At 48.6% G+C, this 1,027,500-nt stretch overlaps 16 protein-coding genes, 2 long non-coding RNA genes, 1 other non-coding gene and 4 pseudogenes across 34 annotated transcripts in view; 13 read left to right on the forward strand and 10 right to left on the reverse strand.

Moving 5' to 3' along the window:
• LOC144170804 (integrin beta-PS-like) overlaps positions 1 to 55,087 on the forward strand; it is a 75,625-nt gene extending 20,538 nt beyond the window's left edge. For 3 of the 4 annotated variants that reach the window (XM_077700814.1, XM_077700811.1, XM_077700813.1), the window contains exons 4-22: positions 5,369 to 5,435; positions 7,652 to 7,783; positions 9,563 to 9,659; positions 11,515 to 11,605; positions 11,670 to 11,756; positions 11,838 to 11,921; positions 13,150 to 13,227; positions 13,780 to 13,965; positions 16,387 to 16,466; positions 16,568 to 16,622; positions 18,457 to 18,600; positions 22,790 to 22,923; positions 27,091 to 27,166; positions 28,181 to 28,489; positions 33,053 to 33,185; positions 36,230 to 36,346; positions 40,740 to 40,906; positions 47,366 to 47,432; positions 51,986 to 55,087. In XM_077700814.1, the coding sequence (XP_077556940.1) occupies positions 5,369 to 5,435; positions 7,652 to 7,783; positions 9,563 to 9,659; positions 11,515 to 11,605; positions 11,670 to 11,756; positions 11,838 to 11,921; positions 13,150 to 13,227; positions 13,780 to 13,965; positions 16,387 to 16,466; positions 16,568 to 16,622; positions 18,457 to 18,600; positions 22,790 to 22,923; positions 27,091 to 27,166; positions 28,181 to 28,489; positions 33,053 to 33,185; positions 36,230 to 36,346; positions 40,740 to 40,906; positions 47,366 to 47,432; positions 51,986 to 52,167 (2,286 nt within the window). In that variant the 3' untranslated portion in view covers positions 52,168 to 55,087. The remainder of the gene's footprint in view (positions 1 to 5,368; positions 5,436 to 7,651; positions 7,784 to 9,562; positions 9,660 to 11,514; positions 11,606 to 11,669; positions 11,757 to 11,837; positions 11,922 to 13,149; positions 13,228 to 13,779; positions 13,966 to 16,386; positions 16,467 to 16,567; positions 16,623 to 18,456; positions 18,601 to 22,789; positions 22,924 to 27,090; positions 27,167 to 28,180; positions 28,490 to 33,052; positions 33,186 to 36,229; positions 36,347 to 40,739; positions 40,907 to 47,365; positions 47,433 to 51,985) is intronic. The other variant, XM_077700815.1, reaches the window with a different exon arrangement.
• Positions 55,088 to 72,724: 17,637 nt separating this feature from the next.
• Scramb1 (phospholipid scramblase 1) lies at positions 72,725 to 143,039 on the forward strand. Of its 4 annotated transcripts, none has more exons than XM_077700819.1 (8): positions 72,789 to 72,881; positions 108,133 to 108,268; positions 113,844 to 113,989; positions 114,840 to 114,917; positions 127,354 to 127,493; positions 140,788 to 140,955; positions 141,713 to 141,874; positions 142,759 to 143,039. In XM_077700819.1, exons 3-8 carry the CDS (start codon positions 113,899 to 113,901, stop codon positions 142,816 to 142,818), a joined length of 699 nt encoding a protein of 232 aa, XP_077556945.1. In that variant the 5' UTR covers positions 72,789 to 72,881; positions 108,133 to 108,268; positions 113,844 to 113,898; the 3' UTR covers positions 142,819 to 143,039. The 4 variants fall into 4 exon arrangements, with proteins under 4 accessions (XP_077556943.1, XP_077556945.1, XP_077556942.1 ...); XM_077700816.1 differs by lacking the exon at positions 72,789 to 72,881 and adding an exon at positions 103,681 to 103,842; XM_077700817.1 differs by lacking the exon at positions 108,133 to 108,268 and having other exon boundaries at positions 72,725 to 72,881.
• A 15,110-nt stretch (positions 143,040 to 158,149) lies between these two features.
• Positions 158,150 to 164,065, forward strand: LOC144167814 (uncharacterized). Its single transcript, XM_077696980.1, has 2 exons — positions 158,150 to 159,568; positions 162,813 to 164,065. The coding sequence occupies exons 1-2, from the start codon at positions 158,786 to 158,788 to the stop codon at positions 163,713 to 163,715; spliced, it is 1,686 nt and encodes a 561-aa protein (XP_077553106.1). The 5' UTR covers positions 158,150 to 158,785; the 3' UTR covers positions 163,716 to 164,065.
• A 6,196-nt stretch (positions 164,066 to 170,261) lies between these two features.
• Positions 170,262 to 556,072, reverse strand: C12.1 (spliceosome-associated protein CWC15). 3 transcript variants are annotated; one of them, XM_077700826.1, is made up of 7 exons: positions 556,062 to 556,072; positions 185,776 to 185,819; positions 185,443 to 185,573; positions 185,254 to 185,366; positions 183,077 to 183,150; positions 174,548 to 174,646; positions 170,262 to 170,626 (listed from the first exon to the last, which is right to left on the reverse strand). In XM_077700826.1, the coding sequence occupies exons 3-7, from the start codon at positions 185,571 to 185,573 to the stop codon at positions 170,393 to 170,395; spliced, it is 651 nt and encodes a 216-aa protein (XP_077556952.1). In that variant the 5' UTR covers positions 185,776 to 185,819; positions 556,062 to 556,072; the 3' UTR covers positions 170,262 to 170,392. The 3 variants fall into 3 exon arrangements, with proteins under 3 accessions (XP_077556952.1, XP_077556951.1, XP_077556953.1); XM_077700825.1 differs by lacking the exon at positions 556,062 to 556,072 and having other exon boundaries at positions 185,776 to 185,932; XM_077700827.1 differs by lacking the exon at positions 556,062 to 556,072 and having other exon boundaries at positions 185,737 to 185,807.
• Positions 189,787 to 196,628, forward strand: LOC144170807 (uncharacterized). Of its 2 annotated transcripts, none has more exons than XR_013322681.1 (3): positions 189,787 to 189,934; positions 193,244 to 193,341; positions 196,478 to 196,628. It is a non-coding gene; the product is annotated as an uncharacterized LOC144170807 (long non-coding RNA). The 2 variants fall into 2 exon arrangements; XR_013322680.1 differs by having other exon boundaries at positions 189,789 to 189,934; positions 191,205 to 193,341.
• LOC144170808 (retinal guanylyl cyclase 1) lies at positions 238,223 to 459,049 on the forward strand. The gene is made up of 20 exons (XM_077700820.1): positions 238,223 to 239,189; positions 286,107 to 286,378; positions 305,097 to 305,270; positions 319,638 to 319,872; positions 386,347 to 386,437; positions 392,176 to 392,257; positions 413,784 to 413,927; positions 414,610 to 414,690; positions 419,893 to 420,069; positions 424,383 to 424,542; positions 427,675 to 427,827; positions 445,307 to 445,478; positions 446,046 to 446,186; positions 448,375 to 448,567; positions 449,042 to 449,213; positions 449,764 to 449,862; positions 449,950 to 450,041; positions 452,223 to 452,305; positions 453,385 to 453,399; positions 456,986 to 459,049. The coding sequence occupies exons 1-20, from the start codon at positions 238,508 to 238,510 to the stop codon at positions 457,494 to 457,496; spliced, it is 3,729 nt and encodes a 1,242-aa protein (XP_077556946.1). The 5' UTR covers positions 238,223 to 238,507; the 3' UTR covers positions 457,497 to 459,049.
• LOC144170962 (small ribosomal subunit protein eS12-like) lies at positions 265,708 to 267,939 on the forward strand (annotated as a pseudogene).
• On the reverse strand, positions 302,574 to 303,314 carry LOC144170963 (uncharacterized). Its single transcript, XM_077700951.1, has one exon. The coding sequence runs from the start codon at positions 303,312 to 303,314 to the stop codon at positions 302,634 to 302,636; it is 681 nt and encodes a 226-aa protein (XP_077557077.1). The 3' UTR covers positions 302,574 to 302,633.
• Trnat-ugu (transfer RNA threonine (anticodon UGU)) lies at positions 419,499 to 419,570 on the reverse strand. The gene has a single exon. It is a non-coding gene; the product is annotated as a tRNA-Thr (tRNA).
• On the forward strand, positions 434,444 to 438,502 carry LOC144170810 (uncharacterized). The gene is made up of 5 exons (XM_077700821.1): positions 434,444 to 436,462; positions 436,568 to 436,714; positions 436,828 to 436,992; positions 437,061 to 437,258; positions 437,343 to 438,502. The coding sequence occupies exons 1-5, from the start codon at positions 434,612 to 434,614 to the stop codon at positions 438,096 to 438,098; spliced, it is 3,117 nt and encodes a 1,038-aa protein (XP_077556947.1). The 5' UTR covers positions 434,444 to 434,611; the 3' UTR covers positions 438,099 to 438,502.
• LOC144168663 (uncharacterized) lies at positions 484,200 to 492,297 on the forward strand. Its single transcript, XM_077697606.1, has 3 exons — positions 484,200 to 484,562; positions 490,334 to 490,582; positions 491,383 to 492,297. The coding sequence occupies exons 1-3, from the start codon at positions 484,200 to 484,202 to the stop codon at positions 492,154 to 492,156; spliced, it is 1,386 nt and encodes a 461-aa protein (XP_077553732.1). The 3' UTR covers positions 492,157 to 492,297.
• Positions 498,601 to 522,893, reverse strand: LOC144170811 (uncharacterized). 2 transcript variants are annotated; one of them, XM_077700822.1, is made up of 7 exons: positions 522,716 to 522,893; positions 517,657 to 517,873; positions 516,673 to 516,895; positions 513,762 to 513,837; positions 513,448 to 513,571; positions 506,263 to 506,335; positions 498,601 to 501,585 (listed from the first exon to the last, which is right to left on the reverse strand). In XM_077700822.1, exons 2-7 carry the CDS (start codon positions 517,855 to 517,857, stop codon positions 501,125 to 501,127), a joined length of 1,158 nt encoding a protein of 385 aa, XP_077556948.1. In that variant the 5' UTR covers positions 517,858 to 517,873; positions 522,716 to 522,893; the 3' UTR covers positions 498,601 to 501,124. The 2 variants fall into 2 exon arrangements, with proteins under 2 accessions (XP_077556948.1, XP_077556949.1); XM_077700823.1 differs by lacking the exon at positions 522,716 to 522,893 and adding an exon at positions 522,017 to 522,451.
• Positions 556,073 to 608,511: 52,439 nt separating the features above from the next.
• Positions 608,512 to 614,249, forward strand: LOC144170813 (uncharacterized). Its single transcript, XR_013322682.1, has 4 exons — positions 608,512 to 608,897; positions 609,289 to 609,378; positions 610,271 to 610,394; positions 614,130 to 614,249. It is a non-coding gene; the product is annotated as an uncharacterized LOC144170813 (long non-coding RNA).
• Positions 614,250 to 615,777: 1,528 nt separating this feature from the next.
• LOC144170816 (mitochondrial fission 1 protein-like) lies at positions 615,778 to 619,774 on the forward strand. The gene is made up of 6 exons (XM_077700831.1): positions 615,778 to 615,951; positions 616,386 to 616,518; positions 616,843 to 616,919; positions 619,151 to 619,256; positions 619,503 to 619,587; positions 619,664 to 619,774. The coding sequence occupies exons 1-6, from the start codon at positions 615,907 to 615,909 to the stop codon at positions 619,665 to 619,667; spliced, it is 450 nt and encodes a 149-aa protein (XP_077556957.1). The 5' UTR covers positions 615,778 to 615,906; the 3' UTR covers positions 619,668 to 619,774.
• Positions 619,775 to 623,007: 3,233 nt separating this feature from the next.
• Positions 623,008 to 789,246, reverse strand: Unc80 (unc80, NALCN channel complex subunit). 2 transcript variants are annotated; one of them, XM_077700829.1, is made up of 61 exons: positions 788,870 to 789,246; positions 785,502 to 785,550; positions 782,406 to 782,426; positions 781,884 to 781,963; positions 781,319 to 781,544; positions 770,001 to 770,283; positions 764,030 to 764,118; positions 759,504 to 759,602; positions 756,871 to 757,037; positions 743,528 to 743,836; positions 740,737 to 741,325; positions 739,074 to 739,265; positions 737,907 to 738,139; positions 737,301 to 737,539; positions 732,175 to 732,356; positions 731,294 to 731,442; positions 730,900 to 731,044; positions 730,046 to 730,217; positions 728,568 to 728,822; positions 724,149 to 724,339; positions 721,505 to 721,717; positions 721,074 to 721,209; positions 720,344 to 720,625; positions 714,369 to 714,491; positions 714,131 to 714,295; positions 713,483 to 713,799; positions 713,316 to 713,405; positions 707,209 to 707,439; positions 706,514 to 706,652; positions 696,663 to 696,771; positions 695,764 to 695,836; positions 691,472 to 691,606; positions 688,527 to 688,713; positions 683,596 to 683,739; positions 683,118 to 683,302; positions 682,781 to 682,864; positions 679,429 to 679,497; positions 679,264 to 679,362; positions 678,588 to 678,684; positions 675,637 to 675,791; positions 675,211 to 675,357; positions 666,811 to 666,855; positions 666,298 to 666,482; positions 666,095 to 666,224; positions 665,946 to 666,011; positions 664,110 to 664,328; positions 663,548 to 663,705; positions 662,033 to 662,143; positions 657,247 to 657,490; positions 654,951 to 655,154; positions 651,976 to 652,071; positions 651,718 to 651,888; positions 650,570 to 650,693; positions 650,226 to 650,432; positions 649,706 to 649,801; positions 645,409 to 645,497; positions 644,833 to 645,001; positions 644,575 to 644,766; positions 638,272 to 638,478; positions 635,020 to 635,232; positions 623,008 to 631,681 (listed from the first exon to the last, which is right to left on the reverse strand). In XM_077700829.1, the coding sequence occupies exons 1-61, from the start codon at positions 788,959 to 788,961 to the stop codon at positions 631,374 to 631,376; spliced, it is 10,176 nt and encodes a 3,391-aa protein (XP_077556955.1). In that variant the 5' UTR covers positions 788,962 to 789,246; the 3' UTR covers positions 623,008 to 631,373. The 2 variants fall into 2 exon arrangements, with proteins under 2 accessions (XP_077556955.1, XP_077556954.1); XM_077700828.1 differs by having other exon boundaries at positions 714,369 to 714,494.
• A 105-nt stretch (positions 789,247 to 789,351) lies between these two features.
• Positions 789,352 to 795,089, reverse strand: LOC144170815 (heparan-sulfate 6-O-sulfotransferase 2-like). 2 transcript variants are annotated; one of them, XR_013322683.1, is made up of 3 exons: positions 794,364 to 795,089; positions 793,364 to 794,112; positions 789,352 to 791,636 (listed from the first exon to the last, which is right to left on the reverse strand). XR_013322683.1 is itself a non-coding variant. In XM_077700830.1 (2 exons), the coding sequence occupies exons 1-2, from the start codon at positions 794,897 to 794,899 to the stop codon at positions 793,428 to 793,430; spliced, it is 1,221 nt and encodes a 406-aa protein (XP_077556956.1). In that variant the 5' UTR covers positions 794,900 to 795,089; the 3' UTR covers positions 789,352 to 793,427. The 2 variants fall into 2 exon arrangements, 1 of the variants encoding a protein (XP_077556956.1); XM_077700830.1 differs by having other exon boundaries at positions 789,352 to 794,112.
• Positions 795,090 to 807,980: 12,891 nt separating this feature from the next.
• Positions 807,981 to 836,337, reverse strand: LOC144170818 (uncharacterized). Of its 2 annotated transcripts, XM_077700832.1 has the most exons (4): positions 835,100 to 836,337; positions 816,189 to 816,278; positions 813,398 to 813,449; positions 807,981 to 809,586 (listed from the first exon to the last, which is right to left on the reverse strand). In XM_077700832.1, exons 1-4 carry the CDS (start codon positions 836,077 to 836,079, stop codon positions 809,158 to 809,160), a joined length of 1,551 nt encoding a protein of 516 aa, XP_077556958.1. In that variant the 5' UTR covers positions 836,080 to 836,337; the 3' UTR covers positions 807,981 to 809,157. The 2 variants fall into 2 exon arrangements, with proteins under 2 accessions (XP_077556958.1, XP_077556959.1); XM_077700833.1 differs by lacking the exon at positions 816,189 to 816,278 and having other exon boundaries at positions 835,100 to 836,336.
• A 27,665-nt stretch (positions 836,338 to 864,002) lies between these two features.
• LOC144167815 (uncharacterized) lies at positions 864,003 to 870,618 on the reverse strand (annotated as a pseudogene).
• Positions 870,619 to 881,535: 10,917 nt separating this feature from the next.
• On the forward strand, positions 881,536 to 903,645 carry LOC144170820 (uncharacterized). Its single transcript, XM_077700837.1, has 3 exons — positions 881,536 to 881,703; positions 887,505 to 887,737; positions 902,343 to 903,645. The coding sequence occupies exons 1-3, from the start codon at positions 881,620 to 881,622 to the stop codon at positions 902,470 to 902,472; spliced, it is 447 nt and encodes a 148-aa protein (XP_077556963.1). The 5' UTR covers positions 881,536 to 881,619; the 3' UTR covers positions 902,473 to 903,645.
• Positions 903,358 to 926,084, reverse strand: Ormdl (sphingolipid biosynthesis regulator orosomucoid 1-like). 2 transcript variants are annotated; one of them, XM_077700834.1, is made up of 4 exons: positions 925,785 to 926,084; positions 924,568 to 924,755; positions 920,007 to 920,158; positions 903,358 to 903,964 (listed from the first exon to the last, which is right to left on the reverse strand). In XM_077700834.1, the coding sequence occupies exons 2-4, from the start codon at positions 924,733 to 924,735 to the stop codon at positions 903,829 to 903,831; spliced, it is 456 nt and encodes a 151-aa protein (XP_077556960.1). In that variant the 5' UTR covers positions 924,736 to 924,755; positions 925,785 to 926,084; the 3' UTR covers positions 903,358 to 903,828. The 2 variants fall into 2 exon arrangements, with proteins under 2 accessions (XP_077556960.1, XP_077556961.1); XM_077700835.1 differs by lacking the exon at positions 925,785 to 926,084 and adding an exon at positions 925,631 to 925,778.
• Positions 926,085 to 952,099: 26,015 nt separating this feature from the next.
• Positions 952,100 to 1,027,500, reverse strand: part of Myo (growth/differentiation factor myoglianin) — a 139,746-nt gene continuing 64,345 nt past the window's right edge. Inside the window, exons 2-5 of one of the 2 annotated variants that reach the window (XR_013322684.1) lie at positions 1,011,892 to 1,012,109; positions 992,238 to 992,423; positions 957,478 to 960,861; positions 952,100 to 957,426 (exon numbers count right to left, since the gene is read on the reverse strand). Coding sequence is in view for 1 of the 2 variants with exons in the window: in XM_077700838.1 (XP_077556964.1) it covers positions 960,478 to 960,861; positions 992,238 to 992,423; positions 1,011,892 to 1,012,109 (788 nt within the window). In the remaining variant the exon portion in view is untranslated. Of the gene's footprint in view, positions 960,862 to 992,237; positions 992,424 to 1,011,891; positions 1,012,110 to 1,027,500 lie in introns of both variants that reach the window. The other variant, XM_077700838.1, reaches the window with a different exon arrangement.
• On the forward strand, positions 992,853 to 995,261 carry LOC144170964 (uncharacterized; annotated as a pseudogene).
• Positions 995,259 to 1,000,118, forward strand: LOC144170965 (uncharacterized; annotated as a pseudogene).

Raw genomic sequence — 1,027,500 nt, forward strand, 5'->3', positions numbered from 1 at the left:
GCGCTATGTGTTGCTTCCACCCCTATCTCTTGCATTCACATCTGCGCCGTTGCTGGGGCCATGGAGGGTTGGCGCAGCTGGGAAGGTAGGGAGGCAAGTGTTTATTTCTTCTCATCGTTGGGTAAAGACTGCACCCAAAGTGCGAAACCAAAACCTTCCAATCGAGAGTCAATCCGCCGCCATCATGCATCAACAGTGCAAGGTAGCTGCGTGATTTCTTCACGTAAGGCATTGGGAAAATAATTTACTTTTCAGCCTTCAAGTCTGTTATATTTGACATGGTGCGGCACAATTAACTTTTCAGCAGGTATATCGTTGGATGGCACGATTGACGACGTATCGCCGAAGGTGTGCACTGGTGCTGCTGGGGGCGAATGGGAGTGACTGCGCCAGCTGCTCCCGCACTTCGCGCTGATCCGCCTGACTGACGGCGTTCGCGCCGAAACGCCCTGGAGGAAAGCCAACTTAACACACGGGGTTTCACAGCGCCTCAAGAAAAAAATGCGCTTTCCCTGGTCGGAATCGAACCTCGGTCGCTCGCTTTGTGAAGCCGCACGACGTCTGTCCAATTGCGCCATGCCGACACGGTCGAAGCAGCCGCATTTTGCCTGTTCAGAAAGGAGCTCCGATTTTCTGCTCTTGCGCACCAGTTTTGTAAGAAGAGCATGGATGAAAATTATAGGAGTACTGACACGAATTTTTCGTGTTACGTTTTTTTCGCGGCTTACGTATACAAGCCCACTAATCATAGAATGGCACATTAGATTGCCGAACGCAGCATAAATAATTACTTACAGCTCCGTTTATTCGCGTCAGTTTTGGTTCCGGTGAAGCGAACACGGAGGCAACCGCCATGATGGGAAGGCGCATTTGAAGTCACTGTTCTCGTCGCACCACAACTACAGTGTACTATACAACCGATGCCGCGTGCGCGCGCGCCCGTACGGCCCGGCTCGGCTGGCCGTAGTCGCGTACGAGAAGCGAGAAGTCAGTCCCAAAAACTTTGATGGCGGCACAAGGCGGAGAAGCGCACGCCAACAGTACCGCGCGGCTGCCTCGACGTCGGCCGTTTGGGTCGTAGCGCACATGACGTCATGAGCTTGCTCGATGGCGCGGATGAATTTTCTCGTGCGCGCGAGTATTTTAGATGCGACTGCATCTCATTCGCTCGCCTTGTCCCTGCATCCGGCGTCGTCGGCGTTGTCGTCGGCGCCCGCCCCTCCCCCATTCTCCTCGCCGCGCGAGCTGCGCTCTCCGCCGCTCACCCCTCTCCTCTCCGATGCCCCTCTCTCGCGAGGGGCAGTTCAGTAAAACTTTATTGAGGTAGAGGGGCATTGGATTGGATTCGAATGGATTGGCTTGGCTTGGATTGGATTGGAGGAGATTAAAGTGGATTGTGTTGCGTCATAGCCGCGGCAGACGCACTGGCGCCGGCGCATGTGCAGTACTCTCTCTTCCGCGGTCTCCTCTCCTTCGGGCGCGCTGCGCATATAACCGGTGTGCTAGCGTCACAGTGACGCTCCGGTGTGCCGCTCTCCGGCGGGCTTTCGGTCGACGGTCGCATCACACCAGGGTTCCCGCGAGGGGAGGTGGGTGTAATTTTTAAAATTATTTTAAAATTTTTTCCACTGAACGGCTACGGTTTAAACTTCGGAGGGGTTATCTCCATATACAAAGGAAGCTTTTAATGCATAATATTCTTTGCCAACCAGGACCGTGTCTGCATTTCCACAAAAATGCAGATATCGTGGAAGTTCCACCTGTAATCGCTAAATGGCGTAAATGGAGTTAACTGGTCGCACGAAATTTTGAAAAACTAAGAAATAAAAAATATATAAAAATTACGGAAAATGGCAAAACACAATGCATGGCATTTCCACAATAATGCAGATTTCGCGAAAGTTTCACCTGTAATCGTTACAATGGCGTAAATTGAGATAATCGGTCGAACAAAATTTTGAAAAACTAGAAAGATAAGAAAAATACAAAATAATGACGGAAATTTTGAAAAACTAAAAAAATAAGAAAAATACATAACAATTACGGAAAATGGCAACCCGTCTAACGCCCTATTTCCACAATAATGAAGATTTCGCGAAAGTTTCAACTGTAATGGTTATAATAGCGTAATTGGAGACAATTTGCCAGACAGAATTCACAACAAACAAAAAATTCGGCTGGACAAAACTCACACTCAGGAAAGGCAGCATAAGAATGCTACATATATATATATAGTAGATAATTCTCTGAATTTCTGCAGAATTTTTTACATATTTATCTGAGCTTTGAAATTTCGTATCAATACTCATTTAATACGGCTCTAGGGCAATTCGTGCATAGCACGCGTGAACCGGAAGCCTACTATACGGAGTGCATTGTATTGGCCAGTTGCTTGGAGATGGTGAGAAAGAGAGTGACGAGCTGAACGGTCATCGTGCACATTCACTACACAAATTGCCTTTCTTTCCGGTGAGGCCTCACTTCGTGGGCCGACCGCTACCGCAGATAGAGATAGGGCCTAGGATGGAGATAAGGCCCGCACGCCGCTGTCATTTTGTAGCACAAAACTCGCTCCTCTTGTCATTTTTTTATTATTTTGCATTCAAGTGCGTGTTATGAGCTGCAGGAGTGAAAGTGCGTCCTGCTAACAGCAATTCACCAGTTGCGAAAAAAAGAAAAGATTATCCTTCTGAAACGTTGGGGAAAGGTTTCCTTTTTGTGCTCTCCGGTTGGCTGGGAACATTTTGCTAGGTGAGCTGCAGTGAAACTTCCGTAGCCTGTGGAAGACACTTCAATGTAAGGTGCATTAAATGCTTCTCATTTGCTCTGGGTTGATTATAAAAAGAGCAGTGCGTTTCAAGCTATTGAATCATTATATGCAGCTCTCACCAGTATGCGTTGCCTATAAGTGCTCGTATTCCGGGATTGTAGCCACACCGAGTACTGAAGGGAAAATTTGATGGCACGCAGTGTTTGCAGTATGCTATTTGAAGGGCAGTTTTTCACCATTTCCTGTTATGCATTCCAAAGAACTTGGTTATAGCAGTTATAGTAGTAAGGAAAAGGCAGTCAATTCGCATAAATGTATGCACAGCAGCCAGTTTATACCTGCTAACATGCCAGAAAGCATTCAGTCATGGGAACAGTGAGCGGTTGTTCGTGAACTAGACCGAACAATTTATACATGCTCTAAACATTTTGAACCCATTTGCAAGGTATGCTTTGGTCAATCATGCGTGAACACCATAAATGAACAGAGCTTGCGTTTCATTGCGAACTTGTTATGCATGTTATGAATGGTTAGCATATTGCTTATAAAAATGGGTGTGTCCAATCAGAATTTGCATTTTTGATGGTGAAGGCAGAATTTACACTGTAATGTGTCAACAGATTACAGGATGCTGCATGCCTCTTTGATGGTGCTTGCTTATGTCCGCAAAAAAAGTCTAATTCAGTTGTTCCTCCGGGGAAGATGCAATCAGTGGACAAAATACCTGCCACTCACAATCACTATCAAAGTGCAACTATGTTACATATTCAGCAGCTGAAGTGTGATTAAAAGATTTGCATATGTGGAGGCACAACAGATGGCGCCCAAATCCTGCTGTGCCTTTTCCAACAAAGCACCACCATGCTGAGGCACACGTTCAGGGGCCAGCTTTGGGCGGCCAGTTTTTACACCTTTCCTTTGAGCCCCCTAATTACCCGTCGTCTGCATGTTGGCTCATCGAGCAAGCTGACTTAGGATGGTGGAGATGTGACAGTGGAGTTCGACATTTGCTCCACTTTTCCCCCTAGTGGTTGTGCTACGAAATGAATGCTGCCATCCCTGTCATTTCATTGGCAGCAGCTGCCTAGCCCGTGAGGTTGTTTAAGCATCACTGAAATTTTGGCAATTTCCTCCTCTCTTTTGCATGAGGGAGGCCTGAAGATTTCCCCCTAAACCTGAAAGACGTATCAATCACCCCGAAAACATCCTGGCTGCACCATTAATTTGCAGCATGTCGTAACGAGGCTGAGTATGCTTTTAACATGCATAAAATTGGGTAAGAACATTTTGATAGAGTTGATTATGTACATGATGTGCAACAGATGACGAACGCTCCGTCATGGACAACCAGGAAATCCTGCATATATGGAGGGTTGTTTGTTCTTGGGTAAAACTCGATTTCTCCCCGAATGGACCTTTTCACAGTAGCAATCTGCACAATCGTGTACTGAAGATCCGCCGTTCTCAAGCAGTACTCGCTGGAAGCAAGCCCCACAAACACAACTACCCAACTCATTGAGTATTGGTATGACTTCCAGCTTGCTACCTCAGGCTGCACTGACATTGTTGTGCCTAGCTAATGGAAGCTGTGGTGTTGAGAGAGCTCTCTGCCATTGAAGGTGCGTTCAGCGATCAGACATGTACCGAATGAAGACCGCCATGTTGCGCAAGCAGATGATAATGTATGTAAACAAGGATGAGTGAAAAATCGATGACTAGATTTCGTGAATAAAATGTTTCATTTCTTAGAAGTTATCGGTGCTCTTCACTTTCATCATTACTGATTCATTTCCAAACAAATTCCAAATTTCGGAGGGCACTTTCTAGAATGCCCTGATGCCCCCCCTGATTACTAGGTAGCTTGAAAGAAGCACCAATTTTAATGTGTCAGAGTTAAGGAGCTCATGATACAGTAAAACGTCGTTACAAGCGACACTCAAAGGACCCGGAAAACAAATCTCTTGTAACCAAGGTCTCTTGTATGCAATGTTGCTAACATGGCAAACATTGGAAAACCAGCCAAAATGCTTTCATTCAAATGTCTCTTATAACCGAGTGTCTCTTGTGATGAGGTTGTACTGTACCTTCTAAAATAAACTGGGTATATTACTCAGCACATCTGTAGATTTAACTTGAAAAAAGCCGAATTTCAGAATGGTTTTACAAAAACACCCGATTTCTTCCCGGCTAACCAGTTCAAAAAATAGCACCTGATTTTTACCCCTCGATTTTAAAAAAATATAAAACCCGAAAATGAACAACCCTATGCATATGGTTAATGTGCAACAAAATTTTCCGTTATAGATTCAGTGCTAAAAATTAAACTGTTAGATACATTGAAGTGTAGTCATTTTGCGTCTTGTACTTTGTTGTGGGCGACGTTTAGTACAGATACAAGAGACACCAGATGGCCAACATGACGCGAGCACTGTGCATCTCAAAACAGTGCAGTACCTATGTGAGTAAGTGAAAAATATCTGGGTGGCACAGGTAGGGATCGCAGGCAATGGAAAACTTCTTACTGCGCTTTGAGAAGCTGTCCATTGCCCCACGACAGTTCTGCCCGGAGGACATATGCTGAGAGCTGATCTTTTGCAGCCTGTGGACAAAGCCGGCTCTGATGTGCAGCTTGAACCCGCCAAAGTTCGCCTCTCCTTACGTCAAGGTATGACAGCTTTTTTTCGCACCATGCCCCAAACAGTACTTGCCAGAGCAGTTGTCTCTGTGTTATGATAGCATGCACTTTTGGAGTGCTACAGTAGTGCCGAGAGTGCACATATCACTGGGCCCAGATGCGTGTGCTTTTTCGACCAGACGTTTTGTGTTGTAAAAGAGGGATGCAGGATGAATAGAATGAGACACATGGCAGTGATTAGAAACTGGCCCTTGTTGTAGCGGCATCAGAATAACCCAGTGGTTCCCAGTTATGAGTGTACCGGGACCCCTTTTGGGCTTGCAAAAGTAATGGGGGACCCCAAAATGAACTGTGTTGACCCTTGTCATGATGTCGGACAGTTTTCACTGGCAGTTAAAGTCCACGACGTACGTATTCAATGCCCAACGTTTGTGCATAACTTTTATTCTGATGCTTGTCATATTGCCAAATAATTTGCTCTTGCTGCTGAAATTCACTGTGTTTGGCTTTCCCGCATAGCTGGCGTGTTGTGCCAAAAGCCAATGTTAAACCCCCTTGCTACGCGGAGAAATTAAAGGCCAACTGCTCTCAAAATTTCGACCTCTTGAAAACCTTGGTTCCGTTAGGTGTGCCTAAAGAGACTGCAAGATACAAAATATGACAGCATGAACTGCGCGTATGCATGGCACAAACGACCATAAATAGAATGGCTCAGCTCAGACCTAGCTCAGCCAACCCCGGGTACGCGCAACGAGTTCTTGGCCTAGTCTGGTTAAGTCTTGGTTTTACTTAGCCTGCCTTTTTCTATGGATTTGGTCCCGCTTTCAGCGTTTTTCAAGCTGAAAGGCTTGCCGGGCGATATCCGCCGGGCTTGACGATGGCGGCTCAAAGCCTCGATCGAGCTCCCGTGCGACGTCCAGAGAAAACAGCCCGGCCTTATGGTACCTAGAATCTGCTGGCCTCGTTCTCGTTCATGGCCAAGCTTGCAGGCAGGCTGCGAATCACCTGGTCAGGCACAAGGCAACCATGGAGAGCGCATGCGCTAACCCGGCAGTGGCACCGGAAGCAGCGAAGGTGGCTGTCGGCGGTGCTCGGCCTGGCAAGTCGCATGATGCGTTGCCAAGGATACGGCGCAGCTACGATCAAATGAAGGTCAAATTTACCGCTACGGTGAATCGGCTCGACAAGATTAGTAAAGCTTTGCTTTAAAATCGGCGATTTTGAAACCGATATTGAAAAAAGCGTGGCCATTACCGCCAGGCTGAGAGAGAGTGAAATAACTCTTACTCAAAAAGATCCCCCTTATGGGGTGGTGGCGGCTGCCCACAGGGCCGCCGCGACCTGGAGGCCTCGGGAGGCGACTAGCACCTGGTCCGAGACCTCGGAAGTGATGCTGCAGCCATTAAGTGCGGCGAGGGAGCGGCCGGCCAGACGGAGCAAACTTACGTGCAGTGCTTCATGTGCGCAACAGTGCTTCATGTGCGCAACAGGTGGCCATGATAAGTCTTCCCAGCGGAGCTTAACCGGTTCTCCTGGCTGGCTGAAGAACCAAGCGCCCGGCCAGCCGCCTCGTCATTTCTGCTTCATGGCTGTTTTTGCGATCCACCGGCAGGTGCAGCGTCTTTAAAACGTTTTTAACTAATTAACAATGCATTTCACGGGGCTACCAGTCGTGTCCCAGTTGATTTGGTGGCACGTATTGTATGTACGAAGTAAATTTGGCCGAGGTGAAATTTGAGTGCGGTTGGCCTTTAAGCATATAGGTCATGCAAGCGAAGCCACCTTTTGTTATTGCCAGCAAGGTTCGGCAAAGAGGATAAAACGTTGGGGAAGGGGGGAAGCTTCAGGAAGGGCTTTGGAGACCCCTGAAATGCCCTTGCGGACCACCCATTTGAGAACCACTGGCATAACCAATAACTTTTAATAAAAAGCAGTGAACAAACTATAGTTCAGAAAGAAACTATTTCAAGGAATTGCAAAGTAGCAATAATTGCAATAATCAGATTACAGGATGCTTCGGAAAATAATTGAGATGCTTTGCATTCTTCTAAGCAGTGTCTATGTATTGCTAAAAGTGTGACAACATCAATTGGTGGGGAACCTTATTTTGGCTTTCAGTATATATGCATGCATGCATACATTTATGTAATATATATGCACTCAAGTCCATTTTACTGCTAAATTTGATGAGACTTAGGGGGTGTAAAATTACAGTGGTCTTTCTGTACACCCCGACCTGCGTTCAGGCACAAAGCAGACGTTCACGGTGCGATTTCGCCAGGCTGAGGACTACCCGGTGGACCTGTACTACCTGATGGACCTCACGCAGTCCATGAAGGAGCACAAGAACAAGGTGGCCGAGCTCGCTGATGATTTGGGTGAGGCAGTGGCTGTGTGCCTGTTGCACCACCGTTTGACGGGCCAGGGGCCGCAGGTGGGGGCAAGTGGGACAATGCCGGATTCACTCCGACCACTTTGTGGGGCAAAGGGAAAAAAAATAGCTCCCCAAAAGCTTCGTAATGACATTCTGAGCAGGGTTCACATCTGGCATAATCTTACCTGCCCCTCTTTTCTTTCATTCTTTTATTGGTCTAAACACAGCACCTTATGCCAATAGGAACTAGTTTCACAACTGACCGTTCATTCAGTTCTACTCATGACTATTATACTCCTAGTATCATATTTAACCACGTAACCTGTGTTTCCTGTCATAGACCCCGAAGGGGGAGTGAAGCAAGCCAACAATTTTAGCTCGCCTAGAGCTAGGGCAGCAGGTACGCATGCATACTTCACTGGCAAAACATTGGCAGGCCTCCACTTCTTTCGGAGTAACATGGATAAGCAGGGCACTGCGCCAAGCAGTTTGGTGAGGGAGTTGTCGTGTTTGGTGCGAAGATGGAGCACCCAGCTGCCAGGGAAAAAACGGGGAGGATGGTCGAGAGGGATCGACAGGTACTCAGGAATAAGGCAACAGAAAAACAGCGACGCTTGCATCTGGTATACCATGCACCGTCGGTGGGGAGGCCAGGATGTGTGCTGTAGATGGAAAGGAGCCCCTGCCAGCAGCCGTGGTCTTCTTCATGTCCCTTTCTGAAAAAATGCGCCCTTAAAGCACAGCGGGTCACTGCTCAGGCAAGTTGTGAAGCAGCGATGCATCCCCCGTGTTGCATCTGGGACCTGTTACTCGACCTCTCTTCCAAATTGGAAACAGAATAGTATATCGGTGGTGGCAACAACTGTCCGCTGTTTAGAGAGCTGCTGTTTTGCATGATATGACCACTGTGCCTCATCATATGTACCGCCAATGGTATCTTTGCACTTGCATATTACGATTTAATTTTCGTTATAGGTGCAGAGTGTTACGGCAGTAGTGGTAAAAGGGTATGGTGGTAGCAGTTGTTGTGATCTAAACATTTTAGGGGCGAAGCTCCTTAGGGGCTGGGGCTGTTGGCAGCTCCTGTCGCCATCGTCGTCATAATCGTCATTTGTCACGTGCAGTTACGGTAATAAAATACCGGGAAACTCGCTTATGCCTCGCGCTAGAGAGCTTCGTGCTTCAAAGACAAGAGACTTTTACAGCAAACACTGCATGCACTGCATGCACTGCATGCTTATACACTGCATGCTTCACCCCTCCCCAGGTTTCATATTAGTGGAGATGGCCCAGGATTTTGTGATAGCCTATGACCAAAGCACACTTTTTATTGCTTGTATTACTCACAATGCATTGATAAAAACTTGCAAGTGCATAAGCTTGGGCGAGTTGGTAATATATATCATTATAGTAGTAATTGCGAACTAATGACGTGGACAATAGAAAAAAACGGAAGATGACATAAAGCATTTCGTGTCGCCTTCGTTTTCTTCTCTTGTCCCCTTTAGTATAGTGTACTAGAATTGGGAAGTGTGTCGTGCGCGGGCGCGAAACGGGTTGCCTCAGAGATTTAAACGGGTTGCCCCCATGGTTTGCAGGGCGGGTTATACTCGCATAAATACGGTATAGAAGGGCCATGAAAGAGAGGTTAAGTAGAAGGACACATGGGCAGGCTAAGTTTCTTGCTTCGTGTTTGTTGTTTCCGGTTGCCAGTGTGTGTTTCAGTTTCTCGTAATAAGCCTTTCTGTAAATTAAAAGGATGCTGTGTGACGCCCACATGCAGTGGAGAACATGCTGAATGTGACCAAGAACTTCCGGCTAGGCTTTGGCTCATTCATCGACAAAGTTGTGCTTCCCTACGTAGACACGACCCCTGAAAGGTGAGCTGCCTGCATGCACCACACCGGTGATTCACTCGAGGGTGGGAATCGTTGTCAGCCCACTTATGTCCTCTGCTCTGAACTGCTCCTGTGCTGCACTCTTTGCCCAGAAACTCCTTGCCTCATTGCTCTAGCGAGTGATCTGTCCTTCCCTACTTCTAGATCTGTCTCTCGTAGCGGCTCTGCTGCATGCCCCAGTGGTCCATAAGTTGTTACTGCTCCACATTACACACCCAATCTGCCCTTGTCTTTCCCTTTGAATGTGAGCCGCAGTGCATTCCACCTGAGTTTTTTCCCTGATTTCCCATCCCCATAACGATCACTCCTGTAATCCATCGTAGGCCGACCTCAGTAGGGTGATTAGTAAGTCCCCTGAACTGCCCCTCATGTTATCACCAGGAGCACACATTGTCTGTCTGTATTCCTTCTTTTTTATTTTGGTGACAGAGGTAGCCTGTTAATTGTTTGAGAGTGCCTGTTAAACCGTGCTGAGCCCATGCTGATTCTACGCCTGATTTTTTCTCTCATGGTTTGGATCAGCACCGATAACTTGTGCACGATAGTTATACTCATCCATCTCTTCAAGCCTTTCATTACACAAGTGTAAGGGGAGGGCTTTCAGCATATCTGTGATGAGTACTTTTGGTTTCTTCACATTGCACTTTAACTTAACTGCTGAGCTTCCAAAGTACACTTCCTGTTACATGGTTTAACTCAGCCTCAGGCCTTTGTCATGTTTGGAATTTTGAGTGGAGTATTTTCTAGCACTCTGTCTAACCAAGTGACCAGAAGTGCATCAACCTTCTTACTTTCAGTAGAAAGTGCCAGTCCTGGTTAGTAACTAGTTACTGGTAATGTGTTACCGGTAACTAAAAACTTTAAATTAGAGGAACTTGTAACTTTTAACACTGTTACTTCTTTACGCAGTAACTGTGACAGGAAATGTTGGAACAGATTACTTCCTTTTTTTTATAAAAGAATTATCCAACTGAAATACTCGTTAAAGGCCGACATACATATTATGGTTTCGACTTTTCTGGACTTCCTTCTTTGCCATATCCTCTCCACCTTTCACCTTTCCACAACATGACCACCCTTCCAGTTGTCGTTAAGAGGGTTATCTTTGGAGGCTGTTTTTTGAGGCGATTCTCAAAACGTTTTCTTCGTCTTGAGATGGGTGGAAACGAGAAAAAAAAGAAAAGAAGAAAAAAAAAAGAGTCGGCAATTAGACCACTGCCTCGGAGCAGGCTGGCCTACCTTTGTAAAAAAGGACCAGCGCAGAGAGGCCCATGAAAAACGAGGCGTACCCAAGTGTAGGTGCTGGGCTTGAGTGCGCCCCCTTTTAGGTTTCCTTCGTCTAGGGTTTTACTACATGCAATTTTGACTACCTGCATGCCTTCATAAGTTTTGATTAAATAAACGATGTCATTTGGTTTGTGATCTATTGCTTAGTTTTTGCACAGCAGCAGAGAAGTAATGACATTAATTTTTCATAGTAACTGTAACTGTAGCAGAGTTACCTTTTCGGCTTAGGTAACTGTAACTGTGGCACTGTTACGCTTTACTGGTTACGTGCCCATGAGTGGAAAGTGCTATGCTGTGCAGATATAGAACACAGTTGAAATGAGCTAATGAGCTGATATTTATAGCATGTAGAGGCATGAGTATACAGAGTCTAAAAAACAGCCTGGAACTACAGAAGTGTTGGGAGGGGGGCCGCAGCATCGTTTATTGAGTTACTTTGTTTTCCAGATGAGCTCTTTCCGCAGCAGTTTATAGCGTCGATGAACTCCTATGGGAATTTATAGAGAGCATGTCAGGTGAAACAGCGTCTCCCCGTGTGTGCCTTGCGCAGGCTGAAGAACCCATGCCACGACAGTGAATGTGAATCGCCCTACGGTTTCCACCACCAGCTGGCGCTGACACCCAACAGCACCCTGTTCACTGTATGTGTACACCACATTCACTGTAGGTCCACTTTACCCCACTAATCTAGCTTTGGTGGCGCAGGAGAAAGTCTCGTCGGCTGGCCTGTCTGGCAACCTGGACAACGCCGAGGGCGGCTTCGATGCCATCATGCAGGCAATAGTGTGCAAGGTGCGTGCGCATTGCGTAGTGTACATGGTTGTCGCTCGGTTGGCAGCAGTGCCCAGTATGTGGCTTGCATGGCGTGTGCAGGAAGCGGTGGGCTGGAACCAGCGATCGAGGAAGATCCTGCTCTTTGCCACCGACTCCATCTTCCACACAGCGGGCGACGGTTTGGTGCGTGGACTCCTTTGTACTGGCGGATGTGCACTGAGAATATTGACAAAATTTTGTAGCAAGGTCTCCCAAAGGGAGACCACTCTGATATGCTTGAATGACAGCATATTTGGATGCAAAGCACTGCGTTGGAAGAGCATTTGCTCTGCACCCAGTATTAATCAATTTTCACTGCCAGAAGTCAGATTTGGGGCTTTGGGGCTCAAGGCATGCTTTTAGGGGCGAAGCCCCTTAGGGACTGGGGCTGTTGGCTTCTCCTGTCGTTGTCGTCATCCTAATCGTCGTTCATCTCATGTAGTCACGGTACTGAAGGACCGGGAAACTCACTTACGCCTCACGCTAGAACAAAACGCGTATTAAAAAAACACCAGAACACTCGTTTAGGCCTCGCGCTGGAGCGCTTCGTAACGTGTACTAGAAAAACAATGGGACACTCATTTACTCCTTGCACTAGAGAACTTTGTGTTTCAAAGACAAGAGAGCTTTACAGCAAAGCTGTATACCTCTACCCCCAACGGTTTCATCTCCATTGGAAAAAACACCAAGGCACCAAGAATACACTTATACGCAGCATGCTTTGCCCCTCCCCAGGTTTTACGTTAGTGGAGATGGCCCCGGGATTTTTGAATCTAATGCATGAGCATTCTTAGGGGACATCATCCAGAAATCTGTCCGTTCACCTATAACGTGTGACATGTGGTACTTCGTAGGTATATGAGGTGCCAGGGCCCTTTATTAAAATAAAGGCCCTATTGTGTTAGAATAAAATGCCCTTTAATACATATGAGGTGTTAAGGCGTATACAGCCTCAAAGGCAAGCATACATAAAGGTGTCTCTGTGGAGGTGAGCTCATGCAAAGGGTTTTTAACATTATCTGATGGTTTCCTCTCTATAAACATTTTTTTTGTATGGTTTAATTGGAGGACACCAGTAAGTGCCAACTTCTGTGGGAACTTGGTATTAGCTATATTAGGTTACCTGATTGGGAATCAGCGAGTGGGCTGTAAATCTTGGCACCTTGCTCATGCTGCTGCTGGTGGGTTGTCCTTCAGTTCTGAAGTTGGCTTAACTTCTCAAATGTTTGAACAACTTGGACAATTTGAACAACAGTAGCGTAATGTGACTAGAGATGAATTGTAAATTATCTGAATTTGTGGAATTTCCTGCTACTCAAAGGCCGGATAATCTGCACTGTTGTCAAGCCCCCTTCAACTCTAATTCTTGCAGCTGGGGGGAGCCATCAAGCGGAATGATGAACAGTGTCATCTGGATGAAGCTGGATTTTACACCGAAAGCACAGACCAGGTGTGTTCCACCCCTTGCAGCACTGCTTGCAGGAAAATTTAAAAAAGCATTCAGCCAGTAAGGGCCCGTTAAATGCCTTTATTGTTGTTGCATTAATTGCAAAAGTAAAGAAGCCTCGAAAATTTACTTTAATTTTTAAGGCCCAGTCTCGATACGTGGGCTGAGGTTACTAATGAAAGCTGTTAGTTTAACAAGTGTACACAAGATACGACTGTAAACCCAGGGGTGGGGTGCAGGCAAATGACGGAAGCACTCAGGTGTGCTTGCATTGAAAATTGGTTTGTGCTTGCACATTTATTTAAAGAGATAATTGAGGCAAATAAAAAGCATTTGTGGCAGGCATGTTTGGTGTACTCTTTGCTGACCTTTGCAGCAATTGAAGGATGCAAATGTGCAGTAATGGGCAGTAATATCATTGTGCAAGCACGTGCCGACCAAAATGACCGTTCTGGGTCAGTCTTATGGCTGTGCATGCCAACCTGTCTTGCCCCCTCATTGCTGTAACCCGTGGCTCAGCAGTTGCGCCGCACCACTTGGTCTCCCCTGCTCCAGGACTACCCGTCCCTGAGCCAGATCGTGCGAGTGGTGCAGCAGAACAAGATCAACCTCATCTTTGTCGTGCCAGAAAAGGCGGTCGACGTGTACGAGCAGCTGAGTGCCTTCATCGAGGGCTCCTCCGTGGGCATGCTGGCCGGGGACTCGTCCAACATTGTCCAGCTGGTCAGGGACCAGTACTACGTGAGTGCACTGCCCGCCGTGGCCGCCTGTGCGCAAATGGGTAGGCAAGTTCTTTAAAACAAGCCGGCAGTCATATTGGAGGCCTCAAAAGAAAAGCCGATAGCACGATCCTTGGGTCACCCGCAAGTCTCACTTCGCTTAGTTACTGCATGACAGCTGTCACAAGGCAGGCTTGAGGGGGAGAAAATGTTTTTTGGGCATAGATTGCGGAATGGCAATACTAGGCCTCAGAGTGTAGTTGTTACATGCCCTTAGCAAACGTGTATACCAGTGCAGTGTGTTTGAAGGTTGGAAAATGAGCTGTTCTTTCTTTGAATTATAAAGAAGAGCCAACACAAAACGCAAAGTGGAACCTGAGAATTTTTGCCTCCGAGGAAAAACCTCTGGGAATGTTACATACTACATACCTGATGTCATATCTGGCTTGTCATTGGAGGTAGCCATCTCGAAAGTTTGCATTCAAATACATTGTAGTTCCAGCTCATGGTACGATTTTGGCTTTGATATGTGTAACATTATAGTCTGCATGCATATAGACCATTCAGAGCACGGTGCTCTGGGCTTGGTTACGTTATACGATGAGATGCACCACTTGCCATTGCTGGGATTTTATAACGCGTTTCTTGCTGTGGCCTTCACTGGTGCCCATGTGCATCGGCGAGTGAGAGCGTGGCTTGATGGGCGAATTTCACCATTTTTTTCGAGTGTTGCTATGAGTAGGAACTTAGTGTCCGGCTAGGGAGTGTCTATAAACCGCTGGAGATTAAAATTAGTCATTGAAAATCGCACATAAGGTCATTTAAGTACTGTTTTCATTGGTGTCTATCGCATAGGTTTCTGTTCACTCATTTCACCCAGCAAAGAGCTGTCCAAAGGCTCTAGTTTTCTTTATTTTTGCATACTCTCTTACAACAGCAAAGCAAAAGGGCTCTCCATGCAATATGAAACAATTTTGCAGGTATTAACAATGTTGTAATGCTTGTTTTGAAAGATTTCCTTTCCAGCATATGCTAAAACTGTTGGCTGTAGACTCACGGTTTTATGAATATGAAGGGCTGTACAACAAAATAACCCTGCATGGGTGTGGAAGTTGTACATTTCTCCTTAACCTTCAGGTTTCATGTTTCATTTCTCCTTAACCTTCATGTTTCATTTCTCCTTCATGTTTCAATGCGCGTGATGAAAAAGTTTCAGTGTCGGTGGTAATAGTCAGCTGACTTGCAGCTGATGCAGGCAGTCTTGTATACCTATCCAACGTTATCAGCAGTTGCCAGTTCAGTGTGCGCTAACTTGTGACCATGTAAACAGGCATGTGGCACATGCAGTGGATCACACGTGTGGCAATTAGTGTGGAGTGCACTGATGCGCTTATCATAAAGTAATGATTAGTGTGTACAGTGCAGTTTCTCAATGCTCAAATTGAGTGATCAAGTTTTGTTCGTTCGTGAGAATTTTTTTTGAGCAGGCACTGACGTGATGTGAGCAGTTTTTAATGTCATTTTTGTGTTGTGCATTGCAGAACTGGGTTGGCAGCAAAGGTGATATGGCAATTCTTGGTTGTCCTTTTTACTTTTTAATTTGCCTTATCTATTCATGTAGTAATTTTGACAAATTTGCTGTAATAAATTTTATTAATTCCTGTCTTGATGGCTTCACTGCAATAACATTGCATGTCTCCAGTTAAAACTTTACATACTATTTAAGTACTGACAGTTGAAAAAATCAACATAGCTTCTGTAGCAGCTTTTCAATTGTGGCACTGTGTTGGTCTACGCTGAAAATGTAACGGCTAATGTGCTTTGATGTTAAACAGACTTATTCAACAATATGTATCACTCAAATTTCCCAGATACTTGAGCCCTCAATGGTGGCTTTTGCAAGGTACTTGATGCTTGCAGGGGGTGCTAACTGAGAACACACGTTCCTAACCACAGTTGTAATTAATACATGCAAATGTTCTTCCACTGCTTTTACACATTTCCTCTTATCTACCTGCCGTAATTAACATGACACGCCAGGCCCATTTTGGGGGGACCTGAAAATGGGGGAGCGAATGATCGAAACAGGTGGTGGCAAGCCGAGACCTTTGCATGTTTCTGTGCATTGGAGCGCTTCTGCGGATGTTCTGTTCCATTTCACAACGACCAGCATGAACTCGGACTGCGTCGACAATATTAAATTATGGCTTTTATGCGTGCCTTCCACTTTTTTGTAACGAACGACACTTGGCAGCGGACCGTGGCAGTCTACGGCGGAAATTTGAAACTCACTTGCACTGAGGCCAGCAATTGTGAGTGCAGCGCTAGTGCCATCTGATTTAGGCGGGCCTAACAGCTCACTGCTCCCAGGTGAATGGCAGCATGCAGAGCGCACCAACATTATTGTGCTGTCGCTTACTGAAAACCCAAATCTCTGACGCAGAAAATTCGCTCAGAAGTGCTTCTCACGGACAATGCACCGGACTTCCTGAAGGTCAGCTACAAAAGCCAGTGTCTAAAAGGGTGAGTGTAACATGTGAGGACCACTGCTTTTGCTTCCATGTCTCCGAGCTGGGCCGTACAAAGCACGCGGACCATTGATGCACGGTTGCTTCTCTGCGCAGCTCTGGTGCCAAGGAAAAGACAAATGCGTGCGAAGGCATCCGTGTCGGCGACGAGGTGAGCAGCATCTTATGAGCGCTGTCTCTCTTCTAGAAAATTATTGTTCCCTGCCACACAGGAAAATTCCTTCAGTCGTAAACACCTAAAAATATGTATTGATTACAGACTAGGTGGGTACTTAAAATGTGTATTAAACACAGTAAATATATAATTGTGAAGTTAAGGTCCCAAAAGTATCGCTTTTTCATGAACAGTAGAACCCTTGCAGCGTTAATAGACCACATGTTTCATTAATTACGTTTGCCTACAGCAGGCTTATGCACTATTGAGTTCATCCGTAGTGTTTATCCTGTTCTAAAAAGGTACCTTATTATATTGATAGACACGCTTGCATTCTGTGGAAAGGAATCGTGTAAGTTGTTGGGGCCTGCAACCCTTTTAACTCTTGCAACAGTGCAAGTCCAAACATGTCATAGAGCAGTTGCATTGAAATGTTTGGTGCAACTGTCGCTCATTGTGCTTCCTCGTGAGTAGAAAAAGGACTGTATGAGTTGAGATTTACAAAAAGTGAACTGCTACTAGCAGCTGACTTGGTTTGTTCTGCCACGGCCGCTCAATGAAAGAGAGGTCCGGCCTGCTGATTCATGCGCGGGCAATGGGCAGGCACATGACAGCAGAGTTTCTTGTTGCGACCGGTTGCTGGCACAGTTGTAAAATCCAGTCACAGTCGTAAAACAACCAGTAAGAAGAGGGCGACCTGCCCTAGCATCTAACATTTTTGTGATTTTCGCATCCTGTAAATTACAAAGAGGCTGTGGTTTTCGCGGTTCATTTTTTTTTTATGATTATGAAGTGAGTGAAGCATCAACAAAAGAACAGTTAATCAGAGTTCTTATAAAAATACCACCATGACACGCCAAACAACACGCATAATGCTTGGAAAAATATTGAGGAAATGAACCAGCCAAAGCGGGACGTTTTTAATACACCGCATGCTGCCACGTCGCACTGGAAGGAAAAAGAATGAAGCACTGTGCCTACTTTGGAAATGCGGATTATTCTGCGGCGCTCATGAATCACCGCATAATTTTATAAAATACGATGTGATAAACCATGCCCATTTATCCACGCGAGCACCTCAGAGAGCATCAAACCAGCTTTGGCGGCCGCCGGCCGCTGTGGTACAGAAAGAAACTACTGACGTCACCGGCAGAGAGGCGCATTTGGGAGGCCAGACCTCCTTTCCATTAGGCGGCCGTTGTTCTGCTAATGGGTGTATTGCATTGCTGCAGCCATATTGCTACAGACAGGACCGCCCAAATTCAACCCTGCTGCCCATCGTGTCACAAGTTTTAGTTTGTGTTAAAAAAACTATGCAAGGCTGCAATGACAGCGGCTCGCAAGTGTCCACCCCAGTAATTGTAGAGCTTCATTGCATGCACAATGAATGACAGCACCGTTCTGAGGAGCTTGAGGAACACACTCGCGAAATGAAGAAGAAAACTAGACGTTGTACAAAGCCATGTGCGGGGTCATGCTAGTTATTATTCCCAGCCTGTGCACTAAAACTTCCACAGCATTCAAAACGAAGGGGCGAAAGGACGCTGATGCACATCTTGGATTCCTTGCCATATACTTTAGTAAAAGCTTTGAGGATTAAAATAAAGAGCGACAAAACATAAAAACAGCAACAATGCCAATGACTGTGTTTCTGCGAGTAATATTTGCTGAGGTAACCTGCCCGATGTGCCATGTCGTGCTGATCTGCAGGTTTGGCAGGCTCAGGCAATTTGTTCCAAGTCTCAAACGCTGTGTGCACTCATCACTAGCCCCATGCCTTGTCGCCAGCGAGCAGGGTCGCCAGCTATGAAGGGGGGCACAAATTGCGCAGGTGGAGTTCCAGGTGACCGTGGAGCTGCCGGCCTGTCCCGAGGAAGGAGGGAGCACGTCCTTCCGCATCTCCCCCGTGGGTGTGAGCGAGTACGTGCAGGTGCAAGTGGCACCGCTGTGCGAGTGCGCCTGCCAGGCAAGCCTGGTGAGTGGACGGCACCTGCGCGGGAGTTCTCACTGGAGCTGCAGAGCAAACACAGAGGCATCGCCCGTCTGCCTTGCATCCCGTGCTGCAGACTGCTTTGGAGCGAGATTTACTGGGCGATTCGGAGCTAGGGCAAGCTTGAAGGAACCTGAATCCATAGGCTCTGTAGTAATTACAGTAGGCTCTGGTTACGACAAACTTGGTTGTGATGAATTTCATGGTTAAGACAAACAACACTTTTGCTCTCTTGTGACTTGCGAAATGCAAAAAATGTCTGCAAAATTTATGGTAACAGAAACAAATTTTCACGGTCCTTTTGAGTTTGTCGTAACAAGAATGTATTGCATATTTATGGCTGTGGAAGGTCACTCAATTTCATTGTCTAATCACCAGGAGGTGCAGTTAGTGAAAATTTTGAGCTTGATGTGAATTCGGTGCCTGGTCAGTGAAAAGTTACAGCAGCGTTGGCCTGTTTTGGTTTCTTGGGGGCTTCCAAAAAATGGTGGAACATGCAAGTCAAAGGTAGAATGCGCCTCAACTTTTGCGGAACCTTCAGTTGCCCTTGCAACCCAGACACGCTTATGCATAGTGCATACCGTGCTCAGCATATTTTATTTTTCGTAGAGTGCTTCCACTTCCCTTACAAAAAATTAGGGCAACAGCTAATGACACCACCAAGAAACAAGCCATACCATAATGTACAGTGCAGTAAAATATGGTACTTGCTTTTTTACAAATAAAGTACAAAGTGGGACGGTAGGTTGGGGAGGTGACGGTAAAGGGGTGCATGCACTCTTTTTCTTTCTGTTTTATTTCTTTGGTGCAGTGCATGTTTGAAGGGGCATTTTTATGACCATCTTTCGGCTCACAGGGCTGCTGCCTTTTCTCATAACGGGACATATTGTAGGTTGTATTCACTCGCAAAGCACGCATGCAGGCAGCCATGCATGTGCGCCACCACGCTGTTGCCCAAGCCTCTGTGTTGCGAAGGCGACACCGCACTGGTTACTTTGGGCTCCACGAGGTGGCCGTACTTGTCTGTGCTGGTGCCCGAAAGAGAACAGCACATGACAACAGCGAGCTGTTTGATGTCCCAAAGCATGCCCGACTGAACGCGAAGTAATACCTCGATGCCGAATTCTGTTGCGTGCAGTACCTTACGATCTACTTATCACCAGACACGGTTAAAATCGTCGCACGACTGGGTAGAGCGGTAAAAACTTTGGTGCCTACGTATGCGTGAAACTGTGTCGTGATGGACAAAGTCTTGTGCTTATGCAAGTGCGAGCCGATTGCCACTCAGAGTCGGTGACCTCTTAAAGGACAACAGAAATATTGCTGCCGAAAATTTCGCTGTGTGGAAGAAAAACTTTTAAGTGATTTGTTCAAAGGTCGCTTGCAATTTGCCAGTGCTTGTGTCGGCTGGGCAGTGCGGGCACGGCTCGGGAAGCAGCCTCGCATGCACTAACTGCTACGCTAAGATCGTATGGAAACCGGCGGGGGTGTGAAACATTTCTTCAAAGCCATTATATGGTTTTTGTACTCGACCATGCAGTAGAGGGCACTTGTGGTTACATCTGTGGTCGCAGGCAACTGTGGAAACGGCCTCTTGCGCACCGTGTTGTTTTCGTTTGCAGCTGCGATTTCATTCTCCGGGAATGTGGAGTGCTCAAAGGGCTAGTAGAGTGCCACCGCATAGTGTGAGTGTGATTAATATTTTATATCTGTTGACGCCACTGCCAGCAACCGGGTTGAAACGCGGCAGACGATGCACGCTGGTGTTTTTCTTTCTGCGAGATGCGGGTGCTAAGCACATGCACAGGCAGAGTAAGCACAGTCATGGCAGTCTTCAGTGTTGCCATTGAAGAAATCTACCGCTAAACTTTTATGTGAATACCACTTAGTATAAGTCGTTATGAGGCATGTAACAGTCAGCACAGGTCCAGACTGCAAAAAAAAGGAATCCAACCAAGCATTATATATAGGATGAGTCAGCTTGAATTTGGTAAGGACTTGAAATACGATAAACAGTACCCCATTACCTTTGTTGTTATAAAAAAGGATGTTCAATTATGTACTTCTAATGGTCACTTGGGGATTCTTGGGGCATAAAAAGTGAGCTTATGTGCCTGCAGTGGACCATAGGAAAAAAAAAGACTGTTGCGGGTCTTGTATGGATAGGAATGGAGATACAGGGATTGTGGAACAAGTTGTGTGGAGATATTTCATCTCAAATGGAAATGGAGGAGAGGAGGGGGAAGAACAGGTGATGCACTTGGCTCGCGATGGGTGGGTAGGTGCTGGAAGATGCTGAAAAATAAGAAAGCTAGATTGCCTTGGGAAAGAACAGAATGCGCTGACCTAACATAGTATTCGTTGGTTCGAAGTCACTGGGAGACGCTCTTGTTAACTCTTTCGCTACCACAGAAAATTGACCAATTTTTAGGGGTCCAAGAAAACATTTTTTTTTGCTAAAAAATTGGTTAGGCATTAATGGCAGGAGCACAAAATGCAGAATATTTAACGGCCTTTCCAATAACACCAGGTTTTTAAAGGTTTTCATATATCATAGTTGTGAAAAAAAATATCAAAATCAAAATTTTTGTCAAGTTGTCGAAAAAAATGATAAAAAAGTTGTGTATATCAAACCACCGGTAGTAGAAAAAAATTAGAATATACATTTTGTATGGAAACATTTTAGAAACACACCCTAAAAAAAATGTCGACTTGCGCGGAACAGTTTTTCACATATAAAAAAAAAAAATGTTAGCACGCACGGTGGTCGTGTCATGCGGTGACGCCCAACCTCTAATTCAAAATGTGCAATTTCGGGTGGTTCCCTGGAATAATTCTGGCGGTTTGTCATTATCAGAGGCACCAATTAGCCCCCACATCACGTAAAAACATCTTGTCAATGGCTGACTTTGCATTTACAGCGAGCACAATATTTGGGACAAGCACGCGATGCGGAAAAAAAACATGCATGAAGTTGAAAACAGAACGCCGTGGCTGATGCTTGTTGTCGTTCACGGTCAGTTATCTCTCCAAACATAAAGCTGAGCTTTATTATCATCTTCTTACTCGCAATTGTAGCCTTGCTCGCAAAAATGAGGTACGATGCGCTAGAATCGTGCCCTGCGATCTTTGACCGAGTAGCAGTTGTGCGCTGAAAAAGATCAGCACAACGAGCCTCCTCTATTGCAGCGCCACCTAACATTTTTCAAATGAAACAGTACAAAAACTTATCGGAGTCTCCGTCCGAATAGACAGTTCAACTAAGCAGCAACATTAGACACCCGGATATACCCTCGCATGGAAACAAAACTGGAAGGCGAACAGCTGGCAGTGTAAGACTGGTTTGAAGGGCTGTCCTCGGCAGAACAGATATCTGGCGACTGGGTGTGACCTTTTGACTTGCATCTGAAGTTCTTATCGCAGAAATCGGGTTAGGGTGAGGGGAAATCAGGAGCGCTGTGCTTTGTTCGAGGATCAGTCGCGGACGCGTCAGGCGCCATGGCAGGTAGCCTTGAAGTTGGGTAACTGCGTAGTAGCGCTAAATATGAATTTCGCGATGCAGAAACGAAACCGAAACTGTTGTAAACTGTTTGCGAATGGTCCTGGGGTAAGTAGAACTACCACAGTACTTCGAACAACTTGCGCAAAGGCAATAAAACTGCCTAAAATCATAAAGTAGCTTTGCAACCAGGCACTGCTTGACATTTTTAGCCGATTTCTGGGATTATTACTGTCAGAGCGCGAACCTGACAATTGAAAATCGTTTGCTAGTTCCCCATTCACGCCCTGATAGCAAAAAACAAGCGCCGGTGCAGAGTAATTACGAGTTGCACGCATTCTTCGTTGGTAGCCGTGACGCGCGATGACCACGCCCCTTTTCCACACCCAGGTGATTCAAAAGCGTGTCAAAAATCACGTTTCCATTGCAAAAATGAAAACAAAACTGATTTTGAAAGGCCATTTTCTGATCTAACTCCGAACAGTTTTACTTGTTTGAGAAACGCCAGGAACACTATGAAAATGCGCTCCCAAAAGTATCGATCAAATTGAACGATTTTGATAGGCGCGGTAGCGAAAGAGTTAATCTTGCATTGAACAGCTGGTGCCTGCTGATAGGGCGAGTCGCCCGTGGACTGAAGGGGAGCCCCCTGTGCCGCCCGCGATTGTCTCGCAGGAGGCGAACAGCAGCCAGTGCCGCGGTCGGGGCAGTGCTGCGTGTGGATCGTGCGACTGCGAGGCCGGCTTCTACGGCAGGCACTGCGAGTGCCTCAGCACCGAACTGGAGCAGCACACTGCACACTGCAAGATGTGCGTACACGTTCTCATTCCCTCACGCATGAACAACACGCAGGCACTGCATCATTAATTCAGATGATGACGAGCACATTTTTCTGCATTCCTGCGAAAGGAGGTGCGAAAAAGCTCCAGGGTGAGCAGTTTTGGTGCAGGTGCAAGTAATTGTAGACTAATGCTGGCAGTAGCTTAATAGTGTCCCTCCACCCCTGGTAGCACAGAGTGTTGCCCGAATGTTTTTGCAACGTTTCTCCTTAGCGTTGCGGAAATGTGGCTAATGTTCGCTTTTTTTAACATTAGTGCAACGTTTCCCAGAAACATTGCGTCAACATGATATCAATATTGCTCCAACATAGGGGCAACGTTGAAAGGGTGTTGTTATAATGTTTGGGTGACGTTATTTCTGACATTCAAAAATGTTGCCCCACTCTTGAAGCAACCTACCAGCCATGTGTGGGACATCTTTGTACAACGTTGCTGTACCAACATTTATGGGTCGTTTTGCATGACGTTGTGGCAACTTTTTACCTACATTTTCACAACATGCATACCACATTTAGGCATATCTGACGCTATGATAAGATTGCTACAGTCTTGCAGCAACTTTCCAGCTGCACTTTTAAAATGCAGTGAACATATAAAGAATGTTGCTTCAATGTTCAAAAGTTGCAATAATATTGCTATAGTTTTGCGGTAACTTTTTAGCTATATTTTTCCAACGTGAGGGTAACATTTGGAGAACTTTGCTTTAATGTTCAAGAAATGTTTCTTACAACATTACAGCAACTCTTTAGATACGTTTTCTGCCATGAAGGCCACTCCACGCATTGTTGATATAACGTTCAAGCAATGTTTCTCTCTCATGTAGTAATAATATTGCAGCAATGTACAGGCAACTTTACAGTTACAATATATCTAATATGCAACAATAACTAGGTGAAAATAATAAAAGGACTTTTATTTAGAGAGACGATCGTTGAATGCGCGATAAGCGAACAGTTTAAACCTCATCTACGCAAATTCCTGAAAGGTATAAAATGGCCTTTTTGGACCTGCATATTCATACATTTAATCCCTGCACTGACCTGACCACACAATTAAGACAGTGCGGCATGGTAATGAACTAAGAAATGGCAGAATTTTAAGGCAAGGAACATGCAGCTAGTGTAAATAATAACATTGAAACACTTTAAGAGGAAAGAACAAGTGTGCTTTATCTTACCTTTAACAATTGAGCCTAATATGTATGCTGTAAAAGCCTTATTGAATTTTGCAAGTATGCTGTTTTAACTGATGTCTTCGTTTTTCTCCTCCTGGGCCTGCTTGTTCTTCAGTGTTGACAGGTTGATTTGATGACATTCTTGACGACCATCAACCCAGTAGTATCCTGCGTTGTTACTGTGGCGCTTCTGCGAAATGAACAAAAGATATAGTTAGGATAAGTTGCAAAGTTTTTACAGCATAGACAATAAATATCTCGCCTCTCAAAACACCCGGCCTTTTGGTATATAGCCTGAACTCATCGATTTTACTGTACTAGCAGTTCAAATGAGATCTGACGGCTATTCCTGGAAAACAAACAAAGGGGAAATGGGCTTATTAGTTATTAGATTAGTTATTTATTAAATGAGTTATTAAATTATTAACGAAAATAATAACTAATAAATAGAATGGTAAATATAATGAATCAAAAACTCACCTTCACTTTAGGTGACATTTACTGCCAGATGAGGTTATTCGGGTTTCAATTTTGTGATGCTGATAAATCTTAAGGCGTTTCTGGAAATAAACAAAACAAAAACAGTGTATACAGAAGTGGTGCAGACAACTGAAGTAAAGTGAATTTTAGCGTATGGAGAAAACCTTACCTTTAGTCCTCTTCGCTGTCTGCTTTGTCTTGCTGGTTCAAAATTTGAAGAGCCTGTGCTGACTTTTTGACATGCACGTCACGTGAGTGGATTTATGAAGCATTCCAGGAAAACAAAACCTGGAGACAAGCATCCCTGGAAACCCGCTTTTAACAATTATCGCTTCAGGGCCGTAGCCAGAATTTTTTCTCGGAGGGGATTATGGGTTTTGGGGAGAGGGCTGTTTTGCCAAAAGCAACAGTAAGTATATTGCTTATGCGCTGCCTGGAAAAGATTTCGGGAGAAATTCGAACCCCCAAACTCGCCCTCTGGCTACGGCCCTGATCGGTTATACCGATGGAATTTCCATGGCACTTGGATATTGTTAGTATAAGTGGACTATACTTGCTGGTAATGCTTTCCATAAGGTCGCACCAGCCATTTGCATGTCTAGCATCTTTTCCATGATAGGAGGGGCTGTAGTCAATTGTACTTCCGGTATTCATAGCGTGTGAGGAGCCCACAGTGGTTCATGGCAATGTATGCCACACTTTTGTTCCACTGCCTTACCATCTTGTCTCAACCATTTACTTATCAAGCAATAGTACATGAACACTCAAATGTGTTGAGTCCTGACAATACATATAAGGAGTCTTTTTTTCGAAATGAGCCAAATCCACCTAAAGTGAATTTGAGAAAAAAAGAGGAAGTTTGTTACTGAACTTAAATGAAACGCTGTCAAAGCTAGGTACTATATGCTTTACATGTCGCCCAGGGGAAGTTTATGGCCACGAGTAATTAAAAATTATGCAGTGAATTTGAGCAATATTGGGATGATAAGTTTGAATTTGGCTCGTAATTAATTGAAATGCTGAAGTTTTGTGCTGCTGAGCACGAGGTCGAGGGTTCGATTCCTGGCTGCGGTGGCCGCTTTTCTGGTGGAGGCAAAAAGAAAAAACGTCCATGTGTACGAGATTTTGGCGCATGTTAAAGAACCCTAGGTGGTCAAAATTAATCCGGAGCCCTCCACAATGGCGTGCCTCATCGCCTGCGTTGTGTCGGCGCATAACACCCTACAATCAGAATCACAATGAAACACTCAAGTTGATGTAGCATTTTTATGAAACTTTATTTAAATTGACCTTCAAGAATGGTGTGATTTAGTTTTGGCAGAAAAGGCATTAAACATATTCAGCAGAGCTTCACGAACAGCTCTATATATGGAGGGCAGGTGATCCTCTTGGCAGCATTAGCAGCTCTTTTCAAATTCTTCCGTAGGATAATTTTCTTGGGCACGCCTGAAGACACTCATGAAGTAAGCAAGCTCTTCATTGCGTTGCCATGAATTTCCAAAACGCTTCACAACAAGGCTGCTCATATCTTCTTCACCTTAATGAAGTGGCTCATACCTGCAGACGGGGGGGGGGGGGGGAGGATTTGCCAGGTCTTGTAAACGGCAGCTACTGCGTGTAGTGCTAGAATGGTAAATATAACGAGTAAAAAAATAAATGCAACCAGATCTACTTCGTAGGGATGGGAGAGATGAGATGAAATGATTGTTTCATATCTCTCAGTCTCATTTCGTTCACTTCTTCCGTTCACTTTGTCATCGACATCTGGAGACAGATCTTTCGCTGATCTCCTAATTGCCGTCTAAATTCACAATGAGCCAGCTCCGAAAAAAAATGAAAAACAATCCCCCTCTGAAGACTATTACGAAACAGTCCAAACAGTCAAGCCAAAAGCAAACTCCCATTGGGCAAACGGATTTGGCTCATTTTGATCCGTGCCACAGCAGGATCTGGCGCATTTTCGATACGAACTACGATCTGCGTACATGTATGCAGGGCGTTATTTCACCTGTTTTCTTGCCACCTCTTTTTTAGGGAAAAGTTGCGGAGTTTTTCTTGTCACGGCAGTTTTGTCTGACTGAGTTTCGGTTTGTGGATTTGGCTCATCTAGAAAAAAAAAAAAATTCCCCTCATATCTTGCTCTACTTCTTGTTCCCTAGCTATGCTTTAGAAGCTCTACACACATTAAAGCAAGAATATTCACATTCGAGAATATTTGGTATGATTGACAGTCAGTTCTTACTATATGTATTCAATCTTCAGTCTCAAATTTGACATTCGCCCACCTCTAATTAACCAACACATTGGGGCAGCTTTGGCAGAGATAAACCTCTTCACACTAGGCCAGGCTTCACATGCTCACCACTCAGTTGCATTCACTGCTTGGGCTCAGATTCATGAGCTTTTTCACCCCTGATGCCAGCAGGTGCACCTGAAACGGAAATCTCTCCCCCCCCCCCACCCCTCCCATTTATCTCCGACAGTGACAACTCGAGCAGCGAGATCTGCTCGAACCGAGGGGACTGTGTCTGTGGCGAATGCAAGTGCTACGACCCACTGGTGAGCCTTTGCGTCTCTCTGGTCCCTCTGCAGGGGCAGCACTTCAATAACTCGAAGCAATGCTAGCACAGAAAGAGACACAACGTGCGGCAGTATTCACATTTTGGCGGGAAAACAGTTTTAGCCGAGCAAACTGGATTTCACCTTTGTCTGTCTGAAGGGCTAGTGAAAAGAAAGAAATGCGTCGTCCTGGCTGTTTTGAAAGGAAATTGTGCCTGTTATTGCTCACAAAGACGGACACAAGAAAATTGAAACTTTGACGTCAAGATGGCAATTTCCTTCCGATAGGTGTCACACCAGCTGGCCCAACACCAAGCCTTACTGTCCCGGCTGGTGTTGAGCTTGGGTCCTCCTGGTTGCAGCCGGTGCGTGCGTCATAAGCTGGCTGTTCTCTATGAAGCAAAGCATTAGATGCGCGTACGTTTGTGTAGTGCGTGTTGCTACCGATGCTGCCACCTCGTCTTGTGCGCCATGACAGCTGGGTGCAGGTGTGTGAAACCAACATGGAAGGTGAATTGGTACCACGAGTGGCAGTGTCCAAAGGAGAGATTTGTTGTGCTAAGTGCCATGAGCAATGAGATTGCCAACATAGGCACACGCCTGCAGAGTGGCTAATCAACTCAACCATTTTGGTTGGCCCGTGACTTCGGCAGTAAGTTGTTCACCTTATGTGAAGATGTCGAATATGTAGCATTTTTAACGCAGCTTGGAGAGAAAGACAAAGTTTAGCTGTCCTTTATTTCCCATGTCTCTGTATATTGTGTTTTGTTGAACACCCTCTCCTTAGTTAGTCCATCTCTCTCTGGCATCACGCATGAGCTTTGGCTGTATACCCTGTTCACATCAGGTGCATTTTAAACAGGCACAGGCTATCGTTACAAGGAGAGCTCTGGTACTGAGGCTTTAGGGTTACCCTGCCAAATGATTTGCTGGGCTTTGACGAAACCTTGAAATTTCGTTGTGCGTGGCTGTAGAAAGCGAAGCTTAAGCCGTCTCCACGCCCTCCCCCGACAGGGTGTTCCAGGTGGCCGGGTGTTTGGCCAGTGGTGCCAGTGCGACACCTTCTCGTGCGAGCGGGACGCTGAGAGCCGCGTGTGTGGAGGCGACGAGCGGGGGCACTGCTGCCGGGGCGAGTGCAGCTGCAGGCCCGGCTGGGAGGGGACCGCGTGCCAGTGCCCCAGTGGCCGCGAGGCCTGCACGGCCCCCCAGGATGCGGACAGTGGCCGCGTCTGCTCGGGGCATGGTGACTGCGTCTGTGGCCGCTGCGTCTGCCACGCCGATGCCAGGGGGCGCTTTGCGGGGCCCTTCTGCGAGGACTGTGCGGTGAGTGGGTCATCATTAGAGCCCCAGGACTCTCTGGCCACTCATGGCAAACCTTTTGTGCTGTATTTTGTGTGCTTTTATGTGAGTCCAGTACAAATAAATCTGCCCTTTTTCACGACATGGGTTCAAGTTAGTTGTTCAATGCCTTTAAACACAAAAAAAAATGTATATGAAGGGTGTGATGGACAACAACGCCTGTAGCACCTGTCCTTGTTCCTCGCATCCTACTATCGTTTTTTATTCGCGCCTAAAGGTGTTGCCTATTTTTATTGTGCGTTGCTGGACTTAAATTGTTTGCTTTGATATCTAATTGTCGGTTGCGCATGCTTATTAAGAATGTTGAAGAGTGGAGTGTGGCATGTTAGCTTCAATGCTGTTGTGGCCAGATGCGTGCCAATCCCCAGGTAACATCCGAGGCAGGCCTTCAGAGCATGACAAGGCTAACCCATCTAGCGGACACCTGTCTAGTGTAGCCTCAGTGGTATCAGAAATGGTTTTTTACCAGACCAGGCAGCACTCCAAACCTGGGGATGTGCCTATTAACCATCACTGATAATTCGGGTTTCCCTCTTAAGGATCACAGTGAAACCTGGTTATATCGAACTCGCAAAAAAACACCTATCAGTTCTATATAGGAAATAATTCAATGTAAACAAGCTAAGGGATTGGACGTCATAAAAGCGCATAGCATTTACAAAAACACTTTATTGATGAAACTGCCTTACTTTTGCATGAAATAGTCCTGTATTTTCTATTTGAACAACCCCTCTGCCCGAGACTGTACGCTCTTCCCACATTGTCCATGAAGTCTATGCTGCTGAGGCTGCAACCTTTCACATTTGCGAAGAAGTGCCGGACTAGTGGGAGTGAGCCAATCACTTTGGAGCTTCTGGGCGTTGCTTTCCTGGTTGCATCCGCTTTCACTTCAATGTAGTCTGCGAAACTCTCCCGTGGTCACTACACCACCATCCACACTCACAAACTCGCTGACTGCTGATCAGGCAACGGCATCCGGAAACTCTGATAGCTCGCTCCACACTTCGACAGCACCAGCGGTGGCTTCGCTGCACTTCTCGTGATTTCCAGTCATCACCGGCATGCACAAGCCGGTGAATTTGATGCAATGTAGGGCGGCTTCTTTAGTGACATCTGCCCAGAACCTACTTTGAGAGGGTAGAATGGAAAGCTGAGCTGCGTTGGATCCAATTCAACTTGTCACGTTGAATAAAGGGAGGATTGAGTGTTGTCAAGAAAGAATAGAGCAGTGGTTCTCAAATGGGGGTCCGCGGACCCAAGGGGGTCCGCGAGGGAATTTCGAGGGTCTGCGAAGCCTTCTCCGACGCCTCCCGGAAGCCTCCCACCCCATTCATTTCGTCTTTTTGCTAAACCTCGCTGGAAATGCGAAAAGGTGGCTTCACTGCATGACTCGTACGTTTAATTTCCCCGCGTAGCCCATGTTTTACCTTTTTTTTTTTTTTTCAAGACATGAAAACGATGTGTAAAAGCCAGACACGCAAAAGGCTTGGTGACTCTTGGCTGCACGAGCGAATTGTTCGGCAATATTACGTGAACAAGAATAAAAGTTAGACATAACAGGCTGGCATTGAATAAGAATGTTGGTGCAAATTGTTTGACATTATGACACAGTCAGCATTAGTTAGTTGGGGGGCACGGGAAAAGCAAGGCCGAGGTTGCAGGGGGGGGGGGGGGGGGGGTAGATGTGATCGGTGTAAGAACCACCCCCGAAATTTTCTAACCGCTGCGTCTCCCCACTTTCAGTCTTTTTCATATGTACACGCCGAATAATGTTAATGTGTAAAAGCGAAAATAAAAATGACAAGGATGAAGAGGGACTGAGACAATGTTTTGGACAGGCTATCTTTCTTTTTAGTGTTTTTTATTTACTGGTAACATAGACCCTTCCCCCCCTCCCCAAATATTTCTGGCTACGCAACTCTCGTGAGGTCCCCCATCACTTTTGCAAGCCCGGAAGGGGTCCTCGGCACGTTCATGGCTGAGAACCACTGGAATAGAGTATAAATGTGAGCGCTTTCATTTACTAAACAGTTTATAGAAAGTGCTTGTGTTGTCTACTTCTTGTTTTATGTCTGTTTGAGCCTTAAATATTCTCACGAGAAGATGATGGAAGAGGGCAACGCAGGGTGGCTCTGTCATCCCAGCCAACGACGATGAAGATCTGTGGGTGTGCGCTGCCCGCGTGGGCTCTGGCTTGGCCGCCATGTAAATAAGCTGTAAATAGATCGTTCATCATTATTCGCCATGGTTCCTGTCACCTGTGCTGCCGCAAGTTACATTTTTGTGAGATGCGGGTCCCTCCCCGTCCTGGCCCCAGCTTCGCGCCTCATTGGCCTTGGCGCAATCGTCGAGAGGGTGTGACCCGCGTCGCAAAAATGTAACATGGCAGCAGCACAGACGACAGGAACCATGGCGAAGAATGACGAACAATCTATTTACAGCTTATTTACATGGTGGCGAAGCCGAAGCCCACAAAGGCAGCGCGCACCCACAGATCTTCGTCGTCATTGGCTGGGATGACAGAGCCACACTGTGTTGCCCTCTTCCATCATCTCCTCGTGACAATATGATTCGAGAAGTTCTCGGGAACCTCGTGCGTCGCAAGGGCTCACCAAGTTTGACTTAATTTACGATAGCCAGCTTTGCGGCAAAAGGCAAAGTCGGCTGCTTCGCGCTAGCTGGAACCACTAAATAAGCCTTTATTTAGTGACACTAGCACTAGCCACCAGAGCGACGCTTTGGAAGAAAGCCCATAAAGCGCGAATGACGCAAATGCAATGGACGGGAAAAAAAAGCACGACAGAGGGGCCAGGATCACTTTTTGTAAGGGGGGTGGGGGGTTGATGGCTCGCCCTACACGGGGTGGCGCAGGGCACAGTCATGATAGGGAGAGCGAAGAAAAAGAGGGGAAAGAGCCATACTGCTTAGCTTTCCCTTGCTGTGGCGACTTTGGTGCATAAGAAAGGAAAAAATTGTGCGACAAATAAGGTGCACAGAGGCTTCAAAATGTCAGCAGCTGCAATGCTTTGGGGAGCACTCACCAAAAGAAGGCGGCAGTGCGCCTTTTCACTTACACAGTGCAAGTAGAGGGAGATTCTGTATTTACTCGCGTAATGAACTCACTTTTTCTTCATAAAATTCAGCATGAATTTGGGGGGAGTGTTCATTATGCAGGGCAAAATTGTAACAGATTTTTAAAAGTTGAAATTTTATACAAAAAAGATGCTAAAGGAAGTGCGGTCAAAGCCTTATGTTGGTAATTACGTAATGAGATGTCACTTTTGTTCCCAACATGCCAGTGGCCCCCTACTCGCCACCGAAGCTGTCCTCCCTGCTGAAGGCTCTTGCCACTTCACAATCCCTGTCGGCCCACAGCGCATCGTCTTCCATGCCGTCAAGGCACTCCAAAACCTCATTTCCCACACCAGGAAACTTTCCTTCTATGGGCCCACGAAACACACGGCGATCCCTGTTCACCTCCCACACCTTGCTTTCTCCAGGGGCGGTATTCTCGAGTTTTGTCCCTTTAGCGTCCCTTTCAAAAGTGTCCCTTTTGGCGAGTCCTGATTGGCTAAAAGCAAACAACCGGAAGTGACGTAACGCAAGCGCGGCAAACCTACTGCCAATACTTACAGCTTAACCGGAAGTACGTCACGATGAAAGGGACGCAAAAGGGACGTTTTCAAAAGGGACAGTTACGAGAATACCGCCCCAGTAGCGTACGCGCACTTGGTCAACACTGAGGTGTCGCCCTGTCGTGCGGTTTCCATGTGCATCAATGCATACTCCACCACCTTCAGTTTAAAACCAGCTGTGTGGCTCATGTACTGGCCCATCGCACGCTGCACACCAGGAGCACAAAAAAAGGTTGGAACACAGCTGAACAACAAAACCATGGAGCGTGATGGTGAAGTCACGGAACAGCACAGAGCAGGGAACGAGTGCGGAGTACATCTGGTGCTTTGTTCACACGCTGCCGAAACCAGCCAAAACAGCCCAGAGCAAGGAAGAGTGCGGAGTACGTTTTGTACTTTGTTCACACGCCACCACATTTTCTGGGTGCAAGAAGGTTTGTTTTGTGTTTAGCATGTGGCGCTCCGCTAGCGCACAATTTTTTAATTGTGAGCCACGGCATTCACACTTGTGGCTCCGACTGCTGTCGAGATTTCTTTTTGTTAGAATGCATTTTTAGTGTTTCTGCGTATTTGCGGCGTGATATCAAGTGTGATTTTCTACGGTATGAGCAACCATGCCAAGATAAAAACATACCCCCACTGCATTTTTTATGTAAGTGACTAGAAGGTAAATTCTCAATAAGAAAAATGTGGGAGGGTTCATTACGCGAGTGGGTTTTATTACACAAGTAAATATGGCATACAACCTAAATATTCGTTAAATGGCATTGCGAGTGTTAAAATAACGCACAAAAATAAAATTTGGGCTCTCTTATTTTTGCGCTTACAGCTTATACCGTGAGCGAGCTTGTTCAACTGGACATTCATTCTGGTTGTGCTTCCCACTTTGCAGGCGTGCACGGGCAGGTGCTCTGAATTTCGCAGCTGCGTCCAGTGCCTGATATTTCAGACTGGGGAGCTGCCCCAGCAGGAGTGCTCCAGCAACTGCAGCGCTCTCAACGTCATCCCCGTAGACATTGCTGAAGGTACGCCACCCTCGGGCGCTCATTGCCAATACTACAACTGGGTGAATTACTACACTGCATTTTCTCATTTCTAAGTGGCCCCTTTTTCCAAAATTTTTGTTGCTTAAAGTGGGCAGGTGGGCTACAATCTAGACCACATCCATGTTATAATGCCGTCATTGTTTAGACTTCCTTCTTTTGGTAAGTGCAGAGGGGTGCTCAGGATTGGGAGGCGTTTAGAACTCAGGATATAGGAACTCTGGTATCTGTTAATAAAAGCCTTGCCTGGTGCCTGTGTACTGACGTGCACACACACACGCAGGGAAGCATTACAGCACTCATTGGGTAGGCTAATGCTTGTATTCACTGGCGAGGCGCACATGCAGGCAACCGTGTGAGTGCACCGTCACTCGTTACGTCGGGCTTCGCGGGATGGCGGTACTTGTCCATGCTAAGCACACGACTATGTTGCACATTACAAACTCTATCTCACAGAACGCAAAGTATTGCCTCGAGTCCAATGTGAGTGCAGTTAATAACATCTGTGTAGACACTACCGTTGAGAATCTGGTTGAAACGCAGAAGACGACGCACGCCGGTGTTTTTTTTCTTCGGCGTGCGGGCGCAGCGGCCCAAGCCGCGCCATGTCCATGGCACGTCGGCCATGTCTGTGGCCGTTTCCAGTGTTGCCAAGCGAAGAAATTGACAGCTAAACTTTTCAACAAATACCACCTAGAAGGACTGGTCACTGCTCAGAGGGCGCGACTAATAAGTGCACCCAGCGCCGCCCCACGGAAGCTTGAACTAACTTTGGGTCAGTGAGAGCCAGACGGCGGGCGCGTGTTCATACTATATTCGGCACCTCTCGGTTGTTTGTTTTTGTGATTCTGCGATTGTTTTTGAAAGGTGTCTCGTGCTTGCAAATAGTTTCACCATGTCTCAAGTGCTTCTGTGTGATTTCCGGACAATTATGGGGCTGAACTACTACTGTCGGCCTCGCGTGCGCGAGAAGTTACAGAGATTGTACGTTCCCGCGCGCGTGTATGCCGTGAAAGAAATTAATGGGACAGACATCGTTGCGAAGTCCCATTCTCCGCAAGGGACGCTTACTTACAGTGCCAATTCAAGTCAGCATTAATATTTTCTCGTATCACAGCCTAATAAAGTGACCCCAGCATATACAACGGAGCTCCACGACAGAAGCGTGTTTGTGTTGTTTCCTCCGTTCACGAAACCACCCTACAGTTACTTTTTCGGTTGCCCCTCTTCAGCTCGGTTGGTGTTTTCACTAATTAAAAACAGATTCCAAACGTTATTAGCTGGTGACAAAACAAACGCAGTTCACACTGTTGGAAATCTGCTGCGGAGCTGCGGTTGTCTTTACGAAGATTCTGTTTAGTTTCGGTTTCTATCTTGTGAGTAATGTTAGAGTCATCTTAGCAGCTAATTGTGATACAGCATGTTCAGGCCGCTCAGAATTCTCCAAAAAAGTATTTCCTCCTCCTCCCCATCCTCTGCTTAAAGAATAGTAAGCTCAACTTTCAGAGTACGCAAAACGCATTAAAGAAGTCAGCGCGAGTGAATGCAGCCTTGCCTTTGACAGCTTGCCACACTCTCGCTTGGAATGCGTGGCCGAATTCTGTACTCTTCGGGGAACAAAGTAGGACAGTTAGCGGGATGCATATTGACTGTCTTGACATTACTTTTGGCATCACCCGCGAAGTGCTGAGAACATATTCTTGTGCCGCCTTTTTTCATCCATTCGGTGCCGTGAATGTCGCTGAAAAAAAGTTATTGCTGATAAAACAATAGTGACGGAAGCCGTAATACGTTGTGTTATGCAAGTACTACGACGGCATGCGATTCATCGCAGCGCGCAATGTGTATGGAACACTGAAAGCAAACGTTTTAGTTTTACGGCCCTTCGTGTCTGCACTGCGCATAAACAGTCATCGTACTCATAATTTTACTCCTTCCACTGACAAGAAATGTCATGGCTTTCTCACTGCTAAAATCCATTTCTTGCGACGCTTCTTCTCCGCGGCTTCCCGAGAAACCTGTACAGAACGATGACAAGCTGCCTTTCGCGATTGTGGCAGTCCATCAAGCAGCAGTAGCGGCGCTGCCACTAATTCTTTCCTGCAGCATTTTGATCCTTTCGGATCCTGCAACTTGCAATTATAACTATTTTTCTTAAAAAACTTCCGCCACGCAACGTCGAACGGCACGCAGCACGCGTGTTTTTATGTGTGCTGAACGGCCGGTCGCGACATCCACTGACCCAGAGTTGCTAAGCGGCGGCGAGAGGCGGCGCTGCAGTCGCGCGCAAACTTCAGTGTCCGGTGCCTATACTAGCCTATACCTGGGTGGTGAGATAGCTGTTGCCCGAAAAGCCCCAGACGAGCGTAGATATTCTCAAATAATATAATTTAAATTAGATACCCTTTGTCAGAAACTAGTTCTGGATGATTAAGTCAGCTTTATTCTTCAAAAGGTGGCAATATCAAGACTGGCCAAGAGTGCCCAGGGCAACTGGCTGCTAGAAACAAGAGTGGCCTGTCCTTCAAGCAGGCATTAATTAGCCTACAGTGCAACATTGAGAGCAGTCTCTCCCAGTCAGTTGGTAAAAAGTAATGAGAGATGTGCTGCTGCGCACTGAAACGCATATTCATCTTAGCTTGTGTTAACTTCGGCTAGTCTGTCGGTGCTTCTGGACTCGGAAACACTTCTACATACAGTAACCGACCGCTTTTTTGGACTTCAAAAATTCGGACTTCCTGGGATATTCAGGGTGTTCCCAAGGAACCGCCAGTTGTCCCATAGGAGCAATGTATATGAACAATGGATATTTTGGACAAGTTTGATTTCCCAGACGAAATTTTCTGCAACAGAGCCACAATGTGACTCTAGGACGATGCCATTTTGAATCCTAAGACACCTGGTTTGCTACGGATTGAATGGGGATTGGCCTGACTCCTGGCGGGGTAGCAAACTTTAATCTTAAAGGCCATAATTTTGCATGTAGTCTTTATCTTTATCTTTTTGTTCTTTTTTTTGGGGGGCAGCTTTGGACCCGGAGGAACGCAAGTGCATCTTCAAGGACGATGACAGCTGCTCTTTTACATTTGTCTACTCCTATGATGAGCAGAATGAGCTCATTATTAAGGCACAGACCACAAAAGGTGAGCCACTCATTTTTTGCCAGGACAGCACAGCACTTTTTTCAGTTGCGTGTCTCTAGAACAATCTCTAGGAACCGCAAAGAACCGTGAATTAACCGAACTTCCAATTAAACAGAAAGCACAGTAACAGCATTGCAATTAGTCCAAAACACGTCTCCATTCTTGATTTTGTTCAGAATCTCAGCTTTCGTCCGCATACAAGTTCAAGTGTACAACATGGTTTGCGCTAATGGTTCACACTTCTCGCTAAATTCGAAGCCTGAAGTGTTTACATAACAGACTGCTCACACAGAGCTGTGCACAACAAAAAAGGCAAGACTTGAAAACAGACAGATGCGTACGCTGGCACGAGTTTAGCTGACCTGCCGCGCTATGACTGTGCCCTGCCTCAGTTGTAATGGTGCCAACATAGTGCAGAGCACAGCGGTGTTCTGGTGCTTGAAAATTTTTTGAACGTTAGTATCAAGTGATGACAGTCACCTCGATGCTTTTTATTAGAACTAACTTCCAAGTAACCAATGTATCGGGTCTTCGCAGTATTAAAAAAAATCAGTTAAGTATGATTGGAAATTTTAGAATTGGAAACAATTGAAATTTCCGGTTGGCACCCATTGAAAAAACAAAAACACTTACAGCAAGTTGAATTTTGGAACCATTGAAACCAATTAGAGTTATAGCTCCTATTGGACCGCTCCTATTGGAGCCAGAGTCAATTGGATGCAAAGGCCATTGGCCCACCAAAGCAACCACCGGACGTCCGTCGGCAGTTCATAGGATGTCTGTTTCAGGGCCGATGGACGTACCTTGTACATTCGTGGGACGTCCAAAATCGGATGTATTGGGATGTTCAGTAAAAATTTCCAGAATCACATAACGGGATGCTTATGTTTGTGCAATGAATACTACACCGCCCAGGATCAACACACCAGCGAGCAGACAGGCATACATGAACACAGTAAACTTGCATCACGTGTTTCGTTAGCGGTGGTCAATTCTTATATACAGTATATCCTTCCCCAAAAAGATCATCATTGAAGTCGGTGAGGTGCATCAAATAAAGTAAAAAAAATTACGCTTAATTTCGGAAATATGTGGATGAAAGTTGCAATATACAAGTCAGGGTGTTGATGTACAAAATCTTTTTAATTGAAAAGCGAAGTAGCTTTTTCGTTATTGCTTTTATATTCAATTTAAGACATTAGTTGATTCTTCGTAGTAACTTTGTACATCCAGTGGCGGATGTCATTCGGACTTGTACATTTGTTTCTGGATGTCCTGTATGTTCGAAAATTTACATCCACACATGGACGTACAGTGGCCGTCAAAACAGGGCATTGGATGTTCGGCTATATTTCGGACGTCCGTGGTTGCTTGGACATTGCGTACACTTGGTCACTGTACAACTGCTTCAACGAGTTGCCCAAAACCGTGTGGTCCCACTTTGTAAAATCACAAAGCCATGAATTTTGGACAATCGGCTTTATTGCACAAAGCGATGTCCAGCAGACCGAGTCAGAGCTAGCTGTGATACCTGCAAGGTGATGGCATATTTTTCAGTATGGAGATAGTTTTAGTTTTAAAGTTCACACAACCATTGAACACTGAGCTGTCAGTTGCAAATACAAAACTAAAAGAAAAAAAGCACGATAACAACAGGCTCTGCACGTTAATATAAGCCATTTATAAACTTAGGTAATGTGGGCAGCACCGAGTCACCTTTCCAACAAATGAAATGAAAACTGTTTGTGTACATTGGGATCTAATTTAGCCCTACATGCCATTTTTATCCCACTGGTAGCTAGCTAATGCGAGAACAGTTGCTACAGACTGCTGAGAAAAAGAAGAAGAAAAAATGGAGAAGAAGTCATTGAAGGTAGCAGATATTGTAAACCAGTTTGTGTTTCTAGTTATTAAAACTTAGGAAGTCAGATTGCGAAATGTGACAAACTAAATTGAGGGGCGGCCACACTGGGCTGGGGTGTTGCAAAGTTCGTCGTAAGCTGGCAGATTTCACGAGTGGTCTAAACTCTCACGGGATGCTTTCTCGGCTGTGGTTGTGGGTGGTATGTGCACTCGGTTTCACAAACTTTGTGCAGTGTCAGAAAAGCAGTGGAAAGAGTCAGCCAATCGGCAGAGTAGGTGTGGTGGCACCTGCCAGTGAAGGCCACATGTGCAGCTGATGCTTCCCTGCAAAAACCATTCTCATTTGTGAGATGAAGTGCAGGTGAAGATGGGAAATAATTGAAAATGAGGGATGTATAAACGAGAGTTCAATGAGTAATCGCACAAAACCCTTCCCGATTTCTACAACATGCATTAGACCCGATGTGGGAACATTTTTTCTGCACAACGTTGGCCGTGCCTGTTTTTTTCCCGCAGCTTCTGTAGTGCTGCTCTAAGTTAGTGATGCAGAGCATTAGGTGGGGTGATTACGAGTCCACTGTCTGTTCATCCATTGTCCGTTGCTTTTGTAGTGGTGACTACCCCATCTCGTAGCCGGTGGCGGCTGATTCCCACCTCATAGCCAGTGCTCATTTTGTGGTGGAAAGTTAGTTCTAGTGTACCAGCTGCTGAACCTATCCCGTGTGAGGGCAGGGCTGATAAAATCTTATAGCCCACAGGGGACGTCTGTGTCTGATTCTTAACTCTTTCGGGACCGCCGGAAAAAGTGATGAAAAAGGGAGGTCTCGGTAAAAAATTTTTATTACATGAAGCAAAGATACCATCCTGCTTTACCATATACCAAAATGCAGCTAATTATATGTTCTTTGACATACAATACCGTGTTTTACTTCAACACTGACGATAGCACCATGAAAAAATCAGAAAGTAAGAACTTCGCAAAAAAACTACTGAAAAAGATAGAAAAAAGCGTAAATCTAAGAATAATTAAAAAGAATAAAATTATTTCAGGATATACAAAATCTAACACAATGCTTTGTTTATTCATCACGAAAGTTTGATGCGGCTAGGTGTAACTGGTTTTTTGTTTTGTGTGTGATTTCTTTGGCACTAGGGCCATGGCTACGTCGTCGCGCAGGTACACGCCGGGCTCTCGGCTACGCGAAAACTTGATCCGTTTCTGCGCTGGTGGCAGGAGATCACCACAATAGGTAGTTAACACCCTAGCGAACAGATATAAACTAGCCAGAACATATTTCGAGCGCACATACCTACTCCAGAGCCAATTGAAACCGAAACCAACATCCACCTTTGAGCGCGATTCATGTTCCAGGCTGATCGACACCCGAATCCTCACTTGAGCTCAAATGCGATCTCTAAAGTCGCATTTCGACTCTTCACTGCCACTCTCATCGTCAAAATCCACAGTAGAAGGCGAAGATATGCGAGACGAGACGACGCGGATCTCTTATCGCGCTCGCGCGTGAGTATGTTTACATTTGGAACCACCGCCCGTCAGAATAAAATATCTGATGCGTTGCCGCCTGGCGATAAAAAAAGAAACTTCACAAAAGAGAAAACTCTAGTTTTCAAACTATCTCCTAGATGTCGCTAGGTGTTCCATCGAGCGAAAATTTTTATTCTGCAGGCTCGCGAAACCATCGATCATATGTGACCGATGGCCTATAGGAGCGGTCCCGAAAGAGTTAAGGGGGACATGGCTCTTAAAACTATTTCTTTTAATTTCTAAGTAAACTCGGTGAAACTTGCCAGTCTTGCTGCTTTGTCCCTACCGATTTCAAATATGCCACTATTTTTTCAGTTAGTCAATTAGTTCCCAAGATAAGTAGAGGTAATTAGCCATTTTTGGACGAACAATTGACAGAACAGTGTTAGCCATGAAACTGGAATCTTTATATTTTCCAATACTATGGACCCTAGTGAGTGCAATAAGAGAATCGCTTTCTTGATGCACCACTTGGAACGAATCTTACGGCTCATTACACTTTGGTGTTTGAAATGGGCATTCGAAATGGTTCCCTGCCACTGGCTCCACCAAGGTTTGATGAGCTGTAACATTAGTTCCAAGCGGGGCACCAAAAAACCGATTCTCTTATTGCACTCACCAGGGTTCGTAGTACTGGAAAATATAAAGATTACAGTTTCATGGCTAAAACTGTTTTGTCTATTGTTCCTCCTCCAAAAATGGCTAATTAGCTCTAGTTATCTTGGGAACTAATATAGTGGCATATTGGAAATCAGTAGGGAAAAAGCAGCAAGACTGGCAAGTTTCACTGAGTTTACTTAGGAATTAAAGGAAGCTGTTCTAAGAACAGTGTCCCCCCTTAAGGAATTTGACCCTGGCAGCTGATCCTGTAACAGCACAAGTGCTGGTTATATGCCAATTTTTGCATGCAGTGCTGTGGTTAGCGGTGCAGCAGGGCTCCGAGCTTGGGAGGGCGTTCTCAGTAGGGCTGTGCTACCCTTGCAGACTGCGGTCAGGAGGCCCTGACGTGGTACATTGTGGGAGGCGTGGTGGGTGGCATCGTGCTGTTTGGCCTGCTGGCGGTGTGCATCTTCCGCTTCCTCATCTACCTCAAGGACCGCGTCGAGTACGAGAAGTTCGACAAGGAGATCAAGAACACCCAGTGGGGCACGGTGAGCAGCTCGGCTGAGCTTTCCAGCTTCCGCTCAGCATCGCACGTGTGACAGCATCAAGGGAACAGTTAGCACGCTGGCTTTCACAGTGAGCGCCATCTTGCAGTGCTGCATTGGCCGGAGCCCCGCAAAAGGCTACCACACAGCAGCGGTTTGCGAGATGTGCTGCCTCTCAAGGTGGGGGCAAACCAATCGCCTTGAGGGCTGGCTCTCTACTGCAGCAGTTGTGTCAAAGTGCGTGGCTACATCTGTGTCTGTAAGCTCCTTGTAATGTGCCTGGGAGCTGTCTCAAAATAGTACAGGAACCTAAATATTTCTATGCTAGCTGCTCTTTCCTCACTGGCTCCTTTGTTCTACTTACCAGCTCACTGCTTTCTTTGTTTTGTGCCAACAAAACCATGCAGGCTTCAGCCAGTGTTGTGGAATAAGTAGTCCCATTCCATTCCAGTTCCTTTTTGAGGAATTAAAACTTTCCACAATTCCCTTCCTTTCAATTCCGCAGAATGCCAAAATCTTGCCCATTCCCACTCCTGGAATGGCCGGAAAGTTCAATTACATTCTTGTAATTCCTCAACGTAAAAACTACTTCTTGGTGGCTGTATCAGGTTACGAACACCAAATAATGCTGACATTATCAGACGCGTTGAGAACTGAAAAAATATGCATGTGTGCCGCCAAAGTGAAGGGATGGCAGCAGCTTGCTGAAGTCTCCTGCAGAGAGATATATAAAAAAAACTATCGTGGCAACGATGCTTTCTCTTGTGGTGTGAGAATGCACGAGCATCACTGCTCTTTGAGCTATGTCACCGAGTTATGTCGCTAAATTTTCTGTCGCTAAGTTTTGTGCTGATTGACTTTAGCACTACTACTAAGTGTATGGTATCACGAAATGTGCGACACCACTAGCAGACCATATTTTGACCTTTTTATCATTACCAGTTTTTTCCTTTGCCTTTTTTGCTTTTTCAATCCATTGTTATGACCTTCGCCAATCACTTTTGTTAGACCTATAAGTTCAGGCTTAACGTCAATAAACCTGATCGTTCAGCTTAATGACTTACCAAGCAACGCCAAACTCATTGTACGTCAAGCTGTGGGCACTGGTTGAAGAAGTCAAACCTCATATCGTGCACGTTAGGATTAACACTGGGCCATGGCACACCCACATTCACCCCTTCCTTGACAGATGTCAGGCCACTGCATTCCCGTAGGCTGACACATACCCACTTTCGAGGCTAAAGCATACCTGTTTTCACAGCTCATTGACATTTTGAGCCCACGTTTCTGGCATCACTCGTATACGGGGACAACGTATTTTTCGCCATCTGAGTCGCACTTGAGCGAGGCTCGCCCCTAAAAAGGTTCCCATGCATGCCACCCTTTCAACTGGTAACATCACTTGGCAGCACTCTGTGTCACACACCGGGTAGCACATTTTCTGTTTGCAAAGTAAAACTTGTAAGCGTTAAATTAAAAGCGATTTTCTAAACTGCAGTGTCGGAGCACGTAAAGGGGTGACAAATACTATTGCGGAGCAGTTGTGTCAATATTTTGAAATTATGTTGCCACACAGGAATTTGAGTGTGGCTGTGTCATAATCGCTCCCAATTCATTGAAATGTCATATTGTGTTTTGGCAAATTACGTTTTGTTTTATCTTAGGCTGAAAAGTGGCATTTGAAAAATTTCTTATTTATGCTGCCCAGTAAGATGAGACCCACGGCAGCAGAGGATGGAGTCTCCACGGTGGGGAAAGGTGGCCATACTTGCTGCTCTGGGTTTTGACGATTGCGCGACTGTGGAGTATGACGGTAATCGTGCGGAGCTGCCACTTTGGCGCACTCTGGCTGCCAGAAACATTTTACCTGTTTAGAGCTTCTCTTTTGGTGGATTCACTGGGAGTCACCACTTTTATCCACGAGTACAGCAGCCGCCAAAAAACTTGGGTCGCAGTGATACTGGTTCCAGAGCCAGCTTGGCTGTAGGTCGCAGCTTAACAGCTAGTCTGGTTAATCCCATTTCTATTCCATTCCGTCAAGCCTTTGAATCAAAGAAAGCTGGGCAATTTCAAGAATTCACGAAAACAGGATGATGACGATGGATGGCACAAACGTGCGCAGCTTCATAACTAAATCTTTTATTGAAAAACACGCGCTTATACATATATAGTGGAATCTCGGTCATACGAATCTCAAAAGTGGGCAAAAATATTCGTATCACCCGAAAATTCGTATAATCAGAAAACGAGAAAAAATGGAAACGTGCCGCGCATGCGACCGGTGGCGGCAACATGGCGTCGGCTCTTGCCGTGAAGAGGTGCAAGTAGCTTCAGCGACTGCTTCTAACCTTTGTTAAAACGCAGCTCAAGGTGTAAACTAAATTTCCCATGCGGGAAAGGAGCTGACAGTGAGGGAGAAAACTGCACTATAAAATGTCATCTGTGCTAAATATCCGCCGCAGAGGTGGCCCAGCCTGCTGCGGCGAGTGCTTCGAAATTGCCGCCATGAGGCACGCGTCTCCCCATTGGCGCATGTCGTGAGGCTCCTCCCACTGCCGTTCGTGGCAACCGAGGCAGAGGCTGGCACCGGGGTGCCGGGCTGAATTGTCAACGCAGGCATCAAAAGAATGCGCGAATGCGCGCTCATCGCCGATGCGACACGCGCACACAAACTCAAGTGTGAACTCCATGGAACGTTTTTGCACGCGATTTCGCCCCCACTTCAGATTCTACCTCGCTCAGAAAATAATGCGTGACACATGCGGCAGTGGGAGGAGCCTGCCGACTTGCGCCAATGGAGAGGCGCGCTCTTCATGACGGAAAGCCGACCGTGGTTTGAAAGCGCTCCGGACAGCTCGCTGGCCTCCGGAGATGTTTAGGCTTACCACGGTGGCGGATATTTTATTGGCGGTTTCCCTAGCCGTGCGGACGATGCTTTATAGTGTCGTTTTCGCCCACATTATCAGCTCCATTAGTGTACAAGCAACTTCATTTGTTTCTTAAATGGCATCTTAAAGAGTGGTCAGAAGCAGTCGGTCGAGCTACCCGCACCACTTCGCGGTCCGTGAGGCTGCATCGGCGTCAGCGCGCCTGTAGCGTGCGTGGCGCGCTTTCGTGAGCAGAAAACGTTCTGTACGGTTTGCGCTTCAACATAATCGACGTGCAAGTGGCGAAGGCAACACGGCAAGGCGACAGCAGGGTAGCTAGAGCGCGGGGCATAGAGGGAAGTGAGGAATGCGGAGAAGGCAAAATGGCGAGCGTATTCACCGTCAGAAATGTGAGCGAACGCTTGATTGCCGTGGTTTATTCAAAAAGTATAATACAAAAAGGGAAACTAGAGGCACCCGAGCTGCAGCCAGCGGAAACGTAAGGCTTGGAGAAAAGAGATTGTAGTGGGAGATAAAAGAAGGGAGGCAGAAAGAACAGGCGTCGAGAGGGCGAAACGTTCTGTTCGTTGGGAGCAGCACCTCTCTTCACGCTATCGTAAACACCCCACAAGGAGGATTACCGTGAGCAGGGGAGACTAATGCTTTTGTGCCCGCGCGCAACCAAGTCCATACGGCTGCACCAACACTCCCGACCACGCTGCGGTCGTCTGCTCACGGCTCGCGTGTTCGTATCACCCGCACCGGAGTGATAAATGCGTACGGATCATCCGAATTTTTTTACAGTGCATACGAAAAATTTTGGCCGGGGAATTTTTTTACAGTGCATACGAAAAATTTTGGCCGGGGAATTTTCAAAATTCGTATCACAACGAAATTCGTATCAACCGAATTCATATCACCGAGATTCCACTGTATGTGTGTTGACAAGGCGCACCATGTGGTACTATACGTAAATTGACAAAAAGCACTGCACTCCTGATAGAAACAGGGGGGACAAGGACGCTTTCTCTTCCTTCATCTGCATGTACTGCTTAGACTGGAGTACAGTTAAACCTGGATCTAACGGACCTCTATGTAACGAATTCCTGGATTTAAAGGAGCCATGAAGACAAAATACAAGTTTGTTTTATTTGAAAGATTTCCTGTCTTATAGTGCCCCCAGTGCATATCCGGATACAAAAGATGCTTTATTCACTGAGAAATTAATCAGTTTAAGTTAAAATTTTCATTTTCCCGCTAAATTGTGTGTTTGCATGGTCTGCAATGACATCACAGGAACCAACCGCTCTGCGGCCTGGGTGCCTTTATTCACGCATCCTCCGTACAAAATGGAGACACAAATATGCTGGCACCGCCATTTTGGGTCACTTGCTCGCCGCCGAATCAAATCATTGTATCAGAATCGCGCTAAAATTATCGCCGCAACGGGGTTTACTGGCGAAGTTTGAATCATCCTATCTGTTTCGCATTGCTGGGTCTCGTAGGAAACGAAAAGAACAACGCGTTGAGCACACTGACAATTGCGGTGGGAGGGGACCATTCAAAGGTTGTCTCCACCCTGTACGGCAATGCTGGTATCGAGGTACCCTACGGCGGCGCCCGCGCGTTTGTTTATGTTACTGAACCTAGGTGGCACCACCATACTGTGGCAAGCCATATTTAAACCTGGCTTATTTTTGTTCTGGGAGAAAATAATTGTCTCGTGAAACATAGTGCTCGCTCAACAAATATGGTCACGTAAGACACAGTTGCTTGCGTCAATCTGCCAGTGTCGTCTGAGACAACCCCAAAGCCCTGCACTGTGCAGCTAAACCAAACATAGGGTGTGCAGTACCAACCAGGGTGTCGAACCGGAATTTTTTCGGGTTCGGTTCGGGTTCAAGCCTTTCGGGTTCGGTTCGGGTTCAGTTCCAGAGCACCATTCCGTTCCGGTTCGAACCGGTTCGAACCGGTTCAAACGGGTTCGAAGAAAGAAAGCTGGCGTGTTTTTTTCTGTTAATTTTTGTGCTCGTTTTTCGTTTCCTTATCAAGTCGGCATAACAACAAAGTCATAATGAAGGTTTCTTTGTCTAAATATGTTGTCTTCGCCAAACTAAAGCGACCCTCCAACACTTTTTTCAACTTTTTTCTAAACCTTGAGTGCTTGCAGAAAGTAGTCAACCAACACATTAGATTATGGGGTCGCAATGTACCTCAGCCAAAAATTACTGCTCTCTCCTCGTCATGTAACAGAGAAACTTGCTCAAAATATTTTTCTCTCCTTCCCGGTCTTCACGTTCTTCGACCGCTGAATGACGTCATTACAGCGGTGTAGCGGCTGTTTGCCGGCTTTCCTTAAGTTGCAGAATAGAGCGCATTTGATAGCCACTTTAAAAAAAGCCACAAAAGCGAAGCAGAAACGAAAGGTGTATCCGCAGCGACGAGCAAATCACGCACTGTTGCTCTGTGCTGGCAATAGCTATAGTTTTCGCAGTCCTTCCAGATGCGAAGAAGAGTGAAAGCGTTTATCGAAAGTGTTGATTTATTTATTTACTGCTTTTTATTTATTTATTTATTTATTTATTTATTTATTTATTTATTTATTTATTTATTTATTATTGGGTTTAACGTGCCGACGCAACGCCGACGACGAGGTGCGCCATAGTGGAGGGCTCCGAAATAATTTTGACCACCTGGTGACCTTTACGTGCGCCGAAATTTCGGACACACAGATGTTTTCGCTTTTCGCTTCCATCAGAAAAGCGGCCGCCGCGGCCGGAAATCTAAACTGCGTCTGTGTGCTCAGCAGCGCAACGCCTTAGCCACTGAGCCACCGCGGCGAGTTTATCTAAAGTGTTGAACAGCTCCTTTAACGGCACCTGCCAAATGTTTTCTATCGTAGTGTGACGAGTATGTGGCGCCGATTGCCAAGCGTGGCAGGTGGCATTTAGAGAAATTTCCTTCTGCTCATCTTTTATCTGTGAACAGAGCTGTTAGAAAGAAAGAACGGCTATATAGACTCATTGGACGGCGTGTATAGGACGGCATTGGATAGGGATTAGGGAACCACCGGAGATAGTGACTTGCTATTGGCCCTTCAGCGACTGCTGACAGCGATTGGGCTATAGGAAAGATGATAGCCAAGTGAAGTCACAAGCAGCCGTAATGATCACTTGGAGAGAGAGAGAGAAAAAATGAAGCTTAATTCAATCGAGGCAAAATTTGAGAGAGGCGTCCTCATTCGAGGGGGCCGAATCGACAGCCGTTTCCATCAAGAGCAACTGATCTTCCAGGCCGGAGCAGGCCATGGCTGTCTCCCAATTCCCTAAGGAAACGTGGAGGTTGGATGGATCTACGGTACACTTGTCGCAGCTGCCTACTATGTGTATGTGGTTCCCAGGCTCTCCATAGAAGCAACGAAATGGAGAGAGTTGTGTCCCGTCAAACAGGTGAAGTCTGGTGTTGTGTGGGAAGGTGTATGCCCACACGGTGCGGAGTAATCTTTCCTGGTTAATCGGTAGCGATTTGTGCGGGGACGAATACGTTCTATGGAAGAGGCCATAGTGCTGAGTAACTTCCTGGTCTGTGACTGCAGGATGCATGCACTCGGGCCGGGCTTCATCAGCGCTGGCTAAGCGAGTCAAATCTCGAACCACTGCGAGGTTGGTGATCTTGTTTGCCGGGGATACCAGTATGAGCTGGTGCCCATACAATCGTGACTGGGCTCGTTGGTGGTCTCTGATTGATCATCGGAAGTGTTGTAACATGCAATCGACCATTGGCAAAGTTGGGCCACGCCTGCTAAGAGTCTGTTACGAGAGTTTTAGTGCCGCTTTGGCTAAGCGTACGTGCTATCGCCGCTTCCTCATCTTAGAGGGGGCTGTGTTCGGGGGTTGAGATGCTACACCTGTGGGAGGCTGCAGAACGATAACACAAAGAGAAGGTATTGAAGAATGCTATCGGGCGTCTCTTGCATCAAACCAGTTGATCGTCCCTCCCTTTTTTTCTTGCAGTTTAGTTTCTTTCCAACTGTCTCCCCTCCCAACTAAAAACCCTTTGATGAATATAAAATATGCATTAGGCAATTAGTTATTAACTTCAGTCCGAGATGTCAATTTTAATATAGCAACAACATAATAGCGCAATACGGGCATAGAGAAAGACCTTTTATATCATTCAGGCGGTCGTCACATAACTTTGTGGCTACTTTGTGTGTGACAAAATTTCCTGATTGGTCGAGAAGGAGAACGCTGCAAAATTTGCAAATGCCAAGGACCCCAAAGATATCATGTTTGGTCCGACCGTCGAATCCGCCTTAACTGAAACCCGCTAATTCCTTTAATAGAAATTAATCAACGCACCAGTCCCAATTATTCACATTAGCTCATTCACTCACCAAACTAATTCACCCCTGTCCACCCTGTCTACTAACCCGCACTAATCGACTTCAATCCATCCACCTCTATTGTTTAAGGTTGAGCAGATTCAAGATAACATGAAAATGCTATCAAATATACTTTAAAAGTGGAAATTAAGATTCCCGATTTTTTTATATCCCATGTTCTCTTAGAGCAGTAACCAAAGGACACAGCGGCACTGTATACAAGAAAAAGTGACGTTAATTTTGAGAACTGCGAGAATTTGTGTCTCAGTGCTGTTGGTATATAACTGCCCATTCAAACTAGATTAAGTGGAAGATATGAATTTATTCTTGATGGTGTCCCTGAAGGCCTTCACAAGCGGGCAGGGATGCATGCGAATTAACAACACATTGAAAACTTTACACGATTTTAAACACCATGTAGATAGAAACCATGAAGAATATTCCAAGATATGTTGCCTCGTAATATGTGTTTAACTTAAGTTATGCTAAATGTAAAAGATATTTGGGAGTGATGGGCAGTACCTAACGCAAACTGATAGTATATACGGACAACTTTACAATTAATTGAGGGCAATAATTACAAGAGAACATGATGGGCCTTGGGAACTGCAGACTACGCAAAATATTTCATTGTTCTGTCGGGCGAGCGGCAGAATATCTTCAGACGCAAAGTAGGGTACCGAAATGGAAAACTAGAAATCACATTTTTGAGGCCCGGAACCGGTTTGGAACGGTTCCTTCGATCTGTTCCGGTTCGGGTTCAGTTCCAAAATGGCGGAAAAAATACGGTTCCGGTTCAGTTCCGGTTCCGGGCGAAAATTCGGGTTCGGTTCCGGTTCCGGTTCGACACCCTGGTACCAACAGCAGTATGCATCAGTACTTCTATGTTTACTATGCTTTCGGAAGTAACTTCCACTGTTTGTCCCACCATTCTTATTGCTTTGAAAAGAATGTGCCCTAAATTTAAGCGCGAATAGCTCGTTCGGCAAGATTATATAATTTGCGTTTGCTTTTTCCGGCCTCCGCCAACCGCAGAGCAGGCTGGTATGACATCATAGGTTCTGTTGTGGGAAATGAGCGAGTGGGTCGCATGGCCATTCCCTTTTTACCTAATTATGTACAGTAGCTTATTCGAGCGAAGTTTACGTTACAACTAATGTCAGTATGATTCTAACGAAACCGTCTTTTGAATGAACCAAACTTGTGTTTTTTCTTCATGGCTCCTTTGATGAAGTTTTCAGTTCCCCATTGCCAGCCCAATTGAAGCCCATATGTTTGCAACCTCTATGTAATGAAGGCGTTGCGACAGTTAACCTTGATTCAACGAATTCGCTACGCTGATGAATGATTGCTTTTTGAACGTCTTTTGAAAAATCCACTGCAGAAATGAACTAATTTAGCTAATTCGCCCGCACCGCTAACTACCATGCGTTTCCACGTGTGAGTGTGGTGTCGGTTTGGTGCTAAGCCTGCCTGTCGGCGTGTAGTCGTGCAGCTATCTGTGATGTCGGTTCGTTGGTGGTAAGTTGTGCTGCCAGAAAACAACAAGTTTTGTATTTCCAAGACAAGCTTGCAATTTTAAATGCCGTCGCCGCCGGCGAGCAAGAAGAACCTAGCCACCCGGTACAGTATACCGGCTAGCACCCTCTCACTAATTTTGAATGCGGAGAAGAATGTCAAATTCACGGAAAGGCGCCCTTTCAGCATACGTTTGGTCCTGGAAACGCGTTGGGCCACCAAAAAGTGTCAAAAGGAAAAAGGGACACTTAAGTTGTGCTTGTGAATATGGGGGTGAGTGACACTGGTTCTTTGGAGTGCTGTGTAGTGATTATAGACTTGTGGGAAAGCAAGCAGCAGGTGCAAATGACGGTTTTCCACTGTGAAATAAATTCTTGAAGGGTGAGTTCACCGTCACTGATGTCTAGCATTTTGGTTTCGTTTCTGTTTCATTCACGTGAGCCTTAATTCGAAACCTGCATGTAACGAAAACCTGCATGTAGCGAAGAAGTGCAAATTTTTGCCAACTTTGCTATATCCAGGTTTAACTGTACACAGTCCTTTTGGGTAAGTACAATCGACGGCCGGCTCACGCCATGCGTTGCCCAGCCTTTTAATGTGGAAGGCTTTTATTAATTCCCTGTTTAACTGCCTCGTGTCTCTTGCTAAAATAACAGCATCTGCAAACACTGGTTGGCATGTACCGGGAAGGCCTTGGAGGCAAGTGCCAACCAGTGTTTGCGGATGCTGTTAATTTAGCAAGGGACAAGAGGCAGTTAAGCAGGGAATTAATAAAAGCCTTCCACATTAAAAGGCTGGGCAACGCATGGCGTGAGCCGGCTGTCTGTTGATTGTACTTACCCAAAAAGAGTACGTACTTCTATCTAAGCAGCATTACAGATGAAAGGGAAGAAAATGGCTCCAATCCACGCTGTGAAGGTGGTTGGAAAGCAAAGCTGTAAATGACACCCCATGCAATGTTACTTGAATGCACACACATGGCTCCACAAAGAGTGAAACCAGAGATTCTGCCAACCGTTACCTGGAATTTACAAGGGCAGCGTCTTGAACGCAGTAGCTTCATCCACGACTGGGCTAGAGCGGCGGATGCCGCCGCTGTAGCCCGGCCGTGCGTTGGCAGAAAGAAAACGGAGAGGAGCGTCTTTCGAATACAGTCTAATCCCACTACAACGAAGTCCGCTTCAACAAAATTTCCGCTTCAACGAAATATTTCCAATTCCCCGTCAGCTAGCCATAGAAGTCAATGCAACAAAGTCCTCGCCACAACGAACCATTTGTCTAGCTTGCTTTCGCTTCAGCGAAATTTTCAATGTTTTGGGCTGGGTTTGAACAATTATTTTACGATAAAAGAAGCATAGCGCCAGCTATCTGTAACTTCTTATACATTCAGGACGCTTAGTTTCACCGAAAACATGCGCTGTGCGCCCACACTGCCACTTAAAACAAAAACGAACTCATACTGAGTTTGCGAACGAATTTCATCCGATACGGCAATCAAAATTCCACGACCTGAACGATCATGGCGGTCTTTTCGGTAAACGGTGTAATTCTTCTGGCAAGCAAATAGTTTGGAATTGCTAATTTTACTGGATAGCCACGTTTCGGTTAGAACTATCAAGGCAGCAGAGGACGAATCAATTAGAACAGATAAGCTCTCACGCTTCTTTAGGACGCTTCGGATGTTTGTGTAGATAAAGGAAAAATTGCGCTTGGGTGATTAATAAAATTTAATTAATACAATTATAAAATGGTGCAACATATTGAGACCAAAAGTACTCAATTATACAGAAAGCGGACTTACCCTACAGCTGCGGACATTTAGGCATGTGCAGGAACGGTGGACCAGGGGTTTTCTCAAGATAGTGTGTTTAATCGCACAGTATGAGAACCTAATAAAAAAATGAACTCTGGTAACAATCCAATTAAACATGGGCTGGAACAGATCTTAGCAGAAACAAACCCCTTAGAGATTAAATAACACTCACTGTCTGCTCTCATGCTCTTATAGTTGGATTGGTACGAGTCAGTTGCCGGTGCTCGGTTCCGATGTGTATTGATCTCGTGGCGGCCATGAGCGTCCTCGAGTACAGATTCCTGGGCAAGTTGTTGTTGCATTGCAGAAAAAGTGCCCTGTTATTCTTTTCATTCTTTTGACATTTGAGACTGCACTGTAAACTTCCTAAAGCAAGACCTGCAGTCACTGATGCTTGAATCAATTTCCCTTGTCTCCTCAATCACGGTTCTTGATATGACGAATGACCTGGTTACCAGCCTGTGCTTTATTGCCACCCATTCCACCTGTTCCACACGCAGGACACCAACCCTATCTTCAAGAACGCCGTGTCCAACTTCCAGAACCCCACGTACGAGTCTGCAGGCAGGCCCGTGGTCAGCTGATGGAGAAAAGCACAAACCGTTCCCAGAGCTTCCTGCCACTCGGGTGCTGTCTGTTGGGTGCCTGGCATCCTCTGTTGTCATGCTCGCACTCAACCTAGTCACGTCGTAAGCAAAAGCACCGTGGTGACTGAGCAGCTGGGACAGCTTTCTGAAGCCTCAGTGATTACGCGAGCCCCACTGTCGGCCCAGCCTGGCTGTGCCAAAATGTGTGCTTCACAGGAACACGGCTGTCCCCAACTGGGGATTACGTGGAGGAGTGGTGAATGCCAGCTTAATGCATTGGTCGCCTTCCCACCTGAGGACCCTGTTTTACTCTGTCCACAACTTTACAACGTGTACGGGTGCCTGTAACTTAAAAAGTGCTGATGTTCAATGTATATGAACCAACAGAGCTCGATATTTTTATGGTTACAAGTTTTAAGTGTGACAGTTTTACGATGTGTGTGGCCATAATAGAAGTACTTTGTGAAGCACAATTTTAGGTGTTTTGCAGCTTTTGCCTGTGGTTTGTGACAGTGAATGGGGACATTTAATGTTTTGTGTAAATTTTGCTTTGGCCTTAAATGCACAATAAGGACTGTGTCTGTCAGTAAGTAAGCCTTTTATTATGCAAGTATTCCTGCAGCACAGCAAAGTGATGGTACAAGAAAGAAAAGGTGAAAAAGTTTTTCAGTATCACATGCTGACGTTGTCTCAAAGGGACACTAAATAATAAAGTCGAGTTGGCTTATATGGGTTACAGTTTCATGAATACAAATGAACCACTTGCAGCAGCAGCAGCAGCTGCTGCTTATTGACGCACAAAAAGTAAAAAGCTTGAAAGCGGGTATCACCACCTTTCTGACATCACAAATCACTTACGGCGAAACTGGATCGGTGGAGCTTGCCTAAGCATTTTTTTATAACAATCACTGAGGCTGAAAGGACATGTAGATGTAAAATAAATACGTGTGGGGCTGCCACCGAAAATGTGCTATTTAGGCACTTATAAATAAAATGGGTCAACTCACCACAGTCACGAGGCTTTTTTTAAGCTTCAATTTTATTAAAGCTTCTGCTTTGTGTACAAAACCAGTCAAAAGATGCATGTGGACAAACATCCGAGCTTACCTTACCACTACTGCATACATATATGCAGCAGCTACTGGCAAAATCAGAGGTTATAAGCACTATCAGAAACAAGACTGCCATTAACCTCGTCAGCCAATTGTGCATGTGTTTTGTGCACCTTCTCCCAATTTGCAGCAACCCCAGCCCCAGAAAAGTTTCGGTAAGGGTGGCCTAAGGGGGCAAGGCTTAATGACCGCCATTACCTGGGTGCTGCTGTAACAAGATTGCATTGAAAAGGCACTTTCTGACTGGCTTCCAGTTTTTGCGAGGCAGTGAAGGCCAAATGAGAGCAGGCTTTGAGGAAGGTGGCAATGATCAAGCAAAGTCGAGAAGAGGGTCCCGGCTCACTCAGGGCGCACTTTGTGACGTGTTGTGTAATGCCGCAAGAAAATGAAAGCGGAAAGAGAAAGGGACGTGCCAGCTTTGGTTATTAATTTCTCAGAAAACAAGGCATCATTGGCCATCGAATGAAGGCTAAGAGAGCTGCAAGACACGTGATCTTTCAGCTAAACATTTATTGATCCATTAGCGTCCCTTTAAAGGGGCCACGCAGACAAAACGCAGGTTTGGTTCATTCAAGAGGTTGCTTCGTTTGAATCATACTGACACCACTTTTACTATAAACTTCGCTCAAATAAGCTACATAATTAGGAAAAAAGGAATGTCCATGCGGCTTTCTAGCTCATTTACCACACTAGAACATATGACGTCATACGCACAGTCATGCAATTGGCTGAGGCCAACGAAAGCAAATGCAATTTATGCAGAGCTTATAAGCTTGCAGAATGAGCTATTTTCGCTTAAATGTAATGCATATTCATTTTATAGCAGTAAGAATGACGTACAGTTGTAATTGGTATTGCGCACACTATGCTTGTTATAGTTGCACAGCCGTCTGGTGCTTTGGGGTTGTCTCACATGACACTGGCCGAAGCAACATTGTCTTCCGTGACCCTGTTTGTCGAGCATACCCTATGTTTCACAAAACGATTACCACCTACCATAACAAAAACAAGCCAGGCGCAAGTATGGTCAAAAACAAAGCAAAGTCAGACAGTGGTCGGGCGCAGTATGGTGGCGCCATCTAGGAGAACTGACTGTACATAAGGCTCCACAGTCCGCTGCAGAGTAACAGTGCACTAGTGTTCGCTTGAAGGCCTGTCCTTGTTACGTCATCGCAGATGTCACGAAACACACGATTTGGTGGTGGAATCGAAATTTTAACTTACATTGATTAATTTCTCAGTGAATAAAGCATCATTTGCTGCCTGACAAGCGCTGTGAGCACTATGAAACACCAAATATTTCGAATAAAATAAACGCATTTTGTCTGCATGGCCTCTTTAAACAGAAACAGTTGTCATGTGCCCTCGTATCATTTGCACCCTTCACAAAGAGGGGCAGCTCTTCAGTTCTCTATTTTTGTTATGTTTTGCTCCTGCACATTACTGCATTTGTCACTTTGAAGCTCGTCGGGCAACTTTTTTATTGTGTTTCTTAGTGGGTGTGAGGCAGGCGTAGAGATGTAAGGAAGGAACTGTTTTAGTACTTGCAACTTTTTCCAACTCTAGGCATTCCATTTATAAGAAAAGGTGTACAGTTCAGGGAGTTGTTGCTGTGTGTTGATATTTTTGTTTTCTTGATAATTCCACATAGTGAACGAAGGTATATAGTGTAGTGTGGTATGGACACCCTAGTGGAACAAATCCGTCTTGGTTCATAGAACTTATGCTGTTTTGCCTGAGTACTTGATGTGGAAGTCTACCTGTGTACCCTTGTTTTTGTCTGCCGTACAATTTAGTTCCGAGCAGTTCATTCCTCTCGAGTTGTGTGAAAAACAATATGGCACATAACCAAAGAACTTGCTTGCTTCATCTGTAAAATGCCATTAAATGTCATTTTTCTCTACAGAGGCTTATAGAATGTTTACTATGGGTATGTATATGTTGATTTTTACTTTAAAAGCAAATACTATTTTCCTATCAGAGTGAATAGTGTGCAATTTTAAGGACGGTGCCAGAAACTGAGCCAATATTTTTGCCAGGACTAATCCCGAACTCGAAATTATTTTCTGAGCCGACTGAACCTGACCTGGAACTCTGGAACTAAACCAGAAAAAGAAATAATGGTTTCCCATTCATGATCAGTTTGATCGTCTTCTTGTTGATAACAGGTGGTCAGCGTCATTTGGGGCTCTTCTCCTTCACGCACCATAAACTTCGCAATCTTTAGCATACTCTTCCCCTTCAGATCAATCAATCAAAGCACTATAAACATTCTCTTTGTGGACTACTCTCTAGAAAGCGGTCTAGCGCGAGCAGTTAAGAGCCGTGAGCCTGCTCTCCTCACCCCACGTGGCCTCTTCCGCCTTCGTAAGGAGCCAACCAGTTTCAACTTGAACGGTTTATTTTCAAGATGTCCCAAGCTACGAATATCCCGCCCTCTACTCTCACTTCCCCCACTTGACCTAGCGTCTTCCTGATGTAAGTAATAAAGGCTATCTCCTCCTCCTCCTCTTTGTGGCCACAACATGGTGAAATGACTGCACACGAACATTACAATGGCATGTTGCTGCTGGTTAAGCAGGAAGGGTGCTGGCTCGACAGAAAAAATGTCACGCTCTCAGAAGCCTGCAGGATGCTGGAAGCACCAGTTCTTGCCCTTCCCTTGTTGGGACTGTGCAGGAGCGGTCAGGCCACGGGATTGCCAAACTGTGCACCTGTCAAGGTTGAAACCCTCCATGTGTCTACTTGTAGTATCTCAAGAGTGTTGGAATTTTGGCTGGTTGGCACATAATTCAAATAATTAAAACAGCAGCGCAATAGCTGGGACCTAGGAAGAAAGAGATGCACATTTGTGCTGACTATAGCAACCATGTGTTTTTATTGGTTCGGGGCATTGGCTTTATTGAAGCAACGTGAACTCCACGAAATAGGAAATAGAAAAAATTAGGTGAAGGGGGCCCGCAGAAATAAGTTTCTAAGGCACACAACAGAAGGATAGCAGAAAAGACGTGCGAATGCAAAATTTCGAGTGTCCATTCGAAATTTGAAAGATTTTATTCTTTCCAATTGAAAGGTGTGCCCAGCGTATGGCACTGGATGTTCAAATTCGCTGTATAGTAAGCAGCACTGTGTAGTGGTGTGTTTGAGTAACTGATTTGTTGGGACCTATTCTAGAGTTTGCCAGATAACCGTCATCTATCTAAAAGTTTCTGTTCTGTCTGTTCAGTTTGTCTCACCGGCTGAAATGCACTGAAAGGTCATACAAGGTCTCTTTGTGGAATGTAGGGCATCGGAAGGGGCTGGAAAAATAGAAAATCACCACTGCTCAAAGCAGCCAGAAAGTAGCTGGGTCGCCATGGTGAAATTTCCATTGCCACGAGTCTCGAAAAGTCGCCAGTGAGGCGAGAAATCACCAGAACTAGGCAACTAGCAACCCTGGCCAGCGGGCCCCGCGCGGCAGGCGCATGTAGTAACATGTTTGAGGAGGCAGGCTCTGCCACAAAACACAGGAGCACTACACAAAACTTGCAGCATGCGCGAACAGGGTAGCGGCACACTGAATCGTAACAACTGGCACTGCCTGTATACATGCACGAACGGAGTTGGTTGACTCGCTCGTCTGGCTCAAGCCCCGAATACATGAATGGACTGTACGAGAAAGGGTTGTCAAGTCGGCTGGGGGGTTCCTTGACCCTGCCATGGTTATATGAACCCCATCGAAATAATCGAGGCAAGTGGACCGGAGGGGTTCTCGGAAAAGGTGCTACTATTCAGCTCCTCGCGGCCTGCCGACTCAGCCCAACGAACGAGTCAGCCCACCTGCGAGTCAAATGGGCTCGCCCCGACCTCTTCTCGACTGAGCTTATACATGGGTGCGCCGAGTCGAAAAAAAACTTTTTCTCGACTCAACTCTCCCTCATCGGGTCAATGTGAACGGGGTCAGCAGGCCGCCACGATAAGCTGCCCTCTAATCCCCTCACCTCGATTCTTTGGATGGGGTTCAGAGGTAAGCTGAACCCGCTAGTCGACACGACCCTCCCCCGTCAAGTCCATGTATATGGGTCTGTAGTGACAACGACTACTGCTGTTTGAAGCTCATGGCCAATTCATATGGACGTATTCATAGGGGGGAAATAAGCGGCTCTGGTCTTTTTGGTACAGGGCGTTCCAGTACGGTCTTTTCGGTGCACGGATCTTTCGGGACACAGTTGTTTCGAGACACAGGTGTTACTGGTAACGGTCCTTTCGTGACATGGGATGGGCGTAATGACTGCCGACTGCAACAGGCATGCTTCAGGTTATTATGAGCCGCTGTTTACACTGTGCGTTGCCATTGACACACCTGAAAATATGCTGCTGGCTGCAACTCAAACCGCCTGAAATGATGGAAGTGAACCACCCAGAACGTACCACTTCAGCACTACAAGTCAGACTGATGATTTGTTTCTAACAATGTACATAGTCGTAAGCCATTTCATTTTTATCTATAAGATAGGTGCTTACTGTGTTTATGCTTACTGTGTTTAACAGCACGGAAAAGCTCTTAGTGCGTAAGAAATATTTACCGCAGCAATCGTGCATCAGAGCAGCGTCCCCGAATATGAGCGACGTTGATTCGGGGCTCATTGGCATTTCCGAAGCTCACATTCTCTACTTTAGTGAGCAAAGAATGTCAGTACTCAACAAAATACTTAAATGAATGTCTTCAAATAAACGAATGATTAATTCGAAGGTCATTTATAAGAAAGGTAATTAAATGAAAGAGGATCGAGGGACGATCCTCAATAAATAATTACAGGAGAAATCGTTTAAAAAATATGAGGATTGATAATTATGCATTAAATATTCACAAAAACAGTACAGACGCTGTCTTTAGAAAAACAGATGCTTGAGATCCTGACCAAAAATAAATCAATGCAATGGCATCTTGATACACAATTACTGGAGAAACCGTTTCAAAAAAATTGAGTGCACTTATGATTGATTAAGCAGGATAAATAAAATAATAACAACATGAAAAATGTGTAATTGGTTTCAACTGTTCACTATGTTGCGTCTTTTTTCCTATCATCGGAACACCTGAATCTCTCCTTGTACCCAAATTGCCCTGCACTGGAATGTGCGGGTGCCTGACTTTCCTTGCAGTACTGATATGTTTGTGCACCGAAAAGTCCTCGTAAAAATAGTCATAGCAGAGAGGAGAACCGATTCCAGTATGGTGCCAAATGCACCTGCGCATGCGCACAACCAGTTTTTTTCACCTCTGCGCACGAGCAGTAGCGCTAGTCTCCTACCGGGGACTGGTTCTCCGCTCTGCTATAAGTTATAACGCTCAAATAACCCAATCAAAATGTGTTAAAGGGACTGACACCATTTGTCTGTGTAAATATTACTACACAGTTCACTTACCTTACTCAACAAAGTAGCCTGGCTAAAATATGAGTAGCCTGCAACGCGTGGAACGTACTTCAATTTGATCTCATCGTGCCGACGGAACAGCACGCGGAGCGACGCGCAGCAAATGGATATTGGCGTGACATCACCTCGAGTTCGCGAAAAGAAGTGACGTAGCTGCTTGCCTCCAACACTCGTCAAAAAAAAAAAACGTGACTTCACTTCACGAGCGTGGCCTGGCGAGCGGCGACTGCAGTGCTGGCACGTTCACAAACTGATGCACGTAGCCAAACACTTCCCAGAAAAAAAACACTCTTGTTAAAAATAAAGTTCCACACGTAAGAAAAGAGCCGATAATATAGCCCAGAGTCACAATAGAAGTTGCCATCAGGACTTTTATTGTAAGCGCTAAATTTCCACCGCAATGGTAGGCCTAACGCCTTCAGGCAGCACAGCCGCTCAGCTTCGGCAGCGGGGCGGTCAAAACAACGCCTCAACCAGCCTCTGCGGTGCGTTGACGTCCGCACAAAACGCCATACCTAATGGTCATACCGTAATTCTGTCATAAGCATCCTCCGGCCTAAAAGTGCGGGCGCACAAAACGTCATACCATATATATGGTCATACCGTAATTCTGTCGTAAGCATCCTCCGCCGTAAAAGCGCAGGAAACTGAAACGAGCGGTTTTCAGGTTGTTCAATATAATTATATTATATGAAGTGCAGTTTTCGGGTACACCAGGCAATTAAGCATCAACAAAAGCAATAAAAATGGAACCTAAAATTTTGGTTAATGTATTTTTTATGTGCATGGTTCTGAATATCGATGGACGTTCGCTGTGGGAGTCAGCTACTTGTCTTCCCCGAATTTCTCTCGGCGCACGGAGTTACGTTGGCTACCACTACATGACAGATAGCCTCCTTCATGTAGTGGTAGCGTGGTGGACAAGCGGCCAACAAAAGTTGCTGCCTTGGTGATGACGACAAGAAGCAGGCAAAGCTGAACTGGCTTACTGCATGGCGAGAGATGAACAGCGATGATACAGGAACAGCGACGATACGATACAGAGCCCCTTTTGGGCGAGCTTACAGCGCATGATTCAAACAGAGTAACAACGGGATCATGCTGGGAATCGAATGAATTATGGGCTCGGAGGAACCGCGTATTTATTTCCCGAAGAGGTAACGGTGTACAGCTCTCCTAGTGCTTTTGTACGCGGCACGAAGAGAGTACAGACACAAACACTGCCCGTTTTGTTAGAGCTAGAATACTAGTTCACTCTAGTGAGAGCCGGCAGTAGCTATATAAGCACGCTGAGTCTCAGAGAGGGGGCAGAGGAGATCTCAGCGAGCGGCGTCCGCTTGCAGGTTCAAGTCTCTACGTGCCCCCGCGTGTTGCGGATGTTGCGACTGCTGCGGCTTGAGTCATCGCTGGCGGGGGCCCGCGTAGTGGATGCTTGTCTCAACACGTTCGAGGAAGGTGGGCTCTGCCGTCAGTCACAGGTGCTTCGCCACACAACACGCAGCATGCGCGCACAGGGTAACAGCGCGCTGAATCGTAACAACGGGAAAGGGGGAAGGAGCGTGCATGGCGCTGGCTTGCGCGGGAACTCGCCTAGAACGCTCGCACTTGGACAACTATCTAGGTGGTGTTGACTTGTATCGGGTAAACGCTGCCATTCGTGTCGGTAATTACGCGCTGGAGCATCGGCTAGCCAAAGCAACCCATTCAGGAGGTCAAGGCACGATTTTTTTTAAGAACGTGCCGAAGAGGAGGCGATGACGTGGGCGACAGCAGGATGAGAGACGCGAGGGTGTAGATGAAAAATCCTTCCCCGCAAGTGGACGAATATTTCTGTATTTTTGAGTACGCTGCTCTGCACCAACGCTTCGCCGAAGAGGGATTCGTTCCCTGGTATTCAATCTCAATGCTTTCCCCCTTTCTACTATCTAGTACAGATGTAAATAAGTGTTTGGCAACGAGAAGCCCCGTTACCGAATGAGTGCGAAGCCACCCCAACCTCCAGTTGGCGTGCAAGGGGGAAGATCAACGAACAATCACTCTGTTATTACTGATTCATCCCCAGCTTTCCCGCTCAAAAATATGACTGGTCAGGAACCTCCCCCCCCACCCCCCAATTTCCCCCTAATCCCCAATTGTTATCCCCAATTTTTTTTTTACAAATAGATGGCAATGAAGTTATTTTTCTTACACTTACAGCAAAGCATATATATATATATATATATTTTTTTGAGAACATATTAGAGCCCCTCCGTTCCCGCCCGAGGACGGGATGGAGGAGCTCCAAGAGTATATATATATATATATATATATATATATATATATATATATATATATATATATATATATATATATATATATATATATATATATATATATATATACATATGTGTGTGTGTGTCGCTCGCTCGTGTGCATTTCTTCTTGCCGTGTTCTGTCAGCAGGATCTTTCAGCATAACCCGCTGTGCGACAAAACCAACTCATTCGGGTCTAAATTCAGCGTAGACATCTCAGAGAAAATTATGGTGCGGTCAAACGAATTTTTTTATTACGGCGAGTTCATTTATTTGTCGTCATTAGGTTGTCCACGGTGAAGCGGTAAACGTTGAGGAATTCCCCTATGGAAGGAGAATCGTTACAGAAAATGGCCCCGAAACATGAAGGACGCTTGACTGCTTAGGCGGCTACATAATCTTAGGCGATATCACGCGTAAGTATATAGAGGCTTCGTGTTATTTGTATTAAAACTGCCAATGGTATACCAGTAGCAGTTTTAATACAAATAACACGAAGCCGCTGCTCCTAAGACATTCCACCAGCTTTCCAAACACAACGTGAAACAGGCAGACTCAGATTTGTCTGTTACTAAAAACTACATCCCCCTTTCAAGTATCATTACTACAATTAATTGAAAAATAGGCTAAATCGCAAATAAACAATCATGTTTTGGTCCCTGCGATAATTCGTAATGCATGCGCCCGGTTAATACGTTTGCAAACAAGATACAGTCGACTCTGGATAGTTACAAGTGGGTTATTGGAATTTTCGCGGGGGACACTGGTCTTGAAGACATTTTTGTTATTTTTGAACCAATCTCCTTGAAATTTGCACATGAAGTGTGTTTTAACATTCTGAGCACAAATATGCAGTCAGTTTTCATCTATATAGTCTAAGTTCAGAGTTTTGCAACATGTTATGTCATTCCATTTTGGGCATATTTTTAATTATCTGGTTATGATATACTTGAATAATTCTTGTTCCTTTGTGCTCTCGAAGGACCAGGGAGTGCAACTATACCACAGCAGTAATTTTATCACTGTTTCTGCAATTGCTCTGAACTTATCAAATGTCAGGTCATCAATTATCAATGTTTTCGTAAAACAAAATGCATAAAAAATTGTACTAGTACAAAGAAATTTTATATTTTTCTGGTTTTATTGCACTGTTCAGTTCTTAAGCTTTCAAATGCAGCAAGAATGACGCAAATCTGACCAGTATATCTCAAGATATTGTACCCGACAGTTGACCCCATGGGAAAAAAACTGGTTTTGAGAAAACAAGGCACAAAGTTCGAAAATGCAGGGGAAAATGGCCATTTATCCAACTTCAAATGGTGACAGCTTTGTAAATACTTATGGTACAGCTATAATATTTTGCAGGTACATTCTTTGGGACCTATAGACTGCAAATAAAATTAATACAGAAAATTGATTTTTTGGCACATTTTTAGTCCTCAAGACCAGTGTCCCCCCTTAATTGGATAGAGTGAATTCTGGTCCCGGCAATTATACGTGCGATTCGGTGGAATAAATGGCTGGATAATTCGAAGCCAAAGCCAATAATATCGGTTAATTGGAAGGTATTTCGAATAAAGAGCATAGATGTGGCCGTCGATCACTTCCCGACGAAATTCAAAATGTTTAAGCGCCAAAACGCCGCCGTGCTCGGTATTATGTCCGCGCCATTGCAACTGAGGTTGCGTGCATCCAGGTCACTTGAGACTGGCGCCAGCGTACGCATCCTTCTCTTTTCAGATCTTCAACCCTCTATGTTGCGCACAACTCCATGTGGGCAATTTGCGTGCTAGACGCTTCAGGCTTCGACTTCAGCAACAAGTCTGAACTATATACCAGGGCAAACCATGTCATGCGCTTGAAATGGCGGTTAAATTCGAGGTTCTGAACAAAATCAAGGGAGACGTGCTGCGTGCCAATGACAATGTTCTCATCGCGCTTTCTGTTTAATTGGAAGTTCGGTTAGTCCGAAGTCTTTTTGGGCTCCTCGTATACTTCGTATTAACAGGAGTAGAATGTATTGAGGAATTGCAATTCGAGGCGCACTTGTAATTCATTTTCATTGGTATTCTAGCAGCAACATTGCCCAATCATCTGAGTGGGACTGAGGGCCAATTTGTTTTAGATGCAACGCATCTCATGCTCGCCCCTCTGTCCTTCCTGCGTCTGTCCGGCGTTGTCCGCACAGCTGCGCCTCTCCTCCTTTCCTCTCTCCGATAGCGAACACTCTCTCCCAAACAGCTGCGGGTTGGCGCAGCGCGCTCTCATGGCGCTCTCACTCCGTCTCTAGGCGCCGGCGGGCGGCGCTGCGCATGTGCAGTACTTAGGGTGCCTGGATGTTCCTCCTCGCCCGCGGGGCAGCGAGGAGGAACATCCAGGCACCCTAGCAGTACTCTCTCTCTCTCCGCGCTCTCCTCTCCTTCGGGCGCTGTGAATATAAAACGGCATGCCGTGCTCCGGCGCTCTCAGTCGACGGTCGTCCGCCCACCTCCCCTTCGCGTGAGAATCCCTGCTATAAGCGTAATCAATACGATGGAAAACGCCAATGGAACCCCCATGAGATGCGTTGCATCACACCAGGGTTCCCGCGAGAGGAGGTGGGCGTAATTTTTTTACGAAGCTGCCGTATTTCGGTATCAAGTATATATGTGCAGCGTTGCAAACGTTGTTCGTCCTGGCTTTCTGCGTTTTTTAAAGCGAAGCTTCCAAAATATTCAAATATTCTAGCTAATATTCAACAACTAAACAGGTGTTTTTTGGCAAGGCCGCATAACCATCCACTAGCATAAATGAATGCATAATTGTGAACAAGAAGATCTGTAATAAATAGGTACGATTTGCGTGCTTGCAACCACATGTCAACGTGCGCAGACTAAAGCACTCGCCTGAATTCGTCTTTGTGCCGAAACACATTCCGAACACACCGTGTCCCGAAAGGTCGGTGCACCGAAAAGAGCGTTCCGACGCCCTGTGCCGAAACGTCCTGTACGGAAAAAAGACCTTGACTTGTAAATAAGTATACACGGCTGTCGCTTATGAATTTTTATAGAACAGATTGGCATTGGCTCCCTGTGCCGAAACGTCCTGTACGGAAAAAAGACCTTGACTTGTAAATAAGTATACACGGCTGTCGCTTATGAATTTTTATAGAACAGATTGGCATTGGCTCCGTGATCTTGAGGGCTGTTTTTTCTTTTTTTTTTTCCAGAAGTTACAGGGAGGTGGTAGACGTACAAAAAGGTGCATGACTATTCATTAGTATTATTATTGGAGCCTGCTCATTAGTTACGGCCAGCGCCATTTCCAATCTTCTCGGCGGGGGAGGGAGGGGGGGGGGAGGGGGGGGTCGAGAGCACAACATTGGCCATGTTGAAAATTTATATTAGCTCATTATCGCATATGAATCATGCGCAGCGGTGATATATAACAGTTATACAATGTTGAAGTCAGAAAATATTTCGGGGGGGGGGGGGGGAGGGGGGGAGGGTGTCAGAACCCACTTACCCGCCCTGGTCACGGCCCTGGTTACAGTATGTCGATCGTTAACCGAAACCTAAGCCACGAGTAGTCTATGTATTTCCTTTTATCAAAATTTTATTTTCCCAGGAGTACTGGGCAGCCCGACGAAAACAAAAAAAAAGTTACAACTCTGGGCCCGTTTGCCCGTACGCATAAGTTCCCACCTACAATAAGACGGCGACCGCCGACTACGATAAGTCGGAGACAGCCGCGCCAAATAAGTTGCCGGAATCGCCGCACGTGACCATCCAGGGAAAACTTATGGGTTATGACAGGGATAAAGTTGGGTGGAATATACTGGATAAAGTTGGGTGGCGGAGAGGCAAACTGCTATGCAAAGCAGCTCTTGGTTGTTTTTAGTGTTAATTTACTATTATTCAAATTCTTTTTACTTGGCTTGTGTGTGCGTGTGTGTGTGTGGGGGGGGGGGGGGGTTCGTATTAAGCACTTTAAGCTACACCTAGACTATGAGGCGTGCCGTATACAGTGGTGGGCTGCGGACTGGATCTTTGCCGGGCGCCGAGCCCGGTGCCTCTACGAGAAAAAACCGCCGTGGGACTTGAGCCACTGAGCCGCCTCAGCGGTGTTAAAGAGACTCTGCAACACTTTCGATAAGTGGCCACCATCTCGTTGCACGGGATCCCTTTAGAGCACCCTACATATAGGGCGTATTCACAGGGCTTTGGACGGTTGGACCGCGCGCGCGGCGGCGCTACCTGCGCGGTGGCGGCGACGCCATATTTGAGGTTGCACTCCGCCGCGCGAACAGCGCGTTTCCCGACGCGAACGTTGTTTGCGGCGCGGTGCTGGCAAGAACGTTCGTGTGGACGGTGTTTTTCTCTGCGTGATTCGTGTGTTAGAGAATGCCTGGTCGTAGTGAGTAGCCAGCATTGTTTTCGCTGCGAAATTCCGGGTGCGCTGTTCACGTCTACAACCGCAGACCCGAAGCAGGCCGAACAACGAAAGCAAGCGCGCCATTTTTTTTTTTGTTGTTTCGAAGCGAAGGCCAGGGCAGTGCTTGAAGACGGTATGATTTCGCGCGACGAATGCAACTGTCCGATGGTTTGACAGGCACGGCCAGCGGCGTGCATAACCCGGTTCGTTTTGGCGATTTCGCGCTATCTCGGTGTCATCTCCGTGCGCCGATTTCATTATTTCCCCCGTTGCTTGAAGCGACCGTGGCGCGAGTTGAGAAAATTTTTTCACCCAAGGCTGCGAGGATATTTGATGTGGTGGTGGCGTGTGAGAGAGGAGCTGGTTTTACCGTGCCACCCAGGCATGTTGCACCCTTCTTGAAGAGTATGAGAGACGGTGAGGTGCTCTGGCGGCAGTGTTCTGTGCGTTGAACGCACGAAAGTCGTCCATTTGAGCTCCTAATGAAGCGGAACAATTACGCACAAGGTCTGGGTGGAAACCATCGCGAGGTAAATACGTGATAAAATTAGGTATGGTGGCAGCGACAAAGATCCCACCGATGGTTTTCAAGTCTTTTCCTTTCGGTAAAGACGAAGAGGAAATTATAAGCAGAACAAGATTATGGAACACGTACGCTTTGTCTACTTCGAAAGCAGCGCAGAAGTGACAAAGGCTGCTCTAGTTTGTCCCTGGATACGTTAACGTTTTAGTCTCTGCGATTTTTTTGAAGTAGTAAAACTGTGTACCCAGCGTCAAGCTTTAGTGCCTGATCACGTAACACGCTTGGTCATTAGAGAACAGTCGAAGGCGACGAAGAAGAATTGGATCAATTTGGATGCCCGCAATTACCTGGGAAGCGATATTGCATGTACGCTTGCGTTCACCTCAACACTCGAAGTATAGCCCATGTTGAGGCTGGGAGGCCAGTATGGTTCGTCTCAACCATAAAGTACGCCGGCTACCTTAATTTGTGAACATTTTAAGCATGCGAATGTTTCAAACGTGACGAGGTGCGAGGTGAAAGCTCCGGCGCCCATCGTCCCGGGGCCCACCTGGATGAAACGGATTCCAACAGATTCGATACTGATTATTATCGATAACTTCTTTGGGAATTCGTCGAATGAAGACAAACAGCCTCCAAGCACTGCCCTAGCCGTCGCTTCGAAACAGCAAAAGGAAAAAAAAACGCAGTGTCTAGAGTTACGTCCGACGGAACCCAAAATCGAAAACTAGAGTTACGTCCGACGGAACTTTAAGCCAGTTTCTAAAGTTACGTCCGACGGAACTCAGAATTAAAAACTAGGGTTACGTCCGACGTAACTTTAAGCCAGTTTCTAGAGTTACGTCCAACGTAACCCAAAATTGAAAACTAGGGTTACGTCCGATGGAACTTTAGGCCCGGCCGTTTCTAGAGTTACGTCCAACGGAACCCAAAATTGAAAACTAGAGTTACGTCCGACGGAACTTTAAGCTGGCTTCTAGAGTTACGTCTGACGGAACCCCAAATTGAAAACTAAAGCAGAGTCCTTCAATGACTAAAGTTACGTCCGACGGAACCTTAGGCCAATGTTTTGTGTTACGTCCGGCATAACGTAAAGCACAAAAAATTTACAGCTCTTGAAGACTCTTGAACCAATTTACATGGTTCAAGAGTAATTAATAGGGTTGGGTGTCAGTTAATATTTCAACCCGATTAATTGGCATAGATTAATTCGATTATGCATGGATTATTCGGTTGTGTGTTTTTTTAGAAAAAAAATGACCAAAAATAATTATGTAGTAGTACATATCAGATCAATATGCTCATACACTTACATTCCGGATGAGGTAAGTACGTCACCATCACGGCGCATGATGCGGACGCGACGCTTATCATGATAAGCTCGTTCGTCACTCACATTTTTTCTCACGCCGCGCTTTGTCTTCGGCACGAACAGAGGCAAGGGGCATCTGAACAGGCGAAAAGCATCTATTAGCCAGATTTCCGGATTACAATGTTCTCAGTTTCTCTTACTTGTATTTCCTTATATATTATCTGCGGATGAATCGTGACCGCCGCACGCAAACGGCGGCAGTTCTCGGCCACACTCGGCAATCATGATGCCAACTCCCATTTGGGCGGGCGAGAAAGTTCAATTAAAACTACTCCCCTTGCCTCTGTTCGTGCCGAAGAAAAAGCGCGGCGTGCGCGTGACGTGCACAGCCATGAGCGCGTGGGCGTGGCTTTGCGGCGCTCAGCTCCCGCACGGAGCCCGCTGTGCGCATCTGGAGAGCTGAGGTTCTGGGCGCTGTGGCTCTGCACGCAATTACAATTTCAAAAATCTAATAATCGATATCGGATGGACTCATGATCGTTTACAATTTCCCTGTTACAACCAAGCACCTAACTAGAATAAATAGAAAGTTAATTAATAACTTCTAGTTAAGTATGCCCCTAAATCGCACTTGAAACCCGCCGCGGTGGCTCAGTGGCTAAGGCGTTGCGCAGCTGAGCACAAGGTCGCGGGTTCGATTCCCGGCCGCGGCGGCCGCTTTTCTGATGGAGGCGAAAAGCAAAAACGCCCGTGTGTACGAGATTTCGGCGCACGATAAAGATCCCCAGGTGGTCAAAATTAATCCGGAGCCCTCCACTACGGCGCGCCTCATCGCCTGCGTTGCGTCGGCGCGTTAAACCCCACAATCAATCAATCAAATCGCACTTGAAACCGTTTTATAGCTCCCGCCACGGTTCCTGTTCACTTGGCGCAATTAAAACAATTTTAGCTCCGAAAGCCTATTTTTAAAAATTACTTCGTCTTCCCGGAAACACCCAGTATATATATCCGCCGCTGAAAATCGTTAGTCTCCGTCCACGGGGGCGACCTGCTGTATCCTAACGATATACAGTTTCGATGTAAAAAACAAACGCACGGGAAATAAGATGAATACTTGACGTGTTGAACCCTCGATTCGCTACAATAAAGGCAAGAAAAAAATGCTGGTCATACACGACATGTTAAAGCGGAGCTTTTTATGGACACGCGAAAGGAACAACCGGCGCTGCCGTGTACGCAGAAAACTCCGCCGGCGCAACCGCATGCCATACGCTAAGAAAGAAATACAGGCTGGAGAGGAGTTAGAAGTAAGGGGAGAAAGATTGGCTGAGTTTGTAGATGACGTAGCTATACTATCGCTTCTACCGACCCTAAGTGGGAACGGCGCATCGGACGGAGCGGAAACGAGTCTCTCTGGAAGCAGCGCGCTATCTACGTGAAGCACAGTTCAAGCGACAACGGCGGGTAGGTTGTAATAAATAAATAAAAAATTTTTTTAATTATTTAATTGAAAAATCCATCAACCCAGCTAGGATTCGAACCCACAGCGCTGCATCGTACATCGTACGTCGTGCATCGTACAAGTGACATATTACACCATGGAGCGTCATGGTATTTGGTGCCGTTAGCTGTAATTTTTTTTTTATGCTTTACGTTCGCCGGACGTAACTCAAAACATTGGCCTAAAGTTCCGTCGGACGTAACTCTAGAAACTGGCTTAAAGTTACGTCGGACCAGTGGCGTTCCTGGCTAACCTTGCACCCGGGGCCCCAGCAAATTTGTCACCCCCCTCTCATACAAAATGTCAGCAATAATCAGAACAAATCAGCACAATTGCCACTATTTTATTTGATATTACAATAATTCCCTTTATTTTATTTCCCTTATTTTATTTATTTTATTTCCTTTAGTTCATTTATTTTATTTTCCTTAATTTTGTTTATTTTATTTCCTTTATTTTCTAAATTAGGTTTACCCACTTATTTTGTTTTGTTAAAATAAAAAGTGTTGAAATAACAACAAAAGACGAATCTATTTTTGCATAGAAATGAACAAAAACTTTGCATGTTTTATTTAAAGCTAGGGCTTTGGAATACACAATACATAATACGAGCATTCGATACAGTTAACCACGATGCAGAACTTATGGGGGTATTTTGGCAATAATGAAGGAAGACTGATGCTAAAGTAAGCATGATTTGCTTCTTTTAATGTTTTTTTTTTTTTCATGAATACTCGTTTTTTTTTCTCTCTGAGGATACTGGCTTGTAGATTACCTGAATATTTACCCTTACAGAAAAGCCGTTTGTTTTGGTTTTTAGAGCGCTAATTATTGCATTAAACCATTTCGAACTACGGTTCATTAAAATGATCTTTTCTGGAATATACAAGAACTGCTTTAAACGTGTACCAGTTTTCGTCAACCAAACTTATTTATGAATCGGGTTGAGCAGCAAAAGTGGCTTTTCCATAGTCGCAAATTGTTTTTGGTTTGTTGGAAGAATGATGAGATGGCACATTCAGCGGGACAAGTGCAATACAAACAATACAGAGATCGCTAAAGTCAGGCATGTGGCTAATATTTGAAACAATGTCTGGGGCACTTAGTATTAGGTGGAACATACAGATGAAGATGTTGTCCTGTTTAGCTGGGTAGTCGCTTGTGTTAAGTAAAAGCAGTCGCATAATAGAGAGTTTTAGCATAGCGTTACCGTTTTTACGTTACCGTGTTTGCGGGAGTCGACTGCGCAGCGCGAGAGTTACCGCGAACGGTAACTTACCGGCACAGGCTTCACCGTCGCCAGCGGCTTCCGGTAACACGGTAAACGGTAACGCAAACAGGGTAACGATATGCTAAAAGTGCCTAATGATCGGAAAGTAGAGGATTCCGATAGAGTTGTCACAGTCCTAGAGGATTTCCAGGTAATGTGGGGGTCATTAAAATTGGCAAAAACAAACATGGCACGATTAGGAAATTTTGTAATAAAATACATATAGTGCATCGAGTAGGTCATTAGAAAATCCCGCGTTAGCGGATGGTGTGAAATAGCAGAAAAAAATATTCTTCTGATAGCCTGCAGTTATGGGAAAGGAAACAAGATCGAGCTTTGTAAAAATATTCATTGAGAGACAGTTAAAATTCGAACGTGTGGATCGGTCGCCAACGTCGATGAACGAAGCGATGACTCGATGACTCGCTGGCTCGTTAGCCAACGGCACATAGCCGACGACGGTCTACTCCAAGTAAACACTTTATTTACATTACGTATTTACAACTCATGGCTCGTGATAGTAAACAAGAGGTCGGGCTTATATTTCCGTCGGACGTGACTAGTTTTCAATTTTGGGTTACGTCGGACCTAACTCTAGAAACTGGCTTAAAGTTACGTCGGACGTAACCCTAGTTTTCAATTCTGGGTTCCGTCGGACGTAACTCTAGAAACTGGCTTATAGTTCCGTCGGACGTAACTCTAGTTTTCAATTTTGGGTTCCATCGGACGTAACTCTAGACACTGCGAAAAAAAAAATACACGGCGCGCTTTTTTTTTATTTTGTCGTGCGGCCTGCTTCGGGTCATGCGGTTGTAGGAGACCAGCGCAGTCCGGATTTTGGAAGCGAGAGCTCCCATTGTCTCACGTAGTGTGTCAGAGCTAGCTACTCGGTAGGACGAGGCATTCGCAAACCCACGAATCACGCAGGAAAAAATCCGTCCACACGAACTTCTTGCCAGCAGCACGCTGCAAACCACGTTTCGCGTCGGGAAACGCGCTGCCCGCGCGGCGGAGTGCAACCTCAAATATGGCGTCGTCGCCGCCGCGGAGGTAGCGCCGCCGCGCAGCCCAAAGCCCTGTGAATACACCAAGGAACGGCGCTGCGTGATTTTGCTCGTCGCAGCAATGCCGCCTTCCGTTTTCGCTTTGCTTTTGTGGCTTTTTTATTAAAGGGGGCTATCGAATACGTTCATTGTTGCAACGCCGCGCGAAAAATGGCCAAACAACGCGTGAGCGAAAAATGGCCAAACAGCCACTCTCCTGTTGCTCTCTCCTACCCTTTCCCGCTCCGTAGCCTTATTGCGTGCTTTCATGTCCGCCGGCAAGCACCGTTTCTCGGAAACTATGCAAAATAGTTGAAAGTTTGTTTAGCGTTCCCCAGGCGGCGCTCCTACGCCTTCTTGTTTTTCACCATGCCCGTCTGTCTTGGCCTGTCGCTGATAAAACCGCCTTTGCCACGGAGCAAAATCATTTGTGCTGCCGCAGGCTGATGCCGGCTTTGCGCTCTTATCTACTTGGATCACGGGCCCCGAAATTTCCTGAGTGGGGCATCCCCCTCTCTCCCTCCGCAATTCGGTCTTGTTTTGTCCTCGCTGTTCGCACTCCGCTTCGGTACGCACTTTTAAAATTGAGGACTGTACCGTAGAAGCGCCCGGACAGCGTGGCGGGACCCTCAGCTGCTTATTATTTTGTTTTCTGTAATCTTCTGAAATTTACAAGCACGTGATATTTTTGGAAAATAATGGTAGAAGTGAGCACCGGAACAAACAATGTGGACGCAATTTTTTCTTCCCTAAATCCTCCAGAGAGAAAAATATCAGTAAAATAATGGCTACACCATCCGAAGATATCGTTTTTCTGTTCGCTATTTGTCTACCCGACAATTAACATGTTCTTACACTATTTTAGCTCCGCCTCCGCCAGTTATCTCTGGAAAAATGCAGCAAGTATGAAGCGAGCGACACGTTGGACGAGATCCCCAGTGCGCCCACAACTAGTGCCCCGTCGCGGCTAAGATGTGAGCGAAACGGCTCTTGAAACCCAACTGGCAAGCTGACAGACACACGTCGTAGAAGGCGAGATGTCCGCCGGCGCGCGCCACATAGCGGATGAGTGCCTGAACTAAGCGTCCCTACCCTTCCTATTGAAAAGCGCGCGACGCGTTAGGCAATGTCTATACCACGACCGGCTATATTTTGCGCCGTTGATTGTTGCAACTGAAAGAAAGCCGGTCAATAGCCACTACACTGCCGAAATGACGTAATTCAAGCACCCAAAGAATGTCAAGACCGGGAAAGAAAGAAAATTTTCTTGAACAAGTTTCCAAGTTATCTGATGGGCATATATAGAGCAGTAATTTTTGGTTGAGGTGACCTCCTATTAAGTATTGGGTGTGTTTGTTGACTACGTTCTGAAAGAATTTAGCATTTAGTAAAAAGTTTAAAAAAGTGTTGCAGGGTCTCTTTAATGATGGGACTCGAGGCATACGGGCATTCTTTTATCTCCAGCAGAACTGCCATCAGGAACCATTTAGAAACTAAACCCGCTGCTGTTACAATTAAGTGGCCATTTCAGCGATCTTACTGAAAAAAATTACAACATTTCAGTGAATTGGGCCAGGATTTAATTACGCCAAGTATGTTAAGTCAGATGGTAATATATTTGAAAGAGTAGACTACGTGCTCAGCATTAAGCTTGGTGATGATGAAAAGTTCCTTAACTCGCAAATTACATACCAAGCTAGGCATAGTCAATCTTCGGCAAAATATTCCCCGTGCGCAGTACCTGCGCGTTCAGATTTACAAGAAACAAACGGCGCTGCGGTAGCCTTTCGAGTGTCGTTCAGGAATTCAAAGTAAGAGATAAGGAAGCTATGGAAACGGAAACCTCCCCCGTGTCGGCGCAGCTTGTCTGGAAGCGCCGCTATCGCCATACAGCGCGCAGCGAACGGCAGGGCGATCTGCAGCCGGTGAGTCGGTGGCTCGGTGTTTTTCAATTTCTACCCTGGCCGCTGGGTAACCCAGAGGCCTGGGGCCTGCGGGCGCTACTCCGAAGTGTTATTTCTTGCCGAAGGTTCGCGTTTTCGTCGGGAATTCCCGTACTTTCGGCTGACCGCACCCACGCATGGCAAGAAGCCCGTTGACAGCATATATATGATTGAAATTGTTGTTCGTGTTGCCGGATCAGGCTATAGCGTTGCAAAATATGCCGGTCATTGCCCCAACCGAGATGGCGGCACCTGCGGCGTTAAAAATATGCTGCTTCGCCATATGTTCGCCATGTCCCGAAGAAAACTAATGGAGAGGGGCGCCACACCTCGCTACGCATATCCACTTAAAAAGCGCGCAACCGGTGGCAAGATATATCGCGAAAGATTTCCGTTTGAGTTGATGGCAGCCCCGATTCTTTTTTTTGTTGTTGTTGTTTTGCCTTGATTCCACGGCACCCTTCGACAAATGTAGGGGCGATGAAAGGCTGTGTGTGCCCTGTGAGCGTGACCGGAAGATGCGACACTATAACGGTACCTCCGGTCGCATTTAACTAACGGGACCCTGTTGCCGTTTTGCTTCGGAACCCGACATTGCGACGAGCCCAGCAGCAACTCGAACACACCGCACCCCAAATATATATCTATATGGGCGGCAGTCACTGCAAGCGTGGCTATTTCTCGCACTGCTTATTCTTATCAAGCTGCTCGATTGCTCTCATATTTCACTCGGGAACGGAATATATAGTGCCTTTCCTCCCCACTACACCTATCCATACTGTCGCTGTGAGGGCTGCAAACGCTTCAGCATTCGCCCTCGCACCAATGCAGAATAAAAGAAGGGGAGCCCACACGCTGTCTATCAGGGCGTCGTTCCGCGCCCAGTTTAATGCGATGACATGCAAACAGCTTTAGTTATCCGCCGGCATTACGTAAGCGATTGTCACTATGCCTGATTTCCCGCTACTTCTCCTTGTGGCCCCTTTTCTCATGACAACCTTTTCGCTATCGTTCAATCACCGCAACGAATTCGCACGAGCATTTTATCGATGTATTTACACGAGGCCTTCAGGATGCCGAAAAGATATTTTATTTATTTTAACAGCCTCGGTGGGTCTATGGCAGATAGCAGCTGAGTGGCGGGCGGGCATGTCATATCAGCCATAATTGGCTGCGCACCAATTCGAGCATGAAAACAAAGCAAACAGTACGGCTCATTAGCCCGACAGAAGTCTTAGAATGGACAGGAAAAAAGAAAATATACGGAAAAACAAAAGAAGGGAACACATACGTATGTTTGCATAACAATAAACTAAATTATACGGCGAATATTCACAGACACAAAGAACCCGCATATATATATATATATATATATATATATATATATATATATATATATATATATATATATATATATATATATCAGTAATACCTCGTTAACTCGAAGTAATAAAAACCACGAAATATTTCGACATAAGCGGATTTTCGAGATAAGAAAATTTGCGCGAATTCCATGAAATATCGAGTTCTTTGCAACAATTGCGCTACTACTTACCAGGTCTTCAACAGCAGCTTCCAATCTTGCTTTTTCAGAAAGGTTTGAAACAGAAAAAAAACATACAAGAGACGTTCACCGACTGGGCTTTGTGGCACTGCAAGTTTACTTATCGGAATAGAACTGCGTAAGGCTGGTCTGCTTTGCGGTCGCACTCGCGCCTAAGGAGTCATCTATCTGCTTGACGCATTGCATGAGCCGATCTTCACCGCTGCTGCATTCAACCTTATTTCGCCTGCGCTCCATGCAAATTTTTTCATCGCAAAAGGGACCCGCGCTCTCCATTGGGTTTTTCCCCGCACGGCACACCTCTATCTTCTAGTACACTGTACCTCTGGGCATGTCTCTACCGTCACAAAACGTGCCACGATGTTTATATGCCTCTAGGCTCAGACTTCAAGTTCGGGGAAAACATCGGCTTTGTAGAAGGCGCGGCTAAACGAGAAAAAAATTCAGGGACTTCGGCGCGGCAGCACCGCGTGAATCTTGTGAAACGGTGCGCGGCGGCGAAATTTTCGTTCTACTCTCAGTCAAGATTTCGAGATATCCGCAGTTTGGCCCAAAAATACTTCGAAATAAAGGGCAACAAATACATGGGGCGTATAGGAAATGGTTCGGTGCCGCGAAAAATTACTATATATATATATATATATATATATATATATATATATATATATATATATATATATATATAATCATAGAGTGTGTGTCGAACCGATTCGGCTGCGGTTCGCGTTCGGGCGAATTCATTTCGTTCCGGTCCAGTTTCGGTCCGACTAAACACGAACGAACGGGTTCGTTAAGTTCATTCATCAGGTAAGTGAGAAAAAAGATTTATTACATTAAAAAGATAATAAAACAAAATACATACAACAAATCATAATACCGCTGTTTCCTAACAGCAGTGATGCAATTTCAAAACAAACTTTAAACAATTGGGCGATATGCAATGTATTAGGAAAGCAGATAAAGTAGTTATGATGTACCAGCTATTTTCCCGCCCAGACCTAATGTTTTCCGAGCCAGCGCCAAGCGATATGACGGTGCGATATATTTTATATCCTTTCCTTTTTTGTTGAAATCGGAATCCCATCACGATAACCACCATACCCCACAGTTACGCCTGTGTCTATGGGCTGTTTAAATACCAGCGTTTAATAACAGCGGTGGAGCATAAAAAATCGTACAGCAGCCACGTTATTGCTACAAATGAGTTTGAATATTTGTCCCGTTACCTAGAATAATTTGTAAGCTGTTATCTTTTCGGGGGTTGTAGGCCGCAATCTTGTATAAGCGGGGCTTCGTTAACGCGCGGTCGTTGCATTAGTGCTCTGATTTCTGGAACACATTTTGCGATAGCTATCATGGAAGTGTGCGTCACAACGAATACGAATCGTTCCTCCTGACTCCCGGCCATCGTTCTGTTCGCTACATTGCGGAATCTTGTAACACATTAGGCCATTACAAACTGAAAGGGTGATTTGACGTGCGAAGCACGAGATAGAACGTTTCGCGGTAGGCGTCAAGTCAGTAAATCGTCGAAGTCAGTACACGTTATGATTAAAAAAAAATCGCGCCAATCCACCCCGTGAATGTGGTTGGAAAGCAAAGCTGTAAACGGCACCCATAACGATTACCCATGCGACTTCACTTAAATTCACTCACATCGCTCTACAAATAGTAAAACCAGAGAAAAGTGAAATGCACTTAACCACACCGTTTATTACTTCAAAGAGATATTCTCGGTAAGGTTAAATCAATGCATGATGCATGAACGGTGTTTGGTTGAGTTGTATTGGTGTAGCACAAGAGTGGAAACTTTTTTTACAAAATTAAAGTAAGCTCCAACCCGATGTTAGACGATGTGAGTTTTTCCGTCTCTGCGCCGCGGACGGAAGAAGAAGAAGAAGAAAACTTTATTTTTGCACGGATCCCCTAGTCCGGAGCTCCCGGGATAGCCGACAGGGCCTTCTCTGCGCGTTCAATGAGTGTTCTTTGCACTTCCGCGCTAGAGTCGGCCAGCCTTCTTTCCCATGAAGTGGGGTTAGGATTGGGTATGGGGGAAAGGTTAGGGTTCTGTGTGCATGTCCAGAGAGTGTGATAGATGCTAGGGTAGTCCCCGCAGTTAGGACACTTGGGGGTACCCGGTAATCGTTGAAATCGGTGTGTTAGGTGTACAGTAGGTAGCGTGTTTGTTTGAATTTGCCTTAGTACAGCGGATTCCCGACGAGTGAGTGTTTTGTGTGGTGTTGGGTACTTTTGTCTGTTTTGACGGGCTGTCCGTAGCAGATCCCTGGTGTCAACTGGTTCTTGAGGTCCTGGTTGCGCCCTACGTTCACTTGAATGTGGAAGTGCATGCTCAGGCGCCCGGTGGTTTAACGCTCGGGCAAGTGCGTGTGCGCTCTCATTTCCTGGCATGCCTTCGTGCCCAGGTACCCAGATTACCTTGTAGCACTTTTGACTTGATGCGAGTATACCTTGTTCAGTATGTGAGCGGTATTTCTGTGCATTCGGTTGCAGATAAGTTGCCGGCATGCAGATTGAGAGTCGGTGTAGATGTACACTGTACCGGTGTCTGGCACAGAACGGCAAGAGTGCTCTATAGCACGCGCGATTGCCCTAGTCTCCACATCGACGGTTGCATTGAGGTCAAGTTCTGTGGCTGCTGTGATGAGGGTATGACTTCCGTCTACGACAACGGTGACACCCGTCCCATCTAGGAGGCTGGCGTCAGTGTAGTAGAGTTCGGGTTGTGGCTCGGTCTTGTTGATCTGCTTCAGGATGGCCTTAACACGAAGGGTTCGTCTTTCCCTGTTCCTCTCCGGATGCATATTGCGGGGTAGAGGAGCAGTGCAGATTTTCCCCCGTATGTAAGGCTCCAGTTGTCCGTACGTGCTTCCCTCATATTGGCTGGTGTCGTATCCTAGGTTGTGAAGGATGCTTATGCCCTGTGCCGTGCTTCGCAGTCGTTGTAGCTGATTGATTTTGTGCGCGTTAAGCAGTTCCTCCAAAGAATTTGTTGTGCCGGTGTCTTCCAGTGCCTTTGTTGAGGTATACGTGGGCACCCCGAGTGCGATCTTATGGGCCTTTCTTAAAAGCACCTCTATGCTTTTGAGTTCAGATTTGTTGAGATTTTGGTATGGCAAATGATAAAGTATCCTGGAAGTGATGAGAGCTGCGTTAAGGCGAAGGACATCAGCTTCCCGAAGACCCCGGTGCCTGTTCGTAATTCTTCGGAGCATGTGTATCACCTGATTTCCCTGATCTAAGAGTTTCCGGACCGTATGGTTGGCTTTTCCGTTGCTTTGTAGTGTCAATCCGAGTACTTTGATGTGCGAACGCTGGGGTATGGCTCTGCCTTGCAGTATCACCTTCAGTTGGACTTGTTGTTGCTTGCTATTGTGCTTAGTTACAACGAGAAGCTCTGATTTTTCAGCAGAACAGGCGAGGCCACCGCTACTGGCGTAGCGCTCGACCTCTTCGGCCGATTGTTGAAGTGCTTCTTCGACTTGTGCTGGGGAGCCTTTTGTTGTCCATATGGTGATATCATCGGCATATATTGCATGCTTGATATCACCGATGCGGTTAAGTTGCGCTGGTAGGTTCTTCATCGCGATATTAAAAAGGAGGGGTGATAGTATGGAACCCTGAGGTGTGCCACGATTGGAGGCTTCCTTTGCACGGGACTCGATTGGTCCCAACGTGAGTGTTGTCATCCGGTCACGCAGAAAGCTCCGCACATAGTTGTAAATTTTTGAGCCGCAGTTTGTTTCTTGCAAGTTGGCCAGTATTAGGTCATGCGAGACATTATCAAATGCCTTCGAGAGGTCTAAGGCGAGGACCGCTCGGATTTGAGCAGTGCTGGGGTCGTCTAATATATCTTCCTTGAGTTGGAGAAGGCAGTCCTGTGCCGAGATCCTCTCTCTGTAGCCAATGAGCGTGTGCGGAAGAGCGTTCGTGTCCTCGAGGTACTTGGAGAGCCTGATTAATATTACCTTTTCCATGAGCTTGCCCAAACAGGACGTTAATGATATGGGCCTTAAATTGTGGAGATCGAGTTTTTTTCCTGGTTTAGGTATTAGTATGACCCGAGCCGTCTTCCATGCTATCGGGATCTCGCCTTGTTCCCAGGCTTGATTCATGAAGGCTGCAAGGCGGGCATAGTCCTCATCCGAGAGATTTTTGATGAGCTTGTACTGTATTCCGTCCGGTCCCGGTGTCGTGTTGCGTTTCGTGAACTCCAGGGCAGCCTGTATTTCCTCTATGGTAATAGGACCATTCAAGTATTGAAGATCGTTTGCGTCTCCTGCATAGTCTCGATATTCCGGGTCATCTTTGGGAGGTAGGTATATGCTGGCTAGTTCCTCCAGTGTCTGTCCCGGATCTTTGTTTTGTCTGTGTAGCAGGCGAGTTATGTCCTTAGCTTTGTCTGTCGTGGACTGGTTTGGCTGTATGAGGCTGCGTAAAAGTGACCACGTACGTTTGGCGCTGAGGTTGCCGTTGAGCTTCTCGCACAGGTTATGCCAGTTGGTACGTGTAAGCGCCTCTGCATAATCCTGCGCTTCTTTGGAGATACGGGCAATCCTGAGCTTGAGTCTTTTATTATGTTTTTGTTTTTTCCACCTCTTAACAAGTCCATGCCGCGCTTCCCATATATGTAGAAGATGGGCGTCTACATCGGGGTACTGTTCGTTGGCTTGGACTTCTGTGGAAGTTTTGTCCATTCGCACTTGCAGTTGCCCTACCCACTGATCGAGATCCTGAAGGGGTGTTTCTTGATCCTCGCTGTGCCGAAATTTGTGCCAATTTGTGAGACGGATGGACTTTCTCTCTTTCTTGAGTCCTCGAATACTTAAGTGGGTCCCTATAATGAAGTGATCACTCGTTAGTGTTTCCCGTGTGTTCGTCCAGCTACACTTGTAGGCTCTCTTGTACAGCGTCAAGTCTGGGTTGGTATCTCGTTCGACTGAGTTGCCTTCCCTGGTGAATTCATTGGCGTTGTTGAGGATCGTATACCCGGAGTTGCAGATCAGCGTTTCCAGTTTCCTTCCCTTGGCGGTAGTTTTCTTGTACCCCCATGCGGGGTGTTGCGCATTAAAATCCCCAGCTATAATGCTGACGGCACCCTTATGCGTAGTGTCTACAAAAAGTTGTTTGAAGTCCGCGTTGTAGGCTCTCGGTGGGCTGTACACATTCGCTACGTACAGTTCACACCCCTTTTTGCCCGTGCGCATTGGCTGCGGAAGTACTTTGATTGTAATGGCACTGAAGTGCTGGTCATCGTATTCGGTGATTTCCTGCGCAGTTAGGGCTTTGCTGACCAGGGTTGCAACGCTCGCTACTTTCCCTTGGGTTGCTTGCGGCTCGTATGTATTATACCCTGCTATCTTTGGTGAACCCATTGTCTCCTGTAATAATATTATGTCTGGTTTTCGTTGCATTGCTTCTATGTATCTTGTAAGGAGGCCTCTCTTGCTCCTGAAACTCCTGCAGTTCCATTGCCAAATTAGTACTTCCTGGTTTGTTGGGTTGGTTGGCGTGCGCATACTATGGTTAGTTGTTGTCCCCATTGCTGCTAGCGTTTTTTGCGTTGGGACTGTAAGGGTGTAGGCGTTGTTTTGATGTGAAGCGGCTTATCGTTGAGCTTTCGAGCGTGGAGTTAGTCTCGAGTCTGGCTATGCGAACCTGCATGGCTTCGAGCGTTTGTTGCAATTTGCCCAAAGTTTCTCCCATCGTGATGGTGAGTTGCTCTAGCTTGGTTAGGCGGTCATTTCTGGCTTGCTCTTGGGTTGCGAGGGATTGTTGAAATTCCAGGAGTTGCTTGGTTAGCTGCGCGAGACGGTCTTCCATTGTGCAGACCTCACTACGGGATCGTTTTGCGTGGGGTTCCGCCGCTTGTTGAGGCTGAGGCGCGGCGCTTGCGATAGGTGGCGTCGACGTCTCTGCGATCTGCATAGGCGCCTGTGCACTATTTGCTAAGGGCTCTGCGGTGTCTTCTAGGGTAGGAAATGCAGCCGAATTTGGGGCTGCCGGCATTTCAGTGGTCTCCATTGGCGTGAGCGCTTGTTCTTTTATTGCCAACGACTCTGCTATTGACGGAATCGTTTTTTTCCGCACAAGTGCCTGCTTGTAGGACTGGGACTGCCATATCGGCTTGTGTTCGTTTCTGTGTGTGTGCTTGTCTGTGTGACGAGTGGGGGTGAAGGGGAGGAAGGCTGGCCGACTCACCTCTGTGTTTCGCCGTCCGGCGCTGAGGCTCCGAGCCCGTCGGGTTCCTGGAGTTGAGTTGCAGCTGTTGCTCCTTCCTTGCCTCGCGTCTCGTTGGTTCGGCTGACTGACTCGGCTCGCATGGTTCCTTTGCAGCGGCTGGCTTTTTGGTTGGTGCTCGTGGGTCTTGGGGTCCTGTACTTGAACGTGCTTTTGTGTTACTTGTTCTTGCTGGTTCTTCCTAAGCTTGATTCTCTTGAGGTAAGCAGCCTTTGTTGTTTCAGCATCTGCTTCTCTCCTGGCGGGGCAATCTTCGTAATCGGCTGGATGCTCACCGTGACAGTTGACACAGTTCATGTGGCACTCATGCTGCTGGTCGGGTTGGTCGAGGAGCTTGCCGCATTTCTTGCACTTGTGGAGGCGACGAGATTTGCGGCAGAGAAGGAGGAGAAGGAGGAAGAAATTCTTATGTTCAGATTTCTGAATGGCCCCCCTGGGGAGTGATGCATTCTTCTGAGGGGCCCATATGCAGTCCGCGCGGCCTGTGTTCTGTCCACCCGCTTAAGCTGGGTAGGTAGAGAGGGCCTGGACAGCAGCATCTCCCATTGCTCTTGTTGGGTAGTGAACGGGAAAGAGAGGAGGGTGCTCAGGGCTAAAGTCGCTCACCCCGATTACGGGGCGGAGTGTTCCTACTTCTAAACAAAATTTACATTCAGCGTCGTAGTGATTCGGATGCATTAAGTGAAGACGCGTAGGCTGTGGGAAGGAGCCGGGATTGTATGAGCGGTAGGGTAGTTTGTTGTTCTCTGGAAAGGTCAGGGTAAGGCGAAGGTACGGTCTGTCTCAGAAGGCGATAATGCTGGGTTATCTCCCTGAATGTGACAAGCGGGTGACTGTCCTCGTGCAGCTCCATAGCATGGGAGGTAAAAGCGCAGGCTCGTTGGGTGGGCGTATTTTTTGCCCTCCATTGAAGCGTGAGGGGGTGTCCAGATGAGCTGAGTGGAACCGTTTGGGGAGTGGTTTTTTAGCCCGCGCAGTGCAGGTCAGGACACACCACCCGACTGGTAATTCCAGTAGGCTTACTGGGACTTGGTGACTACCCTCCGAACCCCTGGTTGAGTGAGAGCCAGGGTGATGGCTGCCTCTTCTGCTGCCGTCATTTCTTGGGTCCTAAGCGAGGTACACGCAAGGGGGTTGGTTCTGGAGGTAGCCACGATGATGGCGTATTGCTGCCCTCGATGTTTGGAGGCGTCTGTGTAGATAACTGCATGATCCACACCTAGGGTGGTGTTTAGGACTTGAGCCTGTGCTTTTCGGTGACCCTCGTAATGTGAGGGGTTCATATTTCTTAGCCAAGGGAGCATCTTTAGTTTTGGTCGCCAAGAGTCTGGGAGTACGTCAAGCGGAGTGACATTCTGGGCTGCCCAGCCAATCTGGTGAAGCATGCGGTTACCCATCGCAGTTCTGAGTCGGACCATCTGGTTAGAAAGATGGCCTTCAATCAGCTCTTCCACCGTGTTGTGGAGACCCGTGCTAAGCAGCCTCTGTGTGGACGCACTCATGAGAAGACCAATGGCCTGCTAAACCGCAGTTCTAATCATTATATAAAACATCTTTATGTCCTCCTTGCCGAGAAGCAGGCAGGTGTGGACGTAAGTGATTTTCGAGAGGACAACAGCTTGAACTAATAGAAAGGTACCGGATTCCTTTAGGCCTCGCTTCTTGGTGGCAACTCGCCTGATCATGTGTATTTGATTAATGCTGTTTTTGAGCGCTGCAAGGAGACGTCACTCTTGGTGTTAGCCTCGAGATGTAGGCCCAGGATCTTGATGCTGGGGCTTGGAGTGATGACCTGGCCATCACGGAGTATTTGAATGTATTCCTTTGATTTGGCGTGAGGGCGGACGACAAGGAGCTGTGATTGTTTACGTGAACACTGGAGGCCACAGGCTTTAGCACATTGGCGTACTAGAAGTGAGATGCCATGCATTGGTGTGAGCTTACTTTAATTTTTGTAACTCTTAGCACATGAGCAAGGTGCGCACAGGGCCGTTAGACGGGCGTGAGTGGTCGCGTGATGCTTTCACGTGGCATTCAGCGAGAATGCAGGGGGTAAAACCGTAGATGTGCTTGGTGAGTACATCACCTGTCTTCCCAGTCTTCGCGTGGGCTCGTAGCTAAATCGGTAAGACAACGGGCTCTCGCTTTGTTAGTCTGTTGGTTCCAGGTTCGATTCCCGGCGGTGCCAGTAAATTCTTTTATTTGTTCGCTGGAGTTTTCTGGTGACACCAACGGTCGCGAAAGAACCCTTGGGGGGTAGAGGTAAAAAGCTTTGCTTTAAAATAGAGCGCGACTTGAACAACGACACAAAGAAGAACGACGGGACAAGCGCTCACTTGCAACTAACATTTATTGAAGCATTGTCTCGTATTTATACATTTATCATAGAAGCATGCGCGCTGGTATACACTAAATGGAAAGAATCAAACCGATGAAGTGCACGCCCAAAACAAATCAGAGCTGAAAACTGTGGAAGAAGCAGAAAGGACGAGCGCTGGGCGAATAAAAAGGCACCAGCTGCCTTTCAGGCATGTGTTATCTGCTGTAGTGCCGTTTTTGCTTGCAAGACAAAATGCGTGACGCCCTGTGCCGAAACGTCCTGTACGGAAAAAATACCTTGACTTGTAAATAAGTATACACGGCTGTCGCCTATGAATTTTTATAGAACAGATTGGCATTGGCTGCGTGATCTTGCGGGCTGTCTTTTTCTTTTTTTTTTTCCAGAAGTTACAGGGAGGTGGTAGACGTACAAAAAGGTGCATGACTATTCATTAGTATTATTATTGGAGCCTGCTCATTAGTTACGGCCAGCGCCATTTCCAATCTTCTCGGCGGGGGAGGGAGGGGGGGGGGAGGGGGGGGTCGAGAGCACAACATTGGCCATGTTGAAAATTTATATTAGCTCATTATCGCATATGAATCATGCGCATCGGCGACATATAATAGTTATACAATGTTGAAGTCAGAAAATATTTGTGCAGCACATCATGTGCAGCAGAAAAATCATGTGCAGCAGTGAGAGCAGAAACGGACTTCGAGGCGTCCTAGTAAAAAGTGGTGTATGGGTCATCATCATCATCACCAGCCTATCTACGCCCACTGCAGGGCAAAGGCCTCTCCCATTATTCTCCAATTACCTCGGTCCTGTGCCAACTGTGACCAATTTATCCCTGCAAACTTCTTGATCTCATCTGCCCATCTAACTTTCTGCCGCCCCCTGCAACGCTTGCCTTCTATAGGGATCCACTCTGTTACCCTTAATGACCAGCGGTTATCTTGCCTTCGTATCACATGCCCTGCCCACGTCCATTTCTTCTTAATTTCTACTAATATTTCTTTAACACCAGTTTGCTCCCTGACCCACTCCGCTCTCTTCTTGTCCCTTAATGTTACACCTATCATTTTCCGCTCCATTGCCCGCTGAGTCGTTCTCAATTTAAATTGAACCCTCTTAGTGAGCCTTCAAGTTTCTGCCCCGTAGGTGAGCACCGGTAAGATGCAGCTGTCATACACTTTCTTCTTCAGCGACAATGGTAGGCTGCTATTCATTATCTGAGAATGTCTGCCATATGCACCCCACCCCATTCTGATCCTTCTAATTATCTCTGCCTCATGGTTGGGATCTGGGGTCACAACTTGGCCTAAGTAGCTATATTCGCTTACCACTTCCACTGCCTCGCCACCTATCTCAAACTGCTGTTCTGTCCCGAGGTTATTGATCATTACTTTAGTTTTCTGCATATTAATTTTCATGCCCACGGTTCTACTCTGTTCGCCCAGTGCGGAAAGCATGCTTTGCAATTCGTCCCCCGAGTTACTTAGAAAGGCAACGTCATCAGCAAATCTGAGGTTACTGAGGTATTCTCCATTAACCCTTACTCCCACCTGTTCCCAATCCAACGTTCTGAATACTTCTTGTAAACATGCTGTGAATAACATTGGAGAGATTGTGTCTCCTTGTCTGACACCCTTCCTTATAGGTATTTTACCGCTCTCCCTATGGAGGATGATGGTAGCTGTAGGCCCATTGTAGATATCCTCTAGTATTCTTACATAATGCTCATCTACCCCCTGGTTCCGTAATGCCTGAATGACTGCTAGGGTTTCGACCGAGTCAAATGCTTTCTCATAATCTATGAAGGCTATATATAGGGGTTCAGTATACTCAGCGCACTTCTCTATCACCTGATTGATCGTGTGAATATGGTCCATTGTTGAATAACCTTTTCGGAACCCTGCTTGTTCTTTAGGTTGACTGAAATCTAAGGTTGCAGAAATTCGGCTAGCGATTACGTTGGTAAGTACCTTGTAGACGACTGACAGTAAGCTGATCGGCCTGTAATTTTTCAAGTCCTTCATGTCGCCTTTCTTATGGATTAGGATGATGTTCGCGTTCTTCCAAGATTCCGGTACCATTGTGGTCATTAGGCATTGCGTATACAGGTTTGCCAGTTTTTCAAGTACAATTTCTCCACCATCCTTCAAGAGGTCTGCTGTTATCTTATCCTCACCAGTTGCTTTGCCCCCTTTCATTTCTTTCAAAGCCTTCCTTACTTCTTCGGTCGTTACTGGTGGGATGTCTATCTCCTCTGAACTACTGTCTCTTTCGGCATTATCCTGGATGTCCTGGCTACTCCACAGATCCCTATAGAACTCCTCGGCCACTGTGACTATTTTATCCCTATTTGTGATGACATTGCCTTGCTTATCCTTAAGTGCATACATCTGATTTTTCCCCACGCCAAGACGTCTCTTCACTGCTTTCAGGCTACCTCCGTTCTTTACAGCGTATTCGATCCTCTCCATATTATACTTCCGTATGTCAGCTGTCTTACGCTTATTAACTTCGAGAGCTCGGCTAGTTCTGTTCTGTCAGCTGCAGTAGAGATTCTCATGGTTTGCCGTTTCCTGATTAGATCTTTCGTCTCCTGTGAAAGTTTACCAGTATCCTGTCTAGCCATATGGCTAGACAGGATACTGGTAAACTGTAGTGCCCCCGACTTCTACTGCACACTCCGTGATAATGCGTGTAAGGTTGTCGCTGGCTTCCTGTGTCGTAAGCTCGGTTTCCTCGGTAAGAGCTGAATATCGGTTCTGCAGCGCGATCCTGAATTCTTCTACTTTACGTCTTACTGTTAGCTCATTTATCGGCTTCTTTCGTACTAGCTTCTTGCGGTCCCTCCTCAAATCTAGCCTAATTCGAGATCTTACCATAGGGTGGTCACTACACCTTACCCTTCCGAGCACTTCCACATCCTGCACGACGCCAGGGTTATCGCATAATATGAAGTCTATTTCATTTTTGTGCTCCCCATTCGGGCTCCTCCAGGTCTACTTCAGACTCTCCCGTTTACAGAAGAAGGTATTCATTATGCGTAGGTTATTCCGTTCTGCAAACTCAACTAGTAGGTCCCCCCTGCTGTTTCTACAGCCCAGACCATAGTTCCCAACTGCCTTGTCTCCAGCCTGATTCTTGCCTACTTTAGCATTGAAGTCCCCCATAACTACGGTATACTGTGTTTTTACTTTAGCCATTGCCGATTCCACATCTTCATAGAAGCGTTCCACAACTTGGTCGTCGTGGCTGGATGTGGGCGCGTAGCCCTGCACCACCTTGAGCTTGTACCTCTTATTGAGCCTAATTACAAGACCTGCTGCCCTTTCGTTAATGCTATAGTATTCGTCTATGTTGCCAGCTATGCTTTTATTGACTAGAAATCCCACTCCCAGTTCTCTTCTGTCCTCTAGACCACGGTAACATAGGACGTGTCCATTTTTCAGCACCGTAAAGGCTTCGCCTGCCCTCCTAACATCGCTAAGCCCTATTACATCCCATTTAATGCCCTCTAATTCCTCGAGCAACACCTCGAGACTTGCTTCGCTAGATAAGGTTCGCGCGTTAAACGTTGCCAGGTTCAGATTCCATTGGCGGCCTGTCCGGATCCAGGGATTCTTAGCACCCTCTGCTGTGCTAAGAATCCCCTCTTAGCACCCTCTGCTGTTCGATTCCCGGCCGCGGCGGCCGCTTTTCTGATGGAGGCGAAAAGCAAAAACGCCCGTGTGTACGAGATTTCGGCGCACGATAAAGATCCCCAGGTGGTCAAAATTAATCCGGAGCCCTCCACTACGGCGCGCCTCATCGCCTGCGTTGCGTCGGCGCGTTAAACCCCACAATCAATCAGCAACCCTCTGCTGCGTCAGCCCGCAGGGGCACCTTGTACGTTCAAGGTGACGGTAGTGGCGACACCGCGGACCCCGAGCCCATGTGGGTTGGACCCACCCACGCTTTAGGCTGTGCGTGGCTTAGCCGTGTCCAGGGAAAAGGGGATCCTGGTGGCTGAGCCGACACCGAGGTTGTTGTGGACCTTAGGGCCCCTTGGTGGAGGCAACACGCCACTTTGGCCCTCGCTTCTTGTAGACGGCACCCCCGGACTGACCCGGCCGAGGGGGAATCAGCCAGTCGCCCTTTCCTGTCCCCCTCTCCACTCTTTCGCTTTCCTGTCTTCTTTCTCCATCTTTCCTGTCCTCTATTTTTTTCTGCTTTCCGATCTCCTCTTCCAGGCGGCAAGGGTTAACCCTGTGTGAATGGCCACCCTAGGTTTCTTTATGCAGGGTTATAGTGGCCACGTATGGCTAACGCAAGTTTGCGTTCCCGTGTTGGGCTCCGAGGTGGGTGGCCAGCATGGCTGCTGAATGTTTATTTGCTAGTTTATGGCTACGACAAAACCTCCTCATGATCGGGCTCGGAAACGAGTTCGCACCGCAGTGAGCTACCCTGTATCAAGGGTCCCATTCCAACTAAAAGAACAAAGCTTTCCAAGATTTCTTGTTATCGAATCCACCGACAGCCAGTGCCCCCTACGAAAGGCCTCGCCATTCGTAGTCGCTAAAGAACTGGAAGCTGTCCTCGGCGGTAAATGCAAAGCTACAAAGATGTCCTCTGGAGGTATCCTCATTGAATGCGAAAACAAAGCCCAGGCTGATGCAGTGTATGCAATGCAAAGGTTAGCAAACCTAACTATAAAAGTATCGGCTCACCGAAGCCTAAACTCATGCCAAGGAGTGATTTCAGATCCTGACCTCGCAGACCTCACGGAGGATGAAATCTTAGAGGGCCTGCAAGAGGAAAATGTTACTGCTGTCAGGCGTATCATGATCCGACGTAACGACATTGACATCCCCACTAATCACCTTGTCTTGACTTTCAACTCCACCAAGCTTCCTGAATCCCTGAAACTTGGCTATGTAGTCCATCGAGTCCGTCCATACATCCCAAACCCACGCCGGTGCTTTAAGTGCCAGAGGTTTGGTCACACACTGCAGAGCTGTCGGGGCAAAGAGACGTGCGCCCAGTGCGCGAGTACTGATCATCACGCGAACTCCTGCGCCGCGCAGGAAGTAAAGTGTGTCAATTGTGCAGGGCCACACCCTGCGTACTCACGGAAATGCCAGAAATTCCAAAATGAAAAAGAAATAATGTCTATCAAGGTAAAAGAAGGTCTGTCAATACAAGAAGCGCGAAGACGCTTCTCGTTTGTGCAAAAAGGCACTTTCGCCGAGGTGGCGCGCCGGGGGGCCGGGCCGCCTCGGGCATCGGTAGGGACGCAGTTTAGCTCTGCTGACCTGGCCCTTGCCCAGTCTCCCCCCGTGCAGCAGCCAGCACAGCCACAGCCGACTGCACGCGCTCCGGCCCCTGAGGCTGTGCAACCACCGGCCCTCTCTGCTCCGGCTGAGGAGGCCATGGACGTTGTTCCCTCCACTTCGTCCCTTTCAGGGCCCCAAAGGGGCACTGGAAGACACTCAACATCTCTCCTACCCGTGCCTTCTAAAGGTACTGGGAAGAACGCATCCAAGATCCCTGCAAGAAGTGAACCTCCTGCAAGGAAACCACCTGACAAAAAGTAAAAAAAAAAAAAAAAAGTAATTGTAGCTCATCCAAAAAACTAAAATGCCGGTTCCCTTCATCCACTGGAACTGTAGAGGTTTAATTCACAACATTGACGACATACACAAGTTGTTAGATGAATATGAGCCCCAAGTGGTGGCATTGCAGGAGACAAATTTAACAAAAAGACACGATAAAATTCTCCGCAGTTATCACCTCCTCAGAAAGGACAGAGAAGAGAGCACCCGCGCTTCAGGGGGTGTGGCTTTGGTTGTGGCACAGGGCACAATTTTAAAGTCAATACAACTTGACACTACACTGGAGGCCGTTGCAGCACAAGTTTATGTCAACAAACTGGTCACTGTTGTCTCACTTTATCTGCCACCATCTGATAATGTGTCATTACAGGAACTTGATGATCTTATTGAGCAACTGCCTGCACTATTTGTTATTATGGGGGACTTTAATGCCCATCACTGCCTATGGGGAGGTGACAAAATCGACAGTCGGGGAAAACAAATCGAACAGTGGTTGATGAATAACAGTCTTTTTGTGTTCAATAATGGAGACAAGACATATTTTTCTGCGGGTACGGGAAACTTTTCTGCGATAGACCTTTGTGTTGGGTCGCCAGAGCTCGAGATGGACTTTGAGTGGAGTGTAGTGAACGATCCACACGGAAGTGACCACTTTCCCGCCTTGTTGCGAGACGTGCAGCCACTTCCAGCCGTCAAAAACTGTCCACCCCGATGGAGGCTCGAGAGAGCAGACTGGGGAAAATTTAAGGATCTGGTCAGTTTTGAGGGAGTTGACATGAGCAGTATGTCCATAGATGAAGCAAATGCCTACATTTGCGAGGAACTTGTTAAAGCTGCTAAAGTAGCCGTCCCACAATCATCTGGCCGAATCCCTAAGCAGCCAAAGCCGTGGTGGAATGATGCCTGTCGCGAAGCTCGGAAAAAGCAAAACAAGGCCTGGGGTGTGTTCAGACGGTACCCTACCATGGACAACTGCCTGAGCTTTAAGGCTGCCCGAGCTGCTGCCAGAAAAATCAGAAAAGAAGCAAAAAGAAACTCGTGGCAAAACTTTGTAAGCACAATAAACACTACCACTCCCGCAAAAAAAGTCTGGGACCATGTACGCAAAGTCAGAGGCATCTACAGACGGTTTACGGTACCACTTTTTTCTACCGACGGTGGGAACGATTTGTTGCAAACGCAAGCGGATGTTTTAGGTGCCCACTTTTCGGATGTTTCTAGCGATACAAATTACACACAAGAGTTCATGAGACATAAGGCTAGTGCTGAAAAGCTCAGGATTAAAAATACTAGCAACAACACTGAAGACTACAACCAAGAATTTACATTGTACGAACTTAAAAGAGCACTAGCTCAGTGCAAGGCTACTTCTGTTGGCCCTGACCTGATTCACTACGCTTTTCTACAACACCTAAATGATAGCTGCTTAGAAGTGCTTCTGAAGTTCTTTAATAAAATCTGGAAAACGGGTAGGCTGCCCAAAGCATGGAAAAAGGCTGTCGTAATTCCGTTACTGAAAGATGGGAAGCCACCCGACTGTCCATCAAGCTACCGACCCATAACGTTGACCAGTTGTCTGTGCAAGACATTTGAGCGGATAGTCAATTTTAGATTGGTCTTTGTTCTCGAACGTTCAGGTTACTTAGACAGGTTTCAATGTGGTTTTCGGCAGTTTCGGTCTACAACTGACCACCTTGTTCGGCTTGAAACAATGATACGAGATGCTTTCGTTAACAACCAGTTTTGCCTTGCTGTCTTTTTTGATATGGCTAAGGCTTATGATACCACTTGGCGGTATGGAATTCTGCAGGATGCCCGCAGGGGCGCCTTGCGTTTCAAGGTGACGGTAGTGGCGACACCGCGGACCCCGAGCCCATGTGGGTTGGACCCACCCACGCCCTCGGCTGTGCGTGGCTTTGCCGTGTCCGGGGAAAAGGGCATCCTGGTGGTTGAGCCAAAGCCAGGGTTGTTTTGGACCTTCATGGCCCCCTGGCAGAGGCAACACACCACTTCGGCCCCCGCTTCCCGTAGACGGTGCCCCCAGTTTGACCCGACCTGGGGGGAATCAGCCAGTCGCCTTTTCCTGTCCTCTTCTTCATTCTTTTGCTTTCCTATCGTCTTTCCTAACCCTGTCCTGTCATCTCCTTCCTTCTTTGCTTCCATGCTTCTCCAGGCGGCGAGGGTTAACCCTGTGCAAAGACATCACTCTTGATTTCAAGCATAGGGTTATAGTGGCAAGGTACGGTTAGCGTGTGCTGAAAAAGCCACGTTCCCTTGTTGGGCTCGGTGGTGGGCGACCGGCCTTGCCACCGAACACATACTTGTTGTATGGCATCTTCAAATCCCTTCTCCATGAATCGCTCTCTTAAAAGGGGGCGCACCGAGGCAACCACCTTCGAATTTTCTCTCTCAAAGAAGCAGGAGTGTTTTCCACGCTTTCACGTGATGCACTCGGAAAATGAGAACACAACAATGAGAAAGATGTCTCCATTTCTTGTGTCCAAATGTCTGTCGAACCTCATTGGGGCTGGCTACAAGGCACAAAAGATGTCCAATGGCGACCTGCTGATTGAAGTTAAAGATAAGACTCAATGTGACAAGCTCCTCAAAGTTGACAAAATTGGTGACAACGCTGTTACTGTCAGTCCTCACCGCTCCATGAACACCGTGCGTGGTGTTATAAGTGAAGCAGACCTCCTAGACCTTACTGAAAATGAACTCCTCGAAGGCTTCCATGCGCAAAATGTCATCAAAGTTCAGCGGATAGTCATCCGCCGTGAAAACAAAGAAATCCCTACCAAACACATTGTTCTCACCTTTGGCACAACGGTTCTCCCGGAGACCGTAGAAGCTGGCTACGTGAAAATCCGAGTCAGACCTTACATCCCCAACCCGCGCCGGTGCTATACTTGTCAGAAATTCGGCCACGGATCACAGAGTTGCAGGGGTAAGCAGACATGTGCAAAATGCAGCAAAACCGACCATGTGTCGGAAAGCTGCACTGCCCCACCACACTGTGTCAACTGCAGCGGTGACCATGCTGCATACTCACGCTCATGCCAACAATGGAAAAAAGAAAAAGAAATCATTGCGTTGAAAGTAAAAGAAAACATCTCTTACCCCGAAGCACGCAGGCGTCTTGCTATCACGCATAAGATAGCATACGCCGACGTGGCGCGTCAGGGGGCGGCGCCACGTGCGGCAACTGTCCAATCAGGGACCTCGTTGAGAGGGCCTGAGGAGACATCTTCAGCCCCCCAGGTGCAAACAGCGACACCTGCTGCACCTCAAGGAAATGGTGGCCCGAAAACGGCCAATGTGTCAGCTGCAGCCTCGCGGTCTGCACAGCTGACTAACACCACTGAGACGGTTGTAACCTCACAGGAGAACCGGAGGCCAGCCAAGGCCCCAGGTCTCAAACCGTCAACAAAGAAGCCTTCTTTGGAGGCTATGGACACAAGTGAGCCATCCTCTGCGTCAATCACGCCGAAGGATCGCCACAAACCGCTGGAGCGTACGAACTCCCAGGAACTGATAAAAAAAGCAGAGCTCCCTAAGGTGTCTCCTACTGGAAAAGGCTCTGGTAGCTAACAAGCTGAGCCTGTCTTTAGTTACAAACTTCTCAATACTAGCAATGGCTTTTTGTAGTGTACTGCAGTGGAACTGCAGGGGGCTTCTGAAAAACTTGGATGATGTTAAAGAGCTGCTCTGGGAGCATGCACCTCTGGCAGTGTGTCTCCAAGAAACCCACTTAAGCAGCAAACACACAGACTTTTTACCCCAGTACATCACATACAGAAAGGACAGGCAAAACACCAACCAACCATCGGGTGGTGTGGCTATTATCCTTCAAAGGTCAACCACAGCTAAGGAAGTTAAACTCAGGACTGAACTAGAGGCTGTAGCTGTGAGAGTTATATGGTTGCAGCGACTAATAACAATTTGCTCCATTTACATTCCCCCAGACAAGCGACTACAGAAATCTGAATTTGAAAATCTAATGGACCAGCTGCCAGAACCGTACATAATAGCAGGAGACTACAATGCCCATCATCCTCTCTGGGGCTGTGAAAACTACGATTCAAGAGGGCGAATGATAGAAAAATTGCTAGTCTCCACTGGAGCTTGCATACTGAACAAAAAGAAGCCCACATACTTTAGTCCCACGCACAAAACATCCTCATCAGTTGACCTAGCTCTCTGCACTGCTACTCTCTTCCCACTACTGGACTGGCACGTCCTGGATGACCCTTATGGAAGCGACCACTTTCCAATCGTGCTGAAAGAGAAGGTAGTGTCGACACATGGGCAGAACAGTGTACCACGATGGAAGATGGGGTCTGCTGACTGGAAAACGTTTCGACAGCTCACCTGTCTTCCACGTGACTATCTAGATTCACTGGACATCGACAGCGCACTTTCTTTTATCGAAAAGCGCATAATTGAAGCTGCTAGTGAATGCATCCCACAAAGTTCTGGTAACCCAAAAAGAAAGCCGATTCCTTGGTGGAATGAGGACTGCCAAAGTGCTAGGAAAAAACAAAATGCAGCATGGCGCCTCTTCCGTAACTCTCCCGCGACTGAAAACTACATAAACTTCAAACGCATCAAATCCCAATCGAGAAGAGTGAGACGGATAGCAAAAAGTGAGAGTTGGGAGAAGTACATAGAGGGCATTAACTCTTACACCGACCAAAATAAAGTATGGAATAGGATACGCAAGTTGCAAGGGCAGCAGACTTGCCCCCGCCCTCTAGTTGATAATGCTGGTGGCACTCTGGAAGATCAGGCGGATGCACTGGGAGCATACTTTGAGTCGGTTTCAAGTGCAGCGCACTACTCAGCCAAGTTTCTTAAATTGAAACGTAGGGAAGAAAAACTGCAACTTCATCGTAAATCACCTCCAAGTGAGGCATATAATGCTGAGTTTTCTATTGCTGAGTTTGAAGCTTGCCTAAACACACTTGGTAAAGCAGCACCTGGACCTGACAATATCCACTATGAAATGATCAAGAACTTGCACCCAGAAACTCAACTTGCATTACTATCACTTTTTAATAGGATCTGGAACAATGGATATATCCCTCCAAGGCTGAAAGAGGCCATTGTTGTTCCAGTATTGAAGGAAGGGAAGGACCCAGCAGTTGCATCTAGCTACAGACCTATAGCTCTGACTAGCTGTTTGTGCAAAGTATTTGAAAAAATGATCAACCGAAGATTAATGCATTTTCTAGAAGCAAACAGGCTCCTGGATCCATTCCAGTGTGGCTTTCGAGAACAAAAATCCACGCTTGACCAACTTGTGCGCTTGGAGTCCCAAATAAGATATGCGTTCGCGCATAAACAGTACTTTCTGTCTGTATTCTTTGACCTTGAAAAGGCCTATGATACTACTTGGCGGTTTGGTATATTGAGAGATCTTTGTGCCCTTGGGATACAAGGAAATATGCTAAAAACAATTGAAAGCTACCTCTCTGATAGGACATTTCGTGTAAGGATCGGCAGTACTCTGTCTAAACCATTCACACAAGAGACAGGGGTGCCGCAGGGAGGTGTGCTGAGCTGCACACTTTTCATTGTAAAAATGAATTCCCTACGCACTGTACTTCCGCCAACCATGTTTTACTCAGTGTATGTTGACGATGTGCAGATCGGCTTCAAGTCCTGCAATCTCTCCTTTTGTGAACGCCAAATTCAGCTGTCAGTGAATAAGCTGTCCAAATGGGCAGATGAGAATGGCTTCAAATTTAACCCCTCAAAAAGTGCCTGTGTACTGTTCTCGAAAAAAAGGGGCATTGCCCCTGCACCAGAAATCTACTTAAATGGACAGCCGCTTCCTGTTAAAACAGAACATAAGTTTCTCGGATTGATTTTCGACTCGAAACTCTCGTTCACCCCCCACCTGAAGCATCTGAAACTGAAGTGTTTGAAGGCAATGAATGTGCTTAAGATACTAGCACACATGAAATGGGGCACTGACAAGAAGTGTCTACTACACCTGTACAAAAGTCTTGTTTTGTCCCGCTTAGATTATGGATGTGTAGTTTATGGGTCAGCCTCTAGCACTGCACTGAAAATGCTTGATCCTATCCACAATCTGGGCATCAGGTTGGCCACAGGGGCCTTCCGCACTAGTCCAGTACTGAGCCTCTATGCTGAATCAGGCTGTTGGTCTCTGGAGTACCAGCGAACTTTTATTGGTATTATTTATGCCCTGAAGGTTACGTCACAGCCCGAGCACCCGTGTGACTCCCTGATTAGAGATAACTCAAGAATGCTGCTCTTTTCAAATCGACCTTCCTTAGCTCAACCGTTTCCACTGCTGATCAATTCCATCTCTACAAAACTATCGATCTCGTTTGATGACACTCTCAAAATGACCCCAGATGAATGCGTGGCACCCTGGGATACAAGCATCATATCATGCGACACCTCATTTAGACAAGTAGACAGGAAAGGCTCACTATTGGAAGTCAAACAGCACTTCGCATACCTCCAAGACAAGTACAAGGCTGCTCAGTTTTTCACTGATGCATCGAAAACCAAATCGGCTGTGGCCTGTGCAGTTGTTGGACAGCATCTTTCAATAGCAAAAACAATGCATAAAAACACAACCATATTTACAGCAGAAGCACACGGAGTATATCTGGCTGTGGACCACATTATCACAAGCAAAACACAAAAGTCTGTTATCTTCACAGACTCACTCAGCGTTGTCACGGCCCTGTCCACAGGAAAGGGCACCAAGAATCCCACATTTACTGCCCTCCTTAAAGCTCTGTACAAAGCACACCAGCTAAATTTAGAAATTATAGTGTGCTGGGTTCCTGGCCATTGTGGCATAGCTGGCAACGAGGAAGCCGACCAGGCTGCTGCCAGAGCAGCTGAAAGAACCAGTATTGACATCACGCAAGTACCTTACCTCGATATGAAACCAGCAGTAAAACACATACTCCTTCAGCTCTGGCAGAAAGAATGGGACGGAGAAGTCAACAACAAGCTTCACTTGGTACAACCTATAATCGGTCGATCAGCTGCCAGGGAAAAAAACAGGGCCTTTGAGGTCTGGCGATGCAGACTACGAATAGGACACACACATGGCACGCATTCCTACCTCCTGACTGGTGACCAGCCTCCAAACTGTGCCAGATGTGGTGAGGGTCTTTCAGTCCTCCATGTTTTGGTTGAGTGCTCGGCCATGGAACCAGAAAGGAGACGCTATTTCCCGGAAATGTACCGTAAGAATATGCCACGGCACATTGCAATGTTTTTATCAGACTGTCCTGTGTTCGAGTTCAGCAGAGTTTTGGAATACCTTGATGCTATCGGTTTTTTAAAGCAGGTTTGTTTTAGAAAGTAGCATTCTCGTCCACCTTGTTCATCCGTAGGGTTCTATTTACCATGGCCCTATACACCGTTAGCTCATTCCATGCCTCATCACGCTCCTCACTCATCTTTTGGATCCGGCCCTTTACACCGAAGTAATTTTATGCACTATTTGCACTCATTTCATTAGCACATTTTTACCTCATCATAGAAATGGCGCTCTTGGCCTTAGATGCCCTTGCGCCAAAAAACCCCACCAAAGAAGGAATTCTGCAGGATATGGCAGCAATGGGAATCAGAGGGCGAATGTTTTCATGTGTACAAGATTTTCTTCAAGAAAGAACCTTTACTGTGAGACTGGGCAATGCAGTCTCCCGTTCTTTCAGCCAGGAAAATGGAGTACCTCAGGGCAGTGTGCTAAGTGTGACACTCTTCGCCATTAAAATAAATTCCTTGGCAAAGGTTATTCCTCGACCAGTTATGTACTCCCTTTACGTCGATGACCTGCAGATTGCCTTTTCATCATGTAACCAATCAGTCTGTGAAAGACAAATCCAGACCACGGTCAATCGGTTGCAACGATGGGCAGATGAAAACGGTTTTCGCTTTTCTCCTGAGAAGTGTGCATGTGTGTGCTTCGCGCGGAAACGAGGTATTCATGCCAAGCCTGAAATAAAAATCAGGGATATGCTCGTTCCAGTACACAGTGAGCACAAATTCTTGGGCATCATTTATGACTCCAAATTAACGTTTGGGGCTCACATAAAGACACTCAAAATGACCTGCATGAGGACACTTAACATATTGAAAATTTTGTCGCACAAGTCATGGGGGGCCGACCGCGCATGTTTGCTCAGAATTTATGGCTCACTTGTACGGTCTCGTCTTGATTACGGCTGTATTGTTTATGGGTCAGCTCGCCAATCTGTTCTCACCTCACTCGATCCAGTGCACAACTTGGGCCTCAGACTTGCCTCAGGTGCATATCGTACCTCCCCTGTTGATAGTCTTTACGTTGAGTGCAATGAGTGGCCTCTGCAGTACCGTCGAGCGTACCTAAGTGGAGTATATGCAGCCAAAATAGCATGCATAAATGACCATCCTTGTGCCGAAGAATTGTTTGAAAATAAGTACAAGAAGCTCTATGAGAACAAACCAAGAGTGGTCCGCCCTCTTGCCCTCCGTTTGGAGGAGTACATGACTCTGTACTCATTCAAGATATGCCCGCCAACTCTTCTGAGTTTATCGGATGCTTTAGCCCCTTGGGACTATAGTGCTGTCAAATGTGACCTGTCACTGTTAAAATACGACAAGAAAGCTTTTCCACACCAGTTTTTGCGCCAAGAATTTCTTGCACTTAAGGATAAATACAGTAGCTATTGCCACTACTTTACTGATGGTTCAAAAACTGCTGGTCATACTGGTTATGCTTTTGTAAACTCGTCGGCAGTTACTGTAGCTGAGAGGATAGCTGATGAGGGCAGTGTCTTCACTGCAGAGGTTTTTGGTATAACCTCAGCTATTGAAGACGTAATAGCAAGTGGACTACAAAAAGTGGCGATTTTTACAGATTCCTTAAGCGCCATACGTGCTTTGACCTCCCTTGTCCCTTCAAAAAATGCGGCTGTAGGTATGCTAAAAAATCGACTGTGCCGCCTTACATCGGGAGGGGTTAGTGTCGTCTTTTGTTGGATACCAAGCCACATTGGCATTCCAGAAAATGAAACTGTCGATAGAGCAGCATACGATACTAAGCATTGTGCAATAACGAAGTCCAAGGTTCCTTACCAGGACCTTCGGAACACCATAAGAAAGTCCATTACAATGTACTGGCAAACTGAATGGGACAGACAGACTGAAAATAAGTTACACCTAGTGAAACCATACCTATCTGAATGGAAAAGTTGCAGACACAGAAATCGTTTTTATGAGGTTATTTTATGCCGACTGCGAATAGGTCACACTGTGCTCACACACGGCTTCCTGATCCAGAAAGAACAGAAACCCGTGTGTGACCACTGTGGAGATCCTCTTACCGTACTCCATGTTTTAATAAGCTGCCCACACCTTGAAGCAGCACGCATTAGACATTTCAAAGCATTATACACCTTTTGCATCCCTTTACACCCTGCGCTTTTACTTAGTGATGAACCGTTGGTGGATTTTAGTAACGTTTTCAAATTTTTTGAGGACACCGGCCTTCTACACCGGTTTTAGCTATGTGCATCTTTGAGTCCTTTTAAAATGTTTTTAATCTTCACAACACCTTGAATAACATCGTTTAACCGTTGCATAACTATTCTACCCTGCGTCTGGCGCATTATAACCGAGAGGTTGCTGTGCCAAAAAACCACAACTTCTTCTTCTTCTCTGCTGCGTCACAGGTCTGACCGCCGCCGTGGTCACTTGTTTCGCAGCTGCTGGGGACTGAGGGCCGTGGGTTAATTGGCGTATTCATGGGAGGTTGCGGCCGTTACTACACCAGGGTGGCCAATCCTGCTCTGGTGAGGGAGTGCAATTACCGGCAATGGTCGCCGGGGTCAGGCCGCACCCCAAGCTCCTTTGTGCAATTCCATCAATACGCGTATTTTTTTTTTAATCCGGTGGGAATTGTCCGGCACCGGGATTCGAACCACGGTCCTTCTGCTCGCGAGGCGGGTGTTCTACCTCTACGCCAGCGCTGCACCTCTGCAGCGCTGCAGCGCTGGTGTATGGGTATGTGTGTTATAAGTGTAGAAAATGCTGTAAAATAAGTTCTCTCGGTGAGTTTCTTTCGTAGATTCGTCTAAAAGAGACAGGACACTGGACACATATCCCAAAGAGCAACGAGGTCTGTGGGAGCAGGTTTGCATAATTCGTTAATCGTGATAGCAAGTTCCTGCGCCTGCGTGCCCATACTCAAGGGGAACGGTGTGTGGTGATGGATTTTCCTTCGCGCTTTTCCTGGACGTCCTGGTCAAGCGCGAAGGAAAATCCTTGACGTTCAGCGTGTACAGAAAGAGCACCCATACGGGTCGCTACCTGCACTTTAAGACTGTGAACACTGCCTCCCACAAACGGTCTGTCATCGCCTCGCTTGTAAGCCGTGCGGAGAGGGCTTGCAAGAAACCGGAAGATGTCGCCGCCGACATACAGCACGTGCATCGAGACCTCTCTGCAAGTGGCTACCCTGACTCGTTTGTGCGCTCCGTGGAACGTCAGCTCCTGCACTGTCCGGCAACACGCGTCATTAGCATCGTGCTCCGATACCGTATGTGCACTCGGGCACTCGGCGCGTGTTCTACGCCCCTACAGTGAACAGGTAGCGCACGTGCCATTACAAAAGTTACGGCACTCCCTGGTGAACGTGAAGGACAAGCTAACAAAGGAAAAGTTCCCAGGCGTTATTTACAGCATTCCCTGCGCAGACTGCGACCGAAGCTATGTTGGCGAGACAGGCAATTTTCAGCAAAGGTTAAAGCAGCACATGTATGACGCAAGAAAGAAGAACGTGTCTTCTAACGCTCTCGCCGAATACGCAGACGCAGCTCACCACGAAATAGACTGGGCCAATGCGAGAATAATCCCAAAAAAGAAGAATAGGACCTTACGGCTTTATCTTGAATCCCTGACAATCTAGACCACGGAGCACACATTAATCGCAATGACGGCGATTTCCCACACGTGTACGCACGTTGCCTACGTCACATCTTGAAGCAAACACTTTCGCTCCCATTTTTCATTGTGAACAAGGCACCCGTACAGGAGCCGAAACGTCTCTTTTGGATTTTATAACTATCCTGCATCGGTGTCAGTTTTTATTGTTGTTAAACGCGTTTGTGCGTGGGATAAGGGCGACGTTCCGAGGATTATCGAGCATTATTGCGAGGATTATTGCGTCTATCGAGGATTATTGCGTACCGACCTGGTTAGTGTTACCTTGGCGGCAGATGACAGGCGATACGTACTGAGGGATTTTTGTGGTGTAAAAGACACTGCACAGAGGAAAGAAGAAACCCACTGACGACCACGACAATGCGAAGCACAAACCAAACGCACTCGTGTTGTAATCGGTGTACTCCGCTAAGATAAGCGATTTGTTTATCTGTGATTCCCACTGAGTAACGCATTTTCGCCGGTATTTTTTTATCGTAAAGGCTTCGATAAGCTTTCGTTCCTGCTTCGTCGCACTTCGCCCCACAATGGACACGCATTTCAGCCCCGTCGTGCAATAGCACAGGCGAACACGAAACGCCCGCGCCATTTTTGAGGTGCACGTGCGGTGTTGACGAATTATGTCATTGAAGCACAGGTTCGATGGGCTGCTGCTGGTGTAGACCTTTCTGCAGGATATAGTGGCACTGATTAAATGACACCGCCAGCGCAGTCCGCGAATTTGGTTCGTTACTGCGCTTTTCATGAACTTTTTTTGGGCTGTTTCCTGTGAATGCGATAAGCCAGAGAGCTTGCGAGGGGCAAAAAAATGCCACGCGAACAGCATGTCTCTGGGCTGCCCTTTTTATTTCGAGGGGGTGCCGATTTCTCGGACACGGTTTCGGCCCCCGCTCACAAGGGAAGGGCACGGCTGAGTTTTACCAGCTTTGAACGCGCGGAAGCGTGGTCCATATGTATCCATCACATGTGTTCCTCATTAAATTGGTCTAGGACCTACCAGGGTTGTCGGAGGATAGCTTTCGCGTGAAGTTGAGTTTCTTCGGGGGTGAATGACGCGATGAGAAAAGAAAATAGTGATTCTATGTGTCGGCGCGAGCAAAGTGTGGTTAATTTCAAGGATGAAAAAACTGTGGTTGGTGAAAAGTTATGGTCGCATCGGCGCCAGATAAATCAGACGGCTTGCTTTTGTATTTATTTATTTATTTATTTATTTATTTATTTATTTATTTATTTTTTATTTATTTATTTCCACAAGGCTCGTGCTAGGGTGGCGCTTACTGAGGACACTCTTTTCAAGTGGTTCTCTTACATACCTAAGAAAGGGCAGCCACCCGTTCTCACAGGCACTACCGCAAGCACTTCGCCCCCGCCGGCCATGGCACCACCTACGTGCGTGACGTGCTCTCCAGGAGCCACATCCACCACTGATCATCTACTTTGGCAGTGTCCAGGACAGCACGCGGAGCGCACCTCTTGCAAACCCAGCAGCGTTACGTGTTCGAAGGACTGGCTGTATATAGCCAAGCAGGTGTTTGCCTCCTTTCGGGACTTCGCTCGAAAGTCATTTACGCGCTCTTCAGACAAATACATTCCCCCATCCTAACCGGCTTCACCTTTTCAACCGACGGAACTCCCCGCTTTGCCTATTTTGCGGAGAACCCAAAACGCTACGCCATATGGTCGGAGGGTGTGACCAATCCCCACTGATTCCTCCCAACCTGCAACTTTCTGCTGTCGAGCTTTGGGAGAGCGCCTTGGCGAGCACCAGCCTGGACGACCAGCTTCGGCCGGTTCAAAGGGCTGTCGATGCTGCCCGCGCTCAAGGCATCCTGGACTGAGGACGCCTCCTTCAAGCTTCAGTACAATCCCCCCTGTTGATTTAAATAAACGTTTATCTCTCTCTCTCTCTCTCTCTCTCTCTCTCTCTCTCTCTCTCTCTCTCTCTCTCTCTCTCTCTCTCTCTCTCTCTCTCTCTCTCTCTCTCTCGCCACTCGCGTCCATCTGAGAATGTAAACTTTCCCAGCCCTATTTGACACCACCCTCCCCACCCGCCCCCACTTAGGCCGAGTCGCCATTCTTATGCTAATAAAGTTTCATTTATTCATTCATTCATTTCAAATGCCCTCGTGGGCCATTTGGCATTATTGAGGGGTGTGGTACATAAGTGCAGTTACGAAAAGCGGGGAAACGATGGAGGGACAGGAAAGTTGACGCAAGTAGGATTATAGTATGACAACAGTGTGCGCAACGTTTCCGACCCATAGATTTCTACAAAGGAGAAAAATATGTAAAACGCACGCATTATTGCCAACAGCAAAAATGAATTCATCACACAAACTAGCGAAATACACAATACTTGTCACAAGACAGACAATTCATATAAACGCAACAGGACGCATAGTCTGTCAGCTGGTCGACATCGCTAACAAGCATCAAGGGATGATAGGACTGTTCCACTCCGGTGATGTTTTAGGAATAAATGAAATGCGCAGTACGGCATTGGGGCAAGTCGACTTGTAGGACGCGATATAGTAACTTGGTGGCAAGAATAATGCGTCATGGAGTGCAGTATGAAGCCCTTACATATTTCAGAGAAGAGACACGTGGGCGAAGTCTTCCTGCGCAGTGCGTAGTTATATGGAGCTTTAAAGCGAAGCTTTCTATGTCTCGCTGATGACGTCGAAAACGCACTTTCTCTGACTATGATGATGATCGTGGGTGCAGCGAAAGAGAAAAACGCTTCGCGTGGTCGGAATTGAGCCTGGGTCCCACGCGTTATGAAGCCGACGCCTGTCCGATTGGGTCATTCCGACACGGTCGAATCAGTTTGGATTTGGAGAGGGGTGTATGGACGTTCAAAATTAGACAGAAAAATCATGCGTTCCTCCGTCTAACGACGACGACGGTTGAGCGCGAAGCTTTCTTCGTGCGAACTCAAGTGGCGAAGGGTCAAAGTCAAAGCCGCTTCGATCAAAAGTCCAAATTACAGTGGCTAGAATTCTAGCCACTGTATCAAAACTGCGTGTGACTCAAAGTCAAAGCTCAACGAGCCAAAACCCAAACCATCTGCGAGTCAAAACTCAGACGACAATTAAGGAATCCCTCACGAGAAAGAATCGCGTTCAACCATCGTCGTCGTCAGACGGAGGGGTGCATCATTCCGTTTCATGAGTGTCCCACTAGATGACCGGTCGAACAAACTTCTTCGGAATAAAACGGGCTGCGCGGTTTTGTACAGATTTAAGGGCGTCAATCAGCTAATTCGTGAGAGGGTCACAAAATGAGGCACCCAACTCGAGTTTAGCACGGATGAGTGACTTCCGCACAAGAAGTTCAACAGCCAATTCGAACGCGACCATCGTATCGGCTTTTTGAGCGCATCGCATTCATGTTGTGCGCTGGGCGTGTTGCTGATGCGGCAGACGCCCCGTGCGGCAGGCCGACAGGCACGCGGACACCATATCGAGGGCTGCACGTGAACGTATCATCCCGATGCATTGATGTGGACTGAATGCGGCGGAGGCACGCTCAAGTGTGTTTTAAGCGCGTTGTGTCTGAACGGCCCCGGGGCTCGGAAGGCGGCCCCCTTCAGCCCGTGTTGTCGGTAGGCGGGCGCTGGCTATCGCGCTCAAGCGTCAGATACAGCGGTGCTAAATATATATGTGACGGATAATACAGTCGCACGAATGGGTAAGGCATCCGACATGTAATCGGAAGGCGTGGGTTCTGTCCCCGCTCTGGATACATGTCTTCCCCCACTTTCTTTTATACAAAAAATTAAAATGTTAATTCTTCACTGATCGTAATAGCAAAGCCAAACCATTCCTCTATGCCTTCCGGCTTTCCTTCCTGTATACATATATACATGCATGAATACATACGTACGTGCATACATGTATATATGGCGGAATACGTGTGTATTTTTAAGCTAAGACTGCTGCTAAAACAACTTCTGCGGGGCATGTAGCCACGTTTCGCAGAAACTACGAAGACCGGCCACTCAAATCGCAACTCGCCGCATGCAGGGCAGACTGTACGCTTGGTCGGACTCCGTGCAAGCGCTGACATCCGAGCCTGTTTAGCGATCCAGAACCGCCCACGGGGCCAGGCGGCAGCCGACAGTTGAGGCGATCGTCACGGCCTAGCGCGTAGCGATGTTTATTTGGTCCTCAGGCATCAGGCACGCTTACACGCAGCGAATTAGCGACGTTTCCACTGGTGAGTCCCCGTCATTCAGCCATTATCGCGTGCAAACTTGTGCCCGGGTTGGCCGCAGTACTTTAAAATAGTATTTACTCGCATAATGATCGCACTCACGTAATGATCGCACCCCTAAGTTCCTCGTCAAAATACGACTTTTTTTTATTTCCCGCGCAATGATCGCACCCTAAGTTGCCGCAGCAATACGTCGTAAGTGTGCGAAGTCTAGCTGATAATGGTCATGCTTACCTGCGTTTCCTTACCTTTCAAAACGGACATGGCTACGTTATTGCCGCAGACTTGCAGGTATTAGCGATATCGGCAAGCATGCGTTCAATATTGATGAGGAAGAAACTCTCACTAAATGCACATAATGTACTCGCAAGACAAAAAGAACGCGCTCAGCTTGCTGCGTCGGCCCCCATGTTTGTTTTTATGTCCCGCACTGTGACAGGGGCATTGGTCGCCCTGTTGTCACCTCGCATTGAACTCGTTCCGGCGCGTTCCGTAATTCATGAAAACACTGCATTTCGCGTCCCTTTGTAAAGCGGCTGGCGGGGGTTTGCGGCGTTTTTATTATGTTTTTATGTATTATTTTCGTCGTAAATAAAAACATAATAAAACTCCGCACCCCAAAATTGGCGCTCATTCTGCGACGAGCTGCAGGGTATGCTTAGCACCAAGCGTGCGTATTCTGAGACATCTGCTGGGCTCAAAACACTCCAAGACTGCCACGTATCACCACATTCAACGTGTGATTCATAACTACCCCCATCCCCCTGCCCACCTTCTAGACACCCTACGCACGAAGTTTTTTAGTCATCCGCAAACCCCGCCACCTTCTCCATGTAACGACTACAAGGGTACACCGAACCCTGAGCTTGATGCCCCCTTCTCGATTCAAGAATTGAAGCAGGCCCTCGCCCGCATCACGCGCAATACCACTCCTGGAAAAGATCGAATAACCAACAAGACCTTACGAAATCTCGATGAAAACACCCTCAACTCCCTCCTTGCTCTCTTCAACAAGCACTGGGCAGCCGGCACCCTTCCTCCCCAGTGGCGCCACGCCGACTTCACCCTCATCCCGAAACTGCACAAACCAATCTCCATTGACAACCTTCGCCCTATTTCACTCACATCATGCCTGGGTAAACTCTTCGAGCACCTCGTTCACTCGCGACTTACGGCATTCCTGGAGGACAATGACCTCTATCCTCATACCGTGTTTGGATTTCGAGCACACCTGTCTACCCAATATGTGTTTTTACAACTTAAGGAGCAAATTATCAAAAATTTAAGCAAAACGCACCCCAGTTCCATACTTGCATTAGATGTACAAGGATAATTTGATAATGTCACGCATACAGCAATACTCCAAGGACTCCAAGCAACCAATTGCGGGGAGGCCACATACAACTTCGTCCGGGCCTTTCTCAAGAACCGCACCGCAACGCTCCGTATTGGCCCCCTCCAGTCTGACCCTTTCCCGACTCCGCCGAAAGGAACACCACAGGGTTCTGTAATCTCCCCACTCCTTTTTAACATAGCCCTTCTTCGACTTCCAGCCCAGCTTTCTGCCATCCCCAACCTTCAGCACTCTTTCTACGCGGATGACCTCACGTTCTGGACTAACAAAGTATCACCCGGAGATCAACAAGACATTCTCCAGCAAGCCGTCGATTGCACACTCAGGTACTCGCAACAGCGTGGTCTGAAATGTGCACCACATAAATCCGCACTCCTCGTTGTTCGAGCCCGCACCCGAGGCCGACCTCGAAACCCCACTCTGGACCCGTCAGTCACGCTCGATTCAATGCCCGTTCCCCAAGAGCCCTCACTCCGTATACTTGGTGTGACGTTCCACGCAGGTGGCTCTGGGGCGGCGATTCCCCCACAACTTCATGTCACAGTAACCCAGCTCAAACATCTCATCAGAAGAATCTGCACCCAGCATCATGGCCTAAAAGAACCAGACACCTGCCGTCTTGTTCAAGCCCTACTGATCAGCCGCATTACATATGGTACTCCCTACGTCAACCTCAAACCAAAGGGACATGCCAAATTAGACGCACCCGCCGCGGTGGCTCAGTGGCTAAGGCGTTGCGCTGCTGAGCACGAGGTCGCGGGTTCGATTCCCGGCCGCGGCGGCCGCTTTTCTGATGGAGGCGAAAAGCAAAAACGCCCGTGTGTGCGAGATTTCGGCGCACGTTAAAGATCCCCAGGTGGTCAAAATTAATCCGGAGCCCTCCACTACGGCGCGCCTCATCGCCTGCGTTGCGTCGGCGCGTTAAACCCCCACAATCAATCAATCAATCAATCAAATTAGACGCCCTTATCAGGAAATCGTACAAAATCACCCTCGGCCTCCCCGCCTACTGCCCGCCTTCTGCAATTAGGTATCCACAATTCCCTTTCTGAGCTCCTCGAAGCACAGCGGGTCCAGCAAGTCACTCGCCTTGCCCTCACCCCTACGGGTAGCACGGTACTGCATAAACTAGGCTACCCCACTCCTCTGCCTTTAAACACCCCCCAGCGTATTCCTCCGTCACTCCGCGCTCATATCTTCGTGTCTCCCACCCCCAAACACATGCACCCTTCCTTCAATCAAGGCAGAAGACAGGCCCGTGTCACCCGCCTCCGAGCCGAATACCACAACAAACCGGACACCCGATACACGGACGTCGCTCCGTATACATCCCGCCCTGCTCACGCACTGGTTGTCGTCGACTCCAAATCGGTCAATATTACCTCTCTCAGCCTTCTCCACGCAAGCACCACGATGGCTGAAGAGATGGCCATCGCTCTAGCAGCGACCACGGCTTCCTCTAACTACGTGGCAATCCTCACAGAATCGCAACAGGCTTGCCGCAACTACTGTACAGGCCGCATCTCTCCCTCAGCGCTGAAGATAGTATTCTCAAAAGGGTGAACTGAAGGGCTTGTTGGTACATCGTATCATTTGAAAACAGCGCGGAGGACGGGACTAAGCAAGTAATAGACGACACAAGCGCTGACGAACAACTGTGCGATTTTAATTCGCAAGAAAATATATACATGAAAAACTAGGGGAAGAGAAGGAAAGAGACATAAAAATACGAAATAAAATTTTGACAAAAAAGGTGATAACAACTGAGTAGTGAGTATGGCAACGACAATCTTTCGCCGCGTGACAATTTGAAGACGACTAGTCACGTAGGTACGCGATTTCCTTATCCAACAGTGACACGGATGGTTCGCTGATACAGTCGCTCCCTTTCCTCTTGACTTGGAAGGCCTCGAAGACCTCCTTTCCCTTCGCCCACGGTAAGAGGTGAGTGTGGCGCATTCAGTGAACCGAGGGGTGCAGCCGCACGAGGCGCAGTGCGCTGACAGCGTGCCACCTGTAGAAGACCTGACTTTGTTGGCGTGCTCCCTCAAACGTTCATTCAGGCAGCGGCCTGTTTGTCCTATATGGGAGCGTTTGCACGACAAGAGAATCTCGTACACGACGTTACTCACACAGTCGACGTAACGTGTCTCGTGCTTTTTGACGCACGCTGGTGATATGCTGCTTTCTGCGTTAACGCGCTTACACAGGCGGCTCAGTTGACACAAACAGGTGCGTCATCAGATGACACAAACTGGTGCGTTAGCGCTGGCGTTGACGTATTACCGAGGGAAGTGAAACCCCACCAAGCATTTCGTTCAGGCAGTGTATCGTTGCTTCGGGAGGCCGGGCTCAAGTTGCTACAGGCCGACAGAGAGGGAGGATTCGCGGTAATGCCTTCAGCTTTATACAATGAGAAGGCGGGAGACGCTGTGCTTTCGAACTTTCGCTTGCTCAAAGACGTTCAGCCCTCCTGGGTGAAGAAGCGGGCAGTGCAGCTATGCATTGACTCGGGGCTTGTCGACCTCGCTGCGTCAGTCAAAAGAGCCAATGCTCTAAATCCGACAGTCTTTTTCTCTGCCAAGACGCATAAGGAGGGATGCCCGTTCAGGGTCATTGTTAGCGAAAGAGGTACTTGGCAGCACTCCCTAGGTCTTTACCTCCAGCGGTCACTGTCCGTCTTGGCCGTTGATGACCCGTTTCTTGTACGGAACCCGAATGAAGTAAACACATTCCTGAACACTCTTGGCAAAAAGGAAGTAGGAGCGTTCTCGGCCGACGTGACTATTCACTACCTCAGGACCCCATACTTGAAGCGGTGAGCGACTGTGTAGATGAGTATGGAGCGGTTCGCTTCCAGAGTGCATGCGGCACCAGCGTGTCTGCTTTTATGGAGCTGCTACGGTATTACCTACGCTCGACTTTCATTGAACACGCAGGAGGCTTGTACATCCAAAAAGATGGAATCTGCATAGGATCGTGCCTGGCCCCCATTTTGAGCGACTTACTGCTTGCCCGCTTGGACAGGCAGTTACAGGGAGCCCTTTCTGAGCACGGAGTCCTAAAGGTATTCAGGTTCGTGGACGATTTTCTAGTCGTTTTTGAAACCGAGAAGCGGACAACCAGTGAAGGGGCTGAAGCGATTTTTGGCGTGTTCCAATCGCACCTCACGGCTTTCACCTTGACCATGGAACTGCCCACGGACGGCCAGATGAGATTTCTGGACCTCAGTCTGCATTTTGAGGAGGAGCACACCTGCTGGGAGTGCGCACCTAGGTCCCAAAAGAGCCTATTACCATACAGCTCAGCACACTCGAAGCTGGTGAAGAGGGGAGTAGTAAAGATCGTTTCCCCGAAGTCCGGTGTCGATCAGGAACCCAATCTCCCGGGCTCCGGTTGATTTGGCAGGAGGCTGGCAGGGCGATGGTGTTGAAGTTCTTGGAGACGGCGGTCAAATTGACGAACTCAAGGCGTTGGGGTTGATTAAATGAAACGAAGTGTTTATATACAGCTATTTACAGTACGAAAACTGGGTACATGAGAAATAAAAAGAAAAACTTCAAACTTCGGCTGGACGCTAGCTCCGAGTGCGCACAAATCACTCGAGCTCCTCAACTTCGTCTAACTCTCCTATTCTCGGAGCGTACACAAACCGCTCGAGAAACAACGGCCGAGACCCTGTCTCGCCGCAAGATCCGTCTAGTTGCCCGGTACGGCGCTGTACCCTTAACCTCCGACGCGATCTTAACCTCGCCTAGGGGGCTCACAAATCCCAACCTAGCTTTAACGCTCGAGACTCGTTGTCCCGCCGGGAACTGCCCAGCTCGGCGCTCAGACAAGAACGATTTCAAACGGCCAAGTTCGGCCTTATAAAACCTCGAGATCACCCCTCTCTCGGGAACGCCCCTGTAGCGTTCGTACACGCGCAAGGGAGTGCCCAAATTCACGTAGGCAGCTGTCACTCAGCACGCCACGGAATATTCATTGAGGCGCCGCCACCTTCGGGTCAACGGCACGCCCGCAGACGAGCAGGTCAACACCACCTAGTCTAGGTGGTGTTGAGCAGGTTCGTGCGACCCCGCGGGGTGAAAGCGAAAGACGGCGACAGTGCACTGAGCCGGCGGGGGCGCTTTAACAATGGTTTCTTGCACGGCGTGCGCTTCGACGCCGGTAATCCCACCACCTCCGCACGTCAACGCGTTCCCGGAATCGGGCGGCGCCGTCTGCTTTCTCAATGGGGGATTAACCCTGTGGTATGCGGTGGGCCAGACGATCCGTCTCCCGTGCGCGCCATCGACTGCTCTGCATGCAGTGTTGGCAGTGCTACGTCGTCAGGCAGAGTGGTGGGTTCTCACGCGCAGCCCGGGCGCCTGGCCGCTAATCTCATAAGTGGACCTTACAGGAGTTGCCACAAGTGTGCTAAGAAATGCCCTGAACAGGTCCTGCCCCCACCGTGCACAACAGAGTTTTGAGGCGCAAGCTTGCCGTTTGAGGTGTGCCGGGTATCCGACGGACCTCCTGCGTGCCTTGGAAACTAAGCTGCTACGCGAACTCACTTCGAAGGCTCCGGAGAAGTGCTCTTGCAACCAGAACGACACAAGACAGCCGTCATCCCGTACGTCCATGGACTCATGGCATGGAGTGAGCCATGCGCGAGAAGATTGTTGGCAAGGCGGGCTCACCCCGGCTCACCGATGTGGGAGTTCTAGCGACAGCGCTGCACGTGAAGTGGACGCAGGTAGCACTGGGCTGTGACATTCCACTTACCAGTTGTCTCGCGTCCTATTTTCTTAGCACTCGTCTTGGTTTGTTTATGCAGAGCTCCGTCCGCAATAACGTCGTTCGTGCTGGCACTCCTTCGCTGTTTTATAACGGGGCAGCTAATGCCCTGTTTCGCCTACAACAAGCGGTTCCCGACATCAACGTTTTCGCGTCGCCGCTGAAGGACTTGGCAGAGATACTGTCCCCCAGCCTCCCGCCTCACTTGAAGCAGTACACGCTCATAAATTGGAATCTACACCATGGAATCTACTACACCATGAGTGGTGTAGTAGGTGTTGAATGATGATGGTTGGTTGGGTTCTGTAGCACTGGGGTGCGGCACTCATGTGCCAAACCCTCCACCATCTGACAACGGTAGGCGGGCGTACGGCTTGTGTTTTCTGCTCGGAAGAAACTGAGCCGTCTGTGTATGCGCGTTAACGCAGAAAGCAGCAAATCACCAGCGTGCGTCAAAAAGCACGAGACACGTTACGTCGACTGTGTGAGTAACGTCGTGTACGAGATTCGGTTGTCGTGCAAACGCTCCTATACAGTCAAACCCGGCTATAACGAACCCGGATAGAGCTAATTGTGCTATATATCGAACAAAAATATTTCAGTTACGGAAATACATGGGAAACATATTCCTTATAACGAAGTTCACATCCGATATATCGAACTCTGGGCGCCTAGAATGGCCGCCGAAATGCATGATGTCGGAGCGGCGATTGAGATGTGTATTGGCCGCGACCACTGAGCAAGAGCCGCGACTGAGACATTGCGCCTCGCACGGAGCGACGTGACGCCCAATACTTTCCGCAACTGTTTCCGACGCGCGGGACTCGCGACGGAACCCGCCCAGTCAGCGAGTCCGAACCAAGACAGCAGCATCGGTGAGCTGTGGGAAGAGCTCAACAACGTTCCCGATGATGTCGCGAATGAAATCCGCCCGACGCTTAAAATGAAGCGCTTTCGGCAGTCGATGGGCTCCGCCAATGCTTCTTAAATTTTTGAGAACGCGGACTCGAACTGGTGCAAACAATGTTTCGTGTAGAGAATGCTATGCTAGTTGAAGCCGCCAAAACGAAATTGAAAACAAAAATCACCCCTTTTTTTTTTTTTGCAACGTTGGCAGTTAAGGTGGAAAGTAGCTTTATTACTTGCAAAAAATGGATTATTTTGGTATGGTAATGGCTACTGTACTGTGTTCGTTTCTGCATACGCGGATGGCGGAGTTTGGAAGGGGGGGGGGGGGGGGCGCTCCCGTGGATTGCGAACTCGTAACAATAAGCTCGTTATAGGCGGGTTCGGCTATATCGAACTATTGGATATATCGAACTAATCGCGGTGCATATTGCAGTTCGCTATAAACGGGTTTGAATGTATACGACAAACAGGCCGCTGCCTGAATGAACGTTTGCGAGAGCACGCCAACAAAGTCAGGTCTTCTACAGGCGGCACGCTGTCAGCGCACTGCGCCTCGTGCGGCTGCACCCCCGGTTCACTGAATGCACCATGGGAATGCGCTCTTACCGTGGGCGAAGGGAGAGGGAGATCTTCGAGGTGCCATTCGGCAGCTACAGGTCTACGGGAAGGCGACCCATGAACAACTCTTTTAAGCACAGAACACTTTAGGGACTCGCCTTGTCCTCGTAGCTCGCTCGCTGGACCCAAGTAGAACCACACGGCGTTCCGTCGTCGCGGCGTCCCACAGAGGCTTTGAAAGCCAAGCGGTTTATATAGTCAAGCATTCGAAACTCGTGAACCGCTGGCGCTTGTCATACATCTCTCCGTTGTTTAGAGCAAAAAAAAACTGTGGGTACATTTGAGGCAAAATATACGTAATTAACCGACAGCGCCCTCGTTTATTTAGTTAGGAACGCTCGTTGGGTTGGTTTTTACGATAGTAGGGGAAAAAAAGTGGCAGTGGAACGCCGGCACGTGCGGGCGGAAAAGCACGCACAAAAAGAACAGAACTACCGCTGGCGCAGTTTCGGTATTGCGATTGCGAAGGCGGGAAATTTGATTTTCATTGGGTGGTAGCAGCGAGCAGATAACTGCACTACAGCCCATTATGGTGAATCACTGCTTTGCACTTCCGACAGCTTTCACATTGCGCGGAACGGCTTTAATTTTAAATGCAGAGCATTTCTATAACTCACGATGTCACCCGTTCTTGGCGTCCGTAGTTGTCCGCATCGCTCGCCTCGACATGCCCGGTTCAGACGTTTCGCTATCGGCGCGATCAACATTCGATAGCGCGCCCAGGCACGTTTCAAGGACACTCTCTCCCCTCTCTCGTACTCAACGTGCGCCGAGGCTGCCAATTTTACTGCTGAAGAGCGCTCTCTCGTCAGCAGTTGCCACAAGTGCAACAACATTAACGCAACGCAAACTACTTAACGTCGTGCGCCCCCGGAAATGCTCTGCATTTGATCGCGCCCCTCGCGAGGGGGATGTTTCATTGCGTCGCCATGCGAACAGTTTGCCACGCTTTAGTTTCAGTTCCGTATCTCCCCGCCGCGGCCGTGGAGAAAAGGCGGCCGGCCGCTACTCTCGCCACCGCGGCGCTGCGGTTGCGAGTTGCGCTAGGAAAGCCAGCGTCGTCTGCTAGCGGGAGCGGAACGCGTTCCGCTCGGCATCTCCGGTCTTCGCCACTTCTGGCTGCGCACTGCAAAAGAAATAACTTTTTTTCAGCGCTGCTTTCTGTAATTGCGACTGATGCGGGCTGTTCTTGTGCGTCGTAACATTCAATAAAAAAACCTCGCCCGCCGCGTAGCACCGGACTTCTTGGACCCCGCCAGGTCTCCGGAAGAACGATTACCGAAGATGGACAATTCCTTTTTTGTTGCTCCCCTGTCGATGCGCGCTCCCGAGACGTCGTAGGCAGGAACCGTGTTGCACCAAGTGCCGTTGTGGCGGTGACTGCAAAGAGGGATAAAGGCTGGCCGCGTGCAGGTACCTCTGCGCGTTCCTTTTCCGGCTTAGTGGGAAAAAAAAATTAAATCCGTTACACTCAATGTGAAATCTGTTGGAAGTGCACAGCAGTGATTCGCCATAATGGGTAGTGGCGCCGTTATCCGCTCACTGCTACCACCCATCGCGCTCTTCGCCGCCCTGTGAATATGCAATTCAAATTTCCCGCTTTCGCAGTGCTCGCGCGATCCCTGCCTGAAAGTGCGCCAGCGGGCGTTCTGTTCTTTTTGTGCTTGCTTTAATTTCGTATGCTGGAGCTGTTTTGCGTCATTTCGAACGCGCCGTTTTTTTTTTTTCTTGCGTGGCTGGAGCCTTTCTGCGGCATTTCGAACGCGCCATTTTGTCTTGCGCGGCCGCTTTTTTCGCTTACTATCGTAAAAAGCAACCTAAAGAGCGTTCCTAACTAAATTAATGTGGTGGCTGCCGGTTATATACGCAGATTTCGCCTGAAATGCACCTGAAGTTTTCTTTCCGCTAAACAACGGGGGAGATGTACGACAAGCGCAAGCGGTTCACGAGGTTCGAACGGTTGACTATTTAAACCGCGTAGTTTTCGAAGCCTAAGCGTGACTCCCTGACGACGGTACACCAGGCTCTACTTGGGTCCGCTATCTCTCTGCTCCGTCTGATTTCGGCAGCAGCAGCAGCCTTACAATGTCCCAGGTTCTATCAGTCCCTGACTGAACATTGTGTGGTGTTATTACGTGAGGCCTATGCAGCGCGCGCTAGAATCATTTTCTGTTAAATTTGTCGTGAGGAAAAAGGTGTGCTACTCGTTTTTTTTTCCTTTTTAGAAGCCCCTCCTATGTAGTACGCCAATTATTTCATCCCATAAGTGACGCTTCATTTACTAATATCCGACATTAGGTTTCGTGTTTAAGCTCCACCCTCCTAATACTTTCACATTTTTCAGCGTCCGTGCTTCGCGTATTACGGTGACCCAGCTGTCAGAACACACTGCGAGCACCATGATGAACCCGACGCACATACCGCCGGGTCTCGAGTACCTGGGCATGATTGACCAAGTCATCATCAAGCAGAAGGTGCAGCTACTTGAAGGTACGCTCCGACTACGACAAGTCAGTTCATCATGCACATAGCTGTGAGCTGCACAGGTTGTACGTACGTACGCACTACGTACTAGCAATAGCTTAATGTGGGCCAGATGGTTCGACATGATCACAGGGTTTAAAGGCGCAAAAAAAAACGGACACTAGAAGAGAAAAAACAACCAAGACAAACGAAGCGCCTTCGTTTGTCTTGGTTGTTTTTTCTCTTCTAGTGCCCGCATTTTTTCTTACGCCTTTAAACCCTGTGAGCACTACGTGTGTGTGTGTTGTGTTGTGTTGTGTTGTGTTGTGTGTGTGTGTGTGTGTGTGTGTGTGTGTGTGTGTGTGTGTGTGTGTGTGTGTGTGTGTGTGTGTGTGTGTGTTGTGGTGTGTGCTGTGGTGTGTGTGTGTTGTGTGTGTGTGTGTGTGTGTGTGTGTTGTGTTGTGTTGTGGTGTGTTGTGTTGTGTTGTGGTGTGTGTGTGTGTGTGTTGTGTGTGTGTGTTGTGTGTGTGTTGTGTGTGTGTTTGGTGTGTGTGTGTTGTGTTGTGTGTGTTTTTTCGTTCCCCCGTTTCGAAAACGTCATTTTCGTGTCCATTTGAATCGTGTAGTTGCTCTTGGAGGACCTCTGATCAATGGATGTGCTGTGTCACATCTAGTCAACTGCTTTCAGCCAATCAGGGCTCACTCGAAGCGAACACTTTGACACGGACATGAAATGAAAAAAAAAAAACTAAGAATTCCGCCCCTGATGATGCAGTGTAATGTCAGGGCACATTCCAGTGCTATATTCAAGGTTTTGCTGCCGCATTCGCGAAGGGTCTTCCAATAGCAGTAACTCCATGACTATGTCTCATTCCAGTGTTCACTGGCTTTGAAACAGCGAACAAGTACGCCATAAAGAACAGCATGGGACAAGATGTATTCTACGCCGCAGAAGGTATGGCTACATATAGCATTTCGTTTCCGTATACCGCAACATAGATTATCGGGGCCTTTTGTGGTCCCGCTGCCCAAGTATAACGCAACTGCTTAAGATTATTCCTTGTGTTCAAGCGAATGCGTAAGGCTGAGCTTGCCCTTGCGAGCTCAATATGAGGACCGACCAACCGATCATGGCTCAAATTCAAACCGTTGGGCATCAGGACTGGAAATTTCAAAAGTAAATTCACTTCAAAGGGTATCCGATTGGGTATCCAGTTATCTCACATGAATATATCCGCCCAACGGTTACTAAACAAATCCATAAAAACAAAATCAACAATTTCTGAAAATTTTACTCTGAGTTACATGAAATAAATAACACCTGGCTGAAAGGGTTTGTATTACTCCCAGAATATCTTCTGTCCGCAAGATTACAGCATTAGTTTAGACATCTCAATATTATGAGTTATTATTTAAGATTATCCCAGAATATTCCCAAAATGCCGATGACCTAAAAACAAACAACAGGATTTTTCTCAATGTTAAACCAGCACCTGTGTCAAACGTGCACCTAAAAAGCCCTCAGCAGTTGTCAGGCCCGTAAGGTAATCTAATCAAATCAGTCTTTGCGCCTAAAAATGATTCATGCTAATGCCTCCATATATTATCAAGCTTTTTAGCAATTGCAGGGCTAACAAGATTAAACACTTAAAGGCCAACTGCACTCAAATTTTCGGCAACGTAAAAATAATGCCACCTAATAGTACACATAAAAAAGAGTGCAAAATGCAAAATACTACGTTTCAAACATGAACGGGAGCGACGCAAACGGCTCACGAAATCGGCGTTTTTGGAACCGAAACTGAATTAAAAAAAAGTCGGCCATTACCGGCGGCCGGACGTGACGTACGTGATGGAACGGAAGCGGCCGCGCTAGAACCGGCGGCCCCTCAGAGCCGCCTTCAAATGCGAGTGGTAGCGCCGCATTTTGCACTGTTATTTCTACAGAAGAACTCTCATTAACGTTTGCCCAGGATTATGGAGTTAGGCGCAATTCAGACATCGCGTTGCTATCAATCGAAACGAAATAGACCGTACGACAGTTATTTATCCATCAGAATAACTGCCGTTGCAGCAATCCTTGACATTGCGCGTAAAAAGGCGGGCCCTGATTTACAAAGCTAGTTGCTCGTATGATATCGAAAAGCAGCTTTGGTTAGCCGACGCCTCGGCAGTCACATCGCTCTCTTCGAAGAGAATAAACCGCATGCGGGCGGATATCAGTCACTATTTTTACTAGACATAACGCGGAAACGGCTTCGTTTTTTTTTTTCGCCTTGCTACACATCGAGAATCGAATTATAAAAGGGATCTATAAAAGGGAACTATAATCCAGCTTCCACAGCTAAATGATGCACTAAAACACGAAAAAAGGTACCTACCTAGCGCTGCTTTCTACTTTCACGAGATCCGATCTAAACATGTCGGAAAGCTATATCTCATTCAGGGATTGGTCAAAAGGTAAAAATGAATGGGCAACCGAAAAATCGGGACAAGTTGCACTCCAGCTGTTGAACGTCCATGTAAGAAGCTTGCACAAGCATTTTGGTACGTTACAAGTGCTCATTTCGAAATATTTAATGAAGTTAGATGTAATAATCTTGACTGAAATTTATATAACTGAGGACTCCTGTTCTCAGTTGCAGATAAAAGATTCCAAAATTTTGCAGTATGCCGGAGAGATAGAAGAGGAGGAGGCATCCTCGTGTATGTCAGGAACGATTGGTTATGTGACCGCATTGATGTGGTTCTCAGTGAGGCCGAGATTTTGGGTGTACTGATGACAGAGGCTAACGGAGAATATCTGGTCTGTGGTGTATACAGGCCCCCTAAGAAAAATATCCCAGTTTTTTAGACGAACTGTCACAATGTCTAGAGAAGTATGGCGCTTCTAAACAAATTATACTGGCCGGTGATTTTAATATAGACGTAAAAGCTACACAGTAGTCTACCTAACCCTGTTGGCAAGTTATGGAATGGAATACCATATAGATGGATACACAAGAGAGGAACTACTCGGGAATAAGCCTACCCGAACATCCATTGATCATATCTCGACAACTATGGCCAATAAAGATTAGATTTTCTAGGCAGAATTATCAAAGAAAAAGAGGCTGATCACTATTTTGTAACCATAACAGTGCTAGGTGAAGTAGTCTCAAGAGTACAACTGATGCCTGAGAATACCACTATAATCAGTAACGTTGAATTCGATAAACAAATAATTTCATTTGATTGGGATTCGCTATCACTCGCCACCATACAGAAGCTTACGAGCTAGCCGTTCAGAAGTTTGAGGAAATATACAGAAAAGCGAAAAAAAAAGTGAAGTTAAAGCAAAGAAACCCTTGACCCGTGTATAGATCAGGAAATAATAAAACTTTGTTATCTTAAAAGTAAACCACAACGAAAATGTCACAACAATCCTCATGATGTCGCTGCAAGACTAGAATTTAGAGAGCTGAGAAATAAAATTACCGCAAAAATTAGACGGGAAAAAAAGTACTACCAACTAAGCAAGTTTTCCGCATGTCGTAAAAATGCGCGCAAAACTTGGGACTTAGTAAATAATATTGTTGGCAAGCCACCAAAACGAAATATTGATAAAGCACATCAGGATGCATTTCCAGCAGCCAGCACAGTGGGTAATCTTTACGGATTCGAAGGCAGCACTGCAAACTCTTCGACGTGCCAGCTGCTTCAGCATTCACGGACATATATCCCGCGATGTCTCTTACCTAAATCATCTAGTTTGTGTCGCCGGACACCGCGTGATACTGCAGTGGATCCCTGCCCACTGCGGCATCATAGGCAATGAAAAAGCAGATGAGGCTGCCAAGAGAGGATTGCAACTGCGGAACGTGAGGAACATTTTCTTCACGAAGCACGATGCCTCTAGGCTAGCAAAGGAGCTTGTTTTCAGGGAAAGAAGCACCTTCTGGTCTCTCCCGGAAAACCAGCACCCATTCCTGCATCATGTCGACCCAACTTTGGCACTGAGGTTACCGGAGCGACTTCCACGTCGGCTAGAGACTTTGCTCCATCGCTTACGTCTCAACGTGGCGCTAACACATACCTACCGCTATCGCCTTGGCCTAACCTCGAACCCCTATTGTGACAACTGCGGTTCACCAGAAACCGTCGAGCACATTTTACTGGAGTGTCCTACATACTATCAAGCAAGAAACAACCTCGCACAGAAGATCGAGTGCCTCAACCACAGTTCCTTGACTTTAAAAGCACTTCTGGGAGCATGGCCATCTCCCTCCTCTCAGCGTAAAGTGCTAACCGCATTATTTGAATATCTCAATGACATCGGCGTCGCTGAGCTGATATAGGACCAGACCATTCTTGCACTGTACAAACGCCCATAGACTTTTCACGTGTCGCACTGACGGACCCCAACGCACACGCTTCCTCTTTTTTTTTTTTTCACTTCTTTTATGTTCTCCTTTCTTCTCTCTCTTCCACCTTTCTTCCTATTGCATGCAACTTTTTTCCCCTCCTCCCGTACCCCGCAGAGTAGCATGTCGGCGTTAACATGCCGGCAGACCTCTCTGCTTTCCTCTAATAAAGAGCTCTCTCTCTCTCTCTCTCTCTCTCTCTCTCTCTCTCTCTCTCTCTCTCTCTCTCTCTCTCTCTCTCTCTCTCTCTCTCTCTCTCTCTCTCTCTCTCTCTCTCTCTACAAGTTTGGTGATTCTGGCCAATAACTTTAATGAGCGCTTTCTTGAATCCGTAAACAATCTGACACGTAATGACATAACGAAGAATGTGTTTAAATCAACCAAATATTCTGTTAACTCCGCATACATGCCAACAGTCTATGAAGATGATTTATGGAGAGTTCTCCAGTCGATGTCGATTACGAAGTCTCCAGGAAGAGGCAAAATTAGGATCACAGATTTGATACACAATTTGAACAGCATCAAAACTCTTCTGTTGTACATTATCAACCAAATATTATTGACAGGTCAAATTCCTTAGGAACTCAAAAGCAGCGTAGTCAGGCCTTTATACAAAAAAAAAAACAATTATAGGCCAATCGCCATACTAAACTCGTTGGCCTGTATTCTGGAAAAAATAATAGACGTAAACCCGACCTCATTTTGTACGAAATATAATTTAATCAGTAACGCTCAGTATGGATTTCGTAGCGGTCTGAGCACCACGACCTTGCTGGAAGAATTCAATGACTTTATTTGTAGGGAAATTGACAAAAACAACATGTCCTCACACTGTTTGTTGATCTGGAAAAGCCTTGTGACACTATTGACCATTCGCTGCTCCTTCAGAAATTAGAAAATTTTGGTTTCAGAGGTCCATACCTAACAATTTTTTCTGAAACTATTTTTCCGACCGTTTGCAATATGTGAAAGTGGGTGACTGTTTCAGCAAACCATTGGGTGTGAAATGCGGGGTGCCCCAAGGCTCAGTTCTGGGGCCGATGTTGTTTAACCTCTACTGTAATGATATAACTAGTGTCACGTTTAAATCGGCAATATATTTATATGCGGACGATACTGCTCTTGCTTTGCCATGCTCAGAGCATGGCCTCCGCGATCGGCTGCCGGCGCGTTGCCGGTAGCCGATCGCGGAGGCCACGCTCAGAGTATAACAAGGAGCACGCATCTGTCAAAAGGATATTATTTCTTTGTTAGATTGGTACAGCGGCAGCAGAATTTTTATAAACAACTCTAAAACAACTGTTTTATGTTTTCAGATTCCTCACAAAACAATCACGGCATCACATCTCGTTTACCTACACAATAACAGATGCCAGTCCTGCTCTTGCCCTCCTCTTAAACTTACAAGTAGCATGAAATATCTTGGTTTACACTTTGATGATACGTTATCGTGGTGTTCCCATATTGAGTATATTGCTAAACGTTTAAGGCTGGTTTATGTTTACCTGTATACCTTGAGGTCAATCTCTCACATCTCTGTTAGAAAGATGGTTTATAAAAGTTTAGGGGAATCTATATTAAGATACGGAATAACCATTCAAGATCAAGCGTCTGCATACAAATTAATTCATTTTTCATTTCATATTTATTAGATAATTTTGCGCATTACAAATATGCAACAAGATGTTGGGCCAATAGCCGAAGCTACTTGAGGCCCAGATAAAGATAGACAGCAGGGAAAACATAAACTTAATTAACAATTCAGCGAAACAAGTACAATACTTGGTGTACGCAGAGTGTGTAAATACATGATGCAAAGGCACTCATAAGCCGCGAGTGAAGAAAATAAAAACCAATATCTATCAATACAGGGAAAACCAAGTATACACTTTTACACATTTGAGTCTTACACTCGAGATTGAGTGTTTAATAATAAAAAAGTAACTTTACAGTACTCTTTTCTTCAAATAAATACATTCAGCCTCTATTGTTACGAATCGGCCCGCCACCGTACTTTCCTGCAACCCTCCTCGGCTGTGCGGCGAAGCCTCCATGGCATGACGACGCAACAAGCCCCACCGTGTCGGTGACTCATGTTTTCAAGTCTCGACAAGCCCGGCTCAGACGCTTCGCTTTCGGCACGTTTCAAACTTCGACAATTACCGGCGAAGCACGTCTCAACGCGCTTCAAGGACACAGAGGCCCCGCGATCGCAGCGGAGTCCTCCTCTCCCCCCTCTCTCGGGCTCAGCGTGCGCCGCTACTTCCGACTGCCCACGAACTCTGGAAAGAGTGTTGTGTGTGTCTGTGACGTTCGTGGAGTGTGCACAATCTAGAGGGAACGCTTGTTTTGACCGTTAGCGCTTTTTGGGCATAAATACGAGCCTCTCAAGCGCTATAACCCCTTCCTGTCTGAGCAGTGAATCGTTGCTGTCACTCTGCTCGAGTCCTGTACTGTTACCTCGCCCATCGAGGCATTGTTCTTTAGCTTCGGGTCACCTCTCGCTATGAAGTAAACAGTTACGTTAGCCTACGGCTTCTGGACTTCTTCACGGCTGCAACAGCGGCTGGCCGCTCGCTTCACACCACGCTACCACACGTATGTCGGAGGCGACGGAGCTCGGCTCGGGTGCGCCCTCCCGGTCGCAACACTATGTAGACACAGATACACAGCTACATGTACAGACCTAAGAGCCACAAAAACCGAGTACACAGCAACACAAACCTCGATTCATTTCGGCAGGAATAGCCGCTTAAGAGATCGGAACCATACAATTGAAAGTTAACATAAAACTTTCCCAGAAATATATTTTCACGCACCAACCTGGTGCCTGCCCACGATGCCTTCTTGCTATTTATATTGGTGTTTCCTTCAGGCTAGCTTCGAACGATAGAACCTTTTTATATAAAAAATAAAATTGTTAGCCATCTTTATTTCAAGGGGTACACTTTTCCAGATTTTGGCACCAAAGTTTTGGATTAATCGTTCGCCATAGGTATTATAAGTTATCGGCAGGTTAAAGTTTACATTATCGGCATGCCTAGTATTGCTGGCTTGAATAAGAAATAAATTTAGTGATAACGCGTGATTATTATGCAGGATCTTATTCACAGTATTTGAAATTTTCATTTCGGAAAGAAGCTTTAGGGGCAAGATCTGAAGGTCACGAAACAATATTTCAGTAGGAGTGTGGATCTGGGAAAAGGTTATAATACGAAGGCTCTTTTCTGAAATTTAAACAAAGAATCGAGGTAAGTTTTAAATGTAAAAGCCCAAGAATCGCAGCAATATGTCAGGTGGCAGTGAAACAGAGAAAAATAATGTTCAACGTGGACAGGTCAAAGTACATCCTAGTTCTTAGCAATACATAACACACTACAGAAGCTATAGTTTTGAGCACACGTTATTTATGTGGGTCTTACAGTTCAAATGACAATCAGGTGTAACACCCAAGTACTTGATTGTATTAGCTTGTTCTAACTCAGTTATCTATGGAAACTTTCAATGTTGCTTCGCCTAAGTTTTTACTTCGTGAAGTGAAAATAATATATTTACTTTTTGCACCATTGATAGTCAGTTTATTTGCTTTGAACCAAGAGGAGATTCTTGCTAATTCCTGATTAATAATACGTTAAACCTCGGAGAGGGTTTTACCTGTAAAAAGTATGACAATATCATCAGCATACGATACTGCCTTAGAGCAAGTTAGGATGTTCGGAAAGTTATTAATATAAAGAGAAAACAACACTGGTCCTACCACTGATCCCTGTCGTACTCCGGTTTCTACAGTCATGTGTGAAGAGCAAATATTGTCCAGACAAACAGTTTTCTGTTATCTAAGTAACTCGTGAAAAGATTGTAAGCCGGTCCACGAATGCCGTACTTTTGTCATTTTTGTAACAAAATTGAATGCACCACCGTATCGAAGGCTTTCTGCAGGTCTAAGAAAATTCCAATTGCTATTTCATCAGAATGCAAAGATGTGCATATTGCTTGTGTCGTTTCCATGACCGCTGTCGACGTGCACCTATTTTGCCTAAAACCGTGCTGGAAATCATTTATAATGTTATTAGAATCTATGTAAACCCGCAGTTGCAACAAAATTAGCTTTTCAAAAATTATGTTTACAACACTGAGTACGGATATAGGGCGATAAGTACTTGGTTCATTAGCATCCCCATGCTTGTAAACTGGGCTGATTTTGGCAATTTTTAAAACCTCGGGGTAAATTCTGTCTTGCAGAGAATGGTTGAAAATTCTAAGCAGAATCGGTGCGAGAACATCAATATTGTCCTTCAGCGTTTTGACTGCTATGCCGTCTTATCCGGTTGCCTTATTATTTGCCATGCCAGCCACGATTGTAACTAGCTCGTCATTAGTTATATCTCTGAAAGAAAATGTACTATCAATATGAGAAATATTCTCCTCATAGGAAGTCGCAGAAATTCTGCAAGCTAATTGGGGTCCTATACTTGTAAAAAAGGCATTGAAATTATCCACAATGTCTACAGCAACTCTGTCAGGCTGAACCTGTTTTTTAGGAGATTTACCGATCACTCTATTTATTATACCCCACATCTGCTTAGTATTCCCTTGGGCGCGTTCTATAAGAGAGCTGTTGTATTCCTTTTTTTTCTTCTTATCAACGCTACAACACGGTTCCGGTGTGAACGGAACTGCTGTAAATAGTACAAATTCTGCTTTTGACGTTTCCACTTATGATACCAAGTATATTTCTCCTTAATGGCTTCCAGTATTCTATTATTCATCCAGGACATAAGGGTTCAGTATATTTAGCATGAACTTGGGTTGTCACTCACTTATGGCGTTTGTTAAATGGTTTATAAAATTTGCATGTTCCCTGTGAACGTCAGAGTCATACTGAAATTCGAAACAGCGCAAAAAGACGGGACAAGGAAACGACGACCCAAGGCGATGACCCGTCTTTTTGCGTTGTTTCGAATTTCAGCACGCACCAACTAGCCCAAACCGCCGTCTTAACGCAGTCAGAGTCGTGTACGAAGCAAGAATTTCGATTTGTCAGTTTTGTCTGCAGCTTGTTGTAATCTACACGCGGTTTCTTGGTTCATAGTGGCTTGCTATAGAACTAGCGGGTCTGTCACAGAGAAATTAAGGCAAAAATTGGAGAATGATCAGCAATATTCAAGTCATAGACACCTGCAAAAACGTCGTCACTATTACTTGAGACATGATCAATGCAAGTAGAAGTGGTTGTAATTCTGGTGGGTTCAGTGATAAAATTCTTCAAATTGAACGACTCTTAAAATTTTTCCACTAACGAAGATCAATTAATACTATCCCACTTGTTCTTGTCACACATTTCTCGAAATCTTTTTTTCTACTAAGTTATAGAGATAATCTTTGCGTCTAAAAATCACTGATATCGTGCGATTGAAAATTTTCGGAATTCTTGTCCTTAACAAGGTAAAAGGGGTGACCGTATTTTCGCGCGTTTTTGAATATCCCTTAGTTCCCTAAATTGTAACCCAGCTGATTTCTACGTTAGAGACGAAGCAAAGAAAGCGAGATGAAGTCTCCCTGTGAATTTGTTTATTTTTAGCGGGTGCCGTGTCGGAGAAAGGCCGGTGCCGTCGGCGACGTTGACCATGAGCGCACGATTTCTTTTAAGATGATGATGATGGTGGTGGTGGCGATTAATGGCTTACCCTTCGAATCGGGGACGGCATGCACCTTCTAGCAGGACTTACACAAAGTGCCTATTGGCGTTATTCAGTAGCCTTGTGGGGTGGCGCATCGACTACGGGTGCCTTGTTTATCAGTCCGCCACAAGAACAGCACTAAAGGTGTTAGACCCTGTCTACCGCCTTGGCCTTCGTCTGGCTGCCGGCGCTTTCCCGAGAAGCCCTGTTATAGGACTGTATGTGAAAGCCAATCAGTGGTCTCTAGAGGCACAGCGGAAGTACACTGGGCTGACTTATGCTCTAAAAGTGACATCCTTCACTGGAAATACCAACAACTCTCTAGGAAAGCTGTCTTTTCAGCTTTTTTGAAAAGCGACCTGCCATGGCGGAGCCATTTCTTCGGTCTGTGAAGGCACTGGCCACTGGCCTCGGAGTAGCCTTCACTCACGCTCAGAAAACAGCTTTGCTGACTTGGTTACTCCGTGAAATCTCTGCCCTATCTCTTGTGACTTATCTTTTAAAGAACCTCTCCAAAGGAATTAATTATGCAGCATTTTTTTTGCTTTTACAGAAAAAGTGCGGGCATCTGAGTTCTACACAGATGCTTCCAAGTCAGCTGGCGCAGCATCATGATCTGCACATGGCCCAAACTTTTCCATGTCAAAGACTATGCCCAAAGCCACATCCATATTCACTGCTGAAACACACGACCTTGTCATGGCTGTAGAATGTATAACTCAGAGCAAAGCCCAAAGTCAGTGATATTCACTGATTCTCACAGTGCAGTGCAGGCTGTAGCCTAAGAAAAGTCACAAAAAAATCCAGTCTTTAATAATCTGCTATAACTGCTGTGCTCAGAACACAAGCAAAAACTTGAAATTATAATCTTCTGGGTCCCACGTCAATGCGGCATACCCGGATATGAGCAAGCGACCGGAATGCTCTGCTGCTTTTCGGGGCGACTAGATATTAAATGCTTTCCCTACGAGGATCTTAAAAACGGACGCACGAAAGAGGCTGCGCGACCAATGGCAGGAAGACTGTGTAATGGGCAAACAGGAAAGAAATTGCACATGGTGAAACCTAAATTGGGAAGATCTATCTCTGAGAAACATGACAGGATCACAGAGGTAACCCTCTGTAGACTGCGGATAGGCCATACGCATGCTGTACATGCGTACCTATTGAGAGGAACAGAACAGCCATGCTGCTCGAGACGCGGAGGGTTATTATCAGTCATTCACGTACTAGTGGAATGCAGACTACTTTAACCCCAAAGAAAACGCCATTTTCCAGAGTTGTACACACGCATGATACCTCAACATCCGTTCCTGTTTTTATCGGACGAGCCATTTTTTTCCTGTTAACCGTGTTTGTAATTACCTGTCAGATGTAGATTTTTTAAGGTATGTGTCATATCACCCTCGAGCCCAGTCACCATCTCGCGCTTGAGCCCGGGAGTGTCTCGCCCTGCTGCGGCAAGGACGGTGGCATGGGGCAAGTGTAGAAAATTCCTGCCGCTATGATATTTGTTTTTACTTGGCAGGCCTCTACCCCAATTTTAATGATGTTCCTTTTTTTTACAGAAATTTTAAACGTCTACTATTATACATTCTGCACTTCATATTCCCACTTGAATAATCCTCACCATAGTAGTACTGGCGCTCTTTGGTCTTGATGCCCTTGCGCCAAGAAAACCTATCATCATCATCATCATCATGCACCCTCTAGCCTACGTTAGTCAGACTAATTCATTCAATTTACTCAATTTACAACTCGTATTTCTCTAATTCTGATTATCTCTGGCCGTGATGGCCCTTTAAGGATTTATTTCCTACTTTTTTTTTTTCACGAGTACTCTAGCCGCTGTTGAGCAATATCCACTGCTGAGCCGTCAATGTTACCATCAACTGTGAAACCCACTGCCTCAGGAAGCAAGACTTTCCCCCCAATTCTAGCTGGCTGGATCTTTAGACATTCTGTTACTACGTGGTTGATTGTTTCTTTGTCCCTGCCACCGCCCACACATGTCTATGGGACATGAGACTGGGGGCGAATATCTGCTCATATGAAGGAATGCGTTTATGCAGGAGGGAGAGGTCGAACGCCCCGTGGGAGGGGGGGGGGGAAGGGCAGGGGAAATATAAGCTCTAGTTCTCAAGCAGCGAGCCCGAGCCTCAAAGAGCAACGCGCTGCCTTTATTGTTGTCCTAAAAGTTCTCGTTCCTGATCTCCTGCTTGAATGCTCGATAGATTCGGACCCCATCTTTTCCATCCTCTCCGCCCACATAAGCGTCTCTGTTTCCTCCACTTCCTTTTTAACTACCTCCGATCGGTCATCAGGTATGTGGATGTCAGCTTTCGCGTCCTCTTACGCCATTGGGCGTCCACATGAAAAATTCCGTAGCGCCACCTTGCGGCGCCCACGATAACTATGGGTTCGTAAGGCCCCAGCAGACGGCGTGTGAGCAGGCGCGGAAAGTTCCCGTCGCTCAGCAAGTTCTTGCGGGGTGCAAACGGGGCCTGATAAACGCTAAGCATCCCCCAAATTTTAAATTGAATTCTCGTTAGGTTCTCTTACTTTTAATGCGTAGTATTCTTTACCGAGAACTCCCACCCCCGGACCGCGTAACGCCCTGCATTTCCACAAAATTGCACATTTGGCGGAAGCAAAACCTTTATTCGTTTTAATAGCGACAATGGAGATGGTCGGGCAGAGTTTAGAAAAACCAAAAACTTAGGCTGTAAAGTCCTCACGCTCTAGACAAGCGGAATAAGAATTGTATATGTATACGTATTAGGAGAGAACTCTCTGAATTTCTGCAGATGTTTTTTTTTACTTTTTTTTACTTTTTTCTTCTCGTGTGATGTTCACCTTCCCCCTTTTATCGGGGTCCCTCGTAATTAAAGCTTGCGTGCGCCACTGACACTGCGTGCCAGATGTTGAACTGATGGAGGACTTCTCACATAGACAAAGTGAGCTCACGCACGAGCCTGGTGATCAAAGCGCAATAGTGAGGAACGCGTTATAGACATACGTCAAGGTACACAACTGTAACCAGCTTGCGTGAGGGTATTTCCATGCCGTCCGGCAGAAATGAAGGTGCTTCTACTCTCAGAGGAGTGCAATGAGGGCGGTGCCGCGATCGTTCCGCAAATCTTTCCATCGCCGGAGGGGAGTTCTGCTGTAATTTTCGCGACTTGGTTGTTTTGTCTTCGTTGTGCCGAGCCAAGTAGCAGCCCTGTTCCCGTGCTTCTAGAGTTGTGTTGTTTTTCTACATGAGTGCGGCCTGTGAATTAAGCGCTCGTGCATTGGCAACGTGCAGACACCGACTGCTGCACGCGCAACTGCTGCGGCCCGATGCGTCCCTTCGGCATGAAGGTGCTGGACAACTTCAAGCGGGAGGTCATGTACATCCACAGGCCTCTCCGCTGCAGCACGTGCTGGTTCCCCTGCTGTCTCCAGGTACGCAACGTACATCGGCTGCTAAACGTGACGCCGCGAACCAAGCCTTTTAAAGACGATAGTCTTTCTTGGGCTACTTAAACCCAGAAATTTTGGTCTGTCTGTATGTCTGTCTGTCTGTCCGTCTGTCTGTCTGTGACTCGATTCAGCCACCCGGCCAAAGCAAAACAATGCCTGCGCAATAGTCTTATATAGTCACAACTAACTCTACCCGTCTTGGTCCAGTGTAATGTTCATACTTGTCAACATTGTTGAAGAAGAACAAGACATTACGCAAATATGAGACAACAAATCAATACAGAAGTGATATTTGCAGTGTTCCTTTATAAAAATTCAAACATGCTTGACTTTTGCGAAATTAAATACTTCATCAACTGCAGAAAAAGAATTCACTCCGCCGTCGCCTGCTGTCGCCCGCGCCACTATAGCTTCTGGCGCCATTTTAAGAAATCAACCGGCAACAGTTACGCAAGGTTCCACTAGATAGTTTCCACGTTCTGCTTGCAACGCATGTGGAGTAGGGAAACGCGGTTCTATAAACGTTGAAGTAGGGTGCCTCGATTAACGCGCGTCTTCGCCGACGGCAGCGTTCGCATCGAGACACCCGGTTTGGAGCAGTGGAATGCGGGAAATTTAAAATGATTTAAGCAAACACTTGGCGTCTTTACCTTAGGTGGAGCGCGAAGCAAGAGGAACAACATATGGTAAAGCGAAGGGAGGCATTTACTTCGCAAAAGCCGATAAAGACTATCGTCTTTTGACGTCATTTGCAACGAAAGTAGCAGATACGCGGCCAATTTTTTTATCTTTATTTATTAAAGACGATAGTCTTTCTTGGGCTACTTCAACCCAGAAATTTTGGTCTGTCTGTATGTCTGTCTGTCCGTCTGTCTGTCTGTGACTCGATTCAGCCACCCGGCCAAAGTAAAATTGATATTGCGCAATAGTCTTATATACTCACAGCCACATGTAAACGTCTAAGCCCGGTTTATATGTTCATACTCGTCAACTTTGTGGGACAAGAACAAGACATTACGCAAATATAAGACAGGAAATTAGTACACGAGGAATATTTACAGGGTTTCTTTATTAAAAAATTCATGGATGCTTGGTTTTTCGATAGCAAATGGTACTCCACATCTACTGCAGTAAACCGGCGCCTCCTGGCGGCGTATGAAAAATAACGCGGCAATAGCAACGAAAGCTTCCACCTGCTAGGTTACACGTTCTTCTTGGAACGCACGTGGAGCACGGCCACGCGGCTCTATAAACCTTCTAGTCGGCCGCCTCCATTCACGCGCGTCTCCGCCGCACTGCAGCGCTGGCATCGAGGAACCCGGCCTGTAGCAGTGGAACGCGGTAAATTCAAATCGCCTTGCGCAGAACAGCATTATAAGTGAGCGGGAAAGCAAAGGGGGGCATTTTCTTGGCAAATGTCTACAAAGACTATCGTCTTTTGACGACATTTGCAACGAAAGAAGCAGATACGCGGCCAATTTTTTTCATAGCGCCCTTAAAGACCCTCACTGGAGGGTATTGCATACGGTGGGGGACGTTGACTGTGCACGTAGATATATGTTAACAGCCATACAAGATAAGAAAAAAAATACTAAAGAACGAAGGAAACTTCGATACAACAAAGTATGTGAGGAATGCAAGGCGTTTTTAGGAAAAAAATTGCCGCGTATCTGCTCCTTCTGTTGCAAATGACGAGGAAAGACGATAGTCGTCTGGCGCCCCTGGCAAGTAAATGCCTCCCTTCTGTTTACCGCTCACATCTCGTGCTTTTTCTCTCCCGTCCCACTTCTCCAAGATTAACACGCTAGAGGTTTCCTCAAGTTAATTTATGTACCGTGTTCCACTGCTGGTTGCCTCCATGCCAGCGCTGTCGTTCGGCGGAGACGCGTATGAATCGAGGCACCCTACTCCAACGTTTATAGAACCATGTTGCCCTACTTCACGTGCGTTCCAAGCGGAACGTGGAACCTATTTAGTGGAACCCTTCGCTACTGTTGCCGCTTCATTTCTTAAAATGCCGCCACGAGTTATAACATTCAAACCCGGTTATAGCGAACTGTAATGTGCACAGCGATCAGTTCGATATGTCCAACAGTTCAATATAGCCGAACCCGTCTATAACGAATGTTTTTGTTACGAGTTCGCAATACGCGGACCCCCCTGCCATTTCCACACAGAGAAACAAACACATAAAGTATGCCGTTACCTTACACAAAGCAATCCATTTAATGCATGCAATACTCCGCCTTAACTGCCCACTTCGCAAAATAGGGGTGATTTTTGTTTGCACTTTCGTTTGGCGGCCCGGACTAGCACCGCATTCTCTGCACCATAGAGTTTGCTCTAGCGTCTATGCGGCTCACGTTAAGGCCGTCTGTGTCGTCATGGGCCGCCATTATACATTGCGCTCGCCTTAGTTTCATCACTAGCTTGGATTGAAACGTTTTAGTCACCGCAAATCTAAACAAAGTGCCACAAAAACGCGAAGAATAGTGTGCAATTATGTATGTGGAAAATAAAAACAGGCTGTTTTAAACTAAGCAAAAAGGAAGTAAAGCGTATTTTTGCCGAAACGGTTGGGCCTGCTATTCCGCAGGCCAAGGTTGTAGTTACGAACAATGTTAATATTTGGGGGTAAAACTCATTAGAGACTCTGATTTTATTAATTTTACCATTATTTGAAATAATAAGTTGTTTGAAGAGATTGGAAAGTTTTTTGAGCGTGCCTATGAAAACTTTGCCTTCGTGGTGAACCGGTGCACCGACCGTCAGCTAGTTTAACAAGAAAAAAGAAAACGTGGCGTTAAACAGTCGTGGACGATGACAAGATAGGACGCATACAAGCGCCCGTATCCGTCTGTCGTATCTTGTCTTCGTCGAAGTACCTTATGTTTATTTTTTTGTCGGTTACAACTTTCGCGGCGGCATATCAGTCATACGTCATTCGACTGCGGCGTGAGAAACGTCAGGTGCGATCACGTACTGCCTGCTGTTTCACCGAACACGGCTGCCGCAGAACAGGCAGAATTTCGGCTTCCTTGTAGCTCGTAAACGTGTTAATGCGTAGTGAAGAAAGCAAATCCCCAAAACCGCTTAAGAATCCAATTGTCATGCCAAGCCCAAGCCAAAAAGGGGGTCTTCCCATGAACCCCCACGACGACATGGCTTACCAGGCGCAGTTTTCTCTAGTATACTTACTAAGAGACTCTATAGATGCTCTACACGACACATCTTTTGCACCAGTTCAAGTCCGTGTCCTTTAATATTGAAACAATATTGACGGAGGGCATCGACTGGTGAAAGGTCTTCATTAAGCTTCGGACGGCTTTTTCTTGTGACATCCCCAGTCTCCGGTGCTTCAAGCAGCACCAGCTGCCAGGACATCGGCGACGGTGTCTGCGCTTGAGGGGCTCACAGTGACAGCAATGTCGTCGTTTACACTCAGGAAATCCTCGAAGGACACTCCTTTAAGCACGGCATCTGGAACGTTGGCGAGCTCTTCGCGCAGTTCGCCGATGCTGCTGTCTTGGTCCGGATTCGCTGACTGGATGGGCTCCGTCGTGAATCCCGTCCGTCGGATACAATTACGGAAGATGTCGGACGTCACGTCGCTCCGTGCGAAGCTCAACTCTCAATCGCCGTTGCGAGACCATATGGCAATTGTCGGCGCGCCGAGTTCGATATATCCTATGTAAACTTCGTTAAGGAATGTGTTTCGCATGCATTTTCGTAACGGATTTGATTTTGTTCTATATATAGCATAATTCGCTCTATCCCGGTTCGTTATGATCGGGTTTGACTGTAGTGGCGCGCGCGAGCGACAGCAGGAGATGAAGTGAATTTTTAATTAAGGATCTATGAATTTTTAATAAAAGAACACTGCAAATATCACTTATGTATGGATTGTCCGCCTCATATTTGCGTAATTTATTGTTCTTGTTCAACCATGTTGACAAGTATGAACAGTACCGCCGGACTTAGACGTTCAGATTTGGCTGTGGGTATATGAACCTATTGTGCAGCTTCTGTTTCACTTTGACCTAGTGGCTGAATCGAGTTACAGACAGGCATACAAGACAAACACAGACAAACAGACAGACAGACCAAAATTTTCGCGTTCAAGTAGCCCAAAAAAGACTGTCGTCTTTAAAAACCATACGAACAAATGAACAGATTGCGCTTGCGCAATAAACCACTTACAAAAGGCAAGGAATTAACGCTACGGTAAAAACGCACAAAAGCATTTGTTTTGATTTGTTTACTTGCGTTCTGTTACCAGCGTCCACGGTCGCGCCTGGCTATATTAAGCGAAGCGCAATTTCCCTCCTTCTTACGTATATAATTACGCCGCACCAGTAACATTGTTTTAAAGAAAAAGGGTGTTCTTTGCGGTTACTATCCCAGACTGCTCTTGGTTAATCGGAAATGTTCTCGATCTAAATTGATGTTTCTAGATACGGGAGGTTTGCCGACGTTCGATCATGCTTGCCACTTTGTTTAACACTTCTTCAACGCTTGCGTTTGCTTCTTGTTAGTTTCGGGGCACACGTTTGCTCGAATAAAACTTGTCTACTGAAGGGACCCCGCATCGTCATTGGCTACGTGACCATTTGAAATGATTTCAAATTTCGTATTGTAAAAGTAGACCGTTTGGGGTTCTGATATAACGTAGACGTTCCAGAAAAATCTCGCACCCGTCCGTCTAGCGACGACGATAGTTGAACACGATGGATTCTTTGGTCGGCCAATCCCACACTGAGAGTACGCGCTACTCTGGAGGTACGCACCCCATTTCTGGAATACCCACAGCTCTTGGGCTTTCTGCGTGCAACTGGTGCAGTGTTGTACCTACAAACCTCCCTGCTATGCAGTAGGGCAATCTATCGCATTAAAAAACTCTTGGGTGTGCACTCCGAACGCCTAAAGTTTGGGTTTGGGGTGCACGGCGCGAATCGGTACCTGCTGCGTGGCGTTCGCTTCGACCATGTCGAAATGAAAAAAAAAAGCCGAAGTAAAGCAATCGGATAGACGCCGGCTTCATAACGCGTGGGACCCAAGTTCGATTCCGGCAACGGGAAGCGTTTTTTTTTCTGTCACTTCACCCACGATCATTCATCATCATCGTCAGAGAAAGTTGGCTTTCCTGCAGGGCGTGTTGGCGTACAACGGCATCAAAGAGAACAATAACGCTTCGCTTAAAAAAAAACTACAGGTAATATATTTAGTTTTTTTAGCCGACCAGCTTACGTTTTACTTTTCTTTTTAATGTGCACTGCGAGTCTGCTGCGAGTTGGCTTTCGCGCAATGCAGTCGACTGACAGATGTCACTGAGTCCAAGAGAGCACAGTTGATGAATCACGTATAAATTGTCTCGGAAGTACAATTAGCAATTTTAAATCCCGTAGTGCGAAACGTAGTGCACGCATGTAACGCGAAAACGAAGACCATATTTCTCGATGTCAAATCGTAGGCTGGGCCTACTTGACCATTAGCGGTGGTTGTGGAGTTTCGTTGCGGCGAAGCTGCAGAGCAGAACCACGGGCTGTGCTATAAAGGGGCAAGCACGCGTTTCTTAGATTACTAGGAAATTGCGTACCACTAGCCGCAAGATAGGGGAATAAGAAGAGCTGACCCTTCAACTGCACGAGCCCACACACAAGCGCGCGTGCGCACGCCCAGACGCACTCGCACCTCTCTTCGTTGACCGAGCAGCAGAATGTTGTGCATGCCGGTCAGTGTGGCAAATCTGAGCAAATCGAAGCGAGAAAGGTGTCCACCAGCACTCGATGCATAAGTGCAAGAAGGACGTCTATCATAATGCAGCGGGGAAGGGAGACGCCCGATCAAGCTAGCCCCTTTGGTAACGTCGGTGCACAAGGGCCTCGTAATCACCTCCCCTATACTACAATGTTTACTTTCAATTCACCTCGTCAATGATGTGCGTTCATCCTCCATTTTCGGGAACGTTCCAAGCTCGAGCTAGATTGGTCGGAACTGACCGCTAGAAGCCTCCGCATTTCCGGCGAATATCTGTTTCTGAAGTGGACAAGAACAAATCTTGACGCCTTTGTGGCACCCACTGAGCGACTCTGTTTTCCAAGGCTGGACACACATGAACTATAAGAAAATAAGGGCCAGTGTTGACTAAATTCAGTACATTATATTTGCAGTATAATACATGCAGTACGATTAGATAAACATTTTTTTCTTTGTGTCAGACCGACAGCTTATACTAGAGTTTCTGATTACGACTGAAATTACATATGCCACAGCATCAACAGCGACGACAAGATCGCACAGCGCGAAGGACGCCAGACAGGTGCCGGCTTCAATTGCGGTGCATTGTCGAGACCGCCTGAAATATGCACTTGAGACCAAAACACAATCTACGTGATTTCACAGTTTTCACTTCTCTACACCCCCGTTCTCTTTTTGCCCTTTTAGTATTTCGCGTTGGAAATCATGTCGGCAACGGAATCTACAAATCGCCCGACGTTCCACTCCAATAACAGTGAAAAAAAAAAAAAAAAAAATGGCGCAGCGTGCACTAGTGGTGCGAGGCTGGAGAAACAGCAGAACTGGCGGCCCCTCTCCCTCCGTCGGAGACCCGGCTGGTGGGATTTCCGAATTACCCGCTGAAAGTTCTTCATAACTGCAGGCCCGGATCGTTTTGTCCGCAGTCTTTCACACCTCTCCCAAAGTGGACTGCGTTTTCACGCCCTAGAACCAGAGGCAACCGGCTTCGCGAACTCGGCGTCTGTAGCGAGATCTGTCCTGTGCTCTCCATTTGAGGCCCGGATGCACGTGAACTGTTTTCTTGTTTTTCTTTTTTTTGCGAGTCATCACGTGGCGCAAGTACACGCGCAAGTCTGGACGGCGCCACGCAACAGGACCAAGCTCAAGCTATGCGAACGAACGCATGAACGACTCTCTCTCTCTCTCTCTCTCTCTCTCTCTCTCTCTCTCTCTCTCTCTCTCTCTCTCTCTCTCTCTCTCTCTCTCTCTCTCTCTCTCACTCACTCACTCACTCACTCACTCACTCACTCACTCACTCACTCACTCACTCACTCACTCACTCACTCACTCACTCACTCACTCACGTGAAGTCCAAAGCCAACGCTACGAATAACCCAAAGGAAATAATGCTATGCGCCCAGAATGCGATGATTGCTCAATGGGATAGACGCCAGTTTCAGAATGCGAGGGACCCAGATTCGATACACACCAAAGGACGCGTTTTCGGGCGCAGCCCTTTGTCACCCGTGTCGGGGCTCAGCCACGTCGCCGTCATTGTGACCGAGCGAACGGTGGGAAGACCAACGAGTGAAAGAGAAAGCGAACGACGAGTGAAAGAAAGCAAAGAAGGAGAATGTCGCGAAATTGGGAGGAGAGGCAACTCTAGGTGGCGTTTGGAGAGGGCGGTTCGCCGCGGCGGCGAGAGCCAGCGCTCTCCGAAAGTGTGCGGTGGAGGAGGGGAGGGGGCAGTATGCTGTGTCCGCACGAGGCGATCGACGGCGCGATGCTTGGCGACAATGTGAGGGGCGTGTGCGTTCTCGGTTCGCGGTCCCTTCCTGACGCTTACTTCACGCCGCCGACGCAGAGGCTCATCATCGCTGCCGTCAAGAGAGCCAACGAGTGAGTGCTGCCTCAGCGCACTGCTGCTGCGCCTAAATATCGCATTAGGGAGTGTGGTAATCGCCAGCACATTTGTGAACTGCCCCTTTCTCCCGCCGCCGCCTCACCTGGAGGGACTTCTCTTCTTACGTGCCGGGCCAGCAGTCGCGCATGGAGGCGACCCACGGGCAGCGTCCCGCTTTTTCTTCTTCTTCCCCCCGACTGGACGTTTTCTGTACGCGTCGTACGGCTTGGTTACACAGCACCGCTGTCGAAGCAGAAAAGTGTACTCGATGCTCGCTTACTGCTTGTCTACGCGCGCGTGTAGACAAGCAAGCGCCTGCGGTTGATGCATGCACTGCGGTTCTTGGAGAACGAGCAAGTCGCGGGCGGTAAGGTCATCAGGGCCTCACCATCCCACGAACGCCTCCGCCCGCGCGCGACGGCCGAAGCAATCGGGCCTGCCATGGACCATATTTCGGGCGTCTATAAAACAATAGCCCTTAGCAGCGCAGGTGGCGTGGAAGGTCCTTCCCAAGCAAAATCTATATCAATCGCTTTCGCAGTCGTGGGCCATGCAGTGGCGTACCCCGGTGGAAGAAGCTGGATTACTGTCAAGATGATGGCAGTAAAAAAATTGAAGAAATTCCACTCAACGCGAAATCTTTCAATTGCGGAGCAGTGATTTGCCAAAAGCGCTGTGGCGACCTCTCTTGACTAGTGTCGGTATCAGCCTGTCGTTGGTGGTACCGAAGGAGTCGAGAGAAGGCACCGCAGCCCCTGAAAATGCCAATAAAGAGACGCTGGATGAAGTCTTCATTAATTAATGCGTCCATTCATGATTTTTTTCGTTGTTATTTGCGGCCTAGCAACGGCAGCCTCTGTGGCCCCGGCGCAGCGCAGATATCACCCCAACACTTCGCATGCGAGAAACGTGTGCCTGTGCGGCCCAGTGGGTTGGACATCGGCCTCGTAACGCGAGGGACGCAGGTTCGATCCTGACCAGGGGAAGCGGTGATCTTTTCGAAGCCCCCGCTTTGGTGCGTCGCGCGTTACGCTGAGTGGCCAGAGATACCGTGATCCCGGACGAGCTGCGGCAAGCCGGGCCTGTGAAGTGCTCCGCGCTTAAAATTCACGTTCCTTTGGTTCACTGGGTCTCCTTTTTCAGGCAATCCCTATTCCCTAAGACCACGTGTTGGCGAACGCTTGAGTGGTGATCTATTAAAGGCAGACACATCATTTACTGTGTTTCGCGCACTATTTTTCTGATTCACGTCCACCGTCGACATATCTTTCCTCCACTTCTTGCGTGACTGTCATTTTTGTACTGCAATTAGTAAGTATAATTAGCTTCGATACTCGTGTGTTCGCTCGTTCAGTTGCGTTATTCTGTTCTCTTAATCTACTGTGTACTGAAGTGGACCGCAAACCGCAACCTCAGGGTACGGAGAGATAGATGTACTTGATGCCGAGATGGGTTCTGAAGGGTAGATGACTTGGACGGTCTCCCTCCCTCAGCCATCAGCCAGGCATCCTTGGATCCTCGCGGCGGCTTCGGCCATCCGGACTGCTGTGAGTTGTGCATCCGATGTGGAGCTGAGCAGAACAGACTCCCATTGTTCTGCCGTCCTAATTTTGTATCTTTTAAGTGTATTTACATCGGATTTGCTATTATAGCCGGTCGTATTTTTTCGGAGCTCATGGCAGGACCATATCATGTGGTGTAGGTCGGCTCTGCTGTTGCACAAAGTGCGGAGGTTTGAGTAAAGGCCTGGGGGAAACAGGGCTTGGAAAAGTGCTTGTCTGCAACCGTCGCCACGTGACTGCCTGTTTCCCGGAAAGAGTGTGGTTGGCCGGCGGATATTTGCATCTGGATAACCTGTAGTGATTTATTATATCCCTGTATGTGACTAGCCTGTCTCTGTGAGATCTAATAACGTGTGCTTGTTCTTTGCTTTCCTGCGAGGTCTTATGTGGGGAGGATGGTGGTTGTGGTGGCGTCGTAGGCAACACAGCTCGGTTGACCAGAGCTGGAGTGGTTGCGTGGGCCACTTTATTCCCATGTAGACCGCAGTGGGCTGGAGTCCATAGCAAAAGAATTTTTCTTTGGTTAGTGGTCTTCTCTAACAGCGAGGCTGATACAGGGGAGATCCTGCCTTTCGCGAAGTTAAGTATGGCGGACTTCGAGTCGCTTATGATTGTGGTTGCTCGGGTAGAATTTATAGCAAGGGCTATGGCCATTTCCTCGCCCTGAGTGGGATCTTTAGCCGGCGTGGATGCTGACGTCATTGTGACTTCGTCATTGCTGACGACTGCAATTGCCATGGCGGAGACAAGAGCCGCCGTCGTCAGCGTCAACGCAGACAACCTCCTGTGGCTCACAATGTGTTCGTTTGTCAAGGGCTCGTGCTCTAGCTTGTCTTCTTTCCACGTTTAGCACTGGATGCATATTTCTTGGTAGTGGCGGGATGCGAATGTATTGCGCCATTCGTGTGGGAGGTCAACTTCATTTGGGTGGGAACTTCCGCTTCGGATTCCTAGTGACTGCAGAATGTGTCTTCCCGTTTTGCTTTTAGATAGCCTGTTCTAATTGGGCTGTTTGTTGCGCTTCAATTAGTTCGTCAATCGAGTTATTGATGCCTAGCGCTTCGAAGCGTTCGTTGGGCGTGGTAACTGGTAAGCGCATTGCTTGTTTATAAACCTTCGTAATTAAGCCATTAATTTTTACTTTCTCGTCATTTTTGAATTGTACCCGCCGCGGTGTCACAGTGGCTAAGGCGTTGCGCTGCTGAGCATGAGGTCGCGGGTTCGATTCCCGGCCGCGGCGGTCGCTTTTCTGATGGAGGCGAAAAGCAAAAATACCGGTGTGTACGAGATTTCGGCGCACGTTAAGGATCCCCAGGTGGTCAAAATTAATCCGGAGCCCTCCACTACGGCGCGCCTCATCGCCTGCGTTGCGTCGGCGCGTTAAACCCTACAATCAATCAATCAATCAATCAATCAATCATTTTTTTAGTTCTAGGAAAGGAATGCTGCAGGTGATTTTACTAATTACGAAGGTTTGTACGAGCCGTGTAAGCGTGTCTTCCTTCATACCTCTATTCTTGTTTGCCACTCTGGAGACGAGTCGCATGGTGAGCTGAGTGCTTTCTCGAGATGAAGGATTGTCTCTTGTCTCTTTGTTGTAACCATTGGATTGCAGTCGTAGGCCGAGAATTCTGATGCTTTTTGCAACTGGGATCTTCTGGTGGTTGGCGTAGACGCAGATGTCGGGATTCGACGGGTCTCTTTCCGTTCTACAGTCAAACCCGTTTATAGCGAACTGTAATATGCACCGCAATTAGTTAGATATATCCAATAGTTCGATATAGCCGAACCAGCCTATAACGAGCCTATTGTTAAGAGTTCGCATTGCGGGGAGCCCCCCCCCCCCCCCCCTCCCTCCTCCCCAACTTCATCATCCCCGCATGCAGAAACGAACACAGTAAAGTAGCCATTAACCATACCCAAAATATTCCATTTATTGCAATTAATAAAGCTACTTTCCGCCTTAACTGCCTACTTTGCAAAAAAAAGCGTTGAGTTTCGTTTTCACTTTCGTTTTGGCGGCTACCACTAGCATAGCATCCTCTACACGAAACATTGTTTGCAGCAGTTCGAGTCCGCGTTCTCCAAAATCGAAGAAGCATAGGCGGAAGCACATCGACGGCCGAAAGCGCTTCATTATAAGCATCGGACGGCTTTCACTCGCGACATCATCGACAACGTTGGCGAGCTCTTTCCACAGTTCACCGAAGCTGCCGTCTTGGTCCGGACTCGCTGACTGGGCGGGTTCCGTCGTAAGTCCAACGCGTCGTAAATAGGTGCGGAAAGTGTCGGCCGCCAAGTCGCTCCGTGCAAGGCGCAATGTCCCAGTTGTGGCTCTTGCTCCGTGGTCGTGGCCCATCCACATCTCAATCGCCGCTCTGAGACCATGCATTTCGGCGGCCATTCTAGGCGCGCAGAGTTCGATATATCGGATGTGAACTTCGTTATAAGGGATATGTTTCCCATATATTTCTGTAACTGAATTGTTTTTGTTCGATATATAGGATATTTCTCTCTATCTGGGTTCATTATAGCCGGGTTTGACTGTATAAAAGACTTTTTTTTAAGGCGATAGATAGCCTTTCTTGGGCTACTTGAACGGGAAAATTTTCGTCTGTCTGTCTGTCTGTCTTTCTGTCTGTCTGTCTGTCTGTCTTTCTGTCTGTCTGTCTGTCTGTCTGTCTGTCTGTCTGTCTGTCTGTCTGTCTGTCTGTCTGTCTGTCTGTCTGTCTGTCTGTCTGTCTGTCCGTCCGTCCGTCCGTCCGTCCGTCCGTCCGTCCGGAGGCAATGCTCATACTTGTCAACATTGTGAACAAGAACAAACCACTACGCAAATATGATGCAGAAAATCAATACATAAGTGATATTTGCAGTGTTGTTTTAAAAGAAATTTATGGATGCTTTATTTAGCGATAGCAAGTGAAATAGTACTATATCCACTGAAAAAAAAAAAAAAACTTACTCCGTCGCTTGTTGTCGCCCGCGCCACGATAGCGGCTGGCGGCATTTTAAGAAATCAAACGGCAACACTTACGAAATGTTCCACTAGATTGGTTCAACGTTCAGCTTGGAACGCACGTTGAGTAGGGCAACGTGCATGGTTATATAAACGTTGAAGTAGGGCGCCTCGGTTCACGCACGTCTCCGCCGTACGGCAGAGCTGGCATCGAGGCAGCCGGCCTGGAGCAGTGGGACGCGGTAAATTAAATTGTCTTGAGCAAACCTCTAGCGTGTTTACCAGGGGGAGCGCGACGGAAGAGGAACAGTGTGAAAGGTGAGCGGTAAAGCGAAGGGAAGCATTTACTTGACAAATTTACTTGGCAAAGACAATCGTCTTTCGTCGACATTTGCAACGAAAGGAGCTGATATGCGGCCATTTTTTTCTTCCGAAGGACAAACTTTTTTATGCGATTGTAACGCTCAAGAATGCTGAAGGTCGAATAAACGACGGGTCATAAAAGGTGTTAGTGAATGAGCATGTTTAATCGTAAGTGCCCGGAATCTGGCACAAGCATGCGCATGTCTCTGGTGGAGTGCCTGCTATCTATTGTTATTATAATTTATAATTAACAGTATACCGGCCAAACCACCACCGTCCAGCGACTAGCCAGGATCAGATAGTTATTAAAAACATTACATATTTCAAAATCTAGCGCGAAAATACAAAAGCACGAAAGAAGAACAGGCAGGACTGGCGTCGGTCCTGCCTGTTCGTTACGCTCATATTTGGAAGAATCGGGAACCTGCTCGCACAGTTACGGCAAGCGTTAAGCATAGCTGAATGTCAACAGCTGCTGCTGCACATTGTACGATTTTCGGATGATCGTCTGCACATTTTCAAACGACTCGTCTCCGGCCGTTCTTTTCTGGTGGTGGTAAAACGCGAGTTCGTTGGCACAAAAATTGTGTGCATGATTGCACCTCAGCGCAGTTTGCTGCCTACGATAACGCGGGAAGGGGAACTATGAAAAAGTGTACATATGGATAGGTGGGAAGGCTGAATTTAGTGGCGCCCGGGGACGTCTGCAGGAAGTTTCGAGGCGGCATGTTCAGACTATGGTGCGTTCCCTCGCAGACGCTGGAAGTGATGGCCCCGCCGGGCACCCCCATCGGCTACGTGGTGCAGGAGTGGAGCATCATCCACCCGCGCTTCCGCGTCGAGAACGCCCTGCACGAGACGGTGCTTCGCATCCAGGGACCCGCCTGTCGCTGGAACTGCTGCTGCAACGACGTCGTCTTCGAGGTGCGCGCGTTCACTGCGGACTACGTTAACTACATTACCTTACCTTACGACGTTAACTACGTCTCTGTGTGCGCTCCTCCTGCTGGCTGGACATGAAATTTCATTGGACTCACTGAAATACGTACATAAGGTGCGTAAGCCCTACCAGGAACAGGATGGCCGTCAGCAGACTCATGATTCGCGCATTGAAGATTCTGCGCTAAAACGTTTGTCAGCCTCATTGCACCATGATTAGATCACAAATAAGCGTGTGATGTTTTTTTTTTTTTTTTACATTTTATACCTTCGAACCCTTTTAAAGCGTTTTTCTTTTTTTTGCCTGCGGCAGGAAAGCTCCGCGATGAAGCGCTGCTCTGGCTCTAGTGGGGCGGCAAGGAATCTCCCCCGCACACGGCCGTCCTGCAAAATTGCGCCGCCGGAGAGTCCCGTGTGAACAGAGATGTATACATTTGTATCGCTGTCCCTAGAAACCGGCGCTCGGTTACGTGGCCGCATCAGTATACAGGTCCCATCCTGAAAAGACACTGCTTTATGCGCATAAAATCGGGGCAGACGCAACACTGCGCTCAGCACTTGTTCACTGCCAACGTCACCCCCGAAATAACGGAAGGGCCCGAGGCTAGCGCGGCATGCGTGGTCGTGTCGCAGCAGTGCGTCCCTGCAGCGTTGGTGGTCACGTACTCGATGCGGCCGTTGCTGCTAACATTTTGTCTCGGCATTTCGTTGATTGACCGAAATAAACCCGCTTTTTCGGCAGGTCCTCTCGAAAGGCGGAGATGTGCAAGTTGGGCGAATTTCTAAACAATGGTCCGGACTGTTAAAAGAAGCCTTTACAGACGCTGAAAACTTCGGCATTTCTTTCCCCATGGATTTGGACACCAACATCAAGGCCGTGCTTATCGGCGCAGCCTTTCTTATCGTAAGTATTACTTTCTAAAGCAAAGAAAGCTCATCGCCCTTGTTTGATGCTGAAGCTGCTTATTTCATTGGCGGGCGTCAGTTTATCAATAGACACCCAGTATCCGTTGATCGATCGAAAACCGGCAACTCGCCGCCACGGAGTTCGGGAGAATCCACCAAGATGCGCGAATGCATATTTGCGACTGTCGATGGCGTAGCTAGGATTATGCTGATTTTGTGGGAAAGTGCGGAGTTGGGCCGTTTTGAACTCTACCCTTTGTGGGGACGGGACGAGGCATTTTCGGATGGTGGATAATTGCGAACATCACCCTTCCTCCCCATCTCATATCTCACTTGTCTTGCATTCGCTTACCTGCGGAGGACGACGGTGCGTGATCTGTAACTTCAAGCTCTATTTTTCTGCTAGAATTGTGTACGGTTGGTTCCTGGGAAACTTTGTCCACTACTCTGAACTGCTCTCGATGTTGTCTCTGTTTCGCGACGCTTAACGCGAGCTCACGATCCCGGTCTCCGGCAAGCTTGGCGCCGGCTTAATTCTCCGACGAAAGCGAAAAACGTGCAACAGCCGCGCGGGCGCGATTTCGGCCCGCGTCAAAGATCCCCGTGTGGTCTCAGGTGTAGACCTCCGCTGCGTAGAAAACAAGTGCTAACTTTGCGCACGCGTCGCTATCACTCACGGCAGATGGATTTCCCGTTTTGCTCCTTTCTAGATCAACGCATATTTCAGGCAGCACCAGAAACCAAACCTGAATAGGCCTGGCTCAGTGTTCGCCTCGCTCTGCAGTGCGAGCCCAATCAACCGAGTGCGCCCCGAAAAGTGAAATGATGCCGTTACGCTCACTTCCCCCCCCCCCCCCCCGCTTTCTTTTTTCTTTTTCGCAGGATTTCATGTTCTTTGAGAAGCAAGCCAACGAAGAAAATGATTGCTTTGGAATGTTTTGAGAGAACCAACGCAAGAGGCTTACACTAAACCGCGAGCAGCTCGAAACTTCAGCACATGTTATTACGAATGGGTGAATGCGAGAGATCAGTCGAGGAGTTGTACCTTCATGGGTGGCTTTCAGACAGTCGAAGAGGACACTTTTAAGTTCATATCGATGTTTATAGAGCGTTTATTTCCAATGTATGAGGTGTTGCAACAATAAAACGGTGTTTTTAAAATCCGGGGCGAAGAAGTAAACTGATCATTCGTTCGTTCTCGCACTTTCCACAAAGGTCGTGTTTTATATCGTATTTTGTTCAACACCGAGCTCGCTGAAGTAACTTACCTGGTTATTTCGGCATCGAATAAAATTATTTCCGCTTACGGGAACGGCCACTACAGAAAAAACAAACAAAAACAAACTACGGGGATTGCTTAGAACTTCCCACGCTGTAAGATATACTTTTAGGTGTGGACACAGCGTGACAAAAGCTGTCAACTAAAGTTGGTGGGGCCCCGCGTAGACCTTTGATTGCAAGGGCATCTGGCGGCAGAACTCGTAACATCATCCTAGACTGCCGTGGCTTCCCCAAAGACTGTTCGGAGCAAGGTGGTTCGCGTGTAAAGCAACGTTGTTTGTGTAAGCTCACCGTGTGAGCTCACTCAACGCGATCTTAATGCGTGATTTCACCGAATTGTTAAAACAGCTGCGAGAGTGCGGTCGTACTAACTTCATTTAGACCCGCGCCGAAGCTTTTCTGAACATCGGGCACCGCCAGTGACTTCGACAACATCGCTTCGTCTCCGCTGATTCGTGCTTCAACTTACCCAAGTTGTGCAACGTCAGTTACGCCGAAGAAACTTCAGCGTACTCCAGACAATGATGCTACTTGCAGTCGGCATTTCTTTGAGAATGCGGTTGTGCGAAGCGGTACTTTACGGAACTTCGCTAACATTTCACTTTACGCAGACGACATCTGTATCTGGGCTTCAGGCAGGAACCGTCGAAACATTCGCGCCACACTCCAGAAGGCAATTCTGAGGATGAGAAAATATCTCAGATGATGCGGTCTCATATTTTCCCCGGAGAAGTGTGCTGCGATAGCATTCACGCGGCGCGATGTTTCACGTTATACGCTCACCGTAGAGGGCACTCCAATACCATATGTCAAGTCGTACAAGTTTCTCGGTGTCACGTTTGACCGCTCAATGTCATGGGCCCCACATATTCGGCGACTGAAGGAGCGGCTTCTGTGCTTTGTGCGCATTCTGCGTATGCTCGGTGGAAGTTCGTGGGGCTGCCCTGTATCCTCACTCTTTTGCCTATATAAAGCCCTTTTTGTCGGCCTCTTGCGTTACAGCCTGCCGGCCCTACATCAGCTATCGCCTACAAGCCTGAAGGTAATAGACTCAGTGCTGGCAAAAGCTATGCGCACCTGCCTGGGTCTACCTGAATGCACATCGACGGTTGGAACCCTTTGCGAAGCTCGGTGCTTTTCCGCCACAGTGCTACAACGCCAAGAGGTGCTTCGAACGTCTTTGCGCCATTTGACTCGGTGTCATACGCATCCTTTGGCAGACCTCTCCACACAGTATGCAAGACACTTGCTTCCGGCGAATTTTCAACAGCCTCAAAAGTCGATAGTAGCCCCGTGGGTACTGGCGCCATGGAAAATTTGCACGACGATACCCGGAATTAGCAAAAAGTCTGCCATGCCTGCGGCCGCGCTCAAGTTCTTCACACTCGAGTATATCTACAGTACCTACAAAGGCTACACACATGTTTATGCGGATGGCTCGGTTCGCCCGGGTTCATCCGCCATCGGCGTGTGGATCCCATCAGCCCGGTGCACTATCGAAAGAAAACTTAGCCATGAAACATCCTCGACTGCTACCGAGCTGGCAGCTGTGAGGGCTGCACTTCATTACATCAGCGGCCATCATGCCCAGCAATGGGTAATATTCCTCGACTCGCGCAGTGCCTTACAAGCGCTCCGAAAGCTTAACAACAACCGCAGTCAGCTTGTATGTGAAATTGCCGAAATTCACACAATGGCAGTGCGCGAAGGCCATGAAATCATTCTTCAGTGGGTACCTGGTCACTCGGACATACAAGGCAATATTAGATCCGACGCAGCCGCCAGCGCAGGCCACTTGCTGAGCAACACAACCCAGCTTCCTTTCTCCCGAGAGGACAGCAACGCCCTTATCCTCGCAAGTGGATGGGCTGCACAAAGGTCGGAGTGGCAGGACCCTCACCGCAGGTATCTACCACTGCACGCTATTGTGACTTCCGTTTTCCACGCGGCCTCAACAAGCGGTGTGAAGGAGTTCTGCACCGACTGCGCCTGAATGTGGCGTTTACTCGGAGTTTTAAGTTTAAGATTGGTTGGGAAGATTCCCCCCTGTGCCGGACTTGCGGTGTGCGCGAGACTGTAAATCACTTGCTCTGCGTCTGCCCTCGATACGCTGCTGCGCGAAAAACTGCAGCGAGCTCCCTCTCTCGTGTACGTCATGGAGGCAGCCTCGAACTTTTTCATTTTCTTGGGCCTTGGGCCAATAGTGCTGACAGTACCTTAGGTACAAAAGTACTGCTCCAGTTCCTACGAGAGACTGAACTGGACAAATCTCTCTAGATCAGAGACAAAGCAAGTGTGTCATGATATCTTCTCTTTCGCACTGTGGCGTTCATCTATTTATTTTTCTTGGGTTGGTGTTGTTATTTTTTTCCCGTCGTTTACTTTTCATTTTGTTTGAGCGTTTCCATTAACGCTTTTCTTTTCAATTGTATTTTTTTTTGTCCGGACTCTGTTGGCAGCAATCTCTTGTTTTTCTTGTCCTTTTTTTTTCATTTTTTTAACTCCATGTTTGTCTTCTTCCTACTGTAACCCTGATGTCTGATATGCACCACTCATCAACGTAGTCACCCCCCCATCTGGTGTAGCAAGCCTTGTCCCTAGCAGGGCTGACCTCACAAGTTCACATTAAAGAGCATTCTCTCTCTCTCTCTCTCTTCCAGCAGCCCAGCTACCTTCCGTGCATTTCGGGGCGTTGTTCCGTCAGCGGACGCTACCTTTTTGGAGCTGCTGGGACTGAGTAGCTGGGCTGCTGTAGCCAACGATAAAATCGACGGCACTGCATCGTTTGCGAGCGTGCATCTTTTCAATGTTCAGTAGTGCTTCCCCTCCATTGCCTCCAAGCTCCGTAAAGTACCGCTTCGCACAACCGCATTCTCAAAGAAATGCCGACTGCAAGTAGCATCATTGTCTGGAGGGGATTGCTGCAGAGCGCGCATTCATGCGTTTGGGATCGCAGGGGTCACGATTTCTTGTCAGCTGCGCTTACCGGCGTTGCAGTCCTGTATAAAGCATTGCCACCCATTTTTGTCTTTTCGCTGAGCATGAAATCTCACTTGCGTGAATGGTCAATGGCTACCGCGACACCCATTCACATCCGTTTAGTGTTTTATATACTCTTGTTTGTTCCCGACTCAAAATACCTAATAAGAACACGTTGAAACAGTGCCGAGCGTAAATGCTTTCGCAAGGTATATATTGAGTAACTCTGTTCGCAAGGCTTTCCCTAAATTATCTTCTGCTCCATCGGCCGGCGGTATCGGTCAAGCCGCGGCAAACAGATGACCGGTTACGAAAGCTGCCGAGAAGGCCCGACGGGGAGCCGAAAACATCCGAACACCTCCGAGTGGCTCGCGCTCGAACAGCTTCTTTTCTCTCGCGCTGGAGGGCGATCTAGTCAACGGTCAACGGTATGACAGTGAGATTAGAGAAAAGAATGAAAAACTGGTAAGCTGCAATAGGCGGGACCTCAATTTATTTATTTATTTATTTATTTATTTATTTATTTATTTATTTATTTATTTATTTATCATACCCTCAGAGCAAGAGGCATTACAGAGGGGAGTGGGTTACACAAACAAAGCAAAAATACATGAGAATATAGCAACTATGGTAATAAAACAAATTATCCTGGTGTTACAATATTGGCTAATGCATTGTGTAATAAACGGTTATTTATGGCCACGACATTTGGGGGAAGGCGGTTCCAATCACGGGATGTTCTCAGGATGAATTATTCGGAAAAATGACGTGTGCTGCTATGTTCCATGCCAACTTTTTGAGCGTGATTGATTAGGCGAGAAACGTATTGCGGTTGATAAATGAGTTGGTTGTGTAAAGTGTGATGATGGTATAGTTTGTGAAACAACGGTTCGACGGGAAGCTAAAGATGGTAGCCCGATAATGGATTTCAAGGACGAGATGCTTGCAGTACGGTTATAGTCGGAGTGAATGAAGCGAACCATTTTGTGCCATTTCATGAGCAGTAATTATATTATCACGGCAGGGGTCCCAGACTGACGCAGCATACTCGAGTTTTGGCCTGATTTGTGTTTTATAAAGCAGAAGTTTTAATGAGATTGGGGAGTTTGAGAAGTTACGGCGCAGATAACCCAACATGCCGTTAGCTTTGCAAATTGCATGTTCTATGTGGAGCGTCGAATTTAGGTTAGCTGAAATGTGGACACTAAGGTATTTATAAGAATTGGGCTCTAACGAAACGTTGGTCAAACAGTATACGGGGGGCTGTTTCCGTGATATGCGCATGACTTTACATTTAGACACGGTTAATTCCATGAGCCATTCATCTTGTCAAGATCGGACTGAAGTACGTTAGTGTCACTGTCAGTGTTCATTCCCCGAAAGATAACACAATCATCTGCAAATAAATGGATGTTCGATGATACGAGAGACAAAGGGTCGTTAATGTAGAAAAGAAACAGTAGAGGACCAAGAACCGATCCCTGGGGAACTCCAGAAGAAACGGGGCACAGAGAAGAATTAAAGTTGTTTGCAGTAACGGAGTGTGAATGGTTAAGAAGGAAATACTCGATCTACTTAAGCACGGTATACGGTCAAGTTTAAGTCGGTTTAGCTTAAAAAGTAAAAGTCGGTGACACACCTTGTCAAATGCTTTGGAAAAATCCAAAAAGACGCAATCAGCTTGAGAAGATCGGTCTAAAATACGATGAAAAATACGATCTAAGACAATCGGGAGAGGTGATTCTAGTGGGAGACATGAATTCCCTCATTGAGTACCTGCACGGATACACAGACCACAATGGCAAACTCGTACTGGATGTGAGTGAAGAATATAATCTTACTGTAGTAAACAGAGGGAATAAATGTGAGGGGCGAATTACTAGAGAACGAGGGGAAAAACAGTCCAGTATAGATTACAGCCTACTATCAGAAGGAGTGTACGAAAATGTGACTTTAATGAAAAAATAGATGAAATAGGAACCCACAGCTTAGGAAGTTACCATAAACGGATAACGTTGACTTTCGAAAAAATGGAAAGTCATAACCCGAAAACGGTGGTTCACGACTTGAAATTAAGCGATCAGCAAATCGCTAATATTGCCAAAATCCTGAACGCGAACGCAACTACTGGAAAGGAAAAAGGAAGCCTAGCAGCTGGCGGAACAAGAAAATCAAGGAGGCTGTAACACAGACAGCAAGCATCGAGAGAGCACAGGGAGGCCAAGTGACTGGGGATGCAAGCAGAGGAAATAACTTTGAAGTGGAATTGGTACCGCCTAAAGAAGCTGGAAGTACAAAAACTTGTACAGCAAAAACTGAAACGAAAAAGCGAGCGATGGGTCTCGAATAAACGGGCAAAGGATAAACGCGCACCAGGGAAGTTTTGGAATTATGTAAAGGAACTAAGGAAAAAGACCGAAGTACAACGCCTTGCCATAAACGGTGAAGGTCAGGTACTAAAAGGGGAAGATGCGGCATTCGCTCAATGGTACAAGAGAAGTTGAGAAGAACGGAGAGAGGACTACAGCCTTTAGAGAGTGCGGCAACTAGGTGCGTAAAGATAGAGAGCTAAAGTTTGAGGATCTAAACTGGAAAAAAGCCGAAGAAAATGTTCCAGCTGATACGGCAACAGGGACGGATGAAATTCCTATAGTGCTGGCCAACCAATTGGGCCCAAAAAGCAAAGCACAACTGATTCGAGCAATCAGAAAAGTGATAAAAACTAATCAAGTACCAAAGGATTGGCGTAAGAGCAGAATGAGGATGATCGATAAAGGTAAAGGAGACAGGGTTGATGCCCACTCGTACAGACCTATACAGTTACCTCAGTGGCATACAGGCTGGCAATGCAAGCCATGGAAGCCGAACTACAGGAGTGGATAGAGGGGAACGGCATACTGGGAGAACTACAAGATGGATTCAAATAAGAAAGGCGCTTAGAGGACAATTTATTTGTCCTAACCCAATGCATAGAGGTGTCAATGGCTCAGGAGCGACCACTATGGATAGCATTTCTCGATATAAGGGGAGCCTACGGCAATGTAGATAGAGAACTTCTATGTAGTATTCTTGAGCGGGAAGGATTAGGCCAGGATTCTATACAGCCGTTGCAGGGAATTTACAATGAGAGCGAGGTTTAAATTACCTGGGAGGGCCTAAAATGCACTGAACCGGCAGTCACAAAGAGAGGTTTAAAGCAGGGTTGTCCACTGTCGCCATTGCTGTCCATGCTGTACATGGTCAGACTAGAAAGAAAGCGTGAAGACAGTAAAATAGGTTTCAATACGCTTTATAGCCACAATGGGCAGGGAGTGGAACAACATATCCCGGGAATGATATACGCAGATGACATAGTACTACTAGCAGATAGCGAACAGTGTCTGCAACAGCTCACAGATGCGGGGGAGAAGCCGCTGAACTGGGGTAAGAGTTTAGCACATCAAAGTCGGGGGTTCTGGTTTTTAGATGCAGAACATCTGATTCACTCGCCTTGTCCCTCCGGCGTCGTCGTCGTCGTCGGCGTTGTCCGCCCCTCCCCCATTCTCGCCGCGCCAGCTGCTCTCTCCACCACTCACCCCCTCTCCTCTCCGATAGCGAACACTCTCTCGCGAGGGGCATTGGATTGGATTAGACTGGATTGGCTTGGATTGTACTGGCTTGGCTTGGCTTGGATTCGGATTGGATTGGATTAAAGTGGATTGTGTTGGGTTGTGTTGCGTCATAGCCGCGGCAGACGCGCTGGGGCCGGCGCATGTGCAGTACTCTCTCTTCCGCGGTTTCCTCTCCTTCGGGCGCGCTGCGCATATAACCGGTGCGCCGTTCTCCGGCGAAGCAACATCCACGCTTGGCTCAAACACCTATAGTTCATATCACAAGCTAGCTGCAGCACTGTGGAGGCTACATTGTTGTCCTCCTCAGGGCGCCTAACTCACCGCGAAGGAAGCGAAAAAAAGTCGCCGGGGCCGTGCGGTGCCACTTGCCGAGAGGGGAGAAGGTAGTGTCCTCTCAGGACCCCCTGATGATGATGATGATGACTGAAGGCCTCCCCTTTGAATCGGGGTGATGGCGTGCGCCATCTAGCCTATCTTAGTAGTTTGAATTTAAATTTAGTCCCTCAATTCGGATTTCTTTTTAATTCTGCCCTGCCGCTACCCCTGGCCGGGCTGTTATTTTATCGACTTCCCTGCTTTTTTTCCACCAATACTCTAGCCGCTGCTTAGTAATACCAGAGTCCTTCAATGCTTTCTGGTAATACCTACTGCTGACCAGTTAATGTTTCCATCTATTGCGAAGCCCAGTGCCTCAGGAAGTAGGACTTTTCCCCCAATTCTATCCGGCTGAATCTTTTGGCATCATATTACTATGTGGTAGATTGTTTCTTTATCCCTGCCACATACAACACATGTCTCATCCTGGGACGAATATTTGCTCGTGTAAGTTCGAGTTCTCAAGCAGCCAGCCCGCGCCTCAAAGAGCAACGCACTACCTTTATTCTTGTCATAAAAGTTCTCTTTCCGGATCTCTTTTTTGCTTGCTTTGTAGATTCCCAGCGATCCCTTCTTTTCCATCTTCTCTTTCCACATGAGCGTCTCTGTTTCCTTCACGGCGGATTAGGCGCCCTCAGTGGGCGCACTATTGATAACAATGTAGCCTCCACAGTGCTGCAGCTAGCTTGTGATATGAACTATAGAGTCCACGCCGCTTTACAAGTACGCCAACGTCGTCATCGACTGGGACCGGCTTACGCAGTCCCCTCAACGTTATGCGCGCTATAAAACGCGGTCCCTTCGCCGCTCCGCCTATGCGTCGCATCTGCACAGGGGTTCCCGCGAGGGGAGGTGGGAGTTTTTTAATGACGGCGCCCGTCACAAAGCGCTATTCGTTCAACAAGCAACAATACCGTGGGTAACGAAATACAAATATTTGGGCATAGTATAAACGAAGGTCAGGCGTATCTAAAAACTCATGAGGAGAATTTAAGAATGCAAGACAAAAGAAACGCCTCTATCATGAATCACAGAGCACTATGGGGATATAACAAATATGAAGTAGTGAGAGAAATCTGGAAGGGCGTAGTGGCACCTGCACTCACCTTTTCAAGCGCAGTAGTGTGTGTCAAATCAGATATTCAATCAGGACTAGAAGTAAATCAAAGGGCGGTAGGTCGACTGGCATTAGGAGCACACAGTAATACAACAAATGAGGCAGTGCAGGGAGGCATGGGATGGGCCTCCTTTGAAGTGAGAGAAGCACAGAGCAAAATATGTTTTGAAGAACGACTTAAAAATATTGATGACCGCAGATGGGCGGCCAAAGTGTTGCGGTATCTTTACATGAAAAGCGTGGACACACAGTGGAGGAAAAGAACCAGAAGGCTCAGGACAAAGTATATGAAACCTGGAAGCGTAGGGGAAACAACAAAGGCAATAAAAAATGAAGTGAAAGAATGAGAAACAAACCACCTGAAATACGAGGATGGATGCAGAGAAGTTCTTAGATTTATACAGAATCGGGAAGCGGGAGATCACGAGGGAAAAGTTCTTCAATAATACCAAAGGGAGTGCGTTGCTTTTGGAAGCTCGGGCGGGTTGCTTGCGGACAAAAACGCTCATCCGCGAGCCGGTACAGGAAGAACTGTGCGCAGGTTGTGGCAGGATATGCGACATATTGTAACGGAGTGCAAAGGTATCCGTCCAGTCCTCAGTGGGGAAACCCTTCCGGAAGCCATTGGCTTTAAGGTTAACGGAAAAGTGAATTGGACACCAGTAGAGGTTAGTAAAGGAAAGTTAAAACGTTGGTGAAAAAGAAACAGAGAACAATCTGGGAAGACGTTTGAACATAGAACTCAGACTAGTTGAAAAATTCCATAAGGGGTGCCTTTTTTTTGAGGTGGTTATACAGTGGCGTTATGACTAAGGTCGCTGTGCAACGCCATCCCGTTACAAAGGGGAAGCCGCTAAGCATCATCATCAGCATCGGCGTCTGTCCGGCGACTTTATAGAACGACGAGTGAACGTTTGTTTTGCAAGCTATGTCGTCACCTCAAAGTACACCTTGCACCGTGGAACTTCCCAGGAACGGGAAGGCGAAAGCACAGTTGGACCTTCCGTTGATTTGCGATTAAATTTGTGTCCGTTGAACTTGGCGGCCGTGCCTGCCACCACCTGACCAGCCCTCCAGACAGCACCCTTCGTTTCGCTGTCCATCGCCAGGAGACTGCTCCCCATCGTACGCAATGTGTTACTAGAATGAAGTTCTAGCGACGTTGGTCGTACCTCCAGCTCTCAAGGCGGCACGCCTTGAGAGGAACCCGTGCTGCACGTGATCCCTTTCTCGCGGCTCGCGCTCCGACCTTTTGTACTTTCTGTGCCTCGCAACGCGCGTGCCTTACAACATCGGCATCGAAGGCCTTCAAATGACCGCCGTAAAAATGCGGCGGCCCCTGTCTCGCTCCCTCAGCAGCAGCAGAGGCATTCCATGAGCCGCGTCGCACGCCGTGAGGTGCAACTTTTCTTGGACCCCTGTAGGCGTCTGTTCTGACGTTCTACTTAACGTTCGCTGACTAATCTGCCTTCCATTTGGGTATTCACGCTACCCCATGACCCCATGCTCGACTTGAGAACTGGCCGGCCCGTCGCATCACGTTCGACGATTCCTGCTCGTGGAGGGCTTTTGCAGCGCACAGTAAAGACGCTGCTCCTTAATCGTATACATATACCCGTTCCAATCTGCCTTCACGCTCCGTAGCCTTTCCGTCTTGCGCGCCTCTGCACTTGGCCGGCGGTATCTCGTGTTTCCATCTTCGAGGCATATGCCCGCGCATTGTCTCTATCTAGTCTGCCATTTTCCCTGGACGGGGCAGCTGGACGGGTGGCGCCACCACTCGACGCTCCCCTCGTCAGTGGAATGAGCCGGTGCATTGGACTACACAGCCTCCCGTTGTTTTTGTCGTGTTTGCTTCGGTGCTTTGAATGTTTTGGTGGTGTTGCGAGCGGATATGTGAGATGAAAAAAAGTCTAGACAGATGTGTTGGGTTCTTAGATGCAGTAATGACTACGTAAACTTGTCGGACGCGTCTAAAGTTGGGTATCGGCTGCAATGGCATGAGCGCTTTTTGCAGCGATTTGCGCTTGGCTCCACCCGTTCTGAGTACGAATAAAACTAATATTATTAGTATTAGTTTCTTCTTAAATGCACTAACAGCTACGCAAACTTATTGGATGCTTCTAAGGGTGGGAATGGGTTACATTGACATGATCGCTTTTTGCAGCGCTCTGCGCCCATGGCACCGCATGATCTGAGTATATAAAACTATTAGGAATATTAGTATTCATTTCTACCACTTTAAATTATCTTCACTGGTTTCAATGACTACGGCTTCCACGCCAGCCTTAGCGCTGGGATACCTCGATACGTGTGCTTTGAAGAGAAAGGCACTTGCGTACGATATGGATTACCGTGTAGCCGTAGAAACGTTGCGGTAGTTTACACTTTCTGAAACCATGAGCTTTGTGCCTTCGGTTTTCTTGAGCGACACTGCGACAGCATGGGAGTCTGAAAGCCGAAGTGGAACTCCCACGTTTGTGGTGGTCATTTTATCAAGTCCCAATTTATTCACACCCAACAGCCCAAGCCACAAACCATCCACCATCCCTCCTCCCCTTCCCTTTTTACCACCTGCGTGGAATAAAGGGTGGCACCGATATTTTAAAAAAAAATGTGGCAGTGTTAACGTCAGCCGATGATTTTAATGCTTAAGTATTCTTTACAGAGTACCTAAAAAAATCGTGTAATGCCTTGTGAAGACACTAAAAACGCGCGATTAGTTGCCTCAAATATGGGTGCATCAGCCCGAGTCCTCTAGCACAGACACATTTCCGACACGTTGGAAAAAGTTTAGATTGGGAGAGGGGTGCATGGAAGTTCAAAATTAAACAGCAAAATCATCTAGCCCCTCGTCTAATGATTACGATGGTTGAACGCAAAGCTTTCTTCGTGCGAAATGAATGGGAAATGGTCAAAGTCAAAGACGCTGCGATCAAAAGACCAAACTGCGTGCTGGTCAAATTCGAAGCTCAACTAATCAAAGAAGGCAACCAAGGAAACCCATACGAGAAATTCCTGCGTGGCTGAAGGACGCAAGACAGGAGGGTGCCCGAAGCCTGTACTCAGCTTCACAACTGAATGCTGCGGTTACAAGCTGCCACGTATGTGCATGATTCTTCAAGCGTATGCGTGGCAGCTTGTAACCGCAGAATTCAGTTGTGAAGCTGAGTACAGGCTTCGGGCACCCTCCTGTCTTGCGTCCTTCAGCCACGCAGGAATTGGTATTTGAAAAAACCATTTACCAACTAGCCAGCAACCATTGCAATTTTTATAAATCAATGCTTCTCCACGACAAGCAATATCGTTCTACTATCATGCGGTATTTATTCTATCAACGATTCCCGATGACTGTAGTTAAAGTATTTCTGTGAAATTAAACACGTTTCAGCCGTAGGTAATGAAGTTACGGAAGCGTCGTCCACCACAATTTCTGTTTTGAAGTTAATCTTAGAAGGCACCCCCAACTTTGTCTTTCGCTTGTGCACGATGTCGACGCCGTTTTGTCATCAACTGTCAAGGGTCAGCGCCGCAGCATTCCTGGATCGGTTGCACACACCGGCTTTGTGGGAGCATTTAGCTGCAATATACTCCTCGATACGCGAAACTGCATGCAGGCATGAAAAAATTACATGCAGGAACGGACTTTCACTTCCAGCTTGACTTCCAGCTTGGCGCATTGAGCGTCGTCTGCAATTTGTAAATACTGAGCATGGGCGTAAATCACACACATGGCATGCCTCGTAAAGGTCACATCCACGCTCAAGATTTACCGAGTTGAAAAAAGTCCTGGTGATTATGTACGCTTTGCAAGCCGCACCGCAGAAAAAATTCCCCCGCACCTCCCCGAAGGGAATCGTGCAGAAATGCGAATGCATTGGGTGCACCGATGAGTGTGTTGCGAGTAATGGCGTAATTAATGACGAGAGTGTGAACGTAATCATTTATTCATCAGCACCTGTTTGTGTTATCGTTGTACCTGACGGCCACAATCACTGCCTTGTGATCGCTAAAGTGCACGGTCAAAGGGTCTTTGAGAAGCATACGCGCGTCACAGTTTCGCGTAAAGACCAGATCAATGCAACTCCCGTGAATGGTAGTGGGGCACGTGTCGAAGCCGGCAGAGAGACAATGCATAGAGTGCCTGGTCTGCATGTACTCGACCAGCCACTCGCCACTCTTCTTGCGCACGTCAACGTTGAAGTCGCCAACCAAGACTATGGGGTCAGAGGGTTTGGAGCGCACGCGCACACTTTCCATAGCCGCGTCCAGCTGCGCGGCAACGGCGTCTCGAGCGAGGTTGGGCGCGAGGTACACGGTCACCACAAATACTCCGTCTCCGGTGTAGGCAAGGGTGTACAAGTCCTTGTACGGAGACGTGTCTCGAACGGGAGACGTGGCAACGGCGTGCGATATCAAGTTCCCTCGGGCGTGTCCTCTCCCATTGCCCTCCGCTACTCCCGCCCGAGCTACCACCTGCTCCGGTTGCTAGGCGCGCCACAGCTGTTGCTAGGGGCGAGGAGGAGCGCGGAGAGATAGCACCTGCGTGCGCACGCCGACGGAGCACGACAACCCCCGACTAAGAAATGCATTCGCATTTACGACGACGACGACGACGAAGGCAGAACTACGAGGCGCGCGCTCACGTGCGCTCGCGCTGGAGGAATGCAGGCGCACGCCGGCCAACGGAGCAAGACAACCCCCGGCTAATAAATGCATTCGCATTTAAAACGGCACAAAGGCGTGCACAATAACGCTGCGCTGACCGCCACCGGCATTCCACTGACGAGCGGTTCGCCACGGGCGGCGCTGTTCGCTGAAGTGACGGTGGTGCCATACAACGGCCGCCCGGTCCCTATAGTATAAGCAAACGGGTCGCTACCGTTGGTAATATATTGGTATTGGTGTCGGGGTTTCAGCGAGACGACCGCTTCCGTTTCCCGGGTGGCCATCTCATTACAAAATTAGCAATAGCCGTTGGAGGACCAACGCTTCCGCTTCCCTAGATCGGCTTAACCCACACACACTAGTCGTTGTGACAGAACGTTACCGACGTCAATGGTTGCCTCACTGTCGCGCAAAACTCCGCAACGCCTTTCGTCCACCTTCAGCTCAAATACGCACTGTTTAAGAAGACCCTGAGTCTGCAGAGTATAGGCATACGTTACGCAGGACACCCGGTGGCTCAGCGCCCCTTCTGAAATTGCAGTTTACTCGATTAAGTGCGCTAGTTAGGTTTTTCGAGTGGGTCCTCTACCGGACGTACGTGTATGGAAGTTGCGAAACTGTAGCGAGGTTTTTATACCATACTTCTGACATACGTGCCTGAACGGGACCATTCATTCAGTTAGCAGAGCCTTTAGAAACTAGTAGCATTTGTATATTTTCGCTTTCCCTTTTGTCCTCATTTCCCAGTGGAAGCTCTTACGCTTATTGACGTTGTTTCCTTGCCTTTTTCTTGGCGGAATAGCTGCGCCTCCTCCTTGGCGACGTTTTCAGAATCCTCCTTCGCGCAGGCAAGTCGTCTCGTCCCACTGGTGGCCCACAGCCTAGGCACCCGCTCTCCCTTCGTCCCCTACCCCGTTTTTTCCCGCCTCAACGCGCGACGTACCGGTTTCAACATGCACGGTTTCAACCTGTCCAAGATCCATAGCTTCGTGGCTTCAGGCACTTAGAAAAGAACTGCTACAGCGTCGAGATTTAATTGTCCAAGTTGCAGAACGTGTCGGCTCCCTTCATCCACTCAGCGAGGTTTGCTTTCAAGGTGCAAGCCAACCCGCCGATTGTCGCACCCTCCCTCTTCGACAAACTGCGGAATCTCTGTCGGAAAGCCTCTGGCGGTAGCCATAGAGTTTCATACAAGTACGAAACTCTATGGCGGTAGCTGAAATCGTATTACCAGGCTTTCCTTTGTGCACACACAGCCTCGTGTGAGCATCGCGCTACCAGCTGCCTCGCAGGGCAGCCAACTGCCGCGCCCACGTGTCACGCTCGAACTTTACCCTTCCCGCGCTCTCGAAATTAAACCTTGAAGGGTTGCGACGGTTTGGATAAATCAGTGGACTTTTTTTCCGCTGTGTCTGCGCCTTGAGCATCGCTCGCCTTTTTAACCGCACTCAAAGCCGCAGCGCCTCCGTTTGTAGTTGCTTCCAAACCTCCTCAAGCTCGGCCTTCACAACAATTAAGCTCGCAGAACTACTCGAAGCAGAGCAAGTCGGTCAACTGGGCTGTCTCTCTAAGGGTCGAACAGTCCGTGCACAGCTAGGCCGCCCCTTCCCTACATCCATCAACGTCCCGCCGCTCACATCTTCGCTCGTACAGTCGCGTGCGATTTGAAGGTAATCGCGCAAGCTTCAACCGATCACGGCCGGACCCGACTCTCCTCGCGGGAGGAGGAGAGTCGAGTCCGGCCGTGGACTGATATGATATGACTGATAAAGAATATAACGCCCCCGCGCGGCATTTTTCAGCGTGCCTGGGACCTATATTTTATGCAGTCTCCTCTCCCTCGAGCGCTGTTCCTTCAAACGGTCATCACTCCCGCGGCTAGTAAACCACCCTTTCCGCTTTGTGACGAATTTGTGTGGTTGTAATCCCATCTGTGCTTTCTTCTTGGTCATCGTGAGCGGCGATAGCACCGATTCTTATAAATGTCCACTATTTCCCAACAATGTGTTTGTGCGCACCTCTTCGATAACTGCTGTAAGATGCAGGTGGGACGTCGTCGCTGCGTGCGCGATGAAAAAACGAGACAGGCGTTACTGGTTTTGCCCCAGGAGTGATGTCTGCTTGAATAAACAGCGACCGCGGGAGAGAAGAATGCGTAAGCTAGGACATAGCCTCCTTTATACCAGGAGCCAGGCGCAGTAAAAGAAGCCGCGCGGGGGCGTTATCGTCGTGTTGGGTCGACGCTCGCGCGATTACCTTCAAATCGCACGCGGCTGTACGTGTGTGTCTCCCATGCCCGGACGCACAGTGCGGACGAGAGGCTAGCCCGAGTGCACGCCTCTTTCAGAAGAAATGCTCCAGTGATGCCCGGTACACGGATGCCGCAGCCTACTCCAACCGGCCAGCCTCGACACCCAAGGATTGCGCCGCTACCGCCACCACTCAAGAAACCGCCATCGCACTCGCAGCGGTGCGGAGCGTATACGTAGCCGCTGTGAGTGCCATAGCAGCCACATCGGCTAGGCCACGGTTACAGCAGTCTATCAGCAAGCAAGCCGCATTCACCTCACCGATCGCATCTCCTCCTCCGCCATCAAGCTTAAGCCGCGAACAATTCCAGCCCACCCCTGCAGCCATGGATCATATGGACGGCCGGACATGCCTCCCTCCTAGGGAATGAGGTCCGCGAAATCAATTTTCGGGCATTCCCATCGCGTGTGGACGACTCGTCCGTGGTGCCTCTCATCCAACCCGTTCCTGCTTGCTATCTAACGCGGCGCTTGCCTCTGGCGGATTCCAAACCCAAACTTTTGTGGACCCGCCCAATAACCCTACGAGTGCCCCTCCTGCCAGCTTCTCTGAACCGCCTCCTGCGGGAATGCCGCTATCACCCAACGCCCCGACCCCAGAGCAGCGGCAGCAGTGCTTCAGCGCGGCCCGAAGATCAGCATCTCAGTGGAACGAGCAGCGGCGACAGCTCGCGGCTTCCTGGACTCAAAAAGGGCCACCCACCTTTCTTTTTTCTCTTTTTTACTTGTCTCCAATAAACATTCAACGCACTCCGTCTGCGCGCCGTCCACGCGCACGCTTTTCTTTATCAGTCTTTCTATTTCTTTCTCTTTTGCTAGTCTTCAGATTTCTTCACGTTCGTCACGCGCCTGCATTTGCTTCCATGCGCTCTGCATTGCTTCTGTACTTCTCATGCTCTACTTTATACAAAAAAGAAACACTGCATCCCACCACGCCTAAAAAAAGAAAAAGAGAACATCGCGCCCATCATCGTGTAGGCTGCAGAGCGGCGGGCGATGGCGGCCTACAGCAGCAGCAGCACCGTGCCAAGGAGCGGGGGGCAATGATGTCGTGGCACACGGGCGCCTTCTTCGCGTCGCTGTCCCTGTGGGCCGTGGCCGTGCTGTTCGTGGCGCCCGAGACGAGCCCGGAGCCGCACTCGGCCGGTGGCGGCGCCAGGCTGCAGCCGTGCAGCTGGCGCAGCGCCGCTGTGACGCTCTTCTGCGCGGCCGTCATGTCGGTGGGCTACTGCAAGCTGCGCCTCTACCTGGACGAGATGAGCGATGCCCTGACCGCCGGACGCACGGGGCTCAACCCGTACCACGTGGACCACCTTGCCAAGTCGCCCGCCGGATTCAACTTCACCAGTGCCGTGCGTATACGTCTCCCGGCTTTCTTAGGTGCTTCTTTCCCAGTTCGGAACTCGCGCGTGCTGGGACTGCTGCCGCCTGGCAATAAGCACTCTATGGAGGTACAGGGGGAGGGGGGAGGGGGGGGGAGACGTTCGCATTTCTTTTAATCAAACAAATGCGAACAACGGAGCGCACAGCCTCCGACGCACGCCGCACCGTCTGGCTGCACTGTCAGTAAACTGCGCGCATGCATGCTTAGTTCTTTCAGAGCGTTTGAGAGTGTCTGTTAGGGGAAATGCTTGATAAAGAAGCGAAGCCGGTCATTTATTTTGTGGCGTCTTTTTATTGTCTGTCGCCACCATAGAGTTTCTTAGTAAGTATTGTAAGAAACTCTATGGTCGCCACCACGGCCGGAGGAGAGTCGAGTCCGGCCGTGGTCGCTACTGAGCATCCTGTTATCTACTACACTCGGGAGCCAATGCGCAGTAGGCTGGTTGCAGCTAGATATGATGCCTTCCAACAATCATCCTGCTCAGTGGCGATGCAGCGTGAAAAGGCGCTTCAAAATAAACGACCGCCGTCGCTTCTTGACGAAGCATTTACGATAAATGTCGGCCAGATCGACTCTCAACACAGAACATGGAGCTCTCAAACGCTCGCGAAGTGCGCATGCGCGCAGATTACTGACTTTGCAGCCAGATGGTGCAGCATGCATCGAAGGCTGTGCGTGTTGGCATTTCTTTTAATCCCCTCTGTACACCCTGCCCAAATTTTAATATCGCTCGGGAGCGACGACCGATCGGCCATGAAGATAGGCGAGAGTACGCGCACGCGCGTAGAGCTATGTGCTGTACGAGTGTCGTCTGCTATAATGTTCTCCTTAGAGCAACGATCACCTGATTTTTTTTTTTTTGTCAATGAAAGCCTTTTTTTTGTCAATGAAAGCCGTTTGCTAGCCGCCGAAAGTATCTAAGCAACGTAAATGTACCTGATGAACGTGCCGGGCAAGTTATACGCGAAAACGTCAAGCGCGCATTGGAGGTGCGTGGTGCTTCAAATAACCCCGGTTTCTAGTAAACGAAGTCATGCAGATACGATATGTATGGCGGGGGGGGTACATCGCCCTCGACATGGAGAAAAGTTTCCTCCATGTCTCTCGAGGAAACAGCGTAGCAGACGATGCATGCTCCCACGGATATGGCTTTATGCGCGTGCGCGTACTCTCGCCTATTTGGCCGCCGCACATCGTGATAAGGCGCTGGCAGGCCGATCAGTCATCGCTGCCGCGATATTATTAAAAATTTGGGAGGGTGTACACCAATCCTTTTCACTCCCCCCCCCCCCCCCCCCCCCCCCCCCCTCTCAGGAGACAATGGATTGAGAAAAACACGCGTAAGAGAGTTGAGCTCTGATTGCTTCGGAAAAATAAAAAATTACGGTATTCGGACTACACTTGTACGTATGCAAGAGGGGGTCAGCGCACGTTTACGATGGCCTTCTATGCTGCGTACAAGGTCTGGCTATTATGAGGAGCCTGGTGCACGAGGGATAGCGGCGTGAACACCGTAAAAGTTACTCTGTATCGCCACTCCCTGAAAGCCGGCGAAAATATATTTGTGTCACTGGAAGAACCATGCGCTGCAGCGCTGGTCTGTACCATGGCCGTTCCTTGAGCTGACAATCATGTGCCTCGAATGCAATCTGCGATCGATATATTCGTTTCGAGACTTGAAGCGCGCTTCTATAGCCTTATGTTGATGGATTGATTGTAGCGTTTAACGCGCCGACGCAACGCAGGCGATGAGGCGCGCCGTAGTGGAGGGCTCCGGATTAATTTTGACCACCTTGGGATCTTTGACGTGCTCAGAAATCTCGTACACACGGCCGTTTTTGCTTTTCGCCTCCATCAGAAAAGCGGCCGCCGCAGCCGGGAATCGAACCCGCGACCTCGTGCTCAGCAGCGCAACGCCTTAGCCACTGAGCCACCGCGGCGGGTCTACAATCAATTAATCAATCAATCAATCAATCAATCATGCAATAGTGGTATCCAACGAAGACTGGGTATAGGGCTGCGAACCGACGCCAGAATGAGAGCGTAGACACATGCACGACTACAGCATGCGATTGGCATGCGTCTGATCGTCACGACGGCGCCACAGCTTGTCGTGCGCGTGAATTGGCGACAAACGTTCGATGCGTACGTGCGATGCACCGTCGGCGTCGCTCCGTCCACTGTTTTCGATCCATGCCTCGGTGTTTAGCCGCACTCGAGACGATTTAGATACGTGCAAGAGAAATCCGAGCAGGATCGGATTGGATTGGAAAACGTTTATTGAGCATAAAAGTGGGTGGCTTTCTTAGTCCAGATAGTCCAGGCTTTCTTAGTCCAGATTGAGAAAAACACGCGTAAGAGAGTTGAGCTCTGATTGCTTCGGAAAAAAAAATTACGGTATTCGGACTACACTTGCACGTATGCAAGAGGGGGTCAGTGCACGTTTACGATGGCCTTCTATGCTGCGTACAAGGTTTGGCTATCATGAGGAGCCTGGTGCACGAGGGATAGCGGCGTGAACACCGTAAAAGGAACTCTGTATCGCCACTCCCTGAAAGCCGGCGAAAATATATTTGTGTCACTGGAAGAACCATGCGCTGCAGCGCTGGTCTGTACCCTGGCCGTTCCTTGAGCTGACAATCATGTGCCTCGAATGCAATCTGCGATCGATATATTCGTTTCGAGACTTGAAGCGCGCTTCTATAGCCTTATGTTACGCCACTGATTGGCCCGTTCCCACCCGTGATCACATATCCAGACCTTGCTTGCGATAATTGAGAGAGTTGCAGGGTGGGTGCACGTGCAACAGCACGGCCCTCTTGCAGTTTGCCATTTACCCGTACTTGCAGTTTGCCATTTAGGTGCTAGCTAACTGTCCCGTTCAGGGCTTCCGCCGATCATTTTCGTGCATCAGTCGATGTGTAGCTTCCAGTGTTGTGGTTTGGCAGATGCTTGTGGGTAGCGAGGAGCGCACTTCTATATATAGTAGTGTACACACGTGGAGTGAACGACGTCAGATTAACATTATCCAGAGGAGTTTCCGTAACGTGAGCACGAAGATTGTCCACACGTTTGTGTTGCGAGAAGACAAACAAAATGTAGCTCCAGTGTACTTTGCAACAGGGAACGTAGTGTGACAGACAGACAAATGACAAGTAACTGTTCATCACTTCGATGCATCTTCTCAGCATGTAAGCGACGTTGCACCGCAGGACGAGGTGACGGTGACCCGCGCCTTGCTCAACTGCCACGACCAGGCCACAGACTTCCTCACGTCGTACAGCAGCGACATGCTCGAGCTCGAGGACAGGTTTCGCACGAGCGTGCGCATGCTCGTTGAGGACATCGGCAGCTGGAACAACGAAATCGCCGTGATCGTTCGCGAGATGCGAGTGGTGCCTCCGGCGCCTCCTGCGCCACCGCCGCCCTCTTTCCCGGCGTTCTCCGCAGGCTCCGCCCAGACAGCAAGTCTGGACGCCGCGTACAACGACGACTCGGTGTGGTCGCAGCGAGTGCCGTCGGGCAGCTCAAGCCCGTCCGGGGCGGCACCCAGAGGAGACAGTCGCGCGATGCTGGTGACCAAGGGCCGCCGCCTAAACAAGAGCGACAACGCGTCGACCGGCTCCACCCGGGTCGTGCGCAAATCCAACCCTGTAAGCACGGACCTCGAAGTGGCCGACCACGCCGCCGCTGTGCGCGAGGTGCCCGGCGGCGGTGCGGACTCAGCGGGACGCACCGTCCGCCGCGCGGACGTGGCGCGGGAGAACGGGATGCTGAACGTGCGTCGGCGCGTTGCCAACACGCGCGGCTCCGACGACAGCCCGCCCGAGCCCCACACGTTCGACGATCCTCGATCACCGGCAGCCGAAAACGTGCGCATCGAGCTGGAGGGTGCCGTCGAGCAACGCGGGAAGATGACCCCGAACGGAACGACGACCAGCGAAGCGGAGGACCCACTCGGGCCCTCATACGGCGACGATCGCCAGAAGGAAGCCGCTCCGCCGCCGCCGCCCAAGGAAGACGCCGCGACGCCGCACGGGCCTCCTCAACTAAAGGGCAAAGACGACGACGGCGACGGGGCATCGGCGGAGGACAAAAACAAAGCCTTGGGTTAGAGGCTGCTCTGATCGGGCCATGGGCACATAAACAGGGGTCGGCGTCCTCTTCGCCTGCAGGGCCTGGCATGAATAGAACAGGGCCCGGTTAATCCCGTTGGCTGCGCGCGAATTAACATTGGCAAGACCTTCACCCAATATGCCGAGGCCCTACTCAAAGATTGTACGGCAGTACGCCGCTTGTTTTAATTCCATACTTTACTGTGCTATTCCCCCTTGCAAATCTTTCTTTGACCGTGCTACTACAACTCAGCCCTGTCTGTGCATACAAATAGAATATTGTTCAATACAAGCTCAAAGGACCAGGAAAGCTTATTTTGTGCATAAGTTCAAATGGTCTTCAACCGCACACGCGCTTCAAAATATTCAAAAAATCCCTAGCGCACTTCAGTCGGCTTACATGCTTTGAAGGAGAACGCCTGGGTGCTCGCTGCGCGAGACCCGAGCTCGATGGCACGCGAGTAGAGCGGGCGCACACCTTCCGTGCAGCTTCAGGGAGCGCCTATCTCTCACCGTCATCGGGCCGCTGCTGCGTGCCGGCCGGGCGCTTGCGGAAGGGCCGGGGTGTGGTTTGACCTCTGGCGCTCAACGGCAAAACTGGTCACCCCGCGAAGACTGCCAGAGGTAGTGTAGCTTGTGCTACAATATACAGATCCTCTATGCACATCACTTGATTACAAAATGGGGGCTATTTCAGTGCCCAGCGGTTTGTTACATAAAGAGTGTTGACCGTGGTAGCTCAAGCACTTCCACGTTATCGGGAAGGGAAAAGAGAAGCATGAAGGCATGGTTGGCCCAATCCCAAGAGCATTTCCTTACCTTTTTTGCCAAGGAGTTAAAAAGAATTGGCTCCAATCCACGCTGTGAAGGTAGTTGGAAAGCAAAGCGTTAAACGACACCCACAACAACTGCTCATGCGACGTCACTTGAATGCACACACGTGGACCTACAAAGAGTGAAACCAGAGATTCTACCAGCCGTTACCTGGAGTTCGCGGGGGCGGCGTCCTGAACGCAGCAGCGTCGGCCACGGCCGGGTTAGAGCGGCGGTTAGAACCGCTCTAGCCCGGACGTGAGTCGTGAGAGAGAAAACGGAGAGGAGCGTCTTTCGAAAGGTGAGACAGCGGAACCTAGCCATCCTGATGTGCTAGCTCGCTGCTACACCAACGCGCGACACAAGAGCAGACACCGGGACAGTTCGGCATGTGAGCTTAATTAGTGGTTCACATTTATGCCCATTAAAACTACTTAGTTTCGTAAGTTTGAGAATTGCGAGAGAGCCGAGGGAACTTTTATAATCGCCATTTATCATAACCGATTGCTCCTTTCACCTTTTGTAATACCTCTTAAAACACAACCGAATTGGTATTCAGCAATTTAGAAAATGGAGCCCCATTCGTGGCAAGCGCAGTGCGCAAAAGGTAGCGTTTCTCTAGCAGCCAGATGTCTGTATGTGGCACCTACATTTTTTCCACGCCCTGCACACCAATTCTTAACGTATCTAAGCTGTACGGCCACTTAATTCCATTAGGTCTGGGTTACCCAGGAGGTGAGTCGAACAAGTTAAGCCGTGCGAAGGAAGCGCGCAATGGACGCGAAGCTGTGCCAAAACAGGCCCAAAACATGCGTCGCTAAAGCAGACAAAGCCGTACCGCCGACGCACCCGCCGACGAGGAGGCACCTCCACGCGGGGAACGCTGGGTAAGTTCACCGCGCCATCTACAGTGTGCTCCGTGAATGAAACCCTCCGCTCCCCCCCCCCCCTCCCCCTTCCATGCCCCGCTGTCGCCGCGTTGGGTGTTTATTGTCCCGCACGCCGCGCAAGAACCGTTGCCTGCCAGAGGTAGAAAGCTTTGCTTTAAAAGTGCTCCCCCAAAGCACCTCCCCTTTGCCGTTTAGCTAAATGCCACTGGTGTACTGCGGGAAAGTCCGCTGCCGCGATCAGAGAATGCCTGTGCTCAGGGGCACCAGAAGCAGGAATGCACCTATGGTTTGTGCTTGCTATTTCTCCTCGAGTACTGTGTGCTTTGCTATGTGCACTGCAATCAGCTGATCCGTGCACTGTCGTCGGCGTTCATGCATAGCAACATTTTGACATGTATTCCAGTAGGTTTAATTAAACTGACATAGCTAAAACGGGAGTTGCGTGAATGCATTTTCTTCTTTTAGGCTAAATTTTGAGGTCTTCGCAACTGGGTCTTATTGGGAGTTGGGGCACCTTTTTGTTTTCACTATTGGGGGGGGAGGGGGCTAAAGCCATTGCCGCTGCCAGAAAAAAAAAAAAAAAAAGGTGCCTGCATTTTTGCAGTTACCCCTTTCCATAGGGGCGATTTCTCGTGCAAGCCGGGTGAACTTCCCAAGCGCTGCAGTCCCACACAAGGGCCGAGCGCCATGCCGGGGAGTCACTTGTACCCATTTTACCGGTAGGTGCCTGGCGCCACCAAGACACACGAATGCACATGGTGCCTTCCACAGCCACAGTGGACGCTCAACTCGCAACCGCTTGTGGCAGGACATGCCGCCAGACTCTTTACCCCCGGCCATGGCGCAACGCGGCATGGTGGCCGGGGGCCCAGCCAGATGGACAAGGGTCAGGGGCCCCTCGCAAGGGTAAAGGCAGCTTTCCAGGCATGAAATCCCCTTTCAAGGGTCTGCACACGGCAGGGATGCCTGTACCCATTAAAGAAACCGGTGGGTGTCCGCCGGTACCAGGATTCGAACCCGGTACCTCCCGCATCTGTACCTCTGAGCCATCGCTGCGTCCCCTTGAAACATTCGTGCACAGGAGCCAATAGGGCTAGCTGTGCCCGTGCAGTCTGCTCCAAGTGTGAATGCTTGCTTCAACATTCCGCCGTAAATGAGAGTTCGCACCCCGTTAGCCACGCCTCGTGAGCGGCCTGATCCCGCAGGAAATCCACGCCATCCCGCTCACGCCGTGCAAAAGTTGCAAGCCCTGTTGAGCGACATTGAATCGGACACAACTGTCCGATTCTCAAGGCGTGGCAAAGGAGGCTTTGTGCGCATGACTGGCCTCACGGCCACTGTTTTCAGCACTCACTGGAATTTATATCGAGATGACAGCTTGCTTATCCTTTCTGGCTGCCAGGCACCCACAATTCAGCCTTGCACAAACTACGAGCCCTTATTATCCCAGCTACTCTGTTTAAACAACTGGTCACACTGTACTGCAATGTAGAGCACACACGGAACAATGACTGGGCTCCTTACAGAAAACACGGATCAAGCGTGGCAAACAGAATCACAGCTTGTTCCAGGACCACCAACTTGTCTTCCAATCACAAGGAAAGCTGAGGACCATATTTCTTGCAAAAAGCTTGCGTTTTTCTTTGCGCTTGTAATGGAGGCCTGAATTATTGGTCTGCTGCATCACAACTCTTCTTACTCTTGATGGAGGGGAACAGCACAAAATTGGACAAGCATGAGAAGGAAACAACACGGCACTGACTTGCATTTTTTTTTTTATGTCCAGGCAGTCGAAATAAAGAAAAGAGAAAAGAAAAAAATGTGCAAGTCAGAGACGTGTTGTCGTTTCCCTCATCTCGTGCTTGTCCAATTTTGCACTGTTCCCCTCCTTCAAGACCATGAACCAAGCTGCCCGAGCCTCACTCCTAGCAATCCTCTTACTCCCCCCTTCCAACCTCCTTCTCCAGTGGGTTCCCTCGTGCAGTCCCTCGACTAATGACAACGCAGGTGCCAGGTCAGGGCAAACTGGGCTGCTTCCACAATTCACACGATCAATGTGCCATACTGTTAGCGCTGGCACTTCCCTGGTGCAGGTAGGAAGGCACAGAGGTGCGAGGGAGTCCTCACTCAAAGTGGCAGTCATTTCATAGAAAGTTTGACACCCACCTGAATGCAGCTACAAAGGGAAGCTTTCTCAAAAACTTTGAAGTCAAAGAAACAGTTGTTCCAGTCCGGGATTCAAACCCAGTGGCACCACCTATCCAGGGCAGTCAAACTTCACCAGCTACACTAACCGGGAGGCTGGTCTAGCCACATGATAGCAGGCCTGAAACGGGGGACAGCTGCTAATCGGCCAGGTGGTGACGCAGGGGAAGCTGCCCCACAAAGGTGGAGCGAGTTCCTGTGAACACCCACCTCGGTATGGCTGCATTCGAGGGGCCATGCAGACAAAATACAAGTTTGTTTTATTCAAAAGATTTCATGATTTATAGTACCCCTAGCGCTTTTCTGGCAGCAAATGATGCCGTATTCACCGAGAAATGAATCAATTCGGTTAAAATTTTGATTCTCCCGCCAAATCATGTGCTTTCGGGACGTCAGCAATGAAGTCATAAGTGCGCGTATTCAAACGAACTTCCACTGCGTCATTTGGCTCTACAGCCTTGCTTGCTGTCAGTCCTTTTAGATGGCACTACCATACTCATCCACGGACCGTTGTCCGCCGTTGCTTTGTTTTTGACCGTATTTGCATCTGGCCTGTTTTTGTTACGGTAGAAAGTAATCGTTCTGTGAAACATTGGCTATCCTCGGCAAACAGGTTCACGTAAGACAACGTCGCTTACACCAATTGGCCAGTATCATGTAAGACAACTCCAAAGCAGCAGACTGCTGTGCAGTTAAAACAAGCATAGTGTGCATTGTACCAACCGCAGTGCGCATCGGCACTTACATGCCGACGTGTATTTTCGTAGGTTTCATTGTTCATCGCACCACTCCTACTGCTACAAGATGAATATGCATCACATTTAAGCGCAAAAAGCTCACTTGGCAAGCTTACAAGCCGTGCATAATTTGAGTTTGCATTTGCTGGCCTCAGCCAATTGCACAGAGGGGCGCATATGACGCCATTGGTTCTGTTGCGGAAAATGAGCTAGTGGGTTGCATGGCCATTCCATTTTTCCTAATTATACAGCTTATTTGAGCAAAGTGTGTGTTAAAAGTGGTGTCAGTATGGTTCTAACGAGGCAATCTTTCGAATGAACCAAACTTGTGTTTTGTCTGCATGGCCCCTTTCAGGTGGCTCCCAAACTATGCTCTGCACAAACCGACCTTGGAAGCTTCTCTCAAAACTGGTTGACCCTCTGAATGGCGGTTCAACTGCTAATACGAAAAAGAAGACATTGTTGGGTAATTGGGGTGCCGTCTCTTGTTGACAGCACGCGAACTAAGGCACACCCGAAATACTTGTATAATGCGCAGGAATACATGCGAACAGGCTTCTGGCCTTCAGCCACCGCCGCTTCACACTTCACTAGCTCTCTATCATGCTGTATTCTTTCTCCTTCCTGTTTTATTAACTGGATTGGAAGTGGTCTTCAATGCTTGTGGCTTGCGGGAACACGACTGCGTATATTTGAAACATACCTAATACGATGAGGTGTTGTTCAGAAAACTTTTTAGAAGAAAAGAAAATAAATGATGCGAGGTCCCCTTTACTCACAATATTTTTCATTTTTACTCCACGACTCCTAAAACTCCCTGTATCTATTAAAAATTACCTTTTGACCAAAATTACAGCTGAAAATTCCGCCCAAAAGGGAAAATCTCCCGCCAGGTACACCACTGCTCAAGTGGCATTCGGCAGGTGGTAGTAAACAAACAATGATTGAAAGGTAGGTTACACATGTTAACACAGCAAAAAAAGTGCTGCAGGGGGGGGGGGGGGGGGGGGGGGGGGAGGGGGCACAGCAAGCCGATGGGACAGTGCACTCTTGCTGTGTCTTCGCCCCCCCTTAGCGCTTTTCTCATTGTGGATAACCAACTTGCCCAAGAAACCACGCCCCTGAAGTTACACATATTGTTGTTATATGCTTCACCCACACCACAGCTGATGTGGCACTGTCCGGTCAACTTGCAGCATACACCCAGAGCGGGGGTATGCTGTAAGCCTCTGCCATCCTCGTCAATGGCCAGCAGCTGCACAGATGATGACGGGTCATCGCTGTGCTTGTGGAGCAGGTTGTCTGCAATGCCACAGTTTAGACTGCCAAGAACAGGCTCTCCTTAATAAGAACTATTCTTCAGTTCCTATGAACAGCAGTTGCGTCATGGCAATATGTAGCTTGGTTCGCATGTGTCTTGGCTACAGTGCGCTACTGCTAATAGTGTGGATTGTCACGGCTTCCGCTCTAAATCGGAAGCAAACAAAGACTGCACTATGTGAAAATACAACAAAAATGCCTGTGTTGGCACAATATTCCTGCGCTCTGGCATAAAGTGCCGAAGCCATTGTTACAGCATTAGGGCAGTCATGTGGACAGAAAGGTTAGTTCTTTCTGTAGTACATTGTCTCTTAGAGGAACAGGGTACAAAAACACATCACAACAAGGCTGCACATGTAGCAAAAAAATACATAACTAACCCAACTCCATCTTTCTTTTTTTGCTCCTAAAGGATGCACACATGGTGAGCATGTCAACCGACAGCCCAGCACTGCACACAGAGGGGAGAGACAGTCCACCCTAAGTTGCCACTTTCTGCAAGGGGGGATTGAAGATTACTTCACGCACAGTGCAGTATTTTGAAATGTTTGTGCTTCAATAAATCACAGCTGGCAGCACGCTCAAAATCTCCCTCTCTAGCACCCACGTGGTTTATTGCCAGCAGAGGACTGAGTCGGGCATCATTCTCATGCGCAGTGAAGGCGGGTTGCAACGGGCAGTGTGGCCCGGCTAGGGAAGGGCTGTGCAGCAGTCACTTGATGTACTTCTCCATGAACTTCTTGTGAAACTCCGAACGCAGTGTGTCATTGATGAAGTGACGCTCCTTGCTGCTCTCGAGGTCGCCCTTGGCACAATTCTTGAACACGACATCATCGTCCCACCGCCGTTTCACCTTGAACTCGGCCTTGTTTGAATTCAACAAAGGGTTCCCACTCAGGATGTTCTCCATTCGAATGCGCTCCTCTTGGATCTTGCGCTCAGCTTCCTGAAATCGAGGCAACAGTGCAGCTATCAGCACGGGCCAAAAACCATTGCCTGATCAACTCTGCATGTCCGAGTAACAGGGACACTGAAGTCAAAACCGAAGTTGGTCTAAATAGATAGATTGGGATCCCCAGAAGACGAATATACCACTCTCTGTGCAATTACCTTGAATATAATTGCATAAATAATCGAAAAGTGAAGCTATCAGTTGCCCAGCAGAGATGACGTAAACGGCGACTGAGCGGATGTACCTAGAGTGACATGAAGAATAACAGAAGGAGACCCGCGCACACAAGGTCTCAAAGAAACAGATAAAATGTCTCTTGGCAAAACATTCACTCTCATAAGCAGGGGTGCAACAGCTGCGCCATTTGGGCCATTGAGCGCAAAACCTGTTTAGCTGTGGCTGCCTGCACCGAACCTCCCCTATTGCGCCAAACTCTCATCACAATTGTCCTGCGCCGTAGAGCCTGAATTGAGCCACGAGATATGATCTCCACAATGCCCTGTGCCCGAAAACTTGGCGGAAATAGCATGTTTTTGGTTTCAATGTCGTTATGGTTTCTATTTTATCAAGGCTATGAGATCAGGCAATGGAAGTTGGCTTTTGGGCAGCTGTAAGGCCACAGGCACTACCTGACTTCTCCGCCTTTATTTGCGTCGCATTTACAAGATTGTTATGCAGTTTGCAACTCTGGGAAAAGAATTTTGACAATTAATTTCTCGGAGTTGCAAACTGCATATTTGTGCGTGACCAGCAATGCTTGTAGAAAATATAAGCTTAGTTAAGAGCAGGAGAGGAGTTATGGGAGGTATATTAGGTAATAAGGAATCAGTATCAACCAAAGCTTCTAGCGTAAAGCGTAAAACAAAAGCACGGCGAACATTATTCTCACAGGGCAAAATTGCAGTCGCAGCCAAAACAGTGCTATTGCTGGAGATCAGCTATGGTGGGGGCTTCATGGAACCCTACTGCACGACTGCTATTCAAGAAATGTTTAGTTAACCAGCCAGGAATGCTTGAAATCAAGCAGAAAACGATGTGACACAAATGCTGGGTCTCTTTCTAGTATACAGGTTATTTCGGCGCAAACGCCCATTGTGCCGTGGAGCAGTGGCCTAAAGCGTTGTGTTAACTGGTATACCGTCACGTATAACCCATCCACCCCTGCATATAATTCACACCCCCACTTTCAGCCCACCGGAAAAGCAAAAAAATCCTCGTGTATTGCCCACACAATTGATACAGGAAAGGCTGCACCAAAGCTACTGTTCAAGGAACACATCACATACTTTGTAGACAGAAAAAGCGTATATTTAGCAAGTAGAACACACTGACTGCAAGGCGAAAGTGACAATTCACTCAGTGCCAACTGCTCGCTAGAGCAATCACTTGAGCCGCAGTCCTCACTGTTGTACACCAGGTCATCTTTGGCTCCATCCATGTTGTTTTTTCTTCCTTGTCCTTGTATATTTTTTGCGCAATCGCTGCCATGAAAGGCTTAGTGTTACTGCGTAGGAGCTTCATGGCACAACACGCATTGCCGTGAAGCTGCACTAAAGGAAAAGCCCCGAGTATTATCTGCACCACTACTTTGCCACTGAAATTTTTGCATTTTTGGTGCGGGCTATACACGTGAAAATGCGGTAACGTCGCAGGTTCAAATTTCGGCAGAGTGTTCTTGTTTGCTTTTTTGCGTGGTTGTTTAAGAAGGCATAGTTTGCGTATCATATTTGCAAATCAAAAACAAAAATTTCTGGTTGAACTGTGGAGCTACCATATCAAACGTCCATGCATCGTCTAAGCCATTGGCACAATTTGTTTATTTTAAACTCGTTCTTTGTATACAGAAAAAGGCAACTGTTCTTTTAGGGGAAAAAATACTGATGAGTGTATTTTGCGAAATTGGCATGTTTTTGAATAGAGCAAAAATTGTTTCTTTCCATACACTCAAACAAGACAACAGGTGGGCTTGGAGAGGAGGGGAAGAGGGAGGGGAATAGAGGGCCGCGGCCAGAGACCAAACCCTCCACATAAAGCAACTGGCAGCTCTGAGCTCGTAAAAAAATGAACGAAGAGCCTTTATAAAGAGGAAAGGGCCCCCAGGCCATCAAGAGAATAAGCGAGGGTGGAATATTCGTTTTGTGCAATCAAATACAAGGTCATACAAAGGGGCAGCCACTGCCCCAAAGCTCGCACTACTCTACCGAAACCACTCGTTATATATGGTGTACTTGTCTGGAGTTTTTCGGAAAGAAGTAGTTGGGGGAAGGGGGGGGGGGGGGGGGGGGAGGAGGAAGAGGAATAATTGAATGCATGGCACATCCTAAAAAACCCCCAAAAAAGTCCCGTACTGTGCAACTCTTCGGCTACTTTTTTGTTACGGTTATAAATGTTTAGAACCTATCGAAATAACGGAATATAATATTGCTACTTCCTGTGTGTGCGCATGTATGGCATCACCACAACACGACGAAGCTCGACACTGGCGTGAACAAGCAGCCAAATTAGCCATATATAAACTGAGGTCGCTTAGGAATGCATGTACATGCTCACTCTAACAAATTTTGAGGCGATTCTTTAGTCACGCACTCACATACTTTAGACTCCCATGACCAACCAAGTCGTCACCGTGAGTACGTGCAGGGACAGGGTAATTCTCTTTTCGCGCGTTCTTTCGGCGTGGTGTGGAAGCGTAACAGTCCCGTCCCATTCCTTCAGTCAGCTTTTTGCAGCCGTGAGCGGAGTGCAGGATTCATAAGCAAAATGACAAAAAGAAAAAAAAGAAAGAAACGGCGCAAAACGGAATGCAGAAAGTTTGGGACAACCGCGTCCCAAAGCGATGCTGCAGCTACTCGACCCACTGTACTGCGGCGCAGAACATCACAGAAGCAGATGCTGCCCGCAACCGGACGTTCCTGCAGATGTCACCGAGAAGCGAAGCATGATGGGCAGTCACGCTTGCGTGGTGCAAAGAGTTCCTTTCAGGGCCCCCTTAACCTCCTTTCCTATCCCCCTATTCCTATGCACTCTTTCCTCCCCTACACCAGCAGGCACTCTGGTGTACACTCCTAGGTGAGACAATTTAAGCCTGCTGGGGGACCTTCCTCTCTTCGTAATTATCAACAAATACATACATGCACGCATGGATCATCGTGGATCATGCATGGATCATGCATGCATGCATGCATGCATATGTATGCATGCATTCATACATTCATTCATTCACCAGGGCCAGTTGGTAGCTGTTCACCTTGAAGGTGGCAGCACTCGCACAACAGGGACGAAAGTAGAAAAAACCGTAGTAGCGCCGTGTCGTCTCCGTTTTCTCTACTCTCATCCCTGTTGTGTGAGCGCTGCCACCTTCAAGGTGAAGCACACCACCACTGCTCATGCGTGCACGCGAGTACACACACATCCCCGAGAGTTCCTGTTCGCCCTTGATCTTCACCTGGCATTCACTTGGCATCAAACTCACACCCGAGTTCCAGTGCAGGCCAGCACAAGTATGCATGGGAGCATGCCAGCTTGCACGCACTTTGCCTTTGCCCCATTCTTTGAGCCACTATTTCTTCATACCAAGAAAAAACCACGCGCTGTGCGACTGCATACCACTCACGTTCTCTAACTTGTAAACGCAAAGGAAATGTGTGCACACGCTTCATACACTGGCAAATTCTGCATTTGGCCAACACCGAAAAGTTTCATATTCCACATTATTTTCATATTTTACTGTACTAGCGACAGCGCTATGAATGATTCTTGAGTTGGTGTTTGTTTAAAATAATGGAAAACTGGTAATGCTAAAAATTGTGACGAATGAGCAGCGTGACGACTGGTGAAAATTTCACCAATTCCTTGGGTGCAACAGAGGCGTCGACAAACAACATGTTTGTGCAGGAAGGTGGAGAACAAACGCACCCTTTTGGCCTCCTCCTGCGCCCGTTCTTTCTTGATCCTGTTCAGCTCTGCCATCAGTTCCGCGGTGTCATCTTCGTCACTGTCATCACTGTCGTCATCCTGGGCAGATGAGCAGAGACAAACTTAAGACAGCTGTTACACTTGACAGCCACACCATCACTGCAGTGATAAGGCACACACCTTGTTCTCACACCAGCAGGAACAAACACTCAGCAGGGCGGATGCTAACAGTGCGCCTGTGTCATGAGGGCTGGAACTGCTTTGGGTCAGGTCGCTGCATGCAAGCCCCCCTTAATCCCACACTCAGGACGCTAGCTTCATGCGTTTTGAAGACCACATTCATGCCGAAAGTGTGCCTTTCTGTGACCCTGCCGGTTCAAAGGGTGAGCTCTCGCAAGGCAAACTTGCTCAGCCCACCCATGCCTGCCCTTTCTCATAGGTGGGGCTAAGGCTCAGCCAGCTCTGCAATCGTGACCCAGAACCGCCAAAGCCATGGTGATTCGCGCGGCAAGAGGGATGGTTTAACGGGACTCTTCATCAAATAGTTGACCTGCAACGGCAAGATATGGATCCGGGGCGCGCATTTCCAAACGCTTCGCTCCACAGAGCACCCACGTGACATGTCTGTTCGCGTGATGAAGAACGGTAATTCAATGTGGTCATCGGCAGCACCTCAAGCCTAAAGCAACCTAAACATACTGAAACACCATTATTAACAAAAAAAAAAAAAATGCGTAGATTTCAGTTTAGAAAGAAAATTAAATTTAGAAAAAATAGGTAAGGCAATGAAAAAACACTAAGAGATAGTAGACCTGCTGGGGCTCAAACCCAAGCAGTCAGCGCCAGTACTCAGTGCTCTACGCCGAGGCTACAGAGCCAGAACGGTGGGTTCGTTCTAGCATGCGCTCAAAAGAATAGCGCACGCAGTGGCATCACACACGTCACGCGAGTGCTCTGTGCAGCGAAGCGTTTGGAAACACGCATCCGGGTCCCCCAGCCTACCACCACGCGTTAATTTGCTTCCCCAAGTCAGTGTAACCGAACAGCCTCAGTGGAAACTGATGGCAAAAAGCTTGGCAGGACGATGTCGGGGAAATTCTGCCCAGCAGGCAATTTAAAATAAAAAATTAGCAGCATATCGACGTGCATCACTGCAATTGTTCTGATAACTATTTCTTTTAAGGTAACGGTAAAATGACTGAAATTTGGCAAGTTGGTGTTGATTCATCTTGAAAACAGGCACGGAAATACGTTGACTAAGAAGAGAAGAGAAGAGAAGAGCGCGTCGTCCTGTGTATTTCTCTTCTTAGTCAACGCAATTTCCGTGCCTGTTTTCAAGATGACTGAAATTTGTATTCGTGGGTATTCCAAAGGTTAAATGTTCTTTGTACTCAGACACATAGAAGGTGGTTGCCACAAATCTACCGTAGACCCCCCACTTCCTACTTTCCACAGAACTTTGGGAGAGAGCCTTGGTCAGCTCCAGCCCCAAAGATCAGCTCTGCCTGATTGGAAGGAATGTTGAGGCGGCCCAAGGTCAAGGCATCCGGGAATGAGGACGCCTCTCCAAAGCCTTTCCTCGGTTTCATTAAAGTTCATTCACTCCCTCTCCTCAATGGCTGGCTTGGTCGGTCAGAATCACAGACAAAAAATGTTCACGTAATTCCTGCTAAAAAAGCAATAAAAAAGAGAAAAATTTAATTAACAGTAAAAATACGGCTTTACGAACTGTCGTCACAACACAAACCGAATGGTTATCAAGTGGGTCAAAAGAATAAAAAGGAAAAAAAAGCGCCCATGCACTCCACACAGATGGTTAACCAGTGAACTCATCATAAAGGACACGTTCTGAGATCACTCATTCTACAAAACGAACCCAAGTCAACTACCAGAAAACATGTAGCACATCTCGCTTGCAAATTGCCAGGTACCAAAAGAATTAACTCGCCATTCTCGCCCTGCAAAAGTGCACGACCAGCAAAGCTCTTTAGAACACGACATAGATGCGACCCAGAACTGAGGTGAAAGGTACGAGGACATTTTAGTCCTCTTCGAGCGTTGATCTTTCGCACACTTTCACACATCTTTCCAGATTATGAGACGTATAAGCGAGGCCATATCATGTGTTGAACAGCGTGCTACTTTGACGGTGATGCGCTTCAATAACACACCCACCGGGACGTTCGTTTTCCTCTGAAGAAACATAGCTCCGATGCGACCAGCAACATGCGTTTGCTTGGGGACACGAGTTAGCTTCTGTAGGCTGTTTCACACTCCTTTTTAAGGGAGAATTTCTGTTCTGATGCAAGCGTGCGAGCAGTGAAACGTTTGCTTTTGTTGTTGGCTCTTTCACCCTGACACTTTAGGGAAAAGTTTCCGCTCAGACGTGAGTGCTGATAAGCTTGGTCTTTGTAAGCCACCTTTCCTACATTGCATTTGTGTGTGTGTGTAGACACAACAAATCCTAAATCCTAGCCATAGAAGCTTCATTTAAAAGGATGCTCAGCAAGCAACAAATCAAAATTTTCTGGGAAACAACACCACCAGGTACATGTCACCAGCTGCAACCCAATCAGATCACTAAGGGACATTCAGCGTTGAACGACCATTCACCCAGTGTGAGTACAATTCCTCTCTGGCCACACTCTCGGGAAACAGCTTGACGAAAGGCGACAAAATAACAAAGAATACTCCACAATAAAAGTGAAGACTTCAAAACATTCAAAGAAACCAACAAAGTACAGGAGCAAGACAGACCACTGGCAACATGGAAAGATGTCATCACAATGATTCCAAAACCAAACAGCCTATTAAAATATGCAACCTCAGACCCATATTACTGACGTCGTGCTGGGGTTAACTAATGGAGCACATGGTTCTCAAGAGACTGGGCCCCGTATAGAAAAAACAACAGAAAACAGAGGAGGAATTGCAAACACCATGTACAGCTACCGCACCTCTCCCTGCCTCCCAGTTGGGCCAAGATATAACTCGACAAATAAAATCGAGAATCCCCTGGCAACACAAGAGAACGCCACCAAGGGGCAGTATCTGACAATGAGTCGCATGCAGCCATACTCGAAAATGTCCAAAACACCCAATGTGGAGAGAAAGCCTGATTGTGTCAGAGACCTTCGCTTGTCGTGGACAACCACTGTGAGCCTAGGAAATCTGCAAACTCGAAAATTCAAGGCACCAGCAAGATGTATCCCCAAATATCACCTCGCCGTTATGTGCTTTGGCCATGGTCAACCTACCAGCCACAACAAGAGCTATCCCAGAGCTACAACACACTGTCATTACCCTTCAGACAACCACCAGCTCAACTGGCACACAAGACGCAGTGAAGCATCACCACAAGAATTGTGGCCTCTGGTTAGCTCCGGAGGTATGTGCCTTCGTAACACTACAACAAACAGGAGGAAAACCAGCACCAGAGTTAAACGACACTTCATGGCATTGCCGTCACAAAGGCCGACACCCGGACCGTAGCCAAAGGGGCCTCCCCCAAATTTTTTTGGTGCAGGGGGGTTCCAGCTTCACTCCCCCCAACTATTTTCCTGGTAGCACGTGTAAGCGACAGCTAATAAGCCTTTCTGCAAAACTGTTCCCTTTTGCTTTAGCTTCCCCCTCTTGGATGAAGTAACAAAGGCTGTGGATGCAGCTTTGGGGGCCAAGCCATTCTTGGAGAAGGGTCGTATAGCTGGTGTGCAGCGCACAGTATCAGGGATAGCGGCTCAAAACGCACCACATCTTTTCTGTGGTCTTCTCAACGAAGCCGCATACAAGCCAAGAGGGCCACATGCTGCTGTTTATGCAGCCAGAGAGGCAAGGGTTTGCACTAGGCCCTCGGGGCAAAGAACATGAGAACACTTGATGGAGAGGCACAAGCGGCGGCTGCACAGAATGGCGGGGTGGCCCGACTGTGGTTACACGCTCTTCCTCAGGCACTGTACCAGCTGCACCTTCTGCTTCCTCGTGTCTGCAGAAGGCCCGAAAAGAAAGATGGCGGAAGAAAGGGGCACTCCCGCATTGGGTAGCCTTTCTTTTCCTCTGCACCCTTCACCGTTTCGGAGCAGTCTCACTTACTACACAAAAAGGCAACTGCGCTTTGCCACAGCAGTGTCTACAGGGTTGTGTGTGTGTGTGTGTGTGTGTGTGTGTGTGTGTGTGTGTGTGTGTGTGTGTGTGTGTGTGTGTGTGTGTGTGTGTGTGTGTGTGTGAGAGAGAGAGAGAGAGAGAGAGAGAGAGAGAGAGAGAGAGAGAGAGAGAGAGAGAGAGAGAGAGAGAGAGAGAGAGAGAGAGAGAGAGAGAGAGAGAGAGAGAGAGAGAGAGAGAGAGAGAGAGAGAGAGAGAGAGAGAGAGAGAGAGAGAGAGAGAGACTTTTATTGAGCGACTGGGATTAGGGAAGTGTGGTGGCTGCCAGTTGGAGGTCGGCGCCCCACTGACATCTTTTTCGCAGATTTCAACTCCACCTTGATGTAAATTTTGCTGCTCCACGACATGACAGCAGCCAATTTTACTTTGATAAGGCTCACAAGGCAAGAACGCAACCATGGATTGCCCGACCAACATGCTGATGCTGGTCTGCTGGGCGAGAACACGGGAGCCGTTTGTTTGTCAATGTCCGTAGGCAATCTCAGCCTTTCCTGTACGGGATTCCTATAGGTATTGTAGCGACTCAGCGTCGCGACGCGGTAGACAATTGCCCGTTGGGGTCGTTCTCACCGCAGGGCAAAGCAGCTCCAATTCAGCAAAGGATATTTACTCGTCATGGTTTGGCAGTTGAAGCAAGCGCTTGTCATCAGTAAGTGAAGGCAGTAAACGAGATGAAGAGTGCCACCATATAGGCTCAAGGAGGACTGGCAAGCCAAGACATTTCTGACCAGTATTTCGTTGCTGAGCTTGCACCGATAGGGGGTGACGAGGCAGACAATTTTACCCTCAGAAGCGGTGGTGGCAGACAGACGGGCATGCCTACGATGGATGACCAATCAGTTCTCCAAGGTGACAAGGAATGCGGTGAGCGAAAGTAAAAATTGCATGAATGGGCTTCAGGTGGGCACATCCACCGGCATGTGCTGCTCGGCAGCAAGATATGCGTGGGCCCTGAGAATGTAGCGGGCAGCAAAGGGCGCCATGCCGCCCCGCGCAGAACTTTTTCTCCCCTCTAGTCCATGTCTTTGTTGAAGCCGCAAGAGTGTTGTGTGTAGTGTGTGGTAGGTGTGCGGTTCTGCTTTCATGCAAGGTGCGTTAGCTCTCGTAAGTAGAGTGAAACGGGGTGGGTCAACGTAAAACGCACATGGGGGGGTACTTGAGGTCCAGGCATCCAGCGGCATGCATAATGTGGTGGCAAGAAGGATTCATACGTGGGCCAGGGCTTTAAGCTTTAAAGAAGTCTTACTGTAAGCCTAAGGCATGTCCCCCTTCTGAGGGTTGTGCTGCAGAAAGGGGAACTTTCATTTTTCCGACTGGACAGCACTGGACAGCATTGTTTGTAGACATTTTCTGACGTAGGGAACCACAAAATTACGGGTAAATAAAAAGGCCATGCTGTGGCTTGCCGAGTGTGTTTTCACTTGATTCTCACTCTGAACTCTAAAAATATTTATAAATAAAAAAATTCAGCTTGTGCAAAGCTAGTCTTTTCACTCAGAAGGCACGACAGCAACCGGCCCTGCTACTGGACCAGCAGGAAGCGCTCGCTACGGTACGCACCATTCTTTACAATTATTGTTACTTTGGTATATTGTTACTTTGGTAGGCCAGTTTAGTCTTGCTCTTTTGGAAATATAAAATGCGCACTCATACACAATAAACTACAAATGCATTGGGTCCGTTAACTAGCGCAGTTTGTGCATTAAAGTACAGTAAAACCCCGATTATACAACTTTCATGGGATCATCAACAAGCATAGTGAAATGTTGGCATGATAAAATTCGAACAACAACAATTACGCCCACAAAGACAGCTTCGCGTGACGGATTTGAAAGAAACTCAAATGTAAACTAGAAACTAATGCTGCAAAAGGGCTCAAAAACTTGAATCACTAAAAAATGTAAATGCGAAAAGAATAATGCAGTGCAGGTGCCAATCACATGGCATTAAAACAAACCTTGTACCGCAGTCCACTGCCGCGATTCATGTCACCCAGTGCTAACTATGGGACACACGTTCAGACAAACACGTGTGGAAGCCTGTCAGCGTAACCGTGTTGGTGATTCGCTGCTGAGTGGGAGAGATGAACACCTGCACACTGCCCCTGCGACCAATGCGCAACAAGACGTAAGAGAAGGGAGCGAGGAGAGAGGGAAAGCGACTGTGCAAAGGTGCGGGCCGCTGCTGGAGGGAAGAGAAACAAAAAATGAGACTCGGAACAAAGCTATGCCAGAGAACCGATTGAGCAGGTTTAAGGTCCGCAAAACAGGCCTGCGGCACTTTTATTTCATTTGGAAGTCAGCCGCGTGCTTCGCGTGGGTTGTCGGATAATGCTGGTCAGGCACGAAATTGCGTTGGATAACCAAGGTTTTCAATGCACTGCTTCTACGGGGAGGCATTGTTTTACTGGGACTCTACTAGTCCATTATAGAATCCGGGGACATATAACTGGGGTTCCACTGTAGTTAGAAAGGAGCAGTGCGTAACAAAAACATTTTTTCACATGGTTATTGAAAAAAAAGAAAGTTTTTTCTCGCAAGCAAATGAGATTTGATTAGCTTAAAAATTTTGAAATACATAAAAAATTTAGAAAGAAGGAATTTTCGTTTCAGCCACCCACTGAAAATATAGTTCCGGCATCACTAACTAGGAGTACACAACATGTGGGCGGAATGGGCATAGAATGAGCCAACTGGAACGGCTGAAACTTACAAAAACAGGACACACTACCTTGTGCTGCCTCAACAACAAGGGCCAATGGCAACTCAGAAACCAAAACAACCCATCCCCCTCACGATACACACTGAAGCGGGAAACATCCCACGAAACATGCACTCCATTAACCACAACAGCTGATGATAGGCCAAGCCGGAGTCAAAGCACTCCAGGGACTCTACAGCAGCAGTGACAGCTCAAGATATGCCGACGCGGTAGAATACCCAAACAACTAATCAAACAGGCACACGCAACTGGTGTGGCCAACTCCAAAAGTTTCCCCATACATCCAGGAACAGTCAGGATAGGACTTACCAGAGGTGGTAGGAGCTGCGCTTGCCATCACTACAACTCCCCCCAAAAAACACTAACTGGCCACAGTGCCCACAGACTCGCAAGCAGCTTGCAGGAATTTTCAAAAGCAACAGACTTTGAAGATGGCACTTCAAATAATATCCGAGGCATTCTAAGCCTGCAAAACCGGCCGGGAGTGTGCCGGACACCAAGGCCCGAACCCCGGGGGGGGGGGGGCAACGCAGCAGCCTAGGCCTCTCAGGGTGGCCACCTGCTGCATCGCCTGCTCAGGATGCTGCTGAGCCTGCCTGCCCCAAATGGAGCAGAGACATTGCAGCGCGCCACGGGCTGGCAGGAAGAGAATGCCTGCCTCAAACATCCACAGGAGAAGCAGCACAAGCACGTGGACTTGAAACTAATTCCTTCAGCCATGCCCCACAACTGCATGTGGTGCACTCCACATCATTGAGCGAGGAGTGCAAATTCTGCTATGGGACAACACACACCCACAACACCAGATGGAATGGAAGTGTAAGGGACACCCGGCCAGTTCCTCATTCCTCAATATGTGGCTACAAATAGTGACGAGTGCGCAGCACTGCAGCTCCACATAACTGTGGAAGTGTATGCCTGACACCTTGTTCTCAACTGCTGGAGTTTTCAAACTACAACGCGGTTGGCACGAGTTGGGCGATCTTTGAAGAGCAGGGCCAAGAAACGGAAGGAAGCCACGAGAAAAGCTTGGAGCTCATGGGAAGGGCATCGAAGGGAGAGGAGGACGATGCAAAAATTGGCGCCAAGGAGACAGTGCAATGGGAGGAGCAGTGACAGGGGGCACTGAGTAAGCAGTGCTGCACCAGCGAAATGGCCCGAAAACCACAGAACACAGTGATCCAAGCAGGGAGAGCTCGCAAAGGGGGACAAGCCTGGGCAGGTGCTTCCCACCAGTTCCCGTCAGTGTTGCTCTGCCCACTGCCACCGGGGCAGCCACTCGCCCGATGCTACGGGACACCGGCCCTCCTGCTTGGGGACGCGGCTACGCCGGCACCCCCGTGTCCCAAGAGTAACTGCAGTAGGTCCATTCGCCTGAAAACCACCTAGTCAGCAAACTGCGTACAGACTGGGGGACTTAGTTCCTCTTGATAAATGTTCAGCCCTTTCATCTACGCCTGCTGAGACATGTAACCGTGATGGCTGCAATGAACACAGGGAGTGAAACCTTGGCAGATTTGCACTTCCCTTGGTTGTCTAGGTCAACACAGCTCGGCAGCTTCTTTCCCAGGGAATGCTAGTTAAGCCACAATGTCAGGAAGCACACTGGCAGGGCAAGCCAAAAACGTAGCACAAGTCGCCACTACTGACCTCCTCGATTGAGTCGTCAGCATCAAGGTTCGACGCTGGTGCCTGTTCCAGCCTTGGCCTTTTTGACGGCTCTCCTAGGACAAAAAAAAAAAAAAAAAAAAGAAAAAAAAAGAAAAGAGGAGACAGGTAATGTGGCGGCAGTCAAATTCGTACACCAGGCACCCAAGGAGACCAAAATCAGCTGCAGAGAAGTTGGTCGTAAAATGAGTTCCCAGTGCTCTGGCGTCTTTTTTTTCTTTTTTTCAGTAATTCTAGCTCCATCCTATGGCTTTAATATTTTGCTCTAAGCCCTGAACATACACCAGCTGTTCTCATTGACAGTGGCATCGGAACAATTTTTTTCCCTGGGGAAGCAAAAAAGATGCCACCATCAACATCACCGTCACCATCATCATCAGGTATTATTATTATGGCTGTTTCTTAAATACAATAATTTATTTTCTTTGAGTACTTCTGCAGGGGCTTTACAGTGGCGCCACAATTACCAGTATACATAAATAATCAGAACTGACCCACCAACAAAGCCAAATGAAACCCAATAAAATATTCACTTAGCATCACAGATGCTGGAAAGTACAGTAAAAAGGCCAGTTAGTGACTTTACGGTGATTTCTCCCTCTACATGAGGCAACTGTAGCACACAAGCCTCTATTTGCATGATTCTATAGTAAACATGATACACAGTTGCTATACTAAACCTTTACATGGTTCTATACTAAAAGCAGTATACATCTAAAAAAATAGAAAAATCAAAATAAATTTGCAAAAGCAACACATACTCCCCGCAAATTTAAATACATGCATCCCAACCACGAACATAATACAAGACCTGCACATTCATGCTACCAAATGAAGGCTGACACAATGAATATTGACAAAGCAAGTTAAATACACAGATCAATTGAAGAAAGAAGTTATGCTATGCATTAACATGTACATGTAGATTTTACCATGTGTGTTATATCATTATGGAGTACGTGTATGCACTAAGATCATTTGTTTTAATTTTGTTCCGAATATTTCTGATGTCTGGTATACCATTACGTATACTAAGAAAATCGCAGTGGTAAGACACCGTAATATTTCGAAATATATATTTTGTAATACATAGCTGCACTGCTGATATCTCGGCCGACAACTTGTTAGAGCGGGAGTAATTAGGCGATTGGTGCAAGCTGCTCAGGGAACCACAGTTTCCTAGGAAAAAAAGTTATTAGACATACTGTTGTGTAGAGCTGGCTACTATCCCGATAGTATGAACTGGATGCAAAGGGCAAAGCCAATACACAAAGCATCCTCTGATGGATACCGCAGGCATCGAATATTCGAGACAGGAGACTATCTTAATGCTTCACACAAAGGCATTTCAACCGAAAACGGAAGGCTGAAAATGGGTACCATCAAAATCACTATTTTTTCACAACTGGGAGCATTCATAAAGGCAAAAATTGTTGTTTAAATATTGACCAGCACCACCAGGATTTTGGTTGAATATTGTCTGATCCTTGAGCATTTTGCCTTCTTCAAATAAACCTAATTTTCCCAGAGCCGTCTGGGGCTCAGAAGAAGACTATGCGTGTCCTTTGACTGGGGGAGTTGTGCTCCCCCATCTGTAAAACAGGGGGAGCCATCGCTGCCCCTGCACCACCTGTTTTGACGCCCCTACTCATCGAGACAAAACTTCGTTACAGAGTAAATTATTATATTGCAATTTCTGCTGCTGCCAGTACCACGGCTTTAAGTGGCCACAGCAAACTGGGCACACCAACAACAACATAGCTGTTGTTGTGCCTTGTTCACGGAAACAGGTTCAGTATCATCTATAATGGCGGGATTCCAAACATTAGACACTGCAATAGCTGCACAACTGATCAACACACATTGTGAAGCCACGAACCAATTTGGAGCTGCCCTGGCCTGCAAAGGCCAACAACAATGCCCAGCTATCCGATGCAATTAGTTTTGGGTATGATGGTAAATTGAACTTGTTCATCAAGCTGCTCGTGTGCTGAAAGCCAAGTTACTTTTGCCAAGTGCTAACGCATCATCACTCTTGCTCAGCATTTTACAATGCACGCCATTACGCTTACCGCCTTTGCAAGCATGCTTGCACTATCTTTATATAAGCATCACAACTTGAAAAATTCGAGAGGCAGCCCCTTACGCGGCCTGCTTACCCCTGATCAGCTTCTTGCCATCCCTCTCGTAGAGCGCCGCCCGCTCGCGCTCCTCGAGCTCGCGGCGGAAGTCCTTGGACTTGAGCTCCTCGCTGGTGCCCTGGCCAGTTTGCCTGTGCAACAACAGACACGAGACGTGTCAGCAGCTACACTGCTTCCAATGAATGCCTCTGCTTGACATGCACCCACCTGTATTTGAGCTTAGTGTGCCCGGGAAGGTCCCGGCTGGAGTACTGTTTTGACAAAGCTCCAAGGTCTTTCTCGTTACGTCCACCCCCACCCCGAGCTGGCTCAAACGTGGGTCTTGCAGCGGTAGTCATCTGCAAACGAGGGCAACCACTGCAATATCAGTAAATCGAAAACGAACTGGAGAAGACGTTTTCAGCAGAGACAAATGCGAAGGTTATCAGTGGCGCGGGCGATCATAATAAGACGTTTCCTTCATGACGGTGACTACAAAACAATCTGGCAGATAAAACTTACACGAAAAATATCAGATTTGGAGCAAGTCAGCCCACTTACCGCGACTGAACCGTAGGTGACGATGCAACCGATGCAACGCTACAGCTCCGAGGCTCCGATGCGCACGACAAGCGTGATGACCATGGTGATGGGTGCTGCCTGTTTCGGGGCAGGGAGGAGCTGGAAATGCTCAGAGTTACTGATGCTCTGGATTGGTGGTCGGTTTAAATGACACCACGCACAAATTCCCATTCATTTAATACAACTCAAATACCAGATGTGACGTTTTTCTTTTGTCTTTTTTAAAACGTGATCCCCACCCACTGTAAGCTACGACGGAAATATCCACCACCACCCATCTGTGAAGCCCATGGAATTTTTCTTCCTCCATGGCGAAGCCCTTCATGAAGTTTTCCATACATTATCTCTTGAAGACACAAATGTAGTGATTATGGGCGATTTCAATATAAGCTTACTTGATCTTTCTTCTCCTAGCTCTTTAAATTACTCCAGCGTACATCAAAACAAGAGACTTCGGCTGTGTACTTTACTTTGAAATAGGGAAGAAAAGGCGGATGTTCAATGTCCAATAATCATAGAACGAGGGTGCGGAGGGGAAATACCCCCCCCCCCCCCCCTCCCTTTCTCCCAGAAACCGCCTCAGGAGGCTTCGGGACGTGTCTGCCTTCCGACACTTTCCGGCGCCTCAACTCATTTCGAAAACAAAACCTATGCTGGAAGGGCGCCTTGTCGCGAAGTTATCGACCCGAAAAGCAAGCGATAGAAAAAGGTGGCGCACAAAACTGATTTGATCATATGTGTGAGTAAAGAACAATTTTGCATAGATATGGACACAATTTCGTACAATGGTCTGGCTACTGCAGAATGAGAGGTTGCATTTCCTGGGCCTGGCTATGTTTTAAACGCCGGGGCAGTTTTATTTTGAGAGTGAGAGAAACCTTTAATTGATGGAGGAGCTATCGGCTGACGTTATCAGCCTCGCCCCGTTGAAGGAATCCACGTCTATGATATTCCTTGACTGAATCGATTGAAATCTCTTCCTCTCGTGTTGCAAGCAGACTGAAGAAAAACGTTCTCATGGCAACCCCTGGCTACCTGTCTTCGCCAACGCACATTTTAAACAGGACTATGTTTGCCAAATTAAAAGACAGAAATTCTAAATTGCTCTGGCACGTTGTAAAAGTTTTCGAAGAGACACAGAAATGGCTGAATGCCTTTTAAAGGGCAAGAGGAGGAGAAGTAAATGCATCTATTTGAGCGATAGAGTATTGGGATGGGGCAGCCTCATATGTCCAGGAGGCCGCGAGCCTGCGCCGAATCCAAGGCTCGTTGCACCAGGACTTCTTGAACTTCCGGCGCCCAGCTGGTTAGCGTAGACACCCAACGCTCAAAGGATGGGTTGTTAATGGAGTTGATGTTATGTGGGCAGGAGAATGCGGGATGATACGTACGTGCAAGGATTGAGTTGCAGTGTGGGCAGTCTGTTGAGAAGAGGGGTAGTGATTGATATCTTCCAGAGGAATTGGTGAGCGTGCAATGTTTCTGTTTGCAGTCATCGGGGTATGTATGCTTGGTGGTTTGATAGTGAGGGGGGTGAAGGATGACATATTTTTCTTATGTGTGGGTACGTGTGAGAATATTGAATTGTAAGCATAAGTCGGCCTACTCACTTGTGAGTGCACTCATTTGTACTCATTTGCACTCAAACTCACAAGTGAGAGCGATGTTGAGTGAGTACACAGCCGAGATTAAAGAAGTGGTTACGAGGACGAGTGAGTACAGACGTAAGCAAAGTGATCGTGAGTGCAGTACTCATGTGTATGAGTACTTATGAGTACTAGTACTCATGATTACAGTACTCACTATTAGTACAGTACACAGTACTCATGTGTACAATACTCATTATTACTGTATTTGCGAGTGCTTGCACTCGTGAGTAAAGTAGTTCAAACAAGTTTTGTTTATGAACTTGAGTCCGGACGCGCGTGTACGAGTCGCGTACGTTTAGCGGTGCCGCTGTGCTGCTTAACTTTCATGGATGGTAAAAATCAGAGAACGAAAACTGCACCTTTTTTCCTTTCCCGATCCCGTTTTTGGTGGTGCTAGCGTTTTTCGGTAAGGGGTTGCGCGGTGAAAAGGGAAAGACGAGGTGCACCGGCCAGGCGGGCAACACGGCCGTAGCTGCTCTGCTCCTACGGCACGTGTACATGTTCATTGCCGCCGTTATTAGATGCAGAGCATCTGATTCACTCGCCTTGTCCCTCCGGCGTCGTCGTCGTCGGCGTTGTCCGCCCCTCCCCCATTCTCCTTGCCGTGCCAGCTGCGCTCTCCGCCGCTCACCCCCTCTCCTCTCCGATAGCGAACACTCTCTCGCGAGGGGCATTGGATTGGATTCGATTGGATTGACTTGGATTGGATTGGCTTGGATTTGGATTGAATTGGATTAAAGTGGATTGTGTTGGATTGTGTTGCGTCATAGCCGCGGCTCTCCTCGGCAAGTGTCTGCTACCATAGAGTTTCTCATTAACTCACCTAGAGTGGAATCTGGCGCTAGCGTCAACGTGATTCGGCGGAGGCGCTCTACGCCTCCATGAGTGCCGCCATAGTGTGTAGTTCGGCCGGAAGTTCGGCGTGGCTTGGCCGGCAACGACTTTGTGGCTACGCAAATTGAGTTTTTGTTTAAAAAATTGCTACCAAAAGTGCCGCTGTTAACAAATTTTATTTTGTATAAGACACCGTGTTAGAGGGCTTATGTTTCCAAACAAATTTGGGTGTTACAAAGAAAAAAAAAAGCAGAAGTGCTGCCTTTGTCTCACGCCACCAGATACAGCGGGCCGTCCCGGATTTATTTTTAAATTATTACATACTCCAAACTGGGTGAGCTTTTCTTTGATTTTTTTCTAATATTTTGCTGAAAAAAATGTTTAGATTGTCTGAAACTGTGCTCTTGCTTCCTCTCAATACAGTATTATTATCGTATGCTACGTGTTTCAGCAGGCGGTCGTGGGCAAAACAGATGCAACGTAGAGATACAGGAATGATGGAATCGCGTCGTATTTATTTGCTTTGTCCAAGCAGATTTAAATAAACTTAGAGGCGATGCCTATTACCGCAAGTAAGTCTTCAAGCACGCGCGATGAAATTGCATGAATGCGTTAAATGGCAAATAAATCCTGGCTTGTCGAGTAGCTATGTGTTGTCTCATTGCGCTTGGCCAAGGCAGTGAATGCTTCAAGGGGTAAGTAAACGCAGCGGCGGCGACGAGCGATGCGAAAATCGTAACTGAATGTGTGCAGAAAACGGATAGTGTGGGCTAACATAGCTTATTTAGTGGCTGTAGTGTGCGCGGCGGCGGCAAGCGGTATGAACAGGCCGCTGGGACGTTCGCTCGCTTTTTGCTGGCCAGAAGCAGCCCACAAGCGAGCGGCAGCGGCGATACAGTGAACTGTGGCGACGAGCGACGACGACAGAGGACATTGGCGGCAGTGTATTAATTTTTTTTCGCTTGTCGCTGTCACCCAGTACTCTCTGCTGTTGTACCTTTTGAGTTACGTTTTCGGCGTCGCTTGTCGCCGTCACTGCATGGGTTCACCCCTTCATCTTAAGAAACTCGCCGCTAACGCGAACACATGCGTTAAGTGCTAATCACGCTGTTATATAGACATATCTGTGATAGCCATTGAATGCCAGAAATTGGCATCCCGAAAACGGAAACGCACACCGAAAACAGAACTAACAAGCACTTCAGAGCCGAGAAGCCTAATCCATAGTCCTTTGTACTAGCCACTGGCTGCCAATCCGATTCGCACACTACCCACAATTCCCATGTCGGCGTGCGATCGCAGCGACACTTTCCGCTCTAGGTAATATTGAGAAACTCTATGTCTGCTACCACCCGGGGCCGGTGGATATAACGCTTTTCGGCCAAAAGCGTTATTTTCACCCATGCGTCACATCCGTATCCGGCTGTTTTTTTTTGCATCAAAATGTTTTACAAATTTGCTGACATAAATATTTTAAATGAGGCTTTATTTTAGGAACGTTCGCCTGCTATGTTTTGTACAATTATTTCTTTTCTGTGATGTAGTCGTGTGGCTACCGTTGTTTTCGTGCGAGCCGATGTGCGAGCCATGTGCGAGCGATATGACCGCGTACCCGCGTAACGTTTCCCGCATCGTTCAACGTTCTTTCTACAGTGGTAAGTGGTTCTGTTTATTGTTCAATCGCTTGTTTTGCTGCGATACCTTACCGCTTGACCTTGTGCTATGTGTAAAATTATATACATTTCCCATTCTTTTGTCCTATGCTCCTTAGATCCGCCACAGTTGAGCGCGAAAATTTTCAGACAAAGGACGCGCCTACTAGTTCGGACCCGTGGCTTTCGAACTTATCGCTAATGCGTATATCTGCCCCTCTTCCATCTATGTGCCTTACAAGAGGCCACGCACGATATCGCGTACGCTGGTGGCAATGCAAATTCTTCAGCATCGGTTGCGAACAAACAAGTGTCCGCTTGTCTCAGGTACTGCAGGAGTGTTTGTAGCTGAGCTAGTTGGTTCGTTGCCCGGATTCAACGTTTTTATCTAAAAACGTTGCCCGGATTGAACTGCGCTAAGACGGGACAAAGTGAAGCGAAACAACCACGGGAGCTGATTAACCACAGTTTGTTTTGGAAGGAAATATTATTTATAGGGGAACAAACCGATCATGGTTATCTGTGTGCGCATTGCGGCACGCGGAGAAACAGATCAAATAGGCGGTAATAGTGCGTATCTAACATGAGTTGCAGTGTCTTGCGGGTGAAACGTGAACCTCTCCTATCTCGCCAAATATGCGATTTCTCTGCCCAGCGGGACCGAGAGTGCATGCCGCTCAGGAGCTTGTTGACTGTGCTGTGCAGCAGCTGATCTGGATACCCAGCGGAGCGGAGACGCTGGATTTAGAAGGCAATAGCCATCCCTCTTCACGTCCTGCGAGCACTCGGTGCAATCCAGTTTTGGGGCTCAAATCTAGCATCTCCGCTCTGCTGGGTATCCAGATCAGCTGCTGCACAGCAAGCCAACAAGCTCCTGGCCGATATGCACTACAGTCAAATGCCCGTATAACAAAGCGTGTGGGACCGCGATACTTGTTCGTTACACACGTCTATTCATTTTATGCGTCATGCACTTCAGTGACCCAATAAAGTAGATAAGCATACTGAGAGAAATAATTGTCAGAATTAAACTGCAGTAGGCGAAATAAAGTCAGCAATTTTCTTGTGCACAGTAGTAAGATGCACTGAATGCGTACCCACCACTGACCTGCTCCTATTGAAGTGCACAGTGATCTGCGGCGCGAGTTCTGAGAGTGACGAGATCTATATCTGCAGCACATCAAACGCTGCTACCGCTTCGCGGTAGTCATAACGCTCAGCTCCTCTGCAAGCTATTCCTCACTGCTTGTGGCGTCCCTTTTCTCTATGATAGCCTCCACGGTGTGGTCACTTGTCAGGTCAGAGCAAACCAAGGCCTGGTCTTCCACCGAGACATTTCCGTCGGCCATCACAACCGATGCTACGATGCAACACGCACTGTATGTGTTTAATGATTCCTACAGCTACCTGGCTGAACTGGATGACTCACGGCACACCTATCAGCTGCCCGTTACCACGTGTGCAACCGCACACATGGTGACGTGTGGTATTCGTTATCAGACCACAATTCAGCAATTGGGAATGCATTAATTCTTCTATTAAACAGGCAAATTTGCTGTAGTGGTCTTCACAATACATAAGAATCTGGCCAGGCCATATGGCATGCTTCCTTGTACAGACTATTTCGTAGTTGAAGCGTTCGTTGTAGTGGCGTTTGACTGTATACAGCTCCAAAAAAACTCCCGCCAGAAGGGCACAAGGAGAGCAGTCATCCCGTACGTCTGCTTTTCTCATCGACCAAAAGCTGAGGGGGCTGTGCAGAAGAGCTAAGCTAGAGAAAGTGCGCAAGAGCTGTACTAAGAATCTGGCAAAACCCTCTGTCAAATGCGACGAGGAAGTCGTATACGAAGTTCCACCATCCCACAATAATACATTGGTCAGACAGGGCGATCAACGACCAGCAGCATGCTTGCCCAGCACGTGAAAAGTTGCGATCTGTTTAAGCCTGATTTTGAGTCCTGTCTCGAAAAGGCGCGCAGAGGCCAGCGCGCATGTGAGATATGCATGAGCACGCTGTCCGTGGCCCTGGTGGGCAGAGAAATCGCATATTTGGCGAGATAGGAGAGGTTCACGTTTCACCTGCAAAACACTGCAACTCATGTTAGATACGCACTATCACAGCCTATTTGATCTGTTTCTCCGTGTGCCGCAAAGTGCACACAGATAACGATGCTCGCTTTGTTCCCCTATAAATATTTCCTTCCAAAATAAACAGTGGTTAGTCAGCTCGTGTGGTTGTTTCGCTTCACTTTGTCCCGTCTTAACGCTGTTCAATCCATGGCGAGGTACCGCCGCCAACAACTATCTGTACAGAGGCTATAAGTTAAAATCCATATTTATACAGGCTTTTTTTTTTTCTTCTTTTCTTTTTTGCACAGGCTAAGACTAGCCTTAAATGCACAATTTCTTATATTTCTAAGTGTAGCGAAGAACCTGAACATTAGCAGATGGACAATTTTCCAGTGGCTATGTCCTGTCATGTCCTGTTGGTGGACAATCTTCCGATAAGGTTATGTGCCATGCAGCGCTTTTGGAAGGAGACGAAGTGTGTCCTCGCACAGCTCGAACCTCAGCCCCGGCTTCCTACGTCCGCTCGAACTCTGCCTGACTTGACGACGTGACCGTTCCCAGGTGTAAATAACCGTCACCACATAAGCAATATTTTTCTTAGCTGGAGAAAGAGCATACCGCTGTTCACCATTAAGTGCTATCATTACGCATTTTGTTTATCAGTGTTGGAATACCCAGCACAGTCTTTCAACACTGCATCAATGCGTGTGTGAAAGAAAGAGAGGGAGAGCTAGGGCTATGTTACAGTAGTTACGTCCTAATCAAGGTAGTTTTGAATTATTGGGCAGTGGCAGTGGAGTCTGGCTAGGATATGTACGTGCATTACTGACGAGTGCCAAGTGCATGTGTAAATGCATTCTTTTGCACCCAACGGCTGAATGTTGTACACTTAGTGCTGCATGTTGGGACTAACATTGTAGAGCGTTCAACAATGCTCTTGAAAGAAACACACACAGTGCGCAAAACAACAGGACGAAAGACGGAGGGATGTACAACACAAGCGCTGTGTGTGTTTCGTTCAAGATGATTTACCAACTTGCCCAACATTCGGTGTTACAACAATGCTCGTTGACAAGTTCTGAACTTTCATATCTAATGTAAGCGTCAACCAGAGTGTCATAATTGTGCTGTCTGCCATCTTGTCGTGCTAGATGAGCCTGCATGAAGGCAATTTGGGCATTTACTGTGGATCACCTGAAAGCTTGCAACAGTGATGCTTGGAAGACAGACCTATCGTTGCAGTACCTGTACCCCAAAGGCTGTATCCACCTGGATGGCCCCGGAGAACCATGGCCACCGCTAAAGTGGATGGTGTTCACCTTACCAAGCACAGCGGTTAGGTAAGTGCAATTGCAACTAGTGTATTGAAGTAATCTGAGTTGCCATAGTCTGGCCCATGTTCTGCAGTAGGCTGCAGAATGAACCAATGGCCCACCTCCCCTTTTCTGCTACTAAAGTTGCTACTGCTTTTAAAGTCCAACTGCACTCAAAATTTCGACTTCTTGATAACACTATTCCCATATAGTCTGCTGAAAAAGAAACCAAGCTTGCAAAATACAGCAGCTGAAATACGCACGTGGACACTGCAAGCGGTCAGCAAAAATTGGCGATTTTGAAACCGAAATCGAGGAGAGCGCAGCCATTAAAATGACGTTGCAGCCATCCAGCGAGCGGCCAGCAGCTCAGGAGCAAGCCTGCGCACAAGCTTTATGTGTGCACGGGGCAGCAAATGGGTGGAGCATTCGCAGGAGAGCTCGACCGGTTCTCCAGCTGCGTGGCTGGCCAGAGGAAGAAGCCTCGGATGGCCGGACCGTCACAGGCATGTCACGGGTGTTTATGTGATCCGCTGTCAGGTGGCGGAGCTTTTTTTAACCCTTTAAAAGTCGTGTTTTGAATGTTTTTCATTCTGGTTTCTGTTTCGTTCCATAAATAAAAGTTCCGTTCCGTTTCAGCTCCGGAACGAAAAAAATAATGGTTCATAACGGTTCGTGTTTGCGCAAACAAAATTTAGATTTGTGAAATTGTTGAAAAGATTGAGAATTATCAAATATTGTTTAAAAAGGTGAAGTCATGCCTAATATGTTTATGAAAAATATAATTTCTGAGGAACTCATATAGTTGTGATGTTATTGTTAAAAGTTTAAAATGGTCTGTCTCATGGAACACTGTAAAACTCCTGTTTTTAATCTTAAAAGAGACAATAGAGAGTTTTAGTATATCGTTTTAGCTGTAGCGTTAACGTTTTGCAGGCCGCAATCGCAAACAGATAGCGCCTCGTTATGCTACGGTTACCGTGCCCGCTAACGCTATGGGCGCGCTAAAGTGGTGCTTTCCGCTATACTAAAACTCTCTAGTATGAGAACAGGTACCAATGCATTAACATCAGTACTGCAAATATGACATCCCTAACTAAAATTTCTTGAACTACAAAAAAAAGAGTTATCCCTAGTGGATTTCATGCCTCTGGAGAAAGCAGTTCCTCGAACTTGTGAAACATAAGTTGTTTGCACATGCTTGCAGAAAACATGGTTTTCTGGCCCAATTATTTGTTTGTAGCACAATTTACAGTTTCCATGCTTTTTCTTTTTCTGGGGCTTGTGTTGACAGGGGTACCAGGTTCCCAGCTGGTTCTACACTTTCGCTTTCCATGCAAAAATACGATGAATAAGAATTGTCCTCGGAGTCAGCACTCCTAATATCATCCAAACGTTCACATGTGGGCTTGTCAGAATCACTAGAAAGGCGGCGTTTCCATGGCATGGTTGCAGGTGATGCCTTAGCCATTGCTTATCTTCAGGGCACCCATCACATAACTCTGGCGGCGCTTTGTAAAAATAGACACCTCGCAATAAAACAAAAGTGAAGAGGAAGTAAATATCTCAGTAGATAAAGCCAGCTCTTAGTGCGTGCTCGGAAAGCGCTAGATTCAAATGGAAAAATATCAAAATTTGAACTTGAAAGCATTGATAAACTGCTATCGATTTGAACAGGCGTGGGCAGGAAAGTGGTAATATTGGTGTGTGCACTGTACCACTAATCAAACGTACTTGGCTTGTTCAAACTCAGGTTAATTTGAACAAAGTTTCATTTTTGGTGCTCATTGCTTTCAGTTGGCCGTATGTCATTAAAACCCATATAATCATAACCGACCAAATTTTTCGTCTCCTTAGAGTTTGAATTAATGAAGTTTGTCTGTATTGTTTTGTCAAGCTCTGTCTAGTAATTGTTTCTTTTGTTTGGTTTTGGATTTTTTTTTTTTTTTCTATAAAGTTGAGCCCACTTGTTTCAGATGTGGCAAACTGGCACGATGGTGAGCCTTGATGAAACATAAGGTTAGGCTTCTCTTAAAGATGTATGTTTATCCACTTATTACATAAATGTGCTGGCTAAGGCTATATGGTGGTTGTGGTTTGCGATGGGAAAAGGAAAGGAAATTCACTGAAAATATTTTGAGCTCGGCAGGGAGCTCACCTGGCCGAGCTCAAAATATTTCCAGTGACTTTCCTTTCCTTTTCCCGTCGCAAACCACAACCACCACCAATGAATAACTAAAGTTACACCTCTCTAGCTCAAGTAATACACTTGGAAAATTTTCCTTTTACAGTAAAATGTGTATGCTGGCAGACCATCCAAGGCACACATAAATTAAGCAGCGAAGTGAAGTTACCCTTTGTACAGACTGCATTTTACTAGCGAAAAATAGACGAGGACGAAGAAGTACACAGGACACGGTCTAGCGAGTACACAGAAGTACACAGGTCTAGCGAGTGTCCTGTGTACTTCTTCTTCGTCCGCGTCTATTTTTCGCTAGTAAAATGCAGTCATATAACCAACTAGCCCAACTTTATGCCTTAACTTTGTACAGACACTTAAGAGATTTTGTTGAACCGAAGTGGGGAAGGAAGGGAAAGAGATTTTGTTGAACCGAAGTGGGGAAGGAAGGGAGCATGAATCAGGTAAATTTTAATCTGTGTCCGGCTTTTGCTGGGTAGCAAAATCTGCTCAGTGAAGTCTATAGGGTGTTCACTGAGCAGTGAAGTGTCGCAGTTCTTGTGTGAATGGCAGCCGTAGGGCAACTTTCTGTGATATTCACCTCGTGCAGTAATCTCTAGGCAGGTGCTTGCTATACAAGCAACACTAGCGACCAACTGCAGGGCTCCGGCCTTGCTTGTAGCAGGAATCGTATGCACACCAAATTCTCATAATAATGCATTCCTTGTGTGCCTGTAATGGCCTTCACTCTATTCAAAATTGTCCACCTGGCAGTCACAAGTGGGTTCACTGCAGTGTTAACCTCTGCGTTCATGTGGACCAAGAAAGGCTGCTCCATAGTATTATGCCCGTACGCACCTATTTTATTGTGCATGACGTTCTTTGTAAATTGTGTGGCAGATAATTGCAGGCGAGTTTTTTCTCATGCCAGTAATTGCTACATTTCTTCTATGTACTGCCATGTTTCTTTTAATCTCCATGCAGGTTCAAGCAGCCGTGGCCGTCTGCAGGCGTAGCCCTGCCCAGCACCAAGGCTTCTTTTTGGTCTACAGTAGGAGTACATGTGTGATACCCAGAAATGTATGACATCTGCGTGATGTACACTTGTTGCATTAATAAAATTGGGAGCACTGTTCCACTGTTCACTTTTTTGTCAGGTTACACACAAGTTGAGAACATGTATGAAGACTTTTTCATTGTTCAAGCATTTTTCTCATTGCAAAAAGTTTCCTATTACACTCTTTAGCCTAGGCAGTGTTGCACACTATGTATGAAATGGAGTATACTGGCATGCTACTTTTGCAAAATAAATAGTCCTCAAGCCACATCGATAATTTAATTTCATTACGTGTGAGCAATAGGTGGAGCATGTTGGCAAAAAATTTTACCGTGTATCCGTCATTAGAAAGAGATCAGTACAGATTAAAAGGGAGCGTGTGGCTGAGGTGGTGCTGCTTTTGTGCCGCTGCCGACATTGGTAGGGAGACGCCAATGGTGTGAAGTAGAAGCACCGCTCACCGCCTGCCTGTGCTGTAATACCGGGGACACGCCATCTCGATGGCTCATGTGGGCTTTGAGTCATGTCACCTCTTGCACGTGTGAAATGGAGTGTGCAGCTGGTGAAGGGGGGCAAAAAAGGAAAGGCTGAATATGACAGCCATGGACAGTCAACACTGGTGGACAACATAAAAGACGGGTAGCCAACACCACTGCTAAACAGGGCAGACGTGACCACTTAAATGGTTAGAGTGCTAAAGTTGGCACGGTGTACAAAAGGCGTGAGAGCAGTGCCTTCTTTGGACATCCAGAGCAAGGCTCGTGCATCAGGCAGCAGGGCCAAAAGAGTGCATGCCTAGACAGATAGGAGAGGACCCTCACACATGCAGTTGTGCCTGCTGACCCATCACCGAGTGGAGTATTTTTCGTGCCCATACCAAAGCCACACATCCACGCTCAACGAGGAGAAAGCAGTGTCATTGAGTTTGGGTAAATTAAAGTTTATTGTATTTTGCAACTCATCTTACAAATAAAATAAGCGCAAGAAGCAACAGAGTGTGTCTCAAAGTGACCTTTCGTAGCACAGACCTATCGCACTAGGAAAAAGTGCACCATTGAAATAACGGCAGAGATAATTTATGATAAAAGCACAGGATGCGTACTTTACCGCTTCGGAATAAATTTAGCTTTGTCATTGTCGAGTGTTTCTCAATTTTAAAAAATCTTAATTTTACAGCAGTTTTGGCAATTCCTATTGACTTCCTAAAACGTTGAAGCTGTACAATAAGGAGCCCTGGACAAAAGGACAAAGTGATGTAATGGCTAATAAAATTACTAATTTTAGCCAATAAGCCACAATAAACCAACATGAGTTAGCCAATAACTTCAAAACTGCTTGACATGATGCTAAAATTTATGGCACTCTTCAATGTGGTCGCCCTTCAACAAGCTTTGGTCACGTACGACTAATCAAACTAGTTAGCCATTTACAGCAAATAAACAACGTCAATCAAGCAGAGAATCTCAATTGACCCATACTTTCTAGCAATAATTTAATTTTGTCTGTATACGGCTAGGGTTCCGTGTATTCTTGTTCTCCGTCAACAAAAACGCATGTGCCCTTCTCTCCCCCGCGCTCCATTTACATTCGTGACTACTTTCCTCCAACTCCCCGCGGTGGCGGGAATCGTCCGCACTGGGGCGCAGTAATGAAGCGAAATTAGCTGTCATCTTGCATAGCTCGCGGCCACATGAGGTCCGTTTCTCCTGCGCGACCTTCGTTGGTGTATGCCTCCTGCAGCCAAAAATCGTGTCACATGTCGTCCACCTTCACATTGTGCGCGATGGCACAAATTTCTTAATTTTTTGTTGGCGAGGAATAGAAGAAACTTGAAGTGAATTTCGCCGGAGTGCATATATATTTTGAGGCCAGCATGCGGTGCGTGCAGCCGAGCAGTTTTTTAAATTTTCTTTGTACCACCCACCGTTTTTTATTTTCTCAATAAACATTTTGCTTCCTCCTCCTATTGATGGTCGCCAAAGCGCAGCCGGCCGTAGAAAGGCCTGACCATTTTATGCCTAATAATAAAATACTTCCGCATAGGGAATATAGAGCCAAGTAACCTCCCAAGCGCGGATTTATTCATCGTATACAGAAATGCTGTAATCAACACTTATTATAATGTTACAATGAGAATTTAATGGATGCGACGCGCGCCCACACTGCCTGAAAAATTTTTATTCAGCGCAACCCCATACACGGCCACAAGGAAGTCAGCGTCCCACTCAGCGGGAGTGTTCGGGGCGCCCGCCGCGCCAGCATTACAACACTCGCTTCGCGCGCTAATCTAAACACCTGAACTGGCTGGCGCCGCATCTTTTCAAAGTGCTACGAGTTGTGCCGCGCCTCCGCCAGATGGCGCCACGGGTCCCGCGACCGAGAGAAGACGCAGTGAAACATCCCCCTCGCGAGGGGCACGATCAAATGCAGAGCATTTCCGGGGGCGCACGACGTTAAGTAGTCTGCGTTACGTTAATGTTGTTGCACTTGTGGCAACTGCTGACGAGAGAGCGCTCGTCAGCAGTAATTTGAATGAGTCAACGATATAAGGCGCGTTCGTATCGTCCCATTCTGTGTTGGCTTTGTGGCGCAGTGGGTAGAGCACCATGTACATTGCGTTCCGCCCGCAGGGTCCAAGGATCAAAACCGGGCGCCGGATAGTATTTTTTTATATAGTAGGGAGGGGACGGTGCGGACTACGGACGTAAACGCGGGTGACATCGTGAGTTACTGAAATGCTCTGCATTAAAAAAAAACAACATTTGGAACGTGGATAGAGAACTTTTTCGTAAGGTATCGGAAGAATCCGACATTGCAGTGCTGATTGAAAATCCGCAACTATGCATGGGCGCCTTAATAAGGGCAAAAATACACAATCAAGTAGTTTGCTCTCAATATTCTACAGGATTTTAGGCAAATGAATGACGTTCGTTGTTTTAAAGTTGAGACTTCGATTCTTTTTTTTTTCTTTTTCGAGGGCTCTCGAAAGCATGATTTCCCAGCGAACGCGCCATAATGCCCAATAACAACATTTGCAGAGGATCTCTAAGCGCGCATTCGTATGAGAGGAGTGCAAGAAAGTGTTTCTTTTCGGTATACATCCGTGGACGGGTCTTCTGCCTGCCCTCGTCGGACTCAATGCAGATACTTGCATAATCCGTACTGCTTGAATCCAGATGTTAGGAACACTGGCTGAAACACTCTCTTCATTTAAGTTGGACGCCAATCGAGACTTCGGGCGAGATTTCTGATGCACGCGCTATGGAACGCGTCGCACCCAATGGGACTTGAGCGCGTGGCGAGGGTTACGCGTTTTGCAGATATCCGCACGCCAACCTGGCGCCAGCCTGATGCGTGTTTTTGCCGACCTAGCCGATGTAGGCTTTCGCACTAAAATATCCACGAATTACAAGATTTTTTTTCTTCATTACAGTGAAACAGCTTATGAACATTACATTTTGTTAAAGCGTCACAGCGAGCTTATGTTAACTGTAAACATTCAGTTTTAAGCTACCAGAAAGAATGGTAACCTATAACATTTCTGCAATTTTTGTTTTAACGCGAAAGCATTTCTTGTCTACGCCGGCATAAGCGCGCACCCGGGTGGGTATGCGGTTCGGCGTCTTTTTAGACAAGCACGGCGCCGTCCGCGGTTTGAAGTCTCGGCGAAAGTGGGCAGTGGCATGCAAGAAGGATGGACGAAGAGGAGGGAAGCGAATTCAGTTCGTCAACACAGTCCGGCACACAACCGGAATTGCATTGCACGCACTGACTGCACCGCCATCAATTAAATGCTCACCCGTAAATATTTTTAAAGTGGAGCTTTGTACTTCTACCCCCCAAGGGTTCTGCCGCGACTGCTGGTGTCAGCAGAAAACTCCCGCGAATAAATGAAAAAAATTAGTGGCACCGCCAGGATTGAACCTGGAACGAGAGCCCATCGTCTTACCGATTCAGCCACGAACCCACGGGGAGACAGACGGTGCACTCACCGAGCACATGTGCAGATCTACCCCTTGCGTTCTCTTTGAATGCCACGTGATAGGGTCACGCGAACTCTTGCGCCGCTGTGCGCTCCGCCGACGGCACGTGTAGCCATCGTGTTCGTGCCTTGCGCATGCGCTAGGAGTTACCAAAAATTACATTAAGCTCAAATTAACGAATGGCACCTCACGTCTCCGTCTTTGCCGCCGATCTCATCGCCTCCGTCGGCGGCGACACAGACAGAGAAGAAGTGCGATCGTCTAACACCGTGTTTGAACTGCCTTTCATTTTATGAAAAAAAAGTTTCCACTCACGTGCTTTACCAATACAACTCGACCAAACACCATTCATGGATCATGCATTCATTTGACCTTAGCAAAGAATATCTCTATGAAGTAATAGGGGAGCGGTTAAGTGCATTTCACTTGTCTCTGGTTTCACTCTTTGGAGAGCCACGTGTATGAATTCAAGTGACGTCGCATGGGTAACCGTTATAGGTGTCGTTTACAGCTTCGCTTTCCAACCACCTTCACAGGGTAAATTGGTACGCATTTTTTTAGTTGTGCACCCTGGCTCACGAGAGCGTCCAGAAAGCGCGAGCACAGGTTTCCGAGAAAAGTAGTACACTTTTATACCACTTCCTACAAACTTATTAAACCCTCAGTGCAGGCGTTGTCGTTAACTAAAAAATAAACCGGCGATATTCGTTTCATTATAATACGAACATTTGTCAAACGTCGCAAGGAAAAGCGCGCGTTAGGAAACATAGCTCACTTTCTTGTGCTGTCCCGTTGATCCTGCCATCTCAAAAGGTCGCTGGTAATTAATTCTTCTTTGCGGGACTGGAAAAGAAATTTCTCAAAATACGGCACTCATAAAAACCCGATTTCTCCACTAGCTGTTTCCAAACTTTAATGTAGCCGACTCTCTTTATTTGATATGTAACTTAATTATATCTGCTAACTTATTTCAGTTAAATCATGAGGTCCGACTTAGGGTATGCAAAGCCATGTATTTTTGTCAGTCCCATTTTCCGCTTATTAAACTAAATTTTAGAGAGAGAGAGAGAGAGAGAGAAAGACTTTATTGAATTGTCCTGCGGGGGGAGGTGGGCGGAAGCCACTCAGGGCCTGCTCCCTCCTTGACGTTTCCTAAGTCGTCCCCGAGACAACGCCTTGCGGGCGTCTACGAGGTCGACGCGCGGAGGGTCGTCGGGTGTGATCCCTCAGACCTCCCGTCGGCGCCTCCCTACGCTTCTGCCCTGCAAGAGCAGCCTCGAGCCGCTGGACTGCCCGGAGTTGAACATAGTGGTCAGACGAGTCCATAGCACTTGTGATATCGTCCGGCCAACGCGTTGAGGCGGTTGCTTCCACTGGATTTAGTTCACAGTCCCACAGTAGGTGGGCCAAGGTCGCGTTCGTTTTAGCGCACACACTGCACAGCACACTTTCGTACACTTTTAGCGGTCCCCGTAGGCCTGGGTTGAAATAACGATGGAGAGCCTGTCAACTATCGTTAATTCAACCTCGTTTAGTCTGATTTTATCAGTTGCTTCGATCAAGTCTAGGAGTCCCATTAGTGTATAAAGCTACGCGTTTTACTCGGGTCAATTCAATATTTCTTTACTGCGATCAAGATTTGTCTGCCCCACCAAGACCGAATCGACGCGGTATAAACCCCAATTTTTGCCCCCCTGAATTCGTAAAATTTCGAAACTGGAAACAACTGCTAATAATAATATACTAGGTAGATAAGCGCCAAGAATATACGTAGAGCGTTAGCTTCTTTTTTTTTTTTTATAACGAACAATGTTTGTAAGAAAACTGCGAAAGTTAGATGCAGGCTGCAGTGTACGTGCGCGTGCGGGTTTAGTTTCTCGCCGGTACCAGAAAACGCAGTAATAATCAATATTGGTGTGAATAAGTAACATTTACGCCTTCTGGTACCATTGGCGTAAATAACTAAGATATACTAGCATCCCCTCCCCTTTTCGCATTTTTAGGTCTACATCCCTCTTTATCGCCATTACTGCTGAGTTGACACGGTTAGGCGATAGGCGATCACTTGCGAGATAGGCTGTCCGTTACTTTGCTAACTGCTGATCTCAGGCGTTATGTTTGTAAGTATACTTTATATGCCCTCAAACTATCTTTATAAACATAGTTCACGTGCATCAATCCCGATCGGCGATCGATGCGTTGGTTGACAACGCTCATCTGGCGTCCAGCAGATTTCTGCACGCACGTCACGAAATTACAATAGCCGAGTGGTAGAAAGGCCGGGTAGTCACCTTGATCGCCTAAATTTACAAGAAAAAAGAGGATCGGTTTTATGACGCTTCCAAAGAGACTTTGAATGAAGTTTTTCTGCATATAAAACGTGTGCTAGCACTTTATTCTATTGATATGTATGGAAACATAGACATTCTTGCGCCAATTGTCGTACACCTGCACGTTGTTTTCGCGAGTACGTTGAACACAGCCATCCTAGATGGCTAGGCGCGACGTGTTGGCTTTGAAACTACAAGTGCAAAGTGGTCGTGGGCCTGGCTACTTAGACCTCCCCCCGCCATTGATCAGCGGTTGTGTTTATATATCATCAACCAGATCCAGATAACAGTATACCCAGTATAATTATAAAAATCACAAAGCTACGACAGAATAAGGAGCACACTGCGTTCACACGTTCACACGAATTCCAGCACAGTTTTGAACGCGCCGCGCAAACTATACCGCTCGCGCTGCCCTTTGTGGCCAACATGAGAACTGCACCAACCAAACTGTTCCAAACTGCCTCACAAATCAATTTTTTCCACAAAATAAGCTCAAATAATTCTGCGCATAACAATTTTAACCTATTGTGAAGCAAGAAAATGTAAATATAGTCTTCACCTACGGCAGTCGTTAAAACCGGAAGTTAGGATACAAACTTGCTTTATTTTAACAAATGTTGTCGTTGTGCTTGCTTTTTAAAGCTTAATAGTTATCGTTTTATATATTATAGCACCACAATAAGGAATTATTGGCTTGTAAGCAAAATGTTTAACCGGAAATGACGCATGGGTGGATATAACGCTTTTGGCCGAAAAGCGTTATTTTCACCCGGTGGGAATAATGGCGGCCGCTCTCCTCTCCGATAGCGAACACTCTCTCGCGAGAGGCATTGGATTGGATTCGATTGGATTTGCTTGGATTGGATTGGCTTGGATTTGATTGGAGTGGATTGTGTTGGATTGTGTTGCGTCATAGCCGCGGCACGTTGCGTCATAGCCGCGGCAGGGGGTTCACGGCACGTTTTACGCGATGGGAGAATCAACCTAACGGAAACAACAACGGAACCTCCTATGCGTCGCATCTACACAGGGGTTCCCGCGAGGGGAGGTGGGAGTTTTTTTTAGTTTACAAACACGCGGCCTGGGAAAGCGTGGGTGCTTCGTTTGCGCTTGCTCCGTTCAAGTTATTGTAGGGGAGAGGCGGTGGAGGCTTCTAACAGTGCGTGCATTACGCGCACTGAAGTCGCTCTTTCTCGGTATTGAGCAGTTTCCGTAGACGCAGACGCATGTCGCGGTGTGTAGTCGTTTAATTTGCGTTTTCGCATCAAATCGACCGCATGGTTTGCGCCATTGAAATTTTCCGCACCATGCCGCTGTGCACATTCAAGCGATAATTTTTCTTATGTACGTCCGCCCATCTGGTTTTATCATAAAACCAGATGGGCGCACGTACATAAGCAAAATTCAGAACGGGAGCCTAGTAGGCTCCCGTTCTTAAGTATTTTCCTCAGATTTGTTGAATCGTTGGGATTATGGTCCCGTGCAGTGCCATTTACAAGTGAACATATAGCGCCACCGTGCAGGCACGGCGGTGAAATTTTCCACTCCAATGAAAACAAAACATCCACGTACACATAAGCACGTGTGAATAGGAAAGCATAATGCCAGCCGAACGCGTGCGGCGCCTCGTATCGACTCGCATTGTCGAAGAGCTCTGGCACCTTGCCGCTGGAGGAGCGCTTTGCTTTCGAATGGCTTTGATCTGTCTTAATTTTACACGATGCGCCGCAGCTCGTTTATGCCACCGTGTAACGAGGAAATTGACGACGACGGTGAATTTTGCTGCTGGTTCTTCCCCTGCAAAGGAAGTCATATTGCCTCTTTCATCAATTCAGGCTAGTTGCGAGTAGTGCCAAAACAACCACGCCAGGGGCACGCGGGGGACGCTTCGAGAAATGTTTCCGTATCACAACTCCACTTAGTACCAATATGTTCCACGCTTTTTCGACACATCACTTGCTTTCTCCTCTTCCCTCTCTAATTTCTGAGTACTTGCGAACCTTCAACTGGTTGTGAAGCTGTTAATTACGACACGTAGATACGACATGCAGGGTGCAGACTTCCGTCAATGCCGCCATTAATAAGATCAGATAATAAGAAAGGTGTGGATTCAGCACATGTTACAAATTTAATTTAATTTAAATGATTCTAAATTAAATATAATTTTAGAAAACGCGCAAGCACTTCTTATGACGCAATATAGGTCATTATCCGGCTTCGCTCTTATTCTAGAACAACTTTATTTTCCCAAAACAGGTCATCAGAACACGTTGCTCAGCAATGCATCTGGCGGTATGCGCTGGCGGCATCGACAAGATTACACGACAGCGCAGTGACAGCTAGTGAACATCGGGCCGTAAGTTACGACGCGGGTTGAAGCAAAGATAGCGTTCGAAATTCTTTGCTCGCGTAATGACGCTGACAGCGCCTTTCCATATTCATGGCAAGGTGGCAGCCGTAAATTTCTTGTGTGGAACTGTATGCATCATTGCCGCACGCCTATGTCGACTGCGGACGAAAACGTTGCGTGTGTGCAGAAGAAGCATAAATCGTTAAGCGCGCGGCAGGGTAGCGGGCGACCAAGAAAGAGCGATTTTTGCGCTTTACCGTACGCCGAATCAGGCTAAAGTGCATGTTTCAGTGTGCGTTATTACTCTGGCTCATTTCTTGTGTGGTTCTTCCGAAATCGTCGTCGTACGATTTCATCTTACATCTCCTGGGTTGTATCGATATTCTACAGTCCACCTTGATTATTCCAGACTAAACGTTCCCTGTTAGCGAATAAGCAGTCGTCACATATGTGGTGGTGTGTGATTACACTGCCGCTCATTGCGGTCGCGCACCGTGATTTAGATTTTCGCGCGCGTTTCAGAGGAACTTTAGCGCAGCGCAACACCGCGCGCAGCACCGCCTACCGGCGGAGAGCGCGCTGGGCCGCACACCCGCAGATGTTGAGAGAATGTTCGCTCTCACCTGGGCACGCGCCGGCGCCAGTGCGTCTGCCGCGGCTATGACGCAACACAATCCGACACAATCCACTTTAATCCAATCCAAATCTAATCCAATCCAAGCCAAGGCAAGCCAAGCCAAGCCAAGCCAATCGAATCCAATCCAATGCCCCTCGCGAGAGAGTGTTAGCTATCGGAGAGGAGAGGGGGTGAGAGGAGGAGAGTGCGGACGCCGCCGCCGCCGACGACGACGGACGCACGCAGGAAGGACAGGGCCGCCGACAAGAGATGCTCTCAGCGTCGCATCTAAAAAACCTAACTAACGAGCAAGCCCACGTCTGGCGCCTCCTACAGACAAACACGTTCCCAAACCCCGCAAGGCTAACACACATTCACCCGTCAATATACCCCACACCTGATTGCGCTCCAGCAAATCTACCTCACATAATGTGGGCCTGCTCTCAAAATAGCTTTCCCTTCATCACATCCGAGGAGCAGTGGGAGGAGGCACTGCGTAGCCCGGACCCAGGCGTGCAAACCACCCTGGTCACCCGAGCTACCGACGTCGCCGCTCGGCTCATGCCTGTGGCCACAAGTATCCTCTGACCTAAGGAGATGCTCAATAAAATGTTTTCTCTCTCTCTCTCAAGCTTGAGTGCGGTAGGTGCTCCACGTAGACGGGAGAGCTCGTTGTCGTTGGCTTGCGTCGTAGCCAGTTCGTGTACTGCAAGCGGGTCGGTAGGTGCTTCCTGCGTTCTCGGTGAAATAGCATTTACATCTTCCATGCGACTCAGTGTGTCTGCAGGGGAATTGGCCACACAACTGACGTGCTGGATGTCGGACGTGAACTCCTAGAAGTATGCTAGTTGACGCACCTCTCGTGGAGTGTAGATGGTGTCAGGGCGGTTCAAGGCGAACCTGAGCGGCTTGTGATCGGTGAAGATCGTGAACTTGCGTCCTTCGAGGTGATGTTTGAAGTGACGAACAGCGAGGTACATGGCTAGCAGTTCGCGGCCGAAAACACTATATCGTGTCTGAGCCGGAGTCATGCGCTTGGAGAAAAAGGCTAGCGGTTGCCATGCACCTTTAACTCGCTGCTGAAGGACAGCTCCGACGGCAGAACTTGACGCGTCGGTCATGAGTGCCAACGGAAAGCTCGGATTTGGATGAGCCAGCAGTGCAGCGTCGGCGAGAGCGCGTTTGATGGCTGTAAATGCCCTTTCAGCGGCATCGTCCCAATGAAGTGAAGTGGATGAGCGTTTGGTGGAAAGCAGCCTGTCGAGAGGTTCGAGCAGCGTGGCACAGTCCCTAATGAAGCGGCGGTAGAAATTTACCAGAACTAGGAACTGGTGGAGCTTTGTCAGCGACACTGGCTTGGGGAAGTCGATGATTGCCTGGGCCTTGGCGGGGAGTGCACATATGTCAGTGGCGTCCAAACGATGACCAAGGAAATCGAGGCAAGTGGCACCAAACTCGCTCTTGGAGACGTTGATGATGATGCCGTGAGCAGCGAGACGCTCGAAGAGAAGGCGAAGATGCTTCAGATGCTCTTCCAGGGATGTTCTGGCCACCAGAATGTCGTCAACGTAGGCGTAGACGAACGGTAGCCCTCGTGTGACGGCATCAATGAAATGCTGGAATGTTTGTGCAGCAGTCCAAATGGCATGCGCAGAAATTCGAACAGGCCGAATGGAGTTGTGATGGCAGTTTTAGGGATGTCTTCTTCTGCCACGGGGATCTGGTGGTAATTGACCTCCGCTTACGAGATCGCTTTGTTGTGCCGAGGGTTCGCACTAAATATGGTTAGCGGCTGCGTACTTTCTATGTCCCTTCCATCCTCAACTGCCTTCGCTCCGAACTGTTTTCCTTTACCTCTCGTGCTCAAGTTAGAGACGCCGTTTTTGTGTTACGTGGTTGAATGTTGAATGGTGGAAGCTGTTGAATGTATTTTCTGGTGCTTGTTTTATACTCAGACTTTTTTTTTCTTTTTTTTACCCGCTTTTTACTTTTTTTTTTCTTTATTTCCCTTTCCCTTTTTTTAAAGACGACAATATTTGTATTGTGGTTCCGTGATGGGCAGCAACTGCCGGGCACGGCCCCACAAGCCTTTTTTGGCTTGGGCTGGCCCGAATATGTATTCAGTGCTTTGAAATAACGATTATTATTATTATTATTATTATTATTATTATTATTATTATTATTATTATTATTATTATTATGCGCAGTGGAGTAGCGCGCAGGGCGTGTGCACACCTGGTTTATACGGCTGTTTATACGGCTGTGAGGAGGAGAATGGAGTAGAGACGCGAATGCGCAGTGGAATAGCGCGCAGCGCGTGTGCACGGCTGTGAGGAGGAGAGGGAGGAGAGGGAGGAGAGGAGGTTTATAGGGCTGTGAGGAGGAGAGGGAAGCGTGCTCGTCTCGTGGCGGCCCAGGAAGACACCGGCAACACTGCCGCTCCAGGAGCCATTAAAGGATAAGACACCACCGGGCGTTCAGCAAGCCGAGCATGCGCAGTGGGGGTGTGGACGGCGCAACAACAACAAGGGAGGGACATAGCCCCGACCATAAGATGCTTCGCATCTAAAAACGTGCGGTCGCATAAGCGCAGGAAATGTGCTCTAGCAGACGACAACATAACCCGGCATCCTACAAGTGACGTTACTTGTAGGTGCCGCCATGGTATGTCCTCGAGGCCATATTGGCCTCGAGGACATCACGGCCCTCGCCGCGTCCACGGAGGCTCGTTGAAGTGATGAGTTCCGTGGCAAAGCCGGGGGGCGAGTAGGTGCGTGCGAGGAAGCGGGGCAGGCATAATTTGTCTGTTTGGACTGATTTCGAACGGAGACGCATTCGCTTGGAAGCCCAACGCTTCTTGGTTCGCAACTAGTGGTACATTAGTCGTAGTGAAAGTCTCGTGACTGACGGTAGGCGCCAGCTTTTGGCACAGCGGCGTTGCTGTCGTTGTGACCGCTGCGGTGCTGTCCGCAAGCTTCGGGGACGGCAACGTAGTGGCCCCATAGAACTTACGCGTTGCCGCCTCGATAGGATAGCTAATCAGCCTTCGCTAGGTTGTCGGGAGGCTAAGCGTTCCGTTCCGAACGGCATAAGGACTGAACAGACGTCATGTCACATGTTGTCGACGAAGTAGTGGGTAGTCGAGTCGATAAATGGAAGTCTTTAAAAAGTTTTCCTGAGCAACCCGATGCTCCGTTCTGGCTGGAATTTCTACGATGGTCGCATTTTGTGATATATTTTTCTTGACACCGGAAACAAGAACGGTATTTACCTGTTCGTTCAGAAAATAAATCAAATCGATTTTCAACTATGAAAAAAATGGCTGCCAATTTGGACGTGCAACCTGTCTTGGAACGACCGCGCCACCTGGGATATGTAAAACGAAATGCGCGATGACGATTCACGGTAGGCAGGAGCCAAATGAGGTCTCAGGTGATCAGAAAACCACTTTTATCGATAGTTTATGATGGCCAGAAATAGTTACATAAGCTCATACGAATCATAATAAAGTAGTCCTGCGCTTCATCGCTGTCAATACCCATCATCCGGTTCAAGATCGTCTGTCGTCTGCTGTGCCAGGTTACCCCGCTTCCCTAAATACGACTCACGATCCTTTGTTCCCGTTTGTTGCTTTGCAGGTGTGCCTAGCTGTGGCTGTGCCATGTCACAAGCACAGGCACGCACGCACGCACGCGTCGGCGACAACGCATCGTCACCGACCGCATGGTCGCAACCGTGTGCCGGAAAAGTCGGAGTATATACGCGCCTTTACGAATCGTGTGTGTGTGCGCGCGTGTGGACGCGGTGCGCACGCTTCGACAGCGCAGGGCACGCAGCGCGCCGAGATGCTTTCCCACATAGAATTGATGCTGAGAGGGAAGGGCCACTTCAGTTAATCATGGGACCGAAAATGTGGCTTGGCCACAATCTTTGGAATGGCCATTGTCGCTGGCAGTGGCGGCTGAGTCCCTTGCAGCGCCACGTGGCGCTGCTTTTTCCCGCCCTCTCTCCAGTAACAGCATGCTCCTGCGCTGTGGGACGCATCACATGACTTGTCTTTTGTGTATTCTTTTTCTTGCCGTGTGCCGCTTTTCATTATAAATACGCGTTCCCCTTTTGCTACTTTCAATCCGTCGGTGGAATCGGATCCTGGCGTTACTCCGCTCGATTCATGTAAGCCCGCAAAGGTGCTCTTCCTGTATCGTCGCTGTTCATCTCGCCATGCAGTAAACCCGTAAGTTTTGCTCTCGGCTCTGGTGTCAACACCAAGGCAGCTCTCTTGCTCGTCGCTCGTCCACCACGCTACCACTAGATGACGGAGGCGATGGAGCTCGGTACGGGGACGCCTTCGCCAATGTAAAACCACGGACCTACAGGCAGCGCGGTACGCGCCAGTTCTAAGCCCGCCCACACTGTGACCCTCCGCACACCGTATACTGACCGGACAGACACAGCAAATGGTGTTCTTTGCTTGACTCTCTCGTGTAGCAGTGCACCATTGTTGCAAGATGTGTATTTCAGCGTCTGCGGAGTGTTGTATTGCATGCGTTGCATTGTTTTAAAGAACAGTGTGTGTATGTTATAAAGTGAAATTCCTGTGTACCGTCTCTTTGCTGTAGGTAGCTTGTTTGTGCTTGTGAACCTTTGACTCCGATCCACTCTCTGGTGTGCTGGGAACCAACGAGCACCCTTCTTTGTCACTTGGTATACCCTGGTGCAAGTTAAGAGCGGCAATAATTTCTGTAACGGATCAATCCGCTAAAACTGCGGACCCGGATGTCAACGCGCGCTGGCGTCTTGATAGGAGATGAGGATCAATGCGTGACATCGTCTGCTATTTATGAAGTAGTTTTTTTCGTCGCCGCTACAGTAATTCACACGCAGATTAAGTGCGAAAAGTTTCGAAAAGACTCGTGTCACGCTCAAAATACTCGCCGTAACGCACTCTTTGCCCGCGCGGAGGAACAGCCAGCAGACTGCGGTGATGAGGCGCAGGGGAAACTTCCGTTGTCATTCTTAAGGTGTACCCGAGTATAGCTCGATTTCGTCTGAGCTTGTCACGCCAAGTCGAGGGCAAATCCTGAGAGTCCGGAATCGCTGCCCCCTCCCCCTCTCCCCCCCCCCCCCCACACACACACTGTAAGGGTGTCTGGGAGTGCTCCACGAGTGCACGAACGGGGACACTTTTGGGCATGTCACCCCCCGCCATTTATAAGTGAAGGTGTACTTGCCGTGTAATATAGTTTTGTATTCCCGGGCTCAAAGTCGCCCACAACTGAGGCTGAAATCTTGACGTAGTTTTGCGTGTTCGTAAACTTTCATTCCTCCCACTGTACTCCTCGAGCTTCGCGATCGCTGCGTCGCCTGTCGCCGCTTCTCCGCGGCGTTTACGGGATTGGCGCTGCGTGGCTGATAGGTGGTCATGCAATGTTTTCGTTCTTTTTCGCTTCTCTTTGCCTTTCCGTGCATTAAACAACTTGTTATAGTGGCATCTGTAAGCAAATCGCATGTTTAGGGCACTTAAAAAAAGCAGATGCGTCTTGGTAGAGCGCCAGAACGCCAACAAGAGCTACCCGGGGAGGCGGTTCTGCTCACTTCTTGGCTACTCTTGCGGGCGTCGTCGACGGCAGCAGCATATTGTCACGAAGTCAAAGACGACGCACTTGTCTTCAAGGAAAACAAGTTTATTGGAGCGAACTTGTGCTCCCCTAACAACTCAAAGAATACGCAGGCGGTGAAGCAGCAGTCAACAAGGTGACGTGCGCACGCGAGCGTCGGCGAGTCGAATGCCGCGGCATCTGCTCCGCGGGAATTTATCCCTCGGCGCGAGGGTTTCTCGATTAGTCGAATTGTATGCAGAACACTGTAGATCAATGAGGATTATTCTAGCTTGGTGACGCTAGTTCGAAGCACTCTCCCTATGAAAGGAGATAACACGCGCGGCATGCGCTTCACTTGGGCCACGGATAACACAGGTAACATAGCCCGGCGCAGCCAGTCACCAAAAAACAAAACATAAACGAACAAACCCAAAATATGGTTCGTGGCAATACCCCCACTGTCTCCTTCGAACACGTCAGCAAAAATGAATTCTATTTATTGTCGCCTAACTTAGACCTGATATTGGCACTGTAAGAGGTTGGTTGGTTTTGCAGCGCAGACAACAAATGCGGCTTTACTTCGAATATGTACGTCGTAGGAAAATATGTTTCGGGATGTGATAACCCAATAGCTAACAAAAACGTGCTTTTTATGGGAATATAAGCCACGCGAAAAGGTTAAGTACACTCAAAGGCTGTGCGTTGTTAAATATATGTGCCCACTCATGCCTTATAGCAAGGACCAAGGTATAAGTTAATGAAACCACGGAAAAATGAATGGTCTGCAAGTAAGGAATAAATAGAACAGTCATACGGGAATGAAAAGAAAACCGGTACTCGCCGCGATGGCTCAGTGGCTAAGGCGTTGCGTTGCTGAGCACGAGGTCGCCGGGTTCGATTCCCGGCCACGGCGGCCGCTTTTCTGATGGAGGCGAAAAGCAAAAACGCCCGTGTGCACGAGATTTCAGCGCACGTTAAAGATTTCCAGGTGGTCAAAATTGATCCGGAGCCCTCCACTACAGCGCGCCTCATCGTCTGCGTTGCGCCGGCGCTTCAAACCCTACAAACAATAAAAAAAATTTCACCATCTTCCCGTATGGGGGAACCCTGAGTAGTATGCGAAGCAGCCATGGGGTCCCCAGTACAGTTTCGGGAATGCTAAAGACGTTTATGCAAGGTAGTATTCACCAGACCAACTAGATGCGAAATGCACTGATAATTCGCAAGACATGGGGCAAGATTGGTTTTCGGGGGGGGGGGGGGGGGCGAATTTCGATACCAAAAAAAAAAACAGTATAGAAAGACAGTAAAAAAGCAGTAAAAAAAGAAATAAGAGGGCACTTGTCATCATTATTCGATGCTCCGCAGCATGCAGGTGCAGCGGTCCCCCTTCCCGAAATCACTTAGGGGCGAATAGGCTTTACTGCACGTCTGAGGATCTCTGACTGGTCCCCAAGCCTGCGCTCGACGCATAACGTCACGTCAAAGGTCGAACCGCCACTACAAATCAGTCGATGGCCTAAAACCGTTCGTCTTGACGCACACGGAACGTCCCGAAAGGTCGCGTGCTGACAGGACCCTCTGGTACGCAAACGGCAAGAGAAAAACACCCGTGATGCCTCGGGAGCTGCTGGCGCCCTGTGCGCGCACGCACACACACAGTTTGTAGAAACGGTGGAAAGGAGGCGGCCGGTGGGGAAGCGTGCGGCCTGCAGTCCAGTGGGACGCAGGGAAGCCGCAGTAACCCAACACGTGTGTGTAGGCATCGGCAACGGCCGGCTGTTTTGCAGACGCCCCAGGCATCGGCAACTTGCAAAGGAAGCGACTTCTTCGAAACAAGTGCACATGGTTCGGCGGGACAAAGAACCGCTCCCCTCCTTGCGCCAGTTCTGCGGGGAGGCGATAACCATGCCGGCGTGTGTGCGTATGCTTGATAGAAGAATACGCAGAGAGCGAACACCCTATCGTTTGGGGCATCCGAAACGGGGTTCTGCCGCCAGGATGTATGCTCTGCCCTCCTGCGCTACATTGAAAATTCAAAACGATTCTCTTTATGATTGCGATTGGTCACCCTCGCTTTGATTTTTCAGGACTTTTTTTTTTCTCAAAACTTTTTCCAACCGGTCTAAATTATCTTTCCTAAGCGTCTCGTGATTAGATAAGAATTCCATTCATTTTAACCATCCTCTGTTGATTGGCCGATCCCCTGATTGGGTATGTGCCATCCCTAAAGGCGCAACAACAACAACAACAACAACAACAACAACAACAACAACAACAACAACGAATACCATTTGCATGGACTCTGCAAATTTTCACCTTCCTCTGCTGAAATTCAACGGGACTGATTTCAACACCAGGACCTGTTGCAACTCATCGTCGTGCTTCGGAGGACAGCATTTTGGCTTCTGTGAGTGCTTTTTTCGCCGAATGTCGGACTCTTTCCGCTACTAGGTGTGCTAAGCCTACTTCGAGCGCAGTATGAGCAGCTCGAACGCGCCCAATGTTGGACTCGACCGTCGCCGCTGGGGACCGCTCTGCGGACTCCGCGAGCCTGAACGCAAGTGAAGCTGAAGATATGATGGCCGAAGAATCAAGTCAGAGAGATCATGAGGAGCTCACATCAGACTCCATCACGGACTCAACGTGGATCGACGTCGTCAACAGGGCCCAGTGACGACGCCAGCGGAAAGCAGCGAACGAGGTAGCCGTAACGACCTCCACTGCAGCGCCATCGCACCAGCCTCTACGCAGATCCGCACCCAAGTCAAGTCAGTTTCCCAGGGACGATTATAAGCTAGTTTTACGTCCCCAGGGTGGCCTGAAAATTGCCACTGTAGACTAGGCTGAAATTTCTCTCGCCTTACTCAACTCCGTCAATTTCACTTGGCGGCAGGCCAACCTAAAAGTTCGTTTTAACGCCAAACAGAACACTGCTACAATTAGCACTCCGTTCGAGAACGCAGCGAAGGCTCTGAACCAAGTGAACCAAATTAATTTGGGCAACGTAAGCCACCCCGTACACGTCTATGGCCTCGCTCCTGATGACTCAGTTAAAGGGCTCATCCGAGGAGTGCCGCTACGTTTATCGGAGGCGGAACTCTTGCAAAATATAGATCAATCCAAGCATGAAATCTACGCATGCAGACGATTGGGTCAATCTAACCTGGTCGTCATCACATTCGCTGGCGGCAAAGTACCTTATTAGATAACCCTTTTCGGAGCCGAATACCCGTGCTCGCTGTACAAAAAGACGGTTCCGGTCTGCGACGTCTGCCATGAAGTCGGACATAGGGCGACGGCATGTCCCCAGCCAAATGTGAATGCGTGCCACCGGTGTGGCTTACGGGATCCCCAGGCTGGCCATGCCTGTCAACCCCACTGCATCCTCTGTGGAGGCTCCCACCTGACAGCTGCCAAGGGCTGCCCGAAACGCTTCAGGGTACCGTTCGTGCTGAAGCAACGAGAGTCTGCGAAGGGCCGTTTGGAAGAGCGGACCACGAGGGCCGACTTGGATCCACAGCACGGAAGACGAGACCGCTTCAGTATCCACTTCCAGAGAAGGGAAAGCCGTTCGAGTTCCAGGTCCACTTCCAGGAACAGGAGATCCATGCCAGGCACGTGCGATAGGCAGACCTTCCAACATGCACGGGGCCGCAACAGGTCTACAACTCCGCAGCGAAGGCCGTCTCGGGACCGGTCACCGGCGGGCACAGATACCACAGCTTCGGGCAGCAGCAGCAGCACCCGGCGGGTGTCGAGGTCGACATCCAAGTCGCGGAACCCCACGCCAGCGAGGAGCAACCCCAAACAGGTGGGCTGGGCAGATCGATCTCCCATCGCATACCAGAGCGAGTTTTCCCCATTTGGGCAGGAAAGTAAACAACACTGTCAAGAATGCGTGAAACTTAAGTCCCTGATAGCGAAATAGACTGAACAAATAGAGAAACAAAACCAGTTGATCAGTTCTGTTAGCCAGGGTGGAGGCTGTAGAGCATAGACGCCAAGATGAAAACGACATGAGGCGCAAGGTGGCCAAAAAGGGACACCCTGCCCGAATCACCAAAGCAAGACGATGAGACTACAACTACGCCTACAGAGGAAGAACTCACGTCGGCGAGGCCTATGCAGGAAATCAAAGATATAGTAACGCAGCTCGCAAGCCAGGTGTCGCAGCTGATGGCGCAAATGACGCAATTGAGCTCGAGGGTAGCCAAGATGGACACGTTGGAGGCGAACGTGAATCAACTTTTACTCGCTCACAAAACCAGGAAAGGGGTGCCTTATGCGAAGACAAGTGCGGAAGGGAACCAGCGCGATGAATCACAGTCTGAGCCAAGATGGAGCACCGAACTAAGAAAAAAACGGACGTCACGGTAGTTCTTCAGTGGAACTGCCGTGGCATCAGAGAAAAGTTGGGGGAGTTGCAGCAGTACGTGGAATCTCTCGAGTACAAGCCAGATTTAATAGCTCTGCAAGAGACAAATAAAAGACCCAGACTCCCAGGATTTGTAACCTATACAGATCTATACGTAGGGAAGCACGTCCGTCCTAGTGCGTAACACCATCGCAGCTACCGAAAACTTGACTGACCAGATGGGCTGTGAGCACACCCTGATTGAGCTAAATAGCAGAAGTATCGGAAGCGCAGACAATGTGTTTGTGCTCAACGCGTATTGCCGACCAACCAAGAAAGGTCTAGATATCGCCGGTACAATTCAAGACGCCGCGACGAAGGCACGCTCTCGACCATTGCTTATCCTGGGGGACTTTAACGCTCCTCACACGACGTGGGGATACAAGTTTTGTTCTAAGAGGGCAAGAACATTGGCGGACCTGATTGACCACTTTGACCTCGCCCTCCTCAACGAACCATACACTCCTACCCGTACAGGCACAAGCACCTCAATGGACACCACACCAGATTTATCATTCCTAGCTGGGACCCTCGATGCTACATGGCAGAATTCGGGAGTGAACCTGGGCTCGGACCACGACGTACTACGTATCACTATCAAAGGACAGGCGTTTAAGGCGAGGATGGGGACAGCACGGATCACGAACTGGGACAAGCTAAGAAAAGAGCCGGAAAACCGTTCAGGGGAGGAGGTGGAGGGCCGGCCGTACGAGAACTGGGAAAACGAGCAGCTGGCGCTGGTGGACAAGCACACGCAGAAGATTGCCTCGACGCACCAGACTCCATGCATCGACGCGCGACTGGCGCACCTCTGGGAAGCCAGACGCAGCCTTACCAATTGCGCTGGAAGCGGCAGCGACATAATAGGAAATTGCGAAAGAAGATTAATGAAATTAGCAGGAAAGCAGCTGAGTATGCCGCCGAGCTGTGTAAAGAGAGTTGGCTCAGCCTCTGTGACGATCTGCGCGGACACTCTCTACCCGTAAGACTTGGCAATTGCTCCGCCATCTCATAGACCCACTGGCCAGCAAAAGCGCTACCAACCGAAGCATGGCGCGCACATTAAGCAACTGCGCAGGAGGTGCAAAGAAACTAATGGAAGACCTCAAAGACAGGTATACCTGAATACGCAGAAGAGTGTGGAGCAACCTGGGCCGTACAGAGGCACCTCTAATGAGGTCTTGGACAGGCCTTTCATCGACTCTGAATTACGAACGGCCATTTCTGAAAGTAATAGACGCAGTTCCCCAGGGCCGGACACTATTACTTACAGACTCCTCAACAACCTGAGCGACAAATCCAGACAAGAGCTCCTTGGACACTTGAACAGTGCCTCGGAAAGTGGCGTGTTGCCAGGCAGCTGGAAGGAGGTGGAAGTCCGGTTCATCCCCAAGGCTGGGAAGTCACCACACATAGATAACTTACGGCCGATCTCTCTCACGTCCTGCGTGGGCAAGGTTATAGAAAGAATGGTGTTGAATAGGCTGCAAAAACATCTGGACAGCACTGATAAGATGCCGGACTCCATGTTCGGATTTCGGAGGCACTTAAGCACGCAGGACGTACTGCTGCAAGTGAAGGAAGAGGTCATAAAACAAGCCACCAAGCAATCGCCTAGAGCAATCTTGGCGTTGGACCTCAAAGGAGCGTTTGACAATGTCTCCCACGCTAGCATCCTAGCCAACCTTAAGGACACAGGCTGCGGAGGGCGGGCATACAACTATGTGCGGGATTTCCTGACAGGCCGCAGCGCTCGAATCAAGGTGGGGGAAGAGGTATCTCCACCCATAGTGTTGGGAAGTAAGGGGACCCCACAGGGATCCGTCCTGTCGCCTCTTCTCTTTAATATGGCACTATTAGGCCTGCCCAAGGCGCTCGGAGTAGTCGATGGTTTAGGGCACGCGCTCTATGCCGACGACATTTCGCTCTGGACGACGAAGGCAGGCTCCTTAGGGTGGATTCAAGATACGCTGCAAGCAGGCGCAGATGTGGTTGGTAAATACGCGAAGGAGTGTGGACTGCGATGCTCGCCTAAAAAATCTGAACTGGTGGTTTACCGCCCCCGGGCGCCCAAGACACAGAAGGAAGACGTAAAGGTGGTCTAGAGGGCGAAGACATCGTTCCAGGGCCCAGTGTTAAGATTCTGGGGCTCACCATCCAGGCAGACAACAAGGCCACTTCGTCTGTGCGCAAGCTTATGCACTCCCCAGGACAGATCCTGCACATGCTTCGGCGGGTGGCAACAAGGTGGAGAGGACTGAAGGAGAACGACACCCTGAGGCTGGTACAAGCCTTTGTGGTGTCAAGAATAACGTACGCCACACCTTACCTCCTGATGAACAAAGGAGAAAAGAGCCAGGTGGACACAGTAATACGCAAGGCAGTGAAACAAGCCATCGAAGTTCCCATGGGTGCGTCGACGGACAAGCTCCTCCAGATGGCTCTACACAATACAGTGGACGAGCAGTGGACCTATCCAGCCAAAAACAAAGGCTGAGTCACACTAAGGCGGGCCGCCGTGTCCAGGGAAGAATCGGCTGGACGGCAGAGCTGACCGATCGAGAACAGCTTGCGGACAAATGGCTAGACGCAATCAAGACCAAGCCTCTCCCAAAGAACATGAATCCGGCTCACCATGGCGGCAGGCGCGAGGCTATAGGGCTCGTGCCCTCAACAGGCTACTGGAGAGCGAAGACGGTGTCGTCTTCACGGACGCCTCCAAAAACAAGGGGACGACCAGAGCAGTGGCGGTGGTGACAACTAGGGGCGAGCTGCTGACAAGCGCATCGTTTCAAATCAGAGATGTGGAAGAACACCGACTCACAGCAGGCGTACAGGAACTTTCAGTCAGGCTGGGTGTCCCGGCGGGTACTTCGCATCCTGAGAGAGAAAACACCTCCAGAGAGCCATGTTGAATTAGTATGGGTTCCAGCCCACTCCTTGGTGGAGGGCAATGAGTTTGCCCACCGACAGGCCGGCGCGTTAACGTACCGGGCAACGGCTGAGGAGGAGGCCGGAGGTGAACCTATGGTGACCTACAGAGAGATAGTGCGGTACTATCGAGAGGATAGGCAGAAACTTCCTGCCCCGCACCCAGAACTCACGCGGGAGCAGCAAGTACTGTATCGACAGATTCAGTCAGGATCTTTCCCTCACCCTCGCTTACTGAATAGCATGTTTCCAAATCAGTACGACAAGACCTGCCCGTTATGCAAGCAGCTCGGTACTCTTCGCCACATGATAGGAGAGTGCGCCGTCGGCCCAAAACACCCACCCCTCATCAGCAACTCCTCCACTAAGAACCCCACCCTTACCCCTATAGCCAGCGATGGGAGATCTTGCTGTCCAGCCCCGCCTTGGAGGATCAGCTACGGCTGGTTACCAGGGGCCAGGTGGCGAACGCAGCATATGGAATCCTGTGAAGAGGGATCCACTCTCATCCAGTGCGTTTAGCGCTGACATGCTGTGTAACCACTTGGCGGCACAGTGGTTTTTGGCGCCCCTTAGGGGGTGTAATATGGCTGACTCGTGCCCGCATTTCTGACGGTCGCAACACGTTTGCGACCTCGCACAAGTTGGATGCTTTAAGAAAAATAAAGCCCCGGATACATGGACTCAACGAGAAAGGGTCGAGTCGACTGGCGGGTTCAGCTACCTCGACCCCTCCCGCGTTTATATGAACCCCGTCCAAAGAATCGAGGTGAGGGGAGCGGCGGGTTTCCCGGAAAAGGAGCTACCGTATTTTCACGATTCTAACACGTACCATCTTTTGCTGAAAAAATAGCCTTAATATTTGTGTGAGCGTTACAAGCGGGCTCACAACCGAAATAGGCTTTAAAGCGACCAGCAGCATTGATATGCGGAACGGACACGAATTCCCCGCAAAATCCAACTCAACCCAATAAATACAATCCGTCAACACCATGTGGGTGAATTTCGGCGCACTAATTCCTCAATTGCATGCCGCATACCTTGGTCAGTTGTTGCACATTTTTTTTGTGTGTGCTGCTGCAATTCGCCCGTACCGCCTAGAATTATGAAGATCAAGGCACTGGAAATCGCAAACAGCTTCAGTGTTTCCCGCTATAACTTTCTTTCCAGCAGGAGCTGGATAACCAATCTTATGAAGCACAATCATTTTTGGCTTCCACAGCTGCATACGCCAAATAAAATCTCCCTCTTCCAGGTGCGTGGTGTCATGTCTTCCATGTGCGCAGTACCGTCAGTGTCAAATTATTTTTTTTTTCAAATTTTCGGGCGCGAACTTCCCCGAACGTGTAAGAATGTGTGTAAGAGGGTGTAAGAATGAAATAAAGGTTGAGAGGATGCTTTTTAACACCCTAAAATACGGGTGTGGGCAGCGTAGACACGCGTGGCAAAGCGGAATAGGTGTAGCGCGCAGCATGACATACAGATACATTCAACATGCACAAGTCACACTTGGACCACAAATGAAGTGAGCAAGGAAACCAGAGGTAGGATGCACGGGGAGAGCGAGTATATACTCACCCTACCCTACCTTACAAATACGTCTTATTGTCTTGCTTTTATAGGCAGCAGATGAAAATCATTTGCTAGAGTCGGCGGGCTTGTCGGGAAAGTCAAATAATTTAGCAATAATTTTAGAATTACGCATTGTAATGTCACCCTACACAAGTAAGCTTGCGGATTCGCAAAAATGTTTTAATCGTGCTGCGTAGTTGGAAAGGCGCTGTAGTTATTATGTTCAATAAGTCATGGAATTTCATTACCGGTCAAACACCTATCCCACAAACTTTCAACATTGTCACGGAAGGGTGTTTATTAGTTCACCACCATTTCCTGCGAATAAAACGATTCGGCACAAAAAAAAAAAGAAAAAGACAAGTGTGACCTCCTTGCAAGTTGCAACACTTTTCGTAGCTTTTGGAAAGGACTAGAATGCAAAAAATGTAATGTGTGCATTCGGGGTGCTCATTTTCCAATACCTGTTAAAATTCTATTTAACACGAAAGTGTTTAATGCCCGGGTACACAAAGATCTGACAGGCGTCATATCCGTCACGGAAATGACGTCGCCAGAAAAAGTTCCATTGACGCGGCTGCGCCCGAATTCGAGCAACGAACTCTCTTGTCACAACGGGAGGTACACAGCGCCTTGCCCACTGCGCTACAAATCAAGCGCAGTAGTAGGTCTACGAACGCGCCTTATATCTTTCCCACTACTTTTTTCATTCAGATGCCGTCTAGGAGATGCTGCCGTCTAGGAGAAAAGAACCGAAGTAGCTCATCATGACAGTAATGAGCGCCGACAGTTGGCGCCTCGATGCCAGCGTCTTCGTGTACGTATAGTGAACTAGAATAGGGTTCACTATAGTGTACGTGGTACGCGGGTGAAATGAGGCACTCTGCGCCACCTACTGCTTTAGGTTTCGGTTTCGGTTCAGTTTCGTTCGCGCGGTTTTCAAGAGGCAGTGGTTTCAGTCGGATTTACGCAATCAATGTTCCGGCGCGTGCAATCCAGTGTCTAACGTTGATGCGTCTACCGGTGCCATACCGACGTAATATGAAGAGCGATGTGCAAGTTCATATGGACGCACAATAAATGCTCCTGTGAAGGCACATTTCACTTCCGTGTTTTACCGATGCCTATGAAAGAGGCATCAACCAGATTTTTTATTGATACGGACAAACCATTAGTAGACTGTGCAATTATCGTGTTATCATTGTACTTGATTTAGGGCAATTTTTTGTCTCATCAGTGCTAAAAAGAAAAGGCTTTTCAGGCGACTAACACTGATTGGCGCATTCTATGAATATCGCGTTGCCACTGTTAATAGTAGTAGTAGTAGTATAAACGTTTATTTGCCATAGATGGTAAAGGAGCGGAGGATGATCTCCTGCGTTTGTCTTGAGGTGATCGCCCCCTTTGGTTGGCGTCCCTAGTCCGGGATGCCATGGCCTGCCGCAGCACGAAGAGCCCGGTTCACCAGACCACGCTGGTTCTCCAGGACCGCGCTGGTCAGCACGGCCTCCCACTGCTCCGGTGATGGCGCCAGGACCTCCGGTAGTTCCTTGACGCCCTTACACTCCCACACCATGTGGTATAGGGTGTTGGGCGTTCCGCTGCAGAACTGGCATTCGAAGCTGTATGATGTGGGGTATATCATATGCAATTGTGTGGCATGTGGAAAGGAATTTGTCTGAAGTCTTCGTAGTTGTGTCGATTCTTCTCTCATAATAATTTTATCCAGGTATGTAGGGAGCACTACAGCTTCGAAATGAGGAGCTGCGGGGGTGGACTTGAACATATTTTACTGGCGGGGTATGATGGCGTTTAAAAAAGTATCATATTTTCAACTCAACACGAATTTCGCACCCTTTCAATGCCCAGAAAAACAACAAGAAAGCGAAGGTGTTCAGTAGGGCAGCGCCCTTTTCGATGCACAGAATGGGTGTAATTACGCACATAGCTAAAGTAAGAGCGTTGGAACACAAACAAAAAGAACCTAACCAACTCTTACCACCCCAGTCACACCTATGAAACACCTTTTTAAAACATTAGGGTGGGCCCAGAGAATGTGTAAAACGATGTTGGGACAACAACAAAAAAGGTGTAACCACCTTGCACCACTTTTTTAGGATTTTTGGGGATGATTAGAGGATGAAAAAGTTTTGTGTGTTCATTTCAGGGCAATATTTTTTATACCTTTCAAACAAAGTTCATTCGTATTGATAGGAGCGAACCATATATACAATTTGCGAAAAATGTGTTATCATTCGGCGTGACTAACGACACCATTTAGAGTTTTATCAGTAATAACGCGGATATAATTTTCAAGAACTACCGCTGATCTGTGTGCTGTATAATTATTGCGTATTGGATTAGATAGGGAAAGCGTTTATTGTGCCTGGAGTGAAGCGCACACGCGCGCTTCGGACGTGGCCCACGTCGTCGTATTGGCGGGTGCTCTGCGAGGATCCTCGCTCGCCGTTGCCGGTTCGCTCGGTCCCTGCCTAGCGAGCGCCTCGATGACCTGCCGGACGCGGCCTGGAGTTACTGGTGGTCCCTCCGCGTTGCTTCTTCAAGCTGCGGCGGTGTACGTCCTGAGTTAGCTTCGCTTGGATGAATTTTGAGCAGTCCCATATCATGTGCTCGAACGTTGCCGTCTCCCTGCGGCACGCTCTGCACTTGCCGTAGGGGTGTGATTGCGGGTACGTCCTGTGCAGTAGCGCTGGGCTCGGAAGCGTCCTCGTTTGTAAATGCCTGTACAGCGCGGCCTGTGACCTGCTTAGTCAGCCCTTTACAGGGCGGCGGGAGAAGTCTGCGGGCCAGCCGAGAGGCCTTGGTCAATTCGTTGTAGCTGGTCATTCTGCCTTTGGCGCTAAACCACAGGGGACGGCCGTTGCTTTGGGCGCGGTCCGTTAGTCCTCGCGCTCGGGAGTATGCTGTTTCACTTCGGTTGGCATTCTTCTCCGACGCTACACCAGCGTGCGCCGGGAATCACTTGATTCGAATCCTCTAATCGCGGTCTGTCTGTCGGATCAGAATGCTTGTCGCCGTTGGGTAAATTTTTCCTATGGCGTAGTTCCTCACCGCCTGTCTGGAATCGCCGAGGATCGTGTGGTTTTCTCTGTCTACGAGGGCCAGGGCGATAGCTATTTCTTCTGCTTCCTTCATGTGCTTGCTCGACGTGCTGACGGATGCCCGGAAGTTGCCTTCGGAGTCGACCACCACGATAGCGAAGCCGTTGCGGCCGGCATATTCGGCTGCGTCCATGTATCTGGCGCCGGGGACTTTCGCGTGCGGGTCCGTTAGTGCCTTGGCTCTAGCGCGTCTTCTGCCCTCGTTGAATTCCGTGCGCATGTTCCTCGGTAAGAGGTCGGCCCACACGTTCCGCCGTACGTGCGGGCCGACCCCTTACCGATGCCTTTGGGGCATTTTGGTCCCTGTTGTTCAGGATAACTGATGCCTAGTTTGCACAGGGTCTTTCTGCCGGCCTTGGTCGACGACAGTCGTTCCAACTGAGCGGTTCTTTGCGCTTCGGCGATCTCGTCGAGCGTGTTGTGTATGCCCAACTGGAGGAGACGCTTCGTGTTGATAGTTTCGGGTAGGCTGAGGGCTGTCTTGTGGGTCCTCCGGATCAAGATGTCTAGCTTGTTCTTTCAGCTTTTCTTCCACTTGTGGAAGGCTGCCAAGTACGCTATGTGGCAGAGTACGAATGAGTGTATGAGTCTGGTGAGGTTCTCCTCCTGAATGCCTGGTAACGCGCTTGAGAAGTCTTGTCGCGCGTTCGCCGCCTTTCTCGTGATGCGGGTGACGGTGTCTTCGTTCCTGCCGAGCGCTTCGATCGTCATCCCCAGGACTCGGATCTTGCTGAATGTCGGTACTGTGTTACCGTCGCTGGTTCGAATCGTGCTCCCTCTGCTGCTTGATTCTGTTTGATCGGTTGGTAGATCAGGAGCTCAGACTTGCTTGGGGAGCAACGCAGTACCGTGCCTTCCATGCTTTCTTCCATCGCGTCGACAGCGGTCTGCAGTGTGGATTCTATGTGGGAATCGCTGCCCCCGTCCACCCAGAGCGTGATGTAGTCCGCGTATATCGTGTGCTTCAGTCCTTCGAGCTCGCATAGTCTTTTGGCAACTTGGATCATAACGAGGTTGAAGAGCATGGGTGAGATGACGGAGCCTTGGGGGGTTCCCTGACTACCTAATATTTTCTCGTCCGTCTTTAGGTCGCCGGCTCTGAGTTCTGCCGTCCTACCGGTGAGGAAGACCATGATGTATTCGTACGACCTCTCGCCTGAGTTTAGATTGGATACCTGCGCGAGGATGGCCCAGTGCGTGACTTTGTCAAAGGCGCTCTGCGTGTCAAGCCCGAGGACAGCTTTGGTGTCCCTGGTTTCGCCGTCGATGCCTTGATGTTTGATTTGGATCACGGCGTCCTGCATGCTTAGGTTTTGGCGGAAGTCAATGATCGTCTCGGGGTAGAGGTCTTCGTTTTCGAGGAATTCTTGCCATCTGTAGAGTAGGACGTGTTCCAGGACCTTGCCCACGCAGGACGTGAGCGAGATCTGGCGGAGATTGTCCGTGCTCAGTGGCTTCCCGGGTTTGGGGATGAGAACTTTCTTAGCCTTTTTCCACTGCTTCAGCAGGGTGCCGCTCCTCCAGCATTTGTTGCAATACGACGTGAAGTTCTCAATAGAGCGGTCGTTGAGTTTTTTTGGGGCCTTATTTGTGATGAGGTCCGGTCCAAGTGCCGAACGGCTGTTCAGGTCGTGCAGGGCTGTGCGTACCTCTTCGATTTCTATATCCCTGTCCAGACGCACGTTAGGTCGGCCGCGGTATGAACCGTGGTGGACCGACGGTGTCATCCGGACGTACTTGTCTTGGAGCTTCTTTCGCACGGTGGCAGCCCGTCTCTCCGTAGTCTCTCGATGCAGTGGTCTCGATGCAAAGGATAGCTTTGGGCCATCCTTTCTTAATAAAGTTTGCTTCCTTTCTTCCTTCAATGCAGAAGTTTGTCGAGACGGTCTTTTTGATGGGACTTGGTTTTGGTTTCGTCAAGTAGCTGTTTGAGTATATTCCACGTCTTGCCGTTGTGTAGCTGGCCGTCAGACGCATTTCATAACTCGTTCCGATGCTGGCAGCAGAGGGTGCGGCAGTGTTCTTCGATCGCGTGGTTGAGCTCGGCCACTTTCTTGTGGAGCCTTCTGTTGAGTCTCTGCTTTCCCCACCTGCTTAGTATGGATTTTTTTGCCTCGATAATGTGGGCAAGTCGGCTATCCATTCTGTCTGTATAGACATTTGTCTCGATCTCCCGGGACTAGTCGCGCACGTTTCGGCCGATCATCTCAGTCCACGCGTCGATGCGATCTCGTCTGTTTCGGCTTCTTTTCGATCCCTGAGCTTCCTGGACTCGGTTCAGTTGACCCACGCGTACTTTCTCGTACAGCTTGGTTGTTCTGTCGTAGTGGGCACAATGATTTCGACAATCGTGTGGCCACTTCCCAGGTCTTCTCCGGTGTTTCTCTAGGTGATGGTGATCGGTTCATCGTTCTTGACGATCGTGAGGTCGGGTGTGCTGTCGCAAGAGACGGAGTTACCTATTCTCGTGAGGCATGCTCGTGATGAGGGTGTTTAGTTCTAGCGCGTCTTGTGCTAGGTTCCTTCCCTTGGCATTGTTCTTGGTGTATCCCCACGTCTGATCCATGGCGTTGAAGTCTCCGCACGCCAGTAGCTTGGACATACCCGCTGCGATGCTTGCCTTGTGCAGCACGGACTTGAATCGCTGTAGCCTTTGAGACAGGTTGCTGCATACGTTTAATATAAAAACGCTTTCCTTTCTGCGTTTGGTCGGCACAAGCTCCGTAAATGTGTGCTCCATCTTGACATTTTTGAGTACGTGCTCAACGAAGGTCAGTCCCTTTCTGACCAGGGTGCACAGGCCCATGCCTTCTGGAGGGACGGCGTGCACTCTCTACCCGGGAAGGGACGGTGTGGCGGGGAGAGTCTCTTGCAATAGAAGCACGTCGGGATTTCGGTTGGCGCGCTCGATCACTGCGCGCTTCCGTTGGAGGCCACGGCAGTTCCACTGCCACACGACTATGCCTGCTGGTTCGGTGGCCATGTTTGTCCGAGGTGTGAGTTGTTTCCGGGTGCTTGGGTACATTGTCGTTGAGCGAAAATCGGGTGGTTTATCATTAGTTGAGGGTTCCTCTCTTGGACGGAGAGTTTGCTGTCGTACTCGCTGAACTTTCCCTCGATGGTGGTCTTCATTGCCAGAATTAGCTGCTCGAGCTTGTCTAGACGGGAGTCGATACCAGCGAAGCGAGCGTCGAGGTCGCTGGCGGTCTCCTTATTTCCTTGCTTTTCGGTAACTCTCTTTGGTTCAAACTCCCTGGCGGAGTCGAGCTCTTTCGGCGCCTCCTTACTAGTACTCGGCGCGGTCGGCGCTTGCTCCGTTGGTTGTTCCTTGTTGTTAATCTCCTTGCTGATGTTCGCCACCGCCATGGTTAATTGGAGGATCGTGGCCTTAATCTCCGCATTTTCTTTTCATAGCGCCTCGATCGTTTCAATCTCCTTGCTCCTCATTTGTTGCTTCCTGCGGTCGACGCTTGCGTGCTTGCTTTTCATTGCGTTGGGGCATCGGACGGCGTCTGCCGAGCTCACTCGGTCTCTCGACGGTGATCTTTTAGTGCTATGCGGACTATCGTCGCGGCTCTGTCGTCTCTTTTTACTGCCTATTCTCGATTGTGAGCAATTCCTGAAAGGAGTCCTCGACTTGCGCGAAGCTGGCTGCTCGAGCAATAGAAAGTCGTACTCGAGCGACATCTGGCTGTCGACCTTTCGCCGTTCCCACTGTCTCTTGCGAACGACGTATGGGATTTTAATGCTGGGTTTGCATTCTCTGTCGGCTGTTAAGTGCTTACCGCCGCAGAGCTTGTACTTCGGCGAACACGGATGGTTCTCTCAGGGATTCTGCTGTCCGCACACTCTGAAGACGCGGTCGGTCGGCGACGGACAAACGTCTTTTCGGTGTCCGATGCGTGCGCACTGGTGGAACACGTCCACCTGTTTTTGGTATGACTGGCATTTCATGAGAGCGGAGGCGTATCTGACGTAATTCGGCACCTTGGTGCCGCTGAAGACGACGATGATCGTCGTCATGGTTCCGATTCTTTTGGCTCCCAAGGCTAGCGGGTTGCCTTCGTTGACGATGATGACGTCGATGTCCCACGGTGTTTCGGTCACGGGTACTCCCTGAATGACTCCCTTGACCCTTTAGTGCGGAGCCGTGCGGTATGCGCCGACCTCGTGCAGCTTGCCTTGAATGTTAATTTCGCTAATTTTCTCGTAGCGACAGGCGTGTTCTTCCTTGGGTGTACTGATCACGACGACGTTTTGCTGAACGTTGAGGCACAAAGTATCGGAGTGTCCGGCTTCCTTGGTGATCCCGGCCCCTGCGTGTATTGCTGCAGTGATGTCGATCAGCCGAGTATGGCGACGCTTAGGCCGCCCCTCGGCGTGACAACGATTTTGGTTTCCCCGCGCACCATTGCCGGCATTTTTACGGCCTTGATGGCTGAGACCTTCGCTTTCTTGGCGTTCAACGCTGCCTTGTGATTGACGGCGTTGCCATGATTGAGCTTCTTGTCTGCTCTTAGCTGGCGGATTCTCGGTAGGCGGTCTCCTGCGCGTTTCCAGCCGGCGTCTTCGTGAAATTCTTCGGGCGAAATTTCTTTGCACATCGCTTGAACACACATTTTGGCATCTGAGCTTGTTGCCGGAGCGGACTACTCCATCTCCGAGCTGAGCGACAGCCGCAGAGGTCGGCGGTCACGCAGCACGCGCGGCAACTAGGCATAGCTTCGGCGGAGCACGCCTAGGGTTAGTAGTCGGCCACACGGCGTTGACACGAGAAGTTTGATAAATTAGCGACAAATGACTTGACTTCCATGATTTCCGTGCCTGTCGTAAAAACAGTTAAAACCATAGAGGTAATTCTATCCAATTATAAAGGGGCCGTACTGCTTCGAAAGGAGAAGCTACGGCGGTGTAAAGAACTTCCATAAGCGGGACTTGAACGTGCGCCTAGGAGCGAACAGTCTATCTCCACATCGGCTTCGTGGTTTTGATGACCTAACGCCAAATACTCGCGAGTTATTGCCTACCTGACAAGTGTACGACCTTCCTGGGGTGTTTCGACAACCGGGGAGGTACGCCTAACGCTTCCCGAGTCATCCGCGACCACGCTATCGACGCTTCAAGCCAAGCCCGAACCGCCGCTTCGCTAAGCCTAAGCGAGGCGGTGGTGGGTTCGCCGTTCCCGGCATGGCGGAGCCACGGGGAGCAGCAGGCGCAGCTGCGGCACAGAGCAACGACGCATCACCCGATCGCGCAGTCATCGCTCAAACTCCGAACACGTCGCGGCAAGTCATTGGAACAGCGGTGCGGATGGTAACCGTTGTTGAAGGGGAACCGATAACAGCTCAAGAGCACGGTGACACTGTGGATGGCTGCCATGCCATCGCCGAAAGTTCGGCCAAGCCCTGCAGCAGTTCCAGCGTGACGCAACGAGTCCACACCACCTCTCCACCACCGTCAAGGACACAGCGACGTTCAACAAGGGGAAGACCCCCCAAGGACAACGACGTCCAGGCCTCCGTACAAGTAAGCGCCCCCGTCCCAGACCACCCAGAGACGATATCAAGGTCGTCATCCACCCGCGGGAAGGCATGAATGTAGCTCGTGTAAGTGACGCTCCGTTGAGAGACAGCGTACTACAAGCCGCTGCCTGGAACCGGCCGAAGCAACAGAAGACCTACTCAGAGTTAACCACGAGCAGAACATCCTCGTGGTAAGTACTGCACTCTTAGATCGAGCTGAACGTTATGCGCGTCGAAGAGCTCAAAGTAGGGGAAACCTCGTTCTCCGCCAAAGCGTATGTCACGACCCCAGAAGACTCCGTAAAAGGCGTGATCCACAATATCCCTGCGTACGACTCAGCAGAGGATATAGCTCGCAGCATAGTTTACTCAAGAAACCCCACCGCATTGCATGCGAGACGCATGGGCCAAACAAATTCGGCGATTATCGTCTTTTCCGGCAATAGAGTGCCGTACTTCGTCTACTGCAGAGGAGCCGAGTACAGGTGCTACATTCACAAGAAGAAGCATGAGGTTTGCTCAACCTGCGGCAAGCAGGGTCACCGAATGGATGTGTGTCCTTATCCGGACCGTGCCTACTGCAGTGCCTGCGGACTCGCTGATCCTATGGACGAACATGAATGTGTCATCTAGTGCGCCCTTTGTGGCAAAGACCATCCCACGGGCGACAAACAGTACGCGCAGCGCTACCGCACTCCATTTATTCTCAAACAGCGTCAGTGGCGGAAAGAACAAGCCGCTCGTCAGTCTTCGCAAGGACGCCGACGGGACCGCTCCGCTTCTTTCCCCAGGCTGCCCGACGCCTGGCCTCCTGCAGGCGCAGCATCGGCAGGAGACAACAGTGTACCAGCCTAACGACGACCTCGCTCTAAATCGAAGAACCTTGGTTGGTCCGAGGCACGGCTCCACTGTACAGCATGATCGGCGGAGCATCAGAAGAACAGTAGATGGAATGTCACAGGTGAGCTGGGCAGCGACGGCCTCCCTAAAGGGCAGTTCGCAGGGACACACTCACCAAGACCCCTCCCAAACATCAACCGGTATCGCACATGCCGAATTAGCTAGCATACGCGCCACACTTGATCAAGTCTTGGCTGAAAACAGACAACTCAAGGCAGAAATAGCACAACTGAAACGTAGCCCAACCACTACATCTACTCCGGCCATGACGCCCGCAGTTCAAGTCATACATTCCTCAGAACTGACCCCTTCCCCACCGAAACGAGCCGAGGACAACACGTCCAGTCAACAACCAATAGTACACAACGACCTACAATTACTGGAAAGCAAGCTATTGCTATTGTATCTCGCAAGCTTACTACTTTTCTAAACCTTGCTCAGTATGTATTTTGAGTGCTGTTAATAGTCACTGCATATATTGTATATACGTTGCGTTTTTTGTTTGTGTAATTTTTTTAATATTAGCCAATGCCGTTTGCCGCCTGTCTGCACCGGGGGGCTGGGGCTCATCAAGCTATTATTACGGCTTTTTTCCCGGCTCCCTTTGCGCGAAAGTGATTTGTTTGTTGTTTTTTCGCTCAAGAATAAAAAATCAAATCAAATCAAAAGAAATTCGACGAGCGATTTGACAAGCTGGCCAACATGGTAACCACTCTGGCCGGAGCACTCGCCAAGTTCAAAGAGGCGATTGGCGGGAAGGTGACATCCCTAGAATATAGACTTACGCTTGTTCCGCACAGCTCCCCAGGTCCCACGCGGCCTCTTCCCTACGCTCGTACGCATGCAGTGAAGGCCGCCACGATTCTGAGCAACGAAACTGAACAAAACACAGCTCGCAATGATAACGACAAGACGTAATAACATCTACCGCATATGGCAGTGGAACTGTAGGGGGTACAGATCCAAAAGGGGAGTATTACACCAGTACCAAAATTTCCTGTATCATAATTCACAGCCAACGCCTGATGTAATCACGCTACAAGAAACAGAAGTTCTGACCAAACTCTCAGGGTATAAAGCGTATCACTCGACCGCAGCTGACACAGACGCCCCACAGAAGCAGCGGGTAACAACATTGCTGGACAGAAACATCCCCGCCAAACAACTGTATGTCAACAGCCCTGGCCCTGAATACGTATTTTTAGAAATTCTTCCTACGTCTGCCCGGCACGTCCAGAGATTGTACATTTTAAATGTGTACAGCGCACCCAAACAGTCGCGCAACCTCACGCAGCTACTACACCAAGCCCTCCACACGTCCCGTGAACACCCGTTGGCCATTTTGGGCGACTTCAATGCTCCACACACCGCATGGGGCTACACAAGGCCAACTAAAAAAGGGCAGAAAGTCTGGAAAGCCATACAACTCAATTTGACACTTCTGATGGATCCGGCACACCCAACGAGGCGAGGCAACAGTGTCCAACGAGACACCACCCCTGATCTCACACTCGTATATAATGCTCCAAGTGCTACGGGGACAAACACCTTTAAAGACTTGGGCAGTGAACACTTCATCTTGGAGACTACGCTTACAGCAGGACCGTCTAAACCCACCGGCCGGAAGCACAAGATAGTAAACTGGGACACGTTCCGTAAACTAAGGCGGGTGCAGGACACAGAAGAAGAGGACCCTACCACCGAGGACTTGGACACATGGGCGCAAAGTTTACAAAATGACGTCGACCTGTCCACACACGTAGTACCGGAAGTGGCTAGTCTTGAAAATATAGACTCACGACTTCTGCACATGTGGGAGGCCAAAGACAGTACACAGAAGAGGCTCCGCACGCAGTGGCATAACCGCTCCTTGTGCAGAAGGCTCGCTAGACTAAACAAGGAAATCGAAAAACACGCCGCGTACCTCACCAACCAACAATGGAACACTCTGTGTGATCGGATGGAGGTGCAGATGAATACTCCCAAAACATGGCACACCATCCGCTGCCTATTAAACCCAGAGGGAAGACGCGTTACTCAGCGTAACAACCTACTGAGTATTCTACACGAGCATCAAGGAGATGAAACCGCATTACTGCAAAAGCTGCGGGACCTCTACATTCAGACTGCCCCCTCAGAACCAGCCAGGCCATATGCCGGTAAACCAAACCTCGAGCTGGACAGACCCATCACCAAAGCAGAAGTGTATGAGGCTATCTCTCATCTCAACACGCGATCTGCACCAGGCCCTGACGGTATTACCAATCGTGTAATCACCAACCTTGATGACTCGTCCATACAGGCTCTTACCGCCTACATGAACAAGGTGTGGAACACGGGAAACCTTCCTGCCACGTGGAAAAGCGCCCTGATTAAGCTCATTCCCAAACCTGGAAAGGATCTGAAGTTAGAGAACTTGAGGCCTATTTCACTGACCTCTTGCCTCGGGAAGCTGATGGAGCACGTGGTTTTGACCCGTCTCAACCGCCACATGGACACGCATCAGCTTTTCACGCACACCATGGTGGGTTTCCGGTCTTCCCTATCAACGCAAGACGTGATGTTACAACTTCAACATCAAATAATTGACAACCCGGGCGTGTCCCCACTTAATTATCGAGTCATAATGGGGCTGGACTTGACTAAAGCCTTTGACTGTGTGGCCCACAGTGCCATCCTTCAAAATCTCAGTGACTTAAACGTGGGAAACAAGGCGTACAACTACATCGCCGACTTTCTGACCCGAAGGACCGCCCGAATAACGGTACATGACCTCAAATCTGACCTTATAAGTCTGGGACCCAGCCGTGGCACCCCACAGGAGTCGGTCTTATCACCATTTCTACTTAATGTGGCCATGATTAAGTTACCTCCCCTACTACAGCAAATTCCTGACGTGCATCACAGCCTCTACGCTGATGATATAACAATCTGGACCGCAGGAGGCAGGGACGGAGACATTCAAGAAAGACTACAAGAGGCTGCCACGATTGTTGAAAACTACGTCTCCTCACGCGGACTCGCGTGTTCGCCTCAGAAGTCAGAGATCCTCTTCTTCAGACCCACCACAGCCGGTCGAAGGCCGAGAAATGATCCGGATATACAGGTTCAGTTACGGGGAAGATGCATTCCTCGAACAGAGTGTATGCGTATTCTCGGTCTCCGCATACAGGAAACGGGAACCAATACGGTCACAATACGGGCCCTGCAAAACACGGCTACTCAAATTAGTAGGCTACGCAAGAATAGCCAACAGACACCATGGGCTCAAAGAGGGAAACCTCCTACGTCTCGTACATGCTTTCATTATAAGCAGAGTTACCTACGTCACCCCGTACCTCATGCTCACTCGAACAGAGAAAGAAAAAGTTGAGCGTATTATACGCAAAGCCACCAAGTTGGCAGTGGGCATCCCAGTCTCAGCCTCTAACGAACGACTGATGGAGATGGGCATACACAAAACCCTAGACGAACTCGTCGAAGCCAAGCGCACATCACAGTACAACAGACTAGCCGCAAGCGCCACCGGAAGAGCCATCTTAAATCTTCTCAGCATCTCCTATGTAGACCAACACGGACAACACGGAATAAAAATTTTGCTTGGGGACGAGTTACGCGATCACTTCAGTGTGACCCCTTTACCTAAAAATATGCATCCGGAGCATCATCAAGAGAGACGGCAGACCCGAGCCACGGCACTTCACAAGCAGTACCACTCCAAATCAGAGGTCTGCTACGTTGACGCGGCGGACTACCCCAGACGAAGAGCGGCAGTGGCTTTTGTAGTAAACCAGCCGGGCAATACAGTCGCATCATGCTCCGTCACAGAGGCTAATCCCGAAATTGGGGAAGAAGTAGCCATCGCTCTGGCCGTTGCGGGCACGTCGGCCACGACCATTATCTCCGACTCCAAGACCGCACTGCGAAATTATTTACGAGGGAGAATATCCAAAGCTGCAGCCAAGATAATTCAAAGCAAACCAATCCTGCCCTCACAACATATCCGTTTGATATGGACACCAGCACACTCGTCTCTCCCGGGAAACGAGATGGCACATGAAGCGGCCCGACGATTCAGCTACCAGGCCGACTTCGAAGATAACGTGCCGTCATCGACGGGAGGGGGGGGGGGGGAGAGGAGGGGGAGGGACAGGCTGGCTACATACCAAGAAATTACCCAGCATTATAGATCAGGCCGACGTACACTTCCAGCCGCTCATCGTACACTTAGCAGAAGGCAATCGGTTGCATGGCGCAGGGTACAATTGAACACCTTCCCACACCCCGCCCTGTGCCACCGCAACTTTCCAGAAATATACACAGATAAGTGCAAGTGGGGCGGCGCCGCAGCCACCACGCTCCAACACATGGTTTGGGCGTGTCCCAGTAAACCGGAGACACCACGTGTACGCATTACGAGGCACGAGCAATGGGAGGCCGCGCTGCTTAGCTCACAACCCGACGTCCAAACAGCAGTCGTCCAGCTGGCGGAAGACGCCGCCAGGGCCCATGGGTTACTGACCGCCGTCTGAAGGGACGAGGACACTGCCACTCCCAAGCAGTGACTCCGTCTTAACAGAGACGACTATAATAAAGTTTTTTCAGCATCATCATCCATAAGCGGTGAGGTGGAAGTGTTTAAAACTAAGTATATGACATTAATATTCATTGCTGTAATCAATAAACTAACACCCATTCTAACACTTTCAACACCCTACAGAAAACCGAGATAGTTGCAGTCGGTCATCACCATTTTTGGCACACAAAATGGGGGCAAAGCTACAAATTAGGATCCCGGAACCTAAGAAAAAGGGTGTAATGACTGTTAAATCTCCCGCTGGGTATGCGCCATTCATCTAAATCATCATGAAAGCGCCCCTATCAGTAAAGTGATCATCCCCACTAAGGGCAGACATGGCTTCGGGCTCGCTTCGGCCGTTCTTCCGCTATATGTTTCTGGTGCCGAAACCCGGGAGAATGAACACGTGCGGCGAAGGAGACCACCGACGTCTCCTCCGGCTTGAGGTTCGTAGAACCCCATTCCTTTGACTGCTACTACGCTGCTTAGCCCCGCCCTCAGCCGGAAGTCAGCATGGCTGGCCCTAACCACGTAGTGACGACCGACCGAATGCGTGCGATCGATAAGCTGCGCCGGCATCAACGTATCCTTCGCGACGCAAGTACTAGACTGCTAAAGGCAGCAACGGATCTTATTGAAGCCGTCTCAGCGACTCCTCACGACCTTCAAGAGGCCATTGACCTCCTGGAAAGTAAGGTCACTGCACTTTATGAAGTTGAAGAGAAATGTATACAGCTTCTGGGCGATGATGAGGTTGAGGGATATTACTCTGACGCATTGGCTTACGGAGAAACCATAGATTGAAACATTGACTGTCTGCGTTAGGCCTTGAACTCTCGAAAGGCGCCCGGCAGTAGAGTCAGTACAAGAGGCACTGCAGGCAAGCCAAATGACCCTCGAACAATGACCCTCGTGTACAACGGTATTCGGCCAGCATTCTATCCAGACGACCACCCTCACTGCGGCTCGCGTCCATCAACCTCGTCAGCTGTCCTGCCGAAGCTCCAGGTCTCAACTTTGGATGGTGAGCCGAGTCGGTGCAAGGGGTTTGGTACCATGTCGAGGCAACGGATCATAGCCACAAGAACGTTCCAGATAAACGTGGGAGCCAGCAGCGAGGTTGCATCGCGCGTACCAACGAAAGACAAGCGTGAAGAGCACGAGGCTACGTCTGCCACAGAAAAGGACGACTCAGCGGTTCCTGTCGAAGTAGATGACGCAACAGGTGAAATGAAGGACGTTAAAGGAAACGTACAGCCTACGCAACACGGTTTCGACTGCATCGTTCTAGACGCCATGAAGGGCGAGTCCTTGCCGGAACTTCTTAAGATCCGACAAGCTCAAACCGTTGAAGAGTTTATGAGATTGCAGTCATGGGCGAATGCCAGTCATTCTGTCGAACTGAAATTGAAAAAACGTGGGCAATGAACTGGCTAGTGATGATTGCATGAAAGTTCGCAGAAAGGGTTCTTGCGAGTCCCGTAAAAACAAAAACCGGTGGACAAACTGTCTGACATAAATTGAGCTACGAGAGTACGCTACGAGAGCCCCGAATTGAGCTACGAGATCCCCGAATAAACTTTCTCGTGTCTGCCCCGCAATTGAGAAAAAAGCTAAGGTGCAGAACCGTAGGCGGGGCGGGTGCCAGGTGAAGCACGACGTGTCCCTTGTACAGTGCCGACTGGGGGTTGTCTATTGCCTACCCTTATCGTGTGGTTCGATGCATGTGGGCCAGACTGGCAGATGCCTCAACAAGAGCCTGCGCGAGCACAGGAAAAAACTAAAGACGGGTAAAGGTGCACATCTATCCGTTCACTGTGGCAAGTGCAAATGCAACCCATGCTTTGAAGATACTGAGGTGTTGTATCAACACAAAGATAGGCTCACCCGCGAGGTTGTGGAGGCGTTTCATATTACGAAAAAAAAAACATCCCCCTCGCGAGGGGCACGATCAAATGCAGAGCATTTCCGGGGGCGCACGTTATTGTTCCATTGCGTAGCACCACTGGTTGAAGGTCTTGATTCCATCTCGTGCAACGGAGACTCGACGACGGCAACTGCTGACGAGAGACTGCGGCGATGAGTGCGTTCCAGCCTCGCCGACACCCGCCTTTATCACGCCACGATCGCGCCACGCGCGCGCGATGCTGACGTCACGATCACGCCACAGATCTTGTTGATCCCGCGACGCGCGCGCCCCCACCTGTTGGGCGCGAACCGACCGCGGAGAGAGCGCGCGATGCGAGCGGAGAGTAGGCGAGGAGGAGCGGGGGAGAGGGCGCACCTGCGAGCGATGCGGACTACTACGGACGCCTAGAACGGGTGACATCGTGAGTTAAAGAAATGCTCTGCATTTGAAAGCAGAAGAAACCTTGCTGTTCACTTCTGCTCAGTGCCAGGAAACAGAGATATGTGATCAAGAAGTGGCCGAGCCGTATGGTGACCTGAAACCTGTCAAGAAAATGCGCTCGCCAGGAACGGGAGTTACAGAAGAGAAAACCCAAGGGAACGACAACACCGATCTAAGAACACAGCTCGACGACAAGACATCCCAGGTTGCTCGCCATCATCTTCAGGACAATCGCCGGAAGACTGAAGGACCTGAAATCTTTCTGGAAGCAGGGCAGAGAGTTTGGTTGTCATCCGCATTACATTGGCGGCCCTTGGTTGTCGTGAGATTTGCACGACGGCGCAAGCACCGGTGGAGACGAAAGAGGGGATAGCGTTCCCCGACCGCGTGGCAAGGACTTGCCTTATGGACAGAAAAACCAAAATGTTAGGACTGCGGATCTATTGTTCACCCATCGATCATCTCGGGCGCGGGGGGAGGTTAAATCTCCCACTGCGTATGCGCCATTCATCATAATCATCACGAAAGCACCCCTGTCAGTAAAGTGATCATCCCCGCTAAGGGCAGCCGTGGCTTCGGTCTCGCTTCGTCGTTCTTCCGCTATAATGACCTCCCACTACCTTTATTACACCTTTTTTAGACGATAAGGGTGTAAAAATGTTTAGTGTGTAGGCGTAGGAAAACAGCGTCAGGGATCAAAGAACAAACTCGAACTGGTGACACCAAAAGAAAAATGTGGACTTTCGCTGGCTGTGTAAGGCAAATAACGGACAGCTGGTAGACCCCGAGGGTAACAAGGTGGCTAGCCAGATACGGAACTAGAAGTAGGAGAAGACACCTAACTCGATGGAGAGTTGAATGAGAAAATTCGGGGGAAAAGAATGGGCGCGGGCAGCACAGGACTAGAGCCTTCGGCGGTCCAAAACTGAGGGTTTTTTTCGTGCACTATATATAGGGAGGGTGACGAGGATGATTGCATATATAGTTCTCGTACATTTTAGGGAGCGCGTTTTCTGGGAGCAAGAACTAAACCGAAGATCAGTGCTGACCTCAAATAGCCCAGCTACGTGACACGCTTAAATGGCATGACATCTGGGGTGAAATTGCGATCCAACGACCATCCACCGAAGGTCCGTCACTGCCCAGGTGGTACTGCTGCGGGCTAGCATGTCCGAAATATTGCCCGGCCAACGTTCTCCGAGTTGTAACTAGACTATCTCGATCGGAATTGCACGGTACGTGGCGAGAAGCGGGAAATGCCGCCGGAGGCACGAGCTGCAGTCCGACAAACAATGCGCACGAGCAGGCCGCGCGCGCTCTGATTTTGGTTCGATCGATGGCCGCCGGCTCGGCCGGTGGCGCCAACGACGCTCCGCACTCGCCGCCGAGGTCCCGGCTCCACGCACGCTTCGGGGCACATCGTCGCACGCCCGGTTGCCGGCGGCACGTGATGCTCGCCGTGCGCCGGCCAACAACACGGCGCCAGAGGTCCGCCAAGTGCTGACCGGCCAGGGAGGGAGGTCGCGGGCTTTCTGCCAGTGAGCTAGCCTCGGCGCCTGCCGGCCTTCCACGCGGCCCACAATGCGCAACGGCAGCAGCTGTTGCGGCAGCAGCTACTACTCGAACCACGACAAGTGCGGCCCTTACGCCGGAACGACCAGTCACCCGCCGCCGGCAGCGTGATGTCCGGAGCGCTTCCCATGCTGGTCGCCTGCATGGTCTGCTGCAGCGGGCTCCTGTTGCCCGCAGCCGCCGAGCGCCGGCACACGGTCGTCGTGCTGCCGCACGAAGATCGCTGCCGTGGCTTCAACGCGACCACCTTTCACTACGCCATGGACAGCCTGGTGGCAAACCACACGCAGATAACGTCGTACCTCGCCGAGTCCAACTTGACGCTGACGGTGCGGAGCAGCACGCTGTGCGACTCGGGCGGCCTGCTGGCCGTCATCGAAGCCATGGAGGACCCACTTGTGGCCGGTGTCGTCGGCGGCCTGGACGAACAAGTGTGCGCGGCCGGCGAGGTTCTGGCGCAGGTGCACCGGAAGCCGCTGGTTGTGTGGAATTGTCACGGCTACGCGGCCGGTTCGGCCGTGCCTGCAGCCGGCAAGGAGGCCTTCTTCGGCCGAGTGTCTCCCAACGTGGCCCTGGCGGCGTTCGCCGTGGCCTCGTGCCTCAATGACCTGCGCATCAAGTACGCAGTGCTCGTCGTGTGCGAAGAGCAGCCGTGGCTCGCCCTGGCCAACGAACTGGAGGCACGCCTGCGGCCCTCGGGCCTTGTCGTTCGACGCGTCATCGGGCTCTCGCCCAACGCCAGCACGGACGAAGTCGACGAGGCGCTCCGAGTGATCAGCGCGCCTGTCAAAGGTGAGCTTCGCACGCACCCTGCCAATTCTTACACTCTCGCTATTACGCCACGACAAGTATGCCCAAGTCACGTGGTCTGTCTTACTGAATTCCAACGTTTTTGGTTAAGCGCCTGAAAAATACCAGGCGAGTGAACTGCGCCATAGTCAATTGTGTCGGACCGACTAAGGCCACTTGCCTCTCTCTCTCTCTCTCTCTCTCTCTCTCTCTCTCTGTGTTGTGTGTGTGTGTGTGTGTGTGTGTGTGTGTGTGTGTGTGTGTGTGTTCGTGTGTGTGTGTGTGCTTGTGGGTGTACACAAATGCCATGCGGACGGCCGTATTTGTGCGTTAATCCCGTTAGGGCTGCTGCGTTACTACGGCGGGTTACGCGTGAAAACGTGTGATATACGCTGGGATGAGTGACGTGACTAACGAATCTGTCGATACGACGCCAGTGTGACAGCTGCGTCCATTTAGCTTTACTTCAACAAACGCAGGATGATATTTTTTCAAAGGGTGAGATTTGCGGACGTCGTTAGGGCTGTCGCACCTGCTCAAAGGTATACCGTTGTGAGGGCCTGTCGCGGAGATCGTAAATGCCTTGTACGTTGCCATTGAGCCCCAGTCACTTAAAGGCAAAACAAAAGAGCCGTATTGGGACACTGCGACCCCAGTTGTAGAGTAGAGGGAAGGAGGAAGGGAGATGCTACTTCTGTGCTACGACGGGAACTGTGAAGCTCGGAATAATTAATTAAACCCACCTGAGACTATTTAACAGGCATCAAATTCTGTCTACATTGCTAGCATTTTGGCAGACAGCACGAAGAATGGGTGAACAATGGGTTATACCGGATGCGTGCATCTGGCATTTCACGTATCGCAGCTGTGTCGCGGGCAATCGAGCCTGAGACAGCATTTTCGGAACCACGCAAGAATTCTTGCTCTTGTTCCAGAATTCTCGTTCAAGTTCAGTGAATAAACGGCCCATTTTTATGCCTGACATTTTGTGTTAACTAGTGAAGCTAAGACCACTAATAGTATTTACAAAAAGAAAGCGGAAACTTGTTGATCTATGTGTAAATTCAACGGTAAAAACCGAGGAACGTACGCCGATTAAAAAAAAAACATTTAGAGCATTTTCATTATTGTGAGAATGCCCTCATGTAGAATCGAAAACGTATCTTTAAGTTTTTTGTTTTATTTATGGGTCGGTGCCTCTTTGCTACTTTTACCTTGGATTACTGCGGAGACAGAAAAATAGCGAAGCTGTATGAACTACATTGAGTTATGCATGGTGACTTGCTATGTTAACAGCGGCGCTACTCTAGCGCTGGCCTTGACGACAGTCTCCTCTACTATCGTGTCACGCTCCCACCGGAGCAGGTTTCTCCGCCCCCCCTCCCCTCCCCCCCCCCCCCAAAAAAAAAGAAACGGATCCCAGTATATAAAAAAACTGTGGTTGATTTCTCTGTAATAGGAATCGGTAAAACACGAAAGTGAAATATGCAGCGAAATCTGCAGCTGAGCATGATTTACGGGTCGGCGGCTGTCTAGAGGGTGTGCTTGGCGAGCGACGTCCTGCTAAAGGTGTACTGGCGTCATTTCCGTGACGGATATGACGTTAGTGAAATCTTGGTGAAAACCGGCATAAAACACTTTCGTGTTAAAATATAAAACCAGAAAACGAACAACCCTAAGTATACGTGCTCTTTAGTACTAAAGGTAGCTTCCCCTCAAGATGACCCTAACTGCACGAGTGCACCCTTTACAGGCCGCTTGCTTCATTGTACTGGCATTAGGTAGCGAATTGGGCAGTGGCGTAGCTAGATGGGACGGCGCCCAGTGCAAATATATTTTCGCGCCCCTCATGATAATAATGATAGTAAATATTCATATTATAATATCATCATTATTAGCAGCTGTTGTAGAAGCCATAAATTCGGTGTTGCAGGAAAAAACGCCAAGAAAATGCCGAGCGATCGTGAGCGCGTGCCTCGCGGCGACCGCAGTGTCCCGGCTCGCGCTGTGGGTTTAACAAAAAAAAAAAAAAAAAAAAAAATCCGCGCTGTCGTCAAGCGCTACCGTGCATGTAATGCTTGGTATGAGGAACACGATGATATCGATGCAGATGACGATGAATACTACAAGCACAGTGCAGAGTAACGACGGAACATGCAAATAAACAATTTCCAACTTGTGCAAATGCATGGTGAGGTGTCCTTCAGAGCTCACGTAGAAAAAAAAATCCTGCAGCTTTCCTATGGTTCAAGCCTTGCGCGACTTAGTGCAAGCTTGGCCAGTTGAGCTGGAGGAAGTCTACAATGCTGAGGATGACTTTGCATCCACCACTCGCCGCGAAGAAGACGACGACTTCTTCGAAGCATATGATCACGATTAATAATAGCACCGCAACTGTGCAAATAAACAATTATACTGAAACATTACTATGAGTGCACCTACAGCAGTTCCACTATTCATGCCTTGCGCCTGAGCGCAAGCTTTCGTGAATTTTTTATATTAATGTAAGTTTAAAAAAAAGACCACTTGGGTGTTTTCCGGAAGCGAATTCTGAGCGATTTCGTGATTGATTGTTCACTACAGTGGACTATAGTCATCTTGAGAGAGAGAGAGAGAGAGAGAGAGAGAGAGAGAGAGAGAGAGAGAGAGAGAGAGAGAGAGAGAGAGAGAGAGAGAGAGAGAGATTTAATGAAAACTGGCGATTTTATAGCCATCTGAGCGCATACATGCGTCGATGGTGTATAACAGTCTTAGCACGTCGATGTATCGTACCATACAGCAAAAGTGCAAAAGTCCACAAAGTTAGAAAAAAAGTGAAAGAAATTTACCTTGCTGGTCCCGTGTTGTCGCCTCGCTTGGCACGAAATAGGTGAAGCTTCTAAATTACGTACAACCACAGAGAAGAGAACGATCATGTAGGCATGTAAACAGCTGTTATCGTTTCTCGTTCATTACCATCGCGATGTATTGCTCAAAAGTATTAATTATATTGCGTACTTCGAATCTGCATACTACGCCCCCATTCTTTGTCAGTGCTGATGATGCGTTGGAAAACTCGTTCCGGCAATCCCTGTTTTCTCCTGGTCCGATAGTATTGCCTCCTGTTAAGAAAAACACGTTTATTCTCGTTTGAAACGCTTCATTGAAATCATTTGGTCATTAATAACCGAATGATTTAAATGAAGCGCACTCCATCAAGGCTAGAACAGATATTTTCTTGTTTTCGAAAAAGCAAACTCTTTCATAATGTCATAAAACTTTGTTTTTTCAGTTTCTTCTTTTTCCACTCTCAGCAGAACAAGATCAGATTCTTGCCTTCCTCCGAGATACGGCTGCCTATCTCTACCTGTAAATAGGTTATTTTTATGCCAGCGGGCATATTATCGCAAATAAAGAAAAGGAAAGCCTTTTCTGGCTCATTATGGCCCAGCAATATGAGTGTCAATTTCAGCTTGCTTAAGGACCTCTCACAGCCACCGACAGAAAAATTGCTATGGTTAACATTATCCTAGTGGTGACGTGAAGTTTGGGAAATACGTTAACAGTTCCATACTGCACGACAAATTTTGGAAGTTCTTCAGGTCTCTACACTGGCTGGTGAACCCGACGTGGAAGCAGCAATCGCCAATCTAAAATCTCTTAATAGAGGTCGTGCGCGTCAATGTCGGAACGGTAAAACTCGCCAAAAGTACAGAAACTCAACCGCGAGCTCAGTAGCGGAACGCCTTCCACTGGGAATTCGCAGAGGGTATTTTTTGATGAAACATGGCCATAAAGCTTTCGTGAGTACACAAAGGATCGTCCCTGCAATCCCCTGCACGTGCCTCAGCTCGCCTTTTAAGAATACCTGAAAAGGGTTAATAGGAATACGAGGGTGCAAATTTTAGGCACTCTTTCTCCCCCCTCCCCGCCCACTGCTGGAATACAAACGAGAACAGATGAAAACACTGGATATCATCCGGGGGCTCCCCCTGAAGTCCTTGATTCGGGCGCACCTGAGTATTCGCACATGGGTGGCAGTGCAGTTTCACTACAAGGAGTGCAGCTTAACTGGTAGCTCGAGCAAAGCGCATAACTGGTAGACGTGTACACTTGTCCTCCTTCGTCCTTTGTGTAATTTTTGCGCTTTGCTCGTCTGCCATGAATACCAAATTGCCCAGAAGCCCGTCCTAATCAGTTTAGCTGCTTGAAGAGCGGCATTGTAACAAAAGAATAGCGCTGAGGTAGACAAGGACGAAGAGAGGGGAACACACAAGAGTGGCTAAGCCGGGGGATGTGGAGGGCACTAGCTCCCCGTGTGTACTAAATTCACTGGAACTTGGAGAGTACCGTCTTTCTTTTCTCTCCGCTGCCGCGCGAATCCGCCATTCAGTGGTCCATCTCGGTCACGTGGTCGGCGGCGACCACATTCCGTCCATCTGCTCGATGATGGACATCGGATTGCATCACCTGTTTCGCCCATGTTTTTTTTATTGTTACATTACGTGCTACAACACAATGTGAAAGATAACCGAATTACAGGGGTTGTGCGTTTGGCTGCAGCAACAGAAGAGAGTCTGGAAGGGCATTTTTTTCGTTACGTGTTGTTGAACGGAGTTTATTACGCAGCGTACTCAAATTTTGTTCGAGGCGCCGTGAAGAACTTTGCACCCACTTTACTTGTTTTTATAATCTCTTTTGGAGATTTACCCCAAGATTTGTCCCCTGTCCTTTTCTGTATGCTGGACCTCCCAGTACTTGCCAAGAAAGGAGAAGACGCTAACGCATCATGTCGCGGTAAATATACATCATCAATGGGAACTTTTTAATATCACCTCGCTAAACCTCAGGGAGGGCATGATGAAAGGGGCTGTACATTCGAAGATCGACAGAGCATATGCCCCTCAATAACTATAATGACTACAGGCGATTTCCTGCCTCAACAATTTTACGAAATGCGCGCTGGAAAAATCAAAAGACGGATTGCATATTGCAGCTAGTGCTGATAAAGATTTTGTTTAATATTTAAATCTAATTTGAGTAAGCTGGAACATATTGCGATGCACGATAAACAAACTCTGCATACGCTCGGTACGCGGATGGGATGGGCCTGCGCCCCCTTCCCCTCTCCCCATAATTATTTTTTTTACCGGTGTGCGGATAATCGATGTTATCAAGCTCACTGAGGTTACCTATTCGGGATATAGCTGTTCTTAAGGTTTCTAACATTACTAAAAGTGATTTTTATTTACATGGTTTCCTTTGCTCTTCTTATGTTTGCCCAAAGTTGTGAACACCCTCTTCCCGCGAAACCCGGAAAGAAATTCAGTGTACGACACTGGCCAACACTGCCTAAAAGTCTCGGTGGTGTTGCACTGGCGCGTACGGATAACCTTGATGTTCGCTGATATGCGTTGATATGCGTCAACGCACCACTGCATGTTCTAAAACTGTGATCAAAGTGGTGGGGCGGGACAATCTTTGGCACCATTCGGGGAAAACAACCAGCTTGTGAATTCTATAGCGCACAAAGTTCCGGTGACTTTACGGCGCACGGGAAAGCGTGCTACTGGCCGTTCGCGTGAATATCGTTACCGTGCAATAACAAATACTGTTTTCTAGCCTGTTTTTTATTTCGTTCGTAAATTACACGAAATTCTCAAATAACACTCCAAAAATGGCTGCTCCGCCAGCAGAAGGATAGTTTTTACACGCGCGAGTGGCGCCTTCTATGCGAAGCAGACGATGCCGACGTTAATAGATACTTTAAACAATGGACTATAGTGCATAGAAAAATTCTAGGCACTGTAGTTGGGCGACACGCTCGCAGCGCTGGACAAAACACCAATGCTGCCCGCGCGTCGCCTGCTAATGGCAGTACTTTCATGTTTCAGTGACTCTAGTTTGTGTACCCGGGCACAGCGCCCCTTGTGTGTCCCCCTCTGCCTACTCGTCTTCGTCAGCTCTGTTCGTTCGTTACAATGTACCGACAAGTCTAAACTAGCACTCTTTTCAACGGCGACTTTTCCCTCGAGCACCAGTTGGGCGTACTCGGCTCGGCGCCCCCTCCCAAGTGGCGCCCGGGGCACTTGTACCCCCCTGCCCCCACTTAGTTACGCCACTGGAATTGGGCGAGTTGGAGTGCGTTCACAATGGTCAGCGCAGACGAAAACCGGACAAGAAGAGCAAGGACGGCACAGGCGCAGCGCTTGTGTCGTCCAAGTTACTCTTCTTGCCCGGTTTTCGTCTGCGCTGACCATCGTGATTGTACTGGCGTCACTTCTGTGACGGATATAACGTCACTGAAATCTTTGTGTATCCGGGAATGAAATAATTTCGTGTTAAAATCACAAAAAATATGACATCACGGTGGCCTGCATACTTTGATATAAAACGGCTTACATTGCCCTTATAAACGCCTTTCTAGAAATGCCTTTTCGTTTAGAGGTGAAGCCGACTTTAAAAAAATTGCTGTAAGCTGGCTTTCTTACGTTCCTGCGGCGCAGTGAAGGATGGCCACTTACGGAGAGAGCATGATTAGAGAAAACGGCGCTAACTCTTCTGTTATCGAAAGTATTTTCAAACAAATTATACGGCAATTAAGCGCTAAGAGGACTCTATCACTACGTTGAGTTTCATTTACTTGTCATAATTTGTTCACACTGAAGTTGTAGCATTACGGAATTACTGCATGCTGTCAATACATGGCCATATTTGGAAGGTTATAGAAAACGGCTCCAACTGTTGATTTATAGGAACCATCGGGAAACAAATTATATCAGAATTAGTCGCCAAGAGGACTCTAACATTACACTCAAGCAAGAAGCCCAAGTTAAACGGAATCTTTGTAAGTACGGCCCACAATTCCGAGGTTTTAGCAGATTTTGCACTAGGTGGAACTGGGTTTAATTTTGTTTGAATAAAGACAGATACACGTAACTTCCTTAGAATTAATTCTAAATTAATTCTCACAATATTTGTCTCGGCATAGCGTCGATAAAACAAAAGTTACAGCCGTTTTATGTAACCGGACTGCCTCCGTGGACAGTTATGTTTTGGCAGCAGACGGAAACTCCATACGTATGCAAATTGACTACGAACTAAGTAATCATGACAAGTAAATGAGACTCGGCGTAACGATAGAATCGTCCTAGCGACCAATTTCAGTACGAGGGTCTTTTTTTTTTCAACGTTTATTGAAATGTAGAAAAAAACACCCGGGGGTCTCTTGCTAGTGCATCAGACCCCCTTAGGGGTAGCGATACGTTAAGGTTCACGACAGGTATGGGTGGGAAATAGCGAGGGAAAAATAGTGGGTCGGGATATGAAATGCAGGACAGTGTCCCACACTGCCTTCGCTAAATTAGGTGGGCAGGAGGGACGCAGGAGATCATTTAGGGAATTTGGTCGTAAGTTAGCGGGAAGGGTGTGTAGGAGAACCTGTCTTTCAGTTTGAAATCGAGGGCATGTCCAAATAATGTGTTCAGTGGTGTCCGGAATTTTACAGGGGATACGCATGCCTTGATTAGGAGACGAATGAAAAAACTGTTGTCGTTTTGCAGGGGAAAGGTTGGTAAGTGTCATTAGCTGTCTGAGGCGGACTTGTTGAGAGCGAGAATAGGCAGGGCCGGCAGTCGACCGGCAGGAGTTTACCTATTCTGCGCGATTAAAACTGGCCGGCCGTGGCTATTCTCGCCGCTCGAGCCGACAGCCCGACGCAGTGTCTTTTTAGCGATACTTTTTTTTTTGCTTTCGCTTTTTTGGGAGGCAATTTTAACCCATTATTATCAATTGGCTCTTTCTTAAAAATCAAGACGAGGTGTGTTTTTAATCAGAAGAGCGTTGACATTACGGGTTACCTTTTGGCTCAGATATGCCTAAAGTGTCTTTTGGGCTGAACAATGTTGACATGCATGAGCCGTTCCACAAGCGCCTGCAGTTTTTGTTTTATTCCCTTTGGTATGGCAAGAACGACTTCAAGAAAAGGGAGAGAAAAAGACAGAGAACACTAAAGAAAGAAAGAAAGAAAGGAAGAAAGAAAGGAAAGAAGGAAAAAAGACGTAAAGAAAGAAAGATAGGCAGAAATAAAGCAAAACAAATGCAGTCAAGAGGGTGCTGTTGTCCCCGGCACATGCCTGACGGCGACAGCAGCGGCTCGGTTCGCCGAAGAGGTTTGGCACCTGAGCTTCCCGTATTGCTCGCCACGCCTTTGGAGGGGAGGGGAGGGAGACAGGGATCGTCGGGGCATGGAGCGGGACAGAATAATTGCACGGAGGGCGGAAGTAAATTGGGTGCGGTGGCAGCACGCAAGGGTCTGAAGGACCCGCCACACACTAGGGCCACTAAATAAGCTACCATGTAGTGGCTCTACCACACATGTTCGTGAGGGACACGCACGGAGGTGACACGCGAGCAAGTTGTGAGGGCTGAGCAGGCCACCTCGAGCCGACCTGGCACCGTGTGAAGGCTCGGAGGTGTGAATTGCGGACCGCCTTGCTACAGCCCAAACCAGCGTGGGCAGGAGTCCAGGTCGGGGTAGCGGGTGAAGTGTTTTGCAGAGAATTCCGACGGTCTGCGAGCTGTTTATGAGTCCCTGGGCGAAATATAGAATGGCCGTGTTCAAGTCGGATATTACAATTGTTAAGACCGGCCGCTAGCTAGCTCAATGGCCGTCTCAAGCGCTCTTGCAGGACAGGTGGTGCGGCCGCTGATGGTCTCGGTCAGCTGCTGCTGCCACGGCGCACGTGCCACGATGTCGATAGTCCACCGCGTCGACGTAGTACGGTGTTATTTCAAAGCGCTTGCACAGCGCCCGTGTGATGGATGGGGGGCGTGTTGCACGGGATGGGACGGACTGAGAGGCAGGTCTCGTATATTCTGCAATTACAGGGGCGCGCAGCTCGAAACGGTCTTGTATGGTCGCCCGTGTAGAGGAGGCATTCGAAGCTGATTGATGGGATTGGCTTCCACCAATTTCTCCGCGCTGTTATAGTCCCCTGGGCGCTCGACTGGAACAGTGCGTGCGTGCCTTGTATCGCGGGCTTTTATGCTTTCTTGACGGGGCTTTATCGAGTTCAGTGTGGGTAAGATGGCGATTAGCGAGGGTTATCATGAAAGCTTGTACAAGCTGCCTGGGAGGCTAGGAGGAGACGGCAAACATTACGTTAGCCGGCAGGCTTGTGGTCTACGACTGCTCACCAGCAAGACGGTGTGGCAAGGTATACGTTTGAAGCAACACTCCCAAATCGGCTACTCATGCCCACTTCCGATTCGCCCACGCCCTGCGATGAGATGGCGCTCGCGACCAGCGATGACGCGACTGACAAGGTTGTGCTTTCTTGAAACATTTGTGCTCAAGCTTTACATATGCATTACCCTAGTGCGACAAGAACAGCTACATGCCACTGTGGAACACATGGTGCTGACCGAAAACAGTGCCTCGAACATTGCGGGTTGTTGGAGGAGAAGCCGGGAGTGACGACATCAAACGGTCTGTTTTCAGCCCATCATTATTGCAAGTAAAAACATGCACGCTTACTTTCACGCCACAACGCCAGCACCACGACCCACTTTTTCTGATGCCCGAACAAGCCCCCCAGGCGTTGTTGAAACCACGGCGTTTACTAATCGAATATGCTCCCATCGAAGCACGAAGAGGATGGGGAGTGGTTTCATGGTCCCGCCATTCCTGCTGCTGTCTACGAACGCTGTTTTCTCCAGCAGAGCAGCACGATTCTGGTCCCTCACCAATTACAATTTGTTCGGTTCGTTCAAATCCATCGCCCTCTGGATCTCGCAGGCACGCTTGCCTTGCTCGCCAAGGAACTGAAGCGGATGCCAGGTGTCCATTCCAGTGCCGGAAGCAAAGAAACACGTGGTGTCCGGGCAACGTTCTGCGTCGACCGATCCACTAACTAGCTTGCGAGGGTCCGAAAAAGCGCGCGTGGCTCTGCGGCGGCGCCAGTGCCAACGTGTCGCTGAGAGATGCGTGCGTGATCCTGCGTCTACGCCTGTGCGCCATCCACAACGTTTCTTTGATCCGAAGTTGCTTTGGGAAGCACCGACCTTTTTTCAGGTATGCGCGCCGTTAAGCATGCATAATAGCTGCAGGTCTGCATTTTTCGACATTTCCTCGGTCCGACATGTCCCGCAGGTTGGTTTTACAACACCTCCGTTCAAGCTGTTCAAGCTGGGCACGGTGCACGTTAAGGGAAAGGGCCGCCTATTACCGGTGCGCAACAGTCGTGGCGCATTCAGGCTGGAGGACGCGATTCGATTAGCGGCAGCAGCGGCCGTCGTTCTGACGGAGGCGAAAATCAACAGCGCTCGTGCGCCGATATTTCAGCGACCGTTAAACATCCCTGGGAGGCCGAAATCAGTCCCTTGCCCTCCGATGTGGTTTGAATGATGTAGGTGTTTGTGACGCCAGTGGAAGAGTCTTGAGACCGCGGTAAAACGAGGCATTCCCCAGAAACTTCTGAACTGCAACCTTTTTACCTTGGCACCAAGTTGCCTTCGAAGGGAACGTCAACGCAAGACACGCAGGGTTCGACTCAAGTCGTGATAGACTCGAGGGTTTGCGCGTACCCTTGCAGTCCAGTCTACTGCCAGAAGAGTTTTTCGGGTTCGGACGTCAAGGTCACGGCGGTGCCGCAAGAAGCAATGGCGCGTGCGCACTAAAGGGAATTCGCCAAGGCAGGATATTATTTCGTACTAATGAAAATGTCTAGAAAATTGAACTGTGCAAAACGCAAGGCGAGGAAATGGTATCAGGCAGAAAATTGATAAAAGGAGAGAAGGAAAGTACTGGTACGGTAACGAGACTTTCTCCGCCGTTCAGCGTCCACGGTCCACTTCCTGGGCCTCACGCTCAAGCCACACTGACCCTCGTCCTTTTGGGCCCTCTCATCGACTCCCTCATTTACCGCCGGTTTTAATGCGAAAGCTGCATGTGACCCACGAGGCGAAAAACCCGGCGCTCTGAGTGCGGCTGGTACCAGTTGAATTGCGCAACATTTATTGGGATGCGTGAGACCAGCTGGCCGTGGTTGAGGACGGCGAAGGAGGGAGAAGGGGGAGGCCAGTCAGGCATAATTGGGGCCGGTTCGTGTCTTGAGAGGGCGTTGTTGTTGATAAACTTTATTGACACAAAAAGGCCTCCCAAGCTCGGGGTTCAGGGAGAAAAAAATATCTATACAGACGGAAGGACGTGACGAACGTGTAACGTGAGCAACCTAAGCTCGCCACGAGGCCGCTCAGTCCATTCCTCTGGCGGAAATGGCCAGCCTTGGAGAGGAGGGAGGAAGTGAAAGGGATTTAAGATGTCTTGAAAGCAATGGTTGCGAACCAGAGCAGTCCCAAGGAACATGCGGTGTATTGGGAAGTCCAGAACACTTAGAGCACCGTGCGATGGCCTTCTAATCTGTGCAGTATGTGTGGGGTGGGAAGGCTGTCCGTTTGCGCATGCCGGATAAGACAAGCATCTGCCCGGGGGTAACAGGTAAGGAGGAGAAAGGAGAGTCTGCTTATCCCTGAATAACTCTTCCTCCGTGTGGCGTGGGGGCAGACGGGCTTGTCGCGCCAGCGTGTGCGAGTGGAAAGGGCGTCTCTGAGTTTCCCGGTTGGGACGGAGCACGGGAGAGCTGATGGGCCAGCTCGTTGCACGGGACACCTGCGTGACGAGGAACGCAGCCCAGCATGTATACTCATGTATACTCATCTGGACAATCATACTGGTACATAGCTAGTACCAGTGTGTTTGGCCAGATGAGTGTACGCACCATTATCATGGGACTGAACTGCTCCTGGAACAAGCGGAGAGCCTCCTGGCCAAGTCCTGGCTGTCGCTGATGATCACGTGGTTGCCACTAGATAAGATTGCGCCGGTGATTGCCTGGGCCTCGAGAGGCAGGGCGGAAGGAACGCCCGAGTATCTTTTCTGCAAGGGCGGGTGGGCAGGAGGAGAAGGAGGCATCCGTGTACGTCACTGTTGCTAGATGGCTATAGCAGTAGCGAAGAGTGCATACTCGAGCTCGACGACGCCGCGGATGTGAGGTTGAAGATACGTTGATCGGAATGGCAGGAACTGTTGTGCGAGCTCGGAGGGGATATCGAGGTGGGTATGTCGATGTGATGTCGGGTAAGGGAGATGCGTCGTAATAAGGAACTGAGAGGGGAGTGTAGACCCCATCTCACGTCACCCTGCCAGGTCGCTCGCAATGAAAAAAAAACACGTAAAGAGTGCAGGAAGTTAGGTTCTTCTTAAGGGGAATTAACGAGAGGATTTAGGGGGCCCGAACACGGACCAAAGAGTCACGAGAAGATGTCAAGTTAGGTGTTTGAGGTCTGAGGAAACATTTTGGGGACAATGGGGACATTACGAAGGGGCTGAGGGTTCGAGCGGAACCATTTCTGCAGTGTGGCGGGTGCAAAGGCAGCATTCGCGGTAGTTTTATTAAAAAAGACTCGTGCGAAGCAAGCCAGGGTGGGGACACCGAACAAGCAACCGTGCGGAGTCCTTGACGGAAAAATCATAGGACAGGTTGTGAATGCGAATTGGACGCCGCTGGGCCCTCATTCCAGTTGTGCTCTGCGAATGTCGCGGCTGTGGCGCCGCTGGGTCCGGTCAGCGGGTAGCGAACACAGCACTGAAAGAGAGGACTGCAATTCTCTGCTTCCCAAGCAGCTCTGTGGGCTGCCAGACGGCGCGGGCCTTAGCTTCCTCTTAAGCGCTCGCTCCTGTGCTTTGGCGTCCCCGTCGCCCTCGTTGTAACCGAGCGAACGAAGAGGACCCCGAGATAGCCGAGTTGGAGCGAGCAGGCAAGCTAAGGAGGAGAGTATGGCGAAAGTGTGAGGGGGAGGGCAGTATGCCGAGGCCGTGTGCGATTAATGCGCCGCTCCTGTGGTATTGCGTCGCCGTCGGCCTCGTTGTAAGCGAGCGAATGAAGAGGGCACCGAAGATAGACGACGTAGAGTGATCAGAAAAGCGGAGGAGGAAAGTATGATGAAAGTGTCAGAGGAAGAGCGGTATGCTGAGGCCGCGGGAGACGTGCTCGGCCGTGGCGACGCGCTTATAGACAACAGCGCAATAGCGCGGAATAGCATCAGAGTGCGCTGATGACGCGATTACTTTCTGAGTATGCGCTGTCACCGAGAAGATTGCAGTCGGCGTTGCGCTGTAATTTAGCCTTGGGGAGTATCGTAATCGTCCACAATTTTTAATGCGAAAGGTGTCACATAAAACGCGTAAGGGGATCGTAGAAGTCGTAGTCGGCGGCTGCAGCAGGACTGGTAACAAAATGGCCGCCGCTGTAAAGAGGAAAAAAATCGGGTTCCTGTGGAGTTTGAGCCCGGGTCCCTAGAGCAGCAGTCAAGTGCTGTAATTACAGCGCGAACCTAGTACTTCCCAGAATGGAACAAGAAATAGCCTGATGCGTGCGCCGTGACAGGTGCACGTAGAAAACTTGCGAAAGCACGGACTTCGCGCAGTAGCTTTAGCAGAAAAAGATAAGCACGGAGCGCACGTAAGCGCGCACCTCGCGGCGTCCGTGCGGCGTCGTCCAGGCTTGCGCGTGGGCTTACGCCACACGAGGAGCTCCCGCCTTCGTCGTCACGTAGCGCCGGCGCGCCACGGGTCCGCCGCGCCGAAGACGATGACGACAAATCTGTCAAGCCATCCCTTCACAATGCACACGGGGAGACGGCCACCGGACCAGCTAACGAAGAAGTGGAGGTCTAACAAGTGGGGGCGCGCTACAATAGGATGTAGCCTACGCGCACGGCCTCCGCGATCGGCTGCCGGCGGCGCGCCGTTGCGCGCCGCCGGCAGCCGATCACGGAGGCCGTGCTACGCGGTTGTGCCTTCGGAAGACGACGACGAGAGGGCTGAGGACGATTGCTACTGAATAAAACACTGTACATACTTCAAGGGTCGTTGCTTTACAGTGCCGTCCCAAACGGCTTTGCACTGCTGGGGTCCGGCTGCTCCCTCTCTCCTGGGATCCGCCGTCAGTGTAGGGCGCCGACCCCCAGCTCTGCTGTTTCTCCAGCCTTGCATAACTAGTGTAAGCTGCGCCATTTTTTTTTAAATCGCTGTCGTCTCTGGGCATCCATCGTTTTCTGTTGGGACTTCAGGCGGGTTATTTGAACACGAATAATTGTTCTCGACGCGCTTGCGCACAATTTCAACACGGCACTGCTGTTTCAATTTGCTGACATGACTTCAACCGATTAACGGGTTAAAAAATGAATAGCCACTGAAGCATTAATTGATTAATCGGAGGGTCAATCGATCAATCGCCCACTTCTAGTGCATGTAGACTTCTTGGTCAAGCGTTTTTTCAACTTCTGTCCGGTGGGCTGAATCGAGTGACAGACCAAACTAAGCCCGGGAGGGAGTGTTTAAAAGCTCGATCAGGGAGGAGAACCGAACCCAGGAGCGCGGTGACGGGCAGATAGATGATCTGGCTGCTGCTCTGCGCCGGGGACACGTGGAAGACAATTCTTTTTTGCGGTACTTTAAATATGGACAATAGAAAGTGTGCCAAAAAGAGAAAAAAATTCTTGAGTCGCTCAGCTTGGCTCACATGCTTCGAATGCGAAACAAATGTGGCTTCCCCTAAACATGCTTTGCTGCTTCGCCTCGTGCGTGGCGTAATGCCGTAATACAGAACCGCAGCTTCTCAGTGCGGATCTCCGGAGTGCATGCCGTTTGGTAACCAGTGAAGACCAAGAAAGGGGAGCACACATGATGTAGTGGTACAGAAGTCTACGTAAGTGCGGCCAAGGGAAGCCATGCCGCTGTCACATTCAAAGCACGTGTACAATAAGTGCTCGAGGAATTCTCGCTTGGCCACTGCACGTGCTGCCGCTCTAGTCACTCATTCCCTGAAAGCGTTTCTCGGGCGCATAAGGCCACAATTCGAGCTTTGAGAACTGGCATATACGTGAATAAATTTGTCGTGCTGTTTTCGATCCCGCTAAACTTTTTCATTTGGCGACACAGCTGTGACACCTCAGATGCAGTGCACCGAACCGAAAGGAATATCGGTTCAATAATCACAACCGGAACCGGTTCGCCAGTTTTAACCGGTTTGCGAACGGGTTCGGAGAGTTAATGATTAATGAATGCGAAGGAGTGCTTCGTAGTTTAAAGCCACCATAAAAACTAAGTAAAATCTTGGCGCATTCAAAACATTGCTATTCCTTGTAAACAGTTGTGCAAGTTTACATACAACAGGAAGAAATCAGGCCAGATAATAAGGAAAACATATGCAGTAGTGAGGATTTACGAGCTAGTTTATCTCTTCTGTGCTATAGCTCTTATCATTATTTGGATAACAAAAAATGCCAAGTTGTCCGCTCTACGCGTCCTAAAAAATTGGCCGCGTGTCTGTTCCATCGCTGCAAATTTCGGCCAAAGACAATAGTCTCGTGCCGCTCCTGCTACGTAACTGCAGCCTCCCCTCTCTCTCGCGCCTACATTTCACGCCGTTCCCCTCTTGTGCCGGTCCTTCCGCGATAAACGCAATGACAGTTTGCTGAACTCGATTGATTGTAGGGTTTAACGCGCCGACGCAACGCAGGCGATGAGGCCCGCCGTAGGGAAGGCGCGCTCCAGATTAATTTTTCCACCTGGGCATCATTAACGTGCGCCGAAGTCTCGTACACACGGGCGTTTTTGCTTTTCGCCTCCATCAGAAAAGCGGGCGCCGCGGCCGGGTATCGAACCCGCGACCTCGTGCTCAGCAGCGCAACGCCTTAGCCACTGAGCCACCGCGGCGGGTAGTTTGCTTAACTCAATTCAAAATTCCCCCGTTCTCACTGCTTCCGTGTCATCTGTTGGCCACGAGCCCAACGCTCCAGCACGAGCCATTTTGTATCTTGTAGCTAAAATATTGTTTAATGCATTCTCTCTGGTTTGATTTTGTGAAAATTAGGCCCACTTTTTAAAATGACAGAACACTGCAAGTATCAGTTATCTATTATTGTATTGCCTCAAACATTCGTAATGTTACCTTTTTGCCAAACAATGCTGACAAGTATGAAGCATTGTTCCAGCTTTAGTAGTTTGAAAATTTTTTTGTCAAAATATTCGTCTCGTTCAAGAGTTGTAGCTTTTAGCAGTGCGGCTGAATCAAGGAACGCACTGACAGACATACCAAAATTTTCGCGCCTAAGCAGTTCAGGAAAGACTATCGTCTATAGAAGTGGCTATTATACTATGCACCACAGCGCTGGCTGCCTTCGCCGCGATAACTCGTTCAGATATGCTAAAGATTAGAAAAAGGAAGGTATGTCTAGGGTAACATCTACGTTTAGGTGTTTTGCTTATTTGATGGCTGAACGAAACAAGAAAGAGGATAAGTTGTTCGTGTGGCAACTCGGCGCGAAATAATTTAAGGCCGCGTGGTGGGCCTTTTCTGGTTTGTTTTCGCATAGAAACACACTTCTAAAAAAATACTGTCGCGTTTGATGATCCGAAGCTGCTCAGACTGTGCTAGAAGGCACATCATTTTTTCAGACCGGCAGAGAAATTTAGATGGCCTGGGGATCTTTAACGAGCGTCGAAATATCGACACAAGGAAGTCTTCGTTTTTGTCCACGTCAGAAAAACGGCAGCAGGTTGCGGTGATCGAACCCGTTCGCACCTGTCAAGTACTTGCACTTTTCAGGTGTGCGACCTTTTAAAGGCAAATTCAGAAATGCAACATGCATGCACGTTTCCGGTGCTGGCCTTCACCGTTGCGTTGTCCAGCAATCCTGCGGCCCGATTGTCCCTAAGCAGTCGCAGCGAGGGCAAGACGAAGTCGATGTTTCATATCTCCTGCAGGCTGGCCAGATATTTCGTTTGCTCAGCCTTGCACTCTGCTCGCACTACCAGTAGTCGCGTACCATTGCAACACTGGTGCACATACCTTTCCTCATCTTGCAACGACGAAGAAGGCGTTGGTAGTGTTGTGACTGACATGAAAATAAAAGTGCATGAGAAGTTACGGAGTCTGGGAAAGAGAAAAGCCCCAAATGACGCTGACCGCGCATTATCAACAGCGGATGGTCGAACCGCTTCGTCGTGAACCGGTAACCGTTACTTCTTCTGTTCAGTTCCGGTTCGGGTTCAGCGTGCTCAAAAAATAACGGTTCGGGTTCAGCTGCGGGAAAAATACCGGTTCGGTTCTGGTTCGACACCCTGAGAGTCAGATGGCAAGATTTTTTGTGTTGAGCGTCAAGCAAAAACTACGCCCTGCTCACGCGCGGCCTGTTACGCACGAGCAGGGCTAAAACGACGCAGGGGCGTGCTCAGGTGCCGCGTTCTTCTTGTCCCTCTTTTCGTTCTTACCTGGCTTTGCCGATGCCTCTGCGTGGTTATGCGTTCGCTCAGTTCATACCGACCAAATTCACTGACCACTTGGCCGCCGCCCTCACTAAACAAGCGGGATGACCGCGAGTAAGTGCGCTGGGCCAATTAGCGAGCTCCCGATGTCGCCCCCGGCCCCACTCGCCGCCACCACCTTCACCGCCACGCCGCGCTCAGAACCGTCGCCACCCAGAAGCCTCACACGACGGGAGTTAGAAGCTGCAGGCCGAGAACGTGCCAACGAAATGTCAAAAAACCTTAGCAAGAGCACAACGTGGAGCAGACGGTGCAATAACTGCGGGAAAACGAGAAAGTGGTTGCTTCTAAGGGGATCAATCCCTGTCTATCAGGAGGGTGGCGGCAGAATACGGTAAAAGCAGGCGGCCGAACACGTAACCCCCACGAGCTCTGTCAGGCACTGCGTCGCTGCATCTGTCCTCCTCACCGTCTTTTTTTTTTTTTACCTTGCTTCGAGGGGGCGCGACAATAGCGGCCAGGGAGTCAAGCCTATTGATCTCGGAGAGGCCGCTGCTATTTCTCGTCTTTCCATCGCCGCCACTCGGGAGCACAAACAGCCCTTCTTTTTGGTTCCTTTGGTTGGTTGTCTGACAACAGCCTCCGCGTTCGGGGTTTCTTTTCTTCTGGTCGTCTCCTCTTCTTTGGTTCTCTCCGTGATGTTGTAAATGGAGCACGGCACGTAATGAATGAGTGAAAGAGGGAAAAGCGTGTGATAGGCGCTCTAAGGGAGAATTCCGGGCGAAACGCTTTATTTTATCAGCGCTACGTGCGCCCATTTACAGAGGAACTCTTATAGGCTAAAAGCTGTTTTTTTTTTTGCGTGCGTATACCAAGGCAAGCCGCTCTCTTCCTCCTCACGTCTGCACAAGCTCTCCATTCAGCCATCTGTACCCCTCCGGAGCTTTATATTTTGATATAGAAGACGGCGAATATTGCCCCTAAAAGATGTCTTCCAAGCACCGCTTTTCTCTTTAGAAGTGAGGCCGACTCTCGGAGATGAATGTAAGCTTTTGTAAGCTGGCTTTCCCGCAGTTGAACAGTGAAGCCTTCTCATAAAAAAAACAGCGCATCAGTGGAATCTTACACTGTGAAGGCGCATGACCAGTGGAGCTGAGGTTTCCCGGAAACATCACACGCCGCAAAAGCGACGCCGGATTACTCACCCACGAAGTGCCGCTCAAATCGCGCCGGGTAAGCGCTCAGCGAGATAGTAGCCACGCCGACGCATTGCGTTCCCGCCTCGCGGTATTCAGGGTCCCGGCGGGCGTCACGCTTCCGTTTGGCGGACGCGGCCCGATCGTCGTTGGTGGACTCCTTTCGCCACGTTCGCGGAGAGTTAACCGACTTTAAGAGCGGAGCTCTAGGCTGACCGCAGTCCTTTTGCGTCTGTAGGAAGAGAAGAGCTGCTCGTTCTCTCAACTCAAGGGGTGGTGTTCTCTGCACGTGCAGCAGCCAACCGCACGTGTTCTCCTGCGTGCATGCCCTTTCTCTTCGCTCGCGCTGTACGCATACCCTTTTCTTTCGGCCACCTGTTCTCCTTCCGGGCTTCGTATGCTGATATAGAACCGCGTATATTGACCAGGAAAGATGCCTTTACAGCGATGCACTTGTGTTTAGAAGTGTAGCCGATTTTAAAGCGGTCGATGCAAACTCGGTCCTTGTAAGCTGGTTTCCCGCATTGTGTGTTGCACAGTGATTCCTAGCCATGAATGAAGAAAGTAGCAGAGGTGGCGGAAGGAGGCCAGCGATGACTGTCTGGCCGCGGACACCAAGTGTAAGCGCGTTGCTCGTCAGCTCCAGCGCAAGTTTCCGTTTTTTGCGAGTTCTTGACTGGGAAGAACGTAGGCGAAGTGTTAAAGGCCAACTGAAGGGAAAATTTCGAGCACTCGAGAACCCTATTTCCGTATAGTCTGCCCAAAAAGACATGATACAAAATATCATGGCTAAAACACGCGCGCACACGCCTCAACCGACAAGCAAAAATCGGCAATTTCCACTCCGAAATCCGGAATAACGCGGTTACTACGGCGAGGCCGAAGTAACGTGGCAGCCGGCCAGCGAGTGGCCGGCCAGACACCAGCTCGGCAGCAAGCCTACTTAACTTCTTCGCGTACGCGCGGCAGCTTTAAGAAAAGCACCCGGCCTGCTAAAATCCCACTTCCGCTTCCTGGCACTTTGAGCGATGTGCCCACAATTGTGCAGCGTTAACTACTACGGAGCTTCTAACTGATTAACAAGGCATTTCACGGGGCTACCAGTCATGTAACAGTCGATTTTGCGGTATGTACTGCACGTTCAAAATAAATTGGGCTGAGGTGAAATTTATATTCTGTTGACGTGCACGTCAGCTACAGCAGTCAAAGGAGCAGTTTGTACCTTAGGACTGGCAGTTTTAATTTTTATGTGCATAAAACGCGCTGACATATTCTCGGCTTGAACAAGTCGAACATTTCCTTCTTAAATTATCTCTTAGGGTTGGACATCGTTTAAGGCTGGATTACACGGGCGTGTTCGGTGCGTTTCAATTCACAATAACCAAAGCAGAAAACAAAGCTCACCATGTTGTTGTTATAGGCCACAAGTTAACACCACACGGAAACAGTTTCTTGTTGATGGCCAAAAATCATGGTGCGTTAGCAATTTTTTATCCCAAATCCTTGCTATTGCTGCGGCTTTCGTTATATCGCGAATAAATTGTATTCTACCGCAAGTTGAAATGGCAGTACTGTAATAAATGATGTGAAGCCCAATGGAAACAATATAATTGACCAGTTAGTTGTCACTAATAGTCAATGTTACTGCTGTGCTCTCAGAAATGACATTTTTTGCGGTGGAAGCATTACTCGAAAGGTCGTCTGCCGAATTAAAAGGGGCTGCAGCGGAGAACACCCTCGAAACACGAACTTTCTTTCGTGATTCTTGCAGTGACCCTCAGATGAGGAATCCTGATCAGATATGGAAGCTAATTTATAGCAAAAACGTTTACGGTTACCCTTGAGGCCCATCTTGTTTAAATCACAATTGTGCTGTAGAATGCAGGGTGCTAAACATGTTTCCGTTTCATTATCTAGCTTCAGTGGTCGGTTTCTGTGCACATGGTGATCTTTGGAGCCTTACTGCGATGGATGGGATGATAGCTTTGGCTAAGGTTCGACTTGCATCTGCTGTCCATAACCCACTACGTCAAGAAAAGGCTCCTTGGCGTCGTTTTTGGAAGATATAATGGCAATGCCACGTTTAACAAACTTGCAATGCCCCGGATGTTCGGTGAGAACCAAACAAATAATTACAGAAAAAATCTTCCTCTGTTCAAGTTTGAGGGCGAAATTTTGTCTAAGAGGGCAAAAATAAACGGCTGAAAACTGAATACTAACGCCGAGGAGAAGCGATCCTGCATAACTCTCGTTCCTCTTGTTCATTCATGGCGAAATGTAGTTTCTTCGTGTGTTTGTAATCAAGAAAGAGTTTTTTTTTTAATTTTATTGCCGTCCGACGGCCATACGTGATCAGAAATATTTGAAATCAGTGCAAGTGGCCACAAAGCGAATAGTTTCGTTTTTCGCATGCCTTATTTGTAACTAAAATGCTAATACAGGAACCACGACTTTCTGCGACCATTGTTAAAGGGACACTGAAGTGATATGTAAACATTGCTGGATTACTAGCGCAAATTGTAGTCCGAAGTCCCCAGGCCATGTTTTACGCGATTTTATTTGGTAAAAAATTAATTCAAAAATGCTGTCCTCCTCTCTTTACGCTCGTCCATTTTCTGTGGCGTTTTCGTGTGACGTCGGGAGGAGCCCAGCTCGCAATTGGCTGCGCTACTGCACGGCTCCCCGGCCTTCAGACAGAGTCAGTCGGCCCAGCGTTTCGTCCGCCGGCCGCCGACGGGTCGTCGCAATTCGTTCGCTCAGTTGAAACGAAGCCAGGACACGTTTGTGAATGGAAGTATGTGCCTTTCTTTACTTGGTTAGTTTGTACACTGTATCTAGCTCCAAGTCAAGGTCGCTTCACACAAGCGCTGCACAAGCGCACATGCGACGCTTCGCTGACTGGTACGCCAGTTGGAAAATATAAGGCCTCTTGAAGGCGGGAGAAGAGTCAGCGAAGTCAATATAGGTACTAAGGAAATAAAATCAACTGATATTTTTACTGTACAGCGTAAAACTAGGGTGCGGGAAGCACTTTTTTGCGCTGGGCAAACAAGCACAGCGGCCAGCAGCACGACTACGCATCTGCGAACGCTTTTCCGTCTAAGAAATGCAATTGCTAGACGTGAGATATTGTGGAAACTTGGGGGATGCGTACTGCACGAGCGCAAAACAACAAATAGTCACCTAAGCTGCTTGGAATGCTAAAACTAAATAAAAGTGTAAACTGGTTATACATTATATACCTTATATTTCAAAGGTCGGCAGCGCTCGCACGTGGCCGAGTGGTTTAGAGCGCTAGGTATGTTAGCGCAAGTGTTTTGCAAGTCACAAGGTCGAATCCCCTCGGGTACGTGCTTTTTTTTATAGGTTAACTTTTTCGTTTTCCGCCGATGTTTTCTATACAGAGTTCACCTTTTTTTGGGCCGCAACGTTCATTGCTCCACGAACTAGTTCACAGAACGCGCGCAGGCTGGCACTGGCGCGCTAGCGAGTTCTCATTGGCGTGCTGTTGCCATAAGCACCGACTGCTTGCGGGCAAGGGCACAGGCCAGAATCAACAGACCCTTGGCCAGGTGCGAACACGCGTTTTACGATACAGGCATGAGTGAGGCAAGCTCCAAATATAGGGGAAAAGCGCATGGCATTTGAGCGTCTGCGGGGACGCGAAGGGCGTTCGTGCACCGCGTAGGCCTCGGCTAGTGAATGCTACGATTCCAAGCCGTCCTGGGAGGCTTATCTTATGCATTTTACAGCCGACAACATGGCAGAAGCGTGGTACGATGATTACTGAGATATTGAGAATGCCCATCCAACAACGCCATTGTGTTTTACAGAACCGAAACCGAAACCGAAACTTGTTTCATTGCTAACCTTGGGCATCGTCCAATCACGGTGCCCCCTCCTCCCAACGTCACAGCTTTAGTTGGTGCGGCCGCCGCAAAGCGCGCATGGTAGTTTTTCTTCTTTCGCGCTTTGTAAAATAATTACCGATTTGTCAAGCGAATAAACGATGAAAAGTGTGCTAATTTGAGCCAATCTACGCAGTGCAAGCAAAAACGGGAGCTTGACAAATTCACTTCAGTGTCCCTTTAAATACCTTTTTTTGCAGAAAATCTTCTTGTGACTATTTACTCTTTCTCGATAAAACTTTCGATGAGAGCTGACTGAATTCTTGGGTTTCTTTAGCCTCGTATAACTTTTCAGGGGGATTTTCGCTACCTATACGCCAAAATTTTGGTCTGTCTGTCTGTCTGTCTGTCTGTCTTTCTGTCTGTCTGTCTGTCTGTCTGTCTGTCTGTCTGTCTGTCTGTCTGTCTGTCTGTCTGTCTGTCTGTCTTGTCTTGTCTGTCACTCGATTAAGCCGTCCGGCCAAAACTTCAAAGACTGTTTGGTCAAGAAGTAATGAGGGCAAGACATTTACAAGCTGCTAAAGCTGGTGGCGTGCGTCGTACATGGCAAGATTGTTCCGGGAATAAAAATCACTGACCACTTTCGAAGCAAAACATCAGGGCATAACGGAAAGTGGCGGCATTCTGCTAATAAAAATACAAGTTGTATTTGTTTTAGGACCGCAAAAATAAGAAGAACAGGTTAAAAACTGCGTCAAACAGATCCGAGGTAGAAGCAAGCACAACAAATATGTGGGCTCCAGCTGTACCAAGTTGTACAAAAGAAAATGGCAATGAAAGAGACGTGCGCTGTCCATTAGAGGGCGCGTGAGCAGTACGAACGCGCGATAACTGCATTTAGTCGAGCAAACTTCAATTTCAATGCAAATGGAAGAAGGGAGGATGCGGGGAAACAGCGTGAGGGGCGGCCACAGGGGACAGAATAGAGGGTGACGGGCGGCCGGAAACGCAGAAGGATCTTGTTTTGCGACATTTGCATCAAAACGAACAAAAACGCAGTCAACTTTTCTTACGTTGGCTTGTGTGCATTACAGTTGTGTATAACAGACAAAGCACGCTTTAAAGGAGCAAACGCAAATGGGTAAAACAACTCTACGAAGCGGAAGAGGAGAATTTAACGTTGAGAGAGATCAATGAGCCACTTTACCTGCGGAAATGAGGACGCAAGACTTACTGCGCAGAAAATTTCGTTTTTTTTAAAGCGGAGCTGTACTAGGCTCGAACATCCGCTTGAGACAGGCGAACTTTGAGAACGCGCAACCGCTTGAGAGAGACGAAGTCAAGCACTAGCCTCGTTTGTCTCAACCCTCTGCTATTGTCCTTTAACTGGTGACCAGTTTTTTACAAACAAGTCGTAACACCAACTTTTTTTTTGTTTCTAAGTTCATAAAAATGACTTGGGCGTTGCAAAGTCGCACCCAAAAAGATTGCGTCTTTCTTGACAAAAAGAAAAGGAAGCCACACCAAGACGGCCAGGACCCTGCGAAGGGGGAACAGTGCACGCTATCCTCAGACACTCCAGCAGCATGCCAGCTGCCACTAGCAGCGAAGGGGTGAGGTCCAGTAGGCGTCGTCCCTGTTCGTACTCCACAAACAAGCCAGTAGCTCTCGCACGTTTTTAACGGCGGAGCTGTTGTACGTTGAGCCTTATCGTCCGTCTGCTGTAGGTCGTGAGTCACGGAGCAGTAAGAATAAATTCCCAGAGCCTCGGATAGAGGGCGCAGTGATCTCGCTGGTGCGTTTATTTGTGGAATTTTGCTATTCAGCATAAGGGAAAATTAAACGTACATATATGCTCCGGATTCCCGAAGAAATCGGAGCAGGGGGCCTTGATGTGTACCTTGTATTCACGCCACGAGACCTGGTGGACGTCCGGGGCGCGGGCCTCAGGAGGCGATGTGCACAAGCCGTAGGCTTCGCATGGCGGGGTAGCTCCACAACGAATGCTCTGCTGTAGCCTGGTCAACAGGAGCGGGGCAGAAGGGGCACGTGGAGTGAAACGGGGTATGGAACTGAGGTGGCCAGGACCTCGTCACAGCCGGCGTGAAGGAGACCTCCGGGCGAAGACGTCGGAGCAGGACGTCATCTTGGCGAGACAGCCCGCCAGGGAGGTGCGTACCGCGCGGGGGTGTGAGAGCGCGTGCGGTACGCCATGGACGATCTTTTTCACTGGCAAGGCGAACAGCGTTTGATGAAGGTGCAAGAGGAGCTGGATATCGCACACGTACGGGATGTGTACCAGCGGCATCTGAAGCCTGCATTGCGCGTTTTTTTATTCCTTCTAAGAGAAAAGGAGGGGAGGGAGCCTCCCGTCCCTGACGTTTAGCTGCCGATTCGTTTGCGCGAAGCATAGAATTTGCGTGGCGACGATGCTGCCGTTCTCGGGCGAGCGCTCGCAGCCAACAAAAGAGAGCCACAGCTCCTGTGTTTCAGCAGAGTTCACACTGGGCGGAACAGAATTTAATTTTGTTTTCATTGCCAATCATACATCGCATTAAAAGCTTGCAGTTGCCACATCGAATGAGACTATTGAAATCGCGTTTAATGTTACATGCGTCGCTACTGGATAAACTAAATAAGCCACGCTCCAGAGTAACGACACTGATGCACGTCGGCAGCCGTGTTTGGTCACCAGGGTGTCCAGGAATTTTTCCGGGAACCATGACAGCTGTGTTTGCTTTTAGAGGATTTCGAGATAGCGCGCCGGTGCGACAGAGTCAAGCTCGGTTACGCTAGCGTAGCTTATTTAGTGGCTCTAGCGTAACCTAGAGTGGCTGTAGGCTACGCTAGGCCACTGTCGTTCTTTCCCAGCGGGAAGCGAAGCAGGCGTTTTCCACCCTCCGGCCGGTTTAAACAGCCCAGTAAAGAGTAACACCACATCGCTACTCTGTCTGAAGCTTAAAAATGTTCTCTGAACGTGTCATACAACCGCACGGCGCTCCAAAATCATCATTTATCGAAGAACGCGCGCACGCGGCAATACAGTGGCCCCAAAACGTCAGCGCCTATGGGTCTACCGGCGCAAACAAATGTCACGTGACGTGGTTCGACCAATGGTCGCTGTCAGCGGCATGCAACAGTGAGAGAAAAGAGTGCCGATACCCTGAAACTGATATAGTGGTTCTCGCAGCTACGTTGTGTACTCCCCGGAACCTTTTGCAAAGAACGACATTTGTGCCTAGATTCGAAAATATGCAAATGCTGTTTTGTAGGTTCACGAGTTCAACAAACGGAAATGCGCGTCCGAAGCAATGCGCAAATGTTTATTTTAATTTCTAACATTATCTTCACCACGGCTACCTTGCCCGGTGACCTTGCTAGATATGCCTCGTTCATTTCAAGGTTTAAGTTGTAGTGCGACGACCCTCCTATACAGCGCGCCCCCGGTGGAATTCGCGACGAGCAGGAAGCGGGAATAACGAGGAACAACCCGCTACGATGGGGCACTCCTTCTCATCCACAGTGTACTTTGGGAATAGCACTTGTTGGTTGAAGGAGTCAAGATGCCAGCACATTTCCTGGTGAAGACTATTGTCAGACTTTAAACTCAAAAGTTCCAGCTATTGCGGGGCTTGAACCACCGACCTTCGAACCATAAGCTACGCACCTAACCAATGAACAAACTCCCCACGTTGTTTCTCATTCAGGAGCAGCTTTCAGGTTCATCGTAGTTCTTTCAGAAATTATTACTGTGGATGCATGCAGCGTAGTGCAATGAATTTTCTCACAGCTAATTTTGAGGGCGGGAGCTTGCTTTGTGTGCAGTTTCAAGTTTAGCACGTTGATCTACTAGGTTCAACAGCCATATAAATTATCGAATTGAATTGTATGGTTGGTAACTTTCGACAGGCAATTGTACAAAAATCATTCAGAGTTCTGCGAAGTGTTCTTGCAGTTTTCATATACAACTTGACTCCTTGCACAATGTGAACTATTACTTCTCTGCAATGGTCTTACTAGGTTTCTGAGCGGTCGGAATTTTGAGCGGTAAAGCTGCTGGGGATGAGTGCGCGGAAATTAACTCGCGCGTCGCCCCCTTAATTTATTTTAGGGACAAAGAAATTGAATAAGTTCAGTACCACACGGGGGTCGATTTGATCAACAAGATGGAGGTGATAGCGTCAAGCGGCGAGCCCTTGGATGTCTACACAGCATTTCCAGTGGTTGTCAAGACGCACGACGGTCTTGCTCGTCGTCTCGGCGAAGCCGCAAAGGCCTTCGACAAGCGTAAGGAGTGTCATGGCAAACAACTGCGACGAGACGAGCTACCTGAAGCTCACCGAGGCCCCGTGTTCCGAATACAGCCTCATCAACGCTGAGAGCAGCAAGAGGCTTGGCCAGCCTCTGCAAGGTCGAGGAGCAGGGCACCTGGTCGAGGACTATTTCCAGTCCAAGAGAAGCCAGGATCTGTCGGTGCTTTTTAAGGAAACGTGAAACACACGTACAACGCGCCCTTTCGGCGTTTGTGGAACAAGTTTAGACACAGCAATGATCTTGCACCTCATGCACTGACACCTTCAGTCGCTTTCCTGACGAACGAATTCCGCGTAATCGATCGTCTTTTTCCACGAATCGTTCACTTAAACTTGCTTACGTTTTAGTCTCAAGGGCTGAGGTTAGTTATTACTATCAACGAACTTTCGATTCAGAAATTGGTGAGACACATTCACCCGCGCTTAATCATGAAAAGCTGAGATATACCTAGAAACGGGCATTCTTAATGCACGCAAAGTGGTCCCTGGCTCTCTCATCGCTTTTTGTGTCTCTGTTGCTGCCTGCGTCGCACTTTTTTCGGTGCTAAGGTGAAGGAGACTAGCCAAAGGCTCGTCGCCCGCAGTCATCCCGAAGTACCGCGCGAGAGACGCTCCATCCATTCTGGGCAAGGCCCCATCGATCACGCTGCTCAACGCGATGTAACTGGCAGCGGAAACAAAGCGACCACGGTTGGCACACGTGCTGCTAGCTACTGTGGGCGTACTTTCTGCCGAACACCGGTGGCAGTGACAGTGTTGGCGTCAAGTGCGGCACTCATACCCTGAGGACCGGAGAAGGCGATCGAAAGCGGCAGCCGGACAGCAAACAACGGAACGGACGCGATAGCCCGTTTGCTCCCGCGACGCCCCCGGCCGAATCCGCGCGCGCAGCGGGGAACGGGCAGACAGCGCTCGCGTGTCACCGGTCCCGCTAATAAGAAGCGCCTGGCCAAGCAGCAGCCTCCGAGTCCGGAAGTCCTTCTCGGCTCAAGAAGAAAACCCCCTTTACCTCCGTCGGAGGCGACGCCGATGTGGATAGGTTGCTGCGCCAGTGGGATCACTGCTCGCTCGGTGGCCTCCCAATTGCCTCTTCTCTCTAAGACCGCGCTCGGGTGACGCAATTATCGGACGGCAGCAGCTGCCCTTATCGTCCACCTGCGGCCAAATGAATTTCCCTGGCGCGCGGCTCCCGCTTCGATCGACCATCCGCCATTATAATAATAACAAAAGAAAAACGCGCTACTGTCTGAACTTGGGAACGCGTACACGTTTAGGCTGCGTACTTTGCCAAGGTTCTTCCAATGAACGGCTTATTCTTCTTATTTTTAAGTGCGTAGCGCCTCTTCACGAATCCAGTGAGATTTCCCTCCATTTTGCCGGCCGCTCGGTGGGCTACTGGATCATTTGAAATAAATAAGGTGCAAGCGGTGGCACCGGATCTTTATTTGGAGGGGCCCGTAAGAGAAGCCGGCCGAATTTACAACGCAGCTGTTAGCCCGGTTTGTCGGGATATGAGAACTCGCTGGCCCGGTCGGGGCGCACAAAATTATTACCTTCATCTGTCACCGCCGTCTTCGCACGTTCGGTATCGATGGCGTCGATACACCGTGTACTCTGGTACACCTGCGCCATAAATCTTCGTCACAGACTTGGGCTAACCTGTACGTCGGTGGCGTGCTGCACGTCTAAGGTGACAGTTCCCCGCAGATCTTGATGAAACGTGTTTTATTTATTTATTTATTTATCTATCTATTAATGAACTAATTAATTAAGAATTATTTATTTATTTATTTATTTATTCACTCACTGTTTCACTCACTAACTCACTTACTTGCGTACTTACTTAACTTTACCTTGTCTTACCTTACCTTACTTTACCTTTCCTGCAGCTCCATCGCCCGCAAAATCCCGCTTGCTCTTTGGAATACGCCGGAGTTTTCAAACTCTCGCTCGTACTTGCTCGACCCCGACCTGCAGCGCCACTTACCCATCAACGTGCCACACTCGGATGCCTCCCTACTGTGCCGCCTGGGGACAGTAGTCGCTTTCACGAAAGCTTACTCCTTCACTGTCGGCATGAATTGACAGCCCCAGCCCTGCTTGTGCCGTGTGTGCCACGGACGAAACAACAAAACACCTCTTGTGTTACTGTGCCAGCTGTGTAACGCACAGACTGCACCTGTCGACAGCCCTCAGGAAACTCGACAACCAGCCATTGACTGCGCAGACTATTTTATGCCACAGGCGTTGCCCATCAGAGTACCAAAACGTCGCAAAAGCATTACATCGTTTTTTGAAGCATGCAGGATTGCCTGGACGATTGTAGAGACACCACGTACCACTTTTCAATCGTCATTTAGTTAGTTTACCTGTTCAGTTTAGGCTTTTAGGCTTTATTATCGCCCATGGTTTTGTTTACATAGTTGCCTTTTTTTTCTTGCTCCTCAAGCTCTATTCCTGTCTCCTAAACACCCTTTATTTCTATTCAATTCCTCCTTTCACACTTACCATGCGTAGAGTACGTAGCCAACTGGACTTTAACCTGGTTAACCTCCCTACCTTTCATGTACTGTATTATTCTTCCTTGCTTTCTTTCTTGCAGCGCCAATGAGGCATTACAGCAGGGGGACATACACAAATACATTTATAAAATTTGTCACACGGTGAACAGAAATCAAAATACAACAGCAGTAAATACAACATCAAGAGAATACAATAGCGCGTCAATTGTTAAAGCAAAGCCACCGAGAAAAAAATAAATACAATTGCGGCAAAAACGTGTAGAACAGAGCGTCAGACATGCAAAAAAACTGTGGTTGATTCCTCTGTCATAGGAATCGGTAAAACACGAAAGTGAAGTGTGCAGCGAAGTCTGCAGCTGAGCATGATATGAGGGTCGGCGGCTATTTTGTGGGTGTGCTTGGCGAGCTACGTCCGCCTGGCGGGTCGCTTCGGAAAAGGTGTACTGGCGTCATTTCCTTGGCGGATATGACGTCACTGAAATCTTGGTGCATCCCGTCAGAAAACACTTTCGTGTTAAAATATAAAACCCGAAAACGAACAACCCACAAGTATAACGTACTCTTTGGTTCTAAAGGTTGCTTCCCCACAGAAAGACACTGCGTGCAGGGGCGCAGACTGTACTGGCCGCTTGCTTCGTTGTACTGGCGTAACTTCCGTGACGAATATGACGTCACTCAAATGTCTGTGTATCCCAGAAGAAAACACTTTCGTATTAAAATATTACTTGGCAGGCTTATTCTATTCACCAATGCAATGGAGGAAAAAGAACCCTTGTAAACAATCGGTACGGCAGGCAGTTTCACGAATTTCCCATTCGTGGTCGCGTCGCTTATTTAGGTGCAAGTGCGGGGATAGTAAGGAAATTCTGGGATCAATGCCCACCTGAAGTCGCCTATTCGACGCACGTCTCGTCAAGCCACCAAGTCAAGCGTCCTGTTTCGCTCGCGCAGTGTTCGGCCCCTGAATAGTTCGGCTACGGAGTCAGCGACATCCGTCCGTGGCTCCGGAGGGTGCTGAAAAGTGAAAAGGAAACAAGTGCGCATCCAAGGGCGCTAGCTCAGTAGTTCAAGCTGCCTTGTTTATCCGGCACCATGGCAAATCGCGAGCCGGACGTCTGGGCCCCGAGTCTTCCGCCACCGAATGCGGATGTAAAGCGAACTCCAAAGTAAGCTTTCACTTAACTTTTGAAGCGAAACATTTAATGACTTGGGTTCCTTGCACTTTTCGTGGGCGCGAGCAACCTTGCGGCAAGCCAACTTTGTCGTGTGTGCCCAGACGAAAACGGCCGTAACTCTATCAAACCTTTCTCGAAACAGTTCCATGACAGTTGGGTGCTAGTACGACTCTATCATTACTCTGAGCTTTATGTACTTGTCGTAATTAGTTAGTTTACAGTGAAGTTGAAGTTGGGAATGTTAGATAATTCGCGTCTGCTGTCAATGCACGGCAACCTACTGGAGGAGTAAGGCTACAGAAAGCGGCTCTCACTCTTGCTTTATCGAAGCTTTCTCAACACAAATTGCATGACGATTGACTGCTGAGACACCCCTATCATTACGGCGAGATTCATTGACCCGTCATGACTACTTAGTTCACAATAAATGAGTTCGTAAATTCGTTCAAAATTCTGTGTCACATGTGTGCCGCGTGCTGAACAGCGTCGCTGCTCATCCACCTTCGCAGAGTGGAATGTTTCCTGATTTGTGCTTACAATGCTGCCTCTAAGAAAGTGCCGCGATGTTTTTGTCCCAGTGGGCTACGCTGGAATATTTGGCAATGTCGCCAGTGCAGAGTACAGTGCTCCTTCTCCACCCGGCATTCAGCCTCCCAGATGCACGCACGCGGCCCTCCTTCGACACTGCCCTAAAACTGCCCTGCCTGCGATACACCGGCATGTAAATACCACCTCGCATGGGAGTAATGTCCCCATCACCCATAGCACTGGGACAGCGGTCTGATATGCAGCTCGCAAACCAGCCGTTCCTGGTCAATCAGGCCCGAGCAGTGGCGGTGGCCTGTGAACAGCGGGCTGTTGGGCAGACCGTAAGTTTGCCGCTGCAGGAAAAAATACAAAAAAAAAAGCGGAGCGCTCGTGAGTGCGTGCCTCGCGGCAACCACCGAATCCGCGGCTCGCGCAATGACTTTAGCAAAAAAAAAAAAAAAAAAAACACCGCTGTCGCAAATCGCTACCGTGCATGTAAAAAAAAAAAAAAAACCCGGAGCGCTAATGCTAATGTTGAAAAGAGACCCTGCTTGGGAGAGGTCACCGCGGGCGCCTCATTCTCCAGACGCTATTAAGGGTAATTGGAGACATGGCTACGAGCGTGCCAATCGCTACCGAAACGACTTGCTGATCCTGCCACAACTGCCTCGAGTCGATGACGAAGAACTAACTGGTGGAAGTCTACAATGCTGAGGATGACTGCATCCTCCACTCGCGAAAAAGACGAAAAGACGATGACCTCTTCGGTGCATTTCACCACGATCACTAGCACCGCAACTATGCTAATAAACAATGATACTGAAACTTTTACTCGCTTAATGATCGCACTCGCGTAATTATCGCATCCCTTAAGTATGTTGTCAAAGTTCGATTTTTTTTTATTTCACGTGCAATGAACGCACCCCGAACTAGCCGCAGCAATATGTCGTATGTGTGCAAAGTCTAGCTGGGGATGGTCGTGCGTACCTCTCTTTCCTTCCCTTTCGAAGAGGACATGGATACGTTATTGCGGCAGACTTGCCGATATTAGCCATATCGGCAAGCATGCGTTCAATACTGATGAGGAGTATACTCTCACTAAATGCAGATCATATACTCACAATACAAAGAAAAAAATGCGCTATGGTTGCTTAGTCGGCCGCCGTGTCTGTTTTGATGTCCCGCACTGTCACAGTGGCAGCCACTTATTGGTCGAACTGTTGTCACCTCGTAGCAAGCTCGTAGCGGCGCGTTCGGTAATTCACGAAAGCACGGCATTTTGCCTGCCTTTGCAAAGAGGCTGGCGGCGGTGTGCGGAGATTTTATTGTTTTTATTTATTATTTTTATTATGGTAATGAGAACTATCGTAAAGATTTTTACCACAACTTGCTTGCGTTTTATGTGCTCAGAAATGTATTGCAAAAAAAAAAATACCTCGCGTAATGAACGCACCCCCAAAGTCACACCAAGTTTCTTGAAAAAAAAAAGTGCTATCATTGCGCGAGTGAATACACGTGTTTGGCAATGCTCACCTACAACAGCTCCGTCATTCAACTCTTGCACGTGAGCGCAAGCTTCCCTGAATTTTTCTTTCTCCAATATCGGCTCCCACAAACGTTTTTTTCCCTTCCCCTCGAGCGTAGGCTTTGGCAAGGCCGGTCGTTTGCAGAATCCGCTAGCACTATATTTCAAGCAGATACAAATTGTGAAGTGAGCGCTTAGTTTCATTCGCTCAGCGAGCGCGCTGAAATCGCAGTTATTACGGAACTGCAGACCGACCTTGACGTTCAGCGGCACCCAACACGGTGGGCAGAAAGCGAAGGCAGAAAGCGAGCTCAACATTCGAGACTGATCGGTGAGCGGTCGAGTTCCCGAGAAAAGAAGCAACGCCGCGGTGATGAGCGGAGCGAGTTGGGGCGGCCAAAATGAGTGGGATTAGTGGGCACGCGTTGGCCCCCACCGACAGACGCGGTGGAGGATCCGTGCCCCCTGCGGCATGCGAGAAGCCCGGAATCAGCGCTCAGCGGTGCCCAGCGGCTGGAACGTTAATTAACCACCAGCCGCCGGCAGCAGTCCCTAACCCCGAGGCCCGCACGGAATCAGCGCCAGGGCCTGGCAAGCGCCCTTCCGGCCCTGCTCGCAAGCGAAAAATGGCAATCCCTGCGCTCGCAGTGAGCGGGCAGTTTTATATAAAACGCTTAATAAACGCAAAGGAATGAAACGACAGAGCGTTTACGTCAGAGGAAGCCACAGGGTGCCTCGCCATGAGCTGCATTGGTGAGGAGGGGAAATAAAAATGATTTCCTTTTCTTTTTTTGCTCAAAACGTGAAATATACGCACAAGGTTCAGAAACATTTGCATGCATATTCCAAAAAGCATTAGTTAAGCCCAACAACAGCGCAGAACAAGCCCCATGTGTAGTTGGCCGATATTCTGGAAATATAGTTGCGCTATTTATAAACAACGCTTTTCTTATAACCCTCCAAAGTGAAAGTAACGAAAGGAAGTTGGAATCGAACTAAATTCTGTTTAATCAAATAATAAACGGGAATAGCAAAAGGTAAACACGCGAGTAAACACTATAAAAGCGACTCAGCCGTTTCTCAAGTTCCCACTGCAAAACGACGCCTGCGATATCTGGTCTACTGCAGCGATTTTTTTGGGTGACCCAGGATTGTATTCTCCGACGTGCGTCGTAGGTGGGCATGCATTTACTGTTAACATTTCCACTTCAACCCGTCACCTCTCACTCAGCGTAGCACTACGGTAGAAGGCCTGACACCACTGCCTCCGATAAACCGCCGACTTTGATTGGCTTAAGAAGGGCCTGATTTATTCCCCTCATTTTCTATCTTGCCTTGTCTAGCGCGTGGCATAGAACCTCTGCCCTTATTTTATTTATTACAGCCAAGCTGTTAGCCTCACATTGGTCGGAAAATTTCGTGTCGTAAACAAACTATACCCCGACAGGACCCAGCAGTTCTCTCCCAAGATGCCAAGATTCCAAGATGTCAGGCTTATTTGGCGTGCAGCATAAAGCTCAGTATTCGTTTCAATAAAGAAAACCAGCATCATATGTTGATAAGGTGCCGGTGAACCCCGAGGGGTGGCGCATGCGTCAGGCTTATTTGGTGCGCAGCATAGATCTCAGTATTCGTTTCAATAAAGAAAACCAGCATCATATGTTGATAAGGCGCCGGTGAACCCCGAGGGGTGGCGCATGCGTCAGGCTAGGCAGGACCCGGCTAACCTCGCTGGTCTTCATTAAGTTTCTCTCTCTCTCTCCATCCCCCAAGACGCCGAGTGCCTGCGTCAGGACCCAGCATTTGCCGACAGAGAAGTCGAGTGCAAGCGACAAGCCCGCCGAGACAATGAGGAAAATTTATAGCCTCGCCCATCAGCATGTGTAGTGTTTTACAACAGCTGCGGTGTACATCCACTTTCACAGGAGAGGATGGCGTCCATTTTATCTCCCAGAATTACCATGTGCTGGATCTTAGGTAACGACGAAGCATAAGAACTTACTCATGTTTTTACGCACAAACAGGGCAGTTGTAAAGTTGTTCTTCTTCGTCACTCTTTTTTCTTTCAACGTTCGTGCTGGCGTAGAATACTAAAACATACATTTCATCAAACTGAATGCCATGCTTAAGACTAAATCAGTACACAATGGCGTCTGCTGCCGACTATTTGTCATTGTGTAGAGGAGGAACCGACGACGGCGATAAGGGGTTGGTGGTACATCGTTTAAGGAAATAGCAGCGTAGCGTTCTATACAGCGCAGCTTTTTATGGGAATTCTCGTGAGATCACAGTGAGGCTGCATCAGTAAGTTGACACACAACAGTCATGCTTACCGTCGACGCAAGGGATTGGCCAGCCTGTTGTCGTTTATGCCGCCGCGTCGACGGTCAGGAGCCGTTTGGCTCCTCATTAAAGGTCATACTCACGACCAACCCCCTCGCTCTAGACCGACAGAAAGCCTTCGACTTCGCAAGCCAACAAGCTATCCGTCGGGAACTTGCTGAGGTCTTTGGTAGCCAAAGAACTCCGGCATGAATCCCAAGTTTCCTCTAAGCTCGCCCTGTTAACTACACGACTCCTATACCCTAGGTGGTCTTCTATGCCGGCAATGCCACGAGGCTGAGTACCCGGCCTCTCTAACCTGGCCGTGAACTGAATTTGCGAGACAAATCGACACTGAGTACACAACCCGCCTTAACATTTACACGGATGTGGACCAAATTAGCACGCTAGCACTGAAGTTTCCTTTCTCCTCCTCTCCCAAGGTGCTCGAACCGCGGTCAGCAAGGAGGTGCGGCTGATCATCTGCTGTGCCGCCAGAGGCGAAAATAGAGAAAGCCGAATGGTTTGTTGATTGATGGTTCCCAGCAGCAAACAGACAGGAACTTGCGAACGCACAGTGGAACTTAAAGAACGCTACATATACATAAAAACATGTTCTCATAAACTGGGGTAACTCGTTACAAAATCTTGGCGTAGCCGAAGGTACAGAGTGCCTAACCTAACGAGAACTGACCCAAGTGGTCGGTCTTACTACTAGCCAGAGCTATTCGACAGAGGCGACGGCGCATAGCACCCGAGAGAAGACAAGAATCTGACCACTTGAGTTAATTTAAGTTAGGCTAGGCACTCTGTACCTTCGGCTTCGCCAAGAGTTTGTAACGAGTTACCCCGGTTTATGTGAACATGTTGCTTATACATATGTAGCGTTCTTTTAAGTTCTACCCTGAGTTCGCAAGTCTTCGTCTCTTTGCTGCTGGAAGCCGACGGTGGTAATAATGATAGCTAACAGCTGGTTGGTCAATTCTTTTGCACGACTTCAGCAGGAGATATCACTGGCCGCACATACAGAACTCTGCTCTGACTCCCTGCTGACTGTGGTTCGGACGGATCAGTCCGGGGGAGTTGACAACTCTAAAAAAAACCATTCTATGTTTGGGCACATATGCTCGTTGTAGATGTAACGAAAGCTTTTCCGTAAAGAAAAAATGACAATTACCTAACCGCACACCCACACGAATGAAATTTTATATCTTGGACGTCGCCCTATCCCATTGGAAAAGCAGTTCGCGAAGTTTTACGTCACGCGGCGCCCGCACATAGCCGCATTCTTTTTTCTTTCCGCATTTAACAATTAAATACAGCTTTAGTGGCCGGTGTTGGGACTGGGCCCTCTCTCGTAGCCACCACTGTTGCGACTGGCTATCCGAGCGCAGTCACCGGTGCTACGACGTTGCCTTGCTCCGTCCGCTATCGACGCGGCGCAGAGCAGAGCGATGAAATTCTCGAGCCGATGAGGAGTTGAAGCAACATTTATGAGGGTAACAAAAGCGTTACATGGTTCGCACAAAGGCGACATCACGTCTCCCCTCGGTGCCTCCGAAAAGTGCCGCCCTCGCTGTGCTTCCGGGCGGGTTTTATACCACCGGGAGTTCGTGGCAGCCGCGAGCGGTTTGAATCGCTCCAATCAGGACTCTCGCAGGCCAAAGTTTGAATCCGACGAACGGAGGCGAAGCGATTGTGTCAGACAAAGCCGCCGCCCCCAGGCATTTAGCGGTGTGTCTGGAGCGGGCCGTTCGTCTGAGGCATGATTCGGCCCAGCCGTTGAGAAGGTAAAATGACAAGCGACACTGCGGCGCCTGCAAGTTCGGGTACGTCTGCCGCGCGCGGTTTGGCCGAGGCGCGAATCGGCCCGCTGTCGGCGCGTCTCCCGGTGCAGCGAATTTGGACTGAGCGCCCTGGCACACCTTTGGGCAATCGATGTAAATTACCCTTATTTGAGCCGGCTTATAAAATAAAGACACGAACAGAATCTGGACTAACTTACTTCAAAGTCCCCTTTAAATAGCACTATATATTTTAAATGCAGAGCATTTCTTTAACTCACGATGTTATGCGTCCGTAACTCGGCGTCCGCAGCCAGCCAGCACGTGCGCCCCTCCCCCGCTCCTCCTCGCTCTCAACAACAGGTGCGGGCGCGCATGCGCTTGCTCCGGCGCTGAAAGAGGCGTTGCAGCAGCAGGTGCTACATCCTCTCCCTCTACTGCGCGCGCTACGAATATACTCGTTGCCCGAGCGAAGGATCCGCGGCCCCGACGTTGACGTTTGGCTGCGGCTTCTCGTGCACGAAGTTCGGCGTTGGCAGCGCGCTTCAGACGCTTGCGTTCGGCGTCGGCAGCGCGCCGTCTCGCCGCCTTGTCTTCTGCCGCCGTCGATGAAGAGGATGGCACGATGTCTTGAACTGGTACTGCAACGCTGACGTTGGCTCGCGTCGCAGTACTGGTTAAAGGTGTTGCTTCCATCGCCTATGAACTTCGACGATGGCGCACTGCCTTCCCGAGAGGGATAATAACAAAGAAAAGAAAAGAAAGAATAATAATAAAGATCCAACCGATAGCCACGCAGAGATGGTGGGGTGCAAACGATGGCAATAAATAACACGTTACGCACTCACGTCTCTCTCTCTCTCTCTCTCTCTCTCTCTCTCTCTCTCTCTCTCGTCTGGCAACCCAACTACCCAACCCCTACGACAAAAACAACTACAACTACCACCGCCAACTACCACAACCTACGCCATGTGACCACCCCCAATGCTCTGCATTTACTCGTGTCCCTCGCGCGGGGGCATGCGACGGAGGTTTTTTTTCTGAAGACCTTCCGAATTTGCTATAAAACAGCAATAATTTTGGCGCTGCGAGGAAGATGCGATGGCAGACACACTCAAAAGTACCGCAACTTGGCGCTCTCGCAGTTCCAAAGAAAGGGGTTCGGGTGAAGAGATGTTAAATTCTGGGGAAGGTGAGAAAATTTTGTATCTAATGTAATTGTTTTTTTTTTCAAATGCAGTTTTAGCGGTAATGACGAAGACGTTTCCGACTCGCAAGCAGTATACGTGCCACGCACGCGTGTGTTTCCGATTTCGGGACGCCTATCGTTTGCTCACTGGTTCTCAAGTGCACCTGTCTTGAGTGGCTCTGTCTTGCCAAAAGTGGTGCCCGGCTGCTCAGGGTTCAACTTTATATGGTGTCTTCGATTTTGTGTGAAATTAATTTCCTGGAGGTTTCTTCGTACTACCACCCCATATAAACGAGTCCTATAAACGTAAAAAACAAAAGAAAGAAATGCCTCAGGACCACAAAATGAAGAGCAAGTAAGGCACTGTCCACAAACAGGAATGCAAGTTTGAGCAATAGCTTAGCGGTGCGTGCTGATGTTCCCCGTTGCCGGGTGAAATAAAAGCCGTTGGTCGAACACGGGGGAAGCAAAAGCGCCGGAAAAACGCGTAGTACAACTCCCGCCGGGTGTTCGCCTCGCCAAGGAGCGACGTCGGGAGAGCCTCAAGGCATCACGGCTCGGCATGCTAAGCGGACGGACGCCTGCCGAATGACGACCAGGTCGGCGGAATTGGGGAATGTATGGACGCCCGAGATCAACGCCGTATATATAACGAGGAAGCACCAGAACTAGGCCGTCATTCGGGGGTGGGGGCCTTGAGAGGAAGAGACGGCCCAAGGGCGGAACACTGACGCGTCTGGCCGATCGCTTGGCGGGTATAGCGCAGTAGTTGGAACCCATTCTGGTCTCGTTGGTGTTTCTTCGGAAATGCGGCTTCTACCCGAAACTGCTGCAGCAAAGGCGAAGCATCGAGGGTTCGCTTAGCGCCCCCCGCGGCTGCTCGCCTCCTCGGAGCTCCTGGTTCCCCTCCGTGGCTCGCCGGAACAAACTGCGTTGTTGCTTTGTTTCTTTTTGCCCTCTGCGGACGCACCGCCTGCTTCTCCAGGGAAGCCAGTGTTTTTCTGTGGTGTCTCCTCTTTTCGCTGCATCCCGTGCTTCCACTGGAGAGGCCCAACTCCCCTCCGTTACTTCCTTGTCATTCGAAAGTTTGGCCCGTGGCATAATGCATTTACAGAAACATGAACAAGTTGGTTTCGTGCATGAAGTTCAACCCTCTGCTTCGCCCAGCGTGTGTTCTTTTGTTGCTGCGCCGCAAATTTGTGCCTCTGAAAAGTACGTGTTTGTCTGGCAGCTCTCACATGTGCGTGTACCCACTGTTCTCCCAGGAACAGGTTATTTTACCCCTTCTGTTCAGGAACCGTTCCGAAGGTTCGGGATCCATAAAACCAAATATCATGAACAGGTTCTTCATTGAGTTAAGGTTAGAAAAGCCAAGATCAAGAAATACTTAGCACCTCTGCACACTGAAGGCTGGAATGGGGCTGCACTTTTGCAACGCAATAGAAGCGAAGACAAAGCTTCTGAGGACGTGTGGGAGTGTCGATTCCGCTCCCTCCATGGTGTGCTGCAATTTGGCGTGCAGTCGCGCTCGGTGAGAGAGAGAGAGAGAGAGAGAGAGAGAGAGAGAGAGAGAGAGAGAGAGAGAGAGAGAGAGAGAGAGAGAGACTTCATTGAGCGTTCTGTGGTCTAAGTGTCTGTAGTGGCTGCGATGAAGGACCCCGCTAGCACCTCGCGCTAGACCTTCGTACGGAGCGAAAACATCCCGTGCGGAACATATAGAGATATATTTTAGTTAGCGGAACGAAAACGAGAATACACACAAAGTGAACACACAAGGGAGAAGGTACCCGGAGGCGTTACAGCGTACACTTTCACTCCAGGGTGAAATAGGGTTCACTGATCTACAGCACAGTCAAAGCATGGATAGTCTCACACCGTCCGAAGTCCGGCGTCAGTCCCATTGTCTAGCCACGTCGGTGATGGGAGCTGACAAGACTCGGGGAGAGCGCTTGCGCTTGCTGTCGCGCCTCGGGCCTACGTCGCGAGGAGTGACCGCTGGCCCGTGGACGGTGCCTTACAGGGGTCGCTTGACGACGTGCGGCCTGGTGCGCTTGTCTTGTGAAAATTTAAAGCGCAACAAATTTAGACACAAGACGAATGACACAGGGACAAGCGCTACAGGGATAGCGCTTGTCCCTGTGTCATTCGTCTTGTGTCTAAATTTTTTGCGCTTTAAATTTTCATTATGGAGTACCAACTAGCTCGAACCCTCACGTTGCTTGTCTTGTAACACACGCCCACGTCAGGCCTTGAGTGCTTGACGCGGACCCAGGTCTGTGCTCGGGCCTACACCACGAACCACCTTGAGACCCCGAACAGGATGGGCAGGACTTCCCGGAACACCTCCAAAGGATCCACCAGAACGGGCCCGGGACTCTGGCAGTCCGAATTCAGGAACCCGGCACACCACGCACGGAACCCGCCTTGACTGGATTCCAGCAAAAAAAGAAAAAAAAAGAAACCGAGCGTACGCCGTTTTCCTCTTACTCTTCCTCCGTAGAGGCACACATTTTGTCCTTCTTCGCCTGGTCAACCCCCACACAACCACGTTCCGGCACAGTACATCACCACAGTGGCCCCAGCTTGAGCCGAGTGGCCACTTCGGTAGCTCTGTTGACCACAGCGGTTTACACCTCTTGGTCTCAGGGCCCCATCACTTTCACCCACTTCTCTTCACAAGTAATTGAAGGAAACAGGTCTTTAGGATATCCCCACAGGATGTGAGGTAGGGTGGCGAGGGCATCGCATACAGGACCTTCCGGGGAGGGGTATAAAGAAGGGTGGATAAGGTTCAGTTTGGCAGGTTTAGGAAAGGTGTTCATCTGCAGAAGACGCCGAAGGTCGAGTTAGATATGGGTGGGAGGGTATCTACGGCGGGAAAGGCGGTAATGGGTAGTAATTTTATTGTACGTGAATAGTCGGTCCCTGGCAGATCTGGCCCCGTGGTAGTGAACGTGACTGGCCCCGGCTCGGATCGTAAGCCCTCGAGCCGCACTGTGGGCAGCCTCATTTTCTTGGAGGCCAGGGTGTGCCGGAGTCCAGATAAGCTCTACTGGGGAATTGGGTGGATTTTGTTGCAGAATTTTGAAGGCCAGCGTTGATATTAGGCCGCTAGCGAAATTTTTAATGGCCGTTTTAGAATCATAATTACGATTGATGGAGTTGGCCGCATCAAGAGTACTAACGCAATGGCCGCCTCCTCTACCGTGGCTGGGTGGGGAGACTTAACGGTCAGGGAGGTGAGTGGGTGGTTATAGGGGTCATTAATTACAGCGATGGCGTAGGCACGGTTGTGCTATATTCGGCAGTGTCCACATATACTACATCGGGTCGTACCGGGAGACGTTTGCGTTGAGGTCGTCCCCTTTGTTCTCTCGGCCCGCGTTGTGAATAGGATGCATGTTGCGAGGGATTGGTCTGGTGATGAGATTGGAGTGAATGTCACTACAGATGGGAAATTTTGCTTCAAGGCCGTCGAGAGTGGTTATTCCTAATTGTTTGAGAATGTGATTCCCAGTGGGAGTTTTCGATAGGCGGACCACCTGATTGGATAAATGGGCTTCGATGAGCTCCTCTTCCGTGTTATGTATCCCAAGTCCCTCGACTCGAGTCTGGCAGTAGACGTATTAAGAGGGAGGTGAAGGGCAGGTTTGTATGGCCCGCGGATGAGGCGATTAACTTTCTCAATTCATTTTTACTGGGGTTCAAGTAGGGGCGTGAGTAAGTGTTCCTACTGATAACAAATGCCTGGATCAGTCGGATCCTCTCCGCCTCCTTGAGCCCCTTGCGACGATTCGATATTCGCCTAATGAGCCGAATAGTTTGGGTGACATGCTGTTCTAATTTATGGAGAAATTGTGTGTTGGCTCGATTTCGCTGAATTGTCATCCCCAATATTTTCAGTACAACGACCTCCGGGGTAGGCTTGTTCGCTATCTGAATTTTAATGTCCGGAGAAATTTGACAATTTCTTTTTGGGGTTAATAGGATCAGTTCTGATTTATTAGGAGAGCAGGAAAGCCCTGAACGTCCAGCTTCTTCTACTATGACCGGAGCACCTGCCTGCGGAACCTCCTCTATGTGCGAATCAGTCACGGGCAGCAGTTATTCGCGCTCGGTGACGACCGATATTGCCGGAGAAGAAGCGACGACAGGTGGAGCAGAGTTGGGGACGTGTCATGTTGGGAAAAAAAAGAAAACCGAGGACTCGGGCGCCCGTCTGTGCCTTCCTTTCCTTGAGTTTTTTTCCTCCGTTTAACGAAGTTCCTTTCATTGCCGTTACATCTCCGGTGGTGACGTTACATCTCCCAGTCAGGCTTCTAAATTCGTGATGAGTGTTGTCCGCAACTAAGACCGATATTTTAATGATATTGCGTTACAGACGAGGCTGCCGAGGAAGTATGAATACTCATGAGCGTTCTCGTTCCCACTCAACTTTTGTCGTTGGCCCATTGGAGTCGAGAGTGTGATGGTGTTCCGTCTGGCCGGGATACGAAAAAAAAAGATGCTGACCAGTCCAACAAAATCGTTCTCGATGTTGCGGCTTCCGGAACGGCGCTACACCAACATTATAGCGTGTAGCATGTTACGTGGGAATGCACAGCTACATGGAATGGCAGTACAACACCACAGGAAAGGCAAGAGTGGTGGGAGACAGCTCTTGCCAGCTCAGAACTGGAGTTACAGAGGGAAGTGATGAACCAGACTCGAGAGGTGGCAAAACCCGACGGAGTCTTAAAGCGCTTAAAACCACACCCACTGCTCTGCAGTGAATATTAATGTGTATTTTTGTAATTAAAGTTATTGATGATGATGATGATGACGACAGAAACATTGCTCGCAATCACCAGCAGTAGTTAATTTAAGTAATCTTGAACAATAACTGCAAAGAGAGCGCGCCGATCGAGTTTATAGTTCCGTCGTTACGACTCCCCGAGTTACATGGGGTCTGTATGATTAGCGATTCCAAATGTAATCGGGCCAGTGGGTCAGCAGCGCGAGCAGATGTGGCAAAGAAGGGGAACAACAATACGAGCGCGGAAACAACAACAGCGCCCGTGATGGTGTTTCCGTTCTTTGTCCCGTCTGTCCGCGTTTTTGCATCACTATGTAGGCGTGAAGCTGTCGATTTTTGCGCTACGACGATTCCCGCCTCCCGGCTTCGTTCTCGAGTGTTCGTGGTGTTTGCTTAGTCCATCCTGGCTTTTGGCAGCAGTCGCTCCGCCTTGAAAACGATGCTGTTCCCGAAGCAGGCGACCGCAGGTCTTCTGAGACACAGATATCTCGGAACAAGACCGCGTGCGTCGCTCACGAAGTGTGCTACTCTGAAGACTCGGAATGACAATGACGTGTACTAGCCGGTCTGAGTGATGGCTGGGTAGCATTACTCCCGCCGAAGGTGGATGAACATGCACGGAGGCCCCCTGTTTGGTCGGGAACACGCGTGGCAACAGCTGAAAGCTCACACCGACCACGAAAGCTTGTAGAAACGAGGATATTTCGCCCTCACGTTCATTGTGCACGAGGCTCCCGCACGGGAGCCGGAATGCCTGTGTTTTTTTTTTTTTCAAACATTTATGGCCGGTATCAGTTTTTTCGTCTGGTATGTTCCCGACCAGACGGGCTTCCGGCCATTTCACGCCTGGTCAAGACGGCGGAAGAGGTGGCCGAAAGGCACCGCCCTACGGCCCCCACGAAATCGCCCACCTATAGATCAAGGAGTAGACCTTCAGCCCCTTGCCCGCTACCAACATCTGCATTTCGATTTTCGTTCACCCATTTACTCAGCCAATAAAATATCTCTTTCTCTCTCGATTCAAGCTGTCGCTTGGGCATCGCCTTCGTAATTCGCGACAACAAAGTAAAACTACCCTCGCTGTGACAGCCCAGTGTTGAAAAATGCCTGCTGGTCAAAATACTGTTCGTGTTATCTCAATATGAGCGTTATCTTGGCACATTGGAGTCCCTCACCGCAGTTGTTTTAAGTGCACACCAGTTTGGCGCCCGCTACTGTAGTTTAACGGCGGTGTTGTCCCCGTTGCCGAGCGAACGAAGGGAGAACCGAAGGGAGAAGGAAAACAGAAGAAAATGGTGAAAGTGTGAAGGAGGGTATGCGAGGAGCTCCCCGGCGGCGACTCATGGCGAGAGTGTGAGGGGGAGGCAGTCACACATGCTGGGCGGTGGTGACGCGCTGCGCGATGACGACGTAGCAGCGCGTGCCGTCGTGCGCTCGACAATGACGCATTGACTTCCAGAGATGCAGATTGCGATCACTTCTGGAGACGCAGTTCGCGCCGCCGAAGCAGAGGCTTACCATCGCTGAAATGCGCGCGGGAGGTTCAAAGACGATTGACAACAACATGCTCGGCGGCGACGACGCGCTGCGAGATAACGGCAGAGTAGCGCTTGCCGCTGTGCGTTCGCTCATAACGCGATAACTTCCCGAGGCGCAACAGGTATGCGTCGGGATCGAGAAGGCCGCAGCTCGCGCTGCGCACAAATTTCGCCTTAGGGAGTATAGTAATCGTCAGCCATTTTTTTTTAAGTGCGAATGCACTTTATAAGCGACCCCAAACCATCCACCGCCGGCGGCGGCGGCGGCGGCGTCCGCAGTGCTCCTCTATATTTAAAAAAGAAACAGCATCCGGCGCCAGGTTTCGATCCGAGGACTTTGCGGCCGCAGCGCGACGCTCTACCGACTAAGCCACGGACGCGACGGTGATATCAGTGTTAGTGACGCGCTTTATATCTTTAACGCATTCAAACTACGTCGTCAGCGGCGTGCGTTGGCGACTCAGCGGCGTTATAGCGGCTTGATAACTGCGTGGTGTACACGTGATACTACAAACCCGATGGAAGAGATGGAAGAGAAGGCGGCGAGGCGGTGGGCTGCGGGGGCCGAGCGCAAGCGCCGCAAGCGGGCCGACAACCGTGCATTCGCACTTTCACATTCTCCCCCTCGGGGAAATGCGGGGGAATTTTTTTTGTGATGTTCACAGCACCATGGGGAGTTGTGTTCAGGAGAGAGAGAGAGAGAGAGAGAGAGAGAGAGAGAGAGAGAGAGAGAGAGAGAGAGAGAGAGAGAGAGAGAGAGAGAGAGAGAGAGAGAGAGAGAGAGAGAGAGAGAGAGAGAGAGAGAGAGAGAGAGAGAGAGAGAGAGAGAGAGAGAGAGAGAGAGAGAGAGACAACGTTCATTTGAATGGAATGGAATGGATGACTTTATTACAGGAGGAGGCCAATAGGCCCTGGTGTGGGGGACGGGGAAAAGGGGAGGGGAAGATTGTTCATATAAAGTCTGCACTGCACTGTGAGCGTTCACTTAGCACGATATGCACAGGTGAAGTTGTGACGAGGGCACTCTACTACGACCATGATTGGGGTATCCAAAAGGAGCCGTTCAGGAGCCACAAGGGGTGTGTTTGGGGGTACATCTAGAGAGAGGGTGAACGATCCGCCATCATACTACTTTATAGAGACCTGTTTTGAGACCGAATTCTGTAATCTTCTGTAAAATTTGGGGGTTGTTTCTGACGTGTTGGACATGTTCTTCAGAAGTCGTCGGGCGTACGTGCGTCGTAAGGAACTGGTCGCGGTCAGTCGAGTAAGCTGAACAAGCCCAGATGAGGTGGAAAAGATTCGGTGTATTGTTGCTGCCACAGTAGGGGCACCGAGGACTAGCAAGGTGCCTATGCGCTGTCCATTTGGAGATGACGTCTGGAGTGTAGGCCGAGTCAGCGTAGACTTTATTAGCGAAAATTTCTCCTGTTCTTGGCAGGGACTGCAGAGGAGCAAGAAAACCAGGTGGTGAGGCGTCGGCAAGCCGTTGCCGGCTGAGGTTCTTAATTCGACGGTATTTTTGCTGCCAGTCCATTTCGCATGCCTGTTGGGGCTCAGGTCTTTCTTTGAAAAAAAAAACAGTGGTGGTGGAGCCGCGGCTTTGTGGGATGGGTTTTAACAACGGAGCTGTTTATGCTTTTAGTTCCGCCTGATAGCGGTAGTAGAATAAAACACTAAGAAAAAAGACCGACGCCGTGCACCTCGTGAGGAGCGCATGGCGTGAGCCAGGCTTGCGCGTAGGCTTGCGCCACGTGAGGAGCTCGGAAAAAAGACAAAGGAAAAACACCCATCGCACGTGAGCATGAGCTTCGTGAGGAGCGCCCGGCGTCGACCAGCGCGACCTTCGAGAACACTCTGCCCAGCGTTCGGGGATGGATCTCTCCCGTGCTCTTCTACTCGTCAGTGCACCTGCGTTCGCGCCTGAAGTTGGGAGCACAGACGGTTGGTTCGCGAAGCCGGTTGCCGCGGGTTCTAGCGAATGCAAACGCGCACTACTTTGGGAGAGATGTGAAAGCCTACGGACAAAACGATCCGGGCCTGCCCGTCATGGAGATTTTTCAGCGGCAAGTTCAGAAATCCATGTGGGGTGCAACTCCGACTAAGGCAGAGGAGGGGCCGCCAGCTCTGCTGTTTCTCCAGCCTTGCCCCACTATAGTGCAAGCTGCGCCAAGTTCTTTGTTTTGACCAAAATGGATCTAGGCGTAAAGTGCCTATAGTAACACAACTAGTAACTGACATTGATGGCTTTGCAACCGCTATCGATAATCATCAACAGAACTTTCAAAGGCGTTTGTCAAGCGATACCACGGGAGGCTGTACTAGAGAGGTGCAACCACACTAGGTGGGGCTCCCTGGTCTAGTACGTTTGCCACAAACCTCCCACACTGCCTCCAGCGCAGACCTCAGTGCGGGCGCCCCGCTGCAGCCCTATACTCGGTTACAACTTAAGAACGGCACCAAAGTTGCTGCTGTGCCTCATCACCGCAGCCGGATGTCACTCCGCGCAGCACAAGTAGCGCGTTACTGGGGATATTTTGAACATGGCACGAGCCGTTTTTGTATCTTTTTGGACCTAAAATGCTTATAAACTACTGCACCAACGGCAAACAAACTACGTGAGAAAAGGCAGACGATATCACGCATTCGTGGCAGTCTCATTTCAAAACGCGCGCGCCCGTTGACATCCGGGTCCGTCGCTTAGGCGGAGTGATACCGTACATGAGTTGGTGCCGTTCTTAACTTGTTCCCGAGTATAGCACGGGTGAGCAGGAAAATGGGGAAGCAGTGCCGATTTCAGTGAGAGCGGTTCTAAATGGCCGTGGCGCACGCACGGCCCCGTGAGGCTGCAGCTGCGTTGCCTGCTTGGCGCAGCCGTGCTGCTGTGCGTGGACCCGTGGGGCGGCCTGCTGATGCGCGCCCTGCGAGCCCTGCAGCGGCGGCGAGGGTCGGCGGTGGTCTTCCTGGTGAGCGCGCCAGAATCCGCACACCCGCTGCTGCTGTCCGCGCGGGGCCCCTCGGCGGCGGAGCTGCTGCGCGCCCTGTTCGTGGTGACCTTCGTGCCGGCTGACACCTCGTACACCGCGCTCTGGAAGGAGCGCCGCGCGCACCAGCTGCACCGGCGGGCCGCCCAGCACACCTCCCAGGTGAGCCACTGCACTGCGCCGCCTCGTTTGGGAGAGGGCTCGCTCGTACGCTGCCGCACTAGTGCCACCGTCCCGATAGTTTGCGCTCGCTCCTGATGCTAGCCCAATCTTCCAACTGTTACATAACAACAGCAACAGCAACAACAACTTCACTTCACTTCACTTTATTTCCTTAAAGACCCCACAAGGGGGTGTTACATAAGGGGTGGGTTGTACAGAGATGTTACAAATGCCAATTTTTTTTAACAAGACAGGTACATGGATACACTTTGAACAAAATGTGATGGACAGGTGATAGAAACGATGTCGTGGGGAAGGCCATTCCATTCTGAAGCTGCGCGGGAGAAAAAAGATGCAGAAAAAGTTGTGGTGCCAGAACGGGGTCGGGAGACTTGAAGTGTATGGCCCGCGCGGGGGGAAATGCGCACGGCGCGAGCGATGTAAGGTGGGTGGCTGAAAGAACTGTGATAAAGTTTTGATAAAGGGATAGTGTAGCGATTCTGCAGCGAAACGAAAGAGTGGACAGACAAGATTCATTTTTAAGGGATGACACGCGGGTATCATATGAATAGGAAGAATGAATGGATCGAGCAGCACGATTTTGCACTGCTTCGATAGCGTTGATCAAGTAAACTTGGTAAGGTCTCCAAATGGGTGATGCGTACTCAAGTTTGGGCCTAATTAGCGATTGGTAAGCCAAAAGTCTTATGTGGTAAGGTGAGTGACGCAGGTGGCGTTCTAGGAATCCTAATGACCGGTTAGCCGATGAAATTATATTAGTAATATGCGTGCGCCAGGACAGATCAGGGGTTAGCGTTACACCAATGTATTTATAAGAGTTACTTGTTTCGACATGTATGTTAGCAAGTTCGTAGGAAAATAGGAGCGGATTTTTGCGGCGGTGAAAGGAAACTAATTTACATTTGTTAGGATTAAGGGTCATTAGCCAGTGGTTACACCAGTTTAACACTTTATTAAGGTCTTTCTGTAGGTCTATCTGGTCAGAAGTGTTAGTTATTTTGCTGTGGATAACACAGTCGTCAGCGAACATGTGGATGTTGCATGTTAAATTGTTAGGCAAGTCGTTGATATCAGAGCTACTTGATATAGGAGTTGCGAAACTCCCCATAGGCCCCATGCATCAAAAAGTGGGCCTACGATTGGTCCACTGCTTTGGACCTTGTTTTACAGTGGCGCCATCTTTTGGTGACAAAATAAACTATACAACTTCCTTCGCCGCTAGACGACCTGAGCGAAAAAAAGGTACTTGAGTGCTTACGTAAATTTGTTGTGCCAAAGGAGCCCAATGTGCTCAACTATGCAAGTGTTTTATATACATACGAAGCAAAAGTAGTAAAAAGAAATGTGACCGTGGGGTCAACCGTCGCTTGCGCACTGTCGTTTGCTGCGCGTTCTCTTCGGTCTTCTGGCGGCAAAAAATAAATAAGTCGCTTCGACGGCTTTATGCAAGCCGAAATTGATTATTTTGAGCCGCTTGATCGGCTACTAGATTAGTTTTGGCACACAATGAGCTGTAGGCCAAAAGATAACTGCAAATTTAGTACTTCAGGTCGGACCCATGTTGTGACGGAGTGCCCGGAACAAGCAGATGTGCGGACGCAGAAACAATAGCAACCTAAAAACCGGAGTTTACAAAAGCACAAAATTAAAGAATTATGCACTTTAAAACAAAATTCTACGTTAAATTGTCAGTTTGAATAATTAGTTTGTTTTTTGGATAGTGCATGCGGCGGCCGCAGGGCGCCACGGTACGCACGATCCAAAGCAGGGGGGGGGGGGGGGGGTCCAGGTGCGGGCCGTTTTTTTAGGCGGAGTCTCGCAACTGCCTACATAAAAGTCGGCCGAGGACAAATCCCTGCGGTACACCGGACGTTACAGGAAGCGAGTTAGACTGGACATTGTTAAGGGAAACAAATTGAGAGCGGTTAGTCAGAAATTGGGCAATCCAATTTAGAACGTCGAGTGGCAGATTCAGTTGAGAATGCTTCATGAGTAGGGGCTTGTGGGGTACTTTATCAAACGCCTTGGTGAAGTCAAGAAAGATTGCATCTGTTTGTAGGTTAGTGTCGAGGTTAGTATGCAGGTCATGAAGGAAAAAGGCTAGTTTGGTTTCGCATAAAAGGCCTTTTCGAAATCCATGTTGTGAGCGATTAAAAAAGCTGTTGGAATCAAGGAAATGCATGATTTGAAAGTATATGATATGTTCTATGAGTTTGCACAACACACTGGTTAGTGATATGGGGCGGTAATTTAGCGGACAGTCTCTGTTACCTAATTTGTGAACTGGAATGACCTTCCCGCACTTCCAGCAGATATGTGCTTTGTGTTTTTTAAAAGCTTGGTATTTATTTTGTCCGTACCAGTAGAAGATGACAACTTCATTTTTTCCATTAAGGACAGGATACCAGAGAAGCTTATGCATATGGGTGGCATTTCAGTCAGACTAACAGAGAACAGTTCATTTTCAGTAGGGTCAGGTTCGTTCGCAAAGACAGAATGCAAGGCTACATTAAACATATTGGACTTTCTGAACTACTTGCTTCTTGACCACACTGATTACTAACGATACAGGGGGGGGGGGGGGGTGGGGAGGGTGTCATGAGGGTTTAGAATTTGCCTAAAACGTTTGGGTGAATCAGCGAGGATTTTAGGCAGCTCAGTGGGAGAAAATGAGTACTTGGCATTGCGCACATTTCTTAAATATGCTTTTTCTGCAATGTTGTATTTTTCCCATGCGCGAACACTGTTTCTAGTCTTCGAGACACGAGAAAGGCGCTTCTTCTTGCTTTCAAGTGTTTTTAATGACTTCGTAAACCAGAGTTTTTGGAGGGTGGGACGGAAAGTTACCTTAGGGATGAATTCATCAGCTAACCAGTACATTTGGTTTTGAAGAGCAACCAGTTTTCGTTAATAGATCGATCCCTAAAACCGCCCTCAAACGACGGAAGAAAGGCATCAAGTTCACGAATGATGGCTTCATAGTTCCCTTTATCATATAGTCGAATTTTTTTACTGCAAGCTTGACGTATTTCAGGAACAAAGGCAAAATTAGCGTGAATGACTTTGTGATCACTTATTTCATCTAGATATTTTATGGAAGACAGGCTGCCTGGATCCGCTGTTAATACTAAGTCAAGAATATTGGCGGTATCGGAAGTGACTCGTGTAGGGTGGGGTATCAGCTGAGTGAGATTAAAGTTTAGGCAGACTTCAAGAAAATTCGTTAGCTTCTTTTGCGTTGGGTGATGATGAGGTTAGGTTCGTCCAATCGATGTTCGGAAAGTTAAAGTACCCAAAGAGAAGGACGCGAGAATTTGGGGTTTTCTTCAGCATATTGGTTAAAAGATTGTTAAGTTCGCGAAAGAAATCTGGACTGCTTCTAGAGGGCCTGTAACAAACACCTGAGAGCACCGACTGTGGTGCGGAACGAGAGATCCTAGTTCAGAGGCTATTTTGATAGCTGACATGTCGCCAGAAGACGACAACGACGATGTGCGCGCAAGAAAGGCACTGGGTTGTGTGGCACGAGCGCGCCTCAAGCGTCGAACGCTGGCCACTGCTCTCTCCGACGCCCGACCTTCTGCCCATGTTCCTACCTCTTGAGTTTTAATAAATCGTCGGCAGCCATCCACGGCTGTGCAGACGCAGCAATTTGGCGACGAGGAAGACTGCGGAATCACCGGCACTTCACCGGCAGGTCACCGACTTCAAAAACCCGCCCGCATCTTCCCACGGGGGGAACTCGAGTAAAGGCGTCGCAGAGTGGTGCGGGTATCGCGTGAATGTTGCGTAATTGGGTATGGTTTGGGAATGCTTAATTGTTATTTCGTCTTTATTATTCTTATTTATTGAGTGAAGGAGAAGTGAAGGCAGGGAGTGTAAAGTTCAAGTCTGTCTTTATTGCTTGGTGCCGTCGTTGTTTCGGACGGAGAGGATGAGTGCTTTGTGGTCGCTAAAGTGCCCTGTCAAGGGGTCTTTGAGGAGCGGTCGTGCGATTGCGTAACTGGTGAAGACGTTGCTTCCATCGCATCTACTCGAGTCAAGCAAAAAGTCAAGTCAAGCGAAAGCCAAGCAAAGATGCCCTTGACTGAATTCCTAACGCGCACTCCGCCGCTTATATACACACCGCCCGCGTTCGAGGGAGAGGAGTACGGGGGAGAGACACGCATGCGCACACTTCCGTACACAAGCGCGCGAACTTTCCACGCACCCACCACGCCGTTATCACGTGTATACGCCCTGCCGCCGTTACTGTTGAGCGCGACACAGCGCACGGGTAGCTACGACGCATGCGCGCAAAGACGCGCTCCCCCCGCACCGCCGCAGCTGTTGTTGAGAGCGACGGAGCGCACGGGGTACACGCGCTCCTCCCGCACCGCCGCACCTGTTGTTGAGAGCGAGGAGGGTACGGGGGAGAGACGCGCACCTGCGCGTCGACTCGACGCGCATGCGGAGTGAGCGTGTGGACGGCGCCGCCATCAACGATGGAGGACCAGGCGAGCCTAAGAAATGCTCCGCATTTAAAAAAACGGAACGGCATGGCGACGTGCGACTTCGGTCAGCTACTCGAATTCAGCCGAAGTTCCGGCTCCTGGAGATCCTGGTATGTAAGGCTGCAGTTCTTCTTCGGAGCCAACGACATCAAGGACGCTTCAAAGGAACGCGCTCACCTGATAACGGTGTGCGGGGAGCAGTCATACGACATCGTCTGTGCCCTCGTTCAACCCAAGCAGCCCAGCGAAGTGGACTAAGATGAAATCGTTGAGGTGCTCAAGGCTCACTTTGACCCGCAACCTTCTGAAGTATTCTGCAGGGCACGCTTCCAACGACGGGACCAAAGGCACAACGAAATGGTCAGTGATTACGTGGCAGCGCTCAAGAAACTAGCAACGGATTGTAATTTTGGCACCAGCAGAGATACGGCTGCGAATCCGTCAATGATACCACTGGACGTAATGTTGCGTGATCGTTTTGTCTGTGGTCTTCTGAACGAGCAGGTCCAAGAACGGCTATTAGCAGAAAAGGACTTGACGTTCAAGAAAGCTTTTGACTTCGAATTGAGGGCTGAAAACGCCGCTGAAGACCAGAAAAACGTGAAGGCGGAATGGAGAGAGATCCACAAAGCCAGTAGAAGTACCTACAATACGGGAAGGACAGGTCGCTCCAGTAGCTACGTCGAGAAGAAGAACCAACGTTGTTGGCGTTGTGACGCACAACATAGTCCGGACACTTGCAAGTTCCAGACAGCTTCCTGCAACTACTGCAAGAAACGCGGCCACATCGAAAAAGCGTGTATCAAAAAATGAAAAAGCGGAAAGAGGCAAGAACGAAGGGGAACAGCAGTATCGAATATCCCCGTGAAGGAATTTTGACAACAGCCTCAGCCCAGGACACGACTTCTCAAGAGTCGCCAAGCAAGGCGCTTTATGAGCTCAACGCCTTAATGGACAGACCGAGCACCCAGAAGGTCATGATGCAGCTACGCGTACACGGCAAATCGTTGACTTTCGAAGCCGACTCAGGTGCAGCCTGCACTGTTATCAGTGAGGCAACGTTCAGAGTCACTAATGACCCACCTCGGCTTCAGATGAACAACATTCTCCTACGCACATGGTCAGGCCAGTCTCTTTCAGTGCTCGGCTGTGCCACGGTAGAAGTATCGCACAAGGACAAGACTTTGACATTACCACTTGCGTAATCAAGGGATCAGGATGTTACCTCGTCGGACGAAACTGGTTTCCTCATTTGGGAATAGAGATAACTGGAATCGACAAGATCGACAAAAAATCGACAAAAAGAACGGATTGAAGAGATTGAAGAGACGGGGAGGCAGTGCTCTGCATGCCAATCAATGCAGAAGAGCCCACCAAAAGCTCCGATTCCCACTTGGGACCGTCCCCAGACACCATGGCACACACTGCATGTTGACTTCGCGGGACCACTACTCGGGCGCACCTACTTGGTTGTTGTGGACGCTTACACCAAGTGGGTAGAAGTCCGTCACGCCACCCAGACAACATCCGCAGTTGTCATTGACGTACTCCGGAGTCTCTTCGCTACGTTCAGCATACCACGAAAAGTCGTCTCGGACAACGGAAAATCCTTTATTTCAAGCGAGATAAAGCAGTTCTACGCATAGGATGGCATACAAGCTATGACGTCACCAGCGTATCACCCTGCAACAAACGGGCAAGCAGAACGATACGTGGCAGGACTGAAGAGAGCCCTCTTAATGGATAAACACTGCTCCACACAGTGCCTACTTGCAAGGTTCCTGTATCGGCAGCACACGACGGCGCACACAGCCACATGAATGACACCGGCGAGAGCGATGTTTGGCCGCGAAATTTTATGTCCCCTCGATCTGCTCAAGCAAGAGAAAAATTTTCACCATCTTCCAGCGAGGGGAACCATGGGGTAGATGCGACGCATCGGGTGTTGCCGTTGCGTTATTTAAATCATCGGACGATGTCATCGGAGCGACGGCGGCGGAACGACTTAGTGGAGCGGCGCACTTAGCGCGTTTATATGCAGCGGAATAAGAGAGAGTAGCGCATAGCAGCGCATAGCAGCGCATGCGCATTTGTTAACCGAGCGCAAGCGCGAGCGCAAGCTGCGCGCTAACGCACAGCTGGCACGGCGACGGGAGCGAGCTGACCGCGCTGACGCACAGATGGCGCTGCTGTGCCTGGGTGTTCCTCCTCGACGAGGAGGCCCATCCACGCAGCCTAAGCGGCGGAGCGCACAGCTGCCGCGCCGAGGATGCGGACTACGCCGCGACAACGACGCGGGACAAGGCGAGTTAGAGATGCGTGGCATCTAAAAAACGCAGACCTCTTATCACCAGCGGACACCGAAAGAATCACGTCGTTTCGCCGAAGGAAAAGGGTGCTCATACGACAGTTCTTGAGAAAGCCAGATTGGATTGAAGGAGAACTTCTGCGCCGCTTCGGACCACGAAAGGTTCGCCGTCATCTCACCGACATCAGGCAAGCGAGCCAGAGCAGGACGTCCACGAACTGGAGCACAGCAGACGATTTCGCTGACACAACGCAAGATACGCCGTCTAGCTCTGCTGTTCCACTGCTACTGGACTCGCTGGATACTCCAGACGTTTCCTCGCAACCATCGACCTCGACGTCTCAAGCAAGGACTACCCGGCAACTGCGACCACCCGAGGCTAGGCGGCCTCCGGACCGCTATGGAGACTTCGTTCCAAGTAGTGTCATCTAAGGGGGGAAGAAGATAACAACGATGATGTGCGCCCGAGAAAGGCACTGGGTTTTGTGGCACGAGCGCGCCTCACGCGTCGAGCGCTAACCTCTGCTCTCTCCGACGCCAGCTACTGCTCGTGTTCCTACCTCTTCAGCTGCAATAAATCGTCGGCAGCCATCTACGGCTGTGCAGACGCAACAATATATACAGAGCATGAAAGTTGCTTGTTTACAGCAATGAGAACGCCCCCGCCACGTGTGCCGGGACGATCCTAGCTAAAGAGATTAAAGTTGGGCAAGTCGGCCAAAACTTCGCCGTCGGAGACGTCAGGAGTCAACCACGTTTCGGTTAGTATAAGTAAACTGCTACTGGATGAAGATACAACGTTCGACACGTGGTCGCGTTTAGAAAGAAAGCTGCGAATGTTTATGAATATAACCGAAAAACAGAGATTGGCTTTGTGACCAAGAACGGAACCATTTAACAATCTGGGGCGGGAAGGGGGTTGCTACGATTTTTCTTCGACAGTTCCAGTTGTATCGTCGAAAACGTAGCGTTTAGAGCCCATAAACAATGTTTTGTACCGTAGAAGGAAAGGACCCGATTTTTCTTTAGCAAAGGTGAGAAGATGCTTCCGCGCGTTCCGGACTTGCGGCGAGAAATCTTCCCCAATGCTGAAATCGGTATTTTTAAGTTGAGGACCATTAGCAAGGACCGCTTCCTTGGTTTTGAAAGAGGTTAACTTTACTATTACGGGCCGGCGCCGGTCTGGCGAGTGGCGACCAAAACGGTGGGCATGCTCAATTTCCTTTGATTCAATAGATATTTTGAAGTGGTCCCTGCAGAACACAGTGATTAGCTTCTCAGACTGTGCGTATACAGGTCTCGGATGGCGTGTCGTCCGCTATTCCGTAAAACACCAAGTTGTTCCGTCGGGAACGGTTCTCCGCGTCGTCCAGCCGAACCTCCAGTACCGAGACCTGGCTAGCAGTCTGGGAGGTGATGGTTGTTACCTTGTCTAATTCCGTTCGGAGTGTTTGAACCTGATGGTAGTGTGATTCTAAGCTGTCGATTCTTTTGCCTTTTACAGAGATTACTTTATCGGTGTTGGAGAGCTGGCATTTTAGGCTCTGCATGTCACCAATAAGCTGGGCTTGACCGGAAGACAAGTTTTTAAGTTCATTTAGAATGTCTTCTAGGGTGGGAGGTCCTGGGTTAGTTTCGATGTCACTTGATAATATCAGCAGCAGAGGAAAAACAATGTTCATACAGTTAGACACAATACAAACACAGCACTGAGGGCTCGGTAACTGAATAAGGCATCGATTACTTGATTTTTTAGTGAAAAGGCAATACTGGCGACTGACCTGCATGACGAACAAAAGTGGGGTAGACCGTGTCGTGGCACAGCCACCGAGCCCACAGAGCGCGCCAGGCTGGCGGGGGCGATTTATACACGGTGCGCCTGATGAAGTCGATGACGGTGTGGCCTTGATTTCCCTTTGGAGCGCCCAGTTTCCAGGTTCCAGCGCCGTAGAAACTGCGGTGGCCAACGCTGCAAGGAGGCGCTGGTCGCCCAAGGGGACAAGCCTTGCCGGGAAAGAGTAGTTCACGTGGACGGCTGATACTGGGCCCAGAAGAACGTGGGCCAGCACGCAGGAGATAGCGCAGACGAAATCCTGCATGACGAACAGAAGTGGGTTAGGCCGTCTCGTGGCACAGCCAACAAGAACAAAAACTCCGAGGCCGACTTTTGAGCTTCTCTAGATATATTCCTTAAAAAAAACATCCAGGGTCATTTCAACTAACTTGAAACCTGGGAAGGGGCGAAGCATGCAGTTTGCACCGGTGTTTCCCACAGCAAAATCGCTGCCAATAGTCCATGAGAGACAGAAGACGATTTTACACTGATTCGTCGGCAGCTGTACGAGAGCTTCGCAAAACTCTCACGTCCAACGAACTTCTGCTAGAAATCCAGGACATAGTGGACACTTATCCATGTCGTGTGCGCGTGCCATGGCGCCAACGGAATAGCCACCCCGCAATGCAGGCTGCAGATGCCGGAACACACCCCGTGCGGGTGCAATATCCAGCTCCCCTTGCACCTTCGTCGAACGCTGTTCGCCCTTGCCAGTGAAAAAGAACGTCTACGGCGCACCGCGCGCGCGCTCATACCCCCGCGCGGTACGGATCTCCTTGGCCGGTTGTCTCGCCAAGATAAGGTCCTGCTCAGACGTCTTCGCTTGGGAGTCGCCCTCACGCCAGCTGTGACGAGGTCCTGGCCCCCTCAATACCATGCCCCGTTCAACTCCACGTGCCCCTTTTGCCCCGCTCCAGTTGACCAGGCTACAGCAGAGCACCTGGTGTGGAGTTGCCCTGCTCTGCGAAGCCTACGCGCTGTGCACATCGCCACCTGCGGCCCGCGCCCCGGTCGTCCGCCAGACTTCATGGCGTGGATACAAGGTCCACATCATGGCCCCCTGCTCCGATTCCTTCGGGAATCCGGAGTGTATCTGTACATTTAATTTCCCTTATGCTGAATAGCAAACTTCCGCAATTAAAAAAAGTTATATACATATGTACATTTATTATATACAATCAGAAATCGCGTAGCTAATCCCAGTCAATATGCATAATGTATATCTTGGGTTCTTCTCCTTTGTCCTAATGCTCTTGATGAGGCTCCTGCGCTTCTAAGTCGTACATCGTGCCCAGTTCAGGTAGAGGTATACAGCTTTGCTGTAAAAGTCTCGTGTCTTTGAAGCACGAAGCGTTCTAGCGCGAGGCGTCGGAAAACGAGTGTCCCGGTGTGTTCTTTTAGTGCGAGTTTTTGCCCACGAAGCTGCGACGTTCTAACGCGAGGCGTTGGGAAACCAGTGCCCCGGTGTCTTAGTGCCGTGAACACACGAGACGGTGACAGGAGACGCAGACAGCGCCAACCTCTAAGATGTTTCGCCCCTAAAAATTGGTAGCCCTCTCGCCCTGCGAAAGTGGATGTTCAGAAAAGCTGTTGTAAACCACTACAAGTGGTGAGGGAGGAGGGCATGAAATGTTTCTCGTCGTCTCAGCGGGCTTGTCCCATGCGCTCGGCTAGTGGCATGAGATAATATTCCATCTTTTGAACCTTGCTATTAGTACCCGGTAATCGAATGCAAGTCTCGGCATTAAATAAGGCGTGACAACTGATAAGCTTAGCTTTGACGCAAGGAGCAGCGGGAGTTTTATCTCTCACGTGCCTCACCTCGCTAAAACCGCTCACAACAGGGTCCAGCCTCTAAAATCTACTCAAAAATTATCGTTGCTGTTAGCTCTAAAACTGTGAAGCACTAATCCACGAAAACCCTTTTTACAATATGAAGATTGCCAGAGGGAGAAGTCATGCTAAATGTGGTTGTTTGTCACCGTACGCGTTGCGTATTGCTGGAGTGACTTTGATGGAACAAAACCGTGTCGGGACCTACGTTGTCAATTACTCTCATAGCGTCCTCAGCAAGGATGGCTCTCTTGCTCTGCGTTATAAACTCGTGGGTACTTAGTGTAACGCCTAAAAATGGAAAACTATTGTCGGGTGCTTTTTCTGGCCAAATGTGTACTTGCATTGTGGTAAATAGATGCACCCGCTGTAAATGCAATGCACCCCGACTTTTTCGGAGCCTTTTCGGAGCCCTTTTCTTTTTCGGAGCCCTTGTTTTCAGATTAAGCACAGCTTGCAAATATGCCAGTGTGCCAATTGATGTGCTTCTTAAAAACAGATGGTACTGTAATTCTTTTTGTTGTAATGAGCCAGATAAAATGTGTAATGCCATGTTGTATTCACGTATGCGGTGTAATCTGCGAGCATATAGGCGGTATAAATATTTTTAACCTCTCTCATGGCACGTGGCGGATTGTGAAACAGGCCTGCAGTTAATTGTACTCTAGTAGCATTCCCCATAACCTGGTGCCTGGTTGTGAAGTGTTTGGATGCAAAGCAGAGCAATGTCAAGTTCTATTGTGCACCTGTGGCGGCACTGGTGAAATTGTGCTCGACTGCGTGTTTAAGATGCTAAAATGAAGTGAAGTGAAGTGAAGCGAAGTGAAGGGAAGGTGATCTTTATTCGCATAAAGTAAATACATGATGCTGGAGGTCCGCATAAAAAGCCGACTGTCAGCTTGACGGAGCGTCAGACCCTCCCCCCACCCCCCCACCCCTTTCCACCACTGGCCGCTTGAACAGCATTAGGAAACGTTGTCCGAAAATCAAACAATACTGTTCGTTACAGCAATCGGGTTTGTAGGAAATCATTAAAATATAGTGACACAGGAACATCATTAAAATACAGTAGAAAATCACTAAAATACAGTGACACAGGGAAAACAACCACAGAAAGTGCGGGCTCGGCTATTGCATAAAAAGATCATTAAACACAACGGAAAGACATATATTTACCGCTTTTGTCAGTGGCAACCTAAGAGCATAAAATGCAAGGAACCTCTACAAGGAGAAAAAAAAAACAATCAATCACACATCAAAATACACCACCAAACAACATCCTCAGGAGGAGATAAAGAAATTGCGCAGATTCCTAAAGGTGATACCTTCTAATGCTGTGTTTCTAGAAAGAAATGTGTTGAGCATTCTTGGTAATTGGTTTTCGAGCATTTGTTGTCCGTAAGATGTCCTGTATGTTAAAACGCTCCAATGTTCTGTGTGTCGCGTGTTGTGGAAAGATCTGCCCATTTTTCACTTCTTGTTTATAAACCTTACACAGACGGTAGTCGAATATTGCGGTTACCGGCAATACATTGTATTTTTCGAAAAAAGGTTGTGTGTGGTGATGGAAAGAAATGTTTTCTAGCATTCTAATGACCTTTTTCTGTAGCCGGTGAATTTTTTGCAAGTTTTCCTGAGTAGTTGTTCCCCAGACCAAATGGCAATAACAATGTGTTATATATGAGCAATATAATTTTAGGCGGTAGAATATGTTTATGGCGGTATAGAAGGCCAACTATTTGAGACAATTTTTTTTGCGAGTAATGTTACGTGCTCATCCCAGGATAAATGTTCATGAAATATGACTCCGAATGTTTTTACTGACGGTACTATCTCCACTTGAGCAGAGTTTAAAGGAGCCATGAAGAGAAAACACAAGTTTGGTTCATTCGAAAGATTGCCTCGTTAGAACCATAACGACACCACTTATAACGCAAACTTCGCTCAAATAAGCTACATAATTAGGAAAAAAGGAAATGACCATGCGACCCACCAGCTCATTTTCCGAAACAGAACCTGTGATGTCACTCGAGAATGCTCTGCGATTGGCGGAGGCCGGCAAAAGCAAACGCATGTTAGGCAGGGCTTACAGTTTGCATAGCGAGCTAAATGCCCGTGAAACATACTGCACATTCTTTTTATGACAAAGAACGGTGGAGTAAACGGTTGAAGTTCCGAACGAACACGCAAGCGTGTATGCCAATGCGTACGAAACTACCGCCAGCCGAACTCGACATCTCGCCGTCGCCACCATCGCGCAGACGAATTTTCGGGTTCAAGGCTCTTCGGGGCCAACGAACCGTCCCAGCACGCACAGCCGCGACCTTGCTTGGTATCGTAATCCCTTCACAGGAGGTTGGCCGTCATATCGCCAACTAGCAAAGGTAAAAATAGAAACAAGGGGAGTAAGGAACACAGAGCAGCAACGAGATATATAGGGCCACTCGTCGCACAGGTTTCGGTATGGAGGTCGTGTTGGCTTGCTGCTGTCGTTACGAGCTCGTTTACAGTTTACAACCACTGAAAACTTCAGTTTGTTCGAGTACTTTACAATGAAATTTCGTTGCTGTGTTTTGAAATGCCCCTGTAGTACGGGCAAATCGTCGAGGGAGTGCGACATCCCCGCTGGTGAGATCTCCTTTCATGTGCTGCCCAACGACGAACCTCGGCGAAGCAAGTGGCTACGTTTTGTGAACTTTGCAAACGGAGGAGAAAGAGAGCTAAAGGAAGTACGAGTGTGCTCGCTTCATTTCCGAGGAAGTGATTACGGCAGGGACCCGGACATGCTGGCGCTCGTCGCCGACTTCGTCAAATCGCCTTTCAAAGCGCTCTGACCTTGGGGAAAAAAAATGCAGTACACACCGCGCATTGACGCTCGAATCTTTCTGGTCGGATCAGAGAGCTCGAGCGAACGGCTTTCCATACACGACACCGGCCAACTGGCAGAAGCGATACTGCTATTGAAATTGAAAATACGGCCCATACGTACCAGTCTGTATTCGTCCGTCGCGACGGGGCTGACGAGGCAGCGGTGCCGACGGCTGGGCGTTCGTCTGTTGTGGATATCGCGGAATGGTCGCTTTCCCGTCCACCGCGTATCCCACAACTCTTGCCGCTCGTGCACTTAGAAGCATTGAGCGTTCAAGTGGTGTGAGGTTGTTAAATGCAAGCCCGAGCTCCTCGGCGAGAGTTTTGTTCTCCGGATGAGGGGATTCGATGACTAGGGCTGCGGGTGCACTAGGTTTTACTAGTATTTTTAAAATGGCCGCCGTCTCGGTCGACTCCCGCGTGTGGGTGCTATATGGAGTCGACATACTAAGTATCTGTTTCATGGACCGGCTCGTATGACGCCATTGTTGACGTGACGAAATGTGCAATTTTAGCGGGAAATTAAAATTTTGGCTTAAATTGCCTTATTTCTCAGTGAATAAAGCATCATTTGCTTCCGGGAAAGCGCTTGGGGTACTATGAAACACCTAATCTATCGAATAAAACAAACTTTTGTTTTCTCTTCATGGCTCCTTTAAAGAAATAACATTGTCAATTATTACTGGCTTATTTCTGGCGCGGAACAATATTGCTTTCGTCTTTGGACCGCTAATCTTTAAACTATTTTGCTCTGTCCATGATTCTAGTTTTCGCAAAGTTGAGTTTGCATTTACAATTAATTCATGCGCCGTTTTACCATGGAAGAATATACTCGTGTCATCGGAATAGATGATAAACTTAGCGCATGATGATACGCCAATAATATCGTTTACGTAGATATTAAAAAGAAAGGGTCCCAGAGTGCTGCCCTGCGGTACCCCACTTTTTACTCGACAAGGTTCTGACGAAAACGCATCCAAGGCTACGATTTGATTACAATCTTTGAGGTAAGATTTAATGAAGGAGGCTGCCACACCACGTATACCGTAGTGCTCTAGCTTCCGTACTAGCAAATTGTGGTTGATATGGTCGAATGCTTTTGTTAAATCAATAAATAGACCGAGTACCATGTTTCCTCGGTTTAATTGAGACAAGATATATTCTTTTTGATCTATAAGCGCAAGCTCCGTTCCAAAGGCCTGACGAAAGCCATATTGACAGTCGACTATTATGGTATGTTTTTGGTCGAATCTGGTCAAGCGCTTTAGAAAAAGTTTTTCAAGTGATTTTGAGAGTACTGGAAGTATAGAAACTGGTCGGTAATTTCCCATATCATTTTTGTCTCCCTTTTTATGAAGCACTGTCACCCGAGCGGTCTGCATTTTTGAAGGAAAAACACCTTGGCTACTAGATAAATTAAATGTGTGAGCAATGTATGGTGTCAAAAAAGAGATAACGTATTTTAAGGGTTTTACTTGTATGTCATCGATATCAAGCGTGCTGCTATTGTTGAACCCTAACACTGCACCACTTACTTCACGGTAGCTTACAGGATCAAGAAATATGGAGTTATCTACGTACCGCAAGTTTTCAAGGTCGTTTTGTACATTCCCACTTCGTACAACGTCAATAAAATAACGGTTGAAGGCATCGGCAAGCGGCTTTCCTGAAAGTTCGATGCCGTTTTGCTTAATGGTGTGAGTAGTGGCTTGGGGAATACTCCGTTTTAATAGAGAATTTCATTTTTTCCACATTGTTGCCGTATGTGAACATGTTACTGTAATAGTCACATCGAGCTTTTTTTAAGTCTTTATATAAATGGTTCCGGAAAACTTTGAATTACTTTAACAAAACTGGATTTCTTGTTCTAATAAATTCGTTGTACAAGACATTTTTCTTTCGTATTCTCGCGCCAAGTTCAGAATTAATCCAGGGCTTTCGAATCTTTCGTTTCTGTTTCGGGAGCACAAAAGGAAAACATGCGGAGTAAATAGGCTTGAGGATTTTCATGAATTCGTCGTACGCCCTGTTTGCATCACTTTTTCTAAGTACACTCTCGCAAACTGCACTCGAAATTTTTTCGCTGAATAGAGAAAGGTTTTTTTCATTTATGCATTGAAATGGGTGTGTTCTTTGATGTTTTTTGAGTGGCATATTTTTTAACGAGCGTACAAATAACGGCAAGTGATCACTTATTTCCGCTGCAATTACCGCACTTCTTAATTTGTCGGAACTTATGTTCCTTATGAAAAGATCGATCAATGACGATGAAGTTGGCGTTATTCTGTTAGAAAGGTTGATCACATTTGAAAGACCACTAGAGGTTAACAGCACATCTAATTTGGTTTGTGTGGAATTGTGCCCGATCATGTTTATATTCAAATCGCCACCTAAGATGACGTCAAACCTATTTCTATCTACAAAATCCAGGAATAACTCAAGAAAATCAAGAAAAGGTGGTATCATCCCGCTCGGGGGTCGATAGCAGACAGCAAGTATTATACCATCTACTTTAACACAGAGGAATTCACAGTCGTTTTTGACTACACAAAATTCTTGTATCAATTCGCAATTGAAACCTTGTTTTACTAAAATACAAACACCGCCACCACGACTGCATGTGCGATTCATATAGAATGTCTTGTAACACGGAAGACGGAAAACATTTGATTCATCGGTTGACCACGTTTCGCTTAACATTATGACATCAAAGTCATGCCCTACTTGCTGAAACAAAAAAGTTAGGTTAGACTCCTTACTTGTAATAGATTGCACATTCAGATGAAAACATTTGAAGGATTTCAAATATGTCCTCCCTAAAGCAGTTTCAAAGTCATGGGGCAAAATATACGATTCAAGAGGTTTATTTGGCATGTTCATTAATTTTGCTTAGCTAAGTTACGAGACCAGCTTGCTTAAGTCACCAACACACGTGACAACTGCAACTTTGTCTCGGTCCGCCTTCCTTACAAGCACTCGTCCGTTGTTGTGCCACACATACTTAAAATGTGCCTCTTTCGCCCAGTTTTTGGTCTCGAAAAGCAGATCACGGGTTCTTCGTGTCAAGTTTTCTAGTATGAATGGGCTGTCATCGGAGCGTAGAAGCTTCTTTCGGTTTTGCCACCAGTTCTCTCGATCTGCAAGCTTGGCAAAGCAGCAGATTATGCCCGGTATGTTATCTCGCCTCGCTGGTAGGTGGTGAATTGTCACTACATCATCCTTCGAAAGGGGTGGAACCTCGAGTTTCTCCGTTAGCGCATTTATTTTAGCCAGCAAGTCCTCATTCTTTGTCACTTCCAATCCATGAAATTCTAGGTTCGGTTGTCGGCTCCTCCACTCTAGATTGTCAACTACAGATTCAAGTTTAGCGATTTCTTTATCTCGAGTTTCAAGTTTGTTTAGCCTGCGATGAATGTCTTTGACGGCCCGTTCATTTTGCTCTGTACGGGCCAGGAGTTGGTCACACTGCTCACTCATGAACTGCAGCGAATCCTCAATGTTTTCGACCGTTGCTTTCACTTCCAGAACCTGATCTAGCTTTTCATTAATGGTTTTGAGCCATATTCTTATATCTTGCATGTGCACGTAGTCCCACAAATGTTGTCGCGCTGCCTTATGGGACTCTCTAATGTGTCGCCATTATCTCGCCCACAAGAAGCGTTAACTGCTTGCCTGTTTCTTATAATAGCGTGTTCGCATTGTCTGCGGAATATGTGTAATTGCGTGCCATGGTGGAGCCTGGAACCTGTCGGCTCACTACGTACACGTACCTAAAATCTCCCCGCCTGGCCCTTCGCCTTTACTGGGAAGCCAACGTTTTGTGAAGCTAACCCGGCTCCTTGGGAAATTGCATGCTTGCCAGGGGCCAATAGAAAATATTTTATTTATTTATTTATCTTAAGGGTTTTGCGCTACTGATTAGTAGTTGACGAGAGGCAATAGACCTCATTGGGGTTAATGTATAATTAAGCGAGTCCATCAAAGCCTTTTTGGTAAAAAGTGCGCAAGCGTTTACTGTTTACTGCGACAAGAAATTGCGGCAGTAAAAAAGTATCTGCAAAAATTGTGGTCGTGAACACTCGCGAGTGTCCCAGTGTCTACGTTTTATTATAGCTGATATTTTTCGTATGACTGCTACTTCATATGCAGTCTTAGGAGGCCATAGGCACAAATAAAAATACAAATGTCTGATTCTTTTGGATTCTCTGCGTTTTCCATTACTATGAAGGATAAATTCTTTGTTTGGTTCTGGTACCTTTACCTGTTGCACGTGTTTTTAGTTCTGGCAACCTGTTTTTCCTCTCACTACTTGGTGCTGTTTCCCGGGTGGGTTATATTAATCACTATTTATTATTATGCCTGTATTGCAGAGAATGGCGACACTTTGAATTTGTTCTTACAGTTAGTGCCGTGAAATAAATATATGCATGAGATGTCTCTCTTATGTGGCGTGACGAGATGCTGAACACACAGCAGAACTGTAAGTCCTAACGGTCTGTGAACGGTGCTTTTAAATCGCAACTTCGCATTTTAGAGGTTCATTTTTCTTTCAAAAGCATGCAGTCACCAAGCTGATAATGATATATTTCAATAAACGCTTTAAGCAAGGCACGAAAGCATCGGAATACCGTGAGCAGCGCTTTAAAGTCAATCAAACTACCCGCTCAAATCGGTGTCCACAATACCGAAAGTTAGCAGTTAGTTCTTTGTCTAGCCTCTGGGTGCGCTACAGTCAATTCGGCCGCAGGGTTCTATGAGAGTGTCCTCTCTTATTAGTATTTTTTTTCTTTATATATCTCTCGTCATTCTCTCGTATTGGCGGTTACTCTCGTGCATAAACCACTCGATAGGCGTCAGTTTTCTGATAAAATCTTGCGCGGTACCTGCATGGGTTTCGTGCGAGGGCGGCGAACAGTTGCCCCTTGACATCGCGCATGAGGTATAACCAAGGTTTTTTGGCTCAGACATGGCAGGATCGAATTGGTGACATGAGGGCGACCGTGCGCTCTGCAAAGGTGGCGACTTCAGCACTTCTCATGAGGAGTGCTGGAGTCGCGAATCGGGGGCATGCAGGCCCCCCAACACGAGAAAAACTTTGAAAAAAATGACCCCCACTTGTGGAACGGGGCCACAAGAGACTTGTTCCTCTGCACGAGTCCCAAGACGGGTCACCACTATATACGAGGAAGAAAGGTGTGGGAATAGACAAATTTCTGCTCTCCATAGAAGTACAGAGAGAATTTTCGTTGCTAGTGGTTCGGAAGGAGCGGTGTGTAGGTGGAGTGGTTGTGTGCAAAACAGAATAAAGGTGCCAGCGCTTCATCATTTCACGCGGCAGCACGCACACTCGTCTCTTTCCAGAGCGAAGTGTACGCGGCCTTCCGTTACTTCAACGCCGCGTCGCTGCTCGTCACTGCGCTGTGGCGCTCGTCGACGGCGACGAGGCCGTCGCCCAGCGGCGGCGGGGCCTTCTTCTTGAACGGCAGCTTCCCCAGCCTGCCCATGTCGTCGAGCCTGGCGGGAGCCCGCGGGCAGGTGAGTGATTCGTGTCAAGCGCGCTCGCCTGGCGGGCCGCAACATAATCTTGACCAAGGAGGGTCAGCGTATATAGAGCGCAATACATTTTGGAGACAAACGCATTGGCGAGATTGAGCAGACTACGTGTTACGCCGCCTCCAAGCAGCTCCGTTTTGCCCGTCAAGGGGTCGCAGAAATGCGGCGGCCCCCGTTGTAGCATTCGAAATGAGCCTGGCGGCAGCTTCCTGTGCCATCTCGTTCTCCGGGATGGCTGAGTGCGATGGCGTCTTGAGATCGGGCTTCTATTGATCTTAGCGGCTGCGGGGGCGACCGTACCACGAGCATAGCTGCATAGCAGGGCGGCCACGGACTCCGAAAGCCTACGTGCCCGTAATTGCAAGTTCCCTGTTTCTGGGTTGGCCGTAGGAATTGCGAAGGGTGATATTGTATTACCTCCGCTGCCGCTGCCGCAAGTTGGCCGGGGTAGCCCGCCGCGTCGCTGTAGCATAACCTGGGTTCGAGCACTCCCGATGGGGCTCGGGGACCACTGAAGCGTGACGCCGCTATGGAGCTTTCTCAAGGAGGCTGTGGGCACTGCTAACTTTCTCACTGAGTGGTTTTCTTTATTAGAATATCCGTTTAGTATACCAAAGAAGGCAACGACGAGTGCTTTGAAAGTGTATTCCAGGTCATGGAGGGGTCAGCAGCGCACGAAGACGACGACACACAAGGAAGACAAGCTGTTTTGTCTTCTCTTCTTCTGACTTCTCTTCATTGTGTGTCGTCGTCTTCGTGCGCTGTTAACCCCTTCATGACCCCCCCGCAGCTAGCCCACCAAGCCATCCGCGTATTACAGGTGCCTATTTATCGCCAGACCTCCTCTATATAACAGCATTGTTTCAGAGCGCGTCATGCGTAGGTGTGTTCCCCTAATGCGAAAACGTTTTTCTTCGTGCTTCATTCGTCAACATTTCCAGTGAGAACATGGTTGCGCAAGAAAAGAGATGCCTATTGCTTAGTCGGGTAGCTGTCGACCAAAGCCCGTTGATCATTGTTTTGTCTGTAGTTCCGCCATGCGGTGGTTTTCGGGGATGTTTGGCAACAGATTGTTAATAGAGGCGGGGTCATTACTCCGCTCAATTTTCCGTTCTTGCCTTTTCGAGATGTTCGTGGGGCTCCCGGTGATATTTCGTTGTGCTGGGGCTGCATGGCTTACGGAAATGCCGCACGAGGGACCGCCATGCGGCCCCCCTTCGATGATTTCGGCTCGTTTTCGGGAAAAAGGTCGAGTTGGTGCAGGGCGTTCGTGCGGCGCAAAGTGGCCCAGCGGAGTGGTTGGACGTGTGTCTGCTTGCCCGAGCTTTAAAGAACACTAAATGTTAGCTTCATGTGCCTCTTCAATGTCCGTCCACTTTTGCTTTGTGTATTAATCGGTATGTGTAGTGGTGAGTTTAACTAAATCTGTCTAGTATTAGGCGAAAAAGAAAAGTCGAACTGGCGAGCTGCGTGGGTGCCTGCCTGGAATTCCCAAGGCATGGGCCCGGTTCCCATCCAGGCCCAAACTTATTCAATTTTTTTTCCGGCTCCATTCCTCTCCTGTATTGTCCCTGCGCCGTCGGTCGTTTTAGGGACTTGGATGCTACAGGAACAGGACGCCGGTTTCCTTGCTCAATTGGACATTCAGTGCTTTCGCATTAACAAATCCAACTTGCCGTCTAATTGAAAAGACCCGCTCGGACAAGCAGACGAACATTGCGGGGGCGCAACCTTTCGCACGGGGCGTGGTGGCGCCGACGACGCCCGCTCCTTAATGGGCCGAGAGCGTCCTCTCCCTGCGGGGGCCCTCGGGGACGCGGGCGAAGGATCGCAGAGCACTGGGTACGCCAACGTCATGCATTTGGCCACTCTTGGGCTTCTCTGAATTGGCCATTGTTACCTACATGCGTAGGGTCACGGCACCCGCCGTGTTCATTTTCGCATACCTAGATTGCGTTAGTTCATTGTCTATGATGCCCGGTGAGTCTCCGGGCACTCTCCACCTTTTTTGGCTTGTACCGCGTCCGTGCTGTGACGGCTTGCACCGTTAAGGTCAGCGAACGAGAGCCGACAGCGCCCGGGTGAGCCCTGAGGCTTGCAATGTATACGCCTCGAGCGCGGCCTGTAGGGGCGCCACTGAAATCCCCCTAGCGACCCGTTTCGAAAGCAGGCGCGGGAGTCCGCGTCCGGCTCCCCAGTGCCGCCGCTGCTTTTGCGGCACGTTCACGCCTGAGATTTACCGTTTGCGGGCGTTTGAAATCAGTGTTTATGTGGAGCAGTCACTCTGTTCGCAAATCGGGTGTGTTTACGAGAGTATAAATGTTTCTGGCGCGACCTTAGTGTGGTATATTCGATCTGTATAAGCGCCAGGTGTGTTTCACAGGCCAGCGTCGCGGAACGGGCGTATGATGGAGTCGATTGTAGTTACGCTGACCTGAATTTACTAGCAGTGTCTCCGTAACCAACGGGTCCTCAGATGTTCATGATACGGCTATACACTACAATTTAAATCGGTTTTGTTCGCAATCAGCGGAGCACTCATACCTGACAGCACGCCAGTTACGTTTGCTAATAAATACCTCAGATATTGATCACCACCATTTACAAGCCAGTCTGCGGTAATTTCGGAATATTCAACAAAAGTACGATGGACAATGCATAATTATACTCGGGGATCAGCACACGACAGAGCCGTCTTGTCGTGAGGTGAGCGCCCGGAAACATTCATCTGCTACATATATCTTCTGCGAGCAGCGCGGAGACGGGCTTAGAATATAATCCGCGCCCGCGACTAATCCTTCTTCGAAATATCGTCATATGGCACAGGGAGCCTGCAGAATAAAGCAGAAACTGAAATCAGAGGACCTCACATACCACATGTGCACTCTTCCAACGACACCTTTCATCGCTTGTTGAACAGCCTGCCCTGTATACTTCCAAAGATGCGTCCGCCGTACGATAAGCTGTTTGTTGAAGTAGAAAAACAAAAGGAAAGTGAACGCGAGATTTGTGTGTGATTACTAAAACGTTCATTGCTTGATTCCGCTCCTCATTTGTACACAGCGTCCCCCTCCCCTCCCCCCCGCCGATGTCTCACGAAATAGCGGTGCATTTCGCGTATAGTTGGTCTGAACCCTACCTGGCTTAAGTTTCGACGAACGTCTTTAGCATGTCAGAAGCTGCACTGTGTTTTTTTTTTTTCATTTCTGTTAGAGCTATTACGTTTCTTAATTCCGCACTTGCACAGCATTTATTTTTCCGTGCTTTCATTAACTTGCCTTGGTTCTTGCTATATGGCGTGTGTGGGCACATATTTAACGACGCACAGGCTTGGAATATACTTAACATTTTCGCAGGGTTTATATCTTATAAGAGGCATAAGTTATTGTCTTGGATTGGGTAATCACATCCCCGATACATATTTTTCTGCGATGTATATATTCCAAACGAAGCCGCATTCGTTGTCCACGCAGCAAAATAAAGCCAACCTCTCATTGTGCCAGTATCAGCTCTAAACGAGGCGACAGTAGAATTCATTTGTGCCTGATGTTTTGGAGGTGACAGGGGTGATACGTTGCTGCCGTCGCCGACGCCCGGAAGAGCGGCGACGAAGCGCGAAGAACCGCGTCCCGGGTAGCTCTTGCAGGCGATCGCGTACTCTACGAAGACGCAGCTACTTTTTAAATGACCTAAACGTACCCTTTGCCTATAGACGTCACCGTAACAAGTTTTTTTGGGGCGCGGAAAGGCGAAAAGAAGCGAAACAGAACCAAAACACGGCACGAGCCCCTATCAGTCACGCAGCGCAAATCCCGTCAACACCGCGGAGAAGCTGCGGCAGGCGGCGCAGCGATCGCAAAGCTCGAGGCGTATAGCGGCCGCCGTGAGCCCCCCCCCCCCCCCCCCCCCCCCCCCCCCCCCTCCTCTCATTTCAGCGAGCGTCGCGTCGGCATACTCAGGCAGACGCTAACTACCGCCCGATGCCAGGCTGGGCAGGTGCACAGTGCAGTGCTGTTTTAGGTGCGGAGCCCTTTAGGGGCCCAGGTGGTTATCGTAGCTCGTCCGTGGTCACGGTATGTAGTCACCGCAGTCGCGCGGCGTCACGCACCCAGAGTAACGCGGCGTCACACATACAAACAGAAGCTCCGCAAAGATACCCGCTTGTCCCTCGATTCAGCCTAACGGCCAAAAGTTAAGAAGATACTTGAAGAGGTTTATATAGTCATAACCGTTCGAAACTCCTTGAACTGCTGGCACTGGCCATACATGTCCCATTATTTAGCAGCGCCAAAAAAAAAAAAAAAAAAAAAAAAACTCCGGTGAATTTGATGCAAAATATACGTACTTAACCGGCAGTCCCCGCGATCATTTAGTTAGCAATGCGCGTTTGGTTGTGTTTTTTTTTTCCGATTTCAAGCGAAAAAAAAAAACAGTGGTGGAAGAATAAAAAAAAAACGACGCGTTTAAAATGGCGCAGAAAGGCTCCAGCACGTGTGAGATGAAAGCAAGCACAAAAAGCAGAACTTCCGCTGGTGCTGTTCCAGGCAGAATAAGAAACAAAAGACAGAACAGGATGCGAGCTGTTCCACGAGAAGGCGTGCGAGCACTGCAAAGGCGGGAAAATTGAATTACATGGAACAAACCTGCGTTAAATTCATTATCAGATGAGTAGGACAGGGAGCGGAAGAGCTAGCAAAGGGCAGACATCAGATTACTTGCCAGAAACGGCAGACGATTATCGTCTTTCGGCGACATTTGCAGTGAAGCAAGGAAATACGCGGCTTCGAAAAGGCCACCGCTTCGCCTGGTCGGGATCGAACTTGGCTCCCTCGCTGCGAAGCCGATGTCAATTCCATTGCGCCACGCAGGTACACATTCCTTATTAGCAAAGCATTGCGGGTGGGCTTTGCGCTGCGCCGTTGCCACGGAGGCCGCGAGTGCTGTACCGCAAATAAGTACACACTAGTATAAAATGAGGAAAAAATCGGGAATTACCGGATCAGTTACCCCAGACTAATGAAAACTCAATCCAGCACCACATGCAGGCCCTCTGGCGAATCAATGCTTTGCACTTGACAGACTTCACGTTGAATGGAACTGCCTTACCTTTTTTTCATTGGCGGTGAGCGCGACCACGGGCAGCGCTGCGAAGCACGCCTCCGTGACGTCGGCTTAGCCCTCATTCCCACAGCCGTTTTTCACACCGTCACGTCACCGTCTTCCGTCATGGGCGCCGTTTTTCGGCTGATTTCTCGACCGATTTCGACCATGCCCCGCGCTAAACCAGCTAATCAGAAAACAAATTTTCTCGGCTAAATTTAGCGAACAGTGAGCACAAACCATTTTCTTTACTTTTCAGATTAAAAACACTCAATTCTAGGCTAAACTGATCACTAGGCAGACGACCTTGTAATCTGACGGATAGCTCCACTACGAACGCTCCACGTTTACGTCTCCGTCGCGGTTTCTTGACGTGACGGTGCCGTGACGGAGAAGGTGACGGCTGTGTGAATGAGGGCTTAGGGTTTCTCGCATTTGTCGTCTGCTTCACTCGGGCTCGCTCTTTCTGCTGTTTCTTTTCGCTCGGTTGACTTTTGATGCTTGTTTGCACCACATTTTGCGTGTGCGCAAATTTTTGTCATAATAACAGGCTTAAAATCGCATACACTAGCTCAAGACATGAGTAAAAATGCAGTTTTGGATACCGCTGCGGAACAGACATTGCCGGCGTCGCCCCATTCCTTGCGAAGGCGGTCTTGGGAACAGCCAGCTGCTAGTCACCGACAACAGCGAAAATACAAGCCCAAAACAAATTCCAAGCCTTCGGGGCTGTCGGCTCTGGCAGAAGGCATTACGATTCCCGGTAATCGCACGTAAGGTAAAACAGTTTTTGCAACCTTGCCGAACGCTCGAAAGTACTGTATCCAATCACTTTACGTTGTTATGGCACGAAAGTATGCTGACATGCACTATGCGCTTCAAAAAAATCACGCCATATCCACGGAATGAATGATGATAAGTGGGGCGAAGCTCGAGAGGGGGAGATCATCGGTAACCGTAACTCTCCCGTGAAAGTTCGCCCATTACATCATTAAGAAAGACGTAAGACTGTGTGCGTACATTGTACAAATCAACTTTTATTTTCGGAGTCAATGCTCCCAGGCTCAGACCTGGTGAAAGACCCCGCGCCATCGAGGACTACCCCGCACCTCCACCACAATTTGTCACGTAGGATGGGACACAACGGTAAAGAAAGAACTTTTATTTAGGGCGAACTTGTGCCCGAACAAGACGAGAGGAAACGAGCAAAGGTCCTTGCGTCTCGTTCGATCTCCGAGAACGACTGCCTGCGTTCGTGGCGTGGTCTCTTGCGTGATCTCCCCCTCGCAGTGCACGTGCGCTCGCGCCTCCGTTGGCGAACACAGACAAGCTCGCGCTCCCGGTGCCGAGTTTGCGCTGCCGGTTGCAGCCGGTTCTTGCGCATGCAACGCGGCCCACTTTGCGTCATCTCCGAAAGCATGCGGCGGTCACGTACCACGAGACACAAGGGATGGACAGACCCATGACTTAAGGAGCTTCGCCCCTAAAACTGTAGGTTGAGTTAGAAATAACCCACTGTGTGTCTAGGCGTGCGTGTTGGTTTTATACCAAGCTTCTAACCAGTACGGAGATTCATTGAGCAAAAGGAGTCAGGTCTACATAAAGATGCAGTAACATCATGTTTGTTCAGACCTGGAGGGATATTTCGGTACATTTCCCACAGACGCGTTATAGGAAAACTACACTCAAGAGGAGGAGGAGGAGGAGGAAGAGGAGAAAACCTTATTTAACTGTGAAATTGTGGGCCGGGTCCTCAGTCCAGGACAAGACAATAGGAGTGATTTTCTTCATTTCATAGAAAGGGTTGGAAAACAATAAAGAGCTGTTTGGGAATACTCATCTAGGGACTCGCGCCGCTGTCGTCTACTACATTCCGCTTGTGAGGGGCAGCAGTGCCTGTGCTAGAAGTCGCCCACTTTGATGGTTTAGTGCATTAAAAGGCGTGTTTGTAGTAATTCAGTTATTTTTGCCAGCTTCCGACACATATGAATAATCTCAAGCTGTATCCCCCCAAGTTTGCAACACACGAGGAGAGAGAGAACAGCTTTCTTCAAAGCATCGGTCAGAAGATCGTGTGCAACTCATCTTTCTAGCTTATTCGCGAGGTTCAGCGCTCAGACCTCCTCGATAAGTATTCAACAGTCTAATGCTACGTACCAAGCAGCGGGCCCCTACACGCGTATAGCACAGCACGAAATAAAGCGGCTTTCTATTTATTTCATCGTTGTTCACTTGTATCAGATGAATATTTTTTTTTGTGTGCGTGTATGCCCAACGCATTATTTTCCTGCACCGTCTCAACTGTATTATTAGTAGCTTTGCGGATGTTTGGAAGGCTCACAAAGATAGTGTGGATATTTTGCTGTATGGCGTATACATTCCCTTCGTCACAAATTGGCTTTCGTTATGGCTGCGTGGAAGAAGGTACATATACGCTGCGTGCGTTGTTGATTCACATGCAAATGCAATGAGAAGGTTTGTGCTACGCCACCGCGATCCAGCCTCAGACAACGTTGTCCACAGTACTCGAAGGCGGCTTTTGTCGTAACCATCGTTACGATGGTTACGACAAACTTTCTATCGTAACCATCGTTATTAAGACGAATTGACTCAACCCGAACAATTATGACATGATTACGGTGTTGAAGGCTTGATATAGTCGCTAAGAAACGCAATAAATAGTATACGTGCATATATTACAAGAATCGAAACCAATGAAAACATCTCACCGCCAATCGTGATTGTGCACGTAATAGACCCCTGTAATATGAAAGGCCGCTCCCCTTTGGAGTGACTGGCGTACGCCCCGCGAGAGACGTCCCTGCCATACGGGTTGGTTTGCTCGAACCCGTGGTGGGCAGTCTCTCCTATCCGCGTTGGGGGCCGAGGCACGTCACAGGGCGCAGTTCTTTCGTCACTGCTATTTACTTAGTAAGGTTGACGTCTGGGCTAGTTCGTTCAACATGCTAAATTTACAGCGCAATATAGACACACACAAGTACAAGTAAGGGACATACGGAGCGCTGACTTGTTTATCTTGTTTATCTACTTTTATGCTGTAGTGTCACTGTATCTTGCATGTATAAATGTTTTTCCCGTGTCAATAAAGTATCAGTTGGAAGTCAGCACTGCGTATGTCCCTTACTTGTACTTGTGTGTCTTTATTGCGCTGTAAATTTAGCATGCTATTTAACACCACCCTCATAGTTCTTTCGAAACTCTTTGAGGCCATCCCTGACGTTCACCATGGCCTGCATGCCGATGACGTAACGTTATGGACGGGCAAAGGGTCGGTAGGGGAAATGCAATATCGTCTTTAGCAGGCTGCTGACATCATACATACAAGCTTACGCAATTAATTCTCCACACACACAAAAAAAAAAAAACTGAAGCTCTTGTCGGGAAACGCCGAAGTAGAAAACAACAGGATCCAGGCATCCAAATTACACTTGACGGAGCAACGATCACGCCTTCCCCGCGCAAAAAGATACTGGTTAATATAGAGTTGGAACGGCCTTCTTGAAGGCCGTTCCAACTTTTTACTTTTTCGCGACCCCACACCAACAGTACAAATTGTTGCCATGCTCCGCCGAATCACCCCGAAGACTCGACGGAGGAAGGAAGCATACACACTACGACTTGTCCAAGCCTTCATCATCTATCGCGTCAGTTAAATAATACAGTATGCGATCCTCTCCAGAAGCGACGCAAAGAAACTTGACAGACACACCTAGTCGTAAAATAAACAAGCACTTCATCTCCCCAGCAGCACGGCCCCGGACAGACTCCTAACTTGGAGTACATAACACGGTGGAGGAGCTCACAGAGATCACCGAACACGTCGCCAGTGTCACACTAACTGGAATCAACACCAACGAAGCAGAAGAAGCAGCCATCGCTCTTGCCATCGCCCACACATAAGCCGACGCAATTATTTCCGATTCTCAAGACGCATGCCGAAGCTACCTACGCGGAAGGATATCAACACAAGGTGAAAGAATCTTCCTCCAGAAACCCCCTCAATGCAAGATCCGTCTGGTTTGGTACCCTGGCCACTCGACCCTCGCGGCAATGTCATGTCCCACACGACAGCCCGAGAGTTAGCCTACCCGACACCGCGAGACGACTGGCTGCAAGCACCTCGTCCCTTAGCAACCTTCCCCACAACACTAGAAGTTGGGTAGGCAACTGTGCCCTCCTGCCCACCCATCAGTCACCAGGGAAAAGGATAATCAACTCAGGATTGCCACACCTACCTTCCTCCACGCCATAAATCCCACCCTCTACATCCCAAAAGTTCGTCCACCCTGCAACCCTTCCTATGAGCAGTGGGAGAAAGACCTGGCCAGCTCCAGCAGCGAAACTCAACTCCGGCTGGTGGAACGTGCGGAGGAAGCAGCAAGCTCTAACGCGTTCCTTAAAGGGGCACTGACACAAAAATTTGGCAACTTGTTTTTGTTGCGATAAGTAGCTAATGATCTACTTATTGATTGATTGATTCTGGGGTTTAACGCGCCGACGCAACGCAGGCGATGAGGCGCGCCGTAGTGGAGGGCTCCGGATTAATTTTGACCACCTGGGGATCTTTAACGTGCGCCGAAATCTCGTACACACGGGCTTTTTTGCTTTTCGCCTCCATCAGAAAAGCGGCCGCCGCGGCCGGGAATCGAACCCGCGACCTCGTGCTCAGCAGCGCAACGCCTTAGCCACTGAGCCACCGTGGCGGGTAATGATCTACTTAGCACGTGTGGAAACCTCATTTCCTTAAGCGTGCGACGGTTGTTTAATTAAAGGCGTTTTCAATGCTGCCAGTCGTAGTTTAGATTTCAGCGGGTGCCGCTATACCCGAGATTTTGTGTAAATAAAGCTGAACACGTGACGGTCGGACGGATATCACAGACCAGAGCTGCCTTAGCACCGTCGAATCCGCGTCGCCTGCAGTTTCTGCCAATGCCCCCGCGTACTTATCTCGTGAGCCGCTTTATTAAAAAGCGACCCCGCACGTGACGCAGGCGCTGCGAGTGCAAATTGCTGCCGCGGCAACAGAACGGCGGGCGACGCTCGAGACAGTGGGTGGGAAGACGCGCGCTAGGAGCAGCCGGCCGGTCTGCCTACAGGTCCGACTACAAATGTGTTCGGCATAGCACTGCGGCGGATATTCGATTGCCGCTCTCGCAAGCGGTGCAGATGACGATTTTTAATGCAACCGCCTACAGATGTGTTCGGCATAGCACTGCGGTGGATATTCGAGTGCCGCTCCCGTAAGCAGGGCAGATGACGATTTTTAATGCCACCCACCATCACACCATTAACTCCTTTCTCATATGTGCTGCCATGTTTGTGACTTGGGTCCCATTTCGTGCAGCAGTAACAAGCTATCGCTCGAGCTACCTGCGCCGGCCTGCGCCCCCTCGCCTGCGCAGTGACCGTGCGGCTCGCTCAGTGCGCTATTCGTGTCAACGGCGCGCTTTCGCATCCAATGTAATGAAAAGCAATAAAAATAGAGTGCCTGGAATCGCTTTAGAACTTAAGTTTCGGCCAGCTGCCCGATGAGCCGGCGGAATCACAGCGCCTCAGCCACCAACGATCAGGTCGTTCGTTGCTCAAGAGCAGAAGCTCCGACCTCCGATTGAAGCGGCGAGCCGGCGAAAAACGCCGGCAGCGCGGAAGCGGCCAACGCAAACTCGTGACGTGTTTGAATGTTGTTTATTTACAAAATATCCAGGGAATGTCGATTGCTCGAGGTCCTCCGCTCTCTTCTCGGTTGCGTTTCGCACACTTTAAAATTGATTTTAAATATGTTCTAGGCTGTATTTGCCGCTGATATTTTGCAGATTATGTAGGTGTATTTACACCAATCCATCTCCGAAGTTATCTCGCCTTCAAAATTTTGTGTCAGTACCCCTTTCAAGGGGGAATCCGACCACGTGCCCTTTTTTTAAAGACGATAGGTTTTTTTAGGCTACATAAACCCAGAAATTTTGGTCTGTCTGTATGTCTGTTTGCCTTTCGGTCTGTCTGACTGGCTGTCACTCGATTCAGCCACCCGGCCAAAGCGAAACAAAATATACGGAATAGTCTTATATACTCACAGCCAAATCTAAACGTCTATGTCCGGTGCCAATGATCATACTTGTCAAAATTGTTGAACAAGATCAAGACATTACGCAACAGACATAAGGCAGAACATCCATACATAAGTGACATTTGCTGTGCTCCTTTATTAAAAATTCATGGATGCTTGGTTTTTGCGACAGCAAATGATATTCTACATCTAGTGCAGAAAACCATCGCATGCTATTGCCCGCGCTCCTGCCGGCATCTGAGAAATCACACGGCAACAGCAACGAAAGGTTCCACTAGATAGGTTCCACGTTCTGCTTGGAACGCACGTGGAGTAGGGCAACGTGGTTCTATAAACGTTGAAGTAGGGCGCCTCGATTCACGCGCGTCTTCGCCGTACTGCAGCGCTGGCATCGAGGAACCCGGCCTGTAGCAGTGGAACGCGGTAAATTTAAATTGACTTGAGCAAACCTTTATAGTGTGTACCTTGGGAGGAGCGCGACGGAGGAGGAACAGCCTGATAGGTGAGCGGAAACAGCATAGGCATTTACTTGGCAAATTTCGACAAAGGCTATCGTTTTTTGTTGACATTTGCAACGAATGCAGCAGATACGCGGCCAATTTTTTTTGCAGAATAAAGTTTACTCCCTCTTTCTCTCCGCAGTCAGTGCTGTGCGAGAGTACTGAGAGTAACGACCGCGTGTTATTCTATTCCAAGCCACTAGCTAGTCTAGCAGCAAGTAAGGATAAGCCCATACGTTTTGGCCAAAAGTAACCGGCATTGCTCTATTCTCACTTGGAGTGGCAAGTAGGTAAGGCTGCTCTTTGACTTCTCTTTTACAAGTGGTGTCACTTGCACTAAGCATTAGAACAACACTACATGTAACCTGTGTTACTATGCAAATGTGTATCAGCCTATTCCTTGCGTACACATGCTTCTAGGCGTTTTTGAACAATGTTTTTTTAGATTTATTTGTACTTAGTTATATCCCTTTACGTGTGTTGCTTCCCTGATTCAATAGGAACAGTGGCTGGCTCATATCAAGCCTACCTTTTCATTTCTTTTGCATTCGGCTAATAAACGGCACAAAAAATGTGGTTCTAGTGCGTTTCAAGAAATTTTCATTGGCTGCTTTTCCAGTCTTAGTCGAATTGGTAGTAAATTTGACGCCAGCATCAAATTTTGTGTTTTTTCGATTACCAGTCCGTGGACCGCCCGCAACGCAATGTGGCGCCCGCTTTTCCCGCTTATTCCTTCCGGTACGCGGTCTCTTCAACACTAGTAAACAGAGGATGCCCATAATTGCGTTCGTCTCGGTCAAAATTTCAAGTTCGTGGGGTACTCGCAGGGAGTTCTTCGCTGTTTAAGCCTTGACATTGTAGATTCTTACGTACATTTAAGCTGGGAAGAGGGTGGTTATGTACCAAGCCAGACAACGGGAATACAAGAACTTCTGGTCTAAAGAAATTGTCACATTCGCTCTGAGATTTATGACGTGCTCCCGGCACTCAACTTCTCAGTTTGTGATCTCAAAAGCCATGACGAATTTAGGAGGCAATTAGAAAAGCTCCCGAAGGAAATTACCAGTTTAAAGGGATGAAGGTAACATGCAAGTTAGTTTCAAACGGAAGTCTGACCTTCCCATAGCGATTTCATCGTTGATTTGGAGCCGAAGGACGCCTGAATTGCTGAGAAATCACTAATCACATGCCTATCAAAAGATATGCAAGCATCGACTGCAACCGCTCATGCAGAGCAATCAAATCAATCGGGCTTTTTAGAACTCCCACGTCATTTGCCTCTCCGGGCCACTAAGCAAAATGTTCTTTAATGGTACCCGTGATCAGCATTTACGCTTTTTTGAAGAAAACCATTGTCCTTATGAGGCCCCGGAATGTTGGCGTCGAACCAGCCGCTTCTGCGTAGCTCGCACTCTTAGCTCGCACTCGTAGCTCGCATGGACGAGTAGCTCCATCCAGCGGCAGCCACAAAAGATGTTTTCCACGCCTGACGTCGTAACCGCTTCCGGCGCAAATTGGGCGGCATCTATGGGGCGGCATAGCCAGTGGCAGCGGCACCTGACTTCACGTTCTCGCTATTATCTACTTTACTTTTAAAAAAGCTACGCGAAAGAGGTATATTCGCTTTTTTGGTAAGCTAACCTATGTATCTATCTAGAGCAACATGTATTTTGACTTCAGTGTCCCTTTAAAGAAATGACCCGATCATGTCGAAGCTGTACGAGAACTCAATCTCGATTCATCATCATCATTATCAGTGGCGGTCCCAAGGGGGGGGGGGGCGAAGGGGGCGGTCGACCCCCCCCAAAGAGGTCCTCAGTTTCTTATTTTTAGTTTTTTTAAGCATTCCACTTGCGCGAAGTTAAATCCCAGCGGATTGCACCGCATTCGCGCACACGCCTCCATGGTTATCACCACTTCAGCAGAATTGGCGCAAGGACGAGAGCGATTCTTTATTCGCCTCGTCCCCCCCCCCCCCTCCAAAAAAAAAATCGCTCCCCCCCCCCCCCCCCCCAAAAACCAATCTCTGGGACCGCTACTGATCATCATCCCTGTCAGCCTATCTCAGTCGGCTGCAGGACGAAGGCCTCTCCCAGTGACCTGTCTTGCGCTGCCCGAGTCCATTCCTCCTTACCTCCGAAACCGTCCTTTAACCTACTTAACGGCCTTCCCCTCTTAGACCCGTCTTTCGGTGGCCACTCGGTTATTTTGGTTGTCTAGTGGTTGTCGTTTCGTCGCGTTATATGGCCAACCTAACTCCATTCCTTTCCCCTGATCTGTACTAAGTCATCCCCCAGCCAAGCTTGTTCCCTGAGCAAGACGCTCGCTTCCTATCCCTGTTGTTGTTTCACGTCTTTATTTCACTTGAATTGCCCCTAGGAGGCTGCTGTGAAATGAACAAGGAAGAGAGAAAAAAGCCCTAACGGGATCAAAAAGGAAGAAACGAGGTCCTGTGTAGTTCCGGATCGGGGACCCACGGCGCCATTGTCCATTGCGGAGGTCTATCCTAAGCGTTATTCCTGTCACCAAGCTTTCCGTGGTGCGTTGAACTGATTATCAAGGTGCCCAGTATGTCGTCGCCGGCGATACGCATTGGCTTTGTACCAGCGTGTCCATTGCCGAAGACGTCATCAAGCCGGGAAACTGCTGCCCTCTCCGGCGCAGGTGCACAGCAAGGCCGTGCTGCTGGACTACAGCCCCGGCGCGCGGGCCTTCGTGGCGGTGCGCGAGACCGAGTTCCGGGGCGCCGCGCTGCGTCCCTGGGGTGCCTACCAGGTGTCCTCCGGCCCGTCGTCGCGGGCCTGGATTCATCGGGTCGACTGGCCCGGGGGCCGCAGGCCCGAACCGGACCCAGAGTGCGTGCTCAGGGAGCTCAGCTGCGGAGCCGCCTGGGACAACAGTGAGTGATCCCACCCTATGAGCCTCTGGGTGTAGCGTCATGCAGCAGGTATGTTACAGAGAAACTCCAGGCATACCTACGCACGCATGCAAGGCTCAGGAAAAGCAATAGCATGTGATGTCGACGTTAGACGCAAGCCTCTTTCCGACGCGAATGAGATTGGAGCGGGCACCACAACCCAGTCCGGGATGTTACACTCAAGTGTCCTTGCCGTTTGCGCTCTGCATCCGTGGCGTGGGTTTCGTCATTCTACTGCATCGGCCTGCGGACTATCCATTGTGGCCATCCTCTCTTTCTCTCAGGCCAGAATGACAAGAACGGAAGGATGTTGACGAAGCACAGCGCTGCATCAGCTAGCCCACAGAAACGTGCTATAATTGGTTGTGATAACGCCGATGCCGCCTTCTGACCTCTTTGTCAGTGGCCACTGCTACTCTCGGGCTGCTTTCCCCCCTATTTCGAAGACGAGGCAGCATTGGGACTCATGTCTTTAGTCGCCTGCCCATAAGTATTTCCGCAGGACTCACTCCAAGAACTCCGGGCGTTGCCCTATAAGTCAACAGTGCGAGGTAAGGGTCTTTGGACTTCAAAATGAGGTGCTTAGTCGTCTGAACCATTCGTTCGACTTCCCAGTTTCCCTGCGGGTACCTCGGACTCACAGTGACATGGCGAAACCCATACGAATTAGCAAACTGTTCAAAGTCAGTAGCTACAAACTGAGGACCGTTATCGGTCACCACGCACTCAGCGGGACCATAAATCGCGAATATACTTTTCAGTCTTTCCATTACCGGGCCATATATTGTGGAAGGAAGAATAGCAATCTCGGGGTAGCGTGAAAGGTAATCCACCGCGACAAGGTAGGCCTGACCTTTGATCACGCATAAGTCCACCCCAACTCTCTCCCAAGGGAATGAAGGGGCCGCGGTCGCTATCATCGGCTACTCTCGTCGCGGATCATGTTGTGCGCAAGCAGCACACTGGTTCACGAACTGGGCCAGTTCGGTGCTGAATATTGGCTACCGAACCGAACCTTTCGTTAAACTGCGACATCGACCGGTGCCCTGATGTCCATCATGCAGTTTGTGCAGCTCTTCCGCTCTTAGAGGTTGCGGGATTACAAACCTCGTTCCTTTCAACAAGAAACCATCAATGGCATTAAGGCACGCTCGATCTTGCCAGTATGGTGTCAGGAACGAAGGATTATTGGGTTTTCTTGGCCAACCGGTTTGTCACAGCCTGTGCAACCATTTACAAATGTGGTCCTTCATTTGACAATCGTTCACTCTGACCAAAAAATTGTCCCCCGTTTCCAAACCTATCAAACACGCCTTTGATTATACGTCTGATACGCTCAACGTTTTTTCCCCATCGCTGCGTGCCACCCGGGAGCATGATAGTGTGTCGGCTATGATAAGCGATTTACCCGGAGCCTACTGGACACTGAACAGATAGCGCATAAGGCGCAGCCGGAACCGTTGAATTCGCGGCAGCACGTCGTCAATGGCCATCTGGCCCGATAGAGGCACTAAAGGCTTGTGATTTGTTTCAAAGACGACATTGAGGCCCCGTTTGTACATACGTACTCGTCAAATCTTTCGGCGGCCCATTTCAGTGACAGCGCTCCTTTTTTTACGTGGGCCCATTCCGAAAGAGGATGCGTCCGCTGACAGAACTGTTGGAACTATTGCGTCGTACATGGCCGTACACTTCGCAGAACAAATTAGTTCTTTCAACTCGTTTATCGCTTTTTTGGATCGCATCCTCATTCCCTATGCTTGCGTAAAAGCACGCATCAGGGTCGTGGTTTGTGCCAAATGAGGCAGAGAGCGTCCCAAGTGATCGGCCATGCCGAGTAAGCTGAGATTCTTGATAGCGCTGATCTTAGCTGGATCAGGCTCAATTTCACCCCCTTCAAAATATGTTCAAGAAATCGCACTTAATTAACACCAAACGCATTTTTCTTTGTTCAGGGTCACATTGGAACCTGCGCTAAACGTTCATCATGCCGGACTTTGGTTTTGACAAACACTAAAACGTCATCAATGACGTTGACAACACCTAGCAAGCCACATAGAATTTGGACATTGTTTTCTAAAATTACTCCGGAGCGGAAGTCTGGTAAAACAGTACCTTCCGAATGAAGTCGAGAACGTAGCTAGCTCTTCGGAGTCCTTGCTTAGTCGAGTTTGTTGGAACTCCGAGAAGGCGTCAAGCTTCGAGAACCATTTCGCGCCTGCCAGAGAGCCTACAGAGCCTGGTCTGCCGTAGGCACCGTAAAGCGCTCACGAACAACGCACTTATTCAGCTTCGTGAGGTCTTCGCGCACTCTTAGTTCTCCCAACTGCCTCGTGACCAGCACGATTTCTGCGCACCCCTCGGTGGGGCCGTGTACTTTTCTAATCATCCCCTTGTGCACGAGTCTCGATCTCTTTCTTCAGCTTTCCCGTGGGGCGAATGGGCGCTCTACGCGGGACGGTTATAGCGTGTGGGATTGCGCCCGGTTGTAGCCGGACTCCTGGAATAGCCCCTAGGCTACAATCCACAGCACAGACGCTTTCCTTTCTTTGCGAGGGCACCCTCTTCTTGAGCCAGGCCTTGGCAAAATGCCTCTTGTTGCCACAGCTGTGGCTCTTGGAAGATTTTGCCGGGCATGCCGATCTCGGGTGGGCGTTGCCGTCGCAGTAGAAGCACCGTCCCTGGTTTAGTTGCGGTCGTCTCGGGTGCATCATGGCATCTACACTGGTGCCCTGTTCCTGAAGTTCCGGCGGGTTACCGGAGTGAGCACCCTCCGGCCGGAGACACTGCTGCTGTCGCACGGTTTCCTTGAGACGAGCCTTGGCCAGCGCCGATGCCAGTGTCAGATGCGTGTCCATCTGCAGGGCATGGGACAGTTGCACGTCACGAAGACCGACGACGAACTTGCCCCGGATGAGTCGTTTCTTCATGTCTCCGAAATCGCAATGGTCCGCAACAACGTGAAGTTCGGTCGCGAACTGGTCCACCGATTCTTCGGGCTGTGGCTGGCGCCCGTGAAATCAGGCACTTTCGTAAATAATGTTGCGCTCTTTGACGACGTGACTGTGGAACTTCTGCTCGACAACATCATAATTTCTTGCTTCTTCTTCAGTCAGGCCAAACTTAGAAAAGACTTGGCGGGCTTGGCTCCCCATTGCATAAAGTTGAGAGCGCCCCCGGGCTTCTCTGGAGCGTTCGTTTAAACTGTTGAAAAGCGGTAGTCATCGAAGTGGTCGATCCACGCCGGCCTGTCTGACGCTTTGTCAAAGTCCAGCGGTGGCGGCAGCTGGAGGGCCGGGATCACCGTCGCGAGATTGTTTTCCATTTCTTGGGAATGCTGCTGTATACCCGGCCTCAGCGAGATAGTTGACCACCGCCCACTTCTGAGACCATGTCGAGACACAGCCCGCATGCGCGAAGCGTCTGCGGTAGCAAGAAGGGAGTCTTCGATCCGCGCTGAAGGTGACGTACAAAAAAAGCCTCGTTTATTCTGATTGCCAATAATATGCACTTCCAAACCTCAACTTGATATACAGCTTAGCGGACGCAGCTTCCGCCCAGTATCTGTCGTGGCAGTACACATCGAACGCCGGCGTCTCATATAACACAACACCTTCATCATTCCATCCGCGGAGTTGTTCAAGTTTGTCCCTTCATGGAGCACAGGAGGTCATGCCTGGCAATTATAGCAGTTGAAATCGATGAACCGCACATGAGCTGCAAGCCGAGGTCTCCTACGCAATGCAACTGACCCCGTCTCTTCTTTTATTCTTGTCCTTCCCTAACCCCTTTGTGGCATGTTCTGGTGTACGCGGCGATTTCCCTCTTTGCTAGTGTCGGCGCTGGAATCCCTTTTTTTTCACGTAGCCCATAGCGCCCTCGCAAGGCAGCTACGAACCGTAAGCATGCATGCTGCGGTTGCCTGCCGTCGTGTGCACAGTACAAAGCAAGAAAGCATTCGCTAGAAAGCATTCGCTTCTAAAGCAGAGTGCCCGTTCAGCACTATGCGGGCAACTAGCTATCTCAGCTGGTACTGTGTAAGCAGGTGATCGTGCTTGGAGAGCGTGTCGCGTGAAGGGAACCATGGGCAGAGAGAAAGCTCGCTGACGGTCCCCAGTGAGAGCACTACCACCAGGAGAGAATGCAGGCGCTTATTATACGCGCAAAGATGCATTCAGCTTCCAATGGTACTTAACTGACAGAAAACGGAATGCCTACAGCAACGCATATAGTAAACTTGTGAAAAAACTGCAACACATCGGAAGAGATGCCTCCGAGGGTTGATAAGGAGATGCGAAGCGCGTAATTAGTCAATCGCGTCATATCACCTGCCGTGAGGTACTTTTCACGTCTTTGGATGGAACAAGTGGAAACATTCACAAGCTTCAGTGCGGACGCATGGGCAAATAAAATGCGGTCAAATGGACCCGAGCCGCCAAACATTGAGCCACAGCCACTAGCAGCTGAGGGTTGGCCACGCTTTCGGCACCACACCTGTGTTCAGCACTAACCCGAGGTTGCCCTAAAGTTGAGCCTAACAAATGGTCGAGTAACGTCGCTCTCATTGTACGTCAAGCTGCGGGTACCGGCTGGAGGCGTTAGAGCGTAACGTTAGGCCTAATTTACCTACCCGCGTAGTAGTAGTAGTAGTAGAACTTTTATTGTGAGAAGAAAGGGGAAGGGGACAGGGGTGAAAAGCTGAGAGGGAATTTATGGGTGGGGCCCGACGTCCAGGGCTCCAGATGCAACGGCTCCCACCTTGGCTCTCTGGATCAGACGTAGCTGATCTTGGAGAGATGAGCTGGTAAGGGCTGCCTCCCATGTCTCGATAGGATTAATCTGTATACTAGTCCACGCTGCGTGCATGCCATCTGTGGGGGCAGCGCCGCATACAATCGCAGATTTCATGGGATGGCGCATGATGGTGCTACGAACACCAGGCTGCCACATACCCGGCTTCGCATGTACAAGCGGAGATAATACTTAGTGGGATTGGACTTCGCAGCTCTCCTAATTACTACGGCTCTAATTAGCGTGCTCAAATTGAGTAAACTAGTACAAGATTGAATATATGCCTTAACACAGAAACAATGCATTCAATGACGTACTTGACTGGCTTTGTCTGCACATTATTTATATCTAATACGCTGCTATACTTTTGAGGCTCATGAAAGTTCTGAAGATATAGCGCAGTACATGCCTTGCAAACACGCCTCTTTGTCGAAGGCAGCAACTCAGTCACCTTAAGTAAAAAATATAGCAACGGATTCGCAGTGGCGTTGGGTGTGGTTGCTCGGCTCTGGGGCCCTGGGTTCCGTTTATCTCCAGTGCCAAATGCCAAATATTTAGGCCATTTACCTTTCTTTTGTTCTATTTGCCGTGCTGGCCATAACCACGCGGTTTTAGCTGAAGTTCGCTGCCAGAGAGCGGGGACGCCTGACGGCTGCATTTGCGTTGCGGCTGCATTCGGTACATGGTTCTAGCGAGCCGTTGCACCGACTGAGCTTTTTCATGTTGACCGTGCTGCATGCCTCCTCCATCTAGAATTTCCTGTCGCCGTGACCGGAAAACAATCTACATTGTGCGCCATATTTTGGTCCAGGCCTGCTGGTTACAGTGAAACCGCAGCCCAGCAACAATCTCGAAGCACCGCGCCGATGGCATGTGTGGGCGAGAGTGCGCACCTATAGCGACTCTTTAGTATATACCTATAGCTGTGTGCGGCGAGGCTGCAGGGCCGGCACGATTTCAGACTTTTCCGATCGGAGCTCTATTTCAGGGTACCACGGGCGTTCTTCCCGGCTGACCACGCTACATTCAGATCGATGGCCTCATGATGCGCCGGCCCTCCTCCTCCTTCTCCCCCGTGCGCAGGACACTGACCAGCAGAAGGTCAGAATCGGATGGCTCGAAATAGACACATGCACGAGCAAGCCTTTTTTAGGGGCGAAGCCCCTTAGGGGCTGGGGCTTTGGCGTCTCCTGTCGTAGTCGTCGTCGTAATCGTCGTCTCATGTAGTCACGGTGCTACAACAGCGGGGAAACTCGCTTGCGCCTTCCGCTGGAACGTAACGCGTGCTAAAAAAACACCGGGACTCTCGTTTACGCCTCGCGCTATAGAGCTTCGTGCCTCAAAGACAAGAGACTTTTACAGCAAAGCTGTATACCTGTATCCCCAAACGTTTTCATCTCCGTTGGCAAAAACGCCAAAGCGCCAAGAATACACTGCATGCTACACCCCTCCCCGGTTTCACGTTATTAAAGCTGGGCCGGGATTTTTTTCATCCTTACGTATTTGTTTGATGCGGCGAATATTTTCTTTCACTAGGAGACTAGAAAGGTATATTGCGAATAGTTTTTTATCACCCCTCAGCTGTCACTTATTTAAGCTCACTCGTGTTTAGGCCACCGACGTTACAATAACGAAACCGAACGCGAAACGCCATTACACTATATATAGTGAAAAATACGCGTGTGTGTTGTGGCGAATGCAACGGATAGAATGGCATGCATTATCTGTAATGAAGGAGCCGGGCCGCAGATGTGGTGGAGAGTGTAACATTGGCCGGAGATCGTACAAAATACCGTTTTTTCTCTCTTTTCACTTCTTCTGCCCCGTGGTAACATCCTGGCGGGGGGCGGGGAAAAGGCCGGTCCTTGGTTCGGCTTGACGAAAGTGGCAAAGCTTCAATCCGGTTCTACACGGCCCGAATTTCGCCTGTGAATTCGCAGCTGCGGCACCGCTCATGCGGCAAAACGATCTATTTTCTTTATTTTCAGTGCTACGACAAATTGCCAAATGCCAAGCGGCGTTCCCAGGAGAAGTTCGACTGTTCCAAACATTTGACAATTTGCCACAGCGATGAGAACAGATCGTTTCGCCGCACAAGCGGCGCCGCATATGTGAATTCGCACGCGGAATCCGCACCGTGTAGTACCGGCTTTAGGCGGGCAACGGCTCCCACTTGCGTGTGGCTGGAACAGCGGCGGCAAAAGGTTAACCTGTACGGCGAGAACGTTTGTTAAGCGGTTGAGCACTGCGAAGGGACCGGAGTACGCCAACAAAATCTCGCCCACTGGGGCGTGCGCAGTTCCAGCCGGGTGTTGTTCATGGAGAGGTTCCTTCGTTCGAGCCTGCAAGGGGGAAACTGCGAAGCCGAACGGGCGTCGTGCCTTGTCGGGCGAGCGATCAATCCTCGCGACCGAGTGCTGTCGGTAGATTTGCCCGACACTCGGGCATAGAGAGGAAAGGAAGTAGCGCAAGCAACAATTCTGTGCTAAGCGGCGTTTCATGCGCACCTCACGAATAGTAGCACGACATCCTGGATATTATGTTGGGTGCGACATTTATGCATCGACCAAATGTGGATGACGGTGCGATTTGTGCGGTCTCGTGTATACATAGTCCGCTAGTCAGCGGATGGTAGAGCGTTGAATGGTGAAAGTCGCCCAATGCAGGGCTGCGTTTACGCTTTCAACGCCTCCCCGGTACACCTAACACGTTCACTATCACTGAAGCACGCGCCCGCAGCCCCCCTTCTTTCTCCTCTAAGCCCCCTAGATTGCTAAAAGCAATCGCTTTCCCTGGGTAACTTAGGTTAGAATACGCGAGGGTATGTGGAGGGGGTGGAGGGGGCGTTGGGAGAGAGGGAGGAGGGGGAAAGCGGGCCTGTGAAGGACGAAAACTGGGGAGGCCGCGCGCAGTAAATGTTCCCCGCGGCCTCTCCTGCGCTTGCACGATGGGTTTTATCGGTGGAGAGCACGTTGTGGCGCTGCGAGCATGCGGATCGGCCGGTGCTTCACGTTGGAGTGTTCCCAGCTCAGCGCTCCTCTGCGAGAGCTCACTCGACGGCAGCCGCTTGCGTGAGTAGGCAGCCAGGAAGCAGTCCACGGTGAAATGATGTAATGCTGCTAAAGCACAGAATGGCCCACTGAGCGAAAAAAATGAAGGAAGCTCGCACTTACGCATGAGACTTGAAGGTATCGAAGCTGTACGCAACCTTCACGACCGTCAAGAGGGTTTAGGTCCACGATTGCAGCTGGTTTATTTCTTCGCTGCTGCCGCAATGACCTTTACTCCGTCATTGTTGGTATGAGTGTTAGCTTCCTTAATTTTTTTGGAAGTTATAGTCATTAGACATCACCTTGGAGGGGCGTACGCTATGATCTGTCTTCCTCGTTCCGAGCAAGTGTTGCCACGATAACGGCGAACGCTGGAGCTATTTTTTGGTAAATCTCGGCCAATCTCCCAAATGAGTATGCTTGGCTTGACAAACGTGCTCAGGGGACGCTGGGCGGTCGTCGCGAGGCACGCGCGCTCACGAGCGCTAAGCCTTTTCTGGAGGTTTGTTAACTGCCGGGCGCTCGCGGCGAGGCCCGTCTCACGGCCTCGCGCTCGGTAGTTTCTTTGTATTTTCAAATGCGGACACGAAAAATCACGACTTGCTAAACAGCTTCGCTCTTACAAGCCAACGCTGGCGTTTGCGTCTGTAACAGCGAAACGGCCCATCGACCGCGTGCCTTTGAAGCGCTCCATAGTGCGAGGCGTTCCGTAGCCCGCACTGGCCGTCCGCAGCAGAACCCTGCAGGTGAAGGGAGTGGAATAAGGCAGCGAAACGAGTCAAAAGACAGGCAGCGAGATCCCCCGTCGTCGTCAACTCTTGCAATCGGTCAAAATCGGAGGCACATCAAAGCCATACGAAAGCGTAAGGCGAAAGCGTAGAGAGAGAGAGAGAGAGAGAGAGAGAGAGAGAGAGAGAGAGAGAGAGAGAGAGAGAGAGAGAGAGAGAGAGAGAGAGAGAGAGAGAGAGAGAGAGAGAGAGAGAGAGACAGGTGGTCAATGAGAACGGGAGGAGTGTGCTGTGCACGCTCGGCTCTAAGCAGAACTCGTACACGAGTAGACTGTCGGCTAGAGGTTTGCTGTAATTCGAAACGAAGTGATGAATCGTTGCCGACATTAAGGCTGCAGGGATTTAACAACCACTGTCAACAATCCTGCTCGCCTACATATCATCAATCCATAAGCATTGAGGGGGTGGGCGGGCTTTAACACGATATGAGTTTCAATATGCAGTGGTGGAAGGCACGCTTTCGTGAAGGGACGCTATGCTCTTTGGTGGCTTCCTGAAGGCAAACCCCTTCACTGGCAACACCACCAGCTAGAACCCGTCCGTGAACCCAAACACTGATGACTGATTGCAAGTCTCTTGACCGGTTTCACTGTGCAGAGCCTATCTCTAAGCCAGTCTTACTTAGGGTTCCTTTTACGTCGGCGTGAATGTTTCAGTCAGTGTCCTATCCACAACGGTTGTGAGCCCCGCCTCTTTCTCACACCTGCCACAAGTGCACCACCACTCAGAAACCCCGGTCAACCTCGCTGAACTGACACAAATTTCCCACACTTTTACTGTGATGCTACAATTTGGGCCAGAGAAATCTCATCTTGTCGTGATTCTCATAGATTCAATGGAAGCCGTTCGAAAAGTACTCTGTAAGTGCATTTGCCACAAGCTATTCACTGGAGGGACGCCTAACATTTAGATTCCGTGTAGGGTGAGAGTCATTCATTCAGGCCTCAAAGGAATTCTGCAGCAGCTTTTTTCAACTTTTTCGGACATCTGGAATGATTTAAGAGCGCGGTCAACGAGCGCATGCAGCTATGTCGCGGATATTCGCCGGCGTCCTTTCAGTTGCAGCCGTAAACGCACTCGAAACGGCTTTGCAATAAGAACCGCTTGGACGTCGCCATTTTGAGCTGTTTCACGCGAGAGCGTAAAAATTGCGAAGAGAGTAGCTTCACAATCACCTGCGCACGATCACAACGCTCCAGAAATGGTGCGGTCAAGCTCTTATGATCTCAGTGTGACGAATGGCCACGAGAGTGATTGGCCATGCGAGTGAGCCAGCAGAACGACAACGACGATGACAAAGAAGAGGGTCCCTAGGCACTCAACCAAAACCAAAGAACAAGAAAAATAAACCGCGAACAGTGATCAAAGAAAGCATATTAGACGCTGCAGTTGCAGCGGCGGGTCTCTCCGAGTCATAGGGTCCCTTAAAGTCCTCCAATGGAACTGCAGATCTGTTACAGCCGGATTCGCGGACTTGCTTTGTCTAAGCTCCCAGTTCAATCCAGATCTAATTTTGCTTCAGGAAACCTGGCTCAATAGCAATCAAAGATTTAGCTTATGTAATTACCACACGTTCAGACTAGACAGACTTTCACGAGGGGGTGGCCTCTTGATTTTAGTTTCAACAAAATTCGCTCATAAGGCCAAAGTATCCTTCCAGCTTCGAAGATCAGATTGTGAAGTTTTGGTATTGGAGATCAGACTTCCTGGTTGTCTTCCTTTCTCTGTGGCGAACGTTTACTTTCCACTAGGGGTTATCGATTCAGAACCCCTAGATCTCGCTCTTGCTGCGGCTGTACCTCCCGTTGTTGTTGCGGGAGACTTTAATTCCCACCATATTTCTTGGGGTTACCGAACGGATTCCTGCGGTCTTCGCTTGATAGATTGGATTACGGACAACAATTTGGCATGTATAAATTCGGCTTCTCCTACCTACATACAGGGACCTACTCGATCGGTTTTAGATTTAACTATTTGTTCTAGGGGTGTTAGAGTTTATTCATGGTCTACTGTTGACAACGGGACAAGCAGTGACCACATTCCAATATTGTTTGATATTCAGTGCCCTGTTCGCTCTCTCGTACGGCGAAGTTGCACTTTTGTAGATTATAAGAAATTCCAAATTTCTCTGAAGGAGGCCATATCTTCTCTGTCCGCAGAAGACACAACTGAACGGGTGACGGGTCTTTGTACTGCCCTAACCACTTCGGCACAGTCCTCGTTATTTGAAGTACGATCTAGGGGAGCTGTGTCACCTAGCCCCTGGTGGAATGAAGAATGTACACGTTGCTTTAGGCGCAGGAAGGCAGCCTGGAAGAAGCTTTGCTATAATCATTGCCCGCTGAACTGGAGCAATTATAAGTATCATTCCGCGATGTTCAAACGAGCAGTTTCTAATGCCAAACAGGCCTATGACTGTCACCGCTGCTCAATTCTTTCTGAACCCAATAATAAGCGGGCCCTTTTTCGTTTTCTTCGGTCAAGGAAAGTGGTTTCCCAATCTGAAAATTCAGACTCTATAGTATTATCTTCCAGTGAAATCTCCGAAACTCTAGAGTTGATTGCTAGGGGTCTGCAAATTCGTTTTTCGTCTTCTCTAGCTACCTCGTCTCCTCCATTTATAGTGGTAGAGGACTTCGCAGAAATTACGCATGCGGAGCTTTTTGACGCTATGTCGAAAATGCCAGCTGCGGCCCCTGGTCCGGATCATATTACTACTGAAATGTTAAAACTACTATACGATCAGGCACCGGATGACTTGCTCAGTATGATTAATTATTCTCTCAGGAATGCTTGGATACCCGATGGGTGGCGGATAGCAAAAATACTTCCTATACCGAAGAATGTTGGTCAGGGCTTCGCTGTTGATAACGTCAGGCCTATCTCTCTGACTTCTAACGTAGTAAAACTAATTGAGCGGATCTTGCTTCACCGAATTATGAAATTTTTGTCTGAGTATAATATCCTCAGCCCAAGCCAAATTGGATTTCGCCCAGGTTGTTCTATTTGGAGTGCCCACATCGACCTTGAAAGTCGTATAAAACTTGCCCGTCGATATAAACAGGTTGCGGCTCTAGTGACCTTGGATATAGCAAAAGCATACGACAGCGTGGAGTATCCGGTGTTATTGTCTCGCTTACAGAAATTAAATTTCCCGAGATACATTATAGCATGGCTGTATGAGTTCCTAAAGGACAGGCAGTTCTGGTGTGTGAGGGGTAACATTTGTTCCTCTCGGCACTCGCAGAAAAGAGGTGTACCACAGGGAGCTGTCCTTTCGCCGGTTCTTTTTAACATCCTGTTAAGCTCTGTCCCTTTGGTTTCGGGTGTCCAGACTTATGTTTATGCCGACGATATCGCGTTTTTCGCATCTGCTTCTGACATACACGAACTGTATGTATTAATGCAGTCGTATCTGAATACTTTAGATTCCTGGTTAGACAGCATCTCTCTCACTATAAATGCCAGGAAATGCTCTGTGATAGTTTTTCAGTCCACTTTTTCCTTTAATATCTCACTCTATTATCGTCAGCACATCATACCCCAGGTTGATTCTTTAAAATACCTTGGTGTAGTATACACAAGCCAACTTGACTGGAGTCCACATATAGAGCGTATAGCTACTAAAGGAGCACGTGCGGTTGGCATATTGAGGCGCCTCAGTCATAGAAAGAGGGGAATGCGCCGTGAATCTCTTCTGATGATATACCATATGTACGTGCGGCCTATTTTAGAGTTCGGGTGTGTTCTATTCTCGGGTGCTGCTACGTATAAGCTCCATCGCCTAGTTCTTCTGGAACGCCAGGCTCTGCGCTGCTGTTTAGGGCTACCTAAACATGCAGCTAATGCGTTACTTTATTTGGAAGCCGGAGTTCCCCCTCTGAATCACCGATTTCGAATACTTACGGTGGAGACTTTCTTGAGAGCCTATGGCGCGGGGGTTAGCAGGGCACAATTTATCTTTGTAGCTGAGCCAGCTGTGTTTCTGGCGGCCCAGTGGCCCAGGTCCTATCGACCGCAAGTTACTCTAGCACAAAGCTTGGTGTCTCCATTAGGGGTTGCGCTCAATAACATACTTCCATCTCTTGATAGGGGTCATACGATAACGGTCAACTTCCGGAACATCTTTCCCCAAAATGCTAAAATGTTACCTGCCAGACTGCTCAATGGTATCCTAGAAGATCATTTGGCCTCAATTCAGCAAGATACTATCATTTATACAGATGCTTCTCAACGAGATGAAAAATCCGGAATAGGTATAGTTTCCCCTTCCCTAAATTGGTACTTTTCGGTTCGTCTGGTGGATTTTACCCCAATATTCTATGCGGAATTCTTGGCAATAGTGTTGGCACTACGAAAGCTTCACATATCGGTATCGTCTCCACTCATAATTACAGATTCCCTATCCGTAGGCTTAGCCCTTTCTTCTCCGAAAGACTCACCTCTTCTACGGACGTTTCGGTCACTTCTGCCACCTCATATTACTGAAGTCGACCTTCTTTGGGTCCCTGGGCATGCGGGAATCACCTTTAATGAAACCGCAGATTCTCTGGCAAGGGTAGCACTCTCCGGGCCTGTTGTCGATGTCATTGAGACTACGCCTCTATTAGCCGCCGCAAGGTTCCGTAGATTGTTGAAACTACAAAGGCAGCACGAATCAGTCCTATTGTCGTTGCGAGATTTTTGTCATCTCAAATTCTCCTGGAAACCGAATTGGTGCCCCTCACGCGACCTGGAGGTGATAGTAACGAGCCTTCGATGTCGTGTGCCCCAGTTGAACAGATACCTCCACAGGTCTCGTCTGGCGCAGTCTGCCATGTGCAGTTACTGTAATGAAGAAGAGTCTGTGGACCACTTCCTTTTGTCCTGTCGACGATTTTCAAGCCTCAGACGTCAGCTCCTTGAGGTGCCGCTTCATCGCCTGGGGTTGGCATTATCAGTGCCGGTTCTTTTATCATTTGGGGCTTCAGAAACTGGATATGGCCGCCGGGATGTTTGCTCTGCTCTTCTGCGCTTCATAGAAAATTCCAAAAGATTCACAACCTAATTCGTATCTTATTCTGGAACCTCACCAGAGCCCTCCAAACGTTTACATTGCTGTTTTTTTTTTAATAATTATTATTCTCCTCCTCCTCCTCCTCCTCCTCCTCCTCCTCCTCCTCCTCCTCCTTCTTCTTCTTCTTCTTCTTCTTCTTCTTCTTCTTCTTCTTCTTCTTCTTCTTCTTCTTCTTCTTCTTCTTCTTCTTCTTCGTCTTCTTCTTCGTCTTTCTTTCTTTCTTTCTCTATTTATTTTGTTTCAATTTTGACTAATTTCCATTCTCGATTCCTCAAAAACAAGAAGAAAAAAGCTTCCAAAATTTTCTAACTTTCCTTGCATCATCCACCTAGGCAGCAATCTCATTCGAATTAGCAACTGATGTTTGGCCGATCCCCTGATTGGGTATGCGCCATTTTGCGAAGGAACAACAACAACAACAACAACAAGTGATCGCGGAGGCTGGAACGGCAACGGCTGGAAGCGAAGCGGCGGAACAGGGCGCAGTCCGTGGGAACTACCCCGTGAGACGCCTGGGCAACCCTAGACGGGACCGCGCTACCCTCCGCCAAGGCTCGAGAGCTCGTCTGGGCGCCGTCATCGAGGTGCTGGTGCGCCGACTGCTGACGCGCCGTTCCGGCTGTTGGGCGCTGCCGTTCCTGCTGTTGGAGCGCCTAGAAACGCGTCGTGATCGACTGAGAGTGAGCTGACTGGCCTATTAGGCATTGCTCTCGGACCTTGTGAACTCCGAGGTTACTTTGTGTATCTTTGAACTGTAGACTGTGTGTACGTGTGACCGAAACCCATCCTCTCTGTTACATCCCGACCTCTACTATGCTCACGTCCTGTGCTTGTCCTCCGTCCTCTTAAATATAGTCTTCGACGTGTTAAACAGTGTTCGTCTACTGCCTGCCTGCGTGGTCCTTGGCCCATTCATAACACTCAGATCAAAAGGTGGGTAGCCACTTTAAACAAAGCGGCATCAAAAGCAAACCAGAAACTAGAAGATGCATCTTCTGCGACCGGAAGTATAACATGGTCGAAAGCGGGCGACTACTGCCGTCCGCCATGTCAAGGCAGCGTGAAGGTCGATCGGCTTGCGCGAGATTTGCCTCCTCTCCGACGGCGAAGAGCCAAAGTCAAGGTTTAGTGCATGGCGAGTAGATAAACGCGATGGTACCGGAAGCCGCACAATGGCGTGCGTAAAATATGGCTACTCCAACGACCAGCGAAACATTCTCCACAGAGCCCGAAGACGCACTGCTTCGGCTCGCGTAAGGGCGAGCCCAACAGCCCACAGGCGTTCAGCGTGTTGCGCACGGCACGAAAGAGTACAAATACCCAAAATAACTCCCACTGGCCTTGTGGCGGTTGCCCCAGAGGTTGGTTCACGCTGTGCCGTAGAGAGTACACCGGGCGGCTGCCGTTTGCAGAAGGTTTGCTTGAACGCGGCTTGGCTAGAGCCAGTTTGTACCGGTTCTCGCAGTGCCTGTAGCTGTGGCCCGCAGGCCACGAGCAGCCGTGCGATGGCAGCCAGGCAGCGGCTCGTTCCAACAAGAAGCGCCTGATGAGCTCGCTTCACTGCTACACATAGAACTTGTCCGCAGTGCATGCTGCAGCCTATGTATCTCGTGCGCACAATGCATTTGGCGGAACAACACACTCGTCTCCAGTTTACTTAGAATGGCCGTCTTCTTTTATCCTCACTTCGTTACGAGGTATCTTCCTTACCCAATATTACTGCGACATACCCCCTTCGTTTCCCCTCCCTTGCATAACAGTTCCTATCATTCCAATCAACGTATCCGCAACCTCACACCCAGGACGTCGTCGAGCTCGACTATGCACTCTTCGCTACCGCTATGGTGATTTAGCAACAGTGACGCACACAGATGCCTCCTTGTCCTCCAAAGCGCATGCGGGGTCACAGTAGTTGTTCCTCCTACCCACACGCCCTTGCAGAAAAGAAACTCGGGCATTGCTTCCGCTATGTCTCTCGAGGCTCAATCAATCACGGACGCAATCTTATCCTTAGCCACTTCTGGTGACCACGTGATCCCCAGTGACAGTCAGGATGCTATCCGCTTTTTCCAGGGACAGTTGCTTCCCATTAATATGATGCGTAGACTCCACACTCATCCGGCCAAACACACTGGTACTATATAGCTACGTGCTCGACTTGGTTCCTGGTCACCCAGGCGTCCCGGGCAACGAGCTGGCGCATCAGCTTTCCCGTGCTCCATCCCAACCGGGAGACTCGGAGATTCCCTGGCCATTTCCACCTACCCACGCAGGCGCGACAAGCCCGTCTACATCGACGCCAGACTGTGCAACAGTTAGTCAGGGATAGGCAGACTCTACCGCCTCCCTCTCACCTGTTACCCCGGGCAGATGCTTGTCTTATCTGGCAAGTGCAAACCGACAGCCTTCCAACCCCACACATACTACATCGATTTTAGAAGGACATCGCAGCTCTGCATGGTGCTCTAAGTGTTCTGGCTTTCCCAATACGACGCATGTTCTGTGGGACTGTTCTGCTTCGCAACTAGCACTCTCAACTCATCTTTAGTCCCTTTCACGTCCTCCCTCTTCTCTCCAAGACTGGCTCGCGCCGCCGGAGGGAACGGACCGAGCGGCCTGGTGGCGACCTTTGGTGGCTCACGGTAGTCAAGTCCTCCGGTCTGTATAGATATTTTCTTCTTTCAAAACCCTGGTCTCGGGGGTCTTTTTTCTTTTTTGTGTGTGTCAATAAAGTACATCAACAACAACAACACAATGCAACGCCAAAGCAGCTGGTGCTGATTCGTGATAGCAGGCGATAAATATTGCTTTCGCAGTGGTTCCTTCAGGCACGAAGGAAAGAGAGAAAGCCTCTGTCGGCAGTGTTTAGTTTAACAGGGAAACAGCCATGCTATGCGATCGCGGCGTTTATGCTTGGCCAGCCACGAAGTGACGTAGGCAGGGAGGAGCGGGCTCGCAGGGAACAGTTCGCCCGACGCGACTGGAACGCAACGGCGTAACACCAGCGAAAAGGTAAATGAGGGTGCGTGACACTGATCCAGGCCTCGACTGCCTATCAGCCCGGCCCTTCCTCCACCCGTGAGGTCGGTGAGCGAGACGCTCAGCAGTTATTGAAGGGATACACCCTAACAACTTGTTCGTTCTTATTGGCGTTCCGGTCACTGTCTCCTGCCTAAGGATGGCCCTTACCTTTATTACAGATCACTGCCACAAATTATAAACCACCGCGAAATTTTTATTTCGAACTTAGTGTCCAAGCACTGCCAAATGACCACAATCAGAATGCGGTGGAAGCGGCCGGCAACAAATCTTTGCGCTCTCCTCGTACGCTGCGCCGCGAGGCCAGTCGGCGCCAACACCGGTCGTCGCTTCCGCCGTCTTCAGCGCCTTGGACTTACAGGCGGGCCCAAATCGGCGCGCCTGTCCTTCAAATGCAACCACATCAGTGCCCTCGGGAGCTCATCGACCGCCCGAGCAGCAGCAGAGCCAGACGACCATGTGATGCAGTGGCTTTGATGTCCTCTCAGACTGCGCGTGCTCTCTCCTTTCCCTCTCCGAGGAAAGGAGGGGCCATAAAGAACCGCGCTTTGAAGTGTCGGAAATTTGCGAGCGCAGCCTTTTGTCCGGGCGCGCGCGACAACGCCCCGCCGCTCCAGCGCTTCCGACGCCGCCATCCATGGCTGACTCCGCGCTCGCTCGACCAACGTCGTCGCCGCGCCGGCACTGTTTTGCGCCTCCCTGTGTGTTTATGCATCGTCTGCGACAGCTTCGCGTGTTCTTTTCGTTTATACAATGGGTGCGGCCGCTTCGATCCGCAGACTAAAGCAGCTTAGCGGTGGAACAGCAGAGCGACCCCGGCTTGCGGGCTCACCACCACCTCCTGACACTGGTTCGAGGGAATGCGCGCCACCCTCCTTCTGACTTCCCTTTTTCTTAGTGGTTCTCTCTTTTCCTTTTATTTGGGTCCCTTTACGTCTTTCCTTAGTCAGCAGCGGCCTTTCGCTCCAATCGGGAACGCTTTTGTGGTCGCTGTCTGGCCGGCATGCGACCTAAAACTGATCGGGAGGAAAGCAGAAAGAAGGGGCGCTGCGAGAACGGACGATGAAAGGGGGAGGAAATAAAGCGACGGGGTGTCGATCGCATCGTGTTCCCCCAAGAATGCTCGCCGATGTCGCCGCCTTGCGATGGGACTTTATTTGTTCCAGCAGCCTGCGCAGATTGAACGGCTTACGAGGCGACACTGCTGCCTGGGAAGCAGGGGTGTGCGCGCCGGGCGGCGGGCCGATGCTGGCGCCTGTTCCACGCAAGATACTTCGCGAGACGCGCTCCCTTTCAGCCCTGGGAATGACATGTGCCCTCGACTTCTTTATCATCTCTGACGGGAAGCCAACTGGCGAGGCTTACGGGAAACTGCCTTTTTGTCCTCGAAAACGGCAAGACCAAATAACGGTCGACCATATAAAAAGTCGACCATATAACGGTCGACTTTTTTAAGGGACACTAAAGTGTAGGAAGAAGATGGCCTTGTTCGGTACATAACAGTGCCGTTAATGCAGATATATCACTCGCAGCAACAACAGTTGGTAATTTACGAAGAAAATTGCAAAACTGCGGAAGCAGGCGCCGCCAACCCGTAGGGTCCCGGTCGAGAAAATCATCAAGGGTGAAGAAGCAGTTTCCTGAAGCACTGAATAAGAAAGCAGGTACACGTAAATGTACCTACTGAGCACATGTCTTTCGAAAGGCACCAACTTTACCTCTTAAATGCAATTAGGCAATTCTTTTTCCCCACTACAACTGCTGGCAAGATTTGTTTCGCTTACGATCTCCGTCCAATATACTTTGCATAGGCGTAAGCACCTAGAAGACTTATGCGAGTGAACGCGCGAGCTTGTCAGAGTCCTCGTTCCTTTACATGCGACAAACGTTGCTATTTGCATGCGACAAACGATAGAAGTGCGAGATTAGTGGAGCAATTAACCAAATGAAGGGATTTCTCAGCACGCGTCACACGAGTAAGTGGATTTACTGCTTCTCCTGTAGGCGCCATCCCCTTCCTTGCTGAAGATTTCTTGACTGACTTTATAGGCGGTCTCTGTTAACGATGTGTGACTCAGTTTTTCGCGCCAGGCAAAACATACAGGGCGACGAGTGAGATAAATTGCGGCTTTAATTATTTCTTTCTAAACAAGCAAAGCATCGTTTTCGATCGAACAAACGACGAACCACCTTTGAATAGTTTGAATTGTTCTTTTTTCAGCCAAAGCAAAACGTTTCTCAGACATGGGTGTCCCTCTGAGTCAAATAGTTTGTTTCTTTTTTTATATACAGGAAGTACCATGGACCCCTGATCAAGCGCACGCAAGGTACTGAATACATCTTAGTTTTGCACACACAAAAAACTGTACAACATCTTGGGCGAAGGCCTTGTCTTTTCCAAACTCTCAGTTTGATCACACTTACAGCAGAAATTCTGAGACATTTGCGTGACGAACCATCGTATAGGCATTCATTGTAAGTGTTAAAGCCAATTCACTTTGTCCTCTTCCCCGTTTATGGCCCCACCATCTCTTTATCTGTCCCTCTCCACTGTTTGGTGCAAGGTTGAAATGCCCTAAATGCCACTGTTTCCCGCCTGTTAGCGATTGTCTATAGAAGTGAGTCATGTACTCACCCTATGCTCCGCGCGTCTTCGTCGTCAAACAGAGTGACTGGTCCTAAAAAGTACACTTTAAAAATAAAGTTCGTGGCACTTACTAACAGAACACTAACCAGTTACTTGTCACAAAATTCACTAGGTACTTAGTGCTTTTACAAACTAGCTGTGCATAACCTAGTAAAAACATACGCGTGACAAGGTGTATGGGCTGATCGTGCAGTTCGCCGTAGACACATTCGACATGCACATACCTCACTTAGACAACAAATAAATTGAGTAAGAGAACCAACAATATGCACAAGGAGAGCGAGTATAACTCAGTTGTTTAAAAAATACATCTTCTCTTCTTGCTTTTATAGCCAGCAGCGGAAAGTCCTCTGATATTCAGTCGGCTTGTCTGAAAAATAAAATATACTTTAGCGACAATTTTACAATTATGCATTTTAATGTGAGCATATACAAGTCAGCGCGTAGACTTGTAAAAACTTTTCAATTGTGATTTTGGGGGAAAAAGTGCTGTAGTTATTATGTTCAATAATGCATAAAATTTTGTTCCTATCAGTGAATGTTAGTATCAAACAAGCAGCAGTTACTCAGTGCACGATCTACACTATAGAATTTAGGTTCCATGCTTAGTGGCAAGACCTACGTACCGTTCTAGGGCTAGTAAAGTTCGCCAGGAGTTAGTAAATGAAACCAGTTACTACCTTTTTACTAGATTCGCCGTGAGCTATCGCCCGCGTCGCATCTCTGTGGCAAACTTTTACCAATAGGGCGTCACCCCAACAATTACGAGGTGTGTTTTTATCTCGCGCTGGATTCTCGCGTTTGGTCGTACCATCGGCCACGTGTAGAGGGTAGCCAGAACAAAGTTTATCCACGGCTAATCGGAAGCATTTAAAATCGGCCAGATTGCAATAAGCTGCCGTGCATAAATATAGAGGGGATGGGCTCGCAGGTCAAGGCTAACGTGCGGTAAATATTTTGTATTCAAGGGTAATTAGACGTTTACTGGGAAAATTTCGAAATGTGGGTAACAGCCCCGTGATATACGCGTGTGCGCATACAAGAGAAGCGTACAATGTTTGCTCTACACTCGGACAGACCAAAATTCTCCAGAGAGTCGCAAGGAACGTTAGGCGTGCGCATTGAGGGCTGTTCCAGCAAACATGTAGAGTGCCCGGTGTAACACGGGCTCAGGAAGCAGAAGCCACCGATACAATTGAACAGAGCGGAGCACGCGCATGCCTCCCGGAGCGCTCGGATTGTTCCCGACGGTGACGCGAAAACTGCGTGTGGCACTCGCACGGGAGCTCGGAAGTGCGCCACGAAGAGGACCGTCGCCTGGCTTGGGCTTCTACAGGATTCTGCTTTCCTCCTCGGGCGCGTTACAAAAAATTGGCCGCGTATCTGCTCCTTTCGTTGCAAATGTCTACAAAGGACGATAGACTTTACCGACTTTTGCCAAATAAATGCCTCCCTTCGCTTTCCCGCTCACCTCTCATGTTGTTCCTCTTGCGTCGCGCTCCTCCCAGGTAAAGACGACAAAGATTTTCTTAAATAATTTTAAATTTACCGCGTTCCACTGCTCCAGGCATGGTGTCTCGATGCCAACGCTGCCGTAAGGCGGAGACGCGCGTGAATCGAGGCACCCTACTTCCACGTTGATAGAACCACGTTGCCCTACTCCACGTGCGTTCCAACCAGAACGTGGAACCTATCTAGTGGAACCTTTCGTAACTGTTGCCGTTTTATTTCTTAAAATGCCGCCAGAAGCTATTGTGGCGTGGGCGACAGCAGGCGACGGAGGAGTGAATTTTTTTTTCTGCAGTGGATGTAGTATTTCATTCCGCAAAAATCAAGCATCTATGATTTTTTATAAAAGAACACTGCAAATATCACTTCTGTATTAATTTGTTTTCTTATATTTGCGCAATGCCTTGTTCTTCTTCAACAATATTGACAAGCAAGAACATTACACCGGACTTAGACGGGTAGATTTAGCTGTGACTATATAAGACTATTGCGCAGGCCTTGTTTTACTTTGGCCGGGTGGCTGAATCGAGTCACAGACAGACAGACATACAGACAGACCAAAATTTCTGGGTTTAAGTAGCCCAAGAAAGACTATCGTCTTTAAAATCGCTGGGAACATTTTTCGAGCAGCGCTCTCTCGCTGTTTGTAGACTTACGGGCATTGCGCGAAAGCGGCGGCTTTCTGATAAGAATTGCCCGTGCGAGGGACGCAACTCTGCTCGGAAAAAAGAAACAACAGCGTTCGTGGTCGCATTTTGTCCGTTATCTGCGCGTTTACGCGGGCAACCCAACGGTTCGCGCCAGCGTGCGGCTTTTCTCTTTATTCTTCTACCACGCCTGCACATATGCGCGTCGATGCCGAGGTGTCAGGAAATACGGTCCAACGCCGCGCCGTGTATAAAGCAACGGGGGGTGTCAGGAATGCTTTTCAGGGAAAAGTGGTCCGCCTGCGTCAGGGGCGATTTCGTCCCAAATGGAATGAGGGCGCACCGGGAAAAAAAATGGACGCATCAAAATACTCGCAAGCGTTGTTTTAGAAGTGCAATGAAAAAAAAATTGTGGTTGATTCCTCTGTAAAAGAAATCGCTAAAACACGGAAGTGAAATGTGCAGCAAAATCTGCAGCTGAGCATGGTTTGCGGGTCGGCGGCTGTCTTGCGGGTGTGTTTGGCGAGCGACGTCCTGCTGGCGAGTCACTTCGGCAAAGGTGTACTGGCGTCATTTCCATGACGGATATGACGCCAGTGAAATCTTGGTGTATCCCGACATAAAACGCTTTCGTGTTAAAATATAAAACCCAAAAACAAACAACCCTAAGTATCACGTCCTCTTTGGTTCGAAAGGTTGCTTCCCCGCAAGAAGACACGGTGTGCAGGGGTGCACCCTTTTCAGGCCGCTTGCTTCGTTGTATTGGAGTCACTTCCGTGAAGGATATAACGTAACTCAAATGTTTGTGTATCCCGAATAAAACACTTTTGTGTCAAAAAATCCCTCTTCTACTCCCTCCCCCATTCTAACAATGCTTCATCAGTCAGGCTTGCCGCAGTCTCCAGTGTATACGTACAGAAGGAGCGCCCTTTCTTACCGATGGCCAGAGGGAATCGACACAACCCCCTTAACAATACGGGCCTCGGAATAGCTCGCCCTACTTGGGCGCGTCTTCTGGTTGCGTTTCGCCCATTCGCCACCGCACAAGTCGAATGCGTAGACGAAACGCGTGCATTTAAAAGGTGGGAAAATTCTGGTGGAGAACGTGGGGAGTATGCAACAAATGAAGTGAAGTGCAGTTCTATATTCGCGCGAAGCTAAATCCATCTAAGCTAAAAATGAAAGGAATGCAAGCTCCATTCATGCCACGTCTGCTTTTAGCCTTCCAATGAGCATCTCGGGGTCGGAGCGAGCCCAGAATTTTCAAACTGGCTTCTTCCATCCACGCACTTTTCAGCTTTGCTGATCGAGGTGTCTAATTGTCTTCCGGCATCCACACGACGCCTCTTTCCGCTTCCGTGGCTCGAACAATGGCGCCACAGTGCTGACGCTTCCCCGCGGACGGAGCGAATTTCAACGACGCGATAGGAGTTCGCGACAAAAAGAAGAACGGAAACACAGAGCAGTTCTAGCGGCCCCGCTGGTTCCGTCAACAGAAAAGATACTGCACAGGCTACTAATTATACGCCCTCAATGCGGAAGCTATGACACTCGCTCTGCTAGCACGCCTGCAGACTTGGGCTTCCTTATCTTGTGCGCGCAAGGCCGGTAAAAATTGCGTGGGAGCGCCGTTCTAGAGAAAGCATTCGAACGAACGTGTTATATTTTTTAAAGGGGGACTTTTGTGTACTCTGGTAAGAACCGAGTTGCGCCAAAAGCACGTTTGTTGTTTTTCTTCCTGAGACAAATAAAAAAAATGTGACCTGCAGTCATATCGAGCAAGCAGCGTGAAAGAGACGGGACAATACAAGGATGAACGATGACACAGCGCTGAACTCTCAGCTGGATTTTATTAGAAAATACACACATATATACTATATACTCTGAAGAGCCACGTGGCTTCATATCACGGCAAACACGATTACAAAACAAGTTGAATCATTGACGGGCTGCGCGTACCAAGTACCACACTAATGCGTACCGCGACCAGACGGGAAGACAAATTCATTACAAGGAGCGACTCCGTTGACGTTGCGGTCGGATTTCTCTGTCTGACGCTGGGCGCACGTGTAAGCAAATGCGGGGGAAATAGCTGCGAGAGATGCGTTTAAATGTCCCTCAAAGATTCCTTTACAGATTGGAAGACGCTTCAGCTTCGCCTTTAGGCGTTATCATACTCGACAGTGAGGAGGACTCTGTAGTGGACATTACGATGGGCTTCAGAGGGCGCCACAAGGCGGCGCTACGGAACCTTTCGCTCGGTCAACGCCGCCTTTTCTGCTCCACGGAGCCAAATTATTTATCTGTTTCAATGACCTACTACATCATCCCCTTTGCTTTCCGAGGTTTTCTTGTCTGCCAACTTTTATTTCTGTCTTATTTTCAACGAGCCCCTCATTTCCTATTCTGATTCGCTACATGCATAGCGAGGGCCTCTGTTCTGGCAGTCTTGGTACCATAGGAAGCTTAAGAGGGTTCACCGCCGGTCGACCACTCTCGACATGTCGTAGACACCCGAGTCACGGCCCGGGGGTTAAAAAGAAGGTCCCCTTCACCCCGAGAAGTCGGAGTGGCGCTGGCTACCACCCCCAAGCACAGGAAATAATTACATTGACATAAATACCCCAAAAAGTGGAGGGAAAAAATAGCCCCGCCGGTAGCGTAGTGGTTATCGCACCATACCGGTATTCTGGAGGTCGTGGGCTCGGATCCCACCTGGCGGGCATTTTTTCTCAACTTTCATTCTTTCCAAATTCTTTATCTGTTTCAGTGACCTACCATATCATCCTCTTTGCTTTCCGAGGTTTTCTTGACTGCCAACTTTTATTTCTGTCTTATTTTCAACGAGCCCCTCAAGCGCAAATCTGTTGAATAAATGTTTTTACCACCACCACCACCACCCCTCATTTCCTATTCTGATTCGCTACATGCATAGCGAGGGCCTCTGTTCTGGCAGTCTTGGTGCCATAGGAAGTTGAAGAGGGTTCACCGCCGGTCGACCACTCTCGACATGTCGTAGACACCCGAGTCACGGCCCGGGGGTTAAAAAGAAGGTCCCCTTCACCCCGAGAAGTCGCAGTGGCGCTGGCTACCACCCCCAAGCACAGGAAAGAATTACATTGACATAAATACCCCAGAAAGTGGAGGGGAAAAATAGCCCCGCCGGTAGCGTAGTGGTTATCGCACCAGACCGGTATTCTGGAGGTCGTGGGTTCGGCTCCCACCAGGCGGGCATTTTAAATGCAGAGAATTTCAGTAACTCACGATGTCACCCGCGTTGACGTCCGTAGTCCGCATCGCTCCCCCTACACTATATAAAAATAATACTTACCGGCGCCAGGTTTCGATCCCACGACTCTGCGGGCGGATCGCAAGGTACATGATGCTCTACCCACTGCGCCACAAAGCCGACACAGAATGGAAGGTTACGAACACGCCTTATATCCTTGACTCATTCAACCGTCGGCCACAGGTGCGCCCTCTCCCCCGCGTCCTCCTCGCCTTCTCTTCGCTCGCAACGCCCTCTCTCGCCGCGTTCGGTTCGGGCGCACAACAGGTGGGGACGTGCGCAACGCCCTCTCTCGCCGCGTTGGGTTCGCGCTGAGCAACAGTCGGTTCCCGCGCAAGAACAGGTGGGAGCGCTCGCATCGTGCTCTCTCACCGCGGTCGGTTCGCGCTTAAACCACATATGTCGTTCGCGCGCGCTCCGGTCGCTAACATCTGTGGCGTGATCGTGACGTCAACATCACGCGTTCGTGTGGTGGCGCGATTTCGGCGCTATAACACTCTCTCGCGAGGGGAATTGGATTGGATTCGATTGGATTGGCTTGGCTTGGCTTGGCTTGGCTTGGATTGGATTTGGATTGGATTGGATTGGATTACAGTGGATTGTGTTGGATTGTGTTGCGTCACAGACGCGCCTTGTTGCGTCATAGCCGCTCCACGATGCGTCATAGCCGCGGCATGGGGTTCACGGCACGTTTCACGTTTCACCATCGACTTCATCGACAATGTCTACGCTGGAAGACAAAAATTACAACAACAACAACCAATACGTAATCCATACGACTTGCAGGCGCGCCCCCCGCGGAAATGCTCTGCATTTGATCGTGCCCCTCGCGAGGGGGATGTTTTTTTTTGTTATTTTCTCAACTTTCTTTCTTTCCAAATTCTTTATCTGTTTCAGTGACCTACTATATCATCCCCTTTACTTTCCGAGGTTTTCTTGACTGCCAGCTTTTATTTCTGTCTATATATATATATAGATACGGGACGAGGGACTCGGTAAAGATACATATCAAGGTTGCAGTCGTCATTGCCAGTGCTATTCGGCTTTTTTCAAAATATTTAATAGGGCCGAATGGCGTGTGCTTGTCACGTTTCTTTGATACATTGATAAATAAGCGAAAATATAGGTCGAGAAAAAATCCGCCGTTTTTCCGGGAGCGGGACTCGAACCCACATCTCCGCATAACCGGTGCGGTGCGTTCGCCATTACGCTATCTCGCAGCGGCTTCTCTCTCGACTTTAAACCGGGGGTTTATATTTTTCGCTTATTTATCAATGTATCAAAGAAACGTGACAAGCACACGTCATTCGGCCCTATTAAAGCACGGGCAATGACGACTGCAACCTTATATATATATATATATATATATATATATGTGTGTGTGTGTGTGTGTGTGTGTGTGTGTGTGTGTGTGTGTGTGTGTGTGTGTGTGTGTGTGTGTGTGTGTCAAAGCGTGTAATTTTCGTTCAGTGTCCCCAATGGTATTTTCTCTTTTGTGTGTGTGAGATGTGCACATCCTGCGTCGTCTGTTTCCTTTTTTTCTCGTGCGCCAGCACAAAGGCGCCCCCCATGTTCCTTGGCACACTAATGAACATTGATTATTATATTATTATTATTATTATTATTATTATTATTATTATTATTATTATTATTATTATTATTATTATTATTATTATTATTATTATTATTATGAACTGTTGACGCAGAGTGTTCCAGGCGCCTGTGGGACCCGTCTATGTGGCCAAAGGGCTGCCTCTTCAAGCCGTTCCAAGGCAAGCTCCACCCTGGCATGGTGCACAGCTGTGAAACTTCTGAGAATGACCAGTGAGAACGACGCTCTCGACATCTATTATCAAAATGCTCGGGGTCTACGTACTAAGTCTTCCATATTTCTTAGAAATGATGTGTGCTCCAAATTTTCTACTATTGTTATTACTGAAACTTGGCTTTGCAATGATATCTCATCTTCCGACTATTTTCCTCCGACCTATGAAATTTTTAGAAGCGACAGAAAACTGGGCCTAAGAAAAAGGGTAGCGGTGTTCTCATTGCCATCGATCACTCAGTGCAATGCGTGCGGCGTGCAGACCTCGAGACCGAGGAATCAGTATGGCTTGAGGTAGGCCTCAAGAGGGGCGAGAAGCTGCTCATCGGTGCATTCTGTATATCCCCAGATACTTTACCTGCTGAATATAATCGAAAGCTCACATCTATTGAAAATGTTTCCAATTCACACTCCAACCATAAGCTAATTATACTTGTTGACTTCAACACCCCAGGTATTCACTGGAACAGTCTTTCATTTCAGCATAAAAACCATTATGCAGTGCAGAAATGCAGCATGTTATTAGATTTTCAATCATTCACCTCCTTGCAGCAGTTCTGCCACGTAGAAAACTTCTGTGGTAATGTCCTAGATGTGTGCTTCTCGAGCTTGAAAAACGTACAAGTGTGGGCCTCCAAAATATCTCTTGTACACCCCGACAAGTTTCACCCCCCTCTTATTGTCTCTGTCTCTGTCGCTGCCCAGCATCGCTATGGTGGTGTTGACGATTGTGCAGTCCCGCGATATGCTTTCAAGCGTGGAGATTATGCTGGGCTCTATCACTTTTATTCATCTGCTGAATGGTCTAGTGTTTTTGATGTAAATGATGTTGACGAACAGGTTCGACGTGTTACCGAAATTGTCAGGAGTGGCATGGAAAAGTACATCCCTTGTTATAAGCCTGTTCATTCCAAATTTCCCCACTGGTGTTCTAAAGAACTTCGAAGTTCGCGTAAACTTAAGGTCAGCACCCACAAAAAGGCCAAGCGTTCTGGGCTTGACAAGTGGAAAGCGGAGTTTAGTCGGTATCGCTCACTTTGTAAAATCTTCTACCGGCGTGACCACCAGCTCTATATAGAATCGTTAGAGGCTGCTGCGTCTCAGAAACCGGGTGAATTCTGGAGGTATGTACGCGGCCGTTCTAAGGCGTGTAAAGAACAAGTTCGCCTGCTTAACTCCGATGGTGAAGAGGTTGAGGATGTTGCCACCAGTTTTGCTCAGTACTTTCATTCTGTCTTTCAACTGCCAGATGGCAACGACGAACGCCTATCGTTTAATAACTCTAATTTTAATACACTTATGTTCGATGAAAAAATTGTCAATGATAGCCTTCAACGGATGAAACCATCATTTTCCTGTGGTGCAGATGGAATTCCAGCAGCCCTCATGAAGGCTTACGGCAACATTTTTGTGCCTGTCCTAACTTCCATTTATAACTGCTTACTTTACGGCAAATTTCCTCGTGCATGGAAGATCGCTAGAATTTTTCCAATATTTAAATCTGGTGATAAGTCAGCCGTTTCTAACTATCGCCCGATCTCACTCCTTTGTGTCGCCTCAAAACTCTTTAAGTCAGCTCTGCACAAAGTTCTTGCTGCCTGCGTCAAGAACGTTGTGATACCAAATCAGCACGGCTTTTTCTCGGGTCGATCGACGGTCACAAATCTTGCAAGCTTTATGACACAGGCTTCGGCTGCAGTTTGTGAAAACGGCCAGTTGAACGTTATTTATTTTGACCTCAGTAAGGCGTTTGATGTGGTAAACCATCAGTTATTAATTAACAAGCTTGCTACGTCCGGTGTAGACGCAAACCTTGTTGCCTTGTTGTCCAACTATCTCCTTGACCGGTCCTTTTATGTAGATGTAAACTACAAAAAGTCTAGTGTTTACCCTGCAACAAGTGGTGTACCCCAGGGTTCCGTGCTGGGTCCATTATTGTTTTCTGTCTTTATCAATGATGTTTCAACAGTGTTAAAAAACTCTTATTTTCTTCTCTATGTTGATGATGTCAAACTATTTAGGCACATTAGCGGTGTTCAGGACTGCTGTGCCTTGCAGAGGGATGTGTCGGAATTATCGGTCTGGTGCGGGAAAAACTGCCTAATTTTAAACCCCGCTAAGACAAAGGTTGTCACCTACAGCCGGAAAAGCCACCGTCTGCTGTTTTCCTACAGTATTGAGCGAGCTCCTCTGCAAAGGGTTGAGGAGATTAGGGACCTAGAGGTGCTTTTCGACAGTACCCTCTCTTTTTCTCCTTATATTAGGCTCATCACCCAGCGAGCGCTCCGAAGTCTTGGAAATGTGTGTCGGATTACAAAGGAATTTTCTTCTCCAGATCCATTTCTAATGCTATACAATGCAATATGTATACCACAGTTAGAATATGCCTCTGTTGCCTGGAACGGCATCTCCAAATCTAGTAGGGAATTAATAGAACGTGTGCAGAAGAAGTTTTTATCCATATTTAAGCATCGTCATCACAATCACAGTTTTCATTCTGATTCTGACTTACCCATAGTTCCTTCCATCTCTTCCTTGAACTGCAGACGTATGCGTGCAGACATTACATTTCTTCACAAAATTGTTCATGGTGACCTTTCTTGCGCAGACCTGCTTAACTGTTTAGAGTTTAGTGTACCACAAAGGCCCACCAGGTCGCATCGCCCGTTCTTGACCGCTGCGCGCAACTCCAATCATTCTCCTGTGCGCAGAATACAGAATTGTTACAACCGCTTCTTTGAACGCCTTGACATCTTTCAGAAATCCTTTACAATTTACCGTACAGCGCTGTTGAATACAGTATGTTAAACATCTATGATACGTCTGTCATTCTTTTTTTTTTCTGGAATTTGGTTTCTCTGCGGTTGTTTCTATACAACTGATAGTTGCCTATTTTTGAAACTGTTTACTGTCATTTGTTCGTCTTATCATTTGTCTCTACACTCTTGCCGTTGGTTTTGTTGTATTACTGTCAAACTTTGTTGCTCTGCCTGTCGTGTGGCCTTTACGACAGGCAGAGCAACATAGGCATCTTCTTTTTTTATTTTTTTACCTGTACCCAGGCTCCGCCTGTGCTTTATTTCTGTCATTTTCACTACTTCAATTTGTGTGTGTGTTGTCGCTTGTTTGTTTCTTGCTATATGTTTCGTGTATTTTGTTTTTATGTAACTATCCGTGCGCCAGCACTCAGGCCTCTGGCTGTTCCTGGGCACGTAAATAAACATGATTGATTATTGTTATTATTATTGATTGATTGATTATTATAGGAGTAGTGGTGGCTGTAGTTGCGGTACCTGCCGCTTTGGTACTACTGCTACTACCACCACAGCTAATGTTACCACAGAGTACTGACGTGCATATGCCACTGAAGTCGAAGTAACTGTCTCTCGCACTTGCAGTCTTGGCTTGATTTATTTCTCGGTGAAGGAACAGTACATTACACCGACTACATTTGGGAAGGCAGTCACTATTGTCCTGGTTTTCGCATTTTCTTTGTGCAGCGCGCTACGCTGTTTTTTTTTCAGGTCCTCCTCCATGTTGTTCTTGAATATTTACGCCCTTCATCCGCACCTGATCACACAGCTCACGCTGCGACCGAACAGAGAGTGGTAGCTTTTCAGGCTCAAGGTTCGTCCAGCCACCAACGACCGACCCTAATGCCAAGAGGCAGGCAGTCGCTCGGTGCTTCTTTGGTCATTATTCCGCGAAGCTCAATTGGCGCCATGCTGACTCTCGCGCCGCCTTATTCGGGTAAAAGGCAGGCTTCAGGGATTCAACACTGTTGACTGTAGGAATGCATTCTCTACGGGCTCGAGAAGCAATAAGAAGAGCGACCGATAGCTTGCGCCTTGTCCGCGCAATGTCTTTAACTCCGAAAGAAGCCGTATGTCTCTTGAGAGTAATTTACCGAGGGATTAAGCCTTCCTTCTCATTATCCGCTGGTCAAGACGGATCCAGAGATTATGCCGCAACGCTCCAGCACAGTCGCTACACCCACTAAGATTCGCTTCATCCTCTGCGAAGGTCTCTAGGGTGAACGAGCTTGCGTTTGGATCGCGCTGGAATTATCCCTCCCCGTTGAGGTCCCACGCGTGATTACCTACCACTGGGATTATACTCGCTGGCTGCACTTGGGAGTGCTTGACACTTTATCTGGCGATTAATTAAACGTCTCCAAAGCTGTCCTGCTAAGGAAAGGCGGTAAACAATTCCAGCGCGGCAGGTTATTGGCCTCGGCCTTGTAATCACAAAGCCGTCGCCCGCGTCAATTAAACAAAGCTGTCAATTGAACTTAGCAGTCTTAAAAAACGGGCTGCCCCGAGAAAGCCATTCGCAGCTCTCATCGGTCAAATGCCCCAATTAGCTTTTGGAGTGGTGGGTATGCTTTGTTCGTGACCAGCTCATCTGGACTCGTTATGAACGTGTTCATTACATTAACAATAGGCTAGACGACAGCAGTCGTGAAAAAATGGCAGCATCTCCACTCCGTGGATGATGGCGAGGGTGCGGATTATGGGGACTCGAAATGGCGTCCAAGGTGCGCCCCAAGTGACGTCCGATTTGCGCCCCGACCGTCTTTCGATTTGAACCGGAGTTTCAGCTTGATCATTCCCTAAATCGCTTGGTGGTGGTGTGCGCACGGATGGACGCGGACGGACATTGGGGGCTCCTAATTTACTCCGCACCGTTGCAGGCGAGGGAGTAAGCCGTTTCACTCTTGGGCACCAACTCACGGTCGTACCCCAGTGGGTAAGACAACTGACACTAACGCTGTCTGGTCTACCAGACACATGCTCGTATCCTTCTGGTGCCTGTGTGATTTTTTGCGATTTTAAATGCTATGCGCACGGACGGGGACGAACATTGTGAGGTCCTAAGGTACTCCGCGCCTAATATCGAATCGATTTTTTATAGCGCAGGATTTATACTTCCCATTTTGAGCCTGGTACTAGGTTACCTGAAACACTCTTTCCCCTACTGTTCTGACCCTCACACACCGCTATCCCATATGGCACATTGTATGGGCCTGTGACAGCATCCCACTATCCAGGCACCGATCCCACCCCATTCTCCTTACCATCACCCGTGAGGAACGCTGGGAGGCCGCCTTGCGTGACCCCAACCCCCCAAGTCCAAGAAGATCTGGCCCGCTTGGCCTACGGCACCTGACCCCTGCCCAAAAGTGGCCCTGCTGCCCGACGGACGACGGAGGAGACGTCGCCGGCCTAAGCGCCCCGGCTGTGGCCAAATAAAGTCATTATGTCTGTCTGTCTGTCTGTCTGTCTGTCTTCAACTTATACTCTGCCTGATCGTTTCGTGGAACAATGACGGCTACTAAAGCGGTACCTGGAGATTTTCCTGACGTCCGCGAGGTACCTGACGTGAGCCATTCCGCCCAGTGAAGATGGATGACCAGCGACGCCTTTTAGCACACGACATGGAATTTAGGCGAAATGTGTGAGCAAATGTTTTTCTCTTGGGTGTGGGCGGCGGTCTGCCTTAAGAAGACGCATACACCTAACTGGTCTTGCGAATGGTGCCCATTATAAATTCGTCGACTCAATATGAGTAAATTGTTGAGACGTATGATCGAAATCATGCTTTGAACGGCCAGCGACTTTGGTGGTGACCGCGTGCTAATTGCACGCGCACACCGTGTGGTGTTCGTTTGTCACCGCCTCATACCATAGAACGCTTCGCACTGCAGGGACAGTATAGCCGTGGGAGTTTTTGTTCGCAAACACAAAATGCAGACGGAACCCTAGCCATATATACGGTTCGCTTCAAATATTCTGAGAGCGATGTGGCACATTCACTCTTTGGAACCATGAGATAGGTGGAATATTTCCAGTCTCTTTGTCAGTCGCATTCCTATAGGCTTAACAAGGCGTTTTAAAGCGAAGCTGTGCATGGCTCCGATCGCGGAATCTTTCGTGTCCGTGGGCACAAAACTCCTGCAGGGCAGAACAAAGTGCAGTGAAAGAGAAAGAGAATGCGAAAAGGCAGCAACACATGATGTCGGCACGCGCCGCGCATGTTTCGAATAACGCGTACAGCAGCATTTTCGAGTACGCACCAAAAACACGTCTCGCACCCACGTTATGGATTTATTTTTTTTTTGTAATACTGATAACCCCAATCGAAGGGGTTGTAGCAGAGTGGATAATACACGGATAAGGTATTCGTCAACAATGGGAAATCAGTAGCGATTGAACAAGTCTCTTTATTTTTACGCACACACGGAAGGGACGTGCATATAAAAATACAAATTTAAAATGATGTGCGAGAAACATGCATCAGTACATGCGTACAATACATTTAACCAGGTGGCATTTTGTGATAGCACAGAATACAACACAGGAAGTGAGTCAGTACACTTTCGTGTATACAAGAGGGCCTGCCTGTTACGTTTGCGTTGTGATGTCGCTATAGGAAGGCCAGGACGACCGGAGAGCGACGTCAACGCAAGGAGCGGCCAAGGGAACAGAAACGGCAGCACGATTTAACCGAATGGCCAACGACAGTCTAGGATAGTGAACGCAGAGCAACACCTTTTCTCTATATGTACAAAAGAAGAAGAAAGCGCGCGCTTCACCTAAAAGACAAGATAGCCGTGCGTGGTTACGCGCCAGTAACAAAACGTAAGTAACCAAAGCAGAAGGTATAGTTCGCGGCAATGTGCACGAGTTTCCGCGACCAATTTGAAAGGCTAAATTTGTGCTGGGTTTGAACAGTCCGTCACACGCAATGTTGTTTAAAAGTTTATCAAGGTTGTAAAATCATATTGGGGTGTCACAAAAAAAACGGACAAAACAATGTAAAAAAAAAAAACGTGCTGTCTCACGTACAGAGGGCAGCACACTTGTCTATAACACAGGTTTCGTACTTATAGCCTTATCTTGCCTCGGCCGAAAAGCATTTGAGGAAAACTATTGTGGCATTCTGAAGTCTTAACCACTTATTTTGACCTCAACGTTTTCTGTGACAAGTTTGAGTCCGCAGTTTTGAGAGGTAACTAGTTGAAGTTGCGCAAGGGTGTTGTGCACTGTGCAATCATGCGCTAATGAAACACGAACACGAAAATGTAACCAGAACACACAAACCGCGCGTTTTCTTTCCATTCAAGTCAAAATGACGCGTGGCTTTGCTATAAAAACAAAGTTTGGAAATGTGGCTTTCGAAATACACCAATAGCGTGCCACTGCTGCACCTCAACGAATTAGCAGTATATATATATTTTTTATTTTCCGGGTTCTGGTTCCTATTTCCCTCTTCGTATTTCATTTTTCCGTGAACGTATACCTGGCGTCAAAAGTTTCCGGGACGCGATTTCAAAAATCGACGCCGATTGCTTCTGTCTGGCGGCTCACCTCTTAATTTGTCTTCCGAAGCGAAGCATCGCATTTCGTAGCATCATCCACTTACTCACACCAGGAGCTTACTTTAAAGGGACCCTGCAACACTCTTTGAGCAGTGCAAGTAAACCTGCGCGACGTTTAGATTACACTGCCAGGAATACCTTAGCCAAATATTACACGTGCACGTGAAGCGGTGAGCGCGCAAATCGATGTGAAAGACGCGGAAAAACCAACCGCTCTCTCTTCAGTTGTCCTCATTATGCAACCCCTGGCATTGCCTAAGGGACGTCACATAGGCCATGGCTGCCCGATCGGCTGTCACTGGTCAACTTCGCGGCTAGATTCTCCCATTTCCGTCGTCGTCATCGCTGTGTACGAACCTCTTCTATGCCTGAACCAGTAGGCACAGTTTTGCCGTTTCTTTTGTGTTTTGAGTGCGCGCGGAGTTTGAGCGATGAGCTCAATACTTCCTTTTCAACGGGACCACTCGACTACAAACGTTTATTGCTTCAAAAACGCCCTACCAGCCCGAGCGCGCACTTGCGAGCAGGCACCAACCAGACCGGAAATAGGCCCCTCCGCGTTGCGGAGAAAAGGAGAAAACTACCCGGCATGTGATATATCGAAGGCCACCGAAGAGAACGCCGCGAGCCGCCCCCCTCTCCGGGAGAGAGCGCGCAGCTTTCGTCGCCTTGTCCGCGCTCGAGTTGAGAGGGAACGATTATGCGCGATTTCTCATCGCGCGTAGTTTCGTTAATTGTGAACGGATTTTCATAATTCTTGCGGGAGGAGATTTCTGGGACAATAGACTTTATCTCAAAATACATTACAAGTAGTCGATGGCAAGTGTTGCAGGGTCCCTTTAAGGCAGTAGAGAAATTGTCTTTCATTTTCGCAATCGCGTCCCGGAAACTTTTGACGCCGCCTGTACTTCTGATGCCTCATTGCTTCAAAGACATCGGCAATTGTTAGGACGTCAGAGTTGTTCCCGGGCCCTCGCAAGCTGAGCAACGTATGTGGCAAAATAAACCGAATTCTATCAGCTAGTGCAAACCACACACAAAAAAAAACTAGGGTGCAGGTCAAGCAAATCTAGCTGTTTTTTTACGATGCGCAATGTGTGTTGTTAACTTGCTACCGCTGTCATGTAGCCGTGTATTTACGACAAACTGGGAGATTTTAAAATAATCAACATTAACGACAGCCTGATTAGGTGCGAAGGACTTTTCCATCGACCTCCACCCGATCCTTTCCTGCGCTTCCCGAGTAGGGTTACGAACTCTTATATTAAGTAAATCGGGACGGGGGGGGGGGTTAAGAGGGAAAGGGAGGGGGGGGGGCAGAGCATAGCGTACCCTAACATAAGGAGGCACAAACTCAGTTTTCTTTATTGCGGTATCTTCAAGAGAAATACATCGTTTCTTTATTGTTGCGGCGTCTTGTAGAGGTAATTGAGCTTATTCCATGCTGCTCGCAACACTTCCTCTTGCTGGATAGTGTACTCGTAAAAGTTGTCGCACTCACGCGGAAGTTCAGCTTTACCTGTAGCTCTGCCTGGATAAGTTCGTTCTAGCGTCGTGTTCCGTCGCATGAGGCGCCTTGTTGAGCGTTCGTTGGATCGCATAAGAATTTCTCACTGGACGGTCCGGAACAAATCCGGAACATACGACAATAATAACGCGGGACACGCGACGTTGTATGAAAAGCCGGGACACGCCCGCAAAATCCGGGACGGTTGATAACCCTATTTCGTCACTCCATCGAGTTAGTTACCTTCCCCTGGGCCGAGTTCCTTCTCTCGGTATCAATTTTGTTACCCTCGTGGTCCACCTGTTGTAGGTTCGTCTCGCTACATGGCCAGCCCAAGTCCATTCCTTATGTTCTTAACTTGAACTATGACATCTCCGACTCGAGTTTGCTCCCGCATCCAGGGAGCTCGTTTCCTGTCCCTAAGTGTTACTTCTATCATCGTTCGCTCCATGGCCAGCTGGGCCGACCTAAGTTTGCTTCCCCGTTATTTCGCAAGGCGCCAAGTTTCCGCTCCACACGCCATCACCGGCAGCACGCACTGGTGGTATATTTTTCTTGTGAGTGACACAGGTAGCTTAATTGCGAGTGCTTGCTGAATGCCCCCCAGCCCATATACTCTTATTCTTTCTAGTGGTTGGGGTCATCACCGACCACCTGGCCAAGTTCTACTTGTTGTAGCGTTCCGTTCCATTGGGTATGCGGCAGAGGGCGCATTAAACATGTTTATTAATCATTACTTTAGATTGATTCATATTTATTTTTAGCACCATGGCGAAGCTTCCTGATCGCAGTTCTTCAATTATTTTTGCAGTTGTGTAAAATATGCGATTGTGCGTAATATGCGATTGTAAAAGCATTGAAAGTCTATAAGGTCAAAGAAGGGTTCGCACTTATAACAGCATTGCTCCTAGTGTGGCTGTTCACCTATTGTTTTTGTGATGTGTCCATTTTATCAAAACACCATGACAAAACGACCAGAGAACTGATGGAGCCTTTCATGCTTAGAGGTGCGGCGACCAATGTGTTGGCGCTAGTTAGCGCCGCTTGCATTATCTCAACACAGAAAGAGTGCGCCTGTCTGACCAGATGACAACAACAATCGCGAGACTAGCCGAAGAATGCGTCTTCGTGCTTTCTATAGCCCTGTCCCCCAAGGAACTTCATTATTTACACGGGCGAAACAACGTATCATGCATAGCTAGCCGTATCAAAGGACACAATACGTGCATAGTGCGAGGGGAAATAAGCATTTCGCGTTTTTGTTTTGGATTTCTGGATTTTGGCACAGTTGCTATAAATTACTTATCAGGTGGACTATTTTCATCGTAAGTGTGTATGCGTGTTTATAAATATGACATGTTTCTGCAACAAAAAGCTCAGTTGGAAGTCACCGCTCGTCGTGTGGGCCTAAGCTTTATTCCTTGTTTTTGTTGCGCTGTAATATTTAGACGCCTATATATCTGAGCCACATTCTGTATAAGAAATGTTTGTGTTTTTTGTTTGAGTTACAGGCTGCACAATAATTTTTTATGCTTTTTGTTTTTCTGCTTATTAAGGCACATCCTTTTTCTTTGGTCTATGTGCCTCTGACGGTGTTCTTGTCTTTTAATGCGCACCATTCTTTGCCGAGTACCCCCACAGTCAGGACCGCGTAACGCCCTGCATTTTCCCAATAATGGAGATTTCGCGAAAGTTCTAAATGTAATCGAAAATTGGTAGAACGCAGTTTTGAAAAGAAAAAGAAATAAAAAGAAATATATCGAAAAACTACAAGAAATGGTGAGCCGCATAACGCCCTGCATTTCCCCAATAATGCAGATTGCGCGGACATTCCACCTGTAATCCTTAAAATAGCGTAAATGGAGATAATTGGTCGATAAGGCCTTCGACAAGGTCCCTCACAACCGCCTGATGGAAATTTACTTACTGCTCTTAATATCAACACTAAAGTTAATAGGTGGCTTAAAACTTCCTAACACATCGGTATCAGTCAGTAACCATTAACGACCATTCCTCCACTTTAGCTCAAGTAACTTCCGGTGTCCCACAGGGCTCAGCCTTAGGTCCTATCTTATTTTTAATATATATCAATGACATTAACAGTAATATCTGTTCTACTATCGGATTATTTGCGGATGACTGCGTCATTTATAGGCAAATAAAAATTCCAAGATTTCTTTTTCTTGCGAGCAGACCTTAATCAACTGACGAAATGGTGTAGGGATAGGCAGATGGAAATAAGTGTGCCCAAAACTAACGCCATAACACTTACAAAAACCACCACGTCAGAGCCCCGCCACTATGTCTCAATACTATGCCCGTACAAACCGTAACCATGGTAATATACCTTGTGGTAAAATAACGTCTGATCTAACTTGGAACCATCATATCGATGCAATAACCAGCAAAGCATTGAAATCACCCGGATTTATTAGACGCAGTCTGCATTCAGCTAACACAACCACAAAGCCTCTTGCATACCAAACACTAGTTAGATCAGTGATAGCAGCATTAATCTGGAATACCCATCAGTCGTGTCTTGTAAATAAACTTGAAGCACTTAAAAATAAAGCTGTCCGATTAATTCTCAGGAACCTCTCACGACCTTCAAGTACAACAGAAATGAAAAAAAAAATCCCTGAACTTACCACCTCTACAGAAAAACGCCGGCTTCATAGTCTTTTATCGGTTTTTAATAGGCTGTACCACAGCCAGTCTTCTTTCGCTGTCTCATCCATAAAACCCGGTAGTCGCGTTTTTTTCCAGTTTAGGTCGTGCATTCAAAGTGCAGCCAATATTCGCACGTACCAACCTGTTTTTCCTCTCGCCACTCGTACTTGGTATTCGCCACTGGCATCAGCTCCCAGGTAACATGGTTACCCTATAGCTTAACTACGATTCATTTATTAAAGACTTAAGGTTGTACCTCAACGTAGAAATTATTTTCCAATGTTGTGCTATTTTTGAAACTGTTGGATTTGTTCAATGTTTATTTTGTGCCATTTTGAACCTGTGCCTTTTTTAGCCCTGTCATTTTTCAACCATGCACTTCGACATGAATGTGTTTGTATTTGTATTTCCATGAGTGTTGCTGCTTTTAATGTTTTCACTCCCACCTTCATGTAACGTCCGTAAGGGTCTTTGGGGTAAATGAAAAAGAAAAAGAACGAAATTTTGAAAAACAAAAAAATTAGAAAAATATAAAAAAATTACGAAGAATGGTGAACCGTGTAACGCCCTGAATTTCCACAATATTGCAGATTTTGTAAAAGTTACACCTGTAATCGTTAAGATAGCGTAAATTGAGATAATTGGTCGAACGAGACGAAAAAAAACTACAAGAAAATTATAAAAAATTACGGAAAATGGTGAACCATGCAACGTCGTGCATTTCCACAATAATGCAGATTTGGCGCAAGTAACCTCAGTAATCGTGATAATAGCGTAAATGGAAATAATTGGTCGGGCAGGATTTAGAAAAACAAAAAAATGGCTGAGAAGAACTCACACTCAAGAAAAGAGGCATAAGAATGCTACGCATAAGAAGACAATTCTCTGAATTTGAACACATTTTTAAAGTTGTTTGGTACGTTCATTTTTGCGGGAGTAACAGATCATTGCATTCAGAACCCTATATTTCCACGGAACTTGTAGAGGCGAGTTAACGCCATGTTGTCTACCCGAAGCGCTTTTTCCACCGAGCTGAATCCGTACCAACTAGCCCAACTTTTCTGCACGGACATGATCTATCGGGAAAAGATGAAGCTACTTGAGGCCGCCAATAACTGCGCGTGCAGTTGGTATTCTCTTTGTTAGACTGCTGAGCGGGCATTAGCGCTCCCCAATTTTCCAATCATGAACGTTATATAAGCCTATCGTCGACGACGTCTCATAGCGGGTCGCTATAGTTTGAAGCCGTTTTGTTTTGCAAATAATGTTACAGGCGCTCTAGAAGTCTCTAGTATTACGCTGACAAAGAAAGCATTTCGACGCAACGCACGTTTTTCACGGCACGATGGAGAGGCAATTCGCACAGGATCAGTTTTTTGAGTTCGCGAGAGAAGTCAGAAGGAAGCAAACGAGAATGGGAAAGCCGGGTAAGTTAACCGGCGTAAACCCACTTCGCTACCCTATACGCGTAAAAAAGAGTGAAATCGAGTCGAAAGAAAAATTACGACCGCGTTGACACCCCTCGATAAGCTTCTGTGTAGTGTAAAAAGGCCTTTATCATTCCTTCATTTTTCAGTTTTCATACATTCCTTCCTGTTTTTGCTTTGGTGGTCGACGAGAAAAAGGGCGCGTTCGTGCGGGAGATTTGTCCTCCGAATAAGTGTCGGCCGAGGGAAATTAAGAGCCTCTGTTCAGCGGACGGACGCTCTGTTGTCAAGCGGGAGCCAACAGGTGAGAAGTGCTCGATAGCCTCGTCCGCATCCCAGAGAACAGCGGCGGCATCAGTCAGTCCAGATGAGGTGGAAAAATGCCCAGCCTCGGGCTGCACTGCAGCAAGGCTGCCTCGGATCGAGGAAGCCACGAGGACCCGGCATTTGACGGACCGCGAAATTCGGGCGAAATTTTGACCACGCGTAGCCGACGCGGCTATATACGCCCAACCGCGTGCAGTGATCTTGCCGCATCAATTGAGTTCAGGGGGACTCACCTGACCACGTTCCTATGAGACTCACTAATTCATGATGACCCACGGGCTTAAAGAGCATCATTCCTGACGGCCTAGTTTGTTTCTTTTAGAAATATATAGCGCATCTTAACTGCAATACAAAATAAACAAGAAATGCATTTTAGTTTATCTAGCTTTGATTAGGTGGCACTAGCGGTCTTCCATGGGAGAGTTTTATTTTATTTTATTTTATTTCAGTACAAAAGATATACAAATAAGCCAACTTGGACGTTGAGCACATCTCTGTGTGTTTGTAAAAAGTTTCGTGTTGGTGCTAGACGGCTTTTAGGCCCTTGGATCGTGAAGTAGCAAGTAGCCTAGGAATGTTAACACACACTTTTAGCACTGTAGCGCACGGGCTAATTTATTTTTATGTCCTTACTCAAATTCCTCTGTCACCTAAATCTGCTTACGTTGTTTGAAGGCGAAAGCTTAGCGAATCGAGGACTTATTCGCTGCTACGTGACGCTTGCGGCTTTTTCATCTTGGTCCTTTGACGCGGGTTATTCCGATAAGCAGACTAGCCGGAATACACGCGGCAGCCTCCTCACTGGCGGAACCTGTCACGGCGCGCGCACCAAGGTAACTCTTGTTCCACCCTGGCCGCGTTAGTGCTCACGTTAGTGCTCCGGTTAGAGCACTTGGCTGCTGCTCTGGCGAACCATGTCCCAAGCCAAAGAAACGCAATTACCTATTCTCTTTGCACCGGCGGCCATTCTGGTACCATCCGTGTTGACGCCGACGGTATACGGTCATTTTTCGTGTTTGATGAGACACCCGGAGCTTTCCCCTCAATAAGCGGTCAAATCGTTTTCTTTCGTTTAGCACTTGTAGCGAGGGGAGTATTCTGCCAGCTTCAAGTTTAGCGAATTATCGCTTATAATTCTACAAAGCCAGTTGAACGAGTTCAAGGCAAAATAACGGGCTGAAATAATGCTGGAAAATCGACCAAGCTAAGGAAAAGTAATACCACATGCCCCATAAGGAGCTTACTGAGCGGCTTCAGCGCTAAGCTGCTTACGTGTTCGTTGCTTTGTTGCTACAAAGTTGCGGCAAAGCGATTGATCGGCCGGTTATCCGGGGCCTGATCACTCTCAGTGCCGGTTGCTTGCATAGGAACGGTCGATGGGTAGCGACTACCTGTGCGATGGAGGGCCATAAGGGACGACGGAGCAGGCAGGGGGCGCAGATAGCAAGCGAGGCGGGCCGGTCTCGGCGTCGGGGGGACATTGATTTGCGAGCCAGCGTGGCGGATCGATGTCGGGCGGCCATCCGGCGCAGCAGGCAGCGACTCTTGGTCGTGCAGCGCCCGACGGCGGCCTCGAAGGCCACTGGGCGCCGCGGAAGCGCACACAGCATGCGCAGCGCCCGTTCATTCCTCCGGCGGCTCCACTGGGCCCTTCTCCTTTCGCCTGGCCGGCCTCTCTTGTGCAAACGTTTTCGGTTCGCTCCCTTCCGCGCCTTCATGCCGCGCAGCTCGACCACTGCTTGCCTAGTGTACCTTTTTTTCCCTCTTTCAGCCGCATTTCGCCTGCAACACCAATGCTGTTCTTTGAGCGACGCTTTTTATCAGTGCTCACTGCCTGTATTTAACTTTTGTCCTGTTTCTTGAAATACTAGGGACAACTTACCGTACGAAAGTCACTGTTGGATACTGGCGCACCTTTACGGGCCTGCCTACCTTCTTTCCCTCCCTCCTTCGCTCTCTTCCTTCATTCCTTCCTTCCTTCCTTTTTTTTTCTTGCCTCAACCTTTGCTCGTTGCGCTTCTTTCTGTCGCTTCACCCTTGGACCATTTTGTTCGAATATGCTATCAGGGTCCGCAGTAAATAGGATGCCGAGTTTTGCATCCTATCAGTCAGAGGCCACGTCTTGCAGGTGGTTTGAAATTTTTAAAAATGCGCTCTACTGATAGAATTCAATATGTGTGCACTAGTTTTTGTGTAATATTTGAGCAATATTTGAGCTCAAGTTGCCTTGTTGAGGCTAAAGCCATAAGGGCCGCAATCCTGCGAAAAGTACCGTCGTTGTTCTAGTATTCCTTGTCCGCAAAATAAAATGGCCGCTGCTGTAAAGGGTACATAAAAAAAAAACCATCGGTACACTTCACTAGCTTACGTGCTTCGAAGTCGAAAGCCGGGTGAGCTGATTAACAATTGATTTTCTGCTATATCGCATTTTAATCGCTTTCTTCGATTTCGTCTCATCTTTCGTCTCACCCCGACCAGCTTATTTTCTGCTACGCAGTGCATGCGTCTCTTCCTTTGCTTTCGTTTCTTCGTCTTACGGGGCAATTTATGTCAGCTAGCGGACTGGCACACGCCACATCTTCCGTAAGATCGCGGTTCAGTGCGGCTGGCGCGCGTTTGTTCTACTTACGCGCCATCACATCTAGGTGTCACGCGCACGCACTATCCTACACCTTTCACGTTTAAAATTCATAGCTTTGTGAGCATTGTGAACATTACCTCTCAAATCTTCCGATTCCTGGCCCATTCTCCAAGTGTGTATGTGCCACGAACAAAGGAACAACAACTGCAGCGTTTTTTCTACGCTGGTACCGTGCGGAGATAGCACGGTTGGTAGAGCACTAGGTCGCAAAGTGGTCAGGCCCGGGTTCAAATCCCATAGGATCACACGTGCGCTTTTAAGGACTATAGTCTTTCTTGGGCTACTAGAACGCGGAAATTTTGATATGTCTGTTTGTCTGCCTGTCTGTCCGTCGATTCAGCCACCCGGCCAAAGTAAACGCAGTTGTTGAACGCGATGCTTATATAGCCAAAACCATTTCTAGACATCTATATCCGGTGGCAGTGTTCATACTTGCCAACATTGTTGAGCAAAAGCAAGAAATTATGCATATGTGAGGCACAACAGCAGTACAGAAGTGATATTTGCCGTGTTCTTTCATTTGAAAAAAATGTGGTTGATCCCTCTTCCATAGGAACCGGTAAAACACGCAAGTGAAATGTGCCTTCACAGGAGCAGTTGAAGGTTTATTGTGCATCGATTACAATTCGCTATGTATATTTCGTCGGTATGGCAACGTTATACACATCAGCGGTAGACACTGCATTGCACACGCCGGAGCATTGCGTAAATCCGACTGAAACCACAGGCGCTCGCAAACCGTCCGTGAGAACGAAACCAAGCGGGTTGTCAGCGAATCGTTTGGGGAACACACGGTCCGCTGCAGCGAAAGGAGCATCGGGCCGTATTACGACCGCGACATTCGCAAGACTGCCGGCGCTCAATAGCGTCATGATGCACTACTTCGCTTCGCCTCTCCTAGACAGCAGCACCATCTGAAGGAAAGGATATAAGCGCGTTCGTCGCCCTATTTACGCGTATGTTCGTGGCGCAGTTGGGAGCGCGTTTCGTACCTCTCGTTGCGGCGAAAGAGTTCGTGGCTCAAATCCCGGCGCAGCCGCGTCAATCGAAGTTTTTCTGGCGATGTCATTTCCGTGACAGATTTGACGTCAGTGAGATCTTGGTGGATCCCGGCCTAAAACACTTTCGTGTTAAAATACTTGGATGCTTCATCTTAAAGGCGCTAGTGTTCCTTGGGCTCCGATGGCAAACGAAATATTAGCCACTGTACGAGTGCGAAACGCGTGGCCCCCCGCCGCGGACAGGGTGCCGAATCCCTGGCAGTGTCCCATATAGGTGCGCAAAGTCGTGTATTTCCCAGGGCCAGTGCCAAAGGGCGCCACCAGTGTCGCTTGCCGTATCTTCGGCGGTTCGCTGGAAAGAACGGTGCCATATCACGCGGTTTTGCAACCTTCATCGACCATGCTCATGAAGTGCTGTAGACGCGAAGGCGTGCCAAGAAGACGCAAGGAAAAGATGCGAGGGCTTATATGCAGCGGGGGCAGCAGAAGACATTTGCAGCGAGGCAAGCAGATGCGCGGACATTTTTTTGTTTACTCTCTCCTGCAGCGGCCGTTTTCTTGACCAGACAACAACAGCAACGGCGCTTTTTTCGTAGATTGGGGCCCTTAAGCATTTCGCCTTAAAACAAGCGTGATACGATGGGATTTGGACCCGGGTCTCCTGGCTCCCGTGGAGCAGCTCAGTACGCTGCGACTACGCAACCTGCGACCACACGTTTGGAGTGGTAAACCAAGACAAAAGTTGTTGTCGTTGTTGTTCCTTTCTGCGTGAAGCTTGCCAACTTGGGGGACTGCCCAGGAATCGTATAGCTGTGAGGAAGTTCAGTAAGCACATCCATGTGACACATCACGCCATCCAGGGGTACGTTTTAACATGTATGCACTTGCTTTGGTTGTCTATTTAACGTAACTGAACCGTCTGATCACTGTTTTGTTGAGGGCAGAAATTAAGCGCTGTCTTTTTCTGGTACATTTTGGAACGAACACTCACAAAAGATATGGATATCACGCCTTTTTCAATCCGATTTTTGCCATTCGGATTTACTGTTGAGCCACCCTGTGACATGTTTGTTTTAATTGGTCTTTACAGTCTATGGCGGTTTCGCTTATACTGAGCCACCTAGATCAACAATGTCGTATTTCCGAGAAACTTTGTCGTTTGTAAGTGGTGGGTATAATTATTTCGAAAAACAACCTTACCAGTTCCTTCTTTTGAACTCGTGTGTGTCCTTGCCTGAATTTTAATGTGTTTGTGCTCGCCCTGACTTAAGTGTGTTCTCTTATTTGCTTGACTATGTAGTGTCCTCACACTGTCGTTACGTTTGAGCTTATTCTCCTGTGCAATATAAAAAAAAATTTGTTGTGTAGTGGTTCCGCGTCTGGAAGGCGAGATTGTGTAGCGGAGTTCGAGTCCCGTAAGGTCTTCATTTATTTATTTGTTTGCTTTACTTAAAGAATAATATTTTTATTATGCTTGAAATCCATTTATTCCAGCTTTGTACATTGTAAATTTGACTTGGTGTAATTTTGTTCGTTTGGGTTAGTTTCAGCTACTGTTTTCGTACATTTTTGTAGTTTTGTCTTCTTTATGTCGGTTTAGTTTAGTTTTTGTTGAATATTTTCTACAACATGGTTGTTTTCTTGGGCCTTGGTTCACATATTTTTTTTTCAATTTGGGTGGTTTTGTCCACATTAGGTTGGTTTCAGCCTTCAGTGCAGGACAGCAAAGGGCCGGCTGAGCTAGCTGCAGTAAGCAAGTACTTAAGTGATTTTTTTACGATTGGATTGTTTGGTTCATTTTTGGTTCGTTTTTGTTGTTATTTATTTCTGTTTGGGTGGTTTTGTGTGCGTTAGGTAGATTTCTGCTGTGATATAGCCCCCATAGCCAGCTCAGATGACAGCTGGCTGAGCTAATCAAGAGACGCATACACGCGCCCGCTTCACAAAATTCTAAGGAATATGAAACGGAAATGCAAAAGCTGTAAAATAGTGTGTGCCGCTTGACCCCTGAGCGTGATGTCACAAGAATAGAACAGGTGTAAACAATTGCGCAGAACTCAGATTACATGGAAGTTGAGGCGTGCGCCAGTCTGCTAGTCGACGTAATACGCGCCGCAGGACGCAGAAGCGAAGGCGATGAAAGCGACGCGTGCAGGTACGATGCAGCAGCAAATAAGTTGTTAAGAAGTATCCCCGGGCTTTCACCGTCAAAGCCCGTAAGCAGACGTTCCCAGAGTAATGGTTTGCACACGAAAGAAAACATGAAGTGAATTAAATTTAAAAAAGCACACTCCAGATGACTTGGCCTAGTTTTGAAAACAATTTTCTAGTGATGGTCCGTACTGAAAAAATAATCCCGTTTCTGGGTTCAAAGATTTTTCATTTTTAGTATTTTCCCCCGCAGGTTTCTTGGTAGAAAATTTCCTGCAAATTTCCCTGCATTCTCTTTTTGCAGCTGATAGATGCTTACGTCGGTTCCTGTTCGGTTTTAGGCGTTGGCCAGCGCCACCTGTGTCTACTTTACGTAGCCTTGCGGACGCAGCAACCGTTGAGAGAATCAGTTTTAGCGTGAACTAAATTACACTACATCTGCTGCTCAGCAGCATTTGACAATGAATTTCACGTTTTGTACCAAAGAGCATGCTTAATTGGCAAAATAAAGCTCTAAGTCAAAACTGCCCCGTATGAAAAAGAAGACATTGTCGGGTAATTGAGGTAATTTTAATTCAGCGCCGCGACTGCTGGCGCCATCTCTTGTTGACAGCACGCGGGCAAAGACGCACCCGAAATACTTTTTTGTATATTAGATGTAACGCATCTCATGCTCGCCCCTCTGTCCTTCCTGCGTCTGTCCGGCGTTGTCCGCACAGCTGCGCCTCTCCTCCTCTCTTCTCTCCGATAGCGAACACTCTCTCCCAAACAGCTGCGGGTTGGCGCAGCGCGCTCTCACTCCGTTGCTAGGCGCCGGTGGGCAGCGCTGCGCTCGGTGCTGCGCGCGCTGCGCATGTGCAGTACTCTCTCTCTCCGCGCTCTCCTCTCCTTCAGGCGCTGTGAATGTAAAGGGGCATGCCGCGCTCCGGCGGTCTCAGTCGACGGTCGTCCGTGCTACGCTTGCACTCTCTCGCAGTACTCGACGATTGCTTGATGCGACGGTATAAGCATAATCAACACGATGGAAACGCCAATGGAACCCCCCGAGATGCGTTGCATCACACCAGGGTTCCCGCGAGGGGAGGTGGGCGTAATTTTGTGCAGGAATACATGCGAACAGGTTTCAGGAATTCAGCCGCCACAGCTTCATGTTTTACTAGCTCTTTCTCATGGCGTATTCTTTCCTCTATCCTCCTTCCTGTTTCATGAACGGGATTGGAAGCGGTCATAGATGCATGTTGCTTGCGGGAACACGACTGCGGATATTTGAACATAAATCCGACTAAGTCTTAAGGGAACGTTTAATAAGAAAACAGACGAATAAGTGATGCGAGGAACGGTTTACTGTCATTATTGTTCCTGTTTACTCCACGATTATTACAGTTCCCTGTGTCTATTCTCTTTTTTACTTTTGCCCAAAATTACCGCCGGAAATTCCCCGCACGATATATCACTGCAATGTTCCAATTTTTGTACTTTTCATTCAGTTACCCTAACCCCAATTTCGCTAATAGATTGCAAGCCATCGTGGCACGCTCGAACCACGGCCGCTCGGTGAAAGATTCAGCGAAAGATTCAGCTCGAACGTAGAGAAGAAAAAACATGGCGGTGTATCTGCTCGCTGCGCTGCAAGTATCCCCGCACGACGGCAGTCTTCTTCCGCCCCTGTCCCGTAGTCTTCTCCCTTTTCCATCCTCCCTTCCCTTCTCGTTCCTGCCATGAGGGATGCAATCCAGATCTCTTCAATCCAACTCAATTTTCCCACGTTCGCTCTGCTCGCGCACCGACTGTTGGGACAGCACGTATCATTTCAAGCGAAGCTTGTATTGGCTGACTTGCGCCGTCAATGGTGGCGCACGCCGGAACGCCTTACGCCGAAACCAACTTTACCAGCGTGCTCTACGGACGATCATGGGGATGATGTCCTTGAACTGCTTGGCGGTGTTGTGACGTTGCCATCCCACCACTGGCAACCCGTTGTAGCATACGGGAAGGCGTCCCAGCAGCGGGCTCCGTCGCCTCCGGCGGGCGAGGTAGCCTGGTGGTCGAACGCCCAACAAATGTTGCTGCCTTGGTGACGACGACAAGTCGAACGCAAGCTTAACTGGTTTACTGCGTGGCGAGAGATGAGCCGAAGCAAGACAGAAACAATGCCTATACGGGCGAGGTTACAGTACGGGGCTCGAGCAGAGTGACATCATTGATTCGCTGCTCCACGAGTGCACTTTGGCGCTTGGGGCTCGTATTTAAACCCGAAGCGCTAATGGTCAAACAAGCCTTCCCCCCTGCTTCCTGCGCACAGCGCGACATGGTACAGACGCGCAACACTCCTTCCAGAGTTCATGAGGAGTCGGTAGTAGCGGCGCACGCTGAGTCCGAGAGAGGGGAGAGAGGAGGTCTCCGCAACGGCGCCTGTGTCCTTCGGACAAGTGCCGAGTCTGCCGCCGCCAAAGTTTGAATCACGCAGACATAGACGCGCCCGCGATCCGGCCTTTCCCAGTCATGTTGCAGCTTGTCGGCTGTTGCTGCCAGCCTTAGTCACCGACAGAGAGGCGCCCACTCGGAAGGCGCGCGTAGTGGTGGCTCCGCCACGAAGCAGAAGAGCACTTCACGAAGCCTGCAGCGCATCGGCGCGCTAAATCGTAACATATGAGTACCCGCTCGTGGGGATCGGCCAGTGTTGCGACGTTGTCATCCCACCGCTGACAACCCGTTGCTGCGTACGGGGAGACCGACCTGAGCCGAGCTCCGTCGCCTCCGACATACGTGTATTAGCGTGGTGTGAAGCGAGCGGCCAGCCGCTGTTGCAGTCGTGAAGAAGTCCAGAAGCTGTAGGCAAAACGTAACTGTTTACTCCATAGCGGGAGGTCAGCCGAAGCCAAAGAACAATGCCCCGACGGGCGAGGTTACAGTACAGGACTCGAGCAGAGTGACAGCATTGATTCACTGCTCAAACAGGAATGGAATATAGCGCTTGCGGGGGTCGTATTTATACCCAAAAGCGTCAACGGTCAAAAGCGTCAACGGTTTCCTCTAGATTGTGCACATGCCACGAACGTCCCAGACACACGCAACACTCTTTCCAGAGTTCGTGAGCATTCGGTAGTAGCGGCGCACGCTGACTCCGAGAAAGGGGAGAGAGGAGGACGCCGCTGCGGACGCGGGGCCTCTGTGTCCTTGGGACGCGTTGAAGCCTGCCTGGCCGGCAACCGCCGAAGTTTGAAACGCGTCGAAAGATAGGCACCAGAGACCCAGGCTTGTCGAGACGTGAAAGCATGAGTCACCGACACGGGGGGCCTGCGTGAAAGGCGCACGTAGTCGAGGCTTCGCAGCCCAGCCGAGGAGTGTTGAAACAAAGCCCAACGGCGGGCTCAATCGTAACAGCTTCTCCGCCGGGGGTCCGAGATCCCGATTGATAAGGGTCTTCAACCGTTGTCCGGAGGGATGCTTTCGGAGAGAAGTGCTCGCCGGATGCTCGACTCCAGGCCTTGGCTGTACGACACCGTGCTGGAGCTTCACCGGGCCGGTCACTGGACTCCCCAAGGACGTCTCTGGCTTGGTCAGGCAAGCAACAGAACAACACAGGAAGACACAACCGCGTCGCCGGCAAGTGTGAAGGCAAATTCACACTGAACCTCTACCAGGCTTTTAGTTGCGATAAAATACGCTAATAACTAACTACACTAGTTATATTTTAGCCCAGCAGTACTTTAGACAAGCACACAAACTTGAAAGGTGACATTTCGCGTGATTGGAAATGTCCCACACAAAAAGAAACGTAATCGTAAAGGGCGAAACCTGCTGTAGGAAAAACAATGCGATTGAGAAAGTCAGGCGTCTACAAGTCCGAAGCCGCCTTGACGTCCGTGGTGTTGGATTTCGCACCGCTGGCTCCAGGTGTGACGAAGTTGCCATCCAACCGCTGCCAACCAGTTGTTGCGACCGGGTGGGCCGACCCGAGCCGAGCTCCGTCGCCTCCGACATACGTGTGGTAGCGTGGTGTGAAGCGAGCAGCCAGCCGCTGTTGCAGTCGTGAAGAAGTCCAGAAGCCGTAGGCTAACGTAACTGTTTACTTCATAGCGAGAGGTGAGCCGAAGCCAAAGAACAATGCCCCGACGGGCGAGGTTAGAGTATAGGACTCGAGCAGAGTGACAGCATTGATTCACTGCTGAAACAGGAATGGAATATAGCGCTTGCGGGGGTCGTATTTATACCCAAAAGCGTCAACGGACCAAACAAGCGTTCCCTCTAGATTGTGCGCACGCCACAAACCTCACAGACACACGCAATACTCTTTCGAGAGTTAGTGAGCAGTCGGTAGTAGCGGCGCACGCTGAGTCAGAGAGAGGGAAGAGAGGAGGACGCTACAGCCGACGCGGGGCCTCTGTGTCCTTGGGACGCGTTGAAGCCTGCCTCGCCGGCAACCGCCGAAGTTTGAAACGCGCCGGAAGATAGGCGCCAGAGACCCAGGCTTGTCGAGACGTGAAAGCATGAGTCACCGACACGGGGGTGCCTGCGTGAAAAGCGCACGTAGTGGAGGCTTCGCCGCACAGCCGAGGAGTGTTGAAACAAAGCCCAACGGCGGGCTCAATCGTAACACCAGGAATAAAATGTCTGTGCCCCTGTTGGAGCTTATACACCATTTTACCTAAGCAGCCCGGAGTGAAGGAAAATACTCGCAAGCCAGTTCTTTCGACGGCCCGCGCGCCTTCCGCCTCCGGCGGACCCGCTCCGTAGTAGTGAAGATTTTGTCACCATCTGCTCAATTTTTGCGAAACTTTCAACTGACTTAGCCTATGTTACGATTCCTTTCAAGGCGCTGTCTTGGTTTTGCCCGCCCTGTGCGGTCGGGGGTTGTGGGAACAACCAGAGAACCGAAAAATCTTGGACAGCAGATGTATGCGAAATGGAGCGGCGAAATTACAGTGCGGTTCACGTTTATGCTACATGCATCACCGATCCGTGGACACCGATTTGAGACATCGATTTGAGACATCGTAAATGAACCGCAAAAACGTTGTACCGATAAGAAACCCTCGTGTCAGATTGATGCACTTGGATGGCAGCGACGAAGGAGGAGCAGGAAAAACTTTAATTATCCCATCCGTTGAGTGCAGTCACTCCGGACCAGGGAGGGGTGTCCTCAGTCCAGGACTCCCTGGCTGTAGCCGGCCTTCCGTGCGCTATTCACCAGCCGAAGCTGGGAGCAGGGGTCGGAGCTGGTTAGCGCCGCCGCCCACTGTGAAGGGGTAGGGTTGGGATTGGGAGGGAGGTCTGGGATGTTCGCACATGCCCACACTATGTGGTATAGTGTTCCTGCTGTGGGGCAGAAGATGCAGTGAGGGGAGTATTGGGTGGGGAATATTTTGTGCCAGAGCGTGTTGTGGGGGAAGATGTTAGTTTGGAGCTGGCGAAGTATAACACCTTCTTCTTTGGTGAGTTGCTTATGTGGGGGAGGAAACTGTTGGCGGGATAGTCGGTAGTGAGAGGGGATGTCGTTGTATGTTAGCACAGGGGTTGGGGCGTATAGTTAGTGGGGGTGGTTGGCAGAGGGTTGTGGCTGTCCGCAATGACCCGGTGTACTGCTTCTCGAGCCGCGGTACGTGCCGCTTCATTGGCGACTATTCCTGAATGACTTGGTGCCCAGATAATGCAGAGAGCAGGTAGGTGAGCCTTGTTTTCGAGAATATGGAGGGCTGCTGGGGAGAGAGAGCCTCGTAGGAAGTTGCGAGAAGCCAATTGAGAATCTGTCAGTATGGTAACGTAGTCGCTCTGTGTTGTGGTGGCTGCAATGGCTATTGCTGCTGTTGCGTACGGGTAGGCCGAACCGAGCTCCGTCGCCTCCGACATACGTGTGGTAGCGTGGTTTGAAGCGAGCGGCCAGCCTATGTTGCAGCCGTGAAGAAGTCCAGAAGCCGTAGACAAAACGTAACTGTTTACTTCCTAGCGAGAGATGGCCGAAGACCAGACAAGAGCAATTCCCCGACGGGCGATGTTATATTACAGGATTCGAACGGAGTGACAGCATTGATTCACTGCTCAAACAGGAATGAACTATAGCGCTTGGAGGTCTCTTATTTATACCCAAAGCCCTAACGGTCGAAACAAGCGTTCCCTCTTGATTGTGCACAAGCCACGAACGTCGCAGACACACACAACAATCTTTCCAGATTTCGTGAGCAGTCGGTAGTAGCGGCGCACGCTGAGTCCGAGAGAGGGGAGAGAGGCTAGGTCTCCGCTGCGGACGCGGGCCTTCTGCGTCCTTGGGGCAGGTCTCTACGTGTTGCGTCGGCACGCCACCGCAGTTTGATCGCGCCGATAGATAGGCGCCAGAGACCCAGGCTTGTCGGAGCTTGCTGCAAGCGTGAATCACCGACAAAGGGGGCCTGCTTGAAAGGCGCACGTAGTGGAGGTTTCGCCGCACAGCCGAGGAGTATTGAAACAAAGCCCAGCGGCGGGCTCATTCGTAACACTGCTTCCTCTGCAATGGGGGTGTCCGTGGTGAGGGCAGTGGCTGTGGCTACGGTCTGAAGGGTATTATTGACCACTGAAATCGCATAGGCGTTTTTGGTTACGTAGGGAGAGGCATCTGTGTACAGCACATCCTTTTGATTTTAGCAGCGGCGGAGAAAAATTCATTTTTCACACACATAGCTGTGACCAGGGCGACAAAGCGGGGCCTCTTAAAAGCTAGAAGTAAATAAAGTAACCCCTCGTTATAACGAAGTCAGCGGGATGGCGAAAAATTTCGTTGTAAGCGGTATTTTGATATAAGCGACCACTCGAGAAAAGCTAAAGCAATTGAGCTTTAGCTGCGTCGCAACTCCGACTAACCAAAGACAATGTATTCAGGGAAGCAAAACATTATTCCCGTGCGAAAAAGGCAGTGAGCCTTGGTGTTTCAAGTTCTTGGCGGGCGCGAGCAACCCCTGCTCCAATTCGACCAAGCATTGCATGAGGCTGTGGTCGCCACGAGGGTTTTGCGCCGGAAAGGTCCGCAAATGCCGTGGCTCGAGTCTGAGGTTGTGTTTGTTGAGCTAAAAAAACGATTAACCGCTCATTGTGGGCACACCGCACTATCATTAAAACTGGCCGGTTTTACTCTAGAGGCTTTGCATGATCACAGGGAAATTTTCCCTGAGGTCTGCAGCGTTGAAGTTCGCAAACCAACAGTTTTTTGACGCCCCGTTGTCGACGACGCTACTTATTCTACAGTTCGAGTGTCGGTGTTCGCGCACCGTCGCGTCCGCCTCATTGACCAATGTCTAGGAACAAAATTCAATTACCCTACCACGACGTTTGACCGTTTGCCTGAAGTTGGATGGCGCGAATCGAGCATAATAGGCTCGATGAAATCGCCGGGGAAACACCAGCTTGCGTTGACCCGCCATGTTGACAGCCTGACTCGCCGCTGGGTTGCCGCCGCTCGGTGACGCTTCTACTCGCCATTTCGCTCTAAGGGGGTCAAGCTGTTTGTGCGGTTCGATAAATGCGGCCTAAAATGCATGTATTTGGCTTGGGACCAGAAGAAATTTCGAATAAAGCGATATTTCGAGTAAACCGATATCGTTATAACGAGGGATTACTGTAACTTTATCCTGAATATCACATTACAATCATTTCTGTTTCCCTGTTCGGTCATTACAACCGGTTGATGATATAAACAATCGACGTTTCACCCATCCTAACGTTAAAAATTGCGGCAGTTTATTTACCATCCGGGGTGAACGCATTAAACTGCCAAACGATATGAAAAGATAACTTTCTCCACCGTGCAATACATGTCGATAGCAGGATAAGCAGGCAGCGCAATGTGGAAGCGCAGCACGAGATATGCGAGCGTTACATTTGGAAAATAGCTCAACCTGGACGCAACGAGGATAAAGGAAAAGTTTGTCATTCTTATGCGTTGTCACATAAACTAAGGTACTACTATGACAAAACAGCCATTGATGATTGCGCGAAGCATTCACGGTACAAGCGGAGGGCCCACAAAGATGGGGTCCAAGCGACAGTGCGCTTACACTGCGCGAAATGAGGCCAATCATAATATTAACTTTAGAATATATAGTAGTTTGACTGATTGTGCGGTCGTGTGGTTTTGTTTCCCGTCAGTTCATATTCGTCAGCAATCGTCATATGTACAGTTCAGTAGGATTGCGATGTCAACAGCGCATTAATCGTGTCGTCGGGAGTTCATCACGAGCGCGGGTCAGCGAGACCTACACGCATCGCTCGCTCAGCATTTGTCGTCTCCGTTTCGGTAGACATGCCTAATCGCGAACATGAGTAGCAAGGTGGCATCGAACATACGTATTTACTTCCCGATATCGATGTTTATGTCAGTCGGCACCATACCGGTGGCGTTTGCCTCACGGGACTGCGGTTGCTGCGGAGTGCCACCGATGCCACTACCGCTGCAGCTGCTGCTCGAAACCGCCGGGGTCACCACCGCCCACGCTAGGAGCGAATTAGGACCTAAAATCCACTGCTGTGTTCTTCCGCTGGTGATAAAGCAAAACAGAACACACATACAAGCACTACAACCGCTAACGTAGCACCAAATCGTTACGGTTCTTTGGGTAACGTACGAACACCGAACAGAGGCAGGGAAAGAACAGAGCCCTTTTAACAGCCGGCATGGCGGTTGAGGCGTTCGCTTCATAGACGGCGCTGGCATCTGGTAAGAAAAAGTTAAATGGTGGCGCCCACGTACAGAAAAGAAAAAGGTGTGTAGGTCGAATTAAACCCTTCCAAGGATTCCCCTTCTGGGGAGCAGCTCTCGCTCGCCGTTCTCAGCTGGCGCGGGCGCGCGTGCATAAGTGTCGCGCTATATCAACCAACAATAGGAGCCGATCAGCATCGTCGTCGCTCGCGTCCCGCCACGCTCTCATCGGGCAGTTCACCTTCTAGCGCGGCATGGGTAGGCTACGCGTGCTTCGCTTCGCGGAAGTGCGGGCACCCACTGCGTTCCCCATAATCGCGGAAGAATTATCTACAATAACGTATACCAAACATTCGCGTTCGGATAAAGCTCAGCAAAATAAAAGGGTTCCAGTTTGGTCGATCGATGCTTTTTTCTGTTGTCATTTCGGTCACTGCCTTTTGATTATGGCAAACGTGTTTTCGTTCTCGTTTCGCCGTCATTCCGTTTCGATTTTTTTCGTTTTCCCCGGTCGAGCTTCGCGAGCGCCCTCGTTTTTTGAGGGAAGGGGTTATTATTTTTGTTTTGTTCTAGTTGGAACAGTTTGAACAGAATAATATATTTTGTTTTAAATGCAGAGCATTTCTTTAACTCACGATGTCACCCGTTCTAGTTGTCCAGCGTAGTCCGCACCCCTCCCCCTACACTATATAAAAAAAATAATACTTACCGGCGCCTGGTTTCGATCCCACGACCCTGCGGGCGGAACGCAAGGTACATGGTGCTCTACCCACTGCGCCACAAAGCCGACACAGAATGGAGGGCTACGAACGCGCCTTATATCCTTGACTCATTCAAACTACGTCAAGAAGCTGCTGATACAACGCATTCACTACCTGTGGGCGGAACGCGAGGTACATGGTGCTCTTCCCACTGCGCCACAATAATCATACCCACCTGCTAATAAATGATGTCACGTGACCACGTAATTACGTCTCCTCATTTAATTACAATACAACAACCAACAGCAACAAGTGCAACAACATTAATTTAACGCAAACTACTTAACGTCGTGCGCCCCCGGAAATGCTCTGCATTTGATCGTGCCCCTCGCGAGGGGGATGTTTAGTTTCCTGCCGCAGCAAGAACCAGGCGGCCTCTTTGTCTTGTAAGCTCACTCCTGCCGTAGCCCCAAGGGGGGGCTGCAGTGTTTACGAATAAATAAATAAATAAATAAATAAATAAATAAATAAATAAATAAATTTGCGTTTGCTGTTATCTCGCCTCTCTCCGACGCAGTTTTAAAATTCGGCTGTTGCATTTTTTATTTGCTATCGTTAAGACTAATCTAACGTGTATTCTAAACTAGAAGAACCCTGCCACTTTCGGTTATTTACTTATATTTTGTCTCAAGGTGTGCCTCAGGATTCCTTTGCGCTGAAAAATGTAAACAACTACGAGCCATGGCAGCACTTCATTTGGAGAGAAGCAAGCAGATAGGCAGCCATTTTTGGCCGGGCAGCAAGTCATTGACCCAGGGACAGACAGACAGACAGACAGACAGACAGACAGACAGACAGACGGTTGGACGGACGGACGGATGGACGGATGGACGGACGGACGGACATGCGGAAAGACCAAAATTTTCGCGTTCAGGTATTATTTAAAAATCGTATGATGCCGAACGGTATTGAGATTCATGCCATTGTAGCACTGTACTACACATGTACACTGGGGTCCACTCTTAAAGGGAAGCGGCGAGCGCGTGTCCGCTGCACTCTGCGAAGCGCCGGCGCCGAGAAGTGGCGAGAATCGGAGACAGCCGGCACATGCGCACTGACCGCTCCAGGCGTGAGAAGCCGTTCTGTCGTCTGCTACGGCGCTCCGCCGCGCCGCTTTGCTTGCGATAGCTGAGGAATTTCGTATTCGCAAGATGGTCTGGCGAAGCACCGTACACAGCAGACGACAGAGCGGCTTCTCACGCCTGGAGCGGTCAGTGCGCATGTGCCGGCTGTCTCCGATTCTCGCTACTTCTCGGCGCCGGCGCTTCGCAGAGCGCAGCGGACACGCGCTCGCCGTTTCCCTTTAACACCGGACCCCACTATACTTCCAAGGCTCATGTAAAGGGTGCATTGCCGCAAGGGGACTCGTACTGCGGGGAAGCCTATCCTTGATCAAGAATGAGACGACTGAATTATGGCCGAGCATAAACACGTTAGCATGTAAAAGCATGCGTACGTGCGCGCGTGCGTGCCTGCCTGCCTGCGTGCGTGCGTGCGTGCGTGTGTGCGTGCACGTTCTTTACGTATTTATATTATCTGGTGATTATTTGATGTATCTCATGGTTTATAAACTTCAACTCAGCCATAGTTCACTGCGGTCGCACCAGTCAATTGATTACAATGCAATTTGTTTGCTTAGGCCTAATAAATTCCTGATATAAGTTCCTGAGTGAGACTGCAGAACACCTGCAAACAATGCGTGTGGAACTACAATAAAAAAGCACGGCCGTGGGGATAAAAATAAATATGGATAAGTCTAAAGTAATCAGGAATAAACATGCCAAAACCGTTCTCTTCAGCTTAGGAGACAAAACGCTAGAAGAAGCAAAAGTATATAACTACCTCGGAAAGGTGGTTAGTGCTGACCCCAGCCACGAAAGAGAAATCTGGCGCAGAATAGGTGTGGGTTGGGGAGCACTCGGCAAGCACTCCCAAATAATGAAAAGTAAGCCAAAACTGTCACTAAAAAAATCGACAACCAGGGCGGTTATGGCATATGCAGCTGAACCTCGGTGCCTTACTAAACAACTATTAAGCACGATACACATGGACGATTGGTGCATGTGAATCGCATGCGACTGATCGTTACGACTGTCGCCACGACTAGTCGTACGCGTGGATTTGAGACACATGACCCTATGCGTGCGTGCAATGCGTCGTCGGCGCCGCTCCGCCCACTGTTTTTGCGGGCGCCCCAAAGCTGGGCTGCTGGAGTTTGCGTTCTTGCGTCGCTCTCGCAGCCAGCCAGACTGCGGGTGACCATGGCTGAAGCGAAACCTGCTGCTCGTTCTTCGACTCACCCGATCAACTACGACGATCGCTGAGCTGAATTTGTAGATTCTGCTCGTCTTTCGCAAGAAATGGATAAAGCAGGCAATCGTGAAGCGTTTTCTGCCTTCGGAAACAGTCCGCGCACACGCCGGCTGCGCCTGCCAGCTCGGCAAACTCAGCGGCTCGAACCGGCGCAGACCACGGTAGAAACCGCTTGTTGCTGCTCTTCCAAATCAATCTGATCGCTAAAAAGAAGTTCCACATGCGAGAAAGTAGGTGTTAGTGTGGTGAAAAATTGTGCATGGGATTGTTATCGGGGCTTATTTTAAAAGCGGCGATAAGATATCTGCCGCTATGGTAAGCCTACTGTTGCGACCCCATGGGCCGACCCGAGCCGAGCTCCGTCGCCTCCGACATACGCGTGGTATCGTGGTGTGAAGAGCGGCCAGGCGCTGTTGCAGCGGTAAAGAAGTCCCGAAGCCGTAGGCTAACGTAGGTGAGCCGAAGCCAAAGAACAATGCCCCGACGGGCGAGGTTACAGAACAGGACTCGAGCAAAGTGACAGCATGGATTCACTGCTCAAACAGGAATGGATCATAGCGCTTGAGAGGCTCGTATTTATACCCAAAAGCGCAACGGTCAAAACCGCGTTGCCTCGAGCGCGGCCTGTAGGGGCGCCACTGAAATCCCCCTAGCGGCCCGTTTCGAATGCAGGCGTGGGAGTCCCCGGCCCGCTCCCCCCTGTCGCCGTTGCTTTTGGGGCTCGTTCAAGACAGCGATTTACCGTTTGTCCGCGTTCGAAATACCGAATAACGTGGAGCAGGCACTCTGTTTGCAAGCGTGGTATGTTCACGAGAGTATAAACGTTTATGACGCGATATTAGTGAGATCTATATGAGCGCCAGGCGTGTGTCACAGGCCGGCGTCCCGAAGCCAGCATTTGCATGCAGCTGATTGCAATTCCGCTGCCCTGAAATTTAGTGACTGTGTCTCCGTAAGCAGTCTTTCCTCCGATGGTCATGTTGCGGCCATACACACTATGATGTAAATCGACTTTGTGCACTTACAAAATCTAGCGAAGCACTCATACCTGACAGCACGCAAGTTACGCCTGCCAATATCACATATCAGATATTGATCAGTACCATGAACAAGCGAATGCGGCATAAATTTCACAAACATTGTACCAAAGAAGTACGATGGATAATGCAAAATTACACTCCGGAGTCAGCACACGACGACAAATTTATTGCTGGGTCGTCTTGTCCCGAGCGAGGTGAGCGCTCGCAAAGATTCATCTGTTACATTTATCCTCCACGAGAAGCGCGAAGATGGGTTTAAAGAGTAATCCGCGTCCGTGACCAAACTCTTCTTCGAAACACCGTCATATGAGTTATGACACAGGGAGACTGCAGAATCTAGCATAAACCGAAATCAGAGACCCTTATCAGATACGACACTCTTCCAACGAGCCCGTGTGTACGAGATTTCGGCGCGCGTTAAGGCTCTAGGTGGTCAAAATTAATCCGGAGCCCTCCACTACGGCGTGCCTCATCGTCTCCGTTGCGTCGGCGCGTTAAACCCTGCAATCAATCAATCAACTCTTCCAACGACACCTCGTATCGCTTGTGAACTGCCTACCCAGTATTCTTCAAAAAATGAGTCCGCCGAGTGATCAGCCGTTTTTCAAGGCGAAAAACAAACGAAAAGTGAACACGCAGCTTCTGTGTGTGATTACTAAAACGTTCATTCGTTGATTTCGCTCCGCATTTGTAAACAACGATAGTTGAGCGTCCTCCTCCTCATCCCCCCCCACCCCCCACCCGCCCATGTCTAGCGAAATATCAGTGCATTTCGCATCTAGTTGGTCTGGTGAATACTACCTTGCTCAAACAAACGTCTTTAGCATTTCAGAAGCTGCACTCGTTTTTTTTTTTATTCCCGTACTATTCTATTTATTCCTTACTTGCAGACCATTCATTTTCCCGTGGTTTCATTAACATATACCTTGGTTCTTACTATAAGGCATGAGTGGGCACATATCTGACTTAACATTTTCTTTTCCGTACTTAATATTTTCGCGTGGCTTATATTCCCATAAAAGGCACAAGTTTTTGTCAGCTATTGGGTTATCACATCCCCGAAATATATTTTTCTACGACGTACGTATTCGAAGCAAAGCCGCATTTGTTGTCCGCGCTGCAAAACGAACCAACCTTTTACAGTGCCAATATCAGGTCTAAACGAGGCGACAATAAATAAAATTCACTTGTGCTGACGTGTTCGAAGGTGACAGCGGTGATATGCTGCTGCCATGGCCGACGCCCGCAAGAGCGGCCAAGAAGCGCGCAGAACCGCCTCCCCGGGTAGCTCTTGTTGGCGTTAGAGCGCTCTACCAAGACGCAGCTGTTTTTTTTAAGTGCCCTAAACGTGCAGTTAGCTTACAGACGTCACCATAACAAGTTGTTTAGAGCGCGAAAAGGCAAAGAGAAGCGAAAGAAAACCAAAACACTGCATGACCACCTATCAGCCACGCAGCGCTAATCCCGCAAACGCCGCGGAGAAGCGGCGGCAGGCGGCGCAGCGATCGCGAATCTCGAGGCGCGTAGAAATCTGCGTAGCCTGTTTCGATGCTTCCGCGCAGGTATTGCCATCTCTCGGCCGGTCGGCGCACCGCGCGCCGCGGCGACCGGTCAGCGTAGGCTTGCATCGCCGCAGATATCTGATCGCCGCTTTTAAAATAAGCCCTGACAACAATCCCTAGCACAGTTTTTCACCACACTAACACCTACTTTCTCGCGTGTTGAACTCCATTTTAACGATCAGATTGATTCAGAAGAGCAGCGACAAGCGGTTGCTACCGTGGCCTGCGCCGGTTCGAGCCGCTGAGCACGGCCGCTGGGTGAGAGCGCACGCAAGGTGTGCCTTTCATCCAGCGGCCGTGCGCTGAGTGTGCGAGCTGGCAGGCGCGGCCGGCGTGTGCGCGGACTGTTTCGGAAGGCAGAAAACGCTTCACGGTTGCCTGCTTTATCCATTTCTTGCGAACAAACGCGCGGAATCTACAAATTCAGCTCAGCGATCGTCGTAGCTGACCATGGAGCTAAAACAGTGGGCGGAGCGACGCCGACGACGCATCGTATACGCGCATCGGGTCATGTGTCTCAAATTCACGCGTACGACAAGTCGTGGCGACAGTCGTAACGATCAGTCGCATGCGAATCGCGTGTACCGATCGTACATGTGTCCAGCGCTTTAAGCAAACTTAGGTCGGCTTAACGCGCCATGGAACGAATAATGTTAAAAATAACACTCATGGATAGGAAACGAGCTACGTGGATCAGAGAACAAACTAGAGTCGAAGATATCGTAGCTCAAACGTAACGCAAAAGAAATGGACTTGGGCTGGTCATGTAGTGAAGCGAACGGACAACCGTTGGACAATTAGGGTAACAGAGTGGATGCCAAGAGATGAGGGGGAGGCCAATAAAACGATGGAGGGATAAAATACGGACTTCAGGGGTAAACTAGGGACTCGAGCAGCGCAGGACAGCAGCGGATAGAGGTCAATAGGAGAGGCCTTCGTCCTGCAGTGGACCTTAGCAGGATGATGATGATGATGATGATGCTGATGATGATGATGATGATGCTGATGATGCTGATGCTGATGATGATGATGATGATGATGATGATGATGATGATGATGATGATGATGATGATGATGATGATGATGAGAATAAACAAGACTGTCCTTGTTGCTAACATTCTTCAAGGCCCTAATGTGTAAATGACCTTTTCATACGCACGCTGTTGATGTGACAGGCTTACTTCTTAACCCCGGAGCATGGGTCTCGCTTGGAGGCTAAGTACAAAGCCTCTCACGTATGCGAGTGTTCGCGCACGCCCACTCTCTCGAGGTCTAAAGCAATCAGTAGCCCCTACGCCGTAGCCTCGTTTTTCTATATCGCCGAACTTGCGTCTGAGACATACCTGTCAGTATACCACAAAAATACCACTACATAATATTGTTATGTCGGAGTAACTTAGGATATCATATCAAGCGACATCAATCCTTCTTGGCAGTTGATGATGAATAAACTTTTATCGAAGCGTCAAACGTTTTAGTGTTTGCCAACTGGAAAACCCCTCAGCTGGACGGGCTGGACTTGTTGGAAACTGCCGTCCGCCGTCATAGTAGCTGGAACTTGACCAGCCGAGCACGGTGGGCATGGTGGGGCATACTGGGTCTTATAACAGCGGGAATGACGGCCACGTCTTGTGAAGGATAGCGGTGCACCTGACCGGAGCGCTAACGCAAGGACGTGCCAACATAATCGCTAACGCCATAGAGTTCAAGAGCCAGGACGCTCAGGACCCCAGTCATGGCAATTAGTAGATATCGAAGCTCGCACCAGAGATACGGCCAGATAACACGTGCATAAATTTGTCTTCGCCTGTTATGTGCATATGCATGGAGGCATCTATGGACACACTTTTCCTGCCAAATGTGCACCAAATAACACACAAGCTCGCTGGGCAGGCCTATTTTTTGTAGAAAAGGAGGAGGAGGAAATACTTTTATTGAGGTTTCTGAACGGCCGAGAGGGCGGCCCAAAGGATTCGTGCCTTCTCTACTGGAGCCGATATGCAGTCCGCACCGCCTGTGCTGTGTCCAACAGCCGAAGATGGGTAGGTAGAGAGGGGCTGGACAGCAACATCTCCCATGGCTCTTATTCGGTAGTTGACGGGAAGAGAAGAGGGTGCTCCGGGCTAAAGTCGCACACCCCGATTATGTGGCGGAGTGTTCCTACTTTTGAGCAAAATTTACATTCAGCGTCGTAGCGATTCGGCGGCATTAAGGGAAGACGCGTAGGGCGTGAAAAGGAGACGAATTGTATGAGCCATAGGGTGGATTGCTGTTCCCTGGAAAGGTCAGGGTGGTGCGGGGGTAGGGTTTGTCTCTGAAGGCGATAATGGTGCAGGGTTATGTCCCTGAACGTGACAAGCGTGCGAATGTCCTCGTGCAGCTACATAGCTCTGGGGGTAAAAGCACAGGCTTGTTCAAGTGGATGGGCGTATTCGTTGCCCTCCAAGGAAGCGTGAGCGGGCGTCCATATGAGCTGAATAGAACCGGTTAGGAGTGGTTTTTTAACCTATGCACTGTAGCTCTGGACACCCACCCCGGCTGGCAATTCTGGTGGGCTTGTTGGGAATCGGTGACTGCCTTCCGAACCCCTGGTTGTGTGAGAGCCGCGGCCATGGCTGCCTCTTCTTCTGCCGCCATGTTATGGGTCTTGAGTGAGACACACGCAAAGATGCTTGTTCTGATGGTTGCCCCGAGGATGGCGTGCTGCTGCCCCCGATGTTGGGAGGCGTCTCTGTATGATCCCCGCCGAGGGTGCTGTTGAGCGCTTGAGCCCATGATTGTCGGCGACCCTCTTGGCATGAGGGGTCCATATTTCGAGGTAAAGGGAGCATCTTTAGTTCTTGTAGCCAAGAGGCCGGGAGTACATCACGCGGAGCCAATCTGCACCGTCTTTCCATGGCGGCCTGCATGCTTGTGCGAAGAAGTTCCTCGCGTACTTTTGGACACAGCTGACACGAACGTCAGCCCAGGGTTGTGGGAGGACGTGGCTGTCCACACATCTGGCTGGCCAAGCAGCCTTGCAAAATATCACATGGCGCCAACTTACGCTGTGGAGGTCGTTGGGCGACGCCGGGTGTGCTTTTGTGACTAGCTCTATGTCGGCACCATTTTAGAAAAACACGCGGCAGCGTTGGCCGAAATAGGCCTCTGCGGGTGTTTCGATGCTCTGTCGGTACGTAGCCTTGTGTGAGTTGGGACTCGCATGAAATGAAGAAGACACTTGGTTCGCCGTTAGGCGAAGCAAAAAAGACCAAGAACGTGCAAACAAGGCCCATACATTTACGACGCCCACTTCTTCCACACTGGACATCTATTTCCAAACAAGCGTGTGCGCACGAGAAGAAAGAAAAAATGAAGGCAGAGCACGTAGTCATCGTACCTTATGTTCGGTAAACAAAGCTGGCTGCGTCGCCGCTCGAATGCGTGCAGCTTTCAAACTGCCGCAACGGGAGGGGTCGTCTTTGCTTTTTCTTTTCATTTAGCGTTTGCTAGGGTCGCGTTTCCTGCTATTTTGCTCGCTCTTGTCATTTGAACGGCTCTGGCTACCGTCGCCAGAGCCACCGCCTTTTTTTGCCGTTACGTTACTCTGAGAGTATAGCCACGCCCTTTGCAGAACCCCATGTACAAGCTCTGCAGCTTGTACGAGGGGTTTCAGGCTCACGCTGTTTCAAGGCCAGTGTCGATTGACACGGTTCATATCTAGGTGACTCTATTAACGCCTTTTTTATGCGAAAGCAGAGGCTAACTCAGCAGGTGGAAACTACCGCATCGTGGCGAAGGAATAACCCGCAGATCGGCCGCCGGCTCGGAGAATTCAAAAAGAAAAAAGAGAACAGGCGAAAGAAATTTCGAGGGAGTGCATACTTGTCGGCACTTGTGGCGCTCTAGGTGACAAAAAAGTTCCACATGCGCAGAAGGAGCTCAGCGGTCTCCCAGTGTTCGCCGCGAGGGTAGGACTCTTGAGGCAGGGAGACCTGGACCTCTGCAGTGGATGCTACCTATGCGCGCTCCTCCCCGTTAACGTGGCAAATCAGACCCCGCCAAATTTCCCACTGGCACGAAGACTGGCGTGCTCACGCAAGAACTGTAGCCTGCACGCATGCCGGACGACATTTCACTAGGGGACATTTCATGGACGACATTTCACTAGAACTACGCTGGCGCAACGTTTCCTGGTGGTATACTGCGCAGCTCTCGTACGAACGTCCTTTCTGACTCAAAGAACTGGAAGCGGAAAGGGACCATTTTCAATGCGTTCTATAATTATTTATCATTCGTTGAAGTACAGTTAAACCTGGATTTAACGAAGATGGCAAAAGCTGATGGTAATTTTTTGTTACATAGAGGTTTCCGTTTCACGCAGGTTCCAATTTAAAGGCCAACTGCGCTCAGAATTTTAATCTTTTGAAGACGTCATTCTAAAAATAATACAAAATATGGCGGCCGAAATACGCGTAGTCACGGCGCAAACGACCGTCGAAAATCGGATATTTTGAAACCGCAATTGAGAATAGCTTGGCCATTGCGGCCTGGCAGAAGTGACGTTCCAGCTGGCCCAGCCGGCGAGCGAGAGGCCGCACAGGGCCAGCCAGCCGGCTGGAGAAAACCTGCGCTCAATGCTTCGTCCTCGCCGCAGCCGTAGGGGAAGCGCGGCCAGCGGAGCTCGACCGGTTCTCCTTGCTGGCTGTAGGAAAGAGCGCAGGACTTCCGCTTCATGGCTGTTTTTGCGATGCGCCGGCAGGTGCAGCATCCCCTGCGTCATAGCCATATTAAACGTTTCTAGCTAATTAACAACGCAGTTCACGGGGCTACCAATCATGTCCCAGTTGGTTTGGTGGTACGCACTGTACGTTCAAAGTAAATTTGGCCGAGGGAAATTTGAGTGCAGTTGGCCTTTAAGGCTCACGTGAACGAAGCAGTAACGAAAACCAAAATGCCAGCTAGACATTAGTGATGGTGAACTGACCCTTCAAGGATTTATTTCACAATGAAAAACTGTGTGAGTGGCGCCTCTGCTTTCGCACGAACTTAGGCACTAAACGGCGATCCACAGAGGGAAGTGAAGTTACCCCCATATTCACAATCGTAGCTCAAGTACCACCTTCGCCGTATGCTGAAAGTGCGCCTTTTCGCAAACTTCACGCTCTTTTGTGCACTGGAAATTGTCGAGGGCGTGCTAGCTGGCATACTGTACCGGAGAGGAGAGTGGAGAGGAGAACAAACATTTATTGAGCGTAAGTGCTGATGACAGGGCACTCGCCCGGTGGAGGGCATCCTTATTCCGGGATACCCAGGCTGCGACTTGCCGTCCAGGCCCTCTTGACCAGTTAGTTCTTGCTGTTGTCCAAAGTCCCAATCGACCAGACGAGCCATCCACTGCTCAAAAGTTTGGAAGGGGATTGGGGGTAGGTTTGGAGTTTGTTGGCACTGCCATACTCCCATGGTACAGGGTGCCGGGCGTCGGACAGAAATTCCAAAGGGAGGGACCGGCATTCAAAATTGCGAGCTTCTCATGAAAAGACAGAACTTATCGTTTTCTGGCAGCAGAACTCATCGCTGAAGAACCGATACCACAGTTAGCAGTGGAGACGCGCGACCACACGCCGACAGGCAGGCCTAGCACCTGAAAACTCGTCTCGAACCGACACCGCACTCACACGTGAGAATGCACGGTAGTTTGCGGTGCGCGCGAAGAAAAAAGGGAAGTGTAGTTGCCCTTGCTACCTGCTGCGGTGGCATGCTACCAATAAAAACCAGAAGTGGTTGCTACCTTAACCACCGGATGGCACTAGCCGCTGCGTTCATAAGCATCATCTTGACAAAGTTGGTTTTTAGACAATTAGATGTTCTCATAGATGCTGGCTTCATACAGTAGTGCTAGTATTCGCTAAATAAGCGTATTTCTCCGGGCGATTTTTCACTAAAAGCGATAAAAACAATCATTTATCAGCCTAGCGGCTTCGTTACGTCAAGGTTAACCACCGCACTGCAGCTTCGTTAAATAGAGGTTGCAAACACAAGGGTATCAATGAGTTGGCAGTGGGGGATAGAAAGACCGTTCTTATCCAGGAATTCGTTACATAGAGGGTTGTTACATCCAGGTTTAACTGTATTTAAGGTGCTGTTCATTGGTGGCTAGGCCAGTAAGCATCGATCAAGGCCATAAAAAGAAGCGTAGCAACGTGGCGACAGTACTTTGTTAATATCCTTTTACTTCATTTCTTCTAAGCGAAATGGAGGTAGGCCAAAGAGAGAGTCGCCAATTTTGTTTTCGCTGACACAACAGCACTGGCCTTTCTGAAGAGTGGTTTTGATTTGGCGACAACGACTGAAGTGTCTGTCCGTATCTCTGCCTTCTGTCTCCTCTAGACTTCCCCCTGACGAGCGGAGAGACAGTGGGCGTGACAGCATCGCTGTTAGTGTGCATATCAGCAGCGTTGGGAGTCGCCGCACTAGTCAGGTAAGAACTGCAGTGCACACTGCAGCCACAAGCACGGGGCGAGGGGCATTTAATCTGTCCCTCTAAACTGAACTCTGCCAGTGCACGCTTGTAAACTACACGGCACTTCTATCTTCCCTGTGTACCTCGCCTCGGTTTATTCATGACCTTTCATGTCCCGTATACTGAAGAGGGAGAGAAAAAGGGTCAACGCTTTTTCAAAAGACGTGTCGTGGCCTAACAGGCTGAGAACTCTTCAATTTTTTCCTGCAGTAGAAAGCCTTTAAATTGGCCAGTCAAAATGGGGCAATCCACATGCTCGATTGGTCCATTTTGACAGCAGAGGCACTCACGTCAGCAGTGAATACGGTTAACCATAGACATGTAACATATAACAATAAACTTTACATGAACCCATAACACATCAACTCATAAGGCATGACATAAACGCATGACCTCGGGATTACGGGCTAGACGAAGCATCGGCTGCGTAACAGGGGGTGAGGGGGGATGCCATGGCCTCTAGATCAAGCGCACCCAATGTGCGGCCTGCTACGTGACGCTAAAACGGCGTCCGGTGTCTAGTTCACTCGGTGGCCGACGCAGCGCTACCGTTCGGGGAAAGCTAGCTTCGGAGAAGCGCTCTCACGACAGCGACGATATGCCATTATGCTTCGCTATGTTTGAAAGAAACGAATGCGATTGGAATTTCTATGTAGTTTGGGAGCTGCGATTTATCGTGCAAATGCCTTGAGATTGGCTCAGCCTCACTTCTGCCTGCCATCGTGCGGCGGAACGCCCGCTGTTACGAATCGGCCAGCGCCGCAGTACTTCCCCGCATCACTCCTCGGCTGTGCCAGGCGAGTCTCGCAATCATCACGCTGTTCAGTGTGAACAGCTTGCGTGTGGGGAAGTCGAGGCTTTCAGCGCCAAGAAGGAGGAGGAGGAATGCCTTTAATGATGAGGAGAAGTCAGCCTGGCAGCGAGCTTGGCTTGCTACTCCACATGAATATGAGAGGTGCAAAAGTGAAAAAGGAAGCGATGACACAAAAACTCATACAAACACTACAAACACAAATAAGCACACACGAACTGACCGACGCAGGTTCGCGCACACAGCACACGCACAGTGATATACTTAAGGCAAACGTTCACAGGATTTTGTTCAGGCCGGAGTCGCGGAGAAATGACACCAAGGCCCGTCTACTCCGTGTTGCCGCTGCAGTTGACTGCCATGGGCCAATGGCGTCGCAAAGTTTCAGTGGTGCATCAGCACGCAGTCCCAAGGTCGTCTTCAAGGTTAGCCGCGGGGTGTGGTAACGGGGACACACACACAGTACATGTTCTATGTCCTCACGAACACTGCATACGTGACAGTGAGGGGAGGCAACTCGGCGCATCTTGTACAGGTAGTGGCGGGTAGAAGCGACGTTGAGGCGGATGCGCTGAACAACTGCTTCGTCGCGCTTTCCCAGGCCACACGGCATTCGGAAGCTGCAGGCGGGATCAATTGTGTACAACGGCTGATAATTGTTTGATCCATCCGTCCATATTTATAATTGTGACTGCCGCGCCACGGAGTACGCAAGTGTCGCGGCGTCACGTCGAGAGAAAGGAATCTGTATGATGACCTGAGATTGGGTGTGGGCCGCGCAAGCTGTTTCGTTGGCCACCACATTCCCATTCACCCCACAATGTCCAGGTATAGCCATTGTAACACTACCTCGTGAAGCGAGCTGGCAACCTGTGTATGCAGGGTGTGTATTTCGTGGGCCAGTTGTTCGCGCGGAAACGATGCCAGTTGTTGAAGCACCGCCCGTGAATCTGTGAAAATCGCCCACACAGAAGGTTCTCGCCCAATAATGTATTGGAAAGCGGAGCGCAAGGCAGCAAGTTCTGAGGTTGTCGATGTTGTTTTGTGGCTTAACCTTGCCGCAACTGTAGTCCGCGTCGATGGAACCCAGATTCCAATCGCAGATGAGGTGACCGTTACCGATGCATCGGTGTAGATATGCTTGTGGTTACGGTAGCACTTCCACATGTGCTCTAGAGTGAAGTACTTTAGAGCTGGAATTGGCAACCATGACTTATTGCTGATGCAATAAGTCAGGTGACAATTCGCCAGGGGAGTACATCCAGGGCGGGAGATGAAGCGGTGCGGGGTACTTCTGGCACAAGGGTGGCAAAGTGTCTTGCACCTCTAAGGCGGAGCTAGAGCTCAGCGGGTGTCCATGGGCCCTAGTCGCCAGCCGCAAATGTAGGCGAAGTTGCTCGTCTTTGATGAGTACACTGGGTAAGAAGTGCCTTGACTCTCGTATGGTCCCGAGCGTAGAAGTTGTCCTCGGAAGGCCAAGACAAAACCGCAGAGCTCGGGCCTGCATACTTTCTAACAGCCTTGTGTTGGCCTTGGAAAGAGGACCGAGTCCTGGGAGGCTGAATCGGAGCAGTACTTCGCAGAGTGCTGTGTAGAGACGTAGTAGGGGCCCAATAGAACATCCTCCTGAGCGGCTACTCAGCATGCGTAACACCTGAGCAAAGGAGCCCAGCTTCTCCTTCAGGAAACGAACGCGAGGGGACCACGTCAGCGACCCGTCAAGAGTTACGCCCAGGAATCGGTGTGAGTCCACAAAGGGTATGGGGACCCCTGCCGCTGAAAGATGATAGCGGGAGACATCAAGCCTGGTGAAGGCTATTGCCGCACATTTCCTAGCCGAGATTTCGAGGCCACGTCTTGTCAAAAAGTCCGCTATAGAATTGATGGCTTTTTGAAGGCGAGATTGTAAAACTCGCCTGTTGCGGCCAGAGCTCCAGATGCAGATATCGTCAGCATAGAGCGATATTTCAACAGTGTGAGGCACGCACTTCTCAATTCCAACGAGGCTGATATTAAATAGGGTTGGGCTTAAAATGCCGCCCCGTGGCACACCTCGCGTGACATTGTGAGAGGCTGTTTCACCGTCCTTCGTGGACATAAAGACGGATCTGTCAGACAGATAATCAGATATCCACGCATACACGCGACCTCCGATGCCGACCGCAATGAATTGCTTACAAGGAGCCCGAATCTGTTACCAAGTTACAACTTCAACAGCACGAGCTTGCACTAGAGTTCCTTAGCTGTGCTATGTTCGCATCCCCCGGTTTCAAACGCTTTTCATGTAGCACCGTCTTGCATTGTGTATTAAATCTCTGGAAACGTCACTGGCAGTACGAGCTTTAAGCTCAAGGGTGATGCATATTTAGATTCTAATAAGTAAGAAAACACTTGCAAGTCCAATTGCCGACGTGCAACATTGCCATGCAACATTTCCAAGCCGATTTGTGTAAGTCTGTTCTTGGAACCGAAGCAACAAAAACAAAAGATTGAACCAGGAGCGTGATCCGGGTCTTTATTTGACTACAACAACCACAACAACAAAAAAAAACGTATATACAGGATTAGATTCTTTTTTGAGAAAATAATGCATGCTTTCCAAAGCACACACTCGTGCAGTATTTCTGAAGAGTTGGAGGGCTCTTTCTTGTTGAAATTAGCCACTTGGTTGCTATAAAACAGCCAGATTTGTCCATTTTTTCAGTTGCCAAAATCTGCACCAAAACTTGAGTTTACTTGTGGTTTTTATACGACTGAATTGAGTATTTTATTTCGTCGCGTTCCAGTTTGTTTAATTGACGAGAAATTGCTTTTTTTATTCGGGCCTCTGTTTCTTTGTTTCTTCTATAATGTGCACGATGTCTACGGTGGTTTGGCATCAGTTGAAAAGCTACTTTTTGCGCACGCCTCTTCGGGGAACTCGGGAACGAGCGTTTCTACGGAACCACTGTGCGAGGGAAAATTCGCTGGGGCTAACTCTTATATTCTCTACTATTCTCCTATCAACATCACAGTTACTTCTACGACGCTTTCTATGCTTTGCGTTGTCCTTCTGCATGTACTCTGGGTACCTCGGAAAGACGGTCAGCACGGCAGTCAGTGCTTGGATTCCCACTTTTGCGTTTTTCCGGTAGGCACTTTCTGTGAAATGTGGGGAGCATACCAGCGACTTATCACTTGGTTCACATTTACTTTCTTTCCTCGTTGGTCCTTCGCGAAAAATATTCCTCTGCCAGGCCCAACGACGTTCCCAGTTGCAGGGAAAGTCGTGGTACCGCACGCGCGGGTCTTTTTTTAACGTACGAGTTGTAGAGGGGCACACAGCAGTTGCGCGACATATCGTCGCGTGCGCGAGACTTACTACCACAAAAACGCACACAGGAAAAGGCCTCAGTAACAACGACAATCACATTTCATACCCGCAGGGCCGCCGCACCGCGAGCGTTTGAGATGCCACGCACCTTCCGTGCACTTGTTCCGGACAGCTGCGCGACCGACTTTCCGGCATTTCCGGTTCGTCCCCGAACGGTGGCGCCCTCACCGAAAATAAAGGCCGCAACTGTCAACTCCGCCGAGATGCGCTCGCCCATTGACAGCGGCTCGAGTCGGCAGGTCTACGGGCGTTTGATCTAGTGGCCGTGATGGTGCGCTCGGGTGCCGACAGAAGAGAAGTGTGCTTGTCTTGTATCGCTATAAAGCATGGCGAAATAGACCCGCCGGCGCCTGAGGAGGCAGAGATGTGGAATCTTGAAACCAGCCTAGTTCAAAATGAGCGAACAGAAGCGAACTTTGTGGGGGCCCTTGTTTCCCTACGCCTCGCCTGCACATGTTTCCGCGAGCTGGGAGCCGCCATTTTGGGTAGCCGGCGCGTCACGTAGGTCGTGTCCTCTTCATGACCCCGCGCGACGCGCCGCACCGGCTCGCCGCGTACGTGTGCGCGAGGGCGCGAGGGAAGGAGGACCAGTTTGTCACCTTCCTTTGCGCCACCCTCTCCCCGACCTGGGGATGATCTCCTTTCCCCTCCGAGCTGACCTGCGGGACGAACGAGCGCTCCGCCGGGGAGTCGACTGGGCGATTTGGTCGGAGTCGGTTGGCTCGGCTGTGCCTACGCCGAATGCCCCGATGACGGTGAACCCGGTTGGCTCCGCGGACTCTGCCGAGAGATTCTGCCCTGATCGGTCGCCTCGGGATGCCTCCCCTGCTCCCGCGGCCGTGATGACGGATATCGAGGTCTGAGCCCAGCGGCTTGAGCGAGCGACAGGAGCCACTGTCTCCCCGCGAGCGATAGTCGTGTTGTCTGGTGTATGCACTGTATCTGCCAGGCAATAAAGCCTCATTTTGGATTGCGGGAGCCTGTCTACCGCATGTGAGTACTCGAACCCGTGCGTGAGTCTTCGGATTCCGCAGGGCTAGTGTACGGCGCGTAGCGTTCTCTAGCAAAGATAGCCGGGGTCCTCTGCTATCCCGTACGTTAGCCCACAACTTTTACACGTAAATGAATAAACTGGCTTATGACCCAGTCACCAGCAACGTTGAGGCGTACGACATCAGGCAGTGCCAACTTCAGGCTATTTTGGTTGTTGTGTTGTTTACATTCACAAATGGATGGGAACATTTTCAGCTGACATTTTAACGGTATTTCTAACGCACCTTTTTATCCTATAGCAAGCTCTTCAGAAGGAAAATACCATTCAGGTGTGTTAGATATAAGGTACGTGTTAGGTAGGTTAGGCGTGTCCGCGCAACGAAATGTATCATGCTTAGCGTCCCTCCTCTGAAGGTGAAATTCGTGTTGGTGGTCGTGTTCGAGGTTAGTATTCCCTGCTATTTTCCGCCACGCACTGTCCTTGCATTTGCCGCAGTTCAGCGTCTCACTTCCTCGCAGACGCAAGCTGGCCGTCAAGAAAATGCGCCGAAGGATCCTGCTGTCACAGCACGACATCAGCCTGTCGGCTCCGGTGAAGAAAGTAAGCCACGCCTTCTCATCTTTTACACCTCGTGCACTGCACCACTATTGCACAGAAAGGAAGCCTTCTTATACCCTCCGCGACGGTCTTTTTGTGGCGGATTAGGGACAGGTTATAAAGCATGTGTTTCCGACAGCTTTGAGATCGGTTTCCTTCAATACACAATATAAATGTACGTAATGTACACAGCATAATTTAGTCAGTGTTCATTAGAGCTTTATGTTCCGAGAAGTGATGTGTCATGTAAAAAATTGGCTCCAATCCACACTGTGAAGGTGGTTGGAGAGCAAAGCCTTAACAACACCCACAACAATAGCCCATGCGACGCCACTTGAATTCACACACGTGGATCTACAAATAGTGAAACGAGAGATTCTGCCAGCGGTTACATGTAATTCGCGGGGGCGGCGCCCCGAAAGCAGCAGCGTCGGCCACGGCCGGGATTGAGTGGTGGACGCCGCCACTCCATCCCGATGTGCTAGCTCGGGGCTACACCACCGCGCGACACAAGCCAACACCGAAACGATTCGGTATGTGAGCTTAGTGATATACATTTATACCGATTTATACTAGTTAGTTTAGTAAGTTTGAAAATTGCGAGAAAGCTGAGGGAACGTTTATAATCGCTATTTATCGGGAGAAGTTGCTTCTTCCGCCTTTTGTAATACCTCCTATAACATAACCGAATTGGTATTCATCAATTTAGAAACAGAGCCAAATTCGGGGCAAGCAGTGCGCAAAAGGTAGCGTTTCTCTAGCGCCCAGATGTCTGTAAGTGGTCTCTAAATTTTTTTCCCCACTTTGCAAGCCAGTTCTTAACGTATCTTTGCCGTACGACCTCTTAATTCCGTCGTGTCCGGGTTACCCAGGAGGTGCAGTGGAACAAGTTAATCAAGCCGTGCGAAGGAAGCGCGCAATGGACGCGAAGCTGCGCCAAAAAAGCTCCAAAACAACCGTCGCTAAAGCAGACGAGAAAGCCGTACCGCCGACGCGCTCGCCGGCGATGGGGCACCTCCGCGCGGGGAACGCTGGGTAAATTCGCCGCACCATCTACAGTGTGCTCCGTGAGTGAAACCCTCTGCCCCCCCCCCCTCCCCCACCCCCCGCCCCTTTCCGCCGCCGTCTCCGCCGCGTTGGGAGTTTCTTGTCCCGCACGCCCCGGAAAAACCGTTGGCTGGTAGCGGTAGGAAGCTTTGCTTTAAAAAACTCCCACCTCCCCTCGCGGGAACCCCTGTGGAGATGCGACGCATAGGCGGAGCGGCGAAGGGACCGCGTTTTATAGCGCGCATAGCGTTGAGGGGACTCCGTAAGCCGGTCCCAGTCGATGACGACGTTGGCGTACTTGTAAAGCGGCGTGGTCTCTAGGTGCTTGAGCCAAGCGTGGATGTTGCTTCGCCGGAGATATGCACCGGTTATATGCGCAGCGCGCCCGAAGGAGAGGAAACCGCGGAAGAGAGAGTACTGCACATGCGCCGGCCCCAGCGCGTCTGCCGCGGCTATGACGCAACGTGCCGCGGCTATGACGCAACACAATCCAACACAATCCACTTTAATCCAATCCAATCCAAATCCAAGCCAAGCCAAGCCAATCGAATCGAATCCAATCCAATGCCCCTCGCGAGAGAGTGTTCGCTATCGGAGAGGAGAGGGGGTGAGCGGCGGAGAGCGCAGCTGGCGCGGCGAGGAGAATGGGGGAGGGGCGGACAACGCCGACAACGACGACAACGACGACGACGCCGGAGGGACAAGGCGAGTGAATCAGATGCTCTGCATCTAAAATGCAACGAAACAAGAAGGATGGATGCCAGGCCCGTCGGTCGGCGGATTTCTGACAATCCGTCACCAAATCCCTCTCCATGGCAACCATGAGGCCCGACACGCGAAATTTGCTCAGGTTTTGGAAGCCCGCAACACGCGTTCCTGGCGCACCCTTGGCGAACCATGCCGACCGTGGCGTGCTGAGCTTTGCGGCGGCCTTCCGACCATGCCATGTAGTCACGTCTGCTCTCCTTAGCAGCGGCTGTCTTCCCGCTGCTTTCGTTGCCCGCCAGTCTCGGCGTACAATCGCCGCCATTCCATTTCCCTTGTCTTTTGCCGCCTTGCATGGCCTGAAGACTCGATTCTACAACGCGTACAAGGGTTGCATTTTCGAGAGGCCGCGCCCCCTTTCCGGACGAAGCCGGCTGCTGCAGTTTCGGGGGCCGGGCCGCGCTTCCAGCGGCATCTCCTTGCGACGTAGCTCTCATTTTAGAACGCAGCTCTCTCCATGTCTCTATTTACTGTATCGTTCTGTGCTCCCCTGTCGCCAGCTCTGCAACAGAGCGATGCGATCGACGCAGAAATATTGCCCACTTGCCCCGTATATACTGCTCACGTGATGAGAAATCTGGAGAAATTCAGATAATTGTTTACTAATCCGTAGCATACGCACGCCGCTTGAATGACTGTGAGTTATATACAGCCTGATTTGGCTATGAGTAGGCATAGGTAAGGATATTTTATTGTTTTTAAGTTTTATTTTTTCCCCTCCCGAGATCTATTTTACTCCGTTGTAGCGATTAAGTGCACTTACTTGGCAAATTATGCATGGTTTTTTTCAGCCGATGTAAGGAGTAGTGCAAGGGTTCGTCCTTTTCACTGCGAAGCAGTAAATGTCGACTCCTCCCCCGAGTTTTCATTCCGGTAAAGCCGCTTTACACGGTGCGGCTCCGGGGCTCCTCGTCGCCACCGCCGGCGCAACCCCTCTTTTACAACTGTTATTCCCCTCGCCACCACCGATGCCTCTTTCACAAGTTGCGCAATCGGCTGACAACGGCGGTGACGCCGTTTTCAGGTGATTGCGGAGAATCAACAGAGCGCGAATGGGCGTAAAAACGACCGACAGTCGCCGCCACCGATTACAGCAGCCGCCGTTGCCGCCTCAAATTCTACCTCAATGAGTGGCTGCGAATCCCTTTCGGTTGAAGAGCAACTTATCTGGTTGGAACGCCGGGTTGAACCCATAATTCTTATTCACATTTAAATGATTTCCGAGGGACATTTTCGCCGGTGTATTTCACGCCTAAGTATGCGGCCATCACCGGTTGCCAGCTTATGCGTGCGCGCGTTGGGTGGAATGAAGGGGGCGGGCGGGCACCGCTGGTTTCGCGCCGCGCCCGATGACCTGCCTGCTGTGCTGGTGGGGCATTTAAACGTGGAGACTTATGACTCAGTGCGCCCTGTCATCTGTGCTCCGTAATCCAGCGGTTTGGGTCTGGGTTGGTTGTTTACACATGCAGTAAGATGCCTATGATGGAGCAGGGAAGCGGACAGCCACATTTTTGTCCACTAGAATAAAGCTCGAGGCCTTCCATGTTCTAATTCGCTATAGGACGGATGCTTTTCGTTCGCTTGGAGAAGAAGAGCGGGAATTGAAGAAGCGGCGGCCCGAACAGAAGAGCGAATCGGCGCGATAACAACTGAAAGTCGCTGCTCTTGCCGGTGCCCGCCGCCGATACCGCCTGAAGTTCCAGCTCGTCGAGTAGCTGCGAGTCCCTTCCAGATAAACAGTAACTTTCCCGCTTGGAACGCCGACGTGAGCTAATATTACAGCTTAAATGGCTTTCACAGCGACATCTTCGACGATGTGTTTCACGCAGACATAATCGGTTGCCCGTTTATGCGCGCAAGAGTTGGGAGTGAAGGGAGGGGAGGGCACGCGCAACTAGAGGTTTATGCCCTTACTGAGAAGATGTCCGTTCTTCTGGCGGGAGGTTTAAACGCGGACCTCAAAGAGCCCAATGCGACCTCACCGGTGTCCTCCGTGGTTGAGCGGATTGGGTTGGCATGTTACACAAGCACTAAGATGCCTACGGCGCGGGTGGGAAACAGACAGCTCCATGTTTGTCCGCTAGAGTAAAGCTTCGGGCCTTCCAAGTTTCATTGAGCTATATGGCCAGGAAGTGTGCTCAATCGCAAATTACAAACCAACGGGTTTTGTTTCGTGCACAGGTCATCCTTCTTCAGAGTGGAACGGCACTTATTTTTTATCGGTGTTTTGGTTGCTGTTTTCCACATTTCTTAGTTCGGCCTTCGTTTTGTTCAGGAGGTGTTTAAGATGCATATTTCTTACGGCGTCAGTTCGCTTTGGTAACATTTTTATTTTTTCTACTTTTCGTATTCTCTGGTTTTTAAAAATTCCGTTCGGCCCATGATCTCCATTTACGCTATCATAACAATTCAAATCTGTTACTAAATGTGCAGGCTGTTACACAAGCCTTGCTATGGGGGCACTCGGCAAAGACTGCTACGCGTTAAAAGGAGCTTTGAAAACCGCGCTCCGGTTGGCTCTAGATAGCCGGCAACGCCCGATGCGGGCCACGACGTTGTTAAATATGCAACTTTGATGTTCGCTTTTCGAGACCTTCACACCGCAAAAGATCTACTGGGGTCGTCAGGTGCGCTCATGGTCAGTGTCTTTTTACAAAATCTGGGGACACCAACGACACCGCATTAATGTCCAGTTGAAAGCGAGGTGCTCGTATAAGCTCCGGGCGAATACCATAACATCGTCGAGGTAGACGAGGCCTAGCACAGTCTCTGAGTGCTCCCTCGAAATTTGCGCTGAAATGTCTCGCATTTCGTTGGAGGGGTCTTTTAATAAATGAGCGCGGTTAACTTTTAGAGTTCCCTTGTTATAGCACGCTGTCTGTGGACCGCAGTCGTTGAGAATTCGTATGTGCCACTGGGTGAGGCAAGCGCGCAGATGCAGCCCGCGCTTCCCATGGGGCTGCAGAGTGCGCGCGTTGCCCTTTTCTCGCGTTCTGTTAACGCGGTGCGCGCTCCATGGAACTCCTTGCAGCGAGGTTCAGGAGCCCGATGCCGACCGCGGCTATTTCGCTCGCTGGGCCATTTAACGCCGCCGCATTAAAACCCCGCCCGATGACGACCTTCGAGATGGACGAGTGGGAAATAGAACATCGATCTCGGCACATCTGTTCTCGGCCAGGCAGCGGGAGAGGCCGCGGTTCACGCTCGCTCGCTCCCCTCCTTGGCGGTTTGCGCTTGGCTGGCGCGTTATTAAGTTCGACATAATGCGAGGTACACCGCCACGGGCACATCATCAGACGAGGCCTGATCCGCGACCCGAAAATCTCGCCGACGTCTCGTTTCATCGCATCCGTACGCGGCTCGAAATGGAAGCCTGGCGCATTTTTTTCTGTGTGCCCAGTGCTGACGTTGCGGTCGGGAAACAGATTGCGTACGAACACGAGAGCGCTGCAGCTTCGCCACTGTCTTAATCGGCTCCCTCTGGGCCGTAATGCGGAGGGTTCGCATACGAGCTGATGCTATTACGCCAAGGTCCCCATCTTAGTCGTGTGCTCAGACTTCGTGGTTGTTGCTGCCGCTGGCCAATGTTGCAGAAGTGTACCCGTGCGAATTTGGTAACAACTTTTGTGTCGCTTTTGCTGCTTAAAATGACCGTGAATACAAAGCACAACACTGTTTAATGTGAAACAAGTTCTGGTAACCCAGAGAATTTCAGCCGTGAAAGGGAAGTTGTTTGTGCCGAAGAAGATAAGAAATGCAAAAACTTTGGCTGACTATTACAATGCTCCCTCATGTGAAATTTGTGCGCAGGGCGAAGTGCAGTTTTCTGGGTGACGGCGCTTACCTGCTGCGTTTCACGAAGGGATCGCCGCATCTGCGAACGTGCGAAGGCGTGCAATACACTCTGTCGTTGTCTCGTAGCGCGTCACCGCGAGGTACTTCGCCATATTATAACACGAAAGTGTTTTATTCCGGGATACACAAACACTTGAGTGACGTCATATCCGTCAAGGAAATGACGCCAGTACAACGAAGCCAGCGGCCGGTAAAGGGTACACCCCTGCACATAGGCTCTTCTTGCGGGGAAACAACGTTTAGAACTAAGGAGTACGTTATACTTAAGGTCATTCGTTTTCGACTTTTATAATTTAACACGAACGTGTTTTATGGTGGGATGCACCAAGATTTCACTGACGCCATATCCGTCACGGAAGTGACGCCAGTACGCCTTTGGCAAAGCGAACCGCCAGCAGACGTCGCTCGCCAAGCACACCCACTAGACAGCCGCCGATCCGCAAATCAGGCTCAGCTGCAGATTTCGCTGCACATTTCTCTTTCGTGTTTTACCGATTCTTATGACAGACGAATCAACCACAATTTTTTTTCATCCTCCGCTTTCCTGCTCGCTCTGTCCTCGGTGGCCTATTCGTTCTCTCGGTTATCTTGTAGGGCATCGCCGCCGGAGAAAATCTCTCGCGCCGTCTCTGCACACCGCCCTCTCCCTCGCGCTTTCGCCATGCTTTCCTCCGCCGCTTTCCTACTCGTTCTGCCTCGCTGTCCGCAGTGTCGCCTTCTTTCACTCGGTTACAACGAGGGACGACGGCGCCGTGAAACCACAGGAGCGGGCGCTTAAGTGCTGCGCACTAAAAGAACCTTTCAAACTTAGCGCCACACAACATCGGCGGTGCAGTGATTATGTGCCCTGTTAGTTGCGGGAGAGGTGTTTCAGATGATGGGCTGTGTAGCTTATTTGGTCTCCTTTGCACCCTCGAGGGCTCAAAAGAGATGCCACGTGATTGCGGTGCCAATAATGGCTTTAAGAATCAAGCAGAATTCAGATCCATTCTATTGGATGAGTGCAGTTGCAAAGCGTGTTTCTTCCTGTGTTAGGGGGGGGGGGGGGAGGGGCTATTTTGATTTTATTTGTTCTTTGCCTTTACACCGCCAGTCATTCTCCTAGGGCTTCCCAAAGGCGTGTGAGATGTTCTCCCCTTCCGGGACAATCCTGGGTGGGAGGATTTTTTTTTTTTTAGCTTCCGCCATTTTTCGGGTGAAATAGTGTCGATATTGGAGGTATAAATCTAGATGCAAACCGAAATTCTGGCATTGCACCAACGAAAGACTCCTGACCAGAGTGGCATCATTTCGCTGCGTTGAGACGCGGCCGCTAATGTTCCGAGGTTTACAAATCAAGTGAGGTCGTACGTTGCCCCGCGGAGTCAAACGGGAGAGATTGCATAGTCTGAACCACTGATCTCCACTTAGTTGCTGGATGGCGCTTCGCCGCTGTCGCGGCCGGGCGCGCGCACGGCCACCGGAAGTTGAACGGCTCGTCCCGGAAGTCGGGCGTCTGCTATGATTTTCAACCGCTTATAAGCGTCCCGATTGGCGGATTTTGGCATTTTGTTCTCACTTTATTGCATTTTGGCTATACACATTGCGTTCAGATCGCAACATATGCTATACCGAAATATGCGACGTTAATATGAAGCAGAATTTAATTGCAAAGGAGAACGAAAATGTCACTTGGGTCTTGGTTTGAGAGACGACGCAGCTCTAACGGGATTTATGCTAGAAATTTATTTATGCTAGAAAGAAAGAAAACAACGTGGGCACGGCGACAGGCTGTAGCCGAGTTCGTGCGCCCGTTCTGTCAAAACAGTTGTCAGTAAAGTGGTCACTGCAGAGCCTGCTGCCTGGGGATGGAGAGCTACGGGCACAGTTGGCCACGGTTAAGCAAACCGCGGTTAGACAAAACCGCAGTTTTATGCGTTACACGACAGACGAAACTGCGGTTACGTCGCTAACCATGGTTAGCGCAAACTGAGCTTGGCACCTCAGCGCCGCAGTGCTCAAAATCGCACAATTCAGTTCGGACGCAAGTGGCGGCGCATCAGCGGAGGCGAAAAAAAAAAAAAATCACCTGGTGTTCGGAAGAGACAAAGGTTCTCAAATAGCGGGCGCCCAAAAGTTGTCCCCAAGACGCGCTTACGTTCTTTGCATCGCTCTCGCAATCAGCGCGACTGCCCGTCAGCAGCGGCTCGTTTCCCGATCCGCCAGATCAACTACGACAAACGCCGTGCTAAATTTGTAAATTCCGCGCGTCGTCCGCCAGAAATGGATATAGCAGGCAATCTTGAAGCGTTTTCAAAGCACACGGAAACGATCGGCGCGCGCGTCGGCCGTGCCTGTAAACACGCCGGCGCGCCTGCCCGCACGGCACTGCTTGCGGCCCGAACCGTCCCAGACCACGGCAGCAACAGCTTATCGCATCGCCGCTCTTCGAAATCAATCTGATCGCGGAAAAGAACTTCCGCATTCGAGAAAATGGATGTTAGTGCGGTGAAAAATTGTGCTGTGGATTGTAATTAGCAGTTGTCTACCGCGATGCTAAGATGAAAGTTCCCAACACCGAACAGACCTAAGCAAACCAAGCCGGTTGCGAGCTGTTGGGGAAGCCCCTCTTCTCGCCGCGCACGAGTGCGTTGCGTTTGTGTCAGAAGCGAATGCTTTAACGATATTTCTTTTTGTCTACACTGCTTCTGTTTTTTTTATCGTGAAGTTAAAAGAGTGGTAATTTATTTTTGTTGCGCTCATAATCAAGTGACTGCGGTTACCAAACTTGCAATTTCGCGTGCAACATCCAAAACCGCAGTTGGCGATAACCGCGGTTAAAGTTTAGTAACCACGGTTAAACTTAACTGCGGTTACTTTCGCCGTGTAAAGCCCGTTCTAGATGGTGCGAATTTTGCCTGCGAATTCACAGCTGCGGCGCCGCTCGTGCGGCAAGACGATCCATTCTCGTTGCTGTGGCTAAATTGCCAAATGTTTGGAACAGCGGAACGCCTCCTGTGAACACCTCTTGCCATTTTCCAATTTGCCGCAGCAGTGAAAATAACAAAAATAGATCGTTTTGCCGCACGAGCGGCGCCGCAGCTGCGAATTCGCAGGTGAAATTCGCACCATCTAGAACGGGCTTAACTAGGGTATAAGTTTGCCACCCAACGCCGGTATAAATCCGGCTTAGAGCGAGGGAATCTGCGTAACAAGAGCCCCAGCTTAAAAACGACACTGATATGACATTTGCGTTTCGCTGCGTATCACGCACGTCGTTCAGAATATTGTAATACTTCCAAGTAGAACGTCTTCCCAGACGACTTCTCTGGTCTGCTTGTGCAGTTTACGGCGCAACAAGCAGGCATTTTTGGCGGAATGCGTGCGAAACCAGCCCATGCGTAGCATGCGCTATGCTGGAACGGCCCGACTTCCGGGACGAGCGCTCGAACTTCCGGCGGCCGTGCGCCGGAGAGCTCGAGGCGCCATCCAGCAACTCTGGTGGAGATCAGTGGTCTGAACGGCACCGGTGCAGCCACAAACAACAGTTTCAGAAATTCCCTTCAGCAATTTATCTAAGTTGTGGTCATCGCCCGCTGTACCTTCACCGCAATTTTCGGCAAGGGCAAGGCAGTTCAAACCAAACATGCCAAGTCGCTGATTCAGGCACATTGAATGTTGTGGGAAGTTTTACACGTTGGTACTACAATAACCTATGCTAAGAAGTGTGCAGCAGGTACATTTATCGCTACCCCTAACCGTACTAGCGTCGTACTGTCTTGCGGTGCGAATATCTTCAGAAAAAATAAGATCACATCGCTGCCATGAAATCAAAGATATTGGTAGTTCGAGAAATATTTCTAATTGTCACGAAAACGCCGATTTTAAAGGCTCGGTCAATCAACATTGCGATATGATCAGCAGGAGCTTGATGTGGGCGAATTGCTGGAACTTATGGATATGATCGGTTCGCTTTCCGCTTCAGTTCCGCTTTAAGCGGAAATTAATCAATGAACGTTCAGTATATACGAACCTTCGTCTCAAGTGTGTTATTGACTTTTGATTACATTCTAGAGTTCCTAAGCAGAAGGAGCTTGTCTTTAACTGGAAGGCATTACGAACAAGTCATGAAAGTTAAGAAGACACCTAAAGGTGTTCTGAAAGACGTTTTGAGCACAATAAATAAGCCAGCGCAACCACTAGATGGAGTGGTCAACGTCATCTGTGCCAAGTATAACATCTTCACGGGCAGCGGAAAGCTCACACTTTTGCTGCAAAGTTTGTTGCCGCGTTCCAACCCTTTCCTGGGGGTTTTTTGGGCTCCGCAATCTTCCCGGGTGTACGTCATCGATTCTCCTATGTGCGTCACGAAGCAGAAATCCCGCAATTGGGTGGATTTTTCTCCCACTTCCGACCAGATCGCGGCGGCGCCTTTGGGTAATTAGCGCTTCCTGCACCACGCTTAACGGTATACCGTGTTCGTCCCATATTTATCTGTTTTACTCCATTACCGCGTCTCTCGTTAAGGCGCATTGGCTAGGCCGACACGACGATGACATGACGACGACGGCAACACGAACACGCCAGCCGATCGAAAGTCCGCATGGTGTGACTGGCTCGCTAACCAAAGACGCCGACAATGCCGATCGGCCGAACGGTTGTCGGGAATCGGTCGAGAAGCGAAAACTGCAGCCGGGCCGTAATGAATGCGGCTCTGTTGTGTTAGTTCCTTGAGTGTAATAAACATAGTAAGGACCATGAAGTTCATACAGCTCAACACATACGATCCGTATTTCAGCTTACCACACTTCAGCCATTCGCTTTCACGAAAATTCGTTTCCTGGAGTTGCAGACTGCATATTCGTGTGGGACCAGTAACGCTTACAGAAAATATAAGCCCAGTTAAAAGCACAAGAGGAATTACGGAATGTTCATTAGGTAATAAGGAACCAAAATCTACCGACGTTTCTGGCTTAAAGCGTAAAACAAAAGCACGGTGAGCACTATTCCCGCAGGGTCGAAATCGCAGTTGCAGCCGAAACAGTGCTGTTGCTGGAGATCAGCTATGGTGGGGGCTTTATGGAACCTTACTCCGCAACTGTTATTAAGGAAATGTTCAGTTATCGAGTCACGAATACCTAAAATCAGCTACAAAACATTGATGGGACATAGAGGGTGGGTCTCAATGTAGTATACAGGTTATTTCCGCGTAATCTCCAGCTGTCTTGTGGGGCAGTGTAGTAAGGCCTGGCGCCCGCTCAATCAAAGTCGCGGGTTCAAATCTCGGCAGGGTATTCCTTTTTTTTTTCTGCCTTCAAGTGGCATGGTTTGCGAATTGTATTCACGCTTTCAAAAAAAAAAAAACTTTCTGGCTGAATTTTGGAGCTACCAAGTCAAACGTCTATGCATTTTTCAAGTCATAGGCACGATTTGTTCAGTTTTAAACTCACGCTTTGTATATATATATAAAAATGCAATTGTAATTTCGGAGGACGAAATACTGATGCGTGTATTTTGCAAAATTGGTACATTTTTATATAGAGTGAACATAGTTTGCTCCCATCCACTTAAACAAGAAAAATTTCCCCTCATTTCCCCGAGGGGAAGAATGTGAAAGTGCGAATGCAGGAGTTGAATTTGCGCGGTTCGGTAATGTTCGCGAAAGAGAGATCACACACACACACACAACTACAAAGAAAGAAAGATGCATTTATTCACAGACACCTATTTGTGTTGTCGTTGTACTTGATTGCTAGAGCGGATCTCAGCTTTGAAATTTCGTGTCAGTACTCCTTTAAGCGGGTGCATTAGCCCTTCTCACGCCCGATTCCTGGCCAATCCCCCACGTGGGTATGTGTCATGCACAGACACCTATTTGTGTTGTCGTTGTACTTGATTGCTAGGGCGGATCTCAGCTTTGAAATTTCGTGTCAGTAAACAGTACTCCTTTAAGCGGGTGCATTAGCCCTTCTCATGCCCGATTCCTGGCCAATCCCCCACGTGGGTAAGTGCCATGTCAGCGGCCAGGCAGCGCGCGCCCATCTCCCCCCGTTGCCAAGGAAGACGAGGAGCGCGCGCACCCGCAGCTGTTGCTATGTGGACGGACGGCGGTCAACGGAATTCAGGGTCGCTTATAAAGTGCATTCGCATTTAAAAAAAGGTAGGCCTGGGGGGAAGAGAGAGGGGGACAAATAGGGCCGCGGCAGGCAACCAAACCCTTCACATATCCCAACGGGCAGCACTGCGCACCTAAAAATGTACGAACGGGCTTTATAGAGAGAAAAGGCGCTTCAGGCCATCAGGGGAGAAATTGACGGCGGAACGATTGTTTTGTGCAATCACATATGCACAGACGAACGAAGAGGAAGGCGCGCACGGCCCGAAACTCGCACTACTCTTCCGTGACCGCTCGTAATATCTGTTACGGTGTAGTTGATAAACGCAGGGTCGGGTAGGAGTTTCCCGAAAAGTAAGGGGGGAGGGCGGGGGAAATGGAATGTATCATCATCAAGTAGCGCTTGAAACAGGATGACATCAGAGGAGACACACATGACGGCGCTAACTCGCAACTGATTTTCTTACGCGTAAACACAATTATATACTCAGAATGAACCCGTGCCCAGGTTAACCCCTCGAAATTGTGGTTTGATAAACACAAGATTACAATGGCTACATAATTACTATTCGATAAACACAAGATTGCAATGTTCACATTCAACAAACAACCCGCAAAACACCTAAGTTAAGGCATTTCATAAGAAAAAAAATCATTTTCATGTAATGCCACCGACGCGTGGCTGACAATGCCCGTTTCGCACGGTACAAAAGGCGAAGCATGCCTAATATTGCAACAGCTGTCAGAATTCTGCCCGGACAACTGCATTTCCACCAATTCACACAGCTTGCCAAGTTTATTCGGAGCAGAAAAAAGTACTATAACCCCGTAACGTCCGGCAACATTCTTCAAGACATGTGATAAACGGTGCATATACGGGATCACAGCGGTTTTCATCCTTTCTGCCGCAAGGCCATCTTTCCTATGTCGCACCGACCACTTCGACTAACTTCTGGGCAGTCTTGTGCGTTATGCGCTCCGGGAAGCCGGAGGTGTTACGCCTGGTGATCTGCGCCTGGAAACTGTTCCCATTCTTATGCCGACTTAAAAACCGCAGACCTCAACGCAGAAAAGGCTATTCCATTTTTCACCAGTTTATAGTGCCCTGAACTGAAATTAAGAAATGGTTTCGCAGATCTAGGGCAATATTCCCAGCAGACATGTCATGGTTCCAAATACAATCGCAAATCATTGAATTGTAGGCATCCCTTTGTCGAAAACTCACACGTAAAATGAAGTCCAAGACCGCACTCTTTAAACAATTTCAGTGCATCAACGACTCGGCGTGACACTCTGCAGTTCTCCACAAAGACAAGAAAGTCGGACACTCACGTTGCGTCTACACCAAATCCCGCCCCTGTTTGTGGGTAGCAGTGCAAGCACTGATACAAAGCCCGAGAAGCGAAAGAGAACTGAGGTTCCGGAACCTTGGCCCTGAAAATCCAGAGGAATTTCTGCAGGCTCCTCCCTTTTATTACGGCGAGAGTATGTATGCATTAACATCCGTAGAGGTTCTCGCTTGGAGCTTGGCGAACATCAAATTTATTGATAAAATGTTGCAGGACGGTGTTCATCCCCAACTTCTCTCAGCCTCAAGCTCGTCGGCTCTGGTTGAGGCTGCAGACCTTCACCTGACTCATCAGCACGTCAGAGCCCTGGACCTCCCCTCAACCTCGCCTCACATGGTGAAGCTGGGGCTCATTTTAGGTTAAGGACGACCTCATGAGGGTCCCAACCTCATGAAGTTGCCCGCTCCTGGTCGGCACAGATGGCGCGGCCTGTTTTGTGTTCGCACACGCTAGCTCCCTACTGGCTGCGCCATGGACGGGACTGCTGTTTTTTTTCTCTGCACGGCGGGAATCTGCACTGCGGTGAGCTTCATACGGAACCGTGCACGCCGTTCCTTCTTGCACGGGTAACCACCATCTTCTTCAAACTTAATCTGGCAAGCACATATTGACCACCGCTTACCACCGTAGAAGTAACACGCTTGTAGAGCACTAAACAAGATGGTGTGTGCGCTGGTTGACCGTCATGATCTCGTTACCTTGTGCAACATTTGTGTATACTTCTTGGCGACACTACACTACTGATAACGTATTTTCCGCCGTGAGCCGAGTTTACCAATGGACACCTTCTTAGCTGTCCCGTGCGCCGAGTACGCAGGCGATGTCACTGAAAATGCTTACGCGGCCCGTCAGATTGCCCGCTCGTATCTTCCTGCATCCCGAGTGGTCCAAAGTCTCGGTGCGATCACCGACACCGTCCGACCCACATGCCTTTTGGTTCCCTTTTCCTGGTGTCCGGTCACTCACGCCATGTCTCCGAGACGCGCCTGTCCCGCTATGACCGCCCTTATCGCGTAGTTCGTCGGTCGGCTTACCGACGTCCCATATGAAATTGACCAGGGCGTGGCCTCGCCGCCCCGTCCGTGCACACCTGCCCTGCACGTACTACATCTTCCGCGTTGCTGGAGACCTTGTTGCAAGAACGGCCACCCCGGCCGCGTACTTGGAGCTGAGGGGGTGCTCCTTCCCTCCGCAGTGGTCATGTGATGTGCCGTGCAACGCGTGTGCTGTTCCGCTCCGTCAGAGTTGCTGCGGTTTATCTAGCCAAGGACAGCGCGAGCTGCTTTCCCCCTCAGACCTCAGGGGTCCGCTCTGAGCAAAATCAGTCTTCTTCTTTTATATCGGCTTTAGACTGACTTGCCCAGCGAAGAGTTATCCGCATTTTTTTTTCTTTTTTCGTCGTCAGCTGCGGCATTCCGCATACGAAGTGCCGCAGTGACTGTTGGGTTCGAAAAGACCCGCAACCACTTGAAAGACGCGCAGTCTCATCATTCCCTCTACATTGCACCCTGTTCGACCAAGCGGCGGTGACTAGGAGGCGGAGAGGCCACTCACCGCCGAACCACACTGACTGTGGCATCACATGAACTGCTTCCTGTCTGCGAGGGACTCGTGCGAGTGCGCCGTGGACATCCGATATCCGTAGGGATCACGCAGCGCTGCGCAACCGACAATGCCAGTGCAGGGACGTGTGTGTTATGACACATTCGCGGGTGGCGCGATGACTGCACCACAATGCAAAGCGCTACGTCATTGCGGAGGATCCAGACAGCTCGAGGTGACCCTCTGAATTAATTACGACAAATGAGGCAAGGACCGTGTAAAAACCGCAAGCGACGAATGATCACCTTGAGAGAGGCGGTTTTGCACCGGACAATTGGCCGGAAGGAACTAGGGCGGACATTTCATCTGCAGCCAATCGGAAGTTCACGAAGGGGAAAGTGCCGTTCTTTGATTGGGCTGCACAGAATCATCTGTATTTAGAAGGTCTATATAACATCTTGTAAATGCACTGTAAATAGAGCAGGAGACGCATTAAACATTCTCTTCTCTCAGGTGTCGCATAGTTGTCTCATCCTCAAGGTGTCAGCAGATAACGAGTTCGTCTTCAGTCCACATGTCAGCAGCATCTACCGCTCAACCAGCAAGGCGAACGAGAAAGAAGAGAAGGGGAGAACGTGACTGTGACCAAATACTCTGCTTGATGCCAAAAAAAACCCCCCTCCTTAGCGAAGTAATGGACAGAAAAAATACTCCGCTAAATGCCTAAACAAACTCACTGCCTTAGCGGAGATTATAAAATACTCCCTCTTAGCGTTAAATAAAACTCTGTATACGGAGTGCGATAGGGGACGAGCCATTTACTTCCTTTCCGGAGTATTGTCCGTTCAACGTGTACGCGCTGTGTGACAAGTGCTGGCCCGTACAGGCAGGTGATTACTTGAATTGAGCGCGAGGCATACTAGCGGGCTGACAGGCGTCGCTACTTACGCTTAACAAGCGTCGAGGTTCCGGAAACAAAACCGGCAGTGCCATTGATCGGAAAACGTCGCGAACTTTGGCCCAAACTCGCATTGCGGGAATGGCACCCGTCATTACCGCAGCGCTCATCGCATTCACGCCGATTGCCCAAACAATGCGAATCCTCTCAGACACCAGTGCGCGCTCTCGCCGACCAAAGGTCATTAAGAACCGGCGGCTCTTCCCTCTGCCGGTTCTCCGTCAGCGTGGTAGCGGATAATGAAGCGCCCTTAACGAGCGCTCGTAGTGGACGCGGATATATGGGGCTGCGCGGAACGAGCGGCTCGGTCGCACAGCAGCTTCCGGGCCGGCCGCCGTCAATTATTGCGCAACCAAACGTCCCGACATCGGCATCGTGTGCCAGCAATGAGAGTTCACCGCGTCGTGGATAATAACGGATCCACGCTTTCCGGAGGGACGGAAACGCAGGTCACCGCTCTGCGCCCCGCCCCGCATTGTGCTTGTTCTTCCACCGCTGCGGCGACCGCCGCTCTTTACTAATCGAAGTGTACAAGGCCAGGGTTCCGCGCATCTTTCATGTCCGAAAACAAGAACTCCCAATCGAGGATTTACACGAAGCGCGGGAAACGAGCGTCCCGGTGTGTGCTTTAGCACGCGGTCACCACCAAGGTCGCACGCCATTCAAAACACCTATTGAACCACCTCTTGTTCCTTGCATATGCATCTTGAGTAGATGAGTTACCGATATAGGCGGCACTTTCAAGGTCGAAACATGATTTGCACCTCAATATTGTGCGTTTCATCACTTCGATATGCATTTCGAGTAGATTATCAATAGGCGCAATGTTCAAGTTGAGTAGAGTCAGAGAAAAATTATGCGTATGCATGCATGCAACCGCCATCAACGCTCAGGAGAAATAAAATTTGTTCACACTTTTCAGCTAAACTCTTTCTGTGTCGCGCGCTGGAAAGCTGCGCTGTTCCGCCAGCTTCACGAAGTGGAATGTCCCATGATTTTCTGATACGTACAAATCTCGGCTTCTATGCCGGTCTTGTTGCGATATAAGTCTGTTACACAAGTAATCAAGTATACCGAATGCTTACATGTGCAGCGCATCTTTGTGCACCCTGGTAGGCTTTTTGCGTCAGTTTTCAGGTGGCGTCGTTTTAGTGTAGAAACTTTTTTTTGAAGCCGCTTTCAGCCCCCATCGCAAGAACGTTTGCCATAACAGACGGCGTGAACACGAGGCATATTGCCACGAAACATGCGTTACCAGTGGTTTGTTTATGTTTAGTTGGCAGCGGGTGTCTGCACATGGCAATTTTATCCAAAGTTTAAAGGAGCCATGAAGAGAAAACACAAGTTTGGTTCATTCAAAAGATTGTCTCGTTAGAATCATACTGACACCACTTTTAACGTAAACTTCGCTCAAATAAGCTACATAATTAGGAAAAACGGGAATGGTCATGCGACCCACCAGCTCATTTCCCGCAACAGAACCTATGTCGTCACATGAGCTAAGCTCTGCGATTGGCGGAGGCTGGCAGAAGCAGACGCAAATTAGGTAGAACTTACAAACTAGACGAACGAGCGATTTGCGCTTAAATTTAGGGCACATTCTTTACAAAGCAATAAGAATGATGGGACAAACAGTGGAAGTTACGAAAGCACATGTAAACATAGAAGTACTGATGCGTTCTGCTGTTGGTACTGCGCACAGCATGCTTGGTTTCGCTGCACAGCACTACGGGGCTTGGGGTTGTCTCAGACGACACTCGCCGATTGACGCAAGCAACGGTGTCTTACGTGACCCCATTTGTCGAGCGAGCACTGTTTCAGGGAACGAATATTTTCTCCCAGAACAAAAACAAGCCAGGTTTAAATGCGGGCAAAAACAAACCAAACGCTTGCCACGGTGTGGTGGCGCCATCTAGGTTACGGAACGTAAAGAAACGCGGGAACAAACCAACACCGCTGTACAGGGTGGAGACAACCTTTGAACGGTGTAGTGCCGCCGCAATTGGGCCAACGGGCTCAACGCGTTATTCTTTTCGTTTCCCACGAGACCTATAACGCGAAACAGACAATATGATTCAAACTTCTTCAGTAAACCGCGTTGCGGCGATAATTTTAGCGCGGTTTTGACACAATGACTTGCTTCGGCGGCGAGCGAGCAACCGAAAATGGCGGCGCCAGCGTATACGTGTCTCTACCCTGTACGGCGGATGCGTGAATGAAGGTACTCTAGGCTGCAGAGCGGTCGGTTTCAGTGATGTCACTTGGGACCACGAAAACGCATGATTGAGCGGGAAAATCAAAATTTTAACCTAAATTGTTTAATTTCTCAGTGAATAAAGCACCGTTTGTATCCGGACAAGCGCTGGGGGCACTATAAAACACGAAATCTTTCGAATAAAACCAACCAAATCATGGCTCCTTTAAGCGAGCGGCCGTTGTTTTTCTGTCGTTAAAGCGCGTCCGGCAATATTGTTGGACATTAAAAAAGTCTAACCCGCCCGTCGTTGACCTAGGCTGCCCTGGTAAGACCAACAGTGTTGTCGGCCTTATTGTGTATTTGTGGGAGAAATAAAAAACACTGCTGGAGAAATGCAGGCACACAAAATGGCCGCGGAATTTCATTCTTTTTTTTTTTTTCTACGATATAACCTATATACAGGTAGAGATGGCCACTCGTCGTTCGAAGGAAGGCAAGAAGGGAGCGGCGGTGGGGTCCCCAGAGCCACCGCTGGAGGTCGGGGGGTCTTCCAGGATGGAAGCCTGTGCCTCTAAGGTGTCGCCTTCTGGCTGCGTCCAGTGAAGGACACGCCCATACTAGATGATTCGCATCAGCTTGTCCGGCAGGAGCTGTGCAGAAGGGGCAAGTGTCATCGAACGGGGCATGGTAGCGTGGTGGCCACGCGCGGGTCACACCAGGTGAAAGCGCCACTCCAACGCGAATTCTGCGCAGCAAAACCCTTTCCCAGCGAGCAAGTCTACTGGGGAGGTTCGTTCCACACGGTGGGATGAGGGCACGTGTTGTGGCGCGACGCAGATCGTCCTTCTGTTGTTGAAAGTTTTTTAAAGGACCGGTTGTTAACATTTGCAGCGGCCGAGGAATAGACGTAGGATGACAAGCCCTCCACTGCAATGTGAGAAGGGAGCGTATTCCCCCGAACCCACAACAGCCAGAGAGGGCAGGGGTACGTGTCTAGTAGTGTGTGGATGTCCCTTGAAATAGTGCAATTGTTGGATACTTGGCGTAAATCCCGTATCACCGCCGTGGAGTCTGTATAAAGATGCAGGATGGAACCCACTGGAGCGCGCTGTAGGGCCGATTAGTGTCTGCGGGCCATCCCGGATGGCTGTGAGCTCCGCCAGTAAAGATGGTAGGGTTCGAATGGTTTGGTAGAGGCAAAATTAAGAGGCGTCTGGGCAGACCGGACACTGCATCACAGTAGATAAAACACCATCCTGGGCCCTAGCGTCCACGAAGGCCTCTACCGCTTCGTACTGGGTCTCAGCGGTCAGTAGTGATCCTTTCGAACGTGATTTTCCGGCCGATCGAGTGTGAAGTCGAGTCAGTAGTCGATTGTCGGTAACCTGATGATACAGCCATGGCGGCCTGGTTACAGGGTGATCTGGTAAAGCAGGTATGGAACAAACCGTTTAAATAGCTAAGGCCACTGCTTCCGCAACAATACGTTTGTGCGTACGGGCTGAGCGACGTTGTTCAACCAGTTCGTCAAGCGTGCTGAGCTGAGCCTCAGCTTGGAGGGCTGGTATCGGGGTCATTGCAGGAAGGCAGGTGATGGTGCGCACTGCGGCTCTGTTAATAGACTCAAGTCGGGCTCATTCCGTCTGAGTCATGTATTGGAATTGCGTCTGATAAACCAGTCAAAGCTGCAGTACTGACCTCACCAGGAGACGAGCCATCTTGGAGCAGGAGCCACCAGACTTCTGCGAGACGCGTCGAAGCAGGTGAAGCATCTAGCCTGCTTTTGTCGGGCAGATCGAAGCCACGTGGCGGCCGACCCAGACGCAGAAATTTCCGAACCCTAGCTCGCGAAGAGATGTGGCAGTGCGTACGGGTTGGCCGGAAAGTTGGAGTATGAGGACAGCAATAGCCAGTTTGCGACGGCCCCAAGCACTCCACAGGCAGAACGGTTTCTTTGTCCGCTGAAAGTGTCAGTCCAGTGTATTGACACCATTTGTGCGTGTCTGTTGAGGCTTGTTGAAGGCACACGCTTTGCCGGTGCAAATCTGGGTGCACGGTCCATACCGTTATGTCTTCCGCGTAGACGAGGAAATGCAGGTCCGGTATGGAGCCCAGATGCCAGGTAAGCGGCAGCATCATAATATTAAAAAGGAGGGGCAAAATAACCTACCCCTGAAGTACTGTGCGATCTGGTGTGAAGTGGCCATAGCTTGCCCCGCCAATTCGTATTAATCGCATTCACTGAAAAGTTTAGCTGCCCATTTCTTTACTTGGCAATACTGGAAACGGCCACGGACATGGCTGAAGCAGCACGGACATGACGCGGCTTCTGCCACTGCGCCCGCACGCCGCAGAAAAAAAAAACACCTGCGTGCATCGTCTGCCCGGTTTCAACCACATTCTGAACGATGGTGTCAACAGATATGTTATTAATCGCACTCACATTGGAGTCAAGGCATTACTTTGCGTTCGGTTGGGTGGACTTTGGAGCGTCCAACACACATCATGTGCTTAGTACGGACAAGTACCGCCATCTCGCGGAGCCCAACGTAACCAGTGATGGCGCACTCACATGGTTGCCTGCATGCGTACCTCGCCAGTGAATACAACCTTTAGAAAAAGATCTTTTAGTAGCTTGTATAGGAGACAAAGGCTTCGGAGAGTTTCCAGGATAGCCCTGTGGCTGACGTTATCATAGGCCTTGTGGATGTCCATGGAAAGGACTGTCCGCACTTTGTGTGAACGACTGCCTAGTAACACCATTGACGACAAATGGCCGAGCCCGTCCTCTGTACCCAGGCGAGGTCCCAGTCTGGGCCGGGTGGTACCATAGGAAGGTGTCCAACCACCATTGAAGGTGAACTGCCAGCGTGCGCTCAAAAAGCTTGCAAAGCGTGGACGTCAAGGCGATTAGGTGCAAATTAGGAAGATGGTCGGGTGGCTTCCCTGGCTTCGGTATAGGTACAATACCAGCATGAAGCCACGACTCAGGTATTTGGGCAGAGAGCCAAACCTCGTTGATGCAGTCGAGGAGATTGCTAAGCGCTGGTTCACTGAGGTTCTTGTACACCTCATATGTAATGCCGTCCGGTCCCAGAACCGTCCGAAGTTTTGCGTGGTCAATCGCAGCTAGGAACTCAGCCATGGTGAAAGCTGATTGAATTCCATGAGCCGCGTCGTCAGAGGGCGGCGAACCAACCTGATGTGACAAAGGAAATGGGCACGGGTTACTGGCTGGAAGGATTTCGATTCGCTAGCTCTCGAGTGCTCTCGTCGCTCTGGCTGGCTGCTTCTTCGGCGTTTCTGGGTTCTTATCGAAGAATTGATATTTGAGTAAATTGGCACTGGTCGTACATCTGCGTGGCGTGGTGCAAAATACGAGGGAGGAAATTGAGAGGACGGCGTTGAACTGGCGACGAACTTCTTTGAAAGGCAGACGCTTACATACACGCTATCAGCAACACCTACGAGATCTCACACTGACGACGTCATTATCAATGCATATACAAATAGCACACGAAGCATACAAAGTGTAAAAGCTGATAAAAATTAGGGCCATTTCACACATTCCACTTTTCCTGGTGTGGTAAACCTCAACGACGTCCCTCTGCCGGGCGCCTTGAAATGTTGCAGCACTCTCGTGCAATGGCGTGCGACAACGCAGAGGCCCGAAGGAGGTGAGTGTAAGTTCATGGTTTCCTCCTGTTCTGTCCTCGGCGCAGGCCCTGGACGGGTACTACTTCGAGCGTCCCGACATACTCAGGGGCTCCCGTGACTCCCTAAGGCGGGCCCACACAAAGAGTAGCCTGCAGAGCCTGCATGCGAGCCTGGACGACAGACCCAACTGCGCTAGGCTCAAGGCAAAGGTTCGTCTTCTATTATCACCGTCCTGCTGCCTTACCGCTCCTCTCGACCGTCATTTTATTTGAACTCCCATTTTTGCGTTTGGCCGCCAACCCGATCCGGAAATGTGCGTGTCACAGGAAATCGGAAAGAAGGATGCAGAAGGGAAACAGCACTTTCGGGATTATTCATCCCCTAAATAAATTCGCGTGCACGCGCCCAGAGGGGTCGGAACATGGCGTGCGGACTGCGGACTTTAATCTGAACGAGTAACCTGACAGTGTTTCGGAATCAAATCAGTGGCCCTTCAATAAAATGGCAGTTTGAATGACAATCATAACTTCAAGGGAACTATTTTTTTCTGACCTTGAGACCGGGACCCTTTTCTACGAGACCATTTATTCCGTTTTATCCTGGACGTGTTGGACCCGCCGACGTAACAAGAGCGACCACCGTGGTATTATTTTTAAACATAGCCATATTTTAAGCATGGGCATAAGTCATTATTTTAAGCATAGACATTATTTTTAAACAGCACCTGCTGGCAGAGGCCGATACATTTGTTGCATCACAACACAAAATCGCAGTTATTGTCTTCCAGTACCATCATTCCCTATTCCTGCACTCAGACAAATTTGTCCTTCGCACGTTCCTTGTGATTAGGTCTGTTAATGTGCTGCGTTATTTTTGTCTGTTTATTTTCAGGGAGACATGGTCTACCTCAAGTATCTGATAGTACAAACCGCCTTTGAAATAAAGACCAAAGCAATGAAGCAACTTCAAACAGTGAGTGTATTTGGGCTCGGTTTATTCCATCTCGCACACTTTCAAATGCAATAGGTCTCGCCAGTGTCATCTCGTGTGCACGTGTAATTCTGTGGAACCCTTTGCAGTGGGTGCCACGGCAACTTGTCAAAGATTGCTTTTCCGGTTCTGATTGGGTGAACTGCTCCCACCTTTCTCAGCTTTCCGTAACCCTGGTCCTTTTTTTCTAAAACAATAAGTCCATTAGTCGGACTTTTTATAAGCGAAGCATATGCTTCGCGAACCCTGGCAATTTTTTAAGCTTGCCTTTTTTTTTTTCTTAAAGTCGTTTTCGCCTCCAAAGGAACCGTGCGCAGTTTAAAAGCAATTCTACCTTAACAAAGAGGAAAAATATGGGCACCTGTAGAAGTGTGTTGCGTACTTTTTGCATGGCTGTCGCGGAGGAAATTCAGAAAGACCAGTATGCGTTCCTACAGAACACGACGGGTCTCGGAAATCATTAGAAATGAGGATAGAATCTGAAACAAGTGGGGCGGAACACATTAGCTGGTTGCAAGTGTTTCGCTCTGTATGACTATCACTTACGTCTAATTGACGACCTGCCTGATAAGTAATAATGAAAGCGAATTCTTCCGCATTTCTTCAGCGAGAGTTATAGGTTAGCTTCGCCCCTGCGGGCCGAATTGCACGTATCGTAAAGGTGAAAGCCCGATTCTGCGAAAAAACAGCCTGGTCTTGAAAGTGGTCTTGAGAGTAGCCGATGCTGTGACTAGTAAATAAAAACGCGCGCGCGCGTGTGTGTGTGTGGTACAGTGCAATTTGGACCCGGGTCTCCACAGTATAGCAGCCCTGCAGCGCACTACCACTGCGCTATCTCCGCCCATTGGCTGCGGTAGGGGAAAGAGTGCGCTCGTTATTGTTCTTTTCTTCGTGGCCCATACCCACTTGGGGATCATCCAGGAATCGGGAAATTCGTGGGGCTAAAGTGCCCGCTTCACTATATTCACGAAACTATGAATAGGAGACGGGAAAGTTGTAGAACAGCGCGTGCCGCGTGACGCCTGAACGTAATGCCACGTGAGTAGAACAGGGGCCCGCCAGCCGCCCAGAACCCCGATTCCAGGAAAGATGCATGGCGTGCGCTTGCTGACTTAATTCGCGCTGTAAGACGCATGCAGACACGAAAGCGAAGAAAAAGACGCAGACGCGATGAGGCAGTAAGGATTTAAGGTAAGGAATTGGGTTAGTTGGTTTTGCATGTTCGTACACTGCGCTTGAGGTTACCAGGGACACACTTTTTAAGGAATACAACCGAACGACGTGGACAGCACGAGCGCGCAGCACGTGGGCAGCATGGCGATCGGGCTGTCCACGTCGTGCGTTTGTATGTAGTGCCTAGACTATACTATAGTTTGTATTCCTTAAAAAGTGTGTCCCTGGTAACCTTTCACGAACAGGCAGTAAGGAAGTTGTTAAGCATCGCCAGGCTATGGGCCTTCGGACCACGCGAGCAAACTTAAGTGCTCCGAGAAATTTTCTTCGTTAGTCCTAGTTAGTGATCTCTCCTAACTTCTCCGAGATGACCGTTAAAAATGAATCACGAGGTGCTATTGCGCACAGCGTAGCGCAGGCAGTGTCCGAGCAGTTGCTGCGTTCAAAGGGGAAAGAAATCGGCCGCGCAACCGCTCGCTGCACCGCAAGCGCTGACGAGAAGAGACTGCCGTCTTCTTCTTCCCCTCCCACCCGTCTCGCTCCTCCCATGACGGACGCAATGGAGGTTTGTCCAAGTCAATTCACTTTCTCCGCACTGCTCGCGCGCCATCTGTTAGGGCAGCACGCGTCTTCGCTTTTTTTTTTATTCTGCTTAGAACAGCTCTAGGCGACACCCTTGGTTATTAGGTGCGGAGTACCTTAGGACAGCACATTGTCCGTCCGCGTCCGTGCGCATACCATTTACAATCGCGAAACATCACACAGGCACCGGCAGGATTCGAGCCTGTGTCTGCTAGACCAGACAGAGTTACCTGTTCTCTGGGTTGATGAGAATCTATAGACTGTTAGTTATTCGGTTAACAACTGAGAGCGGGCTGATGGGTTTTTAGTTCTTAAGGTATTTGGTGTCCCCTTCTTGTGTCAGACGTCTTACCCATTGGGCTACGACCTTGAGTTAGCACCCGAGAGTCAAATGGCTTACTCCCTCACCTGTAACGGTGCGGAGTATACCTTAGGACCTCCCAATGTCCGTCCGCGTCCATCAGTGCGCACACCACCATCAAGCGAAAATCAGGCGAAATTCGATTTGAGCCGTGAGTTGCAGTTTCATTTAGGGAATATTCAAGGTTCAACTCACGGCTAAAATCGAATGACAGTCGGGGCGCGAATCGGATGTCACCCGGGACGCAAGTTGATGTCATTTCGAGTCCCCGTACTCCGCACCCTCGCCATCATCCACGGAGTGGAGATGCTGACATTTCTGGGTTTTCTTTTGTCTGAACTCTCTGTGAAGTAGTTTTTAAATTTTTTTTTCATTCGCTATCGCAAAAACTAACCAAACGTGTCTACTTAATTAAACGGCCACCTTCAGATCGCATTTATATGATGCATCAAGCAAGCCTGCTGTTTACTTTACGCTGAAAAATGTGGGCGTGCATCAGTCATGGCAGCAGTTCATTCCCAACGACAGTGAAGTCTGCTTGCGCGTTAAAAGCTTCGGTTTCGCGTTTACGTAACACTTCGCTGCTTGGCCTCTCTGCTGGCCGAACCGCGTTTCTGCGCACCCGTGCCTCATCTCCCAGTGCGCACCTCCGTGGGCGGCCACTGAAGTACACGCTGTGTGCATCCATCACACGCACTCGCGCGTACCGCGCCAGAAGAATGGGAAGGCGGGAGACAGTTCGCTCCTTAACGACGCGAGTCTTCCAGAATGTGTCTGCGGCCTGCATCTGTAACGGGATATGACTTCAGCGCCGCACGCACTTGGGTGGGGAACTTTTACTCCGCCTAAGGCAATGTGTTGATGTAGTGTGTTAGTAACGCGCTCGGCTTATACCCTAAGGTCCCCGGTTCGATCATGAAACGAACGGAAATGTTCCTAATTTATTTTTGAAGCTAACTGATTTACTTTTTTTTTCAAATTAATCTACATACACACTGTGGTGCAGCAGAGTAGGGCATTTTTGGATGTGTTTTAACTCCTTAAAGCGGCGGCCATTTCCTGTACCGGAGGCCGATTGAATCACTGCTGTTTCGGACAATGAACGCTCATTCTTCCGCATTAATCTCTCAGCTGCCCGGATGCGTGTTCCCACCGAACGATGGTTTCGTCGCTGTCATATATATATATATATATATATATATATATATATATATATATATATATATATATATATATATATATATATGCCAATTGCTAACCCCGACCCCCGACCACGTCTTACGTGGCGGCCGCTGGGAAAAACCCGTTCTACGTCTCCCGCGGCGGTCGGTTCTAAATATAAACCGCCGCGTTAAATTCGAAAGGGGAGGCCGTCGCGGAATAGCACAATGGTAATTGCACCGCACGCGTTATGCGGAGATGTGGGTTCGACTTCCGCTTCCGGACAAAAACGGCGGATTTTTTCTCGACTTCTATTTTCGCTTATTTATCACTGTATCAAAGAAACATGACGAAAATACGCCATTCAGCACTATTAAATAGTTCGAGAAAAGCCGAATAGCATTGGCAATAACGACTGCAACCTTGAAATGTGTCCTTACCGAGTCCCTCGTCCCTTATCTTTCTATATATATATATATATATACATATACAAAGACAGAAATAAGGGTTGGCAGTCAAGAAAATCTCGGAAAGCAAAGGGGAGGATGTGGTAGGTTATTGAAACAGATAAAGAATTTGGAAAAAAAGAAAGTGGAGAAAAAATGCCCGCCAGGTGGGATCCGAACCCACGACCTCCAGAATATCGGTCTGGTGCTAAAACCACTACGCTAGCGGTGGGGCGATTTTCCCTTCCACTTTCTGGGGTATTTCTGTTAAGGTATTTATATTTCCTGTGCTTGGGGGTGATAGCCAGCGCCACTCGGACTACTCGGGGTGAAGGGGACCTTCTTTTTAACCCCCGGGCCGTGACTCGAGTGTCTACGACATGTCACTAGTGGTCGACCAGCGTTGAACCCTGTTAAGCTTCCTATGGCACCAAGACTGCCAGAACAGAGGCCCTCACTATGCATGTACCGAATCAGAATGGGAAATGAGGGGCTCGTTGAAAATAACACATAAATAAGGGTTGGCAGTCAAGAAAAACTCGGAAAGCAAAGGGGAGGATGTGGTAGGTTATTGAAACAGATAAGAATTTGGAAAGAAAGAAAGAAAGTGGAGAAAAAATGCCCGGCAGGTGGGATCCGAACCCACGACCTCCAGAATACCGGTCTGGTGCGATAACCACTACGCTACCGGCGGGGCGATTTTCCCCTCCACTTTCTGGGGTATTTATGTTAAGGTATTTTTGTTTCCAGTGCTTGGGGGTGGTAGCCAGCGCCACTCGGACTCGGATAGCCACTCGAATAGCCAGCGCCACTCGTGGGTTTGGATCCCACCTGGCGGGAATTTTTTCTCCACTTTCTTTCTTTCTTTTCAAATTCTTTATCTGTTTCAAAAACCTACCACATCCTCCCCTTTGCTTTCCGAAGTTTTCTTGACTGCCAACCCTTATTTCTGAGGCAGTCTACGACGCCAAAGGAGGCATAGGGGTGTGGTTGAGCTCTTTTCTTTATTACTACGGTTAATGAAGTGAACTTTTTTTTAATATACAGAAGAAAGAAAGAAAAACACGCGCCCAGAGTGGGGACCGAACCCACGCCTTTCGATTACATGTCGAATGCCTTACCAACTCGGCTATCTGGGCGACTGTGTTCTCCTTCACTTTCTGGGCTATTTATATTCACTAGGAGTGTATCTGACACTTGAGGGTGGTAGCCAGCGCCATATATATATATATATATATATATATATATATATATATATATATATATATATATATATATATATATATATATATATATTTATAAGCCGCGGGCCGACGATAGCAACATGCCAGTTCAACTGTAGGTCAACAGAAGGTCCAACTAGGCAATGGCCGTCAGTCACGTGTTGAGAACGTTCGAAGCATCTCTCGAAGAGGCGTAGCGAGCGGGCCCGCTTGACTAATTGCCCATCCCGGCCTGCAGATGTACGAAATGCGGCAGGAGAACGTGAACGCGTTCCTGGGCTGCCTGGCCGATCCGCTGCAGCCGGCGCTGGTGTGGGAGATGTGCACGCGCGGCTCGCTCACCGACGTGCTGGCCAGCGAGGACATCCGCCTCGACTGGACCTTCCGCCTGTCGCTGCTCAACGACCTCGTCAAGGTATGCTGGGCACGTCTTCTTTGGTCTCTACAAAACCACATACCCGCCATGCCCCGGCTCCACCGCTGTCCCCCAGTTTTACCATTACAACATACAACCACAGTTACTTCGGTTTTCCCTTGTAGCAAGAGGCGTTACTTCAGAGGGTGCTTATACTCGTTTAGTACACATCAGTGTGCGCTGTAGACAGGTTGCTGACTGCTGTTAAAAAAGGGCGAAGAGTCTCAATTTGCTGTATTTTCTACATTTATGACGCTTTTGATAAACTACATTACTAAGGAAGCGCTGCTCTTTCTGGGCAATAAGAAATGATTGTTACAGGATAATTCGCATAAATTCATAACAATTATCTATTAATTCGCAGCTTTCGTGTGCCGCTTGTCTGAAATAGGAGCATTTTATAGCCAGATTTGGCTACGAGCAGCCTAATTAATTGCCTTCTTTATTGCTTTATTGTTTTAATGTGTTCCTTTTTTGCGAATGGTGTTTGTTTACACTATATCAGCGATGACGGGCCTTAATTTCACCAGTTACGTGTTTTTGCGCAGATGCAAGGCGTAGTGCGCGGTTGGTGCTTCTTCACAATTTTTTATTCGCGTTTCCGTCAGTTTTTTATCCTTTTTATTTTTGTATTTGTTTTATAGGCAGATGTGTAAGACGTATATTTCTGATTTTGTTAGTTTTCTTTGATAATTTTGTACCCTTATTTCATAATTTTTCTTACATTCCATTCTACCAATGATCTCGATTCTTCAGCGACGCGGCGAAAACTGCTTCTACTGTCTCTTGTGCAGCGCACGAACCAAATTTTAGCGTTACTAAAACAATGAAATTTTATAGCAATATTTACACGGCACAAGCGTATGGCGTCTTACTCATTTCAAATCACATCATCAAACACAAAATTCCCAAGTCCATCGTGTATACAGATTCTATAAGCGTTGTGCAGGCACTGTCATAAGGAAGGTTGTCTAAAAACTATGTGATCAATGTTCATTTAAAAGTTATAATTACTGCATATGCTTCAAATTAAGAAATAACTATATTCTGGGTACCAAGGCATTGTGGAATCCCTGGCAATGAGACCGCTGATCAAATGACTGGTGCTGCTGCTTTCATGACCACAGTTGACATAACAACAGTACCGTGCACCGACCTAATGACACACATCAGACGACAGCTCCGTAACACATGGCAACTACACTGGAGTCAACAAACAGACAACAAACTGCACGTGATAAAACCACAATTGGGACGCCACACAACTGACTCACACAACAGATACACTGAAGTCGCCCTGGCTAGGCTGCGGACAGGTCACACACATGTAACGCACTCCCACCTGCTCACTGGATCTTCGCGACCCATGTGTAGCAGGTGTGGAAGGGACCTATCCGTAGTCCACATACTAATCACATGCAAGGCACTTGACACAACACGACACAAATATTTTCCCTGATTTGTACAAACGAGATATTCCACTGCACCCATCATACTTTTTAGCCGACGAACCAATGTTTTCTAGTCAACGTGTTCTTAGGTTTTTAGCTGAGGTAAAATTTCTGAAGCTCTTGTTAAATCACGCGTAATCATCCTGACCATATACACCAGCCATCTCCATTGTCTTTTGTTTTGCATCGCTTTTACTTCTGCTCACAGGTTTTAGTATTTAGTCTCATCAACCATTAAATAACTGCTTCTCTGGCGCTGTTTGCCCTTGTTGACCTTCAGCCATTAAACACCAACCATCATCATTATAGTTATGGGTTGTTCGTTTTCTGGTTTTATATATTTTAACACGAAAGTGTTTGAAGCCGGTATACACCAAGATTTCACTGACGTCATATTCGTCAAGGAAATGACGCCACTACACCTTTGCAGAAGCGACCCACCATCAGGAAGTCGCTCGCCAAGCACACCCACAAGACAGGCGCCGACCCCCAAATCATGCTCAGCTGCAGATTTCACTGCACATTTCACTTTCGTGTTTTACCGATTCCCATGACAGAAGAGCTATCAACCACAGTTTTTTTATTGCCAAGACTGACTTGGAAGAATCTTGTCTTGCGTTTAATTGTCCTTATATTCTCTGCAAGTTTACTAGTCGCGCACGCATATATGCTGCTTACAAACCCACCGAAGATGAATCGTCGAATCGTCGTAAACCAATATGCATGTTGCACATGCGGTAGTGTGTAGTAGTTTTGACTTTGGTAAGCCTAGTACAGTCTACGAAGTAATAAAATAAGCCCACATTCTTTTGGCCATGAATCTTTTTGGGACCTCAGTTGTCAGCGCGCAATCGTATTGCGACGACCCGCCGCTGGACGACCGACGCGCTGTCAAGCAAATCCGACAAAGTTCGCCCCATAGGCAACGTCGCATGAAATAGGCAAGAAGGAAATAGACAAACGCAATCTGAGTGGTCGAAACATAGGGACTCCGGATTTGAATCCGCACGAGTAATCTCGCCATGTTTGCAAACACTTCAGCGGGCCCCTAGCCCAAGCTGCAGCCTCCTCGTAGTCGCCTTTTACAGCCGCCGTGAGACTTGCCCCGTGCCTCCTGTTTCGCCAGAGCCGCCAGCAAACGTTGCCGGCCTCGTGGTCGTACCGGTGATCGCTGGGTGAACTTCTCCGACAGATCATAAAATTCGAGACCTCCTTTCACGTCAGTGCGAGTGACAGAGACCCGCCTCCTGATCCCCTCGGTCCTTTCCTTTTCTCCCAGCCTAGTGCAGCAATAAAGCAAACTGCCGTCGCCACGCTGCCCCTTTCTTTGGGCGCAAGCCAAGCTCTCGAGGGTCCGCCGAACATCCCTGACCTCGCCATTTTTCGGCGTCTTTACGACGAGCCAGCTCGGCAACGCGCCTTCCGGCGCTGCTCTTTCCTTTCCCCGCTGCCTCCTCTCACTTATTTATTGCATGTACACGGGTTTACTCTCGCTTTGCCTTCTCTCCTCACGTTAGGCCTCTATTGCTCGCGATTTTTGTCCGCGGCCCCCGAAGAGCCCTCATCACTCTTTAGAAGCTCGCAAGTGGAATGTATCTCGCACTTACGCCGGCTTAGCGTTTACCAACAAACGAACGGGTCCTATAGGCTCTACGAGTTTTCTCCTTCCCAAAGAGGTGTTTTCCGGTTATTTTATTTTTTCAGTATTTCTTCGTTCATGCCTTCTTCTTTTTATCCGTCGTTTTATCCTTCCTTTGGCAAACTTGCGCCTGGGGAAGGTTCGCTAACGGCTCCTCGGGGAATGGACGAAAGATAGAGGGACTGCTTCTTCACTTTCTTACAGCCGTTCCTTCCTCGGCACGGAACGATCCCCTGTGAATCGCATGGGCTTCCGAAACTTGGGATATTCCCCTCAGTCAACTTGCGCCTAATCGAGCGTGCGGGACTATTTACTCCCGCGAGAAAAAAAAGCATTAGGAAACAAAACGGAATGATGAAGAGCGACCCTTTCAGGACTGGCTGACGCCTTGGGAGAATTTATACGAGGCGCCACCAGCCAAGGTACTGTAAGAGAATTTTTATCCGCTTCAACAACGGAGACACCCTAAAATGTGGACCGTTGAATATTGCGATCGTATAAAGCGGCAGTGAGGCAGCGTTGCCTCGAGGCGACGTGAAACGATTACTTGTGCAGAACAATGTTATTACTACTACTGCTACTACTAATATTACTATTAGTCACCCGCTCGATAACGCTTCTCATGAACGTCTAGTAAATTGTATTGTTATTGCTGTTATTATTACCATTATTGTTATTATTAACGTTGCTGTTGCTATCTGCACTAAACCAACGTCGCAGCAGAAACCTTCCACTAGGCACATGAGGTTCAGTAAACATTTATTTTAAGTCTCGCCCATAAAAGACAACGATCGAGTACGGCTAACCATGCACGAGGGATGGCATTAGGTACTCAACACGATTTCAACCAGATGAAATAAAATATCGATGTAATGTAAAATGTCCGAAGTGAGCACAGTATAGTTTAATACGGTGGCAGATGCTTTCGGGGAATTGTAAATTTGAAGAATCATTGATTTATATGCAAAATCATTGTTTATGTCGGTTGTTAAAAGTGTCCGTGTGTGTTTACAGGGACCTTAATGTACTAAGAAGAAACTGGGACTACAGTTATTCCAGTTTTAAGCTTTTGCTACGTGCCGCCGTGCACAATATCTCCTGCGTTTACGCCTATGAACAGACGACTCATGGCCTCCTCCTCCTCCAAATTCGCGCAGGTATCAAAAGGCCTCCCGTGAATTTAGTGTGTCACCAAGCTGAGCGGTGTTGATTGAATGTCGCAGGGCATGAGGTACCTGCACAACTCTCCAATACGGCAGCACGGTCACCTGACGTCACGGAACTGCGTCATCGACTCCCGCTGGGTGCTGAAGGTGACCGACTATGGCATGCCAGCTTTCCAAGATCTCCAGGCAATCGCCACCCTCGTCAGATCGGCCAAAGGTAAGCGAGATTCCGCGTGGCTATCGGGGCGGGTGGCACCGCCTCTTGGCGCTGCTCTACGGCGAGTGTGCGCCGGTGTGCTGTCAATGTAGAGGTGTTCTTCCGCGTGTGTGTATCGTGTATCCGGGGAAGCGGGACAGTACGATTCATTCCTACCAGCTTCGCTGGTCTCCGCACCAACATTAATGGCGGGGCACCTCGATACGGTTGGTCCGAAGGCACGTACCCGCCAGTTTGAATACTGTGTGGTCGACGAATTTTTTTCCTGCAACCGGAAGCTTCGTGCTTTGTGTTTCCCATTAGTGGCGATGATTAGGGCCTGTCTCGTGGCCGAATTTGGACGAGGGGCTATGCCTGGCTGTTAAATAAGAAGTTTACTCCTCCTCCTGCTACTACTCCATTTCTCTTGCATGAATCCCAGCTAGCCTGCGGGGTTGGGGTTTCGACGTCTTGCTCATCTCACGCATTCTTTCAAAGCTCCCATAAACCAGTCTTCAATCAAACGTCCGATGTACGCGTGGTCTACTTCATTGGAAGCAAATTTCGCCATCTGACGTCATGATAGCAATCGGCCAGAACTGGAGAAGGCTTTGTAGCGCTTGTGACTCTTCTCTCTTATCGAAACATAGAGATGCCGCAAAATGACATGTTTTGTTTAAGGTAAGAATATAACTGAATAGAAGCTTCAAAACTCGCCCATATTTGAATCGTCCACAGTGGCGTAACTAAGGGGAAGGGGGGGGGGACTCGCCGCGGTGGCTCAGTGGCTAAGGCGTTGCGCTGCTGAGCACGAGGTCACGGGTTCGATTCCCGGCCACGGCGGCCGCTTTTCTGATGGAGGCGAAAAGCAAAAACGTCCGTGTGTACGAGATTTCGGCGCACGATAAAGATACCCAGGTGGTCAAAATTAATCCGGAGCCCTCCACTACGGCGCGCCTCATCGCCTGCGTTGCGTCGGCGCGTTAAACCCCACAATCAATCAAATCAAAACTAGGGGGGGGGGGGGGAGGCGGGGGGGTACAACTGCTCCGGGCGCTACTTGGGAGGGGGCGCCGAGCCGAGTATGCCCAACTGGTGCCCTATAGGGAAAAAATCGCAGCAGGGCGGCGCAGCACCAAAAGACGCCGTTGAAGAGAGTGCTAGTTTGGAGTTGTCGGTACATTGTAACGAACGAACGGCGCTGAGGAAGACAAGAACGAAAAGAGGGGACACACAAGGGACGCTGTGCCGGGGTGCACACACTAGAGTCACTGAAACTGGGAAAGTACTGCCACTAGCAGGCGACGCGCGGGCAGCATTGGGATGTTGTTGCCAGATTAAGTCCAGCGCTGCGGGCGTGTCGCCCAACTATAGTGCCTAGAATGGTTTGCACTTACATTAATATTAAAAGTTCAGGAAAGTTTACACTCAGGCTTAAGACATGAATGGTGAAGCTGTTGTAGGTGACCATTGCCGCACTCATAGTAAAGTTTCAGTATAATTGTTTATTTGCACAGTTGCGGTGCTAGCAATCGTCGTCATGTGCATCGAAGAAGTCGTCGTCTTTTTCGCGGCGAGTGGTGGATGCAAAGTCATCCTCAGCATTGTAGACTTCCTCCAGCTCAACTGGCCAAGCTTGCACTAAGTCGCGCAAGGCTTGAACCATAGGAAAGCTGCAGGATTTCTTTCTGCGTGAGCTCTGAACGACACATCAGCATGCATTAGCACAAGTTTGAAATTGTTTATTTGCATGTTCCGTCGTTACTTCAAACTGTGCTTGTAGTAGTTATCGTCATATGCATCGATATCCTCGTGTCCCTCATACCAAGAATTGCATGCACGGCAGCGCTTGACGACAGCGCTGGAATTTTTTTGTTAAACCCACTGAGCCAGCCGGGACTCTGCGGTCGCCGCGAGGCACGCGCTCACGAGCGCTCGGCATTTTCTTGGCATTTTTTTCCTTGCAACACCGAACTTACGGCTTCTACAACAGCTGTTAAAAATGATGATATTGTAATATATGTAATTACTATCATTATCGTCAGGAGAGGCTCGAAAATATATTTGTCATGGGCACCGTCCCATCTAGTTACGCCACTGATCGTCCATCATTCCTCTATTCTTCATTGCCCTTTTGAAAGTGCGTGTACCTTAAGTAATAATCTGGGTCCTTCTGAAACTTCGAATGCGACCATTGTTTCCATAGTGAAGGAAAGTTTTTATAAATCTGAAAAGTAAGATGGAGGCAGACGATGTTTAGTCTTGTCCCTGTTTTCAGTTTTCACATAATAATCGCCAGCATTCATTAAAAATTCGGACACAGGTATGCTAATTCTAAAACAATGCCAACACCGATAAAGGAGCAAAATATTGGCCGACGATTACGATACCCCCTATGCGAAATTTGAGCTCAGCATGAACTGCAGTCTTTACGGAAACGGCGCATACCTGCTGCGTCTCAAGAAGTGATCGCCTCATCAGCAGGGGAAGATGTCTGTCGCAGCCTCGGCATACCACCCTCCCCTTTACCCTTTCGCCACACTTACCTCCTCCGCTTTGCTGCTCGCTCTATCTTGTCTGCTTTCGGTGTCCTCTTCCTTCGCCCGGTTACAACGAGGTCAACGGCGACGCAAAACCATATAGGAGCGGGTGTTTTAGCGCTACACTCTAAAATAACTGAACAGAACAGAAAAGTGAAACAAATTTATTTAGACTACGAAGAATTGCAGACGCTGGCTCTTTTACCGCATCAACGGAGCCTCTTAGACTCCCTAGTTGATAACTACCTGATTCTGTACATTTAGCAAACTCTCGGATTAAAAAACAAATCGCAACATGGGCACAGAAGCTCAGGTAAAAAAAAGGGGGGACAGAAATCAATCTATCTCATTCACACTATAACCCTTGAGCGTATCTTTCGTTTCTTCTGTTTTTATTCAAGCTATTTTTTTTTTTTTTTTTAATTTCATTTTTTTTACAATGGGCGCAACTCGCTTGCGCGTGCCACTGCGTATCGCAGGTGGTTCAAGATAGACGGCGCCAATTTATCGTAGCTACCTTCTTTCTGTGGAGAGAAATAGAGAGACACAGCGTACGAGGCCTTCGCGACGCTCTTTCACTAGCCGGGCTGGCTCATGCGTGGTACTGTCGCAGACCTGCTGTGGACGGCGCCCGAGCTGCTTCGCGGAGACTGCGCGCTGCTTCGGCGGGGCACCCAGGCCGGGGATGTGTACAGCTTCGCCATCATCATGCAAGAGGTGCTGCTCAGGGGAGACCCCTACTGCATGCTGCCCCTGACGGCCGAAGGTGAGCGATTGGCGGGAACGCGGATCTCAGCGCTGTCCGCAGGCGCGACACGAACGAAGGAACGCAACAAACAAGCGGTAACGCACGCACGCACGCACGCACGCACGCACGCACGCAGGCACGCACACACACACACACACACACACACACACACACACACACACACACACACACACACACACGCGCGCCTTTGAAAACGGACTCTACAAATTAGTGTAACGGCCTGGTAGACTTCCCCGTTCTACCTACAATGTGAACTGACTGCAGACTGCAGCGTGCTCTGTTTTCAGTGTGAACCGCATTGTCTACAGTGTGAACTGTACATTTAAGTGTGAGCTGTGCATTTTAGTGCCACTGACTGACTTTTTATGTGTTCATTTTGTGATTAGGCCAAGACTGCAACTGTGTTCATTGTGCGAGTTGTGACCATCCTCTTTTCCCCTCATCCTTGCTCCCCCCAGGGCCTCTCGTCTAATAAAGTTTTTCACTCACTCACACACACACACACACACAAGTGATTCATAATTGGAAATGAGGGGCTTGTCGAAGAAACACACAAATAAAGGCCAGCAGTCAAAAACGCCAAGCAAGGCAACGGGAAAGGAATATATCGGGTTTTCGGGTTGAAGTGCGTTTACTTTTAACAGCACAGTTGTTTAATATGTTAGTACCGCCGTTAGCGTTACCAGAAAAAAATGACAAGAAAAAAGACCCAGCGCATGTGAGCGTGCGCCTCGTGAGGAGCGTCCGGTCTCCGCTTTCGCGTGGGCTTGCGCCACGTGAGGAGCTCGAAAGAATACCAAAAATACCGACCGCGTGCAAGCGTGCGCCACGTGAGGAGCACCCGCAGTCGGCCAGCTCGACCTTTGAGAACACACTGCCCAGCGTTCGTGGCGTGATCTCTCGCGTGGTCTTCTACTCGCCAGTTCACGTGCGTTCGGGCCTGAAGTTGGGAGCACAGGCGCCCAGTTCGCGAAGCCGGTTGTCGCGGCTTCTAGCGCGTGCTAACGCGATACACTTTGGGAAAGATGTCAAAGACTATGTACAAAACGGTCCGGGACTGCCACTCGTGGGGAACTTTCAGCGGGAAGTTGGGAAATCCATGCGATGTGCAACCGCCGGGTCTCCGACGGAGGGACAGGGGCCGCCAGCCCTGCTGTGCCTCCAGCCTTGCCCCACTATAGTGCAAGCCGCGCCAATTTGTTGAAGTGAAAGAAAGAATGGTGGACAGTCTATAAAGTGGAAAACGGGCCTTTGCTAACTGAACGAAATAGTCGTTTTCTGTTCCGATTTGAGACGTCGTAGAGAACATTTTGGAGTGCCTTGAGGCAACTACCCTGCAGCCCAGACTAAAGAAGGGCCAAATTGGGCCATGTTGGTGTGAAGGACGGCGTTCGCCAAGACGAGACAAAGATTTGTGCTGTTGTGAAGCAGAGATTTATACATCTCCCCCCCCCTCCCAGGAGGATTTCGATACCCCCAAAATCTAAATTCTGTATAAGCCCTTGTTACGGAGTTCCCGAAATCGACCACTCCAAAGGCACTTCGAAGCTTTATAGGGCTATGTTCACCATTCGGGCGGTTTGTTCGCAACTTCGCGTCCACCATTCATCTAACCAAGCTCTTCAGCAACGCAAACGTCGTTTTTTGCTTCGCATAAATGCTTGGTATTGTTCTCGGCGCCGTGCTCGCCCAGCGGGAGTCCGGCTACGAGGAGTACGTTGTTGCATAAGCCAGCTGGACGCTGAAGGAGGTAGAATCAAACTACTCCGTCGCTGAAGAGGAGCCCGTAATATGGGCAGTGTGACAGTTCCGCCTATTGGCGGTGAGATGTTTGGGTGGCGCCCCCTGGCTCTGACGTCGGGTTAGGGATTCGCGCCGCTGTCGTCTGCTACACTACGCTTGTGAAGGGCAGCAGTGCCTATGCTAGAAGCCACCGGCTTTTATGCTATAGTGCACGAAAAAGAGTATGTCTAGTAATTAAGTTATTTTACAAGCTTCTCACACATCTGAATAATTTCAAGATGTGTCCCCCACAAGTTCGCAACACACGTGGTGAGAGAGAACAACTTTTCTCTGAGCATCACCCAGAAGGTCGCGTGTAACTCGTCATTTTTAGCTTATCGCGAAGTTCAGCGCTCAGAGATCAACGACAAGTATTCAAAATCCGTAGTCTTCCGTAGAGTATTTTTGAGATGCTCTTATGAACACGCAGCAGTCTAATGCTACGTACCAAGCAGCGGGCCCCTACACACACATCGCACAGAAGGAAATAAAGCGGATGTCTTCTAGTTCTTTCGTTGTTGTTGACTTATGTCGGATGAATGTTTTTTTTTCTGTTCCCTACGCATTATTTTTCTGCACCGTCAAAACGTCTTATTAGTATCTTTGGCGATGATTTGGAGGTTCAGTAAGATCGTGTGGATATTTTCTTCTGGCTGTATGGCATACATTCCCTTCTTCACAAATTGGCTTTCGTTATGGCTGGGTGCAAGAAGGTGGATATCCCCAGCCTGCATTGTTTATTCACGTGCAAATAAAATAAGAAGGTTCTGCTACGCCATCGCCATCGCGCCCCAGACAACGTTGTCGAGTACTCGAAGGCGGCTTTTGTGCTCCGAATTTCTTTCGGGACCCTCGTTATCATAACGAACTGACCCTCAACCCGAACAATTATGACATGATTACAGTGTTGAAGGCTTGATATATTCGCTAACGAAGGCAAGAAATAGTATAAGCGCATATATTACAAGAATCAAAACCCATGAACATTTCCAAGCAGCGCTTTATTGTTTTCCAACACTTCTAGACGTAAAGAACAAACTTGGTCTACTAGAGGTGGCATTCTGTGAATTGAAGAAAATCACTCTTACTGATTGTCCTGGACTGAGGATCCCGCCCACTAATCAGTTTAATTTTACTCTTAAATATAGTTTTCTCCTTTTCCTACTCCTCCTCTTGAGTGCAGTTTTCCTATAACCCATATTGAGTATTCGGAAGATATGGCTGTCGGATATGTGCCGAAATATTCCCTCCAGGTCTGGACAAACATAGTGTTACTGTATCTTTACCGTAGACGTGACTCTTTTGCTCAATAAACTTCCATACTGGTTAGAAGCCTGGTATAAAACCAGCACGCGCCTATACATACAGTGGGTTGTAGGTTCAGTTCCAAAGAAGGCGTCATTCAGTTTTTAGACTTGTCACTCTTGTTCCAGGATAAGCACGTGTGTTGGACTTACCTGCCTAGGTCAAAAAAACCTTTATTATGTTTTTCTTCTTGCCACTCCAAGGTGGTAAAATTGGGAATAGCTATAAACAGCCTGAACTCGTCCATAACGAAGTCATGTGTGCACAGTATGGGTGCCAGTTTTGCGTCCCAGGTTAATAGACTAAGGCAGGCTGGTTTCCCGGATCATTTTATTGAATGTACTGCTAGGAAGGTGCTTTCAAAACTGAAAAATTCTGGAAGGTGCACTCAGTCAAAGGATCAGCCCCAGCGGTTTGCTGTTATTCCGTACATTCACGCTCTTTCGCACAGGGTTAAAAAGATAGCCGGGAGATTTAATGTTGACATTGTTTTCTCCGCCAAAAATAAGCTAGAAAATCTTTGTCCCGCAATTGACAAGAAGGCGGAAAGAAAAAGTAAGGCTGTGCAAAAAGGGTGTGGCGTAAATCACCGATCACAGTTTGTTGAGTGCAGAAGTAACGTCGTGTACTGCATTCCCTTGTCGTGCGATTAGATATACATTGGACAGACGGGCAGATGCATAAATAAACGTCTGCGGGAGCATCGCAACTCTGTAAAGGGCAAACCTTCCGATGTAAAGGGCAAGCCTTCCGATGTAAAGGGCAAGCCTTCGTCCCAGCTCTCGTCACATTGTTCTAAGCATGGATGTTATCCGAAACTTAACGGGACAAGTATTTTGTTTTCACACAAAGACGCGCGCACAAGGGAGATATCCGAAGCCTTCTTTATCAAAAAGAATGGTGATGACTGCATTAGTTCCCTGCTTGCTGGATTGTGAAGTTGATTACCTTGACCGCGCATGAGCTACAACTGTCAGTGTGAGCAAGAGTGTTGTGCGAGTGGCCTATGTCACGGTGTGTTAGTACGCAGGCTTCTTTATATGTTCTTCCAATTTCTAATAAAAACTTCAGTTGTTAGTAAGCGCTCTTGTTGTCCCCTACCCTTTGTCCTGTCTAGTTTGCGCTGCTCCCTCAGAATGAATAGTGCATGTCGGCACACTTTCATGCCATGACAACGCAAAGTGATGTGATACAATACTTTCGAGGGTTCGGCAAGGTTGGAAAAACTGTTTTACTTTACATATGATTACTCGGAATCGCACTGCCTTCTGCAAAGATGACAGCGCCGAAGGTCTGTAATATGTTTTGGTCTTGTATTTTCGCTGATGTCGGTAAGTAGCAGCTGGCTGTTCCCTTTTTGCGAAAGGTTACTAAATACAAAAGCTGACGCCTGGCTCCCACTCTTCGCGCTCCGCAGAGGACCGGCTTCGCAAGGAATGGGGCGACGCCTGCAATGCTTCTTCCGGAGCGGTATCAATAACCGTACTTTAACTCATGCCTTGACCTAGTGTATGCGATTTTAAGTCTATTATTATGATAAAAAGTTGCGCACACGCAAAATCTGTGGCGGACAAGCACCACACGTTAACCGAGCGCAAAGAAACAGCAGGGAGAGCGAGCTCGAGTGAAGCAGACGACAAATGCGAGAATCCCTAAGCCGACGTCACGAAGGAACGCTTCGCAGCGCCGCCCATGGTCGCGCTCACCGCCAATGCTTGTGTGCCCGTCCATATGACGTGGTCACCGACCACTCCGCACTCCGTTGATTGACCTCCCTCAAAGATCCCTCGGATCGGCTTAATCTGTGGGCTCTTCGGTTACAAGAATATGACATCCACGTTGTTTGTCGTTTCGGCCGCAATCACTCCGACGCTGACGCTGTGTCCCGCTCTACAATGCCGGCTGGTGTGTCTCAACTTGCCACAACTGACCGCAGCTCGTGTTGTCCTAGTGTTACCAACGTGTATGCTGAGCAGCGCAAGGACCCGTGGATTGCTTCAATCACCGGCTTCCTTTCTCGTGCGTCAGCTACCGCTGCATCTAAGACACTGCGACAAGCTTCTCAAGCAGCCCATCACTGCGTGACGAGCGATTGTCTCAACTAGTTCTAGCGCGGATCGCAAGTGGCTGCTACTTATCCCACGCCCTTAATGTAATGCACCGCCTTTCATACTGATCGCAGTTACGTCGGTGCTGGTGTGCCAAAGACGGCTGCGGCTGTGTTAGGCCGGGTTCAGACTGTTGCCGCAACTGTCGTAATTTAAAGAATGGCGTCATTTCACGCCTCAGACAACCGAACTGCGGGACACGCCGTTTTTTTACGTCCATAGATGACGATATGGCTTTTGCGTCGGTACTATGAACCACGGAGCAAGATATAAAGAGGAGCGCCGACTGTGGCCCAGAAAAATTCTTTTGCTCGGGCCGATAATGTCCACGCGCCGCCGGCCGCCCAGCTTTCCCTTTGCTCTCTTCCTCCTTCGTTTGCCCTCTCGTCGCTGTGCCTCTGTACATGGCTCTTCCCTTCTTCGCTCTCCCCAGAGGCGTCGTTTCTTTCGCAACGACGCCTGTCGTATGCCTGTCCTACTATGCAGAAGGAATGCCTGCACGCGCGGAATTTAAACACCCGTGCGCAGCCGGAATAGACGGCGCAGATAATCGCACGCCACCGCATACATGGCGATCGCTTATTCCCTATCGGGGGGCGTTTATTCTGACATTATGAAGACCCGCTAAGAATATTGTACTAGCCCAACAGATGTAAGACGCAACTGAACGACGATGACTTTAGAATCACCAATAAATGAGCAAGAGTAATATGAAACGCCACAACATGCAGTCTAGCGTGATTCTGCTTACGACAAACCGACGCAGCGCAAAAATTACCCTCTGTTGTTGGCCCGCTCTCCGACCGCCTGCTTAATTATTTATGCCGCTTCTGCGCACGAACAATGCTTACAAGGGTCGCCCGGAGTCTCCATCGGCAAACGGCAATGAGACATTTCTGTGCCAATGATTGAATTGGACGGCTGCCCTGTTGTATCAAGTATACAAAAACACTGTCAGCTTGATAATGAACCAAAGAATATCAAACGCAGTCTTCATTGTAACTCATGCCGCAACTTACCGCCCGATGTTCACTGTCGCTCTACGGTCGTGTTATCTTGTCGATAACGCCGTGGACTCCAAATAAAATGCTGTGATTTGTATGGCTGCAATTTTGGGCCTACGAGGGTTCCCGGCGTTTTTTGTTTCTTTAAGCGGCTGACCAGCAAAACAACCGGCTCGTCAAACCTTTTCGTTTGGCGAGTCATCACCACAGAGATATAGGGTCCGGACGAATTCAAATATCGCGAAATGAAGGCTTGTGAAAAGACCGCACTGTCAGGACCTCGATCTTGAGCAGATTGCTACGTCGCGGGCAGTCGCGGGCAACGTTTTTAGATTAGGGTCAGTTTGCAAACTGCGCCTCAAGAGGCGGCACCATTTTGTCGCCATTCCGATGGTGGCGCTGGCGTAGCTTTGAGATCTAGTTTGAGGAGCGAGGCCAGGCGAGGCTCGCGCAGGCCGTGTGTTTTTTCTGTGCTGTTGGTGCTCGCGTCTTCGTCCCGTCTGTATTAACCTGTGAACTCTGTGATGTGGTTGTGCATACGCATTTTACTGGATCCGTGAAGCGCCGGCGCGGTTTGTTGACATGCCGACGTGCAGCGCGCCGGGCTGCCGTTCGGGGTATGCTTCGACAGCGGCAGGGTCCGTGCAGCGACATTTCTTCAAGCCGCCGAAGGATCCCGACGTATTGAAGGCGTGGGAAAACACAATTCCACGGAAAAACTTCAAGGTGACGTCAAAAACATACGTTTGTGACATTCATTTCGAACCTGCAGACATTGTGAGCAGCTACGAACATGTCGTGAACGGTCAAACCGTAAGGATACCGCGAGGTAGGTGGACCCTGAGGGAGAGCGCGGTACCCCGTATTTTCCCTAACTTGCCAGACCATCTGTCGAAGCCAAAGGCGCCAAAGGCAGCCAGAAAGCCACCCAAAGTGAGGACAGTGGTTCCCGCCCAAGTTGCGTCCTGCCAAAATGATGGGCTTTCGTGTGACCAAACTGAGCCAAGTGACGGTATGGATGATGTACAAAGCACCGAAGTCAGCACGTTAGAAACTGTTCCCTGGCTCGCTTTCATGCAGGGACTCGGCAAATGTCCGACGTTTGAATACTGGAATGTGAAGGCTTCACCCACCCAGGTTATCTTCTATAAGCTTGAAGAGTCTGGGGGCATTGTGCTGACTGAGAAGGCTGTAGTAGTGGGGCAAGACTTGTCGGTTGAAGTTAGCTCAAGAGGTGTGCTTGTCCCACCGCGCAGCTACAGCGATGAAAATGGGAATGTTCACTCACGGCTGACAAGCCTGAAGAACGTTGCAGCATTTCTTCGCTGCATTGATGCCTTAAATATTTGCACTGGGTGCAAATGTGACCTGTTTCCAGGCATTTCATCAGCAACAACAGCCATGAAGAAGCAGGGTGCGTGGCACAAAAATAAATGCATGGTGCTGTCGAACGAAAGCTTGTGCCCTCCGTGCAAAAAAACTAAAAAGAACTTGGAGAACAGAGTGAAGCGACGCCCAAGAAAAAGCACAAAACGGAAGCCTCAATGTGAAGTGAGAAACCTGAGGAGAAGAGCCATCAGGGCCACAGTATTCCGCGAAAGAGCGAAAAAAGAACTGAATACGCTGAGATGCCGCTTGGCAGAAGTTTCAGTAAGCGAAGTGGACAAAGCCCTAGCAAATCTTCCCGAAGCGCAGCAGCTTGCCTTTCGGGCAGCATTGAAAGTGGCAAAGGCTAAATCTGCACGGGGAAGGCGTTATGAGCATGAATGGCTAATGACTTGTCTTCTCTTAAGAATTTCAAGCCCAAGAGCTTACAGACTTATGTCTAAGATGAAGCTCCTGCCCCTTCCAACCACCACAAGGCTAAGACAAATGATGAAAGGAATGCCCTGTGAATTCGGCTTCAACAAGGTGTCTCTTGCCAGTGTTGGGGCCTTTATGAAGGGCAAAACGGGGGTTCAATGCTATGGAACCCTGGTACTGGACGAGATGAAGGTGCGAGAGGTGGTTTCGTTTAACAAGAGCACCTACAAGGTTGACGGCTTCGTTGACTATGGGGATGGCCAGGACTCTGAGACAACAGCCGATCATGCTTTGGTGCTCATGTTTGTGCCGCTGTTTCACTCCTGGGTGCAGCCGATAGCAAGTTTTGCCACAAGGCATGCAGCCCCTGGAAGAGTGCTTGCAAAGCTTGTTTTGGAAGCTATCATGGAGCTGTACAAGCACAATGCAGTTGTCGTCGCTGTAATCAGTGATGGTGCCAGTACCAACAAGGCCATGTGGTCAAGTTTTGGAATCAAAGGCAAGCTTGATGCACCGAAACACAAAGTCGAACATCCTTGTGCGCCTGATCAGCACTTGTACTTCCTTTGTGATGTTCCTCACATTATAAAGTGCATCCGAAACCATCTTCTGCGTCACAAGTATGCCATGGTACGTGAATGAGACTACGTTCTTTTTCTAAATTTCCATTCTGAAGGAGTGATTTTTGCAATAGAACACCTTTTTTTTCATTTCATAACCTAATTAAAATTACAGATCGGTCAACACAAGGTAAACTTTGACCACTACCGGAAACTCCAAGAAGTAGATGGCAAACAGCAGCTCAGGGTGGTACCAAAATTGACAAAAGAGCATGTAAGCCCAGACAATCTGCGGAAGATGAATGTGAGACTGGCTGTACAGGTAAGAAAAATGCCATATTTCGATGTCCTTTGTACCTAACTAGTTTTTTATATGTATGACTGACTATTTATGAAGGAATAAAGCTGAAAATTTTCCGAATCCGTTTTTTGCAGCTTTTCAGCCGGAGCACTGCCATTGGGCTAAAGGTGTACCAGCGGTTAAAGGAGCCTGGCCTGCAAGACGGCCATGGAACTGCTGAATGGGTGAACAACGTGTTCGATGCCCTGAACGTGAAGCTTCCCCAATTTGGAATAACAAGCTCGTCAAAAGAAATTGAGGTAAGGATAATATTTTACCCTTTAGAGCATTATTGTTAAATTAATTGATATGCTGGTTTATTTTGAAGGTCATCAAGAAGTTTCTTGATGCCGTAAACGAAACTGAGGAAAGCCACGTCACCAAAGGAACCGTGATGTTTGCTTCACAAGTGACAATGGAGTCCCTTCGAGTTACACTTGCGTCAGTGCGGGACCTTATAGGAGATCTTCTGTCCAAAGGAGCACGTTTTGTGCTTACGGGCAAGCTGAACCAGGATCCTTTGGAGGTAATCAACATGCTTTTTTCATCACTTTGATCTTTATGCAGCTTGTTTCATACAGAAAGCACCTTGTCATTCTGTTTTTTCCAGAGGTTCTTTGGTGTGACGAGGAGCTATGGTGGTGACGAAGACCATCCCACCCTGATCAGCTTCTCACACATTTACAGGCTTCTCAGCCTGTATACACCAATAAGCACTTGCGTGACTGGAAACGTGAAGGAAGAACACACTTTTGTGCTTGCCACTGTTGCAGACAGCATGAAAAGGGGACAGAAGGACAGGCTGTCATCCTATGAGAGCCTCCAAGAGACTGTGGGAGCGAAGTTGTCGGAGATCTGTGCTACCGCCCAAGACTCTACACTTACCGCACCTGACCACGGATATTCCACACCGACAGCACAGGACTGTGTCATCTACTACCTGTGTGGCTATCTGGTGCATTCTTTTCTCAAGCACGAGAAATGTTCTGATTGTATACGCAGCATCCAGTCAGAAAATGCAGAGGTTCCAGAGGCTTTTCTCACTTTGGAGAGATCCTTTAAGGAAGGAAGCCTCAAGTTGCCGTCATGGGAACTTTTTTGCATGTTTCGTGGAATCGAACACAAAGTTTCAGATCAGCTACAAAGAAACCGGCTGTGCTCTGATACTTTTTGGACCCTTTTGGATGCACTCAGGGACTGTGATGTGACCAGCGTTGGCTGCCCAGTTCACAAAGACACAACAACTGCAGAGCTTCTTCGGTTGTACATAGTGCTACGAATGCACTTTGCTGCAAAAGATGTCTGCAAGAGCCTCAGCTCTTCAGAAAAGGTCGCGTCCGCTAGAAAGAAAGCAAAGCTACTGTAAAAGCTTCCTGTACGGCTCTGTGCCATTGTGATTGTAAATATGTCCCTGTAAATAATGTACCTGTGGCGGCTTCCTGTACAGCTCTGTCTCATAGTGGTTGTAAATATGTATCTGTAAATAATCTGTGAAGGCTTCCTGTACAGCTCTGTCTCATTGTGATTGTAAATAATGCCGCGAACTATTCATTCTGTTTCGATGCTTCGGTGTTTTGGTACTACTATCCGGCTGTGTTATCTCCGTTTCGAGCAAAGTGCGTGTATTCTTTGCTTTTTTTTGTCGGCATCCAATTCGCCAACACTCACGTGTGCACGTCGCCTTGTTGACTGCTTCGTCGCCGCTTCTGTAACCTGAGTTCTTATAAGTGCACGAGTCGTCCGCACCAATAAACATGTTTTCCAAAGAAACCTGCGTCGTCCTTGGCTACCTGAGAATATATACCTGTAGATAATGTACCTGTGAACGCTTCCTGTACAACTCTGTTTCTGTGAACAGCATTGTAACTATACTGTGAACAATCTCCTTGCTGCATTTCCTTACACAGCAGAAATAGAAATGACGAGGCATCTTTTCTTGCTTCCAAGCTAGTGACTGATTTTTGTAGGCGAACACAGCAAAGCAGCGCAAAGGACGGACCAAAGAAGAACTTCCTTGTGCCGTCCTTCGCGCTGTTTTGCTTTTCTCCCCTTTGAATATGTATCAACAAGCCAAAATTTTTACCTTGTTGAAGGATTTTGTAGGCTTTTCCGCAGTTTCTAGCAGCTTAAGACGTGTTCATGTAAGCTGTAAATATGATTGAGCTAGAAGGAACCCCATTACTAAAGAAAAATACAGCCGTTGCAAAGCGAAGCAGCTGAAGGCGAGCGCACTGTGTACTGTTCGCCTTTCTTTTTCTTCCAATGTCTTAAGTACAGCTTGGTTCTTGTCATAAAGTCGGTAAAAATGTAAAGCTTTTGTCACTAAAGCGTAAGATTAAAGCGAAGTTGGATTTTGCATTTCAAGGAAGAAAGTTAAAGGTGTGTGGTAGTCGTTCACCGGCGCCTTTCGAAGCAAGGAGTAGCAGACGACGCGCCGAGATCGATCTCAACGCTACCGCAGCGCCACCGCCTGGTCGGCGACAGCACCGGCCCACGCCGCAGTACTGGAAGGCCGCGCTCTTTGCCAACTGACCTAATCTAAAAACGTTGGTCGCGGGTGATGTTATCGCGTTTCTGTTATTTTCTGATGAGCGTGTGAGTGCCGGTCCGTGTTCTAGGCACACTCTGTTTTGGACGTAAGTTGGAGAACGGCGAGAAAGCTGAGGCAACTTTTATAATCGCTAGTAATCAGAACCAGTTGCTCTTTTCGCCTTTTGTAAAACCTGTTAAAACACAACCGAATTGGTGGTCACGAATTTCAAAACGGAGTCACATTTTCGGCAAGCACTGCGCAAAAGGTAGTGTTTGTATAGCAGCCATATGTCTATATGTGCGTCCTACATTTTGTTTTCCCGCCCTGCAAACCAATCCTTAACGCATCTTTGCCGTGCCGTACGACCACTCAATTCCTTCGGGTTCGGGTTACCCAGAAGGTGCTGTCGAACAAGTTAATCAAGCCGTGCGAAGGAGGAGCGCAATGAACGCGAAGCGGCGCCAACGCAGGCCCAAAGCACTCCGTGCCCAAAACTACCGTAGCCGAAGCAGACGACAAAAGCCGACGGAATGCGTTCCGCCAACGCGCACGCCGGCGCACGGGGAACGCCGGCCGCTTACCGCCGGACCATTCGCTGCGCCATCTACATTGCGCTCCGCGAGTAATGGACATTAAGAGCCCGCAGGTATGGTCCCTAGAAATATGTGACCATACCGCAGGAGAGAGCGAAGTCGGCGCTCCTGTTTATCTTGCTGCGTGAACATAGCCTTATTATTAACGAGGCATGTGTAACTTCGTTCGGAAGCACGTTAGCTCCTGCACGCAATGACGCGCCGCAAATCGCCGCCTAGCTGCTCCGTTGAACGTCTCTCTGCAACCGCTATCATGCCTGGCGACATCCTTCGACCACGTTTAGATCGACCTGTACGGGCTACTATGGAATACTAGCGCTGCTGGCAAAGGCGTGCTTCGTGAGGTGGTCGCCATGGGCCTTCTCCGCTGAAACCGCTGCGCTGCCTGCATTCGCGGCTCGTAATGTCGCCACCTTTCTCCTACGTCACTTCATCCTTCGTCGCGAAGCGCCTCGGTAGCTCTTTATTGATCGTGGACGGGTTTTATACGACTTGGTGAAAGCCACACTCAATGAATGCCACGTCATTCACCGAACGAGCGTTTCGTTTTTTTCTTTCCTATACTTGTGTTCATACACCCTGCAGTGGCTTTCACAAGAGCCTACTCCTTCCTCATCGGTATATGGCCAGTAGTGCAGAGTGCAACGCCTGCGAGGTTGAAGAGACAATTGAACATGTACTTTGTCGTTGCCCGCAGTGTTCATCAGAAAGACGTGTTTTGGCCGCCGAGATCAACCGATTGGACAATCAACCGTTCACACTAGAGACTATTCCCGGACACCGACCCTTAAAATCGACGTCGCAGAAGGCAACAAAAGCCCTTCTGCGTTTTATGAAGGAAACAGGCTTAGCGGAAAGGCTATTGGCGGTGAGATGTTTGAGCGGCGCCCCCTGGCTCTGACGTCGGCTTAGGGACTCGCGCCTCTGTCGTCTGCTACACTCTCGCCGCTGCTACCGTCCCGCCTCTGTCGTCCGCTTGTGAGGGGCAGCAGTTCCCGTGCTAAAAATCGCCCGCTTTGATGCGTGCATTAAAAAGCGTATTTCCAGTAATTCAGTTATTTTGCCAGCTTCTGACACCTCTGAATAATTCCAAGCTGTATCCCACGCAAGTTTGAAACCCACGAGGAGAGAGAGAACAACTTTTCTAGAGCATCGCTCAGAGGATAGTGTGTAACTCGTCCTTTCAAACTTATTTAGGAGGATCAGTGCTCAGAGCTCCTCGGTAAGTATTCAAAATGCGTAGGCTTACCTGAAGTATTTTGAGATGCTCTTATGAAGACAGAATAATGCTATGCTCCAAGCATCGGGTTGCACACGCGCATCGCACAGCAGGAAATAAAACGGCTGTCTCCTATTTCTTTCGTCGTTGTTGACTTGTATTAGATGATTGCTAATTCTGTACCCAACGCATTAATTTTCCTGAACGGTCACAAACGTCTTATTATGAGGCTTGGGGATATTTGGCCGGTTCACGAAGTTCGTGTGGATATTTTATTCGAGCTGTAAGGCATACGCTCTCTTCGGAAATTGTATTTCGTTTTGGCCGCGTACAAGAAAAGGCATATCCGCAGCGTGCGTTGTTTATTCACATGAAAATTCAATTAGAAGGTTTCTGCTACGCCACCGCAAAACGGCGGAAACAACGTTGTCGAGTACTCGAAGGTAACTTTTGTGCCCCGATTTTCTATTGTAACCATCGTTATCGTAACGAATTGAATAACGGCACGAACAGTTATGACATGATAACGGTTTTGAAGGCTTCATATACTCGCTAACGAACGCAATGATCATATACGCGTCGGTTTTCAGTATAACTCGAATCGAAACCGATGAATAAGCCCAAGCAGCTCTTCATTGTTGCTTAACCCGTTCAGGCGTAAAGTACAAATCCTGGCCCACTCGTGATGACATTAGATGAATTGAAGAAAATTATTCTTACTATCTTATCCTGGGCTGAGGCGCCCGCACACAAACCAGATAAATGTTACTGTTAAATAAAGTTTTCTCCTCCTCTCCCTCCGCATCCTACTCTTGAGTGTAGTTTTATTAAACGCATATATGATTGTTGGGCAGATATGGTTGCGGGAAATGTACCGAAATATCCCTCCAGGTCTGAAGAAGCGTAGTGTTACTGCATCTTTACCGTGAACGTGCCTCGTTTTGCTCAATAAGCCTGCATACTGGTAAAAATCCTGATATAAAACCAGCACGCGCCTATCCACACAGGGGGTTATTTGGAATTCAAAGTATACATTTTTTGCGTCCCATACTGCATGTCGGCATACTTTCATGCCACGACAACATAAAGGGGTGTGATTGGCAATACTTGCGAGCGATCGGCAAGTTTCAAAAACTTTCACCTTGTGCACGATTGCCGGGAATCGCCATGCCTTCTGCCAAAGCCGACAGCCCCGTAGGCCTGGAATTTGTTTTGGTCTCGCATTTTCGCTGTTGTCGGTTATTTCATTCTGGATGTTCGCTTTCTTCGGAAGATTTCTAGATACAGGAGCTGACGCCTAGCTCCGACTCTTCTCGCTCCGCACAAGACCGGCTTCGCAGGAATGGTGCGACGCCGGCAATGTATCTTCCTTAGCGGCATCAAAACCGATGCTTTAAATCACGCCTTCAGCTAGTGTATGAGATTTTAAGTCTTGTATTAGGATAAAAAGTTGCACATACGCAAAATCTAATGCAGACAAGAATCAGAAGGCAACCGCGCGCAAAGCAACAGCAGGGAGAGCGAGCGCCGGTGAAGCAGACGACAAATGCGAGAATTCCTAAGCCGACGTCATGGAGGCGGGCTTCGCACCACCGCCCGTGGTCTCGCTCACGGTCAATAGTGCCCGCAAAGGGACTAAAGTGTGTGCGCGGCCCTGCTCTTTTCCCCTCTTTTCTGCCCGCCCTCTCTTTCATTCCCTGCACACCCCTTCCCCAGTGTCGAGTGGCAATCCGGGCTCTAAGCCTGGATAACCTCTCGGCCTTTCCGTTTGGTCTCTCTCTCTCTCTCTCTCTCTCTCTCTCTCTCTCTCTCTCTCTCTCTCTCTCTCTCTGGTTGATTCTCGCGATTCCCGCATAATCGTTATAATAGCGTAATTGGAGATAATTGGTCGTACAGGATTTAGAAAAAAACAAAAATTTCGCTGGAAAAATCTCACACTCAAGACAGGTGGCGTAACAATGCTACGGATTAGTAGATAATTATTTGAATTTCTGTAGAATTTTTTTGTTGCTCCAGACGAGAAATAGACCCCTCCAAGTTGCGGATAACAAGAGAAAACTCCCCGGCCTGTGCTATATGTCAGCCCCCCGAAAAGAGCGCTTGCTTTCGGAGAATTGTAAATTCGCAAAAGCATCGTCAATGCAGTAGTGTCCGTAAGTTTTTAGAGGGGCATTTACTGAGACGAAACTAGGACTGCAGTTGTTCCAGTGTTAAGATTCTGCTCCGTGCCGCCGTTCACGCTATCTCCTGCGTTTACGCTTATGATCAGACGACTCATGGCCTCCTCCTCCTCCTCCTCTGAATTCGCGCAGGTATCAAAAGGCTTCCCGTGAATTTAGTGCGTCATCAATTGATTGAATGTGGGGTTTAACGCGCCGACGCAACGCAGGCGATGAGGCGCGCCGTAGTGGAGGGCTCCGGATTACTTTTGACCACCTGGGGATCTTTAACGTGCGCCGAAATCTCGTTCATGCGGGCGTTTTTGCTTTTCGTCCCCATAATTATAAAAAGCGGCCGCCGCGGCCGGGAATCGAACCCGCGACCTCGTGCTCAGCAGCGCAACGCCTTAGCCACTGAGCCACCGCGGCGGGTTCGACTTCAGAGGGAACGATTATGCGCGATTTATCACCTGGCGTAGCTTCGGTGATGGCGAGCGGACTTTTGTAATTCTTGCGTGAGGAGATTGCTGGTGCATATACTTTACCCCAAAATACATCCCGAGTGGTCGGGGGTAAGTGCTGCAGGGCCCCTTTAACCAACATTTTGTTACGTTATTTTAAAGCCTGTTAAACTTGTGTCGTTTAGCCCAACCAACCGTGTTCTAGCTGGCAGAAGAGAAGGGAGGGGAAAGGCGAGGGAAGGGAATTGAATTGAATTGAATTGAATTGAAAATAAGTTTTATTAAACAAACATGATATGGGTACACAGTATATACAGGAGGAGGTCCCATGGTTATAAAAACCGCAAGCGGGACCTCCTATACAAATTAACAAAATGACTATAAAATTACAATGACAACACTAGTAAACATAATAGAAAAGAGTACTGAACAAATATTCAAAAAATCAGCTTTGACAATAGGAAGAAAACTACAATAAGACGCGTCACATCACTGTAATGAAGACAATAGGTAGAGTTTCAGTTTTTTTTTTTGAAGGGTAAGACAGAATGAGAAGATTTAATGTCCTGGTTTAAGGAATTCCACAAGTGCAAGCAAGAGAACTGAATAGTTTGTTTACCGAAGTTAGTTCTTACTTTGGGAAGTAGAAAGTTGTTGCGAGAGGAGAACCGAGTAGAGTTTGGGTTAGAGATAGTGCTAGGAGGGAAAATAGATATCAGGAGTCCACAACGCAATACTTTGAAGAACAAAGTGCCAATATTTAGCTGGTAAAGACATGGAAGGGGCAAAATCGCAAGTTCAACAATGAACAGAGGAGTAGAAGAAGATAGACGGGAAGAAAAAGTAATGATTCTTAAAGCTTGTTTTTGGAGTTTTTGAAGAGGCCAGAGATGATTACAATATGCGCTGCCCCAAGACGATATACAATAATTCAAATGGCTATGAATAAAAGCAAAATACAAAGTTACTAATGTTTTTATATCAAAGTAGGATCGAGCCCTGAGCAGGGCACGTATTCCATATGAAACCTTTGTACAAATTGAATTTACATGGTAATGAAATTTGAGATGGCTATCCACAATAATACCAAGAAAACACACGCGATCAGTAGACGGAATTCAATCTGCGTTGATGTATAAATTAGGGACGGGAAATAGGTGTTTTAGAGGGGAGTGAAACGGAACAAAAACAGTTTTCTTAACATTAATAACGAGCCGGTTACAAAAGCACCATTGTTGGATGGCTAACAGGTCATTCTGCAAATTGTACATCAAAGTATGCTGATTACGATGGGATGACACAATAGTGGTATCATCTGCATAGAGAAAGCAACTGGAGTGATGAAGGCAAGAAGGGAGATCATTAATAAAAACTAAGAATAACAAGGGGCCTAAGATGGAGCCTTGGGGTACACCTTTATTAACAATAAAAGGGTCTGAATTCGAGTCATTGACATATACGACTATAATGAGAAGAAAGGGGGAGAAATGGCACATCGCTAACGTAAGTGAACGCGGAAACGCCTGCACGTTTAGCACTATAGCCCATTTGCCCAGAAAGTGACCGTTTCTGTTTGTTTTTTTTTTTTTTTTGTTGTTGTTATCTTTAGAAATCATCGAGAAACTGAAGCACCCCCCGCCTCTCATCAGGCCATCGGTGTCGAAGCAGACCGGCCCTCCTGAAGCGCTGCACATCATGCGCCAGTGTTGGGCCGAGTACCCGGACATGCGACCCGACTTCGACGTCATCGTGGATCGCTTCAAGTCGCTCTACCACGGACGGTAAGGCGGGCCGCGCTCGGCACTCGCCGACCTTCGTAGCTCAGCGCAAGAGGACCACGTCACTGGGCGAGGGATTAACGGCTGATTCGCCGTCGCTTGGTCCCTCACCTGTCTGTGCATGCTCTCCGGTGCAAACGAAAGGCATCCAGTAGATATAGCCGTAGAGAGAGAAATATATTTTTCTTTTCTTTCTCTATGCAGCTACACGGCAGGCTGTGAAATCTCAAGCAAAGGCGAACCTTCACGAAACACTTCGAGCATAGTCTTTGCTTTCGGTCGTGAAAAGAAGGCTTAGAGGAGTTAAACCCGCGCCATTTTTTTTTTTTTTAATTTTAACTGTTGTGATTTTTTAAGCCTTGGCGAGTCCGGCGCCTCAACGAATCGGTCTACACAAAGAACCAAGTTGGATGTGGCACGCTGCTGACGACATGGGCGAAAGCTCGTCGGAAGGGCTTGAAAGGGCCATCTTCCCTTTTTTTCCCCACCCCTTCCCCCGTGGGCCATAGCGCCATCCTTACGAAGTGAATTTATTCGTCCATTCATCTTGGCCCTTCGCCACTATTGCAGCAAATCGAACATGGTCGAGACGATGTTTCAAATGCTGGAAAAGTACTCCAACAACCTCGAAGACCTCATCAGGGAGCGGACGGTGCAGCTGGACGAGGAGAAGAAGAAGACGGAGCAGCTGCTCAACAGAATGCTGCCCAGGTACTTGGCGCACGTCACATCTCGCTCTGGTCGCTCGCGGCGGCCGAGAGAAGGCTCGCCAACGGCTCTGGCAGATTCCGGCTTCGATTTTGCTAACGGGCCTTGCATAAAGCTGCTAAAAAAACATCCTGGAAAAGAAACTTGGCAGTGACGATTCCTTCTCGACGCCCAAAGAACATTCGCCCTTCAGCTCATGAATAATTGGCGCCGCATTGCCTCGGCGGCTGAAATTGCACGTCCGCGGATGATTATTTTATCGAACGATGGATCGGCTCGGGAAGCGTCTAAGCACCCATTAAAGCCAGCTCGATAAAACTAAACAGAAGTAAGAGGGATATAGTTTTCATTTCCTTTCGAGCATAAATATATCGCCCAAACTCCGCGCGGCCATGAATGTTACCGAGCTGCCGCAAGCATATCTCACCACGGAGCGAGAGTTGCTATTTTGTGGCTTTTCTTTTCGTCGTCTGAGTACAAAAAAATAACCGCTTTCTTTTCTAATGAGACACGTCATTTCGGAAGAATAATGATTTTAGCACTAAGAATGAATAGGCACACTTTTCAATGCTTTCTGTGCGGAAGCAAATGTACTTACGCAATGCTTAAATTTTTGTCATTTTAAGTTGTTTTTGTCCACGAGAATATATTGTCACGTTGCGGCAGGGCAGATGACAGTAACCATGGTTAAGAATGATGAGCGATCTATTAACATTATTTAGTATTCGGCCGTCGGCGAGCCCGGGCCGCGTATTTCCAAGCGCTTCGTTGCACAGAGCACCCACGTGACATGTCTGTTCGCGCGATGGAGAACGGTAATTCAACGTGGTCATTGGATGCCCCCAAACCTAAAGCGACCTAAAACGTACCAAATCACCATTATTAACAAAATCAACGCGAAGATTCGAGTTTAGAGACAGAAATTTAATATAGAAAATGAAATTAAGCAATGAAAAAGGGGCTCGAACCGAAGCCGTCAGCACCAATACTCAGTACCCTACATCGAGGCTACAGAGCTCGAACGATGGGCTCGTTGTAGCAGGCTCTCAAAAGAATAGCGCGCGCATTGACATCACACATGTCACGGGGGTGCTCAGTACAGCGAGGCGTTCGGAAACACGCGCCCGGGGCCAGGTCGCGCGTCCCGCACATCTTGGTCAATGGAGTGGACCACGCCGCTATGTAACATTTGTTTTTGTCTTCAGCTATTATGTATCTTTCTTTTCATACTACATTAACTGATGAACTTGACGTATAAGGAAAGAACCTACCGAAATTCTTAGGCACTTGTATTTTTGCCATGCTTAACTTTCTCTTTTCCCTGACTGTCATGATTTGAGAAATCTCATGAGGTCGCGTTTGATCATGAGAAAATATCTCTTTCTCCGAGATTGATGAGCATTTTTCGTGTGCTTTTTATTACCGTGTATTCATAAGCAGGAGGTTTTCTGCACCTGGCTCTGATTGCAAAAAGGTACTTTTCGAGAGACCTACTTCTTTTTTTTTCATATTTCCGTTCTTTGTCTTGCAGTTAGTATTTGAGCGCATTTTTTTTTTCTGTGTCGAACTGTATATACATTTGTTTATATGTATATATAGTATGTGTACTCATTTTTATTTATTTTTTCGATGACTCAAAGTGCCCTAAACATTTGTGCTGTGATTCTTTGTTTTTTTTTTGTGCTTACCTCATTTTTAATAGTCTCTTTCTGGTTGCTCTGTCGTTTTTTTTTTTTTTCTTGTTCCCCCATTTTCCATGGCGATTGCTTCTCTTCGATTGTATACTTAGACAGGTGGGCTGTTATATACGTTCTGTTAATTGTTTGCTGACGTCGCAATGCTGTTGCCACAGTGTGTAGGGGGCTGAGGACCACCGTCAGGTCGTCTGTGCCTTAAGCCCCAGTCTCCCCACGCTCAGACGAGAAATAAAGGTTCTTTCAATTCAATTCAACATCTTTAAATCGAGTGGTAAGGTCGTAGTCCGGCTGGTCTTATTTTCTGTTGTCTTTTTTTTTTTGTAAGTGGTACATACCGAGTAGTGAAACCTTTTACCCTATTTGGGACATTACCGACTTTCCGCCTGCCGCTGCCAGGCAACTGCGCCATTTCATTAGGCATCCCACCTTTCTTCAGGCGGTGCGGACTCTTTCTTTTGTAGCGCCTCACTCGCCGTCGCGTCTCCCGTGCGCAGCTCCGTGGCGGAGACCCTCAAGGCCGGCCTGCCCGTCGCTCCGGAAAAGTTCGAGGAAGTGACCGTCTACTTCAGCGACATCGTCGGCTTCACGACAATATCTGCCTACAGCGAACCCATGGAGATCGTGGACCTCCTGAACGACCTCTACACTGCCTTCGATTCCACCATCAATCACTACAACGTCTACAAGGTACGTGCCCGAACAATGCGCGCCCAAAGAGCCGCCAGCCATGCGGGTCACGCGAAACGTGCTGTTTAGTAAAACAACAGCAGTCAAGTAGCATCGTTCTCTGAAAGCCTGCGCTTGATGAAAGTACACTGACACAGTGTGTGCTTGACTCCAAGGCGATAAAGAGGGACGGTACGTACCGTCCGGCAATAGGAAAAGGCTAAACAGGAATCCACACGTGCCTGCACAGGTATATCCTGATATTTTGCATTCAAGTCCAGCCCTTTTTGCACCTGGCCCCCATAGCCGGCAAGCGGGAAGCAACTGCTCGCCTGCACTTTCCCTCTGCAGGTGTGAGCACTCTTGTCTATAGTCCTTTTAGCAGTGCACCTTCAAGCATGGGCGGCGTGGAGTACTTCTAAAATAGAAAACCGCTCACTTTGTTCGACGCGCAGTGATCAGCGCTCGTGCAGAGGCGAATTTCCCCGCACGCAGGTGGAGACGATCGGCGACGCCTACATGGTGGTGGGCGGCCTGCCCGAGCGCACCCGTGACCACGCCGAGCAGGTGGCCACCATGGCGCTCGACCTGCTGCACCAGTGCGGCCGCTTCCGCATACGGCACATGCCCAACGTGCCGCTCATGCTCCGCATCGGCCTGCACACCGGTACGCGTGCCCTTACATGAGCCCGGACGGAGCTATGGTCCCTAAAGGTTTTGTCCTGTCCCTCACTCGATAGCCAGAGACGTTGGGGGAGGGCGGAAAAGTACCCCGCTCGATGTCCGCTTCTTTTGGCCGCCGCATACGCTGCTGCATAATGGCAGCCGGAAGCGGCTCCTTTTCAGCGTCTCCTGGCCGCCTCGGTGTCACCGAGGAAGCTGACTGCTTGCTGCCCCAATCCTCACCGACGCAGCCAGAAACGTAGCAGACAGAATCAGTCGGGAAAATTAACGAACCAAAAATGTTCTACTCATGACATCACCAATCTATTCAGATGCAAGCACCTCTTAGTGGGCGCCCACGCGGACAAGTTTCCCCCCTAGAATTTCGGGAAACCTGGAATTTCTTCAAAAGAATAGAATATTCTGGTGCGCTCTTACGAGCCAATTTGAAAACAACTGTCGTGTATCTTAGGAATAGAACAATTGGGTTTCGCGGCGGGAGTACAATGACTCCACTCGAAAGTGCGGCATAATCTGTTGCCTTGTGGCTGCAGGAATGGTGGTGGCCGGGGTGGTGGGACTCACCATGCCACGGTACTGCCTCTTCGGGGATACGGTGAACACGGCGTCCAGAATGGAGTCCACGGGCCGAGGTAGGCGGCGGCGGCGCACCGCACTTGAGTGACAGCGACACAGCGTTGCGCCGGAGTCTTAAACCACTTCTCTGCTTAACCGCCCAGCGTACCGGATCCACATCAGCAGAACGACGGAGCGGAAGCTACGCCAAGCTGGAGGCTATGCCGTCAAGTACAGAGGCGAGATCGTGCTCAAGGTTTGGTCACCGTTCTTGTTCTCCTCCTCTAATGCTGTGCCCGGAGTTCTTGTTGTGACCCGCCGCGGTGGCTCAGGGGCAAAGGCGTTGCACTGCTGAGCACGAGGTCGGGGGTTCGATTGCCGGCCGCGGCGGCCGCTTTTCTGATGGAGGCGAAAAGCAAAAACGCCCGTGTGTACGAGATTTCGGCGCGCACGTTAAAGATCCCCAGGTGCTCAAAATTAATCCGGAGTCCAAGCGGGAGTCCGTGACTTTTAAAGTATTGATAAATGTTTATATCAGTGCGAGCGTTGCAAGTCAGGCAGCTTAATTTACACCACAGCTGTGTTTCTCCGGTTTCTTAGTAAGCTGCAATCATTGAGAAAATTTCGGCAACCCGACATTAGAGTTTTAGCATACGGAGTGTTACGTACGTTCCGTGCGTTCCACACGCACCGGGACCCCACTGGGCACTTGCGCATTCGTTCCGGCAGGATGGCCTAGTTCTGCTCACGGACCGCCTCGCCTGCGCCGCCCGCAGGCGCTGCAGTCGGGCCCCGCTAAGCACGGTACATACGGAACGCACGAAACACACGGTCGCTGAAACTCCCTATTGTATTTACTTTAAGCCCTGAGCGGGGACTGCAAATGTACGCAGATGCTTATAAAATTCGGTTGAAGTGTCCACCCCTGCTTTGCATGGCAATCGGAATAACGAAAAAAATTGAAGTCGACCCATGGACGTACGATCGGATATACACGCGTATAAAAAATGGGCGGTAAATATACAGTTTTCATCTCAAGTAAATTCGGTCTTAGCGAATACACTATGCACGATTAAATACAGATTATATTGGGCACAAATAACATAAATGCATTGACCCGCCTCTCCTTCCCGCGTACATGCGTTCATAGGTGCTGTACAATGGTGGAACCATTTTTTCCTCCTTTGGAGTTGGTACAGTTCATTCCGGAGCCATTAGTTCCGGAACCATTCGTTGCGGGGCCATTTGTTCCGGGATCGCTTGTTCCGTGACCGGTTTCGCGCTACCTGGATCAAAATGCAGACACGGGTTGAGGTCTCCCTGGTGGGAAGCAAGAAGACTGCGAGCTTGAAAGCATTTCGGGCGGCGAGTGGCTGTCTGAATGTATCCTCAACTTGAATTTTATTCTCGGCGTGCGCATTATGTTGACACGTATCACTGCATCTGACTTTTGTTGTGGCAATATTTTTGACCCGAGTGAACGTGTATTGGCTCGTGCGCAAGGAAAATGCGAGGGGAACAAGGTACTTAGTAGTAAGTACAGAACGCGGCGAGCTGTTGCGTCCGCTGCTCGGGCCAGAAAGATCTCCACGCCGCGAGCTGGTCATTTCGCACGAACGCGCACGAAGGTGGTGCGGGGAGGCAGGCATGAGGGAAGTTGTAGAGGCGCTAGGTTGGAGAGATATGCGTAGAATCGGGGCGTTGAAGCAAGTTCGTGTTTGCAGTCAGCGTCTCAAGTGCAGGCGTCGTAATTTGTGGGAGACGGGAAAGGAGGAGGGCGGGAGGGGAGTGCGGCTGAGTCGGCAGTGGCGCAGAAAAGCAAGGAGGGACGGGTTGGAGTACGGCGAAGTCGTGCACCCTCGACGGGAATGCCCGGAAAATGATGTCTCGGTCAGCGGTACACGGGAGCGGTCTTATGCCGTGAAGGGGAGCGCGTTTCGGAGTTTGTACGATTTGTACGTAGGAGAGGGCTCCGTGGCCGCGGAGCATGTGAGGCCTGCGAGGTAGCAAGGCAGGCATCCTTGTAGGCAGGCTGTTAATGTAGTCGCCCAGGACTGTGGTGGCTGCAAGTGCAGGGGCCGTTCCTTATTAATGTTTTCACCTCTTGAAACAATTGGTTGGGTTCGCCGTCAATGGAGAGTTATAGCAGAGCGGAGAATTGTTCACGGTGCGGTGCCCGGTAGGCGACCAGAGCTACTGGCCGTGCGCAGTGCCGGAAAAACTGGTTGTGCGCATGCGCAGATGTGCCGGGTGTCGTACCGGCACCGGCTGTTTGCTTTGCTATAACTCTCTATAGTGCTGTCTGACAACGTCAGCGCTCTTAAGCGCGTATTTTTATTGCTGCGGTCGGTTGTCTGCTAGTCACGCTACTGGCATGACAAGAAAAGCAGAGATCGCTGTTTGAGATCGTCGCTCGCCCTTCTTTGTCGGCTCTTAGGGTCGAGGTCGGCAGCCGACGTACTGGCTGACGGGCAAGCAAGGCTTCAACAAAGCTCTGCCCGATCCGCTGCAGGAGGACGAGTGAGTACCCGGCTTCGCGCAACGCCGTGCGCAGTTGTCCCAATTTGCGCCGCGCATGCCGCGCTTGCCGCAGACACCGCGGGCGCCCGCAAGAGATGCCGATAGAAGCGCGTATGTCGGAGAGACGCGCCTTATTTACACCGGCTCCTCACGCCCCTGTTTGACCGAGATTGCGCACTCAGAATTTAGAAGCTAGGCGGGCCTTGCATTACGTTGTCTTGCATCCTTCGAATAAAGGCTATCGGTGAGCACTGATGCGCTGCTATTTTTCGGTGATGTATTCCCAGAGCGTCGCAAAGAGTCTTCTATGGTGGCACCTTTTAGTGCTCGAACTAGTTCTCTAAGTGCTTTGCGGCACGGTTCGCCGCGTATAGGCACCCTGCAGTGTACAGAGGTCACTCTGAGCGAGGCACTTTTCCTAATGAAGCTGTCTGTAGTCTGTAGCGCACGCTAGGGAATCTGTTGAAAGGAGTTGCGAATTATCGACCAGTTATCACCCACTTCCTGCAGCGTGCCGTGCCGACGGTCTATGGGGCTGACACTGAGACGTGGCGTAAATAAAGACGGCCGTAATGAATGCATCGGTTCCTCCCGGCCATTTTTTTATTATCTGCAGTCCGATTGGTCGGCTGCAATGTAAGCGACTGGCGTCTTTTCGTCTGCTCTAGTGCCGCCAGATTTAGTGTCTAATATGCGCCACTTAAACTGCCCGTTCGTCTCGGCCATCACGACGTCACCCTAGATGCCTTCTTTGTGTGGGCAAGCACCCGTGGTTGACTCGGGATAGTCCCGGCTGTTGGTATCTCGGGCAGTGCGCCGACACTTACGTAAATGGAATGCTACAAACATAGGCCATGATGAGCGTGGCGTATAGGAACGACACCCCGAACCAGCAGGATATGAGGCAAACATCAGCGCAACGTGCCTTTGCGTGCGCGCTATGCTATGCAGGTCGGTGTAAACGCATTCTACATAAACCTACATGCATGAAATATACAAGGCGCCGACTTGGTTGCTCCTCGCATAAAAAAAAACCAGTAGAAACAGTACAAATACGTTTCTTCTGTTTACGCTGCCAGTGGAAACAACCATGGGTAAGCCAGTCTTTTTTATCTCCTTGCTCAATAATTTCCAACAATGGAGGGAAGATGTGAGCCACGTTCAGTTGCTTAGATGAAACAAGGCGGGTGTTGTGAAAAAATGGGTAACTTGGGGGTCTACCCGCTTTTCCGCAAAGGCGCAGACCAGTGAAAGTGTATAGAACAACTAAGCGTAGCACACCACTGAGCTCTGTGCTGCGAGCGCAGCTGGCTTGCTTCTACCTGGAGGGTAGCAAGCCAGCGTAGCTTGCAAAATAATGCGCAGAGTGTTACGCACGAGGCAAACGCCTCTTTGACAAGACCGTACCAGCACAATGAAGACAAACTGGGGCCAAAACTCTCTTGGAGAATTTTCGCATACTGCGTAGCATTCGTCGCGCTTTCTTCGCAGGCTGTCATTGCGCCAGACAGCTCCTTTAGCCTGTTTTGGTGTGTTTGGCGCAGCATGCGACAGCGCTGTGCAGAGTGTTTTCCTTCTTTTGATTTTGTCTTGTCCCTCCTCAACGCCGTTTCCACCCCACACGGGGAATCCTTGTTCTGTTTCTGTTGCGATTGGCGCCAGTCACGATAGAGCTAAGCACTCTTTTCTTACTTCTTGTTCTTGACAAATGGGAATGCCGCGCCAGGTGGTTTGCAATCGATACGCGCACAAACAGCGCGTGCAACCGGACAAAACAAAGGGAGGACGACCACACACAGCGTGCATGCTCTTCTGCTTGTATATCGTCTCTTTGCGCGTTTTTTACCTGTCCTTCTCATTCATTTTAGTCAAAACCGGTAGGACGTAAATGTTATTACGGAAGAGTATTTTCTGTTTACGTCGCCTGATATCTGCCCAAGTCGTCCTGTGCACTAGCAGTGTTGGTATCACATTTACAAACCGTGCCATCGAAGGTAGTTTAAAGGTTCTGCCTATACGTGGCCAGTTTTTTTTTTTTTTTTTCGCCAGAAAAAAAATACAAGCAGCGCAAGAAGCGCGGACGATAAAACCCCCAGAACCCCAAGTGACTAAAGTAGTGTGCTACTCACTAATAAAATGGCCGCGTATCTGCGCGTTTCGCTGCAAATGTCGCCGAAAAACATATCCATTTTACATCGTAAGGGCCGCGGGAAACAACGCAAGTTAAGAAAATACATGTAAACATAGAAGTACCGATGCGCGCTGCTGTTGGTACTGGACGCACTATGCTTGTTTTAGCTGCACAGCAGTCGGCCGCTTTGGGGTTGTCTTACACGACACTGGCCGATTGGCGTAAGCGACAGTGTCTTACGTGACCCTGTTTGTCAAGCATACCCCATGTTTGACGAAATGATTGCTTTCTACCGTACCAAAAACAAGCCACGTGCAAATACGGTCAAAAACAAAGCTACGGTGGACAACGGTCCGTAGTAGTATAGTAGTAGTAGTAGTAGAACTTTTATTGTGAGTAGAAAGGGGAAGGGGACGGGGGTGAAAATTTGAGAGGGAGTTCATGGGTGGGACCCGATGTCCAGGGCTCCAGATGCAACGGCTCCCATCTTGGCTCTCTGGATCAGACGTAGCTGATCTTCGAGAGATGAGCTGGTAAGGGCTGCCTCCCATGTATCGATAGGATTAATCTGTATACTATTGTTTTCCTGGGGCCAGATGCGCGGGCACGCCCAGGTTGCGTGAAATAGCGTGGCTATCTCTCCGCATTTTGTGTACGTTTCTTGGAAGGAATTTGGGAACATTGTTGCCAGTCGTGATTTATGTGGGTACGTGTTTGTTTGTATTTGCCTCAGGATTTGAGCTTCTATGGCATTTAATTCCTTGTGTGGAGTAGGAAAGGTACTTTTTTCTGCCTAATAAGCGAGTCTTTCTCCATATTTTTCGGGGAGGGGGGTGTGATAAGCGTGATCGTCAGGTGTGCGGTGTGTGAGTTTAAATGAAGAACTTTGGAAACCGGGCACTGTACCAGCAGAATGGCGACTCCCAAACCAGGCAAGCCGCCTACAATTGAAAACCTTAGACCTATTTCTCTTACGTCATGCGTAGGAAAACTCTATGAGAGAATTATCACCAATCGGCTAACCAACGGTCCGTGGCTGAGTATGCTAGCGCCATCTGGGAGGTTTGACGGCAAGCAAGGCTGCAGAGCCACGGCCGGGCTGGAGGAGCGGCGGGCGCGCATTTTTCATACGGCCTGCGTCGTTCATCGCCGCTAGTTCGTTGCGCTGCGGCCCAACCCTCGCTAAGGTCCCTAGGGGCCGTAACCCTCGCTAGTTGACCTACAGTACGGGCGAGGTACAGGAGCAGCGCGCGCACATTTGCCGCTGCCCTAGCGCTGGCGTGGCTATACAGGTGATACGTGTCCGTGTTAACTTAAATGGGCGTCCTTAAAATAGGCGATTCCTTCCCCGTTATGATTTTTCGGTTTAATAGGGTCAAACAGCCTAACATTATCGGAAGAGCCGAAGACATCGGAAGAGCAGAATCAAACATTTGAAACGAACATTTTAAGCGGGGCACATAAAAAATGTGCAAGGCCTTCATATCTTATCAACGACTGTATTATATGAAAATGGTGAGACAGGCAATAAACACGGCATTTTCCGTGATTGAAATATCAGTTCTTATTTTTCCTTTCGGGTGATTTCTTCGTTTGCACACGCACGGGGCACGACCGGTGACGTGAATGATTTCCCGTAGAGGGAAATCCCGTAGAGGGAACGGTTATCGCTTAGCTAAAGTGTTTCTGCTACTCGCGCTCCGGTCGGGCTGAGCGGACCGCCTGCAGCGGAGCGCACTGTCAAAAACACACAGCTAAAGCTCTTAATCATGCAACTGAAGCCCACAACGAGTCTTCTTTTTTCGGTGAGATACAGCAGCGAAGGTATACATTGGTACCGGTGATATTCCGCGGCACATCCAAAACACGCGCGGCAAGGCTCACTCGGCCAGAGGCGATGCGTCGACTGAGAAAAAGGAGGGCTGGATGTAGAGGGTAGATTCGCAGCGCCCTCGCTCTGTCAAGAATAGGCTGTATCGTTTCCTTCTTGGGTGCGCAGGCCGTATGAAAGTGCGCGCTCGCCGCTCCTCCAGTGTGGCCGTGGCAGAGCCAAATGACGCAGTGGAAATTCGTTTGAATACGCGCCGTCATGACTTCATTGCAGACGTCATGAAAACACATGATTTGGCGAGAGAAACAAATTTTTAACTTAATGATTAATTTTCTCAGTGAATAGGGCATCATTTGCTGCAGGGCATGCATGCGCTGGGGGCACTATAAAACACGAAAGCTTTCGAATAAAATGAGGTTTTATTTTGTCAGCATCGCCCCTTTAAACAACGCCGATCCGCAACAAACGTACCTAACGAAGATCTCGTTTGTACATATGGCCGTAGGCTACACTTATATTAGCAGGCGTGGAGTGAGTCCATCAGCGCGTAGCAACTCCATCCTGCCATGTAAAGTAACGAATGGAACACTAATGATTTGCTTGGGGTACGTGCCCGCGAGCAGTGTTGCTGCTGGTTCTTGTTTCCTCGTGAACCAACGCAAAGCAAACCTACCTGCTTGTTTTTGTTGTCTCTGTTGCCAAATATGCGTGCGCGCAGGTTTAAAGACGAGGAGATCTTCAAGGTGCTTGGCCGGAAGAAAGCCGACGACATCCTGGACGCACCGCCGTCACCGCTATCCCCGTACGCTCACAAAATCGGCGAGAGCGTTGGTGGAGCGGCGCCTGTGGCCCAAGTGCACAGCCTGGTCAGTTCGGCGCACGACCTGCCGGAAGGCCTGAACTCCGGGAAACTCGGCCCGGACGGCGCCGGCGGCTCGAGCGAGGAGCAGCCGTCGTCCTGCGGCGACTGCGGAGCGACTGCTGCGGTCGCGAACGAGGGCGGCGGGGCAGCGCACGAGCCGCCGGCGTCCTGGCCCGACGTGGCCGCTCACGAGCTGCGTCATCAGGGGCGTCGCAGCGGCCTCGAGGTCAGCGAGGAGCGGTCCTCCCTGCCGCCCACGAGAAACCCGTCACCTTCGCTGTCCTCTGCGCTGAGACGCAGCTGCAGCTCACTCAAGCAGTTGTCGTCGCCAAGCGATTCGGAACACGTCTCTTCTCCCATTTCTTAGGTGTGAAACTCTCGTGCACACGCGCGTTCATTCTCCCCCGGACCTCCGAACGCCAACGTTGTGTGCGACACTTTGCCACGTCCGCCGGCTTCAAGAACCGATGAAGCAGTGTGTGGTTAACCTGCCGACGCACTCTGCTGAACGTTCTGCGTAGTCTAGACGAAGCCCAGCAGTGTGCAATGGCCGAGTACGAAACTGCTCGGCATTTCCCAGTGGCAGAATCCCGTCCGTAGTGCCTGCGTGTTCGCGCGCGTTATGTGCGTAAGAAATTGACCCAGTGCCATAGAAAGGCATGAAATTGCATTCAAAAGCTTGCTTAGATTCAGTGAATGAACTGAAAATAGAATCTCACGCAGCAGCAGCAATTTTGTTTACTTTGTTCCTTATTTTTGCTTATTCGTTGATCTCCCATGCTGCGCTCTGCGGTAGTCAAGTTTTCTCTTTCGGTGTATGCGTACATGGATGAATGAACCTGGTTTCTTTTCTCACCCAACACGGAGTAGGATAACACATCTTTAGGAAGAACTGAGTTACTCTCGAGGTGGACTTCATCTAACGACATTTGCTTAAGTGGTGTGAGTTATGTCTCATTACATTTTCTCTCGACTGGCAGCTTTTTTCATCAGTTAGTTGTCGTCTGTGATTGGGCGTGTGCTCGTGTGAATGCTCCTGATGTTGTGAACGTCTTTTGTGTGTGAACCATATTTTCAACAGCGACTATAGTTAGACGCTCAGGTACAAACTTAGACGGCTCAACCTGCTCTGAAAGATACTGTTAATGACAAGCCGTGTAGTAAACAAAGTTCGCTTTGTGCTCGTCGTGAAATCGGGGTGGTTCGTGGTGTAGTGTTGTTGGGAAAGACGGTGACGCGGACAAGAAAATAATGACGATTTATTGAGAGAACTTGTGCTCGAGAAAAAAACATTCCCTCAATCCATGGAGTTAACACGATTGGACAGTGAACCAGACGAGTTCCATACACGGAGCTTAATTGACGGGAGTGCAGTCGAAAAGAGCGCAAGAAAAAAAAACGATTGTTTGAAATTTGTTATTTAGCGTTCTTTTAAGTTATAAGCCTAACGAAACTTGGAAGGACTACAGTTTTACCCTAGGAGACAAACTGTACGTTTAATGATTGATGCAGCTGGAATCGCTTAGAAGTGTCGGTGTGTGTTATTGGCAATAAAACTGCGATTGATGGCTACGCATGATGCGTGCTAGCTGAGATTAAACTCCGCCATGGTTATGTGATCATTTGAGCAGTCTGGCCTCATCAAGGAGGTTGTATAAAACTTCTGGAGTGGAGGCCGCCCATAGCGGGCAACGCGGGGAGGTGAAGCCGGGCGAACCGGTCGGCGGCCATATTGCCGTGGGTAGAAAAGGCGCTGCGCCGGCAGGGACGCTGAAGTGCGGTCGCGTTTTTTTTTGGCTTTACAAGGGAGAAAACGATGGTAAGCTAGTATATCGATTACGATATTTGAGGGCAGACTGAATTTTGCCTTACGCGTAAGGTTTTGACGTAAGATATGGTTCAAGCAGCGAGTTCGCCTGTGTATATCTTACGGTGGTCAATAGAGCTGTCGATGCGGGAAAACGCGCAGCGCTATGCTAAAGGCACCACCCCTGATTTTATTTCAATAAACGTTTATTCGGTATAGCTAAGCCTATAGACCGCCCCCTTAACATTAAAATTATCTGATGTTGCGCGCCATGGCAACAAATCCGCGTTATAAGGTTACTATTAGCCGTGATTTCACGCTGGAAGTGCGGGACACGCGAAAGCGCGATTATTTGACGCTTGTTTCTTTTAGCGGCGTGGCTAGGATTAATGAATGCTTATTCATTAATGATTAATAAATAATAATGCAGTAGCGGTTCGAATGGTTTTTAAGCAGTACTGCAAGAATCATATCCATCAGGATATTGCAATCTTTATATGTAGTGCAAATGCACGTTTTCTGGTTTAAACAACATGCCCAGTTTTGGCAAACCCTTGCCGAAGACCAAATTAAGCACGAGCTTTTGATTGATTGATTGGTTGATTCATTGATTCATTGTGGGGTTTAACGCGCTGACGCAACGCAGGCGATGAGGCGCGCCGTAGTGGAGGGCTCCGGATTAATTTGACCACCTGGGGATTCTTTAACGTGCACCGAAATCTCGTTCACACAGTAGTTTTCGCTTTTCGCCTTCACCAGAAAAGCGGCTGCCACGGCAGGGAGTCGAACCCGCGTTCTAGGGATGAGCAGCACAGTGCATTAGCCACTGAGCCAACGCGGCGGGACTATTTCCAGCTTTTCAATCGTATTTTGCGAAATGGATTTGGCACACACTGAAGCACATTAAAGCAGGTTTTTTTATTCCGCGTGCACTTTACAGAAGGCATGGGACTCCCATTGACTTTATTTTTCAAATCCAGATGGTTACTTAATTGGATGCACGAATATTAACCGCGCACGTTGGCACGATAGTAGCGTGCTATTGATAAGAAAACTACCGTAATTACCCGATTCTAACGCGCACCTTTTTTCCGGAAAAATAGGTCGAAAAATCACATGCGCGTTAGAATCGGATACGAAACCGAAACTGCCGAAACAGCGGAAATTTCGTCCCACCCATCGCCATCGCCATCTCAAGATGACGCCAAAGCCTTTAGCAACAATTTTTCGAACGCAGGAAGCATAGGCACCTCGGATTTTCTATCCGCGTTCACACAAATCGTCAAATCGTTCCACTTGCGCGCTTGGTAAAAGCAATGGCAGCAGCGGCTCTCACGCGTTTAAAACTCGTGGTCGGCTGAAGCGTGCGCCTCCGGAGAAGTTCGCAGGAAGGGCGTGCGAGGCGTGTGACACGATCCAAACGATTATGAAGTGTGGCATCGCGAACGCGCTTGACGGCACCAAGGACGAAATGTTGTGGTCGGCGGAGAGCGACGAGGAGTGAGATGAGTGAGATTACTTCGAGCAATAAATCACCCGTTTCTCTCGCATTCGTTTTTCTTGCTGAAAAAGTTCCGCGCGCGTTACAATCGGAAGTGCAAGTTTTTTCGGTTTTTTTGCCAGGAAAATCGGGTGCGCGTTAGAATCGGGGGCGCGTTACAATCGGGTAATTACGGTACTCGCAGGAGGTTACTCAATCACATTCACAACCTCGTTGAGCGCGCAAGTTCGGACGCGAGCAGCGTGCTATTGATAACAAAATCACGCGGACGAAGAACGCGGGAGAGCATTGCGGTGCATCAAAGACTTCTACGAAACAGCGCTAACGAGAAACGTCAGTGTATTCACGTATGGCCGGATGTAAAGGAAATGTATTAAACAAGAGTGCCTTGATTTTTGGCGGTAACTGCCTTAGCAATACTCTGCATTTAAATTAGTGCGGAAAAACAATTTGCGCCCCACATAGTTACAAACATGTGATTTCGCGCAGCCAAGCGACTACAGGACCAGCACAACTACGAGCTAAACAAGCGCGTACGGTATGCTCAGTAAGCGGACGGCAGGTGCTACGGCAAATTTTCCCTTTACATCACGCACAAACGGTGGGCAAATGTGCACTCATAACGTTATAATATTAGTAATGCCCTCGAAACCCAAACCAAACAGATACCCTCAGTACTTGCAGATGAAAGGTGATCTCCGACGCCTTCTTCGCGCGATTAGCGCAGCCGAACGCGACGCACGAGCAGGCCATTTCTGCTTTCTACACCTTTGGTGCATCCATCCGCGAACGAAGATCGAACGAACACGAGTTCTGCTCTTTGGCAAGAGAGAACTCGGAAGAACGACACATGGGGCAGAAAAAAATGTCATTGTGTCTGTTTATTTAAGTAGTTAGCGCCCAAGAATGCAAATAATTACCAGATGTGTGCGCCCCCGGCGCACGCACGGGCGACTTGCGAAGCGCTTAACTAGAAACACGGAGAGGGGAGCATAACCGAAACCACATGCGGCGAAATGAACGCGCGCAAGAAAAGCTCTGTGCGCTTGAACGTAGCCGCATGAGAGAATCAACTTGCAAAACAAAACAAAAGAAAACAAAAAAGAACGGAAGCAAAAATATAACGTAACCCACCGCAAAAACAAGTACATTATGCGAAGAATGCAATGCGTCTGCTACCGCAGAACGAGTTTTCTACCCACGGCAAGATGGCGGCCGTCGGCGTCAGTTTTCGAGCACCATCTCCACTTCAGAAGTTCTATACAACCTCCTTGGGCCTCATATACTTTGTTTCGGAATCGCCACTGTAAAGTGCAAGTTGCAGCCGTTTTGTGTAACCATTCTCCTCCCTTATAAGCCCATGCATTGACAGCAGACGACAATTCCTAACTGTCTACAGCTCCACTGTGAACGAATATCGTGGCAAGTAAACAAAACTCAGCGTAATGACAGTCGTCTCGGCGGTCACTTGCAGTGCGACTGCTTGCAGTATACCTACATCATATTGAGATCTACAGAGCATTCGAAAGAAACCTGGCTTTGCGGGAAAGCGTCTTGGTTTGCGGACTGCCGTTCATGATGCGGCCGTTCCGGAGCAGCCAAGTAGAGCTTCTCTGTAAGAGACTAACAATCGGCGGCGACGTTATGATTAGCTCATGCATGAGTCAGCGAGAATGCGGTACTGCGGCAAAGGTATAGTCACATATCCAAGAACTAAAATAGGGTGGCATTGGGCGTGCCTGTGTGGATTTATGTTGAAGCGCAATCCCTTCCTCACACATCGCGTCAGATCGAGAACATTGTCGGTCGACCCGTAACAGTCGAGGTGAGCGGCGAGCGGGAGGATACGAAACCGAACTGCCGAGTGCGGCTCAACGACAAACAGGCTGGACGGGCGTACCTCTTGAAATGCGGGATCGTGTGGCCGGGCAGCGCCACGCGCTGGCAATTCAAAACATAAGCGAACAACTCCCAAGGTGTGGAGTGCATCGACCCGATGCTAAAATGAAAGGCGAACAACATGAAAGACCTCTCTTGATGTCCTGTCGTCACCGCCGGGAGCAACCTCATAGGCAAGTCGCTCAACATGTCGTTCAGTTGGATTAATATCCCGAGCGACAGTCCATGACCGGTATGACAACGGGCGGCGAGAGTATACGACCGCCGTTCTCCAGCTGCTGGTCCTTTGTAGGAGCGCGACCGAGCTGGCCTCCGCACGTCGTCATCGTCTTCTACCTTCGGCAGCAAGGTGTCAATCATCGTAGTCGGCTGACTTTTGTAGACGAGCGCGAAGCCAGTCATACGCGTAGATTCCTGGGTATACCTGTATTGCACGCGAACGTGACATAAGGGAGGATTTCGTTCCACGTATTGTGTTCAACATCGACATTCGGGCTTTCGGTTAGTCCATTTGTTTGGGGGTGGTATGCGTGGTCTTCCTGTGATCCCTGTTGATGCATCGCAAGTTGCATGAGCTCAGCTGCAAAGGCCATTTTACGATCCGTGATAAACACCTCAGGGGCTCCACGTCGCAGCTGAACTTGACGTACGAAGTATTGGGCGACGCCTTCGCAAAGGCGGCTGTTTCTGAGTAGCGCGCGCAGTAGTGTGTGGCTACAAAGATCTCTCTGTTCTTAGTTGTCGACGTAGGTAACGGGACAAGGGGTTTGGTCCCATCAATTGGAAGGTCCTCGATGGCAGAAGCTGCAGGACCCCGGCAGGTTCCCCGCGTAATGCGTGACATGCGGTGTAAGGCGTGGCCAATAGTACTTCGTTTTAAGGCGAAGCTTTAATGTCCTCACTGATGCCGCTGTACGCCAATACGCCCCGCAGGAGAGCCAACTGTCTCTGACGATGATGATAAACGATCGTGGGTGAAGTGGAAGAAAAAATCGAACCTGGGTCCCTCGCGTTATGCATCTGACGTCTACCCGATCGCTCCATCTTGTCATGGTCGAAGCGGTTTGGAAGACTCAGACGACAACCGAAGAATCCATCACGAGAACAATGGCGTTGCTCTGCGTGCCGTAAGGCTGTTAGCCACAAGATATAAGGCCCAACTTCCCATGTTCAGGCTTATGACGCTAGGCATAACGTCAGATCTTGGGGTTTAACACTCGAACCGGGACCCACTCAAAAAATTGCCCACTGTACGCCAAGCAGCAGGTAGTGATTCACTCCGTACACCCCAAACCCAAACGTTAGGCCCCCGGAGTGCACACCCCCCTAGAGCTGCTGTGGGTACTCTAGAAAAGTGCTGCGTACCTCCAGAGTAGCACATACTCGCAGTGTGGGGTTGACCAACCAAAGAATCCATCACGAGAAAGCTTCGCGTTCAACCATCGTCATCGTAAGACGGAGGGGTGCATATGATTTTTTTTTGTTATATTTTGAAGCGTACGGGCTGTGCCGAGGTTCGCAGGAGATGGGTCGATGTGGCAGGCTTCCCAAACTTCGTCGCGTAGGCCGGCGGGGACGACGAGAAAGCACTTCGTTTTTCTTGCGATGTAGAAGCTCTTTACGAAGACGAAATGTTTCAGGCATGCAGAGGGCAGGTAGTACCTTTTGGAAATTCCACAGATTTCCAACGACGCTCTCGCCCATAGGAATCCAAATTCATTGTCTGACCCAAAACTCTCGTGTCCTATCCTTCCACCGAGTACTCTGCCTGTCTCAGCTTCTCAACCCGTGGCATGTTTGCCAATGTATAACTGAGGTGGTCGCGTGCTGTCTGTGTTCAACGCCATATGTCGATCCGAGATCGTAGCGTCTGCTCAATTGGAGCCATAGCACGTCGTCTGCACGAGCTTGCTCCCTCAGCCATGCATTTGTTTCCTTACACCTATCATCCTTCTTTCCGTGACTTCACGTGCTAAGCTCAGTTTTTGTCCCGAAATGGTTGGGTAAAACGTTTCCTCACCGTAACCAGGCACCCAAAGTACACATAAAAACCCGAATTCGCCATGCTTACGGTGCGCGGGCGACATTGTTGAGCTGTCTCGCTCGCAACTTTTCACCGACGAAGGGGTTAAGGATGCAGTATGAAACAGGCTGCGCCGGGATCGTGCCGATGGGGAGGCGGGGGGTAGCAGGAGAGCGGGATGTGGCGACCGCAGCCTTTCCGCTCCTGAACACTCGCCGCGCTTAAGCGGCGTTGCCTCGCGGCTCTGATCTGTGCCAACCAAGCAGCAGCGTCTCCACTTGTCTCCGTTTCTACGCACTAGTTTTCTTCAGAAATGAATTCGCACGAGTTCGCGTGTTTCGGTCGCAGCGGCTCTGTTTTACCTATGCTATTTTTCGAAGAAAGCGCAAAACAGAAACGTCCGTATGTACAAGGTTTCGGCGCTAGTTAAATTCCCGCTGGTGGTCGGAATTATTCCGCAAACCTTCACTATAGCGTGCCGTGGAGCGCAGGCGTGACTTCAGTGCGTATAACAGCAACGACACATTCGCACAGCACGGGTGACGTACAACCATTCTGCATGGACATTCAACTAGCGGCACGTTTCTGCAGATACGTACGAGGTTCTTTTCGTGGCATTCCAGGTGAAATAAAGATCGCTGTAAAAGAAGTGCATTTCATTTTCTGACGCAGTGTGAAGCCACGTGCCTCGTGTTTTTAGCCCCGCGACACGCCAGCGAAGCACAGCAAGTGGGAAGGGTTGCACTCGCCTCGCGGTCGGTGGCGAAGGGCGTGAAAAGTGGCGCCGCCATTTTCGGTGACGCCGCGCCGGGCTCAGGTGTTGCGAAATTGGGGCGACGTCTGACGGTGCAACGCAGGGCATCCGCACAAAAGGGCGTCGACGGCGAAGTAAACGCATTTGGCCGGTGAGAGATGGTTGGCCGAAGGAAGTTGCAGAAAAACTCACGCGAAGTTTTTTGGCACACAAAAATTCTTAAAGCAGCTAATGCACCCCTGCAAAGCACAGAATATTTAGCTCGAATTTTCTAATCGCGGCAGGTACATCAGCGTGCGACTAAAGTCTGGAATATCGCTGCAGCCACTTCGACATTCACATTTCTCGATAAATAAGTTATGTGTCAATTCAGCCATAAGTGTAACGACGCCAGGAATTCGCTTTGTCAAAACGGAACAATAATAGGCTGCCTAGAAGACGAAATTATAAAATCTTTAATTAAAACCGATCGTACCAGTCGTTTGTTTTTCTTATCGTTTGTTCAAAATAGTTCCACTAAGAGAACGCTCAAGCAGCTAAATATGAAAGATTTATAGCGAGGTTAAATACGGACCTGATGAAGCCCTTTCACGCTCCGAGACGAAGATCTCACAAATAATTCTAAAGTGGATGTAGTCTACACAACATACGAGATACGGTCCCGTTTTAAAGTAAAGTGATACGTGGGCAATATCCCAGCAATTTTTTCACATGTGCACGGCCAGCCTCTGTTTAAGCAGGGAGGCCATTATGTTCAATGACCAGCATTCCATTGCTCACATGCATCCACCCGTATGTGACTCACGTGCTGTCCATTACATTGTACGTTTTGAGTATCTTGTGATACTGTGAACGTAATCAGCAAACATATAGCTAACTTATTCCTTAAGTTTGCATAAGGGGGAATGACACAATCTCGAACGTACAGCGCTTGACATGTTCCGGACCGACGGCCGGGAAATACACTCAACAGGTACAGCAGAAAAACGCTTGCAGGTGAAAAGACGATAAAAAAAATTGCCACAGCTTGCACTAGTGGTGCAAGGCTAGACAAACAGCGGAGCTGCGGGGTCGACCTAGCATCTTCCGCTTTTGCTAGGCCATGCTAAGTGTTAAGGGGTGATACCAAGTTTAGCCAGATTTTACAAGGCCGTTCCGGTCGGTCACCCACACTGCAGGGCGGATCACAAAGAGGGGGGGGGGGGGGAGCTGGGTCAACCTCGCAGCTCCGCTGTTTCTCCGCCTAGACCAAGAAAGGCTATCACCTTTCAAATGGTTTAGTAAGGGGTGCGCATTCGCCTACCCCCTTGGGCTCGCACTCGATGATGATTCATGATGATTCCTATTGGTTTCCCCTTTGAAGCGGGGTGATGACATGTCATCTTACCAAAAAGAACTAATATAACCATGTTTTACACTCTTGGTTTAATACTAGCGCTGCTTATGGCAGGCCCTAAGGCTTATTAGGCCCGAAATACTTTCTTTTCCCTGTTACAGGTGGTAACTGTCCTAGGCAATATTCCCCTTTCTGCTTTTCATCCACCAGCATTCTAATCTTCTTTTCGTCCCCTCGACAGCCTTGAAGTTAACTTCCTCACTGATACCCTTAAATCCTAGGGCTTCTGAAAGCCCAATATTCTCATGTAGATTTGGATGGATACCCTCACATTCTAACATTATGTGCCGCATAGTTTCTGTTTCTTTTCCGCAGACCACACATACCCCATCATTTTGTGAATACTTCCCCACAAAACTCTTAGTTCGCAGGCACCCTGCTCTAGCCTCAAAAAGCAAAGCACTACCCTGGGAATTATCGTAGAAATTTTCCTTTCTGATGTTCATCTTCTCAGCACTGTACATCTCTAACGACGTTTCAGCTTCCATTTTTTCCCTCCATTTATTCATTTCAATCTGCCTTGCCTCTTTTTTGGTTACCTTGGCTGTTTTGGATTCCCCACTGTTCTTTCCGTATTTCATCGTTAGCCGTCTAGTCTTCCTTAACCACTGCGTGTCCACGCTTTTCAAGTATAGGTACCTAAAAACCTTAGCTGCCCACCTTCGTTGATCCATTGCCCTCAACCTCATCTCAAAGCATATTTTACTCTGAGCTTCTCTAACTTCAAACGACGCCCAGCCCATATCTCCCTGAACTGCTTCGTTAGTTGTTTTTCCATGCGCGCCTAAGGCCAAACGTCCTACCGTTCTCTGGTTTACTTCAAGGCCTGATAGAACGTCTGATTTTAAGCAGAGTACAGCATTCGCAAACGTGAGGCCTGGAACCATTACTCCTTTCCACATTCCTCTTACTACTTCATATTTGTTATACCCCCACAGAGCTCTATGCTTCATTATAGCTGCGTTTCGCTTTCCCTTAACCTTAAGTTGCTCCTCGTGAGTACTTAAGTAGTTATCCCCTTCGTTTATCCACACTCCCAAATATTTATATTCCTTCACTCTAGGTAATTCGCCTTGCTGGATAGACACTACGTCGGTGGTAGCGTCATTGAAAACCATTATTCCTGATTTTTCTGCACTGAAATTTAACCCGAGGTCAGTGGCTTCCTGGCCGCAAATATTTATTAGCCGCTGCATATCGGTTTGGTTATCAGCTAAAAGAACAATGTCGTCTGCGTATAACATTCCCGGAATATGCTGTTGTACCACTTCGCCTTGCAGCATATGGGTTAGGCTAAACCCTACTTGACTTTCTTCCAGTTTCTTTTCTAACCCTGCCATGTAAAGCATGAACAGTATTGGGCTCAAAGGGCATCCTTGTTTCAGTCCCCGATGGATGTTGACCTGCTGGGCGCATTTCTGTCCTTCCCAAGTAAGGTGCACTCTATTGTCTTTATAGATTGCTATAAGGAACTGTACTAACTCGTCATCTAATCTCTGGAGTTTCAGCATTCTCCACAGCCGCTCTCTGTTTACGTTGTCATATGCCCCTTTTATGTCCAAGAACGTAATCCATAGTGGTCTATTCTGTGCTTTCGCAATTTCAATGCATTGCGTTATCACGAACAGATTGTCATCCAGTCGCCTGTCTTGTCTAAATCCATTCTGCAGTTCCCCAAGTATTTCATTTTCTTCCATCCATGCTTGAATTTCTGATTTTATCGCCTGCATTACGAATCTATACACCACTGATGTTACTGTGAGTGGTCTGTATGAATCAATACTGGCTTTGTCTCCTCTACCTTTATATATTAAATTCATCCTACTTTCTAACCAGTCCTCTGGTATTTGTTTGGTTTCTATCACCTTATCTATTGCCCTCATAAACGATTCCTTACTTTTAGGTCCAAGTAGGTTTATCAGTTGCATTGGTATTCCGTCCGGGCCCACTGCTGTCTGGGGGGAAACCTTTTGTTCTGCTTTTTTCCAATCAAGGTTGCTCAAACTTATTTCCCTTTCCGCAGTCTTTTGTGGCGCTGATGTTATCGGTGCAGGTTTCTCTAACACTATTGTCCTAAACTTCTCACTAATCACTCGATGAATATGCGCCAACGCGTGCTCTCCTTCTAAATGTTCCCCCTCCTCATCAATCAGGAATTTTTGATGGTTATCGTTTTTTGAGCTTAGTGATTTTACATGGTTCCAAAACTTCTTGGATGCGCTTTTGTCCTTCTTCCGTATTTCTGCCATCCATTGTTCGCTTTTCTGCTTGATCTTTGCTTGCACCATTTTCTGCACTTCTAGTTTTTTCCCACGGTAGACATCCCACTTTTCCTTCACTACCTCCGGTTCCATACCAGTTCTTTTTGCTTCTCTATGTTCTCTCGACGCCTTCCTTCGCTGGTCAATAGCCTCTTTTATTTCCTTATTCCACCAGCTTCTCGGCTTTCTCTTCCCTTTCCATCGGTTTCGTTCCTTTGCTTCATTCATCTTACCCTTTATGAACGCAATCATTTCGTCGTAATCCAAATTTTTGCCTGGATATTTATTGATTTCATCTTCCAATCTATCAGCGATGATCTTTAACTGCTCCTTATTCAAATTATTTCCTCCTATTGTACCTATTTCTGCATTCTTCCGGGTTGCTCCTCCAAAGTGCAAGCTAAACCGCTTGTGGTCGCTTCCTAAGCTGTCTGTTCCATTTTCATCTATCCTCATTTCCCGCAGCCTTCCGTATACTGTCTCGGATACTAAACTGTAGTCTATGCTGGACTGTCTGTTACCGCTTTCCCACGTTATTTGTCCGTCACACTTGCTTTCCGTGTTTACGATTACAAGCCGATTTTCCTGGCATAGATCTATCACTAGAGAACCGTTGTGGTCTGTGTATCCATCCAAACCTTCTATATGGGCATTCATATCTCCAACTATGATTATTTCGCCCGAATCTTTGAAATCGTTTATATCTCTTCTCAAACAGTTTACCATTTCCTCATTTTCCTCCCTAGCACTACTTCCGGTCCACAGATACACCACTCCTAACCATGTATTTTTCCCCTCTATGGTGCCTCTAACCCATAGATGCTCTTTACAACTTTCATGCACTCTCTGCCAGTCGGTCCCTTGTTTAATGAGCATGCCAACACCTCCCCCTTTCTTCATTCCTGTGGTCCTGTTGCAACCTTCCCAGACATAATTGTCTATGATAGGTGGGGCTTCTAGGTCCCGGAGGTGAGTCTCGGCTAAAGCGTACACGTCTATTCCTTCCCGTTCAAGTTGCTTTTGAATTTCCACCCACTTATCTGGCTTTCTGCCTCCCTGCATATTTATGTAGCTGATTAAATATTTATTGCACTTGTTTTTCCCTTTCCGCTTACGGGGTCTGTTTTTGTCTTTTTCAGAATTGTTTGCTCCATTGTTTCCACTTAAATGGCTTCTGTTAACGCTCTCAGTTACGTCCGTAGGTTCTCCGTTTAGCTCTAGGCCTGGCTGCCTCCCAGCGTTGAGTGTGCAAGTGTCTCTTGCTTCCCCTTCGTCTCCTAGTTTGCCTTCCTTAGCTGCGCGGGGCCCCCTAAAAAAGCTACCGCTCTCCCACCTAAGCGCCACCCCACCTTGTTTCCTAGCCTGGGGCTGAAGTGAATCCCGTCCCACTGAAAAGCTTGCCTATGTCCGATGCTGCCCACTACCCTGTTCACGTCTATCACTTCAAGCCCAAGTTCCCTGCCGCACCTCACGATCTCGCTGTTAGCAGCGAGTACTACCCGTTCGGTGTGCACGCCCTGCTTCATCACCTCCGGCACGGTGCAGACTGCAATGCGAACATTTGGGGCCGTCGCCCGCAGGTCCTTTACCCCCTTCGCTATCTCCTGGCCAAGTTTTCCCTCCTCTCCCTTTAGAACATCGTTAAGCCCCGCGGCAATCACCACAAGGTTTCTAGCTTTACTAGACAAGGCCAGCTGCCCCTTCGCTGCAGTCATCACCGTCTGCATCGTTTGACCTGGGAAACACCCCACCTTCACACGCTTATCCCCCATTACCCTTTCCACTATGGCAGCGCTGCTCCTCTTCATGTTAGAGTCACCCGCAATGATTACCACGCTATCATCTGCCACGTGCCGCTCGTTACTGGTTCCCGGGTTATCGACTGGTTTTGCTGTCCTATTTCGCAGCACGTGGGAGTAGCTGTTGCCTATTGTTGCTTCCATCCCCGGTGTCACCTCGGCGCATGCCTCCGCTGCGCTGCATGGGCCGAGGTGGTCGTCATTTGTTGGCGAAATGACGCTCCTTTCTAGCTTCCTCTCAGCTGCTTCTAACTTTCCCTCAACGGCCCTCCGTTCATCGCGTTCCTTACTTAGCGCTGCCTCCAGTTCTGCAACCCGCTTAGCTAACCCCGAGTTATCCGCTTCTACGCGTTCTAGCCGCGACACCACTACGCATAACCGACACGTACCTGCCCCTTCGTCTGCCTCGCCGCCATCCCGCTGAAACTCTTCTGCGTCTACGTGCCGCGGACAGCTACCACACTGTACCAGCTTTCTACGCGTCATCTCGGCTGAAACCCCGACACAACGAGAAAGAAACCGTGCAGGTAAATACTCAGCTTCGGTTGTCCTGCGCTGTCTCTGCCGTTTCGCTGTCCTTCACTGTAGAAACACGCTGTTGTCGGAGCACCAGAAAAACACGTCCGAACAGGTCGACTGCGCACTGCGCACTCGAACAGGGGCGAAAGCCAGCTTCACTGTTATAGTGCCATGTCTGCGGTGGTGCACCCTTTACAGGCGGAGCAGTTTTCTTTTTCTTGGTATTTTTAGGGGCAAAGCACCTGAGGACTTTGCTTTGTCCGGGGCTTGGGGTCCGTGTACACAGTGTTGCACATGCAAGAGGAGCATTCTGTTGGATTGGATTGGACTGAAACGGATTGGATTGAATTGAAATTAATTGTATCGGATTGGACTGGATTGGAATTGTATATACTTACACACGCGTTGTCACTCATTTACATGCGCGAGTGGGCAATGCCATGGGTGATTTACGGTAAGAACGATCCCCAGTGCTTCGCCCACTCGTCATGATTCACTTCGTGGAGATGCGTGAATTTTTCCCCCTAACGACACCGAACCAGGCTCCAGCTTAAAGGAGCCATGAAGAGAAAATACAACTTCGTTTAATTTGAAAGAACTAGGATTCAGTATCTCACCCAGCACCATTAGAGCCACAAAAGATGTTTTTTAACGAAAAAAAAGCAAGAAGTATTTAAAAACTTTCAAATTTTGCGCCACAGTGACGTGTTATGAGCAAGAATGACGTCATACGGGCCAACAATAAAACATAATTTTCAGTGCGTTAACTGCAGGTTAGCATTGAAGTGATGCGGTCAAATGGAACTAGAGGCCCCATTACAGACGTCCAGTCATGTGTCGTCGCGACAGGTCAGTTAGGCGGCCGCCAATCGCGCAAACAAGGTTCCGTGACGTCATAGAAAAGTTGCGGGAAATTGGCTAGGGGGTCGCGACAGCTTCACACGTTTTCTTCAATATCTCCGTTATTTGTTCGAAGATTGCGATGATATTGGTATCATTGTTATCGGGACTAAGCAGTCTTTCTAATAAACCCAACTTGTATTTTGTCTTCATGGCTCCTTTAAACAGTCCCGTTGGTAATATGGGATACATTGGCGGAAATGATTTTCGCGTTTTTTTTTTATCGTCTGGCTTCGCGAATACGGTGACCCACCTGACATTGTGTTGTCTCGCTGAGGCTCCACTACGTAAACTAGGGAAGGATCATCGCCTCCTTGGTGAGGGCGCACTACTCGGTTCTCCGCCCTGGCTGGTTTCGCCGGGGCGGGTACGTAGCTGAGTGCCGCGTGGTCCGAGTGGCGCACCGTGTCAGCAGCTATCGCGGTAGGGTGCCTTGATGTAGATCGAATTCCTCCTTTTCTGGCTTTCGTTTTCGAACCTGCACGTACTTGCTCACTGTAATGCAAGAGCGTTTCACCAGTGGCAGAAGAAGGATGGACCTTAATGGAGGCATGCCAGGTAATCCCCCCCCCCCCCCCCCCCCGCTCCGTGTTCTGATTTCCGCCACTGTAGGTACACCTCGACGCACAATGCTTATGCCGCTGCTTTACGCGTCGCAAAACTCAACTTGAAGGCTACCTAATGCTGAGCCAAAGCACAAGACGTTAGATAAAAGGTTACGTTTCGAGGTCTAATGTGGCCAACAGGTATGACTGGAAAAAGTACTCATTGTACTCGCTAAACGTCAAGCTGCCAGTGCCGGTTGATGCCGGCAGTTGCTGCTTTTAGCGTATAGCAAAGTGATATATGCCAACAAAATAGAACACCACAGCGCTTAATGAGCTCGATGCTTGATGGCGCATACAGCAAGCAATCACTGAAATATTCAATCAGCTGCTTTGGACGCGTGGCACTACAAGGGTCGAGCACACGAAACGTGTGGCCTATCCAAGTGCTACAAATCCGCAGTTGTCCGCGTGCCCGCTTTGAGGTGCTGGACATCGCTGGACGAGCACAAAGGCGGTGTTTTGGCCCAGTCGTTTCTTTATTTTATGGACGAACATGCACGTTGTACAGAAAGAAACCTTGTTGGGAAAGCATTACATACGTCGAACAAGCATGCAAGTGTGTATATGTATATACGTGTGTCTAGACTGTTTCTAATGCCGTTATCTGTGCGGCACAAAGGAGCCAAACCAAGTTCTTCAGATGGTCAAATGGCGCGGTGTAAACGGACTGGTCATTTGACACGCTGATTAATCGTAGTTCTTACACTTACTAGGTCTTCGATGTTAACGAGCCGCCGCTGATATGAAGTGTTGCAGAATTTTTGATGAACAAAAGGGGTTTAACTGTCGGGGATGCAAGGTTTGTCGGTATAAATGTCGTGTTCACGGAACGATAGGGATCGCAAATAACGTTTATTTCGTTCAGCGGATAGAAACAATTCCACATGTGTGCACTTTTGATGACACAAATTTACACATTGTCAATCTGCATATTGGTTCTGTTGAGGCTGGCGTTGCTTTGTACAGCTTTTTGTTAAATAAAGAAATAGAAACTACTGTGCATTCTTCTCAACTGCTCATTGTCGAATTTACTTCTACTCCACGGGTGCGTTCGCTCGCGCTGCTGTGTGCGTGTGTGTCGGCACATCGTGTTTGAACTGACAATGGGAACTGCAGGGTAGAAAAAGAAAACATCTAGGTCTTGACGCTCTACAACAGCTCGCGAAAATGAAGGGGAATTTATTAAGGCCAACTTGCGCCTCCCGAAACTCCGCCGAGAGACAGAAAGAGATAAACTTTTATTCTGTTCTGTTCAGACCCTTGCGGGTGGCCCAGCAGCCTAGGCGTTGCAGTATTAGCAATGGGCCTCAGCCGGTGCGTATGTTGCCAAGCTCCCTCGCCTCAGCGACCCGTGTGTCAGACAATAATCATGTGCTGAAAAGTGGACTGTGCTAATCTGAGTAGGCACCCCGTTGTATGTGAGACTAGTTCATTCGTCGATTTCACGGTCATTTCTCATACCTTCCAAACTCATTTCTTTCTGTGTTTGTCCCCCGTGCCCTCGGCCCAGTGGGAAGTAGCGGGACGAGATCAGTTTCTCGGGATGACCTCTTTTTCTTTCAATAAACATTTGCTATCTCCCATGCCCCCCACCCCCGGCGCCCTCGTGAGGCGGGCCACCGGTGCCGACGTGTCCACGGCCAGGCGGACCAGCCGCAGTTCGGTCTCCTGGGGCCGAATTCTCTCAAACGACGGGGCGTCGCTTTGAAACGACGCGGTAGCGCCATGCAAATGCATGTGTTCTGGGGTTGGGGCCGTCGCTTTGGGGCTACCCGCAGGGGCAATCACCGCAGAAAAGCGCTGTGGCAAGGGCGCGAAGCGACAAGTGAAACGACGGGGGGGCAGTGGGTGTCACTTCGCGCCCTTGCCACAGCGCTTTTCTGCGGTGATTGCCCCTGCGGGTAGCCCCAAAGCGACGGCCCCAACCCCAGAACACATGCATTTGCATGGCGCTACCGCGTCGTTTCAAAGCGACGCCCCGTCGTTTTAGAGAATTCGGCCCCTGGTCACAGCTTCGCAGAGCTGCCTCCCAGACATGACGTGTCTTCACGAAAGTTTGTGGCGCCTTCGGGCAAGACCAGATTATGTGTGCTAGTGTGGCTTCACGAGCCTTGCATCTGATCGGTATAAGTCTCCGAGTGCTTGGGGTGTGGGTAAGTATTAGTTCGTAAGAGTCTGGGTGTGACGGCCTGCGGTCGGGTAAAGTGGCGGGAGGGGTTTCGCGGTAGTGTTGAAGGATGGCGCCGCATAAGTGAGCGACGGGTAAGCTAGGAGAGACGGATCGGTCGAATGGGCCCTGGATAGTGCAGTCACAGTGCCGCTTCGTTTCCCTCCAGCCCAGCATGCACACCGGAACGGCACGCACCCTCCGCCATCGTTGCCACACCTGGCTCGCTACACGCGCTCACCCGTTCAAGTACGGCTCAAGGCATTCCGTCTGGGGCGCAGCCAGCGCACATTTACCCGCTTCAAAAAGTCATCACCCCAATGCCAGCCACAGCGGCCAAGCGGTACCAGGCATAGGTTATTCCTCTGCGAGGAGAATGCGGCTTCACGCGCGCCCCTTCCGCTTGGGCTAACGGCGTGCTGGTGAAGCATAATCGTAAGGAACAACCTCACAAGTGAAGTCACTAAACCTGAAGGAGTCAGAAAAGAGCGGAGCACTTTTTCAAAAGGCACTGTCGAGGAACAGCGGTCCATACCCAGACTTCCTTCAAACACTGCGTGTGTGTGCCCGAGATTGTAACGTTGGGGTTGGGGTTGTTCAGGCGCGCAAGCTGCCGTACGTCTTCAGCACGCTGGGTGAACGCAAAGGCAGTGGCGCCATTTAACTTGCGTCTTGAGGTAACACGGCGTCTGGCGTGGTAGGCACTTCTCGGCCGTATACCGAAAAGGCGTGATCCGTGTCGTTTCCTGTTATAGGCGAACGTGAATTCAGAAAGAACCACACTGTTTTCGACGTCCACATACATGCTCAGCACGCCCGCAATAGTTTTATTTGCGCGCTCGGTAAGCCCCTTGGTGGTCATCGGTGTGGTGTGGCACTCAGCGTCACGACGGCGTTCACACGTTTGTCTGTAGAGGTCTGCACCTCTGTCCGTAGGTACGATAACAGCAGCGCCGAGTCGAAGCACTACGTTCGCGATAAAAACTGAACTATTCCATTTTCAGTGGTCCGGGAGACAGCCTTTGGTTCCACAAAACGGGTAAGACCATATGTAGCCGTCGCAATACATTCACTACCCTGCGAGGTGATTGAAAATGGACAAGTAGGTTCATTCCGACTCGTTCGAACTGCCCCGCAGGAATTCGAACATGCTGAAGGAAACCGGCTGGACGGTTTGGCGGCGCTTTGCGTCGCTGACAGTCACGGCAAGAATGGACGTAGTGCCTGACAACTCTTGCAAGCCTAGCCCAGTAATAACTTTGTTGAGTCCTTTCCAATGTCCAGGTGTAACCTCAATAAGCAGACGCTGGTTTGTCGTGGCAGGCCCTGTTACATTTGAGAAGGCGTTCCCGAACCGGGCTCCGTCGCCTTCGTCATGTGTGGTGGTCGAGCGGCCAGCAGGAGTTGGTGCCTTGGTGTTGACAGTAAGCCGAAGGCGAACTTACCTGGTTTACTGCATGCCGAGAGGTGAACTGCGATGATACAGAAACAATACCATTACGGGCGAGGTTACAGCCGGACTAGAGCAGGAAAGCGCTCCTAACAGCAGCCCGATGCGACTGCCATCGGCCGCAGACATTGTTACCACACCTTTCGAACCACAAACAGCCAAATCGGCCTCAGTAGTAGCCAAAATGTAGCCAAATGCGAAAATTATAAGTAGCCCGAAAATTGCCCAGTTCATTTTCAAAGTTACTTTTCAAAATTCAAAATTTACTTTTCCAAAGGGCATATCTTTTTCCAATCATGACGTCTGAGGTTCGAGCGGTGTGGCTGTTGTCGCACCGCGCGCACCACCAGTTTATTCTCGGCACAATATTATCAAGAAAGCCATGCGCCACAGGAAGATGACCGGAGTCAGAAACCAGGGCGCGTAACTGACCGTCTAACTGTATATGTGCAAACGGCAAGAGAGTATTTACAAGCATACACTCACATGTACTAAAAGTCAATAAAACAAACTCTATAACAAAAAAAGGATACACTAGACTGGACAGTAGGCAGATAGTACAGTGGCTAGAAAGGAATCGTAGCCATCACGATCTTATATGGGAGCGGGCCTATACATAATGTTTGAAGTAAAACAGGATAAAAATTCTTGGCCCGGTTGAAAACTCTTGCAGCAGCCTGCGTTCCTGGCCAAACCAAACTTCACGTGAAGGAGAGCTACTAATGTCTCGTTAGACATTTAATTTCGAAGGTAGATTTAGTAAGCGAGACTTGGCTGAACACTCGTTCCACGACAGCGTTTTACACGGGTAGTGATGGCACGGAGAACGCTAGCTTAGACATAACGTCGGGATTGCGGCAATGGTTTTAGTTTTGTAGTTCCTTAGGGGTTGGGGCTGTTGGCGTCTCATTGTCATCGTCGTCGTAGTCGTTGTCTAATGTAGTCTCGGTACTAAAACACCAGGACACTCGTTTACGCCTCACGCTAGAGAGCTTCGTGCTTCAAAGACAAGAGACTTTTACAGCAAAGCTGTATTCCCAGTGATGTTCCGCATGGGGAATTTTCTCTTTTTCGGGAATTTTCGGCCGTAATTTTGATAAAGGCGGAGAAGGGAATATTTAATAGGTGGAGGAAATTTTAGGAGTCATGGAGTAAAAAGAAAAAATAATGTCAGTAAACCGGGCCTCGCCCCATTACTTCCTCAACACTTCGCCGGATTTATGTTCAAATATCCGCAGTCATGTTCGCGCAAGCCACAAGTATCCAAGACCGCTTCCAATTCAGTTCATAAAACAGATGGGACCATAGAGGAGAGAACACTGCACGAGAAAGAGCTAGTAAATTGTAAAGCGGTGGTGGCTGAAGGACTGAAGTCTGTTCGCATGTGTTCCTCCGCAATATGCAAAAAAATAGTTCGGGTGCGCCTTAGTCCGCGTGCTGTTAACAAGAGAAGGCGCCAGCAGACCCGGTGGTGAACCTCATTTACCCAACAATGTCTTGTCCTTTTATATGCCGGCAGTCAGTTTTAGCTTAAACCTTTAGCATGCAAAGTGAGCATGCTGTTTAGTACGAGATGTGAAACGCATAGTCAAATTCTGCTGAGCAGTAGGTGTAGTAGGTGTAGTGAAATTTAGTTCGGGCTGAAACTGATTCTCTGAACGGCGTCTTCGCCCAAAAGGCTACGTAAAGTAGCTATAGGTGGCGCTGGCTAACACCCAAAACGGAATAGAATCTTCGTAAAGCTCTATCATCTGCAAAAAGAAAATGCAGGGAAATTTGCACGGCGTTCTTAAGAAACCTCCGAAAAAAAAAAGTCTAAAATTAGGGAACTTCTGAACCCAGAAATGGAATTTTCCTCCACCGTGCACAGTAGTGTGGAGAAAACAAATGTGTATATCTCCAGCCCCCATGGTTTCATCTCCGTTGGAAAAAACGCCAAGGCGCCAAGAATACGCTTATACACTTCATGCTTCGCCCCTCCCCATAGTTTCATGTTAATGGTGATGGCCCAGAATTTTTGCGTTTTCCACGCTCACCCAGAATTCGTTCATGGTCCGGATACCCTTTGCCACATCATTGAATTTCGTTTGGAGCAAGCGATACTAAGTTTCCAGACACAAAATTCAGGTTTTCTCTAGAAAAGCGCCGATGGACCTCTAGAACAACTCGAATGAACACTTCTTTATTTCACTTGCTATATACAGGACGTTTTAAACAGTTCAGAACAGAAAGAAACAATACTGCCCTGTCCAATCGTAATGCCAAGTTTTCCCTCAACTGTAAAGTAGTATTCGTCGTCTTGAAGATGACCAGCCCGGGTAAAATTGCACCAATCCCAGTCTCTCTCTCCCCCCCCCCCCCCCCCCCCGCCTTTCCTTGAGTGTCCGTCAGTCACCTTTCACCCCGCCTTCCACGCCATGATCCTCTCTTACATAATTGCTGTGGTTCGCGAGGTTTGGCACCAACGTGTTGGGGAACGCCGCTCAGGGTCCGAGCTCACATTGCCAAAGCGATCCGGCTCTTAAAACGAATTGCTTGCCAATAAACAAAACCACTGTCGTTGAATTCAGTTGTTTCCACGAAACAGAAAGGCGTCTCTCCCGATACCTGAGATCTGGCAGTTGACTTACACTGCCTTTCGCCCGCATCATCCTTGCGCTTTTTGCTCTTGCGAGTCGCCTTTTACGTACGGGCGCAACTGACTCACCGCCTCTACAGTGGGCTTCTCGAATCTTCACCGCCAAACGATCAACTGCCGTTGTGGCCGCCCGCTGCGACTTCAATGGATTTGTCGAACAACGGGTCAAGGCAGTACAAATGCTCCCTGCTGATGTCATCCCAACGCTTAGCAGACGTGGGATGAGGCAAGTTGACAAAACACATGCTGAAGTTCAGTTCTTGGGAGTCTAAAAGCAGCAGCCGAGCGCCGGTACTTGCTTGCGTGGCTTCGGTACTATTTATTTGTCTACTCGGCTGCCTGCTTGTTCCGGCTCACGTTGCTGTGCCATTCCGTTCCGCTGCCCACGGTGCAGGAACGCACGAAGCCGGGGTCGTTTGCAGGCCCGCGTGGTTACTGGGGGTGGTCCACTGTAGCCCAAAAATAGCCCAATAGCCCAAATGAAAACTTCGACGCCAATTCGAACACAAAGTAGCCCAATTTGGCTATTAATAGCCGAATCCGGCATCTGGCCACAGAAAGCACCGGATTGATACACACAAGCAGTAACGGCTCCCCCGCGTTCCTAATGATTTTGCACACGACGCGAAAAGACTACAAACACGCGCAAATACTTTGTTTCCAGAGTTCGTGGGGGCCGGCAGTAGGGGCGCACGTTGAGCCTGAAAGAGGGGAAGAGGAGATCTCCGCGAGCAGCGTCCGCTTCGCCGAGGCACGTCTCTACATGAACACTTTGTTTTTATATTAAAGACGATAGTCTTAGTCTTCTTGGGCTACCTAAACCCAGAAATTTCTGTCTGTCTGTCTGTCTGTCTGTCTGTCTGTCTGTCTGTCTGTCTGTCTGTCTGTCTGTCTGTCTGTCTGTCTGTCTGTCTGTCTGTCTGTCTGTCTGTCTGTCTGTTCCAGTGTTCATACTTGTCAACATTGTTGAACAAGAGCAAGGTATTACGCAAATATAGGACAGAAAATTAATAAATAAGTGATGTTTACAGTGTTCCTTTATAAAAAGAATCATACATGCTTGATTTTTGCGAAGTGAAATACTACATGTACTGCAGAAAAAAAAGTCGCTCCGTCGCCTGCTGTCGCCCGCGCCCCTGTAGCTTCTGGCGACATTTTAAGAAATCAAGCGGCAACAGTTACGAAAGGTTCCAATACATAGGTTGCACGTTCTGCTTGGAACGCAACTTGGAGTAGGGCAACGCTGTTCTATAAACGTTGAAGTAGGGCACCTCGTTTCACGCGCGCCTCCGCCGTACGGCAGCGTTGGCATCGAGGCACCCGTCCTGGAGTAGTGGAACGCGGTAAATATAAATGAACTTGAGCAAACCTTTACGTGTTTCCCTTGGGGGGAGCGCGACGGAAGAGGAACAGCATTAGAGGTGATCGGGAAAGCGAAGAGAGGCATTTACTTGGCAAATGTCGACAAATACTATCGCCTTTTGACGACATTTGCAACGAAAGTAGCAGATACGCGGCCAATTTTTTCTAGCTGCAACGGCTTGAATCACTGCCAAGAGTCCCCAGGCCGCAGGCGTACGTAGTGACATGTTCGAGGAGGGTATACTCTGCCGCAAAGCACCGGAGCACTGCACAACAGTTGCAGAACGCGCTAACGCGCGAATGTCATCACCCCGCTACAACGGGGCAACCAATAGCAATCATCAATCATCATCATCAGGGTATCGGAGGGCTGACTCGTAACAGCCCTCAAAGCGTCCTCTCGCAGAGAGATTGGAACAACGAGTTGGTAGCTTCTACTGTTGGCAAGAAGTTTTTCCTTGTATATTATCATCATCATCATCACCACCACCACCAGCCTATCTACGCCCACTGCACGGCAAAGGCCTCTCCCATTATTCTCCAATTACCCCGGTCCTCTGCTAACTGCGACCAATTTATCCCCACAAACTTCTTGATCTCATCTGCCCATTTAACTTTCTGCCGCCCCCTGCAACGCTTGCCTTCTCTATGGATCCACTCTGTTTCCCTTAATGACCAACGGTTATCTTGCCTTCGCATTACATGCCCCGCCCACATCCATTTCTTCTTCTTAATTTCTACTGATATGTCCTTAACACGCGTTTGTTCCCTGACCCACTCCGCTCTTTTCTTGTCCCTTAATGTTACACCTGTCATTTTCCGCTCCATTTCCCGCTGAGTCGTCCTCAATTTAAGTTGAACCCTCTTAGTGAGCCTCCAAGTTTCTGCCCCGTTGGTGAGTACCGGTCAGATGCAGCTGTCATACACTTTCTTCTTCAGGGACAATGGTAGGCTACTATTCATTATCTGAGAATGTCTGCCGTATGCACCCCACCCCATTCTTATCCTTCTAATTATCTCCGCCTCATGGTTGGGATCCGGGGTCACAACTTGGCCTAAGTAGATATATTCGCTTACCACTTCCACTTCCTCTCTACCTATCTCAAACCGCTGTGCTGTCCCGAGGTTACTGATCATTACTTTGGTTATTAATTTTCAGGCCCATGGTTCTACTCTGTTTGTCCAGTGCGGAAAGCATGCTTTGCAATTCGTCCGCCGAGTTACTTAGCAAGGCAACATCATCAGCACATCTGAAGTTACTGAGGTATCCTCCATTAACCATTAATCCCACCTGTTCCCAATCTAACGTTCTGAATACTTCTTGTAAGCATCCTGTGAATAACAATGAATAGACTGTGTCTCCTTGTCTGACGCCCTTCCTTATAGGTATTTTACTGCTCTCCTTATGGAGGATGATGGTAGCTGTGGACCCATTGTAAATATTCTCTAGTATTTTTACATAATGCTCATTTACACCCTGGTTCCGTAATGCCTGAATGACTGCTAGGGTTTCGACCGAGTCAAATGCTTTATCATAATCTATGGAGGCTATATATAGGGGTTCAGTATACTCAGCGCACTTCTCTATCACCTGATTGATCGTGTGAATATGGTCCATTATTGAATAACCTTAACGGAACTCTGCTTGTTCTTTAGGTTGACTGAAATCTAAGTTTGCATAAATTCGGTTAGCGATTACCTTGGTAAGTACCTTGTAGACGGCTGACAGTAAGCTGACCGGCCTGTAATTTTTCAAGTCCTTCATGTCACCTTTCTTATGGATCAAGGTGATATTCGCATTCTTCCAAGATTCCGAAACACTCGCGGTCATTAGGCATTGCGTATACAGGTTTGCCAGTTTTTCAAGTACAATTTCTCCGCCATCCTTCAAGAGGTCTGCTGTTATCTGATCCTCACCAGGTGTTTTGCCCCCTTTCATTTCTTTCAAAGCCTTCCTTACTTCTTCGGTCGTTACTGGTGGGATGTCTATCTCCTCTGAACTACTCTTTCTCGTTCGGCATTATCCTGGATGTCCCGGTTACTGTACAGATCTCTTTAGAACTCCTCGGCTACTGTGACTATTTTATCCCTATTTGTGGTGACATTGCCTTGCTTGTCTTTAAGTTCATACATCCCTCGCTCCCCGGTCGCGCCGGTCCAGACGGCCACAGTGTGGGCACACGGAGAGCGAGCTCGGCCTGGGTTGGTCCGGCTGCTCCTCGACCCTGGAAGGGTCTTCGTGAGCAGCGACCTGCCTTTCCAGCTGGCCCTGCCTTGCTCAGCAATGGAGGACTTGGTTGTGTTCACGTTTGGCAGCTGGAACCGCAAGCGACCGCACCAGTGACGGAAATCTGCGATCAGCCTACCTAGCTGCTTTCAGTCGATTTCGTCACCATGGATGCCTTCGAAAGGCTGGATTCCCATGTATTGACGCTCACAACTTCACAGTGAACTAACCTATCACGATGAGAAAATGAAACGTGGAGTTAGGACAGAGTCGTCATAGCGGCTCATATGTCATTTTAGTTGGGGGGAGGGGGGCTTCTGATAAGACAAGTCTTGCAGCCGTTTTGGGCTATTGCATTCGCGACGAAGGTGGCTTTACCTCAAGGCCTTTTCTTGATATCGAGGTTTTCACTAACAAAGAACAAAATGCATGAAACCCTAGCCATACACAGTTTCGCTGTAATATTTGAGGCCGCTCCGCCGTGTGAATGTGGATGACCAGCGAAGGAGATGGAAGCGTGACTAGAGGTACGAGCTCTTGACGGAACCCTGGCCGCGAATAGCCGTTCCTCAGTGTCATCCAACCTCGGAAGAAGGTCTGGAATCGGTGTGTAGGCGTATCTCTTGGAGGTGGGTAATCGGGGTGCAGCATCTTCACACGCCCCGCACACTTGAAAATTTTCGACGTCACCGGTGTACGAGAAACGGGACTACACGCGGCTTCTCGATTACGGCGACAGAAGAGAGCTGCAACTCAAAATGGGAAACGGCAACTTGTCGAGTAAACGCTAGTACGGAGCCAAATAGAAGCAATCAAGCACGCAAACGGACAAGTGTACACTCGAGAACACCACACGCTTTTGCATCTACATTATTAGTTGACGGACACAAAAAATCCACGAAACCCTACCGGCAAACTACCGACAACTAGTGTTTATGGGGTCAACTCAAATAGCCTGCAAGCGACAAGCTATAGATCCTCATTTCTCGACTCTGAACCGCGACAGCTAGCCACACGAGGCCGTGCGCAAACAGCGCGTAGTGACCCCTCGCATTCTCTCTTGTGCACGACAGGCGCTCGCCACAGCAAGTCGCGGCTATTCTCATCACAAAACAGCCCTGCTATGTGCGTGCCAAGTGAGGTCTCTGCAGCGCTAGATTGATGCTTTCATATCGCCGAGTGCTCCTGGGAAGGAAGCAGCGCACGCCAGACCAGCAGCCCAAGCGGCGGCGGCTTCGCGTGGGCCACTCTGTGAGAGGAGCGGCCGCCCAGTTTCCATGCCCCGAAGGGAGCAGCAGTACCAGAGGTCGGCGCTCCTGGGCACTGCGCGCATGTAGCCCCGCTGCGCAAGTCCTCCTCCTTGACTTGAAGTTATGTACGAGCTAACTTAACTCCCTTCGCTGTTTCGACTTAATTTCGCGGGGCTTCAATTTATTTATCAAGTTTATACGGGACATTTGTTGCGTGCTCGTTTAACGTTGATAGCTACGCTATGGCGCCAGGCCATGGGTCCGTGTAGCGTGTTCTCCACGAGTGCAATCAATGATCAGTGTGCCGCTTCCTAGCTATGATTTGATTTTAGAAAAACGGGAGTGCATTCAGAGTGCCCGCATTCTTGCTTCACCAGCTGTTGCCGAGCATCCTCAACAGTCTCTCTCCCTTCCCGACCAGGTGGGGCCTGTAGGCGAAGAGCGAAGCCAGCCCGAAGACTCTCCCCAGCGAGACGATGTTCAGAGCTCACAAGGCGCGCACAAGCATGATGGTTGCGCCAGAGTCCATGATCAACGGACGGCCCAAGGTGATCCGCCTGTCCAAGTGCGCGTTCCGCAAGCAGCGCTTCGGCAGCCGCGGCGTCTTCTCCGCCGGCCTGGGCCCCGGGGCCTCGTGGCTGGCCCGGTTCCGCAGCCGCTGGTTGCCCAACATCAACAAGAACGTGCTGCTGCCGGCGCTCATCTCCCTGCGCATCGTGGGCCTGCGAATCATCGACAGCAACGACCACGTGATTCTATCGGCCTGCTCCACGCTATGGGCGGTCGTGTCGGTTGCCTTCCAGACAGTGAACGTCTGCATGACCATCATGGGCGTCGTGTCCAACAACTTTCATGGTTACCTGCTGGACCAGGTGCCCACATTTCGCTTTCTCTCGGCTTCCTTCGCGGACGCTGCAAATGTCCGGGCAGAACGAGTTGGCCACCTCCCCTTACAGAGTTCCAAAATGCACAGAGAACAGCGCTCCTCTCATCCACCATGGTGGCAAAAGCGATGGCAATACCGGAATACCGGGCGGTGATAATGATGGGCGCTATTTTGATGTCCTTCTCGTAACAACAGAATGTGCAAGGCAAGGTTGGGCGCATTAGCCACTTTAGTCCTACCTGGTCATAGGCCCCAGCACTGGTATGCAATACAGTCGAACACGGATATATCGAACACGGGTATATCGAATTATTGCCTATATCGAACTCATAAATTATTCCCTTGAAAATTCTGTGTAAAAGTATAGGAATTCGTACGTTTATATCGAACCGTATTTTTCCCGACATTGGGTATATCGAACGCCGCGCGAGCTGGAAGGTGCTCTTCGGCGGTCGCTGCACCCCCGATTGAGGTTGAGCAGGATGTGGAGGAATGCGCGGGCATGGCGAAGACTGGCTCGCGGAACTAATCCCCCCTACCGGAACGAATTTGCGCTTGCCCAGTCGTGCCCCGCTACCGGCCGCCGTAGCGTTAGCGGACGGAGCCCGGTATGCTAAATCTCTCTAGGCACACAAGCCCGAACGCTCGGAAAATGTGACAGTGCGAGGTAGGGATGCCCCGACTGCGCACGTCCTTTTTTTTCGGCTGCGTACGTTCCCCGGCTTGCCGAAAAAGAGTTTTTTTTTTCTCTCTCTCTGGGTCTGTCTTCCCCCGATTTCGTCTTGGGAAAGGGAAGAGGGAACAAAAGCGCTTACGGCATCCTCCTTCTTTTAAATGCAGAGCATTTAAAGGGGCACTGACACAAAAATTTTGCATCTTGTTTTTTTTGTTGCGATAAGTAGCTAGTGACCTACTTATAACCTGTAGAAACCTCATTTGCTTCAGCGTGCGACGGTTGTTTAATTAGAAGCATTTTCAATGCGGCCAGTCGCAGTTTCGGTTTCAGCGAGTGCCGCGAAACGATGGATTTTGTGGATTTTGTGTGAACAAAGCTGACCACGTGACCATCGGAGGGATATCACAGAGCAGAGCCGCCGTAGCACTGTCGAATCCGCATCGACGGCAGTTTCTGCGAATGCCCCCACGTACTGATCTCGCGAGGCGCTTAATTAAAAAGCCACCGTGGATGTGACGCAGGCGCTGCGAGTGCGAATGCTACCGCGGCTAAAGAACGACGCGCGACGCTCGAGACGGTGGGTGGCAAGACGCGCGCTGGGAGCAGCCGGCCGGTCTGCCTACAGGTCCGCCTACAGATGTGTTCGGCTTAGCACTGCGGCGGATATTCGAGTGCCGCTCTCGCAAGCGGTGCAGATGGCAATTTTTAATGCAACCCGCCATCGCATCATTAACTCCTTTCTCATGTAAGCCACCATGGTCGGGACTTGGGGACAATTTCGTGCAGCGGTAACAAGCTATCACTCGAGCTACCTGCCGGCCTGGGCCACTTCGCGGCCGTGGCCGCCGCCTGCACAGCGACCGTGCGGCTACCTCAGTGGGCTTTTCGTGCACCCGGCGCGTTTTCGCATCCAATGGTAATAAACAGTAATAGAAACAGAGTACCTGGAATCGCTGTAGAACTTTGGTCGGGGCCAGCTGCCCGATGAGCTGACGAAATCACGGCGCCTCCGCCGCCAACGATCGGGTCGTTCGTTCTCGAGAGCAGAAGCTCCGCCCTCCGGCCCTCCGATTGGAGCGGCGAGCCGGCCAAAAACACCGGCAGTGCGGAAGCGGCAAACACAAACTCGTGACGTGTTCGGATGTTGTTTATTTACACGATATCCTCGGGATGTCGATTGCGCGTGGTCCTCTGCTGGCTGCTCGGTTGCGTTTCGCACACTTTAAAATTGATTTTAAATATGTTCTAGGCTGTTTTCGCCGCTGATATTTTGCAGATGATGTATATGTGTTCCCACCAATCTATCTCCCAAGTTATCTCGCCTTCAAAATTTTGTGTCAGTGCCCCTTTAAGTAACTCACGATGTCACCCGCGTTGGCGTCCGTAGTCCGCATCGCTCCCCGTCGGTCTGGCATTGGATTGGATTCGATTGGATTGGATTGTCTTGGATTGGATTGGCTTGGCTTGGATTGGATTTGGATTGGATTGGATTAAAGTGGATTGTGTTGGATTGTGTTGCGTCATAGCCGCGCCACGTTGCGTCATAGCCGCTCCACGTTGCGTCATAGCCGCGGCAGGGGGTTCACGGCACGTTTCACGTTTCACCATCGACTTCATCGACAATGTCTACGCGGGAAGAGAAGGCGGCGCGGCGGCGTGCTGCGGATGCTGAGCGCAAGCGCCGCAAGCGAGCCGCCGACGCCGAACTTCGCCAGCGAGAAGCCGCAGCCATTCGTGAACGTCGGGCGGCGATGTGGGAGGGAAAACAAGCACAAAAAGAACAGAACTCCTGCTGGCGCAGTTTCCGGCAGGGGGCGCGCGAGCACTGCGAAGGCGGGAAATTTGAAATGCGTCGGGTGGTAGCAGTGAGCGGATAACGGCGCTACAGCCCATTATGGCGAATCAGTGCTCTGCATTTCCAACAGTTTTCACGTAGAGTGGAACGGCTGTAACTTTTTGCATTTTGCTGCTGTTGCTGCTGTTTGGCGAGTTGTCCCTCATCTTTCGGAGATCACTGTTTCTCTCGGAGATGACCATCGCGAGCGCTTTGTTGGAGTCCATTCAGAGAGCCTTGGAATTGTTACCTTCAAAGTTCTTGTGGTACGTGCGCGCTGTTCTTCTTTTGCGTGCGTGGTGCATGGTGTGCGAAGGCGCAGCGTACTGCTGGAATTTTCTAGTTGTGCAGCCTCGAGAAGATCGAGACCAGCGTCTTTAATTTCATTTCCAGGACGAAGAAGCAGGCCAATATCAGCGATTTGTTTTTCACGGAAATAAAGCGTCCTGTTGAGTCGTGAGTGCAGAATTAGTTGTCATTCTTGAATGCGACGATCGGTAAGTGATCGTCCGCCATAGGTGAGGTCTTAGAGCCCATATTTTTTATATCGAATTTTCCATATATCGAACTACTTCGCGATCCCCTTGGAGCTCGATATATCCGTGTTCGACTGTATGTTTATGGGTCCGGGATTTCGGAGTCTATTTTTTGCGAAATTTCGGCGGCGTTCCTGAAAGTTTTTTTTTTTTTTTTAGCGAAATTTCGGTGTTTTTAGGAGCTATGTCTTGTAAATATTAAATTCTCCAAAATTCGTATTTTATTCCGCTCTATTTTAAATACTCACACTCATAGGTGACATGATATCTGAACACGAACACCTCAGAATGCTCGGAGTAAATGTTTGTCTCAAAGGTTTGAGTGACAGACACACATTGTGTACACAGGCACGAATAGTTATATACAAAACATGTACGTTTCTCATTTTACAACCTTGAAGCGTGTTTTAATACACGCTAGTATACCGTTACGAGATTTTTGTCGCTGATGGACTTTCGATTTATGATTCTCAGCAAAGAAAATTCCTGTTTTTGTTGCTTACGCTAGGAGTAGGTAGAGCGAGAGGTCTCAGCGCGCATCAAGGAAGCAAGCCACTGGTCTGTGGAAACGCTCCAAAATGAGAGGGATTCACCAATATTACTTATTTTAAGCTCTGGAAGTTTGCAAAATATTTCATGAGCTGGCTTATATCAGGGTAGATAACCCTTGTCTAGATAAGAGTACTGATCTTGAAACAGTACAGAAATGCCTCCTTGTGAGTCTGGTGACCGGATTCGTCGTTATCGCCTAAAAGTGCGAGCGGCCTATATCGTATCGGATATCCTGAAGTCAGAACTTCGAGCGTCATTCCTTGCCGCCGTCTGCTCTAACTAAAATCGGTGTTTATTGGATAATTCCGAACTGTCCAAAGTTTTACCGCCGAGTGTTTTTCGTATTAATCCGAAAACCAGGGGCCTTAAATATGTTACTAGTTTATACCCGCCACGAAATAACAACGCCTGAATGAAGAATAAAACTCTACGAAGATTAGTCGACACCCATCCGAATGACAGCTCGCCTGGGGCAGCAGGCTTTTATTACCACCCTTATAAAAGACAGACGATGTCTGAAAACAGTCAGTCAGTACCGGAACCAACTGCATTCTAAAAATCAATTGCGAATGTGGTTTATAACGGTTTCGGTTGACTTTTTTAACCTTCGTTGACAAGGCCAAATAATTTATCGCTTAAAATAAAAGAAATTTCAGTTAGCTGGAATAACCTAAGAACCGTACTCTTTCCGTGCCAGCAGAGCGAATTGAGTTTGGTGAGGGTGCCCGTCGAACGCCATAAAACAAATGAGGCTACACACTCGAACAAATGCTCACTGCTTACACAAGTGCGTGCGTCGTGTTAAAGGAGCCATGAAGACAAAATAGTGCATTGGTTCATTAAAAAGACTGCTCTGTCCGCATAGCAATAATACCAATTTTATGCAAGCTTCAAAGAAAATTTTAACACCCCTTTCTGAAAGAAAAAAAGTTGAAACGTGAAGATTTCTCCGATACAAAAGCAAAGTTCACAATCAAATCAGCCAAAGTCCAAACCGAATCGGAGCGAACCGTATGTGATGTTATGCTTCTGTGTCTATTAGTTTGGGATTCGGTTAGCTCAGCGTTCTCGTCGATTTAGGCTTCCCATTTGTTAAGAGTGTGTCGTGATCAACGTGACATCTTTGCGTCTCTTAGAGAATGCTTTAATCATCGTCGTCGTCATCGTCTTCGTAGCTTCACCGTATGGCGCTCAACTGCATCCGTCTACCACAATGAAATCCATTATGCATGTGAAGACATCCGGTTGTTTATGCGGTGTATGATCGATGTGCCATTTGTGTAAACTCATTGTGTAAAGTATATCGCCTTCCCGAAGTAGACTTGGCTTTCCGACACCGCCACAAGTGAGACACAGAAAGCTTCGCTTTAATAATCTAGTTTTTAATGCAAACAAGTGAAGCCGTGGCGGCGACCAGGGCACTCTCTGGTGAGGTCTCTACGACGAAATAGGATCTTGCTAGTGCGAGAGAGAGAGAGAACTTCATTTTTCTGGGATTAGGAATGAGGAGTGGGGGTGGCGGACGTCCATAAAACCTCCGCGACGTCCAGTGCCCACGACGTCACCAATAGTTGATCGGAGATGTCTGGTCTCCCCAGGGCCTGTTCCCAGTGGGTGGGGGAGGGGAGAGGGGGATATAGGGAGGCTGGACACTCACAAAGGGAGTGGTAGTGGGTGTCCAGAACCCCGCAAGCTGAGCAATTAGGGAATGTGAAAATGTGGAGGCGTGTGTGGACCAATTGGGTGCGATCGGGGAAGGTGTGTGTTTGCAGAATCCACCACATGTGAGCTGCAGCGGGGGTTAGGGGGAGGCAGAGTTCGGCAGAGGACGCGTAGGTGCAGGGTTATGTCCCTGTAAGTTAAAAGTGCTTCAGAAGCCACTGGGAAATGCGGCCGCCAAGAAACACGACTGCGCGCTTGTAGCAGTGCCTGTAGTTCCGTTTGATCGTATCACCTGAATAGTATAGCGCGCAGTTAACACATGAATAACTATGTTTTTAGTGTTCCCTATATTGCGTCAGTGCCGACGTCATGTAGAGCGAAATCTGTATATTTTTTTTTTCTTCGCTTAAGGAACGTCTTTCGTGGCTGGAATGGAGTTGGTACGCGACGGCTAGCTCTTTCGAGTTGTACGTGCATGTTTTGCTTCTTCTCGGCAGGTGTCGCTGGTGCTGGCCACCCTGTGCTCCATCATCTGCTCCGTGTTGCTGGCGGCGAGCCCCCGGCGGCTGAACGGGCTCATCGAGGAGGTCGAGGGCACGCTGTTCGAGCTGCACCGCCCGCGCGACCTGCGCCAATACTGGCTGCCCATCGGCCTGCTCACCGTGGTCGGCTGGCTCTACCTGGCACTCAGGTTCGTCGCCGTCACATGGGTGCTCGACAACCAGCCGCCCAGGGACGTGTTCAAGGTGAACAGCCGCTCCCCTCTCCGCTCGCAGGCACACGCTTAGTCTTGCTGCTTTAAATGACACACGACACTAATATAGCGGCAGTAACGACAGATGGCCGGTTGGTATACGCTTACATCTTGAGAACAAAACGAGACAAGTGCGCATCCTGTGCACATCTGTCTTCCTCTGCTTTTTCACGCTTGTTTTCAGGATAACTATGATATAACTCGTAATTTAGTGTATTTACCAGAGACAGACGACCGTTTGCAGAAGCGATAACGGACGACTCCTAGGTAAAGAAAGGCTGTTGAAATAATTTTCCGATTGTTGTCTAAATTGCGTACCGTTACTTTCTTATACACTTTTATTACATTCCCTTTTATTCTGCTAGTGATTTCAATAACTGCAACTGGTAAAACATAGCTTAATTTTAGTGAAAGAAACGGTAACAAATCTAGAGACGCCATGACAGTCACCAATCCCGGCGTGCGTAGAGTTGGCACTGGACGCCATCTTTATAGCAAGGCAGGCTGCACAAATACATTGATATAGTTTATGATTAAAGCTTACATTTTGCGTAGCGTTGTCGCCCATCCGACAAAGCTGTGAATTCTTCCGCCATCATTGCCCGGAAGGTTTCGTTGCTCATTCGTTCTAATATTAACCTACCTGTTGTTCGTGCAGATAATACTTGCCCTGTCGGAGGGCAATCAAAGGTAATGGTTAATTCATTCTGACCTGTTGTGGCATCGAGCTCGTGGTGTTCGGGCGGCCGTTGTCCGGAGAGCGCTAACAGCAGGCCCGTTTCCCGGGGGCAGGGCGTGTTCTTCACGGAGGCCAGCCGGAGGTACTCGGAGAACACGCTGCTCTTCCTGGTGGCGCTCATGTGGTACCTGAACACGCTGTTCGTTTACGGCACGCTGGTGTTCCTGCCCATCCTGTTCATCGCCTTCTGCCTGATCCTGGCGCGGGCCTTCCGCGTGCACAACGCCGTGATCCGCGACATGCACCGCTCGGGCCGCTCCGTCGAGGCGGACACCCTGGCGCAGATCCGCATCTTCTACGAGCGCATCTGTAAGCTGGTGACGGCGCTGAACGAGATGTTCGGGCCGGTGATCTTCTCGTGGTACATCATGATCGTGCTCAGCGTGTGCATCGACATGACGCAGCTCTTCAGCGACACCAACCTGCTGAAGAACACCAAGGAGGACGAGGGCTTCCTCTTCAGCCTGCGCGGCATCTACTCGCTGCTCTCGTTCCTCGGCACCTGCCTGGCCGCCGCGCGGGTCTCCGAGGAGGCCCTCGCGCCGCTGCCCCACCTGCACGAGCTCACGCTGCGCAGCTGGCGCCTCGACATGAACACCAAGATGGAGGCGCACTTCTTCCTCAGCCGCCTCTCCTCGTCGCCCGTGTCCATGACCGGCTGGAACTTCTTCACCATCAACCGCGGCTTCATCCTGAGCGTGTGCGCCGCCCTCACCACCTACGTGGTCATCATCATCCAGATGAACCCCAAGGCCATGAAGACCATCAACAAGCTGGTCACCACGGCGCTCAACAACACCGGCAACGGGACCGCTTCGAGCGAATGACCGGCCGACTCAAATCACCCCGAAACGTCTAGGCGTGTCCTTTCAGAAGCCCAGCATTGTGATGGCTACCTCCTGAACTACTTCAGTGTACAAAGGAACGCGATGTTCGTTCAGTGGATTGCACTCGCGGGGCTTCGAGCGTTGACCTGCACAAACTAGGATTCGTGGTTGTCGTTGATGCTTCAGCCTGGAGAAAAAAGTTTGTGTTTTTTTTTTCAAGTTTCTTCACCCAAATCCGGCTGTCAATGTAACACTTGCCTGGAAAGTAAAAATGGCAAATTAAGCGGCAAGAACCTATAGCGTTCAATGATTGTTCCATCAAAAGTACCTTGTATACCCCTGTTATACGCTGTCGATTTTGCTTCCGACCAATTGGCTGAGGTAATTCGAAAAACGCCTGTCCAGCGGCATTATTTTTTGTGGGCCCGCTGTTGAGTACCAGCACCGCCAGGGCTACAAATTTGATGTCATGCCATAAGCCCAAATAACTGGTCAGGCTCGGCTACCTAATTGATTTGCCGTCTTTCGCACGTTGCATTAGGTGCACCAAAGTCACCATCATCATCTGTCCCCTCCATTCCCATAGTCTCCACTCACGAAGTCATCATCAGGGTACGAAGGGGCGCGATACAGGGTACAAAGGGACAGGAAGTAGGGTGCAGTGATGGTCTAAGAAATATCTGGGGAAAGAGAAAATGGGGGCACAATGCAGGGGCTCAAGCATTGCGCCATTTCTGCCGTTCGAGTGGCAGACAGACAAATTGAAATTTTCATGCTTAGGTCGCCCAAGAACGACTGTCACTTTTACAACTGTTCGCTAGATTTCCTGAACGGAACCTGGCAGTCACGTTCGCGACACTAACAACGCTGGACTGGTTAAATATCTACACGTAATTTGCACTTTAGGCAGCCCTATTACGTAATCAAAGACGGTATTTCTATAACGTGAGCATTCGATGGGGCATGTGGGGAAAATTTTCCGCCGTCGATCCGTCAACAGAGCGACGGAAGAACAGAGGACGAGAGGGCAGGCGCTGCGGGTTGCCGCCGCCTCCACGCCGCGGCCGACGCTGCGAGGGAGACGCCGAGTCGGAGCGCGGCTTGACACCTGCCTCTGCCGAAGCACCCCGTCTCGACGGACCCCCTGACCCCACCCCGGCACTTGCACGCTGTGCAGTGGAGCGGGCAGCCAGCTCAAGGCGGCCAAAGAGGAAGCAGGGGGATTAATGAGAGCGCCAATACTGCAGGCGGGTAGCAAGAGGGTGACAGGCCAAAGTCGCTGCTAAAGGTCGCTGCTGAACATCAACACTGAGACGGCGCTGAGAAACTCCTTGTGGGGGACTACAAGCGGAGCAGTGTGTGCGCATCGTGCTGTGCCTCAGGTTTGCGAGAGGGAGGGACGAGGTGCTCACGCGACCTTAAAGATCCACCAGTAGATCTTCCACTAATTTCTTTTTATTTTTGAGCAGGCTGGAAGGGTGCGGATTAGATTACATCATACCTGAGCATAGATTACAACTTCCGCCTGGAGTATTTCGAGCAATGCCGCGTAGATAAATGCTCTAAGCATTTGACTTTTGTTCATGGTAAACAATGAACTCACCACACAAAAAGAAAATGGCGTGTACAGCAGCCTTCGTGTGTACCCCACGACGGTGACATCTTGTTCGCAAGAGATAACATATCTTGCCGTGGTTTTTACGCCGCGCTCGACAGTACTTATCACTACAGACCGGAACTTTAGGCAAAATGCCCATTTTTTTCATTGAGTCCGTATAAGTTTGTTTAACATATAAGCATGAACTAAGGGAAGAGGAGCATTTTATAGTTTATTGTTCCTATAAGTGCCTATTTCGACTATAAGGGCCTATATTGGCGTTCTTGCGCCTAAAAATGATTTTTTGTGTGTGTGTGTGTTATATATGCCTTTTCTGTTTTTTCGAGTCGATGACGTACAAGGGCTACTCTCGCTTCAGAAACCCGCAACGGGGTGTTTGTCGCACCCTGTTTGCAAGAAAAATCCGCTAGCCGTGTCAAACACGCCGAGAAACGCAAACCGTGCAGCAGCCAACGCCGTTTTTTCGACCTCGCCACATCGGCCGAGCCGCCAGAGTCCCAACCACCGCCAACCCCACCGACTACACCCCTGTCCGCAAGAGCTGTTTTGTTCTACGTCCTTCTGACGCGCTGTGTCCACGGACCAACGGCGAAAACTTTTGCCCCTGTGCCCTATTCATTGCTAACGCAAAAAACAAAAACAAGAAATGTAGCAAATGGACGCGACGCAGCCGCGCACTTTCCACTCAAGGTCAAAGACGCCTCCTAAGGGAAAACCACGTGTAAACCTGACACATCGAAGTTTTAAGGTGACGCCACGAATACGTGCACAGACACCCGCTGATCACGAGAACACCGCCGGCCGGCAAGATGCAACACGTGCAGGACGAAGAAGGAACGAGAAACGGAGCTTACACAAATGAGCATCTCGACACTTTTGAAGTACTCTGGTCGCGTCAGCCGTCATTTGCCGTGCTGGGTAACCTTCGAAGGCGTTTGGAAAACTTGCAATAAGGGAATTAGTGGCAAAGAATGTTGTGTACTGTCTAATATTGATAATCGGTATATAGTGCATAGTTCCCGATTAGTATTATTCCCACAACTTCCCTATAGTCATTAGCCTCTTCAGAACAGAATAATGTATACAGAATTATTGTACTTCCCTGTACTATATATGGTATTGCTCGGGGCTGTGAAAAGCTGAGGAGGTCGTTCTGCTCTGTCAACGAATAAATACCTGCATTTAAGATCGTTCTTCGGTCTGCAGTTGTGTCTTCAAGCAGCAGTTACCGATTGTGCCTCTTGCACCACTGCCCGTTTTTACCCCTTAACTCTTTCGCTACCGCGCCTATCAAAATCGATCAATTTGATCGATACTTTTGGGAGCGCCTTTTCATAGCGTTCCAGGCGTTTCTCGAACAAGTAAAGCTGTTCGGAGTTAGATCAGAAAATGGCCTTTCAAAATCAGTTTTGTTATCATTTTTGCAACGGAAACGGGATTTTTGACACGCTTTTGAATCACCTGGTTGTGGAAAAGGGGCGTGGTCATCGCACCTCAAGGCTACCAACGAAGAATGCGTGCAACTCGTAATTACTCTGCACCAGCGCTTGTTTTTTGCTATCAGGGCGTGAATGGGGAACTAGCAAACGATTTCCAATCGTCAGGTTCACGCTCTGACAGTAATAATCCCAGAAATCGGCTGAAAATGTCAAGCAGTGCCTGGTTGCAAAGCTACTTTATGATTTTAGGCAGTTTTATTGCCTTTGCGCAAGTTGTCCTAAGTACTCTGGTAGTTCTACTTACCCCAGGACCATTCCCAAACAGTTTACAACAGTTTCGGTTTCGTTTCTGCATCGCGAAATTCATATTTAGCGCAACTACGCAGTTACCCAACTTCAAGGCTAACTGCCATGGCGCCTGAAGCGTCCGCGACTGATCCTCGAACAAAGCACGCCGCTCCTCATTTCCCCCCACCCTAACCCGATTTCTGCGATAAGAACTTCAGATGCAAGTCAAAAGGTCACACCCAGTCGCCAGATATCTGTTCCGCCGAGGACAGCGCTTCAAACCGGCCTTACACTGCCAGCTGTTCGCCTTCCAGTTTCGTTTTCATGCGAGGGTATATCCGGGTGTCTAATGTTGCTGCTTAGTTGAACTGTCTATTCGGACGGAGTCTCTGATAAGTTTTTGTACTGTTTCATTTGAAAAATGTTAGGTGGCGCTGCAATAGAGGAGGCTCGTTGTGCTGATCTTTTTTAGCGCGCGACTGCTACTCGGCCAAAGATCGCAGGGGACGATTCTAGCTCATCGTACCTCATTTTTGTGAGCAAGGCTACAATTGCGAGTAAGAAGATGATAATAAAGCTCAGCTTTATGTTTTGAGAGATAACTGACCGTGAACGACAACAAACATCAGCCACGGCGTTCCGTTTTCAACTTCATGCATGTTTTTTTCTGCATCGCGTGCTTGTCCCAAATATTGTGCTCGCTGTAAATGCAAAGTCAGCCATTGACAAGATGTTTTTACGTTATGTGGGGGCAAATTGGTGCCTCTGATAACGTCAAACCGCCAGATTTATTCCAAGGAACCACCCGAAATTGCACAGTTTGAATTAGAGGTTGGGCTTCACCGCATGACACGAGCACCGTGCGTGCTAACATTTTTTTTTTATATCTGAAAAACTGTTCCGCGCAAGTCGACATTTTTTTTAGGGTGTGTTTTTGAAATGTTTCCCTGCAAAATGCATATTCTAATTTTTTTCTACTACCGGTGGTTTGATATACACAACTCCTTTTTTATCATTTTTTTCGACAACTTGACAAAACTTTTGATTTTGATATTTTTTTTCACAACTATGATATATGAAAACCTTTAAAAAACTGGTGTTATTGGAAAGGCCGTTAACTAATCTGCATTTTGTGCTCCTGCAATTAGTGCCTATATAATTTTTTAGCAGAAAAAAAAATGTTTTCTTGGACCCCCCAAAATTGGTCAATTTTCTGCGGTAGCGAAAGAGTTAAAAAGCTCAGCTGAGGGCGGAAAACTACTACAAAAACACTTGCCGGTGGTACTAACATCTTTGCAGACGATAAAAGCGTCGCAGCCGAAATTATTTACACCACGCTACATTTGAACATGACTTGGCACATTCGTGTGCTCTTTCACACTCTTAGCAGAAAGCATTTCCGCAGCTGAGAGCTTGGCCTCCTCTGAGCTCATTTCGAAGGTCCAGGACAGATCTGCCACCATCCCGAAAGGACCGTTTGCTGATAGAGCCATTCTTTTCCGACAACCTGCCATTCCGTCTGACACAAAATCCAGGGATTCACTGTGATAAAAGAACTGCTGAACGTTATGAGCACCAAATATTCTGATATTCCAAATGAAATCAGGTCATGGAGAGTCCCGAAGTACAAGCACGCTCCCCCAACGTCAATGAACGTTGAGTGCTGTTTTTTCGAACTCAATTATCGACTGAAATGTGGTACAACTTCAAGCAGCAATTTATTGAGATGGGTCTACCTTGTCATGGCTTTTAAGCTTTTCTTTTGTTGTCGAATCACCCTGCATTCTATGTAAATTTGTTAAAATAGCTACTCTTGTGTGGCTCATTTTCACCAAGAAAATAACATTACTTACCCACATTACAAATCTAGTCTCCTGTTTTGACTGCAAGTTACAAATTTGTCTTAAAATATGCTACAAGTTGAACCTATATATGCGCCTAAACAACAGTATTTGGTGCCTATAAATGCTTAAATGGCAATTTTTAGTGCCTATAGGCGCCTAAAATCTTGATTCGTGACTAAAAATCTGGTCTCTACTCATCACTCAGACTTTTAGTGGAAGGCTGTTTTCAACCTCAAGGAAACTCGTCACGAGGAACGGAGGTAGCTGCACTGAAAAGTCGAGATACGACTGCTGTAGCGGAGGCAAAACAGCTTTCAATGCTAAAGTTGAAATCGAGTCAAGGCATTTAACCCGTTTCTTAATAACCATTTCTTGATTGTAAGAAGTTTAGTAATATTGCTTTACACAGCCAAAATGGGACGGGCCCGCTGTCAAAAAACGTCGAATCCGGCTATGGCTCAGGGAAGCCGCGCCTAAGACGCAATGCATGCCCTACTGGAGGACTGCGGCTTCAAATTATGGCCAATTGAAACGTGATTGGTAAGACGATGCTAACCCATTCCGTCTTGGATTGAAGAAAGCAAAGCGAATCGCTATCCCTACTTAACATAACCGACGAAGCCCCAATGTGGATGAAGTGTTTTTGCGTTGGACACTGACTTCTGAGGGCCCTTCCTGGGTTTTGTATGGTAACCCTGCGCTACATGATCGCAGTACATATAATTCATTAGTTCGTGTACGCAAAAAAATTCTGGTTGCTTTTTTCTTTCAAATTTCACAGCACATATAATTCATTAGCTCGTTGACGAAAAAAAAATCTTGTTGCTTCTTTCTTTCAAATTTCGCAGCACATATAATTCATTAGCTCGTGTATGCAAAAAAAATTCTGGTTGCTTCTTTCGTTTAAATCTCACTACTTCGTTTCTCATGAGATAATCTTCTATGAGCTTCTTCAGAGACCAACCATTCGTGGGGGTAGCGCCATTGGCTCAGCCCCAGCCAAGTCACCTGTGTGACCGACAGCCTAACAACGGATCCCTCAACTGAGACAGGAGGAATGCAATTGACCTCAATCGGCAACGCTCATTAGCCAAGGCAGGGATGCGTGGCCTAAATTCATCCAGAGAGTTGCACTAGCCATAACGGTCAACGTTAGCAACTCACAACTACTATGCAGTTTGCAATGTAGTACATCGGGCACACCACGGGAAGAAACATGGCATCCAAGAATACGCATACAGAGACACATGCTGGGTGAGAGCGAAAACGTACAAAGGTTTATTGGAGAGCTCAATGTCTCTTATGCAAAAGTAAGGCACTACGGTGTTGCTCTGTTGTCATTCCACACACTCTGGATGACTTTAGTTCTCAATCATTGCCTGTGCACATAGAACAAGAAAATGAGCAGTTGGCGCAGGCTGCTGGGACGTGGTTATACTGACGGCACATGGGACAACACTATGACTTTTGCGGCAAGCTAGCCCCACCAGTGCAGCGGGTATACGTGGCTACTTGAGCAATCGCTTTTGCTGCCACGACAGATGAACGCTCGAGATTACAAGCAGCGAAATAAGTGGTTGCTGAGGGGATATGTACAAGTGCTCGTTAACCTGTCGTCCAAAGCACGCGAAGTTTTCACTTGGCTGAGCGACAGAAAAAAGGCACATTTTGGCACTTTCACGGTCGTTTGAATTCTCCAGTTCTAGAGAATGCGTAAAACGATAATAGGCACAATAAATTTCTTCAACGCAATGTTGCATTTTCGAAGCACACAGTAGGTGAATGTAGACAGAAGATAAGCATTTCTAACAAGATGAGATGGGCGGCTGTTCTTGAGCCACAACATATTTCGCAATCACATAGAGAATTCAGCGCAATATTTTTATTAGGCCCCCACCTGTGACTCACTGCAGTTGGTGTACAGGTGGGCTACTCTTTGCTAAGAGTTTCTGGACTTTTCTGCGCATGGAGTTCTGACATGTCTGCAAGAAGTTAGATCTCACATCAACAATCAGTAATTCTCGTAGGTCGAATCCCTTCTGCTGCGAGAAAGGCACTTGTACAAGTGTCTTTAGGAAATCCGCTGCTGTCAGCGGACATAATGAATGCACCAGGGTTGGCGGTGCAAAATTATAGTCCTGGAGCAACACTTTTTTCTGCATTGCTTCTGTACCTATCCACGCGCGGCATTCAAATTGTTGTTTATTTACAAATGCCAGCATTGTAGTCAGGCGTATTGCTCGTTTCTATGAGCTGTTACAAGGGGGTTTTTTTTTTGTTTTCTTACTTTTTTATTTATTGTGGCGCGAAACTACCAATACCGCAGTACGAACGCTGCTTTATAATGATCTGCAGGAAGCTGACGCGTTCTTACACGGGGAAATACAACGCAGTGCTGAACTTGAGGAAATATTTTTCTATCTACAGTGTGATCTGGACGAAATCCGGACAAAGAGATTGGTGTAGTAAAGAAACACGTGAGGCAAACATATTCAATATAGCGGGCTGTACAAGAAGGCCGTAAAAAGGTTATGAATTACACAAAGCATTGGTCGAACAAAAACTGCACGTGCGCCCGCCTCATTCTTTCATATTGTGAGCACTGATGAAAAACAAGCACCTCGCACGCTTAGTGAGGACACAGCCACGGGCTGAATGAAACACACTCTTGATGCTGCAGCGAACGCGCTCAGGTTGGGCGCGTCGGAAAGAACCGGCGGTGCAGCGCCGCCTGACTGCGGGATTTCCGCCAGAACTTGCGCGGTTGGCGTTGACGATGGACGCCACAAGGTACAGTCTGTACACGGCTGAAAGGAATGTGTTTCATGCACATCGGTTAGGCACGTTACTTCAGGGGAAATGCTGATGGGAGAGCGCAATCGGCAGCTGAACACTGATGCTTGAGCATTGCCCACTGCACAAGGAGAGCTTTGGCGTCCTCATAAGTTTTCGGCCCTTACGTCTCGAAAAAACCTCCCACCAGGTCCCTGAATAGCCAATCATCATTTCCTTTTTACACGCCTCATAATTTTCAGGGTCACGATGTCACCGGCTGTTGTAGTCCGTGTATCCGCTAGCCCATCGTAACGACTGTTTAGTGAGGCCGGCTGGCTTCTCTTAAAATCACCATCAGAGCTTCGGTCTTATTTACAAAAAAAATGGTCTATGGGGACAATAGCACATCTCACGAAAGGTAATACAAGCACGTCAAAACTGCAACGACGTTTACAAGAGTCATGGCGCCACTGTGAAGGTTTCAGATGCATTCACTTGGGCCTGCCCGCCATAATAACCTGTAGATTCCTTCCAAGAAAACTACCGAATAGCGGCCCATCCTGCAGCCACCGGCGGGTAGTATCAGTAGGAAGTGCGCAAACTTGAACGTAAACAGTACGCCCGACGTAAGAAAGAAGGACAGTGGAAAAAAGACTCGTGAACATAGCTTCACACAAAGGGATATTTGTCACAAAAAACGCCTTCACTAAAAGACACGTGTGCCGTAAGGCTTCATAACACTTTACCCTAACTCACGCGCACTCGGTCGTACACAACAAGCCCGCGCCGTTCCAGTACTTAGCCTTTCTTTTGCCTTGCGCACAGCAGGCGTTCCTTTGGTCAGTTACAACAAGCAGTTTATGCTGGACGATATTTGTCCGAGAGCAACCAAACTTCCTGTCCTCTCGGCGAGGAGCCGCGCGTCTGCAGGTGCGCCAATAGCACTGCTCGACGGGCAGCGCGTAGCTCGCTGTCGCCGTTCCGACGACTGGCTGTGGGCCGTGCTAGGTGAAGAAGTCGAGCGGCGGCAGGGGCGACAGCGAGCCGTCCTTGCCCTTCATCACCAGGTGCGGCAGCGCGCCCATCTGGTGCAGGTCGGCGGCGTCGAGGCCCATGGCGGCCTTCTTGTTGCCCTCGGGGCAGCCGTAGGAGGGGCCCTTCTGCGTGCACTCCGGCGAAGGCGCCCCCCCGCAGGGCTGCGACACGAGAGAGTCCTGCGCCGGCACCTGCTGGCTGTAGAAGGAGCTCGGGTTGGCCGCCGCCGCCATGCCGCCCATCATGACGCCGGGGCCTCCGCCGGCGGAATAGCCGTAGCCTGCAGCCGCGGGACCCGAGGCGGATGCCTGGAAGCCGTAGTCGTACGGATTGCCGAACGCCCACGAGTCCAGCGGCTGGTTCAGGGGGGGCAGCGTCGGTGGCGCGCTCGAGTAGGGAGGGCCGCCCTTTTGCATGCTCTGAGCAGCCGCTGTTCAGTTGGGGGAAAAATGGGAAATGAATTCGGTTACCTCTCTCACGTTTCGACGCCCCCTCGCCCCCCCCCCCCCCCCCCCCATAGCACATCTGCGAACTGTTTCCACGCGGGACACATATTTTAAGAGGGACCGCTGCTGCAACGTGACCTTCTAGTGGTGCATATACAGCAAAGCTTGCTTTTAAGCGTCGCGCCTCCCGCGGCTTGTTTTTCATTTGCGTAGCTTCCTTCTGTGCGAAGTACATAAGCGTTTTTTACCTAGCCAAGCAGTAGCAGTTGCAAAGCAGCAAAAAGATGCCTAGGACCTTGTGTTTGCGAACGAAACAAAGTAGCAGCGCTTTAAGTTTACGAGGGAGGGATCTCGCAAGGGCTTCGTTTTTGTGTGTCTACCGTTGTCAAATGTGAAGGGCTCTCCACTTAAACTCGCCACTGGTGAGGGGAAGAGGGAGCGACTGGAGAGAAAAAGGAAGGGAGAGAGTGAAGAGAATGAAGGCGAGGAAAGGAGGAGACGATTCGAAAAACAGTAACTGCACGTCACTGACCTAACGTCGCGAACGCTGATGCTAACAGCGAAGTTGCCTGGCGTTCCCTAGTCTCAAGGCTAAGAAGCTTCATGTAGCTTCTCAAAGCCAGCAGGTCGATTTCCGTTCGCGCCAATGCATTTTTTCCGTGTTCCACTGATCGCACCATCTACTGGAACCTGTTGTTAATTTTTAATTTGGAACTACAACGAGGGGACGCCGCGAGCGCTTTTTGCCTTTTCGCGGCGTATTTTCCTTATTTGCTATCAAAAACGAAGCAGTCATGCATTTTTAATTAAAAGAACAATGTGAATATCACTTATGTATTGATGCATTGCCTTAAATATGCTTAATATTTCCTTTTTGCCCAGCAGTGTTGACAAATGTAAACATTGTCACCAGATTTAGTAGTTTAGAAAAGCTTTGCCTATATAAACGCCTCGTTCGGGCATTCTTTCAACTTGCTGCATGTGTGCTTGGCGCTTGCTCTCCTCCTCGCCAGGCTATTCTCTCTCCACATCGCCTCGACCACGTCGCCGCATTTCGTCCCATGAAAGCCTCGACCAAGACTAGCTTCGCTGTTAAAGCTACCGGGTATGCTTAAATCTTTCGAGGAACGGGAGGGCGAAAGCCATTTGGACCTTCTGTTCAACATTCCCTGCTGCTGTCGTCGGGCCGCTGCCGCGGGAGGTTCCCGTTTGAACCCATTCCCATTTCACCCTTCCCGCTTGTTCCGTCCCGTTTCAACCCGGCGCAAAACGACCTTCCCGTTTCGCCCTTTCCCACTTGGCCCGTTCTCGTTTGAACCCGTTCCCATTTCGACTTTCCCGTTTGTTCCTTCCCATTTCAACCCGGGCGGAAAGAACCTTCCCGTTTCGTATTTTCCTATTGAGCCCGTTCCCGGAATAACGTACCCAGTTTATGAAACGTTATAAAAAACATTTTCATATTGTTTTTCATTTATTTCCGTTTGTTCACAGCCGCTGCGATAGCACGCTCAGTACATCCAGAGTCCTTGACTGCTTTTCAAACCTGGGCTTCACTTTTTGAATCTAGAGACGACGACATTTGGTTACAATTCAAGTCATACCAATTAACAAATCTTTTAAATTAACAAAACCTAACAGACAAATGAACAATTAACAAATTGATAAACAAATCTTTTAAATTAACAAACAAATCTTTTAAATTAACAAACCAAATAAATGATAAAATCAGAAAGCCCAGAAAAGCGCCGCGGAAGCACAAATAGAAAATAGCAAAAACACCCTTACTTTGAAAGAAACCGTAGTTGGCGGAATAACACATTTAATCGTTATAATAGCGCAAGTGTACATCAATGTCGAAAAAAAAACAGATGAAAACTATAAAAGATAAAAAAATGTATAAAAATAAAGTAACCCTATGTATCTGGATACATATGCCACATCTGGCTATAAAAAATCGCAGTCATGAGAAGCGGCGAAAATTATAAACTTAGCTTTGCGTTTTATTGATTCTGTTTATTCCCGTCACTCTAGCGTATTCAATTTGCATAATAGGGCAAACCTTCAGAAATTTAAGCAGCGCAGGGTTCTTTACTACAGAAACTTAAAATTGTCACGGGAATACTACCTCCAAGGGCCTTCCAGACGTTCAGCGAGAAGACATCATAGTAAGACTATTAGGCAGCCAATCAGCTGAATTACTATTCCAAAGTTCTCTTTCTTTCCTCGTGCAATTTCTTACTGGAATAAGTTATCTGAACGAACAGTGAACTCGGTATCGTTAGAAGAATTTTCCCCACGTGTTGTAAATATGTGTTCTGGTTGAATCATCGTATTTTAAAATTGGAATACATTACGAATGCATATCCTTGTTCGCACCCCTTGGCGTCTATTACATATTTATGTCTTTTACTTATTTGTGTGGGGCGTTTTAAACTACGCCAACCAATACTGATGTGTTTTTATGCTCACTCCTGCATGAGTCCTACCAGGCCGTAAAGTATCCGTAAATAAATAAAAATATCTGCCCATTACTCACGTAGGAAAGGCATTATAGTAGCCAATTCTCAGATTTTTGCACATGTTTTTGCCTTTTTTAAAGTCTCTCCTACGGACATCTTTGATCTATAGATCTCTCGAACCCGAAGACAAAGCTACGCTCCAAACAATGGGCATAAGAGCGGCTGATAAATAAATTTCAGCCGCACGTACGAACACCAACTGCAGAAAAATCCAATGCGTGCATTACTCAAGATATTGGGTATCTTTATAGCACACTTTCGCCGCTACAAATTTTGTGTCAAGAGGGCAGTATCGGCCTAAGGCATTAGGAAACTTTTATCGGCCGGAAATATCGGTCGATTCTGGAAACTTTGGTGCATACAAGTTTTTAGTGCATGACCCGTTGATTGTAAGCACATTTTGGGGAACAGTTTCGAAGACGGTAACGCATATTTTCAGAAATTCAAATGGGTTACAACAATGCGGGTTGAAATGAGAAGGGCGCTTTGGGAGCGGGTTGTAACGAGAAGGGCGTTTTTGGGAACGGGCTGAAACAGGAAGCGCCCAAACGGGAAGGTCGTTTCGGGAACGGGCGCACACGGGACGGGTCAAGCGGGAAGGGCGTTTCGGGAATAGGTTCAAACGGGAAGGGGTCAAACGGGAATGGGTTCTTTCGGGCTACACCCGCTGCCGCAGGGTCATCTATAGCCGCTTCCTCCGTACGGCGGTTACGAGCGGCATTGCGAGCTGCTCTAGCCTCCTCCGCCGTGGCGTCCTTTCTCGATCTGCCCCGCTCGCGATTACTGGGCCGTCACCCTGAAGGGGCGAGCACACTGCCACTCCCAAGCAGTGACTCCGTCTGAATAGAGAAGACAGTAAAGTTTTCCACCACCAACACTAGCACCACTGCCGCCACCACCACCGTCATCATCACGTATTTGTAGTTTATGGGCAAATAAAGTTGCTGAAAGGAGCCATGAAGAGAAAATGCAAGTTGGTTTTATTCGAAAGATTTCGTGTTTTATAGTGCCCCCAGCGCTTGTCCGGATACAAACGGTGCTTTATTCACTGAGAAATTAAACAATTTAGGTTAAAATTTTGATTTTCCCGCTCAATCGTGCGTTTTTGTGGTCCCAAGTGAGATCACAGGAACCGACCGCTCTGCAGCCTAGAGTACCTTCATTCACGCATCCGCCGTACAGGGTAGAGACACGTAACGCTGGCGCCGCCATGTTCGGTTGCTCGCTCGCCGCCGAAGCAAGTCATTGTGTCAAAACCGCGCTAAAATTATCGCCGCAACGCGGTTTACTGAAGAAGTTTGAATCATTTTGTCTGTTTCGCGTTGCTAGGTCTCGTGGGAAACGAAAAGAATAACGCGTTGAGCCCGTTGGCCCAATTGCGGCGGCACGGGACCGTTCAAAAATTGTCTCCACCCTGTACAGCGGTGTTGGTTTGTTCCCGCGTTTCTTTACGTTCCGTAACCTAGATGGCGCCCCCATACCGTGGCAAGCGTTTGGTTTGTTTTTGCCCGCATTTAAACCTGGCTTGTTTTTGTTCTGGGAGAAAATATTCGTTCCCTGAAACAGTGCTCGCTCGACAAATGGGGTCACGTAAGACACCGTTGCTTGCGTCAATCGGCCAGTGTCGTCTGCGACAACCCCAAGCCCCGTAGTGCTGTGCAGCTAAACCAAAGCATGCTGTGCGCAGTACGAACAGCAGAACGCATCAGTACTTCTATGTTTACATGTGCTTTCGTAACTTCCACTGTTTGTCCCATCATTCTTATTGCTTTGTAAAGAATGTGCCCTAAATTTAAGCGCAAATCGCTCGTTCGTCTAATTTGTAAGCTCTACCTAATTTGCGTCTGCTTCTGCCAGCCTCCGCCAATCGCAGAGCTTAGCCCATGTGACATCACAGGTTCTGTTGCGGGAAATGAGCTGGTGGGTCGCATGACCATTCCCGTTTTTCCTAATTATGTAGCTTATTTGAGCGAAGTTTACGTTAAAAGTGGTGTCAGTATGATTCTAACGAGACAATCTTTTGAATGAACCAAACTTGTGTTTTCTCTTCATAGCTCCTTTAAAGCAAACGGCTTTCACTAAATGAAATAAGAAAACGCTTTTGCTGGCGTGTTGATGTTAAAACCTGAATGTCTGGCTTACCTGCCTGCAGGAAGTTTGTCTTACGAGGTGGTTCTCTTTTCCTCCACTTGGCGCGTCTATTTTGAAACCAGACCTGCAGGGGGGAGGGGGAAGAGGAGGAGTACGATATTTGCATGAAAGTGATTGAGGAGCGACAGGCTCAAGGTAGGAATAATGAACATAGTTATAAAAATTATGAAGCCGCCAATTTTAATCGAGGGATAAGCACGTTAGTTTTCCGTAACTTTCATTAATTCCAAGTGTGGCTGACCCAAACTTATAAATGAGATAAGATTCCCGAACCTCGCGGTCGTGGTGCGTTTTGAAGGCGGATTCTAAAATCGTTGCTTTAAGATGTTCAAATGCATGCCCGGGACTGTTGACATGTCTTGACAGGAGCAAATAAGGGCAGCTTTTTGCATGAGAGCGGTGATTATTGAACCGTATTCGGAAGGGCGTTTCAGTTTGGCCGATATATTGTTGCCTACAAACAGTGTACTCTAGAAGATATACGACATTAGCGGAGTCACAGTTAAAGTTACCTTTTATATTTACGTAGTAGTCTGAAGCCGTGCTGGTGGCGCGCTGTGTAGTGGTCGTATGTGGGCATACTTTACATCGGGGTTTATTGCAGGGCATGCAGCCAGTAGTTGCCGGTCGGTTGATACGAGAGTTAGTAAGAAAGTCACCTAAATTCTTATTACGCCGGTAGACAACGCATGGTGGTTCGGGAAATATGCTTTTTAAGCGGTCACTTTGCATTAGGATATTGTGATGGTTTTTAGCACGGTTGACACTCTTGGAGCGGAGGATGAGTGGGTTAAAACTAAGTTAGTTTGCGGGTTCCCGTTCGGGGCTTTTTTCTTACAGATTTCGTTACGGTCTGATTGGTTGGCTCGCACAATAGCGTCGTCGATAACTTTTTACGGGTATTTTTTATTCAGGAGGGCGGTCTTGAGTTCTCGACAGTTTGAGTCAAAGTCGGCTTGGTTTGAGCAAATTCTCCTAAATCGGTGGGCTTGGCTGTAAGGTATTGCTGGCTTGCAGTGTCTGACAGTCCCGTTGCCGCTACGTAAGTAAACCTTGTTTGTTATTGTTCTTGCTGTGTATCATCCGACTCTTTACTTATACTATATATATATATATATATATATATATATATATATATATATATATATATATATATATATATACAGAAACATAGGTCGGCAGTCTACAACGCCAAAGGAGGCATAGGGGTTAGGCTCTATTTTTTACTACGGTTAATGATGTTAAGATTTATTTTTAAATATAAGGAAGAAAGAAAGAAAGAAAAACACGCGCCCAGAGTGGGGACCGAACCCACGCCTTTCGATTAGATCTCGAATGCCTTACCAATTCGGCTATCTGGGCGACTGTGTTCTCCTTCACTTTCTGGGCTATTTATATTTACTAGAAGTGTATCTGACGCTTGAGGGTGGTAGCCAGCGCCACTCTGACTACACGGGGAGAAGGGGACCTTCTTTTCAACCCCCGGGGCGTGACTCAACGGTCTACAGCCTGCCCCACTCTGGGCGCGTGTTTTTCTTTCTTTCTTTCTTCCTTATATTTAAAAATAAATCTTAACATCATTAACCGTAGTAAAAAATAGAGCCTAACCACACCCCTATGCCTCCTTTGGCGTTGTAGACTGCCGACCTATGTTTCTGTATTTCCTCAACGAGCCCCTCATTTCCTTACTATATATATATATATCGGGCGTTTTCGCTTATCGCCTCCATCAGAAAACCGGTCGCCGGGGCCGAGAATCGAACCCGCAGTGTCCTTGGGCTCAGCAGCACAACGCCTTAGCCACTGAGCCACCGCGGCGGGTGCTCGTTTGTCGTGCTAGAACTATTCGGATCAGGTTCACTTTTATTTTGTTTTCCCGTTTCCTTTTTTTTCTCTCTCTCTCTCGAGCTTACCGCCTAACCATTTCTTCTGCTCCCCTGTTTTGACTTAATTGGTTTTCACGACCACAAAAAAATTCTTTTTTGCCACTCCCCTAAAGGGGTCGTGAATAGATTTTCAAAAAAAATGTGTAATGTGGGTATTTAAAACTGCGGAACCTTGATAAAAAAAACTATCATGGAAGAAAGAAGTGTGGCCGATATCGTTGTACGATATCGGCAAACAGGTAAAAATATGCAGTTTCGGTTTCACCGAGCCTTTTCTCTTCAAAGTCGCGAAGCGGCGTCGTGTTAAGAAGCCAATCATAGCTCTCCCTTGCCTGCGCAACATGTCGGCGCAGAGGGACCTAGCAAAAGGTCAGCTACAGCTACAACATCGGCGCCATGATGAAATTCGCCCGCAGCGGAATGGGGGATGTCTGGTATCTGTCTAATACGGCTGATCAACATGGCCGAACTGTCAGTCAACAACCTGCGCGAGTGGCGCAGGCAGAAGTAACCATGTTTAAAGCAAACTGGGTATTTGCAAAACTTTTCACGCTGTTTCACACTAGCAGGTATAGGCACCGGTCACTTCCCAGAGGGCGACACGAAACCAGCGACACCCCGCGCCGCCTTCGGCAAACGCGTGCAACACTGGGTTGTTCACCGCGCGCCAGCACGTTCGTGACTGGGGCGCGCTCCTTTCTCGCCGCACCCGGTGAATCAGTGAAAGTAGCCCCTTTTAAGTGCGAATGCACTTCTTAAGCGACCCTGAACCTGCGTCCACCGGCGATGTCCGCGCACGTGGAGATGGGCGCGCGCAGCCTGGCCGCTGACATGGCACATACCCACGTGGGGGATTGGCCAGGAATCTCCTCGTCTTCCTTGGCAACGGGGGGAGATGGGCGCGCGCTGCCTGGCCGCTGACATGGCACATACCCACGTGGGGGATTGGCCAAGAATCGGGCGTGAGAAGGGCTAATGCACCTGCTTAAAGGAGTACTGACACGAAATTTCAAAGCTGAGATCCGCTCTAGCAATCAAGTACAACGACAACACAAATAGGTGTCTGTGAATAAATGCATCTTTTTTTCTTTGTAGTTGTGTGTGTGTGTGATCTCTCTTTCGCGAACATTACCGAACCGCACAAATTCAACTCGTGCATTCGCACTTTCACATTCTTCCCCTCGGGGAAATGCGGGGAATTTTTATGTTTGAAATAAATTGCGCTATTCTACATTAATCCTGCCGCACAGTGCGGGAGAACGAAGACGGAGTTTCTCGGCTGAGCTCGCGCATGGGGTGGAAGGTCGAAACAAATTGGCGTGACGCCCAATAGGAAAACGCATGCGCGGGATAGCTCACGTATCTTCTGTCTGGCCCGCACAACTTTCTCATGATCCACGTGTTTTGGTTCAAAAGAAACAGTACTTTATTGTTTTCGGTCCCCCAAAAGAGGCTGTTTCGTTTGCAAATACGATATCACACGTTGCGCTATGTTTCCTCGCGTAAGCCGATCCATGTGAGTACCTTGTAGAAATACGTTGTTGACTGCAGAGCTACTGACTCAACGACATGGCCGTTACATAGTGGTCTTATTTGAATATGGTACTTGGCATATGCAACAGTATAAAATTTACACTTGTTTCTGTGCATGAGGAAGTGGTGACGTTAATGAAGGGAACGCACCATTGAATACGACGTCTACGGAGCTGAAAATCCAATGCTGATTTTCAGTTCATGACTGCGATTACAACAATCGGAATATTACAAGGGTGTGCATCAGGCACACCGTTTGTTCGCTTCGGTCGGAGTACCGCATAGCCGATATCACTCTTCCAGCCTTACAGATAGAGAAAAATTCATAGCTTTGTGTCTATGCTGGCCCCTCCACCAAGAAAGTTTACGGGTTTCTTGGTGCAACCTAGCACGCGAGCTGTATAAAAACACGCCGCAAAAAAAAGAAACTCTTTGCGAGAAGGCTATCAAAGCACTTTCATTCGGATAAGGAAGTCGGAAATAGGTGAAGGAGAGGCGAGCATGATACTAAATAAGCATATTGGAATTATTTTAAAATATTCATATTGGGCGATATTTCTCGCTCTACACTAACGGCTGTAGCGTAAGAACTATATTAAAAAGTAATTGTATCACTGTCGGTATACCTTCAATTTGTAGCAAAAGCTTTAATATGAACCAAAAAAATATAGTTTTAACGCAAACATTTGGTCCTGCGTTTTGCTTATTTCCAACTTTTATTGAAGCCGATTTTATCTGTATCTTCCTTAGCCGGCCGTTCAGTGGATTAAACAACAGTATGGCATAGTTTGTTTTGCAGATTGATTATGATGTTCAACGCGCCGACGTGCACACGTTATGAGGTGCGCCGTAGGGCTCCGGATTAATTTTGACCACCTGGGGATCTTTAACGTGAGCCAAAATCTAGAACACACTGGCGTTTTTTGCTTTTCGCCACTATCAGAAAAGCGGCCGACGCGACCGGGGATCGAACCAGCTGAAGAAGCATTTAGGAACATCAACTCCTAAAGAATGCACCACATCTGGTTGTCTGCATTAAATACGGTGATAGACACGTCAAGTAGTAGATGTACCGTAGAGCGGAACCGCTGGGTGATAAACTACCCTTTGATAACTGCGTTTGAGCGTCCTCGTTGTGAACAAGTATACTGGACATGCTTATGCGATTTACAGCCTGCTAACCAACTTCATAACCACCTGCTCATATTTATATGCAGCACGTAATCCGCTCAGCTACTCTGTTTTTTTTTTTTAATGCAGTAACCAATGCAGTAACTATGGCTTCGTGCCCGCAAAAACAGAGAAGATTAAACTGTGAGAAAATGCAAAGCCTTCAAAGCAACCTTTACCGTGTGCCGGCCTACGGCTCGGCAGGAAGGCGATACTATTCCATCACCGCTGTGTTATTTAGAAGCTTCTACCTTCTACAACACTTCTTTCTGCCATTGTTGCAGTATTTTGCAGGTATGCGCGCTAATAAAGTCATGATAGACGCCTTCGAGAAGGCACGTTCGAGGGTGATGAAGGCAGTCGGCGCGGCCCGACCAACCCAGAGTTGTGCGCGTCTGCCGCAGGCTGGCGCAGCAGTCGTCCGGCAAACTCGAGTGTCCGGTGTCTATTGACGTCTGTCTGACATAGCTTCTAATGAGAGTTGCGGGAACTCGAACTTCGTGACCTGGCGATCGAGATGAATGACCGAACGCTTAAAATGGGAATTTACTATACATAAACACGTTTATCGAAGGAACTTCGAGTAGTCGGAAAATAAAACCAAGCCGTCTTTTACTCTTTAAGCCCAAAAATAACGAACGAGAAGCAGTGTTGCAGCGCGTCGCCGAGTCCACCACGACGGAGTTCGGTTGCTTTTCTGCAATAAACAATGCTGTTTACGTTGTTTCGCCAATCGGATATGCTCCCCTCTGGCTTTTTGTAGGAGCGCTCAACAGTAAGTTGGCGGTCGAAGCGCTGGGTAGATTAGAATTTAAAATAACAAACCGGAGTGATGTGCTACACGCACTGAGTGGATTGTGTACCGCAGTTCTTACGCGCGCGCGCGCTCCTTCCGTCGTTAGCCGAGTGCGTGCACATGGGTGCCCGACTTCAATGCAGGCCGTCCTGCGGCCGCGAGTTCGAATCACACGCGGGGAATCTTTTTTTTTTTTTTTTTTTTGGGGGGGGGGGGCTTTGTGCCGTTTGATACGAAAAAGGTAAGATTGCAAAGATAATTCGGCATAACAATGCTACCTTCAGCAGGGAAACAGAGTACAAACCGCACAAACAGCCGCTAAGTCCGAGTTCTGCAACAATGGTTGCCAGACAACTGAAGCGGTCGCGCCGCCGGTAACGTGGATAAAAAAGTGTTTATAGCAACTAATAAAGGATGCATTATTTCTGAAATATTGTGTTTACAGCTTTACAAAATAGAATGTACTTACAATGACGTCACTGCTAGTTGCGCTGCCTACCGACGATGCGCGCATGGTCGCTTGCGATGCGCCGCAAAACGAGCATTTCAAAGGCGTCTCCTAAGTTACAGAAGCAACGAATTGTGAAAGTGTTTTGTATTTATGTTCGTAGAAGGTTGTTCATTCAGATAAAATTAAGAAAAGGCTAATGTATTTTCTTTCTCTTCATGATTCCTTTAAGTGGGTTAAGTGGGTATACGTCATCAGACTTGTGTGACGCCCAACGACATTGGACGGACGACGTCTGCAGGGCCCTTAAAGTGTTCCGCACTCAAAAATATGACCGAACTCTATGCGTCGGCATAATGACGTGGGTGCCCTGAGGAGAGGAGTTTTCTTTTGTTTTTCTTAAAACCGAGACCCGTTTGATCTTGCTTCTGACTAAGCGGCCCCAAACCTACCTACGGATCTGAAGAAATTACGAGAAGTTCTCCGGAAAATATCTACGCATGTAATATAAGCTTCAGCAATGAGTTTGTCTAACGTTTCCTGCTTGCATATACACACTCCGCCGTGGTCTTAAGCGCCTTGTTCGGTGGGGTTGATTGCAGGGTTGACACACTTTCGACAAAACGCACAATTTGGGGCAAAGATCGCATCACAGCGGCAGACTTTTTTCCTATTTGCTTGATGTGCACGCGCAACTTTGTGCGCCGCGTCGCTGGGCGCCGACGCGGGACAAGCGATCCCACTCATGTGTCCGACCGAGGGAACTACGTCGAATCTATTGATATCATCAGTTCTTTGCAAGGTTCCCCCACCTGTTTGCCTCACAACTTTAGTCCTGATTTTTAATGAACTTGGATGCTTTTCGTCGCACTTCGAATCGCGGGCTCAACGCGCAGGTAAAGCACCTGGACTATGATGCGCGCAGGGCTACCTATTGATTTAGAACCCTCAAGTAACTTCAGCATGCTCTATTTGCGAATCTATCCGAAGTACCCCGCTCGAGTATTGCTATGTGGTTGATTTTAGACTGCAATTTTGTGCCGGGACCAATATTTTTTTACGCATTCTCCAACCATGAATCGTTGGGGACGATACATGGCCTACTTCGGTATTGGATTGGATTGGACAAACTTTGTTGGTGCCTGTAGTACGCGGCCGCCGCGCGTATAGATTGCGCCTACGTCGTCCTCGGGGCAGGCTCCCGGCGTGCATGGATCCCCGTTTGCCGTTGCCGGTTCGCGGGGCCCCCGCCTGGCCAGTGCCTCGAGGGGAAGTCTACCCGCCCTGCAGCCACCTTTGAGTACTGGTTTCGCGATTCCAAAGAAGTGCAGTGAAGACCGTACCTGGACCCTGGACTCGCTGAGGTTTAGCCTGAGCGCCAGGTCTTCCCTGGCGAATACATCCGGGTACGGAGCGCGCTGGAATGCTCGTTCCAGCTCGTCCAGCTGGAATGCAGTGAACGTCGTCCTGCGTAATGTGAAAAGAAAAAAAAGGACCTTTTATGAACGAGAAAATTGACAAGCTACTCCCCCCCATGTGCCATTCTCTTCCCTTTCTGTGTTCATTTAACGAGAGAGAGAGAGAGAGAGAGAGAGAGAGAGAGAGAGAGAGAGAGAGAGAGAGATTTTCAGCACCGCAAGCATTTCCATTTTCGTACCTTGTCTTTTTCTTTTTCACCGTCTTGTCTCCGTCCGATGATGACGACTTCTCTGATGACTTGTTTTTTTGCGTTTCTACAATAACAAAAAGGAAAATAAAAGCACCAAACATTGAAGCGATCGTCTCTCGGGTCAGTTTGAGAGTTGTTGCACGCATTGAGTCACCAGACAACCGGGGGGTTCCCTGTCCGAAACCTATAGCAACCTGCACTAATGTGTAGGTGCTCAAACAGAGCACAGGACTAGCGATTTTGGATATTGCCATTCCATCTCAAAAGCCATCGCGTTGCTTTTTCGCCATTCTCTTAACTGACAACTGCAGACCTTCTCAGATTGTGTGTTGCCCAGGGAGTAGCCATTTTATTGCTGAACTGCGCTAGCGGCCGTGTAACTGACCCGTGCGATCGGATAATTTTAATGCGCAGGTTGATAACAGTCCAAAAAATTAGGCCAGTTCCACTAAGCGAGAAAACGGTGGGAAGTGCAGAGCAGTGATTAATCCGCCAGAGGGACAGCAGGGGCGCCGCTATCGTTGCCGCCCCTCACGATCTTGCCCTCCCTGCATCACAACTCCGCTCTCGACGAATTGAGCGGAGGCTTTGTCCAATGCAATTCCAATTTCCAGTCTTCGCGGTGCTAGCATGCTGTGTGCCTGGAACAGCACGAATGAAGTTCTGTGCGTGTGTGTGTGTGTGCGTGTGTGTGTGTGTGTGTGTGTGTGTGTGTGTGTGTGTGTGTGTGTGTGTGTGTGTGTGTGTGTGTGTGTGTGTGTGTGTGTGTGTGTGTGTGTGTGTGTGTGTGTGTGTGTGCGTGTGTGTGTGCTTGCGTTCATCTCGCATGTGCCAGAGCCTTAAGCGCGAGATACATGTACGACTAGAGCACGCGATTCGCATGCGACTGATCGTTTCGACTGATCGTTAGGACCGGTTTTGGCGTCGTACGCTCGTCGTAGGAGGCTCACGATGTGCGACTGGCGAGCCAGATGCAGTCGTACCATCGTTGCTACCGCCGTGCGGCCGCAGCTAATGAGACCCCGAAGGTTTCATCATAATGACGTCACTGTGAAAGCTTCTTTCAAAGCCTCGAGGAGGCGCTAGTGGCCACTTATTCCGAGTATTTTCGGAGGAGCATCTCTCCGCCGACGCCGTCGACCCGCGAGCGCTCTCCGCCGACAATACATACAGACACTTGGCAGACACGTTGCCAGCGCTAACAACAGCATGGACGATCGGAATCGGCGGTGCTAAACGTCTCCACACCGCTTTACTGAGCATATAAAATGCAATGTGAAACGCAATACATTATTCATTTTTACTTCAAGTTGGTCAGTGTTTTCATTTTCCGCTCAGATTTCTCTTGCCCGTGTCTAAACAGTCCGGAGTGCGTCTAAACAGGGAGGCAACCACGGAGCAACAGTGGGCGGATCGACGCCGACGACGCTTAACACGCACGCATCGGATGACTAGTCGTGGCGACCGCCGTAACCATCAGTCGCATGACAATCGCATGCTGTAGTCGTGCATGTGTCTCGCGCATTACTGCGCAGCTTGGAACGTGTCGTTTGGCGGCCACTTTTTCCGCCTACTATCGTAAAAACCGACCCAACAGGCGTTCCTAACTAAATGGACCCGGGGGCTGCCGGTTATTTACACAGATTTCGCCTCAAATGTAGCCCACCCGCAGTTTTCTTTGCGCTAAACAACAGGGAGATGTATGACAAGCGCCACTGGTTCAGGAGTTTCGAACGGTTGTGACTATATAAACCACTTGGTTTTCGAAGCCTCGTTCAGGTTCGTTACGCCGCTACGCCGTGGGGCTCTTTTTAGGCCCGTTATTTTGCTACGCCGCCTGGTTGCGGCAGTGACTCAACAGCGTGGCAGCGAACAAGCTACGACAAGGCGGAACCCTACAGTGCTCTGCAAACTTAAAAAGCGCTAGTCAAGGACTGAAGAGGTCCATAGCGTAGCAAATCTCCTGTAGGCATACCAGCCAGGTTCGCTGGGATGGTATTTGGGAAATATGACCGGAGAGTGAAGGGGGGGGGGGGAGGGGGGGGTGATGGATAAAAATTAAAAATATCAGCAGCAACAGAGTGGAATAATTTGCATGTATTTTTAATTTAGTTACAATGAAGCCGGAACCGAGTGTTCTTTCAAACTGACCGTTCGTTCAAACCTGGCAGGTATGCCTGTAGGACAGATGGCTTTGGGCTCTCATTGTCCCTTTCGCTGTCATTTTGTCGGCATGGAGCAATAAACACGGCCTCATGATTACCGAGCTCGACCCTTTCTGAAACAGCCGGTCAACTCCTCTTGGGGCATCTGTTTCGCTATTTTTGGTGACGCCGCTGGACACTGCGTGGTCTTCCCGTAGATTTCATTTCATTTCATTTATTTGTGCCTTAAGGGCCAGAAGGCTTTACATAATCTAGAGGGGGGGGGGGGGGGGCAAATATATCTGGTGAAAACAATGTTCAGTACATGAATGAGTACAAGAGGAGCAGAACTGCGCATCGAGAAAATAATAGCAACAAGCAAGCATCAGTCACCATAACTAACAAAAAAGGAAAATAGAAGAAAAGTAATAAAAATTAGACAGGTTCAAATTACAAAACTAACAAAACCAGAAAAAGAAAAGAAGAGCAATACCCATTACACAGGTTCAAACTAGTAAAGTGTATTAATAAGCGTTGATGTCAGTAGTTGCGAAAACGATCGTCCAGTTTTTATTGTTTCTTTTTGTCGAAAAGACGTGCGGTCAATGTATGATGCTATGTCGCCGGGCAGCGAATTCCAAAAGGTTATTGCGTCGGCGAAAAATGAACTTGGAAATGGTGATGTTATTGGGTGGGTGCAACGTTTATAGAACCAAGGTGTGCTTTAGGCGCGCTGAAGTGAGGGCCGCGCGTACCGTCTTTCTTGGGCGGCAGTCCGGCGTCGCCGAGGCAGCCCATGGGCTGCGAGGCCGCCATGCTGGGAAGCGGGCCGGACGCGTCGCGCGAACGCATGCCCACGCACGGGGCGGCCATGGACATGAAGCCGGGCAGAAGGGTGCCCATGCCGCTCGCCATCGGGTCCAGGGAGCAGACGCTCGTGGCCGGCACGTAGTCCATCACGCCCTGGCTGCTGCACATCTGCGCGCCGGAGACGGTGCGCCGGCGGCCAGTTGTACGCAGCCACAAGGGAAGGGAGCCTCGCGCGTCCCTGTCTCCCGCTCGCTTTGCGTCAGAAAATCTTGCCCCCCCCCCCACTCTGAGAGAGAGAGAGAGAGAGAGATTGTAGGGTAAGAGTGGGAGGAGAAGGAGGAGGAAAAATATTTGTTGAGCAGAAAAATAAGAGGTATCTCTGAGGCACAGAGAGAGAGCGAGAGAAAGAGAAAGAGAGAGATCAGTGTATACCAGTGAAGCATTTAGACTCAGGTGGATCCGTTTCTAATAAGAAAAAGTGTTCCTGCTGCACGATGTTTTGCGCAGCTGAGTGGATCAGAGACTGCTGAATATTCCACTTCACGTGCTTCATATCACGTGCTTCCGACATGCTTATTAAGTCTTTCATGAGATTCTGTAACGTCTTGATTTCCCCTTCCGGTGGTGGATTTATAAAGAAGCGTGACGCCATCACGCCGGACTCCAAAGCAGTCATTTTAGTAAAGGTTTCAGGAGTTTTTGTGATTGCTTAGCGCTACAAAACTTGCGCGTGTAGTGTTTATTTTCAGCTGTCGGCACGTTGGATTGACCTTATAGCAAAATCCTTTAAATTGGTCGGATTATAGGTGGCCTTTTAATTTTCCCATTCTTTTCAAAGCCAACTAGTTCCGCTGTCTCGCGTTATCTTTCACCTGCTGGCCCCCTGCGCGGGGGCAAGACGATGTGGCCCGCGGACGGACCTGACGCACCTGGTGCTGCTGGGGCGGCGGCGAGGAGCCCGTGTGCTGCTGGTGCAGGCCGAGCATGAGCTGGATGCTGTGGAAGTGTCCGCGGGAGTCCTCCCCCTCGGCTTGCGGCTCGCACTCCTCGCCAGGCTGCTGCTGCTGCTGGATCCCGGCATCGTCGGGCAGCTGGTGCAGGGGTCCCTTGGCGCCTCCGCTCAGGTGCATGGCGGCGGCGCTGCAGCTGCGGGACCCGATCGGGCTGCTCTTATTGGCTGCAGCCGGGCATTCGCGGTTGCCAATTCGGCTCACCGCGGCAACTGTCAGTTCAAGGCGCGAACCGTTATCGCGGCTTTCAAAGACGGCTAAGCAGCCTCGCGAGGCTCCTTTACGCACGAGAGCTGCGGGACCAAAGAGATGCATTCTTGCGGCTAGGTATTAAAGAGACCCTGCAACACTTTTTCCTGATTTTTTTTTTTTTTGAAATCTTAAATGCTTGCAGAATGTAGTCAACCAACCAGTACTTGGATCAGAGGTCGCAAAGTAACTCAGTCAAAAATTACTGCTCTATGCTCATCAGATAGCTTGGAAACTCGCTCACGAGATTTTTCTCTCTTTCCCGGTCTTGACGTTCTTCGACAGCCCGAATTATGTAACTGAGGCCTATTAGCGGCTTTTGGCTGGTTTTCCTTCAGTTGCAGCAATGAACGCTTTTCGATAGCAACTTTACAAATAAAGCCACAAAAACAAAGCAGAAACGGATGGCGTATCTGGTGCGACGAGCAAATCACGCAGTGCCGGTCCGAACTGGCGATAACTGTAGCTTTCGCAGTGCTTCCAGGCGCGAAGGAAAGAGTGAAAGCGCCTATTGAAAGTGTTGCTGGGTCCCTTTAACGTGCAGAGCGCGGAATAAGCTTTCCTGGTCCCTCGGTAGCGAGCTGTGTGGGGAGGGAGGGCATGTTCTTCCTGGTACGTGTCTACGTGTAGGTGCTCGGGCTCGGCTCCATCGGAGCTGGCCCGGCGGGTCTAATCTCGAGCCACGAGATCGGCCATCTCATCCACGCTGTGAGCTGGTGCCCATACAATCACCACTGCTCTCTTCGGTAGTCTCTGATCGATTATTGGAAGCGGTGTGGCGTGCAATCGGCAGTCTGCAAAGGTGCGACACGCCCAATGAGAGATCGGGACGACGACCTTGGCGTCGCTTCGGTTGAGGGAAAGCGCTGTCATGCTAGGCTGTGTCCAAGTCTTCATACGCCAGACCTTCGTTCTTTTTTAAAACGGCAGCGGCTGCTAAGCATGGCCACTGTTCCTGTGTAACAGGCTGCATCCGTGTAAGCGATAGACGGCTTATCTCCGTACGATAAAAAACTGTGGTTGATTCCTCTGTCATAGGAATCAATAAAACACGAAAGTGAAATTGGCAGTGAAATCTGCAGCTGAGCATGATTTGCGGGTCAGCGGCTGCCTTGTGGGTCTGCTTGGCGAGCGATGTCCTGCTGGCGGGTCGCTTCGGCAAGGGTGTACAGGCGTCATTTCCGTGACGTATATGACGTCAGTGAAATCTTGGTGTATCCCGGCATAAAACATTTTCGTGTTAAAATATCAAACCCGAACACGAACAACCCTAAGTATAACGTACTCTTTAGTACTGGCCTTCTCAGTCATCCGCTCAGAAGGCGACTAAGGAGCTATTACGTTTTCTACGGGCGACGAACTTGAACACTAGGCTATAGACTGAGAGCCTCCAGTGTCAATCACTGTCAGTGCCTCAGTGCTGGGATACGTGTCTGGTCCAACTTTTCCTCTTTTTTTACTCTCTCTTTTTAGCCTATTTCCCCTTTCCCACGTGCAGGACAGCAAATTAGGCTCTAGCCAGGTTAACTTTCCTGTCTTTCTTCTACATTCTTCCTTCCTTAGTACTAAAGTTTGCTTCCCTGCAAGAAGATCTGTGTGCAGTGGTGCACCCTTTACAGGTCGCTTGCTTCATTGTACTGGCGTCACTTCCAAGACGGTTATGACGTAAGTGAAATCTTCGTGAATCCCGGAAAAAACACTTTCGTGTTAAAAAAATATCTTATATCTGGCCTCCAAATGGTGCGAGAATTTACTGAAAAAAGAATTGACGTCCTGCGTAGCCCATTTTAATATAGCATTGAGTGTTTAAGTGAGCAAAATTGCGGTGTGTGTCTGTAACAGGATACTGCATGTGGCCATAGTAAGCTAATTTTGTGATGCTCTTCTGTTTACAGCTACGTTTCATACGGACCCACATTGTGAGTGGATAAAGCCTTATGTGGTTTAATAAAAGTCCCGGATTTGGTTCCCAGCCCGTCGACCTAATTTTTCATAAGGGGGATACAAAATCAATTTTTTGCCCAACATTACTTGGTCGCCTTTAAGCTACCCAGCAGTAGCTCCGATGTTTCGATAATGCGCCTTCGATGTTTCCCCACTGCTTTAAAGGGACAGACAACCCATTTTTGTTGAGTGATTGACCTCCTGGCTTATATGATTGACCCGGCTGGCTTATATGAAAGCCAGCGTTTTATATACTATGGCAACCACAGGGAATTTCTAAATAAACAGGTGGAAATAATTTCAATTTCTCACTAAAATTTTTGAAGCAGAAAAGTTGCGACAGCTCATGTCTAAACGTGACACTACCTTGCGTGTCCAAACAATTCCGTCGGTTTCAACGCGTGTTTCAAAAACCGGATGAAGGAATAGGAAAGTTTGTATATTATTGTTGTTGTTGTTGTTGAAAGCATGTTGCAGTGCGGCTCACTCTCACGGCTGCCAGCATTCCTCCTTTTGGCGGGACACGTGTGGCCGCCCGGTAGATCTAAAAATAGTGATGTCAGAAGAGCGCTATCAGCAAAATCTTTTCGAGTTAAGGTGTTTTGAAAAGTGTCATTTCATTTGGAATAAAGTAAATACACTCGACAAAAATCGGTTGTCTGTCCCTCTAAAACCAATGTGCTATTTTACTCGCTTTCGAAAGTGATGCTTAGTGGGAATAATTATGCAGACACGTTGAAAATGCCGATTGCCTAAGGCAGTCATCACGGGGCTGCGAGACTAATTGTTGTATTTCGTAAGATATTGGTTGAATAAAAATAAGATCACGGAATGTTAAATTCAGCGCGTTTACAAATGTTAATTTACTGTAACTACAAACGTTTCTCCCTCTCTCTCGATGAACGTGACGAGAGGCGGCTTTGTAGAAAAACACTGCAAAGACCAGATAAGAAAAGAAAAGGTGTGACACGAGTAGTCGATGGCCTAGCATATATAGGCGTGGCAATCCGATAGCTATTATCGCTAGCTCCAGACGGCAGCGCCACAGACGACAGACAACTTACTGAGTTTGAGATGAGACGAATTTCGAAAATTAGGCCACGTTAGCGGAAAAGTTAGACTGAAGTGGCTGCTTTGCGGTAGTAGCCAGTATACACGACTGCCGCGTAACGTTGAGCTTCCTCGCGGTCAGCGGATTGGGTTTCCTGCAGCAGCTCGGGTTTTCTTTTTTTTTTTTTTTTCGGCGGGAACGCCTCTGTCAGACTAGCCACCTTTTGCGTTCCCTCCGTTTTTCTGTATTCAGAAAATAAACTTCAATTCAAAACTTCCATTCAGTGTCGTGGCGACGGGCGTCCAGTGGCTGCCTGCTTGAAGGTTCTCACCACGCCCTGTGCAAAACGTGTGCGCACGCCGCCGTCCGATATCGTGCGAGTGCCGCCACGTCCCTCTTGTGCGCCGACATGGAGCCCCGCTTCTTCTTCCCCCCCGCTCTCCTTTTCCTCTGTGTGCAATAGAGACCCCACACATCCCACTTTGCCATCCCCTCGGAAGCCCTCCCAATGCTCTCTTCAAGCGATATTCATCTGCCACCATGCTACAATACTTCCGTCTGAAATGCACCAAGCTTATCAATTCTGATTCCACCAAAAGAGTGATGGAAATTGCCGCTCTCGAAACCGACGCTGCAGGCGCGCGTGGAGAGACGAGTGCCCGGCACATCGTGCGGGTGGCCACGATCGCTCCGGCCTTGTACAACTGCTTCCCTTGGTTTCTGGACTCGCTTGACAGACCATACTGGCAGGAAGGTCATGATGACGCCGCTAAGAAAAAAGCTCGCTGAGATATAATAGTTTGTACCCGGCTTCTAGGGCCACAAGTTTGTCCTCGTCCGATCTTGCTCTTACTGAGTGCTCGCTCGCGTCCTTTTGATAGTGTGCGAGGGTGACTTTGATGGTACCACCCATTTAGGCCCCCTCGTATCTTACATCCCTTGTTTCGGCTGCACAGGAGCTGCGTCCCAGCTGTGCCGGCCGAAGACAAGCTTGGCGAACAACTAATAGTAAAGTAAAAAAAAATGGGCACTTACTCCACAGAGACTGTAGCGCGTCGTAGGGGCTGTGTTAGTCGTCTCACTTCAAGGATGTATCACCCAAGAGACTTTCCAAACGCCGGCTCACAATCGACGCACTATGAAGGACGCCAATGAACAACACAGCACACGTCGACATGCCGTGGATCGAAATGCAGCGCACGCACATGGAAGCTTCGAGAACTGGTGGCGTCGGGCACACAGTCCAGCAGCAGCAGCAGTACCAGCGTTGGCGCAGCATCACTGTCAGTAATCTTGCCGATCTTAAACGCGGAGCGCACTCACGACGCATGAAGAAGACGTGCGTGTAAGCGAGCGAAGTGGCGCACGGAGGAGCGAGTCCGAGCGTGGAAGCGCCGGGACGTACTCTGGGCCTCGAAGCGCCACGAGGAGTCCAAATCAGGACACGGCCCTCCGAAAGGAACGAGAAGAAATTGCCGTCATTGACGGCGAATCGCCGCCAACGACGCCTGATTGCGTCTAACTTCTTTAGATGAGCTCCGCCGGCCGGACTCATTGGAACCAATTAGCAATCATCAGTGATATTAGGGAAACCCGGAAGATGGCATTACAATGTGCGCGCCAATTGAGAGAACGAGTTCCCTTTCACGCCGCGCGCGCCCAGAGAATTTTCGTGAATCTCTCTCGGGAGAGGGGCGAAAAACGGAAAGGCCGGTAGAAAAACTGTTTTCTCACCTCAGAGTCGCACCTTGTTCCCGTAGTGGTCGTCTAAAGGGCTTGTCGTCGCTAAACTGGCTCGCTCCTTTTAGTCTGTGAGACGGCGCTCCCTGGCGGCTGTGGGCGATTCGCACTTCCCCTCCAGCTAGACGCCCTCAATTGGAGGTGAAGGCCTTTCGCCCATATTTGGACGTCTGGCTCGGGCAACGAGCGCGTCGCTGATAGTTTAACGAGCCAAGCTCCGCCCACTTTGACCCCGACTTTCTGCCGCGGGGATGCGTCTAGCCAATGGGCGCGGCGCCGGAATGGTCGTCTGCCCGACCACTCTACGGCCCAGCCCCGCGCTTTGTTGTCGGCTTCCGCTGCTGGCCCGCGCCGCGAGGTGCCGGCGGCGAGGAGGGTCCGACCGCAGTCAGGGCTCGAGCGCACGGCGAGAGAGCGCAGCGCCAAGCCGGCTTTGGGGTTCCGGCGGTGGGACTGTCCCGTGGTCGGACAAGGTAACGGTTCACAGGCGCACCGCTCAATTTTGCGCTTTGGCGTAGTTTCTTTCTTTTCTTTTGCTGACATTTTGCTCTCTGTTTCTCGCAGCCAATAAAGTAACTGAAAACGAAGAGGCAAGTTGGTAGCCCGATTCAGCAAACGAATAACACACTACAATGTGCAAACGGCAATGCCAAGAGCCTAAGAATAAATGTCGTATGCCATGAAAGCAGTAAAGGGACCATCCAGGTGCTATATTCTTTTCATCCCCACGCACTTTAAACTAGAGAGCTCAAACAGAAAAACAAAATGATGCGAGGCTGTAGAGTGCTTGGCGCCACTGAGCTTCGTTCGTGGTTCACCGTAGCAGGCGACATGGTGCACGCTTTCCTGTCAGGCCTCGGTGGCCTTATGCGCACGTCTGCAGCTGCCTAGAATGGACGCAGGAGGAACAACCAGCATTTAAACTGGTTGCTCCTCGAAAACTCGCGCGCTTCGGCATGGCAACGGGCTGCTCAGCGAAGTTGACAACGTAAACACCACCCACCATTATGCCAAACAGCGTGCCTTACAACAGCCCCTAACGGCCTCGAAACAAAATGAACGACGCATTTTTCGCGACCCTGGAATTCTTGAATTTGAACGTAAAGGATCGGGGAAGGGCAGAGACGGTAGTTCCAAGAGGAGAGTAATCCCCGGGAACATAGTTGCGTCCGCGGTGACCATTTGATCACAGGCGCAGATGGTAGCGTACTGATGCGTTGGCTTCAGCGTTGTACACGTTTCTCAAAAACAGGAACGAAAGCTCGTTCCTCGTTCCTGGCCAATTTTGAAACGAGTTCCCGTTACAAGTTCCTTCATTGCGAAAGGAACGCGTTACACTTCGAACGTTGGAACGTGCCGTTATATAAAGGTTACATTTCATTTTTTAAGTTAAAATATGGTGTCGGATTCTTGAGGCGAAATAAAGGGAGAAATAAAAACTCGCATCGAACTACGTATATTATAAGAATATGAACACCGCCGGCAGCAGTTTATGTGGAGATAAAAAGAATCCAAATAAACGCTCCTGGACGATTTTGTTTCACGGAGCACCGGACAAACTCCATACATGTCTAACGGCGATTTTGGTGCTCATGTATGAAAGGTACAACACACGTGACACTTCCCACTTCCGTCTTACGAATGCGCAGTAAGGCTACTGCGCTTCACATATGCAAATAGAAAGTTACTCACATGCAGGAACGTAATTAAATGTCTTATATAAGAAACCGCGTCGAAAGGAACAATACATAGGCCTTTAATGAATGCTGATTTAATATTACAGTTTATTTAAAATACGTTACATCCTTAATCCCCTTTGCGGGGAATTAAGTAAGGGGGTTACAAAAGTGAAGCTTTGCGGATCATACAGCACAAATATGCGAGTAAAGAAATACAGCAGAACAAGTAATGACCACGAGGTTCACTATCCAAGTTTAGGTCGGAAGATGATAACAAGAAAAAAATTAAAGCCAACAGCCTAGTCACACACGAAATCTACGCACAAGAATTACAAAGTATTCCGAACACAATCAGGGTAGTAGATAAAGGAAACAACCAAAGATAGCCATGTATGTGGACGCGACGCACAAATCAGTTGCGGTGGTTAGAAATACGCATAAGCGAAAAGCACGGGAAATAACACGGAGCCTAATCACATGAGTAAAAAACATCTACACTATAAAAAATTTACTCCGACACAAAGTGCGACACTACAAAGTAAAATAAACAACCACCAATAAATACAAAAGTAATCCGAAAACCAGAAAACAAGTGCCGTGGTGCCGAAAGGACAGATTCTTTGGTTCTTCAAGCAGAAAAGAGTTGAATACATAACAAAGTTACGGGATATGGCAGAACAGAAAAAAAAAGCAAAGAAAAAATGTGAAAACAATTAGCGCGAAAAAAATGCCCTAATGCCTAGTCGCAACTAAGAACAGTCCCTTGCTTGAACTCAGCGAGAGTTGCATCTCGATGTTGGAGTCAGACAGATGAACTCGTTTTTTTTTTTTGTTTTTTTTTGTCAGCACTTTGTTGGCAACGTTGAAGAGCCGTTCCACGGAAGCGCTTGAGGGTACTGACGTGTTTTAAAGGAAGAAAACTTGGTTCAGTCCATCGAAGTTCTTCATCTGCGACAGCGGGTAGTCAATTGGTACCAGCAGGTACCGCGACATCTCATTCTGTGCCTCGGCTGGAAGGATTCGCTGCCCAAAGGAAAATAAATCCTCGGGCGTGGACGAGAAGGCAAAATCTGCGCTGAATGTCTCGGTCACCGCAGCAAGCTCTGTCTTTATGTAGTTGGTCGCCTTGTCGCGCATAGAACAGTTTGGGATCTATGATAGCTTAAACGTCGGGATTAAGCAACTGGCGACAACGAGATCGCGCTTTCCTTTGAGGGGTACAAACCTGCGACCTCGAACAATTCCCGGTGAACCGGTGACCCTGAGATCCCGGTGACCCTTCGAATGACCTCGCAGCGAGAGCAACTCCCTCGACAACAACGCACCCGCGGCGTGCGCGCACTAATGCGGTAATTACCCCTTACAATATACGGCGGTTTCACAAGGTACCTGCAGCGCCGCTCGGACTTAGAAACTTTCCAATAATTCTATCGGCCAGACGCGCATCCTGGCCTCCCCAGACGAACGATGAAAGGTGAAAATAATTCTCGCGGCTGCGCTGTTCCCCCGTCGAACGCCGCGTAAGCTCAACGGGCATGCAAGCAAGCACAAGCTGCGGCACTCTGCGAGGTTATTCTTCTGCTTTTGGCCTTCGAGGAGGCACGCTCCGCTGAAGGGCGGTCAAATCGGCCAGCTTTTAGGAAGAGAAACACAGTAGCGACTTGTGAATTTTTGTACTCGAGCCTTGGCTCCAAAACAGCCAATTCCTAGCGATGTAACTTTTGCAGAAGCAACGCCGTTCCTGCCGTTCCTTAAAAAACCTAACGAGTTACCGTTACAGTTCGGTGGCGTTCCTCCATTCCTCCAAAAAGAAACTAGTTCCAGGAACGCCGTTCCGTACAACACTGGTTAGCTTATTTCAAGCAAGGGTTTCAGGCAGTGCAGTGTTGTACACGTTCCTCTAAATTAGGAACGAAAGCTCGCTCCTCGTTCCTTCCTAATTTTGAAACGAGTTCCCGTTACAAGTTCCTATATTGAGAAAGGAACGCGTTCCAGTTACACATCGAACATTGTAACGAGTCGTTACATTAACGTTACATTTGATTTTTTAAATTAAAATAGTGTGTCGGATAACCCTGAGGCGAAATAATGTTAGAAATCTTACACTCACGTCGAACTACGTATATTACACGAATATGAACACCACCGGCAACAGATTATCTGAAGATAAAAAGAATCCACTGAAACGCAGACATTTTTTTCAGAGAGCGGCGGACATATTCCAGACATGCCTAAGTGCAACTATGGTGCTCGTCTATAAAAACTGCAGCATATATGGCGCTTTAGACTTGGGTCTGCAAATGTGTAGTCATGATAATGCGTTTCAGATGTGCAAAAAGAAATTTACTCACATGCACGAACGTCAATGCCTTGCGCAAAAAACCGCGTCGAAAGGAACAATACATACGCGTTTAAGGAATGCTGATTCGATATTACAATATGAGAGGGAAAAGTCCAGAACACGTTTTAGGAACTTAGAAGAGTCCTTTGTTTGAACTCAGCAGGAGTTGAATCTCGATGTTGGTGTCGGACAGACAAACCCGTTTTAAAGCAAAGCTTTCTACCTTGACCTTCCAACGGTTCTTTCGTGGCGTGCGGTACAAGAAACTCCAAATGCGGCTGCGGAGGCGGAGTGCGCTTTTCACTACCGGAGCATAGTGTAGATGGCACGGTGATAGGACGCTATTACCCAACGTTCCCAGCGCTCACCCCGGCGGGCGCGTCGGCGGGACCCTTCCGTCGGCGTCCGCCGCTCGAGCCCGGCCGTGGCCGACGCTACTGCGTTCGAAACGGTGCCACCGTGAGTCCCACGTCGTTGGCGATGTTGAGCCGTTTCACCAAAGCGCTGGAGGGTACTTCCGCGTTGTAAATGAGGATGAGTTGGTTCAGACCCTCAGGCTCAGGAGTCCGCCTCCGCTAGTGATAGGCGTGTGCTAGCATGCAACCCGCCTCTCCGAGGGCAGTGGTTGTTTTATGTATACAGTAATACCTCGTTAACTCGAAGTAGTAAAAACCGGGAAATATTTCAAGATAAGCGGGATAAGCAAAGTTGCGCGAATTTGCAAAAGAGGCACTACTACTTAACAGCGCTTGAACAGCAGCTTCCAATGTTGCTTTTCATAAAGGTTTGGAAGGTAAAAACACATACAAGAGACGTTCACCGGCTGGTACCCGCGATCTCAAAAGACGTTCACCGGCTGATACCCGCGATCTCCATTGGGTTTTCCCCGCACGACACACCTCTGTCTTCTTGTACACTGTACCTCTGGTAGGGTTGCCACCTGCCCGGTTTTGGACCGGCCCGACCGGTTTTTTAAACAGCGGGCCGGTTGCCGGTCCATACTGAAAACCGGCCATCATTGGCCGGTTTTTTGGCCCTCGTGCCGTGATTATGTCCGTTTTGGCGTTTTATAACCGTCAATTCAACAACTAAGACGATAAATATGTGTCGACAAGCTGCGCAAAGACACGCGAGCCGAGAAAATACGTGGACGAGCGCACTGCCTGAGATGGAGCCGGGGGACCTAAGATAGGAACGAAACAACGAAATACTGCCGTCGCGGTCAGCAATTGCGGTTACATTTCAGTGAAGCACATACAGAGCAATAACCAAGCTCTCAATCACTTTGAGTACAAAGGTTATGTTCATTTATCTCTAAGTAACGCCACAATAAATGGCCCTGCATGTCAAAAACATGGCGTCTTTTCTTCAACACAAATTAAATATTTTATATACCACGCCCACGCCCCCCCCCCCCCCACTCCCCGTGCCGGGTTTTTTTGGGGGGAAACGTGGCAACCCTAACCTCTGGGCATGTCTCTACCGTCACATCACGTGCCATAGGGTTGCTTGACGAAGTTTATAGGCCTCTATAGGCTCAGACTTCACGTTCGGGAAACACATCGGCTTTGTGGTAGGCGCAGCTAAACGAGAAAAAAATCGAGGGACTTAGGTGCGGCAGTATGGCGCCAACATTGTGAAAGGGTCCGCGGCGGCGAAATTTTCGATCCACTCTCAGTCAAGAATTCGAGATATCCGCAGTTTGACCCAAAAGTACTTCGAAATTAAGGGTAACAAATACATGGAAAGTATAGGACATGTTTCGGTGCCATAGAAAATTTTGACTTAGCCGATTTTTCAAGACATGCGAGTCCGAGTTATAACGAGGTATTACCGTATTTTGTATGACGGCCGTCAAAACACTCTGTGGTGCCGTGCGCATAACTTTGACCGTTGTAGTTTGCTCCCTACATTTTCCCAAACGCGAACATCGCTTCCCCAAAAACAGAGCTTCAGAGTGTTACTCTGCCCAATCGAGAATTTGTGTTCGCCTTTTTGTCGCAGCCTTGTCTCCTGTGACTTTATGCTATTCAGTTAGTTATGCAATAAACAGATTTTAAGTTTGGCCTCCGGCTTCTCGCCGTCCGAAGGAAGGAACTCTGCTCACGACAGCAGCCACCAGCTACGCTACCACGACTCCGGTCGCCATCGGTGCCCGGTTGAAGCCCTGGTCGGAACCGGTCCGTAACAATACACCGCAGTCGTCGCCCTGCTAAGATGCTAAGTAAAGGTGGCACTCCCAGCAAAATTCGAAAACAAATCGTCAAAGTAAATCTGGCACATCACGAAACCGTATGTCTGAACTGTGCGTGGGGAAGTTTACGGCGGCGCGTTCGAACGCCATGTCGGTACCGTGGGGCGATAGAATGTGGGGCGACAAAAGGTCAGATTCGGCTTGCAGCTCTCAGGGGTGGTTGCTCGTAACTCTATGCAACTCTCGCTTCGCTTTGGGCGGCAGCGGCAATATTTGAAGACTCCGAGGCTGGGAACTTGACGCCTTGTTTTTACACGCGGTAAGCGCAACGCTGACGAAGTCTCGTATGGCCCCATCGACTGGTCCTGAGAACACGCGTGCGATAGACACGGTGCAGACACGTCTTCTCGTGCTCAGCTTCCGTGTTCCACTCTTATGTGTCACGGCGGAAGATGAATCAAAGGGGCACCGAAGCACCTGCCTCGTGCGCATCTGCAGACGACGTAGCGACGTGCATGGCGTGCACACCCGGCGCAGCCTGCCCGACAGCCTGCGGCCCGCTGCGTGGTTATTCTTCTGCCTTTGGCTTTCGAGGAAGGACGTTCTGCAGAAGGGCGGGCAAATCGGCCACCTTATAGGAAGTAGTGGCCTGTGGCTTTTGTACTAGCTTCAGCCCCGAAGCCTTGGCATCAAAAACAGTCAAACCCTAGCGGTGGAACGTTTGCAGAAGGAACGACATTCCCTCTGCCGTTCCTTCGTATACGAAACGAATTACCGTTGCAGTTCCACACACTCTTAATGGAACGGTGGCGTTACTCAGTTCCTCCCAAAATGAACTAGTTCCAGGAACGCCGTTCTGTACAACACTGAGGCAGTGGGTTTACCTCATCGCGCGTTGGCTGCTGCACCAAATCGTTCGTCAGGTAGTTAAGCAATTCTAGTTACCTCCTACACATCCAGCGATCCAGCCGTTCTGTGGTGCAGTGGTTCTCCAATGGGAGCCCGCGTACCTTAAGTGGTTCGCGACAGCATTTCAGGGGCTCCGCGAAGCCTTTCACAAAACATATCTCCACTTTTTCTCTCTCTTTTTTGTGAAATTTTACCCGCAATTCAAACAAAATTATCGGGGATGCTTAGAACTTTCTGCGAAGACGAAAGCCTAGTGTGGCCTCCTATTGAGCTGCTGAACTTTCTGTGGGATTTTCATGATGCTCTCGTCGGACCGCTGCCACAGCTTTTTCGGTCGGTCTTCCCCACCCGCGACTGTCCCGGTGCGTAGTCGCCCAAAGCAAAGTTCACTAAAGTTCTCAGCATACGCGCCGCTGTATACAAAAGGCCCGTCCAGAAAGTTCTCCGATGCGTCGTCTTTCTCAGAGCCCTCCTCCGGAGCTGCTATTTCCCTCTCCCGGTGAACCAGCTCGCGCTGCGATTCTCTGCACCTCATCACACGTTCCGCGAAACTTTAGACGCAAGACTTTCGCCTTTATCTCCACGTAACTTCGGACGCATTTAGACTCGGCTTTTTGCGTGGAATTCCAGCTGGGAAAAAGGTCGGAAGAGCCAGACACACAAACAGCAACTTACGGGCGACTTCAACTGCAAGAGTAAATCGTTCGGCAATATTACACGGGGCCCCATACGTCACCACGGGGTCCCCTTCCACTCCCGAGAGCCCAGAGGAATCCACAACGCACAAATGGTTGACAACCACTTGGGGAAAGGCGGGCGGCTGTGAAACGCCACCTGTTTTTTTGTCCTCTGTATCTTCAACAGCCAAGCTCTGCGGGTCGTATCGTTTTCGTATTGTTTTTCTAATTTTGCTGAGGTTGTTAGCACGTTCTCCACCCGATCGAAACTGCTCCCGCAAAGCATCCTCTTCTTAAAAGACACTTAACACTCGTCAGGGAAAACGAACACATACTCGAAGGACAACCACGCTTTGTCCTCCCACATTTTGAGAGAGAGAGCTCCTTATTAGAAGGAAGCAGAGAGAGGTCTGCTGGCATGCATTCGCCTGCATGCTACTCTGCGAGGATGGGGTGAAGGGAATAAAGGCCCTCAAGGAAGCAGGGCGAAAGAGGTGGGAAAAAAGGAAGAGGGAAAAAATAAGGCAACATGGAGTGTTCCGTGGGTTACGTAAAAGTTCAGGTGGTCTCACAGGATGACGATGTATAGTTCTAAATTGTCTCTGCAACGCCGACATCGTGTAACTCGCGCAGATGCGCAGGATATTCCGACAATCAAAACAAAAAAATAATCAGAGAGGACTTCGTGTGTGGTGCACTGCGAAAGCATAATTTTTTTTAATGGAATGTTCGGAATGACGGGCCGTTGAGAGCCCATCATAGTAGACACATGCAGGACGATGTAACTATTGCCGCTTTATGCAATCACTAGGTGGGTTCGAGAGTACATTGCCATGGACACAGCACCGATCATCGTGCTCTCAATAATTTTGATTATCGTCATGGATCCTTGCTCTTTGCGCCGATTTCTTCTTATCTGTGGTAAATTAATAGGTGGCGAGGCCAACAGCCCTAGATGGCCATTAGCGTAAATTTGCTTTCTTCGTCATGTAATCAGCTTGCGCAGATTATTCCTGTAGACCTGAGTACATCACATCTTTCGAAAAAAAGGTCGTCCACCATTTGTCGGCTTAGACGAAAGCTCTGCTGTGGTGCAGAGGATGCGTGTTAGGCTCACATTGCAAAGGCCCCGTGCACCTCAAATACCAGGGAGACAAGTGTTCTTTCCTTTACTTTAATTCTCCTTGGTCCGTTGGCAATTTTCGACCATTTTTTAATCACAGCGACACTGCTCGCCCCTTTTGCATTCAAGGAGCATGCAAGAAGGCAAAAAGGCTACTGACCGACTACAATACCCTTCGTTTTTTGTAGAGCGTTTAAAAGGTGCCAAACAGGCATTAAGTGGCAAAAAAACAAACAAAAAAAACGGCGGAGCTGGTCGTCGACGTTGCTTCTTCTGGTGTTGCTACGTTTTGCTACTCTTGGCTAAGTTTTGTTAGGCTTTGCGATGTTCTTGCTAGGCTAGGCTAAGTGCTGAGGGGTGAGGCCAACTTTATCCGTATTTTACAACGCTGTTCCAGTGTGTCTACACTGATCGCGGATCCAAGGGGGAAACAAGACAGGTCGACCCCAGCTCCGCTGTTTCTCCATCCTTGCACCACAAGTGCAAGCTTGGCTATTTTTTTGCGTTTTAGTATCCCAAAAAGAGACTTTCATTTTTTAAATGGTATAGTAAGAGGTTCGCATATGCATGCACCCCTTGTGCTCCCACTCGAAAAGCCGCAAAAGCCGGCTTCACTGCTATAATACCATATCTGCGGTGGTGCACCTTTTACAAGCGGCGCGGTTTTTCTTGCATTTTTTTTTTTTTTGCTAACGCCACCGCACCTAGCTCAAGCTTAAACAGCTCCATCTTCAGCCTGCTCAGGCCCACTCCAGGACGATGGCATCCCCCACTGACCTCCAACCGCTCCTGTCCTGCGCCACTCGAGTGCGCAGTTTACCCACGAAGTTAGGATTTCATCCCTCCATCATGTTACCGTCCTTCCCTTTCTTCTCGACCCATCTCTTGGTATTCACTCTGTTACCCTAATTGTCCACCGGTTGTCGGTTCGTCTCACTAGCAGGCCAGCGAAGGTCCACTTTTTTTCTTTATTGGAACTATGATACCGTCAACTCTAGTTTGTTCTCTGATCCAGTTAGCTCGTTTCCTGTCCCTCATGAGTGTTACCCCTAAAATTAATCGTTCCATGGCCAGTTGAGCCAACCTAAGTTTGCTTTCTAGTTGTTTAGTGAGGCGGAAACTATCAGCTCCGTATGTCACCACCGGCCGTATGCACTGGTTGTAGGTTTTTCTTTTGAGTGACAGAGGTAGCTTACTTTGCATTATTCGGGAGTGCTTGTCGAGTGCTCGCCCTCTTATACCTATTCTACGCCGGATTTCTTTCTCGTGGTTTGGGTCAGCGAGGTAGTTATATTCTCTTACTTCTTCTAGCGTTTCGTTTCCCAAGCTGAAGGGGACGTTCTTGGCATGCTTATTCCTCATTACTTAAGATTTATTCACATCTATTTTTAGCACCACGGCCGCGCTTTCCGATTGCAGTTCCTCAAGCATTGTTTGTGTGTGTTCTGCATTTTCACTCAGAAAGACTACTCCCAATGGCTCAAGTATCCCCCTTTATCCTTAATCATATATGTTTTCCCAGTCAAGCTTTCTAAATACCCCCTCCAGACATGCTGTGAAAAGTCTTGGTGAGATGGTGCCTCCCTGTCTCACTCCCTTTCGGATCGGAAATTTATCGTTTTGCATGTATTGGGTTATCCAGCCCGTGCACCCCTTATGGAAGTGTTATGTAGGTTTCCTCTATTCCCTGGTCTTTTAGTGATTCTAAAATGGCTGCACTGAGTACGAAATCAGACGCTTTCTCGTAATCTATAAATGAAATGTAAACTGGTATAGTGTACTCTCCGGATTTTTCTATCACTTGGTTGACGACATGGATGTGATCCGTGGTTGAGTACCCTTTCTTAAACCTAGCCTCCTCTCTGGGTTGGAAATCCAGGCTGTCACCTATGCGGCTAATTATAACTTTGGTAAAACAGCTTGTGAAAAACTGAGTCGGCTGATGGGTCTGTAATTTATGAGGTCCTTGGGATCTCCCTTATGAATCAGAATAACATTGATGTTTTTCTAGGCCATGGACACTTTTTGAAAATATTCCGATTCCGAAAATATCCCGAAAATAGTACAGCAAGCTTCAAGTTCCAGTAGAATATCTCCTCCCTCCTTCAGAAGACCTGCGGTTATGCCGTCATCACCTGCAGCTTTTCCTGTTTTCATGACTTTGCCCTCATGAAACTGCGTTTACTTTTTATAGACCCCCTATTGTGTTCCTATAGAGTCAAGAAAAAGTCAATTAAAACTCATCGCTTATAGACTGCGCTCATTAGGAAGTCAACAAACGTTTTATTGCCCAAACTCAACCAACATTTCATTGTCTTCAACACATTGAGTTCTAATACACTTCATATTGCGTTTCTACATAGTGAACCAGAACTCCCATATTCAGAACTGTGGCCAGTATAAAATCAACGAACCTTTTATTCCAAGAATGCAACGAGCATTTTATTGACTTAAATATATTGAGTTTTTACAGACTTTGTATTGCCTTTCCATAGGGTCAATCGAACACCTAATTTGTGGACTGTGGTCATTAGACAGGCAATAAACTTTTTATACCAACACGCAGCATGCATCTTGTTGCCTTCATCATGCCGAGTTTCAATAGACTCTGCATCGCGTTTCTATAGCCTACCCCCGGAGGTCTAGTAGTTTATCGGTGCATATATGTGGGTGGCTATTGCGCCCCCTGCCCCGCCGCATGACCCGAGATCGCGTGGTGGACGGCCCGTCCCTTCGTCTTGGGAGAACTTGGGAGCGGTGGCGCCTGGCATGGCGGACATCACCGCCGGACAGTCCGAGTGCCTTTAAAGCTCTGCTAGAGTGTACTAGAAGTTTTAGAGTGGCCCGACCGGCCGCGCGGAGAGGTGCTCGTTTCGCGCAGAGAATAGCGGCGGCGCTTAAGTCAACGACCATTGAAAGCGAAATCGGCGGCCTAACGCGCGGCCGGCTGGGCCAGGAAACGCTTTACTCGCGGAGCGCTGGAAATTTGTTTTGCGGGTCGTCCAACTGCTGAAATGTACTGTAGGTACAGTGGACTGTGGGTAACGAAATGAAAAATAATCGCTGCAGCTCATTTTTTGTTAGTTTTGCCTTTCCCGCTCGACAACAATGAAAATTACGGATTTTCCTTCGGTGCAGCATTCGTAACGGATTGGAAATAAAGTAATTGCAGCGACATTTTCGCTATTACAATTTCCCATAAAAAAAGTATTTTGCGTTGAATTGCCTAATATGAACCAGTTCATGATTGCTTTATGATTGTGTCCTTATTGTGCTGCTTGATGGACATGACACGAAAAAATATGAGGACTGGGATGATAGCTTCTCAGAAGAATTTCTTAGTTATTGTCTTGCAATTTACGCTCGGACTACAGTTATGTGGGTTAATATCATAAGTTGCGTTTGTTTTTTGTTGCGTGAGTTGTTGTTATAGCAGTATTTAAGCAGTGGCCCGCTTGGTATAATTATGGGTCACCGTGGTGGCCGAACAGAAAATGACACGCGCAAGCGAGATATCTTTTTAACTAAAAAGGGGTTAGCCCCCAATGACCGTCTTTCATAGAACTATTTTCGCAAAGTTCTATTAATCGCACCACCTTTCACCTGATTCGATCAAGAAAGGAGTCGAAAAATTAACACAAATTTAATTCACAAGTATGCTGAGGGTACCATTACACGCACATAAAACAAATGCAAAACATAGATCAGAAAATATATTGACCGTGACAAAAATGAAATATAAGTCTACTATAGAGGTAAAGTTTCAAGAACGCTAACATATGGAAGTTCAAATAAACGAAACTTGAACAAAATACCCATTTTATTTTCTTTTTCAATAGCCCAGCAAATGAAATGTAACGCGGGAAATCATGCACAAAGTCTACACATGTAAAGGTTTAGGAATAACGCTAACATGGAGATTTAAATTGACATTTTTGGCCAACGCATTTTCATAACTCGCCCTCGATCATTAGCGACGGCTAAGTTTAGGGTATTGCTCCCACCTTCGCATGTAATCACGGAACTTGTTTAAACATTTTATGTAGAAATGAATCCGTGTCACAATGTGTACAGAACCAAACCAAATGTGCTGTCAAGGTCTCACGTGCTGGTCGCCACCAACGCCGTTAAGGTGTTTGTTGTGAATAAGGGCTGCAGCACATCCATAACGCTGTCATGGTGGAGCTCCTTGTCGCTGAAGCGACCGGTAAAAACGCCCTAGAGATCGCTAATAAACTTTAAAAAATGCGCGGAAGGATTCAAAAGTACCCCAAAATTACAAGAGGTAGTAAACACAGCGGCATCGTCCCCTGGCATGCAGGATTGGTCCTGCAGACTTGGCACTTCGTTTTCAGTGCACACTTCCTTACCAAGTGCCTGCATGCGACATAGCAGGTTAATAAAATAAGAAAGCCCACCAAACAACAGTACAAGCATCAACGGTAGGGGTATCCAAGAAGAAGGCTTTTGGTATTTTCATTCCAAATAGGAACGTAAAAAACAGTAAACTTTTTGCAGCATAGAATGTGCGCCCCGCCGCTTTTGCTTCATGCGCAGAGTCAAGAAGGGGAAGGGAACAACATTCCTGGTGCCTGTCCGTCAAATTCTTCCTTCTTAAAACTCGAACTCTGCTATATCTCAAAATATCTTCTCGAAACTTTTTCTCACCGTGTGTTTACCTCCCATAGGCACTACGCATTTGCCCGCTTTATCTACCAACGTTTTTTCGGAGGACCACGGATGTCTCGATATATACTGGCAGAGAGGACACAAGGCAAAGTCCGCTGCAGGCAGCTGATAAGGCCCCCGTTCGAATGATTACTCCCACTACTCACCCAACGCGGTCGTGAAGTGCAAGTTTGCGCGGACTACGCGTCCCCATTACCGGAATCCTGTCTGGCGCGTACATCATTGAGGTAGCTGTGGACGACGCAGCTGATCATGAGGAGGAGCCTCCAGAAGTGCCTACAACGGCAAAAACAGCATACATGGTGCGTCTGCGTTGTAACAAGGTAGAATGTAGCGGTGGCGGACACCAATTCATGCGATGCATTGAGAAGCTCGGGTACGTTTTTCTGGGATGCAGATATGAACGCGAAACAGCCGAGAGCAACACAGTTGTTTATTCTGCAATAATAAAAGTTTTTTTTCCTGCGAATTATTTTGCCTTTATTACGAAATCTCCCCTGTGCAATAGCGCTTTTGTTAGCAGCACTAGCTGTTTTTTTTTTTTTGTGGGACCTGGCTACAAATTTTCTGCATTTGACTTAACTCGAAACTCCGCGCTTATGTGAAAATTTCCAGCTAATTTTAAGACTTTAAGTTGACAAGAGATTACTGTATATCAACAATTAACGTTTTCAGAAAACGCATAAACAATTAGAAAGTATCGTTGGGGGGGGGGGGGGGGGGGGGGGTTTGGGGAGGGGGGAGGTCGATAATTTTATGGCGGGTCGTACTAGTTTAAAGTTTGCTCAAGCGGAGTCATAACGTTTCTGCGTTTACTTTCTAAATCAGCTGACCAAAGGCGCAGGTTTGATTCCCGGCCACGGTGGCTGCTTTTGTGATGGAGGATAAAAGCGAAAACCGCCCGTGTCTTCGAGATTTCGGCGCACGTTAAAGATCCCCAGGTGGTCAAAATTAATCCGGAGTCCTCCAGTACCGCTTGCCTCATCGCCTGTGTAGCGCCTGCGCGTTAAACCTCATAATCCAAAATAAATCAGCTTCACAAGCGCAAAACACCGCAGCGACCAACGCAAATATTGCCGCGCGCAGGCTGGGAGCTAGGCACCGGGGAGCGCCGGCTGTTCAGTTGTTGACGACAGCAGCGCCGCCGCTATACCGGTTTTATTTTCTGCGGGAAAGTCGACCTGGCGGAGCAATGGGAGAGGCCGCCGCTCGGGCCACTCTAAAACTTCTAGTACACTCTAGCTCTGCGGTCAAAACGTACCAGAAAACCCGATTCACAGGAAACACGATATTACGACTATACTCAGTAAGAATTTCATAGAACGGTAATTGAGATAAATTTAATAAAAACATCCCCCTCGCGAGGGGCACGATCAAATGCAGAGCATTTCCGCGGGGGGCGTGCCTGCAAGTCTTATGGATTACGTATTGGTTGTTGTTGTTGTTGTAATTGTTGTCTTCCATCGTAGACATTGTCGATGAAGTCGATGGTGAAACGTGCCGTGAACCCCCTGCCGCGGCTATTACGCAACGTGGAAAGGCTACGACGCAACGTGGCGCGGCTATGACGCAACACAATCCAACACAATCCACTTTAATCCAACCTAATCCAAATCCAATCCAAATCCAAGCCAATCCAATCCAATCCAATCCAATCCAATCCAATCGAATCCAATCCAATGCCCTTCGCGAGAGAGTGTTATAGCGCCGAAATCGCGCCACCACATGAACGCGAACCGAACGCGGCGAGAGAGCGTGTTGCGAGCGGAGAGAAGGCGAGGAGGACGCGGGGGAGAGGGCGCACCTGTGGCCGACGGTTGAATGAGTCAAGGCGCGTGCGTAACCTTACATTCCATGTCGGCTCCGTGGAGCAGTCGGTAAAGTGCCGTGTACCTTGCGTTCCGCCCGCAGAGTCGTGGGATCGAAACCTGGCGCCGGAAGGCATTATTTCTTTATATAGTGTAGGGTGCGGACTACGGACGCCAACGCGGGTGACATCGTGAGTTACTAAAATGCTCTGCATTTAAAACTCAGCAGAAGCTCTATTCAAACTTAGCTCATATGCAACAGGATGGTATGGCTGGGCACAATAACAATTTTATAGAAATATAATTGAGATAAAGTTAATAAAAAGCGGCGGTTGATTTCTCTGTCGTAGGAATCGGTAGAGCACGAAAGTGAAATGTGCAGCTAAATCTGTAGCCGAGCATGATTTGCGGGACGGCGGCTGCTTTGTGTGCTTGGCGAGCGACGTCCTGCTGGAGGGTCGCTTCGGCAAAGGTGTACTGGCGTCATTTACGTGACGTATATCCGCATAAAACATTTTTGAGCTAAAATATAAAACTCGAGAACGAAAAACCTTAGGTATAACGTACTCTTTAGTACTAAACGTTGCTTCCCCGCAAGAATACCCTGTCTGCAGGGGTGCACCCTTTACAGGCCGCTTGTTTCGCTGTACTGACGTCCCTTCCGTGACCGATATGACGTCAGCGAAATCTTTGTGTATTCGGGAATAAAACACCTTCGCGTTAAAACCCGCCAGAAACTGTATTCATACCTTTTTCACACGCAAGAGAATATTACGACCATACTCAATAATAATTTTAAGAAAGCTAATTGAGATAAGTGGTTTAAAAACCCATCAATAAGTATATTACAACTTTATCCACACGCAACAGGATGTCACGACTATATTCAATAAGAATTTTATAGAGAATTATTTGCGAGAAATTTTATAAAAACCCGTCAGAAACTCTATTCAAACCTGACACGCAAGCAACAGGCTGTTACCACTATAGTTAGTGAGAATTGTGTTGAAAACTTATTGAATATTTTTTATTAAAAACCCCACAAAGAACTCATGAGAAACTACATTCAGAACAGGTAAGGTTTATCGACTAGGCTCTAACGACTTCTAATTAAAATGTGGTGGCCAATTTGTAATCGAAACTCAATAGAAATGTTCTATAAAATGTCAACAAAATGTCTATAGGGTTGTTTTGAGTAATCTCTATAACAAGTTTATTAAATCTCGGCAAACATTTTTATGAGGGTGAGAGCCTTTCCAACTTGCTCTTTAATTACTAGTGGGACATCGCGAGTTCAGTTTGTATTTGCAGTAGTTTCCTCTGGTCTAACGTCGCTGGAATACAGCCTGGTGTGGAATCGTCCTGCTACCTTAATTATCTCGTCCAAGCTGTTCGTAATGCTTCCCTGATCACCTCTGAGTGCGTACACCCTGTCTTTGCCGATGGCTAGATTTCTCTTAGTTGCTTTCAAGCTTCCTTTTTATTGCAGCGTTTCTTAGATCACCCGCGTGTTATGTGCGAGAACGTCTTTTGTTTTATTTCCGTTGATCAGTTTTGACAGCCCGGCCAATTCAGTCTGATTCATCGTACTCGACACTTTTCTGTTCTTACGCTTGGCAATTATATCTTTCGTTTTTTCTTACTTTATTTTCCAGTTTGTTCTCTGCATGCTGCTTCTCCCACAGCTGCTGCTAATTCACTGAGTGCGGAGGTTGGGTTGTCACTTAGTCTGTCTGCACTGACCTAGTTGTGCTCGTTCAAAAGCAACAATTTGTTTCTAATGTCACAATACCAATGTGACAATATTAAGCGAGAGCAATGTCACAATATTAAGCACTGCGGCCATAGAGGAGCGTTTTTACGAAATACAGACGTGTATAGAGAACACTTGCGTCACATCACACCACCACTGAAGCCTTGAAGCGATTATTTTTTCCATAATCGAGGGCAGGACCGCGAGGTGGCGTGGAGTGCAGTCTTTCTTCGTCTGCGTTCCGGCATTTTCAGCTCGTATTTGCGATTCCCTTTATGCTAGACCCGATCAAAGTATATGTTCGTATTTATTGATAGTTGCTTAAAGGAGCCATGAAGAGGAAACACAAGTTTGGTTCATTCAAAAGATTGTCTCGTTAGAATCATACTGACACCACTTTTAACGTAAACTTCGCTCAAATAAGCTACATAATTAGGAAAAACGGGAATGGTCATACGACCCACCAGCTCGTTTCCCGCAACAGAACCTATGATGTCACATGAGCTAAGTTCTGCGATTGGCGGAGGCTGGCAGAAGCAGACGCAAATTAGGTAGAGCTTACAAACTAGACGAACGAGCGATTTGCGCTTAAATTTAGGGCACATTCTTTACAAAGCAATAAGAATGATGGGACAAACAGTGGAAGTTACGAAAGCACATGTAAACATAGAAGTACTGATGCGTTCTGCTGTTCGTACTGCGCACAGCATGCTTGGTTTAGCTGCACAGCACTACGGGGCTTGGGGTTGTCTCAGACGACACTGGCCGATTGACGCAAGCAACGCTGTCTTACGTGACCCCATTTGTCGAGCGAGCACTGTTTCAGGGAACGAATATTTTCTCCCAGAACAAAAACAAGCCAAGTTTAAATGCGGGCAAAAACAAACCAAACGCTTGCCACGGTATGGTGGCGCCATCTAGGTTCGGGTAACGTAAAGAAACGCGGGAACAAACCAACACCGCTGTACAGGGTGGAGACAACCTTTGAACGGTCCCGTGCCGCCGCAATTGGGCCAACGGGCTCAACGCGTTATTCTTTTCCTTTCCCACGAGACCTAGCAACGCGAAACAGACAATATGATTCAAACGTCTTCAGTAAACCGCGTTGCGGCGATAAGTTTAGCGCGTTTTTGACACAATGACTTGCTTCGGCGGCGAGCGAGCAACCCAAAATGGCGGCGCCAGCGTATACGTGTCTCTACCCTGTACGGCGGATGCGTGAATGAAGGGATTCTAGGCTGCAGAGCGGTCGGTTCCTGTGATGTCATTGCAGACCCCGAAGACAAACGATTCAGCGGGAAAATCAAAATTTTAACTTAAATTGTTTAATTTCTCAGTGAATAAAGCATCGTTTGTATCCGGACAAGCGCTGGGGGCACTATAAAACACGAAATCTTTCGAATAAAACCAACTTGCATTTTCTCTTCATGGCTCCTTTAAGCACCGGAGGCCAAGATTCGCCCGTTCAAAGCGTCTAGTCACCAGAAGACGGCCTCTGACAACCTGGTTCGCAGGTTAGGCCTAGTGCCCGGCGGCGTTCCAAAGCGCGAGTTGCTGCCCCTGCTGGCGTGGCAGCATTCGTGGCAGCAGCTGCGTCTGCCGAAGAGCCGGCGCGCCCGCAACGGGTGCCGTTGATGTATCAGTCTGCTTCCTCAACATTTCTATAAATGGACCACGAGGCGACGAAGCAAGGCTCACAGACTCTTGCCCAGGAAATAGACATAGAGGTCCTGATGCAAGAGTCTGACGACACTACCCAAGACGACCCCAAGCCTGGATGGCAAAGAGTCCCGTTTTCCAAGAAGAAGCGACCAACGCGCAATGATCGGTGAGTCGTTCACATATCGGCCTTCAACTGAGACCGATTGCTAAAATGCGCATTAGTAGCATCCAGTGCTATGGGCTTTACTGCTCCCTCTGCCAAACTCGTTGAAATAGCTTCAGTGAATTTAGATGGTGCCGCTAACAGTGCTCACATCGCTCTGTACGACGAAAATCACGCAGCTAAACTCCTCCAAGTTGACCACCTCACATTCCGCCAGAACGAGAAAGTTAAGACCATCGAAGTAGTCATCGAAGCTATGGAGTCTTACAAGAATACCATCCGAGGTATTATTGAAGTTGATCGTGCAGACAGCAATAAAAATATCTTGAAGTGGGTACGCTGCGAGCAAGCTGATATCCGTGTCCGAAAGTTCGGTAAATCCCACAGAGCAGTACTTACTTTGACTCTACTACTCTATACCTTGGGTTGTGAAGTACTACATGGAGCTTGCTCGAGTCGTGCAATACCGCCCCAAACAGACTTAATGCTTTAATTGCCATAATTTGGGCCATATGGCAAAATTTTGTACGTCACCTAGTGCCTGTAAGGAATTCAACGCTCTCACAGTGAGACAGATGAGTGTGAAGAAACGGTTTTTTGTTTGGCATGTAAAAAGACCGGCCATTTGTCGGTTAGCAAAGTCTACCCGAGTCGCCCACCGAAAGTGGAAGAAAAATCGGAGCATAAAGATCACACACCAGAGACGGTAACTGACTTGCTTCAACCAGCTCATCGCGTCCCGTTTTCTAACGGAGTGTCGTGGGCCTCAATGGTAGTAGGCAAAAACAAAGATAAAGACACTCTTCGCCTGCTACTCTCGCATCCACTCATCCAGTCACGGTCGAAAACGCTCAACTTAAGAAAGACCTTCAGGATCTCCGAAATGAATTGCCGAGTCTAAGAAAAGAGACGGCATCTCTTGGCACAAATGTGCCCCGTAGGCAATCGGTGACTCCGACACCACCCAAGGCTTCGGGCAGACGCAGCCGATCGCGCCAAAGCCGATCGCGCCACATGCTGAAGCAGCGGGACGCGCAATTGAAATTTGTAAGTACTAAAGAATGGCTGTGCAAGGGCATGCAGTTCCACGCACTCAAGGAACAATTTCAGCAAGCATCTGAGCAGGCGAGTCCGGAAGGGATCAAACGAAAGACAAATTGCTCCCGTTAAATGCAAACGGCGTCACTCGGTATTCAAAAACTGTTCCTTGTTCAATGTAATTGCCGCAGTTTTGTTCAAACTGGTCCCCTCCTTAAACACCAAATTTCACATTACAACTCCTTGCTCTTCTAGTACAAGAAACTCATGGCTCTTGTAAAATAGCTGATTATGCATCTTTCACTGACTCCAAAATTACTAATCCCTAAAAAGATCCTTCTAAAGGTCCTACTGCCTCTGGACAAGCAGCAGTCCTTGTATATAAATCCTGCCAAGCCGTTCAACGCCACTGGGACGGTGCAAGCAACACCAACCGCGAGGTGGTTGTCGTTCGCATCACTGCTCCTATAGAGGACAACGCCTCTTAAGTATATCTGCCTACCATCGTCCCCAGTGCAGCTTTCGTGGCACCTACGATCGGTCGCCGGATATTCGGTCCCTTAAGTTTTCCGGACCTATCATCGTAGGAGGAGATTTCAACGCTACAGGTACCCTTTGAGGTTACTCGACTTCTGATTTACGCGGTAAAAACTTGGAACAGTCTATTGAACTAATCCAATTGCAACCGCGTAATAAACCATTTATCGCTACGCACGTAGAGCTACACTCTTCACAAAAAAACACCACCCCTGACCTTACGTTTGCTACTCCGGGTATAGTCAAAACATGGCCAACAGCCACCTGGACCTGGGGAAATGATCGTCACCCCATTCTTTTACACCTCAATACTAAGAAACTTCGTACTAAACTCAACTACTCTGTGATTAACTGGGCCTCCTTTTGTAACAATTGTTCAATACGGATTCTATTTCTACACTCCCAGACCTTGTCTCTGCTATCACTACGGCCAGACAAGAAGCCACTGAAGCGGTGGACAGCACTGTCGAAGTAGTGCACCCGGATCGTCACACGTTCCACCTATTACGTATTGCGGAACGACTTACTCACCGCTATCGTAGTCAAGGCAAGTGGCATGCCGATCTAATGTAACTGAGGAAACACTACATGGTCGTTCATGAATATCAAAAGACTCTACAGAATAAAAAATGGCATCATATTTGCCACCGCTTAGGCAACGAACGAGGCCTCTCAAATCTCTGGGACATCTTTCGAAGACAAGTAGCAAAACAAACAAAGCGTCCCATTGTTCAGAAGCTATCGCTTCAGTCTGATTATTATGACGTTGAAAATACCATTGTCACAACGTTTTTTCTTCATGCAACGACGTATTTGACCTCACTTCGACCCCTACCCATTATAAACATTCCGAACCGCCTGGAGGATTTGGACGTTCTTTTCACTATTGGAGAACTCCAGATTGTCCTCAGTCAAGGCAAACCAAAGTCAGCCCCTGGTCACGACTCAGTCACATGGCAAGACCTTCGGAATCTGCCGTATAATGTACAATAAATCCTTCTTGACACTCTTAATAAATCATGGGATACGGGCCAAGTTCCAGACCACCTTAAGACAACTCTCATTCATACCATACCAAAGCCCGGTAAAGATGCTCGCTGGCCGAAAAATCTCCGACCAATCTCTCTAAAACCAACCATATGCAAATTAATTGAGAGATTGCTTCATAATCGAATGCAACACTATCTTGACAGAACTGGCTGGTTCCACCCTGAACAAACGGGTTTTCGACCAAACCTTGGGACCCATGCGTATCTATGTTTACTGAGGAGAGTATTAATCGCACCTCCCGAAAACACTCATCCGATTTCGCACTTGCTCTGGACATGCACAAAGCTTTTGATAGCGTGAACCAAGAAGGCATCCTCAAAGAGCTTGCTCTAGCATTCCCAAGTCGCAAGGCTGAAGCTAGGACTCGAAACTTTCTACAGCACAGACCCATACGACTTTGTTACCCAGTACAGGTTTTAACGACATACTACCTCAGTGGTCCATCCTTGGGCCTATTCTCTTCAACCTTTCCATGAACAGAGTAGCCCGACAACTAGAAACTGAATCAACCACTCGGTTAGCCGTGCATACACTGACGACATTGTGGTTTGGGCGGAAGCGGCGGAATAACACACCAAAGAATAGATGCAAATGGAATTACAAGCTGTAATTCGTAGCTTCAGTCAGTCGTTATCTACCTTTAACCTGAAAATCTCGCCTTCGTAAAACAGAATTTATCAGCATTAACGGGAGACAAGACAATGATCCGTCCCAGACCATCACTCTCTGCATCAATGGTACTGACATCACGTCTAAATTGGCACTGTATGCCTGCTTGGTCTGCAACTTGGAAGCTGTAAGAGTCCCCGTAATTGGATTCGGCATCTTTGTACAACTTGGCATGCCACGCTTCCCCTCATCACTCGAGTGTCCAACAAATACGGCGGTGCCCAACAAGCCTCATGCCAAGTGCTAGCAAGAGCAGTGGCCCATGGCCGCAGTAGTTATGGCTTCCCTATTTATAAACTTACTCCTCGACATCTCCAAGATTTGGTAGTCCTAAACCACTCCCTGGTCCGTGCGATTACAGGCGTCCCCCGCACATTCGGATTGGCCTTCTCGACCAGGCCATCTCTCTTCCTCCGCTTCAAACATTATGTGAAGAAACGAAGTCACGCTTTGCGCAACATCTAGAATGCTCAGCAAAAGGGAGAGCCAATCGTGTGGGCAGAGGACGTCTGGTTAAAAGGATTTGCCACGTCAAGGCAGAAGATTAAGCAGATATCTACACTGACGCTGCTCTACATGGGAACGTTGCGGCCATTGCATGGATATGCACCGACGCGCCCCTGCTTAGCGAATCTCGTCAAATTTGCAATGTTTATAGTCATGTTGAAGAAACCGAGCTCTTCGGCATCCTAGGAGCTTTCCGACGTATACAAAAAGGTACGTCTAATCTTCCGTCCCGAAAATACCGAATTATCACTGACTCATACGTTGCTCTTAGAGAACTAAATCACCCCTTCTCGCCAAATTCGACGGCCACTACGATACTCGGAACAATTTAAGAATTACTCTGGGAAAATGTTCACATCCGCATGGTACGGACCTCGGCCCAAAGCATGGGCACTGCAGGTAACCGGCTGGCGCACACTGCTTCCCGAGAGTGCATCTCCAACCCTCCCCCTTCCCTACCTCCTCGATCTCAGCGCGTGAAAAGCCTGCCCCTCCGCAACTGGATTAATCTCTTCCTATTTGGCCCCAGCGATATCGGAAGCTCAAGATGATGAGCCGCGGTGGCCCAGTGGCTAAGGCGTTGTGCTGCTGAGCACGAGGACGCGGGTTCGATTCCCGGCCAAGGCGGCCGCTTTTCTGATGGAGGCGAAAAGCAAAAATGCCCGTGTGTGCGAGATTTCGGCGAACGTTAAAGATCCCCAGATGGTCGAGATTAATCCGAAGCCCTCCACTACGGCGCACCTCATCGCCTGCGCTGCGTCGGCGCGTTTAACCCTACAATCAATCAATCAATCAATCAATCAATCAATCAATCAATCAATCAATCAATCAATCAATCAATCAATGATGAGTAAGAAGCGGCTTACTGACGCCTCACCACCAGGATTTATTTCGTCTCTCAATTGTCCGAATAAACAGAGACGAATCATTGCAAATAAGGTATACGCTAACTCAGCGTATACTCCAGATGTTATCCATAAATGGACTCATCCGCATTACGACACTACCACTTGTGTCAGTCCCTAACTTGTATCATCTAATATGTATCACCGCATTTTTCCCGGGGTCGAGACGAACTGCTCGCTTCCCACGGCCTCCCGAATAGTGTAAAAGAACACTTACAAAGAGTTCGCAGTGACACATCGCTACTCGAAGGAATCGTGCACTTTTCTTTAGAAAAGGGTCTCTTTAAAGTTGTTTGATGCGCGAACGACGGCCCCTTCTTCTTTTTGTCTTTTCGAAAAACTCTAGGTGAAAATGCGCGAACTGGACAACGGTTAAAGTGCCCCTCAGTGTGCTTTGAATAAGGCAATGGGCAAAAAACTGCACTATAGTTATAGGATTCTTCCGTGCGCTTTAAAGAACTCGAGTGCAGTGTGCCAGAACTGAAAGCGACTTTTCAATAATCCAAATGCTCTTCGCCCTTTTTCCTTCACCCCTTTCCCACGCCAGAGCGTCTTGCCTTTTTTTTTCATTCAGGCTTATCAACCAATCAATCTCCATAACCTTGCACAAGTAGCTCGTCAGATTTACTGGACGAAAATACCAAATGACAACGAGGGTTGGGTACCTACCCTTTGTGTTCACCCAGTCTTCTTGGTGGGTTAACACAAAGGGTACGCAACCATCGTGGATAAGACGTGGAGGGGAACGCAGGTGTTACATTTGGAACTACCCCGGTGTTGACACCGATCGAGCAGTTCATCCGCCCATCAGACATGTGGGCCCAAAAAAGCGACATGGCGAGCCCGCTGCGTCGAGGCCCTTGCTCCGCCATCGACACCGCTGCATGGCGTCTCATTGAGGAAACGGCCACAATTACGTCCAATAAAGCAGCTCGACGTGTGCTGCGTGGCGCTTTCCTCCTCTTCCTCCCCTGCACCCTCCGCGCGCGGGCACCGCTCGGAGCGGAATCCGCTCCCATCGTTGCCCTCTCAGACGAAGAAGCCCCCTTTGTCTCGTCTTTGCGCGCCAGTGCTTTTGCTCGTCGTACGTTTGTTTGCACTCTTTTTGAAAGCTTGGAGCGTTTCTGCTAACCGGCACGTTTCATATCATTATGCGTAGAAGAATCCTTAATGTACAGTGTCTTCGTTTCGCGTATTGAAGAAAATATATAATCGCTCTTTTCATTCGACGTTAGAAGCTTGATTGGATCTCTTCGAGCTCTGAAGGCAAGAACTGAAAGAGAAACATCCGCAGAAACTTTCGAGTGGGAATAGTCAGACAATGCGTAAGAATTCTTTCCAGGGGCTCTCTCTGCGCGTAAACCTCTAAGCATGTTTGTCTCGGAGGCCCCGGGGCCCTTTTATTACGTAAAGGTCATTTTTTAGTCAGCCAACACGCCCGACACAAAGAGTGTATTGGGCGACGCCACGCCTTACGGACGGACGGATAGGCGAGCACTCGCGAAGGGGTCGTGTAGTCAGTCGCCTGACTACGGAGGAGGCAGCGTAAGCTTGCACAGATCGATGGCTCTGCCGGCTAGAATAAGTACATATAGCGTGCTTTTTGCAGGCGGTTCCATGCTCCTTCGGTATCCTCCAAGCTCTGTCTTGTTGCCGTGGATAAAACAGAATGGCTGTCCGAACTTATCACGCTAGTTGTAGCGTACGGCCGGCCGCTGGAATAATTCACTCTCCATCTTGTTTGTTTGTTTTTTCGAGTTAGGCCTCGCTTTCTTTCCATGGCAGGTACAGCCAGCCGCGCGGTGCGAGTAGAGCGACCGACTCCGACTCAACAGAGTCTGATTAAGCGGCGTCGGGCTGTCACACAAAGCGTCTTTCCAAAGCGGCATGACGTGTCAGCTCCCTTCGCATGAAAGCTCGATTGGTCGCAATGAAGACGGACGGTTTTCTGGGCTCCAGCCTGCTCCATACGGGCTCGCAACCAGCGTCGGGGCTATCCTTTTATCTTGGTGAAAGTTAGCGGAGGGCGGGCCTTGGCTGACACCGCCGTGCGGGTGCATTTTACGCTGGGCTTATGAAGAGACCGCTGCAATGCGGAGGCTCATGTGCGAGCGCACTAGGACTATACACTTGCTTGCGCTTTCTTGCACGTCGCTAAGCTCAGTACACGATTGTGCTTCCGTGAAAGTCCCAAAACTCACAGAATGCTGCCACTTAGAGCGACACTATACTGTTGAAAAGCGCACACGGCGCTAACGCGCTCCAACCACCTCCACAGCGTTGACGGGCCCCGCATTTCATTACTATTACTACATTGTTATTGCATCTTTAGTATTATTATGACCATGTTGTTGTTCTTGTGGTTGTTGTTGCAGCTTCTAATTACTGCGTTTCATGAAAGCCGGGTGTGTTATGTTACGAACCAACGCCAAGTGATTTGCCCCTACCCTGCGCGAGAGATACGCTTCGAACATTGCGGACGTTTTACGTGTTGCGGTGAATCCAGCCCAAAAGAAATCGTCGTGTAGGCACGCGTTGGTACCGGCGACCACGAGATCGCGACGCGGCCTCTAGCCCCGTTACAGCCGCTGCTGAACAGGTGCGGCAGCGAATTCATGTATATATTACTAACAAACATCTGCGATTCTGCTTGTTTGAGTTGTGATGTTCTAGCACGCCAGTGGGCTACTGTATCGTCACTCTTCTCTACTCGACGTGTGTTAAACAGCTCGAGTTTTGCCGTTGGCTCTTCGTCGTCGGAACGGAGGCAACTCCCCCTCAAGCCGCTGGCCAGTCACGCTGCCTGGACAAGACGGGGGTCGCACTCATACATGCCGTGGTCCTGTCACTATTATCGCTGGCGATGATTCTCTCTGTCAAGATGAAACTCCAAATCACCTGGAGTGGCTTGAGAACTGCATCAATATCGTCGCTTGGTGCAAGGTCCGATGAGCTGAAGAGTCATGCGGAAGGCTTTTACTGCGAGCCTTAGGTTGTGAACCTGAGCCATTGCACAGAGAAAGCTGTTTAAGAGAAGCCATCACGTTCGGGCAGCGCACCGCTTCCGGTAAGGTTGTGGGCGGCTTTGAAAGTCCACCAAGAATAAACACAGGCTGCGAGGACGCCTCGTTGCGGGCAAACGATTTAGTGGGAATACCACTGCATGTGATTAACAATTTTGGGTAGAAACAGAAAAGGACGCGGCGTTTTTTCTTGCCTTGCTCTCGTTTCTAGTATACATATATAGGCGTCCAAGGCCGTGTTTCACTTGGAAGGGCAAACGCGGTGCGATTTTTTTTTGTCATCTGTTTCTGAAATAACACCATTGTGCGGGCGGATTACTATATAATTGCTTGATTAGTTTTAACCGCATCGGTGGTTCGGTGACTGCACCGTTGAGCACAGTGTCGCTAGTCCGATTTGCGGTGTTCTCTGCGGGTAAAATTTACAAATGCCCGTTTCTCTAAAATTCCGGTGCACGTTAAACGAATCTGTAGTAATTCATTGCAACGCATTTCATTAATCGGGTCATGAGCTGAAGTAACATAGGGGGCGTTTAATGCATGCAGCCTATTTAACTCAGAAAAACTAAGCTATCACACACGTGCGCTCCGTGCTGGCGATGAACGGGAACGATCCCTACACACCACGCGGTGCGGCCCCATCCCGTGCTCACAAGCTCCGGACTGTTACATTGCCGAAGGCGTCTCAGAAGCGACCTCCGTCAACGCTGTCATGTAGTGGTAGAGTGGTGGACGGGCGACGAGCGGGAAAGTTGCCTCGGAGTTGAAGACAAAGAGCCGAGGGCAAAACTGCGATTATATCGGAGGCTGATTCCACGAAAGGACAAACATGCGTGTTCACGCGCATTTTTTTAAAAATATTTTTATGAGTTATGCGCAAGCCAGAGAATAGCTCAAAACTGCCATCTGTTTTCCTCTAGCGCGCATACTGTACCCTGCAGTTACCCTGCTGATTGTTTTTGCTAAAACAAAAGTTACACCCGCAAAGGCGCGCTTTTGGCGCGTCCTTTTAGCGCTTGTTCAGTGAAACATCCAAAAATAAAAAAATAATAAAAATGCTGATTTCCCTTTTAGAATGGCGACAAAGGTTGAAAAGGCCCTGGTGTGGCCGCAGAGTGCGAACAGACACGTCTTTATCAAAGCACGAAGCCAGAAAAGCAGCAGCAGTAGCGGAGCACACGGCACAAAGACACGCCTCGAACGCGTGATCTCAGTCGCCTATAACTTTAATACAAACGCAATGAGGCAATATGTTTTTAGCAGTATTGTTGGCCCTCTTGAGGGGTCTCGTTTCCGTAATTTTGAAGAAACTCGAGACCATTTTTTTTTATTTTGAGTTTTAAAATTACGCATTTTTAGAAAAAGCACAGAAGTCACTCTTTTTTTTTTCTTATATTTATATTGTTCTAGACAAGCGATATTTTACAGGTATGTTTCCAAATATCTGGTCGATATTACGCATCACTTACAAGTTCGTCACAATTGTAGATACGGAGATAGGGGGCGTCAAAGTAAGCGACAATCTAGCGTCTGGCCCGATTTCGCATTTTTTTTTTTCTAATTTTTTGTTTACGGCAGAAAGCAAAATTTGTTTGGAACTGTTTGTCATTTTGGTTCTGTTTTGTTTTCATACAAATTTTAGCCAGAACGATCAAACCTTGCCGTGCACAAAGCCCCGAAGTTGGGAAGAACTGCAGCCGCCGGAAATCGCGCGTGCCCCGCGCCACCTTTGCAATTTTTTTTTTATCGCGAAGTACGCACGCTAGAGGAAAACAGATTGCAGTTTTAAACTATTCTCCGACTTGCGCCTAAATCATAAAAATATGGGAAAAAAACAAGAAATGCGTGCGTACACGCATGTTCGTCCTCTCGTAGAATCAGCAGCCCGCTGGCGAGCTTGCAGCATGACTCAGGCAGAGCAACGCTCTTAACGAGAGCCCGGAGCGCACTAACTCGGCTCACTGGAAGGCGAGAGACAACAGAGACAACAAAAGTGACAACAGTCCACAGCCTTCCAGCGTTTTGCGCACGGCATGAAATAAGTACAAACACACGAGAGCAACCTTTAGGAGTCTTGTGATGCGTTCCCAGATGCCGGTGTACGGAGAAAGGGGGGAAAGGAGGAGCTCAACGGTCGGTCGTAGCTAGCAGGCCTTGTGGAACGCGCTTCGCCCGACCGGATTCCGCCAGTTTCCACATCTGCCGCACCGCTGACTGTGTCTCATCGGCGGCCGTGCACGCTCGCGCCAGCCAGTCTCTCACTTGCAGACTTGTTCGCAGTGGGGGAAGAGATGGCTTCACCGCAATACATAGAGCTGCACCGCAGTGCACAATCCTTGTAGCACGCGCGCTCAGGGTAATGACGCGCTGAATCGCAATAGGACCTTTGTGCACCCCCTTTAATTTCCGGGTCTCGCTGACAAGCACGTCGGCTTTTTCCTGCACTCAGCGACTACACGGACGTGTGCCTGCGCTCAATGCGAGCAACAAAATCTCGGGCGTTATTTCTCACAAAAGTCTCGGAGCAATGATAGCACAAGTGTGAAAAAAATTCCCAAAGCATAGGAGATGCTTATCAAAAGCTGTTTTACTGCTATATCGTGTTTGCGTCTGCCTCTTCGCCTTTGTTTCTTCATCTTTTCGCCCGGATAATTTCGACTGGCAGAGTCCCCCGTGACTGGGGTGCACCTATACTGCTCACCGAGCTATCACGCGATGCGACGCCAACGACGCACGCCCGAGGCTAACTCCCACTCCGCCACAGGAGGTAGCGGGGTGGTAGCCCACTCGGCTCTTTTTGAGACCCGGATTCAATTCCCATAGGAACTCAGATCTGTTTCCTTATCTAATGCGGCGGCCATTTTCTGTGCCGGACGGCACTGCTTTTTCGCACAATGGGCCAATCATAGCTTTCGTAATTAAAATTGCAGGCGCATCAGGTGCCCGAGAATGAAGTGAACCGGCAACACCAGCTGGAAAAGTTCCTGCCGCGCATATTGCAAAAAAAAGAATTATCCTGTTTTTATTATAAATTGAAGCCCTGCTTACTGGAAGGTGGTAGCCATCCGGGGCGAAATGCTTCCGCCCCTTATTTCCGGTTCTCCAGCTCTCCGTCCGTAACGCCTACCGAAACTCGTCGTCTGCTATACTGCCGGACACTGGTGGGACCGTATTCTTGGGATTCCATCTTTCCACCTCGAAGACAACGCAAAGGGGACGCAAAAAATCTTTATAGACGTCCGTTTTGTCGACCCCGAGCCCTTGAGTGCGACCATATAGTTGAAAGGTAGCGACCACATCCGCGAGCTGGATCTATAGCCACCATTTCCTCGCGCTAGCCGGCAGATGGTGATCGCAAGCTTGGTATTGTAAATAGACGTTTGCAAACAGTCGTCGATGCATTTAGTTCCTGGTGCAAAGAGAGCACGCTCATAACCACCACTACGAAAACCAAAGAGCTGTCATACACGCGGTAATTATAACCCTCCTGCTTTTGCAATCCTCAGTTCAAACTTCGCCTACAACCACGTGCTTTTTAAGTACTCAATTTGAGGTTTCACTTTGCCTCGAACTTGGACAACCACCGATGCTGTTGCCCGCTTTGAGGGCAACCATAAAAACTCCCCCCGCATGTTAAATCTGTCAAACGGAGAGCTCTCTGGCGCTTGGGCGCCTCTGCTTCCTACGTCCTTCGTGATGCATGAAACTCGAACGTCTGTCGCCCAGTTCTAGAATACGCCTCGGTCGTCAGGACTTGCACTTATAAATCTAACAGCGCTTTATTGACAAAGTGCAGAACAAGGTTTCAATGCTTGTCGCTTCTTCGTGAGTCTCGCTCTTCTAACGAATAGCCCTGTACTTGTGAGTGCTGCATGCCTTGTCTTAAGGCTAGGCGTGATAAATTTGACCGCGCATCCTTTTCAAGCTAGTCCATGGACGACCTAGCTATGCTAGAAATTTTGTAGTCAGCTCCAGCTGACAGTGACACTTACCAGAAAAAGGTACAGCAGCCACTCATTTCATGCTCCTGTAAAAGGCCTTGATTTAACAGTAACAGGACCTGTTCGCAATACAGGGACTTTTTAACTTGCATCCTTCGGCTATGTACACTAGATCTGTTCAACTCGGACGCTTGCAGAGCAGTGCATCAATCTTATTCTCTTCATTGACTCTGCGCATTATCTATGTGCGTGCGACGGCAGCTCCGAAGGCGCGAAGCCCTCCTTCGCCCGTCTGGACTTTCTCCGTCGCTATGCCGGCGGGACGGCATGGCACTGGGGTCCGATTCCGAGTCAAGAGATCCAAAGAGTCAAAAGATCCATTGAGTCAAAAGGTCCAATATTGGATCTTTTGACACGGTGGATCTTTTGACTCGTTGGATCTTTTGACTCACTGTGGACCTTTTGACCCGTTGGATCTTTTGACTCGTTGGATCATTTGACTCGTATCGGACCTTTTGACGCGGCTAAGGCGAGTCAAAAGGTCCAACGAGTCAAGAGGTCCAAGCTTAGACATTCTGACTTGTATCTCTTGACGCGGTTAAGGCCAGTCAAGGGATCTAGTCTCATTATGGGCCTTACCTTGGTGTACTTTTGTTTGCTAAGAGTCAAGACTATAGTTCCGTTACCTCTTCGTTTTCCATATAAGGAGCGTATTCATTCGTTCTAAGCACCAATTTCTGAGATATATGATAGTTTATCTTTCAAGTATATGCATTTTGCTCCCATTCAAAAGTATTTTTGCGTCACGGGTATGGAAAATTACTTCAGTGGTTAAGCGCACATTAACAATGCCGTTTACCGGCTCCGGTCTTTTCAGTATAGGGCATTTCGGTTTCAGGGCCTTTCGGTACATGGAGCTTTCGGTACAAAAATGAACTCAAGCGCACGTTTTAGGCAGCAACATGTGTGCGTCGTGGCAGTTGCAGGCACAAAAATCGTACCTATTTATTTACACGTGTTCTTGCTCGTAATTCTGCGCTATTTGAACGCAGTGAAAATATTATCCGACATTACTCAATGAATCCCTATTTCCCTGCGGAATAATTCCCGAAATTTTCGTAGCTTTTAGATGATATTATTGTTGCATCTATCGTTTTTTTTTCTAGCGACTTATTATAACCACATCTTTGTTCAAAAATCAGTGAATGTAACAATCCTTTTTTACTTTCGAGTACCTATATAACAGATGCGTAATTGATCACCTTCTCTGAGGACAGGAACCAGTCGCTTTCTAACTCAATGACAAAGAGCTTGGTAATTTTTTGGCATTCTGTATCCATGTGCTCTTCTTTTTGCTGATAACACAACGCACATAATGCATTATTAGCAATGCGTTACCAAGGGCACCGATTTCTAGAACTTACATAGATTTAATTTGCTGAAAGGAGAGCTCATTTGTCATTTTCGGTGTTCTTCCTCAAAGCATACTGGTCATAATTTGGCCATGGCTTTGTTCTTATCCGACACCAATGTCATCATCAGCTCCCCACTACCTGTACCTTTTTAGCTGTACAAAAGGGAGAAATCACCTATGGAAGCGAAGCCGCACAAGCAGGGGTTGGCACTACATTATCGAGAGTGTCAAAAAAAAAAAAAAAAGAGACACGCGGACTGCAACTAGCGGCTTCAGGTTATCATGACGTATTTCAACTCACATCGCCTGGAAAAGACAACGACAGAGAGAGAGAGAGAGAGGGAGAGAGAGGGAGAGAGAGAGAGAGAGAGAGAGAGAGAGAGAGAGAGAGAGAGAGAGAGAGAGAGAGAGAGAGAGAGAGAGAGAGAGAGAGAGAGAGAGAGAGAGAGAGAGAGAGATATTCTATATTAAAGAGGAAAATGCAGAGAGGTTTGCCGACATCAGTTCGCCGGCATGCTACTCTGCGGGGAAAGGAGGAGAGGGAAAAAAGTAGTAGGTGTAGTGAAGGAGAGGAGAGTAGTAGTAAGAAAAAAAAATAAAATACGGTCCTTCTTCAGTGTATCGAGTTTACATTTTGAGAGGGCCATGGTGCAAGTACCAACTCAGTGTCAATGGTCCAGGGTGGAGGCAATCAATCCAGTAATATATGTTCAACAGTTTCAAGGGAACCACAATTATCGCAATATGGGCTTGATGTTTGGCGGATCCAATGTAGATAGGAATTTGTTAGTGCTGCATTAAGACGAAGCCTATGGAACAACGTCTCCAAGTGGCGGGGAAGACGTTCTGGCAGCCGCATTCTGACATATGGGTCTATGGAATGTAAAAACCGTAATGATACTGCGGCAAGGACCATAAACGGTTCCTTTCCGACAGAGCCAGTGCCTTTGTCATTGTGGCGGCATCATGCTTCGTGAAGAAAGTCTTTCTTTTTCTCATTTGTAGGCCCCCTGCAGGCAGCCTCGTCCGCTTTCTCGTTTCCCATGATGCCGCTGTGGCCTGGAAGCCACTGGAAGGTAACGCGATGTCCAGCGACGTATGCGAGATGGTGCAAATACTTTACGTCGCGCTGGACATGTTCGTGAAAGCTGAAACAGATAGCGCGTTGTAAACTTTGAAGTGCTGCCCTTGAATCACAGAAAACGGTCCAACATGCCGGCGGCTGGCGTAGAATGTATCTAAGTGCTTCTCTAATTCCGTACAGCTCCGCCGACGCAGGCGAAGACGGTCGCTCAAGCCGATATGACAATGATTTTTCACTCGATGGAATACAAATTCCCGAGGAGCTGCATTCAGGTGTTGCCGATCCGTCGGTATAAATGTGAGTAGTTGCAGAGTATATTCTGTCAATATGTGCAAGCGTCATCTGCAGCAGGCCAATTTGAGGTGTATGTTTTTTAGCTTCCCAAAGTGTAGCTTTGTAGCACTGATATTCGAACTCTTGATTTTTTTGTGGGTGTAATCATGAGCCATGTAATGGTCATTTATTTGATTGATGCTGACTTTGATTAGCAAGATGCAAGAGCATTTAATACGTCCGGAATATTTTCAGCAGCAATCATACAAGCCAGCGCAGCGTAGCCGAATATGAGCGACGTTGGGTAGTGGCTTGTTGACATCACTGAAGCTCACATTCTACACAAGCAATAACTACCAAATTATTCTAATGTAATAGCATCCAACAACAGAGTAGTGTATATAATGAGAAATAAAAACAAGCAGGGTCGGGTTCCTAACGTCCAAATTAGCCAAGGCTTAATTCGGACCGAAGTGCACAGCTTCTACATTTCGAAGTGAAAGTTCAGATATGGGCGCCAAAACAACACTGAAAATACAGTAAAATGACGCAGTCTATAACTTGCATATCCTAGCCATGGCTCCGAAGGTTCCCACAATTCGTTGGACCTTCTGACGTTATTTAGGAATTATTGGACCTTTTGACCCGTCGGATCTGCTGACTCATTGGATCTTTTGACTCACTTTGGACCTTTTGACTCGTTGGATCTTCTGACTCTTTGGACCTTTTGACTCACATTGGACCTTTTGACCGGTTGGATCTTTTGACTCGGCTGTCACGTGATTATTGGATCTTTTGACTCTTTGGACCTTTCGACTCTTTGGATCTTTTGACCATAAGCGCTGGGGTCCCAGTGGGCGGTTTCGAGGAAACCTCCGCTGGTCCGGGCTGAAACCGCGCGGGCAGAGTTTCGGTGCTCGGTCGATGGATGCGGAGGGTGGAGGCAACAATGAGCTGCCCTGTACTACAGGGGGCTAGGTACAGTTTGCGGTTGTAAATCATTCTGCCGGCCGTCCCAGTGCTTCTTTATGTCATGCATCACTATATAGGGACACGCTTTTTACGCGCAAGGCGTGCGAGTTTGTCGGGGTCGTCTGCGGTCGCTATAGGCTGCATGCTTGCTGCACCACGCATTTCGCATGCCGCGCCCCGGTTGAATGCCCCAAGCTGTCTTAGGAGCCAACCTACGGTATCGTGCTGCGATAACAGCTACGATGCGCTGCGTACCAGTTGCACTTTTTGCCGCCCGCGTTTGTTCCTGCTTTATAACGGAAAATTGTTCTCCATAGATGGTTACTATAGCCTGCTTCAGTGAGCGATCACCTCCCAGTCTCCCCTCCCGCTCCCCACGAGTTCCACCCCCCCGGCATAAGGTCGAACCTACCTTTGCTAAGTTTTGCTGTTCCTTCGGGCAGAACTTGTTGAAAATGCGCTAGCGTTTATGTGTCTACTCAACGAGAAACCTCGTCTAGCTGTCTGTCTGTATTGCTTAATGTGTCACAATTTCGCAGCGCGAGGAAATGTTATGTTAATAAAATCTATGTTGATATGTAGTCAGTAATCAGTTGTTTATGGGAGAAAATTTGCGGTATTGAGTGATTTGTCCAGCCATGCCTCGATGTACACAACAATAAGAAAAGCCTCGAGAAAATATACCGAAACACGAATAAAGAAATCTTGAAAAGCAGAAACCCTGCAACGCGCTGCATCTGCACAGAATGCATAATTGGAGAAATTAAATCATTTAATCGTTATAACAGCATAACTGGAAATAACTCGTCAAAAGAAAAACCTGTCAATTGAGAGAAGAATGCCTACGCATTCCCAGACAATTCTCGGAAATTCTGTACCTTTTCTTTCTGCTCACCTCGTCGATAAAGGGCAGGTTGTGTTAAGCTTGGCATATTTTATCCTGCCAGGGTAATCTCTAGGCGGAACCAAGGTTGCAAATTGCTTTCAAGGCCCCTTGAACACCGCTGAACACTGGCCGTGGGATGCGGCGTCTCGGCAGCGCCATCAGCCAGGGTGCCGTCACTTGAGCCCCCAGCGTCCCGTACTTGAACCGCGGGGTTGACTTTGGCGCCTTTTTTGAACAGGGCACTCCCCCCCACTTCGCGCCTGCTCTCCGGCACGCGACAAGATGCGCGCGGGGGTCACAAAGACTCAGCGGGACGTTATTTTCTCACCACCGCGGCGGCTCCAAAACGTCCCCCCTGTGCGTTCAACCTTCACTCGCACTGCGTCACAACGATCGTGCGAGCGCTTTCTGAGGAACGTTCACCGCCACTTTTTGGAGCCGCGGCAGAGCGACCGCCAGGCCACCAACAGCCCGTTTTTCTCCCAGGCGTGAGTGACATGCAACGTAATGTGTGTCGCACATAATTCGTACCGCATTTGCAGCCGTTCATAGAGCAGCAATTAGGTACCGACAAAGGCATTAAAAAAGTTACACGTAGCCGTTGAAATTCTCACATCATCATCATCGGCGGCGGCGGCAGCAGCAGCAGCCTCAGGCTCACTGAAGGGCAAAGGCCTCTCCCATTAACGTCCAACAGCTCCTGTCCTGCGCCGCTCGAGGCCACTGTTGGCCACAGGATTTCCGTATATTTCATCCCTCCATCGGGTTAATGGCCTCCTCCTTCTTCTAGTCCCGTCTCTTGGTATCCACTGTTACCTAAATTGTCCACCGGCCTTCTGTTCGTCTCACTACATGGCTAGCCCAAGTCCACTTCTTTTTCTTTACTTGAACTATGATATCTTCTACTCTAGTTTGTTCTATTCTACTCTAGTTGCCTTCTAATCTTCTACTCTACTCTAGTTGCCTGGGCAGCACGGTCGTACACCATTCTTATTTCTGTCAGGAGCTGTTCGTGAGGTCCCCGGCACAGCGCTGACTGGAGTGACTGAAGTGCAGGCTTCGAATCACAGAAGATGCCCATCTGCGGCACGAACTTTGCTCGATGGTGTGAAGAGCGCTAGGGATGGCCGTAAGTTCTGTAGCCGTGGATGTTGTAAGATCGGCTATCTTGAATTTGCTGCCCAGTGACAGTCGTGGTATAACAACAGCTCCGGCAGAACCCGAAGATGTTACCGAGCCATCAGTGTATACATGGGTTCGATCACTGTAGTAGCTGCCCACAACACCAGCATTCCATCGAACTACACGCCGGCGATGAGACCGCTCGTTCCGCTGTGGTGTGTGATGCAGCCCCGAGTGTGCCTAGATATCCCAGGAGTGACAAAAAAACGTGATCTTCCAATTCCGGCCCTGCAACAGCTCGCTTTGAAATAAAAGACAGTGGAGAATGCATGGTCCCCAAGTTGGGACCCGAACCCACGACCTTCCGATTACCGGTCGGATGCTCTATTAACTAGGCTACCGGAAGGGCTGTGCTCCCCTCCACTTTCTTTGGGATTTATGTGAATCTATTTGTTTCGTATGCTTGGGGGTGGCAGCCAACACCGCTTCGACAACTCGGGGTGAAGGGGACCTTTTTCAAAAATTATAGGCTTTCCTGGTCTACTTAAACCTTAAATTTTGTTCTGTCTGTCTGTCTGTGTCACCCGGCCAAAAGTTATAAACAATATGAAACCAAAAGTTTGTATAGGCGAAACCTTTCCAAACCAGTAAATCTTGAACTACTTGTCATGCTTCTCAACAATGTTGACCAAAAGAGAAACATTAGGCATATCAATGAGGCAGAATATCAATACATAACTGGTACTCGTAGCGTTCTTCTAATTAAAAATAGATGTGTGCTTTATTTTACTACAGAAAAAAATACACGCCGAGAACAATGTTTTGACCCAAAAATACAAAATGGCCCGTTCCCAAACAAAGACCCCGTGGCGGCGCTCCATGTTCAACAGTAACAAATTTAAAACTTCCAATAGATGGAGCGCGAACAGTGTAACGCGGGAAAATCGAATTGACTTGAGCAACCTCCACCGTGTTTAATATGGGACCCTCCTGAAACGTTCCGCATATACGCAGTTATGGGAACACGGAGTTCTTACCTATCACGACAGAATGCCGCTATAAAACAAGGCCTTTCTTTAAGAAACACATGACAATAAAATAGCGCATACTCCTAAAAAAATGACACCATTTTTACCTCTATCGGCGGTGAGCGCGACCACGGGCGGCGCTGCGAACCGCGTCTCCGTGACGTCGGCTCAGGGATTCTCTTATTTGTCGTCTGCTTCACTCTGGTGCGCTCTCCCCGTTGTTTCTTTGCGCTCAGTTGACTTTTCATGCTTCTCGGCACCATATTGTGCGTATGCCCAACCTTTTATAATAATAAAAGACTTAAAATCGCATACACTAGCTCAAGGCGTGATTTGAAGAATAGTTTTTGACACCGCTCCGGGAGAAACATTGCCGGCGTCGGCCGGCATTGCGAAGTCGGTCCTGTGCGGAGCGCGAAGAGCCGAAGCTGTGTGTATTCAGCACTCTTTCGAACAAAGGGAACATCCAGATACTAATAACGGACAACAGCGAAAATGCAAGACCAAAACAAATTCCAGGCATTTGGGGCTGTGGGCTCTGGCAGAAGGCATTACGATTCCCTGTAATCGTATGTAAGGTAAGTGTTCGCAACCTTGCCGAACACTCGAAAGTGTCGAACACTCAAAGTATGCCAACATGCACTATGGGGTGCAAGAAATGTAGGTTGAGTTCTAAATAACCTACTGTGAACCAGTATGGAGGCTTATTGAGCAAAACGAGTAACGTGCACGGTAAAAATACAGTAGCACTGTGTTTGTTCACACCTGGAGAGATATTTCGGTACATCTCCCACAGACATATCTCCCCAATATTCAGATATGCGTTACAGTAAAATTGCACTCAAGCGAAGGAGGAGGAGGAGGAGGATGAGGAGGAGGAGGGGGGTTACTAGGAGAAGATCATAATCATCATCATCATCATTACCAGCCTATCTACGCCCACTGCAGGGCAAAGGCCTCTCCCATTATTCTCCAATTACCCCGGTCCTGTGCCAATTGTGACCAATTTATCCCTGCAAACTTCTTGATCTCATCTGCCCATCTAACTTTCTGCCGCCCCCTGCAACGCTTGCCTTCTCTATGGATCCCCTCTGTTACCCTTAATGGCCAACGGTTATCTTGTCTTCGCATTACATGCCCTGCCCACGTCCATTTCTTCTTAATTTCTACTAGTAATAGGAGAATATGAAGTTATCATCTAGGCGAAGATAACTTCATTTAACAGTGAAATCAAGCTGGTTAGTGAGCGGGCTCTTCAGTCCAGGACAAGAGAGTAAGAGTAATTTTCTTCAATTCATAAAAAGTCATCCCGAGTAGGCCAGGATTTGTTCTTTACGCCTGAAGAGATTGGAAAACAAAGAGCTGCTTGGACATATTCATCGGTTTCGATTGTTCTTATTATGAAAACCGCCACGTATACTATTTATTGCGTTTGTTAGGAAGTATATAAAACCTCCGACACCGTAATAATGTCATAATTGTTCGGGTTGAGATTCAGTTCGTTACGATAACAATGGAAATTCGGGGCACAAAAGCCCTGCCTTCGAGTACTCTGGGCAGCGTTGTCTGCGCCGCTTCGCGGTGGCGTAGCACGAACCTTCGAATTGAATTTGCATGTGAATAAACAACGCACGCTGCGGATATGCACCTTCCTGGACGCAGCCATAACGAAATCCAATTTCTGAAGAGGGTACTGTATGCCTTACAGGTTGAACAAAATATCCACACAAACTTTGTGAGCCTTTCAAATACCCCGAAACTTTCTAATAAGACGTTCATGACGGTGCAGAAAAATTATTGCGTTAGAAAAAGAACATTCATCTGATACCAGCCAACAACAACGAAATAAATAGAAGACAGCCGTTCCATTTCCTGCTGTGCGATGCGCATGTAGGTACCCGCTGCTTGATGCGTAGCATTAGATGATTGATTGATTGTAAGGTTTAACGCGCCGACGCAACTCAGGCGATGAGGCGCGCCGTAGTGGAGGGCTCCGGATTAATTTTGACCACCTGGGGATATTTAACGTGCGCCGAAATCTCGTACACACGGGCGTTTTTGCTTTTCGCCTCCATCAGAAAAGCGGCCGCCGCGGCCGGGAATCGAACCCGCGACCTCGTGCTCAGCAGCACAACGCCTTAGCCACTGAGCCACCGCGGCGTGTGCGTAGCATTAGACTGTCGAGTCTTAATAAGAGCACGTCGAAAATAATTTACAGAAGCCAACGCATTCTAAATACTTACCGAGGAGCTCTGAGCACTGAACCTCTCAAATAAGCTAGAAAGGACGAGTTACACACCATCTTCTGACCGATGCTCTCAAGAAAGTTGTTGTCCTCTCCTCGTATGTTGAAAACTTGTGCGGGATACAGCTCGAAATTATTCACAGGTGTGAGAAGCTGGCAAAATAACTGAATTACTGGAAATACACTTTTTCACGCGCTAAAGCATCAAAACGGGCGATTTCTAGCACTGGCACTTCTGCCCCTCACAAGCGGACGGCAGCCGGCGCGAGTCCTTAAGCTCACGTCAGAGCCAGGGGGCGCCCTTCAAACATCTCACCTGGAGTTCCTGTATATTTCTCTCTCCTAGGGGAGCAGAGCTGCGCGTCCATGGAGGAAAGTGCGCGTCCATCCGCCATCTTGAGTTCCAGGTCGTGCGAGAAAGCCACCCGTCTCGCATGTAGGAGCTGCCGCCGGGCCGGCGATGAGGAGCGGCGAGGGTATCGGCGTGGACAAAACCTGGCGGCTGCTTATCAGCTGAGCGGCCGTCGCTGTCGCCGCTTCCACAACCGCCGATGCACAGTTGAGCACAACTGACTGAATACGGGGTCTTGTGCGCAGCACTGAAAGCGGGCTTTCCTGTCTAACTGGAACCCGTGGCATGTGGCAATCAGACGCGCAACTCTTGCGCTACGTGATATACAGGAACTCTAATCTCACCGCCAACAGAAGGGTCAGGAACGCCAAATCATTCACCATATGAATTCCGACGGAGATTGATTTCGCTCTTACTTGACGATGGAAACATGAAAACTACGCTATTCGTTATTATTGTAATAAATCATGGAATTTCACTGTTTTTTGTAAATAATATCTCCTTCAGTTAAGCCTCGGCGCGCTGTACTCCGTAGGAACTCCGTATTCCCATTATTCCATGTATAACTGTTTATATAACGTAAGGTCTTCTCAGCTAATTACAGAGAGGGTGTGACATACAAGCCGAATTGTTGTTGAATAGCAAGGAGAGGCCTACGTTGTCATGCCCGCTGCATTTCGCGTAATTTTTTCGTTGCCGACCACGAATTATGCGCTTTCAGTGGAGTGAAATAAGGCCAACTTTGCAACTGGTTGCAGTAAACGTCATGAAATGTCAAAATGACAAAAGCACACACAACCGCTTTGTCAACCGGAAGCACGTTACCAAAAGCGAAAGCCAATCAGACAAAGCCTCCGGCAAATTCACAGTTCACGGTGAATTTACGGTGTCGAGAATAGGGCCCCAGATTCTTGGTGAACGCCACGGAGTTCTTTTGACCACAAGTTGGTATACTGAAATTTTTGGTGCTGCGTTTCAATCCACGACTGTGTACGTGCATTAAAATTTTTTGTTGATGATGATTGGATCTTTATGGCGAGAGGCCGACTTAGGGCAAATAGCGCTAAAGAAAATTTATTGCATGAGAATGAAGTGACAGTATAGATATCAAGCATTTTCAGTCAAAATAAACGTGAAATGAAACAAAATGCTGCAATGAAGATGACTGGTGTAAACGGCCAGGTTGTCAAAATGTGTGATAAGAAATTATGTGTAAAAATTTGACGTCGGTGAGAAACTGCAAAATGCGCTTATGGGAAATCATAGGGTCGTCATCTAAAAAGTGTGATGGGTGCAGTGGAATATTGATTGATTGATTGATTGTGGGGTTTAACACGCCGACGTTACACAGGTGATGAGGCGCGCCGTAGTGGAGGGCTTTAACGTGCGCCGAAATGTCGAACACACGGGCGCTTTCGCGTCTCGCCTCCCTCAGAAAAGCCGCCGCCGCGGCCTGGAATCGAACCCGCGACCGTGTGCTCAGCAGAACAACGCCTTAGCGTGCAGTAGAATAACTTGTCTGGAACGGCAAAACCTTCATACAAAAAAATGGTGTCTGGGGTCTTGTGTTGCTCCAGTGCTGAGCGATCTTTTTCTGGGCCTGATCGACCGGGTGCTGGCGGGTAGATTGATGTCAACAAATGTCGTCAAAGTGAACAGGTTCGGGGATGATTTTTTTTGTTGTTGTTGTCCTTCGTAGGGGTGCGTCTAGTGTTCGGTGGCAGTGTTCGAAGATTGCCTGAAATCACTTCAGATAACTCACGAAGTACCAGAAGGTAACGCGCTGAAGTTCATGGACATGAGCCTCGTGTTTTCGGACAACCAGGTTTGCTGGAGTTACGCACCGCGCAGCCAGAAGGCACTCTTGCCATTTAGCTCTGCACATACCAAACTGGTGAAACGCTCAGTAGCAACGATGTGCTTCAGCAATGCTCTAAAGAAATCCTGTGTCCATCACGTGCAGAGCGCTGTGGAGGCGCAGGTCTCTCGGCTGAGACGGTCAGGGTATCCTGAACACGTCATTGTGGCAGTCGTTGAGGCTGTCCGCAGGCGTGAGAAACAGGCAATAAAAGCGGCCGAAACAAGTGAGCATGACTGCAACGAGCGCCGTAAGACGGCGGTTATACCGTATTTGCACGGTATGGCACATCGGCTAAAGAAAATAGGGCAGAGGGCTGGGGTTCGCGTTGTAATGTCCGCACCAATCAAGCTCGAGAGGCTCTGCAGAGATACATGTCCTGTACAAAAAGAACATACTGGCTGTAACGTTGGACACCAAAACAAGTACGTGAAATGCGATAGAGGGGTTGTGTACCGTGTTCCGTTAGCTTGCGGAAGGGTATATATGTAGGACAGACGGCACGGTTCGTCAACTCCAGGTTACTTGAGCATCAAAATAACGCACACAAAAGAAAGGATGGGAACCTGTCGAATCACTGCGGAGAATGCCCCAAGTGTGAGCCACACTTTAAAAACTCTGTGATATTGTTTCATGACTCGGATCAGCGCACGCGTGAGATAGTAGAGGCAGCTGAAATGCAACTAGGCGATTTCGAGTGTGTCAGCACGACATCAGTAGCCTTGTCCGATAAGGAGGCAGCGTTCCTAAAAAAGAACTGGTCGTGGTAATTCCTTGTCTTCTGTGTCCGTGTTTTTTTTTTTTTTCTGCGCTTAAGATGAAAGTTATGGAATACCAACTAGCCCGAACGCAAGCCCTCAAGTCGTGTTGTGTAGAAATAAACTCCGAAAATTCTTTTTAATACGCTTTCTTTTTAATATTAACGACCCAGACATACGAACTCAAGCCCGAGCCCAGCCCGGGAGCACAGCCTTCGAGCCCGAGCCCGGCCCCGGGCCCTCCAATAAACGCTTCACGTGTGTAGTAGTAGTAGTAGTAAGTATTGTTGAATAAGGCGGACTTAGCCTTGCATAGCTGCCGGCAATTGCTCCGCCTAATCGTCCCCAATACCATATCAAATCTCTCAAAGTCATAACACCTCACTTAGTCCTAAAATAACAGACACGCAATGTCACCACACCTCACTTAGTCCTGTGGACTGCAAGAATCCGAGTAGGAGATGAGACACATCTCTTCGCACAATCCAGTGGTCCCTAGGAAAAATAATGTCCTCCGGTGTAGCATGGGGCACTCCTAACTTCTGGAGATCACGAAAAAAGTTCGTCCGCTCAGGGTTGGTTTTGGAGCAGTTCATAATGAAGTGATCAATGTCACCAGTCACACTGCACGAGGGGCACAAAGGGGATGAAACAATGTTGATTTTATGTAGCCAAGCTGGTGTACGGGCTGAGTCTGTTCTTACTCGGTGGAGCAGACAGGCTTCGGCTCTTTTCAGGCCCTTCGTCACGACTGGTTGATGTACTGGTCGCCACAGCTGCCTAAAGTGCTCGCGAACGGTCTGTTTCTGTATGCGTTGGAAATCGCACCGCGTTTGCACCGTCCTTGTAGAAGATAAGGCGTCCTTGGCTAAGCTGTCAGCATGTTCGTTTCCCGCTACACCGACGTGCGACGGGATCCACTGGAATTGCACGGTGAAGCCTTCATGCTTAAGCCGCTTTAGTAGAAGTAGGGATCGCTGACAGGTCTTTTCAACAGGTATACCCCGCTGCAACAGGTGAAGGGCTGACTTTGAATCGCTGAATATTGTGACTTTTTGCCTTTCAAACGATGACAGTTGGCGCAACGCAGCTTCTATGGCAACACACTCACTCGCTGTATATGAAACCAAAGGCGTCACCCTGGCAGCCCACGAAATATTCAAACTGGGTATGAAAAAAGCCGCTGCGCACACCCCACTTTTTGCGTCAACCGATCCATCAGTGTATATGTGCAGAGAGTCCCCGTTTTCCCGTTCCAAATGCTCCAGCACCAGCGATCGTGCTTCAGCAATAGGTGTACAACGCTTCGAGCGCATATGAGGGATGGTCAATGCACAATCCACACTCCCGTGGGACCAAGGCGGGTCCAAAGTAGCCCTTTTCCCAGGCCATCTGGGACACAGCACTCCAAGAGTATGTAGGGTTACATGAGCACGAGACTCTACCCTTAATCGTAGATGCCGCAGTAATGCTAAGCCAGCACTTGTTTCTCCGAGGCGCAGCACTTGCATAAGCAAACGTTGAGACGCCTGAAGACGAAGGGGTGTTGACTGCGCCTCATGGAGGATCTTGTTGTTTCCAGCTGCTTGAGGGACGCCAAGAGACAGCCTAAGCCCTTTCCTGTGCAAGGATTCCAACCGCTCGTATTGTGTCTCTGAAGGCGATATGAGAGGCAGCTGATAAAGCATGCGGTTCAAGATCAAGGCTTTGTGCAACTTGACCATAGAGGCTGGGTGATTTCCCCACGTCACACCGGCAATTCTCCGCAGTACATTAAGTCTAGGCGCCACAAAGGAAACCAAAGAGTCGACGGCCTTTCGCCAATTCAACCTATGGTCGAGAACAATTCCTAGAAATCGAACATGAGTAGCTTGGCGGATGGGGATGCCATTCAGTTCTATCCTGAGACGCGTAGACCGGCGTCGTACACCAGGAAATAGAACAAAACACGATTTCTCCTCTGATATAGTCAGCCCTACTGTTGAAAGATACGCTTGAACAGATGAAACAGCATGTTGTGCTATTACACGCAATCGCTTTGTCTGGTATCCGGTGAGCCAGATTCATCCGCATATATTGACAGACGAGCTTTTGACCGATGACTCTTCAGCGTAGAAGGCAGGGCAGACATGGCTACATTGAAGAGAATGGGCGACAGAACACTGCCCTGTGGTACGCCTCGTACTACAGTTCTTTTTGAACTAAAAACATTCTCTATCCGCACCTGCATGAAGCGGTCGGTCAAGAAGACTCGAATGAAGCGGAGTAGGTGTCCTGTCACCTCCATTTCTTGCAGATGACTCAAAATAGCACTTGGCAAGACACAGTCGTATGCCTTAGCCACATCAAGAAACACCGCAACGGTGGACAAGCCATAAGCTCTATTATGTTCCAAGTGGCTGACCAAGTCCAGTACACTGTCTTGGGCGCTCAGCCACTGGCGGAAGCCAGTCATGCAGGCAGGAAGCTTTTTCCGATGCTCTAGCCACCACATCAGTCTGGCACAGACTAGCTTTTCCATGAGCTTTGAGACACAAGAAGTAAGCGACACCGGCCTGTATGATGAGAGATCTGCTGTATCTTTGTTAGGTTTAGGCACCAATACCACCCAGGCCAGCTTCCACGATGACGGAATGTCGCCTGTCGTCCAAATATGGTTAAAAAATTCTAGGAGACTATGCTGGAACTCCAATGGCAAGTTAAGTAGCATTTGGTTCGTGATGCCGTCAGGGCCAGCTGCACACCGTTTGCGTAAGCTAGCGAGGGCTGTTTGAAGCTCCCTCAGCGTGAATGGGGTATCCAGTGCTGAAACTGAGGAGTAAGCGCAAGCCGTTGATGCACTACTGCGTAATTGCAGTGACACGTCTGTTACGCATGGTGATGTCGAATATGCGTACACGTCAGCGAACTCCTCAGCCAGAGATGGTAAAGTCTTGCCTTTGATTAGAGCCATTGCCAGAAACGGCTTGGCAGGGCGAGTTTTCCCAAGAAGGGAGTTCACCACTCCCCAGATACGTGGCGATGGAGTAAATACACTTAATGTTGCGCAAAATGCCGCCCTTGGTTTCGCCAGAGTTTGTTTGTGTATCGCCGAATGGCTTAATTTAACCTATTGAAAGTCGTCTTCGATGCCAAATCTTTCTTCCGTGTAAGCTGGCGCTCCGCCCTTCTTCGTGCCGCACAGAGGTTTTTAAGCTTTAAGTCAGGGACCGGGAAGTGCCTAGGTATCTTGAGCAGCGTGGTCGCTGCTTCCTTCCTTGCTGTCATGATGTCTAATACGTTGCCAGAAGCCGCTTCTAATTCCGATCGGTACTTGTCCCAGTTGACAACCTGGACAATCTTAGAGGCCCGTAGCCGATATCCTGCTGCGTCAATAAAGATAGGGTAATGATCACTACCCATTCGGTCTGGCGCCACTCTCCACCCTAACTAAATATCAGTGGAAATCAGGGTTAATTCAATGGCACTAGTAGCGCTAGGAGGCCTGAAGAATGTTGGAGTGCCATCATTTGCAACACAGAGGTCCAGCCTATCAATGGCGTCTGCAAGATATTTTCCTCGAGCATCTGTCGCTTTATCACCCCACAGCGGATGGTGTGCATTAAAATCTCCACATATAATACGCGGGGCTGCGCAACGGTCGCAGAGTTGCTCCATGAACAACTTCACATCTACCTTTTTCCGTGGTGGGAGGTAAACTGATGCAATGCTCAATTTCTTGGAGCCTATTTGCAAGCTCACAGCCACAACTTCGGCGACGTCTGAGCAAAGGTCCCGAACAGATATTATAGCGTGGGGAACCTCACGTCGAACATACAAAGCGGCGCTCCCATGTGGAAAAGTGGGAAGGCTGGGATTTTTATGGGGAAAGTAACCGGAAAGTGATCTTTTCCCTAATAATCCGGCTTCCGTCAAAGCCAATATCGGTATCGGTGACTCTTTGAGGAATAGATTTAGCTCAGCCAATCGACAGGTAAGCCCAGCACAATTCCATTGCATAATAACGGGCACTGATTTTGTCTTTGTGGCCGCCGGTTTCTTAAGCAGAGACATCATGCTCTGGCAGGAGCGTCGCAGATAATCCCAATATTACTGGTTCCAAGCTGAGCATGGTCTCAAGAAAGGTTTTTAAAAAGCTTGGGGCCATAGAAGCAAGATGAGACCGGAGGGCTGCAAAAAGGGCTCGTATAACATTCCTACCGTCCGCCATCTTAGTTTGGACAGCGCAAAGCGATTCCGTTATTTTAATCTGTGTATAATCGTAACCTTTTCTGTATCTCTTGTATTTTTGTTGCTATATATTTCACCCTGATTTAATAAAATTCAGTTGGAAGTATCGCTTGTCCTTGTCTTCTGTGTCCGTGTTTTTTTTTTTTTTCTGCGCTTAAGATGAAAGTTATGGAATACCAACTAGCCCGAACGCAAGCCCTCAAGTCGTGTTGTGTAGAAATAAACTCCGAAAATTCTTTTTAATACGCTTTCTTTTTAATATTAACGACCCAGACATACGAACTCAAGCCCGAGCCCAGCCCGGGAGCACAGGCTTCGAGCCCGAGCCCGGCCCCGGGCCCTCCAATAAACGCTTCGGGAGGCCCGGCCCGCCCAGCGGCCCGGGCCGGGCCCGGGTTTTCCGGTCATCCCGGGCCCGTGTATGGCTACAGCCTGGATTGTGGTTATAAGCCCTTATTTATTCAAATGCCGAAGTTTATATTTTTATGGTTTTGTGTAGCGGGCGCATTAGTCCTCCTTACGCCTGATTCCGGGTCAATCCCCCACACGGGTATACGTGAGCTCGGCATTTTCTTGGTATTTTTTCTGCGTATGAACGGTGCAACCAAGAGCTTTAAGGGACCCTGCAACACAAGTAAACCTGCGCGACGCTTAGCTTACACTACCAGAAATACCTGAGCCAAATGCACGTGAAGCGTTGAGCGCGCAAATCGCTGTGAAAGACGCGGAAAAACCGACCGCGCTCTCTTCAGTTCTCCTCGTTATGCACCCCTGGCATGGCCTAAACGACGTCATTGAGGCCATGGCTGTCCGATCGGCTGTCGCTGGTCAACTTCGCGGCTAATTTCTCACATTTCCTGTGACGATACGCTGTCGTCAGCGCTGTGTGTGAACCTCTTCTATGCCTGAACCTGTAGGCACAGTTTTGCCGTTTCTTTTGTGCTTTGAGTGCACGCGGAGTGATGAGCTCAATACTTCCCTTTCAACCAGACCACTGGACAACAAACGTCCATTGCTTCAAAACGCCCTGCCAGCCTGAGCACGCGCTTGCGAGCACCATGCCTGCTTTTTAGAGGAGATTTTTGCTGGGACAATAGACTTTACCCCAAAATACATTCGATGGTTTGTGTTGCAGGGTCCCTTTAAACAGTTCTGCTGTTAAAACCATCGTTGTGGCTGTTGCCACTGTTTTCCGGTACTAAAACATGACCTCCGCTGTAAAGAGAAAATAAAAACCACATTTGGGCCCGCGAGGGACTCTAGCCCGTCTCCGGTGCAGGAGACGAAAGCGTTACTACGGCGCCAGCCGGCCACCCTGCCAGCCATGGGCGGAACAAGAGTTAGCCTGCCCGCTGCGTGCCCAGTGAACAGGACGGCACGTGAGGGCGACAGGTGCGCGCCTGCAGCCACGGAGAGCTCGCGTTCCGGAGTAGCGGGAAGCGCAGCTGGCCTGCCCACCGAGGTAATTCGCTCTGAAGGAGGATGGAACAAAAGCTAACAAAGAGACGCAAGCCCGGTGTAACAGTGAAGAAGACCGATAATCGCTAGGCCTCCGCCTTCAAAGACAGTAAGCACACTTAAGGGCCCTAAGAATTTATATTTTATGATTTGCTTTATTGATAGACGTTTTTATTACGAAACGTGTAAAATTAACGCATATTCATTGCAACAATGCATTACTAGCAAAATGCGGACACCGTTAAAAGGTCGCGCAGTTTACACAACTCAGAGTTACTCAAAGCTTCACCTGTCCTATACGTGAACCCTTTCTTCAGAGTGCTTTGGGTGTTCGCCGCTTATCACCCCCGATCCCCACTGGGACACGAATAGCGGTGACAGTGCGAAACTCAGCAGGTCATCTACGCACGGACATCAAAACACGGGCTGGTCGTCTGCGCAAGCAGCCACTGCAGATGACGTACGAGCGGTCATTCGAGAGCTCGCAGCAGAGCACGCAAAGTAAACGGCCGCCCGCGGGGGCCCATGGCGCACAATGGCCACATGCCGCTCCCTTTGCGCCCATCCCGACGGAGCCTTCCGGTCCCTCGCAGCGAGAAGTGCTCAGTCATTATTCGCGCAGGGTGGAGTAAGACATTCCCCTCTTTCCCAGCGCCCCGTGGCGCTCTTCTGCTTGGCTCGATAAGCGTCGTTTATTATTTTGCGCAGCGCATAGCAAGCTCTCGTTCCGGGAGACCCTTGGCAGTGTCCGATTTCCTACCGTTGAAGCACCTTTCATGCCGCGGGAGAATAGCAGGGCGATCGTTGGTATCGACGCTACCACAGAAAAAAAATTGGTGCCCTTCCACTCTGTGGAGAAGGATGACCTGCAAAGCTGGACGCAGTCCACGGAGTGCACGAAACAAAACACGCTTATCGTAATTTGCGATGTAGCATATTTCCTAGCCAATTAGTTGAATGAACCACTGACGGATCCAAGCTTTGTTCTTGCAGGGAACTGCCTGCAGGGAACTGCCTATAAACAGGGAACTGCCCCACAGGTGTCCCTCCCGCGTCGTAAGCATCTTACTGTTTGTGTAAGGCCGGGTTAAGACTGTTACCGCAACTGTCTAATAACTTTAAAGAATGGCATCATTTCACGTCTCAGCCAACCGAACTGCGTGGCATGGCAGTTTTACGTCCATAGATCACGATATCTGTTTTGCGTAGGTAATCTGAACATAGCCTAACACCCCAACCCAATCCGCTCTACCACTGAGGACTCCGGACAGGTCCCATTGGGCCGTTTAACGTCCGCACCAGCACAATGGACATGTCATCCATCAGTACGGGCATGAAACCTATAGCTGCGCGTGTACGCCTCCCCTCCTCACTCCCACTATTCTCCACTACAAACCTGCGCACGCATTAACCGGCAACCGGCCATGTGAGAGTGTTTAGAAGTGACAGACTCTGTCGAAAATATCCCCTGAAAGCCCTCTGAAGAAGTAATGTTGGCTCACACTGGCGTTCCAAGTGGGCGATATGCTGTTCATCCGGGGGGGGGATTCGCCGCTGCTCCACGAGCTGAACTTGAGGCGGTAACAGCGGTGCCAACAGCTTTCCGTAGTTTTGCTGTGTTCGCGCCAACGCTTTTTCCAAACGAACGGCATACATCCGCCCCATAACGATTTAAAACACGGAAGCCCTTGAGCTCTATTCTCGTGTACAAACATGTGGCTGCCCGGTTTTCTTCCTCCTCGTATGCGTCTTACTGTGTGTGTATATAAGGTGTCTGTGTAACACATCAACCCACGCCCGAACCACCCGATTGAGGATGACAGCCGACTAACTGCATTGAGCCATGTAATTTCGACATCTAAATACCAACACAACCGGCATTGCATCGGTAGCGGCATGAAGCCTAGCTGTGTGCGCACGCCCCCCTTTTTCTACCCACAAACCGTGCACGCATCAGCCGGAAACCGGCGATGGCGCACACTTAGGCGCGAAAGACACGGGCGAAAATGTCACTCGGAAGGCCTTCCAAGCTGAAAAAGAAATATGGGCCGGGGAGAGCTAGGGCCGACAGCTCTGCTGTTTCTCCACCCTTACACCACTAGTGCAAGCTGTGCCATTTTACTCGTTTTCTCTAGAAGACAGCTGCGGGGTACGCAATGGCGGGTTTATGAGCCGAGAATAAAGTTATATTCAATTATATAAGTGAACTAAATTAAATGATTAAAAATTAACTTGCGGCCATAAAGAGTAATGCTCTCCCATTCACGCGCACAAGCAGCCCTAAGTTTCTCTGCGAACCTTCTATTTCTCCTCAGTTAGCGTTGTAATCGTTGACCTTCCATTTTGCAGTGAACGGTACAGTTAAAGGGACTGTAACACTTCCGAAAGACGCTTGCACTCTTTTCTTCGAGTCCGGAAGCACTGCGAAAGCTCCAGCTATCGCCAGCACGGAGTGGCACTGCGTGATTTGCTCATCGCAAAAGATACACCGTCTGTTTATGCTCTGCTTTTGTGGCTTTCTTTTAACAGAAACTGCTGTTTTTAACTGCTTTTGTGGCTTTCTTTTGAGCTGTTTAAGCTTGTACCTGGTCCAGTGACGTTAGCAAAAAAAAAAACAAAATACCGAGAACAAAAAGTGCGCCGCGAGGAACTTGGTGCACCACCGCAGGTAGGGTCTTATAGCAGTGATGCCGGCTTTCGCGCCTGCCCGAATGGGAGCACAAGGGACATATGCGCACGCAAACCCCTTATTATGCCATTTTAAAAGTTTTGCAGGCATTTGAGATTTCGAAAAACGTTGAACAAAGTGTTGCAGGGCGTTTTTAAGTTGGCCAAATCAAAACTTTCGCACAAATAAACCTAAGTTATGAATTTGTTTTTCTGCCGGCGTGACAGATAAATGAAAACGGAACAAAATCAAACACATAAAGCACTCTTGCTTTTTTTTCTCCGAACCCGTTTGAACCGCTTCGAACCGGAACGGAATGGTGCTGGAACCGAACCGGAACTGAACCCGAAGCGCTTGAACCCGAACCGAACCCGAAAAAATTCCGGTTCGACACCCTGTTTAAAACACCTTATCCCGAAACGGTTTTGCTGATAGCGCACTAGAGCTTGTGAAATCGGAATTTTGTATAAGCCAGTCATACGTGTCCATGCCAAAAGGAATGGTGTCAACCATGACACTGAACCGCTCCGCAACACACTTTTAACTGCACGTGAGATTAAAAGAGGTATTTAAAAACTGTACCCGGCTAAAACAACAATAATGCGCAACCTGTCCTATCAATTCATGCGGCTTTTGAAGCTCTCGTTGAAATCGATGGAATTGTTGGGAATGTAACGTAGTGCCACGTTTAGACACTATACCTTTCAGACTTGAGAAATTTCACTCCAAAATTAAAATAATTTCCGTCTGTTTATTAAGAAATTCCTTGCGGTTACCCAAGTATATAAAACTCTGGCTTTCATACCGGCCAGACGACATGCACTCCCCAAAAATCAGTTGCCTGTCTCTTTAAGCATTCCAGTATGTTGTAATGAACTAAATATAACAACCCGGAACGCGATTGTCCCCGTCGCCTCCCTCTGTCCTTGTCCGTTTTATTTTTTTATTTTTTTTTGCGCTACACGAAGTCATGGATTACCGCTACCAAGTAGCCCAAACGCAAACTCTGCTAAACCGTAAAAGGGGCCATCAAGACAAAATGCAAATTTGGTTCAATAAAAAGACTGCTTTGTCCGCCGGATAACAATGATACCAGTTTTGTCGCGAGCTCCATACAAATAATAAGCAAATAAAGAAAACAGACGAATCAATGGCGACTCCCTAGCCACTTTGTGGTGACGTCTCTATGACGTCACAGAATCTTGTTTGTGCAATTTGGCTGCACCTGACCAAAGCCATCGCCAAGAAGCATGACTAGCGATTGTAGTGGGGCCTCTAGTTACGTTTGATGGTACCGCTTGAATGCTGACTCGTACCTTATACACTGATAACGATGTTTTAGTGCTGGCCCGTGTTGCGTCCCTTTTACGAATACTACGCCGCCGTAGCGCGAAATTTTAATTCGTTAAAATATATCTCACCTTTCATTCTTTTTAGGGCGTTGAAAAACGCGCTTCGTGGATGGTACGAAGCTGAAAGGCTGGTTTTTCAAGCTGAACAAGTTGTATTTTCGGCCAGATTCAGGGGAAATCGCCAAGGTGTAGTCGGCTTGTGCAAGGGCAAACTCGACGTCCACCTGAAACGGAGCCGTACGGCTGCATTTGAGGTGGACGTCGATTTTGCTTTTGCACAAAATTGAATTTTGTCCTCATGGCCTCTTGAAGCGCACACAGAATACCCCGGCGGAAAATGTTTTAAAAAATCAACACGGTGCTGCGAAGCGGTGGACAAAAAAAAGAAAGAAAGAAAGAAAGAAAGAAAAGAAAGAAAGAAAGAGAGAAAGAAAGGAAGAAAGGAAATAAAGAAAAGAAAGAAAGAAAGAAAGAAAGAAAGAAAGAAAAGAAAGAAAGGAAGAAAGAAAGGAAAACCTCTGGACGTCAGTACCGTTCACCGAATCAAGTGGACAGCGTAGTGTCGCTTCTCAGCGTGACAGCGCACCTCGTCGTGTACGCGGTGTCGACGATGGCTCGCGTCGTTTCTGCCTTCCTACCTTTTTTCGGCAACAATCATTTTCTAATCCCACAAATTTGAGGCGCACAAAGGGGACGAGATTAACATCGGCCAACAAAGCGCGCGCGCGCGCCCCCGTGCGGCGAGCGACCCCTTATTCCCATGCCAACGTTTAGCCTCTCCAGGCCGGGATGAAGGGCCATTTACATCGAAGCCACGGCATGACGGGGGACAGGGGGCACGCGGCTTGTCACGTGGCTCTGCGGGTGGCGTCATGCCCCATATTGGGGCTTCTCAAGTCCTGCATGCGGTGCGGGCTGCGTGTGCGCGCTTCGGCGCCGTAAGCGGAGCTGCTGCCAGTGTGCAGTCGGGGCTGCAGGCACTGCTGTCTTCTGCCGCTGCTGCACGCTGCTGCGACTTTCCGTCACTCGTGGCGACTACAGCACCGCCATTTTTTCCCAGCGGAACTGTGACTTTGCACGGACAGCCGCGCAGCCCTGCTAGGTCTGCGTGAGCATGGCGAGTAGCACTGCGCGCCGGCTCCTAATGCCACTGACGTTGGTGCCTTTCGCTGTTGACATAAAAAAATTGAAAGACCCAATCTTAAAAGAAAGATGGTTAAAGCGTTCTCCCACGCTACCTGAGTTAAAGTGCACGCCCAAAATCCGGGCTGCTTCGACCGCGTCGGAACGGCGCAATCGGATAGACGTCGGCTTCATGACGCCAGGAACCCAGGTTCGATGTGCCTTTGTGGAAACACACCGTGTAAGTTGGCGTTCCTGCGGTGGATTTTATGCGCAACGGTTTGGGTTTTGTACCTCGACTTTGGACTTTGAAGACACTGGCTTTCAACCAGAGAAGGCTTTGCTTTTTAACCATCTTTCACTTCACCCACGATCATCATCATCGTCAGAGAAAGTTTGCTTTCCTGCAGTGCGTTCTGACGTGGACGGTCGCCATCAGCGAGGAAAAGAAAGATTCGCTTTATAACGTACAGGTTGCTGCTTTGCCTATAAGTAGGTGATGCGTCGTCGTACCATACGAGCTGCGAACTGCTTGGCATTGGCAATTTATTTTAAATATATGCTAGTGACTAAAATGAAGAAATATGAGCTCACCCCGCAGTACTTGCGGCTGTTGTAAGAAGGGACACCAAGAAGCGATGGGCAAGTGGTGACTTTTTATCGCATTACTTTTAACTCTTTATCCCTTTATTACAATTTATTCCTTTCCAGTCCCGCTTCTGGCCTGCGTTTCATAGTTTCGTAAAATAACATAGACCATCAGTGGGCTGTCGCTGTCTGCGCGTGATTTTCTGAGGCGCATTTTTATTTCCCGAGTCCCCATGCAGGGATAGGGTCCGATCTCCAACGATGGCTGTGGGGGCCCCACCACCGCTGTCTTCCGGACCTCCTTCGAGAAACGGGTGCCAACTTTTACCTGTAGGCCCTTATGCCAAAGGGCATACTATCGCAATTAAGAAAGAAAAAAAAAAGAGCGGTCTGCGCAGACCACTCCAAAATAGAATTAACGCTCGTACGGCTGTATTTAGCACACCGCCATAACCCTGTGTCTTTACGCGCTTGGGCCGCACGATTCAAGGTTTTCTAGACCGGCGTATGCGCACAGGCTGTGGCACGCAACACGGTACGTGGCGATGTGGAGAACGGCATATGATCGGTCCACTACGAGGCTGCTTCTTCCGTGCCCCCCAAAACGGAGCACGAAAGTCGTTGTTGTGGCGGCACTGAGATGAGGTGACGGCTCCGCAGTGGGCCCGCGGTGGCGGCCGCAGGCCACTGAAAAGGCTCTCCGCGGGGGCCGGCGTCGATAGAGCGACCAAAGAGCAAAAAGGGCAGGAGGACGGCGCAGTCGTGGAATCGAGGCTGGCACGAGCGTCGAGGAAGAAGCGCGCCTGTCCTTCTCGTTTTTGACAGCGTGCGGACGTCGAGCCGAGCCCGGGCTCACGCGGCACTCTGCGCGGCGCGGAACCGCGACTCGAGCTCGCCGATTACCGTGGGAGCCGACACACGCGCAAGGAGAGGCGGGAGGGACGAGGAGTATCTCTCGTCGCATCTCAGCGTCCGAGATGACGCGGGAAACGCCGGGCCTTTTTGAGCCTCCCCGGCGGGCTTGACAGGCGCTGCAGCCCGTGCGGGAGAAATGTTGCCGCTCATGCGCACCCGGCTAATGAAGCGTGCGACCTGTGTGACGCGGTGGTTTTATTAGGCCGTTATCGTCAGTGCGATCGTGTGTTCGGCGATAAGATCGCGGATACAGCGCCTGGCTCCGCATATACAAATGAATTGGGGTCGAAGGGAAATGTACCCGTATTGTAACTTCAGGAAAGGCTTCGAAGGCAGAATTTCGCGCCGGTCACCAGGCGCACTGGGAAACAGCGGTGCACGTAACTTTTCCCGAGTTCAGTCGGTGTCAGATGACATGAAGTGGCGATCGTATGAGTCGGGGCCCGCACCAAATGATGCAGTGGAAATGACACAGCGAAGCCCGGCTGATACGTGTTTCCCAGGAAGCTTACAGCAGGATACCGCTGCGTTGTGTTTAAAAGATCGTACGGTTTATTATACATTTTATTAGCGTTTAACCGCGATTTTTGTAGCCACAGCGATCGACGATAGCTTACACACCCTATCCAGGACAAAGCCTAATTAGAGACGGGTTTCCCACGACTTGGGCACAAGATCTACCCGTGTTATTTCGGATCGGTAAGCAAAAATGCCCGTGTGTACGAGATTTCGGCAGTCGTTAAAGATCCCCAGGTGGTCAAAATTAATCCGGAGCCCTCCACTACGGCACGCCTCATCGCCTGCGTTGCGTCGGTGCGTTAAAACCCTACATTCAATCAATGTCGGATCGGTGACCCAGCCCTTCTCATAAAAGTGACAGCACAGGTTCGGGGTGGGGATGGGGGGCTCCTTTTTAAGATGCAGGTTTAATTTTCCGAACTTCAGAAGCGTTGCAAGCCGAGATAGTTGGAGATATTTATTTGTGGGTGAAACCAGCGCGAATATAAACGGAGACAGAGGAAGTTGGACACTGTCTTGCCTTGTCCAACTTTGTGTTCAACTTTATGTTCAACTTGTTCTCTCTCCGTTTAAGTTCGTGCTGGTTCCATCCACGAATAATTTTTCCGAGTCTTTTGAAGCATACGAGATGTGTTCAAAAAGTATCTAACCTTCGTCTTCCCCGCGCAAACCAATGATGCGCGGGCGTAAACCGTCCTATATAGGCGGTGGTGACGGCATGAATGATTCTTTTCCTAGACGTGGATAGCGTCAGTCGCTGGCGTATGAGTCACGAGGGCATGCCACGAGGGCGGGCTCGTCGGATTCCTGTAAGTTTCGAAATGACGGAACAGCGTGAGCAGCGGTACTGCAGCCCCAAATTTTGCCGAACGCTTAGCGATACCCAAGTGCAAAACATTCGCAAGGTGCAACGGGCTTTACGGGGTCATGCATGAGCCACTCGGTGAAACAACCACTGTAAAGATGGCCGCACACGAGTGGGACCCCCTTGGCCAAGCCAAGCTTGGCGAACAGCGTCCAGCTTTTTTTATAGCGAGAGCTCCGTTACGCCGAATGCGAACCCAGTAAACGCCACTTTCCGTCCATTGCTCATAGCATCACGCACAACCAAGGCCAAGCGCGCGATTTCGCAGTGAAAGCGTCCAATCGCCTACTGTTTCTCCTAAAGGAGGGACGAAGGGCCATCACAAAACGACGCAACGAGGCTGGATCTACGTTCGCTGCGCCCAGGCCGGCGGCTGGGTTTTGTCTGGCGCAATTCATAGGAGGCCTTCACTGCGACGCCAAAACCGAGCTATCGCTCGACAAACTCGTTCCAACTGAGTTCAAGCACGGCAATTTTGTCTTTCCCTCTCCGTGAGAGGAGCTGACCCATTCCTTCGACGCCGACAGTCAAGCTCAAGGACACTCATATGCGTTGCACTGTTCACTTGCGCACTGGCAGAGCTGTTTATCTAGAACTCATCGATAGGGGCAACTTACACCATGCTCAGATTCGCGTGGTTTGTGCCCACGTGTGTGACAACGCACAACCTTTGGTGAGGGCTTCAAAAAAACTTCAAAGGCTGTGGAAACTATCAGAAACTCTGACGTTACCGCCTTTTAAGTTGGCCGTTGTGCGAAAAGCCGGCGTCCGGCTTCTGTAGCAGGAAATTTAGTACTCGTATACAACCGCAGAAGTGGTTCGGCCAACGCTCTTCTGGCATTTCCTGATTGATTTTCCCGTTATTCTTTTTTTTGTATTTCAGAAGATTTTCTGGGGTTTTACTAACACTGCGATCTGATACTGTCTAACGGTGGTGGCCACGTTCGCCGCGAAGAAGCGCGCCCGAGTGGCTTCGCATTTTACAACACAGCAGCGAAACAAATCTGTTGACTCTGAGCGCGGGGTTCTTCCTCACGAGTTGGGCAAGATAGTCGTGAGCCACTCCTCCGTGTCAAAATGGATGACCAGCGGAGCTTTTTACCGCATCGACGTGAAGGTGGCACAGCACTTGGGTGAAAGGTTTGAGCAAATTTTGTCTGTCTTGAGCATTGACGATGGTCATCCCTCAAGAAGCTGCATACAGTTACAGCCGCTTTCTTCTGACCCATCGCGACCAGGGGCGTCGTAACAGGGGGTGCAGGGGGAGAGATGGCTTTCCCTCTTTTACAGGTGGGCTAGCACGGCTCCCCCAGTCAAGGGGAACCCGGAGACTGCTGCTGAGCCACAGACGGCTCCGGGAAGGTCAGGTTTTCTTGCAGAAGGCAAAACTGTTAAGAATCAGGCAACGTTCAGTTGAAATCTCGGGGGCTCTGGTCACTAATTTTACATTTTTTGCCTTTACGAATGCCCCCAAATCTAAAAAAGAAATAGTGGTTTGGGCGTTACCCGTCTTCAACAGATATATAGACGAAATGCCTCCATATGAAGCATTTGACAGGCCAATCTCCCATCTCAAATATTCTGTACCTGCGGTATCAATAAAAAAAATCGTCTGGCTTTGCCCTTCGTGCCCCGATCATACTATCGGGATACTATAGCCAGCTCCATTGGGCATACGACCAATGCAGTTCAACCTGGATGTAAGAAAATTGACAAAAGTTCGCAATTTTTCGTTACATCCAGGTTGTCGTTACACGCAGGTTTCGAGTTAAAGGGACACTGAAGTGAATTTGTCAAGCTCCCGTTTTTGCTTGCACTGCGTAGACTGGCTCAAATTAGCACACTTTTCATCGTTTATCCGGTTGACAAATTGGTAATTATTTTACAAAGCGCGAAAGAAGAAAAACTACCATGCGCGGTTTGCGGCGGCCGCACCAACTAAGGCTGTGACGTTGAGAGGAGGGGCGCCGTGATTGGACGATGCCCAAAATTAGCAATCACACAAGTTTCGGTTTCGGTTTCGGTTCTGTAAAACATAACCAATGGCTTTGTTGGATGGGCATTCTCAATATCTCAGTAATCATCGTACCGCGCTTCTGCCATGTTGTCGGCTGTAAAATGCACAAGATAAGCCTCCCAGGACGGCTTGTAGTCGTAGCATTCACTAGCCGAGACCTACGCAGTGCATGAACGCCCTCCGCGTACCCGCAGACGCCCAAATGTCATGCGCTTTTCCCCCATATTTGGAGCTTGCCTCCCTCATGCCTGTATCGTAAAAAGCGTGTTCGCACCAGGCCAAGGGTCTGTTCATTCTGGCCTGTGCCCACTGCCTGCAAGCAGTCGGTGCTTATGGCAACAGCACGCCAACGAGAACTCGCTAGCGCGCCAGTGCCAGCCTGCGCGCGTTTTGTGAACTAGTTCGTGTAGCCATGAACGTTGCGGCCCAAAAAAGGTGAACTCAATATAGAAAACATCGGCAGGAAAACACAAAAGTTAACTTACAAAAAAAATGCACGTACCCGCGGGGATTCGAACTCGTGACTCGCAAAACATTTCCGGTGAATTCCTAGCGCCCCAGACTGCTAGGCTACGGAGCGGGACGCGAACGCCTTGCTAATATAGGGTATATATTGTACAACCGGTTTACAGTTTTATTTAGTTTTGGCATTTCAAGCCGCTTAGGTGACTATTTGTTGTACTGCGATCGTGCAGTAAGCGTCGCCCGAGTTTCCACAGTAGCTCACGTCTAGCAATTGCATTTCGTAGACGGAAAAGTGTTCGCAGATGCGTAGTCGTGCTGCTGACCGCTGTGCTTGTTCGCCCAGCGCAAAAAAGTGCTTCCCGCGCCCTAGTTTTACGCTGTACGGTAAAAATATCAGTTGATTTTATTTGCTTAGTACCTATATTGACTTCGCTGACTCTTCTCCCGCCGTCAAGAGGCCTTATATTTTCCTACTGGCGTACCAGTCAGCGAAGCGTCGCATGTGCAGCGCTTGTGTGAAGCGACCTTGACTTGGAGCTAGATACAGTGTACAAACAAACCAAGTAAAGAAAGGCACATTCTTCCATTCACAAACGTGTCCTGGCTTCGTTTCAACTAAGCGAACGAATTGCGACCAAGCAATTTTTTTTTTAACCTCCTTGATTGCGACGACCCGCCGGCGGCCGGCGGACGAAACGCTGGGCCGACTGACTCTGTCGGCCGGGGAGCCGTGCAGTAGCGCAGCCGTGGCGCAGCCAATTGCCAGCTCATCCCCTCCTGACGTCACACGAAAACGCCACAGAAAATGGGCGAGCGTAAAGAGAGGAGGACAGCGTTTTCGAATTAGTTTTTCTACTAAATAAAATCGCGTAAACGCGCCTAGAGTGGTCGAAACATGGCCTGGGGACTCCGGACTACAATTTGCGCTAGTAATCCCGCAATGTTTACATATCACTTCAGTGTCCCTTTAAGGCTCGCGGGAATGAAGCAGAAACAAAGCCAAAATGGTAGACATAATGAAGAGTATCTCACCCTTCATGAATTCATTTCCCAGCGAAAAAGAGCATGAGTTGCGCCTGTTGCTTTCGCACGAGCTTAGGCACTCAACGGCCTTACAAAGAAGCAAGATGCACTGCCGCAGTATTAGCAAACGTAACTTAGGTATCAATTTTGCCATTTCACACTTCTATGCCTTCACGCGTTTTGTACCGGGTGGCGAGATTCTTCTTTCTCGCCGGTGGAGACGGCATTTAAAATTGTGCGCGTGTCTTGAAAAGACACAACTTCTTGTCTTCTGGCAGCAGAACTCATACCCGACGAATCGATACCACAGATAGCAATGGAGACGCGCGACTACACGCCGGCAGGACGGCCTAGCACCTCGAAATGTATGTCTCGAACAGAAACCGCACGCACACTTGGAAACGCACGGTAGTGCGAGAAATAACACGGTGTAGTTACTCTTGCTACTCGGTGTGGTGTCACACTGCACAAGCAAAACCAGAAGTGGATGCTACTTTAGCCACGGGATGGTGCTGGCCCGGCCGCTCCTTTCATCATCATCGTCATCATAAAGACGAATTTCGTTTTAAGCGGATTCCATACCCTTTCATTGCTGCTGGCTCTTTGCAGTAGTGCTAGGATTCACTAATTTAGTTCACTTCTGCGGCCGGTTTTTGAGCAAACATGCAAAAACAATGACTGAGCCGCTGGCAGACCTCGTTACATCAAGGTTACCAGCCGCTACGTTTCGTTACATAGAGGTCGCAAACACATGGGCTTCAATGGGGCTGGTAATGGGGAATTGAAAAACTTCGCTAAATACAGGAATTCGTCACATAGAGGATCGTTACATCCAGATTTAACTGTATCTCTTTAGCTAACCAGCTGACATTTCTTAGGAAATCGTGGTTCACGGAGCGGCTTGCACCAATCGCATAATCGTCCACAAGCCGTAAGCGGAGAATTAGCAGTGCGGCTACACATTTATATATCACAAAATATTATCACGGGAAGAAGACAAAAAGAGCTGTGGGCCCAACCTCCGAAGAAGTACCAGCTGTGCGGGCTCTCTCACGGCCGAACGTCGTGTACATAGTGTAAATACATCGCTCCCATCTTCTATGGTTCATTTCCTGCCTCCTGCCGCCACGTAACAATATGAATGCCTCCGTATCATACCACCGCAATTCTCCCAATGGCACACCAGACAATCATTCGGAACAAAATTGAATCAAATGATCCGTCGTGCATACACGTACTCTATTACCATAAAACACATGGTTCGATCTATAATAGTACATTTTAACGCATAGCACAAGTTCTTTCTTAAACTGATCTGTGTATTTAACTCCCTTGATTTGTAAATATCTATCGTGCAAGCCTTCGTTTGGTAGCATGAATGTGCAGGTCTCGTAGTATGTTCGCGGTTAGGAGGCATGCATATAAAAGTGCTTGGAGTATGAATTGCTTTTGATAATTTTTTATTTTTTTATTTGTACAGATGTACGCTGCTTTTTCGCGTTGGCAAATAAAAAAGTTATATGTGCTACCGTTCACTTGTGTAGAGATCACAGTCATCATGAAGTCGCTAACAGGCCTTTTTATTGTGCTTTTCAGAATCTTTGCTGCTGAGTGACTATTTCTCTGTGTTTGATTCGGTATGATGTTGGTGGGTCGATTGGGATTATTCATGTATACCAGTCATTGTGGCGCCATTTTACAGACCTGCAGAAGTACTAAAGAAATAAATGAGGATATATACAAATCGCCATAAGAATAATACAATTGATGATGATGATGATGTTTATGGTAGCATATTTCTCGCTCACCCAGATAAAAAATAGTTCCGGCGCCACTGCTCCGCGGCGGAGTTTGTTTCGCCGCAATGCGTTTTTGCACATCACCACCACCACCACCACCATCATCACCATCATAAACAACGAAACAACAACATCCTACTCAGGCCCACTGCTGGGTGAAGGTAGAGCCACTAAATCTAGTGGCTCTCATCTAGTGGCTCTAGGTGAAGGCATCTTCCATTGACTTCCAAACGCTTCGGTCCTGAGCCGCTCGAATCCACTGTTGGCCACCGAATTTCCCTATTTCACCCCTCTATCGGGTTAGTGGCCCTCCCCTTCTTCTATACCCGTCTCGTGGTATCCACCCTGTTACCCTAATTGCCCACCGGTTGCAGTTCGTCTCGCTACATCGCCAGCTTAACTTCAAGACCATTTCTTTTTCTTTACTTGAACTATGATATATCCTACTCGAGTTTGTTCTCTGATTCAGGTAGCTCGTTTCCTGTCCCCGAGTGTTACTCCCAACATTATTCGTTCCATGGCCCGTTGAGGCGATCTAAGTTTGCTTTCCGTTTGTTTAGTAAGGCGATAAGTTTCAGCTCCGTATGTCATCCCCGGCCGTATGCACCGGTCGAGTTTGATTGATTGATTGATTGTAGGGTTTAACGCGTCGACGCAACACAGGCGATGAGGCGCTCCGTAGTGGAGGGCTCCGGATTAATTTTGACCACCTGGGGATCTTTAACGTTCGCCGAAATCTCGTACACACGGGCGTTTTTGCTTTTCGCCTCCATCAGAAAAGCAGTATGCATCGGTTGTATGCACTGGTTGTAAAAAAAAAAAAAAATGTACGGAGCACACTAGCCTATGTCCGTCCTGCACTCGGGCCATTTCTTCCTATAAGTTGCATCAACGAAATAAAGGCTTTCTCTACGCGTTCCGAACGTGTGCAGCGCTCAAGCACAAGTCCCGAGCTCCCGAGCTCCTTTCGGGAGTAAAGCGAACGCCTCGATGTGTCTATGACTGCGCGGCCATTATCGAAATCGTGGGCCGTTTGAAAGCTGAGGGGAGATACACCTGCAGGACGTTCGTTTTCCAGCACCTCGAGCTTCATGTACACATGGAGGCTCGGAAGTTTTCGTTGACGGTCAAGAAAAAATTTCCGTGGTTGAGAACGGTTAGACCAAGTTTGTCGAGCGATAGTTCGCTTTTGGTTGCTTGGCCCCGTTCCTTCGTCTTCCTTTATGCTCGGTCCCACCGAAGCGGCTGCCAGTTGGCAGCTTTGTTGCAGCAATTACCGCATTTGCAGTGTACAATACTTGGTGCCGTTGGCGGACTCGGCGCGAACGCGCAGTGGACTTTGATGCAGCCGGTCCTTGAAGCCTTGTTCGTTTTCATTTGGAAAACCGCCAGAGGCGCTGGGTTCATTCAAGCTTGGGGGGTTTAAGGCCAGATTTACGGAACAAAGCGTTTCCAGGGTTTGCATAGAAGGGCTATCGCTCTAAAATACACGGAACCAGCTTTAAACGTGCGCAAGACAAACCCCTCGCGGTGGCTCCGTTGCCGTCGGGAACCCGAATTCCTTCGGGAGCCGCGCCCCTTCCTTGCTTTTCTCCTTCCGCAGCGCGACGTCTGTCCAAAGAATGCGCACGTTTGCATTTACATTTTCGCGGTGCTCCTAAGCCTTGCAGAAAACACAGTTGGCCTGCGCACTGCGAGCGTTCCCCAGAAGCGACGTCGGCAAGAACTGCGCTCTCTGTTTGCTTTTCTCCTGCCTCCGCAGCCACCCACCTGGAAAACGTGCCAGGCGTGACCATAAGGGCTGCTTCCCCACCGCTGTAGCGGAACCGCGAGGTGGTGAACCGGAGCGCCGTTTAATTGATACTCGGGGCATGCCTAAGCGTCCCGCATACGCTGGTTTCTTTCTGCAGCTGCTTTTGTTGGGCACCTCTCACGACTTTTGCTCTTTTGTTTTCTTCACCTCCATCGCTTCCCGCTCACCAGAGCCACATTTCAGTCACTTTCAGCCTCCGGTAGTGCGCACAGCACTGCATGCGGCGCACATTTCATTTTCGTGAGTGTGTGTGTGTGGAGGGGGGGTTAAGAAAAGGGGGGCCCCCAGTACAAACGAGCGGAGCCTCGCAGCAACGCGCGGAGAGTATTTTGTCGATCCACCGACCGTGTAATTGCGGTGAACACGGGCCATCCGCGCCGCGGAACGAGCGACGCCTTCGCTGGAGGCGGTATGCCAAGAACGCGCTGTTCCCCATCTTCTCGTATCTCCTCACCCTTGGCATCGCCCTTGAAAACCGGCACTATCCACGTTACCGAAAGTGGCTACGCGCCAACATACGGGGCCATTTTTGTGGGACCTAGCTACCGCTGCTACGATAACAGGCTGGGAATAGGTAGGTAGAGCGTTTATTGAGCCAAAAATGATCAAAAACAACAAAATTGGCGAAAACAAACCTGAGCGGGCTCCTGAGTTCCGAAGGCCGCTGCTCGCGTGACCAGCTGGATAAGGATATATATGCTACTCCTGCAGGTGCGAGCTGGTCAACGCGCATTCGCACGGCTCCTCGAGGGCAGAACAACGGGGAGGAACGGGGTGTTGACCGCATACGAAGGCTGGATGGGCAGTGGTGCCAGGGGCTTGACAGACCGGGCACGAGCCCAAAAAGAGAGAAAATTGAAGAAAAGTAGCAATGTACGCATGTTTTCTGGTCAGAGCATTTCAATTTTTTTTCGGGTTGCTTACAAGTTTATTTATTTGTTTATTTATAGCCACTGCAATCCCCTGGAAGGATTTTAGTAGGTGGGTACAAAAGAAAAAAAAGCATATAACACTAGGCAAACATATGGAAAAATCACTCACATTTCACATTGTAGGCAGCCATATAACACGATGAAAAAACAACAAACCATCCCTTGCGTTTTACAAGCGCAAGCAAACGTAACACAATCATACAGATGAAACATCACTTGAATTTTAGGAAAAGAAAACAAAGCAAACAAACAAGTAACATTATTTCTCTTCTATTTGAGGCCAGAGGCAAAGGAGGCTAAAGATTGTCTGTGACTTGGTGGTTATTTAAACTGTTCCAATTCTGCACAGTTCTAGGGAAAAAAGGATATTTGAAGCAATTATTGCGGGTACGGAACGGAGTTATTGTGCGATCATGGCGTTGTCTAGTGGTGTAACATGAAGAAAATGAAATAGTTTGAAATAAATGAAATAATAATAAAATAAGTTGCACGATATGAATCTTATGATCTGTCCTCCGTCTTTTAGCTCGTTTTCTTTTCTTTTGCTTGGGGTGGACCTTCTTTCGCTCTGCTAATGGCAGCGACCACTACGGGCGAAAACGAATGCAATGCGAAACAGGATGTCCCAGGCGTTCACCTGGACATCCACGCACGCTTGCGCATTCACAACCCATAAGAAGTGCTCGGTTGTCTTCGGAGTTTTTCAAGCGAAGCTTGAAATAATCAACTGACTTGAACGCGCGATGTGTGTATGCTAAACGCCATACAGTACAGCCCACCTTGGGGAGCTCTGATGATGATGATGATGATGATGGCAACCTGAATTCACATTTGGAGCGCTATGGGCAGAGGCCACGGGTGATTCGTTCGGCCGAAGAGCAGGCGGTTATACGGGCGCACGCTCGTGAGCTCAACCATGTGCGTGTTCGTGAGCGTCGTGCACGGACACCGGAGTTTGTCAGGCGGAAGTGGAGGCCAACAAGCGACGAAGGCCTCAGCTGTGGTTGTGCATTGCATGTTTTCAATCAAGCTTCGCGTGTTTTACCTTTCCATTTAGGAAAGGGATGCATACATTTCTTTTTGGGGCCAAATGATGGTGTTAGAAGGTTTCGCATTGCCGCCTACCTCACTTTCCTTCCTTCAAACATTTCTATTCAACAAGGCTGTGTATGGACGTTGTTCTCTCCCCAGGGCGAGAGGCGACTTGAGTTCTGAACTCTAGTTGCCTCCCAACTTGGGAAGAGGAATTCCTGCATGTACGCCCAACGGCAGGGGCTCAGGATGCGGAACGGGTGACGTTGGCCAGCGATTCCTCGCAGTCACGTGGGCAGAACACGAGGCCACGTCCTGTACGTGCCAAAAAATGTGCGGACAATGTGTGAGCTTTGTCGGGAACGTGCATGTGGCGCTGTGTGGCGATATTCACGAACGCGAAAACTGAGGTTGGTTGACCATTGCACGACACACGCCGCCGGACGAAAACAACGGGTAATCTGCAGGAATGTGTGAGGTAACTGGCCCGGCTCAACTTGATTCCACCTTCCGGCTTCTCCGCTTCATATGTGCATGTTCGGGCTGCGTCTAATAAGCACGGGACGCGCACGTGTACTGTGAACAAGCCCGCGTCTACAAAAAGCATGTCTTTGTTCTTTGTATAGGGTTACCTGGTGACACCAACCACCCAACGTTATCCAGCCGGCAGCAGAAACCACGCGTTCATCTCCCCTAGACAGTCGGGAAGTAATCGGCTCGATACAAATTCGCCAACAGGGCGGGCGTAAGTATGCACACACGGCAGGAGGAGAGAGCTCAGGCGGCAGAAATTGCCGCCTCGATGACGCACGATCCATCTTTCCTGTCGACGCGCGTGCGGAGCACGCATTCATCGGCGACATGTGTTGCTCGCGGGGGCACCGCCTCTCTGTTCGCGTCGTGCAAAAAAAGAAAAAAGAAACAATGTATACAGAAAATTTCCCGCCCGGTTATTTTCGGCTCGCGGTTTAAATGTCTCGGTCACAAGTACGTCCCCACGCAGTAGTCGACATGGCCCGCTGAACATGGTTGCCCACTGTATGTTGCGCCCAGTGTGTTCACCGCATCGACACCTTCGCTTTTTAGTTGCTCCTTTCTGAGGTTTTCCAATGCGCCCAGTAGAGCACTGGACCCCCCGGGTGGCATATGTGCTATGCGATTCGACTAAACGACGTGAAATGGGCCCCACACGACCGCTCCGTCGCTGTACACGGGCCGTAATTTGCCCGCAGCGTGCATACAACGGACGGTGTGCTGGCACCGCAGCTTTGGCTGTACACGCCGCGGGCGGGGGGCGAGTCCATTTCTGGCGCATCGCGGGGACGCGTAATTCGGCGCGCCTTTTTGCCCGCTGCTGCACTCGCATTGGCTGGCAAAACTACATGCGAATGTGTTGCTTTGTTAATCCCTCGTGCATGAAATTTGGTTTCGGCTGTTAAAGTGCGTGTGAGCCACCACCGGGACCCGCTGGTTGTAGAGACTCATAATTACAGATGCATGGAACTTGTGGAATCGCCTCATCTACAAGGAAAATGGCGATTTAGGCGCATTTCTTCTTCAGAAACGAGGATTTCTCCAGTGTGAAATGGACACCGTTGTTGCGGGCGTACGCTTGAACTATGTTCGCTGCCGGCTGAAAGAAATATCGAATTTGGGCGTTGGATACAATGGTGGTCCAGATTATTATGTCGTCAGCATATATAGAGGGCGTGATGCATATCCTCTGTGATGTTGGGTTGGGTGGGAAGTTTCATCATCACCTAATTAAAGAGCCTGAGAGATATCACCGCAATTTGCGGCGTCCCCTATAGTTTGAAGTGGAAACAGACTGTTTTCGGAGATTTCCTATGCCAACTGTAGTGTTGAGGTTCGTCAGGAGTGCGTGGATGTAATTGTACATTCTGAGGCCGCACTTTAGGCCCATGAGTGCAATTTAGGTAATGGCTGACCAGGGCCACCACCGATATACCACATATGATTGGAAGATTAGCGAACAAACGGCATGCACCTCAAAGAGGAGGATGCCATCCGACCCGCTCAGGCGCTGTGATGAGCCGACTCGTCTACTCAACTCTCCCTTCCCCTTAAACTTTCAACTTAGCGGGACAGAAAAACTCCAGGCTGTGTTGCATTGGCGAAGGCGTCCCCGTTCCGAACTCCGTCGCCCCGTAATGTCGTGGTAGCGTGGCGGACGAGCGGCGAGCAGGAGGATTGCCTTGACGAGAAAAAGCCGCGAAAAAACTTAACAGGGAAGACACAGGAACAGCATGGATCCGACGGGCAGAGCGGCGCTCTCTCAGTTCAGCCACAAAAGTCGACTGACGAGGGCCACAGAGAGGGTGGAATTTACACACAGAAGCAGCAGCGGTTCCGCCGCCTCCCAGGCTTTTGCACACGGCACAGACAAAGTACAGATACGCAAGAACACTCTTTCCCGGTCTCGTGAGAGAGAGAGAGTTGCTTTATTAGAAGAGAAACGAAAGTTGACTCAGCCGATAACGGCCTCTCGGGTTGAGGGCACCTCAATCAAGACTGAGTCTAGGAGGGGGATAGAAAGGAAAGAGGGTGGACAGAAAAAGGTAGAAAAGGAGAATAAGATGCCGGCCGGCGCACGTTGGGTCCGAGAGAGGGGGAAAGGATAGATTTCTCCTGGCGGCGTCCGCTCGCAGATTCAAGTCTCAACACCATCCCCGATAGAACAGTTTGTTTTGCAATTGCCGCGGGCGTGATCTACCACCAGACCAGTGTAGGCCTGCGCAGCGGACGCACTTCGGCTTGTCGAAACATGTTGGAGGAGAGCGGCTTTACCGCAGCACACAAAGTTTCACCAATCTACACCAAACTTGCAGCATGCGCGCACAGGGTAGCGGCGCGCTGAATCGTCGCAGCTGTGCTGCGGAAAGCACGCAGGCAAGACTCCGGGCTGCTCAACGTCTCATCACCCGCGACGTCCACAACACGGCCGCCGAACACGTTCAAGACAATCTCTTCTCAAGTAAGCAGGCTTAAGCTCCCGAGGAGTTTTTATCTCCTGTTGTTTGGGCTGACTTCTTTGAAGGGATGGCATAGGCTGAATACGGATAATGCAGGGGATTTTTCTTGTTACAAATTTGAAGGGAAACTGCCCTAGCAAAGTTTATTGCACCAAGAAAGGATACTGTTAAGTGCGGCGTTAGAGTGACTTGGTCATCTACATTAGCACATAAGTGAAAACGACGCAGTCGTCCGCATATATTTTAACTGTTTCATTGTTATTCTTATTTACAAGTTATTGTAATAATTTAAGAAGAGAAGCGGTCGCAGAGCACCTTAGGACACCCCTAAATAAAGTGGAAGGAGATGCGAAGTCAGTCCAGAGACGTACAAAGAACCCTTAATTTTGCTTTTATATTTTTGCGTTTCGGGGTGTTCTGTACGGCTTTACGGATGCTTCTTGCGGCTGCTGGAAACTGCTATTTTTTTTTTTTTTTTTCAGTTATGCGTCGTACACTGAAATACTTCGTTCCCAGACCCATTCGAATAGCAAGGGAGCCCAAGTTTATTTATAATTACGCAACATTGCAAAACTTCCTAGTCCAGGCTGAGAATAGGACTACGCAAGGTGGATCCCATATATCAAGTTTTGTTTTGTTTCCTTTTCTCTGCAGTTTTAAAAAACCCGTGTACAGGAGATTTTTTTTTCACACACCACGAATTCGTGCCTTTAGAGTTTTAATCTTTGCGCCATGAGGTCTCTGCATACATAAAATGTCTCGAAACTTGTTTTGTTGCCCTATTTCCTTTCTTACAGGAGCGTGACGACATGCTCTCCTTGTTGACAGTGACATAAAGGGCAGTTGCGTCCTCTCAGCGGACAAGTACCTCGAGGAAGCGGAGCATGCTTGCGCTGAGGACAGCAGCCATGTGGCCACCATGGCCCAGAAGGGCCCAATACTAGGCGTTTACTCCGTGTGCCCAACAGGCCTTCGAATTAGAGACTTTCCAGTATTCAGAGTGGAGTACTGTTTACTTCAGGTATGTATGTTGCCCACGCAGTGCTGCAATAAATGCTTGAAAGCGACATTTTCTCTGTCGGGAATATTTTAGGTGGCCAAGAAATATTGTTCTTGGCCTCTTACGTTTACTTTTGCTTTCTGAATAGCCCGTCTAATGGAACAGCAGTTACTGGAGCATTTGCACGGAACATTTAGTCTTTTAGTATGAACGGTTAATCCGGTGGGGAGCATTTGCAAGGATGAACATTTATAATCTTAAGAGAAATGGGAAATATTAACGGCTGATCCTCAGAGGAACAACAGAAAGTCTCCAGTGGACTAACTGGGGATACAAACAACAGATATGCAAGGGAGCAACAGTTAGCCTTCGTAGTGGACCAACAGTTCAACCGTGAAGGGACTAAGTGTAGAGGGACGAACAGTTGGTACTCTTGCCGGCAGTCCAAAAAAGAAGTAACGTTATATAGTGGCAACACATTTGGTTCCCAGAAGGACTAATCCGATGCCCCGTTAGTCCGTTTCGGCTAACTTTTTTTGGCCCTTTAAAGAAGCAGAAACCCAAGACACTCAGAACACTTACAACCTGTGATTTGCTGACAACTTTATCATGAGAAACGCGGTCGAAGACCTTACTGAAATCTGTCACAGACGCCTGGCTGTGGCGCTTGGTTTATTTGTTCACGCGACCGCAATTACGGCTTTCTCCTCAGGGCGGCCGTTTTGCGTAGCTCCTACCTCGCCCGTAGCACGTGGGGCTATCCGTGAAAATGTTTTATATTGTTACGTGGCGGCAATGCAAAGATAAGACGAACAATGGCTAAAAAAAGATGGACGATATATATTTACACACTCTTAAAAAAGGTCGTGGCACTTACTATCAAACACAGTATCCTAGGTACTTAGTGCTTTTACCAACTGGCCATTGCATAGCTATAGTAAAAAGTTACTGCGCGACAAGGTGGACCGGCTGAGTGCTCAGCACGACAGACACATTTGACACGCCCATTCCACACTCAGACAACAAATACATTGAGCAAGAATACCAACGGGATGCACGGGGAGAGCGAGTATAGCTCAGTTGCCTAAGGAATACATCTGCTCTTCTTGCTTTTACAGCCAGCAGCGGAAAGTCCTCTGATAGAGTAAGCGGGCTCGCAGCAAAAATCAAACAATTTAGCGATAATTTTAGAATTATGCATTTTAGTGTGAGCATACACAAGTCAGCATGCGGACTTGCAAAAACCTTATAATCGAGATTTCGAGTGGGAAAAGTGCTGTAGTGCTCAATGATTCATAGCATTTTGTTATAATCAGTGAATGTTATTAGCAAACAAGTTAGTGAATCTTATTAGCAAAGAGTAGTTACTAAGTGCACGGTATAGACTAGTAACAATAGAATTTCGGTTCCGCGCTTATAGCGGCATGACCTACGTACCGTTCTGGGGATAGTTAAGTTCGTAAGGAGTTAGTATATACAACCCTACTATCTTTTCACTAGCATTTTTGTTTAGAGTGCATAACGGTCATGACAGAGCCCGTGCCGTCTGCGCGCACACGCAGCTTCTTCGTCCTAAACAGTTGCGAACACAGCCGTATGTTCTACGGCCATCTTCTATGTCTTCCCGAGATCACGCCTGCGACTAAATGTGACCGTTCCGGTTGCGGCTGCAACACAGTGACGAATGCTATGATGTTGATCGATGTGATGACCGCAATCATCGTAATCGGGGGCCTGCCACTACCGATGATGATGATGCCGCTGGTGATGTCTGGTCCCGTTACGCCGACGTCAACGGAGCGACGAAGCGTCGAAGGTTCTGCCACGTACACGCCGGACAACAGAGCTAAGATAGACATCTTCGGCTTGTCTAGCACGGCTCGTCTCGGTTGGTCTTCATTGGCGTATCTCGGGCTGGGGTCACGAGGCGGAGAAGACCGTCGAGTTCTGGTCTCGGCTGGGCTGGGGCTTCCCGGCGCGGCTCCCTAATCCTTGAAAACTGCGTCCACGCCGATGTGATGCGAATAGGGGACCGGAATGGGGATGATTCCGCACACTCCACCAAAATATTACGTGGCGGCAAGGCAAAGATGACACGAACAATGAAAAATGATAAACGATCTATTTACACTATTCGCATAGCGGCCATGACAGATCCCGTGCGGTCTGCGCGCAGACATCCTAAACGGTTGCGAACACAGAGGTATGTTCTACGGCCATCTTCTTTGTCTTCTCGTAACAATATTTCTTGGATTGGTTCCACCTGTTTCTAGTGCGGTATAGAAAGTGAGCATAACGGGAAAGCTCTTGTCCTTCCCCGAAAACATAGCGTGTTGCTCCATCGGTTGGCTCTTTGCCCCGTCATCATATCAGCCCGGGCACGAAATCAGTCGCGTTATAGCGGAGAGTACTATTAGACTACCTCGGCCGATTTCGCGTACCATTCGTTACTAGGTGAAGCCCCCGTATTTTCCGGTTTATAACTCACTTGCGCAAAGGCCCATGCGCAGCTGACTTGGGGTGGGGGAAGGGGGGGGGGAGGGGGGGCGACGCTGGTATGCGACCTAATGATCGTCAACCGGATGACTCGTAACATGGTCAACCGGAAATCTGCATCCGCAGCCTGACGTACAATTAGCACATTTTTAATCGGTACCGGTTGACGACGTTAGGCCTGGAAGCGTGACGTTAGGCCTAACGTTTTATGTTTTGGCTTACCGTTATACTCGGTGTACGGCCAGCTGCGGGGTACGACTTGACCTGCTAATAGCTACGAGCAAAACATCAGACCCCGGCGCATGCCTGGAATCGCTATTCTAGGTCCTGGTTGCGCCCTGCGTTCACTTGAATCTTCCACATTAGCAAAATGATGCGTGGCGCCTGAGCATGCACTTCCACATTCAAGTGAACGTAGGGCGCAACCAGGACCTCAAGAACCAGTTGACACCAGGGATCTGCTACGGACAGCCCGTCAAAACAGACAAAAGTACCCAACACCACACAAAACACTCACTCGTCGGGAATCCACTGTACTATAAGGCAAATTCAGACAAACACGCTACCTACTGTACACCTAACACACCGATTCCAACGATTACCGGGTACCCCCAAGTGTCCTAACTGCGGGGACTACCCTAGCATCTATCACACTCTCTGGACATGTACACAGAACCCTAACCTTCCCCCCATACCCAATCCTACCCCCACTTCATGGGAAAGAAGGCTGGCCGACTCTATCGCGGAAGTGCAAAGAACACTCATTGAACGCGCAGAGAAGGCCCTGTCGGCTATCCCGGGAGCTCCGGACTAGGGGATCCTTGCGAAAATAAAGTTTTCTTCTTCTTCTTCCCGCAGAGCATACGCACAGCGACAACGGTTGGCACCTTTGGCTGGACATGGCAGGGCCATGCTGCAGTTCTCGTTACTTGGAGGTGGTGGCGGCACATTCCTCCCCTCTGCCCGTCTTGTGCTGGTGTGGCTATGACGCTGCTACTTTCACTTACAATGGTCGCTTCCATCCAAAGTCCAAAATAAACTTGGCACGCAAAACTGCGCCCCGGGAAAGCAAGTGGTTTCTGACACACTTAGATGCTACAAGAATTGGTCGCCCCTCCCTACCGGTAAACTCCTTTTATGAAACTGCTTTATAATCTGTGAGCTATATCACTTTATTTCAAACTTCATGTATGATGTTAGCGAGAAAGTGAGAAAAAAGAAAGTTGAAAAGGGCACCTGGAAAAAAAAAACTCAACTCAACAAGGAATTGGGCTAACTGCTCTTACATTACTGTTCGGCTCGCTTTAAGTCAGGCAGGACCATGCCTCAATTAAGGAGAGGCCGAAAGAACGCCGCTACGCATGCCAGCAGATGGCCCCGTCTGGCAATGTGTCGATGCATGCGCATAGAAAAGTGAGTGCAGCCCAGTGTGTGAAAAAACTTCAGTTTTGGCGAAGTCACCGCACTAAACCAGAAGCGAATTCATTTGGCAAGCGTAGAAAAGCGTATGCGTGAGCTGAGGGTCAATTCAGATGACCTTATATAGTGACCTTATAAGGAGCAGCATATAGAAAGTCGATGAATGGAAACAAAAAGTGTCGCGCGAACCATAATCTGGCGCTAAAAATTACACAAAGAAAAAAATCCCTGTTACCAATTCATAGCGCTGTGCTGTCATGGCGCTGTGCTGCCTGCATGTGTCAGAGAAGAGTTTGCCTCCTCCAATTTGTGTGTTGTATTCCTTTTCACGTATTCTAGCTCCCATACAAATGGTGCTTTTGTTGCCATAAATCAGTGCATAGTTGCGCTCGTGCTGTCCGCTATAAAGCCTACATTGCCTATATTTACAAAAACAAAATGGCCGCCATGGCAAGATGTGTGCCCCCCTTGTCATTCTTCTGGATTTACGCCCCTGCCCAAGCAATACACAAAGCACGGACAGGAATTGTGAACAATCGCGTGAATGCATGTAGCCAGGCCTGCAGACCGCGCAACGCGATGGAAATTCCGAATCGCTGCCGTCGAGTCAGCGAAAATCTCCAGCTTCACCCCACTAGTCACAGTCTATGCAAGTGCCTGCATCGAGAGGGACCGAAGGGCAGGGAGTTCTTCTGCGAACAGGCTAGGTAAAGCCCGGAGGTTGTCATACGCGTAGCTTTAGTTTAAGGCAGGTAAGAGGGACACGCCAAGGCCGTGGTGACGAAGCAGTCGCGTGCCCCGGCGTCCGCGAAAGCCTGGAACGTTTCCGCGTCGACGTGAGCGGCGATATGCGCTTTGGCGATAGGCTGGAACTTTGAAAGCTGGCTTTCCCCCATTGCGCTTCTCGCGCGGGCGCTGACGCCATAAAGTCCCGGATTTTAGCCATAGCAGCCTCGCTTATGCCTGCGCTACACGGCAGCAAGTTGAACACTCACTTACAGTGTGTCCTATGTATTTACAATGGAGCAGTGGAGAGACAATTGGTTCCACTGTACACAAGTAGCTTACAAAGGCGAGATGGCATATTCTGTCACCCCGATCATCATCATCCTCATTAAGCATGAACGTGCAAAGAAATAAATATTGTGTAGTGCCCAGTACATCCTTTGCACTATAATTACTAAGTTTCTTCGATTCGGCTACACTTTCATCCAGTTAAAGATTAGTCCAGTGCAGGTGCCGCCACTGCACAACCACGGTCCCAACGCGCGCGGTCCTGCACTTCTCTCGTCTAGATTCTTCTGCACCTTGTCTTTCCTCCGTGTTCTGCCTCTTCTTTCTTGGGAATGCAGGGAAAGCCGTGAACTGGTCCTGAACTCTCCGCACCGTCGGAAAATCGAAGAGAAAGTGTAGGCGCCACGCGCTGCACTCGAACATCGAGGAGGCGGATGCTGCACCTGCATTGCCCAAATGGGTGCACACATGGAGTTTCCCAATGGTATACTCTATGGGTTCGCCGACACTGGGCCTCCTCGATTATCAGTCCCGGATCGTCTGCGGGACGCAATCCGGCGCTAACAGGACTTCCTATGGCACTTCCGAAGGCAGTCCTCGGACTGCCCTCGCTATTCCAGAAGCTCCGAGTTCCGCCAGGCTACTCCCGAGTTTCCGGACAGCTGCTTGGGTTATGAAAGTAGTGATAGTGGAGCATCCGATACACCTCGAGCGAAACCGGCGCAATCGCGCACAGCACACCTGGCACACTCAGTGCGCCGTATTGGGGCCGCTTACGTCGAGAAACTATGGCTTGGGATGTCATCCGCATGCCGCGCCATCTGAGCTGCAATACTCACTCCTTAGCATAAATTAGATAACCCCGCTACTACTTTCAAATCCCCAGCTTGACTGTTGGCCACGCCCGGCGCGGGCCGGTCCGTATATCTCGGTGTTGTGTTCTTCCACTGAATTATGTTTGGTACGCGTCGCTTGACGGTAGACCCAGTGCAGCTCTGCGCCAGCACAAACCAAATAAGCAAAGGGGTTCACTGTGGCGAACGGAACGCGCCCTGATTTCGACCATCAAATATGGCTTTTGTTTACGGCGTGGTTGAGTGTGCATGGCGGCGCTTATCAGAAATTGTCCGAATTCAGCGTGTCAAGAGCGTGTTTGAGTCGGCGGCGACGCATCGCTGCTCGCTTGGCAGTACGGCGCACTTCTTGGTAAGCCAGCCGCTTCTTCGGGCGCGCAGACTTCCTTCATTCTTCCCACGGCAGCAGCACGCAGTGGCGTAGCCAGGGGGGGGCTGACCGGGCTTCAGCCCCCCCCCCCCCGAAATTTTTCCGGCCGTCGCCGTGCTGCCTGTATGCCTGGTACGTCGCCTGTGAACAAAGCTGCATATCCTACGAAAGTGCCACTAATAGAAGCATTCACGACTCAATGTCTGCCCTACGCAAGGGTGTTTACACAAAACCACGGCCGGACTCGACTCCTTTTCTGCGCTGCGGAAAGGGAGTCGAGTCCGGCCGTGACAAACCGAAGTGCCTGAAGGGTGCGAACCGCTGACGGATGATTGCAGAGGGGGGCAGCCCCGAAAGCCACGGCGCCTTCGGGTAAGCTTAGCCCACGGGACGCCAAAGGCATGCGCTGTGTCCCTTTGTGCGAGACATGTGGCAACACAGAGAATAATTCGCCGGCTGAGTCGTTCTCAGCAGAGGAGATTGACTCGGCCGGGGAAGCAAGGAGTGGTCTGCACTAACTCGCGGCGGAAAAAAAGAGGGACCGCCGGCCATTGATGGTTGAAGACTGGTACGATGCAGGCCCGAAAGGGAACAGACAATCTTTGTATACGTAAGCAGAACAACGTGCAAGCGGCGGTGGCTGACCACGGCCGCTCCATCTCCTAGAAAGGGGAGATCAAGCGGCCGTGGGCACATATTCAGTACTCCTGCAAGGTAACTGAAGAATACGATGGGGCTACGTAATGGGTGAAACGTGCAGTTTAGCTGGATGAATGTCGTGCGCGGGCAGAGGGCCTTCGCGAATGAGACACACAGCTAGGTATGCCCCTCTTCCTCGCGTCATCCCTTCATTCTTCCTTTTTCACGTTTCTGTCGAGCCCGAGAGGGTTTTGTTGGAGTGGGCTCAGATTGCGCGCACTGAGTGTCCCCTTGCGATGGCGATGTTGCGACAATCAATTTCACCCCTGCGATTAGGCAGCTTTGTTCGGTGGTATTCTCCCCTAACCTAGGAAACTGGAGAACAGCGGGTCGACAAAAAAGGCGCGCTGCAGCACCCCGAGCTAGTCCCAGACTTTATACTAAATGTGAAGGCACGACGGCCACCAGCCCTGCCACAGGCAGACGGCGTCGCGACAGTAACAACGATCAGATGGCCATATTCTACCTCGATCACCACTAAATCCCCTCCATTGCGTCCACAGCCGCTTTTTCCCTGGACGGCGGCTGCCCAGATCAGTGTATATTCAGGGGCCTGAAACACAACTGCAATATGCCGCGAGGATAGAAGCGCCCCTGGTTTTTAGAAGCTCATGTTCCAAGTGCCAACACCCAAAAGAGGCCTCGAATTGTAAGTCATTTTCTTCCAGTGATTAATCCTTGCATGATCACTGATGTCTTTTGGCGATGGAGCTTGCATTGTACGTTAAGTTGTGCAGTGCAGGTCAGTTATGCATTCTTTGATATTTTAATAATCATTTCCTTATATTTACACGATGCCACAGTACCTTGTGTCTGCGAGCTAAAAATGTGTATCTCGTTTTATTTCGAATGCAGTATTTGCGTTTGAATTGGTCGTTGAAAGGGCCCACGGTGGAGCGGATAGGCGATTTTTAATTAGTGAAAACGTAAATTTAACTGCGCGAAGTTGGGGAGGGTTACTCAGAGTGTATCGGGACAGCGTTAGTATCACTACATGAAGAGTGAACAATATATTGTTCTGGCTGCAGTTCTAATAGTTTGCTTTTACTGGGACGAAATTCCATGTGAGGTAGCCGCTGTCGCATTGTGTGCGCGATATCGGGACTTCTGTTACCGCGTTTCATATCTACGCGTGCATCCACTGCTCGACCCAATTTTAAACCCATAGCAGCGTGCACAGCGCAAGTGAAGGACCATCGTACTGCTGGCGAAGAAACGAACGTGCCTTTCTGGTAGGCCTTCTTTGAAGTTCTGTGGACGCAGGAGTATCGTTCTTTCAAGGCTCAATCGGTCGTGCAAGACAACAGAATTTCCTAATTATATAAAAGGGCTACAGCCGCAGGCCCTCTCAAGAGCACCAGCACACCTCCGCCCTCCTCCTCCCCTCTCTCCCCCCCCCCCCACATACGTGTGCGCGCTGTCTTTCTTCCTGAATGAATCCACAACTGCTACGTATACATTCTAAAATGTTGCATGAAGGACATTTTGAGCAATCGTCAGCATTTCTTAAGTAACACGGTAAATAACTTTGCAAATATTGTTTGTCAGGGGGGGGAGGGGGGGGGAGGGGTGTTTTAGCTTTGCTCGAGCTGCCCCAAGCAGCCTTTTAGATGCGACGCTGAGAGCATCTCTTGTCGGCGGCCCTGTCCTTCCTGCGTGCGTCCGTCGTCGTCGTCGTCGGCGTCCGCTCTCCTCCGCTCACCCCCTCTCCTCTCCGATAGCGAACACTCTTTCGCGAGGGGCATTGGATTGGATTCGATTGGATTGGCTTGGCTTGGCTTGGATTGGATTAAAGTGGATTGTGTTGTCTTGTGTTGCGTCATAGCCGCGGCAGACACACTGGCGCCGGCGCATGTGCAGTACTCTCTCTTCCGCGGTCTCCTCTCCTTCGGGCGCGCTGCGCATATAACCGGTGTGCCGCTCTCCGGCGGCCTTTCGGTCGACGGTTGCTCTACGCTTGCGCTTGAACCCCCCTCAGCGTCGCGTCACACCAGGGTTCCCGCGAGAGGAGGTGGGCGTAATTTTTAGCCAATCTATCCTGTGGTAGCCTGAAACCATACTTCAGTTTCAACATCACGGTCGCTGTCAACCAAGGAAATAGTTTAACTGTGTCATTACTGTCCGCTTCATTTTGAAGCATGGTAGTCTTTGGTCTTTCTGTATGCGGGGCCATGCCAATACGCATGTTTTCTTGGTGCACGCCAGGAAACAAAATGCTGACTTCTTTCGGGCATTGCACCATGCCCGAAGGTCATGCTCGCTCTGCACAGCTGCCCAGTCTTCTGTTTTCTAGTGGACCAAGGAGATTCCCAACATAATTTCCATTTCCCGCGTCTCTAACGAAAACTACAAAACTCCTGTGCGCCCTATACATTCCAGAGCCACCCATGCTCATGAACTGCAAATACTTTTTTATCGTTTAGCTTTGAAACCGGCAGTGTGTATACTCGGCTGAAAAATGGCAGCGCACGCGTCAGCTAAAAAAGTATGTCCTTTCATTAAAGTTTGAAACCAAAATGGTAGGACCGCATTATAACTCTTTCCTCAGATCTCACGACAAAATTCAAAACAGTAATATTCTGCTCAGATTGCACAGAACATGCCTAACCGCAAGAGTATGGTCAGACATCGTCGTCTTTGCGTTATTATTTTTTCTTGCTAAATATAAAGTTCGATACAGCATCGAATGGTGAACTTTGCAGTGACTTGCTCTACCTCATCTGGGAGTGGTAACTAAATGGGGTGGCTGCTCCGGAAAAGTTACTGGATAGTACACGTCTTCAGGCAGACTATAGGGCATTTATGCACGAAGCATTGAAAAGTTTACAGGTAATAATGCAACTATTTGAGAACACCAAGCTCATTACAGCAGACTCTACATTTGGGCTGTGCCGAAATGTAAACCAGGTCCATTATGTTACAAAGCACAAGATTCTCATGTCCGCCTGGAGACCTGATAGAAGCTACGAAATGGACTGCGTTGAGACTCAAAACAGAAGCGCAAATATAAACTGGCATGACTTGACAAATACCGATGGCTGGATTATTCCGCTTTGCGTGTGCACTAATCCTACCATGTTCGTGTAATTTTCGCCCTTAACAGCGCTGTTATTGCGCGTGATGTCTGTGTGTTTAGGGTTGATATTTGTTAAAATTATTGCTAGAGACATAATGCTTCTTGTATGTATAATTCATAGACTCTCGTTTTTGAAAGATAAGACCTGCGCTACACATAACGCAAGTGCATAGATTCGATGTATATTACACAGAATGAGCTCCATTGGCCTTACACCGGCCGCTACTGAACGGGCGTTGAATGCAAAACATTTTGTTTTGCATCTTGGACCAGACCAACTGAATAAAAAATCTAATTCCTACGGCCTACGTCATTTTATTGCGGATGTCACACTCATCATACTCCACACGGTGAAATAAAGCAAGTAATTGCATGAAACTATGGCTGTTTAAGCAATGTCTGCACAAGGTTTCCGTGCGTGCAATGTACGTCCCGTATCACGGGCAGATATTTGTACCACGTGGTCTGCGGATTTCCGCCCAGTTTACAACTTCAGTTGGCACAAATACAATCATAATCAACACCAATATCATGAGAGAACCTTAAAGGGCCTTTTAAAGACAAAATACAACTTTGTTCAATTGAATAGAAACTAGCCTCTCTTGCACAGCTCCATTCCAATCACCGGCGTTTTTTCAACCGAAGCAATGCAACAAATGTCAAAAATTTTCAAATTTAGCGCTGCAGTGAAGTGATATCGGCAGGAGTGGTATATATATAGGCCAGCACTAAAACGTAGTTGTGAGTGTGTTAACTGTACGTTAGAATTCAAATGATAAGATCAATGGAGGCCCCTCTACAATCGCGCAATCATGTTCCTTGGCGGTAACTTAAAGGGACCCCGAAAAGCTTTGTGAAGGTGGCAATCAAATGCATTCAGGTGGTAGAACACATAACGGGGGATTTTTGTGCCAAGTGTGAACCCCATACGTTGTACAGATAATTTGTAAACAATTTTTGAAGATCGCCTTTCTCAGCCGATGAGCGCGACGCCGCAGCGAGCCGACCGCGGGTGACGCAACGGCGATCGCTGCTGACGCAACGGCGAAGGCGCCCCCTGATTCGCCCAATCGCCGGCAAGGTCGGCCGCCGGCGGCGTCACTGCCATTGGCTTCCGGCTGCTCTTCCTCCTTCCTGCGCGATCCCGAGGCCAAGGCGGCAAAGGCGGGTCCGCAGTGATTGACGCGAGCCTAGGCGCAGGAATGTAGCTAGCTGCTTTGAAGGAGGCAGAGAGGGAGGAGGAGTCCATCAGCAAGTGGGGAGAGGTGCATTTAATTGCTTCTGGCGCAGCTAATACTGAATGTAGATCAATAATTCCAACGGCATTGCATCGCTATATTGGTGCTACGTGACAATACAGGCCTTTTGTAACTTTTACAGAAGGCTTTTCTGGGTCCCTTTAAGTCGTTGGGCGCCAATCGTACAAACAAGATCCTGAACTGTCATAGTGAAATCGGCGCCGGAAAGTGGGCGGGGATTCGCCATTGCTTCAAACGTTTAATTTAACATATCGATTATTCCTTTGAAGTTTGCGATAAAACTGGTATCATTGTTATCGGACCACGGCCGACTTTTTAATGAACCAAACATGTATTTTATCTTCATAGCCTTTAAGGGCACTTGCAAACTACCGCGCTTTTTTTTCTTGGGGAAGGGGGGGGGGGCGGAGAACAACCTTAGCCCCCCCCCCCCCCCAGAACAAAAATCCTGGCTACGCGCCTGGCAGCACATACGCACGGAGAAGGGGTGAGAGGTCTGTCGGCGCGCTGGATGTTCTGAGCTTTTACTCGTCTGTGACGTCACGTCCAAGCTTCGCCTTCACACTTCTCATCCGTTGCTTGAAGAAAGGAGAGCGGAGCGCACACATGCCGCAAACTTCACCCTACATGTGTAGGATGCAAGTAGGTTGCGTGGCTTTGTGCTCTCGCAGGTGGTTGGCAGGGGGGGTTGCTAGACAATGTGATGCGGCGCACAGCTGGGCTGAGTTTTCTGGTAACGCCTCACGGTGGAACTGGAAGCCCACGCAGCCCCACTGTTAAAACTGCTGTAAAGTCAACAACAATGGCAGATATGCTAATCAACTCCCCCCGCCCCCTTCCACGCTTCATCTTATCAAGATATTAATCGATCCAACTACTAATGAACAGTTACTGTTTTTTTTACCACTAGGTTGCCAGAAGGAAAAGCACTGCATTCACTCATACCAAATACTGTCAACTGGTCATTCTTGTTTAGTGTGTACAACATATTCTAGATACATTTTCAAGGTAATGCAGACACACACAAAACATTATCTAAGCATTTATGGGAGAAGAAAAGGAAACATTAAAGCATTTCCACTCAGCGTGAAAGCTGTCGGAAGTGCAGAGCAGTGATTCACCAAAGGGGCTGTGGTGCCGTTATCCGCTCATTGCTACCACAGTTCACGCTCTTCCCTTCCCTGTCTCACTCCTCTGTTGACGAAGTGAACAAATGTTTGTCCAACGCATTTCAAATTTCCTGCCTTCGAAGTGCTAGTGCACCCTCTGCCTGGAACAGCACGAGAGGGATTTCTGTTCTTTTTGTGCTTGCCGGAGCCTTGCTGCGCAGTTTTGAACACGTGTCTTCCGCGGCCATTTCTTTCGCTTAATCATAAACATCAATCAACGAGCGTTTCTATCTAAATGAACACGAGGGCTGCCGGTTAATTACACAGATTTTGCCTAAGTGTATCTGCAGTTTTCTTTGCGCTAAATAATAGGGAGATGTATGACAAGTGCCAGCGGTTCAACGAATTGTTATTATTACTATAACCGCTGTTTTTCGAAGCTTCTGTATTACGCCGTTACGCCGTGGGGCTCTGTTTGGGTCCGTTATGCCGCTACTTCGCCTGATTGCGGCGGTGGCTATAGATCTCGTGGCAGCGAACGAGCTACGACGACAAGGCATAAAGTGCTATTAACTTTTTTAAAAAAGAAAAAAAGTGGGTGGCATCTTCTCGTTCCAGAAAGCCATGGGCTACTGCTGCTGATCGGGCCCGATTCACCAGGAATTCCTGGTGCTCAAGCTGCGATCTGGTCAGCCTGCTCTCCCACTGCTTTCGGGAAGGGGGTAGCGGGGGCATTCCCAAACAAGGCGGTATGTGGATCCCCGTATGTCTCAAAGAGAGCAGCTGTAGGGGTGTGTTGAAGGAGATGTGGAGGACAGGGGTATTGCGAAAGGCACCGCTTTGAAGACATTTTGACGCATCTTGGAGGCCGAGTGGCGGGTGGGGCGGTGGGTACTCCAGTTTAGTCAGGCGGCAAGGGTAAAGGATTTCAGTGTATCAGAGTCCAGGGATGGGAGGGCACGTGCGGGGCGGTGCCGAGCCTTCGTCCCGGGAACCGGAGCATGAACCGCCTCATTCCCAGACGGAGGTTTCGTATCAGTTTTATGTGGTGGAGGTTCTTGTTTTCCTTGAGAAGTTTGACAGCTGGGGGTGAGATGCGACCTGTATGAAAGCTGCGGCATTCTTGATTGATTGATTGTAGGGTTTAACGCGCCGACGCAACGCAGGCGATGAGGCGCGCCGTAGTGGAGGGCTCCGGATTAATTTTGACCACCTGGGGATCTTTAACGTGCGCCGAAATCTCGTACACACGGGCGTTTTTGCTTTTCGCCTCCATCAGACTGCGGCATTCTTGTTGTGAGTCTGCAAGAATGGTCACGAAGGCTGTCGAGGTTGCAAACGCGATGGCTGTTTCTTCGGTGGTGGCAGCTTTGGCGTTGAGAACAATGAGGAACGTTTTGACGCTGCTGTTTGAGTCTGATACGGCCACTGCATGTGCCAATCGATGGGGGTATTGGGCGACATCAGTGTAGTGACTGACAGGATTGTTGCAATATTTTGACTTCAGTAGACAGACACGGGCTTGTCGTCTTCCTTGTACGTAGAGAGAGAACGCAGCTGGTACTACTGATTACAGGCCAGGCATGGGCGGGAACCCGTTAGGTTGCAACAAGACTGAATTACAGCCGACTTTCGACTCTCTTGAGAACCAAACAGTAGAACTGCAAGCCGCGGCACATAGCCTCGAGCTGACTTTTGCTGACCTCGGACTCCAGCTCGCTCCTGAAAAGACCCAGCTCTTGGCGGGATACGACTGCAAAACACCCGCTCAATCCGGCATCATACAAGTTATTATAGCAAATCATGAAATACAAGCCGCAACAGAACCCATTACCCTCCTCGGCTTACCAATCAGCACAGTTAAAGAGCAGCGCTGGAATATGGCTCCAGAGGTTGAAGCAAAAGTGGAAGAGTCTGCTCCACACCATCCGCAGACTTTCGAACAAGTACGGAGGAGCAACCCAAAAGGCGCCACCTGACTGTGGCCAGAGCTGTCACAGTGAGCACTCTCGCGTACGGCGCTTTCGCCTCTGAACTCAACGAAACCCGCACGAGAGCCCTCCAAGTGCTGCACAGGGCGACCCTTCGAACCATCAGTGGTTTGCCCAAGCACACACCTAACCAGAAACTCGAACAGGCAGTTCCCCTTCCTCCTGTTGAGGAAATCATCTACGAAGCCAAGGCGCAGGCTGAATTCAAACGTCCCTCAACACACCAAGGACATGCCCTCACTGCATGGGACGTGCGCAGCACACCAACACCCTGCAATACCCCCCCCCCCCCCCCTCACTTGATCCATGGAGTCCACTTGAAGCTGTATCCACTACCCACAGCAAGCCGATCAGGCGCAACAATCCCGCACTCCGCCAACAACGTATCCGACGCCTTCAGACGACAAGACTCGAAAACGAAGTTGACATCCACACAGACGCCAGCGTAAGCTTAAATGCCATCGGACTGGCCTGGACATTCCCGGAGGTTCCTGCCTTCCTGGGGTATCACAACATGTACAACAACTATGCCATGACATTCCTTGCGTATGATACTAATTATCCTCTGCCGCCATTTATTCGTATCCTCACAAACTCGTACGAAGCATTGGAAACAATAAGATCTTACAAGACCACAAATACCCTGGTACATCAGATATTATACCAAGCGCAAATTCTGCAAAGGAACAAAACACAAGTCCGCATTGACTGGATATACCGGGCCATGAACTCTCTTCCTCGGGCAACCAGGCGCGCGCGCCCCATGATGTCGCTCTGGAGAGTGCGCATTTACAACCTTAATTAACTGGAACCCGATGAATAGCCGACACGGTCACCTACGCCTCCAATGCGACTTTACTGGTATACGTAAAGCATATAGTTATATCATCTGGTTCAACTTCATCACTTCATCACTTCAATATCAACTTCAACTTCAATATCAACTTCACCACTTCGACCACGCTTCAAAACCACAACAAACAGCGCAAGAAAAAAAAAAAAAAAAGAAAAGGAAAAGAATTGGGCACACGGCGCTGCTAGTGCGAACAATTTGAAAAGTAATCCGCGCGAGGCGTGCGGACAGTTTGAAAAGTTATCCGCGCTAGGCGTGCGGATAGGGACAGCCTTGTCAGCCGACGTTCTATCAACGTTGACACGCGGTCTTCTGACCGATGCTCTGAAGAAAATTATTCTGTCTCTCCTCGTATCTTGCAAACTTGTGGGGGATACAGCTTGAAATTATTCACATGTGTCAGAAGCTGGCAAAATTGACTGAATTACTAGAAATACGCTTTCCAATGCACTAACACATCAAAGCCGGCTTTTTGTAGTACAGGCTCTGCTGCCCCTCACAAGCGGAGTGTAGCAGACATACAGGGTGTTGCGGCGATAACTGGAACACTTTAAAAATTTTTCCTGAGCGATCCGCCGCTCTGTTCGCGCTCAAACTTCACACAAAGGTCGCGTTTTGTGGTCTATTTTGTTTGACACCGGGAACAGCAACGGTACTTACCTGTTTATTCTGAAAATAAATAAAAACGATTTTCGCCTATGGGAAAATGGCCGCTGATTTGGACGTGCGCGCCAGCGCAAGTTGATGTTGGAACGACGGAACCACCTGCAGAGTGAAACGCATGTTTGGGATTCACGTACGGAGCCAAATGGTGCAGCAGACGATCAGAAAATGCACCTAGAAATGAGCTAACAGACGATCAGAAAACCCGGTTTTCGGGCTCGCACGTCCAAATCGCCGCCATTTTCCCATAGGCGAAAATCGTTTTTATTTATTTTCAGAATAAACAGGTAACTACCGTTGTTGTTCCCGGTGTCAAACAAAATAGACCACAAAATGCGACCTTTGTGTGAAGTTTGAGTGCGAACAGAGCGGCCGATTGCTCAGGAAAATTTTTTAAAGTGTTCCAGTTATCGTCGCAACACACTGTAGAGTTCCATACAATAATAATTTTGTATGAAACTCTATGGTAGCAGACGACAGCGGCGCGAGTACCTAAGCCTATTAACTCTATGCCTAAGCCAACGTAACCTCGGAGCGGCTAAAAGGAGGAAAGAAATCCTTGGGTCACGTGATCAAAACGTGACGTCACTGGGCTTGTTTTTGAGCGCCTAGGGACAACGCCGAAGTAGGCGCAGCATTTCCCTGGGTCCCCCGAGTGAACGATTTGAGTACCCAGCGTGTGTTTGTGTTGATTGCTGCCAAGTGAAGCTGCAGATGCGTGAATATACCGTGAATGCTAGTATTGGTGCGATCTCCGTATCCGACATACCTACTACGACATTTCAAGAGAGACTTGCAGCCTGAGCCATCGCCTCCTGTTCCTGAGCTCAGCGTAGATCAGCCATGCCGGTCTCCGGCGTTTGCAGTCACAGACATGGAAGAGCGGAAAAGAGGGCATCGATGCGCTCATTTTCCCAGCAAGGTCAGTAACATCGCTATTTTATGTTTGTTGTAGTTTTTGTGTTTATACCACTGTACTGTGTACCCTAAAGCTGCGTGAATTCTTGCTTACGTGGCCGCCTAGCTCGGCCTCCTAGCTGTATTGTGATGTTAACGATTTTTGTATAATCTTGAATCAAATTTAGCGTGCGCTGCATACTTGGGCGAGGAACAGACACAGTGGAAAACGACAAACCAGACGTTGGCGCGCAAACCAACACCTGCTTCGTGTATCCAACGTAGTACGTGTGGATTCTTTTCCCACTCCCTGTTTCTCGCCCAAGTATGCAGCACACGCTCAATTCAAATTACGATGCTATGTCCTTTCACACTCCGGCCGCAGTTTCAAGCGTTTCATTTTTCCTCTTGTGTAGGAGCCCATAACATTGCTCAAGTTTGATCGAACCGGTGGCGTGTACTCCCCGAAGCGCTGTCCTGGATGTTTGAAGTGCAGTGCCTCGATCGTAAGTATGCATGTGTTTGATAGCGTTAATCTCGCGAGTATGCCGTGTGCACGCATCAACGTTCTAGCTCCTCGGGCAGTTAAGTTGCGTTGCGGGAGATGAATGGAAAACGTCGCTTCTGTGCAGAGAACGTAAGAATATCGCGGCCAAAGGGAAAAACAAAAGCGTGAAATCGTGAGCCAAAAAAGACGGAAGAGGGAGAGAGAAAGGATAGACCAAATGACAGCGGCAGAATCAGATCGTCCAAGGGGCTGTGAAGGTTAAGCGGCATTTTGGGCCCTTTATGAGGAGGCACCAGGAGCAACTGTCAGTAAAGTGTACATTGAAGGTGAATGGAAGAAGCTGCATATGGGACAAATAGGATGTTGCAGGGCATAAAGCCACTGAAAATTTGAAAGCACACAAATAACGCGTACAGGCAGGAGGGACACACCACAGCCTCGTCAAACAAAGGGTGGCACCCACACTTTTTATCATGTGCAGGAAGATTTGCACCCGTTGATTTCGTTACCGTAAACAAGTGCTCTCCGAGATGGACGCTTAGACGGCGTCCTGTCTGGCCCACATACACGGACTTACATGAGAACGGAATTCTGTAAACCATGCCAATCGTACAATGAACTAAAAGGCTGCGCAAGGTTAACACTGCACTCGTTCCTCCCTTTACTTCAATAATCCTTGTTATTAACAATGCGGCAGAGATTGCCCACTTCTGCTTTTGCAGAAAACACAAAACAATGTGCTGTATGTGTGTTCTTTTTCTTGTAGTCGGTTGTCCTGTGTGGTCTTATTCCACGTCGCCATCTTTTACGCATTTTGTTTTTCAAAGATGTATTATTAGCCTACCCAACTTTCAGTTGTGCTGACACAGCATTTAATCCTGTTCCTGCAGCATCTGCATAGGAGGGCTTCCAGTGGAAAAAAAGAAGTGCTTGGACTTGGCCCCTACGATGTTGGTGCAGGGCCTGGAGAGCAAGGCTTGGTCTACATCCTTTCTGGGTACCCATGGAAAGCAGGTGAATGCCTCCACAAGTGGGTCGTTTTGTGGTACACTCGAAATTAGCCGCAGACAGACTGCGTCTGCTCGCAGACCACCCTGGTAGTATGACAACCAAATATGTAGCTGTGTCCTAGTTACTGACGGGAAGACTTGACAAAAAATCAACTGCCCATCTGTTGAAACGACAAAAATGGGGGATGTGAAGCTTTCCGAAACCAAGTCCAACACCAAATTAACCAGCCCAGTACTGAACACCTGTTTCTTATTGGGACGGTCTGATGCACTGCAGTTGTGCTCTCTAGAGCTTTACTGATGCAGGCAATCCATGACCTTCCGTAGTGTACAACCATTGTCGTTAGATGGAGGTGTACATTTCCTGTGTAATTTTCCACTTCTATGCAAATCCAGATTGCTTCGACTGTGCTGGAATGGCGCAATGGGATAGATGTCAGCTTCATAACATGAGGGACCCAGGTTCAATTCAGATCACGGGAAGCGTTTTAATGTTTTTTCACTTCACCCACGATCGTCATCATTAGAAAAAGTTGGCTTTCTGCAGTGCATTTTGGGTGGACTACAGACACATCAGGGAGAGGCTGGAAGCTTCACTTTCGTAAATGAAACTGTACCAGGTACAGTATGTGCGTGAAGCTTAAGCATTGTACATGAGCCAAGCCAGGGAGGAGTGGTTATAGGTTAAATCCTTGTAAGGAAAGATCATAAAAAGTTAAATGTAAATCACTGAGCTTGCAAACTTGTCAAATATAAACTTGACACTTTATTGTACCAGTCTTTCATGCTCAGCTGAGGAATGGTGGACAGATGAGGGCAACAACTGGCAGAAAGGGTCATTAGCTTGCAGTTCATTTGTCTATGTAAATATTCTAAAAAAGTACTGGTATGAAATTTTCGTGTTACATTTTTCCCATTTCTATGCGTGCCTACCAGCCCAGGAATCATAGAATGGAACATTAGATAGTCGACCTCAGGATATATGATTATTTTGAGCCCTGTTTATTCGTGTCAGTTTTGGCTTGGACAGAACGAACACCAAGGCGGCCGCCATGAGAGAATGGCACTCTTGATGTCGCTGTTCTCATTGCATCATGGTCAGACTAGATGCGTGCCCTAGAGTGGCCCAAGCTGGCCATGGCCGCACACGTCTGGGCCACACGATATCAGTCCCAAAACTGTGACATGATTCACAAGGCAGTGCAGCGTGCACCATCAGCAGCCAGTGTGTTGGCTAAGTCACTGGAGCCCTAATGTCGGCAGTTTGGGGCGAACTGCATGGCGAGGCACTCCACGTATCTTGCTTATGCCAGTGTCGAAAGGGTATTCATTCGGAGCTTTCTTGTGCATGCAAATATTAAAATTGATTTAAAATATGTTATACTGAACGGTTGCTACTAAAATCTGCAGCTACAAAGGAAACTTTTTGCATAGTTATCTCAGCTTTGATATTTCAAGTACTCCTTTTAAGTAGAGCCTAATCATGCTATGAACGTTTAATAGTGGTGCTACTCCTTTAAGGTATTTTGTACTTGTTTTAAGCTGACTTGTTTTTAGTTTGGAGTTAAGAGAGACCGTAACATTCTGGCCGCCCAGCCGCCCATTTCTGGCCATTAGTATTTCTGAGTTGTTCTTCAAAACAGTTTTTGCTCAGCACTTCTCTGAAATGTCGAGGACACCTAACTGAACTTAGTCGTGATTAATGCATTATCGTGCAAAGGTGAAGCAATCTCCACCCTTGCGCTCACCTGGTAGAGCATCATCCTTACATCACAAAAAAAGCTTTGTTTTGCCAAATCTTTGCCACTTCATACCACTATATAGAATTTGCTGCCAACATAGGGGTGCTCTCCAGCTGAATCAGCCTTAGGTGTCACAGGAGTGAGAGTAAGAACTTCAAAATAATGTTAGAAATAAGCACAATACAATAGCTTTCTATTTTGTAACTGTTAACAGGTCGACCAACCTCATTGCGACTGTAGGATGTGACTTGTTCGTAGAAGGGCAAAATCAGAAAAACAGAGACGAGCAAGTAAGTCATTGTTGTACAACAGCTTCTGCGACACCTAAGTTAAAGGAGCCATGAAGAGAAAATGCAAGTTGGTTTTATTCGAAAGATTTCGTGTTTTATAGTGCCCCCAGCGCTTGTCCGGATACAAACGGTGCTTTATTCACTGAGAAATTAAACAATTTAGGTTAAAATTTTGATTTTCCCGCTCAATCGTGCGTTTTCGTGGTCCCAAGTGACATCACAGGAACCGACCGCTCTGCAGCCTAGAGTACCTTGATTCACGCATCCGCCGTACAGGGTAGAGACACGTATACGCTGGCGCCGCCATTTTCGGTTGCTCGCTCGCCGCCGAAGCAAGTCATTGTGTCAAAACCGCGCTAAAATTATCGCCGCAACGCGGTTTACTGAAGAAGTTTGAATCATATTGTCTGTTTCGCGTTGCTAGGTCTCGTGGGAAACAAAAAGAATAACGCGTTGAGCCCGTTGGCCCAATTGCGGCGGGACGGGACCGTTCAAAGGTTGTCTCCACCCTGTACAGCGGTGTTGGTTTGTTCCCGCGTTTTTTTACGTTCCGTAACCTAGATGGCGCCACCATACCGTGGCAAGCGTTTGGTTTGTGTTTGCCCGCATTTAAACCTGGCTTGTTTTTGTTCTGGGAGAAAATATTCGTTCCCTGAAACAGTGCTCGCTCGACAAATGGGGTCACGTAAAACAAGGTTGCTCGCCTCAATCGGCCAGTGTCGTCTGAGACAGCCCCAAGCCCCGTAGTGCTGTGCTGCTAAACCAAGCATGCTGTGTGCAGTACGAACAGCAGAATGCATCAGTACTTATATGTTTACATGTGCTTTCATAATTTCCACTGTTTGTCCCATCATTCTTATTGCTTTGTAAAGAATGTGCCCTAAATTTAAGCGCAAATCGCTCGTTCGTCTAGTTTGTAATTACAGCTCTACCTAATTTGTGTCTGCTTCTGCCAGCCTCCGCCAATCGCAGAGCTTAGCTCATGTGACATCATAGGTTCTGTTGCGGGGAATGAGCTGGTGGGTCGCATGACCATTCCTGTTTTTCGTAATTATGTAGCTTATTTGAGCGAAGTTTACGTTAAAAGTGGTGTCAGTATGATTCTAACGAGACAATCTTTTGAATGAACCAAACTTGTGTTTTCTCTTCATGGCTCCTTTAAGCTGTCTGCAATTTACGTGCAAATAAAATTGTTTTCAAGATGCTTACAGTTTTTTTGCCTGGTTCAAAGAGACGGGTATAGTACAAAATTTTGAAGAAAGCTGGAGTTGGCCGTGTTTTTATTTGTATTAGGAAATGTGTGGAAATGTGCCATTTTATTATTTATTTTATAAATTTTTAACTGCTACAGGAACGTTAATTTCTAGATGTAGCACCATGTATTTGGTGTTCTATGTTTATTTATTCAAGATACCCTTATGGCCCCACTGACATTAATGAGGGGTGTGGTACCTGAGCAGATTAAACGAAGAATAATAACATAAGAGAATTCTGCCACGTGCGTACAAGAAAAAAAATAAAGGAAAAAAGATACAGCAGAAACGTCAGTGTCCACACGCATACTAAAAAACATACACGCAAGCAACACAATAATAGTGTACTGTGTTTAAGCTGTTTGTTCATTTGAATTGTGAATGGGAGGCTCCTAAGGAAATATATGTAGTGCTTGACCAGTTTTCAAAATGCTATTTCTTTTTTACTTTTCAGTGACAGGGGTCTCAACAAGCATCTGGATGCACCTACAATGTTTGTGCTGAGCACCTCTGATATGTCGTCTTCTATGGCCGTGAAACTGGGAATAAATAAAACTAAAAACTGTCTCCTTCATTTGGTATATTCCTTTTACATTGTTCAGGAACGTGGAAATAACATGGAGGACAATACCCAAGCACTTGCACGTCATCGTCCCCTGGTCACTTATTGGTATTTATGCTGCAGTTTAAACGAACTGCCAGGTAGCCAACATTCACAACCAATTCAAGTAGTAGGAGTGCCCATGCTACATCGGAGGACATTATTTTTTCTAGGGACCACTGGATTGTGCGAAGAGATGTGTCTCATCTCCTACTCGGATTCTTGCAGTCCACAGGACTAAGTGAGGTGTGGTGACATTGCGTGTCTGTTATTTTAGGACTAAGTGAGGTGTTATGACTTTGAGAGATTTGATATGGTATTGGGGACGATTAGGCGGAGCAATTGCTGGCAGCTATGCAAGGCTAAGTCCGCCTTATTCAACAATACATACTACTACTACTACCTCTCAAGCTGAAAAGTTATAAGACATTTGTCCGAGGAACATGTTAAAGGTCTTCACAAGAAGACATTAAGATTGAGATGCTACACTGCAGGTTCTCTTACAACAGCAGGTTCTCAAGATTTTGCATATTTTAATACTGGCCTTCACATCTGCTCTTGAAGCCTGTAAGTTGGAAGCAATCTAATGCTTGCTTTACATCGGTTACTACAAAGGGCTAGTGTCAGCAATCAAGCATCCTGCAATAACACAAATTTGTTTAGACTTAGATCCACTAAATAAGCTACGCTACCATCTATTGCCAATAAATATGCATTTTGGAATGACCACATCTGGAAACTGACTAGAGAAGGCAGTATCTTATCCTACGTTTCTTTTTAGGTTAAATGTGGCACACTGCACAAGTAAAACTGCTATTGCGATAACTGTTCTCCCGGGTGCACGCGCGGTTGTAGTAAATCTCGCAGCCGTGAACGGATGATTTTCTCATCGTTCTTGAAAGAAGCAGAAACTTAAACGCAGAGGTAATTAAGTGTCGGAGAAATAATGAAGAAGACGTCCTCCAAATCTGATTATTGGTTGGCGCGGGCCAGCAGTAATATATTAGGGCCACACAGAGGAGAAAGAAATTTTGAAGTTTTTTTAAGAATAAAGGAACCAGCGCAGGACAAACTCGGGGCGACACCATGGACACGGTCAGGCAGGCACGCTCCGCATTAAAAAAAATCGTTCAGCAAGACACCCGTAAAAATTGAAGTAATTACAAAAGGAAGCGTCAGTTCCAGCCGTTTCTTGCGTCGTCTGCTGCTAGACACTCCATCGCCTCCTCTCAGCTACTTACAGGGAATTCCCTAGGAGGCGACGCGCGAAGCCACATCAAGCCTGCTCACTGCAACAACAAATTCCCTACATGTCCCTAACTTTTGTCCCCAACTGACAGTGGTTTCAGGAGCCAATCAAAACGTGGAATAATTTCCTCCTTTTAGCCGCATGCACGTAACCTAATCTAAAAACGTTGGCCTAAGCCGACGTCAAAGCCATGGGGCACCACTCAAACATCCCTAGCGTAAAGAGTAGAAGAAAGGGCTTTTGATCATCATCATCATCATCACCGCTACATTTATGCGCGTCCGTTTTATGCCATGGTTCTGGGAGCGCGTCAGCTGTTGTGAATAGTATAGTTTCCTGAACAAACGTATTGTTTTGTTGGTGTAACAGTTCGGCTTCAGAATGGAGTCGATTCTAGAGGACTACGTGAGTGCCACAGACCTCAAAGTAAGTTTATTTCTACGAAAGGCCTGCTTTAGGTTGATCCTAGTTGCATCATACAGCTAAAATTGCCCAAAACCCTTGTCTGTAATCTACATAACTAATTTTCAGTATTTACGGCTAGCTTGTGTGGCGGAGTAACGAACGTTCCTCCTCAACGACAGCTGATTAATTTTTTTCAAGTCTAAATGCCCATTTTATGCGGTACGTTATGCTTCCAGCATGTCTGTTTTTCATGCTTAAAACACGTTTTTTTGTTTTCTCGAAGATTCTCTTGGTAAGCCGTTCGCTGCCCATTTGGAGAGGTTTATTTCATAGCAGTTGCATACGGTCCGAGGTCATGTGTCGCGAACCTGCCGAAATCTCTGCTGTCAATACAAGTGCAGGAATGTCTGCTACCCGTGGCGCAATGGGCGCGCCTACTTTCTCCTTTGACGCAGCACTACGAAGAGCAGTACCACGAAGAAATGAAAAGAGGGGAGGTGGATCCGAAGACACAGTTTGAGTACGCCTGGTGTCTCGTCAGAAGCAGATACCCGGCAGATATACGCCGGGGCGTAATGCTGATGGAAGGTGAGTCATCGCTCGCTATTTACGTCGTACGCTGCGTCGGAAAGGGCGTAGGGTGCCCTCGCACGAATTTCGTAGCGATTACTTCAAGCGCATACCTGCGCGTAGAAATATCGGACTGCCCAACATATACAGGAGGTGGTGAGCAAAACAAATGTTGCAACCACAGCTGTCCTGGAAAAAACAAAGATTCAGTAGCGAAACAGGGCATGTGGGTAATGCTGTATGTAGATACTGTGTTCTAGGACAAGGCTGTTGACGCCCAGTGTTAGCAGCGAGTGGTGACATGGAGCTTGCTGTGCATTGTCTCGGTATTTTGCTCGCCAGACCTGTTCCACCATGGCAGCACAGAAGCCAAGCGAGATTACCTTTTCTACTTGGCCGTTGGGAGCACCAAGCTTAAGGTTGGTCTCTCTTTTCTTTTGTTTACCGCGGTAAAAAAATGTTGATGTGTGCTGTCTTATGCTGTTAATATGCACTGACTTGGTGTCTCAAATCCTGCACGTGGCTCTTTCAAACCTGGTGATATTGGTTCGTTTGGGCAACCATTTAATGCATATGTTTTGGTGCAGCCAGGCCCACCTAAGCGTAAAGAATAACGATATTGTCAAGAATGCTGTAGCAGACACATTGTAAACCACGTACATAGCCGGTTCTGTTCTGGCAGTTGTGAATGCAGAGGGCCAGTCGTATTGGCAATCAGCCACAGCTCCACACAGTTGGGGTGAAACGGTGTTTAGAGACACAGTGAGAGTGGACTTGTGTGCAGCCCAACTGTTTCTCTGCACCACGATGTGGCAGTAAGCGTATGTTCCCACATCTATTACAAAGAAAGGCAGAAACCTGCAGCAGCACAGGCACCTCGTGAGCGAGTAATGTCTAGAGGTGGCCGTGCTGTCTTTCCTGTGTGTGTGTGCCTCCTCCCCCCCCCCCCCCCCACCCCCCGAAAGAATTCAGCTGGTTCTGGAATGTCGGGTTTGTTGCTTATAGTTATGGTTGGAGTTTATATTGTGCGTCGTACCTTCCTTACCGAACAGGCCTCTCTCAAATGTTTACCTTCAAATTATTGAACTGGAACTGGTTGCGACGGAGCTAAATCATACTAATGAACTAAGAGGAGGAGGAAGAGGAGCAAAGGGCCATAAAGACAAAATACAAGTTAGAGTACTGCACTAGCCTGATTTTAAGGCCTGGGCCCGGCCCGAGCCCGCTTTACAAAGCCCGAGCCTAACCCGGGCCCGTAACACCCAGCCTGGGCCTGGCCCGGGCCCGGTCTTTTATTTTCAGGCGTAGGGAGGAACCGCATGTGTGTGACCAGGCCCGGGCTTAGACGCTGAAAAAAATTTGTTTATTACATTTGGTTGAGTGTCTTTGTAGCGGGCAATCAGACAGATCACCTAGTCTGTGCAAGCACGTCATGAACTGAAACGCACAAAATGAGGGTTTAGAAGTGCACGTAGTTTAGCTTACACCGTCTGCAGTTCACGCCACATCGGCGTAATAATAGCTTGCATTCTTACATGAGAGACACCATCACCTTTGACGACCAGACTGTTGGCAACTTGACGTGGTTCTCTCTGCCACGAGTTGATATAGCTGAAAATTTTCGCTCCGCATTTCAATCCTCCAGTATGTACATGCGTTGAAATATTTTACCTACAGTGGCTGTTAAGCGGTGGTGTTTCTCTAGCACGCGAGTTTGATTCTTGGCTGCAGAAGCCGCATTTTGACTGGTGGGACATCTAAAACACACGTGTACATAGACATAGGGGCAGAGCTCCAGGCTGTCTGAATTAATTCCTTCCCCGCTATGGCATTCCTTGTTGTCGTATCTTTAGTATGTTAAACTCCGAAATATAAAATCTTGATGCAGTACATGAAATTTTATTAAAATTACAGTATAGTGACTATCAGACCTAGCCGTACACGTTTTTAAAACAATGCGTACAACATCAAGAAGCGCGTAAAAATAAATTTAGAATATTCCTTTTAACGCAGTTTCCTACACTTCTCGTCGGAACTATTAACGGCCGGGCCTATGAATTCAATCCCATGCCCAACCCGGGCCCGTGGCATTGAGTCTGGGCCCGGCCCAGGCCCACCATTAATCGACTTCGAGCAGCCCAGGCCCGTGCAGGGCTCTAATACTAGTTTCCAGATATCAATAATACCAATTTTTCGCAAGCTTCAAACAAATAATTCAGATACTAAAGAGAGCAGATAAAGCAGTGGCGACTCTCGAGCCACTTTCTGGCCAGGTCCCTGCGTAGTCTTCGAATCCTTGCCGTGCGATTGGTGGCTGCTGACCAAAGCCACTGCCGAGATACTTGACGGGACAATTGTGGTGGGGACTGATGGGGAAGTTGGTGGTGCAAGATTTTAAAGTTTTTTTTCCCTGTTCGAGGCTGTCTTTGAGCGAGTAAGAGAAGGATTGCAGTGTTTTCTGGATGAGGTGGCCATGGCTCCCTGTGCCACTTGGTGTGCTCTGCCAGAACTGTGCGCCCCAGGAGTGCCGTCGACTGAGACACTGGCATAGTCGTGAAGGTGCTAGTGAGCACCGTGTGTGGTCAGCCCTTGGCCCATCATTATCACCGCTCTGAATGTTGTCATCTGTAACTCTCTTGCTGCTGTCCAGGAGTACTCCAAGGCGCTGAAGTTTGTCAAGGCATTCCTGCATGTGGAGCCTGCCAACAGGCAAGCACAGGACCTCGAGGCCACCATCAAGAGCAGAATGAAGAAAGGTGTGCTCACGTTGATTGTTTTTCGCTGGGTCGGTACACACTGAAGTAACAAGAAAGGGTGAACGTTTTGGCTGCAATCCACCAGAATGCAGGATTTGAAGTTTTGTAGCTAGTCTTTAGATACAACCTCAATTTTCGGCCACCATCCAGTAGATGATACAACAGTCCTTGGCCACTGCTGTCTGATGTGTATTGAAGCTTTAGTGAAGTGTGTGCTAACCATTTTATTTGGACTTGCCATTGCAGAAGGCATGAAGGGCATGGCCATTGTCGGCGGTGCTGCGCTTGCTGTTAGCGGACTGGTCGGCCTGGGAATCGCCCTGGCCAAAAGGTAGCACACGTCCCACTTACTCGGAAAGCAGCAGCAGGGGGCACCTAATGATTGTGCTTCTCCTCCTCCTCCACAGGTAGACCAACTGAAGCTGCTGGCCTGCCACGGGCAAACCAAATTCCACCCGACATTTTCTCTTGTCTTATTTTCTATGCTGTAAGGGGTCAAAATAAACTCAGTAACATGATGTGTAGGGTACCACAGAAAATTTCAACTGCTGTTCAATCATGTACCTCTTCACTACGCACAAGAACCATGTGGTGGAACAGGTGTTTGTGAGCCTAATTGCTAGCCTCATTCTTATACAATTTACCTTTAATATAATGAACCTCGATGTTTAATATTCCCGCGTTTTCGATTTCAACAAAGCCCTTACTCGTATCACATGCATGCCAGGGGTCTTTTTGAAGACAGAATATAATAACACACTCCCAGACAGACCATAATTTGCATGCAAAAAAAGCTTCCACTGAAGGGCAGTCTTCTCGGCAGAAGAGTTGACCACATCGCTGTGCCATCTGTAATGCACATTTAAAGGTTTCACCAGCCATGGTCCTTTTGTCCAAGCATGAACTTTATACTGCTTCAGAAGCTTTAGAACATGCACAGGAGATCGGCTTGCGAAGCACGTTTGTTGCTATTGGCTTGCTAGTCATGCAAGATGTATGGCAGAGCCCGACTACTAGTTGCACAAATAGGAAGGAATGCGACCAAGGCATTTCTAAATCGTTCTGAGCAAATAAATTGAGGTTTACTAGGCAGCAGACGCTTATGGAGTTATGATGGCACGGGTGATGAGATGTAAACCAAATTTTGCCCACAATATCTGCTCTTTACCTGCATGTGCGACCTTGTTTTCGCCAAGAGTTCCATCCTGGAGAATGGTGATGAGCTGTAGCTGCTGCCACTCGCGTCAATTTGTGATTGCTGCCAGAGCCGTGCCAGTGCCGCTTGCCACATCACACGTCGTGCTGGCAACAAGCTGATACAGGGACTCTGGCACAGTCACAATGTAGTCGGAAAATTTGGTGTGTGCACGGCACATCGTAGATGCAGAAAGTACTTTTTGTAGTCCAGGCTCTCAAGTGGTTTTGTCCTCCAGACACCACTAGGGTTGGAAACAGAGCGTGTAGTGTTGGCAGATTGTGGTGATATTACACGTGGCACCATCGTGCGGCCGCTACAAGCACCAGGCTTGACCCACACTGCAGCTTTCATACGTATCGTCTGCATCCATTTAGTGCCCGTTGTTGCACTTCTGGTACACAAAGAACAAAAAATTAAAGCCGATACACTCAATGTAAAAGCTGTCGGAAGTGCAGAGCAGCGATTCACCATAATGGGCTGCACTGCCGTTATCCGCTCACTGCCACCACCCCATGCACCTCAAATTTCCCACCTTCACAGTGCTCACGTGCCCCGTGCCTGAAACTGCGCCAGCGGGAGTTCTGTTCTTTTAAATGCGGAGCATTTCTTAGGCTCGCCTGGTCCTCCGTCGTTGATGGCGGCACCGTCCACTGGGCATGCGCAACTCTCCTCCTTACACCCACAGCTCCGCGATACTACAGTATAAAAAAAAGAAATAGTTAGCTGCGCCCGGTTTCGATCCCACGACTCTCTGGCCGCAACAGGAGGTACGCGGTGCTCTTCCCACTACGCTACAAATCCGGGACAGGAGCAAGTGCTATGAACGCGCCTTATGTCCTTGACTCATTCAAACTACGTCAAGAAGCTACTGATACAACGAAGGCACGCGAAGCTGAACGCCAATGGAAACGACGAACTGAAAACTTTAGAGGGGGATGCTGAATTTCCCATGGGAAAGCTGTGGCGGGAAGCGCCACGCGCCTTGCAGCTCAACCAGCCCCGTCCGCAGCGCCTCTGATGCTGATTGTGGCAGGATGCCCCTAGGGATTGGCCAACCAAAGAATCCATCACGAGATAGCTTCGCGTTCAACCACCGTCGTCATCTTCCCGTAGGGGAACCGCCGAAGAAGAAGAAGAACGAGAAGACAAAGCTGCGAAGAGGAGGGCGTGTACATTGCTCTCAGCCGGTGCACCAATGTCAACAACCTTTACCTCACCAACGCTGACGGAGACTACCGATTCTACTACAGAGACGACAACATCGACAAGAACATGATGGACGAGTTTCGGCGCCTCGAGAACCACCGCCTACTCACCGTAACACAACAGCACTTGCGTGCCTTTGCCACCGGTGTGGACCCGGACGCGGAATTCCCTCTGGCGCTAGTAAAAACCAGATCACTCAACATAATGGCAACACAATGGAACCACACGGAACCGCCACGATGCTTTGCATCCTCATCAGGGTTCCCCATGGGAAGATGGTGTAATTTTTTTCTGCTTGCTTTAATTTCGCATGATGGAGCTGTTTTGCGTCATTTCGAATGCATAATTTTTTTTTTCTTGCGCGGCTGCGTTTTTTTGCTATCGTAATAGTGAGCATTCCTAACTAAACAAACGCAAGCGCTGCCGGTTAATAACGTATATTTTGCCTCAAATATACCTATAGTTTTCTTTGCGCTATACAGTGGGGAGATCTAGGACAAGCGCCAGTGGTTCACGAGTTTCGAACGCTTATGACTATATAAACTGCTTGGCTTTCGAAGCCTCTGGTGTACGCTGCGAGGTTCACGAGTTTCGAACGCTTATGACTATATAAACTGCTTGGCTTTCGAAGCCTCTGGTGTACGCTGCGATGACAGCGCTACGATGGAACGCCCTGTTGCTCTACTTGGGTCCAGCGAGCGAGCTATGACAACAAGGCGAGGGCCTAAAGTGCTCTGCACTTAAAAGTGCTTTTGGCAGCGTTATTACCGAGTGAAAGTCCAGGTCAGAGCCAGGAAACACCTCAACCCATCAGCGTGATCTTCAAGCTCACGCCGGCACCTTGTGCGCCTGCACAGTGAAAGCGTCCGATTGCTCCTTTGAGCCAAGAGGAGGGGGAAAGGGTAAGGGCAAGCTCAGCCAAGGTCACGCTAGTGCGCGGTGCTATTGCAGTGGCCCCTACTTTTTGCTAGCGTTTGCGGGCAATTTTCTGTGTATGCTACTGACAACTATCGCGAGTGTTCCAAGCCCCTGCAACATATTTGCTCACCACGTTGTTGGGCTAGTTCTGTAAGCAAGTCACTGGGCCATGCGTACAAGTTGACACAGCACTGCTCACATTTAGTGAGAAGCCACCCTTGGGGCTGTGTAATTCAAGCAAACTGGGCGTCCTGACCGCAAAGTGGGTACTGTTGCAGCCTTTAGCGCACCTACTCGCAGAAGATGGACCCTTAGAGATGGCCTTGACTGAAGCTTGCGTTACCTTTGTGTGCGAACTGTTTGGCACCTGCATTGCATCTGCAGCCCAAACACAGCTCCACGACACGCCATTCAAACAGAAAGGGGCAGTGGTTTTGCACATTAAGCTTTATTGTACAAATGCATTCAGAACAGGAATGCCCGTACATAAGACCAACTGCAATAGAAAAACAAACGCCTATAAACACCTGACTAGCTTGCTTTACACAACATTGATAAACTTAAATATGCTATCTGTGTATATATATATATATTCTTGCATGCTTGTAAAATTGGCTCCTGCATGATTAATGGACAGTTAAGACTAACGTTGGCACACTGACGCGCACAACACCTGTGGCAGCAGTGGCGGCAGCAACAGGGCGCTGCTGCCTGCTCGGGGAAACGGCCTCCCCAGCCGCAAGCAGAAGCCATGGGCGGTCCCCACAGGCGTACGTGCGACCAAACTAGCAGCGGTTAAGAGACGCTCGCTACCGGTGACACAACGACCATTGCACATCGATTAACAAGTGCTATTCGAGTCTCTCACTAGAACATCATTGGCACAGAAGAGCAGCAGCAACAACAACAACAACAGGTACTCATTTGCAACTACCACCACAACTAGGAGGCACAACAACACTTTTCTTTTGCCATCGTGACACAAGGAAGACACAGTACATATTAAAATGGCATACGCAAGCTAGCAGCACACTGACATGGCCGTAGAAGCACTTTAAAAAGCTGCACTTTGTTTTTCCCCATGTAGGGGAGCCAGTCAACTTGGATCTTTAAAATAAATGCGATACTGGCAGCAAACGTTCTTTTTGGCAACATCAGTGACATTTTTAACCATGTGAGCCCCCGCAGTGTTGCACACGAGGAGTGGTTCTCAAATTGAAGTCTGCAGAGTAAACCCAGTGAAATTTCTGGGCTATTGTTGAGAACTCTACTGCATTTTAGTTGCTTCAGGCTGGTAATGTCCATAAAGAAGGAAAACTAGGTGGACATTTTCCAGTGCTTCGGCACAAGAAAAATGCGATGGCAATGTGAGGCTAGCAAACAGAACAAGTTAGTTGTCTTAGACTGCATGCGTCGCCTGAAGTGGGCACAATTAATTCCAAGAGAAATGAGGTTTATGAAGGCATTTTGTTTCCAAGTGAAAGATTGTACTTGTGTGAATTCACGGCAAGTGCCTGCTCAAAAATAAGAAATCTTTGGGTCATTTCTACGACTCTAATCAGTTGTGTTTCCAAGGTTAAAACTTCGTGTTTCGGCACAAATACTAAGCAAACTTTGCAAGAAGCAGCATATGCACAAAGTTGAATAAATTTTGTATGTACACCCTGTCGTGAAACAACTCGCTATGCAGTACAAGGGGAGCTCTCAGGCCAAACCTAACCTTACACAGTTACTACATTCAACTGCCTGTAATTAGCAGAGTGTACTTATGTAACCCCGGTGTATGAAGTTGAATGTCTTTCTTGAAGAGCATGTCTGCCAGTGGCAGGACATTGTAAAGCACTGCGTTTAATCTTACCTAAGGGAAACTTCACCACCACAACATTTTTGCACTTCATGAAGCATGATGGACAGCTCTGAACCAGTCACAGGCCACAGAAAATTCTGGATGGAACCGGCAGAAGTTTGCATGAAGTATTAGCAGCTTGCCAACAAACCTGTGCTAAACATGCGACAATAAACAGCAACAATAACTTCTTCACATAAAATCGACCACCAGCAGTACAACGGGGAACAAATTCGGCCAACTTGCTCGTATATTAAGTATCTCGCGGAATATTTTTTTTTCTTTCCTAGAAACCTTGTAGATGATAATCTGAAAAATTAGGGCAGAGCTGTCTTTGCTATGCAATGCGCAGGATATTTCGAAAAAATAAATAAAAGAAAGGACAAGCAATGGTAACAGAGTGAAAGTACATGGTGGCAACATGTAGCCTCTTGCACGGCCTGTAACCTTATCAGGCTGCAGCTGGACGACTCAATAAAAAACTCCCGGTGCGCCACCCTGGCCGAGCACTAAACCATTGTAGGGCATGACTGCAGTTTCATTGGGCCATGCACGGTGCTGCTGCATCGTCGTTTGAAGAGTGAGGAGTGTCTTCTGATTGCCACAGAACAAACTGACTTGAGAAAAGCAAGAGCCCTGCAGGTCAGCACAGGGCTGACTGCATGCCGAGTTTATGTAGCCCATTTTGTGCACAGGCAAGCCAAAAGCCTCACAGTGATTGCACAGAAGTTCACCAAATGGATATACAAGGATGTCTGAATGCTGCAAACAGTCCATGCCCACGCCACTGCTTGCCCCTCGCCCAGTGGCAATGGGCCCCTGGATGCGTGCAGCGGTGGCACCCGCGATGGTGCTGCACGGCAGTTGTGACCCCCCCGGGGGAGGGGGGGCACCTGCACTTCAGCAGCATTCAAAGCAAGCACTTGGCCTCCAGTAATGGTGATGTGATATGCGCTAGACGAGGCATGCTGTTATGAGAACAGGGCAACTTTCACTCAGCGCTGCAGCAGGATTAAGCTGCCTGAAATCGCGCATCTTTTCTATGCCACTGGTACGTCTACGATGCAGGTCTTGATGTTTTCTTCATGACAACCGTTGCAGCAAATGCCAAAAATGAGACATGCATGCCGCTGAATCTCTTGCTCTGAGCCTGCATAAACTGAGGTGAAAGTGCAAAGTGTTCCAGCCACCTTCCTTAGCCCCACTTACACAAGAGACGGGTGGTATCTTTGCTGCAGACCACCAGGGGGGCACCACAGCTCACACCTTGCCCATGAAGGACTCCCTGGAGTGCAGTTGCCGTGCAGAGCTATCGTGTCTCGGCATTCTTACTGAAATACAGCCGCAATGCAAAATTCTCACCCTTCAAATTAATGCCTGAAAGTAGAAATGGTACAGCAGTGGTACAACTGAAAATGAGGGAGGTACAATCCATCAGAAAAATAATTCACAGACAGCAGATTATTATAAGAAACAACTGTAGGGTGCAGTGACTCTACTTAAAGGAGCCATGAAGACAAAACACAAGTTTGTGTTATTCGAAAGGTTTCATGTTTTATAGTGCCCCCAGCACTTGTCCAAATGCAAACGATGCTTTAATCACTGAGAAATGAATTAATTTAAGTTAAAATTTTGATTTTCCCACTAAATCGTGCATTTTCGTGGTCTGCAATGACATCACAGGGCCTTGTTTACCGTTAGTGAACCTAGATGGCGCCACCACACCGCGGCAAGCCGTTTTCTGCCTTTGGTTTGTTTGTGAACGTATTTGTACCGGGCTTGTTTTGTTCATGGAGACAATCATTTCGTGAAACATGGTGCTCGCTCGACAAATACGGTCACGTAAGACATCGTCGCTTCCATCAATCGGCCAGTGTAGTCTGAAACAACCCTAAAGCCCCGCAGTCCTGTGCAGCTAAACCAAGCATAGTGCACGCAGTACCAACAGCAGTACACATCGGTACTTCTATGTTTACGTGTGCTTTCGTAACTTCCACTGTTTGTCCCAGCAGTCTTGGGGCTTTAAAAAGAATGTGCCCTAAATTTAAGTGCAAATAGCTCGTTCGGCCAGATTAAATGCCCTGCCTAATTTGCGTTTGCTTTTGCCACCCTCCGCCAATCACAGAGCTGTCTGGTATGATGTCATAGGTTCTGTTCCGGGACATGAGCTAGTGGGTTGCGTGGCCATTCCCTTTTTTCCTAATTATGTAGCTTATTTGAGCGAAGTTTACGTTAACAGTGGTGTCAGTATGATTCTAACGAGGCAATCTTTTCAGTGAACCAAACTTGTGTTTTCTCTTCATGGCTACTTTAAAAGTAATCATTGCATATGGAAAATGCCTGTTGATGCCAGACAGTCCTTGCTCACCCTATGCTTAATGCTGTACATCACTCGGCAATGCTGCACAAAACGCAAGGTCATCTTTTCTGATATTTGTTCTAAGCTCAGAATTATAGTTTTATTTCCACTGACACACAGCACCTGCATTAAAGGACCCCTGCAACACTTTTTTGGGGGGTAATTTTTCAGGCTTTATGTCTGTTCTTCATGTCATGCAGAGATAGATGCAAAAATAAATATCAAGATCCGTGCAGAAATTAGAGTTATACCATTTTTAAATTTAAAAATGCCAGCAAATTTGAGGTTGCTCTCTCTCTCTCTCAAAAACTGGGGGGTTGCTGCTCGCTTCTCACTCTCCCTGATGACGACGCATTGCGGGACCAATGAGGGCAGCGAAAAACGCTGTGTTCTGGAAGGTTTATGGCCACAGCTGAATGTCCTGGGAAGCTCCTTCCTGCACTTCTTGGCGGCGGCGTTCAATGGCACAGCAACGAGGAGAAAGCGGAGACTGCCGAAGTCGCAAGCCCGTCACTGCGTTGATGTGTATTGCTAGCTTACTTTTATGAACTCTACCAAACCATCCAAGCTATTTTTGATTAACAGCAAGGATGTTCATAACAACGTTTACCTTGAAGAACTCCCCGAGTGATTCAAAGTGTGAAGTGTGTGCGCTGCCTTGCTACTGAAGCTTGACGTGAACTCTACTGGTGGATTCACAGAAGGGCGAAAAGCAGTCGCATATACTGATTTGCAAAAAGGAACTTGTGAGATGCTCACACTGTGGGGAGAGAGAAAAAAAAAAAAAGGGACCAGGCTTCCACAGGGTTGAACTACTGACCTCCAAAAGCAAAGCCTGATGTGTTGCCCACTTGGCCATGCCAGTAACGAGACAAGGTGCAAGAGCTTGGCGTACAATGCCTGGGCATCAACAAGTATCTATCTATGTGTGTGTGTAGCTTTTGTCGTTTTTCACAAATTTGGGGGCAGTGATAACGTTCGTTCATCACAAAACGATCTTGCAGATGAGCCCCGTCATGCTAATACTACAAGAAATTAAGCCAGAGCTCCTTCATTTAACCCATAAGAAGCAATTGCACAGTTGCGATACCCCGACGCAGGCCAAGGAATGCAGTTGCCTTTGTTCACAGCTTTCTTTCCAACAAAAATAGCTTGGTTGAGTTTGTATCACGGCAGCCGATTGCTGCTAGAGCGAGAGAGAGAGAGAGAGAGGAAAAAGAAAGGTGTGGCTGCTTTTTCGTGAATGGAACAGTGCTTCCGAGAACGGCGCTGCACAATAATATACCTTTTTTTGTACTCATGGCGTGGTTTTTATGTCTTCTCCAAAAATCCTGTAGTCATATTAAGGTGAACCTTGCACGCATGTAATGTGTTTGAGTTCATTGATGAGATGTTGTTTGTGTCATCGCCTGTTGCAAACCATGTAATTTTCATATTCTATATTGTGCTTGCTATCATTGTATTGTTCTTTTGAGCGTAATTATATGTGTAGTGTATTAACTGCATGGGCCCGGTGGTACTAGCATTGTTGTTAAAGGAGCAATGAAGAGAAAACAAAAGTTTGTTTTATTCGAAACATTAGGTGTTTCATAGTACCCCAAGCGCTTTCCCGGAAGCAAATGATGCTTTATTCACTGAGAAATAAGGCAATTTAAGCCAAAATTTTAAATCTCCCGCTAAAATTGAACATTCCGTGACGTGTACAATGGCGTCATAGAGCCGGTCCATGAAACAGATACTTAGTATGTCGACTCCATATAGCACCCACACGCGGGAGTCGATCGAGACGGCGGCCATTTTAAAAATACTAGTAAAACCTAGTGCACCCGCAGGCCTAGTCATGGAATCGCCTGATCCGGAGAACAAAACTCTCGCCGAGGAGCTCGGGCTTGCATTTAACAACCTCACACCACAAAAACGCTCAATGCTTTTAAGTGCACGAGCGGCAAGAGTTGTGGGATACGCGGTGGACGGGAAAGCGACCATTCCGCGATAGCCACAACAGACGAACGCCCAGCCGTCGGCACCGGTGCCTCGTCAGCCCCGTCGCGACGGACGAATATAGACTGGTACGTATGTGCCGTATTTTGATTACGGTTAATAATAGTTCAATTTCAGTAGCAGTATCACTTATGCCAGTTGGCCGGTGTCGTGTATGGAAAGCCGTTCGCGCGAGCTCTCTGCTTCGACCAGAAAGATACGAGCGTCAATGCGCGGTGTTTACGGCATTTTTTTCCCCAAGGTCAGAGCGATTTGACGAAGTCGGCGACGAGCGCCAGCATGTCCCAGGAGTGAGCTAACGTAGGGGTCCCTGCCGTAACTGAACAAACTGAAGTTTTCAGTGGTTGTAAACTGGAAACGAGCTCGTAACGACAGCAGCAAGCCAACATCATTCGAAACTTACGCGACGACTGGCACTATCTCGTCGCTTCTTGCTGTTCCTTACTCCCCTCGTTTCTATTTTTACCTTTGCTGGTTGGCGATATGACGGCCAACCTCCTGTGAAGGGATTACGATACGAGGCAAGGTCGCGGCTGTGCGTGCTGGAACGGTTCGTTGGCCCCGAAGAGCCTCGAACCCGAAAATTCGTCTGCGCGACGGCGAGATGTCGAGCTCGGCCGCTGCGCTAGTTTCGTACGCATTGGCGCACACGCTTGCGAGCTCGTTCGGACCTTCAACCGTTTACTCCACCGTTCTTTGTCATAAAAAGAATGTGCAGTATGTTTCACGGGCATTTAGCTCGCTATGCAAGCTGTAAGCCCTGCCTAACATGCGTTTGCTTTTGCCGGCCTCCGCCAATCGCAGAGCATTCCCAAGTGACATCACAGGTTCTGTTGCGGAAAATGAGCTGGTGGGTCGCATGGTCATTTCCTTTTTTCCTAATTATGTAGCTTATTTGAGCGAAGTTTGCGTTATAAGTGGTGTCGTTATGGTTCTAACGAGGCAATCTTTCGAATGAACCAAACTTGTGTTTTCTCTTCATGGCTCCTTTAAGGGCCCAGATGAAATTTTCACTCTTGAACCAAGCAATGTTTTGAAGTAAATAAAAATGAGGGAATGAATGAATGCAAAAGTGTATCCCGAAACAAAGACGCTCGAGCCAGATTAAAAGCACTGAACCTGCCGTACGCTTTGCAATGCTCGCTGACTGCGCCACTTCCGGTGCTGACGCTGACGTCCGCTGAGCATAGATATCATCATATGGAACGCACACAGACGATTTGACATGCATTTTAGCGAAGTGAGCGGACGCCAGACGTCGGGCGATGCTGAGAGCGTAAAAAGTGGCTCATCGCAACACACACAGCTTGAAAGGGCACACAAGTGCTCGTCTGCCCTAAAAAAAACCGCTGCAGGGGTCCTTTAAGGGCCCTTGTAAGCCCACTGTGCTCCTGCAGTTCTCAGTCAGCAAGGTCATTTCACATTTGACTATTGCTACTACAAAGTGAACAGTCTCAACGAAGGCCAAAACACAAGCAGCTGGATTGGAAGGAAAAGATGCCTTCTGGCGACATCTGGCTGCACTCCCAGAACCCATGGTTGCCAGCATGCAGCCACAAAACCTTTGGCTGTAGCAAGCTGAAATTTCCCAAATGCGTCGTGTTTTCTTGCATCAGAGATTTAACGTATTTACTCACATAATGAGTGTGCCCTCTCTTACCCCTCAAAAGTTTTGAGGACAGTGAGCACTGCTTATGATGCAGTGAATGAGAAAGCATCAGTCGCAGATTCCTGATTGGTCGTGTGTGCTAGTACAGATGGTTTCCACTGAAGAGTTTGGCAGGCGATTTCTTCGCTGGATTTCGGAATTGGGGCTATTGTGCTGGGCTCCTATTTTCACGGCACACTAGCCGTGTGAGCAATTATAAACATGCAGTGAAAGTGATGTCATCAAAAAAGGAGGGTCAGAGGTTCCAACTGGTTAACCAAACAGCCACACAGCCAGTTATGCCACTGGGTCAACACTGTGCTTTGTCAACCGTGGCTAAAGAGGGCAGGTTCATACAGCTGCGTATCTGCAACTTTGAGGAGCACCATAAAGTACGTCGGCAAGTGCCTATCCACTATGTCTAGGTGTTATCTCTGCAGTCTGAGTCACTTCAGAAAGTTCTCAGCATCTCTTGTGCATGGGAAAAAAACAAAAGGAAACAGCAAAAGCAGGAACTTTTGCGTAACGCTTAACATAGATTATACAGTCTATTTTTGACCCCTGTGTAACTAACATTTGGTTGCAATCTTTTGCATTCAGATTTCTTGAAATGTCGCCCTCGGAGGCTTGGGAACACCCAGCCAATGCTGAGCGGCTTTTTCCCTCAGCTTAGGCCGGAGCTGACCAGTGAAGAAATTATTGCTCAACCCACTTAACTGTGTAGTTTGCAGAAGCCGCCAGGCCAACAAAAACCTGAACAGAAGAGTGGGGCTTTGTGGCTGCGTAGGCAAACACGAAACTCTCACAGAGGATGGGGCCAGCTTCCCCCAGGGTAAAATTCTGCTCGTGATGAAACGCTGCGCTTACAGTTGTTCCTGCACTCTATTTCCGTGGGCTGGCAAGACTGGCCAGTCCCTGGAGCTGGCTGCGTGTGCCTGGCCTCAGTGGGGGGCCCCCCCCTGGTCAAGGTGGGTGCGGGGGGGCAGGCCGTGGATGGAGGAGGCCCGGGTGGGGCGGGGGTGCCGCTCGGGGGGCTCTTCCTCGGCCAGGGTCGGGGGCGGTGGGGCGTCCAGCTCACCTGCCGCACCCCCCTCGGCGGCCGCCCATCCCGCCCCGCGCCGCGACTTGCCGAAGCGGAAGGTCTTGCGGCTCTGGGCCTTCTGGCGCTGCAGCCGGTGCCGGGGACGCTGCAGCTCCCCCGTGTCCGGCGACTGCGGACGCGAGGCCGGCGGGGTGGGCGGGCCCTCGCCTGCAGCAACAGTGGGCAAGCGCAGAGCGTTGCTCGTGCGAGCAGGGCGACACAGGGCAGCATTGAGTGGAGGCCCAGGGTAAGACAAAACTTGCACCTGAAGAGAACCACGGACGTTTTCTACTGCTCCAACCATGCGTCCACCGCACATGCTAGGTGCAAAGGCAGAGAGAGAAACCTTCCAGCACTAGGTGATGTTTTGAAAAAGCGGCAAGCTATTTTTGTCCTGAACAAACCAAGAATAGAAGTGCACAGTGTACATACACAACTGGTCAGGTACAGTGACCACGTGGCCTAATATATTTGCAAGACGAATCTCAGCGTGCTTTATTTTGCTTTCTCTTTGTCATCTGCATCAATGCTACTCTCTGCACCAAAGCCACTGAGCTGCACTGTGCAGGAAGAGAAGCGTGTGGGCAGTGCTTGGCAGCGACAACGAGGGGAGCGGGAACCAATGAACCAGCTGCTACAGGCGGAAGGGTGACATTAGGGAAAAAATCCAAAAAAAACGGGACCAGACCGCTAGAGTGCAGCGGATGGAGCACAGAGGGTGCCTTCTAAAAAAGAAACAATGGAAAAGGGTACACCATTACAGTTGCAAGAACTCAACACGCTGAAGTCATGCTCAGAACATTACGTTGCTGACGGATGAAACGGCAACGAAGGAGAGCAGGTGTCTTAGCCCAGGCACCCACAGTCTCCCTCCCCCCGACCCCCTGGATCCACCACTGCATGCGACAGCTTTCTGGTGCATGAGTGTTGACTCTTTTACCCAGTCATTTCGTGCTGCAGGCACTGAGCATTTCGCGATGGTTGCGCAAGCATGTGTAGTCAAGTCTCAAAGCCTGGACTGCCCAAAATTGATGTACAGTCATGGACAATTCAAATACGAACCGTGGAGCGCACGGCCGAAGATACCGGTGCCATAACCTGGCAGCGGCCGTGGAAAACGCACGGACATGCACAGTTGAGATGTCGGGAGTGAGGCTGCGTGTCCCACTGCGATATGTCGCCCTCTCCTCACTCACATGCTTACCTTGTCGCCATTCCGCAAGAGCACTGCAAGCACTGCAAGTATTGCCGCCGCTGCAGCTGAAGGTGTTGGTCACGCTGAGAGCTACACAGCGCGTAATTGCTTGCAGCTGCGGCCAGTGCTGGCGTGGGAAACGCATGCACGCTCTCGTAAGGCATACTGTTGAGCTCATCTTGCTTTCTCGAAGAAAACTAGGCACAGAAATGGAGACGAAAAAATGCATGCTGCCTAACTTTTGATTGCACTGCATTGTTTTGCGTTAGCGGTGCAGTGGCTCGGGAATCGAACAATGAGCCGGCCACCAAGAATGCGCCTTTGTTTGACAGAGACAAGGCTGAGTTACTTTGCAGATTCGGTGCTATACTCGGGAACAACTTAAGAACGGCACCAGCTCATGTACGGTATCACTCCGCCTAAGCGACGGACCCGGATGTCAACGGGCGCGCGCGTTTTGAAAGGAGACTGCCACGAATGCGTGATAGCGTCTGCCTTGTCTCACGTAGTTTGTTTGTCGTCGCTGCAGTGGTTTATAAGCATATTAGGTCCAAAAAGATACAAAAACGGCTCGTGCCATGTTCAAAATACTCCCAGTAACGCGCTACTTGTGCTGCGCGGAGTGACATCCGGCTGCGGTGATGAGGCACAGCGGCAACTTCGGTGCCGTTCTTAAGTTGTAACCGAGTATAGTAGCAAACAATAGATATACCACCAGAATTCGCCTCCAATGATATACATTAACTGCAAGCATTGTGTAGACTGGGAAAATTACAGGCAGAATTCTAATATTCACAAAAATTAAGAAGATAGGCAGGTCCAACCATTATATAGGCCAGTTGCCCTTGCACAACAATTTTGGCGGCCCGATTTTCTCGTTTTCTTTTTTTTGTGGAAGGCACCTCAGTGCTTGTAGAAATCTGTGGAGCGGGGAGCACTGAGCACGGTTTGGGTGTGACCCATGGAAACAGTGGACACCTGCAGGTGTCCACCGTTATTTGCTTAAGTTACTGCATTCCACATGCCAAGCTATGTCGGTAGAGTGACGCCGGCACATACGGTGTGCAGGCACTCGTGTGAGCTGAGCACACAGTGGCCGCAGATACTATTTCGCACTGCATCGCTAACAATTGTTTTCAGCGCTCTTGCGGCATGGGGACAAGGCAAGCATGCGAGCGAGCAGAGGGCAACATATTGCAGTGGGACACGCAACCTCGCTCCCGACATCTCAACTGCACCTGTCCGTGCATTTTCCACGGCTGCTGCCAGGTGATGGCATCGGTATCTTCAGCCATGCGCTTTGTGGTTCGTATTTCAATTGTCCACCAACGTCTCATGCACGAACCTTTTCATTGGAAGCGCAAATTTTGGGGGAGCATCTTATATACTGGAAAATACAGCACATCTATTTTACATTTACAAGTTCCTGCTGCCTTAGCGTTTGTTTCAAAAAAAAAGGGGGGGGGGGGGGGAAGAAAGGCACTGAGGCAAGCTTTACCATTCACAATTTCCGACGTCAAAAATTGCACTGCGGGAAAGTGTATTGGGCTGTGATAGCCATTTTCATGCTTTTGACATTTTATGCGCAAATAAGCAACTTATGCTGCCGTGAGTAGCATATCTGCACTCACAGCTCTATGACCTACCAATAGAGGTCAACTTGCTTTTACACTTTAGTGTCCCTTTAACACCTACAAGAAAGGCTTGTGCAGTGATGTTATAGCAAAACGACAAGGGTGCCTGTCAATAAGTGCCCAAGGCATGATATTGGCAAGTGTAACCGATGCGCCATAAGGTACGAGTGCTGCTCTTGATTATGTCAGTGCACTGCGCTACCCACGGCCTTGTGAGGTTCAGTGACTCAGAAACACAAATTTCTGAGTCACTGTTAGAAGGCTGCAGGGTCAACGAACCGCAGTCAGCACCACATCACATGCCAGTTTGTGATACACGCATTGCGCATGTACAGACCAGGAGTGTGCGCCACACTGCAGTCGCAGCAGAAATGCTTGCACTGTCGTAAATCTTGCACAAATGGCAGCCGTGAGCACATCGAACAGCTGCAGTGGCACTGGGCAGCCGGCCGCAACAACCCATGCCACTGGAGAGCCCCCGCGGGCAGAGCTCGTGGCCTGCATGCAACCACTCTGCGGGGTAACCGTGGGCTGCTGGCACACCAGCGAGTCCTTAGCACACAACCTCCGAGGGCGCTGCGGTGTTTCAGGACCTTTTCAAGGCACTGTTGCGCCTGAAGCTCGGCAGTAAGGAAGCCACAGCGCTAACTGGTCTACCGCCAGCGAAGTGCGCGTACCGGTCGAGTCCACCCCCTCGGGGAGGCTGTCCTGCAGGGCCTCCTCGTCCTCGGTGGCTGCGCCGCTCTCGGCGACCCCCACCGAGGTCAGGCTGCTGCTGCCCGTGCTCTTCCTGCTGCCCTTCTTCTTGATGAGCAGCGTCGACTTCCGGAACAGGCGCGGCTCGGACGACGCCGACTGCTCCGCGTCCATGGGTTCCATTGGACGGTACACTGCAGTGGCCAGGGACAGCCGACCAGTGACTGGCAGCTCTGTGCTCTCATCATCGCCCTTTCTCCGCTCCTTCGCTATGGCTCGGCACTATTGCATCGCCAAGCAAGGAGGCCATTCAGTGGAAATGCACTGTCCCGCTCCCCTAAGCGCTACTTCGGTAATTAGTGAGCTCAAATTGCTCATGCAGGCCTCAGTACGCGCCTCCACCACATTTCCAAGCCAAAGGGCACGCAGCGCATCCCCCCTTCGGTCAGCCACAGACACTGAGCTGCTCTGCGCATCTTGCATTCCAGAGGCCCTGGCTTCCACCGCAACCCATTGGCTGGTTTTTGTCGCGTAAGGTCAATTAAGGGCAAAGAGCACCGAGTAAAGGTTACTGTTCACACGGACCAAAATTTATCAAATTTTCTTTTAAACTCAGTTACTTCACTTTGTTTGCAGGAGCTTCCCTGAGAGAAGAATCTTCCAGCTATTTCTTATTCTTCTAAGCCTTTAGCCAGTTTGTGAGCCATCTCTCAGCCACAGCGATGCCATATTTTGAACCTACAGAGTTAACTTTTTCCATATCACGCGAAAAATGCTTCGTAGTTTTTTTTAATCCTAGTAATTTTTTTTAAGAACTGTTTGACTTAAAAACTTGAAAAGCACATAAAATCGAAGCCAAGTAAATGTGCTATTTGATGGTATAGTTTTGTTTTTGAACCAACCAAATGACAAATTTTTGCAAAATTTGCCCAAATCTAGAAACAAAAAGCTTTTGAAAACATTTTGGAACACACAAAATATTCGTGCATGTATTAGCAATACCCTTAGTAAGAGCAGTTTCTCAGCTATAACTATTAGTTGCAGCCTTTCGTCAGTTCCAATAATTTTTTAAAATGCAAGAATTGTTGGGCTCAAAAATACACAAAACAGAAAAATTAAGCTAAATAGATGCAATTTTCAATAATGTAGTTTTAAAGAGCAAATAAAGGGCTTAGGTGCAAAATGTAAGTTGTAAGATGAAGTTTTTGGCAAGCTCCAGAAAAAAATGCCACATATGCACATATCTGATCAGGATAAATGAAATTTAATATCTGTTTCGAATATACAAGGTCTTCTTGGTGTGCTAGCAATATCCCTATAAAATTGTTTACCAACTCTAAAGAGGCTGTAAAAAATTAAATTCTATTTATTCCAAACCATGAGAAATTTTTTTTGTGTTGGTTCTAGCAAAACTTTTTTTAATCCTAGAGTTGGGCAAGAAAATATGCATGGTATATAAAAATAAAGTTATATAGATGGGATTTTAAATGATGCAGTTTTTGAAACAAAGTTAAGGTGTGGAATTGTGAAACTTATTTTTGTCAGAGAGAAAATTTGTAGCAAGCTTCAGAAAAAATGTTAGACATGATATGCTTAGGTTTAAAAATATTGAAAAACAGGCATTTTGCCACGCGCACGCAGACCACAATTCATATCTTGTTTAAATTCAGTGCAGGCATTTATGTAATATCCACTTATCATGTTATTCTGGTGCAGTAGTTATGGGCTAGAACGGCAAATGCCAATGGTACAGCTCGCGCAAAATGAAGATGTAGGGCGTCGATTATTCAACTTGTTTATCATGTGACAAAGAGAAGTGTAGCTGCACTATGTGTGTGTGAGCGTGTGTTTGTGTGTGTGTGTGAGAGAGAGAGAGAGAGAGAGAGAGAGAGTAAATCTATTTGTCAAGCAGAGGCTGATGTCATTCAGCCTGTATGAGAAACTTTGTTGCACAAAAACGTGAGGCTCGCTCAATTGAAAATCACAGGAGTTTGATGGAACCGTGCTCTGACAATAGCTTGAAAACTGATAACATTCAGCTGACAAATTCATGAGGACAAGCAAAGCTTTGCTCTACTACCATAAGAAATCACAAGCCTGTGGTGGTACTTTAATGGGAACAGGCAGCTTCCCTGCAGTGACAGCACTTGCTCTCAAGGCAACTCTGTTCATCAGCACCATATTCAGCTTGTCTGCGAGTTCTGAAAGTTTCTCATTTGACTGTGTGTCATAGCTTAGGAACGTAGAAACAAAGTCTATATCTTAAAATTCCTACAGTAAGTTTTCGGCTCAGTACAATCGCCCATATGCATTGTGCATATACAGTAAAAGCTCGTTAATTCGAACTCGGTTAATTCGAACTTCCGGTTAATCCGAACTGACGCGCTGACCCCGGCACAGCCTGTAAATTTCAATGGTGAAAAACTCTCGATAATTAGAATGCATCGCTATCCAGGGTAGTTAATTCGAACTGAGATCCGCTGGTTTCCGTCGCTCTTCGCAGGAGAAGTCGGTCCAGAGTGATTACAATGTGTTGCAAATCAAAACCAAACCAAATTTACTAGAGATGCAAACCAACGAAACAGAAAAACAACAGCATAGCACGTGCGCCGCGCCGCCGGTGCCATTCCCTACTCAAGTTCCATGAGCATTATTTACAAAATCAGCTGCAACAAACATCTAGTAGCGCCTAATGCGTGATAACCAGCCCTGGGGTGCCGTTTTTGTGTTCTGCCCGCGCGGTGAGGAGCGAATTCCATTCATTCTAGCGCCCACCCGCCAATTCGAACTCCGCTTAATTCGAACAATTTTATGGTCCCCTTCGAGTTCGAATTGACGCGCTTTTACTGTAGTACTTTATTGTGAATTCCTTTCTGTTTATTTGACCAATAAACTGTAAATAATTGCACGTTTCACAAAACTCTGTTATGTGCTTGAAGCTCAAGAGAAAAATAAGTTTTGTGGAAGCCATTCGAAATCGGCCATTTTGCCGCCATAACGAAAGAGTTAAAGGCCCCTCAGGGGGGTGTGGTGACCGCAGCAGCCCTCGCTGTGACTACCCGTTGGATAGTCAGGTCGGAGCTGCCCACTTTAGAAAGGCGTCCTTCGCACACCACCACACAGGCACAGCTGAGATGGCACAGCTTGGAGCCCAACAACCTGGACTGCCCAACAGGGCCGTGAGAGCAGCCTGTGCCCTGCCCTGGGAGGGAAGGAGACGGGAAGCAGCTTGCCCTGCATGGGTCCGCTGCTCTCTTCCTCAGCCGGGTAGCTGGTCCGGCGGCTGAGGAAGCGCTGCATGACCCGGCCGCTCTCGCGCGACGACTGCAGCCGCAGGCTGAGGCCCCGGTCGCGCGCCTCCCGCCGGGGCTCCTCGCGCTGCCGCACCGGGGGGGGCCCTCCCTGGGCGGTCGCTCCGCCGCCTCCCGCCGCAGGTCCCTCTGCACAGCCACGCTCCATTCAGAGCACTGAGCTCACCTCCCTCACCCCCTCCGTCCAGCTATGTCTCCAGGGTGTCGTACGTCTGAGGTGCGTCACAAATACACACCGCAACAGTTGTAGTGCTGAACTTAGCTCACTGAGTAAGTGAAAAAGAAACGCCCTACCCCTAATTAAAAGATAATAAAATGCATAACAGCACGCAAAAAAAAAAAAAACAATTCGGCTTTCCGGCCTGAAAAATCTATGCAACCACCGAAGCACCTCATGCATGCAAATGCTAATGGGAGAAGTACTCTAATTAGAGAGGGACAAAGGGGATCTGGAAGAAGAAGAGGTCGGCCTTTTTGGCCTGCTGCCTCCCACTGGGGCAGGGGACAAGAAATGAAGAACAGGAAGGCACCACGGGAGGTGACACGAAGAGCAACCCATGAGCTGCTGCTGCACAGGTGCACAGTGCACACGTCTAGCAAGCAGAGGAGCACGAGAAACAATTTACCACCGCCTCATTCACATCGCACAAGCAATGCCTTATTAGAGGTACACTGAAGTCAAAACACAAGTTGCTCTAGATTGTTAGGTTAGCTCACTGAGAACTGAGAACACTTTTATGCGTAGCTTATTTAAAAGTAAGGTAGACACCAGCAAAATGTGAAAACAGGTGCCGCTGCCACTGGTCACAACACTAAACTTGCACCAGAACTGCTTAAAACGTCTTTCCTGGCTACCATTTGATTTCGCTACTTATCCATACTTGAGCGGCGGCATAGAGTTTCTTATAGTAAGTATAGTAGAGAGGAAACTGCGCCTGGAAATCTATGTCGGCATGGGGGGTTATGGGAAGATAAGTGCTGCTGGCTTGGCATGCCTATCGGATTCTTAAGCACCTTCTTGGGTTTGCTGTGCATTACTACGCATTACTATGTCTGCGAGGTAGTCGAAATGGTTGAAACTCGCTTCCCTTTTTTCAGTTTGCTTGGAAACTTGAAATTCGCTCTGTTTATTCATGCTAAGACAGCTGTGTTTCATTATAAACAAGTGGGAGGACTACTGACGGCGAGCAACCATCAGTGCATATTTACATAGTAAGTACAAATGTAGATACGCTAGTTTGTGGAAAGCACAGCTCGCCTTGCGGTTCTTTTTTGCAGTAGCAGCATATATGTTAACAGCATCCGGACATCTTGACTGAGCAGGTATTTAGTCACCGCGAAAGTTGTAGCAGACAGTCTGTGCACCAGTTCACCATGAAGGCGATGTTTTTATAGGTATACAGTCGAGCCCGATACTGTTTAAAACAACATGTCAGATATAACGATGAAGATCGACCTATCGCACCGTACAGTTTTGTATGCGTTCTATGATAAACAAATCACTTATTACAATTCTCCAGTTCCACGATATCCGATGTAATGATTGAATCTGCTTACAGCATGCACTGAAAATCTAAGTTGCCGCCGGCTCTCTGCACCAACGGCATGCGCCCTTCCACCCCTCAGAAAATGAGTCAACTGCGCTGCTTACAAGGAAGTGAGAGGAAGAGGAGAGCAGTTTTCCTTTCAAACCCCCCTCATAGCACCGCTGCGTCGGCATCGTCCCCGCACCCACTTGCGAGCTCATGCCCTCACGCCGCTTTAAATTTGACTGGGTACCGAAGACTGCTTCCTTCTTTCCATAAAAGGAATGTCAGGGCAGATGTTTTGGAAGCGTCCGAGTGCCTCACTGAAGAGGCGATTGCTGCGGGTATGTGCTTTGGACAGCGACGACTCTGACGACGGGGTTGCGCAGCCTACTCAAGTAGTGCCTTCGCAGGAGGCCCAATGCATGATACAATCCCTTGGGGACTTCATTTCTGCCAAAGACATTCCGCTCAGCTAGGGAAAGCACGTATAGATGCTCTGCGAAAGATGTGCGCCAGATTTGCGTGAAGCAAACAAAGCTGTCTGACTATGGCATCCTTTCCGCAAATAAGTAGTAGTACGGCCTTGCTTACGTGCGAATAAAATGTTTTGATCGCTGTTATAAAGTCAAAATATTTGCGCACAGCGAGAGCTCATTGGAGAAGCATTCATAAATGTTTTTCCTAAAATTAACAGTTCCAAATAGGTTGAGAACGTGAAATAAATGTAAATCAAAGCTTTCCATGAACTGATGTAATTTAAAAAATGCAGACAGCAGACTTTATACACTGCAAGACAGGCTGCTTCCCTGACACTTTTCAGCCATCATACCTTCAATTTCATTTAGGATAAGCATTTTCTTTTTTTTATTCATGTACCCTAAAGGCCCTTCTGGGTGTTACATAGGGGTGGGAGTGAACTCCGATTTTTCCTACTACTTTCCGATTGGTGCCCAATTAGCAAACTCAACAACCTACCCCGGTAAGTGCCCGAGCTTCTGCAAGCAATATCTCCGGCAGGAAGCGGCCAAAGGAACAAGATGCACTGCAGGTAACCCTCAAGCAACCCGCCTGAATTGCTCATCCGTCCTCCGCGCGCGGACGTTGCTGTCGGTGAAGCGTGCCCGTGCTCAGTTCGAGCCTTATCGCCAATGAAAGGTTAGGGCACCTACTGCAGGGGGTTGGTTATACGACCGATCTGAACTTGTGCTCTTCCATTCGCTGCGAGTCACTGTCGATAAATAATCCATGAATCGTGCGCGCATGTAAACTGGCTATACATTACCATATTTACTCGCATAATGAACCCACTCACGTAATGAACACTCCCCCAACTTTTCCCCATGAGAATTTACTTTTTTGTCACTTTGAATAAAAAATGCAGCGGGAATCTGTTTTTACCTCAGCATGGTTGCTGATGCCATAGACGATCACAGTAATTTGATATCGCAGTACAGTACGCGCAGAAATGCTAAAAACGCATTCCAACAAAAAGAAATCTCAACAGTAGCCAAAAATGTGAGCGCGAATGCCGTGGCTCTCAATTTAAAAATTGCACGCTTAATTAAGGAGTGCTACCTCCTGAACACAAAACAAACCTTCTTGCGCCATGCGTGGACTCCGCGATCTGCTGCCGGCGGCGCACCGTAGCAGCCGATCGCGGAGGCCACGCGCCATGACATGGCCGGGCTAAAGCGGCGGCACGCGCTGGTTGATACAAATGTGCGCACGCCGCCGCTCTAGCCCAGCCATGGCCATGAAAACATTGCGGCATGCGAACGAAGCACAAAACATACTCTGCACTCCTTCCCTTCTCTTTGTTGTTCCACCTGATTCAGGTGGCGTGTGAACAACGCACTAAACATACGCCCCATCCTCTGCTCTTGCTGTTCCGCGACTTCGCCATTATGCTTTGTAGTTTTGCTGTTCAGCTGTGTTCCGATCTTTATTTGCGCTCCTGGTGTGCGCTATACGACAGGCCAGTACATGAGCTACACAGCCGCTTTTAAACTGAAGCATGCGTTGATTCACATGGGAACTGCGACGCTGGTCAGCACTTCAGTGTTGACCCAGTGCGTGTACGCTATGGGCGAAAAACGAAATGTTTTTGAGCGGTGAACCCGGATCGTTGTGTGTTCCGTGGTTCCAAAGATCAAAGAAGCCAAGTTTCCCAGTGTTGGAAAAGCAGTTTTGGAGTGCCTTGACGGCACAGACGATGTTGCGCTGTGGGCCGACAACGAATGTGAAGCAGCAAGTGACTTTAGTGAGGAAGTCAGCTCCATGGCGAGTAGGGGGCCACTAGCATGTTGGGAATAAAAGTGAAATTTGAGTACATAATTACCTACGTGTTTTTACAAAAATGATAAGGCTCTGACAGCGCTTCCCCTCACAAGTTTTTTGTGTGAAATTTCATTTTCTAAAAATCTGTTGCAATTTTTTCCCACATAATGAACCCTCCCCCAAATTCATGCCGAATTTTCTGGAAAGAAAGTGGGTTCACTACGCAAGTAAATACAATATATACTGTATATTTCCGCCGCTCACAGCACTGCCTTGTGGCCAAGTGGTCGGGAGCACTGGGCATGCTCTTTGCAATTCGCAAGTTCAAATTCCCCATAGCGCATGTTTTCTTTTTGTTTATTGATTTTGTTTTTTTTTATTGTTTTAAGTTCATTTGTTTAGTGGGCAATGTTTTCTATACTGAGTTCACTATTTTTGCACTGTAACGTTCACGGCTTCCCGAGCGAGCTCGCAGAAGGTGTGCAGACTGACACTGACGCTCTGGCGAGTTCTCGTTGGTCTGGTGTTGCCATAAGTGCTCGCAGGCACAGTCCAGAACCTGCCGACCCTTGGCCTGGTGTGAACACGCCTCTTACCTTACAGGCACGAGCCAGGCAAACTCCAAAGATGGGGAAAAGCGCATGGCATTTGAGCGTCTGCGGTGACGCGGAGGGCGTTCATCCACTGCGTAGGCCTTGGCTAGTGATTGCTAAGATTCCAGGCCGTGCTGGTAGGCCTATCTGATGCATTTCACAGCCAAATGGCAGAAGCGCAGTATTTCGATAACTGAGATATCGAGAATGCCCATCCAACGATAACGTCAAATGCCAAGCGTTGTTTCACAAAACCGAAACTGAAACTAGTTTGAATTCTAACATTGGATATCGTCCAATCACACTACACCTTGTATTGACGTCAATGCCTTTAGTTAGTGCGGCTGCTGCAGACCACACGATAGTTTTTCTACTTTCAGGCTTTGTAAAATAAATATCACCTTATAGACAGGATAAATGATGAAAAGTGTGTTTACTTGAGAAGATTGACAAATTCACTTCAGTGTCCCTTTAATGAGTCTTCTCCTGAAATTTTACATTATTGTCAACTACCAGCTTGGTCTACAGAATAGTAGGTGCAACTGATCCAGCAGACTCTTGGTAAAAGAAATGCGCTTTACTTTTAATTTCCTTAGTTTTAAAACAGCGCGTTTAATTTTATACTTTACAATTACACTCTTCTTTGCACTTTTGTGGCACTGTATACAAATTTATGGTCACTGTAACATTTCAATCCAAGTCAATGATGAAACTAAGGCGAGGGTACGGTTTCATGGTGGCCCATGATGACACAGACGGCCTTGATGTGAGCCGCATAGACGCTAGCGCCACATTCTTCTCTAGCGTATATTGTAAGAAGCCCTATACGAGTGGTGGTACCATTTTTTGAGGAGGCATGCGAGCTATGCACGAGCAGTTGGTTCGATACCAACATTCGCGGAGCCTCAAAAAGGCAATATGTCTTTCTTCAAGAAAGCATCAATTCTGATCATGGGTCCCATGAGGGAACATTTTGCTCAGTGGTCCAGAGCTGCGAAGGACATGGGAGTTTGGGGAAGCACAACTGATTTGACCGAAGCTGACCAAACTGCTTGGTATGTGGAAGCATTGTATTCAGTTGCTTCTATACCACTATACATCACCGCTGCCTTGACTCAAATGACGCAAATAGCAACTGCAGCTGCTGTTCGCATCACATTTGATCAGTGTTTGATGAGCGATTTCTCAGCGATTAAGGCATCTGTCAGCAATGAATAGACGCTAAAATGGCTATGGGAAGGTTGGACTTTCGTTTGAAACCAACTTGCTGGTTCCTCCAGTGTCCCTTTAAGGAATAAAGTCAGGGAGAAACAAACCTGCAGTACTGAAAAATACTGAGAGACAGTCCACTACCAAAAGATAGCCCAGCCTCGAGTTTGAAGTGGTGCTTCTTTTTTTTTTCTTTCTCGAATGTACCTTCATTATTTTCCAAGTTGCTACCATAGCCTTGTTTTCGCTAACTTTACTACTGCCATTTTTGGGTGGGTTATCTCTCGGCGCTTTACATGCAGGCCCGTGACCTAGAGCCTGCTTTTGAGGCAGATTCCAGCAAACCCTCCTGAGACCTTGAGGCCAGGGCCGTGGAAAGCCCACCCTCGCAATGTGCGCGCCACTCGACTAGCTGGAGAGACCGAGCGCACAAAAGGTGTAGGGAGCTAGCCAGAGGTTAAGCGTTCAACGAGCATCGTCTCCGCCACCAGAACTGACCGCACGCTTTCTCTCTGAACGGCTGCACGGCACGACCCGTTACACGTGTGGCCCACAGTGCCTCCCTTGCTGCAGTAGAAGGCAACACCCTTCCCAGTGTAAGGGTCTGGTGGCCTCACCGGGCGCCTCGACCGATCCCGGGGGCCTGCCCAGGCGGGTGATGCTCTGCTGGTCGGGGGTGAGCTCGGTGAAGCTGGGCCGGTGGCCCAGGGCTCCCGCTCGGCTGAAGCTCACCGACTGGGGCAGCGCTTCCCCCGCGTGGCCCTCGGCAGGCAGGAGGGGCCGGCCACGCTCCACCTCTCCCCCTCCCCCTGCAGCGGAAGGGAGGGCTCCTCTCAGCAGCTGAGCGCTAGGCACGTACGGCGAGCAGATGTTACCCAGCTTCCAGGCGACCAGGTCCTCCTTGAGCGTCTTGAGCTCGTTCACAAGGTCGACAAACATGCAGCCAAAGCTCTTGGGCGTGGGCAGGCTGGCTCCCTTGATCTTGTCCCGGATGAGCTGCTGGTAGCAGTACTCCTGCTCACTGTCGCAGATGGTCTGCAGGATCTGCAAGGGGGAACACTTCGAGGATGCTTTTCCGGCACAGCTCAGCTCTTCCATAACATGCTGGACCCACTGCCTGCCCAGGACTACAAGTCTTGGTGCACAAAGGAACAAGTGCGCTGTTCTCTTTTTTTCGCCTCCCTTAATGCAGAGTGCATTCCTTTTGTGACCAGCCATGAGCTGGCCCTTCGTGACACGGCCTACCCTGGATAGGGGCATCAGACTGAGACTGTATGCCATCACTCTACGTTAGCAAGACCAGATAATGATTGCCATATCTACAGTACTCTGAATTTGCACATGCATGAAATTTGGCTCATACAACTAGGAAACTGCATCGGTCAGTTTTCGTTCTCTCGCTACGCATTGGCACCAGCGACCAGCTCTGCCCTGTTTTCTGCAGCACTTGCCTTGTACTTGATCAGTGGGAAGAGCAGCACGTACAGCGGAGTCCGGTGGGTCACCACAAAGTCCAGAAAACTCCATAGGGCGAGCCCGCCTGTAACAGGGTAGCGCAGCGCTGCACCAAGTGACCATAGCAGTGGTCCAGCAGGCCAGCCTAGCTGGGCCGCCAGCCCGTTCTTTCAGCAGAGGTGCAAGTGCCGCACCATTTGCGCCACACTGCGGCAATTCAATTTCCTGCACCACCCTGCTACCAAAAGCGGTATTGTGGCGACAGCGCTCCCAAGCAGCGCCTCAAAATGTGAGGCAACTGTGAGATGATGTTGAACGCCAGTCACATTGCGCAGGGAGTAGTAGGGACTATTCACTCAGCTGTCATTCACGTGGTGTGCTCCGGCAAGACTCTCCAAGGGACTAACACTCCGAGTCACTGGTCACGATTTCCTGCTCTCCAAGTGGCGGCACGGTTTCACGTGAGTTGGAAATGAACTTGGGCAAAGCACAAACTTTGCCCCTAAATGCAGCTTCACAGCACAGCGCACTGCGCCATGAAGCATGAATCGTCACCAGCAGTCGTTGCAATCTTCCCGCTTATTGTCAAAAGCAAATAATAAAATAGCTCTACTGCTCAGTCAGACCCTTGCCACTGTATCTTATCGCAAGTAGACTTGCCATTCCAAAGGTTAGGTGCCGCCGTGCCATGCCGTGTCGAACAGGATGAGATAACAAGCGTGGCCCTGGCACAAGTGAGAGGGGAGATTGATTGATTGATTGGTTGATTATGAGGTTTAACACGCCAATGCTACACAGGCGATGAGGCATGCCAAAGTGGAGGGCTCTGGATTAATTGGACTACCTGGGGATCATGCGCCAAAATCTCGAACACAAGGACGTTTTCGCTCTTCACCTCCATCAGAAAAGTGCCCGCCGTGGCCGGGAATCGAACCTGCGTCCTTGGGGTTAGCAGCGCAATGCCCCAGCTACTGAGCCACCGCAGTGTGTGAAAGGGGAGATTCTGTTAAGCTACCATCTATCTACAAGTAATCAACTCGGTCGATGTGTCTTGCCATGCAGCACTGCATTTTTTTTCCCTCCTCCCCGCCTCCCTCCGACAAGCCCGCAAGGTGAGCTCCGACGAGCCTCCCCACACTCCCTCCGACAAGCCCGCTCGAGCTCCGCGATCGCTGTGCCTCTTTCCGCCGCTTCTCTGCGGCGCTTACAGGATAGGCGCTGCATGGCTGATAGGGGCTCATGCAGTGTTTTGGTTCTCTTTCGCTTCTTTTTGCCTTTCCACGCCCTAAACAACTTGCTATGGTGATGTTTGTAAGCAAATAGTACGTTTAGGGCACTTCAAAAAACAGCTGTGTTTTGGTAGAATGCTCGAACGCCAACAAGAGCTATCCGGGGATGTGGTTCTGCGCGCTTATAGGCCGCAGTTACAGGCATCGGCGACAGTAGCAGCATATCATCACTACAAGTCAGGCACAAGTTGTCTCGTTCAGACCTGATACTGGCACAGTGAGAGGTTGGTTTCGTTTTGCAGCGCGGACAACAAATGTGGCTTCGTCTCGAAAATATATACGTCGTAGAAAAATCTGTCTTAGGGATGTGATTATCGCAATGCCTGACAATAACTTGCGCCTTTTATGGGAATATAAGCCACGCAATAATGTCAAGTATATATTCCAAGGCTGAGGTTCGTTAATTAAGTGCACGCCCACTCGCGCCTTATTGCAATAACCAAGGAACCACGGAAAAATAAATGGTCTGCCAAGTCCGGAAGAAACAGAACAGCTTGTACGGGAATAAAAAACCCAGTGCAGCTTCAAAAATTCTAATTTTTGAAGTATACAGTAAGTAAGTGAGTATACATAGGGTTGTTTGTTTTCGCGTTTTATATATATATTTTTTTAATCTGGGAGTAAAAATTGGGTGCTATTTTTCAAACTGATAATCAGGGAGAAATCGGGTCTTTTGTAGAAACCATTCCGAAATTCGTGTTTTCTCAAGTTAAATCTGCATATTTACTAAGTAATACACTCAGTTTGTTTTAGACGATATCATGAGCGTCTTAACTCTGACGTGCTAAAATGGGAGTTTATTTCAAGCTGGTAATTGGGGGGGTCATCATGGTTTTCTTAAAAATTCTCTCGAAATTTGGCGTTTGTTTGGAAATAAATCAGTAATGATGACAGTAAAGAGCATTCATAACTTCTAAGAAATGAAACATTTTATTCAAGAAAAGCTGGTCATCGACCGCTGAATGTACCTCAAATGGGATCGAGAAAGCTCTCGACATCACAGTTTCCATTAGCTAGGCAGTTCAATTTCAGTGCAGCCTTTGCGAGCCCTGGGGTACCGAGCTGTAGAGTCGTGTCAATACTCAACGAGTTCGGAAGCTGTGTTTGTGGGGCTTGCTTCTAGCAAGTGCTGGCTGAGAAGGGCGGGCCATCAGCGCACGATCGTGCACATCGCTACATTCGGGGAGGTTAAATCAGGCTAAACGTCTGGTTTAACCTGATTCTCCTGAAACATGTTTGGGGTGTAAGAATCGAGTAAAATTTCGTTTTAGCCGAAAACAAACAACCCTAAGTATATACAGTATGTTCACAAGTGATAAAAGGTGTCGTTGGGGGAATGTGGTATCTGATAAGGCCCTTTAATTTGAGTTTATTGTAGATTCTACAGGCCCCCTACGTGATATGACAATCTTTAGAAGAGGCGTTTACTCACGGACGAGGGTTACTCTATGAGCCCGTCTCCACACTGGTCGCGAAAGATACATATATATATATATATATATATATATATATATATATATATATATATATATATATATATATATATATATATATATATATATATATATATATATATATATATATATATATATATATATAGCAGATGATTGATTGCAAGCGCTAACCTTGCGACAAGACAACCCAGCGTTAAATTTTTTGTCCTGTGCTGATTCCCGCATATAATTTCGCATTATCCATCGTACTTCATTTGTAGAGTGTTCGTGAAATTTATGCGACATTGGCTTGTCCAGGGTAGTGATCAATATCTGAGGTATGATATTGGCTAACGTAACTGGCATGCTGTCAGGTATGAGTGCTTTGTTAGTCATGAAAGCACACAAAACCGATTTACATCGCAGTGTATAGTCGAAGAAATGCTGCTTACGGAGATACCGTTAGTAAATTTCAGGGCAATGGAATTATTATCAGCTCCATGCATATGCCGGTTTTGCGACGCCGGCCTGTGACACATGCCTGGTGCTTATACAGACCGACTGTACCGCACTAAGATCGCGTCAAGAAACATTTACAAACAGAGTGACTGCTCCGCATAAATATGCATTTCCAGCACATAGTACAAGCGGTAAATCTCGGTCGTGAGCGAGCCGCAAGAGCAGCGGCGAAAGTGGTGAACGGGCCTCCCGCGACTGCTTTCGAAACGGGCCACTGGGGGCATTTCAGTGGTGCCCCTACAGGCACCACTAGGGGCGTATATCGAACCGATGGGTGTTTTTCTTGTGAGTTAGATATAACCGTGTTTGGCTGGATTTTCATCTTGCTGTAGATTAAATGTTCTATCATGTATGATGATAAACTTCTTGTGTTATTTTTTTTCCCTCATTGCCTTTAGATGGTGAGCACACATTTAAACAAGGAAAGGAAACTTTGCAGCATTGTGTGGGTGGGGGTTGTGCACTGTGCACTCTAGCTGTGCACGGGCCAAAAATTTGGGCCCGAGCCCAGCCTGGGCTCGGTGCTTATCGCAGTAGGCCTGGCTCGACCCGACGAAGAAGGCCGGCGGGCCGGCCCGGCCCGGCCCGAGACCTTAGCCTTATGGCCCGGCCCGGCTGCGTGTTTCCAACCCAAATACCGCAGGGGCCCGCGCGTGATTGGGGCACGTTTGGAAGCGAGAACTACCTCAAGGCGGTGAAATGCATCGTAAGGGAAATGATAACAGGCAAAACCAACATTAAACGGGCAAAACACCCCCAATTAAACATAACAAGTCCTGCAGACTTGTTATGATCCGTGCTTTTACCGCGTCAGCAACATGTAGTTTCTGCGATATCATAGAAAACCTTAGTATTGTTTCACCGTGCCGGGCCAGCCCGGGCCGTCAGGACGGCCGGGCCCGTCCAAAGCATTTACATTTCGGCCAAAGTCCGGCCCAGGCCCAGGTTAAAAGTAAGTCGGGTGGCCCGAGCCCGTGCACACCTCTACTGTGCACACCTTTTCCCTGGTGACTGGGGAAACAAAGAGGGCACGCACCAAAGGGAGAGCTCACCTTGCAGTCTGTTGCCCAGTTCGCGGATGCAGCGGGCAATGCGATGCCAGTCACTGACAAGCTGCCTTTCATAGCACACAATCAATATCTTCAAACCTGCAACCAGGGCCAAAGAGCCACATTGCATTCCAATAGATTCACTCGCTTAGCAGCAAGTTCTCGCTGCTAATTTAACCGCACAAAGTTGTGCTATAGATGCAGCAATGATAGGGAAGTAAGGGCAACAGTGGGAAACCGTGCTACCACCACCTCCTCACAATTCTGTCGCAAAGTAGGTGAACTAGGCTGCTTTTGTGCAGAAAATTTTCAGCACTGATCCTTCCAATGGTAAACCTCCAATAATTTGCTGCATTAGAGTAGCAAGCAACTTTTACAGTTGATGCTGCCCAGGCTGTACTGATACTATACCTCTAGGAAGTGCATGCACGGCGCAAGAGTTTATACGAGCAGCCTTTTGAGAGCGTTTCAAAGGCCAATCAATGCTGCCTAGTCAAAGCACAGTGCAAAGCCTACAGCTCACCCAGAAAGCCGATCTGGTAGAGGGAGCTTCTGATGGCGGTGGACGACTTGTCGCGTGCTGTGGCCGTGTTCTGCTGGGCTTCGGCGGTCGGCTTTCCCCCCACAGCACTGGACGAGGGGTGGTGCTTGTGGGCTCCCGGGGGCGACAGGGCATTCAGCACAACGGTCAGGGCAAAGCTGATGTCCGTCGCACGCATCTTGGGCACGTCTGCAACCAGGGCACTCTCAACGGACCCCGCACTCACTGCTGTCTCAACTGCTTAACTGAGCATCACTGCTGTCTTCTGCCGTGGCAAAAACATACCCTACCCGACACAAAGACCACAGCAAGGGAGAAAAACTTGCCTTTCACTCCGCTGCTGACCCTGATGCAGAGCGGCAGTATGAAGTTCATGAGGAAAATCTCCGTCTTGTCTGTGCTTGTTAGCACTGACGAGCCTCCACAGATGCTTTCCAGCGAAAGGGAGTCCTGCGGTGGAGGACGACGGCTGCGTGACTGGAGGGAGGGGCGTGGCTGCTGCGCTACCAACCCTCCCCTGCCGCCTGTGGCACTACACCAACTGGCCATGGAGCAAGCCAGCTGGTTCAGCAAAGCAAGGCTCTGTACGCTTCGCGGAACTTGTCACACGGTCCAGAGTGCCACTGTGTGGCCAGCTAGCATGGTTTCATGGTGTGCACAACCAGAGGTGCCTCCTCTGCACTGAACATCCCCCTTGGGCCTTCCACCACAGCTCCTTGTTACTAGTACTGTGCACAGAACTACCTTGAGACCACTCACACGAGCATGCAACAATTGTCATCAAAGCCACCAAGGCTCATACCAGTACCTGCTCAGAACCAGTCTAGACTCGAGATAGAAATGTCAGTGAGAAATCCAGAAGAAAAAAACTCAAAAACTTCTTAATAAGCCCACTCTAGCTCATCACTCAAAATTTTTGTCACAGATCACCTTAACCAAAGTTGGATGAAATCCCTGGTTGCCCTAGTTCTGCACATACTATAACGTACCCGCACTTTCGCATAGCCTGTATCCCATGCTGTTCCACGAGAAATAGAAAGTATGCATACATCCTTGCAGATTCCCCACACCACTGACCACGCAACTTTTCAGTCTTTGTAAAAACGCAGTATCGTGCAATCGCATCACATTTGTTCTGGCAACAAACATACCAGTGGTGACGTCATTTTTTGTTTTCTTCACTGAAGCACAAAAGCAGCCTGATATATTGGGGTAGGAAGTGCAGCAGTCGCAGCGAGGCACACCTGCCAAGCTGGCTAGATTTCAGAAGCTCCCTTCTCGCTTGTGCTGGGCCCAGCAGATGCTCTCCCATCCTCTTGGACGCCGTGCAACAGCAGTTGACCTCGGAATGGCAAGCACACTCACGACATAGACAGGGGGCCTGGTAATGACTCACTCATCACGGTGCGGAGCACACTGCACTCAAGCCACACTTTGGGCCCAACCTTGCTCTCAGAATTTGCCAATTACGCACCCCAAGTGCCACCATCTGCATGGTGACCAGCCGCACAGCCACGGAGCAGAAGCCCGGTGGCGGAGACTGGGCCAGGGCGGCAGCCGAGACTGAGACGTTGCCGCTGCTCTCAGCCACCAGGGAGGCGTTCTGGTCGCCCACAATGATGCTCTGGCAGATGGCCACCAGCGACTGGGCAAAGAAAGGGCAGGCGTCAACACGCAAGTGCTGAGCTCAAGGTCTGGCGCGCAGGCGAAAAGTGGCCACAAACTGCGGTACCTTCAGGTGCGGTAAATGGGCAATGTAGGGGTGCTTGTAGAGTGTCATGTAGACCCCTTTCAGCAGATTGCGGGCCGCATCCCAGTCAACCAGCCTCTGAAATAATGGTGCCATTTCAATTATCCTGCGACGAAGTGAAGAAACTGTTTTACACACAGTGGGTGGCCAGCTGGAACAAGGCAGGCTCTGCTCTGAGCAGCAGGATCTAGCAGGTCCCACTGTTTCTGTCTTGGGAAGTGTAGCAGCAGGCAAGCCGAATTAAGGTATCTAAAACCTGATGCCCCACTAACTTTTGAAAACTAATGCCCGAGCACTGAAATGCCAGACACTGCCACATCGAGACATGACCAGACAGCTCTCCCCCCGTGGCTGGCACAGGCATGGTGCCAAGCAGAGAGGCAGGCAAGAAACAGAGCGAAGCAGCACCGCATTATCCTCCCTCCCATCTCCCTGGGCTACGGGCACACAGGACTGGAGGTGCCACTAAATTGCAAAGTCCTGATTCTTCAGTGGCTTTGGTCGATGGCCGCTAATTGCATAAATATGCCCCTGTGCTCTTATAAGGGCTGGGCGAGAAAGTGGCTGGTGAATTGCAATTACTTTGTCTGCATTGCTGACTATCATAATGGCTTAAAGTGTTGTTACTGGGACAAGGCTCTTTGTCTGCATTGCTGACTATCATAATGGCTTAAAGTGTTGTTACTGGGACAAGGCTCTTTTCTGAATGAACCAAACTTTCATTTTTAACAGCTGAGCTGGAGCTGTTTAGGTGGACACAAATCCATCCGGCGTGCCCAAAAACCTCGAAGCCTTAATTAAGAAGAAAACATGGTAGGGAGGTGCCAGGAATCGAAACCGGGACCTTTACGCTGTGAAATTTACCGGCAGCCTAGCCAATATGTGACCTCAAAGGCCCGAGGGGTACTGGGTTAGCAGCAGTGGGAAACAATAACATGTGCAGCCAATTGAAAAAAAGAAAAAAAAAAAACATGCTTGCTGTGGTTGGAGTCAAACCTGGGTCTCTCGTGTTACGAAACCGGCACCTGTCCGATTGAGCTATCATCGCATTGCGGACGCACAGCATTTCCTTTGGGTTTGTAGCGTGGGCGCTGGCTATGAACTTGGCCACGAGTTCTAGCACCTGCTAACACGGTCCGCTTTGGGAGAGATGTGAAATTCTGCGCACGAAATGATCCGGGCCTGCCAGTCATGGAGAACTTTCAGTGGCAAGTTTGGAAATAAATGTGAAGTGATGACATATAGAGTGGAGGCATGGTACCTTACTACACAACTTGAAAGCAAACTTTGGTCGGCTCAACAGGCTACAGAACGAATAATGATTGGAGAGTAACACTTATAGACAGGAAACGGGCTTTCTGAATCAGAGAACAAACTAGAGGAAAAGATATCATAGTCCAAATAAAGAAAATTACATGGACTTGGGCTGGCCACATAATTAAGCGAAATGACAGACAATCAGTGGACTACCAGGGTGACAAAGTGGACGCCGAGAGATGAATGTAGAAAAAGAGGAAGGCCAATTACTCGATGGAGGGACGAAATAAGGAAATTTGGAGGAAAAGAATGGACTTGAGCGGCGCGGGACAGGAGCGGTTGCAGGTGAATAGAAGAGGCCCTCGTCCTGCAGTGGACCTAGTGGGCTGATGATGATGATGATGATGCAACATCACGGCCCCGATGAAAGGAGGGGGCCGCCATCTCTGCCGTTTCTCAAGCCTTGCACCACTAGTGCAAGCTGTGCCAATTTTTGTTTATTTTCCCTTTGAAGTGCACAGTTTAATTGTCTTCACACTTAGTAATAATTCCACTCATTGGACCAGTTTGTGAAGTGGTTATTTAATACGTGAATTTATTCCAACTGGAACAAAACTGTGTCACCCAAACCGAAACTGAACCGGTATATTTTCCCATTTGACGACCTATGCGTAGTAAAGTACCGCCTACTGATGTGGCGAAACCCCATTGTTGTGCAGCTGATTTTCTGACATGCCACCAGCTAAGTGGTACAAGCGACACTGCCACTTTTGTGACCCTGCTTGCCGAGTCACACCCAGTGCTTCACGAAACAATTACTATGAACCGTAACAAGATGCAACACGTACAGGCCCAATCATAGGCGAAGAACTAAAACAAGCACGCGAGCAGTGGCTGCATGGCATCGCTGCCCCACCCAGGAAGGCCACCAACAGGTGCATTTCGGGCATGGAGGAAAGAGAGCTCAGGAGAGGCCCTGGAGGTGCATTGGCAGAAGTGTGGAGAGAATGCCATTGTTTTCTTTCATGCTCTCTGGAGGTCAGCAGTAGCCGTGCCCCAGCAATGACAGCAAAGGCTGGGCCACTGAAGCCTTACGTCACTGCACAGCTCAGCCGATGGCCAGCAGTTGGCAGGCAAAGCAGACAGGAGCGAGTGAAGTCTGAGGAGGTGGCGCACGTGTGCAAACAACGAGCAAACAAGGGAGACCTCCGAAAATGGCCGAGTGGCTTCACGAAACGCGACGTCAGGGCCTCTCGCAAGCTTTTCTCCCTTGCACGGTTTTTGGGATTGGAGCAGGCTCAGTTAGAGATCATGTTAGGTGTCCGTGTTTGGTACCTCCCTCTATTGCATCAATGCTGACGTCACAAAATATGCAATGCAGTTGGCTTGTTAAATTTTTCAGTGAGTAAAGCATCGTTTAGTGCTGGACAAGCATTGAATTGGTATTATAAAACACCAAATCTTTTGAATAAAAGAAAGCTGCATGTTATCGTCAAGGTGAGCAAAGCCCCGTTCTTCAATAAACCCCCTCCCATATATCATAGTTACTATCACGGTGTGCGCTTCAGGTGGAAACTAAACTGCTGGTAGCAACGTAAAAAAGTCCCTTCTTGTTGTGCGTCGCCACACTGTACCCAGCACGATCCCCATTTGCAGGTTTTTTGTGCATGCGGGCGTGCAAGAGAGAGAGAGAGCCTTGCCCGAATGGCGGGCTTCTTGGCGATCTTGGTGAAGGTCTTGTCGAGGCGTCGGATGACCATGATCAGGGCGGGCCGCATGGCCTCCTGGGCCCACTCCGACTGGGGAAGGACCTCGTTGAGGTAGCGGCGCAGCCCCCGGCAAGCCATGGTCTGGGGGTCGTAGGGCGCCATCTTCAGCAGGCTGTGGGCCACCTCCGCCAGCCGCTGCACAAGCAGGAAGGTGCCGGCAGGTGACGCCGCGAAAGCCGAGACGCACAGCGCTGCTTCGATTTCGTGCGTATTTTGCTCTTCCCGCCAGCTACGTTGCCATGCTGAGCTCTCACGGCCCGGACCGGCTGCATGGGCAGCCAAGAGCAGCTGTTTCCTCTCGATCGACGGCCATGTTCAGAGTGCGAATTTGGACTTCAATGGAGCCACCCAATATTGGGAACCTTAGGGGCGGAACACAGGTAAGCCTTTTCGGATCTAACATCAGGCGTACATATATGAACACCTAACTTATAGAATTAAAAAAGTTTCTGTTGGTAATCCTTATCCTGTACTACCGTATTGTACCGAATGTTTAAAAGTGGTTCAGTCTGCCTTTAGCCAAGGTGAGAGTTACGAAAGAGAATGTCTCTTGAAATGAGTCAGTTTGCCTTCACTCCTATTCAAGAACTCTAACACAGAAGAAAATTCAGCAACAAGAGATTACTCTCTGAAGTGAATTGAGCCATCCAATGAAGTTGTGTAGCAGAGGAAGAAAATTCTCAGCCTCTGGACTTCGACATGCATGCACTCAAAGTTTTCACGGTGCTTGGCTTTCTTTGCTGTGTAAATCTAAGCTAAGCTCTGCAATGAATTGGGAGTTGCTCAGCTCCTCCAGCAGCCTGTGGCCTGATGGGATATTTTTGGTGCAAATTTGTGCCCCTCCGCTTCCCTGTGGAAAAGTTAAACTCAAGTACCGTAAAAACCCGCGTATAATACGAGGCTTTTTTCCAAATTTTAATATGTGAAATTTGTGCCTCGTATTATATGTGGATCCCGAAGTTTTCAGCCGAAAATTTGCACTTTCAGTTTCAGCGGAGGGTGCGCCACCTTGCGGTGGCGTAAGCTGGCTGCTGCTTCTCTCACCCGGCACCATTTTGATTGTTCTGACCACGCGAAGGATCTCGGCACGTTCACCGCAAGTCTATCATGATGTCGGGTGCACGAAAACAGTATTCGGCTGCAATTAAAAGAAAAGTTATTTTATGTGCCGAGACCATCAGGAATTGCGCCGCAGGACGGCAGTTCAGCGTCACCGAAGGCAGCATTCGTGGGTGGAGAAAGTAACTGGTGCTTGACTGGATAAAGTCTGTGTGGTGTCAACGGCCTGGAGCACTGTTGGGGATTCCCGTCAGTGCTTGTGTTGGACGCAATTCGCTGCCACCTGGCCGATTCCGTGGAGAAGTTGTTGGGCGAACCCCGCACCAAATTCTCATTGTCATGCCAGGAGGAATGACATCCCAGCTGCAACCACTAGATGTTTCCATCAACAAGCCTTTCAAAGACTGCATCAGGTCCTGCTACCAAGAGTGGATGAGGTCAGGAGACCCGTAAGTGACAGCTACCGAATGGCTGACGCGGGTTTCTCCAGCGGTGCTTTGTGGCTGGATCGCGGATGCGTGGGCCAGCATCCCAGAGGAGCTGGTCAGTCGCTCTTTTAAGAAATGCGGCATTTCGAACGCCCTTGATGGCACTGAGGACCACTTTCTGTGGGAAGACATTTCTGACAAGGCGACTTGAGGAGACAGCGGCAGCGAACCTGACGATGACTAAACGAAAGTCGGGAGACAGTGCCAGCGAAAACCGACAATGACTGAACGGTAACTGCAGTGCAAATAAATGTTTTCTGTGCTCTTTAGCTCGCATTATATGCGGATGCAAACTTTTTTTCTGATTTTGCTGTCCCCGAATTACACCTCGTATTATACGCGGGTCCGTATTATACGCGGGTTTTTACGGTAAGCACAGGTGGAGAATCTTGAAATATAAACTGTCCCCTTTCAACATTATTTTCGCACTTTCAAAACCGCAATTGTACAGCTGTGCTTTAGATCTGCAGGCTTGATATTTTCCAGAGACAGTGTTTGTTTATGCAGCCTGTCCATGTTCAGAACGAGTGTGCTTCCAACAGGCAACGACGGTCACCAATGCACGTTGCCGCTTGCAGCCAAAGTACTGGTGCTTGATATGGGCACGTATTCATTTAGCGCCTTTTTATGAATGAAAGCAAGCAGCTGGGAATGTCGCCACCTTCGAGGCAGGCCCCTACCAGGTGGCACTTGACGTCGAGCAGCTCGGTGGCCTTGCTGGGCAGGTCGGGGATCTTCTTGCTCAGGTCGGCCAGGCGGGCGGAGCACTTGGTGAGGAACTCGGCCACCACCGAGAGCAGGGTGTCGCGCGGCTGCCGGAACTCGAGCCGCACCAGCTCGCTGTCCTCGTCCTCCCGCTCGTAGTGGCCGCCTCCCCCACCACCGGGGGGCTTGCGAGGCCCGTACAGCGCCTCGTTCACAAACCTGGTGCCCCCGCCACCAACATAAGGAGGGAGCATCACCTACAAAGCTCACCTGCGCTCTCTACACTACACACGCTAAAGAACCCCAAATGTGACTGTCAGCTCTGAAGTGTTGTCCACTCTGGAGTGCCCTGTGGCCCCCCCCCAAGTGCTGTTCCAGTGCATTAAGCCCCATTTGAATGCCTTACTGCACTGTTTCCATGCAGAAGCACACACACGGAAGGCATTAATACGGGTTTCCCGGTCCCCGCATTTAAGGCTAGGTTGTGGAAGTTTGCTCGAGTGAAAGAAAAACACACTGAGGCATGAACATCAGCCATATTTCACTCTTTACCAGAGATTCATTCTGCACATTTTATGAGGTCACCACGCGCACTCCTTCACAAACCTTGAACAGGCCTTTTGTGCTGGAGGGTGGTGCCACAGGGAAGGGGGCTAAATTGGGCTTCTGGGAACTGCACACCTCCACATTTTTAGATACGTTTGCTCTGTTGACCACCGCTCGTGATCACAGCGCTTTTGATATTCTCACGGCATGGGATCCATCCCATCAACAGCAGGGAAGCGGATTGGCGCAGAGTGGCGCAAAAGGCTCAGCACTTCCACCCCTAAATAAGTATTACAATGTGCTGCCATATTTCACAGCTTTGTATGAACTTGGCACGTGCGCCAATATATATTCTATTAGCTTATCGACACTATAAACTTCCCAGCAAACCACGAAAGTCCATAGGATATCCACAAATGGTCACAATATCCAATGTCATTTTGGGACATTCATGTGATGTCCATACAATGTTTCACCCAAGATCATCTGCTTGCGGACATCCATGCGATATCACTGCAGGTGTGTTATTATAACATCATTATGCGATATTGCTAGGATGTCCACTAATTTACATTTTTTCTCACACTGAGAATTCGCACTCATAGCGCAGTGTACACATGGGGCCCCAGCCACACAAAGTGTGTCTTAGTTCAAATCACCCCTCATCCCCGTCTTTCCTTAAGCTTCGAAATATTTTCTGGCCTGTTTCTAACTGATATTTTAAATGAAGAGCGGGTAGTTATTTGATTTGGAATTTGAGCGAAATCTGGTTGCCTTTCTTAGGCTGCTTGATTTATGTGGATGAAGAACAAGCGGGACTGTTGATTTTCTCATTTCTCATTTTCTACGAGCACTCGTACGCAGCCTGCAGTGCGGAACCAGTATGGAGCCCACTGAGTAGGCAGGACTCTTGTCACCCAAATTTGATGCTTTGGATGCGAGCAGGTGCATTGCATGATGCAACCCACCGTCTTGGTGTTGCTTGTTTAGTTCTTGCGCGATGGAGTGGCGTGTCTCGTCCAGTCTTGTAACGTCGGGAGAGATGAGGGTGACGGCCGAGTAATTTTGCAGCGTTTTACTGCATCGTGAATAGCCTCGTGGGGTGAGCAGTCGAAGGCTTTGCGAATGTCCAGAAGGACGACAAAGGCCGCGGTTTTTGGTAGCCTTCGCGTTTTCTAGTGCAGAGACAAGGTCAGCAATTGAATCCATCCGATCCCCCGTGAAAATGGAAAGCGCATTTCTAGCAAGAAATCATATCTTCCGGCTTCATTTCTGACTCGGTTATTAGATTCTAGCTGAAATCGACAGCTTCTACCTAGACAAATTCTTAGTTTAGCTAGAGAAGGTTATTTCCAGCTTGCGGGTTTTTTTTCTTCGCTTAACTGACATATGCTAGCTGGAAGTAAATCTCAATCCAGCTAGAAATAAACTAGAAACTGAATTTCTAGTCAGAAATTATATTTCTTGCTAGAATATTTCTAGTAGGAGAAAATTTCTGGTTCAATAATCCAGCTAGAAAAAAAACACATATTTTCACCTGGGATGGCACTGTGCTGGCGGCAAAAACCTGTCTGCTGCTCAGGGTTCAAGTTGCAGATTCACGCATACTGGTAATTCGCATGAAGGAAGAAAAATGAGGAAAGAAAAAAGAAAAACTTTTCTTTCCTCCATGGTAATTCGAGGCGTGCGAGCGCAATGGATTCGAGAATTTTGGAGGCAGCGCTCGTGAGTGAAATAGGACGAAAAGAGGAGAAAAGTTTGGGAGATTTGTTCTTTTTTAGGATGGGAGAAACAAGTTGGAGGCCAAATTGAGCAGGGAGGGTGCCGAAAGACCAGTAGAAGTTGCAAAGTCAAGGTGGCGCGAGCGCTGCCTCTCGGCTACGTTTCCGATAGCCTGGTATGTGATGCCGTCAGCCCCGGGCGCACTTTTCCTTTTTGCATTTTGAATGGCCCACACGAGCTCGGCCGCCATGAAAGGAGCTTCAAAAGCTGTGCTCGGGGGGGAAGGCGCGCGCGTGGCGTCAGATTCTCCGTTTTGGGCTGCGGCAGGGTTTGCGCGAGAAAGCTCGGCCGCGTTTTTTCCCACTTGCTATGGAAAGGGCGAGGAGGGGGGGGGTTGTATGCCGGGGTCTCGGAGAGAGCGCGAAGCAGCTTCTCCGCACTTGCTTGGCGTATCGTCTGACAAAAGCGGCGGCGGCGGCGGAGGAGGACCGGAGGAAAACATCCTCGCCCTCTCCGACGGGGAGCTGGGTTCCCGTGGTTCCCGCGCTTTTCAGTCGCTCACTCGCTCTTTGCTCGGCTGTTGTGACCACAATTGTCTCATACTGAGCTGCTCGAAGGAATTCGCGTCTCGAGAGACGGGAAATCGACGGTTGGTGTTCGGATGGTGTTCGGTTCCTGTCTTCGGCTGCACCACACGGTTCTCAGATCACCGATCGGCTTCACTTCAAGGACCCGGCCGTATACTTCTACTTCAATAATTACCATCAATCTCTGTTCAAGGTATTTCTTCTTTGCGATTGTGATGCTACTCGCGGCTCCAAATTACTGCTTGGTATTTTCTTCCAGTTTTCCTTCTGAGATCGACTGCCAGTGAATACATCCCAAAAACTTCATCCCAGCCCCTTGATCAACGTCTCAAGTAGCAGGTAAGAAACTATCATAATGTCAGCAGTAAGCTGAAGCTAACCAAGAAATACGACATTTTCTTGCAGGACAACTAGCGTTTTCTCCAGATTCTGCCATTCCAAGAAGGGTACCTAGCATTTCGTTCCTTTTCCCTTTATTCAAATGTATATTCTGCTGCCGCTGCTGCGAAGTTTGCTGCCGCTCTTTCTGCTGAAGAAACAAGCTTTCTGGATCAAACACAAGATTTCAACTGGTGGCCCAACTTCTCAGAAGCAAATTTACAGAACACGTTAACATGAATCCAAGCACGTGCCTTCTTTTGCATTTTTTTAGAGACTAAATTTGCCTTTGCTTTTCCGGCCTGTTTCTTCTTTTGTGGGTTTATTACATTTAAAATTTATTCTCTGCTTAAGTTTTCACGGCTTCAAGTTGAATCACATTATTTGCTGAAATCTTTGCTGTGTTTTTCTCATGTCTCATTTTAGCTGCACAGTTAAGAAACGATTCATATGTGCACGCCTGTTGATGGTGAATTTGTATGTAAAGTATTTGACCTGCCCGGTTGATTGCAATTTTCTTTTAACCTGTCCCTCTTTCAATAGGCAGAATGGTGTAAGCAGCTGTTTCAATAATAGCCATTTAACAAGCGTTTAACTGATGCTTTTTTTAAATGTTTTCTAGGCCTTGGACTTCCAGCAAGGTTCATCTGGTGGATATTGAAATGATTTTGAAATAAATACCATTTTTCTTTGCAATAAAAATTGAGGATGGTTTCATGTCACTAATAATAATATATCAATAGTTATATAATAATAGTATAAGGTCCTGAGAATGCCTCAACGTGGCATCAAATGGACATTACATGATGTCGTCCGGATATCTGTGAAATGTCCACAGAAAGTTTCCATGAATTTTAAGGACATCCTGTGGATATCCAGACGAAAGTATTTGTGGATGTCTATTCCGAGGCAATAGGGACATCGCCTGAATATCCTGTGGACATAACGTGGGCGTTCACGGATATCCTCTGCACATTGGATATCAGGGAAGTTACATTGAATGGACCTCCACAAGATGTTTTATGGTTTGCTGGGTTGCTCATGCCAATTTGTTTAGTACCCTAATACACGCGTACGCGTGTAATCCTCAAAAATTAATACGTACCAATAGACTCAGTAAACTAATAGTACACCCCAATAGACCTTATAAACTAACAGCGTATATGTTTATTGGATGCAATAAACTAATTGTCACGATTTGGCCCGCATTCATGAACGTGGGAGGGGCGGGGTACCCTCCAGCCGAGTGACGACCTGCAGCGTGCTGGTGGTGACGGTGACTGACCGCGAGCGGTTTATTCTCCAGCCACACACAATGTTGCCCACCGAGCCTGGTGGGGCCACTGAACTTAGCGGCCAACGAATACCAGGGTCGGGGGGCACCACACACTTGTCACACTAATACGGTATTAATTTTCTTACAACAATTTTTCCTAGGGCAGTAAGCACTGATAAAAGCAATAAAAAGAGAATGTAATATTTCATCTAACTACATCTTCTAATATATTACAAAAAACCAATTGCCTACCTGGACGGCAGGTCTTCCTCAACTTCGAAAGGAGGCGAACAAGCACCTCGTGAGGCATTCTTGATGCTAGAACCCCTCAGATCAATTGTTTTCTGAGGTCCTGTGTAGTTCCTGCGCAAGAGCAAATGAACACCTTGTCACACTGTTCACAATCCAGCATCAAGTTGCTAAACCCATGTCAGTGGCAACGTGTCTTCTATGGTGTGAAATGAAAGCAGCATCACAGGTACTGTTCGCATGCTGATTATGCTTTGGAACACTTTCATGAAAATTCCAGTTACCACACTAGAGTTCGAAGGAGTTCCAATCTTCCACATGATCACCCTTTGCTGCCTGCACATTCCCACAGTAAGGAGAAATTTAAGATCTATGGAAGTTCTTAACTTCATTTGTGGCATGTCGGATGTTTTCTTTGCAGCAAGCAGAATAAACACTATACACGCTGCACTGCGCTTCTAATGCAGCTGCTTTATAGCACTTTGGTGCGGATGTTATGCTGCATTTAAAGTTTGCTCAAACGGCAAACACACATTTAAGGAGTCCTCAAAGCAGTCACAGAAACTGCCTCTTTCCTATTTTTTTTGCCATGACAGTGCCGCAGTGTACATTCCTGTCACCAGTCTTTTTAAATCGTGTCATGACGAAGGGACTGGCAGTGGATGCACTAGAAATCCCACACCTGTGCTTGACCTGGCCGGATGGTAGCATATGTGGTGGGAGCTCGGGCCTCAAGGGCACGAACCTAACCACAGTAGAGGTACAGGGCATCACACAGCGAGCTTTTGACGCCACCGACATTGGCTGCCATCCACTGGCATGCAGCTGTCACCAGAAGCAACCCGCCTTTGGCTGGCGCAGGCAAAGGTCGGCCTCACATTCATCGGCATGACCATCATGCAACTAGCAGACGTGGGTGAGGATCCTCAGTTTTCCCCTCAGCAAGGTTGGTGGACCGAAAGGGTAACGTCATGCCCATACCTCCACCTCATTACCGTCATCAGCAACCACTATGGTGGGGCAGCACATGCACCATCTGTACATTACGCCTGGCAACCCTCACTTGCATGGCATGTTATGGAGAAACTGGCTTTGTGCTGAACCAAATGCACTATGCACAACTGGAGGTCCTTCGTCTTACATGTGTCCGCGCAGTAATGAGCCCACTGTGACGCGCAAGGACGGAAGCATTTTACAGGTGCGCTGGCCTCCTACATTTCAAGGCCTTCACCAGGACACACAATGAGGGACATGTACGATGGCAAAACACAATAGCAAGCAGACACCTCCCACCCTCACAAAAAATAAAAAGAAAAAGGATGCCCAGGCAATGTATGACCATCGCCATGCTTCTGCTATTATGAACGGGAGACCTGGCCGACCGCCCTTGTTACGCCTGTGCGTAGGCTTAACATTACGTGGGCAGAGCCAACTCACTGCATGCAAAGCTCCCGGTCGATGGCACTCCAGTCACTGCCTGCAGTGCCAGCACTGTGACCTGCTTTCTCTGCTCCTCACCTGGTGAGGGCCTCGCAGTTGCTGATGAGGGTCTTCATGCAGACGGACACGTTGTGAATCATCTGCAGCTCCGCCCGGGGCCCCCCCGGCGTCTCCTTCTTGGTGGTCAGCGACTGCAGGTGCTGCAGGTAGAAGGGCAGCACCGCCTCCAGGATGGTCTGCACGCCAACAGCAGGGGAGGGACTCACTCTCCACTGCTAGCCCCTCCGCCCGTCCAAGCCCCACTCCCGCACTGAGCCCGCTCACATCACTCCTGCAGGCCTCCGCACGTCTTCCAAGTCGAGGGACTCACTTGCCTGGAGCCAGGGCTCACCTTGCGTTCTCTAGGCACACTTATACTCCCCCAATTTCCTTCTTTTTACTTGTACTGTCCTTGCACCATTGGCCATTTTTTCGGAATCATCGCTCGGTCCCGCTGAAGCCATAGTTTCACATTATGGGGCATTTAATGCTTTTAAGGAATTGCCAAAATCTCGGAGCACATGGATTTCAAAATGCAACTACATAGGTTGTGCATTATGGCAAAAGGTTTGCACCGGAGACTCGTTAGTGGTCGACTGACCAGCATCTGGTGTCCCCGGTGCGAGTCCGAGGCGTACGAGACCACGGTGACGCTCAGGGAGATGGCGTCCAGAATGGTCAGGGTGTCCGGGTCCATTTGGTAGCAGAAGTCAAGCGCCCGCAGTGGCTTCTCTGCCTCTACCAGCTCCAGAATGTCCAGTGGGTCGACAATGTACTGCGCCAGTGACTGCAGCAGCTGGAAGAAGGCCTTGGGCTGCATCTGGCATTGAGGAGGAGCGGTGACAGACAAGGGGGTGACCGGCCAGACCGAGACAGGCCAAGAGCTCAGTGGGTGCAGCTGGCAGCTCCTATGCTGTCCCACAGTGGCAGAAAACAGTTAAAGGCCAACTGCAGCAAAAGTTTCACACTCTTGAAAACAGCCTTTCCGACTAAAAGACTGCAAGTAGCAAAATATGATGCCGGAAATGCGTGCTGCAAGTGGTCAGCAAAACCGCACTGTTTTAAAGCCGAATCTGAAGAGAGGGAGGCCATTATGGACCACTGGAAGTGCACTAAGGTGGCTTGGTGGGCTAGTTGGCGATGTGGGGTTACCAGGGCACGTAGATGAGGACACAAAGAAAGAAATGACAGGATAAAGCGCCGAATTACAACTGATTCTTTTTTCAGAAAAGAAAGACATAAACCCTCACACTTTTCGAGAGTGCAACCACAGTCATGCACTCTCTAAAAAAAATAAAAAAACAATATCTGGTGCAACGATTGTAGCAAGCTGAGTGAGAGGATCAGTGTTGACCTCAGGTTGTGTTGGCCTTCCTATTGTATGTGTCGGGGTTCATATGTCTTTCTTTTCTGAATAAAAAATCAGTAGCAGTTCAGGGCTTTGTCCTTTCATTTCTTTTTTTTGTGCCTCATCTATGTGCGCTAATAGCCCCCTGTGACTTTGCAGCAGCTAGCTGAGTGGACAGAACAAGCATTGGTCAGCCGAGCCAGTGAAGCGTACAGCATAGTACATGCACGGAGTGAACATCGATTGATTCTCCAGCCACTTAGCAGGCTGGCAGACTGGGCCAGTGAGGCATCACTTCCACATTATGGCTAGCAGAAAATATATATTCTTACCACTTAAAAATGACTAACTAGGCATTTCCGGTTATACTAATTGCGCCCCTGTTGTCTCGGTGGTACCTATGGCACATTCAGGATAAATATGGCCAAGGTGATGATATCGCTGCAGTCGGCCTTGGACGTGCTTCAGCCAGCTTTCTCACCACAAGGTGCTCAAAGGCCTCCAATGCGCTCCACAAAAACCACGGCTGCTCCTCACTTCTGCAGGAGAGGAACTCCTCCCGGGATTACCCATCCTCACCATCCACATGGTAAGGACCGTTCCCTCTCCGCAAGTCAAGATCCTCAGTGTGATCTTTCAGGCGGAGCGTGCAGACCCTACTCATAAATGAGCCCGCCTTTGTGAGCAGCAGGCGGTACCAAACACCCGTGAACCGTCATCTCACTCGGGGCACTTAAGTCCACTCACATGCTTTGAACACAAAAACATGACAGCCATGGGAATTCCGCAGGGATTGCCCATGAGCCTCTGAGCAGCTGTCACTGTCACGGATACCAAACGCAAATGACCTGCCCACCACTGGATGAACCCAAAGAGGAGGAATGGCAGCTCTGTGCCCTTCAGACCTTCCCCTCTCCTCCCCCCCAAGAACTGTGCCATTTTCGCAGAGCCCCCCCAGGGTGCTCTTCCACATTGCCTGCGCCCATGCCCCACTACACACTTCTTACGAGCCTTGGGAGAGCTCAGGGGGCTCCTCCCCACTGCTTCTTCTCAGAAGTGCGCATGCCCATTGTCCAACCTCTCACTTGCCTTGTTGGCGTCTCCATAGTTGCTGTTGACATCGAGGTCGAGAAGAGGAGCCACACTCCCGAACATCTGCAGCGTCGGCAAGGACAGAGAGGGCAGAGATGGCCCCATGAAAGAAGTGGCCGGCACTTGTGGGTGCGTAAAGAGCACACCTGCAGTATAAATGGCTTGCGATGCATGATGTAGAACTGCTTGCAGATGAACTCCACCGTCCGGCAGAGCAGTCCATTGGTCTGGTGGTTGGAGTAGATTTGCAAGATGGTGGGCATGATCAGGAGGTAGCTGGAAGGGGTGCCAGAGAGCACGAATGAGCTGGGTGGCTGCTGTCGGCATGCCGCCTTCCCCTGGTGCTCACCCGTTGGAGGCGAAGATGTTTCGGAACTGGTGGGCCGCGTTGACGTAGGTGGCCATGCAAAGGCGCAGGACGCTGGCGTCCTCGGGGTGCAGCACCAGGGCCCCGTTCACCACGTTCAGGAACAGGTGGATGTCCGACGAGTGGGCAAAGAAGCCCGCCATGGCCTCAAACATGCGCGCCATCAGCTGCACCAGGGTGGGGCTGCATCAGGCCGCTGCCTCTGGCACAACGCCCGACCTGCTGCCCACAAATGTCACCCCACTTTTCCTGGCATTGACAGTTACTTTGGAGCCCACACAAGCATCATCAGTGCCCCTGGAAGTGAACTAGAAGCATGCACATTCGGTAAGCCACTGCATGTCTGGCTGATAATGCGTACACGTCACGTATGAGGAAAAGCGTTCCTTTGCCTTAGTGTTACGGCTCCTTTGAGGCGAGCCTATGACCAGCTCATTTAGGCACACTAGCTGGGCAAAAAAGAGTCAAAATGGCAGCACTTGGCAATACTCTTACCTTGACCCACACCATCTTGTGCAGTGTGTCCATCCCTAGAAGTTCCTGTAAGAAGAGGGCATCAAGTAACAAGAAAATGGGCATCCATGGCAAACAATAGATAGAGAACTAGTATACAGTCAAACGTTGTTATAACGAGATGGGCTATAACGAGCAACCTATAATTCCCCTTGGAAGTCCCCATACGAACCAATGTATTTAAAACCGCATTTTAGCAAGGTAAAATTTGCCCATTGTGGGATATAACTAACAAATTTCGTTAGGAAATAAAATTTTGAGCCAATTTCATGACAGTGCTACACAATGCGACAACTATGGGAGCTTTAAACCATATTAATTCTCGCCATGCACCCTCCGGCAACACGTGCAAAGCTCGATGGCGCACCATGCGCACGCTGTGCCTGTGAAGCTGCTCCCACCTCCTCCTCGCTGCACCACACGGCACCCAGCACACAAGGCTGCAGTGCACCTCAGGCTCATGGCACCGCAGACTTGTGCTGCAGGAGCCATGTTTGTGAACGGGATTTTTTTTTTTAGGGGGGCTTCGTCTCGGCTTCATCTCTGATCACGCTGCACACCTGATTCCAGCAACATGTATGCGCCAGGCAAGAAGCGATAATGAACGACTACAACACCAGACCAGAAGGTGGCTGTGATAAACGCCATCACATAGGGCACGAAGCTGAGCGAGCCATCGTTTGCATCACGAAGATGCATCAACGTCCAATTGCGGGCTCCTTTGCAGCTGTGTCTGTTTGAAAAACTGGTTGTGTATTTCGAACTGCAATAAAGTAGGTGCGGGACTTTTCCTTTTTGTCCCCGGAATGTGACTGTTGAATCTCCCCATGGGTATGGGCCAGTCATTACAACATGAAAGCAGCAATTTCAAAAAAAATATCCTCCCCGTTTTAGGCAGCCATGGCTACGTTCTCACATTACATTTTGGTGCCTTGAGACCCAGGAAGACAACCGCGCGTGACAAAGGAGGCCACCGATGTCCCCTCCGGCTTGAGGTTCGTAGAACCCCACTCTTTTGACTGTTGTTTACACTGCTCAGCCTCACCCTCAGCCGGAGGTCAGCATGGCTGGCCCTGACCGCCTCGTGACGACCACCAGTGATGTTCCGTACTGAGGAGAAATATTCCCATTTGTAGGTTCACAAATTCCCTATTTTTAGAATTTTTTTTCCGCAGGTTTGTCAAGAATTCCCTGCAAAATTCCCCGCGTTCTCTTTTGGCAGGTGATAGGTCTTTGCATGGTTTCATGTTCAATTTTGGGCATTTGCCAGCACCACCTCAAGTGTCCATTTTACGTAGCCCTCCGGGCACAGACATCGTTCAGAGAATCAGAGTTTCAGCGTGAACGAAATTCTACTCCATCATCCGCGCAGCAGCATTTGGCTATGCATTTCACATTTTGTACCACACAGCATGCTCACTTCCATGCCTAAGTTCCTGGCCGTACGAAAAAGAACAAGACATGTCGTCAAATCGAGGTAATTTTAGCTCAGCGCTGGGACTGCTGGCGCCATCTCTCGTTGGCAGCGCGTGGACTGAGGCGCACCCTAAAACCTTTTCAGTATACTTCACAGGAATACATGCAAATAGGCTTCAGCCCTTCAGCCGCTGCTGTGTCACGCATTACTAGCTTGTCATTGGGTATTCTTCCCTCTATGCTCCCTCCTGTTTTATAAACTGGTTTGGAAGCAGTCTTGGGTGCTTGTGGCTTACGGAAACATCACTGCGGATATTTTAACATGAAACCGACGAAGTGTTAAGGAATCCTTTTAAAAGAAAACAAAGGGATGCATGATGCGAGGTCCGGCTTACAGACATTACTTTCCCTTTTGTCTCCAAGACTGCTAAAATTCCCTACATCAACAAAAGATTCCCTTTTTCCCTTTTGGCCAAAATTACAGCCGAAAATTCCCCGCACAGAACATCACTGGCGACCACTGACAGCAAGCCCACGACTGATAAGCTGCGCCGACAGAAACGTGTTCTTCGCAGCGCCATTACAAGACTGCTCAAGGCATCAAACGAGCTTCTGGTAGCCCCCTCTGCATCTTCATATGACTTGCAAGAGGCCATTGACCTCCTCGCAAGCAGGAACGCCGCACTGTACGAGACAGACAGCAAGATCATAGAACTGCTTGAACCTGACAAACTGAAGTGGAATACTTGGACGCTTTGGCATACCGAGAAGAAATATGCCTTTCCCTCAACCGGCTGCTCAATGCGCTGAAGGTCCTGAAGTCATCCGGCATGACAGTCTCCACCAACTGCATGTCAGTCAGGCCAAATTGCTTTCTACCATTGACCATTATGTCCAATGGCATTCACACGGCCACCTATCAAGGCGACCCCTCTCACGTCCACTCACGTACATCGACCTCTCATTTGATCCTACCAACACTGCAGGTTCACATGGTTAACGGTGAGCCACCTGAACTGCAAAGGCTAGGAAAACATTTACAGATGACGCCCCCACGACCACACGGCATGCAGCAGCCAGAGGCTTTGACATTCACATCCATCACGCGGGGAAAACCTAGCAAGAACACGTTGCACCATTTCCTGTACATCGTGATGTCAGCAATACAGGAGGCCAAGAGCTCGTCCACAGAAGAACTGCTCCAGGACGGCAGTGCAAATAACTGTTCAGTCCAAAGCAACATGCGACGCACCAAAGCGCTTTTTTCCCCTATGAGAACGCGCGAATATGATAGCGACCAATACCCTGAACATTTCGTCCACTAACACCTCCGAAGTGTCCGTCAAGGAACAAGCCATCGTAACAACCCAGGCTTCACATTTCCAAAATGACGACGTACATTTGAGTGCACGAAGGAACGATAAGTGTGGTAACACGATAAAGTGCCTCTCGCAGTCAAGGAAGGTGCAGCAACAGCAACCCAAGCAGACGACCAAAAACGTGAAGTCAAGGATGTAAAGAAAAGGTGGAATGTCTACCATATGGGTTCGAGTACATCTTTGTTCCAAACTTCATGAAAGGTGAATCCTTACTGGACCTTCCTGAAAGCCAGCTAGCTTTGTTCGTAGTAGTAGTAGTCCGGGAGGGTGCACCTAAGCAAGCGTGAATACGAGTCCTTCCATGTTCCTGAAGCTGGAAAGTCTGAACCACCCTTGATGACCCTTTCTTGTCAGAGTGAGCAGACACCAAGGCCTGGTCCAAAAGCAGCCAAGACACATTTCGAGTTGATTCCAGTCAGGAAAATGCGCCTGCCAGAATCAGAAGCCGCTAAAACGCAAACAAGAGACAGGAACAAGACCAGTCTGAATCCGCCGCCCCACTCGCTGCATGGGAGCTACAGGTACAGTTAACCACTGAGACTTGCCCGACATCAGCTTCAGCAAAATAGGCACCTGACTGAACGACTGGAAACGTCTCAGCGAGCTTGGAGCCCAGTTTGGTGGTCGACAGCTTCACCTTGGCAGTGCTCGGCTGTGGAGAAAGCTGCGAGACGGCGGATGCACTAAGGCCCTGCACAGGCCTGATTTTAAGGCCCGGGCCCGGCCAAAGCCCGCTTTATGAAGCCTGCGCTCGACCCGGGCCCGTAACGCCCAGCCCAGGCCCGGCCCGGGCCCGGGCGCCTGTAAGGGAGTTTAGCCCGGGCCCGTCAGCGTAAACCCGAGCCGGGCCCGGGCCCATCGTCTTAAGCCCGGTCATTTATTTCTAAACCTACATAAAACCCGCCTGTGCTTGACCAGCTTCGGGTTTGGATGCTGAAGGAAATTTATTTTATTTGGTTGAGTGGTTGAAATTTATTTTATTTGGTTATTTGGTTGAAATTTTATGAAGCTCTCTAACGGTCAGCTTTCTAGACGGTCAGCGTTCTAGACTTAAGCTTGCACACATCTGGCGAGTCTGTCAGGCAGCGTTACCACTTTGTCCTGCTTAAGCTTTTCGCTTGCCTCCTTGAAGGGCTCCAGGAAATTGACGAACTCCATCAACAAGGCCTCATTAACGTCCTCCAAGAGTAGATTGCCCCTTGAATCCAAGAGGCTCTCTATCTCATCATACTGCGTCAGCGCGGACTTGATCATAGTGAGCTTCGAGTTCCATCGCGTGCTCACCTCCTGGCAAATTCCATGTGGTAGCTGGTTTGCCAGTCCACTCTGTTTCAAAAAGGTCACGACAGCCTTCACCTTTTGCTGCTGTTGCAAAAGTTCAGGCAGCTCCGTCGAACGTGTTGCGAAGAATGATGTTCAACACGTGAGCACTGCAGTTCATTCTGGCATACGGACGGAGTGCGTTGATGATGTTGACACCCTGGTCTGTCACGAATACCACATTGCTCAGCATGCCTTCATCGATCCCCAACTTCGCACACCTTCGCACAACCTCCTTACATATGTTTTCTCCAGTTTTTCTCTCTGGGAGAAAGCCACTAGTGAACAAAACAAGGCTTCTCAGTTCCCATTTTGCACTAACGTAGTGAACGGTTGCAGTGATATAGGCCACTTTCTTGTAGTCGTCGGTCCACATGTCAAGGGTCATGGAGTAGCGACCGTCCTTCATCGCTGACTGGATCTCAGGCATCAGTGCTTCTCGAAGTTTGTTTGCAACTTCAGAAATTCTGCGAGACGCCGTCGCAGGATGCGGAATCGCGGTCTTCGCGGAGACGCTCCCGTACTTGGTACCGATAGCAATAAGTTCGTCGGCAACTTTTAGGAATCCGTTGTCGCAAACAACGTCAAATGGGCGCATGTCCTTTGCACACCACTTGACGCAAGCAGTCGTCACGTTTCCTTTAACACTAGATGACACCTGGGTTTTCTTCTCAGCGAAGAACGATGTAATGGCTGTAGTGTTGCCTGGAGTCTTGCACTTGTGGCAGTTTAGGTGTGACGTTCCTGTTTTCCCGCCATCATAGGCGAAGAAAGCTTTGCAGCTTTTGCACTGCACATGCCCCATTGATGAGAGGGTATGGGCGTCAACGACTTCCTGGAAATGGTTCCAAACCTGGCTTTTTTTCCCTTGCTATCTATACAATACAAATACAATATCTATACCGATCAGGATCTATACAAGGCTGGTAACCATGTTACATTCGAAGAATAAGCGCGCTCTGGCGAACTACGGCAGAACCGACCAACCCTACTTTTGTTCTTCAGTAGATGGCTAGCTCGTGCTATGTGACGGACGGCACTGAGATCACGCGCCACCGAGAAAGTCAAATCCGAACCATCTGAGCTACGCACTCTTGCACGCGTAAACAGTCGTGGCACCTCTGGACATCAGGACGTTTCGTGGTCTCTCGGCGAGGCATACGTTCATTCTTACGGGAAGTTCAGGGGTTGTTTTACTCCGCTGGCAGCGATGTGTGTTTTGTTATTGTTCTTCTGCGTGTATGAGCTCTCCGAAGCCTTGGAACTGGCTCACACACGCTGCTGCGCTCCAATGGTTCAAGTGCGCGCCTCGAACAAAACAATTACAAAATTACGATGTCCGTGAAAAGAAATCTTTTCTTGATTCTCTTGCCAGCTTGGTCAAGGCTCGTACTGAATGGAAGAAGCTGGGGTTGGAGAATTCAAAAACATTTAATCAACAGAAAAACTGGATTTACATATACAGGATGAAAGGAGCACTCGAAGAAACCGTCTGACGCACTGCTCAGGCGTGGTGGCTGGGGCAACTCCCGCGCGAACAACACATACCATGCGAGTACATGAGAGTCCGGCATCACCTTCTATTTTCGGGAACAAGACACCGCAGCCTGGGGCGCGTAGGGCTCTTGAGGGGGTCGGTCCTGCTCGGGGCAACTGTGGCATTAAATTACGGTTTTCTGCGTGTCTTCGCGCGGCAGCTTCGGTGGTGTCGAGTGGTTCGCGTAGGCGTCTCCGCCAGCCTCTGGTGCTTATGTTTGCTTTTCGCCTCCAGGCACAAGAGAAACGTCGGAGCCGGCTGACACCCTCAACGCAAAAGCGATTAATGTGAAAAATGCGGTCAACACCTATATAAGCGCAGCAAAGCAGGACACGAGCATCAAATATCTTTTCGTTTTTTCACATACAGATTGCACCCTATGTGTCGGCCCCACCTCCTCATGGTCTAATCACCTCCAGTGTACAACGATTCGTTTCTCCCACGGAGATGTTAGCGGTTGGACCCACAGCCTATGTTTTTATGTTTGCGCTGTTCAGCATGGGCTTGCCTTGATCTTACCTAAATATATAAATACAAACACTAATTTAAAAAAGCGTACAAAATGAAACAGAAGCACAAGTTGAAAGAGACACCACTGCGTTACCGCTGAAATAATATTATTGTATCGGAAGTGTTAATAGTACATTCGCCATAGCGGCAAACAAGAAATGCCTGGAAGAGAGGTTTTTGTGTAGTTAATATTTATTCATGTGGAAACAAATTTTGTTTCTGCGGAAAAGGAAAAAGTTAAGACATAACGTTAAAGAATTTTCGTTGCTAAGGTGTACTAAGAGCCTGTGCTTTGAAGTTGCACATGTCACTTCAGCTTGGCACAGAAGGCCTCGGTTCATGCAACCTGTGGGGGCCCGTGTTTCCCTACGCCTCGCCTGCACGTGTTGCCGCGAGCTGGGAGCCGCCATTTTGGGTAGCCGGCGCGTCACGTAGGTCGTGTCCTCTTCATGACCCCGCACGACGCGCCGAACCGGCTCACCGCGAACGTGCGCGCGAGGGCGCGGGGGAAGGAGGACCAGTTTGTCGCCTTCCTTTGCGCCACCCTCTCCCCAATCTGGGGAAGATCTCCTTTCCCCTCCGAGCTGACCTGCGGGACGAACGAGCGCTCCGCCGGGGAGTCGACTGGGCGATTTGGTCGGAGTCGGTTGGCTCGGCAGTGCCTACGCCGAATGCCCCGATGACGGTGAACCCAGTTGGCTCCACGGACTCTGCCGAGAGATTCTGCCCTGATCGGTTGCCACGGGATGCCTCCCCTGCTCCCGCGGCCGTGATGACGGATATCGAGGTCTGAGCCCAGCGGCTTGAGCGAGCGACAGGAGCCACTGTCTCCCCACGAGCGATAGTCGTGTTGTCTGGTATATGCCCTGTATCTGCCAGGCAATAAAGCCTCATTTTGGATTGCCGGAGCCTGTCTACCGCATGTGAGTACTCGAACCCGTGCGCGAGTCTTCGGATTCCGCAGGGCTAGTGTACGGCGCGTAGCGTTCTCTAGCAAAGCTAGCCGGGGTCCTCTGCTATCCCGTACGTTAGCCCACAAACCCATCACGTACGCGTGTGCTCGAATGCCTGCCTGAGGCCCTTTAATGAGTGGTCCTGAGTTCAACCCAGGCCCATGGCTTCAAGCCCGAGCCCGGCCCAGGCCCGCAGCTTTCAGCCCGAGCCCAGCCCGGGCTTGCGGCAATGAGCCCAAGCCCGGTCCAAGCCTGCCGATGAATGCTTTCGGGCCAGGCCCGGGCTTTCGGGCCAGCCCGGGCCCATGCAGTGCTCTAGGATGCACCGCTGGAGACAAAAAGGACAACGCTTGCAGACAGCTTCACAAGGATTGCCATTATAGACCGGAAAACATTGTTAGGATGGTGGATTCATAGTCTGGCGTGCGCACAGCGTTTATACTTATGGCCAGATACCAACGTTCGGGGGGGGCGGGAGTATGTCGACTCTCCCGATGGGTATGAGCCAGTCTTGTCATCATGAAGCAGCCCCGTCAAAAAAGTATCATCCCCGTTTAGGGCAGCCGTGACTCCGGCCTCACTTTCGTTGCTCTTGCATAGCAGCAGTTACTTTGTGGCCAACGTGCGGCGAAATGCTGTTTCATCCACTATTTGTTTCGGGTAAGTGCAGTGCATAATATTTGCAGTAAATGCCCGCTATGACTGTAACAAAATATTAGCTATAACGAGTAAATCGCGGCAACCCTTCCATTTCGTTATAACAAGGTTTAACAATACAACACATCAGTGTGTAATATTATGTGTAAGCTCCCATGCAACCATTTCAATCACGCACCTAACACACCGGCCACTTCATACAACATGAGCATGCACAAATTAACGGCAGTGTGCTTGAACATCAGAAGAAGAAACCAGAATTTCAGAAGTGAGTCAATTCATGCTGCAAACATTGATTGATTGATTGTAGGGTTTAACGCGCCGACGCAACGCAGGCGATGAGGCGCGCCGTAGTGGAGGGCTCCGGATTAATTTTGACCACCTGGGGATCTTTAACGTGCGCCGAAATCTCATACACACGGGCGTTCATGCTGCAAACAGTCACTGCCTTTCTGTGAAACAAAAGTGTACAAAGTAGAGAGAACATCATTTATACTCGAACTTGACAGCTCACTCGGCCCAGTTTTAGCGGGGCGACATGCGACTCCATTTGCTCATAGGTTTTCTCGGACCTGGGGATGAGTGGCTGTGTGTGGTAGCGTGCACCGACCTTGCCGAACTTGCCGGCGTAGAGCTCGAAGTCGGCCTCGAGAGCCTTGCGAGGGAACGACGGCAGCTTGGTCAGCTCGTCGTGCAGGAAGAGCACCCTGGGTGCCAGCTGGTGGCTGGTCCGCAGAATGGCCAGGCTCATCAGCACCTGGCAGGGATAGGAGGGGCCCTTAGGCTGGCACCCCACCGGTCGCAGGTGCGGCCAAGCGGGCCGAGGGAAAGGCTCCGTCCGAGCAGTCTCGTAAGGTGCCCGAATCCCAGATCACCCGACACCCAGCAACTACTGGTCCCCAGGGTAGGGACAACCAAGCCGTCACTGGGGCCCTTGGAGGAACTAGGGAACCAAATGCATCGGCCAGTGCTACTCTGCCAAGGCCGCCCACATCCTGGAGCGCAGCCATTGTTTGAGGAAACGAGAGGAGCCTACCTTCCCCACTTCGATGAAGTGCAGACAAAATGCCTGCTGCTGCCCTGCTTCGAAGGCCTCTTCTGGGTCCATCTTGAGCAGGGTCAACTGGGGATACTGGGACCGCTTGAAGAAGTAGAAATCCCGGACAAACGCACTTGGGTTGTGCATCTGATCTGTGCAAACAAATACAAGCAGTGGGAAAAAAATCTTCACCAGAGTGCCGGTTTGGGCCTGTTGCTAGAACATGACGAAAAATTAAAGCGCTATTATTGAATTCTTCGTCATTAAAAAAACCTTGCTTGATGCCAGCGTGATTAGACACAAAATAATTGCTCAACAGCTATCACAGCACTTAAACTCTCTGAAAGAAGTTTTGACCATTTATGGGTGTTCCCATTTTCAAGCAATTCAATGTTCTAGTAACCATCTCCTTCAAAAATTTTGCTAAAACAATCAGTGTTACTGGAATATTGCAAATCAAAACATCGAATTTTCACCCCCGCCGCAATGCGCCCTCGTTTCGTTCACCTTCCCGAACTGCGCGAGCGTGACTGCCCATGATGCCTCACTTCTCGAGGACGTCTGCAAGAACATCCAGTTGCGGGCGTCGTCTGCTACTGCAATATTCTGCGCCACAGCATCGCTCTGGGACGGGGCCGTCTGACTTTCTGCGTTCCGTTTGGGCCGTTGTTTTGCCATTTTATTATGAATCCTGCACTCCACTCACGGCTGGAGAAGCTGATGGAAGGAATGGGGCACGACTTTTACGCTTCCGCACCACACCGAAAGATCACGCGAAAAGAGAACGATCCTGCGAAAAGAACCATCCTGCGAAGTGGCAGGATCGCGCGAAAAGAGTGATCCTGCCACTTCGCGTTCGCGGTGACGACATTTATTGGTACATAAGGGAGTCTAAAGTACGTGAGCAAATGACTAAAGAATGGCCTCAAAATTTGTTACAGTGAGCGTGCACATGCATTCCAAACTGGCGTCTGTTTATATATTGATTAATTGGCGGCTCATTTGCGCCAATGTTTAGTTTAGTTGTGCTGTGGTGACGCCATGTGCACACGTACACAGGCAGTTTAGTATTCCATTCCGTTATTCCGATCGGTTATAAACATTTATAACCGTAACAGAAAGCAGCCGAAGGGTTGCACCGTACGGGACTTTTTCTTAGGGTGCGTCATGCATTCAATCTCCCCCCTTCCCCCCAATTACTTTACGGAGCTCTTGAATAACAACTGCACATTAACGTTCCATGAATGCCCCACCATAGCTGATCTCCACCAACAGCTCTGTTTTGGCTGCGACTGCGATTTCGTCCTGTCTGAAATACTGCTCACCGTGCTTTTGTTTTATATTTTACACTAAAAACTTTGGTTGATATTGATTTCTTGTTACCCACTAACCCTTCCGTAAATGCTTTTCTGTACTTAACTGAGCTTATATTTTCTACAAGCATTAATGGTCGCACACGAATTTGCAGTTTGCAACTCCGGGAAACAAATTGTTGCCAAAGTGAATGGCCGAAGCATCATAAGACGAAATACGGATCGCATTAGCGCTAGTGTTGAGTTGTATGAACTTGTGAACCTTAGTATGTTTATTACACTTAAGGAACTAACAGAATAGAGCCACATTCATTATGGCACGAATGTTGTCTGGGTGTAATTTCCGCTTCATGACCGATTCCCAACGACCGTTCGGCCGATCAGAATTGTCAGCGTCTTTGAACAGCGAGCCAATCACACCATGCGGACTTCCGATTGGCCGATTTTGGCCGATTTGTTCATGTCGCCATCGGCATCGTGTGACAAGGCAGCCTGCCAACTCGGAAGTTGGCGTCGCGTCATGTCATTTAATTCGTGCCGGCCTAGCCAATGCGCATTAACTAGAAGCGTGGTGATAGAGTGAAAAAGAAAATTATAGACGAACACGATAGCGTTAAGCGTGCTGCAGGAAGTGCTAATTAACCAAAGGCACTGTCGCGACCCGTGGACGGTGAGCAGACGACACTTCTCTTCGCCGGATGTGAAAGAAAAATCCATCCAATTGCAAGATGTCTGCTTCGTGATGCACGTAGGAGAATCGATGAAGTACATGCCGGAACATGGCGGTACCCAAAAGCATGCAGGAAAGGGCGGGAACGCAGCAACAAACTTTGCAACGAAAGTGTGTGCTTCCCGTTTTAGTGCACATGAACAAAGTCCACACTTTCATCGCTCAGTGCAATGTATCCGATGAGGTATTGTGCAGAGTTGAATCTGTCATGCACGCTGCCCTTACCAGAAGAAAATAAGTGGTTTCTTCAAATAAAGCTGCTTTGATGCGAGTGAAACATTTTGATTTGGGAGTTTGCTTGTCTGCACATGTGTAGTATACTGCCAAGGTACGTCATTTTCACTCCTAGGTTTGAGCACTGGCCTATAATCGCAAGACTTTCATTACAACGATATTTCAAAATAATGAACGATTTTGGGCTGTCCCACGTGATTTGTTATATCGAGATCTGACTGTATAGTCTTGACGGCCCCTTCATGATTCCTGCGTTTTTTCACGGGAAGAAAATGTAGCGTGCAATAAAATTTTGTTATTTCAGTTCAAATTTTTGAAATTGTGCACAATTTATGATGTTTCCCTTAGTGTCAATTACAAGCCAAATTATCCTTTGCAAACTTTCCTGACATGAATATTTTTCCAACCACTGTTAAAGTTAACTACGTTCCACTGTATGCACACAGCCGCCTCACTTTTATGCGTGCCATTGGCTTCCTGTAGGGCACTGTGCCCCCACCACATTATTCGCCAGTACATCAGGCACGGCTTTGTACCAGCAAGCGGAACGCTTCTCTTCAATTAAATGTTTTCACCCTTATGTACAGTATGTTAATTAATAAGAAAGACAGCTGTACAGGCTTGAACCAACGCATTGCAACTAAAACACACAATTGTGCACATGTGCATACTTGTTTTTGTGTCGACAAGAAAGAAGCAGTTGTGCTGGTTCTCTTCAATGCCGAAAAAGTCCAGACTGTCTTGAAGGATGTGCAGAAACTGGGTGTCCTGGGAAAGACAAAGCGAGACTGTTTGCGTGGTGGGGGCAAAGAAGGCACTTTGGGGGAAACGGAAAAAAGGAAATGACCCGTTTTTTGCCACTGCAATGGCTGAACATGTGGAGGTATTGCCTCAAAGTTAGTGCGATAAGCAGAGTCTGAGCTAGTTGGTTCACAGTAACTTATATACGGGTCAGGCTAGAATTTCAACACAGGACAAGCAGAATAGTGCGCTGTCAATTCTGTTTGTCTGTCCAGTGTTGAAATTCTAGGCTACCCTGTATATAAGCCTCAGAGCGTGGGAAACTAAGCCAACAGCAAAATAGATATAGAGACATGTTGTGAACACTAGCAACAAAATCCCCCCCCCCTCCCCCCCTCCCCCCCTGTCTATTGAAAGCTTGAGTACATAGACGTGCTAATCAGCCCAGAAAGGTGCAGGCCTGTCCTTATTGGAGCCAATGCCCTCCAGCAAGAGGCTCCATCAGCCAGCTTGGCATTTCTACTGCGTGTACTGCGCTTCAATTTGATTCAGTTATCTCGTGTAAAGAACAAACAACGATGCTGGGACAGCAAATCCCGCGGGCACCTCATGAATCGGAAACTGTGATGGAATGCCGCCGGCATCAGGCCCGTGCACAATGATTTTCTTGGCACTTGGGACGTTGGCCGTGATGAGCAGGGTAGCCTGGAAAGGACAGAAAGACCTCGCTTAGGTCCCCTCACGCGATTCCCAAGGTCAACGCCTACTCACATCGCACTGTTCTTTCCTCAGTACTTGCTTGAGGTCCTTCAAGTACAGTCCGTGAACACTTGGAACAATCTAGCATAAAATAATACCAACAGATTATAGCGTTGTCAGAAAGAGCAAAGCTCAAAAGATTCATCATCAAAAAATGCACCAGGCAGGAGCACAAAAGCATGCTGTGTTGGGAAAAGAATACTGTTGCCAACGACAAACAACATGTTGGCTACACATCAACGCATGCACACGACACATGCTGACACCATGCGCCCCTGCTAGGCCCTTCACCAGGGCTTCAAACATGTATCACAAATTTTTGCAGTTCAAGCCTCCTACGTTTATCCCTCAAGTTGAAAAATGGCACATTATATTCCACAGACCAGTGGCTTCCAACAATGATTGTGAGTGTCTGGAAAGCTGCAAAACATAGGGGAAATATACTTGTTTTGTGTATGCTATGGGTGTTTTGCTTTTTTATTTGTTTTATTTTTTACAGTTTTGCCGCACATAATACATAAAAAAGCCAGAGTTTAGAAAAGACAGCCGAACCTGTCGGAATTGCACTGCTATCATGAATGCACGCCAACTCGCACGGTTCTGAACGGTAGTACAACTAATTTAAGAAGCTTTTGTAAGCATGCTGATGCACTCACACAGAAGGTTCGCCACTTCTAAATTGCAAGTACACATTTGCTGCCAAGACATTTACGCATATTGGAGAGCGCGTTCGTTATACGAGATTAAAATGCATGCCCACTATTTTTTCAGTTTATATGAATTAAGAAAAAACTAAGTTTATCAGAAACTCACTCTCGACACTTAAAAACAAGGCCCAACTGAATGGATATCGTAACTTGTCAAAATTAGTCCAATACTGATTGGCACAGTGTCCACTGAAAATATGAAGGAAGCTTTTTATGGCTTGCAGATAACGTGGCCACCTTGGAGGTAGGTGTTTCAACAGAAATGCCTACCTTTCTCTGTCTAAGGGTTGGGGTGCGCTCATTACAGTGTAATGGGGAGAAAAAAAAAGAAAAGAGAGCATCCAAGAGAACTGTAATGGCTAGGGGTGTGCGAATATTCGAAATTTCGAATATTCGATTCGAATTTTTTGGTATTCGATTCGATTCGAACGACACATTTATGGTTCGAAATATTCGAACCACCCAAAACAAAAAAAAAAAAATAATAAATTTAGAGCGTGTCTCAGCAGCAAAGTCGCGAAGCATATACACAGCGAACGGTACGTGCTTTCGCAGACTGTATCGCTGTTTATTCGTAGTTACAGTGGACTCTCGGTGATACGATTCTTGGGGTGCGAATTTCGGGATGATACGAATTTCCGAAAAGTCCAGGCGAAATTGCATTGTTTGCAATGGGAAAAATTTTGGCTGTTACGAACGGACCTGGGGCGGTATTCTCGTAAATGTCCCTTTCGAAAACGTCCCTTTTGCGTCCCTTTCATTGTGACGTACTTCCGGTTAAGCAGTGGGCCTTTTATTCAAATAGCGTAACTGTTCTTGCAAACGCATTTTAAAGAAGTGAAACCGTAGCAGAGTATCTTTTATGTGTTTTTTGTTCCGCGAGCGAACTGCGACGAAAAACCGTCTGCTCCAAATCGTCTGCTCCGAGTAGCCACGGCTCATAGCTCCGCCGTGCTTGCATGGCGTCACATCCGGGTGTTCGCTTTTAGCCAATCAGGGCTCGCTCAAAAGGGACACTTTGAAAGGGACACAAAAGGGACAAAACACGGGAATACCGCCCCTGGGCGGCCCGGCGGAAGATACGAACGAGCCGGCGAGGCACCCGACTACCGAACGAGCAAGTGATGGCTCTCGCTCCCCTGTTTGTCACTTGCCACTGTTTCTCCAGAAACGGCCGGGCTGTTGTTTTCTGCTCGCGAAAACGCTCTGCACACGCCCAACACGCGCTGACACAGCCGGGAAACCACCCCCACGCTGCGCGCGGCGTGGCCGGCGGCGTCAACATGGCGTCAGCTCCAGCCGCGAAGTGGCGCGGGCGCTCGAGCGACCGCTTCTAACCGCTCTTGAAAATGCGGCTCAAGGGAGACACGAAGTTGCTTGTGCGGTGAAGGAGCTGATAATGCATGCGAAAACGGTACTACAAAACATCATCCGCGCCGCTAGAAAGCGCCCGTAAAATATTTGCCGGGGTGCTAAGCCTAACCATCTCCGGCGGAGCCAAGCCGGCTGTCTCGATCTCATCGCAAGTAGTCTGAAGGCTCCTCCATTCTGCCGCACGTGTCGTGCGTCATTTTCTGACCGAGGTAGGCGCTACCGCGGGCGCGAAATCGTCGATGCGGGCGTGAAAATACAGCGCTCGCAGAGCCGAGGCGAGCGAATCGCGTGCAAAAACGCACCATGCGGTTCACGCTTGACTGTTGCGGCATGTAGCGAGCTTGGGCACAGCGAGTGAGGAGACGAGCACGAAGCTTTACGTGCTCCAGACAGGACTGCTTTGCGACATGGGGGTTAAAAAAAGCAGAAAGAATCACGAACTTCTTCACGCGAAAGTAAGAGAAGAAATAAACGAAAACTTTAAGAGAAGAAATAAACGAAAACTTTTTTCAGCGCTCAATTTTTTGGTCTGTGTTGGTTCATACGAATTTCGGATGATACGAATATTTTTTGCGGTCCCGCGAGATTAGTATCATCGAGATTTTACTGTATCAGCGCGCGGCAATGAGCACGGGCTCGGGCATGCCAGCCACTAGTGTCTCAAGTGAGCGGCTGCTTTCGGTATCTGGTGCAGTCGTGACGAGCAGGAGGTTGTCACTGCTCCCCAAACATGTCGAGCAGTTAACCTTTCTCCATGTTAACATTTAAGTGAGTGCAGACCTTAACCTGTTGAGTGCAATAGTATTGTGTAATTCCTAATTTTACTTTGTATGATTTGTTGAGCAATAAAGTTGCAGTTTTTGTGTCTCTAGATGGTGAAAAAATTAATTTTACAAAAAACAATAAGTATTCGTATTCGAAAAATATTCGAAAAATATTCGATTCGATTCGAACTTTGTTTTTATTATTCGAATTCGCTTCGAAATTAAAAAATTGATATTCGCACACCCCTAGTAATGGCTAATGCATCGAGGGAAGCACTCATTCCATTAGTGATTACTACAGTAGCCGACCATTTTTTCCCGCTCCGAAACTTCGGACTTGCTGGATATTTCGGACTTTCCCGAAGAACTGCCAGTTGTCCCATAGGAGTAATAACTCTCGAATTTTTCAAACTGCTCTTTCATTTGGATTATTTTTAGTTCCGCTCCAGGTCCGAAAAATCAGTCGGCTACTGTACACTTTCAGTTAATACACATTCATACAGCAAATACAGCACCTACCAGCCAAAGTATGGAAATGGCATTGGCAATAAGTTCAGTTCCCCCTTCCACGGGCGCTCGAATGTAAAACATGATGTAGCCAACCTGAAAAAGGAACACCGAGCACTGCTGAGGATAAAACTAAGAGCAAAAATGTCAACACCAATGCTCCGACAAAACTGCCTTTCCGTAGAATTAACGCTGACAGTGTGCTTAGGACTCGGGTGAAACTGGAGGAGTGCTGTGATCAAGTTTTCCGCAGTGTACTATGTACTATGACTGCCACCCCCTGCACTTTACGACATGCTGTGCTCAATCTTTGGTGAGAGGGGCCCTGAGTGTGCCGCCATGCACCCACCAGGTAGTTGTAGAGGGTGTGCGCGGCCTGTGTGGGCAGCCGGGGCACGAAGCGCAGCAGGCGGCGGAAGATCTGGATAACGCTGTCCGGCTTCTCCCGGGTGAGCCTCTCGAGGAAGTGGCGCAGGAACAGCGCCGTGTCCTCCACCAGGCAGTGCCAGATCACCTGGTACGCCACCTCGTACACTGCACAAGGGGCCCCCTCGCTTGCTCCCCTCAAGACCACACACGCTCTGCCGACCACACTCATTTCAAGCCCCCCTTGTTATGCTGCTGTTGGGCGCTTGCCTCTTCGCTTTACCTCCCCACGTTCATCTGCTCTGGGAACAAAAGGTAACGCAGCGCAAGGCTTCACCTTTCCGGTGTGACAAAGCAGAATGCCCGGTGATGACAATCTCCCGGTTAGACGCATGCACACTGCCTACGCTGACCTCGTCAAGGCCCTCCAGCGAGAGGAGGCCGAGAGTGAAGAGGCCCACCTGCGACTCCATCGGTGCTGACCTCGGCATCGTTGAGCAGGTTGATGATGTAGACTGCGGCCGAGCAGAGGCACGAGGGGAACAGGGCATGGGCCACCTGCACGGGGTGTGCCGACAGCCGCTCCGCTGCCTGGTCCTCGTCCCCTGCAACCACGAGGGCCACGAGGCGCCGCAATGCTTAAGTCATCATCCCCATGCCACTGCAGGGCCTCTCCCAAAGATCTCCAGCCATGCCTGTCGAGTGCTAGCCGAGTCCATGCGTGGTAGCCACTCAGTCAAACGGATGGTCCACCTGTTGTCCCTCATTCGCATTACGTGACCCACCCATGCCCATTTCCTTCGCCTGATTTGAACTACAGGGTCCTCCACCTTGGTCTGTTCCCTAATCCAGGCGGCTGTTTTCCTGTCCCTCAGCATGACGCCTAGCATTCAATGTTCCAGGGCCCACTGCGCCGATCTAAGTTTCCTCTGCAGCGCCCACACCTCTGCAGCGATGTGGGCGCCTATATCACGTTCCTGACCACTCGACCAATGGGGAGCCGGCGCTGTCGAACATGTTACCTATGATTTACTCATTCGGAACCGGTTTGGCTGTAAAGCGGCAGCATTTGTGTTTCCGAATTTGACATCATTTATCGTACAAGCGACCATTTCAATAATGTTGCGTATAGACTACACATATAGAGCATCACAGTAGCTGGTGCCGTTAGCTGTAAATTTTTTTTGTGTGCTTCAAGTAACACTGGACGTAACTCAAAACATTGGCCTAAAGTTCCGCCGGACGTAACTCTAGTTTTCAATTATAGGTTCCAACGGACGTACCCCTAAAAACTGGCCTAAAGTTCCGTTGGACGTAACTCTAGTTTTCAATTTTGGGTTCCGTCGGACGTAACTCCAGACACTGCGTTATTTTTAAGCCTGCAGTCATACTTTCAGAGCACCATTGGCAAAGCATGCGCTGGGAATTTTGGCTGCTTTGACTGAACAGGACAATGTCGCCTGCAAAACTTTTTTTTTGCTACAGCGCAAGTTCTACTGCTTCCTCAAATCACCTGTCAAGTGCGCTCACTGTTCTGTAATTGCTTCTAGTAATATAGGAATTGTGTTTTTGCAGCCTCGCAACACACACAGTTTTTCGTTTATCGTACCAATGCCGTCTTTTCACGTGGTGTGTCTGAGGGCTATCGAAAATGTTATACGCCCTTTGTATTGCTTCGTCGTTATTTGAACCTTCCATTTCCCCTTGTGTAAAGTACTTGCGAGTGCCTTTTTCTTAATTATTGTAATAATGCGGTATTTTTACATGGCATGTCTTGGGCTATTTGAAATGTATATATGCGTTTTTCTTGTAACTTGCTTTCTTGCTTGCTAATAAGTACTTCTTGCGAGTGCTCTTTTTTTGTGCATCCTCCCCCCCACTGTAATGCCGCAAGGTGCTGTGGGTACTAAACAAATAATAAATAAACTTATGTGACAGATATTCCCCACTGATTCGCATCCTGGTTTTCCTCCACTTAAGCTTTCTGAACACGCCCTCCAGGCAGGCTGTAACTGTGGCGATATTGAGTCCCCTTGCTGGACACCCTTTCTTATAGGAAATTTACAAGTTCTGTGATGAAGCCGTATAGTTCCTGTGCATCTGACATATATACCTTCGAAGAGTGCAATGTATACCTCATCGATGCAGTGATCACATAATTCCTTTAGTACTGCTAGAGTGGGCACTGTGTCAATTCTTTTTCACCATTTATGAATGCCATATACAGCGGTGCATTATACTCGGGACACTTTTCAATTACCTGGTTAATCGCGTGAATATGGTCTAAAGTTGAGAAACCTTTCCTGAAACTGGCCTGTTCTCGTGGCTGTTGAAAGTACAAAGTGGCACTTATGCGATTGATAATTACCTTTGAACATAATTTGTAGGCAACAGAGAGCAGGCAGATGGGATTAATTTTTAAACTCTTTGGCACCACCCTTCTTATGGAGAATTAAATTCGCATGTTTCAGCAGAACCCAACAGTGGGGCTGCTAGTGCGAGGGTGACCAAGAGTGCAACCTCCAGGGCACGATCACACCGCCTTTGCAAAGGGAGGTGCCAAAGGTGCCAGCATACCGTATTTACTCGCATAATCCTCACACTTTTTTCCCAGAAAAATTGGTGTGAAATTAAGGGATGTGATAATTTTATGGGGAAAAAATATTCAGTGATAAAAACGAGCTTATTACTATACATCATAGTTTCTCAAAGTGGATTCCGCGGAACCTCGGGGTTCCGCAGGCCCCTCCTCAGGGTTCCGCGAGCCACTGATAAATTTTTCCTGGTTCCGCAGTCGCAAAGTCTTATATGGTGAACTTGAGGTGCGATCGATCTAAGGAACCTCCTTTACTCACGCCCGAGTGTCAGTAAGCACATCTTGGCGCATAACAGAAACGCGCGAGCTGCGCAGTAAATCTCGCCAGCAGCTTGTAGCCAGCCAGACTCCGAAAACGGGCCACGTGGTTAAACTATTGCACTTGAATCTCGGTCTTATATTACCCCCATGCGCATTTCTCCTGTTTGGAGATAGGTGCCGCTAGCGTACGCATTTGCGTAAAGTCGACGGGGGAAAAAAACGATACCCTTGCTTGCTTTTGAATTTATTGGACGTTAATGTAGCATGAAGGAATGAAAAATGGTGGGAGGGGGGGGTGTTCCACTTAACGGAACTTAGCAGGGTTCCCTGGGACCAACATGCTTGAGAACCCCTGCTATACATAACCAAGTCATTTCCAAGTAGGACTTACCTTCATAATAAAAGTACAGGGTCAACACGGGCCCGAAGCACAAAACTTTATTCGTTGTGGTCAGCCGCCACCCCCCTAATTTTACTAACCCGCGTTTGATCGTGGGGAACCCAAGTGTAAACAGTCCTAGCTCGCATCAGTGCTGCCAACATTGCCGATGGTTGCCTCGCCGTCACTACAAATTCCCCGCCGGCTTCAGAGGCCTCGTCTCCATCCCACACCAAGTGGTTGGTTCTCAGTCGCATCCAGAGCATTCAATACGCCCGTTTTCTTGAAGCTCTTGACAACGACATCTGCGGCGATCATTCCTTATGTTTCTGATATCCAGATGCACAGTAGCTCCCCCGACAGTCTCCTTATCTTGCCGGCCGGCGTCAGAGCGTGCTGGCCTTCAGCCATCCACTCTGCGTACATCTTTCGAACGTTATCTTTGAACCATAGAGTTTCATACTAATATATATACTAGAGGGAAATCTGGCGCTGCAATCGCGGGCCGTTGTGGGCACCGCCATTGCAGCTAGTAACGTCCCTCGCCAACTTGGCTTGGCTAGCCACAAGGCTTCTTTTTGTCTCAAAGCAAAAATCAGCAAAAAAAAGGGAAACATTTTTTCTTGTTCATCTTGCATTATGCTTCTAAATAATCCCTCACAAATAAATCTTTTCGCAGCTTTTATTTCATAATAAAAAAACAAATTTGATTAATCTTCCACAATAATAATGTTAATTTTTTTGCAGCCAGAGCCAACTTTCCAGCCTGTTCGTGAGCCATGCCGAGGACAAGTGGAATGTGCCCACCCGGTACATGACGGAGTGCTCGCTGAAGCGGGGCTCGCCCAGACAGTGGTGCCAGATCTCCCTCCCTCTAGTAGGTATATCACTATGAAACTCTACGCCTTGAACAGCTCATTCAAAGACACGTCCCAAGGCTGCAGCATGGACACCTGGAATGACAGCCAGCTCAGTGCACAGCTTCTTTAACTTTGCACGTCTTGTTGGTCGCCTAAGTGCCTCAGTTCCTCGTGCTGCCGTCTCCGGCCGTGCACACTGAACTTGCTGGTGCCGAAATGTCTGCTTGCGGCATGATTGCCATGCTCTATAGTGTATTTGGTATTCTTCAGCTTGAAAGCGGTTGTGCAACAGGCATACTGCCCCATGGTGAAGTGGCACTGAAACTAGCACAGAACAAACCAATAAAAAACCTCGACATGGCAGAAAGCGAGCTCCTGAAACTGATTAGACTGACTGTTGCTCTTCCAATGAAGGGACGACCACGGGCTGCGCGAATGTTACCCAGTAACGCGCACACGGAACCAGCCCAACGACAGTGTGAGTAGTGTTTCAGAGATGGCGCTAGGCTGCCATGCGCCTGGCATGCCTGTATGCACCGCACCCTCAACTGAATGGGGTGGTGGCAAGTGCGTGCATCAGGCGGGTTTTGCGAGCAGACGACTTTTGCCGTTGCAATTTTGGGGGTGCGAGGATTATGCGAGGAAACAAAAAATTCAAGTTTTGGCAGCTTTCATTAGGAGTGCGAACACTGCACGAGTGCAATCATTATGCGAGTAAATACAGTATATGCCACGTCCCTTTCTCTTCCACACTGCTCACACGACTGGAGCCTCAGTTGAGGATATGGGGAACAAACACTAGACAACAGCAGTGGAAAATAAGTGTCAGCCACAGCAGCGGCACGTGCACATTCTGTCCACCTCAGATCACTTCTGCCCTGCCGCCTGTATGAGCTGCGAAAGATACGGGGTGTAGCAACACGTTTAAACTTGAAAAGCTCAGTTCTGCTGAGGTAGAGTGTGAAAGGCTGAAGGAGAGTTCAAATGGTGGTTCACAGTGTTGCTGCAAAACATGCATACACGCTCGTGGCATCTACACACACAGCAAAGAAGCCAAATATGCACAACACACTGGCTGAAGATAGGAATACGAGCGACATGGGCATGTACCGGCCCATTGTTTTGCCATTGTGTCACCCCTCCAGCCTTTAGAACAGCACACAGGGTTCTGATGCGGAGCGCAGAGATGCTGCCAGCATGGAGTGTACAAGGTGTGCTGGTGTGCAGCACCCATGCGCGTGCCTGTTAGCGAGCCCCACAAGCACGAGTGCGGCCGCCCCCATGTCGCCGGCTGACCTTCTTCGTGCTCCTCAACTGCGTGGAACAGGGCCGGCTCGTAGGCGGCCAGCACGTTGACGGCCACCGAGGTGATGTGGAAGTTCTCCCTCTCGTTGCACTTCTTCTCCTCTTCCGCCTGCAGGGCTCGGTGGATGAGCTCCATCTGCTGCTTACGACGGGTCTGTGTCGCTGTCACAAACGACCTCTGCACACAAAGCACAGCAAAGAGTTTCCAACAAACGCTCTTTGGGGGAGAACCGTGCATGAGAATACACTGCCAGCGTGGGAAATGGAATAAAACATCGGATTTGAGGACCGAGACCCTGTGGCCCCGATGAGTTTGTCACAAGCCACTCCACACCATCGTGCAAGCCTTTTTGTCTGCCTAAGAGCTTCACGTGTGCCATCTTTCATACAATGTTCTGCAAGGTGTGGGGACCCTTTGGATCAATCCCCCTTTTTCTCTTCCAGTGAGTGCAACCCTAAGCCGCGTGCAGTGCGCGTCCACCCGTGAGATATGTCACGTTGCTACGCCATCTCGCGGACCGGCACACACACGCACACACACACGCACACAGCAGAGGCTTCAGAAGTGTTTTGAAGAGTGAGGGGCTCAAGACAATTGATGATGATGATAGTAATTTTGTGGTTCTAAAAACCAGAGTCTGTTTTTCTTTTGTTCGGCACCTCAAATGGATGTTTTTTTCCACAGATGTGGGCCCTGGCTTTTTTAACTTATCCTTGAATTAAACACCATTTATTTAAAGTATTAACAGTTCTTCACCAGCTTCAATCATCTTAAACCACCTAGGTAACGTAATAATTAAGGGTATTATTTATTTGGTTAGGGAAGAGCTATTGTACTCTATGTAAGAAAACTTAGTACATTCTAAAATGTTCTTTAAAGTTTTTTCTTTTGATATATAAACATATTTTTTTTAATTTTCCAGGTAGATTTTCAGGTAATTTTTTTCAGGTAAATCAAAGCCCTAGTAATCACCCCCTCCAAGAAATTTGTTAAAGCAATCAGTAGTGGTGGAGTTATTGGTAATCAAAACATTGCATTTTTGCCAGCGCTGCGATTACCCCTCGTCTCGTCCACCTCCTCGCACCGCGTGAGCGCGACTGCCCATGATGCCTCACTTTTCGAGGACATCTGCAAGAACATCCGGTTGCGGGTGTCGTCTGCTACTGCGATATTCTGCGCCACAGCATCGCTCTGGGACGGGGCCATCTGACTTTCTGCGTTCCGTTTGGGCCATTGTTTTATCATTTTATTATGAATCCTGCACTCCGCGCACGGCTGGAGAAGCTGATGGAAGGAATGAGGCACGACTTTTATGCTTCCACACCACACCGAAAGATCACGCGAAAAGAGAACGACCCTGTCACCACATGTTCGCGGCGACGACACGTCTTGATACATGTGGGAGTTTAAAATATGTGATCAAATGACTAAAGAATCGCCCCAATTTGTTAGAGTGAGCACGTACATCCGTTCCAAACCGACATCGGTTTATATATTGATTAAATGACCGCTCATTCGTGCCAATGCCGAGCACCGCCGTGTTGTGGCGACGCCATGCACGTACGTACCGTATAAACCAATATATAGGTCGAGTTTTTTTCAAAAAAAAAAAATCCGCTCAAAAGTCACCCTTTGTCTTATATAGCAGTCATTGGGAGAATGTAAATTGTTGTCTGGCAACAATGTGCAAGCGTAATCCGTTGCCATCACCCTTTGTGTCGGACTGCTATCTCTCACTATCAAGCCTTTATTTGCTTTTCTCTTTTCTCTTATTTTTCGTCTTTTACTCGTTGTGTGTGTGTGTGTGTGTGTGCGTGCATTTCTGTACTTGTCTGCTCCTGGATGAGCGACGGAAGTCGATGCCAGTTCACTGCTGCGTTTAAGTTGAAGGCGATTGAGTCTCCGAGCAGAATGGGAATATGGCGGCGCAATGCCGGTTTGGAGTTTCGGAGAAAGGTGTGTGGTACTTGCGAAGCCAGAAAGCTAAGCTGTGCATGTGCAACCCCCAGAACTGATTGTTCCGTGGGCGTCAAGCGGTGCACCCCGTGTTAGAGAATAAAGTGGCGGACTTCGTTCGAGAACTTCACTCACGATCGCTGCCGGTTACAGTGGAGGCCATCCGCGGACCGGCTCTATGAACTGTACAATGAGTGGATAGCCGGTGACAACGAAAAGACATCTACGGGCTGGCTGCGAAGACCATCCCTCGCGATCGTGTCAAGCTGGGTGTCTTCCTCTTGGCAGTCAATGCCCGACGACATAGTTGCACGAGCGTCTATGAAGTGCTCCATCAGCAATGCGCTCGACGGCACTGAAGATGACAGTGAGAAGCAGTCATCCTCGGACGACTCTGACAGCTTGGACGAGTGGCTTCGGCAGGCATAGTGGGTGGCAGTGACGAACGAACGTCGAAAATAAATATAGACATTGCGTGTGCGCTTCTGTGCCGAATTATTTTTTTTGTCAAATTTTCCCACCTCAAGGTAGGGGGTCGACCTATATACCAAGTCGACCTATATTTCGGTTTACACGGTACACAGGCAGTTGTAGTACTCCATTACATTATTCATGGTTCTAACCATGTATAACAGTAACAAAAACCACACGAAGGGTTGCATGGTACGGCGCAGGGACTTTTTTAGGGTGCGTGGTACATTCCATTTCCTCCCCGGCAACAAACTTTGCAACAAAAGTGTGAGCTTTCCGCTGCACGTAAAAATGTTATACCTGGCACAGATGACGCTGACCACCCAATCTAGTGATTGCGCTGGTTCATTTATTGTCCTCAAAACGCCTTTCAGGGCTTCTTTAGTCAAGCATTTTTTGCATAAGCCTACCAAAGCAAACTTTTCCCCAAAAGGTAAGGTCGATGATCGCAGGGGCTTGAGGGCACAACGTGAGTGTAAGCCAGGCGTGCCACACCCGGGCTCCTCACCGACTGGTCCTGGTTGATGGTGACCTCCTCGACCTTGGTCTTCACTTGAGGCATCCATGGGGGATCGGCCACGGGTGCGCAGTCAAGGGCAATGCGGGGGCTCGGCAGAGTGAACTCGATGGTCGGGGGCGGCACCTGCCCATCAGCAGCACGGGCAGGGGATCAATGAGCTGCAAGGCCCACCAGTGCCTCCAAACAAACATGCAGCCTGGCAACACAAGGCTTGGTAACAGAACTAAAAAAAAAAAAAAACACAGCAGGACCCTTGCCACTTGCTACACTTCCAGTGGTCGATTGCAGGTGCTCAAAATGCGAAACAGCCAGTGCCCAACTAGTTCACACTCATTGTAAAGAATGTATTTTTTTATGTGTTCTTGTTTTCAACGAGGCATAATTTCACAAATCCGAGTTCACTGAATTAACTGTTCCTCCGGGTTTTGAAATTTCAAAATACCTAAAAAATATTCAACGTTTCCATATGGTGCCACTATTCGATTTGAAGCCAAAACAAACATCATGTTATTTGCTTCAATATTCCAAAGCTTCAAATATTCGGACACCCTTATTAATTTGCACCAGTTTTTGAGCCTAAGTGAGTATATTTTTATTGCAAAAAGTTACATGATTACACTTATACTGCTTTTTAAAGAGTTTGGGATGCAATTTTATGTATTAAGTTCCAACTATATTTAACTAGTTTGTGATATCTGTTTGATATAGCGAGGCTTGGCTAAATTTATAAGCTACGCAAATTTTCCACAAAAAAAAAAACACAAGAAAAATTCAAAAGCTTTTACCAACAAGAACCGAAGCTTTAGCAATTCCCCAATGATTACAATACTCCCTAATGTGAAATTTGAGTGGAGCTTTCAGGTGGAGCTTTCTCAAATTGTTTGCTCAGGCAAACAATTTGAGAGCAATTAACATACATGTTTGACCCCGTGATCGATCAGCTTGGTTTCTATCATATCGTTTCTACCTTACTTTCTGTTCTTTGACATTCAAATGACACTACAACAGCATCCAGTTTAAGTTTTTATAAGCTTGTGAAGGCATATTGCGAAACTATTTACCACAACCACTTCCAGTGCAAGTGACACGGTATGGCCAGCAGCAGCGACACCGATGTTCACGTTTTGCTACGTTTTACCTTATTTTGCAAAAGGTACGGGTACGAGCAGTATATTCGCGTTCTTGGTGAGCTAATCTATCAATCTAGAGCAACTTGTACTGCTGTAAATTTCACAAAATTTCTGGCGCTCTTTGCCCTCAGTCGGCCTTGCGCCAGAAAACTCCAAACATCATCATTAGAGCAACTTGTATTGTAGCTTTAGTGTCCCTTTAAACACGTAGTAAGGACAACATATCAGATTGCAGAAGGACAAGACTGTATATGAGCGAGCAGATCAGCAGGGTGAAAACATGCATCACAGGATCTAGCTAAGCAAGTACAGTCCAACCCACCAGTACCAGTACCAGTACCAGTCATAACAATATATTGGATACAACAATGAACAGTAACGGCACCATCATCTTTGCTATATGTTATATGCTAAAATAAACCACTTATTACACTGGTCATCTTTCTTATTATTGGTTCCAACAATTACGTCCGACAGTATGAGCCTAATAAAATATACAGTGTAGACCGCTTATAACGTATGTCGCGGGAGCCGCAAAAATCCGCACTATAAGCGGTACCGCACTATAACCAAAACGTGCGCGAATTCAACCAAATCGCCACCTACCTCTCAAGTCATCCTAAATCTTTTATCACCCAAACGCACAGCGCCTAAAAACGAAGGAAGGGTCTTTATTTCGTATTATTTTTAACATCATCCGCTGCTGCCGGGTCTCGCACATTGCAAAAGCGCGGTCTTACAAACGGCGAGTGCGACTTTAACTTCCGTTGTGTTTGTGTTTTGAAAGACCATGGCTGCGTTTTTTGCGTCTATGAAGATGCCGCAGAACATGATAAGAAAGGCCAGCGGGATTTTTTTTTTTTTTAACCACACTTTGTGTTCACGATGCCGAAGGCGGCTGCTTATCAGCGCAACGTACTGGTGGTGGAAATCTTCACGCGGCTCGCTTGTTCGGGAAGAGCGGTGGCTTATCTGCACAACGTTCTAAAGCGTGAACCGCATGGAGCGATTTCTCGCAAAAACGTGCAGCGCACGCCGCAGGCGCGGCGACGCCAGCGCGGATACAATTGACGTAATGTGTGCGGCGCAGTAAGAGGCGGCAACATGGCGTCGGCACTGGCCGTGAAGCGGTGCAGGCAGCTCCAGCGACCACTTCTAACCGCTCGCTGAAATGCCGCACGAGGCGCAAGCGAAGATGCTCATGCAAGAAAAGATGATAATGTGACCGCAAAGTGGAATATAAACTGCCATCCACGCTGCTTGTGAAAGCGCCCATCAAAAAATACCGCGGTGGTAAGCCTAAACTAAAGTCCCTTGGGACTTTAGCCTAAACACCTCCGGCGCGGCTAGCCGGCTCAGAGCGCTTCGAATCTCCCGCCATTAGGTGCGTGTCTTTCCATTGGTGCAAGTCGTCAGGCTCCTCCCACTGCCACGCGAAGACGCCACCGCGAGCGCGGAATCGTAGACGCGAGCATGAAAAAAAAACGCACGCGCAACGCCGATGTGCACAATTCGTGTGCGAAAACGGGCCATGCAGTTCACGATTAATAGAAACAACTTGCCACGCGCGGACGGGGAGCCGGTCGCTATCTTCCGAGGTGCATCAAGCAAGGACAGCTGTGGTTATCACGTACGCGCGAACTAAAGGGTGCCTATTTTTTGCTTCTGTGTCGAAGTTAGAGGAGAGCAAGGGGTGCGCGCTGCGTCAGATGGCCGATTTCATCATTTCTTTTTTTCTTTTGCTACCCTAAAACGACGCCCCAGCTGCGCCGGTCGATGAGCAGACCCGCCGAAAAACCGCACTATAAACGGTATTGTGCTTCGGCCAACCGCATCTTAAGCGGTATGCTTATGCATTGAGTTCTATGGGAGGGAAACCGGTGGTCACAAAAACCCGCGTTATATCCGGTCCCGCACTATAAGCGGTTACGTTATAAATGGTCTACACTGTAGTACTATGTATTTGAAGATCTGCGAGATATCACGGGTGAATTTTGTGTGTGACCAGGCATGACTGCAGGCACGAAATAATTTGCTGCATCTTCTGTCTTTCCAACACTTTGCAAAAGTTGGTGCCTTTAACGTAGCCACACTATAGTACCTGAAGGAAGAGACCTCTTGACTGCCCCTTTAATCTTTTGCTGTTAGTTGGCCCAGGAGATAAGAGAGGCAGGGGGCACCTCTTCAACACTGTCTACAGTAAAACAAAGCTGCAGTGGGGTAAAGGGGAAACTCTAGGCTACTGTTGATTACCAAGGTTAAAAAAAGCAGAAAACAATGCCACTTCAGTGACATGCGATCTCCCAATCATTAAAAAAGAACGGAAAAGTCCAGGACTTCACGCGGACACTTCCTCCTTTGTGAACGACGGTGGCATTTCCTAGGGGTGCTGTGGAGTCTGTTGCCACACGCATAACTACATCTGGGTGGTCGGCCATGCAGTTACATTTCTGTTTTGTAAATACTGGGTGAAAACCCCTAAACGCTGACAGAAGTAACTTTTCCTGCCCAACCCTGTTGTAACAATTACTGGTAATAACAATGACTTTTTTGTGGCACTTCAATGTACGTAGTTATAAGTGGATTAGACTGTTTTTCAACTTTTCAATGTCTTCGTACTCCACCTGCACACAGTGAAATAAATTTTCCTTCTTGAATGAGGTGCGGCCATAATTCAGTTAATTGTAGTTACCGAACTATTATTGCAAACATTTATATACTGATAAAAAGTACCAGTGAACATAAGTGACATCCTGCCCATCTGGAGAGTTCTTGGTTGAACCAGTAGGTTTAATGTCCCCTGCCATGCATGTCAAAACCATTTCCACTAAACTTAAATGAAAGTGAAAGACCTCCAAGTGTGGTACCCGCACAAGCAAAACTTCCAAATCAGGTTGGCTACGGAAAGATGCGTCAGCTGAAAACTGGCCAGGCTATTCCGCCGAATGTGCAAAGTGAATCTGCCTGACGGAGCAGGAAAGAGTGGGAGAGCACCCCTCCCTCAAAACATCGACAGCTTTGGTCCCTTCGTCTAAACCCAGAAACACCCAGGTATGCTGTCAATTCTGAATGCCCAATTTGCTCATGCCTACCTAGTTCAAATTTTTTCCCTCTGCGGGCCTTGTAAGCTTTTGTAAGGGGCGTGGTTACCTTGAAGACTAAGTGTGCAGCCTCTTCCATCCTCAGCCAGCACTGATAGCGGAACTTCCACAGTGACTGGAACCTGTAACACAGGGCCAGAAATGCTTGCAGGGCACATCTCTGCCAGTATACCAAAATTTTTTTTCAGAGGAGAATCACCAGCGGGTCGGGTATCTTTCGATCTGCGACCAATGCTGAACAAGGCACATCTTTGCCGGGGTCATTTTTGACATGCCTGCTGTTTACCTGTCACTGTCAGAATTAGTAAACAAGCAATGGCAGATTTCACATGAAATAAAGGATGACCTCCCAGGTCAATTTCACTTTGGTGACGGTAAGCGTGACGCTTTCACCAAAATGAGGGAAGGGACATAGTGAGGCACACCTACTGGTGAAGCGAGGAAGACGGCTCTGCCCTTCTGTCTGCAGCTGTTGTCTACCCCACTCATACAGAGGTCACTTGGTGAGCATCTCTGGTCACATAGTTTGAGTGTTTGATTACAATGTAAGCAAACTTTTGGTGTCCTAGGTAAACAAAAGTGGGAAATGGCACCAGAAAAAAAGAAACAAGGATGTGTTTTATTTTTCGAGGTTAAGGCACCTCTACTAACGAGCCAGAAAGATCAAATTATGGGCTGCTTTATTCAATTTATTTATACAGGTCACTTAAATCATCTCTGCCTACTCTAAATCACTGTTGCGTCCACAAACTTACCAATGCCATTCCTAGACAAAGAGACAAAACTGTACAACAACAGTAGTAATAAAACATTTCTTTCCCTTAATAAGGAATGAGACTAAACTTGACGAAAGCATGTTCAGAAATTTTCACTTTAACCCGATGCCTCAGGCACATTCCACAGCCAAACAGGAAGCTAGCACATTCAAAGGGACACAAAACCCCGCACCTGAGAAGGGCGTTGATTTTCTGCGTGGTGTCATCGCTCTTCAACTCTCGGCCCAGGAGCTCCGAGGCGTGTTCAGGAGCCTTCACAGCAGCCAGGATGAAAACGACCGCTGTAGCAAAGCCAAGCCACAGATGAGGTCACTAGCTGAGCCCCAGAGTCCTGCTGCCCTTGACTACGGGCATGAAGTCATAAGAATAACAAGCCTCAAATCCTGGCACCCCGCAAGAGCACACAGCAAGCGTTCTAGCCACAGGGAAGCCTGCGCTCCTCTTTGGCTTTTCTTGTGCTGTTCCCTGTTTTCAATCGTAAAGCTTTTTAAATCTCCTCCCAATAAAAGGCTTGTGTACTGACCTGCTTGGAGATGAGCCTTAAAACTTCTCTCTATCCTTGTTTCACTACTTCTACCACATTGCCCAACCACCCACACCAATCAAAATTTTTGGAGTTGTGCCCGTCACCTATACCTGAAAAATTTTATGAGATTTGTTTGTAATTTACTTTGGCATTCAACAACCAAAACTCGAATGGACCCAAAACATTGGCTTCGCAATTTTTGCACAAAATGGTTTCGTGCAAACCCATTTCACAATTGATCTGCACAAAATTTTTCAACAGCAACGAAATTTTTCCACTGGACTTCCCCAATGCCTAACAATAAGGTTGCACATGGGGCTGTTCGAGATATAGTCTACCAAGCCCCGCAACCCCCGGTGGACACACTGCCAGTTGAAACGGCAGATGACAGAGATTCACTCACTTCGTATAGAGAAATCTTATATTGTGGAACACCGATAATATGATGTTCAAGGGACCACACGAAAGCATTGTTTGATCAGGGGACGGGTAAATGCTGCCCTAGTAGACGGTCTCATGCCACAGGTGGGCTAATATAGGTATTTAAATTACCATATTTAGCGCGTTCTTGCGTAGTAAAACAAAGAAGAAAAAAAAAGAAATGCCTATTTTGTACCTACACCCACTCCCTTCCACCCCTCTGCCTTTCCGTCTGGCGCTAAGTGGCATTAAGCTAGCCCGAGAGCCCTGATAAGATAGGAAGGCCGACGCGGCTGAGCAAACTGTGAGGAGAAAACGCAAAAGTGTTAAACTACCAAGGCCGCAAGCAAACCAAATGAGAGTACGGGGCGGCGATGGAAGAAAAGGCGGGAAAGAAAAGAACGAAGTGACAATCACCGGAGGGTATCCTGTATGTGTTTTCAGATTTGTCTGCTTAATGGGAGCTTCAAATTGGTGGTCTGCCGGACATCTGGACTTTGACTGCTTATGCTTTGACTTCTCACGGTTGGTGCGTTGCCACTCTGCTGCCGCATGGGGCCGTTGAGGGTTAAGCTCCTGCCTCCCAGTACCTGGCTGATTGCATGAATGTCCAGCGAGTGGTCGGGCCCGCCACAGGCTGTTTACCTTTGCACATCAAGCAGCGTAAAATGGGGTTAAGAAATAAAAGTCGGGACAAGGTGGCGTAAAAGGCAAGAACACCAATTTATCCCTGCAAGCGTCCATCGTATGAAGCGGACTGTATTCACTGGAGCGTTGCATAATTGGGGTTTTTAAAGGAGCCATGAAGAGAAGACAAAAGTTTGTTTTATTTGAAAGATTAGGTGTTTCATAGTACCCCAAGCGCTTTCCCGGAAGCAAATTATGCTTTATTCACTGAGAAATAAGGCAATTTAAGCCAAAATTTTAAATCTCCCACTAAATTGCACATTTCGTGACGTGAACAATGGCGTCATATGAGCCAGTCCATGAAACAGATACTTAGTATGTCGACTCCATATAGCACCCACACGCGGGAGTCAGACAGGAACCGGAACTCGTGCCGAAACTGAGATGGCGGCCATTTTAAAACTACTAGTAAAACCTAGTGCACCCACAGCCCTAGTCATGGAATCGCCTGATCCGAACAACAAAACTCTCGCCGAGGAGCTCGGGCTTGCATTTAACAACCTCACACCACTTGAACACTCAATGCTTCTAAGTGCACGAGCGGCAGGAGTTGTGGGATACACGGATGGACCGAAAGCGACCATTCCGTGATACAGTCGAACCCCGCAATAACGAAACCGCCGGGGAAAGCAAGAAAATTCACTTTTGCAGGAATTTCGTTGCCGCGAGAATGAAACATAAACGACCGGAAAATTGGCCACAAACCAAAAATTTATTTCCTAAAGTCGGTTATACAGTTGAACCTCGATATAACGAACCTCGATTTAACGAAATTCGCGATATAACGAATTTTTTCAAGTTTTCTAACAAAATTTTGCTAAATGCATGTATTTTTGTCTCGATTTTACGAAGTAATTTTGTGCGGCGCTTTCGATTTAACGAAGTCACGGCAAGAAAGGAAGAAGGAAATTCCGGTCGAGGCACGTTTTATTTTGCCTCTCAGGCCCTACATTGAAAAAATTCAGTACTCAAATTGACTCTTGAAGGCTAAAATGAAAGAAAAGCGGTGAAATCTACGGTTAAGAACGAAGCTGCACAAACCGCTAGCGGTCATAGACGGTTTAATAGTGCACCCACTATTTTGACGTCTCCATCGTTGCCTACGCCAGCGCCCTCTATGCTTAGGCTACCGAAGCCTACTTCAAGCTTTTTTTTTTCTACGCGTCATTGCTCACGGTGCTGCTGCGCTAGGTTGTGCTCGCTGATAACCAAATTAATATTTTGTTCGTGCATCGTTAGGTGAGTCTTGTAAGCAGCATGAGCACTCCAAGAGAAAGAAAAGTGTTCCGAACAAGAGCCTGAGGAAGCTCGGTGAAACTGACAGCCACCGAAGTGTGATGGATGCCATCGATGTTCTGCGGAGGCACGCAGGTGCACACGAATGTTTAAGACCTTGTTAGCGCTGTCAGCATACGAGCGTCACGTAAAGCCCGCCCTGGTCAAGAAACGCCAAGCACTGCTTACGGACTTCTTCACTACGGCTTGAACATCGAGTGCTGGTGGCAATAAATTGCTCTCTTTGAACGTGGTCATCTTCGTTTCACTTCGTTTCACCAGCGTTCATTATACAGCTGCGGTGCGGAGAAATCAGTTTCGAAAGGGCTCAGTGGGCATAAAAGTAATTGCTTAATCGAATTTGGCCGGAAGATTTTTAATGTAAGCTTTCCGCTTTCCGGATCACGTAAGCGCTGCTCCACACAGTGAAGCGGTCCGCGTGTACTCCGCTCAACTCGCAATCATGGTTTTATCTCGATTGTTGTGGTTGAATCACGCGCCCATACTGCGGAGCCCTTGTACATGAAAAAAGTCTTTCGAAAGTTTCATAGCAGCCTTCCGCTATTGGCCCACCGCGCCTAAGCCTACCACTGAATGGACGAAAAGCGGCGTAACTTCGAACGAGCACCTCGGCGGGGTGAAGTTCACGGGACATGGACGCGGGTTCAATTGACTAACAGCGGCATTTAGTAGTGACCGAAATGAAAAAAGAAAAAGTGGAAACCTAGTCTGCTATCATATTTAATGAGGCGTTGCGGAAAAAGCACCGGTTTTACGATGACACATGAACTACCGTCGGCTATCTGAATTCCATTGCCCAAGTGTTGAAACTCTTAATTCACACAATTTTCGCGGCCAGTTTTAGTACAAATTTCGCTTTAATTGGAGAGGTAACTACATAGCAGTTGTTGCCTGGCGAGGGCCAAAGTGTTAAAACCCCAATAACTGGTTAAATGAACTGTAAAATCGAAACCTCGATTTTACGAAATTCTCGATTTAACGAAATTTGCGGCCCCAAGTACGACTTCGTTATATCGAGGTTTAACTGTATTACTTCGTGAGCCTTACCTTGCAGCCAACGTCACAGTTCAGCTATCACTGTACAAGTGGTTCATCGCTAGTCGTCGTGCGCGCCCAAGAACGAGATCGTGTCAAACGCATCCAAAACATTCCATGGGTTCACCTTCTCTGCACGTTTTCCGCCCTGGCCCTCGGCACCGAGTACGTCCGATCATGCAAGTGGAGCCCAGCTTCTTCTGTTTACGAACTTTGCCAGACAGAGTGGCACCTCGTTGCACCAATACTGTTTACAAAACTTAGTGAGCACCGCTTTCTAGACGCCCAGAAAGGTCACAGCTGTCACTGTTTTGTTTTGCGCACGTGCGCCATTGAAAACTGGTGGGATCCTTGCTTTTCAAAATGGTTGAGCTAGTTGCAGGCGTTTCCAAACTCGTCGGCGCTATCCTCCCTTGGGCCACTGACTTGGGCAATGATGGCTGCCTTATCTCGTAGCGATAAAAACCTCCACTTTTGGGCTGGCGAAGGCATCTTACCGAGAGCAAACATGCCAATCGCCACACACAAACAACAAACGCACGCGCTCTGTTCAGCGGTAGTGGGCTAGTGTAGCCCAAGCCAAAGCCGCGACTTGAGTCACCATGTGTCGCCCCCTGGTGGTGCCGCTGCGAGGCTGACTCCACGGCATGGAGGAAAGAAAAGTTTTTAAGTGCGAATGCACTTCTTAAGCGAGCCTGAATCGTCCGCCGCCGTCGTCCGCATAGCAACAGCTGCGGGTGCGCGCGCTCCTCGTCTTCCTCCTCGTCTTCCCTAGCAACGGGGGGAGATGGGCGCGCGCTACTCTCCTCCTCCTCTCTCCGCTCAGTGACTGCGGGTGTTGGGCGCCTCCTCTCCACTTCGGGCGGGAGAGCTCTCGCTCGCGTAGCGGGCGCTCCGCATTCCGACGCGTGAGGGCGCTCGTGTAGCCCTCGCCGTAACGGCGGGCGCTACTCTCCTCCTCCTCTCTCCGCTCAGTGGCTGCGGGTGTTGGGCGCCTCCTCTCCACTCCAAGATCATGATATCCACCGTAATCGCGCAATCAACAACCGTGCATTCGCACTTACACACTCTCCCCCTCGGGGAAGTGCGAGGGAATTTTTTCTTTTCTCCATTTTTTTCTTCCTCCATGCTCCACGGCCGCCGGCTGCGCGGTCTTTTGTAAACAAATATGGCGGCGGCCATGCAAACGTGCTGTGGCTGAAGTTTACGCACTTTGAGTCAAAAAAAAAAAAAAATGCACTTGAGCACTTTTTGGATACAGTTACCCTTCAATGGGTAGGTAAAATGCCGACCAAACTTGCACTGAATTTCGTTAACGCGGGATCAGTTTCCAAAAACGTTTCGTTGCCACGATATATAAAATACATGGGCGTCTATGGACGTTCGCCGGGGATGCGAAAATATTTCGTTGCCGCGGGAATTTCGTACCAGCGGGGTTTCGTTATCGCGGGTTTTGACTGTACCCACAACAGACGAACGCCCAGCCGTCGGCACCGCTGCCTCGTCAGCCCCGTCGCGACGGACGAATACAGACTGGTACGTATGTGCCGTATTTTTATTACGGTTAATAATAGTTCAATTTCAGTAGCAGTATCTCTTATGCCAGTTGGCCGGTGTAGTGTATGGAAAGCCGTTTGCGCGAGCTCTCTGCTCCGACAAGAAAGATACAAGCGTCAATGCGCAATGTGTACAGTATTTTTTTTTCCAAGCTCAGAGCGCTTTGACGGCGATTTGACGAAGTCGGCGACGAGCGGCGGCATGTCCCAGGAGTGAGCTAACGTAAGGGTCCCTGCCGTAATCACTTCCTCGGAAATGAAGCGAGCACACTCGTACTTCCTTTAGCTCTCTTTCTCCTCCGTTTGCAAAGTTCACAAAACGTAGCCACTTGCTTCGCCGAGGTTCGTCGTTGGGCAGCACATGAAAGGAGATCTCTTCGCCGGCGGGGATGTCGCACTCCCTCGACGATTTGCCCGTACTACATGGGCATTTCAGGACGCAGCAACGAAATTTCATAGTAAAGTACTCGAACAAACTGAAGTTTTCAGCGGTTGTAAACTGGAAACGAGCTCGTAACGACAGCAGCAAGCCAACACCATTCCGAAACTTCCGCCACGACTGGCACTATCTCATCGCTGCTTGCTGTTCCTTACTCCCCTCATTTCTATTTTTACCTTTGCTGGTTGGCGATATGACACCAACCTCCTGTCAAGGGATTAAGATACCAAGCAAGGTCGCGGCTGTGCGTGCTGGAACGGTTCATTGGCCCCGAAGAGCCTCGAACCCGAAAATTCGTCTGCGCGACGGCGAGATGTCCAGCTCGGCCAGCGGTAGTTTCGTACGCATTGGCGTACACGTTTGCGTGTTTGTTCGGAACTTCAACCGTTTACTCCACAGTTCTTAGTGTCATAAAAGGAATGTGCAGTATGTTTAATGGGCATATAGCTCACTATGCAAACTGGTAAGCCCTGCCTAACTTGCGTTTGCTTTTGCCGGCCTCCGCCAATCGCAGAGCATTCTAGTGTGACATCATTCATAGGTTCTGTTGCGGGAAATGAGCTGGTGGGTCGCATGGTCATTCCATTTTTTCGTAATTATGTAGCTTATTTGAGCGAAGTTTGCGTTAAAAGTGGTGTCAGTATGGTTCTAACGAGGCAATCTTTTGAATGAACCAAACTTGTGTTTTCTCTTCATGGCTCCTTTAATGCATTGTTTTTATGGGGAGTTTGCCGGGACCACGGTGATCTGCTGCAAGAAGCGGGTTGTCGTAAAACCAGGGAACATATAATTGGGGTTCCACTGTATCCCTATAGATGTAACAAAAAAAAGTATTCAGAGGCACACGAAAATCTGAACAGATCCCAGGCCATTGCTTGGCAACAAATACCTCTCCTGAACCAACTTCTGTATACACCTCAAGCTTCACGATGGCTGCGCCGCCTGCCGCCGCTTCTCCGCGGCGTCTACGGGATGAGCGCTGGCTGGCTGATAGTGGCTCATGCAATGTTCTGGTTCTCTCTCGCTTCTTTTTTCCTTTCCGCACCCTAAACAACTTGTTATGGTCATGTCTGTAAGCAAACAGTACCGTATTCACTCGCGTAATGAACCCACTCACTTAATGAACCCTACCCCCACTTCTCTCCTTGAGAATTTACTTTTTTTGTCACTTTGAATAAAAATGCAGCGAGAATGTTTTTCCTCAGCATGGTTGCTGATGCTGTAGACGATTGCAGTAACTTGGTATCACATTACAGTATGCGCAGAAATGCTAAAAACATATTCAAAAAAGAAAAAAAAGAAATCTCAGCCGTAGCAGGAGCCGTGAGTGCGAATGCCCTGGCTCACAATTGAAAAATTGCACGCTTGCGGGGCGCCACCTGCTGAACGCAGAACAAACCTTCATGCGCCATAAAAAGTTGCAGCGTGCAAACAAAGCACAACACGTACTCCGCACCCCTTCCCTGCTCATTCTGTTCTGGCTGGTTCTGGTGGCATGCGAACAAAGCGCTAAACACAGTCTGCACTCCTCTGCTCTTGCTGTACAGCGACTTTGCCATTACGCTTCGCAGTTTTGTTGTTCAGCTGTGTTCCGTCCTTTTTTTGTGCTCCTCATGCACACCGTACGATGGGTTAGTACATGACCTACACAGCGGGTTTTAGACTGAAGGTGGGGGATCATGCGTTGATGCATGGAAACCACACAGCTGAGTGGCACTTCAGTGTTGACCCATAGTGTGTACGCTACGGGCGAAAACGAGGTTTTTGGGTGGTGAACAGGGATCGCCATTTGTTTCGTGGGCCCAAAGAAGGGAAGTTTCCGGGTGTGGGAAAAGAAGTTTTGGAGTTCCTTGACAACACGGAAGACGGTGCGCTGTGAACCGACTACGAATGTGAAGCCGCTAGCGACTTCAGTAAGGAGGGCAGCTCCATGGCGAGTAGGGGGCCACTAGCATGTTGGGAATAAAAAAGAAATTTGATTACATAATTACTTACGTGTTTTCACGAAACTGGGAGGGCTCTGACAGCGCTTCTCTAAGCAACTTTATTATATATGAAGTTCCAACTTTTAAAACTTTTGCAATTATTTCCCGCATAATGAACCCTCCCCCTAAATTCATGCTGAATTTTCTGGAAAAAAATTGGGTTCATTACGCGAGTAAATGCGGTATGTTTACGGCACTTCAGAAAACAGTTGCGGCTTGGTAGAGTGCTGCAACACCAACAAAAGCTATCCAGGGACGCGGTTCTGCGTGCATCCTGACCGTTTCTACGGGCGTCTGGCACGGCAGCAGCATATCACCACGATCACCCCCGAATATGTCAGGCACAAGTGAATTCTATGGTAGCCTCCTTTAGACGTGATACTGGCACAGTGAGAGGTTGGCGTCGTCTTACAGCACGGACAACGAGTGTGGCTTCGTGTCAAATATATACACCGTAGAAAAATCTGCCTCGGGGATGTGATTATCGCAATGCCCAACAACCACTTGTGCCTTTTAAGGGAATATAGACCGCGTGAAAGCGTTCAGTATAAGGCAAGGCTCTGAGTCGTTAAATATGTGCACATGTTGAGAAATGCAAGTCTCAGGCTTCATAAAAATATCAGCGTTAATTATATAAGCATTACTTGATTTAACAAGTAAACAAAAGCATCTTTACCACCAGTAAATTATACTAAATATTCCAGTAAAATAACAAGTTAGTTTGTTACAACATTAATATGCAAAAAGGTGGCATAGTGTCACTTGATTGTTTGGACAGGAGGTTAGCCTGCATCGTCGCTGATTTCGATGCTGTCTCCTCGAGCAGTCTTCGTTGACTGCCTCATTCAAATTGGGACGGGCTTAACATGGCGGACTGTCCGTGAAGACAGCAACGAAGCCGTCTAAAGGGAAAATTTGAATGCACCCATATAGTGATGTTTCCAAGAAGCGTTTGGCCGCGGACGCGGCTTATTCTACAAGACCGTACCACGCTGCTCGTGAAGGATATATGCAGCAGATGATGAAGGTTTGCGAGCGCCCACCTCAGGACAAGACAGGTGCTGATCCCCGGTGCTGATCCCCGGGTTTAATTTTGTATCATCCACCGTACTTCTTTTGTAGAAGATCGCGACGAAGCATTCGTTGGTCACTATGAGCCTTGCGCACATTTTTTTCACACCTGCATCTACGATTTCGCGTTGGCTTCTGCCTCGACCAGGCTTCTGCCTCGGCCAGAAAACAATTTGCGCCGCACGCGGCAGTGGGAGCCTGACGTGGGAGTAGCCTGACAACTTGCACCAATGGAAAGGCGCACACCCTAAGGCGGGAGCTTCGAAGCGCTCACGGATGCTGGCTGGCCCTGCCAAAGAAAATTCGACTTAGCACCGCAAAAGATATTTGATGGGCGCTTTCCTAAGTGGCGCGTATGACATTTTACAGGGCAGGTTTCGCTCACATCATCAGCTTATTTCTGGCATGTACAACTTTGCTTGCCCGTCTTGTTACGTTTCAGCGAGCGGTTAGGAGTGGTTGCTGGAGCTACGCACACCGCGCAAGTGGTCGCCGCGGTTGCGTCAGCGTGCCTGTTGCTTGCCTGGCATGTTCTTGCGCGCAGAAAATGCTCCATGCGGTTCACGCTAATGCCCATGTAGACAATTAAGCTCCGACGATGTGTTGCCTTTTTTTTTTTTTAAGCGAAGAGTCCCATTATGGCAATCGTAAGTAGTTTGAGACACCTGCTTCACTTTACGGCTGCCGCATCATGCAGGTGGTATCCGTGCTGATGTCAGCGCAGCAGCTGTACATGTGTGCCACGTTTTCGCTTGCAGGAACCGCTTCACACAGTTAACCATTCATTTTAACTGCGAATTTCAATGTAGTAAAATTTCAATGTAACAAGTAAACTGTGAATTTTACTGGCTATGTTACATATAAGTTTGACTGTATATAGGTCGAAGGGGTCACCTTTAGGCAAATTTTCAATTAATAAACCTCGACCTATATTCCGCCCTGTATGGTAGGTTATGGACTGTGCCAAAGAGTGAGATGGCCGCTGAGGCAGCAGCAGCAAGCACCCACCTGCTACGGCACTGAGCTGCTGGTCGCCTTCGAGCAGGAGCTCCCAGGCAATCGGCATGGCCTCCGTGAAGGTTTCCTCTGAGGCAACCACTGTGCCCTTGATGAGCATCGACAGCGGGCTGTGGAACAGGCTCATCACCTGCAACAAGGAGCACTTGGAGTGACGGCAGCCTTCCACTCGAGTGGCAGTGAGAGCCACGACCACATTCTCGCAGACGCTGCATGCCGACAACGGCCTTGGCCACTGGCAGCCCCAATGTAGCTCCGTATGTACATGGTGCGAAGCACAGGGAAGCCGAGAGCCCCTTAAAGTTACTACACGGTCTGAGCTATTCTGCAGAGAGGTGATGAAAAGTGGACAGAGGCAGTCTCCCTTGTTCTTTCCACTTGACAACTTCCAGGATACTGCACATGAAACACCAAAAATGATAGTTGACAGAACAAAATAATTTGTGTTTTGGGGTTTTACTTTGTGCTGAAGCTACACCAGGGCCTGAGCTGTAATGAAGGGCTACGGATTAAATCAGACCCACTGGGGCATTCTTAGCATGCAGCGAAATCTCGACACCCAAAATTGGCGAAGTGAGCCAATTTATGAAGGCAACACATACCATATAATGGAAGCACTTGCAGCTCACAGAAACAGCTGTTTGTGCCCATCCTCAGTGAGTCTGCTAGCACTGTGGCCCACCCACCTGTGTCTTGAGGTACTTGAGCATGGGGTGCTCCTCCCGGGCGGGGCCCTGGTCCCTGCCCGCAGTGGGGGGGGGCCTGGGCTCCTGTGGGCCGCCCCCCTCGAGGTCGTGCACCAGGCAGGTGGCCGAGCTGTGCAGGGAGCGCGCCCCGTCCAGGGCCTTCTCCAGCTTCTCCAGGTTGTGCGCCAGGCTCGCCTTGCGTTTCAACGGGGAGCTCGGACCTGTGATTATCTGCACAGCCAGAGGCAGAGGGCGCCTGCTGCTGAGTGTGCGGCCCTTTCCCCCCCCCCCAAAAGGAGCATGTTGCCATTCCTGCTATTATTGCCCTGCCAGGACGGTCTGCACCACGGACAGCCTACAAATGTGTTACAGTGTGTTCGTCCCTGCGTGAATACTCCAGATGTGCTGGCAAGAGCTTGCATGGTGCTGTCGCATCTTCTCATAGGCAATAGTTCGTGCATTAATTGTTGCTGGCAATTGGTGGCAAGGTTCCTTTGACCGAAACTGACACGGGTGTTTCCTTAAGGATACAGCTTCCAGTGCCCGAAGCTTCAGCTTTGTCCAGGCCCGAAAGACATTTCTATGGGTCCTTTTATGTCCCTCATAAAGGTGTTTTCTATTAGCGGTGATATTCAGTTTTCTTCACTGAATGTGTGAAATGCAAGCTTGACCTTTTGAGGCTCCGGCAACTTCTTGGCAAAGCACTTGTTGGCTACCCGTACAACCCAACGACGGCAGGTGACTTATACACAGTTGTAGCCGAAACTGCTTGTACGTGGGCGTGCCTCAGCTGCTCTCCTATCACTGCCCTTCAGAAAATTTTGGGGTTGCGAGGAGGCATGGAGGGATATTTTCTGACTGTTCCGTGTGATGTGTAAAACAACGAGTAACGAGTACAGTAGCAAATTGGGCAAGTTGGTGGAAATTTACCCCGCAAAACAGCCCACACACGCACGAACTGAGAAAGGAAAACACTCAGGCACTCCTTGATGTGCTTTTTACTCTGATAATTAACCACATTAAAATGCACCACAACCACCCCAGCCTTTCTTAGCAAACTGCTGAGCATAGTATCTGCACAAGCTACGGTGGTTGCTCTTGCATTGCTCAGTCAAGTCCATAGACCTATTTCAGCGCATGAATGCAAAAGGCTGATTGCAAGTACAAATTTGTAAAAGCACTTTTGAGTACGAGGTAAAGTGAGTACAGGTTGAATACAAATACAGGTGAAGACAGATGAGTTGAGTACATGTGGGTACCGATTGAGCATGGGTACTCGTGAGGATTTATGAGTTTGAGTATGGCTGCATAAAACTACAAATGAGTATGTGATGGGTGAATGCAAATGATATCGTGAACACGAGAACTTTTTGAGGTTGTGTTTCAGTGAGTACAGTGTGAATGAGAAAAACACACAGTCTCAGTTCTTTGTTTTGTCAACCTATGATGGCAGGATTATCATGGACAATCAAACTACATATGCATTAAGCGTCTACTTCGTGCACTGCACTTTAATACTGAAGAAAAATGCAAGGCTGGGGAGAGAAAGCAAGAGTTCAGTCCTGCTTTGCTCCTACACACGCAGAGGCCCACAAAACATATATCCCGGCACATGAGCACCCTGTGGTGCAGAATAGCATCATTGACAAGCCTTTAAAGGGACACTGAAGTGATTTGTAAACAATACGGGATTACGAGCGCAAAATGTAGTTCGGAGTCCCTAGGCCCTGTTTCGACGACTCTGAGCGCGTTTACGCGAATTTATTTAGTAGAAAAATCAATTCGAAAATGCTGTCCTCCTCTCTGCACTCTCGCCCATTTTCTGTGGCGTTTTCGTGTGACGTCAGCAGGAGAGGAGCTGGCAATTGGCTGCGCTACTGCACGGCTCGCCGACTTTCCGCCCTTCCGCGACCGTTTAGTCCGCCAGCCGCCGACGGGTCGTCACAATTCGCTCGATCAGTTGAAACTAAGCCACAACACGTTTGTGAATGGAAGAATGTGCCTTTCTTTACTTCGTTAGTTTGTACACTGTATCGAGCTCCAAGTGAAGGTCGCTTCACACAAGCGCTGCACAAGCGCACATGCGCTTCGCTGTCTGGTACGCCAGTAGGAAAATATAAGGCATCTTGAAGGGGGAGAAGAGTCAGCGAAGTCAATATATGTCCTAAGGAAATAAAATCAACTGATATTTTTACCGTACAGCGTAAAACTAGGGTGCGGGAAGCACTTTTTTGCGCTGAGCGAACAAGCACAGCGGTCAGCAGCCCGACTACGCATCTGCGAACGCTTTTCCGTCTAAGAAATGCAATTGCTAGACGTGAGCTATTGTGGAAACTCGGGGGACGCTTAATGCACGAGCGCAATACAACAAAAAGCAATCTAAGCTGCTTGAAATACTAGAACTAAATAAAAGTGTAAACTGGTTATACATTATATACCTTATATTTGCATGGGCAGCACGGCACGTTCCGTGGCTGACTGTTGGGATGCGGTGTTTTTGTGGGATGTTCTTCAGAGAACTTTGAAAAAGGAACTCCCCTTGGACCCTCATGGTATACGGTTTCTGGCAGTTGAGAACGATAATGGAGTGCCTTACGACCTATTGATGTTGCTGGTCCTCCACGGAATATGGAGGTCTCGATTGGCAGCTCGTTACTCGGACGTTGATGGACGGCCCGCGAGGCAGTATTTCTGTGAAAGTGTTCATTGCATTGTATAAATGTGGAAGGGTCAACCTTGTACACCCGAGTGGCTGCAGGAAGTAGAGAAAGTGTTGTCTATGCCCCGTTTTTAGACATAATACGCTGGCTTAGGCAAAGCTAGCGTTTTTTATCTGTAGCACGTTTTTGTGATGTCTGAAACCGGTAATAAAGAAAGAAAAAGAAAAGCGTTCCGTGGCTGAGTGGTCTGGAGCGCTATGTATGTCATCGCAAATGTTTTGCCAGTCACAAGTTCGAATCCCCGCGGGTGCATTTTTTTTTTTATAAGTTAACTTTTTCGTTTTTCGCGATGTTTTTTTATACTGAGTTCACCTTTTTTTTGGCCCGCAACGTTCATTGCTCCACGAACTAGTCCACAGAACTCGCGCAGGCTGGCACCGGTGCGCTAGCGAGTTCTCGTTGGCGTGCTGTTGCCGTAAGCACCGACTGCTTGCGGGCAGTGGGCACAGGCCAGAATCAACAGACCCTTGGCCTGGTGCGAACACGCTTTTTACGATACAGGCTAAGTGAGGCAAGCTCCAAATATGGGGGGAAAGCGCATGTATTTGAGCGTCTGCGGGGACGCGGAGGGCGTTCATGCACATCGTAGGCCTCGGCTAGTAAATGCTACGATTCCAAGCCGTCCTGGGAGGCTTATGTTATGCAGTTTACAGCTGACAACATGGCAGAAGCGCGGTACTACTATTACTGGGATATTGAGAATGCCCAATCAACGACGCCATCGGATGTCAAACATATTGTTTTACAGAACCGAAACCGAAAACGAAACTTCTTTGATTGCTAACCTTGGGCATCGTCCAATCACAATGCCCCCTCCTCCCAACGTCACAGCTTAGTTGGTTCGGCCGCCGCAAACCACGCATGGTAGTTTTTCTTCTTTCGCCCTTTGTAAAATAATTACCGATTTGTCAACCGGATAAACGATGAAAAGTGTGCTAATTTGCGCCAGTCTACGCAGTGCAAGCAAAAACGGGAGCTTGACAAATTCACTTCAGTGTCCCTTTAAGGGGGGACGCGGCTTTCAACTTCAGAAAAATTACCAAAACATCGTTTTTTTGAAAGCCACATATTCGGCTTCTATGTTTCCTAATCAGTATGTCTGTGAAGTTTTCCCACTGAAAAGCGTCGCAAAGTGGCATAAAAAAATAGTTTTGCCAGGCGCGGTGACAAACTATCAGCGCAAAAGGGCAAAAAAACGGCGATTTTCGGAGCGCTGTATCTCCGCAACGGTGCCACCGGGCGCGGCCATTTTGATATCGTTAGATCGGCCGAGCGTTCGTCTTTCCGGTTCCGCTCGTCTCTTTTATCTTTGTTCATTCACAAACGCACGAACGGCAGAAAAGAAATGACGCACAAACGAAGCTAGAAATAGATGCTGAAGCGCTATTCGTCCTCCGGTCGGGCCGCGCTAAGACGGCCCTCCTGATTGGGTGTCGCGGCGCAATGCAAGATGGCGGCCGCCAGAACTGCGTAGCGTGCGGTTCGAGTTCATTTTCGGTGCTTCGCTCGGCCAAGTTTCTATTCAATCGGTGGTATTCAACACGGACGTTATCGCGATAGGAATGCCTGAGATCACGAGCCTGATTACAGGAAGTTGTGTGGCTCGAAAGGCGGAGGTCATCGAATGCTTCGTGGGGCGCGTGACTCAACTGTCGCCAGACCCCAGAGGGTGACGCGGTGTGCGCGCTTGCGATAGCGGTTCGTGAAGTGAACTTTTGGTCGGATTTGCGATGTTTACACGCTTAGTTATTGCTGTGTTTTGATTGTGGGCTCGCTAGCCTTGGGAAAGAAACGGTCGACGCGTCAAACGCTGCGGCGCGCACAGTATAGCCGACGCGCATTGCAGCATCACGTCTGCGCAACCGGTTACAATTGAACGCCAGTAGTTGTAATTAATGCCTGCGACGTTAGATTTAATCTTAAAAGCGACCTGACAAGCCATATCAGGGATAATCAAAGTACGATATGTCGCGGTAAGCGTGCGCAGCGATGCGCGCGAGCCATATCGCCTTTCTTGCGCAACGTTTCCCGTGCACTTCTAATAATCATGCAAACAGGTTTGAGTTGGGAATATAGGAATAAAAATATGTTCTCTGCGTTAAAAATTTACCTTACTGTCGCAGCATTTAATAGTGATTTTTGTAGGGAAATTATTGACACCAATGCATATAATCATATATGGCTTAGGGCATACTGACTGTGCTGTGAGAAATGTTGGATGCAGTCAAAAGTTGTGAAAAAAACCCCTTCCATCAAAGTTGGAGTTATGCACAGTATTATACCAATCTTCAAAGTAGCTCATTTGCACCCTTGTGGTAAGCAAACTTTTGGCAATGAAAACCTGCACGTATGATAAGATTGCTGTGCCAGGCAAAGTAATAAAACATAAAAGAAGCCAGAAATTTTCCAATTTAAGTAAAAAAAAATGCTTCACTTGTTGCCATGGAGACAACACTGCAAAGGGAAGTTGTCCAGTGCAATACTGCCAACCAGCTAACCTACTTTGCATTGAAAGCCCATTGAAAGCCATCGCCCCCACCATTTGGTCTGCTAACTGGGCTATGTACCGTTCACAGAGGAGCTGAAAATGATGTTTTGTGGAAAGAGAACGGCTGTAAAAGGCACTCCAATTTCAAGGCAAGGCCTTCCAGAAGCCCCATGTTCAAAAGGACATGAAAGGCTACAACCGTGACGACTTTTGATAAGTGAAACCTATGTTGCAACTTCGGAAGCCGTTTTCTCAAAACAGTTTTTTTTGCGACCTGTGACGCTTGTTCCAGGGATTTCTTTGTGACCGCTGGGTCTATTTTGATTCCGTTTCTTGCATTACATTCCTTGATGAACAGTTCAGGTCGTGACACTTTTGGTTTTCCAGATTTATTTTTTGTGATTTTTTAATTCAAATAGTCGTTCACAGTCGACATGCCTGTTGCTCATTAACCTCTAAAAAAATGAAAACTAAAAAACATTGTGTTGTAAAAAAAATTCTAAAACTGTCACGACCTCGTCCATTCATTTGGGAATGCAAAGCACTCCGAACAAGTTTTCTATCATGTTTTATAAGTCGCTCAAGCTCGGTACAAGCGGAACAGAAAGAAAATTTAATAAATAAAAAAGTTATCAAAATATTACCTTGAAATTTTTATGGTTTTATAACAGAAGCATTTCCAGTTGCTGTGCCAATTTTCATCAAAATCCACAAAGAAATAAAAAAGTTGATTTTGAAAGCCACGTCCCCCCAACTGAAGAAACGAAGGAATTTTTGAAAAAAGACGACTCAATGCAAAGGCAACCCTTGCATCTACTGGCATAGTACCGTATGTGTTGCCCCGCAAACATCAATGAGGGAGGGAAAAAAAAGGGTTTCTGCACTGGGACAGCCCTCACCTTCTTAAATTTCTTGTCCTTTTTTCCCCCCTCCTTGTCTTCCTGCTGCTTGCCCATGTCTTGTATGAGTCCAAAGTCATCTCCGTAAACCTGCGCAGAATGGAGGAGAAGGAGAGGAAGGGGTGGTCGGCGGCAAGCGCCCCCGCTGGCAGGCCGGCCGGCCGTACCTTGCGGACGCTCTTGGCGAGCCGGCTGCAGGCGCGCATCTGCCGGCGGTAGCAGGTGTGGTGGCAGCACTGCTGGTGGGAGCAGGTGTAGTGCAGGGTGCCGCAGAGTCGGACGATGACCCGGAGCCAGGGCATGCGGGTGGCGATGGCGTCGTCCCCCGCGTCCAGCAGGTCCACGGGGCTCTCTGGTGCCGGCTCGTCGCTGAGCACGCCAGGCGACTCCTCCCCACTCACGTCGGCCCGCTCGCTCGTGTCACTGCGGTCCGAGACCGCGCTCACCTTGCGCCGGGACCTGATGCTCTCCGTCCGGCGGAGCCCTGCACATCCGGCAGCAGTGCGACATCTCTTTCCCGGTCTGATTCTGAGAACACGTATGGCCACTGGTAAATGAGAACAAACTACTGCGGAGGGCGGCTTCCGAGAGGCTGTTATGGCGCTCATTAAATAAAAAACACGAAGCCGCAAAACCTTCTGGACTGGCGATCTGTGGCATTTGAGAAATTGCTGCCATGCATTAGAGATAGCCCAAAAGAAACAGATAAAGGAAAATACGTCAGCACAATAACCTGACCCTGGTAGAGTGACCGGGGATGTCCTCCCATCACCATCGAATGGGCTGGCTGGATGCACCCGGGGAACAAAACTCACCTCCCTCCTCCTCGTCCTCGGCAAAAGTGGAGGAGCGAGCCCGAGACTTGCGATCGCCGGGCTTCTTCAGCTTGAGGCTACACCGCTTGAAGCTCGAGTTGTGGCCCGCTGTGGAGCCCCCCGTCCTGCGCAGCAGGTGGGGACGCCCCTGGGCGATGCGGCGGCCTGGAGGGAACGGGGGCCAACAGGCGTCACGGCCACTGCCGCCACATCACACCACAGGGGCAGCGCCACCCACCTCTCTTCTCGTCAGGAAGAATGAGCTCCTCCTGAACGTTCACCGTGTTGTTGCTGCTGTTCTCAGACTCCCCTTCGGCGTCTGCCTCGTGCAGCACAAAACTGATCCTTCTCTCTCCTACAACTGCTGCAAGGAGGCACACGAACAGAGAAAACGGCCCACCATGACCAGCAGAGTAATGAGACAGCACGGCCGCCTCATCATACCGCACGTGGCTGAAAACACCGAAAAGATTGTGGCACGGCTGGCACGGCTTCACCCTACACGTTTCAAGTCGGGGATTATACGTGTGAGCTCAATTGAAGCACGTGCACACTTGTATTGAGTGCTTCTGTACAAGATTCTGTCACCTAAAAACAGTGCTAGAAATGTGCAACCAACAAGTGAAACAAACTTCAATGCCTCACGCCAATCTTTGCGCCAATTAGAGGTTGTAAAACTTGTACAAGATGACAAGTGGAGCTAGGCTTTGTAAAAATGACTTATGCAGTGAGGCAGCTCTTCTCCTTGCAGTGCTGCAGCTGTAAACATGGCGGTGCGGTTCCTTGAGCGTAAATGCCTACTGTGCAATTGTTCTGGCCAAAGTAACAGCAAGTTTCCCAACATGGCAGTTTATGCAATGGCAGTCAGTGGAAGTCAGAAGGGAAAAGGTTTGGGCGTGTTGGTTCATCGTCACACGGAAAACAAGCGCTAAATAAAAACACGGGACGAGGAGTAGACGGGACAAGCGCTGACAAGCGCTGACACAGCGCTTGTCCCGTCTACTCCTCGTCCCGTGTTTTTATTTAGCGCTTGTTTTCCGTGTGAAAGTGGAAGTCAGTTTGGCTTAGACCTAGTGGATCAAGCTTGTGGGGCTAAGTTGAAAGCGAAAGAAGAACCGAACTGTCTTGAATATTCAAGAGCAACAAGTGCTGAAACTTCACTCTATGCCGATGACATCTGCATCTGGAGCTCTGGCTGCAACATGCATGTTTAATGAGCTCGCCTTCAAAATCATCAACTCAGTAGTGGACTTCTTGGCAAGACGTAGCCTCGAGATCTTGGCCAGGAATTGTGTGGCAATAGCCTTCACCAGGCCTGATGTCTCCCGCTACGAGCTTTCAGTGGCAGGGGCCCCATACCCTGGGTGAACTCTCACCAATTCCTGAGTTAACACTTGACAGGTCGATGAAGTGATCCCCACACGTTCTCTCCTGACGGAGCAGCTGGGTTCCTTTGCTCGGGTGTTATGCATGCTGTCGAGCGGCTCTGTTCTGTTGGGCCCCTCCTGCGTCTCTACTCAGCAATTTGCGAAAGACTGCTCCGATACAGCCTCCCAGCTCTCAGTCCCCTTTCCAAGACCAATGCAAAGCTGCTAGAAAGTATGCAGGCCTGTGCCCTGCGGTTTTGTCTTGGCCTTCAGGAGACAACTTCTACGCTGGGGACCCTTCGACAGTCTAGGCGCTGCTCACCCAGTGTACTGGTCAAAGAGGAGCAGCTCTGAACACATTTGCAGCTGGCGACTAGGGATCCTGGACATCCCCCGAGTTCTAGCTCTACCACCCTTGTGTCAGAGGCACACTATGCCCCTTCACCTCCCATTCTGGATGTGCTCTGCCTGGCGAACTGTCACCGTAAATCCAGGTTGCCAATTCCAGCCCTAAAGTACTTTACCCTGGAGCCCATTTGGAATTGCTATGCAAACCACAAGCATATTTTCACCAATGCAACTGTGACGGCCGCATCATCGATGCAAACCACAATTGCAGCAAAGTAACCCCAAACCAACGTCGACGACCTCAGAACTTGTTGCTTTGTGCTCTGCTTTGCAGTACATTCTGGGGCAAAAAGCGTGTGGATAGGCGATTTTCACATATTCAACAACTAGCCTTATTTGCACAAAAATGACTTGCCCCAGAAATACACTTTATGCATACACAGGCTACCATCCTACTCCATGACGTAGTGCTACAGTGGTTACCTTGACATTGTGGGGCGATTGTAAACGTGGTGGCTGACCAAGCAGCTTGCATGGTCCACAGCCAGTTCAGCGTCATCATCCCCATTGCATTCACTTGACGTGATGCTGCAACGCTCGCGTGCTTTGTGGCATGGCAGCTACAACAATCAATATGGACAGCCAGATCAATTAAATTACCAGCCACGGTACAGAACTGATCCCGCCAGCACTTTCTGAAGGCTTTGTGGCCTGGGAAAGCATGATGAAGAAATTGTTCACCGCATTCACCCCAATGTTGCTTTTACCAGCCACTGCTCACACAAGACGCGTTGAGTGCCTCCCTTCCCCATCATGCTTGCAGTGTTAATGAGGACATTGAACCTGTGCTGTGTGTGTGTACTCGTGTTTCTTTTCGATACTCGACGGCTAATCATGGAGACAAGTTTGGGACTGTGTGCTGATGCGCCCCTGAAACTTAGCGACGTCATCAGTCCATGGCACCCAATTGCCATGGTGACGCGGACTACAAGGGACCTGGTGTAATTTCTCCACGACTCTCATCAGAACAAAACTCTGTGAATGTTTCCCTTTACTTTACTACTGTAGGTGTGCTGTGTGTGTGTTCCTGCATCCGTCAGTTTTTGTGTACTTATCTGCACACAAACAATTTGAAATTCCAAAGATTCAAATTGTTTGGTTATTCATATATTATGAATTCTATCTTTGAAGGGGCTGTGAAGACAGAACACAAGCTTGGTTCATTACAAAGGCTGTATTAACACAATACCAATTTTATTGACTTAGCGAAAATTCCCATAGAAATTTGTACAGATGAGCAATTTGAGAATGATAAATGCTCACACTGTGCACAACGTGCGGGGGTGACGTGATATGCAAGTAGATTAAATCGAAAACGCAGTTACCTATCCCACCTAGCCAAGCGCATGCACGTCACAGAACAGTGTGGTGCATGCCATTACCGGCCCCTTTGTTGCAACTCATTTCCCGCGATGCAAATCGCCCTGGAGCCAATTTGATTGCAACAAATGAAGCAGCAGCAAACAAAATAAACGTTTACAACTGTGTTGCACGATCGGCACCTCAGCCTTGGTCGCCAAAGAGAGACGGCACGTGGCCAACAGCATAAAAATTGAAGCAACGTTCTGGCTTTGCTTTTGCTCAGTTTTTCTGCCAAGTGCCATCTGTGTACAGAGGATTTCATAATTTTCCCATGAACTGATTTCACCAAACTTGGTATGCTCGTATTGAGTGAAAAGTAAGCTACATTCTAAAGCATTTCTATTTTTCCCATGCTCAATAAATAAAACTGTTACTTGTAGTATTTTCTCAGCTTCCCTTTTTTTTGCATGTGTGCCTAGCCTTACAGAGATTTTCAGGTTGTTTTTTTTGTTGTTTTTTTTTTCAAAAGATTTTTATAAACGTTATACCGTTGAATTCGGGATGAAATGAACTGCATGCTGATGCTATTTTAATTTAAATGTTTAAATGTTGCAAGCAATAATATGAGCTCATAAAGTTTTCTGAAAACTGTACTTGGCATAATTAGATCAATTCTATTCAATCAACTATCGTTACAGGAATACAAATAGCATCAGCATGCATGGCAGGTCTTAACCTACACATTCATACAATATATTTTCACAAAATTTGAATAAAAATCCCCTTAACGGCCTGTAAGAAATTACTTAATTAGGCTCCAGTATTTCCTTTGTAACTCAAAAAATAATTATTCCACACGAAAACTAATTAGTAATTACATATTTGAAATGAGGAAAACAAAAAACATAAGCACATTGATTTTCATTATCATAGACCAATTAATAAAAAAGTTCATTTCAGGACCCTCGTCTCCCCTTAATTTCAAATGAGCGAACAAATGCATGACCCACCGGCGGCTGGCCGTTTAACTCTTTCGCTACCGCGCCTATCAAAATCGATCAATTTAATCGATACTTTTGGGAGCGCCTTTTCATAGCGTTCCAGGCGTTTCTCGAACAAGTAAAGCTGTTCGGAGTTAGATCAGAAAATGGCCTTTCAAAATCAGTTTTGTTTTCATTTTTGCTACGGAAACGGGATTTTTGACACGCTTTTGAATCACCTGGGTGTGGGAAAGGGGCGTGGTCATCGCGCGTCACTGCTACCAACGAAGAATGCGTGCAACTCGTAATTACTCTGCACCAGCGCTTGTTTTTTGCTATCAGAGCGTGAATGGGGAACTAGCAAACGATTTTCAATCGTCAGGTTCGCGCTCTGACAGTAATAATCCCAGAAATCGGCTGAAAATGTCAAGCAGTGCCTGGTTGCAAAGCTGCTTTATGATTTTAGGCAGTTTTATTGCCTTTGCGCACGTTGTTCTAAGTACTGTGGTAGTTCTACTTACCCCAGGACCATTCGTAAACCGTTTACAACAGTTTCGGTTTCGTTTCTGCACCGCGAAATTCATATTTAGCGCTACTACGCAGTTATCCAACTTCAAGGCTACCTGCCATGGCGCCTGGAGCGTCCGTGACTGATCCTCGAACAAAGCACGGCGCTCCTGATTTCCCCCACCCTAACCCGATTTCTGCGATAAGAACTTCAGATGCAAGTCAAAAGATCACACCCAGTTGCCAGATATCTGTTCCGCCGACGACAGCGCTTCAAACCGGCCTTACACTGCCAGCTGTTCGACTTCCAGTTTCGTTTCCATGCAAGGGTATATCCGGGTGTCTAATGTTGCTGCTTAGTTGAACTGTCTATTCGGACGGAGTCTCCGATAAGTTTTTGTACTGTTTCATTAGAAAAATGTTAGGTGGCGCTGCAATAAAGGAGGCTCGTTGTGCTGATCTTTTTTATCGCGCAACTGCTACTCGGCCAAAGATCGCAGGGCACGATTCTAGCTACAAGGCTACAAGGCGAGCAAGGCTACAATTGCGAGTAAGAAGATGATAATAAAGCTCAGCTTTATGTTTTGAGAGATAACTGACCGTGAACGACAACAAGCATCAGCCACGGCGTTCCGTTTTCAACTTCATGCATGTTTTTTTCCGCATCACGTGCTAGTCCCAAATATTGTGCTCACTGTAAATGAAAAGTTTTTACATTATGTGGGGGCAAATTGGTGCCTCTGATAATGACAAACCGCCAGGTTTATTCCAGGAAACCACCCGAAATTGCACATTTTGAATTGGAGGTTGGGCTTCACCGCATGACACAAGCACCGTGCATGCTAACATTTTTTTTAATATCTGACAAACTGTTCCGCGCAAGTCGACATTTTTTCTAGGGCGTGTTTTTGAAATGTTTCCCTACAAAATGTATATTTTAATTTTTTTCTACTACCGGTGGTTTAATAAACACAACTCCTTTTTTATCATTTTTTTCGACAACTTGACAAAAATTTTGATTTTGATATTTTTTTTACAACTAAGATATACAAAAACCTTTAAAAAACTGGTGTGATTGGAAAGGCCGTTAAATAATCTGCATTTTGTGTTCCTGCAATTAGTGCCTAACCAATTTTTTAGCAGGAAAAAAAATGTTTTCTTGGACCCCTAAAATTAGTCAATTTTCCGGCAATAGCGAAAGAGTTAATGCTGGGCCGACTGATTCTAGAGGATCGGCGAGCTGTGCAGTAGTGCATTCAAGCCAAGCCTTCTCAAGTAAGCATCATATGAAATGTCACAGGAGATCGGCAAGGAGGATGCAGAGTGGAGGACTGCACTTCCGAATTGGTTTTTCTACTTAAGTCGCGTAAACGCAGCGAGTGTGGTCAAAACATGGCCTAGAGACTCCAGACTACACCTTGCGCTAGTAATCCCGCAATGTTTGCAAATCACTTCGGAGTCCCCTTTAATGAATACTAAGAATGACCCTTGAGCCTGCGTAAAAATGAAGCGGCACACAAAAGAACGTGGGCATGACAGATTAGGGCAGAATAAACAAAAAGCGGAGAACAGTTTCTTTTTCCCTCCCCCAGTTGGTTGACGCTTCCTTTGCCCTGCTCGGTCCCACCGTGTTACCAGTTACCACGCACCGGGGTGGGCGGTGGCGGCGGCGGTCTGGTCGGCCAGGGAGACGAGGCTGTGGGCGGAGGTCTGGCTGACCCCGAGGGTGCTCAGGGCCATGCTCCAGCGACGGTTGGCGTTGACACTACGAGGCTCCGGGGGCGGCCGGTCGCGGGTGGCCAGCGTGCGTGCCGACCTCTGCGGCAGCAGCTGGTACGTCTCCCGCAGGAAGGCCGTGATCTCCAGCAGCAGCTGGCAGGCGGCCATCTTGAGCGCAAACGGGCACACGTTGCCCGACGGGTTGATGCTGGCTGCGCACGGGCAGACAACATCAGGGGCAGTGCACTCGCACTGCTCAGGAAGGTGGCAGGCGGTGCCTTAGTGCATCTGTCAAGGGTGCCCTGGGCACGGAAGGGGGAAGGGGGTGTGTCTTTTCGCAGTGAAAACTGCAAGACGACTGACACAAGACCGCAGCAGCCTTCTCAGATTTCCTTCCAAGTATAATGGGGGAAGGCATGGAGAACTCTGGCATGCGAGAATGTCTCGGGATATCCAATAATGTGCGTCGCATGAAGAGTTAATAGACCCGAGGCAAAGGAGGAAGGGGTAACAAACTTGCTAGGCCCTGGGCGCAAGCTTAGCCAGGGACGCCACTAACAGCACACTGCACTGCTCATGCCAAACGCACATGCACCAGCTCCATTTGCTTTGGGGCTGGGTTTAGAGAGCAGGTTTGGGTCCTTAGAGCAGGCCATTCACCTTCATCTAAGAAGTCCTCCTCTTCATCTTCCATCCTGCACTGCCGGCGCTTTTGTTCGTCTGCTGCAATGGCAGCAATTTCCAGGGGGTCGTGGGTTTCACTCTGGAGCATCTCTTCTAGCCTGGCTCCAATCGCCTGCACAGTTGTTGAACGTGCCGCAACTATTGTGATGAAACATGGCATTTTTTTCCCAGTTAGACCTGCTGCCATTGCTCATGTGACATACGTCTTCCAACAAGACACACCGTGTTTGTACATATATTTCCTGCATGAAGAAAAGGTTATTTTTATGCCAATTGGGCAAGCCACTGGTGACACCCCAGCTCTATCGAGTAACTTGCCTTCAATTTAGGAAAGCACGAGCAAAAAGGGAGCACTTGTAACTGCCCGCAACATTCCTCACTGCCGAGCACGCATGCCGCCCCCGTACCTCGGCCCAGTGGAAGAAGAGCTTGCCGGCCGCGCGCTGCAGGATGTGGGTGCGGTGCAGGCCCGAGGGGGTGCCCCGGTTGGCCAGGGGCCCCGAGGGGCGGAACACGGGCAGGTTCAGCTTCATCCACGTCGGCCACTGGCCCTTGTTGCAGCGGTGCACAAAGTGCGCACACTCCAGGTACAGCGCCGCCCGCGACACCACGGGGGCCCGCTGCATTGTCCCCGCACGCCAACAGTCACTCACAGCACGCACAGGGATCGCTTGGCAACAACGCTAAGAGGACAGCCCCAAGCAACGAGGCTTTCCACTTCCTCCTGCCTCCCAATAATGATGCAGTCAAACCTCATCAGTTCAACCTCCGGGGGGGACAGAGAATCTGTTCAAATTGACGGGAGTTTATGCTAGCTGAACTACTTTCTCGTTCGGCATTATCCTGGATGTCCCGGCTACTGTACAGATCCCTATAGAACTCCTCGGCCACTGTGACTATTTTATCCCTATTTGTGATGACATTGCCTTGCTTATCTTTAAGTGCATACATCTGATTTTTCCCCACGCCAAGACGCCTCTTCACTGCTTTCAGGCTACCTCTGTTCTTTACAGCGTATTCGATCCTCTCAATATTATACTTCCGTATGTCAGCTGTCTTGCGCTTATTGATTAACTTCGAAAGCTCTGCTAGTTCTATTCTGTCAGCTGGGGTGGAGATTGTCATGGTTTGCCGTTTCCTAATTAGATCTTTCGACTCCTGGGAAAGTTTACCAGTATCCTGTCTAGCCATCGTGCCCCCAACTTCTACTGCACACTCCGTGATAATGCATGTAAGGTTGTCGCTGGCTTCCTGTGTCGTAAGCTCGGCTTCCTCGGTAAGAGCTGAGTATCGGTTCTGCAGCACGATCCTGAATTCTTCTACTTTACATCTTACTGTTAGCTCATTAATTGGCTTCTTTCGTACTAGCTTGTTACGGTCCCTTTTCAAATCTAGCTTAATTCGAGATCTTACTATACGGTGGTCACTACACCTTACCCTTCCAAGCACTTCCACATCCTTCACGACGCCAGGGTTATCGCATAATATGAAGTATATTTATTTTTATGGTCCCCATTGGGGCTCCTACATGTCCACTTCCCCTGCTATTTCTACAGCCCAGACCATAGTTCCCAACTGCCTTGCCTCCAGCCTGATTCTTGCCTACTTTAGCATTGAAGTCCCCCATAACTACGGTATACTGTGTTTTTAATTTAGCCATTGCCGATTCCGCATCTTCATAGAAGCGTTCCACTACCTGGTCGTCGTGGCTGGATGTGGAGGCATAGCCCTGTACCACCTGAGCTTTTACCTCTTATTGAGCCTAATTACAAGACCTGCTTCCCTTTCGTTAATGCTATAGTATTCTTCTATGTTGCCAGCTATGCCTTTATTGACTAGAAATCCCACTCCCAGTTCTCTTCTGTCCTCTAGACCATGGTAACATAGGACGTGTCAATAGCCACTGGAGACTGAGGGCCATGGGTTAATTGGCGTATTCATGGGAGGTTGTGGCCGTTACTACACCTTGAAATTAATTTAACAAAAATTCTTCACTCATACACTATCAAGTCATATTGTCACGAAGTCAGAGATGATACAGTCGTCTTCAAGGAAAAACAAGTTCATTGGAGTGAACTTGTGCTCCCCTAACAACTCAAAGAATACACAGGTGGCGAAGCAGCAGTCAACAAAGTGACTTGCATAGGCGAGCGGCGGTGAGTCGAATGCAGCGGCATCTGCTCAGCGGGAATTTATCATTCGGCGCGAGGGTTTCTCGAATAGTCGAAGTCTATCCAGAACACTGTAGATCAGCGAAGTGTTCACGTTAGTTCGGAACGCTCTCCCTATCAGAAGAGATAACACATGTGGCACAGAAAGAACGGAACACGCGCCTCCCTTGGCACACGGACAACACCGATAACACAGACCGGCGCTGCCGGGTGGCAAAAGCAAAACACAAATAAACAAACCCAATGCATGGTTCGCAGCATTATAGTAATTTAAAAACGTTCTTAGCCAGCCTGTAGTGCGAGACCGTCTACGAGGGTGGCATTTACCTGTACCCCGGTCATACGATGCTTTCGAAAGGAGGACCTGCTTGTCGCCTTCCTTTGTGCCCACCCTTTCCCCTTACCCAAGGGGAGAGTGACCTGTGGGATGTGAGAGCGTTCCGCAGGGAGGCGACTGGGCGAGTTGGTCGGAATCGGTTGGTTTGCCTACTTCAAATGCCCCGATGACAGCGAACCCAGCTGGCTCTACAGAACTCTGCTGAGATTCCATCCCGACCGGTCGCAAAGAAGCCTCCTGCGACTGCGGTGACAAATATCGAAGTCTGAGCGAGTGAACAGGGCCACTGTTTCACACCACGAGCGATAGTCATGTTGTATAATATATTCCCTGTATCTGCCAGGCACTACAGCCTTACCTCGAGCAGCCGGGCTCTGTCTACCGCATGTGAGTCTTTGTCCTACTAGCGTGAGTCTTTGGACTTCGCTGGGGCTAGCGCGTGGCGCGTAGCGCTCTCTAGCGAGGCTAGCCGAGGTCCTTAGCCCTCCCACAGCCACCAGGCCCTCTCGAAAGAGCCGGCGGCCGAAGGAGTGCTGCACCCACCAGGTCCAGCGCTGCAGCCAGCAGGGGCGAGTCGGGGACCGTCCCCGGCTGGCAGACCTCTTGCAAGAAGGCGAAACGCAGCATGCCGTCTAGGACCAGCCGGGAGTTGACCAGCTTGCTCTCCTTCATGATCAGCATCTCCCCGTCCCTCTGGCTGTGGTCCAAGTCAAAGGAGTTCCGCCGGCTCAGGTCTGCAAGGGGGGGTCGAAGCGAGCCTGTCACGCTCCTGCACCCTCTTCCCCCTGCAGGGGCAACCAAGTGCGAGGGCAGCAGCAGCAGGGGGCACAATGGCTGAGCTCACTGGAGAAGCATCTGTAAATGTTTTTCATGAAATAAGCAGTTTTGAAGTGGTTGAGCTTGTGAAGTATGCAAATCATAGCTTTTCGTGAGCTAACGTAATTTAAAAGATGCCAAGCCAGGCAGCCGCTCTCAAGCATCTGAAACGGCGCTTGTCGCTGCTGCGTTCGCAGCCGGCGTGAAGTCTGGGTGTACGGTGTAGGTGGGCACAATGGCCACTGGAACGGCAAAAGCATTTCTCGTTCAATCGGTGACAAATAAAAAAAGTGAAAGCCAGCCGCCTCGGTCAAAGAAACGTTCTCACTAGTAGGCCATGGCTTGGTGACGTAAAAGCTCCCGTTGCCAGCATCAGAGCGCCTAGCGCCAACCGTTTACACTCTAGACCGGACCGGTGCTTCGCTCAATTTGTGACGCGATGTCTACACCCCGAAAAAAATGGAAGGGAAGTGGGAGAGAGAAATGCCAGTTTTCTTTACGGATTTCTCAGGAAATAATGCATCGTTGCTCGTCAAACTAAACTGAGAGTGCTACGAAACGTATGATCTTTTATGTACAAAATTTCATTCAGCCTTTAGTGTCCCTTTAGAGGGACACTGAAGTCAAAATACAAGTTGCTCTAGATCAGGGGTCGGCAACCTACAGCTGGTGAGGCAGTACTATGCAGCCCTCCAGCCCGACGTCAGACCCACCTACCCCCTCTTCTTGTCACTTCCTATTGATGTGGCAGTCTTGACCTCAAAATGTGTTTGACAGGAACAAAGGAGGATCTCTTCCAGTTGGCTGGCATTGTTTCCCATCTTCACTCGCCAGATAAAGTCTTCACCCCACCCCCTTCTCCTCGATTTGCCATCCAACCGCCGCCATGTCCGCTTCATGCAACTCAACCCTCCACCTCAAAGGTTGCCGGCCCCTGCTCTAAATTGATAGATTAGCTCACCACGAACATGCATATACCATTCTTACGCATAGCTTTTTTTAAAATAGGGTAGACAAAAAGCAAAAATGTGAAGACAGGCGCTGCCGCCACTGGCTATACCACGCAACTTGCAAGGTGTTAAAATGTCTGGCATGCACAACGTGTTTTCTGGGTACCACTGGTTGGCGCTACTCGTCTTACTTGAGGCAGCGGTACTGCTTTCCAAGGAAGCGTGCGAGCTACACACGAGCGGCTGGTTCGACACAAACATTCGTGGGGCCTCAAAAGGACAATGTTTTTCTTCAACAAAGCGTCAATACTGATCACAAGTCCCCTGAAGGATCATTTGGCTTAGTGGTCCAAAACTGCAAAACATGTGGGAGTTCGGGAAAGCCTGACTGATTTGACCGAAACTGACCAAACCACTCGGTACGTTGTGGCGTTGTATTCGGTTGATTCTACACCGCTATACATCACCGCTGCCTCGCTTGCTTACACGTTATTGTGACACAAACAGCGACTGCAGTTGCTGTTTGCCTCACATTTGATCAACATTTCATCAGCCATTTCTCAGCAATTACGGCATCTTTCAGCACCGAATCAACATTAAAATGGCTATGGGAAGGTCATACTTTCGTTTGAAACCAACTTGCTGGTTTCTGTCAGTGTCCCTTAAATTAGGCAACTTGTGTCGCTAAATATTCATAACATTCATACAAAAGGAATCTAAGGTTTGACGAAATGAAGAAAAAATTAATTTTTTCTATACCTCACACTCTGTAAAAATTCTGCTGGAGCAGCTATCCTAAAAACTGATTGTGTATACATGCAACAAGAGAATCTGAATCTTTAAAGCTGCGCAAATTTCAGCCTTTTAACTTCACGATTTAAAAAAAAAAGGGTGTCTTTGGGGCATTTCCCCTTATTAGAGAGTTTTAGCACTCCATATGCTCTGTGTTGAATGTGTGCACCGTGTTGACTGGGACCCGTCTGGGCACTTGTGCATTCGTCGCGGTAGGGTGGATTAGTTCCGCAGGCCAGCCCTGAACACGCCCGCGCACTCGTCACGGTGGGGGTGCCCTCCTCGCCCTTCCTGCGCGCGCAGGCGCAGTTGGGCCCCGCTCAACACAGTAACCACGCAACAGACGGAGCATACGGAGTGCCGAAACTCTCTATTAACGGGGCCTTAAAGACAAAATGGAAGTTTGGTTCATTCGAAATATTGCCTCGTTAGAACAACAACACCACTTTTAGTGCAAACTTCACTCAAATAGTCTATATACTAATTAGGAAAGAAGGGAATGGCCATGTGACCCACTAGCTCATTTCCCACACTAGAACCTACGACGTATTGCAGTGGAACCCCAATAATACAACCTTCAAGGGACCTTGCGAAAGCATCATATTATGACTGGGGTGTTGTATGATCGGAGTACGAGTACCAGCCAATTAGACGGTCTCACATGACAGGTGGGCTAAGAGCTATATTTAGAGCATTATCGCGTAATTTCCGAACTTTTAAGCTGAAATCCCAAGTTCCTAAAAAACAAACTATATTTAGAGCGTTATTGCATAATTTCTGAACCCTCAGCTGAAATCCCAAGTTCCTAAAAAACAAACGCCTATTTTGCACCCCGCCCTCCCCCCTCCATGGATAACCCACCAGCCATACGCTGGCGGGATGTACGTTTGGATATGCGCCCCACCATCTCAGAAGCCATTGTTGCATTTTTCATCTGGTCATACTAAGCTCGCAAAGAATGGTATAGTTTATCATGCTTGCGTTCTGCTGTCACAAGTCCTGTGTTCATCTGATGGAAAATAGTTTTAAAGGGCAAATACAAAAGTTAAGGCAAACCGGATTCCCGGAAGCACTGCTGTCATGGACCTGTGAAAAACTTGTGAAATCGTTTAAGGGGGGACTAAGGAATCGGGATGCTGAAGATGAAGCAAAAAAACAAAATAAATGTTGTTCCCTACATTCATGGCATTACGCACAGGCTGAAAAAAGTTGGTTTGCATTATGGTGTGCAGGTTGCTATAACGGCCTTTAATAACTCCGCTCAGTTTGCACCAAAGTTGTTAGTAGGTCTAATCGCAGTCCTGATGAACAAGTCGTAGGCTGCGGTGTCAAACATACAATCCACTATGTTGCGTGCGCAACGGGTGTTCTTTATAGTATTCCCCTGTCGTATGGGCGAACGTATGTGGGCCAAACGAGCCGGTGCCTCAGCGTGCATTTATGGGAGCACCAGTTATCATTGAAAGGTGCACCCTCCTCTTACTTGTCTTCATCACTGTATTATTAAGTGGCTGTTCACCGAATCCACACGGCACTATCATTTTGTTTAAACATGGTCGGCAGATTACACGTGAAGTTGTTGAAGCTTTCCACACAGCAGACAGGGAAGACACGTGCGTAAGCCAGGCGAGTGTGTTGCTCCATTCTAAAGAGACTGCATATCTGAGGGCCTCATAATTGCTTTTTGGCGCCTGTATTAGTCCGCTTTTTATTTTATGTCGCTTTTCTATACCTTTCTGTGCAGTGGTTTTTGCGTCTGTTTTTTGTTTGTTGTTGTTGTTGTTGTTTGAGGGTGTGGTTTCCCATGCCTATATATTTCCTTTCACCCTAATAAAAGTCAATTGTTAGACCAGCGCCTGTCCTGTGTGCTCGTCTCTGCGTTTTGTATTGTCTGCGCTGGTTCCATCGCAGATGAAATTTCACAGCAGCTTTTCAGAAGCAGTGTGGATGGCGATTCATAGCACAATTGTTACCCCCATTCTGAGCTACTTTTCCGCACGTGTGACTGTTTGGCCCAGCAATTCCATTCTGGCGGGCAAGCGGTCAACTTTCCGCGTACCTTCACTGCGGCTGCTAGGCTGTGCAGGTGATGTCTGCAGTCTCGTCAGTGCGCCCGCCATGTGTGCATTGCATTTTCATGTGCAGAAACTACTTATTACACTTATTACGAACGTCAGACTTCGCATATAATGACCATATTCAGCATGGCGGTCAAGTCATAAGCAAGTTCAACTGTAGCTCAACACCCTTCCCTTCCCTGAGTAAACCTTTTGTGCATTCTGTCATGTGCTTGTGCAGCTGTGGGTATTCAACCCGGCATGGTGGATCAGTGGCCTTGCGTTATGCCTGTGCACATGACATTTAGACGGTCCCTCCCCTGATTAAAGCGTGGAAGGACACCCACCGGGGGGCTCCTCAAAGCTTCCGTGCTTGCTCTTGCTGCGGCCAAATCCGAGCTTGGTCAGCTGGTCCTCCATGCGGCGGCGGGCCCGCAGCAGAGTCAGGCCCATGTGGCTGGCCGACTTGGCCGGCATCTTGGGCGCCGTGCGGTTCAGGCCGCTCGAGCGCCGCGTCAGCCGCTCCGCTGCGCTGTGGGGCGACGTGTCCCCCTCCTCCCCCTCCTCGCCTCCCCGGCCCGTGCCCCCTTTCAGCCATCCCACTGCGCAGAAACAACAGTGGCAAAGCATCACTCTTGGGCCCACCCACTCGGCCTCCCGTATTGTACAGTTTGCAATTCACTTGCCCGAAGGTTGACATGCAGGTGAGGGGCTGAAATGGGTATGCAACAGCCCGATGTTACGCCTAATGTCCCCAACCAATACTCAGGCCTAAGCTGCAGAAGATACCCCACAGTTGCTGCTCTTATTCTAGCACAGTTGTAAAATTGTGATGCATTGAAATATGAGCAACAGAGCGCGTGCTTTCAGTACGTGACACGCATGCATGCTGCGTGCACATGACATTGTGCAGATGGCACAGCCAAACAGCGAGTCCTTAGTTTACCAGTTGCAGTGTGAGGTAGACAAAAATGTTGCGAGGCACAATGAAAATATATTGTAACAGCCACACTATCTACACCACGTGAACATAGAGCAAGCCACATCTCATTGCAACAAACCACACTTGAGACCACAGAAGCGCATGAAATGGGTTATGCAGTAAACATCATCAGGGAATCTATTACACTGTATTCAAAAGAAATAGAAATCCTGTTTAACACAAGCAACGCGACAGGTGCGACACAATGAAAAAGCTTGGTATGCATCACTGTCTTTAGGTGTGCAGTTTGTTTAAACATTGGCGGTTTTCATGCCACGTGTATGTATTCTTATAAAAGATATGGTGCAAATTATACTAACACCTACCAACCGGCCCGCATGCATACGCTATTCCTTTTACTGTAAGGCATTTATCAGCTATGCATTGCAAGGCTAAAGAGCGCCAGAACAGGCTTGATTCAAGGCTGCGGTGGGGAACACCCTGGCTGTAGCACACACGAACACTCATTATTGCGGTGTGATGCATGCCTAGTTAATGCTAACAATCCTGTCCAAATGCAAGCTGTGAAGCCTCTGCACCCCACTTGTCTTTAACTGCAGCCTAAAACTCTAGTCCGGATAAGATGTGACACATGCATGGATGGTAGCCCATTGACAACTTCGCTTGGACAAACTCGGAAGGCACGTGTTTGCACAAACAAGGTACCGGTCTGCCCATGGTGGGTGGTCTGCGCACATTGAGCTATTACAAAAGACGGCCACGATTTTGGCAACTAGTGAGGATTCCTGGGGGCACTTTAGGTGAAGGCAGAAGCAGTAAGGCCTCCCTGGCGATGCTAAGACTTGAGCCCACAGAGGAGGCAGAGAGGGAGGCGCTACGCACCCAGTGGAAACTTGGAGCCCTTGGAGTGCTTGGGAGTGAGGGAGATGTTATCTCCCTCCGACACGCTAAGCCTAGGAGTCAGGGCGCGGTGCTGGCGGGGAAACGAAGGTGTCGTCTGGCCTGGCGCTGGGCTTGGGCATGCCGAGACATCCTCCTTCTCGTCCATGATGCTCTGTGGGTGCCACAGGAAGGAACACAGTATACTAGAGTGCTTGCTCTCTTTGTGGAGCCGGTGGGCGCCAATACTGGACACACGCTTCTATTTACACCACCCCTGGTTATTCCCAGCCAAGAAGAGCTTCTGGTCATCATCCCTTGGAACACTTTTAAGAGACCATGAAGACAAAATACAAGTTTTGAGTTGATTGAAAGATTCACACAACAGAGCAATGCTAATTTTAAGACAAACTTTAAAAAAATGAAGCCAGACGGTATAAAGTAAGACTGCTGAAGGAGTGAAGACTCACCCTCCTCGCATTTCTCCCACAACATCAATGGGATGACTGGTACTACAATTGATTTTGGCAGCTGTCGACAACTGGCACAGCCAACAAACACGATGGTACATCTGCCCCCCTGGCTCCATTTTATTGCAAGGGCAGCACAGAGTTGTCACACCACTGTTCTCATTTTTTGGAATATCCCCTATGGCATCAGAGGGTGTTGTGTGGTGGGGGAGTTAAAAGCAATGCAGCCCTTGGCGGTACACAAGCCCAGCGATTTATAAAAGGCTGGTAACTTCAGACGAAACAGGGGTCTATGTTGCCTCCATGGCCCACTTAATAAAGACGCAGCCAACGGCCCGTACCCATAAACGAGTATGTATTCCCCAACACCAGGAACTGTCAGAATACCTGGGCACTGGGGATCTTCCTGACACCTCTCTTCCGAAAGAAGGATTTCCGGCTGCTTTTCTCAACAGCAGTTTCGTCGATGATGAAAACATTAGATGAAAACAGGGGGTCCTTCAGCTCTTCATGTTCCAGGGACTTTGCATGTCTGGGAAAAGAAACATTCTTTAAATGACATCACGGCCACAGGCAAGCCAGTTAACAAAAATAATTGAAAGGTTTGCTCTACTAAGAGGCAGCTTTTGAAGGCAGAATCTGAAAGGGCTTTCAAGGAACCGCTTCTGTGATGCGGTGAAAAGCGCATGCTCTGGAGAGCAAGTGCCAGAAAGGCCACCAGCAGCACACCTGCTCCTCCTGTTCACATACTAATAGCAACGAGGGAAAGGTCGGTCACCACCTGACAATCCTGGTTCCCGGCACGTAGTTCTTCTTTTTGTTGGGACGGTCTGCGCAGTCCAGCATTCCGCTCAGGGCCACTCTTCGGAATACGCCCCCGTGGTTGTCGTGGACGTGGCTCATCAGCTGACGCAGATCGCAGTACAGCGACTGGAGGGAAGAGGGCACTTGTTCAGCACAGTGGACAAAGGCTGCACAGCACAGTGCTCGCTTTATGCACAGGCCGCACCCCATAGCACTGCTGAATTATGACATGAGTTGCAAGCATGAAAGCAGCAATGTATATTTGAATAAAATGTTTTAGGGGCGAAGCCCCTTAGGGGCTCGGGCTGTCGACATCTCATGTCGTCGTCTCGTGTCGTCATCTCATGTCGTCATCGATGTGACGGCACTGAAACACCAGGACACTCATTTACGCCTTGCGCTAGAACGTTGCCGTTGTGTCATATCATCGTCGATGTAGTCGCGATACTAAAACACCAGGACACTTGTTCACATCTCGCGCTAGAATGTCGCCGTCGTCTCATATCATCGTCGATGTCATAAGACAACGGCGAAACCTCCCTTCGGGTTTCACGTGTTAGTGGCGATGGCCCAGGATTTTGTAATCTGTCTTGGGTTGTTCCATTATTCTACAAAGTAGTTGCAGTGGCACTACACTGTTAATGTACTGTTAATTTGCGTGACTCATATATATTTGCCATCTGAGCGACACTAAAAAAATATGTGCGGCTTATAAACGCATTGAGACGGTATGCTTTCTTCATGCTGCTAGCAATGCAGAACTGCTGTAGTTTGCACAAAGCGATGTCTATCTTGTTTGTTTCTTCTCCTCCTTTTCCACAGCACGGTGCATGACATGATATGCAGCAGCCCACCCACCATGTTCTCCTGGTTCTTGAGCTCGCGGCTGCACTTGGCCAGTCGAGTGACCAGGGCCTTGAGGGTGCAGGCGACCACCACGCCCTCAATGCCCTTGCCGGACACCCCGGCGCCAAAGTTGTTGGCGTAGCCACTGTGCACACTGCCGTCCTGGCTGCTCGTGGTGCTGGTCCGCTTCTGGGCTGAAATGCCAGGGGCGACCGACCCTGGTGACCACTGCGGGCATTCGCTATGGACCACTCGGCAGCTGTTACCGCACTACAATCTGCTCCAATGGGAAACAGTGGTGCCACCACCACAACAAACCTGCCCTGAAAGGGACCGACTGAAAACTGCCCCTCCCTTCTGGCCAGTGACTGGCTGCGAGTATGCTGAGCCTATGCCAGAGCAGGAAGCATTACTGCCCTTGGCAAACACTTTGTAGGCGCTTCCCCAGTGGAGTAGTCCGGCCCTGTTTCAGATTGCACAATAGGAACGGGTTCAACAGCACAGACCCTACTGAATCCTCCTGGGTAAACATGTGTTTAATGTTGCTGCATGCTACAGCAGTGTTCAAAGCTGCTGCACTGTTTCAAGAGCCACTCAGACGTAACTTCTCTTGCTACAGAGGCAACCCTTAACTCTTTCCGTACGGCGCCATAGGCCATCGGACAGGGAGTTCCGATGATTTCAAACGTCCAGCGAAAGCTAAAAACAGCGCCTGGTGGACAACTAACGTCATCTGGCATATTTATTGACAACTCATTTTTCGATTTTATTATGTTTTGTTGATATTTCGCGTCCAGAGACCGCGCCGAGAGTGAAATTTGAACCCGCGGTAGTGGCGAGTTGTGTGAAAACGGCGTCCGCTGTATTTGGGCTGCACTTATAAACAAAGCGGGCTTCCTATCTGACGACTGCGGCTTTACACATTGATGTGTAGGGTCTGGACAACGTACGGTAGGGATATTTTGCCAAATGCGCCGCGTCATATCGCGTTATCACCTTCATGATAGCCTGGCACTCATGTCAGATTACCGCTACGGAGCAATGCGCGACACTTCTCAAGAGCGCTGGATTTTGTGTCAGAACACAAAAAGTGTGCTTGGATACATGACTGACTTACACTCAAGTGGCTTCGAGGAGTGGCACAGCTGACGGGCCCACAAAAATACAAAACTTGTGTACAGCGTTGATATATATATTGAATCATAGCCAAGAAATGTAGGAACAATTTTTATATCTTAGAATTCCTAAAACAATTTTTAGGCTCATTACAATCGCCTATAAACGTTGCGTGTATACTTTTTTGTGCATTTTTTTTATTATTTGACAATAAACTGTAAGTAATTGTACAGTTGCTGGTATGCTGGTATGTGTTTCTGAGAGCAATCTATAAGCTACAATTACATGCATAGCAATGCTAAATGTGTCCACTAGCTCAAGAGAAAAAAATAGTTTTGTCAAAGCACTGAAAATCGGCCGTTTTTCCACCATAACTAAAGAGTTAAGCTGTGCCACAACCAAATCATGTTTATTTCCCCCCCACAGACCTTTGTTTATTCCAGTGTCCCTAAAAAAGCTATTTGGAACTTCCACAGAAGATGTTCCCAATTGCAAGCTTATAATTATCTCTAATTTGCAGCCGTTCTTAACAGCCCCAATTAGCCCATACAAGCTGGGCTAGTAACATTGTTGGGCAAGTGTGAGAAAGCACTTGAGGTGCAGCCACCCTCTCTTCGTCTTCCCTAATTACATATGTGCCTAATTCAATGCCATTTACTTAAAACTTGCCATTTTTCGTCACTTTAACACGAGCATCTTTCAACACAAGCAGAGTTGTACGATGTTCTCACTGACTCCTTAATTTTGCCAAAAGCTCTTGAGGTTTGCAAACATCCAGCTGGCAAGCACTTTCACACTACCCACCAACCTCCCTTGTTTGTTGGGTCACACCACCACGGTCACTCATGCTTCTGTGGCAAAGCACGCACAAAAAGAAAGGGGCACATTCAAGAGCACTGGTGTTGCAGGGCTTCTGACATTGAGCCCGTTGATCTAGAGAACCCATCTGAACAAATCTAAATAAATGCTGAAAGCATCATATAAGCCACAATCACGCTCTGCAACGTTACGTTATATAAGATCAGCAATGCTGTGTACAGGGCACTGCAGAACTACTAAGAACAATAAAATTGTTTTTTTAGCACTGTCTGCTCTTTGCGTTCACATTCCACACAAAGATGGCATCTTACGGCCTACTTGGTTTCACAAGAAAATCAGCAACAACACTAATGTGACTATCTGACAATTAAAAAGAACAACAGCCTTTGTGCACCTGGCAGCATGCACAATGTAATTTTTGTCCTGTGACGGTCCTCCCTCCTCCTGTAGCATCCCCCTGGTGGCAGCCACTACTCTCCCTCGTGGCGGGTCACGCGCTCTCTGTGGCGACGGCCCTCCTTGGGCATGGTCGCCCTGTGGTGGCTTACCGTTTACGCACGCCACCGCCCTGGCTCTTCCTCATTCAGAGGTCTGAGCTGCACTGCTTTTGCGGCACACTGGGAGTCTTGCAATCCCAACTATGCAGTGCCACGTTTCTGCTGGCAAGGAAGCCCCGCTCCGGGTAGTCTGCTCCTGAGCCACTCTCTGAAGTAGCAGCCCATGCGTGCATCTGTGGAATCCCTTCTTCGTCCCTTGCCCATTGCCATTTATTCATCTTTCTGCCACCTGTTGCCTCTGCGAGCCACCAAGAGGACTGAAAACAGCACCTGCAGGTGCACAACGTTGGGCAGCTCTCCTGATCCAGAAGGCAACCCGAGGCCAGCTTCATCCCGCACATGGCACCAGGCAGCCCTGCTGCGCTACAGCGTCACCACCGCTCCACGTGTGCGCGCAAACAAGAGGTCTGCCACAAGAGACAGCAACTCAGCTGGGAGCCAACAGCCTTGAGTGTGCCTGTGAGCACACCCAAGCTCGTGCTAGGAGGCCCCAAACAAACGAGCCTCACTGCACAGCCACGTATGCAGCTACAAAGGCACCGTGGAGGTGGCCTCTGCCAGAGAGCCAGGCCAGGTGGCCCGTCTCACAACCTCTGCAAAAACCCATGCGTCAATGGCACAAGGGCAGAAGGCGCCATCCACTCTCAAGAAGCGCATTTTGTGTACTATATGCCAACAGGTGCTTCGCCTTTGCACTTCCAAGGGGCGCGCGACCAGTTCACACTGACAGAGAAATCAACACTGTAAACGCAGTCAGCATACCATATTTACTCACGTAATGAACCCATTTTTCTTTTTTTTTCCCGAAAATATGGCAAGAAAGAAAAGCACTATCAAAACCTTACCTATGAGTGAAAACACGTACGAAATTCCTGGTCATCGTCGGCCCACAGCGCATCATCTCCCGTGCCGTCAAGGCTGTTCAAAGTTCTCGTCTTTTTCAACCTGCGGCCGATCAACTCGGAGGGAATCGCATCCCACACCTCCAGTATCCATCGGCAGAACATGTCAATGGAGGGGCCTTTTTATTTTCCCAGCTGGGGTCGGGTTGCGATTCCCCTCGGCCATCCACTGCGTGTACAGCCACTGCCCATTTCCTTGAAAGGCTTGTTGACCGGGACGTCGAGTGGCTGCAACATGGAGGTCAGGCCACCTGAGATCACGGCGATATCAGTGTGCATATCCTGCGTTCAGCGCCGAACACCCTTGTCAAGATGGTTGCGTAAATTGTCCACGACGAGCAGCCGCAGCAGGAGCAGAGCCCTCGGTCGCCGTCCCCAGACTATCTTGAGCAAGCCAACCATCAGCTCCACCGACATCCAGTCCTTCTTCTGACCACGGACATGGATGCCAGTGGGAAGCACGTTTTTGGGAAGAGTCTTCCTTTTAAAGATGACAAACGGGGGACAGCTTTCTGCCATCAGCCGTCACAGCTAGCATTACAGTGCATCGTGGCCTCTCAGTGCCAGTCGTTCTTATGTGCACACTTATTGCACCTTTCGTTTCAACCGTGGTGCTTCTAGGCATATCAAAGTTTATGGTTGTCTGATCTGGGTTGCCAATCTGAAACGGAAGAAACTGTTTTTCACTCCAGATCCGGATTCTGAAGTGATGAAAATTGCGCACCTTGTCCTCACAGTCCACCAGCAACCGCTGGCACAACATCATTCGCCTTCGGAGGCATAGCCTGCTTCAGCGCATGAACCGCGTCGTCCAACCACCGCTTGCTTTGAAAGCGGAAGCAGGCATGCTGTGACTTCTGGCAGTGGCCCGTGCATGAGTCTGCAGCAACTCGTGCAACATGGCACAGCCTTCACTTTGGAGTCTCCTTATGCAGTCCAATTTTTTTTTTTTTTCCCACACCAGAAAACTTAGTTTTTTTGGGCCCAAAAAACGCACGGTGATTCTTGTTTGTCATCCGAAGATTCTCTTCTTGTTTTCACCAGTAGCAAACACGCACTGGGTCAACACTGAAGTGCCGCCCAGCTGTTGCATGCTTCAATGCATGCACCACCTGCTTCAGTTTAAAACCGGCCATGTAGCTCGTGTACCGGCCCACCGTACGCCACGCACCAGGAGCACAAAGAAAATGGTGAGGTCGCAGATAGGCACAAAGCAGGGAAGAAATGGGGAGTGCGGAGTACATTTGTCGCTTTGTTCGCACACTGCCCCACTTCTATGGCACTATACGCAAGAAGGTTTGTTTTGTGCTCGGCAGATGACGTTCCACAAGTGCACAAGTATTAAATTGTGAGCCACCGTATTTGTGCTCCCGTCACCGGCTAGTGTTCAGAATTTTTCCGCTAGAATAATTTTCTAGCGTTTTTGCCAGTACTATGGCATGATATTCAGTTACTGCGATTGTCGACGGCTTCAGCAATCATGCTGAGATATATTAAACAGTAGGTTTTCTATTCGTGCCCCATTTTTTATGCAAGGTAACATAAAAGTGAATTCGCAAGAGTAAAAGTGGGGTTGGGTTCATTAGGTGAGTAAATACGACAGAAGGCACACAAATTGTGCGTTTTGATGACAAGGTATATGCAATCCCCGATCCTGGTGTTTAACTGCGCCGACCACAATCGAGCACAAATGAGTGTTCCCCCCGGGGCGTGCAGCAGACCGCAGCGCGGATGGTGCCCTCACTTGTGGGTGACAGCAGGGAGCCCGTCTCCGCGCAGAAGCCCATAAGTGCGTGGTAGATGTCCACCACCTCGGCCAGTGAGCGCTCTCGCACCAGCTCCCGGAGAAACCGGCGGAACTGGGACTCGTCCGCCCGGTGCAGGCGCAGCAGGCAGGCGTGGGCCTGGCGGCGCACGCTCTCGGCAGTGGCCGACCGGTGGCCCTCCCCACAGCCGTGCGGGCAGCCCAGGTGCTTGATCACCCTGCGGGCGTGCGCGCTCGGCTGCTTCAACCAAAGCAGTGCTTGCTCTTCTCGCACTGCCACAATGGAACGACCAACACTAGGACTCTGTCACAGTTGCATGAACAGCTTAGACAGCAATGCTCAGGCGTGTTGGTATGAATTATGTAAAGTACGCAGCCCTGACTAAACTAAGAGACCACCTGTTTGATTACTCCCCCCTCCCACAAGGGAAAGATGCCCTCACAGAGCGGCATCACTTGATGAGCAGTGCAACAGTAGAAGTCCACTGCCCCCTTCAACCTTCGCACAGTGGATCTAGGCGTGAGAGACAGTGCGTGAAGAGAGAGCAAGCTAAGGCCACTAAGGTCAGGCGAGCGAGGGCACACCTGACGACACTGTCGACGAAGAGGTTGTGTGTGGAGAGCTCATCGGCGCGCCTGTCGAGCTCAGCCCTGGCAGCAGCGGCAGGGGGCCGGAGGTCGTCGGGGCCCCCTCCCCAGGGGTCGTCCCGGCGGGTGGGCAGCACGCCCAGGTTGAGCAGCAGCTCCACCGTGCTCACCACTGTCCCACACACCCGCAGGGAGCAGCTCGTGTCCCGCAGGGTCACCGCGTGCACCGCCTGCAGCAGCCAGGGGCCATCTCCTGACAACTGCAGCCCACTGGCCACTGCTGGCGCAAGCCTCCCACTGCAGCTTCATCACAGGCCTCGGGTCACAGACACTGCCTCGCAGGTGGTGGCACATCTTCTGAGGCCTCCACAAAGCCAAAGCATGGGCAGCGGCGCTGTTGCAATTGAGCTCGCAAAGCTTGGCAACAGCTGACAACACATGGATCCTGGAGCTCGCACACGTCGTTAACCTTGGGAGCTTCCACCAAACACCGGCAGAGAAAGCGCAATTAATAAAGTTTCACTCCCCCTTGCAGCAGCAATTAATAGCTAATGATTGTGGCCTTTCGCCCGAGTGCAACAGGTCAGACGCAAATCACCAAAATTCGCAAGCAGGGCCTCAGTATTATGAAGTGCAGTGCACAAAATATGTGTGTCATTTTAATTGGACTCGTATGGGATGTTCTGAGTGTCTCTGACAAAACTTGGAGAAGAGCTCTATGTCAACAGTGCCTGTGGCACGAACCATGTCAACCTATGGGCTAGCCTTGCAACGCAGAAAACATTTGAGCCAATCCCAAGCAAGAGACTCAACACAAGCTGTCACCATAATGCAATGGGAACAGCGTTTTAGAGGAACAGTCAGCACCCCAACATCCTTTCAAGAGTGCCAACTGCAAGCTCTCTCATTCAGCAGTAGCTGATAGAATGCAGTGTAGCACCAATTCAGAGACAGTGTTTTTTACTCTCCTTCGGGACAGTGTTTTACTCTAACCTTGCTGTAACCTCACTCAGTAAGGAGCCTCAAGTGACTGTTGACATTCAGCAGGCGAGGTGGAATCTTCCTCGTAGGTGAATGAGAAGAAGTGGCGGCCCTTCCAGTAGCAATTCAAACGCCCACCAAAGTGACGCTGCTCTCCACAAGGGGGGCGCAGGCGTCGCCCACCTTGAGCACCACCTGGAGGTTGATTCTCCCGTCAGGAGTGATGTAGTGGGTGGAGCCAGATGCCTCGTTGTAGTCGTCGCTGCTGTAGATGATGTTGGAATCCGTCTGGCTCCGGGTGATGGACAGCTGGTGGCAGAGGGGCATGAAGATGGGGCTCGGAGGGCTCTCCTCCTTGGGGCTCTCAGCAGAATCCTGCGAGTGGGAAGAGGAAGGCCACACCTCAACCTTGCTTTGTGAAACCAAGGTGCAGGGAACCTAGCCGTGAGGGCATCAAAGCCAATGCAATTGTGTGGGGGTCCGCGGCCAGTACAGGTATTGGGGAATTTGCACTTTGCCAAGGAAACCCCTCTGGCTCTGCCCTGCAGAAATTGTAACATTTTTTTGCAACTGTCTAGTGCTGTGGTTTCAGACACGTGCCCTACACTGTGCTTCGCCTCGCAGTACACACAGTGCAGCCCACGAAGTGCACAAAGGCTTTTTTTTTTCCTGGAGCCATTGCTTCACAACAGTGTCAGGGCCTAAGCAGGCACTCTTAAACCCAACTTAATTTATTTTTGCTCATAAGATTGCTGATAAGTTTATTGCAGCTCATGCAGATAGTAAGCTCATCAAGAATGATGAAAGTATGATGCCTACTTGCCCACGGAGTGCTTCTCAAATATTACAGCAGTAAATTTTTAAAATGAAGAAATGTAAGTATTGGCAGAACTTGCCGCATGGACCTATGCTACGGTATAATACATTACAGCCAAAGACCACATAAGTTGAAGTTCGCATTTCAGACCATTGAATTAGTAAGCCTAGCAAACAGAGGAAAGACACGGCTCTTAAAACAACTTCTAATTTTCAAGTAAACTCTGTGAAACTTGTAGCACTGCTGCTTTTTTCTTTTCCCACGGATCTCAAATATGCCATTATTTTTTCAGTTGGTCAATTAGTTCGCAAGATAAATAGCCATTTTTGGAGGAACAAGTACGCAAAACAGTGGGGCTTTTCGATTTACAGTCTCGGACTCACCGCAAACTCCTCGAGAAGCAGTCCGGTATTTGATTTTCCCATGTATCCCTACGGCTACGGGGAATCCTCGGACTACCTGTGGACTATCCACGGTGAGTCCGAGAGTGTAAATAGAAGAGCCTCAGTGTTAGCCATAAAACTGTAATCTTTATATGTTCCTATACTATGAACCTTGGTGAATGCAATAAGAGAACCGGTTTTTTTGATGCACTGCTTGGCATTAATTTTACAGCTCATTACACTTTGGTGGCACCAGTGGCAAGGAACCACTTTCAATGCCTATTTCAAACACCAAAGTGTAATGAGCTGAAAAATTACTTCCAAGCAGCGCTTCAAAAAACCAATTCTCTCACTGCATTCTCCAGGGTTCATAGTCTTGGAAAACATAAGATTACAGTTTTATGGCCAACACTGTTTTGTCCATTGTTCCTCCAAAAATGGTTAATTATCTCTAATTATCTAGGGAACTAATTGACCAACTGAAAAAATAATGGCCTATTTGAGATCAGTGGAAAAAAAGCAGCAGGAATGACAAGTTTTGCAGAGTTTACTTGAAAATTAGAAGAAGTTGTTTAAAGAGAGGTGTCCCCCCCCTCCCCCCTTTTTAAAGTAAGGAGAAGCGCAAAGGAATGAAATGCCTCCTGACCTGGTTGATGAAGAACTGGATAGAGGCGACGGGGGAGTGCTCGGTGACCGTGATGATGGGGTTGGGCACGCTGTGCGTGTGCACGGCCGGCAGCTTGCGGGTGGCCGTGGGCGGCACCGCCATGGTGGCCATGCCCCCCCCGTCCGCAGCAGGGGCGGGGGTCTCCTCAATGTGGATGCTGGGCAGGCTCTTGCCGCGCACCATCACCTCGGGAAAGAAGGCGGCTGCCGAGAATCCTGGTGACCGGGCCTGCTCCCCGTCCTCCTCGGGGTCCCGCAGCAGGCCCAGGGCCGAGCTGGGCCGCGGAGGAAGCAGCTGCGGCGGAAGCGCCACCACGGGAGGCACGGGAGGCACGGGGGCCACGGGGGCCACAGGGGGCTCGGCGGCAGTTCCCCCTCGGGCGCTGCAGCTGCCGCTGTGATTGCTCGTGGTGGTGGTGCTGCTGCTCCCGCCTGCTCCAATGTCCCCGGTGGGCCGTTGGCTCCCCCCGTCGTCGTCGTCGCGCCCCAGGCGGTCCAGGATGCGCTCGGACAGCCGCAGCCCTTCCTCGACAAACGCCCGCAGGTCGCCTCGATTCAGGCGCTTGTTCCTGCAACGGGGCCGCAACACTCGCGCACACCGGGCAGCAGCCACGTTGCCCCAAACCCCCGACAGAAGCTAGCAGCATTACGGCAGCAGTGCACGGCCCATTTCCCGGCTCCCACCGCTGCCCACGGCAAGGGAGCCAGCAACAGCTGGCAGGCTGCACGACTCACGGCTGCCGCAACACCTGACCTGCAGCCTGACAGGCAAGGAGGTGGCACGACACACGCTCAAGGAACACTAGTGGAATGTACAATTGAATAACAAGTCTCGAGGACTTTAAATTCAATGCCGATTTTGAATTCATGACTTCCATCATAACGTCAGCAAAATATTACAACGATAATATTCGCTGCCGCCCAGTTTTCTGGGAAGCAGCGAAGCGGCGGCACATGTCGCTGGCCGTCTTCCAAATATGGCATTGCTTTTGATCGTCGCCTTTTGATTTCTCACTCCTCCTGCGATGCGGGAGTGAGCAGTGGGCGGGGCGTAGGGTCAACTTTACCGACGAATACCGCTGTCCCCAAGCTAAAAATTCCAGAGAAATGTTCACAGGCATAAACTGCCCAATGTATTAATTGTAAAACATAGCTCTTCACCCAATTTTGGGAGCAGTTGAGTAGCCCTTTGATGCTTCACCCGTCATGCGTGCCCGGGCCGAAGCAACACACTGTGTTCCGCCACGGTTGGAAACGAGCTGTGACAGCGGTTCACGTTCGCGTAGACAGACTGCACGCGTGGCTCGTTCCTCCTCTTTGCTGCAGAATCTGTCCTAACAGACGAGAGATGACACCGTCAGATCGAAGCTTCAAACGTCCCATTGCCGTGCATTTTTCTAAGGAGCAAAAGGCGAACACGGTCATTGCCTTGGAGCTGCAAATGCCAACCAGAAAAAGGCACTCCAGTGTGGTGGCAGAGCCAACACATCGACAACCATCGGAGGAAATTATGGAAACCTGAGACAAACCAGCAACTTAACAAGAAACAGCGGCGCAGGACTCCATATTTGGGTACCCACCAACACACGGCTGTTCTTGCACTTGCGGCCACAAACCGTCAAGTTAGCACGCAAGGCATGGATGCCCAGGTACCAGTTTCCAAGTCATCAGTTTGGAGGATTTTAAAGGGACACTCGAGTAATCTGTAAAATTGTGAGATTGCTTGTGCGGGTTAAAGTCTGGAGTCCCTGGGTCAAGTTTCGGCCACTCTGGGTATGTTTTTGTGAATTTATTTAGCAGAAAAATCAACCTAGGAGTGCTATTCTCCTTTCTGCATCCTCCTTGCCAATTTCCAATGTCATTGCTTATGACACACTCTTTCGGGTAGCCTTGATTGCACCTACTTTGCAGCCTGTCGGCCAGTCGCCAGCGGGTCATCTCGCAGTGGAAACTGAGTCCCGACAAGAGTTGTTTCCATAAGATTGTGGCTTTATTTTGTTAGTTTGTAAAATGCGTTAAGCTCAGTAAAGTCGATAAAGTCAAAATAATTTCAGACTAGCAGATGCACAAAACATATATTGGCTTACGATGTTGGCTGACTTCGCTTCACAGGAGTTGTAAGCTGCATATGCCTGTCTAACTGTTATGCGTGTAAAAAACCTACGGCCAATTAAAGGCACGAGAAGAGTCAGCAAAGTTTCGGAGGTCCGGTCTGGGTGGGATCGGCGGGACAGCACGGCGGCAGCAGCAGACCATGTATCTCAGGCGGGAACTGCTGTTGTCACGCGACGCGAGTGCCCGCCTCTCATTCGTGATCACAACCAGGATGGCGTGATTTATGAACACCGTCGAGCTTTGTGCTCGCATGCTTTGGGGGTTCCCAAATAAACGGCTGTGCCTCGCCACTCCTGTCCACTGTGTTCTCGTATGGGTGAACCTCGCTGGGCTGCCATAGGCGCAAGGGCCCACGTGGTTGACACGGCGGGAGCTAGCGTGGTGGCCTACACCAGAGAACTGGCTCAGCCGCCCCCAAGAACCCCACATATTCCACAAACGTAATTGATGATGCTCTTCCCTCGCGATGCCACTTCCTCTCCACGGAGACTACACTGGGCATGCGACAGGAAAATGCTGAGGGTCCAGCAATGCTGCACGTTTGAAAACCGAGGCGATGTCCCTGCAGCGTATCAGCACAGGCTGGCTTTTCTAGAGTTTTGCTGGTGGGGCTCTCCCCCCTCCGCCCCCCAACAGCGCGCGTGGCTGGTGCGTACCGGCGCAGATCGGGCGAGGCGATGCTGCGCAGGGGCTGTGGCTGGGCAGGGGGCTGTGGCTGGCGCAGCTCCTGCATGCTGGTGTGGTGGCTGGGCGGGCAGTGCACCAGGGGCAGGCCGCGCAGGAACGGGCTCGGGCACGAGTCCCGCCCGGCTGCGCTGCTGCTGCCCAGGGGCCGGGGGGGCGGCGGCTGCTCCCGCTGCTTCGGTGACGGCGGTGGAGGGGGCTCCGGCCGCGGCACGGGCAGCGAGCTGCTACGTTTGCGCGGCCGCACCTCCCGCGACTGCTCCTCCGCTATGCCCCGCAGCCTGCACGAAGGAGGGTGCCACACCGCACGTCCAATGAACCGCCGCCGCCACCACACCGGGGCCGATACGCTTCGAACAGCTGCGGTGGCATCCGGAGCACCTACAGCATACTGTGTTCAACTGCAACGGCAGCATGGCTGGAATCTCGAATTGCGATGCTTCCCACAGAAAGGCGAACTGGATCTTTCCAAGCGCCCAGGACTTCAAACGGCATAGGCAGGGCATTAAGTTAAGAAAACACTGTCTTGCAGCAGACTGATTCAGCTTATGAAGCCTTTCATGGCCTCTATCTGAGAAGCAACGTAACACATTGGCTCCTTGTTACCACAGGACAGCTTCCAGAGGACTTGGACCCGGCAGCCGAGACCACCTCCAGCTCGGAATGGTTCCATTGGCAAGTTTGGCTCACAGCAACATCAGGCCACACCAGAGGAGGTATTTCCATTTGTGCATTGTTAAAAAGGAGCAAGAAACACGTGCATGAGAGGGCTACCAAGCTCACCTCATGCAGAACGTTGGCCAAGTGCCATGCCCTGGCCCTCATGTACATAGCACACGGCGACCAAAGCAAAGGGGGTCGGTTTTTGCAGCCAGGGGAGAGTTTCTCAAGCTCCTCTAAACCCATGACAAACTCAAGGCCCTCCTTACGGCTGCACACACTCACTCGAGAAAGTGGGAGTCTCTTCCTTTCCAACAAAAAGGGCAATGAGGGAGATTCCTTGAAGGGAAGCCCTTGCAAAGCGGGAAGAGGACAGGAGGGTGCGGCGGCCTCTGAGTTAGGGATCCCATCTATGCAAGGCGCTTTAACGGGCGATGATTAGCATCCCACCACAAGCACCTGGGAAAGTATTATCCCCACAAGCTATGACCACAAAGACGCTTATGTAATTAACAGGGGTGCTACAGGCCAAATAGGATTTGGAGCAATTGTTGGAGCAGGAAAATTTTGGTTTTGGAGCAGGAAACTCCAAATTTGGAGCAGTTTAATACAAACCATGTGCAAACAATTTAACACTTCAGTGGCCAAGGTCCTTCAAAAGTGACCAACGACTCCTGCCATAAGGCGTGGTATATTTGTGCCAACCAGCAAAGCAGGATTGTCTAAACGCTCAAAGTTTTACAAGATCAAACAAAGAAAGAAAAAAAGAAAGAGAATGGTCTAAAAACTATGAACGATATTTTTATTAGTACTCCGAAATGCCTTTATACATGACTAGCACTAACCTAATCGTATACCAAATAGCTCTCTCACCTGGCTACAGTAGATATAAATAAGACAAAGTTGTTCTTGCGTATGACTGGAAGCTAACTAGCAGCAGATACATGACCAGTGCAGACATTAATGCTTTGCCTTCAACATTTTTGTGTTCATTAACTATCAAAGTGTCTGGTCAAGGCTTTCGACTGCTTCCTCTATTTTCTGGAGCCTACTAAGCGTACGCCATCACTGCCGGGGCACTTGCTGCATTTACTGTGCCAGCCCGATTTTTGCACCCGCTCCTCTTGACCGCCTGCACATATACAGCGAGCTGCTGTCGTTACCGCAAGCGAAATGCACTCTGCGCCCCCGCGGTGCACTTGGCAGTCATGCGCAAGGACGTGGCGGCAGCGAACGCTACATATGGATTGTCGCCTATTAAACGCGTGCACTATGTTTGCAGCAGTACTAATAGCGAAATGCCGCACGCGCTTCTGAGCAGATAGCTGAAGAAGTTTATCGAGATTGGGTTGTCGGCGATAAACCGTATTAACGCGCTCGCCATTTGCCTTTTTCCCATGCTTAACGGTACAGGGGTCACTGTACTTGCGCCAAAGTCAAAATCATTAGTCGACCAGTCTGCATTTCAGCCAATAGTAGGTTGAAAACTGGTGCGTATTAGAGACCCTGTGTGCAAGTGAGATCTGCTACAACAAAAGAGGCAGTGCACAGTGCGCCACCAGACAGTACAGTGACAATGTCTCAATGGGGACTGGTTTATCAAACACGCCACAAGCACACAAAGCCCCAGTCTGCGCCAAAGTCCCTTCACATACTTTGTAGCGAGTTCAGTTTCAGCATAGGTACAGTGGACTAGAACAGGCATTATGAACTGCATATGAAGGGCTGTCTTCCCGACTCTTGGTGTGATTAGATAAACTGGATGACGTACAAACCCCAGGTTGCCAATGTGCCATTTATTCTCTGTTAAAATTAGCAAAACAGAAGTTTTCAACTCAATCGCGCATTATGGCGCAGCGTGGCGCAATTTGAATGAATTTTACAGTTTCGGCACAGCTTGTCTCACAAAGATGAAATTGTATCAAAATGGCGCAATTGGCACAGCTGTTGCACCCCTGGTTTAAGAGCCCAAAGAAACCATTTCTTTGCTTGCAATTCAGCTGAATTGCAAGGTATGCCAGAGGCGTGTCTTGTACAGAGGCACAACATGGCTCTTTAAACCTGGAAATCATGTAACGTAAATGGCACATCATGAGGCAGCACCTTGGCTCACCGACAGCCACTGCAAATGGGAACAGATACTAACCTTGCTTTTCTTGGTGCGTATTAGCCAATACCTCATCTGCACACCAGTTTTAAGCAGTTCAGTAATGTGCCAAATTCCACAGGTGCATCAATAGCTAGTTATACCTCTTGTCAACAGATTGCAGTCCAATACGCAAGAACTGAAATCCCAGGGTAAATTGGGGTCAACCCTGCGGAGCGTTTTGCCAAGCCGCATATTAAGAAACTTTAGCTGATCCCTGCCTATCTGCCCTCTCGTGTACCAGCGGGGCAGTGTCCCCCCTAGCAAAAATTCTGATAGAAAGTTGTATTATTCTTATACATTTTTGTATTGGGTGTATAAGAAATGTATTAGTCTTATACAAACTTGTATCAGTTTCATAACTTTCATGTATAAGATGTATTAGTCTAATACAAATCAACTTATTAGTTTGTATTAGTTTACAAATACAAATAGATCTGATAGACCACTAATAGACTTCAGAGCTATTAGTTTGTATGAGTCTAATACAAACTAATAGAGACGTATTGGTTTAAATAAAAATTACTAATACAAATGGACCCACAAAGTGCGATTTCTTACATTTTAATTTTTTTCCCGAAAATCACACGACAAAATGTTGAAATGAAGGCCCTTAAGCAATAATTTTTATTTGGTATAATATTATGAAGTGCTTTGTTCACTAGTAAATCTCCATGAATCTCAAAGCAAATTATGATGCAAAATAGGTCAACTCTTTTTTTTTTCACTTTCGCTCCAAAAAAATGTGCTGCTATCAGACATGAAGACAGCTGGGGCGGTATTCTCAAGTTTTGTCCCTTTTGAGTCCCTTTCAAAAGTGTCCCTTTTGGCGAGCCCTGATTGGCTAAAAGCAAACAACCGGAAGTGACGTAATGCAAGCACAGAGAACCTACTGCCAACGCCCCCTGCTTAACCGGAAGTACATCACGATGAAAGGGACGCAAAAGGAACGTTTTCAAAAGTGACCGATACGAGAATACCGCCCCTGATGGGAGCTACGAGTGCTGCGCCTACGAGGCCGCAAGAGCGAGAAATCTAACGAAGCCAGAAAGACTGCAACGAAGTCAAGCCAAGCCATGCCACGGTCTTCGTTGGGTAGCCAATATGGCGACAACATCAAAGTGCGGCTGGCGTGTGTGTACGTTCGGGAAGAAGACGGCTAGAAGCAAGCGACTTGTAGCGTTATTTCACATCAGACGCATGTACATCGCATCATCGAGAAGTGTTGGAGATGTGTCTAACGCCCGCATAACTTTGGCAAGTATGAACCAGGCCACAGCACAACCTATCTTGGACCCGCCACGTCGCCGATTCGGACATCTTTGCTCCTTCTGCTATGCTGCAATGCCTGACATCGAAGAAAGCGTGTGCATCACGTCAGCGAGAAGTGTTGGCGATGTGTCTAGCGCCCGCCTAACATTGACAGGTACGATGCGGTCACCACCCGACCCATCTTTTACCCGTCACCTCGCCGCTTCAGACTCCAGGGTTCGCACAGGTCCTTGAAAACCTTGAAAACCCTTAAATTTAGAAGTGTCAATTTCAAGGCCTGGAAAGTCCTGGAATTTTTAAATGGTCCTTGAAACCCCTTGATTTTTCTGCAGAGAACCAATGGACTTGTCTTTTTTAGGTGGATTTTAGGTGCTAACAAATGTAAAGAAACAGTGACAATTAAGTTTCAGTGTATTGCGTGAAATTACAAGTTTGGTGGATTTTCATTATTACGAGGCAACAATCCAATCATATGTCAGCATACAATCTAGTGAAAGCTGGCTTCTGTTCTCTATCTTGCATCTTCCATCTAGTCTGTGGACGCTTGCTCATTGCATGTGTGCTGTGCCTCATACGCTCCCGTCTGCATTTGCTCTTACGTGCAAATGGTGGACGTGTGCTTAGTTCGTCCTGCCTTGCAGCCACACTTGCAGATTTAATTCCAGCTGATGCTCTTGCTGGCAAAGCAGGCGATGCAGGCAGCATCAACCAAGTTTTGAAATCAAACAGCCTGAGCAAAACACCAAGAAAAAAGAAAACCCGGTAAATACCAACCATGAAATAAAAAATAAAGCTGGGGGAGCATTTACGAACCCGTGCCTATCTAAATGTGCACTAATGTGCTAAGGTATTGTGCAATAAAAAACTTTTGCAATTTGTTGAAAAAGTTATAAGTAGGGGTGTGCGAATATTCGAAACTTCGAATATTCGATTCGAATTTTTTGGTATTCGATTCGATTCGAACGACACTTTTATTGTTCGAAATATTCGAACCACACAAAACTAAAAAAAAATTCAGAGCGCGTCTGTATCGGTGTTTATTTACGGTGGACTCTCGATGATACGATTCTGGGGGTGCGAATTTCGGGATGATACGAATTTCCGAAAAGTCCCGGCGAAATTGCATCGTTTGCAATGGGAAAAATTTCGGCTGTTACGAACGGACCTGCGCGGCCCGGCGGAAGATACGAACGAGCCGGCGAGGCACCCGACTGCCGAACGAGCAAGTGACGGCTCTCGCTCCCCTGTTTGTCACTCTTTCTCCAGAAACGGCCGGGCTGTTGTTTTCTGCTCGCGAAAACGCTCTGCGCACGCCCAACGCGCTGACACCGCCGCGAAATCACCCCCACTCTGCACGCGGCGCGGCCGGGGGCGTCAACACGGCGTCGGCTCCAGCCGCGAAGTGGCGCGGGCGCTCGAGCGACCGCTTCTAACCGCTCTTTAAAATGCGGCTCAAGGGAGACATGAAGTTGCTTGTGCGGTAAAGGAGCTGATAATGCATGCGAAAACGGTACTATAAAACATCATCCGCGCCGCTAGTGAAAGCGCCCATAAAATATTTGCCGGGGTGCTAAGCCTAACCACCTCCGGCGGAGCCAAGCCGGCTGTCTCGATCTCATCGCAAGTAGTCAGGCTCCTCCATTCTGCCGCGCGCGCCGTGCGTCATTTTCTGAACGAGGTAGGCGCTACCGCGGGCGCGAAATCGTCGATGTGGGCGTGAAAATACAGCGCTCGCAGAGCTCAGGCGAGCGAATCGCGTGCAAAAACGCACCACGCGGTTCACGCTTGGATGTTGCGGCGTGTAGCGAGCTTGGGCACAGCGAGTGAGGAGACGAGCGCGAAGAGTCCGCGGCATCTTAGCCTGCAACCCAGCGTCCCGCCTAATTGTGGTCGTAGCGCCAAATCCTCCCCTGGCGAGCCTGGGCGGGCAAAAGTGAGTTGTAATTGCCATAGCAACGTCACCGCCATCTTGAGCTTGGAGGCGTACTAATTGTCATGGCAACACAGTGAGGAGGCGCAAAATGGGGGGGGGAGAGAGGGCTGATGCTTTCCTCCCCTCCCCCCTTCTTCCCGCCGCTCCGCTGCCGGCCCCGCGCCGCCCGCTAGGCCTCGCCTCCCTGTTCTGTGGAATCCTCCCTGTTCTGTGGCCTCACCGAGACCGGCCCGCCTCCATGCAGGCGTACGTACGCAGCTGGGACAGTAAGACGGCAGCAGAAATCGCACTTCAACACTTTATTCATGTTACGAAGATACGACCGAGCACAAACGCAACGTGCCGTGATAAGCACTGATGTTCGACACGGCATAGCATAAGTTGACATCGAACACGGCTCACGACACCGGCGCTATCGTTCAGATTAAATTCACGCTTTACGAACGAGTGTCTCACCTTTTGCTAACACGAAGCAAAATCACTTCTTGCTGCGCTTCCTCCCTGTGCATGGGGCTTATAACCGCTCTTCTGTGGTCTTCAGAACGCTGTCACGATATTTCCGCTATGCTACGACTCGCACGCGTGCCACGGCGAGCCCCGCGGCTTCTCCCGCGCACCGACGCCGCTTGCTCCGGCAGCTGCGGCGACCGTTACCCCGCTGTCGCGCATGCGCGCCTGAAGTCGCGCCGGGAAGAGGTAGAGTGGGAAAAACAGTGAGAGAAGGAGGAGTGTTTTGCTTGCCCCGCGCCGCTGCGACTTGGAGCGCGTAAATCAAAGAGGAACTAGCAAAAAGTCACCTCGGACTCGCGAAGCTTTACGTGCTCCAGAAAGGACTGCTTTGCGACACGGGGGTTAAAAAAAGCCGAAAAAATCACTAATTTCTTCACGCGAAAGTAGGAAAAGAAATAAACGAAAACTTTTTTCAGCGCTAAATTTTTTGGTCTGTGTTGGTTCATACGAATTTCGGATGATACGAATATTTGTCGCAGTCCCGCGAGATTAGTATCATCAAGATTTTCCTGTATCAGCGCGCGGCAATGTGCTCGGGCATGCCAGCTACTAGTGTCAAGTGAGCGGCTGTTTTCGGTATCTGGTAAAGTGGTGACGAGCAGGAGGTTGTCACTGCTCCCCGAACATGTCGAGCAGTTAACCTTTCTCCATGTTAACATTTAAGTGAGTGCAGACCTTAACCTGCTGTGTGCAATGGTATTGTGTAATTCCTAATTTTACTTTGTGTGATTTGTTGTGCAATAAAGTTGCAGTTTTTGTGTCTCTAGATGGTGAAAACATTAATTTTACAAAAACCAATAAGTATTCGTATTCGAAAAATATTCGAAAAATATTCGATTCGATTCGAACTTTGTTTTTATTATTCGAATTCGCTTCGAAATTAAAAAATTGATATTCGCACACCCCTAGTTATAAGTAATCCCAGATAAAACATTAGATGGGGACCTTAAAAATGTGTTTTCTGGTCCTTGAAAGTCCTTAAAAACCCTTGAATTTTTGCTTTTGAAGCCTGTACGAACCCTGGGACTCCTATGTTCATTCTCTAGGGAATGCCTCACGACGAAGAGACTCCATTCTAATCGCGTGTTGCGGAAGGGTGACTGCCGTTTTGAAGTTACATCACAATGGGAATGGTGTTCAATAGGCCATTAATGCGCTCGATGTTCACCTATGGCTGGACCATACAGGTTTGACGTGAGCTTTTTTGATTGCATGCTGCAGCTATTTTGTGCATTCGCATTATTCAGCCAGATTTCTGTCAGTGAGAGGAATTTGCCTGTGTACCCTGATAATAAAATGCGTTGCCATGTTTCACTGCTTTGTTCAAACTTGCCACTGGTTCTGATAGAACTAGTACACTCTGGTAGACCTATCCAACGTTACTAGATTATTTTCAGTTGTAAAACTGGGCGGCGCTGCCCGGAACCACCACCGATCCTTCTCTCTGTGGCACTCCAGTCGCAACCGGCTCGGTAGACGGGGCGCTCGCAGGCGGTTTCGCTTATGCTTCTCCCTTCGCGTTCCTAGTTCAGCGCTCGGCGCATACTTTTCTCGTGCGTGCGCGGGCGCGTGGGTGGGCGCACACATCTGGTAATTATTTACATTCTCGGAAGCAAATAGCTACAATAAACAGCAGACACAATGACATTTTTTTCACCGCTTGTGTTGTTCTTCCGGGTCCTTTTTTTGCCGAAGAGCAGTACTCGCAGTAGCCGGCGCATTCAGTGCCCCGGTCTCCGGCGTTTTTTGTTCGCGCGGTCGTTCTCCGTAGTGTTGAATGCGCGATGCCGTTCGAGTGGCACGTTTAGTGATTTGCCAGCGACTGTATTCCATTGATGTGGGCCTCTGCATGTGAGGCTGAGGCAGACAATGCCGACCTGCTTCGTTCCCGGGTGTACCAGCAGCAACAATTAAGAGCAACACGGACAGGCACTTCTTCTCGGCTCCCAAAGATGCGACGCTTCGCTCGCTATGGCACAAGGCCATCCCGCGTGCGGATAAGGAGCTTTCGACAAAGTCCAAAGTGTGCGACTGCCATTTTCACGTACAGGACATCGACAAATGGTACGTACACAAAATGACGTTCACTCTGAGGAATTCTCTGCGCGCGTCATCAAATCGTATTTGGTGACGCGCATGCATTTCTATTCCAGATTCCTTCAGTGAGAACGTCCCTGGAATGTGCAGGTTAAGTCGGCGCGCAAACGCGCTAAGCTACTGCAAGCACGCTGGCAAAGTTGGAGTTTGTTGTAAATGAAAAAAGAAAAACCTTGCATACATATGTATCTATTCATTACTTTTTTCTGTTAACATGCTTTGGTATTTTGTAGCCATATTCACCGCAAGCAAAAAAGATGTGGAGTTGATTTCTAAATAAAAATGCTTGCATGTTTCTATTCATTACTTACTTTGTTTCTCTTAACGTGCTTTGGTGTATTGTAGCCATGTTCACCTTAAGCAAAAAAGATGTGGAGTTGATTCTAAATAAAAAAAAAGCGTTGGATATAGTTTTCTACTTTTTGTCCGCCGTAAATTGTGTACTCAGAATTGCTGAAAAGAACTTTACGCTTATTGACATGTAAGCTGGTTTAACTTCGTCAGTTAATTAACTAAATAATTCTTTCAGTTAGAGATATTTCGCCTTTTGCAGAAATGTCACTTCTTAGTGACGTTTGGTAAAGCTAACTGTTGTCAGGGCAAAACATGGAAAAGATACTATTCTAAAAAGGACGTCGAGAAAATTAGGAAGTTTCGTCTTCGAGTGGCCTGAATTACTAGAGCCACTAAGTGACGCAGCTCCAATGCTGACCTTGCTTCTTTGGCTGGAAACAAAATGAGCGGTTTCATGATTTTTTATAAAATTCGGAAGAGTCAATCAAACTAAGCTTTAACGGAGGCTTATTCTATGCTACCAGCTCGCTGCAGACCGTTCACGCTCGTGGTTGACTGCCAGCGAGCAGCCGACGCAAGCGCGCGCAAACTACGATGCGCTTCGGCTGACCTGTTGAAGAAACCAAAGCAATGAGCCGTAACGAACGGCTTTTACGCCTTACATTAGCGATCCTGAGCAGCTACTGGAAAGTACTCCGGCCTAGATGTAGTTTGGACGCGGACAACTTGGCGGGTAGCGGGTAGTCTTTAATATTATTGCGCGCTAACGTCATGAGAAGGCCGAAGAGGCGTTGGGAGAGGCGCCGTGCGCCGTTGCACGCGACGAGCAGCGGCCGGGTAGAGCAAAATGCGGCGGTCCCGCCCTCTCGCGGCACGCCGAGAAACGGAGACGCCGGCGATGCACGGCGCATGGGGAGAGTTTTACAACTGAACCTATCTAGTAACGTTGGACCTATCAGACTAATACAATCTGATAGGCCTACCCGACTAATACACACTGATAGACCTAAAACTAATACAGACTGATATATCTAATAGACTACCGTATAAACCGGAATATACACACTTTTCCTTGCTAGAGGTGGGCGCCGCCATTTGCTTTTTCTGACCGGACGCTAGCGCCGTCTATGAAGCGGCCGCCGAAACCTCCACACTGGGCTGTTAAGTCCTCCGTTCTTTCCGTGCGTCTGCTCGGTACCCGTGCATTACCGAGTGAACCGTAGTGGTTTAGCGTTAAGTTAGCGGTTGCAGTGCTTGTGTGTGTGTGTTCTGCTTTGTTTTCATCATCTGCGGACGGATTTTAGGTCCTAATTTGCTGCCAGAGCGGAAAATGCCGACCCCGGCTGTTGCGAGCAGCAGTAGCAGTGTGGTGGTGGTGCTGGTGGTGCTCCGCAGTTCCGCGATGCAAACGCTAGTGGTATGGCACCGAATGACATAGAAATCGATATCGGGGAGTAAATACGTGTTTTCAATGCCACCGTCCTTGTTACGTTCACCGATTAGTCATGTTTACGGAAGCGCGGACTTCGAATGCGGAGCGCGCACAGCACATGTGGGTCACGGTGATCCGTGCTCGCAATGGACTTTCGACGAGGCGATTGCTACGCTGTTGACATTGCAATGTAATATATTCTTTCTTTACTAGACTTATGACGGTTACTGACGAAACGAAATTACCTGGGCGGAAAAATAACACGACCGCATAACCAGTCAAATTACTATTCGAAGGTTGAGCAGAAAGGTCGACGTTCGGGCGAGTTGGTTGATCATGATCGTGATTGACCTAACTATGCGCAGCGCATGCGGCCTGTTGCTCTGAGCCCACCTTTGTGAAACCGCTGCTTGCACCACAAATGCTTTACGCTACCAGCAGTAACTGTTTTGTAATGGCAATACTTTAGATACTGTGACAACGCAAAAGGATTAGAAGCTTTTCCTTTGACCGCATTGTGAACAGGTTGAGCTATTTTCCAAATGCAGCGTTCACGCGTATCTCGAGCTGCGTTTCCACATCGGTCTGCCTGCTTATCCTGCTATCGACCAGCAGTGTGCGATGGAGAAAGTTATCCTTTCATATCCTTTCATATCGTTTGGCAGTGTAGCCCTCATTCCCACAGCCGTTTTTCACCCCGTCACGTCACCGTCCCGTCACCGTCTTCCGTCATGGGCGCCGTTTTTCGACCGATTTTTCGCCGAAAACGGTGCGACGGTGACGGGAGGCCGAGCTCTATGTTTCCGTCACGTCAACGTGACGGGACCATGCCCCGCGCTAAACCAGCTAATCAGAAAACAAATTTTTACGGCTAAATTTCGCGAAAAGTGAGCACAAACCACTTTCTTTACTTTTCAGATTAAAAACGCTCAATTCTAGGCTAAACTGATCACTAGGCAGACGACCCTGTAATCTGACGGAAAGCTCCCGTGTAGATCCAGTCTGAACACTTCTCCGATCCGTCAACGTCGCTTTTTGTTGACGTGACGGTGCCGTGACGGAGAAGGTGACGGCTGTGTGAATGAGGGCTAATGCGTTGGCCTGAAAAAAGGTAATTAAAACGCCGTGATTATAAAGGTTAGATTAGATGAAAAGGGGATTGTTTAATGCCAATCGGCTGTAATGACCAAACAATATATGGTATTTTAAATTGACTACGAGGAACCAGAAGTTATTGTAATGTTGTATTGTATCGGCGCTCGTGAAAGATCCCCAGGTGGTCAAAATTAACCCAGAGCCATCCACTACGGCGCGCCACGTCACCCATGAAGCGTCGGGGCATTAAACACCATAATGAATCAATTAATCAATCAACCAATCAATCAATGCTGTATTGTAAAGGATAAAGTTGCTTCTAACATTTCAGGGGGTTCCGTTCCCTGTCGCAGCTTTGGTGTGATAAATGGATTTTGCTCCGTCTGCTTGCCGTCCAAGTGCACCCAACAAACGCTGGAGTTGGTCGTTGGTACAAAGTCGTTGCGATTTATCAAAGGAATCCGCCGATATCTCAACTCGGTGTGCGTTGGGAAGCGATGCAGCAAAAACACGCCGCAACCGCACTGCATTTTCTCCAGGCAGTGTCGTGCACATGCGTGCTGTCAGCGACTGTTTCTCGCTTTCTCTAGTGGTTCAATAACCCACCACCGTGCAGTGCTGACCAAGCGACGTTTGCGCCTTGAACGGCATCGCAGCATTGGCTAAAACTGTTGAAAATTCCGCAAAAACTAAGCACACGGTGCGAAATACTCCTGAACTACGCAGCGGAGCACACCGCGCCGAGCGATGTTAGCAGCCCAGCGCGCACAGGCAACGCTGGTCGGCCGCCGAGAGAACTGGTTTGAGAGTATTTTTCTCCTTTCCCGGCTGCTTATGGAAAATGGTGTATAGGTCGAGTTTTTTTTCCAAAAAAATCCGCACAAAAGTCACCCCCCGTCTTATATAGCGGTCATTGGCAGAATGTAAATCGTTGTCTGGCAACAATGTGCAAGCGTAGTCCGTCGCCAATCGCCATCACCATTCGTGTCGGACTGCTCTCTCGCTCTATCAGGCCTTTATTTGATTTCGCTTATCTCTAGTTTTTCGTCTTTTACTCGTCTATTACGCGTGCGTGCGTACATTTCTGTACGTCTCTGTTCCGAGATAAGTGGCGGCAGTCGACGCCAGTTTACCGCGGCGTTTAAGCTGACGGCGATTGAGTCACCGAGCAGAATGGGAATATGGCGGCGTAACGCCAGTTAGGCGTTTCAGAGAAAAGTGTGCGGTACTGACGGAGCCAGAAAGCTAAGCTGTGCGCGTGCAATCCCCGAAACCGATCGTTCTGTGGACGTCAAGCCAGTCAAGCGGTGCATCCCGAGTTGGAGAACAAAGTGGAGGACTTCGTCCGGGAACTTTATCCGGGAACTTCGCTCACGATCACTCCGGAGGCCATGCGCGGACCGGCTCCGCGAACTGTACAATGAGTGGATAGCCGGCGACAATAAAAATCTATACGGGCCGGTTGCAACCGTGTCAAGCTAGGTGTCCTTCGCTGGGCAGTCGCTGCCCGACGATATAATTACACGAGCGTCCAGGAAGTGCTCCATCAGCAACGCGCCTGATGGCATGGAAGATGACAGTGCGAAGCAGTCATCTTTGGACGACTCTGAGAGCTCGGACGAGTGACTTCGGCAGGCATAGTGAGTGGCAGTGATGGACGGGCGTCGAAATAAATATAGACATTGTGAGTGCGCTTCTGTGCCGAATTATTTTTTTTGTCAACTTTTCCCACCTCAAGGTAGGGGGTCGACCTATATACCGGGTCGACCTATAATCCGGTTTATACGGTAATACAGACTGATTGGTGGCAATAAGCCTATACGTGTATTGGAATTTGTATCAGAATTGCACTGGGCCCCCTGGGGAGAGAGCGCACCTGTTGAGGAGGAACTGGAGGGCCCAGTGGACGCCCTCCTCCAGCCACTGGGAGATGAAGAGGCAGCGCAGCACGGACACGTCCAGGTAGGTCGCCATGCCTCCCAGGGCCTCCTTCGACTCCGCTGCCGCCGCCTCCCGGGGGGGCCGCCTTGCAGCCAGCTCGCCCTGGAACACGCCCAAGCTTCAACCACGCAGCTGACACACTGGCGCACAATTGGCCGACATGGCGTGTCACGTGGACTCGGTAGGGCACTGGAAGAACTGGAATTTCTCTGCACGTGGCTGTGAAACACAAGTTTGATGCAAGCACTCATCACTGCCTCGTCAATGCAGGAAACCTTGCTGCACTGAGCCAATAGCTCACACAAAAATAACAAAAGCATAAAACTTTCTTTTGGTTTAGTTTAAAGCAAGGTGGCAAACTGAAAGAAATACCGGGGATCGCTTACTCGAAGCGCAATAAAACAGACTTATCAGCAGTCTAATTTTACTGATGGACTATTTCAAGCTCTAAACTCCCCTAGGCTACTAAACGCTTTCAGGAAACTTGTAAGACAGTGAATGAGACTCTCAATAAGCATGTGATAAGACTGCGAACTAGCCTGCCCCGAGCAGTCTAGTTCACAGACTTATGCTGACTTGGTAAGCCATTTCATCGTTAACAGACAACCTACATGCAATGACAAACCAGCGAAAAAGCCACCCCGCCGTCAGCTTCAAACAAGTGCCTGTTCAGCCGAGATTTGTGCCGCGGGGAGCCATGAGCCGTGGGGAGAGAAGGTGGAAAGGGTTTGGAGAACGCCACCGCTGGAAGCAGCTAGGCATACTTGATGCTGCAGCCATGGCTGCAGCCAATCGCAGTATTCTACTTTCGTTGTGCGCTGTAGGCACGTGCTTGTTTTTCTTGGGTAGCGCTGCTTTTTTTTTCTCCCTCACGTCCACAAAAATGGACGGGAGTGATTGTCTGCAGCCGGATTTTTGTCCTGAGCAGACATCGGGTAGCTGAGTGTGCGGTGTGAATGGAAGATAGTCTGCTAAGTTGGCTGTTGGCGCAGTGACTACAAAAAAGCGGCGCAGACACGTTAGAGCAAATGTTTTTCATCGTGATCAAGAACTCAAAAAAAAAAAAAGAACAGCCATTCATAATGGAGCTGCAGCATGATAATAGAATTAAACACAACAGCAAAGCATGAACAGCCTGCAATAGCTTTGCGTGTGAGCCTTAAATAAAATCACATTTTCAGTGAGAAACTGTGCAACTTTTGTAGCTCTCCTTCGCTCCCTTTCCTCCCCTCGATAGTGCTGTTTACGGAGCTCGGCTGTACGGGTTCGTGCTGTGATGGTGCATTCTGCTTGAGCAGTGAAGGTGTTTCACTTGTAAAAAAAGCACGCATGATGTCAACACTCAGCTGAATTCTACTGTGTGACTGTTTACAGCTGCAGCCCTATAGCGCACTAAGCGAGCTACCAGCTAGGCCGCAGTAGTCATACGCTGTTCCGTGCTTTGTGCGTGTCGAGGTTGTAGTCAATGGCTTGATAGTATTCATGGTGTAGTATGTCTGCCAGTAAGAGAAGGTTCCTCCGACTGTGTCGCCATTCCCTGTGGCATGCGTTATAACTAGAGACCGGAAGTTTATACAAAATGCCTATTTTTCCCTTGTGTCCTTATCAAGCCTATTTAACATATAAGCATGAGCTGAGGGTACAGGATCATTTTAAGCAATAGTTTATTGCGCCTAAAAGTGCCTATTTTGACTATATGGGCCCACAAGGGCTTTTTAGCGCCTAAAAATTCCTTTTTTGGGTTATATATGCCTTTTTGGTGTTTCGAGTCGATAGTTGCAAGGACTGTTCTCACCTTGGAAGCCTGCAACGCTTTCTGGATGGTAATGCACGAACAGCACTGAGAGAATCCATGCAAATTATGAATTGCAGAATTCGATGTTCAATAATATGATTTAAATTAATAAGATGCCGTATTTGTCGCACCCCATTTGCAAGAAACATACGCGAGCCATGCCAAACACGCTGAGAAACGCTAACCGTGCCTGAGTCGCCGCCACCTTGACCTCGGCCACATCGGCCGAGCCGCCAGAGGCCGTACACAGTGGCACCGCAGCCAACTTCACCGACGTCACCCCTGTCAACACAAGCTGTTTTGCTTGATGTCCTTCTGACGTGCTCTGTCCATGGACCAACGGCAAAAACTTTTGCCCACGTGCCCTATCCATTGCTTACGCAATAAAAAACAAAAATTGAAGAAAATGAATGCGACACAGCCGCGCATATGCCACTCAAGGTCAAAGAGGCCTCCTAGGGGCAAACCACGAGCAAATCTGACACACAAAAGGTTTAAAATGACACCACAAACACCCATGCACAGCCATCCACCGACCACGGGAACCCCTGCAGCACATGTAGGACGAAGAAGGAACTAGAAACAGAGCTTACAGGAATGAGCATCTCGGCACGTTTGAAATACTCTAGTCGTGACAGCCGTCTCTTGCCGTGCTGGGTAGCTAGCAATAATGAAATTAGTTGCAAGAAATGTTGCATGCTTTCTAATATTGATAATCAGTATATTGCCCGGAGTGCAAGCGTTGAAGCAGCGTTACAGATCACATTCCTCACCTGGGACTTGGAGGGGCTTGGACGGCAGCCTTCCACTATGGTAACTTTGGACTCGCCTTCTTTTGGTGGGGCCTTCACTTCTGAGTCAGCAGCTTCATTCTGCGAAATGGAAATGTCGCTAAACACTGACGGTCCACAAAACTACTGAACAACTGTTTTTGACCCGCACACATTTCAAATTTCCCAGCAATGCTTCAGGCTGCTTAAAAAAGTTCCTCCGTTTGAACACCTCTGCGAGAGGGAGAGTACCCTGAGAAATGATTCAACTGTTTTTGGCAGTTATCTCAACTTTCACTTTTCGTAAACAAGTAGGCACACCAATTTGTTTTTGCTTTTTCCATATAAAAATTCTAGCAAATTAGAGAAAAATCAGAAAAAAACTGAGTAGTTTGGAATTTATAAAACGATAAAACAAATTTATTACTTTAGTTAAAGAACACTTATTAAATAACGATTTTCTCCAGAGTGACGTGCTCCTCACAAGAGGTTTTTACTAGGGTGTGCGAATACCGAATAGTAACTTTCAAATCGAAGCTCGAATGGAATTCGAAAAAAAAAAAGCCGAATACCGAATCAAATATCAAATATCAATTTTTTTTTTTACAGACGTCAATTTTTTATAGGTTTTGCGTAAAAACAGGAGCTACTTCGCATGTTCAGGAGCCATGAAGTTTTTTTTCGACCCAAAGAACGCACTTTTCAACTCTTATTTAGCAGCAGTTCAATCGCCGAGCCACTATGAGGCGATATGTACCAAAGTAATCCGAAATGGGCACGACACGCATTAGGAAAGAAGAAAAAAAAAAGAAGACGACTTGCACTGGCGCAGATGTGCTGCAATCACAGGCAATGACTTTGCAGGAATGAACATTATGACGTGAACACATGGCAAAGCTACAATCACAAACCGCAACGAGGCACTACTTCGGCAGCACATCGGGAGCATGAACAATATGTTGCACAAGGAAAACTCGCACTACAGTCGCCGTGCAAGAGCCCGCGCTATTTTCTTTGGTCTAAAAAAACAAAAAACATGTAATAAACATACACCAACCGCATCAAAAAAAGCCAGAAGCACTTTTGATTTTATATTAACGGGGGCGCCTTCAAAAACAACAAAAGTGGTGGCGATTGCTTTACCAGAAGCTGCCATAACATGTAAACATCCGGTCGCAGTATTCAAATTGGCAGCCAGAGTTGATGGCAACGGCACAACGGAAGTATCTCATCGACGCAATCATAAACTACTCCGTTCAGCGGGATAAAATTTACAGCCTCTGCAAGACACGCTCGTCGAAAGCACGATTTGGATGAAACTTGCCCAGCAGGCGGTGTGCCACCAGTGCGTTAGAGTGGGCGGATGTCTCCCGCTTTCACAGGGCCGGCCACATTCAGAAAATCCACTTGACTATTCGAAAAACCGAATAGTAGATATTCGATTAGCGAACTGAATGTTTTGCGGAGGTGCTATTTGATATTCGAATATTCGAGTACAGTAAAAGCTCGTTAATTCGACACCCATTAATTCGGGAATTCGGATAATTCGGACGGCTCTATTGGTCCCAGCCAAAGCGCATGTTATTATATGGGACCAAACCTTCGTTAATTCGTCAGAATTCGGCCCCGCACCGCTTAATTCGGACAAATGCTGAAGGCTGCCGCTACACAAAAGTGTGGTAAATTGGCAGCGCTGGCACTACTGGAGTGAAACTGAAACCTGAGAGGCATCGCCATCGTCATCAACTAGTGGGGGCGATCGCAGCGTCACCGAACTACATCGTGATTACATCGCGATTGATGATTGTGTCGCCACGACTGGTGTCCTGACCGATGAAGAAATTATTAATGATGTCACGGGCGCCCAGGAAGACCACGATTCTGATGAAGAGTCATGCGAGGAGGTGCAGCCGCGACCTCATCGCACCTCACGAGAAGTCTCGGAGGCGCTTTTGATATTGGAGGACGTTTGCCTGAGCAGTTTCGACAGTTTGCGTGCTGTTGGCCACTTGGAAGAGTTAAGAAAAATTGTAATGTCAGCCGGAATCTCCGCGAAAAAGCAGACGACTATTACAAAATACAATAGCAAATAAAGGTATGCTTCTCCAACGTGATTTTCATGTTGTTTTTCCTGTTCATTCATTAATTCGGCATTCGGATAATTCGGACATTTTTTCCGGTCCCGTGAGATCCGAATTAACGAGCTTTTACTGTATTTGCACAACTCTAGTTATTACTAAACCAAAAGAAATAAGCTTTTTCATAGCCTTATTGAAATACAATTTTTTTTAACATCTTCACAGTCCAACTACAGGTTTTCATTAGAAAACTTCGTTTTTGGTTCAGTCTCTGCAAAGACCACTGAGCAATCATTGTTTAAAATTTAGAAACACCTTCATCCACCCTCATACAAGTCGAACTGTATTTTCAGAAACTTCGCTTGTTGAGTTCAGAACATCATTTGCATCAGATGCCTTTCTGAAACCTTTCACGGCACCTCTTTTGCCTTCCTTCACCATTTGCAGTCAACAGAAATTCAGAAGCCAATCAAATGGATCCACAGTTCATTTCCTGACAGCATTCACTCAAAAACAAATGCACATCACACTCCTGCTGTTTCTGTACGCGTTGCAATGCCACTATCAACCTGAATTCCAACTACTGACATACACAGACTAAGTAATCCTTTATCCTTTTCTTGCAGTATTACAGCAAAAAATCATTTTTATCAGTTGCATTCTTTTATTTTGAGCGAAAATTGCAACATAAACAGGCTGTTTAAAAGCCACGCCCACTTTCCGCAATGGGTAGGCATAAGCAGTGCGATTTTTTAATACAGTGGAATCTCGATGATACGAATCTCGTGGGACCGCGAAAAATATTCGTATCATCCAAAATTCGTATGAACCAATACAGACCCAGAAATTAACCCCTAAAAAAAGTTTTAGTTTACTTCTGTTCTTTTTTTCATGTGAAGAAATCCGTGACGTTTTCTGATTTTTTTTTTCACCTCCATGTTGCCGAGCGGTCCTTTCTGAACTTTCGCCTCCTCACTCGCGGTGCACAAGCTCACTATACGCCGCAACAGTCAAGGCGTGACCCGCATGGCGCATTTTTGCACGCGATTTGTGCGCATCGGTGTTGCACGTGCTATTTTTTCATGCCCGCATCGGCGATTCCCCGCCCGCGGCCGCCTGTGCCTCGGTAAGAAAAGGACACGCGACGCGCGCGGCAGTGGAAGGAGCCTGATGACTTGTGCCAATGGGGAGGCGTGCGCCTAATGGTGGCAGTTTCGAAGCACTCGAGAAAGCTGGCTGGCTCCGCCGGAGATGTTTACGCTTACCACCCCAGCAGATTTTTCGTGGGCGCTTTCACTAGCGGTGTGGATGATGTTTTATAGTACCGTTTTCACCCTAATTATTACCTCATTTACCACACAAGAAACTTCATGCGTGCTTTGAGCGGCATTTTAAAGAAGTGTTAGAAGTAGGCCTGGCTACCACCTTTCCCCGAAAAAAAAAAAAAACGGCCCTTTGGGGGAAACGGGGGGGGGGGCAGGGTATTTAGAAGGTTGAATTCGTGGTGAAAGAAAAAAAAAATCGATGTTTTATGGCATGCAATGCCATATGCATTGTAGCGTTTTCCTAGAGAGGAATCAACAGAACGTTTGTACTGAAAGTTACTGAAATTTTTGTTATTGCTCCAAATGTGATGCACTGAAAAGTAAACGCACATACTTTGTCCATTAAAAGCTCTCCTTTGCATCTCGCCCGCGCTCGCCCACATATCTTCTCTGCTCGCGTGTCTTTGCGCAGCTTACCGACACCTATTTATTGCCGTAGTTGCTGAATTAACGCTTATAAAATTCCAAAAAATAAATAATTGCGGCACGATGACCAAAAAACCGGCCAATGATGGCCGGTTTTAAGAACGGACCGACAATCGGCCCGCTGTCTAGTCTAAAAAACTGATCGGGTTAGTCAAAAACTGGGCAGATGGCAACCCTAGTTAAAAGCGGTCGCTCAAGCGGCCCGCACCACTTCGCGACCGAAGCCACCGCCATGTTGCTCCCGCCGGCCATGCCGCGCACAGCATGCGGGTGGCTTCGCGGCTGCGTCAGCTCGCCCGTGGAGTGCGCAGCGCGTTTTTGCGAGCAGAAAACAGCAGCCCGGCCATTCCTGGAGAAAGGGCAACAAAGAGGGGGGAGAGAGCCCGTACATCACTGTAGCTTGCTCTATCAGCAGTCGGGCGCCTCGCCGGTTCGTTCGTATCATCCGCCGGGCCCCGCAGGTCCGTTCATAAGAGCCAAAACTTTTCCCATTGCAAGCAATGCAAGTTCACCAGGACTTATCAAAAATTCGTATCATCCCGAAATTCGTATCGAGGTTCCACTGTAGCATGTGATGGTACTACAAGTGCACCCCTGGCTGGACACGTTCTCTATGGGAAATTTCTGAGACAGGCCTTTTCCGCCTGATGGTGGGCCCCGTCCCCCGTTCATACATCAGTGCCACCCTCCCTTCACTCACGACAGCCGACGGTGCCCTGCTCGTCGTGCCAGGAGAGCCGTGCCGGCTTCCCTCGTCCTTCGCCTCTGTGCCCACTTGTGGGGGGACATCTGGACGGCATGGCAGAGTTGTATGTTAAAATGCATCAAATACACTGCTCTGCTAGGCTGATATGTTGAATCGAAATGTTACCATGTTAAAACACACCAGGACCTAAAAATACGTGACACTAAATACGTTATGTAATGACGTTTCACACATCAAAACATACCTACATTAAAATGCCCCCCCGAGATCACCTTGACCAAATACACACTCTCTCACTGACATACAGTGATAAACAGGAAAATTAGCTCTGCTCTGTGCCTTTCACTTACAGTCCAGGTGACAGCACTCGTGAGCACGGTGGGGAAGAAGCACGGAGCAAGATATGAAGAGGAGCGCCGACTGTGGCCCAGAAAAAATCATTTGCTCGGGCCGATAATGTCCCCGCGCCGCCGGCCGCCCAGCTTTCCCTTCGCTCTCGTCCTCCTTCGTTCGCCCTCTCGTCGCTGTGCCTCTGTACATGGCTCTTCCCTTCTTCGCTCTCCCCAGAGGCATCTTTTCTTTCGCAGCGACGTCTGTCTTCTGCCTGTCCTACGATGCAGGAGGAATGCGTGCACGCGCGGAATTTAAACACTCGTGCGCAGCCGCAATGGCGCAGATAATCGCACGCCACCGCATACATGGCGATCGCATATTCCCTATCAGACAGCGTTTATTCTGACATTATGAAAACCCGCTAAAAATATTGTACTAACCCAGCAGATGTAAGACACAACTGAACGACGACTTCAGAAGCACCAAAGAATGAGCAAGAGTAATATGGAACACCAAAACATTGTCTAGCGTGATTCTGCTTACGACAAATGGATGCAGTGCAAGAATTACCCTCTGTTAGCCCGCTCTCCATCCGCGTGCTTAATTATTTATGCTGCTTTTGCGCACGAACAACACTTACAAGGTTCGCCCGGAGTCTCCATCGGCAAACAGCAATGATACACCCATTTCTGTGCCAATGACTGAATCGGACAGCTGCCCTGTTGTTAAGTATACAAAAACACTGTCAGCTTGATAAGGCACCCAAGAATATCAAACGCAATCTTCATTGTAACTCATGCAACAACTTACTGCCCGATGTTCACTTTCACTTTGCAGTAGTGTTATCTTGTCGATAACACTGCGGACTCCAAATAAAATGCTGCGATTAGTATGGCTGCAATTTTGGGCCTACCAGGTTTCCCGGCGTTTTTTTTTTTTTTTTTTTTTTCGTTCTTTAAGCGGCTGACCAGCAAAACAACCAGCTCGTTAAACCTTTTCTTTCGGCGAGTCATCACCACAGAGATATAGGGTCCGGACGAATTCAAATATCGCGAAATGAAGGCTTGTGAAAAGACCGCACTGTCAGGGCCTTGATCTTGAGCAGATTGCTACGTCGCGGGCAGTCGCGGGTGATGTTATCGCGTTTCTGTTTTTTTCTGAGCGCGTGAGTGCCGGTCCGTGTTCTAGGCACACTCTGTTTTGGACGTAAGTTGGAGAACTGCGAGAAAGCTGAGGGAACTTTTATAATCACTATTGATCAGAACCAGTTGCTCCTTATGTTTTTTGTAAAACCTGTTAAAACACAGCCGAATTGGTATTAACAAATTTACAAAATGGAGTCACATTTTTGGCAAGCACTGCGTAAAAGGTAGTGTTTGTATAGCAGCCATATGTCTATATGTGCGTCCTACATTTTGTTTTCCCGCCCTGCAAACCAATCCTTAACGTATCTTTGCCGTGCGACCACTCAATTCCTTCGGGTCCGGGTTACCCAGAAGGTGCTGTCAAACAAGTTAATCAAGCCGTGCGAAGGAGGAGCGCAATGAACGCGAAGCGGCGCCAACGCAGGCCCAAAGCACTCCGTGCCCAAAACTACCGTAGCCGAAGCAGACGACAAAAGCCGACGGAATACGTTCCGCCAACGCGCCCGCCGGCGCACGGGGAACGCCAGCCGCTCAACCGGCCGCTAGGGGAGGCGGGCGCGCGCATCCAGGCACCCTACCGGCCGCTAGAGCCACTAGATGAGTGTAGCTTATTTAGTGGCTCTACCAGCCGCCCATTCGCTGCGCCATCTATTCGTGCTCCGCGAGTGAAGGACATTAAGGGCCCGCCGGAGAGAGCGAAGTCGGCACTCCCGTTTATCTTGCTCCGTGGGCAGAAGTGTTAAAGGGACAGACAACTGATTTTTTGTGGAGTGCATGTCCTCTAACTGATTGATTGATTACACAGTACACAGGTGATGAGGCGCGCCATAGTTAAGGGCTCTGGATTAATTTTGACCATTTGGGGATCTTTAACATGCGCCGAAATCACAAACCCAAGGGCATTTTTGCTTTTCGGGTGTGCTTGTACTCCAGCTCATATTAAAGCCAGCGTTTGATATACTGGGGTAGCCACAAGGAAGTTCTAAATAAACAGACGGAAATGTTGTCAATTTCGCACTAAAATTTCTGAAGTCCAAAAGGTGGCACCATGTAGTGTGTAAACGTGACACCACCGTACGTGTCCAAACAATTTCATCGCTTTCAATGTGTGATTCAAAAGCCGCACAAAAGAATAGGAAAGGTTGCACATTACTGTGGTTTTGGCCGAGGACAAGTGTTTAAAGACCTCTTTTCGCCTCACGTGCAGTTAAAAGCAGAGTTACTGGATATAGACAGTTGCGAAACTCCCCATAGGCCCCATGTATCGAAAGCCGGTCTTCGGTTGCCCCCCTGCGCCGGGGCAAGCACGGGGCAAGTTGACTAGCCTGTCGTCTGTCGGCAGGACGTTGAAGCAGTACTCAAGTGCTTGCGGCTGCTGCCGTAAGTCATAAAAAGAAAAGCCGCAAAAACACAAGTAAATTTTACGTAATTCATGTGTTTTAATTTAAAAAGCAATCTTTATTTTACAGAAGAATTTTGAATAATATTAGTTTAGCGAAGTTTCGTTTTTATCTTCTAGGTGCCGCGCGCGTCGACTTGCCCCTCAGCTTCCACGGAGTGGGGGGGCTAGCGCCGCCCGGATTCTGAAGCGGAGTTTCGCAACTGTCTATATTGAGTAACTCTGGTTAAAAGTGCGTTGCCGCACACCTCACTGTCATGGTTGTCAGCCTTCCTTCTGGCGGGACACGCATGGCTGGTAGAACTAAAAATTCCAATTTCAAAAGTTCTAGGGTACTATCAGCAAAACCATTTCAGGTTAAGGTGTTTTAAGTGATGCCCTTTCATTTGGGATAGAAAAATATATTAGACAATAATCTATTGTCTGTCCCTTAATTTAAAAGCAGAATCACAAGAGCTGCACTCCGGATTAAAATGACACTAAAGTGTAAAGGCAAGTTTGCCTGTCAGTAGATTGGAGCGTTGTGAATACCAATACACCACTCGCAGTGGCAGCTGTTGATTATAAACACAGAAATGCCAAAAATGTAAAAACAGGTTATTGCTGCCCCACACACTTTTCCGTACTACATGGCATCACAAATCACAAATGCACGATGAAACAGGATCGGTGGGGCTTGCCTAGGCGTTTTCTGAAAGAAACACCCAGGCAGCAGGGACGAGCAAATGTAGAATAAATGTATGTGGGAACCTTTGATGGTAATGCGCTTTTAAAAAGACAAACCCCAGCAAGCACACATCATAAAATATGTTGCCACATCCCAGGTGGCAGGCCGGGTTTCAGATTGCCTGCAAGCTTGCGGGTCAACGCGACAGCCTACTGCACCTATTGACTACTAGCCAGAGGAAAAAGCAGGTGTAAACGGTGTGATCGACCAGAAACGAGACAGCTGTGAAATTATTTTATCGACTCTAAATGTATTTTGAACACCTCCTATCAGGTGGAGGCATGTCCTGGGCACATTCCCAAAATACCATCCCTGCGAGTAAAAAGCGGGGGCTTGGCAGCTGAACTTGCTGTACGCCGCCACACCAGGATGGCATCAAGCAAACCCTTCCCGATTGGCTGCGACAAAATTGAAAGCCAACGAGGCCAGGCTTTCGGGAAGATGGCGGCGGTCGAGCCTGGCTCGCCCTGGCCCCTTTGTGACACGCTTAGAAACATCCCGAAGAAATGGAAGGGAAACAGCTGAGAGATGTGCCAGCTTTTCTTTCTCAGCAGACAAGGCATCGTTGGCTGTCAAACAAAAAGTGAAAGGGCTACATAACGCACAATCTTTCAGTTGAAACAATAAGTTACTCAGCCTTTAACGTCCCTTTAGCGATTTGATCAGCCGAGAGGTTGACGTGACCTTTGCTCCTGATGGCTGGTGTCAAACTTTGAACTTCCACCTTCTGGCTTCAAATGTTCGCCTTCAAACTCCCACCACCATCGTCATTCCGTCATGTCCACTGCAGGATGAGGGCCTTTCACACACTTCCAAGTCCTCTCCCGTCCTGTGATGTCGGTTCTCTGCCCCCAAATTTCCCCATCTCATCCCTCCACCCTGTTCTTGTGCTTCTCTTGGTTATCCTGGTGGTTCGCCAGTTGCCCGCCCGCTTCCCCTTCTTTCTGCTGCTCCCTAACCCAAGATGCTCGCTTCCCATCCCTAACAGCTATTCCTATCATCCTTCTTCGCACAACGTGTGGGACTGACCCAAGTTTAGTCTCAAGGTGTTCATTAGTGTGCGAAGTTTCCGCCCCATAATTGTCAGCACTGGTAGCACGCAATGGTTGTGCTATACCATTCTTTTCAATGACAAAGGTACTCGAAAGTGCTTGCCAAATACACCCCAGGCCATACTGATTCTAGGCCGAATTCCTTTCCCCATGGTTTCAGTCAGTACAGACGGCTTGCCCAAGATAGTTATGCTTATCCGCCCCTTCAAGCATTTCTTTACCTAGGTTAAAGGCGAGGCTTTATGAACATGTATTTCACTTTCAACTTAAGATTTCTGGGCACAGTTCCTGCCGCATTCCTTGCAGTTAGTATTTACTACATTCATGAAACGAGACCGTGGGTCAGATTATCCGCATTTCCTCGTACCCCCTAGAGAGCCTCCCGAACAGCCCCATCGGCCCCTCCAGGCAGGCTGTGGACAATTTCAGAGATGCCCTTCTGATGGCCGGCAACTCTAGGACGGGCTCTGGGTGCCGAAAGTGAGCAGGCTCTGCGTCGAGATAGCGGGTGGAAGGTTCCTTGCAGGCTCACCAGCCTTAGCGACATCGGCTGCTGCAGGCAGTGCACCGCCATGCACGCTAGGGCCTCCCTGCAGCGCCCTACGAGCAGGCTAAAACTTTTGCACGCAGCAACGGCCCAAGTTCTTGCACAACTCACGGCAATGGAGGGCAGAGACCACCATGCTGCCTATGCCGACAACATCCTTTATGGGGGCAAATACCGTCACGGACAGCGCAGCATGCAGCCCACCTCGGCCAAGCTACAACTAAGTGCTAAGTCGGAGAAAAGAAACCCGACCCTTCTCCATACAATTACACTAAAATGTGCCTCACACTGGAGAGTCGAGACATCTTGCGAGTGTGTACCAAGTATCAGCGCCCTTGGACAAGATAACAGCAGATCACAGACGCCTCGACTTGTGCACACCCCCCGCTGGGTCCTCCACATCCACAGACGCCCCGGCCTATAGAAAAAGACATCACTTGCATCGTCCAAGCCCTCGTCATCAGTCGCACAGCCAGTGCTGTCCCCTACCTTGCATGCAGTGGCCAATGAGAGAAACTAGAGTTCCTCACGATTTGAGGGAATTGTGCCTTCAAACAGCAGCCTGGCAGATAACATGAGTGCCTTTAGGACCACCTGGGAGTCAAACAACCACCCGCAGGCACGCAACGGTTCCAGGGAAGCAACCGAGAGAGAGCTCCTGAAAGAGGCATTCTCGTGCGTGCACAGACAGTACACTCCGCACACACCATCTTTCGCGACAGCAGCGACAACAAAGAGAAAGCCAGGAAGAGGGAGAGCGACCGTGCTTGCGGAGCTTGGCCGGGACGCCCGTGCCCAGGAAGACGTCGCCGTACTCGTGGGGACGGCGGAGGTCGTAGTCAGCCGCTGCGCCCCCGCGGCTGGTGCGGGCCGTGCGCATCGCGTGTCCGTGGGGCTGCACGGGGGCCGTGAAGCAGGGCACAGCCGGGTGCCGGTGCTCCCACAGGGGCTCCCAGATGCGCACCCCGTTCTCCAGGCGGAAGCTCCCCACGAAGTCCGACTGCTTCAGGAACGGGATCAACGGGGCAAACAGGTACACGAACACCTGCGCACACACATGGGGCCACTTGATACACCACCCCTGCTCTTTCCGACAGCGTTAACGGCATGCCAGAGTCTGTGACGGTTACTGGCTGCGCCTGATGATGGGCAACACCGCAGTTTGGCTACTTGCTAGGGCCTGGGGACAGGACAGTCACCAGGACCCACAACCACAACCAACGCATGAACACATATATACATGTACAGTCTTTGTCAAAATTTTCTAGGCCAAGCCAGAAACGCGCAGGCCACAAAAAATTCCATGTACAAGCTTATGTCCCAAGTGAGGCTGAAACGTTCTATGCCAGAAAGCTAGAGAAAACAACTTTCTTTGTTACTTTCATAAATTATTTTTGTCACACTTAAAGGTAAAGCTTATTGTTTGAATTTTTTATGGTCGACAAGGCCTAGAAAATTCTGACAAAGGGTGTACATATACACATGTACATGCACATACATGTACACATATACACATTTATATTACACGTACTTTAAACTGGACAGCACAGGCTGACTAGATTGGTGATAGAGCCCAAAAAAAAAACTGTGGGCGCTGCAAAGAAAACTGCTTGATGCGACGACAGAAGTGAAACTTCTAGCGCACAAAACTACCATAATGCTCCTAGTTGACTACGCCAGCCCCATCTGGAGCCCGTGCACAGAAAACGATATAAGGAAATGCGAAAAAACATTCGTGTTTAACTGTTATCATCGAATGCAGTCGACATCACAACTCCGGGAACGGGCTGGAATGATAACTGCTCACCACAGAATGAATATAAACAGGCTCAAATTCTTTTTCCAGATATTGCATGGTCACTATAGGCTTGATATTTATTATTTATTAGTAATACCCTCAGGGCCAATGGCATTATAGAGGGGAGTGGTTACATTCATAAGTATAACGAAAAAAAAGCAGCAAAAGAAATACATATCAAGAAACATCTTCTACAAAATTAGGCAAAACAACAATACAACAAATGCAGCAAGCAAGCATAACTGCACACAACAAAGAATGAATCACACAATGTTGACTATGGCATTTTTAAAAAAGCGTGCGATTTACAATGGTTGCTGTAGGAGAGGGAAGGCAATTCCATTCCAATGACGTACGGGGAATAAACGACTGAGAAAAAGAGGTCGTTCGGCTTGATGCTATACCGACTTTGTGAGCATGATCAAGGCGAGAAGAAACGTACAATGGAGGAAAAATGAGTTCTTCATGCAGATGTTGGTGATGAAATATTTTGTGGAACAACGAAAGTCGGGAAATTTTACGTCGAACTGCTAGGGATTGAAGGTTAAGGGTAGATTTCATTGTTGTTACGCTGGCGGTTCGGTTATAGTTCGACAGGATGAAATGTGCAGAATTGTTTTGTACCATTTCCAGTGAGTTTATGAGATTGTTAAAAGAAGGATCCCAAACAGACGAGGCGTATTCTAATTTAGACCGAATAAGTGTTTTGTACAACAGTAGTTGAAGGGAAGATAGTGCCTTAGCAAAATTACGCTTAGGCAACCCAGCATGCGATTTGCATTGTTAATAATATGTTCAATGTGAATATTCCAGGTGAGGTTGCTTGTGATGTTAACACCGAGATATTTATAAGAAGAAACAGAGTCTAGGGCGATGCTATCAAGGTAGTAAACAGGTAATGTGTTATTTTTTCTAGATACACGCATAAATTTACACTTGCTAACATTGAGTTCCATGCGCCACTTTAAGCACCAAGCCATTATAGAATTTAGGTCAGTTTGAAGGGTGGTAAGGTCATCGTCACAGATTATTTCTCGGAACACCACGCAACCGTCAGCAAATAAATTCATATTAGATGAGACGCACGACGTTAAATAATTAATATATATTAGGAAAAGCAGAGGGCTGAGAACAGAACCTTGTGGCACACCGGACTGAACGAAGGTATTATTAGAGTTTTGGTTGTTAATCGAAACAAACTGCGAGCGAGTAGTCAGAAAAACTCAAGCCATGCAAGAAGTTTCGGTTCAATGTTTCAATATTTCCAAGTTCGTTTACAAGTACGTCACATGGGAAACTTCACCTGCACACACTAAACGCACAAAACATATCAAGCCGCTGAAATACAGAACCGATTGTCTAAAATAATTGTTTTTCGTCAAAATGATTGACGAATGGAACTCGCTACCAAACGAAGTTGTTAATCTCAGTGATGCCAAGGACTTTGAAGCTGCATTAAGCAACTTGCTGCCCGTCGGCCCATAATATTGCCTTCGTTTCCTTTGTTATTATTCACGAACCCGTGAATACACACATGGCTGTGCTGCTGATGTGGTTTATGGCATGCCTATGCTAAATTTTTCAAGCGCCTCTCTTCTTCATTTCCCTGTTGCCTGTAAATTTGATTGCTTGATGTAACTCTTCTTGTTTCATGATGAAAACTCCGTCTTGGCTGCATGCTGACAGTATGAATGATCAAATACGATCCATGGTTCACCCATGACATCAAAAGATGGCTTAATAAGGAAAAAAGAGCGTACACTAAAGCGTCGAGAACAAATGCGTCGGATGATTGGCAGAACTTAGAAACGTTTCCAAACAAACAGAAAAGGCAATTCTTGAAGCGAAAAATAAGCATTACAATGACACTCCCCAACATGTTCAAAAATGACCCTAAGAAGTTCTGGAGCACTCTTAATCCTAAGAAAAGCGACTCAGTGCCAGCACTCTGCGCAGAGGATGGCAACGCCTTGAGCTTAGCCGACTGCGCTGAAAAACTTAACCAATTCTTTTCTGAAGTGCACTATCAAGCGACTGCTTGATAGCAACCTAACCTTGCCACAGCTAATTATCCCTAATCAGTTTTCTCCTATCACAATTACTGCACACAGTGTAGCTTGTGCAACTGATTGTTTAGCACTTAAAACCAGCTCCAGCCCTGACGGTATTAGCACTAAGCTTTTAAAACTAACCAGCCACTTCTCGGCCTTCTTACTCGCGTTAATTTTTCAATAATCTTTAGATACACGTTGTCTGCCAGAGGACTGGAAATCTGCTTACGTAATTCAAATATTTAAATTTGGTGATAATGCACAGCCTAATAACTACAGACCAATTTCTTTGACATCCATATGCTCTAAACTTCTCGAACAAATCTCTTCACAAATATAATGGCTCATCTCAATCTAAATAACTTGCTCCTAAAAAACCAACATGGTTTTCATCAAAACTTCTCATGTCAATCGCAATTCTTCAAACTAGTACCTGACCTTCACATCGATGCCATCTTTATTGATTTCTCTAAGGCATTTGATAGGGTCCCCTACAAATGTTTAGAACTTAAAGTAAGCAATCTCAAGCTTGACAATAAGACAACACAATGGATCCTGGAATTTCTTACTAACTACTTCCAATCTGTAAAACTAAATAGCTATGTCTCTAACCATACTAGCATTTTATCCGGTGTTCCACAAGGCTCGGTTCTAGGCCCTCTTTTGTTTTTAATACAGTAAAAGCTCGTTAATTCGACACCCGTTAATTCGGAAATTCGGATAATTCGGACGGCTGGTCGCCTGACCAATGCTGGTCGCCTGACCAATGAAGAAATTACTGTATTAATGATGTCACGGGCGCCCAGGAAGGCCACGATTCTCACGAAGAGTCATGCGAGGAGGTGCAGCCGCGACCTCATCGCTCCTCACGAGAAGTCTCAGAGGCGCTTTTGATATTGGAGGACGTTTGCCTGAGCAGTTCCGACAGTTTGCGTGCTGTTTGCACTTGAAAGAGTTAAGAAAAATTGTAATGTCAGCCTGAATCTGCGCGAAAAAGCAGACGACTATTACAAAATACTTCAGCAAATAAAGGTATGCTTCTCCAACATGATTTTAATGTTGTTTTTCCTGTTCATTCATTAATTCGGCATTCGAATAATTCTGAAATTTTTCCCGGTCCCGTGAGATCCGAATTAACGAGCTTTTACTGTATACATTAATGACATAGCATGCAACATAAGTTCGCAACAAATTTGCCTATTTGCAGACAACTGTGTAATTTACAAAGAAATAACTAGCCCTGCCAACATTACCATTTTGCAATCTGACCTCGATAAGTTGACTGAGTGGTGCGACACGTGGCAGATAAAAATAAATGTGGGAAAAACTAAGCACTTACAATTTAGTTCTGCTTCAATCCCCTCCCATAACACATACACCATAAATGATACCCGAATTAAATCAGTGCTATTTTTTAAATATCTTGGGGTGTTTTTCACAGCCAATCTAAACTGCACCATTCACATTCAACATACCGCTACTAAAGCAATAAAAAAACTTGGCATCCTAAGAAGGTGACTATATCTTGCTAACAAAGAAACCAGATTCTATTCATACACTTCCCAAATAAGACCACCGCTCGAATATGCTTCAACCATATGGCATCCTCACACTGAAAGTTTAACTAACCTGGTTGAATCGATTCAAAACAAAGCTGCACACTTCACAACATTGTCATACTCGCGTTATGAAAGCATGACTGCCTTACAAAAATCGCTCAATCTGCCCTCCCTTGCCACGCACTGTAAACTTGCACGACTATCATTTTTCCACTCACTGTTCCACAGCAACTCCCCATTCGTGCGCAATCATATCGTCTCACCATCACACCCTTCTGCCCGTGTTGATCATCCTAACAAAGTTAATCCCATTCTTCCGAGAACAAAAAAATACCAAAACTCGCCTTCAGCCCTGTCGATAACCGAATGGAATTCCATAACAGAGTCTTAATCCTTTCTTACAGCATTAAAAGCGTTTTTGGAAATTCCAATTGATTAGTGTAGTTATGCGGTGGTGTTGCTGATGCTATTTATTTGACTGTTTTGTGTGTATTATTTGCGCCTAAGCTTTATTACCTGGGGCATATTGTATTGCTGTTAACGTACCTGTGCTTGTACACAGTTTATATGCATGCCTTTTTCCCTAATCACTTCTGTTGAGTGAAGTTCTCCTTAAGCTTTATATAATGATGTGTGGCAGCATTTAATGTATTGTGCACTTTGAATATCCTCCTAATACCCCCCCATGTAATACACTCTCGGGTCCTCAGGGAATGAAAATAAATAAATAAATAAATAAAAATAAATATTGTATGTATGTTGTATGTATGTGTTTATGGCACAAGGGCATCGAGGCCAAAGAGCATTATGTCAAGAGTGAATGGTACCACCTCAGTCAGCAAAATACCAATGAAGAACATGAGGAAGCTAAAAAATAAAGGACGTGAGGAAGCTAAAAAATAAATCATTGGTGTGAGGGTCATTGGTGAGGCCCTCAGTTTCAAACGTTATGAAAAATTTCAAAGATCCTGGCATTTACCACCTTGGAATTACGAGCGGTAAGTAATAAGTTTTAAAAATTCAATATCATGAATGTAAATTAAGAGGCAATTCATGGGAAACATAGGTTCACCTGCTAAATCTTGGGAAAGTGACGGCATTTAGCATGCTCAAATCCTGAACACTCAATTAAGATATGGAGAAATGAGAGCCCTCCTCCACATCTGTTGCATACTGGTGGTTGTGTGCTTTAATAGATAAGAATAAGTACCATACGTGTGGCCAATTCTCAGTCTGCACATAGATATTTCAGTAAATCTGCTGTCGTTCCGTAGTATATTGACCCAACTGTGGTTTTATTAAATGTAATTTACTAAGGATTTGTTCATCCCGTTCCTGTTGCCATGGTTGCCAGAGTTTTCTTTGTAGAAGCACCTTTAGAAGCACCATTCCAAGGCAAGAAACGGGAGATTTCAGCTTCGAGTATGAGTGTGACAGGGTGTGGGAATGCACTGTGTGTGAGAATGAAAAGGCAATGTACCCTTTTGAGAGCATCCTGGACCTATAATTGTACAAGGCTAACTTAAAGCCTGATTTTTGTCAGATCAGTCAGGTAGTAGCGGTGCTTCATTACCTGTTTGCAAACTTGTATTGCCTTGCGCTCAGCCTCGCATGTAAAAAAAGCTTTGGGACGCCCTTGTGCTTTTATTTTTCACATTTCCGCGAATTATCCCTTAGGGTTCCTTTTTTTTGTTTTGTAACCGCGCATGGCCGCTTCCGGTTTTCTTATCTGGCGTTTCAACCGGAGCGCCCGTTTGCTCTTTTGTCTCATGTCCCGTCGGGCAATATTGTTTGATATGGAAAGGGTGTCACCTTGTCGCTAACTTGATTGTTTATTTCTTCGACAATGTTCTCGATCCTATTTTCATGGATCTGAAATTAATAACGTTCCGAGAGTAATGCATGCATAGCAAACGCCGCGCAACTCACTTTATCGACATTCATCTGTGCACATCACACTGCGGACTGCTTCTTCGACGTTTGTGTTTCATTGTAGTCTTTTGTAGAGCAGGAGGCTGCCTTAATAAACTTCGTTCAGAAAAGCTTTGAGTCGTTCTTGGCTACGTGGCAATATTCTGTTTCCTCCGTGTGCTGCACATCGCAGCGCAAAAAAAAAAAAATATTTTTTGTAAGCTGGACCACGCTCTTTTGTCTCCCTTCGTAATATTGAAATTTTTTTGTTGCGCGTGATAAAATCAGTTTTATTGTTCTTTTTTCGCTTCCTTTTTTTGCAAGGATTGCAAAGTGTGGAAGCGGAAAGACACACAGTGCAACATATATCTCTTCGTGTTTTGATCCTTCGCGTTTCTGCAGCGTTTTTAGATGTTCTCAATCAAGTATGTACCCAACTCATCAAAACGACAATACCATTGGGCTATCTCTTTTAGCGTTCTCTGAATTCCAGAGCAATCAAACCGATTCCTTAAGCGTAGTCTGAACGACGCGTAATTGGTTTCTTTCAGTTTTTTTTTATTGTATTATCGATAGGTCCACAGCAGTCCGTGGCTACGGAGCTACCGTATGTGTGGTATTTACAACTTTTACTTGAAGAAAAGAAGCAATACAGATTTAAAAATTCGTAAACACAACGGCGCAGCGCCTGTGCCAGAGGACACAGAAGCCGTTGTCGTTCGCAGCCGAAGTCTACGATAATTTACTTGGAAAAATAAAACCCCATTGAAGGCAGGTGATTTACACAATTACTTGACGATTCACCGCTAACTACTACGAAAAATAGCACACTTAATCAGCGCGCAGACACCAAAAGCAGCGAGCGTTTGCACGCCAAGAGCTGGCCAATATGCCGCACGCGCAACGGCTGGATGGCCTTCGTGCGGCGGTGGCACCTGTAGTGGCGCCCACGGTCCCTATATGAAACGAGCGCCGAAGTTTCGTGACCAGTAAAGCATTGAAGGACTCTGCATGTACTTACAGATGGCGTTTAGACAAAGCCATCGAAGCCTTCTTCCTCCAACTCATTAAAGGGGTCCTGAAATACCTTCCGCCGATGCATGGATGTACATGTACCCAAATAAAGCAATGTATTTGCAATCTCCTCCCGCAAGAATTTTGTTAAAGCGATAAGTATTAGCTGAGAAATCGTAAATCAAAAACCGCGCATTATCGTCGCTCCGCGTTTCCTCCTCCTTTCGACTTGATTTGATTGATTGTGGGGTTTAACGCGCCGACGCAACGCAGGCGATGAGGCGCGCCGTAGTGGAGGGCTCCGGATTAATTTTGACCTCCTTTCGACTTACTCTCCGCTGTTGACGGCGCGAGAGCTTTGCCTCCCATGATGCTGCGCTCCGCGCGGGTGACGTACTTCCGCTATTGCGCTGCTACTGTCGTCTGCTACGGGCAAGCTTTGTTGACACCATGAATCCCGCACTTCGCTCAAGGCTGGAAAACCGAACGAAAAATCTGGCCGCATGTGTGCGGCGGCCTGGCCTTGCCCTTTCGCGGTGTTCGTTGGTGCAGTTGCTATCGGTGGCACGTGACTTTTTATCGGCGGCGAACTCGCAGCCGTACGGGGAAGATCGTGCGCTCGTTCCCTTTGATGCACCGACACTGTTTATCCAAAAAGTGCCGTATCAGATGTGGCCCCGCTGGTGCCGGGTCTTATTTTGCGGCGGTCGTAATTCCTGCCGGCGGCATGTGAAAAAGACATTTTAAATCGATACAGAACCCGTGCACAAAACCCTTCAATCATGTGACCAGTTCAGCTTGGGGCGACGCGTGGTGGAGAGCGGCAACGTTGGCAAAGCATGCTCCACCGCGGCTCTGAGCTTTCTAGCGCTGGAGCGAGCGCCACTTCTTTGAGAATCTCAAACATCGGTTGCCTTGACAACAAGGCACAAACCACTGTAGAACTCAGTTACAGTTGCGTGTTCCCGGTTCAGCTCGGGGCCCCACCTCGCGACATGTGGGCACTGCAGGCGTACCACCCACTCCCATTGGGAAGTGCGAGATGCGTTTGACATTACAGGAGGCGATGGTGTGTGTGTGTGTGTGTGTGTGTGTTGTGTGTTGTGCACGACCGGCTTTGTGCACGACCCGTCGTGGTGTTGTGGATGTCTTTGTTTCGCGATGCAATGCGACGTTGTGCTTCTGCGGGTGGATAGTGCTTCCCATGGTCTGGGTTATCTTTCTCGAGAGACGTACGACTCAACTTCGCATGGGGTATGTGCAGTGTGCGTGGCTAAAAGCCATCTCGGCTTGTGCGCCGGAGTTAAGCGACTTGCTGTTCGTCCCCGCAAACCGCGCGCGAGGTGAGTGCCGAATTTACGACGGGCAGGAGGAGGCAACCCATCGTCTTTCAATCGCGGTTCAGACTTGCAACGCATGTTGTGACGTTGTGTTCGTTCTCTGTGTTCTGTTTTGATTGTTTTGAAGTAGAATAAAATGTATGCGTCAAACCCGGGCATTCGGCTCAGGGCGTTCTCTGCAATTGCACGAAAGAAGTGCCACGGGGCTTCAACGCTTTCTTTACGGAACGTACTCAGGTAAGGGAATATCCATGTCGTGTTATGGCCGTGCTGCATTTAATACAAACGGTTAAACGTTTGTTTACACTTGTTTCGTTTGTCGTAAAATGTCCAAGCACTCGGGCACTCCGCCGGCAGATCAGCCGGCGAGCCGACGCTGAGCAGACGACTCATCGCTTTGGCGGAAGTGCGTGAAAAAGCCGCCCAATAGCAGGATGTCTAGCTCATGACGAACATCTGGGAATCGATGATGTAGACATGTGAAGATGGCGGCGTCCAAAAACACGAAGGAAAGGGTGAGAAAAAAGCGACAAACTTTGCAACAAAAGTGTGAGCTTTCCGCTGCGCGTAAAAGAGCAATACTTGGCACAGATGACGTTGACGACCCAATCTAACGATTGCGCTAGTTCATTTAGTGTGCTCAAAACGCCTTTCAGGGCCCCTTTAACAAATAATTCATTCATTTAGACCATAGAGCTGCGTCTCTTAACGTGCGCTGACATCACGCAGCACACAGGCACCTTTTAGAGCGCGGACCACGCGTGGCCGCCATGCACCAAATTTATTCCATACATAAGTCGCACTGGTGGATAAGACGCACCTACGAAAATTTCAGAAAAAAACCCCGACCTATACACCGGAAAATACGGTAGCTTGTACACTGCTGCAATATTATTGTGACATAAGAGAGAAACATTGCTCAAACATTATATGAACAATGCGCGGATGCAGCCTTCATAGTAAAAAAACATATCTAGAAAGTAGCTCTGACATTGTAGGAAACATTGCTTGAACATAAAGCAACGTTCTCCAAATGTTACCCCCCGTTGAGAAATATAGCTGGAAAGTTGCCGCAAAATTGTAGCAATGTTATTGCAACTTCATGAAATAACATTGCTTGAAAATTGAAGCAACATTCTTAATATGTTAACTGCACATTAAAAGTGTAACTGGAAAGTTGCTACAAGATTGTAGCAATGTTAAAACGTCACAATAAAATGGATATAGGTAAATGTGGCATGCATGTTGCCAAGATGTAGGTGAAAAGTTGCTGCAATGTCATAAAAAAACCAACCATAAGTGTTATGGCAACGTTGTCCAAATATGTCCCACGTGGCTGGAAGGTTGCTTCAAGAGTGAAGCAACGTTGTCGAATGTGAGAAGTAACGTTACCCAAACATTAGAACAACACCCTTCAAACATTGCCCCCAGGTTGGAGCAATAATAATATTATGTTGACGCAATGTTTCTGGGAAACATTGCACTAAAGTTAAAAAGAGCGGACATTAGCCACGTTTTGGCAACAAACCCGAAAACGTTTGGGCAACGTTTGGGCAACATTCTGCGCTACCAGGGTTATTTGGGTCAAGTTATTCAATACAATTTCTGGCATTAGTTGAAGTTGTAAACTTCTGTGGTATTAATCATTGGGGACAAGAGTATCATCGCTTTCGTCCGATTGCACTTGGAAACCTCAGTAGCGCTTGGGAAACCAGGATCGAGTTCGAGTGGGATCAAGCTCTATCGCGACTGAAACTGCCATGTAGCAGTTCCAGATCTGTATTGAGTTCGATTCGGGTCGACTCAGTTGCGATTGAAAGTGCCCGTGTGACAGGGGTATTATGCAGGTCTCTGCTATACCCTGGCCCAAGAGTAGAGAGCTACATAATACCCTGGTCATTTATTGCTTTTAGCACGCCGGCGGTTTGTACCGAGTCAAAGTGCTATGCGTACTGATAGTAAGCGTAGCTCTCATAAGACTGATAATCAAAGAAGCCCAACATTTTCCTAGTGAACACATGGCGCGGCAGCCGTGACACATGAAACGGTGGCATTTGATTTCGTTGTGTTGTTCCTCACCTTGCAACCTCTCCATCTCAGGGAGCGCGCTCGCCCATTGTTCTCTCTGCTCGTGTGTCAGCTTGTCGACACATCCTGCTTGCTGTAGTTGATCAATTCATGCTTATAAAACACAAGAAAATAATGGTCCCGGCACAATGGACAAAAATTCGGCCAATGACAGCCGGTCTTAGGTGTGGACTGGAAACCGTCTCGCTGTCTCAAGAGCTTGTGGGGCCGGTCAAAAACCGGGCAGGTGGCAACCCTAACTCGCTGCATCCATCCCATGATGTGCACTTGTGCATCCATGCCCCCGTCAAGCAGAAGCGGAGGAGGAGGGCGGCCCCACCTGGATGACGGTGATGGGGAAGATGTAGTCGGGCGGCGGCTGGCCAGCCTGGCTGTGCTCGGCATCGGTACATTCCTCGGCCGCATCCAGGAGGATCCAGTGAAGAGTGTACAGCAGCTTGGTCTCCGCTGCCCCCAGCTTCTCCAGGCAGCTCTCCTTCCGAGCGTACAGCAGGGCCGCACAGCAGTGCATCACGTGGGGCAGCGCCGCCCGCACCAGCCGCCACCTGCACCCACCAATGCACCCCACCCGCCATTCCATTCCAAGTACGCCAGCTTCCGGAGCACCTTGTTAAGCCTGTATCTGGTGGGCAGCAATATAAGCTATGCTGTGGCTGATGCAACTAGAACAGCATAGGTAGCATGCCCAAAACTGAAGGGACTACCTTTTAAGCCAAACTATACATACTAGGAATAGCTAGGTTTTGCGGTAGCAAAAAATGAACTGACTGCAGACAATGGGGCTATACAGCAGAGGTCAGTTAAGGCAAATGTGCGGCCCTTGCGAGCATCCCCGTGGCAAAGTGTGCGTAGAGAAGGGAACAAAGAGAAGAAGCACTACCCACCTTTTGATGCTTTTAATGGCAACTGTCAGACTGGGTGATAAGCCAAACTGAATGTTCTGCACCAAAACTTTTTCAAAGGACTGCAAGGAAAAAAAGACAACAATCAACGTTCACACATTCTTTCAAGAATCAGTCCCACACGAAGTTATCACATTATACATTGCAGGAAAACCCGCAACTCAGCTGTGACCACTGAGGTTAACTGCACACATTTTCCCGTAGATCGCCAACACTCAATGCATGCTGCTCAACCCTGGCTAATTGCGATTTCCCAAGGAGCGAGTGACCACCACCACCATTGTATTCTAGTCCCTGCGAGGGAGGGCAATTGGAACAAAAGGGCATGCAGGCTGTGCTGGCACACAAGAACTGGTCTAGTGTGAGCAACACTGGGCCTGTTGTCGCATTTTTTTCAAAATTGAGAAACAAATGCTCACACATCTCACATGGCGGTGTAATGTTCGGTTTATCTACATAATTAACCTGGGGTATTTATTCTCTCCAAAATGATAGATTTCTTACCTTGCAGGCCTCTCTTTGCTCCTGAAAAGTGAGTGAGGATACAGGTCAGAACAAAAGGCACGACAATTCTCATTTTCTTCTTCTCTTCAATCACTGGACAATCAATGAATGCCGTGTCCTGTTTGGTGGCTTGCAAGTGCTTGAAGTGAACATATTTGTCTGATAATTTAGTAGAAGCATCAGTCCACAACAAGTTTGTCCCTTATCGAGGTCATGCTGTGTTTGCTCCCGAACGGCTGTCACCGTACATCGCTACCATTGAGAAGATTGCAGCTCCAATTTGACAGTGGAACACTGCCTGTGCAGGCCACACAACATATGCATGTGCCCACTGTGCAAAGAAGGCGCCACCCAGCTGTGTTGCCCGAGTGTCCCACTGAGAGGAGGAGGGGGCCTCCTTTTCCTTTCCGTGCACAGGCGCTTCTCACCACCAAGGCAGGTGCTGCATTTCACAACAGATCCGCTGCTCACGAGGCAGAACAAGCATGTCAGGTGCAGTCTTTCACACTTAGTGTGCAAAGGCAGTGAGGGCTGCGCATTAATTCAGGCCAGCCTTGGTTCTTTCACAAGTTCACTGCTCCTTATACAAGGTCCTGCTCATTGTAGTTTCTGGGGACTAGCGCTAGGCCAAGCTCAAAGGTGTCATCCGGGGGGTGCGGTGCCAAGACCTCAGCCGCTGCGCTTGTTCAGGGCTTGCTCCACATGTGCAAGGCCAGGACACTTGCCCCAACACTGCAGTGCACACTGGTACAAGCACTCTCTACAGCACTCTCTACAACCACTCTCTTGCTTTTTCTGTTGTATATTAACGATTTAGTAACTGTTGTTGACCCTACTGTTCAAATTCGATTGTTCGCTGACGACTGTGTTTTGTTTCGGGAAGTCACAAGTACTGATGATCAGAACGAACTCGACAAAAACATTGAAAACGTGCGTAAGTGGTGTGTAGAAGGGGGAATGGAATTAAATTTGGAAAAAAAGTGTATATCTTTGTGCGACAAGAAAGAAAAACCCCAGTGAACACGTGTATAAATTAGGATCGTCTTCTTCACTCACATAGGTTGACAGCTATAAGTACCTCGACGTTACATTAACAAACAACTTATCATGGAACTTGCACATAGATAATATTTGCTCGTCTGCCCTCAGGAAATGATGCTTCCTAAGATATAAGCTCAGAAATTCCCCTCCAAACGTTAAGCTTCTTAGTTATTTTTCTTTCGTTAGGCCGAAGCTGGAGTATGCGAGTATTGTGTGGGACCCCCATACTAAACAAAACATTAAGAAACTTGAAAGGATTCAGCGGAAGGCCATTCGGTTTGTTTATTCTAGGTTTTTGCGAACGGTCTTCCCCACAAACCTAATGCTAGCTAATAATATTCCTTCCCTTCAGGATCGTAGAAAAAAGTCCCGCCTCGATTTTCTGTCTCTTTTATATAATCACAAACTCGCCCTTGATCCAACCCCTTTTCTTTCTCCATTAAACACAAGACCGACAAGACATCACCAAACAAACGCACTAACTCCGTACTTCGCGAGAACGGACACGTTCAAATTTTCGTTTTTTCCGCGCACCATTTCAGACTGGAACCAGATAACCGAATGAAGTACTTGCGATACTGGGTAACTGTGCATTGTTTTTTGTGTATGTTTTGTTGTATTGCTCTTTGCATTGTACCATGCCCTCCTGCTTGGACCGACGTGTGGTCTGCAGTATGTATTAAATAAATACACCCCTCCACCACAATGCACAGCAGCAGAGCAGACCTGCTGCTGTGCATTGTGGTGGAGGGGTGTATTTATTTAATAAAAACTGCAGACCACACTTCGGTCCAAGCAGGAGGGCATGGTACAATGCAAAGAGCAATACAACAAAACATACACAAAAAACAATGCAGTTACCCAGTATCGGAAGTACTTCACAGCTATAATGCGTGGTGCAACTCACAGGACACTGAATGGGCATTGCACACGCACATCTCACCCAGAAGGCTCAAGAAGCTCATGTCAGCCCATAGTCAATCACAGTGCAAGTTTTGTTTTCTCACTTGACCTATTTTTTTATCTCTAGCTGTTGCTTTAATTCATTGTTGTCCCACCAGAATTCCTCGTTCACTCGTTAGCGTACCAATTCAGATCTCATTTTACGTCCTATTTCAAGCACATGCACCAATACTTGCACAGTTGGTGGAGAACACATGAAAACCTGCCTTTGTTTGACAGCACAAGGCTGGGAGAAGTTTCAACAGAACAAAGCATCCTGTTGCGCACAAACCAAAAAGTATGCTGCCGTTAAACTTTGTGTTCAAGAAGACAGCAAAAAAAAATGCCAAATTTACCAAATCAAGTGAAAGGTTATCAAATGGAGATCTTCCTGGCGGGCAGCAGGCATACTGTCCCAACAGCACACAACAAAAAGCCAGCTGTACACAGAGCAGGCATGCTCCCCATCACCAATACCAAATTGTCTGCCACAACCACGGAAGCACTCATAATCAACCCCTTTAACAGCAAGTGCATGGTGGCTTGTTTGGACTCTGTGCCGCTGGGCATTGCCCTGTCTTTTATGCCATTGGCCTTTATCAGTAAAAGCTGCATCAAAACAATACAAGTTGCTGCATTTACGATAATCAGAATAACAAGAGCAAATGTTACATTACGATGAACATGCTGTGCCTCAACAGCACGTTAACCTCCCAGAAGAGCGAACCAAGTTGACAAACAAACATAAATTTCTAAACACATGTTGCTCCCATGTGAAAGCGCAACTGCTGCCCCATCTTTCAGGTGCCCAATATTGCCCCCTTAACAAGCCGCAGCTGCCACCGACCGTAGCAGGCAACACACGAGTGGAAGCTCTGCTTGCTCAGTGGCACCACTGTGCGCATGCACCCCTAAAAAGTGCTCCATGTACACAGGGAGCCACAAGTGTTTACCTGCACACAGCTCAGGACTGCACCATCTCATTACAAGCATGCCTCCCAAGAAAAACAGGCCCTGAATGTGGCACATGTGGCACACTGCGCCCCCCAGCAGTTACTTGGCCCTTCCTCCAGAGGGACAATCGCACACGCCCGATGAGAGATGAAGGCATACCATTGCTGATGCATCGTGGCCCTTGCCAATTTTTGGACGTATGAACGGGCTGAAACGGAAAGCAATGAAATCCATCAATTGGCTACCAGTCGAGAAATTGGCATGGCTGACAATTAAGGCTGTAGCCATAAAGCACAAACATGGATATGCATAGCAACTCATCTGTCGAAGCTCTGGGAGCATTTGGGCAATCAAGCAGTCCGCCAGTGAGTGCACTTCACGAAGGACAACGCTACGTGGACTACCAGAGTCCTTTATTGCTTTTACCAAGGAGGGCTCCACTCCCTATGGAGTGGAGCCCATATAGTGCCATCTATAAGGCACTGCTAGAAACACCCCAGTCACAAGTTCAGTGACACTTCAGCCTCTTCCGGGCTCAACCAGCTTGATTGACCACCATGGCCTGGATGTGTTGGGCCACAATGTGTTCATGAACCAGTTTGGCGAGCACATGTGCCGACTGAGCAGCAATCAAAATTGTTACCTCAACATGCCCAAGTGGTTCGAAGGCAGACTTCAGTTCAAGTTCATGCTTAAATTAAGTTCATACATAAATTCATGCCGAGGACAGTCCATCGATGCTGCCGCAACAGGCTCCCTCCCCCCCCCCCCCCCCCCCCCCCCCCCCAACTGGAGGGCACCCACATGCCGCAAGGCTTCTGTGGGCAATAGCCAGCCCATGCACAAGGGCCATGGTTGTTGAGCTGCATGTGCCACTGTATGTTGAACACTGTACTCCAAAGAGGGCATCAAGAGAGAACACTCTTGGCACCACGTTTGCCAACAGCACTGTTGGCAGTTCTGTGCAGGTCTGGGAGCTTCTCGGTGCCGTATCTATTGGCAGCCCCCCCCCACTGCCCAGAGAAGGGCCAACTCTGGCACTGCAGTGTGCGCTGCATCCATTCAGTTGTTTTATAAAAGAAGAAAAGGAAAAGTGCAGAAGACACCCAACAAATACCAGCCTCTTGTTTAGAAAGAAGGCAGGTCAAAACTAACACTTTCACATAGAGGTAACTGTAGAGGCCAGATAAAAAAAGGCAAGTATGCTGACAATGAACAATCACTGACGCAATTGTGGGTACCCATAAGGTAATTGTAAGTTTGGAACAATTTAAGTGTGAGTTAAACCACAATGAGTATAAACACATGTTCAATGATCATGGGTACCCTGTGGGGGCCTGCTCTGAGGTAAGTGTTCAATGAACACTTTCGTTACATTTTTCATGGGAAACATTCTTTTTTTCTATAAATGGCCACATATATTAATGCAAATGTTTGAAACGTACAAAGGGTACCAGCACCTGAAACTCCAAATTTATGATGTAAAAAGTTTGGAACTTGCATCTCAAATCATGGTTCACAAATTTTTGGTGTAATTCTTGACGTTAACACAAGTAAAGGGGCGCCTGAGAAATCAGGAACGAATGAATGGATCACTCTGTTGAGGAGCAAGTGGCTTTTTTTGGTTGGCAACTGTTTCCCAGATAAACACAGTACTACCCAGTGCACATGGCAACAACCAAGTGAGAAGGGACAACCAGTTTTTGCTCAGCCAAAAAGAAGTTTGAAATTTAAAAAGGCTGGGGCAAAGGCTATCAGTGATTAAATGTGCTGTGGTTCCTGCTGGGCCAATTTCCAAGGCGGTACATGGTGCGTTCACATGCCGTTCCAGTTATCTGGCACTGGTTTCTCTCACTGCCATCAGAATTAGTAAGTGAAATAATTGAATTCAGATAAAAAAATTTGCTACAGACATTTCGTGAAATAACCACACTGCTTGGGAAAATCATGCAGAATAGGTGTTTGAGAGATTTGTGGAAGTATTGGATTGTGCTTATAGCACACAACATAACCAGATGAGCAGGAACACCACAAAAGACTTTGGCATGTAAAATTAACGCATACAATATATTTCTTTTCCCTTCAATTGCAATTAAATTACCATAGCTGCATTTTTAAATATTTTGCACCTTTTACTTCTTTCAAGAAGGAGAACATCACTGACACTGTCGTAAAGCTTTGCGTTACGGAACGACAGTGCTAACGCTGATGCCACTGTTTTGGAAGCATAGGCGTGAGGGCCTTTTCTCACATTGATGGATTCAGGCTACCCAAGAAGACAAAACACAACCATCTGGCACATGTAGTGCAAAGCACAGATGTTGCGCTGCAAATAAAGGTGCACAACGAATTTTGTGTAACCCAATACAGACACTAACTGGACGTGTTGTTTGCACTTTGCGAGGGCCTTTCCTCTGCATTTTTGTTCTTGATATATGCCCCATACAGTGCACGCTTGGCGACAACAGCTGCAATAAAGATGGAAATGATGAAAATTGTAAGGCCAGCATTAGTGTCACCAGATAAAGCCTTTTTTTTATTTAGTGGCTCTAGCTGGTATCATTTGCACAGATCATGATTCTCTTTACAGTTTATGACACCTGTAATCAAAAGGTGAATCCACGGGGCTTGTTAAAAGTTCCTATGAAAACAATCTTGCAAATATTTGAACGATACACCCGGAAAATCTTCTCACACAGCTGATGTGAGTGCAGAAAAGGCCCAACGACTGCATTAAAAAGGGATAAGTGGCGCTTTCTTTTCCTTGCATGGCTTCCTTGCACAGCTCCGGTGCTATGCGGAAAGGCCAAGCTGAAATAGTGGCGGGAGCTAAGACACAAAAGGCGGCATGAAATCGCAGCTACCCGCCAGTTACTTTAGAGCGCGCTCTGACTAATCTGCAGGAAACAATTGGCGCATCTGAAGCCACACCGTAGTACACGAGGCACGCCGTAATGGCTCGAGGAGTGTGCGCGCGCACTGATTTGCCTCCCCTGCACGGGAATCGAATCCGTGCGTGCCGGTACCTGAGCGATCCCCTGGGCGTGGGAAAGGTTGAGGCGTTTTCGGCGCCCCAACAAACAGGATCCTAGTCGGACGCAGCTAGGAGGACGCCAGACATGAACCCGATCCTCGATTCACACTTCAAAATTCAGCGACGTGGCTTGTGATCCGAGAAAAACGAACGTACACGGCCTCGGCAGCAGCCCGCGGGGAGCCAGAAGTGGACCGCGCTGGAAAGAGCGTCACTGATGGCGCATCGTTCGGCTTCACCTCGCAGCACATCGTCCGTGCAGGAGTCGCGCATGACGGTCCCCATTTAAGCGCATTAAATGTGCTGTACGCACTGTCTTGCGGTTTTACAAGATGCCACGAGACTTTGGGTTGTCACTCATATGACCAAGCCGTATCTATGACGTGGAACGGCAAATGTACACAGCACGAAGCCACGATTCTCGCAGATGTGCCCCGCCAATGCTGCCGGCAGGCCGCCTCACGTAAAAGGAAGAAAGACAATAATTGCTCACCTTGTTTGTCGCCAAAGGAACGTTTGTATCGGCAGAGGCACTGACAGCTCGTCGGGTTCATGCTGATCCTCCTCGAGTTTGCGTTTCGGCATACCGTATACCGGAGGAAACGTTTGAGCGAGGCGGGGTGCTTTAACGCGTTACCAAACGCTAACGGAGCAGGGTGCAAAAGAGAAAACAACGGGAGTGAGGGGAGAACATATTCGTGTCGGAGGAGCTCGCCGGCGGCACTCTACGTGTCGTCGTCCATCTTTGGCAGGATGATCCCTTCCCCGCATCCCGAGCACGTGATCCGTCCTTCAAGCGCCGCCACGGAGCTGACGGAGCCAATGTGGAGCACTTCGAAGGAAAGCGGCCCGTCATTCACAGGACAGATGTTCACCTAAACAATGCGCAGAAGCACCCTACCGCGTATCTGCCACTTTAAATTTGAACTCGCTCGGAGCATGTCGCTTGTTCGTGTGCGAGACATACAAACGCCATTTCAACTGCAAGGTTCTTTATTGCTATTCTGTCGACGAAAAATCATGTACCAAATCCAAATACAGATATCCAAAATTCTTATTTAGCGGTAGTATACTGATATGTTCATGATAGCCACGTGCATACGCGTGGCCCGAATTTGCGTAAAATATACGCTACCCTACGTGCGCCAATTGAACATCACGCACTCTCATGCAATCTGTGAGCTTTCCAGTGCACCTGACGCTACAATGCATACATCAATTACTGGACCTGCCAATCTCTTGACAATGAAACAATCACTGCACTTCTGCGGCAGTACGCGAGCCTCCTTTTTTATTTTCAGATTCCAAATTTTAACAATGCAGGAACCGCGTGTGCAGTGAAAGCTCGCAAATTGGAATTTCTATAAACTGACCAACTTGGCCTGGCCAAGCTCCCTAGAATTGTATCTGTTAAAAAGCCCATTAGCTTGTAGGTTCCACCAATTCGAACCGCGCGTGTTGGAGTCAGGAGGATGGCCAGAAGAACGCTGCCGCCTGCACGGTCCCAGGCTGCGCTGCCTGTAGAACAGCCCCATGGCAGGCGTTTTGGAAGACGCATTCTTTGCGGTCAATGTCAATGTGGACGCGATTGCAGTGATGTGCACATGTGGTGCGCTGGCAGATGAGGGTCTGTGCAGGTCACAAGCGCAGAACCTGTCAAGAGGAAGACGACACACCAGCGGTGATGTCCGCCCCTCAAAAGTCATGGCCGGATCGAATTCCGCCAATCTCTTCTTCAGCTTTGAAGGGGGCGTTCCGCCACATTCCTTACACAGAGACAAAACTACTGACTGTCACCTTTAAGAACAAAACCAAGACTTCAGTAATGAACTTTTTTGAGGCAGCATCAAATTGCTCACATGCCCTGCTGTTTCCCAGCTACAGTGTAGTGCGGTTATCTTTCACTTTCATTAGTTCGAAAGGAGATGGCTTCCCCTTGCGGTTCGAATTAACAGGTTTTTACTGTATACGTATGTGAAGCAATGGCCCTAACAGCACTTGTCTTGGTCCTGCCACCTTCCCCTGAAGCATGGGCAGGGAGGTGGTGCTCCATTTCATAAAGCCAGCAATGATCAAAGTAGAAGTTACCGCACACAATTTATTCGTACCCTTTGACTGGATTGTGCCACGACCCACGTGATTAAGAATCTTCCCAAGCTAGACAAGTACGGTGCGTAGGGCTATAGACGCACAGCACGTGACGCCGGCAGCTTGGTGTGACAAACGGGGGTGCCAAGGACAACATGCTGAGCACAGACGCTACATGGAATATGCAAGGGAACGACAAACTTTCCCCAAAGTGAGCTGATGGACAGTGCTACTTCTTAGGTTACCATACAGCAACACCTATGCCATGCAGCTTACATAAACCGCAGGAGGTCACACTGCGGTCTTCACTTGGTCTTACTTTCACAGATGGTTGAAAAAAGAACAAGTACATGGCAGTTTGAATTATAAATGCCACAGCCACAAGGACGGAACGGTTCAGTCTAATGACCTTTTTTTTTTCTTAACAGAGTATTTAGCTGCTATGATGACAACAGGATGTATGCTCGAATGCACGTGGGAGCTTTCTGCATGAACTATAATGCACTTCGCTTCAGCATACATTGCCTTCTTCAACCCCATCTAACAGGTTTTTTTTTCTTTTTTCTTCTCATTTTGGTCTGTGACAAGCAAATGCACAAGGGTGTTCTTGTTTTTTTTCTGTACGTGCACAACGTACTTATAGAATGGCTGTACTTATACAATTGGCCAACCTATACTTGCGAGCACAAATGCATATCGTTCACGTGCATGCCTGTACTACCACACTGTCAATTGCACATAAGCAATGCGACACACCTGTCGGCACATGCAGAGCTTGGGCCTTCATACAAACGTGCTTCGTCTCTTTGGCAGGCACTCATTCAACACAACCTAGTTTGATCCACGTTGGTGCTACAGTAATGACAGCTTATGGGATAATGCATTACCTACACACTTTGCCATGACTGCACCCACACCAGATGGCACCACCACACCATGAAACAATCTGCGTGGCACGATGCAGCAGACATTAGGCTGTACTGTCTTCATTGGTACAGGAAATTCTGTGTCCTCAACAGTATCCAGGAAGCAGTGCACGTTTTCACGTGCCTCTCGGCTACGGCAGTGAGCATTCCGTATCGCCTGCTCAATGGAATCACCACGCTGCTCAGCTGTCAGTTGCAAAGCCTCCCTCTGCACTCTTCTCCTAAGCCACCATTCATTTTTTAAGCCTGCAGGGCAGGAAATAAAAGGTTATGCAGCCACGATAGAAATACAGAACATGGAGGGCCACAGTAGACGAAACAACAGATCGAGCAGTCTGATAGAAGAGCACTGGCTATTTGAAAACGCCAGTGAAAAAAAAAAAAAAAAAAAAAAACAGCATTCAGCAGCACAGCTGAAGCGCCCAAGGCAGAAATTTCAGATAAAATGTATTACCTCAATGGTGACACCAGAGGCATACCAGAAGACCCTGTAATATTGTTTAAAGGCTCGTTCACACATACAACAAAAGCGACGGGGATTCCGTTGCTTTGTCACGCGGCAATCATTGTTGTCGAATGGTCAGGACCAATTTTTGTGACAAAGCGACAGAATTCCCGTCGCTTCTGTCACAGTGTGAACAGGCCTTAGGGTCCCCTTAGTGTTACAGCCAGCAACAAGGCCAAAAAAAATCAAGCATGCATCCACAAAGACTCATTAAAGAATGGATGCTTCAGCAATTGTTTCCTTTGTTGTTTTTCTAGTGCTGAACATGAATCTTTGCCATCTTTCTAATTTTACAAAAAAACCATACATAGCCACGATGCTTTTTTTTTTAACTAGGGAACTGTTATTAGGCTTACCTGTGGCTGTTGTGCAGCTGCAAATATATACAGTAAATTCTCATTCCAAGAGACACTAAAAAAACCTGGAAAACATCTCTTGTATACGAAGTTGCTAACATGGCGAACACAACAAAAACAACCAAGCCGTTTTCATTCAAATGTCTCTTATAACCAAGTGTCTCTTGTAATGAGGTTTTACTGTACAACGAGAACCAGGAACGAACGCAGTGCAAATGAAGAACCTTAACCACAAGCAGCAAATTATGCACAGATGTTTGTGGCAGCACACAATGTAGGACCTCACCTAAACCCTGCAACATGTGATGTGGTGCAAGCACCATGGCACAGTTACTGTCCATGGCACAGCTTACCTACCACCAAGAGTCTTAAAATACCACAGCAATAAGAACAGCTGCTTGACGATGCATTTCTTCTCACTGACTGCAAAGCTTTCTTGCTTTTGTAGTGGAAACTCACTGTGAACCCCTTTCCTTTCAAGGTAGCTGCTCTGTCAAGGATTGCAAGCTCCACAAGGGAGGCTGTCAGACCTTCCCTCCACTGCAAAACAGGCGCGCACTTAAGAAGGCCTCTTGGCAGCCAAGTGGGCGGTGGGAGCAGCTGCACTGCTACACAGATTGCCACGGCTGTAGCTGCACTGCTGCCCCAAAAACTGTAACAAATCTTGAGCAATTATGAGGATGGGAATCCATTCAGAAAAATGACAATGTGCACCAAAAACCTCCTTTTTGGGACATAAATGACACATTTGTTCCCCGAACTGCTGACAGGCACAACACAAGCACTGCCAATTTAACAGGGACTGATCCTATGTTCTCTAGCCTGCTGGGCAGCAGCCACATTAGCAGCCCATGCAGTATATGTGGCAGGCTGAGAAATATCCCGTTTGCGTGCCAACGGCTGTGACGCCACTTAGCCGGCCAATGATTGCGAACTGCTCCAGCAGCCCATGCACCCTGATTAGCAGGCCGATGACTCTGTGCTCCAATTCGACTGCTGAATCAACCTGACAAGTGACCATCACGGCACAACAGCCCAGTACAAATCTGTCGGAGAAATAACCTCATTGTCTTGGAGCCAGCACTGTTTTGAAACACAACAGATAGACCAACCTCCTCAATTTGTTAAGGCTAAATGTCCTGAGTCGAGCCAGTCACAAGGACCTTCAGTGGCCAATCAGAGGCTGTCGAAGAAATCCTCCTCCTCGGCCCAGTTCTCGCCGTCCTCCGACTCGCCGTCACTCTCCACCGCTGGGTCCGAGTCGCTCAGCTTGTGGAAACGAGCAAACAGCAGCTCCTTGGCATAGCTGTACAGGGCGACGTCCAGGCTGTTGGCCGCTGTCACCTGCTCCACTTCACCGGGAGAAGGGGCCACCCTGCTGCGCCCTGCCGAGTGGCCCCGCAAGAAAGCCCGGGGCCGCGGCCTGCCCCGGAACTTGACCTTAAAGGTGGCCTCAAAGAGGGCCTCCGAGAGGCGCGGGAACTCAGCAAGGCCAAAGAAGGCCATGTGCTCCAAGTTTCTCTTTGCGCTGCCCAGAAACACTGTGTCGCGGTCCTCCTTGGTCAGCAACAAACCTGCAGAGTCGTTCTGGGGACAGCCATCGATGAGCCCATGGTCAGCCAGCATGTGCGTCTGCCGGTTGATTGCCGGATTCGCCGAGCAGGAGACGAATTCGGAGAAGCTCACGTCTTCGGGCCTCCTGCCTTCAAAGCAGACGCTCGGGGCCGCCACCGACACCGGCTGGTCCAGGCAGAAGTGAGGGTGGGGCCGAGAACCATGCCAGCCTCGATTCTGGTGGAACCGTCGCCACTCGCTGCGGAACCGTGCCACCGGATCTCGCAGCACAGTGATGTAGAAATACCTGGGTGGAGAGACTCGTGAGCTATATATCCCCCTCACTTCGTCAGCAGAGGGCACAGCGTGAGAGAAACAACGGTCATAGAGAACTGTAGCACCCTCACACGATGCTGGGGCATACGGCCGTAAAAACGGGCTACTGCATAATCGCCGAGTTCAGTCGCAACTACATGCACGTAGTACCTGACACGTTCATCAGCCACAGTAACTGCGTGCCACTCGTACAGGCAGGAATAATGAGAAAGGAACAATTACCTGCGCTTTGTAGGGCTCCCTTCATCTTCGTCAAGCACTCGATCAACACAAGTGTTCAGTTCTGTCCAATCAGGATGGACGCCGCATTTCCATCCCAGCGTGTACCTGCTGAAGAGCCAGGAGCTGCGTTTTCGAGGTCGGTAGCAGTGACAACTTTTTCGGCCTCGCCGACACGTGCAGGGTCTCTGCAGTACTAAGTCTTCAATTAACCGCCGCTCCAAGAAATTGGCACCAGCGTTTTGTATTTGCAGGAGGACAATTACGTCCGAGCCACCAATGTTGAAGTCCCCGTCTCGGACGGAAGAAGTATCCGCATTGCCTTTGATCCGATCGTGATGCGTGCGGTTAGGCGCGTGGTCGCTGTGAAGTCGTTGGTCCTTCAACTTTTGCCAGTAATTAGAAGGCTTTAGTCGCACCCAGTGATAATTAAGTCTGGACGACGAGCTGCCGGAACAGACCAGAATAAACACGAAAGCGGCCACAAACGCTGCACAAACAAGCAGAGACCGAGAAACGGTCGATGTGAAAATGTGCATGCCACCGACTCCGTACGCGTTTTTTAACTAAGGAGACATAGCTTGTTCCGTATTGGCGTAAAAGTAAATATACAGCTACCTTTATCGGTTGGGAAGCAACAGCAGCAAAACTACGTGAGCTGCCATGTTTGTTGACAAGGGATAAAAAAAAAACGTAAATGCGGCGCCGTAGTTGCCGTAGTCGCCGCAGGATCGCAATCCACCGGTGTAGCCCGTGCGCATGCGCAAGGCCACAGACAAATGGCCTGCCTTCCGTTAGAGCATAGCCTCCTTGTTTGACACCGGGAACAACAACGGTACTTACCTGTTTATCCTGAAAATAAATAAAAACGATTTTCGCGTATGGGAAAATGGCGGCGATTTGGACGTGCGAGCCCGAAAACCGGGTTTTCTGATCGTCTGTTAGCTCATTTCTAGGTGCATTTTCTGATCGTCTGCTGCACCATTTGGCTCCGTACGTGAATCCCAAACGTGCGTTTCACTCTGCAGGTGGTTCCGTCGTTCCAACATCAACTTGCGCTGGCTCGCACGTTCAAATCAGCGGCCATTTTCCCATAGGCGAAAATCGTTTTTATTTATTTTCAGGATAAACAGCTAAGTACCGTTGTTGTTCCCGGTGTCAAACAAAATAGACCACAAACTGCGACCTTTGTGTGAAGTTTGAGCGCGAACAGAGCGGCGGATCGCTCAGGAAAAATTTTTAAAGTGTTCCAGTTATCGTTGCAACACATTTCCGTATGTCCGAAGGGCGTCCGCCCGTGGACGTTCTAGGCATCAAAGAATGGCGCATATAAAATATAAAAGCAAAACCAAAAATGTTGCTCCACTTTTCAATTAAAATTTTGTGCGTCCACACTCTGACTTGCAAGTTTCATCTGTATATTACTAAAATGAGCTCAATTTTTTACTTTGGCGCCCCACACGAAGTACGAGACGCTGCCTTTTACTTTCGGGAGCAACTCGCTGACTCACACGGAACCGAACCGAAGGGAACCAAAAACCTGAAGTTAACCGGTATTTTCGTCGGAACTGACCTTCAATCCAAACCGTTATTTTTTGAGCCGGATGAACCAGAACTGGAAGTTAACCGAAAAAAATAAATAGTGGTTACTAGTTCACGACAAGACGTACAGTTCGACCATCCATTGTTAGCGGTGGCCAGTGTCATTCAGGGGCTTTTTCTTTTAAGCAACACCGCGATCATTGTTGTTGGTCGAGAAAACAGGGTGCAAGACTGAGCAAAAGAAGGTGCACTCCCAAGAGCCTCAAGACGTCTGAAGCACGTACTTTGTCTTACCTCCTTGGGACGTGCAGAGGCAATCAGGCATCAAGATTGCTCCTCTGTGCAAACGTTAAATGTGTGTACTTGTAGTAGAGTGAACTAGAAATTCTAGTTCACTCTACTTGTAGCACCCCAAAAGTGCTCCAATTTTGGCCAGTTCGTACATATATAAAGAATGTAAATTGGGATGCAGGAAGAAGCTACCAGGACGCAAAATTGCAGAAACCAATTTTTTTTATTGGTTATAATGAATTAGAAATTTGAGAGACTGTATTCTTTTGAATTGAGATGTGTGCCCACGCTTGGGCACTAGACGTTCGAGTTCACTGACTGCAGGAAAAGCTGCTCTCTACTCTTCACAAGCGGATAAAATGATACTGCTTTTCGCCCATGCGTCTGTGCGTATGCATGCTTTACGTTACAAGCTTTTGTAGATTAATTGTTTTCTGGTAGGGATGCAGGCAGCAATTCCCTCTTGGTTGATGTGGTATAGCAAGCCCGATACCGAAGGTGGTCAGCGCTATTTCACTGCAGCTGCTTCTTCTTACACACTTGGTTTTGGACGCTGAATGGACCATAAAGAGAAAGCCCAACATAGCATAATTTGAAATAACTAGCCTTTAGTAACTCGCTGAACAATTACGTTGCTTTCACAAGAAAAGATACAAACTATCGAAAAGCGCTCAAATTTTCTGCCGCACGTGACAAAAAATTAATTAAAATTTAGTTATCAGTGCGTTAACTTCTTGTTAGCACTCAGAACAAGAGGGAGGGGTCACTAAGGGCCCTATTCTCGACGCACTAATTCACCGTGAACTGTGAATTTGCCGAGTCTTTTCTGATTGGCTTTCATTTTGGTCATGCGCTTTCGGCTGACAAAGCGGTTGTGTGTGCTTTCGTCATTTTTACGTTTCATGACGCTTACTGGCACCAGTTCTAAAGTTTGCATTATCTCTCTCTATTCTTGGCCGGCAATGAAAATCTCATAAAGTTAATACTACTGAAAAATTGTAAATACAGCGGACATGAAAACATAGGTCTGTCTTTGCTATTCAACGAGTATCCTCGATTTACCAGTCCTGGACGGTCCGTGGGCAGTTGAAGGACTGCTCTCGGAACGGAAGCCCGATAGGAATACATGGGAAAATTGAGCACCGGATCGCGTCTCGGGTAGTCTGCGGACGATCTGGGACTGATAATTGAGGAGGCCCAATACCGCTTGTACGGCATACCCTCTCTGTGCTCGATTAAGGGGAGGGCTAAGGAGGCTGCAGCCCAGGGCCTCGTCTCCAAGGGCAGGGGAAGGGGGCCACATTGACTGGCCTAATGTACAGAACCTCAGATAATGGAACTTCGAGCGACACGCGTGACCGGGAGAATAGCAGAACGAGGAAACGGTGCCCCCACTTCGCTCGGCCAACCCCAAGAAAGCAGCGGGGGGTCGCGGCGGCTTGTCCGCCCAAGCTCCGACGCGGCCCCTTGTTTCCGAGCCAGGGGGTTCGGATTGCCGAAAGTGCCATGTGTCTCGTGTTGTTTGTTTGTTTGTTTCGAACCCTGCGGGGATCGTTCGGTCTCGAGGCGTCCGCTATAAAAAAAATATGGGTTAGCCGCTGCGCGCGGGCTTGTGTCTCCTGTTTCATGCGTCTCTTCCCCGTAGACGGCGGAAGGGAACGGCCCAGGAAGCGGAGACCGAACTCGCAGCCGGCCAAGTTGACAATTCAATGGGCAGAACTAAGCAAGCAAGATTTGTAGCGGTGTTCGGCTGCTGCTTCTCAGTGTTCACAGAATTTCGCTTCCACGTGTCTTTCGTCAGTTGTCATCACGCCGTGCGAGTCGGAGCATAGGAGGCACACATGTTGCCCTTGTAGCTCCCAATCACGCAGCGCTCCTCCGAAGCGATGGGCCCTAACAGTGCCAAAGCAGCGAGCTGGGTCGGCTCATCCTGTGTCCAGTGGATGCTTGCTTTTTCGGCATCTGTTTTCTGTTTCACCACCAGCTGCAATGCGTTGAGCTGCCATCGGCAGGCCGCATTCGTCTTGACTTGACACGTCCGTCGTAGGAAGGAACATCATTCACCAAGCTGGACAAACCCAGACGCGCTAAAGAAAACGCGGCGAAGCGAAGCCGTTAAAGTCGCAGCAGGTGGCCGACCAGCGTTACCGAATCTATTGGGCGGCCAGCCACTGTGAGTGGTACGCTTCCGATGCGTTGACTGTGCAAATCTGACGGTTGTTTGCGCCAGCTGCGCCACTGCTCGAAATTCGAGAAGCCCAGAGTCGAGGCGGCGCGTCAGTTGTGCCCGAAAACCCAAAAAGGCAGCCTGCAAGAGGAACAAAGAAGGGCGATACGTACGATAGACATTGCCAGTGGACTGCCAGAGCCCCGGCTCTGGGGCACCAGTAACATGCCATGAATAGACACCCTGCTCATTCCTAGAAACAACTTAAGGCAGCGACGGTGGCGTTATTTATTGGCAAGCCATTCGTTTTAAGTAGGCCGGATCACTTTGACGGCGTGAGCTTAGACCCTGCGTCGCATTTCCCCGACAGGTTGGCACCAGGAATTGCGAACCTTGGGACTTACGTGAGAGAAGGCACAGTGTGAAAGGCATGATTGGTGCAATTGGACCAGGGCTGGACATCTTGAAATCGACCAATCAGACTTTAGGGCAGAGGGAAAACCTCGCATTACGATTGGACAGGACAGTCTTGTTTCTTTATGTTGCAAAGTGTTTGGAACATCATGTACATAGTATGTAAAGTCAGTAGAAATAGCGTTACTTCTGGTGTAACATAAATGACTTCGGCGCTGTCGTCTCGTTAAGATGCCAACAGATAGAAGCAGCGAGTTTTTCTTGGCCTAGCGTTGGCGCACCATCCAAGTCTCATTTCACCAGCTTGGTGAACGAAAGGAAATAGCTAAAAGAGAAGATGCCCACTCGAAAGCATCAAAAATGAAAGGCGAAGTTAGAAAGAGAAGAGCGTGAAAAGAAGCTGCCAAAGATGATGAAATACCTGTTGAGTGCAGCTTCCGTGAAGTCGTGTCATTGCTCCAGTATGAGTTCGTTTCAAAATCCTGATAGTACTGGGAGTGCTTCTGTGGAGGACTTATAGACTCCGTCACAACGATTTCCTGGTGAGCAGCAAGACTTCACTCCCCTTGGGTTCACCGTTTTCTGTGCAAAGGACGGCAACCTCCTCCATTTATACCTGTGAGCAACCGACGTCAAGCAAGCCCTGTCCTGTCCCTACGCAAGCAGCATCCATGCCACTATGTGCCACCCGATTTCTACTGCTTCTGATCAACAGGCGCCATACCTCTCCAATCAGCCTGCTGATGACGAGCTCCAGCAAACGACACTCAAAGAGCCCACTGACTTTTTTCACAGTAGCTCGACTGCGGATCATCTTCCCACGTGCCTCGAGAGGACGGATCAGCTGGCGTCTTGTGGCGACAAACTACAGAACTACAGAACCCACAGCAGCAAGAGGTAGGCCCCGAGATTGTGAAAAGTGACCCAGCTAAGTGGCCTGACATTATTAGTGATAATTTTCGGGGTGAATGCATTGAGAGGGGGCCGTTGTATTTTCAAAATTGGGCAGAAAGTTTCCCGTCTTCCGAAAGACAATACAAAACTCAGAAACGCTATATGTCACCTCATCTTTTTGCGCAAAAGGCTGTCATTGGGGTGGCATACGAGCGACATTGGTTAATGTATTCGAAGTCCAAAGGCTCTTTTCGAGCAACCCGAGTTCTTTCACCACGCGCAGATTTTCTGATTGGAAAAGAGGAGAAGGAAAGGTTTGCGCACATGAAAACAGTGTCGAACACCGGAACTGCGTGGCAGCATGGCTAACCTGCTCTAACTCGAGCAGCACAAATGACAAGGAGCTGGTTGAACACCTGGTCACTCAGACCACTTACTGGACAGAGGTGATGAAGCTTCTAGCTGAGCGTGGCCTAGAGTTTAGGGGCAGCGAGGAGGTTTTTGGCTCCCCAAGTACTTGAAGCCATTGCCCAGTTTGATCCTTTCCTGGAGGAGTACATCAAACACTATGGGAACAAGGGGGAAGGCCACCCATCATACTTGTCAAAAACAATTCGTGACGAATCCATCGAGCTCATGGCCAAGGCTGTCAAGGACAGCCTCATTGACGGAGTAAAAAAGGCAAAGTACTTCTCTCTAATTGTTGATTCGACTCCAGACCTTACTCACGTTGATCACCTGTCAGTGGTTTTACGGCACTGTTTAAATGCAAAAGTGCACAAACGCTTTCTGGGGTTTGTTCCCATTGAATCCCACACTGGCTTGTACCTTCTTGATACCGTGATGTCCCTACTGACAACGAACGGCATCTCAGTTGGCAACTGTAGGGGGCAAGCGTATGACAACGCGAGTAACATGTCAGGCAAATACAAAGGACTGCAAGTACAAATCAAACAACTCAACAATTTGTCAGTATACGTCCTATGCGCTGGTCACTCACTGAACTTAGTTGGCGCATGTAGCGTTGACAGTTGCCTTGAGGCCACCAAATTCTTCAGTGTCACTCAGACTGTACGTGTTCTTTGTTGCCTCCCCCAAGCGGTGGAAATGTCTTCTGGACAGCATGGATTCCACTGGGGAACACCTTGTACTGAAAAGTCTTTCTGAAATCAGGTGGTCGAGACATGCTGAATCATGCAAGGCTATTATGAAAAATTTCAGTGCAATTTTGCATTGCCTTGAACACATCGCGGAGAACGAGGAAGAAAACGGTGGCACTAGGGATGAAGCGTGCTTGCATTGCCTTGAACACATCGCGGAGAACGAGGAAGAAAACGGTGGCACTAGGGATGAAGCGTGCTTGCTCCTTAAGAAAATGGCAAAACTGGAGACGGCATTCATGGCGATTTTCTGGTGTGAAATCTTGAGCATTTTGACAAATGAGCGTAGCACTTCAGAAACCAGGCTTAGGCATTTCAACTGCTGTGGATCTTTTGAGCTCTCTGGAAGGCTTTGTTGATTCGTTGCAACCTCTTTTTGATACCTTCGACGCGAGAGCACGCACGCTGAGTTCTAGTCGGTGCTATCAGGATGAGGGCAAACGTATTGCTTTGAGTAAGTACCCGGACGGGAAAAACGATAATACGCTGTGTGGTAGAAAAACGTTTCTTGTAGAGACCTATAATGTAGTACTTGGCTGTCTAGGCTCTGCTCTGCGAGTGCGAAAGGCTGCCTACGCTTGTGAGAAGTTCGGATTCTTAAAATTGCTGACGAAAAATGGAAGCATGATCTCTCTTGCACAGCAAGTGGAGAGATTGGTGGAGACCTACACAAACGATTTGGAGCCAGTATTTCCGGCTTAAATCGTTCAGTTCGCAAACTTTCTGCAAAGCTCTGTGTGCCAAGACACGAGTGCCCTGGGTATAATAAAGTTGCTACACGGAAGAAAACTTATTATGTGTTCCCGAACTTTTGAATTGCATTAAGAATGTATCTAAGCATACCCGTGGCAAACTGTGAGAGCGAGCGATCGTTTTCCCATTTGTCCCTGATAAAAAAATCGCCTTCGTTCAAACCTTCCGACGACAAGTTGAACTCGCTTGCTATCATGTTCATTGAACGTGACCTTGTAAGAGACCTATCTTTCGAGCAAACTATATCGGATTTTGCCAAGGCGAAGGCCGGAAAGATGCCATTTTAAAAGAGCACTGTTAGCGCTATACATGAGTGCCCGTGAGATTTTTTCATGTGTCTTCTCCAACCTGCATGAGTAAACGTTGAGCTGTAACCCAAATAAGTGTACGTCTTCATTGTTCATCTTTGTTTGTTGTTCTTGCAATGCAACTCCCGCTTCTAATCATCCATAGTAACCTGTTTTCTTCTCTCAAATCATTACAAATGGCGTTCATTCGCACGTGTATTTGGTGTCCTCTTTTCTTCGTTTGTTAACTGAGCCGTTATCAAATATATGCTTTATAATTAAAGTTTGTCATTTAATCTGAAGTATACTGTCCACTTTCTTGTGCTTGCAAGCTCTTAAAATGAATATATACCGAATCTACTACGTACTTTTTGCATAACATGTATAACAATTTCCGCACTGTGATGCTTCCTTTGAATTCCAAAAAACACTGTTCTTGATACAACAGCATGTCTCCTCACGAGATTATAGATTAGGGGTCCAAATAAAACCAAGCGCTTAAGAAAACATATCTGGATAAAGCGAATTCACATAGTAAACATAGCTGTTGGTGTTTTCACTGGGTGTTATTCTTTTTTTTTTTTTCTTGAGCTGGACCAAACTGTACTACACGTATCGCGAGTTTCGACGGTCGTGTTAGTGACTGCGTTTGTGTTGTGTGCTGCAAAAACAGATCTGACGCATCACTATCGCATGAATCCCATTAATCGTACTTTGTCCTTTTTTAATTTGAATAATTTTTTAAAATAAAAAACTGTTTTTAGCTAAAATAAAACAAAACGGTATGATTTCAGTAGTGGAGCGTAGTGGAGTGGGGGGGAGGGTGGGGGACGGAGGCTTCAAAGAGAGAGAGAGAGAGAGAGAGAGAGAGAGAGAGAGAGAGAGAGAGAGAGAGAGAGAGAGAGAGAGAGAGAGAGAGAGAGAGAGAGAGAGAGAGAGAGAGAGGTTTCGGGTAAAAAAAAGGGCGTAGGGGGGGGGTGGGGGGGGGGGGGAGTCGAGGGCCGACACTATACTCGGGAACAAGTTAAGAACAGCAATAGCTCATTTGCGGTATGACTCCGCCTAAGCGACGGACCCGGATGTCAATGGGCGCGCGCTTTGAAAGGGGATTGCTAAATGAATGATATCGTCTGCTTTTTTTCACGTGGTTTGTTTGCCGTCGCTGGGGTTGTTTATAAGCATATCAAGTCCAAAAAAATCAGGGAAACGGCTCGTCCCATGTTCAAAATAGTCCCAGTAACGCCCTACTTGCGCCGCGCGGAGTAACATCCGGCTGCGGTGATGAGGCACAGCGCCAACTTCCGTTGCCATTCTTAAGTTGTAACCGAGTATATATAGCGTAGCAGCCCAGGGCCCCATTTTCCTTAATCTGGCCCTGGGCTGAGAAGGCGCGACGTAATCTAAACAGTTGGCGAGAACGTTGAAATCACACACTGGCAACTTCAGCTGCGTGAAAGTGACGTGATATTACAGAACAGCTTGAAAATGGCGGTGAAATTGAAAAAAATTTCTTCAACCTTCGGCACCATGAAATTCCTGCATATATGCAGCAGGCGTAGTTTCGCATAACACACGGTTTAAAGCTGTTTTCTACCAGAATTACCGAAAAAAATAATAGCTTTGAGCGTTTCCAAGTCAGCTTTACGGAGCATACAAATAACGTGCCGTATTTTTTTATGTTTGGCAATAAAATAAAAATTGTTTGGCATAACAGCTACATAAGAGGGCATTATTCAAGCCTCTCCGTGACAAAGAGAACCCAATGAATGGTATTTGTCTACACTCCTCCTAGTAAGCTGGTGGATCATATGATCGAACTCGAGAAAAATAACAAAGAAAACTGGCAGTTTTACTCATTACTGCGCTGATTGGAGTCAAGCTTGACGAATGAGTGAATCGGCAGCATCGGTACGCTCCGCGGTTATCAGGCGTAGCGCTTCGCTGCCCTTGCCACGTCATACAACCAATGGTCATGGCCGTCTTTTTTTGTGTGATCACGCTACAAACTTATTGTAACATAGCAGCAGACGATGCGTGGCGGTGGTGATGGCCGGGAAGGTGATAACGCAATGAAGCTTGCATTGAAGCAGAGAGCTCAACTATGTTACTAAAACAGCATACGCCTTTCGCTAGCTTTTGGACGAATGTTACTTAATCGCTTTGTGGTGTTGACGCCAATTTTAGACTAAAGAAATGTGTGGTGGTGGTAAAAACTTTATTCATCCAAAGCTGTATAGAAAGAGGCGCCGGCTGGGAGCACCGGCACACTACAGTCCCCTAGTCGACGGCCAGGAGCCCGTGGGCCTTACCGGCGAGTTCGGCCAGCTGGATTACACACTCTGGCACTTGTGGGTCGGAGCTGAGCAGTGTAGCCTCGCACTGCTCTAGAGTGGTAACGGGCAGGGACAGAGTAGAATGGAGAGGGGGCTCAGAGGGGCACGCGCCCACTATGTGGTGGAGGGAAGCGAAAGGTGCGCCGCACCATGTACACGTGTGGCGGTATTGCGTGGGGAAGTGGAGGGGGCACAATGCGGGATGCGGGAAGGTGTTTGCAGCCGACGCCACTGAACAGACTGCCTGCGCTTTAAGGTGGGAGCGGGGCCGGGGAAGTGCATCCGACTAAGGCAGTAGTGCTGCGTGATGTCCCAATAAGTAACCAGGCGATCCCTCCCTCCCGCCCGAGGTGGACAGGCAGCATACGAGGCATCCCGGCAGCAGAAATCTCGGGCTACCTCGTTTGCCAGCTCGTTACCCGGAAGGGACGAATGGGCCGGAGTCCATGTCAGGCAAGGGCAGTGTGCAGGCGGATTCGGTGCTGTCTGCAGGATGCGTGCGGTGATGGGGGATACACGACCCGTCGCAAAGTTCCGAAGAGCCGTCTGAGATTATTGCGGTGGCCAGGGCAGCTGTATGGGCCAGGGCAACGGCGACTTCTTCACCAACTTCAGGGTGAGGCGTGGAGACCGAGCACGAAGCAACAGTCTCCTCAGGAGTTGACGATTATGGCGACACAGGCTGCACGGTTGGGATATTCCGTTGCGTCGACGTACAGGGTAGTGGGGTGCGAAGCATGGGCCTTGTGTAAGGCCTCGGCCAGGGCAAGGCGGCGTTCTTGGTGGAAGGCAGGGTTCATGTTCCGTGGGATGGGGGCCACACTGTAGTGGGATCGGAGAGAGTCGCTCAAACTGACCTTTTTTCCGTGCTGCGCAGCAAAGGAGATGCCCAGTTTTGTTAAGATGGAGCGACCCGTCAGTGTAGAGGCCAGGCGGTGGAGTTGGCCAACACGCTAGGCTTCAACCAGCTCCTCGAAGGTATTGTATGTCCCGGCGTGAAGAAGCTTGTCAGTAGAGGTATGACGGAGGAGACCCATGGCCAGCTTGACCGCCTTGCGGATGGTGCATTGGAGGCGTCCAATTTCGGTCTGGGTAAACTTCAGAAAGGGGGTGGCGTATGTGATGTGACTGGTAACGAATGCTTGCACCAAGCGAAGGAGGTTAGGTTCTTCGAGGCCATGGTTGCGGTTGGCTATGCGGGCGATAAGTCTGCCAATCTGGTTGGCGGTGTTTTCAAGGGTGCGGGTAGTTTCAGTGTTAGCCCTATTTTCTTGAATTCGGAGTCCGAGAATGCGAATGGAGGGCACGTGCTGAATGAGATTGCCTTGTAGCGTGACCTGAATATCAGAAGCACAGGCATCGCAGTGGCAACGCTTCGAGTGATAGAAGAAGAGCTCAGACTTTTGTGGCAAGCAACTGAGTCCCCGTTCGTGGGCGTAAGTGGCGATGATGTTGGCAGCTAGTTGAAGGCGGTCCCGAATGTCACCTCCGCTGCCTCCAGCTGCCCAAACGGTGATGTCATCCATGTAAATGCTGTGGTGCATATCCCTTGCCATCCTCAGCTGCCATCCTAATTTTTATAATACATGCCAATTGTTTTTATATCTTTTATGTACAGTACTTGATGTTTTATAACTTTTATGCACATTATTTGATACCCTGGTTGTGATCATTACAAGTGAAGCATCAAATTACACTGCATGTTATCATAACTACACGTGCAACACGTCACTGATTGCTTACGTTGTGCTTACGCAAAAAACATGGCGAATTCCCTGCAAATTTGTAGTCGAGAAAAGGACCCTACATCAGTCATGTCTCTTGACACTGTTGGCAGTGGCTTTGTTATCATTATGCAGTCCCTTAACCTCTTCTAGCCTGAATTGTCTGTAAGGCATGGAAAAAATATTTTTGCTATTGCTAGTTACAGCGACGGCACGAATACAAAACAAGAGGACATAATAGACCAGTACATGGTTAATTTCTTGAGAAAAAAACATTTATGGCAACTCTGTGTTTTCCAGCATAGTGCCCAATGTGCCATTTTTATTGCAACAAAAATACTTACATTCCTTTAGTAGATATGGGTGTAAATGGATGGCCACAGAGGAGCGGTGATCATAGGCATGAACCGGAGGAATGGGAGCAGTTAGCTGCTGCATATGTTGCCATCAGTGTGAAGACTCCGTCTGAGCGTGGGTATTGCAGCTACCAATTCTTTCTACTGGTTGCGCAGCTTACCACTGGTGTGATGCATAATCGTGACAACTGGTCACAAGAGATTAAATGGACAACATAACAGCTGGGTGAAGAGATTTTTGATGAGTATATTTTCTTGATCCCAAGTGAAAAGGGCATCACTTAAAACCCCTTAACCCAAAACAGTTTTGACGATACAGCCGTAGAACTTTTAAAATCGTATTTTGCCAAACATGAGAGAGAGGCTTGCAGCAACACTAAGTTTCACGCGAGATGAAGAGCTATTTGAAACTTTATCCCTGGCTAAAACAACAATCTTTCTTTCTTATTTCTTATTCCTTCATGCGGTTTTTTAATCGCGCATTGAAACCAATGGAGTTGTTTGGACACTTACTGTAATGTCACGTTTTGATACTACATGGCACCACCTTTCAGCTTCAGAAAGTTTGGTGCCAAATTAAAATTATTCCCGCCTGTTAACCCGAACCATAAAGGATCCCATATTTTTTTCCAGTTCGACAGACTGGTATAAAACATTGAGAACCGCTTACAACTCGGGTAAGGCAAGGTTGCCATGCTCTGTACAACATATCACCCCCTTCTCTTCATCCTCCTTCGGCTGTGGGTAGGGGTTGCAATGATGGATTAGCTGGAAACGTGCTACCGACATCACAAGTGTACCCACCCATAGAGGATAGCAGGTCGGTTCGCTTCCCCCCTTGTTCGCATTCCATCTGGAACCGCCTGGTCGGATGACCGCCACTTCCAACTCGATCCAGGGACTGGTGCTTGGGAGCGAAGCCTGCATTCAACCCTGTCGGCACATCGCCGGCCCAGGGGGGCCAGGTCGCGGAGCTGGCTCGCCGCTTGTGCCGTCTCTCGAGAGCAGAACTAAACAAACCTCGCCAAGAAGCTGCCGAGTTGGAGGTATGTTGGTTGGGCGAGTGGGACCCCCAAGCTGGACAGATGCAGTCGACTGCTGCTTGGGTGTAAACATGGCCCTAGGGAATATCAGTGCATCCATATGCAAGCGAAGCTAGCAGGCTGGCTGCGGAGGCCAAGCTGGAGAGCGTGTCAATTCCCTCCGAGAATTACCCCAATTCCTTGGAAACAACTTACCGTGTTTGTGCAGAAAACTCCCCCCCCCCCCCCTTCCAAAAAACTCCCACGCAAATTGCGATGCAAGCCCATGCAGCTTGTTGCGTTTGTTCACAAAGGGCAGGCTCTAAGCTCATTACAACCAAACAGCTCTCCACAGGGTGTCAGCAAGGCTTTTCCCACGATGAGAAACTATTCACGTTTTCACCATTCACCATAAGTTCATTCCACCAACCTAAAGTTGGCTCAACTTCACCTAAAAATAGGTCCTATTAGATGTGCCGCTGTGATATGTTTGCCCTTAAATAAAGCAGAAGCACATGTAAAAAAAGACGAGGGTATAATTATATTTTGTTAATTACCAACAGCTCAGCAAAGCACATCCGGAATACTTGCACAAATAAGAAAATGTTTTTGCTAACGTAACTAGCAGGTGGAAAAGGTTTTAGTGCAGCAACAGTGCAAATAACACTTGGACAGAATACATTATTCGAAACGTTTTAATTTTTTTTTTAGAACTGCATCAGCCGAGTAAAACTAATAAATATGTAAAACAGCATCAGAAGTGGATACTCTGTACGTTGGTCATGACAATTAGTGAACCAAACAGCGCCACCAGTGCCAATCATTGCTTTGCCGTTGCATGTCATCCCTAACAAAAATATGCGCTTTATTGAACTGGACAAGGGGATTGCTTGGTACAGCAGTAGAAATGCCATATAAATTACACTTTGCATGCTATGTACAGGCATTACACAGGAGCAACCATGTCAAGGACACAAGCAGGAAACCACCTGTTTTCTCTCTCTCTCTTTTCAAGAATAAAAGGAGTTCAGCGCTGCAGTGAGTCTGCACGTGCAAGGCCAAATGGAGTAAAACTCACTAAAAGTGTGTTCCCGTTAGTGCTGCCTCTGAGAGAAACTGAAGCCCTGCAGGGACGCTTGCGGCTTGGTAGGGGAAAAGGGGAGGGGCCACAACCCATGCTCAGCCCACTGAGCACACGGGGGGTCACAACGGTCTAAAATGAACAGTAGGAACTGTTTATCAGAGTCAACACTTTTCTTCTCCCCGCCTTACACTGAACAAGATGCTAGAAAAACGAACTTGGCTTGCATTGTGGCTTGCCCAACAGAGAGGAAGCCACTGTTATCCCTCCCAACCTGCTTGTCACGTACCGAAACAGTGGCGCAGCCAGCGTCAACGCACACGGCTGACTGTTGTGAGCATTCCGAAACACAGCTCATTTCTCTCGAGCCACTCGGGCACACGCACACGCACACACACCACACACTTTGGACGCATACTGCATGTGACCAGACTTTGCTTTTCTTTACATAACAAAATGGGGACAAGGTGTAGAGGGAAAAAATGACTCGGGTGCGCCTGCGGCAAGATGAGTGAAGCGTACAGAATGTTGAGAAAAAACGGGCTGGTGAGGGGAGTAGATAAAAGGGCGGTGGGAACTACAGCTTGCCTCAACACGTGAACGCACGACTGCCAAGTTGACAATGCAAAAACAAGTGCCGCCCCAGCAGCAGCTGTGGAGAGAGAGAGAAGGCCACCACACCCCGGCCGCCCCCCGGGCACGCACGCACCTGTCCTCTGGCACCCACGGTCCTGGTTAACAGAGAGTAGTCCTATGTACAACTAACACACGCGCTATGTGGGCGGCGGCTGTTGCGCGGGGGGCGGCTGTGTTTGTTGCTGCACTTGTTGCGTCTGAGGAGGTTGGTGCTGCGAAGCAGGGGCCAGCTGCGGAGGCGCCGGCTGCGTCACAGCGGCGGCCGCAGCTGCCACGGGCTGCACCGCTGCCCCGCCTGGTGGGGCGGGGGCTGCCTGCTGCTGCTGCGGCAGGGGGGCTGGTGCCGCCACTGCCGCCGCCGCCGGCTGCTGCTGCTGCTGCTGGGGCGCCTGCTGGGGCGCAGTGGGCTGTGCGAGCAGACTGAGGGTCTCGGGCGAGGCACCTGCCCGCAGGATGCCGTTCTCGTACTCCAGCTGGGCTATCCTGTCCAGCAGCTCTGTTATCTTCTCCTTCAGCACGTCCACCTCCTCACGCACCGCAAACATCAGGTGGCTCTTCACCAAGTCCTGGGGGGGGGCCAAGACCAACAAGGCACTGCTGTAGAGCTGCAGGTCAGCCTCACGGGCCAGCACGTGTACCGAAGCGGCTCATTTTCTGAGTACTCGTTTAGAGTGTGACAGCAGCTCCAAAAATGTATTGCACCGAGCCATTGCACTGTTCGCCTTCAGGCTCTCTAAACTGCAGCCCACGAGCAATGGCCTTGTCACGAGTGCCCCCCAGCACTGCCACGCAAAACATCCCTGGAGATTTGGCACTGAGCCCGTATGGAGAAGTGGGGGTGTTGGAGTAGCTTCCCTGTGCTCTCCCACAATGCCTGCACAGGCCAAGAAATCTTGGCCAAGAATTGGACACTGATCATAGTTTCACACTAATATACACCGGAGGGGCTACTGCCACTAAAGCCTTAGCCAACGCCGCCTGTATAAACATTGCCTAACGCGTGAGTGAAAAATGGCCAAACAGCCACTCTCCTGTTGCTCGCTCCTACCCTTTACTGCTCCGTAGGCTTCGTGCGTGCTTTCATGCACGCCGGCCAGCGCCGCTTCTTGGAAACTATGCAAAATAGTTGACAGTTTGTTTAGCGTTCCCCAGGCGGCGCTCCTACGCCTTCTTCTCTTTCACCATGCCTGTCTGTCTTAGTCTGTCGCTGATAAAACCATAAAACCACCTTCGCCTCGGAGCAAAATCACTTGGGCTGCCGCGGGCTGATGCCTGCTTTGCGCGCTTATCTACTTCGATCACGGGCTCCGAAATTTTCTGAGTGGGGCATTCCCCTTCTGTCCCCTCTGCATTTCAGTCTTGTTTTGTCTCCGCTATTCACACTCCGCATCGGTACCTACTTTTAAAATTGAGGACTGTACTGTAGAAGCGCCCGGACAGTGTGGCGGACCCCTCAGCTGCTTATCCTTTTGTTTTCTATAATCTTCTAAAATTTACGAGCACGCGATATTCTTGGAAAGTAATGGTAGAAGTGAGCGCCTGAACAAAAAATGTGAACGTAATTTTTTCTTTCCTAAATCCTCCACAGAGAAAAACATCAGTAAAATAATGGCTGCACCATCCGAAAATATCGTTTTTCGCTATTTGTCTACCCGACAATTAATATGCTCTTACACTATTTCAGTTTCGCCTCTGTCAGTTATTTTTGGGGAAATGCCACAAGTATGAAGCGAGCGACACGTTGAACGAGATCCTCAGTGCACCCCAGAACTATACTCGGTTACAACTCAAGAACGGCACCACCTCATGTAGTGTATCACTCGCCGGACCCGTGACGTCAGTGCGCGCGCGTTTTGAAAGGGGTTTGTTATGAATGCGTGATATCGTCTGCCTTGTCTCACACAGTTTGTTTGTCGTCAGTGGATTCGTTTATAAGCATATTAAGTCCAAAAAATCACGGGAACGGCTCAAGCCATGTTCAAAATATTCCCAGTAACGCCCTACTTGCACCGCGTAGAGAAACATCCGGCTACGGTGATAAGGCACAGCGGCAACTTCCAATGCCTTTCTTAAGTTGTCACCGAGTATAGCGCCTCATCGCAGCTAAGATGTGAGCGAAACGGCTCTCGAAACCCAACAGGCAAGCTGACAGACACACGTAGAAGTGGGTGCAGCTTTCGCGACTTGCGAGCAGTGACGTAAGGTGAGATGTCCGCCGGCGCACGCCACATAGCGGATGAGTGCCTGAACTAAGCGTCCCTACCCTTCCCACTGAAAAGCGCGCGACGCGTTAGGCAACGTTTATACAGGCGGCGTTGCCTTAGCAAGCCACCCTATGGTGGCTTCGATGGACATGGACCTTCTGAGGTAAGTGACCTTCAAACCTGGCTTGATTGGCGTCACTTGACTCGATTTAAAGGGTATTTTTTTTTGCGAGGCAGAAACTACAAGTAATATTGATTAGTGCATAAATTATTAGTTTTGTAAAGAATTAGTACTCTATATTAATTTTATATTTGGGTTCAAGCAAGTCCTTCTCTTGGAGGGGATGCGATTTCTGAACTGTGTCTGCGGCTGAACTTGGCAGAGCCAGCGGGGGCCAGTGTGTGGGTCAGCAAAGGCGCGAGGCTTAGGCAGGGCTGCAGTGCTGCATTCAATGTTGCTCTGGCCGATGTATGAATGGAGAAGCAATGCACCATATAACTGCAAGTTATGACGGTTGTTATCCAAACCCGCATCCAGGTCTAACTGTTGTTGCCACACCCTCCGTGCAGTTGACATGCCGGCAAAACAATGAAAGGGCACTTTGTTTACACTGAGTACGTAATAGATGGTCGATAACATGTGTGCAGTGTTTTATCCACCGAATGGTTCATCTGGCAATCTTGTTTGCTTCGTTACACTTAATTCCCGGTCTGGCCGTTCCTCCGAGCAAACGCTAAGTTTGTACGGGTGAGAATGATAAGTGTATGAAGTAGAACATCAGGCCACACAGCAAAAGAATATTCCCACTTCAGTGATGGTGACCTTACAAAGGATAGCCACCTTTCAGGCAGCAGGTGGTTAAAACTGCACAGCAGACTGCATTTAAACGGTGCTCTTGCAAAAATTCCCCTGTATAATGTTTCCATTCGATGGTCAATAATGTGCGCTGATATTGACCCGGCGCCACCATGAACCAACCGATCACATCATCCAACCAGGTGGACCATTTAGAGGGGCCATGAAGACAAAATACAAGGTTGCTTTAATCAGAAGATTTGGTATTTTATAGCCCCCTCAGCACTTGTCTGGCAGCAAGCATTGTTTAATGCACAGAGAAATTAAACAACTTAATTCAAAATTTAAATTCTCCTGTTGCATTGTGCGTTCAACATGACTGGCCTGGGTTTTGGATACTTTAGTTCTGGACATTTACCTTAGGCAGTTTTGATTACTCACTGCAGGGGCAAAGCAAAATGTAATGAAGCCACACTGCTCAACTTGGAAAGCTAATAGTAATTATAATTACACTTAGCAGTTGATGTTTTTGGTTAGTTAATCAGATTATTTTGTATAAAATGCCACAATGTCCACCAAAATACTGGTATACATGACTGGCTGTATGTAGACAGTGTCACTAAAATTGTGGTGTTCCCAGTCTCACATGCAACGCAGTGAAGAAAGCTCTCCAGTGTTCCGCATAAGCGAACATTTGTAACAGACACCGAAGGGATCTTGTCAAATGCATTAGTGTGGTTTGTGTCACGTAATCCATTATGTCATGGTAGTTGAGCTTTTTCTTTTAAAGCTCGGAGAAAGAAAAACTGCAGGCTCCCTTTGAGTCCACTCCGCAGTGCTTTGTGGGTCTTTACTTCCCTACCACACTGCCAATGTCGACTCGAACATTTGCTCAGGCATAGTTTTTCACAATGTGCTTTGTGGTGTTTTATAGCCCTACCACATTGCTAATGTCAACTGTTACATATGTGCAGGCACGTTTTCTTCAGAACACAAGCTCGGCATCTCTTAAGTGAGGGCAAGCAGATTTCCAAGTGCATGTCGCCAAGCCATTAGAGCTATGGTGCAAAGGAAACGGCACTTGAAACGCTTGGCTTCCGAGACAAAGAAAAAAAGAATTCCGTGCGAGCCGTACAAGAAAACTCAAAACACGGGCCCCAAACGCTGATATCTAACCTAATAAAGGGCACATTCGACAACTGCTCGCGTATCACTCAGGAGTAAAATTGAGAGAACTGAGAAGCTGCACTGAGTGGCCGTGGATGTGGCTTGGGGCAAGGTGATGGAGTGGGCTATGCAAGTCAGGTGCTCTGGCCATGCCACTGCTCATCTTGAAGCCAGAGGTGGTGGTTGGACAGCACTTGTCCTTTTGCTTACCATGGCCTGCTCGATCTTGTTGTCGATCGCCACTGTGCTCCCCGCTGAGGTGCTGCAAGGAAAGACAACGCAGAGCGAGCAGTTTTTTGGGGGGGCCCGCAGAAATACACGCAGCGAACAATACTGTACTCGGGCCCCTCACTCTCCACATACTGGCCAGTTCTCCACAAAATGCTGCCGACATGTGCCACATTTCGCAATTTCAACCGTGCAGGTACTAGATAAGGGCGTCGCAATTGGAAAGCGGACCACGGCGTCTCCTGTGGGGCCCGTACACGACGGCCCCGGTGCGCGCATCGCGTGCATCCCTTTCGAGTCGGGAACCATCCCGGTTCCGAGTGGAGAGGGCCGCAGGGCAGCAGCAGTGGCGGAGGAGGGTGCGATAACAGAGGCGAGAAAGCTCGTCAGGCACGGCTTACCCAACGAACTGGCGGATGATGCTGTACACGGGGTCAGCGGCGAGGTAACCCGCGAGCGGGGCCGCCGCCGCCACCACTTGGCCGCGACTCATTCGAGCTCCTCTTCTTGGCGCTCCCTGCCGCACGCAAAGCTACCGACGGCTGTCGCCCACCGGGCCGCACCGCCGCCGCGGCAATAGGCGCTCAGACGTGGGCCAGCATGGGACATTGCAACGGCAGCAGCCATGCAGTGACACCGGCAGCGCTCCGGTTCGATCCGGTTCCCTGCCGAAGCGAAGGAGGAGGAGAGGCGAGCAGCTGCCGCCTCCGCGGAGAGAAGGGCCCGGAACGAGGCCAGGCGCCCGGCAACCATAAACAAACCGCCGCGGGATGGGACCGCGCTGACCGCGTTTCTGCCGGCCGCGCGCTCAGCGCCTCGGCTTCGGCCCACGGCCACACATGCCTCGACGCAGTCGGCGCACAAGGCACGCGTGAAGCAGGCTTCACTCGCCGGCCCCTTCCCCTGGGACCAAATGGGAAGAGGTGAAGAAATTTGCCGCGTCGCGTACTACGTTCACGGCGCTGCTGCGGGCCGTACGACATCGCGAGAAAAGTCTGCCCACCGGCCTCTACGTCAGTGCTCAGGCGGCTTGTTGTCAGCCTGCGGCGTTATTTCGGCCTTCAGCTTTGCGAAACGCTGGACACGCAGTCGAAGAGCATTTCACGTTAGGGGAATAACGGAAGCAGTGCTGCGTTTCTCCTGCACAGAATATCCTCCTACGGCTACAATGAACGAGAGAGGGCGGCTCTCTGATGCACCGGCACTAGTTTGGGTATGGGCAGAATGCGATATGAAGGTTCATCCCCTGGTCGATGCCGTTTTGTCCTGCTCGGTTTCACAGCCCCGACTGAAGAGGCACAATTACTCCTTCTGCAGTCAACAGCCAAGCTCCGCGTACAGTTTACGGGCAGCAGAGCTGCTGCCGCAACAGTGGCTATAAACAAACAAAACCATGCTTCAAAGCATCATCACCAGCCTATCTACGCCCACTGCAGGGCAAAAACCTCTCCCATTATTCTCCAATTACCCCGGTCCTGTGCTAACTGCGACCAATTTATCCCCGCAAACTTCTTGATCTCGTCTGCCCATCTAACTCTGCCGCCCCCTGCAACGCTTCAAAGCATACCAGAGTTTAAACGTGGAAGGTGACATAGCTTTCACATGCGTTTACAGTATTCCAGAAAATATCTCTTGGCACGGGAGGGAGTTTGAACTGCTGGTTACTTTCACTCCTAAAGTGTAGGCGTTGCCTACAGGTCGCTGGCATTACTTGAGCTTCCTGTCGTTCAATAAAAACATATGTAAACAGAAGCATTTTTAGTCCACTACGGTCTATTCCTCAACAAAACGGAAACAAAGGCAATTATCCACACCAACTGAAGCTGCTTTGAGATGCCTTGCAATGGCTGCATGCAGACACGCAATTCCTCATCACTTCACATTCTTTCTGTATTTTCCTCCGCGCACCTCACTTAACCATTACTTTACTTAACACCCCCCAAAATTAGAAAAGAGGTGCCTGGTACACATCAGAGAGGGAACAAGGATGCAAGAAAAGTTATAACTGGGCTATTTTTGTGACGGAAGAAGACTGTCACGTGCTGTTTGTTGCATGCACTCTTCCTCGTCATGCCAGTGGACAACAAATACCCGTACCAGAAGCTACACACTCTGATGGGAACAAGCAATTACATGCACCAACAAAATCGAAATGAGGGATAAAGGCTTTGCAATAACTGTGCCTCCGTGTAAGTTTTTTATTACTCCCACAGCCTACCAAACAAGTTAAAAATTCAATCAGAATATCAAATGTTCATCTTTTCTATCTGCCCACTGCCTCCAAAATTAAGGCTTTCAGAAAGAAAACAAGCAAGCAACTTTCCCCCTACAAGCTTTCAGAGGTGGGTTTTACACGACTGCAGGGAAATCAAATACAGAATAAAAACTGAGACTGGTACCTTACAGCCAAGGAACCAGTCTCGGGCTAAGCAGCATCCTTCTAGCCCAAGCTTTGCAGAAGTTCTGTTATGACACTAGGCAGAGCCAGTGCTGGATTCCACCCTGCGTCCCGAGCTCAGTTAAAGGCCACTTTTTCCTCAAAAGGCCATGCGCGTAAAGCAAGCGGGAGCCGCTCGCAGTCACCGTGCGTTCCCTTGTGTACCGCACGCTCTCAGCAACCCTGCCACACTTGCAGTACGAGGCTCTCACAGCAACCCAAGCCAAAGCTCTCTGACCCAGCACAGCACAAGGCACACGGAAAAGCTTCACTAGTGAGTGAGCACCCAGTGCTGCTGCCGTCAGCATGCACACCGTCGTCCATGGATATACTTACAGGAGCAAATCATGCACCTTTGCCTTGTGGCCACCTTTGCCAAAGGGCAACCGGGAGGAACCCCACGCCACTGGGTCGGCGGGACGACACCTTGAGAGGCACACACACACACACACACACGTCGATACCGGGACCACTCAAGTCCGCCGTCAAAAAAAGAAATACACGTCAGGAGTCCCTCGCGATGTCTCGTGCCCAGGCAAGGAGGAGGGTGGAAGGAAATGCAGGGGCACCCGCAAAAGAGGAAGCAGCAAGGCAGCAGAGCTCCAACGGAGGCACCCAGGCAGGACAAACGGGGACAGGGATCGAGGGGCACTTGCCACAGGCCACCCAAGCAGACGCAGGTGGGCCCAGCAGCAGCATCGCTCGCGTCACACAGCCAGGTCAAGGCGACGAGAGCAGACAAAACCTCCCACCAGCCACTCTGCTCGGCTACGAACTGCAACTTTTCAACCTTCGCGCCCTCTCGCTGCTACATCAACGGAGGCAAATTGCTTGCCAAAACTACACTGCTCGGGCAATCAAGTGCAACGAATTCATCACTTGCAGGAACATTAACGTGCGTCGAAATCTCATACACGCAGGAGGATTTGTTGTGTGCCTTCATCATTGTGGCCTTGCACCCGGCTGCACAATACCTGAGCCACTGAGCTCACTGCTAGATAGGCAAACCCCCACGATCTTGAAGGGGGAAGGCTGCACAAGGAGAAACAAAGACTACGTGCATCGCTTTAGCTGCATGTGCTAGTTAAAAGGCTGGCCTTACATGTAAGCTGGCATGCCAAAGAGCTGTTTCCAACATGGTGCAAGAATTTTGCCCATTCTGATCATTTCATGTTCTTGAGTAAAAGGAACAGCAATATTTTTTTTGTGATGAGCAGAGTATAATTTATACACAAGAACCTACGAAAAAGTGAGCTGCTGCTCCAACATTGCTAATAAAGTGACGCACACACCTAGGTTAGGTGGTGCACTAATGCAAAACCAATGGCGATGCATTCCAGAACATGTACTGTAGGCAGGTAAGCTTACAGAACTGGAAGGTCAGTTAATGACCCGTATGGCTGCATTTCAAGTGGATGTCAAACGTTCCCTTTGCTTCACTTTGGGGGGGGCTTCACCTGAACTGTCTGTCAAAGGCCCATCTGTGGCACTATGGGGCGGCATGAATTCTGTGCATGACAATGATCCTTCACCCATAAAAGCATTACCAAGATGCCTACTTTGTTTGCACAGAGTGCAACACTGTGTCACAGAACCAGAGTCACTCTGCCGATGCCGGAAAAGAGAAAACGAAAATCTGCGCTGAGAATACTGCCCTCACAAGCGCAGCGCCATTAATGATAGGCACCGAGCCAGTAAGGTTGAAATGATTGATTGATTTGATTGTGGGGGTTTAACGCGCCGACGCAACGCAGGCGATGAGGCGCGCCGTAGTGGAGGGCTCCGGATTAATTTTGACCACCTGGGGATCTTTATCGTGCGCCGAAATCTCGTACACACGGGCGTTTTTGCTTTTCGCCTCCATCAGAAAAGCGGCCGCCGCGGCCGGGAATCGAACCCGCGACCTCGTGCTCAGCAGCGCAATGCCTTAGCCACTGAGCCACCGCGGCGGGTTTAAGGTTGAAATGAGTACCTTCTTTGACACTGCTGCACGGCCACTAGGTTGAAAAGGCACTGGGCCACAGCAGTGCATGCACAGCACAAGTCAGCTGGAAAACAGCTTCCCTGAACGCCAGAACAGCCATGCAGCGAGAGAGACTCAAACCGCAATCGCACACAGAGTTGGCAGCAACTCGGCACCGTCAAGTCTCAGCTAACCGAGTTTCCGGAGGGATCAATTCCCCAGGCCAGAATTCTCCTAGGCTATGGAGCGGGGGCGAGCCAGCTGGGTCAGAGGAAAGCCAGCAGATTGCAACCTTCACCACAGCCCCAGGGTGCCCATGCAAGAGGGTCAAGTGTGCCACCCACAGCAGTCGCCGTGCTGCAGCCAAGGCAAGGATATCACACCACCACCGACTCGAGGGCAAATTGGCAGCCCACTCCAGCAACAAGCACATCTCAACTCCGCGGCACTGACAGCCTCACCAAACAGTTGTGCGACAAGACAGCATCAAGCAAGGGCACTAAAGATTGCTGCTAAGTCCTCCCAGGAGTCTGCTATTTTGTGCAAACTTGCCATGCATACTACTGATCCAGTTGCACGGGGCAACGATGCACACTGCCATACTGTTTCTGTTGGGACACAGCACGTGTCTGTGAATGCTACAAATGCCGCTTGAATCAACATTTTAAAGAAGTGATACTTCTTTTTTATAATTGCCATGGACAACACTAGCGGCACTATTTTGTCTCTGCCCATGGCACACCCCTGACAAATGCTAAGCTCTTGCTAACTTGAGGCTAGCTGCTTGATCCAACACGCAAAGTGCACAAGAGCATGACAAGGTACCTTAAAATCAGTAAGGCCCCTCAAAACGCACAAACTCACTACCAAGTAGCATGCAAGCAATGTCAAATAACATACGTTATCCCCAAAAGTAAAAACTAGCCCCATTCAATTCTGCAACGGTGTCCCCAAGGCAGTTCACAAAGTACAGCACAGCCCAGGGAGACAAAATGCAAGTTTGGTTAAGTTTGGTTCATTCGAGGATGGCCTCGCTAGCATAACAATGACACTAATTTGCTGTATGGTGAGGAAAACAGAGAATAGGCAAGTGACGCTACTTCTCTGCACTGAACCTATAACGTACTATGGGCAGCCCGTTGTGATTGGCTTAGGCCTACAAAATACAATGCAAATTAAACAGTGGTTATAAGCTCGCAGACCAGTGTTGTATCAGACAAGCCCAATGCACCGGACGTGTGTGCATCCGCGGCTGGCATAATGCGCACAGCACGCACTACGTTTACGTGCTTGTTTGTAAATGCCATTGTTTATCCCACCATTCTTACTGCTGTAGTAAAAAGATTGTGCTCTACGTCTAAGTGAAAACAGCTCATTCTGCGACACGACACTGGCCAACTGCAACTGGCACAAGCGGCAATGCTTTACGCATACCTGCCAACCTGGTGACTTAAGAATTTCGTAAAACCCGCCCGCAGGGGGGAGGAGGAAAACAGCACACTAATTTTTTTAGGTTAAAAGGATTAAAGTTCGGTGGCAACTGTTCTCCCGTTTTTACAGGAATAAGCAAAAGCCGCCAGTCTTGAAAGGTTATGAGCAACAACTACACAGAGCATCATTGCTTACACTCGGCAGAATGCTGCGTTTAAAAACACTGAACAGGCATTCCGCATGCATCACACTAAGGTCACTGTAACTCAGTACAAAACCTGTCATGCTTGGCTGCAAGTCCGCAGCTCGCACATATCCCTGGTGGTTTTCCGAAGTGATTAGGGCACTCATGTCAGACTTGCTACCATGCGAGAGGTCCACATCGCAGGCACACATGGTGCGAATTCCTATTTTCTCTCCTTTCTTTGACGGCACGAAGCATGGAAATTCTGACTTGTATGATTTCAAAAACACTCGATAGTATTGTCGTGGCTTCAAGCCCACCATTGCACTGCGAAGCAACTACCGCGGTCGTACCACAGGTACGACTGCCTGTCTGCCGCATCCGTACCACTGCATCGGATGCGGCAGTCATGCAAAAAGATCAACGCGAACACGGAAGTCCTAACCGGCCCACGAACAATGTGCTACAAACAGGCTTGCTGAGGTGATGGCGAGTTCTGGATATCGGTGCACAGCCAACCCCAGGGTTCGTACAGGCTTCAAAAACAAAAATTCAAGGGTTTTTAAGGACTTTCAAGGACCAGAAAACACATTTTCAAGGTCCCCATCTTATGTTTTATCTGGGATTATTTATAAGTTTTTCAACAAAATGCAAAGTTTTGATATTGCCTGGTACCTAAGGACATTATTGCACATTTAGATAGGAGCTATGGCTTCATAAATGCTCCCCCAGCTTTTTTTTTTTTCGTAGTTTATATTTAGAGGTTTCTCCTTTTTCTTGGTGTTTTGCTGGGGCTGTTTGATTTCAAAACTTAGTCAATGTTGCCTGCATCTCCTCTTTGTCAGCAAGAGTATCAGCTGAAATTAACTCAGCAAGTGTTGCTGCAAGGCAGGATGAACTGTGTACACGTCCACCATTTGCATGTAAAAGCAAACGCAGATGGAGCGTATGAGGCACAGCAAACATGCAATGAAAGGCCGTCCACAGACTAGATGGAACATGCAAGGTAGAGAACAGAAGCCAGCTTTCACGGGATTGTATTGTGACATGAATTCTATTGAGTAGTGCTGCTCCCAATGTTGCCTCGTAATAATGAGAATCCACAACTCGTAATTTCACGCAATACACTGAAACTTGATTGTTACAATGTTTTTGTACATTTTTAAAACTTAAAATTCACGACAAACACTTTAAATTCTTGTGAAAAGATAGGGCCATTGGTTATCTCCAGAAAAATCAAGGGTTTTTAAGGACCCTTTAAAAATTCCAGGACTTTCTAGGCCTTGAAATTTACACCTAAATTCAAGGGTTTTCAAGGTTTTCAAGGACCTGTGCGAACCTTGCAACCCCGAGAAGACGACAGAAGTCTCACCTTCTTCTGATGATAATAACAAGAGTACACATTGCCCTCTCACGGCGGCGCAAGGTACCCCCGCGTCGTTTCAATAGATGTCTCATTTTTTTTGACGATCTAAATATTTCCCGCAAAATATGAGGCAAGATTTGTAAAATCGTAAGACAGGCCGAAATTCGTACATTTCATGGAAAATTCGGAAGAGTTGGCGGTATGCTTTACATGACCAGGTATAGAGACCGGGCAACTAAACAGGTGGCGCCACCACTCGCGCTCCCTTCGTTAGTGGAATGAGCCGGTGCATTGGACACGCAGCCTTCCGTTGTATTTGCCGTGTTTGCTTCGATGCTTTGAATGTTTTGGTTATGTAGTGAGTGGACAGTGTGTGCGATGAAACGAAGTCTAGACAGATGTGTTGAGTTCTTAAATGCAATAACGGCTACGTAAACTTGTTGGACGCTTCTAAAGTTGGGTACGGGCGGCAATGACATGAGCGCTTTTAACAGCGATCTACGCTTGGCTACACCCGATCTGAGTACGAATAAACCTACTATTATTAGTATTCATTTCTTCTTAAATGCTCCAACGGCTACGTAAACTTGTTGGACGCTTCTAAGTTTGGTAATGGGCTACGCTGACATGAGCTCTTTTTGCAGCGCTCTGTGCCTGTCTCCGCGAGATCTAAGTAGGAATAAAACTATTAATATAAGTACTCATATCCACCGCTTTTAATTATCTTCGCTGGTTTCAATAACTACGGTTTCCACGCCAGCCTTAACGCTGGGATACCGCGATACGTGTGCTTGGAAGAGAAAGGCACTTAATACGAGATCGACTACCGTGTGGCCATGCAAACGTAGTGGCAGTTTACACTTTCTTTCTGTAACCCTGAGCTTTCTGCCTTCAGTTTTGGTGAGCGCCACTGTGACGGCACGGGAGCCTGAGAGCCGAAACGAAACTCCCACGTTTGTAGAGGTCATTTTATCAAGAGCCAAAATTATTCAACCACCCAACAGCCCAAGCTATATGACAAACGATCCCCCCTCCCCTTCCCATTTTACCACCTGCATGGAATAAAGGCTGGCACCGATAGTTAAAGCTGTGGTAGTGTAAACGTCAGCCTGTGTTGTTTAATTATTCTTTGCCGAGTACCTGAAAAATGGTGTAATGCCTTGTAAAGAAACTAACAAAATGCGCGACAAGTTGCCTCAAATAGAGGTGCGTCAGCCCGAGTCCTCCAGCTGCAGACGCATTTCCGACACGCTGGAAGCAGCTAGGATTTGGAGAGGGGTGCATGGAAGTGCAAAATTAAACAGCAAAATCGCCCAGCTCTCCATCTAACGAGGACGATGGTTGAACGCGAAGCTTTCTCCTTGTGAAATAGAATGGGAAAGGGTCTATGTCAACGACGCAGTGATCAAAAGACAAAACTGCGTGCCGGTAAAATTCGAAGCTCAACTAGTCAAAGTTTAAATCCAGAAGGAAACCCACATAATAAAGCTATGCGATCAACCATCATCGTCGTTAGATGGAGGAGTGCATGATTTATTGTTCAAGCGTAGGTGGTAGCTTGTAAAGCTCGACCGCAGCATTCAGTTGTGAAACTGAGGGCAGGTTTTTGGCACCCTCCTGCCTCTTGACCTTCACTTACGCGGGAATTGTTTCTTGAAAAGCCATTTACCAACTAGCCAGAAACCATTGCAAGTCTTGTAAGCAATGCTTTTCCACGACAAGCAATAACATTCTACCATCATGCAGTATTTATTTCGTAAACGATTCCCGATAACTGTAGTAAACGTATTTACGTGAAATTGAACACGTTGCTACCGAAGTTAATGAAGTTACCAAGCGTCGGCCATCACAATTTCTGTTTCTGGTGTAAATCTTAGAAAGCACCCCTCAACATTGTCTTTCGCTTGTGCACGAAGCCGTTTCGTTATTAACTACCAAAGACCAGCGCTGCAGCATCCCTGGATCGGCTGAACACACTGGCTTTGTAGGAGCATTTACCTGCAATATATTCCTCGATACGCCGAAGTGCTGCAGGCATGAAAAATTTGCACGAGGGAACGGACTTGCAATGTCAGCTTGACTTCCAGCTTGGCGCTTTGAGCGTCGTCTGCTATTTGTAGTAACTGAGTGTGGGCGTAAATTACAGACATGGCATCCCTCCTGAAGGTCGCCTCTACTTTCAAGATTTACCGATCTGAAAAACGTCCTTGTGGTTATCTATGCTTTGCAAGCCGCACCGCAGCAGAACGATTGATTGATGATTGATTGATTGTAGGGTTTAACGCGCCGACGCAACGCAGGCGATGAGGCGCGCCGTAGTGGAGGGCTCCGGATTAATTTTGACCACCTGGGGATCTTTATCGTGCGCCGAAATCTCGTACACACGGGCGTTTTTGCTTTTTGCCTCCATCAGAAAAGCGGCCGCCGCGGCCGGGAATCGAACCCGCGACCTCGACCGCAGCAGAACGACACAAAGCCATGCACAACTACGCTGCGCTGACCACCACCGGCATTCCACTGACGAGCGGTTCGCCACGGGCGGCGCTGTTCACTGAAACGACAGTGGTGCCATACAACGGCCGCCCGGTCCCTATATCGAGCATACCCCAGGTTCCACAAAATGACTGCTATCAATGGTAACGAAAATAAGCAAGGTACTGATACGGCCAAAAACAAAGTGAGTGCGGACAGCAGCATCACCCCACCATCGAGGAGGGCAAACAAGGCAACAAATTACGTTTCCCCATTCTCTGCAACCTTGGCCAACATGCTAACGTCAGTTTCCATAGCTGCCCTGGAAACAGCACGGCTGACGTTGCGGAAAACGTGATTTAGTGGGAGAATTAAAATTTCAACCTAAATTGTTTCATTTCACAGTGAATAAAGCATCGTTTGCTGCGGACAAAACACCAAATCTTTTAAATAAAACAAACTTGTACTTTCTCTTCATGGCCCCTATGAATGAACATAGGCAAACTTGATGCTGGTTGCATTTGCAAAACAAAAGCACTCTAAGGGACGCACATTGTGGAATGTGCGTCCCTTCAATTTTTTCTATCAGCATTAAAAAATAACTCTTGATTTACAACCCCATTGTTCGTCCTTTTCCTGCACTATCATGTGGTATGCGCACAGCGCCACGCCTACTGCTCGCCCTGCACCGGTTGCTGAAATGCTGTTTCACAAGCTATCAATACGGCCAGTGTGTTATGTTGTCGTTGAAGGCAAGGATGCATTTATTCTTCCTTGTTCACCTCTTGTGCTGTCCTGTCCTGCTGTAAAATTTTGCTTCTCCCCGGCTCGATTTTGCATGAGGTGCCGTATGGTTCGCTGGCAGTGGACTGCTTTCATTTACATGCTCATCTATGCTGTGTCATCTGTATGCTGTGTCGCTCACTCCTGCCAAGGACCTTGTTTCAAAGGTATTACAGAAATAATAATAACCTTGCCTGCTCAGGCCATTCTTTGGCTGAAAAGATTGAATCGGTAGTGCTTGCTGCAATGCGCCAAAGGAAGGCTGCTGGCGGACCTGTTTCTCCCCGCCCCCCTTTGCCCAGGTTGACAGGCATGCTGAAAGAAGTGTGCGACCCCCCCTCGTTCAGCGTCCACATCAGCAGAGGAATGCGGCTCCTCAATTTCCAGCCTGGCGGTTCTGGCTCGGACCAAAAATATTTCTCCACATGTGGAGAAAAGCTCGCATGTCTCACCTAACACAGGCCACAACCTTTAGGTGGAATGATTCAGGACTGCACAGCGATGACTAGAGACCGGAACTGTAGGCAAAACGCCTGTTTTTTCTTTGGGTCCGCATCAAGCCTATTTGGCATATAAGCACGAACTAAGAGAAATGAAACACTTCAAGCAACACTTGATTGTGCCTGTAAGTGCCTATTTCGAGGTTCGTGCCGACATGGGCTAATTTTTAGTGCCTAAAATTGTCTTTTTGGCTTATATATTCCTTTTGGGGATTTTCGTGTTTATGTTACACTAAAACTGTTCCCATACCAAAAGCCCGCCTTTACGCGCTGTTTGCGAGGAGAACTACACCCAGCACGCCGAGATGCGAAAACCATGCTGCTCTGGCCACCGCTACATTGTCCTGAGGTCACCCAGAGCCAATAAACAAGGCCGCCAGCAGCCCCAATGCATCGACACCACAGGAAGCTTTTGATGACAAAAAAAAACAAGCACAGAAGGGAATCAATGCAACAGAACTGCTCAACGTCGAAGGCGCTGACCAAGAAAAACCCCGTGAACACCTGACACACAAAAGTTTTAAGGTGCGCTGCAAATACGTTCACAGCTAGCCGCAGGTCATGGGGCCATCGTCAGGCATCAAGACACCACACGTACGGCACGAAGAAGGAAAGGGAGAAAAACATTATAGAACGGGCACCCAACCACTTCTTCAGGGTTGTCGCAACAACCGCACTAAAAGTTAGTTTAAAATAATCTAACGTGCTGTCTAATCGTGTTAATCAGTACAATGAGCATATCCACTGAGTGGTGTTATTCCCAGCAGCTTTTCTGAGCATCCAATTCTGAAGGACAGGATGACTAAATTTTTTATCCAAACTTATTAAACTTTACGACATTATCCATTTAATTCACTAGTGTCATGAGATTGTATCTTTGAGATTAATTGGTGCTGTCGTCAAAGATCAGTTGGTGCCTCTTCCACCAAAGCCTGTTGTTACAATATGGGAACGTGGCTAAAGGTACAAGGCTTACAACGAACACTTCTGGGTTATTCAGAGTTGCAGCAGAAAAGAGTGTCGCAGCCCAGACTATTCTATACCACACTACAGTTGACCTTAGCTTGACACATTCCTGTGCTTATTTTACATTCTGAGCATAAAGCATTCAGTAGTGGAAAACTTCTGCACCACTCTAAATCAGAATGCCAAGCTCATTTTGAACGTACGGGACATATCCGCTGCCATTCCTGAGGGATTGGTTGCTGACAGAACCCTTCAGAATCTTAAATCTGTCTTGGATATATCACAAACTTTCAAAGGTTCTGAGCAGCGAGCATTGATATTCCAGGGGAGCCTTGTTCACAATGAATTCGTCAGGTTGGTACACAACGCCGACAACGGCGGATCGTCACAGGAAATGTGAGAAATATGCCGCGAAGTTGACCAGCGAAAGCCAATAGGACAGCCACGGCCTTAAAGGAGCCATGAAGATAAAATACAAGTTGGGTTTATTAGAAAGACTGCTTAGTCCCGATAACAATGATACCAATATCATCGCAATCTTTGAACAAATAACGGAGATATTAAAGAAACGTGTGAAGCAGTCGCGACCCCCTAGCCAATTTCCCGCAACTTTTTTATGACGTCACGAAACCTTGTTTGTGCGAATGGCGGCCGCCTAACTGACCTGTCGTGACGGCACATGACTGGACGTCTGTAATGAGGCCTCTAGTTCCATTTGACCGCATCACTTGAATGCTAACGTGCAGTTAACGCACTGAAAATTATGTTTTATTGTTGGCCCGTATGACGTCATTCTTGCTCACAACACGTCACTGTGGCGCAAAATTTGAGTTTTTAAATACTTCTCGCTTTTTTTTTTTGTTAAAAAAACATCTTTTGGGGCTGTAACTGAGCTGAGTGAGATGCTGAATCCTAGTTCTTTCAAATTAAAGTTGTATTTTCTCTTCATGGCTCATTTAATGACATCTTTCAGGCCATGCCAGGAGTGCATAATGAGGAAAATTGAAGACAGCGCAGTTTGTTTTTTTGCGTCTTTCACAGCGGTTTGCACGCTCACCGCTTCGCGTGCATGTGTAATATTTGGCTCGGCTATTCCTGGCAGTGTAATCTGAACGTAGCGCAGGTTTACTTGCGCTGCTCAAATAGTGTTGCAGGGTCCCTTTAAAACACGAAGGCGGAGATTCAGAGGAGTGATCGTGAGCAGTGTACGGTTCATGGTTCTCTCAGCCGCCCTCCTTACCAAGCGCTCCAAGGCTACATGCATTTCAAAATCCGATGCCTCTGAGAATGGCTAGAAGGCACTTTGCTTGTTATGCAGGTTCATCAGTTAAAATCTACAAAGGACGAAGGGGTACCGTGAACATGTGAAGTTTCTTGCACCACGGAAGTGCAGTCATTCAGCTGAAATGTGCAGGGCAGTGTCCGCACTTGACACGTCCAGGTGGTGGCGTTCCACTTAGAAGGTGCGAGTTTCTGGAGTGTGTGTGGCCTACCTGCAATTCGCATCATATCAGCAAATATGTCGTACATCTGTCTATCTGTGGTCCCATGACGTGCAGTTTGCTGTTTTTCAGCTGCCAGCATTTGTCAATCACCCTTAATCCAAGTGTTGCCCCGAATGCCGCTGCGTCCCGGCACCCGGCATGCAATTAGTACCATCAGGTTTAGAGCAGAGACTGCCACTATTACCTGAATGAGTCCGCTTGGTTTGCCTGCGTGTAATGCCACCACCATGCTCAGTGAGCATGTAAAAATAACGAATCGCAATTTCTTTTTCTTTGCGCTTTGTGTTGAACTACAATTGCAGTGCTGTGTGCTCCTTCCGGTTCAATGCCCTTGTGCTGCTCAGGTGGGGGACACATGAGCTTTGAGGCATCTGCATAATAAGCGGCATACGAATACTTGTGCTGCAGTTGTACAAGATGCTGCAAGTTCAATTCTTTTAGTGCATGCATCTTCACAATTTCGCTGAGGTCCATGTCACAGGCGACAGGAGCACTGACACAAAATTTCAAAGCTCACATCACTATGTGGAAGCTTCCTTTGCATATGGAGATACCCCCTGGGAAGTTTAAACCGCGACCATTGAGAAGAACATACTTCAAATCAATTTTAATCCTTGCGTACACAAGAAAGCTCATCCGTGCCATAGAGAAAGCCTGTGCCGTCATCTGCGCTTTGACCCAAACAGCCAACGTCGGGGCTCCTGTGACGTATTGAGGCTGCCACAGTGCTGTTGGTGCGCGCTTTCCTGCCTTGTGCATCACGTCACAGTTTTGGGGACTGAAGTCGCGTGCGACTACGGCCAATGGGGCCGCTCCGGCGCATGCGCTCACGCCTAGACTGGCTTGGCTGTGGTGCGGCGAGAACAGTGACGTCAAATGCACCCTGCTGTCATGACGGCTGCCTCGGTGTTCGCTTCACCAAAACCGAAACTGACACTAATAAACGGAGCTGTAAGCAATTATTTATGCTGCATTCGGCAATCTAATGTGCCATTCTATAATTAGTGGGCTTGTAGGCACCTATAGCCGTGAAAAAAAAAAAAAAATTGTGACAAAAAAAAAAAAAAAGAAACCCCTAGGAAGTTTTGGAATCCTTCAGGCGGGGAAGTTAGCGATTCTGAATGCGCAGAATTATTCAACGGAGCATTCACTTCCGTGTTCACAAACGAAACTAACAGTTCCCTTCCGATTTTTCCATCTAGCATCGTCTCTAATGCCCAGTATTGATTTCATCGCTGCCGGAATAATATCGTTAATAGACAAACTAAAACTCTCTTCTTCAGCGGGATCAGACGATATTACTTTAAATTTCTGAAAAATACCAAACACATATCTGCCATATATTTGCCACTGTTGTTCTGGCAGTCATTATCCACAGGTAACCTACCAATGAACTGGAAAATAGGAAAGGTCATTCCAGCCTTCAAATCAGGTGATAGATCATGTCCGCTCAATTATCACCCCATTTTCTTAACAACCGTGCCTTGCAAGCTCATGGAACATGTCATTTACACCAAAATCATGCACTTCTTGGACTCTAATCACGAATTTATAAAAAAAATTTCGTGAAACCCAACTTGCCCTTTTCGTTCATGACCTGCACACTAACCTGGACAATAATATACAGACCGACGCCATCTTTTTTTACTTTGCAAAAGCATTCGACAAAGTACCTCACAACCGCCTGATGTTAAAACTTTCCAGCAATATTCGTATGTTAGCAGACGATTGTGTAATATACTGTACTGTTACTAACACATCAGCTCAAGTTGCATTGCAAGATGATATTAACCATGTGCTTAACTGGTGCAATCGTTGGCTCGTGACACTAAACCCTAATAAATGCAAGTCCCTCTCTTTTCACCGTCTCCGCAGCCCCCTAACCTATTCTTATCAAACCAGCAACGTTGCATTGGAAAATGTCATCACTTATAAGTACTTGGGAGTCACTTTGAGCAACGATTTATCATGGCACTCATTCTTTTCCTGTCGCCCGGCCACGTGCTGTACCACAACATTTTCCGCCTCCTCCTTTTTTCGTGCAGCCTCCGACTGGAATGGCCTTTCCACTATCTTGCCACCACAATGTCCAACTCAACATTCACACACAATGTCACTTGCTTCTTTTCAATCTGAATACTCAAGAGTGTTCCTTTTTGTACCCCTGGTTCTCGCTTTGCTTTTTTTTTTCTGTTTTTCTTTCTGCAAGGTGTTACGCCTGTTAATATTTATACCGATCCTGCATATGTGTTCTTTTCCTTTCAGTAGTGGTCACCCCTGTTTGTACTTATACCCATCCTGCACACGTATTGCATTTGTTGTATCTGTTTCCCACCCCTTATGTACTACCCCCTCTAGGGGGTCTTCAAGGTAATAAAGTGATGTGATGTGACAAGAATTTCGTGTCAGTACTCCTTTAAGGAATGGAATGAGGTTAGTTATAAAGGAGTCAGCAAAAAATACTCAGTTTGTCTGCTGGGGTTCCCACTCGTGAGAAGAAAAGGAAGACACTTGTAATGTGTCTTCCTTGATGGATGATTTGTCATGGATGCCGCCTTAATGTCAGAGACATGTGCGTGCCCAGGTTACCCAGTTTAAAGAAATGCAACTTGCGTTAGGATTAGCATGATTGTTGCTCTGACATGGCAACCTTGTGAACAAAATGGATTTGCATGTTGTTTTCACGGTCCTTTAAACATGCCATATTGCCTTATGGAGTCTCAAGAGTACGTCCTGGTGGAGTGCTAGGGATTATTCTTGCCCGCACAGGCTAGAATAATCCCCTTTGTCATCAAATCACACGGTGCAGGCATGCATTGACCCCACATCTAGTGGCTGTAAGCCCAACCCTCCCATTACGCCATCCTGGCAGGGGAATGAAATGTAGAGCAAATGTGCTTATCACTGCACAATGACAGTTCCAACAATATTACCCTCCAGCAGTACTGTCCCACTTATTTTACTGACTCCTTATCTTGCTAAAATCCTCTTTTCTTTATAAGCTGACGTCTCCGATCTTGGTTTCATGTTGCATAAATGTGGTGAATATGATTGAAACAAGGTGTACATTTTTTGAGGCTGAAGTCGAGAGTGTGATAGAATCCCGTCTGGCCGGGAGGGTATATTAGATGCAAAAAAGACGCCAACCAGTTTGAAAAATCGTTGCCACCGAGTTCGCCAGTACCCAGCTCTCCAGGAACCAGGAGCTTCAATGCCAGAGAGGTGAGATTGCCCATGACGATAAGCCTTTTCGCTGAACAGTCGTTAAAAACAAGGGCGCCTTCAAAAGCCACTGTGCTTATTAACTTCTTGTAGTACAGGCCAAGCCGAGATGAGGAAAGCGGTTCTTAACCTAGGTCTGAATTTCAACCAAGAACCCACACTGGACAAGAAGAAACTAGTATGCGCGGGGGAGAATGCTGTCAGTCAGCCTTACCGAAAACACTTGCCGTGAAGAGGCCCGTACCCGAGTGGTCGGCGCCCTTAACGCCATTCAGTGCAGACCCTCCTGCTCAGCATTGTCATGGAAGGAACGCAGACCAATCAAGAGCCTCGATGATAACGAGGGTGTGGTGATTCTACCAGCAGGCAAAGGCACTGCCGCCATCCTAATGCTGCAGTCCTCGTCACTGTCTTCAAGACGACAACGCTGCTTCTTCCTGAAGACTGACACGTATGTACGCCTTAAGAAGGGCTCAACGTTGAATTGGAAAGAGATTTCTAAAGGCTGCTGGTGGATGTATTCCTGACCGTTCCTCCTAACCACAAAGCACTCCACTACAAGATGCTCATCTACAATAGATCCCCACCCGCCTTGTATGGTTTGCCGAAAATTCGCGAGCCAAACATTCCATGGCGCCCCACTGTCGACTACATCCGGTCCCCCCTGCAGAGCCTGTCTAAGTTCCTGCATCACTCATCGGCCAGGATAATTTGTCTGCAATTAATTTGATTTTGTCAAGAAGACACGTGATACTATGATAGAGGAAGACGACTTGATGGAGTTATTCGACGTGAAGTCCCTGTTCACGAGTGTTCCCATCTGGCCATCAACGTCTGCATTGCTGCTCTCGAGGCTGATGAAATGTTGCCCCAAAGATCCCCGATAGATGTACTGGACTTGCGCAGGCTCCTGGATTTCTGCAAGGCCTGTCTCTGCTCATAACACTGTATAACCTAACTCTGTCCAAAGTAAGCAGAGATTAACTGGCTTCTCTTGCATTTAAGGCTAGTGCCTATGTTCTTCATTCTACCAAAGTGTCAGTGACGAAAGTGGTGATAAGCGTCTCTCTTAAATCAGTGCCATGATGGTGACCTGCTCACCTCATCTGGAATGTCTGCGGACAGGTGGCAAGCAGATTCATATTATTTTTATGATTATTATTGTCATTACGGTATTATTGTTACCATTCTTAAAATAATATTTCTGGTTATTTTTCTTCATACACCAATGCAATCAATTAATCAATCAATTAACCAATTAAAGCCAACCGATTAGTCAGATTAAAATTTTAACCAACGCCCAGCCCTAATTTAAATACTAAATACTAAGTCCCTCTTGCAATATGGCGCGCGCTGATTGAGCACCGGAGAAGCGCTGGTGGGAGGTGCAACCGTGTGCTTTCTGAGGCAGTGGTGCCCTCTCTTGCGCTGAACCAGATTTGAGCAATTTTCATGCCCCATCTGTCCCAGTTAGGGGCAGTGGCAGGGGTCAACGCGAGCGCAGTGCAATGCCCACGTCTCATTCTGGGGGCTTGTCCCGGGTGACTAACGAGGCCCCGGCCTCAGGTAAGTATGCCTTTTCTTGTTTCGAACAACCACCTGACCCGATCAAGCCTAGCGCCAAGAGCCGGTGAGTACTTGGGTGTAACACAGATTACCACCCGTCTACACACAGCCTCTGCATATGCTTGACAACTGCTGAAGCGGACAGGGAGCGCTCCACAAATCTTTAAATCATGTTAGTTTATTTTGAACCGGTTTTACCCCTTATACACTTTTCGTATGGTACGCATTACGTTCTAGCACGAGCTGTTGGAAAACAAGCATCCCGGTGTCATATTACCGCGACTACACGAGCCCCTAAGGTGCTTCACCCTAAAAGCGGACGGTTGCAGGCTTGTGGGCCTGGCTGCAAGGAAGCCTCGTTTTGTTTCCCCTGCATCCCGCCGCTCACCCCCTCTGACCAAGCAGCGCAGCAAGGCAGCGCTCGTATGGCTCCCCTGAGCCAGTGCCAACCACAGCCTACCGGGTGGTTTCAACAGCTGACAGCGCAGTGGCTACCTTTTGCTCCGAGATCAGGAACTCTTCATCTTACAAAGCCGGAAGCTAAGCAGCAAAGGAGGAATAGTTTCAACTCAGGACAGACAAGACCTTCCATAGTTCCTTTGGCATCTGCTTGTTGACAAAACATGTCTCCATTTGTTTTGCAACAAACAACCACTTGCCCCCCTCCCGTTTCCCCCTTGGTTTTTGGTCCCGCAAAGGAAAACGTCACAAATGGAAGCGAGGCCGCCACCTGGCAGATGGGGCAGAAGCTACCGTGCAAGTGGCTGGCACCATCAACTTTGGCGGCCGCAAGAAGAAGCTTGCACACTCATCGTTACATATTCTTTACACTGCACAGGCACACCAAGACAGACGAAACTGATACACTGGTGACCACCCCCATGTTTAAAGGGGCCAGGAAAATAACCTTGCTCCAATCAAAGGACTTGTCGGAACACCACTCATGCCAGTTTTGACAAACTTTCATCAAACAAATTATGCAACCGTGCCTAAAATGTGAAGACAGCGGTAACTCGGTAGCCCCTTTCCCACACCCAACATGTGACGCACAGAGCCCAATTTGTGCAATGGGCTGAGGCCAACCAAATGAACCGAATGCTGAGAGATTTGTGGGCTTGCAACTGGGAATTACAGCGTTTCAGATAAAAAAATCATTTTAAGGCGATTAACAAATGGCTACACTGCAATAACGTTGTGTAAATCACCACAAAGCGGGAGCGAATGTTTGTAAGAGCAGGGATGCCGCACTGTTTTTCGAGTGGCCCTCACAACAGCTTTTCACGTCCTAGTCACCTTCATCGCCTGAAGCAAAAGCAGAGCTGATGGGTTCGCCGTTCCGTAGCACAGGGTTCACATGCGCCAAAACACCCTGCCGGGTTTTACTAGCGGTCCGTTTGCTTCACCTGCGACACGTGAATCAGTTCAGGCGACGCAGCACTTCGCCATTCGTTCCCATGGTGCACCTGAACTGCACCCGATTCACCCGTGGTTCAGACAGGTGCAGGATGAGTTTAGGGCTTGGCCTGCGCTCCCTGCCACCGAGAAGGTGCAGAACTGGGTGAAAAAGGCACACGTCTGGTTCCGCTGATTGTGCAGGATGGTGGAACCGGCACTGCACTGCTGTGAACTGGTTCAAGAGGTGCACGGCGAATCAAACGGACCCTAGGTTTGATTGGCAATTCCAGCTTTCGGTGTCTTTACAAGTGCTAAGTCAGTGTACTGACTGCTCCTTTTCGGCTGCTCTCCAGGGCACACCACACAGCTCTTGCCACATCACATGCAGGGCAATGAGTGGGCAATTTGAAATCCAGAAGCAACATTTCCCCTTCGTCTGAGGTATAAGCTGCACCCTCTTCGCAAAAAAGCAAAGCTTTCGTGGTGACTCAAAGAAGCCTGCTTGATCAGGCTTACAAAGGTTGCGCTCAGGTTTGATTGATTGATTGATTATGGGGTTTAACGTGCAGACGCTACACAGACAATGAGGCGCGCCATAGTGGAGGGCTCCGGATTAATTTTGACCACCTGGGGATCTTCAACGTGCACCGAAATCTCGAACACACAGGCGTTTTTGCTTTTCACCTCCATCAGAAAAGCGATCGCCGCGGCAGGAATTGAACCCGTGCCTGATCTCAGTAGCACATCACCATTGCCACTGAGCCACCGCGGCAGGTGAGCTCAGGTTTGTGTCTTTTCGCAAACAATGCATTTAGCTAAAGCTGCCACGTACTTTTATTCTACATTTAAATGTCCCCACCTTGCTGCTCTTTCAAAAAAAAAGCTCAACCAATCTACTGCCCTTTTTCATAATTTGTGACAACCCAGGTCAAATATTGAAAAGTGTATCAGGTGGCAGTGCCCAGTACCATGCATTTGGCACGTTATGTCTTGTTCAACTGCTTTCACTATCCATGTGGTAAAGTTGTATTTTGTGCACTGCAGTCTACCAGTGCAGGCCAGTGTCCCTTTTTTACTATTTGGGTTCAAAAATATCTTTTATTTTTAGATGTATTGAAGTGTGCCCAATTCTCGCTACCAAATGCTTTCAGGGGTCAAATAGATCAATCTAAACACCTGACCAAGTAAATGTTAGAACTATCCCTTGCTCACAGTGGCGGTGCGGTGTCTCCTGCTAATCCCAAACAGGTATGCCGTCAACAAGTTGACAATTGCAATTTTTTAGGTATCAATCCTAGCCATATGGGCACCTCCCCGGTAATTCGAGATTATTTCGAGGTAACAGCAGTATCATCTCGGCAAGAGCCAAGGTGGGAAAAATAAATTAGCATGCGACAACATTACATGGATTATGTTTGATCTATCGCTTTATTCTGCACGTTTATCCATCATTTCCAGCCTCTGTGTGACATCGTGCGATCCAAGTTTGGCCAAGTTTAAAACGTCCATGCTGCAAGCGGTCTAAAGCAAGAAAGTCGGTGGGATTCCACATATTCGTATTGACCACCCTAGGCGGTTTTGCAAGCTTCTCTAAGGATGAGTGCATTATGGGCTTAACGTGCATCTTTCATGTCTGTCACACGCCGAGGAGCTGTGCAGGTTAGCATCTTTTTAGCGATAGTGACCGCAGTTAGTGCCCAGTGGAGGGTGCCATCTGACTGTCACGTGCGCACGACAGTGCGTTATGCGTGCATCGCACTGCTAGCCTACTGCAGCTGCGCCCGCAGCCCCGAGCGAACAGGGAGCAGCCGGAGGCACACGTTATCCGGCGACCTCGCACATGTCGCCGGGATGAGTCATGCCGACGGAGGCAACAAACAACGTGGGCACGAACCTCTCGGAGTCTTCCTCCGTGGCCGACTTGTTCTCGGGGGGCACGGTCTCGGCGGCGGGGGCGTCAGCCGCTTCGGCGGACGCCGGTGCGGCCTGCTCGGCCGCCTGCTGCTCGGCGGCGACCGGCTGGAGCACTCCCAGGGGCGAGCCCTGGCCGCCCGCGGACACAGGTAGAATAATGCCGTACAGGGGCCCGCCCTGCTGGTTGTTGGCCGTCTGGCCGACGGGGATTTCGTACACGTGGGCCACCGCCTCGTTGGACACGGCCGGCGGGAGGTCCGCGGCGGCAGAGCCGCTCTCGCGCTCCTCGCCGCCCTTGGCGTCCGCCTGCATGGCGGGCGGGTCAACGAAGTCCATGCACAGCCAGCGGCCCCGGCCGAAAGGCTCGGAGCTCACGATCTTGACCACTTTGAAGCGGCGCTGCCAGTGGTCCGGGTTGATGGGGCCCTCGGCCGCGCTGGCCGCCGCGGGCGCACTGGCCACGATGGCCAGCGTGCCCGCGGCACCGGCGACCACGGCCGCCGCCGGGGACACCGTCACCGCGGCGGCCAGGCCGGCCGATGGCACGGGATCGCTGGGCGCAGCGGCCGGCTCGCTGGCTACTGCGTCCACGGGGGCGGGCGCCGGCGTCGCCGCCGCCGCGTTGCCGTTCTCCTCGGCCGGTGACAACTGCTCCGCGTCGGTCGTCTTGGAGCAATCCAGGATGTCCGAGCTCAGGTCCTCCGTGTGGCTCTCGTCCAAGTCGTCGGCGCTCTCGTCACCACCGTCGTTACTTAACCGGGATCCTTGCACGGTGACGCTGGTGATTTGAAACGACGTCGGCTTCTTTTTCGTACCGGCTGCATCCACAGATTGCACCAACGTCCTCGGCTCGCCGGGGCTACTGCCGTACATTGTAGTCGGTGTTATTAGGTCTACTTCAGCGTTATACAATCTTCCAGTACTGTTCCCAATACCATCACCACAGATTTTGTCGGCCATGATTACCTCCCGACAGAGGGAGTGTTTCTGTCTTTTTTTTTCACCTCCGAGTGGATATTTTCCCAATCCTACCTCGGACCGAATAGTCTACAACTTGCAGCCATTATAAATATTGACATTCAGACGAAACGAAGCGTATACGCCGTGCGAGGCGCTAAAAATTTCTGACAGCGATCTAACACTTCTGTGATCCCGTCGTCCTGTTTCTTCGCCGATCCCCTCTCGCCAAAAATGGCGACCATGTGTTGCACTGCATTATGGGAATTTACGCTTTATGTTGCCAGCTTAAAACCCAAATTCACAAAATTTTGTAGCTAATTAAAAAAAAAAACATGCGAATTACCTTCTAAACCTACGCGTAATTTTTGAAATGTCTTATCCGGATTTTTGTAATTCGAGGCCCGATTCTTGACGCCGTGAATTCACCGTGAACTGTGAATTCACCAGAAGCGTTGTCTTTTAATGAGAACTGAAAGCGCAAATTAGACACAGACAAAGAAAGGAGACAACAGGACGAGTGCTAACTACCAACAAAATATATTTGGACAAAAACCACAGAGATGATATACTGACTCTAGAGGGAAAGCGCGCCGCTGAGCCAAAGGCGGCAACGTCTTTTCTGATTGGCTTTCAATTTTGGTCACGTGCTTCCGGTTGACAAAGCAGACGAGCCCTACTGCGCATGCGCCATTTGGCATACCCATGCGCCAAACATCAAAACAAAAGGAGAACAGCGCAAACTCAGACAAAAACACAAGACGAAGGATGTGACAAACACGAGCGCCGACTTACACGTGTTTGTCACCTTCTTCGTCTTGTGTTTTTGTCTGAGTTTGCGCTGTTCCCCTTTTGTAATCATGCACCAACTCGCCCAAGCCTTAACCTTTGCGGACATCAGAAAAAAAAAAAAAGAAAGCGGCCTTTTTCTTTTTGCCGGATGTGACGTCATGATTTAAGAAAAATGGCAGCTGCTGTACAGTTACTTCGCTGGGCTCAATAGGTGACGGGTAAAAAGCGCAAAGGCTCATGGGTACGTCGTCTGCTACCGCCACTTCCGGTTCGAGATCTCTCCTGCCCTCCCGTACGTCTGCGTGCGCCGGCGGCTGTCAGGCGCGTGCGTGCGTGTTGTTTATCTGTCACAGGGTGCTTACCTGTCAGATAAACTCCTAGTAGGGTCAATCGTTGTTATTTATGAAATTCCCGATGCATGAGCGTTTTTTTTCCCGGTGGAAACAGATAAACAACAAGCACACACGCGCGTGAAAGCCGACGGCGTACGGGAGGCCAGGAGAGCTCCCGAACCGGAAGTGGCGGCTCTCCGCGGGAGAAAACAATGCACCCATGAGCCTTTGTGCTTTTTACCCGTCACCTATTCTCGTCGTGATTTTTGTCTGCCGTTGCTGCGGTGCATAGGTGTTTGGCTGGCGATTGTGATGAGGGCGCTCCCGAAGAACTTCTGGAGAGCACTTACGGTGGTGTGCAGCGTGTGATTGGAACGTCGCGTGTGTGCGGTCGCCTAATTTGCGCGTAGTACGTTACGACGGTGACCACGGGTGTTCTGCATCAGTTCTGCCGCCTCGATTTGCGAGAGTGACGAGTGCGCTCCCGACGAACTTCTGCGCTGCGTATTATTAAAGTGCCGTGATGAGGCCGCTGGGCGTTTCGTCGCCTACGTGCGAGTGCGCGCACGCCTTCCACTTCAAACGGCACTGCTATCGTGGCCAACCGCAAACGATCCTTCGCACGAAACCCATGTCGCAGACCACACTGTCGTTGACAAATAACAAGACAAACAAGGCTGTTGCGACCTACAAAGCTGATTCTGCATGCGCGTCGCTTTGGTTCATCGAAGCTCGTGTCTTGTACTCGCTGCGTGCTGTCATAACATCCGTAACATTATATTCCCGAGGTCATGGTCGTGCTGCATATTCTTGTTAAATCATTTCAGAGGGCTCTTGGCGCGCAGAAATTAAGTTTTAGTTATCCAAGTTAGTTTCGCTGGTCTCCAGAGGGTTGCTTTCATGACGAGTTGCTAATGTGCTCTTCTCTGTGCGCAGAATTCACCTCGTCGCGCAGATGCATGCCCCTTGCAAGGTAAAACACACATCAAAAGACGCTCTTCACTGGCTTTACTGCCTACTGTGCAATACGTGCCTATATAGACCTGGTTAGATGGCGTTCAGCTCCCATGAGGCGTTCCTACGACGCTTCTAAAAGGCGAGGCGTTGGTTCGTCACTCGTACTATGTCGCCCAACGTCCTTCAGCTTCTCACCTTGGGTTTCGTACACAAAAGACAGGGACCTTCCACAGCAGATATCTGTTTCTGTACGTACTCGTACAGAAAGTACAAGTGGTATTCACTGTGGCCACTGTTGATGGCGAATTAACGTGTAACTTGGATATAATTTGGTTCATGTGTAAAAATATCAAAGAGCAAGGTTAAATAATTCTTTTTTTGTTGTTCTTGCAGACACCACATTGTTTTTTGTTTTTTTTCTGTGTACGTGGACTTGCTTGCACTAAAGTTGCCAATTTTGCTGCTCGCCGTTGCACTTTTCTTGGTTCCACTTGCATGAACTTTTTGGCTGCTGTTGTGCACCAGCACAAAATATTTGGCCGAAGTTCAAACGCTGTGATAGTCACATAGTCTCTGTAGTGGTATTCACTTGCTAAAGATTTTTTTTCGAGTGCTTGTTTTTAAATTTGCCTGTTGTTTTTTTGTTTAACTTAATGCCTTACTGTTCTTTTCACAAAGCAAGCTCGACCAGTTCTGTTTTGTCACTGACCCGCAGTGACGTGAAAAGTCATGGTGCAAAAAGAAAAAGTATGTTGTGGCAGCAACCTACGTTTAACATTTTCCACATTACTACACTACCGCTGCTGCTCTGCGGGTGGTATGCCTGCCTTCTGAGCACTAATCTGCAGGCCTAACCTTCAGTGTCAGTGTCCTTTCAATTTGATTGTTTTGGAAGCCAACAGAAGTTGTGCCAGAAAATTGCCGTCCTTCCGTAACTACATAGCATCTCGCAACGTATCAAGAAAAGTGTGGAGCATGCCAGCGTGTGCATGGTATTTATTCAGTGCACCAGGCAAGCTCGGTGCTTTGTACTGCGTAGTAAATGACTGTGGGCCTATGCTTCCTCTGTGCACAGAAAAGCATGCCACTACATTCGTAATGTGTAGAACAAACATATTTTATAAAATTCCATTGACATGCGGGTGAATGCACTATCAAGATACATTGAAATAAGAACAACGGAGCATGTGGTTTTCAGTACATCCTATACATTCTGATGATGAGCTATTTATGCAGAGTAGGAATAATTTACGAGAGTTAGTGTCCAACTTTGGTATGGAGAGAGAGGGAATAAGCATCTTTAGTTGTGGATTCATTGGTGCAGGTTAGTGAGAGCACTGGTCCGGTGTGGGGCGTCCGCTAGTCTGGGATGCTGTGGTGCTAGCTGGCTGCTTGTGCACCCTCTGTCAGCATATGCTGGGTCGAGAGGACAGCTGGCCCACCCACTGCTCGTACGTCGGGCAGGGATTGGGTGTAAGGGATGGGGATTGTTGACATTCCCAGACCAGATGGTACAAGATACTGGGCTGGTGGGAAAAGTTGCAGGTACTGTAATATTGGGTGGGGTACATACGGTGGAGGGCTAGGGGTGGGTCAGAGTTGGCCTGGAGCAGGCAAAGTGTGGTCACTTCGGCTCTGGAAAGATGGGAATGGGGTGAAGGGAACTATTGTTGCTCATGTCCAAAGTGTGAGAGGGTGTCCATAAAGCCATTGAATGTTTGGGGGGGTTTTCTCCTTGTCTAGACTTTCTCGCAGATGGCCCGGAGGGTGTGTACTTGGGCAGATGCTGCTTGATTTCCATTGATCGTGTCCAGTGCTCCAAACTGTATAGATGTCGGTAAGCTGCGGGGTGATCTTAAATGGGCTACACAGACAAAACACAAGTGTGGTTCATTCGAAAGTTTGCCTCGTTAGAATCATACTGGCAACATTTTTAACATAAACTTGCTCAAATAGGCTATTTAATTATGGGAAGAGGGAATGGCTATGTAACTCACTAGCTCATTTCCCGCACTAGATACTATGACGTAATATGCACAGCTGTGCGATTGGCTGAGCTGGGCAAAAGCAAACACAACCTATAGGCAAAGCTTATAAGCGTGCAGTACAAGCGCTCTTTTCGCTTAAATGTAATGCATATTCATTTTATAGCGATAAGAATGGTGGGATAAACACTGGACGTTACAGAAGTACACGAAGGACTACTGCGTACTGTTGTTGGTACTGCCCGCACTGTGCTTGTTATAGCTGCCCAGCAGTCCTGCGCTTTGGGGTTGTCTCAGACAACACAGGCCAATTGGTGTATGCGACATTGACTTGTATGACCCGGTTTGTCGAACATATCCCATGTTTCACGAAACAATCACTACCTACCGTAACAAAAACAGGCCAGGTGAAAATACATTCAGAAACAAGGCGAAGGCAGACAGCATCCCTGCGCAGTGTGGTTGCGCCATCCAGGAGGACTAACAGTAAAGAAGATGTCCCACAGTATGTTGCAGAGTAAACAGTGCACTACCGTTCGCTTGAAGACGTCTTTGATTCTGCCGCCAAATAGTGTGTTTTATGACGTCTGCAATGATGTAACAAAGTTTTAACTCAAATTCATTATTGTTTCTCAATGAATAAAGCATCATTTGCTGTTGGACAAGCGTAAGGGCACTATCAAAAAATCTTTCGAATAAAACAAACTTATATTTTGTCTGCATGGCCCTTTTGAGAATCTCGAGGTCAAAGGGTGATATGTGGCCCAGCTGGTAGTTGTGGCGCTCGACTTGCAAGTCCGTGACGACTGTGCTCTATTTGCAGTTTGATGTGGCTGCTAGGGCGATGGCAATTTCTTCAGTAGTGTTTGTAGATGTGGTGCATATTGTGGCAGCTGTGAGTTGGGTTCCCTGGTTGTCCATCATTGTGACTTGGGAGAGGGGGGAGTGCTGGTGTAGCATGCGGCACATCCGTGTAGAGCGTCATAGGGTTCCCTACTGCTTCGAGATTAGTAACCGCATCGACCCATGTTTTGTGGCATGCCTTGTTGTAGTGGGCTGCGTATTTCGCGATGTGGGAGCTGCACAAATGTGTTGCCGGATGTGAGGGCAAACACGTAGCTGTTCTTGGGGTGGTACTGGATATCCGAGGAGTGCAACAGTGGCTCGTGTGGTAGGTGATTGAGGATTTGGGAGTGATGATAAGCTTCATGCAGTTCATCTAAGGTATTGTGTACTCCCAGTTGGAACAACGTGTACGTGGGCGTTGACAGAGCACCGTTTGGTGTGTGAAAATATTGATTTCACCCACCGCAATATTTGGTGCCCCTTCGCGCTTCCTTTATCAGCCTTCGTCGTGTGCCGCTTGATCCTACACAGCGACAAAGTTTGGTAACCGTAGCGGGACCTTGCACCAAATGCGGCAGTGGACCAAATTGACATTCTCAAATGCTATTTCCATAGAAATGTTGGACAAAAATTCTTGTGACTTGTTCTTACTGTGGCTACACCGCCCGTCACCATGATGCACAGCATGTACTGAAAGTCGCATGCTTTGTTGTTCGTATTTGAATGTATCTTGATGGTACATACGACAGACAAGGCACTTCCCTAACAGGCGGTGGTTGGAGCATGCCGTATTGCTGACGACTGGCACAGAAATAAATTTGGTGGTCCACTCCAAGGCTGAATGCACGCCAGACGGCTGCATGCCAGAATTTGATATGACGAGAGAGCTGAAATTGGGTGGCACAAAACAGGAACGAGAAATGTTTAAGGCCTATGCGATAAAGATGGAAGACAGATGCATTATAGATTACTGAATGATTAGTGTGAAGTGTGCACCAGCTGTAACTGATTTTGACACGGGGTTTTAAACCAGTGCCACATGGGCCTTTTGGTTGCTTTGTAATTGCTCTCAGACGAAAATGAAGCTGTGTTAATAGTGCACATCTTTCCTGTCTCTGTCCTTTCCTTGAGTCATGCTTGACATTTAACCAAAATTTGCACGATGAACTCCGAGCTAGCCTGCATGTCGACCTTCATTCAGTTCACTGCATATGCATTCACTGCATTCAGTTTACTGCAGTGCATGTTTAAGCACAAAACCCTGGGACGTCTGCCATTAATGACTCATAAAAAACCCTTGGTACTCTCCACACGTGCACCTCCACAACCTTACAAAAAAGAACAGATGCAAGCATAGCCATGACAGATTCCACCATGCCTCACAGCAAGCATGTCGCCTCTATCAAAAAGGATGCATCACACCTCAAATACACTACGACGCATGCAAAAGCTAGCGATGATCTACCTCATCTTGCAAAGCTACAAGGGCATGAGGCGGCACTCACTGCTGCCCACAAATTTACTACCGAGGGATTCGTAGGACGCAGAAAAGACCCGCCAGATTCCCTCACCGACCTCCAAGTCCAAAGCCGTTGTACAGATGCCTACAAACCCACACATACTACAACACAACATATTACCCAACACGTTCCCCTATGAATGCCCATCCTGTAAAGGAAGGAGATAGTACAGGGAAGACAGGGAGGTTAACCATTCAATCAACTGCACCCAACGCTTATCAATGATTTGAAATAAATGTGTCAAACTTACATAATGAACACCTTACGGCATTTTAAACTTTCATTAATGAAATTATTTGTACAAATTTATTACACACTTATACTGAAGTGACCAGGCAGTACAGTCGAACACGGATATATCGAATTATTGTCTATATCGAACTCATAAATTATCCCCTTGAAAATTCTGTCTAAAAGTATAGGAATTCGTACGTTTATATCGAACCGTAGCTGGAAGGTGCTCTTCGGCGGTCGCTGCACCCCCGATTGAGGTTGAGGAGGATGTGGAGGAATGCGCGGGCATGGCGAAGACTGGCTCGCGGAACTAATCCACCCTACCGGAACGAAGTTGCCCTTGCCTAGTCGGGCCCCGCTACGGGCCGCCGTAGCGTTAGCGGACGGAGCCCTGTACGACTGCGCACGCCTCTTTTTTTTTTTCGGCTGCGTACGTTCCCCGTCTTGCCGAAAAAGGTTTTTTTTTCTCTCTCTGGGTCTGTGTTCCCCCGATGTCGTCCCGGGAAAGGGAAGAGGGAACGAAGGCACTGGCGGCCTCCTCCTTGTTTTGCATTTTGCTGCTGTTGCTGCTGTTGGCGAGTTGTCCCGCACCTTTCGGAGATCACTGTTTCTCTCGGAGATGAACATCGCGAGCGCTTTGTTGGAGTCCGTTCAGAGAGCCTTGGAATTGTTACCTTCAAAGTTCTTGTGGTAATTGCGCTCTGTTCTTCTTTTGCGCGCGTGTTGTGCATGGTGTGCGAAGGCGCAGGGTACTGCTGGAATTTTCTAGTTGTGCAGCCTCGAGAAGATCGAGACCAGCGTCTTTAATTTCATTTCCAGGACGAAGAAGCAGGCGAAGATCAGCGATTTCTTTTTCACGGAAATAAAGTGTCCTGTTGCGCCGTGAGTGTGGAATTAGTTGTCATTTTTGAATGCGACGATCGGTAAGGGATCGCCCGCCATAGGTGAGGTCTCAGAGCCCATATTTTTTATATCGAATTTTTCATATATCGAACTATTTCGCGATCCCCTTGGAGTTCGATATATCGGTGTTCGACTGTATATTTGAAGGTATATGTGAGCATTCGCAACTTAGAATACTTTGCGAATAGTTTTTGTCATTCGATTTGCAGCGCTGTTTCAAATATTTGAAATTTACAAATAGTAGAGCAATGAATGTTTGCTCTTCCACAAGGCTTCCAAACTTTCAAGCTTCACTGCATGGTAAGACCTTACGGGTTGGTTTTTCTGCATGACACTGAAGCCGTGCCAAAAGCCCGATGTAGAAGTCTTGCACCAAACACGTGTTCGCTAACTGGTGCATATATGTCAAGTGCAACACTACGAGGGCAAAATTTACAATCTAAAAATAGGTTTCCTGTGAATTTTATGGTACGAGTGAGATCAAGCATCATTGTTGGCTTGTTGGTAAGGTCTTAAAGGAGCCATGAAGAGAAAATGCAAGTTGGTTTTATTCGAAAGATTTCGTGTTTTATAGTGCCCCCAGCGCTTGTCCGGATACAAACGGTGCTTTATTCACTGAGAAATTAAACAATTTAGGTTATAATTTTGATTTTCCCGCTCAATCGTGCGTTTTCGTATGGTTTTCGTGGTCCCAAGCATGGAGGAAGGTCCCAAGTGACATCACAGGATCCGACCGCTCTGCAGCCTAGAGTACCTTCATTCAAGCATCCGCCGTACAGGGCAGAGACACGTATACGCTGGCGCCGCCATTTTCGGTTGCTCGCTCGCCGCCGAAGCAAGTCAAAACCGGGCTAAAATTATCGCCGCAACGCGGTTTACTGAAGAAGTTTGAATCATATTAGAGAGATTTAGCATAGCGGCTCCCGTACGCTACGCTAGGGTTAGCGGGTAGCGGGACCGGACTGCGCATGCGCGCGCGGGGAGTGCGAGGAGGTTGCCCCTCAGCGGAGGGAAAGAGCGGGCATGGCGAAGGCAGGCCGCGCGGAACTAATCCACCCCACCGTGACGAATTTGCTCTCCCCAGTCGCGTCCCGCTACCCGCCGCCGTAGCGTTAGCGGACGGAGCACGCTATGCTAAAACTCTCTATTGTCTGTTTCGCGTTGCTAGCTCTCGTGGGAAACGGAAAGAATAACGCGTTGAGCCCGTTGGCCCAATTGCGGCGGCACGGGACCGTTCAAAGGTTGTCTCCACCCTGTACAGCGGTGTTGGTTTGTTCCCGCGTTTCTTTACGTTCCGTAACCTAGATGGCGCCACCATACCGTGGCAAGCGTTTGGTTTGTTTTTGCCCGCATTTAAACCTGGCTTGTTTTTGTTCAGGGAGAAAATATTCGTTCCCTGAAACAGTGCTCGCTCGACAAATGGGATCACGTAAGACACCGTTGCTTGCGTCAATCGGCCAGTGTCGTCTGAGACAACCCCAAAACCCGTAGTGCTGTGCAGCTAAACCAAGCATGCTGTGCGCAGTACGAACAGCAGAACGCATCAGTACTTATATGTTTACATGTGCTTTCGCAACTTCCACTGTTTGTCCCATCATTCTTATTGCTTTGTAAAGAATCTGCCCTAAATTTAAGCGCAAATCGCTCGTTCGTCTAGTTTGTAAGCTCTACCTAATTTGCGTCTGCTTCTGCCAGCCTCCGCCAACCGCAGAGCTTAGCTCATGTGACATCACAGGTTCTGTTGCGGGAAATGAGCTGGTGGGTCGCATGACCATTCCCGTTTTTCCTAATTATGTAGCTTATTTGAGCGAAGTTTACGTTAAAAGTGGTGTCAGTATGATTCTAACGAGACAATCTTTTGAATGAACCAAACTTGTGTTTTCTCTTCATGGCTCCTTTAAGTTACAGCAAACAGCATGCCCAGCCTCCTTCAATTATTGGGGCGGGGGAAGACTGCTGCCAATAATTAAATATACTTTAATACAAGTATTTTGAAGAACCCAAATTTCTCCATGGAAATGTATGCAAATATCTTGTTTCATTGCTTTGCACGTCTTTATTTTTTCCTCTGTTACATTAAATTTGTTGCATATCAAGCACTAGTACCTCAACAGAGATGTGTCTAGTTCTGACTGCCTAAGCTGTCTTTTTTAATGTAGTTATGTTTTATACACTCTGTAAACTCGAAAACAAATATAGTGTGGTTTGAAAATATTCAATTCGCAACCAGTTTTTATTGTTCGTAATCAAAAATATTTTATTCAATTCACAGCCAAGTTAAACTTCTCGTATATACATACAAAAAGGTAAGTTATCCTTGTACTGAAATAAAACACTCAGCTGCCACTGTCATCACTGCTGGAGAGAGAAAACTGACATGCAAAAGCTCATCCCTGACTAACTTCCGTTTTAAAGGCCAACTGCACTCAAATTTTCGACAACGTAAAAATAATGTCACCTAACAGTTCATATAAAAAGGGTGCGAAATGCAAAATACTGCGCTTCAAACATCAACGCGCGCGACGCAAACGGCTCACGACATTCGCGTTTTCGGAACCGAAACTATGGTCCCTAGGGACCATACCGAAACTGAATAGAAAAGGCGGCCATAGCGGCGGCCGGACGTGACGTACGTGAGGGAACGGAAGCGACCGCGCCAGAGCCGGCGGCCGCTCATAGCCGCCTTCGAATGCGCGTGGTAGCGCCGCGTTTCGCTTTTTTATTTCCACAGAAGAACTTCCACTAACGTTTGCTCATGATAATGGAGTTGGGCGCAATTCCGGCATCCCGTTGCTATCAATCGAGATGAAGTAGACCGCCCGACAGTAATTTTCTCCGTCATAATAACTGCCGGAATAGCAATTTTTGGCATTGCAAGTAAAAAACGGACCCTGATTTACAAAGCTATTTACTCGTATACGATATTATTGATTGATTGTGGGGTCTAACGCGCCGACGCAACGCAGGCGATGAGGCGCGCCGTAGTGGAGGGCTCCGGGTTAATTTTGACCACCTGGGGATCTTTATCGTGCGCCGAAATCTCGTACACACGGGCGTTTTTGCTTTTCGCCTCCATCAGAAAAGCGGCCGCCGCGGCCGGGAATCGAACCCGCGACTGCGATACGATATCGAAAAGCAGCTTTTATTGTAGCTGACCCTTTGGCTATCACGTCGCCCTCTCTGAAGGGAACAAATCGCACGCGGGCAAAGATAAATCACTATTTCTACTATACATTACATGCAAACAGCTTCGTGAATATCGGCCCAGTATTTTTTCCCCTGTGTGCACATCGAGAATCGTATTATAAAAGGGATCTGAAACTACAAGCCCGCCTCCAGAGCTAAATGACGCACTAAAACACGAAAACACTTCCTATCTACCGCTGTTTTCTACTTTAACCAGAGACAGGTACTGTTGAAAACGTTTTACTTTCAAATAAACTAAATCTAACGCTCAAAGTAAATACTTCACTTGGGAATCGAACAAAAATATAATCTATTGTTTAGGAGAGGAGCAGTTTAGTTTTGGCACTTCCCAAATACGACGGCCAATATTTGTGCGCGTGTATTTGTTACTACGAGAAAGGCTGATTTTGGTTCACTTAGCTAGGGAGACAAAAGTCGCACAAATGTTTATAGCCGCGTCTACAAGAACTCTATTTGGGTCGTAAACCTTTTGGAAATGTCTAAAGAATAGAGGTGGCGTTGGGCCAGCCCAAATGAGGCCAATATTGGACGCGCAAGTGCAAGTGGTCAATAATTTATAATATATCTTTTTTTTTGTGGTAAACGTAATAGGAATGACAAATGTAAGGCAAGTGCTCCTTTCGCGATATTTTTTTCTTTGAGTAAAAATATTATTTTCAAGTAAAAAGAGTTTTGCTAACTCCAACACATTCGCAAGCGCCTGAATAGGTTTAGGCTTCTAATCATTTTTTTTTTTTTTGCATTGAGAAAAATGGGGGATATTATTGCCTATGCGGTTAGTTTAAACATTTGATGGCGACGCCAGTACAGCGCGCTGGTGTAGCAGAGAAACCCCGGGCGAACGCATCCCTGCGCCCAGCGGAGCGCCTTGCAAGTCGCCGGAGTAGCGCGAGCTTCACGGGACAGGTCACGGCCTCCGCGATCGGCTGCAGGCGGCGCGCCGTCCCGCCGGCAGCCGATCGCGGAGGCCGTGGACAGGTTCCGCAACCTCCGTCACAGGCCGCTTGGAACTTGTTACGGCGACTCTCCGCCAGGTGCAAACGTCGTCTGCTCGGAGGTACTTTGAACGGCGGTACCTAGCGCTCTCTGTGATTACGAAGCTAAGGATTTCGCCGTGGTGATTTTAAAGGAGTACTGACACGAAATTTCAAAGCTGAGATAACTATGTAAAACGCTTCCTTTTTATCAGGAGATATCTCCCAGCAAGTTTCAACAGCAACCGTTCAGCGAAACATATTTAAAATCCATTTTAATCTTCGCCCGCACGAGAAAGCCCAGAGCGGGCCGACGTGACATCATCTGCTACGTGCCCCAAACTGCCGACGTCGGGGCTCCCGTGACGAAGCCGACGCGCTGGCTGTGGTTGGCGCGCACTGCTCGGGCGTGTGTACACGTCATGGTTTTGGGACTGACGTCATGCTGCCCGGGCCTGTGGGGACGGCGAAGACCTCGGCCGGTCTGGGCGCGCGCGTGCGCTCGCTCGCGCGCGCTTCCAGAGAGGCAGGGATACGGCAAGAATGGTGACGCCATGTCATACATGCTGTCATGGCGGCCGCTCGGCGTTTTTTTGTCGAAACCGAAACTGGCACGAATAAACGACGCCGTAAATGAATGTTTACGCTGCGCTCGACCGTCTAATCTGTCATTCTATGATTAGTGGGCTGCTAGGCACGCATAGCAGCGAAAAAAACGTAACATAAAAATTTCGTGTCAGTACTCCTTTAAGAGCATAGACTACTTATTTGTACAAAAAAAAAATTTGAGTGCAGTTGGCCTTTAAGTTGTAGTGGTACTTTTGTGCTGTTTGACAAGCAATAACTTACTTGCTGTACGATTTCTGCAAACGAGCCCTCAATCATGGAAAACACAGAAGAAATGGACTTGCACAAGGGATTGCACATCATATGATCTGTTGATTGATTGATTGAGTAGGGTTTAACGCGCCGACGCAGCGCAGGTGACGAGGCGCGCCGTAGTGGAGGGCTCCGGAATAATTTTGACCACCTGGGGATCTTGAACGTGTGCCGAAATCTCGTACACACGGGCCTCCATCAGAAAAGCGGCTGCCGCAGCCGGGAATCGAATCTGCGACCTCGTGCTCAGCATATAATTTGTTGCTAAAAGTACCAACTGAAGTACAATATTGGGCAGGCGCCTCGTAGGTGTTGTGAAATCCCCCCTTTATCAATAATTAACAGTGACGCTGGCCAGTCAGTGAGCGGGAGCGGTTTGGCCGGTTGGGTAAAAATCAAGACAGACTGCTCTAATCCAGTACAGAAATCCTCACTGGTGTCGTTTCACAACTGCAACTGATCAGTCTGTCTTGACTTTACCTAACCGGACAAACCGCTTCCGCTCACTGACTAGCCAGCGTCGGAGTGCCAGCGCACGGAAATCGGTCTGGGGGTGGTTTGGCAACGCCTCCGAGGACCTTGCCCATCTGTTGAATGCATGGCATTATACCAGCTTTTTCTGAAAATGCCCCCAGAAAGGATTTTAAAAACGTTAACTTGAGAGGGCCCACATAAAGATAAAAACTATGCTATATGTACTACGTAGTGAAGTCCCACCGGAAATTGCTATACGATGATGATGATGATGATTATTGCTATTGGTTTCCCCATATTATCTCTATGGTTTCCCCTTTGAAGCGGGGTGATGACATGTCATCTTACCAAAAAGGACTAATATAACCATGTTTTACACTCTTGGTTTAATACTAGCGTTGCTTAGGGCAGGCACTAAAGCTTATTAGGCCCGAAATACTTTCTTTTCCCTGTTACAGGTGGTAACTGTCCTAGGCAATATTTCCCTCTCTGCTTTTCGTCCACCAGCATTCTAATCTTCTTTTCGTCCCCTCGACAGCCTTGAAGTTAACTTCCTCTGTGATACCATTAAATCCTAGGGCTTCTGGAATCCCAATATTCCCTTCATGTAGATTTGGATGGATACCCTCACATTCTAACAGTGTGTGCCGCATAGTTTCTGTTTCTTTTCCGCAGACCACATATACCCCATCAGTTTGTGAATACTTCCCCACAAAAATCTTAGTTCGCAGGCAACCTGCTCTAGCCTCAAAAAGCAAAGCACTGCCCTGGGAATTATCGTAGAAATTTTCCTTTCTGATGTTCATTTTCTCAGCCCTGTACATCTCTAACGACGTTTTAGCTTCCATTTTTTCCCTCCATTTATTCCCTCCCTCCATTTATTCCCTCCCTCCATATACTCACTACCCATATAGCGCCATCTATGAGGCGCTGTCAGAAACGCTCCCGAGCTTGCTTGATGGCGGGCTGACGCGACCTCCGTACTACGGCCGCTGGATGAAAGTGCGCTCTCATCCAGCGGCCGTGTCCGTACGAACGGCAACGTACCTTTTCGGTCACGGCAAAGTTTGCGCGGTAGTCATGGCCGTGAAATAGATTATGGCTGCCCACAGGGCCGTTTACGAAACGTTTAAGCTTTTAATCGAGGCAGGAACAGAAATTACGCGGGCAGCCGGTGCACAACATCAGTGGCGTAGACAGAGGGGGGGTTTGGGGGGTTCAAACCCCCCCCCCGAAATTTCCACTGCACCCCCCTCCTCAGTGGCATAGCCAGCGGGGCCTGACCGGGCTTCATCTCCCCCCCCCCCCCTCTTCCACGAAATTTTTCGGGCCGGCACCGTGCTGCCTGTTTTGCCTGGTACGTCGCCTGTGAACAAAGGCGCACATCTTTCCCAAGTGCTCTTAAAACGGTGGAAGAAACAAAAGCATAACCGCAAGCTTAAGAAGCGGATCGCACAGCTCACGGCCGACGCAGCGCAATACGCAGCTATGCTCTGCCGAGAGAATTGGCTCACGCTCTGCGACGGGCTAAGGGGTACATTGAGCACCCGAAAAACCTGGAAACTGCTTCGCTTCCTCATCAATCCGGCCACCAGCAAGACGGATTCACAAAACCACATGACCCGAATCATTCAACAACACCCCGGGACTATGGCAGATCTCCTCAATAGCCTCCGGGATCGCTACCTCCCCACTCACCCGTCAGAACCGCTCCCGCCATACACCGGTAGCCCTAACCCCTACTCGACGAGGACACCCATTTACACGAGGTTGCGGCAGCCGTTGGCGGTCTTCGAAGGCACACGGCACCGGGCATGGATCAAATTTCGAACAAAGTTCTGGTCAACTTGGATGATCAATCTCTATTAGATCTCACCTCCCACCTCAACCAGATATGGCGGGCTGGTGTTCTTCCAGCTGAATGGAAAACGGCGGAGGTCCGCCTAATACCGAAGCCGGGAAAACCACCTAGCGTAGAAAATTTACGCCCCATTTCCCTCACGTCCTGCGTGGGGAAGCTCCTGGAACATATTGTCCTCAACCGGCTTCAAACGTACCTAGAAGACACAGGAAAGCTTCCCGGGACTATGTATAGGCTTCCGGCGTAATCTTTCCACGCAAGATATCCTACTTCAAATTAAAGAGGAGGTAATGGCACCTGCCACTCGAAATTCTCCTACTGCCATTTTGGCACTGGACCTAAAGGGCGCATTTGACCATGTGAAGCACACCGCCATCTTGCTTCGACTCAACTTCCTTGGCTGTGGCGCAAGAACCTACCAGTACGTCCGAGACTTCCTCACCACCAGGCAAGCCATCCTCAAGGTCGGGAACCACGCCACTGTTCTTTTCTCTGTGGGTGGGCGCGGCACACCTCAGGGGGCAGTCCTATCCCCCCTGCTGTTTAACATCGCCCTGCTCGGCCTTCCTTCTCTCCTAAACGACATACCGGGTATCCGGCACGGCCTATATGCGGACGACATTACCATCTGGTCGTCCACTGGATCGATAGGGGAGATTGAGAACCGTTTGCAAATGGCGGCGGACGTAGTGAACCACTACGCCCAATCGTGTGGTCTTAGTTGTGCCCCCCAGAAGTCTGAACTGCTACTGATCTACCGCCAAAAAAAACCAACCACCTGGATCTCCGACGATCAAAATCCGCATGGACGGCCATACCATCAGCCCCTCTCAACACATCAAGATCCTTGGCATGACATTTAAAGCAGACCGCACATCCTCCATTCTAATCAACAAGTTAAAACACACCACAGAACAAGTAACCCACATGATCAGACGCATTGCCTCCAAAACGCGAGGTATGGGGGAGGCAGACACGCTTCGACTAGTCCAAGCGTTCATAATATCCCGGATCACCTACGCTATACCGTATGCTCTTCTGTCCGCGGCAGAACTCAAGAAAGTAGATACGATAATCCGGAAAGCCTACAAGCAAGCCATCGGACTCCCAGCAAGCACCTCCACAGACCGACTTCTCCAGCTTGGAATCCATAACACCGCAGAAGAATTAATCGAGGCCCACCTATCAAGCCAAAGAGTGCGACTGGGAGCCACAGAAGCGGGCAGAGCCATTCTTTCCCGCCTGGGACTTTCAGTCCCACTTCAACACTCACCTCCTGACCTAAGAAGCATCCCACACACAATCCGTCAATGCCTCATTGTTCCCCCTCTACCGCGCAACATGAACCCTGTGCACCACGCGGCGAGACGAGAGGCCAGAGCGAGAGCCATTTCGAGGCGATACGGAAACGAATCCGACACTGCCTACACGGATGCTGCTACATACCCCGGGATTCAGGCCACGACCGCTGTTGTAGTCATGAAGAAACACCACCACACCAGTCTCACTATACAACACCACAACCCATTGCAAGCGGAGGAAGCGGCCGTCGCCCTCGCCGTGAGTCAAACCACAGCTACTGTCATCATCACGGACTCGCAGCAGGCGTGCCGAAATTTCGCTAACGGAAGAATCCACCGCACAACCCTCAAGATTCTTGCACAACGCCCCCGAAACCGTTCCATCAAGATCATCTGGGCCCCCGCTCATCTCGACGTTCCTGGCAACGAGACCGCCCATCTCCTGGCTCGAGAGCTATCCCGCCGAGCCGCTGTTGCGGGAAGTGAGCCTGAGCGCATGCACCCGATGGTCACGTACCGAGAAATCACGCTACACTACCGACTAGAGCGACAGCATTACCCCCCAGCGTACAAACAACTCCCCAGAGATCTGGAGCGACTCCTACGTGCCCTTCAAACGAATACTTTCCCCCACCCCACCAGAAGTCACATTTTGGCCCCTACCTGTTTCCCCCCGCAGTGCCGCTTCTGCGAGGCCCCCGGGACACTCTATCATATTGTAGGAGGCTGCGACCAAGCTCCGCTTCTCCGCCCCAATCCCTATCCCACCCATGAGCTTTTGGAGAGAGCCTTGGCCAGCTCCACCCTCGAGGATCAGCGTCAGCTGGTCGAGAGGGCTGTGGACGCGGCCAGAGCTCAAGGCGTCCTGGACTAGGGAAGCCACCCGAAGACTCCATTTTAATTTTTTTTCTCTCAACAAAGAAAGTTTATTCTCTCTCTCTCTTTCCCAAGTGCGGCTATTAGAAACATGCATGACTAAATGCCTGCCCTACGCATTCTTGCTTACACAAAACGAAGCGCCTGAGTCAGGATAATTGCGGAGGGGTGCAGCTCCAAAACCGATCGCGCCTTCGGGTGAGCTCAGCGCGCGGGAGCATTGTGTCCCTTTGTGCGTGACATGTCGCCACACGGAGAATTGGCCAGCTGAGTCGTTGCGTGGCTCCGTATGTGAATCCCAAACGTGCGTTTCACTCTGCAGGTGGTTCCGTCGTTCCAACATCAACTTGCGCTGGCTCGCACTTCCAAATCAGCCGCCATTTTCCATAGGCGAAAATCGATTTTATTTATTTTCAGGATAAGCAGGTAAGTACCGTCGTTGTTCCCAGTGTCAAACAAAATAGACCACAAAATGCGACCTTCATGTGAAGTTTGAGCGTGAACAGAGCGGCGGTTCGCTCAGGAAAAAAATTTTAAAGTGTTCCGATTACCGTCGCAACACACTGTACAAACGCTTTTCACAGATAAGGAATGCGTGGGCTTCGAAATGTCAATACAAGCACGCATAATGTACAACATACGAGGCGAAATGAAGTCATAAGATAATTCATGGTGCGTAGGTATTTATGAACAACTAGCATATATCAGGAAAGAAAGCAGCAAAATAAGAAGCCGTGTGTTATTTATGCAAACTAAACAGCTAATACCTACACGAGCTTAGCTTTACAAAACCACAGACGCCGACTGGGGCACTGCAAATCCCGAATACACGAACACCGGCTTTTTCAGTGAATTATAGGCATCGATAAAAATACCAACTAAACAGCACCGTAATGTGTCGCTTGTGAGCACTAAAACACCGTTAGCAGCCGAGAAAGAAGTGGCCAAGAGCTACTTGTGGCAGCACTAGGGTGTAATGCGCCAAACCATAGCGGAGCAGGGGAACAGATGCTTACAAGAGAGAGAGAGAGAGAGACAACTTTATTACGCAATAATGCGAGAGTGGTTCCTCAGTCCAGGAGCCCATGTGCTGTCCAGGCTGCCGTAGCCCTGGTCACAAGCAGGAGCTGGTCCTCAGGTCGACAGCTGGACAGCAGTATCTCCCACTGCTCAGGGGAAGGGGACGGGTTCAGAGGCGGAAGGTCCGAGTTTTTTGTGCAGTCGAATAATATGTGTGCCAGAGTTCCTGGTTCGTGGCAGAATTTACACTTATCAGAGTACTGTGTAGGGAAGAGTAAATGCATACGGATAGGGTGGGGAAAAGTACCTCCTTGAATTTGTCTGAGTGTGGTTTCTTGGCTTTTGGTCAAAGATGTGTGAGGACTAGGGAAGGTCTGTCTCGTGGTTCGGTAGTATTGGGTGATTTCTTGGTAGGTGAGGAGAGGTGCGGAAACATCCCCGGTCTCAGCGGCTCTGTGAGTGAGGTCTCGAGCCTGTTGATGAGCAAAATTGTTGCCCGTCAGTGCAGAGTGGGCGGGAGTCCACACAATGTCCACCCGATGGGCAGGCGGATGTTCATTCAAAAGTCGGTTTGTGGCGGGGGCCACCCGTCCCGACAAGAGCCTGCGGCAGGCGGCTTGCGAGTCCATCAATATAATCTTGGAGGTGGTTTGGGTAAGGGCGAGCGCAATAGCTAATTCTTCAGCGTCCAGGGAGGAAGTTGTCCGGATTGAAGCGGTGGTGATGAGGGTGTTCTTAGATGTTACCACGGCCACCATAGTTTGGTTATCTGAGTAACTGGCCGCATCTGTGTACATTACGTCGGATCGGCTGCTGTAAAGCTTACAAGAGCACTGGAACTGAGAGAGCGAGTTTCAGGCCTCGACACGACGACGCTAAGCTGGTCGCCAGGGGCATTCGGAACTTAGGGCAGCCATTCGGAAAGCTTTAACGCCCGCTGTGCCGACTAAATCGTGCAGACGTCACGCTGGCCTGGAGGAGGGCGGCCAGCAACGATAGGGCTGTTTAAAGGCAATACATGCAAGACAACTATAGTGCTTCATAAAGGTAAATTTTTTTGGGTCTAGGAACACACCTTAAAACAAATGATGCTTGAAGGTCCGCGGAGCATATATGAAGGAACGTTGGGGGAGAATTAGAAGTCCTAGAAATTAAACAAAATCCGGACTGCCATTAAGAAAAAGCAATTTCCAAGTATTGTGCAGGAAGAGTGGCTCAAAATGTGAAAGAGAATGACCACCCCAGATTTTCGGAAAGGACGACTGCACCTACCTGTTGTCCCTAAACTGTTGTCCCTGTTTCCGTGGTAGCAACTGCACGCTGAAAATTTTTCTAGATGAGCATTTCAGAAGCCAAGAAGCATTCGCTCTACGAGTTTTACTTTTAAAATAGATACATTGTCAACTCTCTTTATTTATCTGGTTACTAAGAATGGGAACAGATAGAAAGAGGACATGTAAGGGGGAAACAGACAACTGGCCGTACACGAGTCGTCTACGGCCAGTGCACGGCTGGTCGTGTGGATGTGTCTGCGGAGATGTCGTCGTTTACTTTCCATCACACATTTGCAACTACGTTAATTGACATTGGGGTCTCGGAAAAATGAACACAGTATAAGCAGTAAGGTGCGGGCTTACCAGTGAAGCAGCCGTCAGCCAATGAAGAGAATCCGAATCGAAGGAGGTACCAAGCGATAAAGAAGGAACTCTCGAGTAAACTTATTTGTATGGGCCCGAGTGTATCGGCCCGCTAGCGCCAATCCAATATATATGTTGGTGACAACGATTTGTGCAGTCGACTAGTTCAAGACGCCTCCTAGATGAATCAACCTTTTCCCTGTAGCTGAGGAAATAAAATCGCCCTCTCCAACGAAAAGTACTAACGAAGAACCAGACGTTTTGGGAACAGCTCGATTCTCTCCTCAGGGGTGACTGGGGTCACTTTGTAACGCCAGCCACTCACAAAGCGCCTCGCTGTGGAGCGCAGTGCCTGCGTCTACTCAAGCGGGAGGGTTCGAAGGGAAGGACTTATGTTCTTTGCTTCTCTCTAAATACGTACGTATTAAGTAGCATACTCTTTCTCCAGTTGGTCACGCTCTCGGAACGTTTCAACGAAGTTTCTCTTGCTGTCTGATGTTTCGCAGTACTGGGGACGGTTATCTAGTCGGACGTTGTTCTTGCGCGGCCTGACTCGTTCCAGTAGATTTTTCATCTCCCCAATGCATGAGGAGGGGCACGCAGCGAGAAAATCTTGTATACGACACCGGGCGTCCTGTCCTTTGCCGCAAAATCTTTGGCATTGTTTTTTTCTAGCAACGTTCAAAAAGCACTCGGCAGAACGCTTCGCCTGGCACAGAAACTGCACCTCTCGCCCACCTCATTTATCGTATGGTCGCCAGACCATCTTCGGGGATGGGAACACTCAGCGGATCGAACGGCTAATGATACAAAGGGGTGACCTGATGTTTTTGTTATGCAGTTAATTTTATGGCCTCGTCCTTTTCTTTTAACTGATCCTCTAACTTTAAGGATGCACCTGCCATAGCAAAATATTTAGGTCGTCAGCTTCAAATATTTGTTTACTTAGAAGTGCGTGAGAGCCCCCCCCCCCCCCCCCCCCTCCGAAAACCAACATAAAATAGAAAAAAATAGCACAAGGCTATCCGCTTTATTCATGTGCGTAACGAAGAAAACACGCAAATACTCATTCATTTTGCTTTTAACTGGCAGGATAATTAAGTAGGAAAAACGTAGATGTACCTGATTAACATTTAGGTAAATAAAAGAACTGCTTACATAACTTCACTTTCTTGCATAATTTGTTTGACAATTAAGCTACTCGTCCGTTGTTTTTTTAGTTTAACTCCACGGGGCCGCATGGGATATGCCCACTCTTCATATCGCCACCTGTGCAATCACCAAGCATGTAGCCCGAGTCGATGTGCATTCCCGCGCATTGTAGCAGGATCGAGTCGACGTGAGAAAAGCCTTCACTCTTAAATAAAAAAAGGTCGGCGCACTTACTAACAGAACACTAACCATGTTACTTGTCCCAGTATTGACTAGGTACTTAGTTGCTTTTACTAACTGGTCATGTATGACCTAGTAAAAAGCTACGCGTAACAATGTGGATCTGCTGAGTTCGCAGCGCGACATAGACGCATTCATCACGCACATATCACACGTGGACAATCAACAACTGAATTGAGCAAGAAAACCAACTGGATGCCCGAGGAGAGCGAGTATTACTTGGGTACCTTAAAATATACACCATTTTCCTTGCTAGAGGTGGGCGCCGCCATTTGCTTTTTCTGACCAGACGCTAGCGCCGTCTATGAAACGACCGCCGAAACCTCCGCGCTGGGCTGTTAAGTGCGCCGTTCTTTGCGTGCGTCTGCTCGGTATCCGTGCATTACCGAGTGAACCGTAGTGGTTTAGCGTTAAGTTAGCGGTTGCAGTGCTTGTGTGTGTGTGTTCTGTTTTGTTTTCATCATCTGCGGACGGATTTTAGTTCCTAATTTGCTGCCAGAGTGGGAAATTCCGACCCCGGCTGTTGCGAGCATCAGTAGCAGTGTGGTGGTGGTGCCGGTGGTGCTCCCCAGTTCCGTGATGCAAACGTACCGGCATGGCACCGACTGACATAGAAATCGATATCGGGGAGTAAATACATGTTTTCAATGCCACCGTGCTTGTTATGTTCAACGATTAGTCATGTTTACGGAAGCGCGGACGTCGAATGCGGAGCGCGCACAGCATATGTGGGTCACAGTGATCCGTGCTCGCAATGGACTTTCGACGAGGCGATTGCTACGCTGTTGACATTGCAATGCAATATAATCTTCCTTAACTAGACTTATGACGGTTACTGACGAAACGAAATTACCTGGGCGGAAAAATAACACGACCGCACAACCAGTCAAATTACTATTCGAAGGTTGAGCAAAACGGTTGACGTTCGGTCGAGTTAATATTGGTTGATCATGATCGTGATCGTGATTGACCTAACTCTGCGCAGCACATGTGGCCTGTCGCTCGGAGCCCACATTTGTGAAACCGCTTCTTGCACCGCTAATGCTTTACGCGACCAGCAGTAACTGTTTTGTAATTGTAATACCTTAGATTCCTTTGGCCGCGTTGTGAACAGGTTGAGCTATTTTCCAAATGCAGCGTTCACGCGTATCTCGAGCTGCGTTTCCACATTTGGCTGCCTGCTTATCCTGCTTATCCTGCTTATCCTGCTATCGACCAGCAGTGTGCGATGGAGAAAGTTATCCTTTCATATCGTTTGGCAGTATAATGCGTTGGCCTCAAAAAAGTTAACAAAACGCCGTAATTTTAAACGTTAGATTAGATGAAAAGGGGATTGTTTAATGCCAATCGGTTGTAATGACCAAACAATATATGATATTTTAAATTGACTACAAGTAACCAGAAGTTATTGTAATGTTGTATTGTATCGGCGCTCGTGAAAGATCCCAAAGTGGTCAAAATTAACCCGCAGCCCTCCTCACCCATGAAGCGTCGGGGCGTTAAACACCATAATGAATGAACCAATCAATCAATCAACCAACCAATCAATGCTGTATTGTAAAGGATAAAGTTGCTTCTGACATTTCAGGGGGTTCCGTTCCCTGTCGCAGCTTTGCGTGTGATAAATGGATTTTGCTCCGTCTGCTTGCCGTCCAAGTGCACCCAACAAACCCTTGAGTTGGTCGTTGGTACAAAGTCGTTGCGATTTATCAACGGAATCCACCGCTATCTCAACTCGGTGTGCGTTGGGAAGCCCGCACTGCATTTTCTCCAGGCAGTGTCGTGCACATGCGTGCACTCAGTGACTGTTTCTCGCTTTCTCTGGTTGTTCAATAACCCACCACCGCGCAGTGCTGACCAAGCGACGTTTGCGCCTTGAACGGCATCGCAGCATTGGCTAAAACAGTTGAAAGTTCCGCAAAAACTAAGCACACGGTGCGAAATACTCCTGAACTACGCAGCGGAGCACACCGCGCCGAGCGATGTTAGCAGCCCAGCGCGCTCAGGCAACGCTGGTCGGCCGCCGAGAGAACTGGTTTGAGAGTATTTTCCTCCTTTCCCGGCTGCTTATGGAAAATGGTGTATATCTGCTCTTCTTGCTTTTATATCCAGCAGCGGAAAGTCCCCTGAGAGAGTCGGTGGCTCGTCGTAAAAATCAAATATTGTAACGATAATTTTAGAATTATGCATTTTAATGTGAGCATATACAAGACAGCATGTGGATTTGCAAAAACTTCTTAATCGAGATTTGGTGTGGAAAAAGAGCTGTAGTTATTATGTTCAATAATTCATAGAATTTGTTACTTCAGTGAATGTTAGTATCAAACCAGCAGCAGTTACGAAGTGCACGGTATAGACTAGTAACGGTTCCACACTTAGTGGTAGGACCTACCTACCATTCTGGGGGGTAGTAAACTCCGTAAGGAGTTAGTAAATACAGCCGTTGCTACCCTTTTACGAGATTTTTTGTTAAGAGTGTTTGATGCCACACCTCACGCCTCCATCCTGCAAGCGGTGAAAGAATTAGGAATCAGAGGGCGGATGCATAACTTCATTTCCTAAAAGATCGGACCTTTCAAGATCAAATCGGAACAGGGCTTAGCACAGCCAAATACAACCGGGTGGGAGTTCCTCAAGGCTCCTTCATATCTCCCACTCTATTTAATGTTGTGATGGCAGGCCTCCCACAACAACTAGCTTGCATACCCGGTATTGCACATGCAATCTACGCGGACGACGTCACAGCATGGACAAAAACAGGATATCTCGGAGAGCAAGAAACAGCCCTCCAAGCCGCCCTAGACGCCATTGACGTCTACACAAACAAAGTCGGCCTGTTAACAGCCCCCGAAAAGACACGTTGTACATAGAGGCAGGCGTTCGCAAAGACTGCGGAGAAAGAGGATATCCAGCTATAACTTCGACAGAGCTCAGCACAGTGGAAAGCCGTAACCCGCATTTTCGGGATGTTCTTAGACGAGACATGCACATCCAACACGTGGCACGCACGCATTATGATGTGACGCTCGTTAAATGGGTTAGTCACAAAGTCATATTAAAGGGACCATGCAACACTAACCATAGACTACTCGGAATGTATTTTGGGGTAAAGTCTATTTTCACAGCAATCTCCTCCCGCAAGAATTATGAAAATCCGTTCACTGTCACCGAAACTACGCGCGATGAAAAATCGCGCATAAGTGTCACCTCTCAACTCAACCGCGGACAACGCGACGAAAGCTGCGTTCTCTCTCCCGGAGAGGGGAGCGGCGCGCGGCGTTCTGTTCGGCGGCCTTCGATATGTCACAGGCCGGAGAGTTTCGTCCTTTTCCCCGCAACGTGGACGGGTGTAGCCCGAAAGAACCCATTCCCGTTTGGCCCCTTCCCGTCTGAACCCATTCCCGAAACGCCCTTCCCGCTTGACCCGTCCCGTGTGCGCCCGTTCCCGAAACGACCTTCCCGTTTGGGCGCTTCCTGTTTCAGCCCGTTCCCAAAACGCCCTTCCCGTTACAACCCGCTCCCAAAGCGTCCTTCTCATTTGAACCCGCATCGTTCGAACCCACTTGAATTTCTGAAAATATGCGTTACCGTCTTCGAAACGGTTCTCCAAAATGTGCTTACAAGCAATGGGTAATGTACTAAAAACTTGTATGCAGGAAATTTTCCAGAATCGACCGATATTTCCGGCCGATAAAAGTTTCCGAATGCCTTAGGCCGATACTGCCCTCTTGAAATAAAATTTGTAGCGGCGAAAGTGTACTAGAAATATACCCAATATCTTGAGTAATGCACGCATTGAATTTTTCTGCAGTTGGTGTTCGTACGTGCGGCTGAAATTTATTTATCAGCCGCTTTTATGCTCATTGTTTGGAGCATAGCTTTGTCTTCGGGTTCGAGAGATCTATAGATCAAAGATGTCCGTAGGGGAGACTAAAAAAAAGGCAAGAACATATGTGCAGAAATCTCAGAATTGGCTACTAATGCCTTTCCTATGTGAGTAATGGGCAGATTTTTTTATTTATTTACCGATACTTTACGGCCTGGTCGGGCTCATGCAGGAGTGAACATAAAAACACATCAGTATTGGTTGGCGTAGTTTAAAATCACCCAACACAAATAAGTAAAAGACAAATATGTAATAGACCGAAAGGGGTCCGAACAAGGATATGCATTCGTAATGTATTCCAATTTTAAAACACGACGATTCAACCAGAACACACATTTCCAATACGTGGGGAAAATTCTTCTAACGATACCGAGTTCACTGTTCGTTCAGTTAACTTATTCCAGTAAGCAATTGCACGTGGAAACAAAGAGAACTTTCGAATATATATATATATATATATATATATATATATATATATAGAGAGAGAGAGAGAGAGAGAGAGAGAGAGAGACTTTATTCACAGTTGAAGTGAGCATATTTGTGTTCGTGGTCTTCAGTCCAAGACTCCGTTGGTACGGCCGGCTGTCTTCGCCCTTTCCGCTATAGTAATTCAGCTGATTGGCTGCCTAATAGTCTTACTATGATGTCTTCTCGCTAAACGTCTGAAAGGCCCTTGGAGGTAGTATTCCCGCGACAATTTTAAGTTTCTGTAGTAAAGAAAATTTAGGCTTGAGACGACTCTGCGCTGCTTAAATTTCTGAAGGTTTGCCCTATTATGCAAATTGGGTACACTAGAGTGACGGGAATAAACAGAATCAATAAAACGCAAAGTTAAGTTCATAATTTTTGCCGCTTCTCATGACTGCGATTGTTTATAGACAGATGTGGCATACGTATCCAGATACATAGGGTTACTTTATTTTTATACATCTTTTTATCTTTTATAGTTTTCATTTGTTTCTTTTCGACATTGATGTACACTTGCGCTATTACAACGATGAAATGTGTTAGACCGCCAAATACGATTTCTTTCTTTTTTTAGGTTTTTGCGAATTTTATTTGTGGTTCCGCGGCGCTTTCCCGCGCTTTTTGATTTTATAATTTTTGGTAACGGAGTATCAGATAGTTTTAATTTATTTAGTTCACTTTTAACATTTGTTGTCTTTTTTGGGGAGGATTTCAAATATTTCGTTCTGGAAATTATCTCCTTTTGCACTATTGGAGGGAATAAATGCGCTAACGCGCCAACTATTATCGTTTTTCAAAAGCAGTGTTACACGGCTGAGGAGTTGGGGCTGAGGAGGGGGGGAGGGGGGGGGGATGTAATTGGCAAAGAGTGCATTTAAAAAGAAAAGGGTACTTAATTGTTCAGTGGGTGTTTTGACGTTCATGACATCTTAACCAGCCTTCTGGACCCTTTATTATAATCTGCAGAGGGAGATAATCCGTAAAGGCAGTGAAAGTTGTGCCACTGCGCCAAGTTTGTTCCCGCGAGAGCTTCGCTGAAATGCTGCCTAGCACAATATGGCGCTCCAAATTCCACCTTAATTAAGCAGGGTGATGTGGCTGTCTGACAGGCCACAGCAATGTGGCCACTATCTGATCCCCAATTAGGTTTCTTAGTAGTTATTGCTAAACGCCACCCAGAATCAAGGTGCATGGCTCAATAATGCTAATAAGAGCAGCCTTCCGTGCGTTCATAATAGTTCGTTCAAATGTGTGGGTTACTTCTGATAACTTCTACAACAATTATGAGGCGTACCTTAAATTTTCGACGTAATCCTAATATAAACATTGTAAACTTTGTTGTGCCTTAACGGTACCGATTTTTTCAATTCGGCAAGGGCTTCAGAAAGACCACAGTGACATAAATTTTTTTGGAGAGTGATGAGCAAGACAATAAAGGCGAAAATGCTACAACAGCTTTATTTTTTTAATCTGGTACCCACAATGCCTTTAACCTGGTACCCACAACACACACACACACGCACGCACGCACGCGCACGCACACACACACACACACACACACACACACACACACACACACACACACACACACACACACACACACACACACACACACACACACACACACACAACCAGTGCCCTACAACAAGATAGAATTCAAGGTAGACGTAATGGTGAAACGAAGACAACAAAATACTATAAAACTGTAAAAGCCATTAGTGGTGTGGCATAAATTCTTCAAAAAACAAACATTCGCATAGTTCTAGAAAAATAAAGAATAAAGAACTGTCGAATATTACATACGCGTACATATCTACCGTTATGGACAAATAAAACACGATCACAAACATATGAACAGAACACACAAATAGGGCGATTTTTTCCCTTGTAAGTCAAATTTACGCGTGGCTTTATTACAATAACAAGGATATGAAATCTGACTTTCCACGCAAAAGAAACAGTTCGCCATTATTGAGCCTACACGAATACTATTTTGCAATTTTGTGTGTTCTGCATCATATTTTTCTGTGTTTGCATTCGTTTGTCCATGACTGTACATGCCTCATATACATATACATATACCACAATACATGTACACATACCATATACTATATACATATTGTTACGTGTGTAACCAGCAACAGAGCGCAGACGCCAATCTTCCAGAGCCGGTGTGCGCCGTTCTGGCGTGTCTCCATCATCCTCATCCTCATCATGGAAATCACAAGCATGATGAGGATGTGCTTGCTTGTGATTTCCATGATGAGGATGAGGATGATGGAGACACGCCAGAACGGCGCACACCGGCTCTGGAAGATTGGCGTCTGCGCTCTGTTGCTGGTTACACACGTAACACTATATACACGTACCGCAGACACACATACATAAACCTTGAAGGTAAACACATATACACATATACCTGACTAACGTGAATGCAAAAAAAGCATTTAGAACGTAAACAGAAGACTATATCAGTTTAATTCCAGTAGTTTAAGGCTAGGCAAAAATGCGTTGCCACAACGGTGTTCGGAAACAGAAGATGACAACCGATTTCACTTACGTATGGTCTTGAAAAAAAAAAAACGCTTTAGAGAAAGTGCCGGATGTACATGTAGCCTCACCAACCTCACGGTCGCGGTCTGTGCGGGAAGGTACATAGTGCGGAGAAAAAAGCTGTGTTTCACGTGGAATACCAGGTTCGGAAAAGTAAAAAAAAAAAAAAAAAGAAACATAATTTCAGGCAAAGTAAGGTTGGGTGTTGTTGAAGTGACGGCAAATTTAATATCTAATTTAAAATTTTAAACACTTTGCACTGGTTAAGACAGGAACAAGTTATAGACCTGAAAATGCATTCACTTTGTTCAGGAAGTCGTACACTGAGATGAGACCTCCAGAAAACTGAGACTCCAGTTCTGCCAGCTTGCGGTCCTTGTTTATCCATTTGTACCCCCTGGCCCGCACAGCACCACCATTTGCAAGCTGCTGCAAAGATACTCTTGTCAGGGCCTCGTCCCTTTTGATGAGGTCGATGAAGCTGTAAATGTTAGGGCGGGCTCTCCCCGACACTGCGTTTATCTTGCGGTGCCAAAACTCCATGTGGTTGTTGGTCCGCGGACCTCGGTTTCCATAGTGGTTCCACTGCTCAATGGAAAACGGGCCGTTCATCCAGGTGGCATCAAAATGGGTGTAGGAAAAAATGGTCCCGGAAAAAATGGTCCCGGAAGAAATGGTCCCGGAAAAAATGGCCCCAAATCCGAGGTAGGAACAAATGGTCCCGGAAAAATTGGTCCCGAAGCCAAGGCAGGAAAAGTAATCTTGTTCGAGTAAATCCGGTTAATCGCACCAAGAACGTTTGTTTTACCGAAATTCAGGTTGGGTTGTTTTCATGGCCTCTCCCATATTTATTTTCTAATTTGCCGTTACACTACCTTAATCCACAGATGTTTCGCATTGATGACGTCTCAATCACATGTAGCATGCATAAATCTCAGCACATCTCTGTTTTGAACCCGCACGTTGTGAGGAGGGTAAACCGCTTCCACACAACCTCGACAGGTGAAGGTACCGACACGAAAAACAGGATCCTGGTGATGTGTAGTGAAAGGAAGGAGCGTCAGAGGGGGCTGCCCAGGGGGCTATTCAGGAGTGGATGGGGGCGACCGTTAAGTTCGTATGAAATTTCAAGGCATATCAACAGAAAATTTCGCCTTCACATTCTCAGAGAGTTGTAAGCACCCCCTAATATTTTTTACATGTTTTTTTTCTTAACTTTTTCTTACGCTCTTTGTTGCTATTTGTTTCTCTTGAATGCTTTTTTCCTTTGTTTATTCATGCTTTGAAGTTAAAGATTGTATATTTTAATGGTATTTACATTTATATTTCGGTGGCCGGACATTTCGGTGCACGGACATGTCGGTTCACGGATATTTACGTGCACGCACATTTCGGTGCACGGACTTTTCAGCGCACGGACGTTTCGGTGCACGATGTTTCGGTGCGATCATTTAGGTGCACGGGATGTCCCAGACATTAACTTAAAGCTTTAGCTTTAATATCTTAATTTTGATATGACTTTACGCTCGAGAGTGTGGTTTGGGCCGCACTGCGCAGAAACGAAGGCTAAACGGAGCATCAGCGCGTAAATCCCGATTTCAATTTACACCGATTCTGATTAAACCTCGCAGCGTAGAGCTTTAATGACCTTCCAGACACTGAGATAGCTGTGTCCGACTAAGCTTCTAAACCGGCTGTTCCAGGCCTCACAGTTGTTTCGGTGGTTTTAATCCAATTACTTGCACTAAATTTTTAGTCGATACTCAGCCCTACCATCCATCTATACATCCATCCATCTGTACGTACATCGCCCACCCATCCATCCAGATTTTAGCCTCCACAGGAGTTAATTTCTGCCCCTGAATATTAAAGCATTCCATCTCTTTCTCAACCCTTTAGCTAAAACGCAAACGCACAAAAGCAAAGCCGCAAAAAGTTAAGATCTGACTAACTTGAAGGGAAACACGTCGACTGGAGCATGGGACCATTTTTTCCTAGATGGTCACTGGGACCATTTTTTCCGGGACCATTTTTTCCAGGACCATTTTCTCCGGGACCATTTTTTCCGGGACCCTTTTTTCCGGGACCATTTTAAGTGCGAATGCACTTCTTAAGCGAGCCTGAAGCGTCCGCCGCCGTCCGCATAGCAACAGCTGCGGGTGCGCGCGCTCCTGGTCTTCCTTGGCAACGGGGGGAGATGGGCGCGCGCTGCCTGGCCGCTGACATGGCACATACCCACGTGGGGGATTGGCCAGGAATCTCCTCGTCTTCCTTGGCAACGGGGGGAGATGGGCGCGCGCTGCCTGGCCGCTGACATGGCACATACCCACGTGGGGGATTGGCCAGGAATCGGGCGTGAGAAGGGCTAATGCACCCGCTTAAAGGAGTACTGACACGAAATTTCAAAGCTGAGATCCGCTCTAGCAATCAAGTACAACGACAACACAAATAGGTGTCTGTGAAAAAATGCATCTTTCTTTCTTTGTAGTTGTGTGTGTGTGTGTGATCTCTCTTTCGCGAACATTACCGAACCGCGCAAATTCAACTCGTGCATTCGCACTTTCACATTCTTCCCCTCGGGGAGATGCGGGGAATTTTTTTTCTGTTTCCGCATCAAAATAGTCCAGCACTGTGATGACAGCAGGAATCCCGAGGGATATACCTTCTTGGCGCAAAAACTGCCATGCACTCTGCACGGCCGAAACGGGAAGGAACGACAATGCTACCATCTTTCTTATGAGCGACCGCAGACTATCATCCTGCCCGTACGCGGTTTGGAGGCCGGCTCTCTGCACTGCAGCCCACACTCGCTGAGTGAAATGAAAATGGCACCCCCTATGCGCGGCTCCTGGAAACACAGTTCGCACACCAGCTTTGGGAGAGCGCCTTGGCGAGCACCAGCCTGGACGACCAGCTTCGGCTGGCTCAAAGGGCTGTCGATGCTGCCCGCGCTCAAGGCATCCTGGACTGAGGACGCCTCCTTCAAGCTTCAGTACAATCCCCCCCCCCCCCCCCCCTGTTGATTTAAATAAACGTTTATTCTCTCTCTCTCTCGCACACCTGCGATTAGTGCCTGCTCAAAGTCCGTTAAAAAAAATGTCCGGATTTGGGAAGGTGATGCCTGCTGCAGCGAACGTATTTCTCAAACTCTCGAATGCCCGGACGTAGGTCTCACGGGATCTACCACACAATAAAAACTAAATTGCTGGCGAGTGTTTTCCATCGCACATGACATGAATTGCCAGTAGTTGATCGAAAATCTGGGGCACCACAAAAAATGTGCCGTCAAGAAATACCATTTTTGCAGACGACAAACGCTGCAAAGCCTCTTGGGATGCAAATGCCAAGATTCGGGAACCCTGAACACTGCTGTCGTTGACCACAAGAAAAGGACGGCCGTCTTCTGTCTGCTGGTACAGTGGGCTTAGTTGTACGTCGTCGGCACCTGCAGGAAGCTCCGGTTGGTGACGGCGTCGCTCTCTGTACATGGCATTCTTGAAGCTCGCAAAAGTTGGCATTTCCGCCACGACCTTGGAAGAGTTCTAAAAATAAATACGGTTCCAACTTCAGTTCACAAACTCGAGTAAATATAGTTCCAAACTCAATGCAATAGCAATAGCTCCAAACTAGAATAATATCAATGGGGCGAAAGGTACGTCGGACGTACCAGCAGGCACAATTCCTTGTAGATACGTAGGACGTATCCGCAAAAATTTTAAAGCGAAAAAATTTCTATGTCTCACTGACGGCGTATGTCGCGTCAAAAACGCACTGCAGGAAAGCCAACTTTCTGTGAGGATGATGATGATCGTGGGTGAAGTTAAAGAAAGAAGCGCGCTTTGTGTGGTCATAAGCGAACCTGGGCCCCTCGCGTTACGAAGCCGACGTCCATCCGATTGCGTCATTCCGACATGGTCGAAACAGCTCGAAAGTGGAAAGGGTGCATGGAAGTGTAAAATTTGACCTAAAAATCATGCACCCCTCTGTCTAACGAAGACTATGGTTAAACGCGAAGCTTCCTTAGTGCGAAGTCAAATGGAAAAGTTTTTAAGTCAAAGCCGCTGTGATCAAAAGACCAAACCGTTTGCGAGTCCAAGTCCAAACTCGGACGACAACCAAGGAATCCCGTGCAAGCTTCGCGTGCAACCATGGTTTTCGTTAGACGGAGGGATGCAAGATTTTTAAAGGTACGTCGGCGTAATCGGTTGCAATCGGACCTCTTCGATTTTCAATCCCTGACTAGGCGCAAGCCACTTCAGCGAGCTCATTCAGACGCTTTAAGGGGCCTGGATAAGCTCGAACGACAAGCAATGCTCAAGATCGAACGATAAGGATGGCAAAATTTCCGGCCACGATCGACGTGAAATGTGTAGAGTCCCGTCCAGACGGACTGAAAACCAGCTGATCAGACGCCGATTGCCGTAGTGGGATTTCGTGTAGAAGTTAAGCCTCCACTCGCGGTCATTGTAGTCGCGGGTTACAATCTTCCCAAGTTTTCTTTTTTTGTGACCATGGGTAGCGGTTTGCAATAGCAGTTGGTCTTGATTTTTACCCGACCGGCCGAACCGCAACCTCTCACTGAAGCCAAGGCCGACGTAGGCATTGCTAAAGTTACGTCTGATCATCTTTAATTATTATTGGTGAGTAATATTTAACAGTCAGTCTAGCTATAGTCACTGAGCGGAAGAGTTTTGGCCGGTTGCATAGGTCGGCGTACTCACTCGTGAGTACACTCATTTGTACTCATTTGTACGCAATCTCACGAGTGAGTACGATGATGAGTGATCACACACCCAGAAAAAAACTGTGAGTACGATGACGAGTGAGTACAGGGGTAAGTCCACTACTCGTGAGTACAGTACTCATGAGTACACTACTCATGAGTATGAGTACTCATGAGTACAGTATTCATGAGTATGAGTACTCATGAGTGAGTACTCATGATTTTGAGTACTCATGAGTACTCATGAGTACACAGTACTCATGAGTATACAGCACTCATGAGTACACAGCACTCATGAGTACAATACTCATGAATACTGTTTTTGCGAGTGCTTGCACTCTTGAGTATATGCACTCCTGAGTACAGTAGTGCAAACAGTAGTGCAAACAAGAAAACGGACGACAAAAGCTGCCACCCGAAGACATGCAGAAAAACGCAGTTTACGGCCACGGCCGCACCGACAAGCCCCGAGCTCCCCTGAGCCCGACCCGGCCTGAGAACAAGAGGAGACGCCAGACGCAACGCGAGTGCTTGCGTTCCGTTTCGCTTTCTCACATGTACTTGCCTTCGCGCAGTAAGTCGCCCAATGACAGTGCACAGCGTCAGACGTTTTCTTCCTCTGTCCTGATTTGTATGTAACCTGTGTTTTTCTAATCAATTAAACAATTTATTTTTTCTACTTAGTCTTTCATTCGAGCTACGACCTAGCTAACAGTGCAGATAGGTTGATTATTCGTGAGTAATACAAATTGAGTACTCATGAGTACAGATTGAGTACTCAAGAGTGCAGAATGAGTAGTACTCATGAGTAGTACTCATGAGCACTGGCATTCATAGAGTACTCATGAGTACAGATTGATTACTCATGAGTACAGAGTGAGTACTCATGAGTACAGATTCACTATCATGAGTACAGATTGAGTACGAATACTCGTGAGGACAAATCAGTTTGAGTACAAGTGAGTACTATTACAAGTGAGTATTTGATGAGTGAGTACGAGTGATTTTGTGAACAGACGAACTTTTTGAGTCTGAGTTTGATTGAGTACAGCGTGAATGAAAAAAATTGTGATTGAGTTTGAGTGAGTTCTTTCTGTTTTGCCGACCTATGGCCGGTTGGATAAATATTAAGAGAGACTGCTCTCGCTGAAATATTGTGAAGCGAGACAAAACAGCGGCGCGGAGTTTCTTGCGGACTCAGCTAGAGTTAGTCGGAATGCGCCTGACGTACCTTTAAAAATTGCGGAAACGACCGATGTATTTTTAGACACATCGTATAATTATACTGGCAGAAAATAAACTCACAGCTTGGGACACACGAAGAAGTTCCTCGTTGTATATTGTTGGAGCAGCGATGTGGGGGTTGGATGCAACTTTTTCTTTCCACGTCATTCTCATCTGGTCCTTCACCGCGGTTATTTCATCAGGAGGGTGATTGTGGTCTCCTTAAGAGAAATAAATTAATACATGGAACGTTGAACTGAAACAGTATATTAGTACGACACCCTAATTATGACAAGTCAATAAAAATTCTACTCACGGCGGCTGGTCTTGACATGATCTCCCTCTGTCAGGACTGATGCAGGGCAACAGGACGATCCGTAATTAGCGCAGCGCCAAGCAATGCTTCCGTTCGCATTAGAGCGCTTTCTGTGGTACTTGTATCCGTCCAAGTGCAGACACTGCTTCTTTTTCTGTTTCCAAGATCACAAACGAAGACATGTTGCGTCGGTGGCAGTGAAAACTGCTGTGCTGGTTTCCAGCCTAGCAGGAGCCCCTAATATCCGAAATGTGTTTAGAGGGGGATAGCCACCCCGAAGGCAGAAAAATGAATACGTCCTGCCGAGCTGCTCACGCCGCGCAGCTGTGATCTGAAAGTGCTCCTTGGGGGCTCGTTTAACCGAAACAACATGCTTCCGCATCGGGGAACTTTCCCAGCGGAAGGGATCGGCGGCGGCTGTTTGAAGACTTTGCACTCTCAAAGAGTAGATTGTTCAGCACTATTGTATGCTGGCCAACGAACCCTGCGTCCCAAGATGTTTTCCCAAAAAGACCGTCTGTCTCGTCTGCCATCGTCCTCGCCTTTTTTGCGCTAAGCCTCCCATTCGACAGGGGAACATGTGTCGGACTGGCTTTCTCATCTGGAACCAGTGCCGGATTAAGGTGGGGGCTACGGGGGCTGCAGCCCCGGGCCCCACGGCTTCCAGGGGCCCCCTGCATTTAAAAAAAGAAATGTCAATGAGCCTGTTTCGTTGAGGGGCTCAGTTGAGATCCCGGCCATCGGATAAAACTCCGGCTGCCGGGGCCTCAACCTCAACTCGACACAGATGCTGACTAATCCGTGAGGAGCCGGCGCAGCCCCGTGGAGAGCACCGGCGTTCATTTCAATGCAGTTTCATTATTTTGCTCATACGTTTCTCAGAAAGCTTTCCGGACTAAAAAATATGAAGGAAGCTCACACTAATGTGTAAGACCTGAAAGTAGCGAGGCCGAACGCAACCTTCACAACCATCACAACGGTTTAGGTCCACGATCGGACTTAAACGAACGAACGGAACACGAGACCTTAGACTAGGCTTTCGAAGGTGCAATGTGTACCTTATCCGGTTTTTTTTTTCTATCAAAGCAGGTGGCGTAATTTCTCGCCCCAAAGCCAGAACCTAGTGAGTAAGCCGTTTGAATCTCGGGTAAGTTATTCGCGGCCATAGCCGAGTGGATACGACGACTAACTCCGTTGATCTATCAGACACAGGTCCGAATCCTGATGGGGCCGGTGATTTCTTTTCTTTACACTGTTAGACTGACTTTGTTGAAACACCGGAATCTACGAATTGCTAAACAGCTTCGCTGTTTAAAGCTTTGTACAGAGTTTGACGGTGTCAATGATCCCGCTAAAAGAAGCCCCAAGCCCTGCTACGGTCTTTTCGGTTGAGGGCGTTTCGGTTCAGTCTTTTTGCTACCCGGAAGTTTCTGTTAATGGATGTTTCGGCGCAAATAGGGGTTCAGGCGCGAGCATAAATTGACTTATTTCCGCAGAACGTTCGGTACTTTTTAGATGCGACGCATCTCTTGCTCTCGGGCTTGTCCCTCCTGCGTCGTCGTCGCGGCGTCCGTCCGCATCCCTCCTCCGTTCTTCTCTCCCACAGCTGTGTGCAACACTCTCACTCCGGCTCATTAGCATACCACAGCTAGCGCACTTGTTTGGGCGCGCTTCGATTCGTAACGCTGCATTAACAACTGCTCCGGAGCGCGCAAGTGCGCGCATGCGCGACTCTCCTCCATTGTCTCCTCTCATTCAAGCGTTGTGAATATAAAGCGGGTATCGCGCTGCGGCGGTTCAGTCAAGCGCTCGCTCTCGCACTTGACGTGACCTTGCTTGACTACTTCGTGCTTGACTTGATTCTTCCGATGAAGATGTGATGGAAGCGACGGTCCCTTCAGTGAGTGCTGTGACGCAACAATTATGCCCATCGTCCCGCGTATATAGGAACACCCAGATGTGATACATCATACGCGTTCACAACACGTTTCACGCGATTTAGAGAATCAACCCAACGGAAACACCAATTGAACCCCCCGATGCGTCGCATCACACCAGGGTTCCCTCGCGGGAAGATGGGCGTAATTTTAAACCCAAGGGACATTCAATGTAATAATTGACAACTTGAGCACAGACTTAGTGGCTCGAAAATCTGCGTACACAGTTTTTGGCAGAAATTACGAAGTATAGCGCTTGACAAAGACGGTCATAGCGATCACAACCTTGTCAGTCAATGTAGTTGGTTTTGGAAGTTCATCAGTGCGATCTTGACGAATTTTTTTCACTACCTAGAGAATTGCAGTTCCCAAGACAGAAGTGCGGGTGGTCGGCTCAAAATGTGACAGCAAGAAAAATGTGTTTATCGTACAGTTTCTATTGCTCTAAGGGAGTCTATTTTCGTAACAAACTGTGAGACCGAACACTGCAGTTTGAAAACTGCTTTTAATTAAAAACTGCTCACCCTATACTATCTGCAAGAAGAATTGATGTCTTTAGCCATCATGTCGATCATAAGGCAACTGCTGAAAGATGTTTCTTTTGATGAACAAATATGTGAATTTGCGAGTACAAAAAGCTATTACGGGCCGTATTAAATTTTCTACCTGTTCATGTTTTATCTTAGTGCTAGGTTGTCTCATTTTTCTACCACTGTACGGTGTGAAGGAAGTCGTTCTTTGTTCCCATTTTGTCACAAGTGATTGAGCGAGACGTGACTGCTTTTGTTAAATGTATTGAATGTAAAGGTTTATTTTGAAGCGAAGTCAATGTGCATGATTCGGATGGCTATTTCGATGTTCAAAGGCTGCGACTACACATGTGTTTTCTTGAATTTTATGTCTTCTAACAAGGCCTAAAGTGTTTCTTTCGAAGAAAGTGCTCTCATGTTCTTTGGCCTGTCATGCGTGCCAATGCGGCATTTCGATTATTGTGAATTGGTGATCGACTGCCAAATAAACCATACTGACGTTACTCTTGGGGGCGTTTTTGGGTATAAATAGAAGCAGCACAAACGCTGAAACTCATTCCTGTCTGAGCAGCGAATCCATGCGGTCGCTCTGCTCGAGTCCTGTATTGTAACCTCGCCCGTCAGGGCATTGTATGTTTTTTTTTTGGCTTCGGCTCACCTCTCGCTATGAAGTAAACAGTTACGTTATCCTACTGCTCTGGACTTCTTCACGGCTGCAACAGCGGCTGGCCGCTCGCATCATACACGCTACCCATCGTTGTTGGAGGCCACGGAGAACGGATCGGGTGCCCCCGCCCGGTCGCAACAACTGGTTGGCAGCGGTCGGATGACAACTTCGTGACACCTGGAGCCAGCGGTGCGAGACCCAACACCACGGACGTCAAGGCGGCTTCGGACTTCGCAGAATTCACGGCGGTCAAGGGTGAGTGCGGGACTTTTCTTCACTGAGTTTTACCAGGCTTCTGAGGATAGCTGGTAGGGCGTGTGTTTTTGTCGCGTGGGTTATTCGCGCAAAACATTTTTGGGAGCAGTGGGAAAGCAGCACTCTAGACCGGCTATGAATTTGAAGGCGTTGAAAAAACCGCAGTTGTTGGAGCTTGCAAAAGAGTTGCGCTTGGATTGTACGGACGCGCTGAGAAAGCCAGAGCTGATACAGGCTATACTCGCCGTTGGGGCTGACGATGACGAGCTGTCTGAGTGCATTGAGACGATCAATGGCAGGGAGACCGCTAAACGTCAGGCTGCAGAGGCTGAGCGTCAGCGTGAGGAACGCGAGGAAAAAAAGCGAGAACAGGAACGCGAGGAAAGAAAGCGAGAACAGGAACGCGAGGAAAGAAAGCGCGAAGAGGAACGCGAGGAAAGAAAGCGAGAACAGGAACGCGAGGATAGAAGGCGAGAACAAGAGCGACAGCATGAGCTGGAAATGAAGCGTCTAGACGTCGAGGCGTCTCGACCTAGACGTCAGAGTGGCAGCAGCGTGCAGTCTGCGGCGACTGAGCGACCTACGTTGCGAATGTGTGACCTAATGCGACCCTACAAGGTAGGAGAAGACATCGGTCTTTTTTTGGTCAAATTCGAGCGTACGTGTGAGGGGGCCCAGTTTAGCCGAGACTCATGGCCGCAAAAGCTGCTTACGCTTTTGCCAGGTGAGGCATCCGACGTGATGGCCCGCTTGCCAAAGGAGGAGGCGGAGGACTACCAAAAAGTCAAGTCGAGCCTCCAGCGTAAGTACAGGCTGTCAGCAGAGGCGTTTCGCCAGAAGTTCCGTGAAGCCGAGAAAGCTAAGGGCGAGTTGTACTCGGAGTTCGCCTACAAGCTGAGGGAAAATATGGAAGAGTGGCTCAAAGAGGCAGAGGCTTTCGGAGAGCACGACAAAGTAGTTGAGTGCTTCGGTCTTGAGCAGTTTTACCGCCGTCTACCAGAGAACCTGAGACTCTGGGTGCAAGATAGGCCAGGGGTAAGTACTGCGGATCAGGCAGCTCAGCTAGCTGACAAGTTCGTCGCACGACGAGGGGCGCAGGGGCCGAAAGACGGCCAAAAAGAGTTCAGGCCGAGGCCTGATAAGTCAGGGCCGAAAGGCAGAGCTCCCCAGGTAGACGGTGAAGCAAGGAAAGTCGTTGTCGGGGATAGAGAAACTGGCCACGATAACGAAAAGAGAGCAGCAGACGCCGAGGAGCAGCGCAGAAAGAGAGCTTTTGAAGCGCGCAGACAGGCTGCGTGTTACAACTGCGGCGAGACTGGACATTTCGCCGCTAGTTGCAAGGGAAAACTAGTATTTCACGTACTAGATCAGAGTGAGAACAGCAGGCAGTTTCTAGAGCCGTACGTACGTGAACTAGTCGTCAACGGTAAACCGTGCAGAGTTCTTCGCGACTCCGCAGCGACGGTAGACATGGTCCACCCTTCGTACGTGGAACCGGATCAGCTAACAGGGCAGTGTGTTTGGGTGAAGCCAGCCGTACGTGCACGAAACGTTCGTCTGCCGATTGCTAAGGTCAGCATCGGAGGTCCGTTTGGTGAACTTGTGACGCAGGCAGCAGTATCCCCACAACTTCTTCCGGAGTACAGGTACCTATTCTCGAACAGGTCGGATCAGCTGTTAAGCGAAAAGGGGTACAATTTTGAGAAACTGCCGAGGAAAGAACCAGCTGAGCTCGCTGCGAAGAGCTCGAGTAACGATAGGGTCGCCACCTCTGTGAGGAATGGCGAAACTCAAACAGAAAGCGATGATTGGGCATTTCCAGCGGCTCGCGACGGAGGGCAGCGTAAGTACACTGTGTGTAAAGCCCCTACGCTGAGCGAAGATGTTTCATCGCCATGTTCGAAGTGCGCTAGATCACGGGAACCCTTGAAAACGGCTGTCGACCCGAACGCGCGCAGTTCGCGGGCAACTGAGCCGTCTTTTGAGACAGGGCAGCCTGGTTGTAAATTGTAATGTAGTTCTGGCAGTGAGGAAGGAGAACGGAAACACGCTTCGGTCTTCGCGTGCCGAGGTTGTCGCTGAAAGCGCGAGTGGCGACGAGGTAGTGACTGTAGGGAACTACAAGGTGTCTAAGGAGCTCGTCGTGCTCGTTTCACTCCCAGCTGATGCTCCCGACGATAGGCCAACATCGGCTGAGCTAGTTGAGGTTCCGGTGTCGCCTGCGGCTGAGCCGAAGTCGGAAGCCGACCAGCCTAGAGGAGAGAACGCAAACGCGTTCCGGTGTTCGCTGAGTAACGAGGTGAGTAACGAGAAAAGGTGAGTAACGAGGAGAGAGGGAAAACTTATGCGCTGACTTGCGGCACGTGTTTCAGTGCAGGCACCATCTCCATGGCAGGCACGCAAAGGGGTAAAGCCGTGAGATCGCATCGCGCCAAGGGAACTCCGCCTACAAGCAGTGCGCGCCTAACGTATGAACGGTGGAAAATCCCGCTCGCTCCTCCGCGCGCTCGACCTTTGTCGAACAAGACGACCGGTGTCATTTCACGCGGTCACAGCAGCGTTGAGAGAACGGCTGCAACTAAAGTGCGGTACAGAAAGGGAAAAGCTCAGTGCATTGACGAGAGCTCAAATCGCAGCTCTCGGCGTGAGAAGTGGCCTGTTGACGCCTGACTTTCTCAATTTCTTTGTTTTTCCTGAAGCAGGTTTCGCCCTTTACGATTACGTTTTTTTATGGACATTTCCATTCACGCGAAATGTCACCTTTCAAGTTTGTGCACTTGTCTAAAGTACTGCTGGGCTAAAAATATAACTAGTGTAGTTAGTTATTAGCGTATTTTTATCGCAACTAAAAGCCTGGTAGATCTTCAGTGTGGATTTGTCTTCGCACTTGCCGGCGATGCGGTTGTGTCTTGCTGTGTTGTTCTGTTGCTTGCCTGACCAAGCCAGAGACGTTCTTGGGGAGCCACTACTCGTCCAGTGATCGGCCCTGTGAAGCTCCAGCACGGTGTCGTACAGCCCCGGCCTGGAGTCGAGCGTCTGCTGAGCACTTCACTGCGAAAGCATCCCTCCGGACAACGGTTGCAGACCCTTATCCATCGGGATCTCGCACCCCCGGCGGAGAAGCTGTTACGAATCGGCCAACGCCGCCGTATTTTCCCGCATCAGCCACCACGTGCGCCCGCGTGTCGGTGAATCGTACTTTCGTGTCTCGCCATGCCGGGTCAGTCACCTCGCTTTGCAACGCGCCTCCGGCGGCTGCCAGCGGCACGCCCAGGCATTCTTCACGACGTTCGCCACACCCTTCAGGCACCTGCGCGTCGGTGAGTCCCGCCTTGACATCCCCGGCTCAGACGTTTTGCTATCGGCGCGATCAACATTCGATAGCGCGACCCCGGCACCTTTCAAGGACACTCTCTCCCCCCTCTCGGACGCCACGTGGGACGAAGCCATGGATGACTCACGAACTATGGAAAGAGCGTGTGGGTGTCTGTGATGTTCGTGGCGTGTTACTCTTGGGGGCGTTTTTTGGGTATAAATAGAAGCAGCACACTGAAATTCATTCCTGTCTGAGCAGCGAATCCATGCGGTCGCTCTGCTCGAGTCCTGTATTGTAACCTCGCCCGTCGGGGCATTGTATGTTTTTTTGGCTTCGGCTCACCTCTCGCTATGAAGTAAACAGTTACGTTATCCTACTGCTCTGGACTTCTTCACGGCTGCAACACCGGCTGGCCGCTCGCATCATACACGCTACCCATCGTATGTTGGAGGCCACGGAGAACGGATCGGGTGCCCCCGCCCGGTCGCAACAGGGTTCAAACGGGAACCTCCCACGTGGACGGGTCAATTTCCGGACTGGTGCCACAAAAGAGCAGGCGTGGCTGCCTGCTCGCAAGCCCAGCGCTCAGGCTGGTAGGGCGTTTTTGGAGCAATAAACGTTTGTTGTCGATTGGGCTCGTTGAAAGTGGAATATTTAGTTCGTCACTCAAACTCCGCGCGCACTCAAAACAAAAGAAACACCAAAAGCATGCGGACAGGTTCAGACATAGAAGAGGTTCATACACAGCGCCGACGACGGCTGATCGTCACAGGAAATGCCAGAATTTAGCCGCGAAGTTGACCAGCGACAGCCAATAGGACAGCCAGGACAGCCGTGGCCCGATTGACGTCGCAGAGGCCATGCCAGGGGTGCATAATGAGGAGAATTGGTTTTTCCGCGTCTTTCACGGCGATTTGCGCGCTTACCGCTTCACGTGCACGTGTAATATTTGGCTCGGGTGTTCCTGGAAGTGTAATCTAAACGTCGCGCCGGTTTACTTGCACCGCACGAAGAGTGTTGCAGGGTCCCTTTAAGGTGGGTCCACGCAGAGCTTGGAGGAAATGAGACACACTGAGGCGGGTGAAAAGCATTAACAATTAGTTTAATGGGGTGCCTCAGTGGTGCCGGCTTCCTCACCAGGTTGGGCGGAATCGTTCGGGTTGCAGGGGGGTCAATTGTCGACGGGACGCCAACGGGCCAAGTGGGTCTCGGGGCCAGGAGATGGAGGCAGTGCGGGGCCGGTGGCTCGAAAGGTCTGCGCGGTGAACCCGAGGGCAGGAACGGGAGGCAGTACCGGACCGGTAGTTCGGCGAGCACGAGCTGTAGGCCGCGGTCAGGAAGGGGAGGCTGGGCAGGACCGGTAGCTCGGCGGGCTCGAGGTGTAGACCGGGGCAGGAAACGCTGGCAGCGAGCGGGCTCCTGGGAGGGACGCGCTTTCGGATTGCTCTTACGGCTGCGTCCGAATGGCAAGACGGTCGCCCCAAGTCTAACCTCGATCCTTTCCGTTCGCTCCGAGCTCTTTATCTCCTCCTCCTACGTCCGAGCAGCGGCGGGAAAAGGGGGAGAAACTCCGGCTTCAAGCGGCGGTGGACGACGACGCGGCTGTCTGCCCACCCGCCAAGGACGCGTCGAGCGGAGGGAAGCCTGCTCGCCCCGAGGCAAAAAGGAACCATGTGTCCTTAGCGAAGCGGCCGCGCGTTCCCACGGGAAAACATCCTGCGGCCAAATTTCTTCCATCTGGTTCGGAGTAGTCCGGGCACACACACGACCGTCACAATGAGAACTATGAAGCAGGTGACGCACATTTTCCGCCGGATCCCGAATCGAGCGCAGGGAGTAAAAGAACTAGAACCACGTCACTTCATCCAAGCTTTCACCCCCTCGCGCATACTGTACAGGGCACCATATCATTCCCTAACGAAAACGCAACTACTGACCCTAGAGCGCCTCAACAACCAAGCTCGCTCGATTGCAACCGGCCTTCCAAAGTGCACTTCCATTAATGCTCTCAACGACTACAGCTTGCCGAATACTGTTCCGGATCTCATCGACGTACAAATGCACACGCAAGTTGCACGCTTGCAGTCGATATCAGCGGGGAGGGACACACTGGCGACGAAACTCGGGCACAACATCAGTGTACTTTCCCCACTACCTCGATAGTCACCGCCATGGAAATGCACCTCCCTGACAGATGCAAAGCCGTTGCCACGGGACACGGGAAATGGTCAAAAAGACAGATACCGGCATACGCAAAACGTCACGGCAAGTGGCTTCGTTGTCTAAAAGGCCACTCCTCCGGAGGCGAAAAGAAGTCACGTCTTCTATATCGATGCGGCATGTATCACGCACCTTCCCAACTTCGCCACCGCGTGAATTAATTGAGGACGGCACATCACGAGGACGTAAACTTCACATCATGAAAGAACCGGGACACAGCACCGGGGCAGAACTTCGTGCCATATTGGATTTAATCAAGCCCCTGAGCCTTCAGCGTAGTTCACAAGACCGTATAGTTTGAAGCACATCCTGTCTTTACGGACTCACAGGAAGCGTACAGGGCCTGTGAGCACGCTTGGAACACGTCCAGTGTAGTCAGACACCTTCGTCAGTTCATCAACACGCTCCGTATACCTTGTGCCACGACTTCTACCTGGCCACTTGGGCATAGCGTGTAACAAAAAAGGCAAACCGGCTAGCGCGCGCTCTACACCTATCCTATAGTTCGGAGGGCGACATCGAGCACGAAACCGAGATGCCACCAAGTTACGACCCAGGAGAAACCATCGTTCAAGATAAGAAGTACCACCGGGAGTACTTAACGAGCACCTACAACTCCTTGGGCATCCCTCCTCTCCCTGGCCATGTCTCCAGTCGTCGGCAGCAAGTCACTATCCGACAGGTCCAGTCTGGCAACCCCCTTTCTGCAGCAGCGTTTCCGCAGACACCAAAACGAAGCTGGGTTCATCCCTTCTTGGGCTCGTGTGATACGGGCCTATATTTCGAGCGGACCTGGAGCATCTGCTTTGGGCCTGTCCGTTCAACTGGCCACTCTGTGGCCCGACCCCCGCCCAACGCCAAACTTACGATTGAGGAAGCACAGATGTGGCGCACTCTAAAAACCCATTCCTTCCCACATCGCACGCAGTTACAGCACTCCCACCCACACCTCTTCCTCTAGCTCCGCAGAGTGTCCGAGATGCCGCAGCCTCGACACGCTATACCACCATTTGTGCGAGAGCCCCGCGGACCCTTACCCCCCCTTCCCCACCCCCACCCACTGGGAGCAGGCCTAGGGTAGCTCTTGCCTCGTGGATCAACGGACCCTGACGCAACGGGCGCTGCAGGTCGCTTCGGCCATCTGGGCTGAGGCCACCGCCCCAACCTAAACCCGGTGTCTCACCAATAAAGTGTTTTTCTCTCTCTCTCTGCGGCCCGCGGCCCAATCTTCCAGCCCGGCCTGCTCGGACTCGTCTACCCCAACAGCGACCGCTGTCGAGCTCTGGCGGGCGCTTGACTAGTTCCTTCTGGATCCAGCTGCTCCGCCCACCGGCGCCAGGCTCCTCGCTCTCGGGCATGCCGCATACCGACTGAGGGGCACGCCGGAAAACCTCCGCAGTGGACAATGGCGCTGTGGGCCCCTTATCCGCAACTGCCCAAGACCTCGTTTCTTCCTTTTTCATCCCCTTGAGGGTTTTTTTTTCTTCTTTTACCATTTCACAGCAGCTCCCCAGGGGCAATTCAAGTGAAATAAAGACGTGAAACAACAACAACTTCGCTGCAGGGTGCCATTGTACAGCTGTTGCAGCTCTGAGTAAAAGAAAGGAGTGCCCATGCGAGAATGACACCGCAGCTGGACTACCTGGGTGGCCCCTGAGAGACGGGACTTTACTATACAATTCGATGGAGGGATGATGGGACAGAATGTATTAATCCGACAGCGCTGCAGGATAGGAGTTGCAGTTGGAACTCAATGGGAGAGGAAAATTTCTGCCCGCAGTGAACGGGCTGCTTGTGGATGTCTTAACGCCTTCGCACTGGGGCATATATTCTTACCGCTATTTAATCCAATCCAATCCGCCAGCGCACCCACGCGTGTCAGAGTCAGCAACAAATGCAGCCTCCTCGGTTCCCATAATTAGTTGAATGCATCGTTCTCCTTCTTTTCGCGGGTGCGTGCGCGAGAGAGCGCGGTCCGCAAAGCTCTGCCGTCTCGACTGCAGGAGCACGTGCGCAGCGCTACTGCTCCGCTTTCGTTCTTTTTTCCCTACCTCCCTTCTTTTGCCTTTGGTTAGCGGCGCAAAAGCAGCTTTGCTCCCAGGTCACGCCGGTCCAGTGGCGGCGGACTCGTGAAGTCTCGCCAGAATGTTGTCATGGAAACAGCAAACAGGAAATGGAGCCCTGCAGTTGCGGCTCGGGGCACGGCAGGGACGGCTGTTGCGACATACGTGCCGTCGTTCACTTCACGAGTGATCAACATGGCCAGTCAGTTGAGGAGAATGAGCTACTGCAGGTCTTCCGAGGAAGTGATGAACTCGGCGAAGAGTTGGATGCAGAAGGAGGTAAGGTCGTGAGGAGCGAAGGCGGGCTTTCAGGGAACAATCAACTTTGTGTGTCACTACACTTAGGCAGCTTCATTTCTTTAATTGGAAGTGGCATATTTTCCGTAGAGCCAGAGTGGAGGCAACCCCAATTAATCAGAGATCCGCACTGGCACATCCTCTGAAAGCACTTGTGACCAACTGGTTTAAGCTTCTCCGAAGCCGAAACGTTAATACATTTATATATATATATATATATATATATATATATATATATATATATATATATATATACATATATATCCCTCTGACATACACACACACACGCACGCACACACAAAAAAGACCATATTGGTACGCTACGCTCCTCAGCCAGAAAAATCATTTGGCCCAACGCATTTGTTAGACAAATGGGAATATGTCTGGATTAGCGGGGAGCGATCAGAAACTCTCGTAGAGAAATGCTTCCTGTACGAATTCTCGTGGCTCCCAGCTAATATCAGAGGATTCAGGACAGCGACTTAACATTTTTTTTCATTACTAGTAAGCTCTCGTAAAACACTGCAACCAATAAAAAGCAGTGTACAGAACCGAAAACAATACGGGTTCGGTTACGGTTCTGGTTCGGGTGAATTCATTTTGTTCCGGTTCAGTTCCGGTTCGACTAAATCGTTTACCGAGCCGTTGTGAACCGCTATGGAAGATTTGAAGCGGTTCGTGAACCCGTTAAATGAGTTTAATTATCAGCGAAGTGAATAGACAATGTTTAATAGTTTGAAACGACCATACCAACAAAATTATTAACAAAAAATGCAAATACTGCTTTTTGCCGATGCAGTGGTGTAATTTCAAAGACAACTTCGAACATTTGGACAAGATATTCGGACAACAGGCGAGGTATTGAGGATTCAGCAGCCACTTTCTTTCACATCCCTTATGTCATCCTATAGAGACTAGTTAGGGGTGTTTTCACGAGAGATGGGACAGGTGTGTCTGGTCGGCATTTTTAACTTGGGCAAACCATTTACACATCTGTTGAGCCCTTGCATACCTTAAATGATTTAGCGGATTAATTTTTGATTTCCAGAAGGAGTTATTTCCGGTAAGAAGTTACAAAACATAACACATTTCCAAAATTGCCATAATGTCGCGTCCCCTTTTTCTGGATCCAAACAAGCTACGCAGCTCATTTTTTTTGGCATCATTCGTGATAATTTTTTAATTATTTGTGCCAATTTTAGTTTAGGCGGCAAAAAAGGTGCAGTTTGAAAAACGCACTGCACTGCAGATAAGTCCGCCATTTTGCTCGAATTTAAAAACCAATATGAAAAAAAGTTGTCTTGGATTTATTTCAAACCGTTCTTTATCACATGCCTCAAAAAAATGTTACATTCGTTGCGTATTTTTGTAGTAGCTACCAACCACGAAATATCACCATGTTAGCTGAATTGCGGTGACATACAACTGAGTGGTTTGTAACAAACTTCTGACGTCCACGTAGGACGAGAAGTGCCCGGTACAAACTTTTTCGCTCTACGCGTCCTCAGAAACCAACAGTTATATCAAGCATTACACATGCAGTGATGGCAAGTTCGGTGATGTGGAGTGTCGGGGAAAGGAAGGGAGGTCCAGAGAACTCTTTGTTTTGCGCTGATGAAAGGCAGCGAAAGAGAGCACTAACTATGCGCGTATGAACTTTGCGCGGAGGAATAATTTAAAGCAAACTGATGGGCCTTTTCTTTTTGTTTTCCCGCGGAAGCCCTATCGTCAGGAAATATTACCGCGTTTGATGCTCCAAAGGTATGCATGCCTGTGATATGAAGTGGACCATCTTGCCGGACGGCAGAAATATTTTGTGCGCCTCGGGACGACACTTGTCAAGTATTTATACGTCAAGGTGTGCGACATTTTAAAGCAAATTATGCAATGCAGGCACGGTGAGCGTGTTGGCCTTCACCGTTGCGCGGTGTAGCAATCTTCCAGCCTGAAGGTTCCGGTACAGTCGCAACGACGATGGGGCAAGGTCGATGTTTCACATCGGCTAAGGCGTTGTGCTGCTGAGCACGAGGGCGCGGGTTCGATTCCCGGCCGCGGCGGCCGCTTTTCTGATGGAGACAAAAGCAAAAACGCCCGTGTGCACGAGATTTCGGAGCACGATAAAGATCCCCAGGTGGTAAAAATTAATCCGGAGCCCTCCACTACGGCGCGCCTCATCGCCTGCGTTGCGTCGGCGCGAAACTCTACAATCAATCAATCAATCAATCAATCAATCAATCAATCAATCAATCAATCAATCAATCAATCAATCAACCAATCAATCAATCAATCAACCAATCAATCAATCAATCTGTTTCATATCGCGTGCACCCTCAGCCTTGCACTTTGCACGCGCTACCAGCTGCAACATATACCCTTGCAATATTGGTGCGCATCCCTTTCCCTACGTTGCGAACCCGTATAGAGTGCAAGTAGAGATGTGCCCTGAACGGCCTGAAGGCGATAAGTGCACGTGGGGTTACGAAGTTGGGCGTGCATGAAAGAGTGGTTGCTGTTGTTGCAGTCCTTTATTAATGAAGGGAAGGCCATGCGGCCAGAAATAGGGGAGGGGGAATGAGGGAAGGGAGGAATAGGACAGTTAAATGAAAGCCACAAAGGAGTACTCTTCAATCTGTGGAGGCCAGGTTAAGGTAGATCATATCTTATAAGAGCATTTTCACGACCAGGGTTGACCCCAATCTACACTAACTTTGAGAGACCATTCTGTACTCGCGATCGGGAGGCATAGCGTTGTGGAGGATAAACCGACACAGAGAAAACGCGGAGCAGTGCCACATTATAGGTAGTCGAGGATGGCGAATACGGTCGTATGGCAGTAGGGAGACTGTAAGGAGGCGGAGACGCCTTGGATGAGTCCATTCTCTCGTGATGTGGGGTGTGAGGGCTGCGTTGGCCCTCACGAATGATATTGACAAGCATTATCAACAACGGGCGGTTGAACCGTTTCGTCGTGAACCGGTAACCGTTTTTGTTGTTTTGTTTCAGTCCCGGTTCATGTTCAGCGGGCTCAAATAAAGGTGACGCAGAGTTTATTTTGGCGCAGTAAACTGAGTGGTGATATTATTTGCTCTTTTGCAAGTCATTTTGAACAGCGCGCCGTTTGCGTACTGTTGGCCTCCGCTGTATTCGAAATAATTCAAGGTGAATGGTCGTCAAAAACTTGATATTTTAGAGCGCAACGCTTAAGCGCCCGCTCCTATGGTTTCGCGTCGCCCCTCGGTCTCATCGTAACCGAGCTATCGAAGAGGACACCGAAGATAGGCGAAATAGAGCGAGCAGGAAAAAAAATGGAGGAGAAAAGTATGACGAAAGACGTGCGGGAAAACCGCGCCTCGGCGTCTAGTGGTTCCCGAGAAAGGAGACGTGACACCAGGCATCCATGAAGGCAAGAGGCTTGTTCTTTAAAGGAGTACTGACACGAAATTTATCGCTTTCAGTTTTTATGCTGTAAAGAATACCTGTTGGCCCAGTAATTACGAAAATCGAACCGAAAGCCGTCAGCCGCCAACACAGAATTAATTATAGCATGTTTATTGCAACCAATTTCAAATTTGGTCGCCGCGCGGGAAAATGGCCGTTCGAAGGCCAGCCTTACGTCACGGTCTCACCCGTGACGTCAGGGACGTTTTTCTTTCCTCCATGCGTTCGCCGCATCGTCTGCTACGATTGCACGTGGTCCGCGACTCGCCCGCGCGGTCGACATGTCGTCTGAATCGTCAGACTCGGATGAGTCACTGCCACCCGACAGACAGAACAACTTTATTTGGCCAGGCGATTAGGCCGGCGATGTCTTCGCCGTCGTCCGTTTTTTAATATCACTGCGGCTCGAACCGGCGCAGACCGTGATAGCAACAGCTTGTCGCCACTCTTCTAATCAATCTGATCACGAAAAAGAAGTTCCACATGCGAGAAAGTAGATGCTAGTGTGTTGAAAAATTGTGCTAGGGGTTGTTATCAGCGCTGAATTTAAAAGTGGCGTTCAGATATTTGCCGCGATGGTAAGCCTACGCTGACCGGCAGCGGAGGTTCGGCGCTCCGACCCAGCACTGCCGGCACCGCGGTGCGTCGAGCGGCCGAAAGATGGCGCCACCTGCGCGCTAGAATCAAAACAGGCCGCGGCAGATGTCTTGGTCACCGATCGCTGAAACGGAAATTATTGCCAAAATATAGCTCCATATGCGAAAAAGGGGATGATAGTGTGGTGAAAAGTTGTGTAAGGGATGATCATTGGCAGTTGTACAGATACCAGCGATCAAATAGTCGCCACGATACTAAGCCTAAAGTTCCCAACACCCAAGGTGACCCGTGCAACCCCTAGCCCGCTGGCTTGGGCGACAGTTCTTGCGGCCGCCGCCGCGCACGAACTCAGTCCACGTTTAGCGCTGCATGTCGTCGCGTGGAAAATAATGCATCTTGGCGTCGTCGTCGATTTGCTCGGACAGGCTTCCACGAGCAGTACTTCGCATACCGCGAGCTTGCCATAGCACAACTTGGGCGAGCTCGGCGACGCGCACCGCCGCGGTGCCCGTCGAAATCGCGCACCGCGCGGTGCCGGCACCGCGCAGTTTTCGGCCCCAGTGCAAGGGAACACCATGCGCCGGCCACGAACTGAAGAGCAAAGACGTCGACGAACACGCAACGTTTACAAGCATTGCTCACACAGCTACGCCCACGTCTCCTGCCCAAACGAATGCCACCGACAACAGCAACGCAGGATATCGTTTCCGGTTCCTAAAACGACTATATGACGTCACCCTGAACCGGCCAGACACGCAGGCCGATGTTTCGTCACGCCGAAAGCGATTTCGCTAGTGCTGCCGATTTGTGGAAGCTCGCGGCCTGGACAATCAAAATCGATTTTAGTTGTGATTCCGGCCTCGGATCGCGGCGAAAATTTCTGTGAGGCATCTGTACAAACTATAGCTCTGAAGCCAATTATATCATTTTAGGCGTCAAAATTTGGTGTCAGTACTCCTTTAAAGTCCACAAAAAGTACAAAAGGCCAGCACGCGCAGCGTGCTGCACGTGGTACATCGGTCCTTCGTTGTCCTCCTCGTTGCTTGGCTCATCCGAACCATGTGACATTCCACGGGGGGTTCAAACACGATCTACAACATGCTGGGCGGCGGCGACGCGCCGTTGTGCGTTCGCCGATAACGCCATCACTTTCTGAGACGCAGCAGCTTATGTGCCGTCACAGAAAGACTTCAGTTCGCGCTGCGCTCAAATTTCTCATTAGGGTGTATCGTAATCGTCAGCCAATTTTTTGTTCCGACGAACGTAACTGGCGTAGAGCAAGTGCTACAAAATACGTGCTGTTGTACGATTTTCTTAACGACTATCACTTACGCATTCGTTCTGGAACGGAAGAAACGTCGCCAGAACGAATGCGCACGCGCGCATTCGTTTCCGGTCTCGGTACCCGCCGCAGTCCTTGTGTACTTTCCTCTGTCTTGGTTTCACTCGCGCTGGTCATCCAAGAAGCCTCATTCCAACTAGCCCAGATTCCAACTAGCCCAGCGTACACACTAGCGTATGCGCTACTAGTGGCGGCGGGTACCGGGACCCTCATTCCGGCGACTCTCCTCCAGTCCCGGAACGACATTCGTTCGTGGGATGGGTGGCCTTCCTGGCCGTGCCCGCGCGCGCTCTTAGCGTACGCTAGGAGGTAGACCGCAGCGGAATGCCGCACAAGAGGAGGCTCTTCTGGGGAGGGTGGTGAGAAAGGGGTCTAAAAAGATCGTCGCCGGTGGCCGTTTCGCCAGGAGGCCTGCAGCGGCGGCATGGAAGCCAGCAGCTACCAGAGGTGGCCAGCTGCCGTGCACTGCTGCTTCCGCGGGGACTCGGTGCGCTCGTCGCTGCACGACCAGGAGATGCTGAGCCTGCACTGCGAGTGGGAGCGCAAGACGGAGCGCAAGTTCCGCCAGAACCAGCTGCGCCTGCAGCTCGAGCGCCAGCGCGAGCAGGCCGACAGGCAGCTGCACCACAGGCGGCAGAGGTAGTATACTCCCAGTCATTTTGCATTTAGCGGACGTGAAACGAACGTAAGCTAGTTTAGCAAAAGGGCTGGGCCGCTTTCGAATCCGTATTCCTGTGTTCCCAACGTGGCGGCGAGTAGCGCGCGCCCTTCAACGCTTTATTAATTCGCATCCTAAAACCCAACTTCTTCGCTTTTGTCTTTTTATGGTTTGCACGTCGCTCTCGCGGTTCGAGAAACTGACCTCGCTGACAGCCTGAACGGACGCGCTTGCTTCACGATGGAATGCGATGGTGTAGACATGCGGGTGGACTGTGCCCATGGTGTGTTCGTAATTAGTTTTCACTGGCTTTCACTCAACCCAGCACGGGCTACAGCGTGTGCAACCAAAAGGCCTTATCGGCTTGCGACAGAAAGGAGTGACATAGGTGCTTGCTGTTCGACCCCTCCGATCGCCGCAAGTTAGCGCATACCTTTCGAGGGGCAGAAGGCCAAAGATCGCTTGCGAATACTGCGCTTCGGCCTGTTAGAAACGGATCTCTGGAATGTTTTGGGGTTGAATAAAATGTTTTCTGCGCGCATTGCGCAAAACAATGAAGCACTTCATTCGGGGCTTCGATGCGGTCACTGTGCATGCTCCTGTACGTAGGAGGATATTCGCACTCTGTTGGGCACGTTGTGCCTCCTTCCTTCCCCCCAACGTACGCGTGGTTGGGCGTCGCCTGTTTCCACCGTGCGTGAGTATATCTTGTGGGGTTCGCGGCTACAAATTGACCGCATTACCCGGATAGCAAGCTAGAACACGAGAACCAAAGCCGCAATCCCCACCGCGGCATCGCGGGGACGTCGCCGAGGGTTCGTTCGACTCACCGGGAGGTGCCCAAGATGCGCTCGGAGCCAGGCGATGTCGACAAACCAGGCTTTATTGCTCGGTCATAAAATGTAACACGCACTGGACAGCAACGTTACTAGAATAAACTCAGTTTCAAAGCTCCGCCGGCGAGGCGGTCCGCGTGGCGGTCGCGAGAACTAGCGGCGCTGCAGTCAAGTCTTGCGCTAGGGTGCCTCGATGCGGGCGCGCATCGAGGCACCCTATAGGGACCGGGCAGCTGGACGGGTGGCGCCACCACTCGGCGCTCCGCTCGTCAGTGGAATGAGCCGGTGCATTGGACTACACAGCCTCCCGTTGTTTTTGTCGTGTTTGCTTCGGTGATTTGTATGTTTTGGTGGCGTTGTGAGCAGACATGTGAGATGAAACGAAATCTAGACAGGTGTGTTGGGTTCTTAGATGCAGTAATGACTACGTAAACTTGTCGGACGCGTCTAAATTTGGGTATCGGCTGCAATGGCATGAGCGCTTTTTGCAGCGATCTGCGCCTGGCTCCACCCGTTCTGAGCACGAATAAAACTACTATTATTAGTAATATTTTCTTCTTAAATGCACTAACGGCTACGCAAACGTATTGGGAGCTTTTAAAGTTGGGGAAGGGCTACATTGACACGAGCGCTTTTTGCAGCGCTCTGCGCCTGGCTTCGCGCGATCTGAGTTGGAATAAAACTATTAGCAATATTAGAATTCATTTCTACCACTTTAAATTATCTTTGCTGGTTTCAATGACTACGGTTTCCACGCCAGCCTTAGCGCTGGGATACCTCGATACGTGTGCTTTAAATAGAAAGGCACCTGCACACGAGATGGATTACCATGTACGTAGAAATGTTGCGGTAGTTTACACTTTCTGTAACCGTAAGCTTTGTGCCTTCGGTTTTGGTGAGCGACACTGTGACAGCATGGGAGCCTGAAAGCCGAAGTGGAAATCCCACGTTTGTGGTGGTCATTTTATCAAGAGCCAAAGTTATTCACCAACTCAAAAGCCCGAGCTACAAACCATCCCTCCTCCCCTTCCCGTTTTACAACCTGCGTAGAATAAAGGCTGGCACCGATAGTTAAAAAATGTGGCAGTGTTAACGTCAGCCGGTGTTTTTTAATGCTAAAGTGTTCTTTACAGAGTACCTAAAAAAATCGTGTAATGCCTGGCGAAGACACCAAAAACGCGCGATTAGTTGCCTCAAATATGGGTGCATGAGCCCGAGTCCTCCACCACAGACACATTTCCGACACGCTGGAAAAAGTTTATATTTGGAGAGGGGGCATGGAAGTTCAAAATTAAACAGAAAAATCATCTAGCCCTCCGTCTAATGATTATGATGGTTGAACACAAAGCTTTCTTCGTGCGAAATCGAATGGGAAATGGTCAAAGTCAAAGACGTACGCTGCGATCAAAAGACCAAACTGCGTGCTGGTCAAATTCGACGCTTATCTAGTCAAAGTTTAAATCCAGAAGGCAACCAAGGAAACCCATACGATAGAGCTTTGCGATAAACCATCATCGTCGTTAGACGGGGGTGTGCATGATTTTTGAATCGTAGGTGGCAACTTGTAAACGTACCGCAGCATTCAGTTGTGAAGCTGAGTACAGGTTTCGGGCACCCTCCTGTCTTGTGTCCTTCAGCCACGCAGGAATTGGTTTTTGAAAAACCATTTACCAACTAGCCAGCAACCATTGCAATTCTTGTAAAGCAATGCTTCTCCACGACAAGCAATAACGTTCTACTATCATGCGGTATTTATTCTATCAACGATTCCCGATGACTGTAGTAAGAGCATTTCTGTGAAATTAAACACGTTTCAGCCGTAGGTAATGAAGTTACGGAAGCGTCGTCCGTCAGAATTTCTGTTTTGAGGTAAATCTTTGAAGACACCCCCCAACTTTGTCTTTCGCTTGTGCACGACGTCGACGCCGTTTCGTCATCAACTGCCAAAAACCAGCGCCGCATCATTCCTGGATCGGTTGCACACACCGGCTTTGTGGGAGCATTTGGCGGCAATATACTCCTCGATTCGCGAAACTGCATGCAGGCATGAAAAAATTGCATGAAGCAACGAACGTTCACTTCCAGCTTGACTTCCAGCTTGGCGCATTGAGCGTCGTCTGCTATTTGTAAATACTGAGTATGGGCGTAAATAACACACATGGCATGCCTCGTAAACGTCCCATCCACGTTCAAGATTTACCGATCTGAAAAATTCCCGTGGTGTTGCGTACGCTTTGCAAGCCGCACCGCAGAAAAACGACAGAAAGCCATGCACAACTACGCTGCGCTGACCGCCACCGGCATTCCACTGACGAGCGGTTCGCCACGGGCGGCGCTGTTCGCTGAAACGACGGTGGTGCCATACAACGGCCGCCCGGTCCCTATAGTTCATATCACAAGCTATTCGCCGCGAGCTCGACATGTAGGTGGCGACAGCGTCACGCTGCTAGTGTGGATGCTCCGCTGAGCGACCCGTAAGAATGCACACTGTGGGCGCGCTTCGTGCCTTTTTCCCGCCGTACGTGCGCACGAAAGGTGCAAACAAGAGTGGTATGCTGTAGTTCGGTTCCTCGACGTTAAATGTATAGCGTGGAAGCGGCAATGAGTTTTCATTACTGCGCCAAAAAAGCGGCGACCCATCGGGAACATCAGAATGGCCGCAATAATGACAATGAACTTGGACGCCGCGGCTCGTAGCAAGCTCAATCTTTCCAGGCTATGGCTTTGAGCCTTCAATAAAAGCATAAATAGAAACAAATCAGGAAGCATCGATCTCTGAAATTCAGTTTACAACGGCAATCTCAATAGCTTTCACTGGTAGCATGACGCATTCTTGCATTTGTGGGATGCCCTGAAATGGTAACACTACTTAACTGGCCAGAAATTTTTTCTTAGAGCTTACGACATTTTTTGTGTTCAAAAGGCAACATAAAATTACTGAATTTTGATCAGCGCAGAAATATAAATGTAACCGCTCTAACGGGGTTTTTCAATGAAATTTTAACGACTCTGAAGGAAGGTTTGATGAATAACGGTTTCGGATGACTAGTATTTACGGCTTTCGTCGCAAGTGAACTTGCGAATTGAATTGTCAACGAACGCAGTACAATCAACATATCTCATGTTTAGCTAGGTTTTTGCAAAGTGACAAGCAGGTTTACAGTGTGCAAACCAAGCTTCTGGGACCTCACAGTGAGCACAAATTTTCTGTTACGGCGGCTCTGCTGACCATTTGCGTTCCTTTTAAAATCTAACAGGGGCCTGTAACAGCGAGATGTGTTTGCATTCTTGCGTATAAGGTCGCTTATGAACCCTAAAGATGGTAATAAATGAAGTTGTGCTGTTGAAGATGTAGTAAAACATTTCCTTTTTATTTCACGTTGCGAATGAACGCAACGGGTTCCCGGTAACTACTTTGTTTTGTAAACTGAATATCGCCTTTGTCTTGGCATTTAAATCTTGATGATTGGTTAAAAAATACAATTATGTGCATTTAGCTTTTGTTGGGGGGGGGGGGGAAGAGGAAGGGGGGGGGGGGTCCTGCCAACGTCTCAAGAGCAGCGAGAAGAGAACGCATTTAGCGCGAAAAGCCAAACTATGGTTATCAGTATTACTTACAATCGAAACTACACTAGGCGTCGTGTTCTGTAGCGGTGAAAAAGCAGTACGTATTTTTTTCCAGGAATTGTGGCTGGCCTTTTTCAAAATTGTATTGAAAGCAAGCATTGTGGGAAAAATTAAAAAAAAACAGCGAGTCATGGCACACACCCCTCACACATGTGGGCAACAACGTGCATTATATTACGCGTTTTCTCCTCTTCTTTTAAACTTAGGTCCACCTTAAGAGTTTAAGATGTGACCATATTAGGCATTTGGTTATGCTGAGTGAGACACGTTTCTGGACAAGGTGATTCATGTCGGATTTGAAAATGATATATATGAACATGACACACGAAATGCCACATGACAGACGCAAACTCACAACTGCTTAATTTTACCGAAGAATCCCACTAAATACTCTTGCGCATCCATAGAAATGTATTTTAAATAATACGTAAAATTAGCAACTCGATACAGTTGAATAAATGTTTATTCCTCCTCCTCAGTATAAATAACGACTGTCCAAAAATGGTATTTATTTTAGAAACGGTACGGGAAGGACACGATCACACAGGCACTTGCGGGTGTAAAATACGTGTCCGGTAATGTATGGGCGATAGCGCACGGGTCGTGTGGAGTGTAAATGCTTGTTTGTTTCTTCTTTCTATAAGGACACAGCACAATTTTACAAGGATGTGGAATTTGCCCGCGTATGCACAGGTCTTGTCGCTTCTTACCCGTTTCGTCGCGTACTAAACTGTTATCCTTTAAATTATCACCACGTCACCTTCAAAGAGCACCCTACGACGTTCCCGAAACGGCAGAAGACTGCACTCAACAATAAGAAAAGTGCAATGTGTGGAAGCAATGTTTATAACACGTTTCACACTCAAGCGGTGACCAGGGCGAAGATGTTTCGTGGAATTAAACCAGCGCATTAACCCGCAACGGCCGCTGATTATTGCGTTTCTAGAGGAAATGCGCAAGCAGAGGTAACTATGTCATTGCTTACTGCCAAAGGACCACACATATTGGTTGTTTTGTCGTGTGCAGCACGCGTCTTGCGCCGCACGCAACGTGAAAAAGCAGACGACGCGAGAGCGCCATCCACACTAGGAGCGGTTCGTCCCGCCGCCGCCAGGGGCCGACTGTGTTCGCGCTCGGGGCGAATAGCTGCAGCACTGTGGAGGCTACATTTACAGTGAACTAGAATATTGTAATAGTGGTAAAAGCGGCACAGGGAAATTGAAGCCAGAAATAGAGAAATCCGCTAGGGGCGCTGCTGCGGAATGCTGGACGGAGCGTAGTGTAGTGGATAGAGTGTCCGCCTTCCAATCAGCATTCATGGGTTCGAATCCTGGTGTGGGACACTTGTTTTTTTTTTATATGCATGGGGCGCACGAAAAAGATGCCTAAACCACACTTAAGGCCAGGATAATGTGTCCTTTTTCATAGCGTAGCTGTATTACGTTACAATTTCATACATTTTTCGATGCCCTTCGTCGCGGGCACTGCATGTCGCGGCGGCCCTATGAATTTCCGCCCCCCCGCCTCCTCTTCCTAATTTCCCTCTCTCTCTCTCGATGCCCTCACATCAAGACGCCATGCGGCAAAGCCAACTTTATGCGCATGTTTTTAATGCGCGAGGCGTCAAAAAAGCGAGAAGTTCATGGCTGTGCGCCTATTTCAGAGGCTCCAAATGCGTTGAAGCGCGAAGCTTCCTGAAACACGTGCTTGAACCCTGCAATGGCCTAAGGAAACAAGCAGCGGTGTAACGTGTAGGAGACTGATCGAATGCATTTGTAACCGGAAGGTGGAAGGAGATCGCGAAGCAACCTTAGAGAACTTGCGGCGGTTAAAGATGATTCAGAAAATAAGAAATAAAAACTATAAATGAAATCAATTTAAACCTTAGATAAAAACTTCGCTCTGTCGTCGATGTGCGTTTCACGTCATGTTTTCGTAACACGGATTCGTTCATTGGCGCTCCTTCGCGCAGATATCTTGGCGCCGCTAACAAGAACGTTTTGTACGATGACGGATCAAATTGTGGTGGAAGTAGGAGTGTAAGCTCTCTTTGTTGCATCAATTTAAAAAAAAATAAGCCTCGGTCGTCATAAGGATGGGCGTGCCATTCTTCAATCCACCTCCGAGAAAACCAAAAATTTCGGGAAACAGAGTGACCCGTCGCCCCTGCAAAACTATTCCTCCATTAGGTAGAGCTCATCATGCTTTGTGAAAAAAATGCTCGTGCCTGCTATGGGATGTCACAAGAGCTCAAAAGCCTGAACGTGCGTGTGCCCTGAGCCACCATTGCCGCGAAAAAGGCTGCGCGGCCCAGTGTTCCTTTCCCTCCACTTCATTTTTGTTTCAACGCGAGAAGGAAGGCAGATTGTGAATGCCACAGAAAATGTAGGCTATCCCGAATGAGAGCTTGTCATAGGAGGTCTTGAGGATGAATTTTCTTCCGAGCGCAACTTTGAGAAGCGAAAGCTGCTTGGGAACAGTTCAGTCAAATACTCCATATCTCTTACAAGTAGGCGCCATTGGTAGGGGAACAGAGGCAATGGCAATTGGGGAAAGCGTACGACCGTCGTATCTGCTTACGCCCCACTAAACCACTTGGCCGAGAGCAAGACTATGCGACTCTCAATGCCCAAAATGTAATAGCATTCTTTGCTGAGTACCTCCGCAGCCAGGACCAAGTAACCCCCTGCACTTCCACCAAAATACAGATTTGTCGAAAAAAAAAACAGCTTTCATTGTTACAATAGCGTAAATGGGGATAATTTGTCGGATAGCATTTCAAAAAACAAAAGATAAAAAAATAAAAATAAAATTTTCACAAACATTATCTCACAAAATAAAAAATATGCATCTTATACATTACCTCCCACAACCGAATAATAAACTAAAAAGCCCGCAAAAGAACGTCAGAAATGCTCATAAAAAATAGCGTAAACGCTCCAACTCTGGAGTACGCCTTGCACCTTCGGATAAAGGTATTATCAGCCAGCTATAAGGCGCTTCATCACTATAATACTAAAATTTGCATTATTCGAGAAAAGAAACAAACAAAACTTAAAAATAACGAAATAAACCAACGGCTTTCGCTACTCATACTCGTATTTGGCTACAAAGAACTCACACTCAACACAAGTAGCACAAGAACGCTAGGCATTAATAGACAATTCTGTGAATTTCTGCAGATTTTTTCGCTGCCAATAATCAACACAAGCATTAAATCAGTCGGTGTTTAGCACAGAGCATTTGCTTTTATTCGTGTTCCTGGGTTTGAAAAAAAAAATGGCACACGCCAGGATTCGAACCCAGGGACAACAAGTGGCAGGCGGTGACTGTATCCACTACACTATTTACCCTCTAGTAATCGATGGCAGCGCCTCTTGCGGATTTCCAGTTTTTCGGCCTCACTGCCTCCCATTGAAAAAGCCCTTGCTTTTGCCACTCTTCCAATATTCTAGTTCACTCTACTACATTGTTGTCCCCCTCAGGATGCCCAACTCACCGCGAAGGAAGCGACAAAAGGCGCCGGGGCCGTGCGGTGCCACTTGCCGAGAGGGGAGAATGGAGTGTCCTTTCAGGACCCCCTTCACGGCGGATTAGGCGCCCTCAGTGGGCGCACTATTGGTAACAATAGCTCCATTCGATTCAGAAGGGGTGCACGGCAACGTTGCAGAGAAAGTTCTGTGGTGCCGATGCAGTGCAGCAGCGTGGTTCCGCGGTGCCGTGCATCACGGCTGCACCGTCAGCAGCGCCCCTGCGTGTTCACAATCGAGCGAGGTGCAGGCATAGTCGTCTGCTAATCATCATCGCCTGTCGTCCTCTACAACTGGATGTTTACGGCCATCTGGGTTGCGTCGTACGCATCAGCGGCGACGCTAAGTTCGTCCCGCGTATCTTCGAGCTCGACGGACATTTTCACGCGGTCGCCGCAACTGCCGGTAGCCGCCTGCCAACCCGCAACGCCCCAACGCTCACGGCACCGAATCGCTGCACCTCCTCCGTAGCAGGTGCAGCGATTCTCTGCACCGCGGCGGCACCGCTGCCGCACCATGAGCAATCGAGCGACGCGGTGCAGGGAACCACTCGTGCAGCGGTGAATCGAGCGCTTTGGTGCAGCGCATCCTGCACCGTTGCAGGCGTTGCAGGGAATCGCGTCTGAATCGAATGGAGCTAATGTAGCCTCCACAGTGCTGCAGCTAGCTTGTGCTACTCCAGCGCGTCGTCTGCTTCGGAGGCGGGCCGCCGCTTCAGCTGACCGCGGCGGACCACCGCGCAGACGTACCGCGGCAGAAGCCTTTCTAGTAATGCTCAACTCTAGTTGTAGTCAACTAGCTTAAATGCCTTCGCCCTTCTGGTCGACGCTACCGAATCACATTTGTGCACTGTTTAAGTGGAAATGCGTTGGGTCGCCTGTATGCACTGATCTACACGCGCAGCTCATTGGCTAGAAAAGAACTGACGGTCGGCCTATATTTGAACTGTCTACATTGCGTTTAACTTCATGTACGGCAGTTTCCAAGCCAATTACCCTTTTCGGCGTAGTTTTTTTTTTCTACTGCGCCGTCTTACCTCGAACAAAAACGACCCAACGAGTTTGTGAAAGCAGTGCCTTTCTAAGTGCTTTTATGTCCACGCGGCAATACGACAGTTTTTCTGAATCTCGTCGGTGCGAGGTCGCGTTAACCAGCTTCCGATGTAGAGTTCCTATGCTAAACTTTTATATCCACCGGGCTGGTCCCACCTCATCTCGCCTTGTGCACTCAGTGGTGCATACGAACATTAGATCACCAAAGATGAAAGTTCGCTTCACAGTTCTGACGCTCAGTTCATCTGTGACAAACGCACTCAAATTTTGTGAGTTCACATTAAAGTTGTATCCGCAATTGAAAGGTACTCATGGTACGCCTGAATTCATAACGATCTTTGATCGCCATTATGATGTCTTGAACTCAAGAAATCCGTTCAGCTGGTTATACAAGACACCTCTCCGAAAAGCGAATCAGGCTTCAATTAAGACTTTTTTTTTTTTAAAGGCTGAATTGTACATAACATGACGCAAGGATGCACAAAAAAATCAGTGTTTGAGGGCCCAAAGAACACTGTATTTGCAGGACTCCTTATATGTATGCACGGCCGTAAGCACCTTTTGATGGGTTTGTGGCGACGGGAAACTGCCGAATTCGCTCACGCTCAAGATGTCTCAATACCACATCGAAACATCGGGACAGGCTGTTCCGAGCATGGGCGGGGAACGGAGTCCCCACGTGCACGAGCTCGGTAAGCCGTCCGTGGCCGCCGACTCGGCTCGTCCTGAGGGGAGACTCGCTTCGCCTCGGGGTCGAGGAACGCCAGCTCCTTTGTTCGACCAGCACGGTTCCAGACATCGCAGGAAAAGCTCTAAGCAGAGCAGTCCTACTCCCGACGTTACCTCAGTAGGGTGCTGGCGAGGAAGCCGGCCGCTAGATGCACAGAACTGCTAGATGTCCGGCGCTCCGTGCGCCGATATCGCCGATGGGAAAGCGCGCGCTGCGCCTGCTGCGCGTGGGCGCGCACGCTCGCGCGGCTTTGCTAGCGTCACTATAGCATCCTCAACAAACCGCACCGGTGCACACCATCTGTCCTCGATAAACTGGGGCGCACCGTCGCGGGGCAATTTTTCGTTGCCCCGTCGCGCACTGTGAGAGTCGATGGAGTCGACGTTGCGACGGAGTGCAATCCCGAGATGCATCGCGGACGACGCCGGCGAAGCTTCCTCCGCCGTCTGCTGCAGCGACGGCGCATCGGTACAGTGAATTGTAGCATCGGAGCACTCGTGTGAAGGCGGGACGGGCTGTATATTGTTGCTGACAAGCATGAATTTTTCGCAAATTCATCAGACAACGATGCGACGGGCTCATAACGGTCATTAATAAGGGCCGGGGATTGGAAATGAGGACGCGAACTTCTTGTACTGCAAAGAAGGCAGAATGCATGGCCAGCCGGTTGGAGCTGTGCATTCGTTTCATTCGATTGAATTACACGAACAGTTACTAGAGTGTCTAGACCACGAAGACGTACATGCTTTGCTGTAGTGGAAGGGCGGGGCATAACAGCTAGGCACTCGCGTTATGGCTCTCAGAACGAAGATGACTTCTTCCTCCATGGAAGATGAGAAGCAGCTTGTAGGTAGCTGTTTAGTGGAAGCAGTGAAGTACGTTGTCACGCATGTGTGACGGATATGGCTTGTGTGTACGTATAATCATTGGCTTTCAATAAATATCGCTTTGTAGTGGCGCTGTTATTACGCTGTTTTTTAGCCACTTGTGCGTTTTGATGAGTTGCTTTCAAAGCTAAAGAGATGGCGCTAGGGTAGAACCGCTCAGTTTGTCCTCGATCAACGCTCCGTGCCGGTATAGGCGGTATTCGTTGAAAAGTTTAGCGGTCAATTTCTTCGCTTGGCAACACTGGAAACGGCCACAGACATGGCCGATGCGCCACAGACACGGCGCAGCCTGGGCCACTGCGGCCGCACGCCGAAGCAAAAAAAAAAAAAGACACCGGCGTGCGTCATCTGCTCCGTTCCAATCCGATTCTAAACTGTGGCGCCAACAGAGATGTTATTAATCGCAGTCAGAGTGCACGTCGTGGCCTCCGCGGTCGGCTGCCGGCGGCGCCTGGAGAGAGCGTGAGTTGAAAAGGGGGCGTGGTCGCGTTTTTCGCCGCACCGCGGCACGCCTAGCCCAAGGTCGTCATCACCCCGCTACAAAGGGGAAGCCAATAGTAATCATCATCATCAGCACCATCGCTTTCCCTTGCGCAGGCGGGCGGAGAGGACGGAAACTCGGTCTTTGCAGCCTGTGTGCGACATTTAATAAAACAAAAGTTACCACACACCAATGCAAGAGAAAGGTAGTAGTTAATGGTGCCATTAGGGTAGTTACTGGTGCCTTTAATTTTCGGCGTAGACTATGCCCGGGGTGACGCATAAGTGAATTCATTGCGCAGCATGTATTTCTTTTTGTAGTCACGCATGGTTCCAAAACAACACGTTTTCCGGATTTATTTATGAAAATCTCGTACATGTTGTTTGGAACGCACGGAACGGATGTTCCGTGCGTTCCAAATAATCAGATTATGGGAATTCAACCGACCGAAATCCAACCATTAGTAAACACGAAAATACCACCTATGTTGTTTTTTTCTTCTCCTTTAAACATGCGGTCTTTGACAGATAAAGTAAATGACATGGCACACTACTTGAAACGTCTGGCACAACTTTTACCGCGATACTATTTAGACTTCAGCATCAGAAATGTACTGTTCAAATGGCTATCAGTATTTCTCCCGCAATAGGCAGGGTAAACGTGCTAGGTGCCGTTTATTGGCATGCATGATTGCATATACAAACGCACAAAGAGACTTCCAATCTACCATAAATGAACGTGGTCTAAGTGATGTCATAAAAATCTTTACCCAAGGTACAATTGCTAGTTCTCTACTTGGTGTGTTTATTACAAATATCCCGAACAACTTACTTACGGTCGGTGTAGTGCATACATATATTAGTGATAACCTTAACTGCTCACAAAAAAAAAAAAAAAAAAAAAAAACTCCCACCTCCCCTTGCGGGAACCCCTGTGTAGATGCGACGCATAGGCGGAGCGGCGAAGGGACCGCGTTTTATAGCGCGCATAACGTTGAGGGGATTGCGTAAGCCGGTCCCAGTCGATGACGACGTTGGCGTACTTGTAAAGCGGCGTGGACTCTAGGTGTTTGAGCCAAGCGTGGATGTTGCTTCGCCGGAGAACGGCACACCGGTTATATGCGCAGCGCGCCCGAAGGAGAGGAAACCGCGGAAGAGAGAGTACTGCACATGCGCCGGCCCCAGCGCGTCTGCCGCGGCTATGACGCAACACAATCCACTTTAATCCAATACAAATCCAAGCCAAGCCAATCTAATCCAATCCAATCGAATCCAATGCCCCTCGCGAGAGAGTGTTCGCTATCGGAGAGAGGAGAGGGGGTGAGCGCAGCTGGCGCGGCGAGGAGAATGGGGGAGGGGCGGACAACGCCGACGACGACGCCGCAGGGACAAGGCGAGTGAATGAGATGCTCTGCATCTAAAAATGATACCCTTAATGTTTCATGCCAACAAATTATGTGCCGAATATTACCCCAGCAAATCCAGAAGTTCAGAAACATTCTTTCGAAAAAATACACAAGTAGAGTCGATAGCGGTGTGAAACATGCACACGCACACAGCGGATACCCAGAGCGTTCCAAACAACTTAACAGGCAAAAAGATATTTTCGCGCTGCGAAATCACACGAAAATGCTGTAACAGCAAAAAAGGAATTCAACACGCTGGCATTCACTCTGCCCGAGATGACAGAACTCTGGGCTATGACATTCAGCGTTCAAACAAACGACCTTAGCTGCGGGCAAAGGCAATTGTGGGTGTTAAACAACGTAAGTAAAACAATTTTGTAGGCAATCGTGAGTGTTAAACAACGCAAGTTAAACAATTTTGTAGTTGTATGGTCGAATCACAACACATAGACCGCATATTGAGAGTTTTCTGGCATAAAAACGTGACAATGAAGGCTGATTACAACTCAAAACGCAGGCAGCGTCGGCCAGACGAGCATCTCTTTAGCCTTAGGCTAAGGCCGCCACCTCGCGGCGGGAATAGGAGTTAACAAAATTCCACCTCTCCGCCTGGCTCTGCTCCGAATGGGACGGCCGGAGCAACGGCGCGCCGCCGGCAGCCGATCGCGGAGGCCACGTGCACGTGGACATAGCTTCAAGCATGCCCCCCAGACGGCGCCATGCGTCGCTTGGCTGTGCTGACTAAGAAACGTCTATGCGCCTCCAAGAATCCCCCCGCTGACTTACGACTCAGTCATCAGTCCAAGATTATCAAAAGCGGTGCCGATCCGACATGCCCAGGCCTTCCACTAACTGAACCCTGCAAACCCATGATGCGAGATAGTGGAAGTACATGGGGCCTGAAGCCCCAACAATTGACCCTGCAGTGCAAGCTTAAATGGTCTGAGCAAGAGAGCGGGCAGGGAGAAAGCCTGGTGCAGCCAGCCTAGGCTCTGATAAAGCTTTCTCACAGCACACGTAATGCAGCAATCAAGCTAAACACAAATGTCCTTTTCTCCATCCCTTGCAATCGTCCCAAAGCCAGCTTTACAAGGGTGCAGTGGCCAAAAAAGCTTATGGGAACGTGTATGTGACTGCTACATGCCGTTTCATAAGCATGCTACTGCATTTACAAACTTCCCCAAAACAGACGTTACAAAAGACAAAGAAAATCCAGATGCCACTCAGTTAGTATAACCTTAGTTTTAATTCCTGATAATTGATTCCCGGCCACAGCGGCCGCTTTTCTCAAGGCAAAAAAGTGAAAACGCTCGCGTGTTTGAGATTTTGCCCCCCCCAAGCCTCATCGCCCGTGTAGCATCAGCGCATTAAACCTTAATAATCAATCAATCGATTCCCGATAATAGATAGGGGCTGCTGATTGCTGCAAGGCTCTCATTGGTGTGGTTTCATAGTGTTGATTACTGAATGTGTAGTTTATATGTTATCGGTTACATAGAAATTTTTACATTTCTTTTGCAGTGGTGACCACAATTCTGCTGCTCTTAGTTACACTGCTGTACAAGTTACTCTAGTTCTGCCCTCATTCTGGCATGCCTGCGCCTGTACCATACGTAGTGCCCAACTAGCTCGAGCATACCACAAGGTGTTTTCTGCACAAATTTCACTGAAGACATTGCTCTGTTGGTGCGCTTCTTGATCACAGGCCCATCCAGTGTCTCCTGGGTAAAATTCTGAGCTTGTTACATTTCGACATCTCCTTATGATTAAAAACATTGCCTTAAAATCTTGTTTTCCACATCGCTTGCTGCCTTGCATATCAGGCCAGAGCTGCCGCTTTGGCTTGATGCACATTCACGTGCCTAAAAATATGTTTACAAAGGCAGATATTTTGAGTGTTTTGTAATGTACTGCGAAGTTGTAGCCTATGAAGCGAACTCTGTGAATAATGAAGATTTGATGCAAAAAAAAGAAAATGTGCACGTCGCAAGCTTTTCACAATGGACTACTCATTCGGCGTACCCCCCTGCCGTTGCAGGCTGATGCAGGTGCTGGAGAGTGAGAAGAAACTGCTTGAAGGGAGGCTGACTGCACTCCAGTTGGCGGAGAAGAACATGACGGGCCGAAGCCTTCCACTAAACTTTCAAGCCGCACAAAATACACCATAAAATGAGCAGAAATCTTCTTTTCCCGTATTTGGGCAACCTGTTTGGACAACCAGCTCTCTTACACACATTTTTTGACACTCCTGAAGGCATACCCAAGTGACGCTCTACTTAATTAAAGGAGCCTAGACCAGGCTAACAAGAGCAATGATCTGATCAGGTCTAATTAAAGTTATTTTATCGACCATGCTAAAGACAAAATAGAAAATGCATCACAGGCACCAGCTCCAAGCGCACAGCCCAGGTTGCTCCTAGTGTCACCAGATAAGGCATCTAAGCAGCGCCACTCAGGCCTGCAAGTCCGCAACCGCGGCCATTTTGGTGTTTACCAGTGTTGCGAGATTGCCGCTTCTACGGTATGGCCGCTAACTTCGACCGGGCCGTTTGTTAACCACACGGCCGAAGATGCTGCAAAATGGCCTGTTCGGACACACTTCTGCTGCTGGAGTGCTGCTACACGCACTATCTTTGAGTCGTGTCCGGAACATCAGTCGCGCGCGGCCGCAGAGCGAGGTGAACAAGCCGTCTACCAGAGTTGACCGACTAAAATGCATAAACGACAAAATGACAGCACCCACAAACTGTCACAGTGTGAACAAGTGTCACATGATGTGAACTGACCAATGACCATGGTGGCGGCACGGAACAACAGTTTTCTGAGAAAAGAGTGCCGATTCTCTGTAACCTTATCCAGTGACACTACTTGCTCCAATTTGACACTGGCACAATAGAATTCCCTCTGAACTCAATCCCTTGAAGACCAACATTTGTTAGGCATTGAGAACTACAAGTAAAAATTCCTTAGGAACCTGCGCCTGTACACTAGAATCTCCACAAACTCTTAACACTAGACCACATGAAGTGTGCAAGAAAGCACAAACACAGCTGGGCATTGTGATGACTATTTATTAAATACGAAAGGCACTTTGTATCACAAACACTAGAGTACTCCGGCTATACATAAGGCAGGGGTAACCCTATTGGGCACAATTTGCATGCCTACATCCTACGTTGTCTCGTAACAAAATAATGGCACACAAAACAGCACTAAAATATCGAAGTGACAAAAAAGGAGTAGAATAATACCGCAAAAACCTCCAACATACAAATAATCTCTATGGCCATAATATAAATCTTTTCCTTAAAATCAGTGACAAAAATTTTTACCACAGCACTCTAATATCATTGCATTGATTGCATGGCACCCCAAAACACAACACCCAAGTGTTTATTAAAACAAAAATAAGAAGAGAAAGGTTGGGGGTCACTGCCACTGTAGTAAGTCGACCAAACGAATGTTGGGTCAGCATATCTTAGACCAAAAAGCAGCAATCCCAGCCCCCCACTATTGGCTGCCCTTCAGTATTTGTTGATGCCAAAGAGCCGAACCTTGTGGAACTGTGGCAGCTTAGGGATGAGCACAAACAAGAGAGAACAGAAGTTGATGGCAAAATGAACAGAGTCGTACTTGGTGTAGAAGCTCGTCAGGAAAAACCTGGGAAGAAAGAAAAAAAAAAAAAAATAAGGAAGCATGTTTTGTTACGTGGTGGTAAATGACATAACAACAAACAGACCTCTGTCCATGGTATTATGGCAATTGAGAGAAATACGAACTCGGGTTTCCTGCAGGGAAGAACTTTCGAGCCTCTGTGCCACACGGTGGAACATTTCATCCATGGCATCAAGCCCTGAACACTGTGTGCCACCCAGTGGTGCGCTCTGAATGCACTCTTGTGAGCCCCTGCTACGGCAACCCAGCAGATGAGTTTCACCGCAGTGGTAAGGGTTTTGCTTGGGGTGTATGCACCAAGTTTGAATCCCGCAGATTTTTAATGCAAAGGCCCCATTAGCTTAACCCCGCCTGTTCTGCTGGAATTTATGAACCATGCTTGGCGAAGCCTCCTGTATTTCGCTGCCTATAACTAGGGTTGTTCGCTTTAACCCGATTTTTGCACCCCGAACATGTTTCACGAAAATCGGGATAAACCCGATTTCTTCCCCAGTGGACCTTTTCAAAATAGAGATCTGCACAATCATGCGCTGACGGTTCGCCGTTCTCAACGCTGGAAGCAGGCCCCACTTTACCTCTCGCAAGCTCAATCCAGCGAACGCTGCACTGGCATTGTTGTGCATGGCTAATGGAAGCTGTGATGTTGAGAGAAGTTCCTCCCAGCTGAGATACGTTCAACGATCAGACCCGTCTCAAGTGGAGACCGATATGTTGCGCGTGCAGATGATAGTGTATGCAAACAAGGACGTGTAAAAATTCCATGACCAGCTTTTTGTGAATAAAATGTTTCATTTCTTAGAAGCTATTGATGCTCTTTACTGTCGTCATTACTGATTGATTTCTCCACAAATGCCCAATTTCAAGGAGTATTTGCTATTTCTAATGCGTTAGAAGTAAGATGCTCGTAATGATTTCTAATAAAGTAAACTCGGTACCATCAGCAGATTTAACCAGAAAAAACCCAAATTTCAGAATGGCTAAAACAAAAAACGGTATCTCCACTATTATCCATTTGAAAAATAGCACCCGATTTTTACCCCAATTTTAAAAATATCTTGAACCTAAAAACTCACTTGCATGAAGGTTATGCACAGCTGAGTGAAGTGAAGTGGGAATTGGTAGGCCCCTACGATAAGCTTAACTCTGAGGTCCACGGTATTGACACCTCAATGCGCAGTCACAATAAATTTGATGGTTATCGCGGGAGCATCGTATGGCCGGCCTTTGAAACTGCTTAGTGGCTGATTTCAGAGCTTTGGAGATAAAAACAGCAATGCCTTCTTCCCCTTGTAGTCACTTGCATGATAGTACAATGATGATTCAACCCACAACATGGCACTGCTGCTTGGTTTCTTCGCCCCTCGAGCGATTGCCTGCAAACTGATTGCAACTGTACACCGAGTACGACATTCCTTAGCACGTCGTGAGGCTCAATTGGAAGGTTACCTAATGTTAAGGCCAAACACAGGCCATTAAAAGCCTATTGTCATGCTCTGAGGTCTTACATTACATCGTCAACCAATACCATTGCCCCATTGCCCATTGCCATTTGGCAATGGGGCAGCACGTGAGTTGAAAGGTTGAGTTTAAGTTAAAGGTTTATGCACCGAAGCGCGGCGACTGTGCGGCCTGCACGCATTTCAGATTTGATACGATTCACCTCTGCTGCTGGCGAAGCCAGCACAATTAGTTAAAGGGCCTTCCACGGGCCAAAGGCCAGCAAGTTTCTGTGTATTGAAGAGGCAGTGTGTTACCACATGAGGGATTTCCACGAAGAATGCTTCACCGTATCCCTGAAACTGATCCAAACCAAGCATACACAACCGTAATGAGGCAGGGGGCCCCTGCACAAGACTTCCCGGCAATGTTACGATGCAGCGCGTAGCTATTCTGTTCACACGTACTGCAAGCTTCATGCAGTGCTCCTGTGCTTTGTGGCAGAGCCTATCCTCCTCATGTACACCTGTTGCATGGGGCCCGTTTTGGCAGTGACTCAAGCCGTCACAGCTACAAAACGCGAAGACAATGAATCTTCATGTAGAGACAGCTCCTGGTGAAGTGTACACCGCAGCTGAGATCTCCCCTCCAGCCCGCTCTCACATGCCGGCCCCTCACGAACTTAGGAAAGAGCGATGTGTGTGGTACTACTTTCAGGCCGTGTGCACAGAAGCACTGGGAAAGCGGTGCAGCCGTTACGGCTATTGTGTATAGAACCTGCCCTCTCAGTGGATAGTCCCATTCATTTTGCAGCAGCGAATCCGTGCTGTCACCCTATTGAGTCGCACTGTAACCTTGCCCGTTCCTGTATCGCTTCGGCTCATTGTTTGCCATGCAGTAACCCAGCCAAGTCTGCCTTCGGCCTCTTGTCATCCTCACCAAGACAGCAACTTTTGCTGGCCGCTCTTCACCACGCTGCGGAGGCGACGGAGGCCGGTTCGGGGACGTCTTCCCGAATGTAACAGCAAGCAGTGGCTGGGCTACGTGCTTCATGCAACGGAACAGTTTGTCCTTTAGACGGCAGACAACACTGCACCGGTAGCTGGCTGCCTTCTGTCCATAGTAAAGTTTGACTATCACCAGTTTGTAATTCGGGTCTGCCAGCAAAAAGGTTTTCTACCGTCATGTATAGGAAGTGCTGATCAGACCCTCCTGAGCTTCGGCACGCTACGGAACACAACGGTTGGAGAGAACGGTTCCCCGTGATGCAGGCCATGACGCCGAACAAACAAAAGCTGCCAACTTTCATGATTTTTAAATGGAAGACTCCTCTAAAGGAAAATTTTCCCCATAGAAATTTTTCCCGTATCGGTACACAAAGGGTTTGGATGACAGCAGACTTGGCTTAAGGCCACCAAGGATGAACTGCTTCGGGAGCATGAAGACAGTCTGCATTCATACTGCAGGAAAGCTTGCGTTAGCTAAGAAATCAACAGGCAACACATATAACGTGCAAAGATAAATCTTGTTAAAAACTGAGTCACGAATTTCAACCCACAACGTACTGTCGCGTGGACAACGATTATGCCATGTAATCCCCGGTTTGAAGTGTGTACCATGCTTTGGCGATGCTGGTCCCTTTGATCTGTACAAGCTTTAAGTGAGGGATACATGCCACCTTCTGTGGTCAGTTGACAGCTTGAAGACAGCGGCGTCAAAAGCACGTGCTTTACACTCGTGTGGGTAAGCCCATCGGCCACCTTTTCTGAAACCCACGCCGTGCCTAATAAATAGGTGCATCATTGTACAGTCGACTACGCCTGCATCTATCCGGATGGAACAAACAGCACGTGTGTGCTCTTTCCCGTAGCCTAACATGCTCCCTCGCAATTTCAGCCCAAGCAATGGCCGCACCCCTAATACTCCATCAATTCTTCCGTTAAAAATTGTGCAAATATTATGCGAGTGAATACGGTACCCGACGGTTGCTGCTGCTAGGACTAGCAAGGTGGCGCACACCCTCAGAGTAGCACACACCCGCACTGGTGCATTGGACAAGCTCGGGACATGCTGCAGCATGCACCAAGCAATCAACCAAATGAACTAATCTACTAACTGCCTTAAGCACAAGCACTAGGAGGATGACCAAAATCTTGGCCACCCCCAAAGTAGCCCATACTCGTACTGAGGTATGGGACTACACGTTATAGGGAGCAGGCACCACCTACAGAGGGCGCGCTGCTCTGCCGTATCAGCGCCGCACCGGCATCTCGTGGTGGGATACGCGCGCCACAGCCGCACACCAGACACGTGCTTGCCAACGCAAATGATGTAATCCAGCGAGCTGCATTTCGTTGCATTGACAGCTCTGGATTTTTGTATTGCCAGAAACGAGGAAAAGGCATTGAAATTACTCAAGAGCAAGCACGCTTTCGACACGTCTGGGTAATGCAGCGCTGCACAGAACTACACTGTCAAAGGTAACTGCACTCGTCAAGCAAATGGAAGCCCCGTAACTAAGGAGTCTTTTTATGCCACTGCAATTCAGGATTTGACCTTTTTTTAATTAACCTTCACAGATGTCTACATGTAAATGGTAGCGCAACTACTTCAAGCAAGACCCGTCTGACGTTAAAAAGTGGGCAAAACGGAAGCGTCACGTAAGCTAATTCATTCTTGCGCCCCCTGCACTTATGTACCAACACATGATTACCTCAGAAAAAAAGGACGTGCTCTGAGAAAACTGTTTAAAAAAGACGTACGTTGTTTCTGTATTCTTTGCGCTACGTCTGCTGCATGCACTTTGCGCTAAAAATGAAATCAAAACTTCTTTACCACCATTCCTGTATTTGTTCAGGTGTGTGCAGAAGAGCTGTGCTTGCTGTTCTGCACAGCACATGGCCCTCGGGCAAAACAACATGCGATAAACAGACACCAGGACAGGAGGCAACAGCGGTGACAAAACGGTCCTTCTCTACTTTACGTGAATCACTTTCAGCAATGAGTTCGTTGAACTAAACTGTCGATAATGCTGATCAACGAATAGTTCTCACTGTAATAATTTTGGTAGCAGCCGTGAGCAATGAAAAAACTCAACACATCCAAAAATATCTCTGTGCTGCTGATTCAGTGCAGTTATATTAGAGCACAAAAAAAGGGAAAAGAAAGAAAGAAAAAATAAAAAATAAAATAAAAATAAATCGTAGATCGCAGTACTCAACAAAATATGCTGACGTCAACACATATAGGTGTCGACCATAAAATCGTTAGGTGCAGGAAGTGACAGAAAGCCACGACGGCTAAAAATAAATCCATGCAGTGCACAAAAAAGGAAGGAAAGAAAGGAAGGAAGGAAGGAATTGCTGGATAATAATTTTTTTTAAATGTCCGTTAAATAGCTTAACCGCTCACAGACCAAAAAAAAAAAAAAAAAAAAAAAAGAGAGAAATCGGAGAACACCCGGGCACTCCTTATGATATACCTCTTGATGGCGCAGCTGAAAATGATGCTCCAGGTTTCCACCCTGGTCCCCAGAAACCACATGCTGGCAGTCTGAAGTATACAATTGTTAGGAGGCAACACTCCAAGCCTCCAGAAAGCAGCAACCTGATCACGTACGCTGAGCTCTTCGGTATGCTTTCTTGATTCAGGGACCAAATGAATTTATAAATAAATAAATAAATAAATAAATAAATAAATAGGGCGGCGACGTCTGCGCCGTAGTCACATGCACACGGCGATCATGCGGGGAGCTCGGCACTGACCATCGAGACAGACGAAGAGAGCATGGAAGCATGCAGGCAGCAAGCCTGCCCAAGAAACCGCCAGCGAGAGGAAAGGCAATGTAATGCCAGCGAACCAACGGCAATCTCCCACTCCACTGCACGGAAGTTGAAATAGACGCTGAAACCTTTGGACTTCCACTCTAACCGAAAACCGAAATGAAAATCTTCCGGTTTCACACCTGAACGAAATAATAACATTCCGTTTCCATTTTCGTTCCGGCCAAAAATATCGTTTTTTTTTTATTTCTCGTTTGCGGTTTTCATTCTGTTTCGACATCCTGGTCCTGTTGCACGGTCCCTATAAGCAGGAAAGGGTGCTTCTATAGCACAATATACCGTGATTGGGCGGCCAGCCAAATTGTCCATCAATTTTTATGCGAAGCTTATACAGCTAGGCGGTTCTCTGCATTTTTGTTGTCCGTCAATGAAAACCCCCAAAGCTCCACGTGTCTTCGAAGTGCAAGAGGTTCTGTAGCACGAAGCATTCTACAGCGCGAAGTGTTGAAGAACAACTGTCCCAGTGCGTGTCACCTCGTTTGAAAAGGCCTATGATTACGGTAGTGACTGTGCTATTCAACCATGCACCGGGATGTTCATTCTCCCCAAAAAAGGAGCTTGGGACTTGGGCTCAGGAGCGGCACATATCCCGAACGCGTCGAAAAAGCATTTCTTTTGCTGATGCTACTTGTGAAGTGGTGTCAGTGCGGGGCAGACATAGGCCAGTGTTCCGTGTGTGCAACACGCCTTGCAAAAAGCCACCTCAATCGCTAATGCTCAGCGTGAAACGGCTGTAACCGTATCCAACTGTCAAGAGGGATGACGGCTGTCAACACTCAAAAGAAACACATAGAACGGGCTCATGCCTTCAACCCACAGTTGCCACTATGTCCTGTGCAACCAAGCTCCCCCGGTCGTTCACTTTCACAGAACGGAAGGGCTCAATCATTTCTGTCGTCCTTTCCTTCCTCCGCATTGGGGCAAGTGCGTGTACCAAATGCTTGCGCGTTATTTTGGGTACCCGTGCCTCGTCCCAGTTGGCCCAGGGTGCACCCAATGGCCCACCAGAGCTGGGCACAATGAGAATGCACCCCTTGTTAAGTGGGCCTCTTAATTGAGGTGCCCGAGCATCGTATGTACAAAGCATTGCACGTCATTGGACTTCACTGGTAGTAGACCAGTCAGTGGAACCTGGGAAACTTTCCCTGGCAACAGCACGCCCTGGCTGCACCAACCGCCTGCTTGCTTGCAAGGCAGCGACAGCATGAGCACGAAGCCAAGACTTGTTCCACTGGCACGGTCACACCTGCCGAACTGTCGGCTGATTCAGTCAGAAGACATCGGCAGCCATGTCACACCACGCCGACGCTGACTGTCAGCCAACCTAGCCTTGCAGTCTCACCACCTTCTCTGGGGTCCCCTCTCTCCATCTGTAATTAACTAGCAGTGTCGCGTTGAGGTAGGCGACAAGACACTCGAAGCTGTTCATGCGTGCTCATGTGTACTGTGTGTATTCTGCAGCTTCACGCTTGATCATGGACATGGAAGAAAAAAAGACCTGCGATCACTGCTACCATGGCATTAGTAAAATATCACAGGTTCTGGAAAAAGGCCACAGCAAAAAGGCCACTCTGTACAAAATGAACCACTCTATCACTGGCAGTGGGAACTAGGTGGCAAGTTCACTTCTACGATGTGCACGTGGGATGTGCACATACATTAGTGCCTACATCAGCACTAATTTAGCCTCCTGCAACAGACCAGGCTTTATAGTGCTACCATGGTATCACATCTTCAAGAAATGCATTGCAAAAAAATGAAAAATGATTGCTCTAGATGTGTACTAAGGAAAAGAGGTGGTTTGCTGTTTCCAGAACCTTTCCCAGCAAAGGTGGCTGCCTTGCGAAATCACACAATAAACGAATTCCCAAATAGGACATGCACAACATGCCATGCCTGGTGTCATCATCCTTGCTGCAATTCAGCCCTTTACAATGTTCAATGGCAACAAACTGCAATTCTTACCAATATGACTATTTAAGCAAACTTAATGTATAAAAATTTGGCTGCTGTCCATACGATCCTCACAATCTTCAAGTAAACAGGAGCTGCAATAGGGCATTTACTACGGTCCATTTGTGCAAAACTGGAGCAAGGTTTGAGGAATATGCTAGTGGGGCCCCACCCTTTTGCCATCCCTTGTGACAGGCGCCAAAAAAGCTGCCCATAAGGCTAGCCACCGTGAACATCTCACTGCCATGGTTCAGTGCACTTCACTCCAGTTTCTCTTGTCCGAACCCTGTGCCAGTAACGTCCCTCGTGAAAGCCGCGGCTCGCAATTCTGCCACCCCCACTGCTCTCCCCGTGGCAGGCACCCAGCCTACAGAGGAGGCCCTGGTGCGACACTCCCCACCACTGCCACATGACAGCAGACAGCCTGCACACTAGGCAGAAGCCCACCCTCGGTGTCGTACAATGATGTTTCCTGGCTGCTGAAGCTCAGGGTTTACGGAATGACGCTTGTGCAGTAGGGTTACCCGCAGCAGTCGCAAATACTAGCTCATCATCAGTAACTGTGCTCGTTAAGGCAGCAAGTGCAATCACAAATGTGACAAATGTTCGGCCATGCCCCCCGTTTAGTTTTCCAGGCGTCCGCCATCACGGTCATTTTCGGTTGTTCCTTCCTTGCCTCCCACACCCGAGTGCCCCCATCTGTTTCCTGGGTGCTCTCTTTTCTCTCCATCGTCGCCGCTCCGGAGAGGGGCACCGTGACGGGGCCGCGGCGGTCCGGTGCGCGCACAGCCAGCTCGTTTCTGCGATGTGCAGGCCCGGTGGGGTCGGTTCGTCCAGGAGAGGTTTTTTAAAGGCCAACTGCACTCAAAATTTTGACCTATTAAAACGCTATTTTCGTATAGTCTGCTGAAAAAGAAAGCAACTCGCAAAATACAACAGCTGAAATACGCACACGGACGGCGCAAGCGGTCACCAAAAATCGGCGATTTTGAAAGCGAAACCGAGGAGAGTGCGGCCATTGCAGTGACGCTGCAGCCGTCCAGTGAGCGGCCGGACGGCCACCAGCTCGGGAGAAAAGTCTGCGCGCACGGGGCAGCAAGTGGGTGAAGCGTGCGCAGCAGAGCTCGACCGGTTCTCCAAACCAGTAGAGATCAGCGGTTCTCCAGCTGCGTGGCTGGCCAGAGGAAGAATCCCCCATCGGCTGGAACGTCACAGGCGCGTCAGGGCTGTTTACGCGATCCGCCGGCAGGTGCAGCATGGTCTGCGGCGGAGATTTTTTAAACGCTTCCGACTGATTAACGAGGCGTTTCACGGGACTATCACTCGTGTCCCAGCTGATTTGGGGGCACTCACTACTACGCATTAGAATAAATCTGGTCGAGGTGAAATTTGAGTGCAGTTGGCCTTTAAAGGAGCCATCAAGACAAAACAAAAGTTTGTTTTATTCGTGTTTCATAGGACCCCAAGCGCTTTCCCCGGAAGCAAACGATGCTTTATTCACTGAGAAATAAGGTAATTTACCAAAATTTTAAATCTCCTGCTAAAATTGTACATTTTGTGACGTGAACACTGGCGTCATGTGAGCCGGTACATGAAACAGATACTTAGTGTGTCGACTCCATATAACACCCACACGCGGGAATCAAACAGGAACCGGAACTCGTGCTGAAACAGTGACGGTGGCCATTTTAAAAATACTAGTAAAACCTAGTGCACCCGCAGCCCTAGTCATGGAATCGCCTGATCTGGACAACAAAGCTCTCGCCGAGGAGCTGGGGCTGGCATTTAACAACCTCACACCACTTGAACACTCAACGCTTCAAAGGGCACGAGCGGCAGGAGTTGTGGGATACACGGATGGACCGGAAAGCGACTATTCTGCGATACCCACAACAGACAAACGGCCAGCCGTCGGCACCGCAGCCTTGTCAGCCCCGTCGCGACGGACGAATAGACTGGTACGTATGTGCCGTATTTTTATTACGGCTAATAGTAGTACAATTTCAGCAGCAGTATCGCTTATGCCAGTTGGCCGGTGTCGTGTATGGAAAGCCGTTCGCGTGAGCCCTCTGCTTCGGCCAGAAAGATACGAGCATCAATGCGCAGTGTGTACGGTAGTTTTTTTCTAAGCTCAGAGCGCTTTGATGGCGATTTGACGAAGTCGGCGACGAGCGGGGGCATGTCCCAGGAGTGAGCTAACGTAAGGGTCCCTGCCGTAATCACTTCGTCGGAAATGAAGCGAGCACACTCGTACTTCCTTTAGCTCCCTTTCTCCTCCGTTTGGAAAGTTCGCAAAACGTAGCCACTTGCTTCGCCGAGGTTCGTCGTTGGGCAGCACATGAAAGGAGATCTCCTCACCGGCGGGGATGTCGCACTCCCTCGACGATTTGCCCGTACTACATGGGCATTTGAGGATGCAGCAACGAAATTTCATTGTAAAGTACTCGAAAAAACTGAAGTTTTCAGTGGTTGTAAACTGGAAACGAGCTCGTAACGACAGCAGCAAGCCAACACCACTCCGAAACTTCTGCGACGACTGGCACTAGCTCGTCGCTGCTTGCTGTTCCTTACTCCCCTCGTTTCTATTTTTACCTTTGCTGGTTGGGGATATGACAGCCAACCTCCTGTCAAGGGATTAAGATATCAAGCAAGGTCGCGGCTGTGCGTGCTGGAACGGTTTGTTGGCCCTGAAGAGCCTCGAACCCGAAAATTCGTCTGCGTGACGGCGAGATGTCCAGCTCGGCCGGCGGCAGTTTCGTACGCATTGGCGTACACGTTTGCGTGTTTGTTCGGAACTTCAACCATTTACTCCACCGTTCTTAGTGTCATAAAAGGAATGTGCAGTACGTTTAACAGGCATATAGCTCACTATGCAAACTGGTAAGCCCTGCCTAACTTGCGTTTGCTTTTGCCAGCCTCCGCCAATCGCAGATCATTCTAGTATGACATCATAGGTTCTGTTGCGGGAAATGAGCTGGTGGGTCGCATGGCCATTCCATTTTTTCATAATTATGTAGCTGATTTGAGTGAAGTTTGCATTAAAAAGTGGTGTCAGTATGATTCTAACGAGGCAATCTTTCGAATGAACCAAACTTGTGTTTTCTCTTCATGGCTCCTTTAAGGAAGCGCGAGAGGCAGCTCGGGACAGCCCGAGTTCACACAAAGGTGGGATGTGCACACTGGGTGAGAAGCTTCGTCAGCTAAAGTTTGTTGGCAGGCTTGCGGCAGTACAACGAGTGCCACAAAGCCGTCCAGACTCCGCACCCCAGGCCCTGAAAAGCGTAAGCGGCTGCCCCGGCGAGGCCAACTCATCTTCAACGAAACCCGTTGTTGTCAAACTCAGTGTTAATGCTAACTACGCCTGGGGTTGGCATGTAGGCCTCCTCATAGAGCATTTTTTTTTCTTCCTTTTGTGTATTTGTTGTGTTTTTCTTTGCTTGTGTAGTTATCACTGTGCATTGGCCGCCTCATGCACACATGCTGCCGTTGTATCCATGGGCGTCCGAAGGGGGGGCAAGGGGGGAAACTGCCCTCCCCTGGAAATTCGGATATTTTTATGCACTATAAAAAAGCTGCACAGTTTGGTTGTCCCATAATTAAAATAACTTTGACCTGAATGACAGAAGACAGGAGAGAACGACATTGACGTTCTCTCCTTTGTCTCGTCCTTTAGCGCAAAGTTTTTTTTAATTATGTACGTGAACCAACTAGCGCAACAATACACGCTACTCAAATGATTAGCACACTCAGGTCTGGCGTATCCGAATAGAACGCCCTTCAGGACTGCGGTCAACATTGCACTTTAGACACTGACTAACATTGCCGTTCATGTGACGGCAGTGAAACAGACTGCCTGCGTTGGCTATTGAAGACAGCGAACAGTTCTGAAATGTTTGACCTTTTTTGTTTTTTTTATAAACTCTAGATTTATGCAGTCTTACCGCAAGAACTTCAGTTTTCGGACAAAGTTGCAGCTATATCTAGCAAAAAATCTTTACCGCTACACCTATAGTACGGAGAGTGTAACATCCTCCCGTGCTGTCCCTTGTACACCCTTTCCTTGGAAACTGCGAAATGTCGGCACCACCCACGCACCCAAACAAAACCTATAAATCAGCCCCTCAAAACACTTGTACGCCTGCAGGCGTCCCCTGCAGGCATCTCCTGGCTTTCAGTGCAGTACATGGACTGCACTGAAAGTGAGGGAGACGAGTAGTATCTTTATTGCGTGAGCCATTTCAACAGACTTCATCACACATGTCATCTCGCAATTTGCCCAGAAAAACCCGAGGCGTCTGCAGCTGCTATTCAAGGAAGATTGACGGACTGCAGTTCCATGTATGTGAATGTATTGCACTGTGTGCTGGTGATCACTTGGCGCGAGTCGAGGACCCTCACGCAGCGAGACTGCCCACTCTTCTTTACAAAGTGACAGTAACTTTTCGCATTTTCTTTATTAACTTTATTTCTTTGTTCGGTAATCAACACCAAGGTATATCCTTCAAGTCTGGTTGTAATTCGCTGATTGTACTTTTTGTAACCACATATAGCGCCTTTTTGGTGCTATCCAACCGCACAGACCCCCGCTAATGAATGCCCCCCCCCCCTGCAAAAAGTTTTGCGCACGCCCTTGGTTGCATCGCATCCAACGTGCAGTGCCTGCGTGCACGAGTGCCTATGTCTGCGCAAGTTCTTTTTTTTTTTCTTCTGCAAGTGTTGTCTGTCCTCCTGTAGTCTGATGTCCATTGCCTTCATATTAAACGTCTTGTTTTTGAGCACGTATGGGCCTGTCTCGAGCGACTTCAGCACACATGCACGGGCCAACGACCCCCCGTTAAAATAATAAATAATTAGTGTCACACCTCCAGTTTTGTGCCAGCGAGCAAGGGGTTGTGACTGTATGCTCGGCTGCGGCTTCGTGCTGAAGAAGTAGTGCTACTTGTACCTTGGCTTAATGCTTTACACCAAAAACTTTGGCTGATATTGATTCCTCATTACCTAAATTATCTTCAATAGCTCTTTCCTGCCCTTAATGCCTGTTGCAACACTGACAGCCAGCCAGTCCCACTTTTGCCTACAGAGTTTACAGCTCCGCGAAAGCACAATCACTAAAGCGTTGTAAGCCAAAATATTGATCACATTAGCACTAGCGTGGAGTTATTTTGCCTTTATGGGCCATACTGAGATCACTGCACTCTAGAAACAAACAACATAGAGCTACATTCATTATGGCACAATCTCTTCGTGGCAGTTTTCACTTCTCGACCGTGAGCTGACTGCTTTGTCAGCACCTTTGGTCAACAAGCCTGTGCCGACACACGGTCACACAATGCCGACTTTCACTCGGCCAATGTGGTTGCTTCACCATCAGTGTGGCGTGACAACACGGCCTGCCAACTCGGGAGTTCGCTGACAAGTCGTTGGCATCGTGTCGGCCTGATTTTGCATGCTTTAACGGTGAAGCCGTTTAGCAAATCGCAATTTTTCATGTCTGGAGTTAAAATGTCAAAAAATTGCCAAGTGCGCGCACGTGAGCACAGGCTTCACTGCAACCGCTTGGCAGATAACAAAACCAAAAAAATGCTGACCCCGGCACAGGTTTGTCAAGCCAAGCATGCCCACCTAGAAAGATTGACCAAAATTGCCCCCCCCCCCCCCCCCCCCCCAAACCCTCCAGTCCAGCGTTTGCCGCAATCGTGGCAACACTTGCTTGGAATGAGAAAGACACGTCATAGCAAATTCCCCCCCGAGGTGATATCCAATGACTATCACATCACACACACAAAAAAAAAAAAAAGCTTACACTTACAGCAACGATGGAGTAAAGGCTCACCTCGGCAGCCAAGAAGCAAATGCAAATCGGCTGCAATTGTAGACTTAAACCTACGTGATGGTTGTGAAAATTGCATTCAGCTTCGCTACCTTCAAGTCTTACGCGTTAGTGTAACCTTCAGTCATTTTTTTAGTGGTTTTGCTCTCTAAGGTCAGTTTGGCTTCTTTTGTTGATTCATTTTTTGTCACATTACTGCGGTGTTATCGGTGTTAGGTGGGTTTTGGTTCGCATTTTTTTAGTTTAGTGGTCACCTCAAGGTTGGTTTAGGCTGTAGTCATGGACAGCCTAAGCTGAAACAAATTAACAGCCGACGACAAATACCGGTGGCACAGCCCAGCCACAAGAATGGAAAGCTCCAACGACATAAAATGTGTTTGAGAGTGTCTTTCGCTGCTGCCGTGCAAGTCGGCCCATGTCGTCTGCTGTGCAATGAATCCTGCTAGCACATGTGCGTTCGTCCAATTTCGTTTATCTGGAAATGACTTTCAGTAAGCCGCTCAAGTTTGAAAATGATTTGCTGAATCGGTGGTGCTTTAAGTGATGAAATGAACTGTATTTTTGTGGACAGCTTTTGTTTATATAAATGATTTGCTGAATCGGTGGTGCTTTGAGTGATGAAATGAACTGTACTTTTGTGAACAGCTTTTGTTTTATACTCTTTAAACAAAGATAAGGTAGGTCACAGAAAACGCATGCATGAAAGTTGCTCGGTAGCTTCAGAAGAAACCAGTCAACGCGCATGGCAGCAGCGAAGGGCGCTTTTGAACATGTTTTATCTCGCCGCCTCTTACCATTCTCACCACTGGGCCGCACCACCAATATCTGTTGTCTGCTATTATTTTGTTTTGTACATATACACCAGCTGGCAAGGCTAGTTGCGGTAAGCATATAAGCACGTCACTTTTCATTTGCAAATGGGGTCGTTTTCTTCGTTTTAGGTAGGTTTCTGCGATGCGTATAACCCGGAAGCTATCTCAGACAACAGTTGGCTGTATGAGCTACTGCTGGCACATACGTGGCTGGGACGGTGGGACACAAGTGCCATAAGGTGACATTGCTAGGAACCGGCCACCGAGGCAAACCACTGCAGCAGGGTGTGCCAGCTGCACGCATGCGTAGCAAATCAACAGCCTGCTCACAGCAAACTTAAGATCTAGAGTAGCGAGCAGTGTGTAGGCACCCGCTGCATTTGCTCTTCCCCCACATCTTGGCACCCCAATCGTGCGTGGCTGACAGGCTGCTTTTGTGTGACCATGCTCAGCCTGACAGCGTGCCCTGATGCAGTGGCAGCACCAAGTTGAAGACACTGATGTGCCACCTGGGCATCGAGGCCTGCTTCCAAGGCACACATCTTGTACTGCGATGCTGCACCAGCCCCCACTGTGCTGCCCCAGCATGCAAACACTCGGCCCCTGCTTGGCTCAACAACCCCTCGGAATGATTCCATGGGCCAGTTCCTTTAGGAGGACACTGCCGTCGCAAGGGGACAACTAAAAGCATGCAGATGCGAACGTAACCAAATGGGAGGGCCTTTCTGTGGAGCATACTGTGCTGGTTCGGGCAAGCAGAGGCAGTGCACATCTGCTTGCAGTCCCCGCAATCCCAGCAGCAGTGCAACTTCCACTGGCCGCTCCATTGGACGTTGGCAGCCCACAAGTGAGCCTGCCACAGGGTCTCCCACACCCGAATTTCACGCCAAGGAAGAACATGGCTCCACCCTTTTCCCCATTGGCTTGTCCCAGGTTCTTCTCTGAAATGGCAGAGCAACACGGGAGCGTGCTTGGTGAGCAGTGCTGCCACACCGTCGTGAGCTAGATTACAAGACCGTACCCAAGGGTGGCGCCAAGCCGTGGCGACAGCAGCGGAGTGAGCTGTCATGGCTCCCTCCAGTTTCCGTGTTGATTTTCCCTGGTCTATTTCTACTCACTGCAGTTCATGTCTCACTCTCTTCACAGAACCAGAACATGTTTTCTGAGACGACGAGGATGCAACCCGACCAAAAGCAATTGGCCCATCACATCCTAGGTCTTGAACAGTGTGCACCTCAGCCCTGCCAGTAATTGGGTTCCCTTGGGAATGAGAAGAGACGAGAGCTACAGACGGAACCGCAGAATACTGTGCTTTAGTGGGAGCTGGTCATAAAAAAGAACAGCTCACAAATGAACCAAACAAGAAAAACAACTAGGTGTTCAGCAAATTGTAACCCTAACAGATCACCTCAGATAGACAAGGGACAAGCCAATGCATACATTGAATGGCATCCACAAGCACAGCCATTTCAGTGCCAAAAAGTGGCGAGAGCATCTGAAATTGTGGCCCCATGTGTCCAAGCCGGGGCTATCTTAGAAGAATGCCACGGCAGGGTGCGCTGCTATTTGCGCCATAGAGTACCATACTAATATATACTAGAAAGAAATCTGGCACTGCAATTGCGGGCCATCGTATGCGCCGCCATTGCAGCTAGTGACATTCCTCGCCTACTTGACTTCGCTGGCCATGTGGCTTCTTTTTTGTCTCAAAGCCAAAATCAACAAGAAAGAGTAAGGTGGAGCAAGGAAGACGTGCCAGAAAAATCCTGGTATCGGATGCGGCGTCTTCAACCAAGCCACCCAGAATCGGAGTTCTGTGCGGCTGGGGTTCACCTGTTCCTGGGGCTCACCTGTTCCCCTCAAGTGCAACGAAAATTCACCTGCCCCAAGAACCAACTAGGCTAACAGATGCTGCGTAGGCTAACCTGTGTGTTAAGTAGCGCCATGGTAACGCACTTGGCTCCTTATCTGCGGTTCGGGGCTCAAATCTGACACAAACTAAAATGTGTTTTTCATTTACTCTTTTCGGCAGCAACAACGACGACAACAACGGTTCCTTGCCCCGTGAGGCAGCCAAGGCCTTGGCCTGAATAACGGCATGCCTCATCTAGTTAAGCAGGTGCATGCTGGCTGGGGCCAAGTGAGCCACTCACAGGAAAATGGGCACCACGGTGAGGAACTTGCGGGTGGCCGTGAACTGCATCTCGTCGTCGATCTGCTCCCACTGCGTCAGGTAGCGGCACTTCCCTTGGTCTGCCGACTGCCACGGGACCCCCTTGAGGGTGTGCAGGAAGAAGAACATGGCCTGCAGTAGTAGGCAGGAGGACTGTTACAGGGGCGGCTCTCCTTTACGCCCATGCTACGGCCCTTTGTGCCACAACCAACCCAGATCTGGCTGTCCCTTTTGGCGAGTGCGCACACCAGAGGTTCGTTTCAATCGAATTCAGCACCTTTTTTTTCTTCATGGTGTTTTCTTTTTCTCTTCCACACTGGAAATTGTAGCAGGATATTGATCTCACGAAAACAAAAGGAAAGGGAAGGGGGCAGAAGGGGTGACAATGAAACAGCAGGTGAACTTTGACCCTTCGGTGTTCACCAACGAGCACAGGAGTCATAGAAGTTAAGTGTTCCACTTGAGATGCGGCCATCTTACCAGGCCAGTGTGGCCAGGTTTATCCCTTGTGCAACAAACACAAGGTGCCTGCCCACGAGCTGTGCAGTCAGGCTCCTCAGAGTGGCATATCCACCTGTTTTCACTTTGCAATATGCCTCATCCTCGTGCAGGCCTGCTGTGACCTAGCTCTCAACAAGCTGCATTTTGCCTCGGACAACACTGGCCAATTGACGCAAGCGATGGTGTCTTATGTGACCATAGTTGTCGAGCGAGCACCATGTTTTAAGAAACGATTATTTTCTCCATGATCAAAAACAAGCCAGGCTTAAATACGGTCACAAAACAAGCCAAAGGCAGAAAACGGCTTGCGGTGGTGGTGGTGCCATCTAGCGCCACCACCACCACTGTATTAAACAAGCCAAAGGCAGAAAACGGCTTGCGGTGTGGTAGCGCCATCTAGGTTGACTAACAATAAGCAAGACTCCACTCCACACCAAGTTTAGCGGAAAGACCTGTTCTTATGATGTCATTGCAAACGTCGTTTAAACACACGTTTTGGCGCAAGAATCAAAATTTTAGCTTAAATTGATTAATTGCACAGTGAATAAAACATCGTTTGCTTCCGGACAAATGCTGGGGGCACTATAGCTGCTCCTTCGTTCCACACACCTGGGTTTCGGCACCAAATGTCACGGAGCAACCGACTCGTTGCGGTTGAGCCGGCAGAGAACGGAGCCGTCAAACAACCAGAGGAACGTCTCTTTAATGGCGATGACTGATCTACAATGACAATGATACTGGAGCCCTACAGCCAGAAGCCACATCTCCTTCCTCTACAGTTTGCAACACAGGCAGTGACTTCCTCAGGGTGACTGTGCGTGTGTGTGCTTGACATGGCATCATGAGATCAATCACTGCAAGTGAACAGGCGCCTTTTCATCTGCTGTGCATGATCTCACAACGCCATGTCAAAAGCACACACACACGCATGCACGGAATAATAAAAGTAAAACGAGAACAAAGCAACAAATGAGAACAAAGAACCGTGGGTCTGATTTCGGAAAGAGGGGAAGCCTGGCACAACAGAAGACAGACGATCTGAAACCAGATGACTGGTATTGACAACGATGAGCCGCCGGAATACTTCATTATGATTCGTATGAGTTCTTATGTAACTATTTGAGGCCATCATTTTGAGCGTGAATGGAGCAGCAGTTCATTCAGGAAAAAATTTTGAAGTGTTCCTTTTATCAATGTAACACCTTGTATTAAACGGACACTGAAGGCAACTAGCAAGTTGGGCTCAGACAAAAGTTAACTCCCCCGTAGCCCCCTCAGCGTTTATTCACCGGCGAAGGATGCTTTAACTGCCGAGAAATTACCAAATGTAAAAGAATTGATCCCTCGTGCCACTTCATAATGTTTCGCTTGATGTAAACAGCTATGGGAAGCACGTGAGACAGCAGTGTGGTCTAGCAGGAAAACGAAAACCTAAGCAAACCGTCATGGCCACGCTGTCGGCGCATACGACAAAAGAACTTGCCCACCATACCCATCCGTATACCTGCCGCTCTGTGTGCGCCAATTTCGGTGCTGCACGGGACATGTGATGGTGGTTAAACAATGTGACTGTGCCACGCGGCCTTTTACTTTGCCTTAAAAATGTCTAGCAGATGGTGCGACCTCAGCAAGAACGACATCAGGGGCGCTCTTTTGCTTTGCAGTCTCGTTATGAATAGTTGGGGTTAAGCCACTTCGATGCACTCGATTTGACTATGTGGCGCCATCTGCTAGTTCCACTTGTAACAGCACCCAATACCTAGTCTGAAAATGGCACCTAGTTGGCAGTATTAACTCTATGGCGCTTAGGTACACCGGTGTACGAGCACTTGAATCGCAGTAAGCGCGCATTTGTGTGCTATTACTATGCAGGCGTGCATGTGCAATTTCATCTGAAAACTTGAAAATTTATGGCTCGACAGATGGGCTTACATAGCGCAGACTTGGTATACGTAGAGTTGGAAGTAACAGACATGTGACCATGCCGAAGCTGCAATAACCATCGCAACCGCCACTGGTGCCCCAGTTTGGCAGCTTGCAAATGTCGGCACGGCTCGAAATACACCCGTACATTTATAATTGTTTATGAATTATGAAAATTAATGTGCATGCAAAGAAAGATTGTAAGTGTTTATTTGAGAGCTTGTGCGTGCACTTCTTGTTCTGTTGTTTGTCACGTGACTCTTTGCACATCCGGTCAGTCGCAGGTCACATCATCTCTGCTGGGTGACTGATGGCATCATTTTTTTATTATTTACGAGATTTTAAAGCGACTGCCCCAGAGACTGGTACATTCATTTACTTGGGACACCAACCTATCTATTGAGACCAACTTCGGTTTCGTCTTCTGCGTCCCTTCAAGCTGCACTGTCTTACCAGTGACACGTCCACTTATATACACATCAATGACAGGGCACTTATTTATAGTCGTCGCACTGCAAAGCATTGTGAGGCTACTCGTAAAGCAATTCTCACCCAGTTATGGTTCATTAGCGCTCAGCCATTGAGGAAGCAATTCTCACCCAGTTATGGTTCATTGGCGCTCGGCCATTGAGGAGCAGAGGTGGAGAAGCTCATCGAGTATGCTGCCCTAATTAACAAACCAATTACTCACAGAGTAATCTTCATGCACCGACATGCTTGAGCATGTGCACAAACCGAAACTCCAGAGAGAAAAAAAACAAAACCTTTGCTTCCCCTGGTTGGTTTTGAGCCATGGGCCTCGTGACCACGGCTGTGCGATGTTGTGCACGGTGCAGGGGCCAGCATGCACTGCACACTGCCGGCATGCACGTGACCTGCTTGAACTGGATTGGCGAGCTCACATAGCTTTAACAAGCACCAATCATGACTGTCAGGTGCAAGTCAGGCAAAGCGTTACGCAAATAACATTGCAACCTGCAAGTTTTTCATGTATGTAACCCAATGGTTGTTTTTTATCCCCCCTTCTGTAGTTGAGTTCACAAAGCAGCTGATGTGCTCACCAGCTGAACCCTCCCAAGGCACGTCTGATTTATAATTTAGCAAGTACTGCGAGAAAGGGCCTTTTTCCTGTAGCAATCTATGCATGCACGGGTCACTCTCAAGCGTGAGGCACTGCGGGAGTTGGGGCTCTCCCAAGGCGTGGAAATGTGGGCTCAAGTTATATATACAGTCAAAACTCTAACGAAGTTTAGGAGAGTTGCAAATTATTTTGTTAAACAGAACTTCAGCAAATGGCGTTAGGCAGTTCTTGGTCACTTAATTCGGTACATTTGATTATTTACTGTAGTGGCATCCAGCAAACTTATGTGCCATCGCATTTGCGAAGCGTGAAGGCTCCGAAATTAAAATTGCAGCCAGCACATATGAAAGGAGACCACGAAAATTATTACTTGAACAAGAACGGCCCTGGGAGACTACAAATTTATTTCCTACCAAAGAAGTCCGTGATCTTTGCTTGCGTTAAACTCTCATTTTGCATCCCGCAGTTTCGTAAAAAGCGGGACAAAAGTGTTCTAGGTTGTAACCTTTGGTGTGCCATGAAACAATTTTGAGGCTTTCTCTACAAAATAGACCAAAAATACCCTTTTTGAGCTGCATTTTCTGTTAAACTAGTAAAGATCATGATATACTGGTTTTGTTATTTCGAGTTAGTCAAAGCATTGGGGAACCGGGATATCTTCACTAATCGAGTTTCGAATATAATTATCACCATCACTGCATTCATCTAGCATTGCATGCCAGGCATCTAGCTCAGCTGCCGTTGCCATTTTCATTAAAGATCTGTCATCACTGATCCAAAGGATGTCAGTTTTTTAAATAATAACCCTGGACGAGAAAACTGGCTTTGGAGCAATTCAACCACCATGAAATCAAAGGGAAGTGCGCCTTCTAATATTGTCTCTATGGCCATGAAAATCGCATCTTCACTTGAAACGGCTACAGCGGGTAGCAGCAATGCCTCCTTTTATGGCTTAAAATTTCACACCGGCAAAATAGTTGTGCAAACCAGCAAGAGCATTGGGGCGAGTATGGGCGAATAAACGAGCGATACGGACCACGTTGTGTGCCAGGTTGGTGAGGCTCCAGGCCCAGGCAACGCTGAGGAAGGGCACGCTGAGGATGAGCAGGTGCAGCAGCAGCACACCCAGGCCGTACGTGAGCCAGATGCCCCGGCTGTTCAGCCACGACCCGTTGGCGTTCACCGCAGCACCGCCGTCCAGCATCGCTGCCAGCCACCGCTAGTCTGCGTCCACCACAGAGGCCCGATATCCCCCCCATATTTCAGATCATTGCGGACATTTGCGCGCACAAAATAGCCCACACAGAGATAGCAATGAGCAGCAGTCCAACATGGAGTTAGTGCACGCAGAAAGGTACCATCCTGAATTTTTTTTTAAATTTACGCCCAGAGAAGCAATACTTCGCACCTTCGGATCAGGACCAGCCCTTTTCTCTTCGCGGCACACAGAATGAAATCCTAATGAAATCACAATGAAATCGTACGCCAAAAAACGCAGAGGTGTGGAACGGTAAACGGAGACGAAAATAAATTTACCTTTCTACCGCTACTTGCTCGGTTCCTGGAACATGTTACACCATAGCTGCGTGTGAAATGCCTTGCACATTGACAAGTGTGAGGGCTCTTTCCCGCGCCACCCCCAAATAAGGAAAGTGGTGTGAAGAGGATCACAGTTTGGTGCGAAAGCCTGCTCTGGGCGTGCCTGTGTTTGTCTACTACGCGAGAAGACAAAGGCACACAATCCTCCAGGCACAATTTCACATTCATTCCATTGCGGCAACTGATGATACCGCAGCCGCAAGCCGAAGTTGGGCATAGGCTCTGCCCTGACTCTGTACTTCAGTATTAAAAATCAGGCTGCAACGCGTCGCGATGAGGCAGCGGCGGGGCCAGTGCGATAAGACACACAGAAGTAAACAAGAGCGGTCTTTCATGTCTTTTCTTCAGTTACCTTTTCTATGCACACTCATCGCCAACGAAGACGATCAACAGCTGTTGCAGGCAGGTCACACTAAAGGCGCCTCGACAGACATGGTAAAGCCGCTTAGCTATTTCCAGTAAAAACTGCAAATGCGCGCTGACGATTTAATTACACTTACATGTGCGTGTTACCGGCGATAAAAATCCCATGCAGTACCCTTGGGATGCACCTTAGCTTCAAAACGCAATCCCCCCCTTTGCAGGCTGTCTTTGCAATGAGAGAAGTGCAACGCACGACTGCAGTGACACAAGGGGAGTCTGCGATGATCTTACCAGCTGCGAAACGATGATCCACGGTCGCAAAGCGCGAGTCACTCTCGAAGAGCGCTCTGTGTCGGCCGGCCCTTGCACTGACGCTATCTACCGATCGAGGAACCGTCTCGCCAGGGAACCGTGATCAGGCGGCAAACAATCGTCAGAGGAAAAAGACGCCGAAGAGGAAATGCTCCGGCACCTTTGGGAAGCTTGCGCACGTACTGCAGACGCACTACGATACATTGAGCGCTTCGAGCGCCTCTTCTTTGTTGGGTCGCTTTTGATGCACAACAAAGCACGTGACGTTCTTCCTGATGCCCATACGAGAGAAAGTTGATCAGTTTTATGCAACAATGCGTACTGAAGCCTATTTATGTCACTCTGTTTTAAAGTTTGCTGCTAGGGGAAGCACAAGTCTTAGTGGCTTTAATTTTAAAAACTTGCTTGCTTTGTATTTTTTTTTGTCAACTTAGAAATATATCGTAGTTTTTTTATACATTAACACTACACTTTGTGGGCAACAGTTTTTTTTTTTTACTTTCTTACTTCCTTCTCTCTTTCTTTATTAAACCTGCTTTCGTAAGCCGTATGGCCCACGCGGGGTAGGGTGCATCGATTCACCCATGTCCGCCTGCGTCCGCCGTACCCAACGTTACGCCGTACCAGAGTTACTGCCGTACAGGGTGGATCATGGAGGAAAGCATTTTCTTTCCTCCATGGGGTGGATAGTCAGCCTCAGACACGTATGCGTTGACAAGGTCATTTCGGGTCACCCGCTCGCCACCGCAGCAAGTCATAGCATCAAAACCGCGCAATAATTATCGTCACAACGCAGTTTACTGGCGAAGTTTGAATCATCTTATTTTTCGCGTTGCTGGGCCTTATGGGAAAAGAAAAGAACAGCGCGTTGAGTACGGGTCCATTCAAAGGGTGCATGTATAAGGGCGTTAGAATCGAGGCACCCTACCCTACGCGAGGACAACGTTTATATCTATAAACTTTGCGCGGGGAGAGGTTTTCCGCACTTGATCTCACGGTTTTACCCGTTTTACCCCCAGTGCTCTCTGCGCATTCGCCTTGTTGCTATTGGCCAGGAGATCGCCCTATAGGTGGCGCCGCTTAAGTTAGGGGGCGCCACGGTCAAATTTCTATAGAGGGGAAACAAACGACAAAAATACATAGGTTTCTATAGGGCACTGGTCGGTCAAACAAGATTCCTTTAATGTACGGGATAAATTATGCGCAGTGGGGCAGTTGAAATCTACGAAATGCACATCAGGCATTAGCCTACAATGCTTTCCGCAGGCGGAAACCCAACGCAAGCTCTCGATATCAAAGCTGAAATTTTGAAGGAACGTTGGTCTTGGTCTGTAGTAAACTTCAGTACAAAGTGTTTCAGGCACATCTCAGACGGAAATGAAAATAACAGCGCAGAAATCACCACAGACACGAAAAGTCGACCCAAAAGGCTTTGAAATCATTCCCGGCAGTGAGAAGACGGTGGTTTTTTTAAAGAACAGCTGTTCCGTTGGACAATTTACCCGTGGTGAACACGACAAGCCGCCGAAAGTTTCAAGTTTTTCAATAATTCCCATTGAACGCTCCGCCTTACCGGGCACAAAAGAAGTTTGGATTTAGGTCACTTTTGATGAACCCTGTGTGTTCGTAGTAAGTTCCATACCTACGAATTGAGTCGCGAGTCAGAGCGGCAATTTATAAGGCCCCGCTTGCGAAGACGATTGATACCCCACACTCCACGCTACGGCGAAATGAAACTTGAACACGCCAAACGCTGCTCTAATAATATTTTTTTTTTGCTAGCAACTTTCACTTCAAAACAAGGCCCGCGAGAGTGGTCTAAAAACGCGTTCATTTTATTAAACACGCGTACAAGTAACATCAGCGCCGGTCGCCTGCAACGCTCACGCCGCAGGCCACCGTTAAAACAAGCTGATGTTTCCAAGGTGAAAGCGCTGATGAAGAAATGCCAGGATACGGCTCCGCGAACGAACAAAAAAAAAAAAAAAACGAGCACAGCACAATAACACAGAACGATTTCTTTTCAATTTTGCACTTGTTGCGCAACAGTCAGGACCGCGGTACTTACAGGTAGCAACACAAAACACGCTCCTTGCGCGGACGACCCGTAATCCGTAATCCGCACAAAATAGGCAGCGCTACACGTACCACACACTGTTGTGTGAGTCGGTATCCAATGGTCATTAGACGTCGCACGGAGAGCCGGCAGCGCATATAAGACGGGCGAGCTGACACGCAGACAGTGATGGAACAAGCACAGGTAATTCAAGGCAGACCACGAGATGTACACAGTTTCACAACTCCATGGGGCACACTGCACACCGACACAGACGAGCTAACTCAACGAGCGATAAGCGACCATTTCCCGCCCAGCCTTAGCACGTCGAGAAAACCAGTACGTTTGAAACAGAAGCTGTCGCCGCGACACGAACACTCATTGGTCTAAACAATCACGCGACCCGTGGCTGTCTGCAAATAAATGCCTACAAAGAAAGCCAAGTTGACGTTGAGGCAGACGATACGGAGGGGGAATCTGGCCGCCGCCTCCACCACCCCCCTCTATTCTTTCCCCAGCACTCTGCGCTTATTGGGTGGTCGGAGTCAATACAAACACACAAAAATGCGGAAGGTCACTGCTCTTTTTGTTCCCCTCTCCTGAACGACAGCATGCGAAGAAAGCGCGGGCAGCCGTTAGGGCAGTTCGGTCGGTTCGGTGGCTCTTACATCCGCGCGCGGTTAGCGAACTTAGCGGAGCTTTTCATGCGAATATAACCAGGTCAGGGTCGCGCGTATTTGCTCATGTATAGTGTGTGAAAGCCTGTGAAGGTATTATAACTCTGCCGCCTTCAGCGTCTACTGTGTGGGACTGTGTTCAGTGGGGGAGACAAATTTTTGCACCTGTCGGGGGACCAGTACACCGACGCGAATGCTGTTTCTTTTCAAACTGGAATTTCATTCGAACGCCGAGAACTAAACAACGTTGGAGACTTCGCTCCTCTGTTTCTTCTTTTAGTAACTTTTCTCGTGCAACAGTTGTACGGATTCTCATAGCCATGGTAAGAATGACTGAGTACGGCAGCTCTCGTAGAGGGACGGCTGAATGTTAGGTAAGTGGGGTTTTAGTTCGGACAAAACGGTGTAAAACAGCGAGCAAAATCTTTTCGGAAAATGTGTGCAGTTTGAGTAATTCTTTCAGATCAACATATACTCAAAAGTGCTCCCTAGAATTGGATAAATGGCTAAATATCGTTCTCCTGAAATATACGGTACGACTTCGGCCATGTGAAAAAACCTGTGTCGTCTGCTTTGTTTCCCCTCTATTCAGTTTCTCGTAGGCGCCGCTAGGGGCGCCACTCTAAAATCTCCTCCCCAATAGCAACGGAGGCGCGTCGTCTGCTTCCAGGCCGCCCATGGAGGTCGCCATGGAAAAGGCCGCCGTATGGCATAGAGCATAGGCATAGAGTTTCTTACAATGTACAGTGTGTTGCGACGATAATTGGAACACTTTAAATATTTTTCCTGAGTCACCCGCCGCTCTCTGTTCACGCTCAAACTTCACACAAAGGTCGCATTTTGTGGTCTATTTTGTTTGACACCGGGAACAACAACGGTATTTACCTGTTTATTCTGAAAATAAATAAAAACGATTTTCACCTATGGTAGGAGAAATGCAAGATCGTCTTCAGCAGGCTGCTGACATCGTGCAAGCTTATGCAGCCAAGTGTGGTTTATGCTGCTCTCCAGACAAATCTGAGCTTCTCCTTGTCCGGAAGCGCCAAAGTCGAAAACACCAAGACCCAGGCATCCAAATTACCCTTGACGGAGCTACGATCACGCCTTCCACACACATAAAGATACTGGAGATGACCTTTCAAGAAGACTGCTCCAACTCCATACTTCTTCGGCACCTCACTCAAACAACAGGACAAATTGTTCACACGCTCCGCCGAATCACCCCGAAGACTAGAGGGATGAAGGAAGCAGACACACTACGGCTTGTCCAAGCTTTCACCAACGGACAGACTTCTCAAACTGGGAGTACACAACACTGTGGAAGAGCTCATAGAGGCTCATTTGGTAAATCAGCACCACCGTCTAGCGACCACAAGAACAGGACGCCAGCTGCTTGGTCGCCTTGGATACAATACCCCAGAAGAACAAGGCAGTTCTTCCATGGACATACCCACAACCACAAGGCAAACCATCTATGTGGCTCCCATTCCACGGAATATGCACCCTCAGTTTCACCAAGGAAGACGTGCGGCGAGAGCACAGGCATTAGATATAGTCCATGGATCAAACCCCAAAACTGTGTACACGGACGCTGCCGACTACGCTCACATGGATACGATGGCAGCGGTCGTCACCACATGCACCGAGAATGTCGCCACTTACTGGAATCTACACTACCCAAGCAGAAGAAGCAGCCATCGCTCTTGCCATTGCCCACACCTCAGCCGATACAATCATTACTGATTCTCAAGCAGCATGCCGAAGCTACCTACGCGGAAGAATATCAAGACCAGCTGCAAGAATCCTTCTCCAGTGACCCCCTCAACGCAAGATCAGTCTGGTTTGGGCACCTGCCCACTCGTCCCTTCGCGGCAATGTCATGGTCCACACGACAGCCCGAGAATTAGCCTACCGGGCACCGCGAGACGACTGGCTTCAAGCGACTCATCCCCTAGTAACATACCAAAGCATCACACAGCACTACAAGCTGAGTCGGCAACAATATTCTCCTGCCCACCCGTCACTCACCAAGGTACAGGGACATAAACTCAGGCTTCTGCAGACAAACACGTTCCCACACCTATCTAAACTTTACGCCATCAACCCCACTTTCTACAGCGCCACATGCTCACACTGCGGTGAGATCTGTACCCTCTACCACATGGTCTGGGCCTGCCAGAAAAACCCAAATTTTCACCCAATTCCCAACCTTGCTTATGAGCAGTGGGAGAGAGAACTGGCCAGCTCCAGCAGCGAAACTCAGCTTCGGCTGGTGGAACGTGCGGAGAAGGCAGCAAGCTCCAACGGGATCCTGAAATGAGGAATCCGACCACGTGCTCCCCCCCCCCCCCCCCCCGCCCTTTTTTTTGCAAAATAAAGTTTACTCTCTCTCTCTCTCTCGATGCCAGCGCAGGCGAATGGCGGAGACGCGCGTGAATCTAGGCGCCCTACTTTAACGTTTATAGAACCTCTTTTCCCTTGTCCACGTGCATTCCAAGCAGAACGTGGAACCTATATAGTGGAACCTTTCGCAACTGCTGCCGCTTGATTTCTTAAAATGCCGCCACAAGCTTTAGTGGCGCGGGCGACAGCAGGTGACGGTGTGAATATTTTTTTCTGCAGTGGATGTAGTATTTCATTTCGCAAAAATCAAACACATATGAATATTTTTATAAAAGAACTCTGTAACTATTCCTTGTGTATTAATTTCTTGTCTTATATTTGCGTAATGACTTGTTCTTGTTAAACAATGTTGACAAGTATGAACATATAAACCCGGCTTAGACGTTTACATGTGGCTGTGAGTATATAAGACTATTGCGCAATATCAATTTTACTTTGGCCGGGTGGCTGAATGGAGTCACAAACAGACAGACAGATAGACATACAGACAGACCGAAATATCTGCGTTTAAGTAGCACAAGAAAGACTATTGTCTTTTTTTTTAAAAATGAGGGAGCATGAAGCCTAACGGTAGCAAGGCGCCGCCCGAGTCGACGCGAACACGGCACCGCGCGCTGCGAAGAGCGCCGGCGGTTATTTAGCTGCCATCGAGAGATCGCGGTTCGCCGATACTTCGTTTCCACAATTTCTGATACCGGATCGTGATGACATTCAAACTTTCGAACTTCGCTCTTCCCCAGTCCGAGGGACTCAGCTCCCGGTACGCTCAGCCTGGCGCGGTTGACAGCTATTGAAGCCATTACGGCTAGTGGAGGTTTTCAAGACGTCCGAAAGAATTTTTTCGCGGGCGGTAGAGGCAGGTTCGACGCAAACACAGTTTAGTTCGTTCGTAACCAAGCAGCGGGCGTCCCTTTATGAAGCGAAAAAACTTAACTTGTCACCGAAGGGGTTGTTCGACATGTTCGCTAGTTTGCGCACGTTTTAAAGGGCGAGTCCATATACAACGAACTACTTATAAAGCGACCACTTTTCGCGGAACTTTCGAGTTCGTTATGAGCGGGTTTGACGGTATTCCCTATTCATGATCGATGCATGTACTCTCTTATCTAGAACCTTCCCTTTCCGCGTTTTTCAACTGACCGTTTTGGCCACACGCATGTAGAGTCGTCTTAGCGGGTAATTTCCATGTAATTTGTTACGTGATACTTTTGATAACACAAGAGTTAGGGCCGTTTCCTGCAATCCTACTCCCTCTGTAGATGGCCATGCTTCACTGCAGAACAGGCAATGTGGGGAAGCCAGCTTACAAAAACAAAGCTCAAACCGATGTTTTAAAAGTCGGCTTCACCTCTAAACACAAATGCATTGCTAGGAAAACAGTTTTTCCGGAGCAGTTTAAGCCGTCTTGTATCAAAAGAATTGAAGCAGTTCCACTCCGCGTGGAAGCTTTCGAAAGTGCAGAGCAGTGATTCGCCAGAGAGGCCGTGGCACCGTTATCCGCTCATTGCTACCAGTGCTCACGCTCTTCCCTCCCTGTCTCACTCTGCTCTCGATGAATTGAACAGAGGTTTCTCCAAAGCAATTCAAATTTCCCCCCTTCGAAGTGCTAGCGCGCCCTCTGCATGCCTGGAACAGCACAAGCGGGAGTTCTGTTTTTTTTTTTGTGCTCGCTTTAATCTCGCACGTACCGCCGCCTTTCTGCGAGTTTGGAACACGTCGTTCTTGTCGGCCACTTTTTTCGCTTACTATCGTAAAAACCAACCCAACGGGTGTTCCTAACGCGGGGGCTGCGGGTTATATACACAGATTTTGCCTCAAATGCACCAGCATTTTTCTTTGCGCTAAACAACGGGGAGATATGACAAGCGCCAGCAGTTCAGGAGTTTTGCATGGTTATGACTATATAAACCGCTTGGTTTTCGAAGCCTCTGTGTTACGCCGTTATACGGTACGCCGTCGGGCTTGTTGCGCCGTTGTCATTCCACCGCTGACAACCCGTTGCTGCGTACGGGAAGGCCGACCTGAGCCGAGCTCCGTCTCCTCCGACATACGTGTGGCAGCGCGGTGTGAAGCGAGCGGCCAGCCAATGTTGCAGCCGTGAAGAAGTCCAGAAGCCGTAGGCAAAACGTAACTCGTTTACTTCGTAGCTAGAGGTGAGCCGAAGCCAAAGAACAATGCCCCGACGGGTGAGGTTACAGCACAGGACTCGAGCAGAGTGACAGCATTGATTCACTGCTCAAACAGGAATGAACTATAGCGCTTGGGGGCGGTTGTATTTATACCCAAAGCGCTAACGGTCAAAATAAGCGTTCCCTCTAGATTGTGCACCCGACACGATCGGCACAGACACACACAACACTCTTTCCTGAGTTCGTGAGCAGTCGGTAGTAGCGGCGCACGCTGAGTCCGAGAGACCGGAGAGAGGAAGTCTCTGCAGCGGACGCGGGGCTTCTGTGTCCTTGGGGCAGGTCTCTACGTGTTGCGTCGGCACGCCATCGACGGTTGATCGCGCCGATAGAGAGGTGCCAGGGATCCAGACAAGTCGAGACGTGCAAGCGTGAGTCACCGACAAAGGGGGCCGGCATGAAAGGCGCACGTAGTGGAGGCTTCGCCGCACAGCCGAGGAGTGTTGAAACAAAGCCCAGCGGCGGGCTCATTCGTAACAGGCTCTATTTGGGTCAGTTATCTCGCTGCGCCGTCTGATTCCGGCAGTCGCGTGACATTGTGTCACCGAGCGACGACGAGCCCCTATCACTAATAATTTGAAGTGGGATATGCACATCGATTACATTACCGCGAATGCTAACCGTACTTTGGGCTTTATAAGACGTAACTTTTCCCAAGTCCCATCTTCCATAAAACTTCTTCTATACAAAACGCTAATAAGGTCAAAGCTTGAATATGCCGCCTCAATCTGGGATCCTGAACCCGCTTTTTTGATTCATAAACTGGAAATGGTTCAAAACAATTCTACCCGTTTCATTCTTTGTAACTACACTAGAGCTGCCAGCATAACTTGTATGAAATCAACTCTTCATTTACAAACCTTAGCGCTCCGTAGAAAATTTTCTCGTCTGTGTCTCTTCCACAAAATTTACCATCACCCGTTCTTGAAAACAGAATTCATTCATGCCCCCGCTTACGTGTCTGAACGACTTGACCATGCGCACAAAGTTGCTGTCCCCTCGTGTCATTCTCGTTTTTACCCTGCTTCATTTCTTCCACGAACTTCGACTGACTGGAACCGCCTTCCCGCCACCACAGCTGCCATAGATAACGTTAATAAATTTAGGTCTGCTATCACCAGTGACAATGAAACCCATAGCCTTGTATAACGTTTTTTTTTTGCCAATTACCCGTGTTGTATTTTTTCTAGCACTGTGTAAATCCTCTTCGATGTTGAATGTTATTGTTTTTGAGCCTAATTGAAATGTACATGTATTTTTCACTGCTCACCGTTTTTATTATTATTGTTATTATTCTTTGTACTTCCCACTCCCCTCTATAATGCTTCGGCCCTGAGGGTACTTGTAAATAAAAAAAATTGTAAATAAATTGCTCTGCACTTCGGAAAAACGGTTCCGGTACGGTACGCTTTACCCGTTACCGCACCGTACCGGGAAGGCTCGTTTGAAGAGTTATAGCAGACCGTAACTACCGGACATTCTACCGTGACTGGGAGCGACTTGGGTTGTACGTCGTTTGGCAATTCTTCGTGAGTCTGTGGCGTTTCCTGTGCTGAAATATTAGTTTTGGTTCTCAAAAGCGATAAAGGCGGTATTAAAAATATATATATCAAACGCCCCTACGGAGATGCGAACTAGGAACTGCGTGAATATGAAGTGGACATTTTATTTTACCTCTACGCCATCTCAACAGGTGGCGCCAGCAGGTCAAGCTAAGCTGGGCTCTCAGTACATACGGCTGGCTGCTTCTAGTTTTTCGTTCTATTGAGAGCCCCTCGCACTGATACCGTCTGTACCTCACTCGCTGATTTGTAGACGGGCCCCATGTTGCTGTTAATACTAGCTATGTAGCCGGATCGCCTTTATTTAACCTAGAAGAAGCTATCGTACATGCGTCGCTCGACGACACAAGCCACGGCAGTTGGGTCGGGACGGTGTTTCGCTTGCTGCTTGAGCTGTCAGAATCGCGCGGATTTCACTTGTTGCAACCTCATTTTTCTTACACGATCTCATATTTGCAATCTGTTCGACTAGGCATGAGCCAAGCGTACGTCTACCAAACTCTTCCAAAGCGGCCGTCCGCTTTGGAACGACGGACGCGGTACGTCTCGATACCGTCCGGCCAAGTCGCTCCGGTTTACGGTAGGGTTCTGCGCATGCGCGGTGGTGTCCACACGGTAAACGTTACCGTACCGGAACCGTTTTTCCGATCTGCTATAACTCTCTAATATGAAGGCCCTAGGGCCTCTTTTTAGTTTTTCATGAGAGCTTTTCGGTAGGCCGACCGGTCTTTGGGGAAATGCATTAGTTTTTTTACAGGACACCATCAGTGTCCTTCCGCTCTGTGCAGAAGGGTGACCAGAGAGAGAGAGAGAGAGAGAGAGAGAGAGAGAGAGATAGAGAACAAAAAGCGTTGACCACAAGATCATGTGCAACCTACTCACTGAATCCATTGGCCGTCTTGATCACGGCTGCCCTCTCGACGAGGATGAGCTGGTCTGAGAGGTAGGGGCGGTAGGGGCTAGACAGCAGTGTCTCCCACTTTTCTTGGAGGGGGGGGGGGACAGCCCAGCTGCGTTGCCCCTCAACGTGAGCGACAGATGTATGCTTTTACCGGGGTGTAGTCCAAGGAGTGCACAAAGTAGAACACGGTGTTTGTAATTTGAGAATGATAATACTTACTAGTTAATTACCTGAATGAAACTTGGACGGACTAGAGTTTTATTCCAGCATACAAACATTAAGGGCTGTCCGCTTCACTTCCTGCGAAGCCCACGTATTGGCAGCAGACTGGAATACCCAGTGTTTACAACTCAACTGTGAGGCGTGTGATTTTGAAACGAAAATGAATGTTAATTGCTATATAATTGATTTTGGGATAGTTTCAATGAAACAGGAGTTGTAGCCGTTTTCTGTAATCATATTTCCTCAGTAGACACACCTTAAAGTAGAAAAGCCGGCTTAAAATTACAGGCCAATTAAAGTCATCTTCACATCTTTACGCAAAAACGCATTGCCGGTAAGACATTATTTCAGGGGCAATTGTACCAGCCCTGTTATATCAAACTATGAAGGCCCTAAGACATTTTTATGATTTTTTATGATTTTACCCTTACGCTGAAGGTGTGGCGCACAGTTACAGTGGAATCGCGTTGATACAATTCGGCATATTACGTTTTTCGTCCTAAGACGTTTTTCTTTTCGTTCCCGGCCGACGTTCCTTTAGAAATCATACATTTTTGTGCGTTTTTTAAGATCACATTTTTGCCGAAAATTGTTTAATACGATCGCGAAAGCGGATCTCGACCGACATTTCTAGTTATCTTGCGTTTATGCTTCGGTATACTCGCTCGAACCGCATTCCAACAAGCCACGACCTGCAGATTGCAGAGACACCGAAGGAGCAGAAGCGCCAGTTTTGCGGCAAGAACATTACTGCAATGCGTGGCCGTTCCGTGCAAGGCTGACGATAAGTCAGGCGGTGCACCCCGCCACGTAGCAAATCGTATCATAATCAAGGAAGAAGGCGCGCAATGCTTGCGGCAGGCGCAACTTCCCTTTCCAACTTCTCCCATGGTCCGTATACTTCCCGTGCAGTGATTTATTCCTTTTTTTTTTTTTTTGCTTGTTGCTATGCTCGGCCATGTTTCCAGGCTTGTGACAACGGAAAATAAATGCAAGGTGCAAGTGCAAATTGTAAGCCAATTCGAACAGAACCCGAAGAGGAAGCCCGTGAAATTGGCAAGCGAGTTCGCTTTGCCAGTGTTAACGCTTAAAGGAGCCATGAATTAGAAAACACAAGTTTGGTTCATTCGAAAGATTGCCTCGTTAGAACCATAACGACACCACTTATAACGCAAACTTCGCTCAAATAAGCTACATAATTAGGAAAAAAGGAAATGACCATGCGACCCACCAGCTCATTTTCCTCAAGAAACTATGATGTCACTCGAGAATGCTCTGCGATTGGCGGAAGCCGGCAAAAGCAAACGCATGTTAGGCAGGGCTTACAGTTTGCATAGCGAGCTAAATGCCCGTGAAACATACTGTACATTCTTTTTATGACAAAGAACGGTGGAGTAAACGGTTGAAGTTCCGAATAAACACGCAAGCGTGTATGCCAATGCGTACGAAACTACCGCCAGCCGAACTCGACATCTTGCTGTCGGCACCGTCGCGCAGACGAATTTTCGGGTTCGAGGCTCTTCGGAGCCAACGAACCGTCCCAGCACGCACAGCCGCGACCTTGCTTGGTATCGTAATCCCTTCACAGGAGGTTGGCCGTCATATCGCCAACCAGCAAAGGCAAAAATAGAAACGAGGGTAGTAAGGAACAGCAAGCAGCGACGAGATAGGGACAGTCGTCGCAGTTTCGGAATGGTGTTGGCTTGCTGCTGTTGTTAGGAGCTCGTTTCCAGTTTACAACTACTGAAAACTTCAATTTGTTCGAGTACTTTACAATGAATTCGTTGCTACGTTTTGAAATGCCCATGTAGTACGGGCAAATCGTCGAGGGAGTGCGACATCCCCGGTGAGGAGATCTCCTTTCATGTGCTGCCCAACGACGAACCTCGGCGAAGCAAGTGGCTACGTTTTGTGAACTTTGCAAACGGAGGAGAAAGAGAGCTAAAGGAAGTACGAGTGTGCTCGCTTCATTTCCGAGGAAGTGATTACGGTAGGGACCCTTACGTTAGCTCACTCCTGGGACATGCTGGCGCTCGTCGCCGACTTCGTCAAATCGCCGTCAAAGCACTCTGACCTTGGGGGAAAAAAAATGCCGTAAACACCACGCATTGACGCTCGTATCTTTCTGGTCGAAGCAGAGAGCTCGCGCGAACGGCTTTCCATATATACACGACACCGGCCAACTGGCATAAGCGATACTGCTACTGAAATTGAACTATTATTAACCGTAATAAAAATACGGCACATACGTACCAGTCTGTATTCGTCCGTCGCGACGGGGCTGACGAGGCAGCGGTGCCGACGGCAGGGCGTTCATCTGTTGTGGCTATCGCGGAATGGTCGCTTTCCCGTCCACCGCGTATCCCACAACTCTTGCCGCTCGTGCACTTAAAGCATTGAGCGTTAAAGTGGTGTGAGGTTGTTAAATGCAAGCCCGAGCTCCTCGGCGAGAGTTTTGTTCTGCGGATCAGGCGATTCCATGACTAGGGCTGCGGGTGCACTAGGTTTTACTAGTATTTTTAAAATGGCCACCGTCTCGGTCGACTCCCGCGTGTGGGTGCTATATGGAGTCGACATACTAAGTATCTGTTTCATGGACCGGCTCGTATGACGCCATTGTTCACGTCACGGAATGTGCAATTTTAGCGGGAGATTTAAAATTTTGGCTTAAATTGCCTTATTTCTCAGTGAATAAAGCATCATTTGCTTCCGGGAAAGCGCTTGGGGTACTATGAAACACCTAATCTTTCGAATACAACAAACTTTTGTTTTCTCTTCATGACTCCTTTAACACTATTGCCGGTATCAAGAGTAACTTCTAAAGAAGCTACCAGTCTTTGGACTGGGTGTAAAACAAACGCGAGGTACGAAGCATGAATAAAACGAAAAACACCCTGCTTACATGGTTAAAGGAAGTTAGGGCGACAGGAGTGAACTTTGACGGGTCAGTCGTATACGCGAAACAGTTGACAACGTCGAGCTCTCCTTGGGTATTCAAAACTTTCAAGCATCCGGATGCTGCCTTCACCGATTTACGGCACGACACGGATAGTCGTACAAGGCAGTGTCCGCCAAAGCAACCGGTAGCTTCTTTTTGAACGTTTTAGAAGAATTTACTCCTGGACATTTAAAAGAAGAAAGTGCAGCGCAAATTGTGCAGTTACTTCAATGTTTCTCCATAAAAGTGAGTTACTGACGGAGCATGCATATTATCGGTCTTTTTTTAACCTTTTTGGATAATACGATTTCCGGATGATACGTTTTATTTTCCGGTACCCGTAAAAAACGTATCAACGAGATTTCACTGTATACGATTCCAGGAATTTGAGTGGGCGCCGCAAAATGGCGCTACGCTCGCGTGGTATTCTTGTCTGCGTCGCTGTGTAGTCGGAGGCGCTCTGCCGGATTCTAGCCATTGACAGCTTCGCTGTAAAAATGAGTTAGACCGGAAGAAGGAGGGGGCTTGGCAGCATATCTCAGCAGAACTGGACTCCACTCACTCACACTAACTCGAAAAATATATTTTTCTTCACGCACTCGCTCGCGCTCACGCTCAGCACTCTCCCTCACCACTCGTACTCACTACTCGCCCTCACCAGTCCCACTCACTCGCGCTCACGCTCACCACTCGTCACCACGCGCACGCGAGTTCGCGCAGCGGTCCGTTCCTGAGTCATGACACGGAAAAGTATCAGTGCATTACAGCGTCAGAAGTCCATCCTAATCGTATTCGCCAGAGAGTTAATTCCACGGTGCCCCATTGAAGAGTGCAGTGATGACTAATTCCCGGAGCTAAACGTACGCAATCGCGCCATTATCAACCGTCACAGCGAGCAGCTGCGGCAACGAACAGCCAACAGCGAGTACAAGCGCAAGAATGGCGCTCACCGCGGTAAGCCCGGCAAATCGTGCACTCGCCACTCGTGAGTGGTGAATAGGGCTCCCAGCGAGTGGCGCTCGCACTCGCGGGTGGCTCTCGCATTCGCGAGTGGTGAGCGGGGCTCACAGCGAGTGGCGCTCGCACCCACTCGCACTCGCACTCGCCAGCCCAAAACAATGGCGAGGCGCACTCAGCACACACGAGTGAGTGGTGAGCTGAGGGGGGGGGGGGGGGGGGGGGGAGGGGGGGGGGGGGAGCCTGCCGGCCTATGGCCAGCAGTTGGCACAGGACGCCGAATGCGCTAAGGCCGGCCCTGGCACCTCGGGATTAGCGCCGAAGCTGTCGTCGGTCCGTGAGACTCGCGGCGACCCTTCGCGTTCTGCGCATGCGCACTCGTCATCCGTGAAAGCTCTACGTACGTGAAGCTTCTACACACGTGAAACTAAAACTACGTATCTTACCGACGAGTGCAATCGTCTGCCCGTTTATGAATGTGAAAGCGTGCTTTGTTGAAGGCTAGAAGGGTGAGGTGCGTCAACGCCCACGTATCCGCCGAGAAACCGCGATCCTCCGGTTCAAGCCGCTGCCGCGAAGGCCGCTGCTGCCAGCTTGTCGACGTGATCGCGTGGTTGGCGCGGTCTCTCTCGTGTCTCGCGGTTGTGGAAGCGTACGGAGTTTTGCGTTGCGTCGGTACAGTGGCTCTTTTTCTTCATGGCTGCGGTTGTTTTGCCTCGTTTTTTTCGAGCTGTGTTTCGGCGATGACTTCTCAAATGTGAATTCCGAGCTCTGCCGGACCGATGAGCTCCACCGTGAAGAAAGCGAGGCACTGCACGCACGTGTCGTCGAGGCAGCCGGGTCAGCATGTGTCGCTTTTTTCTGTGCCGAAGGACCCTGTGCGCTTCGAAGCTTGGCGACGAGCCGTTCCTCGTGCCGACAAATCTTCAGTGAACATAATTTCGACGAGCAGTATATTGACCGTTGCTTCACGCACGTGATAAAGGGAGAAACTGTGGAGATAACCCGAGAGCGACCTCTGCTGAAAGCAGACGCGGTACCAACCGTATTCCCCAATGTCCCTTCGTACTTTTCCAAAAAAGCGCCGAAGAAAAGGACACCGAGAACGTCAACCTGTGGCTTGCCTACAAAGATTCGGCGCCAAGAACCGAGCGTGTCTGCGCCTGCGTGTGATGAAGACTGCCTCGCTCGGAGCTGGAAGCGACTGCAACGAACATCCTATTTTGATCTCGCCAGCAGTTCCTGACATCAGCACGTGTGGTCTTCCAAGCGCTTACCGGGCTAGACACCTAATTGCAGGAGTTAACGACGTCACGGCGTTTAGCGTGTGCGCACTTGGAGGTGAGAACATATGCTTTGAGAAGTATGTGCTCATGGTAACAAATGAGAGTACAATTCAAGCTACGGTTTTTGTGCAAGCCACAAAGGTGAAAACCGTTCACATAACCAACGCTGGAATGGCAGAAGAGTTGCTTCGCAACGTGGACTCTATGTTCCCATGCTCAGGATTTGGAAGAAATGGCGAATTTGAGGGAAACGCAAAGCGAAAATTGAAGACTTGTGGTTGCAGAACTTTAAGCCCATCAAGTCGTGGAGTTGCTCAAACACCAGAGAAAGCTTGCCCACAATGCAAACACCTGAAGGAATGCTCCTAAATCAGGCGTCGTACAGAATGAGAAGGGTAAAAACTGGTGTTCGGTCGCTTTCGTACAGGCTGAAGCTGCGAACAGCACAAGTCAAAAGAAGCAAACAGAGTGTCCTTCAAGCTAAGTCACGTATTAAGGAACTGAAGCAAAATAATATGCAGATTGCTTCTGCAGTATTTAAAGGTATCTATACACCATTTTCCTTGCTAGAGGTGGGCGCCGCCATTTGCTTTTTCTGACCGGACGCTAGCGCCGTCTATGAAGCGGCCGCCGAAACCTCCGCACTGGGCTGTTAAGTCCTCCGTTCTTTCCGTGCGTCTGCTCGGTACCCGTGCATTACCGAGTGAACCGTAGTGGTTTGGCGTTAAGTTAGCGGTTGCGGTGCTTGTGTGTGTGTGTGTTCTGTTTTGTTTTCATCATCTGCGGACGGATTTTAGGTCTTAATTTGCTGCCAGAGCGGGAAATGCCGATCCCGGCTGTTGCGAGCAGCAGTAGCAATGTGGTGGTGGTGCCGGTGGTGCTCCGCAGTTCCGCGATGCAAATGTACCGGTATGGCACCGACTGACATAGAAATCGATATCGGGGAGTAAATACGTGTTTTCAATGCCACCGTGCTTGTTGTGTTCACCGATTAGTCATGTTTACGGAAGCGCGGACGTCGAATGCGAAGCGCGCACAGCATATGTGGGTCACGGTGATCCGTGCTCGCGATGGACTTTCGACGAGGCGATTGCTACGCTGTTGACATTGCAATGTAATATAATCTTTCTTAACTAGACTTATGACGGTTACTGACGAAACGAAATTACCTGGGCCGAAAAATAACACGACCGCACAACCAGTCAAATTACTATTCGAAGGTTGAGCAGAAGGGTCGACGTTCGGGCGAGTTAATATTGGTTGATCATGATCGTGATTATGATTGACCTTACTCTGCGCAGCGCATGTGGCCTGTCGCTCGGAGCCCACCTTTGTGAAACCGCTGCTTGCACCACAAATGCTTTACGCGACCAGCAGTAACTGTTTTGTATTTGTAATTAGATTCCGGGACAACGCAAAAGGATTAGAAGCTTTTCCTTTGACCGCGTTCTGAACAGGTTGAGGTATATTCCAAATGCAGCGTTCACGTGTATCTCGAGCTGCGTTTCCACATTGGGCTGCCTGCTTATCCTGCTATCGACCAGCAGTGTGGGATGGAGAAAGTTATCCTTTCATATCGTTTGGCAGTGTAATGCGTTGGACTGAAAAAAAGTAAACAAAACGCCGTGATTTTAAAGGTTAGATAAGATGAAAAGGGGATTGTTTAATGCCAATCGGCTGTAATGACCAAACGATATACGGTATTTTAAATTGACTACAAGGAACCAGAAGTTGTTGTAATGTATTGTATCGGCGCTCGTGAAAGATCCCCAGGTGGTCAAAATTAATCCGGAGCCCTCCACTACGGCGCGCCTCATCACCCATGAAGCGTCGGGGCGTTAAGCACCACAATGAATCAATTAATCAATCAACCAATCAATCAATGCTGTATTGTAAAGGATAAAGTTGCTTCTAACATTTCAGGGGGTTCCGTTCCCTGTCGCTGCTTTGCGTGTGATAAATGGATTTTTCTCCGTCTGCTTGCCGTCCAAGTGCACCCAACAAACCCTGGAGTTGGTCGTTGGTACAAAGTCGTTGCGATTTATCAATGGTATCCACCAATATCTCAACTCGGTGTGTGTTGGGAAGTGATGCAGCAAAAACACGCCGCAACCGCACGGAATTTTCTCCAGGCAGTGTCGTGCACATGCGTGCTGTCAGCGACTGTTTCACGCTTTCTCTGGTTGTTCAATAACCCACCACCGCGCAGTGCTGGCCAAGCGACGTTTGCGCCTTGAACGGCATCGCAGCATTGGCTAAAACAGTTGAAAGTTCCGCAAAAATTAAGCACGCGGTGCGAAATACCCCTGAACTACGCAGCGGAGCACACCGCGCCGAGCGATCTCCCAGCGCGCACAGGCAACACCGGTCGGCCGCCGAGAGAACTGGTTTGAGAGTATTTTCCTCCTTTCCCGGCTGCTTATGGAAAATGGTGTATAAGTGGAATCACGTGGGACAAATAAAAAAATTCCCCCGCATTTCCCCGAGGGGGAGAATGTGAAAGTGCGAATGCACGGTTGTCGGCCCGCTTGCGGCGCTTGCGCTCGGCCCCCGCAGCCCACCGCCTCGCCGCCTTCTCTTCCATCTCTTCCATCGGGTTTGTAGTATCACGTGTACACCACGCAGTTATCAAGCCGCTATAACGCCGCTGAGTCGCCAACGCACGCCGCTGACGACGTAGTTTGAGTGCGTTAAAGATATAAGGCGCGTTCTGACATCGATATCAGCGTCGCGTCCGTGGCTTATTCGGTAGAGCGTCGGGCTGCGGCCCGCAAAGTCCTCGGATCGAGACCTGGCGCCGGATGCTGTTTCTTTCTTAAATATAGAGGAGCACTGCGGACGCCGACGCCGCCGCCGGCGGTGGATGGTTTGGGGTCGCTTATAAAGAGCATTCGCTCTTAAAATAGCTCCCCGGTTGTAGTCATGAGATAATCACATGAGCCTATACGCCTCGAGCGCGGCCTGTAGGGGCGCCACTGAAATCCCCCTAGCGGCCCGTTTCGAAAGCAGGCGCGGGAGTCCCCGGCTCGGTCCCCCCTGTCGCCGTTGCTTTTGGGGCTCGTTCAAGACAGCGATTTACCGTTTGTCCGCGTTACAAATACCGAATAACGTGGAGCAGGCACTCTGTTTGCAAGCGTGGTGTGTTCACGAGAGGATAAACGTTTATGACGCGATCTTAGTGAGATCTATATAAGCGCCGGGCGTGTGTCACAGGCCCGCGTCCCGAAGCCAGCATTTGCATGCAGCTGATTGCAATTCCGCAGCCCTGAAATTTAGTGGCAGTGTCCCCGTAAGCAGTGTTTCCTCCGATGGTCATGTTGCGGCCATACACACTGTGATGTAAATCGACTTTGTGTGTGCACTTACAAAATCCAGCGGAGCACTCATGCCTGACAGCACGCAAGTTACGCCTGCCAATATCACATAGCAGATATTGATCAGTACCATGAAAAAGCCAATGCGGCATAAATTTCACAAACATTGTACCAAAGAAGTACGATGGATAATGGAAAATTACACTCCGGAGTCAGCACACGACGACAAATTTAATGTGGATCGTCTTGTCCCGAGGTGAGCGCTCGCAAAGATTCATCTGTTACATTTATCCTCCACGAGAAGCGCGAAGACGGGTTTATAGAGTAATCCGCGTCCCCGACCAAACTCTTCGAAACATCGTCATATGACACAGGGAGACTGCAGAATCTAGCATAAACCGAAATCAGAACCCTTATCAGATACGACACTCTTCCAACAAGCCCGTGTGTACGAGATTTCGGCGCACGTTAAGGATCTCCAGGTGGTCAAAATTAATCCGGAGCCCTCCACTACGGCATGACTCATCGTCTCCGTTTCGTCGGCGCGTTAAACCCTGCAATCAATCAATCAACTCTTCCAACGACACCTCGTATCGCTTGTGAACTGCCTACCCTGTATTCTTCAAAAAATGCATCCGCCGAGTGATCAGCCGTTCGTTGAAGGCGAAAAACAAACGAAAAGTGAAAAGGCAGCAATTGTGTGTGTGATTACTAAAACGTTCATTCGTTGATTTCGCTCCGCATTTTTAAACAACGATAGTTGAGCGTCCTCCTCCTCAACCCCCCCCCCCCCGCCCCCGCCCCCCCCCCCCCCCCCCCCACACACGTCTAGCGATATATCACTGCATTTCGCATCTAGTTGGTCTGGTGAATACTAGCTTGCTCAAACAAACGTCTTTAGCATGTCAGAAGCTGCACTCGGTTTTTTTTTTTTCATTCCCGTACGACTATTATATTTATTCCTGACTTGCAGACCATTCATTTTCCCGTGGTTTCATTAACATATACCTTGGTTCTTACTATAAGGCATGAGGGGGCACATATATGACACTGCACATCCTTTGAGTGTGCTTAACATTTTCGCGTGGCTTATATTCCCATAAAAGGCACAAGTTTTTGTCAGCTATTGGGTTATCACATCCCCGAATCACATTTTTCTACGACGTACATTGAAGCAAAGCCGCATTGTTGTCTGCGCTGCAAAACGAACCAACCTCTTACAGTGCCTAAACGAGGCGACAATAAATAGAATTCACTTGTGCTGACGTGTTCGAAGGTGACAGCGGTGATATGCTGCTGCCGTCGCCGACGCCCGCAAGAGCGGCCAAGAAGCGCGCAGAACCGCCTCCCCGCGGGTATAGCTCTTGTTGGCGTTAGAGCGCTCTACAAAGACGCAGCTGTTTTTTTTAAGTGCCCTATACGTGCAGTTAGCTTACAGACGTCACCATAACAAGTTGTTTATTGCGCGGAAAGGCAAAGAGAAGCGAAAGAGAACCGAAACACTGCATGACCGCCTATCAGCCACGCAGCGCTAATCCCGCAAACGCCGCGGAGAAGCGGCGGCAGGCGGCGCAGCGATCGCGAATCTCGAGGCGTATAGATTGAGTTAAAAGTCAAAATGATGGCAGCAGGGCTTGTGAGGTATCAAATTAAAGGTCTCTATGAGATGAATCTCGTGCGAAAATTAAAAATTTGCTTCCTGCTTATAGTAATGAGATAGTCAAGTAATTTGCTTCCTGCTTATAGTAATGAGATAGTCACGTGAGTCATACATTGGGTATAAAGTCAACGTGATGCCACTAGGGCTTCTGAGGTATCAAATTAAAGGTATCGATAAGTGGAATGACGGAGGACAAATAAAAAATAGCATAAAAAATAGCTTCCCGGTTGTAGTCATGAGATAATTACGTGAGCCCTGGATTGGGTTAAAAGTCAAAATGATGGCACTAGGGCTTGTGAGGTATCAAATTAAAGGTCTCGATGAGAGGAATCTCGTGCAAAAATTAAAAATTGCTTCCTTTTTATAGGCATGAGATAGTCACGTGAGTCATAGATTGGGTTAAAAGTAAAAGTGACGCCACAAGGGCTTCTCAGGTATAACATTAAAGGTCTCGACGAGGGCAATCAGGTTGGACAATTTAAAAATTGCTTCCTTTTTATAGGCATGAGATATAGTCACGTGATTCTCAAAGTGACGCCACTGGGGCTTTAAGGTATCAAATTAAGGGTCTCGGTTAGGGGAGTCACGTGGAAAAAATTAAAAATTGCTTGCTGGGTATAGTCATGAGATAGTCACGTGACTCATAGACATGGTTATAAGTCGACATGATGCCACTAGGTCTTGTGAGACATCTAATTAAAGGTCTCGATTGTGGAAATCACGTGGGACAAATTAATAATCGCTTCCTAGTTATAGGCATGAGATAGTCATGTAAGTGGTTTGGTAAAAAGTCAAGGTGATGCCACTAGGGCATGTGAGGTATCAAATTAGAGTTCTCGATGAGGGGAACCTCGTGGGACAAATTAAAAATTGCTTCCTGGTTATATAGTCCTGAAATAGTTAAGTTAGTCATAAATTCGCTTAAAAGGCAAAGTGATGCCGCTAGGGATTATGAGGTATCAAATTGAAGGTCTCGATGAGAGAATCACGTGGGACAAATGAAATATTACTTCCTGGTTATAGGCATGAGATAGTCTCGTAAGTGATAGATTGGCTTAAAAGGCAAAGTGATGCCGCTAGGGCTTGTGAGGCATCAAATTGAAGGTCTCGATGAGAGAATCACGTGGGACAAATTAAATATTACTTCCTGGTTATAGGCATGAGATAGTCTCGTAAGTGATAGATTGGCTTAAAAGGCAAAGTGATGCCGCTAGGGCTTGTGAGGCATCAAATTGAAGGTCTCGATGAGAGAATCACGTGGGACAAATTAAATATTACTTCCTGGTTATAGGCATGAGATAGTCTCGTAAGTGATAGATTGGCTTAAAAGGCAAAGTGATGCCGCTAGGGCTTGTGAGGCATCAAATTGAAGGTCTCGATGAGAGAATCACGTGGGACAAATTAAATATTACTTCCTGGTTATAGGCATGAGATAGTCTCGTAAGTGATAGATTGGCTTAAAAGGCAAAGTGATGCCGCTAGGGCTTGTGAGGCATCAAATTGAAGGTCTCGATGAGAAAACCCCGTGGGACAAATTAAAAATTGTTTCCTGGTTATATAGTCCTGAAATAGTCTCGTGAGTGATAGATTGGGTTAAAAGTCAGAGTGATGCCCTAGAGCTGTTATCGCCTGCCAGAATGTAAAAATAAAGTTACACATGCGAGAAAGAGGCTGATGGTGTGTTGAAAAATTCTTAATTGGATTTCTCATGATGTCGCGTGACTCGTACGGATGATTAATCCGTGACGTGACTTACCATGACGTTTATTTTTTCGCGAGTAATAGCATCATAGGTATCAAATGATCGCCATTCATTTGCTGGTTTGCGGTATGTGCAAAATAATTTGTCATTGCAAACATTATTCCCAGAGATGTTGCATGATTTAGTCATGTGACTCACCATGAGGTTAATTACATCACGAGTATTGGCATCATGGGTATAAAAAGAACACTGTTGAATTGCTTGTTTACGTGATGCGCAAAAACATGTTGTCATAGTGAACATGTTTCCTTTTGATGTCGCATGACCCCTGTGGATCGTGAATTGGTCACGTGACTTACTATGAGTTTTATTACACGACGGCTATTGGCATCATGAGTGTCAAATAAACGCTGTTGACTTCCTTGTATTCCAACTGTGTACGAGAATCTTGTCATGGTGAATATTATTCCTTATGATGACGCATGACTCCAATGGATCATGAATGAGTCACATGACTTACTATAAGGTGACTTACTATGGTGACTCACATGACTTACTATACAATACATCACGAGTATTGGCATCATGGGTATCATATAAACGCTGTTGAATTGCTTGTTTTCGTGATGTGCGGAAAAAGCCTGTTATTGTGAACATCTTACCTTAGAACTCGCATCACACCTGTTGATCATGAATTATTTATGCGCGTTATAAGGATTATTATGCCACGAGTAATCGCATCCTAGGTATGAAATAAATGCTGTTGAATTGCTGCTTAGGTGATCGCAATTCTTTTTTCTTGTTGTGCACATGATTACGTATCTATGGCATGACTCCTAATTGTCATAAATATGTAATGTGACATACCATGAGGCTTATGACGTCACGCGTAATGTCACCGTATATATCTAATATAACGCTAGTGAATCGTTTCTTCACGTGATTAGTGATCACACACTTTTATTGCTATGGTGCGTGATTGCAGGCACGTGAATTCGGAAGCACAAAGTAGGGCCTCATTTTGCGAATTTAGAAAACACTGAAGTGTAGTACTCTTCATGACAGTTCCGTCATGAATATGTCGTGTAAAACCTCATAGTAAGTCACGTGACCAATTCATGATTCATAGGAGTCATGCGACATCAAAAGGAAACATGTTCACTATGACAAGATGTTTTTGTGCATCACGTAAACAAGCAATTCAACAGTGTTCTTTTCATACCCCGTGATGCCAATACTCGTGATGTAATTATCCTCATGGTAAGTCACGTGACTAAATCATGATGCATGGAAATCATGCGATATCTTTGGAAATAATGTTTGCAATGACAAATTATTTTGCACATACCGGAAACCAGCAAATGAATGGCGATCATTTGATACCTATGATGATATTACTCGTGAAAAAATAAACATCATGGTAAGTCACGTGACTGATTAATCATCCGTAGGAGTCACGCGACATCATAAGAAATCCAATTAACAATTTTTTCAACACACCTATCCTCTATCTCGCATGTGTAACTTTATTTTTACATTCGGGTGGGCGATAACAAGCTCTAGTGCATCACTCTGACTTTTAACAAAATCTATGACTAACGAGTCTATCTCATGCCTATAACCACGAAGCAATATTTAATTTGTCCCACGTGATTCCCCTCATCAATACCTTTATTTGATACCTCACACGCCTTAGTGGCATCACTTTGACTTTTTACCCAATCTATGACTCACGTAACTATCGCATGACTATAACCAGGAAGCAATTTTTAATTTTTCCCACGTGACTCCCCTCAGCGAGACCTTTAATTTGCTACCTCACAAGCCCTAGTGGCATCACTTTGACTTTCAACCAAATCACTCACGTGACTATCTAATGACTATAACTAGGAAGTGATTTTAATTTGTCCCATGTGATTTCCACAATCGAGACCTTTAATTAGATGCCTCACAAGACCTAGTGGCATCCTTTTGACTTTACCCAGTCTATCACTCACGTGACTATCTAATGACTATAGCCAGGAAGCAATTTTTATATTGTCCCATGTGACTCCCCTCATCGAGACCTTTAATTTGATACCTCACAAGCCCTAGTGGCGTCACTTTGACTTTTAACCCAATTTGAGAATCACGTGACTATCTCATGACTATAAACAGGAAGCAATTTTTAATTTGTTCCACGTGAATCCCCTCATTGAGACCTTTAATTTGGTACCACACAAGCCCTAGTGGTGTCACTTTGACTTTTAACCCATTTTGAGAATCACGTGACTATCTCATGACTATAACCAGGAAGCAATTTTTAATTTGTTCCACGTGAATTCCCTCATTGAGACCTTTAATTTGGTACCACACAAGCCCTAGCGGCATCATTTTGACTTTTAACCCAATCTATGACTCACGTGACTATCTCCTTACTATAACCAAGAAGCAATTTTTAATATGTCCCACGTGACTCCCTTCATCGAGACCTTTAATTTGGTACCTCACAAGCTCTAGTGGCGTCACTTTGACTTTTAACCCAATTTGAGAATCACGTGACTATCTCATGACTATAAACAGGAAGCAATTTTTAATTTGTTCCACGTGAATCTCCTCATTGAGACCTTTAATTTGGTACCACACAAGCCCTAGTGGTGTCACTTTGACTTTTAACCCATTTTGAGAATCACGTGACTATTATCGTGACTATAACCAGGAAGCAATTTTTAAATTGTCCCACGTGATTCCTCTCATCGAGACCTTTAATTTGGTTCGTCACAAGCCCTAGTGGCGTCATATTGACTTTTAACATAATTTCTGAATCCCGTGAATATCTCATGACTATAACCAGGAAGCAATTTTTAATTCGTACTACGTGATTCCCCTCATCGGGCCCTTTAATTTAATACCTCACAAGCCCTAGTGCCATCATTTTGACTTTTAACCCAATCTAGGGCTCATGTGACTATCTCATGACTACAACCGGGAAGGTCTTTTTTATTTATCCCACGTGATTCCCCTCACTGAGACCTTTAATTTGATACCTCATAAGCACTAGTGGGATTATTTTGACATTTAAACCAATTTGTGAATCATGTGACTATCTCATGACTCTAACCAGAAAGCAATTTCCAATTTTCGCACGAGATTTCTCTCATCGAGACCTTTAATTTGATACCTCAGAAGACCTAGTGCCACATTTTTACTTATAACCCAATCTAGGGCTCACGTGACGATCTCATGACCAGAACCGGGAAGCCATTTTTTATTTGTCCCATGTGATTTCATTTATCGAAACCTTTAATTTGGTACCTCACAAGCCCTGGTTACAGCAATTTGACTTTTAACCAAATCAATGACCAACGAATAATGAATTAAGTACCTATATTAAGTAATTAATTAAACTGAACGTGTGTCGCCCGGACCAAATTTCTGACAAAAAAAATGTGAGTTTCGTATGACTAACATCATCACGGTAACGAGAGGTTACCCCTTTAAACAACACGGAAACACGCGATCTCCACGCGTACACGCCGGGGCTAGTCCCGACCATTTTTGCGATTTTCTTCCGCGGGTGGCGCTGTTGAACGCGCCAGCAGCGCCACGTGTCCCACGTTGGGGCCCGTATTGGGTTTCGAGAGTTAGGCATTCTGGCAGTTTCCCCTAAAATTTCGAGTAAGCCAGCAATTTAAATGCGATAATTCATACCCATGACACCATCCTCGGATTCAGTACAGTAATTAGGCGAGAGTGCGGGATAGTCAAGTGAATGTTTTATTGCGCAGTTATTAGGTCTTCTGCTTAAACTGGCCACGTAACCTAGTTCATCTAACTTGGATGAAAATACATTGCGCCCGGATTTGTAGTGGTTGCCAACTAAATTACAAAGCGCTGGCGTGTGTTCTGCACTGCGTGGGTCCTGGATTATATTGGTTGGCGCCTGGGTTATATTGGTTGGCACCTGGATTATATTCACTGGTGCTGGGATTATATTCACTGGCGTTTGGATTATATTGAGCGGGAAATCCTGTAGTAATCGTGCCGCTGCTGCTGCGAGTGGTATATTCTTTGTTCGCAACACTCTAATCCACCAATATATGACATCTTTGACACTTTAGTGTCCCTTTAGGGAAGTTATCAATAGGTAGATCTTTTAGATAAAAAAGTGGTATTCTTACCTTCATGGGCTATAAGTTTGTTAAGGCAGACAACAGCGGTAGCACAGCCCTCATCGTCTTGTCAATTTTCCGCTGCTTTTTGGATCATGCACCAAGACGCCCAGTTTTCCGCGTGTAATTGGTTCTGATATACGTGTATTATAGATAACAAAATACACCCGCTTTGGGGAACTTTGCGTACGAAACTCATTGACCAGAACACAACGGCCGTGCTCAGCACGTGTCCACGTACTTGATCACTGCCTTCAGGCTGCAGCCGAAACAACAGGCGATGTTCCATATCTTTATTGTGAATATCACAGAACATTTGTCAATGAATGGCATAATAGCGCGCGTGAGAAATGTCTCGCAGGGTCCTGCAGTGGTCAATTGCGCACTGCGCCTCTCAGCGTGCTTCTTATGGATGGCCGGATGGGTGATTGCGCAAGAAGCTCCGTCCGTACAAAAAAAAAAAAAAAAAAAAACAGAAAGGATCACAAGACACAGAATGTCGCGGGTTCAGTGAGAGGAAATCGACAAAATCTTTTGCTGGCGAAAGTTTCTCACGCGCTTAACCTTTCGCGCTTGGAAGAAATGACAACATTCGTTCCTGGCCTTCTCTTGGTGATTAGTGAGGAAAGAAATAAAGTGATGCTTAAGGCGAAACACGAAACACGGCGAAACACAAACATTACCAGAAAAAAAAAAAAAAAAACGATAAGGCGGTGATGGAATAGCGCAGGTTCCGAAACGGGTCAGGGCAAATCAAATGGCACGTAAATGAAATGCCAATATCACAGCGAGGACTATGTTGACAGGGTCATTCCTGGTGCCTGGATTTCGATATACAGTTACTCTCTATACGAAAAGTTCCCTCAGAACCGGTCCTTACGCTCGCTCCGACCCTCACCCTCCAAAAGCGTTTGTGGCACAAAGAAATGAAGCAGTATATATCGACCACAAGATATCCGTTACCGTTGCGCGCACATATAGGCAGACAACCACGAGTGCACCAAATGCTGCTAAAACAGAAAGGAGACGCGGCGTAAGAGCTGGGCATGTAGCCTGTCATGGTCCCATTTTTGTTCAGGTGTGTCACCGGACAGGAGCGGATGTAATCGCTATGGACATGGCTTTTGGCTAATCTCGCGAACGCGCTTGACGATTGGAATCGCAGTATACTGCAGTGCGTAATTGCTTTGATGGCACGCGAGGTTACACATCCTCGAATCGTGTTTACTGCAAGTTTCTTTTCTGCTGATTAGGGCGACACTTGGCGGTGGCCACCTTTGCACTTGACAACGCTAGGTCGAATCACCTTTTCTGTCCGCGGAGAGAACGCGAATGTTGTATACTCGCCCCTTCAATCGTTTTCCCGGTGAGGTCTTGGCAGACCTGCATATAGGCCCTGCAACCATACTTCGAGAAGAAATCGGTCATACATGGCGAAACTTGGCGCCGAGAATTAATTTAGTTGCGGTCGTTACGCCACAAAACGCAGCTTGAATCTTCACAATAAATGCCTCGGCGAGATGCAGAATGACTGGGCCAGCTTGCACTCAAAGAAGAGAGGGCACGTGTAAAAACGGCGCACGAGGCTAGAAGGACTTCTCGCTTGCACGCTTACTCTACACACGCCGCGGAGGAGCACAAAAAATAAGGACAAGGAAATAAGAGTGCTACAAACAACCGCACGACAAGGCACACACAGTACGATATCGGCACTGCAGCATCTGAACAAACATACAGCAATAGCCGAGCCGAGATCAAGAACACATGCGTAATGTCGACAGAGAGCCTGTACGAGGGCCTGCATGTGATCGAGCAGTTTCCCCAACCCAGGTACACAACCATCAGCGAGCGGCCGTAACCCCGTAGAACAGCACGCTTGCCGCAGGCGTGCACTTCCAACGCAAGGTGAACCCCCACGCTTCTCGCGCACTTCGCACACAAGCCGTGTACGCGCTGCAGATTACAGGGCCACCGCAGTTAGCCAGGCTTACTGGCGGCCGCCTTGTGAAGTTCGACTTGACGCCATCTTTTCTGAACTGTCGAGCCCTGCAGAGGCCCGCAGAGCAGCGAAGACAGGGCGGTGCGGGGTGTTAAAGCTGTTGTGCGTTTTCTCAGAGACTTTGGACTCGACTCCAGCCTGTGACTGCCTCTGACTTTTCTTGTTGTTTTTTATGTGTCTGTGCGTGTGTCCGTCTGGTGGAGTTTTTTTTTTTCGTTTTTTACTTTTCTTATTTGTATTATTCATGTAAACATATAACCCTCATCACATATTCACCAACCGTCTGAAGTAGCAAGCCCAGCATTGTGCAGGGCTGACCTCTTCGGTCTCATTAAAGAATTTTTCTCTCTCTCTCTCTCTCTCTCTCTCTCTCTCTCTCTCTCTCTCTCTCTCTCTCTCTCTCTCTCTCTCTCTCTCTCTCTCTCTCTCTCTCTGTGCGGCTCGCAAGAAGGAGCCGCCCCATTCGTGGCCGCCACACATGCAACAGATGAGGAGGCTCGCAATCTCCATGACGCTGTCCAAAGCTCCCATTTGATTGCTTGCTGTCACCTTTATTTGTCACTGTAGAGCGCCTTTGTTTTTGTGTGTGTGTAGGCAGCATTTATGTAAGGGCTCGCAATCCGTTAAATGTCATCTTGTCTGACTGCACATTTTTTGCCTGATCTAGACCTCTCAGTTATTGCTTCTTCCCGATGCATCGTTCTCGAACCATGTAATGCGTTCACTGGGATGCGACTTTTGAACTTGATGAGTGTCACAACACCTGGACACAGACTAACGTGCGTGTATATACATCCGCGTCCCAGGCACTTGAGACGGATCCCCTCCTTCACGAGGCCTTCCTTCCGATGCACACTTAATGTGGATGCCGCATTTGCGCAAATATAACCCCAGACCTACACCCTCTAGCACGCTTTCTCACCTTAAACGTACATTTATCGTCGTGCAATGCATTTCGCAGCCGTGTTCGTGCTGCCGTGGCTACCATCATCAATTTTTTTTTTCCAGGAGCATGAAAACAGCTCTCGCGGAATGCATTTCCTGGCCACGTATAGTATATTGGTTAAAATGCAGCAGGCGAACACTTAAATGAAAACTCAAAATGCCCTTGCGTTTTGAACGTCATCGAATGTGCCCAAATAATTTACGCTTGTTTGGCAAAGTTGTGTTCATCTTCAGGGAAAATAAAACAAAATGTCATACAAAGTGAGTATAAATATCCAAAACTTGTGCAAGAACAGCGGCAGCTGCACGAGCCAATTTCGCCACCTGATGAGAGGCAAACCTTCGCCAGGGCTGTCCTTAAATGGCCCATGAAGACAAAATACAAGTTCAGTTTATTTGAAAGGCTGCTTTGCCCCGATACCAATGGTGCCAATGTTATGGCGAACCTAAAACAAATAATCCAGATATCAAAGGAAGCATATAAATCAGTAGCGACCCCCAGCGACTTCGCTATGACGTCACAGAATCCTCACGCCCGACCACCTGAGCGGCCGCCAAGAAGCCTGACTGCGTGGCCCCTCCCCGTTCGGTTCGACCGATCGTGTCGCTTGAGCGCTGGCCCATGTTACGTCACCCCTTTCTAATTACATCAGATTAACGTGCACGGGAAGTATTTTAATGTTTCTTGAGTTTTCCTTTTTTTTTTCTTTGTCAGAAAACGTCTTTCGGGGCTGTAATGGAGTCGAGTCTGTTGCCAAGGGTTAGTTCTTTCAAATTCAACAGAGTTGTATTTTCTCTTCATGGCTCTATAAGGCAACGCTAAAGGCACGAAAAAAGTTTGCATATATAGATAGGTTGATGAGCATAATTTACCCATTCGAACACGCACACAAGGCATATATTTCTGCTCTACGTTCCGCAGTAGGTATGTGATTTGTCTCGTTGCAAACGGGAAAGATGATTCGCGGAACTGGGGAATATATATATATATATATATATATATATATATATATATATATATATATATACACAAATCACTGGCTACGTATTCGCAATTGCGGGAGCAGCCCACCTGAAAGCTCTTTGGTGCTGCCCGTCACGACTGCTCTGCAAAGGATTATCTGCCGTGTCGCCATTTATGGCGTCATGGGCACGCCCACGCGCACACATTAACAGAGATGGGGGATAATTAAAGTCAGGAACTTCTGCTTTACTCTTAAAGTTTTAAACCAGAGAAATAATATATCTTAACTGCACAAACAAACGAACAGGAAGCTAAAAATCACCGATCTGCATGCTAACCACCAGTTCGTGGTAGCGCTTACAAAAAATTAGGGAAACAAACGCGATTTGCCTTCGCAGTTTCTGTACACGCAAAAGGTACTCGTGTGGTATAAAATACGCTTCACCGAACACTGTCCGCAATGGAAGCGTCAAAATGCGAGGTAAACAAAAGAAAACAATTCCGACATTTTTACGGCTGCATCCCTTTTCAATCTAGGGCTGCAAAGAGGCCGACACGAGGAGAGAGCATCAGGGTCACTCACCGGCAGCCATGCGTCAAATTTCTGGAGATAAAACCGGGTTGCAGTAGCTTTCAGAAAACAAATTTCATACGCATGACAGGATAGCTGTGCCCTGATAACTTCTACAAATAGAAGGAGCAGCTTACACATCACTCCGCAACATCGCCCACAAGCATTGCCAGAAGAATATCTCATTCCGGTGTCAAGGCTTAGCCTGCAGCGTCGTACGTCGGTATTTGTAACCACCATCAGCAACAGAACAGCATGTCGGGACGCTCCGCAATAAGTAATCACTTTTTTGAACAAAACTAAAAAGAAATGCACCCAACGTAGTAGTCGTTCGAGAGGTACACTGCTGAGTTTGTTCTTTTTTTTTTTTTTCACACCTTACCATTCAATGTGTAAAAATCTTACGAACGTACCTATTCATTTGACCAGTGCATTGTAACAGGCGCGTAAAGAGACACTGAATGAAAAACGGAAGTTGGTCTAAATAGATAGATTGGCATCCGCAGAAAGCGAATATGCTAGTTTTTGGGGTAGCACCTTGAAAATAATCGCGTAAATAAAAAAATTAACGCCGTTCCACTCAATGGGAAAGCTGTCGGAAGTGCAGAGCAGTAATTCGCCATAATGGGCTGCAGCGCAGTTATCCGTTCACTGCTGCATTTCGAATTTCCCGCCTTCGGAGCGCTCGCGTGCCTCCTGCCTGAAACTGCGCCAGTCGGTTCTTTTTTTTTTTTCTTGCTTTAATTTCGTATGCTGGAGCTGTTTTGTGTCATTTCGAACGCGTAATTTTTTTTATTATTGAGCGCCTGAAGCCTTTCTGCGTCGTGTCAAACGCGCCGTTCTTTTCTTGCGCGGCTGGAGCCTTTCTGCGTCATTTCGAACACGCCATTTGTTTGTTGCGCGGCCTCTTTTTTTCGCTTACTATCGTAAAAACCAACCCAACGAGCGTTCTTAACTAAATGAACGCGGGGGCCTCCGGTTATATACACAGATTTTGCCTGAAATGTACCTGCCGTTTTCTTTGCACTAAATAACAGGGATATGTATGACAAGCGCCAGCGGTTCACGGGATTTGAATGGTTACGACTATTTAAACCACGTGGTTTTCAAAGCCTCTGCGTGACTCCCTGACCCCGGTTAAGGTTCTAGCCACCTTCTAGATTCTAGATTCTAGCCACCTTACCCCGGTAAAGAAGCCTCTACTTGGGTGCGTTATATATCTCGCTGCGCCGCCTGATTCCGGCAGTCGTATCGACCGTTAACGAGCTAAGACGACAAGGCGAGCCGATAAAGTGCTCTGCACTTAAAAATGAAGCTAGTCGCCCCCCAGCAGAGGTGACGTAAACGGCGAGTGAGCGGGTGTGCAAAGAGTCACCTGACCGAACAACAGAACGAGTCGCGCACACAAGCTCTCAAAGAAGCACGTAAAATCTTGCACGTTAACTCTCATAAGTCATAAAAAAATTTTAAATTAAAAATTTATAGGCATAATTTAAGCCGTGCCGACATTCGCGAACTGCCAAGCCGCCTCGGTTATTGCAGGTTCGGCGTAGCCACATGTCTGTTATCTCCTCGTTTACCATTGATTGATTGTAAGGTTTAACGCGCCGACGCAACGCAGGCGATGAGGCTTGCCGCAGTGCAGGGCTCCGGATTAATTTTGACCACCTGGGGATCTTTAACGTGCGCCTAAATCTCGTACACACGGGCGTTTTTGCTCTTCGCCTCATTTCCTTACATCATGACGGCAAGTAGCGCGTCGGCCATCCACGGTTCCGCTCCTGATTTACGTCTGATAAAACAAGTTTTTTGCTCCCCCGCGTAGCACTGTCTGCCCGAACGAAGTTCAGCACCCAGGCCGGCGACCGAAGCTGTGTGTGCGTTGTGGTCACGTTCGCTTCGCGATGAAATTCGACGGCGTGCTCCTGCTGGTGGATTGTGCTATATATGTTGGAATCATCACTTGCGATGATTCAACCCCCGTAACGGGTATGTAGAGGCTGGGAGAATTTTTTTTTTATCTTCTTGGCTTGCGCCGGAGTGAAATGGCTTGTTCGCCCCCGTAAATCGCAAGAAGCGAGTGCTACCCTTGCGACGAACATATAGGCAATCGATGGCCCGTTAATTTCGCGCTTCAGCCTCAAAGCGCATGTCGTGACAATGTGTTTGTTTGAAACGATTTCTTGATTGTCTTGAATTTGAAAAAATGTGTGCATCAAACCGTACCTTTTGATTCAGAGCGCTGTGTGCTGCTATGCCTCCACTGCGGGGTGTACTTTGGTAAGATGAAATTTGTATCATGTTATGTGCGTGTTTCATTCCATACTGGCACCAAGGAGTTTGTTAGTGGTAGTTTGGGGGCTTGTAAAAGCTCTGGGTACACTTTTGGCAGATGGGCTAATGGGCAACTGACTTCGAGAAACGACAAGAAAAATGTAGCACAGATGGCAGATGGCGCCACGTTGTTAAGCCGAGTGCATCAAAGCGACTAAAACCCGACTATCCATGACGAGAATGCAAATCAAAATAGCGCCCCGTCGTCGTTTTCTCTGCGGTTGCGCTGTCCGCGAGAAGTTTTGTAGGTAAAGTAAAAGGCCGCGCGGCACATTCGCGTTGTTTAATCACCATCGCACGTCCCGTGCGGCACCAAGATTGACGCACAGAGAATGGCAGGTAACCCAAGTGTAGGAGGGCAAGTTGTTTTGTCGTATCTCCTGCGGCCGAGATGATTCGCACGGTAGGTTTTAGTTTTCCTGCTAGACCACACCGCTGTCTCACACGCTTCCGCCAACCGTTTACGTAAAACGAAACGTCATGAAGTGGCACGGAGAACGAAACGGGTTTTTCAATTGGTAATTTCTCAGCAATTAAAGAATCTTTCGCCGACGAATAAACGTTGAGAGGGCTTCGGGACACTTGAACTTTCGTCTGAGCCCAACTTGCTATTTGATTTCAGTGGCCCTTTAACAAGATAAAAAGAAAAGAAAACCTCGAACAAGGTAGCGACCTCAGCCCAGTGACAACGCTTTGACCGGAAGACTTGCCTTCGTGAGGGAAAGTTGCCTTGCGAAGGCAAGTCTTCCGGTCAAAACATAGCAACCTGACTGTGGCGTTTCCCTTGACTAATCTGCTTGTTTTTTTTTTTTTTTTGTCTGTTCACTGTCTAAATTTCATCATTTTTATATGGCACACACCCACGCACCCACTATATATGTATATAAATGGTGTATGCGTCATCAGCTACCAGCCCATGATCAAACAAGACCCTTAAGAAAAACAGTGTCCTAAATGGTGGCCGGAACAATGACGAAAAATACTAGAAACATCTTTGGAGCAGCTTTCAAAAACCACAAATCGCACTCATACGCACGCACAAACACGCAAATACACACACGTGCCCAGAGGAAAAAATACAGATCTATGCTCGCACTCTGTCCAAGGCACAATGACACAGAACCATCACGTACAAAAAAAAAAAAAAAAACAGAACGCCGAAAATGTGTGAGAACACGCCAACGAGTGCGCACAAAGACGTGTGTGACCATTAAATAAATCACTTTGACAAAAAGGAAGCTGGGGCGGAATGCAAGGGACAATTATACCGCTAAATCGTTCGTTGAACACCAACGTGCCTTCGCGCAATTTCCACTCGGACGGCAAAATAACATCACCAGTTTATCAGAGCAGTGATGAAGGACGGCACCACGCGAACTAGTAGTTCAATGTCAAGCAGTCACGATGTTTGCAGACAGGCGACGCCTCGCTGCCAGGTCTACAGCTCACAGGGGCCGAGGGCCAGGACTATCCTCTCTGTGTATGCAAGACATCCCAATGGAGCTCCCAGCAAAGGCTTGCAGGCTTCGTTGAAAACCGGATGGCGACATCGAGACCGAACCGCGATGGTCGTGAGGGGCTGTTCCAGAACCCCAGATCTTGAGCCAGCCGCACCGGACGGACCCTCGAACGAATGCGCACTGAGGACCAGACGCGACGACGGGATCTGTGCCTCGCCAGAGTCGGTGCGGCGTCCAGGAACGAGCCCCAGGGGCGGGAACTCGGTGAAACTGCGCGCCGAACGGTCAAGCACCTCGAGGCGCAGTTATTGTCCACGCGACAGCACGCCGTTGATTGGCGAGAAGGACGCAATTTGTACTACACAGCTTTGAGTTGGGAGCGACTCAGTAGCAGCCGCACCGATCGACGATCATGCCGGGCAGCACGCCGTAGACAATGTTGTGGTTGTCGTCGAAGTACAGCATGGATATGGCGGAGATCTTTCGCGGCGCGCAGCAGGGCCCCGGCGAGCCGGACAGGTTGACCTGCTGCACGACGTGTGTGTGCGGGTACTTCTGCATGAACACGTAAGGGCACTCGCCGCTGCAGTAGTTGGCCTCGTAGCGCTTGGGCGCGATGATCCAGTCCCAGCCGAACTCCTCGAAGTCCACCGTCAGTGGGTAGCGGCAGCAGCGCTCCTCACTCGAGTTCTCCTGGCAGTTGAGGCCCACCATGCGCCGCGTCCGGCTGCGCCCGTGCTTGTCCACCATGGCCACCAGGAAGGGCCTCTGCGCACGCAAAGGGGTGGGGGAACGTGTCACGCGTGGCCATTGCTGCGAACGGGACCACCAAGTGGTTCCATTTGCCAGAAATTTGTGTTCAGACTCTTTAAAAAAAGGCCGTGGCATTCACTAACAGAGCACTAACCAGTTACTTGTAACAGTATTTACTAGGTACTTAGTTCTTTTACTAACTGGCCATGCACAACCTAAAGAGCTACACGTGTCAATGTCGATCAGCTGAGATACCTAGAGACACATTCAACACTTGGACAACAAACAAATTGAGCAAGACAACCAACGGGGGGGTGACTGACGAGAGCGAGTGTAACTTAGTCACCTTAGGAATACGTCTGCTCTTCTTGCTTTTATAGGCAGCAGCGGAAAGTCTTTTGATAGAGTCAGAGGGCTTGTCGCAAAAATGAAATAATTTGGCGATAATTTTAGACTTATAAGCATTTTAATGTGAGCATATAAAACTCAGCATGGGGATTTGCGAAAAACTTCTTAATCGTTCGGCGCACGATAAAGATCCCCAGGTGGTCAAAATTAATCCGGAGCCCTCCACTACGGCGCGCCTAATCGCCTGCGTTGCGTCGGCGCGTTAAACCCCACAATCAAATCAATCAACTTCTTAATCGTGATTTAGAATGGGAGAAGCACTGCAGTTATTATGTTCAATATTTCATTGAATTTTGTTGTTATCAGTGAATGTTAGTATCAGACAAGTTACTAAGTGCACGGTCTAGACTAGCACCGATAGCATAATTGAAAAAATGCGCTAACCGGACGGGACAGAGGGAAGGAAACACAAAACAGCGCAGACTAGCAAACTGAGTTTATTGACCACAGCATATATACTACCACTTATCGGCACGTGGGCAATCAACAAGGAAAGATGAAACACACATCACCAAACGCACAAGCAGCCACATGTCGGTCAATAGTCCAGGAACGCGATTTCTTTGGTCGATAAGGATATCGACGCAACACTTATGCAATTATCACCCGCATGTGCAATTTCTCGTGCTTCTATAATCTCCCGCGTGAGCGAGTCACGGCTCTTGGCAATCACCTCGGTTTTGTTAAACAAGGGGTAGCAATTTCTACAATCACGGCAATGAATAGCTAGATGCCCATTATTAGAGTTCCGGACGTTATTTCTATGTTCTCGTGGCCTATCGTTAATGCATCTGCCGGTTTGGCAGATGTATACTTTTTTACAAAAAAGAAGAATCTTGTACACTACTCCTTCGATGTAGTCCACAAACATGGTGCCGTGCCTAGTGTGACAGTCACTCTCCTTCTTAGGTCCGCAATTAATCTTCCGACAAAGCTTGGACAGCTTGTCAGGCGCTGAAAAGCATTTAGGTTCCATATTTAGTGACAGGACCTACCTACCATTCTGGGGGCAGCAAAGTTCGTAAGGAGTTAGTAAATACAACCCGTTACTAGCTCTTAGCTAGCATAATTGTTAAGAGTGCTTACTTCGGCACTCTCCTGGTTCAGAGCGCATGCAGTTCAAATACACAGTCGCGTGCACACCGCTAGCTTTCTTTAAAACCATTAGTGAGGCTCGCTTCTCTCGTGAGTGGGACATACAAAAATGGGGCCTTAGCGTGTTTTCTTGGGTGAATTCAAACCTATTCGAGTTTTTTTCAAGGGACGAAGATCTGCGAACACCACTGAATGCGTGCACATGCCTGTGGATGAATGTGGAAACACACAATGGTGTTATGGGTTGTACGGTAGATAGGTGAAGGTATCTACGTCACATCATAGCTATTGTGTATTGTTTGTATGTAGATGCATGTAGGTTATTATAGTTCGGTTAATATATTATATTATATTATATTATATTACATTAGGCCAAGATACGGGAAGCACTTTTTGCGCTGGGTAAACTAGCACAGCGGTCAGCAGCATGGCCACACATTTGCGATCGTTTATTTTGCCTAAGGAATGCAGTCGCTAGAGATAATATGTTCGTCGGAATTCGGGGGACGCTTACTGCACAAGCGTTAGTCAGGAAATACTCATCGCAGCTGCTGGGAATGCCTAAACTAAAAAAAATTAAAGAAATGCCACGTATATGCTCCATTCGTGACCATAGTTCTGCTCAGTTCGTGAACGCTCTAGCCCGGCCGCGGCCGACGCTGCTGCTTTCGGGACGCCGCCCCTACGAATTCCAGGTAACGGCCGGCAGAATCCCTGCCTTCACTCTTTGTAGAGCCACGTGTGTGAATTCAAGTGACGCGGCATGGGCAGTTGTTGTGGGTGTCGTTTACAGCTCTGCTTTCCGACCCCCATCACAGCACGGATTGGAGGCATTTTTTTCTATTTCTTGTATTTATGGTTTTCCGAAATTTCGGTGAATAAAAAGGCTGCTATCCTCCTCATTTAATGTGTCGATGCGAGCTAGTTGGTACTTCGTCATGGGAACAGGTTAAGCGCCAGGCCCAACTGGAGGAAGTAAAACTGGCAGGAAAGGGGTGCACTAACAACTCAGCTTTATTCGTTCCGAAAGCGATTATAAAGGCACGAAAAAACACCATGTGACACTAGTTGCACCACGTGTGGAAACGATTGCAGCTGCCGCACTCGCCTAACTAATCATCCAAATAATCCACCTCACTCGAAAGAAGGTCAACTGAAGGTTTGCTGACGCATCGGTCCCCCATCTTTTTTATAACGTAGGCCTCGAACACTTCCCGTTCATCTTTTTTGCGATATGAATGCAGCACTCGGGTCCTCTCAAACGCTGGTTCGCAGCCCTTTGGCTTGCAGTCAGTCTTACAGTGAAGAGCCAGATTGCTTCGTGTTCCCGTCTTCAGCGTCGCCGCATGTTCACGCAACCGGTCGTTGAGGCAGCGCCCCGTCTGTCGTACGTATACACGGCCACACTTCAAGGGGATCTGATATACTACGTTTTTTGAACACTCCACAAACGCAGTGGCATGCTTCTTGCTGCAGACAGGAGGCCTGGGTCCGCATCGGTTAACTTTGCGGCACATAGTTCCGAGTTTGTTGGGAGCGCTGAAGACCACGCGCACACCGGCACGCTCCGCATTTTTCTTCACGCGATGCGATATCCCATGTATGTATGGGATGACGGCAGTCTTCTGCCTTTCCTTCTGTCCGATGTTACGCGTAAAGAAAAATGCGGAGCGTGCCGGTGTGCGCGTGGTCTTCAGCGCTCCCAACAAACTCGGAACTATGTGCCGCAAAGTTAACCGATGCGGACCCAGGCCTCCTGTCTGCAGCAAGAAGCATGCCACTGCGTTTGTGGAGTGTTCAAAAAACGTAGTATATCAGATCCCCTTGAAGTGTGGCCGTGTATACGTACGACAGACGGGGCGCTGCCTCAACGACCGGTTGCGTGAACATGCGGCGACGCTGAAGACGGGAACACGAAGCAATCTGGCTCTTCACTGTAAGACTGACTGCAAGCCAAAGGTCTGCGAACCAGCGTTTGAGAGGACCCGAGTGCTGCATTCATATCGCAAAAAAGATGAACGGGAAGTGTTCGAGGCCTACGTTATAAAAAAGATGGGGGACCGATGCGTCAGCAAACCTTCAGTTGACCTTCTTTCGAGTGAGGTGGATTATCTGGATGATTAGTTAGGCGAGTGCGGCAGCTGCAATCGTTTCCACACGTGGTGCAACTAGTGTCACATGGTGTTTTTTCGTGCCTTTATAATCGCTTTCGGAACGAATAAAGCTGAGTTGTTAGTGCACCCCTTTCCTGCCTGTTTTACTTCCTCCAGTTGGGCCTGGCGCTTAACCTGTTCCCATGATCCTCCTCATCCTCATTATCACCATCATCATCTTTCACAAGTTGCGCAGTTGGCTGACAGCGGCCGCAGCGCCGTTATCAGATGATTGCGAAGAATCAACAGCAACGCAAATGGGTGTGAAAATGCCCGAAAGCCGCCGCCACCGCCGCGGCTGTTGCCGCCTCAAACTTCACCTCGCCCACTAGGTGCGGGTCCCTGCCGGTTGAAAGCAACTTATCCCGTTGCAACGCCGGCGTGAGCACGTAATTCTTTAGCTTGAAAGCTATTCCGAGGGACATGGTCGCGTCGGCGGCCCTCGTTGACCACCTGGTCATAGTTCTTCTGGCGGAAGAAGAATAATATATCGTAGTCTGGACGCATAAAGTCTTTCCCTTTCCATTAGGCGGTGTGTATCACGCCTAATTACGTGCCCATACCGGGTTGCCGCTTTAGGCGTGCAGGGGTTGGAGGTGGAGAGAGGGGGCATAACACGAACAGCGGGGTTTAATGCGTATACCGATGACATGTGTATCTGTTGTGGTGGTGGGATGTTTAAACGTGGGAGTCTCGTGCCTCAATGCGCCCTGTCAGCTGTCCTCCGCAATCGAGCGGTCTTGGACTGGGTTGTGTTGCAGCGACAATAAGATGCCTACGGCTGGGCAGTGAAAGGGGCATTCATGTATGTGTCCGCTAGAATAAAGTTCGAGGCCTTTAAGGTGTTAACTCGCTATGGGACGGACGCATGTCGTTCGGTTAAAGGAAGAAGAACGGAAACTGAAGAAGCGTCAGCCCGAACAGAAGCGTGAATGGGCGCGAAAACAACGGAAAGCCACCGCCGTTTCCGTCTCAAGTTCCAGATGGTCGAGTAGCTGCGAATCCTTCCCGGATGGACAACAACTGGCCCGCTTGGGACACCGACGTGGGCCAATATCACTTGCTCAGCTTGACGGGCTTTCAGAGAGACATTTTCGACAGTGTCTTTAACCTCTAAGCATCCGCTCATGACCGGTTGCCGGTTTTTGCATGCGCGCGTTGGTAGTAGAGGGAGGGGGGTGGGGCGCAGCTATAGGTTTCCTGTCCTTACTGATGACAGGTTCGTTGTGTTGGCGTGAGGTTTAAACGTGGCCGTCAAACAGCCCAATGCGACCGGTCCGGTGTCCTCAGCGGTAGAATGGATTGGGTTGGCGTGCTACACAGGCAGTAAGATGCCTAAGACGAGGGAGGGAAAGAGAGCTCTACGTTTGTCCGGTAGGATAAAGCTCGATCCTTTCTTAATTTCATTCAGGTGATTGGCTAGGAAGTATGCTCAGTCGTAAATTACAAGCGATCGTGTTTTTCGTGCACTTTTTGGAGGGCGTGCAGCCTTACACGCCATCCTTCTTCACAGAGTGGACGGGCGCTAAATGTTTTTCGCAATTATTAAACCTTTTTAATTTCCCCCAAAACAAGTACTTCATTCGAGCTACGACCACCTGACATTGGGCTAGCGGTCTAGAGCACTGCACGGGCCCGGGCCGGCCCGAAAGCCCGGGCCCGACCCGGCCCGCGGGCCGGGCCGCCCGAAGTCGATTTTTGGTGGGCCCGGGCTGGGCCCGGGCTCAATGCCGCGGGCCCGGGTCGGGCTCGGGCTCGACACCGTGGGGCCGGGCCAGGCTCGGGCTTGAATTCATTGGCACGGCCGTTAATAGGTCCGACGTGAAGTGTAGAAAAGAGCATCAAAATGAATATTCTTGGTTTATTTTTGCGCGATTCTTGCTGTTAGTTGTACGCATTGTTTCAAAAACGTGTTTTGCTAGGTCTGATGGCCACTATACTGCAATCTTAATGACATGTCTTGTACTGCATCAATATTTTATATTTTGGTGTATAACATACCAAAGATACGATTACAAGTAATGCCCAAGAGGGGAAATAATTAATTCAGATATCCCGGAGCTGTGCACCTATGTCTATGTATGTACACGTGTGTTTTAGATGTCGCACCAATCAAAATGCGGCTGCCGTGGCCGGGAATCAAACACGCGTGCCAGAGAAACACCACCGCTTAACAACCACTGCAGGTGAAGTATTTCAACGCGCGTACATACTCGTTGATTCAAATGCGTATCAAAAAATTTCAGCAATACCAACTTGTGGCCGAGACAACCACGTGAAGTTTCCAAGAGCCTGGTAATCAAAGGTGATGGTGCCTCTCGTCTAAGAATACGAGCTATTATTATGCCGATGTGGCGTGAACTGCAGACGGTGAAATCTAAACTACGCGCACTTCTAGACCCTTATTTTTTGCGTTCAGGTCATGACGTGCTTGTACAGACTAGATGCTCCGTCTGATCGCCCGGAATATAATAAACAAACTTTCTTCAGCGTCAAAGACCGGGCCTGGTCACACACGCGCAGGCCCTCCCTAGGCCAAAAAATAAATTACCGGGCCGGGCCGGGCCTGGGCTTGAGATGGCGGGCCCGGGCCGGGCTCGGGCCAGACTCACTTATGAATGCTCGGGCCCGGACCGGGCTCGGGCTAGGTGTTACGGGCCCGGGTCGGGCTCGGGCTTCGCGTAGCGGGCTCGGGCCGGGCTCGGGCCTTAAAATCAGGCCCGTGCAGGGCTCTAAGCGGTGCTACAGTAACTGACGGAGCCGACAGGCTGCTCGATGTGCGCGAGCGTAACACAGCCTGGGACATGTTTTAATCATATCGCTCCGCAAATTATGATTGTCACATTTCTCCTAGCGCTGCAGGCCGGCCAGCCGAACGGAGGGGAGGGGGGTTGCGCATGCAGATGCAGGCAGCGCGTGCGGGGGTGGCGAAGCAGCAGAAGCGGCCGCGGCGTGGCAACTGCGGCGGCAGCTCGCGGCGCAGCTCGTTTGCTTAGCAGGCGCCTATCGCGATAAGCGGCCACCGGAACACGGCGGGAACCAAGGACGCACCGCCGGCTCGGATTTCGGGCCGCCGCCGCCGTCCGCTTGACACCCCTGTTGCACCCTGCGGCGGGAAACGAGCGGCTCATTTTGGTTACACCATGCATGCCAACGAGCGAACTGCGCCCATGGTCTGCGAGTACTTCCTGGATCCTGCATCCTGGCCGCGTCTCACGAAACGCGACGCAAGGGCTCCGACATGTGCCACGGAAGATCTGTGGCAACGACGAATACGGACCTCGTCATCGGCGCCACTCTGCCACACGCCTCAACACGAGAAACACCAGAGCTAGTTGTAGCACTGTAGACCTGACCCAAGCCAATGAAACCGTTTTTATAACGGATTCCCAGGAAGTGTGCGGGAAATTAACGTCGTGCTGACGCTGACGGCTAGCACAGCCAGATTGGCACCACCCCCCTCCTCCCCGAAGGGCAACGAATTGGCCCACTCCAATCTTTTGTAGACTGCAGCTTACAATGGTGACCACTCGGCCCACAGCATTAACCGAGATATCTGCCAACACTTTCGCTACCGCATGCACAGCTCTCTCTCTCTCTCTCTCTCTCTTTCTCTCTCTCTCTCTCTCTCTCTCTCTCTCTCTCTCTCTCTCTCTCTCTCTCTCTCTCTCTCTCTCTCTCTCTCTCTCTCTCTCTCGATCGCTCGCTGGCTGGCTCTGCGCCTGCCCTCACTTGAACATGTTCACAAGCCTGCCAGGATTATAGCTTCTTCATAAAACTTTTAGTCAGCGAACACACGGACGGTCATGGAGAGAGAGACCCACCCTTCGGCATATTTGTGTTTTCAACCGCTGTCAGAGGTGGGGGAAGGCGGTGAAAGAAAAGCAGGAATGTTAACCTGCTAACCTCATAACGGACATCGTCAACTAAATGTCATAGGCAGGGTAGCGCCATATTGTTTCCACCTCATACATGCTCGGTCTCGGCGTGCGATGTGTGGTTGAGCTAAGGTCACAAGACAAAATACCGGAGATCGGAGGTTTGTTGATAAATGTCATGTCAATGATGTTCAAGTTGGAGAAGAGATGAAGGCAAGCGCGCCTATAAATTTACACCCTTCCTGCTGCAATTTCTTTTGAGAGCGACGAAATTTACCCACTTCCGACGAACAATTGGCGGTACGTGCGAGATTTCTTGCGGCAGCCGAAGTGAGGCGTGGAGATAGGGAAGGGGAGTTGGTATTCTCCGTCACTGTCGTCACAGAGGGCGAGGTCGGCTGAGAGTGCTTGCACCTGTGCCCACCATCGTCGTCGTGAGCCGACTGCTAGCAGCTCTCGTAAGCCGTTCCAACCCTCGCCTGTCACAGAGAAGCAGTTGCAACGCATAGCAACCGCTGGACCCGGCCGGCCGTACGGGGCATGGCCTCAAGGTCGCCGAAAGAGTTGCGCCATGCGACTGTTCGGGCCGGCTGCATGCAGCCTCTGGGGTTCGTCCACGCATGCGCTCCTGTACAGGGTCGCGTGCTTCTCCATCTACACGGATAATTTCCCCGTTTTTGCAGGGCGAGCTCGTGTTTAAATTTCGTGAGGGCTCAGGGCATGCATTTTCGAGGGTCAGCAGCATGCGTCAGGAAGACAGCTGCTCGCTGTACTTGAATTAGCGCGAGGGGTCGCAGTCATCCTATCCTGCCAATCACTTTAATTGGTCACAACTACTTACTGCAAGCTATACAGTTCGGATTCCCCCGTAATTACACGTAACGTGCCTTGGACCCGACAGCTATGTATTTCGTTATAGTTTCACGTGCGTACAGAGTTCACGCACGCAAACGTTAAAAGTATACGTCGCTCACGCGCTAGTTTGGATACCGGGTAAGACAGTTTCAGTTTCCCGTACGTAGAAGCTCCAAGTTCGTAGACGTAGAACTTTCACGGCTGACCAGTGCGCATGCTCAGAACGCAAGGAGCCTACTTGAGTCGCACGGACGTACGCGAGATTCGAATTTTTACGTTGCGGTCTTTACGTTGCTTTCGTACGTAGAGTTGACCAACATGGCAGCGCCCTGCCCTCCCGCTTCGCAGCGGAAACAGCGTCTTCGCTAATCTCTTGGTGCGATAATTTGCCCATTCTTATCCTCATCTAAGTTTAAATCGACAAACAGCTTTTGCTTTTCGGATTGGCGGTGAGGGCGACCACGGGGGGCGCTGCGAAGCGCGTCTCCGTGACGTCGGTGTAGGGATTCTCTCAGTTGTCGTCTGCTTCACTCGCGCTCACTCTCTTTGCCGTTGTGCGCTCGGTTGACTTTTCATGCTTGTCCGCACCAGATTTTGTGTGTGCGTAACTTTTTAGCATAATAAAAGACTTAAAATCGTGCACACTTTCTCAAGGCGTGATTTAAAGCATAGTTTTTGGTACCGCTCGGGAAGGAACATTTCCGGCACCGTCCCATTCCTTGCTAAGCTGGTCCTGTGCGGAGCGCGAAAAGTCGGGGCTAGGCGTCAGCTTCTGTAATCAGCAATCTTTCGAAAAAAAGAGAGCAGCCAGCTGCTGATAACCGACAACAGCGAAAATGCAAGACGAAAACAAATTCCAGGCCTCCGGGGCTTTGGCAGAAGGCAGTACGATTCCCGGTGATAGTATGTAATGAGATGGTAAAACAGTTTTTGCAACCTTGCCGAACGCTCGAAAGTATTGTATCACATCACTTTATGTTGTCATGGCGTGAAAGTATGCCGACATGCACTATGGGGCGAAAAATGTACGTTGAGTTCCAAACAACCTGCTGTGTGTAAAGGTGCATACTGGTTTTATACCAGGCTTCTAACCAGTGTGGAGGCTTATTGAGCAAAACGTTAGCAATTGAGCACGATAACAATAACATGGTCGGTTTAAACTCGGAGGCTGTGCTCGTACACAAGGCGCGGCGCCATAGCCACTTCATTCACAAAATAATCGTGGTTTCAACCTCGTTTGATATTTGTAGCTGTAAACCAAATCATAGAGACTTAGGAATGACGCACCCATCTTTCATTACTGCTTTTCTGTCCTTATAAAAGGTCAGTACGGAGTGTAAAAAGTCAGTACGCCGAGGAACTAGTGCTAGACGGTTTCCATCACTTCTGCAGGTGCGCCGCCATAACATGTTTCCGCCATATCACACACGTACGCACGCGCGCGCACACACACAAACACACACACGCTCGCGCACATGTACACACACACACGCCCGCACGCTCGCACAGACGCGCAGGCGCGCGCACACACGCACATATATGCACGCACACGCACGCGTGCTAGTCACGTGTACGGTAAAATACAGTAACACTGTTCAGACCTGGAGGGATATTCACGGTACAGTTCCCACAGCCATATCTTCTCAATATTCAGATATGCGTTATAGTCAAACTGCATTTACCAGGAGGAGGAGGAGGAGGGAAAAACCTTTTTTAGCAGTAAAATCGAGGTAGGTTAATGGGCGGGGTCCTCAGTCCAGGACAAGAGAGCAAAGAGTTTTTTTTTTTTTTTTTTTTTCAATTCATGGAGCGCCATCCCGCGTAGGCCAGGATTTGTTCTTTGCCCCTGAAACGGTTGGAAAACAGTAAAGAGCTGTTTGGACATATTAATCGGTTTCGATTCTTGTTATACTGTAAACCAGCATGTGTATTATTTATTGCGTTCGTTGGCGAGTACACCAATCCTTCAACACTGTAATAATGTCGTAACCATTCAGGTTGACAGCCAGTTCGTTGTGGTAACAGTGGTTACAATACGAATTCGGGGCACTGCAAAAGCCACCTTCGAGTACTCTGGACAACGTTGCCTGCGCCGTTTCGCGGTGGCGTAGCACAAACCTTCTCATTGTATTTGCATGTGAATAAACAACGCGCGCTGCGGATATGTACCTTCTTGAACCATAACGAAACTCAGTTTGTGAAGAAGGGAATATGTATGCCACATTGAGCCTGAAGAAAATATCCATACGAACTTCGTGAGCCTTCTAAACACCCCCAAACTACCAAATAAGACGTTTGTGCACGGTGCAGAAAAATGAATGCAAGGGCACGAAAAAAAAAAAAAAAAAAAACTCCCACCTCTCCTCGCGTGAACCCCTGTGTAGATGCGACGCATAGGGGGTTCACGTTGCAGCGTTGGACAGCGGAGGAACGGCGCTGGAACGATGGAGCGGAGCGGCGCAGGCACCGTGTTTTATAGCGCGCATAACGGTGAGGGGATGCGCCGGCGCCAGTGCGTCTGCCGCGGCTATGACGCAACACAATCCAACACAATCCACTTTAATCCAATCCAAATCCAATCCAATCCAATGCCCCTCGCGAGAGATGCCGCGTTCCAATTCACAGACAGCTTGGTAGACAGTCTACAAAGCAGTCTAACTAGATGTCTAAAGGAATGAAATTGGAACGGCGCCTCGGTCGCAAACGCAACACCAGCGCAGACGACCAGCAGACGACAGCGTCGTTGCAGACATGTTGAGGTGCGCAAGCCGCAAGTTTCGTAACTAATATTACCGTTGTTATAACAAACGTTACGTAATTTAAAAACTAGACAAAGTCACCTTCATCACTAGTAAATTTTACTAAATATTTAAATAAAGGAACAAGTGCTTTTGGTTCAACATAAAAACGCAAAAAGGTGGCGCTGGCGTCGCTTTTCAGTTTAGACAGGAAGGTAGCCTGCATCGTTGCTGACTTCGATGCTGTCTCCTCAAAGCAGTCTTCGTTGACTGCTTCGTTCGAATTGGAACGGGGCTTAACATGGCGTACTGTCCACGAAGACGGCAACGAAGCTGTATAAACGGTAAATTGGAACGCACCCAGAGTGTTTGCTATCGGAGAGGAGAGGGGGTGAGCGGCGGAGAGCGCAGCTGGCGCGGCGAGGAGAATGGGGGAGGGGCGGGCGCCGACCACAACCTCCTTGGCGCCGACGACGCCGGATGCAGGGACAAGGCGAGTGAATGAGATGCAGTCGCACCTAAACACCCGATACAAGTCGGCAGCAATGAAAGAAATAGAAGACAGTCGTTTTAGTTCCTGCTGTGCGATGCGCGTGTAAGGGCCCGCTGCTTGGTGTGTAGCATTAGACCGTTGAGTCTTCATAAGAGCATCTCAAAAATACTTTAGGGGAGCCTACGCATTTGGATACTTATCGAGGAGCTCTGAGCACTGAGTCTCGCAAATAAGCTAGAAAGTACGAGTTGCACACGACCTTCTCACCCATGCTGTGAAGAAAGCTCTATCTCTCCTCATGTGTTGCAAACTTGTGCGGGCTACAGCTTGAAATTATTCAGACGTGCCACAGAGAGATAGAGATAAAGAGAGAGAGAGAGATAGAGAGAGAGAGAGAGAGAGAGAGAGAGAGAGAGAGAGAGAGAGAGAGAGAGAGAGAGAGAGAGAATAAACGTAGAAGTGTCAGAAGCTGGCAAAACAACTGAGTTGCTGGAAGTACGCTTTTTGATGCACTACAGCATCAAAGGGGGCGATTTCTAGCACAGGCACTGCTGCCCCTCACAAGCGGAGTGTAGCAGACGACCGCGACGCGAGTCCCTAAGATCACGCCAGGAGACAGGGGGCGCCACTCAAACATCTCACCGCCAATATAAGAGCGATTTTTCAGCTGTTAAGCCTGACGAAGTAGCGTTTTTCGTCGTCACAGCAACGGGCTCGCGAGATCACGAGTGGATACAGGAGTATCTGCGTCTGTTAGTAGATGGCGCTAGGAATAACATCCAAACGCCCTACGCGCGGAGTTTGTCGCGTGGGTGTAACTAAAGGGGTGTCAAACTACTCGTGCGTGGGCTACTTATACTCCTCGAGTTTGCGTACGTGAGCTCTATATACGCACGTGAAACTAAAACTGCCTATAGTTACACGCACGCGCGCACTCCGCGTGTAGGGCGCCTGGATGCACGCGCTCTCCGCCCATTGCCGATGATGATGCTTAGTAGCTTCGCCTTTGTAACGGGGTGGCGCTGCACAGCGGCCTTAGTCGCAAGCCACTGTACAATCACCTCGCAAAAAAATACAAACAAAATAAATAAGAAAAATTACGTCAAAATAAAAAGAAGATACTTTTACGAAATTTTTGTGCTAGACTGACTCCTTTGTTCGCATGTCTTCCTAGATTGTCCTCTGCTCTTTTCCCACCAACATTCTAACCTTCTTTTACTAACCTCTACTGCTGTCCAATTCACTTTTCCGCTAACCTTAAAGCCAAGGGCTTCCGGAAGCTGGATGGCTCCATCACTGAGGACTGGACGGATACTTTTGCACTCCGTTACAACATGTCGCATGGTTTCTGGCTCATTTCCGCAGCCTGCGCATAGTTCTTCCTGTACCGGCTCGCGGATAAGCGTTTTTGTCCGCAAGCAACCCGCCCGGGCTTCAAAAAGCAATGCACTCCCTTTGGTATTATCGAATAATTTTCCCCTTGTGATCTGTTTCCCGATCCTGTAGATATCTAAGGACTTCTTCGCATCCATCCTCTTTTTCCAGGTCGTTGTCTCTGTTTCTTTCACTTCATTTTTTATTGCCTTGGTCATTTCCCCTGCACTTCCAGGTTTCATATACTTTCCTGAGCCTTCTGGTTCTTTTCCTCCATTGTGTGTCCACGCTTTTCAAGTAAAGCTACCGTAACACTTTGGCCGCCCATCTCTGATCATCCATACTTCTAAGTCGTTCTTCAAAACACATTTTGCTCTGTGCTTCTCTCACTTCGAGGGATGCCCATCCCATGTCTCCCTGCACTGCCTCATTTGTTGTTTTACTGTGTGCTCCTAATGCCAATCGACCTACGGCCCTCTCATTTACTTCTAGCCCTGATTGAATCTCTGATTTGACACACGTGCACTACTGCGTTTGAAAAGGTGAGAGCTGGTACCATTACTCCCTTCCAGATTCATCTCACTACTTCATATCTGTTATATCCCCACAGTGCTCTGTGCTTCATGATAGAGGCATTTCTTCTGCCTCTCATTCTTAAATGCTACTTATGAGTTTTTAGATACGCCTGACCTTCGTTTAACCATATGCCCAGATATTTGTATTCCGTTACCCACGGTATTGCTGCTTTTTTAACGAATACCGATTCGTTACGGGTGCTGTCATTAAAAAATAGAACTCCCGACTTTGCTGTGCTAAACTCTAACCCCAGTTCAGTGGCTTCTTCCCCGCAGATATCTGTGAGCTGTTGCAGACACTGTTTACTATCTGCTAGTAGTACTATGTCATCTGCATATATCAGTCCCGGGATATGTTGTTCCACTTCCTGTCCTTTGCGGCTGTAACATAGATTGAAACCTATTTTACTGCCTTCAAGCTTTCTTTCTAGTCTAGCCATGTACAGCATGAACAGCAATGGCGACAGAGGACAACCCTGCTTTAAACCTATATTTGTGACTACCGGTTCCGAGCACTTTTGGTCCTCCCAGGTAATTTGCACCTCGCTTTCATTGTAAATTCCCTGCAACAGCTGTATAAAGTCCTGGCCTAATCCCTCCCGCTCAAGTATGCTCCATAGAAGTTCTCTATCTACGTTGTCGTAGGCTCCCTTTATATCGAGAAATGCTATCCATAGTGGTCTCTCCTGAGCCATTGGCACCTCTATGCATTGGGTTAGGACAAATAAATTGTCCTCTAAGCGTCTGTGCCGTCTGAAACCATTTTGTAATTCTCCCAGTATGCTGTTCTCCTCTATCCACGCCTGTAGTTCCGCTTTTATGGCTTGCATTGCCAGCCTGTGTGCCACTGAGGTAACTGGCCTGTACGAATTGGCATCAGCCCTGTCTCCTTTATATTTATATGTAATCTTCATCCTACTCTTACGCCAATTGTCCGGTACTTCCTTAGTTTTTATCACTTTTTCGATTGCTCGAATCAGTTGTGCCTTGCTTTTTGGACCCAGTAGGTTGACCAGCCGTATAGGAATTTCATCCGTCCCTGTTGCCGTATTAGCTGGAACATTTTCTTCGGCTTTTTTCCAGTTTAGATTCTCCAACTTTAGCTCTCTATCTGTACGCACTTCGCTTGCCCCACTCCCTGAATGCTGTAGCCCTATCTCCGTTCTTCTGAACCTATCTTGTATCATTGAGCGTATGTGAAATACCGCTTCTTCCCCTTTTAGTACCTGGCCTTCGCCGTTTATGACATGACGTTGTACTTCTTCTTTTTACTTAGTTCCTTTACATGATTCTAGAACTTTCTCGGTGCGCCTTTATCCTTTGCCCGTAATTCGAGACCCATCGCTCACTTTCTCGTTTAAGTTTTTGCTGTACAAGTTTTTGTACTTTCAGCTACTTAAGGCGGTACCAATTCCACTTCAAAGTTATTTCCTCTGTTTGCATTCCCACTCGCTTGGCCTCCCTGTGCTCTCTCGATGCTTGCTGCCTTTTGTGTTATAGCTTCCTTTATTTCCTTGTTCCACCAGCTTCTAGGTTTTCTTTTTCTTTTCCAATAGTTGCGTTCTTTCGCGTTCCTTATCTGTCCTTGAATGAAACCAATCAGTTCGCTGTATTCCCAATCTTTCGTAGGTTGTCTCTCGATTTCCGTCTCCAGGCTTTTGGCAATATTAGCCATTTGCTGATCGTTTAATTTCAAGTCGTGTACCACCGTTTTCTGGTTGACCTTCCATTTTTCCAAAAGTCAATGTTATCCGTTTATGGTCACTTCCTAAGCTGTGGGCACCTATTTCATCTATTTCCATTAGAGTCAACCTTTCATACACTCCTTCTTAAAGGAGGCTGTAGTCTATACTGGACTGCTTTTCCCCTCGTTCCCAAGTAATTTGTCCCTCACATTCATTCTCTCTGTTTGTTACAATGAGATTATGCTCTTCACACATATCTAGTACGAGTTTGCCGTTGCGGTCTGTGTATCCGTCCAGGTCCTCAATGTGGGCATTCATGTCTCCCACTAGAATCACTTCTCCCGATTGTCTTAACGGATCGAGGTCCCGCTTAATGCATCCTACCTGTTTTTCATTCTTTCCTCTAACCTCCCTGTCATAACCTGACCACAGATAGGGGACTCCCAACAGCGTTTGTCTTCCCGCTATCGTGCCTTAAACCCACATACGTTCTTCGCAGTTTTCGTTTATTCTTTGCCAATTGGCTCCCTGTTGAATAAGCATGCCGACCCCTCCCCCCCTTCTAGTACCTACCGTTCTGTTACAGCCTTGCCATATATATTCATGCATTGCTGAGGGCTCTTCTAAATCTCGAAGAAAAGTTTCTGTAAAAGCATATACTTCAGTTTTTTTCTTTTTCTAGTTGACCGCGAACCACTAACCATTTTTCCCGTGATCTGTCACCATACCGGGCGTTATTCCTAGCGCCATCTACGAACAGACGCAGATACTGCGGTATCGTGTGTTCCGCCGTCCTTCGTCTTCGTAATTTCAATTTAGCGCAGTGTTTTTACAAGAAATAATGTACCAACTAGCCAAGAAGCAAGCTCTTATTGCTGTAGCCACTCGTGATCTCGCAAGCCCGTTGCTGTAAGAACGAAAAACGCTATTTCGTCACGCTTAACAGCTGAAAAATCGCTCTTCCATCTAAACACAAAAAGATGTTCTAGATGCGACTGCATCTCATTCACTCGCCTTGTCCCTCCATACGGCGTTGTTGTTGTCCGTCCACACCTCTCCCCCATTCTCCTCGCCGCGCGAGCTGCGCTCTCCGCCGCTCACCCCCTCTCCTCTCCGATAGCGAACACTCTCTCGCGAGGGTCATTGGATTGGATTCGATTGGATTGGATTGAAGTGGATTGTGTTGCGTCATAGCCGCGCCACGTTGCGTCATAGCCGCGGCAGGGGGTTCACGGCACGTTTCACGCGATGGGAGAATCAACCTAACGGAAACAGCAACGGAACCCCCTATGCGTTGCATCTACACAGGGGTTCCCGCGAGGGGAGGTGGGAGTAATTTTTCGATTGAAACTTTGGTTGAGGGTAAGAATGGGCAAATTGAAGGCGAAATCAACAGCTTAAAACACGATATCGCTCCTAGGGATTAGCAGCTAAGCTGTTATCGCAGCGAAGCCGAAGGGCAGGGCACCGCCATGTTTGTCAACTCTACGTACGGAAGATACGTAAAGACCGCAACGTAAAAAAGACGATTCTCACGTACGTCCGTGAGACTCACGACGACCCTTCGCGTTCTGCGCATGCGCACTCGTCATCCGTGAAAGCTCCACGTACGTGAAACTAAAACTGTCTACTATCATAGCAAGATGGAACTCGGCTTGCTGAGCGGTGATATATGTAAGAACTGCGAGTTGGGCTTGTTGGTATAGGAACCAGCGCCAAACAAAATTTGGACAAGAAAGACTTTTGTAGCACATCTTGTTGCACTATATGTCGCACATCTCCGTAGAAAGTGCGGCAATGCGCGTGAAGAAGTTTGTCATTTTTGTGACAGTTAGAAGGTTGCCTTGCCGGATCTACCTATAGGGTGCTTGTTTCGTGTGCTATAGAATTCATGACCCTGGTGCTCGGTTAAAGCAAGTTTGGTGCCCGGAGCACGCAGTGAACGGGCTCCAGACAGAACGAGCACTGCAGTCCCCGGTGGGCGCGAAAGCGCGCAGTTAACTTGGACGCAGCCAGCTTGCATCGTTTGCTGGTGTCGCGCGCCTCCTCCCCTTTCCCGTGCCCTTGAACCGACCCCGCACGAGGCTTGACTTGTGCTCACTTTGAAGGTCAGGCGGACGGAACGAGGCGTTGCACCGTGGAGTAGTACAGCTTTCGTTCTAAACGAGCAAAGACAACTGATTCATCCGCTTGTGGTGAGCACAGCGAGCGAATCATGAAACACGGTAGACAACCATGCGGTGAATTAATCGGGGCAATATGTGCAGGCAATGAGCCGTGCAGTCGCGCTCCGGGAAAGAGTGCACCCGCAGATGGAAAGAAATAGCTGCAATGTAGGGGCGTGTATTTAAAACTTGACGCTTTCAAACATAACAGAGATGGGATCGACAGATGAGTTGTGGATTGACAAACGAGAATGACAAACATTGCCGGGAAGGCAGCTGTATACATAGACGGAGACGCCCGTTGATCGGCGCTGCTGTTTTGGGTAATTGATTGATTGATTGTAGGGTTTAACGCGCCGACGCAACGCAGACGATGAGGCGCGCCGTAGTGGAGGGCTCCGAATTAATTTTGACCACCTGGGGATCTTTATCGTGCCCCGAAATCTCGTACACACGGGCGTTTTCGCTTTTCGCCTCCATCAGAAAAGCGGCCGCCGCGGCCGGGAATCGAACCCGCGACCTCGTGCTCAGCAGCGCAACGCCTTAGCCACTGAGCCACCGCGGCGGGTCTGTTTTGGGTAATTGGAATAAAGGGTACACTGAAATTATCGTGGACAGTAATCGGTCTGCGCGGATATCTGCGGGCAACCGAGACGAGTCGTGCGTGAGCAGCGCAAACCGTCGTTGTGAACGCCACATCGTCCACGGGCAACGAGGAACGTTCGCAAAGAAAGCTGAGCACCCGCTGGTTCTGCACTTCCCACAGCTCATCCCAATGCACGCCTGAGCAACGGCAAAGGGCTATTTAACGCGTAAATGTATAATGCAACTCGCGCCGCCTCCAGAGAAGGCGCGCTCTTTGTGACTGACCTTGCACCCAACGCGAGCGTCATGCACGAGTGGCGAACGCGCTCCCCGCGCAGATAAGCGCCACTGCATGCAGCAGCAGCAGCAGCAGGCCGGCTTGCGCAATGCGGGGCAGAACCGCTGGGCGAGAGACGGACACGGCGGTCGTGTGGCGCGCGACGGAAGGAACGAGATACTGTTGCATGTGCGAGCAAGAGGCGCGCGCCCAAGGAACTTGGCGCGCTTGGCCGCCGCCGCCGCACTTAATTAGCTAATGCCGGCACCCAGCAGCTGCTGCCCAGTGCTAAATATAGCGAAACGGCCATGCGTGCAGCCGCGACGAGCACTTGCTGAGATGTATGTGTGCACACATCTGCTCCACTCCTTCTCCGCACTTTGAGCGTCTCGACAGGGAGAGAAGGAAAAGGGCCACGACGTGCAGAGCCGGCTGCGGAAGAATGGTCTGAATTTCTAAACGCCCACTGAAAGTGATAACGCCGGCTTCACACTGTAACTAAGCTATAGGGATGCTGGCATCGCGCCACTGCGTCGCATGCATCCCCGCGGATTTTACAGCGGGTGTTGTACACGGGAAAAAATTCCCCGCATTTCCCCGAGGGGAAGAATGTGAAAGTGCGAATGCACGAGTTGAATTTGCGCGGTTCGGTAATGTTCGCGGAAGAGAGATCACACACACACACACAACTACAAAGAAAGAAAGATGCATTTATTCACAGACACCTATTTGTGCTGTCGTTGTACTTGACTGCTGGAGCGGATCTCAGCTTTGAAATTTCGTGTCAGTACTCCTTTAAGCGGGTGCATTAGCCCTTCTCACGCCCGATTCCTGGCCAATCCCCCACGTGGGTATGTGCCATGTCAGCGGCCAGGCAGCGCGCGCCCATCTCCCCCTGTTGCCAAGGAAGACGAGGAGATTCCTGGTCAATCCCCCACGTGGGTATGTGATGCGGACATCGCCGGTGGACGCAGGTTCAGGGTCGCTTAAGAAGTGCATTGCACTTAAAAGAAAACGACGCCGCCACCCGGCGACATGTATATGTCTGGAAAACCCGTGTAGAAGTGCAAAGGTCGATGTGCTGATTCCGGACCAGTGAAAAACGGTGACGGTACACCAGCATATGGTGACAATCGTATGCAGCCAAACTACCGTGAAGTTCCGAAAGAACGCCCAGCCGAACTGCAGAGCTATGAAGTGAAAAATACAGGATGGGCCAACTTTCGGGTCAGGTGCGAAAAACTACAAAAAGGTGGCCGCCGCGCCAACCAAAAGTGCGGAGATATCAAGTAAAAAAGCCGGACGGGTTGAGTCTCTTGTTCAAAATCGAGACATCGCCGGAGTTGGCAGCCGCGGGGCGTCTTCCCATGAAGGCGTGCTGATTGTTCGCTGGCAGTGGGAGGGAAACGCTAAAGATTGTTACTAGCCCTCTATGCAATCACTGTCGTGACTGGTGCTTAGCGGCAGCTTGAAAAAATTCTCTAGAAATTATCTAGTAATGCGCAGCATTCTTATGCCGCTTGTCTTGAGTGTGAGTTTTTTACAGCCATACTTTCTCGTTTTAAATGCAGAGCATTTATTTAACTCACGATGTGACCCGTTCTAGTTGTCCATCGTCATCCGCACCCCTCCCCCTACACTATATATAAAAAAATAATACTTACCGGTGCCTGGTTTCGATTCCACGACCCTGCGGGCGGAACGCAAGGTGCATGGTGCTCTACCCACTGCGCCACAAAGCCGACACAGAATGGAGGGCTGCGAACGCGCCTTATATCCTTGACTCATTCAAACTACGTCAAGAAGCTGCTGATACAACGCATTCACTACCTGTGGGCGGAACGCGAGGTACATGGTGCTCTTCCCACTGCGCCACAATAATCATACCCACCTGCTAATAAATGATGTCATACCCACCTGCTAATAAATGATGTCACGTGACCACGTAATTACGTCTCCTGATTTAATTACAATACAACAACCAACAGCAACAAGTGCAACAACATTAACGTAACTCAAACAACTTAACGTCGTGCGCCCCCGGAAATGCTCTGCATTTGATCGTGCCCCTCGCGAGGGGGATGTTTAGTTTCCTGCCGCAGCAAGAACCAGGCGGCCTCTTGCGCAGTTTGTGGCGCATACCCACTTGGGGGATTGGCCAGGATCGTTTCACTTACTACATGCCGGCTACTTTTTGCTTTTCTTAATCGGTGGGTTGTTGTTGATTTTTTTTCTAAATCCTGTCCGACAAAATATCTCCATTCGCGCTATTTAACGATTACAAGTGGAACTTTCGCGAAATCTGCATTATTGTGTGAATGCGGGGCGTTACACATTTCGCCATTTTTCGGTTTTTTTGTTTTCTTATTTTTTAGTTTTTAAAAATTTCGTGCGACCAGTTATCCCCAATTACGCTATTATAGCGATTACGGGTGGAACTTCCGCGATATCTCCATGTTTGTGGAAATGCAGGCCGTTACACGGTCCTGGCTCTGGGGGTACGCGGCAAAGAATGCTACGCATTAAAAGCACAGACGCTGAGAAACAATGTGGGGTAAACAGTTGAGGGACTAAACCAAGTCCGTGACCAAATCTGCACGATCAAATACATTATCTTTCATTCTTCTCTGAACGCGTGCTCGCCGCGTACGAAGAAATGGTAGTACAACAACAAAGGAAAGCGCAAAGGAAAGTTGGTTGCGAATGTTGGTTGAACTCGACAACCTGGCACTGGAGATGGAGCTGCAGTGGCCGCCATCGGGAATACATGTAAATGGGACAGTCCGCATTGAGAGCCTCCTCCTCTCAAAAACCGATGGGCAATTCAAAGGCAACGAATGGGCACGACGCCGTCTGCCAAATGCAGTTTGCATGAATGCCAAGCAGCTGGCATATATGGATACGAACCTAGACTGAAGCGTCCTGTCAACAACGCTACTAGATTTTTATGGTTTCCACCGACAAGCCATTATCACTACGTGAATATCGAAAATAGCCAGCTGAAGCACTCCTTAAAGCATTCAGTGATAAACCTGCATGCAGTACTATAGTCTGAAGTGTTCTGAGTGTATACGCAAACATGAGGGCGACGCCTAGAAACCAACTCCAGAAACGCAAGCACCAAAGCCCCGCTTCAAGAACATCGAAGTGCATGAAAATTTCGGCCGACGATTTGACAGAGCCGCAACCGAAGCAGTGACCGAAGACTCAGCCTGCAGAAATCTAAGAAAGCCATGGATTCTGCCACGACCCTGCGGACGGATAAAGTTAGCCACGAGGAAGACACAACGTATAGGAAGCTAACCTCCGTCACACCAGAAGAAACTGCACGCTATATGACTGCAAACGTCGTATGTGCGTACGTTCAGGACACATGCAACCACGAATCATGACGACTGGCGGCAACGTGGACCACCTGTGACCAAGGCTGTAAAAGTGAGTCCAATTGTTCTCTTCAGTCAAGTACATAATAAAGAACACGCCGACCACAAGAGAAAATAAAACAATGACATTTCGGCACCCCGAACGGGAGCCCTGTTCACACTCTCGTGGTGGCCGTCTTCTTTATTGTGTACTTCGATGTCATTCCCGACCACACGGGCGTCCGTCGAAGCCTCGATTAGTTCTCCTCAGTACTTACGGGCCTGACAAAGTGCGCGACAAATTACGCCTGCGGTTTGATGACGTGTGCCAGGCGACATTCTCATCGCCGGAGGTGGAAGCAGCGAGGTGTCAACGCGCTTCTCGCTTCTAAACGGACATTGTTGACCACGGATTTGAGAGTTTAGTCGGCGTTTGAGGCGGCGCTTGAGGCAATTGAGGCGGTTTTTATCAAAAGAGCAGGCGACAAGTGCGTCAGAACGCCGTCCCTAGCGTTAAGTGACAAAGAAATGTCATTCTTAAATCACAGCGTGTAGTTTAGCACGCGCAGTTGTCCTTCTTTCTTTTAGATGCAAAGCATCTCTTACTCTCAGCTCCGTCGTCCGTCGTCCGTCCATCCACCGGCCCAGAAAGACACCGGCAACAATGCCGCTCCAGGAGCCCTTTAAGGGGAAGCGTGCTCGTTTCGTGCCGGCCCAGGAAGACACCGGCAACACTGTCGCTCCAGCATCTCATGGTCGGGGCTATGTCCCTCCCTTGTTGTGGCGCCGTCCACACCCCCGCTGCGCATGCTCGGCTCATTTCGGGCCGGCCCAGGAAGACACCGGTAACACTGTCGCTCCAGGAGCCATCAAAGGGTAAGACACCACCGGGCGTTCAGCAAGCCGAGCATGCGCAGTGGGGGTGTGGACGGCGCAACAACGGCAAGGGAGGAACATAACCCCGTCGCATGTAATAAAATTACACCATCTTCTCGTAGGGGAACCCTGAGTAGCATGCGAAACAGCCATAGGCTCAACGCAATTTCCCATTTCGTAGTTCCGGTAAGTGAAAAGTGTGGTAGTTACCATGGAAACCAAACTGTAAATATAACGGTAGCTACGTACCTCAACCTAACGGAAACGACGAACTGAGAACTAATGGGCACTTCAATCGACCCCATGGCTGCTTTGCATACTACTCAGGGTTCCCCTACGGGAAGAGGGTGTAATTTTTTATGCCTGGTCTGCGTCTGGAGTGCACGCACACGCATTAAGACCTTCTTTATTGCTCTTGAGGCTGGAGTTGATATGTTGTCACACTTTCAGCACTGTTGTACTTATTCAACCTAGCCATTGTCCCCACATTCTACACTTGCTAGCATGATTATACCTTGGGTGATATTTCTGTTGTCTTTTTTTTTTCTTTTTTGTTTTGTTTCTGTTTAGATAAGTTATGTATAAATTCGTGTGGTTTCCTTTGAATAAACAGTTGGAAGTTGGCGCCTGTATCTGTCTTACCTTGTCTTCTTCGTCCACGTCTAGTTTGCGCCACGTTTTTTTTTTCTTTCTTTAAGTTTGTGCGTGGCACGGCGTGTAATAGATTGCATGGAAGCTGTACTCGCAGAGATTGATGAGGGCGCTCTAAACACATGTGCTCTTTGGGCCAAATTTGAAATAGCGTGTCAACACTGTGACGACAACTTTATACCCAACAAACGCAAATAAATGCACAAGCGTACGCCGTGCATTACTCGTAAAATTGTTAAACTAGAAAGAAAAGTGAAACGGCTAGAAAAGCAGCATGCGCTGCGCACAGTTATCAGCAAGCACCAAAGAACCCTTGCCGAAGCAATGCATGGCCCAAAAGATTACTACTTTAAAACCCGTATACCTAATTTTATATAAAAAAATATCCTTCGAAGTTCTGGAATTATCTTAGCGACAGCAAGAAATCCGTTTCAAAAATATCAGTTGACGGCAGCACAGTTACAAGTCATGAAAATATTGCAAACCATTTTAACACACATTTTCATGGCGTGTTTACATGTGTCCGGAACATCTACGCCTGCTGTAATGCCATTTGAACTATGCGAAGCCAATTTCATTTAATGCCCTGGTTTGGTTTCCATCTGTTGCGGTCCTACCTAATTTTATATAAAAAAATATCCTTCGAAGTTCTGGAATTATCTTAGCGACAGCAAGAAATCCGTTTCAAAAATATCAGTTGACGGCAGCACAGTTACAAGTCATGAAAATATTGCAAACCATTTTAACACACATTTTCATGGCGTGTTTACTGTGCCCGGAGCATCTACGCCTGCTGTAATGCCATTTGAGCTATGCGAAGCCAATTTCATTTAATGCCCTGGTTTGGTTTCCATCTGTTGCGGTCCTGACGACCTCCCCAATGCTCTTCTCCGATGTAATGCCGTAGGCATTGGCGAATTCCGGTTTATTATCTTTCATGCTTCCTCGTCAACAGCAACCTTGCGCGTGACTGGAAAATGGCCCGAGTAGCATCTATCTTCAAAAAAAGGTGACAGATTATCACTACCTAATTGCAGACCGATACCTTTAAGTTCCTCATGTTGTAAACTGCCAGAGCATATTATAGCGAACCAGAGTACAGAATTTCTTAAAACGCACTCCGTACTAACACGTTTTCAGCACGGCTTCAGAGGCAAGTATTCGACCGTGACACAGCTTGTTACTGTTACCCCTGAGTTTGCCGGGACTCTTGATAATAATATTCAGGTAGACACAATTTGTTTAGACTCTTGTGAGGCATTTGATGAAGTTTCTCATGGCAAATTAATCTACGAATTAAATAAAATAGGTCTTCCAAAGGTGTCGGTCGCATGGGTATCTGAATATCTGAGTAATCAAGTGCAGCACGTCACCGTCGAGGGTCAAAATTTGAGTCTTCTGCCAGTTAGGTCGTGTGCACTCGAAGACGGCGTGTTGGGGCCCTTGGTGTTTTTTTGTTACATAAATGATATTGTAATCGATCCAACCATTCAGATTCGATTCCGATAACTACGTTGTATTTCGTGAAGTTTGCAGCACGCACGCTAAAATAGAACTAAAACAAGAATCTAGATTACATATTCCGATGGTGCAACAAGTGGGGCATAACGTAAACACGCGACAAAAACAGTTTGCACGTGTATAACTCGAAAAAAATCTCCTTTTCAGTATGCTTACTCCCTACCTTTATCAAAAGTCAAACAGGTCAATAGCTACAAATATTTCGGTGTAACTTTCACAGCTAACCTGTCCTAGAATTCACAGGTTGACAACATTGTACGTTTGCTTTCAGAAAGTCGTGTTTCCTGAGACACAAGCTTCGCAACTCACCACCAAATGTAAAACGTCTCTGTTACCAAATCCTACATCAGACCGAAATTAGAATACGCAAGCATAGTATGGGACCCCTACACAAAATGCAACATTGGTAATCTGGAAAGAATTCAGAGGAAAGCGGTTCGTTTTATCTTTTCGAAATTCCGTCGTATACACTCCATCGAAACTAATGATGGCCAGCAACATTCCACTGCTTCAGTTTAGAAGAAGGCAACTCCGCTTGGACTTCTTGAATTTCTTGCTTAACCATAAACTTGCCATTGAGCCTTGATTGCATTCATCCCATCTGTCAATAAGAAATACACATCAGCAGCCAAGGTCTTTAACACCTGATTTTGCACAGACACCTATAGGCCTCCTGCGCTGGAGTTTTGGCGACATGCAGCGCCCCTAGTGGCCGACGCCTCTGGATAGTATACAAAAGCAGACGACCCCCGCCGCCCTCCATGCGTTTTCAATGACTAGCCAGAGTGAGACATGGTTGTACTTAGTTTAATCGCTTTGTGACGCGTTTAAATGACTGCATACTGTATGTAATAGCCCTTAAAGTAGTTGTGGAGGCTAAACAAAATAATATCCGCTCAAACAAGCCGATTTATCGGCTTTCTTTTCAGCGAGCTGTCGCGGTCATCGCGGCGTGGGGCGGTATCGCCAGGTCGGGTGGTCTAACTTCCTGACGACGTTTACTGTTCTTTCTTTTGGCGTGCGGTCGACAAAGGAAAGTTCACGAGTAGCATAAACACGGAACAAAAGGTTGCTTCAGCGGGAGCATGCTAGCGAACCCAAGAATTGCGCAGCCGACTCAGCTGACACTGCTAGCCTGGCACCACCATGAAGACGAGTGGAAATTTCGTTTTGTATTTTCGCAAACTAAATGATCCTTGCGTAACGTTTTACGCCGCACGATTTACGAACGGCAGGGTACATGTATACTAAGGAGTAGGTGAGGCAATGCGTCAAATAAACAAAATAGGCGCTATTAAACGACGCAAAACAATCACCAAATCGCACGCCCGCTGCCTGCAGAAATATGTTCTTCTATATTTGCATAACATAACACAGCCGCATACACGGCCCCGAATATTTACATGCGATCATCACTGACTCTGTTGGTTATCTTCGTCGCTAACAATCTGAACGCCGACACGCCAGTTTTGTCCTCAAATTGAGTTAGACAGCGAGACAAGAACAGAAGATTGGTCGCTTCCAGTTGAATTGTCCCCCATCTTCACACTTCGCCAGATTATTGCCAAATATTATTGGCGATTCGCAGAATTTTTTCGCTTTGCATTCAATGCCCCCCTCCTCCTCCCACCCGATTTGCCGTCCAGCCATTCGCAGTGTCGGCTGCATGAAACTCGGCCCTACATTACAAAACGTTGCTGACCCTCATTCTAGCCTATTAAGTGCGAACTGGGAATATATGATGCAAGGGCGTAATTAAGTAAAGTGAGTGCAATCAAGGAAAGCGAGCGGCCTCTCGGTTCGCCCGACCACTTTGTTTTACGTCCACTAATTTCGGAATCGCAAAACAGATTTCACGGTTCTTACGCTCGCTCAATTTTGTCACTGAGACACGCAACAAAACGGCAAGCTAACGCTGCACTGTGTATTCGTAACGGCGAAGCAAACGAGCACAATTTAATTAAAGCGCACGCATGGTGCGCAGGTACGCAAAAGAGCGGCGCACCGCAGCAGGCGAACCACCGGTCCGCCAGACTCGCTGGCTTTTTAAAAGCGCGATAATCACCGATTGCGTCACTCTTCTTTTTTGATGGGCTGTTGTTGAAAAGCCTTTGCACCTAGAGTATTAGTTCAAACTAGAAGTTTCACTTCATACAACCATCGATCGGTGAACCTGCGAGTGGCAGAGCGATGTCACCGTACCGGCACTTTCGACGGCGCTGTAAACGTATTTAGCGCTGCAAAGCTTTTTCCCTAATGCCAAGTTGATCGCCGGAAGAGATCGGACCCGTCGGGGATGGGCTGGTGACCATGTCACAAAACAATCGGGAAGATCGAGCTCATTTTGCTCCTGTCAACACGGGATCCTATGGGACCCGCGAAGCTTTGTAATACCCAGAAGTACTGCCCGGAAGCCGCTTGCGCAGCGCCCCATGGGCAGCGCAGGTGGCCTATAAATTTTCGTTTTTTCTGCGCACAGGGTCTGAATAGAACTCTTTGTCAGAGCGTGATCGCCTTGTATACCACGTGTACATTTCCCCATTTAGCATTGTGCACGTTTCCCCATTGAGTTCATTTTGTCATTTATATACGCTCGCGATGTGAAGCAGTCTACCGTACTGCTCATTTGGATTTGTGACTGCCCGTCCGGCTTGGACCACGTGTTGTGGTCTGCAGTATAAACTAAATAATAAATAAATAAATCGTTGTTCCCAGTTTTTTTTTCTTTTGTTACATGATTGCAGAATACTTTCGGAGCGCTTTTATCCTTCTGAAACATGAGGCCCAGCGTCCAATCAAACAGTTCATTTCGCTTGTCTGCTCCACCGTGACTGCATCCCCTTCTTGAAATCCCTGTTTTTTAACTTCTGTGTGCGCTCTTGACACCTGTTGCCGTTTTTCTATGGCAAGTTTAAGTTCCCGTTCCGTGGTTGTCCCTTAGCGGTTTTTATTTCTTGCTTTGCCTATTTCTTTTTGCATGTAATAACCAATCAGCTCATCGTATTAATTCCCACGCTTTCGTGGCCAGACCTATAATTGTCTTTGGGTGTTTGAGCGGTGCCTGCTATCTGTTTGTCGCTCAATTTCCGGCATTCGACTGACGTTGTTTCCTGCCCTACGCCTGGCCCACGTTCAAAATTCCTGAATATATATCTGTGTGGTCGCTACCAGCAGTTTTTGTTTTTTTTCTTCTAGTTCGGTTTAACCGCTCGTTCTGAAACTGCACTGCAGTCGGTTCAGGACCACCACGCCTCTTCTTGACCGTCGTCCCACTTATGTTTAGCGAACACGATATTATGCTCCTCATGCGCGCAGACAGCATTCTAAATATCCATCCAGGTCATCAGTGTGGGCGTTTAAATACCCTAGCGGTATATTGTCGGCGGATTCTTTGAATTCCTCTGCATCACTTGTGACGCAGACTGTCTTCTGACGTCACTTCCTGTCCGAAGATCCAGCTTGATCGCAGGAGCGCCATCTCCGGGCGGATTTCGGTAACGCACCGATGGTGACACGGCGGCAAACACTCGACGCATGCTCGACGCGCGCGGCCGGCAGAAGCGTCGTCGCTGCGGCGTGCAAGATTTGTAGCGCCAGGCCGTTTCTGGCGCAAGTTCATTAAACCTTCGCCAAAGGTTATCTTATCCGAGGCCCGGTCGAGGGAAACCGTCCTGCAGGCTGCCGATTTCGCGCTTTTCAACCCGTCCCGCTATCTCGAGACTCCGCGGCCCACTCGACGCGGCAACGGAAGCCGAGCTACACGCTCACGTTGTGCGCCGCCACGGCCACATAGTCGAAAGGGACGACGCTACATTTGCGCAGCCCAGAGCATGCGGTGTATACGTGCGGAAAAACGCCGTGTCGTACGTCGCGGGACCCCGGAACTGTTCTCGGTACGAAATTGCCAGATCGAGTGGAGGTGACCAATGACCGCATCCGCCAGGTCAGCGAACAACAGTAAAACGGACTGCTAGTTGGTAGCTGTTCATCTTGAAGCTGGAAGCGCTCACACAACTGCAGGGACGAAAGTAGAAAAAAAAAAAAACAAAAAAAAACAAAGTAGTGCCGTGTCGTCTCTGTTTTCTCTACTTTCGTCCCTGCTGTGTGAGCGCTTCCAGCTTCAAGATGATCAGCGAACAAGCTAGCTCAGACTATCCGAATCTTCTTTTTACCTCGCCGCCGTGACAATGGCCGAAACAACTCGTTCGGTTTTGCTTAGCGATTCGATAGTAGCGATTGCCATCATCCTGCTGGTCAACCCCTCCGCCCCTCTCCGGAGGCCCAATTTCGTTCAGTTCACGTGGTTCGTGAACTTTCGGTCACATATAGCACGGCGTATGCTTGGTTGCATGCAAACATCATCTGTACGTGCGACGTGCGTACGCTCGTTTGTGCCTACGGCCCAGCTAGCATCCTTATCCGTACCGACATCGTCATATTCTAGGCACTACAGCATGAAGGAGAGGAAAACAAGGGTGCGGCCCTCACACCGAGTCAGCTGAAGCTGGAAACGCCGTATTAGGAGACCCCCCTTTTTCCCCCGTATTTTGCGCACACCCACCGCCTCCTCCGCCTTTGGTTTACCTTAGCTGTCGTCTTGCTCCGTATGCGCGTGTCAATCTTTGAGTAGCGGTTGTGTTGCGCCCTGGCGTATATACTGTAAAAGCTAGTTAATTGGAACCCCGTTAATTCCGAAATTGGAATAATTCGGCCTTCCTACTACCTTACTTCAACAGTGCACGTTGCCGCAGATCTCCGTTATTTAGACGCAAAATTACGCCCCCACCTCTTAAAGGGGCACTGACACAAACATTTTGCATCTTGGTTTTTCTGTTGCGATAAGTAGCTAACGACCTCCTCATCACGTGTGGAAACCTCATTTCCTTCAGCGTGCGACGGTTGTTCATTTACAGACGTTTTAATTGCGGTCAGTCGCAGTTTCGGTTTCAGCAGGTGCCGCGAAGTGCGAGTTTTGTATAAACAAAGCTGTCCACGTGACGGTTGGAGGGATATAACAGAGCCGAGCTGCCGTACACTGCCGAATTCGCGTCGCCGGCAGTTTCTGTGAGTGCCCCTACGTACTGATCTCGTCAGCGGCTCAATTATAAAGCGACCGACCGTGGACGTTACGCAGACGCTGTTAGTGCAAATTTCTGCCGTGGCAAGAGAATGAATGAATGAGTGACATTTATTAAGATGGGGGAGGCCACATGGCCGTAGTTGGGGAAAGGGAAGAAGGGAGGAAGAGGTGATCACTCAATCGTTGGAGATCGATCAGTGATTTTTTTGGGAGGGGGATTGTAGACCCCATCTCACACTACCCTTGCCAGGCCACTCTTAATGGAAAACACACCTAGAGCATGCAGAAAATTTGATGACGCGCGACGCTCGATACAGTGGGTGGGGATACGCGGGCTGGGAGCAGCCGGCCGGTCTGCCTAAAGGTCCACCTACAGATGTGTTCGGCTCAACACTGCGGCAGATGGCCGTGTAGTAAGCGGTGCAGATGACGATTTTTAATGCAACCCGCCATCGCATCATTAACTCCTTTCTCATATGCGCTGCCTTATTTGGGACTTGAGTCCCGTTTCGTGCAGCGGTAACAATTAAGCTATCGCTCGAGCTACCTGCGCCGGTCTGCGCCACTTCGCGGCCGTGGCCATCACCTGCGCAGAAACCATGCCGCTCGCTCAGTGCGCTTTTCGTGTCTCCGGCGCGCTTTCGCTTCCAGTGTAATAAAAAGCAATAAAAATAGAGTGCCTGGAATCGCTATAAAAGTTAGGTCGCGACCAGCTACCCGATGAGCCAACGAAATCCCGGCGCTTTCGCCGCCAACGATCGGATCATTCGTTGGTCGAAAGCAGAAGCTCTGACCACCGATTGGAGCGGCGATCCGGCGAAAAACTCCGGCAGTGCGGAAGCGGCCAACAAGCTCGTGATGTGTTTGGATGTTGTATTAGTGTGGTGAAAAATTGTGTTAGGGATTGTTAACAGCGCTGATTTTAAAAGCAGCGATCAGATATCTGCCCCGATGCTAAGCCTACGCTGATCGGCCGCGGAGGTTCGACGGCCCTACCCACTACCGCGGCGCGCGGTGAGCGGCCCAAGGATGGCGCTACCTGCACAGAAGAATCAAAACAGGTTGCGACTGATGTCTTGGTCCCCGATCGCTCAAATGGCAATTATCGCGAAAGTAAAGTTTTACATGCAAGAAAGGGGAGGATAGTGTGGTGAAAAGTGTCATGGATTGTCATTCGCAGTTGTACAGATAAGAAATTCAAAACAGCGCAAAAAAAGACGGGACAAGGAAACGACGACACACATAAGGGCGATCAAATATCCGCTACGATGCTAAGCTTAAAGTTCCCAACACCCGAGCCGACCCGAGCAACGCAAGCCGGTTGCGGGCTGTTGGGGACGCCCCTCTTCTAAAATCTCGCCGAGCGCGAGCGCGTTGCGTTTGGGTTACCCTAACTTCTTGGTGGCCCCCACGCCGGGTTCCCCTTTCTGGAGGTAGGTGTAATTTTTTTTCGTCTGGAGTACGGATGCCGCGCGCGCGAAAGTCCGAGAAGCATTCGCGGGCGGCTCGGCGGGTGCCTTCTCACAATTCACCAGTTCCGCAAATGCGACGCGACAGTCGCTGTGTTCGGGAAGTCGCATTTGCGTTCTCGATCTACCCTGGTTTATGTGCTGGACTGACCAGGGCTTCCCTGCCGGGCGGCGGTTCGGTGACGGCGTGCACCCTGCGGCCTTCGGAGTCGTAGGCGTGCACCACGAGGCCTAGGTTGTCCTTCGGGTGGCGGAACCAGTGCGACACCAGCTTCTTGGCGTCCAGCTGCATCCAGAAGCCGCGACGCAGGTTGCCTTTCTCCTCCTTCGTCCGCACCTGCAACATGGCGAGATGGTGGGAAAGCAAGGCGACAGCCATCAAAACCCACCAGCATACTCTTACGAACAGACGCAGTGCTGTGTCAAACGATTCGACCCCTTCGAGTGAGGGTGATGGCATGTGCATCTCGCCATAGTTTCGAGTACCTGCCATGAAAGTAACTAAGACTTCTCGCTTTAAACTGGAAGACGATACCTTCGTAAGCAGTGTCCGTGCAACGGCGGACGACGCTTTCTTTATGCATAAATAATTGCAGCTGACACCTGTCTCCTCTTCCCCATCTTGAATGGACGCGTCCCAAAGCGCGCCATTCCTCCTCCGTGGAGCCCAGCCTGCAGCTGCCAGCCGGCGCCCAAGGGCCTGCAGTGGCGCCCCAGTCGACAGCACTAAAGACCTCGGGCGCTGCCCAACGTACGCAGGTATGCTATGGCGCCAACAAAGAGAGGTGGAGCCAACGCCCGCATGTTCGAGGCAAAAGTGCGCTCCGTCGATTCATCCCCTGGTGTCAGCGGCACCCTGTCCGTGCGCATGTGTTTGTCGTCTGTTCGCTCTCGTGCGCGTCTGATTTTCTCGGTGTGTTCTTTGTAGCGGAAAAGTTCTCGTTAGCATGTAGGCTTCAGATCCGTGCCCTGTACCAGACAAACGGATCACCGCGTGAAGAAGACGAGGCAAACGCACTGTTTTGCGCCTCACTGCACGTCCGGTTGTGTATCGTCAAGAGAGCCGGGTCAGCGTGTCCCTTTGTTTTCTGCGTCGAAAGACCCCGAACGTTTTGAAACGTGGAGGCGGGCCGTACCCCGGGCTGACAAAACTCTCGACGAGAACTCAGCCCTTTGTTCTCTTCACTTCGACGAACGATATGTTAAGCGGCACTTCACGGACGTGATCAACGGCGAAACAGTCGAAATTCTCCGCGATCGACCTGCGCTTACCAGCGACACAGTTCCTACAATTTGGCCGAAAACACCATCGTACCTCTCCAAGAAACCACCCAAGAAAAGGCAGTCCAGAACGTCAACATGCGGCCTCCCGACGAAGATCCAGCGTAGCGAAGTGAGTTCCTCTTCCTACAACGATACACATGTTGAAGCGAGCGTTCCAGAGCGCGAGACTCCCGCTCTGGAATTTTCCATCTTACCTGATGTTGAAAGATGTGAATGGCCAAGCGTTCATTGGTTCAGACAACGCATCACTGGATCTCACAACGTCACAGCCTTTACTGTGTGTGCGTTAGAAGACCAGAATCGCTGCTTTGAAAAAGTAGTCGTCATGGCTTCGAGCAGCCACGCGATTAAAGCAACGGTTTTTGTGCAAGCGACACAAGTCAAAAGCGTCGAGCTTACCGATGGAAAGATGATTGAAGATCTTTTTCCAGAAGTAGACTCTCTTATACCATGCAAAGACTTTGGTGAAAAAGGGAGAGTTCGAAGCAAACTCAAAGCGGCGAGAAAAGAGGTGTGGCATGAAAAGTTTCAGTGCGTCCTGCCCGGGAATAGCCCAGGCGGCAGCAGCAGCGTGCCCGAAATGTAGGTGCCCGAGGAAGCTGCTCGTTAACCAGGCATCATACAGAATAAGGGCTGCAAAAACCACCTTTCGAACGCTCTCCTACAAGCTCAAGCTACGAACAGCACAACTGCGTCAGGTGAAATCCAACTTCGAAAAATTGAAAAAGGAAAATTCATAAATCAAGTCCTCCGTGCTTGAGGATGCAATTAGAGACCGGCGAAGCAGCAGCAGCAAGTCAGAGTATGCTTTGCTGCTTCAGAAAGAAAGTGTACAAATGGAATTAAGTTAATTTGAAAGCGAATGGGCTCTCGAATGTTTGATCATGTGCATGAAATGTCCTCGACTTTATGAGCATATTCAAAGAAGCAAAATCATGATACTGCCATCACGTACATCTCTGCGTCACTATGTGAAAAACTAGAAGAGTGGCTTTGGTCTCAGTGAAAAAGTTTTTACTGCTGAGGCGGAGAAGACCAAATCAATGGATAACTTCCAGTGTCACAGATGACTCCTTTGAAGAAATAAAACTTTCAGAAAATCTTCACTTTTCATCCAGCGGCAAGATTGAAGGTTTCGTTGACCTGGGCAAATTCACTGCGGAAGGCCAACGCTCGCTGACATGTGATCATGGCCTGGTTGTCAAGTGGCACCAGATCATTGGTGCCTTTGCATCACACAGCAACGTGAAGGCGGATATGCTTGTCAAGATTCTCCTTGAGGCCGTGACAATGAGTGACAATGCTGGGTTACGTGTAGACTTTATAACCTGTGACGGGGAGACCTGGAACAGAAGCATGTGGCGCCTATTTGGCATCTCTGGAAGACAGGAACACGTGTCATGCAGAAGACAACACCCCACTGAACCAGGTCGTTTTCTCTACTTCGTATCAGACTTTCCGCACCTGATAAAATGTGCAAGAAACAAGTTTGTCGAAACAGACATGGAAATCCCAGAAGGGAAGGCTACTGTTGATCAGCTCTTGCGAGAGAGTGTGATGAAATGCACAGTACTACTCTCAAGGCAATGCCCCATATAAACAAGGCAGTTGTTCATCCTACTGGTTTCGAAAAGCAGAGAGTGAATTATGAGTTTTGGCTAAGCGATCGAAGAAACGCTTAGAGGTCTTTTTCTCCACCGAGAGGAAATATAGACAAAGCTGGGAAGCATAGAGGCGACCTTGAGCTTTGTGGAAAGTATTAGAAGTTTGATTAAACCTGTGACATCGCGGTGCACCTTGGATGCCCTAAGACCGGGTTGGGGGGGGGGGGATAGGGGGGAGGGGAGGGGGGGGAGGGGTGAAACTACGAAAAAGTGATCCGTAGCTTCTTGTCCTACTTGGTGGGTCGAAAGGGTTTTTAAGCGACAACACAGCTGAAGGTCTTCGTGTGACTCTTTCAAGCCCATTACATCTGCTGGAGTATTTGATGACACATGTTGGGTTTCGTTTTGTGATGACAAGCCGTTTGTGCTCAGACACCATTGAAAGACTTTTTGGCAGTGTTCGTCAGATGTCTGGTAGCAATGGCCACCCTACAGCCAGCCAGTTTTTGATTTCCGTGAATACATTAAGCTTCCAGAACTTGGCCCGATCGCCATCCCAAAGCAATGTTTCTTCGGGAATCTTGAGAAGCCTGCTTGGTGCTTCTAATGCAAAAGAGACAAGTGCCTAGAAGAGAATTGATGAGGTTCTGGATATTGGAAATCTGACAGAAGCTCATGAAGTGGTTAGCGTTTTTGACCTTGATCCACCATTCCATGTTAGTTGGAGCTAGTGATACAAGGCTCATTTTCTACATGGCTGGTTATGTCGCAAGGAAAAGCATTGCGAACACAAAGTGTGCTGAATGTTGTCAGCAACTGCTGCAAGATAAGGATGGAACCCCCCTCCCCCCCCCCCCCTAGCTGAAGCAGCCATTACGACTGCTGTTGACAGAGGAGAACTTTTATATCCGTCCGATCAGCTGAATGCACTGGTGACATCACAGGAAAACACATTCACCCACTGCGTCAGTGTCAAGCAAGTGAGAAGCGACAGGCTTATGGATCCTGTATCGTTTCTTCAGCTTACCAAGTTGAATTTTGTTGGCTTCCCTGAACACAATACAGCACTAAAAACAAAATCAAGTTGGATAGGCTCACAAGGATTCATTTCTACGTCAAGTCCCAGAACGCGAAACGCGAAGAAACGCGGAAGCGAATGAAAATGTTCAAACTGCGCCGAGTGCTCTGAATTCCGCTTTGAGGGAGTTGCAACAGACGTTTCTGTTTTAGTGTGTGATTTAGTTTCATTTAAGTGCTACGTCTGTGTCTCATTGGGAAGTCTCATTTCCAATAAATGTATGGGCAGCATGGTCTTGGTTGCTGATGTTCATTGTTTCTGTTGTGCCTCTTAATTCGTTTTGCAGACCTTCGTGGGTTGGGCATCGTACGGGAATCGCGAAATCCCTCCCCCTATCGAGTGCGCTGCGATAATCGCTCGCTCGCGGAAGCTACGTGTTAGAAATTTATTTACTAAGTCATCATTCGTGCTATAACTTGTCAGCGCGGAAAGATGCTACGGGAACGTAAACAAATTCAGCTTTTTTTTCGCGCGCGGAATGAGAATCACTGCCCGCGGCCAGCACTGAGCGAACGAAAAGCGGCGGCAGCCCGACTAAGCGCTGGGCCAACTCATTTTGTCGCAGGGTCAGCGGTCCGTGCAGTAGCGCAGTCAAGCCAAGCCATCTCGATTGAGCGTAATACGAAACGTCATAGGAAATCGGCAAAGAGGATGCAGAGAGGAGGACAACACTTTCGAATTGATCTCTCTACCAAATAAAGTCGCGTAAACGCAGCTAGAGTGGTTGAAGCATAGCCTAGAGACTTCGGACTACCATTTGCGCAAGTAATCCCACAATGTGCACAAATCACTTCAGTGTCCCTTCAAAACAAACCTTTCACCACAGTCCACTGCTGCAATTCCCGCCAGTCATGGCACACACGATCACGACGAACATGTGTCGAAGCAAGCCTGTCGCGTAACCTCGTCGGCGTTTGACTGCTGACTGGGAGAACAACATGTGCAAGCTGCCCCAGCGACCGCTGCGCAACAAGAGACGCCAGCGAGGAGAGGGGCAAAGCGATTGTGCAGAGGAGCGGGCCGCTGCTAGAGGGGAGAGAAACGAAAGATGAGACGGAGAACAAAGCTATGCCGTTGAGAACCGATTGAGCGCGGAACAGGACCGCGGCACTTTCATTTCGTCCGCCGGGCGGCCACATGCTTCGCGTGGGTCGTCCAATAACGCGGGTCAGGCATGAAATCGCGTCAAATAACCGAGGTTTTTAATGCATCATTTCAACGGCTACTTCGTCGGGACCCTCTAGTCCGCCGTAAAACCCGGAGACGTATAACCGGGGTTCCACTATATTTACGTTTTTTGCTTTCTACATAAAGCGGAAAGATTGTAATGACGGGTGGGGCTGACGCACGCATCACACGCAGTGCACTGGGCAGTGAACTTGCCCATGGGAGCAAAGTTCACGCAACACCCGCACCCCAAGGCCATTCCAAGTCCCTTGAAACCGCGCCGCTGCCCCGAGCGAATGGACGGGCACCGCCAGCACAGGTTTTCGGCCTCCTCCGGGCTTGAACACTCTGGGAGCAAAGTTCACGCAACACCCGCACCCCAAGACCATTCCAAGTCCCTTGAAACCGCGCCGCCACTTATAGCGCGCCAAATTCTCACGAGTGACTCCGAGAGTTAGTCCGTTAGGATGTTCGCCGGAACGCGCCGCGTCGTGAACGAGAGCAGAACGAATGAGTCTCTACTGCTTACGATTGAGTCCCCTACCTTACTACTGCTCTCTACTCAATGCGACTGGCAAGGAACATCACCTCGGAGCCTGCGCCGCCGCATTGGAGCAGGTCCGGCGCATTTGGAGCAGGATGGCGCAGGGAAAGCGGATTGGCGCGGGATTTCCACCCCTGTGCTGCACCACAATTTGAGGCTCAAGAAATCGCGAAAATGGTGAAACAGCATCAATGGGGCCCGTCGAAGTAAAACAAATACCGATGCAGGGATATGTAAGAGTAAAATAAATATATTGATACCGTCACCGTAACAATATGTGGAAACTCTTACTGGCTATGCGCTTTTTAAAGGACACACACCTCAGCTAGCAAACATTATAACTTATGATGCCTCAGCCCAAGCAGTAGGCCTTTTTGCTTCAGTTCAGCTTAGGTTTCGTTGAAATGTACCGCCTTGCGTATGCAAGCGAATTTAGAGGATGCGTGCATGCGGGTGCAGGCGAAAGGTTACCGTACTGACCCCTAGCGTATGTATATGACACAGAAACTTATAAAAGCACATGCTAGCGCAATCAACCTAAAATCAGATGGCCGTCAACTTTGATCAACAGCGCGTGCATTTTCAACACCTGCTCCTACACTCTTAATCGGGCTTCATGTAAGTTCCAGTTAAAGGGAATGATCCACATATTTTATGACGATCTGAACGAAGAATAACTGGATCGAGAGATATATGTGGATCTTATCTGGAACTATCCATTTGTTTTCTCTAGACTCATGGTTTTTATCTAGAACAGAATAAATGAAGGATGCGCTGTCGGCGGTTCCAGTTACTGTTCCACTTATGTTCCATTAAACATTTGTGGAGAGTGCTTTTGTGTATTTTTTGCTCGTGTCTTGTTTCACATAACTGGTGCGCTGCAGTGAAGTATACACTGTATCGAGCATCGACTGGAACAATGAACCACATATATATTTGGCGCACACGCACTTACGCGTGCACGCACACAGATATACACACGAAGACACGAACGCACACCCACACACACGCACACACGCAGGCATGCACGCACCACATATCAAATTTAATAAACTTCGCCGATTTCTATGGAGGTCTTTTACAGCAGTTTACTTATATAAAACGGCTAAGAGTTATTTTTATTCACGTGATCTGACAGAAAATAAAATTCTCACGTCTACAACACCGTACACAGCATGAAAATACGCGATAAAAGGGTGTCTTGGCGAAAATAAATTCACGAACCTCTTTCAGGTTGTGTGTGCCGCTCAGGCCGCTTTCGTGAATGTCGTCTTTTGCTAATTTCAGCAAATCACCAATGACTTAAATTCGAGAAGGAATAAACATCCTCAGGTTCCCCCTCTGCGTATGGGGCAAAGCATTCATGGTGCTTTTGTGGACACCTCATAACGAAATATATATAGTTGTTGAAGCTATTGCATGTTGTTCGTTTGGTTCACAAAGCGTCGCAGAAACCTTGTTTTTTGCTCAATTTTCAGCCATCAGCTCACTGTACTGTAGTACGTGCACAATTTTAAGTGCTTTATTATTATAGAAACGCATAAATGGCTAGTATGCTGTAAAATAGGTACTTAGTCAACGTTATTTATGCCGTGATGCGGTATACGCATAGTGTTAACCGACTGTGTCGCATTTTACACTGCACGCAGCATTCTACGCATGTAGTTATATAAAAGCTCCGAAGTTCATTTGCAGTTTTTGTCTCGTGCAGGCTATTAATTTCCACACACAAAAACAAAAGCCTCTTTGCAGGAAACGGTTGACTGGGCACTCTTCAAAAGAACGAAACTAAACTTGGAGAACTAAATCTGCATTATTTTCTATGTATTAATACTGAAATTACATTGTTATCAGAAATTATGCTCTTCAGTAGGGAAAAGTCCGCAGAGTTAACTTTCTGTTGTTGTGCCTTGTGATATCAATAGAAGTTCATCGAATGACCAGCCCTCTCCAGCTGCTTCCCCCGTTGCTGTTTTCCTGCAGTATTGGTGTTCAGGAGGGACAACGGCTGGGAAGCGGGCCGATGTATTATTACTCGCTAATTAGCTGCGCCACACTTGTCCTTCGCTATACGGAAGTAGTTTTATACAACGTGGGTATCTAAAAGCGCCGCAGTATATTTTATTGGCCATGGAAAGGGTTGCTGTCAAGAGAACGCAGTAAATTAAGCCGCGCCCTTTTGTGTTCACAGTAAAGAGTAACGCAGAAATGCTCTCATCCAAAGTTATGCAAAGATATCGCACGCACTCACGGCCCTCCGCTAGAAACAACTTTAGACCGGACTAACGCGCTAAAGTGCTTATTTTTTTAGGTCTTTGTTACGGCTTCAGCGTCGGCGTAGACGTCCGTTTAGACGCATGTTCCCGTTTTCCGCAGGAAATAAAAGCCATCACGTGTGCCGAGTTTGTGTGAGCACTTCCGCGGACGCATCGCCAAAGCCAGCGAGGAAGAAAAAGTTCGCCGAAGTCATGAGGAAAAGACCGCCACTCCAGTAGCGCATGCCATGCGCATGCTTCAGCAGCAGCACGGCAGAGCTGTTGGCATTGATTTACGGTACAGTGGGACTGCAACGCGTACAACGACGACGAGTGAAAAACGGAACACTTGAAATAAACGACGGAGCGCCCCCATCTTGCAAGATTCACTTCGCTGGTTTTACGCTCTTCCGCATGCAGCGCCACCAGTGGCATTACAAAGCGCTTTTCCCTGTTGATAGCGTGATGCGCGTGATGTTTGCCAAAGAAATTGCCGGTAGGACTGGCGGGAACCGTTACCAGATTGGTTGTGGCGTGAAACCGGGGATTGCCATGGATGGGATAGCCTCGGGATGTATTTCCTACACGTTCGACGAAGTGGAGCTTTTAATCGCCAGGAGGCGCAAAAAAAGGTCAGTGCTGCTCACTTCTGTGCTGGTAACGGTTGTTGTTCAGTGACATGTTCCTCACTGCGTGCGATGAACATACCGCTTCGCTGCCCGTTGTTCGCGTGCCGTGGTCACAGCGTGTAACATTATTTTGTTTTGGAGAAACGTTTGCAGCGTAATTCATCTCACTTGGGTGTTCGTGGGTCCGAGTCAGCTGGACATTTCTCACTTCGCACGTTAGCCATTGCTCTTTAGAAAGTTGCTGGTTTGCGTGGCAAAAGACAGCGTACAGAAACGAAGCGCAGGACAAGAAAAAACTAACAGCTGAATAAATGTTATTGCGCGAGCGAGCGCACGCGTCAGCAAGTAGACTTGTTACCCAGGGAGATAGTATATCTACAATTTTACCTTGTGCTTCTTTTTTGTTCTTTCTACTTTTTCCTATATTGCTTGCGCGCGATGAACTTTATTCAATTGTTTGTCAGCGCCCGTGTTTGTCTCTTTCTTGTGCTCCATTTCGTTCATGTGCGCTGTTTTCAGCCATAATTATGAACGAATTCTAGCCCGTCGTCACACTCTAGTGCTGGTTTGCGCGTTTCAGGAGTCTGCCTGTTCCCTTACTGTGTGACTTTGCTTAGTTGTATATTGGCGGTTGCTGTGTCTGTCGGCGGTAATGAACCTTGTGGGGTATAGTCGCTCGCGATCATCTCGCGCGCACGCAGTACAACTTCCCAGCAAGTTTGTCAGAGCGTCCGGCCTTCGATTTATCTGTATTTTGTAATCTTGCGTGTTAATTGCGGCGTTGTTTTAGTCTGCTTCTGCTGAGTAGCATGAATTTACTGTGCTTACCAGATCGTGAGTGTTCGGCCTTGCCCTGTTGCGCGCAAGGTAGACGCTATTTCGAGTTATGTTGACGTGCGCTCAAGGCGTGAGCGGCCGCACTGTTACGTTTATCTGGGTTCCAGGTTTCTTCCCATTCCCTTGACCAATTCAAATGGTCGATTCTACATTGCCTGAAGTGTGGAGAAATTGAAGGGACGGCGGCTGTCTTTGCCGTAGCGTAACAAACGTTCCTTTTTAGGAGGGAAAGAAAGCTGGAAACACGCAGCGGGTATATAGGAAGTGTGTTGCCGTTTCTATGCTTTCAATGTCAGTAATAACCTAAGACATCAGAATATTTGTCTATAACGCTTACGTGCTTAATATTAGTAGTTGTTACATCATGAACTGCGTTTAAAATGAGCCACTCCTGCATTTTTATGCCGTCAATGTCAGTGGTAGCCCGAGAGTCGGAATAATTTCCCACAACGCTTAGGTCATAAGTTCTTGCATCACTCTGCGCACCAAACATCAATCATTGCTGTGCTTCCTTGAACTTAGAAAATGTGTACTGCGAAAGCAGATTTGTACATTCTGTATTCGATCTCTATAACCCGTCCAAAAACAGGTTATGGGAGACATTTGTCTCTACACTGGAAGCTTGTGACAAATGTTTTTCTTTGTCTGCAGAATAGAAATGAAAACGCATTATTTCCGTTCCTTACATAAACCTCTGAAGTCATGGCTGTCGCATTCACTGTAGCTGAAGACATGTTCGGGACGCTAAGGCGTCGTCGTGGCGAGTGTGGCTGATTATGAATGCATAGTGGAGCCACAAAAGAGTGTCTCTTGAGTGGTGCAGTGCATATTATGCAGATGTTCACCACTCCGTATGGAACAATGAAAGGTGAACCTAAAATATATTCAAATATTTTTATATTTCAAAACGCGTAGCATGGAAACATTACGAGAGCTCGTGTTTTAAAAAAATCCAGTTTTGTACAACTAATTTGGCATTGTTAAAGGTTTTATAGTGCTCCCTTCGCAGAGAAAAGAATAAATTTATTCTTTGATATTTTTGTACTGTTTATTTTCTAGGAAATAGGGTGAACAGGGACTTAAATCAACGAAACAAGGAATGCGTATCGCCATTTTCATCGTATTTGAACCTGTTCTTGAAAGGAAACACACGAGAGCCGTTGTACGGGATGGAATTGCATTCTACAAGTACGCGCTGCAGCTTTGGAACTTTGGTGGTGCCTTTTTGGGTAGTTGCATTATAAATAATGGCTTCGAAAGATCATTTCAGTGACAACAACTTGACTTGTAGTTCAAAACGAGAGTACGTGCTTTTGAAAACACGTTCGAAAAACTTTCCTCGCTGTTAATAATTTATTGTGAACTCCAATATTGGGAATTACGTTCCCATTCAGCCTGTTTCGGATGCTGCAATATGTGGTCAAAAAGACCATTATTATATTGCATTCAAGTTTTGCAAATATTTGGCTTTTACACCTTGAGAGTTGCTGGTGTGATATTACGGCACCGCGGACATGCCCAATGCGGTTGCCACTGCAGCAATACGGTGGAAACTGAAGATTAAAATTTCCCGCTTTTCATACTCCGGCAGTACCAATAATACTGGCAAATACAGCCTAATTCAGCAGCAGTTTGCTTAACTTTTGGCTCGTACCACTACGCCACCACGCAGGGCATACATATCGAGAAGAAAATAGTTGAGGTGGTGGCAACAACATAAAACGAATTTTCTGTGTAGCGTCCTGGGCACGTTGGTACTGCATTGTTGAATAAAATGATTGCGCTAAAAAGGGACACGGACGAAGTCCTCACTCCGTCCGTGTCCCTTTTTAGCGCAATCATTTTATTCAGAATTTTCTGTCACTGTGAGACATTTATTATTTCCTGTGACCGGCCATTTATTATTTGCGGTATAGCAGCATTAGGTAAACACAATTTTTAATGCATTTTATTAGTGTTCGTAGGTCAGACACCTTTTACCTGTCAGTTACACTAAGCCAGCCTCAAAACAGCACTCTAGAAAGCACGTAGTATATTTAGAGAACAGAGAATATTTTTGTAGTCAGAAGGTGTGTAAAGTATAATGCCATAAGTTGGTTATATTGTTTTATTAACCAACAAAACCTCTCAAGGATAATAAATCTCATTTGTATTCACGATCACAAGGCAGAAAAACGGGACACTTTCCAGAATCACAGAAATGTCATTGACACTCAGTGATCATATTTTTTGTACACACTGGCACCTTTAGCAGCATTCCCAGAAAAAAAACCCCGAAGAAATCACACATATTTCTATCAATCACTGTGCTATCAAAGGGGTATTTCAAGCAACTCACTCATTTAAAGCTATCGTGTAACAAATTTTTTGTTCCTTCTTTAAGTGTACATGAGGCGGGCAATAAGTCTGTGGAGAAAGGGAGAACGAGCCGCCATGACCCGCTCTGATGAGTGGTTTAATCGAATTGATCATGATGATGATGATGGGCCCGAGGAAGGCGAGGCGTCTTCTTTTTCAACATCCTCCCCGGCGCGAAGATTGCTAAAAGTATCAGGGCGTGCTAGAGTCCATGGCCGAAAGCAGTCCAGTTGAAAGGTATCAAGAATTCAAGTCCGTTGAAGCAAGAAGGGTCAGGGAGCTCGACGCTTCCTCTTCGACCGATGAAATCGATGCTTGTTAGCCCGCCGAAGCTTGGAAGTCTGGCCTCGGTGAGCAGCTGCCGAACCTTGCGTGTAGCTGATAGGCCAGGAACAGAAGAATTCACCACTGCTTGTGGATCCCAAAGGCTTTGTTCGCCGGCAGGCTTTGCCGTTCTTCCCAGAAGTTTGCGTTGTTTGTGACCTCTTTAGAAGCCTCGGGGAGTTCTTTTGAATCGAATGAATTGTTTCCTTTTGTCTTCCCTTTGGCTTAACTCTCTCTGTCGTCCTGGGGCTGTTAGCGACTCGGTGTATCCTCTACATCTTGCCACAACGCATCCATGGGTGCCGCTTGCGTCTGACATCTGCCACGTTTTGAAGCAAACCACTTCTAAATTTGTTCTCTATCCTTCTCTATCCTAAATTTGTTCTCTATCTCTATCTCTATGTTGTTCCTTTTCTGTCTTTCTGGCGGCCTTTCAGGGTTTTCATGCGATCTCTTACTTTAGAGAACATAAACATGTGCGGACGCTCCAAAAACGTGGTATCTTTTTTCACTTGCCCTTCAGATGACCTGCTGCAAACTGTTTCTCGCAATTTCTTGTGGTCGGATACCTTAACTGGCACATTTGTCATTCTTGCTGTCTGATACCCAACGGTCGAGTCGTCAACGATGTTTTCCGCTTGATTTAGCCTCTTTCTATTCAGAAGAATTTCACTTTGCTCTGAGCAGTTATCGTCCGTCAGATGGTATGAAGTGTTTGCGGCACAGCACCCAAGACAGCCGTTCTCCATTGGCAATAAATCGTGCAAATTGAATGCTGAATTGTAGTGGCCTCTGATTTGGGAGGCCAACATTGTTTTAATTTGGTGTTTCTATATTTTCCGTATCTCTATCTTCATCCTTTCGGTGCTGTCGGAGGTCTGACCAAAGTGGGGCTTTGACGGACGCTATGCGAGCTTGTCGGTTAGTTATGGCATGGGTGATCTTCATTTTTAGTTGAACTTTCGTCGACATTACCCTGCCTTCAAAATCAAAGGCGTCAAACATCTCTGTTTCGAGCTTTTCAATATCCACGATATTTTCTACTTCCCGGTTAATATTTTCCATGCAATCGTTTTGTTCAGTCAGAGCTTTTAGAAGATCAGTCACCTCACCAATAGGTGGTTGTTCCCCGCGAAGTCTTCAGCCTTGCTGATCACATCTGTCAGTTGCTTCCGGGCGACCCACCGCCTTTCGTATAGAGCCTCCATGGTCCGATCCAGTGTCACAGACGTCGTTAAGTATGGAATCGACTCAAGGGGCAAAGGGTGGCTTGATCATACCAGCAGGTACGCAGCCATGAAAGCACAATTCACAAGTCGGCAAAGGCGATGCAGTATGAATGGGTCCGGCTCGCTTCTTCTTCTTTAGCTGGCCCAACCTTTCTCAACAGCTTCGCTGGAACGGCGGCTTCACTTCTGTTCCCCAGAGGTGAGGAGGCGGTCGACAGTAAGCCAAAATCCGCTCGGTGTGGCTAACCTCTGGAGGTACCTTGATCCCGGGTTTCTTGCACCAAAAATGCGGAGGAAGGGGCAACGAGCCGCCATGACCCGCTCTGATGAGTGGTTTAATCGAATATGATCATGATGATGATGATGGGCACGAGGGAAGCGAGGCGTCAAAGTCTTCACGAGGCCCAGTTATTTTGAGGGAAGAGAATGGCAGCGTAAATATTGTCTGCAAGAAACATGTCATGGATTCGCCGCCTGCGTTGTCACTTCAAGGTGTGGTCATCCTCTTCCTCGCCGTATATTTTTTTCTTGATCTTTTGATACGTATGTGCCTTTAGAGAATTCTTGGGAGTTCTGCAGAGAGTTCTTGGAAAGTATGAGCCATTTAGCAGTGGCCTGGTGACATTTAAGTAGGAAGCTCTGTTGAAAGACTTGATGGGGTCAGCTCTACTTCGTGTTTTAAATTATTGGTAGATGCAAGCAGCCTGTCAATTGCAACACTGAAGTCGTGCTTTCCTTTACAATTTTTCATCATTGGCACAAAGCGCAGGCTGCCTTTGCAGCTACTCTGTTAATATAGTTAAAGGAGAATTGACACGAAAATTTCATGTCCCACTTTTATTGCTGTTATCGATGCTTAATGGTCTGGCGAACCCGAAACAGCACTTTAAATACTTCAGCGCGCGATAATTAATTACATTGAACGGCCTGAAAATTGTTTCAAAATCCCGCGCTTTCATCCCGAAAGGCGCATATGACAGAATCCCGGTGTGACCTCACCGCTTTGTGCGGACGTCAAAACACTGGGGAAGCCAGTGAGGGCGCTGTTTCGACCGCGCCGCCGCCTGAGCTGAACGGCTGAGCTGCCTGAAGGTGCCAGGCCTACCATTGCAGCGGAAATTCCATGACCGCTTTCAATAAAAGTCCTGATGGCGACTTCTGTTGCGATTCCGGGCTATATTATCGCGTTCTTTTCCATGTGTGGAACTTCATTTTTGCCAACAGTGCCTTTCTGGGCAGCGGTTATGCCTCTAGCTCTGGCTACGTGCACCCGTTTGTGAATGCGCCGGCGCCCGCTCGCCGCTCGCGGGGCCGCGTGCCTGAAGTGACGTCACGAGTTTTTGACGAGCGCTGTCGCGTCACTTCTTTTGGCTTTCACGGGGTGATGTCACGCTGTTGTCCATTTGCTGAATGCCGCTCAGCGCGCGTCTCCGTCGGCGCGATAAATGACATCCAAATAAAGTGTGTTCTTCGCGTCGCAGGCCGCTCAAATTTCAGCCAGGGTATTCTGTTGAGTAAAGGAAGCGAACTGTGCAATAATATTAACGCCGAGAATTGGTGCCAGTACTCCTTTAATCTCACTGCATTGTGACGGTTTTAGTATTAAAGTGCAGCTCATGAAAATTTTTTCATGGCAGTGCTGCTGCTGATTGATGCAAAAGCGACAGTGCTCATTTACACAGACGGCGTGGGGCTTCATTGATCAATTTTTGTGATATATCTGAGCTGACACCCGAAACCTAGAAGAACGCAAATATGCGTATATGGTTTGAAAAAGTTGTTTGCTTTGGACGAAGTCGCATATCTTGCATGGTAGAAGCAGTGCTTTGGTCACAGGTATACTGCCATCAAGAAAAGGGGGTTTTCAAAACACACAACTGTGACTTCTACGTCAGGTAAAATGTTCCGGCTGGAAAAAAAATGCTTCCAGTTCGCTTGGTAAAATTTGTCACCTGTATGTTTCAACGCTGCCTGGTTTGGTTATTTAGGATGTCTGACTTGTTCTTGGGGGAATTATTAACGTCTGTAGCGTTAGGCTGCTTATTAAATTTTAAAATGTGAAGGAAAGTTTGACATCCACCTGAATGCAGCCATACGGCTACAAAGGAAAGCTATACAGCTTCCTCAGAAACTTCGCAGCTGAAGAAAAATTCGTCCTGGTCCAGGATACCAACCCGGGACAACCACTTAATCGGAGCAGTTGCTCTACCAACTGAGCTAACCAGGAGGCTAGTCGTTTGTAGGGCAAGAATTTTTAGATGCAGAGCATCTGATTCACTCGCCTTGTCCCTCCGGTGTCGTCGTCGTTGTTGTCGGCGTTGTCCACCCCTCTGCCATTCTCCTCGCCGCGCGAGCTGCGCTCTCCGCCGCTCTCCGCCGCTCACCCCCTCTCCTCTCCGATAACGAACACTCTCGCGAGGGGCTTTGGATTTGATTTGATTTGATTGGATTGGATTGGATTGGCTTGGCTTGGCTTCGGTTGGATTTGGATTGGATTGGATTAAAGTGGATTGTGTTGGATTGTGTTGCGTCATAGCCGCGGCACGTTGCGTCATAGCCGCGGCAGACGCGCTGGGGCCGGCGCATGTGCAGTACTCTCTCTTCCGCGGTTTCCTCTCCTTCGGGCGCGCTGCGCATATAACCGGTGTGCCGTTCTCCGGCGAAGCAACATCCACGCTTGGCTCAAACACCTAGAGTCCACGCCGCTTTACAAGTACGCCAACGTCGTCATCGACTGGCGGACCAGCTTACGCAGTCCCCTCAACGTTATGCGCGCTATAAAACGCGTTCCCTTCGCCGCTCCGCCTATGCGTCGCATCTACACAGAAGTTCCCGCGAGGGGAGGTGGGAGTTTTTCTTCAACTGCGAAGTTTCTGAGGAAGCTGCAGAGTTTTCCTTTGTAGCCGCATGGCTGCATTCAGGTGGATGTCAAACTTTCCTTCGCAGAAATTTACTCCACCTTGGGGATTTCCCCTAAATCTGGTCGAATTTTAAAATGTGTAACATGCTCTGAGCTATCTGGTTTGTAAAATGTTGTAAGATTCGCACTAGCTGTTATGACCTTGTTTTTGGAGGAATTATTTCAAATAGCTACGAATTGTCGAAGCAAGTAACCCGGCTTGAGTGAAAGGATTTTTAGGGCGCTTATAAAGTCTGCTTTGGCTACAGTTAGCTTGATACTACACTCACGTCTCGTGTCAGGGAACTGTATTGTTTTTAATAGGCACGTTCTAATCGTGGTATATTGCCACATGCTTTTGGTAAGTTTTCCTGGGCAAATGTAATATATTTAATATTGGCTCCAGCGTTCTTTTCCTGACATCTTGCACTAAACACTTGTAGGTCTTGTGATAGTCCAACCATGTATGGCTTGTATCCTTGGCTTTTAAGTGCGAATGCACTTCTTAAGCGAGCCTGAATCGTCCGCCGCCGTAGTCCGCATAGCAACAGCTGCGGGTGCGCGCGCTCCTCGTCTTCCTCCTCGTCTTCCCTAACAACGGGGGGAGATGGGCGCGCGCTACTCTCCTCCTCCTCTCTCCGCTCAGTGACTGCGGGTGTTGGGCGCCTCCTCTCCACTTCTGGCGGGAGAGCTCTCGCTCGCGTAGCGGGCGCTCCGCATTCCGACGCGTGAGGGCGCTCGTGTAGCCCTCGCCGTAACGGCGGGCGCTACTCTCCTCCTCCTCTCTCCGCTCAGTGACTGCGGGTGTTGGGCGCCTCCTCTCCACTCCAAGATCACGATATCCACCGTAATCGCGCAATCAACAACCGTGCATTCGCACTTACACACTCTCCCCCTCGGGGAAGTGCGAGGGAATTTTTTCCTACAGTTTAATAGAAAACTGCATTTTTTTGGAACCTTGATACATAAACATGGTATGGCAAGCGCAATGGGTACTTCCGCCTTTGAGGTATCTGATTTCATGTCATAAGTAGATTTTATGCTCACAGCTGTATAATGCTTTCTAAGTTAGTGCCACGGTAGACGTACAAGTATATTTGTTTGTGACGCAGTTGTGCCTGAAGACATCTTTATTACCTTTGTTTTTGAGCAAAGGTGAATATGTGAAAATGCCACTTAGAGCCTAGTGTTATCGTTTTGGTATTTGTTCCTGCACGCTGGTCGCTTCCTGTGCAAGTGGAAACAGACATGTCTCCATACCTCAAATGTACACAATATAATAAAATTTGTTTAGTATTTTGAAAAGCATTGTATCAGTGCTAATAGTTGGTTTCGCATGTATGTTAATGCAAGTACCTTGTTTCTTTTACATGCAGCCAAAACCCACAGCAGGATTCGGCGGGTGAAGCCGAAGTCTCTGCGTGCCGCTCTATCTTAGACCAATGTTTATATAGAACTGTGCTCCAATAGGCAACTCTGTCAGGGACCACACTGCTCGTGGGATTTCTGCTTTCCAATTGTTGGTATCACTGCAGGCCCAAGGCCGTGTCGAGGTGCTTGCGGTTTCCTTATATCAGTGCATCCGCCAGATCGGCATATGACGTCGATTCAAACCGGCAGGAAATCAGAAATATTGGAAAAGTGCAGTCCAATAGGCAGCTTCCCAACGTCTACAGGAGCACTGTTTTATATGAAAAGCAGGTCTGAAAATACCTGGAACGGCGCACCGGATAAATCCGTAATCATTTTATGTGGATCAGTATTCCAGTAATTGAAACCACCATTTTATTTGGAACAGTAATCCGTACACTTTTTTTTGGAACGCCGTTCGACTTAATTTAGCATCAAAAATATGTGGTGCACTGTTCCACTTAGTTTTTCAGGGTAAGTGGAGCAAGGTTCCAAATATATAACTGGAACTTTTTTGCAAAAAAGTTCCAGTCAATAAGTGTATCTTATATTGATGCAGATTAAGAGTGTAGGTAGTACATACCACCCCCTGGGCACTTTTAAAGTCCCTTTCTGGGAAAGCATCATCATGCCCCACCACTAAAGAGCGGTAGCCACTAGTGGCCGACCTTACTGTGCGCCGCCACACCAAGATGGCTCTGAAAAGGCCCTCTTTGATTGGCTGCGACGAAAAAGAAAGCAGACGAGGACAAGCTCAGTGACGTTCCGTGCGGGGAATTTTCTCTTTTTCGGGAATTTTCGGCTGTAATTTTAGCCAGAAGGGAAAAAGGGAATCTTTAATGAATGCAGGGAATTTTAGGAGTCGCGGAGTAAAAAAAAATAATGTCAGTAAGCCGGATCGCACCTCATTTATTGCTTTGTTTTCTTTTAAACAGTTCCCTTAACACTTCGTCGGATTTTTATGTTCAAATATCCGCAGTCGTGTTCCCGCACGCAACAAACATCCAAGACCGTTTTTAATCTAGTTCATAAAACAGGAGGGAGCATGCAGTAAAGAATACTTCATGAGAAAGAGCTAGTAAAGCATCAAGCGGTGGCGGCTGAAGGGCTGAAGCCTGTTCGCATGCATTCCTGCGCAATATACAAAAAGTTATTTTGGGTACTGTCAACAAGATAGTCCGCGTGCTGTCGAGGCCGACAGCGCCTGGACTGCTGTCAGGTGCTGACAGCACCTGGACTGCTGTCAAACAGTCCAGGCGCTGAGCTAAAATTAACTTAATTACCCAACAATGTCTTGTTCTTTTTCATACGGGCAGTTTTTAAATTAGAGCTTTACACGCAAAGCCAGCATGCTGTGTGGTACACAACGTGGAATGCATGGTCAAATGTTGCTGAGCGGTAGATGACAGGGAATTTAGTTCACGCTGAAACTCTGATTCTCTGAAGGGCGTCTGCGTCCGGAACGCTACGTGAAGTAGACATAAGTGGCGCTAGCTAACTTCCGAAACCGAACAGGAAACCGCGTAAAGATCTATCAGTTGCAAAAACAGAATGCAGGGAAATTTGCAGGGAATTCTTGAGAAACCTGCAGGGAAAATTTGTGCCAAATAGGGAATAATTCAACCTAGAAACAATAATTTTTCTACGGAACATCACTGGACAAGCCTTGACGAGGTGATGATGACGACGATCGGGTAAAGTGGAACACGGCTCGCCATCGGTGCTTTGTTACGTGCTGTGAAACGTCAAGAGGAACTGCAAGGGGAACGGCGGTGAGAAAATTTCTCAGCAAATTAGGTGTCGCTGGCCGTCGAACAAAAGCTGACAGAGCTACGGGACGCGTGATTTGCAGTTGGAGCGTAAACTTACTCAGCCCTTAGTGCCACTTCCGTTGTGTAAGAATTACATGGCGGAGGACGTATTCAATTTCAACGGCGGTGATTAGTGGAGCGGAGTTAGAAGCCCCCAAAAGTTGATTTTTAAGTTTTGCCCTAATTTAAACACTAAAAGTGCGCCTTCAATGGGAATGGTATGACGGTCTTCGCGCCGTCGAAACAGAGGGATTAGTGCTAGGATCATAAAATGCGACAGAGCCGGACGAAGCTGAGACTCTCACGCAGTGCGTCCTTCCCCGGTAATCCGAGTGGTAGACAGACGAAACCTTTGGCGTTTAGGAGGTCCAAATACCTTGACGAGGTGCAGGCCGGGAGCGGCGCCACCATTGGCGTCCCTGGCCACCTGGTAGAGGGTGAGCCAGACGGTCGAGGCCAGCGACTGGTTGGAGCTGACGAAAACCCACAGGTGCGCTTTGGACACGTGCAGGTTGAGCGCCGCCTCGGAGAAGCGGAACTGCACCGCCTGCCACTCCGGCAGCAGCTCCTCGGGACGCCCCCCCGGAGCTGATGCTGCGCAAGAGGAGCGGGATCTGTATACTCACACCCGCTACGCTACCGCACCCAATGCGCGAAGCAGCGTCAACAACCGCATCCGTCCCCCCCGAGCAGCTCCACTCAAGGAAAGCGGGATTCTAGCAACGCTTCCCAAATGCGTACACGAGCTCACCCGCGTGTGTGAAGTGTCGGGGCAGCGGTTCCTCTGCAGGTCCTCGAGCAAGTGCTCGGGCATCAGCAAGATATTTGAATTCAAATTCATGGGATACTGGATGAAGCGAAATCAGTGCAGATGTATCTTTCTTTCTTTCTTTATTTATTTGGTACCCACGGCGCCTTTTTGGCATTACAATGGGGGGAATAACAAAAAAAAATACATCAACTAGTCACATTGATAACCAAAAATCAAAAATGTTTCAGAGGCCGCGAGCCCCTTTTAAGATACGTTCGTACACACAAGGAGGAAAATAAAAATAAAACAAAGTATGTGCCATGCTCTTCAAATTTCGGAACTAACGGTTGTCAGTAACAGCACAAATGGTACAGAATATCAGCGAGCTTCAATAACTATACAAAGAAAAGGCCGCGGCAAGTCGCTCCCTTGCTCTCCACTCAGTTACTGTCGCACAGAAAATATAACACACTGCATCAACGACAACACGAGGAAGAAATAGTCGAAAAAGTGAAAGTACAACGCTGCCCTAACATGTCAGGTTACAACGCAGTTCGAGTGTCACGTACACACACACACACACACAACAACAACAAAAAAAGATTTTTGCATCAGAATAAATTCCAAGTGAACAAATGTGCCTTAGTTCAAAGCTTTCAACAAACACATGGAAGCGTAAAATGCATCCGCAGACTGTTCAGTAACTATGTGCGCCGGTAACTGATTCCATTGGTGTATTGTTTTCGGAAAAAATGAGTTTGTGAACGCCAATGCGTTGCAGCGAATTTCACGCACCTTGCAGGTGTGATCCATTCGCGCTGACACGTAATGAGGTGCAAAAATGTAATCATCGCGGGAAATGTCAATTTGAGAATAGTCTATGGAATGGAATAGTTTTACGCGAACCATTGCCCTTCGATCTTCTAGTGTCTCCCATTTCAAAATCTCTTTGCAGTGACTTGCGTTAAACTTCGAGTTCCTAGGAGTCTTACCAATGGCGTACCGGGCTGCAAGGCTTTGTACCCTATCTAATTTATTTTTGTCGAGAACGGTTGGGGGGTCCCACACGGCGCAAGCGTACTCTAAGATCGACCTTACGTTAGACTTGTACAGTAATTCGCGCGTTGCCTGTGGAAACTTTCTTGTATTGCGCCGCAAAAAACCCAGAGTCCTACAAGCTTTACGTGCGGTGTAATCGACATGTCGATGCCAGCAAAGCGTAGGAGTGAAGTAAACTCCCAAATATTTATACTCATCTACGAATTGTAGAGGAACGCTTTTTATTGTGTAAGGGAGTTTATTTGGGCTATGCTTTCTTGAGAAGGTAAGGCAGACAGTTTTGTTTAGATTAAGTGGCATCTCCCATTTTACGCACCAGTCGTCTATAATGATGATGATGGTTAGGTTTTAATGGCGCAAGGCCGACTAAGGGCAAAGAGCGCCAAAGAAGTTATTTAATGGTTGATGAGACTAAATACTAAAACGTATGAGTAGAAGTAAAAGTGACGCAAAACAAAAGACAATGGAGATGACTGGTGTATAGGGCCAGGATGATTACACGCGATATGACAAGAGCTGCAGAAATTTTACCTCAGCTAAAAACTTAAAAACACGTTGACGAGAAAACATTGTTTCGTCGGCTAAAAAGTATAAAGGGTCCTGTGGAATGTGTCGTCTGTATACTTCAGGGAAATGTTTGTGTCGTGTTGTGTCAAGTGCCTTGCATTGAATGAGGATGTGGATCACGGATAGGGCCTCTCCGCACCCGCTGCACAGAGGTCTTGGAGATCCAGTGAGCAGGTGCGAGTGCGTTGCGTGCGTGTGGCCCATCCGTAATCTAGCCAAGGCGACTTCTATGTATCTGTTGCGTGTATCGGAGGTGTACGGTCCCAAGTGTGGTTTTATTACGTGTAACTTGTTGTCTGTTTGTTCACTCCAATGTGTTTGCCATGTTTTGCGAAGTTGTTGTTTGATGTGTCCCTCATGAAAATGGACTTTCAGTTTTAATAGACCCCCTATTGTGTTTCTATAGAGTCAATAAAAAGTCAATTAAAACTCATCGTTTATAGACTGTGCACGTTAAACAGTCAACAAACTTTGTATTGCAAAATCTAAACCAACATTTTATTGCCTTCAAGACATTCAGTTTTAATACACTTCATATTGCGTTTTTATAGAGTGAACCAAATCTGCCATCTTAAAAACTGCGGCCAATATAAACTCAATTATTTTTTTGTTGCAAAAATGCAAAATGAATTTTATTGCCTTCACTATGTTGAGTTTTAAAAAATTTTGTATTGCCTTTCTATAAAGTCGTTTGAACTCCGAATGTGTGGACTGTGGTCATTAGACAGGCAATAAACTTTTTTATAACGAACACGCAGCAAGAATCTTATTGCCTTCATTATGTTGAGTTTCAATAGACTCTGTATTGTGTTTCTATAGCCCATCCACGGAGGTCTGGTAGCTTATCGGTGCATATATGTGGGATGCTATAGCGCCCCCTGCCCCGCCTCATCAACCGAGATCGCGCGATGGACGTCCCATCACTTCGTCTTGGGAGCACTTATGAACGGTGGCACCTGGGATGGCGGACATCACCGCCGGAGAGTTCTAGCCCCTGCAAACCTCCTCTGTTACAACTTGCCAGAAAACATAACTCACAGGCAACAGGATATTACGACTATACTCAATAAGAATTTTATAGAAAGGTAATAGAAATATATGTAATAAAAACTCATCAGACATTCTCTTCAGACCTAGCTAATATGCAACAGGTTGTGATGACTGGGCACAATAAGAATTTTATAGAAAGTTAATTGAGATAAATTTAATTGAAACCCTTCCGAAACTGTATTCAAAGCTGACTCAAACGCAACAGGTTGATACGACCATACTCAATAATAATTTTAAGAAAGCTAATCCAGGCAAATTTAATAAAAACTCATCAAAAATGCTATTCAAACTTTATTTACACGCAACACGATGTTACAACTATACTCAATATAAATTTTATAAAACATTAATTGCCATAAATTTAATAAAAACCCGTCAGAAACTGTATTCAAACTTGATTTCCACACAACAGGCTGTTGCGACTGTACTCAGTAAGAATTGCATAGAAAGCCTATTGAATATATTTTATAAAAACCCCATAAGAAACTCATAAGAAACTACATTCAGAACAAATAAGGCCTACTGACTTGGCTCTATAGACTTTTAATTGAAACGCGGCGGTCAATTTGTAATGGAAACTCAATAGAAATATTCTATATAATGTTGACAAAATGTTTGTAGGATTCTTTTGAGCAATATCTATAACAAGTTTATTAAATCTCGGTAAAGATTTTTATGAGGTGGCTTCACGTCGGTGTAGGGTAATGTGGTTATGTCTACTGCATTGGAGAGTGTAGCAGCAGCAGCCATTCAATCCGCGGCTTCGTTCCCGGCTATACCACAGTGGCCAGGGACCCAGCAAAGGACCAGTTCAAATTTGCGGACACACACAGATATAATACCCTTCGATCAGATTTACAACGTGATTTTTCGAAGACTTTGTTGACGACAATGCCCGCACAACACTAAGGGAATCGGTATAGATAATGGATTGTGGGATGTGGCTTTGAAGTATATGATTGACAACAAGAAGTACACCGTAAGCCTCTGCCGTAAAGATACTAGTATGACTATTCAGAGTTCTAGTGACATTAAGGCCTGGCCCATGCGCCGCGCAAGACACAGAGGTGGCAGTTCTAGAGGCGTCCGTATAAAATTCAGAACACTCATACTTCTGCTGCAAATACAAGAAATGCTGCAGAATTGCACATGTGGGAGCTCGGTTTTTATCTACATGTGTGAATGTGTCACATAATACAGGGCGGAGATGCCATGGTGCTATAAAATCTGTTACAGAAGTTTGGATGGTGTCTAAAAAGGAGACAGAAAGCTCTGACGCTTCCTCTCTAACTCTGTAAGAGAAGGGCGCAGAGAACGATGGTCGATTTAAAAGGAGTTCAGTCATAGACGGCGTCCGCAATAGTTTTAAAAAGTTGTGAACGTGATGGGGCAGCGACAAGCACCGACTGGGAAGTAAAAGCGGGGGAGCGGCGCAGGACGATTACATTCAGCTGAAGGTGTAAAGTGCCATACGAAGTCTCCGAAGCCTACGGGAAGACGTTGCGTAGCACCATTCAATGACACAAGATTCGGATGACACAAATCAGCGTCAAAAGCACGATTTTAATGGACGTTCAGGTACAGCATTCCTATGCGTACTGCGTCTTTGGTTTTAAGGACGTAAACCAACCTTCAGCCAAGAGGAATCTGGAACACTTGAGGATAATTTCGAGGAAAAAGAACTTTCCCGCCACAGTGTACAAATGCGCACACGTATGCACCAACTGGCTTGACAGCAGTGACAGTGCGGGAGCAATGCGCATATATGCAGCCACGAATTCGGCGGTGGGAACATCCAAAAGCAAAGCAAGGATGTGGACCCGGCTGCTTCCGCCAGGGGCCCCGCGGAAACTTCTTTCGCGCCTCGATGGGCCTTGAAAGCGGGCTTCCCTGCAGTTTACCAAACATTCTTGGCATACGCTGGCATTTTGCTCGTTCCGCAAAAACTAGCTCCCCGCCCTACAGCTGCCCTCTTTCGGCTGCCCGCAGTTCTCTTCCTTTTCTTTTCGCCGGAGTCCTCATATTTGATTTTTATACGCAACAGCGCTCAGTTACTGACCCCACAGCGTGTTTATCGCCCACCGCACACATATTAATACATTGCGGTCAAAGGCACGCCAATGTCAGCAGCCGCAGCACGGATGATACGTGCAGCGCCTGGAATTCCAGGCAGTGCTGCGCAGTGAACGTCCTTGGCCGTTCGGCCACCAACGGCAGCAGCGACTCGAGAGCAGTCAACCCGAGCAGAAATGCAGCGGCGATTAAGGAGCGATAGGCGTGCAGATATTACAGGCCAGCCCAACAGCGGCCTCCACCAAACCACACCGCGGCGAAGCCCTAAATAACGCAACGTGACCAGAGCTGGCCCCCCGGTTGGCATGCAGAGCAGCTCCGCGCGTGACGGGCTCGCGAGTCCTGTATCGCCTCCGTCCGCATGCAAACCGCTGAATCCGACGACAGCCTCCCCGATTCGCCGCCGATAACCTCGCGCGGGAAGGGGACAGCGAACTTGCTCGTCCGGCTCCCGGCGTCCGCAAGCGCGAGAAGACGACGACGCTCGCATGCACGCCCGCTCAAGCCGTCCGCTCACCCGGACTCGCCCCGCTGCGCGCGCGTCACGGACGGCCAACCATTGGGCTGCAAGTGCAAGACGACGCGAGGAGGGCTGCGAGGGCCCCGCGGCACTCCCGGTGGTGTGGCACAAATTTCTCGTCCAGGGACTCGCCTCGAAGAAAGTGCATGCGTACACTGTCAGTATACAAACCTCGGAGCGGGCTCGGAGCAACGCTGTTTCTCGACGCCGGATCGAGAAGGGGCGCTGCTGCAGTAGCACTGCACCCTCTCATCGAAATTCAGGCAGCGTGCGCGCGGCCTCTGTGGCGCGTGTACACCTTCCCGGCCTGTCCTCCCCGTGACAAGGAAACGTTTAGGCCCGCGTGCATAATTCAAACGTTGATGAACGCAGTGCCTAAATTTCCTAGTGGAACTAAATGCAAATATTATCGAATATTTTCTCACCAGTCGAAGAACGCCACTGAACTTACAAACAGACTGGGTCAGGTGCACCACCAAGTTTTGGGGCTCCGGAAGGGTCTTGCGTGAAGTCGGAGCGAGAAGAAAACAGGCTTTAACGGGTCGCTTTTGGACTCAGCATCGACAACAGGAATCGTGCTGTCAAGCAGCTGCCCACAAGTGTCACACCCGGGAGTTTTATTTCATATACTATGCCGAAAACATGGCATCTAAGTATTTTCCAACCTTGACGAAGTGGAAGTATTTTCATGTAAAGTCTAAGTATTGACAAGCTGTCTCGTCCAATCCGAACTCCACCGCCAAATCCGAGGTATCGGTGCTTTTAACAATTTTCAGGAGCATTTTAAGAAAGCTAGACAAATAAGTTAAAAGCTCACTTGTACACATGCTCAGCGGACATTTTGATCGGTCCGGAAACGTACATCGACAATTCAAACACTGAACGTGACTTTTTTGAACAGTTTACAGTTTTTTGTAAGGACAGATCGGTATCCAAAGGAGGAGGGGTAATTACATCTGTTAAAGAATTCCAACCATCAGTTATTGCCTAAGTCACGCCCCTCGAACTAGCTTGGGTTGTTGCGCAGTCAGCTGACATTAGAGACTACTAGCTGACCGTTTTCGACGGTCCGCTCCGGTACCGGGGGCCCCGCTCACCGCAACCGGAGCCAATGCCGTTCGCCGCCAAGCGCGCCACGCATTCGCAATGACGCTAACGCTTGCTATTGGAGCGGAGCGAACCGTGAGAAACGGTCAGCTAAAACTCGCTATTACCCTCAGTATCGGTACGTGCTACCGACCCCCTGATAGCGGTCTAGAGGACGTGTTGATTGATTCACTTGAGCATGTGTCCAGCATTATGCAAATCTGTTCTCATTCTGGGCGGTGACTTCCTGCCATAGAATGGTCGTGGTCTTCCGTCGGCAGTAACGGCTCCCACCGTCCCGAATGCTTGCGTTTTCTTCATTTGGCACGCGTCAATTTCATGACCCTGTTGGTAAAAGAACCTACACGTGGCGAGAACATTTTAGATCTGCTCTTCGGGAACACTTTTGAGAAAGCTTTTACCCACGTACTTGAAGAGATTGGCGACCACAGGGTCGTCAACTGCTCGCCATCTTTACTGGGCACCGATAAATCAAATCGAGTTAACTAAGCAGCTATTGGAATACGCATATGCAGACATCGACAAGATGAATCGTATGCTAGATGAGATGACTTTATGCCCAGATTTGAGTCAGGTTTTGAAAATCGCACTACCAATGAAAATTGACCACAGTTTCGCGACACACTCAAACAAATTGCAGGATGCTGCGTCCCAAAACTAACAATCAGCACTAAAACAAACGGTTCGCGGTTCACAGCATGTTGTTGCAAACCGAGTTTGAAACTCCCGCGCAAATGTCACGTGGTAGCGGCCAACAAAACAGCGTCTGAGGAGGAGGAGGGCGGGGAGGGCGCTCCAGAGTGAAGGAAAAGCAGTGAGAGAGATGACGCCACAGCCTCGCGTGAAGCCCACCTCCGCACCCTTCATTACACGCTCCCCTCCGAGTTTTCTTTCGCCGTCAGTGCTGCGTTCGCTCACTGTTACGTGACGCCTGCGCCGAAAAGCTCAGGTAACGGCTGCCTGAGGGCTGCACTTTAAAATGTTCGCGTTCAAGTATCCCAAGAAAGTCTATCTTCTTTAATGCCAGTTTTCACCTCTTCTGTTGTCAATAAACGAGTGGAACGCGCTACCCACAAACATCGTCGCCATGTCAGATCCATCCAGTCTCCAATCTGCCCTACTAGCTTACTTAGAAGGAGACAATGTTTCGTAGCAACCGTTGACATTCATTGCGTATTCTATGCGTCGATAATGTTTATTGCTATTTGTGGAAATCTGTATTCTGTAGCCGCTGACTGTTCACTGTGTTATTAGTATCGTTGCTTCTGTTATAGGTGACTTGGTTATTAGCGTTGTTCCCTGCCACGCTGTTTTACTGATAATGTTGTAACTTCATTTATGGGCAAACTCATTGTATTGAGGAGGAAAGGGAAGGGAGAGAGGGGGTGGGGCAATTGTGCTCGGCTGGCTTGGGGTGGGGCAGGTGCCTCTTTTGCCGCCCCTTGCCGGCGCCCATGCCCCTTATGCAATGCCTTAACGCTCTTAAGGTAGTTAAACAGACAAATGAAATAAGGTTCCCGAACTTAACGTATAAACGAAAACGCTATTAGCCAAATAAAATGTGCTAGGGCCTTCAAAGTTTCAAATCAGACTTTTCGCATTGAACCAGGAAAATTTCGTTCCACCAACGCCTTTGTGTACGGTAGTGAAGCCGGCTTCGAAGGGGCCCGCTGTATAGCGGTTCACAGGGATACATGGGGCCTCGCAGAGGTATTAGTGCACACACCTTTAAAGTTTGGGCCATTGTGCTCTGACATCGCACCTCTCATCAATGCATTTGTGCGGAGTAGGGAACCCGATTGTGAAGGGCTCGGTAAACGCTGGTCTAGGGCGATACGCGGAGTTTTATACAGGTATTCAAATGAGGCCCTATGGCTTTCACTTCTTTACACGAGACCTATATTGCAACCCCGAAAAGGCGACTTCCCAGCGAAGCATGGCTCGGTGTATATCGATTTATTGGGGTATACATGGGGTCTCATTGACACATTTCGTAGGAGGCCCGAGGGCGTTTGGTATAGGGCTCCTGCGCTGAGTTTTGGCGACATGCAGCGCCCCTAGCGGCCGACGCCTCTGGGTAGTACAAAAGCAGACGACCCTCGCCGCCCTCCATGTGTTTTCAATTACAAGCCAGAGTTGGTTGGTTGTACTTAGTTTAATCGATTTGTGGCGCATTTAAATGACTGCACACTGCATTAAATAGCCCTAAAAGTAGTTGCAGAGACTAAATAAAATAATATCCGCTAAAACAAACCGATTTATCGGCTTTCTTTTGAGCGACCGTCGTCGCGGCATGGGACAGTATCGCAAGGTCGGGTGGTCTAACTTCCTGACGACCATTACCGTTATTTATTCTTGCGTGAGTTCGACAAAGGAAAGTTCCCGAGTAGCATAAACACGGAACGCTGCTGGTAACTGCAAAAGGTTGCTTAAGCGAGAGCATGCAAGCGAACGCAGCCGACTCAGCTGACACACTGGCCTGGCACGGCCTTGAAAACGAGTGGAAATTTTGTTTTGTATTTTCGCAAACTAAATTATTCTTGTGTAACGTTTTACGCCGCCCGATTTACGAACGGCAGGGTACATGTATATACTAGCGAGCAGGTGAGGCAATAGCGTCAAGTAAACAAATTAAACGCTATTAAAGGACGCAAAACAAGCACCAAATCGCTCGCCCGCTGCCTGCAGAGATGTGTTCTATATTTGCATAACATAACACAGCGCGCGGCCCAGAATATTTACTTACGATCATCACTGACTCTCTTGGTTATATTGTAGTGCAGGGGTCGTCGCTAACAATCTGAACGCCGACACGCCAGTTTTGTCCTCAAATCGAGTTAGACAGCGAGACAAGAACAGAAAATTGGTCGCTTCCAGTTGAATTGTCCCCCATCTTCACACTTCGCCAGAATATTGTCAAATATTACTGGCGATTCGCTGATTTTTTTCGCTTTGCATTCAAAGCCCCCCTCCCGATCCCACCCGATTTGCCGTCCAGCCCTCCGCCGTGTCGGACGTATGCAACCCGGCCCTACACTTCAAAACGTTGCTGACCCTCATTCTAGCCTATTAAGTGCGAACTGGGATATATGATGCAAGAGCGCAATTAAGTAAACTGAGAGCAAACAAGTAAAGCGAGCGGCCTCTCAGTTCGCCCGACCACTTTGTTTCACCGCCACTATATTTCTGAATCGTAAAACAGATTTCACGCCTTCTGACGCTCGCTCGCATTTTGTGACTGAGTCACGCAACAAAACGGCGAGCTAACGCTGCACCATGTATTCGTAACGGCGACAGAAACGAGAACTGTTTAATAAAAGTGCATGCACAGTGCGCAGGTACGCAAAACAGCGGCGCAGCGCAACAGGCGAGCCAGCGGTCAGCCAGACTCGTTGGCTTTTTAAAGCGCGATCATCGCCGATTGCGTCACTCTTCTTTTTTGATCGGCTGTTCTTGAAAAGTCCTTGTAACCTAGAGTATTAGTTTAAACTAGAAGTTTCACTTGATACGACCATCGATCGCTGAAACTGCGAGTGGCAGAGCGCCGTCACCGTATACCGGCACTTTCGTCGGCGTTGTAAACGTATTTAGAACTGCAAAGCTTTTTCCCCTAATGCCAAGTTGGTCGCCGGAAGAGATCGGACTCATCGGGGATGGGCTGGTGACCATGTCGCAAAACAATCGGGAGCATCGAGCTCATTTTGCTTCTGTTAACACGGGATCCTATGGGACCCGCGCAGCTTTGTACTACCCGGAAGTACTGCCCAGAAGCCGCTTGCGCAGCGCCCCCTGGGCAGCGCAGGAGGCTGATAGGGGTGCTTATATGGCGTCCCGAAAAATGTCCTCCCAACAGTACATGTGTGTGCGTAGACTGAAGCCAACTTTCAGTTGACTTATAGTGCAGAGCGGAACGGCTTAACCGTCGAACTTGCGCAATTTCTTGGATGAAGCCCGTTCTCCGAACACTTGCTTCCGCTCCCCACCAACTGTCGTCGCCTTGCTCGCCTGCGCACTGAAGCCTGCCAACATGACCGGAGCTTCGTTATGACGACGCGCTGTTCGTCCAGGTCCTGGCTTTGGACTCCCGGTTTAGACGAGGCGAGAAATGCCGACGCTCCGCCACTATATATCTCACCTATATATACCGCCACTATATTCCCTGTTGCGTCGCTCCGTTCCGGCCCCGCAGCGGACGGTCATCAACGTATACGTGAACACATCCAGGCCCTTTATGGCTCGTGAATAGCTGCGCCCAGGAGGCCGCGCAGCAACAATCGATGCGTATATCTGTGAGCACACGCGAAAGTGCCTCGGTGCTGTTGTACGTGAATGATTTTGCGCTTCGTGCACATCTCGCGTCCGTCCACGCCAACCACGGGGCTGCCACGCCGAACGAACGACCCGCGGCTGTCCTTGAAGCGTGCGCGCGCGTGACGGGGAAGGACATTCGCAGTCTGTCAGCACAAACACCGTCGGATGCATGCGGCCGGGGAGCGCGCACTTGGCATAACGAAGCTCGTGTATTGCTTCAAGATCATCTTTGAAAATTCACCCGCTGCGGTGGCTCAGTGGCTAAGGCGTTTTGCTGCTGAGCCCAAGGACGCTGGTTCGATTCCCAGCCGCAGCGGGAAGCGAAAACGCCCGTGTGTCGACATTTCGGCGCACGTTAAAGATCCCCTGCAGGTGGTCAAAATTAATCCGGGGGAGCCCTCCACTGGAGCGCACCTCGTAGCACAGGTGTAGCTTCGGCGCGTTAAGCACCCAAAATTTGAAAAAGGGGAAAAAAAAGGGGGAAATCTGCTTCAGCGTAGGCGGAAGCGTTGAGCAAAAAACTGTGACCGTCCCTCGTGTGTGTGTGACATTCAGTCGCTTCCACGCCCTCCATCAGTTCAACGGGCAGTTGCGCTGATGGCGGGATGGGTGATGGTAGTTCTTCCTCAGCCCGACGGTGTTGGGGAAAAAATATAACCACATCTGCGCCTCCGTTTCTTTAGGGTATCTTTGTCCCTAGAACAGCTCCATTTGGAAAGCTGGCGATATGACAACATTTTGGGGGAATACCACGTCGAGGAATTAGCTGTGTCACCCGGGAGAATCGCCACGAAATCCACTAATCCGGAGTCTACAGTGAGGGCCGCGGGTGCGAATGAGCTGTAAGTGCATTCTATAAATGGCGAAGCTGGTCCCCTTCAAAATGGCACTATGCATTTTAGTCTACTGTGTAGCGAATTTTTCGAGTGCGCCACATGGATTATCCAGGCTCTTATTCTGAGCCGACAGTGTCCTTCCAGAGCACATTGTTTCTTCAGGTTACAGAGAGGTTACTTGGATGCGGAGTCGCGTTAGTGCACATGTCTCCAGGCGGAATCCTCGAGGGCCCGAATATGGGCAGAGCGCAGTGCTCGACTGAGCCGTACACGAGGTGGTCGGGAATCGATGGATCACGCCGCAACTTCGTCCACGGCTTTGCGCGGCTTCGTGCTGCGCGCTCCATGCGAGAGCTGTCGCGTGCCAAGCGGCGCACAATGTTGCCCGGCAAAAGGAATCGAAGGAAAGGGCACACAGATAGCGAAACCTGGACGGAAGCCGTGCGTATCGCCGAGAGAACGTCGCGGCACGCGCTCGCTATCAGCCCTCGACCTTGACGCTCCCGATCCACATGCGCTCTCTTTCGTCTGATGCCCAGATCCGCGCCAGCATCCGTCTCTCGCCGACGCAGGAGACGCGGATGCTGCGGCGGCGTCCTGGGAGGAAAAGTTCCCGGCGCGCTTCCTCGCCGTCGGAGTGCGGACTTTCCTCCGCCGCCAACAGAGCGCACGCAGCATTTGGATGTAGGCCCCGTCGCCTGCGAGTCCGGCTCGGGCGGAGATCCTCCGCACGAGTCAGACCTACATAGTGGACGCGCGCCGGGGCCGGGCTCGATCAAGGAACAATCTGGCCTCGAAGTGCGTGTGTATACGTAAAGCGCCGACCAATGCTAAAACCTCCTCGTAAGTGCTCGTAGCTAAGAGCGAACCCAAGTGCTAATTAATGCCCTCAATAATGCGTGCCGCTCCAAGGCACAGAGAAATGGGGCTCATTCGCGTGTCACATAAGGCGGATGCCACGCAGCCGCCTAAAATAATTTTCTTCTAGCTGTCGCAAAATCAGCGACGAGTCGGCGTTGTTGTAGCACCTGCACCACTATACGAAGAGCGTGGCGACTCCATGAGAGAAAGCACGTACCGAAGCCAAGGCCGCCATTGAGGCGACAAAGAGATACAGGCATTAAATCACGATCGTCTGCGGTTTAGCGTGCTTCGGACGTGTTAAGACCAATGACAAATGGTAGGTTAGTAATATCCTCAAGTGCGAACATGCTGTAAATTGTTTGAGCAAATCCAAATTACCTGTCATATCACGGAAGTTTTCCAAAGCCTGCGGCGCGGTCATACTGACACGTAAACGCGCTGACGCGTAAACCCGTAAACCATAGCAACCAGACTAAAAGCCACCGTGGATCCTTACGAATAGAACACCGCAGCATATAGTCAAGTCATTACTGCGATTATAATTTGACAATGGAACTGCAGAAGAGTCCGTAAGATGAATATGTTAATACGTATGAGCATACAGACGGATACCATATTGAAGAAACCAGTGGCGACTTTTCTATTTTGGGTTACGGAAAATTCTCGGCACAATACAAATGCACACAAAAGATTGGAATCAACGATGCCCGTGCACACCGAATCGGCGGAACTGCTGGCGAGAACATCTCTCTTCTCGACGTCTATTGGACGCCGCAGCTTGCAAGGAAGCCGCAGTGATGGACCCCTGCCAGCTCCCATCATGGAAATGGACTTTATGAACTTTGTATTGAGGTTATATAGAGTTAATAAAAAGTCAGTCAACGCTCCTACTTTACAGGCTGAAGTCACGACGAAGTCAATAGACTTTTTATTGCACAACCTACAAATATTCTACTGCCTTCAAAAAATTGAGCTAAATGCAATTTATATTGCGTTTCTATAGAGTGAACCCGAAACTCCCTCGTTATAAAAAAAGTAGATAAACATTTTATTGCCAAAACGCAACAAGAATTTTAATGCCTTCAATACATTTAGTTTTAACAGACTAAAGACTAACATACTTTTTTTTAGTTTTATCGCGTTTCTATGGGGCCATTAAAACTTAATTTGCAGACTGCGGTCATTCGCCAGGCAAAAACTTTTTTATTACGAACACGCAGCAATCATCTTATTGCCTTCATTATGTTCAGTTTCAATATACTCTGTATTGCGTTTCTATAGCTGACCCACGAAGGTCTGGTAGTTTATCGGCGCATATATGTGGGGGTGCTATTGCGCCGCGTGCACCGGCGCATGAACCGAGGTCGCGTGATGGACGGACGTTACTTCGTCTTGAGAGAACTTGGGAACGGCGGCGCCTGGAGTGACGGTCATCACCACCGGTGAACTGCGAGCCGCTAAAAAGCTCCGGTGTTAAAACTCGCCAGAAAACCTGACTCACAGAAAACAGGATGTTACGACTACGCTCAGTAGGAATTTCGTATAAAGCTTATTGGGATAAATGTAATAAAAACTCATTGGAAACTCTCTTCAGACTTCACTCACACGCGAAAGGAAGGAAGGAAGGAAGGAAGAATTGTAGAAGAAAGACAGGAAAGTTAACCTGGCTAGAGCCTAGTTTGCTATCCTGCACGTGGGAAAGGGGAAATGGGCAAAAAAGAGAGAGGAAAAAAAGAGGAAAAGTTGGACCAGATACGTATGCCCAGCACTGAGGCTCTGGCAGTGATTGACACTGGAGGCTCTCAGTCTATAGCCTAGTGTTCAAGTTCGTCGCCCGTAGAAAACGTAATAGTTCCTTAGTCGCCTTCTGAGCGGATGACTGAGAAGGCCAGTGGTGTTGCGACTATACTTAAGGGCTAAGGGCTATTGCGACTTAAGGGCTATTCTATTCAGTATGTTATCAGTTAAACGCACCAAAAACGAGGAAATTAAGTACAACCAAGTTTCGCACTGGCTTGTAATGAACACATGAAGGGCGGAGCGGGGTTTGCACTACCCAGACGCGTGTCGGGCACGAGGGAGCGCTGCATGTCGCCAAAGCTCCAGCGCAGAAGCCTACTCCGTGAGTTCGCCGTGCTCTCACCTCTGCTCTCGGCCCCGCCACAGTAATCGAAGCGGAGAGGCACAAGCGGGCCATGCCGATCCCGCCGTGAAATTTGGTGTGCGTATTTCAGGGAAAAAGGTCATACGGAAGGTCAATCAGATTAATCATTGTTTGTTCGTGTTCCAATCCTTCTCGCGGCATCGCCATTGTAGGGCTCATTGGGAATGCGTAAGTAAACAGCGCCACTGAACACGTGTGTGTGCTCCTGGTGTTCGGTGGTCTTCGGCTGCGCAGGTTCCCTCCACAGTTTCTTTGCTGCGAGGACATGTCATTTGGTGCCAGAGAAGCGCTTTCTGTGAGTCAAGACAAATGGCATCTCGAAGCCGAGGCTGCGGCGAAGGGACGACCGCTCGGCCGATCTCCCGCAGACGTGCCATTGTTGGCCCACGGGCGACGGCCGATAGTCGCTGAAAGACAGCCCAGCGCGCAGTGTAGGCGCGAAAATACGGCTACGCGGGAAGAGGATGTTCCGGAATGCTGCCGCCGGTGGTGGTGCAGCGGCCGCATCGGCAGGCCGGGCACGCGGGCGACCACGATAACCGGCGGCGACGCGATGACGCGCTGCGCTGGCCGGCGGCACGCCAAACCAGGTCGGACCGCGGCCGCTCACGCCACGACGGCGCGACCGGGCGTCGGCGGCTCGGGCCGCGATCGATACTCGGCGGCGGCGGCTGGGCGCCGAA

Source organism: Haemaphysalis longicornis, unplaced genomic scaffold, assembly GCF_048455015.1.
Source record: "Haemaphysalis longicornis isolate Haplotype H1 unplaced genomic scaffold, Haemaphysalis longicornis Haplotype H1 scaffold_2, whole genome shotgun sequence".
In the NCBI taxonomy this organism is placed as follows: domain Eukaryota; kingdom Metazoa; phylum Arthropoda; class Arachnida; order Ixodida; family Ixodidae; genus Haemaphysalis; species Haemaphysalis longicornis.

Bases quoted from the DNA above. Each gene is read 5' to 3' on its own strand.
- Ormdl (XM_077700834.1), bottom strand. From the start codon at position 924,735: ATGCTGGACGGCGGTGCTGCGGTGAACGCCAACGGGTCGTGGCTGAAC. The intron at 920,159-924,567 runs GTCCGTATCGCT...CTACTACTGCAG, and splicing joins CCAACCTGGCACACAACGTG to GCCATGTTCTTCTTCCTGCA. The intron at 903,965-920,006 runs GTGAGTGGCTCA...CTTTCTTCCCAG, and splicing joins ACCGTGGTGCCCATTTTCCT to GTTTTTCCTGACGAGCTTCT.
- LOC144170963 (XM_077700951.1), bottom strand. From the start codon at position 303,314: ATGCAAGATATAAGAATATGGCTCAAAACCATTAATGAAAAGCTAGAT.
- LOC144170810 (XM_077700821.1), top strand. From the start codon at position 434,612: ATGCCGACGTGCAGCGCGCCGGGCTGCCGTTCGGGGTATGCTTCGACA. The intron at 436,463-436,567 runs GTACGTGAATGA...TTAAAATTACAG, and splicing joins TGCGTCACAAGTATGCCATG to ATCGGTCAACACAAGGTAAA. The intron at 436,715-436,827 runs GTAAGAAAAATG...CGTTTTTTGCAG, and splicing joins ATGTGAGACTGGCTGTACAG to CTTTTCAGCCGGAGCACTGC.
- Scramb1 (XM_077700816.1), top strand. From the start codon at position 103,779: ATGTTTATTTGGTCCTCAGGCATCAGGCACGCTTACACGCAGCGAATT. The intron at 108,269-113,843 runs GTTCGTGGACGA...CACATTTTTCAG, and splicing joins GGAGTCCTAAAGGTATTCAG to CGTCCGTGCTTCGCGTATTA. The intron at 140,956-141,712 runs GTGCGCGCGTTC...CTTTTTCGGCAG, and splicing joins GCAACGACGTCGTCTTCGAG to GTCCTCTCGAAAGGCGGAGA.
- LOC144170811 (XM_077700822.1), bottom strand. From the start codon at position 517,857: ATGCACCTGAGCGGAGGCGCCAAGGGACCCCTGCACCAGCTGCCCGAC. The intron at 513,838-516,672 runs GTACGCGCGGCC...TTGTTATTGTAG, and splicing joins ACTGCCGCCCAAGAAAGACG to AAACGCAAAAAAACAAGTCA. The intron at 501,586-506,262 runs GTAAGCCAGACA...CCAACTGAACAG, and splicing joins GACAAACTTCCTGCAGGCAG to CGGCTGCTCAGAGCATGCAA.
- LOC144170808 (XM_077700820.1), top strand. From the start codon at position 238,508: ATGTCCGGAGCGCTTCCCATGCTGGTCGCCTGCATGGTCTGCTGCAGC. The intron at 319,873-386,346 runs GTGAGTGATCCC...TGTCTCCTCTAG, and splicing joins CGGAGCCGCCTGGGACAACA to ACTTCCCCCTGACGAGCGGA. The intron at 450,042-452,222 runs GTTTGGTCACCG...GTCGGCTCTTAG, and splicing joins GAGGCGAGATCGTGCTCAAG to GGTCGAGGTCGGCAGCCGAC.
- LOC144170820 (XM_077700837.1), top strand. From the start codon at position 881,620: ATGGCCAGTCAGTTGAGGAGAATGAGCTACTGCAGGTCTTCCGAGGAA. The intron at 881,704-887,504 runs GTAAGGTCGTGA...CCGTTTCGCCAG, and splicing joins AGAGTTGGATGCAGAAGGAG to GAGGCCTGCAGCGGCGGCAT. The intron at 887,738-902,342 runs GTAGTATACTCC...CTGCCGTTGCAG, and splicing joins CTGCACCACAGGCGGCAGAG to GCTGATGCAGGTGCTGGAGA.
- C12.1 (XM_077700826.1), bottom strand. From the start codon at position 185,573: ATGACTACCGCTGCAAGACCCACGTTTGAGCCAGCTCGGGGTGGGGGT. The intron at 185,367-185,442 runs GTGGGTGCATGT...GTTGTTGCACAG, and splicing joins CACACTAAGCTCAAATACAG to GCAAACTGGCCAGGGCACCA. The intron at 170,627-174,547 runs GTGCGTTTGTTC...CCTCGATTTCAG, and splicing joins CGCAGGAGGAGGCCAAAAGG to GAAGCTGAGCGCAAGATCCA.
- LOC144170815 (XM_077700830.1), bottom strand. From the start codon at position 794,899: ATGCACATTTTCACATCGACCGTTTCTCGGTCTCTGCTTGTTTGTGCA. The intron at 794,113-794,363 runs GTAATTGTTCCT...CTCTCCACCCAG, and splicing joins GGGAGCCCTACAAAGCGCAG to GTATTTCTACATCACTGTGC.
- LOC144167814 (XM_077696980.1), top strand. From the start codon at position 158,786: ATGCCGCTATCACCCAACGCCCCGACCCCAGAGCAGCGGCAGCAGTGC. The intron at 159,569-162,812 runs GTGCGTATACGT...GTTGCACCGCAG, and splicing joins GATTCAACTTCACCAGTGCC to GACGAGGTGACGGTGACCCG.
- LOC144168663 (XM_077697606.1), top strand. From the start codon at position 484,200: ATGGTTGCGCCAGAGTCCATGATCAACGGACGGCCCAAGGTGATCCGC. The intron at 484,563-490,333 runs GTGCCCACATTT...TCTTCTCGGCAG, and splicing joins ATGGTTACCTGCTGGACCAG to GTGTCGCTGGTGCTGGCCAC. The intron at 490,583-491,382 runs GTGAACAGCCGC...TCCCGGGGGCAG, and splicing joins CGCCCAGGGACGTGTTCAAG to GGCGTGTTCTTCACGGAGGC.
- Unc80 (XM_077700828.1), bottom strand. From the start codon at position 788,961: ATGCCGAAACGCAAACTCGAGGAGGATCAGCATGAACCCGACGAGCTG. The intron at 714,296-714,368 runs GTGGGTGGCGCT...CGTTCCCTCCAG, and splicing joins TCTTCCTGACGAGAAGAGAG to GCCGCCGCATCGCCCAGGGG. The intron at 652,072-654,950 runs GCAAGGCTCTCT...CCATTATTTCAG, and splicing joins CCAAGAAGCCCGCCATTCGG to AGGCTGGTTGACTGGGATGC.
- LOC144170818 (XM_077700832.1), bottom strand. From the start codon at position 836,079: ATGGCCGACAAAATCTGTGGTGATGGTATTGGGAACAGTACTGGAAGA. The intron at 813,450-816,188 runs GTAAGTATATCC...CTTTCCTTGCAG, and splicing joins AAGGTGCATGATTTGCTCCT to CACCTCAGCGGGGAGCACAG. The intron at 809,587-813,397 runs GTAAGCAAAAGG...GCCCCCCCCCAG, and splicing joins ACAAGATCGAGCAGGCCATG to GACTTGGTGAAGAGCCACCT.
- LOC144170816 (XM_077700831.1), top strand. From the start codon at position 615,907: ATGGAGTCGATTCTAGAGGACTACGTGAGTGCCACAGACCTCAAA. The intron at 616,519-616,842 runs GTGAGTCATCGC...TTTGCTCGCCAG, and splicing joins GGGCGTAATGCTGATGGAAG to ACCTGTTCCACCATGGCAGC. The intron at 616,920-619,150 runs GTTGGTCTCTCT...GCTGCTGTCCAG, and splicing joins TTGGGAGCACCAAGCTTAAG to GAGTACTCCAAGGCGCTGAA.